This window comes from Schistocerca americana, chromosome 6, assembly GCF_021461395.2.
Source record: "Schistocerca americana isolate TAMUIC-IGC-003095 chromosome 6, iqSchAmer2.1, whole genome shotgun sequence".
Classification (NCBI taxonomy): domain Eukaryota; kingdom Metazoa; phylum Arthropoda; class Insecta; order Orthoptera; family Acrididae; genus Schistocerca; species Schistocerca americana.
This window is the reverse complement of record NC_060124.1, coordinates 192,936,146-194,089,578: the sequence shown is the minus strand read 5'-3', so window position 1 is coordinate 194,089,578 and position 1,153,433 is coordinate 192,936,146. Positions and strand designations below refer to the sequence as shown.

The 1,153,433-nt window shown below is 42.3% G+C and overlaps 1 protein-coding gene and 1 non-coding gene across 2 annotated transcripts; one reads left to right on the top strand and one right to left on the bottom strand.

Moving 5' to 3' along the window:
• The first annotated feature begins 203,993 nt into the window (after nt 1-203,993).
• On the top strand, nt 203,994-204,068 carry Trnas-cga. Its single transcript has one exon. It is a non-coding gene; the product is annotated as a tRNA-Ser (tRNA).
• A 72,204-nt stretch (nt 204,069-276,272) lies between these two features.
• LOC124620046 (dipeptidase 1-like) lies at nt 276,273-908,754 on the bottom strand. The gene is made up of 14 exons (XM_047146713.1): nt 908,713-908,754; nt 908,407-908,607; nt 880,940-881,068; nt 774,563-774,698; nt 668,907-669,072; nt 662,237-662,393; nt 654,175-654,304; nt 603,141-603,291; nt 531,082-531,151; nt 498,309-498,485; nt 450,821-450,905; nt 300,597-300,672; nt 288,378-288,516; nt 276,273-277,133 (listed from the first exon to the last, which is right to left on the bottom strand). Exons 1-14 carry the CDS (start codon nt 908,752-908,754, stop codon nt 277,032-277,034), a joined length of 1,761 nt encoding a protein of 586 aa, XP_047002669.1. The 3' UTR covers nt 276,273-277,031.
• Nucleotides 908,755-1,153,433: the final 244,679 nt, after the last annotated feature.

Below are 1,153,433 nucleotides of genomic sequence, written 5' to 3'. Positions count from 1 at the left end.
AGAATTTAGAAAGCGGACATAATTAGTTTGATACTTAACTTTAATCCATTAATGATGAACGTCGCTCTTGACGGTACATGATACACAATATTATCTGTTCAGAATGCATTCATGAAGTCATTATAGTTACTGAATATGGCACCTTGCTAGGGCGTAGCAAATGACGTAGCTGAAGGCTATGCTAAACTGTCGTCTCTGCAAATGAGAGCGTATGTAGACAGTGAACCATCGCTAGCAAAGTCGGCTGTACAACTGGGGTGAGTGCTGGGGAATCTCTCTAGACTATACCTGCCGAGTGGCGGCGCTCAGTCTGCAATCACTGATAGTGGCGACACGCGGGTCCGACGTATACTAACGGACCGCGGCCGATTTAAAGGCTACCACCTAGCAAGTGTGGTATCTGGCGGTGACACCACTTTTTTCTCACTCTAGAACATTGTTCTCCACAATACCGTGTGACATAGATATTGCAGAATTATGGTTCGTTGACATAGGCAATGTTATACCACAAGCCATAAGAAAAAGAACCAATGTGTCAAATTACACCTTTAAGTGCAGTTAACATGTTATGCGCACGGAAAAGGAAACTAGAAAAGGAGAACCTTGAAGTTAGGAAAAGAAAACTGGAGTATATGGAGAAGACAAATACCATAAAGGAAGAATGTATGATGGAATTGGAAGAGGAAGAAGCTATTGCGGATGTGCAATCCAGGTTTAGACGTGGGTTTAAAGACAGTGTGTGGAGAAATCTACTCGTAGCTACGGCTGGAGAATACAAGATGATAGCATTTACTGAAAAGAGCAGTGGTAAGTGGCCATGTGCTGGAGTACTAGCCAAAAACGGTGGACTGGAGCACGATTACTGTGTTAAGGGACACATGAAAAATCTTTTTACGAAACTCCATTCCTCCTAGGTTGTGGTTAGAGAGGATGGTGACATTATATCGAAATGTGATGGTCTTCATGTCATACACTTAGCAACACAACAACAGACTAGAAAAGAGGAAGGGGCTACAGTAGAATAGAAATGAGTAGCACTAAGAGATGATATAATGAAGATAACAAACGATCAAATAGGTAAAAAGACAATTCGTAGTATGAACCCTTTGCTAGCACAGGAGATATTGAATTTAACTGTTGAAAGCAGAAAATATAAAAATGTAGCAAATGAAGCAGGCGAAAGGAAATACAAACGTCTAAAATGTAAGGTTGACAGTAAGCGCAAAACTGATGAGCAAAAACGGCTAGAGGACAACTGTAAAGTTTTAGAGGCATGTGAATCGTTAGAACCACTGGTAGCCTCGGGATAGCCACCCCTGGCAAAAACACTCCATATGGTAAGCACGGTGTACGAGACAGATAAAATACCCTCAGAACTCATGAATATCATACTAATTCCAATTCCAAAGAAAGTTGATACTAACAGATGTGAATGTTACCGAACTTTAAGTGTAATAAGTCATGGCTGCAAAATACGAACACGAATTCTTTACAGAAGAATGGAGGCACTGGTAGAAGCCGACATTGGGAAAGATCAGTTTGAGCTATGGAGAAATGTAGAAATACGTAAGGCTATACTGAACCTACGACTTACTTCAGAATATTGGTTGAGGAAGGGCAAACCTACGTTTACAGCATTTCTAGACTTAAAAGGAACATCTCGAGTGTGATGTCGTAGGAGGCCAGTGACGTACCAGGTATTGGTTCAAATGGCTCTGGGCACTATGGGACTTAACATCTGAGGTCATCGCTCCCCAAGAACTTAGAACTACTTAAACCTAACTAACCTAATTACATAACACACATCCATGGCCGAGGCAGGATTCGAACCTGCGACCGTAGCAGTCGCGCGGTTCCGGACTGAAGCACCTAGAACCGCTCGACCACCGAGGCTGGCACCTAGTATTGTCTACCATGCAACCTCAATATTGGTTGCTGAAGGCAACAGGTGGCGGGACTGGAGGTATCCAATGGTGGTGAACACAGCATGAGGCTATGGAGCGTAGTTGAACTGTTTAGTCGACGAGTAACTTGCAGTAGTGCTACAGGGTTAGTGGTGTTGATACAAAGAAGAGCAATTGCGACGATAAACAAAGAAAGCATGTTGATGTTTCGTCAGAAAGGAACCAAAGGAATTTCGCAGAGTGAGAAAGAAGTGGCAGATGATATATTAGCATTTCTGCACGATGAGTCAGTGGAATGTGTGGCGTCGTATACGCTGGACTGGACGCACAATATACATGAGGAGTACAATGATGACGAAACGTGCGTAACAAGTGAACATGATAACTGAAACAGGTGTTGAGGCATGTAATTCATCATCCTTGTCGGACAGGGAGCCACTGAAACGTAATAAAGGACTATCGTTGTCCAAGGTGCAAAACATATCGTACATGAAAGAAAATTCGCAGCACAGTAAACAAACAATTTCGTGCCACTGTCTTTACCTCCCTCTCCTGTTCCAGTCGCGTATGGTTCGCGGGAAGAACGACTGCCGGAAAGCCTCCGTGCGCCCTTGAATCTCTCTAATTTTACATTCGTGATCTCCTCGGGAGGTATAAGTAGGGGGAAGCAATATATTCGATACCTCTTCCAGAAACTCACCCTCTCGAAACCTGGACAGCAAGCTACACCGCGATGCGGAGCGCCTCTCTTGCAGAGTCTGCCACTTGAGTTTGTTAAACATCTCCGTAACGCTATCACGCTTACCCAATAACCCTGTGACGAAACGCTCCGCTCTTCTTTGGATCTTCTCTATCTGCTCTGTCAACCCGATCTAGTACGGATCCCACACTGATGAGCAATACTCAAGTATAGGTCGAACGAGTGTTTTGTAAGCCACCTCCTTTGTTGATGGACTACGTTTCCTAAGGACTCTCCCAATGAATCTCAACCTGGCACCCGCCTTACGAACAATTAATTTTATATGATCATTCCACTTCAAATCGTTCCATACGCATACTCCCAGATAGTTTACAGATGTAACTGCTACCAGTGTTTGTTCCGCTATCATATAATCATACAATAAAGGATTCTTTTTTATATGTATTCGTAATACATTACATTTGTCTATGTTAAGGGGCAGTTGCCACTCCCTGCACCAAGTGCCTATCCGCTGCAGATCTTCCTGCATTTCGCTGCAATTTTCTAATGCTGCAACTTCTCTGTATACTACAGCATCATCCGCGAAAAGCGGCATGGAACTTCAGACACTATCTACTAGGTCTAAATCCCTTGGACCTATCCAGTTGTAGGAGTTTGATTGCCACTTTTCATCTCGAGTGCTATGTTGTCCCACAGATGTTTCATGGAATTTACTGAAGGAAAACAGCTTCTCAGCCAAAATCGGCAAATGCAATCTTGGCTGACAAGCTGTCTTCCAACAAACTGAATATTTAGAGTCCGCCATTTATTACTCAGTGTGAGCAAATCAGCTAATGAAGGAATGGAATAAGCCTCAGAGTGGTGTGTGATTTAGCGGGTCAGTCGACTTGTGATAGTGGCCCTGCGTATGTGTACAACCATGTAAATGCAGCTGTGGGTCATCGAGAATGCTGGAGAAAATATTTTGGTATGATAGACCGATGCCAAACGCGTGTTTCCAATCGACATCGATAGCCGTGGCGCGAGGACCTGGAGGGTACAGTGCTGCGTGGCTACTGAGCCACTCTTTCTGTGGCTCCGACCACGGGCTCCTCCTGCTGCAGCGATGTGGGATGGCCGGCGGCAGCTACACGGCCCTCTCTCAGTCGCTGTCTTCGACGGTCTTCAGTCTTAGTCAGCCTTCGGCACTTTGCTTGTGCATTAGTAGCGGGAGCCTCACAATGCACGATGCTCTTTTGCTTCTTGTAATAGGTGGAATTTAGCACCCTCCATATACTGTGGCTTAAAAGCCCCATTGAACAGTCAGTGCACTGGGCATCTCGCATTTTGAAACTAGGAGAAATCACGACTTATTGGATCACCCCACGACTTACTGGACCACACTATTCAAATCTACTCAGCTGCAGTGCTGTTTCTTTGTAATTTGGCCCATTGAAGCCGTAAGCACAACTTTATATGCGACTGTGAGCAATGATCATCCGCGAGTACCCCGGCTACAAAACGTCCACTGCATGTAGTTCCCTTTGCAATATTCTCTCGGGAACTGGGTGAGATGTATTTGCATTCATTGGTGTGCGGTAACTGTAATGCTGTGGAAGATGGGATAAAGTCAACTGGGCGACAGCAATGGTGATGGCATCAGCACTGGATGTATGATGGTTGATCACTGACAAATATGTTTTTTCGTCTGCCGTCGGCTTTCCAAAACACGCGCTTATAAGGATAGCCTTTTCTTGTCACTGGCTGGCTAGTATTCGAGAACAGGGACTCCAGAATGGTTCACCATGAACGAGTGGTCAACTTGAAGGAAAACAACTTCTCAAACAAAATCGGCAAATGCGATCTTGGCTGACAAGTTGTCTTCCTACAAACTCAAGCCGGCCGGGGTGGCCGAGAGGTTCTAGGCGCTACAGACCGCTATGCTCGCAGGTTCAAAAATGGTTCAAATGGCTTTGAGCACTATGGGACTCAACTGCTGTGGTCGTAAGTCCCCTAAAACTTAGAACTACTTAAACCTAACTAACCTAAGGACATCACACACATCCATGCCCGAGGCAGGATTCGAACCTGCGACTGTAGCGGTCGTGCGGTTCCAGACTGTAGCGCCTTTAACCGCTCGGCCACTCCGGCCGGCGCTAGCAGGTGCGAATCCTGCCTCGGGCATGGATGTGTGTGATGTCCTTAGTTAGGTTTAAGTAGTTGTAAGTTCTAGGGGACTGATGACCTCAGAAGTTAAGTCCCATAGTGGTCAGAGCCATTTGAGCTATTCCAAACTGAATATTTAGAGTACGCCATTTATAACTCAGTATGAGAAAGTCAATTAATGAAGGAATGGAATCAGCCTGAGGGTGAAAATAAGTGAAGGAATGCTACTTCACTGTGAGGGCCTGTTACAAATAGTACAGAGTTTATGCTAAACCAGTTGCTTGTGAATATTAATCAAAGTGCGCGCAGAAGCAGTGGGATCCATTGATTAGGAAAGAGTGGAAACAGTTGACTGAGTGGCAACTACATTATATGAACGACATTTATGCAAACAATTTCATAACTCAGTAAATTATAATTGTGTGCTCCACAGAACAACTGCATTTTATAATCAGACGTCTCACAGGAACAAATTACTAAGCTGAAACATGATAATTATTCAAACATGCAGAATATGAAGATTATGAAACTGCTCTCAAAACAATTATTGATGTAACAGCGAAGAAGTTGACTGAATTAAAAAACAACTAAACGTAATAAACAGTTCTTCAAAATAGCATCAAGTAAGATGTTCAGAATTGAAATTACACTACAAAAGCCAGAATATCCACAAGTCCAGATCTCTGGATAACCAAATTGTACAGCCAATAATTTTACTTAGGATGCAGTTTTAAAAGAAAACTGCACCATAAATGTAATTAATGGTACCATCAAATAGATTTAAACACCTCATTATATTACACTGTTTCTACACAGAACACCATCCGGTAATGAGGAAAATCGTCTTTTAGCAAATTCTGCCTATTTTATCTGGCAGCCAAATCAACATTAAAAATTATTGTTATAAAGAAAAACTACTAGAAACGATTACTTCCCTTTTGAAATGCTCTTTGAGTTTACAGATGCCGTTCTTTACATTCCAACACTCGTCTCATCGGTTTCCAAGCCATTTGTATAACACACAAAGTATCTCACAGTACTCGTTAAACAATACAGTGTTGGAAAAGGGACTACAGTTGCATGGAGGCTTAATTAAATAGAAATGCAAATATTTTTTAATTTTTAGTTGCTAACTGTCCGGTTACGCAGTCTCGTAAACGGTTGGCCCTGACTAGTTTTAGTACGCAATCTGACTGCATAGAATAACAACAAATAATGAAAGAAAATTTTAGTTAACACAATTAATTAATTAAGTCCCCAGCCACTATAAAACGTACGAAACCAAAGCACAAGTGTAACTGTTCTGTGTGTGGAAGTGTGATTCAACGTGCACATCTGGCACTGTTCTTCTTCAATAAGACAAGAAATTTTAAATATCATTTATACTGAAATTATTTAAAAAAATAGAAATACTATAATTGCACAAGAAAACCAGAATTACACTCTAATACAAGAAAACAAACCAGATGCTTTGTTGACTGAACCTGTAATGACGCATTATTTAAGACATTGAAATAATAAAAAGAAAAGGGAATTTTTTTTTACCTTCATATATATTGACGAAAAGCACTCTGATCATTACAATATCTCCATTCGAACAACATCTGCTGTCTAGCCCATCAAACAACTGCATACAACATGGCCACAAATAGCACAGCTATCAATATCCTCTCAGCAAGATCTGCACAAGCACTCACTACGACGACATCTCAACAACGACTTGACTCCTACTGCTTCTCAACACGCACTGACTACTGCCACATCTCGACAAGCACTCTCCACCACGACTTCTCGACAAGAACTGCCAGTGGAGGCGGCGAAATAAAACTCTTTGGCGCAATCTCTGGCGCTGTGGCTCAGTGTAGCCACCTTTCATATGCCCTTCCTCCACAGGCCAGAATTTGATGGTATTTTTGCCACCATTGGTGGTGAAAATACCACCAAATTCGTCCACAAAAATACAGACAAAAATAAAAGATAATATTAATACGTAAATATCACATAATTAGATAAAATTTTGGCTTTGCACTGACCTTTCAATAACCTAATATATAAAATCCAGTAAGCAATATAAATTCTTTCATACATGTGACTTTACATAATAGTTTACACAATACACAAAAAATTGGTTTATACAAATGTTCACATAAAATGCTTTCAATGATTAAAAAAAAAACAAGTAGTTGATAGTTCCAGCAGTAGCACCCAGCAATGATCAACAGGTGCAAATACCAACAAGTGACATCATTTTAGTGGAAGCAGTTCCATCAGTGGCACCCAGCAATGTTGAACAGGTGCAGACACCAAAAAGTGACATCTTTCAGCAGAAGAAGTTCCATTAGTGGCACCCAGCAATGTAGAACAAGTGCAGACACCAACAAGTGACATCATTTCAATAGAAGCAATCCATCAGCGGCACCCAGCAATGTTGAGCAGGTGCAGACAGCAACAAGTGACATCATTCAGCAGAAACAGTTCCATTAGTGGCACCCAGCAATGTTGAGTAGGTGCAGACAACACAAGTGACTTCATTTCAGTAGAAGCAGTTCCATCAGTGGCATCCAGTAATGTTGAGCAGGTGCAGACAGCAAGAAGTAACATCATTTCAGTAGAAACAGTCCTAACAGTGGCACCCAGTAATGTTGAACAGGTGCAGACACCAACAAGTGACATTATTTCAGTAGAAGCAGTCCATCAGTGGCACCCAGTAATGTTGAACAGGTCCAGACAGCAGTCCATAATATTCACTATCACTAATTACACAGTTAATCAGCAGAAATTAAACATTTCTAAGTGGCACACATTATGTTGAACAAGTGCAGGTAACAGTCCATAATATTCACCATCACTAATCAGACAGTTCATCAGCAGAAATTAAACATTTCTAAGTGTCACACATCAATGTTGAACAGGTGCAGGGGTGAACAACAGTTTGAATGCACACACAACTGCTTTTACAAAATTATTATCAATGCTCTTACACTAAACATACAAATTATAACAAACACACAAGTGATGTCAGATAATTGTCATATTAACTATTACAAATACACAAATATCAGTAAACCTATAATATTTATGGGTGTCAGTGCAAGCCACAACAAACAAGTAAAATAATATTTAGGAGATAAGTCGGTACCACTTATCTGGGATTAGCAAGGGAAAACACACTCACTCATCTTTCATCCACATTAAGTACTATTGTGTAATTGAATAGTGTTAACTGTGTAAATGCAATTCTGTCAAAATTTGATAACATCATGTGTATCAAGTAGTAGTGGCAGCTGTGGGTCATCGAGAATGCTGGAGAAAATATTTTGGTATGATAGACCGATGCCAAACGGAAACGCGTGTTTCCAATCGACATCGATAGCTGTGGCGCGAGGACCTGGAGGGTACAGTGCTGCGTGGCTACTGAGCCACTCTTTCTGTGGCTCCGACCACGGGCTCCCCCTGCTGCAGCGATGTTCGATGTCAATAATAGTTAGTCAACGTCATAGTCATCGTGTCAAGACCAATGTTTGCCAAGCCAAATCAAAATGTACGGTTGCTGAACAACTGTCATTGTACCAAGATATGCAATTACTTCCTCTCTCCAAAAAAAAAAAAAAAAGTATGTACTGCTTAGTGATTTAATGAAGTGTGTGTATAGACAATCTTCTTTCCACTTGAGTGTTCTAGTCTGCCATCTTCATCCTCCTTGTTCTATATAGACCAACAAAAAAAAAATATGCACCTCACTTACTTTACCTCTTATCCACCAAAACTCCAATAATCATCAGCATCACATAACCTCAATACTTGAATAATACCTCTTACGTCGATACATATAAAGCTTATCATCAATATCATTTACCTTTTCTCTTGTCCACCAAAACTCCAATAATCATCAACTTCACATAATCTCAATACCTCAATAATACCTCTTCTATACATCGATACATATAAACCTTATCGCTAATATCATTTCACTTCCATAACAACTCTTTCCTCTAGTCAGTCTCCTCGAACAAGTACAGATAAAATTCTAGTGCAAACTTCAGTTCATCATCCCATACAATCCGAAGACACAATGTCCACACACAACCTCTGTGTAGTCCACCTGACCCATATCTTCTTCTCATTATGAATCATAAAATACATTTTGGTTACCTTGTTCATCACAAAATAAAAAAAAAATGCATACATGACCTCTAACAGACTTTAGTTCGAATAACTCTCAGTAATTAAGTACGATTACGGAGCGTGAATGATCATAATATTTCACGGTGTGTACACCACTTCATGAATCATGGCAGAAGCAAACATGTGGAGTATTTTTTGTGTCAAGTGTCACTTGCTTTTTCAATTGCTCACGAAGAATGCAGTGTAATACCTGTCAATGGTCTAACCCTAGTGTTGGTATGCCATGTCGTTAGCTTCCTTCCTATTAGCATAAATGTATACTGCTTCCATAAAACCTCCAGCTCATGTGACTTCAATGACGTTTCTTGTACCAACGTCGTTCGTAGAATTATAGCAGTTCAGTTTCTTATCTTAAAAATATAAGGCACTGAGCGTAAGCAAAACATGCAATAGTAAGTAAATATACTAGTAGAGAACAGAATGTCAACAAGTGGATGCAGCACAATTCCTACAACGAGGCTCTGCCAAGCGAACAATCTATAATTAATACCATAGTGTGACCTAAACTCCATGTTCGTGCCCAGTATATCAGCATTACTATATACCAAATTAAAGAGTAGTTATGTCAACAAAACAGAAACGTGTAAATATGCAATCCATACGCACAGCAGCAAATATATATCTTACACAATAAACAGGTCATTAGCATCACATCAGCATAAGCGAATAAATGTTCATATGTACTCTTAATAAGTAAACATGAAGGCGCAAGCAGATAAATCACAAAGTGTAACTTACATACATATCAGCACAACTAATCAGGTGACAATTATAATTTAAATAAATAAGCACAGCAGGCACATAATTAAAAAATATGACATCAGTGAAAAAGCATAGCAGCCAAGCGATGCACAATATACATAAGTAACAACCCTGTTCATTAATAAAACATTGTCAAAATCAGCAAATGTACGCAAGCACGTCGCTTCACAAGTAAATTCATAGAACATGAAATTTAGCACAAAGTATGAATCACGTAATCGCGAGCAGCAAATTACGTCTAAAGTACTTACCTAAGTGGAAATATGTTACCTGAAAAATAAACTCAATTAATAGTTACCTTTTTAGTTTATTACTTTCTTCTTCGAAATGACATTCTGCCTGAAAATTTCTCGATAGCAAGTCCTCTTAACGTCGGACACACACAGAAATTACCTGAAGTTCATAAATATTTTATACAACCGTATCCTAAAAAATACTGAACGTTTTAATAACATAATTTTTCAAGTCACTATAGCTTTATACTGAATTTATTTGGAGAAATTAGACTGTGTATTTGTTTACGGCTGTCAGTGCATTCGCACTGAGCGCTCGATCAGCTGTAGATACGCGTGACGTAGGAAGGAATTGTTTGCGGTCAACGACTGCCTTGTGCGGCGCGCAGACTTGACTGTTGCTTTGAGTATGTGCCGCCGCCAAAACACAGCGCGGTATCCTTGTATTCTCTGCATGTTTACATGTAACTGTTAGTCTCTCAAAAGTATGTCATTCCACAAAAATTTTAACGTTAGATATGTGATGTATTCCCTTAGAGCGTCGAGATTTAAGAGTTTCCACTTCAACAGTGTTATCATGAATAATTTTGCGAACTCTATATGGACCATTATAAAGCAGAAAAAATTTGCGACACAAGTCCTTTCCTTTGTGAGACAAACGATGAGACTTAATTAACACCTCTTGGCCAACTGACAAAGTTTTTAAACGACCAGGACGTTTAGCTGATTTCTTTCTTCTAGCAGCTGCAGACGCAATATTTTGTAGAGCCAGGTTGACAACTTCAGAATGCCGCAGTTTCCGTGAAGGCGGAAAAGGAACGATTTCAGAAATGCGATTTGTCGGTACTTTATTTTTTTATATCAGTATAGGCGGTAAAGAAGTTGAGTCATTAGGAAGTTCATTTAGAATGTTTTGAAAAATATGAAGATACTGATCCCACGTTCTGTGATTCTGATGACAATAAAGACGACACAATTGATTGATTTCCATCATCCATCTCTCTGAAGCGTTAGATTGAGGGTGAAAACGTGAAATGAAAATTAGTTTAATCTTACGACGCCGTAAAGAACGAAGCCAAATTTTAGAGCGAAACTGTGATCCATTATCTGATATAACCTTATCAACATGACCAACTTCTTTAAGAAAATGTTTGATGAAAGCGTTAGATACTGAACGAGCTGTTGCTTTGCGTAAAGGTGTAAAACACACATATTTTGATGTCAATTCCACTGCTACCAAAATGTACGCAAAACCATTAGTAGAACGAACCACTGGACCGAACAAATCGACTGCAGCCATCTCCTTTAATTTCGCTGGAATAATAGGTAACAACGGTGCTCTGTGAGACATAGTTGGCGGCTTAGCCTTTTGACATAATTTGCATTTGGCAAGAACAGATCGAATACGTTTTTCCATATTACTGAAGTAGCAATTTTCTCGTAATTTATGAAAGCATTTTCTGTGACCAAAGTGTGCATAACTGAAATGTGTGTACCAAATCAATTTATTGACCCACTCATCAGTAATACCAACTAACCAAACAGAGTTGTCGACAGATTTTCGTTTAAAAAGAACTTTCCAGATAGTTCAAAAAAACGAGGTGTGGCCAAATTGTTCAATCTAACAAAGCGTCTAAGAAAATTACAGACACCAAGGAAACTACGAACATCACGTTTTGTAGTAGGAACAGCATAATTACGAATAGCGTCTAGTTTCTCTGGATCAGGAAGAATACCTTCTGTAGAAAAAATGTGACCGAGAAATTTCACCTGAGAACGACCAAATTCAGATTTTTCCAAGTTCACTGTAATGCCAACTCTTGCAAAAATACGTAACAATGAATCCAAAATTTTGTTGTGTTCACTCCAAGAACGTTTAGCAATAAGAATATCGTCAACATATGAAGTAATATTGTCACGAAGATAAACAGGAAAAATTATGTTTAAACTACGAATGAATGCTGCTGAAGTTACAGTAAGTCTAAACGGTAATTTCCGAAACTGGTAACAGTTAGCAAAGGCTAAAAAGGCAGTGTATTTTCTACAATTATGGTGGAGTTCTATTTGCCAAAAACTTGCGCGCATATCAGTCGTGGATAAAACTTTAATTCCATGGAAATGTTGAAGAAGTTCATCTAAATTTTGTGGACGGTCAGTTTCAGGAATGATGATATTATTTATCTGTCTGGAATCCAGAACCAAACGAATTGACCCATCCTTTTTAAGAACGACGTGTAATGGGCTGGTATAAGGACTGACTGCTGGCTCAATAATGCCTTGATCTAACATGTATTGAAGTTCACTCTTAACCTTGTCTCTGTAAGCCAAAGGAATAGCGTACGTTTTCCCCCGAAATGGTTTGTGTTCTTGTACTTTAAATAAATATTGTAAGCCTTGTATAGTTCCTGTGTGATGACTAAATACTGTAGCATGTGAAGTCAAAATTTGGTGCAGTTCTTCTCTTGCAATGTCATCTGGCACTTCACCTTTGTTAACCTTTTCATTAATTAATTCTTCACTATTAATTATATCATCCAACGCGTCCCTGTATCTATTGTCGTTGTCATGAATAAACACACTGTCGTCATAATGTTCAACGAAAACATCAGAAGTAAGAAACCTTAAACATTTTGTATCTGATTCAGATCTTGTTGAACACTCGAAAAATTTCAAACATTTCGGCATTCCGGCAACAGTCAAATTCACACTTCCTTCTTTAAAGTTCAAAATTGCCTTATGTGTGTTAAGAAACTCCATACCTAATATAATTTGTGTACTGAGTAATGGAACAATAATAAAATCAGCAGAAAATTCGTATCCTTGACAAATTAAATTTAAGTTGGTCTGTTGTTTGACTTTCACACTTTTTCCAGAAATCGCTCCTCGAATTGTAGTTTTAGAAACAGGTAACACAGGACAAGCAATGGTTCTTACACATATACGAAAAACTGATTCACTAATGACATTCAATGGGCTCCCAGAATCTAAAACTGCAGTGAACTTATTCTTACCCACACATACTTCAATAACAGGATGTAAAAATGCGTCTACATTATTTTCCTTTTCGTCTAGCAAAATGTCTCTCATGTCTTCCAGGCGTACGTAGTGTAAAGTCGTAGTGTCATTACTTTCTGAACCGTCTATATTGCTGCCAGAAGCCAAAGCTACAAGTCATTGTCGATTGCTTGCGTCACGTCTTTGATTATTCGCGTCATTTCGCGGATCAATTTCTACTATTTGCATTTGTCTCTCTGAAGTTCTGTCACGTGGAGGATGGCAATTAGGTCCCTCCTGTCTGTTAGATGCAAATTCTTGGTTGTGTCTGTTATTAAAATTTCTATTTTCCTGTCTGTCTGCATGACTACTTCTTGTGTAATTTCGACTGTCACTTCTGAAATTATTGTTGTATCTACTACCCTAGTTATTTCTGTAGAAAGAATTTCTATACTGTATGAATAATTTCTGTCTTGATGATACCGATTACTGTTTCCGTATGATTGATCATTCCAGTAGGAATTACCGTTATTATAATTGTCTGTGTAATTTCTGTTAGAATGTCTGTTATTGTCATAAGGCTGGTATCTATTGTCCTGTCTGTTTCGTCTGTCATTCTCAAAATTACCGCTATAACGTCCGTTCCGATCACTATCCCTTTTCTCTGAAAATCTATTGTAATTACTGTTACTGAAAAAATTACAAGAAGTCCCGTCGTCGTTGTCATACTCAAGTTCTTGTAGCAAAGTCTTAAGAGTCTCAATGTCGTCTTTACATCTTCCGGCTAAAGCAATTTGTCTTATTGATTGTGGCAGCTTAGTTAAACAAATGCGAATTAATTCAGTCGGGCTATAAGGGTTGGACAGGAACTGATTCTTTCGAATCGTGTCTTCAAAGTATTCTGCCGGCGTGCGGAACTCAGACTGTTTAAAATTACGCTGCATAATAAGACTGAGTTTGACTCTGTCTTGCGTGTTTTCGGACCAATATGCCGATAGAAAAGCATGATAAAAATCATTTAAATTATTACAATCTCTAATAAGTGCGCTCATCCGCGTCGCCGGTTCGTTTTCTACATATCCACACATAAATCCAGTTTGTGACTTAATGGCCAATTTGGTGGAAGTGCGTACATAAATTGATCTAACCATGAACATGGATGTATGTCATTCTTAGAATTGCGAAAGATCTTAAATTTCCGAACAATCAAAAAGTGTTTATAGTCAAAGTTTTCGCCTCGTGGCGACAAAGACCTACCTCGTCTGTCCCAGTCCGAATGTCGATTATTGTCAAGTTCGCGCGCCTGGCGCTCTCTTGATGCATCCCGTAAATGAAATAAATTATTTTCTTCAAAGCGCTCTGCTATCTGTGATTCTAAATTTCTTCTGCTGTCTTTTCCTACGATTTCGCCTTCAATATGTTTGACTTGCTTTCGTAATGCCTCAACTTCCCTTTTAACGCGTTCATTAAATTTTCCCTGATTTTCAACATGCTTATTTATGTTCTGGTACTCTTCGGTTTCTGCAAATGGCAATGCAGCTGTATCATCTGACTCTCTGTCCCCATTTAAACTAAGACTTGTCAATCTATCTGCAATCTCCTCAACTCTTTCCGATAAGTCACCTATTTCTTCTTTCTGTTTATTGACGTCTTCCGTAAGTGTCGCGACTCGGGTTTCAGTATTGACACATTTGGTAGTTAACTGTTCATATTGTTGTGTTAGGTTATTTAATCTGTCATTTGGTACGGATTCCTCGATTCTCTCAAATATTTATTCCTTATCGTGTGCACGTTGTAAATTAAACTCTGAAAATTTCTGTATTATCACGCGATCTCTTTCCTCCTGTTCTCTATCCTGTTCCTTTTGTCTGATTTCTATTGAAATTAATCTATTATTGTGAGCATTCAAAATCGGTTGTACTTCTTCTCTAATTTCTTTCTTTAATTCATATTTCATGTTTTTGAAACATGTCCCTATTCGTGAGTCTAACCGTGTTTCCATTGTTTCAATCTCTGTTTCTAAACGTGTTGCCACTGTTTTTAATTCAGATCCTAACCGTGTTTCCATTGTTCCCATATCAGTTTTAATTGTTCCTATTTGTGATCCCAGTGAGTCTAACCGTATTTCCATTGTTCCCATCTGTGTTTTTAATTCAGATCTAAACTGTGTTTCCATTGTTCCCATCTCAGTTTTAATTGTTCCTATCTCTGTTTTAAACTCAGATCGAAAATTTAATATTGCACTCATCAGCTGCTCCTTATTAACTTGTTCGAAATTCTTTTCGCCTCTAACATTTCCCGCAAAACCAGCTTCCTTCGTCATAGCTGTAAAGCTATCTGTGTTCGATACTATTCCAGAATCTTCTGTCATTAATCTCGTATTCTGAAAATTTTTTGATTGTGAAAAATTTTGAACTGTTTCCGGACTATTTTCCCTGCTTATTAAATTGTTTTCACCTCCATTATTCATCATACTGTTGTCCTGTGTCGGCGAGTTCGCCATGTCAACAATTTCGTCATTCTGACTATCCATCATTTTTGCCTTTTTCATCGACCGCGTAATCATTTACAAAACATACAAAACTTGTCACTGTACGAAAATCACACACAATGACTCTTTATCTCCAACAATACCATTCACACGAAATGCTTTCCGACAAACACGATTAACGAACAATTGAAATCTTCATAATTGCACAAAATTGTCAAACGCGTATACAAGACATCAAAAATTAAATACTGCAAAAAAAAAAAAAATACCATTAGAAGAACAACAATTACCAAATCTACACATGCAATATAGACTACAATTACTAAACTACGAATTACTACAACAATACTACTGTCAGCTATTTATACAATCAGAAGAATTCCAAGGGACGATCCGAAGCAGCGGTCGCCACGTGCATGGGAGCTTAATTAAATAGAAATGCAAATATTTTTTAATTTTTAGTAGCTAACTGTCCGGCTACGCAGTCTCGTAAACGGTTGGCCCTGACTAGTTTTAGTACGCAATCTGACTGCATAGAATAACAACAAATAATGAAAGAAAATTTTAGTTAACACAATTAATTAATTAAGTCCCCAGCAACTATAAAACGTACGAAACCAAAGCACAAGTGTAACTGTTCTGTGTGTGGAAGTGTGATTCAACGTACACATCTGGCACGGTTCTTCTTCAATAAGACAAGAAATTTTAAATATCATTTATACTGAAGTAATTTAAAAAAATAGAAATACAATAATTGCGCAAGAGAACCAGAATTACACTCTAATACAAGAACACAAGCCAGATGCTTTGTTGACTGAACCTGTAATGACGCATTATTTAAGACATTGAAATAATAAAAAGAAAAGGGAATTTTTTTTTACCTTCATATATATTGACGAAAAGCACTCTGATCATTACAATATCTCCATTCGAACAACATCTGCTGTCTAGCCCATCAAACAACTGCATACAACATGGCCACAAATAGCACAGCTATCAATATCCTCTCAGCAAGATCTGCACAAGCACTCACTACGACGACATCTCAGCAACGACTTGACTCCTACTACTTCTCAACACGCACTGACTACTGCCACATCTCGACAAGCACTCTCCACCACGACTTCTCGACAAGAACTGCCAGTGGAGGCGGCGCAATAAAACTCTTTGGCGCAATCTCTGGCGCTGTGGCTCAGTGTAGCCACCTTTCACAGTACGTAATGCAGCACAAGATTATCACAAATCAGCAGAATCAATCAAGTACATTGTACATATTTTCAGTGCAATTCTGACCATGGCTACTACTGAATAAAAAAGAAAGAAATGAAAGCCACAGTAATGATGGCGAGTCCAAATGGCACAGGTACAAGTAGTAGTTAAAACAGCGTACACCAGATTTACTCAGATTAGTAACACACACTGGAGACCGCTGTATCCAGAGCAAAACAAGAAAAATAACGCAACTGCAACCCAAGTGGACGTCGAAGTCTAACATGGTGCACAAAATCTAACAATACCTTCATGAACAGTTGCAGTATTTGACAGCAAAATGCCATATCGTGAGACACAATAATCAATACACAATATCTGAAAAGACCGAGTCTCCAACACCGTTGAGGTAGAAACATTCTAAACGTCTTATTCGTTCACGAACTTCATTGCTCAGTTCGCTCGAGACTAATATGCACAATGACGTCATCCAGTAAGACAGTGCGGCCGGCCGGAGTGGCCGTGCGGTTCTAGGCGCTACAGTCTGGAACCGAGCGACCGCTACGGTTGCAGGTTCGAATCCTGCCTCGTACATGGATGAGTGTAATGTCCTTAGGTTAGTTAGGTTTAATTAGTTCTAAGTTCTAGGCGACTGATGACCTCAGAAATAAAGTCGCATAGTGCTCAGAGCAGTTCTTCCTCTAAGACAGTGCACAACGCCTTCCGTCCAGATCCAAGTCAACAATTTATCCGCGCTGACCGTGCTTACATCGGGACGCGCACTTGTGGCTTAAGCCGTCGGCACACGGACTGTGCTGTCGAACGTTAACGTTGAGCGTGCCAAGTTCAACGTGCTGCTCAACGCTCAGGAACGATGCGACTTGTGCATACGGCACGTGGGCCCCAACGTGGTATATTCAATCGCAACGCACTCCAGCGGCAGTTGAGGGATGTTTCAAATTCGTAAATCACACTGTTTACTCAACGGACGCGCGTAGAATTCCCACGTTAGCTCTATTAAAACACACATTTCCTCCATCGTCCACCCAAAGGAAAGTACCATGTCCAGTCAATAAGGACACAGGCTTACAAAAGTTCTATTACAAACAGTGCACTACAAATTTGTAATACTTCTCCGCATAATATAAACATTATTTCATCATTCAGACATTTTAGTAAAATCCCAAGGTCAATCTTACTTGATCACTGTTCCTACCCAGTAGCAGAATCTTTGCAAAATGTGAATTAGGAAGCGTAAAAAATTTGGAAGACTTAATACGCGAACCACCGCCGTAGCAGAGAACTCAGTACTGAACAGTGGCGCTACTCATAACGCTAAACGAACGACATAATTCCAGTCTTTCCTCGTATTGCTGAAAACGTTAGTCGTAAATAATTATCTTACCAATTGGAATTTAATTATAACAAATTGTACCAAGAACAATGCGTTTTGGGTGGATATTCAGTGTGTCGCCGCCTTCAAATAGCCTACTCTCATAACACGCAAGTAACAATAATTCTTTTGCCAGGAATATGATGTTTCTCATTATTTTATCGGAACGAATCACACAATTAACAACGGGTTTTCCAGTGATCCTCAATTTGCTGGTGCTCAGAAACGGCATATATACATATAGGCTTGAACTGAATGCCAATATGGCGCTTCACAACTCAGTACTAAAGGGAGAGGGCGTGTGGGTGACGTAGGTGGCGTTGTGCCTTCTCATTGGTAAACGCTTAGACGCACGTTCAGAATATCTGACCTGCCAGATATTGCTCTGCACGTTCGTAAAGACTCCCGAACGTGCTATTCCACGCTATGACGTCAGAAACTCGGCACGCTCAACGCTTAACGTTCGGATGCACGGTCCGTGTGCCGACGGCTTTACTCGCCGTCACTGTCCCGAGTCACTGCCGCCATTCTGCCGCTACGCTGGCACAGAGAGAGCCTCACTTCAGTCAGAGAGACCACCTCAGCATAGCCAAGGCAAATATAATGTCTAACACGGCACGTACATCCTCCCGATTTTAGGCAATCTGCATAAGGAACTCAGGTGTCAGCCCCGTTAACCTGGTTTTATCTGAATCAGGTGTGCCCTGATTCTTTTCCCTGCGTTAATATTCTGCAAACGGACGGTGACTGGTGTCATTGTCGGTTGATGCTGTGGCGGAGCAGTGTTAAAATGTTCGCTAGCACTGAGTGAAGCAAGCTGAAAATTAATGTACACCTACCTCAGCACAGCGTTCGTTCACCACCCATTGTTCTGCATTCGTAGGCACTATATAGACGATGTTAAAAGCAGCGTTGAAAAAAACTATCGTCCATAGTTACGATTGCATAGTCTGCGTAACGCAGGTAACAAAGTAAACCTGTAAATCTCTAGTAATAACGGGCAAAAGTGAGTAATTCCTTCCTTCATTGAAAATTTCCGCTTCCCGATACTAATGTTTTTTTTTTTTTTAGTTATGGTGTCAACAAGCCCACATTTACGTCGATGGGCCATCTAATACTAGTTCATGGAGCTAATATCACACGCAAGACAGCCAGAAATGTACTAACTCCAACCCGAAATATTACGAGATTATTACAGTCAATTCTCTGTTACGTAAGGTGTAATACAATATAGAACTGAAATCTGACGTATGTCCCACATACAGACTCACATTCACTCATTTACTCTCAACGTAACACAAACTATAAATATTAACTTTTAAACTGTTATTTTCGCTATGATAGAAAAATTATCGAAAGTTTAGAATTGAAAATCCTTATAAAATAAATCATCACAGTGAGGGTGCTATTGCTGTTTTCAAATACTAAAAGAAATAAAACTGTTATTGTTTCTATCTGAGTTTACTTCCTTAAGTGACGGTGAAGTACTTTTTAATGGATTTTTTATATCTCCGAAACTATTATAGGAAGCGATATCAAATTTTGACAAAGTTCGTCTGAATAACAAAAGGTCATGTACCAAATTTGGAATAAAACAGATTCTATTTAACATAGTTATTCAGTTTCTTAGGTGAGGTGAATAAGTGATTTTAGTACCCGCCACAGTGAGCATTCTCACGGTGGAGTCTATGATGCATACGGCAGGCTTCAAGTTGGCCGCCGCCGAATGCTACTATACTGTAGGCTTCCAAAACAGCTTGCCATAACGTAACGAAACTTATTGCAAAAATCGGCCGGCCGAAGTGGCCGCGCGGTTAAAGGCGCTGCAGCCTGGAACCGCAAGACCGCTACGGTCGCAGGTTCGAATCCTGCCTCGGGCATGGATGTTTGTGATGTCCTTAGGTTAGTTAGGTTTAACTAGTTCTAAGTTCTAGGGGACTAATGACCTCAGCAGTTGAGTCCCATAGTGCTCAGAGCCATTTGAACCCTTTTTGCAAAAATCTGCAGTCTCATAACAGCTGCGGCGCTACCTTTAAGCGATCTTCATGAATCTATGAAGGTCTTGCCGAGTGTGGAGTGTTATGGCGTAAAGTCAAGCGCCGTCACGCCAGTCTGAAACGAGGGAGCTGAGGGCTGTGACAAGACGTCAGCCAATTGCACGCTGACCGACTCCTCTCCAGTATGACAACGCGACAGCAGCGGCTTCTATGTGAAGAGGACAAAAGCGCCGTGCCCGACTGGCTGCGGCCCAGTTCTACAGACGCCTCAAGACTAACGACCTGAACAGAAGCGTCAACTCTGTTACTTGACCTGTATTAGAATTGTTATACTGAATAACTTTGTTTATTTCGGACATCGCCCTTTGCTTGTGACACAGCTATTTAGTTTTCAAAGTTGAGTATTGTCATTTACTTTTCGTAATAAAACTCATTGTACGATTTAAATGAAATGTTGTATAGCGATCCAAGAAAGCAGGTTTCCTAAACACCCCCATATTCGACGACTGCGCAGGATCAAACATGGAGAGTTACTAATGTCAGAACGACCGCCATTCAAGTGAGAAAACCACTTTCTTGAAGTGCTCTACCCAACAGCACTATCCCCAATCACAGCGCAAATATGTCTACCTACACTACTGTCACCCAACTTTTGAACTCCAACAGAAGAATATGTTGGAAATGTTCCAATTTCTCCCCTTGTTACTCAATTTTGTAGCGTTCACAGCTCCATTCATTATCTCCAAATCACAGAATGACAACTGTAGATTCAAAGAAGCAACAATGAACTACAAATCAATGACGATCGATAAATAAACCTATAGCATCCTGAACACCAACATGCAAAACAAAAATGCTGTGAACTAGCGCACCAACCTAATACAAAAATGGATGTATGTGTGTATGAAAGTGTGTTCTACATCGCCCCCAAATCACTGGATTGCTTTCAAGCAAATTTGACACACATAGCATTATTGCCAGGAAATAAGTAACGTGAGAATAAGTTACGTGAGAATGGATAAGCAGATAGAGATGGCGTAGCAGACGGATAGTGAGAAGGGAAGAAGTTGAGATGAACAGAGAGCGGGTGGGAAGACGGGATGGACAGTCAGACGTCGGGGAATATGGATAGCGTCCGTTTCTAATGACTTCGATGTCGACAGGGCGTTAAATCCAATTTTTCTTCCTTCTTTTTTTGATGCGGACAGAGAGAGTTGGAGGAGGAGGAGGAGATAGAAAGGAGAGGATGTTGACGGTGGTAGGATAAGATGGACAGAGAAAGCGAGAGAGACAGACAGAGAAGGGAAATTAGGAGATGAACAAAATGAAGAGGAGAACATAAACTGAGAGTGGGGCAAAAAGAGAGGAGGGAGATGTACAGAGTGAGCGTGAAGGAGATGGGCAGAGGGGGGACGGACAGAAAAAGGGGACGAATAGATGGACAGAGAGATGCGAAGTAGTAGATGGACGGAGACAGGGCTTTATAGTGAGTGGGGGAGGGAGAATTTGAAAATAAATAGATAGATAGATAGATAGATAGATAGAGTACGCGCAAAGCTAAATACAAGACCCGTTGGCCTAACTGATTTACTTCTTTGCTTACATTTGGTACAACAGGGCAGAAGTTTACATCGGTGCAGTGGTCTTCAGCCAAGATGCCTTGTTATTATTTGATCACGCTCTGCGTATGTTGCGTGGCTGAACTGCTCTCCGAACAATGATTCCAGTGCTACAGAAAAAAACATATAATTCCATTAAATACGTCGGCGTTTTAATTATGCAGCTGTAAACACATGAAATCACTTCGCACGTCAGATGTTCACCAAACTCCCCGATACAACTTAGCGAAAATCGCACTTCGATGTGCGAATTTTCTCGAATAACACTCAGAAGAGGAAGGAAACGAAATTTTCGAGACACTTCGTCTCTGACCTCAGACCTTGGACACAGATGTTCTGATTCAGGGTTGAGATTTAAACTGGGACAGATACTGCCTGGACACTGGTATCAGATTCACTGGCGCGGGTATGATACCTTCAGACTCTGACAGTAGCTTTAGGTTTGGTAATAGCTCTTCGCTCGATAGTATGAGCAGGTGTTCTTTTTGCAGAGCTGCATGTTTTATTCATTTCTGCGCCCATGATTCCAGTAGTTTCTTTCTTTACGAGTGGACGTCATCTTTGCGTGTCACGTCCACCAGTTTCTGCAAGACTGCTCATGCAGAACCATAGACATGCCGTTAATTTCTTACATGTGGGATTAATATACTCTTCGTGTAACACCATCCATGCAACTATTTCTGCGGTAGAGGCGAATGTAAGTCAGACCGAGATCCTCAGAGCTGAAAACTTTCGTATTGTCATACAAGTTTTCTTGCGGCCCACCCATAAGTGTTTAACAAGTGAATCTTTCCCGTGTTTATTAATTCTTTTGTTCCTCTTTCATATGTAAATATTTTGCAGATTTCCTTTCTCATTTGTATATTCAAGAGAGAAGTTGCCTTAGAGTATTTATTCCCTAGTTAGATAATCCCCGCCGCCCTGTCATTTAAACAATTAATGCAAGGCAAGTACATACCGTTCACTTACGTGGCCTTTTCTGCGTCATAAACTGCGTGAGATTCCGATACTACTTATCTGAATAGATTGGCAACTTTTTGGTTCCATGTAGTTCAGACGGAGTCAGGCATTAAACAGACCATTTAACTCCAAGCCCACATTGTCGTCTTGCAAGTTTAATTCAAGAAAAGAGCTCTACTAGTGTCAAATAATGGTATGAATCAGAGGAAAAAATAACTGAATGTGTACGTCTAAAATGCATCGTGGTATGGAAATGAAATATTGAAAAGAAGAAGTTGAAATTATGGTTCTATACAACATTTTAAAAATTAAGTGGCCCAGTAAAGTTGTGACAGTTGGGAAAGACCTTCCGTCGCTCAACAACCTTGTGAGAAAACTGCTCGAAAAGTAAAGGATGTTTCATCGCAGTTTCAAACGTTTGTCTTCGCGGACTAATAAAAATGAAATAAAGCGAAAATGTTTCTAAGGAGAACCTTGTGTGATGCTTTCAATGAAGCGGGAAGAAAACCTCTAGCCTATGAGGCGAACTCATAGAAAATATTAACTCTTAGGTTGGTTCAGTAAATGGATCAAAGGCATCTAAAATCATCTGTATGCACATTCATTGACCACAATGCCAGCGACACGGAGTTTGTCAACCACCCACGAATCTTAAGGTGACAGATATCGAGGTGACCACAAGACAGAATGTTGACTGAAATGGCGCAACAGAAACGATACATACACAGCAGGAAAAAAATGCAACACCTCAAGGACGAGGTCATTTTATTGACAAATGAGGTGGCAAATAGTTCATCATTTTGGGAGTACATAATCACAAATTCAGACGAAACGAAACACGCATGTCACAGTGAAGGGTACAATTAAGGGTACCGAAACACATGCGTCAGTAAACGGTGTACTCCCTCTGGCGGAAGGCAGGTGAGTATTCTCACACGCAGACGACCATGAAGATGCGTTATGGCATACTGCGATAGTTTGTCCCAAGCACCTTCCGCCTTTTGTGGCAGTTCGGCAATGGATTCTGCAGGCCGTGGAGAACGAATAAGTTCACGCTTCATCATATCCCATAGGTGTGCATTTGGCTAGAGATCAGGTGATCTTGCTGGAAAGGTAGCAGTTGTACACCGTGTATCCAACAGCCTTTTGTCCGACTAAAGCAGCAAATCACCTTCCTCTCGAAAAAATAGCACTAGCGCAGGAGATAACAACCAGTACAATGCAGCGGGCACTGGTTGCTTTTCCCAGAAGAAATTACTGGGACTGTAAGTTGTAACTGATGACTCCCCACACCATGACGCCTGGGATGGCACTTGCGTGTCGTGGGCGAATGCAAACTGAAATAGGCACATTGCCAGGTCTACGCCACACACGTGTGCATCCATCACTGACTTACAGCTAGAACTACTCTCATTACTGAAAACAACAGAGTACTATTCCACACAACTCTTCCACGACACCAGAATAGCAGTGATTGGTGGTGTCACTAATAGCCTTGCCACAGTCACACACGACCGTAATATTACTGCAAGCAAACAGCCCGCGATGGTCCCTGAAAATGCAGCAGGTGCACCTTGTTCCCGATTTTGTTCCTGGATAATGTTAGGACAATGTGTTGAGTTTGACGTGCATCTGTACTACACGGTCGCCCAGAACCTCGCCTGCAGATCTGGGGATGTTCCACATAGCGCAGTTGGAAACAGCAACGCACCAACGACACATTGTGCCCAAAACGTGCAGGCATCCGTCGGCATATCCATCCAAGCTTCCCTCAGGACAACAGGGCGACTATATTCAAATGTCTGAAGCTACTCAATACGTACTCCATATTGGGGCATGGTTGTACACTAGAAAGAATATTGCACTCACTATGACCTCTAAACACAGCTCAGTTACTATCTGCAGATTCAAAACTGAATGTCCACAGGGTGGCCTCCCGAGCATCATCTGATCGCCAAAGACCGTGACAAATGAATCGCTGTCACTAAAGCCCCTCTGTATGTGCATGTTATGACCTGGTGCCACTGATCATACTCCTTCACGGCGTTGCTTTTTTCCGCAGTGTATAACATTCTACGTAGAGCATTACAAACATCTTCTCTTCCGGCAGCAGTCTGTGATATGTCTCTGAGAGAGCGAACTGCTCTGAGTGGTTGACGATACAGCCCCCAAGAAGGCACCTTATAGACTTTGGGACCGGACACAGCCGAGAGCGCTGAGTTTGTTATGTTCTGTGTGAAAGTTGTCGGCACGCGAGCTCATGTTTGACAAACAAGAGGGGCTGGTAGCAAGACACTTGGCCGAGCTTGGACGCCCACAGTGGCTAGATGTGGGCGTTCTTTGAGCTTTGTTATTGGAACAGACATCATGTATGAGAAATTCTGATGCTAGCAGATGACTAACTCACTCTGAAGGCACGCGGTCGTTATTTAAAGTGCTCGAAATCTGTTGGGGAGGAAAATGGTGGAAAGGGACTCCACGACAAGCTAAAGAATTTTATTTAAGACTGCTAAATCAGGTATGTTCCAAGAAAATGTGGACCCAGAAAGATATTGGGAAGCCAGTACCACAGTAATAAAGGGAGAATTATAGCGAGAGCGAGAGTACAAGTGCGCCGTCGGTGCGATGAACTGTTTTTGAGATATCCTTTGTTAAAAAACCTATACACTGTATGAAATTCAAACAATTGTAACTCGGTGTCAACTACATAGATTTTCATAAACAAAGTGTTACTGAATAGATCTCATGTAGTCATATCAGAGAATTAAACCAAAATTGTAATAAACGTTAAAATTTTTGAACTATAGGTCGGAATGTGCATTCCGTGATGAAAAATCGGCAAACTCAGCCACAAGAATAATTTATATCGAGAAAGTAGGGCAGCATGAAAGAATAACCGTAGTTATGAAAGTAGAAGTAGGATCATAATTAATTTTTTACATTTGTTAACAATAATGCCACCAAAAGTACCGTCTTTCATGTTAAAAGTATAATTTATGTTAAAATCAGTGTGTGGAGCAAAAATTTAATTTCTAAACTGAAAGGCTGGTAGAATCTGGAAGTGATTTCATATGTATTACCTGTTTATATCAATAGACTTCTTTTTACATGTTCAGGAAACAAATATACCCGATTTGACTCATGTGACCTATGTGAGAGTGTAAATATCCGGCAGCCATCTTGACTCAGGCTATGATGGTGTATGGAAGGAAAAATTACTGTTCAAAATTCACAATTTCGGAATAATTCCGCCCTACCGCCTTTGTCTCAATCTATCATCGACAACTCTTAAAAATAAGGGCATCGCTCTAGCTTGAAACACTTCATGGACGGCATCCCCCAGGAATCGGTACTTCCGCCACTACTATTCGCCATCTGTGTCAACGATTTCCCAACTCTGCCGCGGATCTTATCAGCCCAATTCGCTGATGATACCGCCCTACCGACGAGCAGTCCTCAAGGGCTGGAGTTATCAGGCATCTCCAGCAACAGTTCATTGCACTGCAAAAACAGCACCTACTAAGAACACAAAGCAGCCAAATCACCAGAAGGATAATAATAAATAAAGAAAAAGCTGTCTTTATGAATTTTCACTCTTCTCCACGTGTACAAAACTTTGTTACAGTACCATACCTTTAAAATACGTTACTGAACTCGGTTACTGACACTAAGGTTCTTGTCCTATGGGTACAAGATAATTTAAAATGGGACTGTCATATAAAAGAACTTGAGTAAAAACTTTCAAAAGCTTGTTATGCTCTGCGTGTCTTAAATAAAAGTGCAAGCAAGTCAACAGTTATTCAGGCGTATTGTGCATACTTCCATGCACTACTTCGATATGGGCTAATCTTCTGGGGAAATTCAGCTACCAGAATAAAGATCTTTAGGATGCAGAAAAGAGCAATCAGGGCTATCTGCAACCTAAGAAAACTGGAAACACGTAGACCACATTACATCCAGATGAAAAAAATGAGACTACCTAGCCTTTACATATATGAGTGTATCCTGTTCGCAAATGAGTATCTTTTAAACCAAACTGGACATCTTCAACAAAATAAGCATATACACAGTCACTACATAAGAAACACAAATAATATCCACATTTCACAGTGTAGAACAGCACTGTACCAAAAAAGTATATCACAGATAACAGTTCAGCTATATAACAGCCTACCCAGTGATTTAAAATCGCAAAAACATAAAGTTTTTTTTAAACATAATCTTAAGTCATTTCTAGTGGAAAAATGTTTTTACTCGGTAAAAGAATTTTCAAATTACAAAAAATATCCTTGTAAACAATGATTATGTAATAATGGTTAAATTTAAAATGCTATATTTGTCACTTGTAATTTATGATTGTTATCTGTAATTAATTTTGCCATGCTCTCTCTCTCTCTCTCTCTCTCTCTCTCTCTCTCTCTCTGTGTGTGTGTGTGTGTGTGTGTGTGTGTGTGTGTGTGTGTTGTTGTTGCTGCTCCTTTCGCAATTTTGACTTGTCCTATATTCAATATACTGTTTAAGTATGTAATGAATCAAATGGACCAGTAAATAAATAAACGGTGAGCTGCAGATAATACCACCACCCTTAACGCTGTCAAGCCCCGGACCGGCATTATGATCTGCGTGACATGCTCATATTTCACACAGAGAACTGGAATGGGATAACCATGTCAAATACTTGGGGGCCATCCTGAACAGCGAACTTCTTTTTAAACAAAATCTCCAGGTGAAACGGGTGCAGCTCCTTCGCCTCATCGTACAACTGTACGCTCTGCTTGCCTGCACCGATACGCAAGTCAACATAAAAATTCGCCTCTTCCGAGCTACCATACTGTCCTTCCAGCGGTATTGTACGGCTGTTCTTCGTGGAGAACAGCATGTCCTTCCAATCTTCGACCAACGACAACAGAACCGGTACTTGCGTCTTATCCTGGGTGCACCGAGGTGGGCACGAGTCCTGAGCTGAACCAGCACCTCTGTTCAGTAGTGGATCACAAGCACCACACAGAACTTGCTGGGTAATGGAACCCTTGCGTCCACACTCGACAGTCCTGGAATAAACAGGCTCTGTCACGCCTCGACGTTGACACCGCGTTAGGCTGCCTCGTGCCACCATTGAAGTCGCTCAGTAACGTCAACTACAGTAACAGACGTATCTCAGGGGCTTAAGCAGTCCTTATAAGACATAAATAAAGATATCGTGACTCTTCTACCTGCCACACGGAAGTCCAGCTACTATGTTGGTAGCACTTTAGATTCACCACATACACACACACACACACTCACACGCACACACACACACACACACGATGGGCGGTATTCGTGAGCATTCTTTGTTTGAGTTGGATGGGCAAAGAGATGGTCTTCTCGTGAAAGTATTGACTTTTTCTCAGTGCCGAGTTGTGACATAAGAAAATTTTCGTGTGTCGCCAATGAACATTTAGTAATATTTTCGAGTTGCGGACTTTGAGTACTTTTCCGTCAGGAAACAATCCAGAACACTGAAATTTTACCGCCGATATAGAGTGTGGATTCGGACTTGTGATTTTTGCCATTTGGTATGTGAGGACTTCAGCTTGAATCTGAACTAAGTTGGACACTTCGAGACTCTGGAGTAGGCGTGGACCTAGCTGAGATACTGCCTGGTTATTTACGTTCTCGCATAGGATAAATATTCATCCCTGGAAATTAATTAAACTTATTGCTGCGGGTCATAAGAAAATAAATATAAAAATATCGTGAAATTCAGATCCTTGCGAGTGAGAACTTCATTACACATATCTGTGCCTGCATCCTGATGAATAATGGAACGAGTGAATGGTTGGTTCCTATAAGTTAAGGCAGCCAGACTTTAAAAAATCCAACCTTTCACTATGGCCCATGATAGTGAGCTACTAACTAGAGCTTTAATAAATAGATAATTTGCAGGGTAGTGCTCGGTAGTCGGAGATGTTTGAGTGATCTATTGGACACTGACTTCCAAGTAACAATTGTTCTGTTCAGTATTTCAGTTTCAAGTTAGCCAGTGAACGTAGGAATTAGTGGACGTAGTACTACAGTCGCACTAGTGATTGCAAAAATTCGCAGATTATTTTCGTTCCCAAGGTGAGTCGTCGTACGGAGACTCAAAATTACAGGCATTCATGTCTGACTGAAATCTATTGCAGAATTTTGGAACATGTTCCATGCTCGTGTGTAAAGATCTTTCGGACTTTTGGAGTCCGACAATCTCCTCTGCAGGAAACAAAATATATTCCGAAAACAAAGTTCGCGTGAAATCCAGTCTATTCTCGGACCCAGAAGGCAGTATATAACTGTGCCAGGTTAATGCTGTGTTGTTCGACATTTGGAACACGTCCGATCCTAATGAACAAAGTGTGAACATACGGAACATCAGACCAGCTGTGAGATTTTGTTGAAGAATTCTTAGCAAATAGCACACAGAGTGTGACGAAAACGTATTTTCGTGCATATTCCAATGGAAAAATGTAACCATTAGTGTTCGAAACAAGCCTATATATGAATGACCTAGTACCTAACTGTTGCATGAGGCTGTCCATTTGTTCCACGAGGGCGCCTAATAAGTTAATCTAGATTGTCTAAGAAAAATATTTTCTGTTCTTAGACGTAGAGATTGCTTTTCCACGTAATCACTATTAAAATTCATACCTTTGCCTTACCGTGACACCGGCTCCACTACATTTTCTTAAAAGAATTGTACCGCCTGGTGTTTCAGTTTCTTGTTGACGGGGTCGGTCATGTAATGCCGAGTGCCACTCAGACTACCTTGTGGAAAAGAAGAGAGTCATTTGGTGCCACGTTGGGGCTATATGTAGAATTCTGCAAAATCTCCTAACCAAAATATCAGTTTTCCTTCGTTAGCTTCGAAGTAATGTGTCACTCTGTGTGTTTTGAAGTGACTTTCGGAATTTCTTAAGAATCTCACAATAAACCAGTCATATCACAGCATTTTACGTCTTTCTTTTATGAAACCTTCTGTCAAAACTCTTTTGCAATTCCAAAAGTGTTGTAACCATCATTTTGCCGTTTGATAGCGTCTGCAGGAATTTTTTGGACATATTGGTAGAATGTGTGCGGTTCCACTGTTTGGATTGTTCTATAGTTTCGGAGATCATGTATTGCACCTATGTCTCGTCCTGGGTCATGATTCTTTTCCGAAATTGCTCCTTGCCTTTGTGGTAGCGATGAAGGGATGTCAATGCCGAAGTCATTGTTTCAGTTTCTCGAATATGGGTTACACATTGCGGTACCCAACGTGCACAAAACTTATTTCAGTATAGCCTTTCTGCGAAAACTTCAAAGAGGAGTGTTCTTGAAATCTGGGGCACATGTTCAGGAAATTTATAAATTGTGAACCGACGTCTTGCACGCGTAACTTCGTCAATATGTTGCACATGTTCATCAGCCGAACCTGTTTTCGTCGACCACTATTATAACGCACATCTGTGCAACTAGCCTTGAATTTTCTGCTCCACCACAGCTTAACAACGCCATCAGCCACATCCATATTGCCCCACACGCACGACAAAATCGAAGATGAATCTCGGTGGCACGTACACCTTCTACTTGCAGATCATACCTCGCAACTGGTGGGAGATACAGTATCACTGTACATTTCAGTCGCTTGACACTTATAGAAAGACGAATGCAACAAATATCTGAGTTGCATGACCTTCAATGTTTCTTTTTGTAACCACGAAAACGCCATGAAGCTACAAGCATTTGTTCATTTGTAATAGTCAGACGAGTGTTAATTTATGTATTCATGGAAGCTGCAAATCTACGGGATTGTAGCGAAATATAGGACGACTTACAAGGGGTCGACGGTTGATGCAGGGATTGGCAGTCGACTTTGAAAAACATGCAAAATATTGTGCATAAATAGAGGTAAGACTCGTTACTTTGTGATTACACGGCTGCCATACACTTGAAGCGGTCATGTCTATTAACTTACTGACACAATGATCGTTGCTAGTCAGATTATTACCTGATATAGTTAATATAGGGAAAAGAAATACCCGCTCAAGGGCAGCACGCTTGTCACAGGTTAGCTTAGTAATCGTTTTTCCCGGGTTCCATTCGCGATTGCGATGAAGGGCAGCGGAACAAAAAATAATCTGCGTCACGCACCGTAACTATAAATGTAGATGTATATGTGAAAAATGGAGAATAACTGTGAGTAATTTAGGAAGAAGGAGCTATGTATCCTTACCAAATGAAGGAACGCGTTACGGTACCCAGAGAAACTTGACGAAGGAAAAATCATTTGGGTTAAAATAGTACTCAGAGACCAAGACTTGGGATGTTGGAAGTAGTAGTTAAGCATAGACGAAAGGATTAACACGAAATAGGATAATACTGAGGTCATAATGAAACCGTTGAAGGAGTGATGGCTTTAAAGAAATGTCATTATGATGTGACTGCCTATGTTTGATAGCCTCCCTGAGAAACGTTCATTCTTTCTTTCTACTGCTGAAATAAACTGGCTGCTCCTCTTTAACCGGAACACCTAAAGCCGAATGAAGGGTGAGAGCAGGCGTGGGAGTATGGAATGCGGAGGGGGGAGGGGCAGGGAATGGGCAAACAGCGTGCTGTTGATAACAGAGTGGCCGCCGTGTAAATTTATCTGAGCGGCAGGGCTGCGCCCGCTCCGAACGAATCACGTGGCTGCTCCCTACTCGCTCCTGTCACTGATAGGCGTCTCCATTAGCCGTTTGTTACGAATTCGCGACACGGTTCAGAGGCGGCTTCGGCTCCCACGACCGGGCACCATCCCCAACTTGAGGGCGTGCTAGTCAACTACGTCGCAAAAGGGCACTGCGCACTTAAATTTGTTTCGGTGCCTCTACGCCACTACGTTGATTATTACTTGGCCCCACAGCAAACATTTATCTACTGCAAAGCAGACGTCCTTTACGACACTACTCGCTTTCCTATTTTTAGCTCTTATCACAGCTAGCTAGTCCCCTTCTTGGAGTAATCTTGTCATCTCATCTCAAACGTCTTCATTGTAACTTCTAGATGGAAGTTCCCACTTTGACCATTTTACGCTATTTACGCCTGTCTTCTTTCGTCTCTCCTCTATAAATTTTGGTACCAATTTTTTGTTTCGGTAGACTCTATTGCTAAATTCTGGTTCATACTGCTCCGGTAAGCCGAAACAGCTGAAGGTCCAATGTACCCTGATCTATTTAATCGTATACGTGTTCCGCGCAATGGAATGCCTATGTCAGGTCAGACTAGATTGCGTAATTTTTAGCACTACCTCAAACATGTCATTTAGTACCTAATTCATTCTCAGACGCCTCTTCGATTTCCAATACGAACAGCCTTATACTTGGCCAAAATAATCTTGAGTGTTGGGCCGCGTCATTGTACACTACTAAAAAAACTAAGTAGCTGGCATTTCAAATGACTTTCTGCTGTACTCTTCAGAGCGGTTCCCTGAAGCAACAACAAGTCGGTCGAACCGTCGGAAATTTAATTGTTTTGGTAGTTTACAAAGACGCGGTCCAAAACCCAAAATTATTTTATCCGAAATGACACCGACCGTGGAAGACTATGGACTAATATCAACCTTACACTTCGTCAAGAGCTGAGTGTCTGCCCTGTCTGTGGCTATACTCCCATCAGTTGCAGAGGTCAACAATGAAAATCGTTTTTGGTTATAGGTTTTATCTCTTTGTGTCCTACCTAAATGTACCTTCCTGTCTGCATTTTTTTATGTTCTCCTGATTTCGAAGCACACAATGTCCACCATCAACATCCTCTCACGATCATCTTTATGGAGATGAGTTCAAAATGGTTCAAATAGCTCTGAGCACTATGGGACTCAACTGCTGTGGTCATCAGTCCCCTAGAACTTAGAACAACTAACCTAAGGACAGCACACACATCCACGCCCGAGGCAGGATTCAAACCTGAGACCGCAGCTAGAGATGAGTGTACCGGATGTTATTTGCTCGTGCAAATCCATGTCACACAACTTCATTCTTCCGAACGTGAGAGCTTTTCTAAATGTATTTTTGAGAATGTAGTACCCTTTTACATCCTTGTCGGCAGATATTGAGACCACTCATATTACAGAAACTTCATACCTTGATCTCGCTAGTACAACCGCTATTTTCGAGGCTACTTTTTGTAACTGGGTCTCAAGTATTTCTCAAAGTACTGTTTACTGCTACAAATTTTCAAGAAATATGCGCAACACACACATTCACCATCCAACTAAAAAGTTTGATTTTATTCCTGACGTATAAAAGACTCCTATGGCAGCCTGAAATATTACATAAACAACAGATGTGCATTTGACCAGTGAAATGTGAGCTGGTATTTTATAGTAGTGGACGTACGCATTGTCCGTTCATGTTGTGTCACAAATCGTTATTGAGTAACTCTCCCCTATTTCGTGACAATACAAAACGAGCAGCCATTCTGTGGAATGGACTTTTTCGATGTCCTCCGTCAATATGATCTGATGCGGAGCCTACACCGCACAGCAATACTCCAGAAGGATTCTAAGTGTTCTGCCAGTAAATCGCAGTGTTTGGTTTGGTTTCCCCACAAAATTATCTACATGATCGTTCAGTTTAAGTTATTCGTAACTGTAAACCTAGGCATTCAGTTGAATTTACGGTCTTTAAATTTGCGTGATTTATCGTGTAACCGTAATTTACCGAATTCTTTTTAGTCCTCATGCCGCGCGGAGTGGCCGTGCGGTTAGAGGCGCCATAGCACGGATTGCGTGGCCCCTCCCGCCTAAGATTTGAGTCCTCCTTCGGGCATAGGTGTGTGTGTTCTTCTTAGAATTTGTTAATGTAAGTAGTGTATAAGTCTAGGGACGGATTACCTCACCAGTTTGGTCCCTTAATTAAAGAAAAAAAGTTACTCATGTTGCATGACTTCACATTTTTCATTCTTTAGAATCAATCTTCATTTTTTACACCATGCACATACCTTGTGCAAATTATTTTGTAATTCAATAAAGAGAACGAACCACAAAAGCCGTATCACCAGAGAAATTTTTTTAAAACGACTAATTTTGGAACTTCATTAATACCATCTTCTGGTCCACTATAAACCAAAAGAGTACTTTCATTCCTTGGCCCATTCATTGTAGAACTCATATAATACTAGGTGCCGTGGACTACATACACAAGAAGTAGTAAGTATTCCACATGCATCGAGTTCCATTTAATCAGATGGCTCCATATCTCCCCTCAGGCACTTACCCACAACTATTTAATCACGTGGCCCCGTATCTCCCCTGAGGAATCGACCCTGAACTAGAAAAGTACTATTTACAGACAGATCTGAAGGTGGGAGGGTGACGTGTAAGTCATGCCTAGCCAGCTTAATGAGAAAGAGGATTAACGCAAGGTTTTCGAGTTGGATTTCAGGTCCAGTTCACAAGTTTGATCTGCCAGGAAGTAGCCGAGCACATTTCTCTGAGGAGTGACACATTTGTCCTTGAACAAACTTTTGTCTGTGGATAGATTGTAGCTCCATGGTGCCCTCCACTCTGGTAGCACTACTTCTTAATATTAACAGGAGAGCTGTGAACAATGGAAAATGACAGAGCGGGATTAGCAGAGTGGAAGCTCTACAGCCCGGTCCTGAGTCATGCGTAGAAAGCACAACTGAAGAAAAGCACTGTCGGCGAAAGGCATGCATTAAAGTAATAAGCCGCAGTTGAAGACAAGTTCCTAACATATATCGGAGGAATAAACAGTCTTCTCGCCCAACCCGGACGAACAATGAATTTTACAGTAATCCAGTCGGGTGGGAGATACTTTTCTTTTGTGTAAGTGTTAGAGTCGTAATTTAATAGACGTATGGAAGACTTGCGATCAATAAAGCGGAAACGGTAAATAATTTTCCTTTGAAATATCTTACAACTTTCAGGCCAACCAAGAGACTGTCCAATTTGGTTTGTAGAATCTATGAACCTAAAGAAATAACATCAGACCTTTATCTGCGTAATCCCGAAGACAAGAGGGGTCGATATGGAAGAGAACTATCGCGTAATCAGCTTAACGGCCCATGTATCAAGTTGCTGAAGGAGGAAAAGGAAATTAAGGATTTATTAGATGGCAATCTATCTGAGTTTAGGAAAGGTAAAGGTACCGTAGAGGCAGCTCTGCACTTACACTTGATAATCGAAGCAAGGCTTAGGAAAAATAAAAACTTCCTCATAGGATTTGTTGATCTAGCAAGAAAGAGTTCGACAATGCAAAATGGTGCAAAACGTTGATAATTCTAAGAAAAATATGAGTAGCTGTGACGAAACACGGGTAGCACGCTGTATTTAAGTAACAAACAGTAAGGATGGAAGACCAAGAACGGAGTGCTCGAATTAAATATGTGGAAAAGAGAGATGTATCTTTCGCTCTTATTGTTCAGTTTATAAATCGAAAACACAATGATGGAAATGAAAGGAAGCGTTCAAGAATAGGATTAGTATTTAAAGTGAAAGAATATCTACGACAAAATTCGCATACAATATTGCCGTCTTCAGTGAAAGCGAAAAAGGATTTTCGGAAGCGCTGAATGGAATGAACAGTATAATGAGAACGGGATTCACATTGATAATAAACGGAAGGAAGTAAGAGTGAGGAGCAGCAAATATGAGATTAGCGGCAATCTTAATACAGAAAAAGGGGACGAAAAAGTAGAGGAATTTAAGGAACTCTGCTTCCTCAGAAGCTGAATAACACATGACAGACGAACTAAGGAGGACATGAAAAGCTGTTTAGCACAGGCAAGGAGGCCATTTGAGGCAGAAACCAACCTACTAGTACCAAACATTGGTCTTCCAAGGGAGACACGAGTGGGAATGTACGTCTTAGGCACAGCACTGTATGGTAGTGTATCATGGGCAATGGAAACGCAGGCAAAGAAGAGAACTGATGTAACGTGAGATGTGGTGCTATAGAAGCATTTCGAAAATTAGGTGGAGTCACAAAATAACGAATGAGTAGATTCTTCTAAGAAGCTCCAAAGAAAAGACTGTTAAGAAGCGGGGCCAGGACGTTAGGGCATGTAAAGATATCAGGGAATAATTTTCATGGTACTATAGGGAGATTAGGGGCCATGTCTAATATGCTCTAGTGCATGTAGTCTTATATTGCGTTCTACACAATCAAGATCCTTTGTTAAGTCACATTAGATACCAAATGGACCTAGTTTTTAGCAATACCTCCCACTGTCTCATGCGAGATGTATACTATATGGTCAACCAAGAGCCGTTTCTGAAACTCAATGACAAATCTATAATATTTGCGTAATTATATGAAGGGAAATGTAATAGTGTCTTGCTTTTATCTGGTGTAAAGTCATCACCGGAAGTATACAAGTCTATCTGGCAAAGTTACTACCTGAAGAGAGATATTGCACAACTAGCTAAGAACTCTGCTAACTTACGGTGCACAAATCTTCACTTTCTTAATTGGTGTATGGTTCTAAACGTAGGTATCTTCACATTTCCCAGTCATAATTATTGTGTCCATTTTTTAGTAATATGGAAATGCCGTGTGGCTAGGGCCTCCCGTCTGGTAGACCGTTCGCCTGGTGCAAGTCTTTCAAATTGACGCCCCGTCGGCGACTTGCGTGTCGATGGGGATGAAATAATGATGATAAGGAAAACACAGCACCCAGTCCCTGAGCGGAGAAAATCTCCGACCCAGCCGGGAATCGAACCCGGGCCGTGAGGCATGACATTCCGTCGCGCTGACCAGTCAACTACAAGGGGCAGACAATTTTTAGTTATTACTCTATAGTATCTCGGCTCCTACATCTTCATCTACATCTACATCTACATTTTTATCTATGTAGATGCTCTGCAAGCCACCGTAAGGTGCGTGGCGGAGGGTACCCTTTACCACTATTAGTCACTTCCTTTTCTGTTCCACTGGCAAATAGAGCGACTGTCTATATGCCTCCGTATGAGCCCTAATTTCTGCTCTCTTATCATCTTGTTCCTTAGGCTCAATGGGGATAGGCGGCCGTAGAATCGTGCGGCAGTCAGTTTCAATTGCTCATTTCCTAATTTTCTCTATGGTGTTTCTCGAAAAGAACGTCAACATCCTTCCACGGATTCCCATTTGAGTTCCCGAAGCGTCTTCGTAACACTTACGTGTTGTTCGAGCTACCGGTAACAAATCTAGCAGCCAGCCTCTGAATTGCTTCGCTGTCTTCCTTCAATCCTATCTGGTACAGATCCCAAGCACTCGAGCAGTACTCAAGATTAGGTTGCACCTATTTGCAGTCTCCTTTAAAGAACAGCCACTCTTTCCTAAAATTTTCCCAATAAACATACACCATAGTGAACGCATTATTGTAGCCAAGATAGACAAAAAGCCCATGCCTACCACAGTAGTAAAAGTTTATATGCCAACTAGGTCCGCAGATGATGAAGAGATTGAAGAAATGTATGATGCAATAAAAGAAATTATTTAGATAGTGTAGCGATACTAAAATTTAATAGTCATGGTGGACTGGAATTTGCAAGTAGAAAAAAGAAGAGAAGGAAAAGTGGTAGGTGAACCTGGAATAGGGGTAAGGAATGAAAGAGAAAGCCGCCTGGTAGCATTTTGAAAAGAGCATAAATTAATCATAGCTAACACTTGGTTTAAGAAATCTTGAAAGAAGGTTATATACTTGGAAGAAGCCTGGAGACACTGGAAGGTTTCAGACAGACTATATATTGGTAAAACAGAGATTTAGGAACCAGGTTTTAAATTGTAAGACATTTCCAGGGCAGATGTGGACTCTGACCACAGTTTATTGGTTATGAACTGTAGATTAAAACTGAAGAAACTGCAAAGAGGTGGAAATTTAAGGAGATGGGACATGGACAAACTGAAAGTAACAGATAATTAACATTTTGAAAGAACCATAGGTTTTAGATAGTTTCAGAGAGAGCATTAGGGAAAAATTGACTAGGTGGAAAAGAAATTCGGGAGAAGAAGAACGGGTGGCGTTGAGAGACGAAATAGTGAAGGCAGCAGAGAATCAAGTAGGTAAAAATATCAGGGCTAGTAGAAATCCTTGGGTAACAGAAGAGATATTGAGTTTAATCCATGAAAGGAGAAAATATAAAAATGGAGTAAATGAAGCTGGGGAAAAGGAATAAAAACGTGTCAAAAATGAGATCTATACGAAGTTCAAAATGGCCAAGCAGGGATGGCTAGAGGACTAATGTAAGTCTGTAGAAACATATATCACTAGTTGTAAGTTGGATACGGCCTATAGGAAAATTAAAGAGACCTTTGGAGAAAAGAGATCCGCCTGTGTGAAAATCAAGAGCTCAGATGGAAAACCAGTTCTAAGGAAAGAAGGGAAAGCAGAAAGGTGGAAGGACTGTATAGAGGATCTATAAAAGAGCGATGTACTTCAGGGCAATATTATATGGAAGAGGACGTAGATGAAGAAGAAATGTTAGATACGACACTGCGTGAAGAAATTGACAGAACACTGAAAGACCTAAGTCGAAACTTGGCCCTGGGGAGTAGACAACACTCCATTAGAACTACTGATAGCCTTGGGAGTGCCAGCCATGACAAAACTCTTCCATTTGGGGAGCAAGATGTATGAGACAGGTGAAATACCCTCAGACTTCAAGAAGAATATAATAATTCCAATCTCAAAGAAAGCAGGTGTTGACAGATGTGAAAATTACCTAGCTATCAGTTTAATAAGTCAAGGCTGCAAAATACTAACACGAATTCTTTACAGACGAATGGAAAAACTGGTAGAAGCCAACATCAGGGAATATCAGTTTGGATTCCGTAAAAATGGAACAAGCGAGGCAATACTGACTTATCTTAGAAGATATATTAAGAAAAGGCAAACCTACTTCAGAGAAAGCTTTCGACAATGTTGATTGGAATACTCTCTTTCAAATTCTGAAGGTGGCAAGAGTTAAATACAGGGTATGAAATGAGATTTACAATTTGTACAGAAAAAAGATGCCAGTTACAAGAGTCAATGGGTATGAAAGGGAAGCAATGGTTGTGAATAGAGTGAGATTGAGTTGCAGACTATCCCCGATGTTATTCAATCTGTATATTGAGCAAGCAGTAAAGGAAACAAAAGAAAATTTGGGAGTAGGAATTAAAATCCATGGAGAAGAAATCAAAACTTTGAGGTTTGCCGATGACATTGTAATTTTGGCAGAGACAGCAAAGGGCCTGGAAGAGCAGTTGAATGAAATGAACAGTATCTTGAAAGGAGGATGAACATCAACAAAAACAAAACGAGGATAATGGAATGTAGTCGAATTAAAGCAGGTGATGCTGGGGGTATTAGATTAGTAAATGAGATACTTAAAGTAGTAGATGAGTTTTGCAATTGGGGAGCAACATAACTGATAGAGGCAGAAGTAGAGAGAATATAAAATGTGGACCGGCAATGCCAAGGAAAGCGTTGCTGAAGAAAAGAAATTTGTTAACATCGACTGTAGATTTAAGTGTCAGGAAGTCATTCCTAAAAGTATTTGTGTTGTGCGTAGCCATGTCTGGAAGTGAAACATGAACGATAAACAGTTTGGACAAGAAGATAATAGAAGCTTTTGAAATGTGGTGCTACAGAAGAACGCTAGAGATTAGATGGGTAGATAACGTAACTACCGAGGAGGTACTGAATAGAATTGGGGATAAAATAAATTTGTGGGACAACTTGACTAGAAGAAGGGGTGGGTCATAGGACACGCTCTGGGGACTAAGGGGTCACCAGTTTTGTATTGGAGGCAAGCGTGGTGAGTAAAAATCGTAGAGGGAGACCAAGACATGAATACACTAAGCAGATTCAGAAGGGTGTAGGTTGCAGTAGTTACTCGGAGATGAAGAATCTAGCACAGGATAGCGTAGTATGGACAGCTGAATCATGCCAGTCTCTGGTCTGAAGAACACAACAACAACAAACCGCAGTCGACGATTCGCCTTTCCTACCATAGTTCTCACATGCTCGTTCTACTTCATATCGCTTTGCAACGTCACGCAGGACACGAGTTATATTGCATCCGAAAACTACAGCTTTGTTCCTCCTACTCATCCACATTTACTTACATGATTTCACATTTAGAGATAGGCTGCTATTCATCGCTGTAAATAGAAATTATTCTAAGCCGTCTTGTACCTTCCTACATTCACTCAACTTTGACACCTTACCGTGTAGTTCCCTTAAAATGGCATAATTTAACAAACTTACTGTATTAAGGTATCTCACAGCACGTGCAGCAGACGGCTTGATCGGTCGTCGAAATATTATACATAAACTGGAAACAATAACTCTGCCGAAAAATCATACCACACATTACTAAGTTGCAGGATACTCTGGTAAATTCAACATGTGTCTACAAGCTGCCGCTAACTGGGAGTCCAGCCACTCCACAGCTGTCCGGCGATGGTGGTGACTTCTGATGTGCAAGCCGCATTCCTACCGGTTAGAGTGGTGACTGATTGAAGACAGGGGTCGCGCATATCTTCCGTGGATAAAGAACCGTTCTACCCATTTGCAAGATGTTCAGCTTTGGCGCTGGGCGCCCGTGTCGCTCGGGCTGTCTTTGTCGTTGCTGAATCTTCCGCATTCATGGCACCTCAGTAACGATTACAATGGTATGCGGTATACTGGGATCGAGCCCGGGCCCAGCTCCACTCATCGAGTGCTTTGAGGCTCCGACAGACGCCCACAGGCACGCTGGGCTGTGGAGACACACGGCCGCCGCACCCTTCTACGGACCGTATCACTGACCACAGACAACGGTCAACAAGTTCCCCATCCGGGCACTGTCGTGCCACCTGGTGCTTTCGTTCAGTGCGAACTCAATACTGTCTCCCCTAGGCAGCACCGTGAAGTAGACGGAATGATTGTAAAGCTCTCACCAAGAAACGTTGCAACAGAAGGACGTTTCGTTAGCACTCCAGTGCTCCACAGCATCACTCATCCCACTCTACTCTCGATCTCCTGTTGACAGCACGACTCCGGTTCGGGTTGTAACAAGCCATTCGAGGGACAAATGTCCAGTAACCAGGGGCTCTAGAACTCATACTTCAAGAGCTACGAGCATTTGCTATTGTGAAATACATATATTCTACTGAACAAGGGATCGTGGCTCGCAAGGTATGCATTTTAGAGCCCATATTTACTGGACAATTTTTTCTTGTACTGGTCCATATTACTTACTTCCAAAATACGGAAAGTATATACACTACTGGCCGTTAAAACTGCTACACCAAGAAGAAATGCAGAAGATAAACGGCTATTCATTGGAAAAATATATTATACTAGAACTGACATGTGATTACATTTTCACGCAGTTTGGGTGCATAGACCCTGAGAAATCAGTACCCGGAACAACCACCTCTGGCCGTAATAACGGCCTTGATTCGCCTGGGCATTGAGTCAAACAGAGCTTCGATGGCGTGCACGGGTACAGCTGCCCATGCAGCTTCAACACGATACCACAGTCCATCAAGAGTAGCGACTGGCGTATTATGACGAGCCAGCTGGTCGGTCACCATTGACCAGACGCTTTCAGTTGGTGAGAGATCTGGAGAATGTGCTGGCCACGACAGCAGTCGAACATTTTCTGTATCCAGAAAGGCCCATAAAGTACCTGTATCATGCAGCCGTGCATTATCCTGCTGAAATGTAGGGTTTCGCAGGGATAGAATGAGGGGTAGAGCCACGGGTCGTAACACACCTGAAATGTAGCGTCCACTGTTCAAAGTGCCAACAATGCGAACAAGAGGTGACCAAGACGTGTAACCAATGGCACCCCATACCATCATACCGGGTGACACGCCAGAATGGCGATGACGAATACACGCTCTCAATGTGCGTTCACCGCGATGTCGCCAAACACGGATGCGACCATCATGATGCTGTAAACAGAATCTGTATTCATCCGAAAAAATGACGTTTTGCCATTCGTGCACCCAGGTTCGTCGTTGAATACACCATCGCAGGCGCTCCTGTCTGTGATGCAGCGTCAAGGGTAACCGTAGCCATGGTCTCTGAGCTGATAGTCCATGCAGCTGCAAACGTCGTCGAACTGTTCATACAGATGGTTGTTGTCTTGCAAACGTCCCCATTTGTAGACTCAGGGATCGATACGTGGCTGCACGATCCGTTACAGTCATGCGGATAAGATGCTTGGCATCTCGACTGCTAGTGATACGAGTACGTTGGGATCCAGAACGGCGTTCCGTATTACCCTCCTGAACCCACCGTTTCCATATTCTGCTAACAGTCATTGGATCTCGACCAACGCGAGCAGCAATGTCGCGATACGATAAACCGCAATCGCGGTAGGCTACAATCCGACCTTTATCAAAGTCGGAAACGTGATGGTACGTATTTCTCCTCCTTGCACGAGGCATCAGAACAACGTTTCACCAGGCAATGCCGAAAAACTGCTGTTTGTGAATGAGAAATCGGTTGGAAACTTTCCTCATGTCAGCACGTTGTAGGTGTCGCCACCGGCGCCAACCTTGTGTGAATGCTCTGAAAAGCTAATCATTTGCATATCACAGCATCTTCTTCCTGTCGGTTAAATTTCGCTTTTGTAGCACTAATAATTTTAATGGCCAATAGTGTAGCTTGCAGTAGAAGAGATTTGTTTCAAAGAATCGAAGAAGTGCCCATAGCTCTTAAGGCACTCATTTTAACGGCTACGTTGACTACTCTTTTTTGCTTAAAATGATCATTCGCCTCATACCCCTGAATATTGGCAATTCCTCCTGGAAAACACTATTTTATGAGTGTTCACAGAAGTTTTTATTTCGTTGGTTTCCTTAATTATACTGTGGCAGACAACTTTGGTGTGAGATACGAACAAGGCGTCGGCAACTTTCATCCGATGACCATTTTCTGTAGCATGCTCAGCTGCAGCAGGTATTTCTGAGTATGGTAGGCTAAAAAACCTCTCGTGCTCTACAGTACGCACTGTTTTGTCCGACGTAATAGTGGTCGCACTTGCAAGGTATTTTGTAAACCACAGGTGCTATAAGACCTGCCACATCTTTGACTGCTCTCTGTAGCTGACGGATTTTCGACGATCTGAAGATCGATCTGAGTTTGTTTCTATTGAGCAGGCGATGCACAGCCTACAAGGAGCCACAGCAGGGCAAAAATGTTTACTTCTTTTGCAGATCCTCGTCGGTGGTCCCATTGCGATTATTACTTGAGATCATTTATTTGGTGTTCGTTGCTGTCATTGTTTCTCAAGATATTGGGTGCGTGGTGGTTACCGGCATCTGATGTCGCTCTTGCACATTCTGCAGACAACTATATCACAGTGCACTGCTGTCGCAGGTGACAATGACTGATGGCGTGCAAGTACAAATCTGTATGCGTAGGTTTTTATTCAGTTTTACCACTGCGAAAATCTGCATTCTTACCAAGCTTTGTTTGTCTGCTGTTTTGAGTTGTGAATGTGACCAGAGACATAGGCAACAAAAGTGCCTTGAGTAAATTCACTAATTTCATACACTGAAGAGACAAAGAAACTGATAAACCTGCCGGATATCGTGTAGGGGTCCCGCGAGTTTGCAAAAGAGCTGGAACATGCTATGGCATCGACTCAAGTAATGTCTGAAATAATGCTGGAGGCAATTCACACCATGAGCCCTGCAGGGCTGTCCATAAATCATAAGAGTACCACGACGTGGAGTTCTCTTCTGAACAACACGTTGCAAGGCATCTGAGATGTGCTCAATAATGTTCATGTCGGGGAGTTTGGTGGCCAGTGGAAGTGTTTAAACTGTGAAGACTGTTCCTCGAGCCACACTGTAGCAATTCTGGACATATGGGGTGTCGCATTGTCCTGCTGGAATTGCCCAACTATGTCCTGAATGCACAATGGACATGAATGGATGCAGGTGATCAGACAGGATGTTTACGTACTTGTCACCTGTCAGAGTCGTATCTAGATGTATCAGTGGACCCATGTCGCTCCAACTATACACGCCCCACACCATTTCAGAGCCTTCACCACCTTCAACATTTCCCATGCTGACATGCAGGGTTAATTGATTCACGAGGTTGTCTCCATACCCGTACATGTCCATCCACTGGATACAATTTGAAACTAGACTCGTCCGGCAAGTTGTTTCCAGTCAACAGACGGACAGAGGCGAGGCGTAAAGCTTTGTGTCGTGCAGACATCAACGGTACACGAGTGGGCCTTCAGCTCGGAAAGCCCATATCGATGATGTTTCGTTGAATTGTTCGCACGCTGACACTTACTGAAGGCCTACCTGCAGCAATTTGCGGAAAGTTGCACTTTTGTCACGTTGAATCATTCTCTTCAGTCTTCGTTAGTTCCGTTCTTGCCGGATGTTTTTCCGGGAGTAGCGATGTCGGCGATTCGGTGTATTACCGGATTCCTGATATTCACGATACATCAGTGAAACTGTCGCACGGGAAAATTCCCAATTCATCGCTACCTCGTAGATGCTGTGTTCGATCGCTCGACCTCCGACTATAACACCGCGTTCAGGCTCACATAAATATTGATAATCTGCCGTCGTAGCAGCAGTAACCGATCTAACAACTGCGCTACGCACTTGTTGTCTTACATAGACGTTGCCGACCGCAGCGCCGTGTTATGCCCGTTTTCATATCTCAGTAACTGAATATACCAGTTTCTTTATCGCTTCAGTTTATATAAAAATTAAGGTTGTAGCTCACGATTTGATGGTTATTTTGTAAAGATAATAATATTTAGCATCACTCGGACATGTATTTAGGACAAAAGCAAACAACGTCTTGCAGAGTCGACTTCAAAACTATCACAGTCATCATCATCTTCATCATCATCATCTTTCTTGCAAGGATTAGGCTATTACCTGTTCCGAACGAACAAACGAAATCATTCCCATCTTTCTCGAGGTCTTACAGTATCACTTTTCCCATTCGGCTCGTAGTCGAGGATCTTCTGGGAAATTCTGTGACCTGGCATTCTTCAATCTTCACGATATTCTTGAATTTTTTCATCCATGTTGAAAATTTGAAAATACGTTATAGTATCTTTATTTCTAATCATATCTCTTCTTGTGCAGCCTTTCGTCTTTTTTAGGACTCTCAACGCAGCTCTTTGAATTTTATTTGCTTGTATTTTTTATTTTTAAATTTGTTTTTCTTTTTTTTTGTGGCAACCCAGCTTTTGCTTCCATAGGATATCACAGGAAGTGCTATTACTTTATAAAATTTCATAATGATCTCTTTTTGTGCTTTATGACCCGATGTCCGCTAGTGGTATCGCAGACGGCATTTATTTTCAATATCACTTATACCACATCCTAAATACGAGATTTGAGACACTTGTTCTAAAACTAAATTATCGAAAATAACTTTTATCTGACTCGATATTTTCTTCAGAATGTCAATATTTTCGTTTTATTACTACAATTTTTAAAGTTGTTCTTCTTACAAATTTCGTTCAGCTGTATACTGATCTTTGGAGGTCATCTTCATTCTTTTGAATAATAAGGATGCCATCTGCAAACAAATGTACATTCAGATATTCCTCATTCATTATCTTAATTCCTCTGTTTACTTTAAATTTCTATTTGTAAAGAGTGAAGTTAATGTAAATATTAAAAAGTGTAGCTGATAGTCGACGCCCTTCTCTAACGTCTTGGTTAATAATTATTTCTTCTAGTCGGTTCCTACCTGTGTATGTTACAATGACTGTAGTTTTGTAAAGACTTTTCACTAGCTCTATTAGGTGATAAGGACATCCACATGTCCACATTAGACATAATCTGCCAATGGCTATCACTGCTCGCACGGTCAACAGCGTTCTCAATATCGATAAAGACCATAAGGGTTTCTATATTAAGTTCTCTGTGTTCTTCTATAACACTTTTGATTAGAAACACACTGTCTCTGTGTGCACAGTTACATGAATGACGTGGTCTAAATCCATTTTGTCCTTCAGAAATAATAACTTCTGTGATATTGTTCATCCAGTTATTAATTATCTTTAAGGTTATTTTGTAGCTAGCTTTTAGATGACTGCTGCATGTCGATTTTGTGAAGTGTTATACATCCTTGCAAATTGAGATAAACAAAATTACCTCATTGTTCAGTAAGGAATTTTTGTTCAACTTCGACCAATCGACATTTGAAGAGAAAATGCAGTTGAAAGGAACCAGCGAAATTAGAGGTACCACATGATATGTATCAAGATCAACTAACGTATGCGGAATGTTAATGTGGATGGAGAGCTATTTATTACGCTGCCAGAAATTGGAGGTACTCTGCCCCTGCAATTCTTTCTCGTGCGCGTGTTCTTGCAAGGGCAGTAGCAAATATCTACGTCACAACACGCAAAAGTATGAAAATGGGCGAACTACAGTTATGGTGTGAACACTGCTTTTAGACAATAGCTGTTCAAAATAACTTGATTTAGCTTGACTCCTGGCCCGTGTGTAAATTCCTGAAAAGCGTGTGACATTACAGTTCATACAACCTGGAACCACTGGACAAATTCAGCTTCTGACTGTTTGTTTTTTCCTCGCCTGTGAAATATATTATCGCGCTATCTGCAGCTACGTCTTTAAGGATATCCTGTTTATCGATAAGCTACACGGCACACTGTTTGGATTTCTATTGCATGCCATCACGTTACATCAGTTTCCGCCACCCCATTACACTAATATGCTGTTATATGCATTATTTGAGCGTGAATACCTAGCTGCTCGTCCTGTACGGTCTGTAACTCCCATGGAGTTGGACTTTGATCTTATTGGTGCGAAGGTTTGTGATCACAGTGGAGCGGCGTTATCATTCGGTGTTCATGGTGCAAGTTGATGGTTTGTTTTGAATATTTCTTTAATACTTGCAAGGAAATGAAATGCCTGCAGCCGATCTTATGATCTTATTTATTTTGTAGCTACCCGTTTCGGAGCTTCAGTGCGCCATCTTCAAGCCTTAGTTGATGCTGAAGCGGTTATCACGATGCATATATACATTGCATCAGTGGCCAAAATGCTGGTTTACGCAGACTATCTGTAACTGTGATTTTACTGGCAGTTGATAGTTGGAGTGCTGACATCACTGTTACAGATGGTCTGCGTAAAACAGTTGTGTTGGACACTGACGTATTGTATATATCGATCGCGGTAACTCCTTCAGCATCAACTGGGGCCTGAAGATGTTTCATTGAGGTGCCGAAACTGTTAGTTACACAATAAATAAGATCATAAGGACCGCTGTAGTTGTTTCATTTTCTTACAATAGTGAACGGCCATGGTCCCCATAACCTTCAGCCAAACGGGTGGATATACAGAAACTTGTTATACAGTCGACCTCTGCGCCTCCCGGACGCTCATTTTCTTTCTCCCTCCTAACGCACATGGTGAGTCATTAGCAGCTAATATTTTTCCCGTTCTGTTAACACAACACTTTCAAATGAGCCTTACTAAAGATTGAATTTGCGACCTCGCAGTCGAGGGGTTCCTTGTTAATAAATTTTCCAACCACCCGACATTTAGATGGACGAGAGGGTTATTATCGCTGCCAGCGAATGAGGTCGCAATACTTCAGTCACGACAGCATTACTACTGGGAGGCCGAGTCACCACCATGTCAGATGTAGGAACTTTCAAGTCAAGTTGTCATTTCACAATCTCAGAGCCTCATTCTGAAAATTTGCCTTGTGGAATCATGACCCACTGGGGTATTACCTTCAGTAGATTTACATATTACCTTCAGTAGTTCTATCCTATGTTAACCAGTTCCGCGACAATAACCCGGTACCTGCGCAGTTTATCCTCAATTTTGACCTTGATCCTAATGTCAGGTTCATCAGATTTGCGTTTGCACAGGTTGTTATCAAATGCTTATTCAGAAGTTGCCATACGTTTCCGTTATTGTGTTAAGAATCAATTCCCAATGATAGTACTTGAATAGTATTTTATCCTAATAGTTAATTGTCTAACTTTTCAGATGCGAAAATTAAAGTAATTGGATTACGTGTTTCAAGTAACATTTTATATATTATTTTATATATATATTCTGTATATCAGAAACGGCAAAAGAGTTGTAAAATCAATTGAATGGATTATGTAGTGTCTTAAGAAATTATAAAATGAACATAAACTGTTGTATCGGCCGCCGCACAGCAGCCGTCAACTCGGCGCGGCGTGCTACAACACACAGTGAGTACCGCTGGCGCGGCACACGATGTCAACAAGTGGCGCAAGTGAACGCGTCGTTGCGGGGTTAGCGGCAACGTACACACCACTATCAATACGGATTACCCTGGCGGCGCTGCCCTTGCCACCAGAGTGAGCTGGTCTAGCGGTTCTAGGCGCTCAGTCGGGAATCGCGCGACTGCTACGGTCGCAGGTTCGAATCCTGCTTCGGGCATGGATGTGTGTGATGTCCTTAGGTTAGTTAGGTTTAGGTAGTTCTATGTTCTAGGGGACTAATGACCACAGATGTTAAGTCCCATAGTGCTCAGAGCCATTTGAACCATTTGAACCATTTGAACCATAGTGAGCAACCGTATAAGGGCGCCATCTACCAACACTCTGATTGGCCGCACCTGCGTATTTAAGCGAGCTCCCTGAGCCCGTTTAACCGTCAATCTTCGCCGATGACTGTGTTACTACCCGGCTGCTGGATTCACGACGACCGAACCGTACTGTGGCCTCCCTGGCTGGAAAACTTGCGACGCGTCGGTATCGACCGGTTGGCAGTGGTTTGGACTTGTATTCTCTACTAGTGACTCTGATTTCTCCTTGGCACTACAGCCAGCGAAGTGTTGTGTAGTCGAACTTAAGTTTTGTTTTGAGTGACAGAAAAATAAATTTGGTTGTCACGGAATATTTGTTCTGTTAAAGTGCGGACATAACATAAACAAAAGTGAATTGAAGTAGTGAGAAGTATGGTTGTAATATACCAGATGAAGCTGAGAAAAAGTAATGAAGACAGAAGACACAAAAAATGGCAGACGAGTTTTTTTTTATTTGGGTAACAAAATAAGTAACTATGGCAGAAGTAAAGAGAATATAAAATGCACTGTGGCAGTAACAAGAAAGACTTTTCTGGGAAGATAAAAAGTTGTTAATACTGAATAAATTTTTAAGTGTAAGAAAAAAAAATTTTTTTAAGAAAAGAAGAAGTCTGTTAAGTAAGAGAACATGAACACTGGTGCTCCTCACTGTGACAATGAAATATGCTATTAACGGGCGGAGAGACGGTAAACAGAAAAACAGACACCGCGGAAGAATTCGCACGTGTGGAGTAGTGTTCAAATGGTTCAAATGGCTCTGAGCACTATGGGACTCAACTGCTGTGGTCATAAGTCCCCTAGAACTTAGAACTAGTTAAACCTAACTAACCTAAGGACATAACACACATCCATGCCCGAGGCAGGATTCGAACCTGCAACCGTAGCGGTCGTGCGGTTCCAGACTGTAGCGCCTTTAACCGCTCGGCCACTTCGGCCGGCGGAGTAGTGTTGACAAGGAAGATTGAACTGCACGACGTATTCATTGACCAGTAAGTGTGAAGGCGGTACGAATGAGGGCTCTCTAGAGGTCGCTGTTTTTCTCCTTTGGACGCGGAACTGTTTTTCAGCTTTCCGATAAGTCCTTTCGTCGTCAATAGAGCAGAATAAACGAGATGTGTACGCCTGGTGTGTAGGCTCGGAAGAATACAGCTCAGCCCGGAGGAGTGTGATGCCCATTTCCCCGGCTTCGGCACAACAAGTCGGCGCTAAAGGAAAAGGAAACAAGCGGTGGCAAAAGAAAGGGGGTGGCGGCGGGCCTGCGTTGTTTGGGATGCGGGCGGGGACGCCGCTGTTTCGCCACTTCGGCCGAGGGCTGCGCGCGCCTGCGGAATGCGTGATGAGAGCAGCAGCTATCAGGAGCATTTGTGCCCTGCCGTCCAGGCCAGTCCTTTACTCGTTGGAACTTTTTTTCCCCTAAATGCTTCCTCGTAGATTTCTGAAAGACTGTAAAACTGGCGTTCTTCAGCTTATTTTATTGTTAATAAACGAATGTTGGACGAACTGCAACTGCAAGATCCCCGACCCTTGGTACACAGCGGAAGTAATCTCTCTTTGTCAAGGAATGGAAACGTAATGACTGTAGAATCCGTTTGCTGTGCATCGTCAGATTGACCCTTTGTTTGAAATTTCCTTACCTTCAGTCTTCTATACCCCTAGCACTGTTTGAACTTCCCTTGAAACCACTGTAATTTTTGTCAAGCGCAATTTTATGTGCATAACGTAGTAAGTCATTATAATGCCCATGCCGTAAACTGTATCGAGTATCCTTGAAATGCGCAAACACCAGTTTTTGTAACAAGTACGCCTTGTCCTCCGTTGATTAATGTAATTTTTCTTAGATTAGATTAGATTAGTACTTGTTCCATAGATCATGTATACGATACTTCGTAATGATGTGGAACGTGTCAGGTTAATAAAAGGTGTATATACAAGATATTACATTAGACAAAATATTAAATGACACTCGGTAACTTTTATTTTTTATTTTTCTTTGTGGAGGTTGGGAAATTACCCACTTACTATATCTAAAAATACATCTAATGAGTAGGAGTTTCCATTAAGAAATTCTTTTAATTTCCTTTTAAATGCTATATGGCTATCTGTCAGACTTTTGATGCTATTAGGTAAGTGATCAAAGACTTTTGTGGTAGCATAATTTACCCCCTTCTGAGCCGAAGTTAGATTTAACCTTGAGTAGTGAAGATCATCCTTTCTCCTAGTGTTGTAGCCATGTACATTGCTATTACCTTTGAATTCGTTCGGATTGTTAATAACAAATTTCATAAGTGAATATATACAGGGTGTCCCAACTATCTTGTCCACCCAAAATATCTCTGGAACAATAACAGCTATTGGAAAACGACTTTCACCGGTACAAATGTAGGGCTGAGGCCCATGAATGTACATATTTCGAAACATTCTAAAACGAAAGCGTATGTGTTTTTTAACACAAACTTATGTTTTTTTTAAATGGACCTATATTTGTTCTTCAGCAATCCATAGCATGACAAAGCACATACACAATGGCGTTGATTGCATCGCAATATTCCCATTATATCCCGAGATATTGAGACGCGAAGTTGACGCTTGAAACACCCGACATGCGCTGCTAGCGCACGTCCTGAGGCTCAGGCGTGAACCCCATGCCGCCCGTAATCGCGATGTGATTGACATGTGTAATCGCACCTCCATACTTATCAAGAGGTCCGAAACGAATAATACGGTCTGCTGCCATCAACTCCCATAAGCACATAATGGTTTCCCTCTTGCACGTTTTACGTATCTACGTACACAATATGAACCAGTACAGATCGGTGTACACCCGTCAGGTTGTCTTATTTATCCTGCACACCCAAAATAAGGTTTATCTAATGCGTTATATGACCCATTGTGCCTGTCGCGCAGGGCCTGGCTCTACCTAGTCAAGTGTCCAACGTAGTTCCCACTACTGCCACAGTTACCACTTCGCCTTGTTTATGATTTGCGACCCATGCAAACTCCTGTACTCCACCACCCTCAGAGCATCCCATTTGTTGTTGCTTTGGCGTGCAGTACACCGCTTGCCAGTGTAGTTGTACATCAGAGTAATCTATTGACGGCACCGAGGTAGTACACATTGTGAATAAACGTTGTGTTGTGGAACTTATACTGCACAGTATAATGTACACACATGAAGTTATCGTAGAAATGCTGCTGATCTATGGAGAATGTACGTTGACGGGAAATACGTTATGAGATTGCTTGTTTGTTGATAGTACTGTTAGCGAACATTATGATTATTAAGTTTATGTGTCTGTTTTCTACCCTACTCTACATACCCTGTTGTAGGTGGACGAAATGCTGTTCAGGCAGAACGACTGTACAGAAGAAGATTCCCTGACAAGCTTTCGCCTTCGCGCCGGATGTTTGGTCGTCTCGCATCTCGTCTACGTGAAACGGGAAGCTTAAATCCAAGACCTCGACATCGTCCTAGAACACGCACAGATGAACGTGCTGAAGTTGCTGTGCTCTCTACCATAGCTGTGAATATTCTTAAACGTCATAAATTTCATCCTTACCATGTTCATTTACTCCAGGATCTTCATGGAAATGACTTCCGCAATAGGTTTACATTTTGTCGGTGGGCTCAGCAAAAACTTCTGACTAATCCAAATTTTTTGCAGATGTTCTCTTTACCGACGAGGCATCATTCTCCAACAAAGGAATTGTCAATATGTGGAATATGCATTATTGGTCCGCAGACAATCCAAAATGGCTCCGTCAGGTAGAGCATCAACGTCCGTGGATGTTTGGTGTGGGATTATTGGAGATACCATTATCGGACCTTTCTTTATAAATGGCTTCCAAAATGGCAGACAATACTCCAGATTTTTACGACACAATCTTCCTGTTCTCTTGGACACCGTACCTCTGAACCGGAGAATGGTCATGTGGTATCAGCATGACGGATGCCCAGCACATAACGCCTTACGAGCACGACGACTTCTGAACCGTAAGTTCCCTGGTAGGTGGATTGGACGAGGTGGCCCAGTTAGGTGGCCTTCCCGACCTGTGGACCTTACACCGCTGGATTATTTTCTTTGGGGAGCAGTGAAGGATGCTGTTTACCAACATGAACCAACAACACATGAGGACATGAAGCAACGCATTATTGATGCTTGTACAGGCATCAAAGAGGAAACAGTAGCACGAAGTAGGGCATCCTTCATCCGCAGAGTGACCCTATGTATGCAAGCCAATGGGCATCACTTTGAGCATGTGATGTGAATGCTATGTTTAGTATGTAGTGCTGGTATCACGGAGGAAGTTTCTACAAAGGGCCATTTTACCCAGTGATGTTAAGAAACATTTGTTTGCAACAATTTGTCATTTAACGCATTAGATAAACATAACATTGATAATTATGTGATAATAAAACTAATTGGTTAAACATGTTTACATTCATCTTCTATGTCCTACCTGAACTATCCAAATCAAAACATTTTTACCTAAACAACGGTAATACTTTTAGTTCACTTGCTCGTTTCACTAAAACCATCAACATGAATTTTACTATTACGAGTGAATGATTAACTGTCAATTGGGCTAGATCTACAGTAAAGCTTTAACGATGAACGGCATTACATTTTTAGTAACGGATTAACGATAAGCGAAGTTAACTTTGTGACTAACGTTGCGGTACACAGATATTTTACAGATCCGCATCACCTCCTAGCTTATGGGATAAATACCTGCTGGAATGTACGACGTTAATGCAGGTTGGCAGCAGACCGTATTATTCGTTTCGGACCTCTTGATAAGTATAGAAATGTGATTACGCATGTCAATCACATCGTGATTACGGGCAGCATGGGGTTCACGCCTGAGCCTCTGGACGTGCGCTAGCAGCGCATGTCGGGTGTTTCAAACGTCAACTTCGCGTCTTAGTATCTCGGGATGTAATGGGAATATTGCGATGCAATTAACGCCATTGTGTATGTGTTTTGTCATGCTATGGATTGCTGAAGAAAAAATATAGGAGGTCCATTTAAAAAAAACATAAGTTTGTGTTAAAAAACACATATGCTTAGAATGTTTCCAAATGTGTACATTCATGGGCCCCAGCCCTACATTAATACCGGTGAAAGTCGTTTTCCAATAGCTGTTATTGTTCCAGTGATATTTTGGGTGGACAAGATAGCTGGGACACCCCGTATATTGTGAGGCTACAATGAAGATTTCCAGCTCTTTAAATAAGTGTCTGCAGGATGATCTTGGATGAGCTCCAGCAATTATTCTGATTACACGCTTTTGTGCAATGAACACTCTTTTACTCAATGATGAGTTACTCCAGAATATGATGCCATATGAAAGCAGAGAATGAAAATAGCCGTGGTAAGCTCATTTACTCAGATGTATATCACCAGAATTTGCAATGACCCTAATAGCATAAGTAGCTGAACTCAAACGTTTCAGCAGATCCTCAGTATGTTTCTTTCCAGTTCAACCCCTCATCAATGCTTAAACCTAGAAATTTTGAATATTCTACCTTAGCTATCGATTTCTGATCGAAGTCTATATTTATTAATGGGGTCATTCCATTTGCTGTGTGGAACTGTATATTCTGTGTTTTGTCAAAGTTTAATGAGAGCCCATTTGCAGAGAACCACTTGATGATTTTCTGAAAAACATTGTTTACAATTTCACCAGTTAATTCTTGTCTGTCGAGTGTGATAGCTATACTTGTATCATCGGCATAAAGTACCAGCTTTGCATCTTCGTGAATATAGAATGGCAAATCATTAATATATTTTAATAACAGCAGAGGACCCAAGACCGAGCCTTGCGGCACCCTATTCTTGATTGTTCCCCAGTTTTAGAAATCACCAGTTTTCTGCATAGTATGTGAACTGTTTATTTCAACTTTCTGCACTCTTCCAGTTAGGTATGATTTAAACCATTTGAGCACTGTCCCATTCATACATTAAGCACTGAAAGGTCATATTGCTGTAGACTTATTCGAAATCTTTCCATAACTGCTTTTTGACTGTGCTGCGGATGATCTTACACACCCATAATTATGTTTCGTACCCGCTCGTTGGACAACGATTGTCCCTGACTACATTTCACAGGAGACGGCCTTCGTGTCCGAGAAGGATTATGAACCACATGGCTCGACGCCTATTTCAGTACCAATTTCACTTGTTAATCACTTATCTTCATCATTGTTCTCCTCATGTACATTGTCTGCAAAATCAAGCAGATACGACACCACATATTCCACTGACTCATCTTGCATAAACGCTAATGTTTAATCTGGCACTTCTTTCTTAATCTGCGAAATTACTTGGGTTCCTTTCTGATGAAATATCAACTTCAACAACTGGTGGCTTAGATATAATGCAATGTTTGCTTTGTTTATGTTACCATTGCCCTTTTTTATATCAACAACACTAGCACTGTAGCACTGTGAGTTACTCGTTGACTAAGCAGTTCAACTATGCTCTGCAGCCTTATACTGTGTTCTCCACTGGATGCCGCCAGTCCTGGCCACTTTTGACAATAGCAAGCAATATTTTGGTGCATGGTAGACAATATGTGGGACCTCGAATGCCGTTAACATCACAGGCCTTTTGCGACCTCGCACTCAAGGGGTTTCTTACAACTTCTCGAAACGTGTCAGATTAGGGGGCGGATGACACTGACGAATGTGGCAGAGCAGATAAGTGGTTGAAGATGAGAAGTGAGACGATAACATATAAAGTTAACTAACAAGGAAGAAGGACCAGAAGTGAAGTGATTCCTATGTGAATGTGACAGAAAAAGTAACCTGGGTTCGTCGCCTTTTTCAATAAATGCCCTATTTGGTTGAATGGGGTCTGAATATTCTGAGCTTCGAATGAGCAGAATGCTCCTCAGAGATCACCGGTTCCCTTCTCTCTTCTTACGAGGTGCAGTCAAGTTCTAAGGCCTCCGATTTTTTTTCTCCAGACTGGAAAGAGATAGAAACATGTGCATTGTTTTAAAATGAGGCTGCGTTCATTGTCAATACGTCCCAGAGATGGCAGCACCGTACGACAGATGGAATTTTACCGCCAGCGGCGAGAATGAGAACTGTTTTAAATACTTAAAATGGCGACGTTTTCCTTACTTGAACAGCGTGCAATCGTTCGTTTTCTGAATTTTCGTGGTGTGAAATCAATTGAAATTCATCGACAGTTGAAAGAGACATGTGTTGATGGAGTTATGGATGTGTCGAAAGTGCGTTCTTCGGTGTGACAGTTTAATGACTGCAGAACATTGTCTGACAACAAACCGAAACAACCTCGGGCTCGCACAAGCCGGTCTGACGACATGATCGAGAAAGTGGAGAGAATTGTTTTGGGGGATCCTCATGCTCCTTACTCACCTGACCTGGCTCCTAGTGACTTTTGGCTTTTTCCAACAATGAAAGACACTCTCCGTGGCCGCACATTCACCAGCCGTGCTGCTATTGCCTCAGCGATTTTCCAGTGGTCAAAACAGACTCCTAAAGAAGCCTTCGCCGCTGCCATGGAATCATGGCGTCAGCGTTGTGAAAAATGTGTACGTCTTCAGGGTGATTACGTCGAGAAGTAACGCCAGTTTCATTGATTTCGGGTGAGTAATTAATTAGAAAAAAAATCGGAGGCCTTAGAACTTGAATGCACCTCGTACTTGGTGAAGCAGTGATTTCTTGTCTATCATTCTCCCCTGTAGAACGTCGTTTCTCGCTATTCCGGTTCCTCACTTTGGCAGCTGAGGCAGTTTCCCTCTGAGGCAGTTTCCCTTCGGCGTAGATACTCTTCCCTGCCACTCTGGAAAAAGATTAGATGAACCGGCGTATATCCTTAAACAAAGATTTTTGTAACAGCTGTGTGTTTGGGGGTGTCTCACGGGTTTCATTGGCCTAGCTTGTGGCTTTCTTATCACCTGGAAGTAGTTCTAAGTTCTAGGGGACTGATGACCTCAAATGTTAAGTCCCATAGTCATCAGAGCCATTTGAACCATAGATTGCGATAATGACACCATAGCTCTGCCGAAACAGGTAATCTAGTAAAATTTTTCTTTAGCGATCTTCACTTGCGAAGTTTTCCTCCCAGACTGACCATGTAAGGAATATACACCAAAGTTACCTCCCCCTCATGGGTCACTACATCATTCTATTCTTTTTTAGATAATTTTTGATAATGTTTTACAATCATGGCTTATTAACTTAATAGTTCAAAAAACGGCTCTGAGCTCTATGGGACTTAACATCTATGGTCATCAGTCCCCTAGAACTTAGAACTACTTAATACTAACTATCCTAAGGACATCACACAACACCCAGTCATCATGAGGCAGAGAAAATCCCTGACCCCGCCGGGAACCGAACCCGGGAACCCGGGCGTGGGAAGCGAGAACGCTACGGCACGACCACGAGCTGCGGACAATGGTTCTGTAATACACTTTTCAGAGCTTGCCGAATTTGGTGTTGGTATTATCAAATTCTTCTTGGAGGCTATTTCGCCTGTGTAACATATCTCACATATCAAATAGAGCAGTTTTCTCATGGTTAGTCCTCCCAATGATTCTAATAATTCCAAGTCAGTGTTATCTAGCCCTGGTAATTTGCTTACGTGTTTCACTGCGATTGCTTTTTTCTTCTCACAATATCACATGTGTCTCGTTATCATTCATTTCCTCTTCCCATTCCATAATATTAGACTCTATTTGCTTTACGCAGACCTTCTATGTTGTTCAGCCTTCCCTTCTTTGATTAGCACTGGCTTGAAGTCTGAGGTTTTGTTGTTAGTACAACCACCTCTCTCTTGAACCTTCCGATAAGCGATGTGCATTTTTCCAGTAGCTATACGTGTTTTAAAAGCTATGCATTTCTTATCCAGCCATTCCTGTTGACCGTTTTGTACATTCCCTCGCTCTTAAACGTTAGATGACTGTGTTCTCTTTTGCCTGTTTCATGTGTTGCTCTTTTATGTTTTCTCAATATCTTGTGTGTTGTACAAGGGTTTACATTGCACATCAGGTGTATTCACAATTGCGAATAATGATTACCATCGGCTGTAGAATGGAACGAGAACGAAAATTTGTCCCAGACCGGTTCACAGAAATATAGTAAGATGAACCACGATCTCCGTTATACACTTCACATACCTGAAATGTACGATAAGCAATAACTTCTCGGCTGTTAAAAGTCTCCAGCCCTGATACAGTCTCCAATTTACCACTACAAACTAGAGCCACAGTAATCCAACCATTACCATGTGCACTAGCATCAGCATTAGTAAGTGTAAAATTCAGTACGCACCCACAAGACGCTGAAGGACCATGAAGAATAACTTGCGCACCTACTCCGATCTTCGTAGTAATAAATGTACGGGGTGTTCAAAAAGTCTCACCGCAGTGCCGTATGACTGTTAGCAGAGCGGGCCGTATGATTGTTCGCCTGCGTGGGTTACTTCCCTTCAAGTGGACTCTCCAAACATTCCACTGTTTCGCTTATCTTAGCCAGCGTCAGTAGCATCGTTGGTGTGTGTGTGTCTTTACGTGTTGACGTGAACGTTTAAGTTTAGTTCCTTTGTTCGTTTGTTTCGTTTTTGCCAATGTTAAAATGCTAACGATTGAAGAACGTGTGTTTTTAGTTGAACAAGTGTTGAAAGCTGACGGTTCGTCAAACATTTAATTCAGTTTTCCCGGAGACAACACTCCCAAATCGCGATACTGTGCGAGATTCGATTAACAAATTTTGAAGTACGGGTTCAGTGACAGGAGCTCCGAGAACTGCATTCTGAGCATACAATACTCGATATTTCCAATAAAATGTCCGTGAGTCCGAACAAGTCAGTAACAAAACTAGCCCAGGAACTCGATGTCAGTGTCGGAACGGCCCACACAGCTGTAAGAAAAAAATTAGAACTTTTCCCATACAAAGTGACAGTCGTGTAAGAACTGAAAAAGACTGATCATGGCAAGAGACTGCATTATTGTCAATTGTTCAAGAATTTCGTTCAACAAAAGGATGGAGATACTATTAATGAAACGTTTTTCACTTATGAGGCGTGGTTTCATTAATCCAGGTACATGAACTCGCAAAATTCTAGTGTGTGGAGTATTGCAAATCCATTGTGTATTCATGAAGAACCGCTTCATTCTGTGAAAATAGGAGTTTGGATTGCAATTTCTAGACGTCGGATTATTGGTCCCATATTTTTTTTCAAGGAAAGAATAAACGCACAACGTTACTGCAGTGATATTCTGTAACCGTTCATAGGAGAACTTGTGTTAAGTGAAATACTGAACAGTTATTTTCAACAACCGCGCATACAGATCGCGCTTCATTGTCACTGCTTGCTGATGTTTTTAGTGATCGCATAATTTCACAGGGACTTTGGCCTCCACGATCGCCTGACCTAGCACCACCTGACTTTTTCTTCTGGGGCGTAGCGAAACCAACTGTCTATAAAAACCGTCCAAAATCCATCTAGGAATTGAAAACTGCAATATCCACTTTCACTGCTTCTGTTACAGAAGATATGTTACATCTTGTGTTTGGAAACATGAGTAGACGAATTGAATTGCGCATTCAACAACAGGGGGGATACTTTCAACATTTAATGTTTAAATTTGTAAGTAAAAACGAATATTCGATAAATTAATGACTTGTATTTCACTGAGTTTCATTTCGGTATATTCACTGCAGCATATGGCACCCGCGGCTAACAATCATACGGCACTGCGGAGAGACTTTCTGAACAGCCCGTATTATCAATAGCTTTATACACTATAAAGCGAAAACGCCTTCTCCTCCTAAAATAACGCGGCGTAACTTTCTGTGTCGATGCTGCTGCACGTGTGGCTGCTCGACGACTTAAGCCGTCTTACCAGAAACGTCACTTTCATAGCTGACAATTATCAGAGCAAAGCCGTCCTTATCAGCTTCCGATCGGGGAGCAATAGCACGCGCGACGCTAAGTAAATCTAGTAGCGTGGCGCTAGAACGCCCAGTGGGCAACGCAAAGTACAGTACCTCAAAAATTCATTTTATTCGATATAGTTCGTTGCGTGTGGTCTGAGCGGACGGCACAAAACATCCGTTTAAGTTGAACGTCGATTCCTTTACTCATTTTTTTAATTTTTTTTTGTTATAAAGAGCAAGCAGCCATGTGACCGAACACGCTGAGCTACCGTGCCGGCTGCTAATTTTGTTACCTGTCCAGGATTCAACGTCGGATAGTCAAACTGTCACCGGCACCGTAACTCAGCGTGTTTGCTCAGAGGATTAACTGCCCACTGTAACAAAAAAAGTGAGTTAATGGATCAACGACGAACTGAAATGAGTGTCTTGCGATATCCGCCCCGAGCAGATGCAACGAACGAAAACTAACAAAATGAGATTAAAAAAAAAAAAAGAACCTGTGAGACGACCGCTCGCGATAAGCGGGAAATCGTGTTCGAGTCCCGGTAATGCACAAATTTTCTTTGTTGTCATTCCGTTCTACCGCCGATGTGAGTCATTACTCGCAATTGCGAATTCACCTGATGTTTCTCGTAACGGCTGTGGTCGCCGCACCGCATCGTCATCAGAATAGCGCAGGCACTCCAATATTGGATTTATAATGGGTCTTACATTATTGTATTCTTGTTCCTCTGCTGCCTTCACTATTTCATCTCCTAAAACAACTAATTTAACATCTATTATGTTTTTCCAACCTGTTTCAGTCTCTTATCGTCTAATTATACTTTTCAAATTTTCACTAACCTCTGGTCTCATCCTCTTAATTTGTTATTCTTGTGCAATATTGAGTTTTAAACTACATTTCATAATTGATAAGTTATATTCGCTGCCGAAACCTCTCCCTAGACAAGTTTTGTAGCCAAACTCTGTTCCCTACAACTCTCTCTCACCATTATATGATTTATCTGAAGATTTTCAATGTTTCTAAGTCTCTGTCACGTATACGCCATTCTTCCAAGATTATTTAGGTAAAGGTCCTCATTCAAATTCCAGTCCTCACCCTTAACGTATGGAATGAAATGCGAAATGTGGATATAGCAGTACTGGCCGGGACTCCCCTTCTGGGGAGTCCGGCCGCAGGGTGAAAGTCATTTTACTTGACGCCACTTCGGTAACTTGCACGTCGATAATGACGAAATGACACACACACACACACACATAGTGTCCGGAGTGCAGAGAGTGCGTATACGTGCACACACACACACACACACACACACACACACACACACACACATCCACATAGAGTCCGGATTGTAGACAGTGCGTGCTCTAGCTGGGAATCGAGCCTCGCGCCCCATTACCGAAAGTCAGCAGTGATCAAAATTTGCCGACAGTGTACGGACTGATTGCTTTTAATTCAACATTGATTTTTTTTCCCAAACGTCTTCATTATTTATGGAGCTAGTGGGTAAGTGTACTTGTAAAACTGTAGTGTGTCGTTTTGTAGTTCCATTCCAGCAGAGCAGCAGAGATAATGTCGTAAACAGAATGGGGAAAAGTCATTGGAAGTTCTGACCCATTCGAAGATTTGTGGCTATAAGTGGCGTATGGCACCAGTGTAAACACAATTTACAGTGGGGTGACAAAAGTCATGGGATAACGGTACACACGTATACAGATGGTTGTACACATGGTATGAAAGGACAGTGAATTGCCGGAGCCGTCGTTTGTGCACAGGTCATTCAGATGAAAAGATTTCTGACGTGTTTGTAGGCGCACAGCCGGAATTAACAGACTTTGGACGCAAAATGGTAGTTGAAGCTAGACGCATGAGGCATTCCGTTTCGGAAGTCGTTAGTGAATTCAGTATTCCGAGACCCATAGTGTCAAGAGTGTGCCGAGAGTACCAAATTTCAGGCATTACCTCCCACCACGGACGATGCAGTCGCCGACGGCCTTCATTTTACGACCGAGAGCAGCGGCCTTTGCGTAGAGTTGTCAGAGCTGACGGCCAATCAACATTACGTGTGATAACAGCAGAAATTGATGTGGGCGTGCGAGGAATAGCTCCGGGAGGACAAAGTGACGAACTTTGGCATTAATGGGCTGTGGCTGCAGCGACCACCTCTACTCCGCTCGTGACCGTATCGGTTGGCCCCTACACAACTGAAAATTTGTGGCCTGTCAGACCATTTCCGATTTCAGTTGGTAAAAGATGATGATAGGATTAGAGTGTAGTGCAGACTCCACGAAGCCATGGACCCAAGGTGTCAAGAAGCACTGTAGGCTACAAGACAGTGGTGGGTCCATAATGGTGTGAGATGTGCTTAGATGGAATGAACTGGGTCATTTAGTCCAACCGAGCCGATCACTGAGTGGAAATATTTATGTTCGCTCAGTTGGAGGCTATTTGCAGTCATTCATAGAATTCGTGTCCCCGAACAACGATGAAATTTTTATGGGTGATTATGTTCCATGTCGGCGATTTGTTTGTAGGACATTCTGGACAAGTCGAATAAATGTTTTGGCCACTCAGATTACCCTACATGAAGCTAGTCAGATATGTATGGGACATAATCAAGAGGTCATTTCTTGCACAACATCCTTCACTGGCAACACTTTCACAGTTATGGCCATCTATAGAGGCAGCACGGCTCAGTTTTCTGCAGAGGCCTTCCAACGAGTTGTTGAGTCCATGTCACGTCGAATTGCGGGGAGGATGTTCGAAGATATCCGATAACTTTTGTCACCTCAGTGTATGAGCAGGTGTGCGGTAGTACGGCTGCACGTAATGAGGAAACAATTTTAAGATGCTTGGCTCGTAGTACATCAGATATCACAGAAGAACTGGGTTTTCCGAAGGCAGCAGTATTTAGGGTCATCGTGAATATCGCAGAACAGTATTCACAAGCCTATACAGTCACACAGGACAATGACAAGTGTTTCACTTATAGATGTCTTGTCGTCTTCACATTGTCATAAGATCCGGTCTGCAGTCTGCTGTGGGTTGCATCACTGCCGATTCGAGTGTGGGCTGTCAGGCATCATTTCTGCCACGAATGTACAGAGAAATGTGCGCCCCATAACCTTTAGCAGCCAATCGCCGATATCACGTAAGTTCTTATTTGTTTTTGGCGCTCGGTATAAATATCAAGATGAAAGCTCTATAAGGTGAAGAGTATTCTTGAAAAGGCCCCAAGCATGATTCATGCGGAACTATGGAATGAGTGGTACTAAGAGGTAAGTGTGCAGGAGTGAGCGCTACGACGTCATAGTGGGTGGGACGGCGACGCTGGCGTGATGCAGGAGGCTGTGCAAGGCGCCGAACCTCCCCTCACCACCCTGCGGGCGACCGTTAAGGAAGTCTCCTCGGCGTCGTAAAGGTAGCCGTTATCATCGAACTATATTAGAAGCGCGTTAATCTAAGGGCAGTTCGCAACCCGTTTATTTGGATGGCGAGGCTCTTAACGGCCGGAGACTAGGTCCTGCGGTCCTTAGCTGTTATCTGGATCATAACTTTCTCCTCCTGCGGCGCGCACTACGCCTCGTATACACAACCTGGTTTACCTCCGAGGCAGGCGGTATCGACCTCAAAAGTGTGTTTGGCGCTGTGTGGTTCAGACATGAGTGAGAAAGCTTTCTCCTGCTCAGAGTCCTCGTATTCTTGATCAGGAAGAGTACAAACAACCAAGCAAATTCATGCAACATATGTGTGAGCTTCATCTAAAGTTTTATGCACCTCTTGACAAATTATTCAGGGTCCTGCAAAAGGTAGAAACATACAAGCAAAGAAAGATGCAAAAGGTAATATCTTTATAAGTGAACAACAAATAATATGCCTTTTATTTTAGATGGTTTTAAAACTTACGTCTGGTAAATGGCGTCCTCCATTGCCGACACCTTGACAAAACCAATACCTGAAGTTCTTCGTGCCGTTATCGTTGACATGGCAGCCACTTTCTGGATTACTGCCGCGTTAAGTGCTTACAGGGTTGTGTGGCGATGTTTCTTCAGCATTTAAGTGTCCTCAAAAGAAAACATCACAACGTGACCTTAGAGGTCAGACAATGTCTCCTTGTGAGGAGAGAAGACGTCCTGAAACGTCTCAAAACTTCTACAGAATGCTTAGGAGTGGGCTGTTGCTCCATCTTGTTGCAGTATTTAACTTGGGTCGGAGGAAGGTCTCTGCTTTGTGACAGAAGCGATGTTAATTAACACTTACTGTTGTGCTATCTTCTTAGAGAAAATACTGGCCCCGACACAAAATATTCGGCACCGGCGAGCCAAATTGTCACACAGTAACTGCGAAATGGTCTTTGGTGAGGTTCCTAAGGGTTTGTGCTGGCCAATACCGGACGTTTTGCTTACTTACAGTACCTGACAAGTGGAAGTGGGTCTCAGCAGAAGGAATCTAAATTGTACCAGGGCGAATGTCTTGAATGTCCTGAAACGAAGCTAAACAAGCTTCATAACCTCTCTCACTTAATTTCTGGCTAACCACGATTTTGCATGGGTGCATGTGAAGACCTCTGTGCAGGATTCTCCGATCAGACAGTCCCAGGGCAGCTACATGTCTAAGTGATGAACACTTTGGGGATTGCGGGACGGATGTTCTCACACACGCCTCATTTTCCGACGATGTTACAGTCCGAGGTCGGCGAGCAGATTTTCTTTTCAGTATAGAACTTTACGTTCTAAACTTTGATACGCGAACTGGAATAGCTTTTGTATGAATGCAGTCTCGCGGCGATAACATTGACTAAAATGTTCTCGGGTTTCCAAGCGCGTTAACTGGTTAAAACTACACGAGCTTTCGACCAAACACTCCTTTGGCCATTGTCAAGTGGTCATACCACTTGACAATGGCCAAGGAGTGGTTGGCTGAAAGCTCGTGTAGTTTTAACAGATTGACGCGCTTGGAAACCCGAGAACATTTTATGGAATAGCCTTTGTATCAGGAACAGAATTATGTGGCCCAAGTTCGAACCGAATGCGAGATGCTCACTGAGTAATACTCACAGAACCAACATTACGAATATACACCACACCCAGGGTAAAATGCTCACCTAGCCAAATTATTGACGCCTACCGAAAATGGCACATAGTGTGCTCACCACAAGTCACACACCGGCCTCTTCAAATAAGGTAATTCTTTTTGCCAGACCCCGTATCATATCGTACACGTCTAAAGTAATCCAAGAGATTCGCGGAAAACGTCAAATAGGAATATACAATAGTCAGGTCTTACAGTAATTATCAAAAGTTGCAGGGCTATGACGAAAATATGGAAACACCGTGAGAAATGCTTGCTTCAACATAAATGCAGATGCCAGTCAAGCGTAAGGGTTACTATCTTCCATTTGACCACCTGTTCAATGTCCTCAACACATTACAAGTGCCAGCCATAATCAGAACAGTGTTCTGTGTAGTGCATTACGATGGAGGTGAGTGAATTTGAAACTGGGCGAAATATTGGTGCTCGTATGGTGAGTGATTCCGTAATCAAGGTGGCCAAAGGGTTTGGTTTTTAAAGATTCACCATACCAAAATACGAAAAGTATCACCCGCTAAGTAACAGCGCCGACGAATGTCAGTTTTGAGTGATCGTGACAGACGCCCACTGAAGAGTATTTCGGGGAAAAATAAGAGGACGACATCTGCAAGAGCAACTGCAGAAATGAAGTCGCACTCGCGAACCCTGTCAGCACCAAAATAACACGAAGGGAGCTCCATAAACAGCGAACTGCTGGCCGAGCTGGAATTACAAAACCACCTAAAATGATGCCAACGCTCGCGTTAGGACAACGTGATGCCACAGACATAAAACCTGCTACGGAAAAATTGAAGAAAATCATTTTGTCTGATGGACCTTAGTTGCACACTGTAACTAATTTCTGAGTAGATGACGTCCCAAGAATAATAGATGGAGGACGTTCGATGATAATTTGGGTAGCAACATCGTGGAAACCATGGACTCCGCTGCTACTTAGTAAGGTTGCATTACTGCCAAGGGTTGTGTGATCACTTAACTGATGAGGACCATCTCAATGTACAGTGATTGTTGCCCAATGGTTTGTTGCCCAATAGTGACGTCATTTTCCATGATGGCCGCGAGCCTGTTCACACAGCTCGCATCGTCTCGCACTGATTTTGTGAGCACGAAGTTGAATTGTCGCATTCCCTCCGCTCAACACAGTCACCAGATCTCACAATCAAGGAGCCTTTCTGGTCCACTTCTGAGATAAGTGTGAGCGATCGCTGGCAGTTCCATCGTAGTTACCTGAAACTGCTACTATTTTGTTGGAAGAATGGTATAAGATTCCTTTGAAAACCATATTGGACCTTTATCTAACCATTCCGAGATGACTGAAAGCTGTTTTCAGCGACAACAATTTTTCAACATCTTATTAGGCATGGTATTGTGTTGTGTAAGTGGTGTTCGCATATTTTTGTCCACCTCCTGTAGCTGCTATTAAGTACAATAATAGGTTTCCAGGTGTTAGACATGAAACATGCATCGCGTTCATGACTCAGCCTCATTCATATCATATCTTGTTTAGTGTTCCAAGATTTCTTTTTCGATGTGGTACGTATTTAATTGCATGTAGTGTTAATCGTTGTTCTCACATTCTTTCCACATTCTTCCAGATGGGTCTCCTGCTTATCTCCACAATCGTCGCTTGCATTGTTTCTTATTTCAACTTGTAACTCTTAATATATTAAAGTTTTGCTTTGTCTAATTTTACATATTCATAAAGGCAGTCCTTGCTCTTGGGCTGGGAAACTGACCCCAAAAGGCGGAAGCATCAGCTAACAGCTAACATTGGGAAAAGATTCGGGACTAGTCCCTCATTCGAGTCTCCGCAAGAGGACAGCCAAGGGGAAGGTCACCATGAGAAAAAAATTGAAATCATAACGCACTGCGTGTAGAGCAGTGGAAGCTCAGAAGTTTGAAAGTGACAGAGAAGCTGGAAAGCGTGAAGAGGGAAATTCTGAGGCTCAATCTAGGTACAGTAGTGGGTCAGTGAAGTGAAATGGAAAGGGGACCATGATTTCTGATCAAATGACTGCGGAGTAATAACAGCAGCAGTAGGGAATGGTATAATACAAGTAGGATTAGCTGTGAACAGGATCGTAGTGCAGAGGGTGAGTTACTACTAACAGTTCAGTGATAGGGTTGTACCTGTCGGAATCGACAGCAAACCAACAACGACACAGTATTTCAGGTGTACCTGGCGACGTCGCATGATGAAGATGAGGAGATAGGGGAAGTACATGAGGATATTTAATACGTAAAGGGAGACGATAATCTAATAGTCATGGGAGATTGGAATGCCCATATTGGGGAAGGAGTGGAAGAGATGGTTTAGGGAGAATATGGGCTTGGTATTAGGAATGAGAGGAGAGAAAGGATGATTGGGTTCCGTAATAAATTTCAGGTAGTAATAGCGAATAAAGTGTTCAAGTCACAAGAGGAGGACATGCTTGGAAAAGGCTAGGCGCTACAGGAAGATTTCAATTAGATTACATAATGGTTAGGAAGATATTCCGAAATCAGATAGTGGATTGTAAGGCGTACCCAGGAGCTGATATAGACTCAGATTACAATGTAGTAGTGATGAAGAATAGCATGAAGCTTAAGAGACAATTAGCGGGCAATGAAGTCGGACACGGGAGTACAAAGGAATGAAAAGTTCTCTGAGGCCATAAATAATGCAATAAGGAACAGTTCAGTAGCAATTCACTTGAAGAGGAATGGGCATCTCCAAAAACGACAATGACAGAAGTTGGAAAGAAAAAGATAGGCACAAAGTATTTACTACGAAGAAACCATGGGTAAAAGAACAAATATTTAGTTGGTCAGTGAAAGTAGCAAATTCAAAAATGTTCAGGTAAGTCATTTAGGAATGAAAGAAATAGGAAGTGCAGCGAAGATAAGACGAAAAGATTGTATGAAAAATGTGAAGAAACTGAAAAAGAAATTATTGTCAGAAATACTGACATAGCATATAGCAAAGTCCAAACAAGCTTTGTTGAAATTAAAATCAAGGGTGGTACCATTAAGAATGCAATGGTTAAATACAGAAGAGAGAGTAGATAGGTGGAAAGAGTAGATGGGAGGCCTCTACGAAGGAGAGACGTGTCTGATACAAGACTCAATATTGAAGAGTTAGGGGATCGAGACTCAGGTTCTGAATTTAAAAGATCTTTGGAAGACTTAAGATCGAATATGGCTGAATGGGTAGATAAGATTCCATCAGAGTTTCTAATACCGTCGTTGGAAGCGGTAACAAAATGACTATTCACTTTGGTGTGTAGAACGTATGAGTCTGGTGATATACCATCAAACTTTTGGAAAAACATAAACCATACAATTGTCAGGATTGCATGAGCCCACAATTGCAAGAATTATAGCACAATCAGCTTAAGAGCTCATGCATCCAAGTTTCTGCTAAGAATAATATACAGAAGAACGGGAAAGCAAATTGATTATGTGTTAGAAGACCATAAGTTTGGTTTTAGGAAAGGTAAACACACCAGAGAGGCAGTTCTGAGGTTGCGTTTGATAATGGAAGCAGGACTAAAGAAAATCAAGACACGTTCACGTTGGTTATGTGTTAGAAGACCATCAGTTTGGTTTTAGGAAAGGTAAACACACCAGAGAGGCAGTTCTGAGGTTGCGTTTGATAATGGAAGCAGGACTAAAGAAAATCAAGACACGTTCATAGGATTTGTCGACCGGGAGAAAGGGTTCGACATTGTAAAGTGGTGTGTGATGTTCGAAATTCTCAGAAAAACAGGGGTAATACAATATGTGCAAGATCCAAGAGGGAATAATAAGACTGGATGAACAAAAACGAAGTGATGAGAGTAAAAAGGGTGTGAGATAGGAATGTATTCCTTCGGGATGTAATCCATATATCCAAGAAGCAGTGGCCGAAATAAAAGCAAAGTTGAAGAGTGGAATTGAAATTGAGGGTGGATGGATGTCAACGATAAGATTCGCTGATGACATTGCTATCCTCAGTGGAGAAGAATTACAGGATCTGCAGAATGGAATGAACAGTCTAATGAGTACAGAATGTGGGTTGAGAGTATATCGAAGAAAGGCAAAAGTAATGAGAAGTAGGACAAATGAGAACAGCGAGTAATTTAACATCAGGATAAATGATATTCGAGTACATGAAGTTAAGAAATTGTGCTACATAGACAACAAAATAACCCATGACGGTCTAAGCAAGGACGACATAAGTAGTAGACAATCATTCGCAAAAAAATTTTACTGGCATCAAATATAGGTCTTCATTTGTTGAAAAAACTTTTGTGGATGTACGTTTGGAGCACAGTGTTGTAGTGAAACGCGGAGTGTGGGATAATTGGAACAAAAGAGAACTGAAGCCTTTGAGATATGACGCTGCGGAAGAACGTTAAAGATTAGGTGAACTAAGTAGGTAAGCAGTGAGGAGGTTCTTCGGAGAATCGGCGAGGAAAGGCATACATGGGAAACACTAAGAAGAAGAAGGGACAGGATGGTAGGACATTTTTTAAGACATCACGGACGTAAGCTTACAAGTCGGGCACCTACTTTCTTATATATTTTTTTACTCTCTTAAGAAAATTTGTGGAAGAGCTTTTATAGTCGTATTATTTGTCCATTGTAATGAATGCCAGCTAAAGATGATCATGTGCTCCTAAATGGTAGTCAATTATACTTAATCGGTAGTTTATTTATGAACTCCATTTTGTGTTTCCGTAGTTCAGTTTTCTGTATGATTTTTCTGTCAATCTTCAGTATTAAGCCCGTTACAAAGCTAAATACCTAACTTTACTCATTTCTATTCACCGGTTTAGACAAAACGTGAGATTCGTCATGTGCTGCTATATGATAAGAAGAAGAAAGGGAAAAGAAGAGCGTATGTCAACACTGTGATTTACTTTTCAAACCTATATTTCTGTGCCATTTGTATCCTTCGTACAAGACAGAAAGGAAGACAGCATTTGCAATTCAGTCGATTATGAGATTATTAAATACGGGAGATAGGCTAGGACTAGAAAAAGACAGGGCAGAATATCGATGTATTCTTTTCAAATAATTATCCCACAGCATGCCTCCAGGGATTTAGGAAAAAGACATAAAACTATAACTGTATGCCTGGATAAACCAACTCACTCGGTAATCCCATAACCGGCGACTGGTTGCAGTAATTTCAAAAAAACCTACATTCGCTACTGTCGAAGTGTTCCTCATCCATAATGGATAAAAGTTTTAAACTCATAACACTACTGGAATAGAGTTTTTCTTGGATACGAGTGATTTAGATTTAATAGTCGACTACGTATTAGTTAACTTACAGTATGACTTGAATCTACTGAACTACTGAAATTTTGGATATCTGAATTTAAAAATTTCTGGTTACACATATTACCAAGATTTGTACTTTTCAACGTAGAGAAACAGCAAAATTGAATACAATTATATTCTTATATGCCGACTAGCTCCGCAGATGACGAAGAGATTGGTGAAATGTATGACGAGATAAAAGAAGTTATTCAGATAGTGAAGGGAGACGAAAATTTAAAAGTCATGGGTGACTGGAATTCGATACTAGGAAAAGGAAGAGAAGGAAACGTAGTAGGTGAATATGGAATGGGGGTAAGGAATGAAAGAGGAGCCCGCCTGGTAGAATTTTGCACAGAGCATAACTTAATCATAGCTGACACTTGGTTCAAGAATCATAAAAGAAGGTTGCATACATGGAAGAAGTCTGGAGTTACTGACAGGTTTCAGATAGATTATATAATGGTAAGATAGAGATTTAGGAACCAGGTTTTAAATTGTATGACATTTCCAGGGGCAGATGTGGACTAAAGAACCTGAAATAGGGTGGGAATTTAAGGAGATAGGATCTGGATAAACTGACAGAACCGGAGGTTGCAGAGAATTTCAGAGACAGCATTAGGGAACGATTGACAAGAATGGGGGAAAGAAAAACAGTAAAAGAAGGATGGAAAGCTTTGAGAGATGAAATGGTGAAGGCAGCAGAGGATCAAGTAGGTAAAAAGACGAGGTCTAATAGAAATCCTTGGGTAACAGAAGAGATACTGAATTTAATTGATGAAAGGAGAAAATACAAAAATTCAGTAACCGAAACGTGCAAAAAGGAATACAAACGTCTCATAAATGAGATCGATAGGAAGTGCAAAATGGCTAAGCAAGGATATCTAGAGGACAAATGTAAGGATGTAGAGGCGTATATCACTAAGGGGTCAGATAAATACTGCCTACAGGAAAATTAAAGAGACCTTTGGAGAAAAGAGAATCACTTGCATGAATATCAAGAGCTGAGATGGAAATCCAGTTCTAAGTAAAGAAGGGAAAGCAGAAAGGTGGAAGGAGTATATAGAGGGTCTATACAAGGGCGATGTTCTTGAGGAGAATATTATGGAAATGGAAGAGAATAAAAATGAAGATCAAATGGGAGATATGATATGGCGTGAAGAATTTGACAGAGCACTAAAAGACCTAAGTCGAAACAAGGCCCCGGGAGTAGACAACATTCCATTAGAACTACTGACAGCCTTGGGAGAGCCAGTCTTGACAAAACTCTACCACTTGGTGAGCAAGATGTATGATACAGGCGAAATACCCTCAGACTTTAAGAAGAATATAATAATTCCAATCCTAAAGAAAGCAGGTGTTGACAGACGTGAAATTTACCGGACTATCAGTTTAATAAGTCACAGCTGCAAAATACTAATGTGAATTCTTTACAGACGAATGGAAAAACTGGTAGAAGCCGACGTCGGGGAAGATCAGTTTGGATTCCGTAGAAATGTTGGAACACGTGAGGCAATACTAACCCTACGAATTGTCTTAGTAAATAGATTAAGGAAAGGCAAAACTACGTTTCTAGCATTTGCAGACTTAGAGAAAGCTTTTGACAATGTTAACTGGAATACTCTCTTCCAGTTGCTGAAGGTGGCAAGTTTCAACACAGGGAGCCAAAGGCTATTTACAATTTGTAAAGAAACCAGATGGCAGTTGTAAGAGTCGAGGGGCATGAAAGGGAAGCAGTGGTTGGGAAGGGATTGAGACAGGGTTGTAGCCTATCCCCGATGTTATTCAATCTGTATATTGAGCAAGCAGTAAAGGAAACAAAAGAAAAATTCGAAGTAGGAATTAAAATCCATGGAGAAGAAGTAAAAACTTTGAGGTTCGCCGATGACATTGTAATTCTGTCAGATACAGCAGAGGACTTGGAAGAGTAGCTGATCGGAATGGACAGTGTCTTGAAAGGAGGATATAAAATGAACATGAACAAAAGCAAAACGAGGATAACGGAATGTAGTCGAATTAAATCGGGTGATGCTGAGGGAATTAGATTAGGAAATGAGACGCTTGAAGTAGTAAATGTGTTTTGCTATTTGGGGTGCAGAATAACTGATGATGGTCTAAGTAGAGAGGATATAAAATGTAGACTGGCAATGGCAAGGATGGCGTTTCTGAAGGAGAGAAATTTGTTAACATCGGGTATAGATTTAAGTGTCAGGAAGTCTTTTTTGAAAGTATTTGTAGCCATGTGTGGAAGTGAAACGTGGACAATGAATAGTGTAGACAAAAAGAGAATAGAACCATTTGAAATGTGGTGCTACAGAAGGGTGCTGAAGATTAAATGGGTAAATCACATAACTAATGAGGAGGTACTGAATAGAATTGGGGAGAAGAGAAACTTGTTGCACAACTTGACTAGAAGAAGGGGTCGGTTGGTAGGACATATTCTGAGGCATAAAGTGATCACTAATTTAGTACGGAGGGTAAAAATCGTAGAGGAAGACCAAAAGACGAATACACTAAACAGATTCAGAAGTATATAGGTTGCAGTAGGTACTGGGAGATGAAGAAGCTAGCACAGGATAGAGTAGCATGGAGAGCTGCATCAAACCAGTCTCTGGACAGAAGACCGCAACAACAACATATTCATAAAAGGTAATGAGACACATAAAAAGGAAACGAGTAAGTTTTAAATATTGTAACTCTCAGCTGGCATTTGAAACCGAGACCATCTGCACCCAAATCCGAAATCTTATCCACAGACCTATCTTTTTAATGGAATCGAAGATTTAAAAAGAATTAAAATCAATAATAATTAAACTGACTCATCATACAACTTAAAGAATCTCTTGACAGCTAATATTCCTCTTCAGTAATTGAGATTTTCCTGTATATATCTTTCGTACCAAAAATTGTTCTGGGGATGTAAATCATCTTCGGAGCTAAATGTCGTGTCCTGAAACGAACACCTGCTACGCAATAACGGTCTTCGAATGTAATAAGAATTTGTATCATTACTGTTACGGCTATGTATATGTACAAGGGAAGCTCATCTACATCTACATGCATACTCCGCTAGCCACCAATCAATGTGTGGCGGAGGGCGCATTTCGTGCCAAAGTCATATTCTCCCCCCCTCTTTTCCAGACGCGGATCGCGCGAGGGGAAAACGACTCTCTGAATGTCTGAACGTCTCAGTACGAGCTCTAATTTTCCTTATCTCTGACTGGTGATCATTGCGCGATTTCAATGTTGGTGGTAATAATATATGCTCTACATCCTCGGCGAAGATCGGATTTCGTAATTTAGTGAGCAGCCGCTTACGTTTAGTGCGTCGTCTATCTGTCAGTGTGTCACACTTCAAACTTTCTATGACATTTGCAGCGCTCTCGTGATGGCTAAATGTACCAGTCACGAATCTTGCCGCTCTTCTTTGAACCATCTCGATCTCTTGAATCAGACCCAACTGGTAAGGGTCCCATACAGATGAACAATACTCTTAGACTGGACGAACTAACGCATTGTAAGTAATTTCCTTTGTTGAAGGACTGCATCGCTTCAGGATTCTACCAATAAACCGCAACCTATAGTTCGCAAAACTTTTCCCATATAATTCTCGATTTGTTTAAAATACAAAACCCCTATTTTTCAACACAATATGTCCGCAGCTCGAGGTCGTGCGGTAGCTTTCTCGCTTCCCGCGCCCGTGTCCCCGGGTTCGATTCCGGGCGGGGTCAGGGATTTTCTCTGCCTCGTGATGACTGGGTGTTGTGTGACGTCCTTAGGTTAGTTAGGTTTAAGTAGTTCTAAGTTCTAGGGGACTGATGACCATAGATGTTAAGTCCCATAGTGCTCAGAGCCATTGGAATCATTTTTTCAACACAATGTCCTTTCAATGCGATTACCTTATTCTACTATACTGCGGCCGCCTGAGGTTCCGTATGCCTGCTTGATACCACTCTGATGGTCAATGTTGGTACCAACGTCTTGGTGCGTCAGTGACCTCCCCATCGTCTACATACTGCTCCTCGTGGAGTACATCCTTCATTGGGCCTAAAAGAAGCCGAAATGTGCCAGATGAACACGTCTGCCTGCGACGATGATTAACAAAAAATTGTCACGATCGGCCTCGTAACGCACAAGCAATTCCACACAGGTGGTCGTTCGTTGCTCTTTACGGTCTGTTGTCAAGCGGTGAGGAATCCGGTGGGAACATACTTTTCAGCAGCCCAAATGATGGACGAACTTGTTAAAACTACCAACAGAGACGTCCAGTTGAAGCAAGGAGTCGGATTATGTCCCACCGATCATCTTGAATGAGAGTGTTTGCACGTTCCAACACTGCGGGAGTCACAGCTGTGTGCGGTTGGCCGGCAAGCGGGAGATGGATAGGTTTTTGCGACCTAGCTGACATGATGACAGGTGCCCCGCCCAACGACTCACCGTGTTTTCCATCTCTGCCAAGTCTCCATAGACATTTTGCAAGCGCCTAAGAATATCTCCGAAGCTCTGTGCAAGGAACGCACCTGGGTTACAGACGCATATTGAAGGCTACGTATTGCACCGGCACCTCTCCGAACTTCATGAAACTATAGGGGCTAAAGCGGCAATATTACACGAAATCCCACAAGAAATTCTGCATTTCTCTAGCGAAACTGACCGAGAAAAATTGTGTTGTACTACTTATTAAATGAAACTTCTATCTTTGGAATTTGGTACCATACTGGTCTCATTTGTGCTTCAACATCCAATAGTGCAGTAACAGAAAAGTACCAGAACACTGGTATTCACCATATAGTATGTTAAGTACCCCGATATCCAGCTGCTGGTATTTTGTTTTGCGTTGGGATAAAAAAAGAAAACTTCATGTTAGGAATTTTTAAGCGTATCGTATCCCTTCTCCAAGTTAACTGAAATGATGTAATTCTCATGAACGTGTACTGTACTGGGCGACTGTGCAGATAAAAAAAAGGAAAGAAAAAGAATATTATCAATGTTTGTGAAATTAATTGCAGGACTTTTCCTTATAAAAATCTTGAAGATTCTCCGAAAATAACAAAAAATGTTCAAATGTGTGGGAAACTGCTAAGGTCATCAGCCCCTAAGCTCGCACACTACCATACCATGGTATGGTGCTTCGACGATCAATCCAAATATCGTGAAATATGCTATCCAATACCGCTTCAACCGCACGCGAGCTATGTGCCGGACATCCACTATGTTGGAAGTACATGGCCATTCTGACATGCAGTGAAATATCTTGTAGTAACATCGGTAGAATATTACGTAGGAAATCAGGACACATTGTACCATTTAAATTGCCATCGATAAAATGGCAGCCAATTATCCTTCCTCCCATAATGCCGCACCATACGTTAACCCGCCAAGGTCGCTGATGTTCCACTTGTCGCAGCCATGGTGGATTTCCCGTTGCCCAACAGTGCATATTATGCCGGATTACATTACCGCTGTTGGTGAACGACGCTTCGTCGCTAAATAGAACGCGTGCAAAAAATCTGTCATCGTACCGTAATTTCTCTTGTGCCCAGTGGCAGAACTGTACACGACGATCAAAGTCGTCGACTTCCAATTCCTGGTTGCATAGAAATATGGTACGGGTGCAATCGATGTTGATCTAGCATTCTCAACACCGATGGTTTTGAGATTCCGATTCTCGCGCAGTTTGACTGCTACTGATGTGCGGATTAGCAGCGACAGCAGCTAAAGCACCTACTTGTGCATCATCATTTGTTGCAGGTCGTGGTTGACGTTTCACATGTGGCTGAACACTTCCTGTTTCCTTAAATAACGTAACTATCCGGCGAACGGTCCGGACACTTGGATAATGTCGTCCAGCCACACATCAACTCGATATCCACCTTTTCCGTAATTGGTAAACTGTCCATTTTAGCGTATGACAAAGCAAATACCATTCGCACTGGCGGAATGTTACGTGATACCACGTACACGTTTGTAACTATTACAGCGCCATATATAACAAAGCGAAATAAGTGGTCCAACTAAAACATTCATATTTCTTCCCGCAATACACGAATATGTAATAAAAAATGGGGGTTCCTTTTTAAAAACACGCCGTTGGTATCAGTTTGACCTATGGGAGTGCCACCTAGAGGGCCAACCATAGCGCCATCGCCATCTGGTTTCCCCCTTCAAGCCAGACGAGTTTCCGGCTTTGTAGTTTTTTCGTTTCATGCTTATTTCGTGTGATATTTGGCCAGGTCACTATCCATGGACCACCATATATATATATATATATATATATATATATATATATATATATATATATATATATATATATATATATATATATATATCCAAGGATTAATCCCGACTTGCGGGGTTGTTACACTTCCACTTGGAAGACAACACAAAAAAAGTAGGAATTACATCCAAGACGTCTAACGAAGCCAGAGATACAATGTACAACAGTCTATTTTTAGCATCGCTGTTGCCATTCGCAGCCACTATCTATTTGAGTGTCCATATGACCGTTGTAGTTTTCAACATATATACAATGTATACCTTTTTTAGTAAGAGTAGGTAGGACGTAAAGCAAAAATCAATGATACATTACACCCTTCAGAACATATGCGAAGTAAACATTTGGCCACTACCAGCCTTTAACAAAATTTTAAAAAAAAAACATTTCTCTAGCGTTGACTCGCACACGCGTCGTAAGACAGACTAAAATGAAATATCAAATTCTGTCGACGTGATACTACAAGGTGCTCACTTCGTTTAGCTCTGCCTTGGCCGGTGCTAGCCGTCATCTGATCTGCGATATGTGGGTTTACACAGGCGGAAGTACACGCTATAGCGAGTTTGATTTGATTATGTAGTCAGAAACTCGGTGCTACGCCGCTTTGGCTCCTCTAGCGTGAGTGCACCGAGGATATGGATTGGGCGTTTGGGCGGATACGGCGGTCGGTATCAGGAACGGCTGGCGGCCGTTGTGGATCCGAGAACTTCCGAAATAAATCAGCGAGGTATATGGGAACAGGAAGGGGGAGTAAGAGGAGTAGGCCGTATTCGGCAACCGCCAGCGAACTAGAAGGCAATTCATATGTGCAGGAGGGAAGCGACGCAGCTAACTGGAACTGAGGCGTGCCACAGAAACGGCTTTCCGTATGAAACTCAAAGCTGTTCGGTGTATACTAAACGTCGAAAATCTGACGCGACAAATCGATTCAGTGTCAAATGTATAGTGGAAGATACTGATGTAAGCTTAAAGACGTGGCCCTGACCCGCAATTATGCTTACAGCATACTGCAGTATTTGTCTGATATTTGCTGCCTTCTAATAGCAAACATGAAAATAACTAAAAGTAAGCAAGTTGTTTAAAATCTTCCCTAAATCTACATCAATAAAAGTAACTACCATGCAGCAAAACAATAAGGAAACGTCAATAAAGTTTTGTCTTTCATTTCTTAACTAGTCTAATTATACGTACTGAGGGGAAAAAGTACAGGTTGAGACATACAAATAATTATAACTTAAGAAAAAATGTGTGGTTTATTTAAGAGAAAGAGCTTCGCAAATTGAAGTCTATAAAGCGTTGGTCCACCTCTGGCCATTATACAAGCACGAAGACAAGCAATGGAAACTCTCGCCGCGTGCGAACTGGCACTACCTTGTTGAAATGTTAGTCCTGGATGACTTGTCACGAAGGGCAACAAAACGGGACATAGAATACTATCGAAGTACCGCTGTGCTGTAAGGGTGCCGCAGATGACAACCAAAGAGGTCCTGCTATGAAAAGAAAGGACATTGCAGATCCTCAATACTGGCTATCGGGCTGTATGGCGCGCGGCAGTTAGGTTGGTATCCCACCGCTGTCCAGGACGTTTCCACACAGATCTTCGTCCTGAATCTCGTTGACTGAACTAGAACTGTCTTCAGTTAAGAGTCACCCTACGAGATAAGCCACGATGACCAGAGAAGATGAGTCTGAAGCCGCTGTCTCGCCAATCGAGCATGTTTGGGGCATCATGGTCAGGCCCCTCCAACCATCTCGGAAATGTGACAGATGGGCAGAATTTAGGACGATATTCCTCAGGAGAACATTGAACAATTCTATCAATGCCAAGCCGAATAAATATTTGTACAGGATCCAGAGATGGGCCAACGTGCAATTGACTTACTCGATTTGTGAATCTCCTTCTCTTGAATAGATCGTCCAATTTTTCTGAAACTGTAATACCGTGTTTGTTTGCACATGTGCATCACATCGATCGATTTTCCTCCCATCCACATAATTTCATCGTGGTTCGTCGTGTCCTTTTTTTCTGAGAGTGTATTTCACTTCCATAATATTTCTTTGCCTTTTGCGGTAGAGACGTCACAGGCTAACTGCAATCTGAGGCGATATATCTAGCGACACTTTAATAAGACAGAGCTCAAACGTTCTGCATACTGATCGAAAGTATCCCGACACTTATTAGTGAACACTATCCACCCTTCGCCTTTATAATGGCTTGAAATCTGCAGTTGAAATGGGATGTGTAAATCTCCATCGAAGAGTAACACTCCATTCTTCCTTAATAGTGGAAAGCAGAGGGCGTTATGATATTGGGCACTGGAATCTGAAGCGAAGTCGATCTTCTAAATCAACCCAAAATGTGTTCAACTGGGTTCAAGTCGGTAATCTGGGCATGCCAGCCCATTTCAGGACTGTTATTGGCCTCATATAATGTTTCTTTATATCAGGGTGTATTGTGATTCTGACACAAACACTGATTGTCTCTGACCTGTTCCGCTACGGCACATAGACCACATCACTCAACGTACGTTCATATCTTTCTCTATTTGGTGTATTCTTAAGTGCAATATGGGGACACACCCTAAATCACGAAATATAGACCGCATCACTTAACGTACGTTCATATCTTTCTCCATTTGGTGTATTCTTAAGTGCCATAAAGGGACCACACCTAAATCACGAAGATATACCCACAGAGTAATATCACCTCCTCCGTACTTCATTGTAGGCATTACAAGTGGTGACAGGTAACGATATCCAGGTATTCGCTGATTTCCATCGGATACCCAAAGGGTATAGTACAATTCATCAAATAACACGATTCCAATCACCCTCTGTCCAGTGGCATTGCACTTTTCACCACCTTAAGGGCCGCCTAGCAGTCACTACAGAAATGGGTTACTTCTCACCAGCTGCTCGAGAATTGTACCTCACTGTTTTTAACTACCTGCGCACATTCGTTGTGTTAGCTGGATTGCTGCCAGCACTTTGGAATTTCTTCCTCCCTCTGATCTCATACTATTTCTTACAGCAACCTTGCGCAGTGCTCTAAGGTCCCTGTCATTTACTATATTAGAACCGCCTGGCCGTGATTTTTCCTTCGTATTTATACCTGAGAATCCTATCACCAACAGTCGAACTGAGTAGCATTAGAAGTGTTGAAATAACCCCAATAATTCTTTTACTGAGGTGGCAGCCACGTTCGAAGTCTCTACGCTGTCCTCGCCGACCCACTCTGCGATTAGTGCATCTTTAGTGACAGCATAATACTCTACGCTCGTTTCATACCTCTGGTCCGACTCTGATGATATTTAGCGGGCAATTTCACATTACATAGAGGTGTCCGAATACTTTACATCAGATTATCAGAAGAGTCGGGTTCGGGTTGCCGTTCTTTCATGAACAGAAGTTCGAAGAGCAGTTCCTGAATGACGAATGACAACAGACGTCTAAAACACACACACACACACCCACACACACACACACACACACACACATCACACACACACACACATGCGCAAGTACCACATTTGAAGAAAATTTGTAAAATGGCATCGTTTGAACACTGGCTGTAGTTTCTAAAGGACCTCCTATTACCGTAATGTTATTGCATAATTTTTGACGTTCTAGTGACAAGATCATTACTAGATGTGGGTGTACATCCCAGAGCACAACATGGTCCAAAACATGGAACATCTTTTAATGTATTAACAACACTTTATAGAGTGGTGGTATGCAAGTAGGCATAGCTGGTGGTCTAGGGGCAGTCTGCCTTCGGCAGTGACACAGTGCGGACCGTGTTGCCTGCCGGCCGCGCTGTGGTGCGCGCGCCTGTTTGTTTACGCCGGAGCAGCTTCCCGTGTGCGGTGTTGTGAGTCTAAACGAAATGGCACACTCGTACAGAAAAACGACTTTGAAGTTCAGTTTTGCGAACGACTATACACGACCAAAGGCACACGAGATTGAACGTTTCTTCAGAGAAGAGGTAAAAATCGATCCACAGGAAATCGTGGGAATCAATTTATCGCTCGTTTCAAGCGTCGTCTATGTCAAGCTTGTTGACGAGGCTGCTTGCGAAAGACTTCTACAACGATCACCGAACGGGTATCGTTTCTGTCATGCCGACGGGAATGCTGGTGCGGTTACAGTCGATCACGCGGGAATGGGGATCCGCACTATACGAGTCTTCGAACTTCCGTTTGAGGTCCCGTCTGAACTTGTTCCCTGCGCCTTTCGACCATACGGTACAGTTCTATCCCATGTGGCCGAAAAATGGACGAGTTTTACCACGTACCCCGTTTTAAATGGGGTGAGACAAATACGGATGGAACTGCGCAAGCACGTCCCCTCTTATTTGTACCTAGGAGGTTGTCGAGCGATTATAATCTATGATGGGCAACCTCGCACTTGCTCGGGGTGCGGGAAAGAAGGTCACGTCCGCTCGGAATGCCTCCAGCGACGTTTAGTGCAGACTCCACGGGATGACGTTCAGGCGCCACAACCGACGACTGTCTTACCGTTGACCTTTGTGGAAGCCCTGAGAGGCGACGTGAGGGAGACTTCCGTTTGGCACCAGCAGCTGCCCCCTATAGAGAACATGGACACCAACGGACTGGAACTCCGACCACCGGTTCCACCACAGCAGACACAGGACACCGCACAAGAGATGCAGCTGACGGCCGCTCCAGGCTCATCCGTGATGGCTGCCAGTGCTTCCACCGAGAGCGTGATAAGCCAGGCCCAAGACGGAGGATCCGCAACCCCAACAGCCGATGCGGAAGCAAGGCAACGGAAACAGCGTTCGCCGAAGATAAGAAAGAAGCGTCGACTGACTTCTGCTGACGATAGCCATAGTCCCGAGGGGACAGTGGACGACAACGACAGTATCGACCTGAGGCCAGTGGATTCAACAGATAGCGAGATGACGATGCAGGAACTACACAGCGACGAAAACTTGAACTCTCCTTCTGGTGACCGGAAGGCGGAAGTGGAGATGACAACTGTCCAACATCAGAGCGATGACAACGTTACCTCCCATCCTTCGACCAGTTCCGGAAATATGCTGGGGGACTGGGCGCAAGAAATGGACCAACAGGAACAGGATGAAAATACGAACGCGACGATTGAGGACAGTCCTGCCCAGAGGCCGGGAGGGGTCGGGAAATGTTGACCAACTTAGTGTGTTGAGGAACGCCGGGGGTGCAGATGGACGCTTAATGACACCGCCCTACAACTGATGAACACAAGCCAGGCGTACCGCATTGCCACGATAAACATTAATGGCATACGGACACCGCTTAAAATTCAAATGCTGGAAGATATGTTACGCTCTGCGGACGTGGATATTGTACTCCTACAAGAAGTGCGTTTCACATCGCCGCCAGAGTTCTACGGTTACGAGGCACATTATTCAGTGCACGATGAAAGTGGATGCGGTGTGGCGATTCTCACCAGAGAAGGAATAGGAGTGGAGGACGTCAGGTCTCTCCCTTCGGCACGCGGCATAGCGATCACTGTCGACGGCGTTCATTTCATCAATTTATACGCACCATCTAGCTCCACAAAACGAAGAGAAAGGGCGGCTTTTTACACCGAAGAGATAGCACCGTTGTTCGCTGGACGCTTTGATAACTATATAGTGGGCGGCGACTTTAATTGTGTCGTCGACAAAAAGGACCAAGTATCTCATTATGTGCCATGCATGGAACTGCGTGCGTTGATTACCGAAATGGCGCTTCTGGATACCTGGGAACTGCAGCATGGTGACAGACCGGGTTATACGTTTGTCACGGGACACTCGGCGAGTAGACTTGATAGAGTGTACGTGACACGAGCTCTACGGACGACGATACTGGATGCCGAAATCTGGCCAGCGGCTTTACGGATCATATGGCGTACGTCTGTACGATTTCACTAACGCGTCAGAAGATATGGCGGAGTAAAGGTCACTGGAAAATGAATTGTGCACTTTTACGTGACACTGAATGTCACCGGTCGATAGAGGCGGCCTGGGAGACCTGCGTTCGCCGCCAACGAGCATACACCTCGGTTCTCCAGTGGTGGGTTAAATGCGCAAAACCAACGTTACGGCGAACGTTGATACGATACGGGCAGGACAAATCGCAGTGGAACCGCACAACGGCTGATTTTTATTTTACAGCCCTGAGGGAGCTGATGACCCAACAACCATCGCCGGAAAGGCACACGGCCATGCGCAGGATAAAAGCCAAGTTATTACAGCTGACGAGACTAAGAATGGAAGGTATAATGGTCCGGGCGAGATTGGCGGACACAGTTGCTGCCGAAACCCCCTCCATGCACCACGTGGTACGTGAACGCCAACGACGACGCAGGACATTGATCAGGGAACTAATCTCTGAAACTGGCCAGCAAGTTGTGCACCAGCGTGATATTGCGCATGTGTTTACGGACTATTTCCGCCAGTTATATGGACCTGTACATGTGAACCACGAGACACTACATGATGTCATCTCGGAAATGCCAGACAGAGGACCACCACTGGGTGCAGAGACTTTTATCACAGCGATAACAGAGGACGAGCTGACAGACGCAATTGCCAGGGGGGCTCCGAACAAGCCCCCAGGACAGGACGGCTTCCCAATTGAATTTTACCGCGCCTTTGCATACCTCATGGGACGGACCTGGATTCAGATGTACAACGAACTCCTGTTACCGCAGACTGAGATACCTGCCGAATTCACGGAGGGTATCATCATCCCAATACCCAAACCACGCGGTGGCAGAAATCCAGGAGATTATAGACCACTCACTCTCTTGAACTGCGACTATAAGATTTTAGCGCGCATCCTTGGGGCTCGCCTGCGGTCTTCACTTTCTGATAGACTCCTCATAGATCAAACTTGCCTCGGCGGTAAGAGCAACGTACATACGGCGCTCAGTGACTACCGAGATATCATCGCATTAGCAGCGGCATGCCGAGTGCGTGGGGCACTCGTCGCTATTGACTTCGATCATGCGTTCGACAGAGTGGATCATACCTTTTTGCATGCGGTGATGGGCAGATTGGGAATCCCACAGGCCTTCATCCTAGTGATCACGCGACTGTTACACGGCGTACGATCAAAGGTCTCGGTGAATGGGCGGGGCACGATATTTTTGTATGCAATGGCTTTGGAACCCTGTCTATATGGTCTCCGAAGACGGTTGGAGGGAGTGCCGTTGCCACAACTGACCTTTCATTGCCGCGCTTATGCTGACGATGTGATGCTGGTGGCACGCACCGGCGAAGAAGTACGTACGGCGTTGGCATGGATACAGCGATACGGGATGGCGGCAGGAAGCGTGCTTAATCTACAAAAATCACGCTGCATGAATGTCGGTCGAGGATTACAACCGGGGGAGGAAGGCCCGCTCATCTTAGTTAAGACCATAAAATGCCTAGGTGTTACGTTCCACACGGATGTGCAGCGGACAGCAGCGGATAACTACCAACGCATATTGAAGCTGATGCGGACAATGGTGCTGTTACAGAAATTAAGAGCGTTGGATATGATTCAGAGGGTGACCTATGTTAACGTATACCTAGCACCGAGACTCACTCACGTAGCGCATGTCCTGCCTTTAACGCGCACAATGGCATCACGGATACAAGCAACTTTCAGAACCTACGTGAGTGTGGGGCACCTGTTTAAGATCCGATACACGACGCTTACGCTACCACCTGTAGAGGGTGGACTTGGTCTAGTTAACGTATATGAAAAGGCACGGGCGTTATTCGTCAGTACGATGTTCCGACAGTGGCGCGGTCAATTTCGCAATATCTCGGGTGCGTTGGCCGATGTACTAGCGCCCACTTCAATGCTGCCCCCAGTCGATGTGGGCCATATTTCACCGAAGCTGTCACATTTCAAGTCTTTTTTTTTTTGGAGCTTAGCTATGTCAGAGATTCCTTCCCAACAACACGACTACCGACGACGCGAGACGTATACCAACTCTTACTGCGCCGGTGCCCCAGGAATACCCTGGAAAAGAAGTGCTCAGACAAGAACTGGCGACAGATATGGCGCGTTATACGGAACGTTTACCTCCCAACGTCGGTACGCTCAACATGGTATGTGGTGATAAATAGGAAGTTCGCAACGAATCAACGGCGGCACGCGATTCGTTTGGCAGACACTCCACTATGTTTAGGCTGCGCAACAGTGGACACTGATGAACATCGTTTAGCATGTAGTGGGACGGCTCCAGTGTGGCACTTGGCACAACAGATATTGGCGTTCCTGTTACGCTCCGCCCCTCACACAATTTCATCAGACACACTTTTTTCCCCCAAGAATCTTATTTCCCGGTCCAAATAACCAATGCAGTGACATGGGTGCGGGGAATGGTGGTGGGCTACGTGTATAACGAATCGGAAAAGGACAAAATAGATTTTTGGCATTTTCTCCTAGATGGACACACGAAGCTGCAACAGCATAAGAAATATAGGCAAGACTTCGCTAATTACTTGCGACTTACATTTACCGACCCGCCGGCCAGATGGGGTGTGACGGGTGAGAGATGAGATAGACGAAGAAGCCGAGATAGACATCGATCACACTTACGGACCCTTAGTTAATTTCGAGAAGACGACCCAGTCTTACACCAGCGTCTGGAGAACGAGTCGATAGATGGCTCTCTTGCTCTATCGAACGTCGGGTCGTGAGCAGGTGTCGCCCCCGACACGAATTTCATTTCATTGCTACAGGAGAATGTTTCTTTTGTATTTGTACTATCCGCAATGTCTTCATGTCTTTCATTTGGGCATTTTCAGTTTTATTCATTTCCTTAATTAATTAATTTTCTAATTAGCCACTATTTGTCAACATATGGACTTTGTAGACACTCTTTATGCGATAGTACAACAACATGTATGTCAGCAAAGGTGGTAAGCCTGACATTGGATACAAAAAAAAAAATAAAAATAAAAAAAAAAAAAAGGGGGTAGCGTCTAAAAAAAATTAAGAAAAAAGGGGTTGCGTCTTTGATTAATAAACAAAACGTCTTCGGTCCCGGGTTCGATCCCCGCCACTGCCTAAATTTTTATAAATAATCAGCATTGGCGGCCGAAGACTTCCGTCCGGCATAAGAAGTCAGCCTCATTCTGCAAACGGCCTTGTCAAAGAGGGCGGAGGAGCGGATAGAGGTTCAGGGCACTCTCTTGTCCTAGGGGTGGGAAATTGCCCCTAAAGGCGGAAGAATCAGCAATGATCAACGACATGAGGATGCAGAAGGCAATGGAAACCACTGCATTAAAGACACGTAACGTGTATCCACAGGACATGTGGCCTGTAATTGAAGAAGTTTCATGATGATCTCTCCATTGGCAAAAGATTCCGGAATAGTCCCCCATTCGGATCTCTTGGAGGGGACTGCCAAGGGGGACGTTACCATGAGAAAAAGATTGAATAATCAACGAAAGGATAACGTTCTACGAGTCGGGGCGTGGAATGTCAGAAGCTTGAACGTGGTAGTGAAACTAGAAAATCTGAAAAGGGAAATGCAAAGGCTCAATCTAGATATAGTAGGTGTCAGTGAAGTGAAGTGGAAGGAAGACAAGGATTTCTGGTCAGATGAGTATCGGGTAATATCAACAGCAGCAGAAAATGGTATAACAGGTGTAGGATTCGTTATGAATAGGAAGGCAGGGCAGAGGGTGTGTTACTGTGAACAGTTCAGTGATCAGGTTGTTCTACTCAAAATTGACAGCAGACCAACACCGACAACGATAGTTCAGGTATACATGCCGACGTCGCAAGCAGAAGATGAACAGATAGAGAAAGTGTATGATGATACTGAAAGGGTAATGCACTATATAAAGGGGGACGAAAATCTAATAGTCATGGGCGACTGGAATACAGATGTAGGGGAAGGAGTAGAAGAAAAGGTTACAGGAGAATATGGGCTCGGGACAAGGAATGAAAGAGGAGAAAGACTAATTGAGTTCTGTAACAAGTTTCAGCTAGTAATAGCGAATACCCTGTTCAAGAATCACAAGAGGAGGAGGTACACTTGGAAAAGGCCGGGAGATACGGGAAGATTTCAATTAGATTACATCATGGTCAGACAGAGATTCCAAAATCAGATACTGGATTGTAAGGCGTACCCAGGAGAAGATATAGACTCAGATAACAATATAGTAGTGATGAAGAGTAGGCTGAAGTTCAAGACATTAGTCAGGAAGAATCAATATGCAACGAAGTGAGATACGGAAGTACTAAGGAATGACGAGATGCGTTTGAAGTTCTCCAACGCTACAGATACAGGAATAAGGAACAGCGCAGTAGGCAGTACAGTTGAAGTGGACATCTCTAAAAAGGGCCATCACAGAAGTTGGGAAGGAAAACATAGGTACAAAGAAGGTAGCTGCGAAGAAACCATGGGTAACAGAAGAAATACTTCAGTTGATTGATGAAAGGAGGAAGTACAAACATGTTCCGGGAAAATCAGGAATACAGAAATAAAAGTCGCTGAGGAATCAAATAAACAGGAAGTGCAGGGAAGCTAAGACGAAATGGCTGCAGGAAAAATGTGAAGATATCGAGAAAGATATGATTGTCGGAAGGACAGACTCAGCATACAGGAAAGTCAAAACAACCTTTGGTGACATTAAAAGCAACGGTGGTAACATTAAGAGTGCAACGGGAATTCCACTGTTAAATGCAGAGGAGACAGCAGATTGGTGGAAAGAATACATTGAAAGCCTCTATGATGGTGAAGATTTGTCTGATGTGATAGAAGAAGAAATAGAAGTCAATTTAGAAGAGATAGGGGATCCAGTATTAGAATCGGAATTTAAAAGAGCTTTGGAGGACTTACAGTCAAATAAGGCAGAAGGGATAGATAACATTCCACCAGAATTTCTAAAATCATTGGGGGAAGTGGCAACAAAACGACTATTCACGTTGGTGTGTAGAATATATGAGTCTGGCGATATACCATCTGACTTTCGGAAATGCATCATCCACAAATTCCCGAAGACGGCAAGAGCTGACAAGTGCGAGAATTATCGCACAATCAGCTTAACAGCTCATGCATCGAAGCTGCTCACAAGAATAATATACAGAAGAATGGAAAAGAAAATTGAGAATGCGCTAGGTGACGATCAGTTTGGCTTTAGGAAAAGTAAAGTTACGAGAGAGGCAATTCTGACGTTATGGCTAATAACGGAAGCAAGGCTAATGAAAAATCAAGACACTTTCGTAGGATTTGTCGACCTGGAAAAAGCGTTCGACAATATAAAATGGTGCAAGCTGTTCGAGATTCTGAAAAAAGTAGGGGTAAGCTATAGGGAGAGACGGTTCATATACAATATGTACAACAACCAAGAGGGAATAATAAAAGTGGACGATCAAGAACGAAGTGCTCGTATTAAGAATGGTGTAAGACAAGGCTGTAGCCTTTCGCCCCTACTCTTTAATCTGTACATCGAGGAAGCAATGATGGAAATAATAGAAAGGTTCAGGAGTGGAATTAAAATACAAGGTGAAAGGATATCAATGATACGATTCGCTGATGACATTGCTATCCTGAGTGAAAGTGAAGAAGAATTAAATGATCTACTGAACGGAATGAACAGTCTAATGAGTACACAGTATGGTTTGAGAGTAAATCGGAGAAAGACGAAGGTAATGAGAAGTAGTAGAAATGAGAACAGCGAGAAACTTAACATCAGGATTGATAGTCACGAAGTCAATGAAGTTAAGGAATTCTGCTACCTAGGCAGTAAAATAACCAATGACGGACGGAGCAAGGAAGACATCGAAAGCAGACTCGCTATGGCAAAAAAGGCATTTCTGGCCAACAGAAGTCTACTAATATCAAATACCGGCCTTAATTTGAGGAAGACATTTCTGAGAATGTACGTCTGGAGTACAGCATTGTATGGTAGTGAAACATGGACTGTGGGAAAACCGGAACAGAAGAGAATCGATGCATTTGAGATGTGGTGCTATAGACGGATGTTGAAAATTAGGTGGACTGATAAGGTAAGAAATGAGGAGGTTCTACGCAGAATCGGAGAGGAAAGGAATATGTGGAAAACACTGATAACGAGAAGGGACAGGATGATAGGACATCTGCTAAGACATGAGGGAATGACTTCCATGGTACTAGAGGGAGCTGTAGAGGGCAAAAACTGTAGAGGAAGACAGAGATTGGAATACATCAAGCAAATAATTGAGGACGTAGGTTGCAAGTGCTACTCAGAGATATAGAGGTTAGCACAGGAAAGGAATTCGTGGCGGGCCGCATCAAACCAGTCAATAGACAAATAAAAAAAAAAAAAAAAAAAAAAGCTGTCAGCTCTCTTGCTTTTGGGGTGCGAAATTCCTCCTAAAGGCGGAAGAATCAGCAATGATCAACGGCATGAGGATGCAGAAGGCAATGGAAAGCACTGCATTAAAGACACATAAGTGAATCCAAAGGTCATGTGGTCTATAATAGAAAATGTGTCATGATGACCTCTCTATTGGCAAAAGATTCCGAAACAGTACCCCATTCGGATCTCCGAAAGGAGACTGCCAAAGGGGAGATGACCATGAGAAAAAGACTGAATAACCAACGAAAGGATATCGTTCTACGTGTCGGTGCGTGGAATATCAGGAGCTTGACATGGTAGGGAAACTAGAAAATCTGAGGTGGGAAATGCTAAGGCACAGTTAAGATATAGTAGGGGTCAGTGAAATGAAATCATAAAAAGACAAGGATTTCTGGTCAGATGAGTGTAGGGTAATATTAGTAGCAGCAGAAACTGGTATAACGGGAGTAGGGCAGAAAGTTGGTTACCATGAACAGTTCAGTGATAGGTTTGTTCTTATCAAAATCGACAGCAAAACAACACCCACAACGCTAGTTCAGGTATACATGCCGAAGTTGCAAGCAGATGAAGAGATAGAGGAAGTATATGAGAATGCTGAAAGGATAATACAGTACGTGAAGGGAGATAAAAATCTAACAGTCATGGGGGATTGGAATGGAGTTGTAGGGGTAAGAGTAGAAGAGAAGATTACAGGAGAATATGGGTTTCAGACAAGGTATGAGAGAGGAGAAAGACTAATTGAGTTATGTAATAAATTTCAGCTTGTAACAGCGAATACTCTGTTCAACAATCACAAAAGGAGGAGGTGTACTTGGGAAAGGTCGGGTGATACGGAAAGATTTCGATTAGATTACATCATAGACAGACAGAGTTTCCGAAACGAGATACTGGCTTGTAAGGCGTACCCAGGAGCAGATATTAACCATAATAACTAAACTAAATAGTAGTAAACTAATATAGTAGTGATGAAAAATAGGCTGAAGTTTAAGACGTTAGTCAGGAAGAATCAATACGCAAGTAAGTGCGATACGCACCTGCTAAGGGAACGAGATATGCTTGAAGTTCTCTAAAGATATAGCTACAGCGATAACGAATAGCTCAGGAGGCAGTATTGTTGAAGAGGAATGTACATTTTTCAAAAGGGCAATAACAGAAGTTGAAAAAGAAAAAACATAGGCACAAAGAAAGCAACTCCGAATAAATCATGGGTAACGGAAGAAATACTTCAGTTGATCAGTGAAAGAAGAAAGTACAAAAATGTTCAGAGAATTTCAGGAGTACAGAAATACAGGAATTACGGGGAAGCTAAGACGAAATACCTGCACGAAAAATGTGAAGAAATCGGAAAAGAAATGACTGTCGGAAGGACTGACTCAGCATACAGGAATGTCAAAACAATCTCTGGTGAGCATAAAAACAATGACAACGGGAATTTCACTGTTAAATGCAGAGGAGAGAGCCGATAGGTGGAAAGAGTACACTGAAGGCATCTATAAGGGGGAATATTTGTCTGATATGACAGAAGAAGAAACAAGTCGGTTTAAAAGAGATAAGACATCCAGTATTAGAATACGAATTTAAGAGACCTTTGGAGGACTTACGTTCGATAAGATTCCAGCAGAATTTCTAAAATCACTGGGGGAAGTGACAACAAAACGACAATTCACGTTGGTGTGTAGAGTGTATGAGTATGGCGACATACCATCTGACTTTCGGAAAAGTATCATCAACCCAATTCCGAATACTGCCAAGAGCCGACAAGTACGAGAATCATAGCAGAATCAGCTTAACAGCTCATGTATCCAAATTGCTTACAATAATAATTTACAGAAGAGTGGAAATGAAAATTGAGGAGGTGTTATATGATGATCCGTTTGGCGTCAGAAAAGATAAGGGCACCAGAGAGGCAATTTTGACGTTGCGCTTGATAATGAAAGCAAGAGTAATTGTCGACGTGGAATGTGGGTTCGACAATGTAAAATTCTCCACCGACATAAGTTCCATCCATACCACATCTCTCACCCTTAAGAGCTGCAGGAAAACGATTGTGAGAATCGTGTTAACTTCAACACATGGGCATTAAGACAAGGTACTCCAGATGTATCACTCACCTTCTTTAACGATGAAGCCATGTTTACTCACCATGGCAACGTAAACCATCGAAATATGCACTATTGGTCTGCAAACAATCCCCGTTGGCTTCGTCAGGTGGAACGTCAGCTTCCATGGAGTGTAAACGTGTGGCGTGGGATAATGAACGATCAGCTCACAGACCCCAATTTTCATAGACTGAACCCGCGTAAGTATCGTAGCTTCCTAACAGACCGTCTTCCACAGTTGCTAGAAGACGTTACTCCGCAGACTAGGCGAAACCTGTAGTACCAACATGAAGAGTATCCACCCATAATGCGCACGAAGTTCTACAACGTGTCTTCACGAGTTGTTTCGAAATCGATGGATTGGATGCAGAGGACTTGTACCTTAGCCGACCCGTTCTCCGGTTTTCACACCTGTAGTTTTTATGTGGGGAAAGTTGAAAGACGCTTTCTTCAAGGACATAGCAACAACTTACTACTGCAGCCTCCTCGGATATTCCCGCTGAAATGCTAGCACGTGTGCAACACGTCCCCATTCCATAGTGCACGTCTTTATTGGCGCTGCCGATACTCATTTTGAACACAGCTGGCGATGTTCAGTTGTCTCATTATTGGACAGAACGCACCTAGCTAGCGTATGCTCTTGTGTTGTACTTTAGTGTGTGCTACCAGTCCAGTGGCGTAGCGTGGTTGTAATGGTTGGGGAGACTCTACAGTTATATGGAGACAAAAAACTATAATATAAACAAATGAAACAATACGCATCAAATAAAACAACAACAACAACAACGACAACGACAACAACAACAACTACTACTACTACTACTACCACTGCCACTAATAATAATAATAATTGTAATAATAATAATAATAATAACTTGTTCAAGAAACGATGACTAATTTGTACAACTCCAGCAGCAAGAGAAGAAGCACTTATATTTTCTTGTACACAAGTGCAATGCACCTGTCTTATCTTTCCACGAAGAAGTCTATAACTCGGTCTACAAAGATCTGATCACTGGATAGCTCTCCAAGTAGTGTCTTTTCTATTGCTAACGTGCTCAAACACGACAGCCGGGTGTTGGACATTGAATTCCATAAATAATTCTTCACTCGTTTAACAGTACTCATGCTTCGTTCACTGCTTGCTGTCGTTGCGGGTAGGGTCAAAACCAAACACAGGAACTTCGTTGTTTCTTCATAAACAGAGTCTAAATCATTGTTGACAATGTACTTTAAGATGATTCTTGGAGAATAGTGTTTTTTCTCATCAGAGTATATGTTACAAAGAGTTTTCAAGTTGTTTTTGTTTGAAAAAAGGGTACTGTTATAATAACTGGAGCAGTTTCACCTTTGGGAATTCTTATTGATAGTTCGGGAAACACTTTTCGTTCAAAAGTTCAACAAATTGAATTTGGGGAAAGTCTTGAAATCTTCTTTCCATCTGAACAATTTGCAAATCCAACATCTCGTAAGTTAGTGCCCTGAGAGATGTCTTTTGACTCTCACGGAATCATAAGTTGCTATTCAAACACAAGCTGCATTTAATGCATTCATTAATGAATGTTTCCGTTCTCAATTGTCGTAATTTTCTCAAAACAATTCTTATTTCGTCGTGGCAAGCAGTTCTACTGACAGATTTTGACTGAAGAACATTAAAGAGATGATCAACATAAAAAAAGCACCCTCGGTAGAAGCAAAGCAAGTAGACAAACGTAGGATCATCCATCCGTCGTTTCATTCCCACAGCACAGCTCAAAGATTCTGGGTCCCACTGAGAGTCTGTACAATCAATTATATAATTAAAAACACTGTATAGCTCTGAGAAATGACTCGATATTGATGAAACTGCCATGGGATGAAAATTCCAGCGGATGTTGCTTGCGTGTGGCTGTTTAAACCCTTTCTCAGTTAGCAATACAGTTAGTTTTGATTATTTGCTGAAAAAAGAATGGAAAGCAGTAAGATCACTTACAAACTTGCGTACTTGTCGTATGATTTTGGACGCATGTAACAGTACCAAATTCAGTTTGTGTGCGTAACAATGAATAAACAGCGCATAGAGACAGAACTGCTTCACCAATTGTTGTAGCCCGCTTTCTCTGCCCGCCATTACTGAAGCAGCATCATATGTTTGACTAACAACTTTTCCTTCCACATTCCATTCTTTCAATACTGCATGAACAATGATTGACAAAACTTCAGCAGTTTTATCTCCAGAAACATCGCAAAATCCAACGAATCTTTCCTCAATTTTGTCTGCAATACAGTACCTGAATATCATACTCATTTGACTCTTGCATGACACGTCTAATTTTTCATCAGCCTGAATCGAAACGAAGTTGCAGTTCTGAATTTCAGATTATATTTTCTCATTAATCGCCAGAGTTATCATTTCTATTAGATCATTAGTTCCTTTAAAGGTTGAAGATGATAGATGGTCTCGGATTAACTGCTCTCCTTTAGCTAGTAAATCGAACAAATCCAGATAGTTACCTTTGTTACTGGAGGATTCGGCTTCTCGATGGCCGCGAAAGGCTAGTTCTTGCTTACAAAGAAATACAATTGCCTGCATAAGAGGAGCCAATACTCTCCTGTTGGATGCAACTTGTTCGTTGTATTTTATTGCTGTCAGAGGTGCGGCTTCAGAAAGGGCGTGCTGAATTCTACTTTTTCCCAAAAACTGAAAAGATTCTTTGTTCTGCAGGTGACGTTTTGGTATCTGATGCTTTTGTGCTTTCCTGTCAAAGTTCTTTGTGCTTTATTGTGAAAATGCCCTCACTGCATCATTCCTTTTCACAACCAAACAGAAAACATATATAACAATATAATCTGTTATTAACTGCATTCGCAGTCAGCCAAGTATGCTTTTTGTGCCTGGCTGTCTGAAAAGTGCGTTTTTGTTTGGCTTCACTTAAAACTACACCGAGAATAAGAGTAGGTCGTTTGTCCTTCAGTTAGCACTTTTTTTCGTACGTTAATGTAGAAAAAGGCATCTTTAACAAAAATTCTATAAGGTGTTCACTTGCTGGCTCACTCATGTTGGCGACACAACGAAAATATGCACTAAAATCACGCAAGAATGACTATGACCACAAACCGCGCGACTGTTCACTTCCGTTTTTAAAGCCAGCATAGAAGCGGCAGAGACTAGTCTCGATACCTGCTAGCAAGTGCAGCGCACCGGCCTTCGTGTAAGAGGGGAAGTGGAGGGGAGCCGAGAATGCCACTAAAGCCCAGGCGCACACAGCCAGGTAAGGGAAGGAGACAAGAGACTGAGAGCAGTCGAGTCTCAAGCAGGCAGATACACCAATTGAAAGTTTTTTTTGTTATAAATTACTATTGCATTCTTTTTAAGCACGAATACAGTCTCAAAGTCTCCCCTCACGCTACGCCACTGGCTACCACACATACTGTACAAGCGCTGGCGTGGAAAATAATATACGATATATCGTAAATGACTCGCAGTAGAGTCCTCACACAAGCACCGACATTCAAATTTACCCTACTTTTAGTTTGTTAACGTCAATGTCATTGTTCATTTAAAAGAGTGTACGTTTGCGCAAAAAATAAACTGTAGCTATTGTTACAGTCTGTTGGTTGGCTAACAATAAAATCCCCTGACTATCAACCCATTCTATGAAAACCGCACATCAATAGCGCTATACACTTCCGGGGAGCAAATTTTGGGTGAATCATCCTGTTTAGCGGTTTAGCTGTTTTTTTTATTTATTTTTTTTTTATTCCATCGACTTAGAAGCTTGAATTTTGTTAGACTGCCAAGGGACCGTAGACTTCAGTGTCTGACGTAATTTCAACTTGACACCTCTACCCGATCGTGAAAAAACTGAGTGTTAATAAATGGACAGACAGATAGACGGACCACAGACAACAGAAAAATACACTACTGGCCATTAAAATTGCTATACCACGATGATGACGAGCTACAGACGCGAAATTTAACCGACAGGAAGAAGATGCTGTGATACGCAAATGATTAGCTTCTCAGAGCATTCACACAAGGTTGGCGCCGGTGGCGACACCTACAACGTGCTGACATGAGGAAAATTTCCAACCGATTTCTCTCACGTTCGTCGAGATCCAATGACTGTTAGCAAAATATGGAAGCGGTGGGTTCAGGTGGGTAATACGGAACGCCGTGCTGGATCCCAACGGCCTCGTATCACTAGCAGTCGAGATGCCAGACATCTTATCCGTATGGCTGTAACGGATCGTGCAGCCACGTCTCAATCCCTGTGTCAACAGATGGGGACGTTTGCTAGACAACAACCATCTGCACGAACAGTTCGACGACGTTTGCAGCAGCATGGACTATCAGCTCGAAGACCATGGCTGTGGTTACCCCTCACGCTGCATCACAGACAGGAGCGCCTGCGATGGTGTACTCAACGACAAACCTGGGTGCACGAATGGCAAAACATCATTTTTTTGGATGAATCCAGTTTCTGTTTACAGCATCATGATGGTCGCATCCGTGTTTGGCGACATCGCAGTGAACACATATGGGAAGCGTGTATTCGTCACCGCCATAATGGCGTATCACCCGGCGTGATGGTATGGGGTGCCATTGGTTACACGTCTCGGTCACCTCTTGTTCAAATTGACGGTACTTTGAACAGTGGATATTACATTTCAGATGTGTTACAACCCGTGGCTCTACCCTTCATTCGATCCTTGCGAAACCCTACATTTCGGCAGGATAATGCACGACCGCATGTTGCAGGTCCTGTACGGGCCTTTCTGGGTTCAGAAAATGTTCGACTGCTGCCCTGGCCAGCACATTCCCCAGATCACTCAACAATTGAAAACGTCTGGTCAGTGGTGGCCGAGCAACTGGCTCGTCACAATACGCCAGTCACTACTCTTGATGAAGTGTGGTATCGTGTTGAAGCTGTACCTGAACACGCCATCCAAGCTCTGTTTGACTCAATGCCCAGGCGTATCAAGGCGGTTATTACGCCAGAGGTGGTTGTACCGGGTATTGATTTCTCAGGATCAATGCACACAAATTGCGTGGAAATGTAATCACAAGTCAGTTCTAGTATAGTACATTTGTCCACTGAATACCCGTTTATCATCTGCTTATCTTCTTGGTGTAGCAATTTTAATGGCCAGTAGTGTATAAGGGTTTTTACCGACTGACGTACGCGACACTAAAGGTTGTCTCGTCTGTTACGTTACTATTGCTGTAATTTTCTAGTATCGCTTAGAAAATTTGTTTTGATTACTGAAGTCTGGGGTTGGTTGACGCAAACTTCTATTACGTATGATAAAAAATAAGAGTGCTATAGTTAAGTGCTGTTGGACATGATTTAGTAGTTCAGACAATATTTATTGCAATGGATGAATAGTGTGTTGTGCTATGTGAGGATATTTAAGTGATGCTAAGCTGAATTTAATTACGATTGTTGAATTAATGATTACTTCGCTAGCTACTCGGATTTATTGTAAGCAGATTGATTACTACTTGCCTTTTCTGAATATTTCCTCACGTGTGGTTAGAACAGGATGGTTTTGCATTATGCTGCTTCTGATTCGTCAGATAAAGTGAAGGCCAAAGTCTTATATGTGCAGGGGATTACACCTTCGTAAATAAGCCCCTGATTTGCGTGGATTTCCCCTGAGGCATTGATTACAACTAGAAGGTGTAAGGTTTTTAAGTAGTTTGGACGGTGGGCTGAGATACAAGGTCAACTGACAACGGTATCGCCACATCGGCGACTAATTTTTACAAATTTCTATTGGTGGACTGATTGTCGAGGAGCAGACAGATTACCATCTGACTAGTCTGGGACAACATACGCCCCCGAGTGTCTATAGCGGTTCCAGTTTAAATATCCTGGTGTGCGACGGTGGGCGATGCGGAGAACCTGAGAGCAGACGTCTTCAAGGGATGTCGAGGGAAGTCCGTGAGTCGAAGGAGCAGCTAGGATGAGCGGACCTGTTGGAGCGACATCATCATTACGAGCGACAGCTCGCTTGCTCAGCCTATGTGTGGTTACTTCGGAAGAGGAAGGAACGGCAAAAGGATAACGAAGACCATTTACAATAGCAACACAGTTCATTTAACCTCCCGGAGTGCCGTACTACTAGGCCAACATTAACAGCACATTAGCAAGGGGCATGTGATGGAGTTACAAACTATCAAACAGATCCCCTGTGGCATCTCGGGAGGCTGGCTTCAAACCCCGACTACGCTCACTAGTCAGGATGCGCCTCAGTATACACTGGTCAGGTACCGTCAACGCCGGATATTTCTAAAGCAACTACACATGGTGCTTTAAGAAATATATTCCATATAAGTGAAAAAAACGAGTGTCGACCCACCCAGTGAAGGAACAGTATAAGATAGATCAATTTACACACTCTCAGCTTTAAAACCACATAGCACAGTGCACTAAAACTACAAATCCTTCAAATTTTGGAAATAGCCAATGACCAACCAGAAAATCTGCAAAAATTACAGATATAGGACAAGCTACTAATATCAGGAATTTTGCTCACTAACAAGCCGGCATTACCATCAGAACAAATTGTTGATTGTGTAGAAGGTAAACTTCTCTGACAGAAAATTTAGAACCCCAAACTTCATTACTGAGTACAAGATCAATAACAAATACACTGATAAGCACCCAAAACAGTATTGCAGAGGGGACACTGTCTTATGTCCGTATGACCAGGACTGGAGAACAATGATTCCTCGGCGAGTGCCACTGTCACAGTAAAATCAGACTTTAACCAGCTCGAAACTGGTTCGCCCGGGGATATGCCGGAAGTAGTAGTCTCTTTAGGTATTTTGGGCGTCGTCTTATTGCTGACGGCTCTCTCTCACGTGAGTTGCTCCCCACACAGCGTCCTGTCGACCTCCGGACAAATGGAAAGCAGCGGAAGTGATGTATTCTGAAAGCCAGTGTACTAGCCACGCTATAGAGTGAGCACAGGCTGCACGTGTGTTGATCGGACGGGTATCTTCCTGGAACCTGCATAGCAGAACGTCCCTAACTAAACTCCACCCGACCAGGCCACGAAGGCTCAACGGTACCGACCGGCCGCCGTGTCATCCTCAGCCCACAAGCGTCATCGGATGCGGATATGGAGGGTCATGTGGTCCGCACACCGCTCTCCCGGCCGTGCGCCCGTTTACGAGACCGGAGCTGCTATTTCTCAATCAACTAGCTTCTCAATTTTCCTCACAAGTGCTGAGTGTATCCCGCTTGGGAACTGATGTTACCACTGCGACAAGGCCGTTGGCCTCCGGCCCTTGGCCCCTGGTCCTTGGACGTTGGTAGACACTTCTTTTTGTGCAATTGGGTCCTACCTTCATGCTGAGTCCGATAATGAGAAAAGGTATTTGGGCTAGGGAGAAAGGTGTTGCTGTCCACGGCAGCGAGGAATCTATCGCACGAGCGAGCGATCGTCGGTGGCCGTCAGTTGCGGTCTGACGCACCTGGATCCTGTAGCCCGTCCACCATATCACGCCTGCTATCATAATCATCATCATCATCATCACTGCCATAACCACGTTTCAAAAAACTGGTGTTAAATGGTGTAGGTCTACAGGTGCCGTTCCGGGTTAAAACTTCGCAACTGCTTAAACGTGGAATAAAAATCAATTGAAATCAGTGGTCGAAGACTTCTGGCATGACAAGCCACCCACATTCTGAAAACGGCCTTGTCACAGAGTGCAGAGGAGCGGACAGAAATTCAGGGCACTTTCTTGCCCTTGGGATACAAAATTGCCCCTAAAATACGATATAATCACCAATGTCGAAAGGCATGAGTATGTAGAAGGCAGCACAAACAAATGCAATAAAAACAAACAATGTACACCATGTGATCAAAAGTATCCGGACACCTGGCTGAAAATGACTTACAAGTTCGTGGCGCCCTCCATCGGCAATGCTGGAATTCAATATGTTTTGATGACAGCTTCCACTCGCGCAGGCATCCGTTCAATCAGGTGCTGGAACGTTTCTTATGGAATGGCAGCCTATTCTTCGCGGAGTGCTGCACAAAGGAGAGGCATCAATGTTGGTCGGTGTGGCCTGTCACGAAGGCGGCGTTTCAAAACATCCCAAAGGTGATCTATAGGATTCAGGTCGAGACTCTGTGCAGGACAGTCCATTACAGGGATGTTATTATTCTGTAACCACTCCACCACAGGCCGTGCATTATGAACAGGTGCTCGATGGTGCTGAAAAATGAAATCACCATCTCCAAATTTCTCGTCAACAGTGGGAAACAAGAAGGTGCTTAAAACATCAATGTGGGCCTGTGTTGTGATGGTGCCACGCAAAACAACAAGAGGTGCTAGCCCCCTCCATGAAAAACACGACCACACCATATGACCACCGCCTCCAAATTTTACTGTTGGCATTACAGACGCTGACAGACGACGTTCACTGGGCATTCACCATACCCTCACTCTGCCATCGGATGGCCACATTGCGTACAGTAATTCGTCACTCCACACAATGTTTTCCACTGTTCAATGGTTCGATGTTCACGCTCCTTACACCAAGCGAGGCGTTGTTTGGCATTTACCGGCATGATGTGTGGCTTATGAGCAGCCGCTCGACTTGAAATCCAAGTTTTCTCACCTCTCGCCTAACTGTCATAGTACTTGCAGTGGATACTTATGCAGTTTGGAATGTGTGTGATGGTTTGGATAGATGTCCGCCTGTTAGACGTTACGACCTTCTTCAAGTGTCGGCGGTCTTTGTCAGTGAACAGAGGTCGGACTCTACGCTTTTGTGATGTACGTGTCCCTTCACGTTTCCACTTCACTATCACATTGGGAACAGTGGACCTAAGGAAATCTCCCGCGCAGACATCTGACACAAGTGACACGCAATCACCTGACCAAATTCGAAGTTCATGAGTTCCGCGGAGCGCCCCATTCTGCTCTTTCACGATGTCTAGTGACTACTGAAGTCGCTGATATGGAGTACCTGGCAGTAGGCGGCAGCACAATGCACCTAATATGAAAAACGTATGTTTTTGGGGTGTCCGGATACTACTGATAACATAGTGTAAGTCCTCAGGACACGTGGCCTGTAACTGAAAAGGTGTCATGATGTTGGATGATACCTCCACTGGGGAAATATTCCGGACTACTCCCCATTCTTATCTTCGGAAGGGGACTGCCAAGCGAAAAGTATCCATGAGAAAAAGATCGATAGAATAACGTTCCACGCGTCGCGGCGTAGAAAGTCAAAAGTTCGAATGTGATAGGAAAGCTGAAAAATAGACAGTGGACAGGGACAGTGAAATAAAATGGAAGGAAAACAATAATTCCTGGTCAGATAAGTATAGGATGGTATCAACGGCTGCAGAAAATGATAAAACGGGAGTAAGATTCACTAGGAATAGGAAGGTAGATCAGAGAGTGTGTTGCTGCGAGCAGTTCAGTGATAGCGTTGTTCTCATCGGAATCGACAGCGAAGCAGCACCGACAACGACAGTTCAGGTATACTTGCCGACGTCGCAAGAGGATGATGAAGAGATAGAGAAAGTGTACGGGGCTGTTCAAGGGATATTCAGTGTGTAAAAGGAGATTGGAAAAGTCTAATAGTCGTGAAGAATTAGAATATGATTGTAGGAGAAGAAGAAATGGTTGCGGGATAATATGGGATTGGTAGTAAGAATGAGGGAGTTGAAAGTGTAATTGAGTTGTGCAGTACATTTCAGTTAGTAACAGCCAATACACTGTCCAGGAATGACGAGGACGTAGCTTGGAAAAGGCCAGGAGTTACTTGAAGATTTCAGTTCCATTACGTCATGATCAGACAGAGATTCCAAAATCAGATACTGGACTGCAAGGCGTACCCAGGCGCAGATAAAAACACAGATCACAACTATATAATGATGAAGAGCAGGCTGAAGTTTAAGAGTCCAGTCAGGAAGAAACAATGTACAATGAAATGGCTTACGGAAATGTTAAGGAATCAAGAGATACGCTTGAAACTCTCTCACAGTTGAAGATGAATGGGTATCTCTAAAAAGAGCAAACACGGAAGTTGAAAAGAAAACCATAGGTAAAAGGGAGGTAGTGGTCAGGAAAGCATGGGCAACAGAACAAATACTTCAGTGGATCGACGAAAGAATGAAGTTCAAGAATGTGGAAAGAAATTCATGGACAGAGAAATAAAGGCTCTTAGAAAATAAATTAATAGGAACTGCTGGGAAGCTAAGGCGAAATGACCGCGTAAAAAATTTAAAGAAACCGCAATAGAAATGACTGTAAGAAGGGCTGACTGAGCATATAGAAAACTCAAAACAACTTTCGGTGAAATTAAAGCAAGGGTGGTAAAGTAAACAGTGCAATGGGAATTCCACTGTTAAATGCAGAGTATAAAGTGGATAGGTGGAAATAATACACTGAAGACCTGTGTGATTGGGAAAACCTGTCTGATGACGTGGTCTGTGAGACGACGATTAGTTTGGCTTTAGGAAAGATAAAGGCACCAGAGAGACAGTCCTTGCGTTTCGGTTGATAATCTAAGCAAGACTGAAGAAAAATCAAGACACACTCATCGGATTTGTCGAATGTGTCTCGAATTTTTTATATTTTTGCTTCCATTACAAACCGCAACGTCAGAACTGCTCCTCAGATACCTTTACCTTTACTAAGACCAAGATTGTCTTCTTTCAGATCCTCAGTTTCCTTGTCCATTCTTCTGTATATTAATCTTGCCTTCTGCTTGGATGCTGAGCTGTTAAGCTGATTGTGCGATAATTCTTGCTCTTGCCATCTCATGCAATATTCGGAATTGTGTGGATGATATTTTTCCGAAAGTCGTGTGGTACATCGCCAGACTCATACATTCTTCACACCGACGTGAATAGTCACGTTGGTGCAACTTACCCTAGTGATTTTGGAAATTCTGACGGAATGTTAACTATCCCCTCTACTTTCTTTGATCTTAAGTCTTCCAGTACTCTTTTAATTTCTGATTTTAATACTGGATGCCCTATCTCTTCCCTATCGAAAGCTGTTGAATCAGATCATACAAATCTTCCCCTCATAGAGGCTTTCAGTGTACCCTTTCCCCCTATCAACTGTCTCCTCCGTATTTAACAGTGGAATTCTAATTGCACTCTTAATGTCACCACTCTTGCTTTTAATTTCTCCGAAGGTTGTATTGACATTTTTATATGCTGAGTCAGTCCTTCCGACAATCATTCCTTTTTCGATTTCTTCACGTTTGTCATATAGCTATTTCGCCTTAGCTTCCTTGCAATTACTATTTATTTCATTCCTAAGAGACTAGTATTTGTGTATTCCTGAATTTTCCTGACTTTTTTATGCTTCCTTCCTTCATCGATCAATTGAAATATTTCTTCTGTTCCATGGTTTCATCGCAGTTCCTTTTCTGTACCTCTGTTTGTCTCTCCAATTTCTGTGATTGCCCTTTTTAGAGCTGACCATTCCTTTTGAACTGAACTGCCTACTGAGGTATTCCTTATTGCAGTATCTATCACCTTAGAGAACGACAAACGTACTTCTTCACTCCTCAGTACTTTTGTATCCGACTTCTATGTGTATTGGTTCGTCCTGACTAGCCTCTTAATCTTCAGCTTACTCTTCATCACTAATAAATTGTGATCTGAGTTTATATCTGTTCCTGGAGACGCTAACAATCCAGTAATTTCGGAATCTCTGTCTACCAGAAATCTTCCCGTATCAGCCGGCCTCTTGCCAAGTATACGTCCTCTTCTTGAGATCCTTGAATAGAGTATTCGCTATTACTGGCAGAAATTTATTGCATAACCCAATAACTCTTTCTCCTCTTTTATTCCTTGTCCCATGCCCGTACTCTCCTGTAACCTGTTATTCTACTCCTTCCCCTGCAACTGCTTTCCAGTCCCCCATGACTATTAGATTTTCTTCTCTCATTACGTTCTGAATTACCCGTTCAATATTCTCAAATATTTCCCCTATCCCTTCATCTTCAGCTTGCGACGTCGTCATGTATACCTGAACTATCGTTGTCGGGGTTGGTTTGCTGTCGATTCTAATAAGAAAAACCCTATCATTGAACCATTCACAGTGATACACACTCTCTGCCCTACCTTCCTATTCATAACGAATCCTACTCCCTTTATACTATTCTCTGCTGCTGACTAGAAAAGCATTTCTTCCTTCCATTTGACTGAGCCTTTGCCTTTTTCTTTTCAGATATTCTTGCTCCCCTACCACTTTCGAACTTCTGACATTCCACGCCGCGACTCCTAAATCGTAATTCTTTTGTTAGTTATTCAGTTGTCTTCTTATTGTCACCTTCCCCTTGACAGCCCCACCCGGAGATTCGAATGAGTCATTATTCCGGAATCTTTTGCCAATAGAGAGATCATCACGACACTTTTTCGATTATAGGCCACATGTCCTGTGGATACACGTTATGTGTCTTTAATACAGTGGTTTCCAATGCCTTCTGCATCCTCATGCCTTTGATCATCGCTGATTCTTCTGCCTTTAGGGGCAGTTTCCCATCCCCAAGGGCTAGAGAGTACCCTGAAACTCTGCCTGCTGCTCTGCCCTGTTTGACAAGGCCATTGGCAGAATGAGGGTTGCTTCGTATCCCGGAAGTCTTCGGTCACCAAAACTGATGGTTTTCGTTCTAAATTCAAGCGGTGGCGAGTTTAGAACCGGGAAACAAAGACATTATCATTAAGTAATTAAAGACGCTACCCCTAGACGACGGGTTAAGGGATTTTTAAAAGTTCAAGTGGATGACACTGATTTTGAGCTGAATTTGGAAGGTTTAGTAAGGGAGGCTGTGAGTAAAAGGTATTTGCTACCGACTTTGTTAGGTAGACACTTGGACTACACATGATATAGAAGGACTGTTAGAGGGGGCAGATGCGGAGAATAGAAAGATCTCTAGGATACTGGCTTTACAAATAATTATGAAGGCATAGGGGCACAAAAGTTGCTAGTAAAAGAAAAAGATACTAAAGGGAGTGTTGGTGGAGGTTTTCTCAGACCAGCCCGGTTGTATAAAAATTTGGAGTGTACATTACGGGTGAAAGACCATGAACTATTTTTTATTCGATCGTATACAAGCAAGGAAAGCAGAGTGTTCCAGCGACGTGAACGTAGCGCTTCCCACGTTTAGAATACAGACAGTGAAAATGGCCGCGCCATATGCTACTGAAGTTCATCATTCATGTGAGAAATTATGATTGAGCTCTGAGAGTGGGGTTGCCACCTGTGCAACTTCAGCGGGACGTGTCCAGATTTTTAAGGTCTTGTCCAGCCATATATATATTCATATGGCATGTCCGCCTCTTGTTAGGCTTTCTCACGATGGAGTAAGGAACGCACGACTAATATTTCCCGTTCCAAGCTAATGAGGTAAGCGCGAGGAACAATTATGGGGCGGAAAAAGGAGATATAGGACAAGGATGTGTAAATATACCAATCTCTGCTATTCTTAGGTCTGTGCCCTACAGTTTTTCCTCGCAGCCCGAACGAGTCTAGCACACAGTGTCACCAACACGCCACGCGCAGAGCTGGCGAGGCAGAAGTGCCGACTTACCGACACTAACCCGCCCCGCCACTCTTACTTGTTGGTCCTGTCCGTGTTGAGACACCTTTGTTAACATATATCTCATGAAGGAGTCTGAGAAACGAAGAAGACTGAGCACTTGGTTGCTATCGCAATTGACAAATTATAAGCTTGTGTACTGATTCTTTTAGTCTAATTATGTTTACGGTTGATTCCGTAGAAAAGTAACAGTAATTTATTAATAATAAACGAATAATCAACGGACTCTACTTTTATTTAAAACAAGAATTCCTGCTTTTAGGGCAAACGAACGAGTAAATGAAACGCCGTGTTCGAATTTTGTGTTTTTGGACTTGGCAACCCTACTTCAGATGGATCGTACTCGGCGATTCTGAACGACGAGAGCTCACCAACATTTACTCGAAAAACTAAGGCAGTTTAGTTACCAAATAAGAATTGTACAGTTCAAAGTTCGGCATATTATCTGTTAGGGGCCCCTAAGCGTCGTTAACTGGTTCAAATGGCTCTGAGCACTATGGGACTTAACTTCTAAGGTCATCAGTCCCCTAGAACTTAGAACTACTTAAACCTAACCAACCTAAGGACATCACACACATCCATGCCCGAGGCAGGATTCGAACCTGCGACCGTAGCGGTCGCGCGGTTCCAGACTGTAGCGCCTATAAGCGTCATTAAAGCTTAGACACTACAGTGTCACTGTGCAGTAAACTATTTATATCGAGAAAGAGACGGCAATTATTATTCTGCCGAAACATACGAATGAATCCGAAGTAATACTAACTGTAGTAAAGACTTCTGTCGCGTGCCAGTTTCGTCAGTCGATGTTAGGATGCAATTCGGACAAGTTGATACAAGCAACTTTCTGTAGAGGGCAACCACAGCTCACAAACTTTGTGAATAACAATAAAAAACACTCAGAACTCAACAAGCATTCAAATGATCGTAAACGCCATAACAGTTAAATTCTCAAGAGTCGCATAAACGTATGAAGATACTTTATTCGCAACTATCGGTTATGCGTAACAATAGACACATCTTCTGGTTTTATAATATTTCTGTTTTCAGAATGTAAATCGACAACAACGGAGTCCCAACATTCGGCAAATTATCCACATTAAGAATCAACCCACATTGGTAGATTGTCGCCGGCCGCGGTGGTCTCGCGGTTCTAGGCGCTCAGTCCGGAACCGCGTGACTGCTACGGTCGCAGGTTCGAATCCTGCCTCGGGCATGGATGTGTGTGATGTCCTTAGGTTAGTTAGGTTTAAGTAGTTCTAAGTTCTAGGGGACTGATGACCTCAGAAGTTATGTCCCATAGTGCTCAGAGCCATTTGAACCATTTTTGGTAGGTTGTCATAATAAAACCGAGTACACTCAAAACACGTTTGTCAAAAATATACAAAGCATAACTGCTTAGTGACGTAGGCCTAGTAACACCCCGTAGAATATACTACAGGCATCGATACACATCGGCCGTACAAAATCGAGGCAAGTAAAACTTAAAATCCTGTATGCTGACGGATATCTAGTATGCCGATGTGGTGAAAGTAGCGGTTTTACTGTCAGTCATTGCCGGCCGGAGTGGCCGTGCGGTTCTAGGCGCTACAGTCTGGAGCCGAGCGACCACTACGGTCGCAGGTTCGAATCCTGCCTCGGGCATGGATGTGTGTGATGTCCTTAGGTTAGTTAGGTTTAAATAGTTCTAAGTTCTAGGCGACTGATAACCTCAGAAGTTAAGTCGCATAGTGCTCAGAGCCATTTGAACCATTTGAACTGTCAGTCATTCACTAGCGAGGGGCAGTAGCTCTGCATTTCTCTGTAGGACGGTATTTCGCCACTACGTGGCACACACATGCCGGGTCATACGAGACCCGAATGCTGCCGTGGTTTATACACGTATAGAGGATTGTCTGCATCGATTTTTTCTCAATATATTAAAACAGTTCCGTGTAAAGGGTTTCCCGTGTTCCTATCGCTTGCTGTAGATGTGGGAACACCGCGAAAAATGCATGTACGAACGCAAACAAAGATGCGCTGCCCTATCTCACCACGAACAGCACGTTTGTCTTGTCCTGAACATATTGGCTGTGTCGGCGGTGGTCATAACAGTGTTCTGTGTAATTGAAAATGCGTCATCTCGGAGGAAAATAAATTCAAACGTTGACAAATTATTGGTACTCTCCTATGGAGCTTCCGTAAGCAAGATAGTCGAAGTGCTTGGTGTTTCAAGACTCATCATTCCGCAGATTTATGAGGCATACTGAGAGAACGAAAAAACATCGTGCGCTAAGTCAAAATGAGGACAATTGTGTGTGTGTTGACTGATAGTGACCGACCGTTATTGAAGAGGACTGCGATGAAAAGTAGAGGACGACAGCTGCAGAAGTCATTGCAGAACTAAATGTCGCACTCACGAACCCTGTCAGCATCAAAACAACACGAAGAGAGCACCAAACTCCATAAGCAGTAAACTACATGGCGAGCTGGAATTCAGTGATCCAAATGGCCGTAACGGCAAAACGCGTACTGTATCCATAATACCTTGACTACAGAGCTATGGAAAGAAGTCGTTTGATCAGATGAGTGTTGTTTCATGTGTATGGACGAGTTTATGTTTCAAGAATGAAACATGGAGGAGATTTGGTGACGATTTGGACAGCCATATAGGTGTTATTGCATGGGCCCCATGGATACTCTGCGTGGTCGCATTTCTGCCAAAGAGTGTGTGATCATTTTGGCCGATCAGGTGGATCGTATGGTATGACGGGATCCAGCTCACAGAGCTCGCACCGTCTAGAATTTATTTTGTGAATACGAGGATTAATTTTGGCATCTCCCCTGGTCACCGAAATCACGAGATCTCAATATTATTGAGCCTTTGTGTCGTGTTTGGAGAAAGGGTGCGTAATAGTTAACTTCCTCCATCATTGTCACCCCATCTTGCCACTGCTTTGCAGGAAGAAGGGTATACGAGTGCATTGAAAACCATAAAGGACCTGTACTTATCCATTCCGAGATGAGTAGAAAGTATTTTGAAAGTCAGTGGGTTTCTTACACAGTATTAGTTACGTGTGTGTTTATATTTACAGATTTTTGCACAGCCACCGTGTGCGAATTCCTATTGTGAGTCACTCCCGGTAGCGGAACATTATCAGAGGTAAAATAATATCTCCTTAATTGAGACAGGTTCAGAGATCGTGGCCAGATGTTGTTTCATCAAGCACCTCAATACATTTACTTGTTACTACAGACGAACAGTAGATGACAAACTGTTCTGTGAACCGCAGAACTACCCTGTCTGCCAAACTAGGTTAAAAACATTGGCAACAATTTCCTTAATGTTTTCTCAGATTGAAATTCCACTCATCGTTGTTCTTCATCGTCTTCATCCTACCGAATGGATGATTTTGGTGGTAGGTCTTGCAATAGATTCGGATATTATGCCCAGGCGAGTTTCCACAGCGATGACCACACTGGACTCGCATTCAAGAGGACGAGGGTTGATATCCTTGTCCGGCCCACCAGATTTAAGTTTTTCGTCATTTCCCCATATCCTTTAGGCAACTAGCGGAATGATTCCTTGGAAATTTCTTTCATCGTCATTCCTTTTTCCGATTTTTTACTCCGTCCGGAATGACCTCGTTGACCAGAAGAGGTTCAAATCTAAATTTCCTTCATTCTTTCAAAACAACGTCTTACTTCAGAAATACATACTTCCAGTTCTTGCACCAGTATTAACCGAATAACTTTGACTTCCCTCTTTCAAGAAGAGTTAAGTGAAGTGATTCAACAACGCGTGTCACGGTGTGTAACAGCTCTTGTTCGTTACGTAGCACCTTTCGGCCTAGGCTGGTTAAGAGACTAATCTTCACTTGCAAAAACATGCGTCTTAACGAGGTTCCGATGTTTGTTTTTCATTTGAGTGATCTCCTTATCTGGTATGGCACTGAAGTCCGTGGGGAATGTGTGTGGGTTCTAAGGCAGAAATAAAAAAAAAATTGAGAAAGCCAAGCTCTGAGAAAAATGTTATAACATACTCAAATTTAGTACAAAAGATCCTTTATGAAATCCTTACACATGTCCTTGCCAATGACAGGATAAATGAAACACTTAAGTGCTTCGGAATACAGAAATAAACCTAACTCATGAGGCCAGTTTTGATGTATTACTTTCATAGGGAGAAATATAGAGCCAACTGATCGTGTAAGATTGTTGTAAAATTAACCAGGTTTTAGTACCACCAAGGCTATCTTCTTCAGGAGGAAAGTTGCAGAAATTACATGAAGTTAAAATTAACGTCACGCAATTTATGATACTTTCCTTCAGAAGAAGATATTAGTAGCGGTATTTACATCTTGTCAAGGGTTTTACAATAAACTTATGCAACCGGCTAGTCCTATACTTCATTTAGTGAAAGTTTATTTGCGGTTGCTACTGTCAGCAATGATTAATACTGTGCGTGGAGAAACTTGCGGCTGCACTCTGACAATCCTCGACTGTTGATGACTGTCACTGCTCGACAACTGGGGAATAACTGAGTAAGAACTGGCTGAGGTGCAGTTGGGCTGTCTCCTGTCTACGTGATCCGTGGCGCCGCTGGCGCCTCCGCTCAAGGGGCGTGGCTCAAATAAATTGTTCAAATGGCTCTGAGCACTATAGGACTTAACACCTGAGGTCATCAGTCCCCTAGAAATTAGAACTACTTAACTAACCGAAGGACATCTCACACATCCATGCCAATGACAGGATTCTAACCTGAGACAGCAGCAGTCACGCGGTTCCGAATTGAAGCGCTTAGAACCACTCGGCCACTGCGGCCGGCTAAGGGGCGTCGCAGGCGTGCGACCAGCAGTTGGCACCGGTCGCTGTCGTTGCCGCTGTCAGACAATTGCGGAACCTCTATTGCCAATAACTGTACACTAAACGATTGCCTCCGTATGGTATCGAATGGTTGAGGTTACGATACCACAATTATGAAGACTGAATCATGAGTGCCGCGACTGTTTATGTTACCAGCGCGATCCATTCGCTCTTGAACTATGACTCGATGCAGGTTAGCTTTATATCGTCCAATACTCTCACTGACCACACATCCAACTGAATACCTTTCTGTCAGTGATCTGGCACATATATCCAAATGGATTAGCAAATCTGGAGACTAAATCGTTTTCCGTTTCATCATGAGCAGGTTCGGTCGATTTGGTGGCAAGATATTTGAAGATAATCGCTCAGCAACGTCCCTACAGTAAGTCAGAGCGTGCTCTCTGTTTGTTTCTCAGAAAACTTTTGTTTTAGCAAGGGACTGATGAAACACCGTATGGTCCGTGTCTCAGAACCAAATCGATGAAGGATATGTTAATTCGCACCTTATAATGTTACTCTCCTGGGAGCGACTTAGAATACGAATTCGCAGACAAGGTTAGGACAAAAAAAAAACAAAAAACGGAAACACCAAGAACACAACGCATTGTTAGCACGGAGTAGGAATTGCTAAATCTACAGAGCAGGAAAACCCGTTTGCTTACATTAATTTTTTTTTTATTTTTGTAAGGAAACTACAATAAACCACCAACAGCAACATACTCTTCGAAACCAAAAAACAATAAGGATCCCTTCTGCGGATCAAACGAATAACAACTAATTGCTATAATCAGAACACCAACAAAAGCAAAACGAGGATAATGAAATGTAGTCGAATTAAGTCGGGTGATGCTGAGGGAATTAGATTAAGAAATGAGACACTTGAAGTAGTAAAGTAGTTCTGCTATTTGAGGAGCAAAATAACTGATGATGGTCGAAGTAGAGACGATATAAAATGTAGACTGGCAATGGCAAGGAAAGAGTTTCTGAAGAAGAGAAATTTGTTAACATCGAATACAGATTTAAATTCCTGAAGTCTTTTCTGAAAGTATTTGTATGGAGTGTAGCCATGTTTGGAAGTGACACATGGACGATAAATAGTTTGGACAAGAAGAGATCAGAAGCTCTCGAAATGTGGTGCTACAGAAGAATTCTGAAGATTAGATAGGTAGATGACATAACTAATGAGGAGGTATTGAATAGAATGGGGGAGAAGTGGAGTTTGTGGCACAACTTGACTAGAAGAAGGGATCGGTTGGTAGGACATGTTTTGAGGCATCAAGGGATCACCAATTTAGTATTGGAGGGCAGTGCGGAGGGTAAAAATCGTAGAGGGAGACCAATAGATGAATACACTAAGCATATTCAGAAGGATGTAGGTAGCAGTAGAGAGATGAAGAAGCTTGCGCAGGATAGAGTAGCATGGAGAGGGGCATCAAACCAGTCTGACTACTGAAGACCACAACAGCAGCTATAATCAGAGTTACCTTCTAATCTGTACCCACACAACGTTCCACGTCGATGTCGGCTGTTAGCAGCTGGTAGATTGCGTAACATGACGAAAGCGACGTATCACAATCTTAGGGGAAGAGAGGAAGGTCGAGGTGGCACACCCGGAACTGGCCTATCTTCTGCGCACTCGGCGACTCGAGTAGTGCCCGCTGAACGGGCGCCAGCTTATCTAGCCCCGGGCGGAACGATATATTCGGTACTATTTGCACACACGTCATCGCCAGTAAATAGCTCGTCGATCGTCGCACCCCCTTCCTCTGCTGCTGGTTGCTGCCCTCTGACGTTGGTCGCACTTACGGGTTTGTTGTCAACTGTGGTTGGCAACCCGCATCGCTGATTTTTCTGCGGCGTTGCCGCTGCAGTAGGCGCCTGTGGTGATAGCAGAATTACTTATACGGCGTAGGAAACAGTTTGGCATTGAAACTAACTTTAAGTCGTCCCGACACCGATAAATACAATTCCTGTATGGTTTTCAAGGGAATCTTGTACCATTATTCCTGCAAAACAGTGCAAGATCAAGTGACGATGAAGGAGGAGGAAAACGGTTGCGCATCCTTCTCTCCTAAGGAGATACGGAGGCTCAATAATACTGAGATCTGGTGACTGGTGGCCAGGAAAAATGCGACAATTCATTATTCTTTGTTACAAAACTAGACCTGGACGCTGGAAGCTCTGTGAACTGGGCTCTCGTCGCCTTGTGCTATGAGATGGACCTGATCAGTCAAAATGGTCACATAATCCTTGACAGTAATGCGACTTGCAGAGTAACTATTGAGCCCATGGAATATCACGATTCATGGGACGTAAACTCGGTCAGAATTTGGAAACACTATGGAATAAGACTCATCCAACCTAATGACTTTCTTCTATTGTTCCACAGCTCAAGTATTATGGACGCAATACCACGTTCGCCGATTACAAGCATTTGTGACACTGATAAGTGGTTCTGGATTTCCACCTCGCCCTGAGTTTCATACTTATGGAGCTTGGTTCTTTTCGTACTCTTTTGCTGCTGACAGATTTCGTGAGTGCGACATTCAGTTCAAATGTGACTTTCGCAGCTGTTGTCCTCTTACCAGGTGTACCGGTATGAAATAAGCGTTTTTATGTGAAAATGAAACATTAATTTTGAACTGAAATGTAAAAACATTTTATTAAAACTACTGACCATTGCATTCTATACAATTTGACCACCTTTCTGGCAATTTGTGGACACCACGCCAATGGAAATGTTCGTCTTTTGAAGCAAACCAATCAGACACCCAATTTTCGACTTCTTCGTAGGAATCGAAGTGTTCCTCAGCCAATGCGTTTCCCATTGATGAAAACAAATGGTAGTCGGAAGGGGCCACGGCTGGTGAATACGGCGAGTGGGGTAGCAGCTCCCAGCCAAGTGTTTTGATTGTATCCTGAACCAATTTTGCTTTGTGTGCAGATGCATTGTCGTTTAAAAAAAATTACTTTGCCATGTATTCTGGCACATTCTGGTCTTTTTTCGATCAATGCATAGTTCAAATTGATCATTTGTTGTCTGTACCGATTAGTAGTCACAGTTTCACCGGGTTTTAGAAGCTCATGATACACCACACCCTTCTGATCCCAACAAACACAGAGCATTGTCTTCTTGTCGAATCGATCTGGTTTTGCAGTCGATGTTGATGGTTGTTCCTGATTAACCCATGGTTTTTCACGTTCACGATTCTTAAAATAAATCAATTTTTCATCGCCAGTAACAATTCGATGCAAACTTGATTTTCTTTCATGTCTTTGAAGCAAAATTTGACAAATGGTTTTTCGGTTTTCCATCTGTCTTTCATTCAATTCATGTGGCACCCATTTTCAACACTTTTGTATCTTTCCCATAGCTTTGAAACGGTCATAAATTGTTTGTTGTGCAACATTTAGCTTTCCTGCCATTTGCTTCTGACTCAAAGTATCATCTTCATCCAATATTGCTTCCAATTCGTCACCTTCGAACTTTTTTGGTGGTCTTCCACGTTCATTTCTTGCATCAAAATCATTATTTCTCAACCGTTGAAACCACCATACGAGCACACACAATTTGCCTACGCCCAAGTTCACTTCGCTCCGACATAATGTCTTCAGAACTACACTGAACACTTATGACCACTACTCACACAGCAACGTGTTGAAGACGTGTGCCGTTCGTGGTAGAAACAGCAGCGCCACTTGAAGACTTGTCCAGCACCATTTATTTTGGAGGATGCATTTCTTGCGTTGTTTCCATACGTATGGGAAGCAATAGGAACTCGAGGAATCATTTACTAGTAACTGTTTCGAAATTTTGAGAAAAAACATTGCAAACATTCGTCTGTACGTTTATAAAACGTGACAGCGCTCTGAGTAGCTTGAGTCCCTCATCCAGTGAAGGATGGAGATTCGAATTATGTTATGCGCATTGAAATCTCCGTAAAAAAACTTAGAGGCATGACGTAAGTAAGACCCTCTTGGTGGGCAGACCAGTAGAAAGCTTACGCAGTGTAATTGAGAGTAGGACACACTGAAAGCAGAAGCGAATACCAAGCACTACAGTAATGTGCACATACAGGGTGATCAAAAAGTCAGTATAAATTTGAAAACTGAATAAATCAGTGAATAATGTAGATAGAGAGGTACAAATTGACCCATTGACGCACATGCTTGGAATGACATGGGGTTTTATTAGAACCAAATAAAATACAAACGTTCCAAAATGTCCGACAGATGTCGCTTCATCTGATCAGAATAGCAATAATTAGCATAACAAAGTAAGACAAAGCAAACATGATGTTCTTTAAAGGAAATGCTCAATATGTCCACCATCATTCCTCAACAATAGCTGTGGTCGAGGAATAATGCTGTGAACAGCACTGTAAAGCTTGTCCGGAGTTATGGTGAGGCATTGGCGTCGGATGTTGTTTTTCAGCATCCCTAGAGATGTCGGTCGATCACGATACACTTGCGACTTCAGGTAACCCAAAAGCCAGTAATCACACGGACTGAGGTCTGGGGACGTGGGAGGCCAAGCATGACGAAAGTGGCGGCTGAGCACACGATCATCACCAAACGACGCGCGCAAGAGATCTTTCATGCGTCTAGCAATATGGGGTGGTTCTAATAAAACCCCATGTTATTCCAAGCATGTGTGTCAAATTTTACCTCTGTATCTACATTATTCCGTGGTTTATTAAGCTTTCAAACTGATACTGACTTTTTGATCACCCGGTATCTTCAGAAACATATGTAATGATGTAAATGGAAGGAAATGATGATACTCTTGTATTAATAATGGCGTAAGATATTTTTGCATTCTGACTACAAGAATGAACTGAGTGCAACATTTTGAGAGTGGGAATAAAAGTGGAACTGGTATGTAACAATGTTCACCTTAGAACGTGTCATTACCGCACTGTCTATAACGACTGCAGTACAAAAAAATATAAGAATTAAACTGTTACTCTGCTTCAGAATAGAACAGTGAAGAATAAACGATAACCAAATTAACATTTGAGTTGAGACAATTTGTAAGCAGCGAAACCCCTTTGCTACATAGGAAGCAATATTTAACATGGAAGTGCAGTAATTGTCTGGAAAGAGTTCGTTCCGAACTTGAAATGGAATATCTATGCCAAGCGATCGGAACGTGAGTAGCCCTTTCTTATGAACTGTTTTAAAATTATGAGGAAAACGCAGGTGTCCCTCTGTATGTTTATAAAACACAACAGCGCTCAGGTCTCGTCTACGCCGGCTTGTATGCGCCATCTTGTGGCGAAATACCGCATTACGGAGACACGCGCACTCTACCTCCGCTAGCTAGTGGATGACTGACGGCAAAACAGCCACTATTTTTGTGTTTGTATAGTGTGTATTGGAAATCAGGGTTACATGATACCAATGATGACGAAGGTTTAATCTGTTTCGTAGAAATAAAGTTGTCTTGAGATAAATGTCCAGAATTTCTTCGCACCTCATGCATAACGTTTATACTGTACTATAATGATCTCAAAACTGGAAAACTATTACGTTTCAAAGTTATTAGCCGGTTGCTAATTATTTTCTCGCGGAGCGTATTGTCACTATTGGTGCAACGTGGACCATCCAAAGTGACAAGACGCTTGGATATTATGATGATATCAACCGACTAATGACGTCACTACATTATACGTTTTGAGGTCATCATCTTTCGTCAGTCTTGCTGTATCTGGCAAGGGAGTGGTTGCGTATTCCATCACTTGCCTTATACACGTTTGATATGTGTTTACTGACGGGGAGGGACAGTGTCCGTGGTGGTACTATCCTTCTACAAGTCTTATCAGTTATTGTCTTTTATTCACTCTAAAAGGCATATTTCTAGACTTCAGTTGTAGGATTTTAAGAAAACTCAGGATGAAAGTAGTATGATACCTTGCCAAAAAACATCAATAACAAATCTTTCACTCTGCAGCACAGTGTGAACTCTTGTCAAATTCCCTGCCGGATTGAAACTATGTGTGGGGCTAGTATTAGAATTTAGATATTTTCTTTCACGGACAGTCCTGTCGCCAAGGCAAAGCCTAGGATTCCAGTGGCTGTCGAGTATGGCGTTTTAATCTGTAAGGACATTCCACTCTTCGGTTAGTAAAATTTAAATTCTGTCCGTAGAGTAAGGTAGTAAACAGCACAGAATGCGAGTTAATAGATATTGACCGTATGTGGTTCTTTTGACATTGGACGCATACAAAATGAACAGTTAATTACCGTTATTTCATCAGCGGGACTCAGAAGCGTAATTAGCTGATTTCTTTTGTAACACTTGACATGCAAACACCAACTACAAATTTAGCACGGCAAACAGCATGCTTTTGAATTCGTGCTTGATTACAGGACAGGTCCCGATGTGAATTACCCTTCTGTTGCGGAGACTTCTAGCATTAAGGGGCATACATGTGCCATTTAAGTGTACTATCACTCCCGAATTTCTCTCCCTCTCTCCCTATCCTCGCTTCCACCACTATATCCGTCTCACTCTTCTTCCCTTCCTCTCACTCTCGCACCCTCTCACCCTCTCCCCCTCTCCCCGTCTCTCTCCTTCTTTCTTACTCTCTTCTTCTCAGCCTCTCTCCCTCTTTTCTTCCCTTTCTGTGTCCTTTCTTACTATGAATTCCTGATATGGTCTTAGCCTTTACCTACTTTCACTGAAGGGGAACATATGACGTCGACCAACATCTCGGGAATAGTATCAGACGTTCACAATTTGTTGAACGGCTTCTGAACAATTTAGTGACTGCAGGCTATTGAAAAGTTACACTTTTTCCGAAATTTGTGAATCAGAGAGCCGGAACATTTTGAATGTAAGATCACAGTCCAACTTGTTTCAATCAAGAGACTTGATACTGATGAGTCCCAATGGAAACAGACCGATGGTATTTTACGCCTCTACTTCCTGTGGACACTCTACATTATCTAATGCATAGTCTCTTCTATATCTTGCCAACAATGCACTCACTGTTGCACAAATGATGATGATAATAACGATGACGAAGACGATAATGAAAGAATGCTGGTGCAGGCACACGACACCAAGTTCTTTAGCTACAATACTAAAATTTTATGAGACCAGTGTGGATAAATGACGTGAAATAATACACACACACACACACACACACACACACACGAAGAAACATTCAAAACTACAGAGCTAAATTAAAAGAGGGAAAATCACAGTTAAGACTGAATGCAGTATAGTACATAGCTATGGCTGGGTGACTGCTACAATCAAAAGCATGAGATAGCCACTTTGAAAAACACTAAAGTCTCCAACACCTTGAAAGCGTAAGTTGGAAATCAGTCTCTTCACAAAAGTCGACTGACCGCCGTATTATCCTCAGCCGATAGGAATCACTGGAAGCGGACATGAAGGGTTATGTGGTCAGCACACAACTCTCACTGCCGCTGTCAATTTTTTAGACCGTAGCCGCTACTTCTGGATCAAGGTCTCCTCAATTGGCCTCACAAAGGCTGAGTGAATCTCGCTTGCCAACAGCAGTCGGTACACATGGATAGTCACCCATCCAAGTGCTTGTCAAGCCCGACAGTGCTTAACTTCGGTGTCCTGGAGGGAAATATATAAAATGCACTTAGTTAAAATTCCCTATTTGGAAGGGGGTCAGAGATAAAATAATAATAACAAATATAACTTCAACCACCAAAATTTAACATTCAAGGAAGAAAAGAAATTAAAATAGCTTCCTATACACACGTCAAAAAAAGGTTTGCATCACGCTGGTTCCCAGAACTCCTGAGGACATACGTTGACTGTGGATATTGTATCACTGACACAGTCCTTTTGACTGTTCAGAGATGTCACCAAAGATGACACCCAACTATGCATGAGCAGCGCCTATTAGACGGATGGGGTCCGACAGGTGATCAGTTCCAGTCATTCCACCAGGAAGGAAGTACACGGCTCTTGTTGTCTGTAGTTCAACCATGCCTACACGGTCAATTCCGCCGTTCGATCGCGTCCGCATTGTTACTTTGTGTCGGGAAGGGATCTCAACAAAGAAAGTGTCCAGGCGTCTCTGAGTGAACCAAAGCGATGTTGTTCGCACAGAGAGACAGGAACTGTCGATGACATGCCACGCTCAGGCCGCCTAAGTGCTACTACTGCAGTGGATGAGCGCTACCTACGGATTGTGGCTCGGAGGAAGCCTGACAGCGACGCCACCATGTGTTTGACTCAAACAGTGCGCAATAGGCTGCCTGATGCGCAACTTCACTCCCGACGTCCATCGCTAGGTCCATGTTTGCAACCACGACACCATGCAGCACGGTACAGATGGGCCCAACAACATGCCGAATAAACCCCTCAGGATTGGCGTCACGTTCTATTCACCGATGAGTATCGTATATGCCTTCAACCACACAATCGTCGGAGACGAATTTGGAGGCCACCCTGTCAGACTAAACGCCTTAGACATACCGTCCAGCGAGTGCAGCAAGGTGAAGGTTCCCTGCTGTTTTGGGGTGTCATTATGTGGGGCTGACGTACTCCGCTGCCGATCATGCAGGGCGTCGTAACGGCTGTACGATACGTGTATGTCATCCTCCGACCGCCAGTGCAACCATATCGGCAGCATTGGCGAGGCATTCGTCTTCATGGACGACAATTCGCGCCCCCATCGTGTACATCTTGTGAATGACTTCCTTTAGGATAACGACAACGCCCGACTACAGTGGCCAGCATGTTCTCCAGATATGAACCCTGACGAACATGCCGTGGATAAATTGAAAAAGGCTATTTATGGACGATGTGACCCACCAACCACTCTGAGGGATCTAGGTCTAATCGCCGTTGAGGTGATGGACAATCTGGACCAACAGTGCCTTGATGTACTGGTGGACAGTATGCCACGACCAACACAGGCATGCATCAATGCAAGAGGACGTGCTACTGGCTATTAGGGTACCGGTGTGCACAGCAATTTGGACCACCACCACTGAAGGTCTCGCTGTCTGGAGGTACAACATGCAATGTGTGGTTTTCATGATCAATGAAAACGGCGGAAATTATGCTTATGTTGATCTCTATTGAAATTTTCTGTGCAGGTTCCGGAACTCTCGCAACCGAGGTGATGCAAAACTTTTTTTGATCTGTGTATATTGTGGTGTCTTTTCTTCTGGACATGTCCGAAACAGTAGACAGCATATATATGTAATTAAACCGAGGAAAGTCAATGATCTCTTCAGTGCGAATGCATACCAGGCTCAAACTCTTGCGGGAATTGGCGAAATTCTGTGAGTGTGTGGATGAGAATCTGGGTTTGACAGGAAGTGTGTTAGGACAGTCTGTGCAGCGGGTCCTGACGTTGCAGTGGTCAGCGCATCTGCCTGGTTAGCAGGTAACCCAGTTCGGAAACACGTCCCTGTTGATTGAAAGCAATGTCCACCCGCATCGTCACCTCATCAGAGTGACTGATTTGGAGAACACCACGGCCCGGTGGTTGGCTATACCCACTGCAGTTAATTGCCTCTTTCTACCAATCAAACCGTGTCACATAGCTGCATGTCTAAAAAGAACAGGCCTGTGACAGGTCGCAAGGGAGTAGCACCTAGTGTCACATCACACGTTCCCTGTAGGCATCTTGGCTGCTTGGTCTGCTTTACAAATTCCCCTGAACCCAGCAAACTGATACCTGCTTCCACTGCTGTTGTGGAACAAGTAATGTTCTGAATTGTTTGTTTCAGTTTCTCCATTGCGTACATACGCTTTTAGGGCACTAAGTAAATCGGAACAGATAAACTTTTTGGTCTGAAGATGCCTCATTTGCACCAGTGCCTTTAGGTTTGCATGAAGTTCTGCAGTAAATCCATGGCATTCACTCGGAAGATGAATCCTAAAGACACAGTCGGGATACGCTACTGAACAGTGAAGGAAGTGCCTTAGAACTATCTGTATACACTACTTTAAAAACATGAGGTCAGTAAAAAATATTGTGAGACAGTGTTAAAGTCTAAGTACAATATCTTTAAAAAATCAAGTCTAAAATAAATGTCGTAATTTTCTTGAACCAAAAATGTAGAAAAGGGCGAGCTAAAGCGCATAAGTAGACAAAGCAATACTATAACCTTCGAATATGGTATTTGTAGTGTGATATGCACTCAAGAGCCAAAGAAACGAGTACACGAGCTTAATATCGTGTAAGGCCCCAGCGAGCACGCGACGTGGCATGGATTGGGCTAATGTCCGAAGTAGTGCTGGAGGGAACTGCCACAACGAATCCTGCAGGGCTGTCCCTAAATGTGTAAGAGTATGGGGGGAGGGGGGTGGAGATTTCTTTTGAATAGCACATTCCAAGGCATCCCAGATATGCTCAGTAATGTTCATGTCTGGGGAGTTTAGTGGCCAGTGTTCCTGGAGCCACTCTGCAGCAATTCTGGACGGGTGGGGTGTTGTTGCATTGTCCTGCTGGAATTGCCCAAGTCCATCGGGATGCACAATGGACCTGGATGGATGCATATGATCATACTGGATGCTTACATACGTGTAACGTGTCAGAGTCATATATTTAGACATATCATGGGTCCTGTACCACTCCAAATGCTCGCGCCCCACACTACTACAGAGTCTCCACCAGCTTCAACAGTCCATGAATTCATGAGGTTTTCTCCACCCCTGTACATGCCCATCCGCTGGGTAGAGTATGAAACGAGACTCGTCCGACCAGGCAACATGTTTCCACTCATCAACAGTACAATGTCGGTGTTGTCCGTCTCAGCAGAGGCGTAGAACTTTGCACTGTGCAGTCATCAAGGGTACACAAGTGGGTCTTCGGCTCCGAAACCCCATATCGATGATGTTTCGTTGAATAGCTCGCACGGTGACACTTTTTGATGGACCAGCACTGAAATCTGCTACAATTTGTGGAAGGGCTATACTTCTGGCACGTTGAACGAATCTCTTCAGTCGTCTTTTGTCCCGTTTGTGCAGGATATTTTACCGCCCTCAGCGATGTCGGAGACTGGATGTTTTACCCGATTCGTGATATCCACGGTACACTCGTAAAATGTGCGGCTCTGAGATGCTGTGTGCCATCGCTCGTGCACCAACTGTAGCACCGCGTTGAAACTCACTTCAATCTTGATAACTTGTCATTGTAGCAATACTAACCGATCAAACGTCTGCACCAGACGCTTGTCTCATACAGGCGTTGCCAACCGCAACGCCGTATTTTGCCTTTTTATATATCTCTGTATTTGAATACGCCTTCCTATACCAGTTTCTTTTGCGCTCTAGTATAGCATCAATAATGCGCTTCTTGACTCAGGAAACATGATTAAATATCTGGGAGCGACGATGCAACACTTTATGAAATGGAACGATCGCATAAGGTTGATAGTAGGTGATTGCGTGCAGAGCACTCGAATGTTTGTAAGCATCACTAAGTTACAATAAAAGAAGATATCAAAGTATGCTGCTAGATTTGTTAACGGTAGGTTCGGTCTGCACGCAAGTATTACGGAGATGCTTCGTGAATTAAAATTGGGAATCCCTGGAGGGAAATGCGATGTTCTTTTCGCTAGGCACTATTAAGAAAATTTAGACAACCGGCATTTGATGGCGACAGTAGAACGATTTCACTGCCGCCAGAGTACATTTCGTGTAGGGAGCATCAAGATAAGATAAATGAGGTAAGTGCTCGAACGGAGGCTTATAGAAAGTCGAATTTCTCTGTCTCAGGAAAGGAAAGGAACAGGAAAGGAAATGATTAGTAGTGGTAAGAGCTACGTTCTACCATGTACCACACGACGGCTCGCGGATTATGTACAGGGTGACAATTACTGAACTATATGAAATAAAATCATCATAACTACTGAACGATTTGCTTCAGAAAGTTCAAACTGCATGGTTGGCCGCCGGGCATAATAAGAATTAGTATGCGCATGCATTGTTTGGTTTAGCGACGAGACCCCCTTTCATTTGGATGGATTCGTCAATAAGCATGCCGCGCGGGGTACCCGAGTGGTTTGGGGCACCTTGTCGCGGTCGGCGCGGCTTCCCCCGTCGGAGGTTCGAGTCCTCCCTTGGCCATGGAAGTGTGTGTTGGTTTAAGTTAGATTAAGTAGTGTGTAAGCTTAGGGACCGATGATCTCATCAGTTTGGTCCCATAAAAACTTACCACAAATTTCCAAATCTCAATAAGCAAATTTGGCGCATTTGGGGAACTGAGAATCCGCATTTCGGGGTTGAGAAGTCTCTTCACCCTCAACGGGTAACTATGTGGTGTGTATTTTCCTGGCACGGAATAATCGGTGCGATATTCCTTGATGGTACGGTGACTACCGACCGGTACGTGAAGGTTTTGGAAGTTGATTTCACCCCAGTTATCCAAAGTGACCCTGATTGCGACAAGATGTGGTTCATGCAAGACAGAGCTCGACCCCATCGTAGCAAGATAGTGTTTGATGTCCTGGAGCACTTTGGGGACCGCATTTTTGCTCTGGGGCACCAAAACGCCACTGCCATGGATCTCGATTGGTCACTGTATCCTTCGGACCTGAACATATGCCACTGTTTTTTGTGGGGCTATATTAAAGACAAAGTGTACAGCAATAATCCCAAAATCATTGCTGGGCTGGAACATTCAGTTACTGTCCGCCATCCATATGGAGCACGTATTGGTCTCACAGAGGATTTCTAGTAATCAGCCACACACGATTGCTAACATCAAAGTGTACGGGCCTGAAGATGGCGTTGACGCAACGTCGAAACTAGAAGCCAAATAAATATGAAATCTTACGTACAGTTGGATGAGTTTAATTTTTAATCAAAATTATACCATCTGATGTCTCATCATCATCTTATTTAAATATGGATTTACGAAGATAGTCATTCAGGAGGTCATCGGCAGTATCGATGGTCCGACACTTCAGCGGGGTATGCAGAATTTCGCTATTCATCTGCGCCATATCATCGCCAATCATGGCAGGCATATCGAACATGTCATAACCTAAATCCGAATATCTGTAGTGACGTTTACAAGTTGAATAAAGTGTGTGCACGCCGTAGTTTGTAACTTGCATCCTTTTTTTTCATATAGTTCAATAGTTGGCACCCTGTATATAGTTGTAGTAGTGGGAAACTTTAAAATCAGCCGCAACCACGTCGTCAACCTGTTACTGAATCGCATAGCGTCTCGTTACTTGCTGTCTGTTATTAAAATCTCTTTCTTTTTGTGGTCGAGTGAGGTAGAGCGTTTTATAAGGCACAGGTTTTGCTCTTGGAAAGTACGGGCATACACTGAATTTCTCAGGCAAAGAACTGAGCATTTGTGGGCCAGGGTGTATCACCTCTGCCTCTGACAACTACTCTGCTGTGCTACTAGCGCCTGCGATACATAATGGAGACAGGCTAGCCAATATTAGTTTTCACGACCATGAAGTTGTTACGTCATCGCCTCTCTTGATTTGGCGGTGGAGACCAATGACTGAATTAGCGGAAAACGTCTCTGCAGACCGAAGCAAGAAACCTCAGAGAGTAAAGTCGACAGGAGCCGGCTAGAAATCGCAAGAAACTACCTGGGACGATGCTGACAATGGAGGAATCATCGCCTGGGCCACGCCGTTGGTGAAGTTACAACACAGTCCAGCCCAGATGTTGCAGCCAGAATTATAGCACCACTGACGCAGGGGAAAGACAGAAACCAGATAGTGGTGATCGTGACCTGACTGACAGGCAGTGCAGATGGTCACCCGATTGCCACGGGACAAAGCCTCACACCACGGCTGTGTTGTGGTCTAGTCGATGGAAAATACTGTCCTTTCAAAACAGTGAGCAACCAAGTCAGCATAACTGTAGACTTAAACTCCGTCCACAGGTGCTAGTGCGCCCATCGGTACCGTCCGACCACCACATCATCCTCTGTCAATGGCATCAAGGGAGGCGTTATGGAGAAGTGTGGAAACAGCGCAATGCTATACCGGTCGTTGTCAGTTTTCGTGGTCTGGAGCCGCTGCTACTTGAAATCTCTACTGTATGTTGATGGTTGCCGTGATCGTGATACCCTGAGGCTGGGCAGTGGAGAGTGCTATCTGCCTGCCACACTGATGTGCTTACATACAAACAATATGCAAACTGGTGTAAGCCTTATTTATATTAACCCATCAAATTGCCAATCACAGTGATTGACAAACCTCTGCGATTCCAAATCTGTTAGATATAAATGAGAGCAGTTCTCTTCAATCATTTGTCATATAAATTAATTAAATCTCCAACCAGACATAAATTGTTCGAAGTAGAGGCACCTGCTTTACAAGGAAACACCGCCTTTGTAAGTGCACAATTTAGTTAGTTAGAAGAAATGGGTTGTACTTATTGTTTAGGGGCGCTTGACCTAATTTGCTGTCGCACTAAAGGAAAGGGGAAATACAAATCAGTTCTTCTGAACACAGTATTTATTTTCCCTAAATTAGTTTACAATTAAAATGAATGTTTTTTCATAACTGCTACAAAAATTATTTGTTACTTGGTCAGTGAAAGAAGAATTACCTCTGAGAAATATAACAAACTATATTCCACTATGGAATGCACATTGATTTGATCAAAAGTACAATAAATGATTGTTTGAGTGAAGCTCAGTTGGGACTGATTGGCTTTCGAAAATATGTGCATCTCTCAAATACAAGTTAAATCCAGGTCCAAAATCCAAATACGTAAAGACACTGGAACAGCAACACAAGTTGTGGAACTGACCTCAGAAATTGTTAACTGCTCAGAGGAAAGGCATCACTAACGCTAAAAGGGACATATACTCGAATGTTTCAGGAAAAAATTCGTCAGGTTGTGACCAGGTGCCTCTCTCTGTCGATGTGACGTCATGACCATGCGTTACTGCACCGTATCTATTCGAACCTGTCTTTCTCTCTGTTCCCAAATAATCACGACTTGGATGTGATGATTCACAACTTTCGCCACAGTGACGCCACTGCAACGCAGGAGAAGCATACCAAAACCTGTCCACTATCGCTTACAATATTCCCAACAACTAGCCAGAGATTGGTGCATCCCTTATGCTGTGTCGCTGCTCATTGATTCAGACATTCATGCCACAGCGCTTATGCTAATGACTGTTCTGATTAGCGACCATCAACTGCATGGTTAGATTCTGTAACTTTTCCAGAATGGAAACTGGAAAGTATCGGTGTCGCGTATTTGCAACCGCCGACGGAACATGCAGATTCGTCGCGGCAGAAATACTCAAGGGACGTGCAGTCGTTTTACTATAAGTTCCAAGAACAGTGTGCCTTACAGACAATGGAAACTGGACTGTTTTCTGCCCCAGAATTTCTACGCACCATTAGCCCACCAGGCGTCTTGAACTGTGTCGTATTCATAGCGCTGAGGCCACCCAGGTCTCTTGCAAATCCTCTCAGGCTTCTCTCAGGGAAGAGGAATTCATGAATCTTATTCCAGAAGCCACGAACTACGTATTTTCCTCCAGCACAGTTAAGAACATTAAGCTGCCAACTTTACTTACTATCACAAAGCGACATGTGACGGTTCAAATATAGATCCTCGGTTATCATCACAAGGCTTAATGCACCCCATTAAGACCTCTCACCATGGAAAAATCCCTGGCAGTACTGGGAATCGAATGGCACGCAGCGTACCAACCACTCAGCTATGGAGGCAGTCCAAGCCAGCATAAATACGCTTGGTTTAGCCATACAGTGTCCGTCACATCCTACAGGCAGCTACGTCGTCCTGAGATGGCAGTTCCCGTATCAAATGCCGTTGGGAGTTGAATAGTTGCCTTACAGCCAGGTTCACCATCTGTGGCTGACTGCTGTCAACTTCTGGGTGCCTACCTGGGCATCCATGGTTCTTCCCAGGTCTTACTAATTGCCAAGCCAGTGCTTACCTGGTCCAGGCATACTCTACTGCTGCTGGCTTGCCTTGTATGGGCAAACTCTAATGCTGCTCGTTGGTGCCTCCGATGGGGCCCCTCATCTACTCTAAGTCCTCACGCGCCTTCAGCACTGAAAATTTGTGTCAGCCAGACCGGGAGACGAACGCAGGTTTCCCGTTTTACGCGAGTGGTCGCTTTAACCGCTTCGACTATCCGAGCAAGTCACCTACCTGACCCAAATATCCATATGGCACACGCTGCAGAGTAGCGTCCCATAAGTATTAATCCACTTTCTCGTAGTCTAAGTGTGTTATATCAAGTGTTTGGATACTGTTGTGCATCGAAACTGACACATAACAACACCATTTGGCCAATGTAAAGTATACACGCCATATCGAGTTACGGTGTCCCAGTGCGGTTGCACAAAGTTCTTAAGCTATGTATTGAATACAGTTGCTGATCGAACTAACAGTGTCTGTACGTATCAGTGGTGACTGACAGGCATGTCCGAAAGAACAGACACCGTTCCTACATAATTCAGATATGTATTCGAATCCTACACGACTTCTACCTGGATCCTTGATTGGAAAATTTGTTTCCTGAATAAGTTAGTAGTAATACTAGTTATCGTGAGCGGGGAAACCGGAATTTAGTGGTGTTATAGATCTATGGGGCACATGAGCCATACGCAAAATCAGTGTACATCTATGAATTTTGCTGAAGATTCCAAGAATGGATGGTCACATTTTGAGATAATCAGTATTCGTATATGGCTCTTACCAGAGCTTTGCATTACTGGTCATAATAACGTACTGGATCAAAGATAAAGATAAGCACTGATTCGTTCATCACCATTTCGGAGAATTTCATACAACTGCTGCACCGTCAATTCTGACCAACACAGAAAATAATTGTATCACTTTCCTGGAGTGCATGATGAGGTATCCTTACCTACTTATCGTGTTTCACCGAAGGAAATTAATTAAGCTGTAGTGGTTAGCAATAAAACGCCTTTATCACGTATTATACATAAATTTTTATTTATGCATGCAGACTGCTTCGTCCTTTTAACAAGGTATCTTTAGCGAATGTACTTGAATGTTACATTATCTGTAAGCTAGAAAACCGTTTGTAAGAGGCACATTATTGTGTAGTGTCACTACCTATCAGAAGTCCTGTGAAATATATGAATCAGAATCGACTTGTAGGCGTCCTTTTTCTAGGAATCGGATGGCTCAGGAAAGCGGGTCAGCATGCAGCAGCAGTCGTCTTATTAGAACCTCTGACAGTCATTTCGAAAAGCTTAAAAGTGACAACAAAAATCACTGTTGCCAAGTGAATCATTCCGACAAGAGTTCTTTATAATACTGCACAGATCTGGGACAAAGTTCTGAAAGAAAAAGTCATACACCTTCGATTGAAGTCAGCGTTAACGAACTATTTGACACAGTTTCTATATGACAGTAGGTACTAGCATAATGGAAACTACGACATGGAGCAAAATTTTGTAGAGAAGAAGTAGTAATTTTGTTAGGAAATCAGTTGAATAAACATTTCAGAGAATTTGTGAACACAACATTTCATTCACTCAACGTTGGATTCCTAGAAAAAATCGAGCAAAATTCACTCTGTACCTAATGGTCTCGTTCCCAACGGGTATCGAACTCCCACCCTCATTTCCTTACGTAGTACTTCGAAAATAGGTACTAGAACAAAATTATTAACATTACTACTCTGACAGAATAATGAATCGGCCACAAACAAGGTTTATCCAGGATACGGCTAGCTACGTGCACTTGAATTTGATGTGCACATAAAATAGATGCGAGTGACCTCCCTTAATGGGTTCAGGGCCACCAAACATCATCGTTGTGGTACCGTTGTAGCATGTGCTCCGGAGTAGCAGTAAAAAGGACTGATAGCCAAAGAAACTAGCAGCAGAGTACATGTTATTTTCTGAAATGCTATTGTTTGTCCATGATAAAGCCGTCTCACGCACTTTCACTGACACGTTATCTTAATAAAGAATATGTGTAGGCGTTATTGGAATGGCAAGAAAATCATTATTTCGGGAAGAGAATCCAACATAGTCGGAAGGAGATGGACGCTTGGACCAATTACTCTATAAGGCATTCATCTATATCAGCATCTACATTTACGTACATACTCTGCCAGTCATGGTATGCTACTTGGCAGAAGGTACCTTATACCACTACTAGCCGCTTCCTTTCCTGTTCCACTCGCAAACTTAGCAAGGGAGAAACGACTGCTAGCACACCTCCCTACGAGGCCTAATTTCTCTTATTCTCGTGGCCCCTAAGCGAAATGTACGTTGGAGGCAGTAGAATCGTCCTGCAGTCAGCTTCAAATGCCGATTCTTTACATTTTCTCATTAGTGTTCCACGAAAAGAATGTCATCTTCCGTCCCCGTAATACTTGCCTGCTGATCTGGCCTACCGGTAACACTCAAGCAGCCCGCTTCTGACTGCACCGATGTCTTCCCTTAATCCGACCTGGTGGAGATCCCAAACATTCTAGCAGTACTCAAGAATAGGTCGCGCGAGTTTTCTACGCGATGTCTCCTTTACAAATGAACCACACATTAAATTTTTCCAACAAACCAAAGTCGACCATTCGTTTTCCCTATTGCCGTCCTTATGTGTTCGTTCTCTTTCAAGTCACTTTTCAATTTTACGCCCAGATATTTAGTCAACGTGATTGTGTCACGCAGTACACTACTAATTTTTCTACAGTTATAGAAAGCTGCTAGTCAACACAACAATTAGAAATTTTTTTCTGAGTCGTCTTGCATCCTCCTACAGTCACTCAAACGACAATACCTTCGCGTGCACCATTGTCTCATAAGCAAACAGCCGCAGACTGCTGTGCTCACCCTGTCCGTCAGATCTCTTAAGGGACTTCCAGTTCTCAGAAAAAACTGGTGTCAGACGAAAATATTTTAGTGAGATGAGAACCTAGTTAGATATAAAGTTTCTTGAAATACTTTCTTTTTTTTTTGTCTTCAGTCTTCTGACTGGTTTCATGCGGCCCGTCAGGAACTCCTCTCCTATGAATACCTTTTCATCTTAGAGTAGCACGTGCAGCTTACGTCATCTATTATTTTCTGGATTTATTCCGATCTCTGTCTTCCTCTACAGTTTTTGCACTCTAAAGCTCCCTCTAATGCTATGGAAGTCAGTCTCTGATGTCTTAACAGCTGTCCTATCACCCTGTCCCTTTTAATTTTCTGTGTTCTCTCATATTCCGTTCCTTTCCGATTCCGCGTAGAAGCTCCTCATTCGTTACCTTACCAGACCATCCAATTTTCAACATTCGTCTGTAGTACCGCCTCTCAAATCCTTCGATTCTCTCGGTTTTCCCACAGTCCATGTTTCAGTACCATACAATGCAATGCTCCAAACATACATTCTCAGAAATTTCTTCCTCAAATTAAGGCTCATGTTTGATACTAGTAGACTTCTCTCGGCCAGGAATGCCTTTTTGACAGTGCTAGTCTGCTTTGATTACTTTGCTGCCAAGGTAATAGAATTCCTTAACATCATCTACTTTCGTGTCCATCAACCCTGTTGTTAAGTTTCCCATTGTTCTGATTTCTGCTACTTTTCATTACCTTCATCTTTCTTCGATTCACTCTCAGTCCATATTCTGTACTCATTAGACCGTTCATTCCATTCAACAGAGCATGTAATTCTTATTCAGTTTTACTCAGGATGTCAATGTCATCAGTGAATCGTATCATTGATATCCTTTCACCTTGAATTTTAATTCCACTACTCAATCTTGCTTTTATTCCCATCATTGCTTCTTCGATGTACAGATTGAACAATAGAGGCGAAAGACATAGATGTCTATGTCTTATACCCTTTTTAATCCGAGCACATCGATCTTGGTCGTCCACTCTTATTATTCCCTCTTGGCTCTTGTACATATTGTATATTACCCGTCTCTCCGTAAAGGAACCGTCAGGTTAGCCGAGAGGGTTAATGCGCTGCTTCATGGACTCGGGGAGACGCTCTGGCCCCGGATCGAATTCACCTGGCGCAGTGTGCCGGCCTACCTGGATGTGGTTTTTAGGTGGTTTTCCACATCCCACTAGGTGAATACCTGGCTGGTGCCCACGTCCCACCTCAGTTACTCGGCTCAAAGAGATCTGAACACATTCGCACTGTTTCATAGATTACACTCGTCGCAGACATTTGGGGTACGCTAATTCCGTCCTGGGGTGTACAGGGTGGCGGCAGGAAGAGCATCCGGTCACCTTATCAACTAACCTTGTCAAATACGAATAACTGTACTGACCCTGCGTAACCAAGGGAATAAGGCCCAAGCAAAGGAAGAAGAACCTGTCTCTCCCTATCGCTTACCCCTATTTTTATAGAATTTCAAACATCTTGCACCATTTTACATTGTCGAACGATTTTTCCAGTTCGACAAATCCTATGAATTTGTCTCGATTTTTGTTTAGTTTTGCATCCATTATCAACCGCAACGTCAGTACTGCCTCTCTGGTGCCTTTACCTTTCCTAAAGCCAAATTGATCGTCATCATACACCTTCAGTTCTTTTTCCCATTCCCCAGTGTATTATTCTTACCAGTAACTTGGATGCATGAACTATTACGCAGATTGTGCGATAATTCTCGCACTTGTCAGCTCTTGCAGTCTTCGAAATTGTGTGGATTATATTTTTCCGAAAGTCAGATGGTATGTCGCCAGGTTTACACATTCTACAAACTAATGTGAATAGTCGTTGTGTTGTAACTTCCTCCAATGATTTTAGAATTTCTGGTGGAATTTTATCTATCCCTTCTGTCTTACTCGATGTTAAGCCCTTCAAAGCTCTCTTAAATTCTGATCTAATGTTGTATACCCTATTGCTACTAAATCGACTCCTGTTTCTTCTTCTATCATATCAGGAAAACCTTCCCCCTCTTAGAGACCTTCAACGTACTCTTTCTATCTATCCGCTCTCTCCTCTACATTTAACAGTGGAATTTCCTTTGCACTCGTAATGTTACCCCCCTTGATTTTAGTTTCACCGATGGTTGTTTTGACTTTCCTATGTGCTGAGTCAGTCTTTACGACAGTCATTTCTTTTTCGATTTCCTTTTAATGCAGCCATTTCGTCTTAGCTTCCCTGGAATTACTGTTTATTTCATTCCTCAGAGATTTGTATTTCTGTATTTCTGAATTTTACTGAATATTTTTGTACTTCTTTCTTTCATGGATAAACCCCTTTAAATAAATTATAGAACTCATACAACCTCCCACACTTCGTAGGTGAAGGTAAAATATAGTATGAGTGGAACAATTACGTGATACCTTGCGTCTGTTAACTGTTACCTAGGCTTCCTACTAAGCAGTAGAGAAACGACTTGTTGATATTACACATGAACAGAAAAAATATTATTTTATTACTATACATATTTTTCCCATTTTTATTTATTTATTAATATCTGTTCACATGCGTTTAATATTTACTTGCCCACACACTTCCACTTCTTGCTTGCTCACAAAGAAAGCATTTATGGCAGTCAGGGAAATACGCTCATACTTCCAGAGAAATCACATCATCTATGTAAGAAGCTCCTTTTACTAAATAAATTCTACTGCTGTGTCACATTTGCATCGCTAAAATTTTTGTTCAGGTTTCTGGTATGATTATTGCGAATGTTAGTATTGATAACCCTAGGTAGACGGCATGTATCAGAGTAGCAAACACGCAGAACCATTTGTCTACTATGGTGGTAAGTCGCACAGTTTCTGATGAGTAAAGAAACAAGTGACTTTTTCACTCGGCTACTAATTAACAGCCTGTAAGAGAATCTTCGGCACGCCTGTACGTAATGTGAAGGATGAAATGTTGGCTACGTTTCTCTTTTGATAACTGGTATACATTGTGTTTTGGTAAAATTAATTTCAAGACATTTAAAGTACGCAGAATTCATTTCTCGTAGTGACATTCAGGTGGAACGCAAAATGTTTATGTTTCAGTGCTTTAAAGGATGACTCCATTATAAACGAGATTTCCTCAGCTTGATTGACTAGTGGCGTATTTGCGGGTGTTCATTAGAATTGTTGTTTCCATTTTATGCTTAAAAGGAACCACAATTCGAATGCACTGCTGTAAGTACACCATTAACAAAAGAGCCTGTTCGCCGCAACTATCCTTAAATAATCGTCATTCGCAGCTGAAATGACAGTATCTTCGTTGGAAAAAGTACTTCCAGTGTGGTTTACACTAGACCCATATTGTCTACTGCGTCACACCTCATACATACGTATCAGGTCAACAGGTAACGTGGCATCTTCCGCTACACAATTATTGTAAACATCTTCGATGAAGTCCTTGCGTACTTGACAGACCTTTACAGGAGAAATCAACAACGGAGAAGAAGGTGGTCAACCAGCGGCGTGACGTTACAGAAATTAATTCAGTGCAAGTAAACATTCAAGCATTTAGTGAGCTAATGCATGTCTACAAAATTCAGCAACAGATTTTCTAACTGCAAGACATGTTAAAACATTTTACTCTATATTCGAACCAAAATATTTGGCCGATGGCTGTAACAATTAGTAAATAGCTTTTTGGGAAATGGTACAGATATGAGAATGAATTTTTCATTTTTCGTCGACCGCTTCAAACTGAACCCTTAAGTTTAGCCGGGAGATGTTCTCGGTTAGCTCAACTTGTAAAAGCGTCGCAAAAGAAATGCATAGCTGTAGTTTCGAGTCAATGCCTTTCACACGGTCTTAGCTTGACTGGGAGATCGATTACAGGAAACGCTTCGCTACGGAGTGATGGATCGGAATTTTACGCACTGTTCACTATTTGCTACATAAACTGTTCAGGTATCTGCGTACTGTAATCACATAGCACATACAACTGTGTTGCAGAGCCAGTTAAAACAGTGCCTCCACGTATCACTGCGCTGGGTAAATAACGTAGCACAAAATCAACACTTGCATTTTTAATACCTATTTAAATAAAAAAAAGTTTGAAATAACCCGTTTTGAAAACTGACAAAAAACTATCAAATTGTTTCACTGCCTTATTGCTAATCTCAAACAGATAGTCCTGAAAATTTGTGGCTGTAAATTTTTAATAGCTACAACGATATTTGTAAAATTTTACGAAAAACGTGGGGGCAGTGCAATAGATAAATGATGCCTGAATAATTCAAGAAAGTCACTAACAGTTTTATTTCACCGCAAATGATATAAAATGTCGTGTAATTTATCTCAGCAACTGCTATTTTCTACCATCCTCATTATTATCTACTGCATGCGACCCACGTTTTTCGTTTTAAATTTAATTGTTGTCGTAGCTATCAAAATTTTATTTTCAGGTCAATCTGTATGGAGCTAGGAGATACTTCTTAGTCAGCTTCGAAATGTGATGTATAAAAAAAGTTTTTTATTTAAATGATTATTTTGTGCTTTTAGCCTTGGGTGTGCGAAATTTTTAATCGATTTGAAACGTTTTCATGAGATTACAGTAGGGACATGTAAACTGCAGAATGATTTCAGTTTCTCTTCATCAGTGTCAACCAATATTTTACATCCTCCGTCACTTACGTCGTGAAAAGATCGTGAAGGCAAAAATCAGAGAGATTCGAGTTCTTACCGCGAACTATTCGCAGCTAGACTAGGAAAAGGGGGAAAAACCGGTGGTGCGCAAAATACACTCAGCTAAACACCACAGGGAAAACGAAGTAAATATTGAATTTTCATCCATTTGTGGTTGCCTCTAGCTACTTCCAGAATTAAATGAGCGGTTACAGTTGACCGCATCGTCATAAAAAGCTGTCAGAACGCGTACTGAGCCAATACCAATACACTGGGAAACAAATCAGAAACAACAACAAAAAAAAATGGTTCAAATGGCTCTGAGCACTATGGGACTTATCTGAGGTCATCAGGCCCCTAGAACTTAGAACTACTTGAACCTAACTAACCTAAAGACATCACACACGTCTATGCCCGAGGCAGGATTCGGACCTGCGACCGTAGCGGTCGCGCGGTTCCAGACTGAAGCACCTAGAACCGCTCGGCCACAACGGCCGGCCAGAAACAAACAATAAACGAAAACATGAAGATGAAACGAGAGCTCCAACAGGATTGCAATGTGGTGCAACTGCTATACTGTTCGGGTCCATATCGAGAAGAAGATGTTCCTCCAAGGGCACTCGAGGTGCAAAAGACGCTGATGTCAGTTGCTGCTGCGGACGTTAGTCTTGAGGAGCGTCCTCGGCTTCAGGACCCGTAGCAAGAGGGGCGCATCACCAGAACGTTAGGACAACACCGCGATTGGCAGGGAGGGCAAGCAGAAAGCAACTACCAGAAGAGTTAGTGCGGTCAAATCCCAATTCCAAGATTAGATATATAATAGAAACAGGCGCTCTTCTATTCTCTCTCATAATTATTGGGAGTGCTTCTCACTTGTGACACGACCACGTTAGTGCAAAGGAGCTCTGGTAGCTCCTATAACAAAGAGTTTAAGAAGGAATGCATGGAATTACAGGTTAATACCAGTGATACGCAAATACTGTAAATGCGAAATTATAATGCAACAAAGTTTTCAAATAATTCGGGATGTTAGATTTTTCTTAGGACTGAATACGAACATAAGATTGTAGTTTTGCGCCACTTCTTCATATGTGAACGTTTATAGTCCTGTACTGAAAGGAAGTAGGAACTGAAAGAATAAGCCTTCTGACATAAAAAAGTACCTTAGTGTGAAATAATATCTGGAACGCAACCTAACGAATAGCATTCTGTTCCAAAGTGAATGTAACTGAAATCGAAATGTGCTGCTAAGTGACTCTTACTGTTCTGTAGCTATGCCATGAGCATTGTAACGTGCTAGCAAACTCACAGGTATGCTGTCCAGAACGTGATTCACGAAGATATGCAAATGTTTTAATGTGTTATTCAACAAGTAAAACTAAAGAAAAAAGTTCATATAAACACCGGTTCGCAAATGGTTAGTTACGGAGTTACGCCTAATGAAAAATTTTGCCTTAAATTTACCAACTTCGCTAATATGAAGCCTTCACAAAACTGTACGAGTTTCAGGTAAATCACGATTCCTATTTATTTTGTTCTTATTGATCTGGTGAATGTAATAAAACATGTCCCAGGCGTGTATCTGCAGTAGTTTTCCAGAATATCCAGAGAAGCAAAGACGTAATTTCGTAAAATGTTTAATTTATTAACTGCTTGACCCAATTTGTTTTTTAAATATCAGACAACTGCACAAAGTTTCCAACAGAAGTTGTAGGGAATTTAATTTTGGAAAAAATGATGGTAATAACGTTAACTGAAACTGTATGAATGTGTCAGATAATCTATAAATTGCAACAGTTACTATGTGGTCCCACTTAAATACACTGTCATTTTTGTCCAGTACATTAGGACATTGTTTTCATAAAAGAGATCTGTAGATGGCTATTATAGACCGAAACCGGTAATCTTTTGACGAAATGTTTCTGACCATAGACATAAAGTAAAGGACATTTATTCTATATTCAGATCACTGTTTTATTCGTGACAATGCTGCAGCTTGTTAAGATTATTGTATTCTTTCACTGAACAATACAGAAAACTAACTCGCTTCGAAGTTAGGAAACGACTGAAATAACTCACTAACGGTTGCCAACAATGACATAAGCGTTTCTTATATTCTTAATGAAAAGTAAACAAATTTAGTTGTATGATAATCTTCGTTTCTCTGGATTCTGGGAAACTACTGCAGATACACGTCTGGGACATGTTTTATTAGATTGACCAGACGAATAACAACAAAATAAATGGAAATCTTGCTTTACTTTAACCTCGTACAGTTTTGTGATGGCTTCAGTGTGAGGATAGTACCCGCAAGGAGGCACTACAATTTTCAGTACGTACCATGCATGTTCACTCGGATTCATATGAATATTGCCTGCAAGGTATTCCATTCAACTAACTTCTTTCACCTGTAGGAATATTGACTGTCTAGCTAGACAATAACTTCCGAACTGTTTTGACCAGACGAAACTACCCTTGTTAGGCCATAGCTGTGGGTTTTTTGATTGCTCTAGCAGAAGGCTCATCAAACTACAACAGATAAAATATTAGTTCACTTTATTACACAAATTAATAAAAGATACACTTAACTTTGAGACAGTTCTTTGTCACAGGAGTGCTAGATAATTTACAACCGTCATCGACTACGAAAGCATCAAGTGATGCACTAAGTTAGCAACTGTTTGCTTGAAGTACAATATGGGACATTTACAATAGTATAAGTTCATCTGAAAGTTAAACAGTTGTCACTGTCCTACACGGTGACGCTGAATGCTGTAGCTGGGGCCACAAATTGGGCAGACTCTTGTGTCCTCGACACTGTATTGATCACAGTGTGAGGGTGCTGCTGTTGCTCAGAGGGAGGTGTGGTCTTCTGGAGTGCCTCCCAAACTTCGTTCTAGATTGCAGCGAGTCCTCGCTAATGTCTCTGCTATCGATTCGCGTTGCCGTCTTTGGTGTGGCACCGCTGTCTCTGGACAATACTACACTGTGCATACTGTGCAAAATCCTCGAATTACTCTCGATGCCAAAGAGACCTATATCTGTTCACGTTCCGTGGCAGAATTATGACTGACCCACATCTTGCTAGCCTCCTATAATTTTCCTCACTTTATTGCTTTTTCACTTCTTCAGAAACGCCTTCATTGCCATTGGCAGTATGAATTTAAGAACATCATCGTTTAATTTACTCTCCAAATAGCAAATCTCTCCTGCAACTTCTACAGCCTCATTTGTTGATCTAATTCGCTCAGTATCGCCTGATTTAATTTTAGTACACTCTATACAACTTGTTTAACGTTTGTTGACGTTGACATAATAACATCATTTGAAGCCCTATTCATTCCATTCAACCCACTTCACAAGTTCCTTGGTTGACTCTGATTAAACTGCCATCTCCAACCTTCAACGTTTCTATTTCCCCTGCCTAAGCCTTAACTGCCTCTATAAATTTCTCTTTAGCTTCTGTTAATGCTTAATGTGGTTATGAAGGATAGGCCTCAGCCCGCTCCCATTCTCTTCTCAACTACTGCTTACTTTTTATACTATTTGACTCTTACAACGGCGCTCTGATTTTTGTAGAAGTTGTAGATAGTTTTTCGCTCCCTGGATCTTACTCATAGTACCTTAGTAATCTCAAAGATTAATTCCAGTAAAAACTGTAAAAAAATTTATGTAATCAAATGGTTCAAATGGCTCTGAGCACTATGGGACTTAACATCTGAGGTCATCAGTCCCCTAGAACTTAGAACTACTTAAACCTAACTATCCTAGGGACATCACACACATCAATGCCCGAGGCAGGATTCGAACCTGCGACCGTAGCAGTCGCGCGGTTGCGGACTGACGCGCCTAGAACCGCTTGGCCACCGCGGCCGGCTTTCTGTAATCCTGACACGCTTTAAACTTACGTTTTCCGTGTAGTTATTGATTTTCGCATTATCTTCTTAAAAGACGAACCTGTCGATAAAATATTAACTGTTTGGCTTGACTAAAGATTGAAGAACCATATCCCGAGAGTGCACCACTATCAAATTAGCCTCAATAGTGATGAGAGGCATCCCATATCCGCACGTATCGGCCCTAGCCTGACCAGCTCATTTCCTTGCAGAAATCTTGGGATTACACCTCTGAGACATGTCTTGTTTAGATGATCGCCTCCACACTCTTTTAGCGCCCCCATTTTTCCGTGATAGAATTCGTGTTCCCTTCTTTTCATACCACGGATTTAGGGGAGAGGGTGTGGGTGGGGGGTGGGGGGCTGTACTGTTATTCCTAACGGACGCCCAAAGGTCAATTCGTTTGTATGTAGATGGTTGCTTATTGTCCGTGTCGACACAGAAACCTCGAAACAGTAGTGTGCCGTTCACTCCCAATCTACTCGGGTTGCTTGCGAATCACATTTTTCACTTAGGGATGGTGTTAACTGCAGGCAGATCTTAAAAGTTTTGTGTCTCACGAGAGCAGGTGAATGATTACGTAACATAGCTGTGGTATTTGTTAATTCAGTGGGAATCTTCCCACACTAACGCACCATCTTTTCGAGGGGAGCACGATCTCAGCTTGCAGTATTTCTATTGATAGACGAACAGTGTAAACAGTCTACGTTGTCCGGCTGACATATAAAGACTTCACTCTCTACGGTACTGCAGTGATAATCTTTTACGCGGGTGGTATATGTAGATAGCAATTTCGTATGCTCAAAAAAGTTGCGGGAAACAGATTTTCAATTCCAGAGTATACACTGATGAGCCGAAACATTATGACCACCTGCTTAATAGCTTGTTTGTCTGTCTTTGAAACGACGTACATCACTGATTCTGCGTTTCACGGATCCGAGAGTCTATTGGTAGGTTTGTGGAGGTATGTGGCATCAGATGTCTACGCACACATCATGTCATTTGCGTAAGTAACGGGCCGACGCGCTGATGGCATCCGATAGCGACCCAGGTGGGTTGCTTAGGATTTACATCAGATGAATTTGGTCTCCGGGACGTCACGTGAATTCCCTATAATGCTCCCCAAACCACTGAAGCACGATTCTGACTCCGAGAAGACACGGATGATTAGACTGCCGAAAGTAGGCATCGTCATCGGGGAAGACACAAAGTATGTAGGGATGCAGCTGGTTCGCAGCTATCAGTGTGTCTTCGCTTACTACATAGGCAAGCACTGGTGAATGTCTTCCGTGGCACAATACTGCTCCCACCAGCCTGCGTTCACGGTGCGCTTCACGTTTCCTGTCGCCGTTCATCTCAATGACGGCGTTTATGGAGACGATCGGTGAAACAGCGTAGCAAACATTGATTTTCTCGAAGTTCTAACACGTTTCTATTGATCGAAGGTCGAATCCAGATGGTCATGTGCAAACGTAATTGACGATGTCGTTGGGTCACATGTGAACACGTAGGGGTGGTCTGCTGCGGAGCTCCATGAACGGTATGCCCCGAAACACTTGTGCTTGCACCAGCATTACGCTCTTTGGCCGATATGCCGCTGATCACCATATCATCTACTTTAGAGCACAGACAAGGCTACGAACCCCACGTTCTATGAAGCGTCGTGGACGTCCAACCATTTAGCTTCTAGGGGTAATGTCGAATACATATGGTGAGGGAGGGGTGCGGGAGGGGGGGGGCGGGGCGGGCTCCCCCTTTGCGGGGCTGCCCGCATTACCACCCGTGCCGTCCACGCCAATCAGTCCGCACGCTATTCATTCTTTTCTTTTATCAGTCGACTAGACTGAATCGAGTTATCGAGTAGTTGTACTTTCCTATGTAGCACGCGTGTCAGCTTCATAGTATTTTGTACGTTTCTGTCTGGTACATAGATAGCTAGCACATACCTACGAGAAAAGTCACGGTCATTCTAGTGATCTCGATTGGTTATCCTGTCTCGATTGGTTATTGTTCGACGAAAGTCGCGAATATTCTATTGTTTTCTTGTACAGAGAACCTTCGATTCGTAGCATTATAAATACGGACTAATCGCCGAACAGGGAGCTAGTTTACATTCAGAAACAGAAATATTAAGACTGAAGAATGAATAAGTAAAAAGTCCTAGTTTGCAGCAAGTGCAAGTTCGAAGATTAGTCATGAGTGAGAGTGATCAGTTGATTGTGAATTATTAATAATAATGATTCGTAGTAATTTCTCAGTCATTGTTACGAGACTCGAAACAATATTTTTGCTATTAACGTAACAATAGTTTCCGATGCCTAACTCGTAATGGGAAAATATTGCTGGGTATATCTCCGGTAACAGTGACTTTCGAGAAGATTCCTAAAAACACATTGTTACTATATGGGCTCTTTATTGAATGCTCTAGACAGGAACGGAATCGACAATAAAAGTTACACACACATAAACTGCGGATGCCGTCATCATTGAAAACTCGTCCTTATGTTATACGTCGTAAGGTCGCTTTCACAGTAAATACTTGTTCACACTCCATAAAAGTCTGGAAGCGAACATCCTGGCAGCAAATGTTCTCGGAACAACCGAGCCACATATATAATGGAAGCAGAGACACTGCCAGGTAGTCAGTATGAAAGCTACAATCGTCGCGATAACTTGGAAGTGATAAAAAGTGAACAACTGCGACTATTGGCTATTAGCGCGGGTTTCAGTCAGTGTTGTGCTTAGTGATGTTATACGCTGAGTGTGACCGTTTGTGTTTTAGTGCTAAGTGTACTGGTGTTGCTTTTTTCAGTGCGAAAAAATGTTTATTCGAGAATAATTGGCATCTAATTTACCTGCATTGTAACAATATAATAGAATGGATCGTTAGGTAATAAGAAAAAGAAAAGTAGAATCATCTGAAGATTCCGGTCACCATTCAGCCATAAAAACGCCACCAGATGTACAAGCGGAGCCCAGCACTTCGTCGAAACTTACACAACAAAGTTAATCGACTGATTCCTTCACCACAATGGGTATTGGCAATCATTTGGATATATTAACATCAGGAAATATTTGTGATGATATAAAACATAGGATTCTCACAGCTCCAAGGAAACCTGAAAAAGGTTATATCTCTCCTACTTCTGAGCACAACAAGAGGGCATGGGTTGAACGCAGTGCACAATAATCACTTAGAACAGTATCCATGGCTGGTGGTCTCACAAGTTAAAAAGGAAATTCTCTGCAATAACTGTTTAATTCATGTGAATAATAAAATGGTTGGAGGCAAGAAATCCATTGTTGTTGATGTGGTCTTCAGTCCTGAGACTGGTTTGATGCAGCTCTCCATACTACTCTATCCTGTGCAAGGTTTTTCTTCTCCCAGTACCTACTACAACCTACATCCTTCTGAATCTGCGTACTGTATTCTTCTCTAGGTCTCCCTCTACGATTTTTACCCTCACCGCTGCCCTCCAGTACTAAATTGGTGATCCCTTGATGCCTCAGAATATGTCCTACCAACCGATCACTTATTCTAGTCAAGTTGTGCCACAAAATCCTCTTCTCCCCAATTCTATTCAATACCTTCTCATTAGTTACGTGATCTACCCATCTAATCGTCAGCCGGCCGGGGTGGCCGAGCTGTTCTAGGTGCTACAGTCGGGATCCGCGCCTCCGCTACGGTCGCAGGTTCGAATCCTGCCTCGGGCATGAGTGTGTGTGATGTCCTTAGGTTCGTTAGGCTTAAGTAGTTCTAAGTTCTAGGGGACTGATGACCTCAGAAGTTAAGTCCCATAGTGCTCAGAGCCATTTGAACCATGTAATCTTCAGCATTCTTCTGTAGCACCACATTTCGAAAGCTTCTATTCTCTTCTTGTCCAAACTATTTATCGTCCATGTTTCACTTCCATACATGGCTACACTCCAGACAAATACTTTCAGAAACGACTTCCTGACACTTAAATCTATACTCGATGTTAACAAATCTCTCTTCTTCAGAAGCTCTTTCCTTGCCATTGCCAGTCTACATTTTATATCCTCTCTATTTCGTCCATCATCAGTTATTTTGCTTCCCAAATAGCAAAACTCATTTACTACTTCAAGCGTCTGATTTCCTAATCTAATTCCGTCAGCATCATCCGACTTATTTCGACTACATTCCATTATCCTCGTTTTGCTTTGAAAGGTGGCTACACTGAGCCACTGCGCCAGAGATTGCCCCAAAGAGTATTTTTCAGCCGCCTCCACAGTGCTTGGGGAGAGCTCGTAGTAGTCAGTGCCTGTCGAGGACTCGGGGTAGTCTGTGCTGAGATGTCGTAGTGAGGATTGTTTGTTGAGATGTGCTAGTAGGCAGTGCTTGCTGAGATGTGATATTGGAGAGTTCTGGTTAAGATGTGGTAGTAGCGAGTCGGTGTGGAGAGATTGTAATGTCTAGAGTGCTTTTCATCAATATAAATTAAGGTAACAAACTACTTTTCTTTTTTTTCTCATTATTTCAATGTCCTGAATAATGCGTCATTACAGGTTCAGTCAACAAAGCATCTGGCTTGTGTTCTTGTATTAGAGTGTAATTCTGGGTTTCTTGCGCAATTATAGTATTTCTAATTTTCTTTTATCACGTCAGTATAAATGATATATAAAATTTCTTGTCTTATTGAAGAAGAACCGTGCCAGATGCGTACGTTGAATCACACTTCCACACACAGAACAGTTACTCTTATGCTTGTTGTTGCGTTGGTTTTATAGTTGCTGGGGACTTAATTAATTAATTGTGTTAACGAAAATTTTCATTTCATTCTTTGTTGTTGTTCTATGCAGTCAGATTGCGTAATAATACTAGTCAGGGCATACCGTTTACGAGACACAGCGTAATCGGACTTACAGCTACTAGAAAATCTTTTCATTTTATTTAATTAAGCCCCCATGCAGCTTTTGTTGATGTTCATCTTATATCCTCCTTTCAAGACACTATCCATTCCGTTCAACTCCTCTTCCAAGTCCTTTGCTGTCTCTGACAGAACTACAATGTCATTTGCGAACCTCAAAGTTTTTATTGCTTCTCCATAGATTTTAATACCTACTCCGAAGTTTTCTTTTGTTTCCTTTACTGCTTGCTCAATATACAGATTGAATAACATTGGGGAGAGGCTACAACCCTGTCTCAATCCCTTCCCAACCACTGCTTCCCTTTCATGCCCCTCGACTCCTCTAACTGCAATCTAGTTTCTGTACAAACTGTAAATAGTCTTTTCCTCCCTGTATTTTACCCCTCTCACCTTTAGAATTTGAAAGAGAGTATTCTAGTCAACATTGTCAAAAGCTTTCTCTAAGTCTACAAATGCTAGGAAGGTAGGTTTGCCTTTCCTTAATCTTTCTTCCAAGATAAGTCGAAAGGTCAGTATTGCCTAACGTATTCCAATATTTTTACGGAATCCAAACTGATATTCCCCGAGGTCGGCTTCTACCCGTTTTTCCATTCGTCTGTAAAGAATTTACATCAGTATTTTGCAGCTGTGACTTATTAAACTGATAGTTCGTTAATTTTCACATCTGTCAACACCTGCTTTCTTTGGGATTGGAATTATTATATTCTTCTTGAAGTTTGAGGGTATTTCGGCTGTCTCATACATATTGCTCACCAGATGGTAGAATTTTGTCAGGACTGGCTCTCCCAAGGCTGTCAGTAGTTCTAATGGAATGTTGTCTACTCCCAGGGCCTTGTTTCGACTCAGGTCTTTCAGTGCTCTGTCAAACTCTTCACGCAGTATCATCTCCCATTTCATCTTCATCTCCATCCCCTTCCATTTCCATAATATTCTCCTCAAGAACATCGCCCTTGTATAGACCCTCTATATAGTCCTTCCACGTTTCTGCTTTCCCTTCTTTACTTAGAACTGGGTTTCCATCTGAGCTCTTGAGATTCATGCAAGTGGTTCTCTTGTCTCCAAAGGTCTCTTTAATTTTCCTGTAGGCAGTATCTATCTTACACCAAGTGATACATGCCTCTACATCCATAAATTTGTCCTCTAGGCATCCCTGCTTAGCCATTACATGCCTCTACATCCATAAATTTGACCTCTAGGCATCCCTGCTTAGCCATTTTGCACTTCCTGTCGATCTCATTTTTGAGACGTTTGTATTCCTTTTTGCCTGCTTCATTTACTGCATTTTTATATTTTCTCCTTTCATCAGTTAAATTCAATATTTCTTCCGTTACCCAAGGATTTCTAATAGCCCTCGTCTTTTTACCTACTTGATCCTCTGCCGCCTTCACTACTTCATCCCTGAAAGCTACCCGTGCTTCTTCTGTTGTATTTCCTTCCCCCATTCCTGTCAATTGTTCCCTTATGCTCTCCCTGAAGCTCTGTACAACCTCTGGTTTAGAAATCCATTATCGTCAAGAAATTTATGACTGAACCACTAGCAAAGTTTGCCAAACTTACTGGTAAAGTCTGTGACCTTGAGATCCACTCTCAGCTTAAGTACCACGTTGAAGCGTCGAAAGATACAAAATTGTTTTCGGTGACACGAGACAACCGCGAACTTGAGGTCATAAATCAACTGTCAAGACAGAGAAAGGAAAGCATTAGGGAAAGCAGAGTCCGTCTTGTACCTAAAATGAAAACAATCATATTTCATGTAAAGCAAAATATTCTTCTGCGGGGCACAGATATGATGGGAGTCTAGTAGGAAACGAAAATGTTCGTGAAAGTATAGTATTCTAAGATTTAGAATTGACGCTGGAGTCTTGCAACGAAAACATCACCTTAAGACCCCTCAAGCGAACGCCACTTACATAAGTAAAGCTACTTGTAACGAACTTATTTCGTGCTTTGAAACATTGATGTTACGAGAATACTGGAGGAAATCAAATGTTCTCGTTACTACATCATAAGCTTCGATGAGACTACGGACATAGCACTCATTACCCATTTGAGTTTAGCTGCAAGGGATGTTGATAGTGACGGCAAACTACACGAAAGATTTGTAGAGGGAACATTGACGATGAACCTCAACAGAGTCAAGATGAAGAGCGTAGCGTTACTGGTGAAGTATTAGGTACTACTATTGTAAGGAGAATGGAAAGCATTTCTCTGTCACTGGAGAACTGTGTGGGCATAGGCCGTGATGGTTACTCCGTATGTCAGAATTGAAAGGAGCTGTGGCTACAATAAAAAATAAAGCTATCAACGCGCAAGTAGCACCGTGTAGAAATCATCAGCTCTCGAAGTTGCAAAGTTATAAGTGTGAGGAACTCACTTGGTACAACTGAAGAAGTACTATCGTTCTTTACAGCGATTAGCAAGCGGTTCGTAACATTGCAGAGTCACCTAAAGCACTCGCTGCTGTCACGTTGTCAAACGAAATAGGTTGAGCGACATGACCGCGTTGCTGCTATGGTCGCAGGTTCGAATCCTGCCTTGGGGAATGGATGTGTGTGATGCCCTTAGGTTAGTTAGCTTTACGTAGTTCTATGTCTAGGGGACTGATGACCTCAGATGTTAAGTCCCATAGTGCTTAGAGCCATTTGAGCGACATGAAGCTGTTATTCATTTGCAGCTGATCTCGGAACAGTTTGCAAATTTATTAAAGAAATAAAGTGTTGTATGGATAGAACAAAGGCTGCCAAAGCCAAAATTCTCCTTCGAGCTCTCTCTAATTTCGAGTTTATTATCACTCTGTTTACAGTGAGTGACATTATGAGCATAACATATCCAATCAGCAAAATTTTACAAGACCCTAGCTTGCACGTCGCGATGGCAAAAGCCAAATTAAATTCGACGTTCATGGTGTACGACGGCACGAGAACTAATGCTGAATGCCACTTTGCTCGTATTATTGAAGAGGCGAAGCAGTTACGGAAGAGTTAGACGTGGAGTTGAGTTTTCCTCGTCTTACGGGCAACGAAAAACACACGAGAAACTGCGATAATAATGATGATGCTATGACATATTGGAAAAAAAACTGTTTCCATTCCAACACTGGACCATATTGCGACAGACATGAGAGAACATTTTGCTGAAGAAAATGTTTATCATTAAAATTCAACATACTTCTGCCCTCACAACTACTGAAACATGACGGCAATGATCTGGCACATAAATTGAATCAGTGCTGAAATGAACTACCGTTCTCTGAAGAAGAATCACTCTTCGTGACTAAAAAAGAGTCTAATGGGAGATCTTCTTCAATACAAGATAACGAGCATAAACGCCCTTAATGATTGTGATTCTGTTATGCAAGCGTTTTCTATTTTCCCTAGATTTGATTATCCTACTTTGTACACTCTGTACAAAATATTTGCTTGTCTACCTGCATCTATTGCTACAGTAGAAAGAAGCTTACAACATTGCGGCGTACAGAGAAATGGCAGAGGTCGACAGTGGAGGAGGATATACTTAATGGCTTAGCTCTGTTGAACACTCACCCTGACATTGATTGTCCTATTGTCGATGTAATTAACCAATTTTCCAGGAAGAATAGGCGCATAGGATTTATCGCTTAAGGAAGAGTACCACAATTGTAACTTTTTTATACCATAATATGGCATTGCCTTGTATATGTGTATAATCAGTTTAAATAAAACTTTCTTAAACTTTGCATGTGACTTGATTATTTTTTATTATCGTAAAAGTAAAGGTAGCTCAAGATATCTTTAGCGCCCCCTCCTTGAGGTTTCTCTGTATCAGCCACTGCCTAGCGGTAGTTTCAGTGTCCTTCAAATGGCTCTGAGCACTATGGGACTCAACTGCTGAGGTCATTAGTCCCCTAGAACTTAGAACTAGTTAAACCTAACTAACCTAAGGACATCACACACATACATGTCCGAGGCAGGATTCGAACCTGCGACCGTAGCGGTCTCGCGGTTCCAGACTGCAGCGCCAGAACCGCGCGGCCACTTCGGCCGGCTTCAGTGTCCTTCTACATCTTATCGTACATGTTCACGGGAGTAGCACGTGAGCATTCGACCGGCTTCACCGTTTCCGAGATACTAGTTCAAAGGCTTTGCGTAATAATAATCTGTCCTTTGTGAAAGTCGCTTATCTCAACGGATTTTCCCATTTGCACCCCATATCTTCGCTAGGGAGGTCCACAGTCGTCTCTGCTATGCTTTCGTACTTTTCATTTCGGGTCACATGAACGCAAAGTCACCAGGAGGTATCCTAACTTGCGGTGGACTGTGGTCATAATTTTTTGGCTTATCAGTGTCTTCCTAGCGCAGAAAAGCGTAGTCAAAACGATTAGCCATGTCAGTTATAAACTTGGTACGGGCGATCAGCGATGTCAGTCACGAACTTGGTACGGACTGTCATGTTCAAGCGTCTTTGAATGCTTACTTTGTCATCCGTGAGATCTATTCCCTCATGAAAGCTATGGTTAATGGTGAGGAGTCATTCAGTCGGTGGATAATAGCTTCAATGAATAGACATAGGAAAGAATTTCATTTAGACAACACGTCTGTGTTCATTGCTTCGAACAGAAATGAAATAAATTGTCATCAGTTCCACATTCACAGTTCCACACTAAAAGTCACACTCGTTCCTGCCCGTTGTTTAGAGAATTTCATGTAACATATTATTTATTAGAAATGCCATTATAAATTTACCTTTTATTTTCACTTTCTATATCTAACACTTCAGTTCTATGGGGAACACTTTACATGATGAAGATGTTTTCCCATGGAACTTAATATATTTTTTTTTCTTCAACTGCTGAGTGAAAATAAACGTACTGTCACTTTGCTTATCTTTATCGTTTCATATCTGTCCTACAGAATTTGCCCTGACAAACAGAACTCTAACTTTTCCTATTCATCAATTACTCACAATATTCAAGTGTAACGCGATCTGACTACTCAAAAATGATAACTTGACTTCAAATAATTAATACAAAAGAATTGCCCTGAATTGGAAGAAATCCTGACAATAACCTATACATCTCATAAGTCACTTACCTCACAAAAACCTTCATTACCCGAACTACAGCAATGCCGCAAGCACCAATAGTGCCAGCTAAATAAAACATTCTAACTGCTGAGTGCTCTAACTACTGATAAGCATGAGGTTAGCCAAGGAAAGATTTTGTTGCAGAGCAAACAACGTATTTACGAAATTTTACCTTAATCACGTGACAACCAGTTCAAAAAAAATTATATAATCGTCAGTAATAAATCTCCGTGACGGATACACATTCAGACCGTCCGCACGTGCTAATACTGCATCCGTGCGTCACTGCTGAATACTCACTCCCAACTTCCATCACTGCTGGCTGTTCACCTCCAACATCCATCATCGTTGACTGTTAACATCCAAAAGCTGAGTCCGACCAGCAACCGAGTCTCTTACAGAGAGCGTACAGCTACTAACATATAAACACACGAAAAGGCTACTTATACACTGATAGTGTCAAACGGAACGTAACGAATTAAAATAAAGGAAAAAAATGTAATAATATGCATAACTTACAGAACTCTAGAGAGGAACGTAGGTATAGCGTAATTACTTTCCTCATTCCCTGGTAGAATCATCGGAGTATCAACGTAGGCCAATTGTTCATCAGCTCAACTGCTGATGGCTACGTGGTAGCTTGCCGAAATATTGTGCTCGTTGGACACTGATATCTGACTATTCACCTGTGAACTATGTCCTCAGAGAACAAGTGCAGGCCGCGCGGGATTAGCCGAGCGCTCTAAGGCGCTGCAGTCATGCACTGTGCGGCTTGTCCCGGCGGAGGTTCGAGTCCTCCCTCGGGCATGGATGTGTGTGTTTGTCCTTAGAATAATTTAGGTTAACTAGTGTGTAAGTTTAGGGACTGATGACCTTAGCAGTTAAGTCCCATAAGATTTCACACACATTTGAATATTTTGAACAAGTGCAGGTGTTGGGCAAAAACATGGAAACCCTCTAAGATTTTCATGGTTGAATATAAATGCAGAAGCTAGCCGAGACAGCAGGTCGCACTGTTGTATTTGACTTGTGCTGTGTCCTTAGTACTTCGAGAGTGTCAGTCCTGGCCATAACGGTGTTCCGGTGTTCTGCGTAGTTGTGAGTGCGTTATGTCGAAGGTACGTGGATTGGAACGTGGACAAGTAGTTAGCACTCGTATGGCAGGCGCTTCCGTAACCAAGACAGCCAAGATTTAAAGAATATTACTGCATACTACGAACCATGTTTCCCTTTACAAAATTTGTGGAGACTGTGCACACACGAAAAAGACAAAATCACAATCATGTACGCTTCTACATCGCTGCGTAGTGCGGTAATAGAAAAATTATATTGAATGTTCTCATTATTAGAGTATTGAAATGCTATCTGTTTGAATCATTAAAAACTTTTCAAAAGCCAAGAGCACACAAAAGGTTTTTTTTCAAGATAGCTGGTTTCAACAGTCTTAGCTGTCATCTTCAGGTCTTAAACTTTATGTTCATTTTACGCTGAACCTCATGCAAAAGATGCTGTGAGCTTTAAATATTTTACCAATGAAAAACATTTATAATGTGCCGAGTTTAATCCACTCGGCCTCTTATGCATGGCGTTCGGCGTAAAAGAACATGTTTTTCTGCGTAAAATGTTTAAGACCTGAAAATGACAACATTCCTTATTCTTTACGTCAGCACGTCCTGCAACTATTGCACCAAGTCATTATTGGGTGTCCTCAACTAAACTCTTGGCCTACACGTTCATATATTAGCCAGGCAAGAGCCAGAAGATTGAATGAGTCACTCAAACATGTCCACCAGGCAGCCCCATAATATTCATTTGCTTCTTGGCCACCATGTGCTCGCCCTTGGGAGAGGGTACACACTGATATTGCCAGGACAGTCTTTCACTGCATGTTCTTGATGCTTACTACTGGTTTCCATACATTTTCCGCTCCAATGCCATGTCAACCACCAACACAATCACATCCCTAGAAAAAAAATTTTGCGACTGGAGATCTGACGGAAGTGCTTGTAACGGTCAACAGTTCCTAATTCCCTACTGAGGAGATTTGTGGGCTCTGTGCCCACCATGGCATTCGGCACTTTCTAACGCCTCCCTTCTATCCACAATCTAAAGGCGAAGCTGAGAAGATGGTCCGGACTTTCAAAACTCAGATGAAGAAATACCTCAAGAATCACTCCGCCACTGCATCACTTTTTGTTTTTGAGCAGTTACACATCCACACCCGTCGGTGACAAAGGTCCTATGGAGCTTCTCCACAGACGGGAGCCCTGGACCCTCTTCAGCCTGCTGGTGCCAATGACACAGCCAGCACCACCATTGCCTGCTTACAATTTCCGCCCTGGGACCTTAAGTGTGGGCGAAAGCATTTGGCTGGCAACCAGCCTGGATTCTGCGATCAATCGTCCAATACCGAGGCTGGAAGATTTGCCGGTTGCAGCTTCCGGACCGGGAAGTTCCGCGATATGTCAATAAACTTCGTCCCTGTCCAGTTTCGCACCAGTTCTTCCCGTCCCCCCCACTCAGCTCACCTGTTACCAGTCACCTAGATCCCATCCTACCCGAAACCACCTAGCTAGTGTAACACCAGACGTATGCATGCCTTTTGTCCACAGCCACTGACCAACACCCCAACAAGAGCGACTTACCCTAACGTCTCCCAGCCCCAGGGGATGCCCTTTCTGCTCTCTCATCCCCGACTGGCGTGCCAGCGGTTGGCTTTGCGCCGTAACAATAAACACAATCAATTTATATACGAGGTGCGACAATAAAATAATGAGATCGATTTTCACAGCAAGATGTGGCAACCCTGCAGGCTAGCATACGCCCAATATCTTTGACCTTGGTCTATAAGCTTCTTCTAGTCCAAGTGGCACATCGATGTAACTGCTCAGTCGTGAGTTTTGTTGTAATAATTTAACACGTGTTTGTGTCTCTCGTCACGGAAATGGAACATAATATTGCGCAACGGTATGCCATTTCTTTTTGCATTAAATTGGATGAAAACGCGACGACAACTTACGGTAAGCTTCAAATGGTTCAAATGGCTCTAAGCTCTAAGGGACTTAACATCTGAGGTCATCAGTCCCCTAGACTTAGATCTACTTAAACCTAACTAAGCTAAGGACATCACACACATCCATGCCTGTGGCAGGATTCGAACCTGCGACAGTAGCAACAGCGCGGTTCCGGACTGAAGCGCCTAGAACCTCTCGGCCACAGCGGCCGACTACGTTAAGCTTCAGAAGGCTTCTGGAGAGAAGGTTATGTCAAGAGCTCAAGTTTTTCTTTGCCATAAAAAGTTTAGTGAAGGCAGAACGAAGAAGATAAAGACTGCAGTGGACGACCATCAACCTCACGGACGGATGACAACTTGGTGAGGATGAGTGAACTCGTTCGATCTGATCTAAGATTATCCGTGAAAATGATTGCAGAAGAACTGTACATCTATCGAGAAACTGTTCGTCTAATAATAAGTGAAGATTTTGGTTCGAGAAAGATTTGTGCAGAAATGGTCCCCAAAAATCTCCACAACAGCGAGAAACACGGAAAAATGTGGCAGCCGATCTGTTAGAGCAAACAGAAATCAATCCAGAATTGTTGAGCCGTGTTTCCACTGGTGATGAATGTTGGTTTTTTTAGTACGATCCAAAGACAAAACGCCAAAGTTCGCAATGGTGCTCAAAGGGATCACCCAGACCAAAAAAAAAAAACTCGCATGCCAAAGTCAAAAGTGAAATGCATGGTTGTGTGCTTCTTTGATTCCAAGGGAATTGTTCATAAAGAATGGATGCCTCCTGGACAAACAGTTAAACAATATTACTACAAAGAAATTTTAAAAAGACTTCGTAAATGAGTTCTTCGTGTCCGTGCCAACATTGCTGATAATTGGATTCTGCATCACGATAATGCGCCATCCCATACTGCTCTGTCAGTACAGAAATTTTTAACTTCAAAACAAATTTTAGTTTAAGCACAGCCACCTTATTCACCAGATATCGCTTCGTGCGACTTTTTTCTATTTCCAAGAGTCAAAACGGCGGTCAAGGGACACCATTTTCAAACAACACAAGATGTCAAAAAAGCTGTGACGAGGGTCTAGGAGAATATTACAGAAGATGAGTTCCAGAAATGTTACCATCAATGGCAGAAGCGCTGGAAAAAGTGTGTGCAATCAGAAGGGAACTACTTTGAAGGAGACAATATTAAAGTTGACAAAAACGGTAATTAACATTTTTTTTCACATCAATCTCATTACTTTATTGTCGCACCTCGTAATTTCCCATAAACCGTTCATCTACAACTCGTCGTTTGGCAAAAGAATTATCTGTATCACTGTTGTGTCAATGAAAAGTAAAACGGTGATATATTTATTGTGTTATTCCTGGTTATAACAGAAAGCAAGCAATATTACGTTGACGAACGTGTAATTAGGTACTGAGTGAAATCTCAGACTAGACCACATTGGTGCCTTAACGGCTCTGCAACTACCACTATTTCATCAGACAAGATTATTTCAGTGATTTTAAAAATCTAACTAGATATGAAATTTCTTGAAATACTTCATGTAAATGACGAAACTAATTCAAGCTCGCAATCATGCAGTTGATGGCAGCAACCAGTAACAACGTAGTCATCAAATGAAGCTACAGTGTAGTTATTCAATGCATGTGGCTTTCACTATAAACGATTTGGTGCCATTATGCTTCAACAGAAAACATGATTTTTACTGCCGTAGATGTTATCTTTTTTATTTGACAATATTCTGTTCAGCAACAATTGAAAACTATCTCCCTATGCACTTCGGCTTCGTGATGGATCACGGCATTGGCTGTGATGGTTGATGGGTAGTGGCAGTCAGAGAAACACGTTCATACTTTCAGAAAAAACTCATTACTTATTTAGGATGCTTCTTTCACTGACGCAATTCTACAGTGATATCTACCACGAAGAAGTTTGCTCCGAAGTTTTCGAATTGATTGTTGGGAATATTAGTTCTGTTAACGCCGGCTAAAGGGTTATCTATTAATGTTGTATATATGCAACACTACATACCTGCGGTGGTGACAGGATGGAGATTTTCAGATAAAGAAATAAACCTGTAAATTTTTTTGTCTGCTGTGGATCTAGGACTTGAGGAAGGACAAGAATTAAAATTCAACAACTTCTCTATCGGTAACTGCGTGTGTAGTGTGTCCTGATAAAATTAATTTGACGCCATTTAGTGTACATAGATTTCGTTTCTGGTATCGGCAATCAGGTGGAACTCAACATGCCCTTCTTCAGGCTCCATTATGAATGAGTGTGTTCGTGGCAACTCTCGTTAAATTAAATATGATTCAGCGTTAAAAATATAACTTTTTTTCATAAGCAGGAAGACCAGCGGCACTTGAGCTCGTTGGAATTCATGTGTACGCATGTATGGTGTCGATGCCCTTCGCTTTTGAAACAGAATCGGAATTCTACATCGTGTACATTTTTTGTTACATGAAAGATTTGAATTTCTGTTGGTTGCAATAAATAGCATATACATCTCTGTAAAAGTATTCGCACTTGAGTTACCGAGACAGTTAAAACAATTTGTGTATTAACAGTAAAATTGATTCATCCGATCGATTTGAATTCTACAAAACGAGTGATAGTCTACATAATCTGTCAAACGTAACATGACTGAATTAATAGCACGACTTACGGCAGACGGGTATACTTGGCAAGGAAAGAAAAAAATCCATTTCGGTGTATACAACTCTGAAATGCGTCACGACTTGGCAAAGTCAAATCCGTAAACATTTACGCAAATTACGTATTGGCAGACTACGTCGAAATATTTTAGAAAACTCCTCTTTTAACTTGTACTGTACATTTCATCTATCTCAGCTGCAACTTCAAGAAACTGCGCACGATATTCCAGGCCTTTGTGCTCTATGCTTGAGGGAACACAGTGACCGTTTTGAAACGAAATTGTTGTGTAAAGTCTTACAGCCTCGTCTCACACGAGTAATTTCTTTAGCACGAACGCTTAGAATGTCACAATCAAATGTCTTGTGGTGACCTGCGAAGAAGTGAAAACCGGCGATTAAACTATTCGTGTGAACCCAAGTTGCAAAATTAATCTTTTTTTAAATATATTTTTCCCAGCTCGTGAAAATAACTTTTAAATTCACAATGCAAGATTGAAAAGTTTCCTGAGCTTACGGCATGTGTTTTTGTGGTACTAAATGTTTTCAAAATGGCAAATAAAAAGGTATGTCAAGCTAAATAAATTGAAAAAAAACTTTTTGCTTGGCCTAATACCCCGTGTAAAAAACAGAGGGTTAACACTTATGTTTTCCCCCTGGTAGTCCCGAAAAGTACTTGGCAATGTAATGTATACCCTCCACTGTTCACAGGAGATTTGCTTGTCGGTGCTCCCTCTGAAGCACGCAGACCTAATAGAACGGTTCTAATTTTTTTGAAAACAACATTAAGTTCTGTTGCTGAAACCGCTTAAGTCGTTCAACGCGACGGTTTAACGGAAGTTTGTCTGTCAAATTGGCTAATGTGAGTCCGGTTTTATGGTTTTTAGGCTGTTTTCCATGCTTGATTAAGCAAAAGTTGGTGTAATCCCCATCTATGCCTCAGTAAATACAATACAAAGACGGTTAAAATACGATATCACACAGAACGAAGTGTTTCTTATGGAAAAATACCTACAAAACATTTTAAAGCATACACCACCTCCTTATCTTCTCCTTAACTACCCCTTCACTATCCCTTTTTGGTATAGCCCATTGCTAAGGAAATTGTGCGTTGCCTCGTATTTTTGTACGTAGTGTCTTCGTCCCGGCGAAAGCATCCCTCAAAAAGAACTTTCTAGGAGTTCCCATGTCATTATTCCACGTCAGCCATAAGCATTGCTTGGGACTCCGTACTACGAATTGTTGCATCACGTTTATTCACTGATTATAATCACTTAACAATTGTATAACGACAAAATCCTCGAGAACGCTGACACTTCTCTTAATGGTAACTGTAACCTTTAAGCGAGAGTGGAAAATATATAAACCGCTGTCCTTAACCTCTCATTATTACTACAAACAGTCAACGGTATTGTTATTAATGTATTCATAACAATTTCTGTGATAATTATGAATACCATTTCTATGTTTCCAAGCCGGTTGGCTTGAGATGTCAGCGAACAAGTGAATAATGGTATGAGTACTTATGGGCATCGAGACACTCTTCTTCAGAGCTGGTTATGTGTTCAGTTAGCATTTGTCACCTGTGGATTTACTCTTCTAATGTCCTCTGATATAAACGACTCTCCGTTCAACTAACAGTGCCATTTCCTACATTACAGAGTATAAACTCAATATGGGAGTCGTTCGTAAGCAAATCTGCAGATAGTTTTATCCCTCGCCGTATCTGTGAACATATAGATTGTCGTGAAAACAGTTCATAGTTACATCCAATTTTGCTCATTATATGCTTTGATATCTACTTCTAATGAAGAGTGACTATTACATATAAATATTGTTTCACAAATTTGCTAGAGAATGTTACCGCTGACATAAAGTAAATTATTTCTGCTGACGGTTCAGACGTAGGACAATTACTGAGATTATTTAATATGAAGAAAACAGTTCATGCCCACACTTGAAAATAATAGGCATATTATTTCCTCATTTTTGTTTGGTTTTTATAGTTAGACTATAGTTTCAAACAGTACTCCAATAACTGACGGTAGTCTGGACAACACAGTGTCAACTGGACCTGTTGGTGAAATATCTGGTACAGAAACAGTAGGTAGAGCATACTGTTCGCCTGTGCTTGAAGAAACACTTCATAAAATCGTGATACCGAATCTGACACTGAAGCCGCTGCAAACGTGGATTTATATGCATGTCTGAAGTTAGTTGTAAACCCCAATCCTTTGTAAAATGACTTCCTCCTGTGAGCAAGCGTATCCTAACAGAAGTTCGTACTACCAATTTCATGCACATTTTTCAAACTTTGTCAGCATAGACTTTGTGTCCCTGATTCATTGGTATGAATATTCACCAATGCGTAATTCATATTGGCCTTAAAAACAAGTAATAAATTGAGCAGTTTTATTGATTACTGTTCCCAAAGAGTACATCTTAACATGTAGTTCACTGTTATGCTCAATAAACCATTTTGTCTCAAACGGTTAAATGTTGTTAAAATTTTCGCGGTGGTCCAAAGTCCCTGGCTTACTATATTATTCAGTAGTTGATAGTCAGAATTCGGTTCGAACATAGACTGTCAGGTACACAAATCTCTGACTAAAATGGTGTACCTTTGGAGCGTTGGTACTGGTTATATAACCACGTTACTTGTCGTTTTATCAATTGACACTGGTCATCCGGATCTAGATTAAAATTGATATTTAGAACAAAACCTTTTTCATCGGGAACTGCACTATCTGCTAACACTACTCTGACTGATGCGTATTTCTTTTCAGAACTTAAGAATTCAGGTATGTTTACTGTGATTAATTAATCGAAATATGCTGATTAAGTATGACTAAACCATCAATGAGCCTCCTGAGAAAGACTGACTGAAAAATCCTCAGTGATACGTGTGACGTGAAGTTCGTGCAAGGGATTACGCACGCGCTGACAGATAACAATTGTCTCAAGGTCTTTAAAGGTAGCGTGAATAACATTTCACAGTGTGGTATCACGTTTATCCTCCAATCCTCCCGATGGAAATCGCCTCATCGTGGTGTGAGGCCGTTCACAATCTGACCCTAATCAGCGAACGCCTCTATCGCATTGTTCTTAGTCCTACTGGTCTTTGCGGCACATATCATGAACCTGATACACTACAACAAAGGCTTATCTCTTATCGACGAGAACACTGGCATTGTTAAACCAAGTCTTAAATTATTTTTATTAGGTTTAAGTAGTTCTAAGTTCTAGGGGACTGATGACCTCAGAAGTTAAGTCCCATAGTGCTCAGAGCCATTTCTCTTGCCGAGGGTGCAGAGCGCTGTTAGCGATATTAACACAGTCTATAGCGCTGCCAACATACAAACAGGCTACTTACAACTGGATTCGCCAACAACTGGCTTCCCTTTCCCGATCAGTTGAAACTGCTTTCTCGCTTGAACTTCTTCTGTGTCCCGACTTTCATGTCTTCCCTCTCGGTTGAACTTCTTCTGTGTCCGGACTTTTCTGTCTTCCCCCGGACGAAGACTATTTCGATCGTTCGATCGTATAGCTCCGCGGACACCACCCTCCCCCCCCCCCCCCCTTTCCAGTACGTAGTCGGGAGTGACAACAATCCCGACCCCCGTGTTTTTCGCCAACATATGATGAACTCTTATTGGAAGTGGCAGAAGCTTCTACGTTATCGTACTTTATTTCCACCTTTTCGTCAATCGTGAAGGTATTGTTCAGATTTGTTTGTTACTTTTTCACAAAAAATAAAAATAAAATAAAATAAAAAACTAAATTAGCACCAAGCCCATCGGGGGAGAGGGGAGGGGGGGGTGTCAGGCAGGCATCGTGGCCAGGGCTCGGGATTCGACTCCTGCCCACTTCACCTCCACTCAGCTTGAAACTGTGTCCGTTCTGCCCTGTAACGTAACATGAAAAAGACAGCGAGAAAGTAACACGGGAAAAGAGTGGCAATGTTCTACTTGGCGCCTTCTGTTTCCGGACGGTTCCTTAGGCCCAGGTCTGGCAGTTAGCTGGAGAACCCCATTAAGAAGGAAGTTTGCATAAGTTGATCAATTTTATGCACACAATATCGAGCGCTATGAAACTGTTGTTCTAAGACTTTCAAAGAGGAAAAAAAAAATTGATGAGACCTTTATACTAAAACTGTTTCTGCGGATCTCACCGGAAAGTGGCACTGAGCATTCACTTACTGCTGGTTGACTTGGTTAATATTTCTTGTGTGTGTTTATCAGTTTTATTTATTGTTAGTGAAGACGTTTTTCTTATCTTTCTCTGGTTCGGATGATAACAGTTGAATATAGTAGCCTACTAAGCCCTTTAAGTCTTTATTTCAGCTAAAGACTTTTAATAATCATTATGTTTTTCTTAAGATAGCCGATAATTCTGGGAGTCTCAATGTAGAACATAGTTTCTGCAGCCCTTAACCGTAATTCTATTGTTTTCCAAGCTAGGTGACTGGCACCTCCTGTGTCTTAGTAATCAAGTATCACTTGTCTGTACTGGCGTTGAAATGTTCTAAATACTCATTTTAATCGTGTTTCTTGCTCTGCTTTTACTATTCCAGAGTTCCAGTGGACTAGTTTCACAAAAATCAGTGAACCGGAAATGTGGTATTGCCCAAAGATTGCGGCGCCAGACGGAAGTCGGCAACACACATGTACACCACAGGCATTAGCTATGTCTCACTGCAATCCGCAACAATGAATGGGAGATGCTAAATAACACACACCCTTTCTCTATGCACGGCAGCACCCTCGCACAAATGACAATATAGAGACGAGCATGGAAGTGAAAGCAGCTAACATCACTGAGTAGGACTAAAGAGTTATTCTACATCTACATCTACATTGACACTCCGCAAGCCACCCAACGGTGTGTGGCGGAGGGCACTTTACGTGCCACTGTCATTACCTCCCTTTCCTGTTCCAGTCGCGTATGGTTCGCGGGAAGAACGACTGTCTGAAAGCCTCCGTGCGCTCTCTGATCTCTCTAATTTTACATTCGTGATCTCCTCGGGAGGTATAAGTAGGGGGAAGCAATATATTCGATACCTCATCCAGAAACGCACCCTCTCGAAACCTGGCGAGCAAGCTACACCACGATGCAGAGCGCCTCTCTTGCAGAGTCTGCCACTTGAGTTTATTAAACATCTCCGTAACGCTATCACGGTTACCAAATAATCCTGTGACGAAACGCGCCGCTCTTCTTTGGATCTTCTCTATCTCCTCCGTCAGACCGATCTGGTACGGAACCCACACTGATGAGCAATACTCAAGTATAGGTCGAACGAGTGTTTTGTAAGCCACCTCCTTTGTTGATGGACTACATTTTCTAAGCACTCTCCCAATGAATCTCAACCTGGTACCCGCCTTACCAACAACTAATTTTATATGATCATTCCACCTCAAATCGTTCCGCACGCATACTACCAGATATTTTACAGAAGTAACTGCTACCAGTGTTTGTTCCGCTATCATATAATCATACAATAAAGGATCCTTCTTTCTATGTATTCGCAATACATTACATTTGTCTATGTTAAGGGTCAGTTGCCACTCCCTGCACCAAGTGCCTATCCGCTGCAGATCTTCCTGCATTTCGCTACAATTTTCTAATGCTGCAACTTCTCTGTATACTACAGCATCATTCGCGAAAAGCTGCATGGAACTTCCGACACTATCTACTTGGTCATTTATATATATTGTGAAAAGCAATGGTCCCATAACACTCCCCTGTGGCACGCCAGAGGTTACTTTAACGTCTGGAGACGTCTCTCCATTGATAACAACATGCTGTGTTCTGTTTGCTAGAAACTCTTCAATCCAGCCACACAGCTGGTCTGATATTCCGTAGGCTCTTACTTTGTTTATCAGGCGACAGTGCGGAACTGTATCGAACGCCTTCCGGAAGTCAAGAAAAATAGCATCTACCTGGGAGCCTGTATCTAATATTTTCTGGGTCTCATGAACAAATAAAGCGAGTTGGGTCTCACACGATCGCTGTTTCCGGAATCCATGTTGATTCCTACATAGTAGATTCTGGGTTTCCAGAAATGACATGATACGCGAGCAAAAAAACATGTTCTAAAATTCTACAAGAGATCGACGTCAGAGATATAGGTCTATAGTTTTGCGCATCTGCTCGACGACCCTTCTTGAAGACTGGGACTATCTGTGGTCTTTTCCAATCATTTGGAACCCTCCGTTCCTCTAGAGACTTGCGGTACACGGCTGTTAGAAGGGGGGCCAGTTCTTTCGCGTACTCTGTGTAGAATCGAATTGGTATCCCGTCAGGTCCAGTGGACTTTCCTCTATTGAGTGATTCCAGTTGCTTTTCTATTCCTTGGACACTTATTTCGATGTCAGCCATTTTTTCGTTTGTGCGAGGATTTAGAGAAGGGACTGCAGTGCGGTCTTCCTCTGTGAAACAGCTTTGGAAAAAGGTGTTTAGTATTTCAGCTTTACGCGTGTCATCCTCTGTTTCAATGCCATCATCATCCCGGAGTGTCTGGATATGCTGTTTCGAGCCACCTACTGATTTAACGTAAGACCAGAACTTCCTAGGATTTTCTGTCAAGTCGGTACATAGAATTTTACTTTCGAATTCACTGAACGCTTCACGCATAGCCCTCCTTACGCTAACTTTGACATCGTTTAGCTTCTGTTTGTCTGAGGGTTTTGGCTGCGTTTAAACTTGCAGTGAAGCTCTCTTTGCTTTCGCAGTAGTTTCCTAACTTTGCTGTTGTACCACGGTGGGTTTTTCCCGTCCCTCACAGTTTTACTCGGCACGTACCTGTCTAAAACGCATTTTACGATTGCCTTGAACTTTTTCCATAAACACTCAACATTGTAAGTGTCGGAACAGAAATTTTCGTTTTGATCTGTTAGGTAGTCTGATATCTGCCTTCTATTACTCTTGCTAAACAGATAAACCTTCCTCCCTTTTTTTATATTCCTACTAACTTCCATATTCAGGGATGCTGCAACGGCCTTATGATCACTGATTCCCTGTTCTGTACATACAGAGTCGAAAAGTTCGGGTCTGTTTGTTATCAGTAGGTCCAAGATGTTATCTCCACGAGTCGGTTCTCTGTTTAATTGCTCGAGGTAATTTTCGGATAGTGCACTCAGTATAATGTCACTTGATGCTCTGTCCCTACCACCCATCCTAAACATCTGAGTGTCCCAGTCTATATCTGGTAAATTGAAATCTCCACCTAAGACTATAACATGCTGAGAAAATTTATGTGAAATGTATTCCAAATTTTCTCTCAGTTGTTCTGCCACTAATGCTGCTGAGTCGGGAGGTCGGTAAAAGGAGCCAATTATTAACCTAGTTCGGTTGTTTAGTATAACCTCCACCCATAATAATTCGCAGGAACTATCCACTTCTACTTCACTACAGGATAAACTACTACTAACAGCGACGAACACTCCACCACCGGTTGCATGCAATCTATCCTTTCTAAACACCGTCTGTACCTTTGTAAAAATTTCGGCAGAATTTATCTCTGGCTTCAGCCAGCTTTCTGTACCTATAACGATTTCAGCTTCGGTGCTTTCTATCAGCGCTTGAAGTTCCGGTACTTTACCAACGCAGCTTCGACAGTTGACAATTACAATAGCGATTGCTGCTTGGTCCCCGCATGTCCTGACTTTGCCCCGCACCCGTTGAGGCTGTTGCCCTTTCTGTACTTGCCCAAGGCCATCTAACCTAAAAAACCACCCAGCCCACGCCACACAACCCCTGCTACCCGTGTAGCCGCTTGTTGCGTGTAGTGGACTCCTGACCTATCCAGCGGAACTCGAAACCCCACCACCCTATGGCGCAAGTCGAGGAATCTGCAGCCCACACGGTCGCAGAACCGTCTCAGCCTCTGATTCAGACCCTCCACTCGGCTCTGTACCAAAGGTCCGCAGTCAGTCCTGTCGACGATGCTGCAGATGGTGAGCTCTGCTTTCATCCCTCTAGCGAGAGTGGCAGTCTTCACCAAATCAGATAGCCGCCGGAAGCCAGAGAGGATTTCTTCCGATCCATAGCGACACACATCATTGGTGCCGACATGAGCGACCACCTGCAGATGGATGCACCTTGTATCCTTCATGGCATCCGGAAGGACCCTTTCCACATCTGGAATGACTCCCCCCGGTATGCACACGGAGTGCACATTGGTTTTCTTCCCCTCTCTTGCGGCCATTTCCCTAAGGGCCCCCATTACGCGCCTGACGTTGGAGCTCCCAACTACCAGTAAGTCTACCCTCTGCAACTGCCCGGATCTTGCAGACTGAGGGGCAACCTCTGGAACAGGACAAGCAGTCATGTCAGGCCGAAGATCAGTATCAGCCTGAGACAGAGCCTGAAACCGGTTCGTCAGACAAACTGGAGAGGCCTTCCGTTCATCCCTCCGGAATGTCTTTCGCTCCCTGCCACACCTTGAGACGACCTCCCACTCTACCACAGGTGAGGGATCAGCCTCAATGCGGGCAGTATCCCGGGCAACCACAGTCGTAGTCCGATCAGGGGATGTGTGGGACGAGCTGGCCGTCCCCGACAAACCCCCATCCGGACCCCCACAGTGATGCCCATTGGCAACAGCCTCAAGCTGTGTGACCGAAGCCAACACTGCCTGAAGCTGGGAGCGAAGGGATGCCAACTCAGCCTGCATCCGAACACAGCAGTTGCAGTCCCTATCCATGCTAAAAACTGTTTTGCAAAGAACGTCTGAACTAATCTACAGAGAGCGCAAACAAATCGACAAAATTTAAACGGATTATTAAAATACAAGATTGCCTAGTAAATGCAGTAATGCTGCTACTTGCGCACTGCTGACACTGCTCGGCGGCGGAAGGAGACTAAGCGAAATTACACTATTCAGGTACTAAAACGCGATGCAACACTCTCAAATACTATAATACGCCAGAAATTTATGAATTAAACAATGCAAGTACCAAAAATACGCAAAGAAATTAAGAATTAAACTATGTAACAAATGAGTGAGCTAGGAGTATACGACTTGGTGCTGCAGCTGCTTATCCAACGGCGGCAGGGAGCACACTGACTGACCAACCGACACTGGCCGTTCAAAACAAAAACAGTAGACAAACGACTACGCGAATTTACACTATTCAGTTACTAAAACGCGATGCTCCAACTCTCAAATACTATAATATATATAAAGTCGTAGACGGAAATGTGCTTTCGGAAATGTTGAACATTGTACTTTAAGAACAGATTGTTGGATTGTATGCATAAAGCGATATTTTGATATTCAATGATAGCTGTAAATGGTCAAACACTTCTGTGGCAAAGGATTGTGTCAACTTAAGTAAATCTTTTGATTCATTTATGTAATAAATTGAAATAATATTTCGGACGTTGCTCCACTGAGCTACCTCCCAGAGCAATCAAAAAACCCACAGTTATGGCCGGACGATTGTAGTTTTTTCTGGTCGTTCCAAGCAGCATCTCGTTAATTTTCTGAAGTAACAGTTGTTTAACTAATCAGTTAAAAAAAGCCTATTTATTGTTTATTAATGTTACAGGCAGTGCTTAAATCCAATGAAGTAAATGCCCTTTTGTGATTCAATGTGTGCAAGTGCTTGTCAAGGAAGTGTGTATTTATTTTCTTGGATAGAAGATAAAAACCGATCACCTACCTACATTTTTGTTTACGCGTTTCAAAGGCTCTAAGACCCCACAAAGATAACATCACTATCCCATATGAAAGAAGTGTGCGAATTTAATATACTGGTTAAATATCTTGCAACTAGATTGACGGAAACATAATATACTGAAACATGAACACCTTGAGCGAATGCTTCTGCACTGATACTCCAGTACTTCCACGCCTAGAAGCAAGCTAACCTCATTTCCAGTTATTTCTGCACAAAGAAAGCTAATCCTACAGATGAAGAATGATGTTGGTTCATGCTGGCTTTTGGATATATCGAACATTAACATTTCAATTGGAGATTGCTAGGCAGCATGCTCAGAGTACGCGCACCTGCTGTTTGTTACTAGCTTTCGGACATAGACAATGGTCGAATCATTGTAATGAGGGACAAAGGAGCATCATACCGACATATAATAAGTTTTTCATAATGCGGGGCCACAGTCATAATATATTTCTCTAAAGTCAGTACCGCTATTAGACTGTTGTGTATTTGCAGTGTTACAATTACACTTACAGGATCATGATTTCGGCTTCAAAGTGCCATTATCAAGTGTTTTCTGAAAGCATATTATACAATAACAGAGAAATACATAACAAGTGATATAACCATATAAGAATCCATATTTATAATGCTTACTTACAAGTGTTATACAGTGCCTAAGATGGTATACTGTCGTATTTAAAATACACAGTTAGACACATTGTCTGAGGGTCGATATTTCTGGTAAAGCCTATTGCTTTGTTTCATCACTGAGCATACCATCTTGACTGAATGACAGTTGATACTGACTTTAAAGAAATACCGACATGTCTTCAAGAAAGTTGGTAGTATTGCAGTGACTGCAGATCAATTGTCGACGGGATGGACTATGGCAACTGTATGTCAAGAGGATGGACGATTAGGGTTTTAACATCCCGTCGGCAATGAGTTCATCATGGGCGTAACACAAGCTCGGAATGTTTCAAGGATAAGGAAGGAAATCGGTTGTGCACATTCAAAGGAACCACCTGGCATTTGAGAGTAGCGATTTTGGAAAATCATGGGCATTCTATATCTAAATGTCCGGACACGGATTTGAACCATCGTCCTCCACAATGCAAATCATTGTGCTAACCACTGTACTGTGGGGAGGCGGGTGGAATAATTGTTAATGTTCCCATTATTTATGTAATGCTGTTGTTTGCTGTTCTCAACACTGGCACTCTAACTACAATATTGGAAACCAGAAAGTGATTAGCAAAACGTGAAGCTTGTAATTAGAATTCCTAGTGCCCACTTCAGCAGAGAAATACATTTATAGCTACAGCTTATAGCTCTGAGGAATTAGGAAACTGTCTGGGATTCATAATCAAAAACCATTCTCTCTAAAATGTTCACTACATTCTGAAAGTCACAGACCAAAAAGAATCCACACAATCCAACTACCAGAGCAGTTCAGAGTCTAAAGCGCTGATGCAACTATAACTGTTCAAATTAAATGTTTAAGTGAATGCTCGCCATAATTTGATGATAATGTTCATCAAATGCCACACTAATAATGGTAGAATGTCTGTCCTGGGGCGGCACTTGAAAATACGACATACGCAAACTAAAGATAGATCAGTAACGTCATCCCAAAATTAAGACTTCACTCGAAAACGATTTCGTGGTTACGCATATCCCGAGTAACTTATTACTGCATCCGAGGCTGGTTATATCAACGATACCGACGCGACACGACTCCCGGCACAGGTGGTGCGCTAATCAGCGTCTGGAGAGAACTGGGGCCTTCCTTTTTCCTCACGCAGCGTTCTTATATATAAATCCGCGATGCGGACGGCTAAGGAAACGCCTGATCAAATCTGCTCTCCCGACTAGCCGCTGGGCTAGTAATGCACCACTTTAAGTAATCGAATAAATCATTGCTTCCTTTGCTGATGGCCAATGAAGCTTTCAATTTAATTGTGCAATCAGCAAACAAGTAAGTCTGACGTGGCTAAGTCAAATATTTTGGGCGAAAGAATTAATTTAATTACACTACATACAGTAGACGAGCTCTGAACTTGTTCTTTGGAGATACCCTATAGCTATAGTTTTATAGTTATTCTGTCGAAACTTCTCACATTTTTATGATTGTAGCGGATCCCCCTTCTACTTAAATTTAAACATCCTAGCTTTATTTATTCCCCCACTTAATCTATCTTGTTTCCTTAGTTTCTAAGACAAAAACCTAAAAATCACGAATTTCAACTAAAATTTTAATTTGTGAGATCCAGAACATTGTTTCTACTAATTATTATGCAAAAGGAATCTAAATATAAATTTAGAAGTTTCTAGCTCTTTTCTGTTGCGCCAATGATTTTTACAGAAAAACGTCCAAATTTCGAAAATGGTTAAAGTAATTGAACTGATATTCAACACATATTGATTTTGTATTACTCCTGACATGCTAGAAACGTTTCAGGTTATTTACTTCATTTTAAAGTATTGCACAATATTTATGATGTCAGAGCTAGTTAGAGCGGACTGGCTGGCACACAATGGAAAGACTGATGTGAATTTTATAAGGCGTGAGTAGGCTGCTTCCCTACATCACCCTCTACTTAATTTTTTTGAATGTAAATGAAAAAAAATTAATTACAAAAAGGGAGGAAAGAGTACAGCTTAACTCCCTATGAAAATTAAAATTGAATTGTACACATATAGAAATACTAAAAGAAAACTTATTACCTACTTCAATTATTTAAATTGCTGGCATGGCCTCTTAAGCAACATTATCACTCAAAATTTTAGCAAAATCAATGAAACACTTTGGCGTACATATTGCCTTAGACAGACAAACACATAAAAATATATAAAATTATGAAAATCTTAAATCCATTAAATTGTCTGTAAATATTTTTACATACACACACTCAAAGAAAATACTACAGTTATTCATGATACATAAACAGATAATTATATCTTAGCAGTCTTTTCTAAACCTGAAAGAAAATTTCACAAATAATGACAATTTCATTTTTACACACGTGGTTTGGTTGTAGCCGCTTTGGCTGGCGTTGTACACTTCCATTCACAAGGGTAGAGGAGGGGAAGTTGCTATGGTGTGCGTCCTTCACGTTCACTCTAAATTACATAGGGAAAGGGGAGGGGTCACTGTGAGTTGTGTCCAAGTCACTCCACGCTTTCACGCAGCTACCAGGCTGCCATTATCTGGTTTGTCCTGCAGAACAAACAAAAAGAGTGCCTCAGACTCTGTTCACTTAATATCTAAGGGGGGGTCGTAATGAAATGGGGATATATACATTTTATCTTTCAACATGTTACTGGAACAATGTTAACAGAACTTTTTCAATATTACTCTTGCGGTTACTTAACTGTCATAAAATCGGTAAACAAATGGCTCAAAACGCCTTTAGTCACGTACTAGAGAAAATTTATGCTCAAGGCATACAATCATGAATCCTATTTAACTTCAATTTATTATTTCTGGGCCAGAACACTGAACCAATGCTCGGTACATTCTTGATACATTTGTATAACCTCAATACATGTAGGTGTGTGTGTCACCGCACACCCAACACCAAAATAATGGCCAGCTCCAACCTTATAAATACTTCAGGGACGTGTCCTTCACGTCTCAACCACAAACACTACTCAATTCTATTACACTGCCATTCCTTGCTACACAAGGTGAGTTCATTTTTACAGCTTATCTCTCTATTTTTCATAACACTAAGCACTCTCTCTTACTATTTATTAGTTAGCTCTAATGCATACACTAGATCTCATTGCCACTTCAGATCCTGCTTATAAACGAACATGTATATCTTTTTTAAATATTATTGTGGGACCATTTCCAATAAAACAACACTTTGTGCTTACAATATTACCAGGGTTCTATACATACTTGTTACTCAAATACATTTGTATCTTAATTACGTCATACTCCTCTATTGTTTATGTCACTGTTAGGTTTGTCATACTAGGTTTACGCTTATCCCGAGTAACTTATTACTGCATCCGAGGCTGGTTATATCAACGATACTGATGCGACGCGACTCCCGGCACAGGTGGTGCGCTAATCAGCGTCTGGAGAGAACTGGGGCCTTCCTTTTTTCTCGCGCAGCATTCTTACATACAAAGCCGTGGTGCGGACGGCTAAGGGAACGCCTGATCAAATCTGCTCTCCCGACTAGCCGCTGGGCTAGTAATGCACCACTTTAAGTTATCGAATAAATCATTGCTTCCTTTGCTGATGGCCGATGAAGCTTTCACTTTAATTGTGCAATCAGCACACAAGGAAGTAATCGTAATAAACGTCTGACGTGTGTAAGTCAAATATTTTGGGTGAGAGAATTAATTTAATTACATTACACGCAGTAGACGAGCTATGAACTTGCTCTTTGGAGATACGCTATAGCTATAGTTTTATAGTTATTCTGTTGAAACCTCTCACATTTTTATGGTTATAGCGGATCTCCCTTCTCCTTAAATTTAAACATCCTAGCTTTATTCATTCGCCTACTTAATCTATCTTGCTTCCTTAATTTCTAAGACAAAAACCAAAAAATCATGAATTTCAACTAAACTTTAATTTGTGAGATCCAGAATACTGTTTCTACTAATTATTATGCAAAAGGAATCTAAATATAAATTCTGAAGTTTCTAGCTCTTTCCTGTTGCGCCAATGATTTTTACAGAAAAACGTCCAAATTTCGAAAATGGTTAACCATTTTCGAAATTCGGACGTTTTTCTGATGCGACTGATACTTTTAACTTTTTAAAGTTACTTTAAAGTAACTGAACTGATATTCAACACATATTGATTTTGTATTACTCCTGACATGCTAGAAACGTTTCAGGTTATTTACTTCATTTTAAAGTGTTGCGCAATATTTATGACGTCAGAGCTAGTTACAGTGGACTAGACTGGCACACAATGGAAAGACTGATGTGAATTTTATAAGGCGTGAGTAGGCTGCTTCTCTACAGTACCTCCTCGCTCAGTGTGGCAAGAGCAGTCGGCGCTAGTTCAGGCTGAATGAACACCATTAGAAGGTAATGGGATTGCTCGATAGGTGGTGACGTATAAAAAAAATGGCTCTGAGCACTATGGAACTTTTTCGGTCATCATTCCCCTAGAACTTAGAACTACTTAAACCTAACCAATCTAAGAACACCACACACATCCATGCCCGAGGCAGGATTCGAACCTGCGACCGCAGCGGTCGCGTGACGTATAGATGGCGGCAGCTGATTCTGGGGAGAGTTTACAGATAACTGCGCATGAACTTTCGGGAATAAGTTACTGCATGTATAGATGCAGACTGAAGCGACGAATGAAAATTTGTACCAAGGCTGAGATTCGGATCCATGTCTCCTGCTCTCTCGGCAGATAACGATAACCACTCCTCCTCCCTAGGGCAGTGACTCAGCACAGATGCACAGACTACCTAGCACGCCTCCCTGCTCAATCCAAATTCCCACCTACACCGCAGCCTATTCAGTATTCCCCCTAGGCTCGGACACTGTTGCATAGGTTCCCTAACTGTATTTGAATAGCACCTCAGCAGCGAACGAACTTAGGATCCTGCCCAGGCACATATTTTTAATCAACTATATGCTTCCAGAAACTTTTTCAAGTCTCAGACTTCTGTGATGTATACACGCAGACTGAAACGACGAATGAAAACTTGTGCTGGGACTCGAGCCCAGGTCCTCTGCTTACTAAGCAGATGCCCTAACTACAACGCCACCTTGGCACATCCAGTTCGATGCTGAGGCAATATTCCAGTACAGTTCTAGAGCGTCTGCAATACTGTCCGAATTTAGTGGGAATACCAAGTTGACTGAGGCATGGACTGAAATTTTGATTGAGAAGGGAGGGATACGTGCTAGCATAGTCCGCCCAGTTCTGCAAAGTCAGTGCGTCAAGGTGGCGTAGAGCTTAGCGTATCTGCCAATAAAGCAGAGACTCGGGTTCGAATCTAAGCCTTGATAGAAATTTTCATTCGTCGCTTCGGTCAGCATATATACTTGATACTTAAAAAGTTCTCTGGAATGATATAATTTGATTTTATATTACTGAATAGTGGGTTGAATGGCCATGCGTTATTTGCCAATGTCGACGTACGCCATACAACAGAGTCTTGCGTAGCTTGGGGTATCGTTTGGATTGTGAGGTGTTATGATACAAGAATCATTCCTATCTTCTAACGTGCCTATAGACGACCTCATGAAACGTCATAGGAAGCAGTTACTCTCGGGAACCCTACTGCTCCAAGTCCTGGAATCGGTGAGGGGAACCTATTGGAAGTGACAACAAGACTGCCTTGGTAACTATTGGAAGGAGATCGAATATTCGTCAGTATATGGCAAGAATAGTAACCTGCCAGGTTATCCTAGAGTGCTAATGCGCTGCTTTCTGGACTTGGGTACGCACGCAGGCCCCAGATCGAAACCACCTGGCGGATTAACGATGAAGCCAGTGTGCTGACCAACCTGGATTTGGTTTTTAGGCGGTTTTACACTCCCCTCTAGGTGAATACCGGGCTGGTACACATGTAACGCCTCAGTCTAACGATTCACAGACATTCGGAACACGTTCACACTATTTCATGGCATATGCTAGAGACAGACAGCGTGGGTACATTAACTCCGTTCCGTGGATACAGGATGGCGACAGGAACGGCATCCGCCCACCCTCCAAAATTATCATTGCCAAATGCATAGTAACAGGGCCGACCTCGCGTTGAAGTGGGACAAAGGCCCAAGTAAATGAACGAATATGCCAAGAATAGCAGGTTATCAAATGGTGTACTCCTCACGACCAAGGTACCAAATGTCATATTCCAACTGGGTAGTGGAAGTCGCCACACTGCAGTTCATACCAAAACTGCCTAAAGTAATGTATGGCTCCTTAACAGACCTGCCTGTTCCCCTGTTTTGATATCCGCAGAGCTCATCCTATTTGCTAATGGAAGATGTATACATTCAATCTAACCCGCAGCCAGACCCCTTCATGAAGTGACACAACACATGTTTCAGATATTGCAAGAAACTACTCAGAATGACATGCTGAGTCTGCTTTGATGTCACCACGAATACAAGAGCATATTCGTGCACAAGCAGGTCACACTTCACACTGATATTGATGATGGCCATCAGTATCGAACCACAGTAATGTTTAATCATTTAAAACCATTTGTATGTCGAACATCTCTAAACTAAAGTAAGCATCGTCAGAACAGGCGTCGGAACGCCCAACGATACCAACCGACGGCCATGTTGTCGTCAAACGGTAGGCGTCAGACGATACGGAAATCTTGGGGCATGTGGTTGCCACACCACTCTCCCGGCTGTTGTCAGCTTTCGTGAGCGGAGCTGCTTTTTTTCAATCAAGTTGCTCCTCAAATTGCCTCACAAGCACTGAATGCATCCATCCTGGCCACAGCACTTGGCAGACCTGAACGGTCACCAATCGAAGCGTTAACCAAGCCCGACAGCGCTTAACTTCAATGATCTGACTAGAACTGGTGTTACCACTGCTGCAAGACCGTGTGCGATGAACTTCTCTCCGATGATAAATATTTCGTCACTGTGTAAACCGAAGTTCTCACCACTTTTATGCTGTAGTATCAGCAGTCCAAAGACGCTAATGCAACATTTCTGAGCCCATGCTTGTCACATAAATCTATCCCGGACCTTCCTTTCTCTTAAGTATTCCTTCCATTGCTGTTATAATCTTATTCTTTGTGGTGGCCTGGTCGGTAAATGGAAGACTACAACTCAAAATTTCCTGGATTAATTCCTCAGTTGGTCCCAGAAATTTTCCTTCCATTTATAGCTTCGTTCACCTCTGGAAACGACTTGAATGTGTGTGAAATGCAAAGTTGCACCGTGGTTTGTAGTCCACGTTGAACTGTGGGTCACCCTTGTCGCTGGCCGACTAAATCACTTTAGAGAACAGAAGAAATCAAGGCGACACCACATTCAACAGCACCGTCTACGTCTATGAGACTAACATACTCTTCAGGCTGCAATACGATGCGTGGCGGACAATACCTTGTTCCACTAATAGTCAATCCTTTTCCAGTCAAAGTAGTAAATGAAACGAGTGAAAAGGGACTGTCTACACGCCTCGGTACGAGCCCTAATTTCCCTTCTCTAGTCGGAATGTGCGTTGGCAACAGTAAAATAGTTCTGCAGTTAGCAGCAAATGCCGGGCCTCTGAATTTTCTCAATGGTCTTTAATGAAATGAACGCCGTGTTCCCTGCAGGGGTTCCAGTTTAGAGTTCACGAAGTATTTCAGTAATACGTGTTGATCAAACCCACCGGTACAAAATCTAGCAGCATGTCTATTAATTTCTTCGACGTCTTCCCTTAATCCGACCTCATGGGGGTCTCGAAAAATCTAGTGGCGTTCACGAATGGGTTATCCAGTGTTAATACGCAGTCTCGTTTATAGATACCTTGTGAAGAAAAGAGGCTTCAAACCAACCTTCTGTCTCAGGACAAATCATTTAACGTTTACAGTACCTGAACAGTGATGATTTAGCAAGACATTTCGAAGGTCTGTTCTTTGCTGATCACTTATTCTTCTACGATTTACTATGACTTCCAGTTTGGCTTCTGATTTCCCGGAAACTGGATTAGTGTTTCATCGCTGTGACCGATCCACTGAATGTTTCACAATGCTGTGGCAACACAATACACGGTGCATTTTCCTATTTACTCATATTTCACTTCATGCTGTCCCCCAACAATACTGCTTTCAGTGGGTCATCCGAGCAAGGACTCCGACTGGGGAAGAGCTAGAACCACCTCAGTCTGCATTTATGCGACGAGAAACCAGATTCAGCGCCATCAAATGTGTTTACAGTTGTGAATATGAACAACCATCAGCTGTGTAAGAGAGTGCGGACAATGAAAATGTCTGCTCGCCCGGGACTTGAACCCGGATTTCCAGCTTCACGTCAGTGGTTGCCTTAACCACTTTGGTTATTTGTACACAACTCACGACCAGACCCAAACTTCCATATGTCGTCGTTCCTGAGTCACAACATGTATTCGTCCATACGGTATGTATTTTTCATACAGGGGAAGACATTTTAAATGAAAGTCACTGCATGCATGCATGTCCGTGGGAACTTTGCTTCGTTCTTATTAATAACAGACAATGCAATATCGTATTAATATACCGACACCACGCTGGGACTCCCAACTAAAATGTCCTCCTCTGTACAGGAATCACATTGTGTGTGTGTGAGTGGAGGATATGACGCAGGAGCGACAGCATATGGAAGTTTGGTTCTAGCCATGAGTCTTGCTCGGTTAGCCTAATAGTAAGGCGCCGTTAGCCTAATGGCAAGCCGACCGCTGGCATGAAGCAGGAAATTCGAATTCGAGTCCCGGTCTGTCGCAAATTTTCGCATGTCCGAAGGAAAATTGCATCATTCTTCTTAATAGTACAGCCACTGCAATATCGTATGGGGTTCAGCTCGAGTTCTGCATACGGGTTTGGCCTTACAAAAAGTTTTGTTTACAACAGTGTTTCACCTGTGAATAAAATCACATCCTCCGTCAACTGAAGCACATAATACTGACATCTGCAACATAATGTATCGGTAGCACACACTTTCACATGAAGATAAGCCTTCACAAAAGAAGACGAAGTAAATATTCCAGAATTCGAATCGAGAACATCTGCTAACATTAGTATCGTAGAAGTAAATATCCTCGAAGTAGTGAAGCAACTTCAATCACTTAATAAAAGCACGTTTTCTGGTATGAACTGTATACCAAATAGTTTGCTTTCGGAGTATGCTGATCATTAGCTACATACTTAACAATCATATACAACCGTTCGCTCGACGAAAGATCCGTACCCAAAGACTGGAAAGCTGCACAGGTCACACCAATATTCAAGAAAGGTAGTAGGAGCAACCCACTTAATTACAGGCCCATATCATTAACGTCGATATGTAACAGGATCCTGGAACATATATTGTGTTCGAACATCATGAATTACCTCGAAGGAAACGGTCTATTGACACGCTGTCAAGATGGGTTTAGAAAACATCGTCCTTGTGAAGCACTACTAGCTCTTTATTCGCATGAAGTATTGAGTGCTATTGACAAGGGATTTCATATCGATTCCGTATTTCTGGATTTCCGGAAAGCTTTTGACACTGTACCACACAAGCGGCTTGTAGTGAAATTGCGTGCTTATGGAATATCGTCTCCGTTATGTGACTGGATTTGTGATTTCCTGTCAGAGAGGTCACTGTTCGTAGTAATTGACGGAAAGTCATCGAGTAAAACAGAAGAGATTTCTGGCGTTCCCCAAGGTAGTGTTATAGGCCCTTTGCTGTTCCTTATCTATATTAACGATTTTGGAGACAATCTGAGCTTCGATTGTTTTCAGGTGACGCTGTCGTTTATTGACTAATAAAGTTATCAGAAGACCAAAACAAACTGCAAAACGATTTAGAAAAGCTATCTCAATGGTGCGAAAAGTTACAGTTGACCCTAAATAACGGAAAGTGTGAGGTGATCCACATGAGTGCTAAAAGGAAATCGTTAAATTTCGGTTACACGATAAATGAGTAATCTAAAAGCCGTAAAATCAACTAAATACCTAGGTATTACAATTATGAACAACTTAAATTGGAAGGAAAACTAGAAAATGTTGTGGCGAAGGCTAACCAAATACTGCGTTTTATTGGTAGGACACTTAGAAAATGTAACAGGTTTACTAAGGAGACTGTCTACACTACGCTTGTCTGTCGTCTTTTAGAATACTGCTGCGCGGTGTGGGATCCTTACCAGATAGGATTGACGGATTACATCGAAAAATTTCAAAGAAAGGCAGCACGTTTTGTATTATCGCGAAATATGGGAGAGAGTGTCACAGAAATGATACAGGATTTGGGCTGGACATCATTAAAAGAAAGGCGCTTTTCGTTGCGACGGAACCTTCTCGTGAAATTCCAATCACCAGCTTTCTCCTCCGAATCCGAAAATATTTTTTGACACCGACCTACATAGGGGGGAGCTATCACAGAGATAAAATAAGGGAAATCAGAGCTCGTACGGAAAGATAAAGGTGTTCATTCTTTCCGCGTGCTATACGAGATTGGAAGAATAGAGAAAAGTGAAGGTGGTTCGATGAACCCTCTGCCAGGCACTTAAATGTGATTTGCAGAGTATCCATGTAGATGTAGAAGATGACGAATACACATCGAATGAACTAAAGCAACAAAGAACTTTATAACACATTACTATTACTGAGTCATAAACTAGGGAAAAAAAAGGATAATGCAGTACATAAAGAATACCCTTGTTACGGCGTGAAGTCAAGCGCTGGCACCGTAGTCGGGAATGACAGGGAAGGGAAGGCTGTGAGAAGAAGTCAGCCAATTGCACGCTGACCGGATCTCCCTCCAGGACGACAAAGCGACAGCAGGGACCCCTATGTGAAGAGGACGTAAGTGCCGCGACCGACTGGTGACAGCCAGCTCGATAGGAGCATCAAGATTGCAACTTCCGTAGGAATGTCAACGCTAGTCACTTCGCTTGTACTCTCTATGTAGCACAGACTTGGTATTGTTTATACTGAAGATTATTTTTGCATGTCACCCTTTCATTGTGAAACATCGGTGTAATTGCGAAAATTAAGTGAGGTGTCAGGTAAGAGGGGTGTTCTGAACACAATTTCGACTCAAAGCAGCTCAATAAGCTGTGGAGTGGAAGGGGTAGGCTAGCAATAGAACAGTGCATCACCATTGACTAGACACTCATTTATTGAACACATAAGTCAGGTATTACCCAAAAGGAACAATCAGGACAAATTACAAAATAATATTTTTTTCCTTTAAGTCACTCTAACATTTAAACAGGCAAATAGCAATCATTTGACTGAAAGCCTATTAAGAAAGCAAGACTAGAAAATTTGAATGATGAGTTAAAATCATACACTCCTGGAAATGGAAAAAAGAACACATTGACACCGGTGTGTCAGACCCACCATACTTGCTCCGGACACTGCGAGAGGGCTGTACAAGCAATGATCACACGCACGGCACAGCGGACACACCAGGAACCGCGGTGTTGGCCGTCGAATGGCGCTAGCTGCGCAGCATTTGTGCACCGCCGCCGTCAGTGTCAGCCAGTTTGCCGTGGCATACGGAGCTCCATCGCAGTCTTTAACACTGGTAGCATGCCGCGACAGCGTGGACGTGAACCGTATGTGCAGTTGACGGACTTTGAGCGAGGGCGTATAGTGGGCATGCGGGAGGCCGGGTGGACGTACCGCCGAATTGCTCAACACGTGGGGCGTGAGGTCTCCACAGTACATCGATGTTGTCGCCAGTGGTCGGCGGAAGGTGCACGTGCCCGTCGACCTGGGATCGGACCGCAGCGACGCACGGATGCACGCCAAGACCGTAGGATCCTACGCAGTGCCGTAGGGGACCGCACCGCCACTTCCCAGCAAATTAGGGACACTGTTGCTCCTGGGGTATCGGCTAGGACCATTCGCAACCGTCTCCATGAAGCTGGGCTACGGTCTCGCACACCATTAGGCCGTCTTCCGCTCACGCCCCAACATCGTGCAGCCCGCCTCCAGTGGTGTCGCGACAGGCGTGAATGGAGGGACGAATGGAGACGTGTCGTCTTCAGCGATGAGAGTCGCTTCTGCCTTGGTGCCAATGATGGTCGTATGCGTGTTTGGCGCCGTGCAGGTGAGCGCCACAATCAGGACTGCATACGACCGAGGCACACAGGGCCAACACCCGGCATCATGGTGTGGGGAGCGATCTCCTTCACTGGCCGTACACCACTGGTGATCGTCGAGGGGACACTGAATAGTGCACGGTACATCCAAACCGTCATCGAACCCATCGTTCTACCATTCCTAGACCGGCAAGGGAACTTGCTGTTCCAACAGGACAATGCACGTCCGCATGTATCCCGTGCCACCCAACGTGCTCTAGCAGGTGTAAGTCAACTACCCTGGCCAGCAAGATCTCCGGATCTGTCCCCCATTGAGCATGTTTGGGACTGGATGAAGCGTCGTCTCACGCGGTCTGCACGTCCAGCACGAACGCTGGTCCAACTGAGGCGCCAGGTGGAAATGGCATGGCAAGCCGTTCCTCAGGACTACATCCAGCATCTCTACGATCGTCTCCATGGGAGAATAGCAGCCTGCATTGCTGCGAAAGGTGGTTATACACTGTACTAGTGCCGACATTGTGCATGCTCTGTTGCCTGTGTCTATGTACCTGTGGTTCTGTCAGTGTGATCATGTGATGTATCTGACCCCAGGAATGTGTCAATAAAGTTTCCCCTTCCTGGGACAATGAATTCACGGTGTTCTTATTTCAATTTCCAGTAGTGTATTTAAATAGGCTCTGACCGAGCACTTATTTTAAAATAACGAAATACTTCCTTTAAGGAACCAGCGATAAAATTAATTACATAATCCTCAACAACTATATTACATCCAAGACATTTAAGATTAAATAGAAATATGTAACATCAGAGAGCTGCAGTCCCAAGTTTTAAGCAGCACGTTTCAGATGGACAGCACTGCAACAGTACAATACAAGTCCCTCAGAGGATCTCACCATACAGGAAGTTACTGCCACAATAGACAAAATATCAGCATCATTCCATGTACAGTCCTAAAACAAACTAAAAGCTCGCTTAAGTTTGGTACAGTTAATTCCATTTCAGAATAACATACATCACAAGTCTAGTCCTAGGACGGCACCTACACCCCCCAATTTTGCGCGCGAAAAACTACAGCGATGCACTCATCACGTATCATTACAAAATCCAAGAACAGAAAGCCGGCTCCCCAACAGCGGAACATTTAACCACGCGCAGCGTGCGGTTTTGCGGGATGCTGATCTCGCTCTTAACCTCAACACCAGTTCAAATACTAGTCAGCCTACACTCTTGAACCACTACACACATTCCTTCAGTTATTGAATTGAAGGCCAATCTGATAGGCAAACAGACCAGCATATGATAAAAGCTTAAGCAATTTCCTTACTAGACAACCCTTATGAATAGTAGCCGTAATTTTTTTTTAAACGTGAGCACACCCACAATCAAAAGACAATCGATTCGCAAAGCCATAGACAAAACGTGGAGAACGTATCACTTAGACCAACATAATGGTGCTCCCTCAGTTACCCCAAATAACTGGCTCCCTTAGTTGCACAGCAAAGAACCAGACCTAATGAAACCACCACAGTTTTCACCTCTAAATTGTCACAGTACAAGTGAGACTCAATCACAAATGTAATTTTACATCACCAGTTCCCGTATAGTCAATACAAGCATCGTACGGAAAAGAGCGTAGACACAAGCTCTTACCAAATCTCTTCTCCGAAGGCAGCCACCGCAACTCTCGGGAACCACTGGGACATCCAACGCAAAAATCGTAACTCCTTCACTCAAATTACAAGGCGCCCGCTTCCCGCTGCTTGCTACGGCGCCTTCCGATCAGAGCCAACTTGTATATCTCCATGTGATAGGCCCGGTCCAACACTCGCTGAGTCAACCCGACAACGTCCCGGAGCACACCCTCCACTGGACCTCGTCTCGTTACTCCTCGCGTAGGCCCCAGAGGGAGCTGCTTACCGCCCTGACCGTGGCAGGAAAGATAAACCACCAGAGTGGCACTATCGATATGAACCGCCACGGCTCATTAAGTATTGTAATTTTCTTTTTGTAATGGAACTCAGTCATACGACTTGTTTGAATGTTTGTGTAGCGAACCGAGTATGCAAGCTTGCTAGGTACTACGTATTTAGCGACGAGGGTGGGATCGAACATCAACGCGAAAACCCACAGCCTAGCTGCCATAATTTTCTTTTGTCATGGGCTTTTGTATTTTGCTGGCGCCTTAATTCTATCTTGTCTTTTCTTTGCAGGGGTGTGCTTACGTGTTGTAATTATGTCTCTTATAGTGTTTTTCTGTTCAGTGTTTTAAGGTGGGCGTTGCCGAAATTTTCTTTTCTTGTGTGCTTATTTTTATTTCTTGCATTGCCTGTTTATCACATTTGCCTATTCCATAATGAGCAGCCCACCTCATGCTCAGGTGCCACAGCTGCAAGTGATAAATACGACACAACTGACACAGATGTTCAAGTTTCAGACGTAGCAGACAGCAACGTAGCTAAACATGTTACAGCAGCTACTCACCAATCAAGCAACAAATACAGTGCAATATGCAACAATGGTAGCTCCAGGTGTCATACCGCCTGTTCGCCAGTTTAATGATAAAGTAGAGGAATGGCTTGAGTGGTTGCGACAGTACGAAACCCACAGCATTGCTCACAAAGTACCGGGTACTGTGAAACTACACTACCTTTTGTGAACGGTAGAAATTGCATTCTCTCACTCATTCACAAATTGTTCAATAACGCCTTTCTGAGTGAACATTACTATAATCAGATTGTAGATTCTGTCACTAACTATTATGACCAACATGTGAATCTGGTGGCAGCTAGGTACTAATTCTTTTGTTGCAAGAAAACGCCAAAACAAACTTATCGCGAGTGGGTAACAGGTTTGCAGGGTATTACGAGGAAATTCAAATTAAAATGTGTGTGTGTGTGTGTGTGTGTGTGTGTGTGGTGCTTTATATTCAGATGTTATGTTGCATGATGCGATCGTGTACAATGTAACTGATGTCAGATTCAGAGGACAGATTTTGAAACAGCCAGGTCCATCATTTCAGCACATAGTGAAAATTCGAGATCAGTATGATTCAGGTGCCATAGTGGCCGATAAATCTGACCAATTTGTCGGGTTGAGATGCCCCTTACTCTTGACCGGCCCAGTTAGCAGCAAACGCGCGCGCATGCCAAACCTTGTAAACAGATATCTAAACAGGCGAACAGAATTAAGTCATGCCCTCGGTGCTATTCAAAGCGCAAAAGCCAAGACTGCCCGTCTAGACAAGCACAGTGTTGTGCTTGTGGCGAGAAAGATCATACAGTCCATATGATAGCAACGGAACAGACATAAGAATACTGCCCACTCACAAAAATCTAGTCAGTAGGCCCTTGTAATCAAGCAGTGTATTCAACGTCTGCTACAGGCATTAGCAAAACTAGCAAGTGAACAGTATTTTCAGTGCTACGCCAGTTCAATAAACTTTTTGTTCATTTGCATATTAGTTAAATACGTGTGAAATTTCAGTTGGACACAGGTGAATTAGTTACATTGCTGAATATTAACATATATGAACTGTTAGGCTCCCCACGCCTGTCTAAAACTAGCACGCATCTGATGGCTTATAATGGACAAGACATTCCCGTTCCCGGAAAATGTACATCGCCTGCCGCTCACATACGCGAACTGTTACTTCCACTGTGCTACAATCACGTGATAGTGAGAACACATTTGGGCTTCATGCGTTTGATTTGTTTGGCTTTCAAGTTTAGTACAATGTGTTGTCAGTGACAGCATTCTACGTTAAAGACAGTGTAGCTAGCTTGCTGAAAGAATTCCCTGAGCTCTTTTCTGAAGGTTTAGGCAAGGCTAACAATTTTGTTGCACATATCGCTATGAAAGACAATGCTTAGCCGAAATTTTACCGGGCCAGAAGTGTTCCCATTGCATTACCGGACAAAGCGGCTGGTGAACTTAAAGAATTGCAAGATAGTGGAGCTATTACACCTATACAAACTAGTCAATGGGCAAGTCCACTGGTTTTGCTCCCCAAAACTTCAGGTCTCATTCACCTCTGTCTACAGTCAACCCACAAACTGTGATAGGTACTTATCGATTACCACGCCCAGAGTCTCTCTTGGACATATTAGGCGCTGAACGCTGATTTTCAAAAACCGATTTGAGCGCCACATACCTTCAAATACCAGTACGTGAAGAATTTCAAACCATGTGTGTTGTGAACACTCATTTAGGCTTGTTTAAATATTTCTGTTTGCCTTTTGGCAGTGCTTTCACACCATCCATTTTCCAACAGTATTTGGAACAGCTGACTGCTCAAGTACCAAACTGTTCGAACTATTTGGACGATATTGTCGTAGCAGGTCGTACACCTGAAGAACACATTGCAAATGTGTGTGCTTTGTTTCGAGTGTCATCTGAGTTGAAGTCAAGGTGCACATCCTATTCAGTCACATTTGTTAGCCATACGTGGTCTGTCGCATCCTCGCAGTGTCACAGAATTGCAGTCAGTTTTAGGGAAAAGGAACTGTTATATTCGGTTCGTACTGTATGCTGCACAAATCTCACCTCTATTGCATCGCTTGCGTCGCAAGAACGTCCCCTGTACAGATGAGTGCCAAGAGGCTTTCCAAAAATTTAAAGATGCATTACTCAGTGATCGATGCTTGGTTCACACCGATCCTAATAAACTAGCTGTTTTGCAAGTTGACCATGCCTCTTACGGAATCGGTTCAGTGCTTTCGCACAGATTTAATGACAAAGACAGGCCTATGGCTTTCCCATCAAAGGTGTTGTCCAAAGCTCAGTGTAACTATTCACAAATAGAGAAAAGAGGTATTGGCCATTGTGCACTGTCACCAAACTGCACCAACATTGCATGGTAGAAAATTCTACTTAGTAACGGTTCACAGGCCGTTGCAGTCCTCGTTTCATTCGATGAAGCCGTTTCCTGTGCGAACTGCCCAAAAATTGCAAAGATGGGCTATTTTGTTGCCTCAATACCAGTACGAGATTGTGTGTAGTCCGACAGTTCAACATGGTAATGCGGATGCAGTTTCTCGTCGTTCGATTTGCCTGATGCAGACTTTGACGCTCCTGCTCCATCTTGTTCTCACGTCGATGCTCAGGATTCTCAATTGCTCCAATCCTTTTCTCTGAACTATGGGAAAATGGTACAGGTCACGTAAGCTGATTCAGATTTGAACGTTTTGCTAAAATACATTCACACATCTTGGCTTCGTTCATTGCATAGCATAAGGAACACTGTAGTGCGTCGATACTTTGCATGTCGACATTTCCTCACTATACAGCAAGCTGTGATTCCTGTCCAAAATGACAGCGGACAGTAACGTGCTTTGCAGACAGTAGTGTTGCAGTTACTTCACCAACGACACTGGAGGATTGTTCGTACGAAACAGTTAGCGTGCCGACATTGTACTTGGCAGATTGTGGACACCTAAATCGAACAGGCGACGTCAGTGTCACCCATATGCGGAAAATTAGTCCGCTCCGCCACAAAAGTTCTCTGCCTGGCCTAAGTCGTAATCACCACGGCAACGTGTGCACATAGCCATTGCGAGACGTTTCTGGAACAGTCGTTGGTTGGTCTGTGGTGGACCATTATAGCAACTCTCCTTTTGCTGTGCCAGTGACCTCGACAACGTCATGTAGCACAATTCAGACGTAGTCCTCTACTTTTTTGCCTCGAAGCTTTGCTTGATGTCATAGTGGCGGACAACGACCCTCAGTTCATTTCAGATGAGTTTGAAATATTCTGTGAGCGCAATGGTATGCAACATGTAATTAGTGCACTGTTCCATTCACAGTCCAAGGACGAAGCGGAACGTTCTGTCAGAACCTGCAAGCAGCAGAGGGCCAAACCTCACAGAGCACACACCAGGGATCAAGCACTGCAACTGTTTCTCGACTCCTACTGTTCGCATCCACGTGATGGACCATCTTCGGCCTAATTGCTTCACGGCCGCCGCCATCGAACACTGTTCCACCAGACCACCCTCCTCAGCATCCGGCGCCTAACGAAGGCCGCAAGTATCGCTTCGCGGCGCATGACATTGTGTTTTTCAGGGTTTCTAGCAGCAGCAGCAGACGATGGGCACGAGGCAAGATTCTTCGTCGACTTAGCGCATGCATGTATCTCATTTGAGGTCCAGACGGATTGCAGCGCCGACATCACAATCAAATTTCCCATTGTCATGTGCACGCTGATCCTTCTGTGTCTATTTCCCCGCCGGCCGGTGTGGCCGTGCGGTTCTAGGCACTTCAGTCTGGAACCGCGTGACCGCTACGGTCGCAACTTCGAATCCTGCCTTGGGCATGGATGTGTGTGATGTTCTTAGGTTAGTTAGGTGTAAGTAGTTCTAAGTTCTAGGGGACTGATGACCACAGAAGTTAAGTCCCATAGTGCTCAGAGCCATTTTTCTCTTTCCCCAGATTCACGGATCCCGAGGACAGCGCGGCCACAGCAGTGGCCAGAGGATGTCATTACGACACCACGGGGCGACCCCATGGAGCCTTCACCTCCTCCACCACCTCTCGTCCTACCGGGAGCTGGATCCACCCACCGCGCAGCAGCCGACGCCTTCTGTATCTTCGCATGGGCCTCAGGAGGTGGACGCGTACCCTTCTGGGCGCTTTCATGGAGCGTTTCCACCAGAGAGCAGGCCAGACGGCGAGGTATGAGCGGAAATATGACGTCTTCTGCGACACAACTCCCGGTCCATCGCAGTGTCCACGCTCCATCCTCCCCTCGCGTTGTTGTGCTCCGTATACGACATACGACGACGGTCCGTCACTGTGGAAGGGAGGAACATTAAGGCGTAAAGTCAAGTGCCGGCGCACCAGTGGGGAACGACAGGGAAGAGAAGGCAGTGGGACGAAGTCAGCGAATCGCACGTTAACCAGACCTGGCTCCAGTACGACAATGCGACAACATCGTCCCCCATGTGAAGAGGACATAAGCGCCGCGACCTTGTGGTCACAACCAGTACGGTAGCAGCTTCACGTTAACTCTAGTGATTTCGCTTGTACTCTCTATGTAGCATAGACTTGGGATTGTTTATACTGAAGGAGATTATTTTGTATGTGTCACTTTGCTTGCGACACATCTGTGTAATTGCGAAAGTTAAGTATTTTTATTTTTTTTTGTTGTTGTTGTGGTCTTCAATCCTGAGACTGGTTGGATGCAGCTCTCCATGCTACTCTATCCTGTGCACGCTTCTTCATCTCCCAGTACCTACTGCAACCTACATCCTTCTGTATCTGTTTCGTGTATTCATCTCTTGGTCTCCCTCTACGATTTTTATCTTCCACGCTGCTCTCCAATACTAAATTGGTGAACCCGTGATGCCTCAGAACATGTCCTACCAACCGATCCCTTCTTCTAGTCAAGATGTGCCACAAACATCTCTTCTCCCCAATCCTATTCAATACATCCTCATCAGTTATATGATCTACCCATCTAATCTTCAGCATTCTTCTGTAGCACCACATTTCGAAAGCTTCTATTCTCTTCTTGTCCAAACTAGTTATCGTCCACGTTTCACTGCCATGCATGGCTACATTCCATACAAATACTTCCAGAAACGACTTCCTGACACTTAAATCTATACTCGATGTTAACTCCTGATAATTTTCTTATTGTAATAAAACTCATTGATACGACTTCATTGAATGTTTTTGCAGTGAACCGAGTATGCAAGCTTCCTAGACACTACAATCTGCAACGCTCTACTGCAAAAAATTTGAAGCAGTACACCATGATTTCCCAGAGTTAAGAGTAAGCTCTTCCTAGTCCTGTCTTCCTCAGTTGAAATATGTAAAAAACTTTAAAAAGCAATTTAATTATGTTGTTAATATTTGAAAGCGTTGTTCCTCAGTTGATACTTCAGTTATGTTTACTAGGATGATAATAAAAACTCTGTCTTTTGCAACTGAACGTTTGTTTTGTTTATGTCCAAATAAGTTTCATCTATTTTTATTAGGCATCAGCAGTAGCAATTTTCATTTTTCTATTGTTTTCATATATCCTTGGGTTCTTCAGTAGTCACTAAATGCACACATTGTAGGTATCGAACTGAACTCCACAGTAAGTGAGCAAGACCACACGCTTTGCGCAGCGGGGCAGGTCGTGTGTGGCGAATTTTATAAATGTGACCTACTGCCAGTTGGGTACCCATGCCGTGCGCATCTAGTATCTACCGAAGAACCCATGGATTCATGAAAAGAATAATAAAAAATGGAAACCACTGATGAAGCCTGGTATGAATAAGCAAAACATATCCTGTTGAAAACGGGAGGATAGACAGTAATTACATGTTCCACTGATCATTTGAGCCATTCTTTTGCGGTAATGATGTGGGACGAGTCAGTGTACAGGGTGTGTACGCGTGGTTAGTGTAAACATTACTGAATATACATTTTTGTCCTACATATTCAACTGCACTTAAAAACTAGGGCTTTTTACACAAGCTACCATTTTTTAACTAAAACTTAGTCAGTGAGACAGAAGGAATTGTTCAGGAGAAATGATTTTAGATTAGATTTAAAACTTACTGTGCTACCTGTCCGATATTTAATAGTATTAGGCAAATAATCAAATATTTTTCCTGCGTGTTGAGCTTCTTTCTGAGTCATTGACCTCTTTAATAATAATTTTCCTAGTTTTGTAGATATGGACATCTCTGTTCTTTGCAATTTTTGGTGGAATATCTTTGAGGAATTTCATTGTGGAATATATGTATTAGGATGGTTGAGTTACAAGGCCTATGCGATGACTCCGGATGAACACCACATATTATTCCTGCTCGCTTTTCCACAATCAATACTTCCTTTGTATGTGATAAGTTACCCAAAAAATTATTCCATAAAACATTATTGAGGGGATATATGCCAAATACGTCAGGAGGTTGCTTCGTTCGTTTCCAAGATCAGCAATTAGACGGAGAGCAAAAGTAACTGAACTTAAGTATTTGAGGAATTTAGTAATATGCTTTTTTTCAGTTAAAGTTTTCTGCCATATAGACATCGTAATGCGGAGCATTCAGTCCTGTTTACTGACTCCTGTTCATGTGGTACATCAGTCGCTGGTATGTCTCTGTTTGCACAACTGAATATAGTGTGTTTTCTCAGAATTAAGGGAGAATCCATTTGCAAGCAAGCACTTAATTATTCATTGAAAACAATAAATATTCAGTTCCAAATGACGGAATTTTTCTTCTCTACATGAGAAACGTAACAGAAATGTAATTATTGGTGTGAATTTTGTACGAGCAGAGATAAGATTCTTCCAGTGTTCACTAGATTGCTGTGGACGTATCCACGCGGTAAAAATTTAATTTGTCAAATGAAAGTGTCTCTTCCAAACTAAGGCGACATTACTAGACGAGCAGCTGTGTGGTTCCCTATGTGCAACCTTTTTGTCGTTGAATAAATGGACGAGAGAGTAGTTTCTGTAGCTGAAGGGTCAGGTAACTGCGTAAATGGAGGTAAGTTGTTGTGTGCATGGTATCAAGTGGAGCAGAATGTGGGTAAAGTCAGAGGTCAGCCGCCGCTCATAGCCTGGAGCAAGTCGGGCGTAAACTCATTAGCAAATGTAAGGACTCGCGTTACATGCCGTGCCTCCAGCAAAGAGCGTTCCCAGATAGGTGTTTTGCTTTATAATGAATCACATCAAAGACAACATTCACCATTTAGCAATTTCTATTTTGCTATATGCTGCGTGAATGTTTGTGTTTCGGGGTCACTGTTCACGGACGTATAATCATCGTGGTCATAATTGCATTACCTGGCCATTCCAAAACACATTTTACTGAAAGATACGTCGGTAAAGAAATAAAAGATAAAGAAGATCTTTATTTCCAACAAATGACTTAAATCTCTGTTCGTCACTTTCAAAGGTATATATACAGGGTAAATTAACTCAAGTGTTGTGAGAAAATATTACATTGAACCATAGATGGTCAAATTTAGTTTCGACTATGTAGTAGCGTCGCTGTTCTACAGTGATCGCTGATCCAAGATGTTATGGGTAATGTGTTAGAGTAACTTTATGTCGAGAGATGTATGGAGGGCTCTCAAGTGTGAAGACGTGTTTTCTCTGATGTGTGCTGGATTTATACTCACTCTCTGAGGGCAGTAATGGTTTTTATTTGCAAGATACTATGATCTCTAATAAGTGTAAAAGTAATCTCAACACAAGTTGGAAATAATTAAGATAAATAAACTTGTTTTGTTATTAATGCAATGCACGTATTCATAAGCGATGATTGAGATAATGTATTGCACTCACATCCAATTATTTTGTAGAGCTAGTTGTTAAAGTGTAATCAGTTTATTGAGTATGTTAATTGCGAAGATTAATAAGTTTCATAGGGTCAAAATACAAGTTTTAAACTTAGTGCCATATTGTTATCCATCCCAAGTCAGTACTAGTTCCCAGATCCACGTCATTTTCGATTCACTATTTTACTGAAGAAAATATTGTGTCAGTCATATTCGATTGAATTAAAATGTATGATAAGCAACAACCTTGCACAATTGCTTTTTGCTAACCATACAACTTAAAGTACTAACTGAGAGTAAAGCGAAGAGCATCAGCATTGCGGAGATAAAGCTAAGCAATTTTATTATTTCAGGGCTAGCATTCATTAATCACAGGGACCATTATTTTCAAACTGATCAAGTTTTGTTTTATTACCAGGGCCAATTTCAAATCAATAGTGTTGCATCACATCCAGTTTTTGTGTTACGCAAATTCATGCAGTTTTGGTTTGATTCAAAGTTATTGACAGTTTACATTCTTGCAGCTAAATTTAATATGCACTCTCACAGTTAGAAATGTTCAGTACAGGGCAAAGCGCATAAGCGACGAGATAAAATACACGTTCACATGCCGTTCCCTTTCAAACGGTTGTGTTTCAGAATACTGTCTGTTACGTAATTTCAATCATATTTCAAACGTACATGTTTCTGTTATTTCAAACTTACGTGTTTCAATTTAATCTGCTCATACTGTAAAAGCGTTGGTTTCCGTGACTGGATGACATTTCAGTATATTCCTTCTAGGTGTGTGTCAGCGTTATGTGTTACAAAACCACCAACGTCTCTGCTGCAACTGCAGACAGCCTTCATCAGCTTGACTTCATATTACCGTTATAATTAACATAAATCGACCAAATAACGCCACGTACACCTTTAACATCGCTAAAGTAATTTCGTGTAATCGTACGAGGCAGCGCTAGTGTGCTTTACGGGTCTGTATTATCGTACCAAGTAACGGTAAAAAAAGGTATTACAACTTACCCGTAATCGTTCATCTCAATGTTACACAAGCCATTGTGTCTTGTGTCACTCAGACAAACGGTTGCTTTTGTATTAAGGGAAGCATAATTGGTTGTTTTTGCCACTGTATTAAGGAATATCTATATAAATCGAAACTTCTTCATGATTATTCAAGGTTCTTCTTTAAGATTACAAACAATAGTTTTTAATAATATTTGTAATATTAGAGAAACGAATCTATACTCGTATGAAGTTCGTGGTAGCACTTTAATGCCGTGGTGGCGTTATAGGCGTACTAACAGCAGTATAATGACGTTATAGGTCTACATACAAAAGATTTTTTTTTCTACATTTATGCTACACTACCTAAATATTCTGTTTTTCATACATTTATATTATTAGTAGATAGGATGTAAAATGTAGACTGGTAATGGCAAGGAATGCGCTTCTGAAGATGAAAAATTTGTTAACATCAAGTATAGATTTAAGTGTCAGGACGTCTTTCCTGAAAGTATTTGTATGGAATGTAGCCATGCATGGAAGTGAAATATGGACGATAAATAGTTTAAACAAGAAAAGAATAGAAGCTTTCGCAATGTGGTGCTACATAAGAATGCTGAAGATTAGGTAGGTAGATCACGTAACTAATGAGGAGCTCCTGAATAGAATTGGGGAGGAGAGGAATTTGTGGCACAACTTGACTAGAAGAAGGGGTAGGTTGGTAGGCCACTTTCTGAGGCATCAGTGGATCACCAATTTAGTACTGAATGGTAAAAATCGCAGAGGGTGACCAAGGCATGAATACACGAAACAGATTCAGAGTATGTAGGTTGCAGTAGGTACTCGAAGACGAAGAACCTTGCACAGGATAGAGTAGCACGGAGTGCTGCAGCAAACCAGTCTCTGAACTGAAGACCACAACAACAAAAACATGTTATCAAAACAATCGTGTTGTGTAAAACTACTGTAGGAGCTGTAAATGGTATTTTCTTTAATTTTATATACCCAAAAGAGCTCTATGGTCAGAAGAACAGTTTAAGCTGCAGTGAATGCAGTAAACGAAGGAATGAGTGTGAAAGGAGCTTCAGAAGTATATAAAATTCCTTGGAGGGCACTACACAATCTACACAATCATACCACACTCGATCACGTGCCAGGAAACGTGGCCTTAATCCTTACCTTAGTAAGGAAATGAAAGAAAAACTACGTTCTTGTATTTTTTGATTCAGGAAGATTGGTAAGCCAATATTTGCGAAAGTTTTGCGTGTCTCTGTCTTTAATTTCTGCCTGCTTAACAGTTTACTACAACCTTTTGATATTTCACAGTAGTCTGCTGGCAGGAGGTGGTTGAGACTTTTCCTGCAACATCACACGGATATAGCTGGAAGAAAAACCCAAATATTGGCCACAGATTTTTCAAAGAAATTAAATAAATTTATTGTGAGAGGTCGTTTTTCAAATCTTTGGGAGTCTTTTGATCGGGAAAGATCTCATGATAAAGCCAGAGAGGATATATAATATCGATGAGAAAGGTTGCCGGCTCACTACACATCACCACCAAATGGTTTGGTTAACTAGAGGCTCCAAAATAGTGCTTATAGTTGCACCAGAGAATCCTGAAAACGTTGCAGTAATTGCGTGTGCCAATGCTGTTGCTACTTCAATCTCACCGATGGTAATTTTCATCGGAGTACACCACAGAAAAGAAAATTAACGCAACAAGTCTTTGACGAACACTTGATAAGGTTTTTGTGACGGATAGTGCTTTTGTTCCGTTTCATTCAGTGAGTCCATACACGAGGTCCTCGTCAGCTAACGTCAGTAAACATATCCAACCTGCTGTGTATCACTGTTAACGTAGAGCTAATACTGCCGGACAAACAACCCGAGGCAGGACTGAACAGTACTGAATGCAAGTGTGAAGACAGAGACCAGAGTGGGCATTGCTGTTCGATAGCAAGTACCGCGAACGAATGGAACAAGTTTGATTCCAAGTAAGACACACAGGACATAGCGTTGAAATTCATGTTGTTGTGCTGATAGTTTCACTGCAACACAGATACATACTGTACTTATTCTATAACTAGCCACCGGAGACCACAGGCTCATGTACAAAAATACTCATATAATACCCTTGAACAACATCTGAAATTTTGTCGGTTAAAATCTGAGTCAACTTATACATAGAGTGACGGAAGGAACTCGCAAAACTACAATGTTGAGTAATGAAATTTCGGGAATATATTCGCCTAGGTAACATATTTAAGTGATTAACATTGCAAGGTCACGCATTAAGGTAAACGCGAGATAAGCCACTGCAAATGTGAAATGCTGGTGTATTTATAACCGGTGTAACCGTCAGAATGTTGAATGTAAGCATTCAAACGTGCACACATTGTGTTGTACAGGTGCCGGATGTGAGTTTGTGGGATGGAGTTCCACGCCTGTTGCACTTGGTCGGTCAATACAGGGACGGTTAATGCTGTCTGTCCTATGTGCTCGACTGGAGGCAGATCTGATGATCGAGCAGACCAGGACAACATGTGGACACTATGTAGAGAATATTGTAACGCCTCCACACGAACTTAAAAATTTCTGGGGTTTATGAACACTGCTTCAATCTGCCACTGTAATTTTATTTGTTGAATAATAATTAATTCATACAATAACTTGTTTTATGTCAAGGAGTATGATACTGTATCCTGTTGATGAGAGGAGCCGACTTATAAAAAATTTTGGGGGGGGGGGCATATTGGGGGTCTTTCCTCGGGAAATTTTCAAAATTTCAGATGAAAAATAGTGAGTCTTAAAGTTTTTTTTAAAGCATTTTAGGGTCATATGACCAACATTAGAGCCCCAAAAACTGGACTCTCTGTAACTCGACTCTCCGGGAAACTCGACAAGCCTGACACCTTTTTTGGCTTTGAAAAAAGAAATAAAACACAAACACGCACACTATTTTCGTAAAAAGCTAGTTTACAGTAATAATCATGCTTATAGACCTATTAAAGAGCAGTGAATATATAGCTCTGAAAAGACTGAAATCATATTTACATAAATCCTAAACTGTCATTAAAATCTTCTCAGGCATTGTTGAAAGGAAAGTGCAAGTATTAGTTGAGGACAAATTGGATGAAAATCAGTGTGGGTTTAGCCCTCTTAGAGGTTGTCAGGACCAGATCTTTAGCTTACGGCAAATAATGGAGAAGTGTTACGAGTGGAACAGGGAATTGTATCTATGCTTTATAGATCTAGAAAAGGCATTTGACCGGGTTCCTAGGAGGAAGTTATTGGCTGTTCTACGAGATTATGGAATAGGATGCAAACTTTTACAAGCAATTAAAGGTCTTTACATAGATAGTCAGGCAGCAGTTAGAGTTGACGGTAAATTGATTTCATGGTTCAGAGTAGTTTCAGGGGTAAGATAAAGCTGCAACCCGTCTCCATTGTTGTTCATATTATTTACGGATTATATGTTGAAAACAATAGACTGGCTGGGTGAGATTAAGATATGTGAACATAAAATAAGCAGTCTCGCATATGCGGATGACTTAGTTGTGATGGCAGATTCGATTGAAACTTTGCAAAGTAGTATTTCAGACCTAGATCAGAAATGTAAGGACTATGGTATGAAGATTAGCATCTCCAGAACGAAAGTAATGTCAGTGGGAAAGAGATATAAACGGATTGAGTGCCAAATAGGAGGAACAAAGTTAGAACAGGTGGACGGTTTCAAGTACTTAGGATGCATATTCTCACAGGATGGCAACATAGTGAAAGAAGTGGAAACGAGGTGTAGCAAAGCTAATGCAGTGAGCGCTCAGCTACGATCTACTCTCTTCTGCAAGAAGGAAGTCAGTACCAAGACTAAGTTATCTGTGCACCGTTCAATCTTTCGACCAACTTTGTTGTATGGGAGCGAAAGCTGGGTGGATTCAGGTTACCTTATCGATAAGGTTGAGGTTGCGGATGTGAAAGTAGCTAGGATGATTGCAGGTACTAGTAGATGGGAACAATGGCAGAAGGGTGTCCACAATGAGGAAATCAAAGGAAAACTGGGAATGAACTCTATAGATGTAGCAGTCAGAGCGAACAGTCTTGGACGGTGGTGTCATGTTACACGCATGGGAGAAGCAAGGTTACCCAAGAGACTCATGGGTTCAGCAGCAGAGGGTAGGAGGAGTCGGGGTAGACCAAGGAGAAGGTATCTGGATTCGGTTAAGAATGACTTTGAAGTAATAGGCTTAACATCGGAAGAGGTACCAATGTTTGCACTGAATAGGGGAACATGGAGGAATTTTATAAGAGGGACTATGCCCCAGACTGAACGCTGAAAGGCATAATCAGTCTTAAATGATGACGAAGATGTCATTAAAAGAATAAAACATAAAATATTGCTGTCGGGCAGTAATAGCACTTTGATTAGTAAGTGAAATTGCTAATTTAAGCTTACTTTGAATAAGGCTCAGGGTTCATTAAATAAAAACAATATCTCAAAGTGAATGCTTTAATACAGTTAATAAAGATAATACAGTATTCCTAATACTTCCAGTCAAAAAGTATGTAAATAGAGGGTTTTAATTGGGTCTTACACTGTAAAAATATTTAAGTATTTGAAAATAACTGATACAGTACTATAGCAATATAGCAATACAGTACTAAACTAGTACTAATATTTCGAAACTGAAAATTTAACATTATGTATGTATTTAATTCTCTATTCTATAAAGATTTTTAATATTGCTCAAAACGCCATTATTAGGGCTAGAGTCTTTAGGAAGGTGGAAATGTCGACCGTCTGACTGAATTACTGAATGTGAAGTCGTTGATGACTGGTTATATATCCACTTCATCCAAAACATCTCGATGGGCATGAAGAACAGCCAAGTTGTTCAATCGCTTCTGTCCCATTGGTAAGCGAAGATATGAATTCAGACGTCTACGAGCGCTAAATGACTGTTCTGCTGTTGCTGTCGCGATTGGAACTACTTGGAGAAGTTTAATGCACTTCACTACTTTACATAACATTTCTCCAACTGCAGGCTCTAGTGTAATGTACTTACTTACATCACGCATGTTTTTTTTGAGACCAGTTCTTTTTTATTAGCGATATCGGCTAACATATTCAATTGTAAGAGCAGTCTCTCAATGCCCAGGTCACCTCTGTTTACTAAAAGCAAGCACTCATGTTCAGCTGCAATGACTTCTGTGAGTCCAGTTGAAGCAAATCGCTCAGTAATGCAAGATTGCACCGCTTCACAAACTTCAATGTAAATAGCTTTGTAGTATTCCTTTGGGGTTTTGAAGATGTGCAGTGAGCTGGCTTCATTGTTTTCATACTTCTTTGGTATACTTCGATTCCGAGGAAGCGAAGGATCATCAACTTGTGCATTGAATTTTTTCATTGACATCCTCTACTGGGTTCATTGCATGGCAATAAAGAAGTAAAATGAAGTAAGTCTTGAATTGTAACATTAACTGAAGCTAGCCTGCACATTTGTAATCTGCATCTGTTCTGTCCTCTGCAGAAAATGTTTCCAAAAACTCTAGAAGTTCTTCAAAGTTTTTCGATATTTTCAAGATACTAGAAGCTCGCATAGTCTATCGAGTCGGGCAAGGGGGTCGAAGACCAGCTTGGTCGTTGGCGCTCTCAAAGCGTATACTTCTGAAAAGTAACATCCTTTTGTTGGATTCCCTTATGGTGTTTATTAAGTCCTTGGCTAAAGCCATAATATCCCTCATAGACGTAAGATGGCAGAGACAGAGCAACTCCCATGTCTAAACTGTGTGCAGTGCAGTGCACATAACGTGCTTTTGGTTGTATATCCAAAACTAAAGTTTTCAGTCGTTTGAACTGAGGCCCATCATAGCACCGTGCTCTTAAGTTATCCACTGACAAATCAAGACGAGCAAAAATATCTTTTACAATACTAAACAAAGTTTGTGATTGAGTGTTGGGGATCTCGTATAAGCCAACAAAGTCTACGTTGATGATTGAGGAATCTTTGACAGTATTAATACAAAATTACACTTGTTCGTGAATCGAAGAATCACTTGTTTCGTCAACCATAATAGGAAAATGTTAAGTCTTCTTGATTGAAGCCAAGACATTTCTCAACACAGACTTTCCTAATAGATCAATGATCTCGTTATGAATATTGTGGGACATCGAATTAAACCCCGAAAGCCCTAACCAATCTTTAAACTAACGTACGTCATTCTTCCAGTGTTCCAACAATTGAAAAAAAATTGAGTTTACATCTTAGTGCCCTCTAATTGCTAGTCGTTGTCAGCAAAGAAATTGCACGGTACTGAAAATTGTCTCAAGAAGTAAACGGGCTTTCTTCATATCACTATCTAACTGTTCATTCAATTTGGAGGCCACATTTCGGTTAGTGATATAATTGAGTTTCAGAGCACATTCTTTACACATAAACGTATTTTCATGAAGACGGAATTTTTCCAAACCCTTTTTCCAGTTAGAAAGCCCTACAGAAGTAAATGCATCCTCTTTTTTTGAAGAAAATTGTAAAATACTTTTAGCATCTGCTTCTTTGCACTTTTTACAAAGCACTTTTTCGGTAAGTACTTCATATTCTAGCCATGTATATTTGATTAACCAAGACTTCTAAAATGATCTTTCCTTACCAAATTGTCCAGCTTTCGGCTGTGAACAGTTTTCGCCTGAAGACGACAAAGCAATTGACAACAAAATAACTGTTGGATGTCGACTTGCAGTGTCTTCAACTTCCAAGTGCGCCTTTTTGGTAACAAATTTGTCCATTGAAAACTTGACTCACAATACACTAAGAGACTGTAGTAAACGGATAAGATACAGTCATATAAAATAGTCCACTAGACTCTAAAGTTAGAACACTAAACACGTCTGCAGGATACACTGAACGCAACTATCCACACTGAAAGACTGTGACAGCAGGGTGGGCTTAATATAGCCGTGGTATCGTAATGTCTCGAAGTGTCAAGGGGACGCGAGGCGGAGGATTCCAGGCGCTTCTGCTCCAGTCCTTTTGATGTCGCCGCCGCCGCAGCGCTGACACGCCGGCGCCTGACTTTACCCGAAGGTTCGTGCACCGGGACAAGTTCTAAGTATGCCTGCAGCACCATTACACTATCATGATTCACACTTGTTTTCAGTTGACCTGCCTACTACCATAATAATTATTTGTTTTAACTCATTAATGAATGTATTTTAAATGTAACTATACTCAAACAAGGTAAGTAAAGAAATCCAACATAATTTTGTGATTTTACAAAGCATAATATAACTAATTATTTTTTAAATTATTGGGGGGACTCTGCCCCTCCAAACGAATTTTTGACGGGCTCCGGCTCCCTGAGCCCCCACGGAGTCAGCGCCTGTGCTGTTGACAAATGTTAACAAGAATCCCTTTGCACCTCATCAGTATTTGGTGGCATTGAGTTGACTAGAACATTCAGTAAGATGACAACAGCCACGAGACCGAATCTTCTTAAAATACACTCCTGGAAATGGAAAAAAGAACACATTGACACCGGTGTGTCAGACCCACCATACTTGCTCCGGACACTGCGAGAGGGTTGTACAAACAATGATCACACGCACGGCACAGCGGACACACCAGGAACCGCGGTGTTGGCCGTCGAATGGCGCTAGCTGCGCAGCATTTGTGCACCGCCGCCGTCAGTGTCAGCCAGTTTGCCGTGGCATACGGAGCTCCATCGCAGTCTTTAACACTGGTAGCATGCCGCGACAGCGTGGACGTGAACCGTATGTGCAGTTGACGGACTTTGAGCGAGGGCGTATAGTGGGCATGCGGGAGGCCGGGTGGACGTACCGCCGAATTGCTCAACACGTGGGGCGTGAGGTCTCCACAGTACATCGATGTTGTCGCCAGTGGTCGGCGGAAGGTGCACGTGCCCGTCGACATGGGACCGGAACGCAGCGACGCACGGATGCACGCAAAAACCGTAGGATCCTACGCAGTGCCGTAGGGGACCGCACCGCCACTTCCCAGCAAATTAGGGACACTGTTGCTCCTGGGGTATCGGCGAGGACCATTCGCAACCGTCTCCATGAAGCTGGGCTACAGTTCCGCACACCGTTAGGCCGTCTTCCGCTCACGCCCCGACATCGTGCAGCCTGCCTCCAGTGGTGTCGCGACAGGCGTGAATGGAGGGACGAATGGAGACGTGTGGTCTTCAGCGATGAGAGTCGCTTCTGCCTTGGTGCCAATGATGGTCGTATGCGTGTTTGGCGCCGTGCAGGTGAGCGCCACAATCAGGACTGCATACGACCGAGGCACACAGGGCCAACAGCCGGCATCATGGTGTGGGGAGCGATCTCCTACACTGGCCGTACACCACTGGTGATCGTCGAGGGGACACTGAATAGTGCACGGTACATCCAAACCGTCATCGAACCCATCGTTCTACCATTCCTAGACCGGCAAGGGAACTTGCTGTTCCAACAGGACAATGCACGTCCGCATGTATCCCGTGCCACCCAACGTGCTCTAGAAGGTGTAAGTCAACTACCCAGACCAGCAAGATCTCCGGATCTGTCCCCCATTGAGCATGTTTGGGACTGGATGAAGCGTCGTCTCACGCGGTCTGCACGTCCAGCACGAACGCTGGTCCAACTGAGGCGCCAGGTGGAAATGGCATGGCAAGCCGTTCCACAGGACTACATCCAGCATCTCTACAATCGTCTCCATGGGAGAATAGCAGCCTGCATTGCTGCGAAAGGTGGATATACACTGTACTAGTGCCGACATTGTGCATGCTCTGTTGCCTGTGTCTATGTGCCTGTGGTTCTGTCAGTGTGATCATGTGATGTATCTGACCCCAGGAATGTGTCAATAAAGTTTCCCCTTCCTGGGACAATGAATTCACGGTGTTCTTATTTCAATTTCCAGGAGTGTATAAATCTTGTTCAAAAAGTAACTTCACCTTTTATGCAGCAGATAATGATATATTTTCTAAGTCAATGTTCATTCAGTGCGGCAGTTTAAATTTCCCGCTCGTAGTCAATGACTGACCTACTGCTAACGATGTATGTTACGGCCGGACAGGCATAGCTTGATAAAATATGCAGGTTTCATTCTAACTTTCAGTTAAAATAATCATGTAAGGTATCATTTTAAATTTTATGTTCTGCGTCTAATTGAAGACAAATTAAGTACTTTAAACTTATGTAACAGGACTGCTAATTATAACGTTTCCAGCCTCCTATATCCTAAATACAAATTAAAACGTTACTTAAAGAAAAGTTTGTTTTCACAGTCTCCTACTTACGAAAACGTTATATGCTGTGTTACAAAATCTCATCACAGACGATAACTCCAGGTGTATGTCCAGGATGTGTAGCACGCAGATAGGTTGGCTGAATGCCCTCCTTGCAACCAAACACGGCTATCACTTGCATCGAGACAGAATCAGCTTGCATCACAAATCACAATAGACCACCTCCCTGCTCTCTCGCTTGACACCAGCGAAGGATCAACAGGCGGTGGTCAGGGGTCAGTGGAAAGGACCTCACGTTGGGTCTTGCTCAGAGCTATCCTTGAAGTAACCGATTTGTAACAGTTCGTTGTGTCATTGTGGTGCCATCAGCCGCTCAAATTGCTACTGCAGATGCAGTACGATGTGCTGGAGCCATATGGCGAACACGATGGTCTTCTCTGTCGGTAATGCCACGTGGACGTCCGGAGACCAATCTTCATGCAACCTGACATTCATATGATCACCACTGCCAGCAATCATGCACATTGGATACATTATTGCTAAGTCTTTTCCCATTATACCAGAAGCAACATCCAATTTCTAGTAGCCCTATTACACGACCTTGTTCAAACACAGTGAGATTCTGATAATGACGTCTTTGTGCTTTAAAGGAATTCTTGACTAATATCAACTCGTCACCTCGAACCTCAAAGGTAACAAAATCTCTCAAACCGTACAGTATGTGTTTGAAGCAAATCTGTTTTACATCCTCATAGTGGCGAAATCCTCATGGTGCGAAATTTCAGGTGTAGAGAAACGCCTACCAATTTTCGTTTATGTCGCACAACTCCTTCTTAGTGCTGCGATTTGTTTTTCCGTCGTTGTATTATGGACATCATCTTTCAGGTGTAGAAATACGCCTACCACTTTTCGCTTATGTCGCACAACTCCTTGTTGTTACGATTTTTTTCCCGTCAGCGTATTATTGGAGCGTTCACGCACCGTTACACAGAATGTAAACGATAATTGTTTACAAAGTACCACAGTTGTGTGGAGGAAGTCTAGACAAATAGTTTGTTATGGGGCACTTACTTTCCATCTAGCCAGGAAACTACAACAAACTGGCCTCCATATATCACCTATGCTACAGTGGAAGAACGGGACGTGCGATTTTTAATATTCTATCACTCTTTGAGGGGAAACTATACGGCCTAGCGAGAAAAGAAGTACAATTTCTTTTGTAGGAATTTTAATTTAGTTTAATTTTTACTGGGATACTTCATGCTACCGGTAGCAGTTTTTGAATTATTCAAGAAAAAAATACAATAGTGGTCTTAAAACAAAAGAAGACAATATCACACACTCACCCCCACCAGTCAGAACTTTTTGTGTGTTGTTCATGGCACTCCCTCCTACCACTATAGAAATAATTTCTGACTACACGAATTATTTCTCATATTCGACCTATTCTTTTCTTCATTTCCTGGGCTGTATTACGTACGTACTCTACCCTCAGGGTAGCCGAGAGCGCTAATGCACTGCTTCCAGGACTCGAGTAAGCGCGCCGGCCCCGGATCCAATCCGGCGGTCTAACAACGACGGCCGATATGCCGGCCGCCTGGATGTGGTTTCTAGGCGGTTTTCCACATCCCGCTAGATGAATACCGGGCTGTTCCCCAAGTTCCGCCTCAGTTACACGACTCACAGGCATTTGAAAATGTTCGCCTTATTTCATAACTTACACTAGACGCAGACAGCTGGGGTACACTACTTTCGTCCCTGGGGGTTCGGGGTGGTGGCAGGAAGGCCATCCGGCCACCCTCCGCAATTAACACTGCCAAATCCGTCATAACAAAGCCGACTCCGCGTTTGAGCTGGACAAAGACCCCGAGAAAGAAAGAAAGAAATTACGTACGCGCTCTCCTAATAGCCTTCAGTGTGTGGTATAAGCCAGATCTACTAACGACGGACCTATAATACTCCAGTCTGACGATTGCCTTATAATAGATCGCTTAAGATTTCTAGCACATGGAAACCATACAGCCACAGTCGATTCTGCGGATATCACAAATCATGAGTTGTGCTTTCACATGGAGAGCAATGTACAAGCAACCATAATGTCACCTCAATTTCCTAAACTGTCTCCATGATCAGTTTCCTCATGTAGCACAAAATACTAAAGACACACAGTGAAACACTGGGATTTGTGATATAACCTAAAATAAGTCGCAGCCTGATTTCAGAAAAAACGTCATGCACTACCTTGTGTCGGAGTGATATGAAGAAGAAAATTACGAATGGACGCAACTTAAGAATGTTTATATCTGCTGGCACTACAAAAATTCAAATGGCTCCATGAACTATGGGACTTAACATCTCAGGTCATCAGTCCTCTAGACTTAGAACTACTTAAACCTAACTAACATAAAGACATCACACACATATACGCGCGAGGCAGGATTCGAATCTCCGACCGTAGCAGCTGCTCGGTTCTGGACTGAAGAGCCTAGAACCTCTCAGCAACAGAGACCGGCTGCTGACCCTACAGGACACTGTGGTACCGTAATAGGGCCAAATAAAAGTGTTTCCCAGAAAGTAATGCACCTCAGTTTCTTTCTTAGTCTAAAACAATGCTACGATTACGTATCTATTATTTGAAGTATCCTGAATGAGCGCTCCAAGCTTCCGTCACTTCCGGTAGATAGCACAGCTGCAGGACAGTTTCAAAATGGCGTCTCTAGGTAATATACGTTACTAGTAACGTACCGTGATTGGAATTTCTCAGTACAGAGAATGAAACTGTGGGGAATATTCACAAACGCTTGAGCACAGCCTATGGATCACCTATCGGCAGAAGTACGGTTAGTCACTGGGCACGGAGGGTGAGGTCGTGAGAAGGCGACTTGGCGGAGCTCTCCGATTTGCAGCGGTCGGGGAGACCATCCACGGCTGTCACACTTGATATGTTGCTTTGAGCTGATGTTGTCATCCGCGAGGACAGACGCATTACGACTCGGCACTGGAAGACATTTTGATGACGATGAGGAGGTGATTGGCACAGTGAAGCACTGGCTCCGCCTCCATGACAAGGACAGATAGCGACAGGGCATACACGCCCTTGCTTCGCGCTGGAATAAGGCCGCAGAACGGGATGAAAAAATAGGGTGTGTAGATAAAACATCATTCTTTCTGTGTGTAATTCTCATTATGTTTAATAGAGAACTGTTTAAGAAAAAAATGCGGTGAATTACTTTCTGGGCAACCCTCGTACATTTCCAAGACTTTATTCACCGTCCGGTTTGACAGTGTAATGTATATACGAAGTCACATTTTGAGTAGTACACGTGGAATATAGTTCATAAAATGATCTTGAAACTGATAATACCCAGTATTCTCCATTACATCGTCTAGAGAGAAAAGCCTATGAATTTGGCGACTAATTTTAGGTTTAATATCCCTTTAAAAACAACGCATTTAATTTAATTTTCATCGTTTTCCTTTCTGCGTGGGTTCATAGACCTAATGAAGGCTGTATTCTTTGAACAAATTTTGGACTTCAATAAAATTTTCAAATGGACACTGTATCTGGTACGTCGACAGCCACAATTGTGTAAAATTGCTACACCACGAAGATGACGTGCTACAGACGCGAAATTTAACCGACAGGAAGAAGATGCTGTGATATGCAAATTATTAGCTTTTCAGGGCATTCACACAAGAATGGCGCCGGTGGCGACACCTACAACGTGCTGACATGAGGAAAGTTTTCAACCGATTTCTCATACACAAACAGCAGTTGACCGGCGTTACCTGGTGAAACGTTGTTGTGATGCCTCGTGTAAGGAGGAGAAATGCGTACCATCACGTTTCCGAATTTGATAATGGTCGGATTGTAGCCTATCGCGATTGCCGTTTATCGTATCGCAACACTGCTGCTCGCGTTGGTCGAGATCCAATAACCGTTTGCAGAATATGGAATCGGTGTGTTCTGGAGGGTAATACGGTACGCCGTGCTAGATCCCAACGGCCTCGTATCACTAGCAGTCGAGATGACAGGCATCTTATCCGCATGGCTGTAACAGATCGTGCAGCCACGTCTCGATCCCTGAGTCAACAGATGGGGACGTTTGCAAGACAACAACCATCTGCACGAACAGTTCGACGACGTTTGCAGCAGCATGGACTATCAGCTCGGAGACAATGGCTGCGGTTAACCTTGACGTTGCATCACAGATAGGAGCGCCTGCGATGGTGTACTCAACGACGACCCTGGGTGCACGAATGGCAAAACGTCATTTTTTCGGATGAGTCCAGGTTCTGATTACAGCTTCACGATGGTCGCATCCGTGTTTGGCGACATCACGGTGAACGCACATTGAGAGCGTGTATTCGTAATCGCCATACTGGCGTATCACCCGGCGTGATTGTATGGGGTGCCTTTGGTTACACGTCTCGGTCACCTCTTGTTCGCATTGATGGCACTTTGAACAGTGGACGTTACATTTCAAATGTGTTACGACCCGTGGCTCTACTATTCATTCGATCCCTGCGAAACCCTACATTTAAGCAGGATAAAGCACGACCATATGTTTCAGGTCCTGTACGGGCCTTTCCGGATACAGAAAATGTTCAGCTGCTGCCCTGCGCAGCACATTCTCCAGATCTCTCACCAATTGAAAACGTCTGGTCAATGGTGGCCGAGCAACTGGCTTGTCACAATACGCCAGTCACTACTCTTGATGAACTGTGGTATCCTACTGAAGCTGCATGGGCATCTATACCTGTACACGCCATCCAAGCTCTGTTTGACTACATGCCCAGGCGTATCAAGGCCGTTATTATGGCCAGAGGTGGTTGTTCTGGATACTGATTTCTCAGGATCTATGCACCCAAATTGCGTGAAAATGTAATCACATGTCAGTTGTAGTATAATATATTTGTCCAATGAATACCCGTTTATCATCTACATTTCTTCTTGGTGTAGCAATTTTAATGGCCAGTAGTTTAGTATGTTTTGATGGTCATATGGTACATCTTCAAAATGACAGCGTCGTTATAATCAGGCAGCCGTGAAGTAAAAACATGTTTTTCAGTAAAATGCAGGCCTAAAGCAATCATTTCCAATGCACATGTAGCTCTCCAGCAACGTTTTTCTTAGCTGTCATGGATCGCAAAGTCTGTTCAAATAGTATCGGTTTCGGACTACACTACCCATAATTTGGAGTAAAAATGTGTAACTAAAAAAATAGCTTAGTTATGGACAAAAACCATACTACAAAATACATGAGTCCACTCTACATTAACAAGATTTATCAGAGAAATGTCAATGCATTTGGGAAAGGTAGAATTGGACGGATAGCATTCTACACTAATAAAAAAACAAAAGTGCAGTTAATACGGTGATGATGTTTGGTTTATGGGTCGCTAAACTGCACGGTCATCAGCGCCCGTACAAACTCCACTTTTTACACAGTCCTATTTTTGCACAATCCACTCTAGCCGCTGTCAAGAATGTTTATGATGATGATGAAGTAATGAGGGCAACACAAACAACCAGTCCCCGGGCAGAGAAAAATCCCCAACACAGAAGGGAATCGAACCCAGGACCCAGAGGCAGCAATGCTAGCCACTAGACTACGAGCTGCGGCCTACAGTTAATAAGAACACGTGAGCACACAAAGATAAGAAAAAAGAAGGCTCAAGACAGTGGCCTAAGGTACGTAGGACACACTGTGAGAAGTTTTAAGAAACGTTTTCAAATACATCTTGGCAAATTTAGATTTTACCACCGCAAAAAATCATTCACACGAAGAACATAGTTCACAAGAACCTTGAAATTCATGACATCCACGGATTCTTCATGAGACAGTCAAGAGAAAAGGAGCCCAACTTATCAGCAGCTGTAAATTTATTTAAATACATTTAATACGCTAGCAAATTTTCTGATTGCGGAAAATAACACCTACAGCTTCAGCTCTTTCAGCAACTTTGTATATGCACTTCTGCTAAACACTAACATGTTTTTAAAATTCATAACAACTGAATAGATGTACACCACCCATCCTAAAAGTTGTAGGAATGATTTTGTTTATGGCCTACAAGTGACATCACCATTGAAACTATGGTGACAGCTTGAACTACCAACTGTAAACAGCAGATGAGCTTCGAACATTCAGCTGTGAACAGGCAGGGTTAAGTAGAGGGTGTGTGGCAGTTATGTTCGTCAGCCTTGTGTCGCAAACTGCAATAGAGTATCAAATGGTTCAAATGGCTCTGAGCACTATGGGACTTAACTTCTGAGGTCATCAGTCCCCTAGAACTTAGAACTACTTAAACCTAACTAACCTAAGGACATCACACACATCCACGCCTGAGGCAGGATTCGAACCCGCGACTGTAGGCGTCGTGCGGTTCCAGACTGTAGCGCCTAGAACCGCTAGGCCACCATGACCGGCAATAGAGTATCATTTCTAAATCAAGTCTTTAGAAAAATCTCGAAAATGTTTTGAAGAAGAAAACAGTGAGTGAAGTTTGTCTCTCTGATCTTGACACCTGAACAGAAAGAACAACACGTGGATGCCTGCAGTGACATGATTGACATGAAAAACATGTCACAAGGGTGATGAGGCTTGCTTTTAGTTTAATTATTGCGGTTGCCTACATCAGAGACAGGCATTCACTCAGGGGCAAACCTATTGTTCTCCTTCGATTGACAGGTCTTTAACGTATTGTTCTCCTGTGATTGACAAGTCTATAACGTATTGCTCTGCTAAAAGACCCTTCCTTTTGAATGCCAGGTCCTAAACCTATTGTTCTCCCCCCCCCCCCCCCCCCCCCCGCCAAACCCTTCATGAAACCTCCAATCCATCCCCTCCTCCTCGGTGCTACAGGTACACTTCCAGGTCTGAGTTACTGGAATAGCCTCATTTGATTGACTACATCAAATGCCTGCCCCTGATGTAGGCAACCCGCACTAACAAAATGCGCTGAAACGAAGCATGCCCCACAACTCACGGTACTATTGCATGATACATAATACATGCATGAGGACGCAGAAAGTCCATGACATACTGTTGTCATGCCACAATACGCTCAATCACTACCATCTATGAGATGAAGTCATACCTGACGACTCTCAATACAGTGAGGACAAGAGTAACTTCACTGTGCCGCTGAAAACATTGGAAGAATGGGATCCCTCTACAGGTAGCCGCCATAGCCGCCAACGAGGGTCATCTGGGTACAGTAGAGCTGTGGTTCATAGTTCCGACCCCATTCACCAGCGTCCATCTTTGTCGGTCTCGGCACCACTCCAAACGTAGCAGTTCGTAGTGTGGTGTTAACGGCAGCCTACACGGGGGACGTTACTACTCTAGTCCAGCTTCTGCTATTCTACAGCGGACAGTGCAGGATGATACACTGCATGATTCGACCAGGCGGCGGAATGGAGCTCCCCAATAAGCACCGTTTCCTGCTCTTGTCAGGTGTTAATAACGCTCTGTCATGTGAGTATGCACCATCTCAGTGGTCATTGCACTTCTGATGCCCCCTATATACCCTATCAGGACACGTAACAATACTAAACGTGGCCAATAACAATTCACTCCAGCTGTCATTCTACCTGTCTGAGAGAATTGCAGCTCTAACTTCTTACTACTCAACGACGCTGTGTACATGTACGATGTTACTTCGACATCCTACCGAGTCTTCTCGAGAATCACTTTTCGCCTGGCAGATTATACACACTGGTGGCTAAAATTAAAGCAACAAACGGAAACTCTGCAAGGTCGTGTTCATTTTGCCACAAAACAATATAAACAGATGGTAGAAAAGTAGTAACAATGTAAAGAATGCAACGCGCAAATAACTGCAACATGTATAACGGCAGAAAAGGTGTTCTTCGTTTTTCTCCAACTTAACGAATTTTTACACAAATGCTGACAGCTGGTTAATGTGCTCAGTATGGAATGTGATCACCTCTGGCGCCAATAGAGGCCTGACAACGATGGGACATGCTGTAAATGTTGTCATCAATCTCGTGTTGAAGCAGTAACGCCCATTCTTCCTACGGAGCTCCTCACAAGTCTTAGAGACTGGCTGGTGGATGCTGACGTGATGCAACCCGTCTTAATAGTGCATCAAAGACGTGCTCTGTGAGATTCAAATCGGGCGAGGCAGCAGGCCACATCATGCGTGCAATATCTTCCGTTTCTAAAAAAAACGTCATACACCCGTGCTCTATGATTTCGATCATTTTCTACCTTGGCAACAACTGCGCCTGAGATCCCAAGTCTCTTCACGGTACCTGACAGCAGCTGAATCTTCACCCATACAGTTTCGTGAAAAAGTCTTTGTGGTCAACATAATACCTGCACACACCATTAAGGATTCTCCTCGATATCGGTCTTTTTCCACAATGTGTGGGCTCCGAAATCGTGTTCCACGTGCCCCCCAGATGCGAAACAGTCGGCAATCACTCCCCAGAGCAAATCGGGACTCACCTGTGAAAAGAACATTGGCTCCATTCTTGACGTCCCCTTCTGTGAAGACACGCCAGAGGTAAAACAGACATCGGCTGGAGTGGCCGAGCGGTTCTAGGCGCTACAGTCTGGAACCGCACCACCGCTACGGTCGCAGGTTCGAATCCTGCCTCGGGAATGGATGTGTGTGCTGTCCTTAGGTTAGTTAGGTTTAAGTAGTTCTAAGTTCTAGGGGACATGACCTCAGAAGTTAAGTCCCATAGTGCTCAGAGCCATTTGAACCATTTTTGGTAAACAGACAACAGGTCTCCAACAATAAAGGCCACTCTGCTGAAGCCTTCTGTACACCGTTTGCCTCTATACGATAGGTCCAGGTGCCGCTGCGATATCAGACACCAGCTGCAGTGCAATACTAAAGCGATTGCGTCGTTTCCTTACAGCCATGTAACGGTCCACTCTTTCTGATGTCACACTTAGTCGGCCCTGTCCTGGACTCCCGGATACAGTGTCGGTCTCTATAAACTGTCACCTCATCCGAGAAACAACACAACGATTCTGTAGGCGTCTTCTCTGTGCCATACTGCACCGTCTGTGACTGTGTACACAGCGATTGTGGATGTGGGACTACCCTGCAAACACTACCCCGCTTTACAGGTGCCCTGACGTCATTGCTGGCGTGGTTGTCCGTTGATCGAAATGCCATCTTCCGTGCAGAACACGATCGTAACGACATCTGTTGACAGAATGAGATTTTCGCTCTGCAGCGGAGTGTGCGCTGGTATGAAACTTCCTGGCAGATTAAAACTGTGTGCCCGACCGAGACTCGAACTCGGGACCTTTTCCTTTCGCGGGCAAGTGCTCTACCAACTGAGCTACCGAAGCACGACTCACGCCCGGTACTCACAGCCTAACTTCTGCCAGTACCTCGTCTCCTACCTTCCAAACTTTACAGAAGCTCTCCTGCGGACCTTGCAGAACTAGCACTCCTGAAAGAAAGGATATTGCGGAGACATGGCAGAAGTAAGGCTGTGAGTACCGGGCGTGAGTCGTGCTTCGGTAGCTCAGTTGGTAGAGCACTTGCCCGCGAAAGGCAAAGGTCCCGAGTTCGAGTCTCGGTCGGGCAAACAGTTTTAATCTGCCAGGAAGTTTCATATCTGTTGACAGTTTGTGTGATTATATCGTGAATTAGTCACAGGACAGGGAAATAGCAGTTTGTTGCTTTAATTTTGGATCTCAGTGTATACTGAATCGTACTGGTCCTATATCTTCATCTTCATCTACATAGATATTCCACAGCAGAGAATCTGCCGTCACTGTAGCACTACTTCGAATTTCCTTTCCTGTTACAGCCGCAAACAGACCGATGGAAAAACGACTGTTTATACGCCTCCGTATGAGCCCTAATTTATCGAATCCTATCTTCGTGGTCGTTACGCGCAACATACCTTGGCGACAGTAGAAACGCTCGGCAATCGGCCTCAAATTCCGGCTGAACAGTCCATTGAGGTACATTCGAGCTACTTTTATGTCAACAGACTTCTCTACTTTAACAACGCCACGCTGTGACCTATATGTTAAGGACTCTTCAAGCTCTTCGTGTAGCTGGTCGTATTTTGTTAACCATGCGATTGTGGAAATCAGTATCGAAGGACTTCCAGAAATGATGGAATCTGCATCAGTCAGGGTAATTGAAGGAGGGTTTTGCAATTTATCAGCTTCCTGAAGGATTCGTAAAACGAATCTCTACCACTTTTGCTTTCCCTAAACTCATTTGTGTAAAAATTTGTTAAGCTGGAGAAAAACGAAGAACATATTTTTCTGCTGTTATACATGTTGCAGTTAGTTGCGCGTTGCATTCTTTACACTATTACTACTTTACTACCATTAGGAAGTCGTTTCTTAAAGTATTTGTATGGAGTGTAGCCATGTATGGAAGTGAAACGTGGACGATAAATAGTTTAGACAAGAAGATAATAGTAGCTTTCGAAATGTGGTGCTACAGAGAATGCTGAAGATTAGATGGGTAGATCACATAACTAATGAGGAGGTATTAAGTACAATTGGGAAGAACATGAGCTTGTGGCACAGCTTGACTAGAAGAGGGGATCGGTTGGTAGGACATGTTATGAGACATCGAGGGATCACCAATTTAGTATTGGAGGGCAGCGTGGAGGGTAAAAATAGTAGAGGGAGACCAATAGATGAATACACTAAGCAGATTCAGAAGGATGTAGGCTGCAGTAGGTAATGGGAGATGAAGGAGCTTGCACAGGATAGAGTAGCAAGGGGAGCTGCATCAAACTAGTCTCAGGACTGAAGACCACCACAACAACAACAACAAAAGTCGTATTTGAAGACGGAGTGCTTTTAACACGAAGCGGCTAGTATATGATACACCCTGCGATATTTAATAAACAAGAAGGTGTAATCGACACAGTTTGCGGGCAAATATCCAAACGATAAAAATAATTCCAAGTTTTGTTATGTTATTCTTCTGACGTCTCATGATTGAGCGAGCAAATGAAAGCTTCTCAGAAAATGTGTGCCACTCATTTACATCATTTAAAATATCGTCTCTGTCGGCTTGCTGACCTTTTTTCCCTTCTTCTAAGTGTAAAGGGAAAATTCACTGAAGTAGAGAAAGGCTTACTTCACTGCTCCAACACTGTGCCAGCACAGGCGACGTAGGCGTCAAATGAAATTTTTTAAGTACCTTCGTTGGCGATGTGCGTCGCTTAACGACGCCGTCGAAGTCGCCGTAGCCGCTGCAGGAGATTGCGGAGCAGGTTCTGAGACCCTCCTCCAGATCTCCAGCCCTACCCTCTCCCTGCTCCTCCAGCAAATCTGGCCAGACGTTTTAATATACTACGCCTTTTCCTTGAAAATTGCTTTCATAAAGATCAAAGGCTCGGTCTTACTAAAACAATTCGGAACGGTGGACGAGCGAACGCCTTTTAATTAGACTCTCGTCGGTTCTTCTCATAAATATTCATCGCGCTGACCTGGTGTTAATCGCGCAGCTAATTAGCTGGGAGGGGCTGCCGGGGTGGGGAGGTGATGAACGGAGTGGTGACTGCCCGGAGCGGCCAGCACGGCACGGCACGCCCACGCGTGCCACGCGCACAGTCACACACACACACAGCACGCACTCACACCTGAGCGCGTGCCAGCTACTAATTTGGGAGCGCGCACGCTCCGGTGGGTCGGAGGCCGTAATTTAGGCACTCTGGCCCCGTAATGGCCGGACAGGTAACTGCCCCGCTATGCTTGGCAGTCGGTGCCACCCCCATAACCAGCTGCACCGATACATGGTGCATACTTTTGTATACAAAGTACACCGTAAGCCTGAAAAAGTTCTGAGGCTGGATCAACCAAAAGCAAAGAAAAGGTGAGATGGTGTTTTTAATAGTGCAGGTTGTGGGCTCTCTAATACACATCAAATGATGGTGTGGTGTGGCCCTCAACAACGTACCCTCCGAATCAGAGTTGAGTAATTAAAAGTTTTGGCTGGTTTCGTTGTCTAGGGGCTGGGATACGTAGTAGCCTCATTACAGGCCAAATACTGCTCAGTCTACAGTATACAATAAGAATACCACATGAAAAAAAAAATGGCTCTGAGCACTATGGGACTTAACATCTGTGGTTATCATTCCCCTAGAACTTAGAACTACTTAAACCTAACCAACCTAAGGACATCACATACATCCATGCCCGAGGCAGGATTCGAACATGCAACCGTAGTGGTCACGCGGTTCCAGAAGACTGAAGCACCTAGAACCGCACGGCCACAACGGCCGGCTCATGAATCGAATGGTCGAAGTTATATATCGCTCGGCAGTTGCGAATTGTGAATGTAACATATAAATTTATAAATGAAATATTGCAATTAAATAAAATCTGTGGGTGCTATCTTACCGACTTTAAATGATGAGTACAATAGTAGAAGTACTTTTGAGAATGCGGCATATTTCTGCAAAACACTTATTGGTGTCGATGGTCCAGCAATTAAATAAAATATAAGGTGAATAACAGGGAAACATATTCCTACTTCACATAATTAGATATGAACAACATAGTTTGAGAGATATTCACTTCTGAAAGTATACTACGTCTGAGACGGGTGTTACGATTAATCAAGGAAAAACCCCAGTTGGGAAACGGGGCCAAAATTAGTTGGTTACTGTCGAGTTGCAATTTACTATTTGTTTATTGATTACTTCAACCATTAAAAGTCATTTATTTATCACTTGACCAGGAACAGTTCCAAAACCTAGTACGCATAAGTGCCTTTTCAAAACAATTTACTTTACAGTTAATGGCCAAGCAATTTTACTTAAAACCGACTTTGATAAAACATTTGTAACAAATCAAAATTTTCCAAGTAATGAAATTAAAAACTTTGCTTTACTGTTAATAGCCAAGCCATTTTACTTTAAACAGACTTTGATAAAGCATTTAATAACAGCATTAAAACTTTCCAAGTACTGAAACTAAAAACCACCAATTTGCATACAATTTCGCTACCAAACATGTAGGGAGCCAATTTCCTTTAAACTTTAGCACATCAAGATATTAAATTACAAGGGCTCGCTAACAGGGAGGCAGAACTAGCATTTTCAAAGGATGCCAGGTAGATTAAAACAATCAAAGTAAAGATACAGTCATTCACCTTTTACAATAACTAACAATTTTAAAGCCACGTAATTTTAAAAACCCTCCAGTGGAAGGCAAACTTAACCTTTTTGAACAGTGGCCAAAGACAATCAGAGTAAAATACAACCATTTAACATTTTACAATAACTAACAACTTAAGTACCATGTCCTGCCACTAAAATGTCCTGGGATAGAAATAATTAACCGACCGGGTGTAAGGGCGGCCACAATTGTCTCCCAAAGGATGCTCAGGCTAGGAGCGGACTAACAGACCCACAACGCCTCACATTCAGCAATCACATCGACCTTACGCGAGGCCAAGGGAGGAGGAGGAATCAAATCAGGAACCATAATCCCTACCCAAAAATACACTTCCCTCCAGGCAGTACTAATAAGAAGCCAAAAGATGACTGTCTATAATTACACCGGCGACAGGGAAAGGAAATCCGAACGCAGGAGGCCACAAGGCAGAAAAAATGTAATCTAAAACAATAATCACTGCCCAAAATACACTTCCTACCGGGCAGTACTAATAAGAAGCGGAAAAGATCACTGTCTATAAATACACCGGCGATAGTGCCAGGAAACCCGAACACAGGAGGCCACAAGGCAGAAATGACGCAGGTTGCACAAACCAGAATTCTTCAATTAGCATCTAAACATTTAACCAACGTAACTTGCAGTTTATCTGTGAAACAGGAGATGAACTCCGATGCAAAGGTTCCTCACACCCGACCGTGTACACGTCGCCAGCGTACCCAACTGGGCACAGTCACGCAGCCACGTGCTCTGTCACCGGAGCCCTCGTCTTCTCTGCACCCACGGCGGTGAAATACCACTCCTCAGTTTAGGCGAGTTACTACGAGGTGCGGCTAGAAAAAAACTGGACTGATGCTGGAAAAAACATTTATTTACAATTATTTACAATTTCATGTTATCTCCTTCAATGTACTCTCCTCCTCGGTCTCTACACCGCTCCATACGAATTTTCCACTGTTCATAGCAATGCTGCAGATCATTTTCGGTAAGTCCATACATTACTTCCGTCGCTTTTTCTTTTACTGCTTCAACAGTCTCAAATCTAGTTCCTTTCAAAGCTGACTTGACTTTAGGGAAAAGAAAAAAGTCACAGGGGGCCAAATCAGGTGAGTAGGGTGGATGATCTAAGATGGGAATGTTGTGTTTTGCCAAAAACGTCTTCACTGACAACGCACTGTGAGCTGGGGCATTGTCTTGGTGAAGGATCCATGACTTTTTTCTCCACAAATCGTTCCGTTTTCTCCGTACTCGCTCACGTAGGGTAGCCAGGACGCTAATGTAGTAATGCTGATTCACTGTTTGTCCCTCTGGTACCCAATCAATGTGCACAATCCCTTTTATGTCAAAAGAAAACAATCATCATTGCCTTGAATTTCGATTTTGACATTCGTGCTTTTTTTGTCGTGGAGAACCAGGAGTTTTCCAATGCATCGATTGGCGTTTAGTTTCGGGATCGTAAGTAAAAAACCACGATTCATCGCAAGTAATAACATTTTGTAAGAAGGTGGGATCACTTTCAATGTTTTCCAGGATGTCAGAACAAATCATTCTTCGGCATTCCTTCTGTTCAATTGTGAGACACTTTGGAACCATTTTTGAACACACTTTGTTCATGTTGAAACTTTCATGAAGAATCTGCCTAACACTTTCCTTGTCAACTCCTGTTAACTCAGACACTGCTCTGATTGTTAAACGGCGATCTTGTCGAACAAGTTTACCGATTTTTTCAATGTTTGCATCATTTTTTGCTGACAATGGTCTGCCAGTGCGAGTGTCATCACTGGTGTCTTCGCGGCCATCTTTAAATCGTTTAAACCACTCAAACACTTGTGTTCGCGATAAACAATCATCGCCGTCCACTTGTTGTAACATTACAAGCGTTTCACTTGCAGATTTTCCTAGTTTGGAACAAAATTTGATGTTAACACGCTGTTCTTTCTGTACACTCAACATTTTCCGACGCACAGACAAAACGTCAACTACTTAAAACAGACGCCACGAGCAGACTGAGTGCAGGAGGCAGATGAAACTCGAGCAGTAGGCGGAGCTAGAGTCACGTGACAGGCCACGTGACTTTAAGCCTTATTGCATTCGTTTTATTGTTTCACCAGTACTAGTCCGGCTTTTTCTAGCCACACCTCGTAGTCCGTCATTTCCGCCTCCAGACTGAAAATTTAAAGACATCCGTTGCCCCTCCCACCAAGCAGTGACTCGCAACCAGAGCCGTGGGCCCCGGGTGCTCACAGCAAGCCTTGTGCCGTCAACTCGTCCCACTCGTCTCGCACCGCCAGGATAGACCACGCGGCTTCTCGGAACAACAGCCAACACTCCACCACCACGCCACGCCGCGGTCTCATCGTACGACATTCTCTAATTCCCGATTTTAAAAACCGACCGACCGACTCGTCACCGCTAGGCAACCACCCCGCCATCCCCCCAAAGATTTTATTCCCTTACACAAGGGTAACAGGAAGCAACGGCTCGAAGATCGATAAGACCAGACACGCCGCCAGAGGGGAATCTCAACAGAATCGAACGCAGCATAACGATAAATGTGAAAGAATCAATCAAGGATGGAACGGAAGGACTCAGAACAACCTTTACAGAGCGATATATGTTGAGAGCCGACACACGGCTCAACGTCTTCACTGCAGAAGCCACGGAAATCACACAAGAGCACAGGTCGGCACTCCGAAATGTTTCTATCCTCCGCGACCACGCGCATACCGCTCCACACTCTACTTGTCTCTCTTGCGACCATGCGTCCATCGCGCCGTCGACGCGTTCTCCCACTTCCATCGAGTCTCCTCATTCAAGAGTGCTGTAATTGTCTAGAGCGCTCCCGCCATGTCTTCAACCCAATGTACACTCACAAACATAAAACACTTTCGAAATACTTGATTTACATTTAAATAACTTGAAACTAAATAAATATTCCTACGTCTGAACCATAAACACGCTCCAACACACATTATTAAATACATATATAAATTAAGGAGACATATATCAAAGGAACAGCAAGCAAAAGTAGTCCAGTAGCCTAATGTCTCTGCGCTTTCTGAAACAAATAATTGACCAATTTCTTCATGAGTAGCATATATTGGATATAAACAAAGACATAGACGAATAAATATATTTATAAGCATGCTGCTACCGATTTTTCGTGTAAATGTGGGGTACTTACGGCCTGACTGATCAATAGTAATCGGCCACTTTGACTTCCAATAAGTCATGTACTATTCAAGTTACATCCTCGTAATTCGTACCAATTTAGGTTTACACTAATAGCTTTCATAAGACACGTCGATCAACAAAATCGGATGAATCGTTAGATTTTGAAAATCGTTGCTGGGTGTTATTCGTATAATTTACTGTCAGATACTAAACTTTAAACTAATAAAGATATTGAAAATCTGGTTGCACCGTGAGAATCGTCGTGCAAATAATGGTAATGTGTACATGTTTCTTTTTGAGGTATCATGATTCATCTGACTATAATTAATTTCCATAGAAACTGTGAAATGTCTGCCATTAAGGTTTCACAAAGTCCACCACCTTTGTCACTCCCGGCGTACAAGTCTCTTTCATCGATACAGCGTCAGCAAGGAATTCCCCGCCACATACTCGCTGTGCCACGTGCTGGGGCTACCCCTGTTGCTCAGCTAACGTTGGGCACCACGTGGCCGCTGCCGGGTCCCGGCTTACCCAGTGGCCTGTGCGGCCACGCCAACTCCGAACTCAGATTATTTCCAGGGCACCACAACTCGCCCATTAAAGAAAATGGTTCTGACCACTATGGGGCTGAACGTCTGAGGTCATCAGTTCCGTAGAACTTAGAACTACTTAAACCCAACTAACCTAAGGACATCACACACATTCATGCCCGCGGCAGGATTCGAACCTGCGATTGCAGCGGTCGCGCGGTTCCAGACTAAAGCGCCTAGAACCGCACGGCCACACCGGCCGACAACTCGCCCGTTACCTCACAAGGTGTCCTACATAATCTCCTCACCCCCCTCCAACCACCCTTGAGAACAACGCACAGAAAGTTCCTACAAATATGACAAATTGTGAGAAAAGTCCTCCTTTGGTCTGTTGTTCCGCTCGCGCCTCGCAATAGCTTGAATGTAGGACGTGTCGTTAAAGCATTGCCCCCTTATGTATTGTTTCTGCATTGTCTCTTTCTGGAAGGTTTCTGTTGATAACACCAAGTCTCGTCAGCCATGATGACTTTTTTCCAGAAAATAACTGTTCGCGTTTTTCGTTTCAATCACGTTTCAGCAGGCATTCACGCAATGATGTTTTTGTTTGGGGGTGAAGCTGTCCATGGCTGGTGTGGCCGAGTAGTTCTAGGCGCTACAGTCTGGAGCTGCGCGACCGCTACGGTCGCAGGTTCGAATCCTGACTCGGGGGGGTGAAATAAGGTGTGAAAAGTTGTATGAAAGTATTTTATTGAGAAAGCATATTTAAAGCTAAACCTTTGAGATTTGGTCTCTGGCTTCTTCGTTAGAAATAAAATAAAAAACACATGTTTCACTGTATTTGGAAAGTCAACCCCTATGGGGATGAAACAGGTCAGACTGATTCACTGACTCATCATGTCCCAGTTTGAACCGTTAAGGATAGAAACTTGAAGTTTGGAGAGGGTGTGGATCTTATATTGTAGTTATGGTTTCAGAAAGCATTGTCCAAAATTTCATTCCTAAGGGGGTGAAATAGTCGTTGAAACGCTTGTTGAAGGTACACTACTGGCCATTAAAACTGCTACACCACGAAAATGACAGGCGCGAAATTTAACCGACAAGAAGAAGATGCTGTGTTATGCAAATGATTAGCTTTCCAGAGCATTCACACAGGGTTGGCACCGGTGGCGACACCTACAACGTGCTGACATGAGGAAAGTTTCCAACCGATTTCTCATACACAAACTGTAGTTGACCGGCGTTACCTGGTGAAACGTTGTTGTGATGCCTCGTGTAAGGAGGAGAAATGCGTACCGTCACGTTTCCGACTTTGATAGAGATCGGATTGTAGCATATGGGGATTGCGGTTTATTGTATCGCGACACTGCTGCTCGCGTTCGTCGAGATCCAATGGCTGGTAGCAGCATATGGAATAGGTGGGTTCAGGAGGGTAATACGGAACGCCGTGCTAGATCCCAACGGCCTCGTATCACTAGCAGTCGAGATGACAGGCATCTTATCTGCATGGCTGAAACGGATCGTGCAGCCACGTCTCGATCCCTGAGTCAACAGATGGGGACGTTTGCAAGACAACAACCATCTGTACGAACAGTTCGACGACGTTTGCAGCAGCATAGACTATCAGGACGGAGACCATGGCTGCAGTTACCCTTGACACTGCATCACAGACAGGAGCGCCTGCGATGGTGTACTCAACGACGAACCTGGGTACACGAATGGCAAAACGTCATTTTTTCGGATGAATCCAGGTTCTGTGTACAGCATCATGATGGTCGCATCCGTGTTTGGCGACATCGCGGTGAACGCACATTGAGAGCGTGTGTTCGTCATCGCCATACTGGCGTATCACCCGGCGTGATGGTATGGGGTGCCTTTGGTTACACGTCTCGGTCACCTCTTGTTCGCATTGATGGCACTTTGAACAGTGGACGTTACATTTCAAATGTGTTACGACCCGTGGCTCTACTATTCATTCGATCCCTGCGAAACCCTACATTTCAGCAGGATAAAGCACGACCGAATGTTTCAGTCCTGTACGGGCCTTTCCGGATACAGAAAATGTTCAACTGCTGCCCTGGGCAGCACATACTCCAGATCTCTTATCAATTAAAAACGACTGTCAACGGTGGCCGAGCAACTGGCTCGTCACAATACGTCAGTCACTACTCTTGATGAACTGTGGTATCGTGTTGAAGCTGCATGGGCAGCTGTACCTGTACGTGCCATCCAAGCTCTGACTCAATGCCCAGGCGTATCAAGGCCGTTATTACGGCCAGAGTGGGTCGTTCAGGGTACTGAATTCACAAGATCTATGCACCAAAATTGCGTGAAAATGTAATTACATGTCAGTTCTCGTATAATATATTTGTCCATTTGTCATCTGCATTTCTTCTTAGTGTAGCAGTTTTAATGGCCAGTAGTGTATGTCGCTAAGGGAATTTTGAAGCTAGAATTATAAATGTTTCAGCATTTTTGGAAATGGCTGTTTTTAGATGCCAGTTTTGAAGACGTAGTGCTGCTGGTATCTTCGTCATCGGCTGATATTTTCCGTTGTCGTACCATTGGTCGGGCGGAATGGAATTGATTTGGCTGTTGGCCAGTCTTTCAGCCGTCCCTGGGTCGGGTTGCCATCCGATTATTAAACCTTACTCTTGGCTTCGTGTATTACCTCATCTTTCATTAGAGCTACCTCCTCAGGCCGACCCTTGGAACACTTCTGAGCCACACTGACCTGTTAGTTTTAGACTGTGATTTTCATTTTAGTCTGATTTACTGTGCGAGGCTTTCTGCCATCTATTAATTTAATTTGTTTTAATTTTAAAATAAGGCCTTCAGCCAACTAAAATTAAAGTTTGAAAACTGATTTGCTTAATAACTAAAATTTTGAAAGTTTGTTCTACCTGAAATTCTTGTTATCCTGGCCCTAAGTCATGAGTTGTACAATATCCAGTGTATGGCCTTCAGCCTAGCTTTTACGTGAAATATTTTTAAGATAAGGCCGTCAGCCGTTGTAAATTAAAATTTTGAAATTTGATTTGTTTAAAAAAATTTGCTCTACCTGAAAATCTTATTATCCAGGCCCTAAGACCTGAGTTGTTGAATGTCTTGTGTGTGGCCTTCAGCCAAGTATCTACGCGAAATATTTTTTTTAAAAATAGGGCCTTCAGTCTGGTGTATTCTTTAAAGCAATTTTTATAGCTTGTGTTAAGGCTTTCAACCGTTCTTATTTTTGGTGTGGTTTTGGGCCTTCAGCCCAGGAGGTATTTCAAGTTTTCTTAACTAGGCCGTAGCCGTATAGTCTTAATTTGATACTTTTAAGGCAATGTGTAATTAAGTTGTTCTTAGGAAAATAATAGTTTGTGTGTTTTGTGCAACTAACACCAACTGGTTATGGCCCCTCCACAACCATAATCTGATCCGCTCTCTCCTGCGAAAACAGATTTCACATTCCCATAGTGCTCAGAGCCATTTGAACTATTTTTTTCCTTGCTACCTTAGGAATTTCAAGGCGTGTATTGCAGTATGTAGTGTCAAAAGTTTTTTTTAAATGTATAGAGCCTGTATACGTACGTTTGCCTTTCTTATGCCTTGTTTCTAAGATAAGTCATAGTTTCTGTATTTTATTTACGAGGGCTATTAGGAAAGCAATGAACCATCGGTCGTGAAGTGGAAACGACAGTGAAAATCGGATGAAGCTTTGCATAGATGTGTTGGGCAATATCTCTAATATGTTCGCAGATAGCGTCACTTAGCTCTTCTCAGTTCTGAGCCCACAGTGAGCGCGTAAAGATTCCTAGAGAATAATGTCTGCCGCCAAGTGTGGGAGCCTGCCGAGGGATTTCACCTAATTTCATGCAACCCTATATAACGCATCCATCATGCATTTCCTGGCTGTGAAGAGAACTTTTTGACAGAGACAATGAGCTGCAGTTCAGCGTATAAAATTGTCGGACAGCACAGCAAACTGCTTTCTCTGATGGGGATATTGGAAAGTACGTTCAACGCTTCCATGGATTTCTAAGTCAGGCCAGCAACTACGTAGAAAAGTAGCTAACTGTTTCAAATGAAACTGTCTCGTTTTTCACTGTTATTTCCATTTCGCTATCGATAGTACCTTACTTTCCGAATAGTCCTCGTAGAATCAATATAATACAAGTGACTTATTAAAGGAAACAGTGTCGTATTTATCTCGTCGCTCAACGTCCATAGTGTGTACTACTGAATGATCTCTCAAAGCTCCATTTTGCCTGTCTCTGGGTGCTCGTCCACCCCTTGTAGGTTCGACGTGGACAAAAAAAGCACGTCGGAGCCACTGCTGGTAATGCCGTACGAGGGAAGAAGGGGAACGACCGGCGGTCAGGGCTGCAGCACAAAGCGGAGGCGAAGAGGTCGCCGCCAAGCCGATGACAAAAGCGGCTGCCCAGCGCAGTCCTCGATGGCGGGCGGCCACCGCGTGCCGCACTTCCGAATGGGACAGGGGAAGACAGGTGAACGGACTGAGGCGACACCAACACTGTCGGCTCAAAGACCCTTTTAAGCGAACGACTTTCCTGTCCAATTGACTGTTTGTCTTGGGTGTGAGTCATACGCGAGCGTGTCGACTAGGGGGATACTGTAGTGGTTAGCCCACTTGCCCAGTGAGCAGTAGATGCAAGGTCGAATCCCAGCCTTGAAACAAATTTTCATTCGTAGCTTCAGTCTCCACACATACATGATGCATATTTGGGATTAGAAAAGTCGCTGGAACAATATGGTTTCCTTTGATTAAAGCACCTGTGCCGGAGTTTCAGGTAGGATCCCCCGTTTCGTTCAGTATTGAGGGGCTATTCCAATAGAGTCTGAGAGCACCTGAAGTGTTGTTCGAATTTAGGGGGAATACGGCGTGGACTGTGACGTGAACAGGAATTTTGGGAATTGTGCTAGGGTAGTCCGTAGAGTCGTGCAAAACCACTTTGCTGGGGTGGCGTAGTGGTTATAGATCTAGATCTGCCGAGTGAGCAGGACATCTGGGTTCGAAGCTCGGCTTTGGTACCAATTTTCGTCACACCTTACTTCAGTCTGTTAAAATCTTTTTTACTGAGTGCACATGAGCAGATTGATTCAAATGTCTCTGAGCACTATGGGACTTAACATCTGAGGTCATCAGTCCCCTAGAACTTAGAACTACTTAAACCTAACTAACCTAACGACATCTCACACATCCATGCCCAAGGCATTTGAACCATTTTTAAAGAATTCTTGGAAAACCTAAATTTGGATGGCTTCTTGGAGGTTTGAACTGCCATTTTCATGAAAGTTAATCATTGAGCCTAACTACTACACCACCTCACATAGTAATTCTACTTACAAGCCTTAGTCAAGAAATCATTTTGTGTAGTGATGATGATGATGATGATGATGATGATGAGGTCCCATACTCCGAGGAGCGCAGGGTACGATGCGGGAGTACTGCTGTACCAGGCAAGGTCGTGGCGGAGGTGGTTTTCCATCGCCTTCCTCCGACCGTAATGGGGATGAATGATGATGATGAAGAGACGAGATTAATCCCATTCATAGACAAAGCCATACAGAGGGCGTCGCGGGACGGGGCACAAGCACAGAGGAAACACAAAACCTGACAAGAAGAGAGAGAGAGAAAGAGAGAGAGAGATAGGGAGAGAGATACAGAAAAGGGGAGAATTAAACTAAAGCAAGACGATTTTAGGAATTAACCGTTTCGTGTAACACAATTCTCTTACCCCTTCATGTTGCTATCTCCTGCCTACCTGATGACGCTTTTGACTTGGCCTGTGGTTGTAAGCGCACACTTGTGTCACAGTGTCATTTCATCCAGATAACAGCTTCAACACTCGACTACTACCGAACATACGTCTATCACTAACATAGTTCATGTGGCAACAGTGTTCGGCGTTCACACAGCTGCTGCCTACAAAACTCACTCATGTTCAACAGTGGAGTTCTTGATGCCACTTCGCTACGGTATTGAAAGCTCCCAAAGGTCAAGGAGCGGGTTCTGGCGTAAATTTGCTATTTAATCTGTAGTTCTTGATTTTTACTTAATTATGTCGACTGAAAAGTAGAGTGCTTCAAAGTATCTGATATAAGTCAAATGAAAACAGACCTCTCATATATCATAACGTACAGGGTGACAATTATTGAACTACGTGAATAAACGTGAATTAATTGCAAACGACTGAGCGCACACACTTTATACGACATATAAACGTCGGTACAGACATCACTACAGATATTCGGATATTAGTTATGACATGTTCGATATGCCTGCCATCATTGGCGATGAAGTGGGCCGGACGGATATCGAAATTCTGGATGACCCGCTGAAGTGTCGGAGCATTGATGCTGTCGATTACCTCTTGAAGAGCAGTTTCCAGCTCAGCAATGGTTTAGGGGCTATTGCTGTACACCTTGTCTTTAATATAGCACCAGAAAAAGAAGTGGAATCTGTTCAAATTCGGAGAATATGGCAACCCATCGAGGCCCATGCCAGTGGCCTCCGAATACCACAGAGCTAGCATGCGGTCTCTAGAGTGCTCCTCCAGGACATCAAAAACTCTCCTGTTTCGATGGGGTGGAGCTCCGTCTTGCATGAACCACATCTTGTCCAAATCAGTGTCACTTTTGATAACGGCGATAAAATCATCTTCCAAAACCTTCACGTACCGTTCGGTAGTCACCGTGCCAAAAGGGACTATCGCACCGATTATTCCGTGACTGGACACTGCACACCACACAGTCAGCCGCTGAGGGTGAAGAGACTACTCGATCGTGAAATGTGGTTTCTCAGTCCCCCAAATGCTCCAGTTTTGCTTATCGGGGAACCCATCCGAATGAAAGGAGCTCCGTCGCTAAACCAAACGATATTCTCATCACACTAATTTCCATCATGCACGGCGGCCAACCATGTTGTTTGAACGTCCTAACGCAAGCAGTTCAGAAGTATGACTATTTTATTTATTTATTTAAATGTCAAGTTCCGTAGGACCAAATTGAGGAGCAAATCACCAAGGTCATGGAATGTGTCAGTACATGAACTTACAACATAAAAAGTAATAACAGATAAAAATAAATGTTCATGAAGCTGAAAGAAAATCAGTCCATACGTTTAAGGAAACGCTATCAGCAATACAATGAGAATCATCTTAATTTTTCAAGGAACTCCTCGACAGAATAGAAGGAGTGACCCATGAGGAAACTCTTCAGTTTCGATTTGAAAGCGCGTGGATTACTGCTAAGATTTTTTAATTCGAGTGGCAGCTTATTGAAAATGGATGCAGCAGTATACTGCACACCTTTTTGCACAAGAGTTACGGAAGTCCGATCCAAATGGAGGTTTGATTTCTACCGAGTATTAATCGAGTGAAAGCTGCTTATTTCTGGAAATAAACTAATATTGGTAACAAGAAACGACAATAAGGAATATACATATTGAGAGGCCAATGTCAAAATACCCAGACTCGTGGAAAGAGGTCGACAAGAGATTCGTGAACTCACACCACTTATTGCCCGAACCGCCCCTTTCTGAGCCAAAAATATCCTTCTAGAACGGGAAGAGTTACCCCACACATAACACCATACGACATAAGTGAATGAAAATAAGCAAAGTAGACTAACTAGCGTGTCGAAATATCACTCACTTTCGATACCGTTCGAATAGTGAAAATGACAGTATTAAGTCTTTGAACAAGATCCTGAACGTGGGCTTTCCACGACAGCTTACTATCTATCTTAACATCTAGGAATTTGAACTGTTTAGTTTCACTAATCATATGCCCGTTCTGTGAGATTAAAACGTTAGGCTTTGTTGAATTGTGTGTTAGGAACTGTAAAAACTGAGTCTTACTGTGATTTAACGTTAGTTTATTTTCTACAAGCCATGAACTGAGGTCATGTACTGCTCTACTTGAAACCGAGTCAGTGTCGCACACAACATCCTTTACTACCAAGCTAGTGTCATCAGCAAACAGAAATATTTTAGAGTTACCCATAATACTAGAGGGCATATCATTTATATAAATGAGGAACAGGAGCGGCCCCAATACTGATCCCTGGGGCACCCCCCACTTGACAGTATCCCACTCAGATCCCACATCACAGCCGTTATCAACATTGTGAATAATGACCTTCTGCTGCCTGTTGCTAAAGTAGGAGGTGAACAAATTGTGAGCTACTCCCCTTATTCCGTAATGGTCCAACTTCTGGAGCAATATTGTGTGATCAACACAGTCAAATGCCTTTGTTAAATCAAAAAATACGCCAAGCGTTCGAAACCTTTTGTTTAGCCCATCCAGTACCTCACAGAGAAAAGAGAATATAGCATTTTCAGTTGTCAAACGACTTCTAAAGCCAAACTGTACATTTGATAGCAATTGGTGTGATATAAAATGGTCAATTAACCTTTCATACACAACCTTTTAGATAACTTTTTCAAACACTGATGGCATAGAAATAGGTCTAAAATTATCTACATTATCCCTTTCTCCCTTTTTATAAAGCGGCTTTACTACTGAGTACCTTAATCGCTCAGGAAACTGACCATTCCTAAAGGAAAAATTACAAATATGGCTAAATACAGGGCTAACATTTGCAGCACAGTACTGTAATATTCTACTAGACACTCCATCATATTCATGAGAGTCCTTAGTCTTCAGTGATTTGATTATTGTCTCAATCTCCCTCTTGTCTGTCTCACACAGGAGTATTTCAGACGCCAATCTCGGAAAGGCATTTGCTAAGAAATTTATATGATTTCCTGTAGATACTAAATTTTTATTTAATTTACCAGCAATGCTCAGAAAATGGTTGTTAAATACTGTACATATATCTGATTTATCAGTAACAGAAATATTATTATTGCAAACTGACTTTATATCGTCGATCTTGTGCTGCAGACCAGACACTTCCTTCACAACTGAAGATATGGCTTCAATTTTATCCTGTGATTTAGCTATTCTATTTGCATACCACATACATTTTGCCCTGCTAATAACATTTCTAAGAACCTTACAATACTGTTTGTAATGGGCTACTGTAGCTTGATTGTGACTACTTCTAACATTTTGATATAATTCCCGCTTTGTTCTACATGATATCCTTATCCCACTAGTCAGGCAACCGGGCTGTCCATTACTGCTAGTACCCCGTTTAGAATGTTCTAATGGAAAGCAACTCTCAAAGAGCATGAGAAATGTGTTATGGAAAGCATTGTATTTATCATCTATATTATCGGCACTATAAACATCTTGCCCCTCTTGTTCCTTGACAAGTTTTGAAAAACTCTCTATTGCTGTTGGATCAACTTTCCTACGTAGTTTGTAATTAAATACGACATTGGTTAGAGTACAAAAACCTTTTAGTGTTAAAATTTGTGCATCATGGTCTGAAAGGCCATTCACCCTCTTACTAACAGAACGCCCATCTAGTAATGAAGAATGAATAAAAATATTGTCTATGACTGTGCTACTGTTCCCCTGCACCCTAGTTGTAAAAAACACAGTTTGCATCAGATCATATGAATTTAGAAGATCTACCAACATCCTTTTTCTTGCACAATCATGTACAAAATTAATATTGAAGTCACCACATAGAACTACTTTCTGGTACTTCCTACAAAGTGAATCAAGAACCCTCTCTAGCTTAAGCAAAAATGCTCTGAAGTCGGAGTTAGGGGACCTATAAACAACAGCAATTAGAAGTTTAGTTTCACTAAATTCAACTAAAGCTGCACAACTTTCAAATATCTGTTCAGTGCAGTGTCGTGATATTCTATGGACTAAAATGAAATACAGTTTTTTACGTACAGAGCCACTACCCCACCCCACAACGAACTTCTTGAGAAACAGCCAGCTAATCTGTAGCCTGGTAAAGGAAGCCTCTGAATTATCAAATTCTTTAAGTGGTGTTCTGATATACCAATAATTTCAGAGTTAACACCTATTAGCAGTTCACTAACTTTATCTCTAATACCTCTTATATTTTGATGAAATATGCCAATTCCTTCTCTACTTGGAAACATTACATCCTCTGGAGGTGCGCCCTTAGTTAGAGGCACTTCCTTTAAGCAGGTATACCTATCAGCTGACTTCAGTCTAAGAAAGGTGCCGCTCTAACACCAACTACTATAAGAATTTTTCCATGAGTGATACCACTACCACCACCACCACGCACTACACTGTCACCTATAAGCTTAGCCAGCCTCCCATTCCCATACCTATTGAGGTGCAGGCCACGCCTAGTGAAACTCCATCTACTGATAGACCCAACTGGCACCACTGAGATGTGATCCAAGCCCTCCGCCATCAGTGCCCTCCCCAGCCCCACATTAACGCGCCTAACAGCCGCATTAAGGTGAGGCCGATCATGACGCTGAAACAGTTGCATGAAATGCACATTAGTACCACCAGTTTCAGTAGCTATCTTAACCAAGTCACCACTGACATCATATTCCGCGTCCCTATCGAGACTGTTCCCTGCTCCACCCACTATCACTATCTGATCCTCTTTCGTAAATTTCTTACATAACTCCCCTATGCTTTCAGTCACCTGAGCCAACCCTGCACTAGGCTTTATTTCAAATAGTTCAATAATTGTCACACTGTTTATCGGGAAACACTTAAATGAAAGACCTGTATGTGATTTTGGAAAGAAAAATCCTCAATTGATAGTGATGTTAAATGTAAAGGAGTCATTGGAACAGCACAGTAAGTTATTGAAATGTCTGCTTTCAAGCACCACGTGAAAGAGCTGATGAAGAGCAGTGTCAGTGTTCCCGATTTGGATATTATGAAGGGTTTAGACTGCAGTAAGAGCAGTTTCTCAAAAAAAAAAAAAAAAATAGTATCAAGGATATTTCTTGTGGGATCCTGCCAAGTCGTCGCGTATATGGTGCCTAAGGGATGCTTCGTTCTCGGAATGCTGTACAACAATTGAAGCAAATAACATTAATAGCTTTTATTACAAATAAGAAGAAAGAAAGCAGGTGTTGACAGATGTGAAAATTACCGAACTATCAGTTTAATACGTCACGACTGCAAAATACTAACGTAAATTCTTTACAGACGAATGGAAAAACTAGTAGAAGCCGACTTCGGGGAAGATCAGTTTGGAGTACGTCGAAATATTGGAACACGTAAGGCAATACTGACCCTACGACTTATCTTAGAAGCTACATTAGGGAAAGGTAAACCTACGTTTCTAGCATTTGTAGACTTAAAGAAAGCTTTTGACAATGTTGAGTGGAATACACTCTTTCAAATTCTGAGGGTGGCAGGGGTAAAATACAGGGAGCGAAAGGCTATTTACAGTTTGTATAGAATCCAAATGGCCGTTATAAGAGGGGCATGAAAGGGAAGCAGTGGTTGGGAAGGGAATGAGACGGGGTTGTAGCCTCTCTCCGATGTTATTCAATCTGTATATTGAGCAAGCAGTAAAGGAAACAAAAGAAAAATTCGAAGTAGGTATTAAAATCAATGGAGAAGATATAAAAACTTTGAGGTGTGCCGATGACAGTGTAATTCTATCAGAGACAGCAAAGGACTTGGAAGAGCAGTTGAACGGAATGGATAGTGTCTTGAAAGGAGGATATAAGATGATCATCAACAAAAGCAAAACAAGGATAATGGAATGTAGTGGAATTAAGTCGGGTGATGCTGAGTGTATTAGATTAGGGAATGAGGCACTTAAAGTAGTAAAGGAGTTTTGCTATTTGGGGAGCAAAATAACTGATGATGGTCGAAGTAGAGATGATATGAAATGTAGACTGGCAATGGCAAGGGAAGAGCTTCTGAAGAAGAGAAATTTGTTAACATCGATTACAGATTTGAGTGTCAGGAAGGCGTTTCTGAAAGTATTTCTATGGAGTGTAGCCATGAATGGAAGTGGAACATGGACAATAAATAGCTTAGACAAGAAGAGAATAGAAGCTATCGAAATGTAGTGCTACAGAAGAATGCTGAAGATTAGATGGGTAGATCACATAATTAATAAGGAGGTATTGAATAGGATTGGGGAGAAGAGAAGTTTGTGGCACAACTTGACTAGAAGAAGGGATCGATTGGTAGGACATGTTCTGAGGCATTAAGGGATCACCTATTTAGTATTGGAGGGCAGCGTGGAGTGTAAAAATCGTAGAGGGAGACCAAGAGATGAATACACCAAGCAGACTCAGAAGGATGTAGGTTGCAGTAGGTACTGGGAGATGAAGAAGCTTGCACAGGATAGAGTAGCATGGAGAGCTGCATCAAACCAGTCTCAGGACTGAAGACCACAACAACAACTGACAGTACTTATCTGAGTATTTACAGTGGTGTCGCAAGCAACATAAATCCGAGTCCTTTGCTGTACACGATGTTCATGCAAATTTGACACTCAGTTTATGGACCACTAATAACTGTTATCGTAGCGCTCTCTTCTAGGCCTGGCCGTATACTGTCCGAATACTGAGCTGATACTGAGCGGCCGAGGCTGACAGGAGCGGCGCTTATATTCTCATCTTGTAGAGGCAGCTCTTGTCGTGACGCGGTTCGAATCAGCGCACTATTGGCCGTTGTCGTTTCACTGCCTTCTCTACTCCTGCTTGATTAATCTTCTTTCTGCCGCTTGAGGTTCCTCCAGAACATGTTTGATAGCTCCAGTGACTGTAGCAGCTGGTGAATGACGTTTCACCAAATTAAAGTAGATATAAAACTACGCTACTGGCCATTAAAATTGCTACACCAAGAAAGAATGCAGATAATAAACGGGTATTCATTGGACAAATGTATTATACTAGAACTGACATGTGATTACATTTTCAAGCAATTTTGGTGCATAGATTCTGAGAAATCAGTACCCAGAAGAACTATCTCTGGCCTTAATACGGGCCTAGATACGCCTGGGCATTGAGTCAAATAGAGCTTGGATGGCGTGTACAGGTACAGCTGCCCATGCAGCTTCAACACGATACCACAGTTCATCGAGAGTAGTGACTGGTGTATTGCGACGAGCCAGTTGTTCGGCCACCAATGACCAGACGTTTTCAATTGGTGAGAGATCTGGAGAATGTGCTGCCCAGGGCAGCAGTCGAAAATTTTCTGTATCAAGAAACCTGTATCAAGGACCTGCAATATGCGGTCGTTCATTATCCTGGTGAAATGTAGGGTTTCGCAGGGATCAAATGAAGGGTAGAGCCACGGGTCGTAACACATCTGAAATGTAACGTCCACTATTGAAAGTGCCGTCAATGCGAAGAAGAGATGACCGAGACGTGTAACCAATGGCACCCCATACCATCACGCCGGCTGATACGCCAGTATAGCGATGACGAATACATGCTTCCTATGTGCGTTCACCGCGATGTCGCCAAACACGGATGCGACCATCATGATGCTATAAACAGAACCTAGATTCTTCTGAAAAAATTACGTTTTGCCATTCGTGCACCCAGGTTAGTCGTTGAGTACACCATCGCAGGCGCTCCTGTCTGTGATGCAGCGTCAAGGGTAACCGCAGCCATGGTCTCCGAGCTGATAGTACATGCTGCTGCAAACGTCGTCGAACTGTTCGTGCAGATGGTTGTTGTCTTGTAAACGTCCCCATCTGTTAATTCAGGGATCGAGACGTGGCTGCACGATCCGCTACAGCCATGCTGATAAGATGTCTGTCATCTCGATTGCTTGTGGTACGAGGCCGTTGGGATCCAGCACGGCGTTCCGTATTACCCTCCTGAACCCACCAATTCCATATGCTGCTAACAGTCATGGGATCTCGACCAACGCGAGCAGCAATGTCGCGATACGATAAACCGCAAGCGCGATAGGCTACAATCCGACCTCTATCAAACTCGGAAACGTGATGGTACGCATTTCTTCTCCTTAGACGAGGCATCACAACAACGTTTCACCAGGCAATGCCGGCCAACTGCTGTTTATGTATGAGAAATCGGATGGAAACTTTCCTCATGTCAGTTTGTACGTGTCGCCACCGACGCCAACCTTGTGTGAATACTCTGAAAAGCTAATCATTTGCATATCACAGCATCTTCTTCCTGTCGGTTAAATTTCGAGTCTGTAGCACGTCATCTTTGTGGTGTAACAATTTTAATGGCCAGTAGTGTACTTAATATCGAGTATGCGTGAAATCATTCTGCCAAATTTTGTTATCTCATCGATAGAAGACAACACGGTTGCAAAATTGAACCTCAATAACAAAATTAATGAGTTACATCCTCTCTAAGCAAGAAAATGCCTAGTAAAACTATAACAAAACACAGTTCCTGGAGACGGCCGAGGTGGTCGAGCGGTTCTAGGCGCTACAGTCTGGAACAGCGCCACCGGTACTGTCGCATATTCGAATCCTGCCTCGGGCATGGACGTGTGTGATGTCCTTAGGTTGGTTAGGTTTAAGTATTTCTAAGTTCTAGGGGACTGATGACCTCATAATTTCAGTCCCATAGTGCTCAGAGCCATTTTTGAACAATTCCTGGACAGGCGTACTTTCTCATCTCTTAGGTGTAGCCCCTTTTTCTTTTGTTTATAACTATCTAAGTGCCCAGCATTGCCTGGTCATATATTTATTCCAAGGTTGTGTTTGTCCATCGTCGCCTTTCCCCTCTCTCTGTCTACGTCTTCCTCCACCCCATCTTTGTCCACCTCCTCCCATCGCCACACTCTCTCTCTCTCTCTCTCTCTCTCTTCCTGCGCTTCTCTCTGTCCATCTCTTTCTCCCTCCTCTCTCTGTCCGTCTCTCCCTCTCCCTCTCTCTGTCAATCTCCTACCTCCCCCCCTGCCCAACCTGTGCCTATATCCTCTTTCCCTCTCGCTGCCTGTCCATCTACCCCTTCCCCTTTCTCTTCTTTATCATACTCACTCCATAGAAGGCTCTTGGTTCATAGCAATACAGTGTTTTTCTTCAGATTGTAATAAATATCTGTGCCGAATTCGGTTAAAATTGTTCCATGGTTGTTTGGATCGGCTTTTTATCTGTGGCTTTGCCCGCTGAGGCACGTCTCAAATATATTTCACATATATTTAACAAATTTCACCCGTATTTGTACACATATTCCATATACATCTCTAGCGAATTTTATCCTACCGTTTCATTTTCATGCAGCCCAGTGTGTATGATATGGTATCTCCCGAACTATATGCTGCACAAATGATACAATTTTGCAGGTACGTACAGCCAGTGCTATATGTGGCTACTGGCTATGAAGTGTGTTGTGAATAGAGTTTGTGGTAAGGAAGTATTAAATTAAAGAGTCATGTACGATACGGTGGTTTCTGATGCATTTCAGTGGTTATGAACTATCTATCGTACAATAATATATTTTTTTCTAGGTAAATTCAGCGGCGTATATGTGGACACTGTCTGCAAAATGTGTTGCGGATATAGTTAATAGTAAAGAGGTAATAAATTAAAATGTCATACATGATGTGGCAGTTTTTCACGCATTTGTGTATTTGACGTCACATCTTCTGAACTGTATGTTGTACAATGAAATATTTCCGCAAGTACATTCAGCGAAAAGTGTTTCGAATAGAGTTAGTAGCAACTATATAACAAATTGAATTGTCTTGCATGATTTGACGGTTTTTCATGTGTCTTACTGTTTCTGACATCATATCTCCTAAATTATGTGTTGTATAATGATGTAATTTTTGTGCTACGCTTAGCGGCATATGTGAACATCGTCTGCAAAATGCATTTCGAAAAAAATTGTGAGTAAAGAAGTAATAAATTAAAACGTCGTGCTTCATGTCGCAGTTTTTCTGCCCCAACAGTGAAAATGTAAGCGAAAAACTTGATTCCTTTCATCATTTTCTCGAGTTGTCAGCGAGAAAAAGCTTCGTAAACGTTACAAATTATGTGTGAATTTTGTTGTTATAAATGCGCTCACTCTGAGATACTGGATGACTAAGGTGTGGGTATTCAGGCGTCATGGGCTACACTTATTTTTCACCCCTGTCCTTTTGATAGGTGGGTGATTCATAGCCCACAGCCTTGATTTGCATGCGGTAAGTGACATTTTCACCAAGTCTGGTTGAGATCGATCCAGTAGTTTGGGAGGAAAAGTCTAACGTATGTACTCAAACACATACATACATACATATATGTAGATACATTTTTATAATATGTATAATTAGCAATTTGTGCACTATTAATAATTTATTAGAGACAAAATTTTATTTAATATACATCATACTTAAGCCATTGTATAGAAGCTGCACTAAACAATAAGATATGGATTTTGGTTTACTTTCAGTTTTCTTAGAAAGTTTGTGGAACTCGTAATTTTACTACTACGATGATACAGTTAATCTTTTATGTGCCACATATCATGTAAGTATAGTTCATATATGTAGTATTTTTGAATAAAGTGTCGTTCAGTTTAAATCTACTAACAGATCTATAAAAGAACTTGTAAATCTGTATAATACTTGTTAGCTTTATAGGAGGGAAGAGTGGGGGGGGGGGGGGGAGGGGTCTCAGCTTTGGTGGGTTTGCCAGTGGCGCAGGATTATATCATTACGACCCAGGGTGAAAGTAAATGGAACGTACGTATGACAATCATAACATCGACAATAGCAAAAATTTGACAAGACGATTGGAAGATAACGTTCTTGAAAACGATGCATCCCATTTTGCAAGAATGTATCTTTTGTGTGAATGAAAGAGGATAGAAATTTGGGGTAGAATTTTAATGGTTCGTATCTATGTTGGACGAACTGTACAGTTATAAAGTGATAGAGAGGCAGGAGAGAGCGTACTTCCGTTACCTCGACAAACAGACAGTAATCGAGGAAGTTGGGTTTCAGTCCACTGAAGGTGTTGCAATTAGAAATGGTGCCAAACTTTGAGAAAGTAGACTCGACAGCGGAAGGGCTGTGTGGCAATTGCCGGTGGGAGAAAGACTTGGGCAATTAGGGAAACTCTCAAAGTGTAATTACTCGAGATAAAAAATAAAGTTTAAGCGTCGAGTTAAAAAAAAGTACAATCGGAGAAGGGAGTTTTTGTGGAGGAGACTGTGTACCCGTAAATTTTCTTTTTTATTCAGACGTAATTATCGCGCAAAATAAGAAAAATTCTTTAAAGGACTTACGGAGTGCATCATATCACATCTCACTGTAAGCCAGATAATAAATAGTAATACAGAGATGTGAACAGGACCATCCGAAGATACAGAGTAAAATGACAGGTCAGTGTTAGTTCTGCCATATAATGAGACTGTGACACACAAATAAAGGACATTTACTTCTGGTACGTAGATTATAGTATGGCTTTGGGAAATATAAAATATACACAAAATGTAATGCAGAGTGAGTCATCTAAAACTTGCACAGCAAACTTTGTGGAAATGGAACGTGCTACTGATATACAGTTTTCGCAGAACGGATTGGTAGTCAGGGGCTCGTATTGTTAGCCAGTCAACCGATTGTAACAATACTTAGAAAGTGTACATTTCTGCAAACATACACTTTTTTAAAGGGAACAATGTATATTCACATTAACGAACAAAAAGTAGGGAAAATTAGAATGCCTGTGATGTTTGTTGCAGGATTCTAGTGCGAGCCATTTACAAGATATCGTATTTCCAGTAGTTTCCACACTGACACTTGTTTGCGTCATTCAGTAGGCTACGAGTGGACGATGGGGTTTATCTGTTAGAAAGACCCGACATTCTCATAGTGTATAGAGAGTGTAGGAAGAATGCAGTTCGTTCTTGTACGGGGTACGCGGCAAGATGTCCCAACAGACGAAAACCGTCTGGGAAGCTGTTTGCCAACCTCTTCAGTCAATTACGTGAAATCGGTAGAGTAATACCTGGACAATGTAATAGAAGGAGACAAGTGACGACAGAAGAGGCGGGAATTATTGTTCTTGCTGCTGTTGCAGTTGGTCCGCAAGTTAACTCCTGCACAATCACACGAGAAACGAGGAAGTAACATGAGTTAGGCAAGTATCCTAGGCATTTTCCATCAACATAGGTTCTATCCCTATCGAATCTCTTTCTATCAAGAGCTGTACGGAAATGAGTAGGAGAATCGTGTTAACTTCTGTACGTGGGCATTAAGACAGGATACTCCAGATGTATCACGTTGCTTTGAAGCTATACTTAGCTATCATGGACACGTAAACCGTCGATACATACACTACTGCTCTGTCGACAATCCCCATTGGCTTTGTTGGATGAATGTCAGCGTTAGTGGAGAGTAAACGTGTGGTGTTGTATAGTAAACTATTAGCTCATAGGCCCATTTTTCATAGACGGAACGCACACAAATATTGAAACCTTGTAACCGACCATCTTCCACGGACGCTAGAAAACGTTCTTCTGCAGGCTAGAAGGAACATGCGGTACTACATGATGGCTATCCAGCCCATATGCACGAAGTAATATAATATATCTTCAAGAATTGTTTGTAGATCGTTGGATTGGACGAAGGGGACATGTACCTTGGCTACCCTGTTCGCCAGATTTTATCTATAGGAAAGACTGAAAGATACTGTCTACAAGGACATACCATCCACACCCCATGATATACAACGACGCTTTACTGCAGCCTGCTTTGATATCTCAGCTGAAATACTAGCGCGTGTGCAGCAGTCATTCCACACCAGATTGGAAGGATGCATTGCCGCTGCCGGTGGTCATTTTGAACACAACCTGTGACGATCAGTTGCCTTGTTACTGCTCATAATCCACATAACTAGTGTATGCGCTTGTCTCTCTTTAGTCAGTGCTTCCAAAGGTATTGTATAAGTATTGGTGTGGGAACTTTTTGAAATACGATATCTCGTAAACGACTAGCAATAGAATCCTGCATCAAATATCAGTTACACTCTGATTTACCCTACTTTCAATCTATAAATGTAAATTGGAATTGTTCCATTCAAAAAAGTGTACGTTTGTACAGAAATTCAGTTTTTAACTATTATTATAGACTATTGGTTGGCTAACAATCCACTGTGTGAAAGCCACCTATCAATAGCACTATCCAGTTCCGCGATATCTGCGGTGCAAATTTTAAGTCATTCACACTGCTAGTAATGAACTTTTTTCCATGGAGAGGAGTGTTCGATGACTTTCAAAACCTCTGATAGTTTTAAATTATGAACTGGTATGACACTTAAACTCGGAGCCTTTTCCTCGCGTGTATTTGTTACCGACCGCGCTACCATTTTTTTTATTTTTTTATTTTGCTCACTTGCAACCTCGACTTCTAGTCCAGGTACGTTGCCAAAGTCTCCTTCGGCGGTATTAGAACTCTGCAAATTCTCTTCTCAAAAGGATCCACCAGTGTGTTATTGAATGTTGTAATTCCTCTTGAAATGAGATCGTCTTGAAAACACATAATTCCTTAATAAAACTGAAGCTCTTACAGGAAAATGAACTTCTTCTTCAAAACCAAAATCTTTTCACAAATGAAACTCTTTAGCCAACTATACTGACTTGAGAACCAACTTTCTGTAGACATAAAATCGTATGCAGAACTAAACGAGCTATTCAGCCATGACTCACGCACCATCTTTACAGCTTCAGTTTCTCCAGTGCGTATTGTGTTAGTCAGTCCGGGTATGTCTGTTGAAAATACTGTGATTACAATTTTGACACTTCGTCATTCTCAAGGTCACTGAAAAGAAAAATTACCATCTTGCATTAAAAATAAGGTAGAACATGTTGTAGCTGAAAACATAACTAGTACTTACGCGGGATGGTACAGCCCATTCTACAACATTAAGCCGTGACTTGCTGCAGTATTAATTCCATCAGTATAAAAAAAAAAAAAAAAAAGTTTCAAGTGGCTCTGAGCACTATGGGACTTAACATCTGTGGTCACAGGTCCCCTAGAACTTAGAACTACTTAAACCTAACTAACATAAGGACAGCACACACATCCATGCCCGATGCAGGATTCGAACCTGCGACCGTAGCGGTCACGCGGTTCCAGACTGAAGCGCCTAGAACCGCACGGCCACACCGGCTGGCCCATCATTATCTATTCCTTTCTTATTTATTGTAATTTCACTCTCTTACCCGGATGGCGAGAATGGGTTGTTAGCGGAACAACACTCCGTTCATCAGCCACAGAAGTTTAAAATAAACAAAGAGCGCTGAAATTTTTAAAATGATGAACTATATACAGGCGTTTTAAAACACATACAAGGACGGTTTTCGCGGACGTTATTTAAAACAACGCGCAGCAAAACGTTTTAAGATATTTAAAAAGAAGGTCTTGCTGAAAAACAGACACTGCATTCTAGTACACGCGATAGGAAGGAGGGTAATGAGAAGAGAGAAGGTGTATTAGCCCATTTGAGTATTTAAATTGTGTATGAGATAAGAGGACTCAGATAGATTATGTTATGGGGATGCGTATAAAGTGGAACGATGGTTGTTAACATAACATCGGACTCGGCATACAGATATCCAGGATAGGGGAAGAGCCAAGGTGAAGCGGAGGAAAGAGAGTAGAGGCAAGAGGAGGGAGAGTAGCCCTTGGTAAGGGAGGGTAGCCCTGAAATCGGAAAGGAGTAGGGAGGAGAGAATGAAATATGACAGGAAGGATAGATGTTCGGAGTGTAGTGAGTACTTGAGGGCTTAGACAAGAGTTTCCAAGAGGTTACAAGTGGAAATAAGGTGCAAGGAAGATTTTTGGGTGTGTGGTCCTTGGAGGGGGAGTACATTTCGTAAAACTATGGTTACGGATCTGATTTTGTCATCTGCAATGGGAGATGGGTAGAGGGAATTGTGTGGACCGAGGCTATCAGTGGGATAAATATGAGTACAAACTGTTCAAACAAATAAAGGAAATAGAAGAAAGATACTACTAAACCATACATTCCGTGAAGTAATTAAATTGATGTGAGGATGTTTTTTAATTACAGGGGAGGCTGAAAATTCGTCAGTTACAATTGGGGTGGAAGGAGGGGAGATATGGGATGTTGATCAGGAGGACGTACCCGTCATGTGATAATGGGGTAGTATAAAGGGATGAATAAATGTAAGTTGTATTTGGGAGTTCCATTGGACAGTAGAAGGTCTATAGGTAGACTTGAAGGGGGGATCCTGTAGTTGGTGATACGACAGATGGCGGCAAACTGCAGCTCGCCCACGCGTGAATAGGGCACAACGCAATGCGGCGAGACATCCAGCAAGGAGGTGTGCAGGACGGACACGGAGACGGTCAGTTACGTCACACAGCTGCGATGAGGATACGTCTCTATGTAAATATCTGTGAAGTTACAACTGTACCCGCATTTATACCCGTCCAGAGACCACGAGCCTTGTGATGAGAACGAAAATGCATTCCACTTACATAAAAGTAAGAAATCCATCCACAATGTAGACAGAAGCAGACAGCTAGTGTAGCCAACGTGGTTGTCGTGCTGCAACAGTGATACAATGGTAAGAACGTAAACGCACAGTGTGTGGGGCAGGGAATTCTCAACTATTACTATCTGAAATAGATATCATACTGCTTGTAATATCAAAGTATGTATGTTTATGTAAAGGGCTAATATGGGTAAAATCACGAATGTGTATTAAAAGTAGGCAATACCTCCATACAAAAGCACAAGTGCATCTGATCGCAACTGACACGCCATCTGATAAAAATGAAGTGACTTGCCTAGTCAAAGTAAACAGTATCTTTAAAAAATGCGTGTAACCGTGTCAGAACTGTAAATTACACATTCGTGAAGCAAGTACGTACAATCACACTTCGAACGCCGTATTATGTACGTGATCTGGTAACGCGAACATATTTATCGAAGTTTAAAAGCAAGTACCACTTAACAAAAAGTATAGCATGGCCGGTACTCCCTGATGCTTTGCAAACTTCACACAAACTGCCCTGAGTAGCACATGACACAAGACCTCATGGAAGAAATATTGTTGCTGTTGTGGTCTTCAGTCTGAAGACTGTTTTGATACGGCTCTCATTGCTACTCAATCCTGTGCGAGCCTCGTCATCTTCGAATAACTGGTGCAACCTACACTCTAGTCAGGTTGTGCAACAAATTTCCTGTCTCCCCAATTCTGTTTAGTATTTCCTCATCAGTTACGTGATTATTCTTCGGTAACACGGCATTTCTAAAGCTTGTATTCGCTTCTTGGCTGAACTGTTTATCGTCCAGGTTTCACTTCCACACAAGATTGCTTCTACTACTGACAAATATCTTCAGAAAAGACTTCCTAACACTTAAATCTATATTCAATGCTAACAAATTTCTCTTCTCCAGAAACGTTTTTTTTTTTTTTTTTTTTTTTTTGCCATTGCCAGTCTACATTTTATATCCTCTCTACTTCGGCAATCACCAGTTATTTTGCTGCCCAAAACACATATCTCATCTGCTACTTTTAGTGTTTGTCTTCTAATCTAATTCCCCCAGCATCGCCTGATTATTTCGACTATATTTCATCATCCTGGCCTTACTTTTGTTGATGTTTACCTTATATCCTCCTTTCAAGACACTGGCCATTCCATTTAACTGCTCTTTCATGTCCTTTGCTCTCTGATAGAATTACAATGTCATCGGCAACGTCTATGTTTTTATTTCCTCACCTTGGCTTTAATTCCTTTACCACTTTTTACGTTGCTGCTTCCTCAGTGTACGGACTGATTAACATTTGGAGAGGCTGCACCCTGTGTCACTCTCTTCTTAACCACTGCTTCCCTTTCTTGCTCCTCGACTCTTGTAACAGAATTTGAAAGAGCGTATTCCAGTCAACATTGTCACAAGCGTTCTGTAAGTTTACAAATGCTATAAAGGCAGGTTTACATTTCCTTAACCTATCTTATAAAAGAAGTCGTAGGGTCAGTATTGCCTCGCATGTTCCTACATTTCTCCGAAATCCAATCTGATCTTCCACCAGACCGGCTTCTATAAATTTTTTCCATTGTTTTGTAAAGGATTCGTGTTAGTATTTTGCAACCATAACCTTTTAAACTAATAGGCATTATTCACACATGTGAACACCTGCTTTCTTTAGAATGTGTTAGCTATAGAACAGGTGATTGTTCCCACAATGAATCGTTCACTCTGTGACGGAGTATTGTCTGTGTTGAAGTTTACTGATAGATTAAAGTTTGTCTACCTGGATAGATTGTCGACTAAGAGCAACGGCCACGAGATAAAATGATCCAGGTTCGAATACCAGTCCGACAAACAGCTATAATCCTTCAAGAAGCTTCAATGATATATGTGTTTAAAACTGATTAGAAACTGTAACTGACAGTGAGAGGGACACAAGGGTATTCTCTTACAGAGAAATCTTGAATAATAGATTACATGGTCTGACCAATGGCAGCACTTTGATGAGTGTATTTTTTCAGTCTTAATCCACCATTCTCACTTAGTCAATGTCTATTTCCATTTCGCTGAGCTATAGCCATTTCATGTAACTAATTTGTGTGTGAGTAGTTTCCCTGGGGTTAAATTTTCTCCCATGAGATACATGAAGGGTGGTTATCTTATTTTCATTTGCTGTTGATGATGGCTACAGATATATTGGCATTTCCCCTCACTAGGGTATTACAAATACCACATTGCGTATTTAAGCTTTTTACTCTTTTGCTTATCGTCATAACGCGCAGACAGAGGACAAGGGAGGTTATCTGGGAGCCATTTGCTATCTCTCAGTGGACTGTAAGAGACAGAAGTCATAGAGCATTGTATATCTGAATGGATTTGATATTGTTGTGTGCTAAACAAAGTAGTCATCAGAGCCCTTCCTGCAGATCGTGTTACTCGTGTTGGAACACTCGGCCGAGATCGTACTGCACATATACAATACTGGCCAGCGACCATAGTGCACTTGCATAACTATATAAATGTTTAGATTAGTCTTTAATTATCCGCACCAGCTGCTAGTCATACGTTTCGTTATATTGCCATCATTGCAATGAAGAAGACAACAGTAATCAATCCATAAGGTCTGCTCACATTTTTGTGTGGAATCCTACCATGTACAAAAATTTGATAGTGTATTGTATACTGGTTATTGCACTCCTCCTGTGTCTAATGTTTGACTTTTGTGACACGTGTAATTTACAACTGATATAGACGATTAAAGGTCGATCTACACAGTCCTTTCAGTGTATTTACCTTCTGCGTAGGTATATCGCACTGAATCCAACTGGACATCAGCTGATACGTGTAATTTACAGCTGATATGGAAGATTAGAGAGCGATATAGACAGTTGTTTCAGTATATTTAAAATGGGTTTCCCATATATAGGTATGTCGTGCTGACTTCATCTGGGAAACATTTGCAATAAAAATTCGAAGGGCACAATGAACTTCAACGGAGCTATACATATATCAGTATTTAGCAGCTGATACCTCTATCACTATGGTAAACATAAAAACATAAATCATATGAAGCTCACTAGAGCAGAATCAGAAACTTTATTTGACCAATGTAGAAAAATTAATAACAGTGAAAAAAAACTAGAGCGATAAAGTCAATTCCATTTTATCGTGCAGATAAATTTAATTGCGTGGTACAGATGTAAAATAGCAGCTTTTCGCAAATTTATCAAAGCGGTACAATAGTTCCAACTACACAATGATTCACGAGAATGAAAACGGCGTTTTTGTGAAGTTAATATTGGCATCGTCTCAGTCAACGTCATTTTCAGCATTAGCACCAATGGCGCTCGCATTGCTTTTACAGCCATTACCGACAAACTCTTCATTCACACACGCAGATAAAAAGGTACAGGAAAAAAATGTCATAATACCTATTTGCTTTACCTCTCTGGTAGTACCTATAGTAACAGCCGTGTATAACTTTATGTTGTTCGGACATGACAATCGCTTTTCCCTTTAAACTGGCACATAATACGAGTTGATTCAGTCCATTCTCTGACAAACTCACTAATTCTGACAGCCGTTCAAAAGAGACAATATTCCCTTCTGTAATATTTCCTGAAATTAATCGAGAGAAGTTTCGCTCTTGCTATCCTACTGATTGTGAGTCGTCAGAACTAAATCTCCACACCGTTTTCTTGACAAAATAGCAATGAAAACACGCGTGGAAACCGCAACCTTCTCCCATGTCTGTATAGTTTTCCAAAACTATATTCATATTTTTCAACGGTAAACACTGTAGTCACAATATGGCTGATATATTTGGAAGAATAAGGAAACGATTGTCATCTCACTGCTACTCCATCACATGTCACCTAACGCACTGTGTGACGCAAAATTTAAAACCATTTTTGATGAAAAAATTAGGAAGTATAGCTTATGAAACCTATCACATTGAAGGTTCAGTACCAAATCTTACAAACTGATTTGTACAGTTAAATATCGTAACGAAGAAAACAATGCTCATGAAATATATTCCACTGGGTAACTGGGCTAACTTGAATCATTCGGGTGAAAGGAATGGAGAGGAGACCGGATGGGAAAGAGATGGAACGAAACAGCGACTTCTAGCCAGACACGACATTGGGGAAATGCAATGGCGAGAGTTGAAAATTTGCGCCGGGTCGGTTTCCGGGTACTCTACTACCCTAGAACGATTTGAAATATGTACTTTTGAAATTTGGCTGAAATTACGTAACTGACAGTAGTCTGAAACACAATGCAAATGGCATGCGAATGTATGTACTGAACTTTTCTAACTGCGAGAATGTAATTTTAATTTAGCTGCGAGAATGTAAACTGTTGGCATACTTTAAACCGAAGCAAAACTGTATAAATTTACGCAACGGAAAAACTGAATCTGACACAAGACTATTGATTTGAAATTGGGCCAGGTAATGAAACAAAACATTATTAATTTTAAAAATAATGGTCTCTGTGCTTAATGAATGCCACCCATAAAATAATAAAATTTTTACCTTTATCTGTCAAATGGTAATGCCCTTTGCACTGCTCTCTTTTGTTGTTGTGGTCTTCAGAGCAGACACTGGTTTGATGCAGCTCTCAATGCTACCGTATCCTTTGCAAGCTGCTTCATCTTCTGCAAGCTACATCCTTCTGAATCTGCTTGTTGTATTCATCTCTTGGTCTCCCTCTACGATTTTCGCTCCTCACGCTGCCTCCAAGTGGTGATCCCTTGATGCTTCAAAACATATTCCTATCAACCGATCCCTTCTTCTAGTCGAGTTGTGCCACAAATTCCTCCTCTCCCCAATTCTATTTTTTACCTCCTCATTAGTTACGTGATCTATACATCTAATTTTCAGCCTTCGTCTGTAGCACCACATAGCTCTCTGTTAGTATTTTAAATTGTATAGTTAGCAAAAAGCTATCGTGCAATGATGTAGCTTAGCATACGTTTTAATTAAATCGTATATAACAGAGACAACAACTTGTTGAGAAAAATCGTTAATCACAAAAGACGTGACATGGGAACTGGTATTGACATGGGGTAAGTAAGAATATGGCACTAACTTTAAAACTGGTATTTTGACTGTTTGAAAACTAATAATGCTCACAAGTAACACACTTGATAAACTCATTATGCGTTAACAATTACTTTACAAAATCATTGGATGTGAGTCCTGTACAGTGTCTCAATCATCACTTATGAATACGCGCATTGCAATAGTAACAAATCAACTTTCTTTACCTTATTTCCAAATTCTGTTGAGATTCCTTTTACAGTTAGCAAACATCATAGTATCTTGGAATTAAAAAAGTCATTAATGCCCGTAGTGAGTAAGTATATATCCGGCACGCACTAGATACAACGCGTCTTTACACTTGAGAGTCCTCCATACATCTTTCGGTCTAAAGTTACTTTAACACAATACCCATAACATATTGAATCACGATGGACGCTACATTTGACCATCTCTGGTTCAATATAATGTTTTCTTACAAAACCTGAATTAATTTAACCGGTGTATGTACCTTTCAGGTTGCTTTAATCGGCTCCAAAATTTTGACATTTTATTCTTTATTGATCTCGGCATTTGGCCTGGGTGGACATCACCTGACACTGCTTAACTCCGTCTTTGAATACTTTCTTTTGTTGAAGAGCGCAGCTAGCCCTCTGACCAAACACGCTGAGGTAGGCCTATCGTGCCGGCTTCGGGCATCTGGACCCAAATTTCCAACTTCCCGAACGCCGGCCGTACCGCAACTACCACTGCCCAGTAACCCCCTACTCGCAGAGTTTTGATTCCCATAGGAGCTTGGACAGCCGTCACATCCATAGATCCTACTCATATCTACAAATGAGCTAATGTGTAAATTTCATAAATTTCTGGAATCGTTTAAGGTATAATAATTATCTTTTCAAAGAGATGTATCTTGACAAAGTCTTCAGTAAACGTCGTTTAGTCTCCTTTGTAGCCGTATTCTTTTCTGAGAGATCGGTATGAACTTCGCTATTTTAATGAAACTGTAGAAGACCTGTTTTCTGCTGTTAGTATCGCAGTTATAAAAGTGAAGACGACGTTTCATTCTTCAAACTCCGCTTAGTAATTTCTTGAGGATTGTACTATCTATAAATTAGGTTTTATCTGTTTTGAGAATGAAACAGATTGCTGTCTTACGCGGAAGTTCTTATTCGTACCCACATGAAGACATACGTGACATCGGATAAGGAAGAACTGTTGCTCCACCACGATAGAGGTTAAAAGGAGCACGGAGAAAATCTAGCTATTTTCGGCCTGAGTCGTTCATTTGTGAACCAAGCAGAAAATTCATTCTTTGGGATGTTGTTCAACTCACGCGTCGCAATGACTTGAATGTTGGTTATGTCGTCAGAGCGCTGAGCCTTCATCTAAATTTCTGCTCTTTATCGTTTTGTGGTAGGTTCTTACTAACACTACGTCTCGTCAACTCTGATGATTTTTACAGAAAACATCAGGGAGAATGGGACAAACTTTCAACACACATTTCTCTTTTTCATTTCATGCTCGTTCCTTCCTCCACTGCAATTGGTGACACAATAACGTTGACACACTCTAGTCGCACGTTCACTGCTTAATACTGCCTTCTCATAATTAGACTGGTCGAATGCAGGCCTCTTTTGTGAAGGGATTTCCAATCTGCAGCGGAGTAAGCGCTGATATGAATCTTTCGCGCAGATGAAAAGTGTGTACTTGAGCCGGCCCCGGTGGCTGAGCGGTTCTAGGCGCTTCAGTCCGGAACCGCGCGACTGCTACGGTCGCAGGTATGAGTCCTGCCTCGGGCATGGATGTGTGTGATTGCCTTAGGTTAGTTAGGTTTAAGTAGTTCTAAGTTCTAAGGGACTGATGACCACAGAAATTAAGTCCCATAGTAGTCAGCGCCATTTGAACCATTTGTGTGCAGAACTGAGACTGAAACTCGGGACCTTTGCCTTGCGCGTGCAGTTTCTTTAGCGACTGAGCTACGCGCCCTAACAGCTTTACTTTTGCTTATAGCTCATTTTCTCCCTTACATACTTCACGGAAGTTGTTCAAATGGTTCAAATGGCTCTGAGCACTATGGGAGTTTGCATCTGAGGTCATCAGTCCCCTAGAACTTAGAACTACTTAATCCTAGCTAACATAAGGGCATCACAAACAGCCATGCCCGAGGCAGGATTCGAACTTGCGGTTCCAGATTGAAGCGCCTAGAACCGCTCGGCCACACCGGCCGTCCACGGAAGTTGTGCTACGAAACTTGCAGGTCTAGCACTCCTCGGGTAATGGATCCTGCTGGGACACGCCTTAGCCACAGCCTAGGGAATGTGCCCACAATGAATTTTCGCTGTGCAGCAAGGTGTGCATTGATATCAAACTTCCTGGCAGATTAATACTGTGTGCTGGACCGAGACTCGAACTTGGGGGAGCTCTTGCCCGCGAATGGTGAAGGTTCCTGAGTTCGAGTCTCAGTGCAGCATACAGCTTTAATCTGCCAGGAAGTTGCACGTCTGTTGTTTACCTCGGAAGTTTTTGGACGGATGGTGTATTTCTTTGCGGAGTATGAAGGAGGGACGTGAAAAGAACAGTTGCGCTGTACGCACATAGGTATCAGCGAACGTGGAAAAAAAAAACGAAAAGAAAAGTATACCTCTGTACAGAGCTGAGGGAGTGAAACAGATGTTGTGGCCACTGTTGCTCTTAATCCCCAATTTAAATCTAGTGAAATTGCTAGTACCTCTGGGATAAATCAGCCCAGCTTTGTTCGTATATTGCGTAAAAACTGCTACCGTTCACGTAATACTTCACTTCATTATGACGGTAATAAGTAGGACTGCAGAGAACACTTGGAATTCTGTCGCTCGGTTCTGATGCATTATCAGATCAGAAGGATCTTCATTCAAATAATTCTCTTTACCGATGCAGCTACCTTTTCCGGCCTGGGCATCGGGAACCGTTACCTAAGTTTGTATGTGACACAACTTCCGGAAGGCGAAAGCAACATTTCTGCTGTGTTTACGCCTTAAAGACTGGAGCGGTTTTCCTTCACCCGAAAAGTATCGGTTTTTGGATGGTCAGTTATTTTACACAAATAACCTGCGGAGAACAGCTGTTCTGGTTTCTGATTGAGACAACACAATACCTGTTCCTCTTAAGGTAAATATCGGTGGTTGTCAGTTTCGTGCTCAGCCTAATATTTCTTCTTCTCCTTCACTGCACAAAAAGTCACTCCGTCCAGATCATGCAATTATTTTAAAAACGCAAAATGTAGTCTAACATCGTCAGGAATGCTCCAGAGAATGATAGGACTGCTGTCATTTTATATGGCGGATAGAATAAGCAGAAGTTTGCGGCTGTTTTTCGATGACGCTGTAGTGTGTTGGAAGGTGTGGTCGTTAAGAGACTGTAGGAGGATACGGGACAGCTTAGACAAAATTTCTACCTGGTGTAATGATTGGCAGCTAGCTCTAAACGTAGAAAAATATAAATTAATTCAGATGAGCAGGAAAGCAAACCCTTAATGTACGAATACAGTATTAGTCGTGTTCTGATTGACACGGTCACGCCGATTAAATATCTAGGCGTAACGTTGTAAGGCAGTATGAAATGGAGCGAGTATATAAGGACAATAGTAGCGAAGGCGAAAGGTCGACTTCGGTTTATCGGGATAATTTTAGAGAAGTGTGGTTCATCTGTAAAGGAGATCGCATATAGGACACTATTGCGACCCATTGGTGAGTACTGCTCGAGTGCTTTGGATCCGCACCAGGTCGGATCAAAGGAAGCAATTCGGAGGCGAGCTGCTAGATTTGTTATCGGTAAGTTCGAACAACACGCAAGTATTACGGGGGTGCTTTGGGAACTGACATGGGAGTCAGTGGAGGAAAGATGACGTTCTTTTCTATGCGCATAATTAAGAAAATTTAGAGAAATGGCATTTGAGGCTCACTGCAGAACGATTCTATAACCGCTTAAGTACATTTCGCGGAAGGACGATGAAGAGAAGAACAAAATGGTTCAAATGGCTCTGAGCACTATGGGACTTAACATCTGAGGTCATCAGTCCCCTGGACTTAGAACCACTTAAACGTAACTACCCTAAGGACATCACACACATCGACGCCCGAGGCAGGATTCGAACCTGCGACCGTAGCAACCGCGCGGTTCCGGACTGAAGCACCTAGAACCGCTCGGCCACAACGGCCGGGCAAGACAAGATTAGAGTGATAAGCTTTCGTACAGAGAGAGGGGTACAGCCAGTCGTATTTCTCTCGCTCTGCTTATGAATGAGACAGAAAAGGAAATGACCAATAGTGGTACATAATACTCGCCGCCACAGACCATACTGTGGCGTGCGGTGTAAGTATGTAGATGTAGATGTTTATGAATATAAGCACATTTTAGAAACATAGTGTCAGATTAGAGCACCTTTCAGCCGTCTAAATTTCAAAATTGTTGTTTTACTGAGTAACCAGTTTCGGCGTTATATTATGCCTGCCATCTTAAGGTCCAACCGAGCGAGGTGGCGCAGTGGTTAGCACACTGGACTCGCATTCGGGAGGACGACGGTTCAATCCCGTTTCGAGCTATCCTGATTTAGGTTTTCCGTGATTTCCCTAAATAGTTTCAGGCAAATGCCGGGATGGTTCCTGTGAAAGGGCACTGCCGATTTCCTTCCCCATCCTTCCCTAACCCGAGCTTGCGCTCCGTCTCTAATGACCTCGTTGTCGACGGGACGTTAAACACTAAACTCCTCCTTCTCCTCTTAAGTTCCACTGGCTGGCGTGTTGGAACATTCCCTCGTCTGATCCAGTCAAAATGGGGGCCAGCATTCAATGACTGGTATCCGTAGATTTTTGACACAACGATGACTTCAGTCATCACCTGCCGACCGGTCGGGAGACGACTGGTATCCGTAGATTTTTGGCAAAGCGCCCACTGCAATCATCGCCTGCCAACCGGTCGGTTGGTAGCGATTGAAGAGATCGCTGTGTCAGAAGTCTACGGACACCAGTCATTGAATGCTGGCCCATATTTTGGCTGGACAAGAGGTGGGAATCTTCCTACAAGTTTCTATCTACATCTACATCCATACTCTGCAAGCCACCTGACGGTGTGTGGCGGAGGGTACCTTGAGTACCTCTATCGGTTCTCCCTTCTATTCCAGTCTCGTATTGTTCGTGGAAATAAAGACTGTCGGTATGCCTCTGTGTGGGCTCTAATCTCTCTGACTTTTATCCTCATGGTCTCTTCGCGAGATATACGTAGGAGGGAGCAATATACTGCTTGACTCCTCGGTGAAGGTATGTTCTCGAAACTTCAACAAAAGCCCGTACCGAGCTACTGAGCGTCTCTCTTGGAGAATCTTTCACTGGAGATTATCTACCGTCTCCGTATCGTCTCGTGATTGCTAAATGATCCTGTAACGAAGCGCGTTGCTCTCCGTTGGATCTTCTCAATCTTCTCTTATCTGCCTTGGGCATTGATGTGTGTGATGTCCTTAGATTAGTTAGTTTTAAGTAGTTCTAAGTTCTAGGGGAAAGATGACCACAGATGTTAAGTGCCATAGTGCTCAGAGCCATTTGAACCAATCTTCTCTTGTCTTCTCTTCTCTTCTCTTCTCTTCTCTTCTCTTCTCTTCTCTTCTCTTCTCTTCTCTTCTCTTCTCTACTCTTCTTTTCTCTTCTCTTTCTTTTATCAGTCGGCCAAGGGGCCTGAAGATGGCGCAACGTATCGTCGAAACTATTTGCTCAATATAATAGCAGTATGAAAATTTAGACGGCTGAAAGCTGTTATGCTATTTTGACCTGACATTCTGTACTGAACAGCCGAGATCCCGCAACCAGCTTCATAAAGATGGACGTACAGGCATTTTAGAAACGGTTTTCAGTTAAATGGGAGCGAAAATCGATTGCGGAAGGGTAAGTCCGGCAGCTGAAAACTGCATTTGCAGAATCGAAATTAAGAGTGTTTAGTGACCAGCCAAAAGGGGAATTTTGAAATCGGTTTACGAAATCGAGTTTTGGTGGCCTCATGTAAACGTAGTAATTGGAACTTTCGATAGGGGAGGAGCGTCACCTCGTAATCTGATGGTCGCCGTGCACCCAGCAAACGTAGCTAATGGTGTAGGGTGTGATGAAGCTGTGGACACAGCAAGGCAGAGACAGTGGAAGCAGAGTGGGCCGCGCTTCTCGCAGACACGCGAGGTGTTTATGCCGTCGTCTGTGCGCGGCACGGCGCGACTCGGCGGTCGATAGAGGGGCGGGAATCTAGGCGGCTTAGCCGCTCTGCGTGGGGCTTCCGGAGGCGCCGGGCGGCCCGTTCTGAAGGGGGGGTCGCGCGACGCGCGGACTGAACACCGAGCCTCCGTACATCTTTCCCCTCGAAATGAGCAGCTGCCACGTCTCTAACGCCTATCACCTCTCTTAACCTTGACAGTAGTTTCCATATGCTCCGCTGGCCTAGTTGGCTGAGTGGTTCTAGGCGCTACAGTCTAGAACCGCGCGACCGCTACGGTCGCAGGTTCGAATCCTCCCTCGGGCATGAATGTGTGTGATGACCTTAGGTTAGTTAGGTTTAATTAGCTTTAAGTTCTAGGGGACTGATGACCTCAGATGTTAAGCCCCATAGTGCTCAGAGCCATTTGACCCATTTTTTTTGCCTATTCTGTGGAGAAATGCCTCAATCCTTATCTCATTGGTTGAACTAATTTTCAACGACCACCTGTAGCACCACATCCCAGATGGTCCGATTCACTTCTGTCCCATTGCCCCACACATCATGATTCAGTATCATACAGTGCTGCGCTGCAAACTAAAATTCTAAGAAATTTCTTCTTCAAATTAAGGCCAATGGTTGATGCTAGTAGACATCTCTTGGTGAGGTCCGCTCCGACAGCTGAATGGTCAGAGTGACGGATTGCCGTCCTAAGAGGACTGGGTTCGATTCCCAGCTGGGTCAGAGATTTTCCCCCCACAGGGAATGGGTGTTGTTATCATCATTTCATCCCCATCCGGCCCGCAAGTCACCCATTGTGGGTAAGGGGCCTCTCGGTCAATGACGCCAAACGCTCATTTTCATTTCCCTCTCTTGGTGAGGAGTGCCCTTTGTGTCTATGCTGCCCAGCTTTTTATGTCCTTGCTTCGTCCGCCGTAGGTTATTTTGCTTCCAAGTCAGAAGAATTCCAGACTTCGTCTACTTCATGACCAATTTTGATATGCGTTTCTCGTTATACTCATTACTGCTGCACCTCATTACTTTTGTCTTTTTCCGGTTTCATCTTATTTTGCACTCATTAGACCGTTCATTCAACACTTGCTGCAATTCATCACATTCACTAGCGATAGCAGAGACATCAGCGAAACTGATCATTTATAGCCTTCCCCCAATCGTTACCCTTTCTTTTCTTTCGGTCACTGCTTCTTCGACGTATAGATTCAACAACAGAACGAAAACCGCAGCCTCATCATACTACCCGTATTGTCGCGGAATAGTAAAGAGTTGGAAACGTGCAATATTGTCAAAGTTTCGTTGCCTATGCCGAGAGGCAGAGGATTGCACATATATCGGAATGCGTAGTCACGCAGGGGCAATGGTCTGGTTATACACAACAGGCGAGAGAGAATTGCTTAGCACGCGGGTTTGTGTTAGACGGAGACTTTTGTAGAGTGCAGGACAGAAGTATAGCGTCAGCTGTACTGCATTTCACAACTTCGCGTACGTCTGTCGTAACAACACGTAACTCTGTCGCAAGAACACCTAAGGGGCGAGTACGACAGATGAATCAGCAGTATAAGTAGACCTAATGCGGTCATTACAAACAAGCATGATGTCAGGACTTCGCTTGTGCTTCCTTTAAATACGCCAACTTTGATAGCAACAAGGCACTCACACTCGCAGTTAGACTTGCAGTTAGACGTGTACTGGGTCATTGCGTAGCGCCCAGCTCGGTGATCGACATTTTAATCTTTATTAAGGAGATGTTGCAATAAGGGCGGCCCAACCAGCAGCAGACGGGAGGGGACAGTACCAGCTCTGGTCCTCTCTGCTGCCGCTGTCAATCATCAACCCAGGATTAGCAGACATCGCGGCCGTCGTCGAGATCGTGCGGGGCCTAAGCCCTGTGCATCCGCTGTCGCAACCGGGTGAGCCGACGACGCTGGGGGACTGCAGCCCGTTCCGCCCGTCCACCGCGGACGAGCCACCAGGAGGAGCAGGGAAGAAGACGGAGTGGGATAGAGTACACTCCACACTATGAGAACGCTTCTCGTGCCGACAGCGCCGTGGACTCCAACCCAGAGCCTCCACACGCAGCAGCTTGCTGTCCGCAGCCGAGCCGCTGCCCAGCCGGGCGCCGCCAGCCACGGGCGGCCAAAGTAAGGACATTCCTCCGCTACCTCACAACACGCGGCGCTGCGCTAGCAAGACTGTGCGGCCCGTATCTGGTGTCAACGCTACGAGTCAGCGAGGACTCGGAGAAGGTCGTTGATATCGCGAAGCCACATTGTACTCGGCAGCAATAAAGGTGTTACGAATTAATAATGTTTCTTTGGCGTTTCTGACGCTGCTACAGCCATTTCCTAGCATCCTGACAACTGGAGAGGTCACCGCTCGGCCATCCAGTCCACCGTAGGCGACCGGGACCACCGGGGTGCCTACAGATTTGATGTCAGAAGTGGTCATGTCCACTGCCTACAGATTTGGTGTCAGAAGTCCTCGCGCCCCCCGCCTACAGATTTGGTGTCACAAGTGGTCGCGCCAACTGTCTACAGATTTGGTGTAGTGGTAAGTGCACGAGGCGATTTTTGTTAATAGCTATGGATGCACGTTCTTTGCTGGGAGTGCACTTTGTGAGACCTGCTAAAACAGCAGATATATCTGAGTTTAAGTGAAAAAGTTGGGAAACGTACATGGTACCAGTCAGATGTACTGTGTGTAATTCAATGGGGCATGGGGAACCATGCACGAAGTTTGTACCAGTAGAATTTTCAATCTGTAGACGGTTTGGTCACGCAGCACATAATTGTAGAGAGTGTCACTGGGCAATAATAAGGCGGAAGGATTAATTTTGTTTAGTTGTGCATTGTGAGTCTTGTTTGTCTTCTTGTGTGTAGTGCTCAACTGTGACAAAGTTGTTGAGTAGCTAGTGTAGTTATTGTTCTAAGGAGTAAATTCAGTATAGAGTAAGTTATTGGTAATTTGCACAAATCACGCCGGAAACAAGATCCGTTAGTACTGAAGTGAGTATAGCTGCTCTGACGGAGCAAGTCTCAAAATTGTTAGAAGAGAATGCGCAGCATAAGTTACGTCATGTAGAATTAATGACGCAAAAGTCGCAAACGGGTTCAAGTGAGCGCAATTCAGTAGCAATGTCCAACCTTGCAGTATATCCTGCAGTACCTAACCTGATCACGCCTTTCTCGGGTAAAACAACAGAGTATGTCACAGCATTCATTAACGATGTGTTGGCAACAGCTGCAATGAACAATTGGTCGGACGTAACTACGTTACGTATGGCAAATTTGCGACTTGCAGGGGAAGCCAAGCCGTTCGTGATGTACCATGAGACGTTTAGTAAGGCGAGCACGATTGAAGAATTGGCAGATGGGTTACGACAAAGCTACCGTAAACAGAATAGCGCAAGATTTTTTAGGGAGAAGTTAGCTAATTTGACACAGAAGGTCAAAGAGACAGTGGAGTCTTTTTCAGATAGGATACGGAAAATTAATTCGCAGCCCTTAACCTTAATAGTATTTTCCGTATGTTCCTTTATTTGCCTATTCTGTGGAAAAATGCCTCATTCCCTACCTCATTAGTTCAACAAATTTTCAACAACCATCTGTAGCACCACATTCCAGACGGTTCGATTCACCTCTGTCCCGTTGCCCCACAGTTCATGACTCACTATCATACAGTGCTGTGCTGCAAACATACATTCTCAGAAATTTCTTCTTACAATTAAGGCCAATGTTTGAAACTAGTAGACATCTCTTGGTGAGGTCCGCTCAGACAGCTGAATAGTCAGAATGACGGATTGCCGTCCTAAGAGGACCGTGTTTGATTCCCAGCTGGGTTAGGGATTTTTCCCCACTCAGGGACTGGATGTTGTGTTGTTGTCATCATCATTTCATCCCCACCCGGCCCGCAGGTCACCCAGTGTGGTTCAAATTCAAATGACTCTGAGCACTATGGGACTTAACTTTTGCGGTCATCAGTCCCCTAGAACTACTTAATCCTAACTAACCTAGGGACATCACACACATCCATGCCCGAGGCAGGATTCGAACCTGCAACCGTACAGTCGCGCGGTTCAAGACTGTAGCGCCTAGAACCGCTCGAACACTCCGGCCGGCACCCAATGTCGTGTCGAATGTAGTAAGACCTGCACCGTAAGGGGCCTCTCGGTCAATGACGCCAATCGCTCATTTTCATTTCCCTCTCTTGGTGAGGAGTGCCCTTTGTGTCTATGCTGCCCAGCTTTTTATGTCCTTGCTTCGTCCGCCGTAGGTTATTTTGCTTCCAAGTCAGAAGAATTCCAGACTTCGTCTACTTCGTAACCAGTTTTGATATGCGTTTCTCGCTATACTCATTACTGCTGCGCCTCATTACTTCTTCCTTTTTCCGGTTTCATCTTATTTTGCACTCGTTAGACCGTTCATTCAACACTTGCTGCAATTCATCACATTCACCAGCGATAGCAGAGACATCAGCGAAACTGATCATTTATAACCTTCCCCAACTCGTTACCCTTTCTTTTCTTTCGGTCACTGCTTCTTCGATGTATAGATTCAACAACAGGGCGAAAACCACAGCCTCATCTTACTACCTTTTGAATTCGAGCACTTCGTTCTTAGTCGTCCTTTCTTATCATTCACTTCTGGTTGCTGTGCTTATTGTATATTATTCGCCTTTCCCCGTAGATTACTCCTGTTTTGGCAGAATTTCAAATACCTTGCGGCACTTTATATTGTCAAGTCCACCACATATTCTAACTGAATCAAGATAGAAATATCTGGCTAAATTTGACTTAGGCGTGGGCCTAAAATAATTTTGCTTTCAGAAGAACTACTCCATTTTGGAATGATAAACGTTTACATGCAAGTAGATATTTGGGGTACGTCTTACATTTAAGATAGAGTTTTCTCTTACTTTAAATTAACATTCCATCTAGCCTCCTCCAGACGTAAGACAAACGTCCAGACGATGTCAAATTCGTCCCACACTTTTGAGAGCAATTTGTGGGAAGCAGACGTATATGCGGGATGTTTCACAAACCTCCAAGAGATTACATGACGTGAGAAATAGTGGCATTGTAAGGCAGTCGCTCACTTCGAGGTCTATACGACCATAAAGCTATAAGGTATTTTCGACTCGACGATAATGACGCTGCCCAGTATCATATTTGTTAAAACAATAAAATAAAACGTCTTTTCTTCTTGCGTATGTTTCCTCACGGAAGAAGAAGTCACTTCAGCAGTTTCACTGCGCAAGTCTGGATGACTGACTGATGTCGCCTTGTAACGTGGCCAGGAGGTGTTCATAGTAAATCACGAGAAATTAAGAACAAATATAGAAATATGCAGAAGTATTATTTTAAAAAGTGAAGTAATACAATAAACAGTGTAATGGAAACCAAGAATTAACAAAGATTAATCTCGAAATGTACACTGACGGAAAAAAGGGCAGTACCAAAAAGTAATTAACGCAGAGTGAAGTAATTTCGGGGACACATTTGTCTTGATACATTGCAAGATCACAGATGAAAGTAAATTCGAGACAAGCCATTGCATAAGCAAAATGCTGATACATTACTAACCGGTGCAACTGCCAGAATGTGAAATGCAAGCATGCAAACGTACGTGTACTGTGTTGAAAAGGTGCCGCACGTCCGTTTGTCGGATGAAGTTCCATGCCTGTTGACCAATACAGGGAGCGTTAATGCTGTTTGTGAGTGGTGCCGGAGTTGTCGTCTGACAATGTGCTTGATTCGAGACAGATTTCGTGGTCGAGTAGGCCAACGATAAACGTTGACACTCTGTAGAGAATGCTTGGTTAAAGTAGCGGTATGTGGGGGAGCGTTATCAGGCTGGAAATCACCACCTGGAATGCTGTTCATGAACGGCAGCACAACAGGCAGAATCACCAGAGCGACGTGCAGATTTTCAGTCAGGGTGCGTGGGATAACCACGAGAGTTTTCTTGCTGCCATAGGAAATCACACCGCAGACTACAACCTCAGGCGAAGTGCATCTAGCACACAGGCAGGTTGGTTCCAGACCTTCAAATGGCCTCCTTCTAACAAGGGAACCTCCCCATCGCACCCCCCTCAGATTTAGTTATAAGTTGGCTCAGTGTATAGGCCTTGAAGAACTAAACACAGATCAAACGAGAAAACAGGAAGAAGTTGTGTGGAATTATGAAAAAATAAGCAAAATATACAAACTAAGTAGTCCATGCGCAAGATAGGCAACATCAAGGATTGAATGAGCTCAGGAGCACCGTGGTCCCGTGGTTAGGGTGAGCAGCTCCGGAACGTAAGGTCCTTGGTACAAGTCTTCCTCGAGTGAAAAGTTTCCTTTCTTTATTTTCGCTAAGTTATGATCTGTCCGTTCGTTCATTGACGCCTCTGTTCACTGTAATAAGTTTAGTGTCTGTGTTTTGCGACCGTACCGCAAAACCTTGCGAGTAGTAGACGAAAGGACGTGCCTCTCCAATGGGAACCGAAAACATTTGATCGCAAGGTCATAGGGCAACCGATTCCTCCACAGGAAAACAAATCTGATATATTCTATACGACACTGGTGACGGCATGTGCGTCACATGACAGGAATATGTTGTCGACCCACCTAACTTGTACACTTGGCGAATGTGTAAAAAGATCCTTCTACCTTGCCCGATTTAGGTTTTCTTGTAGATGTGATAATCACTCCCAAAAAAGTGATGAAAACATAAGAGTTTGTCACATAAACTGCAACAAATGAATGCAACAGTTTCACAGTCGCTCAGTTTTCCCTGTGCTCTGCCAAAACATATGTTTTTAACGTTTACAAATTTTTCCGTGTGTAGACCGTCAAATCCTGCATATGTCCAAGCATATCTGAACATGTCCTGGAATTTTGGAGAGTGAAGTTGATTATGTGTGAGTGCCTGAACTTTGATAATTGTCTGAAAATAAAAAAATAAACTTTTCACACGAGGGAATACTTCAACCAAGGACCTCTCGTTCCGTAGCTGCTCACGCTAACCACGGGACCACGGCTCTCCTCAGCTCACAGTGTCCTTGATGTTGCTTATCTTGCTCATGGACTACTCAGTTTGTATATTTTGCTTATTTTTTTCATAGTTCCACACAACTTCTTCCTGTTTTCTCGGTTGATCAGGGTTCAGTTTTTCAAGGCCTATCCACTGTGCCAACTTATAACTAAATCTGAGGGGGGTGCGATGGGAAGGTTCCCTTCTAAGCAACACACGGCCATCATTGGCACCGAGGCAGAACCAGCTGAGCCGCGCGTGGCTCATCTTCCCACCATCATGTACTTTACACCCTGTTTTTAACGTGCTTCCACCTCGCTATGTTAATTTAAATTATTGGCGCCACTGAGTCGCTGCTTTGCCTGACCGTGAGCGGCGCTAGCACTGCGTATCAATATATTCCCTTTCGTATTATCTTTGCTCGACTGCTATTAATTCACAGTCGTTGTCTGTGGTAAGCCAGTTCGGGTCGCGAGTTCGGGCTGCAAGTCAGTTGTCTGGAGCGCAGTCCGAACCTGCCAGTGGGGGAGTAGTGCAGTCGGGTTGAAGCAGTGAAGTCTGCGTCGACATGGCTCGCCCGAGCATTGCCGCCTGCATCACTTGAGCCAGGCCATGGTCTTGGTGGATCGTCGGTCGGTCGCCCTACCGGACGACGCGTTTTGGGTGTGTGTGTGTGTGTGTGTGTGTGTGTGTGTGTGTGTGTGTGTGTGTGTGTGCATAGACTCCCGATTTGTCTTCATGCGTGCTTAGCTACTGTTCGGTATCATTCAGGTCTTCGTGCAAGTGTTTGTCAGGCTGTGTGTGTAGTTGGCATTATTTCCACTGACGACTATTTTAGATGTTGTAGGCATTCTGAGAGGAGTCGGTCGGTTGGTGCGGACCAGGGAGGATATCTCCGTGCAGTGCAGTCGGCTGGGTCCGCTGGCGGTCCCTGCGAAGTGTCAGAGCGTGTGTCGAGCTGTGCGACCGCTGCGAGCTTCGTGGCTCACCGACCCAGGCCGTCAATGTTGAGTTTTATAAGTACCCAAGCCACATCCCTTCATGTTGTGTGGTTCGTTTTGGTGGTTCACTGTTGGAGAGGTTTTCCTGTGAGCAACATTGAGTGTTTGTATTGCTGAAATTGAGCCACCATGTGGTGGAAATAACGAATTGGTTAGCTACAATTCAAGTGCTCAATTTTCTGCCTTGTGGCCGTTAGTGTTCCGATTACCTGCCCTAGCCACTAACGTAATTTCAGGAAGTGTCCTTTCCTCACTTGTTGTCGCTGGTCGCTGTCCAACACGGTGTGTAGTTTTGACAGCTTAATACATATACATATTTGATAGTGAATAATTACGTCCGTAACATTTTGGTGTTTGAGTTCTCATATACCGATTGGTGGCAAGTAAGTTCTTTAGTCGGTCGGTCCGTGGCTGTCCCTTGGTTGGGTTACCGACGGATCAAATGTAGTTGGGCTCACCACCTGTCTCACCGAAGTGATCGAGGGCAGACCGACCCCCTGGAGGCTTCTGAGTGCCGTTGTCTTTACTGTCTTTCTCACGGGTGTTTAATTGTCTGTTTGTAATCTATCATAGCCAATGATTTAAGAAATTCTTGGTTTTATCGTGTTTAATGTAAATCAAAGGCCTTCAGCTGCGTATAAGTAAATTTGAATTCCGGCAAGTGGATGTTTGCTGGAAGGTTATTGTCGTTGTGCTGTCTTTTCTTTTAGTGCGCTTTTAGCCACTTAAAACTTAAGGCTTATGGTTATATATTTTTTAAAATTGTGGAAAATTAACTGTAGGCCTTCAGCCGCGTGCGACCTTATTCTTAATATTACCTTTCAAGCTTAAACATTGTGGCCTCCTGCCCTTAAAGGTTTATGGTACTTTTGAATTTTGGAAACTCAATTGTGGGCCTTCAACCGCTTAAAGCCTTATTCTTAAAATACCCCCTTAAGCGAAAATATTGCGACCTTCTGCCTTTGAAAGGATGTGGTAATTTATTTTAAAATCTTGAAAATTTTACAGTGGACCTTAAGCCGTTTGTATTGCATCTTGTTTATGTTTGTCTGTCCACTTTCGCCTTGAGGCTTTCAGCCTAGCTGTCATATATTCATTATTTTATTTCTAATTTTAACCGCGTCTCTTCAGTCACTTGAAACTTACCTTGCTGATTTTTAAGATTTCTTGTTTGGAGGCCTTCAGCCGTGAAAGAATTGAAGTTTGAAACTTGTAGTTGTAAAAGTTCGGCTATGTGCCGCTTTGGTTGTAAATGTGTTATTAAATTACAATAAATTACAAATTTTCACGTGAAACTGGCGGACACCTTATTTGGCCCTTTCCACAATCCTAATCACCTGAACGCCCATCAGGTGTAGCGGGCGACTTACCAGCTTTCATCAGAAAACACAACAGACTTCCACCCTGCCTGCCAATGAGCTCTCGCTTGACACCAGTGAAGTCGCCAATGGCGGTGGTTTGGGGTCAGTGGAATGTACGCTACAGGGCGTCTGGTTCGGAACTGTCCTTGAAGTAACCGATTTGTTAACATTTCGTTGTGTCACTGTGGTGACAACTGTTGCTCTAATTGCTGCTGCAGATGCATTACGATGCGCCAGAACCATACGCCGAACACGATTGTCTCCCCTGTTGGTAGTGTCACGTGGCTATCTGGCGTCAGGCATTCATGCGAGCGTACATTCTCGTGACCACGGCTGCTAGCAGTAATCTACAATGGCTACATTCCTGACAAGTTTTTCTGCAGTATCGCAGAAGGAAAATCCAGCTTCTCGTAGTCCTACCATGTCACCTCTTTTAGAATCAATGAGGTGCTGATTATGGTGTCATTGTCGTCTTAACGGCATTCTTGTCTAACATTAACTCACCACGTCCAATCTTAAAGGTAAGTAACGTTCACAACAGTTTCAATGTGTGCTTAAAGCAAACCGGATTTGCATCCTCATAGTGACGGTAACAGTGACGGAATTTGAACAGGCATCATCTTTCAGGTGTAGAAATACGGCAACGAACTTTCGTTTATGTCACACAACTCCTTATTGTTGCCGCGATTTTTTCGTCAGTGTACTTAAGTGTATTTAAGTTAGTTGGTTAAAAACATATTGAAATAACCTGATTACCTCTTTCATAGCCAGCCGAAGTGGCCGATCGGTTCTAGGCGCTACAGTCTGGAACCGCGCGACCACTACGTTCGCAGGTTCGAAACCTGCCTCGGGGATGGGTGTGTGTGATGTCCTTAGGTTAGTTGGGTTTAAGTAGTTCTAAGTTCTAGGGGACTGATGACCTCAGATGTTAATTCCCATACTGCTGAGAGCCATTCGAACCATTTGAACCCTCCATAGCTGAAATTTTTTACAAATTTTTTTGGATACGTTTCACTTTGAAAATACACAATTTTCCCTTGTTTTTGTCAAGACATATTTCGAAGAAATTACAGCATCACTAGTCATATTGCTCTCTACTATCTGTACGTACAGAAAGCTCAGTTCTTAAGAACAGTATTCAAAAACTTGAAGACAGACAATTTTTTCTATATAATACACCTTAATATCACATATCGTGGTTTTTATTTCACAGTTTGTAATCTGCGAGCGTAGAGAGCTAAATGCAGAAAATTATTTACATTGAAAATTCTCTCTCTCTCTCTCTCTCTCTCTCTCTCTCTCTCTCTCTCTCTCTCTCTGTGTGTGTGTGTGTGTGTGTGTGTGTGTGTGTGTGTGTGTACATAGTGAGTTTCCCCTCATTTCGTCTGGTCTCCCTGTTATCTTCACTGTAAAAACTGTACTTTTTGCTTGCACAACGTCACGTAGCGAAGAGCAATTTTCATTTTTATTTAATAAAAAACCCACTGATGACGCTACAACGTCAACAAAACATGTCTGGGTAAAAAGAAGTCAAATATTGTGTTTGCTGTAGGGGGAAGCTAGCCACAAACAAAATTAACTGCAAGCGAACACGAATGCAAGACTGAACTCCTACTTGAACGTAGTTTTTTCATGTTAACATGCACAAGATTTACTTTATTTCCAAATGAATTGTCAATGCCTTGAAGTAAGCTTAAAATTATCAGTGCTTTGTATTTTACAATATCTAATTTACTGTCAGCATTTATGAACTTTTTGAGGATTTAACTATCAGGCCAAATAAATTTGTTAAATCGCAGTAACGAAAAAGATTATCTAAGGCATTAAATATCACCTTCTTTTTAAATTATTAATTAGCCTCGGGCTACTGAAGATACTCTTCGAACCGTTCGATGCGTATCAAAGGTACAGACACAATAAATTTCACTTTCACACATGCAGATAAAATATATCCAGTAAGCATGAAATGAGAAGCAATACATAACAGCAAGTGGATCAATTACCAGAGGCATGACGGTGACACCTGTTGATAAATGAGCTACGATCGTATATCAGCCCAATAACTGTCTGCTACGCTGTTAAGTCAAACATTTTGTGTGAGTAGTATTACCCAGCTTGAGTGCATTTAAAGACATTGTATTGCGTCAAAAGCTGCTGTGTTGTGTTCTTTATCTGTGAAACAGGTTAAGATAACCAGAAGGTTACGTCATTGTCACAAATGCTCGCGAGGTTTCACATTAGCAGCTAACTTTGCAAGATGAAAGCACTGGAAGTAAAAAAAAAATCTGTCTGTTAAACTAGTACAGCCTATCACGTCAGTCGTACGAACTGCTTGTATCCTGCGTACGATATTGCTATTACCAAGTGAGTGCTGACACGAGTGACTTACACAAAGCCTACGATCTGGATCTACCGATATCTGTTTATAGATGGCACCAGCGATTGTTATTCTAGAATATTGGAACCTTAGGAGACTCAGCCATACGCATAGGCAAAGCAGAACTGTACACGTTCTGTCTTTGTACAGGTCTGTAAACGTCTCATAAATAGTGTTTGTTACTTACTACAGTCATCCCCTGGAGTATTCCCGATTTACATATTCAGATAACTGCTAAATGTATATAAATGTACATCAATACAGGCACTATCCTCCTCATATTACGACGAAACGATATATATGAAATTGTATCACGTAGAAAAAATTATTAAAAAGCAGTTTCAATACGCACCATCGTGTTACAAGCACAATGGTAAACACAATATAAAGTTCTTCCTACATATTGCTTGAAATATAACATGTACACAGAAGCACATACTGGCATAGTTTATCATTTGAAAGCCACCTGATATAAACATCTTCCACATAATGTATCACTCAGCAGGTGGCGAGTCACTCGAATGGGGCAAAGACTAACTTGTCCATCTGCTAGCGCAGTCTTATCTTTGGTTATGCAGCGCACCCTAAACAATACTTTGAAGGCAGGCCGTTGTCTACCAATCAGGTCGGTAGGCCGTTAGATTGGAGTTCGCCTGACTCAGGCGTGTGGGAACAAAGAACTCATGACTTTTACTCCCTTACTCGCAACACCCGGAGGTGGAGACACTGGTAACATCGAGCTGTACTCCGACAATTTAGTAAATGTATAGACAAGTACCCTTGTGAGTGATTTGAGATGGGCATTACGCAGGTGAAGCTTGCAGGAATTTTCCTGACAATGATGGATGCACTGTACTGGCATGATTACATTTTATGTAGTTATTTAGGTACAGTTGTGTATCCATGTGTGTAAGCCTAGGATTGATTTTCCGATCACGAGGTTGCCCGAATATACAGGGACCAATATCGGTCTTTCATTTGGTCACCCGTGGATAAAGATCGAAATTCACCTTAATTTACCCACTCATTTAATAGCATTACAGGGGTCTGAATGTATATCGGATTCTTTTCTGCTTTTGTGAATGTGTGATATATGTACATCCACGTGGATGTGGTCTGATTGTGAAAATAGGTATGTGTGAATCAGGACTTTCCATATTTAATTTGAATGAAAAAGGAAACTAACTTAAAATCTCTCATGTATTTTTACTCAAATCATCCTTTAAGAGTAGAACTTTTTGAATGGGCGGCACATGTTCTCATTTAGATTTTATCTTGAGTAGTAGCTGCAGGTGCGAAATGGAAACACAACGTATTTTAAACGAACTACTTTCAGGGTGGTCTATATAATTTTCAGCCCATTTAAGTAAGTCGCAAATTGCAGAGAACTTCGAGATATTACTTTTCAGCAATTCATGCTGTTGTTACTTGCCTTTAGGACATGCAAGAAGCTGTTCTGTAAGGAATGACGCATTGCATTCACACTGGTAATTTGTAATAGGACATAATTACATACTATAATATTGTCTTACTTTAACAAATATTATAGATACTTTTAAACATTCTGTTGCACTTTGGAGGTCAGCACACCATTTAACAATAGTCAGGTTGTGTTGCATCAAATTTTTGTAAGCATGGGAATATTTTCGGGGCACTAATACCGGAGCCATAGCTTATTGTCACTACCAGCTGAAATCGGATTTTAGTGAAGATTCCACGTTTTCAAAAAATATCCATATTTCTAATTACCGTTGTAGATAATGGAAGAATCCATACATCACAATATGAAAGTACAGCAGGAAAATCAGTTTGTCCTCTTCTCTTTTTTGTTACAGTAAAAATTGGTAAAACAATTAAAAGTAATGTCTTAACATTTACTTAATACACAAAAATGTATAACAGGAATGTATAACACTTTATAAAAACCACATTGTATTTAACTTATTGGAATTTAAGCACTGTTCCCATGCTTATAGAAAATAATAATGAATTGAATGAATTGAGCCATATACACAGAAAATTTTAGGTGAATTAAGAATACATTAGGTGTATACTGAAATCATAATTTTTTGAGTTATTGTTTAGATCACGTATGCAATTGAATTTCACCATCTGATACAGAATGTATCTCTTGTGACTGTCAAATAAAAGCAGCCATGTCATCTAATCCGCCATACAGAAATGTTACAGTAATGTCAGTATTCATTTCTTTTGCCGACTATATGACCTCGGAACTCTATCTTAATGTAAAGAAGTTGGCCTGTTCCCCATTTGTTGTTGCTACATTAGTATATGGGTGTTGAATGTGTTGTTGCTACGTTTGTGTTTGACGTAAACTGTGGGTGTTGGAATATTTCATGCATTTGTTGTGGGAAACTGTCTGCTGTGATACATAAGAGTACATTGTAAATTCTGTTGTAAATTTGTAACAGCGATTACTTACGTTGTCGCGTATTCGTTGACGAACCCTGGTTGTTATTTCACTGCTGTGGCATACACACACTTATTGGGACACAATTACTCTAGAGATGTACAATTATGAATAATTTTTATCGCTGTTTTGTTTCTAATAGTCGATCAGAATTTTAGATTGTTCAGTTGTGTTTTCAGTTTGTTTATTTCTCTGTCCGTGTCTGAGTTCATTGTGTGTTGTTTGATAGTACACTTAGTGTTGAACAACGTTCTGTTCCATAATATTGTCTGGCCACTGATGAGTTTCTTTCTCCTGTAAGAAGTGTTGGATGTTGAAGGTTCGCTCAGTTGTTAGGAAATATTACTGACGGTCACTGCGCATTGGGATCTGCACTTCTGGTTCAGAGCTACTACGATGGTGATTGTTTTCAGTGATGTGGTCTGCAAATGTGTACCGATGATTTTCAGTGCTCTTATGTCTTCGGCGTATGTCATCCTAAAATTTCCACTTGTCTATCTCACATATACTGATTCAAGCTAACTAATGTATAATTGTTTTGCTGCACTTATTTGGGGCTACGAACACACTACACGACCACAAGTGGGCATATGTATTCCACACAGGTGCAGGTCGATTAAAGATGATTATGTCAGTGAACTTTTTGGTGAGTTAAAATGACTTTTTTTCAAAATTTGATGTCATTTTCTTGGTATATTGTCTTGTTACCTTAATATGGTCGCACGTGAAAGTTAAAGACGTGTCTTACCTTCTATAATGCTTCCTTCAATATTTGTTTTTTTGAATTTAAAAGTTTAAGACGTTGTGTTTTGCGAAAGAAATTCAGTAAAGTTGTACACACGGTTTCTTTGCGGACGTCAACTCTCGATGAACTATATTTACCGAACTACATAAATGCACTGTGTTCAATGTTTATCACTCCATATGCCGCTGTCATTTGATTTAGTTATAAACTTTAAGAGATATGATTGTTTCAACGAGATGATACAAATGGATAGTAGAGGAGAGCTATAGTATGTGACATAGTGGGATGAATCAGTATTATCCACTTTATCGTACCCCATTTTCTTTCTAGTATGCGAGACAGATAACCCAGAGATTAATTAAATAACGTCTTGAAGAAATTGAGATTGACACAGTCTGAAGTGAAAAAAGGAAAAAAAAATCCGACAAGGATGAGACAAACATCAGCTCACAGTGGTGAGAAATTGGAGGTATAGCAACTCACCTATTGTAGACCCACTAACAACCGAATTTGCGGGACTTATCTATTAGCGTGTAGCAACATTATTCGCCCTGTAGATAGCGGTGATACTTCATAGCATGGACAGAGGAAACAGAAAGCATCCTGGAGTCATCCAGACCAGTTACCGCCCAGTACTCAAGGCCATTTGTCAGTCAGAGTTAGATCCAAGACGCTCACATCTGGACAGATCAGACCCCAAATGAGCTCAGTTTCAGTATGTTTGCACTTAGATAATTTCCAGGACAATAGGGAAAGGGGAAGGGAGGTTTATACAAGCACAATCCGAACATTCTTCTAACCATTAACCATTCTATCCTAACTACACATGGATCTGTATTCACATGAATATTCAGCAGGCCACAGTACGGCGTGTGGGAAGGTTAATGGACTGAATTCCTTCGGTCATTACCTGGCTTTCTGTCCTGTTTCGTATGAAACTGCGTTATCGGTTTGTTACTTTCTCGTACGTAATTATCAACAGAATTTACTTATAATATTAGTCCTTCGAGTTTTTTAATGCTCTCGCATATATTCCTGTATTGTTCTGATATTGTCATCTCTTCGTATCTACCATACCTAATGTCACCTAAAATCTGAATTGCATATTCTGGTCTTCCTGCCTCTATTTTTCCCAACTTCTTTTCCTTCCATCGCCAAGTTAGCTTCTCAGGGATGCCATAGCAGATGTCCCACAAACCCGTCCTTGGTGCTGGTAAGTGGTGTCTTCCATGCACTTCTTTCCCCGCATACTCTTTTTAGTACTTCTGCATTTCGGAACTGTGATGTTCACTTAATTTTTAAAATTATTCGACAGCAACTAAATTCAAATTCTTGCAGTTACATCTGCTGATATCCGATAGCTCACTTTTCATTACAATTCAGTGCTGTGCTCCAGGTGTAAAGGGCATACAATTTTAGGAACTCGTTCTTCAGTCTCAAATCAATATCTGATACCAGCACGGCTACTTTGTTGAAGAAATAGTCTTCACTTGTTCCTATCTACTTCTGACATCTTCATTACATAAGCTATCCTACGTAGTCTTGCTGTCTACGTAGGGGAAATCTTTTGCCTCTTCCACTACTGGATACCTCCCAGTTTTGATGTAAATTAAAGCATTATTCTCCTTTTTCGATTATTCATCACCTTCATCATTGCTTGTTTACGAAAATGCCATGTCCCGTGCTTTCGACAGAACTTGTAAGTTTTTTAACATTAGAGGGGAAAGGTCATCTCTACGAATACTAACATTAGTACGCGTTTCTTTTCTGTTTTTTACTCCTTTTCTTCCATGCATAAAGGAACCATAATGGTAATAAGCTGAAAACCTGCCTTACAGCTTGTAAACATACCCCACACTAGAATACCTCTATTATATACCAAAATGGTACTCTTTTGGCCAAGCGTGATTCTTTGCTTTATGTGATTTTAGGCACAATCGTACAACGCCGTGAATTAATAGACATGCGTGCTGTGACTCATGGGTCCGGATGGCTATATTCCATTCTTTGGAAGTAAAATAATCGTGTTTCTGCTTTCATGATAACGTCTGTGTTTTGCAACGCTTGGAGACACATGTGCAGGTACGGAGCAGTGGTTCCTGTCACATCAAGGAACTGTTTCTGCAGGGTACGACTGCCACAGCTGTTGTCGAGCAGTGGACTGACAATTATTCAGTTGTTTGCTACACTACTAGTCTACCACCTGTCTATTCGCTGTTGCAAAAAGCAACAACCAACGGCGATTCGTGTCACGAACACGACAAAAGCAACCGTTTGTGGTGATCGACGGTATATCCGAAACTTGACATTATCGGTACTATCTTGACTCAGAAATTCCAGAGTCTAGACGATCTTGGAGATAGTGTCCCGTGCATTAGGCAGCTACAATCTAGTCACGATGAAATGCACTGATTTGAGGGTATTTGCTCAACATGCGCTCGATTGTTTCACCGATGGCTACAACAAAACAATTCGTAAAATTAATCGGTATTTTTTAAATTTTTTGTTTGATTTGGATGTATTGAGACAGTGCAAATACAAAAATGTCCATGTACGTAGAAGCATCAATGTGAAGAGAATATGCACCACAATGTGTTTGTTACAGAACCCACGAAAAGACGTACATAGAGAAAAAATATATTGATATGATCTCAGCTCTATCTCTGCGTGTCCGCAGCTCGTGGTCTCGCAGTCGCATTCTCGCTTCCCAAGCACGGGGTCCGGGTTCGATTCCCGGCGGGGTCAGGCAATTTCGCCTGCCTCGAGATGGCGTTTGTTTTGTCCTCATCATTTCATCATCATTCACGAAAGTTGCGAGATTGGACTGAGCAAAGGTTGCGAATTTGTACGAGCGCTCATAACCGCGCAGTTACGCGCCCCACAAACCAAACGTCATCCTCAACTATCTCTTTGCGTGAAAGAGGATCAACAAAAGACATCTCAACAGAATTTGCAGAATAAACAATGGAAGAGGGAAATGTTGATGTAATAATGTTGATAATACGAGGAAGTCGCGGCCTCCCTGACGTTCCTGTGGTTATCAATCCTAAGGCTAGGTTGATACAGCTCTCCAAGAGCTTTAACCCACCCCCTCCCCAAAACACACGCTTCCTTACATTACCAGACTGACATTTTAATCAACCGATCCGTTCTTATTGTTTTAAAGTGTGCCACCCAGTTCGATTCAGCACCAAGTCATTAGTTATCCGATCTGGACATCTAATTTTCAACATTCGTCAGCAGCCTTACATTTATAAGGCCTGTACTTTCTTCTTGTCTGAAATTATCGTCCATGTTTCATTTTCGTACAGGGTTGCGCTACATAGTAATACCATAAGTGAATATCTCAGATATGACCTCTTTCATTGTAAATGAGTGTAACTTCCGCTATCCCAACTACCGGAAACAACTTTCTCATCAAGACATCTGAATTGATCTGAACGTACATGGCGAGGTAGTTCAAGTTAAAATTGTAAACGGAATCTGACAGAGAAGTCGTCTGTCCCTGTTGACTTGGAAAGGTATAATGACTTCGCCCTATTTTTAGCGCGACTATTACTGGAATGTACATTACTTGTCTCTGCGTTTCAGCGGTTAAATTATGGCCAATTTTCTTGATCTTGCTTTGACAGAGCTGTTGATAACAGAATCTAAATTGGCCTTATATTCAGGTGTCTCGTCATTAAATTACCCGATAAATACCAACCTCTGTGGTCTAGTAGAAAATAGTTTGCTATTCCAGTGAAACACTCTCCAGAAGTTCACCTGACTGAAATAACAATACATGTAGATGTCTTTCTCGCTCCTTTCCCATCAAGACCACCTTCAACTGTTAGAAAACCCCTTGTATTATACACCTTTTTTGCCTCTTTGTACTATCAAAGAGGCACATTAATTACTTGTAGATTCAACATCAACTCTTCCTTCAGCCCAGACATGGACAAAACTGTGTTTTAAATTTGTTTCGTTGCCCAGAAATTGTTGACGTGTTAGTGGTGCCAGTACACTATTTAATTGCTTCAGATAAGAGAACGACCTCTTCAGGGCCATACATTCAGAATCTTTCAATCGTGTATCAACTACCACTCATTTCGAAAGGGACGAAGTTATACGGTAGGCCTACAGTGTCTGAAACTGGATTAAAAGTGTTTAGAGGAACAGGAAGCAATGTATCATTCGGGACACAATGTGAGAACTGATGTACAGAAAAACCTATTTATGGCCTGGAGCAGATTGTTAAGAGAGAAGAGCAAACGGTCGTAGTTCACAATAGTATCACTAATTAAATGACGACAAATGTCTGTAGGAATTATAGCGTCCCACATTACAAGTAATGTACTATAAGGTCTTCCACTACGGAAACACGAAAACAAGTTGGTGTAATGCATGAAACATACATATCACCAACAAACGCAAACTTACACGTGTGGCAAAGCTTGCTCATCGCTTAAATCTCATGACACCATCTCCGTTTTAAAGCAATAGAAAATATAGCATGTAAAACCAACATTGCTCTTGCATTTAACACGTAAAACGATGTAAATTCACTTCCAAATATCCTTTTTTAATATTCTGTTTTGAATAATTATTCCATTATCAGGACACCATTTTTTTGGGGTCAGTCTGCAGACTGGTCTGATGCGGCCTGCTGCTAATTCTTTTGTAGTGCCAAGCTCTTAATCTCAGAGTAGCACTTGCTCCCTATTTTCTCAATTATTTGTTGTGTGCATTCCAATCTATGTTTTGCCCTAGAGTTCTTGCTTTCTAAAATTCCCTCTAGTATCCTGGAAATTAATCCCTGATGTCTCAGCACGAGTTCCATCATGTCATCCCGTGTTCTTGTCGGTGTTTTCTGTATCTTGACTTCGACTATCCTACCGCGAGAACCTAATGTTTTATGTTTTCAGTACCCGTAATTTTCAGTATTCTTATGTAACGCCAGGTCAAACTTTTCCTTTTCGGTTTTCCCAGTTCGTGATTATTTATCATTCGATTTTATGTTTCAAAATTCTCCGGAATTTCTTCCTCAAATTAGGTTTATGTTTGATACTAGCAGACTTTTCTTGACGTGGAATGCTCTAATCTAATCTGCTTTACATGTCCTCCTCGCTTCGCCAGTCATTGAGCTATTTTGCTTCCTAGGCAGCAGAATTCTTTAAATTTGTCTACTTCTTAGACCTCAATTTTGATTTTAACTTTGTCGCTACTCTCATTTCTGCTAAGCGTCTTTAGTTTCAACTTTCTTTAGTTTACTTTAAATCCATATTCTGTACATATTAGACCATTTCATTCGACACGTCCTCTAACGCCTCTTTACTGTCACTGTGGATGGTAATTCCATTAACGAATCTTAACATTGACGTTCTTTCAACCTGAATTTTAATGCCACAAATGAGCCTTTCTTTTATTTGGGTCATTGCTTCTTTGATGTTCAGAGTGGGCGAAAAACTAAACCCCTCTCTTATACCCTTTTTAACCCGAGCACTTTGTCCTTCGTCTCCGTTCCTATGGTTCATTCTTGGTTCTGTATGTATTAGGCACTCTCCTATTTTTTCCCAGGATTTCGAATCTCTTGCACCATATTACATTATCCAACGCTTTTACAAGTCCCACAAATTATATGAAAGTACAGATAGAGCTCAGTGACGCAATTGTTACATTCTACGGGATAGCCGCGTGTACAGAATTCACATAAATCGAGACTCATTTTATATGTAAAGTTTGGGGTTAGGTTCTCCTTCACGCACATATTATGTTTAAAATAGAGTTCTTTAGTACTTCTGCAGAAACTAATCATTATCATACCCGTGAAACGCATTGTTGGTTGGTTGGTTGGTTGTTTTGGGGAAGGAGACCAGACAGCGTGGTCATCGGTCTCATCGGATGAGGGAAGGATGGGGAAGGAAGTCGGCCGTGCCCTTTCAGAGGAACCATCCCGGCATTTGCCTGGAAAGATTTAGGGAAATCACGGAAAACCTAAATCGGGATGGCCGGACGCGGGATTGAACCGTCGTCCTCCCGAATGCGAGTCCAATGTCTAACCACTGCGCCACCTCGCTCGGTAAACGCATTGTAATGCAAAATTTATGCATTTAAAAATTTAACACTGAGACACCAAGACAATTTTTCCTTATCCAATGAACTCCTACCCTTCTCTTGTTACAACCCTTTAGAATTCAAGGATTTCAAGTGCTTTAGATCGTAAGGGTTTTTACTTGCAATCTCCTGCAGCATTCCTTCTAAAAAGAAGGATGCGTCAGGTCTTGGTATCCTTAAACACAAGTGATATTTTTATCTCAGTTGAACATAGACAGTCGTTTCCAAAAAAAAAAAAACCCATTTCATCAAGGTTAAAACCTGCTTCGTAATATAACCTTTTTCTGTTAAAATTTATTTAAAGCTCTTTTTAAATTCCTCGGTTCCAACTCCGTAGCTCTCTCTCCCATCACTTTAATGTTGTGAGCGCAAGAACGATATTTGAAGCGATCAAAGCAACCTGAACTGGCCGCCATTTGTGCTCGATCTAACTCTTCTTTCGTTAAATCTACAAGCTCTTAGCTTTAGCTGTAATAGCAGCTCCATACTTAGGCATGTGCTGTTGTCTGAGGCGTTCAGTCAAATATCTTAATACTTTTTTCATTCATTCAATCGCCCCCGACCGAGATTGAGTCACTATAATCACACTTAGATCAGCTGAGTAGTGTGCAGTTTTTCGAATTGATTCGGAATTGTAACAAACAGTTTTTGAGTTGGATTCGACAAGTCCCAATGCACACTGTCAACAATACGCTCACCATTTTCATAGCCAAATCTTCCCTCTTTCTTTCTAATGAATATGCATTCGTACACGATTCTTTCCCTCTACAGGCACGCCTTCTACCCTTTTACCTAACGTTTTAAATACAGACCCTGTCAAGTGCTACTTCAGAACGCTACTGACATGAAATAATGATTCACGACTAGACAAACACGACAGGAGACGATCGTTCAGATGCTCTGACGCGTTACTGCTTCCGTTTACTGCAAACAGATGGCAGCACTAGACTCAAAATTAGAATAGCGCATATGTGAAAACGCGGATAACGAATCCGCGTATATCGAAGTTTACCTGTATCTTGATTTTTCCTAAGTCGTGCTTCCATCATCAGTCGCAACGTCAGAAGTGACTCTCTGGTGTTTTTACCTTTCCAAATCCCAGACCGATTATCATCCAACATACTCTCAATTTTCTTTTCCGTTCACGTGTATATTACTTTTGTCAACAAGTTGGATACATGAGATGTTCAGATAACTATGCAAAATTTGTTGTCCTTATTTGCTCTTGCTATCTTCGGAATTTTGTGAATCAATTTTTTCTGGAAGTCTGATGGTATGTCTTCAGTCTCATAGGCTCTAACACCAACTTGAATAGTTGGTCGATTGTTTCTTCACATAAAGGTTTTAGAAATTCCAAAGGAATGTTTTTTTGTGCCTTATTTAATCTCAAATCTTCCAGATCTCTATTAAATTCTGACTTTAATACTGGATTCCCTATGTCTCCCGTATAGTCTCCCATATCTTCTTTTTTCAAGTCATCAGATAAGTCCTTCCCCTCGTAGACGGTCTTTCCACCTATCCGCTTTCACCTTTGCGTTTAACGGTGAGACTATCATCGCACTGTTAACGTTGCCACCCTTGCTATTCATTTCACCTATTGTTTTGACTTTTCTGTCAACTATATCAGTCCTTCAGATGGCCGTTCAATTTTCGGTTTGTTCGAATTTTCTTGCAGTTATTTTGACTAGAATTCCCACGATTTTCTATTTATTTCATTTCTGAGAGACTTACAGCGCTGTATTGCAGTGTTTCCCCTGAACATTTTTATGCTTCTGGGTTATTCCCTTAAATTTCAATCTACTCTTCGTCATTACTAAATTGTGATCCGAGACTGCATCTGCTCCAGGGTACGCCCTGCAATCCAGTATCTGATTTTGGAAGTGCTGTCAAACCATGATGTAATACAGCTGCAGTCTTTCGTTGTCGTCAAGTTTTTTCTAAGTATACCTCCTCCTCTTGTGATTCTTGAACAGTGTATCCGCTATTGCTGCCTGATATTTTTAGCGAAACTCGTTTAGTCTTTCTCCTCTCTCATTCCACCTACCAAGCTTACATTCTCTTTTGATATTTTCTTCTGTTCCTTCCCCTACGGCCGCATTCCATTTCTACGTAGTTATTATATTTATCTCTCCCTTTACACACTGAATTGCCCACTCAGTATTCTCATATATTTTCTCCATCTCTTCATCTTCTGCTTGCGATGTCGGCATGTGTACCTCAGCTATCGTTGTCATTATTTGCTACCGAATCTGATGAGAAAAACCCAACCACTTAACTGATCATAGTACCTCACTCTCTGTTCTACTTCCCTATTCGAAACGAATGCTACTCCCATTATACGATATACTACTGCTGTTGATCTTACCGTACATCCGTCTGTCCAGGAAGCCTTATCTTCTTGCCATTTCACTTCACTGTCCTCCTCTGTATCTAGACTGAATCTTTGCGTTTGCTTTTCAGATTTTCTGCGCCTTTTCAGATTTACTTCGTTAAAACATCTGACATTCCAGGCTCCGAGTGGTAGAATTTTACCCCTTCGTAGGTAATTCCATCTTTTTCTTATGGTCACCTCCCTCTTGGTAGTACCCACCCAGAGATCTGATGGTGGACTGATACGTAATGTTTTGCAAATGGAGAGATCACCATTACACGTTGGCCAGTCACAGGTCACGGGTCCTGTGGGTACAGATTTTGCATCTTTAATTCAGTGGTTTCCGCTGCGTTTTGCAACCTCATGTCGTTAATCATTGCTGATTTTTCCGTCTTTCTGGGGGCTGTTTCCCATTCCAAGAGCAAGAGAGTACCCTGAACCTCTGTCCTCTCCTCCGCCCTCTTTGACAAGGACGTTGTTTCCAGCCGGGTTGTAGCGACGTAACTCGTCACCATAACGACACCGTTGTCCATCATCATGACATTAGGTCTTGTAACGCATTGGAGCGTGAAACGATTTGATCGATACCCGTTTAATACAAATGTTACAAGCTGTAAACAATTGAAATCTTACGAAATAAAGCTAGTTCATCGAACAAAGTTATTACAATCTGTTGTTTCACGCGGTACTGCAACTAGTTAATGCAGCCTGTGTATGGTGAAATGGCTGACCCTAAAATGGTCATTTTTTTAGATTGAAGCATCGATGCATTTATAGGGGTACAAGAACTCACAAAATTATTGACCTTGATGCGCTAGAGCCTTCATAAATTATATAAAAGCACTCCGTCTGCAGGCCACAAGTGGCCCATCGGGACCATCCGATCGCCGTGTCATCCTCAGCTGAGAATGCGGATAGGAGGGGCGTGTGGTCAGCACACCGCTCTCCCGGTCGTTACGATGGTTTTCTGTGACCGGGTCAATTATGTAAAGAGTCGCTGTAAAATAGGAGTGTCGTGTGCGATTGGTGCAACACGAATGACTGGACTATAACAGTGGCAGTTCCTATCATCAAAACCTATTAGTGTCGCAGACTCATACAAGGCGTTGCTCTTAACCTGCAACAAGTAAGTGTAGGATTTTCCTTTAGGTTTTCGTTATGTTCTTATGAACATGACTCAAAATGAATACAGCAGTACCAGGAGAGACTGCCACCAAACAGAAACAGCCACACGCTAGTGACCTTCTCAATTCTGAGCAGCTACCTATACATGGCACTCACTAATCGGGACTATATTCTGCTTCCGTGCAACGTTCAGCGTCCACCGACAGTACTGCCAGCTGCCAGATAGCGCTCATAGCTGTGAACTACTTTCTTCCTCTGTAATACAGGTGCGAATCGGAATCCTTCTGTCAACAGGTTCAAAAGGCGATATGGTGCTGGAGCTCACTCAGTTCCTGAATTTTAGGCAGTTTCCACAGTGTCAGTAGTACCTAAACTCCTGGACGTATACAGTTCCACGAGTTTCACTAGTTCCATTCAGAGGACTATAGTTCCATCATCGTAGTTTCTATTTATGGAACAACAGGAGCAACGAAGTACGAGTGGCTACAAAATACTTTCATAGGGACTAAATCATACACTGCCAAGAGACAGCGAAGTTATTGGGATATAATTTTATTTATTATGCGACATTAAGTGTCACACCTCAGACATTACCAAACTTAAGTGAAACTGCGTGTCATCAATATCAACAAACGTTATAGAATATTTCTTATTGTTTTGTCACATTTCTGGTCTTGTGGCACCCTGTCGACCAAGTGTATAATTAGATCTTATTTGCCTGCGTATTGCTATCTTTTGAAGAAATATTGTAGGAAGTAACTGTTCTGCTACCATGTATATTAGGGTTGAAGTGATAGTAAAATTTAGTTACAATATCCCAACATTTGTAAAAAAAATGTTTGCTGCATTTTGTTGACATATCTATCAAAAATTAATGTTTGGTGGAAAATTGTTGATCCATTGTGTTTGTTGCAAACTAAAATCCTTTCAGCACCTAACATAGTGGCTGTTGATGTAATTGATTAACATATTTAGCGCTCCAAAGTCCACTGTTCGGCGAGTTCTGTCTCCCAGTACACATTTAATCAGAAAAGAAGATAAAGGAAAAGCGTATTATAGTCAAAGTCTCCATCATGCACAGAGAGCTGTAGCAACTGTATTGATGATGGGAAACAGTATCTGGATTGGTCAATGTAGGCACTACTCACTACTTTGTTAGGTTTCATCTTGTGTTTGCAAACAGCTCTCCATTCAGATGCTACTGATACATTAGTCTGAAGAGGTAAACGACGCAGTAATATTCTTATATTTCTTTCCAGAGGCGTTCCTGTCGGCTGAAACCAACACGCCAGTTTCCAGAGTCGGAGAAACGAAGCGCTGTGTATGTGGTGATGGGTGTCTGCCTTCCCGGCAGTGGTCGCTGCCATGTGCTAATTCTCAGTTCAGTTCTATGATGGCAGGAAGTCAGTTTCTCTACCAGCTACTGCCCCATCCTTCGTGCTAAGTACATCATTTTAACATAATTTTGCAGGAAATTGCAATTCAGAGATATCTGGCACCTGAAAACCATCTGTGCAAGAATGGTTCATGCTATTGATTTAACAACAATAACAGCAACTAGCTCTCACATACCTAGATATCATTACAGTTTATACTATATAAAATGCTGGCTAGGAATAACAGCTGAAATATTCGTATGCTTGTGACATATTAGGTGGCCGCAGAACCAGAAAGATTTCATTGATATACTAGCCTTTTACCTATGCTTCACCTCTGTATACATATAGCGCATATACTGCACACATATTGTCCACATCCTATCTTTGTCCATCTCCTCTGCTTCCTTTCTCTGCCCATCTCCTTCTATGTCTCCCTCTTATCCCTTTCTCTCTGTCCACCATGTCCTCCCCCCTCTCACTAACCCTCACCTCCCCTGCCTCTCTCTACGCTCAATTGTGCTCATCCCCGTGGAACCACCGGAAAACCTATCGATATTACCTGCAAAACTGTCTGTCTTGCAAGGCAGTCTAGATGTTAGGGATTACCAATCCCTTTCACTTCCACCCCCACAGCACTTTCCAGACAACAAATAGAATTTCATCCAATAAATACAGAATGTGGTGTTACATAATTAATAACGTTGTGTTTCAGTGAATGGTACAGTGTGACACATTTTTGAATAGGTCTTTAGGAGAGGAAATGAATTACTGAACAAAAAATACAAGGTGCCATTTAAAAAACTCATACCACTGTTCATATCTATTTAAAATGTATCTTAGCACTGCAGCTATGAGCATTAATTTCTATGTGCGAATCTAATTAATGAGAATGCTGATTTTTTTCAGTTTCTGGAAGTCAGTATTTCTGTTTCTTGTTTCTTATTTAGGGAGGTGATGTTTCCCTTTGTGTGTTGGCTTACTCATCGTCTTGTGGTTTTGGGAGTCCTAACTCTACAGTGTGAGATTTGTTTTCGCCATCATGTATCATCAGCCTGTGAATGGGCATTAAAACCTGAAAGAAATGTTCTCCTCAGGTGGTCAGAACACAAGCCTGTCTCTTTGGGTAAGAAATTGAAAGCCACACCCTGTGACAATTTTCTATTATCCTTTCCAATTACTGACAGACTTAGTTTTCACACTCCTTTATTCTCTGAAAGCTAGCTGAGAAAGTTGGAAATTCGCATTTGTGTAGAAATATAACAGTTTCACTAAAATGTTTTTGTGGGGAGAAGAGCGAAATTATTGTCATTCCACCCACGCAACCCCCTTTCAACCCACTCTCCCCTTGGATCTCCATCTAGTTTTCACACAATGCCATATGCACCGTTCTTATATTTTCAGCTGTGCAGGAAATATCAGGCCCTACTCGTTCGTTCTTATTCCTCCAATCGGCCGCCTAAAACCAAACACAACACAGCATACAAACGCCTGAAGTTTGATAAAAAGTTGGTTTAGGAGACGCTTTGCGCATATCGCCGAGTAACTACACACATAAAAAAATGTTTTCCATCAACTCGGTTCAGAGAGTTCCAGAATCTGTACAGAAAATTGGAATAGAGGTCAACACAAACTTCATTTCTGCCCTTTTTATTGCTCATGGAAACACACATTGCATGTTGTACCACCGTATAGCAAGACCTTCAAAGGTTCCAGACTGCTGTGCACACCAGTACCTCTAAAACCCAGTAGCACGTCCTCGTGCATTGATACATGCCTGTATCTATCGTGGAGTACTATCCACAAGTTCATCAAGGCACTGTTGGTCCAGATTGTCCCACTCCTCAACGGCGATTAGGCGTAGATCCTTCAGAGTTGTAGGTGGGTCATGTCGTCAACAAACAGCCCTTTCAATCCATTCCAGGCATGTTCGTAGGGTTCATGTCTGGAAATTATGCTGGTCACTCCAGTCGAGCGATGTCGTTATCCTGAAGGAAGTCATTCACTAGATGCGCACGATGGGGACGCGAATTGTCGTCCATGAGGATGGCATTCACATATCGTACAGCCGCTACGGCGCCTTCCATGACCACCAGCGGCGTACGTCGGCCCCACATAATGCCGCCCTAAAACATCAGGGAACCTCCACCTTGCTGCCTTCGCTGGACAGTGTGTCTAAGGCGTTCAGACTGACCGGGTTGCCTCCAATCACGTCTCCGACGATTGTCTCGTTGAAGGCATATGCCACACTCATCGGTAAAGATAACGTGATACCAATCCTGAGCGGTGCATTCACCATGTTGTTGGGCTCATCTGTACCGCGCTGCGTGGTGTCGTGGTTACAAAGATTGACCTCGCTATGGACATCGGGAGTATAGTTAACCTCATGCAGCCTATTGCGCACAGTTTGAGTCGTAACACGACATCCTGTGGCTGCACGAAAAGCATTATTCAACAATGTGGCCTTACTGTCAGGGTTCCTGCGAGCCATAATCCGTAGGTAGCCGTCTCCACTGCAGTAGTAGTCCTTGGGAGGCCTGAGTGATTCATGCCATCGACAGTTGCTGTCTCTCTGTATCTCCTCCATTTCTGAACAACATCGCTTATGTTCACTCCGAGACGCCTGGACACTTCCCTTGTTGAGAGCCCTTTCTGGCACAAAGAAACAATGCGGACGCGATAGAACCGCGGTGTTGACCGTCTAGGCATGGTTGAACTACAGACAACATGAGCCGTGTACCTCCTTCCTTGTGAAATGACTGGAACTGATCGCCTGTCTGACCCTCTTCGAGTAATAGGCGCTGCTCATGCATGGTTGTTCACATCTTTGGGCGAGTTTATCGACATCTCTGAACAGTCAAAGGAACTGCGTCTGTCTTGAGGAGTTTTTGGAACGGGGGTGATGCAAACCTTTTATTGATGTGTGTAGGCCTGTGTGGTAAAAGCCATGTAGCAGTGTTTCATCCAACACTGTTAATTTAGTGCTTCTTTGCTGAGCTACACTCAGAGTCCTTTGCTACATGTAATAGTTAGTCGATCTAATAACTCATAGCACACTAATGTGACACCACTTAATCTTATGGCTGCCTGAGGAGTTACTAATAGGTTGAACTTTAGCTAACTGCAACTTGTAGTTACGCGTGCCTGATGTGTTACACCCAAGTATGCTTTCTTCACTGTGAGTTGTATCCTGAAAAGTAATAAGTTTATACTGAAGTGACAAGAGTCATGAGATATGTCCCCACATCGCGTCAGACCTCCTTTTGCTCGGAGTAGTGCAGAAAACCGATGCGACATGGACTCGACAAACCGTTGTAGTTCCCTTGCAGAAATATTGAGCCAAGCTGCCTCTATGGCTGTGCATAATTGCGGAAGTGTACTGGTGCAGCATTTTGTACACGAACTGACCTGTCGGTTCTGTTTCATAAACGTTCGATGGGATTCACGTAGACACTCGAATTGTCCAGAATGTTCTTCGAACCAGTCCCGAGCAGCTGATGCCCAGTGAGAAGGTGTATGCAATATGTAAAAATTCCATTGTCGTTGGCTGAAAACGCTCTCCAAGTAGCCGAAAATAACCGTTTCCAGCCAATGATTGTTTCAGTTGGACCAAAGGAGCCAGTCCAGTCTATGTAAACACAGCCCTCTCCTTTATGGAGCCACCACCAGCTTGCACACTGCCTCGCTGACAACTAGGGTCCATGGCTTCGTTAGGTACGCGTCACACTCGAGTCTCACCATCAGTTCTTACCAAGTGAAATCGGAAGTCGTCTAACTACCAGGATACGGTTTTCCAATCGTCTAGGATCCAACTGATATGGTTACGAGCCCAGTAGAGGCGCTGCAGGCGATATCTTGATGTTAACAAAACCACTCGTCTTCTGTCATAGCCTATTAATGCCAAATTTCGCCGCAATATGCTAACGGATACGTTCGTCGTATGTCCCACACTGATTTCTGTTGTTGTTTATGCAGAGTTGCTTGTCTGTTGCGCTAACAACTCTACGCAAGCGCCGCTGCTCTCGGTCGTTAAGTGAAGGCAGCTGGCCACAGAGTTGTCTTAGGTGAGAGAGAACGCCTGAAATTTGGCATTCTCGGCATAGCCTTTACACTCTGGTTCTGAAAATATTGAATTCCCTAGCGGTATCCTTAATCGTATGTCCCATGTGTCTAGTTCCGCACTCAGAATCGTGCGACGATTATCACATCGGAAACCATTTCACATGATCAATGCACTGCCCTTTTACACCTTGTGTATGCGATACTGCCACTACCGTATATGCGAATATCGCCGTCCCACGACTTTGGTCACCTCAGAACATAAAGTCTAGACATACTCTAGAACACTATTTCCTAATATTCTTCTACCCTTTCTAACATTTGTGCGGTGCCGATGTTGTCTTGGAAGATTGTATACAGCGTACCGAGAGTCGCCGTCTTCCGATGGGTGGCGCCACGGCGCCACCAGTGGACCCCCATCTTCGCTTCACATACAAATGTAACCTTCCAGTCTTTGTAAGACAGCAGACGCTGTGCTCCATCAAATCTCGGAAGAATCGCAGTGGACCTGGAAGGACACAGCACGATGCTAACATCTAGCCTGTGATCCACATTACTAAAGTGAGGCAGAGTGGATGAGTTATGCAAAAATACATGAATACTGAAAATGTAAAGAAAGTTTCTGATACAAATTTTTTATTGCCTTGACTGGGTTGCCAGTTGCGATAGTACTAAGCTGGTATCTTCAGATCCAGAGAGTGTATGTTATGAAATCATGCTGTTGGATAAACCACACCCTTTGTATTCTTACCACTGTGACGGACTCATAAAACGAGAATACGAGATTAAAAGATACAGCAGTGTCTTCACATTTAAACAGCCATACACTCTTGGCACGCCGCATGTGTCTTGGTTGGACGCCGGCTATATGCAGTATTACACTATGAGTGGCTTATGTGAGAGACATACAAAGTTTTGTTTGTATGTGTTCCATTTTGTCATGAGTCCACCATGATGACGACGATTCAGTAACAATCTCAGTGTGTGGAATGATTTATTCAGTCCGGATCGGTCTCACAGCGTCAAAGGAACTTTCAGCATGGCATAGCAACGACGTTGGTACAGGAATTTTATGCAAGTATGAAGCGCTTACTTGAAGTATCATACTGACGACCTGGAACAAGTGAAGCTGACACATAACTGATACTGTTGACAGGGGTGGTTCATTTCCTCGGTCTCCTTGATAGCCTGACATTACACCAATGGAGTTCTCTCTATAGCAGTATGTGAAGGACAAAGTCTACCAAGCGCTTATGAAGCACATCTGTGATTTAAACAACCGGATATTTGCTGCCATTAACACAACAAATGTGGATATGTTGCTCCGCTTCCGGATAGAGCTTGAGTATGGACTGGATGGTGTGCAGGACACCGCAGGTGCATATGCTGAAATTGGTTGAATGGAATAAAACTTTGTGACATAGTGTGCCACATGATCCTAAAATCGTCGGAATTTAATTAGCTTGGACGCAGTGACATATTCAAGTTTTTTACTGTACCTTTTGACACACCCTGTATGTAAGTATTCTTCTTGTAATCTTTTTCAAGACACTATCCATCCATTAAACTCATCATCCAAATCTTCTTACAGTTTTCAAACAATTAAATGGTTATCATTGAACTTCAAAGTTTTTATTTCGTCGCCCCGGATTATTATTAGCTTTCCGAATTTGTTTCGTTCCTTTTACTGCTTGCTCTAGGTTCCCGACTGAGCAACATGGAAATGCTACAACACCGTTTCATTTTCTTCTCAACTAGTGTGTTCTTTTCATGCTATTCCACTTATAATTGCCGTCTGGTTTCTGTACTGTGCTGGGGATAATGTTTCATACATTATATTGTAGCCCACTACGGTATAATGCATTAGTAACTACGTAATATATGTATTTAACAGAATTTGTTATATTAGTGTAAAGGTAAAGTGTTTGTACCTGAATTTCAGAAGAAACTTCGTAATTGCTTGTGTCAGACTGGTAAACACAATGGATTACTAAACATTACTCAGACTTCAACGTAAACAATACACACAAATTGTACTTGAGAAATATTTCCCGCAAAAGTATATTAAAACAAATCAGATCAGTTCGTAAATTTTATACACTTATTTTGCGAAAATTTTATATCTTATACCAATAGGTTTAGCGCATATTAAAAAGAATTGTTACAGCAAGCTCTCAACATAGCAAAATATTGAAATATTTAAGAGTAGAACAGTTGCTAGGAGGATAATACGAATTTATGTTCATTCATTGTGCTTGAAACTTTTAGGCAAATAATCTGTACCAGCACATGCTAGAAATTAGCGTACAAAAATGTTGTGAACTGTTTTAGCGAGGTAAGGAAGGAGAATAAAGGAAAAATTTCCTTTTTATTGATATGATGTATATGCTTCTGTACATTTCTTTATGCGTATACGCTGGTTAGTACTTTTCCAATAGCTTTGGTCCAACAGAAAATTTTATGCATTCTACAATATGTAACAAAACGGAATAAATATAGACAACTCTGATTTTTGCACAGTAAGTGTTTTAGTCGCGCTTATCTACCGTTATTTGTTCGTTCAGATTCTGTTTGCTGACATTATTTTGCTTCAGTCGAAACAGTCACTTGCGTCATGATGTTCCTGAAGTGGCACTTCTATCACTTCTTCGTAGATATCAGTCGTTTCACACTCCACTCGAAGTAGTAACAAGACAATAGAGCGTGGAAACTGCTGTTCATTAAATGCGGAAGTATAATCCCGAAACGAGCACATCCACGGTCGGAGTGTTTTGCTGTTCGTAAACTCTGTGAGGAAATTAATAAATCGATGAACGGATTATCAGTATCTGCTATCATGAATGAAGGGAAGACTAATTCACTTTTGTGAGCATGGAAAAACAATCAGAACATTGTGCTGCCTGAACTGTCCAGGAAAAGTTTGCAAGTTGTTGCACGGTAGCCCTCCACAATATGTACTAAAACTGTTGGTAGAACTCGACGGTGAAGTTGCTGACTTCCACAACAGTCGAGCTCGTTGAGTACTGAAACTCCCGCTTCAGAGGACAGTAGCCCACTGCAGTCTGGTCGATGCACACAGAGGCTGTTCCTCTGGGCGTTAACTTGGAGGAGCGTGTGGAGTCTCCTGGTGATGGACTGCTCCCGATCCTCACCTACCGAGACAGCCAGCTGCGTCCTTGCCCTCGAGTTCCGCTGGGGGAACCACGTCCTCGTATGGTTCAATGGCCAGGAGTCGCATTTCTTCCTTTACCTGCAACATAAGGTATTCGGTCTCTGTATCAATCGCGATACGTTGAAAACTCTAGGAAGCTGTAATTGCAAATACATGTGACGCCACCTTGAAATAGAGTAACCTATTAGAAACACACACCTTATTCGATTCTGAGAGACTAGATTTAATTACATTGTGCATTCCGTAGACCTATACTGAGGTAACTCTGCGGAGTGGCATTAAATACTTTATGTGGAAACTGACTCAAAGAAATATCCGCCCCAGCATAAGCCGTAAGCGGTTCAGGGGAAACACGGAAATCCTAAATCCTAGCCAAAGCAGGCATTACTTTCAGGGGTTTAAAGGTTAGCATCGCTACCTGTAGATCCCAGAATTACGGATTCTGTTCCCGACCAGGTGGGAGATTTTCTGTGCGTTATCATTTCCTCTCATCTTCACTGACGCGCAGCTCGCCGATGTACATGTATCAGGTGGCCGAACTACCCAAGACAGTGTCTGTCGGCTAGTGCCATACGATTATTTCACTGAGAGCGTCCCGTTAGAAACTGACTAAGCTCCACAGATCGCGAATTGGATGCCTTTTTAAAGACAAGTTTCGCACTACCAATAATAACAACTCCTGTCATTCACCAACGACGGAAACACGCCAAGATCTCATAGCTACGTCCAGTACCATCGTCAAACAGAATGTGGAAACCTACACGATACGACACCTGACCACTGAGATTGACGTAATTTTGAATTTTTGAAATGGTATTGTAACACTATAACTCAGTGCCTCACGTATTTTTCAATTACTTAGCTTCTCGAATTTTTAACCATATTTTGTAAATGTATGTATTAAGAAATTTTGTCATTAATTAGTGTTTGTGAGAAAGTAATGTATGTTGATAGGATAGATAAGAATTATTTATGTCACATCATTACGGTAAACTCGCTGGCCATATCAGGGATGTTGTTATTATATAAAGTACAGAGAATATCTTTCGTGTAACAAAACATCGTTGGCGCCAGTGCGCGCGGTCATAGAGGTGAAGGCAGAGAAGTAGTTGCGAAACATCTGTGATGTGGAACAGACATGTGTTGGGGCGTAAATACTGCAGTTGGGTCTAATGTGTTTTAATACGTGCCCTTGGGAAATTATACGTTGGCGAGCAAGTGTGTAGGTACAGTACAGAGTGTTTCAAAAAGGACTTTACAACTCTGAAAATTCATATAAATTAACTCATAGTACCTACAGAGGTGATTGTATCGTCAATTTGTAGGGAAATACATCACCTTTTGTCTCGCGCAGTTCGCTAGTGCTGAATTACACCGTAATGAGTGCTAGCAGCAGTTGCGTTAAAGATGGCTGCGTTCACTGGACTTGAGAGTGTTTTGGTTTGAAGAGTCGAAGTCGGCGACAACAATCCAGCATAATTTCTGTACCAAGTACGCTAAAGATTCTCCTAGTAGGCCTACAATTTATGAACTGCATAAATGTTTTGTAGAAACAGGGTGCTCAGAAGGACATCGGAAATCATCACGTCGTCCCAGCACATCCGACGACGTCGTTCCGCAAGTGAGATAACGTTCTGCTAGTAGCCCTGCGATATCGATCCGGCGTGGATCTCGCGAACTGTAGATATCACATAGGACTCTTTGGCGTGTGTTGAGAAACCGTTTGCATTTGAAACCGTACAGATTGACGATCCTACAAGCAATAAAAGATACCGAGAAAATGGCTCGCAAGAACTTCTGTGCGGATATGTTAAATCTATTACACTAGGATGAAAATTTCTTGGATTCAAATCATCTTTCCTGTGGAGTGTTTTGCTCGCTTTGAGGCGCCATGTCATGGATTACGCGGCCCCTTCCGCCGGAGGCTTGAGTCCTCCCTCGGGCATGGGTGTATGTGTTGTTCTTAGCATAAGTTACTTTAAGTAGTGTGTAAGTCTGGGGACCGATGACCTCAGCAGTTTGGTCCCTTAGGAATGCAACACATTTCAGCATTTGAACATCTTTTCTGACGGGTCGACTTTTCACTTAAGTGGCAAGGGTAACGTACATAACTGTAGGATTTGGGGCAGTAAAAATCGACGTCAAACATTGCAACTTGTTCCTGATAGCCATAAACTGAACGTTTCTTGGGCATTGAGCAAGAACGAAGAGAACGGCGCCTTTTTTTCCGTGAGAGATCCATCAACGGGATAGTGTACCTGGATATGTTAATTTTTGATACCACAGATCGATGTGGATGATCAAGAACGAAATGTTTACATCACGCAAGATGGCGCACCACCCCGCTACCTGGCTGAAGTCCAGGATTATCTCAGTGACCGCCTTCCAGGCCAACGGATTGGCGGTGATGCGTGAATTGCATGGACCCCACGTTCCCCAGACCTGACACCACTCCATTTTTTAAACGGGGTTCATCAAAGTTATCATGTTTGTACCTTCTGTACTGGCTTATCTACCCGAACTTAGAGCAAGATTTACGCCGCCACTGAGCAATTTACACTGCAATGCTACAGCAAGATTGGGAATAAATTGACTTCCGATTGGATGTGTGCAGGATAACCAACGGAAGCCACATACAACATCTTTAGCTTAAAGTAAAAAATGTTTGTGTGTTTCCATACAAAAACCACTAAACCCAGCTATACATCTTCTGTTAATAAATTTATACGAATTTTTAAAGATGTAAAGTCCTTTTTGGAACACCCTGTATATGGTCGCAAGACGATTTTCGAAGTATTGAAGAATACTGCGTGGCCCAAAAGTATTTAAGCTGATCACTAATCAAGAGGAGCCTGTTGCCAGTAACGTGTCTTATAATAAGCACTACATAGCACCAAAAACATCGCCTCGCAAAGTAAGATCGATGTAGTACTTCTTTAGTTGTGTAATAAGCATTCCAGCATCTTAGTAACGTTCTGGAACATTATAGTGTAACTAGGCAAAGAACAAACTCGTTGTTCGTTGACCAGAGTCGTTAACCATCAGCAGCGGCATGTCCTTTCACCATATTTTCCAAGAAAGTCACAAGGAGAAAAAAGGTCGAAAATAGATAAATCTAGTAAATTTACAGTTGACTATCAATCAATTGTTTACTGTGTTCGGAAGCAATAGTAACAATAGTGGTTCGAATAATACGAGTATTTCACTACTACCGGAGACAGTTTAAACTAGAAGTGATTTAAAAGAGATTCATATTAAATGACAAAAGTATGCTGGTTTTCTGATAATAAAAGCAGTTTTAGAAATTTGTTGTGTTATGTAAGTAATATTATGTACCCACGTTTGCGTAATATTATTACTTAAAAAAGTCGTTACTGCATTAACCTAAAACGCTATGATTTGCAAAGTAATAGTAAAGAATGAGAAACAGTTTGTGTCACGACCCAGCATATTTTCTATTGGACAGCATTATCGTGAGTTACGTAACACAATTCAGTTTTCCGTAAACGGTTGCTAGTCATTCATTATTATTAACGATAATTATGGTAACTAACACCACTGACTTCTAACTGAACATCTTTTGTGTTCATGTTACACGTGTCTGTTACATGTTGGTTAGTATGTGTTCATTTTCTCCCGATGCTGCATTGTCTTTCCAGCACTATCTTTATGCAATTTCAATATATTTACAATCATTTATCACATTTAACCTTTGTCCTTTTGGAGCTGGTGACCGTTTTATTCTTCAGTTTATATTATTTTGATATAAATTCTGTCATTCACAATTATGGCAAACTATACGGAAACATTAATGTAGTCTTTTTTTATTTTATTTTGTTTTATTTCTTTTCTACATTTACATCGTTGTAGTATGTATTAATAAGCACTCGTGTGATAGCGATCAGCTTGTAACTACATGATTTCTATCGTTGAACATTGGTCTTTGGATTCGATACCTCGTCTCCATTAACAGCGGAGCTTTACGTACACGTGTCCCAATAAAAACCTTACATACACCGTAGAGTGCAGGTACGTTATAGTACCATCTAACTATGAATACCTAAGTGTGTTCTATGACGATCTTCAGGCGTCACAAGAAATCTTGCACTTGTCAACAAAAAAACGATCAAGGTTATATTCCAGACGTTCCGTTGCCCATCTGCTTTGCGTACCACGGTCCTCGTGGGTTTGAATTGTGGTCCGTAATGGACTCCTAGAGATCGAATTACTCCCGGAGACTGCTGCGTATCTTCTGGGTCGATATAATCCTCCCAGTTACCACGAAGATTGAAGCGCACAATAATTTTGCATTTTACTTGAGGTAAGTGCAAGCCATGTTTTGGAGGAAGCCGTCCACATCAGTGAGCTTTGAACACGGCGACCTCTATGTTGTAAACAAAATTAATTTAATTAATGCTTGAAGATAGCTGTTAATAATCTTTGTGCTGTATGTCCGGGATGCTGAGGACGTCACGCACTTTTGTGAACAGCTTACTTTCCTTACCCTATAATTTTTTCCCTTTTTTTTTTTTTTGTTCAATTTCACGGAAGCGCTACCACCTCGTAGTTGGCCTTCTTAGGTGCAAAGGGTGAAGGTGTAATTTTCTGTTTATTTCTGGGTGAGAAGGGTAATAAGCATTAGGTGCTTTGACCCTCCTAAGGTGTTGGTTATTGTAATACATTTTGTTTAATATTGCAGTCTGTGCCAGATGACTTTACATTTCTGTCACACAACGTTACATTCCTTTTTCTCCTATTTTTGTTAACAAACATACATTACTTTCTTATGTCATTGGGAAGCCTCGATGAAGGCGCGGGGATCTCTGATGTCCCAGGGGTAATAGACCAGTCGTAATCAACAAATCTCATAATGGGACTTGGTGCTTAAAATGGTAGCGAGTTGTTTGTGCGTGGATGACACGATTACTTCCCTAGTGCTGTCCAGGTGCAGCTTCTGATGGAGATGCTCTACGCTTGCCCATGTAGATGCTCAAAGGATGTACTGGAGGCATCGGTTTTGTAAGGGTTTTGTCAGACTTGCGGCGGCTTGAGAATGCTGTTACTGATGATTCGCCAGAAGGAGCATCCATATATGAGTGACGACAGAATCGTTGCTCGGTGGAGGTGTACTTTTTTCCTCACGTTCAGATGTTGGTAGCAGTGGATATAACCGATGAAACTGGTGCATGGTGTTGTGGCGTTTTCACTGAAGGTGGTCCTTAGAGGGGAGGTATTTGCCAGGGGAGTGCGACGTTGTGCAATATGAGATGATCTGTGAGTTCAGGCCTGCCGTTAATGATCATAATGGGGTGAGTCTTCTCTGCATTCAGGGTAACGCGAATCTCTGCTTGCCATAATTCAAGAAGTGTTAGCGGACGTTGGAGGTACCGAATCGCTGCATCGACACTGGGCTCTGTGGCTGCTGGTAAGGATCTCTTATCATCTGAGAATTGTGCAAGGGTGACTTGTGGAAGTAACGGCAATAGAATCGGGACAGAACAGAGAGTCTGGTAGTCGCTGAATGCTGGACCACTGACCATCAGTTGGAACAAAGCGGTGATTACTTTGAAGACAGCTGTTAATAATACTTGTGCTGTATGCCGGCCCCGGCCTTTTCGTCAATGAGAAAGGCCGCCGTTGCATAGTCCCCGTGGGTCATATTACGTACTTCATACTGGGTAACCTAGATGAGCAGGAGTTCGATCGACAAACGTGGCTGGAACGCAAACTTGCCTAGTCATGTCATATCCCCTTCGGTGATTGCTGGGCAAAGTCGTCGGAGAATGATCCGTCCCAGTACGTTTAAGGGTGTTGGCAGGAGGCTGACGGGCCGATGGTTTTGCGGTTGGCGATGATCCTTACCCGGCTTTATTAGTGGTACTACGCGAGTCATCTTCCAGTCGGACTGGAAGTATCCTAGCAGATAGCAACTGTTAAAAATACGGGTTTTCAACACCAGAGGTTTGTGCGGCAACTTGCTCAGCCGGTCATCTGTTATACTGCCTAGTCCCAGGGCTCAGTAGCTGCCGAGTCGTCGTATAACAGAGCAGACCTCCGCCGATGTCGTTAGGAGTGGTTCCGTTTGTCATGCCATTCGTCTGATGTCTTCTGCCTGGCATGTGAGCAAATCCACCGTTACGAACTATCATAAAGTATTGTAGTGATTAACTTTCTCAAAGAAAGTAGTGTCTTGGGTTGGATACTTTTGAATTAGAGTGTTCTACATTGTTTACCTGGGCTGTGTTCAAAATGTGCCTCGAATGGCGCGAGACTTATCACGCTCTCATTTTGAAATACGGCAGAAGCTGAATCTCCGTTCAGAACTGAGGGTTCAACGCTCTTAAGTACGTCCTTTACACAAATGGTTGAACGTCGAGATTTCTCGCGGTCAGTAGAGTACTGGTAGAATAAAATATATACAGGGTGTTAAAAAAAAATACTTATTTTGAGTGGTGGTAGTATGGATCGAAACTAGTGAAAAGTATCCAGTGTAAATGGCCCTTAACATTCGTACCTAAAGAGCTGCGAGCACCTGTTCGCCTTCGCCACTGTGAAACCCTTAGCTTTTACTGCAGGCTCTTTGCTACTACTAACTACTTGCAGAATGCAGTAAACAACCTCTGTTACTGTCCGTGGATACAACAAGCAGTAAACTGGAGTACAACAGTAATAACAAGAAAGAAAGCTTTTATATTTTTGGAAACTTCTGCATTTAGTTAGACTAACGAAAGAAACCTTTAGTAATTCTGAAAAGGAATTGAGGACAAATGAATCGTAGTAGACAAAAAAAATTAAAAATACCCAACACAAAACGTGAAGAACCTGCAGAAAGAGATGTATCTACAGTGGTCAAAATAAATGTTACATAATGCCGAACTTTAATGTTGATCTTTTTGGTCAAGAATTACGTTATGATATCAATACATTGATCTGTTTGTGATGTTATTATAGCAGAAAAAGTCCACCTTTCTACTGTGAGGAGGCCGTATATGCAGCCTGTAGTATCCGTATTGCCTGTAAACATGGCAGTTCTTGTGCAGTATGTAACTACGAAAGTTGTGTTCTAGGCACTTCAGTGCGGAACCACGCGGCAGCTACGGTCGCATGTCCGAATCCTGCCTCGGGCATGGATGTGTGTGATGTCCGTAGGTTGGTTAAGTTTAAGTTGTTTTAAGTGTAGGGGACTGATGACCTCAAATGTTAAGCCCCATAGTGCTTAGAGCCACTTGAAACATTTTTTTAGAAAGTTGTGTTGCTTCAGGATGGTTCGAAGAACAAGAACGTATGATCAGAGGCTCCACGTAGTCACTCCAGTTGAGCGGCGAATGAGTCAGCTGGATGTTTGCAGCGAATGTCGCTGTGAGTCAGATTGATATCTCTGGAATCTGAAACAAGTTTCTAGCGACAGGATCGTCTGAGAATCGTCGCAGTAATGGCGGCAGAAGGAATATAGCAGGTGTGTAGGACCGAAAGCTGCAACTAATAGCAGGCAGAAACGCTGAACATTGCTACACGTCTACGGCGGCAGTTCTAAATAGATACAGGAGTGCAGGTTTTAATGGTATAGACTCCATGACCAGGCATAAGTGCCAGAGGACCTCTCAGGGTGCTTTCCCTAAACCGGGATCGGAGAGGGACTCGTATAGCATGGGGACGAAACGAGTCTTTGTGGAATAGGCAGCAGTGTGACGCAACGTTATTTAATGGTGAGACCCTTATGAGTCTCCACTCTGACAATACTGACATTCGTGTGTAGAGATAACGAGTACAACGTTTACACCCTAACTGTATTGTAGAGCCCCACTCTTATCAAGGCACTTAAGTAACGTTTTTGCGGCTGCATTAAACCCCTGTTCCCGGGTTCGATTCCCGGCGGGGTCAGGGATTTTCTCTGCCTCGTGATGGCTGGGTGTTGTGTGCTGTCCTTAGGTTAGTTAGGTTTAAGTAGTTCTAAGTTCTAGGGGACTGATGACCATAGATGTTAAGTCCCATAGTGCTCAGAGCCATTTGAACCATAAACCCCTGTGCCAATACATAGGCGCATGACTGATGTTGCGTATCGGGATGACATACTTGCTCGCATTGTGACTTCATTTGGTGAATATATTGGAGCGGGATTTATACTGATGGACGACAGTTCACGCCCCCATCGTAAAAGTCTTGTAAACGGTTTCTTACAAGGGAACCTCCCCATCGCACCCCCCTCAGATTTTGTTATAAGTTGGCACAGTGGATAGGCCTTGAAAGACCGAACACAAATCAATCGAGAAAACAGGAAGAAGTTGTGTGGAACTATGAATGAAATAAGTGAAATATACACTCATCAGTGCCGGCCGAAGTGGCCGTGCGGTTAAAGGCGCTGCAGTCTGGAACCGCAAGACCGCTACGGTCGCAGGTTCGAATCCTGCCTCGGGTATGGATGTTTGTGATGTCCTTAGGTTAGTTAGGTTTAAGTAGATCTGAGTTGTAGGGGACTAATGACCTCAGCAGTTGAGTCCCATAGTGCTCAGAGCCATTTGAACCATACACTCATCAGTCCATGTGCAACATAGGCAACATCAAGGATAGTGGGAGCGTAGGTGCGCCGAGGTCCCGTGGTTAGCATGAGCAGCTGACGAACGAGAGGTCCTTGGTTCAAGTCTTCCCTCTTGTGAAAAATTTACTTTTTTATTTTCGCAAAGTTATTATCTGTCCGTTCGTTCATTGACGTCTCTCTTCACTGTAATAAGTTTGTTTTCCGTGTTTTGCGACCGCACGGCAAAACCGTGCGGTTAGTAAACAAAAGGACGTGCCTCTACAATGGGAACCGAAAACATTTCACCGCAAGGTCATAGGTCAACCGATTCCTCCACGGGAAAACACGTCTGATATATTCTATACGACACTGGTGACGGCATGTGCGTCACATGACAGGAATATGTTGTCGACCCATTTAACTTGTACACTTGGCGAATGGGTAAAAAGACTCGTCTACCTTGCCCGATTTAGGTTTTCTTGTAGATGTGATAATCACTCCAAAAAAAGTGATGAAAACATAAGAGTTTGTCACATAAACTGCAACAAATGAATGCAAAAGTTTACAGTCGCACAGTTTTCCCTCTGCTCTGTCAAAACATATGTTTTTAACGTTTTCAAATTTTTCCTTGTGTAGACCGTCAAATCCTGCATATGTTCAAGCAAATCTGAACATGTCCTGGAACTTTAGAGAGCGAAGTTGATTATGTGTGAGTGCCTGGACTTTGATAATTGTGTGAAAATAAAAAATTAAACTTTTCACTCGAGGGAAGACTTGAACCAAGGACCTCTCATTCCGCAATTGCTCACGCTAACCACGGGACCACGGCACTCTTTAGTTCATGCTCTCCTTGATGTTGCCTATCTTGCGCATGGACTACTCAGTTTGTGTATTTCGCTTATTTTTTTCATAGTTCCACACAACTTCTTCCTGTTTTCTCGATTGATCTGTGTTCAGTTTTTCAAGGCCTATCCACTGTGCCAAGTTATAACAAAATCTGAGGGGGGTGCGATGGGGAGGTTCCCTTGTTAGTGGAGCACTGAATCAGTCAGACGGAGTAGCCTGTATATTCTCCCGATGTCAGTTGCAAGTACTATGGTAAAACGAGCGGTTTGAAACGTCGTGTTACACCAGGGCATTATACAGGTAGCGGTGGAAGATTGAGACAATATCCCACAGGCGTATCTGGACAGTCTGATGAGGATTATGCCTAGCGGCATTAAAATGTGTCCGTAGTTATGAGGAGGACGAACTAGTCGATAAACAATGTGTTATCCTAAATGACAACACTAGTGACTGCAGTAGAATCGTTTTCGTGGAAATGTGTTTATTTTTGTTTTCTTACGTATGTACCTGACGGAATAGAGCCAGTTTTATCGATTAGATGGAGTACTGCTATATAGCAATTTGATAACATTTATTGTGCGTGACTGTAGAAGCAAAATATCAGAATTAGGGGTTTCCAAGAGAACTGTAGTCTGAGGAAAGAGAAAAATAAGGTAAAAAATATGAACTATGAAGGAAGATCAATAAGTGATGCAACACATTTCCTGAAAGTGGATTGGATTTAATCAGTACTCCAATGTACCAAACTATTCCCTGCTCTTTTGGCTACAAAACCTAATTTTTCAACATAATCTCCGTTCAATGCGACTGCTTTATGCCACCTTCACGGGAGGGAGGCTGTGTAAAGGGGGACTGTGTAAACACGTGGTATCACTCTACGGTCGAAGTCGGAGCCGACGTGTTGCTCCGTCAGTGAACTCCCATTTATCCACACACTGCTGCTTCCCACGAGCGAAACAGATGGAAGTTGCGAGATCTGGCCTATTGGGTGGATCAGGACAGTCCAGTGAAGTCTTGTGAGCTCCTCTCGGGTGCGCAGATTTGTGTGATGCCTTGCGTTGTCGTGGAGAAGGAGAAGTTCGTTTGCATTTTTGTGGCAACCAACACACTGAGGTCTTTTTTCAATTTCCTGAGGGTACCATAAAACACTTCGGAGTTGGTCGTTGCACCATGATTGAGAAGATGAAACAGAGTAGCTCTTTCAGAGGTCGAGTAGATCGTCGCCAGGACTTTATCGGCTCAGGGTGCGACTTTGAACTTTTCTTCGTCGAACATTGCAGGAGTGACATCTGTCTACAATCGGCACGCGCAAGGTCAGACAGGTTTGCGCGACCTTGTTGAGATTATGAAAGACGCCTCGCCCAATGACTCGCCGTCATTTTGTTGACTGAGAGGTCTCAAATATTCTGCAAGTGACTATGGGTATATGCGAGGCTCCGGTTTTCCGCCAAGAATAGCTCAGTGAAAGCTCTCTGTTTGGAACGCACCTCTGCTATTAACGCAACTTTGAATGCTATTAATAGTACTGCCACATAATAGAACCCGATGAAACTACAGTGGCTGAAGCAGAAATATTCCACGATGTCACACAACAAATTCTGCATTCTCCCAACCCAAATTGGTTGAGAAAAAAAAGTGTACCATCACTTACTGAACGACCCTCGTAGTGTTGGATTAACAAAATGGTTCAAATGGCTCTGAGCAGTATGGGACTTAACATCTGAGGTCATCGGTCCCCTAGAACTTAGAACTACTTAAACCTAACTAACCTAAGGACATCACACATATCAATGCCCGAGGCAGGATTCGAGTCCGAGACCGTAGCAGCTGTGCGCTTCCGGACTGAAGCGCCTAGAACCGCTCGGTCACAGCGTCCGGCCTTGGATTAACATAAAATAGAAAATTAGAAGTGAGTTATAGACAAATGGGAAGACAGGAAAATGTGATAGTAGAGGTCTCACCTTCTCAACTCCCCTAAGGACCCTGAGGATGTTCCTGCCAGCCAGCTTCTGCAGCTGCTCCATGGTCCAGCCTCGACTCCTGTGCAGCTCCGCCAGCAGGAAGGGATAGCGCGACACGTCCTCCAGACCCAGGGGCGTCCTGCAAGTAGTGAACAGTAGCAGTTCTTCGGCTGTACCGCTCTGTCGGAACATTATTACGTTTCTAATTAATTTATGCATCCTTTCCACTAAGCACGATTGGGTTCTCTCTTACACCTGAAGGGTGCTGACATTTACATATACACATCAATCAGCTGTTTATAAAAATGATTATTATAATTATAATTATTATCATATACTGCACTGCGAACAGAGTGCTTAAGAAAGGGTCCCATATTCGTACAGTAGACAGTATTGGCCAATACTAGACAATACTAGAAGTAAGCAGAGTAGAACCTGATACCAATGGGATACAAGAAATAGCATTCAAATTAATGAAATACCTGAGCAAAGGAGAAGGACATGTTGTAAACCTCAATGTAATATAACCATCTAATTGATGGTGGTGGTGGTGGTTAGTGTTTAACGTTCCGTCGACAACGAGGTCATTAGAGACGGAGCGCAAGCTCGGGTTAGGGAAGGATTGGGAAGGAAATCGGCCGTGCCCTTTCAAAGGAACCATCTCGGCATTCGCCTGAAACGATTTAGGGAAATCACGGAAAACCTAAATCAGGATGGCCGGAGACGGGATTGAACCGTCATCCTCCCGAATGCGAGTTCAGTGTGCTAACCACTGCACCACCTCGCTCGGTCATCTAATTGAAATACACATTGTGAAGAACTCTGGTACAATCCATAAATCAAAGAAGCAGATGAAGAACAAGTGCAGGGATTAGAGTAGGCCGGCTGGAGTGGCCGTGCGGTTCTAGGCGCAGCAGTCTGGAACCGCGAGGCCGCTACGGTAGCAGGTTCGAATCCTGCCTCGGGCATGGATATGTGTGATGTCCTTAGGTTAGTTAGGGTTGCGTAGTTCTAAGTTCTGGGGGACTGATGACCTCAGAAGTTGAGTCCCATAGCGCTCAGAGCCATTTTTTTGATTAGACTATACTGGACCGGCGGAATTAAAGACAAATTAAAAAGAAAACCGAAAATCACGGGGAATATATGGAATAAACGCTGTATTGATTAAATGAGGAAGAATTATGTTATAATTAAGAATGTTACATCTCTTTGACATGTGCTGCGTAAAATATGAGATGCCGGAGGAATAGAAAATAGCAAATGTCATTTGAGTATATAAGAAAGGCGAATGAAGTAATACTTGTAACCATAGAGGCATAATTATTCTGAGTAGTGCTTTCAAAATCTATTTCAATTATAATAGGAAACGAAAGATTGCGAATTATATCGGAAGTAATATTAATTGAAGAACAGGCAGGATTTAGAAAGCAAGCTCATACATAGGTGATGTTTTTGCAACTGAAAGAGATAATTGAAGAGAGGCGAGAATTTTACATGGAAACTCAACTAGCGTTGTGGATTACGAAAAAGCGTCTGACAGAATTCACAAAAAAATGGCTCAAATGGCTCTGAGCACTATGGGACTTAACTACTGAAGTCATCAGTCCCCTACAACTCAGATCTACTTAAACCTAACTAACCTAAGGACATCACACACATCCATGCCCGAGGCAGGATGCAAACCTGCGACCGTAGCGGTCTCGCGGTTCCAGACTGTAGCGCCTAGAACTGCACGGCCACTCCGGCTGGCAGACAGAATTCACAAAGAGAAGTTATGAGCAGCAGAGGAAAAGAGAGGAATCACAAAATATCTGATACAAGTCGCAAAAAGCGTGTATATTACAAATTGCGTTTTACAAAACTAAATGGGCTAAGTACAAGCTACAGTCTGCCTCTATATATACAAATAGAACTTCACTTTGGCCATTTTATATATTCACCCAGAACGAACGAAATTAGTTCTCAATAATAAACCAGTAGAACAGGTAACCCATTTTAAGTATGTAGGATGTGACATATCATATGATCGTGAGATGAATAAACAGGAAAAAAAACTAACACTTAACAGTGTATATTTGCCACAATAACAATAAAACTTAAAGGTAAAACAAGGAAAGAGGTACAACCGAAATTTTATAAGTCCATGGCAATTCCTACTGTACTGTATGGCGCAGAAAGTTGGATACCGATAAATATAAATTTACCGCAGCTAGAATCATCAGCAACGACATTTTTAAGATCTGTGAAGGGCTCTACAAGGAAAGACAAATTTACAAACGAAGTAATGAGGGAAGAATTAGAATCCAACCACCGACCCAAAAGGCAATCCAATACAAAGGAAAATGGAGAGAACATATACTTCATATGTCACCACAAAGACTTTGCAAACTAGCAATGGATTAGGAAAACAATAGAGCAAGAGAAGTGTGGGAAGACCGACGACGAGACGATGACACTGGAACAGGGCTTAGGCCTAACCTGGAGTGGCAGAAGAAGATTATAAAAATGGCCTGTAAGCATGTGATTGGGAACAACCACTATTTTACAAACAAACCACTGTGTCGTTTGCTATCATATGTTGGGCTCCAATAACCATTTGACTGGACGTCAAATCCGAATATTACTCTTAACTTTCTTCTATCGCCACTGTTAATTAACTTACGTATTCGGTACTCATATACACTGATAAGCCAAAATATAATGAACACCCGCATAATGGCGTGTAGGTGCACCTTGGGAACGAAAGTCAACAGCGATTCAGCGTGGTACGGATTCAAGAGGTACTTGGTAGGTTACTCGTGGTATGAGGCACCAGATTTTACCCACAGACCAATAAATTCCCGTAAAGTATCAGCCGGTGCCTTATGGGCGCACAGCTGGCAACCAAAAACGCCCACTAACCACGCAACAGAAAGCCGACTATTTACTGCCCGAACATAGGGATTGTGACTATCCTCTTACTCCACTGTGCTGTCCTGTGCCTATGTTGCCTGGATATCCACTCAACCCAGGTCTACCATTCCATCTAAACACTAGAGTGCCAAGCACTGCGTTTTACTGTACTTTGTCCATACGTCTCCCCTCTCCCACACGGATTCTGTACAGTCTCATCATCTTCCCAACCCTTCTAATCCACAGCGAACACCACCACGTATCTTAAATTATCCGCAAACCATGTTACGATGACCCCCATTGTTTCCCCTCCTATCACTGCTATTAGTGTGCTGACACCTGTACCAAAACGTGCCCACTGTCCCTACTACCTATCATATCCCAACGCCACTTCAACCATCTTCTTCCCCAGACAATGAAAATTGCTCCGCTATTAATCTGACATTATTATTATTACAGACGAATGGAAAAACTGGTAGAACCCGACCTCGGAGAAGATCAGTTTGGATTCCGTAGAAATGTTGGAACACGTGAGGCAATACTGACCGTACAACTTATCTTAGAAGAAAGATTAAGGAAAGGCAAATCTACGCTTCTAGCATTTGTACACTTAGAGAAAGCTTTGGACAATGTTGACTGGGATACTCTCTTTCAAATTCTGAAGGTGGCAGGGAAAAAAAATAAAGGGAGCGAAAGGCTATTTACAATTTGTACAGAAACCAGATGGCAGTTGTAAGAGTCGAGGGGCATGAAATGGAAGCAGGGGTTGGGAAGGGAGTGAGACAGGGTTGTAGCCTCTCCCCGATGTTGTTCAATCTGTATATTGAAAAGCAGTAAAGGAAACAAAAGTGGTATTAAAATCCACGGAGAAGAAATAAAAACTTTGAGGTTCGCCGATGACATTGTAATTCTGTCAGAGACAGCAAAGGACTTGGAAGAGCATTTGAACGGAATGGACAGTGTCTTGAAAGGAGGGTATAAGATGAACATCAACAAAAGCAAACCAAGGATAATGGAATGTAGTCGAATTAAGTCGGGTGATGCCGAGGGAATTAGATTAGGAAATGAGACACTTAAAGTAGTAAAGGAGTTTTGCTATTTGGGGAGGAAAATAACTGATGATGGTCGAAGTAGAGAGGATATAAAATGTAGACCGGCAATGGCAAGGAAAGCGTTTCTGAAGAAGAGAAATTTGTTAACATCGAGTATAGATTTAAGTGTCAGGAAGTCGTTTCTGAAGGTATTTGTGTGGAGTGTAGCCATGTATGGAAGTGAAACGTGGACGATAAATAGTTTAGACAAGAAGAGAATAGAAGATTTCGAAATGTGGTGCTACAGAAGAATGCTGATGATTAGATGGGTAGATCACATAACTAATGAGGAGGTATTGAATAGAATTGAGGAGAAGCGGAATTTGTGGCACAACTTGACCAGAAGAAGGGATCGGTTGGTAGGACATGGTCTGAAGCATCAAGGGATCACCAATTTAGTACTGAAGGGCAGCGTGGAGGGTAAAAATCGTAGAGGAAGACCAAGAGATGAATACACTAAACAGATTCAGGAGAATGTAGGTTGCAGTAGGTACTGGGAGATGAAGAAGCTTGCACAGGATAGAGTAGTATGGAGAGCTGCATCAAACCAGTCTCAGGACTGAAGGCCACAACAACAACAACATCAACTATTATGCTACAGACGAATGTTGAAATTTTGGTGGACTGATAAGGTATGGAATGAGGAGGTTCTGCGCGGAATCGGAGAGGAAAAGAAGATGTGGTAAACACTGACAAGAAGGAGGGACAGGATTATCAGACATCTGTTAAGTCATGAGGGAATGACTTCCGTGGTACTAGAGGGAGCTATGGGTGGCAAAAACCGTGGAGAAAGACAAAGACTGGAATACATCCACAAAATAATTGGGACTAATTTGTGGCTGGCTAGATCAAAGCACTCACAAGACTGATGACACTAAAAATAAACAACTCTAACTATCTCATCCATCTCACTCCACATCAGGACTCGCCCCTTCTCCTTCCATCTTTCCCCACCCATTCTCCCTTTGCTATTACAGCCGTGGACCAGACTCTTTGTCACTTTCTTCCCACTATCCACTCCCAACACCTAACTTCGTCTGCACGGATATTGCCCCATGAACCTTTGCATTTATACCACCGCTCCTCAATCCTTCATAACACATATTCTTCTTCTTAATTCTTTTTCCTGTTTTCCAGTGTAAGTCCTTCAGCTTTTTAGTCAAAGTGCAGAGTTTGTTTGTAAAAGAACGTCACCGTTGCTACTGCAACAATGTTATCCTCTTATAGACTATAAAACATATGTACAGTTTCCAATTATTAATTATTTTTATGTATATTTGTGTTTTTATAGCTTTTGGATGAGGAGCGTAATTCTATACTGCTGATAGCCAGCCTAACGACAGTATGGGACGAGGAGTGTGAAATACCAATTAAAAACGAAAAGTCGTCATCGTGTTTGGCTACTAGTAAGCACGTTTATCAGAAATGTAGAGTGTTTAAAAAATGTTAATTCCATTTCGCAAGAGTACATCATCTACAAGAATAAAAATAGAACCTTGGGATGGACTTTAACTTACTTATGAATCTAAATGATCCCTTAGAACCAGCTTCATTTGATTGTCCACAGGGATCTCTCTGGTGCGTTTAGCTGGCCTGCTCGACCACTAGCAATTACTGCACAATTACGAGAATCTGCTGGAAATTTCATTTTTCAGCAGAACCGAGAGCTACCGGACTGGCGCCTGGATCTAGTAGGGTGTCTTAATAATCACCTGCTTCAGCGATATAGCGGCTGCAATAAGCATAGCGGTCTTACATTGCCCCATCTGCCACCAACGTCTTCTGATACATTTGTCCATGGCGATCGAAGAAAAGTAAGAAATTCGGAATCTAGGGCGACTTTGTTACGAGGCAGGATAACGAGAGGAGGTGTAGGAAGTGTGTGCAATGAAACAGTCATTGTTAGCTGCCATATTGTATAATTTATGTTTTATGAGATTCACAAGCGATATGTAATGTTAATGTGGAGTTTAGTAACGACCATAATACATTCTGCTGCTTTTCAAAGGTAACTGCGCATATTTAATTTTGATCAAAGGATTCTGTGATGAACTATTATGTACTACCCGCTTGTATAGGACTTCGAATATTTGGTGGTCAATGTTTGCTGTAGAGCCTGCTTCAATATAATAAAAAAGCATAGACAAAGTTTTCTCTGCTAAAAGGAACTCATTTCAGTAGCAGACAATCATCGAATGACCACATGCTAATGGCAGTGTTGCAGTTCGATAAGATCATACAGACGTTTTCTTTCTCTTATATTTTACAGGCAACCGTCGGAGTCGGCAGCTGCTTCTCAACCACGACAGTAACTTGTCTACGTGAGCGAAATTACGTAGGTTGTGGGGTTCGTCGACGCCGCACGGAATTTTGTACTTCATGGACACACAAACAGACACTACACACAGTATTTTAATAACAATGAGTTTAATATTACCAGCTTGAAAAACATTAATATCTTCTTTTGAGCAGTAAAAAATATAAAAAACTACATTCCTCCACTGAACTTTTGAAGTCTCAAACATCTATGATCCACATCTACATGAATATCTTGCAAACAACATTTAAGTGCCTGGCAGAGGGTTCGTCGAACCACCTTTACCATTCTCTATTATTATAATCTCGTATAGCTTGCGGAAAGAACGAACACCTATTTGCATGTTTATATGCAAACTCGAGCGACGAATGAAAATTTGTACCAAGGCCGGGATTCGAACCCTGGTCTGCTGCTCAGTAGGACATCCACTAATTACTACAATAGCGTGTAACAGTGGCTTTGCATTACCACACTTCGTATGCCAGCATACCTCCCTGATTTTTCATTCGTCGCTGCTGAGTGCATATATACATAACAGATGTTCGAGGCTTGAAACGTTCTCGGGAATCATACAGTTTCATTTAATTAAAGTACCTACACCTGGGTTTCAGGCAAGATACCTCATTTCTTTAGATGCTGAGGTGGTATTCTAACACAGTTGGAGCGACTCTGGCATGTTGTTCAAGTTTATGGGGAACACCGCGTAGGCTGAGGTGTGAGTGGGAAGTTGGATTGAGGAGGGAGATGTGCTAGGGTGGTCTGCGCACTAGCGCCAAGCCACTGTGTCGGGGTGGCGTTGTGCTTAACGCATCTGCCTAGTGAGCAAGAGACCTGGGTTCTTCCCTTGATATAAGGTTTCATTCGTCGCATCAGTCCGCATATATACATCACAAATGTTTGAGACCTGAAAAGGCCTCTGGGGATTATATAGTTTCATTGATCCACTATCTTTGCCTGAAATTTTCACTATTTTACAGGACGAATGGTTGAAGATCCCATTGGAAACCATACAGGACGTGTATTTATCCATTCCAATACCAGTGGAAACTGCTTTGAGCGCCACCGGTTTTCCTGCCCCTATAAGAAATGGTGAAGTGTCACGATTTTGGTTTTTTCATATTGTAGTCCATCCCCTGTAGACCCATAGGCTACTGAAAAATCATTTTCAAATTGGAACTTTAAAATCAATAGTGATTCATATCCACTTTTTGACATTACGTGTTGTTAAACTCTCAATTTGGAGAATGTTGTTACTCGTTACAAATTTCTGTTACTGCAATAAACAGTGTTATCGAAAAGTTATCTGCCTGTTGCTGTCCGCTTAGCGCGACAGCCATCAATTGAATACCTGCCGGCAGAAACGTTGTAACCCTCAAAATACAAATTGTACAGGAGGCGCGAAAAACCATTACGTATGCAACAGGTTTACGAACGGCAGAAATAAAATTCACAATCTCTTGAAATGAGTCTATTACTGATTAATGTGTACAAGTTGTGGCAGTGCGTGATCTGAAAAGCAAGATGTTACAGATTTTCGTGCGGCATCCATGCAAAAACGTTGTAACTCTAACGCGAGTAGCACACTTTTGTGGATTACAACTTTTATACCACTGATATTATTTAACCTCTAATATTGTTTGTTGGTATTATTCTGATTAGGAGTAAATAACATTTGCATTGTACAATGTCGGAACTTCTGGGTATTTGACTGAAGGTGGAAATATTGTTACAAAAGAAGAGTTTGCAATGATAAACGTACACATTTTCATTTCACAAGAATGTAACGAAACAGAATCGATACTGCACACGCAATTTAAACGAAACATTATTAATAGTTCCCACTGTGTAACACGATTATTCATGGCACACAAGACATATTGTTGGAAACGTACGTTTTTCTTGACCGACCATGACACTGCGTACATTTTGCTTGACCGACCATGACACTGTCACTTTACTTTACCTTTAGGTTCTCATAAAACTCTCGGTATTTTTTAGGAATACATCTACACATGTCTAGCAGATTTCCTTTCTTTTCCGCAGATACAGGCAATGGCTCACCATAAAGTGTAGGTAGGTCATTCAAGCTAAACACCACCGGCGGAACCGTAATACTATTTTCACCCCTGGAGCGTTTTGCTAAGTTTGCTGAGTACCAAGGCTGGAAGTAGTTATGGCTCTTGCGGCACTGAAGTACTGTTGAGGAACCTGAAGATATCTTCATCCAAACATTATCCGTTATTTTGCATTTTGGATCTTTGCGGACGTGCTTTTCAATACCGCTTAAATAAATAAAATGGTCCTGCTCCATGTAACAAAACAGAAACGAGTTGTTTGATCGTGCAGTAGCTGTTACCTGAACCCATTCAAATGGTTCATACACAGAGTAGTTCTTATTATTTCTCTCAATTAATGCGAAATCCCTGTCACAAGGCAGAAAGCTGTCTCCTGTGATAAGAAACTTTTGCTCCACAGAGGCGAAATACTTCATGTTCAGAAGATATTGACACAAAACAATAGTTTTCCAGTTATTGTTCTGTCCTGTACATCGATCGAACCACTTAAGTTCTTTCTTCACACGGGTTTAGTACTGAAAATGTAGATTTTACGTACTTCAGAAAGCACGAAGTAATTTCCGCTGATCCCCGCTTAGTAACAGTTTCAGGCCATACACACATCCACACCCTATTGTCACCAACGTTATGTATTGCCTGATTGTAGGTTGATAGCTAACGCTGATAGAAAACCGCATAATTGGTATGGGTAGGACAATACAGCATGTGTTGGAGGTCTGTGCATATCACAACATAGGTTTCGTTTGCTTTAGCTTTTGCTGTATCTCTCTCCAGCATTGAATACGCTGCTTCCGCATGTAAATGATGCAGTTTGCTTTCTTCGTCGATTTTCTTTCTCTCTGTTTCATTTTTACTGTTAACTAGCTACAGGAAAAGTCTGTCACAATACCCACATGAATACGAACGTGTTACTCTGAAGCGAAAATTATATTGTCCCCTGAAAATATCTCTGAAAGCTCTTTCACTGCACTGTACTGTCGGATTATCTTCTTTAAAGAGTCGGCAAAGTTTGGTTTTCTTGTTTTGGTAGTTTCTCAATGTGGTTTCTTATCACGTCCTTCAAGCTGTCCTGCAGATTATTTGGACGATTCACATGCTTACCCTTTCTGTCTTTTAACGGCACATTTCATCTTCCCTTGAAGCATTTGTACACGTCTAGCTGTAATCCTGTATACCATTCACAACGTTTTTTGACATACCTGATCTTTTTATGCTCCTCTTCTTAAAAAGTTCTTGAATGTGCAGTGTCTGCGCCAAATGGTCTCCTCAGTCTCCCTACAATCGATGTCTACTATTTCAATGCACGACGAAGCCAAATGTCTGGTTTGTGCATTATAGTCTAAATCGTAAAGTTCTTGAAGCACCTCTCTATTGTCCTCCATTTTTAGTGCTTTACACTGGTATCTGCATTTGCAGGTAACAATCTACAAAGGGAGCACGACGTAATGATCAGTAGAGTTATCCACATTAACGTCAACGGTAAAGGCTATGACAGCGCATTACAATATAATGTTTGCGAATAATTGTATGGAATCTCCCATTTCACAGAAATATTGTGTTAGATTGGCATACAACGTTTATGCACCCACCTGTTCAGCAGTGATTTTCCCAGGTACTTCTTTGCTATTGTTGGCCAAACATGGTTGCCCCGAATTCCGTTTGTGTTTCTTCGCATTCCTCTTCCATTCACTATACTTAATTTTTCGTTTCGGGCCCCTATTTATATCTTCGCACATGCTCTGACTTGACGTCACACAAGGTTCCTGCTCCATGCTTACAACGTTTCTGCATCCGAGCGCCTCTTGACGAATAGGAAACAAACGAAAAATGGCGCTTAATGTACATGTTTGCCAACATAACTTCATACACGCCTTTCTCTTGGCACATACAACGTTTATACGTTGAAAGGGTCCTGTAGCCACCTTTCATTAGTCCGGTAGCCCATTTTCACTAGCATTTCTCCTTCTTTTCCTTGTTTATCTTTTGTCATAACTCTCATAGTGGTGTGATTGAATGAATGTGGTTGTGTGTCACGCTGCTCGACGGTGGCGTAGTCTGCTGCAGAAAGTCTGCGATAGTGATTCAGATTCAGCAGCAATTGTACAGAATAGCCAACTCTCGTAGTGGTCAAGTAGGCAAAGAGACTTGCGCTAGTGGTGAGAAATCCACCTGGGATAGGTTGGTGGTGGAAATGGCATCCTTGGATTTCCCGGGCCACACGGAGCGTGGAGGAGGCTGGAGATGAAAAAGGGAGGCAGTCTGCCGCCGGTAGGGAAAGCGTCCACAGCTGTGCTGCAGTCGAAGAAGGGTGAGATAGACTGACCGCGTGGTGCGTTGTTACTTGGCGAGAGGAGAGCTGTTAGCTTTTGGTCTCGCTTTTCAGCTCTGAAAGATTGCTTTGCCTTGTCGCAGGAAGGAATGCAAAACTTTGGCAGACTTTTCTTTTAGTAAATTTCTATAGCAGACTTGGATCCACCAGAAGAGCGCCACACAAAGGTGTCGATAAGAAGTGAGCACTCGCTTCTGTATGAATGTCGGTTTGCCTTCAGCTGTGCTCGTATAAGCTTTCATCTTCCTAAATATTTATAGCTTTGCCTTCTCGTAAATTTTCCCTGCTTTATGTATCTTTCGTCCGTGGGGAGCCGACAACGTGGTTGAACATTAGAGTTGTTGGGATACCGTCATCACTAACTGTCCGGTCTCATGTTTGTTTCAGATAATGTTAACATGATTGTGTGATGCGATATTGTTGCAAGTTGGGCACGATACCTAGAAACTGCGTCTCCACAAACCACGTGGGTACGCGGGTGTACTGCGAAACGTGTACCGCTTCACGAGTTATTGCGATTAGGTATCAGGTAACAGCAGTTGTATGAATGATTCAAACCAATGATTTTAGGTGTAGATTATAACAGTGTATGTATCGATGCATTTCTTTAATGTTTTAGGAATTACTGTTATCAGGAATTGTGTACATGCCTCACATTCATATCTTACGAATTAATGACTTTATACTCAATTTTCTCTTGCATTTCGAGGTTACGTTTTTGCACCTAAGCCACTCACCTCGTAGCTTTCCTGTCAGCACATCCAACGCGTTTCCTTACGCACAGGTCCAGTGATTAGTTCCCCCTTTTATTTTAAAACAAATGCTTTAGATTAAGTCTTATTTTCAGGTGTGTAGCTGGGAGCTGATCTTCTGCACAGTGTTCATGCATGTACTATTTTATTTTAAATGGTTGATTCTTGTGGACAGTGCACGGGAAATACTATTAATTACATCGCATCCACTATGAGCGATATCACGACGTACGTATTTTTATGAGTTTTTGGTCTGTGATCAAATTATTTTATTCTCCGACTCGGCCAAACCTTTGATTAGTTGTATGGCTAGAGTCGGTGGCGACCCTAATCTTCCCACGTCAATTTCACAGTCAATAAGCATTTCCATTCCCACTCTTAACCTAATAACCCGTAGAAACAGGTTAGTTACAACGTGACAAACCGGTTTCTAAGAAAAGTGAGGGTTACAACGTTTTTGCCGACAGGTATTCAATTTCGTGAAGATTAGTGGCCAAGTGCGTGTTAGTAAGCGCTTGGCTCTTCCACTGTGGCTCTACAAAAGCGAATCATCGGTAACAACGTTATTCAGCGCGCACTGTGGAGGAACGGCTACGATAAAATGTACTGTCAGCAAGCAGTGGCGCGTGGTGACAGCATGCCGCCATCGCGTGGCGACCATCCCCTGGGAGACATTGGCAGCGCCGCAGGCTAACGTATGGCCGAGGCGCGCGGTGATGACGCGGCGGCGCCGGGCTGGCCGTGTTTGGGGTTTGTTACCCACCTGTTGATGCCGTCGTAGCCGGCGCCCAGGCCCACGTGGTCGTCACCCGCCACGTCGCGGATGTGGGTCAGGTGACCTGCGGGCACACAGCAAGCAGACGGTGCAGTCAGCAGGGCGGGGAACACACTCGAGGAAATGGATTTGGGTTCAGATAAAAAACAAAAAAATGTTTCAAATGGCTCTGAGCACTATGGGACTTAACATCTGAGGTCGTCAGTCCCTTAGAACTTAGAACTACTTAAATATAACTAATCTAAGGACATCACACACATCCATGCCCGAGGCAGGATTGGAACCTGCGACCGTAGCAGCAGCGCGGTTCTGGACTGAAGCGCCGAGAATCGCTCGGCCACCGTGGCGGGCATAGATTTGAGAAAAAGACAATAAGCGAGGGGCAGCTTTTTTATAAATATGTTTTGTTTCTTTGTATTTTCCTTGGTAAAAATACACCCATTTAAAAATTATTTTTTTAAAGTTAGCGAACACAGCTAAATGTTCAGTATACCGTTATTTTACAGATATAAAGGGCAAGTCACCCACAGTTTTTACCGCTTTTATTTTGTAACCGGTTCCATATATCGAAAGAGATTTTCAGCAAATGACAATTAGCAAAAGGGCCCTTACTTTTCTCAACTCTTGTATCAACAGAGATACTAACGATGGTGAGGTCCCATACTCCGAGGAGGGTAGGGAACGATGCGGGAGATCCGTACCGCTAACTAGGCAAGGTCGTAGTGGAGGTGGTTTGCCATTGCCTTCCTCCGACCGTAATGGGGATCAATGATGATGATGAAGACAACACAGCAACACCCAGTCATCTCGAGGCAGGGAAAATCCCTGACCCCGCCGGCGATCGAACTCGGGACCCCGTGCGCGGAAAGCGAGAACGCTAACGCAAGACAGCGAGCTGCGGACGAGATACTGAAGCAAGTACTGTTTTAAATGGAACGTCATACATTTTTAGCATCGTTCTAAAGCGCTTGGAAAGAAGACCGCACTGATACAACGCTTGTTGAAACTGAGTTATTGGTATAAGGGAGAAATAAAGATTGAAGTGTTCCTTTTTGTAGAATAATATAATTTCATTGACGTGTGTGAAGTACCAGTCTCCTTGGATATGTTCTTTCCTTTCATAGCCTCTCCGTGAGGAGAAAGACTTTACACAATGTCTTGTTGTTTAATGAAATTCCACAGTGAACATTTATCGATGGTAGCGATGTTTAAATGACACCCGCCAGGGTAGCCGAGAGCGCTAACGCGCTGCTTCCTGGACTCGGGGAGACGCGCCGGCCCCGGATCGAATCCGCCCGGCGGATTAACGACGAGGGCCGACGTTCCGGCCAGTCTCGATGTGGTTTTTAGGCGGTTTTCCACATACCGCTAGATGAATACCGGGCTGGTCCCCATATTCCGCCTGAGTTACACGGCTCGCAGACATCTGAACACCTTCGCACTATTCCATGCATTACACTCGACACAGACAGTTGGGGTACACTAATTCCGCCCTGGTGGGTACTGGGTGGCGGAAGGAAGGGCTGACCCTGCGTAAGTGCGGGACAAGGCTCAAGCGATAGAAGCTATGTTTAAATGGCCTTTCGATAAAAAATTGAAGTATAAAGAATCTTACGTTGTTTTTATATAATATTGTGCACTATCTCACTCTTTTTCTGTCTTTCTTCGGTGGTGTGAGTAGCGAACAGTCATGCTACGTAAGTTGCGTTTAAAAACCATTGTTTTGTGGCTTAAAATCATTAAATGTGATACTCATTTAGAAATACTGCCATTATTTTAAATCTGTCTACTTCTAGTACACATAAACATATGACATTTGTGTAAAATGTTTCAAATCGGGAACTGCGAAGTCGGTAGCTCATTGTGAAGAGACGTAATGACCAAACACATATTGCGTTCAGTAATTAATATGCCTTTGCTCATAGCAGTAATTAGACTGCTGATATACAGAGACGACAGAAATGTGGCAGGAATGTGAAACCGAGGCGATGTAGTGAAGTCGTGAACAGGATGGTAAAATAGAGAAATGAGTACCCAGGGAAGTATTTCACGCACCGTAAGATAGCCCCTCCCCCCCCAACTTACATTTACTCCACCCACGGCAGATGATGATAACTGGGCTGCCCGTTTTATGGTGCACGAATTATATAACAGGCCACACTTCTGTTTCCTGTCCAGTGTAACGGAGACTACCAAAAGTGACAAGTAAGAGCAACGTCTTAGGTCACTTAAACACAACATGAAAATGAGTTAAGACTAAAGCTCGCTTTACGAGTAGCGTAAAATGGACACCTGTTTACGTACAACGTCCATGCAAAATTTTACACCGAGCGTCTGAGCGATGTAAAATTTCTGTCTCCTTCCAATATTCTGTTCAGCGGAACGTTCGTGAAGTATGAAGACGGATGCGCATTAATGCGCTTATAAATAAAAGGGGAGAGAGAGCACGTATTGTCTATGAAAGAGCGGTGTTTCATCGCAGCACCCAGTGACTGCCATGCTATGTCGCAAAGCTAGTTTTACAACACGTTTTACTCAGCTGGCCCAGGATGATATCGAATTTTTCAGTTATTTTAGTACAAAAAGTTTGGTATCAAAGCATGAGTACAGAATAATATAGAGATCACATTCAAAGACACGGTTATGAGGCTGTGTTATTCCGGTACAAATGTCAGGTGTTAGTGGGATATAGAAAATGAATTTCGGAGTAGTTTGTTGTTTGATTTTGGGGAGGGGACCAAATAGCGAGCTCTTCGGATTAGGGAAGATTATCGGCCGTGCCCATGCAAAGGAACCATGTCTGTAGTGATTTAGGGAAATCACTGAAAACCTAAATCAGGATGGCTGGACGCGGGTTTGAATCGTCGTCCTCCCGAATGCAAGTCCAGTTTGCTAACCACTGCGCCACCTCGTTCGGTGAATTTCAGAGTGTATTTATAGTAACGAAATATATTTTCTGAAAGACCAGATCCCAGAAATCAGTTGTTTTTGAATTTTTCTGCGAGAGGTCTTCCAGCAAGCCAATGCTTCGGAAGCGTTTTCATCTGTATGTAACTACGGCAACCTACATGAATCTGAAATTGTATAGCTTGCCTATGCAAATTAATAGTCTCGCACTTCCATCCACGTGTGGCATATATTTTGTTTCTCCTTAATTCTGTTTCAAGCCTCTTCATTAGTTCTCCGATCTCCTCATCCAACATTCAGCATTCCTTATTTCAGAAACATCGATGCTGCTCTTCTCTTAACTGTTTCCGCCCACATTTCATTTCCGTGGAGAACTACGCTCCATGCAAATACATTCAGAAAGACCCACCCATGTAATGTTCAGGATTCGTCTGTTACACCATCTTTCAAAAGTTTAGCCTGAACTTTTTCCCGTTAATATTTATTTACAAGGATTTACTCTTTACAGTTACCTTCGGAAGACGTCTTGCCATTTCAACTTACACAAATACCTCTGTTCCAGAAACCCTTTTGCGGTGTCAGTCTGCAAGTTGTATTCTCAATGCTTCAGCTACCGTTAAAAATTTGTTGCATAAATAGCAAAACTCATCTGCTACTTTTACTGTCTTTTCTCAATTTATTTCAACTCTCCTTGTTACACTTTCGTTTATATTCATCTTATAACCTCTTAAAGGCTCCGTCAGTCTGCTGCCCTGATACACCATGTGTACACAATACTACCGCCATCTGTATACGTGCATATCGAGATCCCATGACGTATGTCACTTCAGTGTGTATATGTGACTATCATGATTTGAAAACAGGATCCGATTCAATCACCACACAAATAAGTTCCTTCTCTTTGTTTCAAAGAGTAGCACAAATTTGTCTTGGCCTTGTTCGTATCTTCAAGAGGTGGAATTTTTATCTGGATTTTGCAATGCTAGTGATAGAGGGTGCCCGGATGCACTTCCTATCGGAAACCCTTTTTCCCTCATCTTTCGGTACGAAGTTTGTAAATCCCATTCTTTACGTCAAGTGTTAGCCTCCCTAAAACTATGAGAACGTTTTCGAAACGTTTGAGAATAATGTAACTGAGGTGGGACATGGGAAACAGCCCAGTATTCATTTATTCAGACGAGGGAAACCACCTAAAGACAACATCCAGCATGGCTAGCACATTGGCCTTGTGGGGTGGGGAATTGGATCCGGAGCCGGCGCTTCTCCCCGAAACCCGAAAGCCGTGGGCAAACCCGCGGAGCTATCAGGCTGAGTTTCAAACAATAGTATAGTGATGACATTTAACTGTTAATAGTGCCTATAGAAGTAGCTTTTCCCTGTCAACACATATTTGACTCGTTCCACGGCCTCAGTGTCTCCTGTTGTGAGCGAAATCTAAGGGAAGTTGGAAATGTAATACGTGTACTGACAGTGATCGTTACGAGAACATCAAGTGAGTAACAAGATGAGATCCAAACACATACTTTCGGGGAAAGGAGCAGGGCACAGCATTAACTTTTAGAGTACTCTATTCTTCATTGTATTTCGATTGTCAGTTCATGAGTTTTCAGCATGTATCTGATCATTATTTTGTCTCCTTTTGAGTGCAACATCGTTACAGGTATGCGTCTATGTCGATAGAAAGCTGGTCGTACGTCCATTTTAAACAATTTATTGCAAGATTTGCAAGATATTCCTACTAGCTAGTGTTTCTGAGTTATTCTAGTCAAACATCTGTCATATTAGTTTTCGCAGATTCTGCAGCGCGGCGGAAATAATCAGTATTGTGAAAAAATATATTTGGGGCAATTCGTAACATGCAGGACAAAACTGTATTTGGTATGGAACGTATTTTCAATAATATTTCCCGGATAGTTGTCACTATTCGTTCTCGCTCACCTCTTGGAGCACGAGGGAAAGAAAACTATAACTTTTGCACCAATTACACGTCAAAAATCGTTACAGCATTTTGCCTAAATAACAAAATTTTCTGATTTAAATTTCGTATAAACATACAGAAGAGCTGCTACGGAACGTGTCAGATTGAGATCAATAAGAAATGAAATTTATAGGACGGCCCGGCGGATATGGGAGCTGGATGCTATGAATATTACATGGGACAACGCTTTCGGTATGCTGAATGTTTTATTACTTCATTAGGTGCTGCGGATAACCTCTGCGAGCGTTTCCACTCAAACTTCCGGTAAGAAATATCTGACATCATGACGAATTCAATGCTTTACTCAGATTAAATTCTGCGTGTTTCTTTCTCTCTACAAGTGCGTATGAGTATGTGTGTGTAGGGGGAACCGGATTGTATGAGAGGGGATATTCTCTTTTATAATGACCTGATCTGCAATTTCATTGATTTACATGTATAAGTGTGGTGACAATCATTAAATCACAATGCAGTTTTACGCGATGTCTTGTACATTGCCTCATGTGTGTTTATTGCGCTTCCAGGCGTGGAAAAAGAAATGGACTTTGAAGACAATGGTATTCCAAAAGAAAAGATTGAAGCTAGATGTAATCAAAACAAGAGGAAGAACCGAAATTACTTAAAGTGTGAACAGAAAGACCGTTTTCAAAAGTTGGAAAAAAGGCTCTAATAATTACACTTCACGGAAAGGAGGCAGACACAAAAAAATATGTTTACTTTCAGCTGTCTCTGTATAATGCGTAACACATTTACTCAAACATTCACAAAAGCCTATGTAAATGAACAAAACTGTTTTAGAAACAGAGGTAGTGTAATGAATCATTTCACACATGAACTAAATTATAGAATGAGTAAATGACATTGAACTACGACTACGTCAGAAAGCCGTACATTCTGAGAAAACTTTGGACTCACTTTCTAAAAAATCGATACTGACAAGCTCACAGAAACTAAACATTAAGTTGATACGCTCAAGGTTAAAAATGCCATTGCTATGGGCGCCATTATATTTTATCATGATAAACAGAGATTCGGAATGGACAGGGGAATCATACAAGGAGATTCAACATTAACACAACTGTTTTCGTCATCTCTAGAACAAGATTTGATATCCTTTAACTGAAGCATAGATTCCTTAACTGAAGAATAAGTGTTGACACAACATCGTCTGTATCATTCTAGTGTTGATAAACATCGACAACGAATGAAAGAGCTTAGTGGGCTACGTTTGGAAATTATTTACTAGCTTGAAAATGTGTCACAGAAACAATAAAATGATGTACAAGCAACATGTACAAAATCTGGCACAAATTAAAACAATATTAATTGATTAGATTAATGAAATTTTGCAACTAGTTGATAGCACTGAATGAAAAACCAGTAAAAAAACATAAAGTTACGCATTTGTCCATAAATGGGCCACAAGGCCCTCCCGACCGGACTGTCATTCTCTGGATGCGGCATGGAGGAGCATGTGGTGAGCACAACGGTCTCCAGTCATTGTCGAATTTCTTGACATGCAAACGCTACCTATCGGACGAATAGCTCCTCAATTGGTCTCTCAGGCCAATCAGGGCTGGCCTTGGAACCTCTAATTTTCATTGAGGTAGCACCTCAGTTGACCCCACGAGGCAGAATGCGCCCCATCCCAGTCCTTCCGCGATGAAAAAATTCCTGGCCGTGTCGGGAATCGAACCATTGTCCTCAGTATTGCAGACGGATACACTGACCGCTGATCTATGGAGATGGAATATTTCCTACAAATAACTAGAGCTTAAATCTTAGGCATAAAGAATTTGAATCATCAGTAAGAACTACGTATTAAAGTTTGAGACAAATGATTACCTTCGGTGACAAGGGCACGAAAAATCCTTTGCAAAATACTGGGCTCATGTTTAATTTTAATGGTTTCCTTTAAATGAGTCAAAGTTTATTAACTTATGGTAAGAGACATTGCTCAAGACGAACAATAAATGCAAACACCGCAATGGTGATGTCAGTGGATTCTGCTTTGGATTTGGCACACAGTGATTTCAGTAGTTTCAATGTAGGTTATACAGAATGTAGCTGCTATCTTCATTTGTATTTGCGTAGTAAAAGGTGCAAGACGGCAGATCCTCTGGCCTCTTCATTCAATTTTGTCATCAAACCTGCCTATTTTACATTTCTTAAATCTGAATTTGCATACGTGCAGATTAATGTCATTTCGCTACCGTAATAAGCTGTCGTGCAAAGTAGGTACTTATACGATATGCACCGGTACGTACATGATCGGTAGCATGATGCATGTATATCGTAATCCTATTCATGTCAAGTAGGAGAAGAGTGGGAACTTTTGCAGAATGGGGAGGCCAACCGCTCACAACAGCAGGAGGTGGGCCGACTTGCCATCACTGGCAATTGCGGACCGAGCCCTGACCCCTAGCTGGCAGGTTTCTCATTTGATGTCGGGTCTCAGGGGTAAAAGCGACGGACGCTTGCTACTTTTACAATGACTGGAGCAGTTTTCTCGCGAAAGCCTCATGTTCTGGGTAGCAACGCGCCAGTTCGGCGCTTTGGCTGTGCTATTGTCTGGGATGTTTCGGTGAAATGATCGCCGAGCTCCACGGAAGGACCGATAGAACGGCACCGATTGTCGCACTCCAAATATATCCCGTTGGCTCCTGGAAGATTCCCACGCTAAGGCCTGGCGAAGACTACGATAACTGCTCAACCGTTACGTCAGTTGGCGGGAAGAAGTGGTATTGACGCCCGGGTTGACGGAGTAATGTAGTGGCAGCCTTGACGAATTTGTTGTAAGGCCGCAGTTGTTGAAAGCTTTGTTTATCGGCGACGACTGGCCTAGCTCTAGCACAAGCGGAATGCTCGCTCTCTGGGCACGGTGCGGAAGAGAATAGGAGAGTTGGTTCCTGGCCTCCACAGGAGTCGCTTGCGTACTTTGCCGACTTTGCCGCTGAGTAATTTCATTCACAGTTTCACTTGTCCGGTCACCCGGACAAACACTTAGTTCTTTTTTCGTGCTCGCGCTTCTATCGGTTTCCAAGGCAGTGACCATTTCCATGCAGTGACCGATCACGAGCAGCAGCAGTGACCAGCCCCCCCCCCCCCCCCTCCCCCTCCGACCACTGGCGCCGTACTATCGTTAATATACGCAGCTCCAGCCTGTAAGGGATCACCTGATTTTTCAGCCGCCCAAAACTCGAATCAACGATTCTCAGCGTTTCCATCCGTAGAACTACTTTGCTTCCTTAGGTGATAACGTGGCACTGGATCACATTACTAACACGTTTATCGATATTATACAATTCACCTATTTTCTTTCCTTCCCCCTTCTCGCAATGGGGGAGAAGAACTCTAGATTACGTACTGTGTTCTCTACAATACCTGTATCAGGTGAGGACTATTTACACGTTTAGTTTACGTTAACCCTCCGTCGCTCGCGCGGATGACACTCGTCATCCACATGACTTTCAGGCTCAATTTTGTCTGACAGGGCAGGATTGAGATCGCGCCATTTTCAGTACCTTTCTTTTAACTCTCTAGCAGCTAGCTCCAATCATTGTTGGCTTTCGGTTTCGAAAGATTCATTGTTTATGAAACATTGTTCTAGTCTGGAGGACGCCAGTCATCCGCGCGAGCTCTGCTGCCACAATCTGAAACAAAGTAAGTCTGTATTACTTTATTGCTTTCCTAGATTCAATCGATCTTTCATGTGCGTAAATTTGGTCCTATTGAAACTGACTGCTGTTACCTACCGTGTTACCTAGTATTCTCTTTATTTTTAGATTGTGGAAGAAATGTCAAAAGCAAAAAAAACCTCGGACAGAGTTTAGTAGAGATTCTAATGTATGGTTGGAATGGCTCAATGAGCTGAGTGATGAAGATGCTCACAGTGATAGCGCTGACACAGAGACTGAGGACTGTGTTCATGAAAGCGGTCATGATTCAGGAACAGAACAAGAAGTGTCAGAGAATGATGAATATGAGTCACAGGAAGAAGTAACTCAAGAGGATACATTTCTTTTAGGGAAAGATGGAATAACTAAACGGTGGAAAAATAAATATCCTACCATCGTTAGAAATAGATCTAGTAATATTATTACGCATATGCCTGGACTAAAAATGAAGCTCGTATAAAAAAGACAGAAATAGAAGTTCTGAATTTGTTCTTGGATGAAAACATAATAAGCATTATCGCAACATGCACTAATATATCCATCAGTGAAGTTCGTGGTAACTTCTTTAGGGAAAGGGACGCTAAGGAAACAGATGAGATAGAGATCAGAGCTTTAATTGGTTTGTTATATCTGTGTTCTATCTGTGTTCTATGAAGAGTATATCAAAATTGTGGGATAACTTAAAGGGAAACGTACTTAAATCATGTTATTTATGCATAAGTGAAAACCGATTCAGGTTTCTGTTGAGATGTCTTAGCTTTGATAATATCTGTGATAGAGGTGTTCTCAGAGAAACTGACAAGTTGGCTCCTATCAGAGAGGTACTTGAACTATTCACGAACAGTTACCAAAAATATTTTTCACCTAGTGAATATCTTACTGTTGACAAACAGCTTTTGGTATTTAGAGGAAACTGCCCATTACATGAAGGCAATATATCCCCAGCAGACCAGCAAAGTACGGGTTAAAAGTGTTTGCTTTGGTTGATGTAAGAACAGCTTACACTTTGAATTTAGAACCGTATGTCGGTAAGCAATCAGAGGGACCATGTAGTGCCAGTAATTCAGATGAAAATATCGTTCTTCGAATGGTCGAACTGTTTCAAACTTTAGAATATATTATACTGTGCACGAATATTAAATGTATTATATTTACATTTAGCAAAAAACCATAAAATCAGTCTTAAAGACCGTTCAGAGTACACAAATAGACCGCTTGCTTTCTGGATGACACCTGTCCTCCTCGCGAGTAACGGAGGGTTAATAAACGTGATTGTTCCTTGTACAAATTCATAAATTTTTAAATAAAACAGATGTAAATGTATATTTGTAGGACGGCATTTATCTGACAAACAGTCACGCTCACCAGGATATGTTCCCATCATTTTTGGAGGGGATCTTTTATCAGCTACTTTAATCATTAAATTATATGAGAGGCTAGCCATTCAATGTAGGATTTATATCAGAGCCGTTGTAAGTCTGCCTTACACACATTATGCAGATTGAATGTAAACTCACTTGCGTGTGATTTACACATAATGATTCGTCACGGGATGAAGATGGCGGAAAGTCGTTCACTGCACCTCCAACCCACTGAACAATTATGATCATTTTGGTTTTCTTTCCTCTGTTTCCAGAATTTTGCGCAACGAAGGCCTAGTTGTCGCGGCACCACAGTACTGTTCACAGAACTGCTGATATGTTATTCCTACATCTGATAAAAATACATCAGTAAAATACTTGTTTAGTGTTCACCATACGGACGTCTAAGTTCTGGAAGAAACAAATTTGCTGAAATAATAAGTAATTCGTTAGTACTGTAACGCAGCAAGTTATTACAAGATGACGTTCGTTGCAGTAAGGCACGCAGCCGTCTAGTAAGGTGGCCGCAGGATGGCTATGGTATTTTTCGCTTTGCTCACAGCACAGCTGACGCTGCCTGCCGTGAGAACTGCATAGCGTAACATTCAGTAGATACGAAGATTCACACCCCCTACGAATCTAAATAATCCTTATTAGCTATTATTTAATGTAGTTCAAATTTGGCACACAGCGCTTTGTTATTAATGGAATGATGCTATAAAAATTTCAGACTTATTTATTTATTATAGTTTCGGAGATAAAGAGAATCTCCTAAAACTCTTAAAACCTACGCTTGTTTTTAAAACCAAGTTAGGAACAATAACAGATTGACTTTCATTATCATTTGAAGCCATTCCAAAATCAGCAGTGCATAAAAATCAATTAATTAAAATTTTCATTTTAAAACTTTAGTCACTGTGCATTAAGTAATACAAAAATCGGTCAAAATTATTATTTGATTATATTTTTCCAAGTGAGTGCATGAGAATTATTGAAAGGTGTATGTGGGACATACGTTAAAATTTAATATTTCATTTTACGTAAACCCTTGTACAAACGGACCATGCGAAAGTTATGTTGCAACCAAGATTCAGGTGACGTATGTCGGTGTGTGCTTGTTTTGTATAAAAGTAGCCAGAATGGAAGTCAGAGGCGGAATAAGTTTATTTATCAAATTGAAGAATATTTCGCACTTCGCTTACATTTATTAAAAAATACAAGAAATTGAAGTTTTGCTGACATTAATTACAATCAAATTAGTGATTGGATGAGGCAAGATTTGCCGCAAGAATGATCTGGAAGGAACGTTCTTATTGGTCGTTGGGATCAAATTTCGGTTCGAACATATGGTGACTGCAGCGACTAGAGTTACGAACATTTTAATGAAAGTTTGGTGTTTCTAAATTAAATAGTTTGAGAGATATGAGCGTGTGAACTTCCTCGTCGTAGTAACAACTCGCGTGGCATGTTTCATGCTCTGTACGGAATATTTTGGCGAGCACCTCTTACGAAGGAGACCACTGAAACGACCGTATGTCTAACTCGCGAATAGTTGTGGGTCTGTGACTGGTAGAACGTGGAAATTAGTCGGGTCGGACTTACTGAAATGCTGGCTGCTTTTCGAATGATTATTTGTTATACAGACAGTGAACTTTGAATGATGTCCCGCTAATATATTAAATACGGACTTGGTAGCCATTTGATGTGTTTCAATAGGAAAAAAAGCAGAGGTCATCTAATTTTAAACGCTTTTCTGCAAGTAGACTGAAGATCCCGAACGCCCGATTTTTTAATCATGAATTTTCAGGAACTGACTTTCAGCTAGAGTTACAAGGCCTCTGTGTGGTAGCTATTAGCTGGTGGGTTCATCAACGTTGCTTTACACTGCCTAGCACGTATCTGGTACCACAGAGTGAAGGGACGTCGGGAAGAATCGTATCGCGGTAGGTGGACTGAACCATAACGTTAGCAAAAACGCAAACGACCGAACCCCCCCCCCCCCCTCCCACTCTTCACAGTACGCGTTGTTTTATAGATTAAATTAATGAAAATTCTGTATTTGCATTGCTAAGATGAGCATCGATGTATTGCTTGTGGTCGGTACATTTAGAAGGAGTGGGCTGATAAAGTCATCCCAACTAAAATGAATTAACCATGGGGTGGGGGTAAAAATTTTTGTTTGATATTTTATTTCTCTTTTATACATGAGTACGATGGACACCAGAGAGAGAATTCTGATGTTCCGTTTGATAATGCAAGCAAGACTGAAGAAAATTCGAGGCATGTTCATTGGATTTGTCGACCTGGAAAAAGCGTAATCAGCGTAATCATGTAATATGCTGCAAGATGTTCGAAATTCTGAGAAAAAAAGGGGTAAGACGAGTAACATACAATACCTTCAAGAACCAAGAGGGAAAAGTAAGACTGAGAGTCAATGAATGAAGAGCTAGTATGAATAAGAGTTTAAGACAGGGATGTTGTCTTTCGCCCCTACTGTTCAATCTACACATCGAAGAAGAAATTACGGAAATAAAAGAAAGGTTCAAGAGTGGAATGAAAATTCAATTTGAAAGGATGTCAGTGAGAAGATCCGCTGACGAAACTGCTGTCCTCATGAAAGTCAAGGAGATTAGAGGACCTGCCGAATAAAGTCAACAGTGTAATGCGTACAGAATACAGGATTGAGAGTAAATTGACGAAAGATGAAGGCAATAAGCAGTAGCAGAAATGAGAACAGAAAGAAACTTAACATCGTTATTGGTGATCACGAAGTAGCTGGAATTAAAGAATTCTGTTGCATAAGCAGCAGAACAGCCCATGACTGTCGGAGCAAGAAGGGCATCAAAAGCAAACTAGCACTGGCAAAAAGGGTATTCCTGTCCAACAGAAGTCTCCTAGTATCAAACATAGGCGTTAAGTAGAGGAAGAAATTTCTTAGAATATACTGCTGGGACACAGCGTTCTATGGTAGTGAAACGGACTGCGGGAAAACCAGAAAAGAACAGAATCTAAGCATTTGAGATGTTGTGCAACAGAAGAACGTAGAAAATTAGGTGGACTGTTAAGATAAAAAATAAGGAGGTTCTCTACAGACTTGACGAGGAAAGGAATATATGGAAAACTACTGACAGGAAGAAGGGGCCAGATGGTAGGGCTCCTGCTAAGACATCACGAAATAACTTCCATGGTACTACAGGAAGCTGCAGAAGTTAAAAACTGCAGAGGAAGACAGAGATTGGAATACACCCGGCAAATAATTGAGGACGTAGGTTGCAAGTGCTACTCTGAAACGAAGACGTTAACACAGGAGAACAATTCATCGCGGGAATTCCACAATAGTAAATAAACTCTGTTTGCTTGCAACTGTACTGTAGAAGTCGGCGCAATTTGTACCGGTATGTTCGAATCTGTTTTGGCAGTACGAATTATACCCACCTACACTTGAAGAAAAGAGGATTATGATAGATTTTGAGCCAGGGAAAATAAACAACCAAATACGTTAGCGAAATTCCGGGTGGAGCCTGCTGAGGAGTTTATGTTTGGAGTATGCTTTAGAAAACACATTTATATTATGATTTCATCATTGTCCATTGCTGTGCTTCTAGTGGTGAGCATTGCTGAATAAATTCTTCAAGATGAGCTAAGTCAGTGGAGAAGGAAAAAGGTTGCTATTTTCTTTTCTAAATTCAGGTAAGCATTCTCCTGAGAACTGAATTTACTGTTAAAATGATAACGCACGTATCCTGAAATTAGTCCTCGCACTGGCTTGCGAATGAAAGTTGTTAGATTCACATGTTGAGAAAGCTATCGCCTGCGAGCTAAGTTCCGAATTCGAAAGTAGCACATGTCGGTACAAAACGCTACAATTGGCATCGACTCCTGTCAATGTCAGCAATATAATAGATGTGTGACTATAGGGACGAAGTAATGTAATATGAGTCCACTGGGAAAGAACGTAATGGTTGTGTTTGAACGTTAACGTTTCTGTGATACTCTCTGACAAAATTTCTTACTTCCTTTTGTAATTTCTACCGCAGTTGTGAGGTGGGTGCACAGCGTTTGAAAGGCAAACACAGGAACGATCTCCTACCGCGTTTAAACTACGTGGCAGCCATGTTCTTTCTCGCCTTCCTGCGCTCCCTTGATACCGAACATCAGCTTTGTTAATTTACAGGCCTACATAATTTTGTATTTATATTATTTGAATCGTAAAAAAAAACATTTCGACAAAACTGTTTCTCTTTTTACATACCTGATATATTGCTAAAAATTATTCATGGATTCGTGGTTAAATAGACGAATTATGAGGGAATAAAGTCATGGTAATTCGACTGACACATCAACTATTGATGAAGAAGGGGATACACAAACCGGGATTTCTCCAAAAGATAATATTGAAGAACACGTCCTCCGCAGAAATAAACCTAAAACGAAGTATGATGAGAGCTATTTAACATTTGAATTCACGCGTACTGGCGAGTCAGATGTTCCTCTTGCACTGTGCGTTTTATGTCGAACAAAACTCGCAAACTGTTTTTTAAGCCCAGCCAAACTTCGCAAGCACTTATATCAAATAATTACCTTTGAAAAAAACTAAAATTAAGAATGTCACAGAAGAATATTACCGTGTAAGTCATCGTATCGCACTTAAAGGGGAACCTCATTTAATTGGAGAAAATGTTATTAAGCCATGTGTAAAAGACAGTGTCATGCGCTATTATCAAGGAGACCTAAATAGCACGAGGAGGAGATATATTCAATTACATCAAAGATTACACTATAAACATTAGATCGGTTGTTACAAGCATCTTGATGTTTACGCAGATGGTGCTACAGCCGTGATAGGAAAAACCAAGGGATCTGTGCCACGTATACTGTATGTAGCTGCTAGAGCCACGAGCTGTCACTGAATTTTGCGTAGGTAACCTCTAGTAAAAAAATGCCTTCTGATTTAAAATCTGTTGTGGATGAAGCGGTAAATCTGATAAACTACAGTCCAAAGTGTTGAAAATTCTGTGCAACGAAATGGACAGTGAACACAACACACTTCTACGTACAGAAATGGGATGGCTGTCCATAGGAAAAACCCTACCGATGTTTTATGAACTTCGTAATGAGCTATTGGCCTTCTTTAATGCAGAAAATTATTGAGTCCGAAATCTTACTGATTTTTGAGAAATCCTTTATAGTTGATAAAACACACAAACCTAGGAGACACTTCTACCAAGTGGGACCAAATTAACGTTTCACTGGAAGGAAAGAGTATTACAGTTATCAAAATTTTTTAATACAATAGACAAAATTGTATCATTTGAAATAAAATTGAAATTTTAGATTTATTCATTTCATGGAGACAATTTTAACTGTTTTTCTGATTTACTTAAATGTTTAAATGAAAAAAAATTAAAATAGATGAATTTTATAAGCTATTTACACAGCACTTATAGGACTTCGAAGAAACTTTTCTGCAATATCTTCCGAGTATTAGTGAGGAAAATTCCTGAGTTAGAAACCCATCTCAGCAAAAGATAAACCAGCTAGCCTAAATGAAAGAGTCTACGAGAAAGGTAACTGACTTAAAAAGTGACTGATTTAAAACAAAAGCATGAAGATTAGCCATTATGCAATATCTGGCCGAATTTATCAGCGGAATATTTCTGTTATCAGAAACTAGTACTGTTTTACTTCCTTTACGACTACATACGTATGTGAATCAGAATTTGGTTATTGTGCTGCAATGATGGCAAAGTTCGGGAACAGGCTTGATGCTGCACCAGGTATTAGAAATCAACTTTCTAGCTGATATCAAGAAGACTTATGATTTAAGGACCCAAATGATGGCAAAGTTCGGGAACAGGTTTGATGCTGCACCAGGTATTAGAAATCAACTTTCTAGCTGATATCAAGAAGATTTATGATTTAAGGACCCAAAGTCACTGACGCCATGGAAAACTTCATTCCTTTTTGTTCGGATGTGTTAAGGAAAGAATAGAAACATGTCTGAAATAAATACAGAATTTTTTGTTATTTATTTATATTGTATCATGCTCATTAGGTATGATTGAAAATTTAAGTAATCATTAAGTAAAAGAAGTTTCTCTCATTTCAAAAATTTTATTAATTTTATTTACATTCATAATAAAGTGTTCCATCAAAGTACTAGAGAAAAATTTCGGTAACCTCTGCCCTAGACAACCAAGAGCCAAACAATTTCGCAGCTTCTGTGCTATCGGCTGTCGCCTACGGCCTAGCGACCACACATTCGGTGGAGTACCACTGGTTGCCGCCTTCCAGCAACACCACTGCGAGAGATCGGTGCATGACGGGGCTAGGTGTTGCCACGCTCATTTCAGCGGTGCTGACATCGGCACTCTCTCCCGTCTGCCTGTCACGTGCCACAACTACGCCTTCCTGTTATTCTTCGGCTGGACAGGTTTATACGTGGGATATTCGGAAAGTAAGTTCCGATCGGTCAAGAAACTGAAACCACTGTGAAAATCTAATAAAGCTTTGGACATATATGTACTTCGCTCTTTTCAGTTCTGAGCGCATAGTGATCACATAAAGATGCGAAGAAAATAGACCCTGGTGAGAGATTTCGCCTGATGTTATGCAGCCCACATTACAGAGCTATCATACGGTTCCCACTTTGTAACAATTCTCGGTCGCAATCTGCAGGGGCAATGGAAATGCTCCTGCAGAGTTTTCGATAGAAAGTGTTTTATCAGCCGCATTACAGCCGGTAATTGGCTCCCTCTGTGTTTCATCTCTGCTCGCTAGCTATGAAGACAACATTTTCGCACAGACAACGAGCTATAGACGAGCGTAGAGAATTGGCGGGAAGCACAGGCGGCTGCCTTCTATTGGAAAGTTGGTACAACGCTATGACACATGTCTAGGAGTGGTGACTATGTTGAGCAGTGGCTGAAAGCTGTAGCTAAGTGTTGCAGACAAAATATTTCTGATTTTCAAAGTGGTTTCCATTTCGTGATGACTCGGAACTTACTTTTTGAATAGCCCTAGTAGTAGGCCGAACGCCCGCTTTCCAGGCAGTCGATATCGGGAGTTCACAGTTAAAGGTTGTCTGGGCTTAACGCCGGCCGCGCCAATGATCCCTGAATCAGAGTTATATGGGCTTAGCGTGCAGATCACTTCAGGCTCCACGCAGGCCATGCCCATGATCCACAAGTCCAAGCCTGCTGCCTCAAATGCCGCATTCAAACCGTAGAGTCATCGTGAACACATCGACCACGTAAGAACATTTCCCGACTATGCCAGCAATATCCTATTAGGAAAGCCTAGGTGATACCCTATTAGGAAGGACTACGCAATGTTAGCAATTACGCTTACATACATGGTGTGGCCTGTGTGTTGTAGAAAACTGTTATTGGTTCCGAAGATTTATAAACTTTCATTTTTCTCTGGCTATCTGCCAACATCCCTTCATTAGTAGCTTGTATCACCCCATAAAGAACAGATCATCAGCTACACATCATTCCTGTGGTATTGGTGCTGACAGGAAACCTCCGTTAACTGTGATGTCGCTGATTATCAAAACCAAGACTTTGTTGTAACTGTAAGGGAAAGTTTACAGTCAATATGTTTTATTAGTTTTGATTTAACACTTGTTTCATCAATTTATGTAAATGTTCACTAATAGTTATTGTCATGTGATTGGTAGGAATACAAGAAGAATTTAATAAAAGGTACTCTTACAGTGTGTTAAAAATGTATTTCATGACTTTACATACCTACAAAATTGTGCATTTGTGGTCACATTTACCAATACCGGCATAGAGCTGCGCCAATTCAAATAGCAAAGCAATCGATACTGTTAAACTCCGATTGACATCAGAAAATTCCAGTTCAAGCTCTGCTGCTCAGGTGCGCTAATCAACAGTGATGAGAGAGTGGTTCTCTAACTCCAAATTGCCCTGCAATGCCCTGCTGCTGGAGCAGCTGCCAGGGTTCGCGAGAGCGACATCACGTTCTGGAGTGACTTTTGCAGCTGTCGCCCTCCTATTTTTGCGAATCCTCGTCCATCGTCACTCAACACAATTTATTCCCTATGTAAATAGATGATAATGGACGGACTTAATTCTTTGCTTGCAAGAGGTAGGAAAAGAGTGAGACGGCGAAATTCTGGAAAATAGATGACGTTGAAAAACAAGCAAAAGCAAACTGAAAGTGCTGACTGCAATGCGTGGGAAACTAGAGGGGGTTGATATCAATCAGAGGATGATAAACGCTCGATGAGGACGATGTCAAGGTTCCATACTTCTGTCTCAAGTGAAGCTGAGGTGCAGCTGAACCTTTGGTTAGTTAAATTTATATGTCAAAAAGAAGAACATACGTTGCGAAATTGTTAACATTTTTACTGCCCTCTAACTATTGTATCCTATATGAAACCTCGTGTATGCGACATTTATATTAGTTTAGGAAACAAATTTCTACTGTTCCCTAGTTTCGTACCCACAAAATTTCCATGAATTTATTAATTAATATTTGCACTGTGGTGGTTAATTTTCATTCTCGGATGGTTTTTGAAGAGCAAAAGGAAGAAATATGGGTCTAATTACACTCCAAATACATTTGCTGGGAAATATATCTTGACAGAAATAAATAATGCAGATGAACGTTAAAACCATACAGGGCATTGTGAAACGGGACACAGGACAGCAGTCGGTGTACAAGATTCCATAATCATTAAACTAAATGAGAATGTTGTAACTGACAATTCACAAGTTACAAGTACTTTTAACTGTCTTTTTCTAGTCGCGGTAGCGAATGTAGGAATAAACGGTACAGTTCAAGAAGCAGGTGTATATGTTGAAAATGTCATTCAATAAAACTTTTAGCAGCTGGAAGTAGGACCAATATCCTTTACTGAAATTAACACAATTATAAAAATTCTAAAACACAAAGCTCGTATGGGGTTCGTGGAATTTCAAATGGACTTCTGAAATGGTGTTCCAACTTAATAACTAATACCCTTCGCCATACACGCAATGCATCTCTGCAAAAAGGAATTTTTCCAGACAGATTAAAATATGCAGTTATTAAACCACTTCGTAAGAAAGATGACAAGACTAACAACTAACGTTCTGTTTCCTTATTGACATCATTTTCTAAAATATTCGAAAAAGAATGTACTCAAGAGCAGTTTAACACTTTAGTGGAAACAATTTACTTAGAACATCGCAGTTTGGATTCCACATAGGTCACTCGACTAAGAATGCTATTTATACACTAGATCATCAAATAGTACAAGCCTTAAATAATAATATATAGCCAGCTAGTATTTTCTGTGATCTGTCCAAGCCCTTCTATTGTGCAGACCATAAAACTCTCTTACAAAAACTCAAGTTTTAGGGAATGGATGGCCTTACATACAACTGGTCTGAATCATACTTGACAAACAGAATGCCAAAGTTGTGCCGAACAGTCCAATGTCGGAACGGTAGAAAAATGAAGCGACTGGGGTAAAACCAGAAAGAGAGTCCCAAAGGGTATAATTTTGAGTCCACTCCTATTCCTTATATATGTGAATGTCCTTCCACTTGACAAACAACAAAAAAAAGTGGTACTTTTTACCGACAATACAAGCGTTGTAATAAATCCCATTAGACAGAAAGCAACAGAAGAGCTATTAAATGATATTTTCCAAACACTTATTTAATGGTTCTCTCTGAAAATGGACTCTCGAAAAATTTTTAAAATTTTGAAAAATGCGATATGTAGCACATCAGCAGAAGTCAGTAAGTAGTGCAGAATGCTGCAAATTTTAGGGCATACATGTTAATGAAAACTTGATCTGGAAGAAGCATGTTACTGAGTTTCTCAGACAATTAGGTTCAGAGACTGTTGAACTTAGTATAATTGCTAATCATGGAAATAAGCTTAATCTCCTGACATATTTTGCTCTTCAAGGACTTAAGCTTTCTAACTGCACCGTCACAATAAATATTTTCGCTAGTGAAATTCGTCAAATAATCTATCGCAGCCTGAGAAAAAACCTGATTTACATACTGACATGGCCCCGCAGGCGTTAGCTGGGATAGATACCCTGGGAAACATCAGTCAACGCCAGAAGGCCAAGAGAAACATCTTCCACTAAGTTAACAGAGCGCAACCAACTTATACAAATTGGATGTTGGGATTATACGTCGATATGGATGCGGATCGCAAATCTTAAAAAGGGGGAGGGAGTAGATACTACTGAACACTTCGACTATACTGCACCGCACCAAACAGCAGTACGGTATGGTAGAAAAGAGACATCAACAATTGTTGCAAGGCAACCTCAGTAAAGGCTGCAAGAAAATATTTGGGACTTTAAACTCTTGGGAGGGCCACACCAAACCACAGAACGAAGTCCCGAGCTAAATTATGGAAATGCTATATGCGATTTCGCCAGGCCAACTAGAACCACAAAATACCATAAGAAGTGAACTACAATTAACACGATTCATAATCGTCCGACTGGAAAGCTCCACAGTCATTCTTTCGATTACTACAAACTGGGTGGACACTACCAGTGTCAAATTACTCGTTATAACTGTAGATAAGAGGGTTTAACACGCCGGCTTAGGTTTCTTAATAAGACAAGCAATTATTCGGTCCCTCACTTGGATCCACCTTCTATCCAAAACTGTCATTTACTTTAAAGCGGGTAAATAGATGACAATGCCGATACTAACGCTCTCCTCGTAAGCAGCGCTCTAACTGGAGACTGCAGTACCGAAGCAAAACTTACACCACCCACAAGTCTGATATACGCCCCACCAACGTGCACCTTTCAGAATTCTTAGGTTCACCTCATACACCAAACTTCCCGCAGTTCTTCGTCGGGATCCAAGGGCAGAACCAAGAAATCGCTTTTCAGCTTTTGAATGACCACACGATGACCGCCATCGGGACAACACCGGCCATGAACACTACGTCCTTCGAGCCCACGGCGTTCCGTCCCCAACCGATTGCATCCGCGGGGTCCACCGACCAAGCGGCCTTGCCCTCCGACACCGACATCGCTTCTCACACACAGTCCAGAGCTAATTCGCAGTAACTCCCTCCTACCTCGTTCAGTCGCCTCGCTGCGCGCGGGAAGCCAGCTCACCAAAGATATGCAGCTACCAGAGACTCCAATCTGATCTCCATACTGACATCTCGGCGAGTAATGAGAAGGAGGTTGATTAAAAAAAAAAATTGAATAGCGAGCCGTACCGGCTCACATACCTTGAACACTAGAGGGAAAAATGATCTTTATTACCCATTGTTAACAAGACAGTGACTTAGAGAGAGGTTCAATATGCAGTGATATATATTTTTGAGCAGGCCGATGTGGCCGTGTGGTTCTAGGCGCTTCAGTCTGGAACCGCGTGACCGCTACGGTCGCAGGTTCGAATCCTGCCTCTGGCATGGATGTGTGTGATGTCCTTAGGTTTGCTAGGTTTAAGTAGTTCTAAGTTCTAGAGGACTGATGACCACAGATGTTAAGTCCCATAGTGCTCAGAGCCATTTGAACCATATATTTTTGATCATTTGCCCAATAAAATAAATTGTCTGACAGGTAACGAAGCAAGGTTTAAATCTAATTTAAAATAATTTATCGTGAAAAATTCTGTATAATTGACGAATTGCTACTTCAGAACTTGTAGGCAGGAAAAAAGAAGTTTTTACTCCTATTTGCTTGAGTGAGAGTTGTAAAATGATGTGTTCATTAGTGTTAATAGTAATCATGTATACATATCCTGTAACCTCACTAGACCCACATCATTTAGACAAACGAATCATTTAAATGATCTATGGACCATGTAATTAACTTACTAATCTGACCAAAAATCAGATACCATACAGAACCTCTGAAATCTCTAAAGTGTTAACAATCATCTAAAGCAGAAAAGTTGTATTGTTTGGTCACGTACTTCGAACTAAAGAGCACAACTTCACGCAAATCATTGCTGGAGGACAGAGAGCAAGAAAACATAGACATGGTACAAGCTGAGTTCCATCGTCGCAGAATCTGCACGAGTGGTTTCATATCCCAGGTATTCCCTAACTGATTAACACAGCTGATAAGAGAGAGCTCCCTCCCCCCCTTTCTTCTATATGTGGCCATTCAGCTAAACTTATCTTTTCGTCACTGATTATCAGTGTTTAACTATTTATTAACTGCTACGTAATTTTAAGAGCGTGCGCACACACACATACACTCACACCCAAACATCCACACGCACATACACACATTTATGCCCTTTTCTATAAGTTCTGACTATGTGTTTGTATGATAACGCACTAACACTCATAAATGCCACATCTAAAATCCAAAGCCACTGAATGACACCTGTCGCCTTGTACTGGCACAAAATATTAGTAGGCTCAGCTTCGCGAAATATCTCTTTTCTGATTTCCTAAATCCAAAGAATGACTACGCAAGTAGAGCCTACGGTCGCTTATCTCGAACAAGTACCAAACATTAAATTTCTCATTAGTGTGCCATATATATTTATACATTAATTAATGAAACTGATAAAAGGGTGCCACCTCACAGATCATTTGGTGATCTAAGAAAATACCATTTCATATGTTGAATATACTATAATCATGACAAATTTCATTGAAACATTGTTATGGGGAGGTGCAAACTGACTGATATTAAATATCCTGCCTCGGAAGCGGAATGGCAGTGTGAGATGCAGTAGCAACAAATTTAGCAATAATTACCGTATACTTCCTCGTTAAAAGTAATACATACACACACACAGACGTTAAGTTAAATTACTCTAAATTACATTCCAAGTAACTCTAACTTACTGGTTATAGATTGTCAGGATTATACACACCACATTCACACTGATAACTCACGTAACAAAAGATAGAATTTAGAAGAAAGTTTCCCTACTCCACTTGAAGCTCACTGGGTCAGATGGCGGCTGGCTTTAACGGTCAATTTCAGAGAACAAAGTCCACTTCTGAAATTGTTCAATTCCGAAATTCCGCACAACTCAGCAATTTAGTAAATAAATTTATCAAACGTGAGCACATCTAATTCGCGATGAAACTGAGCATTCAGTTCGAAGACGAGAGGTGTTTACGTCGAATTGGAGTCTCGTGTTTTACAAAGAAACGTACGTGGTGCAGCAGAGTACGTGCTACTAAGTCCATGGGAAAGAAGCACACCTCGGACGGCAAATTAAAATACAATTTACCACAAGCATTGCATAAAGCAAACGACGTATTCTCACATGAGACTAGCCAAAACTGTACATCAAGTAGTTGCACAAGACATCTCATGGAATAAACTGAATATTAATGAAATGAATACCGTTCCCTGACTGAATTAGTTGGTGCGGCATGACTATCAGCGGAACTCAAACCGAGCTTTCACACATTTCAGCACCCTCACTCACCGGCGTCCAAGGGAAGACCTGCTCCATCGCTGGGGTATATACAACAACCCTGAAGGTCTCAGAGAGCTTAAGTGGCTTCTGCTTGCACCAACCTCATAACAGATGCTGACCAGTGACTAATAATGCCTCTCTGATCAAGCGTAACCGTATTAAAAGCTCTACACAAAGGTTGGCTGAACTGCCCTTAAAAGTCAAGGAAACCTCCTGGCAACTAAGAAAATCCAAAGTGGCAGCTAATAGACAGACAACACGTTCATACTAGAAGATGACAGTGGAGCCATGAAAGATATGACATGGTTACATGATAATAGATTCCACCGACGCGTACAGGACACATTTATGAATTTGAAACTGAAAAATATATTCTCCTTTGGCGTTGAAGCAGTGTCGAGAAATCTCGCTTAATATCACACACTCTCTCGTCCATCGTTCTTTGAGTCGTTAAGAATTTTTGCAAAACGAAAGGTTGCTCTCCAAGATCAGTGGAACGGCTCACGTGGAGACGTTCCACCCCATGCAAGTAGCGATCTTTACGGTCGATTCTGGCCCTTCTTCATAGCGTACTCTGGTTTGTTCTACGTAACTGCTTGATGATCCGCAGCTTTATTTAAACAGCATTTAACTATCAGTGGTATCAAGGTATGTTTTTAGGCTGTCCCTATAACCGAAGAAAGAATTTTGATCATAGACACATAGTATGTCAGAGGGTGGTGGGCTTCTTCCTTAAGCATTCCAGACATTGACTCTGCAAGTAGTTTAAACTTGTTAGTGTCGAAGTGTCTCTCTCTGCACCCTCCCTTGCTCGCTCTGCTACTCTGCAAGACAACTAATTTATGCTGACGACTCGAAGGGAGCGAACCTAATTACGTTGTGCAAAGAGAGATTTCCTTTAGTACCTCATTCGCGAAACGTAATTACGTGTCTGGAAGTCGACGCGAAGCTTTTAACTTATTGTCTATATTAAAAACTCCTCGAGTCTTCTCTCCTTTGGAGATTTTTTCAATGAATCACATGCAGAAAATAATTATGATTTTTACTTTATGAGACCTAAGTGAAACACAAAAGTGACAAAAGTTATGAATGTAAAGCGATGGTTTCAACGTTGTTCCCTGACATTACCATGACACGATTGAGGTAAAGTACGTCACTTACAATATGCGCAGCTATCGACAGTTAACACACTGATCGTTCAATAATAATAATAGTAATCAAAATAATAACAATATTAATATTGTGTGCTAACTCTTCTTGTTCTTGGAAAGGGATATAAAACATATACAAACAGCTGCAGGGGTACCTCCTTATTCCGAGTCACCGGCAGATTCCTATCGAAAATCATACTTAACAGACCTGAAGCGCAGACAGACCAAATACTTCTCCGGATATTAGGCAGCTACCAAAACAAAATGTTCTACTCTGAAAAAAAAATGCTTAGGGTAGCAAACATACGTACTTTACAGATAAGTAAACACAGATGATAGTAATATCATTCCTGTGCTCAGGCATCATAAATTTAACAATATTCGACAGATTACAAAATAAGAATGAAGTTAAGCTTCAACATTCCGTCGACGGTGTGGTGATTGGCGTACGAGATCGAATTGAGGAAGAATGTGGGCGCATAACGATTGTGGCACTTCAAAGGAACATTATGACATTTTTCTTGAGCGATTTAAGGAAATCAGAGGAAATGTACACTACTGGCCATTCAAATTGCTACACCACGAAGATGACGTGCTACAGACGCGAAATTTAGCCGACAGGAAGAAGATGCTGTGATATGCAAATGATTAGTTTTTCAGAGCATTCACAAAAGTTTGGCGCCGGTGGCGACACCTACGACCTGTTGACATGAGGAAAGTTTCCAACCGATTTCTCATACACAAACAGCAGGTGACTGGCGTTGCCTGGTGAAACGTTGTTGTGATGAGTCGTGTAAGGAGGAGAAATGCGTACCATCACGTTTCCGAATTTGATAAAGGTCGAATTGTAGCCTATCGCGATTGCGGTTTATCGTATTGCAACATTGCTGCTCGTGTTGGTCGGGATCCAATGACTGTTAGCAGAATATGGAATCGGTGGATTTGGGAGGATAATACGGAACACCGTGCTGGATCCCAACGGCCTCGTATCACTAGCAGTCGAGATGACAGGCATCTTATCCGGAAGGCTGTAACATCGTGCAGCCACACCTCGATCCCTGAGTCAACATATGGGGACGTTCGCAAGACAAAAACCATCTGCAGCAGCATGGACTATCAGCTCGGAGACCGTGGCTACGGTTACCCTTGACGCTGCATCACAGACAGGAGCGCCTGCGATGGTGTACTCAACGACGTACCTGGCTGCACGAATGGCAAAACGTCATTTTCTCGGATGAATCCAGGTTCTGTTTACAGCATCATGATGGTCGCATCCGTGTTTGGCGACATCAAGGTGAACGCACATTGGAAGCGTGTTTTTGTCATCGCCATACTGGCGTATCACCCGGCGCGATGGTATGTGGTGCCATTGGTTACACGTCTCGGTCATCTCTTGTTCGCATTGACGTCACTTCGAACAGTGGACGTTACATTTCAGATGTGTTACGACCCGTGGCTCTATCTTCATTCGATCCCTGCGAAACCCTACATTTCAGCAGGGTAATGCACGATCGAATGTTGCAGGTCCTGTACGGGCCTTTCTAGATACAGGAAATGTTCGACTGCTGTCCTGGCCAGCACATTCTCCAGAAGTCTCACCAATTGAAAACGTCTGGTCAGTGGTGGCCGAGCAACTGGCTCGTCACAATACGCTAGTCACTACTCTTGATGAACTGTGGTATCGTGTTGAAGCTGCATGGGCAGCTGTACCTGTACACGCCATCCAACTCTGTTTGACTCAATGCACAGGCGTATCAAGGCCGTTACTACGGCCAGAGGGGGTTGTTCTGGGTACTGATTTCTTAGGATCTATGCATCCAAATTGCGTGAAAATGTAATCACTTGTCAGTTCTGGTATAACATATTTGTCCAATGAATACCCGTTTATCACTGCATATCTTCTCGGTGTAGCAATTTTAATGGTCAGTAGTGTAAATTACAGAAGCCGGTCGAGAATTTGAGTCGTCGTACGTCAGAATCAAAAATTACTGAGTTGATGGTGGGTATTTGTGGTCCTCATCAAGGTAGAAGGAGTAAAGAAAATCGACAATAGCAATTGATTTTTTCCCCTGCTTCGCAATATGTTATAACTTTTTTTTTGAGCAATCAATCGTTTGACTGGTTTGACGCGGCCAACAGCAAACTTCGCTCGTGTACCAAACTTTTTTTCTCAGAGTAGCACTTGTTAAGTTTCAAATTATTTGCTGTATCTATGCCAGTCTCCGTCATCCTGTACAGATTCACTCTCTACAGCTACCTCTAGTACCATGGGAGCTACTCCCCGATATCTTAACAGATGTCCTGTCATCCTGACTGGTCTGCTTGTCAGTGTTCTCTGTACTTTCCTTTCCTCACCGATTCTGCGGGAACTTCTTCATTCCTAACTTTCAATATCCGTCTGTAGCAGGACACCTCACATGCTTCGATTCTCTTCTCTTCTGGTTTTGCTACAGTCCAGGTCTCAGTGCCATCTGCGCTCCAAACGTACATTCTGAGAAATTTCTCCCCCAAATTAACAGCTGCGTTTGATACTATTATACTCCTCTTGGCCAGGAATGCCCCTTCTGGCAGTGCTAGTCTACTTTCTGTCTTCCTTGCTCTGCCGTCGTAGGTTATTTTTTCTGTCTAGCTATCGCACTTCTTTAACTTCATCTTCTCCGTATTAGCTACTACGATGTTAAGTTTTTATCGACGTTCTCATTTCTGCTACTGATCATTACTTCCGTCTTTCTTCGATTAACTCTCAATCCATGTACTGTAATTACTAGGCTGCTCATTCCATTCAGCAGATCCTGTAATTCTTGTACACATTCACTGAGGATAGCAATGTCATCAGCGAATCCTACCATTGACATCCTTTCACCTAGAAGTTTAATCCCATTCTTGACCCATTATTTTATTATCCGTGCCCTTCGCTACTGGTGTTCCACTCTTACTGTTTTCTCTTGCATCTTGTACATATCGTTAATTACCCTTCTTTTCCTATAGGGGTACCAGTTTTCCTCAGAATTTCGTTTCGAGGTCGAGAAAACCTATGAATGTGTCTTGTCAGAAAGTTGGATCTATGAGCTGTTAAGCTGATTGTGCATTAATCCTCGCAATTTTCGCCTCTTGCTATTTTCGTGATTGTGTGGAAGATGTTTCTCGAAAGTCTGATAGTATTTTGCCAGTCCCAAACATTCTCCATAGCAACGTGAATAACAATTTTCTTCGTTAGTTAAAATTTCCGAGCTAAGAGGCCGTGGACGATCTGTAAGACCTCTTCTTCCTAATTTTTTGTTGCTACCTGCTCGCAATATCTTCCGAAGTGAGCCGTTGAGTCATCTCGGAAAATGTTGTCCGCAGTTGGCAGTTGGCAACGAAACGTCAGGAAGAAGAAGTCTTACAGATCGACCACGGCCTCTCAGCGCGGAAATTTTATTTAATGAAGACGCCGGCTGTTGAAAGCCTACACGTTATGAATACTTTTGTTACAACTTCCCCCAATGATGCTGGGAATTTTGATGGACTGTTATCCATCCCTTCTGCAAGATTTGGAAACTCTGTTTCTAATACTAGATCCTCCATCTCTTCCCTGTAGACTCCTGTTTCTTCTTCTTCTATCGCATCATCAGCGAAATCCTCCGCTGACAAAGGGCCTCAGTGTACTCTTTCCACCTATCCCCTCTCTCCTTTGCATTTAACAGTGGATTTCAAATTGTACTCATGGTGTTACCACCCTTGCATTTACTTTCACCGAAGGCTGTTTTGATTTTCTTCTACGTTAATTCAGTGCTTCCGACCAGCATTTCTTTTTCCATTCCTTCACATTTTTCATGGAGACATTTCATCTTAGCTTCCTTGCACTTTCTAATTATTTTGTTCCTAAGTGACTTGTATTTCAGTATTCCAGAATATCACTGTACATTTTTGTATTTCCTTATTTCATCTATCAGTTCAAGTATTTTTCTGTCACCCATGGTTTCTTCTCAATTACCTTCCTTGTACGTGCGGTTTTCTCTCTAACTTCTGTGACTGCCCTTTTTAGAGGTACCCATCCCTCTTCAACTAAACTACCTGCTGAGCTATTGATATTTGGAATATATATAGCCCCAGAGATCTTCAAGCGTCACTACAACACTACAATTGTTAAGCATTCAGCTAATTCAACAGAAAATCATTTTATTAGAGGTTGTAGCGAGGCAGGTGGGTGGGGCGGAGACTGAAATGTAGATTATATGAAATATCGTAAGTTCCTCGTAATGTCAAATATTTTTTCTAATATTAAAGAACAGCGTAAAACTGATAGCGCCAGCCACTCGTGACGATTCCGATCGCACAGTAGGATTGCTTGGTCTAAAAGGATGCTGTTAATCAGTGTTACTTTTGTTAGGAGTACGTTTAGTGGACTTACCCCAAGCAAATGGGGATGGACGGCAGTGTTCTGATCCTACTGTCGGTGTTATACTCAAGCGCGAGTCTACAAAATCCATACTAAAAATGTCCTGGAGATAACTAGGAGTCAACAATTAATAGAAAATTTCAGTTCAAAGAGAGAAACGTATTTGTATTTCCATCAGTGAGAAAGCTTATTCATATTAGTGAAGGTTTATCATTATACAGGGTGATTCAAAAAGAATACCACAACTTTAGGAATTTAAAACTCTGCAACGACAAAAGCAGAGCTATAAAGTTTCATTTAGTTATACATTTGTTCGCTTGAGGCGCTGTTGACTAGGCGTCAGCGTCAGTTGATGCTAAGATGGCACTTCGAAGGTGCTACTGTAAATGGACTACAGTATCTGGAGATGTTAGGGAATTGGCTGTTCCCTCAGCTCGAGCAAGAAGCACAGCAATTCATATTTCAGCAGGATGGAGCGCCACCACATTGGCACTTATCTGTCCGTAACTACCTGAACGTGAACTACCCGAGTCGATGGATCGGCCGCCAGGCAGCCCGTGACAGAGCACTTCATCACTGGCCTCCAAGAAATCCTGATCTTACCCCCTGTGATTTTTTCTTATGGGGGTATGTTAAGGATATGGTGTTTCGGCCACCTCTCCCAGCCACCATTGATGATTTGAAACGAGAAATAACAGCAGCTATCCAAACTGTTACGCCTGATATGCTGCAGAGAGTGTGGAACGAGTTGGATTTTCGGGTTGATATTGCTCGAATGTCTGGAGGGGGCCATATTGAACATCTCTGAACTTGTTTTTGAGTGAAAAAAAACCTTTTTAAATACTCTTTGTAATGATGTATAACAGAAGGATACATTATGTTTCTTTCATTATATACACATTTTTAAAGTTGTGGTATTCTTTTTGAATCACCCTGTATTACACTTATTTTTAATCAGCAATAAAACAATAACAATCTGCTGCATCGACGCAGACCGTTCAGCAAAATATATTTGAAAGCAAACACTAATTTCATCTCAGACGTTTCAAAGGAAGGAAGGTTAGGGTTTAAGGTACCGTTGACAATCCACGTGCTCTTGCAAAGGGAATATCCCTGCACTGACGTAAGCGATTTAGAGAAATCACGGAAAACCTAAATCTGGATTGTAGGGCGTGGCTTTGAACCGTTTTACTTCCAAATATGAGTTCAACCGTGAAGAAATACATAACGTACTTCCAAATATGCAGTCGAATGCTTCGTATGTTGGAAGATGAACGTATAATGATCTACTTCATCATGTTCTCCTGAAGTTTGGTAAGATTGTTACTTACTAACTACGAAGAAGTACTGTGGGGGTAAGAGCCAGCAACCTCCTATCGGGGTGGGTGATAACGTGAAGATAGGATAAGGAAACGAGAGCTGGATCGACAGAGAGGGCGAAGGGGGACATGGATAGAGACATGAGGTGGAGAAAATCGACAAAGAAAGGAAAGAGGGAAGGTACAGAGAGAGAGGGAAGGATAAGGTGGACTGAGAGGGGGACTTAGAGATGGACAGAGAGAGGTGCTGAGGGACGCAGGCAGAGAGAAGAGGCAGAGATAGAGAAAGGGAGTGAAGGGTAAAGTGGGCAGGAGAAGTCTTTCACAGGAGGGGGAGGAACAGTCAGAGAGGAGGATGGAACACTGAGACAGAGGATGCTGGAAGCAGATGGAAGGATATCATGGACAGAGAGAGGGGGAAGTAGCAGATGGACTGAGAGAGGGGTTGGAGTGAGTGGTGCAAGAGAACTGAGAGATGGAACAGAAGGAAATGGACAGAGAAGGACGCGCAGGAAATGGACTTAGAGGGGCGGTAGGGAGAGACAGACTCGGAGAACTGAGTAAATATGTACCAAGCCAACGCTGGGAACTCAGATGGTAAGAGCGCAAAACTATACGAGTATAGCTGGAGGCATTTTTATTATACAACACTTTCCGTAGATTTATATTGTTACTTGTTTCATATTCTCTGAAGGCTGAATGAGACGAGCACATCCACAGCGAATTGCGACAAATTTTTAACGAGGATTCCATCAACGGTAGAAGACCAATTGTGGATCAGGTATGCTTTCCTGTGACTAAGGAATGTGTGCGCACTTTAAGGGAACGATGGAGACTGGTCGTTGAATGTGCCGAACATGTTGCATACTCCTATTCATCGTCCATCGTGTATCAATGTGAGTAGACCTGCCGTCAGATGGTTATAAACGTTTCCCTTTATAATTTTTCAGCAAACAATTTTCTTATTAAATCAAAATGATTAACATACTGTGTGATTAAAAATAATTTTCCATTTGCTAAATCCAATGCAGTAATTTTATACGTAAAATATTTGTTCGTTATTATACAAATGTACGACCTTGCCCAACATTAAATTTCCGTTTTGTGTTAGGTTTTCCTGTTATTTTATGTATATGTGTTTTCCAGGTGATTTTTGGGTAGGGCCTCTGTCACGGTACATAAATGTATCTGAAGACGTTCATTTCGAAATGTTTGCTCTTTGTTTACGAAATGGATTTGCCGTTTAGTGCCCATAATTAAGTTAGATCGGTGGGCTTTAGGTAATAGGAGCGTACGAGCTTTGCATTGTTGGAACGTTAGTATAGCGCGAAATATTTAAATCTGAGGGCTACTCCATGAAAACAGTGTATGGATCCTGAGAAGTACCATGGACCAGTGTATCTCAGCTGATGGCTTAACTTGATCCTTACAGGTAATCAGGTTGGTCTGACTGACAGAAACTATGAAAACCATTATTCTACGCCTACATGAGTCCGAAATCCATAGTACAGTGGACAGTAGATACTTGATATCTCTAAACCTTTCCTCACAATTGGCTCCTCTCTTACTATAAAAAACTTTAGTGAGAATGGCTATGACGCTGAGTCGCTCTCTAATATGGCAGGTAATTCTTGAATATTTCTGTTTGCTGATGATAATAGCTTGAAAATGAAGTAAGTTGTGAGCAAGATTGACAACGTATCAAATATTACATTTCGAGACATGAGTTCATGGCAGTAGAATAGAAACTGATGCTAAATCACAGTAAATCTCCGTTTTTACAGATTCTAATGTACAATTCAACTAAAACTGACAATTGATTACTTGGAAAGATTATATTGCCAGTGATTTCTGAACAATTCATATTCCTAACTGGTGAGATATAAATTAAACTGTCGTGAAAAGTCCAGAGTCAGGGTTTTAGTCAAAAATATAATGCTGCTATATTGATCATTAGAGAAGTGTCTGAAATAAGTGACAGTCCAACAAAAAAATTTGTGTCTTTGGTTATTTTCATTCGAAAAAAATATTTTGGGCTCAGTAACGGGTAGTTCGACAGTTAGAGCAATATACGGTGTTGCCTAATAAAATAAGGTTGAGAATTGACGGCTGAAAGGTGTGTAATTTGACACCATCAATCGAACAGCCGAGTCACGCGACCATCGATAAAAAAAGATGGACATACAGAGACTTCTTTTAGTTAGGTGGTACCGCTAATTTCGCTTCTCCCCAATTCTAGTCGGTAACTGCTCTTTAGCTACGTGAACTATCCATTTAATCTCCTGCATTCTTCTGTAGCAGCATATTTCAAAAGCTTCTATTCTCTACTTGTCTAAACAGTTTATCGTCCTTTCCCGTGTTTCACTCTCCGGCCAGATGTTGGAAACAGTGTAAAACAAGACTCATCCGACCAAATGATTTTCTCCGTTGCTGCACAGTCCAGATATTATGGCTCCGGCATCACGATTTCCTGTTACGGGGATTTGCATCTTTGATGTTTGGTTTTGCAGTTCCACCTAGTCCCGCAATTCGCAGCTTATGAAGCAGCCTTTTTGTCTTTATTCTGCTGACAGGGTTCGCGGATGCGACATTCGTTTCTGCAGTGACTTTTGCAGCTGTCGTTCTATTATCCGTATGTAAAGGTGACTCAACACACACTTTAGTCTGCGCTGTGTTTTTAAGCTCTCCCTGGGTGCAGTATAAATCTTCGATATGTTTCCTCTTGAAACAGCAAACGCTTCGGCTACCGTGGTTACTGCAGCACATACTGGACGACCGCCAACAATTTGTCCAAGTTTGAAATCACTTAGCTCCGACATAGTGCATCCATAACTACGCAGAACACTATTCAACCACGACTGACACTTGGACTGTATTGAGGACACTATGTAGATGCCGTTCGTGGTCAAATACTATAGCGAAACTTTCAGGCATGGTTAGCATCTGAATTTGTGTTCAATCACGTATTTTTCGTATTTCTGTTGAATCCCTTTATGTACAGTAGTGCACAGATATAATTCAGGTCCGCCAACAAACGTTTCGGAGTAAGCCCCAAAAACAGTACGTTGCGTCCCCGAATTTGGTCAACGCACTGCACACTGCTGCAAGCACGTTCGTTCCCGGCGGCAGTGCGAACAGGCTTTCTCCCAAGTCTGGGGAAACCCCGAAGTCAGGACATGAAGGAGTGTTTCTATGGTCACGGACAAGAGAAAGTTAATTTTCTGGGGGTAGTATCGCGTTATATTTAAAACAACTGTCACTCAATGAAACCGATGTTTCGGACACATTTGCAGTGGGCCTCTTACGGGTCAGGGGACCAACGAGGAGGACACTGAAGTCGAAACCGAAACGTCTGTTTCATTCAGCGACAGTTACCCTACAACACTCAGGAAGCTTTGCATTGTGTGCCTCTTGCCGCCGACTTTCACGCGCTTACAATAATAGATACTCAACAACTGGTTGAAACTCTTCAGTGCATGAATGATGCTTCCTCGCGGCTCTTCCAATAAATCTGCGTCCGAAATTCACCTTTCTTATGGATAGATTTATGTGGGCATTGAATCATAAATCTTGCAGTACCGAAGCTCCTTGGCACTGTGTGATAGAATTCTCCACAACTGACTGCTCATTCCATAATTCCAAGGTCAATTAGGACCACTCAGTCTTTTCCAAATCAGCTGCTTTAATGTTAAAATGTCATCTCAGCTATCTATTTATCCTAGAATCTAGGCGTTTCGAAGGTCAAGCCTTCATCTTCAGAATAGATGCACCAGACACCTCAAACGTGGACCAACACAAAACATAAACAAGAGCAATAAAAATAGTAAAATAACGTGGCTGCTTCCTTAGCAGCCGTGTCTTCTTATGTTATGCACTCACATTGCAGTCAGCTACTAAAATAGATTAAAATGAAGCGTCCACAGGTATTGACAACGTCACAGTAACTGGCACAATACGTGCACAGTACGTGTATCTTCTTAAAATCCACATCCTGCATACGAAAAGAAGGTGGTTGAGGAGACACATAAACATTGATTTTTGCACCAACGGCAACATATCTGTTCTACATCTACATCTACATTTATACTCCACAAGCCACCCAACGGTGTGTGGTGGAGGGCACTTAACGCGCCAGTGTCATTACCTCCCTTTCTTGTTCCAGTCGCGTATGGTTCGCGGGGAGAACAACTGCCGGGCCGGCCGCGGTGGTCTCGCGGTTGAGGCGCTCAGTCCGGAACCTCGCGACTGCTACGGTCGCAGGTTCGAATCCTGCATCGGGCATGGATGTGTGTGATGTCCTTAGGTTAGTTAGGTTTAAGTAGTTCTACGTTCTAGGGGACTGATGACCTCAGAAGTTAAGTCCCATAGTGCTCAGAGCCATATGAGCAACTGCCGGAAAGACTCCGTGCGCGCTCGAATCTCTCTAATTTTACATTCGTGATCTCCTCGGGAGTTATAAGTAGGGGGAAGCAATATATTCGATACTTCATCCAGAAACGCACCCTGGACAGCAAGCTACACCGCGATGCAGGGCGCCCCACTTGCAGAGTTTCCCACTTCAGTCTGCTGAACATTTCCGTAACGCTATCACGCGTACCAAATAACCCTGTGAAGAAACGCGCCGCTCTTCTTTAGATCTTCTCTATCTCCTCTGTCAACCCGACCTGGTACGGATCCCACACTGATGAGCAACACTAAAGTATAGGTCGAACGAGTGTTTTGTAAGCCACCTCCTTTGTTAATGGACTACATTTTCTAAGGACTGTACCAATGAATCTCAACCTGGCACCCGCTTTACCAACAATTAATTTTATATGATCATTCCACTTCAAATCGTTCCGTACGCATACTCCCAGGTATTTTACAGAAGTAACTGCTACCAGTGTTTGTTCCTCTATCACATAATCATACAATAAAGGATCCTTCTTTCTGTGTATTCGCAATACATTACATTTGTCTATGTTAAGGGTCATTTGCCACTCCCTGCACCAAGTTCCTATCCGCTGCAGATCTTCCTGCATTTCGCTGCAAATTTCTAATGCTGCAACTTCTCTGTATACTACAGCATCCTCCGCGAAAGCCGCATGGAACTTCCGACACTATCTACTAGGTCATTTATATATATATTGTAAAAGGCAATGGTCCCATAACACTTCCCTATGGTGCGACAGAGGTTACTTTAACGTCTGTAGACGTCTCTTCATTGAGAACAACATGCTGTGTTCTGTTTGCTAAAAACTCTTCAATCCAGCCACACAGCTGGTCTGATATTCCGTTGGCTCTTACTTTGTTTATCAGGCGACAGTGCGGAACTGTATTGAACACCTTCCGGAAGCAAGGACAATGGCATCTACCTGGGAGCCTGTATTTAATATTTTCTGGGTCTCACACGATCTCTGTTCCTGACATCCATGTTGATTTCTACACAGTAGATTCTGGGTTTCCACAAATGTCATGATACGCGAGCAAAAACATGTTCTAAAATTCTACAACAGATCGTTGTCAGGGATATAAGCGTATAGTTTTGCAGCATCTGCTTGACGACCCTTCTTGAAAGCTGGAACTACCTGTGCTCTTTTCCAATCATTTGGAACCTTCCGTTCCTCTAAAGACTTGCGGTACACGGCTGTTAGAAGGGGTGCAAGTTCTTTCGCGTACTCTGTGTAGAATCGAAGTGGTATCCCGTCAGGTCCAGTGGAGGATTTAAAGAAGGAAATGCAGTGCCGTCTTCCTGTTCCAGAAAGGCCCGTACAGGACCTGCAGCATGCTGTCGTGCATTTTCCGCTGAAATGTAGGGTTTGGCAGAGATCGAATGAAGGGTAGAGCCACGGGTCGTAACACATCTGAAATGTAACGTACACTGTTCAAAGTGCCATCAATGTGAACAAGAGGTGACCGAGACTTGTAACCAATAGCACCCCATACCATCACGACGGGTGATACGCCAGTATGGCGATAAGGAATATATGCTTCCAATGTGGCTTCACCGCGATGTCGCAAAACACGGATGCGATCGTCATAATGCTGCAAACAGAACCCGGATTCATCCGTAACAAGGACGTTTTGCCATTCGTGCACCCCGTTTTGGCGTTGAGTAAACCATCGCAGGCGCTCCTGTCTGTGATGCAGCGTCAAGGGTAACCGTAGCCATGGTCTCCGAGCTGATAGTTCATGCTGCTGCAAAGGTCGTCGAACTGTTCGTGCAGATGGTTTTTGTCTTGCAAACGTCTCCATCTGTTGACTCAGGGATCGAGACGTGGCTGCACGAACCGTTACAGCCATGCGGATAAGATGCCTGTCATCTCGACTGCTAGTGATACGAGGCCGTTGGGATCCAGCACGGCGTTCCGTATTATCCTCCTGAACCCACCGATTCTATATTCTGCTAACAGTCATTGGATCTAGACCAACGCGAGCAGCAGCGTCGCTATACGATAACCCGCAATCGTGATAGGCTACAATCCGACTTTTATCAAAGTCGGAAACGTGATGGTACACTTATCTCCTCGTTACACGAGGCATCACAACAACGTTTCACCAGGCAACGCAGGTCAACTGCTGTTTGTGTATGAGAAATCGGTTGGAAACTTTCCTCATGTCAGCACGTTGTAGGTGTCGCCACCGGCGCCAACCTTGTGTGAATGCTCTGAAAAGCTAATCATTTGCATATCGCAGCATCTCCTTCCTGTCGGCTATATTTCGCGTCTGTAGCACGTCAACTTCGTAGTGCAGCAATTTTATTGACCAGTAGTGTATTATCAACAAGATTTATGTGTGGGTAGAACCGTTAATTTATGACGGCTCACAGTGCCATTTGTATGCATTCAGTTATTTATGTAACTGGTCGTCACTATAGCTTAAAAAGATATTAGACTCAAGTCGATTCACAAGATACGTCTTAATTCTGGCTTTGGGCTTGGGTATGGTGTAACAAGAAGCAGAACCCTCATCTGAACGAGGCAGATCCGTATTTACCGTGCTTTGGCAGCTGCAGGTGTGCAACTTTCAAGATGGGGATGTGTTGTTTTCACTTAGGGTGAAGGTGGCAACATTGTGGCAGCAAGACATTTCATTCGGTTGTTCTGGTGTTACTTTTTTTGTTCTAAACAGTAATAAACAATCACTATTCGAAGTTTTTTTTTCTTTATAAAAATACAGGGTGGTTAGAAACAGTCCGATAGGCTTGTAAGGATTTTGCGTGTTAGATTGCACTGAGAAATATGTGTTAAAAAAACATTTCGATGTATTGCGCCGGAGTAAATTAGTACTGAAATTAGTCTATCAGGCCGTTGCTCGTGCTGATTCAAGCAACTCGCCAGAGACAGCGCCGCCAAACTTGTTCTTCGATTGGTTTCCTGAAACAGAGCAAGTGAGCGATAGAAAAGTAGGACACGGGACGATAGTAAGAGTCGTACCCGAGCTAATGGCTGAGCTGTCCCCTATTCTTTACTCTATGACAACAACTGACACTAGTTGTATATGGCGGGCCGTTTGAATATGGGCACGGAACGCCCTGATTGGCTAACTTCAATGCCCATTAACTCGGAAATGGTGCAACCTACCGAATTTTTTCTTATGAATTATTTATCAGCACGTCCTACACTGCAGCATGCACATAGGCTCTTCGCACTGTTTCTGACCACACTGTGCAATAGAACCGTGAACCTCCAGCCAAGGGAGCTGTGTTTTTGGGAATATACATTATTAGTAGGGGCTTGAAACAATGATATTTAAAATCAACTATAAATGAAGCTCAATTAGTAGTGATAATTGTAAACAAAGTAAGTTGATTCCGTTAGAAGATATATGTAAAATTACAACGCAAGTAGCCACAGGACCTCAGTCTGTTCCTTTCATGACTAGTAAGTAGAGGAGGAGGCACATAAACGTCGCCGTTTTCCGGTGCGTCTGTTAATTGTGGCTGCCAATTAGAGAGATGGCTACGCGACTCCCTATGGCGCTCCGTAATCTCAGATGTATGGTAGGCAGCAAGCAGAGACCAGATCGCAGGGGCGCCTGGTATCGATTGGGGAATGGAGTGGTCGCGCTGACAGCCGTAATTTGCGTCCAGCCCAGGTTACTCCGCACGTGGCCTCCGGGGATACGAGGCCCACTCTGGTAATTAGCAAACACCGACCCCTGGGGCCGTTCTTTCATATTTAGGCTGAGGCTACCCGTGCAGGCTGTCACGCACGCCTGTATGAATGGGCCCCACGCCTGCCGTCTATCTGCCGGAGGGCGTCGTATCCACCGAAACCGGTGGTCCAGCGTCTTCCGCATCACAAGTGTTCCCCACACAGACGGCTACAATATGACTCAGATTTGAAGCAATTAATGATATCTCAACAAACCAGAGACTATGGGTATCTGACAAAACGGGTCACCACTAATTGTTTAATATCGTAACTTTGAGGAGTACGTTGCACTTAATGATGAAAAGTGGATCACGTGCAACAGTCCTACATTTTATGGTGTACTCAGTGTGGTACTGTCCTTAATATCCTAACATCATCTGTAAGGTGTTTGCAATAAGTGGACTATTTTCTTAAATGCACAAAAATAAATTTTATGTAACAACCATTACAAAATACACTGAGGTGACAAAATTCATGGGATATTGTTATTTACATACATAGACAGTGTTCGTATCACGTACACAAGGTACAAAAGGGCAGTGCTTAGACGGAGCTGACATTTGTACTTATCTGATACACGTGAAATGGTGTCCGACGTGATTATGGCCACTCGGCGGGAATTAATATACTCTGAACGCGGAATAGTCGTTATAGCTAGAATCGTGGGGCATTACATTTCGGAAATCGTTGGGGAATTCATTACTCTGAGCTCCACAGTGTCAAAAGCGTACCGAGAATGCAATTATTAGGCATTTCTCACCACGGACAATGCTGAGGAGGGTGCCCTTGACTTAATAATCGAGAGCAACGGGGTGTGCGTAGAGTTTTCAGTACCAACAGGCAAGCAGTACTGCGTGAAATAACCTTGGGAATCAATGTGGGACGTTCGTATCATTAGGACATCGCAGCGAAATTTGGTGTTAATAGTATATGGCAGCAGACGACCAACTCAAGTGCCTTTTCTAACAGCACGATATCGCCTGGATTGCCTCTCCTGGACTCGTGACCACATCGGTTGGAACCTAGATGACTGAAAAACCGTGGCTTGGTCACATCAGGCACGATTTCAGGCCGGAAGGGGTGGTCTAGCGGTTCTAGGCGCTCAGTCCGGAACTGCGCGACTGCGACGGTCGCAGGTTCGAATCCTGCCTCGGGCATGGATGTGTGTGATGTCCTTAGGTTAGTTAGGTTTAAGCAGTTCTAAGTTCTAGGGGACTGATGACCACAGATGTTAAGTCCCATAGAGCCATACACGATTTCAGCTGGTAAAAGGTGGTGGTAGGGTTTGAGCGTGGCGCAGACCCCACGAAGTCACGTACGCAAGTTGTCAACAAAGCACTGTGAAAGCTGCTGGTGGCTCCATATGGTGTGGGCAGTGTTCACATGAGACGGCCTGGGTACTTTGGTCCACCCGGAGCGAACATTGAAGATTTGCAGCCATTCATGGACTTCACGACGCCAAACTCCGATGGAATTTATATTGTTCGCTATTGGCCTGAAGAACGTTCTGGGCAATTCGAGCGAATGATTTAGCCCCCTAGATCATCTGACATGGGCTCCATCGAACATTTATGGGACATAACCGACAGGTCGGTTGGTGCACAAAATCTTAGTCCAGCAACCCTTCCGCGTTTATGGATGACAATCGGGGCAGCATGCCTCGATATTCCTTCAGGGGACTTCTAACGACTTTCTGAGACTATACCACGTCCAGTTACTGCACTATGCAGGGAAAACGGAAATCCGACCCGACATTAGGAGTATCCCATGACTTTTGTCACCTGAGTGTAATTGACTACTGCACAAAATGAGAAGAATTGTTAATGGAATGCCAACAACTGTTGTGAGGTGACTCAGATCCGATTAAAACCATCAGATTGACGACTATTTATTTAGATATCTCGTTAGCCAGGACGTCATTTTTAGGTGGTTTCCCCGTAGATTTGGCTTATCTTCCATGTTAACCTCAGATTGTATCACACGCTGTGTGCAGTCAAACACTGACAACGATAATTGCCCAAATCATAGACACGTGACGCACACGAGTTTCTCCTTTAGGATGGAGGAGATAATATGACCAAATCATGCATTAGCTGACCCTACTACAGGCGGAATTATAATTTAAAACCATAACTACAAGACAAAGTCCCAAGCAAGAAACAGAGGGCTAGAAGAATGACTAGTAAATGAAAATATAGATGGTACAGGAAACACATTACGATGGTTTTTGCGGAACACAGCTTTCAAGTCCACATCTGATCATCGCATAGGATACAATGGCGAAAAGTAAAAATTTTCCATTCGGCTGTTAGCTCTGTTATGTGCCAGTGCGGGTAAACGTTTTGTGTCATAGAGACACGTGGTTCATGTTGAGTATAATCGCCACGTGTTTTCGGTTGTGAGTCCGGTTGTGTTACTGGGCTACTTCTTCAGTTACACTGATTGACAAAAATGTGAAGCACTCAAAAGACGTGGTCGGATGCCAACGTTACTTCGAACATATATGCACCATCGGCGCGTATGTAAATGACTAGAGCTGCGTTTCTCTGTGACAGGTAGTACGGGCAGCAGGTGAACTGGTGTTGTTCATGTTTAGTATTGTTAACAGGTCTGGTATGGCGCATAAAGTGCGCCACATGTTGAACGATCACTGAAGCCCAAGGAGGTGCCATGTTTCCGTGTGACACAGCGGAGTAAGTACCTAAGGGGGATGATCGCCATACTGTGAAACAACCGGATTGTAATCGGGTCACATCTGCGTCTGCCATCAGAGAACAAGTAATGGTGCCCTTGAAACATCCTGTGTCATCCCGCACCATTGGTCGGAGACTAAAGCAACCGGACTAGGGAATTACCGTCCCACGCGTAGGTTTCCGCTAACACCACAATAGAAAGGGCTGTGTTAGGAGCGGTCCCGTAATCGGGAAGAATTAACTGTGCGTTTTCTTTGACAATGAATAGAGGTACTGAGCTACCCCATCGCCAGCGAGTTTGGGGGTAACCCTGGGAAAGGCAACACCCATCCAATGTTTTGGAGACGCACGGCGGTGTTAGTCCTGACATCATGGCATGAAAATTTTCGTTTATGATTTCCGATTACGGTTGGTAGCGATTAAGGGAACTCTGACGTCACAACGGTACATTACGGGCATCTTAATTCTCGTGTGTTACCCCTCAAGCCACAGTATTGATGTGCAATTTTCCAATAGGTCAGTGCCTTCCCACACATGGCAGGGTCTACGTGAACTGTCTGTAAAAGCTGGAGGACTCTCTGGGCTAGCAATATCACCAAATCTGTCCTAGATAGAACATATGTGGGACCAGGTCTGGCGTCAAATATGTCCCAGTGCCAGTTGTAATAAAACTGGGTAGGATGAGATAAATGTACTAACTGATCTTGGACCACATGAAATGACCGACTCGCAAGCTGAAAACTAAAAATCCAGAAAACCAGTACCATATAATTATACGAAAATGTGTAAATCTCAACTAATGTAAACACTTTATCTAATTACTATGATTATTATGGATGATAAAGAATTATTTCCACTTTAGGTTTGCAATGTATGGTTCCAAAGATACAATAGCGTTATCTTTGCTACATGTTGTCAGAGATAAACCTTTGCTCTTGGTTGGTTGGTTGGTTTTTGGGAAAGAGACCAAACAGCGAGGTCATCGGTCTCATCGGATTAGGGAAGGAAGTCGGCCGTGCCCTTTCAGAGGAACCATCCCGGCATTTGCCTGGAGCGATTTAGGGAAATCACGGAAAACCTAAATCAGGATGGCCGGACGCGGGATTGAACCGTCGTCCTCCCGAATGCGAGTCCAGTGTGCTAACCACTGCGCCACCTCGCTCGGTTTGCTCTTGTTTGGTACGACTTCGAGTACGAGTTGGGAGTACGAGCTATATACGAGTTGAGTTAGCATGGAGGTTGGTCTTCGTTGTATTGAAGTGATATGACTAAAAATATACCTATTTAACAACAGTAACTCCACTAGTGTTCACATAATTCAAGAAAATGAAGCTGGGCACCTTCTAGGCCAGTACGCAAAGTTGCATTTCAGAATCTGCCGTGGACGTGGACTACAGGCCTACGACTCTCGACAACTACGAAGAGAAACAACAATAGACGAGTACTGTAAAAACAGTTTATTTAAATTGTGCCGTTCCCACCTCTCTCTGCAGTGTCAGTGCCTCAGCGTGCCAATTGTGCTACTGTTACCAGCCGCCCAAATTTAAAATTATTTAAATACTAATGAAACAACTTTGCGTTACAAGAGGGTGGTGACGTTACACAGTATACGTGATATAAGCGACCAGTTACCACAATTGTGGCCCATCTTGTCTCAGGAGACGATACAACGGCTTTATGACACACCCCCAACCGAATCAGTGCGTGCGTCCAGGAGAGACGGGCTGATCAGTGTGCTCATACTGCCTAATTCATTTGACTTCATTTTGTAATAACCAAAATAAAATCACGTATCTTCTCAATCGACGAAGTTTCGTCCCCTCCTCCTTTTCTCAGTACTTTTCTTTTTGAAACTTCCTGGCAGATTAAAACTGTGTGCCCGACCGAGACACGAACTCGGGACCTTTGCCTTTCGCGGGCAAGTGCTCTACCATCTGAGCTACCGAAACACGACTCACGCCCGGTAATCACAGCTTTACTTCTGCCAGTATCTCGTCTCCTACCTTCCAAACTTAACAGAAGCTCTTCTGCGAACCTTGCAGAACTAGCACTCCTGAAAGAGTTTGTTTACAGTAAAATGTCAATGGAAAATTCTGCAACGAAGCCTGCCCGCTAACGTTTCATTAGCGTGTTCTGTTCGCTAATGTGAATTTTGACGCACAGATTAATCTTCAGGGGCTATCGGAGGAACTTCACTGGGGCGTCGGCGTGGCAAAACCGTGTTCACTTGGTGATTATAGAGCTTTTACAATTGAAAATAACAAATTGTAATACAACGACGGTAAAAAAAAATCACAACACCAGAAAGGAGTTGGTAGGTGTTTTTCTACATCAGGAAGGGGTGTGTATTCAAATTTCGCGCCAGTCGTATAAGCGTAGCGTCACTATGAGTATGCAAATCAGGTTTGCTGTCATTTTCAAGCCTTTAAAGGCCACGAGTCTGATCTTTAAAGGGCTGAAAATGACAGATCAATTATAAAGGTTGTGCCTGTCACGACTGACATGCTTTGGCACGAAAAGCAACGAAAAGAATTTTTCAATTACACTGCAGCTAAACAAATATGTTAGGAAAGGTAAAATATAATTTATTGTCTATGGCAACAGAAAAAAATAATTAGTCCTGGGTAGTTATATTAATACTTAATAAGTCTGTTATTACTTTAGAAGTAACGTGTAAGTATTCGTAATTTCGTCCCATAAATAACAAATTTAGTTTCGCTCCTTGTTGAAGAAAATAGTCGTTCAGTTTTTGCTTTTCGCAGCTCGTGGTCTAGTAGGTAGCGTGTTCATCATACATATACCCAACACACTCTTTCACCTCAAACACCTCGAGTACAGCAACGTTCAGTTAATGTAACGTGGCCAGTTTTCGACTAATTAACTGCTATCATATTTGAGAGCTTGATATGCAAATCCCCCTAATTAAGCAGTCGTTCAGTACGCTGCTCTGTAATTTCAGAGGTGGATTAGCACTTCCAGTGGCTATTTACTCTTTCACTTCTACCATTCGTATGTAGCTTGTCGTGGTTAAGAAGACTGTAAAGCTCAAAACATGGACCCGCTACACTAGATCCTCTGTTATCAAAGGAAATTGCCGCCATAAAAGTGTAGCCCAGTCCGCGGGTCGCAGGCTGGCATTATCGTTCCCCCAGTCCACTCTGCAGAAGGGATGAGGAACACTCATTCCTTTCTCGAAGTGAACTTGGATTTTCTCACAAAATATCTTTTATCCAGATAAGGGATCTCTAGCCAGGTGTGTCTCTCCGGGCGCGTGAATGTTCGTTACGACTACTCAGAAATACGTCGAGTTCAAACTTCAGAACACAACCTCCTGACTGGCTCACTCTGTAAATTTCGGCAGTGTGCCCGCTTTTCTGCTGTGCCTACGTGCAGTGCTTCCCATTTCTCCACTTCAGAATCACGTCACGTGTCAGGAGAAATCTCCTGGCGTTGGATGCCCGCCCCTGAGCTGTTGGCTGAGGTACACAATAACAGGAAAGAGTAGGAGACTCTTTAAAGTTGTTCGCATTTTTCATTCGTCGTAATTCGGAATATCAACGATCATTTTGGAGTGATTTCCAGGTCTGACAGTAGGGCAAACGAGTCTGAGACGGTCTTAGAGAAAACATTCGGTTTTAGGTCTTCGTTATGTAAAGAGTAGGACTTGCAATCTACGTCCTCCTCCCATCGGTGACCCAGTCCTCCATGTGTGGACGAACGCTTCGAACTCGAAACTCTGTTACAGTACGAATGGTCCAAATGGCTATGAACACTATGGGACTTAACATCTGAGGTGATCAGTCCCCTAGAACTTAAAACTACGTAAACCTAACTAACCTAAGGATATCACACACATCCATGTCCGAGGCAGAACTAGAACCTGCGACCGTCGCAGTCGGGCGGTTCCGGTCCGAAGCGCCTAGAACCGCTTAGCCACGCGGTCGGCCTCGGTTACAGTAGGCTGTTTCTCATGCACCAACGTAACTACCTTGCACACCACATGTTACACGCTACAATTTAGAGCTCGCTAGCGGCAGAGGACTACATATGTGCTTGTGAAGAATGAAATTGTAGAATGTTAATAACGTTTGTTTTATTTATTTAAAAGGCTCTGACAGTCTTCACAGAAGAAGTTCGGAGGCATTACTTTTCGACACGCCCTCTTAAACTGATATCGCAATAGTATATAAGAGCAATTTTCTAGTGTGAATTAAAGAGCAAAACAATTTTTATAATCTGTTGCTCAAGGCAATTGTAAATTATAAATAGAAACAGACAGCTACACACGTCTTTACAATAGCCTAAAAAGACTCTGCAGTCTGTTGATAGAAAATTATCTCGTCAACAAATTAACATGATGCAGTGTACGCTACATTTCAGTGTAAAATTTCCCAACTTACGCACTGTATCTTTTTGAAAATGTTACACTAGTAAGAAAACGTTACATTAGGTAAGAAACTACGATTTTCTGTTTGTGTTAACGCTGATTGACTTACTGTAAGGTATAATTTTTACATTTTTTGCTGTCACTTTTTTACGATACAGTCGTAGCTGCTTTCGGCTTTCAAAGGCCATCTTCAGATACTATGGAGCGGCACTTGTTCGTGAAATACCGCCCGTAGCATCTGAATATTGTATCTGAAAGCCGAAACCTGTAATGATTTTATCATAAAAATGTGACTGTGTCAAAAATATAAAAATAATACCCTACAAAAGAAGTTTTAGGTCTGTAACATTATTCTAGCAACTGTGATATTTTTTAAAACATGTATGCGCAAGAATTTTATCCCTCATAGCTAATTAAGAAAGCATAACAATTTTCGTTTCACTAAATATGAAGCAGTGGTTATGGAAAAGTTTTTCGTGTGATTTGTTACGTACGTAACATTAACCGTGTATTGTAACATATTTAATTCTTTTATTTATAAAGTGTAAAAAATGTTTCCGAAAATTATTTTCAGTTGTTGCGTGCTGTTTAAATAATTCACTGGAAACAATAAAAGAGCTTAGAAACCTAACTTGTATCAAAATACCATACACTAAAATTCATTCATGTTCTCCATTTTACTTGAATGAGTATTTATCAGTTGTTTTTCAGTACAAACATAACTTGTACATTATTACGCTGTGAAGTACTGTAAAATTTAAAAAATTATACATTTCGGCTTTTGATATGATGGACAGGAAGACTAAATCTATTGCATTTCAAAATTTCTACTCCGGTTTCCGTTTTCATGGAATTTCCCCTCAGTGCCTTTGTTGGCCTCCTGTCCAGGACCTATTAGCTCCACATAATTACGGCGCAGTGAGAGCTAGTAATCGGCAGCCATGGCCAGGTCAAAGACGCTTAGTTAGCCTTCAGCACACGCAGGGCGCTCGCCAGCTGCCGCGCCTGGGAGTTATGTGAACTTGGGCGCTGGTGAATGGCCCAAGTTGCGCTCTGTGCCACGGGTGGGCGGTCGTGCGCTAGAACGCGCTTCGAGAAACAGGGGAACGGAACTGTCGCAGCCAGTGCCGATAACAAACCAGCTTCCTCGGTCCAGTGACAGAGTGTTTAAATGCTCTAGAGCTTCTTATTTCATTTACAATTTCACGTTTTTGTGGACATATCATGCAAATAACACGCTTTGTTACTGGAGGCTAAGTAGCTGTTATTTCAGTAACAACAAATACACTGCTCACCCACAAATTAAATAACAAACACTGAATAATTGAAACTGACCAGGAAACCCAGTCTCGGGTTGTTCGGCCAGCAATTGCAAGAGTTTTCATTTGACACCAATGTAAGACTTACTTGTCGATGAAGATGGAATCATAGGGACAACACAAACGCCCAGTCCCCAAGAGAAGAAAATCTCCAGTGCGGCCGGGAATCGAACCAGGCTCTCCACAGTCTACAGGAAGTGACATTGACCAATGGACTACGAGCTGCCTGCACTTTTCAGCTTTATTTTGCGATGTTTTATCGGGAAGAACTTTAATTCAATTGGCAAATGTTTAGGGAAGAGTTTTCCAAAACTGGGTAGTTTTATAAAATGGGATATCCTCCCTGTACCTCCAGTAGTTGCTGCTTACTACAGTTTTTTGTACGCTACCACATCCTACCCATGGTCCGCAGCTCGTGGTCTAGTGGCTAGAGTTGCTGCCGCTGGAGCGCGGGGTCCAGGATTTGATTCCCGGTCGAGATGGGGAGTTTCTCTGCCTGGGAACTGGGTGTTTGTGTTGTCCTCATCATTTTATCATTATCATCAGCTTTTGCGACAGTGCTTCGATTGGACTGCGTGAAAAATTGGACTACGTGAAAACTGTGACTTCGTACGAGCGTTGATGATCGCGCAGTTGAGCGCCCCACACACCCAACATCATCGTCATCGTCATCGTCATCCTCCCTTTGACAACCTCAGTATCCATTAAACAGATGTTTTTTGTGCTTAGCTTAACGGCTTGTGTGCTTCAAAACTAATAAATAGCAAGTTCTACTAAATTGTTTCTGTCCAATGTAAGTGCTGTTCGTACCTACTTATTATGAAGAACGGGAAAAGGTTATTTGATGTTAGCAACCAATTATTGTCAGCTTTTAATTATGTTTCATAACCTTGGAACAGTCGATATTGGTGCTAATAATTACTTTATAATGCAGAGTTTGCCCAGATGGGCAAAAGTTCATTAGTAGATACGACCAGAAAATATATAGTTTTATTACGCTCTGTTGGTTCGTGAAGAATGTGTAATTATTGAAATGGACCAAAATTAATATCTTCTTTTTTAAAAAAGATCAAGTCAAGGGGAAAATGTGAACCTGCTTACAACAATTATTTCACAGTCCGCAGGTGGAGTATTGTCTCATTTCCTATTCAGATTTATCCGTGAAGTAATAGGAAAATCAAGTAGATTGTGACATACTCAACCAACGAATAACGTCCTTTTTACTTTTATTGATTCAGATTTGTGCTACACAACGACAATAAACCTTTCCATTAATTTTTTTCAGTTTGATTGGTGATGTGGGAAAATATACGAGAACAACTGAACAACAATCATGAATTGTGGAAAGTGTGAATCACGCCGTTAAGGATTTTTTAGGAGGCAAGATGAGTTACCTGAAGGCATCTGAGGAATACAGAGTTCGCCAGCCGCGGTGGCCGAGTGGTTCTAGGCGCTTCAGTCCGGAACCGCGTGGCTGCTACTGCCACAGACTCGAATCCTGCCTCGGGCATGGATGTGTGTGATGTCCTTAGGTTGGTTAGGTTTAAGTAGTTCTAAGTTCTAGGGGACTGATGACCTCAGATGTTAAGTCCCATAGTGCTCAGAGCCATTTGAACCATCTGAATTCAGAGTTCTACGTAATACTCTACAAGCAAGAGTTTCGAAAGTGGAATAAAGCGTTGCTGTCTGTGCAAAGATACACCTGTCTCTTAATTGCGATGACCTTCAATTGCTTTCCTTATGCAGTTATTGCACATGATTACGTCTTCAATAGGTAATAACATCATGGCCTGTAAAAATAAAAGAGCAAGGTGTTCATAAAATATCTTTACACGTTTCAACTTCAGTAACTTTAATACTATGCTAGGTAATAACAAGTGTTTTTCGACATAGGAAAAGGTAAGTCAAAGATTCTTATGAGTCATCTGGTCACATTTTGAAAACGTCAAAGATCCTTATGAGTTACCTGGTCACATTTTGAAACAATCAGTAATAGAAATTACTTAACGAACACTTCAGCACGCCGTTACGGCCTACAGGATATCTAAAGGCTGCTGTGTCATCCCCTGCCTTGCGGCGTCATGTCGATGCGGTATGAAGGGGCATTTGGTGCCTGCACCGCTCTCTCGGCTGTTTTGCAGACATTCCAGATCGTGGAGCCACTACTTCTCTCTAAAGTAGCGGCTCAGTTGGCATCAATAGACTGAGTGCAGCCCGTAACAGCTGTCCCACCAAGGAAAAATCCTTGACAGTACCGGGAATCCGCGTCATCCGCATGGTTGCCATCTGTGCTGACCGCTCAGCTACGGAGGCGGAGTTGTTACTGTCCGCTATAGCTTTAAAGTTACTAAAGCCAAAAGTTGTAAAGACAATTGCACTGCAATTAATGTGTCCCCCATCTCGTATATGATTACTTGCGCAATTTACAACCACAGTTGTAAGAATCAGATAACTGTTGATTGACATTGAATATGGTCCCATCTTCCGATTACCAAAACTAACGGCATAGAGGATGGTTTTAGGTTCTTAAACTAGGAAAACAAAACAAAAAAATATTTGTCAATGAAATGTATAGGAATTGTCGTCGTTTAGCTCCACTTGCCTCTACTGAAGATAAACTTCATTCTTAAACGATTGGAAGACCTCAGTCGATTACTTTTCATAGTAGACGTAAAACGCAGTTATAATGACTAAAACCTTTTGTAAACAACAATCAAACAGAAAATAAAACAAGTTACTAATGAGAACAAACAACCAGTGAATGACATTTATTCTTGGGACAGTCGAAGAAAATGAACAGATTAAGCGGGGAATAAGAAAATAAGAGGTAAACTTGCCTGTAATATTTCTAGGAAACTAAATTTCATTTTCAAAACAAAAAAAACAAAAAAATGATTCAAATGTCTCCGAGCACTATGGGACTTATCATCTGAGGTCATCAGTCCCCTAGAACTTAGAACTACTTAAACCGAACTAACCTAAGGACATCACACACATCCATGCCCGAGGCAGAATTCGAACCCACGACCGTAGTGGTCGCACGGTTCCAGACTGAAGCGCCTAGATCCGCTCGGCCACACCGACCGGCGGTTTTCAAACCAAAGCTCTTTATGTGTCCGTAACCTAGGTCTCAAACGCACGACTGTTCATCGTATCTGTAGTCCTAGGCAATCGGATCGAAGCTGCTGGTGAATGAAAATTTCGCCGCAACTATTTGGTAGGCGAGATGGTAGCGTAAAGTGGCGTAAAGTTCCTGATCACTTGAATTTCCGCCATGCTCTGGATTAAATTCCAAACCTCTCTGCAATGAATCACGGACTGAGGGCATGTGACACTTTTGGCGGTAGTCAATCCGCAGATGGAGACCTTTGTTAAATTATCTCACCTTCATTCTCGACGGCCCCGTTGCTGCTATTTGAGAGGAATAAGCTATGTCCCGGCTTTGCGTTTCACCCTCTCCCTTGTCTCATACAACGCAAACATGACACCTCAGTGCACAGGCATTCGTTGAAACTTATTGGCAGATTAAAACTGTGTGCCGGACCGAGACTCGAAATGGGGATCTTTGCCCTTCGCGGGAAAGTGCTTCACCATCGGAGCTACCCAAGCACGACTCACACCCCGTCCTCACAGCTTCACTTCTGCCAGTACCTCGTCTCCTACCTTCCAAACTTTACAGAAGCTCTTCTGTGAACCTTGCAGAACTAGCACTCCTGATATTAGGGATATTGCGGAGCCATGGCTTAGCCGCAGCCTGGGGGACGTTTCCAGAATGAGATTTTCACTCTGTAGTGGAGTGTGTGCTGATGTGAAACTTCCTGGCAGATTAAAACTGTGTGGCGGGCCGACACTGGAACTCGGGACCTTTGCCTTTCGCGGGTAAGTGCTCTACCATTTGCGCTTCCCCGCAAAAGGCAAAGGTCCCGAGTCCGAGTCTCCGTCCGGTACACAGTTTTAATCTGCCAGGAAGTTTCACATCAGCGTACACTCCACTGCAGAGTGAAAATCTCATTCTGAATGCATACGTTACAGTCATCTGCATTCAACAGAAGCGCTTACGACACAAATCTCGTACATGGCGAGGAAATGTGCCATTGTTCTACGTTGTTGCGGGGAGGGAAGGGGACGGAGGGAACGGTGGGTGGAAAACCTTTTCCGATTAGGCGGATGGACCTGCCCCTCTTGGTCTCCCTCCCACAAATTCCATACAACTTTTTCTCTCTTTCCAATGTCCCTGCTACAGGAATTTATTTTTCTTTTGGTGATTCTTGTGCGGCAAGACGGTATCAGCTTCGATGGCGAAAACTTGTGTCTTCCATGGATAATATTCATGACACTGTGTGGATAACATTCATAACAGTTTAGCATGATGTGGAACTGTCAGGAGTTTTACAAATAGAGATGCATTTTGTCTGTGGAAATATGGCTATAAGCTGTCCATTTATACAGATTAACATGGTTCTTTTAAAAAAAAATTCTTTTCATGAATTCAGGAATTAAATAGAGCTGGCCAGAGTGGCCGAGCGGCTCTAGGCGCTACAGTCTGGAGCCGCGCGACCGCTACGGTCGCAGGTTCAAATCCTGCCTCGGGCATATATGTGTGTGATGTCCTTAGGTTAGTTAGGTTTAAGTAGTTCTGAGTTCTAGGGGACTGATGACCTCAACAGTTAAGTTCCATAGTGCTCAGAACCATTTTTTGTCAGAATCATTGGTCCACAAAGCATGTAATTAAATCTTCTTATGATTATGTAATTTGCTCTTTCAGTGCATCAGTAATCTTGAGTTTTAGGTGTGAAAGATTTGGTTGTACGTAGCGCTACTATTCTTTACTAATACTGCCTGATTCTGCACAACAAACTTCGTAACACACAAATGTCTTGTGGATCTCATTTTTTAACTAAATGCCCATATGAACTTCGACAACAGATGCCAGATATTATCCCTGTAGTATGTTTCTGTATGATAAATACTTTGTGTATTTGGAATTGTCATATAATAATTTCCCGTATGACATTAATAACTAGAAGTATGTTAATTCTCTAACACTTTCATTACCAAAATCGGCAGTTAGACATTGAGAGCATCAGGAAATCAATAAAATGTAATTTGCGATTCATTTTAGATAAATATACATAACATGAATTTAGAACATTCGGCTTTACTTTTTTCTCCTGTGGTCTACTATATTGTTGTTGAATAAGTTAACCACGAGGTATGCCCTATAGAACAGACCTTCGCTATAGCAGCTTATTAAGTAATCTCAGAGAGTGAAAGCGTTTACCGAGAGATGACATATTGGTATTACCAGTTCCACAAGTGAAGTTAACGGTTTCGCAGCAATTTCCCCACTTCTGGAGAGCTCCGTAGTTGGTTGCATGATGGATTCCTCCCGATCAGCACAAAGAGCGGGTATCCAGTTTTTTTTTTCTTGCAAAAGCCGAGCACGCTTCACGAATTCATCTCAAGAAACAGGAGCACAGAGAGTGGAGTCCTCGCACGGTGCACAGTAATACGGTGCTGTCAGCGTGGGATCTCTGGCCAAGAAGATATACTAATCCCGTCAAAAATTTCAATGGGAGGTCCTGGAACAACTTTCTCGTAACCACGATTTCCCCCCATGTGAACATCGTATCTTCGGCCCCCATCTGAAATGTCCGAGGTTTATTTGTGACAACGAAGTGCTAAACTGGACAACGTAATGCGTCAGAAACCCAGGAGTTTCTGCACTGAATCCATATATTCCCTCCATTCACGCTGGAATCAGTGTATCATTGTCACTGGCAATTATGTGTAGTTTTACAGTTCCACAAAAACTGTAGTTATAATAACGCTGTTGAAATTTATTTAGATATAACTATAGTCCGTTTCTCATTTGGGCTCACGCTGTATATTTTATCTTGAATAAAATCAAACGAACTAAGCTTTTTTTCTAGGTTAAGTAAAGTACCGTTTGCCCAGATCAACTTAAAACTAATTTTGAGTATTTCATTTATTGCCCCTTTCCATTTGTAGCTGTCTCATATCCAGACATGGATCACCCATGACAGCAGCATTTGACTTTTGACGCTACTGGCGGGAAAAGCACTTTCTTCCTACCTGCGGAAATAAAAAAAAGATAATAGTCAATGTGAACACCGAATTCCAAAAGCGCAGTACTGTGATCCATACAATAGTTGGTCAATAGAAGCCAATGAAGTCTACTCGACCCAGCACATAAAACTTCACACTGGTGCCACCCTGGAGCTAGTCAGGTCTCGTAAACTTACCTGTCCTCTGTGGCTGCCACCCTACCAGCCGGTATCTATTTGTCAACAACGTGGCCTTTGGAGTCCTAACAAGCTGCGTCGTGCGTCCGCCTACTGCTGCCGCGGTCCTCCCACAAAGCGCCGAGTTTGTCGTGTGGGCGGACTCCGCCCCCACGGGCACAATGAATACTCGAATTTAATTCCATTACGACCATATTCTCGGAATGTTCTCCGAGGCAGCGGCAATTATTTTAACGCGCGCAGTCCAGGGGCTGTAATCTAGAGAATTACGGCCTCGTGTCTCTGCGCCGTCGGAACTCTTGCGTGACTAAGGCCTCCTTTTAGTTCCGAATCAGACAGCAGGCGCCGCCACCTGCCACAGGTATTTAACGTTTAACGAGCTTCGGATCCTTTGCCTCTCCCCTTTGTACAGAACGCTTATCATTAGCAGCTATGCAGTTGAAGTATGGCACTACAATCCTGTCTCACTCCGGGAGTACGTCTGATGCCACTTCAGTACGCAATTTGTCAATTAAGTATCCATTGATCCACTGTTATCACCATCAGTCAGAGAATATGCAGTTGTCTCTCTTTCGAAGCATTAATTCTGAAGGGCTAGTTTCGTCGTTTTTCGTTGTTTTTGGAATTTTTTTTATTTAATTTAGTGACCGAAGGCCCTTACTGTCACCAGACTCTTGGGTTAACCAAAGGGCTGGAAGCTGTGTGCGCCATCTATTTGTATATCGCGTACACTTTGTTCTGTGTGTCACCGTATTTTAATGTTCGTGTGTTTAATATTCAGAGAACGAGACTGCGTGACAGCAAAACATATGCTTAAGTCCAAGACGGTGTACGAGAAAACTGATCATTATTTCACCACTGGGGTTCAGTCCAGGTTTTTCACTCATCTCTGAGTATTTTCTGAGGTCTGCACGTCAGTTCACGCCAAATTAAGACACCGACTTTCTTTTGATTACATGGAAATGTGCACTACTTTCTATGACACTAGAAAAGTGGGGAAACAGTTCGGAGGCGTCGATTCTTTCTTATCGACATGACAATTCATCCATTCACGAAGCAACCTCTGCGGTGCACTGGTTTGTGGAAAGTAAAATTCATGAAACGGACTGGGTCAGCCAGAGTCCCGATCTGAACCCAATGGAACACCTTTGGATCGAGTCAAAAGTTGACTTCACTCCGGACTCCAGCATCCTACATTACTACCTTCTCTGATTACGGCTTCCAAGAAAGGATGGCCTGTCATTCCGCCAGAGACATTCAGACACCCCTATGAAAATGTGGCCAGAAGAGGTAAACGCGTCATAAAGGCCAAGGGTGGACAAACCCCATTTCACGTATTCACTAACAGGTGTCCACGTCTTGTACGTTTTGAAAGCAACTACTAACGGACTTGTTTTACTGGCTTTCTAGGCGTGAACTATTGTGTGATAGCCGGCCGAAGTGGCCGTGCGGTTAAAGGCGCTGCAGTCTGGAACCGCAAGACCGCTACGGTCGCAGGTTCGAATCCTGCCTCGGGCATGGATGTTTGTGATGTCCTTAGGTTAGTTAGGTTTAACTAGTTCTAAGTTCTAGGGGACTAATGACCTCAGCAGTTGAGTCCCATAGTGCTCAGAGCCATTTGAACCATTTATTGTGTGATAAAACGTTCAAATGGCTCTGAGCACTATGGGACATAACAGCTGACGTCATTAGTCCCCTAGAACTTAGATCTACTTAAACCTAACTAACCTAAGGACATCAAACACATCCATGCCCGAGGCAGTATTCGAACCTGCGACCGTAGTACGGATTATTTGGGGATATTCTTTCATGGTTAATTCCCTGGCGTTTTTAGCCTCGTGCCGTATCTGCAAAGCAGCAGGATTATGATAAATTTACTTGAAATTTCCGCCACCCAGGCATCGTCAGTACCCTAAGGTAGAACTCTTCCCCCCCACAGCCGTTGGTTTTCCGTGTCAGAAGAAACTGACACGTCTGTCTTCTTTAGCTTTCGGATTAACATAAAGGGCGATCAAAGAGTTTGCTTTCAAAGACCGTGTAATGTCCCCACAGCAAATACCCTCTACCACACACCAATTAATCATTTTCAATCAAACCATGCACATTCATTCACTTTGGAAAAGTTATCTGATCTGATTTTCTCGTGAATTATGCGGCGACAGCTCGTCGACGCCAAAGCATTTTCTAGTGCATTTATCCTTTGAAATAAAAGAGATGCGTATATGCATTCTCCATGGTAGTTAGAGTGGTAACTAGCTCAGCTTCTTGAGTATCTGTTGAGGGATTGACGTGTTTCTGAGAGATACATATTCTGCTTTTCTTCTCGCTAAAGCGAGCCAATTAACATTTGTGCCGCTAGCGGTTTGTTTTGAAGAGAAATAGATTGTAAAAGGAAAATAATTAAGGCGTGGAATCACCGGAGATCTGGACATGTAATGGAGATGGATTTAATACACGATTTCCTCCATAAATAAGGTTTGTGACTGTTTTGTTCTGGAGTGAATGAACGAATGAGTTTTTTCCGAATCATTTGTTGATCACGTTAGCCCTGCAATTAGTGGGGAAGTTTCAGCTGTGTCGAAGAGAGCCTACAATTACTGAGTCTGTGTTAAATCGTCCAAAAAGGCTTCGTACACATCTGGAATTCGCAATCTTTCGTAAAAGGAACAAATTGTCCAAACGATTGATTCTACCGACTGACTGCAGTGTTTAACAGAAATAATAAATGTAAAGATCTCTTACAGCAAGCCAGCCGCTGATTACCAAGACGAAGGACTCTACCAAAGATTTTATTTGGCTGATTCTTTTTATCACTATATCACGTAATGAAATCTTATATTAAAAACTATACATAGATAAAGGAGAGAAAGAGAGAGAGAGAATGAAAATAGAGATAACACTAAGAATCCTCCAATAGTATAATTTTTCGCCTGTCTTATCACGGATCAGCCAAGAACTGGGAGGGCCTTACTTTACTGTATAGACTTATGTGTGAAGGTGAAGGGATCTTAAAGACAATAGATACACGTCTATAGAGACAAGACATTACACAGAGATAGCGGCTAGCGGCTAGCTGCATTGATCATCTATTCTTAGATTAAAGAGACGGCAACAAATTAACGAACATAAAAATGTTAAAACCGTCCTGTCCAGAATCAGTCAATATCTCCGTTAGCATTCAGGCAATCATTCCAACGAGGCAACACGTTGAAGATTCGCGTTTGGTGTTACAAGGTGTTTTGCTGCGTGAGAAAGTCCGTGACTGCCTGCTGTAAATCTCCGTCCGACGTAATCGTCGACCCTCCATGGCCTCTTCAGGGGGTGATAATCGCATAGTGAGAGAACTATACGGCAGTTCTCGAGTACTCCCACTTAATGATGGAGGAGACTGACCTCCCAGATCGACTAGTGTCTTGCGCCGAATCGCGACCAGCAGCGAACTTGGCGCACCATACCACAAAGGTGGTTTCCGACAGACATGCTGCCCCAACCACTTGCTTCATTCTTCGATTTATGTCTGCCAGTGTTTGTTCTTCGGTAGCTCAGACAACAATAACAGCACGTGGGTCCTGCTTGGACGCACCGTATTTTAGGTTTCTGCATTTGCCGCAGGCACGTCGGAAAAACACGAATGTCATGCTCATCTCTCGCTTACATATCGGTGCATCGGACTCTCGTTATGCTGCATATATGCTACAGCAACATCCCCAAGCGGAAACTTTTTGATCGCCCTTATATCTTCACTCGTCTCTGAAGGAGTTCGTCTTGTTCACCTCCCCTCCCACGTTTTTGGCTACTTAGCTTCGTCCCACCTATTACTAAATGACTAGATCTTAGAAGTAGACTGTCCCGCATTGGTTATCTGGTTCACTGAGTACTGAGTCCCCACATCAAGTCAAAGCTTAGCCCCTGGGAGGGACTATAGGCAAATCTCCAGGTGCAGGTGAAGTGAATGCTGACATGGTAAAGGCAGCAGGCGCAGAGGGTCTACAGTGGCTTTAGAGAGCACTCAGTGCAGCGTGGAAAGACCAGTTGCCTGCAGACTGGAGGACGGGTGTTATAATTCCCCTGTTTAACAAAGGCAGTAGACAGAATCCCACTAATTATTGAGGAATAATCCTCCTGCCACATGGGCTGAAAATTCTAGAGAAGCCCATAGAGACAATATTGAGAACGATCATAGAACACAACAGTGAATCTAATTTTCAGCACCATGCTGACGGAAAAATACTGACACAAACACAAGAATCTATTCACTGTGTTCATAGATATAAGAAGGGCTTACGATGGTGTTACAAGGGTGAATATCTGGGAATGCCTAAGAAAAGGGAATCTACCAGAAGGGCTGTAAGAGAAATCCATCTGCTATACGAGGACTGTACTAACTGTGTACAAGTTGGAGAAGATAATCTCCAGGGTTTCAGACGAGGAGTGGAGCTCAGCAAAGTACTAACGTGGCTTTGCTAATGATGTCATGGCCTAGAGTTAAACAGAAGAGGAAGTTCATATCAAACTCATGGAAATGCAAGTGCAGGAGTACAACCTCCACAACAATACGACCAAGACAGTGGCGGTGGCAGTCAACATAGATAGGCATCCCGAAAGTGTGAAACTAGGCGACCATTAGAGAGAGAGTATGGACAGTCATTTGTATTTCTGAACTATACTCTCCAGGGATAATTCTATTAGGCAAGAGTACAGAAGGGTGATGAACTCTATAAGAAAGTAAAAACCCTTTTGTGGGATGACAAGATTCCAGAGAAAACAAAATTAGTGATGTTCGGCAGTTCAAATGGTTCTAATGGCTCTGAGCACTATGGGACTTAACATCTGAGGGTATCATTCCCTAGGACTTAGAATTACTTAAACCTAACTAACCTAAGGACATCACACACATCCATGCCCGAGGCAGGATTCGAACCTGCGACCGTAGCAGTCGCCCGGTGCTGGACTTAAGCGCCTAGAACCGCTCGGCCACCGTGGCCGGCGATGTTCGGCAGTTACGTCGTACCAATATTGTCCTACAATATTGAAACATGCACCCTCCCAAAGTGAGAGTCATCGAAGCTACAGTATCAGAAATGATATTCCTTAGATTAAAAATCCAAAAGGCTAAGATAGATAAGTTCTGGAATAAGGAGGTGAGAAAGGAATCTGGAATCAAGACATCCATTTTAGACTAAATCATCACATCCAGACTACGGTGGTACAGGCATGTAATGAACCTGGGGCCTATAAGAACCGCCTGGTAAATTTTCAGAGACACGTGGGAGGAAAACACCTAGAAGGACTACACAGAGCCCGTGGATGGACATGATCAAGGAATACCTCGCTGCCAGAGAAAGGACAATGAACGATGTTCTCTGCGACAGACTATACACAAGAACGAGGAAGAGACTTGTTAACGGTACACGAGAAACTGGACCTAGACATGACCATGATAATGATGATGAATAGATAGATACCCGGATATATTTGATCAGATGGTGTAAATACAAGAGCAGTATAGTTTCAAGTCTTCAAATTGTAGGCACTTTTCTTTCAGTTGGTGATTCTTCACAAACCTTTTCCAACAAAGTGGAGTGCGGTAGCCTCTCTATAAACCAAGGTGGGAAAGGAGGCTGTAAGTCTGAGGCAAGATGTGAAACAAAGCGGACCCAGTGTTGGTTGGGCCGACATTATAGTCAGAACTTACGTAGTTTTACATCTCTTTGCAGCATTGTAGCTCAGGACATGTGATACTCTCGCTAGACATAATTTCAGCCTCTAATAATTATATTCATCGTCAGCAAAAGGACGAAGAACAAATACAAAAGTAATTCGAAGATTTATTATTTTGGCATGATGAATAGTTTTTGCACGGTGTACATTCCTTTCATTTTCAAGCTCGTTTGAATATAGAGGGGGTTGAGATATCTGTCACATAATTATATTGTTCGGCGAAAGAGTCCAAGAAGAATGCGAATAGTTCACAAAATTTTGGTGGACAAGTACAGGGCGTAAACACTGTTCAGATTCAGTTGATCTACAGGAATTTTCATTATTATGTACTGGAAGGACATCTGTGAAAATTATGATTCCTGCTTTATGGTGCCGATTATGACATTTCCAACTATTCCGTGCTGTAATAAACAGACGGCTAAATTATGCTTCATATTGAAGAGCCAGTAATAATTCTTCGTGATACATTACTAGAGAATATCTGACAGATACTTGATTTCGGTTCTCTGACTTTATAGTTAAAAGAAGAATTCCGTTGCATGAGTATTGTATCCATTAATTATTAGTGTGTAACTATTAAATAAAATAGTAATCATCGCGAATATCACGGATCAGAGTGACACTGTATTGCAATATCGTCCATTACATTTTTTAAGAATGAGCTTTCATTCGTCATAGCGAATAGCTTTACTGGTTTGAACGTTAATTAGGGTTCGTTTACCCCGACCCTATTCTGCGACATTGTATCACTGCCGTCGATATTACTGTAATGTGGCTGTAAGACAAGGCAACGTTATCACACTTCGTATGGCCTTGCCATATATAACTCTGTCGCTGTCTGTAAATGCTTCCCATTCACTCTCAACCTTGCCTCTTCTACCTCTTCCCTACAGCGCTAGAGTGCCACGTCACGTAGTCTCAGTAAAGATTGTTTCGCTTCAGTTCAAAATTTGATGTCCGCTCGTACAAGAAATTTATTTCTTGGTTGCTAATAGGAACGTAGAAGTGAACAAACATGAGAACCGGAATATTCCATAAATGTGATACATCCACAAGCAAAGCTGTGAACATAAAAAGTATGTAATATGTACAAAGATCGCAATCTATAAAATAATTTTGTCCCTGCTGTCATCGTATTATAGAAGATCTGAAACTGTGAACCATAATTTTATTCTAAATTGGTTCCTAATACTTTAAACTTCCTTTGAACTACATCACGTTAGTTTATATATTTATGAGCAGCAACTTTCCAAATGTCCTCTTTTTTATTACTGTCAAAATACACAGTACTTTGCTTGTCCCATAACTGTAGCCGTAGATGTATACTATTTATGAGATTGAGTTGCTCTCGCAGTACCGGTAAACTGCAATGACATATTAACATACACATTTGATCGTAATGAACTCCTTGAGTCCTTCTACAAAGCATTTAATGCTACTAGTTCCAAGTGGCACTGCGGTAAGTAGCGGACTTTGGAAGTACATAAAACTTCTGTAAAGATCACCAATGTCCAAACTCTGAACTGTGACCGCCAGTTAATTCAAATGGTTCAAATGGCTCTAAGCATTACGTGACTTAACATCTGAGGTCATCAGTCTCGTAGACCTAGAACTACTTAGACGTAACTAACCTAAGGACATCACACACATCCATGCCCGATGCAGGATTCGAACCTGAGACCGTTCCAGACTGAAGCGCCTAGAAACGGTCGCCCACAGCATCCAGCTGACAGTCTTTTATAATGGTAGCTGTCGAACCAGTTCGGGGGCATATTACTGTCACGATGTATGCAAAATCGTGTTTCGACAATCTGTCAAAATCATAAAAATGTTTACGTATCCATCATCAGTTCACGAGTTAAATTTTCTGAAACAGCGAACTTACTTGAAAAAGAACGAATCTACAAAATCCCTGTTTCTCGTTTTTTTCCCTTGTTTAATGTAATGTCAGGAGAGTTCGTTTTCGACCATTTCGTGGCAACACCTTGGCTGGGAAATGGATCTACATCTACATCTACATGTATACTGTGCAAATCACATTTAAGTGTCTGGCAGAGGGTTCATGGAACCACCTTCACAATTCTCTATTATTCCAATCTCGTATAGTGCTCGGAAAGAATGAACACCTATATCTTTCCGTACGTGCTCTTATTTCCCTTATTTTATCGTGGTGATCATTCGTCCTAATGTAGGTCGGTGTCAACCAAATATTTTATCATTCGGAGGAGAAAGTTTGTAATTGGAATTTCGTGGGAAGGTTCCGTCGCAACAAAAAACGCTGATCTTTTAATGATGTCCAGTCCAAATCCTGTATCATTTCTGTGACACTTTCTCCCATATTTCACGATCTACAAAACGTGCTGCCTTTCTTTGAACTTTATCAAGGTATTCGGTAAGTCCTGTTTCATGAGGATCCCACACCGCACAACAGTATTCTAAAAGAGGACCAACAAGCGTAGTGTAGGCAGTCTCCTTAGTAGATCTGTTACTTTTTCTAAGTGTCCTACCAATAAAACGCTGTCTTTGGTTAGCCTTCCCCACAACATTTTCTATGAGTTCCTTCCAATTTAAGTTGTTCGTAACTGTAATACCTAGGTATTTAGTTGAATTTACGGCTTTTAGATCAGACTGACTTTACGTTTAACCGAAGTTTAACGAGTTCTTTTTTGCACTCATGTGGATGACTTCACACTTTTCGTTATTTAGGGCCAACTGCCACTTTTCGCACCACTCAGATATCTTTTCTAAATCGTTTTGCAGTTTGTTTTCAGCTTCTGATGACTTTATTAGTCGATAAACGACAGCGTCATCTGCAAACAACTGAAGACGGCTGCTCAGATTTTCTCCCAAATCGTTTATATAGATACGGAAAAACAAAGGGCCTATAATACTTTCTTGGGGAACGCCAGTAATCACTTCTGTTTTACTCCATGACTTTCCGTCAGTTACTACGAACTGTGACCTCTCTGACAGGGAATCATAACTCCAGTCACATAACTCAGATGATATTCCGTAAACAAGCAATTATACTACGAGCCGCTTGTGTGGTAATGCGTCAAAAGCCTTCCGGAAATCCAGAAATACGGAATCGATTTGAAACACCTTGTCAACAGCACTCAACACTTCATGTGAATAAAGAGCTAGTTGTGTTTTCTAAACCAAGTTGACTGTGTGTCAGCAGACCGTTTTCTTCGAGGTAATTTATAATGTTCGAATACCATATATGTTCCAAAATCCTGCTCCATATCGACGTTAACGATATGGACATATAATTTGGTGGTTTACTTCCACTACCTTTCTTGAATATTGGTGTGACCTGTGCAACTTTCCAGTCTTTAGGTACGGATGTTTCGTCGAGTGAATGGTTCTATATGATTGTTAAGTATGGAGCTAATGCATCAACATACTCCAAAAGAAACCAATCTGATAATCAGTCTGGACCAGAAGACTTGCTTCTATTAAGTGATTTGAGTTGCTTCACTACTCCGAGGATATTTACTTCTACGTTACTCATGTTGCCAGCTGTTCTCGATTCGAATTATGGAATGTTTACTTCTTTTGTGAAGGCATTTCGGAAGACTGAGTTTAGTAACTCTGCTTTGGCAGCACTGTCTTCGATAGTATCTACATTGCTATCACGCGGAGAAGGCATTGATTGTTCCTTGTCGCTAACATACTTCACATACGACCAGAATCTCTTTGGATTTTCTGCCAGGTTTCGAGACAAAGTTTCGTTGTGGAAACTGTTACAGGCAACTCGTATTGAAGTCCGCGTTACATTTCGAGCTTCTGTAAAAGATCGCCAATCTTGGGGATTTTGTGTCTGTTTAAATTTGGTATGTTTGTTTCGTTGTTTCTGAAACAGTCTTAGAACCCGTTTTGTGTACCAAGGAGGATCAGCTCCGTCATTTGTTAATTTATTTGGTATAAATCTCTCAATTGCAGCCGATAATATTTCTTTGAATTCAAGCCACATCTGGTCTACACTTATATTATTAGTTTTGAATGAGTGGAGATTGTCTCTCAGGAAGGAGTCAAGTGAATTTTTATCTGCTTTTTTGAATAGGTATATTTTTCGCTTATTTTTCGAGGATTTGGGGATTACAATATTCAGTCTCGCTACGACAACCCTGTGTTCACAAATCCCTGAATCGGTTTTGATGCTTGTTATTAACTCAGGATTATTTGTTTTGTGTCTTCACAACCGTTTACTATTCGCTAACTGCTCGAAATAATTTTCAGAAAAAACGTTTAGCACAATTTCGGATGATATTTTATGCGTGCCTCCGGAATTAAACATGTATTTTCGCCAACATATCGAGGGTAAATTAAAGTCACCACGAACTATTATCGTATGAGTCGGGTACGTGTTTGAAATCAAACTCAAGTTCCATTTGAACCTTTCAGCAACTGTACCATCTGAATTGGGATGTAGGTAAAGTGATCCAATTACTATTTTATTCCGGTTGCCAACAATGACCTCTGCCCACACTAACTCACAGGAAGTATCTACTTCAGTATCGCGACAAGCCAAATTACTTCTGACAGCAACAAACACGCCCCGCCAACCACGTTTAGCCTATCCTTTCGGAACACCATTAGGTTCTTCGCAAAAATTTCGGCTGAGCTTATATCCGGCTTTAGCCAGCTTTCAGTGCCTATAACGATTTGAGCATCAGTGCTTTCTATTAGCGCTTGGAGCTCTGGTACTTTCCCAACACAGCTATTACAATTTACAACTGTTATATCAATGGTTCCTGGATCTATGTTCTTCTTATGTTCACCTGCACCCTTTGTGATTGAAGCTCTTCTTGTGTGGCCGGCCGCGTTGGTCGAGCGGTTCTAGGCGCTTCAGTCCGGAACCGCGTGACTGCTACGGTCGATGGTTCGAATCCTGCCTCGGGCATGGTTGTGTGTGATGTTCTTAGGTTAGTTAGGTTTAAGCAGTTCTAAGTTCTAGGGGACTGGTGACCTTAGATGTTAAGTCCCATAGTGCTCAGATGCATTTGAACCGTTTGAATCTTCTTGTGTTTTCCCGAGACCCTCTAACCTAAAAAACCGCCCAGTTCGCGCCACACAGCCCCTGCTACCCGTGTAGCCACGTCCTGCGAATAGTGGACACCTGACCTATTCAGCGGAACCCGAAACCCAACCACCCTTTGCGCATGTCAAGGAATCTGCAGCCTACACGGTCGCAGAACCGTCTGAGCCTCTGATTCAGACCCTCGATTCTGCTATGTACCAGAGGTCCGCAATCGGTCCTGTCGACTATACTGCAAATCGCCAGCTCTGCTTTCTTCTTGCAAGTAAGACTGTCAGCCTTTACCACTTCTGTTAGCCTCTCGAAACCAGAGAGAATCTCTTCTGATCCAAAGTGACACACATCTTTGGTACCGACGTTAGCAATCACCGGCAGTTGGTTGCACCATGTGCTCTTCAAGGCATCCCGGAGGACCCTTCCCACATCTGGAATGACTCCACCTTGTATGCACACGGAGTGTACATTGGTTTTCTTACCCTCCTTGTCAGCCAAGTCCGAAAGGGGCCCCATAGCGCGCCTAATGCTGGAGCTCCCAACTACCAATAATTCCACCCTCTGTGATCGCCCGGATCTTGCAGGCTGAGTGGTTTCACAGTAACGTTGCTGGACATGTAGTTACAGATCGTGACCAGAAACGTTGTCTGACATATAGAAGGCATTAAGCAGTTTCTATGGCTCACGTAAAAGTGTGGAAGTACTGTGTCATATTACAATATCGAAATGAGATTACAGACACAATGGCTGTGAACATATAGATCTCAAAGTCCTTGGCGTGTTGCATGTTCTGTGACAGCAAATAACATTCTGTGATAGCAAATGCATCCAAAATAAAATAATATGTTAACGCAAATTCCAGTCCTGACCAGTGAGTTCCCAGACCACGCCTCATGCAGCTGAACGGGACCCTAGTGATGCGAAACGCAAACTTCCCTGTAAACTCATTACAACAAGTAAATTGAATCTCTATTCAACTGTGCGCAAGAAGAGGGGGGGGGGGGAAGACAACCTCAGCAGCGAATAGTTCACAGAGGCCACGTCTCTGGTACACAAGTTTAGAACGATAATACCGAACTACTGAGATACCCATCGCTGCGACTATCTAGAGCCGATCAAATACGATTTGAAATGTTTACCACAGTGCCACAAAGTTCATAAAATATTGAGCAGTTTACATAGTACTGGAGGATTGTTTAGGTACTATTTCAGAGAGTGTGTACTGAAAGGACGTTACCACAATTCTCACTTTTCAAACATTTGCAGTATTGAGAGGAATTCGAAGTACAGGCATTCGTGAGTAAAGCATTTAGCCAAAGGAAAGTACTGGAGACCGGATTTTTTGTTAATATTTTAGACGATTTGCTTTGTTTACTCATACTCGCTCAACAATGTGAAAGTTTAATTGTATTGTAGGCATCAAGGTCGCACTGAGTTAATGACTTGAATTTAAGTTGAGAAGAAATATGTCTGACGTGTTAATGTGACAAAATCAGCCATTAACGGAGTATTTGAGAACTGCCTAACATTTTGCCAAACTGAGTGACAGAACTGAGCTAATTATGCACTAATTTTCACTTCTAATCTACAAGGGTCAATCAAGAAGTTTCCATTCGGAACCGCTTGCTTACATGTCAGTGCTGATACACATGCATGGGAGTCACGTTGGGTTGCAGCAACGCCCTCGAACGGAAATTTTTGACTACTCCTTATACTTGCCTAGTTGGAAGGTATTCGTAAGTGAAGACGTAAGAGTGATCAAACATTTTGGTAACCTAGAAAATATATTTATGTATAAAATATTATGCTTTCATTCAACAGTCAACAGTTTTCTTACTTTTCGGACGCAGATGGTCGCAGTAAGTTGATGAGATAGTATTAACATATCAGTTTCAAACACCTGCTACTATAGTTCCATGACACATCCTCTTAGAACTTGTCTAAAAAACGTTCTTACTACCTCTTCAACGCAAAAAATCACGTAAGTTGGTTGTTGATTTGGGGCAGGGGACCAAACAGCGAGTTCAGCTGTCCCATCGGGTTTAGGAAGGACGGGGAAGGAAGTCGGCTGTGCCATTTCAGAGGAACCATCCCGGTATTTAGGAAAATCACGGGAAACCTAAGTCAGGATGGCCGTAAGCGGGTTTGAACCGTCGTCCTCCTGTATGCGAGTACTGTGTGCTAATCTTTGCACCATCTCTGTAGGTCACACATTAGTCTGCACACAGAACACAATCATTCCACTTCAACATCAGCGGAATCTGCCTTCATTCAGCGTTCCGTATCTCAATAACATCCATCAGACGCCAGTTAAACCACTTTGCCAATGCAAAGGCGCATTCTGCATGCCATCAAATCTACAAGAGTTGTTCTTCAGCTGTCACATCTATCAAATGGTTTGATTGTGACAGCGTCCCACGATAAGACGTTGATTTCTTTAGATATCATTGATCCCTATCGTATTGACGGCTACGCCATTACAAATAGTTACCCTTGTTTAACGTTACTAACACGCTGGTATGGGAAAACGTTATGACTACTTGCTCAACAGAGTGTTGGCATGCCTCTGGAACGCAATATAGCAGCGATTCTGAGTAGGATAAAGCTATTGATACGAGTCCGGGGGTACATGTGGTGAATAAAAATTTGAAAACACATTATCATGCCCAATGCGTTGTAGGAAAACCGTTCGCTTTAAAGCAGCACCCATTCGTCTCTGAATGGATAAATACAGACCCTGCATGGTTTTCACGGGAATCTTGAACCACTTATCCCTCAAAACAGTGGCAATTACACTACTGGCCATTAAAATTGCTACACCAAGAAGAAATGCAGATGATAAACGGGTACTCATTGCACAAATATATTATAATAGAACTGACATGTGATTACATTTTCAGGCAATTTGGGTGCATGGATCCTGAGAAATCAGTACCCAGAACAAACAACTCTGGACCTAATAACGGCCTTGATACGCCTGGGCATTGAGTCAATCAGAACTTGGGTGGCGTGGGCAGGCACAGCTGCCCATTCAGCTTCAACACGGTACCACAGTTGATCAAGAGTAGTGACGCGTATTGTGACGAGCCAGTTGCTCGGTCTCCATTCAGCAGACGTATTCAATTGTTGAGAGATCTGGAGAATGTGCTGGCCACAGCAGGAGTCGAACATTTTCTGTATCCAGAAAGGCCCGTACAGGACCTGCAACATGCGGTCGTGCATTATAATGCTGAAATGTAGGGTTCTGCAGGTATCGAATGAAGGGTAGAGCCACGGGTCGTAACACATCTGAAATGTAACGTCCAATGTTCAAAGTGCCGTCAATGCGGACAAGAGGTGACCGAGACGCGTAACCAATGTCACCACATACCATTACGCCAGGTGATACGCCAGTATGGCGATGACGAATACACGCTTCCGATGTGCGTTCACCGCGATGTCGCCAAACACGGATGCGACCATCATGATGCTGTAAACAGAACCTGGATTCATCCGAAAAAATGACGTTTTGCCATTCGATCACCCAGGTTCGCCGTTGAGTACACCATCGCAGGCGCTCCTTTCTGTGATGTAGCGTCAAGGATAACCGCAGCCATGGTCTCTGAGCTGATAGTCCATGCTGCTGCAAACGTCGTCGAACTGTTGGTGCAGATGGTTGTTGTCCTGCAAACGTCCCCATCTGTTGACTCAGGGATCGAGACGTGGCTGCACGATCCGTTACAGCCAAGCGGATAAGATGCCTGTCATCTCGACTACTAGTGATACGAGGCCGTTGGGATCCAGACGGCGTTCCGTATTACTGATCCCACCGATTCCATTTTCTGCTAACAGTTATTGGATCTCGACCAAGGCGAGCAGCAATGTGGCGATACGATAAACCGCAATCGCGATAGGCTACAATCCGACCTTTATCAAAGTCGGAAACGTGATGGTATGCATTTCTCCTCCTTACACGAGGCATCACAACAACGTTTCACCAGGCAACGCAGGTCAACTGCTGTTTGTGTATGAGAAATCGGTTGGAAACTTTCCTCATGTCAGCACGTTGTAGGTGTCGCCACCGGCGCCAACCTTGTGTGAATGCTCTGAAAAGCTAATCATTTGCATATCGCAGCATCTCCTTCCTGTCGGCTAAATTTCGCGTCTGTAGCACGTCATCGTCGTTGTGTAGCAATTTTAATGGCCAGTAGTGTACATACAACAGTGATGGAGGAGGACAGCGATCCTACACGATACTTCTCCAACAGCAATGAGATTCGACAATTCATCCTCGTGCTCAGAAAATCAGTCCACGACAATGCGAGCTGTCTAAACAGGGGCTATATCGTGTTGGAACAAAGCGTCACCATTGGGTAACAATCATAATAGCATGGGATGGACCTGATCACCCGAAATTGTTACATCATCCTTGGCAGTAATTCTACCTTGCACGGTAGCCCTGAGGCCCATGGAATACATTAATATTTCTGCGCAAATCATAATCGAAACCCCGCCATGCTTCATTCCTGGGACGTAAATTGGGCCACAAGTTGGAAACAGTGTGACGCGAGACTCACCCGATCAACTTACTTTCTTCCATTGCTTCGCAGTCCAGGATTTATGACTTCGGCACCACGTTTTCCTGTTACGAGCACTTGCATCACTGAAGAGTAGTTTTGGAATTCCAAGTCGCCCTGCAATTCTGTGCTCCTCGAGATTCCTTCGTGTTGTTTTGGTGCTGACGGGGTTCGCGATTGCGACATTCAGTGAGTTCTGCAGCTGTCGTCTTCTTATTTTTCGTTCAGTGGATGATGTTTTTCCGATTTTCCTGTATGCGGTATTAATGTCCGATACGGTGCCTCTTGATACATCAAACACTTTGTTACCTCGGTTACTGAAGCACCTACCATACTAGAACCTAAAGTATGTCCTCCTGACATAAAGGGCTCACAGTTACCCAGAACACCATTCTGACCACGACTGACACTTGCAACATACTGACATTACAGAGCCGCCATTCTGGTCAAATATAATAGCACCACCTTAATGGGTGGCTAGTATCTGTATTTATGTTCAAGCGTGCGTTTCCCGCCGTGGTTCCATGTTTTTGAGCAACCCCTGTACATGGCAGCAGCTGCCCACTCACAGGCCACGTATTTCCAGAAAATTATGGGCTTGTGGCTGCGGAACAGGTGCCCGATCGTGTCCTAGATGCTTTCCATAGCGTTCGGGCTAAGCGAATTAGTTGGTCAAGACATCAACGTGAGTACACCGCCATGCTCATTAAACCATTATAGTACAGCACTGCTCATTTGGCATCAGAATCGGAGATTTCAATGCCGTCGGGGAATACATCGAGCACGAAGGGATGCAGGTGGTCCGCAATATTGTTGACATTATCCACAGCTGTCATTGTGCGTTCTCCTGTTACCACAGCTACAACGGAGGTTCAGGTGAGTGTCCCCCATATTATAATACTGCCTCATTTTTCGTCTTCCATGGTTTCGAGCAGCTGTTCGCCTTAATGTTGGCGTATCCAAGAACAAAATGGCTCTGAGCACTATGGTACTTAACTTCTGAGATCATCAGTCCCCTAAAACTTAGAACTACTTAAACCTAACTAACCCAAGGACATCACACACACCCATGCCCGAGGCAGGATTCGAACCTGCGACCGTAGCGATCGCGCGGTTCCAGACTGTAGCGCCTAGAACCGCTCGGCCACCGCCGCTGGCTATCCAAGAACAATCATCAGCTTGATATAACAAGAAACGTGATTCAACTGACCAGTCCACATGTTTCCATCGATTCACTTCCTATTGTCGAGAATCCGGTGCAGACTGCAGTCCTAATTAATGGTGTCATTGATTCAACATGGGGAAACGGGACTAACCTCCAGCGGAACCGCATGTTCAGCCGTGTGTTCAACGATATGTCCCGAAATCTACCAGAGATAGTAGCTTATCCGGCTTTACAGAGAGGGCAATCTTCCGATTTCCACGTTCTGTGCAGAGGCTTGGATGACAGGCTTCTTCTCACCCATTCGTGGTTCCACGTTTCTTCAAGTACTTTTTGTGGATGCACGCGACTGTAGCACGCCAGCAACTAACAGGCCTGATCTTCCAGTTTTACCACTTTCTATTGCATACCGAGCTGTACCACTCCTGGAAGAAACAATTTTGCGGAGGAATGGCTTAGCCAATAGTCAGGGAAATGTTTCTGAAATGGATCTTTCCCTCTGCAGAGAGGTTTGAGCGCCTTTGAAACTTCCTGCTGCATCAAAACTGTGGGCTGGTCCTTGAATCGAACTATAAACTTCGCCATCCCGGCGTGTAATTCGCGCAAGGTATCTACAACTACACCTACACTATTACTCTGCAATTCACAACTAAGTGCCTGCCAGAGGGAACATCCAACAGCCTTCAAATTATCTGTACCGTTCCACTCTTGAACGGCGCGCTGGAAAACCGAGCTCTTATTTCTCTTACTTTACCATTATGATCATTTCTGTCTGTGTAGGTGGCCGCCCAGATAATATTTTCGCAACCGGAGGAGAAAGTTGGTGATTGAAATTTCACGCGAAGAACTTACCGCAACGAGAAACGCCTTTGTTTTGATCACTGGCACCCCAATTTAAGTATTATGTCAGCACTCACCCATTTGGCGATAATTCAAAACGGGTTGAACTCCTGTAAGCTCTATCGAAGTCCTCGATCAGTCTCATCTGATATGGATCCGACAACACACAACAGTACTCGAGAAGAGGACGGACAAGCGTGGTGTAAACGATCTCTTGCACTTTCTAACTGTTCTGCCATTAAATCGCAGTCTTTGGTTTGCTTTCCCCTCAACATTATTTATGTGATTCATCCAATTTAACTTATTCGTAATTGTAATCCCTAAGTACTTAGTTAAATTTGCAGCCTATACATTTGTGCGGTTTTTCGTGTTACTGAGATTTAGCTGATTTATTTTAGTATTCATGTGGATGACTTGACACTTTTCATTATTTAAAGTCAACTGACATTTTTCGCACCTAACAGATACCTTTTTTGAATAATTTTGCAATTGGTTTTGGTCATTTGATGAGTAGACGGTAAATGATAGCAGCATCTGGAAACAACAGAAGAATGCTGCTCATATGCTCATACGTCGTTTCTGTAGATGAGGAGCAGCAGGGGTCTGTAACACTTCTAACACTTCCTTAGGGAACCCCAGATATTACTTCTGTTTTACTCGATGACTTTTCATCAAGAGCTACATGCTGTGACGTTCCTGACAGGAAATCACGATTCCAGTCGCACGCAATTTGAAGTTGCTTGTAAGGAATGGTGTCAAAAGTCTTCTGTAACTTTAAAAATATGGACTAAACTTTACATCGTCTGTCGATAGCACTCATTATTTCGTGAGATAGTTGTGTTTCGCAAGTGCTATATTTTCTGAATCCACACTAACTATTTGTCAATAAATCGTTTTCTTCGAAGTATTTCATAATGCTGAAACGCGGAACATTTTCCAAAACCCTACTACAAATTGACGTTAGTGATATGGGCCTGTAATTCAGTGGATTACTCCAGTTTCTTTTTATGGATATTGCTGGATCTTCCCGTCTTTAGGTACCGATCTTTCGACGAGAGAGCGGTTGTATGCGACTTATAAGTATAGAGCTATTGTATCAGCATACTCTGAAAGGATACGTGAGAATTTCTTTGATGTTGGCAACTAGGAGACAGGCGATGCCAAAAGTAAAGATATTAGGGCTTTTCATGAGATATGCGGGGTATGTAAGAAAGCTAAGTTTCTGGGATTGAGTCTCGGTTAGGCGAACAATTTAAATTTGGCAAGGAATGTCAAAACAGAGCACAGTTCTCTGCAGAGTGCTAGATTCGTTCTGGAAACACATCACATGTTCCACCGAACGTTTATGAAACATGGTAGACACTTTGTAATCATCGGATACCACCTCTGAGCAACAAAATAACAGCCATCGTGTGCGGTCCAGAGTGGTGGTCGAGTGCTCCGCCCGTGGCTGTAACACACTGTATGAAAAACCTGCTCCAGTGCGGCTGGAGTCGGACTGCGTAACGCAGCGTTTATCGCCGTGCAGGTCGACCAGGCACGTGCTCGCCTGAGGCCATAAAATCCCGTGTGTGGCCGCCGGCGGTGTAGCCTCGTCAGCGGAGCAAATCAAGTTGTCCTGCGTTTTTAATGCGATGTAAATGCGCGGCCTTTTGTAGCGTACGCAGCCCGCGCCGCATTTAGCTTTCGGCCGCAACTTGCCGGCAGTTTAGTGGCCTTGGACACGCGCAGCTCGCAGCGAGGTGGGCGGACAAACAACGCACGCCCGCCGGCTGCGCCACTTTGTAGTTGCCTTTGCTGACTGGCTGCACGTTTCGCTAAAACTGTGCTTTCGCGGATGTTTAGCAGTGGCGTGTCGGGCACGCTCTCACGTGATTGGCGCGGGTAGCTGAAATAGAAGTTGGATTTGCCGCCTATTCGGCTTGTAATAGTGTCTGTTTGTAACGTTGTAGGAAGTGACGATAAAAGAAATGATGCAGTCATTTTACGAAAGACAGTTAACGTACTCCATCAATGTTCGTTCTATTACACTTTACGTGCCTTATAGAGGAGCATTTTCTCTGAGAATATTTTCTTACGGAAAACATTCGGCTGTAGGTCTTCGTAATGCAAAGACTCCTTGTCAGGCTTTGGAAAGTACAGACCTCAGAAGAAAGGATCAGACGGGCCCTGCTCCCGCTGGGACGATGTCTGTTCTCAAGCACTAAGTACAGAAAGCGGTCTGAAGGCACACCTTCCAGCCGTTGCCACCGCCAGCCCTTTTATGAACTGACCTGCGTAATGGTAAGATGATACACCGTAGCGCCCGCCGAAGCAGCTTAATAACGGATGTAAGTAGCTCCCATCGAGGCCGAGTCCGCGATCTTAAAAAGCAAAGCATCCAGCTTCTTGCTTTCAGTGCACATTTCGGCCATCTCATGGTGTTTGTTCCTAATCTCTCCACACTTAATTAACAACTTATGCAGTCACTATCGGTGCTAGCGAGTTATTAACGAAGCTGTGTTTATCCTCCCTACCCGCCTGTGCCAAGGCTATACTTTGAGTAGTATTCCCTTATCCGATCGTTAATCGCCTTTCTAAGATGTCAGTGGGTAACTTTCGTGTTCAGTTAATAAATCTGTTTGGTGTAGTGTACATTTGTTTCCCTTCATATATAGAAGATCCTTCTTTCCACTGATAATCGTACGTCTACGATAGTATTGTTGTACCTATCTGTTTCATGCTTACATCTTCATCATCTACTACATAAATAATCCGCAGGCCGCCGTACGGTGCGTGACGGAGGGTACCCTGTACCAGTTCTAGTCATTTCATTTCCAGCTCCACTCGCAAACAGAGCGATGGAAAATGATTATCTACATGCCTCTGTGTGAACCCTAATTTCTCGAAACTTGTCTTCGTGGTCCTTACACCCAATGTATGTTGGCGGCTGTATAATCATTTGGCAGTGAGCTTCAAATGTCGGTTAATTGGGACACCGCCATTAAAATTCATTTAAATAAGGCGTATCCTGTTGCACGCCAGTATCTTTTTTCATTTAATTTGCATTAACATTTGTGTTGGTTCCTCTTTATGTTGGGCACCAAAATTTGGTTTTGTGCATCCTAGGGGTATGCTCCAACCACAACCACAACAGAAAACACTAAAATTACTTCGAGTCAAGCTGCAGAAAATGTGATGACATCGTTTTAACCACAATAAAGAGAAAAATTTAATAAAATTATCACCATATTTATGCGACAAATGTTGACAAAGTCATTAAAATTTATGTGTGAAACTGTTTATAACAGCGTAATAAGAGCTCATTGTGCTACTACACACTATCTGGTAGGGCTGGAAGTGAGCTACAAATGTCCCTATTTACCGTAATATTAAACAAACTAAATGTTAAAAACGAATTATGTAATAGATAATAACTGTAGGCAAAACAAAGAGTTTTCTGATTCCGTGGTTTTGCTAACTGAACGTGGCGATAAGATTTATGAATTGTTATGGAGGGACGTAAGCGAAAGCGGCTAAAATTGTGAAAATTTTTTTATTGTACCTTCATTTACTTGACGATATTGAAATATCAATCCCCGAATATTGTGTCCCAATTTCATTCTACGCTTAGTTAAAATAATAATTAACAAAACCTTGTGATTTCTTCAGGTTTAATGCAGTTACAATGTGGGGAATACTTCGGTGTTTTGCAGATTCAGATCTTCTACAAAAGTGCGTGCATGGAAAAACTCAATATCCTAATACCAGTTACAACTCTCTATTAGGAAAACCACGCCCCAAAACAACATTTATTTCCACAATTGGTGATGAAGTTGTAGCGTATGATACTTTTTTAGTGTTTACAACTGTGACAATCTTGGCAGATTACGCACTCTACAGAGGCGAGAATTTGATCCATGCTCTTTGACACTGTCGATATTGAAGGAAACGGATAACAGGAGAATTGCTGCAGCCGAAATTATTGTTACTCAGTTTGAAAATGAGATTCACCTAAGAGGATAAGCAAAGACAAGACTACTTAAAGATGAAGAGGCGAATGAATGTGGTTTACACTATTTCGCCCAGATAAGGTAAGGACCAATACAAAAGCTGTAAAATTTTTGATTCAGGTTTCCCGCAACTTTCAATTTGACAACATTATGTACCCTCTCCTCACTAATCAGTGATATTATAATGTTTAAATTCGGCTTGCAATTAGTCAATACTATAGTGAAAGATTCGGTGGAAGAAAATTTCATTTACCACATTGGTAAGGCATTATGTAAGAGAAAAGTCCCCTTTTTTTTGAGCTGGAAAAGTCTTGCAAAAGAAGATACCAGTATTCTTTTCCTCGTATATTTCCAATAATGGCAATCAAACATGACAAAAAATACATTATTTTCGTTCCTACAGGTTTTTCGAAAAAGAACATTGTTGAAAAAATTTCAGTTGTTTATAATTAAAAAGATAGAACTTCAATAAGCACGAGAACGTATGTGTGCATCCATACGCCATTCCTTAACAACTGTACCAAGCTTAGTTATACCAGGCCTAGTTACAGTGCTTTGAAAAGTTTGGACTGAATAAGGGTTTTTTTTTTCAAGGTATTGCAACTTCGCATACATTCCCTCTTAAAGCTATGTGCTTCCTGATTCCCAATTAACTGGAACGTTGGTCTCACCTCTTAATTTGCTGTTATTCTTATCATGGCCGACAAAGGACTCTGTTTCGTCTAAAAGAGGTTTCTGACAGCAACAAAGAACGTTCATTGGAGACAAGACAGGCCGATGTGGTAAAAATATCAATGTATTGTTCCAAAGTCGCACTGAAAGGCAAGGTAGCCTTTTACAATATAAAAACGGTTACTCCACCCATAATTATATCAAACCTGGCATGGAAATATCTTACTGCAAGTCAAAACAGTTAAAACAAGTAACTGAAACATAACGAGAGTCTAAATAACTCGTCCCGTCCTTGTTTACAAAGAGAGAACACTGAGAGTTACTCTGAGATTATTAGCCACCAGAAGAGATGAGATGCACATGAAACGTATTCGGAATTGCGAACAGATTTCCCGCTTTACGCGAACGGTCGTATTAACAACTTTGGCTATCCGTGCGTGACTCACAGCCAGACCTAAACTTCCATATGCCGTCGTTCCTGCGTCACAACTTGTACTATTACACACTTTATGTAATTCCTGGACAGGTGATAAATACAGTATTGCAGTGCCTGCGTTGTTTAGAAGAACAGTGGAATGTTTCTTTCCACAAGCATGCGTTTCCGAAGTAACATTGCTTCGTTCTTCTTGAGTTCGCAGGCACTGTAGTATCGTATGGAACTGAAATGACTGAAACACCAGGCAGGGGCAGCACAAATTACAAGGGCGTGTTGAAAAGTAATGCCTCGGATCTTTTTGTGATAACTCTTAAGGGTTCTTAAGTGAAACAAACTTTATTAACATTTTACATCGCTATTCTTCTGTCTACAAATGTATTTCTCAACACAGTGTATCTAGTGATGAACGCATTTCTCCCAACGAGAGACCGATTTGTTGATACTGTCACTGTTAGCGTTTGACTTTTTGACGGAAACCTAACTTCACCTCTTGCTTTCATCGCTTCGAAGATATTCTTAAAGTTTTGGAAGCAGCTGACGATCTGTTAGGGCCATATCGGGACTGTATGGAAGACGATCGATGGCAGTGAACCCAAAGGGTCCGATTGTTTGCAGATGTCGCAGTGCTCGTGTGTGGTGTGGCATTGACATGCTGAAGGAGAGGTTGATCCATGCGTGACCAAACTCTTCGAATTAGAAACCTGATTACAGCACACTGTTTCTCATTCACAAGAGTCTAAATAACTCGTCCCATCCTTGTTTAGAAAGAGAGCACAGTGAGAGATACGTTGAGATTATTAGCCGCCAGAAGAACTGAGATGCTCATGAAACGTATTCGGAATTGCGAACAGATTTCCCGCCAAATTCAGAAAAACACAAAATCCCCCATTTTCACGGAAGCTCGAAATTTAGTGCGGACGTCAATGCGAGTTGCTTTTAATAGTTCCCACAATGAAACAATGTCTCAAAATGTGGTAGAAAACCCAAAGAGATTCTGGTCGTATGTAAAGTACACCGGTGGCAAGAAACAGTCAATACCGTCACTGCGCGATAGCGATGGAAATGTTACCGATGGTGGTGCCACTAAAGCGGAGTTACTAAATACAGTTTTCCGTAATTCCTTCAGGAAAGCAGATGAAGTAAATATTCCAGAATTCGAAACCAGAACAGCTGTTAGCGTGAGTGACATAAAGTTAGATATCTTAGGTGTTGCGAAACAACTCAAATCACTTAAGAAAGGCAAGTCTTCCGGTCCAGATGGTGCACCAATCAGGTTCCTTTCAGAGTATGCAGACACAATAGCGCCTTCCTTAGTAATCATATTCAATCGCTCACTTGACGAAAGGTCAGTTCCTAAAGACTGGAAAGTAGCACAGGTCATATCAATATTCAAGAAAGGAATTAGGAGTAACCCAATGAATTACAGACCCTTATCACTGAACTCAATTTGCAGTAGGATTTTGGAGCATATACTGTACTCCAACATTATGAATCACCTTGAAGAAAATGACTATTGATACACTACCAACACGGATTCAGAAAATATCGTTCTTGTGCAACACAGTTAGCTCTTTATTTCCATGAAGTAATGAGTGCTGTCGACAAGGAATCCCAGATCGATTCCATATTCCTAGATTTCCAGAAGGCTTTTCATACCGTTCCTCGCATGCGACTATTAATCAAACTGCGTGCATATGGACTATAGTCTCAGTTGTGTGACTGGATTCGTGATTTCCTCTCAGAAAAGTCACAGTTCGTTGTGACAGACGGTAAATCATCGAGTACAACAGAAGTGATATCTGACGTTCCGCAAGGTAGTGTCATAGGCCCTCTGCTGTTCCTGATTTACATAAATGATCTAGGTGATAATCTGAGCAGCCCCCTTGGATTGTTTGCAGGCGATGCTGTAATTTACTGTCTAGCAAAATCATCAGACGATCAATTCCAATTACAAAATCATCTAGAGAGTATTTCTGTATGGTGCGAAAAGTGGCAATTGGCACTAAACAAAGAAAAGTGCAAGGTCATCCACATGGGTACCAAAAGAAATCCGATAAATTTTGGGTATACGATAAACCGCACAATAAGGGCTGTCAATTCGACTAAATACCTAGGAGTTACAATTACGAGCAACTTAAATTGGAAAGACCACATAGATACCTTAATACGCGCAATTACCTGTCATCTGAAGTCGCCAGTGCAGTTGTAAGTCTGGTGAGAGGTAACACACTGGGGAAGTAGGATATCTTTAAGATACTGCTCTGTCATCAGATTTCCCTCCAGGCTGACCAATAAGTGGAGTACTGTTGTATGTCCTGCATCGAGAGCTATAGCGTAGAAGCAGCGCTTCGACATCTGTACCACCGTTAGGAAGAGGGTACGGAGAACCTCCGGAGTGATTTATTTGGAAGCGTCTTATCGTGATATGCCAGACGACGCGTTAAGGGGGACGTGTCGCCGCGCCGTGGAGCGCCAGTAATGGCCGACGACGGGCGGGGATTGGGTGCGTCCCCCAGCTTCCGGTCTTTTGTTGGCTTCCGGCGCCGTCGGCCGTGACAGCCGCCCGTATAGCCAAGTCCCAATCCGTGGCTCAATTCCGCCGCCAGCTGACGCTCCGTCCGCGTATTGATTCCCGCCACCGCCGCTCTCGCCACTTGAACACGCATAAAACCCGCTCACGGCCGCGATGCCGCCGCGACTTTGTACCGCCTCGGAATGGCTGCTATAAATCGCTCTCTTACCCGGCACTTTTAGCTGAGAGCATTTTACAGTCTCTGCGAGCTACGTGTGACACATCATGTGATTGGTGGAGTGAGATTTTTGTCTTGAGGCAAAGAAATATATCAACAAATTCGACTCAGATAAGAAGAAAAGAAAATAAGTTCGCAATGTTTTTAAAAATGGTATCCGACGATGCCAAAGTTGACTCCCACCACCAACGCCAGAGGGTGACGATGGGATGGAAATTGGGGGCTACTTCTTCATCATCATCATCTACGTCAAGGATTAGGCTGTTTGGTCCATTCCATCTCCTTCAAAATTGGACAAGCCATCTCTCCATTGGCCTGCCTAAAGCTCTTTTGTATCTAGGTGTATATTGTTTTGCGTTTGGTATACGGCCTGTATGTTCTTTCCATTCTAAGTGATAGTTTTTTGATCTGATGGAATAACATTTTTCTGGAGACAAGTGAGTCTCAACTTTATATTCACTAAGGATAGAAGCTGAAGTAATGTATTAAAACCTATGCAATGGAGGGGACTTGAACCTGTATGTCTCGCTTGGTAGGCAGTAGTGGTAGCCATTACACCATTACAGCATTGTAGCTACCCCCCCCCCCCCCCCCCTCTGCATGAACTACGTAAGTCCAATGCCTTCTCTAACATAAACTTTATTTCAGACGTTCAGCCCATTTTCCCCTTCTTACATTGTCACTATTGTCGAGGCTTTCTGACACTGTAAAGCACCTTAGCTGTGTACGTAATGGGGAAACCCTTGCCTGTATCCCAGATATAGGTGATCTATTGATCGGCTGGAGTAATATTTTTCTAGAGGCATATGAGTCTCAACTTTGTCTTCGATAAGAACAGAAGCTGAAGCTATGAATTCAAATTTGTGCCACAGCTGGGAGCTCAACCTGGGTCTCCTGCTTAGTAGACAGATGTGCTGGCCGTAACGACTTGGTGGTGTAACGGCCAGCACAATTGCCTAGAAAGCAGGAGACCTGGATTCAAGTCCCGGCTACGGCACAAATCTTAATTCATTGCTGTAGCTTCTATTCTAATCGATGATACTGTTTTATTATTCCGTTCGTCGCGGATATCATCATTTCTCCTTTGATCCAAAGTATATCCAGCCATGTAATCTAACGAAATTCATTTCACATGCTCCTATTCTCTTGTCATTTTTCTTCTTAAGGGACTAGATTTCGCATTCATGGAGCAGTGCTCGAACAGACGTGAGCTTATAGGACTTTATTAGAACATATCTGGGGACTTTCCATAAAGTTCCCGTTAAGTAGTTAAAAAGATCTAACTTACTTTGTTTTTCATTGTTTGCCCTGTGTGTAATAGTCCACCCTAGATATCTACACTGAGAAACCAAAACATTATAACCACTTGATTAATAACTTGTTCGTCCGTCTTTCGAAAGAAATACATCACTAATTCCGCGTATCGGGGATCCGACAGTTTGTTGGTAGGTTTGTGGAGGTTTGTGGCATTATATTTCTATTCAGAGGCTATGTAACTCACTTGAATAATGGCCTGCTTATTTGCGCACCCAATGACGGCGCCCGAGTGATGGCGCCCGATAGCGAGCCACATGGGTTCCAAAGAATTTATGACAGGTGAATAACCTCGCCGAGACACCAACATGAGTTCACTATAATGGTCCTCAAACCACTGGAGCGAGGTTCTGGCTCTGAGACGCGGACAATTCTAGTGCCTAAAGATGACATCGCGGTCGGGAAATTACTACAAGTCCCATGCAAACACAGGAGAATATCTTTCGTAGCAGAACACTGCTCCCACGTGCCTGCTTCGAGCCGCCTCGATGACGGCGTTTGTGGAAACGACCCTCGACCTATTGTAGCAAAAATGAGATTCGCGCGAAGAGCTGACACATTTCCGTTGATCGACGGTCGAACTACGATGGTCCCGTCCTCACTGCAATCGTATTTGGCGCTGTAGTTGGTCAAAATGTGAACACGTAGGGGTGGTCTGCTGCGGAAATCCATGTTCGACAATGTACGATGAACGTTTTGCTCGGAAACAGTTGTGCGTGAACCAGCATTGTTCTCTGCCACAGGTCACCATCAATCCTACTTTACAGAGCAGACAAGGCTCCGAGCCCCACGCTCTGTAAAGAGTAGTCGCCGTCCAACCATTTAGCGCTTAGTGGTAGTTTCACTATCCTTCTACCTCTTTCCATGGAAGTTCAGCACAGTAGCACGTGAACATTCGACCAGATTCACCGTTCTCGAAGTACTCGTTCACAGGTTCTGCGTGATGATAATCTGGTCTTTGGAAAAGGCGTTTAGCTCAATGGATTTCCCCTTTTGCAGCCCATATCTTCGCTAGGGTGTCCCCCAGCCGCGTCTGCTCAGCTGACATATTTTTGTTGCCATCAGGTGGCATCCAACGTCGTGGCTGGCAGTGGTCATAGTGTTTTGGTCTATCTGTGTAAATGTATTAACTTGCTCTATGATCTTCTTGTCGGTTTCAATCTTAACTCGCATGGGCTGCTGTCCTAAAATATATTAATTTTGTCTCCGTGCCGGAGACGTTGAGCATGCGCTTCCTGGCTATTTTACTTAAGTTACAGACAGCTTCTTATAACCCATTTTCATTCTAGTAGTTACTTGGTTGTCAGCAAAAAGTAGTGTACTAACATTCACGTCATCAATTGTAAAATGTTTTATTGCCCGTATCCAAGTTTTGGCTACATCGTCGATATATATATATTAAAAAGAGTAGGTGAGAGTGGACACCCTTGTTTAATTCCTTGGTTTATTTCAGCCATGTTATGTCTGCTGACTGCTATTTTTATTTGAATTTGATTATTCGTATATAATCACTCTACGAACACCCTTGTCTAATTCCTTGGTTCATTTCAGCCATGTTATGTCTGCTGGTGGCTATTTTTACTTGCACTTGGTTATTCACATACAATGCCTGTATCGCTCTTACAAGATGAGATGGGAGCCCTCTCTTTCCTAAAATTTACACAGTTTGTTTCCATTTGCTTTATCAAACGCATTTTAGTAATCAACGAAGGCAAGAAAGGTTGGTAAATAGAATTCATGACGTTTTTGTATTAGTTGTGTGACAGTGAACTACAGCACGAGTATAATCTGCCGTTACGAAAACCATGATGGGCACAGATGACACAGTTTCTGCGATTGGTGATACTCGTTTCCTTAAAATTCTAGAATACAATTTATAACATGAATTCGTCTGTAGTTCTGACATTCACGCCTGTTTCAAATGGTTCAAATGGCTCTGAGCACTATGGGACTTAACTTCTGAGGTCATCAGTCCCCTAGAACTTAGAACTACTTAAACCTAACGAACCTAAGGAGATCACACACATCCATGCCCGAGGCAGGATTCGAACCAGCGACCGTACGGTCGCGCGGTTCCAGACTGTAGCACCTAGAACTGCTCGGCCACCCCGGCCGGCCATGCCTGTTTCCTCTCTAATAAAATGTGCATATGTGGGCTATATTCGATTTATCAGGTACATAACCACTTTGCAAGTGCATATTTTTAAAATATAACTTTTGCAATATTTGATTGATATTTGACTTTGTCACATCCCGGAGCGAGAGGTAACGTAGAAATATATAGTCGTATCCTAATAGATACAAAACTAGGCGCGCTCAGTAAATGTGAAAAAAGCTTGTTTGAAGTGGGTCTCTCACCTTTCATCAACGCGGTGCTCGTTTAAACTCTGTTCTTTTATCTCTCACCTCCCCAATGAGACGCTTGTTTGTAAGAATTATTTCACAAGAATAGCTCCGAAATGTCGCCTCTAACTTCCACGCGTTTACTTATCCGTACATGCAATGACTCGACACAACTGAGGAGTAATCTCTGTTCCATCTGCTGACATGCATTAATGATACACTGAACCATGTTATCGCGACGTTATTATAAACTTCACTTTTCAAGTAATCCCACAACCAAAAGTCTTGCTGACCAAGACACTGAACGGCCTCTTCCGATTCAGTGCTGCTCAAGAATAATGTGATGTATAATCATCACGGGAACCACAATGTTTGTCAGAAGCCCAAGGGAAGGTCTGAAAACAATACTGGACGATCTTTCTCCAAAAATTTGTGATATACACTCCTGGAAATGGAAAAAAGAACACATTGACACCGGTGTGTCAGACCCACCATACTTGCTCCGGACACTGCGAGAGGGCTGTACAAGCAATGATCACACGCACGGCACAGCGGACACACCAGGAACCGCGGTGTTGGCCGTCGAATGGCGCTAGCTGCGCAGCATTTGTGCACCGCCGCCGTCAGTGTCAGCCAGTTTGGCGTGGCATACGGAGCTCCATCGCAGTCTTTAACACTGGTAGCTTGCCGCGACAGCGTGGACGTGAACCGTATGTGCAGTTGACGGACTTTGAGCGAGGGCGTATAGTGGGCATGCGGGAGGCCGGGTGGACGTACCGCCGAATTGCTCAACACGTGGGGCGTGAGGTCTCCACAGTACATCGATGTTGTCGCCAGTGGTCGGCGGAAGGTGCACGTGCCCGTCGACCTGGGACCGGACCGCAGCGACGCACGGATGCACGCCAAGACCGTAGGATCCTACGCAGTGCCGTAGGGGACCGCACCGCCACTTCCCAGCAAATTAGGGACACTGTTGCTCCTGGGGTATCTGCGAGGACCATTCGCAACCGTCTCCATGAAGCTGGGCTACGGTCCCGCACACCGTTAGGCCGTCTTCCGCTCACGCCCCAACATCGTGTAGCCCGCCTCCAGTGGTGTCGCGACAGGCGTGAATGGAGGGACGAATGGAGACGTGTCGTCTTCAGCGATGAGAGTCGCTTCTGCCTTGGTGCCAATGATGGTCGTATGCGTGTTTGGCGCCGTGCAGGTGAACGCCACAATCAGGACTGCATACGACCGAGGCACACAGGGCCAACACCCGGCATCATGGTGTGGGGGGCGATCTCCTACACTGGCCGTACACCACTGGTGATCGTCGAGGGGACACTGAATAGTGCGCGGTACATCCAAACCGTCATCGAACCCATCGTTCTACCATTCCTAGACCGGTAAGGGAACTTGCTGTTCCAACAGGACAATGCACGTCCGCATGTATCCCGTGCCACCCAACGTGCTCTAGAAGGTGTAAGTCAACTACCCTGGCCAGCAAGATCTCCGGATCTGTCCCCCATTGAGCATGTTTGGGACTGGATGAAGCGTCGTCTCACGCGGTCTGCACGTCCAGCACGAACGCTGGTCCAACTGAGGCGCCAGGTGGAAATGGCATGGCAAGCCGTTCCACAGGACTACATCCAGCATCTCTACGATCGTCTCCATGGGAGAATAGCAGCCTGCATTGCTGCGAAAGGTGGATATACACTGTACTAGTGCCGACATTGTGCACGCTCTGTTGCCTGTGTCTATGTACCTGTGGTTCTGTCAGTGTGATCATGTGATGTATCTGACTCCAGGAATGTGTCAATAAAGTTTCCCCTTCCTGGGACAATGAATTCACGGTGTTCTTATTTCAATTTCCAGGAGTGTATATCGCCACTTGTGGTGCCCTCGTTAAGGAATGGACCAATGAGTCTGTCGCCAATTATTCGACATCAGACATTATCTCACGTACGCTGGTGTTCAGCCTGACGTAACTAGTCTGGGTGTTCCACATTCCAACTATACATGTAGCTACTATTAATCATGCCGTGGCTCGAGTAGGTCGAATCTTCAGAGAACAATACTCAAGCAGAGAAATGGGGGTCTCTTTGTGTTTCCTTAAGAAACGCTACCAAAACGTTACTCGGGTCTGGAAGGCATTGGCATGAACTTCCTGATAAGAGGGAAATATGAAACGAATGATATTTTCAACGATTCAGAATTCGGCAAACGGTTGCCTGAGTAATTTCAGAATCAGGACTTAAATGCCGTGTGCTAATGTGAGAGCTATGATTTACTGCAGCTATTATCGAAATTTCGTTACTGTCTCCAACCACTGTTCTTCAACAGTTCCTTCCGTGAAGATCGAATAAACGGACAGAAAAGAAGCACGGGAATGCACCGTTTTGGAAACGTTGAGCAGAAAGGGTGACAATACAACCGACCTTCCTACCACTTTCTTCGCATATATAAACAATTTCAACTTTCTCTTCTATCGGAACAGCCTGCTTCCTAATTAATAACGCAGTGTGATGGAAGGTATTGCAGAAAGGACAACGTACACGAAATGATATCAAGTGCAATAATGAATGAACAGCTACACAGAGAAACCTGCAAAAACTGAGTCATTTGCCAATTACGTCCGTTTTTATGTTCTTGATTCAAGGTATTTTCTAGAGACAATACGTTTCGGAACTCAGTTGCGTTATTTGTCTATTGCAGCGCCATCTATATGCAATAACAAAATTGTTACAGAAAAAAGTCACGTATTTTTTTTCGTAGAATCCGATTCTACAGTAAAAGTGGAATGTTTCTGTGTAAGGCGTGGCGGTGGGGATCTACAATGGTATCACCGGATAGAGCTTTTAAAATTGTTGAACACATATGTTTCCATTTCTGAATTCGACGCCTAGTTTTTGAGGTAGTTTGTTGTATCAGGATATAAAACTCACACCGTATATCATTTTGCACAATGTCTGTTCTATAGCTTTATGGATTATGTATTAGCTGGTTAGTTAATTGGTAATTTACATGTTCCTGGACTGTATTCGCTTTCTCGCGGTATTATGTGAAACCAGTGAGTTAATATGCCACTGTAATACAATTCCTTAATGGTACAACTTCCTGATCATTTATGTAACTGCCTTCCACAGGAGGGTGGTACAGGTTGCTTGCTTAGTACAACCCTGTGGTCACGTGAAAGGTATTTTAAGGTAACACCTACGGATGCTAAGAAACATTTGTATGGTACGAAAATTGGAAGTTGACCTTAAATAACGAACGTGTGAGGTCATCCACATGAGTGCTAAAAGAAATCTTTAAACTTCGGTTACACAATAAATCAGTCAAATCTAAAGGCCGTAAATTCAGCTGCCGTAAATTGGATTAAATACCTAGCAATTACAATTACGAACAACACACAGAAAATATTGTGGTGAAGGCTAACCAAAGACTGTGTTTTATTGGCAGGACGCTTAGAAAGTGTAACAGATGTACTAATTAGACTGTCTACAGTACGCTTGTCCGTCCTCTTTTACAATACTGCTGCGCGGTGTGGGATCCGTGTCAGATAGGATTGTCAGAGTAAATCGAAAAAGTTCAATGAAGGGCAGCACGTTTTGTATTGTCGCGAAATAGGGGAGAGAGTGTCTCTGAAATAATGCAGGATTTGGGATGGACATCATTAAAACAAAGGCGCTTCTGATCGCGGCGAAACCTTCTCACAAAAATCCTATCATCAACTTTCTCCTCCGAATGCGAAAATATTTTTTTGGCACCGCGCTACATAGGGAGAAATGATCAACACTATAAAATAAGGGAAATTAGAGCTCATACGGAAACATGAAGGTGTTCGTTATTTCCGCGCCCTATACGAGATTGGAATAACAGAGAATTGTGAAGATGGTTTGATGAACCCTCTGCACCCTATGCAAGGCACTTAAATGTGATTTGCAGAGTATTCATGTAGGTACATGCAGAAAACGTAATTATTGTTTCTAATGAATTCTTCAGCCACATTCCGGAATTGTATTAAATTTTTCAGTGAAACTTAACTTACAGTAAATCTTAACTTTTCACAACAAATATCATATTTACATTTTTAGGTTCAAGACCTTTCTTACACATCAGCAGGTCTTCAAAAAGTATGCAGTGAATAAAAGTCAACTAAAAGTAACTAAATTTGAGATTTATTTATTTTTTTTGCCATGACCATAACGTATTGCACTTGGGTTATGTGTTATTTGTTGGTATTACTAAGGCTATTCTAAAAGGTATTTTAGGGTTCTGAACCCTACTTACACATCAGAGTGTTGTCAATACATGCCCAAGACAGTTAATAAAATTTTATTTTATTTATGTTTTGTTGCTGGGTATAATGCCCCTCCACATCCTCCCACTTGGGAGTACACATTATGGAAAATACACTGGCATTGCTGGGGTTAATGTTTCAGTGAAGGAGTAGTAAGTATACTATTTGGGTGTACAAAGCTTTGTTCATTATAATTCATGACAGCAAGTGTTTCACTGTGGTAACTTACTGCGCTGCATACAGAAGTTTTTCATCCATTCATTACCCTATTAATCATCATACTAAGGAATTAAAACTTTAGTGATTTTGAACTTTGACATAAATAGCCCCTACGCACAAGATTTACTTCAAACATAATGAATGACGTCAACAATACAAGCATAAATATTGTTGTGTGTAACCTATCTTCACCAATTAGTACTATAGTTATTCATCTGCTGTAGCGCTAGGGACTATATCTTTTATAATATTAATAGTATATCACTGAAATAGGAATATGAACAACCACACGACTAGCTAAACAATCGAAACCAAGCTTTACTTGCGGTTCCTTTAATTAAGTCATGATAACACATTTTCACGAACTGCTATTCTCATATTTAGATGTAATTCTTCATATTTCAGGGCGAATTACTTGATCAATAAAACTGCGCGATTTCAGCTATAACCAAACCGTAATAAAAGTTTCTCGGGCTTCCAGACGTGTCAAGTGGTTTAAAATGCACGAGCTTTCGGCCGAGTACTCCTCGGCCACTGTCAAGTGGTGACTGTCTTCTGGTTGCTGCTGCCATCCTTATGTAGACGCGCTGCCTTCCGTGACCTGACTGGTACACGCTCCGGCACCATATATGGTAATGTTTGTGTTGTGCGGCCGCCCGCCCCCTTCAACCTTCCGATGGCCGGGTCCCACGCTGTGCTTAACTGCAGGCTGCCGTCTTTATTGAGCGTGTTGTCACAAATTTTTGTTTCGGCCGCTTCCTTTACTATACTAGCCCTACAACTGTTAGTCCGTGTGATAATGTCTCGTCGAATGCAATATGATGACCGTTTCCTAGTGCATGCTCTGCTAACGCTGATTTCTCTGGGGACCGTTGACGAAAACATATCTCGTGTTCTACACAGCGTTGTTCAATGGTACGCACAGTCTGTCCGATATAGAACTGTCCACACCCACATGGTATTTTATATACTTCTGGCCTTTTGAGGCTTATTTCGTTCTCCTCAGGCCTCAAGAGTTGTCGAATTTTTGCTGGAGCCCTGAAGAACGAATCGATTTTATGCCTCTTTAGGAGTCGGCTCATCTTTCTTGTTATTGAGCCACAGAACGGAAAGAACGCAACCTTCTTTGAGTCCTCCTCGGAGTCTTTCTGCTTACGTATTTTCGGAAAGATAGCTCGCGGAATATGGCGGTTGCTGTAGCTGTTTTCCTTGAATACTTTCCGCAAGTAGCTCAGTTCCTTCGGCAAGTTTTCAGAATCTGAGACGGCTTCGGCTCGATGCACTAAGGTCCTCAGAACAGAGGATTTTTGCGACGGATTATGGTATCTGTTAGCGTGCAGATATCGGTCTGTGTGGATGGGTTTCCGGTAAAATCTGTGGCTGAGACACCCATTTGCCTTGCGGCGGACGAGAACATGAAGAAGAAGTAAGGCAACGACTGTCTCTATCTCTTTGAACTCGATGTAATGGACGTTGTTGATGTAGTCCAAGCAGTCTCCCAGCTGTTCACGACCATGAGACCAGACAACGAACATGTCGTCGACGTAACGATAAAAGCAACTAGGATTTTCAGGAGCCGTGTCCAGGGCGATGTTTTCGAAGTACTCCATGAACAGATTGGCTACAAGTGGAGCTAATGGGCTTTCCATCGCAACACCATCCGTCTCGTTGAAATATTCTCCATCATACGATGACGTCAGTGTATGCTTAAATAAATCCACAACACTGTCGTCAAACGACTGGGAGAGCAGATCTATAGAGTCTTTAATGGGAACGCGCGTGAACAATGACACTACGTAATAATACCATAATATCCCTTTCTCCAACACGCAGGCAATTAAATGGACTGATAAAGTCGGCTGTATTCCTGATGTGTTGCACACAGTTACCAAAGTGTGGTGTAAGAAGGTTGGCCAGATGTTTCACGAGTCTGTAAATCGGTGATGGAATAGTGCTCACGATGGGGCCTTTGGAAGGCCATACTATGTAGACTGTCGAGTCGACCGAGGGAGGAGATTTTTGGTAACATTCTCTTCCAGCGAAGACCTTTTGAGAAACTCAGACGTCTTCCTCATTATTCTTGAAATTGGGTCCTTTGACAGTTTTTGATGTCTCCTCCTCCAGCATCTACCGAATCTTTGCGTTATAGTTGGCTCGTTCCATAAGCGCCGTGAAACTATGCACTCCTATATAACCAAACCGTGTTTTCAGTTACTATTTCGGCCGTAAACCGATCAGCAAAGTTTGGAGCGAATCATAAGGAGTGATGATAGAGAGGGGCAGTAGGGTAGCTCACTGCCGCCTGTGTGGGACTTTGTGTATGCCTGCGCATTTGGGTTAATCGCATCTTTGAGGCCGGCTCTGAAGGAAGACATGACTTATAAACGAAATATTAGCAGGAGTCTCGGTCTGTCTGTGACTGAATTGCAGTTTTACAAGTGCGATTTGTTGTTTCCCATAACGTTTTGGTTAAAGTACTTCGTAGTAAATACCTATCCGATTTATTGGGGACACGTAATTATGGTGCAAATGACTAAGCAGAACGAAGTGCGAGTGTTACAGTAACATGAATGTAAAATTTAATTTCAATGAGTGCATCTCTGGTAACACATACATGCGGAAATTTGTAACATATAATTCCAAATTCTAATTCTTTACTGGAACAAACCTGTTCCATACTCTCAGGAAGGGACTAGCCTCACTCAGAACGTTCGCAAGAAACACGTCCGCCTCTTCATCGAGCTATTGGTGGAGGTTGCAGGATGGGTTTTTGTTCAGGACGGAACAAGAGCCGGGCTGAGCTAATTAGGGCAGCACGGCATGGGTTGGCCGCCCGGCCCGGGGCGCTGGCTAATTTGCGTCACGTGTTCCATTTTACCCCATCAGGGCCGGCGTCCTCACGGAGACGAGCGACCGGCGAAGGGGTTAGGAAGGCCGAAACCCAGCGGGTGGAGAGTGGCGCTGTAGTGCGGGACAGCCTACTTGCAGGGGCGTACGTCTCCGGTAACAAGCCCACTGCAGGAGGCACTTGCCAGGCAGCAAATTCTATCGCCCGTTCACGGTTATAAGAAATGTCTTGTTGTGCGCCATAATCTGAAAAGCATATATTTGAGCTTTTATATCACTTGCTTTACTGTTTCATAATATTACTCAGTCCATTAAACATCTATGTTTATACTCTCAGATATCTACGTAGTTTGTTCTCCTAATCACTCCGAAATGAGTAGCAGGTGTGCGTGTGTGTGTGTGTGTGTGTGTGTGTGTGTGTGTGTGAAGGTGCGTGCACGAAAAGAAGGCATGAGTTGAGTCGTGCATGTAACTGATGACGAGTCAGGTAGTCTTGTGGCCCACGGTTCACAACCCTATATTTTAATATTGCTCATCTATTAACTAACAGCCGAAGCCAATAACTTCAACTAACATTAAGAGCTTGTTAAGAGTAATTTCCCTGATCAATAACAGAAAGTGGCCGAGCGGTTCTAGGCGATTCAGTCCGGAAACGCGCGACTGCTAGGTCGCTGGTTCGAATCCTGCCTCGGGGATGGGTGTGTGTGATGTTCTTAGGTTAGTTAGGTTTAAGTAGTTGTAAGTTCTAGGGGACTGATGACTTCAGATGTTAAGTCCCATAGTGCTCAGAGCCATTTGAACCAATAACAAATAAAAATACTTACAAAGACAGTAATATTTTAAGTATTCCTTAATTTTAATTGACGTTGGTAATTTCCGACGTGAGAAAATTGATAGTTTACCTCAAGGGCAAAGAAATAAAGTAACTTGACCACTGCAGCTACATGGGACGTTAGAAGGCGAATATTTTATTGTCTGTCTTCCAGTACTTACAACATACGGACGTACGCAAAATATGACACAAATTTTTACACGAAAGTGAGTTGAACGAGTGAATGCACATCACAGAGATAGTCATCTTAAAATGTGGTTTTAGGCCTATTTGTATAAAGGGTCATTAAGTTAACTATGGATGTTGTAATACAGTAGAATGAGTAGAAGAAAGACGTTCTAAATATTTATGATTGTGTTCCATGTGTTTCATATTGCACAATGCGTGTTAATGAACCTACAATTGCCGTTATCAATCAATTAAACATCTGCTCAAACAAAGACTGCCTGAACACTTCGTGACGCAGTTACAGTGGCATGGCTTTGGGGTCGCTGGTTGTGGCAGCAATTTTAAACCGAACAGTAGAAACGAAATGTTTCGAATGCTGAAGACTTCCAATGATCATCATTTGGGGGATAGCGGCCAACCTATCGCGCCCTTACTATGGACAGCGTATTGGATTTCCATGACATACTAATTTATGTAGGTTGCCAACTAGTAATAAGATCGGTATATATGCGACCCGAGATACCTACCACAAGTCAGTATTAGGGCTTGAACAAAACCTGTTGACCCCCTGGAGGAAGATCCATATGATTTCCGAAAAGAAAATGATACAAGAGAAGCAATGCTGCCATTGACCATTGAAATTAACCTCTTACGAAAGAACAACCAGGATACCTTCCCACATTTTTTAGAGCTAGATAAGTCCTTCGACTATTTAAGGTGGACCAAGGTGTTTACAATATTCAGAGGATTAACACTTAACTACAAGGACAGTGTATTAATCTATAGCTGCTACCAAATCCAAGTAGGAGTTTTAAAAGTTTTTCAATTAAGTTCTTGCTAAGAATGGTGCAAATCTGAGTTGTACTTTACAACACTCGTTTGACTAGTACTTGAAGAAGCAATGAAGAAATTGAAAGATAACTTCACATGTGAAATAAAAATTAAGGAGAACATGTGAGCCGGCCGCAGTGGCCGAGCGGTTCTAGGAGCTACCGTCTGTAACCGTGCGACCTCTACGGTCACAGGTTCGAATCCTGCCTCGGGCATGGATGTGTGTGATGTCCTTAGGTTAGTTAGGTTTAAGTAGTTCTAAGTCCTAGGTGACTGATGACCTCAGAAGTTAAGTTCCATAGTGCTCAGAGCCAGCCAGAATACGTGATCTTTATGTCTCACTGCGGGCCATGATTTATTGTATCGCATCTAACCGCATACACTGGTGTAGCTATGCAAATCGGTATAAAAGGTAGGCTACCCACTCCAGTAGTAACATGTGATCATCTCGTACGTACCGAGAGTGTGGGAAAGCGATAATAATAGGGTGAGTTATCCCTGAGCGTCGACAGATAGTATAGTGAATGTCATATCAGATATTTCACAAATTCAAGAACAAAAATTCAATGTTTAAAATGTTAAGAGACCAATCGGAAAGTGATTAAGACCTTACACACTCCCACCCCTATACAACTAAAACTAAAAACATGATCTAAACAGATTAGGAAAGGAATGTATATAATATTACAAATGACTGGCGGACGTAACCGACCAATCACACTTCCACGGGCATATGCGCAACAGTTAGGATAGCCCAGCTGGGAGTGTAAGACTTGTCTTCACAGAGGCAATATGTGTGCACTAAGTGTGACTATTTTGTTTAATTAAAAGTGTGTAAATTTTAGCTTTGCCTAAGGAAACGTTTGTGCTCAGTCTAATTTTGGCATCCAGGCTGTGAACACGTATAGACCAAGAGTGCCACGTTTCAGTTAAGAAAACCACTTAAGGTTTGATTCTGAATGTTGCGACGATTTGGAATGAAGAAACATGGAAACAGATAAAGTGCATTGCTATGTGATTATTATGGTGCTCGAAGGGTCTAACAAGCTTCCACGTTGTTACTGTGATTAATGAGTTCCAACTACATCTCATATTGGGTTGACTATGACTATTCATTTTCCCCATTTGTATTAATAAATGAGGTGACATCCCTTGTGTCAATACTTTATTGTGGCATTGTAGCAATATCCCTGAAAGCTATTCCAGAATCGACTGTCTTTAAAGCACATGTTACGCGCCGAGCCTACGGAGAAGAGATTCAATGAGGTCATTGAGACACCTTCAGAAAAGATGAGGGAAACAAGGCTCCATTTCACAATCAAGAAATAATCAAGTGTAATCTGCTTCGCAGTTCATTCAGCGTAGCCCTCCACATGCAACCGATCGCGAACTACAATTTGAGCGGTTAGTGTGTTCTATGTAGTAACGTGTCACGGCAGGAAAATCTTCTCATTTTAAAGGTTCGTTTAAATCTGACAGTTGTTGCATGATATTTATGCCAGGCAGAAGCCGTATCTCACGTAAACAGTGAAGAATTTATGTCAGAGATACATATTTCTACCACGAGTGATGTGTGTGCACAAGTCTGTACCAACACACGTCACCGCTATTAATTTTCAAGTTAAAACTCGTCCGAAAGAACTGTGGAACATTATACACAAAAGTTGTAAAGACAGGGCGAAGAAACATAATACCTCAACAAAAACACCAGAAGAATTTAGATGAAATTCAAAGAAAAATTCCTAACTTCATAAATTAATTTAAAAGCGTATGTAAAAAAACGCTGGAAGCCAAATTCCGGCCAGGGTAATGCAGAATTGTATGTAACAAAGCGGCCGTACTATAATTTGCTGTTACTCCTGCTAGGTGGCTAAGTGCCTAAGATTCATCTGTAAACGTGTAAGTTTATATTTGAAATAATATACTTTTAATAAGCGTTTTTTGAAATGAAATGGTATTTTATACAGTAGTGTTGCTACTTACTTACTTGATGCTAAAGTCGCAAGGTAACAACGAATCGTTCTGTTACTCTAACAGCTTTTCTGAAATTGGTTTCTTGCTTTGATATAAGCAAACCAGTGTTACAATCATGATTTTTCGAAATCAGCTTGTTTTCCTTCTAGAATATTTGAAAACAGCCCTCAGGCATTTATTGGCACAGTGCCGAAATTTTCACGTCAGAAGATCCAGTATTTTGTAACATCTGTTGAATAACTACCCTGCCATCGACTTTGCGTTTCTATGCTTTCAACGCGGGAAGAAGAATGAAATAGATATACGATACAGGAAACACTTTCATGTATCGTGCAATAACTATCAGATGTAGACGTACCCAAGCAGGCCATACATTACTTACAAACTGTAGCATTCCGGGAACTTTCTCATACATATCCATGACTGGTTTCTGCCAGTATCTAAACTGTCAAAGCGATTTTCTGTCCCACACTCAAGACGCATTTCAGGAGAGAAGTGTCAGATGTAAACTCACCGTAAGAGCAGAAACGCTGCAAAGACTTGCTTGGAAACAACATCGCAGGCGACCAAGTAGTGGAAGAAGAGAAAGAATTCTCCTTGCAAAGTAAAATTACAAAGAATTGCATATGCAATGAAGATATCAGTAAACTGGTGCAGGAAGAGAAACATTTCTTCAATAAAAGAGCTGAACTGATGTAACGTATTCTTGTTGAAATGAGGGAGCTACTCGTGAAAGCCGCGCGGGATTCGCCGAGCGGTCTGGGGCGCTGCAGTCGTGGACTGTGCGGCAGGTCCCAGCGGAGGTTCGAGTCCTCCCTCGGGCATGGGTGTGTGTGTTTGTCCTTAGGATAATTTAATTTAAGTAGTGTGTAAGCTTAGGGACTGATGGCCTTAGCAGTTAAGTCCCATTGGCCGACCGGAGTGGCCGTGCGGTTCTAGGCGCTACATTCTGGAACCGAGCGACCGCTACGGTCGCAGGTTCGAATCCTGCCTCGGCCATGGATGTGTGTGATGTCCTTAGGTTAGTTAGGTTTAATTAGTTCTTAGTTCTAGGCGACTGATGACCTCAGAAGTTAAATCGCATAGTGCTCAGAGCCATTTTGAGTTAAGTCCCATAAGATTTCACACACATTTGAAAATTTTTTTGTTCGTGAAAATGTACGTCTGGAGCACGGCAAGAGAGTAAAATGTGAGCTATCTAAAACTCAGAAAGAAGTAACTGCAATCGTTTGGAATGTGGTATGATGGAAGAATGTTAAATTATAGGTGCACGCAGAAAGTACGAAATGAAGAGATACTAGAAAGTATAGGCGACGGAGGGACGTGAAAGACGCGTAGCAGAAGATTTACGTATCAGCACACAGAGTTTCAGCATACTTCTAGACGACTGCTGCTTACAACATAGTGACATTCTGAATTACAACTGTTCGTGCTAGAATCACTTGGATTCCGAGATCAAACAATTGAAGAAGTATGTTTATAAATTATAGAGCGCAGCAATCAGTCGTCCTTTTTTGTAGATTTTATTTGGCAAATCCAGATTTCAGGTAGTGCCTAGCCATAATAAATGCACTATTTTCTAGTCTCGATACATGTCAGTTGCCTGTGGTTAGGGCGTCAGCCACAGTTCTTTGAATACTACCGTATACAGTACAGGGAACTGACATGTATCGAGACTAGAAAATAGTGCATTGATAATGGCTAGGCACTAGCGGAAATCTGGATTTGGCAAATAAAACCTACAAAAAAGGACGACTGATTGCTGCGCTCCATAATTTATAAATAATATTACAGTCGCTTAATGCACCAACTTTCCTAATAGAAGGTTACCTGATGAAAAAGTATGTATTCCAAAAGAAAAGCTGTGGTGCCCTGATATAAAGTGAACGCTCCCCAAGCAACGAATTCGTGAAAATATTGATCAGTTACGTGGTGATTTACTTATTGAGTGACTTCTTTTCTACCTTACTACCCCCAGCAAACTGGGCAAAGTCCTGCGTAGACTCATGAATTATTTTTCGACCGCCTAAGGAGTGAAGCCGGCCGGAGTGGCCGAGGGGTTTTAGGAGCTACAGTCTTGAACCGCGCGACCGCTAAGGTCGCATGTTCGAATCCTGCATCGGGCATGGATGTGTGTGATGTCCTTAGGTTAGTTAGGTTTAAGTAGTTCTGAGTTGTAGGGGACTGATAACCTCAGCAGTTAAGTACCACAGTGCGCAGAGCCATTTGAACCAACCTAAGGAGCTAAAGTCTATGTACACGGCTACGGGCAGTCTCGATCTTAGGGTCTACAGAATTCAGAAGATGTGTTGGGATTTCAGATGCAACTACAAAATATGTGAAGCTTAAGGGCTAAAGTGACTTTCACACGATGTGTCACTGCCAAGTATCACAGCTCTATGAAGCCTAAATCATACTTATAAAGAACTAGCACACTATACTACGGAAGGTAACTGAAAGAAATCCCCAGCGAGGCGGTCGGAAATATCGCTCTTATTCAAAGACAATAATTTCACTGATATCATTGCCATTACTGATATTCCCCTAGACATTAAAAAAGGCATGACATGGTTCATAATAGGTCGTTTGATCACCACAGAGGCAAATGCTTGCTCTGTAATGTACTCCCAAGCTAACCGTGGGGTAAAAAGAGTTCTTATGGTACGGCGTTCCATTGCTCCACCAGCGCGGATGATAACTGCCGGATGGTTGTTGGTGCGTGTGGACAAGCTGCAGTACATCTCCCCAATGAATCCCATGAGTCCTCGGTGGAATTTAAGATGAAAGAGTGGGAGGCTCGTCCATTCGTTGATCAACCTCTCATTCCAAAAACTCCTCCACCTGCAGTGTTCGAAGCGGTCGCGCATTGTCATCCACACAAAAGAAGTGCCGGCCGAATGCACCTATGAGAAGATGTACATGGGAAAGGAATGTAGTTCACAACACGTTGACCGGTAAGAGCATCGTGTTCAAAGATTTGTTTGCGATTCACCAATATGCCTCCCAAGACCATAACACCTGGACCACAAGAACTATCATATTCGTCAACGCTGGACGCATCGTCATATGGCGAGAGGTGGCCCTGTATTTCTGTTCATGGAACTGTATTAAGAAACACGTCCCACCTTTTCTAATATCGAGGAGAACATAATGAACTGCGGTGACTTCAGAGTAATTATTTTCATTGAATAAAAGTGTCATTTCGGTTCGTCTTATTCCGTAATTATTTCATTTATCTTCTGTATTATAGTGTAATAGTTTTTTCCTTGGTGTAGGACTTATCAAGGTATGTTACTCGACAGTAACGTCGTGCGAAGGTTACTTTAGTCCTTGAGTTTTGAGCAAAGGTCTGTATCGATGAGTCTGTACGCGTCATGTCTAACCGCCGTGCAGAGCACGAACGGTACAAGGAAAATCTAGAACTTACAAACGCAGCCGTTTATGAACACCGCTCCACAAAAAATACAGAATTACGGTTGTTTTTTGAAACGAAAATGCTATCCTATGTTTCCATATACTGAGATTCTGTTATTAAACAGGCAATAGAAATTTGAATTTGCGAGAAAAGGTTGAAAAAGGATATTGGTTATAATCCTTACTAGTGCGTGGAACGGAGCTCTCGAGGCTGAGGAAATCCAGAGAAATTCCCAAATTGTTTACTTTTCTATGAGATCGGTGGTGACAACAGAGCAGAAATTGTCAGAATTTCTGGCAGCAAGATGAAACGACGTCCTACACATACGAATCCCAATATGTCTACGGGCTATAAAAAGACACCACAATAGCAACTGTGACGGTTAGTTACTCCTCACAAAGACGACAGACATGACTGATAGAGGCTAGAGTTCTTACAATTTAAACTGCAAGAAATCCGAGAATGTCTTACATAAGGTTGTAGTACCCAAAAAATTCGCTTTATAGTTTGCACCAGATTCGCTGTTAGAATCTCGTTAATTTTAATTGAGAGAGTTTGAGTGTACATTTGTTTCGTATTGCGGGCTAAAGCTACTACGCTAACAAATATTTTATACAGTTGTTCGTGACGTACAACCTTTTAACTAGGGTGCAGTCGATTTTTCCTTCGCTAAAGCTGCTTCTGAATATCAAAGACTTTAACAACCGACTTTGTTATTGATATGAAAGATTCTTCTTCCTTTCGTAACCGCTTTCCACTTTTAATTATTTTTTTAAACTTCTTGTGAGTCGATCCATGGATCAGAGATAACTACTCTATCAACAGAAACGAATCTAGAAGTTCTCGGGCGGAAAAACTTCAGGAAGAAAAATTCACAAGTTCTGTATCAAGCTTAAAAATCATGTACAGAAGTGCATACGTCCACTATACTTTAGAACAGGCGTTTAATTTGGTTGAATTTGGTGCTTCGAAGCCCAGAAATATTTGCCTCCACTTCTGCATGAGTGACGTGTTATCACTTTCAGAATATGCAATAATGTTTAACGATTTAGAATTAGAAATAAAACTAATATTTATCATGCTATTCTGAATATCAGAATTCCAGAATGATCAAAATGTGTTTTTAAATAAATTGTTCTTAATTCCTTAGCAGCCGAGCGGGTTCAAAAAATGGTTCAAACGGCTCTGAGCACTACGGGATTTAACATCTATGGTCATCAGTCCCCTAGAACTTAGAACCACTTAAACCTAACTACCCTAAGGACATCACACACATCCATGCCCGAGGCAGGATTCGAACCTGCGACCGTAGCAGTCGCGCGGCTCCGGACTGAGCGCCTAGAACCGCTAGACCACCGCGGCCGGCGAGCGGGTTCATGTAACACTGATTTAGAAAGAGTTATTTATTGAAAAGAGGTTTGTGTAACATTTTAAAGATACATTTTTACTCTCGTAAGCGCGTGTAACGAAAAATAGCAGGGTGACATAACATTGTAGAACTTTCAACATCGGCGGGTCAGGCTTGTAAGTGAGCGACCGTTTGTAGCTGCAGTTTATGGCGGGTCATGGCCCATCGAACATGGGCCGGTGTCAGGTGGAGCGTACACCATTAACTTAAGTAGTGATTTTGACTTTGTACATATGTACTATGTGTGTTTTCCTTTTCTATTTTCGTTTATAAATGTATAGCTATGGTGTTCTTTTAATCATTGACAAAGGTCTTCTTAGGCACTTGTGGGTTTTGTTGTTGTTCTGAAGAAGGTGTAGTTATCTACACCGAACCCTGGGTTAACACTTAATACTATGTGCTTTTTTTCGCAATCGAGGCGGGTTTTTAGTTTTTTAATGCATAACATTGTGTCTGATTCATTGTGCTCAATTTTTTGAAATTGGCTTTCTGTAACATTTACTTACATACTCTCTGAAGTCTTAATACAATACCGCGTGTATGACGATTATAAATATTAATAAAAATATTCCTCAATATATTTTCTTGTAAACAATCAACAAACTTATTAAAGAATTTTTTCTTTGAATTGCTTCATAAATTCAGCTTAGGAACTCTGCAGGATTTGACGTTAAGTGACGGCTTAAATTTTCGCCATTTGGGGCACTAATATCGCTTCAGCTATCAGATGGTGACCCTCACAGCGGCGAGTGTCGTGAGTGTACATGTGAGACTTTGACGTAACTTAGGTACGGATCGTTGGCCGGCGAGCCGTAGCTTGCAGCGAGCTGTTCCCCGTGTCTCTACGGTGCAGCTGTGTATACAGCTTGCTGGCAACGGAACTGCACGACCGACTTACCTCCAGCTGAGAGTGCTCGTGCGTTGCATCGCTGAAACATCGAGCGCCATCGCAACCCACCCCATCCACACCGGCAGAGTGCACTTCCCACGGGTCTGCACGTCCGCTCACTCGACACGGAGACTTTTGGTGCGGTTCCTCCGAATACTGACGCCCACAGACGGACGACTTTCCGTAAGACCGCCTTCGTATCACGCTTGTGCCTCGGTGTCACCTCATCGAGAAAAGTAAACACATAAGTAATGTGATGCTAAGCTCAATTGATGCAGTCTCGTTAGGTGTCAGCGTCAATTTGAATTCACCGTTCTTGAACCGTCAAAGATCGATAGTAAGCAGCTGATCATTATAGAGCCCAAAGATAAAATGCAAAGTATAGGGTTCTGACAACGGTAAAAAGAGACGTTTTCCCTCCCTCTACTTGTGATGGGAACAAGAGTGAGAACACCCAGCAATGGTACATCGTGTCCTCCGCCACACGCTGTACAGTGGCTGGTGGAATATACAGTGCGTTTGAAAGAATTTGTGTCAAACGTTTAGGTGGAGACAGACCATGTCATTAGGAACAACTTTTGTCAGAGGCTAAATGTAAGCTGACACTCCTGTAGAAGTCCCTCAGTATTCGTTGGTCGTGGGCCGACGACATTTCACCAAACTTGCAGGGTCTACTAACTAGGTGTACTGCATACTACCTACTCCAGCAAATTAATAGAGTGATTTTCAACAAGCATATCTTAAGAATGAAAGTCTCTAAGGGAGAAAATATTTTAGAAGTAAATGAGAATCTTTAACTGTAACGGTGAGCCGTTCCGCCTCTTAGGACCATAACCAATGCAAACGGACGCGTAGCGTCGCCGGGAACATCACCGAACAATTTGTCACTAACAAACATGTTTCCCCATCACATGACTTATCATCTCTTCATATTAAAATCAAAGCCTTTTAAACACGTTGTATAAGGGTATGTCCAACGAACACCGACAACATTTACTATGTTATGCGTTATGACAGGTAGATAAGTTTTCAAGAGGTATTTCTGTACGAAGATTAGGTATTAGAGCACTTCCACTAGGGAAGAAATTTTAGTGTTAGTGTGAATGTGCTCTGCATTTGTATTGTGAAGTATCGAAATCATTAATGTAACATCTAACGTCTAACCAATCTACTATCTGTCGTATTCAAGAAATGCACTTGGCTTCAAAGTCCGCAGCTCGAGGTTTAGTGGCTAGCGTTGCTGCCTCTGGATCACGGGGCCTGGGTTCGATTCCTGGCCGGGTTGGCGATTTTTCTCCGCTCGGGACTGTGTGTTTGTATTGTCCTCATCATTTCATCATCATTCATTAAAGTGGCTAGATTGGGCTGAGTAAAGGTTGGGAATTTGTACGGGCTCTGATAACCACGCCCCACAAACCAATCATCATCATCATCATCATATTCATTGGCTTCAAATATATAAACATGATAAGAAGAGAACCCTGTACCACCGATAGAACTTGGGGTTATGAGGTGGCTTAGTCGCACGTGGTAACTTGCGGCCTCCTCACAGTGCCAAATAGGTTGTGGCAACAGCTTTGGTAAAAGTCGATGGCAACAAAGTTTAGCAACTATTTACAATGACTTATTGTAAGAATTTTTCTTATAATTTACTACAGTATGAGGATTAAGCATGGTTAAGTAACTCAGTGTTCACTTTCACTGATCTCTCATTAAAACCCAGCGTAGTTCCAGATCCAATAAATGCTAACATCACTTTCATAATGTTCAGTTGTTTCTTCTTGCCATTGACTGCAGATGAGTCCTGGGACATTCGCTGAGTCCTGTCCTCAGTAATAATAAAGCAGCTAACTGCTAAGTGTAGCTGTGTGTCAGCTTATATTCACGTTTGGTGGATGGCTGTCCACTTGGGAACTATTTGTGTAACGTCTGGCAGATGCATAACGAAGACCTTATTGGTGCGCTTGCTTTTGGAGCTTAACATTACTAAGCCGTTACTGAGTCATAGGCAGCTTCGCCGTCTCCTATGTAGCCTGTGACCCGGACCCTCTGGAGGGCCCAGCACTGTCCAGCTATGTAAGAACTTGAAAAATAAATAAACTATAATAAAATATTTCTTTGCGATTTATATGAGAAGACGGGCATTTTGGCTGAGTTTTGATGAAGGAAATTGCCTCTATTACCTTGGGCATTAGTGTGACGAATAGGAAACACTAAGGAAGTTGCTTTATGAAGACTTGTCATTTATTTCTACCCACCCATTAGCATTCTTCCACACGTCGCCCCTTGTTTGTCAATTGCCATCGGAAAATTTCACTTTTAAATGTGGAGAAGGCCTCATTTCTGTTTCCTCTCCTGGAATATTATTTAAGTGTGTGAGACCAATACCAAATAAGTTTAACATGGGATATTGAACATGCACAAAAATTAGCTGTAGGAGTAGTCAGAGGTTTGTTTGACCAGTTGGAGGAGATCCTGCTATTAGTCAGAGATTTGTTTGACCAGTTGGAGGAGATCCTGCTATTAGTCAGAGGTTTGTTTGACCAGTTGGAGGAGATCCTGCTATATTGACAGTCATGAAGACAGATGCCAGCTGTCCTTAGCAAATCCGAAGAAACGCCGTGAAGTGAGGATAATGGCAACCACTTATATAAAGCGATTCAGCTGCAAATACAGGTGGTTTTTATACACCCCGCAACGCCTTCAAATACCGTGCAAAAAATTTTCATTTCTCTCGCTCGCTACGTGCAAACTACTAGTCCTGGACAAAAAATGAACTTGATATTTTTGTAGGAAAATTTATGTAGTTAAATTTTGTAATGGAATGTGTTATCGCTAGAGGCCATAGGTTTCGAATTATTCAAGAAAATTTCAAAACTGACCTCCACACAAGTTCTTCTTGAATAACTCGTAAACTGTGACCTCCACCGAAAAGATAAACCAGTACAATATAAAATACATTAAATTTCCTACAAAAACGTTCTGTTCATTTGTTCTGTTGGACTAATAGTTAGCACATAGCGAGCAACAGAAAATGAAAATCTTGCGTATGGTATTTCAAGTCGGTGCGGGCTGCATAAAACTCAGCGTTAGGGGCAGCTGACTCACCCTGTATATCACCTCTTAGGGATTGCAAAAGCAAGACAAGACTAATTACAGCTCCCACAGAGACAATTAAGCAATCATTTTTGCCACTCTCCATATCCGAATGGAACATGATGAAACTTTAACAGACGGTACTCGTGAAGCACCTGTGGCATTCACTTGACAGTGGTTAGTAGATTGTAGTTGTAGATGACGCCTACAATTAATACCGTGACAATAGAGTAATTCCCACTACTGATAACCTGGAAGGTGATCTGCTCTCCGTTAAAACACATACGAAATTGTTAGAGGACTGAATGGGAGCGGTAATTCGTGAATGACAGATTGAAGCAGTTTTACCATTATTCTGGTGAGCTATCATCACTATGCTTCACATCCGAAGTAAATGCAACACCACACAATAAATAACTTCTCAAAATATAACTAAACACTAGTTTAGCAATTTGGTGCATTTACCTGGATCTAGTGAATCAAAAATAGACTTCCCGCACAATAACACGTGGTCAGTGTGAAAGTAGACTAGTCAAACCCAGGTACATATTGGATTCACTTGGTTCACATAAGAGCAGGCTCTGCCATGCTGTCCATGTTACGTGACTTGCATTGAACTGTTTCTATAGACACTACTTACTGTGAGGGATATCTTTGGACAAATGAAAAGGGAAACCTGCGTACAATATAGCGTCTAGAGTGAATTTTGGTAATTGTTGCCTAGATCTGTTTATTTTTAATATTTCATCCAGTAATAAATGGTAAACTGCTGGCGTCAAAACAGCAAGAAGTGGAATACAGGCAAACGTTCACGAGACATGTACCTGCGCAACACATCATTATGGGGACTGCACCCCTTCAAACATAAGAAGTACTTCAGACTATTGTGCTGCCTGGAACTTGGGAAGCGTCGAACTCAAGCAAATTTAAGGCTCAGAAAGCAGAAAGTAACGTTTTCATATTAGCTGCTAGCCCTCACCTTTAATCCAAACATCACATTTTCAAATAAAATGTTTTCGGTTTTCAAGTAGCCTTTATTCGAATTGACGCGGCATAGAATACGATAAAATTTTATTCAGACTTGCCGACGCGAAAGACTCCGAGTGGAAAATCATTACGTGGTTACCTTGTAGGTTGTCAGCACACACTGTTGCTGTGCATTTTGTGTGAACCGATATCGTGGCTTATGTGCCACTTCCTTACAGCAACTGGCTGAGAAAGCCGACATCTGCATGCATCTCAGTAGTGTGCGTTACCGATCTCTCCGGACCGATTTTCCTTTCCATCCAAAAATGTAATATCTGCTACTTGCTTTGACAGGGCATTGTATGAACCCAACCGTCTTATACCTCTCGCACTGTGCTTCGCAACACGTCGCGAATAGTTGTTTCTAGTCCAGGGCTACACAGGACAGCTTTAGGGCGTCACTCTTTGTGCGCAGTACAAAGATTTTCTGTAATTAAGAGTATTCTGCAATCGTGTCATGTGCATGATTACTAGACTGATAGTTTTCTTTGCTTTGTTCACCTGTTTCCCACTCATTTATTTGAATAACAAATTGCAAATCATCACCTTTTGTGATCATCGAGCCTCTTAACATTACTTTACCTTCAGTGCGAGATACCAAACGATAACGGAACATTCTGCTTATATTTGCACTTAATATTAAGTCCAGTCGTGTTATTAAAGGTAACATCCATCATTAATGCTTTACAGTTACACCATAAGTTTTTTCACTCTTCCTGTATGTAACGGACGAAGGTTTCCAATGAGCTCTGGAATGGCACTAACTACAATAATTGTAGGATCCACTGTTAGATCCACGATTATTGTCATGGAGAAAACAACTGAACGGGCACCCAGAAGTCGGCCTCGTCAGCAAACTGTAAGATCCCCCATGACTTCGAAAGATGAAGATCATACTTTCAGATGTTGTGGTTGTGGTCTTCAGTCCTGAAACGAGTTTCATTTCGGCTCTCCAAGCTGCTCTATCCTGTGCAAGTTTCTTCGTCTCCGAATAACAGCTGCAATCTACATCCTTCTGGATCTTCATACTGCATTCATCTCTCGGTCTTCCCTTCCATACTAAACTGGTCATTCCTCGAAGTCTCAGGACGTGTTCTGTTAACCGATCCTCTCTTTTAGTCAAGTAGTGCTGCGAATTTCTTGTCTCCCCAGTTCTATTCAGAACCTCCTCAGCAGCATTAGAATATATAAAATGTAAAGATCTGCGGACTTTTAATCCAGTTTCGCGTCTCTCTGGAGCCGCCGTCGTTGTTTTCTTTTACTCCTTCTCTGTATCTGACCACTTCACAACTCTCAGCATTCTCAAGAGATGCCACTATAAATGCCAATTCAGTAGGGAACAGATTACAGCATATACACTGGCGGAAAAAAAATTGCGACACCAAAAAATATTTAATGTGGAGTAATGAAACTTCGATAATGCATTTGTCTAAGTGTCATACATGAGTGATTAATATTTCAATATCACAGGCTAGTGTAAGGCCGAGATAAGCCATTGCAAATGTGAAACGCTGATGCATTAATGACCAGAATGTTGGACGTAAGCATCCTAAAGTGCAAGCCTTGTGTTGTAGAGGCGTCAGTTTGTGGAATGTCGTTCCATCACGCCTATCGCACTCAGTCGATTGATACACGGACGGTTAATGCTGTTTGTGGATGGTACTGCAGTTGTCATCCGATGATGTCCCATATGTGCTCCATTGGAGATAGATCTGGTGATCGAGAAGGCAAAGGCAACATTACACACTCTGTAGACGATGTTGGGTTTCGTCAGCGGTTAGTGGGCGAGCGTTATCCTGTTGGAAAACACTCCCGGAATGCTGTTCACGAATGGCAATACAACAGGGCAAATCTTTAAACTGGCGAACAAATTTGTAGTCAGTGTGCGTGGGATAATCACGAGAGTGCTCTTACAGTCGTACCCACCTCAGACCTCAACTTCAGGTGTAGGTCCAGTATGTCTAGCATGCAGACAGGTTAGTTGCAGTCTCCCAACTTTCCTCCTTCTAACAAACACACGGCTATCACAAGCACCGAGGCAGAATCAGATTTCACACAAAACACAAAATACCTCTATCCTTCACTCCAATGAGCTCTCGCTTGACACCACTCAAGTCAAAAATGGCGGTTGGTGAGGGCAGTGGACTACACACTACAGGACGTCTGGCTCGGAGCTGTCTTGAAGTAACCAATTTGAACAGTTCATTACGTCACTGTGGTGCCAACTGCTGCTCAGAATGCTCCTTGAGATGATGCTTCACGACGCGCTAGTACCATATGTCGAACACGATGATCTCTCTCGGTAGTGCCACGGGACCGTCCGGAGCCCGGTCTTCTTGCGATCGTACATTCTCGTTACCACCACTGGCAACAATCATGTACGGTGACTACATTCCTGCAATATCGCGGAAGGAACATCCAGCTTCCCTTAGCCCTATTACACGACCTCATTCAACTTAACGAGGTGCTGATAATGGCGACAACTAAGCACGTCCAGTCTCAATGGTAACTAACGCTCACAACCGTTGCAGCGGGTATTTAAAGGATACCTCATTGACGACCTCATGAAGGCGCTACTAGCGCTACCTTTATGCGACTGGAGCGAAATCTGAACAGACATCATCTTTCAGGTGACGGAACACGCCTACCAACTTTCGTTTATGTCGCACAACTCCTTCTTGGTGTTACGATTTCTTTCCCCTTCAGTGTATATTACACAATCATCACTGTAACTGTATACACAAAACATTCTCCTGAATTAGTCTGTCGATTAGTGCAACCCGTATCATAGTTCCTTCAGTAGTTACTGAGATTATCCGTCACATACAGACAGAGAAACGCCGCGGAAAGCTTCAATGACGACTTGACTGTCGTATCGTATTTTGTTTTTCGTGCCACGAATGAAATTACTCAGAGAACAGCGTTAAGTAAGAGAATATCATTAACTTCATTTACCTTACATAATGTAGGCAGTACATGACAGGAAAGTTATCTGGAGGCCTGAATATGATGTGTTCCGTGTAGAACTGGCACTTGGAGTTACATCTCATGGCAATGATGTACGTAATATGTTTATAGCGACTGTAAATATTGTATGCGAAACATGGGTGAATGATTGAGTACGCATCGCAGGCTGGTTGAGATGACACAAATAAAAGAAAAAATAAAAGAAAAAACACACAATGTATGCGTTTAGGTGGTGTCACAGCACACTTCTTGTGAAGTTCACTAAGCACTGTGTTGCATTGTTGAGATTCGCTAGTACAATTGTTTGTCAAAAATGGCTCTGAGCACTATGGGACTTAACTTCTTAGGTCATCAGTACCCTATAACTTAGAACTACTTAAACCTAACTAACATAAGCACATCGCACACATCCGTGCCCGAGGCAGGATTCGAACCTGCGACCGAAGCGGTCACGCGGTTCCAGAATGTAGTGCCTAGAACCGCTCGGCCACTCCGGCCGGCAAATCTTTGTCGTGAACTGTTTATGGCAGACTTCTTCGCCGTGTCACGCAGAGAATCGTGTCCATATCTAAGTTTGAATGAAGTAAAGCAGAAATCTGGAAGTTGTGTCATCTGCGTTGCTGAAAAGGTACTGCATATAAGCGAAGCACAGTTTCTGAAATAGTTTTTCGGGAAGCGTTTTACTTGAATCATAAAAAATGAAACACCACGTATTTTGTATTCATATGTTTCCTCCTTACGTAATGGTTTTCAAACCATTGTAAAGCAACTATTGGTTAAAAATGTTTAATTATTTGAAATTACAAGTCCAACAACACGTGATAAAGTGGTTGCATTTCCGTTACTGGTGAAATTTATTTGAGTACTGCTAAGTTCAGTAACTCACTGACCACTGTTCGAAGGATTTGCAGCAAACTAGGAATGGGAAGTGCGATGTATAATGCGAAGTAAGCAGAAACTTGCTCTCTGAAATCGTCGTAATATTTGGAAATGCGTTTCTCAACCATCTGTAGAAGTATTTCAAAACCTTGCGTGTTCCACTGCAAGGAATTTCTAAATCGCATTCAAGAACATCGTGCCCATTTGTTTCTGGCTTTCAAATGATCTAAGTACTTTACTCGCCAGTGGCGATCCGTATAGCAGTCTTCTGCATAAATTGAAGGTGTCCAAAAAAATAATATCTTTCGCTCCATGTATGTTAGAATCAGAAAATTGAAAATTGAGTAATATGCTGAGCTGCTGCACAACTTTCTCACGTAAGCGAAGCAAAGATGCATGCCCATGCTGCGTTATACTTTTCGCATAAAGAATTGAAATCCACAGGTTTGCGATAAGCATGTTATTTTCACTACGCAGTTTTCCGAAACGATTACAATCAACTAGATGTCACTTAGGTGACTTGCATGTCACTAACAGGGAGAAATGGAACCCACAATGTAACGTGCAATGCGACCCACGTTTCGTTTCTGGCGAATTTCCACATCAATGAGAAATGAATACTTGGTTAGAAAGGCAAAGGGGAGGAAGGAGATCTAGTCGGAATTCGATAATACAACCTTTCTGTTTGTAGCCAGAACTTTACCGCTAAACCAATATAACAGATGCAAATTGTGTAACGCTTCCCTTTCTCTCAAGTAACTGCTCCTCTCTTGAGTTACGACAGCTGCTCGCTAGCTGGCAACGGCGACGCTTTCAAACATGCAATTTATTTCATGATAATTCAGAAAATTTATATGAAATATTTAGACAATACAGAAAAAAACCTTCCCTCTTGAATCAGTGTGTCTATCGATCAAACGGGATCAAAATTCATTCAGCATTTCCTGAGTTTAGCCTACACGTACGGATGGATGCAGTTCAAATTCAGGAAATTTTATATATATATACACTTGAGGAACTGATTGAACTAGGCGTGATGCAGTGCAATTATTAGGTAACAATTAGAAAGGGAAGATAGCGGAACACCCATTTATCACTTAAGTACATTGTTTTGTATTAACACTTAAACATTAGGTGTTTACATTATTCTAAAGTAAGAAAAAACCAACATGCTGTACATACAGGGCAGTACTCGTGCATTACAACAGCGGCTCGATGTGGCGACCTTCATCGCTTTCACAGACATTGTACTTACGGTGCATTTTCCATACGACTGGATATCCCTTCAGTTTCTAGTCCAGCGGTTAGAACTCGTTCCAGCAGAGACACCTCTATCTCTACAGGAGACTTGTAAATTAAACTCTGCATACGACCCCACTTGAAGTAGTCCACAGAAGCTAAATCCTAGGCAACTGGACAACCTCGGCCTATCCATTTTTCATCATATCGTCTGTTGAGATGTTTCAAACAGCACGTGAGAAGTGCGGTGGTGCTCCATCATGCTGGAACATCATTTCCTGACAGACCTTAAGTGGTGCGCCTTCCAACAACGGGTCCAATACGTTTTGTAAGAAGACCAAGTATGCATAAACCGTTAGCTTAGGTGAAAGGAGGTATGGTCCAATAATATGACTGTCTAGAATGCGGAGACTGTACGTTTAGACATGGGTTCCTTTTGAAAATATAGTGTACTCACTCTTCTCTGCAAGACCTGGAAGTTTGTAATGGGAATTTCCGAACACAATATATACAGTGCTCGCAAATTCCCATTACAAACGGCATATATATCGGTCAAGAATACCATCTTACGACCGGGAGAGCGGTGTGCCGACCCCACGACCCTCCGATCCGCATCGTCCACTGAGGATGACACGGCGGTCAGATGGTCCCGGTAGGCCACTCGTGGCCTGAAGACGTTTTTATTATTGTTATTATTACTATTAGTATTATTTAGTATATGTATATGCCGTCTCGATCGGTTTATACGTTCTTAGCCAGTGGCATGGAATTTACTAGGTACGACTTCAGCATAAGAAAAATTGAGTTGCGAGCAAAATACGTGCAGATACGGATAACGCACTTGCGGCTGCGGTGTGGATGTCGGTCTTATTTCTCTTATTCCCGCGGACCTCTGGTGCTGGCAGGCAGATCCTGTGTGTCCTGAACAACTGCCGGCGCTTCCCACCTGGCGAGGGGCGGAAAAAGACTGTGCTGCAGTGGTTGCCGTGTTGTCGAGGGGAAGCGAGTCGTGCTTCACTGTCCTGCCGCCTTTTAGGAGCGGCGCGGCCCACCAGCCACTTCCCACGCTCCTCGCCTCCCCCCGGTGCAAAGTGGGACTCGGAAGAAACAATGAATCAGACAGCGTTGTGGTGCGCTGTCGCAGTATTTTTCCGGCGACGCCGCCCTGATACACCCGTTGATAGCGGCTGCCTCTTTGCTGTGCTCCGCTCCGCCCGCTGGATAAAATCTCCGCACAGAAACTCCGAGCCGCTACAAACAGATTCGACTTTTTCCGGGTCTGGGTTCCTGCATCGCTAAGCGTCCGCACCACCATCGTCCACAAATACTTTGCGGTGTTTGAGGTGGCTCAGCTATCCCTCCAAACACTTTCTCTAAAAACTGGAACCCGATGAAAGAGATTCAGTTTCGTGCAGCCTATGAACCACTAGACTCCATCTTTTTCAGGGTTCCGTATCTCAGTCGGTGAAAACGGAATCCTTATAGGATCAATTTGCTGGCTGCATGTCGGTCTGGCTGTTGAAAACCCTATTTCTCAGGAATCTCAGGAACGCCACATATTAAAGTCCACGGTTCCTCGACGATAGAAAACTTGTAGCTTCTAAGTCGTATGATATAGCGTACTTTCACTTGAACTAGAATCATGCAGTTTAAGCCCGCCGGGGAGGCTGAGCGGCTCTAGGCGCTACAATCTGGAACCGCGCGACCGCTACGGTCGCTGGTTCGAATCCTGCCTCGGGCACTGATGTGTGTGATGTCCTTAGGTTACTTAGGTTTAAGTTGTTCTAAGTTCTAGGGGAATTATGACCTAAGAAGTTAAGTCCCGTAGTGCTTAGAGCCATTTGAACCATTTTATTGCAACTTAACAAGAAACAAAAGTTCACAGTACACGTAAAGGGAAAGATAAAAAAATCGTTAATCTGCAATTACATCACACGAAACAAAAGTTTTTTCTCACTTCGCGTTATCTAGTTGAAATGTATGTCAAATACTAAGGTCAACGGTTTCTTGGCAGTGTAAGACATTTCAGCTTGTAAGACAATGCAGTTGAAAATACTGCTATTTATGTCATATATTTCGATACTTGCACTCTCACACATCAAAACGTGTAGGGTACTTCCCGTTGAATATCTTCAACATTTCGCGGACCTGTCAGGAACTGTGTAAATATTAATTTAATTTTAATAATTAACAGCCCAGGTTGCACGGTTTACCTAGAATTTACCTAGGTTTCAGTCGGGATAACCCAACCTTTTTCAGAATAACAGTAACTACCACTATGGACAACGGTAAACATCAGACAAACCACTATGGACAAACGGTAGTTACTGCTATTCTGAAGAAGGTTGGGTTATCCCGTTGAAACCTAGGTAAATTCTAGGAAACGGTGCCACTGAGGATGTTTATTATTAAAATGAAATTAATACTTCCCGTTGACCTAAAATCATGAAATTTTGCGAGAAGAAAAGTCTTGCGCTACAAGTAACGCAAAAATTCCGAAAATTATAATCTGTAATTATATCAGAGGAAAATGTTTTTAACATTTGATATCTGACTGTGTTGAATGTCCTTCTGTTAAGACCTCTTATTCTCTGAAATGGGTAAATATTCTCAGTATCCATATCAACAGCACGCATAAACTGTCGATATCATTTATTCCCGGTATGGATGAGCTATCCATAAACATAATTAAGTTTATACGAAAGCCTCAATGCGTGAATCAAACTCGCTCTTCTCCGCAATTTTTTCCCTCCAAATGCCCTCAGTTATTTGTTGGATGTACTCCAATCTCCGCCCTTCCAAACAGTGTTGATCTCTACAGCGTTCTCTAGTACATGGACTAAATTCTTTGGATACCATAAGACATTCCTTCATATTTCCTCTCTCTGTGGCAGTGTTTCCTACATGTTTCCTTGCTCTCCGACACTGTAGGGAACCCTCTCATTTATTATGTTCTTTGGCAAGCTAGTTTTCAGTTTTCTACTGTAATACCTCACATCAAACTCTTCGGTTCTTCTCCTTTTACAGTTGTACCACTGTCTATGATTCACTACCATACAATGCTGTGCTCCAAGAGTACTTTCCCAGAAACTTCTTCCTCGAGTAAAGACTGATGTTTGATACTACTTGTTAATCAGATTTTTATTCTCCTTGCTGTTACTCCCCAGACAGTAAAATTTCTGGACCAAATCTACTTCGTGCTCCTCAATTTTGATGAAGTTAATATCCGATGACATGTCTGCTAATTCTTATTACTTTCTCGGTTCTTTAGTTTACACCCAGTGCATATTCTGTGCTCTTCAGTACAGGAATGGTTCACACTAACAGTCGATGCATTCATTGTTCAAACTAAACCTTTGACACGCTGGTGAATAGGGAGGGTCATACCACAGCCATAACAGAGGGAAATGAGAAAGTTTGAATGCATGACTAAAGAGCGTTGTCCAACAAAGTTCGCAAGTACTTAAAGTAACAATTATTTTTTACAGAAGCAGCACAAAGATGTTTCAACAGTTAATAGTAATATCAATTAAAATATCTAAAAAAGAGACTTTCTGATGTTAAGAGACATGGAGCTGTTACGTTAGGTTGTAAGGAATGGGAAAGACCCACCATAGTTTAACAGCAGTGCGTAAACAAATATAGCTCCTTTCTAGCACCTTACCCTTCGTATCACCAAAGATACGTTTTCCAGCACCGGAGGCAGGATCACAGTCAGGAATTGCTGATTTGCCTCGCCTGTGATTGTTGTTGAAGCTTGACTACTCCCACGAGTTGGTCGACAATAGTCCCCGCCCACACATTGAGTCTGAATTGGCGCTAATGATTCGCTGACACCAAACAACAGGTGTGTGCTGTGAAGGTTTACTATATTTTTTCTCGTAAGGGTAGTTTCATCTATGAATAGCATGGATGACAAAAATCCCTGCACCGTCAGGGCCTGTGCTACGAAACCAGTGACCATCTGTCGGTGCAGAGGCAAGTCCGTTTGTATTAACGCCTGCACGTGTTTAAGTGATTCGTATAGTGGAGAATGTTCTTCACAGCCGTCGGGCTAACCCTATGAAGTTGGGCCACCAGCCTATTGCTGACACCTTTCTCATGTGGAGCGCATTTCCATACGACTGTCTTTGCTCCTTATCCTCTCAGGACTGGTTTTCTGTAGTTTGTACCCATTTAGCAAACTCAGGCTGTATATACTGATAAATAATAGTCCAACAACAGTTTCTTGGAGTACGCCTGAAGTTACTTCAATGTTGAAGATCTATTTCGATCAAGAACATCATGCTGCGTTCTGTTTATGAGGATATTTTCAGTACAGTCACAAAGCTTTTTTGAAAAGTTCGTATCTGAATATTATGTGGCAGTGTGGGACTGTATCTAGTGCCTTCTGGAAGTGAAGAGGAGCAAAGATGGCTCCCAAATTACACATGATAGTTGTTTGTGGATCCAAGTTGATTTAATACAGGAGCATGAAACATGTTCCATAAAGTCTACAACAAAACGAAGTCAGCGATGTAGGTCCTCACATTCAATTATTCACTTTGTGAGAAACGATTTTTACTGACCTGAAAAGAAGAATTAGCAAAAATAATAAGAAAAATATAAATGGTTTGTTATTGACGACTTTCTCTCTATCTCAGTAGCGACTGCTGTACGTGGTATGGTAAATTTTATCGTGTTTGAAAGACGGCAAATCCTGAGGGATTATCCGATTTCATTTTAATTAATTCAGGTCATGTGTATGTGCACATTTTATGCTCTGCCATCTAATTGGGAAAGCACAGGACGTTTAATAAGTTGGGCTGACAAGGACTGCGTATTGCTTGCTGTGGTATCTAGTGATACTGGGTAATTAGAGGTGACGGATTTTTCTGTCTGTAGAGTAAAAGCTTTTGATTTGTTTGGGTTACCACTGTGTGGAGAGGGAGAGATAATGCTTGAGGAGTTACTGCGGGGTCACGTTAATAGTCGCAGCTCTGGGAAGGCGGAAGCACCTGGCTACAGGTACACTGCTAGTGATCATGCGAGATCCCGGTCGCCGTTTTCGCGTCGCTGGGGAGGCTCGTGGAAGGCACGTGCCGCTGGGAGTCGCCCAACCATGAGTGTCCCGCTGTTAACGCACTACAGTGTACTGTTCACAACGCTAGCTGTAGGGCTCCTTGTTTTTTTTTTTACAATTTTTAGGCCTTCCTACTCGATGAGATGGCAACCTGGAAATAGTTCCTTTTCCGGAGAGGAACAAAATGGTTCAAATGGCTCTGATCACTATGGGACTTAACATCTGAGGTCATTAGTCCCCTATAACTTAGAACTACTTAATCCTAACTAACCTAAGGACATCACACACATCCATGCCCGAGGCAGGATTCGAGCCTGCGACCGTAGCGGTTGCGCGGTTCCAGACTGAAGCGCCAGAACCGCTCGGTCGCACCTGCCGGCTCGGAGAGAAATGTCTTTGGAATCCGCATGTATTTGCAGACCAGCTTTCAAATGACCTTTCTTTGAGAGACTAGTATCTGTATTATAAAACAATTTCTCCTCAGAATCTGAAACAGCCCTGAGCTGCTGGGTCCCTGTCAGTTTCTCTCCAGCACAGTCGGTGTATTTTTTGAGGTGTTTGGTTTCCTACGCTAAGCGAACGCCCACGCGCACTGAAACTAAGCGGTCACGCCAGAAGATGTACCGAGTTGCTTTTATCATTTTTAGAGGCAAGCCACTCCATGGGGGGAGTGATTCTTGCCCATTTCACTGAGGAAGGCTGTGGGATTAGATATGGTTGCGTGATTGGGTCGAAGAAATCCTGCCTAATGTTAACTGGTAGTTAGATAATCCAAGGCGGTCCGTGTGGAGCATTTCTTGGAGGAGTAAGTTTCTGGAGAGGATTTCGAGCAATGGGTCTAGAGACGGAGTGATAAGAAGATAGGAGAGTTAGTCTGTGAACTGCATGGTATAAAGATCACAGAGCTCGTCCAGGGACGTCGTAGAGCGAAGATAGAAGTGCTCGCCCAGGAAGCATCACAAGAGGCGGAGTCCAACATTGTAGTCTAGGCAAGGGAGCGCTGATCGCGCACTTACAGATTTACAGTGCAGAGCACTGGTTCACTCGAGATGATAAGTTGTGTGTTGTGAGCATCTTTGCAGATGCGGCACATCAGGAATTTTCCGAGACACTTCAATCCCCCCGTCCCCTCCCCTCAAAGACGTGTTCTTTAGAATTGGCCAACTTAGGGTTCACTACTAGGTCTACCCATTACTAATATGCGTGTAGACAGTCCATTGCGCACAGATTACAGTGGAGTATCTGCAGCAGGAGTTGTTTAGTTAATACATGTAGCACAATCTTACAGTTAGGAGTTCTGAATCATTGTCGCTTAAGATAGATTTAGTCAGTTACAGTTAACGTTTATACCCAAAGACGGAGGCGTCGTCTAGAAACATCCACCTCTTCCCGCAGGTTTACCAACCGTCCATTAGTACTTAAACAATAGTGATGTATACGTATTTTAATCGCACATCTGCTCTTTATTAATGTGCCTGAACGTCATACTTCATGCTCGATTTTTGCAATAACTCCCTCTTCACAATCATCATTTCAATAGATAGTTCATCCTGCTCACTTGATAATAATTTGTGGTCTTGTTCTGTAGGGTATTTGATGTCACTTACTGTTTTGTCAGAAATTGGCCAACTTAGGTTTCACTACTAGGTCTACCCATTACTAATATGCGTGTAGACAGTCCATTGCGCACAGATTACAGTGGAGTATCTTAAGGGTGGTTCGGTGTCGAGCGTCATTTTTCACATTGTATAAAACATTCTCGGATTTCCTGCCGCGTCAGTTCAGGGTAAAGCCTCGAGCTTTCTACAATTATCTCCATCATCTTCGTCAGGAGTAACTGACTGTCGAAACAGCTGTGTGGTGGCCTTTTGTAGCCCATATACGGCTTCAGACTGTTCGTTAATTACGGAGAGCTGTCGGAGAGCTCGCTTCCAGGTAGCGCTAAGTTTATATCTGCTGTCACCGTTGAAGTTTTTCTCGCGACTCATATTCCTACAGCCTCTTTAATTACAAAATTCCGGTTTGTAGGAGCCTTGAACAAAACTTTTGTTCGACAAACAATACTTTGTGTTTGTTTGTGAGGCGGTGTTCAGCAACTGCTGACTCATCCAAGTTTTGATTTATAATATTCTGTTGAAGTTCTGCGTAGCGGTCGCAAATAGTGGGGTTGGACTGACCAATATAGTTGCTTCCGCACTCACAAGAGACGTTATAAATCTTAGGGATCCTGAGGTCGAGACTGTCCTTAAGAGGGCGCAGCATCTCCTTAATAGGTCGTAGTATATGTATTATACTTCGTCTTCTCAGGACTCTCCCTATTTTTCCGGATGTAGTGCCGCAGAAAGGAAGGAATACAATAAGTAGCTCATCACATGAATGTTCAACACGTACACATTTCCTTTCCTTGGAGAGATGCTGGCATAGGAAGACGAGATAAAAGATCTATTTTCCTACCTCCAAAGAAGATTATGCAGATGCTATGTCCTGTTAAGGACAGTCTCGGCCTTATATTTCATGAAATTTAAACATCCCTTGTGAGTGCGGAAACACATTGGTCAGTCCATCTGTATCGTTTACGACCGCTGTGCAGAACATCAACAGCATATTAAAAATTGAGAACTGGAGAAATCTGCAAAACAAATGTTTTGTCCCAGGCTTCTATATACTGGGAGTCCGTTAATAAAGAAGTTGTAGAAATAAGAATATGAATCAGGAACTTCAAGCATGACAGTGGATATAAACTTAGTGCTGCATGGAAGCAAGCTGTCGGTGCAGGGAAGAGCCAGAGATATTCGCCATAATGTTTCCGTTACGTCTGGACATGGTGCTACCAGTTTAGACGTTGACTCCCTCCGCGGCAGCCTTAAGTAATTACAGACCAATCTGAAGGCGTCTATGTGCTACATAATGCCACTATAACAACAGTTTTCACAGTAAGTTGCTCCTGAAGAAGACGATGAAAGTAATGGCCGAAAGCTCGAGTTTTTATCCTGAATTGACAGGGCAACGAGACCGAGAATGTTTTATACAACAGTGACGTCTCGAAAGACTTCGTTCCCAGTTGTCATACTGCCGTAGAATTTTGTATATTTGCCGGTGTTCCCCCATGCCTAACGTATTGTTCACAGTGGATTGAGCGTAACCGTGTCAACAAAACAGCCTGTTGGATATAGTAATATTATCTTACATATCAAATAAACAGTCTACACAGTTCGCTGTATACATACACATGCATACTGAATATGGGGGAGTGCCACTTCGTCATGATGTTTGTCACACTTCCATTCGTGCTAATACGACCATTTTCAATCGGTATTAGTGATTCTACAAAGGAATTACAAACTCTTACAATGCCAATAATCGTATATTCGGGAGATATGGTTAAAGTGATTTCTCGCACCAAAAATAATGTATGCAGTAAGGAAGCGTTGCAAGACACCACTGAACACTGGTGAATCCCACATGTGGGTCATATTTGTGATTTAATAAACTTATTTTCTTACATACAAGTTCTTTTCTCCATGAATCGACTAACAATATTTGTTATGTGATTAAGTGAATGAAATACACCGTAGCATTTCTGAGCTATATAACTAAAGAAGTTAAATTAATAACTGCGAAATTTGCTCAAGGCAAGAGCCATATACGTCTAAGATGCGTGGTGGAATAGTTTAACTTTCATTCTCAGTGATCCAATAAAACTTTGTACAGGTATTAACGCTTAACTCGTCTATGTGTCATCGGGATATTGTTAACAGCTGCCTGCCAGTAGGTTTCTTTAGAGCTACCAGACACTTTGTTTCGTTCTTCTGAATTGCCACAGGCAAAAGTTTGAGTAATGGACTAATTAAAGCGCTAAAAGTTTACGCCAGAGAGACTTTATAAAGCCTGAGCACAAACAAGCTCATCCTAATGACCCACGATGAAACGAGAGTGCGTCTCTCCACAGCTAAGGTAATTTGTTGCAATATCTGGATCTTCTTTGTAACTTCAGCAGGAACGTTCCACGTTTAAGAAAGATGTGAGAGTCATTGTTGTGCGTATATTACTAAATTCTGTTCATAATTCAGGACGTTGGTCTGGCAGTCTTTAAACCTTGTATTACATTCACTTTAATTGTTGTAGATGAAATGGTTTCGTATTTGCGCCATGCAAGTTCATGCGGTCATTATTTTCAGTACGGTAATGTACTGTTCCGGTTTCTTATAGAACTGTATGATCCTATCAAACACTGCAGCACATAAGAGCACGTTTAATTAGGTTAGTGCAGTGTCTGTATTTGACAGTGTCTGTAAAATTCTTTGCAATGTTCCTTTGGACTGCATGCATGTCCGAACTAACTGATACTGCTGATGATTTATAGGCATATTATGTCATGAAATGTATTTGCAAACTTCGAATATGATGCCACAAAAGCTGTATAATTTACTGGAAACAAATTAAGATTTGTCCCGAAAACTGTAAATTGTATATCTGTGGTGGTAGAGTATTCGTTATATGGGTATAAATTTCATGAGTTAATACAGCTATAAATCGTCAACAGCGTCTGTTGCTTCTGAAGTGATTGCATTGCATCGAACTTCACAGACATTGTCAAATACAGATAGTAAAGTAATGTATTTCAAGCCGGAGCCAAGTCAGTCTCACGAGAAACATAAATAGGTCTCTCCCTGTATAACATGACTGTGCGAGCACTGTGGGAAGCAGACGATGGAACCTATACAAGGCTGAATAAAGAAAATAAACCGCCGCAGCCATATCATCAAACAAATTTATTTCAAACGATTAGTTTCGGCGTAACATGTACGCAATCTTCAGGCCCGCTATGAACTAGAAGTGTACTATCATTCCTTGGCCCTTGTCTCGTAGAACCCATATAATACTAACTGTCGTGGCTTGCTATATTAGGAGTGTACGTTCTATAACGTGTTGACTGCGCGAAGGAGCAACGTTAAATAGGTAAAGGAATGCTAGTATTCTTTTGGTTAATGGTGGACCTGAAAATGGCGTAAGTGCTGCGTCGAAACAAGTCATTTGAATTAGATTTCCTTGATGATCCGGATATGGTGCCTCGTTTTCCTGATTTATGTTATCAGCCGCGAGAACAATGGACTCTCACATGTGAAAATTTCTGTCTATCCGCGAAGCGTTTTCGGATAAGAGAAGCAGTTAACGCAACTGCTCGCGGAAGGCGAGATATCCAGGTTGGAGTCACGGTCCGGCGGAAATTTTCATTTTTTTTCAGTAAATTGTATAACTGCGGTGCTTTTTATGACACGTTCAATTACTTTGATGAATTATATTTTCCGTCATTTCATGCAATGTTAGCCTTCCAATCCAGTTGAAACAGCCACGTTCTCACGATTACCCTGCAATTCCCACTTAAGAGTCTGGAAGAGAGTGCAGGACACCACTTCCAGACTATATTTCTGCTGTTCCACTCTCTAGTAACGCATAGAGAAATGGACACCTAAATGCTTCCGTGTGAGCTCTGATTTATCTTACTTTTCACAATGATCTTTCATTCCTGTGTAAGGTGGGAGGCAAGTCAGAGAGGACTGCTGTTAACTGAAATTTTGTGAAAATATTTTATCCCGATGAAAATGATTTCGTTTTAATGACTACCATCTCACCTCGATGTTGATGTACGTTATATTTGTGATAACACACAACGAGCTGACATTGTTTCAACTATTTTTGTGTCTCACATCAGCTGTTTGTGGCAACAGTCCTAGAGTGTACAGTAGTACTCCAAAACAGGACTTAGGTTAGTTAGGTTTAAGTAGTTCCAAGTTCTAGGGGACTGATGACCTTAGAAGTTAAGTCCCATAGTGCTCAGAGCCATTTGAACCAAAACAGGACTTCCCCACTGTGTTCCGCGGAACACTGGTTTTCTGCGGGAAGTGAATAAGGGCTTCCCGAAAATCTATGAATAACACGATGGTTTCATTCGAAATTCTTACAACACTAATTAGTTTAAAAACGTCCGCCTCCAAAGCTCAGCGGCAGCGTTGCCGCCTACCACACAAGAGGGCCCGGGTTCGATTCCCGGCTGGGGACTGGGTTTGTGTTTCCTTCACCATCATTGACACGCAAGTTGTCGAAGTGGCGTCAGCTAAAAAGAGCTGCAGTACGGCGGTCGAACCCCGAAGGGGATATACCGGCCAATAAATGCCATACGATCATTTCCTTTCATTTTAAAAACAATTTTGTTGTGATTTTTGGCCACGTGGGATTAGCCGAGTGGTCTAGGGCGCTGCAGTCATGGACTGAGCGGCTGGTCACAGCGGAAGTTCAAGTCCTCCCTCCGGCATGGGTGTGTGTGTTTGTCCTTAGAATAATTTAGGTTAAGTAGTGCGTAAGCTTAGGGACTGATGACCTTAGCAGTTAAGTCCCATAAGATTTCACACACATTTGATTTTTTTATGTCATTTCTGTGTTATGGTTGAAAATCAGCGGAATTCTTGGCGGATCACATCAAACCAGTACGAAGACTGCTGACACAAAAAAAAAAGGCTCTCGCTGTAACTGGCTGAACATTTGTACCTTTAGCCTACAATCAAGTGCCCAAAGGACAATACACAAATGAGTAAACAGCACCTGTACCTCTAATAATTACATATGTGATATGAAAAATATAGGTGCTGTTACAAGTATTAGCTGTCCCTACTAAGAACTGGCGGGCGCTTTCTCTCTGATGTTTCGGCATATATTCTCAGTCACGTTGCTACGATGTATAGCTGCAGTCACCTCAAATATCTTCTGCGTATTATGTTTTTCAAGCGACACGTAAGTGTCGATGAAAAGCGTTCGGCTTGTTTCCCACTGCAAAACAAAATGACAGAGTGGCCCCCATCAGTCTAGTGTGGCATTAGATTCATAGATATCTCTTAAGAGGGACAGTCGAACACGAAGAATAACTAGTACTCTAGCAGCGACTGAGCAACATTGCTACGTGGCGGTAGAATTCAGCCGGCCGCTGTGGTCGAACGGTTATATGCGCTTCAGTCTGGAACCGCGTGACCGCTACGGTCGCAGGTTCGAATCCTGCCTCGGGCATGGATGTGTGTGATGTCCTTAGGTTAGTTAGGTTTAAGTAGTTCTAAGTCTAGGGGACTGATCACCTCAGATGTTAAGTCCCATAGTGCTCAGAGCCATTTGAACCATTTTTGGTAGCATTTACTGTGGAGCATGGCGGTGCTATTGGTAATGGACTACAAGTTATTCTGCGTGCTTCGATCTCCCTGATAATACATGTGAATATAATACATATGTATACATATACACGTGTGCATAATATAATACAATATAATGTAACATAATATACAAATAATATATGTGTATACGCATGAATACGAACAACCTGCAGCTGTATAAGGGGATGAAGAATGTTTGTGCCCGTCCGGAATTCCAACTCGGATTTCCCGCTTTACATGAGCAGTCGTCTTCACCGCTTTGATTGTCCGTGCTTGAGTCACGGCCAGACACAAACCTCCATAAGTCGTCGATCCTACGTCACAACCTGTACTCGTACACAGAGTATGTAATTCACGTACACAGGAGGATACTTTAATTGAAAGTTGCTGCATCGTATAGGCGCATAAATATGATTTTACAGAGCCGGTGATGTTAACAAAACCGACACAGCAGTACCATAATTTATGATAACTCTGCAGCATGGGCACTAAAAATTCCAATTTTAAAATCATTTTGTTTGTAACAGGAAACAAACCTTCGCTTTCCGTCGGTACTGGGCCTCGCGTGAGACACGATGAGCAATATTTGTTTGGATCAATTACAGCAACCCATTGCAAAAAAAGAAACTGAAGATATGTGCCGAAATACGAGAGAAATTCACCTGACAATTCTTTGCAAGGGCACTCTGTATATTACCTGATGCGGTTTATAACATAGCATGAGACATTCATGTTAGGGACCGCATTGCCATAGAAAACAGTTTGACGGTAAAACCATGAAGTTTCAATAGTTCGTGCTGTATTATTTTATAAAAACAAGCAATGAAAAGAGACCAAAGCTACGATCGCCACACAGCATTAACAGAAAATATTTTCAGATACCTTCAGTAGTCTGAAATAGTTCATAGAAAAAGTTGTAAATGTTTCATCCGAGTGCGAATAACGTCCATACCTTTGGGCACAACTTGATTGTCACAGCATCGGTCTAACTCACGCGGAAAGGTTAATCGTTTTGGGAGGAAAGACTAGAACGATAATATTTCACACCGGAATGCGATATCGACGACTGATATTCGTAAGCAGCTGTGTGGGTGATGGGAGAACTGGTTTTGAGAACTGTTTACCGTATGTATAGCAGCAGTGAATTATGAATCCATCGTAAAGCTAAAGATCGTTCCACATGCTGGAATTTCGCTCTCTGAATACAGGTACATACATTATGACAGATGAATATCGGTGAGCCCTTATAACTGATTCAGCTGTAACCGAAGCTATAGATCCTTAATTTCACAATCGGAAAACGGGACATAGTGCCGCTACCATGTCTCATATTTACCACTGATACACAATTCTACCGCTATGAGAGGCAACATTGCATTGTGACCGAATCACCCCATTGTACATACGATATCGGTGTTCCAGATCAATAACTTGTTTCTCCTCGCCCCAGAAGATAGTTTCTCTTCTTTTTTGGTACTGATTTTTAGCCCGTTTAGTTTTATATAGCGCCCGTGAAGGAATATTGAAAGAGGATATAGCTAACCACCCATCATGTACGTTGAACTACGCTGCATCGCACTACAAAGGGATGAAAAATTCTATACTGAAATGTCGCAAACGCTTGATGTTCAAAACTCATAGAGATCTTTACATGAGCGGTGAATGATGCTACCTTCAATGTATGCTGCAAACATTTATAAATATTTTCAGGAGACGTTTATGATCTATGCCAGGTATTGATGTTCTTCTCAAGTACTGACTATTCCATGGTGTTTCGGGACTGAAACCGGTCGTAGTTTACTGTCGAGTAGAATATATCAGCTGAGCACCTGCCAGTCATCTTATGGTAAATACGGAAAAACTGACACAGGGTTGCTGGAAGGGGGTGTTCACATTCTTGGAGTGCCACGGCACGATAAAACCACACGAATACACTAAACAGTTACGCATGCAGGATGTGTGTTTCCCGGCGGGGATAATTTACTTAAGCAGCTTGACCACATAAAGAATTTATTCACAAGAAATGAATTTTTCAGCCAGGAGATTAACAGAGCACCGTCAATCAGCACCAAAAACCAGGCAGAGGATACTGTGGAAAGTACATAGAAAAAGTCCTTGGCTTACGTAGACTAGCTGTAGCGATAAAAGCGGTGCATAGTTTGTGAGATTAGAGGCGAGCGATTGTGCCGGGACTTACCCCAGTGCACTGCTAGTAGCGTCATGTCACCATAAAGCGTCTGTGCGTAGCGCACAAGTATTGCATCATAATTAAGAATAAAATTAAGGGTTAAAGTTGCTTTATCAAACTTTGTCAACATATGCTTTAATCTAGTAATGTTTTAAATGTCAAGTCTCAAATTGATAGGTCAATATTTTACCCAAATTTATCGTTTTAAGAAAAAAAAAGTGGTGCTAAATAATTAACCTAGAAAGCCATAAATTGTTCATAATGAGCAGATATATATCAAAATTAACTGGTGCAAGTCTCAAAGTGATTAAACAAAAGCTGTGGTCAGAATCCACGGTTTTAACAAAATATTGAAGGCGCTAAGTATTAGACTTAGAAATGTGAAATTTGAATGATGCTTCAGTTCAATCTAGAAATAACAACTACGTGACCTCATTAAGCTACCTCTAATAGTTTTCTTGTAATTTAATGAAAACCAGAATTGGAACTAAAACGTCGTTATTTGTAGTAGATTAAGTATCTGTTATATTAAAGCTAGAAAGTTTCGGTTATAATACATGCAAAAACCTATTAAATAATAGAGCTATAACACGTTGTAGGACCGTATTGTTAACAACAACCAATGCAAGGTCTCTTAAAGTTATAATTCAGAAGTAACGATCTACTGTCATTTCCGTTCTAAAACTTCTAGAAGGCAAAGTTTTCATGCAAGCGAGCTGAAACTTTTTCTGCTATTTTAACCAACTTAACTACATGCATGCAAAAATTGTGAAGATTCTAGTTTAATTCATAGCATTGTTATTATGTATTGTGTGTACAAGAAAGCGGCCGTTTAGAGCCTGCAGCCGTGTGCATTGAGCGGATGACAGCTGGTGTTCCCTTGGCCGTCCGCTGCGCCGCACATATAAATACAGCCCGAAAGGCACGACTAGGCTTCACTTCGCACTCAGCCACTGTAAGATCCGCGTCAGTCAAAGCCGGAGTGCGCGCTGCCTCGGATGACGTCAGAGACACGCTGTTACAAAACGTTGATTTTCTGTAATAATAGATAGTGAACTAGCGAGGACTGTACACCGTCCTGGATCGCTTACATATCGCTAAAGTAACTGTTAGTGTGCCGCCGGTGATACTTACAACTCCAGGTGGCAAGTGGTGACCATTATTTTTCACTTCTGTGGCGAGCATGTATTTTGAGTTCCGCTGCTCGTGGGCTTGCGGTAGCGTTCTCGCTTCCCGCGCACAGAGTCCCGGCTTAGATTCCAGCCGGGGTCAGGGATTTTCCCTGCCTCGAGATGACTGGGTGTTGTTGTGTCGTCTTCATCATCGTTATTCATCCTCATTACGGTCGGATTAAGGCAATGGTAAACCACCTTCTCTAGGACCTTGCCTAGTCGGCGGTGCTGGTCTCCCGCATCGTCCGTCTACGCTCCGAGGAGTATGGGACCTTATCATCATCATCAGCCAGAGTTAAAGACAATTTGGTAAAAACCTATCTTGGAGGTCGTCTCTGAACTGCTCATCGCGCTGTTTAGGATAGAGAGATTTACTGTCAATACGAACATAATGAATATTACAATGTTGTGCGTGTGAAACTTTACTAAATGTATGTATCAATTAGAACTTTAAATGTTATTTTATAATCGTAGTCCTGATCCCGCTAAGCAAACAGAGAACAGAGAATAGAAACATTTCTTTCAGTGGGCTGGACAAGAATGTGGACTTGCAGACTGGAAACTACGGTCAGTTTGTTCTCCATCGCCCTTGGCTGGCCACAAAAATAGTTGCCAGGCTCTCGTAAAAGACGCCGAATACCACTCAACAATATTTACAATAATTTCAATTCCCTCCAGTTATTACAATTAAGATCAACCCGAAGCCACACATAGTGATGCTGCCTCAAGGAAAAACTATGACCGTCTTGTTACTTTATTGTTTACATAGGAAATGTTACTTATATAGGTCATACCGTCTGCAGAGTTACTGTGAACATGATTACAGAATTCATAGTTTGTAACCCACCGAGTTTGCCATGTCCCTTCACTGCACATCAATCAGACATTGATCAGGGCACGAGAAAATTATTTTGCAACATCGTTGTTAAAATCCATAATGAAATAACCCGAAGATAGAAACACTGCAGAGCACCCTATTAATCGTGAGTGCAGTTGTTGTTGTGGTCTTAAGTCCGAAGACTTTTTGATGCAACTTTCCATGCTTGTCTGACAAAAACTTTTCATCTCCGCACAAGCGATGCAAACTATATTCCAATGGATATCGAGTTTAAAGTGCTTATTGTAGTGAAGCCTTATCATTTTTATCCCACTTTACTGTATTGCAAAATCGAAGATTCTATGATGACTCTGGATATATCTTAGTAATCGACCACTTTCTTGAGTAAAATTGCGCCATAAATTTATTTCCTCCACATTTCGATCCAGCACCTCTTGATTAGTACTCCAATCTCTCCTATTAATCCTCTGCAATCTTCTATAGGACTTCATTTCTTAACTCCCTATTTTATGTTTTTCTGTCATCGATGTGTCACTTCCATTTCAAGGCTTAACACACAAAGACTTCATACTATTCAGCTGTCCCTATAGCTGGCTTTTATGCAATCCGCAATGCCTTCAAATATCATGCACAAGATTTTCATATTTTCTCGCTCACTACATGTAAAGTACTCGTCCTACAGAGAAAATGAATGGCACATTTTAGTGAGAAATTTAAGGAAGCTAAATTTTGTACCGGGATACGTTTTCGCTTGAAGCCTCGATTTACGAGTTATTCAAGAAAAACATTTTTGAAGGCCACTTTTGTACGTTTTTCTTGAATGATTCCAAAACTACGGTCTTTAGTGAAAACGCTTCCCAGTACAAAATATAATTCCATTTAATTTCCTACAAAAAGTTCCTGTTAATTTTTCTGTTGGTGTAATAGTTTGCATGTAGTGAGTGAGAGAATTTGAAAATTCTGTGTGTGATGTTTGCAGGCGTTGTGGCCTACATGAAACCCAGCTGTAGGGGCAGCTCCATCACTCTGTCAGTACAAAAACTGTTCTTGCAATTAACAGTCGGAACTTGATGTTCCATATTCTTTGATCATCGTCAGTTATTTTACTTAGCAGCTAGCAAAACTCATCTGGTACTCTTCGTGTCCTGTTACCTACACTAATTCCCTCAGTATCACATGATCTGATTAAAACTACAATCCATTACCTTTGTTTTACTTTTAGGTATTCTTCCTATAACCTCTTTTCAAATCATTATCCTTTCGTTTTAATCAATCTTTCAGTCTGTGACACTCTCTGACAGCATTACATTGTCTACGGAAACCGGATATCAGTTTAGTGATGCGTGGAGTCCCAACTTTTCCTGCTCTCTGTGTAGATTGTGCAACACTGGACTGGACAGACGAGATTCACTCTCCTACCTTCGACGGCATTGCCAATGCCGCCAGGCAGTGCGCGTAGTCTGAAGACTACCATCATGGCTCACTGGCGAGGCGCTAGCTGTGAGACGTGCGACGTGAGTAGCCTATGTAAACACCTGTGAGTTCAAATTTCCTCATTCATTCGTGGAGTGACAGGCTGCGCTACTCTTATTCGGTGTTTGAATGAACTTGTTTGCCTGCCATGCAGCTCTGAAGTTGCTGTTGTAGCTCCGCTCTCGTAACTGTCTCATTGGCCACAAACAAAAAGACATGGCAAGAGAAAATTTTGTATATTTACTTAAGTACAAAGTCCTGAAATATTTTGGAAATGTGAACATTTTCCGTCTGCCTGTTATTTAGAGATCGCGATTTCAATGCATGTTAGTTTCATTTAAGAGGGTACTGTCCTAGTATCAACCATCTTTAGATATTTCATCTGCATAAAAAACGAGATACTATGTCATCTGTGTTAAAGTACAGAGTGACATTTACTGAACTATATGAAATAAAATCGTCATAGTTTCTGAACGGTTTACTTTAGAATGTCAAACTGCATGGTTGATCGCGGCGCAAGATGGGAATTAGTACGCACATGTATGGTTTGACTTAGCGACGAAGCCCACTTTCATTTGGATGGGTTCGTCAATAAGCGAAATTGGAGCATTTGGGGGCTGCGATTCTACATTTCGCGATCGAGAAGTCTGTTCACTCTCAAGGGGTGACTGTGTGGTGAGCAATGCCCAGTCACGTAATAATTGATGCTAGAGTCCTGCATGGCCGAGTAAGCGAGCACAAACTACGAGATGGACCGAGCACACCCTAACGGATAGGCTGCCCGCACTAGTCATTGTGACCGAGCATAGAAGCCGTGACCGAATACGTAGCACGTAACTTCAAACGCATTACACGTGTCATTATCCGTGTGAGACTGCAGCCAGTACGGGCTTCTCACTTGTGGCGTGTCTCTCTCTCTGTAATCATGCACCGCGAGGAAGCCAGTGCAATATGTGTAAGATTGAAACAAATGTTTACACACTGAAAAAACGGCAAGGTCTAAAAAGCCAACTATGGAGCACATTTTTGTTGGTTGTAGGCGAAAACTGTGCGTCTACTGGGTACGTATCGTACATAAACTGCTCCACATTACTGTGTTTCCAGTCGGGAACCACTCATTTAAAGAAAAACAGTTGCAAGAAACCTCACAAAGATATTGCTCCTTCAGGGATACAGGCAGTAATAAAAAATAGTATTACAGCAAAGTGTGTGGCAATGTGTGCTAAAGATATGAGATCTTTTAATGCTGTTCCGGTGAAAGTTTCAGAGAACTAGGCCAAGAATTAATATATCTAGGTGCGCATTATGGAGAACTTAACGTGGCAGATGTCATGCCACATCTCTCTACTATAAGCAGACATGTCAAAGAACAAGCTGATGCAATACGAAACAGCATAATGCCTTCTGTTATTGCGTGCTGCGACAGTTGATACGTGGACTGATTCGCATAATCAGATTAACACAGATTGGTCTCTTTTGAACAACGTTTTATTTACGCCGGCCGCGGTGGCCTCGCGGTTCTAGGCACTGCAGTCCGGAACCGCGGGACTGCTACGGTCGCAGGTTCGAATCCTGCCTCGGGCGTGGTTGTGTGTAATGTCCTTAGATTAGTTAGGTTTAAGTAGTTCTAAGTTCAAGGGGACTGATGACCTAAGACGTTAAGTCCCATAGTGCTCAGAGGCATTTGTTTTATTTACAACAAAATTCCCGGACGTTAAGAAGTCAGGAGTAAATGTTATGAAAGAAAGTGCCCTATGAATTTAGCTTACGTACCCGTTCTCAGAAGCGTTACTTTTGTATTAAAAGAGAGAGAGAGTCAGAGATAAATACATTGTGTGTGTGTGTGTGTGTGTGTGTGTGTGTGTGTGTGACAAAGAGAGAGAGAGAGAGAGAGAGGCGTCAGATTTATACAGTACAGTGCAGCGAACCGGATCGAGGCGAGGTGAGACGTCAGCGGTGACCGGTCATGCTCGGTTACCCGCGTGTCCGGAGCTCGACCTCATCGAAGCAGGAGAGTGTTTGATTTCGTGGAGGGGCACTTTGGGGACCGCATTCCTTCCCTGGAGTACCCAGAGGCCACTGGCATGGGCCGCGATTGGCCCCCCCTCATTCTCCGTATCTGAACACAAGCAACTCCTTTTTGTAGGGCTATATTAAAGACAAGGTGTACAGCAACAACCGCAAAACCATTGCTTAGATGAAAACAGCAGTTCAGGGGGCCATAGACAGCGACATGTTCCGACTCTTCAGGGGTTCATGCAGAATTTCGCTATTCGCCTACGCCACATCATCGCCAATGATGGCAGGCAATCGAACATGGCGTAACGTAAATCCAAATATCGGTCGTGACGCTTACATGTTGATTAAAAAGTGTGCACGCTGTAGTTTTTAACCAATTTACGTCTGTTTTTCATATAGTTCAATAATTATCACCCTGTAAGTAGCTCTTCATGAGGTAATTACTATCGAACTCCTGTCATCTGCAGTTTTCACAGTTAAACCAGATACCCAAAGACACCCAAAAATATTTCATCAGTGGAACATTTGCTTGTTGTGGGCATACCTCAATAGTCTTTAGCTCCACAGGATATCAATTCTCCTTTTATAAGGTATTTCCATTAGCAGCAAGTCTTGCAACAGTGCAGTTGCAGAGTAAACAAAGAGATTCCACTTTTCGCTAGGAAAAATAAGGTCACAATATAAATCTGCCAAACTCATTCATATTTCACCCCAAATGTTACAGCAAGGCCTAATGCGAGGTTCTCCAGGAACGTGTGCTTCTCTGTTAAGAGAATATACACAAAAAACCTTTCAAACCACGAGCGATATCCTACGGGTCAGAGGCGTGATACCATTTAGGATGAAGGCTGGTGTAGAGCAGCTGTTGGCTGCCAACGTAAACTGAATTTCCGAGGTGTCGTTTTACTATAGGTGGAATTTCTACGTACGGTAATGGTGGGCATCATGATTTTTTCAGAACATCTCGTCTCATCATTCTGTGTTCTTAATAGTTCTGATGGCTTCTCGGTTGTCGAGATTTGTAACGCAAATACGTGCCACAGCTACACCACGTGAAGTTTACGACTCGTAAAACCTTTACTTCAGTTCAATACCACCGTTTCGGAACTAGCATTTACTCATTTCAAAATGAGAGGAACGCCACTATAACGTCATACATAAGAAATACAATAATCGTATTATATAAGTAGCAGGCACCACCAATGTTCGAAAAGGTAAATCGGTCAATTTTTTTATTACCGCAAGAAGTTTCCAAAGAATATTTTATGTGGATAGAAGTTAGTTTCGGTAGTGAACGGAAACAGAGATAATGTAATAATTCCAAACGAATGAAATATACGCGCCATTACAGTAATTAATTTCGCTTACTATGTGTCATTACACAAACACTTTGTAAAGCTTCTGTCATTCAGAAGAAAAATGATGCATGTATTGGAAAAGTACATTACTTCCTTTAGTTGGTAGGCGGTAGCATACAAAATTAGTATCAAACAACGCAATGTTGAAAGGAAGATATTCGGTTTCGACACAGAAAAAGTTATTTACCAGAACAAGGGAACCTTATTCCCTGCGTCAAGAACTCAACACCAAAGACTTACAAAATTATGTCGACAAGTCTATTAAGGTAAACTACATTCTTCACTCCGGGCAAGTTCAGAGTATCCTAATAAGCTAATTTTCAGTACCTCTGCTGGTGTCCAACAATTTTACAATGTTCCGTACCGAGTTCCAGTTTGTCGACTGATAACATATTGCAGTACACACCAACGAAACTTCCTTCAACCTAATGTGAAGGTACCTGTCATATGAATATGGTGTCTTGACGAAATTGAGTGACTGTAAGGAAATATTCATTGCACCAGCTGTTGGTGGTGTCGAGGCGACCTTCTTTATTTTTCCCCAATAACCGATCGCAGAATTGCTCCGATTTACACTGTCAGCGATAAGGTCATGATCCTGCCCATTGTGGCTCGCACGAAGATAGAGTAAAAGGAAAGTTTCATTGTTTAACGCAGAAGAAAGAAGCTTGCCTGTCGTTGTATCCACTTTTATGTCAATTCAGATTACCCACATATTTTTAACAGTGAAACATCTACAGCGTACTCGAAAAAATGTTCACAATATGTGGGTGGGCCCACGTGTTGTTATGTTTGTTTTGTGCATTACGGAAGTTTCGATCGGAAGCCCTTACACACCCTCCATACAGTCCAGATCTCTTCCCTAGTGATTTCAATAGGCTTGGAGCCCTGAAGAAAGATATTCATGGCCTTCGATTTGGTTCCGATGAAGAAGTGCACGCCTGGGTACAGTCGTGGTTCCGCTGACAACCGCAAAAATCTTTCCATGACGGAATTTACCATCTTGTCTCACAGTTCGATAAATGCATTATCACTTATCGCAATTACTTTTGGTGTAGTAAGCATGTTCTGTACTATTTTACATTTCTCTTGTTTTCAACTGACTGTCCCTTATAGCAATACATACAAGATTATCACAGATTTCGATCATACCAGATTGTGGGTTATATGGAGAGTAAATACACTTCTTGACAAAAAATTAGAAGCACCCAGAAGAAGAGGAGGAAACGAAATGACATTTAGTGGGTTAAGACGGTATGTGATAGTCAGTGATCAAAAATCGAGTCACATTTACAAATAGACAGGCACTATGAGCCCATTTACTAGGATGACGTTGCACCTCTTCCGGTCTGGATGCATACATTGATTCTGTTGGGAAGAGTGTCATAAGGCCTTTGTATCCTCTCCGAAGGCAAGATAGCCCACAAGGATTGTAACTAGTCCTTGATGTCCTCGATGCTTGCACTTGGACACAGCTGATGTCCGAGCTGGTTCCACACATGTTCTGCCAAAGGCAGACTTGGGGATCTTGCCACAGGAGTACCTCAACATCACGCAGACCACAGAAACTCGTACCATATGTGGGCGAGCGTTATCCTGTTGAAAAATGGCACCACAATACAATCTTATGAAATGAAGCCATATCTGCGTGACCCATCGTTGTCACGTATGAGTTCCCTCAATCACGACCAGCCGTGACCTGAAGTCATAACCAATGGCACCCCACAGCTTAATACCAGGAGTAAAACTGCTGTGCTTCTCCAAAACATTGTAAGAAGGGGATCTCTTCCCAGGTCGCCACCATACTCACTGGCGATGGCCGTGTGGGATAGTGTAAAACCATGATTAATCGCTCAAAAAAATTTGACACCATTCATCAGCAGTCCACTCTTCCTGGTGATGACACTAATTCAAATCCTACCGTTTGTATTATGATCTTAACGTCAGCCTTTGGATGGGATCATAATTCATTAGCCTGGCTCCTGCTAGTCTCCGGCCAATGGCTAGGTACGACAAACGATGTTGACTGAACGTCTTCTACTTGGTCTTGGTCAGCAGTTGTTGATTTGAAGGAGTTATGATGAGTTTGGAGCACAATACAGCGATCTTCCTTTGTGGTGGTCAGATGTGCTCAACTGAAACCTTGCAGAACAGTATGGCTGCCCTCACGTTAACATGCAGTCCAGCATCTCGCCACTGTCAAATTAGAAGGCCTCAGAAATATGTATAATGAACTATTCGACAAGCCACCCAAATAGAGACCCCACAGCCGGCCGGAGTGGCCGTGCGGTTCTAGGTGCTACACTCTGGAGCAAACACGGTCGCAGGTTCTAATCCTGCCTCGGGCATGGATGTGTGTGATGTCCCTAGGTTGGTTTGGTTTAAGTAGTTCTAAGTTCTAGGGGACTGATGACCTCAGAAGTTGAGCCCCATAGTGCTCAGAGCCATTTGAACCATTTTCTAGACCCCACAATGAGGACACTTAACAGTCTCTGCACAAGTGCACGGCATGTCTGAGTCCTTCACAGTGATTGCTCAGTTCCCACCGTTGTTCACGTTCCTTTTATATTCTACCAGGCCTGTGTCTCATTTTTGTTTTTATTTTTTTATTTATCCGTCTTCTCAGTCTTCTGACTAGTTTGATACGGCAAGCCACGAATTCCTCTCCTGTGCTAACCTCTTTATCTCAGAGTAGCACTTGCAACCTACGTCCTCAATTACTTGCTGGATGTATTCCAGTCTCTGTCTTCCTTTACAGTTTTCGTCCTCAACAACTCCCACTAGTACCATTCAAGTGATTCCCTAATGTCTTAACAGATGTCGTCATATCATCCTGTCCCTTCTCCTTATCAGTGTTTTCCATATGTTCCTTTCCTCTCCGATTCTGCGCAGAACCTCCTCATTCCTTACCTTATCAGTCCACCTAATTTTCAGCATTCGTCTGCAGCACCATATCTCAAATGCTTCGATTCTCTTCTGTTCCTGTTTTCCCACAGTCCGTGTTTCACCACCATACAATGGTGTAATCCAGATGTACATTCGCAGAAATTTCTTCCTCAAATTAAGGCCGATATTTGATATTAGTAGACTTCTCTTGGCCAGGAATGCCCTTTTTGCCATTGCTAGTCTGCTTTCGATGTTCTCTTTGCTATGTCCGTCATTGGTTATTTTACTGCCTACGTAGCAGAAGTCTTTAACTTCATTTACTTCGTGACCATCAATCTTGTTGTTAAATTTCTCGCTGTTCTCATTTCTATTACTTCTCATTACGTTCGTCTTTCTTGGATTTACTCTTAATCCATAATCTATACTCATTAGACCGTTCATTCCGTTCAGTAGGTAATGTAATTCTACTTCACTTTCACTCAAGATAGCAATGTCATCAGCGACTCGTATCAACGATATCCTCTCACCTTGAATTTTAATTCCACACCTGAGCCTTTTTTTTTTATTTCCATCATCGCTTCTTCGATGTACATCCTTGTTTCACACTCTTTTTAATACGAGCACTTCGTTCTTGATCGCCTTATTATTCCCTCTTGGCGCTAATATATATTGTATATGACCCGTCTCTCCTTAGAGCTTACCCACATTTTCTCAAAATTTCGAACATCTTGCACCTTTTTACATTGTCGAACGCTTTTTGCAGGTCGTCAAATCCTATGAACGTGTCTTGATTTTTCTGTAGTCTTACTCCCATTATTAACCGCAACGTCAGAATTGCCTCTCTCGTGTCTTTACCTTTCCTAAGGCCGAACTGATCGTCATCTAGCGCACCCTCAATTTTCTTTTCCATTATTCTGTATATTATGCTTGCAAGCAGCTTGGAAGCATGAGCTGTTAAGCTGATTGTGCGATAATTCACGGAATTTTTTGCTCTTGCCGTCTTCGGAATTGTGTTGATGATGCCTTTCCGAAAGTCAGATGGTATGTCGCCAGACTCATATATTCTACCCACCAACGTGAATAGTGGTTTTGTTGCCTCGTTGCCACGTCCACTTCGCACTTTCCGATTGATTGTTATCCGTCCCTTTTGCTTAATTTGATCTTAAGTCCTCCAAAGCTCTTTTAAATTCTGATTCTAATACTGGGTCACCTATCTCTTATAAATCGACTTCTGTTTCTTCTTCTATTCATCAGACAAACCTTTCCTCTCATAGAGGCTTTCAATGTATTATTTGCACCTATCCACACTCTCCTCTGCCTTTAACAGTGGAATTCCCGTTGCACTCTTAATGTAATCAGTCTTGATTTTAATGTCACGGAAGATTGTTCTGACTTTCCTGTATGCTGAGACTGTCCCTACGACAGTCATTTCTTTTTCAATGTCTTCACATTTTTCTGCAGCCATTTCATCTTAACTTCCCTGCACTTTCTATCTATTTCATTACTCAGCGACTTGTTTATCTGTATTCCTCAGGTTCCGAGAACATTTCTTTACTTCCTCATTTCATCGATCAATTGAAATTTTTCTTCTGTTACCCACAGTTTCTTCATAGTTACCTTCTTTGTAGCTATATTTTCCTTCCAACTTCTGTGAGGGCCATTTTTAGAGATGTCCGTTCCTCTTCAACTGTACTGCCTACTGAGCTATTCCTTATTGCTTTATCTATAGCCTTAGAGAACTTCAACCGTATCTCGTCATTCCTAAGTACTTCCGTTCTTTGCGTATTGACTCTTCCTGACCAATGTCTTAATCTTTAGCCTACTCTTTATCATTACTATAATGTGATCTGAGTCTATATCTGCTCCTGGGTAAACCTTACAACCCAGTATCTGATTTCGGAATCTTTGACCATGATGTAATCTAACTGAAATCCTCCCGTATCTCCCAGCCATTTTGAAGTATACCTACTCCTCTTGTGGTTCTTGAACAGAGTATTCGCTATTACTAGTTGAAACCTGTTACAAAACTCAATTAGTCTTTCTCCTCTCTCATTCCTTGTCCCCAGCCCATATTCTACTGTAACATTTTCTTCTACTCCTTCCCCTAAAACTGCATTCCAGTCCCTCATGACTATTAGCTTTTCATCCCCCTTTACATACTGAATTAAACTTTCAATATCCTCATACGCATTATCCATCTCTTCAGCTTGCGACGTCGGCATGGATACCTGAACTATCGTTATCGGTGTTGGTTTGCTGTCGATTCTGACAAGAACAACCCTTTCACTGAATTGTTCACGGTAACACACTCTTTGCCTTACCTTCCCATTCATAACGAATCCTACTCCCGTTTTACTGTTTGCTGATGCTGTTGATATTACCCTATACTAATCTGACCAGAAATCCTTGTCTTCTTTCCACTTCACTGGTAGCATCATTACGAAAAAACAACACTGCTCTCTACCCGTCAGGCAGAAACGCAAATGTAATGATTTACATACCCGTCGATAGCACGTATCTATACGAAATTATATTGGCATCCGACCATGTCTTCTGGGCGCTTCACATTTTTTTTTTTTTTTTTTTTTTTTTTTTTGCCAGGCAGAGGCGGTATTTTAACTCCATCCTTTCGAACAGTAACGTTTTCCCTACAGAAGTGCGGCTTGGCAGTCGGGAGCTTATGCGACCAACACATGGCGATGTTCATGAATTATTAACTACTCCTCCTTGGAACCGAAAGCTAGATCCCCATTGGTCAGCGTCAAATATGAGAAAGTCAGCTAAGAAAGCGACAGAAGAATTATACGGAATATAGTTATATTCACGAATAACTGCCATTTTATAGATGGGCCAATATTTATACAAAATACTAAAAATGAAAAATCCAGGGTGGCAGGTAATAATATTATGAAAAAGATTGTTGATATTCACCATATAACTGAGATGCTGAGTCGCAGATAGGCATAACAAAAAGACTGTTACAAAATGAGCTTTCTGCCAATAAAAAAAATCGGGAAAAGATCCTAACTTTGAATGACAGGTGAAAAAACTTGCAAAACTGCGGTATATTCTGAAGTCGAGAATTACACGTTCACTGCCAAGTGCGTGCTAATCCTAACACGGTCATGCACAAACCGTTTCATTCACGTTAGCAAGTTTATGGTAACGCATTTCTCGAAATCTGAACAGCCACTAAACACGAATTGTTCTTAAATGAAAATTCTGGCCATACTAACAAATTTGTCAGTGTCTAATGCACTCAAGTTTCTGGTCAACTATCTGCTCAATAAGCCACGCGGAATTATTGTCTTTTCTCATACACAGAACTAATAAAAAAATCCGTTCTTCCTAAAAGAACACACCGGAATAAATATGCCTCACTTTAAAGCACTTTTGATGATTGTAGCACAATTAAAACCGGCAAACTGTAACTTCCTTAGGAGCTCATACTACACACGACCGCACCACTGAAAGACTGGGCTTCGACTACTTTAGACTATGTAAACATTCTCTATCTCTAAGAGAAAAGACGCCCGAAGAATACTCCGTTCTGATTGGTCAGTTTTCTTTCAGGCCAATAGAAAAATATTACTCTCCCGCGTTATTCCGAGCTTTTCGAGTCTAACCAATCAACAAATAATACTTTAGAACTCTTCTTTCTCCCGAAATAAATATTTAACATTCTGATATTTTATTTTTGCTTAACTTTATTAACTATTTTCATTTGCACTCGAATTAACTTTCCTTTTACCATATACATTACTGTGAATACATTATTATAGAAAATTCCCCGTCGTCTGTATTCACACTCTCTTAAAAATTTCTCATTCTAGTTCGTACAGGGTTTGTCAGTATAACAATGATCTACTTGTTTACTTTACACCACATTCACGCATCATTCACACTATTAGAAAGGAAAATTCACAAAAACATTCTCTTTACCTGTTTCTTGAATGTCTCTGTTCGTTACTGAAATCTGGTGGATGAAAATTAGAACTACATAGTCGACAGAACCCGCTTCAGACCATCTGTCACTGGGCATGCATGAGTCATTCTCCTGATACACAGGCTCCAGACAGGAGCGATATAAAGGTGTAACGCCTCAGTTCCGTTCGAAGAAGAAGTCGTACCTTTGGATGCAGAAAGGCAAATTTAATAATCAAAGGGCCAACTCTTTCCTAGGGGATGTTGGTGTACTGGCCAAAATAGGTGGACGAAGAACGAAAAGTGTAAAACAAATTTTATTAAGGAAAGTGCTCGTGAAAAGAGGCAGACTCATGTTAGAGTGGCATGTACACTCCGTAACACAACCAGATGGTCACTGTATTTGCAGATAGTAGCTGTTTTCGAAAGAACAGATACCCCTGATGATCGTGCAGCTTCTCTAGAATAAATGATAATTAATTCAAACCCTCAGCTGTCGGCAGCTGAGGGTTTCAATTAATTATCATTTACTCTAGAGAATCGGCACGGTCATGAATGGTATCTGTTCTTTCGAGAACAGCTACTATCTTCATATATAGTTGAATGGCTACCTGACCATTGACCTTCGTCTGTGTGAATGCGCACAGGTTGCCCGAACTCTTAAGGGAATCGTCAACTTAGCAAGCGCGAGTAATAAGTGGATGGGCAAATATCTATTATAAACAATACGTATGTAGATTGTGGACAGTTGGGAATGTGAGTCTCACAGGAAGCGTGCAAGGGATAAGTCCCTACAGTCACCCTATTCATCGGTGTCCTCCGTGGCTCAGATGGATAGAGCGTCTGCAGTGTAAGATGAAGATACCGGGTTCGAGTCCCGGTGGGGGCACAAATTTTCAGCTGTCCCCATCGAGGTATATCAACAACACCGGTCGGCAGCTGATGGTTTCAATTAATTATCAAATGGTCCCTTATTCGAAACCCCTAATTATCTCCCATTGCGGCGCAGATGTTTGAAATTCGGCTCAAATGTGGCGTACAACCATCCTCTGGAATGGTACGAAACACCTAGGGCTAGTGGACGTTTTGAACAGCAAGGTGTCGAGACTTGTGGAAAGAAGGCCAGATCTCAGGAATTCGTGTGGGTTAATGATGTCAAAATGGCACTAAATATCTACATACATCTTCTCGACGCCACCGTGGACGTCTCACACCAATGGACAGTCGTCACACACCCACTTATCACCCCTCCTTTTGACATCTCTGCCACGGAGGTTAAAACCACGACTTCCAGCGTTGAAATCACGCGGTGAGCTTATAGGTGGACAAAGGGAACATTACGTATTCACCGCCGCTCATTGTCGACACGAAAAGAGGCCCCTCTCCTTGGGGCTTTGTTTCTCACACAGTTTCCAGTCGAAAACGACAATTCTCTGTGCAGTGAGCAACATGACAAAGTTGTTGACGACTTCTGACACCGCTGACCCCTCCTCTAAGTGCATTGTGAGCCTGCTACCCCAACGATCATGTTCGCGATCCCAAATTTTGCCTTAGTGTACAGGCTGTAATCATTAGCGTACAATCAAAACGAAATTCGACGAAATTTGAATGCGAGCGAAAGCATCAAGGATTTTTATGGATTTTCAGCCCTCCTGTGTCGAGTGTTCCTATGAAGTGGTCATGAGAGGGCGATGATATTGTCACATGTGTGAATAGAATGGTAAAGGGTCCCTCTAAAAGTCCACAGATTGGCAACGCCCTCGGTGCAGCCCAATTACCTTTTCCGGCACTTTAAAAATGTACGAGTGCCGGTTTCCTAGATGCCTGCAGGTAGGCAACGCTTGAGATCTTTCAGATAGATGACATTGCGCTCTGAGAGGTTCCAACGGTTTGCTTGCTGACAGGCGCCTAGGAATCCATCACGTGATGCCACCGCGCAGATACATTTTTAAACTGCCCAACAAACGTGCGCAAGTAGCACAGAGGATGATGCCAACGTGGGGAGAGGGGCGGAGGGCCTTGTAGGGATTATTCACGCGTATGTCACTGTCACTGTCACAACACGTCACAGAGTACTGCGAGACAGGAGTGCTGGAAAAAAAAAAAAAAACTTGCTTCTTCAGATCACAGCCAGATTTCGTCTTAGTGATTTTGAATGTGCAATAGTGGTTTCACTCTGTGCAATGAAACAAAAATTCGACCGCCCTACATTTAAAATGGGTGCTATTCCGATCAGTGGTGTTATCTGTGCACACTGTCCTTACAGAAGGGTTGAATCAGCCAGAGGGCGTCAGTGTGTGTGCGAATCAAACAACAAGGGAAGGAACTGTTTCATTGACGCCCTTTATGCCACCTCATGAGGATGTTTAGCGCCGATTCTGAGTGGCGGTGGGCGCGAGCGCAACTTAGTTAACGGGGTGGAACCCAGGAGGGAAATGTGTTACTTCTGCACTGAGCGCCATGGTTCTGGCCTCCTTTGAAGAGGCGCCAAAAGAAGAGGTGTAATGTGTGTAAGTAGGTATGTGACGAGCTTGCCGTTGTGAGACATTTCCACGGTAGCGTTGGCCGACACTTATTTATTCATTTATTTGCCATTTTCTTCTAGTCTACCTATATAAAAGAAGAAACCGAATGTTGCACATGTATTGACTTGAACAAAGCACTTTATATTTTAATTAACATAGTATCAAATTTGTTGGTAGTAACTAAGCATTATGTAAGGGGGGGGGGGGGGGGGGAAGAATGTCATTCTTTCTCTTTCTTTTACGTTAGGAAGGAACTGGTAGGTTCTGATTTATGTTTCTGCCCTTTCCCAAATTTCTTGCCATTCTGCATAAATGCATGCCTCTATTTCCTCATTCGATACGGATCCTGCGCCCAGAGGTTTACCATAATAGCGCTTTTTTAGTCTATATTGTACATTTCTGTTTCGTACCGCTAGGTCTAGAGACAGGCAGCCTGATATCATCTGCAGTGCCTCAGTCGCTGTTGATCTATACGCGCCTGCCAGGCACATGTGTACACTCCTCTGTGATCGCCGGAGAGCCTGTGCTGTCCTTACCATACTGGCTCTATGAGGTTGAACGCAATTGCGAGTAAGATGGCATAGTGATACGTTCTTATTGCACACAGTGGCAACTGAAAATTTGTTTAGCCAACTGTTGCCACTTTATTTGGGATTGTAATGCCTCTCTGGCAGACCGTATCTACATGTGCATGAAAGTTTTGCTTTTCGTCGGTGTTAATTGCACGGTATCTGTATATGTCTTTTCTTTTCACAAGTTCGTCGCTTATTTTGATTATTGAATTTCTCGTTCTTGATAAAGTTCCTATTAGTAAAATATAGACTGTCTTGTGCGTTGCTATCGTTAGTTTGTTTTCTACGCACCGGTTGTTTGACCTTTCAAGAACTACCCTACAGTTTTCTTCTAACTTAACCCTTGTGTTAGCAGATAATGTAATTAGGAGATCGTCTTCATGGCCTATGCAGCTTCTAATGTTTGTTATACACTGAAGCTGGTTCATTAATGGCTCTATGCCAATATCCCAGATCTATGGACCACAAAGAGAGTCCTCTGGGTTACCCTTCGTGATGTCTTTCACAATTTTCTTTCCAGGTTTCAAATGGTTCAAATGGCTCTGAGCACTATGGGACTTAACATCTGTGGTCATCAGTCCCCTAGAACTTAGAACTACTCAAACCTAACTAACCTAAGGACATCACAGACATCCATGCCCGAGGCAGGATTCGAGCCTGCGACCGTAGCGGTCACGCGGTTCGAGACTAAAGCGCCTAGAACTGCACGGCCACACCGGCCGGCTTTCTTTCCAGGATATTCTAATTGCACCTACCTGTTTGTGCAGTCATCTCGTAGACTGTGTCTTCCGTGTGATATCATTAATCTGCCTTATACCGCTCATGAATTTGTAAATCTTGTCTGTTTTTTTCGTGTATCAATACTTTATGTTTGAACCATATGCGAGCTTAAGCGTGACGTATCGTGTACCCACGCTTTTCCACCGCAGCAGACGAAGCTTGTAGGCACCTTTGAGCCAAATTTCAAACTTCTGCGTTGCAGTGGAAGACAACTACAGGGTTTTGAACAAAATGACCTTCTATTATGTTGCACAGAGTATTTTTACATGTCACAAAATGTTCATTACATTGCACACTGAGCATATGTAAGCCATTTCTGCTTTCATCATTTGATGTCACTAGATGAACATTAATTTTAATCGGATTAACTCCATTTGATTTATCGAGTTTAATTTCATTCGCTACATGTGGGAATTGATGGAAAGCCGAGGGGGTTTGTTTTAGTGAAAAACATAACTCTTTCAAACAATTTTGTTGTTCTAGCCGCTGAGCTTAGCACCGCAAAGTAACTTGGACGGAAGTTGTATGGTCATGATGAAAGCTGATTTTTCCCCTTTTCAGCTCAGACTTCCTTTCTTTCACTCAGTTAAAACAGAAGACGAGTGTCATTATCGTCCATTATCGTTTTATCAAATTTCGTCGTAATTAAAACGAATAATATTTTAACATACAATAAAAAAGTTGTTTTCTGGAGATGTAATCAACTTCGTTTTATTATTTTATGATTGACTATTTCTATTAGCTGCTATGAATGCTGTTTCTGACCTGAAATGTTATTCCCAAGTTTCAAAATAACAAATCTACACATAAAACAGTTAAGTTTCATTATAAAACGTTCGAAATACATCTGAAAAATTTGTTCTCGCGCTTGCTTGCAGTCGACCTTTAACATAAGTGGCACGCATTGTCATCAATGATTTCTCATATATGGTTCTTCGTGTAAAGTGTAAGGCATTTTCTTGTCTTATATTCCTTTGTGTTAATTGATTCAATATTAGAGCCTAAATAACTCTACATCATATCATGGACGTTTTCAATATCTTCATCTTGTGGTTGCAGTTTCTTGATGTCTCGAATCTGGAGATTTGCCAAGGGAATTAAAGCCATTACCTGACACACTGAAAATGAAAGTACAGTACCATTTTATGATTTAATCAATTAGAGATTATTTCTATCGACTGTAAATCAATAAAAACAAAGAGTTTTACGATATCCCAGTGCTCCAGTTTACCCTTTGAAAGAAATGTACAACACGACTACTATAAAAAACGCTGGGAACAAATATTTTCCGCTATTCATGCAGGCCAGTTAGCTACCGTGTTATGAAACATATCCGAACATAGCAGGAACCGAATCTTCTAAAAGTCAGCGCCATCTGCGCTGTGCTCTCAGCGTTCCATCAGGTCGTCAGAATAGCACACGGCACTTTTGACCCTCTGTCAGTGAAAAACATTTCGATTATGGATTCATCTGTACGTCGGAACTTCATTATGTCACGCCTTTTATAGTGGGAATAAATGCATCAATACTGGTCTTCACTGGAGGTGATTGTCCTCCTGCTACCAGAAGCAGACCGCAGTCAACACATAACGAACGACTCAAGATATTCATTTCTACGGGCTCACACTTCGAACTATCTCACATTCTCTTCATTCAGTAGCAAACGCAGTGGCTGATAAGGCACGATTTAATATTTTTTATCTTGTAGAAGCAGAAGAATTCTTTTTGCGTAACTGAAGTTTCCAGCGAGAAGATGTAATAAGCATAGTGTGTAATCTAGATAAAAGTATATTTTCCTGATGTCTCTTCGTGGAATTCATGGATTTATATTTCATTATATTGACTCCTTAATGTTATTTGTTGGTAGTAATAAAATGCTTAACTAATAACAATTCGCAAAATCAAACATCAAGACACAAAAATACACTGGAGAGCCAAAGAAACTGGTGCATCTACCTAATATCGTGTAGGGCACTTTCGATAACGCAGAAGTGCCGCCACACTACATGGCATGTACTCAACTAATGTCTGAAGCACTGCTGGAGGGAACTCACACCATGAATCCTGCAGGGCTGTCCATAAATTCGTAGAGTACGTGGGGTGGAGATCTCTTCTGAACAGCACGTTGCAAGGCATCCCAGATATACTCAACACTTCCCATGTCTGTGGAATTTGGTGACCAATGGAAGTGTTTAAACTCATAAGAGTGTTCCTGAAGCCACTCTGCAGCAATTCTGGGCGTGTAGGGTGTCGTAATGTCCTGATGAATTTGCCCAAGTCCGTCGGAATGCACAACGGACATGAATGGTTGCAGATGATCAGACAGGATGCTTACATACTTGTCATCTGTCAGAGTCGTATCTAGACATATCAGCGATCCCACATCACTCCGACTTCACAAGCCCCACACCATTACAGGGCCTCCACTAGCTCAAACAGTCCACTGTCGACATGTAGGGTCCATGGATTCATGATTTTGTCTCCATACTCGGACACGTCCATCCGCTCGATACAATCTGAAACGAGACTCGTCCGACCAGGTAACATGTTTCCAGTCATCAACAATCCAATGTCGGTGTTGACAGCCCCAGGCGAGGCATAAAGATTTGGGACGTGCAGTCATGAAGGGTACACGAACGAGTCTTCGGCTCTGACAGCCCATATCGATGATGTTTCGTTGAATGGTTTGTACGCTGACACTCTTTGATCGCCCAGCACTGAAATCTGCTGCAGTTTGCGGGTGGGTTGCACTTCTGTCACGTTGAACGATTCTCTTCAGTCGTCGTTGGTCCAGTTCTTCCAGGATCTTTTTCCAGCTGCAGCGATGTCAAACATTTGATGTTTTATCGGATTCCTTATATTCACTGTACACTCGTGAAATGATCCTATGGAAAGGTCCCCACTTCATCGCTGCTTCGGAGAAGCTGTGTCCCATCGCTCATGCGCCAACTATAACTCCACGTTCGAACTCACTTAAACCTTGATAACCTGCCACTGGAGCAGCAGTAATCGATCTAACAACTGCAGCAGACACTTGATGTCTTATATAATCATTGCCAATCACAGCGCCGTATTCTGCCTGTTTACCTGTCTCTGTATTTGATTACGCATGCCTATACCGTTTTCTTTGGCGCTTCAGCGTATTTTCCGCGTAGAAGTGCCTCCTTCTCCGATTTTCAGAGTGCGGTACAGCATTCCTGTGAAACTGCCTCTAATTTACTCTAACATACAAAAATCAAGAATTAATACTCTCTGTTGTTGTGATCCCGAGTCCGAAGATTAGTTTCTGCACGCTTGTCAGTCATGTGCAAGCCCCTTCATCTTTGGATAACTACTGCATTCTACATTCACTTGCACTATCTTGCGGTATTCCTGCCCTTGTCTCGCCCTACAGCTTTTACCCCCTCTCTTCCCTCTATCAGCAAATCGAAGATTTCTTGTTTCCCTGTACTTGACCTATCAAAGAGACATAAATTTCTTTGTTTCCCCGTTTCTATTCAATATTTTCTTATCAGTTGTTCGATTTACCCACACAACCTTCAGTATTTTTCTGAATTGTTTGCCGTGGAATGTTCACTTCCATACAAGGCTATATGCCAGACAAATAAACTTAGAAAAGACTTAACAGAGCTTAAATTTGTATTAGTCGTTAATAATTTCCTCTTTCTCAAAAATGATTTTCTCCCGTTCCCAATCATCGCCACTTATCCAAAAGACGTATAGAGGCCTCTGGTCCATGACATAAGTAACAGGGTTGAACTGAGGCAGAGGGCTGTTGTCACGATGATGACCGACAGTTGCAGAATGGATCATCATTACTAATCACGCACTTTATTGGAGTACAAGTTACAACACACCTAACGATGCGCTGCGGTCGCAATGCACCTGCTGGGTGCCTGCTGAAGACGGCGATTGTAGAGGCACATATGCAAGAAGACGGGCAGTGGCCTGCTGTGACATCGACAGATGGAAAGGAATGCTGATGTGGAAGTTCGCGGCAGCACGTGTACCGTATGAACATGGCTTTGCAGCTCAAGGCAGGGCCTGCTGGAAGGCGCAGGAACCCGCCATGATTCTTGTGAAGGATCATGGTCCTAATCAGTAGTGTCCAGTATGCCCACACAAACGAGAGTGTTGAGTGACTGTACCGCTCTGGTCTTGAGCGCCTGCCCTGCAGAAGAGATGGATCACAAACCAACAACTCGCTGCACAACTGGACGTCTCTGTTGGTAGTGCTGACACACTTGCCCATCTGTTGGGGTACTGAACGCTTTGGCACTAGAAGGTTGCCCGTGACAAAGTTTTTGTGGAACGTCGTCACAGGCGATGACACATGGTTTCACATTTTGAAATGGAAATAAAACGGCAATCAATGGAGAGGCGCCACACCATCTCTCCTTCGAAGAAAAAGCTTATTTTTCTGGCATATAGCCTTGTACGTAAGTGAACCTTCCACGGTAAACAGTTCAGACCTGAAGAAAATGGAAGATTTTGAATCGTGGTGCTATAAAACGTGCTGAAGTTACATGGGTAAATTCAAAAACTAATGAGTACTGAATCAAAATGGGGAAAAAAGACGCAACTCTCAGCTGGAAAAGTCAAGTGGACAGTCTTCTGGGACTCCGCAGGGGCTATTCACGGTCAACTCGGAAGCATATTCTGCTACCATCTGGAAACTAAAGAAACGACTTCAGCGTGTTCGTGACCACATAAATGCAAACGAACTTCTCCATGACGACGCAAGGTCTCATTCTAGTCTAAGCACCCGGTAGGAGCTCAAGAAAACTTCATAGGACTGTCCTTCTCCAACCACCCAAGAGGCTAGATCACACACGTTCCGTGTTCCATCTGTTTGGCGCAATGAGGGATCCACTCGCGGAGCGTAGTACATGGGGAGGTTATTGACGCATCGAGACTTTGGCTCCGACGTCGACAAATAACTTGCAACCACGAGGACATAGAGGCCCTCCCAGTAAGGTGGCGTCACATTGAATGGTGATTATGCTGAAAAATAGGGTTTTTTAGACAAAAGTACGGGGAAAAATGTGGTGTATTGGAATCGTGAGTAAAATAAACCTGTTTTTTTTTCTTTTTTTTTTTTTTTTTTTTTTTTTAGTAATTCGTTGATTTACTTACTAAATGCCCCTCGAATGTTGGGCCGCTCCTCGAATGGTAGTAAGGTGGCGTCACATTGAACTGTGATTATGCTGAAAAATAGGGTTTTTTTAGACAAAAGTACGGGGAAAAATGTGGTGTATTGGAATCCTGAGTAAAATAAACTTGTTCTTTTTTTTGTTTTTTTTAGTAATTCGTTGATTTACTTACTAAATGCCCCTCGAATGTTGGGCCGCTCCTCGAATGCTGCCATGTCTACCATCGTAGACCTCTCCCCATAGATGGTGCCTGATAGACCTCGATATCTTTGGCTAAAAATGTTGGGTATTTATACTGCTCACCATTTTCATCGGTTTGGTGCCCACTTATTTTGTCGAAACAAGCAGCCAGTCGATGACCAGTCGTCCTGCCTTGCTACTGTGTCGTCGTTACTGCGATGCTGCCTCCCAGTCACGCTGCACGTGAGGTAACGTTGCTCTAGTCAGCTGTGCTGTCACTCGCTCCCACGGCCTTCAGCAAAAGCCAGCGTCGCTATTTTATCCAATAGAGCTGAAAAATAGTGGCGGCGTAGGAGATATATCACTCGCCATTCTTACTACATAACTCGTCATTCTTGATAAATTATGTAGACGTAACAATGAGACCAAATGGCTCAGTGGCCTGATGCAAGTCCTCCTGCCGGGTGCTGCTATGGTGACTTCCGCGTCCCTGAGCCAACGGCATCCATTGTTTCCAGCTGTTCAGCCATTCACGTACTAATTGGGAATCACATTGCTTAACGTGGGTGATCGGACTGAGAACTGGAGTACCTAAAGTGGCAAGGCCATTCACGGATATGAGAACGAAAACTTAACGTTAACAGAGTCACACGTAACAATTTTCGTTGTAAACAGGCTTCCATATTCACGTAACACGTAAGTAACGGTTATGATTTGAGGCAGTCGAATTCATCCTTCGTTCCACCGCTTTATGAATCAGTTTTCATTTAGGTACTTCGTATTAGTGTCTTACTATTTCATTGTGTCGTGAGCTATGGTCATGAACACACTGAGATGAACGCTGTGATAAATACATCGACCGAGAGATCAAGAAATTACACCAATTAAGGCTTTTAACGGATTTTCTTGTAAAAACGCACGCACACGTGCTCGGAAGAGAGAGAACAGGATTATGCTTCAGCAAACGCCAGACTTAAATTTTCATGATCGGCGTGGTGTCACAGTGCCTTCGGAGGCTCGATATGAAGAATAAGTATAGCGAGAAAGCGGGGAAAATAACACTGATCTAGTTACTAAGGGACTGTTTGGCCTTACGACTGTTTTAGCATCTTGAATTGTAAATTTTCTGAGACAAGTTCCATTAAAATCGATGAACTCACTGGCAATGGAATAACAGTTTACTACGAACATTACCTTCCACTCAGTTTGTAGTCTGAAACAGCGGTGCCTCTGCGTATCCTAACGGGAAACGACATCCAGAAATGTTTCGCGCAGTGGAAGGAACGACTGCAGGTATGTGTGGCAGTCTTCAGTATCAAAGTGTTGCAATTTTCGTAACTTTTCACACCGGTATGTTATTATCCATCCTTCACTCTTTCCTGCTTTTAAGCAATTAAATCACTGCTAAAAGCTACAGTGATTCACCTACGAGACGGTCGTCTCTTGTATTACAAGTTCTGTTCACCATTATTGCAACTGTTGTTTTCTTACTACAAGCTTGTCATTTAGCTGAACAGGTTTCAGTTCATAAAAAGACAGGAGCACATTGCGCATTTCAGTGGACGGAGGGAGGTTCAAAGTTTTGACACAGCCTCGTTGTTTGTTTGTAACAATATGGCGGCTGCATCACGAGAGATATCATTTTGTCTATTGAAATTTGCGTGAAGTTAACGTGGCTGGCTCATGTTACGCGTTGGATTAAACCTTGATTGTTATTCTGCATTTAGTCTCCCGCGGTTATCGCGACTATGCTGTTATCATCTCCCTACGCGAGTGGCAGCAGCGGTGTGTATCGATATTCGCACCTTGTATAATTTTTGGCCTGGTGACTGTAGCTTGTAGCTGTGCTGTGTGCGAGCAGTTGGTCGGTTCGCGTGGAGCAGCGAGGAAATCTCCGCGGTGCGTAGTTTGGCCGAGGCCGCTGGCGGCGTCCACGCGCGGTTGGAGTGTGAGGGGCTGTTCCCATTGCTACGAGGTCCGTGGCTAACCGATCCTGGACACAAAAGTTGAGTTTTGGCTTAATCTACCAGCACGTCACGACTGTTCTCATTGTGTCGTTTGGATTTCGTTGTCGTCTGTTGGGATATTTCCGCGAGGTACAACGTGTGTTTTCAAGTTGGCAAACTTTAGCCACCGGTGGAGTTTAACTGCACCGGGGTATATTGAATTGAAGTGTACCAGCGGAATCTTGTGCCTTGTGGCCGTTAATGTTCCGGTTGCCTGCTCCCGTTGGCGTAAATTCAGGCAGTGTATTTCCCTCATCTTTTTGTCGCTGTCCAGCACGGTGTGTACTTTGACAGCTCAATGTATAATTGGTTGTGGGCGCCAATACCTTCTACGTTGTTCCATTGAACTCCCTGTTGTGTGCTGGTCTGGTGTAGCACCAGTTATCTTGTCAGTGGGTCCGTTGACTGTCGGTTGGGTTGTCGTCGGACCGAGAATGGTTGTGCCGACTGCCTATCTCAACTAAGCGAACGTTAGTGTTTGAATTCCAGGCAGACCTCGGATACTTCTGAGCGCCGTTAGGTGTACTGACTTTTCTTATTTGTTCTAGTTGTTTGTATTTGTATGGTTTCTAGCCGATTTTTAAATTAAGGTTGTTTTGCCCTTAAGGTATAAGATTGTTTGAGCCTTCAGCCTAATTTAAAGAACTGTTTTAAGGTAAGGCCTTAGGCTTGTAAAAACTTATTTTGGTTTGAGTCTTAAGTGATGTGCCTTCAGCCGGTTTTTATATTAAAGTTTTTTTGCTCTTAAGGTGTCAGATAGTTTGGACCTGCAGCCTAATGGAAGTACTGTTTTAAGATAAGGCTTTCTGCCTTTTAAAAATTTAATTTTGGTTTGAGTCTTAAGAGGTGGGTCTTCAGCCAATTTTTTTAAAAATTAAAGTTGTTTTGCGCTTAAGGTGTGAAATTGTTCGGGCCTTCAGCCTAATTGAAAGAACTGATTTAAGATAAGGCCTTCTGCCTTGTAAATTTCTGATTTTGGTTTGAGTCTTAAATTATTGGGTTTCAGCCGATTTCAAATTAAAGTGGTCTTGACCTTAAGGCATGAGAATGTATGGCTCATCAGCCGGTAAATTAATGCTGTTTTTTTTTTTTTTAATTTTCTTGGCTCTTGTAACGTTTGGTCAAATAAATAAAGTTGTATGTTCGAGTGTAGCTGACAGCCGCTTAGTTTGGCCCCTTTCCACAATTTAAACTATCTATTCTGTTCTGTGCGTTTATTAGGGCGTCTCAAATCCATTCTTCTAGCGCAACTTGCATTCGACCGTCGATTCACCAAGAAGCAGCCTCGTGCACAGCAAATTCTTGGAAGTTGGTTGCATATGCAGAGCGACGAGTACTGGTCGGCCACGCACGTCTGATGAAAATGTCGACCGTGTCCGAGATGCGTTCATACTGATACCGCGGAAGTCCACTAGATTTCTAACTACGGTGTGACCCGTTCAGAAACGACGCCTGCATGTGAAGCGCTACAAGTCGCATTAACTGCAGGAACAGCGCCTCGACAACCACAACAGAAGGCACGAATTTTGCATTTGAGTCGTTTCATCTGTTTGGTAAATAAAAGCCACAACAATGTAGGAAGTTGGGGGTCACAAAATCCTGGCGTCATCGTCGAACATGAAAGAGATTTTCCGAAACTGTATATACTTTGTGCTGTTTCTGCTCACGAAGTTTAGGACTTCCTTTTTTGTGGAGGAAACTGTGGCAGGAATGTTACACCTGGACATGCAGCAAAACTGGTTATTTTCTCACTTCACGAAGATTCCGATGATTACATTTCTATGCACGAAGCCGCAGAGGCATCTTAACAACACCATCCCACAACGTTGGATAGGAAGAGCTGAACATAGATCTTGTTGATTACTTTTGGCCTCCGTATTCACCAGACGTCAAATTTTCTAGTTTTTTCCGTGGTGGTGCATAACAGTATGAGTCTTTGCCCCGACTATGACAAAACTACTTCGAGAGGTGACTAATCGAATTGTTGAAGCTGTCGTTTCAATGTTGTTGATTCGAGTGAGGAATGAAGTAAACTAGAGTTTCGATGTTTCTCGACCAACGCATGGTGCTCATGATGACTGTATGGTCTACTGTCTATGCTAGCATAAGACCTTGAACCTTCCTCTGTCCAATGATACTCGCAACGTATTAATAGCCGGCCGCGGTGGTCTCGCGGGTCTAGGCGCGCAGTCCGGAACCGTGTGACTGCTACGGTCGCAGGTTCGAATCCTGCCTCGGGCATGGATGTGTGTGATGTCCTTAGGTTAGTTGGGTTTAAGTAGTTCTAAGTTCTAGGGGTCTGATGACCACAGCAGTTGAGTCCCATAGTGCTCAGAGCCATTTGAACCATTTTTGAACGTATTAATATCGTTTATAGTTTATCTGTAATAAACAACTGAAATCCATCCATCCTTTTTGAATCACCCTGTACTTCTTGTAATTGTATTGTACTTATCGTGATAAGTAGTTCGCCAACGGTAATGTCTTGTAAGTGGATATTCGTATGTGAAATGTTCACCTAAGTTAACACATTAAATTCAATGCTTCCCGTGTTGATTATCAACCATTATCCAGAGGTAACAGGATGACACATTCATTTCCTTGAGAATAGCGTGTATCTTAGACGTTAAACCAGCGCGCAAAAAGCCTCATTTGTTGTTATAATCGTTTTGAAGGAACCATACAGTCGCTTTGTTGTTGTCAACGACGTACTGTTAAATCTCCTCCTGGATCGCACCTCTCTGTTGTAGTAGGAAATTTTTGAGTAGGCAATAACAGGATGCCGCTTGGGGTAGTCACGCGGTTTGAGGCGCAATGGTACGGTTCGCGTGGCTACCCTAGTCGGAGGTTTGAGTCCTCCCTTTGGCGTGCTTGTGTGTGATGTCCTTAGCATAAGATAATTTAAGTTCGATTAAGTAGTGTGTAAGCCTAGGGATCGATGACCTCAACAGTTTGGTCCCATAGGAACTTACCACCACCAAATAACAGGAAAATATTGATGGGTACTCACGCATCACGTCCTCCATGCGAGCGGCAGGGGAGCAGGTGAGGAAGTCGTTGTAGAAGCTGAGCATCACCACGCCGCCATTCTGGGCCTGCAACAGCGGCAGCAGCACACTGGTGATGCACACATGTGCGAGCACACCGACATACTTACACTCGCTCGCCGCACTCGAAACTTAGTTCTGCGAAGTCTGTTTGGATATCCAAACACAGAACATGGTCTCAGTTTTAAACTACAGAAAAAGTTCATAATAATAATAACGAAAAATACATACAGGACTCAATGTAAATATTTGTTTATAAAGTTGGGGTTCTTCCTGCAGCATCTACCAATCTGTTGGGCCCTTTAGTAAGAAAATCAATAATTATTTGGCTCACAAGAGCAGTGATAACCATGGAACAACTGAACCTATTGTTAAAAACACACAAATCAAATTTTTCTTCAGCATTAAATTTTACAACCAACTTCCCAAGGTGATTAAAGGTAGAAATGAAAAACAGCATGCTTATTAATTCGTTAGGACAACTCTCTCCAGCAGTACGTAATACACAATCACGGATTATCTAGAGAACACAGAGGAAGAATGAGAGCGAAGTAAAAGTAAATCATTAGCAAACGCCATTGTCAATTTTACAGTGTACAGTCAAAATATTAGGTTGGCTTGTAAGTTCGCAGCGTCTTCGTTTTGCATCTTGGTAATCCGGTTGCTGTTAGTTTATTTATCGATTGTAAGTTTTTTGTAGCTCTCTGTTGCTATTTGATTTTACATATTGTCATTTTGTGATCTGGAGACAGTGAGTGGAGTTGTGTACGGTAGGAAATGTAATGTGATTTGGAGAAATGGGAGCATTTCCGACATACTCTTCTTATTGAGTCCAATGGAGGGTTGACAGCAGCGGAGGCAGTAACAAATATTTGCGACGTGTATACGGGAAATGCCACCGGATAGAGGGCGGCAAGAAAATGATTTTCTCGTTTTAAGAAGATTCGCCTTCACATTAGTGACACTCCACGTTCAGAGAGACTTTCGTGATTGGATGAAAATCGTTTAAACGCATTAATTCAAAAAGATTCACGTCATTATACTCGAGAACTGGCAAATGTGACGAACTGTGATTATACCACCATCTCGCAAAATTTTCATGCAATAGGGAAGGTTCATAAATTGTGTGTATGGGTATCGCATGTACTGAGCCAAAATCACAAAAATCAGCGGGTGGCAATATGTGCAAATCTCCTTGCTCGTCATCAACTTTCTCGTGAACAACACCGACCATTCCGATCCTGCATCGTTACTGGTGACGAGAAATTGAGTCTTTATGCTAATATAAGGAAAAGAAAGTAATAGTTGAGCGCAAACTAAGCGGCAACTCGCCGTACAAAGACTTGCGCGCATACACATATGATAATGTTATTCATCCGGTGGAACAATGATCATGTGATGTACTACGAACTGCTTCCCCGAGATGTAACCACCACTGGCGACATACATTTTCATTAATTGAGACACAGTCCAGGAACAACGACCAAAAAGAATGCGTGAAGTGATGTTACTCCACCATAAGGTCCTTCCGCACTCTGTTGGACTGACAGAAAACATTAAACAGGAGTTGGGCTGCGAAGTCATTCGGCACCCACTTTATTCACATGATCTCATGCCCTCAAAATTTCACCATTGCCTCTCTCTCTATCGAACAATCTTCCGGAAAGCTCCTTTCCTGGTGAAAATGCGCTCCGATCATGGCTCGAGGTGTTCTTCACCTTAAAACCACACGATTTCTACAGTCGCGGAGTAGAAAAGTTACCCCAGCGTTGGCAGACTGCTGTAAATAGCGAAGTAGAAGATGTTATTGATGACTTCAGTCTCTGTTGTGCGTATCTGTTATGTTTCTTAAACTTATGGGAAAACGCTACCAACTTCTGCGCTAACCTAATATAAATGCCCTCAGTCCCTCCTTAAAGCCTTTGCGTTGTCTCACTGAAGATTCCCTAAGTCATCCAGGCCTTGTTGCCATTTACTTTTTGATACGAATTTTTTTTATATCTTTTTAGCTGCCAGTTATGTCGTACTATGTACGTCTCTAAGTCGTGCCTGGGTTTACCTATTAAACAAGTTTTCCGTGGCACGTCTGTGTCAGACCATTTTGATGCGGTCCGCCAAAATTTTCTCTCTTGTGTTAATCTAGTCATCTGTGAATAGCACATACACGTAACTTGAATTACTCGTTGTATTTTCTATACTAGCGGGTATCTAGTATGAGTTGCAGTGCCAGACAAAGAAAGAAAGTGTTTGCTTTTAAATTCTGTTTATTGAACAGCTTTTGGATTCACAAAGTTTTTAGCCGACAGTATGAAGAGCATGGATTAGCCTAATTTACCACACGTACCTGTAGTGACTCTCCCTGTACTTTCATGACGGTCACTGCAAATGCGTATCACACCAGAAACTGCAAACATTTGTCTTTTAATGGCATGTCTGTAAGAATCATTAGGATGCTTGGCAACGGCACGTCTTCTCCAAAAAATTTCCAATCTGAAATGATATTGTTCATCTTTATACTGAAAGTCATGGTAGATATATGATTCTGAAAGGAGAGGGAGGCACGATAACTTTCAGTGCTAAAACGTGCGGCTGCATGCCTGCCAAATCAACTCAATTCAACAATTTAGTTGGATAAGTGACAACTTCGTCTTGATACATGATGGTATCGAAGGGCTGACACGTTGTTGCGTCACCTGGTGTTTCGTTTTGTATACAGAGCTCCTAACATAGCGTGTGCACTGTGCCACTAGTGATGTTTGTAATTCTGCGGGATACTTGGAAAAAACTGTGAAAATTAATTCGTCTGTGGTTGCTGCGATTTTACAGAATTTTGTTGGCAATGTGATACGTTGTGAGGATTCATTGGCTGCCATTTTCCTATTCCCATTACCCAACAACTGTTTTACGAAATGTTCAGTGGATGCTTAATGTTATAGTTGTACATATATATCGGTATTTAAAGTCAGTTTGTGTACCTACCGCCATAAAAGAGATGATTTGAGACATCCGTTAAGTTTATCAGTGACTGTTTAAAGCAGTATAACTGATAGAGTTTGTAGAAATCACTAGACAGTAAAATAAATGAGCTATTGAAGAGGTGTTCATTTCCCCGAAGTCTTTGAGTGAACGATGAAGGGACTCCAATGCTTTTTGGGCCCCATAGTACACTCATCCCATACAACGAGCAGTCATTGCTGGAGTAATTTGGAGCGTTCTTCCTGATATTTCATATTGGAGTCTCAGTGATCGCATGGTTACCAAAATAAGTGAAATGAGAAAAGTTTTGCCAATGCCTCCGGGTGAATCTAGGAAATACAATCAGTGGTTTTCTTTTGAAATTGCATGCATAATTCTACGAAACGCTATGCGTTTTTCTGAAAACAGTTTCGGAAAACTCGTTTCAACAAATCTACCCGATTGGTCGACATCAGTGTATAATTTCGCTGCCAACAGGATCGAAAGTTTTTTCAGATCTACTCGGCGCAGACATTCCGAATTACAGCAGGGCTTTTTAGTGGTCGCCAAACGTATGCCCTCAATCAAAACCGATGCCTCAAAAATTTGGATACCCCTCCATTGCTCCATCGTTTTGAGTTCATGTTAAAACTGTATGTCCAGATGACACTGACTCTTTGTTGTTGTTTGTGGTCTACAGTCAAAAGACTGCTTTGATGCTGCTCTCCACCCTTGTTTTTCCTTTCAAACCACTTCATTTCTGCATAACAACTACTGTGTACATCCGTCTGAAATTTGATATTGGTTTATGTAGTTATGTGTTCCAGAGACATACTCGTATTTACTCTCAGCTTTAACTATGATCACGTATATAGGCGGAAGCAATGAATTAAAATTTGTATCAAGGCTGGCATTCGAACCCTGTTCTCCTACTCACTAGTCAGATGCTAACTCCGCTGCACGGAGTACACCAGTATGTCTCCCTCCCCAATACAAACTCCAATACTAGTTAAGGAGAGGAATATGAAAACGGGATGAGGAGTGAACTATAGTTTGTATTAAGGAGGAAAACGTACACGAGTAATCCGTGCAGCGACATTAGCTGAAGTGCCCGGGTGGCGCAGTGATTAGTACATCAGTCTAATCAGCAGGAGACGCGCATTCTAATCCTAGCCTTCATTGAAATTTTAGATCACTGCTTCTACCTGATCCCTCATCTTGATACTGTAGTTAGGCAGTGGTCTCCAAACGTAATTTTTACATCTAACTTCGCCTTAGTTACCAAATTATCGATTCCTTGACATTTCGGGATGTTTCCAATCAACGATTCCTTCTCCTATTGAAGTTTCCCACAAACCTCTTTCCTACTTGATGCGGAATAAGTAATGGAGAAATACTGGTTTTGTAAGTCAGTTCAAAGGTCGCAAGAAGACAGGGATGTACAACCTCCAATAGGATAATAGCCGTTAAAGTAATGCGTTCTTCAAACCAGTCTTCAGATTGATGACGGATTTACTTACTAATTTGACGAAACTACTACTCTGATTTGACGAGATTGGAACAGCTTAGAAATAAAACTACTCCGAAGTCCGTTGGTAATTAAAATGTAGGCTTTTAAAGATGAAAATAAGGAAGGAAGGAAATAAGATTATGTTTTATTGCCCTGTCTCCGTTGAGCTCTCTAGAGATGGAGCTCTAATTGGTTTGTGGGGGATGGATGCGAAAGGAAAGGAAATCGGCCATGCTCTTTACAAAGTAATCATTCCGCCAGAGTGATGTAGAAGAATCACGGTAAACCTTGGTTTGGATGACCGGAGGTGTATTTCAACTGTCGTTCTCGTACATGCGAGTCGGTTATACGTGTCTACATTCGAACCTGGGCTTGTCAATTTCAATCGCAAAACAATATAATTACTATCATTAAATATCTAATTTCAAGTACAAATCGATTTCTAGCAAGCTGCATAAATTTTCCGTCTCAAAGAATAGCTCTGGCTGAATTAAACACGATTCACGATACTACACGTACTTAAGTTTCCACCTAAACGGTTTTCACATTTTATGTAGAGACATTTCACTGGTCGGTGCACAGTGCATTTATTAATTAAAAAAGAAACGCTATCAATACTTCGCATATGGTGGCAATACTTCGAAATTAAAACGAAACAGCAACATGTGTTTTCCAACAAATCATCGATTAAATTATTTATCTTTCCCATCCAAACTGCGGCTTGTTACACATACTAAGAAGTCTTTTTCCCGATTCACTAAGATTTGGAGCAGTTGATCAGGCAGAAAAAAGATATCCATTTCTCAAATATCTATAAGCAAGTAATGCAAATGTTGCAGTTGACTAGAAATACGATCTAATGCGCTCACGTTACAGATTCAAACGATCACTATATTTCAAGTGGGTAAAGTAAAAATTCCGCAGTCAAGGAGAGTTTTTATCTCCAGTCCATTCATCGCAACAGTTTAACACGGACAATAAGGAAACAATTAATCGCGTGAAAGAGAAAGTTTTAATATAAACTGATGCGTTTCAGAATATGCAAACAAAATATTGTACACAGAAGAGTAATTAAAATTTTAAAACTCAAGTTTTACACTATGTTACTCTGAAGGATGAAGGAATGTAAATCCATAATATACTGCCTGTAGGACGTAACTGCTGTTATAGAGGAACTTAGATGGCCGCTGAGAAGGACTACGTGAGAGCGGATATTCAGCGATGTGTGACATAACGTTCTGGCTACCAACAGCTGTGCTTCATATGTCCTGCTGAACAGATTTACGACGAGAAAGTTTTCGCAACCAATAGTGAACCTTAAACAAGTGGCTGTATCGTGAGGGGAAAACCCAACGCTGGGTCACGCAAAACGAGAATTCGTTTTTTTGATATAGAACAATACGCCGCTGAAAGCATCGACTATACGAATCCTCAATCTGTCACTGGAAGCTCACAGAAAACTGATGCTAAAAGAAACTGCCGGTATCACATTTTTAATACTCCTGCTTTTACTGTTATTATTACATCTCTACTCGCCGTAGTTATTAGCGATGCGTATATTGCAACTGAAGCCTCTGTTAGAGCGGCGTAATCGAAAATTAAGTACTCTGTTGTGAGACGGAGTAATTTCGAAAAAGGTTAACGGGTAGTACAGTACATGTCTCGTGTTTGTCACTACTTGCTTACAAGACAGAGCACGAAATTTGCAGGCTGTATGTATTTTTGTTTTCTATACACTGCAATTCTTCACCCATTATCCATTACACGGCAAACAGTGCACTGACATCAGAAGCTAAATAGCAGTTCCATGCGACAGTCACAGAATTCAGGTAAGCTTAGTGCAGTAATGTACTACGGGGTGCTAAATCTAAATGTCTTACAATTTTTTATGTGAGGACTCTTAAAACCTTTTTTAATAAAACAAACATTACTAACAGTCTGCATCTTTATTCTTCTCGTCTAAATTATCTACTTGTCAGTATCGTCACGCTGGTGACGAATACATTTCTTCCAATGAGAGCCCAATTTGTTGACACCGTTTCTGTAGAATGTTCGACTTCACCTCAGCACGAAGCAGATGGAACTCGTATGGGACCAAGTCGCAATTTTATGGAGGATGGTCAATGATAGTAAGGCGTCGGATTGCTGCAGATGCCCCAGAACTGGTGTGTGGTCTGCGATTGTCATGCTGAAGGAAAGGGTGCTGCATATGTGGACGAACTATTCGAATTCGAAACTCGATTACAGCACGCTGTTCCTCACAAACGGACGTTGTTATGTTACACACCGATATCTTACACACTGTAATTCGAATCCATATACTGGCAGAGAGCTACAAATATGTGGGCTTCAGAATAAACGTGTAGAATGTTAATAATGTTGGTTTTATTTAAAAAGTATTAAGAGCTTTCAAATAAAAATTCAGAGGCATTAATTTTCAGTACACCCTTGAAATATGTATTCTGAATGGTCTTTTGACAATGAGTAGAGCCTACACACAAGGAAGGAGTGGGTTATTTTATAGTGATAGGATGTAATCTGATATCGTCTGAGATGACACAAAAAGATACCCATTACAAGGAAATTTTCTCGATAGGCTTGGCGGTGACCTCAGCAGTTTGCTCCCATAAGGCCTTACCATAAACTTCCAATTTGTGGAAGGAATATATTACTGTCAAAAGTAAATATGATGAATAGTGAGTGCACCCGGGATACGTCATTGACCTCACACAGAAATGAAAAAACAAACCAACGGGTGTGAAATATCTTACAACAAAGGAATTCATGGGTGAAAACGTACAAAACGGAATGAAAGTATGGAACAGACCCAATATTTCCTCCTGTAGTAAGTAGGCAAAAAAAAAAAAAAAGAACTGGGTCACACTGTCAATGAGGTTTGAAAAAATGCAGTAAAGGGAAAGAAAGAGCTCAGTCCATATGAAACATGAAAATAAGTGCTGGTCTGCAAATATTGGTACAGGTTGCAGCCCTGATGAACAGTTGTTGTCAAACATTGTTGTAATTGTTAGTATTCCTCACAGTATATTTGTTAGATTTCATGCATGTTTCTTTGTGTAAGAGGTTTAATCTCACATTTTTGTAAGTGTAAATTCATTCAGTCTGTAGTGCAATAGCTGCTCACTGAACAGCCAACTACAAATCTCATTAAAGCATCAGCATCCGTTGTTGACAAATCAGGAGTCTGATCAAGTTGCATATCTATAATTATCTCCTTTTATAGTTCACTTCTTCAGTTAGTCTTGCTAGGATGGCTAGGATGTATGCATGCTGTGTGTGGATGCTGCAGGAGCTGGCTGCAGTTCACGAACAGCTGAATATGCTTTTGGCTACAGTCAGTCACCTTCAGGCTGCAGCCTCAGGGTGCAGTAGTGGCAGAGAATCTGGCACATCACATGGGACACTTCAGGTGTCACTTGCTTTGACCACGGGCTCTGCTTCCAAGGAACCTGCTAGTGCATCCAACACAGTGGATCCGCCCTCACAGCAGACTGAATGGCGGGCGGTAACGCACTTGTCACTCAAGACGAAGGGCCAATGTGGAGACTGGCTGCCTGGCCTCACTACTTAACCCTGTGGAAGGACAGGTGGCTACTCCTTCACAGGGTTTCAGCAGGGACACAGGGGGAGAGGTTTGCTAGTTGTTGGGAGCTTCAGTGTTAGGTGCGTTGCGGAGACCATTAAGGAGATAGCGTTCACGGCTGGACAGAAAGCCAATGTGCACTCGGTATGTCTGGTGAAGGTCCTCATCTGACATGTGGAGGCAGCCTTACCTGTGGCTATCGAGCATGCAGGGTGCCGTCATCTGCATGTTGTGGCTCACATCGGCACCAACAATGCCTGTTGCATGGGTTCTGAGGTGATCCTCAGTTCATATAGACAACTGGCAGAGGCAGTGAAGACTTCCGGCCTTGCATGTGGGGTGCAAGCAGAGCTCACAATTTGCATCATCGTTCCTAGTGTTGATCAGGGTCCTTTGTTTGGAGCCAAGTGGAGGGTCTCACCAAAGGCTTTGTCAACTCTGTGATGGTCTTGGCTGCATATTTCTAGATCTGCGTTATCGTGTGGGGATTTGTAGGATTCCGCTTGACAGTCAAGGTTGCACTACACAAAGGAAGCAGTTACTCAGGTAGCAGAGTACTTTTGGAGTGCATATGAGGGTTTTTTAGGCTAGGCAGCAGTGAGGTACTCTGATGAATGCTCTTCAGTCGATGTACTGCAAGGGAAGTCAAATGGCGTTCAGAGTAAAGACACCTGGACTGTCACAATTTCATCAGTAAACTGCTGAAGTATTCATAATAAAGATTCCAAATTTACTGACCTCCAGGAAGTTTCTCCCTCTCAGATTACTCTTGGGTCCAATAGATGGTTCAAACCTGAATTGGAAAGCTCTGAGATATTTAGCGCATTATGGAATATATATCAGACAGACAGATTAGTGGCCATAGGAGGTGCAGTGTTTATTGCAATTGACAAAATTATTGTCTCTATTGAGGTCAGGGTTAAGTGTGACAGTGAAGTCATCTGGTCGCGTATAACAGGTGTAGGTGAAACCAAGTCTTTTGTTGGATGTTTTTACCAGCTGCATGATTCTGCTGTGACTTATAGAGTCATTCAAAGAATGTCGATGGTCAATAGTGCGTAAATACATAGATCATGCTATACTAGTTGAAGGCGACTTTAACCCTCTGAGTATAGACTTGGATGTCTATGGACTCATTGTGGGGTGTACAGATGGACAGTCATGCGAAATACTTTTGAACACATTTTCTGAAAATTGTCTTGAGCAGCTAGCTTGGCAACCCACATGCAACGGAAATATCTTAGACTTTTTAGCTAGAAATAGACCAGACGTTATTGACAATGTCAGTATAGAAATGGGGATTGGCGATCGTTATGTCATTATAGCAACTATGATTACAAAAGTTAGTAAGTCAGTGAAGAAAGCTAGGAGAGTGTTTCTGCTGGATAGATCAGATAAGCAATTATTAGCATCGCACTTAGACAGTGAATTGGTATCAATTAGTTCCTGTAAGATGGATGTAGAGAAATTATGGGCAACGTTAAGCAGATTGTAAATTGTGGTCTGGAGATTTATGTTCCAAGTAAGTGGGTAAAGGATGGAAAGACCTACCATGATTTCGTAACAAAATTCATCAGACGCTGAATAAGTAGAGGCTGTTACACTTTTGGTTCAAAAGCGAATGCACAAATGATGACAAGCGAAGGTTATTAGAGATTCATGCGTCTGTGAAAAGATCTATGCACGAAGCACAGATCTGGCAGAGAACTCAAGAAAAGTCTGGTGTTATGTAAAATCGCTGAGCTGATCTGAGGCTTCCATTCAGTCCCTTGTTGACCAGTCTGGCGTGGCAGTTGAAGATGGCAAAACGAAAGCTGTAGTTTTAAGTTTCCCGTTCTAGAAATTGTACACACAGGAGAACTGTACAAACATACAGTCATTTGACCATTGGATAGACTCCCATATAGACAACAGTAATAAGCATACCTGGTGTAGAGAAACAACTGACAGATTTGAAAGCAAATAAATCGCCAGGTCCAGATGGAGTCCCAAAATCTGCAAATGTGTGTCAATTCCTAAGGGACCAAACTGCTGAGGTCATCGGTCCCTAGACTTACACACTACTTAAACTAACTTATGCAAAGAGCAACACACACACACACACACACACACACACACACACCAATGCCCGAGGGAAGACTCGTACCTCCGGTGGGAGGGGCCGCGCAATCCGCCACATGGCGCCTCAAACCGTGCGACCACTCCGCACGATGATGGAATCCCAGTTCAGTTTTAAAAAGAGTACTCTATGGCACTGGGCACCCTTACATAGCTTACATTTATCATGAATCTCTTGCCCAGCACAACGTCCCAAGCGACTGGGAAATGATGCAGGTGACTCCAGGATATTAGAAGGGTAAAATAAAGGACCCGCAAAATTACAGACCAATATCCCTGACTTATGTTTGCTGCAGAATCCTTCACCATATTCTCAGGTTGCGTATAATAAACTTTCTTGGGAATGGGAAGCTTATGTCCATGAATCAACATGATTTTATAAAACATTGGTCTTGCGAAACCCAGCTTGCCTTTTTTTCAAATGGTATACTGACAATTGTGGATGAAGGAAAACAGGTAGATTCCATATTTCTGAATTTCCTGAAACAGTTCAACACAGTGTCCCATTTTAGGCTGTTAATGAAGGCATGATCATATGGAATAAGTTCACAAATATGTGAATGGCTCAAAGACTTCTTAAATAATAGAACCCAGTATGTCGTCCTCGATGGTGAGTGTTCATAAGAGACAAGGCTATCTTCAGGAGTGCCCCAGAGAAGTGTTATAGGACCACTGTTCTCTATATACATAAATGATTTGGCGAACAGGGTGGGCAGCAATCTGTGATTGTTTGCTGATGGTGCCATGGTGTATGGTAAGGTGTTGAAGTTGAGTGTCTGTAGGAAGTTAAAAGATGATGTAGACAAAATTTCCAGTTGGTGTGATGACTGGCAGCTAGCCCTAAATGTAGAAAAATGTAAGTTAATACAGATGATTAGGAAGATCAGACCTGTAATGTTCATATACAGTATTACAAGTGTCCTGCTTGAAAGAGCCAAGTCATTAAAATATCTGGGCGTAACGTTGCAAAGCAATATGAGGTGGAACGAGCATGTGAAAACTGTGGTAGGGAAGGCGAATGATTGACTTTGTTTATTGTGACAATTTCTGAAAAGAATGGTTTACATGTACGGGATATTGCATAGAGGACGCTAGTGCCACCTACTCTTGAGTACTGCTTGAGTTATGGGATCCATACCAGGTCAGACTCCAGGCAGACATTGAAGCAATTCAGTGGTGGGCTGCTGGATTTGTTACCGGAAGGTTCAAAACAAATGTGTTGCAGAGATACTTTTGGAACTCAAATGGGTGTCCCTGGAGAGAAGATGATGTTCTTTTCGAGAAACACTATTGAGAAAATTTAGAGAACTGGCACTTGAAGCTGACTGCCAAACAACTCTACTGCTAACAACATACATTGCGTGTAAGGACCACGAAGATGAGATACGAGAGATTAGGGCTCACATGGAGGCATATAGGCAGTCATTTTCCCCTCACTCTATTTGATAGTGGAACAGGAAAGGAAAGGACAAGTAGTGGTACAGGGTACCCTCCGCCCTGCTCTGTACGGTGGCTTGTGGAGTATCTATGTAGATGTTGATGTACATGTAGAAAGTGTGATAACATGTGATACTTGTGTAAAACAAATAGGAGGTATGTACGTCTGGGAGTACCTTTCTTACACCTCGCTGTTGCAAATGGGCGTTATACCACGACACTGACACAAATGTGAATACAGCGAACAGACACGTCAATGACGGGACTGACAGTTGACATTTGAGCACGGTTATCCCCATATATATATATATATATATATATATATATATATATATATATATATACGGCATGAGCCAGTTTGACACTGGTATCCCCCTGCGGAGTCCAACACAATGATCACAGACCCAAGATGCAATTACAGTTCAGATCCGCTCGATGTTACACATCTTTAGCTTGGACAGTCCACTGTTCCTTTTTCACTTTTTTTTCACAGTGCAGTACACCTTTAGCTTGGACAGTCCACTGTTCCTTTTTCACTTTTTTTTCACAGTGCAGTACACCTTCTTCCTGTTTTCATGCTTGATCTGTGTTCAGTTGTCGACGGGCTACCCACTGGGTCATCTTACCACTAAATCTCAGGGGCTGCGGGTTCGGGAGTTTCCCTTGTAAGTAACACATTTTACCTTGATGTAGGTACAGGAAACGTATTCGCAGCTACAAATACGAACAATGTTAAGCTATTTAATGGAATGACGACATTGAAAATTTATGCCGGACCAGGTTTCGGAGCAGGATTTCCCACTTGTCGTGACCGGTCATCCTAACCACTTCAGCAACCTGTACACGCTTTACGGCCAGACCAAAACATCCATACGTCGTTGTCCATATGTGTGCAGTGACAGACCTGCATACATGCAAGCACTGTAATACCGTCTTTACTTTTAGCAGTCTTAAATGTGCACATTACCATAAAAAGGAAGAGTACAGCACAGTGCTTGTATCATCATCTGCGTCGGCATTATGAAAATTTAAATTTCAGTTGTTCGACATTTGTGGTACAAGTGTTGTAGTGTAGAGCAATAGTGTAATAAACTCGTCGTCCAGACCTGGGAGGCCCAAGGTATTTCGACCAGACGCCCTATCATATTATGCCTAGCGGCGTCAAAATGGTTCAAATGGCTCTGAGCACTATGGGACTCAACTGCTGAGGTCATTAGTCTCCTAGAACTTAGAACTAGTTAAACCTAACAAACATCCATGCCCGAGGCAGGATTCGAACCTGCGACCGTAGCGGTCTTGCGGTTCCAGACTGCAGCGCCTTTAACCGCACGGCCACTTCGGCCGGCCTAGCGGCGTCTTGCGGACGCGGTATAGAGGGTCTTGAGGCCAGCATACCTCTCTCCCGGTCGCTTTGCAGACATTCCAGACCGTGGGCAGCCACTTCTCATACAGGTAGCTCCTCAGTTCGCTTCAAGAGGTTGAGGGCACCCCTGTACCAGGACTCCCACGAAAGAAAAAGTCCTTGGCAGTACCGGAAATCGGCCGGCCGCGGTGGTCTCACGGTTCTAGTCGCGCAGTCCGGAACCGCGCAACTGCTACGGTCGCAGGTTCGAATCCTGCCTCGGGCATGGATGTGTGTGATGTCATTAGGTTCGTTAGGTTTAAGTAGTTCTAAGTTCTAGGGGACTGATGACCACAGCTGTTAAGTCCCATAGTGCTCAGAGCCATTTGAACCATTTGAAGTACCGGAAATCGAATCCAGGTCCTACAAATGCAAGTCTTCTACACTGACCATACTGCTACGGAGTTGGACGGATCAAGAGCGTACTAATTGCGTTTTAGAGGGTGTCTGTTGTATTTGAATGAAGTGGACGATTGTAAGCAAATTTACCACGGGAGATTCAAATCTGGATACAGAGTTTCACTGTGAAAGCAAATTTTGAGTAAACGTCACCGGAGTGAAGACTTTTTAGAGATATATCAGAAACTACACCCACGGAAAAAATCACAACATCAAAAATAATTAATGTGGAGTAATAAAATTTCGGAAATACTTTTGCCTAGATAATATATTTAAGTGGTTAACCTTGCATGATCAAATGTTAATGTAAGCGCTGATACATCAATAACCGGTGTAACTGCCAGAATGTTGAATGCAAGCATGCAAATTTTTGTGTATTGTGTTGTACATGTGCCGAATGTCAGTTCGTAGGACGGACTTCCATACCTCATTGCACTTGGACGGTCAGTACAGGGGCAGTTAATGCTTGCTGTGGATGAGGCCTGAGTTGTCATCAGATGGTGTCCCAAACGTGCTCGATTAGAGACAGACAGGATGATGAAGAAGGCCGGGGCAAATGTTGTCACTCTGTCCAGCATGTTGGGTTATACAACAGCAGTATGTGGGCGAGCGTTATCCTGTTGGAAAACAGTCGCTGGAACGTTGTTCATGAAAGACAGCGTAACTGGTAAAATCCCGAGACTGATAACAAGTCAGAGTGTGTGGGATAACAACGACAGTACTCCTTCTTGCGTACGAAATCGTACACCAGACCATAACTCCAGGTATACGTCCAGTGTGTCAGCACGCAGACAGGTTGGCTGCAGGACCTCAAGTGGCTCATTCCAACCGACACACGGCTGTCACTGGCACTGAGGCAGGAACAGCTTTCACCCGAAAACACAATAGACCCCCAATAAGCTCTCGCTCGACACCACTAAAGTCGAAAATGGCCGTGGTTTGGGATCAAAGGAATGCACGCTACAGGGCGTCTGGCTATGAACTCTCCTAGAAGTAACCGATTTGTAATAGTACTCTGTGTCACTGTGGTGCTAACTGGTCCTCACATTGCTGGTGTAGATGCAGTACGATAAGAACGGCGCCATACGCCGAACACGATTCTCTTACCTCTCGGTAGTGCCATGTGGCCCAATGGAGCCCGGTTTTCTTGCGACTACACTTTCTAGTGACCACCGCTGCCAGGAATAATTTACAGTGGCTATGTTCTTGCCAAGTCTTTCTGTAATGTAGCAGAAGGAACATCCAGCTTATTGTAGCCCTACTAGTCGACCCTGTTCAAACTCAATGACGAGCTGATGATGGAGTCTTTGCCGCCTTAAAGGCATTCGTGACTAACATCAAGTCTCTATGTCTAGTCTCCATGGTGACTAAAGCTCAAGACCTTTAAAGCGTAGCCGGCCGGAGTGGCCGAGCGGTGCTAGGCGCTACAGTCTGGAGCCGCGCGACCGCTACGGTCACAGGTTTGAATCCGGCCTCGGGCATGGATGTGTGTGATGTCCTTAGGTTAGTTAGGTTTAAGTAGTTCTAAGTTTTAGGGGACTGCTGACCACTGCAGTTAAGTCCCATAGTGCTCAGAGACATTTGAACCATTTTTAAAGCGTACATTGAAGGAAAAGCATTCAAATCTGTTACGTGTTACAGAATTTTACTCTGCGAAAAATCTTCTTCGATTCAGTTGAGATTCTTTTATTTATTTGAAGTTTTGTTACTTTTGGCCTGAAGGCCATACAGCGAGGTACGTTGAAGACGAAATTATGTAATTTTGAAACTGACCATATGAATTAAACTGAATCGTTGCCTCAGCTGAATGTGTTATCCAAAAACAGTATACTACTGAGGAAGTAGGTGGCATTGCACAACACCGTGTCATAATGGTAGAATGTGGTGTCCACCCTAGAACCCTTTTAGACGACTCTTTTAGCGGTTGAACAAATTGACTAGTTTCTGACAGTTCTTTTACTGTCTTATAAAGTTTTTTATGAATTTAGGTTCACAGCAGTTACAACTATTATAAAAATGGTTGTGTGTGTGTGTGTGTGTGTATGTGTTCAACGGCCCCTCCTAAACCACTGAACCGATTTCGACCAAACTCATCATGCATGACGTTCAAATTTATTACTTCTGGGGCGCTAACGTTATTCCTAATAAATTTTGCAGACAGTATACATGTACACCATAAAACTCACCGACAAATTTATGTTGTTGTAGCCTGTATAGTTCACGAGATATGACGTCATAAACACTAAGATGTGTGAAAAACTGCCGCATTGTGCATGACGTTTAAATTTGTTATTCATTTGCTACCTAGTCTATTCGTTAAGTTACTTTGCAGACATTGTCTACATATGCCGCTGAATTACCTCTTAACTATATCATTATGCGACCTACAACTAAATAGATGAGCCATCATAAACACTGAGATATGTAAAGATCAAATTAATTTCTTCTATCCTACAAACTCTATTGGCCACAAATTTCTTTGACGGCATCCACATATGCAGCTGAATGTACATACGCAAATATATCGTTGTACGACACACAGGTTAAGAGATGTGAGGTCATTAACACTGGGATAAAAAAAATTCCGCATCATGCATGAAATTTTGATATATTTACTCTCTGTTGCTAAGACACTGTCACTTAACGAAATCCCTGACTCGAGGCAGAGCTTTCGGCAGCTCTAAAGTGCGAAGCGCAGACAGCTCTAGGCGTAAACGATATGCGCCTATAGAGCGATGAAAAGGCGTTACCATAGAGACGTTTACAATATCGCGTTGCAGAGAAGCGAAGCAGCCTGCGCCCACAGCATAGAAATTGTCCTGGATCATGTTTCTTAATTTGGACACTGTACTTAAAACATTTGTACATTATGTATGTTTCTTTGCACGACTGCTTCACAATTTCAAACGTAGTTTCACGAATAGATGGAAATGAAACTTTTTCTGTACGCAAGTTAATTTATTGTTTTCGTATGTAATAGAAAATTGGTTAAATGAATTCCTTGACGATGAAGGGATGGTCAGATACAATGTGAATGTAATAACAAAAGGAGAAATGACTTACAATGCCCATTCTTTGGACTGAGTGGGGTCCAGAAACTAGCGAGAGATTCATCAGAAAAAATCAGCGACCGTATACCCAGTGACTGAATAATTTAAGTGATGATAAAATTGACTTGAAACACAAACATGGATAGTATATGCAATATATACATGACAGTTGGTTCTACACCAAAGAAGAATTTATGAACCTGTAAACTGTAGAGGAAGTGTGTATGTATGTGTTAGGAGAGATAGAGAGTGGAGAGAGAGAGAGAGAGAGAGAGAGAGAAAGAGAGAGAGAGAGAGAGAAAGAGAGAGAGAGAGCGGAAGGGGGGGGGGGGAGGAAGACTTGTGCTCAGACGACGAACATGTCAGAAGCGCCCGCGGAATTTATATTTACGGTCAGCAGGTCTCCGTTACACATCGCCCATTCTGATATCTGAAGAAAGAGAGGCCGGCCTGGATGAGAATTCCAGGGACCCAGAATTGAAGCTCGGAAAGAAGCAATCCACTCGTGCGTGGCAGGAACGCATGTCGCAGCGCCGTGTACCCGCGGTCCGCCGTTCGCGAGCCGGGGTGACCCCGCGTTTTATGGAAATGAGCGCTCGTCTGGCGTCTGGCGCGGACGCGCCCAGATTGGGGACGCGTGTTGCTGGCGCCCGACAATGTGGACAAAGGCCGCCAGCAGTGGCGTGGGGGTGCGGAGGGGGCGGATGGGGAGCAGGGGGCATTTTTCATCCGCGGCACCGGCCCGGGGTCGCCGCGGTTGTATCGGATTCTCGTGCGGCCGGTCTCGTCCGCGTTCTGCACCAATAGGAGATTACAAACGGCCTCCTACAGCCGTCTCCGCTGGAGATTTTGCGGCGTCACTGAATGAAAAATACCTCTCCTTGCGTGCAGTCACAAAGTGCTGCTCTTAGTCTTTTTTTTCCATTTCGAGTCCAGCGACGCCAGACTGGAACGAAAAATGAGGCAAAAGGGCTGTCGGAAAAAAAAGAGAGAAAGAAAGAAAGATTAAATTCATACTATTGACCACACGCTGACTTTGCTGTATCGTATGTGACGCCCTTCCATTTTATTGGTTTCATTTTGTTATTATCAATGTCGTACTGTGACACCGAAAACGTTTGAGCCTAACGGGTGTAAGAGCAAATATTTTTATGTTTAGTACTTTAATATGTACACACATGCTTGTTATTCCTCTCCCTCTAACAGTCTTCCCATAAATACGTACAAACTTAACCGGATCTTTTCTGCTCGATCGCAACTGCACCACTAAATGGACTTGACCTGTCAGTCTAGACTTTGCGTCTGCACGTTCACACTTCAACACCTGACCTACTGCCCAATGGAGCACAAGCATTGATGGCCTGTTTTTCCCACAAGTACTCCGAGGTACTACCCAACCTAAAAGCAAACGACTTGTAATATCTGTAATTAATAGTCTGCATATGACATAAATACTGCCACAATTTTGTTCAATACACCGTCCCACTTGTAATAGCTGTAATTAATAGTCTGCATACGACATCAATATTGCCGTAATGTTGCTCAACACACCGTCCTCAGTCTCCAATAGAGATATCTGCACTTACAGCCTTATATCGCCAAGGGGCAGAGATGGTTAGCTGAATTGAAATGCTGTACTTTGTTCAGCGAGTTAGTTATTCATAAATCATCATTATCATCATTTATTGCAGTACTGGACATTTGAGACCTACAGTAGAAAAAAAGGAAAGACCGCATTAAAGAAGGAAAATTAAAAAACAGCACAAAACAAAAAAACTACGAAGGAACACATTATAGAAAACACAATAATCAAGGGAAGTAAGTTCGTTACAACGTAGGAGAACCCTACCGCAGACAGTAGTCCCTTGTTGACAGTTAATCAGAGCTATAGTTTTAACAGCGACATTGCATATTTTCCCAAGAGGAAAGGAGGACAGAAATTGGACAGCATTATCTGTTAGCTCACCATCACTTTGAGAGGTGCTTTTGGTAGGTAATGTGATCTTATCGTAACTCATTTTAATTCGTAACTAATCATTTTCACGAATACGCTCATTTGGCCGAAGGTGAGCACCGTGATCGAAAGGATGCTTGTGCTGTGGCAGTTGTCGGTATAAATAGGAGAAGAGATCCACTGCCTTTCGCTTATGATGTTGGTGATAAATCACTAGGAATTGCGAAGTCTGTAAAGTACCTAGGAGGAAACTTCAACAGCGCTCCCAAAAATAGCGACGATTACATCTGCTACAGCGCAACACAGTCTGTATGACACAGAAAATATAGATAGACTGTTATCACTTTATATTACACGTCAGTCTGCAACGGGATGTCGTAAATTGTAGGACAGACCAAGGGAATGATCCCGACAGTCTAGGCTCAAGCTAATCAATAACACGAACAGCAATCCAGCACATGCTCCTGTTGAAAACCAATAAACAGCCAGGTTACGAAGCTACTGCGTTAGCGAGGTAGAGACCTCAGCACAGTAGGATTCGAAGTGTGTTGCTGCACCGCTGAGGGCAGGTTGTACCTTCAGCTTGACGTCAGCTACCAGGCAAACGAGACAGACTGCTGTCACCTCTTACCAGCCGCTGGAGGAGTCGTTGGATTAAGCAGGGTATCGATTTCGCATTGACATGTCAGAGATATAGTAATGGCCACATAAAATCAACCGCCAGAAAAGCAAAATCCAGGCTGACATGCACTGGAAGAATCTGAAGAAAATGTAACACCTCAGCGAAAACAGAGTCCCACAAAACTACTGTAAGACTAATTCTTGAATATTGTTCACTCCTCTGGAAATTTATGAGGTTGGATTAATTGAAGGGACCGAGAAGCTGCAAGCAAAAGCGACCCCATTCGACATGAGGCCAATCTCCATCATCAATTGTTAAATAAATGGCTTTGTGTTATTTGGAGAGGTTTAGTGATGAAATTGCAAGAGAGTATGTTCCAGCAGTAGTCGGGCGATTTACCATTTACCCTTATATCTTTCGCAGAATGACCGCGACGAGAAAATATGTAAATTAAAGTTCTTTCATATGTTATACCACACACTGTTTCACGAACGGAACAGGCAAAGGAGGAAAAGACTGAGTTACGAGTTATTTGTCTCTTCTGTAAAATGGTTTATGCAGTATACCTGTAGATGTAGGATGAGCCAGGCAACGAAAACTAAGAGACCGGTATAGTATCCTCAGATATCGATTGTGAAAGTGACGGTATTTTACCAGGGACGTCCACTTAAGATAGAAATAGGAAATAGTGCCACACAGGACAATACGTTATTTATTTTCTGGGACCCAATCTTGATATAGGAAACAGCATGATGGCCACATTTCTATTTCGTCTGTTTTCTGTAAATGCCAACATTTAATTTCAGTGCGATGCGGTAGATGCACAGTTCAAATGTCCCTCGAATTATGAATTGGGAGCTTTTACATTGAAATATTGATGCACTCAGCAGATGAATCGCGTCTTATGCTTCATCACACGTCTAAAAGCAAACACAGTACAACAACCGCTGAGCCGTTAGGGTCTGGGGAATGTGTTCGTCGCCTTCCCTGGATGATCTCGTCATTCATCTACCCATGGGGATCATCTCTATCTCTACATATTGTTTACAGGACAGTGCAACATGTCACACATCTCGCAGTGAACGTGCGTGGGACAAAGAGCACAAGAGTGAGATTACCGTACTTCCCTGAGCACCAGCTTCATCAGATTTAAACACAGTCGAGAATCTGTGGGACCACCTCACTCGCACTGTTCACGCCATGGATCGGCAACTGGAAACCTAGCGCAGCTCCAGAGCGTCACTGACACTCTTCCTGCAAGTCTTGCAGCGATCCTTGCTGCAAAAGGCGCCTGTTCCGGCGTTTGACGGGTGGTCTCTAATGTGACTGGAAGTGTATTGGAGGTATTCACGTGACACAGAAAGAAAAATTAATGGTTACGTTATAATAATTGCGGCATCATGGAGTAAAACAATTAAGTCTGGTTAATGGATCACGCAACACCATCACGCAATGACGTCCATATCGGAAGCCGTAACTTGCAGTGACGACTTCGATCACCGACAATTGACAGAGCATCAGAAGCATCATTGAAGGGTTGTACCTTCGATAAGAAGACTGTCTTTCTGCATCCACAATACGGCCAGTAACGGCCGAGCTCAGTGTGCAAGCTTCTTCTTCTCCCAGTACCTACTGCAACCTACATCCTTCCGAATCTGCTTCTTGTATTTATCTCTTGGTCTCCGTCTACGAGTTTTAGCTTCCACACTACCCTCCAATACTAAATTGGTGATCCCTTGATGCCTCAGAACATGTCCTACCAACTGAGCCCTTCTTCTAGTAAAGTTGTACCACAAATTTCTCTTCTCTCCAATTCTATTCAATACCTCGTCATTACTAATGTGATCTACCCATCTAATCTTCAGCATTCTTCTGTAACATCACATTTCGAAAGCTTCTATTCTCTTCATATCCAAACCATTTATCATCCATGTTTCACTTCCATACATGGTTACACTCCATATAAATACTTCGAGAAAAGACTTCCTGACACTTAAATCCGTACTCGATGTTAAAAAATTTCTCTTCTTCAGAAACGCTTTCCTTGCCATTGACAGTCAACATTTCATATCATCTCTACTTCGACCATCATCACTTATTTTGCTCCCCAAATTGCAAAACTCATTTTCAACTTTAAGTGTCTCATTTCCTAATTTAATTCCCGCAGCATCAACTGATTTAATTCGACTACATTCCATTATCCTCGTTTTGCTTTTATTGATGTTCATCTTATATTCTTCTTTCAAGACACTGTCCATTCCGTTGAACTGCTCTTCCTGGTCTTTTGCTGTCTCTGACAGAACTACAATGTCATCGGCGAACTTCAAAGTTTTTGTTTCTTCTCCATGGATTTTAATTCCTACTCCGAATTTTTCTTTTGTTTCCTTTACTGATTGCTCAATATGCAGATTGAATAACATCGGGGAGAGGCTACAACCCTGTCTCACTCGCTTCCCAAGTACTGCTTCCCTTTCATGCCCCTCGACTATTTCATACATATAGTACTAACATACATATAGTACTCTAATATCCTGAAGCGATAAAGAATCGTGAATTTCGTAAAGGAGATAAGACTGATGGATAAGAATGGTAGAGGGACAGGAAGGCTTTGCAATTGTAAGGAGGTGCAAGTGGATACAGGTTGCAGTTGTTAATCAGAGTGGAAAAGTATAACAGAAAAAATCAGTTTACTTATTAATCTTGGGAAACAGTGTCAGTCTAAGCGACTACTTTCAGTTCAGAAGCTTCTCGATACGCCATTTCATGGAGCTGCTGTGCACACAAAAAGGTACTGGCAATTTGTACCTTCGCAAAATTCCTTCATGAACCGGCTCTACACGTCGTCAAAGACTTTCTGGCCTCAAGATAGTCTCTTAGACTGACACTAGTTACCAAATTTAATATTGTTGCGATCTGGACTCACTGTTTCTATTATAATATTAAATATGACAGCTGTCGTTCCACCACGACGTCTGAAATGATTAGTAATGAAAAGGCTTACGTAGGATGGACTCGCATAGAAAGCTGTAGATAACGGAAAGAAAAACAACAACTACTACTACCACCACTATTAATTCGATTTCTACTGTCAGATGGCCACTTATTTCTTAATCTGTGATCAAACATATTTCAGAATATGTTTAAGCTCATTTTCCTTGATCAAGTTGTCTATCTCAGACGTTGCATAATAACTGCAGTCAAGGTGCAGTACTTCTATTGAGTATTCCTTTTATTCTTTTCTATTCCCTCCTGTTCCTAATATGATGAAGTGACTGCGCAACTGGGAGGCTACGGCCTGGCTAGCAAAAAATAAGGTCCCTTTTAAGAGGACATGGTTGCCATAAAACTGTCCAGAATCCGAGGCGAAGTCGCAGTCTCAGGTAAACGGACAGGAATTCGGTTTCCTCATCCTGAACTCTCCAGATGGGACATGGGACGGCTGCTGTCTGTCCAAAGATAGCCATGTATTACTTCCCAGATTCTCATGTGTGAATCTTCGTTACCAAAGAAGCGAGGCCACGAAATAACGTTCTGTTTAGATTTTCAGAATCCATCGTTCTGGTTGGTTCTTACTGTTAGAGCACACTGTTTCTCGGTCACACCTACGTGTTCGTTGCCGCTTGTCCATTATAATTATCCGGGCTGTTATGCCGTGGTCCGTTGATGAATTTTGTCTCAATTCCCAACGTTTCGTCTCCGACTGCGGGAGACATCTTCAAAGGGGTTCGTAGGTCGATGGTAGGTCCAACACACCCACTGGCTCGCTACTGACTGAGTGTCCCATAAGATTTCACACACATTTGAATATTCTGACCCTCTTGTAAGGATGAGCTGCCATCTTTATTCTAGGTGGTTTCGGTTGAGAAACGCGGAATTTGTTGTGGGGCGACATGGCATATTCCCGTTTCAACAACCCCTATGGTGTCGTGAAGTTCCGGTAGGCGGCGGCCCTGTACATAGAATTCAAAATAGCGTCTGTAACGGAAATGCGTTCCAGACAGAGAGATATCATTGAGTTTCGTTTGTAGGAAAACCAGACCATCGCAGACATTTATAGGACGTTGCAGAGTGCCTACGCTGACTTGGCAGTGAACAAAATCACGGTGAGTCGTTGGGCGAGGCGTCTGTCATCATCGCAACAGGGTCGCGCAAACCTGATCGATCTCGCGCGTGCCTACCACCGCGCGCATCCCAGGCATGCGCAGTTTTGAAACGTGCAGACACTCTCACTCGAGGTAATCGATGGATCACAGCGAAACACTTCGCTTAGTCTCTGATGACAGTGGTGACACACACTTTTACCAGTTGGAACACTTAAAGATGTGTGGCCGCTGGGTTCCTCGCCGACGAACAGAAGACCGTAAAGAGCAATGAGGGACCATATATGAGGAATTGCTTGCGCGTTACGAGACTGGTCGTGGCAATTATTTGTCGAATACCGTCACAGGCGAAGAAACATTGGTTCATCAATTCGAACCAGAAACGAAACTGCAGTCCATGGAAAATGCTACACCGCCTCTCCTCAGAAGGAAAAGTCCAAACTCGCCCCTAAGCCAGTAAACTCATTGTGAAGGTCTTATGGGACTCTGAAGGGGTTATTCATTTCGATGTCCTCCCTCATAATGCAACGATCACCTCCGAAGTGAGCTGCGCTACGTGCAGGAATCTGGAGAAGCTACTTAAGCGTGTTTGTCTGCAGGACAATGCAAAGTAACTTCTCCTTCTCCATACAACGCAAGACATAACATAAGCCTGTAAATCCGAGAGGAACTCACAAAACACCTTGGACTGTTCTTTCTCATCAATCCCACAGCCCACATCTAGCACATTTCGACTTCCACCATCTTTTTGGCCCAATGCAAGACGCACTCCGAAGCAGGCAGTATATGGATGGTGGGGAGGTTATGCAGCAACGTGTTGGCTTCGAGTCGACCAACAGGATGGCACCATACTGGCATAGAGGCCCCCCTAGGATGATGGCGTAAGGTTACCGCACTGATCGGAGAGTATGGTCTTGTAGCGAAAAGAGTGGGAGCTAGTACGATGTATTAGAAACAAGAATAAAACAAACACGCTCTCAGAAAAAAATGTCTTGCATTACGTAATGATTGCACCTTGTAATTATGTAGGGATCTGATGGAGGACAAACGGTTATGGCCTGGTGCCTGGGAAAGAGCTTCTTGGAAATGGCGAAGTCTGTCGGCTATTCGCATGCCACTGTCGTGAACATCTATGGAACATGGTTTGAAGACGGTGAAACGACGAGTAGGCGACAAGATGTTGAATGTGCGCACTTCATCAGATGACGTGGGGGCCGGAGCTTTACCCTCTCTGTAAAGCATTTTATGCATATTGCTGTTTTTGTGCCAATTGATTAAATGAGTACATGTGACTGAAAGAATTTTGTGAACCACTTGGTAAAGTCCACTTGTGCTTCTATCAAAGTATGGTATCTCTCTTTAACTCGGATTTCAAACCTCTGAAAGTGGGGGAGAGGTGTATAGAAGGAAAATACGCCCTTTAGCTGCATTGTCAACATACAAAAATTCTGTGTACTGAATAATACGGAACAGGAATACAAACTACCGGCTAGTATCGCATAGTTTAATGTAGAAGGAACACTAGGGTAAGGGATAGTATAGTTGGAGGATAATAACGACTTACACAAACTGTCGCAACGGCATCAAAGGGTACCGCCACAACTGATCTCGAACGGGTGACGCAGATCCTCTCCTCATCATAAGGGGCCGCCTGTATTTCCGTGACGCGTATACTTGAGTTCAAAATAACATGATTATAGGTATACTGGATTAACTCTTTGTGATCTGTCAGCAGTTCTGAGCCCCACAGTAAAAAAGAAAAGACAAGGAACCTGTCAGGACTGTTGAACTCATTTATTCTTAGTTTTCTACATTCTTAACATATCGAAGAACTTTCACGGATGTAAGATCTATGCCTCCTGAGCAGTATGAATATCAGCACTTGCAACGCTCAAGCTATTAGGATGGCGGTAGTGTCGCGCACACTTGGTATAAAAGGTCAGTGTATTGGCGAAGCTGTCATTTGTATTCACGTGATTTATGTGAGAAGGTTTCCGACATGATTATGGCTCTACGGAGGGAATTAATAGGGAGCTAGACGCAAGGCACATTCGGTTTCGTAAATCGTTAGGGAATTCAATATTCCAAAATCGACAGTGTCAAGAGGGCGCCGAGGACACCAAATTTCATGCTTTACAGTTCAACTTTGACAAGGCAGTGGTCGACGGCCCTCGATTAACGACCGAGAGCAGCGGCGTTTGCATAGAGCTGTCAGTGCCAACAGACAAACAGCCCTGAGTGAAATAACCGAGATAATCAAAGTGGGACGTGTGGCGTACCCATCCGTTAGCTCAGTGCGACAAAATTACGCGTTAATGCAGTATGGCAGCAGACAACCGACGCGGATGCCTTTGTTAACAGCACGACATCGCCTGTAAGACCATCCGGGACTTGTTACCATATCGGTAGGACCTAGACAACTGATAAACCGTGGCCTGATCACATGAGTCCCGATTTCAATTGGTAACAGCTGATGGTGTGGCGTCGATACCCCTAAACCATGTACCCTGGTTGTCAACAACAGATCCTGCAATTTTTCCTCACTTTCATTTACGTAATTAATATCATCAGCTAATCTCTTCGTCAATATGCTTCCGCAGTGAATTTCAGTCCCATTCCTGAACCTTTCTTCTAGGTCCGTGATTGCTTCGTCGACGTATAGATAGAAGAGCAGGACGAAAGAACACAGTCTTATCTCATTGCCTGTCTGCATTCTTGGTCATCCATTATTCTTTCTCCCTATTGGTTCTTGTACATATTTTAAATTACCTGACCTTTCCTATAGCAGACGCATTTTCTTGAGAGTTTCGAACATTTTATCTTTAAATATTACTGAACACTTTCTCTAATACGATCATTCGTATAAACATGCGATAATTTTACTTGTGCCTGTTCAATCTTCACGTTGATGCCAAACTGAACGTCACTTAACAGAATCTCAGTTTTCCCTACATTGATGCTCTTAGCAAGTGGAATGCAAGAGATGCTAAGACGATGTACAACAGTTCTCGCACTTATCTGCCGTGACGATTTCCTTAACTGTGTGGACGGTTTTGCTCCGAAAGTCTGATAATTTTCGCGTTCTTACAGTCGTTTGGATGCCACTTCCCTCTCTGACTTCAGAAATAACAAAAGATTGTTATCTCTTCCTTCCATCTTATTTGATTACAAATCTTCCTATGCTCTGTCAAACCTTGGCTTTAATGCTGTATCTGTAGCTTCCAAATTGAGTCCCATTTCATCCATCACGTCACTACATTCCTTCCTCTCTTAGAGGTCTTCATTTTTCTTACACCTATCGATTCTCTCATCCGCATATAACTTTAGCCGCACTCTTTTCTTTGCTTTTAAAATGTGTTTATTCTTCTACAAGCTGACTCAGTCCTTTCGACGATCAATTTTTTCGAGTTTTTCAGCTTTCTCGTTTAATCATTTTCGTAAGTGTCCCCGAATTTTCTTCAGTATTTCGTTCCTAAGTGACTTCTACTCATGTATTTCTTTCTTTCGATGAATACTTTTGAATTTCATTCATTCCAGTATTTCTCCAATTATCCATGGTTTCTTTGAAGTTACCTTCGTTATACCTCCATTAATCTGTCCAGTTTCTGTGACTGCCCATTTGAGATGTCAATCCCATTGTTTTACACATATATTCCTCCACATTAATGCCCTAAACTTCAGTTTACTATTCACTATAACTAAATGGTGATATGGGTCTATATTTGCTGCGGCGTACGCTTCAGAATCCAGTATCTCTTACCTTCTTTCTGGATGACTTCACTGACCCCCATTATATCTAAGCAGCCTTTGCATTTCCCATTTTCAGACTTTCTGGTGTCCCTATCACATTCAACATCGGACAATCTACGCTCCTACTCAAAGAATGTTGCCCTTTCGTTGGTTATGCCACATTTTTCTCATGATCGCTTCTCATGTGACAGTTCCCACTCAGAGATCCGACTGGAAGATTAATGTCATCTCAACGCTTTTCCTATTGCAAGCTCCAAACACGTTTGGGGAGTTATGAATAATAGAGAATTTCAGCAGAAGTTTACATCACCATTATCCTCATCGTCATCAGCTGTTTGTCTTTCACTGGTGCATGAAATCATTCTCCATGCATTACGGTCTTCAATTGACCTGTGCTTTCTTTTATACTGTCTCACGCCATCTACTTACTATCTTTTTGTTTATTGGATCGCTTTTATGTTATTTGTAAGTCCAGCAAGTTACGACTACAATTTGCTTTCTTACTGGCTTTCGTTTCTGTAATTTGACCGTCGCTCTCTCGCTGAAAGTATATGAAGATCCTAACCTTTAAGGTGGTCAGTTACACGTACGATCTGTCTACGACTGACGAACAATATGTTATACTTTTTTCCACGTTTTGAATATTCATTGATTTCCCTTCATCTCTCTGTAATCGCCCTTAGTTAATTTATGGTCAGAGGAGTAGCTCCTAATGTAATGCACTCTCATATTTCAGAAGGTGATTTTCTACAGCACGGAATCTGTCGCCTAACAGGCACATTTATTGGGTTCTGTGGTTGTTTAGAGTCAGGCTTGACATACTCTTGGTAACTGTGCTAATTAAACTGTGAAATAACAAAAAAAATGTTTCTGTTACAATAGCAATAACAGAAACAATGTTACAATAACAATCCTCCCCCGATGAACCATGGACCTTGCCGTTGGTGAGGAGGCTTGCGTGCCTCAGCAATCCAGATAGAAGTACCGTAGGTGCAACCACAACGGAGAGGTATCTGTTGAGATGCTAGACAAACGTGTGGTTCCTGGAGAGGGGCAGCAGCCTTATCAGTAGTTGTAGGGGAAACAGTCTGGATGACTGATTGATCTGGCCTTGTAACACTAACCAAAACGGCCTTGTTGTGCTGGTACTGCGAACAGCTGAAAGCAAGGGTAAACTACGGCGGTAAATTTTCCCGAGGGCATGCAGCTTTACTGTATGGATAAATGATGATGGTGTCCTCATGGGTAAAATATTCCGGAGGTAAAATAGTCCCCCATTCGGATCTCCGGGCAGCAACTACTCAGGAGGACGTCGTTAACCGGAGAATGAAAACTGGCGTTCTACGGATCGGAGAGTGGAATCTCAGATCCCTTAATCTGGCAGGTAGGTTACAAAATTTAAAAAGGGAAATGGATAGGTTAAAGTTAGATATAGTTGGAATTAGTGAAGTTCGATGCAGGAGAAACAAGACTTTTGGTCAGGTAAATGCAGAGTTATAAACACAAAATCAAATAGGGGTAATGCAGGAGTAGGTTTAATAATGAATAAAAAAATAGAAGTGCGGGTAAGCTACTACAAACAGTATAGTGAACGCATTATTGTGGCTAAGACAGATACGACGCCCACGCCTGCCACAGTTGTACAAGTTTATATGCCAACTAGCTCCGATGATGATGAAGAGATTGATGAAATGTATGATGAGATGAAGGAAATTATTCAGACAGTGAAGGGAGACGAAAATTTAATAGTCATGTGTGACTCGAACTTGACAATAGGAAAAGGAAGAGAATGAAGCGTAGTAGGTGAATATGGAATGGGAGTAAGGAATGAAAGAGGAAGCCGCCTGGTAGAATTTTGCACAGAGAATAACTTAATCATAGCTAAGACTTGGTTCAAAAATCATGAAAGAAGGTTGTATACATGGAAGAAGCCTGGAGACACTGGAAGGTATAAGATAGATTATATAAAGGTAAGACAGAGATTCAGGAACCAGGTTTTAAATTGTAAGACATTTCCAGGGGCAGATGTGGTCTCTGACCACAATCTATTGGTTATGAACTGAAGATTAACACTGAAGAAACTGCAAAAATGTGGTAAATTGAGGGATGGGACCTGGATAAACTGAGAGAATCAGAGGTTGTAGAGAGCTTCAGGGAGAGCCTTAGGGAACGATCGACGAGAATGGGGGAAAGAAATACAGTAGAAGAAGAATGGGTAGCTTTGAGAGACGAAATAGTGAAGATAGCAGAGGATTAAGTAAGTAAAAAGACAAGGGCTAATACAAATCCTTGGGTAACAGAAGAGATATTTAATTTAATTGATGAACGGAGAAAATACAAAAATGCAGTAAATGAAGCAGGCAAAAAAGAATACAAACGTCTCAAAAATGAGATCGACAGGAAGTGCAAAACGGCTAATCAGGGATGGCCAGAGGACAAATGTATGGATGTAGAGGCTTATCTCAGTAGAGTAAGGTAGATAATGCCTACATAAAAATTAAAGAGATATTCGGAGGAAAGAGAACGACTTGCATGAATGTCAAGATCTCAGATGGAAATCCAGTTCTAAACAAAGAAGGGAAAGCAGAAAGGTGGAAGGAGTATATAGAGGGTCTATGCAAGGGCAATGATCTTGAGGACAATGTTGTAGAAATGGAAGAGAAAGCAGATGAAGATGGAAAAGGAGATATGATACTGCGTGAAGAGTTTGACAGAGCACTGAAAGACCTAAGTCGAAACAAGGCCCCGGGAGTGGACAACATCCCATTAGGACTAATGACAGCCTTGGGACATCCAGGCCTAACAACACTCTACCAACTAGTGAGCAAGTTGTATGAGACAGGCGAAATACCCTGAGACTTCAAGAAGAATATAATAATTCCAATCGCAAAGAAAGCAGGTGTTGACAGATGTGAAAATTACCGAACTATCAGTTTAATAAGCCAAGGCTGCAAAATACTAACACGAATTCTTTATAGACGAATAGAAAAGCTGGTAGAAGCCGACCTCGGGGAAGATCAGTTTGGAATTTCGTAGAAATGTTGGAACACGTGAGGCAATACTGACCCTGCGACTTATCTTAGAAAATAGATTAAGGAAAATCAAACCTACGTTCCTAGCATTTGTAGACTAGGAGAAAGCTTTTGACAATGTTAACTGGAATACTCTCTTTTAAATTCTGACGGTTGCAGGGGTAAAATACAGAGAGCGAAAGGATATTTACAATTTGTACAGAATCCAGATGGCAGTTATAATAGTCGAGGGATATGAAAGGGAAGCAGTGGTTGGGAAGGGAGTGAGACAGGGTTGTAGCCTCTCCCCGATGTTATTCGATCTGTATATTGAGCGAGCATTAAAGGAAACAAAAGAAAAATTCGGAGTAGGTATTAAAATCAATGGAGAAGAAATAAAAACTTTGAGGTTCGTCGATGACATTGTAATTCTGTCAGAGAGAGCAAAGGATCTGGAAGAGCAGTTGAACGGAATGGACAGTGTCTTGAAAGGAGGGTATAAGATGAACATCAGCAGAAGCAAGACGAGGATAATGTAATGAAGTCGAATTAATTCGTGCGATGCTGCGGGAATTAGATTAGGAAATGAGAGGCTTACAGTAGTAAATGATTTTAGCTACTTGGGGAGCAAACTAACTGATGATGGTCGAAGTAGAGAGGATATAAAATGTAGACTGTCGCCGACCGATATGGCCGTGCGGTTAAAGGCGCTGCAGTCTGGAACCGCGAGACCGCTACGGTCACAGGTTCGAATGCTGCCTCGGGCATGGATGTTTGTGATGTCCTTAGGTTAGTTAGGTTTAACTAGTTCTAAGTTCTAGGGGACTAATGACCTCAGCAGTTGAGTCCCATAGTGCTCAGAGCCATTTTTGTAGACTGTCAATGGCAAGGTAAGCGTTTCTGAAGAAGAGAAATTTGTTAACATCGAATATAGATTTAAGTGTCAGGAAGCCATTTCTGAAAGTATTTGTATGGAGTGTGTAACGTGGGCGATAAATAGTTTGGACAAGAAGAGAATAGAAGCTTTCGAAATGTGGTGCTGCAGAAGAATGCTGAAGATTAGATGGGTAGATCACATAACTAATGACGAGGTGTTGAATTGAATTGGAGAGAAGAGAAATTTGTTGGACAACTTGACTAGAAGAAGGGATCGGTTGGTAGGGCATATTCTGAGGCATCAAGGGATCACCATTTTGTAGGGCCGTGGAGGGTAAAAATCGTAGAGTTAGACCAAGAGATGAATACACTAAACAGATTCAGAAGGATTTAGGTTGCATTTAGTACTGGGAGATGAAGAAGCTTGCACAGGACAGAGTAGCATGGAGAGCTGCATCAAACCAGTCTCTGGACTGAAGACCACAACAACAACAACAATAACAATACTCACCTTTTGATAGATAATTCGCCCAATGAATTCATAAATGATTTCAAAATATATATACATGCCTCAGTTTTCATTTAATAAAGGTTCTTTGTGAGTGCTTACAGCAACCAACGAATCAGGACAAACATGTTTTTAAACGACACTTCAAAATGCAGACAGTAGAAATCTGTCAGTACGCCAAGGAATTAAAGAAATGAGTAACAAAGAGTAATGAAACTATAACGTCTAAAACATTTCTGTCTCTATCTCCTGCGACACTGAGCCTCAAGAAGGTAGCTCCGTAAGCATCAGTAGTAATCGGAGAGTATTACGGAATTGCATTTGCTTCGGAAACGCTTTTCCGTTTGAGAAACGTTCTATTGGAACCATTCTGTTCGTCACTGAAGGTGTCAAGATTTTAAGGGGTAAGTCCAAGCGATCACTCAAAAATGTACTGCTAGCGACTTGTTTCATTATATCAAGTAATTCTGGCCCTGTAGTTGCCTAAAAGAGTCTTTGGTTGATGTTGTTTCAGCATTACACAACAAATAAAGCTGAAGTTCACGCACGTTAATTCCCTAATTAGCGGCCCTACAAATATTCTTCCCTTTATTTTTGCTTCACTGATCCATCTAAACTTCTCTCGGAAGTAAATGAACCCACGCTGTTACACAAAGTCTTCGGCTAGACCAAATTTAGTGTAGAGTGGAGTTAGATACACACGTCTGCGGCCACATGTCTTTTATCTGTTCAGGCAGAATTTCATTGTGAGCAGGCCATTTTTTTCAGTAACAATCATTTTTTCTGTCTCTGCTGTCCCACCCTCATATGAAGAGTTATGCTTTGTCTATCCAAGCTGAGTATCGAAATGAATTGCAGTAACCTTGAGAAGCCGATCTCGGGGAAGTGCAGTTTGGATTCGGAAGAAATATAGTAACACGCAAGGCAGTGCCGAATCTACGACTTATCTTAGAAGATAGGTTAAGGAAAGGCAAGCCTACGTTTATTGCATTTAGAGACCCAGAGAAAAACTTTTGACAATGTTGAATGGAAAACTCTATCTGAAATTCTTAAGGTATTTGGGATAAAATACAGAGGGCAAGGCTATTTAAAACTCGTACAGAAACCAGACTGCAGTTATAAGTTTCGGGGGACATGAAAGGGAAGCAGTGGTCGAGAAAGAAGTGAGACAGGGGTGTAACCTATACCCAATGGTATTCAGTACGTATTCTGAGCAAGCAACAAAGGACACCAGACAAAAATTTGGATTAAGAATGAAAGATCAGGAAGAAGGAGAAAAACCTTTTAGGTTTGTCGATGAAAAGTCTGTCGCATAGACAAATTTAAACGACGAGCAAGATAGCTGAAATCACCTTTAGACAAAAATTGTGATTCATTTGATTAACAGTGGCGTTGAAATGTAGGGTCGGCGTACATATCTCAATCGCTGCCTTCAGAGTGTCGTTCCCTGTATTCGGTTTCTCTCACTGTCAGCTTCTCAGGACGTACACACATCGGCATTTCTTCACTGTGACACACTGAGTTTTGGACAGATGGGAAGTCATGATACTGCAAGCTTTCCTTGCTCTTAAGTAGCTCCAACCGGTGTGTGGTCAGTAGGTTTCCTCAACATCATGGAAACATGAATGAACATGTGATGTGATCCTTTAACAAGTATGACAGGAGCGTATAAGAGAATATGAAGAGGGTGCAATTCTTGAAATGGCTGCCAATAGATTGTGGTCAGAGACCACATCTGCCCCTGGAAATGTCTTACAATTTAAAACCTGGTTCCTGAATCTCTGTCCTACCTTTATATAATCTATCTTATACCTTCCAGTGTCTCCAGGCTTCTTCCTTGTATACAACCTTCTTTCATGATTTTTGAACCAAGTCTTAGCTATGATTAAGTTATTCTCTGTGCAAAATTCTACCAGGCGGCTTCCTCTTTCATTCCTTACTCCCATTCCATATTCACCTACTACGCTTCCTTCTCTTCCTTTTCCAATTGTCAAGTTCGAGTCGCACATGACTATTAAATTTTCGTCTCCCTTCACTATCTGAATAATTTCCTTCATCTCATCATACATTTCATCAATCTCTTCATCATCATCGGAGCTAGTTGACATATGAACTTGTACAACTGTGGCAGGCGTGGGCGTCGTATCTATCTTAGCCACAATAATGCGTTCACTATACTGTTTGTAGTAGCTTACCCGCACTTCTATTTTTTTATTCATTATTAAACGTACTCCGGCATTATCCCTATTTGATTTTGTGTTTATAACTCTGCATTTACCTGACCAAAAGTCTTGTTTCTCCTGCATCGAACTTCACTATTTCCCACTATATCTAACTCTAACCTATCCATTTCCCTTTTTAAATTTTATAACCTACCTGCCAGATTAAGGGATCTGAGATTCCACTCTCCGATCCGTAGAACGCCAGTTTTCATTCTCCGGATAACGACGTCCTCCTGAGTAGTTGCTGCCCGGAACTCCGAATGGGGGACTATTTTACCTCCGGAATATTTTACCCATGAGGACACCATCATCATTTATCCATACAGTAAAGCTGCATGCCCTCGGGAAAATTTACCGCCGTAGTTTACCCTTGCTTTCAGCTGTTCGCAGTACCAGCACAACAAGGCCGTTTTGGTTAGTGTTACAAGGCCAGATCAATCAGTCATCCAGACTGTTTCCCCTGCAACTACTGATAAGGCTGCTGCCCCTCTCCAGGAACCACACGTTTGACTAGCATCTCAACAGATACCTCTCCGTTGTGGTTGCACCTACGGTACTTCTATCTGGATTGCTGAGGCACGCAAGCCTCCTCACCAACAGCAAGGTCCATGGTTCATCGGGGGAGGATTGTTATTGTAACATTGTTTCTGTTATTGCTATTGTAACAGAAACATTTTTTTTGTTATTTCACAGTTTAATTAGCACAGTTACCAAGAGCATGTCAAGCCTGACTCTAAACAACCACAGAACCCAATAAATGTGCCTGTTAGGCGACAGATTCCGTGCTGTAGAAAATCACCTTCTGAAATATGAGAGTGCATTACATTAGGAGCTACTCCTCTGACCATAAATTAACTAAGGGCAATTACAGAGAGATGAAGGGAAATCAATGAATATTCAAAACGTGGAAAAAAGTATAACATATCGTTCGTCAGTCGTAGACAGATCGTACGTGTAACTGACCACCTTAAAGGTTAGGATCTTCATATACTTTCAGCGAGAGAGCGACGGTCAAATTACAGAAACGAAAGCCAGTAAGAAAGCAAATTGTAGTCGTAACTTGCTGGACTTACAAATAACATAAAAGCGATCCAATAAACAAAAAGATAGTAAGTAGATGGCGTGAGACAGTATAAAAGAAAGCACAGGTCAATTGAAGACCGTAATGCATGGAGAATGATTTCATGCACCAGTGAAAGACAAACAGCTGATGACGATGAGGATAATGGTGATGTAAACTTCTGCTGAAATTCTCTATTATTCATAACTCCCCAAACGTGTTTGGAGCTTGCAATAGGAAAAGCGTTGAGATGACATTAATCTTCCAGTCGGATCTCTGAGTGGGAACTGTCACATGAGAAGCGATCATGAGAAAAATGTGGCATAACCAACGAAAGGGCAACATTCTTTGAGTAGGAGCGTAGATTGTCCGATGTTGAATGTGATAGGGACACCAGAAAGTCTGAAAATGGGAAATGCAAAGGCTGCTTAGATATAATGGGGGTCAGTGAAGTCATCCAGAAAGAAGGTAAGAGATACTGGATTCTGAAGCGTACGCCGCAGCAAATATAGACCCAAATCACCATTTAGTTATAGTGAATAGTAAACTGAAGTTTAGGGCATTAATGTGGAGGAATATATGTGTAAAACAGTGGGATTGGCATCTCAAATGGGCAGTCACAGAAACTGGACAGATTAATGGAGGTATAACGAAGGTAACTTCAAAGAAACCATGGATAACTGGAGAAATACTGGAATGAATGAAATTCAAAAGTATTCATCGAAAGAAAGAAATACATGAGTAGAAGTCACTTAGGAACGAAATACTGAAAAAAATTCGGGGACACTTACGAAAATGATTAAACGAGAAAGATGAAAAACTCGAAAAAATTGATCGTCGAAAGGACTGAGTCAGCTTGTAGAAGAATAAACACATATTAAAAGCAAAGAAAAGAGTGCGGCTAAAGTTATATGCGGATGAGAGAATCGATAGGTGTAAGAAAAATGAAGACCTCTAAGAGAGGAAGGAATGTAGTGACGCGATGGATGAAATAGGACTTAATATGGAAGCTACAGATACAGCATTAAAGCCAAGGTTTGACAGAGCATAGGAAGATTTGTAATTAAATAAGATGGAAGGAAGAGATAACAATCTTTTGTTATTTCTGAAGTCAGTGAGGGACGTGGCATCCAAATGACTGTAAGAACGCGAAAATTATCAGACTTTCGGAGCAAAACCGTCCACACAGTTACGGAAATCGTCACGGCAGATAAGTGCGAGAACTGTTGTACATCGTCTTAGCATCTCTTGCGTTCTACTTGCTAAGAGTATCAATGTAGGGAAAACTGAGATTCTGTTAAGTGACGATCAGTTTGGCGTCAACGTGAAGATTGAACAGGCACAAGTGAAATTATTGCATGTTTATACGAATAATCGTATTAGAGAAAGTGTTCAATAATATTTAATGGTAAAATGTTTGAAACTCTCAAGAAAATGCGTCTGCTTTAGGAAAGGTCACGTAATTTAAAATATGTACAAGAATCAATAGGGAGAAAGAATAATGGATGACCAAGAATGCAGACAGGCAATGAGATAAGACTGTGTTCTTTCGTCCTGCTCTTCTATCTATACGTCGACGAAGCAATCACGGACATAGAAGAAAGGTTCAGGAACGGGACTGAAATTCACTGCGGAAGCATATTGACGAAGAGATTAGCTGATGACATTAATTACGTAAATGAAAGTGAGGAAAAAATGCAGGATCTGTTGTTGACAACCAGGGTACGTGGATTAGGGGTATCGACGCCACACCATCAGCTGTTACCAATTGAAATCGGGACTCATGTGATCAGGCCACGGTTTATCAGTTGTCTAGGTCCTACCGATATGGTAACAAGTCCCGGATGGTCTTACAGGCGATGTCGTGCTGTTAACAAAGGCATCCGCGTCGGTTGTCTGCTGCCATACTGCATTAACGCGTAATTTTGTCGCACTGAGCTAACGGATGGGTACGCCACACGTCCCACTTTGATTATCTCGGTTATTTCACTCAGGGCTGTTTGTCTGTTGGCACTGACAACTCTATGCAAACGCCTTGTCAAAGTTGAACTATAATGCATGAAATTTGTTGTCCTCGGCGCCCTCTTGACACTGTCGATTTTGGAATATTGAATTCCCTAACGATTTACGAAACCGAATGTGCCTTGCGCCTAGCTCCCTATTAATTCCCTCCGTAGAGCCATAATCATGTCGGAAACCTTCTCACATAAATCACGTGAATACAAATGACAGCTTCGCCAATACACTGACCTTTTATACCATGTGTGCGCGACACTACCGCCATCCTAATAGCTTGAGTGTTGCAAGTGCTGATATTCATACTGCTCAGGAGGCATAGATCTTACATCCGTGAAAGTTCTTCGATATGTTAAGAATGTAGAAAACTAAGAATAAATGAGGTTCAACAGTCCTGACAGGTTCCTTGTCTTTTGTTTTTTACTGTGGGGCTCAGAACTGCTGACAGATCACAAAGAGTTAATCCAGTACACCTATAATCACGTTATTTTGAACTCAAATATACGCGTCAGGGAAATACAGGCGGCCCCTTATGATGAGGAGAGGATCTGCGTCACCCGTTCGAGATCAGTTGTGGCGGTACCCTTTGATGCCGTTGCGACAGTTTGTGTAAGTCGTTATTATCCTCCAACTATACTATCCCTTACCCTAGTGTTCCTTCTACATTAAACTATGCGATACTAGCCGGTAGTTTGTATTCCTGTTCCGTATTATTCAGTACACAGAATTTTTGTATGTTGACAATGCAGCTAAAGGGCGTATTTTCCTTCTATACACCCCTCCCCCACTTTCAGAGGTTTGAAATCCGAGTTAAAGAGAGATACCATACTTTGATAGAAGCACTAGTGGACTTTACCAAGTGGTTCACAAAATTCTTTCAGTCACATGTACTCATTTAATCAATTGGCACAAAAACAGCAATATGCATAAAATGCTTTACAGAGAGGGTAAAGCTCCGGCCCCCATGTCATCTGATGAAGTGCGCACATTCAACATCTTGTCGCCTACTCGTCGTTTCACCGTCTTCAAACCATGTTCCATAGATGTTCACGACAGTGGCATGCGAATAGCCGACAGACTTCGCCATTTCCAAGAAGCTCTTTCCCAGGCACCAGGCCATAACCGCTTGTCCTCCATCAGATCCCTACATAATTACAAGGTGCAATCATTACGTAATGCAAGACATTTTTTTCTGAAAGCGTGTTTGTTTTATTCTTGTTTCTAATACATCGTACTAGCTCCCACTCTTTTCGCTACAAGACCATACTCTCCGATCAGTGCGGTAACCTTACGCCATCATCCTAGGGGGGCCTCTATGCCAGTATGGTGCCATCCTGTTGGTCGACTCGAAGCCAACACGTTGCTGCATAACCTCCCCACCATCCATATACTGCCTGCTTCGGAGTGCGTCTTGCATTGGGCCAAAAAGATGGTGGAAGTCGAAATGTGCTAGATGTGGGCTGTGGGATGAGGAAGAACAGTCCAAGGTGTTTTGTGAGTTCCTCTCGGATTTACAGGCTTATGTTATGTCTTGCGTTGTATGGAGAAGGAGAAGTTACTTTGCATTGTCCTGCAGACAAACACGCTTAAGTAGCTTCTCCAGATTCCTGCACGTAGCGCAGCTCACTTCGGAGGTGATCGTTGCATTATGAGGGAGGACATCGAAATGAATAACCCCTTCAGAGTCCCATAAGACCTTCACAATGAGTTTACTGGCTTAGGGGCGAGTTTGGACTTTTCCTTCTGAGGAGAGGCGGTGTAGCGTTTTCCATGGACTGCAGTTTCGTTTCTGGTTCGAATTGATGAACCAATGTTTCTTCGCCTGTGACGGTATTCGACAAATAATTGCCACGACCAGTCTCGTAACGCGCAAGCAATTCCTCATATATGGCCCCTCATTGCTCTTTACGGTCTTCTGTTCGTCGGCGAGGAACCCAGCGGCCACACATCTTTAAGTGTTCCAACTGGTAAAAGTGTGTGTCACCACTGTCATCAGAGACTAAGCGAAGTGTTTCGCTGTGATCCATCGATTACTTCGAACGAGAGTGTCTGCACGTTTCAAAACTGCGCATGCCTGGGATGCGCGCGGTGGTAGGCACGCGCGAGATCGATCAGGTTTGCGCGACCCTGTTGCGATGATGACAGACGTCTCGCCCAACGACTCACCGTGATTTTGTTCACTGCCAAGTCAGCGTAGGCACTCTGCAACCTCCTATAAATGTCTGCGATGGTCTGGTTTTCCTACAAACGAAACTCAATGATATCTCTCTGTCTGGAACGCATTTCCGTTACAGACGCTATTTTGAATTCTATGTACAGGGCCGCCGCCTACCGGAACTTCACGACACCATAGGGGTTGTTGAAACGGGAATATGCCATGTCGCCCGACAACAAATTCCGCGTTTCTCAACCGAAACCGACCAAGAAAAGAATGTGATACCTCACTTATTGGGCACCCATCGTGGGTTTCCCCATTTGCGGTGTACATCGTCACTGCTTCTTCGCAGTTCAAGAGTCCGCAAGCCCTTCGAGACGACATTCAATCTTGCGTGCGACAGTGGGTTCATCAGAATAAGTTTTCCAATACCTGAAACTAGGTTCTTACAACTTTGAACATGCACCGATTCAGCATAAATAATACTTTTGTCACTCGCTTTCATCAGGAGGATAGGAGCTGGGCTAGAAGCTTTTGGTACCAAAAGCAGTCGGCGTTATGTATAACTCAGTATTGTTCCTCGTTTTAAGCTGATGCAGTTTAATAGCGTTTTCCATAAGTAGCATTCCGCTTTTACTTTGAAAGCATCTTCAATGGTTATTCGGGAAGTATGACATACATATTACGTTTCTACTATTTGGCATTTAGAGATTTAATGCATTTTTCTTTATAAATTTGGGGTACGATTTATTTTGCTTTCTCATTCTTTTTTTTACACACACACACACACACACACACACACACACACACACACACACACACTCACACAGTCACACACACACACACACACACACACTCACACACACACACACACACACACACACACACACACACACACACATACGCACGAGACTGTGAAAGTGTTAAAAAGATCTGTACTGATAAGATTGGCAATACTCACAACGTACAAGAAAAACAAATGGAGAAACGGAACATGCACCGTTATTATGTGGTAGACTACCTCAAAATTGTGAAGAAAAACTGTTTTAAATCTATAAGTATCATAGTCGAGAATTCCCAGTGACGATGCTTTATAAATAAATGCGGAACGCATCTGATGAGAAATACTCTTAAACTGCAGTAGGCTTCAAAGGGAAAATAACAATAACTTACATGCTAAGAGAGTTTCATACTGAAAACGCATTCCGATTTTCGACTAGTCCGAGAATATAAGCACAAACATAACGCACCACGTTTACGTGATCTGAGATCCATGTGTGAACTGATTGTACTTCAATAATGTTTAAATTAAATAATAATGACGTTGTTATCGAATCGGTGTTAAAATTAGCAGTTACTGAGCCATGCTCACTCCCAACTATGCATTTTCATGAACTTCGCTGTCTATCTGTGTTTGGTTTCCCGCCCTTGTTGCCATTACATCGTGGTTCTCCTTCCTTCTACTTGCGGCAGCAGTGATGTGTATCGATATTTGCGCCGTGTAACATCTTCGGTTTGGTGCATATAGTTTCCGGTTAGGGGGTGCGCAGGCAATCGGTGAGTTTTTGCGGACGAGGGAAGTTATCTCCGCGCGGTGCAGTCGGGTGGGGCCGCTGGCAGCCCCTGTGCAGTGTCGGAGGGTGTGTGCAGCTGTCCGATCGCTAAGAGCTTCGTAGTTCACCGATCCAGGACGTCAAAGTTGAGTAGTGGTTTCAGCTACCCAAGCCACGTCCATTCATGTTGTGGTGGTTCGTTTCGGTGGTTTGCTGTTGGGGAGATTTTCCTGTGAGCAACATCAAGTATTTCTACTGCTGAAATTTAGCCGCCATCTGGTGCAGTTAACTATTTTGGTTGACTACAATTTGAGTGCACCAGCGGAATTTGCTGCCTTGTGGCCGTTAGTGTTGTGGTTACCTGCCCTGGGCACTGATGTAAATTCAGGCAGTGTTCTTTTGGGTGAAGTTAACTATATTACCGTGTTTCAAATTCAAGTGCAACAGCGGAATTTTCTGCCTAGTGGCCGTTGGTGTTCCGGTTACCTATCCTGGCCACTAACGTAATTTCAGGCAGCGTCCTTCTCCCACCTGTTGTCGCTGTCCAACGTGGTGTGTATTTCTGACAGCTAATACATACATATTCCATTGTGGATTATCACGTTTGCAACCTTTTCTGTTTGAGTTCTCATGTACTGATTGACGGGAAGTAAGTCGTTGTGCCGATCGGTCCGTAGCTGTCCCCTGGTTGGTTTCCGACGGATCAAGTGTAGTTGGGCTCACTACCTGTCTCGCCTAAGTGAACGATGGCAGACCAACCACCCTGGAGGCTACTGAGTGCCACAAGTGTTTAATTATCTGTTTTCAGATACTTAAAATTTAAGGCTTATGATTATTTTTTCTTTTTTTCTTAAAAATTTTGCAAAATTAATTCTTAAATTTGTCTTTCAAGCTTAAACATTGCGGCCTTCTGCCTTTAAAGATTATGGTAATATATTTTTAAATTTTGAAACTTTATTGTGGCCTTCAGCCGTTGGTAATGCACCTTGCATACGTTTGTTCTATCTGCTTTGCCTTGAGGCTTTCCACTTAGCCGTGAAATATTTTTTAATTTATTTGCCTCTTTAATTGCATTTTTATCTTGTTGATTTTTAAAATCTCTAGTTTTTAAACATTCTGGCCTTCTGCCTTTAAAAATCTATGGTAATACATACTGAAATTTTGAAATTTAATTGTGGCCTTCAGCCATTTGTATTGCACCTTTCATGTGTTTGTTTTATCTACTTAGCTGCGATGGTTTTTTAATTTTTTTATTGCTCTCTTAATTGGATTTTTTATCCTGTTGATTTGTTAAGATTTGTTGTTTGGAGGCCTTCAGCCGTGAAAGAGTTGCATTCGGTAAAGGTCCGACTGTGTGCATCAGCCATGTTATGCAAACAAGCAGCTGGGAGTAACATTGTCTGCGCATACTATGTGGAAAGTCATATATACTGCGTCACAAAAAGTATACTGACAGTCCTATGTAAAGTGGAATCGACAGCTAGATGTCACGTGAGGCGGACTCACTACTATAATAGGTGGCGGGGAGTTTTGTGCTGTAAGCGGAGAAGGTGTCATAGAACGGGTCGGTCAGGAGAACATGGACTAGTCGCTGGATGTCACCTCAATAACACATTAACTAATCGTTGGATGTCGCCTGAGTAGCACAGCCATCAAGGACATTTCAACCCTTCTACAACTGCACAACTCGGCTGTTGGTGACGTACGTTGAAGTGAATACACGAAGGAACAAATCAGAACCAGGAAGAACTCATGGACTGACGGACATAGACAGTCGAGCATTGCAGTAGGCGGCTGTAAAAATAGCATGAACGGAAGAAACTACTCATGAGTTACAGCGTGCTACCAGCAATTCAGATGCTACAATGATTGTGAGTAAGGTGTTCAGAAGATTGGGGTACAGTCGGTGAGAAGCTTCTCATTAGGCAGAAATTTCTGCATTCAGTGCTAAGTGACGCTCCATGTGATATAAATAGCGACGCCACTGGACAGTTATTGACTGGAAGCTGGTGATTTGGTGCGATTAATCACGTAGTACCCCATGGCAATATGATGGAAGTGTTTGGTCTGGGATACGCCTGCAGAATTTTACGTGCCATCATGTGCAGTGCCAACAGAGAAGTACGAAGGAAGTGATGTTAAGGAATGGAGGGTGTTTCGTGGTTAGCAAAACGGTGGCTGCGGAACGATATGAGCACATTTTACGGCATTATGCACTAACTGCAACAGAGGAACAGTTTGGAGACGATGACTGACTGTACCAGCATAACAATGCATCCGGTCATAAAGCAGCATCTGTAAGGCAATGGTTTATGGACAATAACATTCCTGACAGGACTGGCCCGCCCATAGCCCCGACCTGAGCACAATTGAACGCCTCTGGAACGAGTTAGAAGGTCTCCGCTTCCATAAATTATCTGGGAGTACACATTAGGAGTGATTTAAAATGGAATGATCATATAAAGTTGATCGCCGGTAAAGCAGATGCCAGACTGAGATTCATTGGAAGAATCCTAAGGAAATGCAATCCGGAAACAAAAGAAGTAGGTTACAGTACGCTTGTTCGCCCATTGCTTGAATACAGCTCAGCAGTGTGGTATCCGAACCAGATAGGGTTGATAGAAGAGATAGAGAAGATCCAACGGAGAGCAGCGCGCTTCGTTACAGGATCATTTAGTAATCGCGAAAGCTTTAGGAAGATGATAGATAAACTCCAGTGGAAGACTCTGCAGGAGAGGCGCTCAGTAGCGGTACGGGCTTTTGTTAAAGTTTCGAGAACATGCCTTCACCGAAGAGTCAAGCAGTATATTGCTCCCTCCTACGTATATCTCGCGAAGAGACCATGAGGATAAAATCAGAGAGATTAGAGCTCGCACAGAAGCATACCGACAATACTTCTTTCCACGAACAATACGAGACTGGAATTGAAGGGAGTACTGATAGAGGTACTCAAGGTACCCTCCGCCACACACCGTCAGGTGGCTTGCGGAGTATGGATGTAGATGTAGACCCTAGCTTTCAACTCACTGCCCCCTCTCATTTGGGCTGCTGAGGAAGAATGGGGTGCCATACCTGCACAGACATTGACACACCTATTTGAAAGTACCCTGCAGAGCTCAGACCACCATAAATGCGAAGGGTTGACACAACCCATACTTGTACTCCCTAATAGGTGTGCGAATGCGTTTGATCACGTGCGTGCAACAAAAATACGAGACATCGTTCCGATAGCTGCTAACTGTAGCTGGTCTACAAATAAGTTATACATAATCTCTGTAATAATCCCCAAGTCTGTGTGATACGAACTGGATAGAGTGTCGCAAATATTGGAATTAGTTTAGCTTGGTGTTGTATAATTAATACGAGACATCGTCATGACATCGAACGAGTTAGTTTACATGTCACCATAATTCACACTAAGAATGAACCCAGCTATACACAAAAAACAGACAATTCAGTTAATACATTCCAACAATAAAAATATATAACCACATGTGCCATGACTTGACGAGTGCGACTAACGGAAATTCTGAATAATCTAAGTTATCAGAAAATACAATCACTTCGTCTGAACTCTAACACAAAATCCCACGTCTATACTCCAAAGATGAAACGTTTCTTGAGTCCACTACATATTACACCACTACGGACTACAAATGTTAAGTTAGGCTAATAATAGCTGTAAAAGAGAGAGAGAGAAGTAATTACTTCCGTAAACCTAAAAAAAAGCGATTGAAAGAAACCCCAATCTTTATTACATTAGTCTGATACGCACACTGTAGTGTATTACAGATGGCATGAATACAAAAATTAATGGGAAGAACCGGTAAAACATATTACCTTAGTGAGAGATATCTCATATAACCAGGAGCTTTCCGAGGTAATAGCTTAATCTTTATTGTTTTTTCTTTTAGTGGCTCTGAGCACTATGGGACTTAACATCTATGGTCATCAGTCCCCTAGAACTTAAAACTACTTAAACCTAACTAACCTAAGGACAGCACACAACACCCATTTTCCTTTAGTACTGAATTCATATGCGACCGTATTTTTCACGTACAGTTTCGTCTCAATGCTACTTCTATATATACAGGAATTTTGTGTCCATTGACTTATAAAGTCCAACCTGCCTTTTTTGCAAAGAATCTAAAAGGGACGGTTCTCCGATGAGCTGCTTGTTCTACGAATTGGTGAACTGATCAAATTCAGACTCGCATCATAATTTTCATCGGCCCAGATACCGTACGTCCAACACTTTGATGTCTTGGTAATGGTCTTTCGCTGTTCCACACTCGCATCTCTCCAATCTTTAGGAGGGAATGCAAAGTGACTGTTCAAAGAGTGAATCTTGAGTCACATCAAGCAACATAAAACGTGAATATTTCCAAGATGTTTGTTAAAACAGGTATACGAGTCCTTCTAGCTGTCTATGAACTTGCTAACAAATTCCTTGAAAGATAACTAAGAATTCGTCTGACTCAGTCACTTTTTATTCAAAGTTAAAATCGGACATATTTTTAATGACAGCGGTGTTCCAACTTAGTTTCCGATAAGTGATGATATTTCTCACAGAGATACGTGAAAGACTTTAAATTTATGACTAGGAATTTCACCTTTCCTTTCATTAGGCCCAGCTTAACTTGTAGATATTTTATCGGATGCACGAGGTTCTAGTGCAATAGGAGAACAATAAAAGAAGCTTGTCACTATAGTTACATTTATAAACTAGAGAAATGTATACTGCTGAAGTTTAAATTTCGAACGGTTGTTGAGTGACATGGTATGTGAAATATATAGCATTGAAATTTAAAAAAAATTCAAATATTTTGTCTTAATTTTAAAAAGAAATGGTAGGCAATACGTCTGTTTCGTTAGGATACTAAGATTCAGAACACTAAAAGTTCAATACGTCGTTGGTAATAAGACAACACACATGTAACGTAGCTTCGAGAGTGCACATAGGGAGTGTTTTGAGGATGTTCTCGACGCATATGCAAATGATATAATGTATAACGCCTAAAGCTACGTGAGGTCGTATGCAGGAGTTGCTGTTGCGTGTGGGAAAGCTATAATGTCAGTTGTTGTTGTTGTGGTCTTCAGTCCTGAGACTGGTTTGATGCAGCTCTCCATGCTACTCTATCCTGTGCAAGCTTCTTTATCTCCCAGTAACTACTGCAACCTACATCCTTCTGAATCTGCTTAGTGTATTCATCTCTTGGTCTCCCTCTACGATTTTTACACTCCACGCTGCCCTCCAATACTAAATTCGTGATCCCTTGATGCCTCAGAACATGTCCTACCAACCGATCCCATCTTCTAGTCAGTTTGTGCCACAAATCTCTCCCCAATCCTATTCAATACCTCCTCATTAGTTATGTGATCTACCCTTCTAATCTTCAGCATTCTTCTGTAGCACCACATTTCGAACTTCAGAAAACTAGCAAAACACAGCAAGACTTGCCGAGGGTTTACGGCCAGCACAGAGAATGACAGCTGACCCTTCACGTAAACGGTCTAAGATTTACCGACTACACAAGTCTATTTGTAGGGACAGCCCCCTATTCTGCTCCTAATGGATAATTTGATGATGATCGGAAAACTGCGTGAGTAGTGAAAGGAGCGTGTGTTTGCATGGGTCGTAGCAACATACTCAGAGCACGCAACTTAATTCTCTGGATTTACATCATTTGCGGTTAAAACCATCATCACATAACTGACCTAGAAGAATGCGAGAGACAGAATTAGAGCTGTTAGTTCACCGAGAGCAGTGGCGCAGTGGTTAGCACACTGGACTCGCATTCGGAAGGACGACGGTTCAATCCCGCGTCCGGCCATCCTGATTTAGGCTTTCCGTGATTTCCTTAATTCGCTCCAAGCACATGCTGGGATGGTTCTTTGAAAGGGCAGGGCCGACTTCCTTCCCCGTCCTTCCCTAATCCGATGAGAGCGATGATCTCGCTGTCTGGTCTCCTCCCCCAAACTACCCTACCCTAATGTTGTTAGTTATAGCCGCTAAAATGGACGTAATGCTTCAGTTCAGAAATTTTAGTCACGCAAGCCAAAGCCATGTCCTGTATCGCTACCATATGCACAATGAAGCAATCGTACAACAGTGTTTACAGAGAGACCCAGAGAAGATTGTCTTTCTTCGAGTGCCGTGACATCTTCTTTAGCGACGTGTCAATGTTGTATCTTAAAATGTGACAAGTGTTTGTTGAATTACTAACATATTTCTGCTGTTCATGAAGGAGTGTGGCGGCAAATGAACTACATCTTTCAAATGGATCAAACGGAGGAGCTTAGCTCTGTATACACAACCGACTCTTCTAAACTTCCACCTCTTCTCATCACAAGAGACACTGATGAGATATTTGGAACTTCGCTCAAGATTTTTGCCCCTTGTTAGGTGAAGATTATCTTTACGCCATTATCCGTCATCCCATTGTGAGCAAAGGCTAGTTGTGAAAACTTCTTCCGCAACCAGAATCAGAATTGCATATCCTAGTCGGGCGTCACCGAGCTTTTATACCTTGGCGACCTTAGTAATATAGACGAGCAGTTGTTCACTTGTTTTCGAAATAGTAAGTATAGACATTTTATATCAGTGTGATAAATATATACACCAGTCAGTCTCAGCAGCTCGGTGACATCAGTGATATCTCATACTTCCAAAGACAAAATCGCATAAAAATTCCTTTATTTACAAACAAGTAGTTTCGACAGACTTTGCTGTCATCATCAGGCCTTCAAAATTTTTAAGATGTGTCTATTATCAATTGACCTCAAGCCAAGTTTTCATGTAGGGTTAGATAGAATGTTGCAAACTATATATTTATTTATGACAAACTTTATATAATGTGCCACGTTTTATCTACTTGACAACTTGGCTTGAGGTATAACAAAAATTTTTGAAGACCTGAAGATGACAGCAAAGTCTGTCGTAAATAAAGAAATATTTATGCGATCTCGGCTTAAGAATGTTTTTAGCAGGTAAAACAGATCGTTCCTTCTGACTTCTCAACATGAGAAAATTCAGATTGACGTCGTAATTGTGTTGGTTCGTTTTCAACCGTTGAGGACTCAGCACGGCTTCAAACTGGAAAGAAGCACCTAGTCAAGTACGAACAGAAATGAAAGGACAGAGTGTCTTACCAGCTGGGTGAGCACGGAGTCAGGCACGTTGCGGGGGTTGTCGCAGAGGGCGGCTGCGGCGGAGTGCGAGAAGATGACGGGACTCCGGCTGACGTTGAGCACCGCCTGCACCGTGGCGGGCGCCGCGTGCGACAGGTCCACCACGACTCCCAGGCGGTTCAGCTCACGCACCACCACCTGGCCAACAAGCAGCACGCCCACACCTGTCACAGACGAGCTAGGTACCGCCGTGAGAAAGCACACAGGGCTGGTTTTCAAAACGTTAAACCCAAGAAAACAGGTCCACCACCTCCTTAAGGCAGTTCAGGTCGTGTGCCTGCCACCACCTGACCCCAGGCAGAAAGCTGACACTTGTCACTGCCAATCCAGGTAATGCATCTAAAACGTACACAGCACTGATTTCAAAGGAAGAAGCCCAAGAAAACAGGTCCACCACCACCTTAAGGCAGTTCAGCTCATGTGCCACCACCTTGCCAAAGGCAGTACGCTGACACTTGTCATTGCTAAGGCAAGTAATGCACCGAAAACGTACATAGCGCTGATTTCAAAACAAGAAGCCCAAGGAAACAGGTCCACTACCACATCAAACTGGTTCGGTTCGCATTCCATCATCTGGCAGACAGGCAGCACGCCACAATCTGTCACTGCCAAGCTACCACACCATGAGACCATCGCGCCGTGAGATGATACGCAGCACTGGTTGTAAAAACGTGAAGCTCAAGAAAACAGGACCACCACTACAACCAGGCAGTTCAGCTCGTGAACCACCATCTGGCCAACAAAGCATCTCGCCAACACCCATCACTGATAACACAGGCCAACGATGGAAAAACTTCTTTGCTGAAAATACCTTATTCTTTCGTTTTTTGGGTTAAAAAAATGGCTCTGAGCACTATGGGACTCAACTTCTGAGGTCATCGGTCCCCTAGAACTTAGAACTACTTAAACCTAACTAACCTAAGGACATCACACAGATCCATGCCCGAGGCAGGATTCGAACCTGCAACCGTAGCGGTCGCGCAGTTCCAGACTGTAGCACCTAGAACCGCTCCGCCACTTCGGCCGGCCGTTTTTTGGGGTGGGAAATCCAAATATGATACTTAAAAAACTGTATATATCACCCACCATTTATTCACATTTTACAGTTAAATTTATTAAATTAAGCGTTTTTGAAAGTATTTAATAGCTCTTATATAGTCAAAATAATTTGGAAAGGAGGTGTAATGAATGTAGATGACGTTGGTAGAACTGCTGAAAAACATTTACTGGCAAAAAGGTCGATTCTATTTTTGTGTTACAGATGGTGTTTTGTTTGTGGCCAACCTAACCTCACTTTCCCGTTTCCTGTACATGTGCTCAGTACAATGTCTAATCGTGGTTGTAAAAACTGTGCTGACAGTTTTTGTTATATTTGTGGTGAATTTTTGATTACAAAACACCAAAAAATTACAGACTTTCTGAATAAGGTTTATGTATCACACTTTGGATCTAAACTTGGTTATCAAAATAAATCTTGGGCGCCACGTAAGGTATTTTATGCGTGTGTTGAAGATCTGAGAAAATGGTCCAATAAGGAGAAAAAAGGCCATTATATTTGCTGTTACTATGATATGGAGTGAGCCAAGAAATCATTCCAATGATTGCTACTTTTGCAGTGTTGATATTACTGGTCATAATTCGAAAAACAAGAAGATAATAAGCTACCCTAACAATCCGTCCGCCATCCGACCAGTAGGGCATGGTGTAGATTGGCCGGTTTCTGAACCAGAAGTGTTTTCTGATGTACAGTCTGATTTATATGAACCAGATGATGATGAAGTCCTTTGTAATACTGAAAGTCTAGAGCCCAAATTGTTTACTCAGACCGAGCTTAACGATTTGGTTAGGGATCTGGGCTTTGCGAAAGGGAAAGCTAAACTGCTTGGCTTTAGATTAAAATAAAAGAACTTATTGGCAGTTGGAACCATCATATAGATGTATATAAAGAGAGAGCAGTAATTTTCCAAGCTTTTTCAACAAGAAGACGATTTAGTGTACTGCTCAGACATTCCCGGTCTGAAGAATGAGTTTGAATACATCTACATCTACACCTAAATCTACATGATTACTCTGCAATTCACATTTAAGTGCTTGGCAGAGGGTTCATCGAACCACAATCATACTATCTCTCTACCATTCCAATCCCGAACAGCGCGTGGGAAAGACGAGCACCTAAAGCTTTCTGTTCGAGCTCTAATTTCTCTTATTTTATTTTGATGATCATTACTACCTATGTAGGTTGTGCTAAACCAAATATTTTCGCACTCGGAAGAGAAAGTTGGTGACTGAAATTTCGTAAATAGATTTCGCTGCGACGAAAAACGTCTTTGCTTTAATGACTTCCATCCCAACTCGCGTATCATATCTGCCACACTCTCTCCCCTATTACGTGATAATAAAAAACGAGCTGCCCTTTTTTGCACCCTTTCGGTGTCCTCCGTCAATCCCCCCCTGGTAAGGATCCCACACCGCGCAGCAATATTCTAACAGAGGACGAACGAGTGTAGTGTAAGCTGTCTCTTTAGTGTACTTGTTGCATCTTCTAAGTGTCCTGCCAATGAAACGCAACATACAAGAAGGAAGACTGGAGGCTGTTTATTGATTCGTCCAAAACAAGATTAAAGGCTGTTTTATTACACAATGGTGACATGTTTGCATCTATACCTGTAGCACATTCTATACATATTAAATAAAGCTATGAAAACCTAGAAATAGTGCTAAATAAATTAGGCTATTCTGCTCATGGTTGAATGTGGTGTGGCGATCTAATGGTAACATGCATGCTCCTTGCTCATCAAGGTGGCTTTACCAAATTTCATATTTCTTGTGTGAATGGGACAGTAGGGTTAGGGATCAAGACTGGTGCAGAAAGAACTGACTTGTGAGGGAGTCATTAAAATCTGGTGAGAACAACATTCTACGCAAAAACCTTGTAGATCCAAAAAACGTACTCCTACTACCTCTACATATAAAGTTAGGCCTAATGAAACAGTTTGCAAAGGCTTTGCCTAAAGATAGACTATGTTTTAATTATCACTGCCAAAAGTTTACACACCTTTCAGAAGCTAAACTAAAAGAAGGCTTCTTTGTCGGACCTGACATTAGAAAATTGATGTTTGATGTTTTACTTTGAATCCACGATTACCTTAAATGAGAAAGGAGCATGGGTATCATTCAAGCAAGTCGTTACAAAGTTCTTAGGACATGAAAAAGACCCATAATATGTTTCAGTTGTAGCTACGATGCTAAAGAAGTTTACAACTTTAGGATGTTTAATAAGCCTGAAAGTTAACTTTTTGAACAGTCACCTTGAATACTTCCTAGACAATGTGGAAGATGTTAGTGAGGAGCAAGGAGAGCGTTTTTACCATGACATTAAAGTGGTGGATAAACGCTACCAACGCCAGTGGAACACCAGCATCATGGGGGACTACTGTTGGTCACTGCACCAAGAAGTTCAGCGAGCGACTCATCATAGAAAAAGCTACACAAGAAGCTTCAAAGAAAAAAGAGAATGAAAATACAAACCAATTCCAGTTGACATTTATCGTTGTTTTAAGTAGCTTACTGTAAGTACAAACGATGCTTAGATTGAAGCAAAGCGTTTCATTAATTTCCCCGTTTACCGTATAGCATAGGATTTTTACAGTATATAATAAAAAACATATTGGCCGAAAACTATGGGTGACACAAAAACACTAAAGTTAGATTTGGATTCAGCTCAAAAAAAAAAAAAAAAAAAAAAAAAAGAAAAACCAATGAAGCTCAGCTATCAAAGTAAAAATTGTCGTTGGCCTGTGTAATTTATGTAGCGTCGTGAGAAAAGACACAGTGCCTTCTGTCAGCTGAATACTGTGTATGAGTGGCAACTCCAGAATCGATTCACCACTGGCCACTGGAACCAAGAATGAACATGACACGAAACTCACCGCTGTTTGCCAACGCTGAAACGAGAATAGGTCGGTAATGGTCGCCGAGTCTGTGACTTTCGGTAAGCATCATATGTCATCCTGCGACCTCCACTAACACTATAGGTAGATATTTTTTGAGTCTTGGCGGTTTCCAGTGCATGCGTGATTCCACCAGCGCCACTTGTTCACGCGTTCCATTGACTCTAGCCCTCATCGTATCATCTTTGGTGAGTTATGTGTTTCCTCTGTGGCTGTTTTTTTTTTTTGTTATGGTTTTAGGGTGCAAAACTGCTACGGTCATTAGCGCCAAAAATGACCTCTGTGGCTGTGTGGTAATGAGTGGTGTGTCGGACACGGGGCTGGACAAGTGTGCCACATATGAAACGTCCCCTTTGAACAATTCTACATGACTGTGCTTAAACTGACACACAATATTTTGTTAGCGCAACGCAATCTGACTTTCAATAATCCCTACAAAAGAATGGGCCCTGACTAACAGTAAACTATACCTTTCACAAATCACTTACCTCACAAAAATCTTCGCTGCTCAAGCTACTGCAATACAGCGAGCGCCACTACTGCCAGCTAAATAAAAGATTCAAACTATGGGAGGCACTAACTACCGATAGGGATCGTTAGCAAATGAAAGATATTAATAGAGAACAAACAATGTATTTACCTTGATATCATCATATATAAATATAGCAGTTCATCACAAATTTCAAAACTCAGCCATCTCTTTCCCCACATCCACCACTGCTGGCGGCTCACCTCCAACTGCGCAACGCTATGCGCTGTTCACAGCCAGCTGCCTAACACTACAATGGCGAGTATTACAACAATGCAAAGCAGCCACAGACTGCCCACAGCACAGCCAGTGATTTTCATACAGAGGTGGCGTTACCAATAAAAAAACCTAAACAGCCTACCTACATATTATCCTCGCTATTGACATTTTCTTGTTGAAAGCATACTGTGGAGCTAGTAATTTATGATATTTACTGAAATGCCTAATGAAATCTCGAGAAATATTTTTACATCTGCACACCTGATTACGACAAGCGTCTTTCTACGAGAGTTGAGAGAATTTCTACTAACTTATGAAATGTCACATGACTATTGAATGATATTTTTATGCTTTGGTTTGCGTAATTGCTTATTTCATTTGATACCCGTTTTCCAGCTGTGTTACAGCATTAGTTTTATAAAATAAACTTAGATGCATTTGCTAATGTGAACACTTTCTGTCAACAGATCTATTAAATGATAATTTTGTAATCCACATTCTTTAAAAAATGGAGCACTTGGAAAGGAAAGAGCAATAAGAAGGGACTAGTAACAGTAACTGGACACATAATTTTCTTTTCAAGTACATGGTAATATTTTTTTTTACAATAACTTGTTGTGGTGCACCACTTTAATTACATAGACATTAAGATGTGAATATATATTTCCCTTATCTGCATTGTTGTTTTTACTGTAATATTTTTTCTGCTTGAGCTATGTCATGTTTAGGTATAAGTTACTGCTGTTTGCCAGGCATAGTGTTACTGAATTTGACTTTGTGTTACTCTGCTAAGCCAGTTTTACTACTCATTTATTTTTCTTGTTGTTGCACATTGGTTCATATTAGTTGTAATGTTGCATTGCTTGGTAATTTAGATTTACTGTAGCTTGCTTTGCAATTTTCCATTTTTTTGGTCATTGCTGTTTGTGTTACTTATTTTGTGCTGCTGCATTGCCTCGTCCCTTAGTTTAGCATCTGAGCTCAGCAGATTTAAGTTAGCTTAAGAGGGGGTAGCCTCTAAGAGAATGAGTTGCGATGAATTGGAAGAAATGCATTGAGAAGTTATACGAAAAAAAGTACAGAAATCAGGTTTAGGTAGGATTTTCTTGGAAATAAATGTTGAGGTAAGAAATGTGTGTACATATAAATACAGAAAGCATGCTTAGATAGAATTTTTTTGGTGGAAACAAAGGATGAAATAAGAGGAAAGATATATGAAGTTTTGGGTTGGACTGCAGTACCACATGTTACACTGAAAACGAACCCTGTCCTTTCCTATTGGTGTTATCCCACTATATGTTTGTGTACCCTTGTGTATTTGTTTTCTTCCTGTCTCTGTGTACTGTTTCATAGAACTTTTTTCTCTTCTAATACTAAGTTACATTCACTATGATGAGGAATACTGTTATCCTCAAATACAATTGGCATTAATAATGTGTTATTTACTTTGTAAAGATGTTTAGACATTAATTACTCTGTTTTGTGTTAATGCTCATGTGTGAAGTTGATGTTTCGAAAGTTATTCTGATCTTTTATCTATGTATTCATGTCATAATTCCTGTAACACTGATGTATATGTTTATTTCTATTCTTTTTGTAAAGCCCCTATTACTACAAATGTTATCTGTATTATTATGCTTTTAGTGATGTATTTTGTACCTTTGTAATTGTATTGTCATGTTATAAAATTGTAATTGACACCAGTTCATCTTATTATTAACTTGTAAGTTACATTTCACTGCACACGTTTCTGTTGGTCATAGTATATGGACAATATGTGAGAAGTAGGGACTGTTAGTGTTTGCACGTGTGTTGATAATTCAGCAAGGGACTGGATAACAGCATTGCTCGTTCTAAGGACAATTCCAAAAAACTTTGTGAGTGCACAAGTGGTGGTTTATGGACTTGCTATATTCTCCGCAAGACTCTTCGATGGTGAATGTGCACCTGCACAATCGCAACAGATGGCTGCTGGCCATCTCTACAAGGACTACAGTGGGTCTGCACCTCTGGTGGCCCACCAATACCATTATCTCTACAAGGACAACAGTGGGTCTGCATCTATAATGACCCACCAACGCCATTATTTCTTCAAGGACTACAGTGGGTCTGCATCTTTGATGACCCACCAACACCATTATTTCTATAAGGACTGCAGTGGGTCTGCACCTCTGGTGGGCCACCAATACCACAATCTCTACCAAGACTCCAGTGGGTCTGCTCTGTGATGACCTACCTACCAATATTCTTCCAAACTACGACTGACTCTGCTGTGGGGTTGCTCTGTTGTGGCCCATTACCTGTCAGCATGTCAAGAGTCAGCACTGTCTTTCCGTTGGAAGGACAACACTACTTCTTCATGACTGCATGGAAATCCACTACTTCTGTGTGCAGTTTCTTTTACTAATGAGACTTTGTGAAAAAAAACCTGTAATTACTATTATGATGAATGATCAGGACTATCTTTATGGACTGTGAGAAAAGTTTAGCTTTTGACCAACATTGTATCAATAAGTGTGTGCATTTGATTTCTTTGTTATTGTAATTATGAAAAATTTTTTTCAAATCTGTATTGGCCACTGCCCAATCCAATTTGTAAAATTTTTTGTGGGGAGCATGGGGGCTATGTAAGTAGGCTGTTTAGGTTTTTTTATTGGTAACGCCACCTCTGTATGAAAATCACTGGCTGTGCTGTGGGCAGTCTGTGGCTGCTTTGCATTGTTGTAATACTCGACATTGTAGTGTTAGGCAGCTGGCTGTGAACAGCGCATAGCGTTGCGCAGTTGGAGGTGAGCCGCCAGCAGTGGTGGATGTGGGGAGAGAGATGGCGGAGTTTTGAAATTTGTGATGAACTGCTATATTTATATATGATGATATCAAGGTAAATACATTGTTTGTTCTCTATTAATATCTTTCATTTGCTAACTATCCCTATCAGTAGTTAGTGCCTTCCATAGTTTGAATCTTTTATTTAGCTGGCAGTAGTGGCGCTCGCTGTATTGCAGTAGCTTGAGCAGCGAAGATTTTTGTGAGGTAAGTGATTTGTGAAAGGTATAGTTTACTGTTAGTCAGGGCCCATTCTTTTGTAGGGATTATTGAAAGTCAGATTGCGTTGCGCTAACAAAATATTGTGTGTCAGTTTAAGCACAGTCATGTAGAATTGTTCAAAGGGGACGTTTCAACAGTACTCGGGCTAATAGCGCCGGCGTTCCCTGCAGCACTGACCGGTGGTACCGGCGAGTTTAGTAGGCAAGAAGCGTCTGTTGTCGCGTGCAACCAGGTAAGACGTGCATCTGTCAATATTGGCGTGCTATATACGTCGAGATGTATTGTATAATTTGTTAGCAGCCACGAGCAGCAGAGCAGTACGATCCGATGCCTACCTGGAGTCCTGAAGCTATTGGGCTCCTTGACATTTTGTTTGAAATATTCGATGATGATTGTTTAGTAAGTACTGTACTTGAAGAGTGTTAATAGTGCCCCGTGTGAGCTGGCCAGGAATTCAGTCTTTTCATGCCTTTCGGTGACCCCTTTGTGGCTGTGTGTCTCAGTCTGGAGGTTTCTGTTTGCACCAAGCTAGTATTTAGCAATGTCAACTCGTTACTTACAATCGTTATTTGTTATTATTGAGTATTTCATACTACAGACTGTAATTTCTGGTTGTTGTAAACCTCATGGCCCTTCCTGGATCGAGTTACTGGATATCGCCTGTACCCAAAGTTGTGTGCATTCAGCCTAAAGGTACGCACATGTGGGTCATGTGTGTGCGCTTTCTTGTATTTGCACATTCTCTTTCATGTGTTGAGAAGACCTTCGGGTTAAAGATGTACAGTTTAACCGGTCATCTGCCACTGGTGCGTATCCCAGTTACAGAGTCCAGGGCCTCAATGACAGAATATCATGATTTTTTAAATCTTGTTGGAATTGTTATGTAATTATTCTTTCAACTGATCTTGTACATTGCTTCTTGTTATTGCTTGGAAGGTTAACTTGCAGTGTTACGAGCGAGCCGATTCCATACTGAAATTTAAATAGTTGAATTTTCAATTGCCCGTTTAAATAATACAATGTATGTTAATTTTTAAGGAACTCGCTTTGCTTGTTGTTCTTTGGTGTATGCTGACAGCCTTGTACCGGCAGCGGATGACGCGTTGCTGTTCTGCCAGTCTGGGACAGCTCGTATTGTCGGATTAGGAAGTAATTAGTAATTCTGTTATTTCTTGTGCTTCGGCGTCCTTCCCGTCATCGCACGAAGCCTAATAACTGGCAGGTCACACGCAATACTGAGGATCTCCCATTCCAGCCTCAAGATGGGTAGTTTGTTGCTATTCTTTTGCTATCGTGCCACGGCGGACGTGTTGCCGGATTAGGAAGTAATTGACTCAGTAATTCGGTTATTGTAAGGCCCTTTGCGCGTGTGATGAAAATCGTTGGGCAAACTGAGCACTGAGTTCCTTTAAAAAAATTAAGGGTTAATTGTCATTATCATTTTAATTGTGTTTTAGCGGCTCGGTAGCTTAAAGTGATTTATGTGGGACTGGCTTGATGCCTATCAGTGAAGTGCTACTGTGGCTTCGGTTTCAAATGCAGCGTGGCCGTATCTCGTCTGTATGAGAGCAGAATAACCAGCGGAGATATATGCTTCTTGAAGTTTATTATTTAATGTTTGTCGAACTTATATTCGAGTCCTGTTGTGGGGTTAGCCCACAGTTGTGGTGTAGTTGCGGGGTCACACTTCTGCCGCAGATTTATTTAATTAATGAAATGTTTGCAGTCGGTCCAACATTTGTGTTGCACAGTTGACATTTTTGGGTGCTATTGGTAATTTTATGTGTAATGCAAATGTCCTTACACGTTGTTAATTTAATTTAAATATCTTAACTATTTGTATGTATTTCGCAAGAAGCTTGGTAACTGTCAGGTGACTAATGACTGAATTGCTACTGAATGAAAATATGTGTTTGGGAATGATAAATGACGCATCAGGTTGGGCCAACCTTCCACGTGCTTTCCTTGAATTAATCCCGATCCTTGTTCTTAGTCCCACCTTCATCGAGCATTATCGGCTGCGTCGCTGCAATCGCCACCAATGGCGCATTTCTGTATAGTGACACACTGAACCTACCAACGCCACCACCCCAACTGCAAGTGCCTTATAAAGACGACCAGCATGGATATCTGATCATCGAGGTCTGAGTGAACCATCTCACACTTTCATATGAGTACACCAACCTGTTCGGGTACTGACAGGGTGGGACTGAGATATTGCGGTGTGTGCTGCGATACCTAGGTGATGAGGACTCCAGATGTTGGTGCAGTACTAAAGAATTGGTCATGCTAAGGTCTTATACGCATTTTCCTTTATAGATCCACTAAGCTATTACAGGCACCTTCGAATAAAGCTCAGTCTTCCACTAGCCCTACGTACTCGTATTTCAGTCCTTATGAGTTGCTCCACTTTATACATCTTACTGCCACCCCTAAATATTTAAATGTTGTGACGTTCATAACATATTCGCTACCAATATCGGATATTGCCATGTTCTTCTTCACTGCAATAGCTGTTTATCCTCCATTAAATAAACCTGCCGTTTATCGTACCACGACAAAATTTGCGCAAGGCTCTCTTCGTTTCGTTACGATCGTCCAGAGACGATATTCCCCTGTAGATGACAGCTTTGTTAGTGAACAAATGCCGTTAGCTACATTAGCGGTGGACGATCCCATGCTTTTGGTAATGAAGCTATGATCTGGTTTGAAACAGAAGATTGTGCTCAACATGTAGAAATTCCAGGTCCAGAAATAGAGACCCACGTCAGCGAGATCAAGACAGTGGCCATGGAAATCAAAGAGATGGACATGACGCAAGTGTGAAAGTAGGAGACCACCAGATAGAGTTTGTTGATACTTTTCCTACCTCAGAGGTACGTTGTCGGGGATAACTTAACTAAACAGCTGAATTTTGTCAACCAGTAGCAACTCTTATGGGACGATATGATTCAACAAAAATCAAAATCATTGACGTCCAACAGCTCTTTTATGCCTATAGTCACTAATGGTATCGAAGTATGAGCCCTCTAAAAGAGAGAGTCAAGACCAGGCATCAGAAATCCATTTTAAACGGAACCTACACATCCAGGCTACCGTGTCACGGCATGTAATGAGGTCAGAGCCCACAGTAACAGCTCGAATAAATGTGGAAAGAGAGGTGGACGGGGAACATCCTGTAGGAAGAACCAGAAGCTGTTGGTTGGATACAAGGGGCATTCAGTAAGTACCCCTTTTCTTAAAGCAACTTGGTTTTATTCAGAATTCCAATATATCACAGTATTCTCCACTCATTTAGCTACAAAACCCTATTTTTCAACATAATTTCCATTCAGTACAACGGCATTACGCTACCTTACTGGGAGGGTTTGTATGTCAGCATGGTACCAGTCTACTGGTCGAAGTAGGAGCCACCGTCTTGCTGCATGAACAGCTTCCTCATGATCCACGTACTGCTTCCCGCGGAGTACATCCTTCACTGCGACAAACAAATGGAAATCGGACGATGAGACATTCGCGCTGCGATGTGGATGAGGAAGAACAGTCCCAAAGAATTTTTTTGAGCTCATTTCGGTGTGCAGACGTGTATGAGGCCTTTCGTTTTCACGGAAAAGCAGAAGTTCGTTTGCATTTTTGTGGCGACGAACACTGTCGCTCCTCAGTTTCCTGCACAATACACTTCCGAGTTGATCCTTGCACCATGAGGGAGGCCATCAAACAGAATAACACCTTCAGAGTCCCACAAAGCTGTCGCCATGACATTACCGGCTGAGGGTGCGGCTTTGAACTTTTTCTTCGGGGCAGAAGTGGTGTGGAGCAACTCCACGGACTACCGTTATGTTTCCGGTCCGAAGTGATGAACCCAAGTGTTTCGTCTGTGGTGATGTTTCAAGAAAACTTGTCTTGGCAACGAGCAAGATTGTCAGTCGTTGTTCTTTATGGTATTGTTTTAGGCGGAAACGAATGCAACCGCCACACACTCTTTTGAGTACCCTGGTGGACGGATGTGTCAGCACTACCAAAACACTAGTCCGGTTGTTCAGCGAGGTTCCAACACTTCAGGCGTCTCAGATATGCGCGGCAGACCGATAGCCGGGAGACGGGATAGCTACGTGAAACCTTGCTAGGATGATGATGACTCGCCGTTTGTTTGTTCACTGCCACATCTCCATAGTCTTTCAGCAAAAGCCCATGAATATCTACAATGCTCTTGTTTTCCACGCATCTCCTTTACAGACGCCAATTTGAAGGTTACGCATAACGCCGCCACCTATCGAAACTTCATAAGACTGTAGGGGTTGGAGTAGAATATTCCACGATGTCTCACAATAAATTCCGCAATTTTTCAACCGAAATTCGCTGAGAAAAGAAGTGTTGCATTACTTATTGAACTCTCCTCGGTCAACGAAGGACGGCCTCGCTGGCAGAAGAAGGACATAGGCTGATTTTTCTGTCTGATAAGATGTACCTGGACAATAGGAAATGCAAGAAGCTCATTAACAGTAGCGAAGAAACTGGAACTAAACAGTGCTGATTTTATTTTCTTTCATTAGTTCGAGGTGGGATACTTCCCATGTCAAAAGTTTATACAATTCGCGTTGAAAGTAGCGGCAGACACAACACGACTGCTACATTCCCGTATAGGGTTTAATTCTGCAGACGCGGAACAATTTTGCGGGAAGGCCGGACGTCGGCAGCCGGCAGCCGTGTCGCACAGAGCTGTTCCACAGCGCCGGCTCGCTTAGCCTCGCGTTTCCGCTGTTGGCGCGCCGACCACTTGCTGCCGCCTAATTTGTAGGTCTGCGGTTGCGGTCGGCCGCCGCCTTATTAAATAACAAGTGCTCCAGATTAAGCCGTTCCGGTCACGCGGTCGTTCCTTTTAATTAATTCACAACTGCTGGTCGCGCCTCGCCGACTGCGGAACCCGCTCCGCCAGCGTGCGGCCCCAGACGCACTGCGACGAAATTACACGGCCAGGAGCAGGGCCAGACTCCCCTGCGCACTTCGTATCTTTATCTCCGACCAAACCTTTTTTTTTTTCTCTGACTTTCCGTCTCACCACGGGTTTATGAGCAGAAATGGCGCCTCGGGCGGGAACATCGTTTACTGCAGTGCGAAAGCAGAAGGTGGAGAAAGAGGCGGAGCGAGAGAGAGGGAGAGAGACAGTGAGAGAGAGAGAGAGAGTTAGTTGCGGGAGGAGGAAGGAAGACAAAGACGGTGTAATAAAGGAACGCGACCTTAATCTGAGCTGAGGGCCGCCAAGCTTCAACATAGTTCGCATGCTCTGGCAATATCGCGCGCGCTTAGCAACAATACGCGAGCAGAGACTGGTGGATGAAAATGTAGCGACAAACTTTAGGCAGGAATGGTCGAACGCTGGAGATCAACGTGCATCACCACACAATGCGATCTAGCGTAAAGGGAGACTCTCTAGCAACAAATATGCCTGCTTAAGTTTCAATATTGAAACCTGGCGTCATAACTTCTCTTACAATTGTAAAACATTGTAACTCTTTCCCTTTCTACCTTTCGTTTGTTAAACATATATGTATTTGTTTCATAACCTTACAGATTTTTACTACCTGCAGATTTACTAATGTACAGCATTACACAATACACTTTCAAGCCAGTGTTTCATAACGTTTTTGTTTTGTACAACCTAGATCTTAGGCTAGAAACTCATTTTCAAATCCACTATTTCAAATAATATTCAAGCGCTTTCGTGTAATATGAAACGAAGAATGTATAAATAGCAAAGAAATTAAGCAATAATACGCATTACATCGAAGTACTACAATATAGAAGAAGTATATAACGTGGTGACGTAAAACTTGAGTGAGTAAATACGTAGCTCATTGTACGTTTTAATACAAATTTTCTCATTCCAGTTCCATGAGATTAGCGTCTTTGTTTACCACACAACAGAGAGAAGAGATAGGATTTATATAACTGAAGAACACAGAGTGGATGGTGGAAGATGGTTGACTGGGAATTTGCTTTGCTTTTTTAGAATTGAAACGTTACAAAGCAAAATCCGTTTGGTCACTCAGTAGAAATTCTGGATGGTTCTTGTGGTGTTCTCATTCAGTGGTTATTTTCACTATTTTGGGCGCTGAAGTAGTGAGAGCGTAATAGTCCATTATTGTTCACGATATAACCAAATAATCGGTGGATAACGTTGGTTGCTGTGGGTGGTTGTTCGTGATTTATGCCGCTGTACATCCGAAATTCGTAATGCCAGAATGTTATGGGGAAGTGCAAGGAGATCTGCTTCAGGATGAAGTTTAGGAGGCGGGCCTCGCACTTGACAATTTAAATATATGTGACATACTGCACGTGCATATGCAAAATGGGACTTAAAATCCCTCAAGAAATCTTTTGTTAACGTTCCGATATCATACTTTTCAAGGAAAGTCAGGCGTAATAACACTTCATAGAGTTTATATCTCTCAGAAAGACCATAGCGGGATACTGAAGAAATACAAGCCAATGTAGAGACTGATTACAGTCGCTCTTAATCCGCGAAGCAAAAGGAGAAAAGAACATTGGTGCATCAATTACGCTTCACCACATGTGATAGGATCTCAGCTGAGTACATTTTTACACATGTATGTGTGACGAAATGTAAAAGTTAGTAAAAAAATGTGTAGAAGAAAAGAAATTGCACGATATTTACTTGCAAACACGGCTGAAATACACAATTAATTATTGCAACAGAACACGGAGCGACTTGAAATAGTGAAACACATACCCTGTCGTACATGAATAGAGTAATAGGTTAAACCAGTCATTCCACGTGAGTGATATCAGACGCGCTAGTACATTGCACATTACACGTAACCCTACAGCCACCTTTCCCAGTCAAAGGTACTTTTAACATAACATCGGTGGAATGTGAGTCGAATTTATGTCTATATCTGTAGGTAATTTATTGTGGTAGCTCGTAGATATTGTATATTTGGAGGCTGTCGGTTAACCCCCACATATAAATATATGCAGCACGTAAATACATAAAAGAAACCAATAATTGTGACTGGCAGCTGATGATTGAAATTGGAATTCAGTACTTAGGTTTTGTGCCGTTTTAAAATCAGGGGCAGTATTGAATTTTAGTGACACAGGTGCATATTTCATTTGATTGTGAACGTTAATAGGTATTTGATACAAGTGCAGGGTTTCTATACCGGCTACAGACTCTGAGAGGCGGCTTCTAATGTCGCAGAAAGCCCGCCCGGGCAGCCGAGCGGTCTAAAGCACGGCTTTCCGGAGTGGGAAGGAGCGCCTGGTTCCCCGGCACGAATCCTCCCGGTGGACTTGTGTCAAGGTCCGGTGAGCCGGCCAGTCTGTGGATGGATTTTAGGTGGTTTTCCATCTACCTCGGCGAATGCGAGATGTTTCCCTTTATTCCGCCTCAGCTACACTACGTCGGCGATTGATGCGCAAACAAACTCTCCACGTGAAACTTCCTGGCAGATTAAAACTGTGTGCCCGACGGAGACTCGAACTCGGGACCTTTGCCTTTCGCGGGCAAGTGCTCTACCATCTGAGCTACCGAAGCACGACTCACGTCCGGTACTCACAGCTTTACTTCTGCCAGTATCTCGTCTCCTACCTTCCAAACTTTACAGAAGCTCTCCTGCGAACCGTGCAGAACTAGCACTCCTGAAAGAAAGGATTAGCGGAGACATGGCCTAGCCACAGCCTGGGGATTGTTTCCAGAATGAGATTTTCACTCTGCAGCGGAGTGTGCGCTGATATGAAACTTCCTGGCAGATTAAAACTGTGTGCCCGACGGAGACTCGAACTCGGGACCTTTGCCTTTCGCGGGCAAGTGCTCTACCATCTGAGCTACCGAAGCACGACTCACGTCCGGTACTCACAGCTTTACGTCTGCCAGTATCTCGTCTCCTACCTTCCAAACTTTCCTTTCTTTCAGGAGTCCTAGTTCTGCACGGTTCGCAGGAGAGCTTCTGTAAAGTTTGGAAGGTAGGAGACGAGATACTGGCAGAAGTAAAGCTGTGGGTACCGGACGTGAGTCGTGCTTCGGTAGCTCAGATGGTAGAGCACTTGCCCGCGAAAGGCAAAGGTACCGAGTTCGAGTCTCCGTCGGGCACACAGTTTTAATCTGCCAGGAAGTTTCATATCAGCGCACACTCTGCTGCAGAGTGAAAATCTCATTCTGGAAAATCTCCACGTGCGCGTACACCACCATTACTCTACCACGAAAACATAGTGGTTACACTCGTCTGGTGTGAGACGTTCCCTGGGGGGCGTCCACCGGGGGCCGAACCGCACAATAACCGTGGGTTCGGTTTGGGGCGGCGGAGGGGTGAAGTGGACTGCGGTGGTCTTCGTGGGGTTGTGGACCACTGCGGCTTCGGCGGGGACGGAGTCTCTCCGTCGTTTCTAGGTCCCGGTTCACATACAATACAATACATACAATGTAACACAAGTAGTTTCCTGGGCGAAGTGATTCCATTATTACCAATATAATTGCCGCTATTCAACAACAGTTTTTATAGATTGATTTTATCGTTAATTTTGCCTTTTCAGTTGCAGAATTGTTTTTGTGGAGTGACTACATTCGTTCAAAGTTCTTCAATTCTATGCAGTGGGGCAAGCAACCGTCATGTACATATGGAACTCCACAGTAGGTGCTTGTGGAGGGCTGATTTGCAGCTGCTGATTGCAGACTTTCGCCTAGTGCACAGGGTGTCCCAATCGTTTATGTTTTAGATTATAGAGACACTAAGGTAAAGCCTGTGAGTCTCGACCTAACTCAACAGAGAGCACTTCCTCACTGCAGCATTCGATGGCGGGAGGGTGGAGTGGGGGTTGGGGGGCAAGCTTTCCGCCCCGGGTGCCTTTCATTCCCGGAAGAGATCCCCGGTACTCATCTGATAGCAGGCTGAGTCGATAGGTCGCTCCTGGAGAGAGTAGAACAAGGAAAAATCCATGCCCCTATTCAAGACTGAGGCCGAAACCTCCAGAACTGGAGTCAGGTGCTCCACGCGCTACACAACGAAGGCCACATGGCCGGCCGGAGTGGCCGCGCGGTTAAAGGCGCTTCAGTCTGGAACCGCACGACCGCTACGGTCGCAGGTTCGAATCCTGCCTCGGGCATGGATGTGTGTGATGTCCTTAGGTTAGTTAGGTTTAAGTAGTTCTAAGTTCTAGGGGACTTATGACCACAGCAATTGAGTCCCATAGTGCTCAGAGCCATTTGAACCACTTTTTTGAAGGCCACATGGAGGCGATAGTGGATTCTAAACTAAGTACTCTCAGATAGTAAACCAGTAGTTGAAAGTGTATATTTAGTTCCTTTTGTAATACATACATACAACGAACACTTCTCAATAGCAGGCTTTAGTGGCCGAGCGGTTCAAGGCGCTACAGTGTGGTACCGCGCGACCGCTACGGCCGCAGATTCGAATCCTGCCTCGGGCATGGGCGTGTGTGATGTCGTTAGGTTGGTTAGGTTTAATTAGTTCTATGTTCTAGGCGACTGATGACCTCAGACGTTAAGTCCCATAGTGCTCAGAGCCATTTGAACCATTTTTGAACTTCGCAATAACGGATTCAGTCCACAGGAACAGGTCAAACTGCTGAATACCATTCTCAGTGCATGTATTGCACTGGCGCACAAAATTTCCTACGTTGTGTCAAATACTCATCCTGCGCGTTGCATGGTAAGACAGGCAGCTACGGCCATTCCAAATCCCTCCATTGACTAACAAATTTTCATACTAGTAAATCAACTGAACTACAAAAGGCAATTTTATGTCGTCATCGTAGCTCCTCAGCAGACATGCAGCCTCAGAGCAGGCCGCAGTTAAGCAGCAGCATCTTATCGGTCGTACACAGTTTGTTGGCGTACCTTAGTATCAAAAAATTGGTTCAAATGGCTCTAAGCACTATGCGACCTAACATCTCAGGTCATGAGTCCCCTAGACTTAGAACTACTTAAACCTAACTAACCTAAGTGCATGACACACATCCATGCCCGCGGCAGGATTCGAACCAGCGACCGTAGTAGCAGCGCGGCTCCAGACTGAAGCGCCTAGAACCGCTCGGCCACAACTGCCGGCACATAGCTTATTTTAGTGCTGTTCTAACTTAATTCTGCGTAGTAGTGAACAGCGATCAATCTGTGGAGCAGACGTTAGTGTTTGTTTATTCTCCTGTTTCTATTTGTCGTACAGTCCATCAGTAGCTATTTTGAGTGGGATGACCACAAAAAAATAAAAAAAAAAAGTAATTGGAAGTTAGGCAGGTGCCAGACGGAGATACACTGTAACAATCCTCAGGAAATGTAGTCCACCGAAAAAGGAGGTAGCTTTCAAACCACTTGGGCAACCAATACTTGAATCCAGAATGAGATTTTCACTCTGTAGCGGAGTGTGCGCTGATATGAATCTTCCTGGTAGATTAAAACTGTGTGCCGGACCGAGACTCGAACTCGGGACCTTTGCCTTTCGCGGGCAAGTGGTCTACCATCTGAGCTACCCAAGCACAACTCACGCCCCCTCCTCACAGCTTTACTTCTGCCAGTATCTCGTCTCCTACTTTTCAAACTTCACAGAATCTCTCCTGCCAACCTTGCAGTAAGAGACGAGATACTGGCAGAAGTAAAGCTGTGAGGTCGGGGCGTGATTCGTGCCTGGGTAGCTCAGATGGTAGAGCACTTGCCCGCGAAAGGCAAAGGTCCCGAGTTCGAGTCTCGGTCCGGCACACAGTTTTAATCTGCCAGGAAGTTTCAATACTTGAATATTTAATCATCAGTCGGCGATCAGTGCCACATAGCATTGATAGACAAAACAGGGAACAGGAGCACTTTCCGCAACAAGTTCTTTTAGAAAGCACAAAAGTGCCACAGAGATACTCAGCCAATCCCGGGTGGCAGACGCTGCAAGAGATGATTCTGCGTCATAAAGTTTTATGATGTTAAAGTTCCGAGAAATAGTAACCCAATATCTTGCTTCCTCCTACGAGTACATCGCAGAAGACCATAGAGTTAGAGCGATTCGAGCCCACGCAGGGGCTTACCAGTAAACGTTCTTCCCGCAAACCACTGAGGACTGGAACAACAAAATGGCAGAAGTGACAATAGTACACAAAGTAACGTCTGCCATACACTGTAGAGTGGCTTGCAAATTACGGATGTAGGTGCGGATCAGAGGACTCCATAGAAAAGGTTAAATATAAGGAAACATAAACACATATTCATCAATCAAGACCTCGTACAGCCGTTCGTAATGATTTATGACAATTTGTTCATATTCTCAAAATATACAGTTTTTAATACACTCATGTATGTATAATTTTCGTAGATGTGGATGGTCAAATGTTTCCGCGTTCCACGAAATTAATAACGATAAATGTCAAACTATCGGTAGTGGTAACGTGATTTCAATATTCATGTAGTATTGCTCTGCTGAATATGGATCCAAGAATTTTTTTTCAGATTTTCGGTATCACTGTTGGTAGTGATATGACGTAGTCGCTGTTTACTGCAACATTTCGAGATGAATGCGTCTTTTCTGGCAGAGGCTTGTCTTGCGTTTCATTCGAAAATGCTCAAGCACTACTGTTTTCGCGCCTTTACGTGAAGTGAAGGAGGAGTCATTCGGTATTCGCACGGAACAGTCGTAGTCAGCCTAATTTAGGGAGAATTTTCACAAGTTGAACGTAGGTTAAGAAGCGATTAATTGGCTTATTGGTGAAAGTGGGTGGGTAGTTAAAAATTTAAAAAAAATTGTTCAAATGGCTCTGAGCACTATGGGACTTAACTTCTGAGGTCATCAGTCCCCTAGAACTTAGAACTACTTAAACCTAACTAATGTAAGGACATCACACACATCCATGCCCGAGGCAGGATTCGAACCTGCGACCGTAGCGGTCGCGTGGTTGCAGACTGAAGCGCCTAGAACCGCTCGGTCACCCCGGCCGGCTACAAATTAAATAAATGGACTAATCAACATCGTTAGTCACAGCAGGTAGCATCCGATGGGGGGCTGTATTAGTACCTGAACAATTATTAAGGTGACAGTGAAGTTTTATCTCATGATAATTTAATACAGAAAAGAAATACAGCGATGACGACCTTTAGAGTGGAAATGGAACTGATTTAACTGCTACTGTGAACATTGTTGGGTCTTTCTATCGTTAGGAAGTGTACTACTTCCGAACTCAATAAGCAAAGTAAGCCGTATGAACTATTTTCCTTTAAAAGCAACCTCTCCACTCAAATTGAAGAAGTGAAGACTTTAATATTCATAAAGAAAACAGACACGTTTTCGTTTACACAACAGGGTCAAGTTTCGTAGGAAGAGTGTTCTCTTTCGTGAAGGTATTTACAGTCTATGCAACTAATTGAAGGCAGTTTGTTTCGTTGACATACGCGTTTCGCTTCTTTCGTTTGGGAAGCGTCATCAGTGGCCTGCAGTACATGTTTCCTTTTATACATACAATAAACGTGTTATGTGGTAGATATAATATGTTGCTGTATTACATTTTGTCGTGTCTTTCTCTTGTATTTAGTTTAAAATCAACTTTTGTAGCACAAAGTTCGTAACGTGAACTTACCGTTCGGAGTTCCTTACGATTTCCAGCGCTGTTAACTCATGTGTGAGGTCCTGGAGATGTATTCGTTAGTTTACATATTCCATAGTTTCCATATATCTCCAGGACTACACACTTGGACCGCTGGAACTCGCAACACCGACAAAATGTTATATAGCAGCATATTATATCTACCACATCATACGTTTATTGTCTGTATAAAAGGAAATAGGTATTACAAAAATGTTCATATGTGTGTGAATTCCTATGGGACCAAACTGCTGAGGTCATCGGTCGCTAGACTTACACACTACTTAAACAAACTTAAAGTAGCTTACGCTAAGAATAACACACACCCATGCTCGAGGGAGGACTCGAACCTCCGGCGGGAGGCACCGCGCACTCCGTCACATGGCGCCTCAAACCACGCGGTTACTCCGCGCGGCCACTTATTACAGGTCACTGATGATGCCTCCCAAAAAAAAAAAAAAAAAAAAAAAAAGCGAACGCGTACGCCAGCTGAACAAACTGCCTGCAATTAATTGCATAGACGGTACGTACCTCCACGAATTTAAAGCAACTAAGGGAAGGCGAAAAATAGAATAAAGTGTTCTCTTTATTAGCTATACATCACCAACATCAGATTGCCAAAACTCTTTGAAATAAAAATCAGCAGAGCTGCAGAGGAATAAGGGCTATAGGTTTACTTTCGTGTTACTTTTTACGTAATTTCTGCGGTTTATGTCTGGTTTATGCACAGATATTCGTATTGCTTATCATACTTAGAGCTATGGACATTGCATCAATATCAGCCCGTTAGTATAACTAATACTCTGCCTGAGAAAAGAGTGAAGCAGCCAGAAGTCGGGGAGAAATCAAAACAAAAGTTTACTGTCGAGAGGTTTGTGCTGTTATTTCAGCGGTTGCAGAAACGAGCAAAATTTCATTACAACTTGGAAATATTACCCCACGTACCAGCATGACGTTACACCACCTCTGGCCTGGATGCATGCAATGATTCAGTTGGGGATATGTCTTAAAGCACTTGGGGAGAATATCTCCGGAGACATACCTGTTGTAACTGATCTTTGCCTTCGTGGCACTGTAACATGCACTGGGATCGAGTTGATGTCCGACTTAGGTCCATACATGGCGACAGATCTTGAGATATGGCTGACCAAGGGAGTATCCCAACCATACAGACTGTCATAGAGACAGATGCCATGTGTGGACGAATATTGTCCTTTTCAAAATGGAATCACGGTACTGTCACGTGAGAAGTAACACAAGAAGACGCGGTATACCCGTGCCATACCGTTGTGCCACGAGTACACAGAATGTCTGTGTACCTCATAGTGATCGCTCAACGTGACTTGAGTCCTACCAGGTCAGGTAACGAGTTCTCTCAGTCACTACTGTTTGTATCCGATGGGAGCCTACAACACGATGCCAGGAATAACACCCTATTTCTCTCCAAAACATATCAGGAATGGGACATTTCCCCAAGACGGCGCCATACGCGCTGACGGTGGTCATCTGGGGTGGTGCAGAAGGCGAAGGCGAATTGTAACTAAACACAGTGCGACGCCATTCATCAGCAGCCCAGGCTTTCCGGTCATGGCTCCAAATGCAGCCGTTGGTGTTGTGACGTTAACGGCAGCCATTGTATGGGACGGTAATTCCATAGTCCGGCTACTGGTAGTGTCCGACCAACGGTGCAGGATGACACATAATGTTGCAGATAGTCAATTTGTTGTTTTCTGAACTACGGGCAGCTGTTGCATCCAAGCGCCCTGCAAACCTGTATTTTGCGCCATTAGACCAGCCAGTGAAACGGAGATGTACAATGGGTCCCCTTCCAAACACTATGTCCAGAAGTACTCAGCATCTCTGCGTAATTTGTAGCAGCTCTGAAGCGAATACCATGAGGTGTTTCCTTCAGTTTAGAAATCGAGTTAACTCACGACGGCTTAAGTCAGGGAAGTGCAGTAGGTGGTATAGCACTTAGCAGCCCCATAAGTCAAGCAAATCAGTAACAGCTTGCGCTGTACGTGTTTGAGCGCTGTCCTGCAAAATGATGGCCAGGTCCTGCAGAAAGTGTCATCACTTCTAAGCTGGTCGTAGATTGTGTTCCAAAAATAAACAGCATAGAGACAGCATTCACTTCAGAACTGCTACAGATTCGTCGGGCCATAGACCGCGCTGCTCGAACAGTCAACACAACTGGCACTGCTAAGAGTATCCTACGACTTCTACATCGCTGGCAACGGGTCATACACAATGCTGGTGATTACTTTGAAGGTCAGTAAGACTTTGAAACACGTATCCATTTTGTAAGAGCAGTAAATAAATAGTTGCTACTATTAAAGCTCCAGCCTTCGTATTTCTTTATACGACTGTTTCATAATTTCACAGACGTTTTCACGAATACACGGAAATGAAATTTTTGACACTTCACTACAAACACTGTCTATTGCTTTTTCCGTTTCTAACAAGAAATCAGCAAAATAAATATCTGCACAATTTCAGGTTTGTCATCTAGCGCTTTCAGTAAAGTGAACTGTGGTATTCTGTAACTTTTGCATAAAGGAAGTTTGACGTCAAGTGATATTTATCGTCGGACGCAACTCGCGTGTGGGGAAGCACGTGACAGATACAGCACTGTGTTCACGCAGTGTGACCAGGCTCCGGAGCTGCCGACGAAGTGGGCGGACCTCTTTCGCTTTAGACCAGACATGATAATCAACTGTTTACCATACGAAATGTGTTCGCAGTTGCGAATATGGACCATCGTCAGCTGTATAATGGGATGACGACAGTGAACATTTGTGCCGGACCGGGACTCACACCCGGGTTCCCCTCTTATCAAGATAGGTCACCTCGGCATTTGGCTAATCAAGCGCGGTTCACGGCCAGTAAACTTCCTTATGTCGTCAGTCGTGTATCTATAACCTGTACTCGTGCATCCATTACGTGTATTCCCGTACAGGGGACAAATTTTAGTCGAAAGTAGCTTGCCCAGTGTCGGCGGATAAATACGATATCGCAGGTCCAGTTTTATTCAGAATTACGATGCAGTGTTCCTACTGACATGCATGCATGTATGTATTTCCGAAGGAACATTGCATCGTAATTCGGAATCACACAGGCACTGCAGTATCGTGTAATCGATTGTAAGTTTACAAACTTCTCAGTTGGTATCGAACGCTGCCTTTCATTTTTTTCTTACTTCCTCTTTTTCCCATTTTTTTTACAAATGCTATATGGATACTGATGGAGTGTAAAAACACGTCGAAAATTTATCTTTAAGCGGACAGATAGGTTAGCAAAAGCAAATATTGATGTTGTGTTTTCTCCCTTTCGTGTACGAGGAGAACAGATGGAAACGGACGACGGTGCATAGCAGTGGCGCTGCTGGGAACCTAACAGCATTTTTATGACACCAGACGTCATGAGCAGAACATAGAGAGGTGACTGTGTCGATTTAAAAAAAAATAGCACGCTATATCGCCAATTACTCAATCTCTGGATGGATGTATCTGTGAAATTTGTCCTACAAGACCAAGTGTCTTACAAATAGCTCCCCTTCGTCTCAAAGCTTCGTTAGGGAGCGAAGTTAAGATTGCATCAATTCTAATAATTTTTTTAAATTGGGGTTAACCAATTTATCACTGCTTAAAGCTATATTGTAAGAGAAAAACGCGTCAATGATTACTGGAAAACTAATTCTTATTGTAATGAGCAATTTCTCTTTAGTTAATGGGTTACAATTAAAAACTATTTTTCATTCTTACTGGAGGTAGAAATTCATTTATTTTTCAAATCAACAACACTGTTGCAAATAGTCACTGGCGAATTAACTCGATTAGAAATTGCGACTCTGCATTTATAGTTCCAGTTAACGTATTAACTGAGGAAAAGGACTGTTCTAAGACTTTTTCATCAAAAAATACATCACACTCAGCAGTTTACCTCACAGTGTATGGTAGTCGGTAGATCTGGTATCACTAAGTCACCACACCTGCCCTGTTCCACTCGCGAATGGTGCGTGGGAAGAATGATTGTCACTAAGCCTCAGTATTAGTGCTAAACTCTCGAATTTTCTTGTATTGGTCTTTTCGGGGGACGTATAATATACACATGTTGTCTGACTCTTCCGTGTATGTGCTCTCTCGAAATTTCAGTAGTAAAGCTCTGTTTGATGCAAAAGGCCTCCGTTGTAGGGTCTGCCACTGGAGCTCGTTGAGCATTTCTGTTGAGCGATTCCGTGACGAAAAGCGCCGCTCTTAGTTGGACCTGCTCTTTCTCTTCTATCACTACTAAGCGATAAGGATCGTAGAGTGATGAACAGTACTCAAGAATCAGTCGTACAAGCGCATTGTAGGCCGCTTCCTTCGTGCATGAGCTACATCTGCTTCATTGCAGCTGCACGAACTTTGCACGCACGTGTTTCCGTATGTGGTTCTCTAATCACATTATTTACATTAATCACTGTTTATTTGTTTCTAGTATTGAATACGTCAATCGATAAAAACAGAAGCCTTACAGGATCACTTTGGTCTGTCAGTGCGACACTTAAACACCCGTTTTCTAAGGAACGGGTTGACGTATCAAGTTGAAATTCATGTCACATGCTAAGGTATACGCTCCCTTGATAAAACAAAAACTGAAGCATCTAAGCCAGTGAATTCGAACGTTTCGGCCATTTATGTCACATGGTTTAAAAATAGAAAAGTCATTCCTTAAAACCTATAGGGTACTTCCGTCGGGCCTAGAGAAATGAAATTTGGCATCAAGCAAGGATTCGCAGTAGAAGTGAAGAACAAAATCTGAAAAATATGAATCTGCAATTACATCACACGAAAAAATATTTCTTTGTCATCTGTTGCCCGTCTTTCTGTTTTTCCGTCGGTTTAGACCCCCTTTTTGCGGCTATGGGTTCATGTGTCAGGTTGTAATTTATGGCATATAGGTACTAAGTGTATGGTCCCTTCGTGATGAAAAAAAAAAACGTAAATGTCTAAGGCAATGTAATGAAACGTTACAGTGCTTTATGTCGTATACTTTGATTGTTGTAAACCCACTAATCAGAACCAGTACGGTACTTACCATTGACCTATAACCATGAAATGTGGCACGAAGAAAGTTAGACGGGAGAAGTAAGGGAAAAAATGAAAACCCTGTTAATTTCTAATTATATCACATGAAAAAAAGACTTTTGTCGTTTTTTATCAGTGTCTGTCCTTACGTCTGTTAACTATCCTTTTCTAACGAATCAGTTGACGTACTGAGTTGAAATACATATCACATACTAAGGCCTACAGTCACTTAGCGGTGAAATACTGTTAATCTTAAAGTCTATGCAACCAAAGCCGAGCGGTCTAAGGTGCTGAAGTCATGGACTGTGCGGCTGGCCCCGGCGGAGGTTCGAGTCCTCCCTCGGGCATGGGTGTGTGTGTTTGTCGTTAGGATAATTTAGGTTAAATAGTGTATAAGCTTAAGGACTGATGACCTTAGCAGTTAAGTCCCATAAGATTTCACACACATTTTATGCAATCAAAAGATACAGCCACTTATGCCAGATATTTCGACTCACATAAACACTTAATAAAACTTATCATGTTGGCCTAGATTCCAGAAATTTGGCAATAAGCATGGTTTAATTGTGCTGGTAAATTTAAAGAAAATCAGAATATTGTTAATTTTAAATTATATAGCACCAAAAATATATCTGTTTTGTCGTTATCACTAGGCTTCAAACTTAAAGTTAAAACGGTCTCAAAAGTCTTGGAATTCCCAGGACCGATATCTTGCCAGTACCAATTTCGATAATGGGCAAAAATCGTTGACATTCTCAACTCCTGGGATGGATGGACTGTCTACATACATAGTTAAGTTTGTACGGATTCCTGAGTCCACACTATCAATTTTTTAATCTGAATCCGCATTTTACGTGAGCCTACCTTTAACACGTGTTGTGGGTGTGATTCAAATAAACTGTTATTTGATTTAAACTAGAAGTCCTGCGTTATGCTAAGTCTTTAATCCTACAGTATTGATCCAATCATTTATCGTGTTTATACAATATGTGATCAAAAGTATCCGGACACCTGGCTGAAAATGACTTACAAGTTTGTGGCGCCTTCCAGCGGTTATGCTGGAACTCAATACGATGTTGGTCCACTCGTAGCTTTGATGACAGCTTCCACTCTCACAGGCATACGTTCCGTTAGCTGCTGGAAGGTTTCTTGGGGAATGGCAGCCCATTCTTCTCGTAGTGCTCTACTGAGTAGAGGTATCGATGTTAGTCAGTAAGGCCTGGCACGAAGTCGACGTTCCAAAACATCCCGAAGCTGTTCTGTAGGGTGCAGTCCTGTCCATTACGAGATGTTATTGTCGTGAAACGACTCCATCACAGGCCCTGCATTATGAACAGGTGGTCGGTCGTGTTGAAAGATGCAGTCGCCAGCCCCGAATTGCTTTTAAACAGTGGGAAGCAAGAAGGTGCTTAAAATATCAATGTAGACCTGTGCTGTGATAGTGCCACGCAAAACCCCAAGTGTTGCAAGGCCCCCCCATGAAAAACACGACCACACCATAACATCACTGCCTCCGGATGTTACTGTTGGCACTACACACGCTGGCAGATGACGTTCACCGAGCATTAGCGAAGCCCACACCCTGCCATAGGATCACCACATTGTTTACCGTTATTCGTCACTCCACATAATATTTTTTCTGTTAAATCGTCCAATGTTTACGCTCCTTACACCAATCGAGGCATCGTTTGGTATTTACCGGCGTGATGTGTGGCTTATAAGCACCCGCTCGACCGTGAAATCCAAGTTCTCTCACCTCCACTCTGGCTATCATAGTGCTTGCAGTGGATCCTGGTGCAGTTTGGAATTCCTGTGTGATGGTCTGGATAGACGTCTACCTACTACACATTACGGCCCTCTTCAATTGTCGGTGGTCTTTGTCAGTCAAGAGACGAGGTCAGCCTGTACGCTTTTGTGCTGTACGTGTCCCTTCACGCTTCCACTTCACCATCACATCTGAAAGAGTGGACCTAGGGATGTCTAGGAGTGTGGGAATCTCGCGTATAGATGTATGACACAAGTGACACCCAATCACTTGACCACGTTCGAAGTCCGTGAGTTTCGCGGAGCCCCCTATTCTGCTCTTTCACAACGTCTAATGACTACTGATGCGCTGATATGGAGTACCTGGCAGTAGGTGGCAGCACAAAGCGCCTAATATGAAAAACGTATGTTTTTGGAGGTGTCCGGATACTTTCGATCACATAGTATATGTTACTCGACAAATTTTCTAGTTTCTCAAAAGTATTTCAGACTTACTTCTGTGCTAAATACGCGGGCTTTAAAGCGGCGCAGCATGACTGATCCCTGTGATACAAGTATCGTAATGAGACAGCTCAGCAAGAGAAGTCGTGCATTGTCTACACCAATAGCCGCATTTAACAGACGGCATTGGGCTCTTAAATAGAAACATCCGACATCAGATCGGCCACTCAGAAATCAATCATTTGCTGTACGTGTAAATCACAGTCAACGGGCAGTGCAAATAAGAAACTCCGCAGGACTTTCAAAGGACTAATAGACCAATGCGATCAGGAAGACTGCCAGAAGATGTAAATTTTCTTCATATAAAGCAATAACGCAGAATGTGAACACTACTCAGGGTACTACGCGTTTACTCCCGTGACAATTGTTTAATCAACCGGCTTTCCGTATTGCCTACGGAATTGGGATTATTGCTGTTTGGTTCCTTAAATAAACCTTTCAAAGATCAGTGTTTCATGCATTGCGGGTCGCTGTGTAAGAATAGCACCATCAGAAACCATCATCCTTCTTCGGGGAAGGTGTACAATCTTTCGCTATTTTCTGAATAATGGAGAAGATCAGGGGTTCTTGAAGTTTCACGTGCTCTTCCATTTCTACTTGTTCTTTTCTCAGCAAAGTATCTAAAACGTCCCAAACGCCAGTATACGTTTTATTTGAACTGCCGGTGTTTATCCACCGTGGTGAAATACCAATGAAATATGAGGCTTCTAGCGATATTGGGAATGAGGTTATCTCAGACAAAAGCCTATAAAGAGACCAGGAAAGCATACTACCTTTGTTCTCAGTGTCTAGTAGAAGACAAAGTTTTTAGGCTCCGCACTGGAAGAAGTCTCTTCGAAAAATATTACGTGTGCAGTAAAAGTTTGTTGCGAGAAGAACGTCTTGAAGTGTTCTTATGCGGGATATAAGCGGAACTTGGCGCAGACTCGTGAAGCGGTCACCAGAGAGATTTGTTTAGTGGACCAAGAGGAACAGCATATCCTGTGGAGTGAAGGAGAAACGCAGGGGAAACGCTTATTTGCTGGAGCACAGTTCTGCTCAAGCTCGAGCGAACTTCTGTAAGTAAGCGGACTGAACTGCGAACAGTTTAATCAGTTAAAAGCGAGAAGCGAATTGACCTTGGGTATGTGTGCATTTAATTTACCTTTTTCAAGTGCACTAGTCGCTTAGACGTTAGAGAGAATACTGGAGTGTTCATGGCCTGAAGTGGATGCCGCCGATTCAGTCGTAATGAACTCTACGATCTAATGCGTAACTTCGATATGCGTTGGGGAAAGAAAAAAAAAGACCCTGCCAAGTACAGTAACTGGCAGGTTAACAAGCTATCACGCAGTTACGAAGAACTAATTAACTCGGTTTTGACGTATCACCAAATGAATTGAGGCAAAATCCAGAAGCTTTTAACGTTGTTATCTTCGTGGAACCAAAACTGTGTAAAAGAATAAATTAATGTATTCACATTAATGTGACAGTCAGGTTTCATATTACTGTAACATTTCCTTCCAGCTACGAACATAAAATTCCTCATGATTAGCTGTTATTGTAACTATTGCAGTTAATGGTTCAAATGGTTCAAATGGCTCTGAGCACTATGCGACTTAACTTCTGAGGTCATCAGTCGCCTAGAACTTAGAACTAATTAAACCTAACTAACCTAAGGACGTCACACACATCCATGCCCGAGGCAGGATTCGAACCTGCGACAGTAGCGGTCGCTCGGCTCCAGACTGTAGCGCCTAGAACCGCACGGCCACTACGGCCGGCTGCAGTTAATGTATTCGCATTAATGTAACAGTCAAATTTCATATTGCTGCAATATTTCCTTCTAGATACGTACATAAAATTCCTGAGAATTAGCTGTTATTGTAATTATTGCAATTCTAATGCCACAAAAGTTCGTCAGTATGGAGTGGAAGAGAACAGAAGATTATTCAGTTTTTGGTGTGTGAAAAGGGAAACGACATCTGATTTCTGCTAGCAGTAGAAATATTAACGACCAGTATTATTAATCATCTCAATATATAATCGCAAATATTGATGGCATTCAGTAATGTTACTCTACATATTGCTCCCATTGCTCATCACACTGATATGTTCCTTGCGATACTGATTCAAAGAATGAAAGATGATTGAGAGGAAGTATCGGAGGAATTAGAGAAAGACAATACAAACGGAGAAGTCTTCCAGCACAAAACGCTGAGGATAGAAATTTAAAATTTGTTTAGGGTGTAAACCTTTATTGTAGGCGTCGTTTAGGACTGGATTTCTCGAAATTCTACAGCTAGGGAAATAGGGAATGAAAAGTTTATCAAAAAAAAAAAGAATTATAACGCTAGAACTACGAAACTAGTATTGGGTTTCTCGGTCTGAAATACAGAAATACGTGTTTCAATGTTCTCGGAAATTCAGCATCTAAAGGGGAGTTACATAATGGACGAAAATTTTATGCAAACATTTCGTTACATTAAAACACGTTAAAGCTAATAATAAATAATAATTATTAGGGGTGGAACGTTTCTATGGCAATATCACCACAAGAACTGACAAGGCAGGATGAACCAAGATCTCCTACTCTAGCTGGCAGAATCCCTCTTATGTCAGAAGTAAATTCGGAAAAGACGTTGCTTCAATGCCGTTAATTAGCGTGTGAAGTTTAGAAGAAACTGCAGTTTGTGAATAAGAGAAAAATTCGATTGAAGGAAAACAGATAATTCTAAGTAGACCATGCAGTCATCGAAAGGGCCCTAAGCTAGTAATAATAATAATAATAAAAATTAGCATCATCACCATCGTCTTCACTTCGATTATTAGTCCTCTTTTTATCTTACTTGTTAAGTTTCCCATCGTTTCCTCGGTGTTCCTTGACTTGTTCCCCCAAGTCGATTAGTCTTCACCTCTGGAGATATAACTTTTCCGCTCACTCTTTCAAGATGTTCGTTCCACGTTCTCCTAGTTCCTTTTCTTGGAGACGATATTAAATATATTCAGTTCTTCCTTATGTTCTTACCTTTAAAATCTGTCAGCTCTCGTGCATCCCTTCACTGCTCTTGGAAATCTCACCTCCATTGCTTCCGTGTGACCTTCTTGATATTTATTTATGATCCGTGATTTACCTTGTAAACAAACATTGGATCTGCCATTGTCTCATGAAATATCAGTCTTGTTTCCTTCTTCGTTTTATTTTCTAGACACGAGTTTACTGTTCCACATATATGTTCCCAAACATTGCTAACTTCCTCTCTATGTCTTCATCATGCTCATATATGACGCCACAACCTAAATAGCTTAAATGTTTGACTGGTTACTTTACTCTTCTGTTAATAATAATTTTCATGTACTACTTCACTTACAGTGCTATCTTTCCGTGATATGTTCTGGCAAATTTCATGGTTGTTTTACTTGCATTATTAGTATTACTGTTACAAAACTAAGTCTGTTCACGAAAGCGTTGAAGAATGGACAAAATTCTAATAGCTACTCCGTCACTAAGGAATACATTTTTTGATACAGATCTACCGCAGAGTTCAAGATGTGTATGCTGTGTTTACTCCGTCTTTCATAAAATGAATAGTTCTCCTGCTGAATCACTATTTTGACTGTATCAGTTCCACTGCTGTTCCCAACAAGCTGTCAAGGTGAGCCTCAGCAAAGAGCAATGGTGATGTGTAATTGGGAAACCATAACAGTCAGTAGCAAGTGTTGTAACAAAGAAAACCAATAGGACACATAAATTTAACTATATAAAAATGGTCAAAGGAAGAAAAATTATTATTAACTTAATCAGAATTGCTTTAACATTTTGACGGAAACCCTAAAACATCAATGACATAGATCAAAGGACTGAAGGTAGACCTGAGGAAGATGATAGTTATGGAGGGAGAAATAGGAAGAAGAGAAAAGTTCAGAGCAAAAGTAAAACGTTTCAGGAGCTTGCAAGAGAAAATAAAGAGAAATCAAACGCAATACAAACACAAGAAAGCAGAGAAAAACGTATAGAAAGAATCAAAAACTACTGGAAAGAATGGAAGGAGGAAAGAACACAAACGCTATTTCAGACGGCCCTTAGTAGGCCAAAACAAGGGAAAAAGTAGTCAAATCAATATGATACGTTTTGTAAACGATGAATGTAAGCCGAGAAATAATACTGAACGAAACTACTTTAGAGACCATTACCAACTCACAACAAAAACGGCTCTATATAATGCTGAACAACTGTCTCTTTCAAGATGCATCGTCTATGATATAACTCCCAACACTGATTATGACATCGCTCACAAACAGAATAAATACGGATTGTGTCGGTAGCAAACCGAAGTTCACCATAAAGAAAAACGATGGAATTGAAAAGAACGAAATTTTAAAAAATGGCTGTTGCAGCAGTTCTTCTGTACGGCTCAAAAATGTTTGTGATGAATAAAACATAAAATGATACTCGTCAGATCCGTTAAGGCTGTACGACACTGGATAATTTTAAAATGACGATATGCGGAGGGGAGTGAAAACACTTAAATTACAATACAGGCTAAGAGAAAATAAAAAGAAATGAGCTATAGACCGGAATAATATGCAAAAAGGAAAAATATAGTAAGAAATTAAGTCCCGTTGTCCGATGAGTTGGAAGACCACAGAAACGTTTGCTCAACTTGCTCTGTGGCTAGAAGATGAGAATAGCCAAATTCTAGAAAGCTGGACCGTTCAAAGCCCGGAACCTCTTCAATAAGTGAAGCACATAGAAAACTTTCAGTAATATCATAGAAACATCTGCACGGCTAGCCTCTCCGACCATGATTTGAGTGTTATAGGCAAGAAAGCTACGCTTATTCAGTCAACACCTGGATGGTAAACTGGATGTAACGATTTCTCAGGTCTGTGGAAACCGGGCAGTGCAGCTGCGTGGTGACCTGTACCAGGCCATTCCCTTCTCGCCACCCCCGCTCCGCCCCTCACACACACACACACACACACACACACACACACACACACACACACATACATACAGAAAGAGATAAAATATGATCGTGAAAAAAGGAGTAAAAATATGTAAGGCTGTGCGCACTACTCACCTTCCCGAAGTCGGTTAGCCCTTGACCTTTCGTGTTGGAGTCTTCTGCTGACCCTGAGGACGAATCTGCCCTAACAAAAAGGGAAGTTTTAGAACGCTTACCAACAAGTAATAACAGTGAAAGGACAACACTAAGTTCATACATTACCCAATTTCCTACTACATAGAAATTTGGAATAAGAGAACGTTTCAGTTTACAAAGTTATTTACTAATAATATTTCACTGATGTTGCACAATATGCTACACACAGGTGAACATTTTGCGATTGAGCACCTAATCATTTATTGTACTTCTTACTTTCATGCAGTCTTGTAATGGCTCTATCATTCTAGCAAAATGGCCATTCATCTTAATAGATGCGGAGAATTCCTAAGGTACTGTGTTTGTAATGTGTAGAGGAATTTCAGTTTTCGCAAGCAACAAAGACTACGTTTGCTAGGCGGAATACGGGTGTGTATCGTAATGGCGTGAAGCTACTCTTTCTGTGTGTTGTGTATGTAGTGATTCTGTTGAGTTGAAGCATAATATACATTTGATGAGAACATTTACCGATTTTGATGCTGGGCATGATATCAGCAATGTTGGTTCAATCAGTTTAAAATGTCCTTTCTTCACCACCTTCCGACGTATTCTCGTCAGAAAACGCAATTTATACATAGAGTTGTTTTTTGAGCAGGCCCTACACGGTTATAATATTGCACAGTAATATGGTGGAAAATTGGTGATGTTATCCCTAATCTTCTCAGTAATATAGTCAATTATGTTTTCAATGATATGGTGCAATAATACTGTAGTTAGGGGTGTTGGGCGATCAAGTCGCTGCTGCTGTGATAATTGCTTTTCTATGTTGCAAACAGGCAGAAAGACGGGTGAAAAATTGGTCCAAGGAGTCCCAAAGAGCACACAAAAACATATTAGAACTGAATGTATAATAATATAATATATAATAATATAAAAATCTTTTGTGTGCTGTTCGTTCAGCGTTTGATACATTACTGGAGATGATTATCCCCAAATATTGACTTTCCTTATACAGGGTGTTTCGCAATTAATGTTCCAAACTTCTAGAGGATGTAGAGGAGACTTAGTAGATCAAGTTCCACATAGGGAACCATGTCTGAAAACGACATCGCCGCGTGGGATTAGCCGAGCGGTCTGAGGTGCTGCCGTCATGGACTGTGCGGCTGGTCTCGGCGGAGGTGCGAGACCTCCCGCGGGCATGGGTGTGCGTGTTTGTCCTTAGGATAACTTAGGTAAGTAGTGTGTAAGCTTAGGGACTGATGACCTTAGCAGTTAAGTCCCATAAGATTTCAAACACATTTGAACATTTTGGAAACGTCATCCGACGACGCTACAGGCATTTCCATGATGATGATACAAAGTTTCAAGATGATGGAGACAGATAAAAGTATCACTTTGAGGTAAAGGTTCCTGGTCTGGAAACAAACCATTCGACAGTTATAAGCGAAAATCATTCCAATACCTCCAATAAAGAATGTAGTGTATATAATTTTCAGAGGAGATAATGTGGACCAAGACAAGAAACAATGCCGAATGATCATGGGCTCTAAAATGAGTATCTTAGGAACTGTGGGCACTTGTTCATCTTCGTTAGTATGAAGCACATCTCTTCTATTGAACAAGTGCGTGAAGCTCTTAAGCTATGCATTTTAGAAACCATGCTTATTGCACATTTCTTCTTGTCTTGGTGTATATTATGACCTCTAAAAGTTGCCTGCCCTACAATCTTAGCAACAACAGTACCGATGCATGTATTCCACTATCAGAGGTATCAGAATGGTTTTCACTTACAACTTTCCACTCGTTCGTTTTCTTTTTAGGGACCCTTACCTCACACTGATACATTTATCATTCCCATCAGCCATGAATGACTGTAACATCATCATGGAATCACACTGTATGTATACGAGTATAGATCAGGCGTAGATGCCTTTAACTTTGACTCTCTTTAGTGTCGTTGGATGACTTTTTCGGACGTAGGTTCCCGTGTAAAACTTGATCAACCTAAAACTTGATGTACCCTCTACAACTTCTAGAAGTATGTAACATTAATTGTGAAACGCACTGTATAGACATTTAACCCTCCCCCCGATTCGGATAAAAATGTGTGGAGACCCCCTTTTCATAACATCAGAAACCAGATAATACAATGAGAGTCCTAGTTTCATCAGACCTTGTTACTGGCATTTCTTTTGGAAGCTTGAAATTTACAAGCTCAGTTTCACATTACAGTATTTGAGAGATAGTTGTGGAAACTTATCACGCAATAGTACGTTATTTATGAGGATTACATTTGGGTAAGTAACGTATACACAGAGATAAATATCTATATATACTTTTATTGATAACTTTGCATTTATTATATTTTTGTAAAAATATTCCTTCGTGGCCTTCTCCTGTATTTTCCGAGCAACAAATCACACGATTTATAACAATTCAGTCTTGTACTCTTCGCAATGTGTTTTACATTTCGATGCACTTTAAGAATAATATTTTTTCGTCTTGTTTTGTACTCATGTCCCACACAACAAAAATAAGCGTAACCTACTTGGCCTGTGTAGCTTGCGAGACAGTGTCAAGATTTTCGCAATACTGCCCGCAGACGGCACAATATCTCCTAGCAGAACAAATTATTTCCAATTTTTTTGGTATTCTGAATATCACTGCGAAAATTCTGTCTCACTCCTAGACGGTCAATATTATTGCGCCCCGTGAAATAATGTCAATATTATTGGCCATCAAGGAGGCACTTTACTGCAAATAATTTTTGCAGAATGACGTTCCCTTGATATGGTTAGCTTTGTTAGAAAAAAAAATTAAATAGTGCTGAAAGACCTGATAGCGAGGGGGGAGATATATATTCAGCTGACAATAATGTTGTTATTTGTTAATTACTTATAACATATGACGGAAAAAGTTGATGGTCCAAGGGGAAGCATTTATATTTACAGCACCGTTGGTCTCATACTTTAAAAGTGCAATAAACATATTATAGCCAGAACGACGAGGAAGAAACCAGGCGACGCCCGGACCATGATTTCAGCTAGCAGATGCTTATAAGAAGTGTGAGTCCAGCTTACGGATTATGTTTCACATCAAACAATGACCTGCAAAGGATACGTTCCAACCTTCACAGCGCCAGAAAGTAGAAAATGCCAGTATTCCTTTTCAGTTATACTCATTGCAATCAGTTTTTCTCGCAGCCGAGATGTATGTTAGCTCAAAACCGTCACCTCATCTCTGGTTTATTATACGAAATCCTTTGATGAACGAGTGCATTAAAACTACAGTCACACTGCAAACTGGAAGGCACAATTAATATGTCTAATATGAAAGAGCAGAAATGGCTGATAACTTGCCAAATACGAAGAGATTTCGTTTGCTAACAAAGTACAGTGCAATAACATTCTTTAAGGTTTATTCATAGTCAACTGTATCTACCCTACCGGTGAATTTCTTGGAGGGAATATTTTAATCTGTGTATTTATATTAATTTCGAATATGGTCGTTTCTATGTAGTATTTAACCTTTGTTCGTCTTCTGTTCGCTGTAATAAGGCTATTATAAATACATACAGTAAACATTTTTATTTTGACTACTCCGGGATAAGACAATCTATGAATTATTAAATGCAACTTAACATGTATTCATATATTTTATGACAATTATTGGGTTGCTTTGCAGATCGATATAGTCAACATTCTTTAATATGGGGAATTACACAATAAATCGAAGTGGATAAACACTGTACACAATAAATGAAATTGTCAGCTATACTATAAAATACGGTGCCGCTATTCAGCTTTTCTATACTCCACTTCGGCAGATATGTCCTCATTGTTGGGTCAAAAGATTGATTATTTAATGCAACCTGAAGCACGCCCCAACCTACTACGTTTTCGAAATGACACTGGTTCTAAGTAGTGTTAATCATGTATATTGTGAGATAATCGTATATTTCGTGAACACAGTTGATGTAGTACCCAATGTGAAACAACGAGAAAAAAAAACGTAAAAGTTATGAAGAAGCAAAGACACTCATACCCGCGGGCAAGGAGGGGGCGCCTCACTCTCCCTCACCCCATAGCTCTCAGGGAAAGGAAAAAAAAAATGTAAAGTAGTCGGGTTACTTTTTCTTTCTCCAAAATTGTTTAAAAGTTGGTGTGCCGAATATTTTAACACGGCTGGAACAGTAACTTTTTAGTGGCTTCTTGCGTTCGTTTTCCAAAATATTATAAGTACTCCATAAACCACAGAATTTGCCTCCCCCCTGCTCCCCCCCCTCCCCCACCGTCCCTACAAACTATCATATGGGCTCCCTTATACTGTAAGAAATTCTACAAAAACTTCGAGATAATTATGTGATACACAGAAATACAAACGCAAAGGGAACATGGGATGCAATGATAGGGAATTTATTTGAGATTTGATGAAACCGCTCACAAACGCGTTGCCCATGGCTTGTATTATGCTCCCCGGCACTCGCCGGACATCATCACTCGGCACAACAAGACTTCGCCAGCGGCCTACCTATCAGGCGCGGCCATTCACCAAGTCAGTCAGCGACAGCCTCCTCCAGACGGTACTTCAGTCGGGGGAACTACTTTTCCAAGCCTGCATCAGAAGCCAATCAAACGTCGGTTGGTATCATCTCCCCCGGCAAGCCAATTAGCGAGCAGCTCGTCAACCGGACCGGTGGCAGCCAATCTTGCAGACTGGGTGTATCCCTCCACGTGATATTATAAGTGATCCCGCCGGGCTTATGCGGCAGTCTTCAGCCAGAAAGCAGCCAGAAATCCAGCGAATACCGGAACGACTATTTGGAAGTCTGCGTGGAACGGTCACAGTATTCCTTTCTTACGGGATTAAGTGTTGCAATAAACGGATCTTAACTCCTTCTTGTGTAGCTGTTCCTGGCACTACTGTGGTGCACACGTATGGAGGTGACATGCTACTGGATAGGCAGCTACTCCACAACAGCTCATTAGCTGTGAATGCTGAAATTGCTCTTTGAACCCTGGGACGTCCCAGTTCAATTGAGTTAGTGTTCTAAGGATCTGAATGTGAACAGAATGTTTAACACTAAATCTCCTGTCTTGGCAGAAGATAACAGCGTAAGGTCTATGTGGGAATTTATCACTCAAGGGCCCATATAACACACATAGCTTTTCTCTTAGCATTTACTTCTAAGGCTAGCAAACTTCATTGCCGGAAAAAAATTACCACCCTCAAGGATGTGGTAATTTTACTGACAAGTGAGGTGACAGATAGTTCATTATTGAAGGAAAATATCATATCCGATTCACATCAAATGAAACGACCATGTCATAGTAAGGAGTCTTCAGATAGTCGCATAACTGTACAGTGCACACTCCTATAGCGGCAACTCTGGCGTGTATTCTCACACACAAACAATCATAGTGGTTCATGTCTTGTCCCAAAAATCTTGATGGTTTTGTTGCGATTTTGCAGTGGTTCTTGCAGGTCCTGGAGAACGAATAATTTCCCGCTTCATAATGTCCGTTTAAGTTCGCGAAAGATCTGGTGATCGTACCAGCTAGGTGGTCGTCAATCATCATGAAGAGCGTGTTTGCATCGCAGCAGCCATATGAGGATGTGCATTGTCTTGCTGTAAAAGACATCACCTTCCTGTGGAAGAAATGGAAATACCACGTGAATAACAGCCTGTGCAATACAGTGTTAGTCACTAACTATTTCCACCAAGAGTAACTCCGAAAGTATGAAAGTATGAGAGGAGCTGAAACGTTTATGGGACAAAATTAGCATGGGACAACGGGGGCCATAATATGACGTTATTCTTCTGTTGCTAGGTGGACTGATATAGATGTGAAGGTCAACTTTGCTTTTTTTTTTTTTAATGGGATGCTATAGTTTGGCACATATTTTCCGATAGCGGCTAACGTGACGAATTCAATAACTCGTAACAGCAAGGCCGTTGTAGGTCAATGTAGGTCAAAAAGGTGGCATGAACGTCCATTCACAGAAGGTATTCGAAGTGATGACCATTGGTATCAATGCAGTGCTGCAATCTTCGTGTCATGGATTGAGTGGTATTCCTTTTCACACCGGCACTTATCGAAGCAAGTGCTCTGACAATTCTCTCTCGCATATCTTCAGTTGTCTTGTGACAGCCAGAGCGAGAGCACCAGCAGCAGCGAGTACTGTTTGTATAAAGCGTTTTTGTACTTATTTGCTGCGCTTAGCTTTTAAATAGTTTTTCTGAGAAAACCTAGCGTAGTTTTCGCGTCTCGTATTTCAGTGAGTGTTTCTTGATTATCAGAGTAGCTCATCAGAAGATTATCTTGGGAATTTGTCACCGTATAGAGTAGGGTAAACATAGTCATGTGTAGGGACTGTGGTTGTTGTGAGCGGACGCAAGGAGAATTGGCCACTCTTCGGGGGCAGGTGGAGGCTTTGTCTGTTAGGCTCATCGAGCTCGAGGCGCAGGCGTCGGCTCGTAGTGGCGTTGGGGCAACTGTGGTGAGGCCTATGCCTACTTCGGTGGCCTTGGAATCACATGGAACCCCTGATGTCGCTGCGTCTTCCGGCAGTGAACATCTTACCGGTCAGCCATCACTCCAGGGTGAATGGCGGACAGTGGTGGGCTTCCTTGGTTCCTTCCGGCGGCTGGCTGATTTGGTGAAGACAACCAGCATCGCACGCGGAGTGCAAGCTGAGCTTAATATCTGCGGCATAGTGCCCAGAGTCGATCGCGGTCCTCTGGTTTGGAGCCGTGTGGAGGGTCTAAACCAGAGGCTCAGACGACTCTGCGACTATAATGGTTGCAAATTCATCGACCTCCGTTATTGGGTGGAGAACTGTAGGGCCCCCCTAGACAGGTCAGGCGTGCACTACACACCGGAAGCAGCTACTAGGGTAGCAGAGTACGTGTGGCGTGCACACGGGGGTTTTTTAGGTTAGAGGGACCCCCCCTTGGGCGAAACGATAAAATACCTGACGGCTTACCAGAGAGGACATTATCATCGTTGATAAAGAACGTCCGTCCTCAGAGACCAAAAACAGGAAAAGTTAACGTAATATTGGTAAACTGCAGGAGTATCCAGGGCAAGGTTCCTGAATTAGTATCTCTTATTGAAGGAAATAGTGCGCATATAGTATTAGGAACGGAAAGTTGGTTAAAAGCGGAAGTGAACAGTAACGAAATTCTACACACAGAATGGAATATATACCGCAAGGATAGGATAAACGCCAATGGTGGAGGAGTATTTATAGCAGTAAAGAATTCAATAATATCCAGTGAAGTTATTAGCGAATGCGAATGTGAAATAATCTGGGTTAAGTTAAGTATCAAAGGTGGGTCAGATATGATAGTCGGATGCTTCTATAGACCACCTGCATCAGCAACCGTAGTAGTTGAGCGCCTCAGAGAGAACCTGCAGAACGTCGTGAAGAAGTTTCGTGATCATACTATTGTAATAGGGGGAGACTTCAATCTACCAGGTATAGAATGGGATAGTCACACAATCAGAACTGGAGCCAGGGACAGAGACTCTTGTGACATTATCCTGACTGCCTTGTCCGAGAATTACTTCGAGCAGATAGTTAGAGAACCAACTCGTGAAGCTAACGTTTTAGACCTCATAGCAACAAATAGACCGGAACTTTTCGACTCCGTGAATGTAGAAGAGGGTATCAGTGATCATAAGTCAGTGGTTGCATCAATGACTACAAGTGTAATAAGAAATGCCAAGAAAGGAAGGAAAATATATTTGCTTAACAAGAGTGATAGGGCACAAATAGCAGAATATCTGAGTGACCACCATCAAACGTTCATTTCTGAGGAAGAGGATGTGGAACAAAAATGGAAAAAATTCAGGAACATCGTCCAGTACGCCTTAGATAAGTTCGTACCGACTAAGGTCCAAAGCGAGGGGAAAGATCCACCGTGGTATAACAATCATGTACGAAAGGTACTACGGAAACAAAGAAAGCTTCATCATAGGTTTAAGAGTAGTCGAATCATAGCTGATAAGGAAAAGCTGAACGAAGCGAAAAAGAGCGTAAAGAGAGCAATGAGAGAAGCATTCAACGAATTCGAACATAAAACATTGGCAAACAATCTAAACAAGAACCCTAAAAAGTTTTGGTCATATGTAAAATCGGTAAGCGGATCTAAATCCCCTATTCAGTCACTCGTTGACCTCGATGGCACCGAAACAGAGGACGACCGAAGAAAGGCAGAAATACTGAATTCAGTGTTCCGAAACTGTTTCACTGCGGAAAATCGTAACACGGTCCCTGACTTCAGCCGTCGCACGGACGCCAAAATGGAAAATATTGAAATAAACGATATCGGAATTGAAAAACAACTGCTATCACTTAGTAGCGGAAAAGCATCCGGACCAGACGAGATACCCTTAAGATTCTACAGTGATTATGCTAAAGAACTTGCCCCCTTTCTATCAGCAATTTATCGTAGATCGCTGGAAGAACGTAAAGTACCTAGCGACTGGAAGAAAGCGCAGGTCGTTCCCATTTTCAAGAAGGGTCATAAATCAGATGCGAATAATTATAGGCCTATTTCGCTTACGTCAATCTGTTGTAGAATAATGGAACATGTTTTGTGTTCTCGTATTATGACGTTCTTAGATAACACAAATCTCGTTCATCATAACCAACATGGATTCCGCAAACAGAGATCATGTGAAACTCAGCTCGCCCTATTTGCCCAAGAAATTCACAGTGCCGTAGACACTGGCGAGCAGATTGATGCCGTATTCCTGGACTTCAGGAAGGCATTTGATACGGTTCCGCACTTACGTTTAGTGAAAAAAATACGAGCTTACGGAATATCGGACCAGGTTTGTGATTGGATTCAGGATTTCCTAGAAGAAAGAACGCAACATGTCATTCTTAACGGTTCAAAATCTGCAGATGTAGAGGTAATTTCGGGAGTACCGCAGGGAAGCGTGATAGGACCTTTATTGTTTACAATATACATAAATGACTTAGTTGACAACATCGGTAGCTCCGTGATGCTATTTGCAGATGACACGGTTGTCTACAAGAAAGTAGCAACATCAGAAGACTCGTACGTACTCTAGGAGGACCTGCAGAGGATTAATGCATGGTGCGACAGCTGGCAGCTTTCCCTAAACGTAGATAAATGTAATATAATGCGCATACATAGGGGCAGAAATCCATTCCAGTACGATTATGCCATAGGTGGTAAATCATTGGAAGCGGTAACGACCGTAAAATACTTAGGAGTTACTATCCGGAGCGATCTGAAGTGGAATGATCACATAAAACAAATAGTGGGAAAAGCAGGCGCCAGGTTGAGATTCATAGGAAGAATTCTAAGAAAATTTGACTCATCGACGAAAGAAGTAGCTTACAAAACGCTTGTTCGTCCGATTCTTGAGTATTGCTCATCAGTATGGGACCCTTACCAGGTTGAATTAATAGAAGAGATAGACATGATCCAGCGAAAAGCAGCGCGATTCGTCATGGGGACATTTAGTCAGCGCGAGAGCGTTACGGAGATGCTGAACAAGCTCCAGTGGCGGACACTTCAAGAAAGGCGTTACGCAATACGGAGAGGTTTATTATCGAAATTACGAGAGAGCACATTCCGGGAAGAGATGGGCAACATATTACTACCGCCCACATATATCTCGTGTAATGATCACAACGAAAAGATCCGAGAAATTAGAGCAAATACGGAGACTTACAAGCAGTCGTTCTTCCCACGCACAATTCGTGAATGGAACAGGGAAGGGGGGATCAGATAGTGGTACAATAAGTACCCTCCGCCACACACCGTAAGGTGGCTCGCGGAGTATAGATGTAGATGTAGATGAGGCTGGAATGTCTTTATAAACAATGTCTCTTACGAATTCCCACAAGAAAAAATCCAGAGGCGGCAAGTCTGGCGAACGAGCCGGCCACGACTCCTAAGCGTCCAATTTGGGAATTGTCTTTGCAACGCATTTCTAGATATCAGCGATAAATGTGCCGGACACCAATCGTGTTGATACCAATTTCTGTTCTTTGTTCCTTAAATTATTTCTTCCATAACAGACCTAATGTTTCTTGCAGGAATATGGTGTTCTTCCTACCATTAAGATTTGCTTCGATGAAATAGGGGCCTATAGCTCTGTCCTCCATAATCCCACACCATACATTCACCGACCATTGTTTCTGGTATGCAACTTGCCAACATGGATTTTCAGTTGCCCAATAATACATGTTATGTAAATTAACATTTCCATAGTTCGTGAATATAGCCTCGGCAGTAAATAAAATGAAATTAATAAATGTGCCATCCCTCTGAATCTGAAGTTGAGCCCATCGGCAGAATTCAATGAGACTCATACAATCCTTACCAGTTAATTCTTGGTGGGGACTGATGTGGTAAGGATGATATTTATGGCAATGCAGAACACGAACAACACTACTCTGGCTCATGCCAGATTCCCTTGCGATTTGACGCGAACTAACACAAGAATCTCGAATCACAGTGGCGAAAATACCAATTTCCGTTTCCTCCTTAGTAAGATTCCTTTGCCGAATATGTTTCCGATGCGTTAGAGATCCAGTTGTTCTCAATTTATCACACACATATTTAAATATACGACGTGTAGGCTGAGTACGTTGAGGATAGCCTTCATCGTATAAGTCTCTAGCTCTCACTGAATTTCGTTGGCATTCTCCGTAAACGTGAATCATATCGACTTGTTCTTCGAAGGAATACATCATTCACATTCGCTTGATTCAACGATGTACCGTTCCTATTAGTGTTGTATTGCAAAACCGTCGAATGGTGTTTACATGTCAATGGCACCTTAGATGAATACGCCGTATTCTGCAAATACCTAGTATTTGCACGATGTACCAGAGAGAATTTTCACAGCATGTGCTTCGATAAGTGTCGATGTGATAAGGAATACCACAGAATCTACCACTGAATCCTTGATAAGAATATTACAGCACTGCATTCATACCAATGGTTATTACTTCGAACACCGTTTGTGAATGAACGTTCATGCCACCTTGTTTACATTCGTTGACCTTCAAAGAACTTACTGTTACACATTACTGGATTCGTCGCGATAGCCGCTATAAAAATAAGTACCAAACTATAGCATCTCATTTTAAAAAGAACAAAGTTGACCTTCAAATCTCTGACACGACCCCACCTAGCAACAAAAAACCAACGACATATTATGGTCCCCGTTGACCCCACAAACTTTTCAGTTACTATCATGCTTTCGGAGCTATCCTAGGTGGCAACAGTTAGTGATTGGTTACTTTACAGTGACTGCTAGTTTTAACTGATAGCCTCCCCCCCCCCCCCCCCACACACACACACCCACGCACCATGAAGTCGGAACGGAACCTGTATGTCATTTGCGAACGCACTCAGGAACAGACAGCTCACCAGGTCTACCATAGTGTATGACTATCACCTGCATATAGGAAGAACTTTACTCTCGTCACTGAAGACGTCAGAGGGCCATTCCACTATCCAGTCAACTCTTTTACGACCCCAAAGTAGTCATGCTTGATAGTGTCGTCGTGTCTGTGGTAGCCTGGCCAGAAGCCCACGTGATGCGATCATAAAGCGGTTACTGCATCGATGATTTCAGCCGTAAATAGAAATATTAAAAAACGTAGGAAGATTTTACTGTTTAGCAAAAGTGACAAAAAGCAGATTTCAGAGTGCCTGATGGCTCAACACAAAAGTTTTGTCTCAAGTACAGATAGTGTTGAGGATCAGTGGACGAAGTTCAAAACCATCGTACAATATGTGTTAGATGAGTATGTGCCAAGCAAGATCGTAAGAGAAGGAAAAGAGCCACCGAGTTAGAAAACTGCTGCGGATGCAAAGGGAACTTCACAGCAAGCATAAACATAGCCAAAGCCTTACAGACAAACAAAAATTACGCGAAGCGAAATGTAGTGTGAGGAGGGCTATGCGAGAGGCGTTCAATGAATTCGAAAGTAAAGTTCTATGTACTGACTTGGCAGAAAATCCTAAAAAAATTTGGTCTGATGTCAAAGCAGTAGGTGGATCAAAACAAAATGTCCAGAGACTCTGTGACCAAAATGGTACTGAAACAGAGGATGACTGACTAAAGGCCGAAATACTAAATGTCTTTTTCCAAAGCTGTTTCACAGAGGAAAACTGCACTGTAGTTCCTTCTCTAGATTGTCACACAGATGACAAAATGGTAGATATCGAAATAGACGACAGAGGGATAGAGAAACAATTAAAATCGCTCAAAAGAGGAAAGGCCGCTGGACCTGATGGGATACCAGTTCGATCTTACACAGAGTACGCGAAGGAACTTGCCCCCCTTCTTGCAGCGGTGTACCGTAGGTCTGTAGAAGAGCGTAGCATTCCAAAGGATTGGAAAAGGGCACAGGTCATCCCTGTTTTTAAGAAGGGACGTCGAACAGATGTGCAGAACTATAGACCTGTATCTCTAACGTCTATCAGTTGTAGAATTTTGGAACACGTATTATGTTCGTGTGTAATGACTTTTCTGGAGACTAGAAATCTACTCTGTAGGAATCAGCATGGGTTTCGAGAAAGACGATCGTGTAAAACCTAGCTCGCGCTATTCGTCAACAAGACTCAGAGGGACATAGACACGGGTTCCCAGGTAGATGCCGTGTTTCTTGACTTCCGCAATGCGTTCGAAATAGTTCCTCACAGTCGTTTAATGAACAAACTAAGAGCATATGAACTATCAGACGAATTGTGTGATTGGATTGAAGAGTTCCTAGATAACAGAACGCACCATGTCATTCTCAATGGAGAGAGGTCTTCCGAAGTAAGAGTGATTTCAGCGTGTGCCGCAGGGGAGTGTCGTAGGACCGTTGCTATTCACATTATTCATAAATGACCTTGTGGATAACATCGAAAGTTCACTGAGGATCTTGCGGATGATACTGTAGTATATCGAGAGGTTGTAACAATGGAAAATTGTACTGAAATGCAGGAGGATCTGCAGCGAATTGACGCATGGTGCAGGGAATGGCAATTGAATCTCAATGTAGACAAGTGTAATGAGCTGCGAATGCACAGAAAGAAAAATCCCTTATCATTTAGCTACAATACAGCAGGTCAGCAACTGGAAGCAGTTTATTCCATAAATTATCTGGGAGTACGCATTAGGAGTGCTTTAAAATGGAATGATCATATAAAGTTGATCGTCGATAAAGCAGATGCCAGACTGAGATTCATTGGAAGAATCCTAGGGAAATGCAATCCGAAAACAAAGGAAGTAGGTTACAGTACGCTTGTTCACCCACTGCTTGAATGCTACTCAGCGGTGTGGGATCCGTGCCAGACGGGCTTGATAGAAGAGATAGAGAAGATCCAACGGAGAGCAGCGCGCTTCGTTACAGAATCATTTAGTTATCGCGAAAGCGTTACGGAGATTATAGATAAACTGCAGTGGAAGACTCTGCAGGAGAGACGCTCAGTTGCTCGGTACGGGCTTTTGCTGAAGTTTCGAGAACATACTTTCACCGAGGAGTCAAGCAGTATATTGCTCCCTCCTATGTATATCACGCGAAGAGACCATGAGGATAAAATCAGACAGATTAGAGCCCACACAGAGGCATACCGACAATCCTTTCCACGAACTGTACGAGACTGGAATAGAAGGGAGAACCGATAGAGGTACTCAAGGTACCATCCGCCACACATTGTCAGGTGGCTTGCGGAGTATGGGTGTAGATGTAGATGATGTGTCCTGCCGCAAGCAGACAATTCCCATTGTTGCTTAATGACACAGTATGTGCTACATGTCCGAAGATTTCGTCCCTGGTTGGTCACCACAGCTCGCATAATGTAGCGATCTTGACGCGTCTGTACTATTCAAAGGTCCAGAGTCTGGTTTACAAGTGTCTGTACGTTCCACAGTCCACTGTCCAAAGCAGCGACACACCACCGATACACAGTGCCCAACAAGCGCAATAATCCGTCTATAGCCGGCCGCGGTGGTCGAGCGGTTCTAGGCGCTTCAGTCTGGAACCGTGCGACTGCTACGATCCCAGATTCGAATTCTGCCTCGTGCATTGATGTGTGTGGTGTCCTTAGGTTAGTTAGGTTTAAGTAGTTCTAAGTTCTAGGGGACTGATGATCTCAGATGTTAAGTCCCATAGTGCTCAGAGCCATTTGAACCAATCCATCGACATGTCCATCCCTCCCCCGTAGGACCATTATGCGACCCCGCTGAAATGGCTGAAATGGCTGAAGCAGGTCAAGAGTAGTATGTACTCGTCGGTGGGGCATGGTTGTACCCTAGAATCAATGTTGTAAACGCTCCTTTTGAACGCTGCACAATAAATTTCTTTATATTTAACTTGTGCACCCAGACGCGTCTCGCCCTAGTTACAAGGCACCTTCGGTGGATGTCCTGTAATATTAGACGAAGTTTTCGTTCGCATATGTAGGTTATCGTTTGCAATTACAAGTTACATATTTAAAACAGATTATTGAAGTTTTTATTATAAAATGGGAACGTGTCGTCTAATTCATTATTTGTAAGCCGAACAGCTTTCTCTCATGTGACGAACTGGTTTGCCACTCTACACAAAGAAAACAGCAGTTACAGTGCTATATTTAGAAAACAGTGACCTCAAGGAAAGCTGCAATCCTTGCTAGTGCTTATTAAATCTCTGAATTTTGTAAACAAGGTTATTCAGATTCTTACAAATCAAATACATGGTTCAACTGGCTCTGAGCACTATGGGACTTAACTTCTAAGGTCATCAGTCCCCTAGAACTTAGAACCACTTAAACCTAACTAACCTAATGACATCACATACATCCATGCCCGAGGCAGGATTCGAACCTGCGACCGTAGCGGCCGCGCGGTTCCAGACTGTAGCGCCTTTAACCGCTTGGCCACCGCGGCCGGCTCAAATACATGTAATGAAAGACCAGTACAACTGGTGCAGCGTATTTAATAATTATTAGGAAATATAACTTCTTACAATTTATGATAAAAGTCGGTTAATACTAACTAATGAAAACTAATTACTCATTTATAGTTTGATTGATTTCAAAACTCGTACAAGGATCAGTGGATATAGATTCAGAGCAGCTGATTAATGAGCTGAAGTTGACATTTAACCTGATCAGCCAGCGAAATTAGCTCCAACGTCAACAGGTGAACGATGGGGCGTAATATTCCGCAGTTTGTCATTCTCGCTTGGTCTGACGATGAGTCATAACTGTATGGCGAAATTTGCTGCCGATGACAACTAATCAATTGTGTTAGATTACTTTGCTAGTTTAATTTAAAAAATTATCAATGATTTCAGCTATGGGTTTTGTCCGTTGACGTAGTGTAAATTATTCTCAGATATATTACAATGACTCTCAGGTCGATGAACATAACTGGAAGCAATTTTTCCACGCAACAAAACAGAGCTACCTCCGTAGCTATTGTGCCCAACTCATGCCAGTGCGGTGGTAATAGATTTCGAGGCAGCCGATTTGAATCGGGATAGTGAAAATTTTTTGTAGCCATTGAGTGACTGGCAAGGAGAGAAGAAGAAGCCACAAAAAATTCTTGACCGCCGTAGCTTATGACAGTGTTCCGACTCAAATTTTAAACCTTCTCACATTACCCCACACTGTTGATTCTCATCCATTCCTTTGGTGGAGACGTTAAGCTCTGAGGTCCTCGTTGTGGTATTCGAGAGGAGTAAGCTGTGTATCAGCAAGGCATAAGGTTCCATTCGCTGCGTCCTCTTATTGTCACCAAAACTACAACACATGGTGAATGAGGATCTGTGGTACCAACTCAGCATATCAACTGGCAGAATTTGAGAAAATGAACTGTGATCCCACGTGGCCGAAACATGAACTCGAAGTAGACATACATCATGACAATATGTCACACCAAGATAGAAAACCCGTCCCGATCCGCCAGCGATTTTGCGGGAGCTCAAAATGACCAATATACCTATTCTCTGAACCTATTAACCCAACAGGAGAGGCATTCAGCGTTGTCTCATATCTGTTGTTAATACTGGACGGTATTTGATACCTAATGTTAAGAAGTAATGGTAACACCATGAGATCAGCACTTCAACCGCGAGAACCAGCCACTGCCACTCATCCCAGATTGAGCTGAAATTTGTCATATTTTATTGAACTGATGGTGCTGAGGCATCAGGCTTTGCAGGGGTTTCCAGAAACATAAAAAGTGTTGCCGCAGAAGAATGCTCAATAATTAGTAATTTTTGAGAACCTTTCTCATGGAGCACAGCTGCCTACCAATGAGTACTTCAAAAATGGGCACAAACAGTCTCGACTACAAAAACATTTATCTTGATGGTGATATGTATCGGGCTGTTTGTAACCATCCTCAGACGCTCGCATCATGATAGTAGGCAGTGACGGTGAATGGAGCGGGTGTTGTAGCTCCACCAACGTCAGCTAAGATGTTGAGCTTCAATACCCGATCCATTCACCGTCACCGCCGACCATCACAGTATGAGGGTCTGAGGATGGTCAAAAACTGACCGAAACTTGTTACCATGAAAATGAATATTTTTGTGGCAGAGACTGTTTGTGTACATTTTAAAATTATTCAACAACTGATCATCAATTGCTTTTGTAAGAAATCACTTTGATACGAGAAATACACTTCCTTACAAGCCTTCCAGAAAATTTAAGCCGGGATCTGCTTTTCTAAATGTTAGGTTTACGGACTAGTAGAATTTAAATCGTCACGGACCTGTAGTTTTTCATACTACACGTCTGTGACATTCTAGTGAGCGACTGCGGATCACAAAATCACACGATATCGTATCTTTCCTCTATCTATTCGAGTTATATGACATTCATTTCCGTTCTGTTAAGGTATAAAGCTGTGCACGAAGCTGTAGTCAGAAGATTTCTCTCTAACGATATCACCTTCAGGTGGAAAACTGCGACGTTAGCGAAAATCGTCACAGATTAGAGACTTGCTCATAGTCTTTGACAAGTTGCGAATATCAAAAACGAGTTCATAGTTATTTCTCCAACTTTTCATTTCATTCAAGATTGACAATAATATACAAATTAGTAACGACATAATAACAGAATGAGGGAAAACAGATTTCTTAATCAAGTTATAAACCAATACGAAAGGACGGCCGAAAAAGAGATGACTTCAGTGAAGTTTTTAATTCATTTCTTCAGCTTCTATCATCATGGTAAAAATAAAGCATCTCAAGAGATGTTATTTTCAAAATTCGTATGAAAATTGTCGAGTATTGAAACAGTAGGAAAACTTTCGTTCCAACATTTCAACCACTGATATCGAATTTTTATTTTTGTAAAGTATATCCATGGAGAGTGAAGAAAGAAAATAATATCCTTGTCCAACAAGAGAGGCAACTTGTTTGAAGACAGTACACGTTTTGGATTTCTTGCAGATACAGTTGTCACGTGGTAGGATAATGGGCGCAAAAATCACAGTGTACGGTTGAAATGGCGCGGCAACTGGAAAAAAAAAAAATCCAAAGCTGAAGTACGTGAGACATAAAGATTCTTGTGAGCAAAACACCAAAAGTGAACACCAATTCACGGCAAAATTGGTGCAGTATACGAATCAAATGTAATGTTGAGTCCAGCCTTAGTGAAATGATGTAAACAAATTGATCAAGGCCTCAGAGACACGGGCGATGCTTATGGGGAAGTCCAGATCTTATGCCATGCGGTTTCCATCATTTTGACAAGCTGAAATAACATCTGAGAGGAAGAGATTTTTCTACGATGAGGGAGTTTACACAGCTGTTCCCGAATGGCTCCATGTCCAAGGAGTGTATTTCTGTGCTCGAGGACTTGATCGATTTGTAGAACGTTCGAACCATCACAAACAGAGACTTGGTAACTACGTTAAAATAGTGTAATGTATCTGTGTCACTTTGAAGTGTAGTACGGTATACAATAAAAGTTACTTGGCTTGGTAAACAATGTGTTATATTCTGAAGCCCCTCGTACATTTAAATACGAAAAAGTGCAAAACGTAAGGCCGAAAGTAACTTCCGCATGATGTGCCATTACTAAGTAACATAGATCGATGAAACTTGGATCGTACATACGAGTAGAAAGAACTGCTAAAATACAGCACAGAAGGTAACTGAAGGAAATGTGCAATGATACGAAGAGAAATGACTCTTTTTTTTCGAAGACAATAGTTACAGTGGAGTTACGACTATTTATTATGGTCCCCTGGACATTATAGAAGGCGGGACCTAGTTCTTAATAGGGTATGTGACCACCCCGGACGGCAACGCTTGTTCTGCAACGCTCTCCCACGCTGGCCCTAAGCTTTTTAAGCTGTTCTTGTGGTAAAGCGTTCCATTCTCCCACTGGATGGTCATTGGAACATGCGGGCGTGCTGTAACACGTCCCCTCAAAGCATCGCACGCCATGTTCGATGGGATTTAAGTCGGGTAGCAGGCAGGCTGGTGCATCCACTGAGTATCTTTTCGTTCCAAGAGTTAATTCACGTGCGCTGCTCGGTGCGATCGCGCATAGCCGTCCTTAAAAATGAAGTCAGGGGCGAATGCAGTACTGCAAAGACGCACATGCGGAAGACTGACAGGCGAGTTTATTGGAGATCAGTACGCCAGTGTAACACTTAGCCTCAACACAACAGAGCACCTAGACCACGAAAACGACCATGTTCGACAATGGTGAGACGTGGTGTAAGTAAACGAGCAATGTGCTCTCATTTAAATATCTGGCCGAAAGAGTCAGCCTACAGGAATTGTGAAACGAACCCTATCTCCGAGGACCGGATGCCACAAAGGGCACAGATTCATCACGAAATGGGGAAACTCACAGGCGTCTTTTGTGTGTTGAGGCCCAAGCGCTGTAGTGTACGAGTGAGACAGATGAGAACCTACGCCATAGGGAAACCAAGTACAAGGCTTTTGTGGCCGAGTAGACGTTGTTGTTGTTGTTGTTGTTGTGGTCTTCAGTCCTGAGACTGGTTTGATGCAGCTCTCCATGCTACTCTATCCTGTGCAAGCTTCTTCATCTCCCAGTACCTACTGCAACCTATATCATTCTGAATCTGCTTAGTGTATTCATCTCTTGGTCTTCCTCTACGATTTTTACCCTCCACGGTGCCCTCCAATGCTAAATTTGTGATCCTTCGATGCCTCAAAACATGTCCTACCAATCGATCCCTTCTTCTAGTCAAGTTGTGCCACAAACTCCTCTTCTCCCCAATCCTACTCAATACCTCCTCATTAGTTACGTGATCTACCCACCTTATCTTCACCGAGTAGACGTAGAAGTGTTAAATGTGGCAGACCTTAGATCGGCCATAAAGGGAAACATTTATGAACACTATTTATTTCTGTAGTAACGCAGGAAATCAAACCACAGTTATTTGAATCTGCCATCCTCCATAAATTTTCATAGTGATCCCAATAAAACTTGAATATTGATCACATCCATAATAGTTTATTATTTACTATTAAAGTGAAATTAACAAGTTTTGTAACAAAGACCTGAATGCTAAAATCTGAACGCTTTGGTCGATCTTAACGATAGACATTTCATATAGAAGCGGATCATTGAAATGACAAATGGTGCAAATATCATCCCTGCAACTCTATTTGTTTAAGAGATACAGTAAATTTGAACTACCAGTATTTTCAGTTTAGCATCAGATCATCATTTTCTCCACAAAAAACACATTGAACGATGACAGCATGCCACCTTATTGAATCATTAGGTAATAGAATATTTGATGTAAAGTTAAGTGCATAATAGTTACTTTTGTTCAATATTTATTTGTCAGAAAGCACATTGGTGCAAGGCTACTGGCCGTGGCATTCAAAGCTAAGAAATATATTGTATTGGTCCTATGTAAGAGAATTTAACAATGGATGTTATTGTTACTTTATTTAAAATGTGAAATAGGTTAATCTTTGATTGTTTAAATACGTTGAAATGTAAAATAATGTAGAATAAGCTGTAGCCAATCAGATGAACGGCTTCAAAAAAGGGAATTGCTCTATTCAGTTGAGCGAGGACATTCGGCGCGCGTGAAAGGCGGTCGGGGATGGGCAGGGAGAGAGTGCGTATGGAGACACCAAAGTGGACAGTGCTGGTGGAGACGCGAAAGAGGGAGTCGGTCTTTAGATAGCTAGGAAGTGAAACGACTTTGAAAATTTCTTGAGGTGTGCTATCGCCGGACTCTGAGCGGTGAGCAGCCGCGCACCTGGTGGGAACTCTAACTTTTCGCGTAGTCAAGGAGGCGGAGTACTGAACTTGTGTTTCGCGATGAGATTGTGAACGAGCGAACTGTATCAAATGGATATGGGCTCGACTGTAACAGTAACTCTAAAGACGACCACTCTCTCTATTAGTTTTCTTTCTGGATTGACATTATTCTAACCAAATCTCAAACTGTGTGGCCCACATCATTTATGGGTCGTTAATTTAGTTCCCGATATTATTATTACTGTTACTATATGTTATATTAACTTTGTATATCGTAAACTTGCCATAAGCCAGACAATTTAACCAAAGGGTCACAAATGTCTAATTTAGGGCGTCTAAGGAGGCACGTGCGGTACACCCCCTAGACGAGATTGAGACAATACATTTCGACGAAGAGGAAAGGAAAGTGAGCCCGAACACTTTTGGGTTGTTAGCTCGCAATTGGGGGCTTGTCCGGAATAGGAACTTGGTGGGATAAGAATCTTGCAAAGTGTTGGAGAAGGATTGGATTTTGGAAAGTGTTAGTTTCGGAATGTGAACTCTTGAAAATTTGGAATTGAATTTGAACTCTGCAAAGCTTTTCCAAAAGTATTATCTGAACTTCTCGCTAAAATTAAATGCCAGATCGGTTCAGGACTGAATATTAGGTTTCTTTAATAGTTATCAAATTACAATTGTAGTTCTCACAGTTAACGACATTCTGTAATCTAGGTACCAAATCTGTGGCAGTTAAGGCAGTTTGCGTGGGGGCTCTGAGATACGAATTTTACAGAAGTTGTGTGCACCGTGTTTTAGCAGTGGTTAGGAGTGATAAAAAAGTAACGCGGAAGAAGAGGCGACATCGAAAGCACGTGGTTCGAGCCAGACAATTTAACCAAAGGGTCACAAGTGACTAATTTAGAGGGTGTAATGCGACAAGTGCGCTTCAACCCCTAGACGAGTTTGAGACAAGACATTTCGACTAAGAGGAACCGCATGTGAGCCCGAACATCTCTGGGATGTTACCTCGCAGTGGGAACATGTAATGCATGCGCGAACTTTGTCGGACTTGATCGGTTTGATGGTCCAGGTTTTATGGTGTGGGGAGGCATAATCTTTGAATGCGGTACACTTGCCTCTAAACCTTACTGCCCCACTGTACTCCTTCTCCACGTGCATCTGTACATGAATGCATTCGTCCGTGATCTCGTTTTCATTGACGGCAGTGTGTGACCGTATCGGACAGCGTACGTGGATGAGTACTCACGGAACGAGAGAATATCAGTGAATGGACTGGCTTACCCGTTCACCAGACTTCAATACCATCGAGTACTCGTGGGATGCGTCGAGGAGACGTATTTCGGCTCGCCCACATGCACTTACGACCATCGTCCAACTACCAATCGGACTGATGAAGGAATGGAATGCCCTACTGCAAGAAATCCTTATCAAACTCTGGCCGGCTTGGGAGTACTTTGCAAAGCATACATTGCTGCCAGTGATGGTCACACACAATGTTGAGAACCAAGCTCTACCTTTTATAACGTCCCGAGACCATTACAAATCGCGATGACTTAAGAGTTATTATTGTCTTCGAATGAAAGTGTCATTTGTGTTCGTCTCCTTGTGCATTTCTTTCGGCTATCTTATGCACTAGACTGTATTAGTTCATTCCACGTATGATCCAAATTTCCTCAAGCTACGTTACTTGGGCGTGACACATCATCGAAAAACAATTTCGTCCTTACGTTTAGCGCCCCACTGTGTATGAAACAATAATTAGAAGGCATTAAATTATTTCATTTTTAAATTATCCCTTTTGTTATTTCTAATTACTAAATAGCTTAAAACACTACTGTAATTTTCTGCTTCAATCTAACTGATTTTTGTGGCCGAGCGGCTCTAGGCGCTTCAGTCCGGAACCGCGCTGCTGCTACGGTCGCAATTCGAATCCTGCTTCGGGCACCAACGCGTGTGATGTCCTTAGGATAGTTAGGTTTAAGTCTAGCGGACTGATGGCCTCAGTCCCATAGTGGTCAGAGCTATTTCTAGCTGTTTCATCAACATACGTTCTTACTTATTGTGTGTGCAACCTTGCTCATTAGCAGATACTGTAGAAAATAATTCAATTTTCGCTTTCAGGTATATGTCCTCTTTTGTTGCAGAACACCCATGATAAAGTATCCTAGTCGATATGAAAAATTTGCATCGTGCTACGAGAACAAAATAAAGAATAAAAATAAACACTGTGCATGTACAGTAGCACAAAATCCACCAGCATAACATGAGTGAGGGAGGTGAGAATAGCATACATTATGAGGTAAGCAGACCCAGCAGCGTCAGAGAAAAAAAAATTATTCGCGAAAACGTTGAAGTAGCCCCAAAGATTCGTCCGTTTAAGGGTCTTTTGTGAATGTTGAGATTTGAAATTATTTGCGGGATGTTTTGATCTTCAGTTCCGGCCCGTCAGGTGTGACCCGACATTCAGCCCCTTAGGGCGAGACGCCCCCGCACCTGCTCGGCCCACGTGACCCGCCGGCCACCTCCGGCTGTAACCTCCCACGCTGGCCGCTGCTGAGAGCGTGCCCACCGGTCCCGCAGCGGACGGTGTTTGATCAATACGTCAGCGGCCGCAGCGCAGCTCCGCGAAGCCATCCGGCCGGTCTTCCTCACAGGATGGCTCCGTCTGCCACACACGGCTGTCCGCCTGCCTACTCTGGCACTGGCCGCTCCGTCCCTGTGGGACCCTGACTGCGGATGGGCATAGTGCCAGTCGCCGGCCACTGTTGACTCCAATGGAGGAGCGCAAACAGCGGCACAGACCTGCACAGCCGTGCGTAGCCACCTGCCAGCACCAGGTGCCGACATGGACGAGCCGCGCCAGTCGTCCCCGCAGAGTTCTCGCAGGGCCGCTCCAGACTGAATCGTCAGAGCGAGATATGCTTCAGACAGATTTTGTTTCACATCTCTTACTCCAACATTCTATCTTCCTCCTCCTTCGCTCGATACATTTCTACCTTGCTACAGCCTGTGACTAATTTTATACCATTTGTATGTAACTAATAAGCCCAACATAACATATAGTTTAACAAAACTAGACATGGTTGTCTTAATGGGATTTTCGCGATCGTTCATTAAATAAAAATATGGCATTTCAGTCTTTGATCGCTATTTTTTATTTTCAATGACCGGTTTCAGGCTAGCTGCCCATCTTCAGATCTGTTAGACAAAGTTAAAAATATAATTAACAGGAGAGATACAGTTAGTGATAGAAATATCTTAGTTTACAAAAAGAAGAGATTTTGGTACGTATTAAATGGCAACATACCATATATTGCAGTTACAGAGTAACTTCTCAGTACAGAACTATCGGTTTGCTGTCATAACTAAAGTAAATTTCAATCTGTTAAAACCTTATACCGCAGTTTTAGAGAAATCTCATTGGTAACAGTAAAAAGTGCCCTCTACCTATAAGAATTGTGTATATGTTATTATTTCACGGTACATATTAATGGCCAATATACTTTTTAATAAAACAATTTTTAATGTAATAACATATGAATAATCTGTTTTGAGTGGACCATGAACCGAAATAATTTACACTAATTTAAAATTTCTCTATAAAGAAACTTAAAAATATAATTAAAATGTAAATATTCTTTCGAAAATGTGCGTTTCCTCTTCTTTGTTTTGATTGGTGGTGGAGAGGTTTTCCCTACGTCAGAACGTATACAACGCCACGCCAAGGCAGGCCGCGGTGGCCGAGCGGTTCTAGGCACTTCAGTCCGGAACCGCGCAACTGCTACGGTCGCAGGTTCGAATCCTGCCTCGGGCATGGATGTGTGTGATGTCCTTAGGTTAGTTAGGCTTAAATAGTTCTAAATTCTAGGGGACTGATGACCTCGGATGTTAAGTCCCATAGTGCTCAGAGCCATTTGAACCATTTCTTTGCCACGCCAAGTCCTCTTCCGCCGCCCCCAATTCACCTCGCCGCCAGTACACTTAGGGCCGTTCCGCTGCAGCTAGATCTTACTGGAGCGTGCTGTTGCATTCAAAAGTAAACCTAAAACAGGTCTTTAAAAATCTCATAAAAACTCCTGTGCGTAAAACCACTTTCCTCATTAAGTAGTAGGTCTGGCGTTTTTCTTTGATGAGCGTACATTTCAATCTCTTCGAGCACGTTGAGATACACTTTTTGGAGCTTTGTGTAGCACCTCCATTTGTTCATTTATTTTACTCACTTCATGTTTACTATCTTTTACATGTGTTCCAAATGCTGTCCGATTGCTATGACTACAATGTTCCCTGTATCGAACTTCAAAATTCTTCTTCTTTTTGTAAACTAGGATATTTCTATCCCTAACTGTATCTCTCTTGTTAATTATATTTTTAATTTCGTGTAACAGATCTGAAGATGGGCAGCTAGTTTAAAACCGGCCATTGAAAATATAAAATAGCGATCAAAGACTGAAATATCATATTTTTATAATCTATAGCGTCATTTGAATATCCTCAGCTCGCATCCTGTATCCAATCAGATTTACCACACCCAGTATATAAACCAGAAAAATCAATTCCAGTACCCCACATTCCACCCTCTCATCTACCTTGCCATTACAGTCATATTCCACCTTTCATGGCTAGTAATGTCTTGACTGTTCTCTGCTCCCGTAACCTCAATCAGCTGCTGCTTCCCAACCACGATTTACTTCCCGATATAGAATGATCAGTCAGTTCGTTTTGACCACCAGCTTAATAACGTGCTGCTCTACAAAACGCAGTTTAGCAGCGGTTCTGCATGTCATGGATGTTAGTTTTCCGGAAACGTGTGACACCAGATGTCTACGCACAAGTCACCCAAGCCCCATAAATTACGGGCCGGTGGTTTGGGGGACCGGGACCTGGCGCCCAATAGCGTCCATGAGGTCCAGGTCGGGCTAATTTGGTGGAGAAAACACCAACGTCTGTTCACCATCATGCATTTGAAACCACTGTAGCACGACTCTTTCTATATGTCTGGACAACGATCCTGCAGGAAGATGTCATCGCCATTGCGAAATAAGTCGAACGTGAACGGTCGCACATCGTCTGCAACAATATTCACGTAGTCAACAACTGTGACGGTGCTTCGATTACTAGAACAGACCCCATGGAAGTCCTGGTGTGATGCGTGCTTCGAGAAACTGTTCGCCTGGAAGATGGCTCGTCCAGACACTACCAATCCTCTTGTGTAGCAAAAAACGTGATTCACCCAACCGGGCGACACGTCTACATTGGTCTACTGTCCAATTTCGATGGTCGGAAACCCATTGCAACTGTTATTGACGATGTGGTTGGATCAGAATGGGAACACATGGTAGTCTTCTGCTGCGGATCCCAATGTAAACAATGTGCGCTGTACGCAGTGTTCCGAAACTACAAGGGTTGTTCAGAAAGTAATATCCGATCGATCGCTAAATAGAAACCACACTGAAAATCAGAAACCTTTTATTTGCAAGATTTAGCTACACTTTCCAGATACTTCTCCACGTAGTCGCCTCTCATACTTAGACATTTGTCGGAGCGTTATACCAAATTTCCAACACCATCGTTTTAGAAGGCAGCTGCCTGTGCTTTCTAATAATTCTCTACGCTGGTCTATAGCGCGTAGCCGGCGCCCAAGTGTTGTCTTCGTATCGAGCGTTTCATGTGAACAGAGATGATACTCAGGACGAGACAATTAAGGATGTGTTGTGGGTGATCGAACACTTCCCATCGAAAAGGCTGCAGGATTCACTGCCCCTGCAGAGTGCAGCTGAGAATTACTGTGAAGATGGAAGTGCATGCCAGTTGTGTTAGGTGGGCTGCATTCATTAAGGCGAAGCCTCTCAATGGGCCTTCTTACTTGGTGGGAGACATCGTTGTTCTAGGCACCTTTACCGCACACAGTGCGCTCAGAATTGAAAAGAGCGTCTTGATGCGATCAACGGTCACACTACAGACACTACAAAACACATCTGTGGAAAGCTTCATCGCTGGCCGCGGTGGTCGAGCGGTTCTAGGCGCTTCAGTCCGGAACCGTGCGACTGCTATGGTCACAGGTTCGAATCCTGCCTCTAGCATGGATGTGTGTGCTGTTCTTAGATTAGTTCGGTTTCAATATTTCTCTGTTCTGGGGGACTGATGACCTCAGATGTTAAGTCTCATAGTGCTCAGAGTCATTTGAACCAAAGCTTCATCGGGTTTTCACTGTGGTGCCCATTTCGCGACTCATTGAAACTTACTTTCTGGACAACCCTCGCATTTGCCACCACCAGCGTAGTACTCTTTCGTCAGATCTGCTAGAAATCTCCATCTATTGAACTTTCCACAGCAGGCAAGCCTCAAACTTCCATCAGGACGTAAAAGGAAAACCTTGTCATTTACTCGAGGTTTCAATGTCGTTCAACTATCAACTAGTTTTCGTAGATACACACGACAGCAGACGAACTTTGACGTTTCTGAGATCCTGGATATCTCCCCCCCCCCTCCCCCGCTTCCCATACGATGAGCCATTACAATCTGCCTTTCATGATGATGATGATGTTTGTTTTGTGGGGCGCTCAACTGTGCTGTTATCAGTGCCCGTACAAATTTCCAACCGTTGTTCAGTCAAATCTCGTCAAATGATGAGGAAAACACACAGTCACCTCCAGGCAGATGAATATCCCTGACCCCCGCCGGGAATCGAACCTGGGACCCCGTGTTCGGGAAGCGAGAACGCGACTGCGAGACCACGAGCTGCAGACAATCTGCCTTTGTGTCAGCGTCAGTTACGTCAGAACTATAAGGGAGACCCTACTTGAAGTTAGCAAAGAAAGCATCAATAATAAAAAACGGAATTGAAAGCAAAAATTGGTGAAACTTGAATTCCTGCCTATAATAGACGAGATAAATATAATATAAAAATATAGATCATCACACCAGTCAGAAGATAATTCAGTCAAAGGAAAATTCTTTGAAAGAGAAATGTGACGAAATAAATAAACTTGATAAAATATACGATGCTTCTCAAGTCTTCAAAAAGATTAAAGAAACTACAGGAATGGCAAGAAGAAATAAACCAGAATTTAACTAAAGGTAAACAAGGAAACCTATTCCTGGATGCTTCCCAGGAACATAGAAGATGGGGAGAACACATAAAATAACTTTTCGAAGGCTTTAGACACGAGCTGAAAGAGGAGGTAGCAGTATACGGTCCACATATTAAAATGTTCAAATGTGTGTGAATTCCTAAGGGACCAAACTGCTGGGGTCATCGGTCCCTAGACTTACACACTATTTAAAGTAACTTACGCCACGAGCAACACACATCCATGCCCGAGGGAGGACTCGAAACTCCTGCGGGAGGGGCAGCGCAATCCGGGACATGACGCCTCAAGAAATAGGTAACAATGTAAATGTTGAGGCGTTCCAGATGTGGCTATATTGATGAATGTTAAAGACATCAAGTTCTAAGGCGAACCGATAAGAATAAGGAATTGAGGAACACAATCGAAACCAGAAAACTATAATTTTATGACCGTATCATTAGAGCAGAAAGGTACAATATTGTAAGTCTCATAATGAAGAGAAAAGTTGCAGGGAAAAAAAATCGGAAGAAGAAGACGAACATCGAAGCTACAGAATCTGAGAGACTGGTTCGCAAACACCTCCCTCCAACTGGTGGCATCCGCAAAGTCAAAAACAAGAGTAGCCTTGATCATACCCAAACTCCGAAGAGAGACAGCACCTTAAGAAAAAGAATTGTATAAACGTTACATATTTATTAACATTGTAAGTGTTACATTGCCAGACGTTTGAGGGCGAATAATGGCAGATCGGTCAACAGTATATATCTGCACGTCACCTTTATAATAGCATCCCTAAATGGATAAAGCGGTTGACCTTACTTGTGAACAATTAAGTTCACTATATTACGTATCTTAATGGTGTATCGTTACGGGTTGCAGGCTCGTGGCTGGATATAGCACTGTAAAATCAGCCAGCAAGAGTATTTGAAACGATAAGCAAAAGGTGCAGAAAGTGGCCATCAACTTACAAACAGTGCGGCGCATCGGCCCGTCATAAATCAGCGAAGCGTGTACTGGATGTTAGCCAAGCGATCGTGCGGGAACATTTGCTGTGAGTTATAGCCAACAACAGCAGACTAACCGAAAGAAGTGTTTTCAGCGTACATGTCTGTAAACCACCCATCTGTCTGCTCATTATCCCTATTCTCACTGTATTTTCTGACGTATAGAGGGTTCACCCAATTTTTAGTATATAAAGAAAGTAAGGAATGAAAAAATTAGACATTGGTAGCATATATTATAGAGTAAACAGTCTCTCAGTTAGTTTGTGTGTAGCCTCCAGTTTCCCTACTTTATCCCATACTTCGACTACTGTATAATTTCTACACCAAACGTCCTCTACAATTAGTCAAATTAGTCTTTGCCTGCCTCATCTATTTTCCCTTTAATTGATCCGTCCAGAGCCAAGATAAATACTTCTAGGTACCAAAGTAAATGCGCCGCTAACACATCACTTCTACTAATAAGAGATTTCTGTGAATTCCTGTCCTCACCTATCATCCTTTCATTTTAATAGTTGTGCATTTCGTACTTTGCTTGTCCACTTAATTTTTTAACTTTCCTGATATCACGACATTTTAAAAATGGTGGTCACGAATCCCTAAAATTCATTTTCAGGAACTTTTTTCTCAGTTCAGTACCATCAGCCGATACCAGTGGAGCCCTTTTGTAGAGTCAAGTTTTTCTGCCCGTGGCTATCTACTTCTGATACCCTCGTTGCTTCGGCCATAGCGGGTAATCCGACTTACTGGGTAGGTCAATTCTTTCACTTCTTCCAATATTGCATCGTTCCGTTTGATAAGCAAGAAGTTATTCTGCTTTCTAATATCCTTCATAACATTCATCTTGGGTTTCTCTATCTTTACGCTATATTCTGTGCCAAGCAGACTATTTCTTTCAACAGGTTTGTTATGTCTGTCTTACGTATCGCCGAAAGGGTATGTATCTTCTTTTTTTCTGGGCTTCGCCTGTTATATCCACCATTTGGCATTGTTAATGGTATAAGAAGGTGAGATGGCCTTCTTGCTGCTATTCCCTCGCCTCCCCCCCCCCCCCCCCCCTCCACCGCCATTCAAGATGATTTTGCTTACTCCATCTGTCTGCGTCTAGTTATACCATGTGAAAGTGTGACGATGTGTTTCGAAACGTTTGTGAATCGTCTAACTGTTGCGGAACGCAGATGCCAATCCGGTATTCACCAATGGTAAGAGGGAAAGAGCCTAAAAACTACATCACTCTGGCCAACACAACGGCCCTCGTTATTAATCCTCCTGCCAATACACTTGTCTGAATTCCAAAAGCGGCATGCTAAAGCGCGGTTATCCGGCGGGTACGAAAGGATGTGTGTAATACCAAAAAACGCGTTACGAAACTAGACATGGATAATGAAGGAAGATAAAGCTTTAACGAATTCGTTACTAACGTGTCCTTACGCATTTTCGAACGCGACGATTCAAAACTCAAGATCAATAAGGAAAGTTAGATGCACACGTACTCAGTACCACTATGAAATAGCTTTACTCACAACCGTAACGTCACTCACGTCAAATTGTAAATCCATCCATACCTTTCCTGGAAGCAAAAAGCCTTTGTGCTAACTTGTTCCACACACAATGAAAAACGTAGCTTCAGCAACTATGGGCTAGAAGGACTCCATGTCGTTTTCTTTCAGCTTTCTCGATAATCACACACCTGTGTCTACTTCTAAATCTACATACATATCCTCGAAGCCACCATACGGTGCATGCCGGAGGGTACCCTGTACCACGACCAGTCATTTTCTTTCTTGTTATACACGTAAACAGAGCGGGGGAAGACGACTTTCTATAAGCCTCTGTAGGAGTCCTAATTTTTTATCTTATCTTCGTAAGCCATACGCGAAATGTATGATGGAGGCAGTACAGTCGTTCCGCAGTCGGCCTCAAATGTCGGTTCTCTAAATTATCACAACAGTGCTTCGCGGAAAGTGAAAAGACCGTCGTCTTCCCTCTAGGGAAACCAATTTGAATTTACTATCCAATTCCGCAATACACTCTAGAAAAAAATTCCCACAACGCACCACGAAAGTAGTATCCGAATGGGATAAGTTTTATCCTTCACGTCGGGTATTCCTGAAATCAATATCATTTATGTTTTATGTCTTCTACTAAATCTAGTACACATAGAAAGAATATTACAGGCAAGAAGCAGAATATTGAGTATCGTAGATAGTTAACAACGCAGTCAGAAAATCTCCATTCCGTCAACATGAGTAATGCTTGAAAATTTGGTACTTAATACGTAGTAAACATTACTGCTATCGATGATTAAGTAAAAAAACATTAAGAAATTCGTAGCATTGACATAATAAAAAAGAAGACTTTATTAATGTTTAATGGATTTTTGAGAGAAAATTACCCTATATTAGTAAACCCGCAATACAATCTAAGACAAAGAAAGGGACGTAACACAAAGAAATTATCCAAATGAAAACAGAAACTGGCAAATGTGATGTTTGTGTATAGTCAAACAAATGACTACTATTTGAGAATATTTGAGTTATTTGTTCAAGAGGAAGAGTTTCACAAACCGAACAAGCATTATCTTGCTGGAATACGCGCTTTGGTCTCTTGGCTGTGAAGGATATGACAGCCGGCCGGAGTGGCCGTGCGGTTCTGGGCGCTGCAGTCTGGAACCGAGCGACCGCTACGGTCGCAGGTTCGAATTCTGCCTCGGGCATGGATGTGTGTGATGTCCTTAGGTTAGTTAGGTTTAATTAGTTCTAAGTTCTAGGCGACTTATGACCTCAGAAGTTAAGTCGCATAGTGCTCAGAGCCATTTGAACCATTTTTGAAGGATATGACAACAAATTTAACCATCTTGACACATACTGGCGACCATTAAACTTCTCATCAAAAATCAGCAAATGAGTCCTACTGTCATATTCAATAGTTCCCCACATTATGATTCCATAAGTTAGGCAGGTTTCCATCACGAAAATCGCTGCTTTCTGCGGCTTCTCAGGAGGCTGTGTACTAAACACCTGGGCTTCAAATCTGATCACTACAAAAAGAAACGAATCTCTTACCCGAACAATTCTGAATGCCTAAACTGACTCTGATTCTACGCCATAGAAATCTGCTTTGTGTTATATGGTATCAGCAGCGACCAATGCATGTTAATTCGAGATCCAAACGAAGCTTCCCGTAATTTTCTCCCGACAGTTCGTGCTGACATTCGTCCTGTAACCCGTTTCTGGACTTCAGGTGTTGTCAGCCACCTGTTCACCAGAGCCAAAAGAACAATGCTAAGGTCTTCTCGTGGTGTAGTTCAACTGAAAGCACCCGCCCAACCCGTTTTGCTACACTAGTGTCTTCACGTCATCTTGTCACCAAACGTTTAGCATCTGTACACTACAGACAACTATCTGTGTCATCTGTCAGTGTGATTCCCTCATGCCAATGATTCCGTCCTCCCCAGGTTATAGAAATGTGGACAAGTTTTATGCACACTTCATCTGGGCAAGCTGTGTTCCGACCTCCACGTTAAAGGTATGTAACTACGCCTAATGACTATGTCGTACTCACATCAGTCAAGACAGGCACATAGAATTTTTCGACCTAAGGAGAGCGTTAGACAATGTAATATGCTGCAAGGTGTTTAACACTGTGAGATAAGAAGGTGTACTCTGGGGAAAAGTAGATGTAATCTGCAAAGAAAGACAGGTAATGTAGTTTACGTTCTAGAACCAAGAGAGAACAATGAGCGTGAAAAACCACGAACGGAGAGCTTGGATTAGAGAGGGTGTAAGACAGGGATAGAAGTTTTCACCTCTACTGTTCAATCTGTACATCGAAGAAGCGATGACGGTAATAAAAGTAAGTTTCAAGAGCGTGATCAAAATTGTGGGTAAAAGAATATCAACGATATCTTTCGATTATAACATCACTATGCTCAGTGAATATTCTCGGGATCTGTTGAAGGGAATGAACAGTCTAATGAGTATAATATGTGGGCTGAGAATAAAGCACAAAAGACAAAAGTAATGAGAGGGTGCAGGAGTGAGAAACGTAGCATTAAAATTTATGGTAACGAAGCAGGCGACGGTGAGGAATTCTGCTACCTTACAAGCATAATAACCCAAGTCACACGAAGCAAGGACTTCATAAAAAAGCAGATTACTGCAGGTAAAGACGGCGTTCGTGACCAAAGGAGGTCTAATGGTGTCAGACATCGGCCTCAATTTGAGCAAGAATTGCCTGGGGATGTATGTTAAGAGCAGAGCGTGTATCGAAAGGAATCAAGCACAGCGGCAAAACGGGAACATAAGAGAACATAAGGATTTAAGATCTGGCACTACAGAAGAATGTTGAAACTCACAGTTCCAATAACAAATTATTACAACCCTTCAGAGCTTTTCAATTCACTCAAGAAATATTGTTGCAGCAGTGTATTTGAGGTGCATGAAATCATTTCCTTTACAGATCAATGGCACAAGGGGATCTGAGATACCAGGTATCTACTCCTGCTGAAACACCCATATCAGTACATTGTGTAGCCTCAACAGGTGGCAATCCAGACGCTGACTCTGGCATCCAGTCCATTGTAGAGATGGCGAATACTGTTCTGAGATATAGTAATCCACACCAGTAAGAAATGTTGCTTGATGAGCCGCACCAGTCATTTCTTGTCCCATTATATTCAACACGTGCTCGATTGGTGACAAGTCCGGAGGTCGAGCTTACAAGGGAGGTTGCACCATGTCTTGTACTGCACGTTGATATTGACGGGCAGTGTGTAGGCGAGTATTATCCTGTTGCAACGACACATCACGTTCCGGTAGCAAGAACGGCTGAAAACGGATCTGACAACATTCTGCATGCAGCTAGTGCTGGGTAGTGTCCCCTCCAGAAACACCAAAATGAATGAAAGCTGTAGCTTATCTCACCCCAGATTGTAATGACATGGAGTGGGGCCAGTCGGTTTGGACTAATGCAGGAAAAGGTGTGTGCAGGTAGAATCTTCTTCTATCGCTGAAGAGCACAGTACGCCATTCTACCTTCCAAATGATCCTCTGACGCACCAGTCGATCCACGCAAGTCGATGCAGTGACATGAGTGGAAGATAGGAAGATGGGCTAGCGGCCGTAGTCCCGCTGCTAACAACCAGTTCGCAACAGTTCGTGCTGGCATATCTGGGTTTACAAGCCCTCTTATCCGTGCTGTGGTAACTGTACAATCTGCCACTGCTGCCCTTAGAATACGACGGTCCTGAGGGCGTCTGTGCGGCTTGGGCGGCAAGGATCTCGTTTGCAAGTGTCAGAATGTTGACTTGTCCACTGATACCAGCTTTGTTGCACAACTGACGCAGCACGTCCAATTTCTGTGGCAGTTCTCCGAAGGGACCGTGCAGCAGCTCGCAAGGCCACAATTCGACCCCTTACAAACCCACGGAAGTACTAAGGAATGACGAGATACGTTTGAAGTTCTCTAACGCTATAGATACAGCAATAAGGAATAGCGCAGTAGGCAGTACAGTTGAAGAGGAATGGACATCTCTAAAAAGGGCCATCACAGAAGTTCGGAAGGAAAACATAGGTACAAAGAAGGTAGCTGCGAAGAAACCATGGGTAACAGAAGAAATACTTCAGTTGATTGACGAAAGGAGGAAGTACAAACATATTCCGGGAAAATCAGGAATACAGAAATACAAGTCGCTGAGGAATGAAATAAATAGGAAGTGCAGGGAAGCTAAGACGAAATGGCTGCAGGAAAAATGTGAAGACATGGTCGGAAGGACAGACTCAGCATACAGGAAAGTCAAAACAACCTTTGGTGACATTAAGAGCAACGGTGGTAACATTGAGAGTGCAACGGGAATTCCACTGTTAAATGCAGAGGAGAGAGCAGATAGGTGGAAAGAATACATTGAATGCCTCTATGAGGGTGAAGATTTGTCTGATGTGATAGAGGAAGAAACAGGAATCGATTTAGAAGAGATAGGGGATCCAGTATTAGAATCGGAATTTAAAAGAGCTTTGGAGGACTTACGATCAAATAAGGCAGAAGGGATAGATAACATTCCATCAGAATTTCTAAAATCATTGACGGAAGTGGCAACAAAACGACTATTCACGTTGGTGTGTAGAATATATGAGTCTGGCGATATACCATCTGACTTTCGGAAAAGCATCATCCACACAATTCCGAAAACGGCAAGAGCTGACAAGTGCGAGAATTATCGCACAATCAGCTTAACAGCTCATGCTTCGAAGCATGGAAAAGAAAACTGATAATGCGCTAGGTGGCGATCAGTTTGGCTTTAGGAAAAGTAAAGGGACGAGAAAGGCAACTCTGACGTTACGGCTAATAATGGAAGCAAGGCTAAAGAAAAATCAAGACACTTTCGTAGGATTTGTCGACCTGGAAAAAGCGTTCGACAATATAAAATGGTGCAAGCTGTTCGAGATTCTGAAAAAAGTAGGGTAAGCTATTGGGAGAGACGAGTCATATACAATATGTACAACAACCAAGAGGGAATAATAAGAGTGGACGATCACGAACGAAGTGCTCGTATTAAGAAGGGTGTGAGACAAGGCTGTAGCCTTTCGCCCCTACTCTTCAATCTGTGCATCGAAGAAGCAATGATGGAAATAAAAGAAAGGTTCAGGAGTGGAATTAAAATACAAGTTGAAAGGATATCAAAGATACGATTCGCTGATGACATTGCTATCCTGAGTGAAAGTGAAGAAGAATTAAATGATCTGCTGAACGGAATGAACAGCCTAATGAGTACACAGTATGCTTTGAGAGTAAATCGGAGAAAGACGAAGGTAATGAGAAGTAGCAGAAATGAGAAAGCTAGAAACGTAACATCAGGATTGATAATCACGAAGTCAATGAAGTTAAGGAATTCTGCTACCTAGGCAGTAAAATAACCAATGACGGACGGAGCAAGGAGGACATCAAAAGCAGACTCGCTATGGCAAAAAAGGCATTTCTGGTCAAGAGAAGTCTACTAATATCAAATACCGGCCTTAATTTGAGGAAGAAATCTCTGAGGATGTACGTCTGGAGTACAGCATTGTGTGGTAGTGAAACATGGACTGTGGGAAAACCGGAACAGAAGAGAATCGAAGCATTTGAGATGTGGAGCTATAGACGAATGTTGAAAATAAGGTGGACTGATAAGGTAAGGAATGAGGAGCTTCTACGCAGAATCGGAGAGGGAAGGAATATGTGGGAAACACTGATAAGGAGAAGGGACAGGATGATAGGACATCTGCTAAGACATGAGGGAATGAGTTCCATGGTACTAGAGGAAGCTGTAGAGGGCAAAAACTGTAGAGGAAGACAGAGATTGGAATACGTCAAGCAAATGATTGAGGACCTAGGTTGCAAGTGCTATTCTGAGTTGAAGAGGTTAGCACAGGAAAGGAATTCGTGGCGGTCGCATCAAACCAGTCAGTAGACTGATGACCAAAAAAAAAAAAAATAAACAAACTCACCCTTCTGCCTGTAGGAAGACCGTGGTGTGGTTGCCTGCTTACTGCACATATTTGTACGATACTAAGCTTTCTGGCTGTAAGCATTCTCTATTAAGAGTAGACACAGATGACACTCTTTTAACTATGCCACTGAGACATTTGTTGGCGGACGACACTGAAACCATTGTCATTGCATCTACTATATCCCAAGTGGCATGTGCTGACATCGGATCAAAATCGAAGTCGTCTTTTCAGGTGTACTACTGTTTCCCGCCAGCGTAGGTGGACTGCTAAGGTAAGGTATGAGAAGATTCTCATCAGAATCGGCGAGGAAAGGAATATATGGAAAACAGTGGCAAGAAGAAGGGTAGCATTACACGCCGTGCGTCAAGATATCTGCGAATAACCTCCATGGTACTAGAGGGGGCTGCAGAGGGTAACAACTGTAGAGAAAGACAGAGGCTGGAGTACATCCAACAAGTGACATGATGGGCTCAGTAAATTTAACTTCTGGTATCAAATATAATTACATTATACATTATTACATTGTGGTTAACTTTAAGAAAGATGGATGTTTCGGTTTCCATAGAAATTCAAAGAGCTTATTTTGTTATACATAAATCTACAATTCCATGCATTCCGTATAAGTCCGAGCGGAATCCGTTAACTCCGAAACAGTATGACCGCTATTTCATCATTACGATTGCCTAGGCAACCAGTGATCCTAACTTTACGTCCTTAATCACAATATCCTAGGAGGTTTTTGGGGTCCTCACGTACATACTTCAAGAGAGTTGTTATACATTTATGATATTACACCTTCAAGTTTTTAATATATAAGAAAGAAAAGTTTTAATATTTTATCACAAATTGTTGACACTCATCTAGGCTTGCCTAAATGGTTATACTGCATGTCATCCATCATTTGTTCGTCATACTCATGTACTCATACAACTTTTTGTGACGGTTGTAAACTGATAGTAGCTAGACAGTTACACGACCTAACACTAAGTTAAGTAGTATATGCCTTCTTTCATCTTATAACAGTTCTTCCACTTCAAGGTGTTGCCATCAATCTGGGCTCACCTAAATGATTCCGTTATGTCATTTATTACATGTTAGTCTTTTGTAATTTTAGTACATTTTGTATACTTATGCACATTTTATTCTGTGATGGTTGTGGACTTATTACTTTACACTTATATTTTACTTGTTACTCATGTCGGTTTTATGTTTACATTTTACCACACAAGTTATTAGTTGCAGTTGTCTTTAGATTTGGTTATTGACTAAAGACTACCTCTGTAAAGTTCTTTACGATGTTATCTAACAACGCAGATTTCATGCTGTTAGTATGAGTTCTTCTTAAATAAACGTAGCATAAATGTTCCTGTCAAATTTGTTCACGAAGTGCTGACATGTACTTAATTGTAGTGTATAAAAGTTTTTGAAGTTACTCTTCGACTTGCTTTCTATGGTCAATGAAAGTAACTACTGGCCTTCTATCACCTCTTTGACAGTCCAATCGCCACATTCAGTTTGGCAGTGGTTCTATTCGAATAGACGGCGGCACAGTCAAATATACCTACATGAGTTGAGATTTGTACTGTATTCAGTCTGTGTGTTCACTTTCGTGAGCTTTGTTCTAAAGTTTGATTTCTTTGTAATTACGATGCTATGTGAAATTTCTGTATGTTGGAATACTTAGATGCACGCTTATGTATAATTTCTACAGTTTCTTGTACATTTCATTCCACAGTTTAAGTCTGATGATGAAATTTTGAACCGCACAACGCTTAATAAAGAATTGTGCGATCAAGACCTTTCTATGTTTCAAAGCACTGCAAAATCTGAATGGTCGCTTGCCTCTAACCCATGGAAAATGGTTCAAATGGCTCTGAGCACTATGGGACTCAACTGCTGTGGTCATAAGTCCCCTAGAACTTAGAACTACTTAAACCTAACTAACCTAAGGACAGCACACAACACCCAGCCATCACGAGGCAGAGAAAATCCCTGACCCCGCCGGGAATCGAACCCGGGAACCCGGGCGTGGGAAGCGAGAACGCTACCGCACGACCACGAGATGCGGGCTAACCCATGGAAGTATTTCCACATCAAGTAATGGAAACAACAAATATTCGAGGACGTCGGGTGCATGTGCTACTGTAAGGTGAAGAGATTAATACAGAAGAGGAATTAGTGGTGGGCCGCATCAAACCAGTCAGAAAACGAATAAAAAAATCACTTCACTCATCATCCGTAGGAACGGCCGCCATAAAAGAACTGTTATACCAGAGCCATGTTAACCCCTGAGGGCCGGCAACCCATATTACACCACAGAGGACGAGGTTGTCTATGTCCAAGGCGTACCAAAAGCACCGTGGTAAACACCGGCTATTTATATAAAAGATAATGGAAACAGACATTCCGAGCACTACTTCCTGCAGGGGGAGCTCGAGCCAAGGGCTGCACGAAGTATCACTACGCCCAAACCTGACTGGCTGGTGACAGCTATTTAGGGGCTAGAACCAGCCCCGAAGTTCTGTTCACGCCGGATGTCGACCTAGAGTATGCGACCGTTGAAGATTACGCCTTCGTCTCTGAACTGTACTGTTACTACTGTGTGTGTGTGTGTGTGTGTGTGTGTGTGTTAGCTACCACGACCCTTTGTGGAATATTAGAAGTGAACTTTCGTTTGCCTCTATTAGAAGACTTTCACTGGTATCGTTATTGTTACCTTTCGTTTGTTGTTCAGTCATCGACCTTGTGAACTTACATCAATAAAAATTGTGTTTGCGAAAAATTGCGAACTGTCAGTTACAACAAGAGTCTTCACTTTACTCTTTATCTTTAGGAACGGTTGCCATAATGAAGAAATTTTAATCAACATATCCTCCACGTATTAAAATTTAGGAGTCTCAGTTGCGTAGCGTTCGATCAGGGTGATTATAGTCTAATACCTTCAATCTCCGTTCTGCATGTTGTTAAATCCCAACAAGTTCATAGGAATAAGGCGGTAGTTCAAGGCAGAAGTTGACTGTACTGCAGCAACCATATATATACTGGACTATAGGGGATATATCGCTCTGGTTTTATTCAGTGATTTTATGTGCGTATTTGTTGCATCACACAGCTTGTTATGGAGAATAAATCAGAATAATGTCTCGCGCTTTAAACCATTGATATCTCTATTATTGATTGCGGGTGCGTACTTTCAGTGAAATGCAATAACATTTAAAGCGAGCAAATTCCCATACTGATGTTGCGTACTTCCATTAATCGTTGAACGATAACTTCAGTGTAATAGATTTACATTGTCCACGATAATTAATTAAATACGTCGCTTTTATTGAGTTTAGCCTAACAATTTTTTTGCTCGGTGTACATGGAAATGTAATTTGCCAAATGGCCGTCATAGATTACTCTGGTCAAACAATGAGCTTGAAACTCACGCAGATGTAAATAATTACCACTCTTTAAACAGTGGATCCCCTAGTCCCAGAAAATATTAAGGCAGTTTAGTTGCCAGTAAATGGACTGTCCGGAGAAAAGCATTGTGGAAAGTATTTTTACCGTACTGTGCCGCAGGTACATTGTACGTCTTGGAAAATTCATGGGCTTTTCTCTCTTACATACGCAGGTTCACTGGAACCTTATAATTTTATCAGTAACATTTTGTTCAACGGGTAAGTTAAAAATTCCGACGGACGATTTTGGAAAATTTCTCTTAGTTGTAAGGCAAATGCTGGAACATGTAAGCCTCAAAAAATATTGTGAACAGAAGACCATTCAGCTCTACTTCCAGGTCACTGACGGTGCTATTGAACGATACTGGATTCGCATTCAAAAGGCCTAGATACGATTCACAGAGTCGGGCATGCAGATTAAAGTTTTCTCTAGTTTCCCTGAATAGCTTATACCAGTGCCAGGATGGTTCCTTTAGAAAGGTCATGCCCCTTTACTTCCCGAATCAGTGCTTATGAACTGACTCTATTGTTTTGAACTTAGACGGAACGTTACAACAGCAGTACCACAGCTAAGATTTTATTAACCGATAACGATACTATCAAAACTTTAGCGCAAATCACGGTGTACAAAATCGTCTCTGAGTAGTACGAAATACTGTCATTTCAACAGTAAGACAGAGCTAAGGCAATTAGAAGTATTGACCCTCGCTGGTTCTCTCCCTGTCATTACGATATTCTTGGTCCCCTTAAAAAGGATCTGCGGGGAAACGATTCACCTCGGACGACGATGTCAAGCTGTATGTGCGGAACTGGTTAACATCGTAGCCCTGGGAATTTTATGAGACAGCCATTCACCACCTTGTGTCACAGTAGAACAAGTGTCTCAACAGCTTGGGTCAATACTTCTAACATACAGGCACGGCTTTCTGTAATAATGCCTCCGTCTCGTTTCTTTTTGAACACCTCTTATATAATTCATCGACGAAGCAAGCGGCTTACAAAACACTAATTCGTTCGAATTTTGACTGCTGTTAATCAATCCGGGATCCTTACCAAGTCGGTTTAATAAGAGAGATAGTGAAGATCCAAAGAAGATTGCCGTATTTCGCCACGGAATTGAGTACTCTTCGCCAAAGCGTTACGGAGATCTTCAGTGAACTCCAGTGGCAAACACTATGAGAGAGGCGTTGTGCATTACGGATAAGCCTTTTGTTGAAATATTCTAGAGTATACGTTCGAAGAAGGGTAGGAGTACGTTCTGCTTTCTTCACGTACTTGTAATGGAGTGATCACGACGAAAATTTCTGTGAAAGTAGATGTCATACGGAGCCTCACCGAAAATCATTCAACCCAGGTGCCATTTGTGAATGGAGGCGGAAAGGGTGGGACAGATAGGCTCAACCACACACCATAACATGAGTTGGTTCAAATGGCTCTGAGCTCCATGGGACTTAACTTCTGAGGTCATCAGTCCCTAGAACTTAGAACTACTTAAACCTAACTAACCTAAGGACATCACACACATCCATGCCCGAAGCAGGATTCGAACCTGCGACCGTAGCGGTCGCGCGTTTCCGGACTGTAGCGCCTAGAACCCCTCGGTCACACCGGTCGGCTTCACGAAGTAGTCAGCTTCATAATAGATGGAAGCTGCGGTGGGGAGAGATGGAGGTATTAAGTGTAGAGAAAGACTAGGATAGGGAGCTGCATAAAACCCATCCTGTGACTGGTGACCACAATGACAACATTAGATTTACCATCTTCCCAAAGTCAGTCTGCTGTATTTCTTACAGTAGTCTCTGTCACGTTCTGTGAAACACTGCAACCGTTCAAATCATAGCTAATTGATTCATACTTTAGATGGGCATCATATATAGAGATTACAGTTGTGGAAGTTCATGCAGTGTTGGTCAGTAACGTTTATCCCCAATGCATTCGAAGAGTCTGAGTAAGGAAACTTCTAAGGAAGGAAAATTTCAGGCTAATGTCCAGCCACCGATGATGTTATCAGAGACGGAGCAAAAATTCTTAAAAAATGGGGATGGGATTTGGGCAAGTCTTATTCAAAGTAGACATCCCGCCAATTGCTATAAGAAATTTTCTTCTTATTCTTCTTCTTCTTCACTTTGTTCTGCTAATTATGGTTTCATCTGTTTGTCGGTGTCATTCCGGAATGTACAGATCCAACTGTTGTCCCATATCTTGGGCAGTTGCCGCCCATGCGGTCGTCCATGTTCAGAAACTTTAGTCATGCGTGGTCCATCCTTTCCACATGATTCTTCAGATTTATTTTTCTTTCCTTCGAGCATTTATTTACATCTTTATACCACATTGATCACTTATCAATATAGTTGCTTTCTTGTCCCACGCGGTTACTTCTTGGACCTTCCTCCTTAATCCCTTCATTTCCATTCCTGTTATCATTTGTTTTCTTTTTTCGTTTCCGCTCTAGTTTCTGCTGCATACGTTTTAACACGACGTACCGTTGGTTAATATGTTCTTATTTTCCCCTCAGCTGTCATAAATTTGATTCTCCTTATAATATTTTGCAGGCATTGTGCTGCCCTTACTACCTTTGTCACTTGGTTTTTCACTCCCATGGTCAAGTCTTTATTGCTGCTGATAACAGGTCTTACATAATTAAAGGTTATCATTTCCTCTACTGACACACCATCTACTTCTAGTTTACATCTTTTACGTGTTTTTGATGCTACTATTCTCTTTGATGTTTTAAATGAGATTCCCCTGTAATATTGTTTAGTCTCCTTGTCTAACTACTGTTTCATAATTTCGTCATTCATCCACGTGTTTTTATTCTAGTTTTGTTCTCTATAACATACATCTTTATGATTTTTCCTACAGCCTTTTCGATTGAAAGGCTTTTGACAAGTCACCGAAACACGGGTAGGTTGGATTATTAACTTCTAAGGGTACCTCCACAGGCTGTACTAGAGATAAAATGGCATCTGTTGTGATCCAGCTTTATCTAAATCCTTTCTGTTCTTTAATGTTCATTTATGGTTAATAATCTATGTTACAGCCAGCCTCATAAAATGCATTATAATTTAGTGTAATTCACTAACTGAGATCCAGGGCGTCGTCCGGAGGAAATAATAAGCACTATAACATAGCTGGCTCTATAGCTAATGTTGATTATTCGTAACAAAATCAAATGTATGACGTATTAATACGAAACTTTATATATATATATATATATATATATATATATATATATATATATATATATATATATATATATATATTGACTTACTTGTATTAATAGTCAGTTATTTAAGATCTTAAAAAACTAAATGCATCTTTGTATATTAGTGCCATCTCTTGGTATCTGTAATAATGTATTAGGACGCCGTTTCCATGGAGACATGCAGGTTACTATGTTTGTCAGTTGTCAAAGATGTACTTGAGGCTTGTATAACACTGGTGGTCTGTATCACTCACCAAAGATAAAAGGGGCGTTGTTCTTAGTAGTGGCGCCAGTTTAGCCACTTTGTGTTATTGTGGATATGATGCAATACACCACTGCTCACAAGGGAAACGATTTGTTACAAATAATTTAGAAACATTTGGAGCTTGGAATGAAATGTATCTTAACAAGAATAGTAAAAATGTAGAAATTGTGTTAAAATCCTATACAAGTCATTCGTAAAGTGGTTGACGTTACTGGTACTACAAATTAATATTTCTGCGACTGCTCCATGCTTTACAAAAAAATGGTTCAAATAGCTCTGAGCACTATGGGACTAAACATCTGTGGTCATCAGTCCCCTAGAACTTAGAACTACTTAAACCTAACTAACCTAAGGACATCACACACATCCATGCCCGAGGCAGGATTCGAACCTGCGACCGTAGCAGACGCGCGGTTCCGGACTGTGCGCCTAGAACCGCTAGACCACCGCGACCGGCCATGCTTTACATCAGAGAGTTACGACTATTAAAATAATGACGTACATTTGTAAGATTTGATGTCTAATTGATGCTAAAATTCGTAAAACATAGATTATGACCTTAAATGAATATAAACGCGTTCCTTCATTAGTTAAATTTAAAAGATAAATATTTAAAAATGAAGACTCAAAACGATATACAAGTCGTTCCCCATTGGCTGATGGCGATGCCTTTGGCTCTGGAGCACCGTCTCTCTAACCTGTACATCTCGAGGCTGTTTAGTTTACTAGCATCAGTTACGCATCCACAGCGGGTCAGGCTCCATCGCAGTCGTCCAGATGGGTAATGATACATCGTTTTAGAATATACTTTCACACCATTGACTTCTCTATGTAATATAGTACTTTTGTTATTACAGTGCAAACTCTAATGATAGCCCGTAATTAAAAGGTCAAAACCGGTCAGGAATTAACATCGGCTGCAATCAAGACTGTTTTTAAACGATTTCTTAAATTCATTCATTTCTGTGTCCTGACAGCGTTTCCAAATCATGGTAGCTGAAATAGCTTTGTCATTCCATTCATAAGCATCTTGTATTGTGCACGGATTGTCCAGGAGGGGGCATACAAGAAGGTAGCTGGGATCTTCTTCAGCCCCGCAGTCGCAAGAGGTGTCTACACTCGCTGGAAGTGTTCCCCATTTCTTCAGGTTGGTCTTGCATCGAGGGACGCCCACATTTAGGAGGTTGAGGGACCTCCACACAGAGTATTGTAAGTTTGCGCCAGAATCTGGTTCTTATTTTGGTGATACTTCTACGGAGAGTGAGCTCTTCCATGTTGCAAGACGAATTGCCTCTGGTGCTCCCTCCAGTGGCGCAGACCTAGCAAAGAAACTCCTGCGGGATATAAGGCGGGATCTTGCTGTCTGATGACCATACAGAGGATGTCGGCGGTCATTCTCCTGCTTTGTTCTCTCATTGCCTGCAGCATTGCCCCCCCCCCCCCCCCCCCGATATTGGTTGGGGCTATTCCAACAATCGGATACAGTTTCTGCACTGGCGTTGGCTTCAAGCATCCTGAGATGATCCTTGCAGTATCGTTGACCGCATTGACCGCAATATTGACTTGTTTGGCGTGAACTGAAGCGTTCCACACAGGAGCAGCATACTCAGCGGCTAATACACATAGCGCAAGAGCATAAGTTATCAGGAGTTGCGTTGCGGGTTGCCTCGCCAGCTGCTGCCTATCAGCTTCTTAAGCATCCCATTGCGAGCAACGACTTTCTGTTTCACGTTTAGATGTTCCTGCCTGTACTTTAGAGCCCTATCCAGTATGCCACCTGGGTAGACTGGTGCTGGGCAATGTTTCAGTTGCTCTCCTCACCATGTGATGTCCAGATTTTCCTGTACTACCCTGTTTCGTCAGTGGAAGGTGCTCACTTGAGTTTTACTGGGATTGGGCTTCAGGTGGTTGGCATCAAAGTACTTGGAGAGTTCATCCATTGCTATAGACAGTTTTCCCTCTACTTCTTTAAAGGTTGGCCTCTGGACAGGTACTGATGTGTCATCGCCATAAACGAAGAGCCTAGTAATTGCTGGCATTGGCTGATCATTTGTGTAGATATTATAGAGAGCTGGAGCAAGCACACTGCCTTGGGGGAGACCGTACTTCTGCGTTCGCCATCTACCCCTCTTACCCTGTAATGAACCTTGCAATCTTCTGTTCTGAAGGAAGTTGCTAATAAGGGATGTTATTTGGTAGTCCTTAGTAAGGTCATACAGTTTCTTTAACAGTTTCCTATGATTCACAGTGTCGTATGCAGCTGTCAGATAAACAAACGCGATTCCAGTAATCTCACCACGCTCAAAACCGTCCTCGATGTGCTGGGTTAGATTCAATATCTGACTACAACATGAATTCCCAGCACGGAAGCCTGCTTGTTGTGGAATAAACTTCACTTCGAGGGTAGGGCTGATTCGCTTCAGTACCAGCCGTTCTAATATCCCGAAGGAGTGGCATAAAAGGGAGATAGGTCGAAAATTTTTCGGGTCGTTTGGTTCCTTCCCAGGCTTAAATACTGCTATCACTGGAGACTTCCGCCACATTTTGGGGATGTGTAATTTGTCGACACATGTGTTATTCCTTAAATATTTTTATGACATATGATCGCCGTTCTCCAACAATTTTATATAAAATTATTGAGTGAAAATATATGTGTTTTGCACATCTTACAGTCTGATACCTTCAATCTGTGAAGAACTGAAGTTCTTTTCGTTCTCAATCATAATTACTGTGTTGCAGTGAGTTAAGTAAGACATTGCACGAAGTCTTACAGAATTTGGAGGGGTAAAAACGCATTGCGTCAACTTAGCGTATCGTTTGTTTTAGTTCGTACATTGCAGTGATCAAAATCGAAATTTTGTTCAAAATTTGAGAGCCGAACGATATCTCATTTATACCCAATGAACGGCTGCGAGCACTTGCCCATTCACGTTCTTGGGCATTGCGAATCATGGGGTGGTAACAATCGGCTTGTCTGATAAACCATTCAGGATATCGAAACGAGGTGTTTTGCAATTGACAGCACGCAAATGGGGAACATATGTTGCATGGCAAATACTCGAAACGTCAGCAGCTAGGGACCCACAGAGACGTCCATAACACTGCAGGAAAACTGAAGTAGCACGCATTTACACGTCAACAGCACGTGGGTAACGGCGTATGTCTGTGACAAGCCACTCCGACATAACGAAAGTCGTTTACTTCCTACAATATCTCTCCAGAATGCTCTCTGCGTTCAATGCGGAAGGCGACTTTTGTTGTGGCTGTGCTGCCTGTCAGATCCTGGTGCCTGCGCTGACAGACAGCGTTCCGGCGAATATGAAATACTCATCATCCAAACTATTTCGAAATCTCTGTCACTCATTTGTGGAGGTGTTCTGAACTTTACTCTTACTAATAACGGTACCGCATAGCGTGGCAATGGCGGGGTTACCGTCGCCCTAGTGAGTGGGCCTAAAGTAGAAAAAGTACCAGTTGTCGAATGTTTTAACAGCTGTGACGTCATTGCCTATCGCACATTTCAGATTTGTGAGGTGTATAACAGATACATGGGTAAATCGTATTACATGTCCACCATGCCGTTGGTTATCATCGTAAAATAAATGAATCCGAATCAGTTTCAGTGTGGGTCAATGGCGTCGATAACTGTAAAAAAATAAAAGTTGTAGCTGATCCCACACGTTATCATAGAAATTAAATAAAGTCTTCCTTATACCGCATCCCTACCAAAATAAAAACTACACATTGATCTTGCCAAAAGCTGAGATGCCATTCTTTTTGGTGTTGTAGCTCTCTGGGGCACACTTGGATGCACTCTGTGTGAGCGTTGACCTCAGTTATTATTATATAGGGTGTCCGAAAAGTCTTTCCCTGATTACATAAATTGATAACTCTGGCTAGAAGTAAGATACAAATATGAAACTGGTGTCTAATTGTTTATAAACTACCAAAGTTTTTTTCACACATCAGTAAACTTCCACATGAGCACACTTGATAGCACGTAGCACATCTAGGCGATATTCAGTTGCCGGCCGGTGTGGCCGAGCGGTTCTAGGCGCTTCAGTCTGGAACCGCGCGACTGCTACGGTCGCAGGTTCGAATCCTGCCTCGGGCATGGTTGTGTGTGATGCCTTTAGGTTAGTTAGGTTTAAGTAGTTCTAAGTTCTAGGGGACTGATGACCTCAGATGTTAAGTCCCAATGACCTCAGATGTTAAGTCCCATGTGCTCAGAGCCATTTGAACCATTTCTTTGATATTCAGTTTCCGTCCACACAATAGCCAACATCACTGGAGGGATCGATTCAACGACTGCAGTTATCCTTTGCCGCAGGGTTTCAAGATCTGGTACACGTGTTCGGTAGACCTCGTCCTTGACATAACCCCATAAAAAGAAGTCTATTAGGGTTATGTCAGAAGAGCGTGGAGGCCAAACCGTTGGTCCATCACGACCAATCCATCGCCCAGGAAAGGTCATATCGAGATAGGCACGGGCGTTCAAATCCCAATGAGGTGGTGCACCGTCTTGCTGAAACAAGACATCGGGGTGATACTGATGCAGCTGAGGAACAGCATACAGTTGCAACATCTCCAGATACACTGCAGATGTGATGGTAGCCTCAGCGAAGAAGAATGGCTCGATAATTCGATCGTGCAATAGCGCGCACCAAACATTGACCTTTGGACTGCCTCTGGTGCACTCCATGACCTCGCCAGGAGGTTGTGAACCACAAATGCGCACATTATGGCGATTCACTACTCCACTGACAAAAAAGGTCGCTTCGTCGGAAAAGGCAATTCGTCTGAGATAACCATCATCGTCCTCAATACGTGACAGCATTTCTACCGCAAAGTCTATCGACGTGTACTGTCATTGGCCAACAATGGAAGTGGAAGTTTACTGACGTGTGAAAAAAACGTTGATTGTTTGTAAACAATTGGACACCAGTTTCATATTTGTATCTTACTTATAGCCTTAGTTATCAATTTATCTAATCAAGGAAAGACTTTTCGGACACCCTGTATTATGTTTTCTTATTTTTCCACGTCTTACAGGCTGATATTTTCCCACGTTTACAGCAGTGAAAGGGCTAATTTATACTTTATTGGTTCAAAATGGTTCAAGTGGCTCTGGGCACTGTGGGACTTAACTGCTGTGGTCATCAGTCCCCTAGAACTTAGAACTACTTAAACCTAACTAACCTAAGGACATCACACACATCCATTCCCAAGGCAGGATTCGAGCCTGCGACCGTATCGGTCGCGGTTCCACACTGTAGCGCCTAGAACCGCTCGGCCACTCCAGCCGGCTATACTTTATTAAAAAAATGGTTCCAATGGCTCTGAGCACTATGGGACTCAACTGCTGAGGTCATTAGTCCCCTAGAACTTAGAACTAGTTAAACCTAACTAACCTAAGGACATCACAAACATCCATGCCCGAGGCAGGATTCGAACCTGCGACCGTAGCGGTCTCGCGGTTCCAGACTGCAGCGCCTTTAACCGCACGGCCACTTCGGCCGGCCTATACTTTATTACTGTTGCAAAAAAATAATAATTGCGAAATACTATTTCTGATGATATACTCGCGTATCTCATTTTAACAAATTTTTCGTTGTGCTGCCGAAGTCATATCCTTTACGTTTCAAAGACAGTGCGGCCACCGAAATGTCAGGACCGTGCGTCCACCGCGCTGTCCGCTTTGGCGGCCTGAGCGTTCACGCTGTGATTCCCGCGGCCCGCTTGTTTGTTAAAGAGGGACTCGACGAGCCTCCGCGTGGACAAAAGCGCAGTTTGCAGGAGTTGCTGCCGCAATTTGCAGAGGCACAGGGCAGCTTGATTACGGAGTTGGCGGCGCAGAATGCGGGCGTCGGCTGCTGCTGTAGGAAGCCGTGATGGGGCTTTTCAGGGGCGCCGAACGAGGCTGCGGTGCCGGGGCGTTCCGCAAGGTTGCGTGAGTTACTGTCCAACACATGAAATCAACTTGCCACCACAAACGCCACTCCTGCCGCGGATAGGACTTATTCCAAACATCGAACCTGTCTTGTGTCATACGGCTGTTATAAACTTAGGCATGGCATTGTTCTCATCAGCACTTATCTTTTTCGAAATTTCACAGGACTCGTGCAGTAACGGTAAGTACATTTATTGAAATATTATACTTGTTTTGGGGCACAAATATATTTTGAGTCATATGTCTAAATACACTACATACAGCAATAACTATTTTCCACCTGTATGCTATCTATTTCACTTACTTTCTTACACTGGCCGTATAAACCGCAGCCCGTCCTTCACCTCACTCGGTCCAACCTCTCACACCTTCCTGTCAGCTGCGTCTTCATCTCCCAGACCAAGTATCTGGATGTCTCTCACGCTATTATCCTTCTATCTAGTTCTCGACTTTCCAATTCGTCTCCTTCCTTCGGTTTCTCCATCCGATATTGCCTTTGTTAACGTATTCTCTCCTCTCATTCTCCCACGTTCTACCACTTCAATCTTTTAGTTGTCACACTCGCTACGAAGTCAGGTAGTGTGCATGATTGTCTGAGTTATCTGTTATTCCTTATATTCTACTGTTCATTTTCTTTCACTGGTCCGTACACTTTTGTCATTACTTTATTTTCAAAAGTGATGAGGTTTCTTTGTCAGGGTCCGTGGCTCGCTTGCATCGCACACTGTTGGTTTGATGATGGTGTGATGTATTCATATTTTTCCTGCGTGGATAGTAACTTAGATCATGTGTAGCTACTACACGGCTTGCCTCGGGTTCAATTCTCGTTATGATCTCTTCTTCTATAAGTTGTTGTCTGATGTTGACACTGAGGGACGTAAATGTATCTGTTTTCTGTATAGTTAGGTTCGTGATTCTTAGATGTTATGGTCCTAAATGAGCTCTTCTTTCTATTACCATCAACTTTATCTTACTTTAATTTATACTTACAAGGGGACCTTCCATACTGTAAATCACGGATTTTGATGCGCTATAACTATGGCTAGATGGCAGTTATAAGAATCGAGGGGCATGAAAGGGAAGCAGTGGTTGGGAAGGGAGTGAGACAAAATTGGCTCTGAGCACTATGGGTGGTCATCAGTCCCCTAGAACTTAGAACTACTTAAACCTAACTAACCTAAGGACATCACACACACCCATGCCCGAGGCAGGATTCGAACCTGCGACCGTAGCGGTCGCATGGTTCCAGACTGTAGCGCCTAGAACCGCTCGGACACTCCGGCCGGCAGGAGTGAGACTGGGTTGTGACCTCTCCCCGATGTTATTCAATCTGTATATTAGCAAGCAGTAAAGGAAACAAAAGAAAAATTCGGAGTAGGTATTAAAATCCATGGAGAAGAAATAAAAACTTTGAGGTTCGCCGATGACATTGTAATTCTATCAGACACAGCAAAGGACTTGGAAGAGCAGTTGAACGGAATGGACAGTGTCTTGAAAGGAGGATATAAGATGAACATCAACAAAAGCAAAACGAGGATAATGGAATGTAGTCGAATTAAGTCGGGTGATGCTGAGGGGATTAGATTAAGAAATGAGACATTAAAGTAGTAAATGAGTTTTGCTATTTGGGGAGTAAAATAACTGATGATGGTCGAAATAGAGAGGATATAAAATGTAGACTGGCAATGGCAAGGAAGGCGTTTCTGAAGAAGAGAAATTTGTTAACATCAAGTATAGATTTAAGTGTCAGGAAGTCGTTTCTGAAATTATTTGTATGGAGTGTAGCCATGTATGGAAGTGAAACATGAACAATAAATAGTTTGGACAAGAAGAGAATAGAAGCTTTCGAAATGTGGTACTACAGAAGAATGCTGAAGATTAGATGGGTAGATCACATAACTAATGAGGAGGTATTGAACAGAATTGGGGAGGAGTTTGTGGCAAAACTTGACAAGAAAAAGGGTCGGTTAGTAGGACATGTTCTGAGACATCAAGGGATCACAAATTTAGCATTGGAGGCCAGCGTGGAAGGTAAAAATCGGAAGGAGACCAAGAGGTGAATACACTAAGCATATTCAGAAGTACGTAGGTCGCAGTAAGTACTGGGAGATGAAGAAGCTTGCACAGGATAGAGTAGGATGGAAAGCTGCTTCAAACCAGTCTCAGGACTGAAGACCACAACAACAACAACATAAACACGCTGTAGAGGCACTTACCTGAGTACCTAGCTATCCGGTTTTTTATCGACGGGTCTTGGTTTTAGAGAAAATCGATTTTGAAATTCAATGCGCTTTTTGTATACCCGTAACAATAATTACGTTTCGAGCAAGTCTATGTCTGGGTAGCGCAGCTGTAAAGGTTCATGGCTACCGCGCTGGAGGTACCGTGTTCGAATCCTGCTCGCGGAGTAGATGTTTGGAGTATTTAATGGCATTTTAGATTTTGCTTTTTAATTATTCGTTCAACTCCTCTACTTGTGGATTATCTTCTGGCTGCACTATTGCATAAACACTTGGTTATTCCATTTCATAGAATTTTTCTAACACACGGCACTAGAGGCGCATTGCGAGCAACTGACGCATTAGTTAGATGCGAATGTAAAGGAATGCAACTCGCATCCTTATTGGCCGCAACTAGTAGCTGGATTTCCCGTTATGGCTAACGGTATTCACGGGAGAGGGGACGATAACGGGCGGAGATCGATTTCAGGTAATATAAGGAGCGACCGTTGTAGGAATATTTGGAACTCCAACTGCCAACCACAAACGGAAAGAATATTTGAAAAAATTAATAACTGAATATATCTTTGTAATTTTGCACACCTTACACTATTTGATGATATTATTCGAAATAAAATAGAAAAATTCTGTCGAGTTTGAATATATATATATATATATATATATATATATATATATATATATATATATATATATATATATATACGTGCAGGTTTCGAACACGACACCTCCAGCTTGACAGCCGTGAATCTTTGGAACCGTTACAGCTGCGTTACCCTAACTTGCCAGGAATGAATGTAACGTTACGGGTATACAAAGCTCGCAATGAACTTCATAATCGATTTTCTCAATAACCAAGGCCCGTCGCTAAAATCCCGGATAGCCAGGTGCCTCTACAACATATTTGAAGTGCATCAAAATCCATGATTTACAGTATGGAGGGTCCGCTTGCTAGACCTACTTTCGTAGCTTCATCCATCAGTGAAGTTCCCATTTCCTCCAGGTTTACCATGTTCCTTCCTACCACCACAATATCATCCGCGAAAGTCGCAAAATGTATCTTTTTCCCGGTGACGACTGTGGCACATTCTTGTGTCACTCTTCTCAGGGTGTTGTTGAGTGCCAAACTGAACAGGGTTGGCGTTATAATATCTCTCTGCCTCACTCCTGTTGTTACCTCAGATGTTTGTGAGAACTCCCCCCTGTACTTTCACTCTACGCTTTGATTCCATCACACACATTTTAATTAGCTTTGTTAGCTTATCCGGTATCCAATAATCCTCCCGATCTCCTGCCTAATAATGCTGCCATGTGCTTTGTTGAAGAACATAGAGAAGGTATCCTGACTGTGCTTCCAGTACTTATCTAGTATTTGTCTTAGTGTGAATATTTTGTCGATTGTTGAGTTACCCTTTCCGAACACCGTTTGCGCTGTATCTAATATTTCTTTACTATGTGGGCTGAGCCTGCTCAATATAGTTCTTGATGTTATTTGCACCTCTCCCTGCATCTACACTTCGAAGCCAACTTGCGGTACTTGGCAGAGGATATTTCTGGTAAACAAATAATTTTCATCTCCTTCTGATCCATTCACGAAAGGTGTGCGTGGAGAGAGGTAACTGGTATGCCTTCCTTATGCACTCTTATCGATATGCAAGCGACAGTATGCTTAAATACTATGTTCCAAAACGACAGTAAGTGTCTCTTTTTCTTGTTATTTATGTTTACTATCTTCGATGGTGTCTTCATTCTGTTTTAGTTTTCCAGGCTTGATTAACTATGACTGTTCGCACATTGATATCTACAAAAGATAGCGCAACGGCCAAGGTAATTGGCTCGGAGAGCCGGGTTCGAGCCTCGAAGAGACCTAGGGGATGTTCTTCCTTTCGTTTGTATTTTTCCATATCTCAATTGATAGGGATAGGAGGGTTAATAAGGTAAGTAAATCAATAAGGAATGATAATAATAAGACAGGCAAATAAATTTCTCAAACCTCTTGGGATAGTAAACAACTAAAATGTTACTCCAGGTTACTGATCCCGGCGGAGGTTCGAGTCCTCCCTCGGGCATGGGTGAATGTGTTTGTCCATAGGATAATTTAGGTTAAGTAGTGTGTAAGCTTAGGGACTGATGACCTTACCCGTTAAGTCCCATAAGATTTCACACACATTTGATTTTTTGTTACTCCAGGTTACATTACAATGGCTCTTCCAGTCACTGTCACGTGTCCTCACTTTTCTTCGAACAACTAGATGGATGGTACTTGTCATATAAACATTCGGAACAAATATACTCACGGCACCATAAACATCTAATCAATGCAATCTTTCGACAGCTACACTGTTCCTTTCGAAGAGCCGTCGGAAAACAAACTTGGTTTACATTTAAAAATATGTTTTTCTCGGGATTTAATTTTGAAGCGTACCACGCATACGATATCATTGCCTGAAAAATCAATGTTGATAGTTGGTTATGAATTAGGCTGTGAATAGTTATTGCATCTGTGCGGTTTTTGCAATTCCTGCTGGGTTTCCAGAAGCACTCTGCAATTGTGAAGCCTGGAAATAAAGTTTTAACCTGGCGATAGAAATAAACATCACACGGCTGGCACACAGGTGTGCAGTTTGGCGGTATTGCTTTTACTGTGCACGGCGGCTGACCCTCGCCATCTAGAAACATTGTGTCAGATATTGTAGTATTAATTTGTCCACTCCAGGAAACCAATATTAGACAAAACTTGTTATCAGAAACATATGGTCTTAAAACATTCTAAAGAAATATTCTGTTAATCACATTCGTCAGTTTCCCGGATTTGGAGCAGGTAATGTAAACATTTTTCAAAGAGTGGATTAAACGATTGACCTCTTCTATAACCCGAGGACCAAATGTAAGATTGGTTTCTTGTAAACACAGGAAAACCTTAGGCAACACTTTTCCAGAGGCTATGATGGCATATTGAGCCGTGTACGAATGTGTTAGTTTGTTTTTACTACCTACGGCGACAAGGGTTCGTTTCTCTCCATTATGAGATAACGTGCGTCGAATGTTCATCCGATACTCGCATCCTGTTTGATAGGTGTTGATCATGTAATCACGATTAAAACCGGTCATAAATGACGCCGTTTGCGTGCTGAATAGAGCCGCCACTTTCAGTATATCTTCTGTATTTTGTACCTCCTTATGAGAGACATATTTAGTGTCGTGCGGTAGACGAATTTTATTCTCCGATTTGAAATATCTTGCCCAAGATAATGCTGCAGCAAACGTAAAATCCTTGTTAGCCGTATATTGAAGCACTGCACCTGCAGCCTACTCGTGAAGTATTCTCGTTGTTACATTCTCGTTACGACAAAGAGATTCGACAATTCGGTCGTATGTCACTTATTTATCGCCTGGTATTTGTCGTATCTTGTCCCTCCTTTAACGGCCGAGCGGTTCTAGGCGCTTCAGTCTGGAACTGCGCGACCGCTACGGTCGCAGGTTCGAATCCTGTCTCGGGCATAGATGTTTGTGATATCCTTAGGTTAGTTAGGTTTAAGTAGTTCTAAGTTCTGGGCGACTGATGACCTCAAATGTTAAGTCCCATAGTGCTGAGAGCCATTTGAACCATTTGAACCTCCATTAATGATATCACTTTCCCACAATTTCAAGTCCTTCTTCCTTTCCAGGGCTTATGTTGCTCCATTCTATTGCAATATTTGTAAGTTCCATTTTGGATGATTCCTGGCTAGCGCTACCACCTTTACTTTTACTTCAACGGGTATAGCGCCGCAGTTCAGTCGTTTAGTAACAAGTTAGTAATACTCATCGGGAACAGATGAAGCACATATTCCCAATGACGTGGAGATTTCCAAAGTGTTATGACCATTTAGCGATTCACTAGTCGGGATATCTTCCACTAAATCATCTTCTGCTTCGTATTCATTGTATAGTACTTCAGTATCAACAAAAGTCATTTCCAGAATGAGATTTTCACTCTGCAGCGGAGTGTGCGCTGATATGAAACTTCCTGGCAGATTAAAACTCTGTGCCCGACCAAGACTCGAACTCGGGACCTTTGCCTTTCGCGGGCAAGTGCTCTACCAACTGAGCTACCGAAGCACGACTCACGCCCGGTACTCACAGCTTTACTTCTGCCAGTACCTCGTCTCCTACCTTCCAAACTTTACAGAAGCTCTTCTGCGAACCTTGCAGAACTAGCACTCCTGAAAGAAAGGATATTGCGGAGACATGGCTTAGCCACAGCCTGGGGGATGTTTCCAGAATGAGATTTTCACTCTGCAGCGGAGTGTGCGCTGATATGAAACTTCCTGGCAGATTAAAACTGTGTGCCCGACCGAGACTCGAACTCGGGTTCCTTTGCCTTTCGCGGGCAAGTGCTCTACCAACTGAGCTACCGAAGCACGACTCACGCCCGGTACTCACAGCTTTACTTCTGCCAGTACCTCGTCTCCTACCTTCCAAACTTTACAGAAGCTCTTCTGCGAACCTTGCAGAACTAGCACTCCTGAAAGAAAGGATATTGCGGAGACATGGCTTAGCCGCAGCCTGGGGGATGTTTCCAGAATGAGATTTTCACTCTGCAGCGGAGTGTGCGCTGATATGAAACTTCCTGGCAGATTAAAACTGTGTGCCCGACCGAGACTCGGCAAAGGTCCCGAGTTCGAGTCTCGGTCGGGCACACAGTTTTAATCTGCCAGGAAGTTTCAAAAGTCATTTCGTTCGTCAGCTCTAGAACTCGTTCGACGATAGCCGCTCCTATCAATCAGGAACGCCGAGAAACAGAACTGCCTGCTTCCGGTAGTGCATTGATAATGCATCTGTCTTGCATCCCTTTTACAAACCAAAACACAGCGTCGGTAGCTTCCCGCTAGCCCTCATCTGTGACAGGCTCCCAACTATATATTATAGCGTTAGTCGAAGGGTGTACATTCTCCATTATTCAGATTATGCACCTGAAAAGTACGACACAACAAACAATAACTAGTTACTACGGCATAAACAGAGGAGCTAATTACAACATACAGTACTCGTCATATATTACTTACGGAAGAACACTGTATTCATTCACAAAACTTACTTAATTCGGCGCATTAACGATGGAAAAATCACTACATGTTTCCGAGAGGTTGGCGGCAGCCTAATGATTGAAAACAACTCTCTCCGTGCTGGACACCTTCACTCTTCCAGGTTCACAACTATGATATGACGCAGAGGCAACCGGGACAACATAACTTTTCCCACGTGCACTCTGTCCCGTGCCTCACTGTAAACAAGCGTCGCGCGTTTGGCTATATGTGATCCCTTGTGAGGAATTTGCAGCACTCTTACTCTGAATTGTTTTCATGTGACAAAACTTAAAAATATGATACTTCACTAACTCACGGCGTTTGCGAAATTAGTTTGCATACCCTATTATTGCCATTCCTTATTGATTTACTTAGCTTATTAACCATCATATCCCTATCAATTGAGATATGGAAAAATACAAAGGAAAAGAATAACATCCGCTAGGTTTCTTCGAGATTGGAACCCGGGTTCCCCGATTCCCAGCCAGTTACCTTGGTTGTTGCGCTATCGGCGCTGTGGGTGAAAAGCGTTCTCCATGTGGGTACAGAAGCGACAGTTGTAAAAGTTTCTTTCCTCGATTTCTGGAAAATTTTGCGTTTGCGGACCCCATACCTGATGATGAAAGATGCTCTATTTACAATTATCTATCGATCCCTCCAATTTTGAATCGATTGCTTGTCGTAACCTTTAGGGGCGATTTTCTCAAAATTGAGGGTGTGTTGACCCAAAATATCTTAAGAGTCCTTCGTTTTAGGTTGTACACAAGCGACCTGCCAAATTTGAGCCGAATCGGTTGGCCGTGTCTGAGGAATTACTCTTGTTGGACTTGCTTACATCACCCAGCAGTAGGTACAGAAATATAAGCCGATAGTTCGCTGAGTAATTTTGCTGGTGCACAATTGGCCAAATTGATTACAACACAAGAAGTCAGAATCAGTGGTAATCTATTACAAAAAATCCTAACAGCCATGTAATAACATATAATCACTCTTGTACAGTCTGAGAACCTATGCAAAACTGCTTTTTTCCAAAAGTGTGATATCGGTCTTATGTGGGAGAGATTTAACAACAAATTGCACCACAAATAAGGGAAGCGTTGTATGATAACACAGTCACACAGCCCGGGACCGTGCTTCACTTTTCAGGAATAGCCAGGAACACCATGCTCTATAGCAAACACACGGGGCGTGCCATACGCCCCCTGTTTGGACAACACTCTCTCCTTATCGGCCGCCAACTTGACAACGGCCACCCAGGCGTCTACTAAAATCCGTCCCGTCCTGTTGCTCGGTGGTGCTCCCAGGTCCGACCGTTGTGGCCAGCTGGTCTCGCACGCCAACTTACGCCAGCACTGATGCCATTGCGTTCTCATTGATAGAGCCCTCATGGAGTGGCGCTGAGCGACCACAACTCTGCTCATGCAGCTTCTCTAACTGCTGCAGCCTGAATACAGCGGTACTTGGTCCAGTGCATGATCTACTGCTGCACAGTTATTCGTCTCGACCAGGCGAGAATTTGTTTTGTATTCCTTAATCCACGTGTTAATGCTTCTTTTAGTAGTTCCCATGTACATTTGACCACATATACAAGGAATTTAGTATACTCCTGCAATGGCAGGAGGTGGGTGTGTGTCCTTTGCAGTTTTCAGGCACTGACGTACCTTTCTAGCCGATACTTTGTCATTTTAACATTCCACTGATACCTTCTGTGACTCTTTTACGAATGGAAGGAAACCTTTCTATTCATTACTGCAATGAGACGTACAGAGAAGCTGTAGAAACAGAAATTCAAAAACACGAAAAATGCTTCAACACAAAAGAAGAGAAACTGAAATCACGCAAATTGTAGTCCTTAGTGCTAGTAAGGAAACCTCACCAACTCTTTTTCCAGTTCAAACTCTAGAAGTATGCGATATGGGACAGCTGACGGATGAAGCCACTACTCGACAGCTGCGCAGTTATACGTAAACAGTTCCGGTTGCAGAGCTCGTTTGATTTCGAAAATCAACAAACGAAGCCGTAGTAGCGTTTGATGTCTCCATAATTAGGGTAACAAACGTTGGATAGTGACATATACTATACACCACGCCCTAATGCCAGTACGAGCTAAATCAAAGAGAACTCAAATACCAATTGTGAGACACTACGGTGTTTATTGCTGTTTCCAAATTCATCAGATGATTTCATAATTCATGTCATATGGATTTAACTCTAATTGACATGATCCGTAATGGTCATACACTTGTTTTCTGTCTAGTCAAAAATGGTTCAAATGGCTCTGAGCACAATGGGACTTAACTACTGTGGTCATCAGTCCCCTAGAACTTAGAACTACTTAAACCTAACTAACCTAAGGACATCACACACATCCATGCCCGAGGCAGGATTCGAATCTGCGACCGTAGCAGTCGCGCGGTTCCGGACTGCGCGCCTAGAACCGCTAGACCACCGCGGCCGGCTCTGTCTAGTTAAATTGTATTTCGTACATGATGTAGACCTAGTGATATCGGTTAACTTGCGATAGCACAACAAAACACAATGCAAAATTTGCACATGAAGTGTGTTTTGTAACTGATGACCACTTAGGTAAAGACAGAAATTTGAGTTCAGCATTATATACTTCCAATAACTAATTTCCATTCCGCTATACGTCACGTTATCCAACATAGCTTACAGATACTAAAATGTAGACTTTCACGGCCGGAAAGATCATGTCCATTATAATTATCCGGGCTGTTATGCCGTGATCGGTTGATGAATTCTATATCGATTCCAAACGTTTCGTCTCGGACTGCGGGAGACATCTTCAAGGGGGTCCGTAGCTTGATGGAAGATCCAACACACTCACTGGCTCGCTACTGACAGCCGCTAAATCCCGTGTCCGCGCGCTCCCACGCCGCGGCGTGACGTCACGTGTTTTGAAAACTTCAGTGCAATTGGCCGCTGTCCGTCGCCGTCGATCGCCGTTGCCACCACCCGGTAATGGACGGGTGGTACACATCTTCTTTAGTACCGGCATCCATATACCGTTTAATTTCACGCCTTCTTCCTTTCGGTTGAAATTATTTGGGTGTTTCGCGATTTTGATTGCCTGCCTGTAGAGCCTTTGGTAATACCTGTTTCTAAACGTTTGGAAGCGCACAAGTGAAATTGCAGAAGAGGAGAAACGGAACGATCAGCTGTTGCGGAGCATGCTTTCCAGCCAGGGAACCACAATATTCGTTTCGAGGAGACGCAAGTACTAGCGGCCACAAGCTGATATTACGAAAGGCTCTACAGGGAGGCAATCGAAATCGCTAAACACCCAAATAATTTCAACCGAAAGGAGGAGGGCGTGAAATTAAACGGTATATGGATGCCGGTGCTAAAGAAGATATGTACCACCCGTCCACTACTGGGTGATGGCAACGGCGTTGGACAGCGGCCAATTGCACTGACGTTTTCAAAACACGTGACGTCACGCCGCGGCGTGGGAGCGCGCGGACGCGGAATTTCGCGGCAGTCAGTAGCGAGCCAGTGAGTGTGTGGGGCCTTCCATCGAGCTACGGACCCCCTTGAAGATGTCTCCCGCAGTCGGAGACGAAACGTTGGGAATCGACATAGAATTCATCAACCGACCACGGCATAACAGCCCGGATAATTATAATGGACATAGCTTACCGAGTCACCCCTTTACGGCATCGGTTACAATTTTATGATTGTCATTTATATAGCTAATCATACTTCCTAGAGAAATGACAAGTGGACATGTTTGTTTATCCAGATAACATGCTAAAAATGTTACTCTCTTGGTCTTCCTCGATACAAAATCATTCGTGTTAAGCATAAATAATCTGAAGCGCCAAAGAACTTGATATAGGCATGTGTATTCCAACACAGAGATATGTAAACAGGCAGAATACGGCCCCGCGCCCGGAAACGCCTATATAAGACAACAAGTATGTGTCGCAGTTGTTAGATCGGTTACTGCTGCTACAGTGGAACGTTATCAAGTTTTAAAATGTTTTGAACGTTGTATTGTAGTCGGTGCACGAGCCATGGGACACTGCATTCCGAGGTAGCGATGAGGTGGGAATTTTGCCGTACGAATGTTTCACGAGTGGACCGTGAACATCAGGAATCCGATAAAATATCAGATCTCCGACATGCTGCGCTCGGAAAAAAATCCTGCAAGTACAGTAGAAACGACGGCTGAAGAGAATTGTTCAATGTGACAGAAGTGCAACCCTTCGGCAAATTGCTTCAGATTTCAATGTTGGGCTATCAACAAGTGTCATCGAAACATCATCGATGTGGGCTTTTGGAGCTGAAATCCCGGTCGTCCCCTTGACGAGTGCACTATACAAAGCTTTACGCCTCGCCTAGGCCCGTCAAAGCAGACATTGGACTATAGATGACTGGAAACATGTTGCCTGGTCAGACGAGTCTCGTTTCAAATTGCATCAGATAAATGGTTCAAATGGCTCTGAGCTCTATGGGACTTAACATCTGAGGGCATCAGTCCCCTAGAACTTAGAACTGCTTAAACCTAACTAACCTAAGGACATCACACACATCCATGCCCGAGGCAGGATTCGAACCTGCGACCGTAACGGTCGGGCGGTTCCAGACTGAAGCGCCTAGAACCGCTCGGCCACCCTGGCCGGTAAACAAATTGCATCGAGCGGATGAAAGTGTACGGGTAGGGAGACAACATCATGAATCCATTCACCCTGCATGTCAGCGGGGGACTGTTCAAGCTGGTGGAGACACTATAATGGTGTGGGGCGTGTGTAGTTGGAGTGATATGGAACTCCTAATACGTCTAGATACGACTCAAACAGGTGACACATACGTTAGCATCCTGTCTGATCATATGCATCCATTCATGTCCATTGTGCATTCCGACGGACTTCGGCGATTCCAACAGGACAATGCGACACCCAACGCGTCCAGGATTGCTCCAGTAACGCCCTTCTGAGTTTAAACACTTCTTCTGGCCACCAAACTCCCCAGATACGAACGTTATTGAGAATAACTGGATGCCATGCAACGTCCTTTTCAGAAGAGATCACCATCCCCTCGTACTCTTACGGATTTATAGACAACCCTGCAGGATTCATTGTGTCAGTTCTCTCCAACACTACTTGACACATTAGTCGATTCCATGCCACGCCGTGTTGCGGCACTTCTGCGTGCTCACGGGGGCCCTAACGATATTAGACAAGTGTACCAGTTTCTTTGGCTCGTCAGTGAAAAAAATGAAAATATCGGAAGTTCCCATATGAGATTGCGATTAATTATAAGATCGCTAAATCTTTGCTGTCTTCTTAGAGATATTGCAGCAAATTCTAGGAAGAAGACAGTAGAACTAAATGCAAGAACCCTGCATCTGTTTCTTGTACTGTACAGAGGAACTGCGATTTTGAAGTAACGGGGGAAAAATGAAATAGTATGGTGGAGTTCCTTAACGTTGTAAATAAAACTGGATGCAGAAGTAAATTCGTGTGTGCCCCAGGGAAGCGTGCTGGAACCCCTGCTGTTCATGTTTTATATTAATGACCCTGTAGGCTTATTAATAGTAGCCTCAGACTCTCTGAGGATGATGCAGTTACCAACAATGCAGTACTTCGGAAAGAAGCTGCATGACTATTCAGTCATATCTTGATAAGATTTGAAAGTGGTGCAGAGATTGACAGCTTGCTTTAAACGTTCACAAATGCAATACTGTGCACTTTACAATACGAAGAAACATTGCATCCTACGACTACAGTATCAATGAGTCAGTGTTGTAGTCGGCCTACTCGTATAAATACCTGGGTTTACACCCAGTAGGGACATGAAATGGAATGATCATATAGGTTCAGTCGTGGTAAAGCAGGTGGTAGACTTCGGTTTACTGGTAGAATACTGGGGAAGCGCAATCAGTTTACAGAGATTGCTCACAAATCACTCGTGTGACCCATCCTAGAATACTGCTAAAGTGTGTGGGACCCGTATCAAATAGAAATAACAGAGGATATTCAAAGTATAGAGATAAAGACAGCACGAATGGTTACAGGTTTTTTGATCCATGGGAAGGTGTCACAGAGGTACTGAAGAAACGGAACTGGCAGGCTCTTGAAGATAGACGTAAAGTATCCCGAGAAACTCTACTAACGAAGTTTTAAGAAACGGCTTTAAATGATAGATTTATATGGATATGGTGTCTATTCTTCCAGACATGTCCGAAAGAACAGACACCATATCCATATAAGTATATAGTTCCAGCAACACTAGCCATGACATTCTTCTTCTGTGCTGATGCACACATATTCCCATAACTCTTACGGGACTTGGTAAGAATGTCTTCCACGAGTAATGAGTGTGTTGGAGTGGGACACTACGAATTTAGTGTGTGCACATACAAGGTGAGAATGTGCGTCTGGCGGGAGGCGTGCGCAAGATAGTCCCTGCAGTCGCGCTATCGTCTGTGCCACCGGTGGTTCAGATGGATAGAGCGTCTGCCATGTAAGCAGAGTCCCGGTCTGGGCACACATTTTCATCTCTCCCCGTTGGTATATATCAACATCCGTCAGCAGCTGAAGGTATTAATATAATTCTAATTTCGGCTTTAAATGATGTCGCTAGGCACATCCTACCACCACCACCACCTACATATCGCCCACACGGGGATTGTGAGGATAAGATTATAATAATTACAGTACGCACAGAGGAATTCAAACAATCACTTCTGAATACATTCTGGGAGTGACAGTGATCAATGTGTTACAAATATTTACTATTAAAAACAGTCTTGATGACAATTTATTTATTACGGTAATAAATAAATTGTGATCAAGACCGTTTTCAATAGTAAATATTCAAACAATCGTTCTTCCCGCGCTCCACACTTGAATGGAATGGGAAGAAGCCCCAAAACGCAACGTACCCTCTGCCGTGCATTTCACGTTGGTTTGTAGAGCATAATGTAGTTTTAGACGTATGTCCTCAAATTTTCTGTTTTTTATTTTTTACACAATCGAAAGTAGCTGTACCATATTTTTAGGTACACTGAAAACTAATATCAATGTTAAAATTGTATCCTAGCTAAGGATTACAAGTAAATAAGGTATTATCGTTTCACAGTCACACTTATGGGACACTATAACAGCTAAATACCAAGGCATTGTGACAGGGGTTCCTCTGCCCTATGTAATGAGGTAAATGCTTCCAACACCATTTGGAAACACTGCTTTACACCACTACCCATGTGTACATCATCTAATCACGTGAGCATTATTGAATTTAGAGACCAGAAGTGATTTTAATTGTTGTTTTTCATGGCTGTGTGCTCTTTTGCTACATTAGTTCACTGTTTACTTGAATGTCTTGTTGATAGGTAGTGAAAGTGTGCTGTGTGGTGAAGTGTAGAAATTGCAGAACTGAGTTATTGTGCGTATGTACACTTCCACAAAAACGACCTGCATCTGCGGTAACAAACCAGATAACATTTATTGCATTTGTGCAAATGTTATTTGTGGTTCAGGAATTCGACAGTTGACTAAAATAATGAGTGACGCTTACACCTTGCATTTCGGATGCCGAGTTGGAGACTAAGATAAATCGTTGGCTGCAAACGTTCGTTGCTCGTCGTGTATGTCTATATTGAACGCTTGGATGCCCGGTAAAAGGGTCACCACGAAGTTCGCGGTGCCTTCTATTTGGCGTTAACACCAAAACATACATCGAACCGCTATTTTCGTATGGTACCTGCTTTCAGGAAAGGAATCAATGTCAAGAGGAAGAGGAACATTCAATATCCTTATATCCCGCCTGTCATTGCTCTGTGGCTCATGGCGAAGCATTGTCAGCTCCTGTGAGCCCCACAAGTAGCGCCGTCAAGCAATGGAAGCGATGGTGCTGAACCGAAACATGCAGTTGAAAATGTGCGATCATCGCCAGTGACACTAAACCCATATTTCCACGAATATCATTGTCTGGAGAACAACACAATCACACTGAGTGAACCCAGTGATCTGACTAGGGATTTAGATCCGCCAAAGGGTTAGGCCGAACTCTTCAGAAAAAAAGTGTCATTTCAGTACTGCAGTCGAAATTACATTCACCAGTGACACTGACGGTTTTCTGAAAGACATGAAAATTACATACAAGCCAGACGAGTGGAGACTGTATATAGAAGACTCAAAATGAAGCGTTATTGAGGTACTGTTACAGAAATAAGACAATTCATCCCTATAGCATATGCTGATTTACCTAGAGAGTTATGCCATGTTAAAATTAATTGTAAAAATTGAAATTTGTGGTAAGTTCCTGTGGGACCAAACTGCTGCGGTCATCGGTCCCTAGGCTTACATACTACTTAATCTAACTTAAAATAATTTACGCTAAAGACAATACACACACCAATGCCTTATGGAAGACACGAACCTCTGACGGGAGGAGCCGCGCGAACCGCGGCAAGACTTCCTAAACCAGGCGGTAACACCACGCGGCAGAAATCCGTTGCAAACTGCGTTAATGACGATAAGTATGAATGGGTGGCAGGTGGATATTTCAAAGCTATTGTGATGCTGTTGGTTTGCAAGAGGGTTACACTAAGCATTGCTGATACCTGTGCGACTGGTTCAGTCTCGCAAGAATAAAATCCTTACACACAGTGGGAATGGCTCAAATGGCCCTGAGCACTATGAGACTTAACTTCTGTGGTCATCAGTCCCCTAGAACTTAGAACAACTTAAACCTAACTAACATAAGGACATCACACAACACCCAGTCATCACGAGGGAGAGAAAATCCCTGACCCCGCCGGGAAGCGAACCCGGGAACCCGGGCGCGGGAAGCGAGAACGCTACCGCACGACCACGAGCTGCGGACTCAGGATTCGAAACTGCGACTGTAGCGGTTGCGCGGTTCCAGCAGTGGGAATGGTCTCCACGACAGCTCTGGTGCCAAAGAATCTCTATTGGATTCAAAAATAATCTTGCTCTCCCTCCATTACATATTAATTTGCGACATGTGTCAGCATTTGTTAAGACTGTGCACAGGAACGAAGCAGCTTTGCCGTACCTGTGTAAGAAGTTCCACGACACAGCACAGAGAAGATTACAAACCGGATATTCATCGGTCCACAGATTCGGTGCACGCACTTTGAGCCCACTCCAGCAGTGATCATCTGCTTGCATGGCATTGTTATCGTAACGTGACGAGATTGTTCTTCGGGAACAGGAGAGCCGAAAATTATAGGGACCTAGTTCACGAACTCATTTATGTTCATAAGGTCACTGGCTGTATGACCCTGAAGATGCAGTTCGTTCACTCTCATCGCGATGTGTTCCCAGAGAACTGTGGTGCCTCCAGTGATGACCAAAGCTAGCAACTCTACCATTTCTCTCGAAATAGCGGTAGGCAGGACTGTGAACTACCGCTGTGTTGGCTGATTTCTGCTGGATGCTACAGAGAGAGACCCCAGACACTATCCACAAAAGGAAGGCAGAGAAACTGCGTGAATAAACTAAGTAATTTAAATTAATTTATATGTCCTGCTGATTATCGTAGCAATAAATATGAAACGTAAAGTCTCAGTTTACCTCTAACCCTGAGATAGTATTCAATTTTTATATTGAAATTCGTATTCGGAGGGTCGAAATCTGTAAAGACCCTCTACTTTGGTTTCTGTACAAAACCCACAGTGGACCAGAGTAAGACACGAACACGTACGTAGTAATTATTTGGAGAGAGAAGCACACCTATCTAAAAGACATCTTTGAATTCGTGCGTTTCAATCAGAAATTCCACAGTAGTCTACATTTCCAATGACACTTTTTAAAGGCTTAGGAGACTTAAGACTAAAGCAATGTTAATCAAATCTATTCTGTTTAAAGTTTTATGCAGTTATCACATAACCTGGTAGCATTATCTCACAAGTTTATTTTCCTCATGTCTCTGTACAGAAACTGAGCTTCCGAATCTGTGACTGTATCTTTCATTGCTAATGGAAGTTTAAAGGGATTTTCGAACGAAATTTTAAAAGTTTACCACTTTCAAAACGAAACGAAAATTGTCAGGTTATATTTTTATGCATTGAGTTACGGTTACTTATTTGCTTCGATGAATAATAGGAAGTAATAAACTAGGTGGTGTGTAGCAGAACAGCAATGGCTATTGGTTCGTTTTTGAGAACTTGCACTGGTCACAGATGTGCAGTGCTGTAAATTTCAGGCAAGTCAATGACTTTATTACATAGACTAAATCACTATCAAGTACACATAGAAACGCTACGCAGATGTATTTTTTCTAGAACGTGTTGTTGTAGCAACAAATGAAGTCAGCTTCAGAATTACGGTTACCATTAAACTTTCCTGGAATTTACTTTTGCGGAATTTTCCGTCAGCAAATTCCGGAATTGGTAAAGTCTCCAACAAAAAATTTCCATTTGGGAAGCTCTCCATCCCATTTTCTGCTCCCTTGGACGTGGCTGAAAAGAACCAATCTGAACAAGTGACCACAATTTCTATACGGCAATGAATTAAACGAGTTAACAGGGAGCACTTGCATTACTCATCCTCGCACGGAGACTGATATGATATGCAATCTGATTTGGACTCAGAGAAACTGCATTGTTAATATTACTCTGTTCTACGAATTTAAATACGCTGTCTAGTCACCGCCTATGTTCGACGTCAATGTGCAGCAACTACTCACGGAAGATAGGTATCACCATAAGCAGTGGAGTGTGCATAAAATGTGTCAGGGGGAATCGGCAAACAGTGCAGTCGTCGTGGGAAACGGATCGATTTATTTACGACCAAAAAGACATGGTCATTGACTTTCGGGCCAAGGGTGGAAGCATTTCCGAAACTGGGAAATGTGTAAATGTCTGCGTGCGGTGATGCTTGATGTATACCATGCGTGGCAAAATGCCGGTACCCAAAACCGGACCAGAGGCATCTGGTCGGCAGCTCGTGGTCGTGCGGTAGCCTTCTCGCTTCCCGCGCCCGGGTTCCCAGGTTCGATTCCCGGCGGGGTCAGGTATTTTCTCTGCCTCGTGATGACTAGGTGTTGTATGATGTCCTTAGGTTAGTTAGGTTTAAGTAGTTCTAAGTTCTAGCGGACTGATGACCACAGCAGTTAAGTCCCACAGTGCTCAGAGCCATTTGAACCATTTTTAGAGGCAGCTGTGGTGCACCACGGGCTATAGATGGCAGGAGTGAAAGACATCTGCGGAGATGTGTACCGGCGATCAGATTTGCAACTGGGCGTCCAGGTGAACCGAGTGGCTACCAGCAGTGTCTCCTTAACGAGCGTTCAGCGAACGTCGTTGCTCGTGGGCCTCCGCAAAAGGCGCCTGGTTCATACACGCATTCTAACTGCTGTTCATCGGCGAGGAAGGCACGTGAGTATCGGGACTGAAAGTCCACTGAGTGGCGACAGGAGGCCTTTCTACATCTACATGGAGACTCTTTAAATCACATTTAAGTGCCTCGCAGAGGGTTCATCGAAACACCTTCACAATTCTCGATTATTCCAATCTCGTATAGCGGGCGGAAAGAGCGAACGCCTATATCTTTATTTCCCTTATTTCATCGTGGTGATCGTTTTTCCCTATGTAGGTTGATGTCAACAAAATATTTTCGCATTCGGAGGAGAAAGTTACTGATTGGAATTTCGTGAGAAGATTCCGTCCCAACGAAAAACGCGTTTCTTTTAATGATTTCCAGCCCAAATCCTGTATCATTTCTGTAACACTCTCTCCCATATTTCGCGATAGTACAAAACGTGCTGCGTTTCTTTGAACTTTTTAGATGTACTTAGTCAGTCCTATCTGCTAAGGATCCCATATCGCGCAGCAGTATTCTAAAAGAGGAAGGACAAGCATAGTGTAGGCAGTCTCCTTAGAAGGTCTGTTACATTTTTAAGTGTCCTGCCAATAAAACGCAGCCTTTGGTTATCCTTCCTCACAACATTTTCTATGTGTTCCTTCCAATTTAAGTTGTTCGTGATTGTAATACCTAGGTATTTAGTTGAATTTACGTCTTTTGGATTACACTGGACTATCGTGTAACCGAAGTTTAACGAGTTCCTTTTAGCACTCATGTGGATGACCTCACAATTTTCGTTATTCAGGGTCAACTGCCAATTTTCGCAACATTCAGCTATCTTTTTTAAATCGTTTTGCAGTTTGTTTTGATCTTCTGATGACTTTGTTAGTCGATAAACGACAGCGTCATCTGCAAACTACCTAAGACGACTGATCAGATTGTCTCCCAAATTGTTTATATAGATAAGGAACTGCAAAGGGCCTATAACACTACTTTGGGGAACGCCAGAAATCACTTCTGTTTTACTCGATGACTTTCCGACAATTACTACAAACTGTGACCTGTCTGACAGTAAATCACAAATCTAGTCACATACCTCAGACGATATTCCATAAGCGCGCAATTTCACTACGAGCCGCTTGTGGGGTACAGTGTCAAAAGCCTTCTGGAAGTCCAGAAATACGGAAGCTATCTGAAATCCCTTGTCAATAGCACTCAACACTTCATGTAAACAAAGAGCTAGTTGTGTTTTACAGGTGCGATTTTTATAAACCCATGTTGACTGCGTGTCAATGGACCATTTTATTTGAGGTAATTCATAATTTTCGAACAAAATATATGTTCCAAAATACCGCTGCATATCGATGTTAACGATATGTGCCTGTAATTTAGTGGAGTACTGCTACTACCATTCTTGAATATTGGTGTGACCTGTGCAACTTTCGAGTCTTTAGGTACGGTTCTTTCGTTGAGAAAACGGTTGTATATGATTGTTAAGTATGGAGCTAATGCATCAGCATACTCCGGAAGGAACCTAATTGGTATACAGTCTGGGCCAGAAGACTTGCTTTTATTAAGTGATTTAAGTTCTTCACTACTCCAAGGATATTTACTTCTACGTTACTCGTGTTGGCAGCTGTAAAGATGAATCACTTTTAAGCTGCATCGGACGTGTACGCTGCGAAACGTCTGAAAGCAAACCCCCAGCAACCATAGTCGGAAGAAGTGAGTGTTATATAGTTTTCGTGCTATTGTCTGGGTAATCTCGTCATTGTGGAAGGGACAGTGGCTCAACGCAATTATGCATCTATCGTTGGGGACCATATCCACCCGTACCGGTAGTTTGCTTTTTCTCGATACGATGACACCTGCTAGCAGGACAATACAATATTTCCCACAGCTCGTAGTGTACATGCACGGTTGGAAGTGCCTCAGGACGAGTTTACCGCACTCCCCTGGCTACCAGACTCCGCGGATTACAAACAAATCGAGAATCTGAGGGACCATCTCGACCCGACTGCACCCGCTATGGATCCTCAGGCGAGAAACCTAGCGCAGCTGAGCACGGCACTGGGGTCGGTATGGCTCCACGTCGCTGTCGGAACCTACCAGAGCCTCAGTGGCTCTCTCCATGCACACCTAGCGGCAGTCCGCGTCTAGCAGCAGTCCGCTCCGCGAATCGTGGTTATTGACGCTTTTGTCAACTGGTCACATTGCTGTCAGTGAACAGTGTATACACATTGGCTGAAAAAATACGTCGCTGCTTCCCGTGCTGCTTGTTAAAGTGCATTGCAAGCATTCATGATACGTTCGTGCATGAATATCGCTTTAATTATGGCATTTGTTATCCCCATATAAAATAGTCCAGCGTAGTACCGATGGGATTCTGAGCAGGTCAAGCCATGCTCGTCCACTACCAATCTGTCTGGCATGATGGCTTCGCTTCTACACACGATGTGCATCCTGGAATCCATAATGTTGGTACGAAATAATCATTTGATTGTTGACGGCACATCATTCAAGAAACGAAGAAGCACTTGTGTGATAAAACCGACATACGTGCTGCCTTTTAGGTTACCACTGATGAAATGATGGCCGAGAATAGGAATACCAAATATCCCAAATCATACACTACCCTCATCTGTCAAAGCCATCCTGTGTTTTTACTACACCAATTATACATGTTCTCTGTATTAACCTGCCTTTTATTTGAGAAGGGATATAAATCGATAAACTGTGAACGTCGTGTGACTAGGGCCTCTTATCGGGTAGACCGTTCGCCGGGTGCAAGTCTTTCGATTTGACGCCACTTCGGCGACTTGTGCGTCGATGGGGATGAAATGAGTAGGACAACACAACACCAGTACCTGAGCGGAGAAAGTCTCCGACCCAACCGGGAATCGAACCCGGGACCTTATGATTGACATATTGTCGCGCTGACAACTCAGCTACTTCTTTTTTTTATCTCATTATGATCGTTTTCGTTCGTTGCATCTGCTCGGGGTGATCGTCGCAAGACACCCGTTTCAGTTCGTCTTCGATCCATTAATCAATTTTTATTACAGAGGGTAGCTGACACTCAGACCGAACACGCTGAGTTACCGTGCCGGCGTTACCGGGGGCTGACAACCGATAAAGGAAACTTTGGAAAAGAAGTGCTGGTTCGCGAGGATGTGCTGTTGTGCCCACTGCTAAAATTGACATGATTCTGAAACATCATTCCTAAGCAAATTTTGCTGTTACTGAGCATAATTCGAATAAAAATAGTCAGGATGAGATTTACTCTGGTCTTAAGAATGAAAGTCTCCTGTAAATTCCGTGTGCTCAGGTATGAGTTCATTGCAACAAGAGTGAGAAAAGTAACTTCGGTGTCTTCATCTGCGCGAATTCTAAGGCACCTGTGTTGCCTTGGGTTGGAACCTCCTAGTTCGTGACGCGTGAGAACAAGTCGAGAAAACACCCGTCGGGTTGAGGGGTTCTCTCTACAGAATCCCTCTGTTGAGTCTGTCCTTCCGACAATCATATCTTTTTCGATGTCTTCACATTTTTCCTGCAGCCATTTCGTCTTACCTTCCCTGCACGTCCTATTTATTTCATTCCTCAGCGACTTGTATTTCTATATTCCTGATTTTCCCGGAACATGTTTGTACTTTCTCCTTTCATCAATCACCTGAAGTACTTCTTCTGTTACCCATGGTTTCTTCGCAGCTACCTTCTTTGTACCTATCTTTTCCTTCCCAACTTCTGTGATGGCCCTTTTTAGAGATGTCCATTCCTCTTCAACTGTACTGCCTACTGCGCTATTCCTTATTGCTATATCTATAGCGTTAGAGAACTTGAAACGTATCTCGTCATTCCTTAGTAGTTCCGTATCCCACTTCTTTGCGTATTGATTCTTCCTGACTAATGTCTTGAACTTCAGCCTACTCTTCATCACTACTATATTGTGATCTGAGTCTATATCTGCTCCTGGGTACGCCTTACAATCCAGTATCTGATTTTGGAATCTCTGTCTGACCATGATGTAATCTAATTGAAATCTTCCCGTATCTCCCGGCCTTTTCCAAGTATACCTCCTCCTCTTGTGATTCTTGAACAGGGTATTCGCTATTACCAGCTGAAACTTGTTACAGAACTCAATTAGTCTTTCTCCTCTTTCATTCCTCGTCCCAAGCCCGTATTCTCCTGTAACCTTTTCTTCTACTCCTTCCCCTACAACTGCATTTCAGTCGCCCATGACTATTAGATTTTCGTCCCCCTTTAGATACTGCATTACCCTTTCAATATCCTCATACACTTTCTCTATCTGTTCATCTGCAGCTTGCGACGTCGTCATGTATACATGAACTATCGTTGTCGGTGTTGGTCTGCTCTCGATTCTGATTAGAACAACCCGGTCACTGAACTGTTCACAGTAACACACCCTCTGCCCTACCTTCCTATTCATAACGAATCCTACACCTGTTATACCATTTTCTGCTGCTGTTGATATTACCCGATACTCATCTGACCAGAAATCCTTGTCTTCCTTCCACTTCACTTCACTGACCCCTACTATATCTAGATTGAGCCTTTGCATTTCCCTTTTCAGATTTTCTAGTTTTTCTACCACGTTCAAGCTCTGCCTGGTTAGGATTATGCCTAATGTCAACCTCTGTAATCGGAAAGTCCTGGTGATGCAGTTTTTAATCAAAGATTGCCTTTACCGTACACAGCGCTGCACAGCACACCAAGGCTGAGCAGAGTGGGAGAGACGGGCTACTCACCAAGGGGTGTGGCAGGTGTGCGTGAGTGTGAGGCAGCGCACGCCCAGCTGGTACATGGCGCGCAGCACGCCGAGGCTGGCGCCCAGGCTGTGGCCGCCCTCCACCGACAGCAGGCTGGCTATGCGGCCCACGGCGTGCGCCTGCTCCACGCCTGGAACAAGGCACCGTCTCGTCCACGTCAAGGCTCCCTGTGGGCCGCAGGTTATCACACGCTACACTCCAGAAACATAATATGAAGATTCACTTCTAAATGATGTACACTACAGGCCATTAAAATTGCTACACCAATGAGAAATGCTGATGACAATCGGGTAATTATGGGACAAATGTATTATAATAGAACTGACATATGATTACATTTTCACGCAATTTGGGTGCATAGATCCTGAGAAATCAGTGCCCAGATCTACCATCGCTGGGCGTAATAACGGCCTCGATACGCCTGGGCATTGAGTCAATCAGAGCTTGGATGGCGTGCACAGGTACAGCTGTCCATGCAGCTTCAACACGATACCACAGTTCATCAAGAGTAGTGACTGGCGTATTGTGACGAGCCAGTTGCTTGGCCACCATTGGTTGGTTGGTCGTTTCGGGGAAGGAGACCAGACGTCGAGGTCATCGGTCTCATCGAATTAGGGAAGGACGGGGAAGGAAGTCGGCCGTGCCCTTTGAAAGGAACCATCCCGGCATTTGCCTGGAGCGATTTAGGGAAATCACGGAAAACCTAAATCAGGATGACCGGACGCGGGATTGAACCGTCGTCCTCCCGAATGCGAGTCCAGTGTCTAACCACTGCGCCACCTAGCTCGGTTCGGCCACCATTGACCAGACGTTTTCAGTTGGTGAGAGATATAGAGAATGTGCTGGTCAGGGCAGCAGTCGAACATTTTCTGTATCCAGAAAGGCCCGTACAGGACCTGCAACATGCGGTCGTGCATTATCCTGCTGAAACGTTGGTTTTGCAGGGATCGAATGTAGGGTAGAGCCATGGGTCGTAACACATCTGAAATATAACGTCCATTGTTCAAAGTGCCGTCAGTGCGAACAAGGGGAGACCGAGACGTGAAACCAATGGCACCCCATACCATCACGCCGGGTGATACGCCAGTATAGCGATGACAAATACACGCTTCCAATGTGCGTTCACCGCGATTTCGCCAAACACGGATGCGACCATAATGATGCTGTAAACAGAACCTGGATTCACCTGAAAAAAATACGTTTTGCCATTCGTGCACCCAGGTCCGCCGTTCAGTACACCATCGCAGGTGGTCATGTCTATGATGCAGCATCAAGGGTAACCGCAGCCGTGGTCTCCGAGCTGATAGTCCATGCTGCTGCAAACGTCGTCGAACTGTTCGTGCAGATAGTTGATGTCTTGCAAACGTCCCCATCTGTTGACTCATGGATCCAGACGTGGCTGCACGATACGTTACAGCCATGCGGATAAGATGCCCGTCATCTCGACTGTTAGTGATACGAGGCCGTTGGGATCTTGCACAGCGTTCCGTATTGCCCTCCTGAGCCCGCCGATTCCATATTCTGTTAACAGTCATTGGATCTCGACCAAGGCGACCAGCAATATCGCAATACGATAAACCGCAATCGCGACATTCTATAATCCGACCCTTACCAAAGTCGGAAACGTGATGGTACGCATTTCTCTTCCTTTTTTTTTTTTTTTTTTTTTTTTGGTCATCAGTCTACTGGCTGGTTTGATGCGGCCCGCCACGAATTCCTTTCGTGTGCTAACCTCTTCATCTCAGAGTAGCACTTGCAACCTACGTCCTCAATTATTTGCTTGACCTATATAAAATAAATAAAATAAAAATAAAATAAAATAAAATATTAATTATTTTTATCTGTCTGATTGGCTCTCCTATGAGTCGTCAGGTTTTGATTATTCGGTATCAGACGCTTGACAATGGCTTTTTCGTAAAGGCAATGTTACTCGTACTTGACCGTGAAATAAAACTGAATAATCGGACTTCGTAATTAAATCGTTTCCAAAGACTGCTGCGGTAGGTGCGGACTCATAAACTAAATCTCAATATTACAATAATTTGCCAGCCATGCCAAAACGTCGTACAGAGGTGATTGTCTACTAAACAAAAAATTACACAGTTAGTTAAATCATATATATTCAATGAATAAGCCTACAGTTCATAATCCTACTTACTTTTATAAATATAAATTCTTTTCAGAATCGAGTGCCTAGTATGGTTGCAACTCGCAGTAATTTTCTATAACATGAAATATGGCGGGTGCCAGACAATAAACTAAAATACGTGCTTCTCGCACCACTTCAACGAGAGCTCTCTTTTCTTAATCAAACATACGACTAACGTAATTCTGTTTTTGTTTTATCAGCGACACAGCGCTGCAGTTGTGTGCCATAGGCTTTATTTATTTGTCACTGATTATTTATTTAATTAATATCTCGCGTTTCCGAGGAAACTCACGCTCGGCATGCAAATGTGCCTTTATATTGCCCCCTGAATTGCGAGGCGAAAGGACACACCTGCAGGCGAGCAATTCACCTAAAGGCACAAGAAAATCTAAGTTATCTACAACTATTTACATGACTTACATTATACTGTATATTATACACAAAATTTGAATGACGCGCGTGCGCCGAAAAAGTTCTTATGTTGGCAAAACAGAGTGCGCGCATGCGCAGAAGCGTCTGTGTAACTACGGCACTGCCGTTATTTCGTAAATTTAGATCACGCGGCACAGTATTGCAGTTCATATTGTTCGTGTGCGCGCGCATTTCTTAGTCGTTGCACAAAGAAAATATTCCACCAAGATTACACATGAAGACTACATTCTATGACAGGTAACTTAGTTTTAAAATTACAATATTTGTTATAATACAATACAACTTTAGATTGTTGAATGTTCTTAGTTACATAGCATTGCAATGAAATGCTTCAACGAAAAATGTTCTGTTGTTTCAGGTGCGTTGACCTATACACATCGCGTCGTTATTACAGTTCATATTCATCTACTGCACAGTACTGTTTCACAGGTTAGTGTCGTCGTGGTAAAGTTTTTTGATCACAGTAACATCGCTGTATAACAACGTGATTGATACATAAGCATGTCCATTTCCTATTTCCATTATAGTCGTTGTGATGCAGTTCGTTGTGACAAAAAGCATTGTTTATTACAGATCAGACGTGACCCGTCGAGTAATTGGTCCACGTGCAGTTCGTTTTTTTTTTTTTTTACATTCCGTGGAAGCTTGGTGCTTGGTTGCAGAACCTCGGACGGCACATAGCTGGCGTCGATCCTTGGACAGTCCAGGTAAGAGTGTCCGTCACATTTCGAGAACATTTCATTCCCTGAAGTTCCAACCAAAACTCTTCCACCCGTCGTGTTGTTTTCTGGACAGGCACTTTGTGTCCATTTAATCCAGTTAACATCTTGAAGTTGGGTACTGTAGTAATGTCACTAGACGATGCACGAATTATTCACTTCACATTTTCAGTTTTTTTTGCTGAATATAGCTCACCTAAATGTTCGTTAATGTCCGTGAACAGAGGTTCACTATGCAATGTCTTTTTGGCACTCGTTTTGTTCAAATTTTTTACATGATACATCAGTTAAAAAAATAAGTAATTATACATACACACGTCACATATTTTCTTAGCATAAACATAATACAGTTACACATAAACATGTTTTCATCATTATTACATAGCTATAAATTATTACATTGTGTCACATTTGATTACATGGATTGCAGATATTTACGTCCTCTTTAACGGTTTTGCTGGGATTTTATCGATGTTTTTTGTGATGTCATCTGAAATTAAGATAGGTTAGACACAACATTCATTACATCAGTAGGCAAGACCAGGCGTTTTCACTACTCAATAAATATTCAAAATAGTAAGAGAGAGAAAATGTTCGATTCCTCGCGTTTTGTGCGTGTGTGTAGAGTGTCTGTGTGGCCTTGGCTACTGGTAGATGCTTTTCTTGCTGAGAGATGTGCGTCTAATCTATTTCTCGAAGTAAAAGATCGCTTCACAGATGACGTCTGTCGGTTCGTCAGGTGTCATACCAAGTCAGTGGTACCTACAGTCACAAATGTTCCGTGAAAAATTTATATATCATTCACTGCTACGTAATCATAAATTTTACTTCAATATTCAGTCTTCTCGGTGGTGCCGCGGCGTTGAAAGAAAAGTTCTTCTGTCTTCAACTGCGTCACTGGAACCGCTGAAATGAAAATTTCTATACTACTTATAATCTATGTTGTAATTTGTTTTAGTTCTTGCCACACAGCAGGTCGTTGAGATAACGGTACGTTATATGCCTTATGGTAGAAGATCTTGTGAGGCTTAACTTCAATCTTGTACACATACGTGTTGATAACACCTAATCGTTTGGTAAAAACTTGTAAATATTTGGATAACACTTCCTGTAGTTTTATACGTTCATGTACACTGAGAGCTGTAGCTTCACTTATCTTATGATCAAGCAATGTTTTCAAGTCCATTAGCTCTGTGTCAGATGAGTGTGTATGCATGTCTTGAATGTCTTTGTCAAGTACTAACTGAACCTTGTACCCTGTACAGTGTTTGTCATGCTTTAGAGTTCTCCTGTCCAAATCAATAATAATTACACTGCCTTTATCATTTAAAATACATTTACCTTTGGAGAAGTCTATAATGCAGTCCTTCTCGCTCATAATATCTATTCCTAATATGCAATTTGTCACAAGGTTTTGTACAACCAGGAATGGCCATTGTACGGTTCCATTACCTATTTTAACGTTTACAAAAACTTGCTTCGTAACCCTACATGACTTATTACCTAGTGCAGTAGTTATTTTACAGTTTTGGGCAGGAAACTCAGGCACAGGTTCCAATTCACACATCTTTTTATAGAAATTAAAAGACAAAACGCTCACAGCTGCACCTGTATCTAGGATAATAGTAGTTGGAATCCCACCTACTACACCAGTAGTAGATGCTAAAACAATTTCATTTGCGTTTAAACGACATTGTGTACTGTCTTGTAAAAGTTCATCTGATATATTGTTATTGTGGTTGTATCTTATAAATAAAACAGGTAGTTTTTGTTTAGAATTACTCGGCATATCATTATTCTGTTGTTCAAGTGTGGTGTCAAATAACTGATTAACATTGAAGTCGCCCCCCAAGAATTCTTCAGCCACGACCTGGGGCAAAGTAGTGACTGTTTCTAGTTTGTTGGATTATCATTTGTACTAGGTACTGACACAGATTGGGGTTGTGCATCAGGTGTCATTTCTATTATATTCACATTCGGATATTGCCTATTATGATCTCCAAACTTTTGCGGTTGTTGTTGCTGTTGCGCATTATAACTTACCTGTCGGTCGTAAGGTATGCTCCAATTTTGTCCTGGTGGCTGCTGTGGTAAAGCAGTGTTTGAATGAAAGTATTGATCGCTACGAGTCCAGCCTTGATGCTGTCTTGGCTCGTAGTTATTATTATTTCTATTTCTGTTTGTGTTTTTGTTGTTACATTTGTATCCGTTGTTACCGTTGTTATTACCGCGGTGCCTTTTGTATGGATTGCCGCATGAAGTGTTATTACTGTTGTAATTGTTGTTTGTATTGGAATACGCGTGTTGATTTTGATTTCCGTATTGAGACGGCATGTGAGTTTGCTGTTTTTGCTGTACCGCGTATCCAACTGTGGGCGCGCCAGAATTGTGTTGGCAAGCCTGCATGTTTTGCATACCACTAGTGTAAACATTGTGGCTGCTGTTTTGCCGCGCGAAGCGCTGATCTTCAAGTAACATGTCAACCGAATCTAAAGCTGTTAAAAAATAATCTGAATCGTCATCCGGGATATGTAGAAGTTTTTCCTTAATGTTGAAAGGCAATTTGGCCTTCAACGCTCGGAGTATATCACGTGTTGCGACTGGTTCGTCTAAAAAATGTCCCATGTTCAAGTATTTTTCAAAATATCTGCGTAAGTTACCATTTTTACTGTTAAAAGTTTCAGGTTCTAAAATTTGTCTCCTGAGTCGCTCCTGGACGGATTGCGACCAGAATTTGTTCAGAAAGGCACGCTCAAACTCACTGTACGTGGTACATACGTCAGCTTGACTGTATGCCCAGACAGCTGCATCGCCTTGGATGTAACCGACAATATATGAAATCTTTTTCCGGTCACTCCAAGTGCGTGGAAATGCGTTACTAAAAGATTTGAGAAAAATCACCGGATGAATGGTTCGTTTTTCTGGGATAAAAATCTGAAATTGCCTGTGTTTTATTAAGCTTTCTTCTTCCTTTGCATTATGATATGGATTTGTTCCACTGTAATTACTGCAATGCTCAGCTGGCGAGTAATTACGATAATGTTGCTGTGGTTTACCATGATAATAGCTTGTGTTTGTGGTTGCACGTCGTGGTATGTGTTGTAGTCGTGGTGTGTTTTGTTCTTGTGTGTTTGTGGTGTGCGGTATGTGTGCGTCATACTCGAATGTATATTGGTTTCTGAACTGTACATTTTGACTGATATTTTCGTTACATTCAGACTGTGGTTGATCGGTGAATTGTCTCATGGGTGCAGTGACGGATTGTACTGCGTCACTAATCAGCTGTTTGTTATTAGTGATGTATTCCGCTACGGAGTCGTGCACAATTGTTGGTAAATTTTCACGTATGCATCTATCAAAATGTTTGTCTTTGTTCTCTACCCAATCATGAAATTCTTTATTAATATTTTGAAAATGAGCTGTGGCATCAGATTGTAAGATGTCAGTCAGGTGTTGTTCAACATCGTCAAATTTATTCTGCACGTCAGTAATTCGTTTTTCAAGGTTGTCGTGTACTGAAGGATATGTTTGAATTTGTTCAGTAAGAGCTTCACACGTGACATTAAGGTTTTTTAATTGTTTCTGTAAAAGTGCTACGTCATTTGTAGTCTTTTCTTGTCTCGTATTAAGCTTGGAAAATTTCGTACTGAGTTCAGTCATCTGTTCGGTCAGTGTGGCGTCTATAAGTTCTACACGTTTGCACAAAGTGTCATTACATGCCTTGATTGCTATGAGATCAGATTTAATTTCGTCATTTTGTGTCTTTAACTGTTCATTTTGTGTCTTTAAGGTTGCCATGTTTTCCGCGTTCTGCATCCTTAAGGTTGCCATATTTTCTGCGTTTTGTTTCATTAGCATTTGTAACATGTTGGCAATGTTTACTGTTTGCAAGGTCTCTGCCCCCGCCGCGTCATTAGACGTGACGTCATGTATTAACATGGGCTCTGACTGAGACTTTGAAATTTTTGTGGTGGACGGCCTATTGTCAAAATTTCCGTTGACACTTGCGTCAATATTTGATGTATCGTCACTACCGGTTGCTGTCGTAAAGTCATTTTCTAACATTTGTCTCTCGTCCGAGTCGGATTGCGTCTGAATAGTACGTCTTTGCTGTTCCATTTTTGCGTATTGTTTTCTAGTTATTACCATGCCACACGTGCTATATATTTCAAGAAATTAATGTTTGACACTGGTTTTAAAATAAAATGCAGTTGAGCATGAATCGGTCGTAGCAACAATGGCTCTCTGTTAATTTAAAAATATAAACTGAATTTGAGATTATTGGTAATGGCTGCTGGCCATGTTACATGATATCGTACAGAAGTCGGCCATATTGTACACTCGTGTATTGGTATTGTTGCATACGTTATTGTTTAAGGAAAAATACTGAGAATGGAATTTATCACTGAAACTGTTATGCGGAAAAGAAACACTACAGAATTTTACTGAAAAGCTAATACACTGAATTATACGTCTGGTCAAGCCTGCTAATGCAAAGATGCTGCGTCTTACCTTATTTTGCTGGAAGCTTCTTTGCGTCTTCCCGCAAAATTTTATAATTGGCAAATATCTTCTGATTTTTTTTTATTTCTCATATAGTCAAGTCCAGGACCAGAAGGTTGATTTTTCACATGAAACAAAGAGAACAATGTAACAAATGACAAAATAACAAGTCCGACACGCAGTCGCCAATATAAAATAAATAAAATAAAATAAAATAAAATAAAATATTAATTATTTTTATCTGTCTGATTGGCTCTCCTATGAGTCGTCAGGTTTTGATTATTCGGTATCAGACGCTTGACAATGGCTTTTTCGTAAAGGCAATGTTACTCGTACTTGACCGTGAAATAAAACTGAATAATCGGACTTCGTAATTAAATCGTTTCCAAAGACTGCTGCGGTAGGTGCGGACTCATAAACTAAATCTCAATATTACAATAATTTGCCAGCCATGCCAAAACGTCGTACAGAGGTGATTGTCTACTAAACAAAAAATTACACAGTTAGTTAAATCATATATATTCAATGAATAAGCCTACAGTTCATAATCCTACTTACTTTTATAAATATAAATTCTTTTCAGAATCGAGTGCCTAGTATGGTTGCAACTCGCAGTAATTTTCTATAACATGAAATATGGCGGTGTGCCAGACAATAAACTAAAATACGTGCTTCTCGCACCACTTCAACGAGAGCTCTCTTTTCTTAATCAAACATACGACTAACGTAATTCTGTTTTTGTTTTATCAGCGACACAGCGCTGCAGTTGTGTGCCATAGGCTTTATTTATTTGTCACTGATTATTTATTTAATTAATATCTCGCGTTTCCGAGGAAACTCACGCTCGGCATGCAAATGTGCCTTTATACCTATTCCAATCTCTGTCTTCCTCTACAGTTTTTGCCCTCTATAGCTCCCTCTAGTACCATGGAAGTCATTCCCTCATGTCTGAGCAGATGTCCTATTGCCCTGTCCCTTCTCCTTATCAGTGTTTTCCACATATTCCTTTCCTCTCCGATTCTGCGTAGAACCTCCTCATTCCTTACCTTATCAGTCCACCTAACTTTCAACATTCGTCTATAGCACCAAATCTCAAATGCTTCGATTCTCTTCTGTTCCGGTTTTCCCACAGTCTATGTTTCAACTACCATACAATGCTGTACTCCAGACGTACATCCTCAGAAATTTCTTCCTCAAATTAAGGCCGGTATTTGATATTAGTAGACTTCTCTTGGCCAGAAATGCCTTTTTTGTCATAGCGAGTCTGCTTTTGATATCCTCCTTGCTCCGTCCGTCATTGGTTATTTTACTGCCTAGGTAGCAGAATTCCTTAACTTCACTGACTTCGTGACCATCAATCCTGATGTTAAGTTTCTCGCTGTTCTCATTTCTACTACTTCTCATTACCTTCGGCTTTCTCCGATCTACTCTCAACCCATACTGTGTACTCATTAGACTGTTCATTCCGTTCAGCAGATCATTTAATTCTTCTTCACTTTCACTCAGGATAGCAATGTCATCAGCGAATCGTATCACTGATATATCCCTTCACCTTTTATTTTAATTCCACTCCTGAACCTTTCTTTTATTTCCATCATTGCTTCCTCGACGTACAGATTTAAGAGTAGGGGCGAAATGCTACAGCCTTGTCTTACACCCTTCTTAATACGAGCACTTCGTTCTTGATCGTCCACTCTTATTATTCCCTCTTGGTTATTGTACATATTGTATATGACCCGTCTCTCCCTATAGCTTACCCCTACTTTTTTCAGAATCTCGAACAGCTTGCACCATTTTATATTGTCCAACGCTTTTTGCAGGTCGACAAATCCTATGAAAGTGTCTTGATTTTTCTTTAGACTTGCTTACATTATTAGCCGTAACATCAGAGTTGCCTCTCTCGTCCCTTTACTTTTCCTAAAGCCAAACTGATCGTCACCTAGCGCATTCTCAATTTTCTTTTCCATTCTTCTGTATATTATTCTTGTAAGCAGCTTCGATGCATGAGCTGTTAAGCTGATTGTGCGATAATTCTCGCACTTGTCAGCTCTTGCCGTCTTCGGAATTGTGTGGATGATGCTTTTCCGAAAGTAAGATTGTATGTCGCCAGACTCATATATGCTACACACCAACGTGAAAAGTCGTTTTGTTGCCACTTCCCCCAATGATTTTAGAAATTCTGATGGAATGTTATCTATCCCTTCTGCCTTATTTGACCGTAAGTCCTTCAAAGCTCTTGCAAATTCCGATTCTAATGCTGGATCCCCTATCTCTTCTAAATGGACTCCTGTTTCTTCTTCTATCACATCGGACAAATCTTCACCCTCATAGAGGCTTTCAATGTATTCTTTCCACCTATCTGCTCTCTCCTCTGCATTTAACAGTGGAATTCCCGTTGTACTCTCAATGTTACCACCGTTGCTTTTAATGTCACCAAAGTTTGTTTTGACTTTCCTGTATGCTGAGTCTGTCCTTCCGACAATCATATCTTTTTCGATGTCTTCACATTTTTCCCGCAGCCATTTCGTCTTATCTTCCCTGCACGTCGTATTTATTTCATTCCTCAGCGACTTGTATTTCTGTATTCCTGATTTTCCCGGAACATGTTTGTACTTTCTCCTTTCATCAATCACCTGAAGTATTTCTTCTGTTACCCATGGTTTCTTCGCAGTTACCTTCTTTGTACCTATCTTTTCCTTCCCAACTTCTGTGATGGCCCTTTTTAGAGACGTCCATTCCTCTTCAACTGTACTGCCTACTGCGCTATTCCTTATTGCTATATCTATAGCGTTAGAGAACTTGAAACGTATCTCGTCATTCCTTAGTAGTTCCGTATCCCACTTCTTTGCGTATTGATTCTTCCTGAATAATGTCTTGAACCTCAGCCTACTCTTCATCACTACTATATTGTGATCTGAGTCTATATCTGCTCCTGGGTACGACTTACAATCCAGTATCTGATTTTGGAATCTCTGTCTGACCATGATGTAATCTAATTGAAATCTTCCCGTATCTCCCGGCCTTTTCCAAGTATGCCTCCTCCTCTTGTGATTCTTGAACAGGGTATTCGCTATTACCAGCTGAAACTTGTTACAGAACTCAATTAGTCTTTCTCCTCTTTCATTCCTCGTCCCAAGCCCATATTCTCCTGTAACCTTTTCTTCTACTCCTTCCCCTACAACTGCATTTCAGTCGCCCATGACTATTAGATTTTCGTCCCCCTTTACATACGGCATTACCCTTTCAATATCCTCATACACTTTCTCTATCTGTTCATCTTCAGCTTGCGACGTCGTCATGTATAACTGAACTATCGTTGTCGGTGTTGGTCTGCTGTCGATTCTGATTAGAACAACCCGGTCACTGAACTGTTCACAGTAACACACCCTCTGCCCTACCTTCCTATTCATAACGAATCCTACACCTGTTATACCATTTTCTGCTGCTGTTGATATTACCCGATACTCATCTGACCAAAAATCCTTGTCTTCCTTCCACTTCACTTCACTGACCCCTACTATATCTAGATTGAGCCTTTGCATTTCCTTTTTCAGATATTCTAGTTTTTCTACCAAGTTCAAGCTTCTGACATTCCACACCCCGACTCTTAGAACGTTATCCTTTCGTTGATTATTCAATCTTTTTCTCATGGTAACCTCCCCCTAGGCAGTCCCCTCTCGGATATCCGAATGGGGGACTATTCCGGAATCTTTTGCCAATGGAGAGATCATCATGACACTTCTTCAATTACAGGCCACATGTCCTGTGCATACACGTTACGTGTCTTTTTTTTTAGTTTTTTAAGTAGCAAGACGAATTTTTCTCGAGTGTTGTCTTACGATTTCTTTATTGAATTTGTACATGCGTGCTTGTAGCTCTGCTACAAAAGAATTAAAAAATCTGACTTTCAGCGTTGCTCGAATGGCGAGCCAAGGCAGCATGCACCTAACAGGCAAGAACGCTACCTTTTTGATTTTTTTTAGTTTTTTTTTACTTTTTTTATTCTTTTTTTAGACACTACCTTTTTTTTGGAGATGGAGCAGGTAGTGGGCTGGCGGAGGCAAGGTGGTCAGGGTCGCGACCCGAGGCCTGTCCACGATGTCTCCTCCATCCCATCATGGGGATGTGATGTGGTACAAAGGATGCAGTTGGTGTATTATTGTGATTTTTTATTTTGCTTATTCATTTATTTATTTTTAATCTATTTTAATTTATTTTTTATTTTTTGTTCTTTTAACAGTAAGGAACTGAAAACTAGTAAGTGCACTCGTTGCGTCGAGTTGGGGACGCACATAACTAAAACCATGCTAATAGTTGTAGAAAAAGGCATAAAGAAAGAGAGCAAAGTGCGGGGAGAAGGAAACCATGAAACAAAACTGAAGGGTGGAATCCATAGCACCATTAACCAGTGCTACATCTTGCACCGGATGGGGAAACTAAAACTGCGAAGACCTTTTCGCACCGGGGACAAAAAGAGGAAATGGGGCAAATACTGCTACAGAGTGTGAGGGTTCACAACGAAACTCTCGATCTGCTGTATCATCCAGGTATGACTTCTCGTAATGATGAAAGTAGATCCCACGTTGTACCGTGTAGTGTTCTATCATCATATTGTAATTTTAGCTTCTCTTACCCGTGATGTTCCAGCTACGTGGAGGGTCGTGGAACGCACTCCGCAAAAAATTGGAAAAAATATTGTCGATACTTTGGGTTACGGAGGATCTTGCAATGTCGTTCCTGCAAATAGTTCCAAAAGTCTAAAGTGTCCTTAGCGCCGTCTTGAAACAGATAATGCACTGCATGTCCACGAAGCCACGTCAGTGCATTAGTTTTAATGCGTGGGTAATACGTTTCATCCGGGAATAAGATAGTCTTGGGGTCGATATGATTCGGCGTTACCCGAAGGAAGTATGCTGACATTTGTCTCACTAAGTGCCACACTGCCGTAGACTCGCCACAGCTAAGACGGTGTTCATCGGTGTCTTGAACGCCACAGCTCGTGCACGTGGGTGAGTCTACCATGTGGATCGCATGTAGCCTTCATCTGCTCACCTGCTTACCGTTGACAGTGATATACCACATCGCCGTGACGTCAGTGTCCAGTGTTACGTGGTGAATTGTCCTCCACACTACTCGCCAGTTGACGTTCGGGTGCTTCCTCTCCACGACATTATCGGGTCGTCCACGTTGCAGGACCCAATAAACCGTCTTTGCCGTCGCCAGTTGAGTCGCTGGTAAGGCAAGTCAAATGTAACTGAGTTCGAGGTTAAAGACAGCAATGTAGAAGAGCGAGGAGGGGACGTGGTGTATCGGCACAGGCGGCAAAAGGGAGGGCGGTGCTAGTTCTTCTATTAACAAACTAGTCAGACTGTCCGGACGGCGGTGCCATAGTTTGACTAATGTGCTCACAAATAGGGCGACCGCTTTGTCATAAACGTGTTAAAGGCCAAGCCCTCCCTGATCCGGGGGAAGGGTGAGAGTCTCATATTTGATCTTGAAAAGCATTCCTGAACTCACGAAGGACCCTAAAAGCCGCAACTATACAGCGAGCTAACATCACCTGTATAGGTAATATCTGGGCGATGTGCGGAATGCGTGACGCTAAATGTGTGTTAACATATTGGGTCCGTTGGATGATGTCCAGGGCTCGTAGGCGGTTGTTGGCAATTCCAGTCCGAACATTTCGTAAAAGCCGTCGAAAGTTGTGAGCAGCGGTCCGTCGTATATCGTCTGTAAAATCAATGCCGAGACATTTCAAACTATCTCTGAGCTGTAAGGGGGTGACACTGTTCTCAGACAATCCGACCCCGATGTTCATCGCCACCAATTTTGCGACGTTGATACGACTACCAGTGGCCATGCCATATTTCGCTATTCAATTTAGTGCGCTAGCGGTGTCGTCACCGTTGCGGATGACAATTACCAGGTCGTCAGGTACGCTTTACACCGGAAAGTGTGGCCTCGTAACGTCATAGCCGTTAGTCGTTGGTGCAGGCCGCATAGGAGAGGTTCCATGGCCACAGCGTAAAGTAAAGTGGACAGAGGGCAGCCTTGGCGTATCGATCGAGAAATGGTGAGGGGCTGCGAAGGTCGGCCGTTGACGATCACCTTGGACGTCACGCCACGGAGTAGTCGCATGACGACAGTGGCGAATGGCTGTTGGTACCGCATATGTTGGAGGACCGCTTCCAAACAGTTGTGGTCCACTCGGTCAAAAGCTTGACTAAAATCGATTGCCGCCAGTGCACCCTTCAGACGACATGCCCTCGCCAGTGAGATCAAGTCACGATATTCACTGAGTGCTGTTTGAATATTATTGTCGCCTCCTAATGAAGTTTGATCGGGTGAGATAACATTTCGTAGGGTCTGGCGTATCCGCGCCGCCAACAGTCGAGAAAAGATCTTAAAGTCGCAGTTCAATAGCGTCAACGGGCGGTAGTCCTGCAGTCGAGAGCCACCGGACGGTTTGTGAATAGGAATAATCATCCCTTCCACAAGGGCCGCAGGGAGCGGCACGTCCGGGGATAGTAGTTCGCGACAGATGTCCGTCCATCGGGAGGCTAATAAATGTTGAAAAGTCCCGTAAAATTCCAAGGGGAGGCCATCAGGACTCGGAAACTTGTTGACAGCTCCTTTTCTAATGGCGTCGATAACTTCTTCTTCTGTAATTTCTTCCATCAAGGTCGCTTCCATTGCCGGGGTGACGGTGCCGTAAATCGTCTGAGAGACGTCCTCCAGTGCTGTCGGATCAGGGATCTGAGCTGAATAGAGTTGAGAATAATGATCGTTTATGTCTTGTTGCGTGGTGAGTCGATGACCGTCCTTCGTGTCGATGAAGCGTATCAGCGCTCGTTGGCGTCGTTTACGTTCACGAAGTACGTGGAACATCGACGGGCGTTCGCTAGGTATCCTCCCCCTCTAGGTGGCGTCACATATGAGCGAGGATCTGAGCCTTAGCACGGTGGCCGCCGTTTGTCGTTCCGGAGACGGCGCCATAGCATCGCAGTCGCGCAGGACCCGGAAGCAAAAATCGAGTGTATGTCTTCGCCAAGCATCGTGGTCACGACCGTAGGTTATCAACGTTCGCCTCAGTGCCGGTTTGGCGCAGTCCAACCACCAGCGGATCGTTGTGGGATATGTACGGAGGCGATTTACACACGAATGCCACGTATCCTCAACGGCTTGGCGGCAATCCGGGTACGACGGGTGAGCGATGTTTAATTTCCACGGGCTGTGGCTTCTCCACACTTGTTGCCGCCGCAGGGTGACGGCACAAATGTAAGCAGAGTGGTCCGAGAATGCTGCAGGCCACAGTTCCGCAACCTGTGTTCCAGCGGCGAGAGAGCGTGAGACATAAATCCGGTAGATACGACTGGAAGAGTGACTTGTGAAGTGCGTGAATCCCGGTCGGTGGCCGTGAAGATGTTCCCAAGTGCCCACCATCTGCAGGTCTCGAATTAGCGTCTCGAGTTCCGGGCACGGATTATGTCGTGGGAGTTGGTCTCTGGGCGCCAGTACGCAATTGTAGTCACCTCCAAACACCAGATGGTAGTGGCGGCCTTGGAAGAGCGGGGCGACGTCTTCCGCAAAGAATCGTGAACGTTCGCGATGTTTGTCCGTCCCGGAAGGTACGTAGATATTGATAAGGCGGACACCAAGTACTGTGAGTGCCATTCCTCTTGCCCCAGGCAGAAACAGGATATCGTCCGCCACTATCCCTTCCCGAAGAAGTACAGCGACACCGCTGCCTGTTGGGGAAGCTGCAGAGACGCAAGCATCGTAACCGTACATGCCTGGGAAGTCGTCGACGTACACTTCCTGGAGAAGGGCTATGTCGATGGAAGCAGAGTTCAACATATCCTGAAGCAAGGATAACTTAGCGCGCGTCCGTATAGTGTTGATGTTTATAGTTGCAACGCGATAAGTTTGAGGTCTACCCACAGCATCCGTGTTGGCCATCAATACCCTTGTTAGGCTGTCTCGTCACTGTAACTGACGGCGGGAAAGGATCAAGACTGGTGGGGTAAATTTCCCCCCGTGTCGTCCGACACGATGGGCAAGGAGTGTTCCTCACAGTCGTCCGCCCAGTCGCCATGAAATACCATCGGCTGTTGGTGGCTGTTAGTGGCTGCTGCGGCACTCGGCGCTGACTCCATCGGCTCTGCTGGCTGGGAATCGGCAGCGGCTGTCTACTTGTGATCCTGCTGTTCTGTGGGGTCGGAGGGGCTGAAGCCGTCACCACGGCGATCTGTTGAGTTTGAAGTTACAGCGGCCTCTGTACCGCCGGTACCGTCGTCGGAATTTCCACAGTCCATGTCAGACGATCGCTGCAAACACTCGTCTGATGGAGCACGCCGCCGTCTCTTGTGTTTTCGCGGGGAACGCTGTTTACGGACGTGTGTTTCAGTATCTGAATGTGGGTGGATTTCTTCAGCTGCTCCGGTGTCTGGAAGAAAAGCCGCTGTCGGCACAATCCGTGGGTCAATGTCCATCCTGGCATCCACGCCTTCTTGCAAGGTCGGTCGGTGATTATCTTCAGGTGGGGGCGCCGTTGTAGAGGCCGGATCCTGTACTGCAGAAGCCATTATGGTCTCGCCATCGGGGACGGCTATCGGACTAACGTCGTCAGCATCGGAAAAGGTTGCTGCCCGTGTTACTTCGGCGTAATTGAGAGGAAGGGTCGTCACCGTAGAAAGAGTCATAGATTCACCTGTCGGGATTTGAGTAAGCCGTCGTCGGAGACAATCCGACCGGACGTGCCCTACTTGGCCACAACCAGAGCAAGTGCGTGGCTGACCGTCATACGTAATGATCGCCCTACATCCGCCGATGACAAGATATGACGGAACATGTTTGGTCAGTTCAATTTTAATCTGTCGTACCCCGTTAAGAACGGGGTACGTTGTAAAGGTGGTCCATTTTTCGGCCATATGGCTGATCACTCTGCCGTAGGGCCGGAAAGCCGTGGTGACTACGTCCGGTGGTACTTCGAAAGGGAGTTCGAAGACGCGTATCGTACGGAGGCCAAGCCCCGCGTGATCGATAGAGACCGCCCCAATATGGCCTTCAGAATGTTTGAATTTAAGATCGTTAACATGTGCGCTCACGATTCTGTCACACACTCGTCACTTACTAGCTTGACGTAGACAACACTGCTCGTGATAGAGAGATGGATACCAATTATGTCTCGCGGGTCAATTTTAACGTCGTCACGTAGAAAACGTTCCACTTCAAAAGCTCGCGGTCGTGCATGATCGGTTTGAAAACTGATCTTGATGGTGGTTTGTCTGTATGAATGTGCCATGTTGCGTCGGTAGTGATGGACTCTAGCGACAACGCGGTAGTAAACAACATTGGGCACTCGCGACCGCGCGGACGGGACAGGACATAAACAAGACGTCCTCGCCGCAGCGCTGCGGAAAGCAGACTGTGTCTTTAATGCAGTGGTTTCCATTGCCTTCTGCATCCTCATGTCGTTGATCATTGCTGATTCTTCCGCCTTTAGGGGCAATTTCCCACCCCTAGGACAAGAGAGTGCCCTGAACCTCTATCCGCTCCTCCGCCCTCTTTGACAAGGCCGTTGGCAGAATGAGGCTGACTTCTTATGCCGGAAGTCTTCGGCCGCCAATGCTGATTATTTATCAAAATTTAGGCAGTGGCGGGGATCGAACCCGGGACCGAAAACGTTTTGATTATGAATCAAAGACGCTACCCCTACACCACGGGTTACAGTCCCTCTTTACACGAGGCATCACAACAACGTTTCACCGGGAAACGCTGCTGTTTGTGTATGTGAAATCGGTTGGATACTTTCCTCATGACAGCACGTTGTAGGTGTCGCCACCGGCGCCAACCTTGTTTGAATGCTCTGAAAAGCTAGTCATTTGCATATCACAGCATCTTCTTCCTATATGTTAAATTTCGCGTCTGTAGCACGTCATCTTCGTGGTGTAGCAATTTTTATGGCCAGTAGTGTATGTCAACTGCTAGATGGAAATAACGTAATTAAAATTGGTTATTTTGCAATAGCATCACTTTCTGTAGTTCTCTCGGTAGTTATTCTTAGACTGCAACTGCAAGATGTGCCAGTTGTCGATAATAAATATCAGCAGCGTAATTATCACGTGACGATTACATGTCGGGCTAGCAATTCATACTACACATCATCGTCACTGTTCCACCAGATGCATAACATTATGTTTTGTAAATGCACATAGGTCTGTGTACAAGTAGTTGATGTATTTTTTGGGCTCAACCATTCCATTCTTTTCTGTTAGCATAAAGATACCATTTCTCGTCACCAGTAACGATACAGGACAGGAATGGTCGGTGTTGTTCGTGAGACAAATGGTGACGAGCAAGCAGAATTGCGCATATGACCACCCACAGATTTTTGTTATTTTCACTTAGAGTATGTGATACCCACACATCAGACTTTCGAAAACTTCCCCCCCTCCCCCCTGCATTCAAATGTAGCACGATGGTGGACTGACCACAGTTCATGGCAATTGACGTCGATCATTGTCGATTAATGATTTTAAAAGATATTCATCGAACCCCGAACGTATTCCTGAAAGTGGAGAGTCAATAATGTCATAATGATCCTTATGAAAACGAAAACCATTTCCTTCCCGTGCTCTGTCCAATGGCAATCGCTGCACACGACGCTAATGTTTCTGGCTCCCTCCGCTGCTGTCACCCCTGTGTTGAACTCAAACACAAGAATACGTGTCAAATGTTCCGATGTCTCCATGTGGCGCTCTATTTTCTTGCGTCCACAGCTTCACTAACTACCTCACAATGACAGATTGACAGTATGTAAGGGCAAGTAGCCATAGTGAACTGCAAATAAAAAACGGTAATTGATAAATAACCATATAGCATTTGGAATACTAACCTGCAGACCAAAATCGCTACGAACTTACGCACCAATTTTCTTTCTCCATAAAATACTCAGTCTACCACTACTCGTCGGCATGACACATAATCATGACTAATACGGTGTAAGAAAACCGTTGGCATTCAAAATTGTTTCCGGTCGTCTCGGAATGGAAAAATACGGGTCACGTAGGCCCTATGGTTTACAAAGGAATCTTACGCCGTTTTCACTACAAAATAGTGGCAATTTAAGGTAGCAACGATAGAGATGGACAGCGATCACGCACCCTTCTCTCCAAAGTACTCCACAAAGGCTCAGTAATGTTGAGATCTGGTGTCTGTGGTGGCCAGGGGAGATATGATAGTCAACTTCGTGCTCACAGAACCAGTCCTGGACGATGTCAGCGCTGTGAAGAGGGGCCCTGCCGTCTTGGAACACAGAATCACCATCGGTGAAATAATAGTATACCATGGGACTGACCTGATCAGCCTAAATGGGCACATACACGTTGGCGATGATGTGATCTTGCAGAGTAATCATGAGGACCATGGAAAACCAAGAAATGGCTGCCAAATCATCACCGAACCTCCACCATGTTCAACGATTTGGACGTAAACCAAGCCAGAAGTTGGAAACAGTGTGAAGCAAAACTTATCCGACCAAATCACTTTTCTCCATTGTCCCAAATTTCTCCATTGTCCCAAAGTCCAGGTTTTATTGCTTTTGCACCACGTTTTCCTGTTACGGGCATTTGCAAGTATTTTCGTCACAACCGTCTTCCATAACCGTCTGCCACGAACACCCAACACACATTTTGGTCCACATTATGACGTAGCGGATGATGTTCTACCGATATCTCTGTATGCCGTATAAATATTTGATGTGGTGCTTTGAAACACCAAATACTTCGACAGTTACATCCGACATAATGCACTCACAACCACACAGAGCACTGTTGTGACCGCGACTTACGCTTGCGGCGTAGTAAGTATGCTGCACAGGTGATGAAATACAACTGCGCAACATGCAAGCTTGGCTTAGACCGCATTTATGTTTTAGCTTGCATTTCTCACTATTTTTTCATATATTTTAACGACCCCGTATTAAAAACGAAGTCAGTATTCATGAAAGAGAAGTAAATACGAGGCGAAACCCATATAACTGTTTCCATGCACGACAATGAACCGTTATTGACAACTTTATTCGACAAAAGTACTCGCACACTTCCCTGCGCAAACGTATAATCACAGAGTAATGTGTAAGAATCGACGTTTCATCTAAATAAATCAATGGTCACTTTAATTTCGATACTTCAATTCATCTAAAAAATCTTTCATCAAGTATGTTCTATAATTCACATGTAGTAACCTGCTTACTCCGGCACTTTTTAAACCCAAACATTGTATCCAAGAGTTTCTTTGCTAGTCTGGAAGTCAAGATGTATCCGGAAATGCTGTTAGGTTTTTGTATACATTGTATCTCCTTGTATTGTTTATTTTTGTTTATTCCTTTACGCTGATCTGATTAGGGACATCAGGCCATCTCCTACATCGGACGAGAGTTAAACACATACAGAATCCTTCTTGCGTAATAGTATCGTAGTTACCTAAGAAATAATTTAATATGACCAGCAGTAGTACGGGGTGTTCAAAAAGTCTCTCCGCAGTGCCACATGATTGTCAGCCGCGCGTGCCGTGTGCCGCAGTGAATATACCGAAATGAAACACAGTGAAAGAAAAGTTATTAATTTATGGAATATTTATTTTAATTAAAAATTTTCACAATAAATGTTGAAAGTGTCCCCTCTGTTGTTGAATACACAATTCAATTCGTCAATTTTTCCAAACACAAGCTGTAACATTTCTTCTGTAAGAGAAGCAGTGAAAGTCGGTATTGCAGCTTTCAATTCATCCATGGATTTTGGACGGTTTTTATAGACAATTGCTTTCGCTGCACCCCAGACGAAAAAGGTCAGGTGGTGTTACGTCATGCGATCACGGAGGCCTCAGTCTCTGTGAAATTATGCGATCACCAAAAACATCACCAAGCAGTGACATGGAAACGCTAGCTGTATGCGCGATTGCAATATCTTGTTGTAAATAACCAGTCAGTATTTCACTTAACACAAGTTCTCCTATGAATGGGAACAGAATATCACTAAAGTATCGTTGTGCGTTTATTGTTTCGTTGAAAAATATGGAACCCACAATCCGACGTCTAGAAACTGCAATCCAAACTCCTATTTTCACAGAATTAAGTGGTTCCTCCCGAATACACAATGGATTTGCAGCACTCCACAAATGAGAATTTTGCCAGTTCTTGGAACCGGATAAATGAAACCACGCCTCATCACTGAAAAACGTTTCATTAAGAGTATCCCTTTCATTTTGTTGAATGAAAATTTTGAACCATTGACAATAATGCAGTCTCTTGCCATGATCAGTATTTTTCAGTTCTTGCACGACTGTCACTTTGTATGGGAAAAGTTCTTATTTTTCTTTACAGCTGTGTGGGCCGTTCCGACACTGACATCGATTTCCTGGGCGAGTTTTCTTACTGAATTCTCATGGACATTTCATCGGAAATATCGAGTAGTTTATCCTCAGACAAAACGCTAGGACGACCACTTCTCGGTGCATATGTCACTGAACCTGTTAATCATATCTCGCACAATATCGCAATGTGGGAGTGTTGTCTCCGGGAAAACTGAATTAATTGTTTTGACGAACAGAAACTGTGTATTTACCGCCAGCTTTGAACACTTATTCGACTAAAAACACACGTTCTTCAATGGTTAGCATTTTAAAAGTGACAAAAACGAACAAAGGAACTAAACTTACGCGTTCACGTCAACACGTAACGACACACACGAACGATACTACTGACGTTGGCTGAAATAAACAAAACAGTGGAATGTTGGAAGGGAAGTATCCCAGGCAGGCGAACAATCATACAGCAGGTGAGGCTAACAATCATACGGCACTGCGGACAGACTTTTTGAACACCCCGCATAATGATTTGAGCGTCTATACAGACAATGTCAGTAAATAAACTGACTAAGAACTAATAAAGTTCATACTGGCGAGAAATTCTACTACTGCTGATGCCACCAACAATAATAATATTGATAGTAATAATAATAATTACAGTCACGTCAGTGACAAATAGGAAAATATTTATAAGTGTACAAAGTAGATGTTTTCTGAGCTAGCGAGTTCCGGGGTAAGAAAATTTATGGATACTGCACCAGGTTAGAATACTGGTCTCGTGGTCGTGTGGTAGCGTTCTCGCTTCCCACGCCCGGGTTCCCGGGTTCGATTCCCGGCGGGGTCAGAGATTTTCTCTGCCTCGTGATGGCTGGGTGTTGTGTGATGTCCTTAGGTTAGTTAGGTTTAAGTAGTTCTGAGTTCTAGGGGACTGATGACCTAAGATGTTAAGTCCCATAGTGATCAGAGCCATTAGAATACTGGGAAATGAGGAAGATCTAGTTGTAATTAAGGATGTACAGGGGTAACGAGTGCATACAGGACAATGGTAGTCATCATTGTTGCCTTAGTAAATACGTCATTAACTGTATTCTGAAGCGGGCGATATTGTTCAGTTCTCTATGAAGTGGGAGGCTATTCAAAAGTCGTGTTCCTGCTACTGACAAGGACTTTGAGAAGCTCGCTGAACGATGAAGTGGGACAAAAAGGATTTTACTCTGATGGAAATAGACGGTTCTCCCGTGTTGTTCACACAAGAGCGCTAAGATCGACGAGGGATTTGAGGGACAGTGTTCATTTATGAAACAGTAGGGAAGGCAGGCGGTATGGAAATTTCTTCAAATGTTCAAATGTGTGTGAAATCTTACGGGACTTAACTGCTAAGGTCATCAGTCCCTAAGCTTACACACTACTTAACCTAAATTATCCTAAGGACAAACACACACACCCATGCCCGAGAGAGGGCTCGGACCTCCGCCGGACCAGCCGCACAGTCCATGACTGCAGCGCCCCTGACCGCCCGGCTAATCACGTGCGGCTATTGATATTTCTGCGTTTGTCTGCACGCTGACAGGGTAGCTATCCATATGATGGCGAGATATTATCAAAGAGTTCAACATCACAGATACGACGAATCATAAGGAGTTCCAGGCGCCGTTAGCTATTCTGAAAAAGATCTTCCACGATAACATCGTTGTAGTCAATAATGAGAAATTTAACTACAAGTTTCTTTGGCAGGTCGTCATAGTATTTCAGAAATTGCTGTCGACGAAGACACTTATCTAAATCGTCAATGAATTATCTTTTGCTGTTTGCTTCTTATTCTTTGGAGCAGATGTCTAAATCGCGCCCAATTGGTGTGGCGCGCTGCTTCAGTAATTTCACACCTGCGACTTGCTTAAGTTCTTGTGGTCAACATCTAGGTTCTGTGTTCCGTCGCACTTCCTTCAGTACTGTCACCCCTTTCTCCTTCTTACTGTTAGTAAAATTAATAACATTCTCCGCGGTAACCTTCCTTGCTTTCTCTGCGACGTAACGAGGCACTCTATTTTGAGTTAGAACTTGGCTGTACCTAGTCCAGTGACCAAGTTATTCTTAGTTCCCGCCTCGGACGAGTACATGGTTTGCCGTGCCCAGTAATAGATGTGGAGATTGCTGGCGTGTTGACGCCAGTAACGTGGGACTGGACCGCCATGTGGTGTATTCCGTACAAACAGCGACGCGCTTTGCGCCTTGGTCGAGAAGGTGGGAACCGCGTGCAGATTCCAATAAGGGAACGCGCGGCGCTTAATTCTACCCAGACACGCGCGGAATGGAACGTGGAGCGCGCGTCCGCCTGCCAAATGGATTGCAGATCAAGGATATCGGAAGCGGACGAAAACAGGGCCCCTGAGAACGCCAAGCTCGCCGCATATCGCAGTGGCTGGAGGGAGGTATTCCGCTGCAGCTAATTGTCGAGCGGTCTATGTGCATTACTTGTCACGAAGCAGCGAGGCTCCGTCCAGCCTTACCGACCGCATACGCTGGGGGTATTATTAAAATCGTATTACAGATCGCAAGACTAAACTTAACGAAGGTATGAACCCCAGAAATGTTTATAATTTCTGTCTCAAATGATAAATTAAAGTGTGGTTAACGTTACCGCAAGTCTGCAGCCAAAGAAATTCACGCTCTCGAAATTAATTACGTAACTGAATGTTGACAAGACAGCTGTAGCATATACATGTAAACAAAAATTTCTACGTAACTATCCGCTGGAAACTATAATATCATTAGACACGGGTCTCATGAGCACATGCCGAAGGAAAGTGACCATATCCTTTTTTGAAAGTACATTCCCACCATTCCTCTAGCGTAGCTCAGGAGTTGAAATTAAAATTTAAAACAGTCTTAATCGCAATCTTGTTAAAATAACTTTCTTTTATTGGAGTGAGTGACCGGTTTCGACTCTATGAAAGAGTCATCTACAGATTCTGGAATGATATATTGCTAAAGTAGTGTAGACGTTATAATAAGCTTATAAAAATATATAAAAATAAGATAAATAGTAATAAACTATACCCAGAGCAGTGGATGGACACTGATAGATGAGTTTCCTGCAGTCAGGAGGACTAAGGAAAAATTAAACCTCGATGCCGGCACTTAGATGTCTCTGTAATTCGAGCTCAGTGTCCTTCCACTGTGCTGACCCAATCGGTAAGTAAATTAAGAGCCTGTGATATACCTGCCATGAGTACATCAGTCTCAGGATTCTAACACTGACAGCTAGAATTCTAACGATTGCTTCTGCAGGAAGCTCTTTGGCTCTCTTTCTTAATTTTCCCGTGTATAAATTTGATTCTAGTATAATAGGAAAATTGGATATTAGTGGTAAGATCTTATGAGACCAAACTGCTGAGGTCATCGGTCCCTAAGCTTACACACTACTTAATCTATCTTAAAAAGACTTACGCTAAGGACAACACACACACCCATGCCCGAGGGAGGACTCGAATCTCCGACGGGGAGAGCCGCGCGAACCGTGACAAGACGCCATACACCGCACGGCTACAACGGGCGGCAACTTTAATAGTGGCAGCTATTTATTTACAGCTCGTACAAAATAGATACGTGTTTCATAGTTTTGCTGAACTTCAAAGTAGTCAACAGAATTGTGTATGACCCGTTGCTAGCGATGTGGAAGTCGTAGGATACTCGTAGCAGTGACAGTTGTGTTGTCAGTTCGAGCGGCGCGGTCTATTGTCCGACGATTTTGTAGCAGTTCTGAAGCGACTGCCGTGAAGTGTTTCCTTCAGTTTATAAACAGAGTTGAACTCACGAGGTCTTAAGTCAGGGGAGTGCAGTAAGTGGTATGGCACTTAGCAGCCCCATCAGTCAAACAAATCAGTAACAGCTTGCACTGTACGTGCTTGCATTGTCCTGCAAAATGTTGGTCAGGACCTGCAGAAAGTGTCATCGCTTCTTTCTCTAAGCTGGTCGTAGGGTGCGTTCCAAGAAAGAACAGCTTAGAAACAGAAGTGATGACACATTCTGCAGGACCTGACCAACATTTTTCAGGCCAATGGTCAAGCACGTACAGTGCAAGATGCTACTGATTTGTTTGTCTGATGGGGCTGCTAAGTGCCATGCCATCAATTGCACTCCCCTGACGTAAGCCCTCGTAAATTCAACTCGATTTCTAAACTGAAGGAAACACTTCCCCGCATTCGCTTCAGAACTGCTAAAAATTCGTCGGTAACATACCGCGCTGCTAGAACTGTCAACACAACTGGCACTGCTACGACTATCCTATGACCTCTACATCGCTGGCATCGGGTTATACACAATGCTGGTGACTGCTTTCGAGGTCAGTAAAACTTTAAAACACGTATCTGTTTTGTACGTGCTGTAAATAAATAGCTGCCACTATTAAAGTTCCAACCCTAGTATATCATAGTCTACCATATGACTGCTTTAATAACCCTTTTTCTAGTCACACAAATCACTTAAAATATCTTTATTAAATCAGTTGGCAACACTTGTTTCGGTGTTTCGCTTGCGATTTCCTTTTTAGAATGTACACCCATCGCTGCTACCGTTTGTTTACAGTCACAACGACCAAAGACGTTTTATTCACAGTAAGATAATACATCTAGCATAAAATGAGGCAATCCCATCAAATCTGACACTTTTTAGAAAGGAATTTTTGCCTGTATCTAGCGAGGAATGTTCTTTATTTCCAAAAGATCATATTTTAATCAATGTCAGTTTATCTACATTCACTTCTGGTTCACATTGCACAGATAAAATGCTATCTTTTCATACGCACAGTGGTAAATTCCAATCAACTTTTTTAGGCAGTATTGTAGAAGGTCTTTATATTTGTAGGACTACCATTCTCATGTCAGCCCAGCTCTCTCAGTATCTTATAGACATGATTAGTATACACAAAGAGCTGAGCAGTTTTGAAAAATTCAGTTTTGTTTTATAAATCGATGAACCTACAGCAAATAGATCTGGATCTCATATTAAAAATACACTCCTGGAAATGGAAAAAAGAACACATTGACACCGGTGTGTCAGACCCACCATACTTGCTCCGGACACTGCGAGAGGGCTGTACAAGAAACGATCACACGCACGGCACAGCGGACACACCAGGAACCGCGGTGTTGGCCGTCGAATGGCGCTAGCTGCGCAGCATTTGTGCACCGCCGCCGTCAGTGTCAGCCAGTTTGCCGTGGCATACGGAGCTCCATCGCAGTCTTTAACAGTGGTAGCATGCCGCGACAGCGTGGACGTGAACCGTATGTGCAGTTGACGGACTTTGAGCGAGGGCGTATAGTGGGCATGCGGGAGGCCGGGTGGACGTACCGCCGAATTGCTCAACACGTGGGGCGTGAGGTCTCCACAGTACATGGATGTTGTCGCCAGTGGTCGGCGGAAGGTGCACGTGCCCGTCGACCTGGGACCGGACCGCAGCGACGCACGGATGCACGCCAAGACCGTAGGATCCTACGCAGTGCCGTAGGGGACCGCACCGCCACTTCCCAGCAAATTAGGGACACTGTTGCTCCTGGGGTATCGGCGAGGACCATTCGCAACCGTCTCCATGAAGCTGGGCTACGGTCCCGCACACCGTTAGGCCGTCTTCCGCTCACGCCCCAACATCGTGCAGCCCGCCTCCAGTGGTGTCGCGACAGGCGTGAATGGAGGGACGAATGGAGACGTGTCGTCTTCAGCGATGAGAGTCGCTTCTGCCTTGGTGCCAATGATGGTCGTATGCGTGTTTGGCGCCGTGCAGGTGAGCGCCACAATCAGGACTGCATACGACCAAGGCACACAGGGCCAACACCCGGCATCATGGTGTGGGGAGCGATCTCCTACACTGGCCGTACACCACTGGTGATCGTCGAGGGGACACTGAATAGTGCACGGTACATCCAAACCGTCATCGAACCCATCGTTCTACCATTCCTAGACCGGCAAGGGAACTTGCTGTTCCAACAGGACAATGCACGTCCGCATGTATCCCGTGCCACCCAACGTGCTCTAGAAGGTGTAAGTCAACTACCCTGGCCAGCAAGATCTCCGGATCTGTCCCCCATTGAGCATGTTTGGGACTGGATGAAGCGTCGTCTCACGCGGTCTGCACGTCCAGCACGAACGCTGGTCCAACTGAGGCGCCAGGTGGAAATGGCATGGCAAGTCGTTCCACAGGACTACATCCAGCATCTCTACGATCGTCTCCATGGGAGAATAGCAGCCTGCATTGCTGCGAAAGGTGGATATACACTGTACTAGTGCCGACATTGTGCATGCTCTGTTGCCTGTGTCTATGTGCCTGTGATTCTGTCAGTGTGATCATGTGATGTATCTGACCCCAGGAATGTGTCAATAAAGTTTCCCCTTCCTGGGACAATGAATTCACGGTGTTCTTATTTCAATTTCCAGGAGTGTATGTTAACTAATAACTGAATTACGATCAGTAAGATGGTTAATTTAGTGGGTAATCTGACGTGGCGAGAGCCAAGACAAAGCTACCTGATGTGAATGTGTGCAGTGTCTGGTGATTATTGGTTTCTAGTTAAGAGACACGACGTGTGGCACTGGTGTTAATTCTTTAGTTTTAAGTGGGTTCGTGTGACATATTTCTGATGTTAATAACGCTGATTTTATCATGTTGCATAGTGATCCAGTATCTGATTGCGCATGATCTTTGTTTCACGTGATAAAATAAAGTGTTACATGAAGATTTTATACGCATGCTATACTTTACTTTTCTCGTTGGCCATACCAACAAAATGACCTTGTAAACATGTAGACCGGTAGAAATTACATTGTCCAGACACGGTAATGTGGCCACCGCCTATATAGGTTGATTTTTTTTTTCTACCGTGTACAAACTATGTGGATTGATCGATGGGAGGATACCGAACAAAAAAGGTCTAATGATCTTGTCCCCGGAAATGCTTGCTTTCCATGCTAGAGACCATTTACCCAATTGTACTTTGTTACAGAGACTGCTGTCTAATACCCGCTGTACCACGCAGCCACAGTTACAGTATGCATGTAGAGGATGATACTGTTCCTCGTATGTCGTGCCCTAGCGCCCTCTTCTGTCATAGTAACTGGTAATGTTGTGTCCGATTCACTTCTATTACTAACACACCGTGTTGTGGATGTGATACAGCACTGTACACAATGGTTCCGTATTCGAATCGAGAGTTTGCCGACATGGTGTTTACTTACGGAAAGGCAAATGGCAACTGGCTGCGGACAGCAAGGTTGTATCAGGAGACCTATCGCCGCCAACAACAACCACAGCATCCAATATTTGCAACAGTGTTTCGCTGTTGGTCTGAGATAAGGCCGTTTCAGAGAGCAGGAAATCATGAAGGATGTACCCGAAATGTACGGACACCAGACTTGGAGGAAAATGTGATTAACACTGTGAGAGGCGACCGCCGTGTCAGTACCAGGCAGTTGGCCCGCCTGTACAGGGTAAGCCAGACGACCGTGTGGATCATACTCCATGACTGCTGTTACTACCGTGATCACTTACAGAGTGTGCAGCACTTACTAGCAACAAACATTTCACATCGGGAGCAGTTTTCTCATTGATTTCTTCACCAGGCAGCCACTATCGCGGGATTTGTGTCATTCATTCTGTTCAGAGATGAAGCCACCATTACGCCGAGGCAATTGTGGTTCACCAGGGGCTGTAGATGACATGGGTGAACGATTGCTGCGAGGACGAGTGAATAGACGTGTAACTGTTGAGGAACTTACCGCCCACATGAACCGAAGAGCGACCAACAGAGTCTCCTCAATGACCGTTCAGCGAATATTGCTGCATATGTGCCTCTGCTGCATGCATCTTCAACTTTTATAACAGTCGTCTGTGGGGTAGTATCGAGAATCCCCATGATATAGTGACATCGAATCATCAGCATCAGAACAGCCAGAATGTGTGAGCCGGGATAATTGGTGACCATATTTTGGAACCAGCCTTCCTTCGGTGTTTCTTGCAGGTGACTTTGCCTCCTCTGCTGGAAGAAGTTCCATTGATGATTCGAAGGGTTATGTGGCTGCTACACGATCGTGCTCCTGCCACCTTTGCTGTTAACTTCTGGACGCGTCTCAGTCGCTTCTTCCTGGTAGATGGATGGGACGAGGGGTCCTGTTGCATGTCCTACTCGTTCACCGGATCTCAACCCGTGTGATTTCTGGTTATGAGGCAATCCCCAAGTATCGTGTATGTACAGCCCATTCCAGATGTGGAGATAATAGGCAGCTTATTTCATGCTGCCTTTGACACTGTTAGGATGCAGCGTGGCCGATATGAACTGAGAGACAGAACATGTTCCAAATCAAACACGCATGCGTTTGGGCACATGGAAATGAATATCAACAGGTACTATAAATGTGGGTGCACGGTACAGCGTGCATTAGACCGCTGTCTCTGTAACGAATTATGATTGTTTAAGTGGTCTCTAGCATGGAAACCATGTATTTCCGGACATAAATTTATTAGACCTCTTTTGTTCCGTGTCCTCTCATCTATCAGTCCCTACAGCTTGTACACGATGGAAAAAGCCACCCTATATTCGACGTCGACGTGCAACAACCACTCACAGAGGGCAAGTGACACCACTCACAGTGGAGGTAATATGAAGCATGTCGGAGAGACGCGGAAAAGACGGCAGTTCTTGTCGCAATGCGGAAACGGAGCTTTTTATGCGATGGTTTTCAGGACAAGCGTGGAAGCATTTCCAAAACGTCTAAGTTTGTAATCGACACCGAGGCAATTGTGGTACACCATGGGCTGTAGGTGACAGAGGTGAATGCTGCGAAGCCGGATGCGGGTCAATAGACGTGTAAGTACAGGGTTATTACAAATGATTGAAGCGATTTCACAGCTCTACAATAACTTTATTATTTGAGATATTTTCACAATGCTTTGCACACACATACAAAAACTCAAAAAGTTTTTTTAGGCATTCACAAATGTTCGATATGTGCGCCTTTAGTGATTCGACAGACATCAAGCCGATAATCAAGTTCCTCCCACACTCGGCGCAGCATGTCCCCATCAATGAGTTCGAAAGCATCGTTGATGCGAGCTTGCAGTTCTGGCACGTAGAGGAGGTTTAAACACTGAATCTTTCACATAACCCCACAGAAAGAAATCGCATGGGGTTAAGTCGGGAGAGCGTGGAGGACATGACATGAACTGCTGATCATGATCTCCACCACGACCGATCCATCGGTTTTCCAATCTCCTGTTTAAGAAATGCCGAACATCATGATGGAAGTGCGGTGGAGCACCATCCTGTTGAAAGATGAAGTCGGCGCTGTCGGTCTCCAGTTCTGGCATGAGCCAATTTTCCGCGGGCTACGCGTGAAACTTGCCCGCACGCGTTCAACCGTTTCTTCGCTCACTGCAGGCCGACCCGTTGATTTCCCCTTACAGAGGCATCCAGAAGCTTTAAACTGCGCATACCACCGCCGATTGGAGTTAGCGGTTGGTGGATTTTTGTTGAACTTCGTCCTGAAGTGTCGTTGCACTGTTATGACTGACTAATGTGAGTGCATTTCAAGCACGACATACGCTTTCTCGCCTCCTGTCGCCACTTTGTCCCACTGCGCTCTCGAGCGCTCTGACAGCAGAAACCTGAAGTGCGGCTTCAGCCGAAAAAAACTTTATGAGTTATTCTACGCATCTGTAGTGTGTCGTGACCATATGTCAATGAATGGAACTACAGTGAATTTATGAAATCGCTTCAATCATTTGTAATAGCCCTGTATTGTGCAACTGACCGCCCACATGAACCAAAGAGCGACAAACAGTGTCTCCTCAATGACCGTTCAGAGATTGTTGCTGCATATGGGCCTCCGCTGCATGCACGTGGTTCACGCGCCCATGGTGACTCCTATTCATCAACGAAGAATGCTGGAATCTGCACGCCATTGCCGCAAAAGGACGTCCAGTGAGTGGTGACAGGTGGCCTTTTCAGACGACTCACATTTTACGTTCAGTGGCAAAGACAGCCGTTCGCTTGTACGGGATGGAACATCTGAAAGCTAATACCTAGCAACAATCGAGGAAGCGTTATGGCCTGAGGAAAGTTTCCGTGGCAAACCCGGGCGATCTCGTCTTTCTGGAAAGCCCCGTGGATCAACACAAGTATGAATGTCTCCTTGTGGACCATGTCCAACTGTACAAGCAGTTTGTTTCTCCCCTGAACGATGCCGTCTACCATCAGGTCAATGCAACATGTCACACAGCTCGCAGTGTACGTGTGTGGTTGAAAGAGGACCAGGGTGAGTCCACCGTTTTCCCATGCCTGCAAACCCCCCGGGTTTGAACCCTACAGGGACTCTATGGGACCACCTCAACCGGTCCGTTATCGACCAAGAAACCTAGTACAGACGCACACGGATTTGGCGTCACCAAGGCTCCACATCCCCGTCAGTATCTTCTAGTACGTCGTGGACTCTCTTCCTGTACGTCTTGCAGCGATCCGCGCTGCAAAAGATGATTATTCAGCTGTTGACGGGTAGTCACATTAAAGTGAACGGACAGTGTACAAAGACCGAATAAATTAAGAAAGTAGGTTTAGTCAGTACACCATGAGTCTCGTTATGTGCTTATTACTTATATAGTAATCTCTGTCTTACATTTCTGTTCGAAGTTGTTAAGTGGATCATTCAGTCAGATAGCAAGCTTAGTTTTTATGATATTTGTAGAACCATGTGCCTTATTAATTATTTGTCCTTAAAGAAGAAAAGCAAGGGAAACTAAATCAATTGAATCGTCTCGTCGGAACGCATGTGCTACTCGACCTATCTGATGTTATCTGGAGAGGATAGGTAGCTGTGTTCTTACTTTATGTTCCTAGAACCGGCCATGATTCCATCGTGCTAGAGTGAGAAGCTGCTATTTCCAACAAGTGGTAATGTCACCAGCACAGCAGGTCTTAACTGTCATTTGTCGAAGGTAATGACTGTTCTCAGATAGCGTAGGGCATCCGTGAAGGAAATTTGATACCAAACGCTTGAGTGACAAAACGATGAGTAAAATTTAAGCATTTGGCACCCTTACCAGTAAGACAAGACTGTAGCTATTGAACAAATTCAGAGCCCGCAGTAAAGATAAGGCTATGGAACTTCCTTCTCATGGTTTATAAACTTATTTCCGTACCGTCTTTAGTACGACCTCCATACCATTACAGGCCCGGAATGGCTATACGCAAGATCAAAGCTACGGCGAGGATAGTGGCGATATGACACAACGAATATTCTCGGATTAGTTTTCGAGTTCGAGACTACATCGTCTTATTTCACCTTAAACCAACAGATCGCTTACCAGGGTCGATGTTCAGAGTAGAGCGCATGTAGCGATCTAGGGACTGCAGTTACGAGTAGCAAGTAATTCAATATATGTGGGTTAATATTGTACCTTGTAACACTGTTATCGATATTATCTGTAGTTGTCTTATTTAATATCTTTGTCTGTTGTCACTTAATGTGACCTCTGCATAACTATGTTCTTTGAAATAACATCTACATAAATGTTTTATTCATTTTTTGTGACCATTTATGTAACTCTAATTAACCTATGGATCTATATTCAAAAATAATGTGCTGTAAACATTGGAATTGTTAAAACATTATTTGTAATACTCGTTCATGCATAGGGTAAGTAGGTTTGCAATCACGTAAAACTTGCAGGGAAGTCCCTCAGCAACGAAACTGGCTTGGCGGGAATAGAAAAGGTGGAACTGGCGGTCGAGCTGCAAGCCGTTTTTGTGGCAAAAGTTAGTCGGTAGCTAACAGGCAAATTGTTTGCGTCTAGTGAACTGAACGAGACAAGAAGAACTGCAGGACGATGAAATATAGCCTCGGATCAGGAAGTAATTTGACTTATTATTCAAGGCATAATTTCTAAGAAGAGAATTTTCAGAGCTTGTTTCACAGCAAGAGCCGTGGATGCTTCTACTGATTTTTGGTTCATAGCTCACAATGCTACCACCTGCATCTCGAATTATTAGTTCAATACTAAGAAATTGTGTGGACTATTTATGTGGTTTTATTTTCAACACTAGGACTGTGATATGTTAATTTTGTGTTGTGTTTCCGTATTTTATCCTTGGTCGTTTACCTAGACAGGTTCCTGTCCCAAGCGCTACCATAATTCCGAGTATCCTACTTTATTGAACTGAAAAGCAGTTACCCCCCTTAACAGAAGTTAATAAGTTTAGTTGAATAGTGAAGTACATAATTATTTAGTGAGCAGAAGTTCTGAAGTAATGCATGTAATTTTCATAAGAAGATAGTGAAAGTTTCATCAAAGTAAAGTTGTTAAGAGAAGATTTAAAGTGTTCAGTTAAAAGATTCTTCTTATTGAAATCTCAGTACAGTATTACACTTACCTGCAAAAGCTGTGTGGATTCGTGATAGTTACTAGCTAATAGAACTGAAGCTCCAAAATTAGGATTAATTATTGTGCAGCTGTGGAAATAATAGTGTTTATAATTTCATGCATTATATAGTTAATGGTGTTTATAATGATTTGAGTAAAAAGGACTGCTGCAACTGTTAGAGCTCACTACCGGTTTCGCAAATCAAATTTGCATCTTCATGTGCTTCACTATATACAAAGGAATAAAAGAACTGATTAGAAATTTAGCCAAGCCAAGAATCGAAGAAATAAATTCGATAAAGTCTGTGTTAAAAGATTCAACGTTTTAAATAAACCGGATGAAGTCATTCCCAACATTCATATCCAAGTTCTCCAATAAAAGAACTCTAACAGCCACAGTGGTCTTGTTTATTCAAATCGTCAAATATTTCGGCTGTGGTTGCCCTGTATACTAGGTAGTACGCACAGTGAATCAACATTGCGTTGTGACGGAAACGGTCAGCCTAGATCCTAGTGTACTTATAAACTAGTTTCTGGGTCCCCATTCTAATAGTTGAGCCATATTTAAATTTCATGTTACAACCAGCAGTACTCAAGAAGAACAACTTTCATTCTCATAACTTGTGTGCTATAGTAAGCAAAGAGCAACAACAATTCAATCTACACTAGATTTAAGTATCACATGTTCAATCTGAACAAAATAGTATTAGGAAGTGAGTGCTCCCTGAGAATACGAACAATAATAAGTGTAAAAGGTATAATTACTGGAAAACTATTTAGATGGTAGTAATTATCAATAATTAAACTGACAAAAAAGCCCCTATCGAAGTTAGTAGTGCTCCATCTTTAGTAATTACTTATCTATAATGATCATACGTTTCCTGATGTAACGTACAGATTGCAAATGTTATTGAGAGCCAGTTCTTACCTAAATATATTAATATGCCCATGTACTTCATGTCAAACCACTGGTACATTACTTGCTAAATTGCGCTACTGACTTGTATCTTATCAGCAAAACAGGATTTCAGTACCGAGTAAAGTCAATCTCAGTTTTGTCTAATTGGGCTGGCGAGGTTTTCTTTTCCGTAATTACAGTTTACTTGATTACTAAAAGAACCTTGGTGTGATTCCCGCTTGTTCCGCTGCAGCTTCCATTCAAATGGAAACCATTAGAGAAACAAAACAGTCCGATGCCTTTCCATTACGCACGATCACCGTCAAATAAGTATCCTTTTACAGGAATAACATTATCGATGTATTTCTAATTTAGTAGTAGCTAGTAGTAGTGTTATAACTTTTATATCTTATTTTTACATTTTATAAAGCAAAGGATTTGACGTTAGAATTATTTTCGCAGCTAAATCAATAACCTTTTTTTTTCTTCTATTTGAAAATATTTACTAGCGAAATTTACGACTATATACTATAGTTTTGAGCAATTCCAAACAAACGTGGTGAAATTTGATGAAAGTCTTATCTGCGATGTGGGGGAAGGTTGTAATATTGCAAATAATGGTTTGGGTCGGTGGGAGCAATACACGAACTCACTTCTCATTATTTAGAATTTATTTATTAGTGATTTACATCACAGAGAGAAAGAGAATGTACCACAGCTCCACAGTAAAAAATATTACAGACGGCATTGAGTGGCTTCTTAGTATATCCGATTCTATATGTGCTTGAAGTAATGTTACAGGTGATATGTTGATCGAACATTCATCACATGTTTTACAAAACTTTCGGTTATGCATAATCTCAACAAGCAAAAGAAGATAATGCATCATGTTATAATCTAAAGACATATAATTACCTGGCTTTTCATTATATGTATCTTATGAAAGGCCATAAGTAGCTGTGTAGGAGCAGTCGTGGTTCATGCTTACGATTTTGAGGGAGGGTGTGACAGTAACTGATCGGTACTACAGCGACAGTGTTCCCTAAAAGTTTACAGACTGTATTTAGCTTTCTTTTCATATCCAGTTACTAAATAATACTAACAGAAAATTTCATGTTAAGACCAATGGTACGTTTAGCCTCCGATGTCACATTTCTCGACACATTTCTAAAACTGATCAAATGTTAACTTTGGATACCATTTTACTGTCAATGGTTTACTGCTCTCATCTGATCATGAAAGGCAACACCAGTTTTCGTCTTACTAAATTCAGTAATAATATTTGGTTTCCTTATCACTGGAATATGTAGTGGGAGGAACCAAATCGTTTGCTCTGCCATTACATTTCTGCACCGTAATTCCTAGAGTATTTTCTTTTACAATCTCCTCTACATGTTTCATTTTTGTCGTTACAATTTCTTTCCATATTCTTTTCTGGCTTAGTAGAGGCGTATTATATGTTATGACTTAGTTTGCTGTATCTACAGTTATATACCGGTTACGGCACATAATATATGATCTTCATTGAATACAGGTTGACACACATTCATCACAAAATTTATTGGTATGATATTTTATATAACAAATACTTTGCCACTGTAAATTCGAAGGCTGTAGTGCTATTAATAATCGCAGCATAATTTAATCATTTTGATGCCATTGTTGTGATGTGAGTGAGAGGGGAAAAAGACTAATTGAGTTCTGTAATAAATTTCTGTTCATAATAGTGAATACTCTGTTCACAAGAGAAAGAGGTATACTTGGAAAAGGTCGTGTGATACGGGAATATTTGAGTTAGATTGCATCTTGGTCAGGCAGTGATTCCGAAATCAGATAATGTATTGTAAGTCGTACAGAGGAAGAGATACAGACTCGCATCGCAATGTAGAAGTGATGAAAAGTAGCCTCAAGTTTAAGAGATCAGTCAGGAGGTTTCGACACACAAAGAAGTGGGATACGGAAGAAATGATGAGATACGGTTGAAGTTCTCAAAGGAAATAGATAAGGTAATTAGGAATAGCTCAGTAGGCAGTACAGTTGAAGAGGAATTGACATCTCTAAAAAGGGTCAACACACAAGTTGGGAAGGAAAACATAGATGCAAAGAACGTAATTGCGAAAGAAGAAAGTAGAAAACAGGGAGATTCAAGAATACAGAAATACAACTCCTTGAGGAACGAAACAAATAGCAAGAGCAGGAAAGTTAAGAAAAAATCAGAATTTAAGAGAGCTTTGGAAGAAAAATCAAATAACGAGGACGGGATGGATAACATTGCATCAGCATTTCGAAAATCGTACGGGAAACTGGCAACAAAACGACTGACAGAGACTGGAAAACACCCAGCAAATAACTGAGGACGTGCAAGTGCTACTCTGAGATGAGGAGGCTGGTACAGGGGAGGATTTTGTGGCGGGCCGCCTCAAACCAATCAGGAAACTGATGACTGAGAAAGAGAAAAAAGCTTGTGTCTCTTCTGTTTCAAATGTTGCCTGAATATAATTCGTCCATTCCGTCGATGATGAATTGTACTTATGAGGAACAATCTAAGGAATAACTCTTGTATTGTTTGCGAAATTCAGCTTTCTCAAGAGAATTTTGAAACGATCTCCTCTCATTCCCTTTCACGGGAACGTTTGAATATACAGGAGATCTGGACCATTGTAAATGTGTGGATGGAAACTTTACGAATCCCACCCACACAACCAGATCAAACAACTGCCTCAATTCGTCCTTGTTTGTTGACACCCATTGACTGAAACGTTTTCATGGCACTGTAATTTTTGTAGCGGAATCATTTGTTTGTTCAGTGATGTACTTATCTAAATATTTCATCTGTGAGAAAAATACCTTAATAATCTTTATTTCGGCTTTGCTACACGCCTGCACATTTTTATCACTTGGCACTATGGACACTCCTAAAATTCACATTGTTCTGCTGGTACCCTCGAGGATAAAAGCACGTACTCTAGTCACTTAGTGAACAATCAGATTAAATCTCACTTTAGGATGAATGAAAGGAACTGAATTACGCGCCGACGTTCTCATGGTATAAATAACGCACTCTATTAATCGCTGTCCACTCGTCGCGACTATTTACTACTTTGTGCAACAAAGACTTTCCTTAAAAAAGAATCGTTCTGAGGCACGGTACCTATACATAAGGAATTGACTATTCATAGAGTATAACGTATATTGGGAAACGACTGACAAGAACGGGAAAAGAAATACTGTAGAAGAAGAACGAGTACCTTTGAGAGATTTAACAGTGAAGGCAGCAGAGGATCAAGTAGGTAAAATGACGAGGGCTAATAGAAATCCTTGGGTAACAGAAGAATTATTGAATTTAATTGATGGAAGAAGAAAATATAAAAATGCAGTTAATGAAGTAGGCAAAAAGGAATACAAATGCCTCAAAAATGAGATCGACAGGAAGTACAAAATGGCTAAGCAGGGATGGCTAGAGGACAAATGAAGGATGTAGAGGCATATCTCTCTAGGGATAAGATAGATACTGTCTACAGGAATATTAAAGAGACCTTTCGCAAAAAGAGAACCACGTGCATAAATATCAAGAGCTTAGTTGGAAGAAGGATGTAGAGGCATATCTCTCTAGGGATAAGATAGATACTGTCTACAGGAATATTAAAGAGACCTTTCGCAAAAAGAGAACCACGTGCATAAATATCAAGAGCTTAGTTGGAAACCCAGTTCTAAGCAAAGAAGGGAGAGCAGAAAGGTGGAAGGAGTATATGGAAGGTCTATGCAAGGGCGATGTACTTGAGGACTATATTGTGGAAATGGAAGAGAATATAGATGAAGATGAAATGGGTGATATGATACTGCGTGAAAAGTTTGACAGAGCACTGAAAGATCTAAGTCGAAACAAGGCCCCGAGTAGACAACATTCCATTAGAACTTGTGATACCCTTGGGACAGACAGCCCTGACAAAACTCTACCACCTGGTGAGCAAGATGTATGAGACAGGCGGAATACTCTCAGACTTCAAGAAGAATATTACAATTCCAATCCCAAAGAAAGCAGGTGTTGACAGATGTGAAAATTACCGAACTATCAGTTTAATAAGTCACGGCTGCAAGATACTAACACGAACTCTCTACAGACGAATGGAAAAACTGGTAGAAGCCAACCTCGGACAAGATCAGTTTGGATTCCGCAGAAATGTTGGAACACGTGAGGAAATACTGACCCTACGACTTAACTTAGAAGATAGATTAGGGAAAGGCAAACCTACGCTTCTAGCATTTGTAGACTTACAGAAATAATACTCTCTTTTAAATTCTGAAGGTGGCAGGGGTAAAATACAGGGAGCAAAGGCTTTTTACAATATGTACATAAACCAGATAGCATTTATAAGATTCGAGGGGTATGAAAGGGAAGCAGTGGTTGGGAAGGGAGTGAGACAGGAGTGTAGCCTAGCTCTGATGTTATTCAATCTGTGTATTGAGCTAACAGTAAAGGAAACAAAAGAAAAATTCGGAGTAGCAATTAAAATCCGTGGAGAAGAATTAAAAACTTTGCGGTTTGCCGATGATGTAATTCTGTCAGAGACAGCAAACGACCAGGAAGAGCAGTTGAACGGCATGGACAGTGTCTTGAAAGGAGGATATAAGATAAACATTAACAAAAGCAAAACGAAGATAATGGAGTGCAGTCTAATTAAATCAGGTAAAGCTGAGGGAATTAGATTAGGAAATGAAACACTTAAAGTAGTAACTGAGTTTTGCTATTTGGGGAGGAAACTAAATGATGATGGTCGAAGTAGAGAGGATATAAAATGAAGACTGTCAATGGCAAGGAGAGCGTTTGTAAAGAAGAGAAATTTGTTAACATCGAATTTAGATTTAAGTGTCCGGAAGTCGTTTCTGAAAGTATTTGTATGGAGTGTATCCATGTATGTAAGTGAAACACGGACGAAAAATAGTTCAGACAAGATGAGAATAGAAGCTTTCGAAATGTGATGCTACAGAAGAATGCTGAAGATTAGATGAGGAGGTATTGAATATAATTGGGGAGAAGAGGAGTTCTTAGCACAACTTGACTAGAAGACGGGATCGGTTGGTAGGACATGTTCTGAGGCATCAAGGGATCACCAGTTTACTTTTGGAGGGCAGCGTGGAGGGTAGAAATCGTGAAGGGAGACCAAGAGATGAATACACCAAGCAGATCCCGAAGGATGTAGGTTGCAATAGGTACTGGGAGATGGAGAAGGATAGAGTAACATGGAGAGCTGCATCAAACCAGTCTCTGGACTGAAGACCACAACAACGGAGTATAACGGTCGTTTACATACTTGTGTAAAGTAATTAAGATATAAACTGAAAGAAAAGCCAAAAATCCCGCAGTAGTTGTATTTGTTGTTGTCGATAAGAGACTAACGCAACCTGTTATGTAATTTTTAATTTGCATCTTCTGGTTTACATCTGTATGGATATATTTATAAATTATTATTTTGATAATGGGAAAATGAAGCTACCGGAGATATTCTTAACTACTGAGTGAATAGATTTAAGCAATATTAGGCATTTAAATGAGAGACTAGGCCTGGATCACATATGCCCATCAGAGAAAGGGCCTATCCGCATATAATAAATAAGACCTGTAATTTCGTACATAAAGATGGTTACGTACAACGCTGTGTCATCAAAAAATATCTCTGGTACCTATGAATAGGCAAGCACCCAGGTTAAGAGCGGGTATTAAGTTGCATAACACAGGTCTTCAACGCGTCCGAATGTCATTGCCAAAAATGGTGTCGTTTGCCAGGTGGAAGAGCCGTTAGCCAAGCATTAAATACACCCATCAAGTTTTTATTTACACAACCTCGTACATCTAATTTACATTCTAAACGACCTGAACATTCCCACTGACGCCAGCATAGCATCTTTAAATATTAAAAATATGTGCACCGGCGTACCCACAGACCAAGCCCAGAATGTTATTGCTAAAAGTATGATCACCAACAGCAATCGTCCACCTGATGAAATAAATGAAATGCTGAAGTTGTTAGGAATTGTTCTCAGTTACAATTACTTCCAGTTTGGTGATTCATTTTGTTCAAAACAGGCAGTAGCAGTAGACTCTCCATTGGCAAACATTTTTCTGTGTAAGTCTGATCATGATTTTGTACAACAACACCCGTTACGGAGCAGAAATCCTTGATTCGTTTCTTGTCGTTGACGAGTTATCTTAAAGCAGTGCTCCCAATGTGTTTTGCGACTCTCTAGTTGGTCACTTAAATTCGCAGCAGTCTTGTGTTCAATTTACAATCGAACACAGTGTTAATGGTAGTTTTATTAATTGTACACTCGCTTACTTCAACCTCTTTCTCACGTTAACAAACAGCACGTTTGTTTTTGATATTTACCGAAAACCGTCAGCCACTTGCACTATGCTCCATCGCTCTTCAGATCACTCCATGAAATGTAAAAGGGCTGCCTTCCATTCGCTTCTCCATCAGCTCTATCAGGTCCCCCGAACCTCCTCCTCACTCCCCCTAGTTTTTCGACAGTAAGCACAGGACTATACAAAATACTGCACTTGCTAATGGTTAAGATATAGACTTTGTTCGCAATATTGATGAATAGTTATTGAGGAAGGGAATTCCTTCCACTAATCATTCCCAATTTTCGTGCACTTTATCAGTGGTTCGGCAGTGTATAACAAGACCTACCACCGCAATGCTTACTATGGACACTTTTCAGAAAATATCAATAGACCTAAAAAAAAAGGAATAAAAAATCCTTCAATTCTTATCCCGTAAAATGCAAGCTGCAAATACAGGCATAGGGACAGTCATTCAGCAACCCATAATATATGAACACAGGGGTTTATACGATTTTCTGTAATGACTGTTCTCGAAAGTGCTGTAGACAAACTGGCAGATATTTCGACATTCGCTTTAAAGAACATCTCAATTTGAACAGTCAGAAATCCGCAGTGGCATCTCACATGATAATCAGCGTTCTATTCAGATCTCCACAGTAACTTGGAGATACTACGTACAGAGGGCAAGGGTGGTGTTTTAAATGTGCTAGAAGAGATATAAATAGTGACGTCCATCAGACAGTTCCCTGGTAGTACTGTCGCTAACCAAATGTAATTCAGAAACCGAGTTTTATTGGGCACTTCTGACTACTTGAATTTTTGAAGTAAGGGATTTTATCATCTAAGTAGCTGGATTGTACATTACAGGTCTTTTTATATTTACATCCAAGTTTACTACCACTGTCGGTCCACATATAGGTCAATCTGATTCATATGGTGTGTGCACTGTTTTGATGTTACAGAAATAAGAAGTGAGTTCTGTAAAAAATACTTTCACCTTCGTAACATTATTATATTAGTATTACCAAACTTCTATCCTTACGTTTGCGGATAGAGGAATGTAATAGTTCGTGTGGGGACCACAATTGCCGAGCAGACCACAAGCAGCGCGCTTCTCTTACCTGCCGGCCGCGGTGACTGAGCCGTTCTAGGCGCTTCAGGCCGGAACCACGTGGCTGCTACGGTCCCAGGTTCGAATCCTATCTCGGGCATGGATGTGTGCAATGTCCTTAGGTTACTTAGGTTTAAGTAGTTCTAAGTCTAGGGGACTGATGACATCCGATGTTAAGTCCCATAGTGCTCAGAGCCATTTGAACCATTCTCTTACCTTCCGTGTTGCCCGCGTGAGTTCGACTTCCTTAACCTTCTCAGTGCCGCACGGCAACCACCGTACACGCTCTGGCGTCACAGTGGACACCTCATCCTACGATTAGTAATATGCTGGTGACAGACACACACGAGCGTGTCGCCTTCGGGTAGTATGACATTCACCATAATTTTTCTTCCTTTCGATGACACGTACCACTAAAAACACGTTAAAATAATTACATACAGTGCATTTTTATAGATTACTTTTATCAGTTTTCACCGTTAACCTCGACCACTCCATTTACGAGGGGCATCGTCCGTTGCTTGACTTGAACTTACAGGAACATATTTTAATCCGTTAAACGGTGAAAGTTGATATTGATTTTAACACACTTGAGTCCCGTTTTTGTCAGTTGTTTCATCTCTTCTTTATTTTCATTACTGCTTCACGGCACTTTTGGTCAAGAAGCAGATTCTGATTGCTACTTCCTTCCCATCGCTTTCATAGAGTCGACATGCATCACCGATAATAGTTTTATCAACTGAAGAAGGCTCAGAACTTTCAGTCTGTGGAATTCTGTAATAGCTCCCTATACTATAAGACATAACTGACGTAGCATTGTAAGAAGATATCTTTGGTATGAAATAACCAATCTTATGTACTATATACGAACAAGACCGTTTTGTGGGACACATGTGATACACATCTAGTTCCGTAACTAAATAACGAATTCTTCTTCCTTATTTAAATCTCCTCAATCAGTACTTTTAAGAATCTCAACTTGATTCTTCCAATTATCAAAGTATTAATTTACAATAGAAAATCCAGGACAGAGTGTAACAATATTACGAAAAGGAAAGTTGTTACCACATAGCGGTGACACTGAGTCGCAGATAGGCACAACATAAAGACTGTCAGAGATAAAGCTTTCAGTAAGTCCTTCGTCAACAATAGACGACAGACACACACATACATACACACACTCGCGCAAACGCAACTCTCACACACGACTGCAGTCACAGGCAACTGAAACCACACTGTTAGAAGCAGCGCTAGTATATGATGGGAGTGGCGACTGGGTGGGATAAGGAGGAGAGGGGGAGGGATACATGGTAGGGCTGGCAAACAGTGAAGTGCTGCAGGTTAGTTGGAGGGAGGGGAGAGGTTGGGAGGGGGGAAACAGTGGAAAAGGAGAGAAGTAAAAAGACTAGATGGGATGGCTGAATGACGGATGTGTAGCTCTATGCAAGCTCTATGTGTATATTGCAAGGAAAGTTCCCATCTGTGCAATTCATAAAAGCTTTTGTTGGTGGCAAGGATCCATATAGCACAGGCTGTGAAGCGGTCATTGAAATGAAGGATGTCATGTTTGGCAGTGTGCTCAACCACAGGGTGATCCCCTTGTTTCTTGGCCACTGATTGTGAGTTGCCACTCTTGCAGACAAAGAGCTTGTTGGTTGTCATTCCCACATAGAATGCACCACAGTTATTGCAGCTTAGCTTGTAGACCACATGACTGGCTTCACAGGTAGCCCTGCCTGTGATGGGATAGGTGATGTTTGCGACTGTACTGGAGTTAATGGTGGTGGGAGGATGTATGCGACAAATCTTGCATCTAGGTCTATTATAGGTGTATGAGCCATGAGGAAAGGGGTTGGAAGCAGGGATTGTATAGGGATGGACTAATACATTGTGTAGGTTCGGTGGATGGCGGAATACCACTTCGGGAGGGATGGGAAGGATAGTGGGCAGAGGACATTTCTCATTTCAGGGCACGATGAGAGGTAGTCGAAACTCTGGCGGAGAATGTAATTCAGTTGCTCCAGTGCTTGGTGGTACTGAGTTATGAGGGGAATGCGCCTTTGTGGCTGGACAGTGGGACTTTGAGAGGTTGTGTGAGAGTGGAAAGATAAGGCATAGGGCATTTGTTTCCATACAAGGTTGGGAGGATAACTATGGTCTTTGAAGACTTCAATTAGACCCTTGGTATATTTTGGGAAGGACCGCTCGTAACTGCAGATGCGACGACCACAGGTTGGTAGGAGGTACGGAAGAGACTTCTTGGGATGGAATGGGTGCCAGCTGTTGAAGTGAAGGTATTGCTGGCGGTTACTAGGTTTGACTTGGATGGAGGTACTGATGTAGCCATCTTTGAGGCAGAGGTCAACATCTAGGAAAGTGGCTTGTTGTGTTGAGTAGGATAAGGTGAAGCAAATGGGGGAGAAGTCGCTGAGGTTCTGGAGGAATGAGGATAGGGTACCCTCAAGCTCGATCCAGATCACAAAGATGTCATGCCGACCGCTGTGGCCGTGCGGTTCTAAGCGCGTCAGTTTGGAACCGCGTGACCGCTACGGTCGCAGGTTCGAATCCTGCCTTGGGCATGGATGTGTGTTATGTCCTTAGGTTAGTTAGGTTTAAGTAGTTCTAAGTTCTAGGGGACTGATGACCTCAGTAGTTAAGTCCCATAGTGCTCAGAGCCATTTGAACCATTTGAACAAAGACGTCATAAGTGAATCTGAAGCATGTGAGGGGTTTAGGATTCTGGTTTCTAGGAAGGATTCCTCTAGATGGCCCATGGATAGGTTGGCATAGGATGGTGGCATGTGGGTGCCCATAGTCATACCCTGGATTTGTTTGTAGGTAACACCTTCAGAGAAGAAATAATTGTGGGTGTGGATATTGTTGATATTGGCGACTAGCAAGGAGGTTATTGGTTTAGAATCTGTTGGGCATTGGGAAGGTAGTGTTTAATAGCAGTAAGGCCATGGGTATTACGAATGTTAGTGTAAAGGGAGTTGGCGTCAATACTGACGAGCAGGGCACCATGTTGTAAAGGGACAGGAACAATGGAGAGTAGGTATCTTTTATATAGGAGGGTAGGTTCCAGGTAGTAGGTTGAAGGTGTTGGTCTATGTGAGCAGAGATTGCCTCAGTGGGGGTACAGTAACTGTACAATGCTATGTTCTGTGTGATTAGGTTTATGGACTTAGGAAGCATGTAGAAAGTAGGAATGTGGGGAGTGGTAGGGGTGAGAAGAAAGATGGACTCTCAGGAGAGGTACTGAGATGGGCCTAAGGATTTGAACAGTGACTGGAGATCCTGCTGGATTTCTGGAATGGGGTCACTGTGGTAAGGTATGTAGACAGCAGTATCTGACAGTTGGCAGAGTCTTTCTGCCAGGTAATCCTTGCAGTTCAAAGCAAAAGTGATGGAGCCTTCGTCTGCAGGTAGGATTCTAAGGTCGGGATCAGTCTTTAGACGGTGGACTGCGGTTCTTTCTGCAAAGTTAAGGTTAGTTTGCATATTAAGAGATTTAGGGAATGATGGTGAGGCAAAGTTCAAGCTTAAGAAATTCTCCATCTAACCTGCAGCACTTCACTCTCCACCACCCCTACCATACATCCCTCCCCCTCCCCACCCGAGCCTCCTCCTTACCCCCACCCAGTCGCCACTTCCATCCCGCACTACCACTAGTGCTTGTAGTGTGGTTTCAATTACCTGAGACTGCAGTCATGTGTGTGAGTTATATGGCCAAAACCCTTATTTGTAACAGTCTTTTTCTTGTGCCTGTCTGCGACTCAGCATTTCTGCTATATGGTGAGTAGAAACTTTTCATAGTGTTAATTTACAAATATTTCTGTGTAGATACACACCAGATGATACAACTTAAAAGTGGCGAAATCAGTTGTGTGAGGCTCTGTCCTATTTCAATATACACAGCCATTACAGACTATTGGACTTTTCATTCAGTTTAGTATTTCAGATACCTTAATACATATGTTGGAATCACCTGTTATACTGTATGAATGGTCGATCAGTTATATGTAATTACCTTAGCCATGGCTGCCCTAGTTTTAAAATTGTCTGTAAACAGGGTAACGCCTCTGTATGAGGTGGCAAGAATAGCGCTGCTATCACATGGGTTGCGGGACTGTTGGCATACCGTTAGGCGTTCGTTTACACAGTATCCTACACATCGGTCTAGTCGTCGCGGGCACACGGGACCTTTTTTTTTTTTTTTGAGAACCTTTATTCGCAGTTGATGGTGTGAATATTCCACTACCATCATCGTAAAACTGTCATATGGATCATTAGTATAACTTAAGGAAGATTCCTGCAGTCTTAGGCAACAGAAACCACACTGTGAGCAGCAGCACCAATGCATAATGGGAGTGGTGACTGGGCGGGGGTAAGGTGGAGGCTGGGTCGGGGGCAGAGAGGGATATATGGTAGCGCTAGCGTACAGTGAAGTATTGTAGGTAGAGGGGGAGTTATGGCGGCACGTATTAATATCTCCACCACTCAATACGAGAATAGAGAGGAACGAAAAACGATAATAGTGATAGGTAGTAACCCCGACTGCACTGTACAGTGGTTTGCGGTTTGTGTACGTAGATGTATCTGGCGGTAACCACAATAGTTTGATAGTTCTCATAGTACCAGAAGCCAATACTCCGGCTGTTTCTGGAACACTTATGAAGCCCCCATGGAAGAATAGGCTAAGTCCATTTAATTAGTAAGTGAGTTTAAGGCGCACTCTGATGGCCACTGTTGGTACTGCTAGGCAGTTAGAATGATTTTGAAATAGCAAAGAAAGTCATCGATACACAAAGAGCTTTACTTTCAGTGCTAACGGAAAGAACTTTCTAAGTCGGTGGACAGAATGGGGAATTACAAATGTCAGATCAGTTAGTTTGATCCTGCAAAAGTGATCGGTTGAGTTTCTTACATTATGTTGCTTAGTCATACGAGGGGTATCCGGAAAATAAGGTCCCATCTAGCGCGAGATGGAAAATACAGTGAAAATGAGCATGGCCGTCGATCGCGCCACTTCGCTCTTTTCAGTTCTGAGCGCACAGTAAGCACTTAATGGGAAATGTTTGATCACCAACAATAAAACCCGTAACTTCCTGCCTCTGAGTTCCATCTTTTCTCACATCCAGGTTCGTAGACAACGTATTGGCACAGGCAACGAGCTATAGACCAGGGTAGAGAAATGGCGGAAATTACTGGAGGTTGCCTTCTATGACGAAGCTATTGGAAAGTTGATACAACGTTACGACAAATGTCTAAGACGAAGCGGCGACTATATGGGGAAGTTGATGGAAGGTGTTGTTTAAATTAAACGCTTGCAGAATGCCTATGGAGATCTGGCAGTGAACAAAAGCACAGCGAGTAGTGGGACGAGGCGTTTGTCGTCGTCGCAACACCTGTCCAATAACACGCGTCCCGGCCGGCCGCATATACACTCCTGGAAATGGAAAAAAGAACACATTGACACCGGTGTGTCAGACCCACCATACTTGCTCCGGACACTGCGAGAGGGCTATACAAGCAATGATCACACGCACGGCACAGCGGACACACCAGGAACCGCGGTGTTGGCCGTCGAATGGCGCTAGCTGCGCAGCATTTGTGCACCGCCGCCGTCAGTGACAGCCAGTTTGCCGTGGCATACGGAGCTCCATCGCAGTCTTTAACACTGGTAGCATGCCGCGACAGCGTGGACGTGAACCGTATGTGCAGTTGACGGACTTTGAGGGAGGGCGTATAGTGGGCATGCGGGAGGCCGGGTGGACGTACCGCCGAATTGCTCAACACGCGGGGCGTGAGGTCTCCACAGTACATCGATGTTGTCGCCAGTGGTCGGCGGAAGGTGCACGTGCCCGTCGACCTGGGACCGGACCGCAGCGACGCACGGATGCACGCCAAGACCGTAGGATCCTACGCAGTGCCGTAGGGGACCGCACCGCCACTTCCCAGCAAATTAGGGACACTGTTGCTCCTGGGGTATCGGCGAGGACCATTCGCGACCGTCTCCATGAAGCTGGGCTACGGTCCCGCACACCGTTAGGCCGTCTTCCGCTCACGCCCCAACATCGTGCAGCCCGCCTCCAGTGGTGTCGCGACAGGCGTGAATGGAGGGGCGAATGGAGACGTGTCGTCTTCAGCGATGAGAGTCGCTTCTGCCTTGGTGCCAATGATGGTCGTATGCGTGTTTGGCGCCGTGCAGGTGAGCGCCACAAACAGGACTGCATACGACCAAGGCACACAGGGCCAACACCCGGCATCATGGTGTGGGGAGCGATCTCCTACACTGGCCGTACACCACTGGTGATCGTCGAGGGGACACTGAATAGTGCACGGTACATCCAAACCGTCATCGAACCCATCGTTCTACCATTCCTAGACCGGCAAGGGAACTTGCTGTTCCAACAGGACAATGCACGTCCGCATGTATCCCGTGCCATCCAACGTGCTCTAGAAGGTGTAAGTCAACTACCCTGGCCAGCAAGATCTCCGGATCTGTCCCCCATTGAGCATGTTTGGGACTGGATGAAGCGTCGTCTCACGCGGTCTGCACGTCCAGCACGAACGCTGGTCCAACTGAGGCGCCAGGTGAAAATGGCATGGCAAGCCGTTCCACAGGACTACATCCAGCATCTCTACGATCGTCTCCATGGGAGAATAGCAGCCTGCATTGCTGCGAAAGGTGGATATACACTGTACTAGTGCCGACATTGTGCATGCTCTGTTGCCTGTGTCTATGTGCCTGTGGTTCTGTCAGTGTGATCATGTGATGTATCTGACCCCAGGAATGTGTCAATAAAGTTTCCCCTTCCTGGGACAATGAATTCACGGTGTTCTTATTTCAATTTCCAGGAGCGTATTTGTGGAACGTGCGGACACTAACATTTAAGGTGATTGACGGATCACAATCAAAAACCTCGCTGCCCAAATGGACGCGTCTGTTCGTCTGCGCACCCGAGAAGTTCTCAGATAACTTCATTGGACTGTTCTTCCTCATCCACCCTACAGCCCGAATCTCGCATCTTTCGACTTCCACCTGTTTGGCCCAATAAAGGATGTACTCTGCGGGGAACAGTACGTGGATAACGGGGAGGTTATTGAAGGAGCAAAACGTCGACTCCGACGTCGACCAGTCCAGCGGTACCATGAGGGCATACAATCCCTTCCAACTAGTGACGTAAGGCTGTCGCACTGACTGGAGATTAAGTTGTAAAATATGGTTTCCTTGGAGATTGTGCTGAAAAATAAGGTTTTATACAAAAAAGAATGGGGAATAATATGGTGTAGTGGAACGCTGAATGAAACCATCCTGGTTTCAAAATGGTTCAAATGGCTCTGAGCACTATGGGACTCAACTGCTGAGGTCATTAGTCCCCTAGAACTTAGAACTAGTTAAACCTAACTAACCTAAGGACATCACAAACAACCATGCCCGAGGCAGGATTCGAACCTGTGACCGTAGCGGTCTTGCGGTTCCAGACTGAAGCGCCTTTAACCGCATGGCCACTTCGGCCGGCCATCCTGGTTTCAGAAAAAATGTGTCGCATTACTTATTGAACGCCCCTCGTAGTCATCTGTTCTAATTTTACCATCTCGAACCCTAATTTCGATAGACTCTTTAATCACCTTATTGCAGAAGGAGAAACACTGCTTAAGTATCTCGGCTTTGTTGCAGCCTATAGTATGACGAGTTTTTTATACTGTGGTCGGTCATGGCTGATTTGATGATGGAGCAGTAGCTCATCATCGAAAATTCTTGACAGTATTTGCATTGGATGTAGTGCGAAGAAGTTCAATGATTTTATTCTGGAGGCAACCAGTCGGACCTTCCGTTTTCTTGTAAGTTGCATCATCAGAAAGAGTGTAGGAACGAAGCCTGCGTTCCTTGGGTCTTCACTAATCAACAGTCTCCCAAACCCCGTGCTAATACGGCATGGCAATCACTGGCGAAACTGCACCGGCTCTAAAAGTGAGGTGCCGTGAACATAGCCGTGACTCTGAATTACAGCAGAGCACCAAATCAGCAGTGGATGATAACACAGATTAGAACAAATCCAAGGTTCTTTATCAGAATGTCCCCTCTTGAAATTGCATGGTTAACTAGCACATTGAAATTAGGATCCAAACCACTCTACTTAAGAAAGAGGGATTTTTGCTACTTAGTGAGCTGTCGAAACTTGATGCAGCAGCCATCCCACACACACGTGGCACTTCTTGATGTGCCCCACTTGTACATATCCTGCCATGAGGACACGACACAGTTACATTTATAATACTCTACTCTGGTTTTACGATGACACGAATGCAAAGGTGTGATTTATCGCACATTATGGTTTCATTAACTGTACCCTGAGGATCCGTTGTTGGCAGCTTATTCCCTTCGAAATTAGTAATCCATACACGAGGTCAAGGCAATAAGAAACTTCATGTCAGAAGGTTTCATTACATTAAAAATAAAATCCGTACAGTGACAACCACACCCAGTGACGATAGCGCAGAATCTGCAGACCGTAGTTCGCAGCAAGGGGTCGCCATCTCCACCGTCGCCACCACCCATCTTGGCTTTTCTAAGGTAGGTGCGTAAGAACCGAGGGGTAAGGACCAATGTATAAACGACGTCGATCTGAGGAGAGCAGCAGCCGTACGAAATCACCTAAAGACAATAACAAGTCTGTTTGCCGAGATACCGTGGAGAACTTAGGAGGCGACCCGAGCGGACATCCGAGAATTACATAAATTTTTCATCTATATTTGTAAGCCCCTTTTGTAATTATTTACCTGCAGATGTAGGCCTTTCTTATGAAACACCAACATTTTCAAACGTTTCGCTGGGGTTTTGTGTTGGTCGTAGGCCCCTAGCACGGAAATTAAGATTCTTTAGTTTTCTTCCTACTACATACATTTCAAAAAATGATCCAGAATGGAGCACCAGAGAAACTGGTGCTGACGCATTTTCAGTAGCTATGGCGTTCATGTTTTCACTGCAGGTGTGGCGGGTCTGATAAATGTCTCCCGCTGCATCCAGCTTCGCACCGCAACTTTAATTTCGGTACCCGCAAGCGGGCCGCGACTCACCTGCGGCCGTGGTGACGAACTGGAGGTCAGCGTAGCTGTCGACCAGCCGGCGGATGACGCTGATCTGCTCCAGCGTCAGCTGCACCGCGTCCTTGTACTGCGAGTCGCACGGCACGTACGCCGCCCAGAACTGCGGACACAGGCGCACGGGTTCCAGAGTACTGCAGCAGCTAGTCATCTCTCGCAGAGTCGTAATGGCAGCAAAGCTCAAAAGATTCGAAACACTGAAGAATCATGAAAACAGGATATCTCAAAGCCTTTTTTTTATACCTATTACTTCATCGTATTAGGACCTTCAAACATTCTCATAGATCGGACCATAATTTCACTCAGAAATATTTCGCGTCAGTCTTTAATTAAATGATAATAATAACACAAATAACCACAAAAACCAGCAATTTTAAGACAGACGCTGACAAAGACTAAGTCAAAGTTAGTTTCAACATGGAAACTGCACACCCCTTCAAGATAAATGTTGGGGAAAGAGAAGACGAAGGTTTCTCTTCATTACTATTCAAGTGCGTGCTTGAAAAAGTGACTAATGAATCAGGCAAAAATCTATCCTTCCTATTAGTCACCAACTCAGACATAGTAAAATTAGAGATTCCCTGCCTTGGTTTTGCAGATGTTCTGGGAATCTTGTGACATTACAACAAGCAAGAAATAAACTCAACTGTTACAAGAAACTGTAGAAAAGCTGGTTAGAGGACGTCTTTCGAAAATACTAAATGTATTACCTTGCAATAAACAAGCATCAAAATATATAACTACTATGCACGGCAAAATCAGATGACTTTAATAATTTAAATACCTCCTGAAATCTTTCACGAGAATGGAACTAAACGAAAGTTAATTAAGTTGGCGATGAAAAGTTGAAAAGATTGTCTCCTCATAAAAATGCATTTTAAAACACATTTGACTAAAATTCAACCATTCTGTCACTAATCAAGGCTCGCTATGTGCTTCACGAAAATTACTTCTTAACTGGAGAGAAGGTACGGAAAATACTGGAAAGTGAAACATAAAGCTACAAGAAAAATCTTTCCACCAAAATGGTCTATCGACGTATTCAGGAAAAGAAGCAACTCACAAATCTAGCAGTGCACTATCATTGAGAGTGTCGTTAGACAGTTAAGTTTAGAGCTGTACGGTCAAGTCAAAAGAATGAAACCACGTGGAATTACAAGACTGACGTATTTTATTGAACCTGGATTAAAGCAAAACATAAGCAATGTAGATCAAAGAAAAATAGCACAGATAACATAAAAAGGTACCCAGACTAGGGAAATAGAAATCTGACCAGGGGATAGCAGCCGCAGAAGATCAGGGACTTGTGTGTGAGACAAAAGGAAAGGTCAAATAACAACAGCAGTAACTGCTATGAAAGGATTCGTTAAAATCAGTTTGCTTACGTATGTGGCCATTTTGGAAAACTGAACTGACAGGGAATTAATAACAAAAATAACACTAGTACTACTAAAAGTACAACAGAAATCGAGGTAGACTGCCTCAACTAGGGTCTTTCGGGAATGATAAACGTCTGTTAGGAAAACAGGATACTTGGTTGTGAAGGCGTAAGATGCCTTGGCAAATCGCAAACAAGAACAGAAAATACTGTTGTGAGTACAAGCAGGAGGCTCAGTCAAATTAACAACGAACACCAGCCACAACGGGAGCAAGGGATGGTTCCATTCAGAAGTAAACCTCACATGCGTTAAGATATTTATCTCAGTAGGCTACGATAAGATCGATTCCTGTTTCGTAGAACGCTGGCTGTCGTCGATGGATAAATAAGCTCATCCACTGTTTCTCGTACGACTGAAACCGATGTCCACGCTTGCTTTTCTTCAGGTCACCGAAAACGAAATATCATACAGTGAAGGATCTGGGCTGCGTGAAGAATGTTGCTATGTTCCCCAACCAAAACGTTGAAGCATAGCCTTCGTTCAACTGGCAGCATGAAGGAGTGCGTTATCGTGCAACAGGATGAATCCATCCGGCACCATTTCAACGAGTTTTGACTGTATGGTGCGTCTAGAAGTGTCTTCATAGCGCTGCACATTGACTGTGTTACCACGCCAAAGGACATCGACGAGCAGGGTGCCCCCCTGCAGTCGAACAAAAAAGTCATCATGACCTTACCGGAGTTTGTGTGAATAGCGTCGCCTGTCCTTGACGGGATAAAGGGGTGTTCCCAGTGTTGGCTCTGCCATTCGCCCTCGCGCTGTGGGTTGGTGTCGGACGGGATCATTCTGCTGTGCGCTAGCGTCCGCCCCAACACTGCCAATCGAACGAGGGCCACGCTTCAACTGTTTGGTTGGGAAACTCTGTAAGATCGTCCGTACAACTACGATCCTTCACCGTGTGATTTTTACATTTTTGTCGAACTGACGGAAGATATGTGTGGACATCTGTTTCAATCGGAAGAGGAAGTGCAAGAGGGGGTGCGATTGTGAATCCGTCAGCGGCCGACCGTGTTCAACGAAACTGGGTTTGTCCATCTCGTCTTCCAATGGGATAAATGTGTTAAAGCTTGCGTGATTACTATCGCCAAGAACCATTCCATGGTCCCACTGTGGTGGATGTTCGGTTTTCATTTGACTTCCCTTCATACAGGGTGAACATTACTAAAACCGAAAAACTGCAGGGATAAAATGTCCTGACTAGAAATGAAGGAAAAAATGTCTTATAACATGTGTCCGGGAATGCATCGTTGACTTACGGTTATTAACTGCAACACAGCGTGAACATATGCATTGGACATAGGGATCTAGTCGGCAGCTTCCCTTTATCTTCACTGAGATATAATTAAGGGCTCTCCTTCACAGCTTTTAGAAGACCCCATTTTTCAATGCCTGAAAGTAATACTGCTTTATTAAGTATCGCAGCAGCACAATTTTATGTGTCAGTTTATGCTGAATGATGGTAGTCAAAATGTTAATTATTGTTAATTTCCAAGACAATATGCCAGCGATATATATCGAATGCGCGTCTGTCACAGCGCCAGATATCGATTTCTTTACAACGTTGGCACATAGTCTACGTCAAACAATCGCCCTCTGAGCACTGGCATAACTTCAACTTGCTTATCAACTCTGTCTTAACAAAAGGCTTATGAGCTTGTTGCTGTGTATTAACACTTACATATAAGAAATTACTCAAAGGAAGTTGTGAATGGTACACATTTCAAGAAATTTAAACCTTTTTTGTCCAAAATAAAACATTTTGGAAACTTTTTAAAATTTTTAAGTATCAAAACAGCTTAAAACAATATATTTTTGAATATTTTTTTTCCTGAGGTTTCAAGGAGAAGACCCCGGGGCCTTCTTTCTCTTCCAGGCAACCGCCTCCACCCACAAACTTCATTAATCCGCCCCGGGGTAGCCACTTGGCAGCTATGCAGTAGCGGTTAGAAAAAAATTGCAAGTGGAGTCTGTCGCGACTGATTTTGATACACTGCTGTTGGCAACAAGACATCTAGTGTCACTAGTCTTCTGAAGATAAGTGAAGCCAGTGCAATGTCGATCTGTACTATTCTCACATGGCGTGAGTTAATTTTGGGATTGAGCACTGTGGAAAATTGTTTACATTCCTGTTGGGACCATCATCTATTGCCGAATCACGATTGTAAGAATTGCATAGATTATTGTAAAACGTTGCAAAAGAACTACTATTAGAAAAAACACGTAGTTCGAGACATTAACGTATTAGTTTAGTGTCTTGCTGGGTTAAAGAATATTCACTGGAGACCACTACTTCAGAAACGGATTACCCATCAACAATATTTGTGATTACTGTGGTTCGTGAGGCGTGCTATGTGACTGTGACTAACAATAGTGTTTCTGTAGGTTGTGAAAGCACGCTCGTAGAAGAAGATGAATAGCACATCATAATTCGCAAGTACAGGAAAGGGCGTTGGAAAAACTATATTGAACAGAAATAGATGTTTGGAGTACTGAAAGGGAGTCTCGTGTGTGCCTCATAGCTAATGTGTATTCGAGGGATAAACGGACTTTGAGTCTCCCTTATTAAGCAGCTCTTCTTGTTAGGAACTTAAATAGGTACCAACGGTTGGAAGTCTTACAACAGTTTGAAGAATTATTTGTTCGTGACTTTGCCAACGTTTCAGCGGAGAATCCGTCGGTTCATATCCAGAATATCGAGGACCTGTGGAAATGTCTGAAATCCTCTATTAAAAGAGAAGGCCGATGGGGTACCTGTACTTCAATAATCTGCTGCTACTTGGACAAAGGCTTCCTTGTTAGACTCCAAATTTTCTTGACAGGTATAGCTGTAGGTATCCTCGCTACGGCAGCAAACTACTGTTGCCGGCTGCATACACAACACACAGAATTGTCCAGGGTGAAAGTCTGGACGACGAGTAAGCGAGGCGTATCATCTTACGTTGTGCCTATTGAGAATTGCCCAGTGGTGAAGAGGCGTGCCGCATGAGTCGTGTGCAGGATATGTGGTGGCTGTTGTCCAAGTGTATATAATTTCTATGCGATTTGGTAGACGTCACTAGCTGACGGACGCAGTTTGAGCTGCAGCCACAGCACTGTCATTATTATTGGCCGTTCTATTTGTTTACTTTCTAATTATTTGGTAACTGCCGTTACAATTGTGCTTAGTTCTGAGAATGAATGAAGGTGTGAGATGTTTTACGTAAAGTTTTCATAGTATACACTGAAGGATCTGGTCTCGTGACGAATGTTCGAGAAGGACGTGTGTGTTAGTCATTCGTTCAGGGGAATTTGTTACAAATTATTTGATCAGTTTGTGGTAATGGGGAAATGAGATCATGACTTTCATAAAGTAGTTTTATCAAGGAGTTAATTTTATGTTTGTGGATTTTTCTAAATTTATTCATGTCAATTTACTCCTCTTATTTAGTGACAAATTTTGATTGTTTCTGTATATATGCGTGGGACTGAACGAGTTTGATGCTGCATTCCGATTGGCTGTGATATTTCTCTGCCAGTCATAAATTAGCATATTCGTGTGGAGTTTGGGAACTAAAGACTATTTTGTACAGTGAGGTGAGTACAGCCGGGGGTTGGATCTCATAGTGGTCAGATCTATTGGTAGGTACTGCGATGAAAATTAGTAATTGTGTGATATTTAGATACTAAAATGTTTGAGAGGTGTCGTAAAGTGCGAAAGAGTGTTCGATTTGATGCACGGTGTGAAATTCATAACCTTTAGTGACATTTTAAATAACTAAATTCCGAACGGCGTGTTGCTTACTCGCAAAGTGAACATTTTGTTACGTGCGACTGATTATTGCAACATCTGAGCGAGCAATTCTAAAAGAAACCAACCGTTTGTAAACTTTCTGTGAAGGGTAACTAATAATTACCGCAAGCTGGCTACGGTTACGAGTGATACGTGCGTGTGGGCTTTTCAGACTTTGTACAGCTTAGAGTAAGGCTTGGTAGTAATGGGTGTATCCAAGCTCACCGTAATAGAGTGAAATTTCACGCACATAAATACTTTCATCTAACTATTACTATCCTTCCACCGACGAAACATTTTGTAGTGTGACTTGTGGTTACGAGATGTACAGCTGTTTTTTTCTATAGCTTTTTCCGGCCGGGAACTGCATTTCAGTAAAGGAGACGTGAATGTGAGGAGAGATTCACCACACGGTGAGTGATACAACAGCACTGCACCACGCCGCCGCAAAAACTAAGTTAAATTACGTTTAATTTCATCATTGGGAGACCCTGATCTTTTGTCGTTGTTCCCAACGCTGCGAACAAAATAGATAATTAGCACCGTGACAACCGTGCACTAGATGTATATCGCTTGGTAGTGATCTTGGGACTAGTCCAGATTTTTTAAAATCGATTTCAATTTGTGTTTTGAGTTTACATAACATCTCTGTTGCTAAATATACATTTAATATACACACCGACGACGACATAAAGACACGATAGAATAAACTGGTGCACCATTATAAGCTTAATAATAAAGTTAAAAATACATTCTTGTTTGTTGGTGACCACATAATCTTAGTGGCTTGAGGAGATTAGTAACAGAGAGCTGTTTGGTCGTTCAACAAGGTAGCAAAGATATTACAACATTAGGATACCCAAAGGTAAAGCTAAGATAATGGCATTCCGTGGTAAGAAGCGTTTACGAGCAAAATTAGTAACTGATGATACACAGATGGGACAATACTTTTAAATGCCTGGGTTGTGAATTCTCTTATGTCACACACAATAATCAAGAACACCAACTGCAAAAATTCCAGCAGCTGGTAGGTACTACAAATCGCACTCTCCACAAAAAATTTAGAAAAGAGCCAGTACTAAAATTTTATAACATGATGCCAGAACTATTTCTAATGCATGGGTGAGAGGCTTGGACTCTAATTGCTAGTTAGTGTAGGAGGATCGAGGCAGCACAGAAGAGACTCCTAAGACCTCTGGGTGGTTAAAAATTCATGGATAGAATAAAAAACAGTGAAACATGGAATGAACTATGTGTCAAAAGTGTGCATAAGAGGCTAGAGGAGTGCAGAAGAAATGGCATGAACACATTCAGGGGAATAATTTTCACTCTGCAGCGGAGTGTGCGCTGATATGAAACTTCCTGGCGGATTAAAACTGTGTGCCCGACCGAGACTCGACCTCTGGACCTTTGCCTTTCGCGGGCAAGTGCTCTACCAAGTGAGCTACCCAAGCACGACTCACGCCCTGTCCTCACAGCTTTACTTCTGCCAGTATCTCGTCTCCTGCCCTCCAAACTTTATAGAAGCTCTCCTGCGAAACTTGCAGAACTAGCACTCCTGAAAGAAAGGATATTGCGGAGACATGGCTTAGCCACAGCCTGGGGGATGTTTCCAGAATGGGATTTTCACTCTGCAGCAGAGTGTGTGCTGATATGAAACTTCCTGGCAGATTAAAACTGTGTGCCGTACCGAGACCCGAACTCGGAACCTCTGCCTTTCGCGGGCAAGTGCTCTACCAACTTAGCTACCCAACTGAAATTACATTTAATTTCGTCATTGGGAGACGCTGATCTTTTGTCGTTGTTGCCAACGCAGCGAACAAAATCGATAACTGGCACCGTGACAACCACGCACGAGATGTATATCGCTCGATAGTGATCTTGGAACTAGTCCAATTTCTTTAAAATCGATTTTAATTTATGCGTTTTTAGTTTACATGACATCTCTGTTGCTAAATACACATTTAACAAACACCCCGACCAAATCATAAAGACACGATAGAATAAATTGGTGCACCATTATAAGCTTAATTATAAACTTATTAATACATTCCTGTTTTGAGGTGACCACAAAATCTTAGTGGACTAAGAAGATAAATAACAGAGAGCAGTTTGGTCGTTGAACAAAGTAGCAAGAAGATTACAATATTAGAACATCTAAAAGTAAAGCTAAGATAATGGCATTCGGTTTTAAGAAGCATTTAGCAGCAAAATTAATAACTGATGATACACACAAATAAATAGTTTTAAATGCCTGGGCTGTGAAGTCTCTTATGCCACACACAGTTATCAAGAACGCCAACTGCAAAAATTCCTGTAGCTAGTACAAATTGCACTCTCCACTAAAAGTTAGAATAGAGCGTACTAAAATTTTATAATATGATGGCAGTATCATTTCTAACGTATGGGTGAGAGACTTGGACAGCCAGTCAGCGGAAGAGTATCGAGGCAGCACAGATGAGACTCCTAAGACCTTCGGGCGGTTAGAAATTCATGGATCGAATAACAAATAGTGAAACATGGAATGAACTGAGTGTCAAAAGTGTACTTAAGAAAATAGAGGCGTACGGAAGAAATGGCATGAAAACATTCAAAGACTATCAGAAGAAGGAATATCTAAATTAATATACAAATATACAGCTTAAAGAAAAATGGAATGATGAGTGTCCTAAGAAGAGATCAGTTGCGTTCTATTTGAAATGGGAACGGATAAGGATGACTAAACCTAAGCTATATATGTAGATGATGATGAGACATTGCATTGTCCTGCCCTGCCAAGTGGTTCACATGCGTAGTGGGTGAGTTAGCAGTACTTGGGAATACTGACCTGGGCTCCGACGAGGCCCTTGCGCAGGCGCGGCAGGTCGGTGTGGGACCAGGCAGAGCTGGACCAGGGCGCCACCTGCCGCAGGTCGGCCGACAGGTTGAAGCGCGACAGCCGGTTGTGCAGGAAGCTGCGCAGGTTCCACGCCAGGTCGTTGTGCCTGCAAACCAAGCCAACACAGGCCGCTACAGCTGTTGAATCCACCATGCATTTCCACTCCGATTACTTTTCGAGGAATCACACTAAAGTAATGAGCAGAAAATTAGTCGTACTTATAACACAAAGGAAGTTCTTAAACAAATGAACTGGACGTAACTGCTGTATCGAAGAAACAACGTTCCAATCGTCACGGCGCACAGTGGTCCAACATGCTTCAAAACGTGGACGGAGTAGAAAAGAAAATAAGTGGTCGTTCGAATTTCAGTGTCGCAAAATCTTGTGTAGATTACACTGGTGCTTACTTGTGCAGTGCTGTTGTTTCATTCCAATCTCAAGACTGATACGTGCCGTGACAGTCGTCGGTAAGCAGCAAATGGGACAATGATATATTTTTCAGATATTGTTTGTGTGGCCAAGTTAATACATGGCTAGCCGTCAGGATAAAGTAACATGGGTATCACACCAGAAGGTATGCCTACGACATTTTTAACAGGTGTAATGGCGTAGATCGACTTAAATCATATTTCTACCGTGCGGCAGTGCCACACAGTGAAAATGTTCCCTCATTATTGCAATTATCTCACAAACTGTGAACTGCACATAAAATGTCATTAGAGAATTTTGTAAAATTCTTGGGAGCTATTCTGAATTGTGATCGTATTTTTTCCGCAAACTGGCGTAAAAATTTTTTTTACAAGATTAAAATTTTCCACAGTGATTTGTTTTTGCGTAATGTTGCAGAACCATCCAAATATTGTACAGGTAACTCTAGAACTATCTATCAAGAAATCTGAGAAAAATGTATATCTCTCGGAAGTCGATTGCCAGGTTCACTGCTCACAATATTCTGCGATAATACCCGATGCCGACATCAGTAAACATAGTTTTGCTGAACGAATATGCCATACCGAAGCTGCCGATTGGTCGGCTGTCTGAAGATGCGAAGAGTACTCGGAATAAGGGTATCTGGCGTTACTGAGAAGATTTTCCACGTAAATATTCCCGTGACAAAACGATGCATACCGTAATCCATAGGCTTCTGGTAACTTCGTATCTATTCATCTTGAGAGTCCAGAAAATGACATATGCCGCCTGAGGTAAAAGATCGGCATTTCGAATCTCCTAGTGGGAAACCCGACAACGATCCTTCGGTAAGCAATAATGACAAAAGCAACAAAATTGACTATGATTTCGATTTAAAAACGCAAAACATCGAATCAAACATTTCAATAGGGTACATTTGACTTATAATTCGTTATCAGCAACCTCACAATACTTTATATCCGACGTTTTAGTTGAATCCGCTAAATTTATAGTTTTTGATCCGCCAGATTGGATCTGCCATTTTTAATTGTGTTTTCAGACGTCGGATGCCTAATCAGCGATCCAAATAAAGTAAAAAGAACACAGATTTTTGGCATTTTTAATCTATTTTTCTATAATATCCAGGTTTCGAGACTATACGGCTCATTGTGCGTGATATTACACGAGTCCGATGTCGTCGAACTTCGACTTGTTGGAAGGATATAGGAGTAGGAACTCGTTAGGTTGTAGAGTGGGAAGTTAACAAGATTTTACCCGGAAACATCGCTTCTGCCAGTGTCAGCTGAGAGACAACGCCTAGTACTCGATTTAACTTTGTACTAAGTACAGTATGGGGTCCCCCCCTCCTCCCCCACACACACACACACACTCACACACTTACACCATTTTCTGCTAGTGTTTTGTTCCGTCCCTCGTGACCTCGTAGCCAATGGCTGGTAAAATCCTAATCTTCATTCCTTCTCCTCCTGTGCCTGTATTACTTTTATCCAAAGATCTTTTTCTATACAGCGGTGGATAATTTTATGTGACACAACGAAAAGAAACGTTAAGGCTATCACACAGGAGATGTTGCTAAATTTCTGACGTGTAATTACAGGTCCAAAGTTTCTTTACAGAAGAGAACGGAAAGAGCAGAAACGAGACTTCTTAGAAATGTGGCAGGTTCATCTTACTAAACAGTGAAATAAAACACGACATTAGAAGGGAAATGAAGGCATTTAGCCTTAACGAAAAATAAAAAATAATAATCATATTGTAGAGCCGACAACACGTTTCGCGTGAACTGTTAAAAACGTATTTTTATCCCCATTTTGCCTATTATATATTTATAAGGTAATAGTTGTAACAACACTTATTTCCGGCACAGGATTTCAATTTAAGGGAATCATTCTGGTTTCAATAATTCTAAGTTGTTACAGTTATTACTTGAGAATGAGACAGTAGCCGAAGCCATGTCCGTAATTAAATAAATTTAATAACATGCTTGGCTTCCTGAAATACTACCGGACTGACGACACAAGTAAATAGAAAATAACACAAACTTCTGGGAAAAATGTAAGGAAAATATGGCAGAAAGAGTCCGGGCTACAATTGCACTAAACTACAAGCAGAAACATGGACGAAGTAACGCTGGACGACCGAGAAAAGCATCGCTGGACAAAGACATTGCAGGACGGAAGAAAGCAGACCGGTTTAATCCTTGATGATGACGATCACGATGATGATGACTAGCTTGTACTTGTTGGAGAGGAGGCCGATAATTCTATGGTTTATTATATTGGTCTCCACTCGTTCTTCTTAAGGACTGTGTTTTTCGCAGACATTCTGTAGACAATTTAGCAAGTTTTTCTACTATTCATTCAGCTTCAGTTGTTTGCATTGGAAAACCATCATAAGTCCAATATCTCTCTATACACCTCACTAGCGGATTACTTTTTCGATTTGCTAGCTGCAGTCATTCTGGAGATGTAAGTAACAATCTCTTGGAAATAAGACTACCACGAATGTGAAAAAAATGAAAGCATTCCCTTCCCCTCCCGGGCCCCACTCCCCCCCCAAAAAAACCAGCTTTACTCCACTGAGAGGTGGTAAATTGACTGTCTATTTACTGCAATGTCAATGGATATCCCCTTCGGAAAGCCGTACTGATTCTGATTCAGCCGAATCTGCCTTGTGGGCGATAAGCAGAGAAGTCTTTCGTGTATTTAAACCAGATTTGGCTGAAGCGAGATCTTTTGTTCTCCCCTTAGTTGCTGTAGTTAGTTATTTTACAGCCACACTCAGGTTTGGAAGGCACAGTTGCAGTAAATATTCTGAAGAGAATGCTTGCCCAATAAAATGAGTGTACCGATAGATATTCCAGCTGTATCGTGAAAAGTTCTCAAGAGCAAACATGCACTGGTGTGCAAAACCTCAGGACGAAAGTAACTTTTGCATGATGTATCAGTGGCTAGCTCGATGGAGCTTGAACGATATATAGAACTACTATAGTACAGTAAGGTACTGTACAGTACAGTGCAGTTCAGCACAATAGAGGAGGTGCCTCAAACATGCTATGAGACGAAAAGAAATGACAATGAATTTTATCCTTAGTGGATGCTGTTGAAGTCCGAGACTGTTCCTTTATAGGGTGTAGAAAAATTTCCGCTACCAGTCACAATTGCGATTGTGACTGGTAGCGGAAATTCTTCTACACCTTAGAAACGACAATTTTATTCAAAGACAATTATTACCCTGCAGACACTGCGATTCATGATGAGCTCCTGGAAATTACAAAAGGTGGGGCATCGATCTTAATAGGTTGTGTGATCACCACAGATGTCAGCGCCTGCTCTGTAACGTACTCCTATGCTGGCCACGAGGTTGTTAAGTTCTTCCAGTAGGATGATCCATTCCTCCCAGCGCGGGTGATGACTGCTGGATGACCATTGGTACTTGTGAACGTGCTGCTATAGGTCCCCCCAACGCATTCCACAAGTGATCTATGGCATCCAATTAGGGGGAACGAGCAGGCCAGTCCATTCGCTGAATATTATTTCTTTCCAAGAGCTGCTCCACCTGCTCTGTACGCTGCGGTCGCGCATTGTCATTCATGAAAATAAAGTCAGGGCGGAATGCACCCCACAGAAGACGCTAACGAGGAAGGAAGACACTGCCACAATAAAGTTGAGCGGTGTGTGTACAGTGATCAGTGATTTAGAGGTCAGTTCGGCATGCATGAATGCATGCATGCATGTTCGTCTCTCCAAATCTTTGAACAGGTCAGTGTCATTATGAGATTGTGCTCCTTCCCCACGCCACTTTTTTCACTTTTTTGGGTTCCACATTTCATTCGGTAAAAACGGAACCCTTACAGCATCAGGTTGTTATCCTTTTCTCTGTTCGTCCATCCGTTTGTTAAAACCGCTTTCTCTCAACAAGGTGCAAATATCAAGTTGAAATTCATGTCACACACTGACGTCTACGGTTCATTGGCGTTGTAAAGAATTTAAACCTCTGAGTCAACGCAATCAAGAGATAGGGCCATTTGTGTTACATATTCTCACACTTACAAACTCACTTATCAAAACATATAGTGTATTTCTCGTTGACCTGGAATCACGAAATCTGACGAGCAACAAGGTTTCACAGAACAAGCAAAGGCAAAAATTCGAAACTTGGTAATTTGTAATCACACCAGAAGAAAAAAAAGTATTTTTGTCATTTGTTATCCAACTGTTTGTCTGCCAGACTCCTAAGACCCCTTTTTCTCAGGAATTTCAGGAGCTAACACGAAATTGAGCAGAAAAATTAAACATACAACGTTTTTATAACCTTTGAACTTCCGAGACTGATATCTTGCCAATATCGACATAAATAACACCTAAAAATCTTGGAGATTTTCGATTCCTAGAATTAGTGAATTATATATACGAGGGTGAGTCAAACGAAAATCTTAAATATTTTTTTAAATATTATTTATGTGCAGAAGTAGTAAAAAGCTGTATCACTTTTCAACATAATCTCCCCAACGCTCAACGCAAGTCCTCCAGCGCTTACAAAGTGCGTAACTTCCTTTCGAAAAAAGATCTTTTCGTAGTTCGCGCAATCACTCGTGCATGGCGTGGCGTACCTCTTCATCAGAACGGAACTTCTTTCCTCCCATTACGTGTTTGTGTGGTCCAAACATATTGAAATCACTTAGGGCACGGTCTGGGTTGCTCGCTCTCTTCTTTTCCCTGTTGGTGGAAGTGAACCCAGGTTTCGTCCCCAGTAAAGATTCTTGCAAGGAAGCCATCACCTTCTCGTTCAACGCACCGAAGAAGTTCTTCACAAGCATCAACACGTCGTTCTCTCATTTCAGGAGTCAGCTGCCGTGGCACTCATCTTGCAGACACTTTGTGAAACTGGAGCACATCATGCACAATGTGGTGTGCTGACCCATGACTGATCTGTAAACATGCTGCAATGTCATTTAGTGTCACTCGGCGGTTTTCCTTCACTATGGCTTCAACTGCTGCAATGTTCTGTAGAGTCACAACTCGTTGTGCCTGACCTGGACGAGGAGCGTCTTCCACTGAAGTCACACCATTTGCGAACTTCCTACTCCATTCGTAGACTTGCTGCTGTGACAAACATGCATCACCGTACTGAACCTTCATTCGTCGATGAATTTCAGTAGGTTTCACACCTTCACTACGTAAAAACCGAATAGCAGAACGCTGTTCTTCCCTGGTGTCAGTCCCAAGTGGGGCGGTCATCTTTATACTGCTACTGCGACGGTATGTGTGCATCTGTACTATGCTGCCACGTACAGGCCATTCTGCACGTTGTTTGTAGCACACTTACCAACTTACAGGATAACGGCGCGAAATTTCCATTTGTTACTACAAATTTATGGTTTTCATTTGACTCACCCTCGTGCACATAACTAGTTTAGCATCCGCAGCTTTGCTCGAATAGGCTGTGTAGTTTGCAGAGACTGTTGTTTATGTTTAGTGTGAATTTTATGTTGTTCACAAGCAGTAACACCGTCTAAATTTTTTCCGCTAATTGAGTCCATAGAATGGTCGTCTTTTGAGAATGTACTTCTGACCAAAAAGCGATTCTGGCAGCTGGATTTCACGATTTTGGTTTGTCATGCCTTTTGAGTTCTTGTGGAGATATTTCCACGGAAACTTCCATCTCCTAATGCACCTTTCTTTATATCTAACCGAGAAATGAAGTACCAATTTTCATAGATTTGTCTTTAAAATTTTTTAATTTTAAGGAAATATGTTCTTGAAAAATTATCAATCACTATTTGAACGTATTGTGGGTTGAATTTACAAGAACGGTAACACAGTGAAGCAGTGAACCCTATGAAAATTTTCATAGATTTAGCTTTAGCTTTGAGAATGCTTTCATTAGGAAATAATTTAGAAAATCATTTCACAGTGTATTTCAACACATTAGAGATGGAATTTCGAATAATTCCTTCTTGAACGACGCCTACAGCATAAGAAGAACATCCTCTCCAAATTTCAAGTTTCTGTCTTTAGAGATCTAGACTAGGCGATGGTGACTCCGTAAGTCAGTTAGCCGGAACATTTCCTTTTACGTACATTGAGGTTAAATTTGTATGGCTCCCCCACTTTCTCTTGGTCATTTGTTTTTAGGAAGTGTGTTTTGTTTGGTTACCCGAAGCTCGAGACAGATGAAGATGACTCACCCGTCGACGAGCGGGTGGTCGAGCAGCATGCGCCGCACTGCGGCGAGGTGGTCGGTGTGCGAGGTGTGACGCAGGCGCGCCGTCAGCGGGATGATGACGCCCAGCCCCGTCAGCGCCAGCAGCAGCACCAGCAGGCACGCCACGCACCACGTCCGCTGGCTGGCGCCTGCAACACCGTCACAACACCTGCTGAAAGGAGGGAACTGTCAGGCAGTCAGAAGTAGGTCAGCTCTTGCAAGTCAGTGCCTGATGACTGTATAACCGCCACTCACTGCTTCAAGCTGTGACTTCAGAATTACCCCATTCTTCCTTTCAGAGTACGTCGGGATGACCACTAATTATCAACCAGTGTCGTTAACAAAATCCACGATGCTACCTCAGAGTTTGGATACTTGGGACCATCAACACAGGGGGTCCAGGCAGTATATATATATATATATATATAGCCCTCATACAATCAGCAAAGGACATACAGCAGGCGACAACTATCAGTGGGCAACTGCCAAATGATCCAGAGAGGCATAGTCGCTCAGACCACAGCTACAGGTGCAACTGATACCGAACAGTCTATTGCTGGATTGACAGGTCTTATGTTTTATTGTCATACTTGGGTTGAAGTCGATCGATGTTAGTTGATGAATCCTGACATTTATATCAATAAATCTTCTGTATATGCAGAATTTAGTTCTGCAATATATTTCTTACGTCTCTCTTTACACCTTTGGCAATTGCATGCAGATCTCTCCGTAACTTTATTCAGTAGTGAATTCTAGACTGGGTCACCTTGGCAAGATCTTTTGCGAACAGTGAAGCAAAGTACCATATAGTACTCAAAGGTAAAGGGCCAGGCAGCAGATACTCCCCTGTGACCAAGCAGCTAATCCACTTGTCCTGCTGTTTGGGGTCTTGTGTACTTCCTGCTGTTGCGGTCTTTGGAGGATATTCTGTGCTACGTGCAGTCTGGTAGCCTTCCTAGGCCCACATACACAGGCAGACGAGTTCACTAAGCCGTCCGCCGACTGAGTCTGTCCCGACCAGTTACCCTGTGTGCAGATGATGGGTCTATGGTCAGATCGGTGGTCGAAGTCCGTCTTTCCGACCGACGGACCTCTAACTGCTTCCCCGCACGCTACCTGCCACCTCACAAACCATCAGTGGAGGGGCCCTACCCGTCTCCACCAGTCCACACGTAGTCGCACAGTCTGGAAAGAGTGTCAGTGGACAGGCCGATGGAGCACTTACGTTGTAAATGGGCGCCTTTAAAGGCTCCCACACAGCGGTCGACCAGTCGGCCGACACTGGCTGCCGAGGGGGTCTGCCCAGACTTGTTTATCTTTGTGTGGACGACTTTTTGACGACATTACAGATGTTGGAGCGAAGGTAGAGGTTAGTTTGTTGGCAGACTCCTACCTGGTTGCCTTGACTACTATGTGCCGCAACACACTCCATCAGTGCAGATAGGTAGGGTCGACCATACAGTCACAGTGTGTCCACACACAGTCAGACAGTTCGGCAATTCGCTCTGAAGAAAGAGAAAGAGAAGGAGGCTGCTGGGGGGGGGGGGGGGGGGGTTCGGCAACCACTCTGGCTCTGAGTGGGTGGCTTAAGGGGAGTATTGATGCCCTATCCTGATAACCTTAAATTTAACATATTTATACTCCGTTTCCTCAGGACCTATCCAAGGTAATACAACAAAACTTTGCCACGATATACAGTCATATCCTATACATTTACTTATCTTCTATCCAGTATCTACCTTTGTTAGGAATCAAGATAAGAATTTTTCAATGAAGGTCTTAAAATTTATCTATTTTTTATAATACTATTATAATCAAACTATGAGACCTATCTGTACTGTTGCAGATCAAGGCAGACACAATACCGCTATCAATAAGAAGTAAAAATTTCACACCCTTCGCTTAAGTAGTTTCTTAGATAATAGGAAACGTTTAAAATGTCGTTTTCCAGAAATCTAACCAGAAAGTTGAAGTAAAAGTGGACCTCACTATAGAATGAAGGGACAACTTAAGATTCTCCAACTTTCTGACCATAATCTTCTTGAGAATTAACCAATGCAGTAACAGTTCTGTCCAAAGGAAGCTTGCTCCGTCTGTTGTATTTTCGACCATAATTTCAGGTTTGTACGAGCAGATTCGATGTCTATCAAGTTCTTGCAGGGCTGCTTCTGTATTATGGCTAGACTTAATTCTAAATTGCTTCAGATCCCTTATTCTGCCTCCATTTCCATGACTGAAGGTAGTTACAGAATCTCTGGCCCCTGTCTTCAGTGTCTTAAAGCCCACAAAAACATTTTTGGTCACCCTGGTCCATTTTCATTTCGAGTTTTTCCTGTGAGGCATTTCTTCAGAAGATATGTTTCTGCTCGATTTCTATATAGTGCCTTTGTTACTGTTCCTACAGCTTCACAGATGGTTTTTCTACGACTATGTTAGGTTTCTGCTGTCGCAGATTTGCGGTATTTAACCAGTGTATTAAATACAAGTTATCTAGTGACTCCTTGTCACTCGCTGACTTGTAGAAAAAACGTTGCCGATACCCCTTTTTTCATTCCTTTGAGATTGATTGTATTATATCTAGTGGTTTGGTAGCAGTATTCACTTAGGTGGTTTTTGTGTCTTTCAAATGTCCTCTAATGGTCTTTCCATCTTCAGGCTTTTTGCTAGAAAATTTCTGCCTGATTTTACACAGTCAGGTACCCATCCATTTCTCCACATGGTAGCCACATATTAATTTTTACGGTCTTAGATCATCATACGTCCTTTTGTCGCTTATTGATTTTAGTGAAATGAAATCACCGTCATCAATGAATGTAGAACAACGAATCCCACTTTCTTCTTGAAAGCGCTGAAAAATCTTCACAGCTGAGGGATTCCTACTTCCAGTGAATTGCTGATATGTTTACCGACAGTTGTGTTCAAAAAATTGTTTCTTTGTATTATTGGTAACGACTTTTGTGAATCCATGGAAATTTTTTGGCAATACTCCAACATCATGCACCGTCCCGGGAGCAATATTTAATGCAGCTGCCAAGAAATTGTAGACTGACGCCTCCTTTTGTGCCATCATCCGTCAAATGCTATGCAGTTGTTATTGCTACCATAATATTCTTCAACTGCTTCCGCTGTTATAGATTTCATTCATTATTCTGCCATCACTTTTACTGTTTCCCTAAAGCATCTGGGTTATCACGAAACATTCGTAGTGAGACATAACAGATTCACAACAACACACCAAGTTTTTCAGTCCTGGGGGCTTTTGAGATGTATCTCTGCCCATAGAAATATCTTATTGTTCCTACATTTTTCAGATGTCCAAAATCGGTTCTAACTCTCACAACTCGAACAAGAGAATTCCAAACTCTTCTTCTGAAGACATTTTTAGTATCTCACCACACACTAGTCACAGTATGCAGTTTGATTAAGCGTCAGGGACAGAAGAGTTTCTTGGACCACGATCCTATATCCCAAAAGGTTTACAAGCAGCTACGATTAAACATTGTTTTAGTACACTTAAACCTAATATTGAACTTATATTACTGGCGTTGATTTCACTGTTCACTTTACTATCGCTCCCAAGTTTCTTCTTGTAACCACTTTGTGTTGAGGAACTTTGTTTCGGTGTCTTTTGTCCTAACGTCATTCTCTGGATATAAGCTTCCAACGGGTCATGTTCAGTAGGCTCTATTCCCGTATTTTACGCTTCGTAAATATTCCCATTGGTGGAATCATATTCAAGAGAGAAACACAACTCAATGAACAACAACTACAAATATACACAACGAAAAGTATAATGCGCATTAAAAAACTTTGAAAATGTGATGCATTATACCACAAGCCGAAGTGATATCACTGCAACCAGTATAGCCAACCTACTCAGCAGGACGTAAACTACCAATCAACTATGCCTTCTAGAGCAAAGACTTCCCAAAATATCTGTCGTAACTAAACAGTGCTCTAGGAGTCTGTAGAAATTACTTCCGCAGTAAATTATTTCAAAGTAAATTGAAAATACTAAAAGTCATCAAAAGTCAACGAAACATACATCAAATTAAAGCGGGAACTAAGAGTAAAAGTTTTCTATAAGAAAATAACTCGACATTTCATACCCACACCACCTTTTGTACTCCCCTTTAGTCATCACATAACAGACGGCAGAACTCTTCAGTCTTGGCCTGCCCGTCGAGCTTTGCAGCCGAGCGAAACTGTTTGACAAAAGAAGTTTGGTTTCAAGTTGAGAAAGACGTCCCACAACTGAATGGTGTGAGGCGGCAGGCCTCTTGCGGTTCCATGAGAAACGGAGTGGTTCTGCTCTGCAGAAGGGACAGGCCAGCCACTTGTTCCCGATTTTGGAACGACATTCCCTGCTGATTAACAGTAAAAGTTTAGCAGAGGGTAGGAGCCAAGAGCTGGTTTCCAGAAAATCCAAAGCTGGGAGCCAGCTGACGGCTGGGGAGGCAACTCTACAGCAGACAGGGGCCGTCAGACCAACGTATTAAGAACTGAGTGCTTCCACAGGTTAACATCGCGAACTCCGAAACTGTTGATTTATTTACGACTGTGTCATTGGGCAACATATTGTAAAATCGTACCACTGGCACACAGAAAGTCGGGCAGATGCATCAGTGAGACTTACTCTGGAGAGCAAGTAGAACTGACTTCTCCATTGTGGGGGATGAAGTACAGACTTCTTCCGAGGGAGGGTGTCCCTAGCAGCCGACAACAGCAGTCCTCTAGCTGCAGCACGTATTAGCAGACCAAGGCTTCTGTGGTGTCACCGCCAGACACCACACTTCTAGGTGGTAGCCTTTAAATCGGCCTCGGTCCGGTAGTATACGTCGGACCCGCGTGTCGCCACTATCAGTGATTTCAGACCGAGTGCCGCCACACGGCAGGTCTAGAGAGACTTACTAGCACTCGCTCCAGTTGTACAGCCGACTTTGCTAGCGATGGTTCACTGACAAATTACGCTCTCAATTGCCGAGACGATAGTTAGCATAGCCTTCAGCTACGTCATTTGCTGCGACCTAGCAAGGCGCCATTATCATTTGCTATTTATCTTGAGATGCATGTACCGTCAAGAGCGATGTTCACCAATTATGGATTAAAGTTAAGTATTCCAGAAGCTACGTACTATTTTCGCTACTATAAAGACATTGTCCTGTTCCAGACCTCACGCCATCCTGCGTGAGCTTAAGCGCGTGCCCTTCAGCCTCCCGTCCTAGTGGATTGGCTGTCTTGCCAGTATACAAAAGCTTCTACTCATGTAGTTGCAAAGTTTGGTGAAATTATGTGAACATTGGCAAAGGGATGAAGGGAGTCAAAATTTACGATAGAAGCAAGTAGCTGTTTCGAATCGTATTACTTCATGTAAAGTTTTAGGGAACTTTCGATTCATTCTTTGATGTAGCATGGTTGTTTTCGTTAATTATTCTTTCGGCGTAATTTCGCAGTTACTGAACAGGCACAGCGAGTTCATACTGTCACAGTTGAACTCGCATATCCCCTTACATTCCTGTCTGTGCCAAGACACTAGTATCAGTCTTGTTAAACCATCATTCATCCCGTGAACTTACCATTTCTGATCGTCAATCAGATCTTACGATTAAATTAACGTTAATATTGTGCAACTGCAAATTCTAGTTAAATTAGATTAATTTGGAGTCCTGTTTCATTATAAAATAGATGATATCCTTGATATTCATTACAAACATCACTAGATGGCCAATCCATGACTCACGATTTATTAGGTCCAATCGTTTCAGATTACACTTGCTGTAGCTGGGATTCACAGTCATAAAAATATTTTTGAAGGACATCATCTTCACGCCAGTGACCCTTATAAGTTTTTATTACAATAAAAACTTATAACAGTCACTGACGTAAAGATGACGTCCTTAAAAAGAAAGTATCTGATTAATTTTATCTGTTTCATCTAGTTCAGTTAAATTACATGAATTCTAAATATATTCGTTAATGGGAATATCTTCGCATTTGCTATGTTAGGCATAGATATACCACCTATTCAGCAGGTCCAGAAGGCATGCACGGATTGCCGAACTCGTTAAGGTGACCGCTCGTGATTAGCGAGAAATCCCGGTTCGAGCCCCAGTCAGGCTAAAATTTTCCTGTCACAAATAGGTAAACTACACATACCTAACAGAGATTAAGGCGAAATGACCGCATTCAACGACTCTATTTCGAATTAATTTAACGTCTGTTCATCCAGCTATCAAAGTAAATATTACATGCCAAGTTAAGGACAAGACGATAATATCACTGGTCTCAATTCCCCATACTCTGGTTCTCATTGGTACGGGAATACAGAGTAAAACTACTCGCACTAAGTGATGACTGTAGCAGACTATGGTATATGGATATAGGCAGTGTGACACGGAAATTTGGGTCGGCCTAGGAGACGTGCGATTAGTTGTAAATCCAGGTACAAGTCCTGGTCCCCACACATTTCATATATCACTAGTAGGTAGTGAGTCTACATCTCACAAAGTCGATGCCAGATATCCGCTTTCAGTAACATTACTTCGAATTAATTCCATACGGCTGTCAATTGTTATTAATGTATACTGATCCATACAGGCAAGTAAATTAGTTAGCCTATGAAAGCTTAATGCAAAAAATAATCACAACCGACCACTGGTACAAGCATCAGTGGAAGTCAGCATCATTTAATGGGACCATTTGGTGTATGGTCCAGAGTCTGACACCAATGGCCCTGAAAGTAGAACTGGGACTCTACTAGCCAAGAGCCGCTTCTGACAGTCAGCAGTTAGACGTTGAGCAGGCACTCCCTGGATGACACAGCCTCCGTAGCAGGCTGCTACTGGGTGGGCCAGCAACTTTACTCATACGTCGTTGGGCCGTGAGGCACGACTGAATATCCAAGGATTGACACAACCTCTGACACTTCATTTTTAATTTCAATTTATTGCTATGAGTTTTTGATCTGCAATCTGGAAACTCTAAACAGGTCATACATATTCAGTCAACATGGTGACATGTAGTGATTTGCATATACACACACCAAAAAAAGTTTTGCATCACCCCAGTTCCCAGAACTCCTGGATATAGACCTTGACTATGGATATTGTATCACAGACATTTTCCTGTTGACTGTTCGGAATTGCAACCAAACCAGCCCAAGATGTAAACAACCACGAAGGAGCAGCACCTGTTTGACGGAGGGCGTCTGTAGACCCATCATTTCCAGTCACTCTGCCAGGAAGGAGGTACATGGCTCATGTTGTCTGTGCTCAACTACCCCTAGACGGTCAATATTGCGGTTCGATCGCGTCCGCATTGTTAATTTTTTCCAGAAGGGCTCTCAGCAAGGTAAATGTCCAGGCGTCTTGGAGTGAACCAAAGCGATGTTGTTCAGACATGGAGGAGATACAGAGAGTCAGGAAATGTCGATGACTTGCCTTGCTCAGGCCGCCACTGCAGTGGATGACTGCTACCTACAGACTATTGCTTGAAGGAACCCTGACAGCAACGGCACGATATTGAATAATGCTTTTGGTGCAGCCACAGGACGTCGTGTTACGACTCATACTGCGCGCAATAGGCTGCATGATGCGCAACTTCAATCCCGACGTCCATGGCGAGGTCCATCTTTGCAACGACGACACCATGTAGCGCGGTAAAGATGGGCCCAACAACATGCCGAATTGATCGCTCGGTATTGTCATGACGTTCTCTTCACCGATGAGTGTCGCATATGCCTTCAACCAAACAATCGTCAGAGACGTGTATAGAAGCAACCAGGTCAGGCTGAACGCCTTACACACACTGTCCAGCGAGTGCAGCAAGGTGGAGGTTCCCTCATGTTTTGGGATGGCATTATGTGAGGCCGACGTACGCCGCTGGTGATAATGGAATGCGCCGTAACGGCTGTACGATAGTGAATTCTGTCCTCCGACCGATTGTGCAGCCATAGCGGCAGCATATTGACGAGGCATTTGCATTCATGGACGACGATTCGCGCCCCCATCGTTCACATATTGTGAATGACTTCCTTCAGAATAACGACATCGCTCGACTAGAGTGGCCACCATGTTCTGCAGACATGACCCTATCGAACATTCCTGCGACAGATTGGAAAGGGCTCTTTACGTACGACGTTACTCACCAACCACTCTGAGGGATCTACGCCGAATCGCCGTTAAGGACTGGGAGAATCTAGACCAACAGTACCTTTATGGATAGTATGCCATGACGAATACAGGCATACATCAATGCAATAGTACGTGCTACAGGGCATTAGAGGTACGGGTGTGTGCAGCAATCTGGACCACCACCTCTGAGGATCTCGCTGTGTGGTTGCACAAGATGTAATGTGTGGCTTTCATGAGCAATAAAATGGGCGGAAATTATGTTTATGTTGATCTCTATCCCAGTTTTCTGTACGGGTTCCGGAACTCTCGGAACCGAGGTGATGCAAACGTTTTTTATATATGTAGTAATAAATTACGTTAACAGCAAGCATTGGTACTTTTAATGTAGGAATAAAAGAGAAATTTGCAAACAAGAAGCAATATGAAAACGTAAAATAAGAGGAATTGATTCAAGTTCCAAGTGAATAACTTTCAGCCTGTATTACTAGATACGTTACTGGCAGGCTCGAAATAATTCGATGTTTGCCGACTACCTGTAACTATACACACTTCTAACGCTATTGTGCTACTCTATTCTACATTTCTCACACTTGTGTGTGCTTGCCTCGGCAATCCTCGAGTCTACGCGTGCCTCTTTTTTAAATATATCTTATACATACATATGGAAATGAAGTCCCATGGCCGGCCGCGGTGGTCTCGCGGTTCTAGGCGCGCAGTCCGGAACCGTGCGACTGCTACGGTCGCAGGTTCGAATCCTGCCTCGGGCATGGATGTGTGTGATGTCCTTAGGTTAGTTAGGTTTAAGTAGTTCTAAGTTCTAGGGGACTGATGACCACAGCTGCTAAGTCCCATAGTGCTCAGAGCCATTTGAACCATTTGAAGTCCCATGCTTCTTGTCAGAGCGTAGGAGAACGATGTGGGAGACCCTCACCGCCGTACTAGGCCAGGTATTAATGGTATTAATGGAGGTGGTTCGCCGTTGCATTCCTCCGACCGTAATGGGAATGAATGATGATGGTGAAGACCACACAACAACACCCAGTCATCTCGGGACAGGTGAAAATCCCTGACCCTGCCGTAATTTTGATATTCACAGCGTCCATTTATCTTTGGACTGAAAGTTTAGCAGCTGCGATTTAGATATTCGACGTGCAGTCATATTGACTTTAGTCCGCCAGTTTCGGTCATTGTCTATAGTTTGCAGATCACAGTCCACGCATGTGCAGTCTCTCTCCACATTCACGGACTGGTGTGTTACTGCATCGCAGTCGATACAAACGTTTGTTGTATGGACCGTGACCTGTTAGTAGATGCACCGTATATCGAGTAGGGGCAATGTCGCACAGTTTGAGTCTGTTGCTCATACTTGGGAATGTATTGTAAGCTCGCACTGCAGTGCTTCTCGTGCTCTAGTCTGACTGCCATTTATCTAACTTTCAGAATCGTAAACATCTTTTAACAGTAATATCTCTTGTAACCTCATCCACATGGGCGTTTTTTCCATGCCCCAAGCGATATATGGAATAGTTTACCACGGTATCCACCGGACATATCCTGAGAATCTACAGCAATCACTCGACGAGTGTAGTGCGAAAGGCACTGGAGAGCCTCGTAAGTACGCTCCCCTGAATTAGTCGCAGTATTGTTTTGTAGCTGCCTAGTCGAAGGCGATGGTCCCAGACGCTGGCAGCGAAGCCCTACTGACGGATTCATCCCCTGCAAGATCGCTCCACTCCCGAGCCGTGACTCTCTGTTTACAGCTCTCTGTAAGCATACGGCCGCCTCCGTAAGCATACCGCCGCCAACGATGGCAGATGCTCATCCTGAACCTTCGCTGTGTCATGACAACGGCAATAAAGGTATATGGTTGCAACGTCATCTTCGGTGAATATCCTCCTGCTCCACACTAGAGAAGGAGCCAACAAGCTTTCTCCAGCTCTCTCACCCTTCAACGTGGTGGACTCTCTAGTGCTGCCGATTTCATTACAACTGATCAACTACAAGCAAAGATGTTGGTCCTCGCTAAAGGAATGTAATGGTATCAAATTTACCCATCATTTGAGGCAGAACTTTCGGAGAATGTTTTAACTTTTCTTCTTTATGACTTTGCGTGTAATGTAGAGCATATGTGCACGAAATTAATTCCTGTAAAATATGATACTTACGCCCTGTATTGTGCAGTCGAGTTAACCGTGGTGTGTTGCCTAATATTACAGTGGACAGTTTTCAACACTTCAAAGTTAATCCGAAAATAAAACCAATAAAATTACACATCTAATGAACTACAAAATTTCCTCTGAATAAATTACCCAAATTACTTTAACAAAAGTCCACTGCTGATCTACGTAGCTAAATCGCGAAACAAAACTCAGTGTAGGTAAAATGTTTCACACATGAATGTATCACACTCTTCACTGAAATGTACTCTGTATAACTATAAAGTAACTTCCATACAGATAGTAAGCTATCTGAACGAATCACTGATTAATTGTGTGTTGACATTGTTCTGTACGTATAGTGTAACTGTATGACTATGGCCGTCAACTATCCTTGCACTTACCAGAAAAGTAATCTCGAAGCATCGCCGCAGGAAAGCTAAATTAAAATGGTCAGCTAAAAATGACATTAAAAAGCCTGTATACCACCACGGGCAGTGCGGACACTAGCACCATAGTATTTCTGGCATGGGAATATTTTTCGGTGGTTATGTACTACAAATGGTTTTTCTGCAACAATCTTATACCAGATAATTACTTTATAACTTGACTTTCAAGATGCCGAACAAGACTGATTTTATACAGAAATGACTGATTTTAGAAACAGTTCTAACAGTTTGATTATTCAAAAAATAATTTACCTACAGAAAAAATGAACCTACCCATAATGACCTCTATTGTTTGACGAAATGTATGTGTGGGGGAGGAGAACTAACTTTCGTAGCTGGGAGCAATCCATGAGTTATGTTTCAACCAAATTTCGGTACGACAATTAATGTTACAACAGAGTGCTAATTACTTGCAAGTATAAAAAAAGAAAGGTTGCGATGGCTCCGAGCATTATGGGACTTACCATCGAAGGTCATCAGTCCCCTAGACTTAGAACTACTTAAAACTAACTAACTTATGGGCATCACGCGCAGTCATGCCCAAGGCAGTAGCACGATTCCAGACTGAAGCGCCTGGAACCAATCGGTCACAGCGCCCGGCACTTGTAAGTTTCCAAAGCTCCAAATTTACCTTAAATCAGTTCTTCGCAAAACTTTTCAAAATCCATAAATACACTCATCATTGCTTATTCAAGCATTTCCAGAAAATTAGTGTGGAATATTCAGCAGCTCAATTCCAGATAAAGATTTCTTGATCATTCAGTTCCACGTCTGCTTCTCAACGTACCTCGACTAAACTAATACTCTCTCTGTGAGCGCCCTCAGTGAAAGACGGTGTAGCAACACAACCAAAGACGGTGAATGAATATGGCATGCATATTGATATACGAGAGCAGGAAGTTAACAATTCCGTAATGACCAAGGCAACATGCACACCTCACAATCTACATCCAGACAGCAGCGTTGTATGGAAGTGAATTATAGAACGTGGAAAAACCGTGAAATACTGTTTCCACGTGTGCCAAATATTGTTTAAATTGATAAAATTCTTCAGGGTATGTGGCTGCTTGGTCAGTGTGCATTAAGCAGTGTCATACTTCGTGAACATCATACAGGAACGCATGACACCCAATGTCGGCGAGTTTGTGCGTCTTACTCTAACGACCATCTATATCAGATGGAAAAGGGACTTTCACGAGCAGAAAAACAGGGTTATGTATGGATTCTCGACCTCTGCCTGTTGCAGCAGATATCTTCAAGGAAGCATTTGAAGAAACAGCGCTCCAGTCTGCACAGTTAAGCCCAGAATACTAGCTCCAATATCTGCATCGAAAACTACATGGATACCCTGCAAATCACATTTAAGTGCTTGGCAGAGGGTTCATCAAGCCAGCTTCACAATTTTGTATTTTTCCAATCTCGTAAAGCGTGCTGAAAGAACGAACACCTATATCTTTCCGTATGAGCTCTCATTTGCCTTATTTTATCATGGTGATAGTTTCTCCCTGTGTAGGTCGGCGTCAAAAAATATTTTCGCATTCGTTGGAGTAAGTTGGTGATTGGAATTTCGTGAGAAAACTCCGTCGCAACGAGAAACGCCTTTCTTTTAATGATGTCCAGCCGAAATCCTGTATCATTTCAGTGACACTCTCTCCCATATTTAGCGATAATACAAAACGTGCTGCCCTTCTTTGAACTTTTTCGATGTACTCCGTCAGTCCTATCTGGTATTCAAAAAGAGGAAGGGCAAGCGTAGTGTAGACAGTCTCCTTAGTAAATCTGTTATATTTTCTAACTGTCGTGCCAATAAAACGCAGTCTTAGGTTAGCTTTCCTCACAACATTTTCTGTGTGTTCCTTCAAATTTAAGTTGTTCGTAACAGTAATTCCAAGGTATTTAGTTGAATTTACTTCCTTTAGATTTGACTGATTTATCATGTAGCGGAAGTTTAACGATTTCCTTTTAGCACTCATGTGGATGACCTCACACTTTTCGTTATTTAAAGTCAACTGGCAATTTTCGCAAAATACAGGTATCCCATCTAAATCGTTTTGCAATTTGTTTTGATCTTCTGATGACGTTACTAGTCGCTAAACGACAGCGTCATCTGCAAACAACCTAAGACGACCGTTACGATTGTCTCCCAAATGGCTTATGAAGGTAAGTAACAGGAAAGGGCCTATAACACAACCTTGGAGAACGCCATAAATCCCTTTTGTTTTGCTCGATGACTTTCCGTCAGTTACTACGAACTGTGTGACCTCTCTGACAGGAAGTCACAAATCAAGTCACATAACTGAGACAGTATTCCATAAGCACGCAATTTCACTACAAGTCGCTTGTTGGGTACAGTGTCAAAAGCCTTCCGGAAATCCAGAAATAAGGAATCGATCTGAAATCCCTTGCCAATAGCACTTAATACTTCATGCGAATAAAGAGATAGTTGTGTTTCACAAGAACGACGTTTTCTAAACCCATGTTGACTGTGTATCAATAGACCGTTTTCGCCCGCCGGTGTGACCGAGCGGTTCTAGGCGCTTCAGTCTGGAACCGCGCGACCGCTACGGTCGCAGGTTTGAATCCTGCCTCGGGCATGCATGTGTGTGATGTCCTTAGTTCGTTAGGTTTAAGTAGTTCTAAGTCTAGGGGACTGATGACCTCAGATGTTAAGTCCCATAGTACTCAGAGCCAATAGACCGTTTTCCTCGAGATAATTCATAATGTTCGAACACAGTACATGTTCCAGGATCCTGCTGCATATCTACGTTCATTATATGGGCCTGTAATTAAGTGGATTACTCCTACTACCTTTCTTAAATATCGGTGTGACCTGTGCAACTTTCCAGTCTTTGGGTACGGATCTTTCGTCGAGCGAACGGTTGTATATTGTTGTTAAGTATTGACCTAATGCATCAGCATACTCTGAAAGGAACCTAACTGGTATACAGTGTGGACCAGTAGATTTGCTTTTATTAAGTGATATAAGTTGCTTCACTACTCCGAGGATGTTTACTTCTACGTTACTCATGTTGGCAGCTGTCCTCGATTCGAATTCTGGAATTATTAATCCGTCATCTTTTGTGAAGGCATTTCGGAAGGCTGTGTTTAGTAACTCTGCTTTGGCTGCACTGCCTTCGATAAAATCTCCATTGCTATCGCGCAGAGAGGCATTGATTGTTTCGTTGTGTACACTTTTTTCAGCTGGCCACGTGGAAAAGTAGAGCTACAGAACTTCCACCAACACCTCAATCAACAGCACAACAAAATCCAGTTCGCGACAGAGACAGAAAAGAATGAGGCAGTACCTTTCCTCGACGAGGAAGTTTACTGGAAGCCTGATGGTAAACTTGGCCACAGAGTATACAGAAAGTCTTCCATCACCTTACACAGAAGAAATCCAGCCTACTACACACTTTAACCAAAAGGGCTCCCAGGGTTAGGGATGAAGAACGTCTGACAGTTGAATTACAAAACGTCAAGTCAGTTTCCGAGGTCAGTGGTTATGGGATGAAGATGATCGGCAAAATTACGGCGACAAAGGATGGGAGGCAAGCAAACACAAAATATCGCCCTACTACCATGTGTTCAAGAGATTACTGCAAGTGTGAACGAAATTCTCCGCCGAGCAGGTATCAAGCCGATATTTCGAAGTAGCAAGAGAATAAAAGACGTTCTTTTCTCAACAAAATGATGATGATGGAGTTTTCGAAATGGGTTGCGAGTTTGGACTAGTGGATGTAGACGAGATAGGACGACCGTTCAGTACAAGGTTATTCGAAAACGAAAAATATATTAGACTAAGATAACACACCAAGTCAGCAGTGGTAGAACGCCAGGAAGAGTGTGGCAAATATATCGAATTTCGAGAAGCCCGCGTACTGGCAAAACAGCCTCCTACTTTCACCAGGAAGAATGGAGGGGCAACAGAAACAGCCAAGTGACCCGCCAACATGACGGCTACCGACGTCCGGCGACCTGGCCGCCAGCAGTAACGGCACCACGGAGCGGCAGCGCACACCAAGCAACACACACGGCGCGCGGGGAACCACAGCGGCCGCGGGTACACACAGCACCGGCACGCCTTAGCCGGCATTAGGCAGCAAGTAAACAGCGTTACGTCACAACGTCTGCCGGTTTCCCAGTCGCCTATTTCTACCACTGGCAAACAATTAAGCGAACACCAACCAAGAACGTCAGTTTTCACCAATGAAAAGAAATAATGCAAACACAAAATAAAGGCCGTGTCACACTCCTCTCTTCATTTCCAATGCCTAATCAAATTGCGACAACAGCGTCTCCAGCAAGTATAGAAGAACCAAAACTTCTCACATTCAACAGTAAGCAAAAACACTATGAAGAAGTTTGATTTTATCCATACTGAATGAGAGGTCGTGGTTGTGAATGTCAATGTTAAAAAATATATCGGCTCAACCACTTGTTTATAGTGTAAAACACTAAGCTTGACGCGTTTCGGAAGTTAAGCTTCCATCGTCAGAATAATAAATAGTAAAAGAACCTGTTAGAACTCGCTAAAATGGAACATGCACCATGCACAATAAAATTGATTATAAAATTAAAACATCGTGGCTACTTCCCTTGTTGCAGCCGTCTCTTCCAAGGTGCATCTCTACATAGTCGTCAAAATATAAAAGCTCTAAAATGGTGTCGCCTATGGTGTTCATCATCTAACCACATGGCTCTCTCCTCTATCGTCGTAAACCGCCCGTATGTCTTCGTTGATACTACACACCACGTAGCCAAACACGACACTGAAACGCGAGTGAGTTCACGCACAAGTAAACAAGGAAGTCACAGAGATGTCTATACAAACAGATAATGTATACATGTTCCTAGGACCCATGAAACGATGGTATCCTGCCAATTGCAAAATATGTAGTTACTAAAAGAAACCAGTGAATTGTTTGAAAACGTTATTTGTATCTCCAGTTAGCTGTTCATTCAGTGTGTTCTGATTATCCACGCTACGTATCGTAATTTCCAGCTGTTCTAGTAGATTAAGCTTTTTGCCTTTGTCCTGTTAATGCAAAATAACGAAATCCTGATCTATTCCCAACATGGGGTGTTCCGTTTCCCAAATATTTGTGGCTACAGCTGACTTTTCGAAATTATTAAGCCGGAAAGCATTGCTATGTTCTTTGTAACGTACTTTAAAGGACCTACCAGTTTGGCCTACATAACTTGCCTTGCACGTGTTACAGTGAATTTTATAGACCCCGAAACGCGTCAATCTTAGTGTTTTATACTATAAACAAGTGGTTGAGCCGATATATTTTTTAACATTGAACCTGAGGAAGGCCATTTTTAACAGTGGCGGAAACGTGGGAAAATTTTAAACATTGATTATGATGTCGCATACCCAGAAGAATTTTATTGACTGTGACAGTGACCACGGAAGCCTATGCTTACATTTTCTAGAATGTAATTATTATGTGATCTGTAAATATTGTACTGCATCTAAGATAATGTGACTGCCAAGGTGATGTGATATTTAACTTATGTAAAACTTTGGAGTATTAAGGAGATTTTATTGCTGATACAGGGAAACATGAGTCGTCCCTTCGGGACGAAGATCCGCACGACCGTTAAGCAGCAGCTACATTTTTGATATGAGTGGGAGATGGTTTGGACACGAATTTGACTCTGGACAGCGAACAGTTTTGGTTCCGCAGAGACTTCGGTTGTAAAACGTCATGGAACGTGTGAAATAGACTAATTCCCTGCGCCGCATTTTTATGCGTATGGAGGTTAGTGTTTTGCTAAACCCGGAGATTATTTATTGTTTCACTGGTGCATTTGAACTGTGTGGGAGGTGGAAGCTTAATAAGTCAGAATTGCTGGCAATAACTGTGAACCGTGTTACGTGGTGCTGAAGAATATCGAACTATGATCTGTTCTCAGTGTTGTATTAAGGGCTTGTAAAACTTTTCAGAGTCAAGGTCACATTAGTTAATATTTATTACTGACAACCGCTTTCGATGGTTGAAACTGTCAGCTTCTTATCTTTGAACAATATTTTGGTTGTAAACAGTATCTCATTATTAGTTTATCACTCATGCTATGGTGGAGAATAAACAGTAAATAAAAGTGGATCTATGATGTATATAAAATGCCATGTAAACGTAAACATTTCTATAAATGTAATTGTTATTATATATCGAGCATTTTGAGAACCACCAAGCCTCAGTGAAGAGCTGCGAGTGTGATCACGTCCATTTGCACAAGGTGGTTTCCTTCTGTGTATGGTTTTACATTTGAAAAGGCCTATGTATAATATGCTGTATATTCCCCGCAATAATAACGACATGGCTTGAGCGATAAACTTATAATGGAACACGATTCATAATCAAACCAGTGTATGATGCTCAGAAGATGACAGTGTCAGCTCTCAAAACCGTTGGTCAATAATAAATATTGATTAATGCGATATTGGCTATAAAAAGCTTTTTCAAGTTAAACACAGATCACTTCTTCCATTTTCTGAATATGAAGAATTTCAATCAGTGGACTGAAGTTTAAACAGACAGAAGGTGACCGTTTGTACCTGAGATGGCCCATTTTGCGTGTTGTGTGTGAGAAATAAGATACATTTGGACACTCGGATTAAATAAACTTGGAATGGACGTGCCTTGTTCATTATTAACTGTGTTTTGCTCTGATTGGACATCAGTCTCCTTCACTAACGTCTGTCCCTTAACGGTGGACCACCAGTGAAGAACTGCACCAAGATAAATTTTAATCTTGGATTCATGAATATACGACAGTACTAATATCGTCCATTTTCTCATCTCGTAGTAGCGGTTGCAGATTTTATTTGTGTGTTAGTGAGACCACGTCCTCCCAATGTAGGCTACTTATCTGACACAACTGTCGTCTTTGAGGCAACTCAGCAGTGACAAGAAAAGACGGTGCAGATATTCAGAACCTGGTACGTCAATGTTTATTTATAAATATGAAGTCACAATAAGTACAGTTCGAGTCAAATCTAGTAAACGGGTTAAAACATCATCGGATTCGTGAAATAACTCATCTATAGTTAAATAATAAAAAATATTACGTAATTCTGAATTCAAATTTAAAAAATCGTAGCTCTCTCTAAGGGTACTAAAGAGTAATAAACAGTACCTGACGTTTCACTAAATATTGTGTTTGTGTTAAACAACAACAAATTACAGGACTCTCCACCACCGGCGCTGGGACAATGTGCAGAATAGTTTTTGGAGTCTGATGGATGGCCTTAGCGATTAATTTCTAAGTAACAACCAGAAACTGAAGGTACAGGTTGACAATTATTGAACTATATGAAATAAAATCGTCATAACTTCTGAATGGTTAGGGTTAGAACGTTGAAACCGCACGGTTGGCCGCGGAACATGATGGGAATTAGTATGCGTACGACCACACGAAGCCCACATTCATTTGGATGGGTCTGTCGATAGGCACATTTGGCGCATTTGCAGGACTGAGTATCCGCATTTCGCGATCGAGAAGTCTCTTCACCCTCAACTGTGTTTTGCAATGTCCAGTCGAGATGTAATTGGTGCGATATTCATTGATGGCACGGTGACTACCGAAGGGTACGAGAAGGTTTCGGGAGATGATTTCATCCCCATTATTCATAGTGACCCTGATTTCGACCATATGTAGTTCACGCAAGACAAAGCTCGATCGAACCAGGAGAGTGTTTTATGTCCTGGAAGGGTACTTTGGGGACTGCATTCTGGCTCTGGGCTATCCAGAGGCCACTCGCTGGGCCTCGATTGGCCGCTATATTCTCCGGATTCGGAGAGATGCGACAGCTTTTTGTGGGGCTGTATTAAAGACAAGGTGTACAGCAGTGACCCAAAAACAAGAGCTAAAACCAGCCACTCAGGTGGTCATCGACAGCATCGATGTTCCAACACTTCAGCGGGTCTTGCGGAATTTCGCTATTCGTGTGCGCCACATCATCGCCAATGATGGTAGGGATATTGAAGACGTCATAACCTAAATTGGAATATCTGTTGTGACATTTACATGTTGAATAAAGCGTGTGCATCCCTTAGTTTGTAAATAATTTACGTTTCTTTTTTATGTATAGTTCAGTAACTGTCGCGCTGTATGTGCTGCATAGTAACAAACCGTTTTCGCTTCCAACATACCACTGAAACAAATTTCCTTTTCAACGACCATTGCGCCATTACTAACCAGGAGAACACGACAAGTGCCATAACCCGATTTCCGAGAAACTTCACTCAGTGGAAGAGGGTTTAAATGAGAGAATATCTGTCTTTGCTTAGCCATAGATACTCGACGTTTCTGAGGAAACTATAATGAAAGTTTCCGACGTACTTTATATGCCTCTTAGCGATTAAGCGATTCAACGGGAGCGGTTACAATATGACTAGCACACTGCTTAACATTTTCGTACCCCTTTTGGGACACCAGATTTTTATTTTTGATTATGTTTCTCATTTACCTACTCATTTAGCTATCTGTAGAAGTTCACTTAACGAATGTTTTCCAATGTGTATTGTAATAATTTCGTCCGTAATCTTCTACTAATTGTATGTATGGTGAATTAATAAATGAACACAATAAATGAATGGAAAAACAATTAGAAATTGTTTTCGCTGATATTCTTCAAGTGTAACTTGATCCACAATCAGTTGCAAGCGCAAGTTTTCGGAAAAATGATCCGTTATGTGTGGTTTGCTGTTATATTATTGCCAACTCGCGAAATCTTCAGCTGTGTTAACGACGATTCTTTGCGAGTAAGATGCTTACGAATACATGTCTCTGTAGTGTACCTGCCTTTGCGCGATGCTGGTGCTATTCGGAATTTCTATGTTTCGAATGTTTCTACGATCGATATCATACAATGGGGTGCTTTAAGTCTTGGCATCATTGGCCGGGAGGCCCCTTACGGGGCAGGTCCGTCCGCCTTGGTGCAGGTCTTAGTACATTCGACGCCACATTGGGCGATCTGAGCGGCGGATGTAGACGAAAGGATGATGAAGACAACACAGCACCCAGTCCATGAGCGGAGAAAATCCCCGACCAAGCCGGGAATCGACCCCGGGCTCCTTAGAACTGCAGTCCGTCACGCTGATCATTCAGCTATCGGAACGGACAACATAGGAATAAAATACAGATAAGTGAATTAAGAACTGATACACGAATGAACTATAAGAATATGAGAATTTAAAAAGATTATAAACAATGAAAATGTCATACACACATATATAAAAATGAATCCAACAGCCTTGCCGCACTGGTTACAATCGGTGCTCTTCAGATCACCGAAGTTAAGCTCTGTCGGGCTTGGCTATCAATTGGATGGGTGACTACCCGATCTTTCAAACACTGGTGGCAAGCTGGGTGCCATTGTGAGGCAAACTAGGGAGCTACTTGACTGAGAAGTAGCGTCTCTTATGTTGTAAACCGACAACGGCCGGGAGAGCGGTGTGCTGACCACATGCCGCTCCATATCTGCATCCAGTGTCACCCATAGGCTGAGGATAGTAAGGCGTACCGTTGGGCCTCTCGAGGCCTATTCGGATGAAGTATAGCCTTTATGATACCTTTAGTGAAACCCAGAGATAATTTCACAATTAATATAACGTCCTTGTTTCCCCTAATTTTGGTAAGAAACATTCGCGTCGCATCATTCTATGAAAATGTGTAAGTAGATGAAAAAATAAAATAAATACAGTAATCGAACTTCGAAGAGAGTACACAAAAATTAGAGGACAGAAAGTTAGTAACTGTGGCACCAGTTGGACTTAACTTAAAGAGATACAAAAATCTAAATGATGCTGTGATATTGACGGCTGTTTTCCCAGAAGTGGTCAAGTATCTACGAACATACCGAGACACGCGATCGCTTATTTTGATCCTCTTTCACTGAGCCAAGCTTCTGGGAAATCAGTTTATGGCACTTTCAGTGTTCTTCTCGTGAGGCGTCCAGACTTAGCTGAACGTGAAGACTAAGCTCACCATAACAGCAAGCAACAAGAACGAGGGGTTTTGATTTCTTAGTTGCAAGTGCCATGTAGTAATAGTACATTATCACCAGCGTTGTGTATATTGTGTACTGAACCGAGGACCTAAAAGCGACGGAGAGGGTTCATCTCGCCGTAGTCCTCAGTGGTACACAAGCCCACTACAGGCCACAACAGTCCACCCACCACACCGCCGCCCCACAATAACCCAGGGTTATTGTGCGGTTGGGCTCGCAGTCCTCCAGTCTAGAACCCCCACCCTCCCCCTGCCGCCGGGAACGTCTCATACCAAACGAATGTAACCCCAAATGTTAGCAGCGTGTTAGACCGCGCGGCTAGCCAGGCGAGCATCCCCAGTATAGTTAACAGCACTTAAAATCGATATGCCAAATTTCAGCTGGCGATATAAACATGAGTTTTTCAGCAATAAATCACGAAAACAGTTGTATCAATGCTTGGTGATTGCAACTGATGGCTGAATACCCATCGCTCTATCTAGCTGGCTGTTGTCATGGCGAGCGTTGTCCTGATGATAAGGTAAGTGTGGTCATCTTAGTACCAGCGCAGAGTTCGTTGGTAACGAATTTCGTTGGTTTGTTGGAAACGAAAACTATTTGTTACTTTGCAGCTCATGCCTTCAATTTCTTGTTGGCGTTTAGAATCTCATTCTTTTGGGCATAATACGAGCTGAAGTAATAATGTTCCGTCATAGTGCGTTATTATACTTGCTTAATGAAACTTTCCTAACCACACTTTTGATGACGATCTTCATCCTCCCTTCTCCTTCTCTTCAACACATTGGTTTTTACACTGTTTGTCATGTAACCGCGTTCTGTGATTATCTATTTGTTCAGAACAAAATAATTTCAACAACAAAAATACGAACTATTTTCTCTTGTTGTGTTTCTTTACTGGACCTGAAAACAATACCTCGCAAAAAGGTCTAACTAAGAGTTGAGTGAGAAATGTAATGATACTGATTTTTTATGTACCAAAGTTTTAATTTTCTTCAAAACAACAGTACTGTAACCTTCAATGTGATGAAATTACAATGCAATCCAGACCTTCAGCTGCTTCCAGGTGTTGATAAATATCAACGTGGACAGATGAAAATGCGTGACCCGACGGGGACTCGAACCCAGGATCTCCTGCTTACATGGCAGACGCTCTACCAGAATTTTTTTGTGGCCTCATTTTGTTCTATATTGTTAGTTGAATTCGGGGAATGCCCAGTGCACCCATTCAGGTTGCTCGCTGATCCGTTCACTCAATTTTTTTACTACAGTTGGTAGACAACCCTCTGACCGAACACACTAAGCTACCGTGCCGGCAAATAGTATTGAGCCGGAAAATTATCCTTTAAAACCATCCACAGGCTGGCCGGCACACCGGACCTCGACACTAATCCGCTGGGCGGATTCGTGCCACGGACCGGCACGCCTTCCCGCTCGGGTCTGAGGATAATGCGACTGCAGGGACTTACCTCTGGCACGCTCCCCGTGAGACCCAAATTTTCATCTTACTGTCCACACACTACATTTGTAGTGCCACTGCCCACTATACTGCCGGCCGCGGCGGTCTCGCGGTTCTAGGCGCGCAGTGCGGAACCGCGTGACTGCTACGGTCGCAGGTTCGAATCCTGCCTCGGGCATGGATGTATGTGATGTCCTTAGGTTAGTTAGGTTTAAGTAGTTCTAAGTTCTAGGGGACTGATGACCACAGCTGTTAAGTCCCAATAGTGCTCAGAGCCAATTGAACCATTTAGAACCCACTATACTCATTACTCGCGGCAGTCAATCTAACGCTTCCCGGAAGAGGTCGGGCAATGTGAGTGCACCCACACTGAAGAAGATCATTGGCCGGTAAGCCTTATCTATATGAAGATGGTAGCTCTTCATGTCTGAAAGAACAGATACCGGTTCTAGGCGCTTCAGCCCGGAGCCGCGCTGCTGCTACGGTCACAGGTTCGAATCCTGCCTCTGGCGTGGATGTGTATGCTGCCCTTAGGTTAGTTAGGTTTAAGTAGTTCTAAGTGTAGGCGACTGATGACCTCTGATGTTAAGTCCCAGAGTGTTCAGAACCATTTGAACCATTTGAACAGATACCATCTTCATACCTTCAATGTAATACCCTTCGGCAGCCATACACCGGCGCAGTCGTTGTTCCCAGTCTCGGTAGCAGCGCTGAAAGTCTTCAGCTGGTAGGGTCTTTAACATGTCTGTCAGATTCGTTTTATATTCTCGAGACTGTCAAAATTGCGTCCTTTTTAGATAGTTTTCAATTTCAGGAAAAGAAAGATTCACAAGGACTCAGATCAGGGGAATATGTGGGGCTGTGGGCCAACAGGAATGCCTTTCGAGGTCAAGATTCCGTGATGGAAGTAGCGCTCTGACATGGGGCGTTGTCATGCTGAAGTATCCACTTGTCTGCAATATCCGGTCTCACTCGACTCACCCTTTTCCTGAGCCTTTCAAGTTTATCTTCAAAAGCACTTTCTTCACAAATTATTTATCCACGATAGGCTAACTGTCAAAAAACAGCCTTGTTTTGATATATTTGATTTGTTTAATCGAGCTTTCTTCGGTCGAGGAAGTGTCTCAGCATACCACTCCTCATTCAGGATCGTATTAAAAAATCCAGTATTCATCACCTGTGATCACACGGCTGAACCACTCGTGGTCATTGGCAATCCTCTGAACAGTATCAATATACACGTTTCCACAATTGTCCTTCTGCACAGCTGTGGGAGTTTTCGGCACCAATTTGGGACAAACCTTTCGGATGTGCTAATCTTCGGCTTTTAATGTACGGCGAAAGGGTTTAAGTTTAACAGGTAACCCATCATCCTCGTGGTTAAATGTCGGTCTGATCTCATAATAGCATGCACACTTCCGCCACTTTCGTAGGTCTTTTAAAAATGGCTCTGAGCACTATGGGACTTAACATCTATGGTCATCAGTCCCCTAGAACTTAGAACTACTTAAACCTAACTAACCTAAGGACATCACACAATACCCAGTCATCACGAGGCAGAGAAAATCCCTGCCCCGCCGGGAATCGAACCCGGGAACCCGGGTGGTCTTTTAAGTTGGAGGTCTCCTTGAGCAAGATTCCTCATAAACATGTTCTCGGCCTCCCAAAGGTTATTTGAACAAGCGAAACACTTGAACTTTCGATAAGAAATTTTCGCCACAGGCCTCTTTCAACTTCTCAAAGGATTCCCCAAACTTAAGACAAAACTTGATAACATAACGTACTTCTAAAAGCCGTTGTTCCATTTTAATAACACACAGCAAAATCACCGACTCACTGATGACGCTCGCAAAAATTACGTGATGGCTGTACGGAACCAAAACTCGAGCTGAGTATCTGGAATCAACAGATCGACACAAGTGGAACAGCACAGTGTTGCGAGATCGCTCCAAGTCTCAATACGTTTCTCACAAACCTCGTATATCCCTAAATTATGATGAAATGTCAGATCATTAAATTAGAGGAAGAACAGTAATGGACCGATGGTCGAATCCTGTGGAACACCCGTTATGTTCCCTCTCCATGCGAATGATTTGGTGACACTCATCATATTATCTAATCATCCTGCACCTTGTTTATTAAATATGAACTAAAATAGGCGTACTAAACAATACATCACATAAAAATGTAATTTCTCTATCTGAATAAAATGATTGTCACAATCATCTGCCCTTGATAAGTCACAACACCTCCTCACTGCTGTGATTATATCATGTTCAGATTTTCCATATGCTCAGAAAGTGTATAAATAGCTGTGACGGCACAGCAGCTACTCTGAAATCCAAACTCTGTTTACTATTGGCGATTTCGACGCTGAGGCGACGTAACAGAAAGCAGCCTATTTAGCGTAGAATCCGTTCAAGTGCGTCGCTGGAGGCTACATTGAATTAAATCATTTGAGGCCGCTTGCTTTGGCCTCGCTAGGTTAGCGACACCCACTGTGCCAGTCACGTCGCAGCGGCTGATCAAAGGAGAAGCGAGAAGCCACAGCAAGTGGGTGCTTAGTCGACTGGCACGAGCCCTCCTCCAGTCTCACCGAGTTCACTCCAGTGGCCCACGTCTATGTGCAACAGAAAGGAAACCGCAAAAGAAACTTTATACTATCGGATAGAGCTCTTGTTGGGCTACTGAGTGAGCGGCGCAATGGTAAACACTGAATTAGAATTCGCCTGGGCGGCGGTTTAGTTTCTCTTCTGTTCATTAAGATTGAAGCTTTTCCAAGATTTCCACAAAATCGTTTAAAGAAAGTACTGCAACTTTTCCTTCGAAAATCAAAGGGCTGATTTCCACACCCACTCTTCATCGTTAACCGACTCGAGTATAAACTAGATCTCTTTGAAACATGTCGTCGATGGCATGTCAGTTTCACAATCTCTCTTCTTCCTTTCTTGCTGTTCGAGAGTTCGCTTGGGGCAGACTTCCTTAAATTTTCATTCCATTCCTGATCACGATGGCGGGCCGATTTTCGTATAATCGATGCTTTTGTTTCCGACAAAGTCATTTTGCTCTTCTGTGTTGACACTCTTCATTATTTAAATTTTGCGATTGTGCTGTTGTCTACTGTTGCCAATTCTTTGCTTTTTTCGGTTGTGAGGGATGTTTACAATGCTGGTACCCGCGTAACTACTGAGGGAAAACATAAATAAAAACCTCAGTTGCTCTTGCTGTCAATTAATCATTAGACTCATTTTGTTCTCTTAGGTGGGAAGTAGGTCCACGATCACTAGGATTCCTTCAGAGTTATAGTGTCCGGGATGTGTTGTTCATATTGCCGACGTAAAGGCAGTGTGAGGATATGGGTATTTGAGCCTTGGACAGTTAAGTCTAATAGCGGGTCTTTCGAGCAAATTTGTTTGTCTGGATATCCTGTAAACTACTAATACTCTTACAGGTCATTTATCCAATGTCTCTACGTGGAGTAGGTGGTGTAAGCCTTTCCCATTGGTCCCAGGGTGGGTATAACGATTATTCATAGCATTCCGTCCGTACTGAAGGTCTTGGTTTATTTCTACCTTTGAGGTTATTCATATTGGTGCTGCTTATTCCAAACTGCTCATATGAAGCTGCAAAATATGCAAGTATGTGCTGAGATGGTTTCGCCAACGTATTTGCCTCTAATAAGTCTCAAGGGTCCGAGTCTCTTTCTAGCCTTCATGTTTAGTTCTGTAATGGTTTGTCTGTTACGTGTTACGTGTTACGTTATTATGAGTTATTTTACGCTATTTCTTGATACTGCTTTTTTTCGAGGTAGTGCTATTCGTAGATTTTCACTATTTCATGTCAGCTTTTGTTTGAGATGATTTTAATTCCACCGATCGAAATGTAGCGCAATTTACACGAATTCACCCCAATCGACATCTAAGAACTCTATATTAGTTCAGCTCTCAGAAAAAGACTACAGGATCGTATTTTAAAAATATTTTGTACTTCTACATTTTTCCGTTTGTTGCACTTTGATGACAATCAAAATATATCCACTTATTTTACTTACGAAAGTGTCAATACCCACGCAGATTGTCAGACAAATGACAGTGGATAAGGTAAAACAATTTCTGATCAAGCTCGGTTGGGAAGTCTCGAATACGTATTAACGACACACAGTTAAAAGATGAACCAAGCACAGGTTGTACTGTCGAAATAAATTAGAACGGAACATTTACCTTATATGGTATTAGAATACGTATACTTCTGTCAGACGGCAAGAAATCTTCAACTTCTGGCATACGTTCGTTCGTTGCTTCACGGTAGGAAGTGTGCAAGAATGACACTAATATTCTATCCAGTGACAGTGTGGCAAACATTACTACTCAGGCTAGATATACTTAGTTCAGTCGAATGTCATTTCCATTGAAACAGGAGACAACAATGATTGAGGCTTATGACGTGTGGATCTGGAGGAGAATGGAAGATGTGAAATGAATAATTAAAAAAAAGGAAAGAAATTGAGCTACAAATGGTGAACGTCAAAACATAAATATTGTAAACAATTAAGTGGAGAAGAAGAAGTTGGTTAGAACACTAGATTAGAAGAGACTGGATGACAGAGCACGCACTAGCATGAACGGTGACTGGAAAGAGAACCATTAACAGAAGAAGATACCAGTTAATTGACAACACCATGATACACGAAAAGTGTTATGGAAAACTGGGAGGCCTGAAAAATGATGAATTTGCAATGATGGTTCTGCCTAAACGGCAGAACTCGTCATCATCTAACCTTCTCCCTGTAGATATTTATGTAGTCAATAATTTGAAAATTTCTCCTTGTTTCCGTCATCTTGTCGACGAAGTAATTTTGGCAAACGTTGAAACTCGCCCAGAGTAGCTTCTTCACATATTTAGTTCCCTTGTAGTAAATGACCAAACGCAGCTTAATATTGCCTCTCCACTAAACTTTCCGTTACTTCTCACACTCTGATCTTTCACATATCTCTGTTTTTTTTGTATTTATTGATTTATTTTTATTTCAGTGTGATTGTCCATGTACTCCCTATGTTTTGTTGTTATAACTGTTAATTCTTGGTCGAGCTGTTCTAGGTGCTTCAGCCCGGAATCACGCGACTGCTACGGTCGCAGGTTCGAATCCTGCCTCGGGCATGGATGTGTGTGATGTCCTTAGGTTAGTCAGGTTTAATTAGTTCTAAGTGCAGGGGACTGTTGACCTCAGATGTTAAGTCCCATAGTGCTTAGAGCCATTTGAACAATTTTTTGTTAATTCTTTATTTTACTTGAATTCTGTATCACTTCCTATGTGTAATACCTTTTGAAGTAGTATTCTCAAATACTAATTTAATTTTATTGTATTAGGTACGTGTATTTAGTGTAAACTGTCGTAAACTAACTGTTTCTCGAGTTTAATGCTAATGATTTTCCTTTCTTGCTCCCTTTAAGTTCATTTACTGTTTAGCTTCTCACCTTTTGAATCGCATCACCACCGCACAGTCAATGATGAAGTTTACTGTGTATTTGGCCCTCAGTGTAGATGAGTAACATCTTCTCCAGTGTTTTTAAAAATCATTGTAATTTATTTGATGACTATTATTAAAGTCTGATGGTGGCCTTTTAAGCCAAAACGTGGTGAACTGAATACATTATATCTGTAGAACATACGCAGCATAGTGCTTTGCATTTATTACGAAAGATATGTTGACAACAGATTTCTCGATGCTGAAATGCGCAGTAACATAGGGGGAATGTCAAATGGAAGCGTCACATACCGAGTAATGTTAGATTCGGAGGTAAATCTCTGTTCTGTCGTTATTGTACCTCAGTCAGACTGCTGGACAGTGCTCCAAAAACCATCTCCTCTGCTCGATTTTGCGGGGCAGTTCGTGTCGGCTCGAGAGCCAAGCCCCGATAAATCACGCACGGACTGTGCGATACAGCGCTTCAGTTTAATGCCCGCGTATCCGCCCTTCTGCAGCCATCGCTTTATGTGTAGGGAAGAGCACTCCTCGTTCACCGAGTCAGGTATCGGCGCTCTCGATGCTCAACTGGCGATTTAGTGGTACAAGAGCTACTTTCGCCAGAAAAACTGAGACAAATCAATTACTCTACGAATCCTCTACTTTTCTTTTAAATTCCAGTGACAATTTATGAATTTAAAGTGGGATATGATTTTGTATATATGAAATATTCTGATTCTATTAATGTATTTCCGGCATACTAACCTAATATTCCTTTAATCTGTCATTAAATCAGTTAATGTTCCTTCCTACCATCCATTAGGTGGTATTAACTTTCGTGCTTTTTTCAACGAAACCTTTGTGATTCTGCGTAAACTTCCAAATGTGTTTATTTATGTGTCTTCTCTTTCATTATACTTTTTTTATTATGTGCTTGATTATTTATTTAAATTACTGTTTTTGCCTGTCGTATACATAAGCGAAGATTGCTTTGAGAAATCTGCTACTGTCCATCCCCGCTCCATGGAAAACGAAGCAACATGGCGTTCTCTCAGAAAAATCTGATACTTTTTTCACTTGATACTGGTTGCAGCTTCCTAAAAATCGAAATGGTCCTAATACTTAAAAACTTAAATTTCTTGTTTCTGTCATTTTTGTCTCTTCTTATGTCACTTAAAGTACCAATCCTTGACTACAAATAATACTTAGTGTGAATGGCCTATTGTTTTTTAAGTCACTTAAGGAAGGTTCCTATAAGAGGTTCCTCAGAAACCATTGAAGTCACACTTTCTACGTAGCTATCACAACGGGGAAATAATAGCATATTTTTAGAAAACGTAGCAACGGTGAGAAAGACAAACCAGTTTGTGTATACATTCTTGAATTATATCTGTAGTCTCAAATCATAATGTAGCCCTATTTCACCACATTATTGCTGCTTTTCTTAACAACTGTGAGGGTTGCTCTCTGTTGCTGGTCTTATTAGTGAAATTTTTGGGATCTCTCGTGTACCTGAGCGAGATAGCACAGTGATAAGTACACAGGCCTCGCATCCGGCAGGACGACGGTTCAAACCCGCGTCCTGTTCAAAAATGGTTCGAATGGCTCTGAGCACTATGGAACTTAACAACTATGGTCGTCAGTCCCATAGACCTTAGAACTACTTAAACGTTACTAACCTAAGGACAGCACACAACACCCACTCATCATGAGGCAGAGAAAATCCCTGACCCCGCCGGGAATCGAACCCGGGAACCCGGGCGTGGGAAACGAGAACGCTACCGCTCCACCACGAGCTGCGGACCCCGCATCCGGCCATCCAGATTTAGTTTTCCCGTGATATCCCTAAATCACTTAAAGCAAATGCCGGTACAGTTCGTTTTAAAGGGCACACCCATTTCCTTCTCCGCTCTCCCTACTCCGAAAGAAATGGCTCTGAGCACTATGGGACTTAACTTCTAAGGTCATCAGTCCCCTAGAACTTAGAACTACTTAAACCTAACTAACCTCAGGAAATCACACACATCCATGCCTGAGGCAGGATTCAAACCTGCGACTGTAGCGCCTAGAACCGTTCGGCCACCACAGCCGGCTCCCTACTCCGACTTTGTGTCCCGTCTCTAATGACCTCGTTGTTGACGGGACATTAAACAATAATCTCGCCCTCCATCTCTCGTGTTAACATTGTATTTTATTTGGTGTCTGCGATTATTTGATTATAATGATTCTCTTTGAATCAAATTTGAACACATCATGGGCATTACATAAATACACTCTTCATTCTGAGTTATATGCTTATTTACTATTTGTGACGCAGTTTCTTTTTGAGTTCATATTCCTCTCTTCGCAAGATTACAGGTGTAGTCTGATTTAGACAGAGCTGTACTTACATGGATACACACTGACATTTCCACACTTCTTTGTCAATTGCTGTATCTATCCTATTTTCAAGATCTTTGGGTGTAGTCATCTTAATGAATGTCGAACAGGGGTTATCTCTGTAGCTGCTCATAACTGTTTTATTACCCTCGACATGTACAGTTGTCACCATACCTCTAGTTCTTCTCCAAGTGCCACCTCCTCCCTAGTACGATTGTCAGTTTAACTCTTCCTTTGTGCTCAGATTACTTTCACAATTTTACAACAAAGATATGTTCCTGAGTTGTTTTGTTGTTCTCCAAATGCTAACAATTGCATTTATTTATTTCTTCTCAGAAGTTTCTCAATCCTGGTTTTGATTTTTATTTGACTGTGCTGTACTCTAGATGAGATTCCTCACAGCCAAATAATCATCATGGTTTTGTTCTAGATATTTGAAACTTTTGCCAATGATTCTACCATCCATATGTTCGTTGAATAGTTTATGATCGTATGTATTTATCTTGAATTATGAATATTCTGCATGGCCTGGATCTACACATGAAGGATGTCTCGTATTCCTCGCTCGATTCACCCATGTGTCTGACTTTTTGCTGCAGTGGTACTTCCAAGTTTCGATTTCAAACTTTCCCATTTATTTACTTTATAAATTCGCAACAAATTTAGAAATAATTGCCTTTGAAGTTAGTTTGCAGCTTCTTTTGTCAATAGGGCAAATAGGGCAAGTTTGCAAGGAATTTCCAAGACTTACATTTTCTTTCGGGAATTTAGTGACACTGTATGACGTTATGTCGAAACGAGAGGCAACTTCGTTGCTAACATGAATCAGTCCGTTCGGTTTGGACGACATAGTGCAGAGCTGCATTTTTAAGGCCCGTACCTCAGTCGGTACGCATAAAGATGGAACCTCATAGTATAATATTGTTGTCTGTCCATCCCTCTCTCTGGCTCTAGGAGTGTGAAAAACCCTTTTTCTCAAGCGTGACATGACGTAGCGTCAAATATTAAGGTTTACGAACTATTGGCGGTCAAAAATAGTGGATATTCTAAATCAATGCAATGAAAAGATACCGCCAGTTATGTCGCATACTTTGAGACTCGCAAAAACATCAAAACCTAGAGGATACTTCCGGTTGACGTAGGCTCATAAAACTCAGCTAGAAACAAGGCTTCACAGTACAACCAAAGGAAAAAAAATCCTGAAATTGTTAATTTGCAATTATATCACCCGAAAAATAATTCTCCTGTGTTATCGGACTATCTGTCCGTATGTTGAGACCCCTTTCTTTCTCAGGAACGGGTATACTATCAAGTTGATATTTATGTTGCACACGAAGGTCTATAGTCCCTTGATATAACAGATGCAGTCCAAAGATACGGCCATTAATGTCACATATTATGATGCACTCAAACACACTCACCAAAATCTGTAGAGTACTTCCCGTTGACCTAGAATCATGATATTTATTAAGAAACAAGATTGAACAGTAAACTTTTCAACTTTGTGTTCTGCCTTCGGCAGGTCTTGTCATGGGGAAAGCCTGGTCAGAGAGGTCCACCACATGAGCGTCTAGGGAAGTAAATCCTGTGGTGGATTCCCGTTGCCTTCCATCGATGACGATGAAATGATAATGAAGACAACACAACACCCAGTCCCTGAGCGGAGAAAATCTCTGACCCAGCCGGGAATCGAACCCGGGGCCGTTGGCTTGTCAGACCGCCGCGCTGACTGCTCTGCTATCTGGTCGGACTAAACAGTAAAAGTAAAGGTAAAAAATCCGTAAAGTAGTAATTTGTAATCATATCAAACGAAAAAGATTTTTTTCGAATTTTTTGTCCTACTATCTGTCCATCTGTTAAGGCCTCATTTTATCAGGAACTGCTAAATATTTACGTCGCATATTAAGGCTTGTGGTCCGGTTTCGGTGTAAAAATTTTAAGATTGTATGTCCACGCTATCAAAAAATACGGCCATTTGTGTCATATATTTTGGTGCAAACTTACTCCTCAAAATCAGGACGGTAGTTTCCTATGACCTAGAATGAAGACGTTTGCGGAAAATTTAAGGTTTCACATTACAGTACAAATCAGTAAATTTCTAATTTGGGATCGTATCACCCGAGAAAATATTTATTTTGTCGTTTGCCATCCTGTTTCAGACATAAAATTAAAACATTTTCCAAAGTCTTGGAATTACCTGGCCAGATATCTTTCCAGTGTTAATATCGATAGCAGGCAAAAATAGTTGAGATTCTAGATTTCCGGGATGGATGAACAATCTGTAAAATTAATTTTGTACGGAACACTCAAAGCGTGTGTTCTACTCGCTCCTAGCTAACTTGTTCCGGGTAAATTTACTTGTCCCTTGTCAGTTCAAAGGGAGAGTGACAAGGTACACCTCAGACAACATGTAATTTCATTACATCTTTCTGTTTATGTCTAACGCAACATTTCTAAGCACAATAGTACCAAGTCTTTGCACTAAAACGTTCATACTATTCCAGGTCTGAAAAAGTTTGCAATCCATCCCTCGTTCGATGATCAGCAGCATATCTTTAGAGGAAGCAATGTACTCGTATTAAATTCACAACTACATATGGCACACAATGACAGAGAAATCCTGGATAAGAACCGAGGCTCTTGGATTGTGCATCCAACGGTTTCTCGTCTGGTGAAAATGTGGATTTCATTGGACACAACGACTAGACAGCCAAAGAAAATCAGTAGCTGAAACAAATGAACGTCTTTGCACCACTAAAAGCACCATGAGACAGATGTCCTTGATAATCAGAGACTGTTGTTGTTGTTTTGGTCTTCAGTCCTGAGACTGGTTTGATGCAGCTCTCCATGCTACTCTATCCTGTGCAAGCTTCTTCATCTCCCAGTGCCTGCTGCAGCCTACATCCTTCTGAATCGGCTTAGTGTATTCATCTCTTGGTCTCCCTCTACAATTTTTACCCTTCACACTGCCCTTCAGTACTAAATTGGTGATCCATTGATGCCTCGGAACATGTCCTACCAACCAATCCCTTCTTCTGGTCAAGTTGTGCCACGAACTCCTCTTCTCACCAATTCTGTTCAATACCTCCTCATTAGTTATGTGATCTACCCATCTAATCTTCAGCATTCTTCTGTAGCACAGTTTCCTTAAATCGCTTAAAGTGAATTCTGACTGATTCGATTGCGAAGATCACGGTAGATTTTTCGTCACTATCCTTTAGCTCTGTCGCAAATCACCATAACTTTTCTTCACCTCCGATGTCTCCGTTCCGGAAGTCAGCTTCATGTGGGCGTCCATTACCGACAATGATTTCGCCATAGAACACTGAACCCACGACATTTGGCATCCAAAAATACTTAACGTGCGGTATCGTGTCAGCTAGTCTGGACAATAACTTGTGCTGGGTATCATAGCGCAGTCGCTTGGGAATGTGTTTCCTGAGTAACTCAGGGAACTGAAAGCTAAATGAAATTTTACAGAGCTGTCACCCGCTTGCAGAAGAAAAATAATTAATTAAAATATGAGAAACTTAACGTTTACGATATTATTTTTTTATTCATGCAGAGAGTGGACTCATTAATTTCGTTAAAACTATCGCCATTTTAAGCCACTCAAAAAACTTTAGTATTAATACTGCGGGCTGTGTATTTATAGACTGCCACAAATACTTCACAATTGCAAACTGCGAAACCCATGAAAAAGTCATGTGAGTGACTTAAGAAACTTTAGGCTGTGCCTTGTTTTAAATGCAGAAAAAACTATATCTGTTAATTGAGATGAACTATTCCTGATCAACATCATTTCCGACTATTCAAAGGCTAATGAATGTATCGTAATCATTTACAGAGAAAAATTATGTAGAGCAATAATCACAAAAGTAATTACTGGAAGCACAGTACCTTTTATGTCTGACTGTCATAATTATTTTAAAGAAAGAAGAGCAATATTAAGATGACTTAAGGAACAATATGAAGCAGTGGTGACTTCAAGGTCTGTTACTGTTATACATTTCGCTAGACCAGTTGTTTCAAACATTTCTGAGATCAGTCCCCCTAAGCGAAATAAGCCCATACCCTCAACAAGGTGTAGCATGTAACTATACTTTCGAGGGACAGATGCTTTAACCTTCCATTTTCAAATTGATGGAAGTTGAATCATACTAGTAGATATTCAAACAAGTTCAATCCTGTGTTTGAGTAGTCTCTTTGTTAAACCAAGGAATGATAAATCAATGCGACGGATGGTGCCAGCGTAAGCACATTGTAAATCAAGTTCATAGTTCATTCACTTCGTTCCTTTTGATCCCATTGTCATGAATGGAATTAGTGAACTTAAGAATTTTAGCACCAACAATACATACTTGACACCAGTTATTCAGAAATTTTTGTCATCCACTCACTTCTAATTGCTGAGTCGAAAAGACTGTACCTCCTCTGAAATTTCACTACAGGTATATGAATTAATATTCTTGCTTTCACTAAAGATTGACTACAAACCCAGGAATTAATTTGTTAGTACTCCAAATATGGAGAAGGGCCGCACAAGGGCTTTATTATTAATGGCAAGCGCTCACTACTAACAGCGAATAAGCGTAAAATGAAATAAATAAGAAAATAAAATTTGCCTAAAGGGCATTTGGTTCGTTAAGCAGATTTTTAAAAAGAAAGTTTCCAATGTATCTACATGTGAGAGCTTACAGACAGTGAATACTACTAGTTTTGTAGGGGAGAGTGGGGCATACACTCTAGTTATGGTCGCCACTAAAAATGGAGGACTCCCCAGTGATAAAAAGAGAATTGCGAGATGAGACTTATTGGAAGAGACAGAAGAACAAATAAATGATTCAGAGAAAAGTAGTTGCCACAGTCTTAAGTTCACCAAGGTTGTGTAACCTGACAAAACCTCCTCGTCTCGGCTCAACTATTGTAATATTTCGAACAATGGAAACTCCAGGTAGGAATATCAACAACGTAGGGAAAGACAGCTTGCCACTTACCGGCCCGATGTGCTGGAGTTGGAAAAAGTGTGTGCGTGAGGTGTGTTTGCTTGTGTGTGTGTCTCTCTTTCACTGATGAAGGCTGTGGCTGGAAGCTTTATGTAAGCGTCTTTTAATTGTGCCTATCAGCGAGTTAACGTGTCTTCTTTACGGTAAGTCACAATCTGCTTTTCCTGTATTGTTGATATACCTACTGTAATATTCTTACTTCTTTTGAGTCATCAGTCCTCTGACTGGTTTGATGTGGCCTACGACGAATTCAACTCCTGTACCAACCACTTATTTCAGAGTAGCACCTGCATCCTATGTCCTCAATTATTTGCTGAATGTATTCCAATCTCTTTATTCCTCTAGAGTTTTTACCCTCAAAATCTCTCTCTTGTACAATGCAAGCTATTCCCTAACATCTTCACAGATGTTCTATGATCCTGTCCCTTCTTCTCGTCATTGTTTTCCAAATATTCAATTCCTCTCCTATTCTGCACAGAACCTCCTTATTCCTTACCTTATTACCTACTTTTCAAAATTCGTCTTTAGTACGTCATCTAAGGTGCTTCGATTCTATTCTGTTCCGGTTTTCCCACAACCCATTTTCACTGTTACACGAAGCTGTGCACGAAACGTGCAATCTCTGATCTTTGTTCCTAAAATTAAGGCCTATGTTTGACACTAGTAAACTTCTCTTAGCCAGGAATGCTGTTTTTACCAGTGCTGTCTGCTTTCGATGTCCTGCTTGCTCCTTCCGTCATTGGTCATTTTGCTGCCTAGATATCAGAATTCCGTAAGTTCATCTACTCCGTGACCATGTTAAGTTTCCCACAGATCTCATTTCTGTTACTTCTCATTACTTTTGTCTTTCTTCGATATACTCTCAATCCATATTCTGTACTCATTAGACTGTTCGTTTCTTTCAGAAAGCTCTCCATGAATCTGATCATGGATATCATTTCACGTTGAATTTTAATTCCACATTTCCATCATTGCTTCTTCGGTGTACAGATTGAACAGTAGGGACAAAAGACTGCATCCCTGTCCTACAGCCTTTTTAATCAGAGAACTTCGTTCCTGGTCTTCCTCTCCTATTATATCCTCTTGGCTCTTATACATGTTGTATATTGCCCGTCTCTCCCTATACCTTACTCCTATTTGCCTCAGAACTGCCAACATCTTGCACCATTTCACTAGCGTAATATACTCGCATAATGGCCCTCTTAACATAGTCAAGCCTTCGTTTCTACAGAGTTGGGCAAATAAGAGTGACCAGGAGTTCACAGTTAAAGACTACAAAGAAACACAGTAGAGGAAAGGAAATACAGTACTAATCTGACTATAGTAGATGTTGAAAGTGATCACCATTCATCCCTTTGCATTTCTGGGCCCTGGTCAGCAAGCTGCTGAGGGCTGATCAAAGCTGGACTGTTGGAATTGCTGCAGCCTCTTCCGCAAAGTTCTGCTGCAGTTCTTGAACACCATCATGGTTCTTGCTATAGACCTTAGACTTTAGGACACCCGGACTTCCACAAAAATTAATCGCACACTGACAGATGGGTGACCTGGCCAGCAAGGGCCGCGACGAGACTGACCTCTAGTAATAACTCTGTCGGACGTGAAGAGTGTGTAAATTTGTTTTAAGTTTCGGCCAACTGTATGGGCAGTTTCTCATCCTGATGGAAGTAACTGCAGGGCATTTTCTCCTCCGTTAACGCTGACAAAAATTCACGTCCAATCGTAACCACTCGTCCGGGCCACTTTTGTTTGACCCGCTGTGTACAATTCGTATCGTTCTATCTCCCTTCTCCCTCCACCACCTTCAAAGACTCCCACCATTACCAAACTGCCGATCACTTGATGTCTCAGGATGTGTCCCACCAACCAATGACTTATTTTAATCGGACTATTCCATAATATTTTTTCTTATATTTGACATGTGGACAGATGTCAAAAATTACCGAACTATCAGTTTAATAAGTCACAGCTGCAAAATACTAATGGGAATTCTCTACAGGCGAATGGAGAAACTGGTAGAAGCCGACCTCGGGGAAGATCAGTTTGGATTCCGCAGAAATGTTGGAACACGTGAGGCAATACTGATCTTACGATTTATCATAGAAGAAATATTAAGGTAAGGCAAACCTACATTTCTAGCTTTTGTAGACTTAGAGAAAGCTTTTGACAATGTTGACTGGAATACTCTCTTTCCAATTCTGAAGGTTGCAGGGGTAAAATACAGCGACCGATAGGATATTTACAATTTGTACAGAAACCAGATGGCAGTTATAAGAGTCGAGGGGCATGAAAGGGAAGCAGTGGTTGGGAAGGGAGTGAGACAGGGATGTAGCCTCTAGCCGATGTTATTCAATCTGTAAATTGAGTAAGCAATAAAGGAAACAAAAGAAAAATTCGGAGTAGGTATTAAAATCCATGGAGAAGAAATAAAAACTTTGAGGTTTGCCGATGACATGGTAATTCTGTCAGAGACAGTAAAGGACTTGGAAGATCAGTTGTACGGAATGGACAGTGTCTTGAAAGGAGGATATAAGATGAACATCAACAAAAACAGAACGAGGATAATGCAATGTTGTCGAATTAAGTCGGGTGATGTTGAGAGATTTAGATTATGAAATGAGACGCTTGAAGTAGTAAAGGAGTTTTGCTATTTGGGTTAGCAAAATAACTGACGATGGTCGAAGTAGAGAGGATTTCAAATGTAGACTGGCAATGCCAAGGAAAGCGTTTCTGAAGAAGAGAAATTTGTCAACATCGAGTATATAGTGTCAGGAAGTCGTTTCTGAAAGTATTTGTATGGAGTGTAGCCATGTATGGAACTGAAACACGGACGATAAATAATCTGAACAAGAAGAGAATAGTAGCTTTCGAAATGTGGTGCTACAGAAGAATGCTGAAGATTAGATGGGTAGATCACATAACTAATGAGGATGTATTGAACAGAATTGGGGAGAAGAGGAGTTTGTGGCACAACTTGACTAGAAGAAGGGATCGGTTGGTAGGACATTTCTCAGGTATCAAGGGATCACAAATTTAGCATTGGAGGGCACCGTGGAGGGTAAAAATCGTAGAGGGAGACCAAGAGATGAATACACTAAGCAGATTCAGAAGGATGTAGGTTGCAGCAGGTACTGGGAGATGAAGAAGCTTGCACAGGATAGAGTAGCATGGAGAGCTGCATCAAACCAGTCTCAGGACTGAAGTCCACAACTACAACAACAACAACAACATATTCGATTCAATTACCTTTTAGTTTCTTATACGATCTACGCCCAAATTTCCAGCAGGATATCAAATTAAACGCCTTTACTCAGTCTAGCTTGCAAACATATTTTATTAGGCTACTGGTTTCATTGTTTTACGTTAGTTCCACAACGACCAATAAAATCATCATAACATCAAAACAAATTGCGAAACGATTTAGAAACTATATCCGAATGATGCGAAAATTGGCAGTTGACCCTAAATAACGAAAAGTGTGACGTCATCCACATGAGTTCTAAAAGGAATTCGTTAAACTTCGGTTACACGATAAAACAATCAAATCTAAAGACCATAAATTCAACTAAACACCTAGGGACTACAATTACGAATATCTTAAATTTGAGCGAACACACAGAAAATGTTGTGGGGAAGGCTAACTAGAGACTCCGTTTTATTGGTAACAGATCTGCTAAGGATACTGTCACCACTACGTTTGTCCGTCCTCTTTTAGAATACTGCTGCGCGGTGTGGGATCCTTACCAGATGGAACCGACGGAGTACATCGTTCAAAGAAGGGCAGCACGTTTCGTATTATCGCGAAATATGAGAGAGGGTGTGACTGAAATGATACAGGATTTAAACTGGACATCATTAAAAGAAAGGCGTTTTTCGTTGCGACGGAATCTTCTCATGAAATTCCAATCCCCAACTTTCTTCTCTGAATGCGAAAATATTTTGTTGACACCGACCTACGTAGGGGAAAAGATCACCACGATAAAATAACGGAGATCAGAGCTCGTACGGAAAGATACAGGTGTTCGTTCTTTGCACGCGCTATACGAGATTGGAATAATAGAGAATTGTGAAAGTGGTTCGATGAACGCTCTTCCAAGCACTTAAAGGTGATTTGCACAATATCCATGTAGATATAAATGTAAAAAGGTGGAGTCTAATTTATGAAATCTCCGTCTGCAGACTACAGTTATTCGTGTAAGGCTCCAAGGACATGAATGAGAAGCTGTGGTTGAGAAGAGATGCAGCCTACCACTGATGTTATTGAATCCGTAACTTGAGCGAGCCGTAAAATACACCAAGGACAAATTTGGAGAGGAAATTAATGTTAAGGGGGAAGAAACAAAAAACATTGCGTTTACCGATGACCTAATTCGTTCAGAGACGAAAAAAGACTAGGAAGGTCATTTAAACGCAAAGGATAATATTTCAGATGGAAATTGTAAGATGAATAGCAAGAACTATAAAACAAGGGTAATGGAATGTCATCGAATCAAATAATGAGATGCTGAAGGAATTCGATTAGGAAGTATGACCAAAATAACAGCAGAGGAATTCTGATATTGGGTAGGACAATAGCCGATGACGGTCATAGATGATGAAATGTATTTGGAAGACATGCAACATCAAGAAAAGTATTTTTGAAAAAGTTAAATTTATTAACGCCAAATATTAATTAGAGTCTACAAAGTCTCTTCTGAAGGTGACTTGTTGTATAGAATGACAAGACACTAGAAGATTGTAATATGTTGTATTACAGAAGGCTGGTGGAAATTAACTCTCTGTATGTCCACCTTTGGTTGATGTGATCGCTAAAGCAAAAATCTACTAATACCAGTATTGATGGACCCTGTTTTGATCAGAACCGAAGTAGAATCTTCCTACACGTCGGTCAGGGGCCTGAAGATGGCGTAGAAAAACTCTAAAATTAGTAGCCGAATAAAATAAGTTTGGAACCTAGACTGGGGAAAGGTGTTTAATTTGACATCAATCGCCGACATACCCATAGACAGTCACGCTTGCCCATTACCTTGCCCGCTACACAAAATTAGAACTCAATACAGTTTAATACTCCTTACATTTCCTACAATATTATAACAATATAACCTCTAATACTGTACTATCGTGTATTTTAATCAAGTACTGTGTTTAAGTGGTGAGGTGATTCGGTGTCACTTGTGTCATACGCCTGTACGCGTGATTTCAATATTCCTAAACATCCCTGGGGATACCGTTCCAAGTGTAATAGTGACGTGGAAACGTGAAGGGACACGTACAGCACAAAAGCGTACAGGCCGACCTCGTCTGTTGACTGAGACCGCCGACAGTTGAAGAGGTTCGTAATGTGTAATAGGCAGACATCTATCCAGACCACCACACAGTAATTCCAAACTGCATCAGCATCCACTGCAAGTACTATGACAGTTAGGCGGGAGGTGAGAAAACTTGGATTTCACGGTCGCGTGGCTGCTCATAAGCCACACATCACGCCGGTAAATGCCAAACGACGCCTCGCTTGGTGCAAGGAGCGTAAACATTGCACGATTGAACAGCAGAAAAACATTGTGTGGAGTGACGGATCACGGCACACAATGCGGCGATCCGATGGCAGGGTGTGGGAATGGCGAACGCCCGGTGAACGTCATCTGCCAGCGTGTGTAGTGCCAACAGTAAAATTCGGTGGCGGTGGAGGGACTTGCACTCCTTGTTGTTTTGCGTGCCACTATCACAGTACAGGTCTACATTGATGTTTTAAGCACCTTCTTGCTTCCCACTGTTGAGGAGCAATTCGGGGATGACGATTGCATCTTTCAACACGATCGAGTACCTGTTCATAATGCACGGCCTTTGGCGGAGTGTTTACACGACATCCCTGTAATGGACCGGCCTGCACAGAGTCCTTATCTGAATCCTAGAAAACACATTTGGGATGTTTTGGAACGCTCACCTCGTGCCTGTCTCACTGACCGACATCGATACCTCTCCTCAGTGCATCACTCCTTGGAGAATGGGCTGTCGTTTCCCAAGAATCGTTCCAGCACGTGATTGAACGTATGCCTGCTAGAGTGGAAGCTGTCATCATGGCTAAGGATGGGACAACACCACACTGAATTCCAGCATTACCGATGGAGGGCTCCACGAAGTTGAATATAATTTTCAGCCAGGTGTCTAGATATTTTTTATCACATAGTGTATCCTTCTTATACTATTTGGTTACCTAAGAACTAGAGTTTCTCTTGGACGTTACACTGTTGTTTCTTGAAGGTGACGTAATAAGCGAAAATCAAGTTATAAATAAACATAATTCAGTGGAACAAAAGCAGTTTACTTGTTACTCAACCTTAAAATGGAATTGTTGTACTAAGAGGTGACGGACGAATCCATATATAAGGAATAGAGAGCTTTATCCTGCAGCGAATGTCAGGATTCCCGTGCACCATATTATACATCACTCTTCTGGCTGCAAAACCCTGCTTTTCAACGTAATCTCCATTCAATGGGACGGCCTTACTCCACCTTATGCAAGGGCCTGCATCCCCGCATTATACAACCCTTCTGCTCGATGCCGCAGCCAACGTTTTGCTGTATGAAGGAAGTGCTCATCGTCCACGTACTGCTTCCCGCGGGCCAAACACATGGAAGGCAGAAGGTGCGAGATCCGGGCCGTAGGGTGGATGAGGTGCAATAGTCCAGTGAAGGTTTTGTGTGCTCCTCTCTGGCGGGCAGACTAGTGCGACGCATTGGGTTATTGTGGAGAAGGAGAAGTCTGTTTGTTTTTATGTGGTTACGAACACGCTGAAGTCGTTTCTTCAGTTTCCTGAGAGCGTGTTTGGTCGGCTGACAGGCGCGAGACCAGACAGGTTTGCGCGACCTTGTTCCGATGACAACAGACGCCTCGCCCAACGACTCACCGTGCTTTTGTTCACTGCCAGGTCTCCAGCGATGATGACATATGCCTCGCCCAACGACTCACTGCCAGGTCTCCATAGACATTCTGCAAGCACCTGCGAATATCTACGATCTCTAGTTTTCCGAGATAAGGAACTCAATGAGAGCTCTCTGCTAGGAAAGCACGTTATTTACCGACGCCGTTTTGAAGGCTACATATAGCGCCGCCACCTATCGAACCTTCATTAAAGTATAGAGGTTGAAGAGAAATATTACACGATGTCTCATAACAAACTACGCATTTTAATGTGAGACTGCCTGCGTTGATTAATTTACTGAACGCCCATTGTAACAAATATTAGTCTGTCAAAATACTGAAAACAGAGATACCTTTTAATTATTTATCGCCCAGAGTAAATCTTTGTCAATCTTTTACCTGTCAGAATATGTTTACAAGCTCCTGTAATTACTCCCAGATTGTGAACCACTTCCCTAAGGTACTGTATTGGGTTCAATGCTACTAAAATCTTATTTCCAGAACAATTGTGTCCCCTAACACTGCGGATCAGCTAAATTAGTAGATACACTGGCGACAGGGGATAAGCTGGAAGGGGCGAGAATATAGGCACCGGACAGTGGACGACCGTATGTTCGATCCGATGACGCTGTTCCGGCCCACTCGGGCTACGCAGCTCAGCCGCACTGTTGGCGTGTCTCTGCCGCCGCTCCGCGTCCGTTCAGCGAATGCTTTACCCTCCCCCACCCACCCCTCCTCTCACACCAATTTACCCACCCTCTGACCCAGGCAGGCAGGTAGCGCACCAGTTGATACTTTTTGTCCGGCCAATGCTACCCCTTTGCTCGGTCGTCTCTGATCGGCGGTCGGACTGTTCGCAGACTGAATCAGTTATTCTCGCGGCAACACAAACGCAGTCGGTTAGGCAAACAAGCGCCGGTGTTTGGATTTGCAGGTTAAATTACACGCGGCCACGCAGTGCAATAACGGAGCCTCCTTTCCGGTTGTTGCCGACGGCACCCCAATTAGCGCGGCTGTCCTTCCGCGAAACACGGCATCTACCCGCGTCCACGAAACATGCTCTCAGTTATCGCCATGAGCAGCATCAACGTGACCATTGTCATTACATTGGTTGTCCTTTGCAACGGGCGTACAATCACGGTAGTCAGTTGAAGCGCTCCATAATTAGTTAATAAACCCGCCAGCTGACATTTAGTTATGTGTAGGGGGGAACGCTACATTTTGCACAATGAAATAAAGAACTGTGCATGAGAAAGACATGGATGGTAATGTAAATGATGGAGACAGTAGGGTAGTTGCTATCATTACAACATGGCTTTCAGAGAACTCATTAACGCTGAAAAACAAAAACGCACTCTTGTGAAAACGAAATTTTATTGTCCCGTGGTGGTAGAGCAATAGGTGAAGTTTGCTGTTTTACACTGACGTGCCGCAAGGGATTAGCCGAGCGGTCTTAGGCGCTGCAGTCATGGACTGTGCGGCTGATCCCGGCGGTGGTTCGAGTCCTCCCATATGGCGATAGTATCGCGTACGCAAAGTGAAAATGTCAGCGTGCTGGCGGAGCTGACAGTTGTACTCAGATAATTCGTGTGAAGGGCATGCGACGTGGTTATGGCCGCACGCGGAATGGTAACAGGAGCTACACAAATGCGACATTCCACTTTGGAAACCATCATGGAATTCAATATTCCAAGATCCACTGTGTCAATAGTGTGCCGAGAATACCAAATTTTAAACACAACCTCTCACCACAGACAACACAATGGACGGCAGCCTCCACTTAACGACCGTGATCAGCATCGTATCCATAGTGTTTTCAGAGCTGGACTCGTGACCATATCTGCTGGACCCTAGGATACTGGAAAACGGTAGTCTAGTCAGCTGTGTCCCGATTTCTGTTGGTAAGAGCTGTGGCAGGGTCTGAATGTGCCGCAGACCCCACGAAGACATGGACTCAAGTTCTCAACTAGGCATTGACACAGATTCCAGGAAGCCATGGAACCAAGCTTTCAACAAGGCGCTGTGAAAGCTGGTGTTGGCTCTAAAATGATGTGGTCTGTGTTTACATGAAATTGACTGGATCCTCGTCGAACTGAACCGATCATTGACTGGAAATGGATGCGTCCGGCTACTTGGAGACCATTTACAGCCATTCATCCACAACAGGCTCCTAAACAATGATGTTACCGGGCCACAATTGTTGGTGATTGGTTTTATGAACTTTCTGAAGAATTGAAGCAAATGACATGGCCACCCGGATCGCCCGACATGAATAGAACATTTATGGGGCATAATCGAGAGGTCAGTTCCCGCACAAAATCCCGCACCTGTAACACTTTCGCAGCTGTGGACGGATATAGAGGCAACATCGCTCAGTGGCTCTGCAGGGGACTTCAAACGACTTGTTGAGTCCATGCCAAGTCGAGTTGCTGGACTACCCCGGGCAGAAGGAGGTCCACCACGGTATTAGGACCATCCCATGCCTTTTGTCACCTCAGTGCGAATTCTTATGGCTGATGCTAGATGGAAGCTTTTCATGGAGGTGTCACGTTAGATACCTTGTGCAAAAACTATCCCCACTATAGGAATAATCTCCAGTGCCCCCGACACTAAAACATGAAGACTTGCTTACTACCGAGCGAGGTGGCCCAGCGGCTAGCACACTTGACTTGCATTCGGGACGACGGTTCAATCCCGCGTCCGGCTATCCTGATTTAGATTTTCCGTGATTTCCCTAAATCGCTCCAGGCAAATGCCGGGATGGTTCCTTTGATAGGGCACGGCCGACTTCCTTCCCCGTTCTTCCCTAATCCGAAGAGACCGATGACCTCGCTGTCTGGTCTCTTCCCCCAAACAACCCAACCCAACTTGCTTACTTTGCTTACGTTTGATCTGTTAAGTCCAATGGCATATTTTAGGGCATTTCTCTGTTCCATCAAAATTATTCTCATCCAAGGACAGTGACAACACTTCTATTGCCTGTTCAGGAAATTCGTTTAAGTCGTTGTTAAGATTTATCGGAGCCCTCTGTCATCTCTGTACATCTACTTAACAATCAGTGAACAATAGACCAAATGGGATAGCACTTCCTTAAGCGTAATACAGAATGGTCTGGGCTATTCAATAGGTTTTCCTTCTCAGTGAGTTACCACTAGAATTGAAAAGCCTTAAATTTTTCTTCTTGGTAAACTCCTAGTCTGCAGAAGAGTTCCTTGTGGTAGCTGACAACTTTTCTCTTCATATATTCTCTCACAGTTGTTTCGTGTTTTTCTGACTATGTAGTTTATTTTGTTGATGAATTTTCTGATGGCAAATAATTAAGGAAAATGAAGTGAAACACAGACTTGGTTCACCTGAAAACACTTTGTGTAGAAATATTTGAAAGTATCAAATTATTCAACAAGTGCTAAAACATTCATTTTCGTGTAATGAGAAAACAACATTGCTCCCAAAATCTGCTATCCATTATGGAACTAAAAAGCTACTTAGTATTCCACTTCTGTTGGATATGATTAGACTAGATGAACAGTATTAGAATACACTAGATTGGATTAGAGTGTATAAGACATTAATAGGCTGGATTTAATACATCTCACATACACGATGAGAAGAAAGCCTACTGCATGTGACACATGTATAAAAAAACAGTATGGAATACATTTTTAAATAGCTACGGCTTTTTTATTCGTTTTATGGAACCCATCAAAATAAAAACTGTTGAAGTGGAAACGTAAATAGAAAGGCGACACCTATTCATTTACAGATTGATTCAACTGTTGTAGTAAACACCAAAATTTTAGAATACTGTTGTTCTCCATTACTAGATCTGTTGAACTGTCTTCGATGACAATACATAGGGTTTCTTTATTACATGGACGCGAAATCCGAGCGCTAGATAATTCGATTAACACACACACAATTTAGGACCTATAGCGATATTTGAGATAGCTTGGCAATAAAGGAAGAGTTGTGATTTTATGTATGCTACTCTGTTCAATATAGTTTCCTTATTATATACTAGTGAGTGCTAACTCCTTTGATTAATAGCTAGGGTAATATGTATACGAGGGAGAATCAGATATAAACGAGATTTTTCTTCCTGAGCGTCAACAGTTGCTAGGACCGCACCCATCCATCTAGTATTGCTGGGCGGGGTCATTAGGAGAGGGGACGGCCAGCTGTTACATACTTCCAAAAGCTTCGACAGTAACGTTGACGATGTCGGAACAAAAGGTGGAACCTACCACTGCGAAACGCGCGAAAACTATCTTGCTCTTGACGAAGTTCAAGCGAAGGAAATTATCCAGAGGCTGACTGCACAGTTGGATGATCAAGCGTTGTCAATGACGCGTGTGTCTCCCTGACATAAGGAGTTAAAGGAAGGACGAGAACGTGTAGACAATCAGCAAAACGATCGTCGGCCCCCGACCAGAACTGAAGACGAAAACTTTCGTGCGGTTCGAGCTATTCTTGTAGGCGATCGGCGGACGAGAGTTTCAGACGTTGGAGAGCAGGTCGGAAAAAATTATGGGTGATGTGAAGTTCGATAAAGTGTGTTACAGATGGTTCCCTCGCCTTTGTACCGAAAATCAGAAGTTTTGACATTTGAAGGTCTGTCAGAGGTTTACAGCAATGTTTCCTAAAGAAGGTGATGCATATGTGAGTCGGATCGTCACTTGCGACAAAAAGTGCATCTAACAATACACACTCTATGCTGCATGCTACTGCGGGCTGCTGAAAAAGGTGAGAGATGAATATTGCCGCAGAAGACGAGACCTACAGATTCGACAGGTCATCCTCTTCCATGACAATGCCAGGCACCATATTGCAGCTCTAACCGTCTCTAAACTACAGATTGCACTAGACTCAACTAGCTCATCCTCTTACAGCCAGGACCTTGCCTCACGCGATTTTCATTTGTTTGGACAACTTAAAGAAGAACTAAGAGTGCATAGATTTGAATATGACGAGGGCGTCGAGGATTTCGTGTGGATTTGGCTCCTGATGCCACTAGCTTCATTATAAGATTATGCAGTATAAAACCTTCCATCTCACTGGGAAAAATGTATTTCTAGAATGCGAAGCTATGCGGAAAAATAAATTTTAGCAGCCTTCTGTTTTTCAGTAATGTTTTAAAATAACATCCCGTTTATCTTTGATTCACCCCCGTACAATTAAGGACCTTTAGTGACTTTTCGGAGAGGTAAACATCACAAAAGGTGGTCGTTTTAAATGTGTTACTCAAACAAACCGCTTGAATTAACACAACGAAACTGGACATACAGACAAACTGTTAATAAACAAATTACCATCCAACATGATATGATGGGCAATACACCCTAAAGTCCAATGAACATACGGATTTAACACACTGAAATAAATTAGAAGCTTGTAATTCTGGGTTTGTGGCAACCTTAAACGGCATCTTTCGAAGTAACAAATGGGAACCGACGAAATATGTCGCCGTAGTAACTCATACCGCCAGCACACAGATAGAGCGTTTTCTGTGGAACACAAGAGAAATATATAACCCTCACTATTCCAGAGTGAGACTGTCACTCTGCAGCGGAGTGTGCGCTGATATGATACTTCCTGGCAGATTAAAACTGTGTGCCGGAGCGCAACTCGAACTCAGGACGTTTGCCTTTCGCGGGAAAGTGCTCTACCATCTGAGCTATCCGAGCACGACTGATGCCCCGTCCTCACAGCTTTACTTCAGTAAGTACCTCGTCTCTCACCTTCCAAACTTAGGGGAGACGAGGTACTGGCAGAAGTTCAGCTGAAAGGACGGGCGTGATTCGTGCTTTGGTAGCTCAGATGGTAGATCACTTGCCCGCGAAAGGCAAAGGTCCCGAGTTCGAGTCTCTGACCGGCAAACAGTGTTAATTTGCCAACGAGTTTCATATCAGCGCCCGCTCCACTGCAGAGTGAAAATTTCATCCTGGAAACATCCCCCAGGCTGTGATTAAGCCACGTCTCCGCAGTATCCTTTCTTCCATCAGTGCTAGTTTTGCAAGGTTTGCAGGAAAGCTTCTGTGAAGTTTGGAAGGTAGGAGACGATGTACTGGCAGAAGTAAAGCTGTGAGGACGAGGAATGAGTCGTGCTTGAATAGTGTAACACCAAAAGAAACCCGAAAACCCAGATAAGAATGTGATGATAATTTAAAGTAGGGAACAATGTTATCCTGACAGGTACGACAACTTTGATAATAATATAGCACCTTAAAGTTTTGATGAACACCAATTTCAATAATTACTGAGTCTGTCATGATATAAAGCTGGAAAGAAAGTAAAGTTAGTTTTAATTATCTATCAAACATCTTAGTAATAACTGCAAATCAGTACGACGAAAGTTAAGTCCAAAGTAATATGTCGGTCAGAGATAACATTTATTGTGAAAAAGAGTTGTAAACGCTGCGAAAAGGAAATTCAATACCTCTACAATGCTCGATCATGGAAATGTTAGTTGCTTGCTATCAAGTCGAGAGAGAGCACCGTTTGTTATAGTACTACAAACGGAACGCTACGAGATTGTTTCTTTTCAATTGGAGATATTATTTTGGGACTCAACCTCCATCAAAGTGAACAGTTACACGGAGAATGGACATAGTATCGAAGACTGCAATACCCGATTAGCCTTGAGTAGGAAACATTAATACGACCACACGAAGATAATACAAATTCGACGATTTTAAAAGTTGTAGTAATTGTCACGATCAACGAACTGAAAAGAATCGTAATTGATCTGATCTATCGGTGTGCGTATGGTGTGATGATTATAAACTAATTGCTAAGAAGGAACAATAAAATTGTTCGTCAGTAATGGAAATCCCACATATTGGCTCCATCACTAATTGAACTGTGTGATAGTTGATAATCAAAATTAATTAACTGTGAACAATTTAATTGAAAGAGTGATTTGATGATCATTGAGAATTGAAAGGAGTGTTTTGCCGAAATAATATCACGACGCACGAAAGCAAGATAGCATTATAGATTATCTCTGGATATGAGTCGTGCCGTAGTGAACAATTGTCCCTAGCATCGTAACATCAACTACTGATACTGAACCGCAAATGAAGTTTTCCTCGCTTCAGTGGTGTGAAACGACGCCGTTGATGAATGATTCACTCAATACTGCAATAAATAACTAACCGGGAATAAGAAATTATCATACAACCATAATAGACAATTAAAATCAGCAGTTCGAGTCGCTGAGAAGACTGTGTGGACTCGGAAACGGACTTTAATGCACTACGCGAAGAACAATTTTCTTTACAGATTTTCAGGTGCTGTTCCACATTATCCGACGGAGACAACCATCACTGGACGTCGCGTCTCCATTCCACCGACCGAGTTGTAGCAGTAGTGGCTCAACATCAACAGCGACAACAAAATGAGGAGAGGGGACGTCATAGTGGCTCAGTTGGTAGAGCACTTGCCCGCGAAAGGAAAAGGTTCAGAGTTCGAGTCTCGGTCCGGCATACAGTTTTAATCTGCCAGGAAGTTTCATATCAGTGCACGCTCCACTGCAGAGTGAAAATTTTGTACTGGAACCAGAAAAGTAGTACGACACGTGTTAATTGGGGAAACGATGGTACATTGTTTTACTACGCAGTCAGGGATCAGTCAGCGATTACAGTCATAATCTTTAGAGTTGTATTCATATTGATGTAATAAAGAGTGACTACATTAATCTAGCCATTCAGATGGTAGGTGCCAGATACACATTTACTCCAATAAACATAAGAACCCATAGTTTAGGCACGGAAAAAGTCGGCAAGAAGCATCCTAAGACGATTTCTTGAGCACTGTTGTCAGTCTGGGATCCTTACCAAGTTGAATCAGTGCAGGAGATAAAAAAAGGTTCTAAAAAGAGACGTAAGGATTGGCAGTGCGGTTAGTGAGCAGTAAATGTCAGAGAGGTGCTTTACATCTGCGCCGGCCTCAGCGTGCTAAACCGTACGCGAGGTGGACGTGCAGGCGGCGTGCGGGTTTCTGCTGGTCCTCTCTCAGCTTTGAAGCGCCTTTCCTGGAAGGGTCCGGTACAGCGCAACATTTCAGTTAGTATTGCGGTGTGGCATTTTGCGGTGGCCACAACACTCCGTAGTTCGGTAGAATCGTGGTATTAGCACCGTTTATCCTTCGCTATTTGTTCGTCGTATGACAGACGTCGACAGGTCCAGTGGCTGCTTGCACAAAAAGAGGCACTTTAGCGATCTGTTTTCTCAAGTCTTTTAAAAATGAATGGGAATGACGAAAGAGAGGGATGGGAATTCTCAGTACCTACCATTAAGTCGTACAATCGTCGGATATTGGGAACTGGCTCTGAAACAAAATTACAATATCACGCAGAAAGAATTTAAAGATTTAGTTGACAATTAGAGAAAAAAAAATTACAAACATTGATAGACAGGATTTACCATTCTGTACATCGAGAAGCACTTTGTGCTAAATTTGCAACCATGGAGCACGTGAGGAAAATGGTGGCATGAACAGTAAAATTTCGAAACTCGTACGCCTTATTTCACTAGTAGTTGCAACCATTTTCGATGAAAGTGGATGAGGAGTGGGCAAATATATGTAAGAATACGTTGGTTAAGTCATGGGGGAAGACATAGAATGTTTTTTCGACATAAAACCCGCTATTGTTCAATAATGAAGAAAAGAGAAGTGCAGGAAGTAAAATTTGAACATCTGGAATGGATTGCAGAAGTCTTATTTTACATGGACTTGACTGCACACTGTCCACAGTGATATATTGTACTGTAAGAAACCACGTACTTCTGGTTTGATTGGGATGCATTTAAAAAGAAAGTCGTCCTGTGGAAGGGATAAATTCTCACAAACACAGTCCAGTTCCCCAAGCTCACACATGTTAAAGAAAATGCGTGATTTCAAGAGTTCATTGTGACCATGACTGAATTACAAGGGTAGTTTTCTAAACGTTCTGAGGACACTGTCAATCGTAAATGTGTTTTTGAGCTGTTTTCGAGACGATTTGCCGTTTCAGTTGAAAGCGTCCCTGTGCATATGAAGATGAAACTAATTTATAAGTAGTGTAATTCCTGTTTTAAAGACAAATTCTTTTACGTTAAAACTGTCGATAACGTCTACATTATTTTCCTCAGGTAGAGTTTCCACGTCCCCGTGATTAGGCTGCATATGTGCTGTAATACTTAGATCAATGTGTGTGTGTGAAAGACCTGATTCAGATTACGAGCCGGCCGTGGTGGCCGAGCGGTTCTAGGCGCTACAGTGTGGAACCGCGCGACCGCTACGGATGTAGGTTGGAATCCTTCCTGGGCATGGATGTGTGTGATGTCCCTAGGTTAGTTAGTTTAAGTAGTTCTAAGTTCTAGGGGACTGACGACCTCAGCAATTAAGTCCCATGGTGCTCAGAGCCATTTTTGTTGTTGCGAAACTAAATTAGTCATGACTACATGGCAACGAGACTGCGAAAATCTGTGAAACTGTCTGCATATATCCGTATTCCGTCAGTTTGTACTAGATGAAAATTATATTACGTCTTCAGTGTGTCAAGAAAAAATTAAATAACACTGAAAACATGTTCGTCTGTCATCTACATTGTGAGAAATATGAGACATGAAAGCAAGTCATATGCAGTGTGACTGCACTGCAGTCAAAATGCGACATGTTGCAGTCTCCCCTTTTCCACCTGCTCCCACTCAGACGGTGTGACGTTGCGACGGGGAAAGTGTGCAGCCAGACGGAGAGCTATGGGACTGATGCCAAGGAATAGCTCGCGAGCCGACTTCTTAGCTAGCGCTACTTAACCAGAAAGAGTTTGTGTGGGACTGGTATCCTTCCCTCAGAAAACGAGTTAAGAATCGTTCAGCATCCTCCAACGTACATCCATCGTAACGACAGAGCGCTAGATTTACGCAATTCCTGTTCATACAGCGACATTCATGTACGTTTGTATCTGTTTACCATCTGCAAGATAAATAAGAATTGGAAGGGTTCGAGGAGGGAGGAGACGTATTGATATTAGTGTTCTAAGCACGGTAACACACACTTTATGGTGGTTTGCGAAGTACAGATGTAGATGTTGTTTCAACCAGATTAAAACCCTTTGAAACCACTCGGAAATGCACCAAACGTCATGGAGACAATATACGCACTTTGTGTGTGTACCTCTAGGGAAAAAAAATGAGTATCTTATTTCCAGTAATACGCACGATCTGTATCACACTCAGTCGTAGCTGTTCTTTACGACTAGCGGTGACTGAACACGCTGTTGGATGGGAGGTGCTGAAATAGCTAATTTGTTGCTTGGTAATACTATTTCCCACGAAATTACTGAAATGGCTCTGAGCACTATGGGACTTAACATCTGAGGTCATCAGTCCCCCAGAACTTGAACTACTTAAACCTAACTAACCTAAGGACATCACACACAACCATGCCCGAGGCAGGATTCGAACCTGTGGCCGTAGCAGTCACGAAATTACTGAGCTACGGTTGCAGCTGATATTCTTTGATGAGGCTGTGTCGAGTCACGTTCTGTGGGAAATTACCTGGGGATGGGGAGTGAGAGCGGTCAATACCAGCATGACGTTAAGTATTTACTGAGGGCTGATTCACCCCTTTGTGGGTTACGAATGTATCTGAATCGAATCTGCAAATTCGACCACACTATTAAAGTTGCACAGAATAAATATTAATGGTTTACCCGGTGCACGATGCACGGTACGAGTTGCGGTTGCCTATCCGGTAGCTACCAGAAGCAACAAAAATTTGACTATAAATATTTCTTGTAGTTATTCACCGCGTTTAAAAATTCAGAATGCTGTAATAATTTACTCGTTAAGAGGTATAACACACCAAGAGAAATATTAGTCAGAAACTCTGTTAATAATCATCTCGAAACAGTGTAACTCACGATACGCAAGTTACAATCACAATATTCAGTCACTATTTGAGAATGAGGGCACTTAGCGACTTTCAACTAACTTTACAACTTTACACTTAATTCGAAACCTTCACGATCCTTTCTCTCGCTGACACTGACAAAATCATTAAAGGGAAAAGTTTATCACTTACTGCATTTTAGCTATTCATGCAGTGAAACATCAGCATCAGACACGACGTTTTGATGTATTACTTCTTTACCACCAACTCTACTCCCAACGTACTATCCAGACGGTATCCATCTGCAAAATTATAACACTGTACGACACATAACTCAGAGGTATGACATCATGGACAATGAGATGCGTGAAAAACTGCCTTGTACTTAAAGCGGAGTGCAATTTACCCGTACCATACTCATTGAGTGTTTAGTGAACGCCGGCCGAAGTGGCTGTGCGGTTAAAGGCGCTGCAGTCTGGAACCGCAAGACCGCTACGGTCGCAGGTTCGAATCCTGCCTCGGGCGTGGATGTTTGTGATGTCTTTAGGTTAGTTAGGTTTAACTAGTTCTAAGTTCTAGGGGACTAATGACCTCAGCAGTTGAGTCCCATAGTGCTCAGAGCCATTTTGTTTAGTGAACACATAATCACAAACCTTTTCCAACCTCTTTCTGGTTAACATGCTTAGCGTCAAATATCTGACATGTTAATTCATTTTCAAATTACTCAGACGTTTGCAATTGGGAGTTCGATTTTCTGTAAGGAATCAGGTAGGTTGGGGGGGGGGGGGGGGGGGGGTTGTTACTGGTATTGTGTAAAGCAGTACAGATCTATATCTTCGCAATGTGTTATCCGCCGGTAAAGGCCCTATGATAAGGCCGGGAAAGGAATCACTTTACCTCCGACCGTGTTACGTTGCAGTGAAGTTCAAAATGAAACACAACCAATTTACGCCATCATTTGCTAGGGAGAGTATAGGAACGATTAATGTGGACTTATTTTGGAATCAACTGCAGCTGATTTTAAGTGACCACAATGTGTTACTTCAGTAACAGGGTACAGATTGTTAGCTCTGATGACGACTCATTAAAGGCGACACCGGTTACCTGTGACATACATACTAACAAGATTAGGAAATATGTCGATAAAAGAGCATACAAAGGAAAAACGGAATGGGTGTGTGCGTGTGTCTGAGATAGAGAGAGAGAGAGAGAGAGAGAATAACACCGAAAATATCGGTTGCAATTCCATTTACTCGGACTTCTCGTCTCTCATTCCATTCCCCTTCACTCTCTCCCATGTGGACACCTGCTGTTGCCACATCCCTGGAGAGAGCTGTCTGTCACACAGTAGTTTGGAGGATGTACACAATAGCCTTCATGCACAATAGAACCCTGTGACCTGTCAGGTAGTGAGCCCCTTGGTGCTGTTCCAGCCGATCGTCACTCTGAAGCAGGTACTAGTGGCTACGTGCGTACGACTGCAGCTAACCTGCCCTCGGCCGGATGAATCTACAGTTTGACAGCATTTTGTATATTATTTTGCTCAGCAGGAAAATTTTTCTACGACATAGTATTCACGTTGTCTGCACATAGCTATTTGCTATTCACATGCAGCAAAAACTGCCCCCGACGGTCCACAGACCTAATAAAGAGAGTCGCTGATTGTTAAATTTTATTGTTTTGGAACTCCTTGAACAGAATGGTAACAAGTTTCACGTACATGTTCATCCTTTCTTTTAGTATCACCGATCTTTTCTATGCTTTCTTTGCACAAATAACAGTTACACATGTTCACTTAAGGCAGGAAGTGCCTATAAAGGGTGAGAAACTAAGACAGGCCCCACCAAACATATTCAGGATGAATAAATATATCGTGGTGCAGTTTTCGCCAAGTTAAAGCGGACAGTATGGCAAATTTCCTGGCGTTTGCATGTAACTTTATCATATGTAGCGGCCAAATTACGACAACGACTATGTCTTTTTTCTAATGAAACTATTTACATTTTTCTGTGGCGTTTGAGAGGAGCTTATAGGAGAACTTCAGCGACATAACATGTACGGGACTTGTTCTAATAATATCAGGTTAACAGATCCGCAAGCAACTATCCCACCGTTAGAACGAGAGCTTACAGCCGTTGCCCTCTTATACCAAATGCAAGGAAACACGTATCTCATCAGTGATTGTTGTGTTTACCTGTGTGCCGGAAGCCCATCTGTCTGTGTTCTGCGGTTGTAGTAATCAGATAACTTGCTCACAAAGCTGTTGAGACAGTCAGAATGCATACGGCAGCCGAAAAAGTGAACACTGTCTGTAGGGAATGTCACAAAAATATTAGAGCAGCTGTGCTATTGTATGTTGAAGAGTATCCAGATGGTCCTAAGCACCCACGTTCTATCATTTTAAACATTATAAACATAGTTGTGGTAACTGGAATGCGGAGAATAAAATACACTAACGAAAAATAAAAGCAGCTCATGAAACAAATGAACTAACATTTTGTCAGTGTAACACACCCTCATATGTCAGTAAGAGGCATTTCGAAAGTACAAGACTGATTAATTAAACGAGTGTTCCTCGAACAATACATTCCATCGCATTTCGTCCTCTACTTATTTTGCTGAATCTACAGCTTCATGGCAATGACTTTCGAAATTAGTTACAGTTCTCACAATGTTATCTACCAATAGTTTACAGTGTTGCGGCATATCGGTTCAAAATTTACTTTGGAGTGAACACATAGCGCGTAGAAGGACGATGACACAGTTGTAGATCTAATTCAAAAGCCAAGATCGCTTAAATAATGTTTACTGGATTACCGGTTTCAACATACTAAGTGTGCCATCATCGGATCTGAATGTAGATTAACATTTGTAAACCATTAGGACATAACGTTACATGAGGCAGAGCAGCTAATATAAAATCATTGTCACAAAAAATAAAAAGCAACTGCCTTCATATTCACTCTTTTCCATAAGACATGTAAAACCGCAGCCACAAGTTAAAGCTATTTGGTACATGGCCGCTGTTCCTGATCTATCGATGTTTGATGTATGTTTTTGAAGTCCCACTTCATTAATTCCTGTTTTAGTGATGGGGTTTTAAATGCTCTGAATTATCTCGAGTTCCTAAGTTATTGGAAGGCATCACACTGGATATAAGGCAATAAGTGTGTTGCCAACATGGTGGACGTCGCTCCCTTTCCGCACACGTAATGAGATAAAGTCTTCAGTGAACATTTGGAGAGCATTGGAACGGTCGTTCAGTAAAGACAAAATGGACAGCACACTCACCAAACTAAACATTTCTATCCTGTTATTTGTGGTGAAATCAAAACAAGTGTGCTATTAGGAAACACGGACGAACTCCGAAAGCATTAAATCCCATACAAGCCTGGCTTGTGCTGCCGCTAACTTTGAAATTCAAACTGCAGAATTGTTTCTCCACAACCCAAGATCAACACTTTGAGTACATGGTATAACAGCTGAAATAATAAACACACTGAGTTACATGCTACCATAAATTTGGTGTAATAGGACAGACATTTGTAAAATCTCTTCTCCCGAGGGTTGGACATTTGTTGGCGACACAGTTACGTTGACGCTATTTGATCACGTTCCATACACGTTACGTCGTTGAAATTCTCTTAGTAGCTTCTATCAAAATCCGCTGAAAAATTTCCACTGAGGTGACAGAAGTCCACATATACAGATGTCGGTAGTATCGCATACACAGGGTACAAGAGGGTAGTGCATTCGTGGAGCTGTCATTTTTACACAGTTGACTAATGTGAAAGGGTTTCCGACGTTATTATGGCCGCACGAAATGGAAACATAGCTGGAGCTAGATGCATGGGACATTCCATTTCTGAAATAGATGGCGAATTTAGTGTCCCGAGATCCACAGTGTCAAGAGTGTGCCGAGAATACCAGATCTGAGACATTACCTGTGACCACTGAAAAAGCAGTGGACGATGGCCTTCACGTAACGACCGAGAGCAACAGCGTTTGCTGAGAGTTGTCAGTACTAAGAGACCAGCAACATTGCATGAAACAACTGCAGAAATCAATGTGGGAAGTGTAACGAACATTTCTGTTAGGACAGTGATGCGGAATTCGGCGTTAATGAGCAGACGACCGATTCTAGTGCCTTTGCCAATAGCACGACACTGCTTGCAGCGCCTCTCCTGGGCTCGGAATCATGTAGGTTGTACCCTAGACGAATGGTAAACCGTGGCATCGTCAGATATCTGATACAATTTGATAAGACCTGATGGTAGGTTTCGAGTGTGTCGCAGGCCCTGCGAAGCCTTGGACCCAAATTGTCAACAAAGTACTGTGCAAGGCGGTGGTGGCTCCATAATGTTGTATGCTGTGTTTCCATGGACTAGACTGGGTACTCAGGTCCAACTGATCCGATCATAGACTGGAAATAGTTATGTTCGTTCGGCTACTTGGAGACGTTGCAGCCGTTCATGGACTTCGTGTACCAAAACAACGATGGAATTTTTATGTATGACAATGCACCATGTCACCAGGTCACAGCTGTTGGTGATTGGTTTGAAGAACTTTCTGGACAATTCGAGCGAATAATTTCGCCACCCAGATCGCCCTACAGAATCCCATTGAAAGCTTATGGGAGAAAATCAAGAGGATAGTTCGTGCACAAAATCCTGCACCGGCAACATTTTTGCAATTACTGACCGCTACAAAGGCAGCATGCCTCTGTTTTTGCAAGGGAGTTTCAATCACTTGTTGAGTCCATGCCACATCTAGTTGCTGCACTACCCCCACGAAAGAATGTCCGACACAATATTAGGAGGTATACCATTACTTTTGTCGCCTTAGTGTGCATAATCCAATAGAAAGAATGTAGGTGAACAATTCTCCGGCTACGGAGGATTAAAATTACTCGCGAACGTCAGGAAATTCGCCATATTGTCCGCTATAACTTGTCCAAAACCGCACTTCGATACATTTATTTGTTCTGGATACATGTGGGATGGCATGTCTTAGCTGTTTCACTATTTGTATGAAATAGTGAACATTGTTTCGTCTAATTAGTGAATGTTCATTTACAGAGCACATTTAACATGTAATTCTCTGCAGTGTAACTTAGGAATCACAATGGTGTTGCTTTTACTACATCGTAATATCACAAAATGTCGCTACCACCGTCAGCACTACAAGAAATAAGACGAATTGTTGAATAAACGCTGACTATAATTTCACATTCATTGCAGCTACACACATTCATGTTGGTCCTGCAAGTTTCGAATGACATCTACCTATCACACATTAGGTAGTCGCCATCTTTTCTTATTCCTTAAAATACAGTCATGCTCCACAAATTTTTAACTACACTTATCCTCCTATCTCAATATTATCATCATTGTCCTTCATTATGTGGGTCCCACCAGTCTGTTTTCCAGTGCCGGGGTTAGAGACGACGGGTCGCTGGGTCAAAGAAGACCTTCGGCTTCCTACTCCCTCCCCCCCACCACTCAATTCTAAGTTGTTTGCGACTTTCAACGACTTTAGTTTCCAAATCATCTTATTGTCGTACAAAATTAAGCATTTATATTAGATTAAATGAAAACAATGTTAGAATTAAGTAAAAGAAAAAAAACAGGACTCCGCACTTAAGTGTTATCTTTTTGCCTCAGGTACTTCTCTAATGTGAATACCAAACCAGCAGCAGAGCAAAGGAAGCTCGCTTTACGTGGCGTCCCACTCTGAACGGAAAAGAAGTACTTTTTGGGAAAGGCACTAACCACTTTCATCTTAAACAACAAACGAACAAATGAGAGCGATGTGGTTTATTCACAGAAAGAAAACAAGTGAGGTAAATACTTTAACCTAGGAAGATAGAATTACAGCCAAACACCTTGCCTTCGTTAATGCGTCTCCAGCTGTGGTTTCATAGATCGATCCATCCCACGGAGTTGGCAACGGAATTCCAAGTTTCCTTTTGACGCCGACAGTGGTCGTGTGGGATGCAATGGACTGAATTGAGCATTTGCTCAGGCGACTTTGAACTACGAGCGCCCTATGTGGCCGCGATGCAGGACCGCCGGCTTCAGCCACACAGCCGCATTCACACTCGGAGTTACGAGGACTAAACGGAAAGTAAGAAACGATAGGTCGCGAAATGGAAAAGCACGGTGAAAATCAAAACTATTTTATTTGCAACAGTTAGCTACAATTTCCAGCTACTTATCTCTATAGTCGCCGATCCGTCTTAGACTTTTGTCATAGCGTTGCACCAAATTTTCAATACACTTGTTATAGAAGGCAGCCACCAGTGTTTTCCGCCAATTCTCTACGCTGGTCTACAGCTCGTTGTCTGTGCCAAAGTGATGTCTTCATAGCCAGCGGTACATGTGAGCAGAGATGAAACACTGTACTGTGGATAATCAAACATATCCAACTGAAAACGATGAAGAAGCATCTTCATTGCCCCTGCAGAATGCGGCTGAGAATTTTCTTGAAGAAGAAAACGCACGACAGATATGTAATGTTGGCTGTATAGCTTCAGGCGAAATGTCTCATCAGGCCCTCGCACTTAGCGGGAGTCACTATTGTTCGAGGTATCTTGTTCTAGGTATACAGAGACATTGCCTAACACACCTGTGCAATACTTCATCGGATTTTCACTGTGGTTTTCATATCGCGACCCATCTTTTGTTACTTTCCGAATAACCCTCCTACTTCGCTACCTGACACTACGCAGCTGCCGCTTAGTCGCGGCTCAGACACCATCGTTTATGCTTTAGTTCATAGAGCGTCACTCTTGTTCTCTTCTATTAGTTGGACTCTGTTCCTTGCTGCATTATTTGTAATGAGTCTTCGTATGCATGAGAAATCTACAGATGTGTAAAGCTTTTATTTATTGTGTTTGTTAGTTCGTTCATCGTTTGTGCTCCTGTCCAGCTTTCCTGCTACGACAGTTGCCGCACAGCTCTGTACCCCATCACTCCTTATCATTGTGTACGAAGTCGTACACAGCATTAGCGTCAGAACCGACAGCAAAGTCGTTTCCACATCTAACCCTAAACGTCTTTGTAGCTACAAGTTCATACAAGTGGACACTTTTACTGAACGCTAACATTTCGTCTTCGCGGCTAATGTTATTACTACAGATCAAGCGTTCAAATTTTAAATTTTGATGTGTGAACGGGAATGGCATCTCTCACTTTTTCATTCTGTTTTGTCCATCACTTAGCTTCCTTACACCACTTATCGTGCTCGATAGGCTATATTTACAAAATACGAGTCACTGGCACACGCTACGATGACAACTGACAACAGGGCTGTGTAACAAGACGTCAGGTCTTAAAGCAGCCAATGACATCACCTCAACTGCGGAAACATGCCATTGGATCTGAAAACGTACGGTGTTACTAGTCTGGACGACTTCGCTATTGCATATGGAAACTTCGCTTTCCATCCTTTGGATATTCTGGTTATCTACCTTGTTCGGTTACGGCATGAATGCAGAGAATTACGGTCTACACCACTCAATACAATAAAGGGTAACATTTTCGAAAGTTCTTAACTGTCTAGTTTTCCGACACAGAAGTTCAAAAATTATCTCCAAAGTGCCTATAGCGTTCCTCAGCGAACGTGCAAAAGCGCGGCGCCCTGCTACGCCAAACACGGACTGGGTGGCTCTTCAGAAATTCATGTGACGTGGAAGATGGATTAGTGATGTTACATTGGCGCCAAATTTCCCCACAACTCTGTCCAACACCACAGTGGAAGTGTCACATGAAGGAAAGGTCATCACACCCTCTGTTACCTACATACAATTCCTTCCCTTGACGCCTCCACGATTTAGGTCACAACCGCGACGTCCATTAATAAAATCACGTGATTGCCTTATGGATGGACGAGGAAAACATTTCAGACACACTGCAGCTCCAGAATCGAAACGAAAAGTCCTTAGGGTGGCAAAAAGGGCGTCAATGGAACCACCCTTTCCCTCAGGGGCGTTGATTCCCAGATATTTATTGGTCGGAAACAACAGTTTGCAATACGATGAGCAGCAAGACGATTTTCTTGACAATTTTTGACGCTGCTTGCACCCCTGGAAGATTCAATCGTTCTCTAAGGAGACCGTGGACCTAAAATTCCCTGAACGTAATCGTATCCCATCAGAGATAGCGTTATCACAATTTTTGCTCTGATGTATTGGGTGCAGCATTAGAGACCGATCGAAAATATTCGACGAAATATGAGCGTCAGCAGTGTCAATGGCGCCGCGCGGAGTGGCCGCGCGTTTTGATGTGCCATGTCAAGGATTGCGCGGTCCTGCCACCGGAGGTTGGAGCCCTCCCTCTGGCATGGGTGTGTGTGTTGTTCTTAGCATAATTTAGTTTAAGTAGTGTGTAAGTCTAGCGACCGATGACCTCTGCAGTTTGGTCCTTTAGGGATACACACACTTTTGATTTTTTTTAGTGTCAATGGCTGTCGATGTCCTGTTGCTCGTCGCACTGCGAACGGTCCTTCTGCGCCGCAAAATATGTGGGAATCAGAAGCCCAGGTGAAGAGGTGGTTCCATTGACGTCCATTATGGCATTTTCTGAGGTCTTTTGAGCGGCAGTGTGTGTAAAACGTTTGCTTAAGCCACCCATATCCACACTGCCGGAGCCGGTGCCTTGGTGAAGATTCCTGCGGATGCCACAAGCAGCGCTTTGAACGCTGCCATCAATAGGATGACCTGTGCAATGAAGAATATCCAGGCTACCAGGACGGTAATACAAGTAGCAGGGACCAGGGCACCAGCCTTCCTGTTCGAGATTAGGTCTGTGCTGCTAGTTGGTGACGATCGTTATACCAGCAAACATTCATTCTACATAGACGCGGACCCTTGTCAGGCCTCTGCTTATAGTTGGCCATGCCTGCCACCCGTTGCTAACAGTGTAGCGATTCGTAGGCAACAAGTTGATTCAAATACATATATTTAAATTGTACTTGTGTCATTTAATCAGTTATCTGTGTGGATACTAGTCTACTTTCTTAATTTCTTGCGTGTTGCGAGATAAGCAAGCACAGTCTTTAATGTTAAAAGCAGTATTAATGCTTGTGTTGGTCCCCATGTCATACAGGCTTTGGAATGTTTATTTTGCTTGTATCAGGTGAGTTTCAGGTGGACCGTTAGCGAGGTGTCCGCCTTCTATTGCTGCTCCAGATAAGGCGAGTACACCGTTTTTCCGAATCATATTCACGAACTTCAAACAAGAACGACTTAATTTCAGTTATCTGTGTGAATAGTCACTTTCTTCGTTTTTTGTATGCGTGAATGCTTACCAGGTACAGTCTAGCTTTCTATTAAGTGTGTGGTATACAGTTTTAACATATTTAATATGGATAGCGACTGTAATTAATATTTGCAGATGTAGTCTGCCTTGGTGACCCTTTGTTCAAAGCTCCAGAGTGGTGTTGGCTTCTGTCATGCAGCTTGAGAGGGGATGGCCAGCACATCAGTTGTGTCCCCCAATCGCTCCACTACTGTAGCCATCGTGGGTAATGTCCGAGCTAAAATTGACCCCTCTCCTGTGGCAGAGTGAGAGATAGCTCCAAGGACAGGCAGGTAGTGAAAGACTTACCGGGGGCCAATCGGAGAGCTATCCTGGTTTAAGTGACGAAAAGGTTTTGGACGCTATCTGTGGCTGACGAAGTCTCTGAGCCAGGTGAAGTCACTCGCCCTGTTCCAGAGGAAGCTCCACAACCCACAAGGTCTGGGAATTCGCAAATGGTGAATTTACTGTAGTTGGGAGCTTTAACGTTAGGTGCGTAATGGGGTCCCTTAGGGATATGGCCGCCAAGGAGGGAAAGAAATTCAAAGTGCACTATGTGTGCATACCAGGAGCATTCATTGCAGATGCGGAAAGGGTGCAGCCAATGGCAGGTGGTGGCTCATATTGGAACTAACGATGTGTGTCACTTTGTATCGCTAGATAATCTCTCTGGTTTTGTTCGGCTAACTGAAGTAGTAAAGACTGCCAATCGTGCCGTCAAGATGAAGGCGGAGCTCGCCATCTGCAGCATCGTCGACTACAGGCTGTGGTCCTTCCGTGTAGAACCGAGTGGAGGGTCTGAATTATAGGCTCGGACGGTTCTGCTACCGTGTTAGCTGCAGACTCCTCAACTTGCGCCAAAGGTTTGTGGCTTTTCGGGTTCTGCTTAATAGAGTAGGGGTCAACTACACACAGGAAGCGGCTACACGGGTAATGGGGGCTGTGTGGAGGATACTGGGTGGTTTTTTAGATTAAAGGATCTCAGGAAACTACAGAAATTGTGTCAGACTAAAAAGGGAGGCACCAACACTCGAAAAGAGACCTAGAAAGAATCAGTATTGCAGTCAATTGCTGTATCTGTGTTGGAAAAGAACCAGAGCTCCAAGTACTAATAAAAAGTACTGACGCTCAGCTCATTATATGTTTGGAAAGCAGGTTAAAGGCTCAAATAACTTCAGTCGAAATTTTCATAAAGGAATTACCTGGGTTCAGAAAGGATAGATTAAATACAGTTGGTGGTGGAGTGTTTGTTGCCGTCAGGAAGTATGGTGCGTCCGCAAAGTCTCTCCGCAGCTGCGAGCTCCGTGCGTTTAGCCTTGCGGGGCACGTAAGGTTGGCAATACGTTCATGCTGCTGTATGTAAGTTAGCGGTCGGGATTCAATGCTATTAGCTGCAGTTATATTAGGAGATGGATTCAACATTACTACTATTAAAACAATGAATTTAATTGATTTCATTTATTACAGTTCAAAACACTGTGCTCACCAATAGCACAGTGATGGGAATATTTTCCACTTTCTTGAAGGCATAGTTAAACACGTTTACATTTATTTGCGAACACCTTTAGCAATATTTTACGTTTAAATGAATGCAGGTAATCAATTATCGTTGTCCATTTTCCACTTTCTTGAAGGCATTGTTAAACACGTTTACATTTATTTGCGAAGACCTTTAGCAATATTTTACGTTTAAATGAACGCAGGTAACCAATTGTCGTTGATTTTAGTTCATCTATTTGCGTTATATTGATACACAAATGTTTTAGCTGCACCCCAAAGGAAATGGTCGGGCGGAGAGGGATCCGCGGTGCCCACAGACCTACGTTAAGTAGCCTGTCTCCAAAAATTTCGTTTAAAAGCCATAGGGATGCCGTATGAGCAGTAACGTTATCTTGTAAAATAAATTATTGGTCTCATTTTCACTCAGAAGGGCAAAAATGGATAAATTATCTGGGAACAATGGACATCGGATGTGACGGTAGTATCGAGAAGATCGGCCCTATAATTCGCGTTCGCGTTATGGCAACCCACAATTTTGGGAATTAATGTAGGCAGATAGGAGAAACCAAGCATCATCAGTGGAAAATGCTCTATCCAAACTCCAAGTGCATGTGGATTATGAATGGTTCAAATGGCTCTGAGCACTATGGGACTTAACACCTGAGGTCATCAGTCCCCTAGAACTTAGAATTACTTAAACCTAACTAACCTAAGGACACCACACACATCCATGGCCGAGGCAGGATTCGAACCTGCGACCGTAACCTGTCGCGCGGTTCCAGACTTAAGTGCCTAGAACCGCTCGGCCACACCGGCCGGCTTTAAGGAATCCTCAGGAAAAATAGTCCATTGAAAGAGGAAGCAGCTTACAAACTGTTATGATGAGATTCGGTGACCGTTATGTTCCGAGGTGCCAAATGTTATGTCCTTGTTGCTTATGATAAATGTGTGGAAGGTTGTCAAAGGGATCTGTCACCGTAGAAATCTGGACAAGCAAGCATCCACATCTAAATCTACGTCTGAATCTACATTTACATGATTACTCTGCGGTTCACAACTAAGTGCCTGGCAGAGCGTTTACCGAACCAACTTCAAGATATAACGCTGTTGTTCCACTCTCCAACAGCGAGCGGGAAAAACTAACGCTTGTGTCTTTCTGTGGGAGTACTGATTTTCTCTTTTTTTATGATGATCGTTCCTCCCTAGGTAACTGGGTCCCGACAAAATATTTTCACACTCTGAGCAGAAAGTTGCTGATTGGAATTTCTTGAGAATCTACTGCCACAAAAAGAAAGGCCATTGTTTTAATGATTGCCACCGCAATTCAGGTATCATATTCGGGGACTCTTTCCCCTATTTCGAGATAGTAGAAAACGAACTGCCCTTATTCGAAATTTTTGATGTCCTCTGTCGATCTGGACCCTACACCACACAACAATACCCCAGAAGGACACGTACCAGCATAATGTTGGCAGTCTCTATAGTAGACATGTTGTTGCATTTTCTCAGTGTCCTGCCAATAAATAATGGTATTTGGTTTGCTTTACCGACAACATTATCTGTGTGATCATTCCAATTTACTGGCCCTTCCCGCCGGAGGGTCGTGACCTCCCTCTCGCATGTGCGTGTGTGTTGTTCATAGCATAATTTAGTTTAAGGGACCGATGACCACAGCAGTTTGGTCCCTTAGGAATTCACACACACATTCAAACTTAGGTTATTCGTGAATGCAATCCCTTAGTATTTAGGTGAATTTACAGCCATTAGACTTCTGTGATTTATCGTATAACCGAAATTTAGCGGATTCCTTCTGATACTCATGTGGATTACTTCACATTTTTTATTATTTACAGTCTGTTGCCACTTTTAGCACAACACACATCTCTTGCGAAATCCTTTTTCCAACTTGTTTTGCTAGTCTGATGTCTTTTTAAGACGGTAAATAGAATCATCGGCAAACAATTTAAGAGTGCTACTCAAATCGTCTCCTAAATCATTTATGTAGACCAGAACCAGTACAGGACTTATAGCGTTTACTTTGGGGAATGTCAGCCGCGCTAGGGAGCCACGCGGTCTCAGGTGTCTTGCCACGGTTCGCGCGGCTTCTCCCGTCGAAGGTTTGAGTTCTCCCTCAAGCGTGAATGTGTGTTGTCCTTAGTGTAAGTTAGTTTAAGTTAAGTAGTCTGTAAGCCTAGGGACCGATGATCTGAGCAGTTTGGTCTCACAGGATCATAAGACGAATTGGGGAATGTCAGATATTACTTCTGTTTCACTCGATGACTTTCCGTCAGTCACTATGAACTGTGACTTTTCTGGCAGGAAATCACAAATACAGTCGCATAACTAAGACGACAGTCCATAGGCGTGCACTTTTATTGGAAGTCGCCTATGAGGTACGTCGTCAAATGCCTTCTGGAAATCTAAAAACGTAGAACCAATTTGGCATCCCACATTAATAGCACTCATTACTTCCTGAGAACAAAGAGGTATTTGTGTTTCACAAGAACGATATTTTCTGAATCTGTGTTGGCTGTTTGTCAATAAATCATTTTATTCGAGATACAGGGTTTGTATAAAAAGTAATGAGACTGATTTTTTGCTGACGCGACTGTATTTCGCAGAGCGCGCTCACCGTTGGGATTGTTGGTGGGGGTGTCTGGCCGAAAATGCGCAGCGTGTCAGTCGCCTGCGGGCTCTTGTCTTGGCAGCATCGTGTGTTGAGTGGACACGTTGCAAAGTCGTCAGTCGAGGCGCAACATGCAGCAATCGATCGAGCAACGTTATGTCATCAATTTTTTGTGAATCTAGGAAAATCGGGTACGGAAACGTTATTATGTGTCGGCAAGCCTATGGCGATGGGCGCCTGTCAAAAGCCCAGGTTTTCACGTGGATGAAGAGCTTTAAAGAGGGGCAGGAAAGCGTTGAGGACAAGGATCGCTCCCGAAGCCCATCAACCGGCAAAATTGACGAAAACATCGACCGTGTGCGCGTTTTATTGAACAACGACAGTTGGATGCGTGTCAGGATGATAAAGTGCCTGAGTACCGAATGGCACACCGCTGCATCCCCACTCCCCAAAAAGGCTCGCATAAGCCAATCGAAGGTGAAAGCCAAGATGATTGTGTCTTTCGACATCAGGGAAGTGGTTCATCATGAGTTTGAGCCCCAAGGCCAAAATGTCAACGGTGCTTTTTATTGCGAAGTGCTCAAGAGAGTGACAGCCAGGGTCCATCGCGTGAAGCCAGCCGTTGCCGATGATTGAAAGCTGCATCATGACAACGCGCCGTGTCACACCAGCTTCTTGGTGGCCAGATAGCTGGCCAAGAAAGGGATTCCAATAATTCCCCAGTGTCCCTACCGTCTCGATGTGGCCCGCCAGACTTTTTTTCGTTCCCCGAACTAAAAACGTCCCTGAAAGGACACCGCTTGGGACCTTGAAGGAGGTCTAAGCCACCACGACGAGGGCTTTGAGGGCCATCCCGGACTCAGTGTTCGCGGCAGCGTTTGGAGCGTGGAAATTTCGCATGCAGAGTGTTGTTGATTCTCAAGGGTCATACATTGAAGAGTACTAAGTGGTTGTAGCGATATCTACAATAAATTTTGATTCAAAAGCTCAGTCTCATTACTTTTCCAATATCCTACTACAAGTCAACTTTAGCGATATGGGTCTGTAATTCAGCGGTTTATCCCATTTCCTTTGTAGGTATTGGTGTGACTTGCGAAACTTTCCAGTCTTTGGACATGGATCTTTCAATGAGCTATCGGTAGTATATGACTGCTAAATATGGATTAAATGTATCAGCAAACTCTGAGAGGAACCTGACTGAGATACAATCAGAACCGAAGGCTTTTCCTTTATTAAGTAATTTAAGCTGATTTGCTGCACCGTAGAAATCTACTTCTTAACTATTCATGTTGGCAGTTGTTCTTCTTTCTAATTCTGGAGTATTTACTTCGTCCTCTTTGGTGAATGAATTTCGGAAAACCGTATTTAGTAACTTAGCTTTAGTGGCACTGTCGTCCAGTAACATCATCATTATTATGTCGCATTGAAGGTATTGATTATATCTTTCCGCTGATGTACTTTACATACGACAAGGATCCCTTTTGATCTTCCACAAGTTTAGTTGTGGAAAGCATTAGAAGTTTCTCGTATTGACGCTCGCGCTACATTTCGAGCTTCTGTAAAAGTTCGTCTATGTCGAGGGCTTTGCGTTCTTTTATATTTGGCATCCACGCAGTTGTGTTCTGACCATGGAGGGTCATTGCTATCTGTTATTAATTTATTCGGCACATGTTTCTTAACAGCCGTCGACACTATTTCTTATGTTTAACCGCATCTGGAAGGAGTGGATACTGTCCCTTAGGAAGGCCTCAAGCGAATTTTTCTCTGCTTTTGTAAATAGATGTATTTTGCGTTTAATATAGGTGGGTTTGCATTTTAGGGTATTCAGTGTCGCTACAACAACCTTGTGGTCACAAATCCCTGTATCTGTCACTATGCTGCCTATTTGCTCAGAATTATTTCTTGCTAAGGGATAAAACATGATTTCTCAATCATTTACACTTCGAGTGGACTTCTGAACTAATTGTTCAAAATAATTTTTCTGAGAAAGCATTCACACGACGTTTTATGGAAACCTCCGACTTTAAACATGTATTTTCGCCAACACGTCGGGAGTGGATTGAAATCACCACCGATAATTACTGTATGATTGGAGTAACTATTTGAATTAGTCAAAGGTTTCTTATAACCTTTCAACAGAGAGAGCGTTGTTAGTGAAAGGGGTTTTCTGAGCAAAAGGAACCTCCACGGAGCATGTGAGGCGTCAATTTAGATTGCGGTTTCCTGCTTTAATGTGTCCTCATCGTGATGCTGTACGTGATTTAACAAGCAAATTACAGACAACAGATTCCGTTCATGATGCACTACGAACTAGTAGGCCCACAACGCGAACAGAATGGAAGCTTAACGACATTTCGGACATCATGCAGCGGAAACCAGGAGAGTCAGTGAGGAGATAGTCACAATAGGCTAAAGCCTCCCGTAGAACTGCACATAGGGGAATAACCAAAGATCTGAGGATTCATTCGTATAAAACTACTACCCTGCAACAGTTACATTCTATGCACCATACACAACGAATAGTAAATTGTGAATGGTTTCAGCGATTCATAATCCGCATAATCCCATAGTGCTCAGAGCCATTTGAACCATTTGATTCCTTATAATGAACCTCAGTCCGACATCTGCATTATTCGTAACGTCAAGACTAGTTTGATGTCTTTAATGGGTCTCGTCTTACTTCCGTAAAATATTAATAAAACGTCTGATTGTTTTCCTATTTAAGACCTGAAAACAATAACTAGTGCAAAATAAATTTCCGTTACTTTACGTCTATGGTCATAAATTTTCTTGTCAACAGATTTCCGGTTTTGGTCTATCATGACCATCTTCAGATCTGTAGCAAAATATGGGAAACATAAATACATTAGCAGATTGTCTCAAGCTTAAAACAATAAATGGACCATAATGAAAAGTACTACTGACATACATATGTATTTGTGCGCTTTAAGTATGAAGAGGCACACCTATTTTTTCTAAGAAAAAACGATGTCCTAATGTACTGCAGCTGTAGTGGCGTCGTCTAATTTTAAATGCATAATCAGCATCGGCATCGTCAAATATATATAAATAACAGCATATGCACGAGTAATGCCTCTTCATACTTAAAGCGCACAAATACATATGTATGTCAGTAGTACTTTTCATTATGGTCCATTTATTGTTTTGAGCTGTAGACAATCTGCTAATGTATTCATGGTTCCCATATTTTGCTGCAGATCTAAAGATGTTTATTACAGATCGAGACCGGTCACCTGCTGAAAAAAAATATTTTTGTCCATAGGCGTAAAGTAAAGGTGATTTATTCTATATAAGGGTCACTGTTTCATTCGCGACAGTGTCGCAGCTTGTGAATAACTAGTGCATATTTGATGGTTGTGATTGCTGATGTCAAAGTACCTTATTTGTAAATAAGACACTGTACAGGTTCGGCTGCTCTTAGGGATTTTGTTGCGCGACAGTATGTGATCTCCAACGTACTGAGAAGAATGTTGACCTTGTACTAGTCTCTGAACACAGTACAGTCACAAAATTGAAAGACGCCCGTTATTGCCTTCAGGCGTAGAATAGACAACCAATTACTTTAATAATACTTTATAGAAATAAAAGGAGTCTCGCGGAAAACAACTCGTTGGTGTGCAAACACGTTTGGGTAGAGATTTAAAAAAGGAAAGACAACGTGTTTGACAGAATAGAGAGTTATATAAAGCCAAATTTACTTCATAAATATGAGAAAACCCGGTAACAGGAGTTTTCAAAACCAGTAAGATGACTGTGAGAAATTCTGTATTTCATTCGTGTCTTCGCAGAGGATCTAAGGTATCCTTGCGTGTAAACTTAAGGCTAGAGAGGAAACCGTGGAGGGCCAGCCACTTGCTACCTGCGCAGGCTAAACCAGACTGCAGCCGACTGTTGACGTTGCCAGAGGCCGGGCTGTCCACGGCGGCAAGTTTGTGCTCGGCGCGTAATCCGGGCCAGGGGGCGGTCCGCTCGTTATTCCCAGCCAGCACCGTGCTCTGCGCCGCTCGATGCAAATCTCGCATTAAATTTTCCGGCCGAATCACTGTTCCAATTCAAGCAGCGCTATGAACGACCTGGCGACGCGGTCGTCGTACATTACCACGACTTAATGGGTTCTCTCGTCGCTTAAAAGCCTTTTTAATCTTTCACGGTTTTTTGATCAGCCCCTCCAGCAACGAGCAAGCGAGCTGCGTCGCCGCTGCTAGTAACCGCCCTGCGTTGGACTTGCTGGATGCGGTGTTAAGCTTCCAGCACCACGTACGTCAACCTTTAATCGTGTGAATATTGACAGTAGAATGGATGTTTGGGCAATGGCACAAAGCTACGAACTCTGTAAGTAATTCCACATTCCCTGCTGGATAAAAGCCTCATGTGGACTTTTAAACGCATTACGTTCTTTCGTGATACGCTTGTAACGTCAGCTATCATCCAAGTATTAGGTCATCGTCACAATGCTTTCCTATATCTGGGATCCAGCAATGAACTCTCTTAGTCAGTCTAACATCAAGTCGCCTAACCATATGCCCCACCATCAGTGCTACAGGTTGTTTGTAAAAGATCCAGTCGATTACACAAGGCCAGCCCTTATACACTGAGATGGCAAAAGCCCCACCTCCTAATATCGTGTCGGATCTCCTTTTGCCAGGCGTAGTCCAACAACTCGATGCGACATCGACTCAACAAGTCGTTGTATGTCCCTGGAGAAATATCGAGCCATGCCGCCTCTACAGCTGACCGTAATTGCGGAAGGGATGCCGGAGCAGTATTTTGTGCACGAACTGACCTCTCGGTTACGTCCTATAAATGTTCGATGGGATTTATGTCGGACAGTCTGGGTGTCCAGATCATCCGCTCTAAACGTGCACAATTTTCTTCAAAGCAATAGCCAAAAATTGTGGCCCAGTGACTGAGATCATTGTCACTTTTAAATATTATATCATTGTTTGGGAAGTCCACGAATGGCTGCAAATCGTCTCCAAGTAGCCGATCGTAACCATTGCTAGTCAACGATAGTTATATTTGGAGCAGAAAACCCACTCCATTCCAGTACAAACACAGCCCACCCCATTCTGGAGCCAGCACCAGTTTGCACAGCGCCTTGTTGACAACTTGGATCCATGGCTTGGTGGGACTGTGCAACCGCCTTCTTGACAATTTGGGTCCATGGTTTCGTGGGTAAGCGCCACACTCGAACTCTACCATCTGCTCTTACCAACTGACACTAGGAATCATCTGAAGAAGCCAAGGATTTCCAGTAGTCTAGGGTCCAACCGATCCAACCGATATGGTCACGAGCCCAGAAGCGGCGGTATAGGCGATGTCGTGCTGTCAGGAAAGCACTCGCTTCTTTTGTTTGTTGCCATAGCCCATTAAGCAAAGTTTCTGCGCACTGTCCTGGCGGACATGTTCGTCATACGTCTCACATTAACGTCGGCTGTTATTTCATTCAGTGTTGCTTGTCTGTGACTAACACTCCTAAAAAAAGGCCGCCGCTCTCCGTCGTTAAATGGAGGCCTTCGGCCACTGCGTTGTCCGTGGCGAGAGATAATTCCTGAAGTCTGGTATTCACTCTTGACACTATGGATCTCAGAATATTGAATTCGCTAACGATTTCCGAAATGAAATGTCCCATTATTGCAGCTCTAACTACCACTCGGCGTTCAGTGTCTCTTAATTTCCGTCCTGCGGCCACAACGACGTCGGAAAGCTTTTCACGTGAATTACCCGAGTACAAATGACAACTCCACCAATGCACTGCCCTTTTATAGCTCACCTACGTGATACTACTGCCATCTGTGTAAGTGCATATCGCTAACCGATGAGTTTTGTCACCTCAGCATACATTCGTCTCGGTAGCTAAGGTCGCTAACTCACGCCTATGAGCTGGTGGTCGACTCGATGGCACGCTGCTTCGAATCCTGGTGGTAGAAATTTTCCAATGCGCGCAAGGAGAGGAGAGATGGTGATTTAATCTTCGGTTCACTAGAATTTGCGCCTGTGTCCTTGATTAAATACTAAACCTCACTGCTGCGTCGCATGAGCTGAAAGCATGTGACTAAAATAAGGTGTCTAAGTATGGCTCCACGTCGGCGGTGTTTCTCCACTGCACTGCTGGTGCAGTAGAATATGGCTGCTCGTGGCTGCAAGGGAACCTTTATTGCTGTTGATTTACGTTCGTGTAGTCTCTGATATTACTAGTGCATTGGCGCCCACGGAAATTACGGTCTGACGGTGTGTTTATTGTTTATCTCCCAGTGTCGGCCGTTTCAGCGGTTACGAGCACGTACTGTGCCCGCCGCCACTGCGTCCATGTAAGTTTCGTGCCGGCCGCGGTGGTCTAGCGGTTCTAGGCGCTCAGTCCGGAACCGCGAGGCTGCTACGGTCGCAGGTTCGAATCCTGCCGCGGGCATGGATGTGTGTGATGTCCTTAGGTTAGTTAGGTTTAAGTAGTTCTAAGTTCTAGGGGACTGATGACCACAGATGTTAAGTCCCATAGTGCTCAGAGCCATTTGAACCATTTTTTTTAAGTTTTGTGTTTTTACCCGTAGAACGCTGGAAGCGGTGGCATCTGGTGTCACCAAGGACACGGTAGGCGGCGTCTCGTCACCACAGGCACATGGCAATAGTAGTCTTCAGTGTCAACTTCGGCACATGTAGAGATGGCTCGACCCCAGTGGCTTAGTCCACTGGAACTGCCAGCGTAGAGATGCAGGCGGCGGTCGAAGACTCTAGACTCAGCGATGGTGGTGACTTCTGCGTCATTGGTACGGCTATGCCTGGCACAGACTGGACATCATAGGAAAGCCCATCTGTTCAACCACGAAAGGCTGGCCCGAAGGGGTTTAAATGCTGTTGTCAGGGGCTGACCTAGTGGAAAGAGCCGCATTTCTACGTCACGCGTATGTGTGTTGAGCGGGGGTACAGTGTCCTAGGCAAAGCTGTTGCTACACGGTTGTAAGCTGAACCACATAAGTGGTCTGATTTTGCTGAGACTGCTGTCACTGTGGCGGCAACTTATGCCCTGGATACGACAATGGGTTGCAGTTGTGGGCTGTCCCATTGCATGGCAATATTGATGTGACCCGTACGTCGGATGGGGATGTTAATCTCGCCTTAGAGATATGTATCCGATCTGGGTTTCACACTGTCCCACCCGTTCGTGAAAAAAAACGCTACACTACCTTTCTTGTGAAGTTGTGTCTACAGCGCAGAAGATAGTTCGTCGGTCGTGGGACCTTCTTTGGCGGAGGCTGTTATGCTGTCAACTTGAACCTGTCGTTGAGCTTTTTATGGGATGCCACTTGTCCAGGTTAGTCTCCGTATCTACAGAGGACAACATCTGTAGTACTGACAATTATGGTAGGCGACACTTCTCATTAAAGTATCCTGCTTCTTTATTATTTAAATATTAATACATTTTACACTGTCTTTTAAAACACTCGACATAGCTTTCTTAATTTTACTGTCATGTTTCATCCAATTTCCGTTATAGAGTACGAGCGAAACATAGTTGATATTCGTACATCTAGACCGCCTCAAACAGGGTTGTACGTCCGGGTCTGAATAACGCCCGAAACAGCGAGACGTTTCCGTCACTCCAGAATGCCCGAAACGGAGTTAATGTCCGTCATTCCAGAAAGTCGAAAACTGAGTGACTCGTGCAGCCGAAATACTTCCTCTCCCAGGCGCGCCAAAGCGAACCAAAGGTGTCCGAAGCAACATGGTTACTCTTACGTTTATCGAAACTATAGTTCAATACTTATATCTTGGCGGTTCTCGCATGCCCGCCCAGACGCGGGAGATTGCTGCGTTGCCAGTTGTACGCGCCAAGAGAAGCAGCGCCATAGCATAGTTCGCAAACTTACGTTTATGGGGGAGCGAACAGTTTATGAAGTAAAGCCACCACGGCCGCATTAACCCCTTCTCTGCTACAGAGACGTGCTCCCCGCTTTCCGCGATGTGCGCGATTTTGTCATCGTTGCACTGCTCGCCTGTGCAGACACATGGTGTTTCGACTGCTTTGACACAATTTATCATTCGATTTCACAAAAACTATTTGGCCCAAAAATTTGTTTTTGCACATCTTCTTGACTGATACCTTCCCCCCATAAATGACTTAATTTTGTTTCGATGTTCAATGCAGTTATTGTCCATTAGATGTAGTAAACCATTGCACGAAATTTTGAAGAGTTTGCAGAGGTAAAAGTTCATAGCGTATACTTTCTTTATGGTCGATTTTAGTTGCCACTAGAAATTTCAAAAATTTACATTCAAACGAATAAAATTCATGAAGTAATGTTTTCAAAATAAAGAAAATATAAAGCACCGATCAAGGTTTGAACTCAGAACCTTTCACTTAGCAGCCATACACTTTAACCACTATGCTAATGCAGCTCGACATTCAATCTGATTCCCGGAGGACTTTAAAAGATCACGCAAGATACCGACAAACACTGTTGGCATGATTATGAATTACTCACGTTTCGTCGAAGTACAATAGGAAATAAACAATTACCGCTGTTCTTTATTGCGAAAAAGCGGTTAGTGTGAATGATACAAACACCTTTCCTTGCTATCGCCTGAATTAGGAGGCTTATTGCTTGTTTGGTTTAGTTAATTAATAGAATATGAAGCAATTGGTATAAAGAATGCTTTTTCCAAACTTTCTATAAAAGAAAGTTTGCTATCAAGACAATGACTTTGTTCAATTACTTTATTTATGACTGAACGTTTCTAAAACTGAAGACACTCGTCCGTACTCAGCACTGCAGTCGAGCTCTGGCAACATCGTTCTCTGTTTATTGGCTGACAGTGTTTTGTGACGTCAGGTGCGCAGAACGAACCTAAACTTGGCCGCCGTCATAAATGACGCGCATTTTGGTGAAAATTAATAAACAAAAACGATATACTCGTATGGTAGCCACGAGAGATGGTCATACTAAAATCTGGGAAAAAATACAATGTGAAGTATATAAATAATTAATAAGAGAATTAGGCGTTTTGGCGCCTAACAACCGAATGTGGCGACCACTCAGAAGCATGTTCAGTACAAGTGGCGGACTCATTCACGGGACTGGTACGTACTGTACCATCTGTCGGTAATATCTCACTCCACTTTTGTGCCATATGCTACTTCACGTGCACCAAGCTGCATCAAGGTGAACTTCCAGCAAAATAAAATACTCGCGGTCACAGCCAGGAATATGACAATTGTCCTGCTGGTAGATGTTATCGTGTCAAGGAGAAACAAATTGCATGTAAGGGCGGACATGGTCCTGGAGGACAGATGAATATTTGTGTTGATCCATTGTGTCTTCCAGAATAATGAAATCTCCCAAGGAATGTTCCGAAAACATTCCCCAGAACATAAAGCTCCCTCGTCGGGCACGGACCCTTACGATAATTGTCACAGGGTGCTTTGAATCGTTTCACGCTATAGTTGCCAACGGCCCATTGTCCGATGGAGCATTCATCTGTAAACGTCACTTTTCGCCTCAGTGGATGACCAGTTGTGGTACAGGTGTGGAAGTCCTTGTCGTCGATGAACACCAGTCACCATGGGTGCACATGAACCAAGCCCCTGTTGCGGGGGACCCCATACGGAACAACGTCAACTGAACAGTTGTTGAGGGGACACAGTTAGTAGCCCCTTGGTCCATCTGGACGGTCAGTTGCTGAACAGTTTCACGTCCGATCACCCGTACACATCTCCACACCCGTCGTTCATCCCTGTTATCTGTGACTGGTGGTGCATCGCAGTTGCTTCGGCATTGGTTTAGGATAGAGTCATTTTCCCATGCACGGTATACCTTAACCACGGCGACAATCGAACAGTTTACAAAAATAGCCTTTGCGGAAATGCTTCCACTCTTTTCCCAGAAGCCAATGATCGTGCCCTTTTGGACGTCAGATAAATTGCCCAGTTTCCTCACTACGACAAGGTCTGCACTGTTTTCCACTTCCACATAACACGTTTTATGTACCGTCCACCGATAGTGCTGCCACCGGCCATTGGACATTGATGTCGAATATAGGCGTTCTTCACATTAATGTGATTGGACCGTGCATTTACAATGGCGTTTAAAATCAAGGTTTTCATTTACCTTCTACTAGTGTTCGGTTATTACCTCCAGCTGACCCATGTCAAACATATAGGCGACAAGTAAACTTGCCATATATTTTACCTAACATGTCTGACCTTACCGCGTTTTCTACTAGCACTATGAGATGTCGCAGTACCGATAAATTAATGGAAGGGGAGACACATACGCAGAGTCTTTCACAAATCCCTACAAAAACAAAATCAGTTACTGTGAGATCAGCGACCATTCAGGTCAACTGTGCAATGCGAGAATCATTATTCCTTGAGCGTTGAGACAGACTAATGTTAAATGTTGCTGTTACACGCAGGTACCTCAGTGGTAGTGGTCTGTCCTGTTGAGAAATGAACTCTTTACCCTGTTCTCGCATTTTTGGAAAATCCTAGACCTCCCACGCATCTAGGTAGATGAGTACTGTAACCGTCTTTCCGGAAAACGCTCTGCAATTTTTCCGCAATACGACGAGAAGCACAAAATGATTTGGAGAGTCTCTCTCCCCATTGACTATATTCTTGACAACATTCTTAGGTCTTCGTGGTTCACTTTTCCCCTAAAATGGGTCATCTTGAATGGGCGCACGAGAGCGACCTGTGTGTTTCCCATAACAAGGACAACTAGTGTAGTGAAACTCCTAGTGCCCTCCGAATCACTTGAGCAGCAAATATGGTTGTAGTTGTAGTTGTAGTAGTAGTAGTAGTAAGAGTGGCAGGAGTATAGTAGTAGCAGAGTCCTACTGTTGTTGGAATTAACACGCCATTGTTTTAATGGATTTGCATATGTTGAAATGGTGAAAGCAAAACTGCTTTATTGCTGTGTTACCAACGCCTTTACTCGAAGAATGCTGAGCTACTTTCACACTTGTGGAAAAACGTTGAATCTTTTTGAAACACCCCAAGTTACCAGTTCTGTTCTTTGCAGTTGTACCAGAGTTCCCATAGTATATTTTCCTTTTTCCCTTTTTTTTCAAACAAAAGGCAATCGGTCAGTGTAGGTTTAACATTTTTGCGGTTTAGTTATATAATCTTCATGTGATACTTACGTCAAGTGAACTAAATCACAAAGTTGCAGCTATTTGACGGAAGTATCATACTTCAGAAGAAGACTGGCAACAAGAAAGGATGCTTGCCGCTAATTTATCGAAACCAAACTGACTCATTAGTAATACAGTGTAAATAAGGAATTATTTCACTTACAAACTTCATTGTAAGATACCCTCAACAATTATGATGGAGTATGATGGAGTGAAAGTAGCAAAGAGACAAAGACACCGATGTTACATAACGTTTATAGTCCGTAAGAACTACAGTCACCAGAATATTCACAATGAATCATCGTTGCGCTCCTCAAACAACTAAACTTCTTCTTCCTAAATACAGTACACCGTACAATACAGCGTCTTTCAAAAGTCCGGAAATGTTTTTAAAAAATTATTGCAGCCGAATGAGTACCATTACAAAGTAGCAACATACATAATTTGAAAGAGTAAAAGTTTTTCTTTTCTCACTGCAGTTTGACAAGTAATGGCACGTATGGTCGGTAGGTGGTATAATAATGGAGGTGGCGCTGTTTGGTGCTAATTAGGCTTTCTGAGTGCTAGGAGAAAAAAAAGAGGTCAGCGGATGTCCTACGAAAATTTAGGATAAAGTGCTTGAAAGCAGCACCATCAGAAAAGCAGTCTACAGTTGGCATGTAATGTACGTTGGCTGGTTGCTGGTATGATGAGAAGAGAATTGGTCAGCCAGGTGTGAATGCAAAGGACACTAATCGGGCGACAAAAGCTTTCACAAATAGTTCGGAAAAGTCTACGTAGAGTTTCAAGGCAGGTGGAAAAGTCAACAACGACTGTGTGACATGTTTTGGGTAAACAATTAAACGTGAAACCATGCAGACTACAGTTAGAGCGAAAGCTGTATCCTAAAGACGAAGACCAGCGATTTGAGTTTTGTTCAAATGGCGGATAGGTTAGTGAAACATATCCTGAGACACCAATGAGTTGAGGTATCAAATGGCTCTGAGCACTATGGGACTTAGCGTCTAAGGTCATCAGTCCCCTAGAACTTAGAAGTACTTAAACCTAACTAACCTACAGGCTCCACTAACCTACAGGCATCACACAACCATTCCCGAGGCAGGATTCGAGCCTGCGACCGTAGGGGACGCGTTGTTCCAGACTGAAGCGCCTAGAACCGCTCGGCCACATCGGCCGGCTGTCACGTGTCCTCACTTTTCTTCGAACAACTAGATGGGTAGTACTTGTCATATAAACATTCGAAACAAATATACTCACGGCACCAAGAACATATAATGAATGCGATCTTTCGACAGCTACACTGTTCCTTCGGAAGAGTCGGCGGGAGACAAACTTGGTTTACATTTCAAAATATGTTGTTCTCGGGATTTGATTTTGAAGCGTACCACGCATACGATATCATTGCCTGAAAAATCAATGTTGAAAGTTGGTTATGAACTATGCTGTGAATAGTTATTGCATCCGTGCGGTTTTTGCAATTCCTGCTGGGTTTCCAGAAGCACACTGCAATTCTGAAGCCTGGAAATAAAATTTTTAACCTGGCGATAGAAATAAACATCACACGGCTGGCACACAGGTGTGCAGTTTGGCGGTATTGCTTTTACTGTGCACGTCGGCTGACCCTCGCCATCTATAAACATTGTATCAGGTATTTTAGTATTAATTTGTACACTCCAGGAAACCAATATTAGACAAAACTTGTTGTCAGATATATATGGTTTTAAAACATTCTCAAGAACTGTTCTGTTAATCACATTCGTCAGTTTTCAAGATTTGAAGCAGGTAATGTAAACATTTTTCAAAGAGTCGATTAAACGATTGACGTCTTCTATAACCCGAGGACCAAATGCAACATTGGTTTCTTCTAAACACAGGAAAACCTTAGGCAACACTTTTCCAGAGGCTATGATGGCATATTGAGCCGTATACGAATGTGTTAGTTTGTCTTTACTACCTACTGCGACAAGGGTTTGTTTCTCTCCATTATGAGATAACGTGCGTCGAATGTTCATCCGACACTCGCATCCGGTTCGATCGGTGTTGATCATGTAATCACGATTAAAACCGGTCGTAAGTGACGCCATTTGCGTGCTGAATAGAGCCGCCACTTTCTGTATATCTTCTGTATTTTGTACCTCCTAATGAGAGACATATTTAGTGTCGTGCCGTTGACGAATTTTATTCTCCGATTTGAAATTTCTTGCCCAAGATAATGATGCAGCAAACGTAAAATCCCTGTTGGCCGTATATTGAAGCGCAGCACCTGCAGCCCACTCGTGAAGTATTCTCGCTGTTACATTCTCGTTACGAAAAAGAGATTCGTCAAATCGGTCGTATGTCTCTTATTTATCGCCTGGTATTTGTAGTATCTTGTCCCTCCTTCAACGATATCACTCTCCCACCATTGCAAGTCCTTCATCCTTTTCAGGGTGTTTGTAAGTTCCAATTTGGATGATTCCTAGCTAGCGCTACCATCCTTACTTTTACTTCAAGGGGTATAGCGCCGTAGTTCAATCGTTTAGCAACCGGTTCGTAATACTCATCGGGAACAGATGAAGCACATATTCCCAGTGACGTGGAGATTTCCATTGTGTTATGACCATTTTGCGATTCACTAGTCTGGATATCTTCTACTGAATCACCTTCTGCTTCGTCTTCATTGTATAGTACTTCAGTTTCAACAAAAGTCATTTCGTTCCTCAGCTCCAGAACTCGCTCGACGATAGCCGCTCCTATCAATCTGGAACGCCTAGAAGCAGAACTGCCTGCTTCCGGTAGTGCATTGATAGTGGATCTGTCTTGCAACACTTTTACAAACCAAAACACAGCGTCGGTAACTCCCGCTTGCCATCGTCCGTGACAGACTCCCAACTATATATTACAGCGCTAGTAGAAGGGTGTACATGCTCCATTATTCAGATTATGCACCTGAAAGATATGACAGAACAAACAATAAGTAGTTAGTACGGCATAAGCAGACGAGCAAATTAATACAAACTACATACAGTACTCGTCATATGTTACTTACGGAAGATCACTGTATTTATTCGCAAAACGTACTTCATTCGGCGCATCAACGATGGAAAAATCACTACATGTTTCCGCGAGGTTCGCATCAGCCTAATGACGGAAAACAACTCTTTCCGATTGACTTCTATGAGGCTCGTGCTGGACACTTTCACTCTTCCAGATTCACAGCTATGATATGTCGTAGAGTAAACCGGGACAACATAACTTTTTCCACGTGCATTCTGTCCCGTGCCTCGTTGTAAACAAGTGATCCCTCATGAGGAATTTGCACTACTCTTACTCGGAATTGTTTTCTTATGACAAAGCTTAAAAATTTAATACTTCACTAACTTACGGCGTTTGGGAAATTAGTTTGTCTACCTTATTATTATTATTCACTATTGATTTACTTACCTTTATTAACCCTCCTATCCCTATCAAATGAAATATGGAAAAATACAAACGAAAAGAATAACATCCGCTAGGTTTCTTGGAGATTGGAACCGGATTCTCCGATTCCCAGCTAGTTTCCTTGGCCGTTGTGGTCACGCGGTTCCAGACTGAAGAGCCTAGAACCGCACGGCCACTAGCGGCCGGCTTTTGAGTTTTGTTATGCATTGCAGGTCGAAGATGATCGTTCTAGGAATTTGATCATTTTTTCAGAGGAGGTAACGTTTCATGCAAATGGGAAGGTAAACAGGCACAATTGTAGGATTTGGGGATCAGAAAAGGCATATAATACAGTGGAACACGATCGTCCTACATATGTCGCAGAAATGCTTCCCGCCATTGTTGCAAACAGTATCAGAGAACTCTGACCTTCAGTCAGATGCTCACCCTCACACTCTCTCCGTGAGATTAGGGCATTTCAGAACACACTGCTGCCCAGTTCTTTTCTTTGTTTAGGTCCCTCCTCTTTCAGATGATGTGGAATTGAAAAGGAGAATTAAACGAGCAAGAACCAGCCTCGGAAGATATTTTGGCCCGTGTGTGGCAAGAGTTCGATTATCGCGTCGGTGTTTGAAGGATCACATATGGTTCCCACATGGGGTGTATGTGAAGTAAATGTTGTTAAAAAACTTAAAGGCTAACTCTTTCCAATTATATATATATATATTGTTACTTCGTAATGCTGCTCATTCGCCCACAAATAAAATCTTTAAAATGCTCCCGTATTTCTGAAACACGCTGTATAAAGGAAATTAACGAAGTGCTAAGGCTAAGGAAGATCAATAAAGAGTTTATATTCAAATAAGCCACACCAGAAATTATTTTTGCTGTCAGATATGGAGCTGATGGATGAAATACCAAAAGGTCTGAGAAACCTGTGACAGTATGGCATAGGTATGAGAATAAACGAAGCGGAACAGAACAAAGCGACTAATAAAGTCAGTGTACTGTCTCCAAATTCTTTGATCAAGTAATATTGAGTGGAAAGGACAGACTTTTTTGAACGAAAGCGTTTCCAACATAACTGGACGACGTACAAGAGTGCGCCAGACTAAGTATGATATGGAATGCTTTCACGTAACTCCTACTGTTATACGTACATTTAATTAAGGGGCCCTTAGGAATAATTAACAGTGCTCTGGCGCAGAAGTACTCAATTAACGCGGGAGTAGTCCATATTTGCATTTCAGAACGTGCAAGTATATGCAGAACTTGAAAGTGAATGAGCGGTATTTTGTGGAACCCGGTTGTTTGTAATCTTACGCACTGAGCACTTGTTTGTTCTACCAAAACTTCCATATCCGAGTGTTACGCTGACCTGCTCAAATATATGCTTATATTACATATATGCATTGTTTACTGGGAAAAAGATTACGTTCTTTTTAAAAACTCTTGTATGTGTTAGGAACGTAATCAGATTCATGGGTTTCCTTATCGATTAAACTCGATGCGTCTTAGTTCCACTGAAACGACTGTTGTCATTCTCTGTCATGTGAATTTTGGAAGCTGAAACCTTTATTAGAGTACCACATCTTTTAAGGACTTCTCAGTGAACAGAACATATCATGTCGATCGAACTGTCAGAAAAGATGATGAATTCTTCCGTATCTCAAATTAGAGTGACATGGTCATTGCTGTTCAAGATGTTTACTATAAATGGCCTGACGGATAAAGTATGTCGACCTATAAGACGTACTGCAAAAATGTTCAAATGTGTGTGGATTCCTAAGGGACCAAATTGCCGAGGCCATTGATCCCTAGACTTACACACTTCTTGAACTAACTTATGCTAAGAACAACACACATGCCCATGCCCGAGGAAGGACTCCAATCTCCAGCGGTAGGGACCATGCAATCCGTGATATGGCACATCTAACCGCGCGGCCATCATGCGCGGCGGCGTTTTGCTGATGACGCAATAGTACTGGGGCTGGCGTCACCGTTAGAAACTAGTTGCGAAATGTGCAGTGATTAGCAAATTATCAGCATATGGTCCAAATGTTGACAGCTTATTCCTAGCACAAACAAATGTAATGCAATGAGACGAAATGTTCCGATAGTTGGTTGACTGCGCAATCGGAAATTAAACGCTGACATCAGTCACAGCCTTCAGGAATATAAGTTTCTGCTCGAAATTATTTGATCCATTCACAGACAAAATTATGAAAACAACAAAACACAAAAAAAGTTCTAGTGCCTAATGCCGTGTAGGAAACCCGTTGCTATTCAAAGCATCCTGCAGTCGTCTCGGAATGGATAAATGAAATTCCTGTATGTGCGACGTTGAATATAATTGTCCTCGCTTGCACTCGTTCTCCTCCAGGTCGTCTAGGAGATCTACGACGGCTTATACGTTTGAGTTCCTCACACAACAAAGGAAATACACTACCCGTCCACTAATGTCTGAGACTGATTTTATTTCCGACGTGTAAACGATGTCAGCGTAGTAACTACCGTGGCTGCTGGCAGCAACTACTGTAAACAACAAATGTGCATTCGACCTGTTGGTTGTGAGAAGGCAGTATGAACTCTTTTCTGAAAAAAGTCATCATGGTTCATGAGACTTGATGTTGTCAATAAGAAACTACAACAAAACGACAGAGCACAGAATGGATCTCTTGAACCGGAAGATGCGCGAATATGACACTCCAGTTGAACAACATCCAAAAGGAGAACTTTTCTGACGATTCCACATGGTTGTATGAACGATTGTGCGTTGGTCTCTGTGGAAAGGGGGGGGGGGGGGAGGGTGCGGGAGTGTGAGATTGTGAGAGTATGTAGAACATTATCCAAATTAAAACTACCATGTTATTTTTTCTCTATGTTTTTATATTCCAGTCTGGAAACATTTTGGAATGAAAGAGTGTCTGCGTCACTGGGCAAGGAAGACTATGTATTCTCAATGACAACATCTGATCCTGTGCAACACATTAATGTAAAGATGACACGGTCGAGACCGATAATCTAAAAACTTAACTGTAATTGTTTCTAGAAATAGAAACTATTTTAACAATAATTAATGAACATGTTTTATGTGATTTTTACTATCTAACATTGACTCGAGAAAGTAATGAACAGTTACAGCTACAAACAAGAAATTTAGTGCTGCTAGGTCTCCCGTTTCATTGTGGTCGACATCTAATACTGGTCTGGTAGCTTTCAGCGTACCAGAAGGCCCTCTGAGGAGTTTTGGAACATACTAAGGTTATCAAGTGGCCCGTTCAGATACTGAGTCCGTTTGTAAGGCGCTCACAGATTGCGTAAAAGGTGCCGCGCTGTTCACAGAACGCGTATTTGACTACTTGGACAGCTCACAAACAGATATTGCCACAAATTATCGTGTGTCGGTATGTCCCAACGCTTAAAAGATGTCTTTAGTTTCTCCATCATTTGAGTTTCTCGTTATTGTCTTCCTGCAACTAACTGAAACCATTAAGCAGTATATATACTAAGATGGTACCTGTTCTTTCGGACATGTCCGAAAGAACAGACACCACCGGTGACCATGCAGCTCGTTAGAATGAAATTACAATGAAATGAACACCCTTAGATGCTTACAGGCGTTGACATACGTCAACGGGGACAGATGAAAAATGTGTGACCCGACCGGGACTCGAACCCGGGATCTCCTGCTTACATGGCAGACGCTCTATCCATCTAAGCCACCGAGGACACAGAGGATAGTGCGACTTCTTCTTCTGTGCGAATGCACTAACCGTGCCCGAACTCTTACGGGAATCGGTAATGCGCCTCGAGTAATGAGTATAATGGGTGGGGGACTACGAATGTAGTGTGGGACAATACGTTGAGAATGTAGGTTTCACGGGAGGCGTGCCAGAGATAAATCCCTGTAGTCGCATTATGCTCTGTGTCCTCGGTGGCTCAGATAGATAGAGCGTCTGCCATGTAAGCAGGAGCTTCCGAGTTCGAGTCCCGGTCGGGGCACACACGTTTCATCTGTACCCGTTGACGTATATCAACGCCTGTAAGCAGCTACGGGTGTTCATTTCATTGTAATTTCATTAACCAGTTATATAAAATAGGTAATAACTGCAAAACATTAAGCACCAAATCTTAGACACAATCACATATATAGTGTAACTGTAATAAAGCTACATATACAGAGTGTGAATAAATAATGTGTACATCGGACAAATAAAGATTATTACAAATATTTATTCTTTGTGTCAGTAAATGCTGCTGTTAACAGCCAAAATAAAGTAAAGCTGAATTACTTTCTGCCTGTGACAGCAGCGGCACTAAAGGGGTTAGGTAACATAAAAGGCGTCTCCGTAAGGAAATGCTGTTACCAAACTGCTGATTACATTTTTCAAGCCTGTAACACAGGAATAGTGAAAGCTCAGAACACAGTAGCCTACGTCCGAAAAGAAATGGTGTTTTCAAATTGTGGATTGCATTGTGCAAGCCTGTAACACTGGAACAGTCAAAGTTCATAACACAGTATATCATAGTGTGAAGAGCATTTGCCAATGGATGGCAAAGTGATTCAAAGTGATTACCGCCAACACAGTCAGCAGGAAAGAGAGCTGCCTGCCCAAGGCAATGTTCTGGATTCGAGTCCTAATAAGCCACACAGTAATTATATGGCAGGAAGTTTCATACAGTAAATTTTTGACAAGATACGGTCGCTGGCCACCTGTGCACCTCGAATGAAAGCTTGAAAGACGCATGCCAGCATTTGTGCTTTCTTCCCAATATTATTATTTCGTTTTCTCATCCCACAGGGGCGAGGGCAGTTAGCGGAAAGAAGACATCCACTCTTCAGCCAAAGCAATACAAAATACAAAAATATTGAAATAAAATTTGAAAATAAAACATAACCAAATGGTTTTAAAAATATTCAGAAACACTCTTTTCATATTACAATAACACAGTGGAAAAGGTTGTCTCACATTTAAAACAGTGATTTTGAGTTGTAAGAAAAATGCTGCATTGCATTACACTTCACTACCACTTGATCGGAGGGACCTGCTTATATTAGGAGTATTGAGGAGGAGGTGTCTGTATTGGTCCTTTGGCGTAGTTAAATGTTTGTGGAGACATCTACATCGACATCTAACCTCTGCGAACCACTGTGAACTGCATAGCAAAAGGGTACATCAAACTGTACCAGTTATTATAGCCTATGCCCGTTTCATTAACATATGGAGCGCGAGAAGAATGATTGTTTAAATGCCTCTGTACGTGCTGTAATTCATCTAATATTGTCCTCACGATTCGTACCGGAGCGATATGTAGGTGGTTTTAGTATATTCCTTCATTCATCGCTCAAAGCCGGTTCTTGAAACTTTGTTACTAGACTTTCTCGGAATAGTTTCAGTCCATCTTAAAGGGTCTGGAGTGCAGTTCTTTCAATATCTCTGTGACACTTTCCCCAAGGGTCAAACAAACCTGTGACCTTTCGTGGTGTCCTTCTCCGTATACGTTCAATACCCGCTGTTAGTCCTGTTTGGTGCGGGTCCCACACACTTGAGCAGTATTCCAGAATAGGTAACACGTTTGATTTTAAACAATCACCTTTGTAGACTGAGTACAGTTCCTCAGTATTCTCCCAATAACTTAATTGTACGACCTAATTTATCCACGACTGAGCCTGTGTGATCATGCCATTTCATACCCCAAGAAAGTGTTACACCCAGTTGTTTGTATGAGTTTACCGATTCTGTATGTGACTTCCTGATATTACCTTCTTGTGGTACTACATTTTCTCGTTTTGCGCAGTGCAGAATTTTACATTTATAAACATTTAAATCAAGATGCCTATCTTTCCCTCTCTTTGAAATCTTATCAAGTTCTGACTGAATATTTGTGCAGTTTCGTTCAGACTGCACTCCACTGTACACAGCTTGAGTCGTCTGTGAAAAGTCTGAGGTTACTCTTAATGCTATCCGCAGGGTCATTCATATACAACACGACCAGCTGAAGACCCAAAACACCCTCCTACGGTAAGCACCAAATTATTTCCACATTTGTCGAAGACTCTCCATCCGGGGAAACATGGCGCATCCTCCCTACCAAGAAATCCGTAGTCCAGTCACAAATTTCGCTTGATTCTGTCAGAGACCGCAAAGGACTTGGAAGAGCAGTTGAATGGAATGGACAGTGTCTTGAAAGGAGGATATAAGATGAACATCAGCAAAAGCAAAACGAGGGTAATGGAATGTAGTCGAATTAAGTCGGGTGATGCTGAGGGAATTAGATTAGGAAATGAGACACTTAAAGTAGTGAAGGAGTTTTTCTATTTGGGGAGCAAAATAACTGATGATGGTCGAAGTAGAGAGGATATGAAATGTAGACTGGCAATGGCAAGGAAAGCCTTTCTGAAGAAGAGAAATTTGTTTACATCGAGTATAGATTTAAGTGTCAGGAAGTCATTTCTGATAGTATTTGTATGGAGTGTAGCCATGTATGGAAGTGAAACATGGACGATAAATAGTTCGGACAAGAAGAGAATAGAAGCTTTCGAAATGTGGTGCCAAAGGAGAATGCTGAAGATTAGATGGTTAGATCACATAACTAATGAGGAAGTATTGAATAGGATTGGGGAGAAGAGAAGTTTGTGGCACAACTTGACCAGAAGAAGGGATCGGTTGGTGGGACATGTTCTGAGGCATCAAGGGATCACCAATTTAGTATTGGAGGGCAGCGTAGAGGGTAAAAATCCTAGAGGGAGACCAAAGGTGAATACACTAAGCAGATTCAGAAGGGTGTAGGTTGCAGTACGTACTGGGAGAGGAAGAAGCTTGTACAGGATAGAGTAGCATGGAGAACTTCATCAAACCAGTCTCAGGACTGAAGACCACAACAACAACAACAACCCCTTACCATCGAACCAATGATAATAAACACAGGTGTGCTGCTGAGTCAAATGCTTTTCGGTAAACTATAGCTACTGCGTTTACCAGATGCCTCGATCCATGGCTTTCAGGATGTGATGTGGGAAAAGTGCAAGTTGGGTTTCACATGATCTGTGTTTGAGAAAACAGTGGTGGTTGGCACTTCATATGTTTAGGTGAGAATATGCTATAGGATTCTACAACAAATGAATGCCAAGGATATTGAATTGCAGTTTTGTGGATCAGATCTGCTACCCTTCTTGTTGATAGGTGTGACCTGTGCTTTCTCCCAGCTGCTCGGCATGGTTCTTTGATCGAGGAATCTACAATAGATTATAGTTAACAGAGAGACTAGCTGAGTCGCAAATTGGGTACAGAATCACTGACATCTATTTCACTCACCTTTTCAATGGTACAAGAAATAAGTTGGGGCCTTACTCCGGAGTTTTCTTTTTAAAGGAATATTTGAAAACGTAATTAACTGTTTCTGCTTTTGCTCTGTTATTCTGAATTTCAGTTTCTGTCTCGTCCATGAGCGGCTGGAGATAAAGTTCGGTACCAGTAACAGCCTTTACATAAGACCAGAATTTCTTTGGATTTTATGAAAAATATTTCGACGAATTATCTCGCGGCAGTCATCAAAGGCTTCATGCATCGATGTCTTGGCTGCATAACATGTTTCATTCAGCATCTCTGAATTTGTAGCCCTATCCTTTGTTTTGTACCTGTTATGCAGCAGTCTCTGTTTCTTTAGAATTTTCTTTACCGTGGCTGTATACCGTGGAGGGTCTCTCCAATCAAGAAGTGCTCTTTTGGGTACATGTCTATCCAGTGCATATACAACTATTCTTCTAAGCTGAAGATACATTTACTCTGAATGCTCCTGTCCTGAGATAAGAGCCTCAGCTCCTTATTGTCTAGTTTGCTGAACATATAAATCTTTGGGGTTTGAGCACTATGGGACTTAACATCTGAGGTCATCAGTCCCCTAGAACTTAGAACTACCTAAACCTAACTAACCTAAGGACATCATACACATCCATGCCCAAGGCAGGATTCGAACCTGCGACCGTAGCAATCGCGCAGTTCCAGACTGAAGCGCCTAGAACCGCACGGCCACCGTGGCCTTCTCTAATCATTCCGCTTGTTTTTGTTGCTCTTTGTATTTTGGTAATCATTGTTGCTGTAAAGGGGCCCATGGTCCGTGATAGTAGTTTCGATGTGGGCATCTTCAAAGAGGTTAGATTTCTTTATTGCTATTAGATATGAAACATCTCCATCAAGGGCGCGATTCCGAACTATACATTCCTGGTAGTTTTCCGAGAACGCATTTAGTAATGTTTCACAGGATGCCTTGTTTCCCCCACCATTAACATGTACTTAATTATCCCAATCGACTGTTGGCTGATTAAGGCCTCCTCCAATGATGACTGTATGATTACGGAACTTATGTAAAAGTGAACTGAGGTCTTATTTAAACTTTTTGGTTACTTCATGAAGTGGGTCTATTGGTCGACAGAAGGATTATGTTACAATTTTATGCCTTCCCTGGATAACGACTGTTACCGAAACAACCTCACACGCAGCTTGAATTTCAATTCCGGTGGATTTGAATTTCTTCTCTTCTGATACAAATACACCACCTACCGTCCATGTAACATTGGGAACACACGTAAATTTTAGCCAAACATCTCGATACTGTCAACTTCATGTTTTTACGAGTTTTTGAGCCTAGTTTTACGTGAGCTGCAGTGCTTTTTAGGAGTGCTTAAAACGATGGCACTTTCTTGCGTATGCTTCGGCACTTAACCTTTGGGATTTTAATTTTCTTACCTGCGGAGACATTCCGTTGGACCTTACAGAGATATTTCTTGGTTTCCTTCATCTATCGTTATCTGAATTGGATGGAGGGTCCCCTAATCTTAAAGAAACCTTGTGTGCATGTTACACATGCTCAGCTACCTGGATAGCCTGGGTAGCTGAGTATGATGTGTAGAGCTCACGTGATCCACTTAGGGGTTGTCTTTAACTCTCAACCCTAGATTGCTGTAATGTGTGAGGATGATTAGTAGGAAAGCATATGACCTGGGGTTTGGGTGGCTACGATGGAGCCAGGAAATGTAGTCCAGCAACAGGGTATATTTTGCTTGCGATAAAGGGATGGAAGATTTTGTTTTTGTATCTAGTGCATTTAGTTGAGAGTAATGTGACTCCAAACTCTCGACATCTAAGACCAACGGGCCAATTTTTTGTGGCCCAAAAAAAAACCAAGAAATTTTGTCACTTTTTTCAGCATTTCGCCTATTACTTGGAATTTCTGCATCGCACTGAAAATTTTACTCTTACCAAAATGAAAGAGCATTAAATTTTGTGTCGAATGACCTACTTAAATGTCAAAATCGGTGCAGCCATTTGGCCGAAACCAGTTTTCAATGTACGGTCATTTTTACCAACTTCGCTGAAAAGTCGTCTCTAATGGCTGTAACTCAAAGACGGCCACTCCAAATGAAAAATTTCGTGTTATCAAAGTTTTAGAGCATGAAATCTCATGTTACAAAGCGTTCATACGCTGGAAAGTCAAAGTAATTCCATTTTGTTGCTTTTTTTTGTAAGTCAAAGTTAGGAAGACTGCTCTTTAACGTGCACTTTTGTTCTTTTTACGTATACCTTTTCTAATTTTCTTCATTAACGTGTATTTTTATTCATTTTTATCAATGCCTTAATTGGTAAGAGTGCGTTGCTAAAATGAAAACCAAGGAAATAATAGCCAACATGTATTTATATGTTAGTAATTTAAAAAAACTGTACGAATTACTAAGGAAAAGGACGTGGGAACACTAAAGAAACAGAATTTAAATATCAGAGATTCACATTTTATCAAATGTTGGTTCCATCGTGGTCGTTTGAGGGTGTTGGTCCAGCAACCGATTTTGGGATCCTTTGCGCCGCCTTCACCAACTTCCTCGTCCTCGAACATATCTTCGAGCTCTTCTTCATCCTCGTCGAGTTCAATTTCTGGGGCGTTCTCGTAAGATACGTCACAACAGTCATTGTACGTCGATAAGCAGTTCGGTCCAGATTTGCGACATCCACATACAGCTGTGCATCCCATTTTGCATGTTCAGGGAACCATATTCAGTAGCGTGTGTGGTGCCGCATCTTTCAAAATCGTCACGGGAAAGAATCCAGGTAAGTTTTCTTCAAGCCCCTCTGATATGGATAGCTTTCCTTCCCCAACGAAGGTTGTACATAGTAGTAGGATCACAGTGAGTGCCACCTTGCTCCGTCCTATGTCGGCTGTAGCGTTACAAGTTTCGAATACTTTTCTTGGGACAGACTTCACTAAAATGTTTGTACCTGCGCTCGTCCAAAGTTGCGCAGCTGAAATTCTCGTACAGTGCAAACATCAGCTGTTCTCCGGCCTGTGCTATTACGCTTTGAGAGGCTGAGGATTTCGTATTTTCCCTTTTCCTTGGCCAAAAAAAAAAAAAAAGGATGCGATATGACATGGTTGAAAAGGGCGAATGCAGGATCGAAATTGAAAGAATGACTGGAGTATCATACTTCTCCTGATTTCTCTCTTCCCCGTTTATGAAGTACATATTGTCGTAGTTGTCTTCTCGGCCCCTTAAGACAACAAACACATCAACGTTCTCGCTCATTAATGCCACACTGTCAGACTCAGCAACTGAAGAAACAGCCACAACTAATGAATCCACATCTTCTTCTTCCTGTGTCACTTGAATGCCTCCATCTTCAAATTTCCGCATGAGCGTCATAATTAAGTGGTTCCTGCTGCCCTCATGTGCTAGAAACTACTCCGGTGCAACTGCAGCATTTTTATCTTCATGGAAAATGATATGTGATGAAGAACCCGGTGTCTTTAAATGACTTGATCTTTCGGAAGACTTTCTTCCTCTTTGAGGAAGCACACTTGGGTAACCGCCGAATATAGTTCTGATTTTGGATCCACAGTGTTTTCTCAAATAGATTTCATAATTCATACAGATGGTTCCAGACTTTTCTTTGATGTGCCATCACCTTTATGGAGCAGGTGTCCTCCATCGACCACAAAGATTTTTTTTTATTTTGGGTACTTAATTCTGTTGGAGAGGAGAGAATTCATCATAGAGAGACGATTTTGTACCCTTATTGAAACCGTGTTTTGCGAACAACATGGAAATGGGGAAAATTCACTTGAGAAACAAAACTTAACTTTAGGTTCTTGTCAGATAGCTTGATAACACACGGTCTGTGAGACAATGTTAGTTGGTTCATGGTAGGAGTTCACTTCTTCCCTATCGTGAGATCTGTAGTGCACGATGTAAGTGTTATAACAGCGAGATTGCGTTGAAATGAGACGTTCTTTGTCTTCTTCAATTCTGGTGATCCCCGTAATTCCTTCTACTAATGCCTCGTGACAACTAACCGATTCATCATCAATTGTTCCGTTGCTTATTGACTTAAGCGGATAACATCTTGGAAAAAGCGGATATTTCAGATAGTCACTGTCTCCTGAATTTTGATCTCTGCGTGAACCTCTTAAATACACTCTTAAATACACTTGTTCCTGATGATATAACGCAAAATTTTTAATTTTTTGACAAACATCCTGTAAGGATGGCGTCCCTGAAGTCCACTTTCTGAGAACAGAATCTGGAAACCCACGTCAGTCAGTTAAGCCAAGTTTCATTTCCTTTATTAAAGTTTGCTCTATTGTCGTATCAGACTATACATCGCAACCACGATTTATGACTTCGCCTAATGGTGAAGTTGCTTTCAGTTGTGAGTTTGTCGAATTCAGCAGCGTCCATTCGGTCTTCTAATGTGAGCTTCTCTTTTAAGTAAAGGTGAGCACTTTCAGGGTACAGGAAATGACCAACAGCATGAACGTATGGTAGCATTTCCTTAATGGTGTTTACATGTAGATTCTGTTTCCAGATCGCTCAGCCTCAGTGAACTGTTTTCTGACTGTATCCATGCGATAATACTGCAACCAGAATTCAGCTGTTTTACCACTTCCTTCAATGCTGAAAATCGCATTTTCAATCTTATTTATCACCTTCATGTAATCATCATTTTCATGGCAACTGAATAATGTTATGTGACAGCAAGAGATCATCAGTTATATTCACTTCTCCTTCTTTGAGGTCTCTCTCCTGAAGGAAGTAATATGACAGTTGAATGTGGAACAGTGTATGAGCTCTTATTGCTCGAGGGTACAAATGTCCACTTAAAACTTTATCCAAACTGTTTTCAGCAAACATTGTGGATAGTAAGTCCCTCAAGCCGCTTCCTGCCATTATTGTACCGATGCACCCTAAGAAGGACGTTATAAGGTGAAACCCACCTGGTCGCACAGTGACATATTCTAAATTACTACCTTCTCTTCTCTCGCCTACAGATAAAGTGGCTCGTTGAAAATGACAAAACACTACTTTTGACCATGTTTTATACTTTTTTCAATGCTGTTAGAAGAGATGTACGTATGGTGTCGTACAAAGTTAGAAGACATTTTAAAAATGGGAGTCACATTGTTATTGAACGAATCAGTGTCGGTGGTTTGTGGCTTCTTCCATGAATCCATTCCACTCTGGCACCACAGTAAATTTCTTCCATTTCCCATAAAGCTGTAGAATCTCATATCCAGACAGTGAAATCTTCAGGCACTCAGAGTTGTCTAAACTGAGATTCTTTATAATAATACTGTTTAAGCCACCATCAGTTGCGTTTTGATATGTGGCCAGCAATAGGTACACCAACTGTAGACAAAAATTCAGAATCTGAACATCTTCCATCCCGATCAATGTTCTTGTCAGACTCCACAGCTCTGTAGGGAGAGACTGCCATGACTCCTCCCATGTATTGGAAAGTATTCAGCCTGTCAATTGTACAGGTGTTAAAATTAGTGTTATCAAAGCTGAACTGTATGAACTCTTCACTGGTTATCTTAGGCTGCTCACATTGTGCAATCGAGGAAATTTCAAACGCTGAAGTTTCCACATATCGTGCTATGAATACAGTTGCACTACAGGACAAGAAGTACTGATCACAATGTTTCATACATGATTGCAGTGATTCCATTCAATACTGAAGATAGAAATGTCTGTGACCTTCCTGCAGAAATCACAGCATGTAACAAAGCAACACACTTCCTTTTCTATTACTATAGAATTCCTCGTTTGTGTTTCAAAACCAGTGACTCAAGGAAATGGAAGAATGATTTAGGAATCACTGATTGGACGTGTGACAAGACATCATCAGGTGGCGAGTACTGCGACGTATCATAGACTTGTGTACATATGTCCTCAGGAAGTAAATCTGTAGCAGCGCATACAAAACTCAGGCGCCCTTCTCGTGTATCTGATAGTTTTCTGTGATAGAAACTATCAGTGTCTTATAGCATGTACTTTCTAAACAATCTGTTGTGGTCTTCTTACGTCTGTCAACAATTAATATTTTTTCACCATACTTCCGGAACAGTCGGATTTTTATGGTCCTTACATCTGCCTCCCAGCCATACGTGATTTGGTCCTTTAACTCCTCCAAAGTATACTGGAATTCATCTGATTGTTCGATGTAGAAGAAATCATTTCCAATGCTCTACCTGTGAGTTTCATCTGATTGTTCGATGTACGAAGAAGTCATTTCCATTGCTTTATCTGTCTGCGTGGATTCAGAACTTCCTTGTTTTCGTCCAGCCCTGATTGCCAGGGAAAAATCCCACTGATAAAACCTATGGTATTGAGCTCTGTAGTAAAAAGGTGCTCATCACGGATTCGCGAGCCTAGCCACTTCGCCTTTCAATTACCCCAATAACTGAATCTGTTAATTCAAGTTTCATCACTTGATGAACAACATTTCCCTTTGAGTATGGAAGTCTACTAAATTTCTCTCAATTAGCATGAATTTCGTCGCCACAATAAAAGCAGTGTTTAGTAAAATTAAATATCTTGTTTTACGTCGAAGATTGGCGTTGAAGGTGCAGAGCCTTTTGTCAAAGACAGTCTAACCAGTTTTGGTAGTTCTTCTGTTCTTCTGATAAACACGGTACACTTCAGCTTCAGCCAGACCACTTAGCAACATTCCTATCCCTATTGGATTGTAGTAGCGTTTCCAGTCATACCTATTTCACTTTAACCAAATCACCATCTGTCAGATTGCCGTCGCATATAAACCACTCCTCCGTACAATCTTGAGCCTTACTTTAAATACACTGACAGCACAAAGGAAGTAAACTCAAAAGAGAAAATGAGACTGTTGTAAGACAAAAGGAGTTTTGAATGCGTCCCTCTCACAACACAGGTACACTGGGCAAGGCCAACAATGGAAACAATAACAAACGAACGGAGGGCATGGCAGCCTCGGCTGTCAATCGAGGGTTATCTATAGATACTTTTGCACCCGAAGGTGAGGCAAATTTCTGTCTTGTTATTGGAAATTTCACTTCATTGTTCAAGTAACAAGAAATAACAAAATGAAATTACGTTTGCTTTCAAATGTATGAACGCTCAACAGTGTCTAAAATGAAAAACCAGATAGTATTGTAGGATGAAATTTCATGCTCTACAACTTCGGTAGCTTGAAATTTTTCATTTGGAATAGATATTTCTGAGTTACAGGCGTTGGAGCCGGCTTTTTAGCCATGCTGGTAAAAATTTGACAACTGAATGCGGCCAAACGGCTGCATCGATTATGACATTTAAGTAGGTCATTCGAAGCAAAATTTATTTCTGTTTCGTCTTGGTAATGACAACATTTTCAATAGCATGTGTGATTTCCCGGTAATAGGCGAAAAGCTGAGAAACGAGCCAATTTCTTTTGGCTTTTTGGCCCCAAACAGTTGTCCCGAAGGTTCTGAAGGTCGAAAACTTGGATTCCACGTACTCTCGCCTGTATACACAAGATAAAAACTAAAATCATCTGCGTCATATTTTGCAAGCAGAGGGCCTTTTTTGTGACGCCGTTACTGGGCAAATGATCAAGAAGAGGAAATAACGGGAAGAAGGTAAGGGAAGGGAGTTCTGAGACTGGAAAGGTATGTGGAGGAGCAGGTTAAATCTCGTAGGATGGATAGATATCAGGGTGCATTTCATTGTCAGGAATGTGCGCTTCGACTGCGTATTCTGGAAGATATGGAACACAGCCATACACAGAAGAGTGCAGAGCTGCTTATTATCAGACGCAAATGAGTAAAGGCTAGCCTCCAACAGAGGGCATATAAGACGAAGACTGTTTTACGCATCCGCCATCTGTTACTCAGATAGTTTGCAGATGGAGATCCAATTGCCGAATGCTGGGTATAAGTCAACATGTACTACACTCAGGAGTTAGTACCAGCGATAGCATCAGCAGTACCTTAAGACCTCGTCTATTGTCACCACAAGAAGAGTGAAACTGGAGATTCTACATCAGCTTGTAGCTTCAGTTCATTGTATTCAGGACCAACCAGAGTTGAAGACAGATCAGTACAAGTGAAAACTGAACTAGTGCCACACACTACCTTCAATCAAGTACCGTGAAATTTATGCTAACAAATTATTGTAAACTGTTGATAATCAGAAAGCCGTGGTAGCCGAGCGGTTCTAGGAGCTTCAGTCCGGAACCTCGCAACTGCCACGGCCGCAGGTTCGAATCCTGCCTCGAGCATGGATGTGTGTGATGTCCTTAGGTTAGTTAGGTTTAAGTAGTTCTAAGTTCTAAGGGACTGATGACCTGAGATGTTAAGCCCCAGAGTGCATAGAGCCATTGTTCAATTTTGTCGATAATCGATGTTGCCATCTTTTCGCTGTAGTTGTTTCCTAGTCCTGTTGGGCTACGTGAGGAGGCGGTATAGTTGCTGCATGCAAATTAGCCACCTCGTAACAGTAACGGATTTCTGTGGCAAGGAACTTCTTTCACTGCTACATTTATATGTTTGATACGAAGTGAATACAACAGAGTTTGTCAAAACGGTGCTGGAAGAATATGTAGCATAAGTGTAGACAGCGGGTAATGTGTTAACATAGGGCATCAGGCCTCCAGGATTTGTGATTTGGGGGAAAGCGATGGAATTGTGGAAATGGAGATTATTCGAAGTATAGGATATACGGAGATATGGGCAAAGAGGTTCCGAAAAGTGAAGAGCTGGTATACTATTCTTACAGAGGATTCTGATTTCAAGGAAAAAGCGTGGCGTTCAAGGATTTGGAAGGATTGACAGAACTTCGGTGAGGCAGACATCCATGCATAGGCGAGCACAAGTCTGCTCAAGACGTTGAAGGTGTGAAGGGTGTCATAAGGGTACAATCCCCATGTTCACCGATGGGCTCCCTGTTGGGTGGATATTGGGTTGCTTTTCCATGTTAATGTACGATCAAGGGTTACTTGAAGATTATTTACTACGTTGTTTAATTGAACAGATCGATCATAGATGATAATGTGGAAGTCACGGAGGTGAAAATGCGGGTGGTTCGTACTATAGTTATTGGCTGAGTTTTGGTTGGATTAATTTTGAGAAGGCCTTTGTCTGGAGGCCCAAGAAGAAAATTGGTGCCGCCAGCATTCCACAAATAACAATACACAGAGTGCTTCGCAAATGTTTTCCGGGTAATGCTCGTAAATTCCAGGCACGTCAATGGATTCAACAAAAGTAAGAACTTTTTCGGACACTATTTGCTGCTACCACGCTCTCCCACATCAAGGAATGATCTGAACCCCATTTGTTTCTCTAATTTATAAATGTTCCATGGCGGTGAGACCGTTTGTCAATCCAAGTGGAGAATATGGGACTCGAAGACTCCTAATGTCACCTATGATTTCCTACAAAATAATCCCTAGGTTGACGTTTGGTGTGGGCTGATAATAAAGTGAAATAACCTGTTTTTGTGTGACCAACCGTTACACCTTTAGCGTATGAAGATACATTACCAATAATTAGTGTTGCGTAGATTCAAAGTATTCCCGACACTGTGTTTCACTTTAACAGTACCAGCCCGACTTGGTATTGACAATCGAGTGTTTTCCGCTTCGTTGAATAGTCAATAAGGATTTTACTGTAGCTTTGGCAAGACTTATACAATTATTGTTAAGCATAAGTTACTACCACCGATATACACTCCTGGAAATGGAAAAAAGGGCACATTGACACCGGTGTGTCAGACCCACCATACTTGCTCCAGACACTGCGAGAGGGCTGTACAAGCAATGATCACACGCACGGCACAGCGGACACACCAGGAACCGCGGTGTTGGCCGTCGAATGGCGCTAGCTGCGCAGCATTTGTGCACCGCCGCCGTCAGTGTCAGCCAGTTTGTCGTGGCATACGGAGCTCCATCGCAGTCTTTAACACTGGTAGCATGCCGCGACAGCGTGGACGTGAACCGTATGTGCAGTTGACGGACTTTGAGCGAGGGCGTATAGTGGGCATGCGGGAGGCCGGGTGGACGTACCGCCGAATTGCTCAACACGTGGGGCGTGAGGTCTCCACACTACATCGATGTTGTCGCCAGTGGTCGGCGGAAGGTGCACGTGCCTGTCGAACTGGGACCGGACCGCAGCGACGCACGGATGCACGCCAAGACCGTAGGATCCTACGCAGTGCCGTAGGGGACCGCACCGCCACTTCCCAGCAAATTAGGGACACTGTTGCTCCTGGGGTATCGGCGAGGACCATTCGCAACCGTCTCCATGAAGCTGGGCTACGGTCCCGCACACCGTTAGGCCGTCTTCCGCTCACGCCCCAACATCGTGCAGCCCGCCTCCAGTGGTGTAGCGACAGGCGTGAATGGAGGGACGAATGGAGACGTGTCGTCTTCAGCGATGAGAGTCGCTTCTGCCTTGGTGCCAATGATGGTCGTATGCGTGTTTGGCGCCGTGCAGGTGAGCGCCACAATCAGGACTGCATACGACCGAGGCACACAGGGCCAACACCCGGCATCATGGTGTGGGGAGCGATCTCCTACACTGGCCGTACACCACTGGTGATCGTCGAGGGGACACTGAATAGTGCACGGTACATCCAAACCGTCATCGAACCCATCGTTCTACCATTCCTAGACCGGCAAGGGAACTTGCTGTTCCAACAGGACAATGCACGTCCGCATGTATCCCGTGCCACCCAACGTGCTTTAGAAGGTGTAAGTCAACTACCCTGGCCAGCAAGATCTCCGGATCTGTCCCCCATTGAGCATGTTTGGGACTGGATGAAGCGTCGTCTCACGCGGTCTGCACGTCCAGCACGAACGCTGGTCCAACTGAGGCGCCAGGTGGAAATGGCATGGCAAGCCGTTCCACAGGACTACATCCAGCATCTCTACGATCGTCTCCATGGGAGAATAGCAGCCTGCATTGCTGCGAAAGGTGGATATACACTGTACTAGTGCCGACATTGTGCATGCTCTGTTGCCTGTGTCTATGTGCCTGTGGTTCTGTCAGTGTGATCATGTGATGTATTTGACGCCAGGAATGTGTCAATAAAGTTTCCCCTTCCTGGGACAATGAATTCACGGTGTTCTCATTTCAATTTCCAGGAGTGTATATACCATATTCGTTAATATGGAGCGTGGAAACTATCATCATGATTCATTACTGAAGCGCAGACACAGAGTAAGTGCAAGAAACGTAACCACTATCCCCTACACAGTTAACTACAGGGGTAAGCAAATAATATTCAAAATATGTTCACAATACAAAAAATGAAAATTTCTAAAAGCAAGGTAAAAACATTGACTATAACTGAAAAAAATTTTCAACAGTAACCAATGCAGAGAATAATACAATGACAGAACTGGTAACTGACTTTCTAGGTTTGGGCACCATATTTTGCAAACTGCAAACCAGGCAGACCTGAAGACATGCTTGGGGACTCTAAGGACTGCAGTGGGATACCAACCTGATTGTTGCCCACCATAAGGCCCGAGAACCAAGAGTGATGGTCTGGGGGGGAGGGGGATATCTTTTTATAGCAGGATCACTTTGGCTGTCATCCGTGACACCGTTATAGCACAAAGATATTCTATGCCTCGGTTCTTTGCCCTTCATGACAAGCGATCCAGTGCTTCCGTTTCAACAACATAATGCCCACCCGCACACGGCGAAAGTTTGTACTGCTTGTCTTAGTGCTTGCTAAACTCGACCTTGGTCAGCAAGGTCGTCGGATCTGTCCCCAATTGTGAACATTATCAGCAGGGGCCTCCGACCAGCTCATGATTTTGACTATCTAACGCCCATTTGGACATATTTGGACACGATTCTCCTCGGGAGGCCATCCAACAATTCTGTCAATCATTGTCAAGCCTAATACCTGCCTACGTAATGGAAAGAGGTGTACCAGTGCATTATTGGGAAGCTCAATTTGTGAAGGACCTCTTCTCGATTAAATCATCCAATTTTTTCTATGTATATGAGTCAAAAGTAACACTTCCTTCAGTTTTGCCCTAGGATTAACGCCGGACTCTGTAGATGACGTAGATCAGAGTTATGACCTCATGTCCAACCGATTAACCGATTGGTGTTGCCACTCGCTTGCGTGAATCCACTGAATATTCGCTGATCGTCCTCGTCCTTTCAAGTAGCGGCTTAACCAGAAGCCCCCACCCCAGCACCTCCCGCCCCCTCCCCCGGTGTGCGCTTGAGATGCCCATTACTCTTCCACAGTTTCTTGTTCTTTCTAATCGGCTGTGTGCCCTGTTTACGCTAAGAAGGCGGCTGAAACATGGGGGAGGGGGGAGGGTGGGGAGGGGGGCTGACGCAGGGCTAATCTCCGCCCAGCGCAGCTGCCAGCGCGGCTCAAAGTTTAACGAGCTGTGAGAGCGCCGCTGTTGCGCTTTAATTATCACCCAATCTTCCGGCCTGCGAGAGCTGAGTAACTCGCGGCTCCCTCCAAGGCGCCATCGAGTCAATTTAACCGGCTTCCCCACACCTGCCGCGTGTCTAGTGTCTACCACTGGCAGCTTCGTCGCTGCTGCGGATTTCGCTGCATAAAGCCGAAAGGACAAATCTGTCAGTTGCCTTGCTCGTATGTCCTTTGAAATAAACAAATAACGAAATACGTCAGAACAATTAAAAATTCATGCCAGACCCGAACTCGAATCCCAACTGCAGTGGCCTCTTTTTACCGGCTCGACGGGGGTCTCTCTACATCTCCGGCTTAATTTCATCATAAATTTCATGGCTGGTGCAAGCTTTTTGTTTTTGTTTTATCACAGTATTTGCACTCCGGAAGAGTAGATGTAGTAAGTCCTCATCATCACGGAAATCTTTTCCACCACTGTCGAAGCCAGTGCTTTTCGACTTGATACGGTGTGTTGAAATCGAAAGAATATTCTGCTACACAAAAATGTAACAACAGTTGTATGTCTTAACAAGATGAATGTTTAATAATTCATCTACCTGGTGAAAATGAAATACGAGATACATACCTCTTTCTGGTGGAGTCCCTGGCCCGTTCCTCATCAAGAAAGAGAAGCTACGCCATTCTGACCTCACGCAGGGATCGACCGAGCACCGTGTCGTCCTAAACCCATTGCGTTATTTGGATGCAGTACGCAGTAGCGTGAAGTCATCAAACCGGTCATTTCGGCATTGCTGAAGTTGGAGCCATTACTGAACATTCAGGTAGCTCCTCCTCAGTTAGCGTCACAATGCTGAGTGCACCCCCTTACAGTTCTCCACCCAAAGAAATATAACTGTCCCTCACACTGAGAATACAACGCAAAAATCATAAAATTAAACGGAACTCTCACGCATATCTTTCGTTGTATGTACAATATACGAGTGAGTTTTCGAAAGAGAACTGGGTTGGTACGGTTGCTTCGTCGTGGGTCAGTATGTGAATATTAAAATGAAATTATGAAAGGCTAATTTGTACTTACGCCGTAATAACTTTAGTAGATACTGCTAAATGATCTGAGGCATCTAAGGTGGGTTTACCTTTCGCAGGGCAGAGCATACGAAATGATCAGCAAGACAAACATAACGTTAATGTTTGGTATTTAAGAAGAATTCGTAATCCGGGTGCAGCAACTGCAGTATATTGATACAGTGACGCTTCGTTCTCTAATTCGAAATTACTGTTTGGTCTTGAAGCAAGAAGCGTTTTACGATGGTATTATGGATTTGAAAATGGACACGGAAGGATCTGAGCACGCCTGTGAGCCAGTTTCAAACTTTCCTCAGCACTGACGTTTCCACCTATTATTTCTGGACGGTACTATTACAGACGCTAAGATGAGGGTTATTCTCAAGACATATATATGTCACTGCAGCTTCAATGTATTAAAACCGTTTGCAGTGATGTCATATGTCACTGCATAATTATTGACTTCATACCCATCGATCATTCATTTCATTTCTAAGCATTTATCGCACTAAAACCAAGTAATTGTAACAGTACTTTTTATTCATCCCTTCCTGGCTAAATACGTATAATTGTTTGGGATGTAAAATGGTTTGATGTCGAACTAATTGTGCTGTATGTGCGTTTTCACGCCAGTCGTGGTTAGTTTCTAGAACACCATGAGATAATTAACTAGTTTAATATAACTGAATACTCAATTATTGCAACACACACGTGAACCATAACATTCAGTTCGGGTTAGTCACATATATGATTCTATCCACCCTTGGAACTTATTTCTCTAACAAAACACTTACTTCCAGAAGTAGACACCCGGCCAGAGGCCAAGTCTGTTACCAACCTCCTCGTGAGCTGTTTACCGTAAGCTGTTTGCCGTAAGCTGCCGAATCCACACTGGTGGCTGCTAACAGTGAACCCTGGACGGTATGGCTCATGCGCTCTTGAAAAAATTCCATTACTGTCAGCGAAGGTTTGAAGCAGTGCTGAAGGCGAACTCTTCACTCCACTGGCCGAAAAACTTTGCACTGACTCTTTCGGCCCGAGTTTTGAGGCCGCACGGATTGATACATCTAATCCGCGTGATTGGCTGAGCCCGATAGCGATAAGACGGATACACTGCTCCTAGGCTGCCCAAGCGGGGTGATATAATAGTCTAGCCCAACTGGTGCCCGTGTCGCGGGTTGGCGAAATTACAGGCCCGCCGCTGGTGAGACCTGGGCAACGGCCGAAATGCTCACCGCGTTTTGCCTCACCTCGCTGTAGGCACGCTGATGCACAGTCGTGACGGAAGGGTAGCCTACTGCGAAGGAGTAGTGGACTGGGACGCTACAGTCCGACATAAGGTTATTAAGATTACCTCTTCATACTGAATTGATTGTTTTTATAGGGAGAAGATTAGAGTTGAACGTCCCATCGGCAGAAGAGGATACTAGGAACAAAGCATAAGCTTAGCTTGAGGAAGGACAGTGAATGAAGCATCGAATCTGTATCAAAAAGCTTGTTTGGTATTTCCCTTGAGCGATTCACAGGAGCCACAGAAACCTAAATGTTGGCTACCAGACGGTGTTTTGATCCATCGTCTTGTGAAACGGAACTACAGTGTGTTACCACTGTGCTACATTGCTCTGTGAGTGCTTTGTTTCTTTAGACAGGTAGTAATATAAATGCCTTTCAGCGTTCAAACCATCGTTTTCGAAATTGTATTTTTGTCACATGTTTCACTTTTTATGAGCTGAAGTAACTATTGGGTGCGACAAATGTTGGAAACGATTAATGTAATGACGTCGCAACAATGGTGAAATATATTGCAATAGTGGATATTTAGATATATGTATATTATCACGCAATAAATATTTATCTCTACGTTTACTGCTACCACACAGTGCACAGATTATACACGAAAATGCGAGTTATCCAAATGTTTATTGAGATATAACCCTCCAAACCGCAGTACAAAACTAAAAACAAGTGACTCATTATAGTCATTTGTCTCTTTCGATTGATATTGATAATATTTATGGTCAGACTTGATCTAAAATGTTCACCGTAAAGGTTTCGCTACCCTCTCACCACACTTTCAGAATTCTAGGTGTATCTTCATTAGTGATAACCTATTACTCGAATTCACTCTATCAGTGAAAGTCTGTAAGGATAGCGACGATAAAAGCTTTCTGAGTGTTTACTTAGATGATTCCGTTGGCTTCTTGCTTTCTTGCAGTATACCATATCGTCACTAGAATGATTCTCCGTTAGTCGTTGTCCCGCTTACACACAGAGTGAAAATTATTGAACTATATAAAGGAACGTAAATTAGTTGCAAACCACGGTGTTCACACACTTTATTCAACATGTAAGCGCCACTACAGATATTCGGTTTTACATTACGACATGTTCGATATGCCTGCCATCATTGGTGATGATTAGGCGCAGACCAATAGCGAAATACTGCATGACACGCTGAAGTGTCGGAACATCGATGTTGTTGTGGACCATCTGAATGGCTGTTTTTAGCTAAGCAGTGTTGTTGGGGTTATTGCTGTCCACATTGTCTTTAATATAGCCCCACAAACAGGAATCACATGTGTTCAGATCCGAAGAATATGGACACCAATCGTGCCCCATGTCAGTGACCTCTGGGTTCCCCAGTGTTACAATGCGGTCCCCAAAGTACTCCTCCAGGATATCAAACACTCTCCTGTTTCGATGGGTTCGAGCTCCGTCTTGCATGAACTACATCTTGTCTAAATCAAGGTCACTTTAGATAATGGTGATGAAATCATCTTCCAAAACCTTCACGTACCATTATTCAGTCACCATGCCATCAAAGAATATCGCACCGATTATTCCATGGCCGGACATGGCACACTACTTAGTCATCCGTTGAGGGCGAAGATACTTCTCGATCGCGAAAAACGGCTTCTCGGGCTCCCAAATACGCCAATTTTGGTTATTGATGAACCCATCCAAATATAAGTGGGCTTCAAACCGTACAGCGAATACTAATTCCCATCATGCCCCGCGGCCAGCCGTGGAGTTTGAACGTCCTAACGCAAACCGTTCAGAAGTTATAACCATTTTATTTCATATGGTTCAATAACTGTCACCCTGTAAGTTACTTATCGCGTCACGTAACCGTAACACCACTAGGGGGCCTTCACTCATGTGGTGGGCAGTGGTCATAGTGATTTGTTTCTTCGTTGCATACTTACTATTTTACTGACATCAAGTAGCTATCAAACTTAAAATGAGGAAAAGACTTTATAATTATGTAGAAAGCGTGTTCTATTCACGAGTAAAATACTTCGTTTTACGTAAAAGAAATAGAAGTATCCACTAGCTTTTTGGTACTGTCTTTCCTGACCATGAAATGATCGTAGGAATAAGTCTTCCTCTTTTCATTAACAAACTGATAAGAACCTACCAGAACTTCATTGATTCAAAAACAAAAGGTGGAAACGAGCTTCCATTCTAGACTGGTCTTCCACATAGCAATATTTGGATGTTTCTTTTCGTAACTCAAACGAGGCATCAATATCTTGTCTGAATCCGAAAGCCGAGTAGTATTATAGAATTATAGCCTATGAATTAAGGATCTGACAGTTCAAATCATAAATGGTAGTTCGTAAATGTAAAGATATCGGGCTGAAAGCTAAGTGAACTTCACAAGCTTAATTTACAAGTTGGATCTACTTACATCCATTTCTGTTTGTAAGTAAACGCTTTTCACGCTTTCTGCGAATGGTGACATAAAAATTCAAATTCACTGCAGAAAATATAGCTTGCAGCGAAATTAAGTTGCAGGATTTGGTTATCATTGTTTTATTTAGAACGAGAGTAATTCAATGAATTCTTGTGAAAAGAAATGTAAAAACGAAAAAGTTTTCTAAAGTATCGTGACTTTCAGCATAAAAGCCTCCACAGAAGTGCGAAAGATCTGACAGTATGACCAAATTTGACAGATTGTGAACCGCATTTGTGAAGCACGTTTCCTCACTATGTCTCGTGTCGGATTTCATGTGACCAGAGTTAGAGCTTTAGTTTTTCCCTTGCTGACCTTTGTCGGAGGCGTCGTCCAGATCTGGCGAGTGGAGGCTGCTGGCGTCCGGAGGCGTCTTCGCCTTGAGGGGAGCTGCGCATGCGCCGTAGCTGGGCCGGCGGGGCGCTGGGGGAACACCGGGCGCGCTCGTCACCTGCAACAAGCGCAACCGTTTCCATGGCAACGTAACTGATGTGATGCGACGTGTTACGAACACATCACTCATACAGGCAGTAAATTGTCATGTAACTGCTACATCTGATGACTAAAAAAGGCATAAGACATACTGTCGTTGAAGAAACAGTTCCATTTAACTGATTTTTCCGAGTATCCAAATTTGGCTACTTTTCGTACTTGAGCCGGTGCACCTACTGTTCTGGCGGCAGTGACGACGTTTAAGCTACATATAATGAAAATGTAGCTCAAGAAATACCTTGTGAGACGAATAAGGTAAAAACAAACTTCGGCATAACTGTAAAAGAAACACATACCACGTAACTGGAGCGTTGGAAGTTCGGGTTGTTTGCAGGCAGTGCTGTTGTCTCTGTGGAGGCTACAGTGCTCGAAGACTGCAGGAAAATAAGAAACAGCTGACGAGGATCGGCGACTTGTGCAGTGAGCAGCAGCTTCTAATCCATCTCAGAAGTAAATATCAAATCATACGTTGCTTTTAAGCGAGCAACTATTTCTTTCTCGGATAAAACATTTTGTGAAAAACTGCCGATTTACGCCAACTGGAACTTTGACTCGTGAATGCCTTTCCAACTCGGACAGATATGTAACAATCAGTAAAAATGTGCTGTGTTTGAGAGCGCTTTTACATTTAGGCATTAAATCTACACAGTGTCAGTTACGCGGTATAGTTACTTCGACAACTGTACAAAGCATATTGTAGCTGGTTCGAGCATAATATTAGAGTGTGATAATGGGTACCAAATATTTTAGATTTTACCAAACGTATCAACGTTGCAAACGACACTGTAGTGGAAAAAGTTAACGAATTCCCCTACTTTGGAATTAACACTACATACACTGTTGGAAGCAAGGATGATAACAGAAGTAAATTAGCATCCGCGATGATAGCTTTCTTCAACAAAACAAATCTACTGGTAATGAGATATTAATGTGAAAATCAGGAATAATTTCCTGGAAGCGAATTGCTGGCGTATAACAGTGAAACAAGATCCACAGGAAGTACAGGTAGGTATTATCACAAGATGGGAGAAAACAGACAGCAACCACCCAACCGAAACTCTGCTGCGCTTGTGTAAGCTAAAGCGCCCAAGTGTCTTATATTGTAGGGTCACCGATGTGTCATTAAGTGCAGTTAATTATAACAAATCGTACCAAGGATGACCTGATTTTGATGCATCTTCAGGGGCCCGCTCTTGAAACGGCATACTTCCATAACATGCAATTTATAATACCAAAACAACAAAATATTATTATTCTTTAACCACCAAATGACATTTTCTGTCTTTTTCTTTTTTGCAACGAATAGTACGAACAACGACTCGTTTTTACGAGATCTTCAACGTGCTGCTGCTTTGAAGAAGCGTATGATCATATGATGTAAGTTGTAGTACAAGGGTTCTTAAGAAAGTAAGTTCTGATCGGTCGCGAAATGGAAACCACAGTCAAAACAAGAAACGTTTTATTTGCAACAGTTAGGTACACCTTCCACCTACTTCTCTACATAGTCGCCGCTCCAACCGCGAGTTTTGTAGTAGTGTTGTATCACCTTTCCAATATCATCGTCATAGAAAGCAGCCGCCTGTGCTTTCAGCCAGTTATCTGCACTGGTCTGCAGCTCGTTCTCTATGGAAAAATTTTGTCTTCAATGCCAGCGTTTCTTGTGAGCAGAGATGAGACTCAGGGGGAGCCAATTACGGACTGTATTGTGGGTGATCAGACACTTGTCACAGGAAACGCTGCAGGAGTATCTTCATTGCCCCTGCACAGTGTGACTGAGAATTGCCATAAGAAGGAAATGCACCGCAGTTGTGTTATGTGGGCTGTACTCATTAAGGCGAAGCCTCTCAGCAGGCCCTCCTACTTGGCGGGAAACATCGTTGTTCTAGGCACCTTTACTTTCCCACAGTGCGCTCAGGACTGAAAAGAGCGTCTTGATGCGATCGACGGGCATACTAGATAGAGACACTGCCCAAAACGTCTGTGAAAATCCTCGACGGATTTTCACAGTGTTTTGCATTTCGCCGTCGATCGTTCCTCACTTTCCGATTAGCCCTCGTGTATAGTAAGATTCCCTCACACTCGACTTTCAGCCTAGCACGGTTTGAACAACTGTTTTGAAACAGAAAATTAAAGTCCTACATTATTGACGTCAGTATGTTAAAATTTTGAAACATGATTTCTTTTCGTAAATTAAGACAATTTTAGAGACTGAAAATATGATCTGTAGGAATAATGATGATTATCGCAAAGTACGAGGGTTGTTTTTTAAGTAAGGGCCGTTTTTATTTTTAAAAAAACTTTTAATTTCTGATTCTACACACTTTTACCTATTTTTCTACATAGTTGCCTTGTTTATTTAAGCACTTGTCATACCGTAGAACTAAGTTTTTAATTCCCTCTTCAAAGAATTCGGCCGCCTGCTCCCACAGCCAAGAGTTCACGGCCACTTTCACTTCATGGTCGTCATTGAAGCGCTGCCCACCAAGATGGTGTTTCAGGTACCGGAAATGGTGAAAATCGCTAGGAGCATGGTCGGGGTTGTATGGTGCATGGTCCAAAACTTCCCAGCCAAAAGAATCAATCAAATCCCGAGTCTTTTGAGAGGTGTGAGGCCTAGCGTTATCGTGCCGGTGCAAAACTCCTTTGGTCGGCATGCCGCGCCTTTTGTTTTGAATTGCTCTGCGGAGCTTCTTTAGAGTTGCACAGTAGGCATCTGAGTTGATTGTCGTTCCTCATGGCATAAAGTCCACTAGCAAAACACAGCGCCGGTCACAGAACACAGTTGCCATAATCTTGCGCTTTGACAGCGTCTGTTTGGCTTTGACCTTGACGGGTTAGGTTGTGTGTCGCCATTCCATCGATTGTCGCTTGCTTTCGGGAGTGATATGGGATACCCATGTTTCATCTCCAGTGACAATTTGACTCAACATGTCATCCCCTTCTCCCTTGTAACGAATCAAAAAGTCCAATGAAGTGGCAAATCTCTTCCCTTTGTGATCCTCTGTGAGGAGTCTGGGTACCCACCGAGAACACAATTTCTTAAAGTTTAGGTTTTCAGGCACAATTTTGTACAAAACCGATCTTGAAACTTGTGGAAATTCCAAAGAAAGAGTGGAAATTGTGAATCTTCTGTCCTCACGAATCTTTGTTTCGACTGCAGCCACCAAATCATCAGTGATCACAGAGGGCCGGCCTGAGCGTTCTTCGTCATGGATGTTTTGACGGCCATTTTTAAACTCTCTAACCCATTGACGCACTTTACCTTCACTCATTGCATTCAAGCCATAAACTTCTGTTAACTGACGATGAATTTCTGCAGCTGATAGGCTTCTCGCGGTCAAAAAACGTATCACTGACCGTATCTCACACGCGGCGGGCGATTCAATAATTATAAACATTTTAAAGTAGCACAGCGAGGCGTACACGTCAGCTACAGAGCTGCAACTTGCATCAGTGTGAACGGGAAGGATGCCGGCAAGTGGCGCGGTGGCTTGTTGCGGCGTCCGCGCGAACTACGGGACTATACGCGCGAACGGCCCTTACTTAAAAATCAACCCTCGTATCATCGTGAGGAATCCAGCGTCTCTGTTTGCTCACCAAACCTGGAAAGCAAAGGATACCGTTGCCCAGATGGATGCCTTGTTCCTTAACTTTGACAAGGCATTCGATAAGACTTTGCACTGCCACTTAATGAACAAAATACAAGTATAAAGAATATTAGAACAGCTATGTAAAAGGAATGAAGTGTTTCTAGCAGACGGAGAATAATTCTCAGTCGTAATAGATACCTGGTGCGCACCCTAAGGGACTGTTAGAAGATATGTAAATGACCAAGTAAGCAGCACTGAAAGTCTTTATGTATGATAGTGTTGCACACAGAGAAGTCGCAATGAAAAACAAATGTAGCAAAATGTAGGAACAGCCGCTGAGGACATAAGATTATTGTGGGAATGGAAGTTGCCCCTCAACATGAACAAATGTAACGTATTGCATATAAACAGGCAGAAAGATCACATCCATTAAACATCTTCATAACGAGTGTTTTAAAGTGGAAAGACCATATAAAACAATTCGCTGATGAGACATATGAAAGAATTCTCAGGAAGTATAGCCCACTCACAAAGATGGTACCTTATATAACAGGCGTTAAATAGATATTTGAATGTTTCCCTACAGTCTGGGGTCCGTATCAGATAGGATAAAGAGAGGACATCCGAAGAACAGCCACTGTTCCTCCAAAACAATCTCCACTTAGCTGATGCTGCCGGCGAGTTGGCGAAGTCCGCGTCGTTAGTGCATCATCATTGAGCGTGCATTCCTATAATTAGTGTCGTCTTGCTGGTCTCTTTCATTGTGAGTACCTTTTGGGAGTAATAGGAAAGCTCGATGCCCGTAGAATTAATTCCATTTTGCGTGTCTCCATGCAACGACGAATATAAGACAGGTTTCTTTTCATTAACGCAAGACGTAACCTGACGTCATAGTGTTTGTTTGACAGCTTAGCCACTGTTTTCACGTTTGAGTTTTACTATTAGATGCCTGCACGGCAGTTTTCACAGTGTATCCGTCCACCGGAAGTTAATTGAACCGTGAATAATTAATCCGCCGTTTATAGCAAACAATCGGGGCCGTACACAATGTAATCACTTCAATTACGCGGCAGTCAACACACCGTGCTTGGGTGTTCACAGTTTAAGTGCTTTGCCGGCCGGAGTGGCCGTGCGGTTCTAGGCGCTACAGTCTGGAGCCGAGCGACCGCTACGGTGGCAGGTTCGAATCCTGCCTCGGGCATGGATGTGTGTGATGTCCTTAGGTTAGTTGGGTTTAATTAGTTCTAAGTTCTAGGCGACTGATTACCTCAGAAGTTAAGTCGAATAGTGCTCATAGCCATTTGAACTATTTTTTAAGTGCTTGTGTCAACGTTCAACAAGAATAGTCGTTACTGTATTTTCTGTTTGGTTTCACAGTTTGTGGTACGCAGTAAGTATTCCGTACTGCCTACAGTCGAAAATGATATATTCACTGCATGCACCGGTGTGCACATAAAAGTTTTAAGCATAATGAGTCAAACTGCGTTTCCGGCTAATGAGCAACGGGGCACGTTAAGTTACTAAATTTTTAGTCGTGGTTCTCGTCGATATCACAGATGTAGCACTATTCAAACACCGATATTTTTCACCGGTCATGAACACACGCGTGGGTGGCACGGAATCACCTTCATTCTCTATGTTCCCCCTGCTCCAGGTTTTTTGTTGGTGCCTTCCTCTGTCGATCTGTCGATATAACTTTACACTGTTCGTACATCCCGCTTCACATAAAACTTTCGGAGATACTAATTATATCGATTTACATTTTAAACACAAAACCACAATTTTATATTGCTCTGTCTGCACAAAATGAAATCAAATAGCATATTAACAAATAAGAAAGCGTACAGTATCACAATAAATGAAAATGACTATCGTATTCATAACAGACACACTAAGTAAACAAAAATATAACTTAAAGAAATCATATATATTTTCAGTTCCGGGTATGATCCACTTCCAGGTGTGTAATGGAACGACGACAATTCCGTATTTATCGGCCGATACCGGGCACATGATCTGCAAATAAAATTTCTCCCCTGTACGGGAATACCATTAATGTCCTTGAGTTTTCGCTCTTCCTTCATCAACGACATTGTGCAATTTTCCGCAATCCCAGATACGGACAATATTTCTCTTATTTTCTTCGTAGTTTTTTCTTATCCCACCCCAGAGTTAGGGTATTACTGCAATGAGAAGCTGATACACTCATCTCCTCTCTTAGTACCGGTTATTCTTTGATCATTGGAATGTTCTTCTCCGAGAAACTGTGCCCCACTGAGTGTGGCAATTGACACGTCCTCCTCTTCGCAATGTCGGTTTCTCGTTGTGCTTGCTACCGTTTTTTTCCTTATTTTTAAATAATCTTTATGTAATTAACTTGCTTTGTATGCCTAATCTCTACTCCTATTTCTCTATGCTTTCCTTGGTCTCTGGGAGGGGGGACGGGACGTTGCGCTCAGGCCTCGTGTTCTGACACCTGCCCATTTGGCCCCTGCCCTCCTTTTAGGCGTTGGCATTAGACTATCAATCTGCTGGTCCGTGTTCGCATCTTGGTTGAGGATTTTTCATTCAATATTTTTGTGGGTGTATCTGATAATCGGAATACTTTTCTTTGCGTTTTTTAAGTAAAACATCGGGAGGTGTGATTAATAATCAACAGAGTACATTAAATTGTACTGAAAGTTATTTTTATCGTGGTACACAGCATAAAAATAGAAGCATTTAAGGCGACCATTCACGTAAAGCGGAAAATCAGGGTTCGAGTCCCGGAGCTGCTCAAACTTTTATTTTTGTCATTCCACTATACAGGTAGATGTGGTTCACATTCGCAAGTGCGAACACATCTTACGTCTCTCATGGCTGTTATAGTCCCCTCAGTGCCTTTTCCTTTGAACATCCATGCATGTCAGAAGGAATGCGGCACCGCGCGGGATTAGCCGAGCGGTCTAGGGCGCTGCAGTGACAGACTGTGCGGCTGGTCCCGGCGGAGGTTCGAGTCCTCCCTCGGGCACGGGTGTGTGTGTTTATCCTTAGGATAATTTAGGTTAAGTAGTGTGTAAGTTTATGGACTGATGACCTTAGCAGTCCCATATGATTTCACACACATTTGAACGTTTTAGAAGGAATACTGCATAGTACTTGTTCACAACACAGACACTGCGACCTCATATTTACAGAAACTTAATTGTACCAAGAGATACATTTAGAAAATAAACTTCTCAGTGAATGATGAAAATAAAGCACGAAATAACTAAAATAAAATATAGGAAACAATAAAAGAATCTATACCTATTCGTAGTGTTATCATCACACGCTACACATGTATGTATGTATGTATGATAGCGGAACAAACACTGGCAGCAGTTACTTCTGCAAAATATGTGGGAGTATGCGTGCGGAACGATTTGAAGTGGAACGATCACATAAAATTAATTGTTGGTAAGGCGGGTGCCAGGCTGATTCAAATGGCTCTGAGCACTATGGAACTCAACTTCTGAGGTCATCAGTCCCCTAGAACTTAGAACTAGTTAACCCTAGCTAACCTAAGGACATCACACACATCCATGCCCGAGGCAGGGTTTGAACCTGCGACCGTAGCGGTCGCCCGATTCCAGACAGTAGCTCCTAGAACCTCTCGGCCACCCCGGCTGGCGGTGCCTGGTTGAGATTCATTGGGAGAGTCCTTAGAAAATGTAGTCCATCAACAAAGGAGGTGGCTTACAAAACACTCGTTCGACCTATACTTGAGTATTGCTCATCAGTCTGGGATCCGTACCAGGTCGGGTTGACAGTGGAAATAGAGAAGATCCAATGGAGAGCGGCACGTTTCGTCACAGGGTTATTTGGTAAGCGTGATAGCGTTACGGAAATGTTTAGCAAACTCAAGTGGCAGTCTCTGCAAGAGAGGCGCTCTGCATCGCGATGTAGCTTGCTGTCCAGGCTTCGAGAGGGTGCGTTTCTGGATGAGCTATCGAATATATTGCTTCCCCCTACTTATACCTCCCGAGGAGGTCACTTGTGTAAAATTAGAGAGATTCGAGCGCGCACGGAGGCTTTCCGGCAGTCGTTCTTCCCGCGAAACATACGCGACTGGAACAGGAAAGGGAGGTAATGACAGTGGCACGTGAAGTGCGCTCCGCCACACACCTTTGGGTGGCTTGCGGAATATAAATGTAGATGTAGATGTAGATCACATGATGATTTGTGGAGTATAGACGTACTTCTAGATGTAGCTACAAGAAATCTGCTTTTTAAAAAGATCGCATTTTCTCAGTATCTTGCAAGCGGAATCTGTCGTCTCCTTTACCTACGACCAGGCGCGGCTCGTAATTAAAGGCTCTGAGGCGGAGCCGCCCCAAAATATATATTAAAGTAAATTTCGCAAGAACGTATTACATAATTTAAATTATCAGGACGAATTTCGCATATTTCCCGTTCCGATTAAAATAACGACGGTCAACATTTTTGGAACTGTTTGTATCGATAGATGTTTTCCGAATGGTTAGTAGTGTTTAGGCTGCGCCTTGAAACGTCCGTAAGCTGCATGTAGTAGCGGTTTGGGGGCGTGGCTTCTACAAAGTACTGCTCTTTATGGGCGACCCGAAGGCTCAGAGCTTGCAGCCTAAGGGTGTCGCACCAACCACCACATATTTTTCAGGTTCCACTATCGATGTAATAAAGGAATGTAGAGTGGCCGAAACTTCGCTATCCAATCTCTGTCTCTGCATATCTCTACTACGCTTCGATGCGTCATTAATCGACATTTAGTATTATTGTTTTGATAATGTTTTACATAGTTGTTTTGTTTCTGCTATTGGCTATTTTATCCACATTTAGAATAAGTTTGCAAATATCCCCCAGAGTGCACTACACTACAGTAACGTAACAGTACTGCCATCTAGCGAGAGTTTCATAAGTGGTTAGAGGACAAAACGCGCGAAATTTGTCCCGTTACTTTACCTTCCTTGCTTGCTGATGCTGACTGCTTTTGTTGATACCGTGTGATATTAGCAAGTTTCTTTTTCGGAGTATATTTTGCAGGATTTTAGTGAGTTTTACTTGCTGGTGAATACCTGCAACATACCGCGAGTGTGAAACAAGCGCAATATGAATTCAGTGTGCAAATTAATAGGTAAAAACTTGGAACACGGCCATAGGATGAAAGTGAAAGAACTTGGTGCTTCCAGACCCGCATTAAAGATCTCTCCGAAACGCGTCTTTTCATATGATTTGCTGCAAAGTGTCAGAAAATGCTATAATGACGTATAAAAACACTAACCAAAGATTTTAACACGAAGTTAGCTTCTAATGATATTTAATACCTGATTATGGAAGATACAGTACGTAAAATTATGGGTAGAGCGTGATCTGCCCACCCCCTCCCCCTGAATTCTTAGTTGTTTACGTCAGACTAATCTGTAGCGTAACCCGAGGTCTATGTTGGCTCTGATCAATAAATGCCACAGCCTTCCCCCGTATAGAAACCACGAGCCGCGCCTGCCTACGACTGGACCTAAGTGAACTTCCCGTTTCATATGCCCAGTTGTGGCTTATTCCAGTTGTGAATCGTAGATACATTAGTCATAGAACACTACGTTTCTTCGGTTTGGGATGTGCACAGTCTTACATATCTGAGAATGTGAAATGAGTTGCCAGTCTTTGCACCCCCACAGAAACTTTATCAAGGTTGCACTTCTGTCACTTTGAACGTTTCTCTTCAGTCGTCGTTGGTCCCGTTCTTGCAGGATCATTTTCTGGCCCAGCGACGTCGGAGATTTGATGTTTTACCGAATTCCTGATATTCACCGTATTTACACTTGTGAAATGGTCGTACGAGAAAATCGCCACTTCATCGCTATCTCAGAGATGCTGTGTTCCATTGCTCATGCGCCGACTAAATACCACGTTCAAACTCACATAATTCTTGATAAACTGCCGTTGTAGCAGCAGTAACCGAACTAACAACTGCGCCAGACCCTTGTTGTACGATATAGGCGTTACCGACCGTAGCGCCGTATTCTGCCTGCTTTCATATCTCTGTATTTGAATACGCATTCCTATATCAGATTATTTGGCGCTTCAGTGTAGATAACATCATCAGCGAGAAAATCTTAGGTTACTATTAATTGCGCCTTGTTTTTATTTTGTTTTTTTTTCCATCGGTCTACTGACCGGTTTGAAGCGGTCCGCCACGAATTCCTTTCCTGTGCTAACCTCTTCATCTCCGACTAGCACTTGCAACCTACGTCCTCCATTATTTGCTTGACGTATTCCAATCTCTGTCTTCCTCTACTGTTTTTGTCCTCTACAGCTCCCTCTAGTACCATGGAAGTCATTCCCTCATGTCTTAGCAGATGTCCTATGATCCTGTCCCTTCTCCATATCAGTGTTTTCCACATATTCCTTTCCTCTCCGATTCTGCGTAGAACCTCCTCATTCCTTACCTTATTATTCCACCTAATTTTCAACATTCGTCTATAGCACCACATCTCAAATGCTTCGATTCTCCTCTGTTCCGGTTTTCCCACTGTCCATGTTTCACTACCATACAATGGTGTACTCCAGACGTACATCCTCAGAAATGTCTTCCTCAAATTAAGGCCGGTATTTGATATTAGTCTAGGTAGCAGAATTCCTTAACTTCATTGACTTTGTGACCATCAATCCTGATGTTAAGTTTCTCGCTGTTCTCATTTCTACTACTTCTCAGTACATTCGTCTTTCTCCAATTTACTCTCAAACCATACTGTGTACTCATTAGACTGTTCATTCCGTTCGGCAGATCATTTAATTCTTCTTCACTTTCACTCAGGGTAGCAATGACATCAGCGAATCGTATCATTGATATATCCCACCACATTGTATTTTAATTCCACTCCTGAACCTTTCTTTTATTTCCATAATTGCTGCCTCGATGTACAGATTGAAGAGTAGGGGCGAAAGGCTACAGCCTTGTCTTACACCTTTCTTAATACGAGCATTTCGTTCTTGATCGTCCACTCTTATTATTCCCTCTTGGTTGTTGTACATATTGTATATGACCCGTCTCTCCCTATAGCTTACCCCAATTTTTCTCAGAATCTCGTACAGCTTGCACCATTTTATATTGTCGAACGCTTTTTCCAGGTCGACAAATCCTATGAAAGTGTCTTGATTTTGCTTTAGCCTTGCTTCCATTATTAGCCGTAACATCATAATTGCCTCTCTCGCCCCTTTACTTTTCCTAAAGCCAAACTGATCGTCACCTAGCGTATTCTCAATTTTCTTTTCCATTCTTCTGTATATTATTCTTGTAAGCAGCTTCGATGCATGAGCTGTTAAGCTGATTGTGCGATAATTCTCGCACTTGTCAGCTCTTGCCGTTTTCGGAATTGTGTGGATGATGCTTTTCCGAAAGTCAGATGGTATGTCGCCAGACTCATACATTCTACACACCAACGTGAATAGTCGTTTTGTTGCCACTTCCCCCAATGATTTTAGAAATTCTGATGGAATGTTATCCATCCCTTCTGCCTTATTTGACCGTAAGTCCTCCAAACTCTTTTAAATTCCGATTCTAATGCTGGATCCCCTATCTCTTCTACATCGACTCCTGTTTCTTCTTCTATCACATCAGACAAATCTTCACCCTCATAGAGGCTTTCAATGTATTCTTTCCACCTATCTGCTCTCTCCTCTGCATTTAACAGTGGAATTCCCGTTGCGCTCTTAAATTTACCACCATTGCCTTTAATGTCACCAAAGGTTGTTTTGACTTTCCTGTATGCTGAGTCTGTCCTTCCGAAAATCACATCTTTTTCGATGTCTTCACATTTTTCCTGCAGCCATTTCGTCTTAGCTTCCCTGCACTTCCTATTTATTTTGTTCCTCAGCGACTTGTATTTCTGTATTTTTGATTTTCCCGGAACATGTTTGTACTTCCTCCTTTCATCAATCAACTGAAGTATTTCTTCTGTTACCGATGGTTTCTTCGCAGCTACCTTCTTTGTACCTATGTTTTCTTCCCAACGTCTGTGATGGCCCTTTTTAGAGATGTCCATTCCTCTTCAACTGTACTGCCTACTGCGCTATTCCTTATTGCGGTATCTATAGCGTTAGAGAACTTCAAAGGTATCTCGTCACTCCTTAGTACTTCCGTATCCCACATCTTTGCGTATTGATTCTTCCTGACTAATGTCTTGAACTTCAGCCTACTCTTCATGACTACTATATTGTGACCTGAGTCTATATCTGCACCTGGGCACGCCTTACAGTCCAGTATCTGATTTCGGAATCTCTATCTGACCACGGTGTAATCTAATTGAAATCTTCCCGTATCTCCCGGCCTTTTCCAAGTATACCTCCTCCGCTTGTGATTCTTGAACAGGGTATTCGCTATTACTAACTGAAACTTGTTGCAGAACTCAATTAGTCTTTCTCCTCTTTCATTCCTTATCCCAAGCCCATATTCTCCTGTAACCTTTTCTTCTACTCCTTCCCCTACAACTGCATTCCAGTCGCCCATGACTATTATATTTTCGTCCCCCTTTACATACTGCATTACCCTTTCAATATCCTCATACACTTTTTCTATCTGTTCGTCTTCAGCTTGCGACGTCGGCATGTATACCTGAACTATCGTTGTCGGTGTTGGTCTGCTGTCGATTCTGATTAGAACAACCCGATCACTGAACTGTTCACAGTAACACACCCTCTGCCCTACCTTCCTATTCATAACGAATCCTACACCTGTTATACCATTTTCTGCTGCTGTTGATATTACCCGATACTCATCTGACCAGAAATCCTTGTCTTCCTTCCACTTCACTTCACTGATCCCTACTATATCTAGATTGAACCTTTGCATTTCCCTTTTCAGATATTCTAGTTTCCCTACCACGTTCAAGCTTCTGACATTCCACGCCCCGACTCGTAGAACGTTATCCAGTCGTTGATTATTAAATCTGTTTCTCATGGTAACCTACGCCTTGGCAGTCCCCTCCCGTTGATCGGAATGGGGGACTATTCCGGAATCTTTTGCCAATGGAGAGATCATCATGACACTTCTTCAATTACAGGCCACATGTCCTGTGGATACATGTTACGTGTCTTTAATGCAGTGGTTTCCATTGCCTTCTGCATCCTCATGTCGTTGATCATTGCTGATTCTTCCGCCTTTAGGGGCAATTTCCCACCCCTAGGACAAGAGAGTGCCCTGAACCTCTATCCGCTCCTCCGCCCTCTTTTACAAGGCCGTTGGCAGAATGAGGCTGACTTCATATGCCAGAAGTCTTCGGCCGCCAATGCTGATTATTTATCAAAATTTAGGCAATGGTGGGGATCGAACCCGGGACCGAAGACGTTTTGATTATGAGTCAAAGACGCTACCCCTACACCACGGGTACTGGATTGGGATTCAAGTAACAGATACCCAATTGTAAAGTCTACACAGGAGCAGATATAGGGTCAGATACAATTGAGTGACGATGAAGATTGGACTTAAGTTTAAGAGAATCGTACAGTAGAATCAGTGTAGAAGGATATCGCATGCAGAAGTATTGAGGAATGTTGAGACGAGTTTGAAGTTCATTAGGGATGTTGAGACAGTTCAGCTGAAGAGGAGCGGACATCTCCAAAATGGGTCAATCACGGATGCTAAGCAGTCAGACATAGGTACAAGGAAGGAAACTCCGACGAAACCTTGTGTAATAGGAGAAATGCTTCAATTGATCAACGAGCAGATGAAGTTCGAAAATTTTCAGGCAAAAACAAGAATGTAGCAATATAAACCAACCAATAATTAATTAAACAGTGAGTGCAGGGCTGGCAAGGGGATGTGGATTCGGGAAAATTGTGAAGAATTTTGTTGTTGATAGCACTGTATCCACCACTCTTTCTATCTGTTCCTTCTCCTCTCTCTCTCTCTTTCTTCCCTCTGTCGACTACCACCCGCTCCCTTTCTCTGTCCATCCCCCACTTCCGGTGTACTATGTCCATTTTCTCCCATCCCTCTGTCCCTCTCCTCTTGACTCTCTCGCTGATCATGAGCCTTGTTTATTGTTACTGCAAATTCGATTCTGTAGCAGTATGCGAATCAAAAGCCGATAAACCATGAGTACAGCGTTTCTGTTTATTAACAAATTTTCACTATTATATAGGTTGTTTACACATTATGTGTGTTGGACAAATACAGCCTACGTCCGTCCGAATATTCATTAGGACATTGTGTACAATTTGAAGAAATCGATCAAAAAACTACCCAGTTTTTTATAATAATGTGTCTTCTTTATGTATCATACTTCTTACTACACATATTCAGGGAATTTACACATAAAAACACGCACGTATTCAAACACAGCGTTGTGCCAAAATTTCTAAGCAGTCGATAAACATTTTTTGGAGATTTAGAATTTTGTAGAAACGTGTATTTACATAATATTTAATTATATAGATGTAAATGCAGAAAATCATAACCCTCCGAAACTTCTTCACCGAATTCTTTGAAATCTTTATGTAACGCTACATTTGAACACGAATATGATTTTATACGCGTATTGGAGCTCCCTGCACTACATATTTAAAGAGGATACGTTGTTAGCAAAAATCTCATTAGCTTGCTCAAAATCTTAAATCTCTGAACTTCATTGATTCCTTTGAAACTTTGACATAACATTCCATTCGAGTAAGTGCTTTTGTTATATATGGGAGCGCCATATGGTATACATGTGTACACAAACAAGATTAGGGGATTGTAGCAGAAGTAAATCAGGTAATGCTGGGAAAATTATATTAGGAAATGAGACACTTAAAGTAATGGATGAGTTCTGCTATTTGGGCAACAAAATAACTGACGATGGCAGAAGTAGAAAGGATATAAAATGTAGACTGGCAGTGGTAAGAAAGGCAGTTCTGAAGAAGAGAAATGTATTAGCATCCGAGGAAGTCTTTTCTGAAAGTGTCTGTATGGAATGTAGCCACGTATGGAAGTGAAAAGGGACAGTAAACAGTTTAGACAAGAAGAAAACAGGAGCTTTTGAAATGTGGTGCTATAGAAGAATGTTGATTAGACGGGTAGATCATGTAACTAATGAGGAGGTCCTGAATAGAACTTGGGAGACCAGGAATTTGTGCCACAACCCTACCGAAAGAAGGGGTCAGTTGACAGGGCACATACAGAGACATCAAGGGATCACCAATTTAGTACTGAAGGGAGGTGTGGGGGTAAAAGTTGTAGAGGAAGACAAAAGATGAATACAGAAAGCAGCTTCAGAAAGATGTGGGATGAAGAGGTTCGCACAGAATAGAGTAGCATGGAGAGCTACATCTACATCTACATCTACATCTACATTTATACCACGCAAGCCACCCAACGGTGTGTGGCGGAGGGCACTTTACGTGCCACTGTCATTACCTCCCTTTCCTGTTCCAGTCGCGTATGGTTCGCGGGAAGAACGACTGTCTGAAAGCCTCCGTGCGCGCTCTAATCTCTCTAATTTTACATTCGTGATCTCCTCGGGAGGTATAAGTAGGGGGAAGCAATATATTCGATACCTCATCCGGAAACGCACCCTCTCGAAACCTGGCGAGCAAGCTACACCGCGATGCAGAGCGCCTCTCTTGCAGAGTCTGCCACTTGAGTTTATTAAACATCTCCGTAACGCTATCACGGTTACCAAATAACCCTGTGACGAAACGCGCCGCTCTTCTTTGGACCTTCTCTATCTCCTCCGTCAGACCGATCTGGTACGGATCCCACACTGATGAGCAATACTCAAGTATAGGTCGAACGAGTGTTTTGTAAGCCACCTCCTTTGTTGATGGACTACATTTTCGAAGGACTCTCCAATGAATCTCAACCTAGTACCCGCCTTACCAACAATTAATTTTATATGATCATTCCACTTCAAATCGTCCCGTACGCATACTCCCAGATATTTCACAGAAGTAACTGCTACCTGTGTTTGTTCAGCTATCATATAATCATACAATAAAGGACCCTTCTTTCTATGTATTCGCAATACATTACATTTGTCTATGTTAAGGGTCAGTTGCCACTCCCTGCACCAAGTGCCCATCCGCTGCAGATCTTCCTGCATTTCGCTACAATTTTCTAATGTTGCAACTTCTCTGTATACTACAGCATCATCCGCGAAAAGCCGCATGGAACTTCCGACACTATCTACTAGGTCATTTATATATATTGTGAAAAGCAATGGTCCCATAACACTCCCCTGTGGCACGCCAGAGGTCACTTTAACGTCTGTAGACGTCTCTCCATTGATAACAACATGCTGTGTTCTGTTTGCTAAAAACTCTTCAATCCAGCCACACAGCTGGTCTGATATTCCGCAGGCTCTTACTTTGTTTATCAGGCGACAGTGCGGAACTGTATCGAACGCCTTCCGGAAGTCAAGAAAAATAGCATCTACCTGGGAGCCTGTATCTAATATTTTCTGGGTCGCATGAACAAATAAAGCGAGTTGGGTCTCACACGATCGCTGTTTCCGGAACCCATGTTGATTCCTACATAGTAGATTCTGGGTTTCCAAAAACGACGTGATACTCGAGCAAAAAACGTGTTCTAAAATTCTACAACAGATCGACGTCAGAGATATAGGTCTATAGTTTTACGCATCTGCTCGACGACCCTTCTTGAAGACTGGGACTATCTGTGCTCTTTTCCAATCATTTGGAACCCTCCGTTCCTCTAGAGACTTGCGGTACACGGCTGTTAGAAGGGGGGCAAGTTCTTTCGCGTACTCTGTGTAGAATCGAATTGGTATCTCGTCAGGTACAGTGGACTTTCCTCTATTGAGTGATTCCAGTTGCTTTTCTATTTCTTGGACACTTATTTCGATGTCAGCCATTTTTTTGTTTGTGCGAGGATTTAGAGAAGGAACTGCAGTGCGGTCTTCCTCTGTGAAACAGCTTTGGAAAAAAGTGTTTAGTATCTTTACGCGTGTCATCCTCTGTTTCAATGCCATCATTATCCCGTAGTGTCTGGATATGTTGTTTCGAGCCACTTACTGATTTAACGTAAGACCAGAATTTCCTAGGATTTTCTGTCAAGTCGGTACATAGAATTTTACTTTCGAATTCACTGAACGCTTCACGCATAGCCCTCCTTACGCTAACTTTGACATCGTTTAGCTTATGTTTGTCGGAGAGGTTTTGGCTGCGTTTAAACTTGGAGTGGAGCTCTCTTTGCTTTCGCAGTAGTTTCCTAACTTTGTTGTTGTACCACGGTGGGTTTTTCCCGTCCCTCACAGTTTTATTCGGCACGTACCTGTCTAAAACGCATTTTACGATTGCCTTGAACTTTTTCCATAAACACTCAACATTGTCAGTGTCGGAACAGAAATTTTCGTTTTGATCTGTTAGGTAGTCTGAAATCTGCCTTCTATTACTCTTGCTAAACAGATAAACCTTCCTCCCTTTTTTTATATTCCTATTAACTTCCATATTCAGGGATGCTGCAACGGCCTTATGATCACTGATTCCCTGTTCTGTACATACAGAGTCGAAACGTTCGGGTCTGTTTGTTATCAGTAGGTCCAAGATGTTATCTCCACGAGTCGGTTCTCTGTTTAATTACATCAAACCAGCCTTTGGACTGAAGACCACAACAGCGTGTGTGTGTGTGTGTGTGTGTGTGTTTGTGTGTGTGTGTGTGTGTGTGTGTGTGTGTGTGTGTGTGTGCGGGTGCAAAATGATAACGTAGTACAAATAATGCATATACCTATATACCACTTGGCACTGATGTGAAGATATAAAAACACTCTCATATTTGAATGCAATGTTGTACCAAAATTTCAAAATTTTAACAAACTAACGAGATTTTTGGTAGCAAGCTACAATATACGAGACCCTTAGGAGCCAAGGGGTGTAAGTGACCAATTTTTAATTTTGGAGGTAAGTGTAGATTTCAGTAGTTAAAGCAGACACAAGTCTGCGTGATAAATAGTTACAAGCAACAAGCAGTCTGATGCTGACATTACGTGGCTAAAAAGAAAGCTGCGAAGGTAGTCTCATTTTTTATTTTTTTGGGAAGTCAAAGGCTGTCTTGAATTGCATCTCTTGATTACAAAGTGATAGCAAATCATTACAAACATCTTTTTGTTTTCGTCACGGTCTTTAACAGAAGCTATTTAATTTAAAATTGTTATATTGGTTCTTCGTCAGTTATTGTTATTATTTTATTTCCTACACAATTCGTTAATTCTATAGATTTTTTAGAACTATAAAAAATAAGTTCACATGTGTGACAAATGTCTGAACTGTAGATAAATTTATTTGTGCACAAAATAATATACCACTTGTTAAAGAGAGCTACCAAAGACTTGTCATCAATTCAGGCTTCATGCTGGGTTTCCATACACCTTGTACTGATGCTTGTGTGACGTGCGACACTTCGTAGTTTTTGATAGCTCATGAAGACCAAAAAGAGTTCAGACACTGACTCTCGAAAAGGTGTAAGACACCGGCAGCTAGAGAAGCAAAATGCATGGCAAAAGAATGTTCAAAATATGAGAGTTGCCAAATAGCATTATGTTTGGACCTACAGGAGATATTCCCTACACCTGTTATTTCTTGCAGCTGAGCATATTATGCAAGACAGCTGTGAGCCTACAAATTTTATAAGCACGATTTAGCCTCCGGAGTTGCAACAATGTACAGTTGGCATGAGAGTCAAGCAGCTTGGGCATGCCAAGAAATTGCTTCCTTTCTTTTGCATTATATAAGTAGATTTTACCACGTCAGTTAAACACATCAAAGCCTTTAGTGAAAAGGCTGGGGGACAAAATAAAAGTAAATACACTGTGGTGTTCTGGCATTACATTGCTTAAAATACACACATTGAAACTGTAGTTCGCAAATGCATGTTTCCATGTCATTCCTGTACGGAGAGCGACCAAGATTTTGGAGTTATAGAGAAGGTTTCCAGAATAAATCCTTGGATTTTTATTACCTGATGAGTAGGCAATCTCAGTTCCATGGCCAACAGGAAATATTAGGTAGTCCAGATGACTAACAATGGTTTAATCACACTAGGAGGAGTCAATACGTCCATACGCTCGGCCGGCCGGGGTGGCCGAGCGGTTCTAGGCGCTACAGTCTGGAACTGCGCGACCGTTATGGTCGCAGGTTCGAATCCTGCCTCGGGTATGGATGTGTGTCATGTCCTTAGGTTAGTTAGGTTTAAGTAGTTGTACGTTCTAGACGACTGATGACCTTCGAGGTTAAGTCCCATAGTGCTCAGAGCCATATGAACCCTACGCTCGATATAATTTAAAACGAGACACGTCCGACCAGGTAACATGTTTGTAGTCATCAACAGTCCAACGTCGGTGTTTGCGGGCCAAGGCGAGGCGTAAAGCTTCGTGTCGTGCAGTCGTCAAGGGTACACGAGCTGACCTTCGGCTCCGAAAGCCCATATGATGATGTGTAGTTGAATGGTTCGCACGCTGACACTTGTTGAGGACCGAGCATTGAAATCTGCAGCAATTTGCGGAGGGGTTGAACTTCTGTCACGTTAAATGATTTTCTTTAGGTGTTGTTGGTCCTGTTCTTGCAAGACCTTTTGCCGGCCGAATCGAAGTGGCAGATTTCATGTTTTACCGGATTCCTGCTATTCACAGTACACTCAGGAAATGGTCTTACGGGAAAATCCTCGATTCATCGCAACCTCGAAGATTCTTTGTCCCACCAGTCGTGCGCCGATTATAACACCAGATTCAAACTCACTTAAATCCTGATAACCTGCTATTTTATGAGCAGTAACCGATCTAACAAGTGCACCAGACACTTGTTGTGTTATATAGGCGTTGCCGACCGCAGCACTGTACTCTGCCTGTTTACATATGTCTGTATTTGAATACACATGCCTATACCAGTCTCTTTGGCGCTTCAGTATATAAAGAGTACTTAAGGTATGCATGCTCAAATGAGGTATATTTGGGTAAATGTTGTACAATTGTTATGAATCCAATGTTACGTCGAAAGATTAGCATCGCGAAGAAAGTAGTAAGGAAGTTCAGCGCAGTTCTTCATTGTTCAGTTAATCAAATGTCTCAGGGCACTGTGGGATTTAACATCTATGGTCATCAGTCCCGTAGAACTTAGAACTACTTAAACCTAACTAACCTAAGGACATCACACAACACCCAGTCATCACGAGGCAGAGAAAATCCCTGACCCCGCCGGAAATCGAACCCGGGAACCCGGGCGCGGGAAGCGAGAACGCTACCGCACGACCACGAGCCGCGGACTTCAGTTAATCCTAACTTTAGAAGCTGTATCCGTCTTACGAATCTTAAGCTAACAAATATAAATTGCATCGCTGTTTCGCTGCTTCTCTGTCTCCTGCTGTCCATCTGTTGAAGCTGGCGACTTTCTTCAGTTCTTAATGCCAGCGGTGATCTTCATCTTTCTGCTGGACCTCACTCTAGCACAGTCATTTTTCATATTTCGCCTTTTTTCGTGCTTTATGTCTTTTCCCACTCCATTTTAGAGCCTTTCTGATTTTCCAAAACATTCGGAACTCGTTTTATGCCTTCTCGTTCTCTACGATCCTTCTCGTACGTAAGAGTGAACTTCCCATAGCTCTCAGAGCAGTTAGACATTTTCTCTGAAAGCACTCGTCTAAAGCCCAAGTTTCACAACCATTTGTTAGTATGTTAGTACAAGAACATCACAAGTTTGAAAAAACCTTTTTACATTTATTGCCTTATAATATGTAGAAATGGTTGCGTTGCTTTCTTAAATACTTGAACCTAGTAACATTCGGCTTAAAATCTCTTAAGATTCCAGTTATCTGTCCCAGATAAACATATTCATTAAGATTTATGCGACACTTGCGTCCAATATTATTTTGACCTGCAGTTTTCCACCTGTTTTGCATAACATTTGTTTTGGACATATAAATCTTAATGCTCATTTTTGCAGCTATGTGACAAATCCTTTATAGAGCATTGAAATAATATCACTTTGTTGGCTAGGACTACTATATCGTCTGGAAATCTCCAGTTAGTGAATCTTATTCCCATTTACTATCATTGCCCTTTCTTTGCAGATAAATTTTGGGCATAGTCATCTCAAAAATTACTGTAAATAGCTTCGGGAAATAGCGTCTTCTAATGGAAATTCCCTAGTTTGTTTTTCTATACTAATAGGAACTACCGAAATATCATAGATGTTACGTAATGCATTTATATACCTCGTTTCTTCATCTTGTCCTGACAGTGTCCATATAACTGTCGTGTGGCCGACAGAATATAAAACCTTTTCTAAATATCTAAAAGCTATGCATAGTGGCATTTATTATTTATTGGCTCGTCTAATTAATTCACAGAACGGGCGTATAATGTCATTTGTACTATAACGTACATGGAATCCATGTTTTACGCGTTCTCTACAGCAGCATTTATGAGATCTGTCAAGACTTAAGGCAAAACTTTGTAAATAACGGGGAGGAAACTGAGGGGATGGTAATTCTTCAAATCATTAGTACTTCCACTTTTGTGCACAAAGACTACCGCTCTTTTGATTAGAAGATGGGGTTGCTGCTTTTTTGTACGCAAGCAATAAAGATATTTGCCACATGTTCTACTGTTTCTTCTGTAGTAATCTTTGCACGTTAATGGTCAGACCATCATAACCCCCAGCTTCGCCATTTTACATTACATTTGTAGCTTTTCTTATTTCTTTTGGGAGTATTTTTGGGATTTCGTCATTTTCCATCCTATATGGCTCTCTCAGTGGTTCGGGTGTTTTCGTCATGCATTTTGCTGTAGCAATTCCCTTATGCTCTAGAATCTCTTCACTATATAAAAAGCATCTTTAATCAGTCTCAGTTCCTATTACTTCTATTTTGCCAAGCAGCTCTAATTTTTTAGAGCTAATTGTACGGCATTTTCGTTGTATGTTTTTAAATCTGCTTTTATTTTCTCCCATATAAAGCAGCATCGCTCTCAGTATTCTATTTTGGAGAAAGTTGTCTGAATTTTCGTCTCTCGTCTGTGACAGTGAGGTCCAAGTTTCGACAGTTAACTTCGCTAATTGTTCAGTAGCGTTCATAGATCCCTCAATTTCTCTCGCAGTTTTCATTATCATTTACGCTAGCGTTTCTTCTGTTGACTCTACTAATATCATCCAAAGAGTTTCTGGAATTCTCTTACTTTTTCACTTAATTTAAGCATGTTGATCATTTCTTACTCATATTAGATTCCTTCTTTTCCTTGGAGACTCATTTTGACTTTCGCTGCAACCAATGTATAGTCGCTACAGTTATTAATATGGTTTTACATTGAAAAAACTTTGGTTATTTTGTTTTCGTTTGATATAACATATCGTATTTTAGACCAAGTTCTCGCCATGTTCGTTTTCTGTTATACTGTTTCTTAAAAGAGTTGTTCATGAAAAACAATTTATTTTCAACAAGTTGAATCCAGGGCAAATCTAATCCAAGGCAACCTACTGAAAGAATCTCCTTGCTTCTTGATACATGCTGTGGCATTTAGATAGTGAAATACCAGCCTAGACTTGACCTCCAAATAAACTGCTCTTAATTCATCCCTGTCCTCCACCCATTGCCCTATTCAAGGACAGTAAACATAGCCGTGACAAAGCCACGAAGTAGGTATGCCACCATGCCGAAAAACATGTTAGGCTGGAAAATGGTGGATAGGGAGCTACGCGAGAAGTCATGGATTGAAGGCGAAATGACTTTATTAATCCGGTACTACTCGATATCTTGTTTTAAACAGCTGCATATAGCATGTCCTATTTATTTAAACATTTAAGAATGTATAGAGCAGCGTAACGTATCACACCATTAAAGGGCACGTGTGTAGTAGTATTTAATTATTGCAACTTTATGATCAGATTGCAAGTCGCATAGTCTATTTATTTAAACAATTAGGAACATTTGTTACTACAGCGTACCGTACCACTTCCGTCTGCTAGCTGATGATACCTGACGTGATGACAATGGCTGCTACAACTTGCAGCAATTGTGGCTGACTGAACTTGCATTGGGCTTGATCGGAACTGATCTGTATTATGTGATAGCAGAAAGAGTCAAGTGGCAAGTATCACTCAGATATTAGTGAAGAAAATCAGACCAGTCAACAAATGGTTTTATTTGTTGCTATTACTGGAGAACCTGCCAATGCTACCGACATTGATAACATAAATTTCACCCCAATAGCATGTTTCATAGCAGAAGAATTGAAATGTGCTTACTCCTATTATAGAACTGCTTTATCGCGACATTATGGTGGTTAAAATATCTGATCAAGTAGATTGCCAAGAACAATTAGAGAAGGTTAGGTCTTTAACGTCAAGAAAATTTATGGTGCGTTTAACAATTATCTACTTGGTAAATTCTCCAAGTTCGTCTCTACGAGACACACCGTCAAAAGAAAACCACCATTTCTCCTACACGGATATGTCAATATGACAGGAAGAGGGATATTGGAAAGAAATGGCACTGGAAACCGTTTCAAGGAAGTATAAAAAATCCTGTAGCTATACCATTTGAAATTGAATTTTCCAATATTAAAATTGTTATACTAATGAATGAGATGCCTGGGATATTGCAGCAGCTTCGCCTAGATGACTACGACGTTATGGAACACGATATAGCACAAGATTGTGCTGGGATTTTTAACTACATGGAGATGTGTGCAGGAAGACTAGCAAAAAAGTAACGATGAGATTGCAGCAATTGTAAGACAATTGGAATAGATTTATAACATTGATGATCTCCATCAGTACTCTGAAGATAAATAGAGAATTCACATATCGTATCAAAATGCCAGGAGTGAACAAACGTATTGGTAACAAACTTACCGATTTTATAAATGATCCTGAGATGTATATCGCTTGGCTAAAGAACGTGGTAATACCAGACTGCAAGCCATGATACATAACTATGGAACGGATGAGGTGTTTGACCCTGTTGAAGACTGCATAAGTGTATGAAATGCCAATAAACAATGTTGACAATAAGCCCCCTGTACTCTGCGCCAATCATTTCTACATCGTGTAAATTAGGAGACAGCTTTCTGAGAAGTTGCTCTGTTGCTTTTATTGCGTTCCACCATTTGCCTACTGTGGCAATAAGAATGTCCAAAAGTTGATGGGTGTATCAGTAATCCCTCCACACAATTGAGGCCAAGGCAAGACCTTCAGAGTATTTGAGGAACCTTAGCATATGCTACAAACAAGATTACTCGTAAGTGTTATATTAAAGCTGAGGAAACATAATTTCTTCAGTACAGAATATTGTTCTCCTCAGTACAATAAAATATAGAATACAGGAAAGTATCATAGTTGAGTTACTGTAGAAGGATAGAACATGACTTAGATTCTGAGAAGAATGGAAGTAAGCTATAGGGATAAGTACGTAACATACAATATGTACAAGGACCAAGTCAAAAAAATAGGATTGGAAGACAAAGAACGAAGTGCAAGTATTAAAAAGGGTGTAGGACAGGGATGCAGCCTTTCACCCCTACTTTCACTCCTGATGTTCAATCTGTACATCCAAGAAGCACTGGCGAAAATAAAAGATAGGTTCAAGAGTGGGATTAAAATTGGGGGTCGCTGATGACATTCCTTTCCACAGTGAAAGGGAAGAATGTTTACATAAACTATTGGTTGGAATGTACAGTCTTATAAGTACACAGAATGAATTGAGGATAAATGATAATTACCAGGAACTTAACATCGAAAATGGGTATCACGAAGTTTAGGAATTCTGCCACCTTGCAAGCAAAATAACCAGTGACGGAAGAAGAAAGGAGGACATCAGAAGCAGACTAGCAAAGGCAAAAAGGGCATTCCTGGCCAAGGAAAGACTCAATTACGGGAAGAAATTTCTGAGAACTTACGTTTTGGGCACAACATCTTACTGTAATGAATTATGGGCAGTGGGAAAATCGTAACAGAAGAGAATCGAAATTTCTAAGATGTGGTGTTACCGAAGGATGTTTTATCAGATTGACTGATAAAACGAAGATGGAGAAGGTTATCCGCAGAATCGGCGAAGGAAGGGACATATGGAAAACACGATGGTAGGACATGTGTTCAGACTTCAGGTAATAAGCTCCATAGCACTAGAGAGAACTGTAGAGATTAAAACCTTTGGGAGAAGACAGAGGTTTGGACACATCCAACAAATAACTGAAGATCTGGGGAGCAACTGCTGCTCTCATCTCTGGGGTTCGTGTGGGAGAGGGAATCATCGCGGGCTACATCAAATCAGCCAGAAGACTGATGTCTCAACAAAAAGCAAAAAACAGTCTTTTCCACAAAATGAGACCGCATGCAGAACCCTTGTCCGATTGACTCTCGTGTACTGCTACCTAAGCAATTTAGAAACATGAGGCCAGATTTGTCATCGGAAGATGCTTTGTGAGTTCAAATGGAAATCCTAGGGGAAAGACCATTTTATTCCTGCGACACACTGCTGCTAAAGTTTAGATAACAGGTATTTTCTCCTGAGTGAAGAAAGATTCTACTGCTGTCAACACGTAAAGACTGCAAGGAAAAGGGAAACTAGGGCTTGTACGAAACCATACAAGCAGTCGTTTTTCCTTGCTTCATTTGCGAATGGAAAAAAAGAGAAAAATGGGTGTATAGGTGCACAGTACCCGCCGACATACACCCGCAGAGTTTCTACGAGGTTTAGAACTTGTGGCAACTATTTATTCACAACCGATACAAAAGGCTTACATGTTTGCACCTGCTACTGTCATTCAAAGTAGTCACCAGCGTTGTATAGAACCCGTTGACAGCGATGTGGAAGGCGTAGTGTACGTTAGCATAGCCTATTATGTTGATGGTGCGAATGGGGCGGTCTACTATCAGTCGAATCTGCGGAATAGTTCCGAAGCGAATGCTACGAAGGGGTTCCTTCATCTTCGGAATCAAATCAAAGTGACAAAGTTCGGGGAGTATGGTGGATGGTACAGTACTTTCCAGTCCCACATACCTAATAGAGCAGCCACAGCTTGCGCTGTATGCGCCCGTGCATTGTCGTGCCAAATGATGGGTGGGTTGCGTAGAATGTGTCGCCGAATGTTCCGCAAAGCTAGTCGCAGGTTATGCTCCAAAAACGAACAGTAATACTGTGCACTGACGGTCTGCCGTGGAGGAATGTAACGCGTTTGGATAAAACCATCACAGTCGTATATGAGAATCACCATAACTTCAGACCGCTCCATTTGCACCATCAACAGAACACGCTCTGCTAACGGTATAATACGCCTTACACATTGCTGGCAATGGTTTCTACACAGCACTAGTGATTACTTTGAAGGACAGTAACAGGTTCAACCATGTAATTCTTTTGTACCGGTTGTGCATAAATAGTTGCCACTATTTAAGTTCCAACCCTCGTATGTGGATGTAGATGTTGCCGAATTAAGGTTGGTTTCCATGAAAAACATTATACAAAAGGTCTTAAGAATAGAACCAGAGTACCAATCGGACTTAAACCATTCATTGTTAAGGAAATTACTTTCAGGACGCAGTTAGTGTATCAAGGAAATGGAGGAGGTCAAAGTCAAAAAACGACTAGAGTATTTGGCAAAAACAAATGCCATGAAGGATGTGTAAGCATGACAATACTTTAAACATGACTTTAATTACAGTGGAAAGAAAACAATCGGGATAGGACTGGGAAATATAAAATACCAGCATTTACTGTAAGTAAAAATGGAAAACGGTCATATGTTGGACCAGTGGCCGAAAATATTGCATTCGGGAATGTTTACTGTATCAAGGGACACATGAAAAATCTGTTTATATTCTTCTATTCCCATTTGGATCTGCTTAGTACAGGAGTTCATGGGCCACGGGACCACTCCAATGGGCTGCATGTATCTTATTATTGACAATCAGAAGGAATATGAGGGTTACAGACTTCTAAAGAAGGGCCCTAAGTGCCTGAAAACAGTTGAGAAATTAAATTTCTTTCATGCAATTGGATGCTGATTATTCCGATGTATACAACTAAAGTTGCTCAAGGTGGATAAAATATTAAAGTTAAAGAAAATTTTAGTGAATGAAGATAGAGTATCCACATCAGGTGTGAGATAGGTTTCGACAATTATCATTCCATTTTACAACTGTAAAAATTTGTACCAGAAAGGTAACGTTTAAAGGTTAACACGTAACAGCTTCGAAGAAGGAAAATAAACCAATTCAAAGAAGCTAGCCCAAAAAATGCTGGAACATGTCTGAGTGAAAACAAAAATACAAAGATGTAATACAGAAGGCGGAATACCTCTCCAGTTTTTTTTAGCAAGGATAGTAATAAGAAGAAATGCAACACTGACGTGTCACTTATCTGTTTTATCAGCATAATAGAGGAGAAACCCGGCATTTCCTGGGTATTTATTTATAGTTGTGCAAAAAAAGTGGTTCAAATGGCTCTGAGCACTATGGGACTTAACATCTGAGGTCATCAATCCCCTAGAAATTAGAACTACTTAAACCTAACTAACCTAAAGACATCACACACATCCATGCCGGAGGCAGGATTCAAACCTGCGACCGTAGCGGTCGCGCGATTAAAGACTGTAGTGCCTAAACCGCTCGGCCACAGCGGCCAGATGCCCGCATCTCGTGGTCGTGCGGTAGCGTTCTCGCTTCCCACGCCCGGGTTCCCGGGTTCGATTCCCGGCGGGGTCAGGGATTTTCTCTGCCTCGTGATGGCTGGGTGTTGTGTGCTGTCCTTAGGTTAGTTAGGTTTAAGTAGTTCTAAGTTCTAGGGGACTTAAGACCACAGCAGTTGAGTCCCATAGTGCTCAAAGCCACTTGAACCACAGCGGCCAGATATAGCTGTGCGTCAACGCCCATACCACGCAGCACCTGGTATTGACCTTAATGTTTAGACATCATATCTCCTAAACTATGTGCCGTACAACGATATGATATTGTACTTACATTCGGCGTCATGTAAGGAGACTGTCTGCGGAATTTATTTTGAATGGAGTTAGTAGAAAAAGGAAAAGAAATTTAAAAGTCATGCATGACGCTACAGTTTTTCACGCATCCCAATGTTTTTGACATCATATCTCCTAACTATGAGTTGCACAATAATTTTTCACTTATATTCCTGGGTATATGTACATACTGTTTGAAAATTTTGTATCGAATACAACTATTAGTAAAGACGTAATACATTATAACGTGATGCCTCATGCGGTACTTTTAGAGCATGAATAGCGGATGAGAAGCAAGTGAAAAAATTTTTTTCTTTCATCATTTTGCAGGGAATACCAGCGAGAAAGAAATTCATTAAGGTTTGAAATTATGTAGAAAGTTTGTTGCAAGTCGTTAAGTGCTTTCATTTTCAAATACTGGATTAATAAAGTCTGGGAATTCGTGCGTTGCACCTGCTCCTGTTTGGTAGACACGTGGCCCTTACCACCATAGGGATTACTGCTTGACAGTGAGGTATGTGTGTACCAAGTTCGATTGAAATCAGTTCAATGGTTTAGGAGGAGACATGGAAAACACACACACACACACACACACACATATATATATATATATATATATATATATATATATATATATATATATATTCAGTTTTATAACATGTACGAATGAGAAAGTAAAATGGGCACTATCCCCGTTAGCTGTTCATGGAGCGAGATTTTGTAGAAATCAGAAAGCGAAAAGTAATACTTAAGACAGCTAAAATCTGCACACTCACCGACGGTAGCTAATTAGATTTTAATGCACACCACCACAATCCATATGTTTATTTAGAATATGTGAGAGCTGGTTTTGACATCTAGTATTGTTCAGAAAGACGTTTTTACTAAGCAAGTATTAGGAAGAAAAAAAACCAGCCAACCACTATGATAACCAATAAGGAAACATATTCTTGTACAGAATCTTTATTAATTTTTACATGTACAAGTACACACAGATAATACCTCAATTTTTATGCTTGTGTGGGATACCTCTGATAATATCGCGTTTAATTTTAAACGTATAACTTAAATCTACATCCAAATCATCCATTTCTTTACCCACCCAGCAATTTAATAAATAAAAACAAGGTATAATCTCAACTTATAATACATACCTAACATTTTTCCTGCAAACTGCGTTATACACTTAGAAATAGCTCCATTTTTCTAGCAATTCATATAGCTGAGAGCTTTCATGGATTTTAATTTTGCCTTTTATGTCCTACATCATACTACCGTCAAAGTGTTCATCTTCTTGGATGTACGTTATCAACACTCCTCCTAAACATTCATGAAAATTTTCCATATAGACCATTAAGTTTATAACTTAGAAAAATGAACTACTATTAAATGAAAGTATTCCGTCGGCTTTAAACTATGAAATGGCATTTTTGTTGGCTGATGCATGACATTCAATCCACAACATTCACATTTAATATTACCATTGCTTTTAGGCAGATCCAGCAACTAGAATGGCGGTATATATGCAGACTTTCATGTGTCTTCGAATCCAACATTTTCAGCCAGTATCGCAAAGTTGATTATTTATCATTTGTATTCAGTTTTCAGCTGTCGTACCCAGTTTCTTCCATACACTGTGTTCGAAGCAGCATGAAAATCGAAGTTGCGCTTCTCCATTGGTCTGCCCTTTTCTATTGGCCATTCCTATTCTTACTTTGGGTAAACTGATTTCGCTAAATGCTTCAGTAAGCGAATTTTTGGGCTAGTGGCCAATGGTGACGGTGTATTTTTTTGCAGTGAGGAATTCGATAATACTTAGTGAGATCATCATGGATTGCGAATGTGAATTAATCTGAATGAAGTTGAGTATCAAATGTTGGCCTAAAATGGTAATCAGTTGCTCCCAGACCGCTTGGGTCAGGAGCTGTAGTGGCAGAGTGCTTCAGAGAGAACTTGCAGAACATTGTTAATTAAGTTATCTGGTCATTCTCTTTAATAAGAGTTGACCTCAACTTGCGAAGCATAGAAAGGAAGTTTCGTACCATCAAAACTGATGTCACAGACAAGGATTCTTGTGACATAATTCTGAAAGTTTTGCCCGAAAATAATTCGAACAGAAAATGAGAGATCCAACTGGTGAAGGTAATGTCTTAGATCTCCAAGCAACATGCAGACTTAGTTATCGAATCAGTTAACCTAGAGGAAGGTACGAGAGAACAGAAGCCTTTGATAGCAACTATTATTACGAGAATTACAAGGAATGTGAAGAAAGGTATGAAAATATTATTGAATAGCAAAAGCGATAGGACACAAACTGCAGAGTTTCCGAGTAGCCAACAACAAATACTCAGTGCTGGGGACGAAGATGTGGCGCACAAATAGAAAAATTCGATAGCATCGTACAATATGACATAGAAAAGTACGTTCCGAGTAATGTCTTAAGAAATGTGAAAGACTCATCGTGGTTTAATAGCCGTGTTGGAAAATTGCTACGTAAACGTCATCACAGACTCAAGAACGCCAAATCCTACCTGAAACACAAAAGCTGAACGAAGCGAAAATAAGTGTAAGAAGAGCAATCGTTCAATAACATTGAAAGTAAAATTTTCTCGTACTGGCACCGAAAAGGAAGGTCAAAACGCTGAATTCAGACCTCCGAAATTATTTCGCCGCGGAAGGTCGTAATACTGTCCCTCTTTTCATTCGCTGTACGAACATAGAAATCTCAGATCTTGAAATAGCCGATCAAGAAGAAAAAGTAGAAAAGCATCTGAAATCGATTAGGAGTGGAAGGCCAACGTGACCAAACGGGTTACCTGTAAGACATACAAAGATTATGCGAAAGAACTCGCTTCCCTTCCAGAAACAGCTTATTGTAGTTCGCTGTAGCAACGAGGGGTGTCTAGAGACTGGAAAGAAAATGCAGCTGATATCAGTTTTTAAGAAGAGTGTTAAGATAGATGCACAAAATTATAGGCCCACATCGGTGACGTCAGTCTGTTACAGATATGAAGTATGTTTTATGCTCAGGAATTCTGGCGTTTTTGGACAACGAAAATCTCCTCCATAAAAAATCAATATGGATTCCGCAAGCTGAGATCTTGTGAAACTCAGTTCGCTCTGCTCGCCAGGACATCCATAGCGCTATAAACAGCGGCGAGCAGTTTGATGGCTTATTGCTCGACGCAAGGAACGCATTTGGTACCGTCCCGCACTGCCGTTTAGTTAAAAAAATGCGACTTTGATAGGACTGTTGCTGTGTACAATGTATATAAATGCACTTGTAGAAAGCACTGGAAGCTTTTTAACACTGTTCGTAGATGATGCGGTTGTGTACAAGAAAACAGCTACGCCAGAAGGCAGGATCGATTTACATAATGACCTATCTAGATTTGTGAATGTTGCAGGCTATGGCAGTTGACCTTAAACATCAATAAATGTAACATACTGCGCATACATAGGAAGAGAAATCCATTACTGTGCAGCTACACTCTTGATGACAAATTGCTGGAAACAGTAACCACCGTAAAATATCTAGAAGTATCTATCCGCAGCGATCTTAAGTGGATGGGCACATGACACAAACAGCAGGAAAGGCAGATGCCAGACTGAGAGTCATAGGAAGTATCATAAGGCAAAGTAAATCATCCACGAAAGAAGTGGTTTACAAGGCAGCTGTTCGCCCGGTTCTTCAGAAATTTTCATCAAAGTGAGATCCTTACCAGGTGTAACAGACAGAGAAGATGCAACGAAGAGCGTCACGTTTCGTCATGGGATCGTTTGGTCGCACGAGAGCGCTACGGAGATACTCTACAGACTTCAGTGGCAGACAGAGCAAGAGAGGCGTTCCGCGTCACGGAGAAATTTACTATCGACATATCGAGAGAGTACTTTCTGGGAACAATAGCTCATCATATTACTTCCTCCCACACATACTCGCGAAATGAACACGACGAGACAATTCGAGAAATGGAGCTAACACAAACTTTCATCCAACGCTTAACTCGTTAGTAGAATGGGGAAAGGGACATCAGTTAGTGGTACCAGATGTACCCTCCGCCACACACCGTCAGCTGGCTTTCAGAGTGTAGATGTAGATGTATTTACCGGTGGCTCGGGTCATAATAAGAAAGAAGACCGATCCCGCGTTGAGCCAATGAACTGTATAGCCGTGTGCTCGAACCTGCGCAGAATATATGCGTTGTTTGAAATGTACACTGTATTCCGGCGCAGCGTAGGGAAATGTGAAATAACATTTTGTCACAAATAATAATTTTAAGATATCTGGGAAGTAAATGTGATCGATTAGTCAGTGGTCAGAAATGATTTATTTGAGAATGGATAATATTTCAGTAACAATTTCGAAATAAGTACTTAGTTTCAATTAATTATGTTTGAGACAATTAGTTCAACTATGCGATATTTTTAGTAACTTTGAGGTACATCTACAGTATCTCAGAAGTTTTTACATTCCTACGTCGTTTAACTCCGTTTCTTATTTTTGTACGTACTCTTCAAGCTCTAGTTGGATGATTTTTCGTTTGCGTGGGATCTACGTGTTTAGGAAACTGATCCCAATGTAGCGCGTGTAGTCGTCTCATTGATATTATCTCCGCCTGATAATGGTCCTCGTCTTGTATAAATATGTCACTGCATGTTCTGTAGTAATGCTTCTGCTATTTAAAGTCTGTACGTGGTGAAACTCTGTTTCTTCCTCATGACAGGAAAATCTGTATCTTGGGGTCAGTACCAATCACTACCATTTTATTATCAAAATTACATTTTGGTTGGAAAATAGGGCTTCGTGGACTCCCTTGTGTTCGTGCTTCCTAGAAATGATAAGGATGTTCTCTTCATCCTTCCGCTTCAGTCTTATAGGCCTCATTATGTATACACTTTTTTGTAAAAAAGTTCCACTATATCAAAATGATCCGGATATTTTACCGTTGAAACGTACTGAGCGAACACCTTTTGTTCCATTTTCAGCTTAAGTTACAAACAGTTTCAGCGAAGAATGCCAATTATACATATACAAAGTGTGTCCTTCAATCTGTATTGACTTTGCTAAATCCGTCACAACAGTTATAAGTGAACTGTAATCAAGATCTGTTCTATCGTTTCCTTAACAGCGATTTTAAAATTATGGCAACAAAATGTGATCCCATAACTCGTCCTCTTCGTAACATTAAGTGGTTTATAAGACATGCTTTCTTAATTTTTACTAACTATTGATCGATCACGATGTTCTGCTTCCATTATATTTACTCTAGGTTTTCATTCAAACAGTTAACCACAGGCGTGACATTACGAAATTTATCAATCTTTTCAGTTATTTCATCATTTGTAAAACGCAAAAACGCAGTGATATGCAATAATCTTCTCAATGGCATAGTTTTTCTGAATATTGTTGTTTCTTTGGGGGACTTCTGGAGAAGTAGGTCTGATTTTTTGTCGTTTTTAGCTGAGCCACAGTTATGCATGATGCAAAGTTTCTTTTTATTGCATTACTTCCGACAGGGATTCGTGTCTTATCAACTTTCTTTTTTGTATTTCCTTTGATAATTGTTTTTTCTGCGTACCTATACATTTCCGTCACATTTTTGTCCCACAACACATTGTCGATCGTTTGAAAGGTATTTCCGCCATATGACTTCTTTATTTTATATTACTATCATGATTTTGGCCTTAAGCTGTTACGAAGTTCAACAATGTTAGGTATAATTAGACTTCGTTCAGTGAAATCATCAACAAGATTGATTGAAATGGGTGTCCCTGCATGTAGATAAGAACAAAATGAACTGAATGTATGGCAGGCAGGTAGAAAATATGTTTTCCTGCCATAAATTTCGTCGTCGGCGAGATGCTGTACAGCGCCGTATTTGCCACTAGTGGCTAAAATTGTAACCATCTTTTTTCCATTTTAAATCGGTTGCCCACTGATACATTAGTACCTACCAAGTTTCACTGACATACGATAATTACAGTCCACACTGGACCTCTGTCAGTAGCTGCGCTTTATTTATAATCACCAGGTACCAAGACACAGGACTGTACTCATTGTATGAAATGTCCCCTTAGAAAAATTTATGAATGATTCTGCTGATAAACCTCTTACGTTATTTGATTTTCAAACAGCTGAGCAGAACTGAACGTACTCAGACATTTCTCTCTTTACTTATTCTGATCAATACTGTACTGACACACAATATTTTTAGCTCAACGCAATCTGACTTTCAATAATCCCTACAAAAGAATGGCCCTGACTAACATTAACCTATACCTTTCACGAATCACTTACCTCACAAAAATCTTCGTTACTCGAACTACGGCAATACAGCGAGCGCAACTACTGCCAGCTAAATGAAAGATTCTAACTACTGAAGGCACTAACTACTGATAGGCATAGTTAGCAAATGAAAGATTTTAATAGAGAACAAAGAATGTATTTACCTTAATAGAGTTCAAAAGTCATAATATACAGGGTGATCAAAAAGTCAGTATAAATTCGAAAACTGAATAAATCACGGAGTAATGTAGACAGGGAGGTACAAATTGACACACATGCTTGGAATGACATGGGGTTTTATGAGAACAAAAAAAAAACGATCAAAAAACGTCCGACAGGTGGCACTTCATCTGATCAGAATAGTAATAATTAGCATAACAAAGTAAGACAATGCGAATATGATGTTCTTCACAGGAAATGCTCAATATCTCTACCATCATTCCTCAACAGTAGCTGTAGTCGAGGAATAATGTTGTGGAAAGCTCTGTGTGATGCATATCCGGAGTTATGGTGAGGCATTGGCGCCGGATGTTGTCTTTCAGCATCCCTAGAGATGTCAGTCGATCACGATACATTTGCGACTTCAGGTAACCCCAAAGGCAATAATCGCACGGACTGAGGTCTGGGGACGTGGGAGGCCAAACATGACAAAAGTGGCGGCTGAACACACGATCATCGCCAAACGACGCGCGCAAGAGATCTTTAACGCGTCTAGCAATACTTCGTTTTCAAATTTATACTGACTTTTTGATTACCCCGTTTATATCAGTTCATGATATCCAGTATTACAAATTTACTCTTTCTGGCGGACACACTTCCAGATCGTCCGCTCTTAAAATTCTGCCATCTCTCTCCCCGCATCCACCACTGCTGGCGGCTCACCTCCAACTGCACGACGCTATGCGCTGTTCACATCCAACTGCCCAACACTATAATAGCGACTATTTCAACAGTGCCCACCAGCCACAGACTGCACACAGCACATCCAGTAATTTTCATACAGAGCGCTACGTGGCGTAACCAACATAAAAACCTAAACAGCCTACTTACAATGGTTAAGGCCTAACTTCCTTACCACGAATCTCACTTGCGGTTGTAGGACAAAAGACAAAAGAAAGTGAAACTTCCTGGCAGATTAAAACTGTGTGCCCGACCGAGACTCGAACTCGGGACCTTTGCCGTTCGCGGGCAAGGGCTCTACCATCTGAGCTACCGAAGCACGACTCACACCCGGTCCTCACAGCTTTACTTCTGCTGGTATCTTGTCTCCTACCTTCCAAACTTTACAGAAGCTCTCCTGCAAATCTGGAATCTCATTCTGGAAACATCCCGCAGGCTGTGGCTAAGCCGTGTCTCCGCAGTATCCTTTCTTTCAGGAGTGCTAGTTCTGCAAGGTTCGCAGGAGAGCTTCTGTAAAGTTTGGAAGGTAGGAGACGAGATACTGGCAGAAGTAAAGCTGTGAGGACCGGGCGTGGGTCGTGCTTCGGTAGCTCAGATGGTAGAACACTTGCCCGCGAAAGGCAAATGTCCCGAGTTCGAGTTTCGGTCGGGCACACAGTTTTAATCTGCCAGGAAGTTTCATATCAGCGCACACTCCGCTGCAGAGTGAAAATCTCATTCTGAAAACATATGAAAGTATTTGCTTCTTCGTTTTCTTTCACATCGCTTCCAAATGTTATTACCCCATTATATTTACGTAGACATGCACCATTAGTCCTGTCATAGCCGGCCGGGGTTGTCAAGCTGTTGTAGGCGCTACAGTCTTGAACCGCGCGATCGCTACGGTCGCACGTTCGAATCCTGCCTCGGGCATGGGTGTGTGTGATGTCCTTAGGTTAGTTAGGTTTAAGTAGTTCTAAGTTCTAGGGGACTGATGACCTCAGAAGTTAAGTCCCATAGTTCTCAGAGCCATTTGAACCATTTGAAGTCCTGTCATCGGATAGGTTTCCCCTGCTTCTCCCTGAAATGACCTCCTCGGTGTCGACGTGCTGTAGTTCCGCTCAGCGCCGCAGCTACCGCAAGAGCGTGGTAGTACAGCTACACCGGCGGGTGACACATACTTACTGACTCTCGGTAGCTGGAACGATCTGTCAGCGCAGAGCTGCACTAATGACGTCACGTCGGTGGACACAGGCAGACGGTATTACTCATGGCGCGAAGAAATTAAAACGGGGCCATTAGTGCAGGGGCAAGGCGGGCGGAATAATAAAGATTAAGAAAGAAAAACGGCTCCGCAGATTTCAGAGGCGGGATCGGCTAATGGAAGAGCGTAATACGCACCGCTTTCTGCGGCTGAAATGGTTCGAGGCACTCTACGACCAGCGAGGATAAGCGGTGTTTCCTACAGCGTTCCACGCCTTCGTCGCTCGCTCTTTGCGCAGAATGCTGTCGGTACAGTTTTCCACTTTCGCCTAAAGAGGAAAATATCTGCGTACTAAATATGAGAGCGGCTTTGTTATTGGATTGAAGAGTTCTTAGGAACAGCAATAGCAATAACACGTCATTTTAATAAAGGAAATTCTACAAAATTAAAGCTACGCCAATGAAGTATTACACGACCGTTATTCCAGTTCACGACATAAACAGGGCGAAAATTAATTAAACCGACAAACTCTGGAAGGTAGCACGGGACACCAAAATAAATATCTCTGTAATGTCATATGGAAAAACTGGTAGAAGCTGATCTCTGGGAGGATCAGTTTGGATTCCATAGAATTGCTGGAACGCGTGAGGCAATACTGATCCTACGACTTATCTTAGAAGACAGGTTAAGGAAAGGCGAACCTGTGTTTCTATTATTTTTAGACTTAGAGAAAGCGTTTGAAAATGTTGACTGGAATAGTCTCTTTCAAATTCTTAAGTTGGCAGGGGTCAAATACAGTGAGCGAAAGGCTATTTGCAATTTGTACTGAAACCAGATGGCAGTTATAAGAGCAGAGGGACATGAAAGGGAAGCAGTGGTTGAGAAGGGAGTGAGACAGGGTTGTAGCCTTTCCCCGATGTTATTCTATCTGTATATTGAGCAAGCAGTAAAGGAAACCAAAGAAAACTTTGGAGTAGGTAATAAAACCGATGGAGAAGAAATAAAACTTTTAGGTTCGCCGATGACATCGTAATTCTGTCAGACGCAGTAAAGGACCTGGAAGAGCTGTTGAACGGAATGGACAGTGTCTTGAAAGGAGGATATAAGATCAACAGCAACAAAAGCAGAACGAGGATAATGGATTGTTGTCGAATTAAGTCGGGTGATGCTGAGGGAATTAGATTTGGAAATGAGGCACTTAAAGCAGTAAAGGAGTTTTGCTATTTGGGGAGCAAAATACCTGATGATGGTCGAAGTAGAGAGGATATAAAATGTAGACTGGCAATGGCAAGGACAGCATTTCTGAAGAAGAGGAATTTGTTAATATCGAGTATAGATTTAAGTATTTGCATGGAGTGTAGCCATGTATGGAAGTGAAACATGGATGATAAATGGCTTGGACAAGAAGAGAATACGTGCTTTCGAAATGTGGTGCTACAGCAGAATGCTGAAGATTATATGGGTAGATCATGTAACTAATGAAGAGATACTGAATAGAATTGGGGAGGAGAGAAATTTGTGGCACAAGTTGATTAGAAGAAGGGATCTGTTGGTAGGACATGTTCTGAGGCATCAAGGGATGACCAATTTAGTACTGGAGGGCAGCGAGGGGAGTAAAAACCGTAGAGGGAGACCAAGAGATGAATACACTAAGCATATTCAGAAGGACGTATGTCGCAGTAGGTACTGGGAGACGAAGAAGATTGCACACGATTGAACAGCATGGAGAGCTGCATCAAAGCAGTCTCTGGACTCAATGCCGGCACGGTAACTCAGCGTGTTCGATCAGAGGGCTGCTCGCTCTCCGTAATTAAAAGACTGAGTAATAGAATCAACGATCAACTTGAACGGATGTCTTGTGACGAACAATACCGAACAAAATGAAAAAAAAGAAGAGACCACGATGTCACATTTTCCTGTAAGGATTTTTTAAACGGTTAGCGGGAGTTGTCTCTGGATGAAAATCAGTTAAACTTACAAACTGTCAGAGGTTGCACGTGACAATCAAAATACTTTTTATGATGTGTTTTCCTGTGATGAAAAAAGTAACACGAACAACTTTTATTTCTTCATCACCACAATACAGTTTCTGTTGTAGCACTAGAGGTCCCAAAATGCCTCCAAGGACTTATAAATGGAGTTTACAACGGTGGGTCATGTTCTGTCTAACGTGATGAAAGTGAGCAGGAGTGTCTTTAGTTCTTGATGTTAATACCAAGACAATCAGATGCTGCTATGATTCAACAGGGGTTTGTAAACAATGTCTCCTCACGCAAAAATGTCCAGAAAGGTTAAATCAGGGGATCGAGTAGGCCATGGTACAAGACCACTACTGAGACTTCTCTTTTGTAGAAACTGTCAGTTCAAGAATTGACGCTCTGGACGTTTGAAATATTCCAGGGGCCCTTTAAGCTAGAAGCACATCTGCCTTCTTGTATCAACTCCAGCAAGTCTGCCAATGCTCTGGCGAGAAAATTGTAATAATGTGTGTCAATTAATGATATAGGCAGGAGATATGGGCAATTTAAACAGTCATCAACAACACCTGCCCACGCATATTCACAGACCTGCTCCTGATGAACACAAGTAAACCTGGCATTTGTGTTAATATCTCTCAAAACAATGCAAATTGTGGATGTTGAAGACCCCCTATCTCGCACGAACGTTGGTTCATCCGTAAACAGCATAGAGGATGGAAGTGTTGAAAGCATTTGACACCGTTCCAGGTACCATTGCGAAACTTTGCTCTGAGTGGATATTGATGTGGTTCCAAGTTACGCACTCTCTGTAAGTCAAATGGATTAACAATTGGTCACGAAGCTCGTTTCTTACATTCGTCTGATTCGTCCCCTTAAAAAAGCTAACAGGTAACTATAATATTAGAGGAAACTGTTTATTTGGTATCTCGTGGAATCTCCCAGACTCCCAAAGTCAGTTGATTTAAATAGCTTTCATCCCGAACAAATAAGGTATCAAACAAGTTAGCCGAGCTGATGCTCCGTGATGCTGGTCGTGAATGATATTTGGGGAAGATAGAAAGAAATGTAAAGAAATGCGGAAAGACGAGCTACAGAGGATCGACACTTGGTGAAGGTGTTGGAGATGGGCCTCATTACTGACCTATGCTTATTTCTTCATTTCAGAGGAGCACCTCCACCCTACGTCCTCAATTGCTTGCTGGGTGTAATACAACCTTGGTTCTACCATACAGTTTTTACCCTCTACAGTTCCCTTTAGTATCATACAGGCTATTCTCTGATGTCTTATCCCCTATCATATTCTCCCTTATTCTTGTCAGTCTTTTCCATATGTTTCTTTCTTTGCCAATTCTGGGGAGAACCTCCTCATTCTTTATCTTATCAGTCAAACTCAGTATTCTTCTGTAGCACCTCATCCCAAACCTTCGACTCTCTTCTTTCCCGGTTCTCCCAAAGTCCATGATTTACTACCATACAATGCTGTGCTCCAAAAGTACATTCTCAGCACTTTCTTCCGCAAATTAATTTGATACCAATAGGTTTCTGTTGACCAGAAATGCCCTCTTGGCCTGTGCTTACCTGCTTTTCATGTCCCCTTCCTTCGTCTGCCATGGGTTACTTTCCTTCCCAGGTAGCAAATGTCTTTATTTTTGTATACTTAGTTATCACCAAGACTGATGTTAAGTTTCTCGCTACTATCACTTCTGCTAATTCTCATTAATTTGGTCTTTTCCTATTTAACCTCAGTTCATGTTCTGTACTCATTAGACTGTTCATTCCATCTAACGAATCCTGCAAATCGTCTTCGCTTTAACTGAGGTTACAAAGTTATCGGCGAATCTTATCACTGACCTCTTCTCCCCCGAATTTTAAAGCTTTCTTATATTTTCGTCATTGCTTCTTTGATGTATGGATTGAACAGTAGTGGCATCCCTGTTTCACACAACTGTTATCCAAGCACTATGTTCTTAGTGTTCTAATATTCATGTTATGAAGACACAAGCAATGTTCTTGCGGTGTTAAGTTATTTATTATTATTAATATTCATATCACACATACTGGTTTGTGTACCAACCGTTTTATGAACTGAAAAATAGTAAGGTTCCCTCTTGGATTTTGCGCAGAGTGTATATCGCCCGTCTTTCCTTGCAGCTTACTCTTATTTTTCACCGAATTTCGAACATCTTCCAGCATTTCGTAATGTCGAATGCGTTTCTGGACCCACAAAACCTATGAGTGTGTCTTGATTTTTCGTCAGTCTCGTTCCCATTATCAAGCGCAACGTCAGAACTGCCTGTTTTGTCCCTTTACCTTTCCTAAAGCCTTACTGATCGTCATCGAACAAATCCTTAGTTTTGTTTTCCATTCTTCTGTATATTATTCTTGTCAACAGGTTGGATGCATGAGATGTTAAGTTGATGGTGCTATTGTTTTCGCATTTACCCGCCTTTACTATCTTCGTTATAGCGATGATTGTACTTCCCGAATGTCTGATGGTACATAGCCAGTCTCATGGATTCTTGACACATCCCCAAATGGTTTTAGAAATACGGATGGAATGTTATTTGTTTTCTTCTGCGTTATTTTACTTCAAGACTTCGAGAGTTCTTTTAAATTCTGATTCTAATACTGCATCCTCTATGTCACCTCTATTGACTACAATTTCTTCTTCTAATACGTCATCAGGCAAGTCCTCCTCCACACGGAGACCTTCAAAGCAATCTTTCCCCCTATCCTCTTTCTCTCTTCTTTCCACACACCAACCTGAATATTCATTTTGTGCCACTTCCCCCAATGATTTTTAAATTCCGATGGAATATTATCTATCCCTTTGGATTTATTTGATATCAAGTCTTCCAGAGCTCTTGTAAATTCCCGCCGTAATACAGGACCATTATATGTTTATTACCGGCACTAGTTTCGCCTTGTATAGCATCGTCAGACAAGTCCTCCTCCTCACAGAGGCCACCAAAGTACTCTTTTCACCTCTCCTCTCCATCCTCTGCGTTTAACAATGGGACTCCCATGGCACTTTCAGTGTTGCAATCCTTGCTTGCAAGTTCGCCGAATGTTTTCCTGACATTTTTTATGCACCCATTTCGCCTTCGCTACCTTGCGCTTCCTAAGTGGTCTGAGTTGCAGCACGCCTGCTTTTCCCGAAAATTTTTGTATTTCCTCCTATCTTCGATGTGTTGAAGTATTTCTTTGCAGCTACAGTCTATGTATTATGTTTATATGTCTAACATTTGTAGTTGCCCTTTTTAGGAATTTCCAGCAAGCCTCCACAGAGCTGCCTACTGCTATGTTCCTTACCGCAGCATCTACATCCTTAGGGATTACTTCAGTATCCCACTCCCTTCCACATCGATTCTTCCGTATGCCTGTCTTAAACTTCGTTACACTTTCCGTCATTACAAAATTGTGATTTGAGTCTACATCTGTACCTGGGTACACCTCACAGTACAGTATCTGATTCCGGAATCACTGTAACGCCATGATGCATTCCAGCAGCAAACTTCCCGTGTCTGCGGAACTTCCCCAAGTACATCTCATCCCCTTGTGATATTTGAAGACAATATTTGCTCTAACTAGCTTAAATTTATTGCAGACATTTGCTAGTCTTTCTCCTTAGATATTCCAACTGCCTAGCCCACATTCTCGCGTAACCGTTTCTTCGATTCTTTCGCTAAGACCTTGTTCTAATCCACCAATATTATTAGATTTTCATCTCCCTTGACGTTCTAAATTATTCGTTTAATATTCTCATATTCTATCTGAATCTCTTTGTCAGCTAACGACGTCAGTGTGTATACGTATACTATCGTTGACGGCGTTGGTTTTCTGTCGAATCCAATGAGAACAAACCTATCACTGAACTGTTTATAGCAGCTCAGTCTCTGCCCTATTTTTCAATTCCTCCAACCTAAAACAATTTATAAATGACAGAGCACAGCAATCAGTCATCCTTTCCTACAGGTATTATTTGACACATCCAGATTTCAGCTAGCGCCTAGCCATTATCAATACACTATTTCATAGTCTCAATGCAAGTCAGTTTCCTGTCCTTCGGGCATCTGTCACAGTTCTCGCAATATTGAAAGACCTGTGAGAGACGCCCGAACAACAGGAAACTGACTTGCGTTGAGACTATCAAACAGTGCATTGATAATGGCTCGGCACTAGCCAAAATCTGGATTTGCAAAATAAAACCTGCAAGAAAGGACGGCTGATTGCTGTAAATGAAATGATTGTATAATAACATTTATTTGGCGGGACATTCCCTTCGGAGTTCGACCGCCGTATTGCGAATCTTTTTAGTTGACGCCACTTCGGGGGCTTGCATGTCACTGATAATGAAAATGATGATGGAGAACACACAACATCCAGTCTCCTGCCGGGAATCGAACCCAGTCCCCCTTGCGTGGTAGGCGGTAACGCTACCGCTGAGCTAAGGAGGTGGGCGACTGAGATTCACATATGTAAATCAGATCACAATCGCTGAGTGGACCCACGTTCCTAATGGAAGGCAACCTGACGAAACACTTACCTTTCTTTCCATTTCACTTCACTGACCCTCACTTTATGTAGAGCTATATATTGCCCTTACCTTTCATGATTTTCTAGCTTCTCTATTACGTTCAAACTCCTGAATTCCATGCTCCAGCTCGTACAATGTAAACCCTAGTTGGTTGTTCCATCTTTTTCTCATTTGGAAATTCCATCTTTTTCTCCTGGTGACACCCCTCTTGGCAGTCCCCTCTCTGGCATCCAAATGGGGCACTAGCCCCGAATATTTTGCCAACGGAGAGATTATGATAGGACATTTTTCAGTCGCAGGTCACGTATTCTGTGGTCACACATTATGTGTCTCTAATGTAGTGGTTTCCATTGCCTTGTGTATCCACATGGAATTGATAGATGGCCGGCCGCTGTGGCCGAGCGGTTCTAGGTATTTCATTCTGGAGCCACACGGCTGCTACGGTCGTAGATTCGAATCCTGCCTTGGGCATGGATGTGAGTAATGTCCTTAGGTTAGTTAGGTTTAAGTAGTTCTATGTCTAGGGGACTGATAACCTCAGATGTTAAGACCCATAGTGCTTAGAGCCATTTTTTTTTAATTGATCGTTGCTGATTCTTCCGCCTTTAGGAGCAGTTTCCCACCCCCAAGGGCCAGAGATTGAGCTGAGGCTCTGTCCGCTCCACTCACCTTCTTTGGAATGGCCTATGACAGGGCGGGGCTACTCTTGTGCCGGAAGGCCTCGGCCTCCTTTGCTGATTATTTACCAGGTTGTATACGATCCGGGAGAACCGGGAGATCCGGGAAAATCCCGGGAATTTTTTAGATTTCCGAGAAGTTTTCATTATTTTTGTTGTCAGTTAATTTTTGTAATTTTGACTGGTAAGAACCGATACTCTAACAAAGGATATTACTGTATACCGCTATTTCAGAATAATACTGCAACAATAAAACATGAACGAGAGAAAAAACGAAAATAAAACTTAAATTGCAAAGGAAATGCGCCATATACAGCAACAAAACACAGTGCTCATACAAGCGTCTGCCAACAGCAAAATGTATCAAAGGCTTTAGGAAAACTATGCAATGTTCCGTAACAACCAGTTGCCTCCGATGAGCGTGACGTCACAACTGTTTGTATTAGACCCGTTTTAGCAGTTACGAGCGGGATCATGCGCATTCGCAGTTGAGTAGTACCCGCTTCTGGCTACAGAAATGTGGCTGTTGGCTGTGTAAGCAGTCGCAGCTAGCAGCTAGATGCTACCGGGAAAAATTTTACTGGAGCGCCCAAGCTCACAAATTATTGCATGCGCAGCAAGCCCAGTTCTAGGAGAGGGATGGGGCAAATTCATGCTATTTAGGGAAAAACCTTGTTTCACAAAGCGACTAGCATCTAGCGCACGTTAGTCTATCGATTATTCATATGACTTTGAAACGCATCCCTGTCGGTTTTTGAACATTTTTGAACACATTCTAAGTTGATTTCTGAATGAATCGTAAGTTGATTTGTGAATGCGTGCATAGTGTACATGATGTCTCTGTCAGGGGAATCATCGTAGCATGTACAAACAAACTTTCCTACAGACAAAAGGGGCTATACGACCTGGCGGAGTAAGGCCGAACGGATGAGTGCCAACCGCTGTCTGATTGTGTGGTTGATTGGGTTTGCAAATGATGAGCATTGTTATAATTACTATCTAAATCCATAGATTCAGACTACAGGAGTGGAAATAAACGAATAACAGGTAAGAAAGATTACCTATTAACTTCTCGGTGTATCTAAGAAAATGAAATTTTGACAGAAAATTTTTGGCCATATCGCTATACTAGTAAGGGCCAGTTGTACAGTCCCCGGCTAGCAGCCGCTTTAAATTCTATTCTGGAAGAAGCGCTGAAAACGCGTTGTACGAACATGTAGCAACGCCTAACCGGAGAATAATCGCGGGATAACTAAACCGGTGATTCTGTCAGAATTGTTGGACTGTGAATAAGCTTTGACATTGGCAGGAATATTTACAGAATTAGTGATAACAAGACAGTTTGTTAGAACGAGGAAGGAGAAGAAACGGGGGCATCACATAAATTATGGAACAATATGACGATTCCAAATTTGTATAAAAATTTCGTACTACTACTTTTCTATCTCATGCTCGAAAAACTGGAGCGTATGAATGAAGTGTGAAACTATTTCCTAACGTAAGACTTTTTGCTTGTAGGAGGCCTAATAAGCATTTGATACTGGTACTTTGTGAATTATATTCTGTCGTTACAAAAAAGATCGTCGGCCTACTTAACTGGGAATATGGACATACAAATGTGCACTTTAAATGTGCACATTTTAGTATGGATCTAGAAATTCTGATGCTACCATGCGGTGCTTGGTGGAATTAGAATTTCTACTTTCGTAATACGAAAATATGCTGCGTACATGTTGCTGCATATCAAAGATCTTTCCAAAACGAATATTTTTCCCTGTGTTTAGTTCTATAAAGCACCGGGAAATTCTACTCGCGCGTATAAAACCATAATCAATCAAAGCACTTACACAGGTCCGAGAGAAAATACACTGTCAGTTAACAGGGGAAATATTTTCACCTGGGAGAAAGTGTATTTTTAACCGAGAAATCCGGGAGAAATCCGGGAATTTTTTGTCCTTGTCCACGTATACACCCTGTTTTATAGTCCATTCTTATAGGAGGTATCTTACTGGAATATCGTTCAACGTTTATTTTAAGGCAGCTCGTGATTCTGGAAACCTTCACCAGAGAGGACTGATCGATGAATTAGAGAAGATCGAAGGAAGAACTGCACATTTCTTCAAGGACTCTTTTAATAACCGTGAAAGCGTCATGGAGATTCTGGCCACACTACACGATACGTATCACTTTACTTCATTGTTAAAATTCCTAGAGTGTACGATCCTCGAAGAGGCAAGGAACGTAGCCTCCATCTAAGCATATTTCGCATGCATGCAAGATTAGGGAGATTCGAGTTCGTGCGGAGGCTTGCCAGCAATCAATCCTTTCTTGTGTCTGACAGTGATTCGGATTCCCCGCCCACACCGCATATCGATATTGAGGAAAGGTTAGGCTACGTAGGTCGGCCACAACTTGCTCCCTGATGGGAAGCCACTGCAGTCGCGAGTGGCCCACCTGGTATCGTCCACTGACGGGAGAGTACTAACTTCCCTGCCTGGAAGCAATGTGCCTCCAACCGTGGCCGAGGGGCGGTAATCCGCCACTGAGCGCCGCAGAAGAGCTATAGCGCCCAATGTTAGAAGGCGCCTATTTCAACCACTGCTTTGCCTGCGGAAGAGCCGCTGGGAAGAGCTTTTCGATGGCTCAGCATGGAGGCGGCCTTAGTCTTGCTAGTTTATTGAAGCCTTAAATGAGTACAATTAATTAGTATTGTTAGTATTACGTTTCTGATTCGGATTGCTCCCTGGAGTCTTTTTGTGGGCTTATGACGAGAAGCGCATTTACACTTCTGCACATTAAAATTGCTACACCACGAAGATCACGTGCTACAGACGCGAAATTTAACCGACAGGAAGAAGAAGCTGTGATATGCAAATGATTAGTTTTTCAGAGCATTCACACAAGGTTGGCGCCGGTGGCGACACCTTCAACGTGCTGACATGAGGAAAGTTTCCAACCGATTTCTCATACGCAGATAGCAGTGGAGCGGCGTTGCCTGGTGAAATGTTGTTGTGATGCCTCGTGTAAGGAGGAGAAATGCGTACCATCACGTTTCTCATTGTAGCCTATCGCGATTGCGGTTTATCGTATCGCAACATTGCTGCTGGCGTTGGTCGAAATCCAATGACTGTTATCAGAATATGGAGTCGGTGGGTTCAGGAGGGTAATACGGAACGCCGTGCTAGATTCCTACGGCCTCGTATCACTAGCAGTCGAGATGACAGGCATTTTATCCGCATGGCTGTAACAGACCGTGCGGCCACGTCCTGATCCCTGACTCAACATATGGGGACGTTTGCAGGACAACAACCATCTGCACGAACAGTTCGACGGCGTTTGTAGCAGCATGGACTATCAGCCAGGCAACCACGGCTGCGGTTACACTTGATGCTGCATCACAGACAGGAGTGCCAGCGATTGTGAACTCAACGACGAACCTGGGTGCAGGAATGGCAAAACGTAATTTTTCCGGTGAATCCAGTTTCTGTTTACAGCATAATGATGGTCGCATCCGTGTTTGGCGACATCGCCGTGAACGCACATCGGAAACGTGTACTGGTCATCGCCATACAGGCGTATCACCCGGCATGATGATATGCGGTGCCATTGGTTATACGTCTCTGTCACCTCTTGTTCGCATTGACGGGACTTTGAACAGTGGACGTTACATTTCAGATGTGATACGTCCCGTGACTCTACCCTTCAGCCGGCCGGGGTGGCTAAGCAAATTCTAGAGGCTACAGTCTGGAACCGCGTGACCGCTATGGTCGCAGGTTCGAATGCTGCCTCGGGCATGGATGTATGTATGGTGTACTTAGTTAGATTTAAGTAGTTCTACGTTCTAGGGGACTGATGTCCTCAGATGTTAAGTCCCATAGTGCTCAGAGCCATTTGAACCATTTTACCCTTCATTCTATCCCTGCGAAACCCTACATTTCAGCAGAATAATGCACGACCGCATGTTGAAGGTCCTGTACGGGCTTTTCTGGATACAGAAAATGTTCGACTGCTGCCCTGGCCAGCACATTCTACAGATCTCTCACCAACTGAAAACATCTGGTCAATGGTGGCCGAGCAAGTGGCTCGTCACAATACGCCAGTCACTACTCGTGATTAACTGTGGTGTCATGTTGAAGCTGCATAGGCACTGTACCTGTACACGCCACCCAAGCTCTGTTTGACTCAATGCCCAGGCGTATCAAGGCCGTTATTACGGCCAGAGGTGGTTGTTCTGGGTGCTGATTTCTCGAGACATATGCACCCAAATTGCGTGAAAATGTAATCACATGTCAGTTCTAGTATAATATATTTGTCCAATGAATACCCTTTTATCCTCTGCATTTCTTCTTGGTGTAGCAATTTTAATGGCCAGTAGTGTATGTTCCAGCACTCTCTCGGTTGCCGCCGGTGCGGGCGATCGTAACCTGTGTTCCATCTACGCAGAGCAGGATAGAAAATTTTCCGTGAACCACCGAACGGGAGCCGCCTGTTTGTTGCTCTAGTCTTAACGTTACTGCCAGTGGGAGTGATCATAAACTGTGTTCTGTCTATGCAGAGTAGAACAGAAAGGTGGTGGCGAGTAATTTCTCACCGTGCCACTACTCTTGAGAAGCATGGTTCCCGAGTTTCCGAAGTTGCGGCAGCAGCAGTTGCAGCTGCAACAGCAACAACGACTGCAGCAATAGCGTCAGCAGGAATCACAGTGAGAATTTCAGCAGTTGTAGCAGCAGAAACAGCAGAAGCAGCAAGAACAGCAGTGGGAATTACAACAACAATAGGAGAAATTGCTAATATAACTGCAGAAAACCCATCTGCTGCCGCTTCATCGCTAACCCCTCCGGCATTCGCTTTCTTTGACGAGATAAACGAACTGGGCTGTCTATTTACGTTCTTTTGTTCTTTGCTGCGCTGCAATTCAAATAACGGACGCACGATGCGCTCTTCTAGTTATAAACTGTACGGGTTGGAGCAGAGGATCCCTCCGCTCTCGGACCCCCAGTACTTTGAAATTTTCTGATGTTTATGGTTTGCTGACATAATATTAGCGTAACGAAACGCAAGTAGCTGCAACTACACACATATTTGACCAATATGTTAATCTCCTCACTCCTTATGTAGCATATATGGCACACCTAACTTTTTTTCCAATCTCATGGACTAAACGAAAATCTCTGTGGCTGACTGTAGTACATACTTTACAGTGTGTGCTTTTTGTGCATCACTTGTTTTCGTTTCTGCATGTCCCCAGTAGTTGGCAGTATGTGCTTGAAGAAAGCTGTTTATGACAGTGTCAGCATTTCTTCCAGAAATGCTGTATATTTCAGTCTGTTTTCAGTAATTTTGATACAGAATGTCGTTATAATATGCTGTAATATCGTAACACACCTACATTTTCGAATATGTGATTGTGTATTACATAAGAACACTATAACATTACATTGTGTTTACATTCGGCTGTTTCGCATATCACAGTGGCATTGTTTGCATAATTTTTAAGTGTATAATTCAGAGTTTTCTAGGTATTTTCTGTCATAAATAGTATTCACTGCAAACAAGTCCTAAAACTGAGCTGTCTCACGACATTTCGTTCTAATTTGGTATTTTAGCTCTCTTTTGACACAGAACAGTGCACTGACCACCAACACAAACGTTTTATTCAAATAATATCAGGTCAGGACTGAGGAGGTTAAGCAGTATAAGTTCCTGGCTTGCAAGACTCGGCACACAAGTGTGATTTTTCCTGCAAACAGTGTAGCACATCATATATAGAACTATCAATCCATAATGAAATTATATATCTCACTCCTGACAGAGTAATTAATGTAAAGGACCATCTGATCCAATCTTCTGCGATGTGCTAAAATACGCACGCACTCCGCTGCTCGACTCGCTGCGGCTCACTTCGTCACCGTCGCTCGCGCACGCCAACGCCACTAGCCCAACGCCATGCCGAGACGTAGGAGTGGAGGAAGAGGCAAGATTGCTGCTGCTGTTGAGCTCCTGCTAAACGCACTCGGGTTCAACGGTTGCGGCAAAAAGAAGAAGAAGCGGAAGCATGTGGCACAATTACAGTGCTATAATTGTCAAAAGCTTGGACACATAGCCAGGGAATGCGGCGGGATGGTTGCGTGTGTTAAGTGCGGGAAACCGCACGACACACGTAATTGCACCAAACCAAGAGGTACTGCAGCGGTGTGGGTAAAATGCGGTGGCTCGCACGTCGCAAACGCACGCAGCTGCAGCTATCTGAAGACGTGGAAGCAGAGGAAGTTGGCCACCACACACGAAGAGGTGGCCGAACAGATGGACACCCCGCCCTCCTACCTTAGTAGGGGGAGAGGGCTGCGCCACCAACACGACGTGGACGCCTTCCGCCAAGCACTGCGGGAAGCCAACGAGGACGCAATCACCGCGCTCGAATCCGCCATGGCGGAGGAGAGAGCGGCCCTGAGAGCAGAACTAGAAGAGACGCGTCAGGAGGTGACTCAAGTAAGGGTCGCCCTGTACCTCGCGTCGCGCACGACGCCGGACGTGGCACCGACCCCCATCATTACGGGGGTAGACGCGGCAACACAAACGACCGCCTCCTTGGCCGACGCGGCAATGCAGGTTGCTAGGTAGGTGGTCGTGCAGTCGTGGAAAACCACCGACAACGAGGAGACGGCCCCTTCGGAAGCAGTCGTCACTCCTGCCTCTGCGTAAACGCAGACGACACAGGAAGTGCCGATTGAGACCGAGGGAGAAGAAGAAGAAGACGAGCCATTCGAGTGCCTCCCACTCCCCAACAAGAACTGTGTGAGGGAGGTGCTCACCAAGATCGCAGATTCCATGCGCGACGGTAGCTACCCCCATCATGATCATCCTTACCCTTTCACGGTAGATAACATCCCTCGCCTTGCTCATAAACCTTATCCATTCCACTGGGGGTGCGAGCCCTTGAACCAGAAGCTGCACGGGAGGCAACTCGTCAGGCGTGGAGATCTAGAGCTAATAAACAAGCACCCGATCTTCACCGAAGAGGACTGGCGGTACATGACTGACCAAGCAGTCAAGTACATCCAGCAACAGATGCCGCCAGTGAACTTCTCCCGCCTGAAGAAGATTGAATTCGGGCAGCCAGGAAGCAGCAAGAAGAAGAAGAACAAGAAGCCGCCGGAATCACCCGGCAGGTAAATTCCTTCATCCACAGAAACCAGAGGCCAGACCAAAACGCGAAGAAAAATATTCCCACCAGAGAGGATTCCAGGAGGAACAGCTCAACCAGCTTAAACTCCTACACCTCGGGCCAAGGCAGGCCCGTCAATACAGTGAATGAGTGAGTGAGTGATGTGCTAAAATGCCTAAATCTTCATTATACTTCTGGACTCGATTTTCTTAAAATTGCAGTTGCTGTTGATTTCTACGATCAACTGATGACATCCAATAATCGTCATCATCCAATTTACCTAGCACCGTTCGTCTGGTAATCCATCGACATGAGGTTCACCGGTTAGTGCCGCAGTTTCTGATCTACAGGCCCTCACGCACAAAAAGAGATGTGCTTTGTTCGTTGTCGGCGTGTCTCAAAGCAAGCGGACACTTACACAACATTTTCAGTCCTGACATTGTTGCAGTCCTAGAAAAGTCCGTGCCATCAAATCGTGTCGAGATTGGGGTCCATGGTATCAGTGACGTCACTGCCCTTTCCGTGACTCGGGTGTTTTGCGTGCCGCAATTCGGCATATCTCACTAGCGTCTGGCTTGGCCGGTATGCGACAGCAAGAAAATGCTGTCAGTGCAGCGTAACTACATCAACAGTGCCATTATCAGCAGCAGTAGACGGGATTCAGAAGCTCATGTGGCAACTGGATATTAATGGAGTGACGGCAAATTCCCCATAGGACATTGGAGTGACCATGTCTCCGACTAATGTGCACATATGTCCACACATCTGCTCACCACAACTACAGCGCCTTTAGCATCGTCAGATCGTCAGCGTCCGAGTTAACTGTATAAATGCAGCTCCACAAACAACCCTGATGGTAGTCAACTCTAGCACAATGTCTAACATATTTGGCTTAGATGGTTCTGGGACTTTGGTTTCTGCTTTCACGAACAAGTGAATCTAGTTGCAACTGCGATTCCACTCACAGAACTTGATACTTTATTTGCGCAAAATAAGGAACTATTTCAACTTATATTAGGTTGCGCAACGGTATTCAAGGCCCACGTCTGCTTAAATCAACCAACAGTGTCTACATTTATTAGGGTGCATCTAGTGCCTTCTAACGTGCATGATGAAGGTGATCTATATAGTCTGGATAGTATGAGATAATACCCCAAGTATCGTCTAACCAGTTGGCACACCCATGGTCACAGTTAAGAAGAACTTAGAATCTGTGATGTTTTTTACCACTAATGCTCAAGCTAACGTCGATCCGTATTCAATTTGTCATAGTCGAGAAGCCCTGTGGATCGCTTAGAATTCGTGGCTATTTTATGTCTACCATTAATGCTCAAGCTAATGTCGATCTGTATCCAGTTTGTAGGTCAGAGCAATTGTTGGCAACATTAGCTGGAGACATTATCTTTCAAACATAGATCTCACTTGTGCCTGCTTTCAACTGGCTGCAGATGATCACGCTATAAAGGCATTACCGATTAATACTCCTTTCGGCACATATCGTTGTAACATGTTGTAACTTTGGGTCGGAGGCGCTCCCTCATTATTCCAGAGATACCTGTAACAACTCATTCAAGGTATCCTCAACTTTTATAATGATTTAAATGACTTGTTAGTTACTGGGGCCATGCGGGAACAGCACCTACGCAATCTAAAGATGATGTTTTAGCGGATCCAAGCGAATGGTCTGCGTTGTCACCTCGAGAAGTACAGTTTCTTTGAAGGAAATGTAAAGTAATTGGAATATATATTAGGTAAAGATGGGATAACAACAGCAGAGCAGTCACTAACCTTGTCGCCTCCAGAAGCATAGTTTCTTTGAAGGAAATGTAAAGTAATTGGAATATATATTAAGTAAATATGGGATAACACCAGCAGAGGAGTCACTAACCTACCAGCTCCTAAGAACCTTAATGAACCAGAGTCGTTTCCGTATAAATGAAATTATTGTGCCAAATTTATTCTATTCCAGATTCCAGATGCTGTCTGTGTCTGACGCTGTCCCTCAGCCAGATGCAGTTGCTTTTACTGGTTCTGAAGAAACCTCTCAGCCACCAAGATCCAGGCCGTCATAGAGGACGGGATTATTGGTAGTTGGAAGCTCCAATGTTAGGCACAATTTTGTTCCCTTGAGGACATTGACATCCAAGAGGGGAGCAAAGCCAGTGTGTATTCTGTGTGCATACCGGGCGGAATCATTCCAGTCGTGGAACAGGTCCTCCTGGATGTCATGAAGAGCACAGGGTGCAGCCATCTGCAAGCGGTGGCTTACGACTGTACGTGTCGCTTTGGATCGGAAGAGATTCCCTCAGCTTTCGAGAGGCTGCTAGAAGTGGTAAAGGCTGCCAGTCTTGAGTGCGAGATAGAAGAAGAGCTTACCATTTGCAGTATAGTCGACAGGACGATTGTTGACCTCTGGTACAGAACCGAGTGGAGGGTCTGAATCAGAGACACAGACGGTTCTGCAACCGCTTAGCCTGCAGATTCCTCACCTTGCGCCGTAGAGTGGTGGGAATTAGACTTCCGCTAAATAGGCCAGGAGTCCATTACACGCAGGAGTCTGTTACATGGATAGCAGGCAGGGACTGTGTGGCGTGCAGTATGTGATTTTTTTGGTTAGAGAGTCTCGGAGAAACACAAAAAGCATTTCAGTCTCAGAGGGTTCATATCGAACATAGGAAGAACGTAAGTATAGAAGCCGTTGGTATAGCAGTTATAACCTGTCGTAGCTATGTTGGAGGAAGTACCACAGCTCCAGGTGCTAAATGAGGCACTGATGCTCAAATCGTTACAGGTACTGGAAACCGGATAAAATCGGAGATAAATTCAAGCGAAATTTTTGCGAAGGACCTAAGGGTGTTCGGCAAGGATAGGTTAAATGTAGTTGGCGGTGGCGTGTTTGTTGCTGTTAGATGTAGTTTATTATGTAGCGAAATTGAAGTGGATAGTTTCTGGGTACAAGTGAGTCTTTGAAACCGGAATAAATAATAATTTGGATCCTTTATCGACCTCCCGGCTTAGATGATACAATTGCTGAAAGGCTGAAGCCAATATCAAACACGTACTGGTTTAGTTGGTGGTGATTTCAGTTCACCGTAAATGTATTGGCGAAATAGATGTTTAAATTCTTAGATATGTTAGGGAAAGTACATGTTTAAATCCGTAGGTGATAAATGCATTCTCTGAAAATTAGTTTGAGAAATTAGTTTATGAGGCCACTCGAACGGCGGTTGTGAAAACACACTCGTCCTCTTGGCAACAAATAATCCTGAGCTAATAACGAGCGTAAAAATGGGTACAGAAATTAGTATATACAGTTTTGCTGTATCGAGACTGATTGCCGTTAAGTCCCAAATCCTCCGAAAATAAAATAAAAGTACCGAAAATAAAAAGAATGTATCTATTCAGGAAAGCTGATAATACTTCGCTTGACACTTTCATGAGAGACAATATCAACTGCTTACAAATTGACAATGTAAGTCTAGGCAAGATATGTCTTGGATTCAAAGAAATAGTATCGACAGCATTTGAGAGATTTAAACCAAATAAATTGATGAACGACGGAGATAATCCCCCTTAGTACACAAATCAGGTCAGAACACTGTTACAAAAAGAATGAAAAAGCATGCAAAATGTAAAGTATTTCAAAATCACCAACATTAGCGATTCTTTACCGAAGCTCGAAACTTGATTCAGACTTCAATGCGAGATGCTTATAATACTTTCCATAGTGAAACTTTGTCTCGAAACCTGACAGAAAATCGAAAGAGATTCCGGCCGTGTGTAAGGTGTTCTATCCGCAAGGCACAATCAAGGCCATCTCTGCGCGATAGCAATGGAAATACTGATGATGACAGTGCTGCTAAAGTAGAGTGTTAAACACAGCCTTCCGAAATTCCTTCACTGCAGAAGACGAAGTAAATATTCCAGAATTCAAATCAAGAACGTCAGCCAACGTTAGTAACTTAGAAATAGATGTCCTCGGAATAGTGAAGCAACTTAAATCACATAATAGAAGCAAGTCTTCCGGTCCAGACTGTATACCAGTTGGATTCCTTTCAGAGTATGCTGACGCAATAGCTCCATGCTTAACAATCATATACAGCCGCTCGCTTGACGGCAGATGAGTATTCAAAGACTGGAAAGCTGCACAGGTCACAACAATATCCAAGAAAGGCAATGGGAGTAAAACATTAAATTACAGGTCTATATTATTAACGTCGACATGCAGCAGGATTTTGGAACATACATTGTGTTCGAGCACTATGAATTATTTAGAACAGAACGGTCTATTGACACACAGTCAGCACGGGTTTAGAAAACATCGCTCTTGTGAAACGCAACTAACTTGAGTGCTGTTGACAACAAATTTTGAACTGTTTCCGTATTTCTAGATTTCCAGCATGCTGTTGACAATGTATCTCATAAGCGGCCTGTAATCAAATTACTTGATAATGGAATATCGTCGCAGTTATTCGCTTGAATTCGTGATTTCTTGTCAGTTCGTAGTAATTGACGGAAGGTCATCAAGTAAAAGAGAAGTGATTTCTGGCGTTGCCTAGGGTAGCGTTATAGGACTTCTGCTATCTTTTATGAATGTAAATCATTTAGGAGACAATGCTAGCAGCCATCAGGTTGTTAGGGGATGATGCTATCGTTTATCGTCAAGTAAAGTCAATAGAACATCAAAACCAATTGCAAACGATTTAGATAAGATATTTGTATTTAACAAAATTTGGAAAGTGACCCTACATAATGAAAAGTTCGAGGTCATCCACATGAATGCTAAAGGGGGTCCATTAAACTTCGGTTATTCCATAAAACAACCAAATCCAAAGGTCACAAATTCAACTAAATAGCTGGGTATTACAGTTATGAATATCTGAAATTGGAAGAACATATAAGAAATGATGTGGGGAAGGCGAACCAGCGACTGCGATTTCCTGCCAACAGGTCTGCTAAAGAGACTGCCAACACTTCGCCTGTCCCGCTGCTCTGTGTGGGATCCTTGCCAGATGGAAGTAACAGAGCACATCGAGAAAGGTCAAAGGAGAGCAGGACGTTTTGTATCATCGAGAAGTAGGGGAGAGTGTGTCACTAACATGGTACAGGATTTGGGGTGGACATAATTAAAAGATAGGCGGTTTTCTCTACAGCGGACTCTTCACACGAAATTTCAATCACGAACTTTCTCCTTCGAATAAGAAAATATTTACTTGACGTCGACCTGCAAAGGGAGAAACAATCATCACAATAAACTAAGGGAAATCAGAGTCGGCACAGAATGATATAGGTTTCTTCGGCACGCTGTTCGAGAGAGCAATAGTAGAAAATTATTGTGAAGGTGGTTCGATGAACCCACTGCCAGGCTCTTAAGTGTGATTTGTAGAGTATTTATGTAGACGCAGAAATAGATGTAGAAAAGTCTTAAATGCTTATGACCAAAGGCGTGCCATAAAGCTTTCATGCAGTTCAAAAAAGGGTCTTATATTGGCCCCTTATTTAGCAATGTTCCATTTGGACAAATGCTTAGCGTTTGACATGGACACATAAGATGTATTGGTACCGTCCTGTCCCACAAATACGCCGGCGGCACAGAGAAACCCGTGGCGTCAGCAACTGTAACGTTAAATGCGGTACAGAAAATTTTTTCGCAAATGCTAAAATTTCGGGGTAGGCAACATATCTCTTCTGCTGCGAACTCTTTGATTTCCACAAGTTTGGAGGAGGTTGTGTGCACAAAAATAGAGGGTCCAGTATATAAGGACCTTAAAATGCACAGTTATTCAATAGAAAAGATATGTTTCACAATATCGAAACTGAATGATCATATGCGGTTAAAAGCGCTGCAGTCTGGAACCGCAAGACCGCTATGGTCGCAGGTTCGAATCCTGCCTCGGGCATGGATGTTTGTGATGTCCTTAGGTTAGTTAGGTTTAAGTAGTTCTAAGTTCTAGGGGACTAATGATCTCAGCAGTTGAGTCCCATAGTGCTCGGAACCATTTTTTTTGAATGATCATAGCTCTCAAGGTTTGCATTTTACCCACGTTTACAAGACATTGTTTTCTGTTTTGGTCCACATAACAACTGTGAATATTGCCTGCCGTACAATCAGAACATGAAACTGATGCATTGAACATTCTACATCATCCCCAAAAGTTTATAACGTTATCATGGAATGCAGGCTGATGCTTCTCGACACTGCACATTGGGGAATGTACAGATTGAAGGCCATAGTACAGCACCATGGGCACTGGCCAGTGTTCAAGCCACAGTAGAACACACCACCCAGAACTACCAGGACTGCGTCACCATTCAATCAGCCGAATATTGTGTTTCAGCCCTTGGCCATGCCACATCATCCTTGGAAAAGAGTGCATGATGATTTCCCTGGACCATTTTGGGCAGCAGTGTGGCTGATAGATGTAGACAGCATCTCCAAATCTCATTATGTGGTATGGATGGCTACCACCAACATATCAGCAGCTACAATCTGTGCACTCCTCTTCATATTTTCAATATAGAGGGCACTTTACATATCACTTCCTTGCTGCCACTCAGTTCATGGCACCTGAATTTCAGGCTTTTCATCAACACAGTGGCAGTGAGAACCTGACCACCACCCCTTTCCATCCCAGATCCAATTAAAATGATGAGTGTGGGCCTATGGTCAGAACCTTCTAAACGCAGATGCGCAAGGTAGTGGTGATGGTGGAGTTTAGATTAGCACTCACCTGCTTCTTCACAACTTCCTAGTCCATCAGCATTATTAGGCATATCCCAACTGAAATTTTACATGTACACAGACACGACACCAGTACTTTCTGATCTGCACCAACCCAGCAGGTCTACCACCCAGTACATACAGACATATTGCCACATGACCTGCCACATGTATTTTGCACTTCTAGCTGCAACATCATGTGGACCCAAGTCATCTTGAAAGACGACAGGGGGCAGCATATGTCTTGCGTTTCCTCTGGCCAAGAGCATCTAGTGAGGTACTGAAACCCGTTTCGGCCACAATGAGACATTCCACCCCTACCCACACCCCACAGCTGCCGAATGAGTCAGTTCTACCGAGTCACGACCAAGGCAAGCCTGTGTAACAGCTTGCCTGCTGCCACTACAATATCTGTGCACTTACTGGGCTACAACAGGGAGTCGAAAATGACCAGCGATGAAAACCCGTGGAGGTGGTACCACCACTATGCCACTTCTAGCTCGCACAAAAACCAGAGACTACCTTACCATACAGTTGACACAGGCCTAGTATTTTCAGACTGAGATGCTCACTGAGACCGAATCGTTGTCCCCATCTTCAACCTGACTGGCACCCACTCCCCTGCCAGTGAAACCTAGCTTTGTCCCAGAACTCGTTCATTGGCCAGAAACACCACTGACTGCACCAGCATCCGACCAGATCAATTGCTGAACGAACTTGTGCAGAAGCCATTGACGGGGATCCCGGCATCTCTCACTCTCTCCTTCCTTGATGAATATACCACAGGCTTGGCCATTTATGTGTCGATTAAAATCCTACCCGAGATACTTCTTACTCCTCCTAAAGTGGTGTTCCGTCACCCACCGACCGTCCACAACCTCTTAGTCCAGCCCTATGCCACTCCCAATCCCATCCCCTCTCCACAAAGGTCATACCCCTGGGGAAGACCCAGGTGCAAAACCTGTGCAATCCACCCACCCAGAACTTCATACTCCAGTCCTGTCATAGGTTTATCCTATCCCATCGGCAGCCAAGCCTCCTGCGAAAGCAGGCATGTGATTTCGATTCCCGGCCAAGACTGAGAATCGATATGCTAGACTGGTCAGATGTACTTGAGTTGCAGACAGCAGCTACAGTTGCTCCTGCGTGAACCCCTATCCCAGCCGTGGGCTACCCATGCGGAGTATCCACTGACTTGAGAGTACTTGTAATTACTAGGAAATTACATTTTTCAATTTGTGTCGTTAGGTCACTGAAGCTTATATACACACCACTGGTTAGTAGAGTGTTTCGCCTTGTCTCTATTGCGTTTGTGATGCAGGTTGCTCTCTGAACGCTTCCAGTATGCTTACGACGACTTTCCTTCGTTCTGGCTTTTGTTTTGGTTAGCCAAGAAGCTATTATAGATATCAGGAACCGCATGTATTACCCCCACTCTCTGTTTATTACCACTGCGAGTTATCATTAATTGTTTTCTGCCTAAGCAGAGTCAGAGAGAAAACTTTCTGTGAACCATGGAACCGGAAAGTGGGTAACGACAATGGTACTTCACACATACACACACACACACACACACACACACACACACACACACACACACACATCACAATTTGGGTTGGTGTAGTGCAGATAAACAGAGCGTTCCAGGAAGAGTGGTTATTTTAAGGAAGACAATGGTAATGGTCATTTGGAGCAAAATGTACAATGAAGATGGGATCAACGCAGTGGCATTGAGATTAAGAGCTGTGACGACTTTTTCATCTTCGACCCCGTGAAATAAGTCTGCTCTGCTGCAAGTTCTATGGTTTACGTATTTCGGGAGAAGGTAGTATGGACCAAAATAAGAAAAACATTTTCTGCTGAACATGTGCTCTGTAATGCATATCTTAAGAGTTATGGGAACTTGCTCATCAGAAGAAATGTGTTTCACAGTAGCGAAGGTGAACAAGTATTCATAGATCCTAATTACACTCCTGGAAATTGAAATAAGAACACCGTGAATTCATTGTCCCAGGAAGGGGAAACTTTATTGACACATTCCTGGGGTCAGATACATCACATGATCACACTGACAGAACCACAGGCACATAGACACAGGCAACAGAGCATGCACAATGTCGGCACTAGTACAGTGTATATCCACCTTTCGCAGCAATGCAGGCTGCTATTCTCCCATGGAGACGATCGTAGAGATGCTGGATGTAGTCCTGTGGAACGGCTTGCCATGCCATTTCCACCTAGCGCCTCAGTTGGGCCAGCGTTCGTGCTGGACGTGCAGACCGCGTGAGACGACGCTTCATCCAGTCTCAAACATGCTCACTGGGGGACAGATCCGGAGATTTTGCTGGCCAGGGTAGTTGACTTACACCTTCTAGAGCACGTTGGGTGGCACGGGATACATGCGGACGTGCATTGTCCTGTTGGAACAGCAAGTTCCCTAGCCGGTCTAGGAATGGTAGAACGATGGGTTCGATGACGGTTTGGATGTACCGTGCACTATTCAGTGTCCCCTCGACGATCACCAGTGGTGTACGGCCAGTGTAGGAGATCGCTCCCCACACCATGATGCCGGGTGTTGGCCCTGTGTGCCTCGGTCGTATGCAGTCCTGATTGTGGCGCTCACCTGCACGGCGCCAAACACGCATACGACCATCATTGGCACCAAGGCAGAAGCGACTCTCATCGCTGAAGACGACACGTCTCCATTCGTCCCTCCATTCACGCCTGTCGCGACACCACTGGAGGCGGGCTGCACGATGTTGGGGCGTGAGCGGAAGACGGCCTAACGGTGTGCGGGACCGTAGCCCAGCTTCATGGAGACGGTTGCGAATGGTCCTCGCCGATACCCCAGGAGCAACAGTGTCCCTAATTTGCTGGGAAGTGGCGGTGCGGTCCCCTACGGCACTGCGTAGGATCCTACGGTCTTGGCGTGCATCCGTGCGTCGCTGCGGTCCGGTCCCAGGTCGACGGGCACGTGCACCTTCCGCCGACCACTGGCGACAACATCGATGTACTGTGGAGACCTCACGCCCCACGTGTTGAGCAATTCGGCGGTAAGTCCACCCGGCCTCCCGCATGCCCACTATACGCCCTCGCTCAAAGTCCGTCAACTGCACATACGGTTCACGTCCACGCTGTCGCGGCATGCTACCAGTGTTAAAGACTGCGATGGAGCTCCGTATGCCACGGCAAACTGGCTGACACTGACGGCGGCGGTGCACAAATGCTGCGCAGCTAGCGCCATTCGACGGCCAACACCGCGGTTCCTGGTGTGTCCGCTGTGCCGTGCGTGTGATCATTGCTTGTACAGCCCTCTCGCAGTGTCTGGAGCATGTATGGTGGGTCTGACACACCGGTGTCAATGTGTTCTTTTTTCCATTTCCAGGAGCGTATATTCCCTGAAGAGCCCATGTTCACTAGACTTTCTGCTTCGAGTGCTCGTTCCAGTTATATCTTCATAGTGATTATGAGTGTGGCGATGGTGAGGCAGGGAGTCTCACCTGCGGAGAACGTTGCCACCTGGTACAAGTCTTTTTAGCTGACGCCACGTCGGCAACATGAGTGTCAGTGGGGAGGTAATGATAAAGACAACACATCACTCAGTTTACCAGGGGAGAAAATCTCCGACCCAGCCGGTAATCTAACCCAGGCCCCTCGCATGGCATACCAGCGCGTGAATCCTGACCACTACTCCTGGGACAACCTGTTGATACAGGTACACCAAGATATGTTACTGACCGTCTTTGTTATACATTTCGAAATTTGTGGTGGTACGTTCCTATGGGTCCAGACTGCTGTGGTCATCAATCCCTAGGCTTACACACTACTTTGTCTAGCTTAAACTACACACCAATCCCCTAGAGAGGACTCGAGTCTCCAACGGGGGTGGGGATGGGGGTTAGGGGCAGCCGCGTGAACCGTGCATGGTGCCTAGACCACGCGGCTGCACCGCGTGATTACTCATTTCTAATCTCTTATTGCTTCTCTTCAGAGAGTCCTCGACCACGAAATATGTGCCATATTACTGTTTCTTTGTGAATGCCACGTAACGATACATTCAACAAATATGTTATAATTCTTTGGAAGACGCATATTTTGATATGTTCTGTGTGAGACACTAGATGGTATACAACAGATAATTGACAAACCAATACCAAGCGATATCAAAAGAGACCGGTTCTAAGAATGCAACAATTTGAATACACAGACGATTGAATTATTATATACTACACCATCATTGCTAGATTTCGCATACAAAATTGTGTAAAGCTGTTTGTGTATGAGCTAGGCGGCCCCAAATTTGTAATTCAGTAATAATTTAGGAATAAAGAACACGACTTACTGAACGGCAGAAGCACTGTGTCGGCGACAGACACAGAAACGAAAGGTAGCGAGCTTAATTATGCTAGCTTTCGGAATGAAATTCCCATCTCAAGCTGTAGGAGAAATATACAAACACACACACACACACACACACACACACACACATGGACACGCGTGTCTCCCTGCACTATGCATATGCGTGTGTGTGTGTGTTTGTGTTTTTCTGTGCATGTTCATCCTACAGCTCGAGAAGGGATTTTCATGCGGAAAGCTAGCATAACTAAGTTCTCTACCTTTCGTTTGTGTATCTGTCGCCGACACAGTGCTTCTGCCTTTCAGTGAATCGTCTCCTTTATTCCTAAATAATTGGTTGTTCTCAACCAGAACTTACCGTACATCATTATCCAACAATAAGTTGGAGGCTACATATAATTAAACAATAATAACTGATGTACGACATTCTTTTCACGAAACGAGTCATCAGGAAACACGGCTTTACTTAGTATGTATAGCTTCAGTATTCAGATAATGGTTCACACCATGAAACTGTTTACAATTTTGTAGCCGTAAATGTTACACAATTTCGCTCAACGAGAAAGTAAAAAATTAAAAGAAAAGATTCCTTGCATGCAAATAAAACAACTTATCTGTGAAGGAAAGCGGAATTGTCTTTTGATCGCCGTAGTCTTTCTTAAAACTGGCCTACAGTTTAAATGTTTATTCATATAGAAAGTACGGGAGTGAAATTACTGTCTGTAGCGGAGCGTGCTCGGACCCCAAACTTCCTGGAAGATTAGGAGGTGGGACCTTTGGCTTTCTCGGACAAGTGCTTTCTCTGCTGAGCCATGCAAGCACCAGTACTTCTTGCCCTAACATTTGAACTTCTTGAGTTCTTCTGCATACCTTGCTGAAATATAGTTCTTAGAGGGAAGGCTATTACAGAGAAATGACTCAGTCAAAACCTATGAGATCACTATCAAAAGAGGTACTGGCGGAAGTACAGCGGCGCGGGTGTGTTGTGAGTAGTGCTTGGATGAATCAATTGACAGACCATTTGTCCGTGAAAGACTAAGGCCCCAGGGTCAAGTCCCTTTTCGGCAAACATTGTTAATACACCAGAAACATCCCCACTAAAGATATTTTTTTTTTCAAAAGGCAGTTAAGATCATACGAATGACGTCACAAACCAGCGTTATAAAAGAAGAAGTCTCATATGATAGTGGTAGCCTCCAGTATTTCGGCAGTTACTAGCTGTGTGACGGGAGTTCCATGCGGTGGTTTGACAGATTCAGATGACACTGTGTATTCGTTTTGGAGTAAGTGTGTGGTGGAAATACTGACAGCTAACATATGGAAGTGGAGCAGATGTATCTCTTTAATCTGTGCTGTGGGCTAATAATAATCTAATATTCCATTTTGTTTCTGTTTGTTGTTGTAACGTTTCAGTTCACTTCAAACATTACTTGAAGTCGTGGACCTAGAAGGTAGACATATCTGCGGGCACTATGAATTTGGGAAACAACTGATTGGGGGCTCACGTTTGTGTGAAAACTGTAATCATAGGTCAGTCTCAACTGGTACTGCAGTAAATTAATGGAAGAACATCAAATCTGTAATTCGTGCTACACCGCACTGTTAACAGATGAAACACGTTGTTTTTGTGGAAAGCAAACATATCGTTCGCTCAAAGCTTGAAAATTTGCGTTTCTGTCTGAAACTTCATGTGAACTTAGGCTCTGGCAGGTTTTAACAATCATAATGCTGGAGACTTTACCAACGACAAAATGGACGCAATTCTGGTATAAGTAGAGGAAGGTAATTCCTCTTAAACTATTGTTGGGTTGGATGCTCGAAAAAAATCAACCTTTACAAAACTTATTTATTTTATTTTGAATATTAAAAAAAATGTTCCTTGTTATGGAATTTGAATGAAAGATGAGCCAACTGTCGACAACATGGAACAACTCCCTATTTGACATGTAAACACTTACGAGCAAAATCATTAAGAGCAATGCGACATTGGATGCCACATGGTGGCCTTGTATAAGAACAATCAGGAATTGTTTGACTGGCCTCCACAGCAAACTTCCCCTGCGTGTTCCGATTTTGATACAACAATGTCATTAATTTTGACTGTAGTGGGCAGGGACCATCGAACTGAAGCATGTCGCCTGTTTGGATGACACATTTTAGAGCCCGTGTTTGCTAGATCGTTTTTTTTTTTCGAATGTTAGACCTGTGACTGACTTTTCCTTCTGAGACACGCTGCTTAAATGAAGAAACAATCAGATTGTTTGCAGTTGACGCTGTCATTTATCATCAGAAAAGACGTCAGAAGATCAGAACTAACTGCAAAATGATTTGCACAAGATATCTGTATGGTGCGAAAACTGGATATTAACGCTGGATAACGAAAGGAACGAGGTCATCCACGTTAATACTGAAAGAAATCCATTAAATTTCGGTTACACGATAAATATTGTAAATTCAGCTAGATAAATTAAATTACAAACAATTAAAATTTGAAGATAAGATCGATAATGTTGTGTGTAAGGTGAACCAAAAACTGCATCTCATTGGCAGAACACTTGGAAAGCTCAAAAAACTTAGGTACTAAGTATACTGTCTATACCACGCATACGCGTCCTCTGCTAGAGTACTGCTGTGTGGTGTGGTATCCTTGCCAAATAGAATTGACTGAGGACATCGAAAAATGTTCAAAGAAGGTCGCAAAATAGAGAAGAAATTGACACACATATGACACATGTATTTGTGTGGCAGTCATAAAGACATACGCGTTTTTCGTTGCGGCGATAGCTGTCCATGGAATTTCAGTCACAAATTTTCTCCTGCCAATGTGAGTATATCTTGTTCATGACCACCGATATAGGGAGAAAAGATCACCGTAAATTTATTATTTATTTATTTATTTTTATGTTGTTGAGTCATCAGTCTCCTGACTGGTTTCATGTGGCCCGCCACCACTTCCACCCCTGTGTCAACCTCTCCACGTCAGAGTAGCACTTGTAATCTACTTCCTCAGTTATTTGCTGGATGCATTTCAATCTCTGTCTTCCTCTACAGTTTTTGACCTCTACTGCTCCCTCTGGTACCACGGAAGTTATTCCTCGACGTCTTAACACTTGTGCTATCGTCCCGTTAGTTCTCCTTGTCGGTGTTTACATATTCCTTTCCTCTCCAATTCTGCGCGGAACCTTCCCACTCATTACCTGTCCACCTAATTTTCAACATTCGTCTGTAAGCACCACATCTCAAATATTTCGATTTTCTTGCGTTCTGGTTTTCCCACAGTCCATGTTTCACTACAACACAATGCTGTGCTTCAAACTTAACGTTCTCAGAAAATTCGTGCTCAAATTAAGGCCTATGTTTGACACTAGTTGACTTCTCTTTGCCAGGGATGCCCTTCTTGCCAGTGCTACACTGCTTTCGATCTCCGTCTTGCTCCGTACATTACTGGTTATTTTGCTACCTAGGAAGCAGAATTTCTTAACTTAATCTACTTCGTGACCATCAATCCTAATGCTAAATTTCTCTCTATTCTCATTTCTGCAACTTCTTATTGCTTTCGTCTTTCTTCGATATACTCTCAGCTCATGTTTTGTACTCATTGGACCGTTCATTCCATTCTTCAGATCTTGTAATTCTTCTTCACTTTCACTCAGGATAGCAATGTTATCTTCGAATCATATAATGATATCCATTCACTTTGAATCTTAATTCCACTCCTGAACCTTGTATTTCCATCATTGCTTCCTCAGTGTACAGATTGAACATTAGGGGTGAAAGACTAAATCCCTGTCTTACACCCTTTTTAATCCTAGCACTTCGTTTTTGGTCGTCCACTCTTATTATCCTCTCTTGGCTCTTGTACATACTGTATACTACCCATCTTTGTCTATTGCTTATTCCTATTCCTCTCAGAATTTCAAACACCTTACAACATTTTATATTGTCGGACGCTTTTTCCAGGTCGAAAAATTCTACGAAAGTGGCTTGATTTTTCATTATTCTTGCTTCCGTTATCAATCGCAACGTTAGAATTGCCTCTCTGGTGTCTTTATCTTTTCCAAAGCGAAACTGATTGACATCTAACACACCCTCAAATTCTTTTCAATTCTTCTGTTTATTATTCTTCTAAGCAACTTGCATGAGTGAGCCATTAAGCTGATTGTGCGATAATTCTAGCACCTGTCAGGTCTTACATTCTTCGGAATGATGTGGATGATATTTTTCCGAAAGTCAGACGGTATGCCGCCAGACTCATACATACTACACACGAACGCGAATAATCGCTTTTTTTTCCCACTTCCCCGATGATTTTAGAAACTCTGATGGAATGTTATCTGTTGCTTCTTCCTTATTTGACCTTAAGTACCCCAAAACTCTTAAGCTCTGATTCTAATCAGGATGCCATATATCTTCTAAATCGACGTCTGTTTCTTCTTCTACCACGTCAGACATATATTCCCACTCAGAGGACTTCAATGTACTCTTTCCACCTATCCGCTCTCTCCTCTGAATTTAACAGTGGAATTACCAGTGTAATCTTAATGTTAGTATCCTTGGTGTTAATTTCACCGAACGCTGTTTTGGCTTTGCTATGTGCTGAGACAGTCCTTCCAACAATTATTTAATTTCCGATTTCTTCACCTTCTGCAAGTCGCCATTTTGTCTTAGCTTCCCTGCACTTCCTATTTATTTCATTACTCGTCGTCTTGTGTTTCTGTACTCCTGGATTTCTCTGAATGATTTTGTACCTCCTTCTTTCATCAGTCACTTGAAGTATTTCTTCTGTTGCACATGGTTTCTTAGCAGTTACCGTCTTGACACCTACGTTTTTCTTTCTAACTTCTGCGACTGTCCTTTTTAGAGATGTCCATTCCTCTTCACCTGTACTGCCTGCTAAGCTATTTCTTGTTGCTATATTTACAGCCTTAGAGAACTTCAAGCGTATATCGTCATTCCTTAGTACTCTCCTATCCGACTTCTTTGAGGATTGATTCTTCCTGGCTAATCTCTCAAACAGGAGCCTACTCTTCATCATTACTACATTTTGATCTGAGTCTATATGCGCTTGTGATTCTTGAACAGAGTATCCGCTATTACTGACTGAAATTTATTAGAGGAGTCAGTTAGTCTCTCTCCTCTCTCATTCCTTGTCCCAAGCCCATATTCTCCTGTAACCCTTTCTTCTACTTCTTCCCCTAAAACTGCAAACCACTCCTCAAGATCATTAGATTTTCATCTCCATTTACATGCTGTCTTTCTGTTTCAATATCCTGATATATTTTCTCTATCTCTTCATATTCAGCTTGCGATGTCGGTTTGTATACCTGAATAATGGTTGTTGGTGATGGTTTGCTGTCGATTGTGATAAGAACGGCCCTATCACTGAATTGTTCACAGTAACACACACTGAGCCCTACCTTCCTATTAATAACGAATACTACTTCTGTTATATCATTTTCTGCTGCTGTTTGTATTAGCCTGTACTCATCCGATCACAAATCCTTGTCCTCTTTGTATTTCACTTCACTCTCCTCTACTCTATCTAGATTGAGCCTTTGCATTTCTCCCTTCAGATTTTATATCTTTTTTACCACGTTCGAACTCCTGACATTCCTCCGCCCGTCCCGTGAACCATCATCCTTTCGTTGGTTGTTTGATCTTTTCCTTATGGTCACCTCCCCCTTGGCATTCCCCTTCCGGTGATCCGAAGGGGGACTATTCCGCTATCTTTGGCCAATGGAGGGATCACCATGACACTATTTCAATTACAGGTCAGATATTCTTTGGATACATGCCATGTGTCTTTAATGCAGTGGTTTCCATTACCTTCTGCATCCTCATGCTGTTTATCATTGCTGATTCCTCCGCATTTAGCGGTAGTTTCTCACTCCAAGGACAGGAGAGCGCCCTCAACCTCTGTCCGCTCCTCCGCCCTCTTTGACAAGGCCGTTGGCAGGGTAAGGGATGCCGGATGTCTTCGGCCGACAATGCTAACTATTAATTGAAATTTAAGCGGTGGTGGGTTTCGAAGTTGGACCTAGTATGTTTCGATTTCTAATCAAAGACTATCCTTAGACCACGGGTTACGTAACAAAGTACGAGGGACCGGCGCTCGCACTGACACGTTTAAGTGATCGTTTTACCTGCGCATATTCGAGACAGGAAAAGTGGAGAAAAAGTTGAAAGTAGTTTGACGAATCCTGTCTCAGGTAGAATAATCAGGTAGATGCTGACGTAGATTAGTAAGTGTCATAATTCAACAGCGGCAAGATATGAATGCGAGTGAGATTCTTTTTTACACTCAAACAGCTGTAGTTCCATGGATATTATGTTTATAATTACATGCTTTTTTGAGCTAGAGCGCGCATTTGGTCAAGCCGGGGCCAACAGTTGTGTGATTCTATTGGAGGTAAAACGGTGGATATTGAATGTTATGGACGTGTTGTGTCCGTAATTGTAGCGTTTATGTACCCTTCATTGATTCATTAGCTGGATAACAACTCTCGACTTCTGTGGCTAGTTTCGTTTTTATTTTTGGAAAATTGCCCTGTCATTTTTAGCATTGTGCCTACGATGAATCCTGATGACATGGACGAAGTATTTTAATGTCATCTAGACATCTATTTGTCGATACCAAATATTGTTTTCTGTCCAAGATCACCCAAAATTCTACTCAAATGTTACACCTTATTTCTCGTGTTTCTATTAACAGGTGACGGGGCGCGTCCTTAATATCTCAGTCGAACAGGATGTTCGAAAGCCCCAGTTTTTGGACACAGGCAAGAAGTTTCTAGTGATCATGTCGCTCTGAATTGGTCGCTCTTACGAGAGGAGAGTTTTTGACTGATTGGTTGCCGCCTGACATGAATTCCCCTCTCTTGTCCCAAACTCTCCATCGCCGAGTAGCACTTATACCCTATGTCCTCAGTTACTCCTTGAATGCGTTCCAATCCCTGTCTTACCTCTATACAGCCTCCTATAGTACTACTTATTCCCCGATAACTTAACGCATTTTCTACCATCGTTACAGCCTCTAAGTCAGTGTTTTCCCAGTATCTGTCTCCTATCCGATTCCTCTGAGAAACACCCACTTCCACCCTCGTTACTTATTTTATTTTTACACCAACTAACATGCTTCTATAGCACCACTTCGCAAACGCTTCGGTTCTCTTCCTTTCCGAATTTTCAATAATCCATGATTTTCCAATAATGCGTATTAGGCAACATATTTGCAGGCATCAAACAATCGTAGTAGATAAATTTTCTGGATCTAATTCAATGTTGTGCCAACAACTTGGCCGCAACGGTAAAGGCGGTTCCCGTTAGGTTACCGAAATTAATCGCTGTCGTGCGTGGGCAGCGCTTGGATGGGTGATCATTCGGGTCTGTCGAGCGCTGTTGGCAACAGGGGTGACTCAGACCTTGTGAGGCCAATTGAGGAACTACCTAACTGAGAAGTAGCGGCTCCGATCACCTTTCATATCCGCATCCAGTGACCCCTATCGGCTGAGGAGGACACAGCGGTCGGCTGGTACCCCTGGGGCTTCCAAGGTCTGTTCTAATGGAGTTAATTTAACGTTGTTGACAATCCTATATCAAATAAAATACTGCTCGCCTTCCAGTGATGTCTAGAGAACACTTTTAACATTCACCAGAAATTAACTGGCCAGTAACTTCAGATTATAAGGATATTAAGAAGTGATTCCTTTAGTGCCCGGACCTACAACCTGTAAGCGACATATCAATTAGGGAGGTTCATTTAAATCGTAAGATTTTCTACATAAAAGGGCCTGTAGATGGAAAAGCATACTCCAGTATTACTGAGGCACACATATACAGGGTGGTCCATTGATCGTGACAGGGCCAAGTATCTCACGAAATAAGCATCAAACGAAAAACTACAAAGAACGAAACTCGTCTAGCCTGGAGGGGGAAACCAGATGGTGCTATGGTTGGCCCGCTAAGTGACGCTGCCATAGGTCAAACGGATATCGACAGCGTTTTTTTTTTTTTTTAAATAGGAACCCCCATTTTTTATTACATATTCGTGCAGTATGTAAAGAAATATGAATGTTTTAGTTGGACCACTTTTCTCGCTTCGTGATAGATGGCGCTGTAATAGTCGCAAACATATAAGTACGTGGTATCACGTAACATTCCGCCAATGCGGACGGTATCTGCTTCGTGATACATTACCTGTGTTAAAATGGACCGTTTAACACTTGTGGAAAAGGTCGATATCGTGTTGATGTATGGCTATTATGATCAAAATGCTCAAATGGGCGTGTGCGATGTATGCTGCTCGGTATCCTGGACGACATCATACAAGTGTCCGGACCGTTCGCCGGATAGTTACGTTATTTAAGGAAACAGGAAGTGTTCAGCCACATGTGAAACGTCAACCACGACCTGCAACAAATGATGATGCCCAAGTAGGTGTTTTAGCTGCTGTCGCGGCTAAACCGCACATCAATAGCAGACAAATTGCGCGAGAATCTGGAATCTCAAAAACGTCAGTGTTGAGAATGCTACATCAACATCGATTGCTCCCGTACCATGGTTCTATGCACCAGGTATTGCATGGCGACGAGTTTGAACGCCGTGTACAGTTCTGCCACTGAGCACAACAGAAATTATGGGACGATGACAGATTTTTTGCACGCGTTCTATTTAGCGACGAAGCGTCATTCACCAACAACGGTAACGTAAACCGGCACAATATGCACTATCGGGTAACGGAAAATCCACGATGGCTTCGTCAAGTGAAACATCAGCGACCTTGGCGGGTTAATGTATGGTGCGGCATTATGGGAGGAAGGATAATTCGCCCCAGTTTTATCGATGGCATTCTAAATGGTGCAATGTATGCTGATTTCCTACGTAATGTTCTACCGATGTTACTACAAGATGTTTCACTGCATGACAGAATGCCGATGAACTTCCAACATGATGGGAGCCCGGCACATAGCTCGCGTGCAGTTGAAGCGGTATTGAATAGCATATTTCATGACAGGTGGATTCGTCGTCAAAGCACCATGGCATGGCCCGTTCTTTCACCGGATCTGACGTCCCCGAATTTCTTTCTGCAGGGAAAGTTGAAGTACATTTGCTATCGTGATCCACTGATAAGGCCTGACAACATGCGTCAGCGCATTGTCAACGCATGTGCGACCTTTACGTAAGACGAACTACTCGCTGTTGAGAGGAATGTCGTTACACGTATTGCTAAATACACTGAGATTGACGGACATCATTTTGAGCATTTATTGCGTTAATGTGGTATTTACAGGTAATCATGCTGTAACAGCCTGCGTTCACAAAGGTACATTTATCACATTCGAACAACCGGAACAAAATGTTCAAACGTACCTACGTTCTGTATTTTAATTTAAAAAACCTACTTGTTACCAACTGTTCCTCTAAAATTGTGAGCCAAATGTTTCTGACTATTACAGCGCCAGCGAAAAAACTGGTCCAACTGAAACATTCATATTTCTATACGTACTACACGAATACGTAATAATAAATTACGGTTCCTATTTCAAAAAACGCAGTTGATATCCGTTGGACATATGGCAGCGCCATCTAGCGGGCCAACCATAGCGCCCTCTGGTTTCCCCCTTCAAGCTAGACAAGTTTCGGGCTTTGTTGTTTTTTCGTTTGACACTTATTTCGTGAGATATTTGGCCCGGTCACGATCAGTAGACCACCCTGTATACGCGGGGAACGTGTACGACAGTTTAATGGTGGTATTCAAAATGTACGTTAAGTTATAATTTAGAAAAACAGGTAAGCTAACCATTTAGATATGAAAGTTTTAAGAGGTAATTGAGGATGAAATCATTTATTGAATTAATCTAGCCGTCCACGGTGGTCGAGCGGTTCTAGGCGCTTCGGTCCGGAACCGCGCGACTGCTGCGGTGGCAGGTTCGAATCCTGCCTCGGGCATGGATTTGTGTGATGTCCTTAGGTTAGTTAGGTTTAAGTAGTTCTAAGTTCTAGTAGACTGATGACCTCAGATGTTCTCATAGTGCTCAGAGCCATTTGAATGATTTTGAATTAATCTTATTTCTTACATAAATTATTTCCACCATAAATAAAATTTACATCTATACGAAACAAACAATAAGTCTTGAAGGTCCAACGGTACCCACTGGCCGCCGTGTCATCCTCAGCCCTTAGGTGTCACCGGATATGGATACAGAGGGGTATGTGGTCAGCACACCGGTCTTAGTTATCGTGACAGGTGCCGCTACCTTTCAGTCGAGTAGCTCCTCAATTGGCGTCCCACGAGCTGAGTGCACCCAGCTCGCCAACAGCAATGGCAGACGTGGACGGTGTCCCATGCAAGTGCTAGTCAAGCTCGACAGTACTTAACTTCGGTGATCTGACGGAAACCGGTGTTACCACAGCGGCAAGCCGTTGGCCTACATCTGTACAGGGGTCGGGAAATTCCCGTTTCTAACTTCCATGACTTTTAAAAGGGAGATGAATAGAAAACCATGCCCAGATGCTTGAGGAATTAATCACGCGTGACGCAATACAATTATTATTTAACAATTCGAAAGGAAACAGGGAAACATCCATTTATCACTTCAGCACATTTGTTTGTATTAACACTTAAAAATTTCGTCGTACACATTATTCCAAAACATGAAAGAACACAGCATAGCCTACGCACAGAAGAGTATTGATGCATTACAACAGCGGCTTGATGTGGCGACCCCAACGTTTTTACAGCACTTTTTGGTACACCATCTCCATCCTATCTGGTGACTTCAGTTTCTAGTGCAGCGGTCACATCTCGTGCTAGGATCTTCCTCTGTCTCTACAGGAGTCTCGTAGTAAGACAGACGTTAAGTGAGATCAGGTGAATGTCTGACGTAGTGCACGTCCACGTATCTATCCTATTGTATACGAGGACAAGTAACTCTAAGACTTTTCTCTTTCCGCAGCAGACGTCGGCGTGTTTCACGTGTTAATCTAAACCGCCGTAGAACGGAATGCCACGTTCTGGGCGTGGGTTCCTGTTCGAAATATTGCGTACTCGCTCCCCTCTATAGGTCTTAGAAGTTTGTAGCGGGAATTTCCGAACACATTGTATATGTAGTGCCGCACAATTGTGCATAAGAACTGAAAAATGTTCAGTCTATTTTTAATTCGCAGTAACAGACTATACTTCATAGCATAAAATTCAATTTGACTTAGGCTAATTTTTCAAGAGAAAGCTTCGTAAAATTCAAGATAATCACGAGATAACTAACTGAAATATCTTTTCTTTTCGCCTAATCCTTACTGTTTATAATACTCCACTTCCTTCTGACGTAAGTTGGTAAATTTCGGACAGGACACATCTATAAGTACTTGCACAATACTCAGTGGAATGAAAAGGTTCTGCGATTTTCACAATGGTCTGTTCACAGTAGTATTTCTGTTCGCTCTTTTGTATTACCTGTGTTGTGAATTCTTTGATTGCTCTTGGAGAAGACCCGACACAATAGGACACATGAAATATTAGTTCATTTTATTACATAAATGAATAAAAGATTTACATGACTTCGAGACACTTCTTTGCCACAGGGGTACTGTGTATCTTACAGCTGTCACTAGGAGATTATCACTTGATGCACAGATTAACAGAAGTTATCTTGCAGTACAATGTTCCACATCTGAATAAATACATCCTTCAGAAACTGACTTTCACGTTGGTCATGTACTGTGATGTTGACTGTTGTAGCTGATTTCTTGAAATGGACTCGACACTATATTGACCTGTAAGTGATGGCGCTGCTATACTGAGAAGGCCGACGTGGTCTTCAGGAGCGGCTCCCATGTGTCTTTGCGGACTGCAGATAGCTCTGAGGCTAATATCTGTAGTATCGATTCGCAATGCCAAGTTTGGTGTGGTAGCGCGATCACTGACTGATACCACAACCTGCTTGAAAAGTCATTTATTATAAAAAGAGAAAGACCATTTAGATGCAGAGTATGTTTTGTCCTCAGTAAGGAAATACAGTTTGTTATATGGTAGGCAACGGAAACACAGACAGATGTGTCAAAGAATCCACGCTTTTTCTGAAAGAGCCTGTTAACACAGACGCAGAAACAGAACGCAGGGCCGGAGCAGCGCGACCGCGGAATTGCAGTTTCCTGGGCTCCAGTGGTACCGCCAGTTCAGCAGAGGTTATAACAGAGAGGCGGGGGCGGTGTTTGTGTTTCATTACCGGAGCACCGCTCCCCTCCACCTGCGCCTACTTCTCCCCAGAGAACGCTATTGTGGGGTTCTGCCCGGTCCAAGGGTCAGGTTGGCGTCTGTTCCTAACGTGACCGCAGCCGGCCTGCAAGGTTTCCACGCTCACAAGAATTACGCCGTTGCTATACGATAGTCACAAGGTAGCTCGTAAACGCAACAAGAAGACAGTATCTCCCTATTTCCTCCTACATCGCTGTATATCACTGTACTCAGTATAAGACATTGGGCTGCCCGCGGTGGCCGTGCGGTTCTAGGCGCTGCAGTCCGGAATTGCGGTCGCAGGTTCGAATCCTGCCTCAGGCATGGATATGTGTGATGTCCTTAGGTTAGTTAGGTTTAAGTTGTTCTAAGTTCTAGTGGACTGATGACATAAGATGTTAAGTCCCATAGTGCTCAGAGCCATTTGAACCATAAGACATAGGGGTGAGTAGCGTCGTAAAAATAGTATCGTACAAAGAATTTAACAAAGGAAAAGTTGTGACCTACCACACTCCTCCTCTTTTTCGGATGGACAACAATACTAAAATATCTTATACTTACTAGGAAGAAATTCCGCGATATCCTGTGCTAATTTACATGGAGGCTGTACTTTTCGTTAAACATTTATTTACAACCACACAAACTACATTAACTAGAAGACAGTTCTGATCAATAAGTTTTTGATCTCAAGCCATCACATAGCAATAACTGAACTTGTAAACAAAGCCCCAATCATTTAACGTCTACTCAATGAAAGTCAAGAGCCAATCAAGAATCAGCTATGAAAACACAAGCTCTAATAATCATAGTAGCAATTTACATGAAATAGTTTGAACATGTAGCACAGCCGCGCGGGACTTGCCGAGCGGTCTTGGGCGCTGCAGTCTTGGACTGTGCGGCTGGTCCCGGCGGAGGTTTGAGTCCTCCCTCGGGCATGCGTGTGTGTGTGTGTGTGTGTGTGTGTGTTTGTCCTTAGGATAATTTAGATTAGGTAGTGTGTAAGCTTAAGGACTGATGACCTTAGCAGTTAAGTCACATAAGATTTCACACACATTTGACATTTTTTGACATGTAGCACAACAGTCATGAACTCTGTACAACGTCTATTTAAAATCTTTGAAAGGTCAAATTCTTCTATGGCTTCAAGTAACGACACAAATGGCCTAGACGCTCGGACATCTCCATTGTGGGCTCCACGCAAATAAATATAAGGAAATCATGACCACTAGCCTTTAAGGGTTACCGCTAAACGCTTTGGTCAGACCCACAATAACATTCAGTTACCTGATTATAAGTCCATCAGCAACTCATCTCTAACAAAGTCAAGGCAGGTTAATATTTAGATGGCATACTGAAAGTGAACAGTAATAACACCACACAGTGGCAGTATACACTTGTTATTCCTATCAGTTCTCACGGTAGGTGGCCTGTAGGGTACACAGCTCATATCTCCTGTATGCTTTATCATTCAAAGCACTAAGAACTTCTCAGTTAAGCCCTACTTGACATGGCAGCTTATAAACTACAATTCAACTTAAAACTACTCTGGGGGAGTGGGGTATTTACAAAAAAGAAAAAGGGTTATCTGGTTGTTAAGCAACCAGTGCACAGACGCGCCGATAATATCACACAGTTGCACATACAGCTCACCACGTGGTGAACAGCAAATGCGTTCCGTAAACTGGAGAGGACGTAAAAACCGTCCAGAGAAGATTCTGTGGAAAATAACAACTACGTACTAATCACTTCCGTAGCTGGAGGTATATACCAGAAAGGAAACTAGTAATCTCAGAATAATAGACTGCAGTGCATTCCAGACGTTTAACACATCTAACAAAGGCTAGCATGGATACATGCAGTGAATATCCGTTATTCGAAACAGAGTTCAAGACATCGATGTCACTTAAAGAAAGCAGGGTACAATTTGCAGCCGTAGAACACACACAACGCGCCCGGCGTTCCTTAAGACAACAATCACAGTAAGTAGAGGCCTCCACAATCACTCGATCCGGCTCCGAATGCAGTTAATCAACCAGTCAATGTTCATACGAGCAAAACGTTCTTTATTCCATACTCTGGCCGCTCTCATCATCTCATTGAAAATATAAGCGCACCAGCGACGAAGCGTTACAGCGTACGCGCGCTGTAGTCTCACTGACAGCACGCGTCTGCTGGTGCGCCGGCCTGGCGCCGAGCCAGGCGGGTTGCATCAGCCAGATGGCTAGGCGCTCAGCGGGCAGTGCGGCAATATGATTTAACTTTTTTCAAACTGTTGCATCCTTGAGCCCCTGTTCATTAGATGTACATCTAGCTTTTCTCGGCTGACGCCCATGGTTACAGCAGTCAAGGATGACACTTCATTAATAATCATAGTACAGAGTAACATATCCAGTTATAGTGACATTTTATGCAAGTACACCAAGTCCTTTAATCCAGACATGTAACTTTTCATCATTAGAAAGTTTCCTACAGGATCGGGTACACAAAGTAAAATGCATATTACTATACACAAAACTAGGTCTACTTGAGTTCTTAGGATCTATTCCACTACGCCAGGTCTTGTAGGCGATGACATCTCGATCGGCGAAAGATTCGAGTCCAGGAAGGGAAGCATTTTCACAGCGGACTACAACGAGTGTAAACCAACCACTGCCAGCAGCTCCCTTGGCGATGTCAAGTGAGAAGTTCATTCGACAACCACGAAAGAACATAGGTCCATTAAGAATAAGACTCTGCAGTTTCATTTCCGCCCTCAAAACCAAATGGCATAGTGGCCTGCAGGAAAACTACCTGTTTTCGCAAACATATAACCACCGTCTCCAGCCCAAAATGCCCGACCAATCCCACCGCTAGTATTTGCGGCCTGCGTGTACCGTCAGTTCTCGATAGCTGACGCGGTAAAAATTTCCTTTCTGACTATAGAACCAGGACCATATCGGAAATTTGCGGTACCCGGCCGGTACTGTTGCCTTCAGGCACCAATGCTGTTGTATTCAGCAAATAAGTATGACGCCCAATATAAAAGGCAGCAGGAAGCGAGTCCCATAACACAAAATAGTAGTTGTTGTGTGGAGACAGCGTACTTGCACGTTTGCAACTAACCTAGTCATAGGGCAATAGTAAACTAAAACACAAAAACCACAAGGAACAAGTAAAAATCATTTATTAAAGGCGTGAACAACAGAAATACTATATATTAGTGTGAAGGTAAGGTGTGGCAGTGAACTTAAGGTTTTTAACACTAGCCTAACCTAACTAAGTGAACGCTGGCTAAGTAATCTAACAGCAGTCCGCCTGTACTTTTGTAAGACAATTTATAGCTCAGGCTTGAATAATGGCTTTAAACACTATGGGACTTAACGTCTGAGGTCATTAGTCCCCTAGACTTAGAACTAATTAAACCTAACTAACCTAAGCACATCACACAAATCGATGGCCGAGGCAGGACTCGAACCTGCGACCGTAGCAGCAATGCGGTTCCGGACTGAAGTGCCTAGATCCGCTTGGTCACAGCGGCCAGCCTCGAATAATGATAATCACATTGACGGCACTCGTTGATAGCTAATGCGGCGACTGTAGGTGACGGTGGCGCAGCTGGTGGTCTGCGATAACAGTGAACCTGTGTGACTGATTTCACAGACGAGCGGCGGAAGATTGTTCCACCTGCGTCTACTTAGCCTATGAAGCAAGAAGTCCCTCACGTCAGATTCCTCTCTGGCAATGACGTAACTACTGATGGAATGTGTAGACTATTTGTGAGTCCTATTGCGGCAGCGATGAGAGGTTCCAGTCACGTGTACCCCGTGTGAGGGCGCACACAGAAAACACTAATTTTTAAAACAGACCTCAAGAGATATTTTCTATCGACTCCAATTGCACCATCATTCCTTTCAAAATCTTTGCATAATACAGAGAGAGGGGGTGCGCGTCGACTTCCAAATGTTTTAAACAGAATAATACAAGCATTAAATGAAGCAGTATTTTTATTTTCATGACGGATGACAGTTCTGCAAAATTTGGAACTTACTCTTTAAATGCTGTGTTCTGGCTACACTAAAAAAAAAAAAAAATAAAGGTCGTCGCACCACTAAGGAACTCGCCGAATGGAGCGGAAATTGGCTTTTGTATTTAAATGTTAAAATTTGAGAAAAAAATGGACGATTTATTCAGGAGAAACAACTTCATAAATTGCGCAAGTCAGTAACGCGTTGGTCCAATTCTGGCTCTTATGCTAGCTTTCGTTCTTTAATAGAGTTGATGGGTGTCCTCCTGAGGAATATCGTGCTAAATTCTGTCCAATTCGGGTGTTAGATCGTGAGAATCTCGAGCTTGTTGGAGGCCTCTGCCCGTAATGCTCCAAACGTTCTCATTTGGCGAGAGGTTTAGCGACCTTGCTGGCCAAGGCAGGTTTTGCCAAGCACGCAGACAAGTAGTAGAAACTCTCGCCATGTGTGTGTGTGGAGGGGGTGGGGTGCATTATCTTGCTGAAACGTAAGCGCGAAATGACTTGCCATGATGAGCATCAAAACGCTGGGGAGAAAATAGTCCACGTGGCACTATGCTGAAAGGGTGCTGCGGATGACACCCCAGACCATCACTCCTGATTGTCGGGCGGTGGGGCGAACGAGAGACAGGATGGTATCCCACCGCTATCTAGCGCGCCTCCAGACACGTCTTCGACTTGAAATTTCATTGACTGGAGAAGAATTGTCTTCAGTCATGAGTCCTGATGGCCAACAAGGTCGTCAGATATTTCCCCATTTGAGAATGTTGACGCTGACGCTCTACAAACGGGCCTTGGCCTCGGCCCGAGGTGTAGGAGTTTTGACTTATTACAGTCTTTCCTCCTGTTCCTGATGATGCGATGATGGTGTGGCCTCACTGTATGTTGTGTCCTCTCGTTGTCCGGTGTCTGTCCTGGCTACTAGCATGCAGGCATACTAGTGGTGGACTTTGGTGTTTTGGTTCTTCTTTGACTCGCGTGAGACGTTCTGCAGTGCTGTCTGCAGGTCTGCGGACAGCTTCCTCGCGCCGTCGCGAACCTCGTTCCTCAGCCGTACGACTGCGTCCTCTAGGATTTGTTCCCAGTCGCGCGGCGTGAAGACCGGGTTCGCGTTGATGGTGTTGAGGTCTTTCTTGATGACGAACTCGAGCAGAATTGTCCGATGCCCGCCACGTAGCTCGAACGGCCTGTGTGGGCGGTGGTGGTGGTGTGTTGGGGCTTATGGGCACTCAACATCGAGGTCATCGGCACCCTGACACACATTAAAAGGAACGAATGTGGACAGACCTAATAAAAGTGAAGCACACACTCGAAGAAAGCAGGAAAAGAAGGAAAATGCTACATAAGAAAGTAAAACCTAAGGAAAGGGAAAACATAGCAACAAGACTGCCACAGGAAATTGTCATTGGTTGGCCACTTACATAAAATATGGGAGAGCTTGTCGCACAGTGAGCAAATTAAAATCCTCTCCCTAAAATCTTTGTAAAAACATTTGACATGGCACAGAACTTTAAAACTTGATCCACATTCGTCCGGGTGTTGCCTAAAAGAGATGGCAGGTCCACTGGCAAGTCAGCCGCGACCCGCTGGTCAGAAAATAAAACGCAATCCAATAAGACGTGGCGCACAGTGACCTGGACGCCGCAAGCACCACACATTGGAGGGTCCTCTCGCCGGAGCAGGAAGCCATGCGTCATAGGGATGTGGCCTATTCGAAGCCGAGTGAGGAGAACCTCGTCCCGTCGATGGGGCTGAAAGGAAGTACACCACACACGCGTTGTGGGCTTGACTATACGGAGCTTATTGTCAGTCACTTCCAGCCACTCATCCTCCCACCGACGCATGACTCGTGAGCCACTTACCATCCGGCGGCAGCTCCTGCTGGTGCGCCAGGCTTGTAAGTTTCTTGCAGCTCCCAGCTCGCCTGCTCACCACCATGTTGCTCATCCACCTCTGGACCGCCTTTTTTTCCCGCCGTCCCCGGGCTACGTTGCCGTTTGGGATCGGTGTGCAACGTGTGCTAGAGTCCCTCGTTGTGGAGTCTGTACAACCCAAAATCCTGGGTTTTAACCGCCTGCCACCCTGGTTACTGAAGAGGCCCGGAGTGATTTTAGATTTATTGCAGTACAAGAGAGATTGCTCTCCTGCCACCGTTTTTAATACAGCATTTTCTGCTATTTTATCTGAGCACCACGTCTATGTAGCTGTTTTTACGGATGGGTCGAAACAAGGGGATTCCGTTGGCTGCTGTATGTGAGGATTTGTAACTGCCGTTTTCCTTGTTCGCTGTCCGTCTTCGTCTCTTCACTGCATGTGTTCCTGTTTCTATGCGTTTAGGCGCTGATGACCACGCTGTTTAGCGCCCGAAAACCTCAAACCACACACACACTCCGTTGGCTGCTCTGTTCTTTTTCCGGATCGTGTCCTCAAGGTCCGACTGCCTCAGACTTTTACTGTCCTTGATGCAGAATTGTCTGCGATCTTGCGGGCACTGTTCCGATTCACTCAGTGCCCTTCACTCATTGCAACGTTTGTATCCGGCAGACAAAATAGTCCAGACCATCCAGGATGCCCTCCTCCGACTACAGCGACTGGGGAAGGTTGTAGCTTTCTGCTTGGTTCCGGGGCATGTCGGCATTGCTGTAAATGAAAGGGCAGATCTCGCAGCCAAGGAGGCGTGTCTCGATCCACAAGTATCTCAGTGTGCTATCCCCTTGCACGCACTCGCCTCGCTGTTGAGCCTGTGTGGGAGCGACGGCTTCACTTCCCCTTCCACCTGGGCGAAGAGGTACGGGTTCTTTTGGGCGTTGTAGCGCCCATCCCGTAACATGGTGGCAATCTCCTTCAGCACGTCTGGCATGTTCGTGCTGTCAGGGAAGGGTATGATGTCCGTGCGAAGTTTGCCATCCTCTTCTTGCTTCCCCTGCTGTGATACCCCCCGCCTGGAGTTGGGGAAGGGGATGACGGTGCTACGTCCATGGGCGTCTCCCCGGTCTCCTGTATTGCTACAGGTTCCGGGGCGACGTCCGTTTGAGTGGCCACGTCCTTCTGCGACGGTAGGTCCGTCTGCGTGTCGGCGTCCACCCCACCGGGCGCACCGCAGGGGAGGCGGGCGCGGGAGCGGGCACCTTCTTCTTGTTCAGAACTCGCAGTTCCTCACGCAGCTGCTGGAGCTGGCGATGAACTGCGACTAGTTCTTCTTTGAGCGCGGCCCGTTCTGCTGCAAAGGCGGCTTGGAGGCCGGCCGTGGCGTCGTCAGTGTCGGCTTTGTGTCGGTGCGGCTGCTCGCACCACACGCCGGAGCGGGGGGGGGGGGGGGGGGGGCAGGGGGGGGGGGAGGGAGGGCAACCGTCGTGGCGCTTGACACCACTGCAGGGCGTGGTGCGGCGGGCTGGCGGCGTGACTCCCTGAGGTATCTGCAGCTACGCGAGTTGGTAGCGTGTGGCCCGCCGCAGTTCGCGCAGCTGCTAGCCACCCCACGAGGCTTCGTGCAACTGCGTGTGTCGTGTGCCGCCGCGCACTTCAAGCACGCGACGGCGTTCTTGCAATCACGCACAGTATGCCCCAGCTGCTGGCACTTGTAGCACTGCACAATCTTGCTGTACTGCTGAGTGCGCTTGGTCTTTGGCTGCCGTCGGCGGTCGCTATTGTTTCCCATCGCACGGATCAGAATTTTCAGTGCGGCTGCAATCTCCTTCCCTTTCCATCCAGCCGTGGCGTTGGGCTAGTGGCGTTGGAGTGCGCGAGCGACGGTAACGAAGTGAGCCGCAGCGAGTCGAGCAGCGGAGTGCGTCGCGAGGAGAATTATGGGCTGGACCCTCCAGCCAGCTCGGGTCTGTCACGATCTAATACGACAGTTGGACACATTTTCGCACGTTATCCGTCAGGAGGACATCCAACAACTCTGTCAATCAATGCCAAATAGAATAACTGCTTCGGAGCAGAAGTGGACCAACACGTTATTAACTTGCTCAATTTGAGTTAACCATCCAATTTCTTTGAAACTGTATTAATTTGTTTGTCTGTAGATGTATATCAAAGTTAATGATTTCCATGCCATTGGGTAATTCTTCCGTAGTGAGTCGATTATTTCGTCTCACAGTGTATTTTCCGAAATTTTCAAATGTCTGAAACACAGACTTTGCAACCCATTTCCTTATTAGACAGTTTACCAAAATAGGGCTGTGTTTCTCTTTTTTGGAGGCGCCATTCTGTCTGTTGACTCATTAAATCTTGCATTTAAACTGTTTCAAACAATGACACAAAAACAAGGAGGCAAGCGAAATCTTGAAAACTATGAGTTCCCACGTTCACGAACTGAGACAGAAACGCTGCCCATGTTGGCGAGGCCAGGCCCGGTTTGCAGCACAAGCTACACAAGTCGCAGCAACTATAAAACTCGTATACTGAATGTGTCACAAGTGGCAGCGTCCGCGAAACAGAAATACATGATTTGTTTATAGTGCATATGACAATTAGTGGCAAAAACTGACACTGGTGAAAGTGTACGAGGGCAAATGGATGGTGCAGGGGAGAGATGGTTGTTGGATGGTTGCCAAATGATAGTTCCCTTTTGTAGATCAATGTTCTCGAACTGTCCCTAGGCTTAGAACTGCGAATGTTTTCGTACCCTCAGTCTTCGGTCACAAATACGCTGCTCGTCCACTTGTTGGCCTGTTTGTGCTTGCGCATTTAATTGTTGGAACTGTTGTCAACAGAGGCATGCAGCCAAAATTTAGAGTAAATAATAAAAAGTCATGAAATCATTAGTAGGATCATACAATGCGATACCTGACGTGAAGTACTGGTGTGGGTAGAAGTATCATTTGAGAAGTATCGAGTAAAAGAGGTTTCAGTATCGAGAACAAAGTACTCTACACACTTCACTTGTTCTAAGTCTTACGAGACTGACATTTGTACCATTGACCTTGCAAAGAACAAATCTAAGTATGCCACTTAAACTCTTAGAACATGTATACTTCACCTGCTGTTAGTTCAATACGGTGAACACGTATCTACAGGACATATGGCCTGCAACTGAAAAATGTAATGATTATTTCTCCATTGGCAAAAAATTCCTGACTAATTCCTCATGCGGAACTCTGGGACGGGACTGCCGAGGGACTTAGCTGTTCACCTAATTTTCAGTATTCGTCTGTAGCACCGCATCCTAAATGCTTCGATTCTCTTCTGTTCCGGTTTTCGCACAGTCCGTGTTCGAGTACCATACAATGTTGTGCTCCAAACGTACTTCTCAGAAATTTCTTCTTTTTGCGAGTGATAGTCTGCCTGTGATGTCCTCCTTGCTCCGTCCGTTATTGGTTATTTTGCTGCCTAGGCAGTGTAATACATTAACTTCATCAATTTCGTGACCATCAGTCCTGACGTTAAATTTCTCACTGTTCTCATCTCTGTTATTTCTCATTACTTCCGTCTTTGTTCGAGTTACGATCAGTCCCTATTTGTGCTCATTAGACTGTTCATTCCATTCGGCAGATGACATACTCCCTCTTCATTTTCACTCAGTATAGCAATATCATCAGTGAACCGTAACAGTGACATTGTTTCATCTTGAATTTTAATTCCACTCCTGAACCTTTCTTTATTTCCATCATGGCTTCTTCGATGTGCAGATTGAACATTAGTGACGAAAGACTACATCCCTATATTACACCCTTTGTAATTCGAGTTCTTTCTTCTCCGTCGTCCACTCATATTATGCCCTCTTGGCTCTTGTACATATCGTATATAAACCGTCTCCCTATAGTTTGCCGCTCTTTTCCTGAAGGTCGAAAATCTTGTTCCATTTTACATTGTCGTAAACTTTTTTTCAGGTCGAGAAATCCTATATACGTCGCAGTGTTGTTTCCGTGATTCTGCCGTCTTTACACACTATATTTCCTTCGAAAGAAAATGGCTTATGCCCACAGAAAATCGACATTGAATATTGACTTTGCACCTGAATATTCCAGACCAAAAGCACTCGAAATCGAACAGTTTATCAGAGATGAAGTCAAGATTGATTGCAACGATCTTGTTGGCTTCCACCTGTCAATAGTGAGCAGTGTGGTATACGTGAAATTGGTTAACAAAGACATATGTGACAAAATTCTAAGTGCAACTCGAAGTGGTGGTAAGTCCCGTCACTCTGATGAATACTTGGTGACGTAACTGCGGAAAATGCGGGACTTGGACTGCGGACGATACATGTATTTTGAGGTGCCTTCAGATGTAGTGGTATCTGCATTCCGCCCATTAGGAAAGGTGATTAGAGCTGGCAAGTGGGTACAGTTCACTACATACCCGGTTCACAATGGAGTACGACACATCTGCATTGAGCTAACCAAACATGTGCAGTCCTACTTATATATTGGTGGCTACCGTGGAATTCTAATTTATGACTGCCAGCCGAAGACATGCTCGGGATGTGGCAAAGAAAGACACCTCAATTCCAGCTGTCTGCAACGCAGAGTCACACAGTTATCGTCTGGGTACCTGCCGGCCACGACAGCTCCGACGACGCTACCGCTGACGTTTGTCGAAGTTTTCGATACCGACCCCGGACCACGATCACCGCTGGCATCTCCTGCTGCCACATCTTCATCAGGCTGCTGCGTACTGACGCCCTTGCTTCCTCCTCCGGACATGTACAGTGGTGAGCAATCTCTAGGGTAGGAGTAGGCCCTTGACTCCATGGTTGTGCCTACCGGATCCCCAGGCGTCTTCGGACACTGTGGATCACGTGCGTAAGCAACGGTCACCGAAGTCAGTCTGACACCTGCAGGATGCAGTCTCAAGACGATAAGGATCACACCTATCAAGCTGTTCGCTCCGATGGATGATTTCATGATGGAAGCACCAGTCTGCCCCGTCGGAGGTACAACCACCTTTGCATGCACCAGGCGCTGTACCCATGGACGTTGAACAGCAGCTGAGCCAGCACCACTCTTCCACCGCCGACGTGACGCCGCCTTTGGACTCCACAGGTACTTCACTGGACGCACACGATCCACGAACCTTTGCGTGGTCTGACGATGTAGACGACGAAACTCCCACCGTTGAGACAGCAGCTAATGCTGCTGCTCCAGCTCACAACTGCTAATCAATACGGTTACTGTATGGGGATGTGCAGCCTTCTGGGACAAAGTTCCGTTTCGCTGGTGCTCTTCGGGCCTTTATGAGCGTCCCAGAAGTCCCAATTCTAGGACAAGCTTACAGGATTGGCTCCATCAATGTCAACACCATCGGCACCCCTGTCGAACTACTATTGCTCAATGAAATGTTGAGGACGTAGGACCTCGATGTAGCCATTCTGCAGGAGGGTCGCCTGGCGACGTTTCGTAATACCTACGGCTATGTTTCCTACCTCACGCAATGTGCTGACTGTGGCATTGGGACAGCTATCCTTTTAAAGGAAGGCATTGAGGTAGACGACGTGATTTATCTACCATCAACTAGGGGTCTTGGTGTGACTTTCCACGTTGTTCGTACCCTCGGGCACGGCCAAGCGACGGGCACGATCGCGATTCTATTCAGAACAGGTCGCTACTTTCTTTGTAGAACCCTAGACCACATTATTCTTGGAGGCGGCTTCAATTGGGTGTTATCCCGGAAGGACAAACATCCCCATTTCACCACATGCCAGGAACTCAAGCTGATCGTGGATGAACTGAACCTCACCGATACTTGGGACCCCGTGCATGGTGGTAGACCTGGATATACGTATGTCATCAGCCATTCAGAAAGTTGTCTTGACCGTGTCTACCTTTCCCAAGGAATCGTAACTGTCACAATTGACACTGAGTTATGGCCTACCACCTTCTCCGGCCATATCGCCTACATTGGCACTGTTTTGCTCCAGAGACAAAAGGTGTGGCGCAGTCGAGGTCTATGGAAGCTGAATGACGCCCATCTCAAGGATCCGGAATGCAGGCAGGTCGTAGAAACGACGTGCAACAACTGTGTGAGACGTCTTCCAGCGTATCCTTTAACACTCCGTTGATGGATCGACTGCACCAAGCCTGCTTTACGTCGTTCGATGATGAATTACAGTCGCGACAAAATACTGTGGGAACGACATACCATGGAATACTATTGCACAATTCTCTGGCAACTCTCAAATCATGCCCCCTCTGTTCAACGACAGATTGAAATTCAACGGATTAAGGCAAAGATAATTTCTGTTATGCGTCACCCCCTTGAAGGCACAACAGTACGCGCAAGATGTCACGATTGTCTACTAGGAGATTCGCCGTCCATTCATCATATTATCCGAGGGAAGCAGCGATCTCGGAGAAAGCTGGTCAACGCCCTCGACATGCCAGACGGTTGTCGACTGACGTCCCAGAATGACATCGCAAAAGCCTTTGTGGATCACTACAACCAGTTTTATGCAGCTGAGGATCAGAACATGGCGGTAACGACCGATGTCCTCCGTGACTTGACAGGCACCCTTGGCGGGGCTGCTGCGGAGATTACGGCTGATGACGTTGCTGATGCTCTTCATAAGGGTGCGGCGAACAAAGCCCCAGGTTCCGACGAGTTTCGGCTGGAGATTTACCTCACATTCCACGACGTCATTGGCTCACACTGGACTGTGATCTATGACGAACTGATGAACCCTGACATTCCCCTTCCACCCGAATAGGTAGATGGCTTGCTTATCCCGGTCGCCAAGCAATCGGGAGGTCGGGGAGTTGAACATTATCGGCGGCTGACTATGTTAAGTGTTTTACCCAGATTTTTGCCTCTCGCCTTGGGCGCGTCATCCCTCGAGTCATTTCTCTGGATCAAATGTGCTTTGGTGGTGACAGTAACATTCAGACGGCACTCAGCGATTACCGTGACGTCATAGCCCTAGCCACGACCTGCCGCCGTCGCGGTGCCTTAGTGTCAATGGTCTTCGACAACGCCTTTGATAGAGTGAGTCATGCCTTCCTAGAAAACGTACTCAGACGGATGGCCTTTCCCCACAGGTTTATACACATCGTCTTGCGGCTCCTCCGAGGTGCCACGTCATGAGTGCTGGTCAATGACCGTGTGTCGAACCCTATTAATGTCATGCTGTCGGTCCGTCAAGGATGTCCGCTGTCGATGCTGCCTTTCGCCATCGCCCTTGAGCCCATGTTACACGGTTTGAGGAGTCGGCTGACAGGGATCACACTGAGGGAGCCTGCTTTCGTCTGGCGCGCCTATGCATATGACGTTGTGTTCTTGGTTATATCGGAGGATGAAGTGCGATAGGCACCGACATGGATCAGTCAGTATGGGACTGCTGTGGGCAGCCGTGTGAACCTCAGGACATCTAGTGCTATGTCCGTAGGTAGAGGTCTTCCAGCAGAGAGTGTGGCTCCATTGCGATTAGTGGAGAAGCTCAAAAGTTTGGAGATCACCTTCACATGTGATATACAGGGAACAATCTCATCTAACTATAATCGCCTGCTTCAAGCTATCCGCACGAACGTTCGTGGCAACCGCCTGAGAGCGCTGGGCATGTCACACTCATCTAGTCTCGCGTTTACCCTATTTAGCACAGATTTTACCGATGCCAAAGGCAATGGCACACAGACTTCATGTGGCGTTCGGCTACTTTGTAAACGCGGGTCCTATCTTCGAAGTCCGCTACCGAGGCGTAGCGCCTTATAACAATCCTGCCTTGGAGAGTGACAGATGGTGACGCGAGACTGGACGCGCACGTAGTTTATGTATCAGCCAATAGAGGACAATATTGGATAGGGGGACTGTGATTTTAGTTTCGGTTGTGCCCACTAGAGTGCACTAAAGTAATAGAATGTTTTTCATAAAGTGTTCTAGTATTTTCATAAAGTGTTATTATTTCGTTTTGTGTATGTAAAATGTTATAAATTTGTATTAGCAGTATGCGTGAGTGTGGTTTAAGGTTAATATGAAGATAATTGTTTAACGAATTATGTAGTAGGATTTAGTGTGGAAACATTTCGAAGAATTATGGATATGAACAAAGGGGATTTGTAAAGTAAGTTCATGGTAAAGGGAAAGTTAATTCAGGGATGAATAACAACAGTAAATAACTTTATGCATAAACAAAACTCAAAACTTCAGCATATTAGATAATTACGTCGGTAAAAAGTGCAGTTGTGAGCTTTACTATTTTGCGATTGGTTATGAATGAAAGGCGCGGACTGACGCGGAAGAAGGTTGTTTTGCTATTGGCTGTTAAGTAAAGTGACCAATGGTAAAGCAATGTTCATCGCGTGCCTTTCTCTGCTGGGAGAAAAGACTTAGAGTGTTCTAGAGAGGAGTCGAAGGCTAGCCATGATAGAGATCGGACGTTTGCAGTAGTAGTTCCGATGGAAATGATAAGTTGCCGGATCTAGCAGTGTTTCATACATCAAAAGTGTTGGAAAGTGGCGGCATAATTACTCCGATGTGTGTGTAGAAATTTCGGAATTTTTAAGTGAATTTTGTGACGATATAAGACACATATTCCGCGTGGCGTATTGAGCAGGTCAGTGGCTAAAACCTGTGACTGCATTTGGTACCGACAGACTTAACATTTGGCGAGCATTCTCAATCAAAAACAATCAGTATTTTTGTAACTATTACGTTTCCGGGAAATGCAACACCATAAACTTGCTAACGTGAGTGAAAGGGATTATGAGTGACTGAGTTAAGACTAGCACGGGCATGGCAATCATACTTGTTCACCTAAGTTTCAGAATATATTAATTGAGGGCAAAATTTCCAACCTTTCATTTCGTGTTTCTCCCAAAACGTAGCGTAGTGACTTTAATCGCAGCCTGTTTCACGTCGAAGTACAGTAGGTTTCACTTTGCTTTCCTACTGATGATCTGCTGAGACAATGTTCACAGGTAGGGACAGGTCCGTCGTAAAGGGACGGAAAGAACGGCGCCGCCGCACTACGACACGCTGACACTTCCTCGTCGAGATGGTAGCCTCGGCCTTGTCAACGTCCAAGCGAGAGCAGCTGCCCTTTATGTAAGTACGATGGATAAATCGTGAACCCGCCGCCGAACCGGATTATCGGGAAGCCTGATTGACGAACTGGCCCCTCCCTCTCGAGTGGCACCCGTTGCAGTAGCCCATATTTCTTTCTCTCTCTCAGATGCCAGGACCTTTTTGATAGAATGCAATTACGTCCATGTCGACTCTCCTAGTACCAGGAACCCTACGGCGCGTGATGTTTACCGCCTAATGATGAGAAATCGTACTTGGAATGTTGTGCAAAGCCGATATCCCACGATGGCATGGCCCGTGGTTTGGCTTTCTGTGCACCACATCCTCCTCAACACGAGCGCTCCTGCGACCAGGTATCTGGTCGTTAATGGAAAATACATGACATAACTTCGTCTACATGCCATAAAAATGACAAATTCGGCGCTGTGTTCTCGCTGTCACACGCCTGATACGGAAGAACATAGACTGATGTGTGGACCTTCTGCAGAGGTGTGCCAGCTGTTGCTTGCCTTTCTTCTACATACGGCTCCCCATGCCACTACACCCCAATCTCTTCTTTTCCCAGATAAGACATATTTCCCACGTACGAAGGTCGATGCTATGATCTGGATAAAAGGCCTCTCATTTGTTCCGTGATGGTAATAAGAATGTTCTTGATTTTTGGACGTTCCTGCAAGATCGCTTTACTTTTCTCGTGCACCATCCGCGATATCGTCAGTACTATGCCAACTTTTTAGGTAATGCCTTCTTCGAACCCCTGCAACTGGGGTGTCCCAGGTATAAAAAGGTGATTTCAGTGAGATTGTGTAATACCAGGACTTCGTCCAAACTATCGGCAAAATGCAATTTTCTTCATGAAGACGTGCCTGGCACAAGCCTGATTGCCTTGGAATTCAGTGTGCGTCTACCCACAAGTTGGGGGGCGCGGATGCCATTATGTTTGTTCCACCAGGAGGGCGTTTTCTTTAATTTCTGTAATTCCCTTTATATATTGTTTGTTATTGATGGTGATTACACATTATTATTTATCGCCTGGAAGGCCTCCGATGTGATTTCAAAAATGCTCATAAATTAAGGATAATGCTGATACATGGTGAAACAACGCTCTGCTGGGTGGTTTGCAGGTTTAAATCATCTCGGGATGTGACTATGCGCTGCATTTGACCTGCGGTCGTCGCACGGTAGCGCTGGCAGCAGTCCCCATACACAGAGGTGTGTTCGTGCGTGTCAGAGTACGGCGCAGCGAGTAAGTATGCAGACATTTTCAGGTGTGCTAATGGTGACTGTGAGTTGAAAATGGCTCAAAGTACATGTATTGATGATGTTATGAGGGACAGAATACTAGGGCAACTGGAGGCTGGTCAAACACAGCAGGTCGTAGCACGGGCCTTCTGTGTGCCACGAAGTGTGATATCAAGACTATGGCAACGATTCCAGTAGACAGGAAAGGCGTCCAGGCGCTACAGTACAGGACGTACACAGTGTACGAAACCACAAGATGACCGATATCTCACCATCAGTGTCCGCAGACGGCCACGGAGTACTGCAGGTAGCCTTGCTCGGGACCTTACTGCAGCCACTGGAACAGTTGTCTCCAGACACACAGTCTACAGATGACTGAACTGACATGGTTTATGCTCCCGGAGACCTGCAAGGTGCATTCCACTGACCCTGGTCAGAGGAGAGTCCATATAGCCTGGTGTCAAAAACACAGTATATAGTCAAAGGAACAGTGGTCCCAGGTTATGTTCACGGACGAGTCCAGGTATAGTCTGAACAGTGATTCTCGCCGGGTTTTCATCTGGCATGAACCAGGAGCCCCTTAATGTCCTTGAAAGGGATCTGTATGGAGGCCGTGGTTTGGTGGTGTGGGGTGGGATTATGATTGGTGCTGGTACATCCCTCATGTCTTTGACAAAAGAACTGTAACAGGTCAGGTGTATCGGGACGTCATTTTGCACCAGTATGTCCACCTTTTCAGGGGTTCAGTGGGTCCCACCTTCCTCCTGATGGATGATAACGCACGGCCCCACCGAGCTGCCATCATGGAGGAGTACCTTGAAACAGAAGATACCAGGCGAATGGAGTGGCCTGCCTATTCTCCAGACCTAAACCCCATCGAGCACGTCTGGGATGCTCTCGGTCGACGTATCGCTGCACGTCTTCAAACCCCTAGGACACTTCAGGAGCTCCGACAGGCACTGGTGCCAGAATGGAAGGCTATACCCCAGCAGCTGCCCCACCACCTGACCCAGAGTATGCCAACCCATTGTGCGGCCTGTGTACGTGTGCATGGTGATCATATCCCATACTGATGTCGGGCTACATACGCAGGAAGTAGTGGCGTTTTGTAGCACATGTGTTTCGGGACAGTTTTCTCTACTTATCCCCAATACCGTGGACTTACAGATCTGTACCTTGTGTGTTCCCTATGTGCCTATGCTATTAGCGCCAGTTTTATGTATTCACCGGCCGTTGTGGGCGAGCGGTTCTAGGCGCTACAGTCTGGAACCGCGCGACCGCTACAGTCGCAGGTTCGAATCCTGCCTCGGGCATGGATGTTTGTGATGTCCTTAGGTTAGTTAGGGTTAAGTAGTTCTAAGTTCTAGGAGACTGATGACCTTAGAAGTTAAGTCCCATAGTGCTCAGAGCCATTTGAACCATTTTTTTGTGTATTCCACGTTGTGTGGCACGACATTCTGCAATTATCCTTATTTTATGAGCATGAGTATATAGCTACCACGCTAGAGTTATCGTGTTCGGGTCCTTTTCCTGTTTTTGCTTTTTCTTAATCAGAATGGCCCGACATTTTTCCATTTTATTTTACAGAATATTAACAAACAGTATAAACTGTGTGAAATTATTAGGAAGTTTAAATTGTGTAGACTCGATCAAACAGAAAGCAGACTGTCCGCCGGGACATCTCGTGCGAACTCCCTCTGTGTATTGCGACAGAGACCTAACGTGGTATCCCTGTCCAGAGCGATCTTCCAGGAACACATGCATTAGTTGTTTTGTGTCGAAATCTTAGTGGAACTTGTCAGAAATAGACAGCTCTGCATACCAACGATTTTAAAATCGTGCTCGTGTGGTTACGCGGTGGGAGCAAAACATCATCGATCAAACAAAAATCTTTTTTAAAAAAAGATTGTGAGGACACCAACGTCACATTAAAATTCGCCGAGCACAGCAGTTCCAGTAAACAACGTTATTGTCGATAAAACGAAAACCTTGTTTCGTCCACCAAACTATTTGAACTCTGCCATCAAAGGGACTTTTAGATATGGGACTCTTAGCATAGTAACGAAGCAAATTCTCAGTGTTGAGTGTTTACAGGGAATCTTTTTGATATTCTTTTACATATGTACGTGTGTTACAATATTACAGGCTTCGACTCAGTCTCTGTCGGCATGGCCAGTCGGTTATCCCTGACGACAGTTACATTATCTCCGATAAATTGATGTCTTACTCTAATTTGACGCAGGAAGAATACCGAAAATATTTTATTCATAGTTCCGTTGCGAGAAAATGCCTTCACATACTTTGTACACAATTCAAGAGGTACTGTGAGCATATTTTTTAAGCGAAGTCCTACATCTACATTTACATTTCTACATTTATACTCCGCAAGCCACCCAACGGTGTGTGGCGGAGGGCACTTTATGTGCCACTGTCCTTACCTCCCTTTTTGTTCCAGTCGCGTATGGTTCGCGGGAAGAACGACTGTCGGAAAGCCTCCGTGCGCGCTCGAATCTCCCTAATTTTACATTCGTGATCTCCTCGGGAGGTATAAGTAGGGGGAAGCAATATATTCGATACCTCATCCAGAAACCCACCCTCTCGAAACCTGGCGAGCAAGCTACACCGCGATGCAGAGCGCCTCTCTTGCAGAGTCTGCCACTTGAGTTTGCTAAACATCTCCGTAACGCGATCACGGTTACCAAATAACCCTGTGACGAAACGCGCCGCTCTTCTTTGGATCTTCTCTATCTCCTCCGTCAACCCGATCTGTTACGGATCCCACACTGATGAGCAGTACTCAAGTATAGGTCGAACGAGTGTTTTGTAAGCCACCTCCTTTGTTGATGGACTACATTTTCGAAGGACTCTCCAATGAATCTCAACCTGGTACCCGCCTTACCAACAATTAATATTATATGATCATTCCACTTCAAATCGTCCCGTACGCATACTCCCAGATATTTTACAGAAGTAACTGCTACCTGTGTTTGTTCAGCTATCATATAATCATACAATAAAGGACCCTTCTTTCTATCTATTCGCAATACATTACATTTGTCTATGTTAAGGGTTAGTTGCCACTCCATGCACCAAGTGCCTATCTGCTGCAGATCTTCCTGCATTTCGCTACAATTTTCTAATGCTGCAACTTCTCTGTATACTACAGCATCATCCGCGAAAAGCCGCATGGAACTTCCGACACTATCTACTAGGTCATTTATATATATATATTGTGAAAAGCAATGGTCCCATAACACTCCCCTGTGGCGCGCCAGAGGTTACTTTAACGTCTGGAGACGTCTCTCCATTGATAACAACATGCTGTGTTCTGTTTGCTAAAAACGCTTCAATCCAGCCACACAGCTGGTCTGATATTCCGTAGGCTCTTACTTTGTTTATCAGATGACAGTGCGGAACTGTATTGAACGCCTTTCGGAAGTCAAGGAAAATAGCATCTACCTGGGAGCCTGTATCTAATATTTTCAGAGTCTCATGAACAAATAAAGCGAGTCGGGTCTCACACGATTGCTGTTTCCGGAATCCATGTTGACTCCTACAGAGTAGAATCTGGGTTTCCAAAAACGACGTGATACGCGAGCAAGAAACATGTTCTAAAATTCTACAACAGATCGACGTCAGAGATATAGGTCTATAGTTTTGCGCATCTGCTCGTCGACCCTTCTTGAAGACTGAGACTACCTGTACTCTTTTCCAATCATTTGGAACCTTCCGTTCCTCTAGAGACTTGCGGTACACGGCTGTTAGAAGGGGTGGCAAGTTCTTTCCCGTGCTCTGTGTACTTTGTTCAGTAATTAATTTGTTCTTAAAAAAGCAGGTAACTAACACAACGATAATATTCCGCTTCACTTTTAACGTTTGCCTGGGTGTTTGGTTTAACGATTGCAGTGAAATCCACTTCAGAGTGTGAGAAATGGCGTGACCGGATCGCCGCGCAACCTGACGAAAAACGGCCATTTGATTGCTAATTCACTTGTAATGGGCTATAGCGCTGCGCGGCTACTTTTATTTGGCGAGCGATTAGCCGCGGTGATGCAATTGCAATGCCAAGATTAATGGCCGACCACGCCCGCCATGACAGCGCTGCCAGCGACATCTGTGCCCCCTGCCGTGCGCGAACTACGCGCCACACGTCACGTGGGCTGCCAGCGAGCTACCGCCGCCATTCCAACAAGCATTTGCAATTTGACTCATGCTTCGCTAGCCGACTGCTAATTGAAGGCAAGTGAGGTCCACGACGCTAACTTTTTTAATCTGACTGCCTTCGGACGAAATATTGTGTTTCTTTGCTTAAGGGCTCAGTTAAAATATCTTGACGAATTTTACACTTTTATTATAGATTCCTTTCTTCTCTGTATTATAATGAAATGATGATACTTTACGACAGCTGTATCACAAGGGATAAATGTAATGCTATTTAGAGGGCAATGGATTGAACTCACAATGATCGTATGGCACTGCCGTTCTGGAGTCCCCACCTGGGGCCAATATTGATTTTTTTATCCCGTTGCTACATATGTTACTGATGTATGTTTGCGGTTTCGGCTGTTTCGAGTATTTAGTTTGTTGTCGACAGTCGACAAGGCTATACGTGTTTTCAAGAGCTGGGCGGTTTCTTACTTTCGAGAAAGATGGCTCAAAGAATCTGAATTAAATGTTGCTTGCAACATGGAATAAAGTGCAGCATCGCATTGAGAAATGCTGACTGTAGCTTTTGCCGAATTTACTGTGAGTAAGACAAGAGTTTACTAGTGGTATACACGTTACAAAGAGGATCGAGAAGACGTTGACGACTACGACCGCTCTTAGCGCCTTAGCATTCCAGTTGCTGACAGCAATGTGGAAGAAGTAAAGAAAATGTTTCTGGAAAATCGCCGAATCAGCGTCAGTGAGATTGCAGGTGATTTCGGCATATTCTTTCGCTCATGGTAAGCAATTTTTATCGGATGTTTTGGGCATGAAACGTATAGCAGAAAAGTTTTTTCCCTAAATTGTTGAATTTCGACCAAATATGACGTCGCGTTGACATCGTTCAAGAATTTCTGCATGAATTCGAAAACGATTCAGCACTTCTAAAGAATTTTACAGCAAGTGACGGAACTTGTGTATACGGATATCACCTCGAAATCAAAGCCCATTTGTCCTAATGGGAACTGCCTGAATAACCAAGGCCGAGAAAAAAAAACGAAAAACAATCAGCAAGTTCGATCACATGTTAAGGTTCTTCTCACAGTTTTCTTCGATTACAGTGGGATGGTGCATCATGATTTCCTTCATTATGGTGGTACTGGAATGAGGAATGTTACCTGGGAGCTATGCTCCGTCTGCATCAAGCAATCTCAAGAAAACAACCTTGTGGTAAAACCACACCATCACGATGATGCTCCCGCTCACTCCGCAATACTTGCTCCTGATTTTTTGGCAAAAAACAAAACCATTATGTTGCCTCACCCGCTGCATTAGACATCAGAGTATTCTTCCTAGTTCTCAGGTTGAAGAGCGCAATAAAAGGACGTTGCTTTTGTACCACTGGTAAGGTAAAACTGAATCGCCGAAGGAACTGAACACCATAACGAAAAGTGACTTCCAGAAGTGCTTCGAAGGCTGAAAAAACCCGGCACTTGTTAATTATATCCGAGGGGGTTTACTTTGAAGCGGAAAAAATTGATGTTGAAGAATAAACGAAGATTCTCTAACAAAAACTAAAAATCCCGTTATTTTTTGATCACATCTCTCACGTCTAATTTCTCTACGTGATTGGTGGTTATTATTCAATAATAAGTTAATTTACTTACAAATGGGTCTGCAATCATGTGTAGAATCCATTAGGATCACATACGCTAATCTGGTTTACGAGTTTTAATATTTCAGGTGTGTGTATCAGGACTGTGCATGCATTGTTTGGGAGCAAAACTGACGATAGCTAGTCATTTCACGACCATGTACATAAAAAGCCGAACCTTTTTATTATTTTTCTACCAAGTCGGAATTCACTCTTTTTGTGCGTGGATGTCAATACAAGACACTTTCACGGTCAATTCTTTGAAACAATGACGATGTACAATAGCCACCAGGGCTTGATACGTAGAGAGGACATCAAAATTACGACGGGTTAAGTAAGACAACAAACTGACTGTTAGCCAACCAAATAATTACATGTATTTTGTGCGTTAAACTAAAAACTGCATCGTATCATCGCACTTCTCATGCGTCTTTCGCAAGGTAAGGCTTCTTAAAAGCATTGCATATATTTTGGTAACAGTACATTGTTTATTCAAAATTTTATCCTACTAATGAGGAGGGATATGTAACAACATGACTAATGAACTGCATAATCACAATTATCACCACCGCCTCCACAACCACTACCACCACAACAATTATCAACTCTTCAACATATAATACTGCATGAAGTCCTCTTTTCTGTACACATATATATTCCTACTGCGTCTTCCTTTCTTTTACCTCTTTCAATCCAGCAAAGAATTTTCTTGGCCCATCTCTTCTCAATTCGTCTGGCTACTGACCCCACACACTTTTAGTTCAGTTTTGTTGTTGTCATGATTACGCATACCATACTAATCAGTTAACTGATCCATTAGGTTGATTACGTGAATCCCATAGCATTTCTCAACATGCATCTCTGAACTAAACGCTCAGTTTTGAATAATTTTCGCGTTACAGGCAATGTGATACTGCCATACATCAAGACTAACTGTTTCCGCTGACTACACATTTACCTTTTCAGACTCGTCGGAAGCTTTTTTTGGAAACTGTATTTATTTTACTAAATGTGCTGTTGACCACTTATAAATAGCAACTGCTTCCATTTGCTTTATTGGTAACTTTTGCTATTTATTCGATGTATCGATTATACAGTACCTTAGTCTTATTATAATACATTTTCAGCCTAAATTCAAACTACCTGTATGACGTTGTCTCGTTTGTTGTTGTCTTTTACCCGCAATAAGAGAAACAATTGCAGTAGTGAGGAAAAACGGGGCGGTTTCTGTATATCATATTAACCTTTCTTTGGAACTTCCATCCGTGGAGCATGAATCTTTCTCTATGAGTGCTAAGGATAGTTTGTATTTACTTTACCATCTTTCTTCGAGTAGTTCAAGCTTTCGTACTTCATTTGTCTTTTAGAAATCCTCCCCATATTTACCAACATGTACTGGACCAACCCTTATGACGATCACACAGTAGTTTTTGTGGGAGATAACTTCTACGAACCAACCATGCAACGCCAGATATGATATCACCGCTGTTCTTACTTTTCAGAAAAGCGTTTTGAAGGAAGTAGGGCGTTTCAATTGACGTACAAGGTCAATACGTCTTAAGACACAAAGGAGTTACCGACACTGATTGTAACGACAGGGCCCTGATTAAAATTGACGGTTGTGGACACGTCAGAACTGCCTCTTTGGTGCCTTTACCTTCCCTAAAGCCAAAGTAATCATCTATAACATCCTCAATTTTCTGTTTCATTCTTCTGTGCATTACTGTTGTCTCCAACCTGGATGCACGAGTTGTTAAACTGATTGTGCGATAACTGTCGCACTTGACCGCTCTTGCTATCTTCAGTAATGTCTGGATAATGTTTTTCCGAAAGGCAGATGGTATACCGCCACACTCGCTCATGCTATACACCAACGTGAATAGCAGTTTTGGTGTAATTTCCCCCCAATCAGTTTTAGAAATTCTGATGGGATATTATCTATCCCTTGTTATTTACAAAGTTAAACTCACGTTTTCACCCGTGGACTGGCATCGGGTTAGATATATTATTATTGCGAAGTCATTAAAAAAGAGGGAACAACACATTGGTAGATCTCAAAGAAATATAAGCCAAACTGGAATCGGACTTCGCACCATATTAACAGCACCTTATCTGATAATTCGCGCAGTCCGGGTATGGTTGCTTGTTGGCTTAATTCCCCACTCTCTTCATCCCCGAGACATGTTCGTAGTCCTGACTAGCAGCGAAATCCGTCAGCTCGGGTCGCTGCACCCTCCAAGATAAGCCTCGAGAGGGTCGCCTGCGTGAAGTGAATTAGGCGCCATCTGGCGTGACGGGTTAATGCGACGGGGAAGGGCTCCCAGATGTGACCACAGAGGTCTGCTAAGACTTGAGCTTCGTAAGACAGCGGTCCTCTGAGACGCAAGTCCGCTCTGCCGCCACAGACTGTTTCCACGAATTTAGGCACCATTCACTGCAACGCTGTTCCCTCACGTTTGGCACCACATCTCACAGAGGTGTTTCACTCACAGTCCCCGTCTGGCTCTGCTAATTTGCCCTCAGACTGGATGTAAAACATAACACGAGCGTGGAACAGGACTAGTTTTGTGACGTCACATTTTAGAATTTCACGATGTGGACGTGCAACATTTACGCACGCTTAGAAAGCACTGACATGGAGAAAGGGGCAAGTGTCATAACCTGATTTCCCAGAAACTTCGCTCAGTGGAAGAGAAATCAAAATAAGCGAACACATTGGCTTCTCCGTAGATAGTCGACCGTTTTGTCTTAACTCAAGATGCCTTTTAGTGCGCGCTCATCTCAGCCGTAATGGTGGCACAGTGACTACGGCCGCGCTTCTACCTTTTGCGCCCCTTGTTTAATAGCCCATTATTATTTTTGATCTTGTTTTATTTTATTTTCCTTTTTTGTACCCATGTCCATAGAATGTTACTACAAGAATGTTTCTTATGAAGTTAATGGGTAAAAGTGTGAGACCCTGCCCACTCTTCTAACATAGGGTGCCTGGGAAGCTGTTTTCTCCGATACCTAGACAACTTTCAAGCAAATCTTAATAATGGAGTTTATTACAGTAAAGTGAATTGACAATTGAACCGTGATTTATTTTCAAAGAGTATTCTTAAGATATTAATTTATTTACTAGAGATTCATAAAAAACATTAACACATTTAATCACACTACGTAAGCGTGGAAGTAGTTGCCAGGGAGTAATTGATGAAATCATAACCAAATTTCTTTTAACAAATGGGAATTTTATTCACTTTACCAGTGCTTAAAAGCATTTTTTAAAAGAAACAGATTGAAAATTATAATCAGAAATCACCCTCTAAATATCGAGTTACAATTTATTCAGAGACAGAAAGAATCAAATTTTGACTGTATGAGCTCTCAGGCAGAGAACCTTGCCACCCCCTTTTGACACGGCCGTAGTCCTTCGACTACACAGGTGCAAATCAGCAACACACCAGATTACTTTAAACTAAAAGTTTTAATAATTTATACAAGCACAAAAAACTATGCACCCCCGTAGGAGGGATGGAAATGGTACAAAACACTTAAAATTGAAATATTAACTTTGCCACCGAAGGAGCAACTTGATTATAACTTCTAAGAAAGTCTTACGGTGAAAGGGTGGCAACTTTATACACTAAAATGATCATTTAAATAAAAGCCCATGAAATGCAATCTTATATAAAATTCGACAGGGTTGGCCAAACAAGTTTAGATGCTCTACAGTACACAGATACCGCCTCTCAAGATGATAGGCAAGATCAAAACATGTTTCAGGAATTAGGCCGTTACACTCCAAGCAATAAATTCGTTAACACACCAAATCCGGCGAACATGACAGAGGCAGCTCCGAACGACAGACAGACAATAACTCCCTAACAAATGCGGACGAGAGACAGACGAGCAAACTGGGGACGAGAGAGTGACCAAGAAAACAAGTAGATTTTAACAAGAGTAAATAACACAACATATCACCAATCACTTAACTTCTGCCGGCTTAAGTGACCGAGCGGTTCTAGGCGCTACAGTCTGGAACCGCGCGACCGCTACGGTCGCAGGTTCGAATCCTGCCTCGGGCATGGATCTGTGTGATGTCCTTAGGTTAGGTAGGTTTAAGTAGTTCTAAGTTCTAGGGGACTGATGACCTCAGAAGTTAAGTCCCATAGTGCTCAGGGCCATTTTTGAACTTAACTTCTAATAAACAGCGATTTCTCGATAAGACCTGGCGGGACACCCCCAAATCGCTCTCCCGGACCGTCCGCTGCCAGCCGCTTCAACGGGAGCAGGAAGGCGCGCCGATCTCCCGTCTCACGGCGTCGCAGCTCGCACCGGCCAGACGGATGTCGTGGGTTGACTTCTGTTGCTCTCGTGTCGACCGCGAAGCCACCTACCCCTTGCAATACGGCGCGGCCCACTAGACTCACGTGGCCACCTCACATGCAGCGACGCTCAAGACGGACAAGTCATCTTGTGTCTCAGTGCGCGACCGACCAACCAATCGATCCAGCTGCCAATGACCATTGCCTGAGCAAACTCGAGCAGGCTGGCGGCCTAACGCGCAGATTCAGATGCAGAAACTAAGCCCTGACCGGACGACCACTCGCTGAGTTTTCTTACTGGCGGAGTGGAAAGACACTCATTTTGCCGGCTTTAAAGGTTGATCCGAACGACAGACATACTAGCACTCGGAACGACGGACAGACACTAACTGCCTAACAAATGCGGACGAGTGACTGACCCGGACTGACTCCAGACTGACTCCCTGGCGAGCTCATAGCGCCCCTTAAATGCACGTGAACAGGCAACCTTTCCCCTTTCCCACCAGAGGGAGACAACAAAGCTGCGATTGCCACAGCGGCGCCACCGCCAGAAACGGAGGGCGATTACTTCACACTACGCGCTGCGGCCCGCTCTTCAAAATAGCAACTTTTACCACGGTCCAACAATACTTAACTTTTCCATTTTTCAAAGAGAGGTCGCAAGCAATTGGCGACATGCAAATAATCAAAGTCGTTCGATATGTACAATTTCCATGCAAATAATTAATATAGATCACAAGTCACGGCTCGTCTAGTGGGGCTATTCTGGGTGCGGAGGCAATGCGGAGCGATGCGTATATCTCTTCGTGGGTGGGCCGCTCCTGCCAAGGTGCGGTCCTAGTCAATGTACTGCAGGCCTTCTCTACTGTTACTTCCAGGCCGACGTGCCGGCACTTGATGTTACGTAGGAACAACAAGGGCGTTATATTAATTGTAAAATTACAGCTGGGTTTCACAGTAATTGTCATACATTTGTTGTATAATATATGTTTGTATATGGATTTCCATTGGTTACAATGTTTTTGAATCCTCGTACTTTCATATTTCATTCTTATATCGATTATTAAATTAATTCCTATATTCTATTCCCCATTTTATTATTCATGAAGATGTGGTGTATTCCCTTGGATGACAGTGATCGTAGGAAGATTCGAAAGCTTAAATTTCAAAACCCAACGATCATCGTGTGAAGGTAGGTTCGAACCAGTCACATTTCTTCGTATGAATCTCACTCGGCAAAGAAATGTTGTTAACGTTGCTGAAAAGTTCACGTGTTGGCGATAATTTCCCGGCAAACGTCGCATAACGGGTCACTTTATGGAGAACTTGCGCTTTTAACTGATTATGAATCAAGAGCCACTACAGAAATTTCACCGGAAACATTTTCAAATACATTTCTCATTTCTTTAATTATTTCTAATTCATTGACCAGACATGCAACTAGTACACGATTAAGGACAATGTGTTCTTCAAAATAAATACAATAATCGGGTTCTGAACACGGGACACAAGTGTTAAGACGTGTCGCTAGCCACTATGTCACCGCTTTGATTGAGTTCTTAAAACTGGGAAGACTTAAACTTGAGTTATTTCAACTGTTGCTCCTAAGACTAATAATAGTATTTACTCCATAAAAGAAACATAAAGGACTTGGAAAACTCTTTTCGCCGTTTTCTCAGAAACGGTCGCGTACCTGCTGATAACCTGAGACACGTCATCCCTAATTTTCACCCTTAAACCACTGGGTGAAAATTCCATGAAATCGGATAATGGTAATTGCTGTGTTCTCCTCTTGAGCACTCTCGAATTTTGGCATCGTGCTTAGAAATATAACGTATAGAATGCAATATCTCGTTGTCCATTACGCTTTTGAACGGCGCAATGTCGTACTAGAACATAGCTTACAAACATTAACTGCCTTTCTGTTTTCTGTATTAGAAGTGGATCACTATGAAAATATTCTTTTTCAAGAATGAAGCTCGTTAAACACGAAAAAGTCTGGATGTGTTACTTCGGTGGATAATAGAGACGCCATACTTCACGTGTAAAGCAATAAACTAAAATTATAAAATCTTCCTGTGCTTTTCTTAACAGAGATGATGTGGCAGCATTGTATTTTGGCGCAGATTCCTTTGTAAGCATATTTTGAGCTGCACTTAGTAACGAGGGTGTTGTTGCCAAATTTGTACACAGACACTGAGTTGTAATATCCAAGCTTACATTTTATTCAGAATAATACTCACGACAGCGTTGTGTGTCAAATGTGCATGAACATTAATCGTATTCTCGTGATATTAATAATAAATAATTTTTGTCAATGACATAACTTAAAATTTTGTAGAAACTTATGTCTCAGACAACACTCATGGAGAAAGATAATAAAAATCTCAATCTTTTGTTATCTATGATACTTCTAGAAAAACCTTCTTGCTCGAACTGCTGTACTGATGGGATCTGATTGATATCTCGTAATACAGAGGTCTGTAAAAATCTGTATTATGTTGCTAATTTAATATTTGAAAAATAGAGTTTATGTGTCATTGAAATTAATCTTCTTTGTTTGGAGTTTTATTTCATTGTAATTCTCGTCTTATATAAATGTTAAGTTTTCTGCTCAGCTACAAAAGAGCTTAGTCATTAGCGCTATTTATCTACAGCGCGATTTACTGGCAAAGCTGAATAATAAGCGATTAACATTGAGATATACAGGGTGAGTCACCTAACGTTACCGCTGGATATATTTCGTAAACCACATCAAATACTGACGGGTCGATTCCACAGACCGAACGTGAGGAGAGGGGCTAGTGTAACTGGTTAATACAAACCATAAAAAATGCACGGAAGTATGTTTTTTAACACAAGCCTACATTTTTTAAATGGAACCCCGTTAGTTTTGTTAGCACATCTGAACATATAAACAAATACGTAATCAGTGCCGTTTGTTGCATTGTAAAATGTTAATTACATCCGGAGATATCGTAACCAAAAGTTGTCGCTTGAGCACCACTCCTCCGCTGTTCGATCGTATGTATCGGAGAGCACCGAATTACGTAGGGATCCAAAGGGACGGTGATGGACCTTAGGTACAGGAGAGACTGGAACAGCACATTACGTCCACATGTTAACACCTTTTTATTGGTCTTTTTCACTGACGCACATGTACATTACCATGGGGGGTGAGGTAAACGTACACACGTGGTTTCCGTTTTCAATTACGAAGCGGAATAGAGTGTGTCCCACTGGAAGCGCGTCGATGTATGTGGTATCAGCATGATGGTGCACCTGCACATTCCGCAATTAACACTAGGCTGACCCTTGACAAGATGTTCGATGGGCTTTTCATAGGACGTGGAGGACGCATAAATTGGCCAGCCCGTTCTCCTGATCTTACACCTCTGGACTTCTTTCTGTGGGTCACGTTAAAGGAAAATGTGTACCGTGATGTGCCTACAACCCCAGAGGATATGAAACAACGTACTGTGGCAGCCTGCGGCGACATTACACCAGATGTACTGCGGCGTGTACGACATTCATTACGCCAGAGATTGCAATTGTGTGCAGCAAATGATGGCCACCACATTGAACATCTATTGGCCTGACATGTCGGGACACACTCTATTCCACTCCGTAATTGAAAACGGAAACCACGTGTGTACGTCTACCTCACCCCTCATTGTAATGTACATGTGCGTCAGTGAAAAAGACCAGTAAAAAGGTGTTAGCATGTGGACGTAATGTACTGTTCCAGTCTCTTCTGTACCTAAGGTCCATCACCGTTCGCTTTGGATCCCTACGTAATTCGGTGCTCTCCGATACACACGATCGAACAGCGGAGGAGTGGTACTCAAGAGTCAAGTTTAGATTACAATATCTCCGGATGTAATTAACATTTTACAATGCAACCAACGGCACTGATTACGTATTTGTTTATATGTTCAGATGTGCTAACAAAACTAACGGGGTTCCATTTAAAAAAACGTTGGTTTGTGTTAAAAAACATACTTCCGTGCATTTTTTTGTGGTTTGTATTAACCAATTTCACTAGCCCCTCTCCTCACGTTCGGTCTGTGGAATCGATTTGTCAGTATTTGATGTAGTTTACGAAATATATCCAGCGGTAATGTTAGGTGACTCACCCTGTATATACGCATATAGTGAAGGAACAAAAACATTTACTACAAATCACTTGTTAGTAGTAAAACAGGGCCTGAAGCAGAATCGATAAGTAACTGTCTTATGTTAGCCGCCATCTTAGTGAAATATTGCACCGGCAGTCTTAAATTGATTTTCTATGCAGACATAAATGTTGTTGGTCATAATTGGGATAACAATTGTGTATTGGTGGCCCAGAACCCACTCTGAGGTAAAAAATTCAAGTTAGACTGTGAATACCGTGAACTTCTATGAATGCAAACAGCATCTTACGTGATACGAATTCTTATCTCCTGATGTATGGGTCCTGGCTATTTCGTAACAACTTTTATGAAATATTTTGACGGGAAAAAATACATAAGTGTTGTGCGCGTGTGGTAATGTGTGACAAATCCGTTTAATTTGCTCAACGAAAAGTGTTGCCACCTCGAATAACAATAGCGTTAAATTCGACAAACAATCTGCAACCAGTAAAGAGACTATTATACAACAGCATTGAAAATTACTAAAAATCATTAGTCTTGTTTAGTACAGATTACTTATCATACATGTAGCTTGTTTGCTGGTTGTATAAGACTACTTTTGTACATGAACTTCGTGCCATTTACACTGCTTGTCACACAACATCGCTACACGTTTCCAGGTGGAGATTACCTTAACGAAATAACGATCATCAGCCGGGAAAATCAGTGATTAAATGAAACCACAAGTTACATTAGTAATAAGTAACTAGTTTTATTGTACTCTTGCTGAAATTGAACAGCAAACCATATATGCCACAGAATCCATAGCAATCCTACTTTAAAGATGGTTGTTAATCAGCCAGAACCGGTTATTAAGAATTTTAAATTTTTGTCTTATTGCAATATTTTAAGAAAAAAATGTTTTGAAAAATATAACTTTTCCTAACTTACTAAGAAGCGCGTCATTGAATTATCGTCGTTTTTCGTTTTTAATTAAACAATCTCTCGTGTCAGGCACCTTGAAATAATCCAGATAATTTTCACTTATTATTCCATCTCAGCTGCACGTTTTAATAAGATTACATGTTGCGGTCAATCTGCATCATCTTCGGATCTAACTGGTTGCGTCAACAACCCCACTTGTCTGTGTACGTATGAATAATAAGACAGAGATGTTCCTCGTTTATATAAAGGAAAGTAGCACTTCAATAAAATGAGAAAACTGTGTCAAATTAGGTGCCTAAACTTTACGTCGCTCATCGTAGTACTTACTATAATAATTACTATCGAATTATTATGATCTGGGTACTTCAGTTTCACTCTGCCTCCATCAGGTGGGTATGGTATCTGAAAAATGAAGTTCTACAAACGTGTTTCGTGATACTACAAGAGATCCTGTCTCTAGTGTCAGAGATAAATTAGTTTATATACTCCACATTAAGTTAACTAACAAAAACTTTAAATTTACCTTAAATCTGTCTTTTAATTATCTCCATAGTTGTCATACTTCACGGAAGGAGTAGGGAGAAAGGTGTTTATTATAGGAAGAAAATTCTACTGAATTTATGACACTAATGACTTGCACTTATACATTTATCTGTGTTTTGTATATATTATTGTATGCAGCACGATTTCACAACTTATTTATGACATTATGCCTCACCAACAATCTCAGTACTAAAAACTGTCAATTTAAATACAGATGATTGGTTACGAAATAAAATCGTATATATAGTAGTACAAACCGTTCTTAAGACTATAACAAAATATTTTGTGCTGTTTAAGTACCTATGTCGTTTACAGTGTTTTCTTTGTCAGCTTTTATAGATGTGGTGTCCCAAGCTGAAATTACAGTCGGAGTATTTTTCTGCAGGATGTGTCTCTTAAAAACATGATGAAAATTTTCTTTTGAACTGTTAATTAGTACTTTATTTTCGATTAAAACTTGATCTGTCCTCTTCCTCCAATGACCAACGGTATGTATTTCCATCAAAATACTCATCGTTTTACCTTTACGTACATTATGTACTATCGTGAGAGATTTTATATCTGATACTTGCTGTCGTTGTTCTTTCAAAAGGGGAGTAAAAGTCCACAAGTTCCTCTAATAATAATAGGTACAATCATGATCGTGGTGAATAAATTAATTTAATAGCTTTGATGTCATTTATGAAATATAAAAACAAACTGATAAAAACTGAGAGACAGTTGTTACCTTGGTCCAATCCCGGTCATTGGCCAGGTCGAGGTAGTTGCCGTAGCCGAGGTGGTTGCAGGCGCAGCGGCAGTCACGTATGTGCTTAAGCACCATCTCCTCGTCCTCCTCCCACGGCTCCCAGTCCGCCTGACGGCATACGAAAGACTAGTGTCACACTGTAAGACATGTGTAGAAACATGCATTATGCGATCTAAAGCATCTGAACCGCTGTTGATAGATATTAATACATGGTGTGTCCAACCCTCACTTTTATGACGCCATGTACTATGCTGAGGACGATTTAAAACACAAATCTGAATCAGTAGAACGAAAAACAAATCCAAGTTGCACACTTTTAAACTTTTTTGACATCTTAGGAAATGCCATTGATTACTTTCTTATGATGATTTGAAAATAGGTTTCGGCCCGAAACTAGTCATCGAGTGAATAAAAAGCAAATATTTGCAACTTGAACTGGTTTTGCGTTATACTAATTAACAGAAGTTGCTGACCCAAAGCTACTCCAGCATGATGGAAGTTTACAGATGTCTGAATGTCTGTGGAAGAATGACAAACCCCACTGACTTAAGAGCAGAAATGATAGGAGCGGTTACAGATGCTGGGGTCTGGAGCGAAATATACGTTCTGTCTGACTCCAAATGTGCTCCACTGGGCTCAGGTCTGGACTCAAGGCAGGATAGTCCATTTCAGAAATACAAAAACCATTGCCTCCCAGACGACGCTTTATGACAAGGCGCACTGTCATACCTATACAAAAGCTGAAGGTCTCCTTAACTGTACGAGGTATAATATGCAGTAAAACGTGTTCACAGCCTTCCGTATTTAGTGTTTTCATAAGTGGAACAAGGGACCCACAATAACCACTAAAAGCACCCTCACATCGTAATACCACTGCCCTATTTCAATGTTGGTGCTACACATGACAAGTAACGATCTCCAGAAACTCGCCAAACACAAACCTTCCATCAGATTGTTACAGCGCATGGTGTGATTCATTACTCTAAATTTCTCGTTTACAGTCATCCATTATCCTATGACGTCACTGTTTGAACCACTTCATTCCATCTCAGCACTGAGAACAGAAAAGTACACCTCATGAGGAGGAATTCGGCCACTGTACGCCACTATTTTTAACTCTCTGCGCACAGACGCTGTTGTAGCCGGGCTGATGTTAGTAGCTTGGAACTCATGAGTGGTTGCATTATTCTGACTTCGCGTGATTATTTACAAGGACCCTATGTAATGCTCACATTCGCTATCTGGTAGTACATTAAGTCCGCCTGGTCTTCGCTGTGGCTTTCACTTTCCGTTCGCACTACACATTCATATCAAAAGTCAACCTTGGCAGCGTTAGAAGGGTTGAAAATTTTCTGATGAGCTCGTTACCGGGGTGAAATTCAGTAACTTGCCCAAGTCCGAAATCGATGAGCTCTTCTGGCCGACCCAGTCTGCCGTTCTGAGCTCTACTAGCAACACAACACCCCTCCCTCCCCCCCTCCCCCTCCCCCACCGTCTTTATGAAGGCCGCTACGCCTCTCGTGACATCTGTTCCATCTGTTCGTCGCCTCCGCATTACATATGGTTATCCGGTAACACTCTATTGGCTCAGGCACAAACAGAAATCCGTGTAGTTCCAATATACAGGGTGTTACAAAAAGGTACGGCCAAACTTTCAGGAAACATTCCTCACACACAAATAAAGAAAAGATGTTATGTGGACATGTGTCCGGAAACGTTTAATTTCCATGTTAGAGCTCATTTTAGTTTCGTCAGTTGGTCCAATTGAAGAAAGGTAATGTTGACTTCGGTGCTTGTGTTGACATGCGACTCATTGCTCTACAGTACTAGCATCAAGCACATCAGTACGTAGCATCAACAGGTTAGTGTTCATCACGAACGTGGTTTTGCAGTCAGTGCAATGTTTACAAATGCGGGGTTGGCAGATACCCATTTGATGTATAGATCAGCACGGGGCAATAGCCGCGGCGCGGTACGTTTGTATCGAGACAGATTTCCAGGACGAAGGTGTGGCGACAGGAAGACGTTCGAAGCAATTGATCGGCGTCTTAGGGAGCTCGGATCATTCCAGCCTATGACTCGCGACTGCGGAAGACCTAGAACGACGAGGACACCTGCAATGGACGAGGCAATTCTTCGTGCAGTTGAAGATAACCCTAATGTCAGGGTCAGAGAAGTTGCTGCTGTACAAGGTAACGTTGACCACGTCACTGTATGGAGAGTGCTACGGGAGAACCAGTTGTTTCCGTACCATGTACAGCGTGTGCAGGCACTATCAGCAGCTGCTTGGCCTCCACGGGTACACTTCTGCGAATGGTTCATCCAACAATCTGTCAATCGTCATTTCAGTGCAAATATTCTCTTTACGGATGACGCTTCATTACAACGTGATCAAATTGTAAATTTTCACAATCAACATGTGTGGGCTGACGAGAATCCGCACGCAATTGCGCAATCACGTCATCAACACAGATTTTCTGTGAACGCTTGGGCAGGCATTGTTGGTGTTGTCTTGATTGGGCCCCATGTTCTTCCACCTACGCTCAATGGAGCACGTTATCATGATTTCATACGGGATACTCTACCTGCGCTGCTACAACATGTGCCTTTACAAGTACGACACAACATGTGGTTCATGCACGATGGAGCTCCTACACATTTCAGTCGAAGTGTTCGTACGCTTCTCAACAACAGATTCGGTGACCGATGGATTGGTAGAGGCGGACCAATTCCATGGCCTCCACGCTCTCCTGACCTCAACCCTCTTGACTTTCATTTATGGGGGCATTTGAAAGCTCTTGTCTACGCAACCCTGGTACGAAATGTAGAGACTCTTCGTGCTCGTATTGTGGACGGCTGTGATACAATACGCCATTCTCCAGGGCTGCATCAGCGCATCAGGGATTCCATGCGACGGAAGGAGGATGCATGTATCCTCGGTAACGGAGGACATTTTGAACATTTCCTGTTACAAAGTGTTTGAAGTCACGCTGGTACGTTCTATTGCTGTGTGTTTCCATTCTATGATTAATGTGATTTGAAGAGAAGTAATCAAATGAGCTCTAACATGGAAAGTAAGCGTTTCCGGAAACATGTCCACATAACATATTATCTTTCTTTGTGTGTGAGGAATGTTTCACGAAAGTTTGGGCGTACCTTTTTGTAAATTCTTCATTCGAAACATTTGAAGAGAAGTGGTATGAAGATGGGCTACGAGGAAATGCCTAATGCTCTACCTCCATTTTAAACAACTTTTTAGGAAGAAAAGGATGTACTTGTTTCCAAAATGGAATATGCTTTACAACTGACAGTCATTGTGTGTATCCGTGTGCTACACTACAGGTTATTTGTCATTTACATAGTCTTTTCTAAGACTGTTCTTGGACGAATATATTCTGAAATACGAAACAGGCAGGTAAAAAGCTCTTGCTATGGTTTTAGCAATCAACTTTCACTAAATCAATAAAGCAAACCACAACAGAGACAAACAACTTAGCATAAATTAATAGGACAACAAAATTAGCATGGGGGTTAAGCGGACAAAAAATTAGCATGAGTAAAATAAAAAAAAAAAGAATTAACAGAAGTAGAGTGTACAACAAGATTTTCAGATTAAAATGGATATCGATAAAGGTAACAAAGCAAGTGTGATTTCTTAACCAACTCTCCACAATCAAGATTTAACCATTTCAAAGGTGTCCTTCAAACATACAACTACTTACTATAGTTACTAATGATCCTGTTCTTGCCCGAAAACTGAAGTGCTCGATAAATTCAACTTATAATTTATGACTGGGTAAACAATAAACGTTCTAAAATATGTGGATATTTAAATACCATTGGAATAACGCTTTATCAGTATCTTCATCCACAAAAAAAGTTTTCAGTTTCCAAGAGCTACAACTGCAGCATATGAAATAAAGCAGGAAGGAGTTTCCTTGAAGTATGACAGCTCCAAATACTGAATAACGTACATCAAAAGCCCCTATTATAGACATAATATGGAGTTTCTATAGAAACTGCAAAGGGTAATTGCAAACGTATCCTCCAGAACAGTGTTTTAGATAATCGTTAATTAGATGATTACATAATTAATTTAAATAAATGAATTATAATGAATAAATAGTTTCGTATGACATTTAAAATCATTGACAAAATAGTGGAAAGAAGTTAAATGGCCTACTAGATGATGAATACAATCCCGAGAGATGGAATACAATTATTTATCTAAGAAATTGCTGTATACAATCAGGAAAAGATGAATTTGTACTGTTATATGAGGTAAATAATCGTAGGAAAGAATCATGTCTATATAAGTTGAAATCTTGAAGTAACTCTAGCACTCCACCACCCACGCTATCATTACCGTTAGTGGTGTTAAGAAAAAAAGTCGTGTTAGGCACTTCTGTCTTAGTTCACATGATAGTATATAACCTAGAGCGTGATAGCGAAGTCCTATTCTACGTGTGAGTATGAAACAGGGGACTGAATTAGTTTTGTTTTTTTCGATGTCAGTCAGCAGACTACCTTATGCTATGTGTTTCTGAAGTATGCCGTATTTGTATCTTCAGCGACGTATCATTAAACACTAAGCTTTGAAAGATCGAAGTGGCCTTTTCTGATTACCGGTGACAGCTCTAACACCTTCGGCCCACAATATTATTCAGCATCGAAATAGGAGTGCCTTATAGTACAAGTTCTTTCGTTTACACAGACGACTGGTGCCCTGGAGAGGGCAATACCACTTCATACCTGCCTCCACTGCCACTTCAAAAACACTCTGGTCAGAATATCGTATCACCGACAGCGAAAATCGAAAAATAAAATAAAGAGGCGACTCTAGTGATGCAAAAGAAAATTTTTTGATGAGGACACCCAACAACTAAAAATTTTCTTTTTTTGTGACAATCATGAAAGCCGATTAATGATTCTAATTAGTACCTCTCATGCTGGTGGTACTGTCGCAGTATGGGAATCTCCATCGCCATGTGTTTCTATCTGATGAGTGGGACAGGCGGTTGTAGATCCCTGTTAATAGGCGCCCGCTGAACAGAGCGAAACATATGAAAGTTGCCTGTCTGGCCCACACTGAATTTCTTCAGGCAATGTGACGGTACGAATTAATCCATGAATGTCCACTGCTCCCACATTTCCCTTCTGTCGGTTGTGCCCAGCAGTCGAAGAATTTCTGTCGCAGACTCCTGCATTTGCATCCCGAAATTAATATCTATTTCAGTAAAATGGTGGAACTTCTAAAATGTTGGGTAGACCACTCACATGAAGATGTCCAACTGATTGGTCCAGAGTTATATTTATCGAATTCCCTTTATTCTCCTCGCGTCCTTGGAATGTTCTTTAAGTGGTTAAGACGCAAATGTGATGGTGTGTTGGCCTCGCGAATGCAAGGATCAATTACTTGTTGCTGTATATGGCTGTCCATCACAAGCCAAAAGTTTCCTCCCCTTCTATTTCTATTCAATTTGTGGATAATATGCGGAAACAGATTGTCTACAGACACATCAAAAGCCCAAATTTATCTGAGTTTATAGTAGCAATCATTACGTAAAATGATGGAGTTACTTGTTAATTTCTCAACACGTCTTGGAGCCTGGGTTCTCGCAATTAAAGAAGTGCAGTTAAAGGGGGGGGGGGGGGGGGGTTAGGACATCAAACGGGTCGACTTGGAGCAAGGACAGGCACCACACGACACTTTAATTTCCACAGTCTCTACTTTTACAAATTAATTCATTAAAGTTTGTCTGCATGACCAGGAAGGATTGATGATCACACTCATTCCAGGGTAAGTTCAAAATCATAGCAAAATAAATCGTTTTGATGTTGAAATTTCATTTTTTCACTTACTATTGGTTGCATTTGTTGCTATAGGTACACTGCTCTTCGTAAGTAAGTGAGATTCTTCGATGAATTTTGCACAGCATTCAAACCATACTTACTGGTGTGTGACGCTCTAAAATTTTCCGAACATATTAAAAACTGTGGTAAAATCTGAGATAATTTACTGTTAAATTTGTTTTTTTTTGTGTGAACATGAACTTTAAAATGTAACACTTCATTCATTTTCTCATAAATAAAATAAGTTCCACAGCATCATACACCTGTAAGTATGATTTGTATGCTGTGAGTTTCATGAGAAACGGTAGAATTACCAAATCTACACTGTTGTGGAAACCACCAAATGAATACAGGTGTAGAGGGAGACTTCGCAACACATTGAAACGATCTTTTGCACAAGATCGTCAATGCATTTACATGAAACGGGGGGAAAGAGAAAGGTTGGCACTGATCGAGTTCGCTGAAGGAAACGTGTTCCTCCGTTATGTTACTAAGAATTGAAGCAACTAAGTGCTTATCAATTGCGCTGAGATGAAATAAATATGTAACTTACGCCGCAACACGACAGATGGGTGACTCGGAGAGGTAAAATACTTGTGGACAGAAAAACTAACATAGGGGCTTACATTTGAGACTGAACAACTAGAGCCAAAATTCTCACACAGTGCCACTAATACATTGCAGTGTTACCCCAGAACAACACGGCGTTCTGTTGAGACAGATAGTCTTCATCTGTACTTACTAACGAGCTTATACATGGTCGTCTGTGTGGACGGTGACATACAAACAGCACCGCATTCATCTAGCAAGTTCTTCACAAAGCGCAAAGCGTCGACGCGCGACTATAATTCTAATTGCGCTCTGGCTTTGTTCTCCTAAATATTACGTGGAGCAATTTATTCGCGCGTGCGAGACAAAAGCACATTAAATTCAAAGCTGCGAGCTGAAGTTTCCTGTGGGTTGCTGTCCAAATAGATGATCCCCTTAGTGCGAAGTTTCGTAGTTTCCACTTAAGTTTCCTGTTCAAACGGCGCGAAGTTACCATTTCCTGTCTGACTCCTCCCCACATTGTTTGTTCATGTCCGTAAAAGCGCAAGAGCTAATAAAGTTTTGACGCTTTCGTCCAGCGAACTTTGTGACGAAATGCTGCTATCTAGTTTCCATAGAGTTCACTAAAACTATTCTGATACAGCGAGGATTGAGTGCAACGACCTGTACACGTCAGGATCATGAGAGATGGAGAAAAATCTCGCTTCTGTATCGACATTAAAAGGAAGAAACCGTAGAACAACTGAAAAACTAAGTTATGGTGATAAGACGGATATCTTAATGCATTTATTTAAGAATTTTTTCATCTAGATCGCCTTCAAACTGCGAAATTATTGGGAGGAGCTGACCCCAGAACTGCTGGAACGTCCAAACAAATACGTTAGTATACTTTAGAAGGAAGAGTGAGGTTCCATAAAATTCTTCTGGTCTATGGAAATTATATTGTAGTACATATTGTGATAAAAGTCACTGGTTCGTTATTGCACAGCACGATGCGTTCTAATATCTAGGATAGAACTATGAAATCATTGTTTCCAATTCGAATATTGTTAGAAACTATTTCGTTTTATTTGCTGCAACTGTTTTATCATCTTTATTAACGGTACATCGCTTAAGTAACAAATATTGATATGAACGATTTTAAGTATCTTGAAACAAGTTTAACATTATTCATATATAAAGGTATTGGGTCTTTCGTCGGTATCGTGTCCCATTTCGGCACAAATTTTCGTTGAATTTACTCATTTTGAGAGTACTGACGACGATTAATTTTAATTGTTAAAAATCATTTAACAGCCAACGTGGTATAAAACATTTCTTTATTAAAGACAACAGCTTTCAACAGACTTTGCTGTCATCTTCAGCTCTGAAAATTTTTGTTGCAAAACAAGTCCATTTTACGCTGAACCTCACGCAAAAGACGTCGTGGATGAAACGGGCACATAATTAAGATTTGTCATCACTAAACTGTTTAAAAATGTAAATCACCTTGTGCATAGCGGCATGTTCATATACACTGGTGTCCAAAATTAAAGCAAGAAATGGAAATTTTGCTAGGTTGAATTTATTTCGCCACAAAACAGTTTAAACAGGAGATAGTAACGCAGAAACAGTGTAAAAAATACCGAACCGAAACAGCTGCAATGTGCAATAAGGTAGACAAAAATGTTCTTCGTGTTTTCCAAGTTAATGGATTTGCACATATATTCCGGTAACTGGTTAATGTGCTCATTATGGGATGTGACAACTTCTCCGCATCAGTACAGGCCTGACAACGACGGGACGTCCTGTGAATCATGTCATCAGTCTCATGTTGAGGCAATAACGCCCATTCTTCCTGCAAAGCTGCTCGCAAGTCTAGGAGGCTAGTCGGTGCATGCTGACGAGATGCAACCTGTCGCCGTAGTGCATCCCACACAGGATCTATGGGATTCATACTGGGAGACCGAGCAGGCCGCGCCATGCGTACAACATCTTCAGTTTCCAGGAAAACATCAACCACGCGTGATGTATGAGGTCGAGCATTATCATCCATCAATGCGACGTTTGGGGCCACACCACCTCGCAACAACCACACCTAAGGTCCCAAGATCCCGTCTCGATACCTGAAAGTAGTTAGACCCTGACGATTTACGCGTACAATTCCATGAAGAGGTGTTCGTGTGGTCAGCATAATTTCTGCCCACAACGTTACGGATCCTCCTCGATCTCGACCTCCTTTGTTTAGATTCCGAAATTGTATCGCACGTTACCTACAGATTCGAATGCGTTGAGAATCACCCTCAGACCAAATCGGGATTCATCTGCGAAAAGATCATTGGCCCACTGTTTGACCGTCCAGGTGGTGTGCTGACTACTCCACCACGAGCGGTCCCTTTCGTGAATTAGCAGCAGAGGTAAACATACAGATGGCCTCCGACAATAAAGGCTGCTCTGCCGAAGCCTTCTGTACACAGTTTGTCTCGATACAAAATGTCCAGTGGATGCTGCGAGGTCAGATGCCACTTGCCATAATGCCCTTACGGTGAAATAAAGGTCCTCTCATTTTGATATCACTCTTGGTCGGCCATGCCCTGATCTTCGGTATACTGTTTCGGTCTCTATAAATTGTCGCCACATCCGAGAAACAACAGAACGATTCACATTAAGTCATCGGGCAACGTCAGTACGTGACGGTTCTGCTTATATTCTTGGTGTGGTCCTCCTCCGCAGAGAGTCTCGTAGGAATCTTCTTTGTGCCATACCGCACCGTCTGTGACCGTATACACAGCGACTGTGGAAGTGGGACTGCCCGACAAATACTACCTGTTTGGTAGGTTCCCTGACGTCATCGTTGACGTGGTTTTCCGTTAATCGAAATGAAATCTTCCGTGAAGAGCATGGTTGTAAGGACATTTTGTGTGATTGTACCGTGAATTAACCACACACACGGGGAAATATCGGTTTGTTGCTTCAATTTTGGACACCAGTGTACATACTGCTCACAGATACTGCGTATACATTGGAGCATCTGTGAGCAATTTGTATATGAACATGACATTTTACAAAAGGTCGTTTATTTTTTTAAATAGTTTATCGATGTCAAAACTTTGTAACCTGCTGGCTTTTATCCGATTGTCTTGTGCGCGAAGTTCAGCGTAAAATGACTATGTTTTACAACAGAAAGTTTCAGACGTGAAGATGACAGCAAAGCCTGTTGGAATCGGTTGTCTTTAATAAAGAAATATTTAATGCGATCATGGCTCTTGAATAGTTTCCAACAAATTTTCTTGTGTCTCACCTATGTAGTACATCTATGCCGGTCACAGCAGGCGTCATGAAATTCGTATATTGTGAATAATTTGGAATAGTACTTCATGAAGCTGCTGATCATCAATTCGTTTGTATCATTAGCTAGGACGGGCAGCATACGAGGATAAATATAATAAAAAAGTTCTAGACTCCTAGTGGTGTCATTGTCCCTGAGCGGGAATCGAGTAATGTTTCAAGCTTCATGGGAGACGTACGTAATTATTTTTGAAAAGGCTACTACACAAGGAAGTGGACGGTGACATGGAGATTTGGATCGGGTAGGGAAGCGTGCATGGATAGCCCAAGTGATTAAGGCGACCACTCGCGATAAGTGGGAAATCCGAGTTCGAGACCCAATTCGGCACAAATTTTCATGTGTCACAACTGGGCAACACATCTATACCCACTGCTGATGATGTCATGAGATTCGCATTCAGTGAGTAATTTAGAATAATGTTGGTGCCACATTGGCACTTATGTATAGACGTATCAAGGGGCAATGGCCTTTATTCTGGCTGGGAAGCTCCGGAGGTTCTGTGGCGCGATGGTAGGCCGCGAGAAAGGAATTGTTGAGTGGTGTGGGGCGAACTGGAAGCGAGGTGCACATAGGGATATTTTGCCCTAAAATCTGGCTAAAAGTCAACTTTTCGAATGTGAATAATTCCCACAAGCCGGCCGCTGTGGCCGAGCGGTTCTAGGCGCTTCAGTCTGGAGCCGCGTGACCGCTACGGTGGCAGGTTCGAATCCTGCCTCGGGCATGGATGTGTGTGATGTCCTTAGGCTAGTTAGGTTTAAGTATTTCTAAGTTCTAGGGGACTGATGACCACAGAAGTTATGTCCCATAGTGCTCAGAGCCATTTGAATCATTTTTGAATTTCCGCAACTCACAACTTCCTGAGACAGTCTGATAGATGGGGCATTGCTGATGCCGTGTTTCATTTGCTTATTGTGTTCTGATACGCGGTAGAGCTAGTCTACATTTTCGTCTCGCTTGCAATGCATCTGAAGGTTCTCTATTGGCCTGAACTCACTTTGTGTTTGTGAATGTGATAGAGTGTGTGTTTTACTTGAAGTGCGGAAATAACATGGATTCCGAAGATCCTGGTATGTACCGTTATTTACGATTATCCCAATTCATATGATTTACTACTTTTATTAGTTCAAATGGTTCAAATGGCTCTGAGCAGTAAGGGACACAACATCTGAGGTTATCAGTCCCCTAGAACGTAGAACTACTGAAACATAACTGGCCTAAGAACATCACACACATTCATGCCCGAGGCAGGATTCGAACCTGCGACCGTAGTGGTTGCGAGGTACCAAACTGAAGCGCCTATAGCCGCTCGGCCACAGCGACCGGCTTCAGAATAGTAAATACAATTATGATCGCGACTTGATGCCAGCATTCTGAATTATTATCTCTATCGGCGTAAGTAGCCTTTTTGCGATATATTCAAGTCTATTTTCGGTGCACGCTTTTACCAAGATTTTGTGATCGACAAAAATGATATTTCTTTAAACTCATCGCCATTTTGTTGGAACTTAATATTTTTCAGTGCTCGTATGTATACTAATAAAGATATATTGAAAATGACTTACATAAAATTATTTTGGTACAGGTCCAATAGGAGAGTTTCGGGAATTTTCGCCAAAGCGGAGCAAACACTGGTAGCAGTTACTTCTGTAAAATATCTGGGAGTATGCGTGCGGAACGATTTGAAGTGGAATGATCATATAAAATTAACTGTTGGTAAGGCGGGTACCAGATTGAGATTCATTGGGAGAGTCCTTAGAAAATGTAGTCCATCAACAAAGGAGGTGGCTTACAAAACACTCGTTCGACCTATACTTGAGTATTGCCCATCAGTGTGGGATCCGTACCAGATCGGGTTGACGGAGGAGATAGAGAAGATCCAAGGAAGAGCGGCGCGTTTCGTCACAGTGTTATTTGGTAACCGTGATCGCGTTACGGAGATGTTTAGCAAACTCAAGCGGCAGACTCTGCAAGACAGGCGCTCTGCATCGCGGTGTAGCTTGCTCGCCAGGTTTCGAGAGGGTGCGTTTCTGGATGAGGTATCGAATATATTGCTTCCCTCTACTTATACCTCCCGAGGAGATCACAAATGTAAAATTAGAGAGATTCGAGCGCGCACGGAGGCTTTCCGACAGTCGTTCTTCCCGCGAACCATACGCGACTGGAACAGAAAAGGGAGGTAATGACAGTGGCACATAAAGTGCCCTCCGCCACACACCGTTGGGTGGCTTGCGGAGTATAAATGTAGATGTAGATGTAGAATGACCAATCTTCTAGCTGCAAGTGGTCTTTCTACCTTGTGCGGCTGGCACAGGGAGCGTCCGATGTAGACACAAAAATGATTTCTGAGATGAAAACTTAGGCACTACAGAGGAGTTCATAGTAGGCTGCATCAAACCAGTCAAGACAGATCACTCAATAAACGAATAAATAATAAATAAAGGAATGTAAATAAAAATTCCTGGTAGAAATAAAACTACATCATCAAATTTAGCATTACCTTTTATTTTACTTAAAAAAATCACGAAAATTGCCTATTTATCGATTGTTCTAAGAGGGCTGCCCCTCAACTTAAATAGCGGATAGGTTAGTAAAACATATTCTGAGACACCAATGAGTTGAGGTATCAAATGGCTCTGAGCACTGTGGGACTTAGCGTCTAAGGTCATCAGTCCCCTAGAACTTAGAAGTACTTAAACCTAACTAATGTAAGGACATCACACACATCCATGCCCGAGGCAGGATTCGAACCTGCGACCGTAGCAGTTCCAAAAGTTTAATCTTCAATAATGGTTTATGAAATACATCTATAAAACTTTTGAATATCGCAGAATAAAACCTAGGCCTCATTGCATCCGAGCTTGGAATCATCACTACCTAGATTATCGACGATTGAGCGATGAGTTCGAGGGATAATATGCCAAATTCTGTCCTCATTGGCGCGTTATATGTTCAGAGTCTCGTGACGGATGTAGGATCCTATCGTAGTGCTCCGAACGTTGTCCTTTCAATAGATATCCGGCGACCTTGGTGGTCAAAATTGGGTTCGGTAGGCATTAAGATATGAAGATAATCAGTAGGAAAACTCGCCGTGTACGGTTGGGCATTATCTTGTTGAAATGTAATTCCAGTGTGGCTTTTCATGTAGGGCAACAGAACGAGGCGTACAATATTGTCGACTTTGTGCTGTAAAACAGCCACGGATGACAACCAAAGGGATGTTGCTAAGAAAATGGTGTCCCAGATCGTGTCTCCCGGTTTTCGGGCCTTATGGCGGACGCCAGCCAGGTTGGTATACCACCACTGTCCGCGATGTCTCCGGACACGTCGTCGGCATTCAATGGGGTAGAACTGCCTTCACTTGTGAGTTCTGCTTCAGACGGAGCCCCAATGACCAGTGGTTTTCTTTAATAGCAGGACCCCTTTTGATTTCATCCACTGCTCCCTTACAGAACAGCGGTACGTCGACGATATTATACGCCCCGTTTCGATGCCCTTCATGGCAAGGCACCCTGGGTTTACATTTCAGCAAGATAATGCTCGCTCAAGCACATCGAAAGTTTCTAATGCTTGTCTTCGTGATTGTTAAAACCTACATTGGCCACAAGGTCGCCGGATCTCTCTCCAATTGAGAATGTTTTGAACATTAAGGGCAGGGTCCTCTTACCAGCTTGGAATTTTGGCGACCTAAAGCATGAATTGGACAGAATTCGTCAATTTATCTGTCAGCAAGATAAAAACTCTGTCAATCAATGCCAAGCTGCAAACTGCTTGCGTAAGGGCCAGAGGAGGACCAACGTGTTATTGACTTACTCAATTTCAGACGCTCTTTCTCTTGAATAAACAATCCATTTTTTCTGAAATAGTAATCTTTTTTTCCTGTACATGGACGTCATATCCACCAGTTTCAGCCCTCCTTCGGATAACTACTTTGTCGTGCGTGTTTTTTCGCTTGGAGTGTATTTCAAGAATAAGATTTACAACCTAATTCATTTTTTCACTTTTCCTGAAAAGGGTCCAATAAATAATTTCTACATAACCAAAGTGTCAAGTGTAATTATTTCACTTAACACACAGACCCATAGTAATGTGAAATATATTTAGTTATGAATGTTTCTGTGTAGCCACTTATTGAGATACAAAGGACGCAGGTATCGACGGATCCCAATATCAGTTTTATCTTCATTATTTTATTTAATTGACCTTGGTGCAGAGCGTTACTTTTCTCTGAAGCCTTTTGACGATGATTAAATTTCGTTACTTGCAGGTCTTGTTGACCTCAGTACGATGTTTCAAATGACAAAAGAAACACAAAGCCATCGACGTAACTAAGTGCAGCTAATGTTTCCAGAGGCTTTTTTTAGAGGCGTCACAGACGACGACCAGCTGTATTTGCAAGAGCCCGTTAGTAGCGTGTACTTTCTGCGGGGCTACGGCCGACGAAGGCACTGAAGTCCATTCATTTGCCCTCCACACAGAGAGTCGGAAAATCCGACGTTAATAGTCTAACCAGATGAGGGTGGAAGGGAGGCGGAGTAGTGGGAAGGGAGAATCTCTGCTTTTATGTTGACTCTGAAACTCTGGGTGAGGAATTCTCAGAGCAGCTGCTCTAAACTTGTAAACAAAAAATTGCAGACAGAGCAATTCTGCAATTAGGGACTTCTGTTAATTTGCTCAACGTCTCTGAACAATATCAGTTTTCGCTTCCAACAAAGGAGTAAGGTAGTTTCACAACACATATTTCGTGTTTGTTTTATTTTGTTATGTAATATTATTCTCAGAAAAAAAATATAATAACTTTATTCCAACAGTTCAGTAGGAAGGGAAGAAAATATGCTTAAATTATCGCTCAGAATTTCCTAATGTGAATATTGATGAAATCATGATTTGTAAATCACTTATCATCATTCTTATTAAACACTAGAATTCAGCAACATTTGCGCTGCTTGCCACATCTGACTTTGGTGATGAAACCAGAAGAAAGCTGACTTTGAACACGGTCATTCATCGATGTCACATGGTACAATTTTCTGGGGAAATTCCACAGAAACGAAGTAGACATTACGTCGCATAGGAAATTACTGTAAGGCAAAGATCCACTGACCATCTTCTAATATAATTAAGGGCATTGTCTGAAATACTAGGCATCCTAGCAAATAATGTTCACTTGCTTTCGCATTTCGCTGAGAAGAACCAATTACAAAGACTAAAAGATTTAAACAGTTGTAACACAAGAAACAAAATCAGTCTCTCCTGTCAACAGAATAGCCGGCCGAAGTGGCCGTGCGGTTAAAGGCGCTGCAGTCTGGAACCGCACGACCGCTACGGTCGCAGGTTTGAATCCTGCCTCGAGCATGGATGTTTGTGATGTCTTTAGGTTAGTTAGGTTTAACTAGTTCTAAGTTCTAGGTGACTAATGACCTCAGTAGTTGAGTCCCATAGTGCTCAGAGCCATTTGAACCATTTATCAACAGAATAATCTTACTATCGCACAGAGAAGAAAAATACTAGCAGATTAAAAACATTTTACCAGCTCAATTTAGAATGTAAGGTGTCGATAGACAAAAACAAAAGTTTTAAAATCTTACGGTATAGTGAGGGTTTATGATTTATTGTTGCTCCATAAATGATTTTCTAAATGTGTAATAACTAATTGCGACTGGATTCCGTTATGAAATTCTACGATATTGTAGTGCCTTTGTTATTTCAAATCACGAGAAATGTTCCTTCGGACACGTATGTATGCCCGAAGGAACAGGCACTGCAGCGGGACCGTTATGAGGTACACGAAATTAATTCGTATTTGCGAATATAGATAACTATGAGCAGTATGATGGAATCATGACCATGAAAATTTGTGCGGGACCTGGACTCGAACACGTATTTCCCGCTTATTGCGAGCGGTCGCCTTACCGTTAGACTATCCGAGCACGACTCAAAGCCAGCTCCCTGTACGGAAATTTCATAATGGATGTACGTTTACAGGTAGTAGGTACATGGTTGACGACATATGGAAGTTTGGGTCTGTCTTTCTGTTGACACACTTGTTCAGTCTAGGTAGCAATATGATCTCTCCAAGGTATTTGACAGAGGATTCATTAACATAGGCCCATATTACGTCAGCAGTTGAAATTCTCTTTTGAAGCAGACTACCCGTATAGTGTATTTTCTTGCATCTGGAAGCTGCCTTGTAAGGCTTTTCTATGGCATATCTCAACGTAGATGATACAGAACTAGTGTCTTTGACTACAATCCTCGATTCAAGTCCAACCACTGTTTACTTTCTTCGAACGGTCTCGAAAAAGAGGGCTAAGGCGCGGGCAGAGTTTTGGAGCAACCTCTTGCTTTTGGTGTTGGAAATGTCTCTAAAAGGCAGATGACTCAACAATGACCAACAGCATCAGACGCTAATGGAAACCAGACGATTAAGGACGCGTAAGGTGTATCCTAAGAGTATGTGACATGTAACTGTGTTGTTATAATGATGATCTCTCCAGCAGCAAAGGATTTCCTTTTAGTACCCATTTGGATGTTGGGAGGGGCACTGCCAAGGGGAAAGTGTGCATCAGGAAAAGACTGAGTAACCGACGAAATAGTTACATACTTCTAGTCGGAGCATGAAATATCAGGAATTTTAACATCTTAGGAGAACTAGAAAATCCAAAAAGGAAATTTGAAAGGCTCAATCTAGATATAGTGGGGATCAGTGAAGCAAAATGGAAAGGAAATAAGAGTTTCTGGTCAGATGAATATAGGGTAATATCAACAGCGGCAGAAAATGGTATAATGATAGTATGGTTTCTTATGAACTGGAAGGTATGGAAAAGAATATGTTACTGCGAACAGTGACAGGGCTGTTCTCATCAAATTCGACAGCAAACGAACGCCAACAATAATACGAGCAGTTCATCTACATGTGCTGATGTTACGGGTACACGAAAAGGATAAAGACGAAGTATATGAATATGTAGAACGCGTAATCCGTATGTGAAGAGAGATAATAACCTAATAATCACGAGGGATGGGAACGAGGTAGTACAGGAAGGAACAGAAGACAGTCACGGGAGATTATGGACTGAATAACAGAAGTGACAGAAAGACTTATTGAATTCTACATCTAAATTTCTGCTATTAACAGTGCGTACACTATTCGATGCACATGGGGTTCTGAGACATAACAGATAGCTTGGAGATAATGGAAGATTCCTACTCGATTACGCCATAGAGATTCTGGAATAGGATACTGTATTTTAAGGCGTACCCAGGAACAGACACAGACTCAGATCACGATTTAGTAATGACGAGGAGTATTCTGAAATTTAAGAAAATCGTCCGGATGAATCAGTGAGCAAATAAGTGGCATACTGAAGTTCTGCGAAATGACGAGATGTGTCTGAAGTTCTCTAAGGCTGTAGGTATTGCGATATCAAATGCGACAGTAGGCAGTTGAGTTGAAGAGAAATGGACACCTAAAAAATAGGCAACCGAAGTTTAACAGACACGCGTAGGCACAAGGAAGATAACTGTGATTAAACATTAAAAGAAGAAATACTTCAAGACAGCCACAGAAGGAGGAAGCAAAAAACATGTTGAGGGAAATTCAGTAATATAGATATGTAAGTGACTTAGACCTGAAGTACATATGCAGTGCAGGGAAGCCAAAGACAATTTGACGCAGGAAAAACGTGAAGAAATCGTTAAGTAATGGTCGTCGGATGGACTGATCCAGCACACAGAAATGTCAGATACACCGGTTAAATTAAAAGCAAGGACGTCAACAGTAAGAATGCTGTGGTGGTACCACTGTTCAACGAACAGGAGAGGGTAATTATGAGGAAGAAGCACGCTGATGGCGTCTACCACGAGGAGTACTTGTCTGGTGTCGTGACTGTGGAAGTAGTAGACGTCGATATGGAAGACATAGTGAATCCAGTGTTAGGGTCAGAATTTAATAGAGCCAATGAGGGCAGGCGATCAAATAAGGCAGAAGGAATAAATAACGCTCTTTTAGAATTTCTGAATTCGTTATGAGAAGTGGCAACCAAGTGACTTGATGTAGGCGTGTAGAATCTATGAAACTGGAGACATAACCTAAGACTTTCGGAAGAACAACATCCACAAAATAACGAAGATAGCAAGGGCAGATAAATGAGAGAACTAGTGGGTAATCAGCTTAATGACTCATTCGTTCACGTTGTTGTCAAGAATACTACACACAATAATGGGAAAGGAAACTGACGATAAATTAAATGAAGAAATTTGAGTTTCTTACAGTTAAAGGCACGGTAGAGTCGGTTCTGATGTTGAGTTTGATAATGGAAGCGAGAATTAACATAAACCGAGCCAGATCATATTATTTGTCGACAGCGAAAAAGCGTTACACGATTGAAGTGTTGGAGAATGTTCAGAATTGTGAGAAAGGATAGATAAGTAATCTACAGGAAGGACAAACAGAATACAATGTATACAAGAGACAAGAGGAAACAATGAGATCGCGAAAGAAGTTCTCGGAGTAAAAAGAGAGTAAGACACTGCTCAGTCTATACATCGACTAAACAAAGACGGAAATAAAAGAGTGGGATTAAAATTTAGAATACCAATGACAAGATTCACTTATGACTTTGCCGTCGACAGCGAAAGGGAATGGGTTTACCAAACATGTTGAGTGAAATGAACAGTCTGACAAATACGGAGTATGAATTGAGATTAGACCGAAGAAAGACTGAAGTAATGAGTGATAGAAATGAGATTAGTGGTGAACTAGCAGACGAAGGAAGGAAACTACAAACAATAACACTAGACGGAAGCAAGGACATAAAAAGTAGGGTAGCACAGGCAGTGAGGACATTAATGGGCAAGATAATTACATTTGACATTAATTTTGCATTCAAAGCATCCTACTGTATTTAAACTTTTGATGTGTTTTCATCATACTCTTACGACTATGTAATCACATTATTCTTTTAAATGTCGTAGAATATGGCAGTGTACTAAAAAATGCCGAAAAATCATTCAGATCGTATCTTTCAGAGGAATCAGAAGGGGTAAATAAGGAGGTAACGTGTATGAAGCAGTCATAATCCAAGTCGTAGCTAATTACGTATGGAGTCCCAGAAGATTCCGATTTAGTGCTTTTACTTTTTCTGCTGCATATTAATGACCTTTCATCAGTATCATTACGAGAACGGAAGTTTCTTTTGTTTGCTGATAAATAATAAAGTCGTATGGCATGAATGGCTGGGAGACCCCAAAGGCATGTTCAGCCCCCTAATTGCAAAGGTTTTTCCTATCCTTCGTGAAGTATGAGATCTGTGTGATATGTTCACCTGTTAAGTGTACGTAACTTTATTGTGTGCTTGTCGTGAGTGTAGGGGCATGTTAGTGGTGGAGATGATGAGCGAAGGGAGAGGTTGAAGCCCGATGGCGGCATGTGGCCTAATCCTCTCGAAAAGCAGCAAGGGGTCCACGGAGCTTAACGTCCTTATCCGACGAACGGATCACCATCAACAGTGTAACATACACTCACTTCTTGAGGCGCTGCGGAGAGGTTTGGAATTCATCCAAGATTTTGGCGAAAATACTACTGATCATGGCCTTTACGCCACCATCTCTATCCCCCTCCCCGCTTGCCAACCAAATGCTCGAAGTAAAACTTTCATCCAGCACCAGGATTCGAAGCGGTTTGCCCCCGATTCGAGTGCCTTCCCAAACGCATACGTTATCGACCACTGCTACGGGGGCGTGTTCTTTGCAGACGATGCAAACACAGCAAGAAGTAGCAAACGAAATGTACTTTTAGAAATAGTGGTAATGACATTTTTCTGAATGTTAATATATGTTTCCAAGCCACTTATTCGCCACCAAACATTGGGAAGATACACAGTATGCAATTCGGAAATTGCGACAGCTTTCCTCAAAGTATATGCCTAAAATATAACGAAAAGCACAGAAAAGAAGTCAAGAGTATTGTTTTCATGGGCTTACAGCTTGCTAATGCCACATACCACTGAACTGCTGAACTGCTGCAGCTCCTGAAGAAATCTTTCTTTGCAACGCGAATGTTGTCAGATGTAGGTGATATAACAATTAAAAGACTAGCATACTACGCTCACTTTCAATATACAATGTCGTATGGAATCACTTTCAGGTTATCTCGTCAAGCCAAGCTAAAGATTTCCGAGTCGAAAACGGGTATACAAGTTATTTGTGTTGTAAATCCAAGAACATCCTGCAGAGATTTGTTCAGGAACAGATTCCCAAAATATTTATTCTTTAACGAAATTTGTCGTAAACAATAAATTTATTTTGGAGTCAACAGTTCTGTCTTGGAAACAGTGCTGGATGTAAAAGAAAGACGTTGACAGCATACATTTTCTACTACTTGGTAGCAGCCATAGAAAGCTTAACAACAGAAGGTGCGTAATGGATTTATTGTTGGTTAAATCCTTTTCCATTGACTTATATCGAAGCAGGACCGACTGATGAGGACACATTATTGGTAGTATAAAGAAAAGCGAATTTTGTAAGTGTTGACTTCTGTGCATCATCGCTGCATTAATTTGGTCAATGTAAATGAGTGTTTAAACTGATTTTATCTTTCGATCATGCGTAGTTTAAATACCCAAAGTAGTGTCATCTGCACTTCAGGGTAATGTCAATTTACATACTTAGTACCTTATGCCAAGAAAATATATCTAATATTTTTATAACTGTTTCCCACATCCATGGGGACCATTTATTTCACTTCACATCTATGGAAGGGACATATCTCCTTTATCTTGAATGTGTATTCTTGTTTTACGACAAGTCCAGATACTTGAGGATTTCTTCACTATGAATTTATGGACCAAAAAATGCGTCTAATCTATTCTGAACTAAGTTAAATAGCAGAGGGGGAGACTTCTCCTCGTCAAACACCTCTACCTACCCAAAAAAACTCACACATTTCACCAAAGAATTTTACTTCCGATGTTGTATTTGTGAGAAACTGATAGATAAGTTTGCAGTATTCTTGTTCGCGCTGAACTCTTTCAGTGTCTCAGAACAGGCTATAAGTGCTCCTGTCATAGATTTTAAGTCCACGAGGGTGGCAAATGTGCTTGCAAATCGATGTAACCTCTCACCAATCATCTGCTTTAAACTGTATATTTCTACATTTAGAATTAGCTGCCATTCATCACACCTAGTGGAAGTTTTGTTTGTTTTGCATCATCCTACAGCAATACGCCACATTATCATCAGCAAAAAACCACAGACTTTTGATTACCCTGTCCGCTAGATCATTTATGTATGTAGAAACTAACAGCTGTGCTGCTGCACTTATCTGGAGCACTCCCGACGACACCCTTGTCTCTGATGAACACTTTCCTTCTAGGATAGAATACTGGGTTTGGTACTTAAGAAGTCTTCGAGCTCCTTATTTGCCTGGGTAAGTATTCCATATTATCAGGTGATAATCAGCTTATTCCTCTGTGACTGAATAGGTTTCTCACGGGTAATCTGACTTTCGCTGAATGACAGTTGAGTAGGTCTTGGGAGGAGTCAGACAATATCGTGTATTTCTGTCAAGTAATGGTCTCTGGGGTTCCATTTACTCGATAGAACTTTGGGGAAAGTCTTCTAGCTATTTATATGGCATTATAATGTAGTACCGTATTGGAGCTGAATAGGTCCCTTAAAAAAATTTATACGGCCGGAGAAAAATGACTATATTACTCATACTGCTCACTTGACTTTTTCGGATTTATTTCCATCATCAGATATGTGTAACTCCAGCGTAATTCTTGGATTTATATGCGAAGCAAATCTCACATATTACTCGTAAACTTTCATACTTGACCATAACACCGTTTGCACTCCTAGCTAAAGATTTAAACTGATGCTTGGCGTAACTAGTAACCACACTATTCACTACACACTCTGTGTTAAACACAATTCTGAGATGATGCTAGCACTTTTCTTCGGAAGATGTTCATGGGTTTAGCCTCCCTAATATTCCTGTGGTCTCTGAGGCGACATTTTGCTATATATAATACATAACCTTGTTTTTGTCATAAGCTCGTTTCCTGTGAAGATTAATTTTGAGATCATTTCCTCAGTCTTTAGGAGAGTCTCCCCTCTTCCAATAGCTGTATGTCCGTACCAATGATTTCACGTATTGATTCGGTCCTCTGTCGCTTTGCCATACGCTGTATTTTATGACTTCAATTTAAGTTTTATAGCAAGTTGTTCTAATTATTTATTTCAAGTTTCTGCTACCAGTCACTTTTTTAAAAAGTGACTGGTAGCAGAAACTTGAAATAAATAATTTTCCCACACAGTCACGGTTCACAAACATAGCCATTATGGCTGAAAATAATAAAGTTGTCCTAATTTCCTTCGTCAAGGTATAGTGTCCCTTTCCATATATTTACCATGAACCATATAAATAACGACAAAAGAACTATACATGCATAACGCTGTGTGAACTTTAATGCCTAATTGTGATACGGACAAAATGTAAGTAGGCTGTTTAGGTTTTTATATTGCCAACGTTACGTAGCGCTCTGTATGAAAATCACTGGCTGTGCTGTGTGCAGTCTGTGGCTAGTTTGCATTGTTGTCTGCCATTGTAGCGTTGGGCAGTTGGCTGTTAACAGCGCATAGCGTTGCGCAGTTGGAGGTGAGCCGCCAGCAGTGGTGGATGTGGGGAGAGAAATGGCGGAGTTTTTAAATTTGTAAGACTGGATGTCATGAACTGCTATGTATATTATGATTTTTCAACACTATTAAGGTAAATACATTGTTTGTTCTCTATTAAAATCTTTCATTTGCTAACTATGCCTATTAGTAGTTAGTGCCTTCAGTAGTTTGAATCTTTTATTTAGCTGGCAGTAGTGGCGCTCGCTGTATTGCAGTAGTTCGAGTAACGAAGATTTTTGGTGAGGTAAGTGATTTGTGAAAGGTATAGGTGAATGTTAGTCAGGGCCATTTTTTCGTGGGGATTTTTGAAAGTCAGATTTAGTTGCGCTAAAAATATTGTGTGTCAGTTTAAGCACAATCATGTATAATTGTTTTAAAGGAACGTTTCAAAAGTGACGAAATAACTTTAAAGACAATTTATCGATTCTGATAATAGAAAAAAGACATTATTCTCCGTGATATAAGATGATATGTGTAAATTAAAGAACTAAACACTATAATCTTTGTTAGACTATGAAAGGACAGGAAGACACTGGACTTAGTCGTCTTCTGATGTTTTCTTGTGTCTTAGCTATTGTTTGAGTGCAGAAGGTACGATTGTATTGCGATAGCTTTTTTCTTGCTCTCGTTTAATTACTAGAACATAATTGATGTGTAGAAGAGATATGAAAATATAATTAGCTAATCTGAAGTGCAGAGTAATCATTTAAGGAGCCTACGCCGCATTTGTTATAACGCAAGAGTTTGTGTAGCATTTTTGAAGCTGCTGCGGAGCTAGCTGCGATCATCTTCGATTGAGAAAGTTGGCCGCCATTACGAGGTGCATTTCAACTGTTTATTTCCACAGGAAATACGACTAAGCCGGAGCAGAAGAACTTATTTAACAATACTATCAAAATTAATTCGCATCAAATCGCGAGATTTATTTTATCGTAAAGTGACTATTTTCAGTAATACAATCTATTATAGGCCAGGTGCCTTTTTGCATACACTTTATTACGCTAACGCCTATGATATTATTTGTAGGGAGCCTGGCGCTCGTTTTCAACCAGAATTTAATGTGTAATTTGGCAACGTGCAAATATTCTATTGCTTATTTGTATTTGTTTCTTACGGGGTTTTATAAAATATTGCTTTACTAAATTGAACTTCACGAACTTAATAGAATCCTCATATAACTTATAGCAGAAAGAGACATTGCAAAGGGCTTCTTCTATTGCTTATGGTTGGAGGACCTGGGCAATTCAGTAGAAAAATTTAATTTAATGGTTGCTGAATGATAGAGAATGGTCGGTTAAAATAATATTTATTCAAACAGCTTGTAATAGTCACCCAGGACACTTAAATGTCGAGCTTATAAGACAATTCGAGAATGAAGTTACACAATTAGAATAGAACAATGATAAGGAAATGAATGGTTATTAGCGTCGCAACAAGCATGCTACTGGACACGTACAACCGAGATGGGGCCCAGACACAGGTATAACATAAATTATGTTTGCAACCGTGGTTGCAAAACCATGTAATTACACAAAAAAGTATTAATTCTAACACAAACACACAACAGACCAACGAACAAAGGAAGTCGCAGAAAGAAACGTCACTAGGCGAGTGAGCTCCAGTGAGTTAACTCGATTACGAAACAAAAGGTGAGTGGTTACGAAAGGAGGCCCCTTTGAAGCAATAATCAGACTGCAGAAAATCTTGCATACCAGTGCGTGAAGTGTGTATATCATGAAAGGAAGATTAAACAACAGAAACCAGGAATGAGCTTCTCTTCCTTCAATATGTCACGATTTCCGAAGTCGGAAGCGTGTATTGCAGGTGTGATCTTACCGTGATCGCCACTGAGGTGGCTGCCGACAAGTCGGGATGCGCCGAACTCGGCCGCTGCTAACTGTTGCTGACTGAGCCGATTTGATGTCATTGCGTGTAGAGGATCTCATCACGCTCTTGATTAGTCGAATCAGAAAACCCGTACCAACCCGAATACGAATCCTAATGCCCCTCTCAACTGTTAGGTAAATTTCCTTTAGTCCCCGAAAAACCACTCCGAACATTTTTTCTAGCCAATCCCAGAAAAGATCTAAGTACTCCTCCAAATAGGGTTCTGGAAGTCCGTTCCCTAGCTCCCACCGTAAAGGTAAGAGTGTATCCGCCAATGGGATACGCTTAGAAAGAAATGGGAAACGAATGCCACCCCCGTTCCCACGTATGTACTTGTTTGTCGGAAATTCTGGAAACTTTGTTGGAATATGCGGAGCATTCCCACGGGAAGGGAAAAGTTTGGAAATTTGACGACTCACGAATGGCTATTTACTTGCTTGAAGAGCCAAGACTGGAGACTGCACACAGCAGGATAACGGCAAGTGGACAGCTGAGGCCTACACGCAAAGGCTACTAACATGCAGAGCTCTCACCCCTTCCGGCAGTAGTTTCCGGGTCTGGTATAGAGGATAGCAGTCTTTAATTCCGCCGCTGTTTGTCTGCGGAGGCTGAGCAGGAAGATAATTCCTACAAGCCTCGCGTGACTGTGAGGCCTGCTAGCGTAGGAGCTGCCTTCTGAGAGACCGCCAGCTCTTTCAAAGCGTTCAGGAGGTACGACGTCAGCAGAATTGTGCTGCGTGAAAATTAAACAGGGTGAAATTCTGTAGAGATCCGTGAAAAGTATATTAAATATCTATGAAATATATTTGATGTGCGTCTGCGGGCGAAGCTATGGGCAGAAAGCTCATACTAAACACCTGCAATGATTTCAGCCAAATTTGGTACAAAATTTGAAAAACGGAACTATAGTGGTAAGAATTGCCAGCTTCATATTGGGATAGGGATCACTATGGAGAGAGTAAGGGGGAGGAGGAGATGAACAGGCAGATAGGGGGACGGAGAAGCTACAGAATGGTAAGGGGAAATGGACGGAGAGACAGGAGAGAACAAGAGATGGAGAGAAAAAGATATGAGGAGGGGACAGTCACAAAAAGGAAAGAGAAGGAGATAGAGACGGGCAGAGTGAGTTGGAGGAGAGAATATGGGCAGAGGGTAGAGGAGTGAATGGAATCAGAAGGGTGGTTGTGTACAGAGAGGAAAGGAGCAGATTGGCAGAGGGAGATGAGCAAATGAGAGAGGGGGAGGAGCAGTTAGGCAAAACGATTGGGGGAGGTAGCAGAGAAGGCAGGAGGAGATGAGTAGAGACAGGGGGTCTAAAGGAGGTTTACAGAGAGAGGGGGTGGGGGAAGTGGACAGAGGTAGAGAGAGGGAGGAGGAGGAGTTGCGGAAAGGGTCCAAGTGTGCTGACAATCCAGAATTTGATCAGCAAGTTTGAAAGAAAGGGTAGTGTTGGTGACGACAGTGTTGGCAATATCCGTTGACTACGGAGTTTCTCCACAACGGGATTCCAATCGGAATTTAACTGGTAACTGCTATCTCGATTGATTAGAGTCTCGCTGTCTGACAATTTTATTTTTATGGATTCATTTGTAATTGAAGTCCAGAAATTTGATGTTTGAGCAAAAATTTTTGTATCATTGTAATTCATAGAGTGGGCAGTAGAAATGCAATGTTCAGCGATTGCGGACTTGGTGGGTTGGAGAAGCAGAGTATGCCGCTGGTGTTCCACAATACGTTCCTGCACCGTTCTTGTTGTCTGCCCCATATATGAGTTGCCGCAATAACACGGAATCTTGTAGACACCTGATTTACGTAGGCCCAGGTCATCCTTAACGGATGCCACCAGTGATAGTTTAGGAGGAGGGCGAAAGATGACTCCAACTTGATGCTTCCTCAATATTCTACCTATCTGTGACGAGATGTTCCAAATAATTGGTGGGTTGGAGAAGGAGAGTATGCCGCTGGTGTTCCACAATACGTTCCTGCACCGTTCTTGTTGTCTGCCCCATATATGAGTTGCCGCAATAACACGGAATCTTGTAGACACCTGATTTACGTAGGCCCAGGTCATCCTTAACGGATGCCACCAGTGATAGTTTAGGAGGAGGGCGAAAGATGACTCCAACTTGATGCTTCCTCAATATTCTACCTATCTGTGACGAGATGTTCCAAATAAAAGGTAGACAAACCGTTGACCTGAAGACCTCTTCTTCTTCCTTGTTGCGTCGTTTGTAGGACTGCATAGCTCTGTTCACTTGCATAGTTAAAAAGCTATTCATCAGGAATACTTTTTGCGGGTGTTTCAGATCCACTTGAAGACTGTCGACGTCAGAAGTAGTATGGGCAAGGTTAATTAAAGTTTTAAGGACACCCATTTCGCCTTCCTCCTAAAATATCAATTTCTGGAGTTCAATTATAAATGAATCCATAGAAATAAAATTGTCAGACAGCGAGACTCTTATCAGTCGAGATAGCGGTTACCAGTTAAATTACCGAGCGGGGTGGCGCAGTGGTTAGACACTGGACTCGCATTCGGGAGGACGACGGTTCAATCCCGCGTCCGGCCATCCTGATTTAGGTTTTCCGTGATTTCCCTAAATCACTCCAGGCAAATGCCGGGATGGTTCCTCTGAAAGGGCACGGCCGACTTCCTTCCCAATCCTTCCCTAATCCGATGAGACCGATGACCACCCTGTCTGGTCTCCTTCCCCAAACCAACCAACCAACCAGTTAAATTCCGCTTGGAATCCTGTTGTAGAGAAACTCCGTAGTCAACGTAGTTATCGGTTTAAATATGGAGATCGATCTGATATCGAACTGCCAAGTTTTCACCACGGAGGGCGCCAGGCGCAGCGCACGGAGTTGTGAACGCGCACGCTAAACAGTACATGCGCAGCGCACGCCCAATGCAGCCCCCTTTGGCTTTAAATAGCAGAGCTCAGCGCGTATTCGCCAGTACTTCTACAGCTGTACTCACCTGAAGATGGTCAAATGACTTTGTGCCGAAATATCGTGGCAAGATGTTACTGACTTACGGCAGTTCTCCCGTGTCTTTAAGGAACAATAATAAAACTGCCTTCGTAAGGGCGGGAAATGTGAACTGAATTGCGTCTGCTGCAGTGAGTACAGCTGGTGGCGTTCGGCGACTGACCTGCTTGGACTTGCCCTTGGAGCAGCGGCGGCGCTTCTTCTTGGCGTCGGGCGCGGCGCGGTAGGTCTCGATGCGCAGCGCGGGCGCCGCCGCCGACGAGGGCACCGAGCCGCCGGCCGGCCCGGCCACGTCCTTGAGCAGCAGCGACCGCGGGCATCCGCGCCGCTCGTACCACAGGCCGCGCACGGGGGCCGGCGGCGCCTTGTGCGGGGGCGGTGCGGTGGCCGCGGCGGCGGCGGCGGGGGCGGGCGGCGCGCGCGGCGGCAGCGGCAGCGGCTGGCTGCGCCGGCGCTCGCACGTGCACACCAGCGCGGCCGCCGACGGCCCGGGCTCGCACGGCGATGGCATGGCCACTGCCTCCTGCCCAAATGCACAACATCCCGCTGCACCTCAACGGCCACTATTGATAGGAGCGCGCAGCTTAAGGCGCCTACATACCAGGCCAATGAATGGTAACCAGACGCTTCAATGGCCACGATTTACTTAATATACCGGGTGATCAAAAAGTCAGTATAAATTTGAAAACTGAATAAATCACGGAGTACTGTAGTCAGAGAGGTACAAATTGACATACATACTTGGAATGACAAGAGGTTTTATTAGAACACAAATAATCCAAAAGTTAAAAAAATGTCCGACAGATGGCGCTTCACATGATCAGAATAGCAATAATTAGCAGAACAAAGTAAGACAAAGCAAAGATGATGTTCTTTACAGGAAATGCTCAATATGTTCACCATCATTCCTCAACAATAGCTGTAGTCGAGGAATAATGTTGTGAGCAGCTCTGTAAAGCATGTCCGGAGTTATGGTGAGGCATTGGCGTCGGATGTTGTCTTTCAGCATCCCTAGAGATGTCGGTCGATCACGATACACTTGCTACTTCAGGTAACCCGAGAGCCAATAATTGCACGGAGTGAGGTTTGGGAACCTGGGAGGCCAAGCATGACGAAAGTGGCAGCTGAGCACACGATCATCACCAAACGCTGCGCGCAAGAGATCTTTCATGCGTCTAGCAATATGTTTTTTATTTTTGTTCTAATAAAACCCCATGTCATTCCAAGCATGTATGTCAATTTTTAGCTCTATATATACATTATTCCGTGACTTATTAAGTTTTCAAATTTATATTGACTTTTTGTTCACCCGGTATATGAACGGCAAATCTAAGCCAACTAAGTGGCTGGCCTTGGATGCGGTTTGAACAACTGGTGGTAGTGGACCTCTCTGCTACCATCAATGCTCGAATGTTGGCTCACAAGGGGATGCCGCGACGTTTGGAACGCGGATTTACTCTAAACTTCCTACGCTCGTAGTAATCCATGAGGACAGCAAAATGTGTAAGCTGTAGCGCGTACTTCTCAAGCGTTACTGAGAAAATCGCAAGATAATTTCGGTCGTCAAATATATATCTGTGCGTGGCCATTTTAACCATAAAGCGGCTGCAGATGAGTGGTGGCGGCACGGTAGCTCAGCGCGGCCGGCACGGTAGCACAGCGTGTTCGGTCAGAGGGCTAGCTGCCCTCTGTATTAAAGAAACTGAGTCGATGGATCCACAACGAACTGAAACGGGTGTCTTTCGACGTCCGCCCACAGCAGATACAACGAACAAAAGTGAGATAAAAAAAAAAAAAGCGTCTTCGCTCAGAGCGTTAGCTCTCCTTTCGAATAAAAGAACTGAGCGAACGGATGAACGAAAAAACTGAACGGGTGTCATCGGACGTCCGCCCTGAACTAATTCAGTGAACAATACAGAACAAAATGTTTTTTTTTTTTAATGGTTGGGCTTCAAACGGCTAGATCGCTGCATCGAGTTCCGTTCGTCAGTTTTTTTTTTTTTTTCAACACAGGCATTTCCTTTACTGTTTATATTACAATTGATATAATGGGGAAAATAAGTGAATCGGATGGACTTTTATTAAATTTACAATGTTATTTGGCAGTGCATTAATTTTTATTATCACAATATAATATTCATAACTATGGGCTGGTAAACGACCAAACCAATGAAGAGATACTGAAAATGTCCGTGTCTTCAAAACTGCTCGTATTTAATCGAGAGACAACGAGAAATTGCTTCTAGGAAGACGCTATTAAAATATACTCGATACTGCATAATTAATTATCAACGCCGATTTTTAAGGAAATATTCTGTTATGTATGGTTTGCTTCCAAACTATCGTCTGAAAGAGAGGTTTTTGAAAATGTTAACAAGGTTTGTATTTACACGGAAAACGTCAAAAGACCTTGTGTATGCGCAAGCATAGCATTTGTACAATGCAGCTGGTGCCGTTTAACTTTATGTTTTCCATGTTTTTACGAAAAATACCCTCCTGAAACTTGTACTCGTAAAGTCGAAAGCGACGATTAATTGTACATCTTTCGAAAGCCGTCTGTGCCGGTGAAAACTTGGAGATAACAAGTCGTTTCAATCTCGTTCCAGGTATAAGAGATTTCTCAAATCACAGACAAGCATACATTTTCAGTATAACTTTAAGCGTTTGGCCGTTTACTAGTCGATAGTTATGAATATTACATTATTTGTGATAATAAAAATTAGTAGACTGCCAGATACCATTTTAAATTAAATAAAAGTTCATCCGATTACACGTATTTTCAAAAATGGTTCAAATGCCTCTGAACACTATGGGACTCAACTGCTGTGGTCATAAGTCCCCTAGAACTTAGAACTGCTTAAACCTAACTAACCTAAGGGCAGCACACAACACCCAGCCATCACGAGGTAGAGAAAATCCCTGACCCCACCGGGAATCGAACCCGGGAACCCGGGCGTGGGAAGCGAGAACGCTACCGCACGACCACGAGATGCGGGCACACGTATTTTCCCATTATATCAACTGCAACATAAATAGTAAAGAAAATGACTGTGTTGAAAATAAAAAAAAAAAAGCTGACGAACGGAACTCGATCCAGCCATATAGCGGCTTGAACGCCAATTACTTTTTTCTTAAAAAAAAAAAAAAACATTTTGTTCTGTATTGTTCGCTGAATTTGTTCAGGGCAGACGTCCGATGACACGCGTTCAATTTTTTCGTTCATCCGTTCGCTCAGTTCTTTTATTAGAAAGGAAATATAACACTCTGACCTAATACGTTGAGCTACTTTTTTTTTTTTAATCTCATTTTGTTCGTTTTCGTTCGTTTAATCTGCTCGGGGCGGACGTCGAAAGACACCCGTTTTAGTTCGTTATTGATCCATTAACTTAGTTTTTTTTTATTACAGAGGACAGCTAGCCCTCAGACCGAACACGCTGAGCTACCGTGCCGGCAAAATCGCACCTCCCCGGTGGGAAAGTTACTGGGTCGCCACCACTCAGGTGCAGCCGCTTCACGGTTAAAATAGCCACGCACAGATACATATTTGACGACCGAAATTATCTCGCGATTTTCTCAGAAACGCTTGAGAAGTACGGGCTACTGCTTACACATTTTGTTGTCCTCATGGAGTTCTATGAGTGTACGAAGTTTGCAGTAAATCCGTGTTCCAAACGTCGTGCCCCCCCCCCCCCCCCTTGTCAGTAGCGATTTGCATTGTCCGATGATCAGGTGTGTATTGGATGGTTAGTTGGTTGGTTGGTTGAGGAAGGCAACCAAACAGCGAGGTCATCGGTCCCATCGGAATGCGGAAGGATGGGTATGGAAATCGGCCACGTCCTTTCAAAGGAACCATTCCGGCATTGGTTTGAAGCGATTTACGGAAATCAAGGGAAACCTAACCAGATTGCCGGACGCGGGTTTGAGCCGTCGTTCTCACGAATGCGAGTCCAGTGTGCTAAGCATTGCGCCACCTCGCTCGGTAGGTGTGTATTCATGGAGTGGAATACACAGGCAGGATTAAATCTGGGAGAGTTCTTTCGCCAAAGGAAATCCTTAGGGGACCCTACGAACCGTGGTTATATACACAACTTGAAAAGATTAGACACTTGCAGGGAAATGAATGAGATGTTAGAAAGTGTGATGCACGTTGCGAGAAAGGCTTTTCGTCTTGAAGTTACCTGATCACATTGCTGTAGACTTTAAGTACAACTGAACAAACTTCAGTGACAGTCTTGCAGATGATTTCCTTTAATATTTGAAACGTGTACTTTAATCCCCAGAGTAACAATCAATATTTCCTGCTGAAGGTACAGCTCTCCCAAAGTGGTTGTCGTATTTGGCAGTTTTCGGGATACACTATTCAATAACGACTCAAAACCTGTAGCTGACATTTGGAAAAAAATACGAAATAGCCCACCGTCCAACTGCCACGACACAGCAGCCTACTTTTAAAAGAGAGGTGGTCAAGTTTCGTTCTTTTCTGATGAACAGCTTCTTGTAGTAAATTGTATTCTGCACGCGCGGTGGTTACTAAATCCTCTTCTACCTTCGTAATATTTGCCAAGAAATTGGAATTAAAACGCCACGTCATAAGAATAAGAAAATTGGAGCAGCCTCAGAAATTTACCAGAGCCAACAACGACTCGACATACATTAATCCCTAGGGCGCTCCAACCACATTGTTTGGTGAGGATGACAGAGAAAAGCCAATGCTTTGGCGACCAACGTTCGGCCGAATCCATTAGCTGCCGTTGGATGACCTTGCTTGTAGGCGCCTTTAGGACAAGTTCTTAACTGTAGCTCCTGCCGTGCAATCATTAATATGCAAGTCAGTGTTCATTACCTCAGTGTGCAACATCGATCAAATACATAAGAGCCGATACTGACAGCGGAGGCAGGCAGCGAACAGTTCATCGTGTGACACTATATGCCTCACTTTTCTCTGCCTCGTGATGACTGGGTGTTGTGTGATGTCCTTAGGTTAGTTAGGTTCAAGTAGTTCTAAGTATGCCAGCCGGCCGAAGTGGCCGTGCGGTTAAAGGCGCTGCAGTCTGGAACCGCAAGACCGCTACGGTCGCAGGTTCGAATCCTGCCTCGGGCATGGATGTTTGTGATGTCCTTAGGTTAGTTAGGTTTAACTAGTTCTAAGTTCTAGGGGACTAATGACCTCAGCAGTTGAGTCCCATAGTGCTCAGAGCATTTCATTAGTTCTAAGTTCTAAGGGACTGATGACAATAGCTGTTGAGTCCCATAGTGCTCACAGCAATTTTTTTTTATGCCTCACGCCAGCCCACAGTTTGTTGTATTTGATAGTAAAGTTCATAAATTCTCTCATTGCTGAGACAGCCCGCAAACAACGAATGCCTGGAAGGCGTGACAGCAATGTCGGATCGGGTTGGTGCGTACACAGAGGAAGCTGTGATTCACCTGTTAGCCAGGCGCGTAACTCTAATGACTTGTATTCACGAATTAAATGTTTGTGTAGAGTCCCAACTAGGCTCATGATCTTATCCACAATGTTACTCTATAATTACGATTTCAATGGCTGTACTTTGACGCTCCAAACTTAGTTAAAGGTTTTATTTTATGTAATCTGTCAGCGGTGAACTAAACCGATCAACCACTAGCGCGCCGTGAGCAGGCAGTCGCGATGCTGTAGGCCTACTGACTTCTGCAGTCCAGAACATTTATCATAGAAGCAATATGAGTGTGCGGTGAATGTAGTCGTAACGCAGCTTGAGACTAGCTTTCATCCTGATAGTATGTGTGTGTTACGAGTTGTGCTATCATGCACTTATAAGTAAGTTTAAGCCAGCGTCGTAACACATCACCACGGCCTGTAGCCATTATTTTCATAGGCATTACTTCGTGTGGAGGATGCAATTATGTAGCAAAAAAGTGGACTGTTAGTTAAAATTACCTCGGGAACATTTTTGGGGGGTTCCACATATCGACAAAGTCGTGTAATGAGTGATATGACATTTTCTTACGTTGCTCGAGAAGTAATAATTAGATTCCGTGGTCTCACGCAAACGGTGACGCCAGACTGCCTCTTAAAAATCAACAGTATGCTTTGTTTAGTGTTTTTGGGATAGAAAAGTAATAAATTCAGCTGGCATCCTAATATTTTGTACCTTAATTACCGTAGTTTGAGCATTCCCACATGCTACTCCAAATACCCGCAGTTTAATGAATGCAAGTTTGAACCAGCGACCGACGGAGAAGGAACACAGCAGGGACAACGAGACAGCTGTAAAAGATACGAGGTAAACATATCTCCCACTTCCGCTAGGAGACCATTTTGGGAGAATGCTGGAGTATTTCTGACGAATTACTTAACGTAGCCTTCTACATGTGATGTTAGCATGTCCGATGCAGTAATGTGTAACGACAGGAACATTCCATAGTTCAACATAATGAATTAAATAGCAAGCCGCAATTGTCACACATTTTCAAGAAAGCGCGATTCAGTATTACAGGGGCTGCTGACAGCCCTACGAGAGCTCCAATAGCAGAGAAGCGGCGCTAGCGTAATTGTATAAGGTCCATTTTGCACTTGTCAAGCAGCCGTTCAAAATTGGCTCTGAGCACTATAGGACTTAACTGCTGTGGTCATCAGTCCCCTAGAACTACTTAAACCTAACTAACCTAAGGACATCACACACATCCATGCCCGAGGCGGGATTCGAGCCTGCGACCGTAGCGGTCACGCGGTTCCAGACTGAAGCGCCTAGAACCGCACGGCCACCACGGCCGGCCAAGCAGCCGTCCACACGGCACCCGTGTACACGGCCATGTTATGGAGACCCATAGAACGGTTTCCACATCCACGCGTCACCTTCTAAACGACACACGGCAGCCGAGGCGCTGCTGGAGAATTCCGAAACACTAGACGCCTTTCGTGGCATTAGCACGGTATTGGCTTAGGGGCTAAGTAAAGATTGGCGCCTTCGCAGCGTTGAGGCACGCCACAGCATTCTTCGTGGCAACAATAGCGTGTACATCAGTTAATTCGATGACGGGTATTCCCGTTCCTTTTTGTTTTCTTGTCTTAGGTCTACATGTGATTTGGAAACAGGCAATAGCAATTAATTTCTTTATTGATGAACTGTTAGTTTCTTGCTACAGAACTCTAGAAATTTGTAAAGGACAGGATTCATTCACAAAATGCATGGATCGATGTATTGAAGGAACTGAATTGATCATTACAAAAAAAAAAAAAAAAAAAAAAAAAAAAAGAAAAAACAAATAACGACGACAAGGGAAAGATGGATACGGTAAGTACTTTGTTCAGTTTCTTAAAGAGGTCATACTGCACAAGTTTAAATATGAATTTTCAATGAACCTAACAATAACAGACTTTCCACAGATTATAATTGAGATATCTGCCAGTTTACAGAACCAGCTCAAGTCAAAAACTGATACATGGTTATGTACCTCATATTATTTGCTGCTATTCCACCGCGTACTTGTATAGCTGTCTCCAGTCATTAAAGACATCCAGCGGTCAAGTGTCAACCACCTCAAAGCCGACTCTGTCACGCAGAAAAGGGATGCAAAACGACACATTTCTCTATTTTTTCAATCTAGTATAGCTCGCGGAAAGAACGAACACCATGGATTTAAAAATTGGCAATTTAATACTCAAAATTAAATACAAACAAATCAACAAATAGCTTTTCAGGCTATTCCGTATTCCTCCGTTCCTGCAGTACTTACGTAATGAATTGTGACTTTTTACGAGTTCTTCGCCGAGGTTTCGGAGGTCCAAGCGGTGTCGACCGGCCGCCGTGTCTTCCTCTACTTTTCAAAGTTGTGCAAATGCGGTATGGTGTCTCAAGGGGTTAGCATACCGCTCTTCCGACCGTTTCGCCGAATTTCCAGACCGTGAAACTGCTACCTCTCATTCAGGTAGCCCCTCACCTAGCATCACAAAGCTGAGCGCATCCCTGTACCAGTCCTCCCATCAAGAAAAACTCCGTTTTACAGGGAATCGAACCCGGATCCTCCTCATTGCTGACATCTACACTCACCACTCATTTACGGAGGTTAACAATGAATTTTGATCTGCCAAATTATAAAGACTCTGTCATATGCTGCGGTAGTAATTCCTTTGCCTGATGGCGACAGCCAACATTTTTTATAGGCTGAATAGTGTCAGCGAACAAGGTGTTTTGGCACTGTAACGAATCCCTCTGTCACCCATGTAGTTCAACGCTTCATGATATACTCGTTCTAACGTATTGAAAAATTTCTCAGGTTCACGATGGAGCTCTTGAAATAGGGAAACGGCCGCATTCGTTTCTTTTTACATTAACTGCAGGAATGCACTGTATCCTGTTCCTCCTATTTAACCGTCGATGAACTAAGAACCATGCTTGTGTTTGTTTACTACCCATTTCGGTGGGATTGTGCTGAAATACGTTGAAGTAATAAAATAGAGGGAGCTACCGAGCGCAACAGCATCCGGATGAATGTGACAGCACCGCAGCGACATATCGCGTGGGTGGCGTTCAGACAGCTGCCGGACAAGTGTGAAATGAAAGCAAAGTGACGGGCTACAAGTGCGACTGTACTGCGTTCGCGCCTCGTCGACATTTTCTCCGACATTCCACCAAATTTTATCGCTACAACGAACTTTGTTCCTTCGGAAATGAAAGATGTAACTAATAGCGATAACAATGGCAATGCACTCGTGGTAGGGTATAATAAAGTATCGTAGGAAATGAACAGTTATTTATCGATATACTCATGCTCGTATCTCAGTGACGTTATACCGGGCTATACCTGCTTCGAATTATGTACATCATACATGTACTGCTACTGGTACACCTACAGCAAGCAGCTATGTATCCTGTTTCTGAAATGGGCCGGGGTTGCTTTCTTTCCTAAATGATGTTTTGTAGATAACTTCGAATATAAGTTTGCTTTCTTACGATCGTCACACGAGTATCTTGTGCAGGATCCGAAAAAAAAACCAGACTCGAACGGAGTACGGCCAGGCTTCTAGTCTGTCGACTCAGCCGACTGCGATAACGTCACTGCTCGGTAGCTGGAGATCTCGTATGGTGTAAACAGTCTCGTACAATTTCCTGCCTCGCATTCTCGAAAACGCATGAGAAGTGCATCCTTCTAGAGCATCGTTTGTTACGTGTAAGTCCGTCTACGATCGTGAGAAAGACGCATGAATTCGATTATCAATCGGGACTATAGAGGCAATAGGAGTTTTTTTAAATACAGCATAAAAGGTGTGTTGCAGAGCGTATCTGAGGAAAATATATTACGAAAAGGATACATTGCTACTCACTAGGTAGTGGAGGTGTTGAGTTGCAGGCAGGCACAAAAAAAAGAATGCTGAACACACACACACACACACACACACACACACACACACACACAAACACACACACACACACACACACACACACACACACACACACACACACACACACACACACGCGCGCGCGCGCGCGCGCGCAAACACAGCTCACACACATATTAGAACTGTCTCTTACTTCCGAGAAAAGAGACAGTGGTCATGTGTGTATGAGTTGCGTATGCATGAATGTGTGTGTGTGTGTGTGTGTATGTCGTCTAATTCAGATGAAGGCTTTATGGCCGAAATGATACATGTTTCTGTTGTGCCTGTCTGCAAGTCAACATCTCCATTATTTGGTGACTGGTATTCGGTTCTTTTCATAATATTGGCATTATTCCATCCTGCATTTTCCAATGTTTAAAGAAAAAATATTATTCCTTTGGTTACAGATCTAAAATTGATGTTTTACTGTTAGAATGAATTATTTCGGCTGAGTTACATGTCTTTCTTCAGATCACTGCTGAAGCAAAATAAGCCACACAACACTGAGGAACACGCATTAGTGTTAGGGTTCCTTTTCAAGAAGGACTAATAACCAACAATGAACAAATTCAGAGAGGTGCTGCAACTATTGTAGTAGGTAGGTACAGCCTCTACGTAGTTGTAAGACAGTTGCTTGGGAATCTAAAGTAGGAATTGATGAAGTTTAGGAGGAGGAAGAAGAGGAATAGATTATACTTAAAAGTCTGGTCGACAGCGAGGTGGCTAGTGACGAAGCAGAAGCACGGATTACGGAATGAGGGGGAAGGATATCGCTGAGCCCGCCTCGCTCGGTTCATCAAAATGATATTTTAACATCGACAGTTTGTTAAGTTACTCTCAAAAAATGTAAACAATACAATATTTTGAGCATAGAAATACATTGTTTGGGCTATTTTGCAATTGAAGTGCTGTCAACTCTTAAGTTTCTTTATGCCATGTGGCTGCAAGGAAAACATTATTCAACATGGTGGCGGTACTATCAGGGTTGCTCCGATCCATAGTAGGTAGCGGTCATCCACTGCAGTAGTAGCCCACGGGCGGCCTGAGCGAGCCATGTCATCGACAGTTCCTGTCTGCCTGTATCTCCGGCATGTCCGAACAACATCGCTTTGATACACTCTTAGAAGCCTGGACACTTCCCTTGTAGAGAGCCCTTCCTGGCACTAAGTAAGAATGCGGACACGATCGAACTGCGGTATTGACCGTCTAGGCATGGTTGAACTACAGACAACACGAGACGTGTACCTCCGTCCTGGTGAAATGACTGGAACTCATCGGCTGTCGGACCCCCTCCGTCTAATAGGCGCTGCTCATGCATTGTTGTTTACATCTTTGGGTGGGTTTAGTGACATCTCTGAACAGTCAAAGGCTCTGTGTCTGTGATACAATATCCAAAATCAACATCTATATTCAGGTTTTTTTGGGAACTGGGGTGATGCAAGACTTTCTTTGATGTGTGTATTACACTGTAAGTAAACATAATGGTGGGCTGACATTTTATGACAGCCCAGGTAAAGGCGTGTGGGCCCGCCTCTGAGATGCAATAAAGCAGTGATTCCTTGTGCATCGACTCCACAACATCCTGGTAGTTTACTGGTGGTATGTAGCACCAGGCGTTTACGCACATCTCTTGTAACTGTCGTAAATACGTTTTGGCTGGTTTTGGGGGCGGAGCTGGTGCCCGATAGTGGTAAAGCGTGTTCGCTTACGCGAATGCGTTGACCAAGACATTAACACGAGTTTACTATCGTGTTCCTCAAACCACTGTAGCGCGATTATGGCCTTGTGTAATGGACACTTATCGTGCTATAAGATTGTATCGCCGTCAGGGAAGAATGCAGGTGGTCTGAAATAGTTCACTAACTCCACGGCTGTCATGGTACCTTCGATAACTACCACAAGTCTCATCTAAGATTAGGTGCATAATACTGCTCACATTGGTCTGGACCCGTGGCGTAGAGTAGCCATTCCCAATGATCAAGGCTTATCTAGACACGAGCAATAATGTGGTGTACCAAGAAACGTGGTTTACCCGACAAGGCGACAAGTGTTCAATGATGGACGGTCCAATCTTCACTGCCCCGTCTTCACTGATGTGGTTGTGTCAGCAAGGGGTCAAGTAGATATCGCCATCTGCGAGCCCTGTGCCATACAATATGCTTAAGACGCTGAATTACACGTGTGCCTGTAACTGTCATCACATCTGGTACAGATGGCCGCTTATCCTGCTTTACAGAACGGGTAAGCTTCCAATCTCCACGTTTTGTGATGAGACGTAGAGGTCCAAAACTTTGTCTCCCACTCGTGGCGTCTCTAACCTCTTTGCATTGACGATCCCGATAGCAGCATGGGAAAGGCCGAACAGCTTCTTCGTTTGTATTGCGCCGAGCAATAATATGTCCTTAGTCAAAGTCACTTAAATTGGTGGGTTTCCCCATTTGCAGCCCGTATCGTCGCTAGATTTGTTCCCCATACGTCTCTGTTCCGCTTGAACACTCTGCTTACTGCCGCATGTGGTCGCAGCAGCGCCATGTGATGGGCAGTGGTCTGAAGTCCTGTCTCATCAGTGTACTTATTACAACGTAAATCGTTTCCATACTGTAATGTACTGACATTAATTCCTGTAGAGCTATCTTATCCTCATTTTAAAAATAACAGTGTGTCGTCCCACGCTTGAAGGGCTTAAACTGACCAAAATAAGAGAAAAAACGAAAAAATATGTTTGTCTTCCAACCCTTGATGCAACAAAAGTACTTTAAAGTATTTGCTGCAAATTTCCGCGACGTTATCCCCTAAGAAATGAATTTCGTAGTTCTTTTAAAGAAGTAGATTATAGCTCAGTACATGTGAAGAGCTTTTGACGTTATGTAGAATGAGGCATAATTTTAAACCAATATAAATTTTAACTGATTATTGGCAATTATAGTGACTTTTCCACCCAGATGAATAGCGACAACGTGCTCCGCAGCCTACGTAATCAGCGACATACCGGGTGATCAAGAAGTCAGTATAAATTTGAAAACTTAATAAACCACGGAATAATGTAGATATAGAGCTAAAAATTGACACACATGCTTGGAATGACGTTGGGTTTTATTAGAACAAAAAAAAATATTGCTAGACGCATGAAAGATCTCTTGCGCGCGTCGTTTGGTGATGATCGTTTGCTCATCCGCCACTTTCGTCATGCTTGGCCTCCCAGCTCCCCAGACCTTAGTCCTTGCGATTATTGGCTTTGGGGTTACCTGAAGTAGCAAGTGTATCGTGATCGACCCTCATCTCTAGGGATGCTGAAAGACAACATCCGACGCCAACGCCTCACCATAACTCCGGACATGCTTTACAGTGCTGTTCACAACATTATTCCTCGACTACAGCTATTGTTGAGGAATGATGGTGGAAATATTGAGCATTTCCTGTAAAGAACATCATCATTGCTTTGTCTTACTTTGTTATGCTAATTGTTGCTATTCTGATCAGATGAAGCGCCACCTGTCGGATATTTTTTGAACATTTTTTTTCGGTTCTAATAAAACCCCATGTCATTCCAAGCATGTGTGTCAATTTGTCAATTTGTAATCTACATTAATGAGTGATTTATTCGGTTTTCAAATTTATACTGTCTTTTTGATCTCCCGGTACAAGTATCAACATTGTTTTATCAAATGAAATGGCAGTTTTTGTATTAATGTAGCAGACCCATTGAGACAAAATGGGTAACGTAAATATTTTTTACGTTTTATATTTAACATCAGAATTGGCAAACACAGAGTACATCACGCTAAGAGAGACAACAAAATAACCGATAACGGACGGATGCAAGGGGGACCAATATAGCAGACTAACACTAGCAAGAAGGGCACTCGTGGCCAAGAGTAGTCCACTGTTATCAAATATAGGCCTTAATTTTAGGAGGAAGTTTCTGTGAATTTGCGTTTGCCGCACAGCATCATACACAGTGAAACATAGATTGTGGGAAAACGGGAACAGAAGACAGTCAAAACATTTGAGGAGCGTTGCTACAGACAAACACTGAAAATAAGGTGGGCTGCAAGACGAGGAAGGAGCGGGATCTCTGCGGGTTCGGCGAGCAAAGGAATATATGGATAATAGTGAGAAGATGAAGTAGGGACAGGATGATAGGATATCTGTCGGAAACTACGGAACACCTTCCACGATACTAGAGGAATTTATAGAGGGAGACAGAGAGTGGAATACATCCTCCAAATAATTGATGACGTAGGCTGCAATTACTACTGTGAGACGAAAATGTTGGCAAAAAAGTCGGACTCGTGGCAGGACGCACAAAACAAAATATGCGTGTATCACATATAATTTTTGACCGTATTTTTTAATTTCTCATCATATCCATCAGAAAGTTACTAAATTTATTTCGTAGAAGTCTACTGTTACCCGTATAACGTAAAAGGAGTTTAATTTTTAAAAAATTTTCTTCCTCTATCTCACTGATAAATAAATTTGTGGATCCGTGTTTGATTTAGTTTCAGAATTTTCTGGCCACTATTCTTGGACGAGAAGAGGAATTACGAGTTAAACAAAAGCTGACTGGGTGAAAAGAAAGAATCCTATCCCTAAATAAATAACATAAGCTCCGTTTTCCTTTTTAGTCTGCCTAAATGTGGAAGATTATTTTCTAACAACGAAATAACAACGATATCTTTGAATTATCCGGGCATTTCACGGCGTGGCCGCTGAATGCTGCGATGGATGCCTCAGAATACTGGCGCTGCTGGTGGGAAGTAAAAAAAAAGTTGAGGTCTTGGAAAGGGGAGCTGTTAATGCCGTTTATAACGAGCGAAGACTGTAAGGGTGAGAGCGAGTAGCTGCTTCGATAACGCAACGCAGCAAACTCAGTTTTTCCGCCCCACTACATCTGCTGGGGGTGGAGCGTGTCGACTATAATGGATCTCCGGGTGTTCGCCTTTTTGTCTTCATATCCGCGGTGTCCGCCCTTCTTCCGGCGGAGTTCTTAACTCAGTGGTGCGCTGCCACGATAACGATTCCTTCTCTTCTTCCACACCGAGTCCCGCTTCTGGAGGTTTGGTGGAGACCTGGAAGTTGAGAATTTCGTGTTTTTGCAGCTCTCCCCTCCCCTGCTGTCGACACTCTGTAGGCTACCGCATTGAAAGAATACATATAAACAAACACTGTTAGACGTAGATACTTTCAGTTTCGAGATCGTAATAGGATCCATTGTGGAAGTTTTCCACTAAATGGGACGTATAAGCCGCTGACGTTAATGTTGCAGTAGAATTCACAGAGCTAGTTGGCATATAATCTTGTACTACTGTAGCAGACGTGGGTCTCGTGTCTATCTTGGCTACAATAATGTGTTCGCTATGCTGTTGGTATTTTTTCATTCATTGTTAAACCTACTCCTTAACTGCCTATATTTGATTTTGTATTTATAACCCTGTATTCACCTGACCAAATGTCTTGTTCCTCGTGCCACTGAATTTCAATAATTCCCACTATATCTAACTTTTATCTATCCGTTCCCCTTTTTAAATTTTCTAACCCACCTGCCCTATTACGGGATCTGACATTCCACCTTCGATTAGCACAACGCCAGTTTTATTTCTCCTGATAACGACATCCTCCTGGGAGTCCTCGCCTGGAGATCCGCATGGGGGACAATTTTAAATGGGGGACAATTTTACCTCCGGAATATTTTAATCAAGAGGACGCCATCATCATTTAACCACACAGTAAAGCTGCATGCCCACAGGAAAAATTGCGGCTTTTGTTTCCCTTTGCTTTCAGCCGTTTGCAGTACCAGCACAGCAAGGTCCTTTTGGTTAATGTTACAAGGCCACATGAGTCAATCATCCAGACTGTTGCGGCTGCAACTACTGAAAAGGCTACTGCCCGTATTCAGGAACCAGAGGCTTGTATGGTCTCTCAACAGATACTCCTGCGTTGTGGTTGCACCAACGGTTCGGCTATCTGTATCGCTGAGGCACGCAAGTCTCCGCATCAACGCAAGGTGCATGGTTCATGGAGGGATGACAAATTATATGAGAATTACTACCACGGAATACTGAGCTTGAAAAATGTTATAATCATATACAAATGATAGTGCAAAAGACAGAAATTTTTCTGTTATACAGAGTGCCCGAACAACAAAATGAGGTATTGAATTTTGTGACGATTTATGAAAGTGATAGTGGTAGCCTTATCCGTCCTCATTTGAGGAAGAATACGGCTAACCTGCAGATTTTCAACAAAGCATTGATACCCACTAACGGGAAAAAAATCGCAACACCAAAAAGTAATGATTGTAGAGTAAGGAAGTTTCGGAAATACAGTTGTCTAAGTAACATATTTAAGTGATTAACATTGCAATATCTCAGGTTAATGAAAGTGTAAGATAAGCTATGCAAATGTGAGACACTGGTAATATAACAGCCGCCAGAATGTTGAATGTATGTATGCTGACGTGCATTGATCGTGTTGTACAGGTGCCGGATGTCTGTTTATGGGGTTTCTGTTGCACTTAGTCGGTCATTACAGGGACGGTTAATGCCGTTGGTGGATGATGCCTATGTTGTTGTCCGATGATGCCCTACGCATGCTCCATTAGGGACAGGTACGGTAATCGAGCAGACCAAGGCAACATGTCAACCCTCTGTAGAGTATGTAGGGTTACAAGAGCGGTGTATGGGCGGGCGTAATCCTGTTGTGAGACATCCTCTGGAATGCTGTTCATGAATGGCAGCGCAGCAGGTTGAATCACCAGACTGAAATACGAATTTGTAATCAGGATGCGTGGAAAAACCACGAGAGTGGTCCTTATGTCATTCTAAATCGCACCACAGACCATACCAAACTTAGATCCACTGCGTCCGGCACACAGACAAACTGGTTGCAGGCTCTCAACTGGCGTGTTTCTAACCAACAAACAGCCATCACTGGCTCGGAGACAACATTTGTTAGAAAAGACAACAGATATCCACTGTGTACTCCAGTGAGCTCTCGCATGACACCCTTGAAGTCACAAATGGCGGCGAGTTGCGGTCAGTGGAATGCACGCTGCATTGTGTCTGGCTCGTAGCAGTGCTTTAAGTAACCGAACTAACTGATTTGTAACAGTTCGTTGGGTCACTGTGATGCCAGCCGCTGCTCAAATTTCTGCTGCAGATGCACCCTACGATGGTCTTTCCTCTCGATAGTGCCACATGGCCATCGGGGTCCGGTGTTCCTGTGACCGTATATTCTCTTGACCGCCGCTGTCAGCAGTCATGTACAATGGCTACATTCGTGTAGAGTCTTTCTGCAATGTCGCAGTAGGAACATCAAGCTTCTCCTATCACACGACCTCGTTGAAACACAGTGACCTGTTCATAATGGCGTTTTCGTTTGTCTTATTGGCAATCTTGACTAACATCAACTTACCACGTCCAAAGGTAACTAACGCTCATGACCGTTACAGCGTGTATTTAAAGAAAACCTTATTTTCATCCTCATAATGACCGCACTAGCGTCACTTTTATGCCATGGCTCGATGTTTGAATAGCCATCATCTTCCAGATGTAGAAACACCCCTAGAAACTTTCCTTCACGGGGAAACGGCCGGCTGGCGGCAACATTGCGAACTGGTCTGCTTTTACCAGGGACGTCAGAAGGCTCGGTTTGGGTCGAACATTGCTGGAAGGCAGCTGACTGGCCAATGGTTTTTTTCTGCCACCGTCACGCCGATTGGGAATTTAAGTGGTAGCTTCTCAAGCACTGTACGAAGCTAGTTTCCTGGGGGGGAGGGGGGGGGGGTGGACTGTTGTCTCGCCGCGACGTGAACAACAGTGCAGCCTGTTGATAGCAGGCATTGATTTTGTGCTCTGTACATGCATCCTGTTTGTTTTTCGAGTCTTCTTCATATTGGCGTCATTACCCCTGTCTGCTTTTGTAAGCCAAAGTCGCTTATTTGTGCTTCCATGTAACGCTAGTTTTCGCAAAATGTGGCGAACGTGCTTCAGGTTTGTTGTGTATTCGCTACGATATGTGTAAGTGTATTTATACGTGTGTGTTGTAGGACAGATTAGTTATTATTGAATCAATTGTTTGTCAGTGATTTAACTGTGACATTCACTAAAATTTTTTGCAATACGACTGTTAAAAGGTATCTGTTTTGGTAAGGCAGCTGGCCAGCCGATGACATCAAGTCTGCACTGCCTGACATTTGCTACCGTGTTGAACAAGCAGCCTGTCTGATATTATTTGTCGTGCCTATACTTTACCTTGCTGCCCGCCGGGCCTCCCCCACTTTATTTGTGTACTTGATCGGCTGCTGCCGTTGTTTGCTTCCCTGTGGCCCGAGGATGGATGTTTATCTCACTTAGAATTTGTCAATCATCTAGACTCTATGAGTTTTCAGGTAAATGTTTCTCAAATGTTTAAGTAAATTTAAGAACTGCAACCTAGAGGTGATCCGTAACGCAAGTGCAGCCTGTTCTTTTCTTGTCTACGGTGCTGTAAATCTCTCTACATACTGACGAAATTCCTGCGCTGTAAGTGAATTTCTGGTCAACCTTAAAATGGGTTAAATGGCTCTGAGCATTATGGGACTTAACATCTGAGGTCATCAGTCCCCTAGAACTTAGAACTACTTAAACCTAAGTGACCTAAGGACATCACACACATCCATGCCCGAGGCAGGATTCGAACCTGCGACCGTAGCAGCAGCGCGGTTCCGGACTGAAGCGCCTAGAACCGCTCGGTCACCGCGGACGGCGTCAACCTTAAAGCGCCTTCACCAATTGTAAAACTTTTTCATATGGCCACCAGTCTTTGATTCAGTTAACCTATAGACGTTCTTATTTTATTCAATACTACTAAACTCAAGTGTATTTAAGGTCAGTGGTACCCTTAAAACTTTGTTTTGGCTTCATCGTGGGCCCTTGGGGAGATTGCTAAGTATAATGATTAGTTCCAGCATTTGTGTTATTAATCTGTACTTGCTCTTTATTTTTGCGTACCCTGTTATGACAAGCATTTATCTTTGTGCCTTAAGTCGTTGGTGCAGTTACCAAAATTAAATTTCGAAAATTTGGACTAGCGTTGCACTATTACTTTGTGAACTGCACAGTACTGCTCCTATTTGTAACTTAAATTATTTTAGCTTAGCCATGAAACATACCTTTTGTTTTGCCTTAAGCCAGTTTTGCAGTTGCTAAATTTGTTATCCGATTTTCTTACATTTTCAGTCTAGGAACAAAATCGCAAGGCGAATAACTGTTTAGCAGCAACTATCGTGTACTTAGGTTGTATTTTAATTCGGCTTATATCGTAAGTCATTGTATTACTGAAATTTAGAACTAACAAGGGGAGGCCACGACGTTGGGATCACGGATGTACTTCAAACGTTGTCAACGTTTAGCAGACCATTAAAACAGCATAATCTAAGTAGTGAGGTGCACTACTCTGGTAATACCGAGAAAATCGAAAGAGAAGTTATACACGTCTATTATGTAACTCCTATATCGGTGCGAAGGTGCTGGCTGTAAGAAGTCATTGTGGTCAAGGGGTTAGCGTTCGAGTTTTGTAAGATGGTCATGCACAAGTCAACGGATTTAATCTCGCTTGAACTCATTTTTTAATCTACAGTTTTTCGTCGCTGATCACATTGTTTAATTTATATGTCATTTGAGAGGTAATATGATGAAAAAAGATGCTATTCATTAAGTTGTAGTGAATTTCGTTTGTTATTTGAGTATTTACTATTTGTAATTAATTTTTCGAGTACGACGAACAGGCTTGCGAAGCCCAAGTCAAACCTCGATGATAATGATATTATTCACAATCAGTAATATAGTAAGTCACAATGTGCCAGACCACAAGAGCAGTGTACAATAGCTCATCGTATGTGCTGTCGAGTCACACGTTGCAGGATGGTATATGCCATACAGACATGGATAACATAAATTGAAACTTCATGCGAATACTTCATGGCTGTTTTCGTTATATTACTTCCCATAAAAAGTGTTAGCGGGAGTAGAACTGTCGCTTCATACGCGTTCGTCTTACGAAGCTTGATCCTAATCACTGGACCAGCACCAACTATAACGTCCGACACATACGCACAGACACATAAGTCGCATAACAGACGAGTAAAACTTCACTTCTGAGTTTCTCGGAGTTGTCAGAATAGTGCACCTTACTAAATGCACATTATGTTGTTTTAATTGTCTACTAAAGGCGCACAAACTTTGAAGCAAATCTGTGTTCCCATCGTCGTGGCCTTTCTTTATAGGTTTTTTGGATTCCCTTTGCCAATCACTTTCCTTTGACTTTTAGCCGTTATACTTAGTTGTTCTCGACTCTTACTCGTTGTTATCTACTGGTGCCGCAGGGTTTTCAGGTTTCAAAATATTTTTTGCTTACTGGGGTCCTCTTACTGATGCATTTTTCTCATTGTAAAGAGTTTGATTGCTTTTAATAAAGTTTTGTAAACTGATAGCTTATTTGGTGGTGCCAGTACCTTTCAATTCCCTAACCAGCTCCCTACGGCTTCACTTGATATTGCTCGGAGCGTTGCCTCACGTGCATGTAGAACATTCAGAGCGAAAGGAATTGCTGTGCAAGGAAGAGGAGGTAGGAGATGACGGTCAATTACAGCAGCAGATGATAGCTACATTGGGGAATATGCAAGAAGTGACACGTTCAAACATCGGGTGAAAATTGCAGGCCCATTAAAGAGGACTGCAAGCCACGCTATCTCACGCTTCAGAGAGGGACGGCGACTGCGTGTGTGTGTGTGTGTTCTCTTTGCCGGACGACCAGTACGTTGTGTTCCGTTGACATCTCCTCATCGGCGGTATCGACTGTGACGGTGCCACGAGCACAGGCCGTGGACCGACAAGTAGTGCAGCCATTTTCTCATCTCGGATGAGAGAAGATTCAATCTGAGCAGTGATTCTGGACATATCTCAACATGGCAAGAAGTTGGACACCAAATGCACCCAAGAGCATTGTCGAGCATGATCTTTTTGGAGATCAACTCGTTGGCGTGTGGGGAGCCATACTGTTGTACTGGTGCACTGACATGAAAATCTGTGAATACTGCACACTCAGTGGTCAGTGTTATTGTAAGAGTGTACTCCTTCTCTATGTGCATCTTTACTGGAGTGCATTGGGACCTGACTTAATTTTTGTGGATGAAGATGCATCAACAAACCGAACAGTGAAAGGAAGAGGAGCTCTTGGAACGAGAGAATACTCGGCGATTGCGTTGGACTGTTCATTCCCCGACCTAAAATGCATCGTGCACTTCTGAAATTCCGTTATGAGACGTATTTCAGCACTTCCACACAAGCATGCAGTAGTTGTCAACCATGCTGGTGGGGGAATGAAATGCCCTGGCACAAGATTTTCTTACCAAACTGTGATCATAAGGGAGCACGTTACATAGCATGAAATACTGTCCGTGGTGATCCAACAGCCGTTTAAGAACCATGTCCCACCTTTTGTAATATTCAGGGGACCATTGTGAATAGCGATAGCTTCAGTTACATTTTTGTCTGTGAATAAAAGTTCCATTTCTATTCATCTCATTGCGTAATTCTTTCAGTAATCTTCTGTGCTGTTCTTTCTATTTATGGCCCAAGTTTTATCGAGCTACGGTGCTTGGCAGAGACACTTCATGCTTAAGGTTCCTTCGTGCTTAAGTTTCGCACACCAGTGTATACTGAAAATATTAGTGGCCTTTTTAAACTTACGCGGGGAACAGTGGATATTACTTTCGTTTCTGTGGAACAGCCGCTTGCTAGTATAAGGTCTTGAGTTCTATTAGTCAAATACTTCTCCAGTCAATCATGTACTTGCTGAGACACTTCGTATGATAAATAACGTAGCTAGCAGAATGGTTGGTAAATGAAGGATGGGGGTTATATGTTGGATTTCAATGTCTGCAAAAGATTGTGACAACGGCTTCAGGAAGCTTGCATGAGTAAAATCGATACGTATAGCAGCATGAAAAAGCGTAGAGATTGTTCTTTATCGAGCACTGAAGGCGAATATCTGATGACAGTGATGAAATTTTAGTGGACTGTCACTACCGTTGCTCGTCACATGACATTTCTGACAACCGCTCCGGACCGTTTGATACCACCTAAAATATGCAGATAACGAGAGCCGACTGACAGGTTGTCACAACAGCAGAAGAGGGTCCATCAACACATCAAAGTGAAGCTACTTGGATGCTGTGGTGTGTCTACGTCCTGTACGTATACGTGTCTGTTGCAGGATGAACTGCTTTGCACTCTGTAGCGGCGCTGCGCTGTCAAGCGCTCGCTTTGATGTCTCGGCGCGTGTTTGCTTCGTGTTTCAAGCATATTCGTTCTCCCCCCAGCGAGCCCGTCGTCTGCAGCGCGCAGGCCGCGGTGACACCACGTAATTCCCTGGACAAAGACCCGGCTTCCCAGCCTGCGCCGCAGTTGGCTCCCAACTATGTGCTGCACTGCTGATTGCCTCGATTGCGCAGCGACACGAAACCCGACGACCAACATTGTTCGCGTCCTCTCCTGCGCGGAATACTCCCCTCCGACGCCAGCGGTCACTGAGTCAGAGGTGTACATACTACCTCTCACAGGATTCATTACAGCAATACGGTCGGCTACTGCAGTTCTGATGAAAAACGTACAAAGCTTCACTAATTCGGTGGGACACACTTACAAACCATCCAGAGGGTTAAAAATTATACACTTTTTAGTACTATATTCTTCCGCGATGTAGCATGGCCATATCCTCATATTGTCCACCTTTGGTTTGAAATTTGGTTAGGAAACAGCGACTGTTTGTGACAATAAATGATTGAAATTCTTATCCACAACAAAAAAACATGGCAATACTCACTCAGTGACAAATATGAGACAGTGGCAATGAGAATCTTTAGGAGCTTCTCAGAAATACAAGAAGACGTACCACAAGTTATTCTTCTTCCTCCTGTTCTTCTTCTTCTCCTTCCTCTGCTCCTGTTTCCTTCACTACCCCTCATTGCATCCTGAGGTTGACGCTCCATATTTTCTTTGGACGTACAATATTTCTTTTATCTGTTGGTTATTTATTTATTACGATTTTTACAATGTACGCCACCGGTTGCTGAGTGGTCAGCGCGACAGAATGTCAATCCTAAGGGCCCGGGTTCGATTCCCGGCTGGGTCGGAGAATTTCTCCGCTCAGGGACTGGGTGCTGTGTAGTCCTTATCATCATCATTTCATCCCCATCGACGCGTAAATCGCCGAAGTGGCGTCAAATCGAAAGACTTGCATACGGCGAACGGTCTACCCGACGGGAGGTCCTACTCACACGATATATATACAATGTTTCATTTATTCATCCTGTCTATGTGTTCGTCGCATTCATGCTTTCTCTTACGTACCCACTCATTAATGGAGTCCACTCGACATACTTTTGTAATGATTCCACTTCTGTCTCTTTGACTGTCTTCCCCGTAATACTTCTCAGAATTTTCATTTTCGTGGTTTCCAAGACTGTTTTTGATGCTCACCGTGTTGTCATAGCAGTGTATGTGATGAGCGGTCTCAGTTGTCTGTCTCCTTGCCTTTGCATCTTTTCCTGTACGCTTTTTGTCCCAATAGTATCATTTAAAAAACCTGCTAGTTTATTTTCATTTGCTACCTGTTGTCTAACTTTTCAGTTCAGAATCCAAGATATTTAAATGTAACTATCCGTCAAACATTTTTTCATCCACTTCCGCTTTTCATCTAACAGCTTTTTGGCTGCCAAGATATATGAAAGTTCACAGGTTATTTTCACTGTTTGCAAGCACAACTGCACCGTCGGTTTTTTTTTTTTTTTCATTCCCCATTGTCTAACAACGACCAGCCAATACCTTCCTTATCATTTCGTCAATGACCTGATTAAAATTAAAGGGTTCAGAGAGTCACCTTGTCTAATACTACCAATAACGGCTATGCACGTAGTTAAGATGGAATATTTTAATTACGTTGGAACGAATCAACCGTTTGTAGAGGAGGCTTGTCACGTTTGTTAACTGAATCCTATCGAAAGCTTTTTGTAAATCAATACAACAAAGATAAGCTGGTCTGTTGTAGTCAATTGACTTCTCCACAACCTAAGAATGAATGCTGCACCTATGCATGACCTACCGGACTTAAAACAATACTACTCCACTGCAAGAGCTGTAACTCTTTTTATTTTATTTCTTACTACTTTTTTATGAGTTTAACAACTGATTTATACCTCTGTATTTGAATGAGTCTTCCTTATATACTTTTCTGCACATTAGATTTGTAATACCAGTTCTCTATTCATTTGGAATTTCATTAAACGTTATAATATTGTTAACCATCTTGCTTAATTGTTCAATTAGTGGATACCCTCCACACTTCAATAATTCATTCTTCTGCTACTATCTAGTTTTCAGTGATCCAAACCATAAAACAATTATCAAATTACCAAACCGAAACAATTAACTGAACTGACGAATTTATTTTTTTAAGCTTTTTATTTTTAATATTTTTATATTCTTGCTATAACAGTATGCTGAAGCAATATTGTCGTAAAGAAGCAAAAAAAAAATGTGTTTTTTATCTGTACCTTTGACTTGCTGCTTAAGCTAGTAACGAAAGCTCGTTGCCTTATAACCAACTGTATTTCAACTTCTGCACAATCTTTGAACCGTTTGTCTTATTGGTTCGAGTTTGGATAACATTAAAAATGAAAATGTATGTTTATGAAGATATTTTAAATTTGGTTCACGTTTCTCATAAAGAGAAATGAGAAGGAGCAATTTGTATGTACCTTAAAGAATTATTTTATAGTTTATATCTCGTTCGAAGCTGTTTTTATTGACCGCTGCTACGAATGCGAAACGATACGTATGTGCTATCTGAAGAATCCTAAGCGAACGTGCTAAGTTTCCGTCTCTTCCGACAGCGTAGCTGCAGGACAATTTGCAAATGGCATCTGTGGTTGATTTACTTTGCAAGCAACGTGCTGTCAATGAATTTATCACTGCAGCGAAAGAAACTGTGGCAAATATTCGCAAATCCTTGTGCAAAGGCTGTGTAGCATCTGCTCTCGACAGACGTACAGATAGTCACTGGGCACGGAGGGTGAGGTCATCAGAAGGTGCTTCGGCGGAGCTCCACGATTTGCAGCGGTCAGGGAGACCATCCACGTCTGTCACTGCTGACATGTTACAACGAGTTGATGTTGTCATTCGTTAGGATAGACGCATTACGACTCCGAAGTTCGCGCACCATCTGTCAATCAGCAAAGGAAGTGCTGATGTAAACAACCGCACTCTTCGATATCCAAAAGTGTGTGCAAGATGGGTCCCGTGGTGTCTAACGGTGATCACAAATCGTACAGAAAAGCGTTTGTGTTGATTTGCAACGTTTTGAACCTTAGGGGGGAGGCTTTCTTGACCCGGACTGTGACGGGTGATGAAACCTGGGTTCATCAGTTTGAGCTCGGACTTCCACTTGCTTGGACCATTTTGAGGACGATATCGTTACTTATGACAAATTTGTTTGTAATTTTATTTTTGACCAACCTGTGTGGAGAGTGAAATATACTCTCCACAAAAATGTTAACATGGCATGAGTAGTGAACGCACAATGGAATATGATGCACAATCAAGACAGTTTTAAAGTTATGTGAATTACCTATCAAAAATAATGATGCTAGATGTAGCATAAGTAAACGCATAAAGTTACAGATCTGAAGATGACAGTTGTCGAAAACGACCGGTAAAAAATAGTTTTGAAGGCGATATTACGTAAGAAATATTTCCTTAAATCATAAAATTTGTGATTCTAGTGCCATATTACGTTAACAAGCGTTGATTATACCTTATATATAGCGAAGCGAAACAACTGGCCTCATCCAACAAATAAAAATGTAATGCCAAAGTCTGATATGCCTGAAGATTAGGGTGTCAGCCCTCAAAACGCGTCGTGGGAGTAAATAAAAGTGACTGACCCAAATAACTGTTTGAATATACGTTTTATAGCGCGGCTTATCGAGTCATAAACCTATCTAGAAATAGAAAGTAATGTAATAACTGTGCAGCGTTTGAGCTGGTGGCCGATCTACGTTTGAGGACAAACTTTGTATGCACATAACAACTCTTATACGTTTCGAGAGAAGAAAAGTTTCTCACGAAGTTTCCAAACATAGAACAGCTAATCCGCGGGTAAAGATCAGTTAATTTCGTCCTGGAATTTTAGTCTTTGCGCCTGTGAAAAGACTACTTACAATTATCGGGATCATCCTTGTAGAGAAACAATACTATAACTTCATCTGCATCTAAGGATGCTTCACCAAATTTCTAGCTTCCTCAGCGATCGTTTGTGAATTTGTCCTGAAAATACCTGACAGAAACATTTTTTTGAAATTTGATCATTATTTAAAGTTGAGTGTCAATTTTCCTTCGCCTTCGCTACTGTTTAAATGATGTATAGTTTATATTTTGTATGGTATCGTCCGCAGAACGAGGCCTCATGCAAAAGATGGCCCATCACGAGGGCACTTCAAACAAAGACAGTCGTTGCCACATGCATCAACAAATGGGAGACGTCGTCGTCGATACATCATCATGCGTTTCCCTTGCGGCCCAGCATCTGGAAAGTTGTTATGTCCGAGCGAGTGGCTCTCAGACCAGTCTGTATGTAATGAGTGACCGCTTGTAATCATCAGTTAAGGTGACAGTGTCGTCTTAGCACACATTGGCTGCATGCTAAAAACCAGTTAACGCGAACTTTACATCAAGTTGTAGACAACTGTACTCTGATGTATACTAACATTCTGAAATGAACGAAGCGCTGAATGTTTAGTTGCTGAGAGTATCAAATACATATCATCTCTGAGGACAACAGTTATTTCCAAAGTTAAGTATTTGCCATGCTCAGCCTTTACTAAATTACTAATAATTTGTGTGTGTGTGTGTGTGTGTGTGTGTGTGTGTGTGTGTGTGTGTGTTGTAGTACCTGCTCGACCTTGTTCTGAAGTAGTCATGAAGATCTACAACAAACTACATTTTCGTATCTTGTCAACCTACGTCACACCTGCGTAATAAGTGCAGCATTCTGCCTGTTGAGTTTGCGTTCGTAGCTGAGTGTTCAGACCTTGTGACAGAGGACGAGGTTTCAGTTTCCCATTCCGCAAAAGATACAAGTCTTTTTTCGTTTTTAGGACGGGGTGTGGTGTGGGAGGTTGGATGGGCTCCGAAGCGCGATGTACACTGCCTCTTATAGTCTGGGTGGCCGACAGCGGCAGATAGAGCTGTGTCCTGGCCTCACAGTCATCCATGCCACATACAGCAGAGAATCACACAGCGGCCAGAAGGCATCGCGTGAGCCTCTGGGCCTGATCACGGGGCTTAGTTTCGGGTTTACTTTAATATCTTTATCTGATAGTTATATGGAAATTGTAACTTATAGAAAAAACTATTTTACTACACTCCTGGAGATTGAAATAAGAACACCGTGAATTCATTGTCCCAGGAAGGGGAAACTTTATTGACACATTCCTGGGGTCAGATACATCACATGATCACACTGACAGAACCACAGGCACATAGACACAGGCAACAGAGCATGCACAATGTCGGCACTAGTACAGTGTATATCCACCTTTCGCAGCAATGCAGGCTGCTATTCTCCCGTGGAGACGATCGTAGAGATGCTGGATGTAGTCCTGTGGAACGGCTTGCCATGCCATTTCCACCTGGCGCCTCAGTTGGACCAGCGTTCGTGCTGGACGTGCAGACCGCGTGAGACGACGCTTCATCCAGTCCCAAACATGCTCAATGGGGGACAGATCCGGAGATCTTGCTGGCCAGGGTAGTTGACTTACACCTTCTAGAGCATGTTGGGTGGCACGGGATACATGCGGACGTGCATTGTCCTGTTGGAACAGCAAGTTCCCTTGCCGGTCTAGGAATGGTAGAACGATGGGTTCGATGACGGTTTGGATGTACCGTGCACTATTCAGTGTCCTCTCGACGATCACCAGTGGTGTACGGCCAGTGTAGGAGATCGCTCCCCACACCATGATGCCGGGTGTTGGCCCTGTGTGCCTCGGTCGTATGCTGTCCTGATTGTGGCGCTCACCTGCACGGCGCCAAACACGCATACGACCATCATTGGCACCAAGGCAGAAGCGACTCTCATCGCTGAAGACGACACGTCTCCATTCGTCCCTCCATTCACGCCTGTCGCGACACCACTGGAGGCGGGCTGCACGATGTTGGGGCGTGAGCGGAAGACGGCCTAACGGTGTGCGGGACCGTAGCCCAGCTTCATGGAGACGGTTGCGAATGGTCCTCGCCGATACCCCAGGAGCAACAGTGTCCCTAATTTGCTGGGAAGTGGCGGTGCGGTTCCCCTACGGCACTGCGTAGGATCCTACGGTCTTGGCGTGCATCCGTGCGTCGCTGCGGTCCGATCCCAGGTCGACGGGCACGTGCACCTTCCGCCGACCACTGGCGACAACATCGATGTACTGTGGAGACCTCACGCCCCACGTGTTGAGCAATTCGGCGGTACGTCCACCCGGCCTCCCGCATGTCCACTATACGCCCTCGCTCAAAGTCCGTCAACTGCACATACGGTTCACGTCCACGCTGTCGCGGCATGCTACCAGTGTTAAAGACTGCGATGGAGCTCCGTATGCCACGGCAAACTAGCTGACACTGACGGCGGCGGTGCACAAATGCTGCGCAGCTAGCGCCATTCGACGGCCAACACCGCGGTTCCTGGTGTGTCCGCTGTGCCGTGCGTGTGATCATTGCTTGTACAGCCCTCTCGCAGTGTCCGGAGCAAGTATGGTGGGTCTGACACACCGGTGTCAATGTGTTCTTTTTTCCATTTCCAGGAGTGTATTTTTGTAACCAACCTCCTCTAAAGGTTATGAGTTCCTTATTACGTTACTCCATATCCCTTACGTTCTTGGTGCTCTGTAGGATTCACAAAATTACTTATTTGTGGCTCATTGTACTCAAACTCAAATGCTTATTGACAGCATCCTCAGTATATATTCGTCCGGATCAATCTATCCTACTGAAGTTGGAGAGGGTTGTTTATATTGTGCCGGCTCCTGATTTATATGACTACTATCAAATTCGCATTTCTTGTACTGTCCGACATAAAGAGAGGTTAGCGTGAGCTATGTGGTTCTTGAAGCCGTATTGTCAACCATGAATTCTGTGTGTTCAAGAAGATATCGTCTGAAGATAGCGTTGATTTTTTTGTAGCCTTCATCAAACTTTTTGTGTACGTAGAGAAGAGAAATGCAGTTTTCAGGCACGTGGCTACGGAATGTTTAATCTAATGGTGCATATACATGAAAAAAACTCAGACCGAAAAGACTCTGCACTCGTGAGTCATTTACAAGAAATTGGCTAGTAAAAAGTGATGATGTCTAAACGTATCAGTGGAGGTTTCCAATGTTATACCGGCAAAATTTTAGAAACTTGCTCGTATAGTTAGCTTTAAAAAATGCGTTTAGAATTACTAGATGTAACTATAGTTACAAACGACGTGGTAATTTTCGAATTAGTTCTTTATCCTAAGTTATTAATTAAATATTTGTTTTTATTATAGTATAATATACTATATTTTATGCTCATCAAACACCGGCAAACTTGCTTTCAACATTGCAGAGTGAAACCGGTTGCCCATAATTTCAATGCATAAAAGCCATGGTAAGTAAAAGTGGGATAAAGTTGTTCCCAAGAAATATCACTGTATACGTGAATCCAAAGTAAATTACGAATGTTCCAAGGAAAACTTCACGGCCTCGCGAAGGAGGCTGTGAGGCGCCACAGAATATCATTCGTAAAACAGAGGAATGATATGTTATAGAATCTCCTTAATAAAAGAAAGAGTACAAAACGTCAGCATGTATTAGGACTCTGTCTATGCCTCCCTTATTTGAGTATTACGCCATGTAATATAAGTATCCGTAAGTGATGTAATAAACGTAAGGTTTAAAGATGCAATATTCATGTAATCTTTGCCTTAGCGTATTATGGGCCCCAAGGGGCTTCCCTTGATACTACACATAGACCTTGTCAAAAGCCGAGAAGTGTATGCATAGGAGAAGATATATCTTTGCTGCATATAGTCTTTGGAACTATGTAACTTTGGCTTTATCTTTAACTTGATGTCTCGGGCGCCACCATACAAACTCATTCGTAAAACAAAGGAATAGTATTGCGAATTGTGCGAGTAACATCTAATGGAAGAAAACGATCGCCGGCCGGAGTGGCCGTGCGGTTCTAGGCGCTACAGTCTGGAACCGAGCGACCGCTACGGTCGCAGGTTCGAATCCTGCCTCGGGCATGGATGTGTGTGATGTCCTTAGGTGTTTAGGTTTAATTAGTTCTAAGTTCTAGGCGACTATGACCTCAGAAGTTAAGTCGCATAGTGCTCAGAGACATTTGAACCATTTTTGAAAACGATTAGAAGCAAGATATGCAAAATGTGGCTACACGGAAAGCGCGCAAGGGTGGGAGAATAAGTAAAAAATTTGTGTTTTAATGACTAAAAATAGCGATCTAAAAAGCAAAACATGGAAAATTTCGGTAAAATTAGACTAGAACATACCTTGAAGCCCAGAGATATAGTATATATGGGAGGTACAATATATGTACCAACTGGTACAAAATACGGAAGTGGATTCCTAATTTGTGCCACTTTCAGTTATTTGGAAAATCAGATGTAAAGTGGTTATTTTTCTCAGAATTTCAATTTTTTAAATCGGAAACCTAGAACGACACCCTCCAGTTGAAGATGGAACTGTTTAAATAATTTTGTATCTCGCTTCTAGGCTACAATAAATGAAAATATCAAAAGTGCTACAGTTTAGGTGGCTCTCCCCAATACATTGGAATTTCCCGGAAAATTTCCGGTGAAATCACTCTTAGTTATCTTTGTATAAATGTCTAATATAAAAATACTATTCTCCAGTTTTCTCTTAATATTATGAAACAGACTGGTTTTTAAGCTCATCGGACAGTATACTAATTGCCACTTAATATAACACGCTGATCGGTTTGCAGCACTTTAGATGGTTAGAAACGGTACGACCCTCCACTGTAGCAACTCACGGCAAGGAAGTAGTGTCGGTTGTACGGAATCATATCAGGATGGGTCGTCGCGAAATCACGACGAAATGATCGATTCGAGCTAACCTATATGAACGAACATAAGTGAAGTGGCACACATCGTCCCTCCTGGTATATTAAACTAAAAGAAATATGAAAGACTGAATAACTCCTTATGGATGGATATTTGCTGCTCTGTATATTATTCATTGCTTGTCGTGACTGTGTTTTGTTGCAGCTCATGTACGGTACAGTTGATATTTGTCTTGCGGTGCCCTAAAGTACTCGTTCTATAGAACTCACATACAACTGGACATTACTGACGATTGTTTGCCTGTCGGGTTAGTGCGTGTGCTGTAGTGCGATTATAAAGTCCACAGGCCCCTGATGTGGGCACTGCGTTATAGTGCATTTTCGGTAGCAAATCATTTTCACAGACCTGCCGAGTGCTAACTGTGTCATCGGACCACAAGTGGATCTTTCTGTGCCTTGCTAAGCATTAGAAGCTGTATCGTACGATATCTTTGTTTCAGATTAACATTAGGTATGGTAAATGTTATCTGTCGGAACAGTAAATAGAAAAGCTCAAACAAGTACCGACGGTTAGATGAGTGGAAATGTACCATGTTGGTGAAAAAAGATGCAACTGCATGAGCCGTTTCGCCAGCTCTCCCAAGTTATTTAATTGTCTGTTTTGCATCTATATGTCCGAAATTAATGTGCTTAAATTATTATTAAGTGAATTGCATTGTACTTTAGGATTTAGATATGATATTGTTGCTTTCTTATTTTAGTAATGCTGTGAAAATTTTGAAATAAGAGTACATGGAGCAAAATTATAATAGTTATTGATATATGTGGACGAAGAACGGCTGGGAGTACATGAAAGGTTCATAGTAGAATCTGTGTTGGAATAATTCTTAGATGGGCTCGTTTTTGAGGCATATACGTCCTGTTAGTATTACAAGTTGTCGCTGTGAAACGTGGGATAGCTTTTATGTCGGGAAATAAGTGTTAGAGAAGCGGCGTGGTGTTGATTGTGAATTTAAGTGGAAATGAAGCAACATGAAATTTATTTTTCTGTAGCGGCTTGTTGCTCGTAGACTGCTACGGAACCTAATCGTATTACCTTTTCTATGAGGATTTTGTTATGAGGATTTTGGTTACATACTAGATACATGTAATATTAATGTTATAATAAATGTCACTCTCTACTCACATTCCAAGTGTAATTTGAGCAGTTGAAGTTCCACGTCACAGCAGTAGAATGCAATATTCACTCTCTGAAAATATGAAGTTGGCATGGGTAAAATGCAGTGATCAGAAGGTTCTCTACAGCTTTTACAGACACCGTACTGCCGTTATAAGAGTCTAAGGACAGAAGGGAAGGAGTAATAGTTGAGAAGGGAGTTAGGGTTGCAGTCAATTATTTAACGCATACGCTGAACAAGAAATTCGGGAAAACCAGACGGAATTTGGAAAAGGAATTACAATCCCGGTAAAATTTAAATTTTGAGATTTGCTTATGATATTGTAATTCCGTCGGACTTGGACGATCAGCTGAAAGATGTGACAAATATCTTGAAAACACATATTTGTAAGATGAATATTAACTGCAGTGAAACTACGCGTAACGCGATTTAGTCGAAGTACATCAGGCCCTCTTCGCAACCTTTTTAAAACTGTGAAATATATCAGCTTGAACTGACGCCTATGTGTATAGTGGTAATTTATCGCAAATGTCGTTATATTATTGTGCCAGCACTTGCATGTTCTCTTTCCATATTTGTGTTCCATTTTCTGTCGCAAAATTGAACAAGATTGGTAACTGACTGGTGCAAAGTGTTTTAATGTTGCAAATAAAACGTAATCAGGACTGGACTGATGTGTAGTCACAGTAGTAACAGTAGTTCCACACATGAGTTCAGATTTATCTAATTTTGGCACACTGGCGTTACTTGAGATATACGTTAAAAGAAATAAAGTTTAACGAGCTATTTTGTAACGAGCGCTCCTGGAAATATGTAAGGCTCTTCGCAATACACAAAGTCTTTCTTGAAAAATTCCTTGGAATTTTCTTGCAACTCTCACGTCGGCTAATGAAGCGCATGAATCGTGCTGCTATCTCTCTCTCTATCTCTCTCTCTGAATCTGTTTTTCCCTTTTCTTTCTATTAAATGTTGTAAGAAAAACTAGCATAGTTATAAAGTCCAGGAAATATTTTTTAAAAACATTGTACGTAAATGTCTAAACATAACGTAACAAACAATACACTATTTGAAAGACAAACTTTCTTTTCTTTTTGATGTTGCCATGGAAAACCGCCGACAGTGGCGTCAACGTCTGTAGTTGTTGGAAATGGCGGCGAACCAGGCAGAAAAATCATTTTGTGTGAAAGAATTCCCGTTGCCAGGCGGTAGTAAGTGTGCAAACAACTTTTCATGGCAAGTTTCACAAGACACCACCACTAAAGTGGCCCAAGAATTTCGAGAAGGGTACGACTCAAAACGTTTGGTGCGACCAGGCGTGTCAGAACAGACAGTGGACCGTGTAAGGGTCGTGATCTTGTGAAGTACCACAAAGTCCACCTATTGAGCTAGTGCAGCCAACAATTTGGAAAACATTAGGTAACTGATTGTGAGGCTGTAGAAATTATGACTCCTTAAGCTAAGGCTGCAAATGGCATCGTATGCTGTTCTACATTGATACGCAGAATAGTCATGAAAATGAAGACTTACACATGTATGTTATCAGTGGAGGGGTATCAGAACCAGATGGTATGCCAATAAGTTTCCACAGAGATGATGGGAAAAAACTTCCTCCCTTTCTAGCAGCAGTTTGTCTTAGATCGCTGGAGCACCGAAGGGCACTTAGCGTCTCGACAGAAGTGTAGATCATTCCCATTTTAATGAACGACTGTATGACGGGTTCACACCGTTATAGTCCTATACAGAATTACGGAACATGTTTTGTGCTCACGTAGTACGACCATTTTGGAGAAAGAAAATTTCCTGTATAGAAAACATGAATTCCACAGGCAAAGATCGTGCGAAACACAGCTTGCTCTGTTCCTTCATCAGATCCACAACGCTGTAAACAATGAGACTCAGGCTGACGCCGAGTTCCTTGTCTTCACGAAGGCAGTTGACACCGTCCCACATCGCCCTTTAATAACAAAAATACGAGCTTACCAAGCATCGAACCTAATTTGCGACTGGATACAAGATTTCCTTATAGAAAGAATTCAACACACCACTCTTAACGGAACAAAAGTGACAGACCTGAAGGTAGTATTCTTAGTACCTCAAGGAACACAGACAGCACCGTTACTGATTGCGGTGTATACAAACGAGCTAGTACATGCGTGGGAAACTCTTTATGACTCTTCAGATGACTCGGTTGTCAGAAAGAAAGTGGCAACACAAGAAGACAGTATCGATCAGCAGGATTACCTACGGAGGATTGATGAATGGTGCAGACTGCGGCAGTTGACCCTGAACGTAAATAAGTGTAACATATCGTACATACGTAGGGAGAGACATCCACCTGTACAACTACCCTATTGATGACAATTTCTCGCCGGCCGCGGTGGTCTAGTGGTTCTAGGCGCGCAGTCCGGAACCGCGCGACTGCTACGGTCGCCGGTTCGAATCCTGCCTCGGGCATGGATGTGTGTGATGTCCTTAGGTTAGTTAGGTTTAAGTAGTTCTAAGTTCTAGGGGACTGATGACCAAAGAAGATAAGTCCCATAGTGCTCAGAGCCATTTGACAATTTCTCGAAACAATAGGTACCGAAAACATCGAGGAGTAGTATTCAGAGCGACCTTAAGGTGAATGACCATACAAAACAAATAGCGGGAAAAGGAGATGCTAAACTGAGATTCCGAGAAAGAATCTTAAGGACATATCTCATCCACAAAGGAAATAGCTTATAAAGCGCTTGTTCGACCGATTCTTTAGCATTGTTCGTCAAAATGAGATACTTATCAGGTACTCAGGCTACTCAAAAGTTCTTTCACATCCTGTATCGTCTGTTACAGTATTCTTGGCTATTTATCAACACCTATTGTTTGAAATGTTTCGTCGATTTTATAATTACCCTGTCGTTAACTACTGGTCTAACAAAATTTTTGTAACCAACTTCTTCATGCGTGGATTACGTTCCTTACTATTCTTCCAACAAAGCCGACTCTGGCATTTCCCAACCGCACATTGAAATTCGTCATCATTACATGTTAAGTCACTAGGAAAAACTTAAAGATATGTCAAGATTGCGGCTTATTTCGGTATTTGTTCACTGATCACATGGTAAAAAAAATAGCTTATCCTGTCATCTACCTACAGTATGTGCCATAAATTAAATTTATTTGTGCTGAGAGTCAGCAGCCAACATGTGAAAATCGTTTACTAAAGGTACCACATCCATAAAATCTAATTTAACAGAGACACAAAAAAAAAACGTTTTACAGTCACAGTAGGATCAGAATATGTTTTGTAACTTAGTTTTTATATTCAGACAGATGTTGGGACACATTACGCCATGTATTTATGTTAAATGTATATTTATTAAATTGTCATTGTATAAATAAAAATGGATTTGTTGCCTTTACTCAGAAAATTGTGTTAAGCTTGTTAACTGTTGTTCCGGAGCTTCTGTTGGCGATTCACAGTATACATCTGATATATCAGACTCCGTAATTTAGTTAAAAACTCACAATGAACGTAAAAAACGTCAGACGCATCCTTTCAACATACAGTGTCATGTAAACAAATGTCGGTCATGTGGTGTCGCACGTCATTACCAAGAAGAGTAATAATTGGCTGCAGGAATTTGGTACTTCTTCGAAACGAAATAAGACTGGCTTTGGTACTCGTCGCCATGAACAGCAAGTGTTAACGGGAGATATATAATAGATATGGTATATTTTAGCATTGGTAATGGTTCTATGTAATGCTACCACCTGTTATTTCATTTTTAATTTTTCGAATTTGGTACCTTTTGGAAATGAGATTTTCATATAAGATACAGTACAAACTACCCCTGAAGTAAGTACAAACTACCCCTGAAGTACGCCTTAAGCTCCCTTCGCTTCTGATTTCGCTTCACAAGGAGTCGTCAGTCAAGTAGTGTATCGGTTTGGGCATTCCATATGCACATGTCTAGTTTAATCTCCCATGGTGCAGGACTGTAGTCCTTTTGTTCTAAAAAACTCCTGACTAATCGTGTTACTCGTCGTTAAATATTTCCATCTTTGTGATGTTCTGGTTGTTAAGGGTCCCAGACTGACGAATAGTACTCGAGGATAGCTTACGACTTAAAGCAACGATAAAACCTCATGAACGCTGTATAAAGCACCGACTACCAATCTCAGTTCAAAAAATCGAATGGCATACATGGACCCTTGATTCAAACCTAGTTGCTTTCATTGGTTATATGCGTTGTGTTTGCTAGTGGTGTAACTGCAGCTCCACCGGCACTTTCCACACTCTATACTCGATGAGGGAATTTAGTAACCGAGTTGACGCCTCTTATCCATGGATATTCTCTCACACGTCCAAATATAATTTCAAATTCTACGCTTCAACAGCTAGTAAGCCCCACTTTCTCATAAGTTTCTGTCCAGGACGGGCCGGCCGGAGTGGCCCAGCGGTTCTAGGCGCTTCAGTCTGGAACCGCGCGACCGCTACTGTCGCAGGTTCGAATCCTGCCTAGGGAATGGATGTGTGTAATGTCCTTAGATTAGTAGGTTTGAGTAGTTCTAAGATCTAGGGGACTGATGACCTGAGAAGTTAAGTCCCATAGTGCTCAGAGCCATTTGAACCATTTTTGTCCAGGACGATAAATTTCTTCTATTTAGGATGACTGCTTTTGCGAAACTTTTCTTTGAATATTGGTTCGTCTTTCAGAGCACTACACCGTGCCGCATCATACGTGAAAATCATAACTGCGACTTCCAGCTACGAGGAATGCTTTATCTTCATCAATGTGGGAGACGTAGATGCGATTAAACATCAGCAGTTTACAAAGATTTAGCTTACATGCTTTGTCCTCTCAAAAGCTCTTTAAAGTGTTTAGTTAACAATCACGACAGGAGAAAATATTAGCTTCTAATGACCCACCATGTGGATCAGGATGGTGACAGGAAACGAGTGACGGAGAGGTGCAGAAGTCACCCTCTTTGGGATGTGTGTATTGTACCTCACTATATGGACATTATCGACATTAAAGAAATGTACAGAACGTACTATTAACCTGCACCATGAACGCGAAACGATCACGTGCCACAGTAGTCACTAAGGTTGACACCATCTACATCGAAGGCGAACTCCCTAGGGAGTTACAAACCATGTCAGTCGTTCAGCTACGTACCCACTCTTAAAGAATGCATAAAGAATAATATTGGCGTAACGGCGTGATGAGAACTGATGGAATGTGACGACATGCAACCAAACGCGAAACATTCCGTAGCGGATCTTATTGTGAAAATGGCTATCATTTAAAGCGTAGCTGCAATTAGTCAGAAAAGATCTTTTATGGGCACGATAAAACAAACATCCGGAGGCTTAATCCGTCCAGTGGTTCAATTTGGTTTGAACTGCCATGTTATACACTTTCCAAGAAATATAGTTAGCTCTAAACGAGTATGATTTTATACGCAAACCAGGAACCAAGCAAAAGCAATCTATGCTGACCAGCTATTGTCCAAAAGCAGTACTTATAGCGTGGTTGTAGTTCTCTTAAGTCCATTTTCCCAATCTTGCTTGCTGTGACATAAATATTGTCTACTGCCTTTGCAAGATCACGCACACGGAAGAGAATCGCAGTGGGCAGAGCACCTCCAACTTGTAGCAACATAATAAATAACTTTCCAACCCTCTAACCATCCTGATTATCGGTGGACATAACTGCATACAAACGCGTTAAGACATTTATATTAGCTGATTTTGATGCGACTCTCTTGGTACTTCTAACTTCCTGGGTCCCTTGTTTATGCATTTCCTCTTAAAACTCCTTTGATCGGAGCTGAAAAAAAAATTCGTTACTGAACGATGTTATAAGTTTGCTTATCTTTACAAATTTTCTGAAAGTTGACGGACTTTTTTAAAACTTTGCTACATTACGTCTTCAAATTCTGTTGCACTGATTGAAGTTAAGTAATAATTCACAGCTTACCTCAAAATCACTGCAAAGTATGTCGCGCGCAATTTGATGTCCATAACGCAGTAGGTCACAAACGTGCAAATCCTGTAAAACGTATGGAGCATTCTTGAAACGAGCAGACACCAGCTTTTGTAGCAAGTGGCCTTGTTCTCCTTTGAATATCCGTAGTTTTTCTTCTACACTACACCGTCATATTGCTGTGGGCTTCTTGGACTAATTAGAAATCTGTTCGTAATTGCTTTTTTTTTCAACATGCTACGAATGATCTTCCGTATATGTGATTGTGTAGTACCCTCTCCTTGGCCATCTATTGTCCTTTGTTACGTTTCGCTGGGGACGGGATTTCTGGCTCCCTGTCCGACAACGATGATAAACTACAGGTCTCAACACCTGTTTCAACAATACTTTCACTTGTTAAGCACACATCGTCATCACTGTAGTTCTCATTTCTACCTTCCGCGCAGACGAGCGTATACGACGCCACACAATCCACTGACGCATCTTGCGGAAACGCTAATATTTCATCTGCCACTTTTTCCTCAAGCTGTGAAATTACTTTGTTTCCTTTCTGACGCGATGTCAACTTCGTCAAATGTTGCCGTAGATATAAGGCAATGTTTGCTTTGTTTAACGTTGCCTTAGCTCTGCTATGTATCGACAAAATTAGCATTGTAGCACTGTTCTCAGTTACTTGCCGTCCAAGCTGTTCAACTACGCTCCAGAATTATTCATTTGACAACACTGCTTCATTTTCTGCAAATGTAAGCACTTTAGGATCTACCGTCTTTATATTTTGACCTTCAAAATTTGGTACACACTTTATTTGCTTTGATAAAAAAGTGCGAGAAGCCTTTCACAATTATTGATTGCGCTCAAGTTTTTACCGATAATGCACCGTTAAGGTACAAATGTCTTACACCCTACGTCTGGACAAAAGACACAATTCCGCCTCAGTGCGGCCATCCTGTCCTGTTCTGTCCATACCAGGCGCACCGCTTGGCACGACAACATCAAAGCCTGGGGCACCGTCTGTCACATGAGGTGCTTCTGGCGACACCCCAGACGATCCTCTGTCTGCTGTCTGCGCGCTCCCCCCCTGCCCCCTATCCACCCCCCCCCCCTCCCACCCCGTCCTCCTGCAGACGCCCAATAGTCAGTCTATCGGTCTGTCGCAGGCAACACAGGTGCCGGCAGATACTGGGCAGCGACTTTGCTCGGGACTGCGTAATACCTGTACAAATTCAACGTTATTAACTGTTTTCGTACCTGCTCTTCCTATCTCAATAATTACGACACGTATGACCACATCAGAAACCAGTTATATACAACCTGACTTTATCCACATTAGTAATTTCGTCTACTAGGAAGATAATGGACAGTGTTTTCTGGCATGTATAAATGAAATAATACAAAAAGTTTTACTTTTTATTTTCGTTTACGATAGATAATATCACACCTAAGTCTCTTCTACCGTGTGCTTCGTTTATGTCGCTACACGTATGTGACCGAAACAATATACACTTTATGTTATTAAGACATATTTTTTGTTGGTAATGTATGGACTGGATATTTCTGAAAAGTTTGGTTTCAGTTTAATTTTACTTTACACTACATAGATGTATTTGTGTAGTCTAGCTTCACGTAATAATACCATACGTATAAAATCGTGCGTGATCGCTCCATCAGATCACAGGGAACTACATTTTCGTCGTACAGAGCGTCAATTTCCAACTGCCGGCTTCGTTTAATGGTTCAAATGGCTCTGAGCACTATGGGACTTAACTACTGTGATAATCAGTCCCCTAACACATCCATGCCCGAGGCAGTATTCGGACCTGCGACCGTAGCAATCGCGCAGTTCCGGACTGAAGCGCCTAGAACCGCTCGGCCACCGCGGCCGGCGGCTTCGTTTAAATCTCTTATATACAGTGTGATCAGTTTGCTGCTTTAGGATCCGTAAAGGCACATCATTTAAAGTCTTGGTTTCACAGCATGAACTGTTACAAGCTTTTGAAAACCTGATATATATATATATATATATATATATATATATATATATATATATATATATAGAGAGAGAGAGAGAGAGAGAGAGAGAGAGAGAGAGAGAGAGATATTGTTTGCTTTAGAAGCTGGAGGTCTTTTAGAACAGCTGAAGCACTTTACACATAAAACACTGTATCTCCTTTAACGTCAACGTCTACTACCGCATGGCGAATGGATTCCTTTCCTATTAAGGAACTTTAATTGAAGATTATGTTTTCAAACATCCACTCTAGAACAAACAATACTTGCGATTAATCCGTCAGTGGCGTTTGTGGGCCCAGAGGGAACAGTAAGGGGCCAACCAGGATATATTACTGCATAAACAGCAACAGCAATTTGATCATTGTAAATCTAATTCAAGCACTATCTACTACGTATCTAATTTTCTTCAACGTATCCAGGCAGTTGCCACCTCATTAAAAGTGTTTCAGTTACCGAGCTGCAATCGTGAAGCTGTTTTTCAGCCTGCAGGCAGGGAAGCAGTACGAGTCATTATTTTTTCAGTTACTTTCAAGTGAAAATACCAACAGTGTGAGATGCTCCTGTAGAGTGGGATGGAAAATCCACATTATCGTAACTACGACATACAACAGTAACGGTGTGCATTCCTGCCATAAATATACCAGTAGCAAGACACAGTCAGTCAGTGTCTTCACTACGTGATAGTACTGGTAATTTTACCAGCGGCAATTCCTCTAAAGTGGAGTTACTAAACACGGTTTTCCGAAATTCCTTCACGCAAGAAACTGCAGTAAAATTATCAGATTTCGTTTCAAGAACAGCTGTCATTAAACCACGGTATAGTGAAGCAGCTTAAGTCGCTTAATAAAGGGAAGTCTTCCATCTCACACGGAATACCAAGCAGGTTCCTCTCGGAGTATCCTGATGAAACATCTCCACCTTCTGTAGCTAGCCTGTAAACAACTGCTCGCTCGACGAAAGGTCCACACCTAAAGACGGAGATGTTTCACAGGTCGCATTAAAATGGAAGTAAAAGTAATCTGCTGAATTACAGATCCACACTGCTGACATCGATAAGTAATAGGATTTTGGAAGGTATACGGCATTCCGATAGCATAAAATACGTAAAATGAAAGGAAACTATTGACGCATTACCAGAACGGATTAAGAAAATGTCACTCTTATGAAGCACAACTGGCTCTTTATTCACACGTAGGAATGAGTGGTATCGACATGGGATCATATGTTGAGTCCATAATTCCAGATTTCCAAAAGGCTTTCCACACTGTTGCAGATAAGCAGTTGTACGACTGGATTAGCTTTGTACCAGCTGGTAGTGATTGAGGGTAAGTAGTACCAAAACCGAAGTGATATATTCCGGAAAGTGTTTCACGCTTCCTGCTGTTCTTGATATATAGTTAGGAGACTCCCTGAGCAGCCGTTTCAGATATTTCGCCGATGATGCTATCGATTACGGTCTAGTCAAGCCATTAAAATGAAATGAAAAATATTTGTTCAGAATATCTACAAAGTTTTGAAAATTAACGGTTGCCCCTAACCGTAAAAGAGTGGGAAGTCCTCCACGTGAGTATTAAAGAAACTCCGTTAAATAGCGATCATACGATAGTTATACAAATTTAAAAGGTTGTCGCTTCGAATAAATACTTATGTGTTACAGTCAGTAACAACTTAAAATGTAACGATTACATGGAAAGTGTTATGGGCAAAACGAATCAAAATTTTGTTTTGTTGATAGGAAATTTAGTAGAAGGAACAAATTTTAAGTTCTCATTCGTTGTATTGCTGTGGCGTGTGGAATCCTTACCAGACAGGACTGACTATGGAAACCGAAATATAACAAAGATCTGCCATAAAGGCGCCCAAGAGAGAGGTGGCCATGGCGAATAATTTACGCAGTTTTCAGTTTGCTGAACTGGTCGCAGTTGAAGCAATTGTAATAAAGAGGAAAATGGAATCCAGTATTGAATTATTAATCCATTTTATGCGTTTCAGCATTAGCCATAATCAGATTCCTATTTCAGATAAAAACCAGAACATTATAATGTTACATGGTTGGCTTGCTGCTCCGTTCATACTAAGTGATACAGGTGAGTGAGAGTGAGTTTTATGATAAACATGTTTGGGGTGACAGTTATCAAAAAACAAAATCTTTCTTCGTTCTGCTAAGATCTTTTCACGTGGCATAGCTGAAATCGGTGACAATTGTTATCATTTTCTGTCATTGCGTCTAGAGAGAGAGAGGGAGAGAGAGGGTGAGAGAGGGGGAGACAGGGGGAAAGAGGGAAAGAGGGAGCGAGGAAGTGAGGGAGAGAGGGAGATAGGGAGGAAGGGAGGGATGGAGAGAGGAAGAGAGGGGTAGAGTTCTTGTCACACCCATATTTCATTGGGAAACTCTGAAAAAAAGTCAAAAGGTCAAGATAAGCTTCAGTCTTTTTAGCAAGTGGAAGAAATTACAAATTACTTTGGGAAGAATGAAACAATAACTGGAGAAAACTACGCACGTCTTCTGCATCAAATGAACGGTTGAAAAGAACTGTGCAAGAAGCGCCTTGGGTTTCAAAATAAGAATTTTTCTCATCGGGACTTTGCAACTCACCTATAAATTATATCGGAGTGGGAAATGCACTTTTTATCTACTCTCACGTCAAAAGTAATCTGTAAGTATGTAGCACTGTGTAGGGTCACGACAGGCAATAAACTGCCTTTTCAGATCGCACTAGAGCACAACAGTGGGGATTTCTACGCTCTGATATGAAACTGCGCTTATGGTTAAAACTACACTCACTTGTGGTCAGACTGTTTATCTGTTGTGTTGCGCAGACGAGGTGTACTATAGGGATGCTGCCAGAAGCGCCGGAGTTTAACTTGCAATACAATCACAAGACGGTAAAATAAAAGTCACTGCTCTGAAGCTTCAACTGGCCCTTATTTGACGATAGCTGAAGAGATACTTCATCAGGGGCAACTACACTGCTCTCCTCGAACGCAAATACTGCGTGGACATGACACTTTGTAACTTCGTTAGCTAAAATTCAACCTGTTTAATTGCATTTTATCTTGAGCATAATAGTCGCATGCGTATTCGAAGTTTGCGTGTGTGGGTAGTTACCACAATAATTTCTTATATGTGCTTGGATTGTTCCTCATGTTTTATGAAATCCGGCAGCATTGTACAGCTAATGTAACAACATATGTGATGGAGACATTTGGGTTACTTCTTTCATAAATTACATTTATTAACAACATGGCTTGCCATGTATTGCAAAAGCAAAATATTTTTATCTATCAAAAAATGTTTCTATGCCTACTTTGCACACCAAGTAATGCTCACCAGATAAATGTCATGTATACGTGGTACACATTAATAACAGAAATGGAACTACTGATGAAAGCCTACAGGGGTATAAAAACACGTCGAAGCAAAGGAGAGGAAAACATTCTGTACACTTGATAAGCGGAGTTATATAAAAAAAATCTAATAAAATCGTATTGCTCTTGATCCTATGCAGCGTCTGCTGAAAGAGGAAATACAAAATTTGTGACGCCTGTCTTTTGCTTACGAAGATATAATTTGACAATTAATTACCTTACTCCAAATAAATTACGTCTTATATATCAAATTTTACTGCATGTGCAGTGAACACTCTCAAGGCGAATCGTGAGCTTTCGTTCTACTATTGGGTGGAAATAGGCGTGAACGGCTACGATAACTGAGATATACAGGTCGAGCCCCATCTGAGTGGAGAGCCCCTCAATGTAATCACTCCAAGGGACTGCTGGATTACGGGCAGGGAACCGTGTAAACGGATTACTGTCAGTTCTGATGCGCTGTAACTGTCGGTGGCAACTCGGAGTTATCGCTATGTTTGTGTTATGTTACGGTAAATTCGTCCGAGGCTTCTACACTAACAGGAACATAATCAAATGTAAGATAAGGATGTTTCTGATTTGTCGAACACTAGAAGTTCAGGATAAAACTGGACAAAGTTGGGAAACCGAATCAGCTGAGAGCTTTCTGAAATCACCTATAGTGAATCAGTGGGTACGTAACTTAGCCCACTATTGTATAAGAGTTCAAACACATGTCACAAGACTCAAAATTATTTCCTTAACTGTCCGGTATTGGAACCTTCTCCGTACACGCTTCATTACGATTGCTGAAATCATTAATAAAATGACATCAGACTGAAAGAAACCGTGACCCCGCTAACCCCCCCCCCCCCCCCCCCCCCCGCCCCTTCCTCTCTTCTCTCCCATCCCTCTTCACAAAATCTTTTATTTCGTCACATTCTTAAGCCATCTGTAAACAGTAACCTCGTCTAGCTGGTAAGCAAAGTCTGAAACTCTTAAGACATCTCGTTTCCCTTTATTTTGAAGTCATTAGGGTGGGAGTTAGGTCTTCTGTACTTCACCAAGATGGTTTTGGTTTATTTTACGGACTTGTGTTGAAGCATCCTTTATTGTTGGACATAAGTCGTGTGAACTTTATTGAGAATTTTTTGAAACGGATATGAAATGTACATCATTGCTGTGAAGATCTATAGCGCTCCATTTTGAGAACTTCAGTGGAGACACAATTGTGAAACGCATTTTATGCTGTTACGCTCCTCTGTAGAAATCAGTAACGATTTGTTTCCTAGTTTCTGCTAGAAACAGAATGCGAATAAAGTGATGATTTTCTTAAGTCTGTCACTGAAATCATGTCATTCTATTCTCATCATAATACCGATAAAAGTTCCGCACAGTTACTTTAGTGATAATTAATATACAAGTTTCCTATAGATATATTACATCAGATAATCCATTCCGTTGGTTTGAGGTAGATATTTGGGAATTGCAGATCATTTTGATACATACACTCATGTATCCGTTTACAAATCACGTTTTGTCATTTTCTGTTTCTTTTGAAAATCACTCTTTTCACTTTTACCTAACTGCTAGCGTAAATTAAAATATAAAAAGTAAATTATCTGCTAGGTGACTGCCACTTAAAATGACGTTATTGCGTATCTCATGCCTGTACCTTTACTGGCGTGCGTCTCTGCCGCGCTGTTATGATTCGTTAAGGAATAACCTTTTGGTACAAGTACCTGTACAATATTTTCTGTGATCGAGTAACAGGACGGAATACTTTGAGGGAGTTTCTTGATTGCCTCACATGCATTCACTTTCAGTACCTGAACGACAATTTCAATCTCAAAACTGACTATTCGCTGAAATGGAAGAGTCGCTTCCGATACGCAACCGGAGCTGTCGTTGGTCGTGTAATTTTTGAGTTCCGTTACTTACGAACCCGTTCACATACGCACAGCTGATTTGGTGAAAGTGGTAGAGGGCACACGTAATATAACACGTATTTCTGCTTCTCTTGTTTTACAGTTCCCACGGCAAGATAATGCAGAGAGTATTCTTCCTCGTGATAAATCTCATTTTACGTCGCCTATGCCTAAATTTTCACTTACTGGCATGACAACCTCATTTTTGCTTTATAACTGTGTTCTACGTAGGTAATGAGGAGCGAAGTATTCAGCACTTTCCGTTTAGTAGTTTCCATGGCGACTGGAACGAAAATACTGTGACAAGGCAATAGGCCTGAGAAGTGACTTAAAACCGATGGAGTTTGGAACTTGGTTATTTACTCGAATTGTGAAGCGCAATTTTTCCAGCGCATCTGGTGAGATCCTGTACAATATAACATTGTGAAACGTTGTCGTTGTTGTCAGAAATAATGCAGTTCTCCAGTTACCACTTTTCCCAGCTTTCATGCAGTGCAAGAATACCTGTGAGTAACTGCACAGAATGGGCTTATTTGCATTCAACAGCTTTACACATTACAGTATATCTGTTCCAAGGTCATTTATTTGAGCAACCAAATACTATCTGTAAAAAATTTATTGCAGCAGAACCTTAAAGCAGTATTTGTTTTACTGTGTACTTAATCGCTGTTAAATCGTCATGATTTAAAGTCGCGTAACAGGACTAACTTTTATTTAATCATAATTCTCCGGTCTTATTACATTTCCTCGTAATTTACAGGCGATGTTCAATTTTTTAATCTCTATCAAAGTTCAGTGGAGATGGTAGAACCTGGCAAATGATTGACTTTAACGATTTGTTCGGAAGGAATAACGTAGTGGGAAATTATCAAACGATTTCTCAAAATCTTCCGGTTATGAGCTACTTCAGTTATGAAATATAGCTTAACACTAACCTTGCAATTCATTTCAAACTAATCATTTGTAAAATGAAGGTAATAAATGGAAATACATATTGAAATGTAATATGTATTACGTTAGGGCTGTTACTTAACTCTGTTATTTGAATAAAATAAACTTAAGAAGACAGTAGAATTTGGCGAAGAGAGAAGGAACGAATAAGGAAAAAAATGAATAGAATGGAGATCCATCATGCGAACCTTACACTTTAGGTCCAGCACTCTACTAATTATGCTACAAATGAACTTGTGTTAAAAGTGTTAAGTAATTGTATCTGAAAAGTCATTATTAATTTAATTACAAGGAGAGAAATGTTTATTACACACAGTCTAGCAGACTCGCATGGAAATCTTTTTCTCTCGTTGTATGCAGCCCTGCTTTACATCCGCGCCCATACTTTACGCTTTGTGGAACTCCTAAAAAACTGCTGCCGCGCTGTGCTGCCCAATACTGCAGCATTCTTCACAACAGAAAATTTGACACGTCTTATTAGGCTCTTAATTTAATGTAAAATAAATATTTTCGTTTCACGTACCCCTGTATATTAAGATGACCGCTAATCAGATCAGTTCTCCCACTCACTCTCATACACCACTTAAGTCCAAAACGATTGCCTTGTACCAAACACCTGACGTTGAACTGCCCACTGTCAGTACTCAATTGCTGGCACTTCATAGATGAAAGTTTCTTGCTACCTGTGTACAGTGATAGGACAGAGATTGTTGGTTATTGAGTAGAGAAAGCTATGGACGGAAGTGACTATCATTAACGAAGGTGGGCTGCATGGTTTGTGTTTGTGTGGAAGGATGTGGTGAAAATGTATAGCTGCGGTTTGGTCAACAAGCTCCTGCTCAAAAGACTGTTTACAACTGGCTCGCTGGTTTCGCTAGTGGAAGGGAACCTGCAAGCAGGAATGTGAGTATCGTTCGCCTGCCAATATTGTGGTCTCTGGCGAGCACTGAAGTTGTGTCTCAATTTATTATGTATGACAGTCGCATAGTCTTTGATGTACTGGAATGGTAGGCAGGCCTCACCTGCGCAACCCTACGCTCTATTATTCATGACGAACAGCAGATTTAACTTCTCTTATGTATCGTCACAGATTGCCCTTTTCTTCTCAAAATGAGTAAACTAAAGAATATTGAGCCACGCCGGCCACTAAGGCAAGTAACACAACTTTCTCACACTACAGAAGAAAATTAGAAAAATCCTCTCTCACATCCTCTTCAAACAAGTGTCTGCAGCTAAATGTTACACCAAAATACGCAAGGGTCTTTATTAAGAGTTCTCCTGGAATAGTAAGTAAAGTTAAAGCCAAATCTCAAAATTATGTCGATCAAAATCCACAAAAGAGGGTTTTACAAATCAGTTCATCAGTTCACTTAACGCAGGCCAAGTTCAGCAAGGTGGAAGAGCTTTTAAAAATAAATTAAGTGAGGCACAATTTGATCACATGGAGAATTTCTTTCAAGGCAAATTATAAGTACTGCTACAGCAGGTTAATAATAGGCACAGTTTTAAGTTGAAGCGGCCATAGAACTGGCGTAGTAACGTTGGAAGATGTGTCTACTTTTGCCAAAGGACAAAAAAATCTTAATCATGTTTCTGTTAACGAGGCAGCAGTAAACTATTAGAAAAGGACTTGCTCTACTTGCCACGTAAATGTAGAACACATGATGCTAAAGAAATTATAGATGGATGGTTCAGATGGCTCTGAGCACTATGGGACTCAACTGCTGAGGTCATTAGTCCCCTAGAACTTAGAACTAATTAAACCTAACTAACCTAAGGACATCACAAACATCCATGCCCGAGGCAGGATTCGAACCTGCAACCGTAGCGGTCTTGCGGTTCCAGACTGCAGCGCCTTTAACCGCACGGCCACTTCGGCCGGCTAAAGAGATTATAGCTGATACTAAAATTGTACTACACACTTCCGATATTGTCGAGATCTGAAGATCTTAACATTTATTATCGAACCCGGTTACTGCGAATAAAGGTTATTATTAGCGATCTTAGGAAATAAGTTTATCTTCTATAATGGATATGAAAAATTGGTGTGCAGTTCTGCACTTAACACTGGCTCAGAATAAGAAAAGAGCCAAAGGCTGTCATCGAGTATTGGAAATTAAGAACGAAGATCCAACAACAATGGAAGAAAGCGATTTGGTAGAACGAGTCTAATTGTACATTGTTTCCATCTTCGATTCGAGTTTACATTGCAAGAGTGGAACACGGTTCTGATTCCATGATGATTTGGACAGTCATATCGTGGTATTCCACGACCTCCATTGTTACTCTGCAACGTCCCCAAGGTGCATCATTTGTTCCCCAGTGCTGTGTGTGAAGACAATATGGCCCATATTCATGGTGCTCGCATCATCCGGGACTGGTTTTCTGAGCAGTAGGAAGAACCGTCGCCTTTCCTCTGGCCACAGCAGTCACTATTTCTAAACATATTGAAATATTGTGGTCTAATTTGGGGGGAAGGGTGCGTATTCGCTATACACCTTGATCATCAGCATGTTAAATTGCCACTTTTGTGCTGGAAAAATGTTATAAGATTCGCTTGATAATAATGAAAGACCCGTATTTATCCATTTCGAGACGACTGGCAGAAGTCCTGGATGCCAGCGGTTTCTCTACACCGTATTAGGCACGGTAATGTGTTTGGTTTTCGATCTTTCCAAATTTTTTCGAACCCGTGTAGATTTATTCGCAACTGGTAACAAAGAAAAAGAGTCTGAGAAATTCTACTTTTTATAAAGGCTGATTCGTTGTGGTCCACCACCGTTTCCTCTTCTGAGGCAACGTCTACATATCAGGGTAGTACTTACAACCAGACATATAGGATTGTTGGTGGGCGCTGAAGTCTATGTGGAAGTGTGACACAGACGCTCTAATAGAAACCGCTGGAAGAAAAACTACGGCAATTTCGCGAACGCACGTTGAGTACGTTTAAAGAGGCGATTTTCGAGATACTTTGTGCAACAGTTCTACCTCCATCACGAAACGTGAAGCAGCCGGAAGAGGAGATGAATATCAAACGGAACTTCATGGGTTGAAAGGGTATGTGATGTTATTTCAGTTTTACAAAACAATTGATAATATGAGCTCATTAATCAGTACCAAACCCTCTGGCCTGTATGCATGCATTAATTCGGTTGTGGAGGGTGACAAAGACATTGCATCCTTTCCTGACGCACGAAGGCCCACGATTATTGTTACGGGCTTTTGATAAACTGGGCGCTTGCACCCTCATGGATTTGACATCCGAATTGGTTCCACATACGTTCAATCGAGGACGCATCTCGAGAGAGAACATTAATGGCCACGGCAATACCACAACGTAATTGAGAGAGTTAACAGACATAGCGAAATGAGTAGACGCCTTTTGCTGTAGCAAAATGAAACAATTCTCTGTCATGAGAGGTAACATGTGAGGTTTCAGAATGTCCGCGAAGTAGTGTTGTGCCGTCAGAGCTCCTTCAAGACTATCGGCCGGGACGTGAGGTCATATCAAATGGCTCCGCACCCAATTTGACCAGGAGCATCATCACAGTGTCTTTCTTAAATACTGTGAGAACAAGACCTCTCCCTTAGGTCGCTGCTGTACTCGGTGAAGATGGTCAGCCGGAGGAGTGCAGAATTCCGATTAATCGCTCAGTACTGAGCAGTGCCATCTATGAGCAGAAAATTCTTCCTGGTCACAACACCACTCGACCATTCGTGGCGCATGACACAGAGTGTTTCGTAGTAAATAAAGTTAAAATCTTCTCGGTGGTTTGGCTACATCACATTTCCTTCTAAAATAATGGACGTTTCGACGGCTCTGCCGCGACATTCTTAAGGATGTTTCGGTGTCCACTATTGCAATAAAGCGATCTAAACGTTATTTTAGTAGGAAATGTGATGCGGCCCAGAAGATTTTGACTTTAGTGACAACGGCCACGAAAGCTTGCAGACTTACATTTTTCACAGTGTCGACTACTTGTTCTCGGTTGGATGGTACAGATGTGAAAGGGACTATTTTGTGATTGGTGTGTAACATGGCGATTTTCCCTTGCAGTGACAGTATATGATCGAGCTTTGACGACGAGTATCGCTGCTCCCACGCTGCCATTTAGTCCAATATAGGGCTAGTGTTACCTCCAAATGTCCCACAAATCTGGATATTTACCAAGGAAAATCGCCAAACAGCTGTATGGTTTGAGAATTTATTTTATGTAGACTATCAGTTTTGGAATCTCATTAATGCCATCTTCAGGCATTGTTGTCACCTCTCCGAAGTCAACACTCCAAAAACGATTTCACAGAATCCAGACACCGAAGGCTCCAGTTATGCAGGTATCTGTATATCTGATTGTCCTACACATGAAGTTCATTGGGGCCTGAACAAGGCATTCATGAGATGCCGAAACTTGTTGTCTAAATGAAATAACATCTCCAAACGTAAGGCCGTTTGGCGATTTTACTTCATATATATTTGACCATCCGCTGTCCTGTATCTACAATGGACGAACGGAGAATCTGGATACTCACGATTCGTCCCGCCGAACTAATGGAGACCCATTGTGAGTATCCTTTCAAGCTCTGTCAGGTGCTGATAAGACTGTCTCACAAAGGCATGTGGCGTTTCCGAATCCTAATCAATGATCACTTAGCATCTGATGCTGTTCACATCCTTGATATAGGATGTCTCGTACTATCACTGTCAACACTAGTACGCTGAGGTGGCCGTTCTACTTGTCACAGGAACTGCATCAGATAATTTACATATCCACCGGCGGTGTGTATACGTAAGAGCTCACATTTACACGTGACCATGTGTTCCGGGTACTTCACTTCTTTCCAGGCAAAGTATCTACAACTACACTTTGCTTATAAATATGTCGTGTGTGGGAGAGGGAACTTTTTTACACCTTACAGTGAGATGACAAATGTCATGGGATACCTCTTAATATCGTGTCGCACTTCCTTTTGCCCGGAGTAGCGCTGGAAGTCCCCTGCCGAAACATTGAGTCTTATTGCCTCCATAGCAGTCCATAATTGTGAAAGGGTTGCCGGTGCAGGATTTTGTGCACGAACTTACCTCTCGATTATGTGTCATAAATGTCTGATGGGATTCTTGTCAGGCTACCTGGGTGGCCAGAACATTCACTCCAATTATCCACAATGTTCTTCACACCAATCGGGAGCAGTTGCTCCCTAGTAACGTGGCGTATTGTCACCCATAAAAATGTCATAGTTGTTTGGGAACACGAAGTCTATGAATGGCTGAACATGGTCTCCCGGTAGCCGAACATAACCATTACCTGTCAATGATTGGTGCAGGTGGACCACAGGACCCAGTCCATTCCATGTAAACACAGACCCACACCTGTATGGAGCCATCACCAACTTGCGCAGTGCCTTGTTCACAACTTGGGTCCATGGCTTCGTGGGGTCTGCACCACACTCGTACCGATTGAAATCGGTCGAAACCAAGGTTTTCCAGTCGTCTTGGATCCAACCGATACGGTTACGAGTTGAGGAGAGTGGTGTGACCCGTATTTATCCTTTTCGAGACGACTGGCAGAAGTCCTGGATGCCAGCGGTTTCTCTACACCGTATTAGGCACGGTAATGTGTTTGGTTTTCGATCTTTCCAAATTTTTTCGAACCCGTGTACATTTATTCGCAACTGCTAACAAAGAAAAAGAGTCTGAGAAATTCTACTTTTTATAAAGGCTGATTCGTTGTGGTCCACCACCGTTTCCGCTTCTGAGGCAACGTCCACATATCAGGGTAGTACTTACAACCAGACATATAGGATTGTTGGTGGGCGCTGAAGTCTATGTGGAAGTGTGACACAGACGCTCTAATAGAAACCGCTGGAAGAAAAACTACGGCAATTTCGCGAACGCACGTTGAGTACGTTTAAAGAGGCGATTTTCGAGATACTTTGTGCAACAGTTCTACCTCCATCACGAAACGTGAAGCAGCCGGAAGAGGAGATGAATATCAAACGGACCTTCATGGGTTGAAAGGGTATGTGATGTTATTTCAGTTTTACAAAACAATTGATAATATGAGCTCATTAATCAGTACCAAACCCTCTGGCCTGTATGCATGCATTAATTCGGTTGTGGAGGGTGACAAAGACATTGCATCCTTTCCTGACGCACGAAGGCCCACGATTATTGTTACGGGCTTTTGATAAACTGGGCGCTTGCACCCTCATGGATTTGACATCCGAATTGGTTCCACATACGTTCAATCGAGGACGCATCTCGAGAGAGAACATTAATGGCCACGGCAATACCACAACGTAATTGAGAGAGTTAACAGACATAGCGAAATGAGTAGACGCCTTTTGCTGTAGCAAAATGAAACAATTCTCTGTCATGAGAGGTAACATGTGAGGTTTCAGAATGTCCGCGAAGTAGTGTTGTGCCGTCAGAGCTCCTTCAAGACTATCGGCCGGGACGTGAGGTCATATCAAATGGCTCCGCACCCAATTTGACCAGGAGCATCATCACAGTGTCTTTCTTAAATACTGTGAGAACAAGACCTCTCCCTTAGGTCGCTGCTGTACTCGGTGAAGATGGTCAGCCGGAGGAGTGCAGAATTCCGATTAATCGCTCAGTACTGAGCAGTGCCATCTATGAGCAGAAAATTCTTCCTGGTCACAACACCACTCGACCATTCGTGCCGCATGACACAGAGTGTTTCGTAGTAAATAAAGTTAAAATCTTCTCGGTGGTTTGGCTACATCACATTTCCTTCTAAAATAATGGACGTTTCGACGGCTCTGCCGCGACATTCTTAAGGATGTTTCGGTGTCCACTATTGCAATAAAGCGATCTAAACGTTATTTTAGTAGGAAATGTGATGCGGCCCAGAAGATTTTGACTTTAGTGACAACGGCCACGAAAGCTTGCAGACTTACATTTTTCACAGAGTCGACTACTTGTTCTCGGTTGGATGGTACAGATGTGAAAGGGACTATTTTGTGATTGGTGTGTAACATGGCGATTTTCCCTTGCAGTGACAGTATATGATCGAGCTTTGACGACGAGTATCGCTGCTCCCACGCTGCCATTTAGTCCAATATAGGGCTAGTGTTACCTCCAAATGTCCCACAAATCTGGATATTTACCAAGGAAAATCGCCAAACAGCTGTATGGTTTGAGAATTTATTTTATTTAGACTATCAGTTTTGGAATCTCATTAATGCCATCTTCAGGCATTGTTGTCACCTCTCCGAAGTCAACACTCCAAAAACGATTTCACAGAATCCAGACACCGAAGGCTCCAGTTATGCAGGTATCTGTATATCTGATTGTCCTACACATGAAGTTCATTGGGGCCTGAACAAGGCATTCATGAGATGCCGAAACTTGTTGTCTAAATGAAATAACATCTCCAAACGTAAGGCCGTTTGGCGATTTTACTTCATATATATTTGACCATCCGCTGTCCTGTATCTACAATGGACGAACGGAGAATCTGGATACTCACGATTCGTCCCGCCGAACTAATGGAGACCCATTGTGAGTATCCTTTCAAGCTCTGTCAGGTGCTGATAAGACTGTCTCACAAAGGCATGTGGCGTTTCCGAATCCTAATCAATTATCACTTAGCATCTGATGCTGTTCACATCCTTGATATAGGATGTCTCGTACTATCACTGTCAACACTAGTACGCTGAGGTGGCCGTTCTACTTGTCACAGGAACTGCATCAGATAATTTACATATCCACCGGCGGTGTGTATACGTAAGAGCGCACATTTACACGTGACCATGTGTTCCGGGTACTTCACTTCTTTCCAGGCAAAGTATCTACAACTACACTTTGCTTATAAATATGTCGTGTGTGGGAGAGGGAACTTTATTACACCTTACAGTGAGATGACAAATGTCATGGGATACCTCTTAATATCGTGTCGCACTTCCTTTTGCCCGGAGTAGCGCTGGAAGTCCCCTGCCGAAACATTGAGTCTTATTGCCTCCATAGCAGTCCATAATTGTGAAAGGGTTGCCGGTGCAGGATTTTGTGCACGAACTTACCTCTCGATTATGTGTCATAAATGTCTGATGGGATTCTTGTCAGGCTACCTGGGTGGCCAGAACATTCACTCCAATTATCCACAATGTTCTTCACACCAATCGGGAGCAGTTGCTCCCTAGTAACGTGGCGTATTGTCATCCATAAAAATGTCATAGTTGTTTGGGAACACGAAGTCTATGAATGGCTGAACATGGTCTCCCGGTAGCCGAACATAACCATTACCTGTCAATGATTGGTGCAGGTGGACCACAGGACCCAGTCCATTCCATGTAAACACAGACCCACACCTGTATGGAGCCATCACCAACTTGCGCAGTGCCTTGTTCACAACTTGGGTCCATGGCTTCGTGGGGTCTGCGCCACACTCGTACCGATTGAAATCGGACGAAACCAAGGTTTTCCAGTCGTCTTGGATCCAACCGATACGGTTACGAGTTGAGGAGAGTGGTGTGACCCGTATTTATCCATTTCGAGACGACTGGCAGAAGTCCTGGATGCCAGCGGTTTCTCTACACCGTATTAGGCACGGTAATGTGTTTGGTTTTCGATCTTTCCAAATTTTTTCGAACCCGTGTAGATTTATTCGCAACTGGTAACAAAGAAAAAGAGTCTGAGAAATTCTACTTTTTATAAAGGCTGATTCGTTGTGGTCCACCACCGTTTCCTCTTCTGAGGCAACGTCTACATATCAGGGTAGTACTTACAACCAGACATATAGGATTGTTGGTGGGCGCTGAAGTCTATGTGGAAGTGTGACACAGACGCTCTAATAGAAACCGCTGGAAGAAAAACTACGGCAATTTCGCGAACGCACGTTGAGTACGTTTAAAGAGGCGATTTTCGAGATACTTTGTGCAACAGTTCTACCTCCATCACGAAACGTGAAGCAGCCGGAAGAGGAGATGAATATCAAACGGAACTTCATGGGTTGAAAGGGTATGTGATGTTATTTCAGTTTTACAAAACAATTGATAATATGAGCTCATTAATCAGTACCAAACCCTCTGGCCTGTATGCATGCATTAATTCGGTTGTGGAGGGTGACAAAGACATTGCATCCTTTCCTGACGCACGAAGGCCCACGATTATTGTTACGGGCTTTTGATAAACTGGGCGCTTGCACCCTCATGGATTTGACATCCGAATTGGTTCCACATACGTTCAATCGAGGACGCATCTCGAGAGAGAACATTAATGGCCACGGCAATACCACAACGTAATTGAGAGAGTTAACAGACGTAGCGAAATGAGTAGACGCCTTTTGCTGTAGCAAAATGAAACAATTCTCTGTCATGAGAGGTAACATGTGAGGTTTCAGAATGTCCGCGAAGTAGTGTTGTGCCGTCAGAGCTCCTTCAAGACTATCGGCCGGGACGTGAGGTCATATCAAATGGCTCCGCACCCAATTTGACCAGGAGCATCATCACAGTGTCTTTCTTAAATACTGTGAGAACAAGACCTCTCCCTTAGGTCGCTGCTGTACTCGGTGAAGATGGTCAGCCGGAGGAGTGCAGAATTCCGATTAATCGCTCAGTACTGAGCAGTGCCATCTATGAGCAGAAAATTCTTCCTGGTCACAACACCACTCGACCATTCGTGCCGCATGACACAGAATGTTTCGTAGTAAATAAAGTTAAAATCTTCTCGGTGGTTTGGCTACATCACATTTCCTTCTAAAATAATGGACGTTTCGACGGCTCTGCCGCGACATTCTTAAGGATGTTTCGGTGTCCACTATTGCAATAAAGCGATCTAAACGTTATTTTAGTAGGAAATGTGATGCGGCCCAGAAGATTTTGACTTTAGTGACAACGGCCACGAAAGCTTGCAGACTTACATTTTTCACAGTGTCGACTACTTGTTCTCGGTTGGATGGTACAGATGTGAAAGGGACTATTTTGTGATTGGTGTGTAACATGGCGATTTTCCCTTGCAGTGACAGTATATGATCGAGCTTTGACGACGAGTATCGCTGCTCCCACGCTGCCATTTAGTCCAATATAGGGCTAGTGTTACCTCCAAATGTCCCACAAATCTGGATATTTACCAAGGAAAATCGCCAAACAGCTGTATGGTTTGAGAATTTATTTTATTTAGACTATCAGTTTTGGAATCTCATTAATGCCATCTTCAGGCATTGTTGTCACCTCTCCGAAGTCAACACTCCAAAAACGATTTCACAGAATCCAGACACCGAAGGCTCCAGTTATGCAGGTATCTGTATATCTGATTGTCCTACACATGAAGTTCATTGGGGCCTGAACAAGGCATTCATGAGATGCCGAAACTTGTTGTCTAAATGAAATAACATCTCCAAACGTAAGGCCGTTTGGCGATTTTACTTCATATATATTTGACCATCCGCTGTCCTGTATCTACAATGGACGAACGGAGAATCTGGATACTCACGATTCGTCCCGCCGAACTAATGGAGACCCATTGTGAGTATCCTTTCAAGCTCTGTCAGGTGCTGTTAAGACTGTCTCACAAAGGCATGTGGCGTTTCCGAATCCTAATCAATGATCACTTAGCATCTGATGCTGTTCACATCCTTGATATAGGATGTCTCGTACTATCACTGTCAACACTAGTACGCTGAGGTGGCCGTTCTACTTGTCACAGGAACTGCATCAGATAATTTACATATCCACCGGCGGTGTGTATACGTAAGAGCTCACATTTACACGTGACCATGTGTTCCGGGTACTTCACTTCTTTCCAGGCAAAGTATCTACAACTACACTTTGCTTATAAATATGTCGTGTGTGGGAGAGGGAACTTTATTACACCTTACAGTGAGATGACAAATGTCATGGGATACCTCTTAATATCGTGTCGCACTTCCTTTTACCCGGAGTAGCGCTGGAAGTCCCCTGCCGAAACATTGAGTCTTATTGCCTCCATAGCAGTCCATAATTGTGAAAGGGTTGCCGGTGCAGGATTTTGTGCACGAACTTACCTCTCGATTATGTGTCATAAATGTCTGATGGGATTCTTGTCAGGCTACCTGGGTGGCCAGAACATTCACTCCAATTATCCACAATGTTCTTCACACCAATCGGGAGCAGTTGCTCCCTAGTAACGTGGCGTATTGTCATCCATAAAAATGTCATAGTTGTTTGGGAACACGAAGTCTATGAATGGCTGAACATGGTCTCCCGGTAGCCGAACATAACCATTACCTGTCAATGATTGGTGCAGGTGGACCACAGGACCCAGTCCATTCCATGTAAACACAGACCCACACCTGTATGGAGCCATCACCAACTTGCGCAGTGCCTTGTTCACAACTTGGGTCCATGGCTTCGTGGGGTCTGCGCCACACTCGTACCGATTGAAATCGGACGAAACCAAGGTTTTCCAGTCGTCTTGGATCCAACCGATACGGTTACGAGTTGAGGAGAGTGGTGTGAGGTAATGCTTGTAATTTGGTATTCCCGGCACACTCTTAGCACTGTGGATCTGGGAATATTGAATACCCTAACGACTGCCCAAATGAAATGTCGTATGTGTCAACCTCCAACTACAATTCTACGTTCAAAGTCTGTTATTTCAGGCGATGCGTCGGTAATCACGTCGGACACCTTTCACTTGAGTCATCTGAGTAAAAATGAGAACTCCGGAAATGCACTGCCCTATTATGTCTTGTGAACGCAGTACTACCGCCATCAGTATGTATGCATATCTCTATCCCATGACTTTTATTACCTCAGTGTATGATAGAGTTTCTTCACTAACGTGTGGTGTCTATGAGGGTTTCTTCACTAACGTATGGGGCCACAGACGGATTGTTATCTGAGCGCCTTTAGGTGTACATTTTTGGACAATATGGTTGTGGAGAGAAGCAGCGATTAGTATGATTAATCAATAATTCAAAAACAGCCTTAACCGCATTTCTTATTATTATACCGCCAACCGGTTTCAACCCGACGTAGGGGTCATCTTCTGGGCGTTTACACCATTGGTCGACTGCTGGTGGTTTCACTCCTGTCTACATAACGGCATATATGACCCCTACGTCGGGTTGAAATCGGTTGGCGATCCACTGAGCTTGAGAAGTAGTAGTAGTAGTAGTAGTAGTAGTTGTTGTTGTTATTGTTGGTGGTGTCCGCAGCTCGTGGTCGTGCAGTAGCGTTCTCGCTTCCCACGCCCGGGTTCCCGGGTTCGATTCCCGGCGGTGTCAGGGAATCTCTGCCTCGTGACGACTGGGTGTTGTGTGATGTCCTTAGTTAGGTTTAAGTAGTTCTAAGTCCTAGGGGACTGAAGACCATAGATGTTAAGTCCCATAGTGCTCAGAGCCATTTGAACCATTTTGTTGCTGTTGTTGCTGTCGAAGTTGTGATCTTCTGTTCGAGACAGGTTCGATACACATCTCTACATTATCTTGCTCAGGCTTCTACATCCATTCGAACCTGCTTACAGTATTCATAACTTGGACTCACTCTACAATTTTCACTCGCCATAATTCCTCCCATTACGAAATTGAGGGTTAATTGAACTCCCTCAGGATGTGTCCTGTCAAACAATCCTTCTTTTAATAACATTGTGCCACAAATCTCTTTTGTACCCTATTCGATTTAGTACCTCATTAGTTATTAGATATACATATCTAACCATGGATGTTCTTCTGTAGCACTAAATTTCAAAAGCTTCTATTATCTCCTTGTCAAAACTGCTTATTGTTCATATTTAACTTCCGAACAAGACAGGTCTAGGGGTGGTATCTTTGGTTAGCAGAAAACGTCCTGGTTGAACTAAAAAAATGAAAATAAAGAGGGTAACTGTGAAGAAATCTTAGACAACAGAAGAGATACTTCACTTGATTGGCGGAAGTGGGAAGTACAGACATTTTCATTGTGAGAGAGGAATAGAGCAATACATATAAGTGACTTAGGAATAAATAAATAGCACGTGCACGAAAGCGAAAGTGGTATGGTCGCAGGAAAAATATGAAGAAAAAGTCGAAACAACCTTAGGTGAAATTAAAAGAAAATTGGATAGCAACAAGAATTCAATGGGAATTCCACTGTTAAACACAAAGGATACAGCGGATAGGAGGAAAGACTACAAAGTACGCCTGTACAAGGGGAAGGACATGCCTTATTTCCTGATCAAGAAAGACATGGGAGTCCACATGGGAGTCATACGGGATCCAGTATTAGAGTCAGTCTATTTAATAAAATGTAGGATAAACTAAGGTAGATGGGATGTATAACATTCTTCAGGCATTTCTAAAATTAGGGGAAGTGGCAACCAAACGACTATTCAAGTTGCTAATTAGGATTTACCAGACTTCCAGAAAAATATCATCTACAAAATCAGACGGTCATCTTAAGAGATGAAGCATCAAAGCTGCGGACAAGAATAATATGGGAAAGAAGCGGAAAGAAAGTTTAGGATCTGTCACATGACGATCAGTTTCGCTTCAGGAAAGATAAAAGCAACCAGAGAGTAAGTTTTGATACTGCGTAAGGTAATAAAAGTACGACTAAGAAAATTCTGGACATGCTCATCGGATTCGTGGGCCTATAAAAGCACTTGGAGTTAGGAAAGTAAGCGTAAGTTATAGGAAACACGAGCAATACACAGTATATAGGAAAACAATGAGGAACGAGTGGAAGACGTAGAACGAAATACCCATATTGAAATTACAGTAAGGCAGGAAGTAGTCTTTGGCCACTGCTGTTCAGTTTATACACCGAAGAAACAATGACGGAGCAGTATGAGGTATCAGGGTGGTCTCAGGCGTCTCGTCAAGGTTCGCGGGACTTCCCCCATCGGAGGTTCGAGTCCTCCCTCAGGGATTGGTGTGGGTGTTGTCCTTAGTAGTGTGTAAGCTTAGGGACCGATGACCTCAGCAGCCTGGTCCCATAGAACATACCACAAATTTCCAAAATTTTCCAATGACGGAAGTAAAGAAAAAATTTCAGGAGTAGGAGGGAAACAAGAACGAAAGAATAACAATGATAAAATTTGCTGACGGCAATAGTATCGTCGGTGAAAATGAGGCAGAATTACAATGCCTACTGAATGGGATGAACAGTCTAATAAGCACAGAATATGGGTTGATTGTGAATCAAAGCAAGACGAAATCAACGAGCAGCTGCAGTGACATTAGTGATAAACAACATCACAATTGGTGACAACGATGGAGATGAAGTGAAAGATTTGTTTTACCTTGGCAGCGGAACAACATGTGACGGAAGAAGCAAGATGAAACCAGAATTTGAGGTAGGAATCTCAAACGAATATAGTTTTAGACTGTGTGGAAGTTAAACAGGGACTTTAAGGATTTCGGAAAAGAAGTAAATCGAAACATTTGAAATGTGTTGAAAATTAGGTGGACTGAAAGATAACAAATCAGTAAGTTGCCTGTAGAATGGGCCAATAAAGGAACATACACAGGAGAAAGGGACCGAATTACAGAACACGTTTCAATATATCAAGAAATAACTTCCATGGTACTAACGAGAGCCGTGGAGGGCAAAAATTTGTAGTAGATAGAAGAAGCATACTCTAGTAGGGGAGGGAGAGTGTCTCTGAATATCACTTGTCGAAAAAGAAACCAAGTTCTTGCATTTCCTAAAGCAAGAGGGGAAAAGACGGGAAGTGCCGCCACGGTTTCCGTACAAACTTAAATGGAAAGGCGTACAAACTTAAATGGAAAGGCGCAGCTGCAGATCATCTGAATGACCAACCTAGAAACTAATTTCAGGGTGTCGGATTTCCTTCTTGTCTCACATTAAAAATGAAAGACCTGAGGGTATGAACAGCCTCGAATCCGGGATAAGAAAAACAGAAAGTCTTGGGAGGGGTCCGGAATGGAGAGTTTTATCAGCAGAGGCCGGCCCCTATTTACATTTTAATGGAACAGCTCTAAACGTTCGGGAGCACGGCGGCGTCTGAACAAATTGCGCGACCATGGCGCGATCATCGCAGCTCCCGGCGAATCGCAGCCAAATGAAACCGAATGGCCCAAGCGGAATCGCTTGCCTGGATGTGCGCTGGGGGTGGTTGTCTCGACACAGATACTGTCTTCAGGCGACATGATAAGAACGTCTAATATTTGACTTCCTTCATTTTTGTTTTCGAGGTGGTGCAAAGAGAAAAAGTAATTTAGTACTAATCCCCAGTGTTGTTCACCCAAGTTTCAAAACATCTCACAGAAGAAAGGAAAGTCTTCTACTAATTTGAATGTCGCGATTCTCACAAGAATCTTAAATTTCTCTCACTCAGTCTCTCTCTCTCTCTCTTTAGACATTTCCGAGCGTTCGGTTGTAAGCATACATATCACTCCTACTTGTTTTCTGGTGCCATCTATTCATTTTCCATTAAGTCGTAATCTATGTCATTTCTTCCCTCTTTGAATTCAGCTAAACTCTCCATTTACCATTCATTCCCTTGGACAAATGTACCATAAGCCCCCTTTAATTACAATGGTAAATTCCACTACTGTTTAAGCCAATTATTTTGTTCCCTCCCTCTTCCGGTATTTCCCAAGATGCCTCCATCCACTGTTCTCGGAACAATCATGAATGGTTTCCTCATTATAATTTCATTTCGCACTGCCCCGCGTCGATACTAGTAACATGCACTGACGGTATACTTTCCCTTCTGGTAATTGGCTCGGAAGTGTTATAGGTCAGACTAATCGATGTAAAGTTTTCACATTTATCAGAAAGTGTGGTGTCACCGCCAGACACCACACTTGCTAGGTGGTAGCTTTTAAATCGGCCGCGGTCCGGTAGTATAAGTCGGACACGCGTGTCGCCACTGTCAGTGATCGCAGACCGAGCGCCACCACACGGCAGGTCTAGAGAGACGTACTACCACTCGCCCCAGTTGTACAGACGACTTTGCCAGAAGGGGATCACTGACAAATACGCTCTCATTTGCCGAGACGATAGCATAGCCTTCAGCTACATTTGCTACGACCTAGCAAGGCGCCGTATTCAATTGCTAATTAATATTATGAAGCATGTATCATCAAGAGCGATGTTCTACAATTACGGATTAAAGTTAAGTATTCCAGAAGCTACTTACTTTTCATTATAGCATTCATTACGTATCCTGTTTCAGACCTCACGCCAGCCTGCGTGAGTTTAAGCGCGTGCCTTTCGGCTTCCTCTCATTGTGTCTAGGCTGTCTTGCCCAGACACAACAGAAAGTCCATTGTTTACAGCAATGCTGATAGTTCTCTGGAAATCTGATGGAAAGTCGCTTGTTACAGAGATCTTCAGTACCTCAAATTTCGTATTTCCTGCACCTCCCTCAGCTTTCAGTAACTCAGGTGTACCATTGCCTCCTGCTCTTTGTGTGTGTTCGGTTCATTTACTGCACGGTCAGACGCGGCTGTATTTCTGGGTCACCCATTCTTCCCACAGCACCTTCCTCATACCGTCAATATATTGATACAGCTCTCTCATCCATTCGGATGTAGCAACTGTGATCTTCTTGTCAAAATCATTGCCTTTTTTTCTGCGAAGGCTGAACAGGCTGTAGAATTTTCTATCAGTGATACGACACTTCACGAACGCAAGAAAATTTTTCCTAAATAACATTAATTTGGGGCACTGTCTGTCGTCATTTAATTCTACATTCTTCAGCATTGCACAGTTTTGATTGTTTTTCCTTTTCCGGTGCAAAGTGTAACCAATCAAACTAAAGGTTGAAGTCACAATTTGCGATAGTCATACACTATTAAAATGCAGTGCGGTGTCTCGCTTTGAAAATGAACCCCAAGACATTAACCATTTACCTCTGACCAGCTGTCCGCAAGTGGTCGTTTTACCTACCACTACGACGTTGTTACACGAGGTGATCCAAAAGTCCGCTAAAATTTGAAAATTCAGTACTCCACGGTATAATGTAGGTAAAGAAGTAAAATGTGACATATACGATTGAAATGACCTGATGTTTTACAAGGCGTACAACTTTGCTTCCGCCGTTTGCCGATTGGTGGCGACAACTGTAAGTAGCGATCAAAAGAAACAGATCGCAGGCATCAGGCAGTTAGTTTGGACCTCGGTCAACATAACCTCATTCAAACATTATTCGATTTGTGTCGCTATCATAAAGTTGTTCTTGATTGAATATGTCAGTTTGCGAGTCTTATTCTCGTCATTTGCGGGAGGTGTTAGTGTTTTGTTTCAGTATGAAGAAAACAGCGGCTGAGTCTCATCGAATGCGCTCAAGTTTATGGTAAGGACGCCATCAGTGAAGGAACATGTCGTGAGTGGTTTCAACTCTTCAAGAACGGTGGTTTTAATGTCGTAGACTGGCACAGTGGTGGAAGAGAGCATGTTTTCGAAGATGCAGAATTGGAGACGTTGCTGACTGAAGACTCGCGTCAAACTCAAGAGGAATTGGCACGATTAGTGGGAGTGACACAGCAAGCCATTTCAAAACTTCTGAAGGCTATGGACATGCTTCAGAAAGAAGGAGCTTGGGCCCCGTGTGAGCTGAAACCAAGAGACGTTGAACGGCGTTTGTGTGTGCGTGAACAGTTGCTTCAGAGGCAAAAAAGGGATTTCTGCATCGCTTTGTAATCGCGGACGAAAAATGGGCTCATTATGATAACCCTAAACGCAAAAAATCGTGGGGATATCCCGGACATGCTTCCAAGTCGACAGCTAAACCGAATATTCGCGGCTCCTAGATCGTGTTCTGCATTTGGTGGGACCAGCTCGGCGTTGTGTACTATGAGGTATTAAAACCAAGTGAAACAATCACAGCACGTAATTAATGAGTTTCAGCATAGCATTAAAAGGCAAACGGCCACAATACAGCGAGAGGCACGATAAAGTGATTTTGCAGCACGACATCGCTCGACCCCACGTTGCAAAAGAGGTCAAAACGTACTTGGAAACGTTAAAATGAGAAGTCCTACCCCACTCGCCGTATTCTGCAGATATTGCTCCCTCTATCGCGTGTTTAGATCAATGGCGCATGGCCTGGCTGACCAACACTTCCGATCTCATGAAGAAGCCACAAATTGGATCGATTCTTGGATCGCTTCAAAAGATGAAAAATTTTTTCGACGCGGGATTCCTACACTGCCCGAAAGATGCGAGAAAGTGGTCTCCATCGATGGAAAATACTTCGAACGATACATGTGTAACCGATTTGCTTTATTAAAGCCTCAAATGTTGGGGAAAAACGGCGGAAGCAAAGTTGTACACCCCTTACTCAAACCACAAAAGTGTACAAAATGTCCAATAAATGGCGCTTCCTTTGACACAAATTCAATAATTAGTATAGCTATGGATTTTTAGCAAAGACGATGTTCTTTATTAAAAATGCTCATGATTTCGGCCGTCATTCAACACTATCAAGAGTCGAGCGACAATACTGTGAACAGTAAGCATAGTAAGAAATTACCGTCGGATGTTACCTTTTACCATCGCTAATGAAACTGGACGATCGGTGTAGACTTGCGACTTCAGGTAACACCACTAACATTAATCACACGGATTGAGGTCTGGAGCTCATGGAGGCCAAGCATGAGGGACGTGGTGGCTCAGCACGTGATCATAAATAGGCGAGAGATCTTCTACATGTGTCGCAATGTGGAGTGAAGCACCATTCTGCATAAAAGTCGTACATTCGGGCACGTGTTTATCAGCCAGGCTAGGGATGATGTGAATCGGTTCCCCACTACAGCTCATGTCATACAAGATTCTGATGCAGCTTCACTGGCGTGTTGCTGTTCAGCCCCATCTGTTGACTAGTTTTTTGCACTCGTTTTCGATTTCCATAAAACCCCATGTCATTTCAGGTTTGGGTGTCTATTTGCACCCCTCTACCTACATTTTTCCGTGAATATGCAGACTTATGGGACACCCTGTACCTGCAAGGTGTGTATTACGTCAATAATATTCGTCAACAACTTCGGGTCATGTTTGTTTTTGAAGTCTGGTCACCCAACTACAATTCAAGAAAGCAGGGCAGCGTTTCGTGGCCGCTCGGTTTGAGACGCCATGTCACGGACTGCGTGGCCCCTCCCACCGGAGGTTCTCCCTCGGGCATTGGTGTGTCTGTTGTCCTTAGCATAAGTTACTTTAATAGTGTGTAAGTCTATGGAACGATTACATCAGCAGTTTGGTCGCATGGCTTCTTTTTTTTTTTTTTTTTTCAAGAAAGTGGGTTTTGTCTGTAACATCTTAGGGGAGTCTGCTCACTGCCACGTGCTCATTACTCTGCTATTCATTGGTTCTACGTGACAGGGGAATCACAAACCACTAGTCTGTGTTAAGCACGGTTCATATGTGGATACTAGTTAGTAAAATTTTATTGTACAGCGAATATGACGATGGCTCCACATATACGAAAAGGCTACGAATACTGTTAAGGGCAAGTATGTAACTTCTCCGTGAGACTGTGTCTCTTACCGGTCTGGTTTTGTTTTGGGGCGAAAGAAAACTGAGATCACATGCACCCAACCTGTCTGGTGATTAGACAGAGCAATACCTTTCACATTTGAAGGCAGCTAGCTGTTTTAGCCGAAATTTCTTACCAGTACTCATAAATAATTTTTGCGATCTTGACTAGCAATGATCTCCAACAATCGGATACATCCGTTTGGCGGGTCATACTATACACTGGGAAATGCCAATACAGGCGAAACTGTGTAGTAGCGAAGAAAATAAATGAATATGTTAATTCAAGTAATAGCCTGCGTAAGACTATTGTTTAGAAAATTTGTTATGACTGCGGACTCAATTACAACTAAAAGAAAATGATTTGAATTCCAGCATCTGAGGTAGTGAAAAGGTGTCACTGAACAATTTACAGAAATATTGCGCTATCGAGAAATTGCTATACGGCGCTTTACAGAAGTCCTGTGTTTCCCACGCAGTGTTCTGTCGTAGGCTATGGCCGATATCTACTTGCATCACGCAAGTTGTACACAGGAGTAGCAACACTTACGGGGTGGGACAGTCACGTGTAGGGAGCAGATTCATCATAGACAAACTCGATTTCTAAGGATGATGTGTAACCTCTGCACAATGGTGAGAGGTGCTTTACTGTCCTGCAGTTACCTGATACATAACAACACTCCGCAGCTATGAATCATTGAAGTATACACCCCAGACGGATTGCACGGAAGGTGGAGTGGAGTGGAGTGGCAGACACCTAAAATGTGTTCCCTGCTATGCTCAATTAACAATCACTACTTTGCGGTCAACAGAAATATTACCTGCATTTGAATAACTTTTTTCGTTCAACGTAGGACAGAGCAGCGTGGAGTGGTGACAAGTTCGTACGGTTGGAATATAAAAAAGCGCCCTGCATGGGTTAATATCAGAAATAACCGTTTCCACTCTTCCAGGATTGCACCTGCTGAATGCGACTGGCAGTCACCACATAATTAACTACCTGCTGTGGAAGTAATGTCCTTTTTTGCGGGTACTCATGAAACATGCGTTATATTGTGTATCACCTTCTGATGGGCCACGTACGGGATCTACTGCCGCAAAGGTCAAAAGCATTAGTCGTTGTGACCACAATTAGTTAATGGGTTGGAAAAAGGAAAAAAAAAACAGTAAGCCGCCCTCCAGCTCCACGAATCTCTAAAGAATCGAAACTCCATGTATAAAACAGCTTCGAAAGCGTGATTACTTTACAAACGTTGATGTGCTAAATATCTGACATTAAGTATGTAAAGTACAAAAGCTTAGCAAAGCTTTTCGATTATGTTTAATATTTGTTGGATGTAAGTAGTAGCTTTCATTGTCAAACGTTATATTAGTATAGTCTGGGTAACTGGCACGCAGTCTTAAACAAAAACAAGTTTTTTACGTATCTCGATGTTAGTGACGTCATACCTCCTGAAATGTAACGTACAATGATAAAATTTTGCTGGTGCACTCAGTATTGCACGTGAATATCGCCTGCAAAACATATTGCGGATAGAGTTAGTAGTTAGGAAGTAATAAATGAAAACACATTAGTTGACGCTGATGTCTTACTGCTCGAACAGCGAAAATGTAGTAAGCGATAAACTTTTCTTCCATTCGTCAATGGGAGGGAGGCGGGAGTTGGGCACCGAGGAAAATTTTCTAAAATGTATGAATTTACATCTAAATTCGGTTATTCCGAAATACTGAATAAACATGCCCTAGGTAACTTTTGTGTACGTTAGACGTGTTGCTGAGCCAGTATATATATATATATATATATATATATATATATATATATATATATATATATATATAAAGAGAGAGAGGGGGGGGGAGCCAAAATCCCTTGATTTCAACTCCTTTTTTCCACTTACTGTTTTCGACTGAATCCTGCTGTAGTCTTCAAATTTGCAATATACTGTATAAAAGGAAAATCGGTAATCTGTAATGGGCACAAGATACAAGCACTTTTTGTGATGCCCCAAATTTTACAAAAACTTCCAATTTTTTTTCCCTTTATTGTATTTCAATACCCCATCTGGGGCGGGCTGGCAGCAGCATATGCGCTTCTCTTCAGCCAAAAGACATTAATTATACAATAGAAGACATTTAAATTACAAAGGAGAAAATCTGGCGTACATAAACATAAAAGTAGGGAACATAATGGAAGAGAACAGGAAAAATGGGGGCGACTGTAAAATGGAAATAAAAACCTTAGGAAAGTATAGAGCGCAAATAACCTCACACTGGAACAATTGAAAGAATGCAAGGCGAAATATGGCTGGAGCTTAAAAATAGCGAAGGATGGCGTACCACATAACGATCACTGACAGTAACACTACGTACAAGTCCAACACACAATTAAAATCACAGCTCTGGATGCACAGGAGAACAGCACCAAACATAACACTGACGTAGCACACTGATGACGATGAGCAAACACACGATCTGCCAGGGGCATGACGATGAGGGAGTTCAACATCCAGGAGGGGAAGGTTCTGGAAATGGCCCTGATGAAGAAGATGGAGGGCGTGGAGGTGGGGAAAGGGAGGGATACAGCGACAGAGGTGCAGCAATGGGTTGGGGTGGAGAGGAAGGAGGAAACCAGGGGATGGGGAGGGGATCAAGCCTGCGGACAGTGTAAAGGATGCGGAGTTGTTGAAGGAAAAGGGACGGAAGGCAGACATGGAAGGCAAGGTGGAGTGCATGCCGTTCGAGGATTTGGAGGGCCTTGTAAAAGGAGGGGGGGGGGCAGCTGGGAGAGATCCAGGCAACGCTGGCATAGCAGGATGGATGAGGGATTTGTAGGTGTGGAGGATGGCGGAAGGATACAATCCCCATGTTCAGCCAGACAGTAGTTTCAGAAGGCAGAGGCGGAAATGGGCTTTCTGGTGGAGGGTCAGAAAGTGAGGGGTCCAGGTGAGGTGATGGTCATGGTTGAGGCCAAGGTATCTAAATGTGGGGGCAAGCTGGATACGATGACCATAAATGGTGAGGTAGAAATCGTGGAGATGGAAGGAGTGGAATGTGATTGCCTGGGATATGGAGGGGTCGAGACAAAGGAACCACTGGCTACACCAAGTGGTGAATTGATCGAGGTGGGTTTGGAGGGTGCATTGGAACTATTGAAGGGTAGAATACAGAGGCCAGAAGGTGGTGTCATTAGCATATTAGTGAAGGTGGACAGGTGGGGGTGGCTTGGGTATATCGGTGGTGTACAACAGATAGAGGAGTGGGGAGGGAATGGAGCCCTGGAGGACACCAGCAGTGGGATAAAAGATATGGGAGTTGGAGATGTGGAGGGTGACGTAGGAAGGACTGCGTGAGAGGAAGGAAGCGATCAGACAGACAAAATTGATAGGTAGGGCATAGTTTTGGAATTCAAAGAGGAGACAGGGATCTCATACGCCGTCATAGGCATTTTGAAGGTCGAGGGGAAACAAAATGGCACAGTGACGGGAGTTAAGCCAGAGGGAGAGAAGGTGGTTGAGTTTCAGGAGTTAGTCTTCGGTGGAGGAGGAGGTTTGGAAGCCACACTGGGTAAAGAGGAGGAGGTGGAGAGGAGGAGGTGGTGTTGAGTAAGGTGCTGATGGATACGACATGAGAGGACGGATTCGAAGACGTTATTAAAGACGGAGGTATGGCAGATGAGATGATAGGGAGAGGCGATGAAAGGGGGTTTGTTGGATTTGAGGAATAAGAGGATGCAGGAAATCTCCCACAGGTCAGGGTAGAAGCGAGTAGAAAGGATGATGCTATAGAGACTGGCAAGGACAGCCAGGAAGGAGAAGGGGCTTTCTCTAAGGTGGCAGTAGGTGACACAGTCGTCACCAGTGGCCGTGTAGCATTTGGACTGGAGGATAATTTTAATGTCACATGCTGTGATTGGAGTGTTTATGTCAGAGGGGGGCAACTGCCCCAAGTGCTGGAGACTATGAGCAAGTCGAGCGACCGAGGTATCAGCGTGTTACATGTTGGTGGGGAAAAGAGAATAATGAAAGTGGTGATCATCAGGGACATAGAAGACCTCAGAAAGGTGGGAAGCGAAGTAGTTGGCCTTACTGATGCTGTCGGGAAGGGGACAGTCGTTATGGAGAAGGGGGTAATGGGATGCAGACTGGGAAGCCGTAAGGAGATAGAAGGCAGACCAGTATGAGACGGAGTCGATAGGAAGGGTGGCGTTGAGTCGTGTACAGGTCTAACACCATTTCCTGAGTTTCTTTGCTGTAATAAGTTTCCATACGTGTTGCTGTATTTGCTGGTGGCATAGGAGTGTATCCCTGTCACGAGTGCGCAGGAAGGAGCGATAGAGGCGGCTGTATTCACAGAGGAGGGGACAGCCGGTGGAGAAAGAGTAGTACGGTGGGGGTGGGTGGTGATAGTAGGAACATGGGCCTCCATGGTGTCATTAATTGCCTTCTAAAGAAAGGGCGAGGTATGGTTGATGTCGTCAGGATGGTGATAGGTAAGAGGATGGCTTTCGACCTGGGTGGCGATGGAGTCCCTGTAAGGATCCCAGTTGGCATGATGGTAGTCATGAACGACCTTGGGAGGGGGTGCAGAGCGGGCAGCGAGCAGGTGGGAGTTGGTGAGCAGACGTTACGGTGAAAAAATTTCCAAATACCTTTGCGTATACTTTCCCATTCATGTGTCGTCGACACTTTGAGGATACAGTGTAAGTACATTAAAAAATTCCACTTGGTTTGTCATTTATGAAACAGAGAGCTTCTGGATGGGCTTCCCAATGAATAAAAGTACAACATCCATAACACCAATAAAGTTAAAACTACACAACATGTCGACGACCCCATGAGGACTAAATTGAGGCGCAGCAGATGTGTTGACATCAAGTGGCGCCATCGTATTAACAGGCGCTGTACTGAAATATTTTGAAATTGGTCTCAAAAAAATTTAAACAATTTGAAAAACAGATTATGTACTGTAGAAATCACAAAGGTAAATCTTTACACCTGATTCATATACACGGATACGCCACATTTCACCAATACAAATTACATGTATGGGAAAAAGTAGTGGTAACAAACATTTGTAATGAAATTACAATGAAATAAATACCCCTAGATGCAGGCGTTGATGTACGTCAACGGGGACAGTTGAAAATGTGTGCCCCGACCGGGACTCGAACCAGGGATCTCCTGCTTACATGGCAGACGCTCCATCCATCTGAGCCACCGAGGACAAAGAGGATAGTGCGACTGCAGGGACTTATCTCTGGCACGGCTCCCCGTGAGGCCCACATTTCCAACTTATTGTCCTACACTATATTCATAGTGCCCCTGCCCATTATACTTATTACACGCGGATTTTTGCGATTCCCCTAAAAGTTCGAGCACAGTTTGTGCATCCACACAGAAGAAGATGGTCAAATGGCTGATGATCCTTATATATATATATATATATATATATATATATATATATATATATATATATATATATTCCTGGAAATGCAAAAAAAAACACATTGACACCGGTGTGTCAGACCCACCATACTTGCTCCGGCCACTGCGAGAGGGCTGTACAAGCAATGATCACACGCACGGCACAGCGGACACACCAGGAACCGCGGTGTTGGCCGTCGAATGGCGCTAGCTGCGCAGCATTTGTGCACCGCCGCCGTCAGTGTCAGCCAGTTTGCCGTGGCATACGGAGCTCCATCGCAGTCTTTAACACTGGTAGCATGCCGCGACAGCGTGGACGTGAACCGTATGTGCAGCTGACGGACTTTGAGCGAGGGCGTATAGTGGGCATGCGGGAGGCCGGGTGGACGTACCGCCGAATTGCTCAAGACGTGGGGCGTGAGGTCTCCACAGTACATCGATGTTATCGCCAGTGGTCGGCGGAAGGTGCACGTGCCCGTCGACCTGGGACCGGACCGCAGCGACGCACGGATGCACGCCAAGACCGTAGGATCCTACGCAGTGCCGTAGGGGACCGCACCGCCACTTCCCAGCAAATTAGGGACACTGTTGCTCCTGGGGTATCGCCGAGGACCATTCGCAACCGTCTCCATGAAGCTGGGCTACGGTCCCGCACACCGTTAGGCCGTCTTCCGCTCACGCCCCAACATCGTGCAGCCCGCCTCCAGTGGTGTCGCGACAGGCGTGAATGGAGGGACGAATGGAGACGTGTCGTCTTCAGCGATGAGAGTCGCTTCTGCCATGGTGCCAATGATGGTCGTATGCGTGTTTGGCGCCGTGCAGGTGAGCGCCACAAACAGGACTGCATACGACCGAGGCACACAGGGCCAACACCCGGCAACATGGTGTGGGGAGCGATCTCCTACACTGGCCGTACACCACTGGTGATCATCGAGGGGACACTGAATAGTGCACGGTACATCCAAACCGTCATCGAACCCATCGTTCTACCATTACTAGACAGGCAAGGGAACTTGCTGTTCCAACAGGACAATGCACGTCCGCATGTATCCCGTGCCACCCAACGTGCTCTAGAAGGTGTAAGTCAACTACCCGGGCCAGCAAGATCTCCGGATATGTCCCCCATTGAGCATGTTTGGGACTGGATGAAGCGTCGTCTCACGCGGTCTGCACGTCCAGCACGAACGCTGGTCCAACTGAGGCGCCAGGTGGAAATGGCATGGCAAGCCGTTCCACAGGACTACATCCAGCATCTCTACGATCGTCTCCATGGGAGAATAGCAGCCTGCATTGCTGCGAAAGGTGGATATACACTGTACTAGTGCCGACATTGTGCATGCTCTGCTGCCTGTGTCTATGTGCCTGTGGTTCTGTCAGTGTGATCATGTGATGTATCTGACCCCAGGAATGTGTCAATAAAGTTCCCCCTTCCTGGGACAATGAATTCACGGTGTTCTTATTTCAATTTCCAGGAGTGTATATATATACATATATATATATTTGTATATGAGGATGGGCGGATCGGGGGAAGGGGGGGGGGAGGGTGGAGTTTACAGGGAGGGGGAATGGGGCTAAAGGGAAGGGGTTTAGAATGGGAATGAAATTACGTAAATGAGGTAGAAAGAGGAAGGGCGGAGGGGGAGGAGGTGAAAGGAAACGGGGTGAGATGCGGTGGTACATTGTAAAAAGTTATTTTCATGACAAGATTAACAAGAATGTTTAAATGTGTGTGAAATCTTATAGGACTTAACTGCTAAGGTCATCAGTCCCTAAGCTTACACACTACTTAACCTAAATTATCCTAAGGACACACACACCCATGCCCGAGGGAGAACTCGAACCTCCGCCTGGACCAGCCGCACAGGACAAGATTAAAAACATATTCCTGTCACACTGATTTACAGTATGTATGTAAAGATCAATGGTTAAAATATGGTGCTTAAAACTAAATAATAATATACTAATGGCATAGTGTGCAGGAACTAACATAATCCTCACTGCAGGATGATAGCTAAGGAGAATTACAGTTCCATTGTTGTGGCAAGACTCGCAGTCACCAAGGCCCGACGACGTCCGAGGAAAATAGGTGTCTGGTAAGCGTTAGCAATGGGCGTATTCTGATGAACCAGTGAGTTGGGCAAAGCGAGTTACTCTGCTTCAAGACATAAGCAGTTCCTAATTGCAATACTTGTCTTGTGTGCATTAAACCATTAACATAAGATAACAAATCTTAATGAGAAGGTTATGACAACATTTTAAATTTTCAAATGCAGTCAGTAATTATATAAAATAGCGAAAATAAAAGTTTTTTTACCCCTGGAAACCGTTACATAGGCAACCTGGAAATCGTACTGTGCATCATAAACCATGGAGTAGGTTAGCCCTTTAGTTATATACGGAGAAAAGTAGTATCTGACATTGCGGCTATTGATTTTGTGTAACACCAGTCGAGTAATAGTATCGCTTACCATGCTGCATTGATCAGCCATCATCTACTCCAAAATAATTACCACTGCGTCCACTATAGACAATCGGTGCAACAACATAGGTACCATTTTCATATTTCAGCCGTCCCTCTGTCATTATTGTTTTCGACAATATTGATGTCACTGGACAAATAGCTTTGATCCGTTTACTTCTTTGAAACAGTTTCAAAAGTTTTCTGTTTTTATGCTAACGAGAGAGAGAACTAAATTTTGTAATTCGTTCAATGCATCGCGCATAAATCGTCTTACTCAACTTAGTGCTTTGTTCAGTTTACATTCCTGTTTACAACTGTAGTCAATGATGCTCTAACGGTAGTATGATCAGTTTTTCACTGCTCCAACAATTAAACATCACCAACCTGACCACATATTTTGAGGGCAACCAAACACACTTTCCAGATTTCAGTCGAAGTAATCGACTCCTCGCGAAAATTTTGGCCATTATTCTAATACTAGGCAGATATTACGTTTCGAAAAACCAGATTTTAAACTCGCGCGCACCGGTTCTTCGTCGCCCGCTCAGGGTCACTGCGGCTGCCTAATGCCCAGGAGCAAAATACTGTTGTGTGGAGTGAGCAAGTGGTTTCCTGTTTATGTTACCGGTGAACCAACAACGGCTTGTGCATTGCTCAGGGTAATTAAAGTGCGTAGTTTCTAACATGTTGCTTGTGCCAGAGACCTCTTTGCTTGTAACACGTTCATGTTACTACTCAAAGTTGCAGTGTACGTTGATGAAATAAATGAGCATGCCATTAAAGAAGCATCGTAGCGCTGGTTCAAATGGCTCTGAGCACTACGGGACTTAACTGCTGAGGTCATCAGTCCCCTAGAACTTAGAACTAATTAAACCTAACTAACCTAAGGACATCACACACATCCATGCCCGAGGCAGGATTCGAACCTGCGACCGTAGCGGTCGCGCGGTTCCAGACTGCAGCGCCTAGAACCGCTCGGCCAATCCGGCCGGCAGCGCTGGTTCATTTTTATCTACGTCTACATATACATGAACATACAAACTCCGCAAGCCAACGTACACTGATGAGCCAAAGAAACTGGTACACCTGCCTAATATTGTGTAGTCCCCCACGAGCACGCAGAAGTGCCGCAACACAACGTGGGACGGACTCGACTAATGTCTGTAGTAGAGTTGGACGAAACTGACACCATGAAACCTCCAGGACTGTCCATAAATTCGTAAGAGTGCGGAAGGGGGGGGGGGGGAGGCAGGGGGAGAGATCTCATTTGAACAGCACGATGTAAGGCATCGCAGATATGAATTGATAATTAAATCGACACCCTAGCTGCAAACAGACGTTGATATACATCATTGGGGACATGTTAAAAATGTGTGCCCCGGCCGGGACTTGAACCCGGGTTCTCCTGCTTACATGGCAGACGCTCTGTTCATCTTTTTTTATCTCATTTTGTTCAGTATACTGTTCGTTGTATTTGTCCGTGGCGGACGTCCAATGACATCAGTTCAGGTCGTTTGTTGATCCGTTCACACAGTTTTTGTATTACATAGTGTAACTAAACCCTCTGATCGAAAACGCTGAGCTACCGTGCCGGCGTCTGAGCCACCAAGGGCACAGAGTATAGTGCGCCTGCAGGGACTTATGCCTTATGCTCCACGTAAGACCCACATACCCAACATCACACCACTACATTCTTAGTGGGCCTAATAGATGTTTGCCCATCACACTCATTATTCGTGGCAGATTAATCTATAAAGTGCTGTACGAGTTGGGGCATAGCGTGTGCGTTCGCACAAGAAGGTCAAAGTCTGGGTAGCAATATTTTAACTATATAGGAAGACAGTATCAGTTCCCGTAAGAACAGATACCATTGATGACTGTGCAGCTTCTCCAGAATTAAATGATTGTTAGATCGACACCCTAGTTGCAAACAGGCGAATGGAGTGTTGTGGACATGTTGGGAATTTGGGTCTCCTTGGGAGCTTGCAAGTCTTAAGTCCCTGCAGGCGCATTATTTTCAGTGGGCTGGGTTGCTCAGATGAATAGAGCGTCTATCATAAAAGCAGGAGATCCCGGTTTCGAGTCACGGTCGGGGTACACAATGTTAACATGTCCACAATGATGTAGATCAACGCCTTTTTGCAGCTAGGGTATCGACTTAATTATCATTTCATTCTAGAGAAGCTGCACGGTCATCAGTGGTATCTGTTCTTTCGGGAACAGATACTACCTTCATATATAGTTAAAATATGGCTACCCGGCCATTGATGTTCATGTGCGAACGCACACGCTATGCCCCAACTCGTACGGAACTTCGTACGTTAATATGCCAGGATTAATGAATGTCATCGGCAAATATCTATTAGGCGCACTACGAATTTAGTGTGGTGAACATGTTGGGAATGTGGGTCTCATGGGGAGTGTGCAAGGTATAAGTCCCTGCAGGCGCACTATCCTCTGTGGCCTCGGTGGCACTGATGACTCCAGCGTCTACCACGTAAGCAGGAGATCCCGGGTTCGAGTCCCGGTCGGGGCACACATTTTCAGCATGTCCTCAATGATGTATATCAACGCTTGTTTGCAGCTAGGGTTGTTGTTGTTGTCGTGGTCTTCAGTCCTGAAACTGGTTTGATGCAGCTCTCCATGCTACTCTATCCTGTGCAAGCTTCTTCATCTCCCAGTACCTACTGCAGCCTACATCCTCCTGAATCTGCTCAGCGTATTCATCTCTTGGTCTCCCTCTACGATTTTTACCCTCCACGCTGCCCTCCAATACTAAATTGGTGATCCCTCGATGTCTCAGAACATGTCCTACCAACCGACCCTTTTTTCTAGTTAAGTTATGCCACAAGCTTCTCTTCTCCCTAATTCCATTCAATACCTTCTCATTAGTTATGTGATCTACCCATCTAATCTTCAGAATTCTTCTGTAGCACCACATTTCGAAAGCTTCTGTCCTCTTCTTGTCTAAACTATTTATTGTCCGCGTTTCACTTCCATACATGGCTACGCTCCATACAAATACTTTCAGAAACCCTGACATCTAAATCTATACTCAATGTTAACAAATTTTTCTACTTCAGAAACGCTTTCCTTGCCATTCCCAGTCTACATTTTATATCCTCTCCACTTCGACCATCATCAGTTACTTCGCTCCCCAAATAGCAAAACTCCTTTACTACTTTAAGTGTCTCATTTCCTAATCTAATTCCCTCTGCATCACCCGACTTAATTCGACTACATTCCATTATCCTCGATTTGCTTTTGTTGATGTTCATCTTATATCCTCCTTTCAAGACATAGTCCATTCCGTTCAACTGCTCTTCCAAGTCCTTTGCTGTCTCGGCGAACCTCAAAGTTTTTATTTCTTCTCCATGGATTTTAATACCTACTCCGAACTTTTCTTTTGTTTCCTTTATTGCTTGGTCAATATACAGATTGAATAACATCGGAGATAGGCTCACTCCCTTCCCAACCACTGCTTCCCTTTCATACCCCTCGACTCTTATAACTGCCATCTGATCTCTGTACAAATTGTAAATAGCCTTTCGCTTCCTGTATTTTACCCCTGCCACCTTCAGAATTTGAAAGAGAGTATTCCATTCAATATTATCAAAAGCTTTCTCCAAGTCTACAAATGCTAGAAACGGAGGTTTGCCTTTCCTTAATCTTTCTTCTAAGGTAAGTCGTGAGGTCAGTATTGCCTCACGTGTTGCAACAGTTCTACGGAATCCAAACTGATATTCCCCGAGGTCGGCTTCTATCAGTTTTTCCATTCGTCTGTAAAGAATTTGCGTTAGTATTTTGCAGCTGTGACTTACTAAACTGATAGTTCGGTAATTTTCACATCTGTCAACACCTGCTTTCTTTGGGATTAGAATTATTATATTCTTCTTGAAGTCTGAGGGTATTTCGCCTGTCTCATACATCTTGCTCACCAGATGGTATAGTTTTGTCAGGGCTGGCTCTCCCAAGGCTGTCAGTAGTTATAATGGAATGTTGTCTACTCCGGGGGCCTTGTTTCGACTCAGGTCTTTCAGTGCTCTGGCAAACTCTTTACGCAGTATATGATGGGGTATGGATTGAATTATTTCATTCTAGAGAAGCTGCACGGTCATCAATGGTATCTGTTCTTTGGGGAACAGATACTACCTTCGTACATAGCAGATATGCTCAATAATGTTCATGTCTGGGGAATTTGGTGGCCAGCGGAAGTGTTTAAACTCAGAAGAGTGTTCCCGGAGCCACTGAATAGAAAATCTGGACGTAATGGGTGTCTAATTATCCTGCTGGAATTATTCAACTCCGTTGGGAAGCACGGCAGAATACTTAAGAACGTATCTTCTCTCAGAGTCGTATCTAGACGTATCAGGGGTCCCATATCACTCCATCTGCACACGACCGACACCATTGCAGAGATACCACCAGATTGAACAATTTCCTACTGACATGCGGGGTCCATCGATTCATGAGTTTGTCTCCATACCGTTAGACGTCCAACCGGTCAGTACAACTTGAAACGAGACTCTTCCAACCGGGCTACATTTTTCCAGTCATCAACAGTCCAATATCGGTGTTGACGGCCCTGGGCGAGGCGTAAAGGTTTGTTTCATGCAGTCATAAAGGGTACACAAGTGGGCCTTAGGCTCCGAAAGCCCCCATTGCTGATGTTTCGTTGAATGGTTCACACGCTGACACTTGTTGATGACCCAGCATTTAAAATCTGCAGGAATTTGCGGAATGGTTGCACCCTTCAGTCGTTATTGCTCCCATTCTTGCAGGATCTTTTTCCGGCCGCAGCGATGTCGGAGATTTGATGTTTTACCGGACTCCCGATATTCACGGTACTCTCGTGAGATAGTCGTACGGGAAAATGCCCAGTTGATCGCTGTCTCGGAGATGCTGTGTCCTATCGACCGTGCTTCAACAATAAGATCACGTTCTAACTCACTTAAATCTTGATAACCTGCCATAGTAGCAGCAGTACCCGATCTAACAACCGCGCCAGACACTTGTCTTAAGTAGGCGTTGACGACAGCAGCGCCGTATTCTTCTTGTTTACATAGCTGTGTATTTCAATACGAATGACTATACCAGTTTCTTTTGCGCCTCAGTTATGACGTGAGGCAAAGGGTACCCTGTACCACTACTAGTCATTTCCTGTTCTGTTCAACTGGCAGACATATTGAGGAAACGACGACTCTCTATATGCCTCCGTACGACCCCAATCTCTTTAGTTCTACCTTCATCGTCCTTATGAGAAACGCACGTTGGCGCCAGTAGAAACAATCATTGAGGAGTCAGCCTCAAATGGCGGTCCTCTAAATTTCCCCACTAGTGTTCCTCGAAAAGAACGTAGCCTTCCCGTCCAGTGATTCCCATTTGAGTTCAAGAAGCACCTCCATTGTGCTTGCCTATTGTTTGAACCTACCGGGAGAGAATCTAGCACCCTGCCTCTGAACTACTTCGATGTCTTCCTTTTATGTGACCTTGTGCGGATCCCAAACACTTCAACAGTATTCAACAGTGGGTCACACGAGTGTCCTATATGCGGTATCCTCTACAGATGAAGCACACTTTCCAAAATACTTCTAATAATCACTTGTGCGTTATATTTCTCTCAATTGTAGTTAACACAGTTCAGACCAAGTACATTTGTATGGGATATTCTTCGAGGTGGCTGGCCTGTTTAAATGGTAAATTTAACATCATTAATTTCATTTCTGAATAATTTACCAGTTATATTCACCAGCATATTAATATACATAAACACTGCTGCGGACTATCAACACAAGAATATTGTTAAAATAATTTTGAACATATATGTGCATGAAGTTGACGTATTACGCACTCATAATACTAACCCCATTCTCATACATGACAACATGTGTTCCCGCACGGGATTTGAAAACCGGTTTCACACACGTGATCTCCTGTCACCTCCTCTTTCATCACCATCACCATCCTCCGAATAGGAGTGTTCTGATTGTTACTCCGCTGTACGGTAATTCGTTCTCAGGTGTTTGGAGACTGCAGTGTGACGGATTCGTGATAAACAACACTTGAGAGAGAATGTTTGGAAGTAGTGGTTTAAGGAAAGCCAATATTTGTACGATGTAGATTGCTGGAACTTCAAGATTGCTTTTTTTTCTTAATATGATGGAACGATATCTTGCAAATGTATTTTCTTCTCCTTAATGTATGATATTAAGTTGGTGATGTTTGCTTGCAAATAAACTGAGACGAGGATTTATGGGTCTGTTTGTAACCAGAAGATCTAAATGTTACCAAAAATGGTTCAAATGGCTCTGAGCACTATGGGACTCAACTGCTGTGGTCATAAGTCCCCTAGAACTTAGAACTACTTAAACCTAACTAACCTAAGGACATCACACACATCCATGCCTGAGGCAGGATTCGAACCTGCGACCGTAGCGGTCGTGCGGTTCCAGACTGTAGCGCCTTTAACCGCTCGGCCACTTCGGCCGGCCATCTAAATGTTACCCTCACAAGTATTAAGCGAGTTGTAGACCGAAGACCAGAACCGCATCAGAAATGCTGGTTCCCGTTAGTTCAATGCTATAGTTTTTATGACGAAAATACTGCGATATTGTGATCTGAACATCATAATCTGCCAGTTGCATTTCATCAGGTAACAGCAATCAGAGCTGTTGACACTAACAGTAAGTTCTGGCGTCCACCAGTCGAGAATTTCACAGGGGACTATTTAAAAAAGGTTCACAAAACTTAATAAGCAGTGTTATGCACTGCTTCGCATATTACACGCAATTTCGAACTGTCGGTTAAAACTGCTCTCTAGTGGCTCTTAGTGCTTTTTGACTGTCAGCCAGGAGCGCACCTATGTCATACGTGGATACAGAAAAAGCTCAGGAATCATAGCGCGTGTAACGGCCGGGAAGCACGGCCCAGGAATATTCGCCACAGGCCGGAGCAACACTGAATTTCACATGGCCGCGCGCGAACAGTAAAATGGAATGTCACTGAAATCCAATAAAAGACAAATATGTTGTTATATTAAGCCCGACGTGGCGCACTTTTTCCAGCGCGTGGGTGTGTGATGTGAATGTCAGAGTCCCTGTGCAAGGCAGTAATAAAGATGCAGGCTCTCTGCCTGTTGTCAGCGAAAATGTCCGCTGGGATGACGTGTGATCGTGTGTGTGAGGCCGTGCGTGTTTGACTGTGCGTGTTTGTGTGTCTGTGTGGTGAATGAGGAAGGAGGGAGGGGAGGGGGAAGGCTGGGTTTTGGTTTTAATCCGTGTGTCCGCCTATTCACTGTTCGCGGACCAATCCCGACTCCCGCATGTTCCATGCTGCCATCCAATGCTGAACGGCCCAATGCAGATGTATGACTGTGTACTGTCTCCAAAAGAATTTCATTTCCATGTTGTTACCGTAAAGGATTTTTGATGGTTCTTACGAAGCTCAATTCCACCATTACTCAGCGTATGTAGCAAAATCACGAAACAGCAAGAAAAACGGAGCTGCAAATAACGGCCATTGTGTCAGTAAACCCACAATAGGTGGTACATTTACATAGAATATTTATTTTATAGGCTCAGAGATTCAGCCGGGAAAGAAAAATATCTTGCACGTCTTTCTATTCATCTGATCACCGTAATGTCTGCGGGAAGTATTTGAGTACGTGAGAGCAGGAAGAATGTTACCTGTCTATGTTTATTTCCATACTGCATTTCGAAGGCTTAAAAATCGAACACCAGGCTGTGACCGTAACAGTAACAGATTGTAGCTTAGCGTATTCTGTTAGTGGTTCGGAATCTACGTTACACTGTAGCTTCATACATAACAGGCAGAGGTAAGTCAGTTTGAAGGTGGAAGGAAAGCAATGGCTCAGACCTACTGCAGTAATACGATCACTGTAAATCATTGTTGCAGAACGATTTATCTACTTGACGATGCATGGCTACAATTGCCTAGCGATTACCAAAAGGAGCTCAGTGTGTCGAATATTTGCATGTGACAGTTTAGATATTACCTTTTAAACGATAAAATGTTTAAGATTTTTCATTTATTTATTTGGTTTATTGAATAACTGCGAGGATCATCTCACTTACGATCTTATGAAGATACAGTGGCATGTTTGTTTTATTTGTGAATATTATTGTTTATTCTTGTCTCTTATGATTGTTTCATTGACATTTGTTCCATCATGGAGAATCTCCTCGGTATGGATCTATTAGATCGGAAAGTACATCTAATCGAGCGTAATCTGACTTAAACTGTATTAAAGGCAGTTATAAACGACGAGATGTACAGCAAAAGAAATAAAATGAAATCAAAAATGGTCTCCGGTGTTTTTGTAAAACAAATAGTGTTAATCAATAAGCTTATGATTCAATTCTAGAACCACTGAAAGCTGTTTGATTGCTCGGTGAGCGATAGAAAGACACATGTTGGAATTGCGAAGAGATGCAGGAATGTACAGAATTTGAACAAGGAAGAAACTGGAGAGGAAGACATACTTAGAAACATAATGAAAATGAAGTGCATGTGGGTAGTACGAGCGTACATCCATCCAGGGATTGGGAAATAGGAGCATCTAGGATGTCCTCCTCGTTATCCCATTAATTTCGTAGTATAAACAAAGTGGCTATTCAGGGTTCATCCACAAAGTTACACCTATCTTTCCCAAAACCTCACAATGACCTACACCGTTCTGCAGGTGTGATCTTTCCATTTGCCTCTGGTTTACTTTACTTTGTTTTAGATTTTAATAACATATAATTCTGTTTCTATGTTTAGACAATTTATTCTATTCAGACTAGTTTCCTTTGACTTTACAGAGAACTCATTCTCCCTCTTTGTCGGTCACTCAACGACCCATGTGTCAACGGCTCTTGTGTCACTAATATACAAGAATAAGTGCTATATTTTAAACAGCGTTTAATGGGTATATGTGCCGATATTTCAATTGGTGAGTGCAGACAGTGTACAGAACAACATTAGATTGATATTTATGTTATCTGCAGTCTAGTAATTACAGGTATTAGCAGTAGTATGTTTATAGGTTAGTACCTCTAAGTATATGTGGCAGGGGCAAGCCCTAATGTTTACTTTGTCCTTGGCAGCAGGTCAGGTGTTGAAGTGTTAATGCCGGCCGCGGTGGCCGTGCGGTTCTAGGCGCTCCAGTCCAGAGCCGCGCTGCTGCTACGGTCGCAGGTTCGAATCCTGCCTCGGGCATGGGTGTGTGTGATGTCCTTAGGTTAGTTAGGTTTAAGTAGTTCTAAGTTCTAGGGGACTAATGACCACAGCAGTTGAGTCCCATAGTGCTCAGAGCCATTTGTGTTGAAGTGTTAATGTGTGGAGGAAAACGGTAGTCCATACTAACAAGTGTAATTCTCCTAGTGGTGCAGTTCCAACTGTGCAGAAAACATCAAGTTATAAAGCTGTTACACATTTGTGGGAAGACTGATGTGTGTACACATGAAATACATATAAAAATATCTGCGCTTACACCAGTTTTCAGGGGGAACATGCGACTTTGCACTCATTGACATATTTGTTGTTAAATAATAAATTGTCGAAATTGTTAAGCTAAGATTCGTTAACATACTATGCACTGATAATTCATTACTGTGGTACACTGGAGTAATTTTATCAGAATAATTCACCACAGTGATGGAAAAAAGTTTAAAATCTCAACATTTTAGGTATATCTTTGAATGAAGACGTTGATATTTGGGGAGAGTGTTTTAAATTATACCACATAGCAGTTGAAAGTGGATAACATTGAATGTCATGATAGCGTTATCCTATAGTATTTCTCCCACACACTATTGTCACAGTGCATTACCCCATATTTAATGCCATCATTTATGGCCTTACTGAAGTGTTAACACCGGTTCCCATCATATCGCCGATGTTAACAGTTGGTGGACTTGGGTAGCACTTGAATGGGTAACTGTCCAGTATGCCAAGAATCGTTGGCAAGCGGACTGTACTCAGCCCTTGTGAGGCCAGTGCAGGAGCTACTTGATTGGTAAGTATCAGCTTCAATCATGAAAACTGACAATGGCTGTTAGGGCAGTGTGCTGATCACATGCTGCTCCACATCTGCATCCAGTGACGCCTGTGGACTGAAGAAGAACTATGAGGATCTAGCAGTAAAAATGTGCAGAATGGAGGGTGTAAGTGGCACTCCATTCCTATTGGCGTAGGTAGCAGGCGGAGGGGGCTATGTGATCTCATTATCTGCTCCAGAGGTACCCCAGTGGTGTGGTGACCTCACCATGTGCCAGGGGTTGGATGGGAGGGAATGACTGTGATCTAATATTGTTGCTGTGGTTCAGTGATCTCACAACATGTCAGGAGATGTGGTAGAGTGACATTGAAGATAACAAGCCCATTTACCTCATTATACCAGAATGTGGGCTTTTACTGGCCATACACCTCAGTGGACTTGGTCCAGTCTCATACCCACACTGCATGTCCATCGTCTTGTCCTACACTGATATGCCCACTGCTTTATCTGGGCTCATATACCTACTGGCACACTACTCTACCTCTTCTGGTTGTTTCTCTTTGTCACCATTAGGCCCTAACATGACTGCACAGTGTGTTTGAAGCTGGTTACCTCATATAAAGAGTGTGAAGTGATCTTTTTTTTCGTCATCAGTCTTCTGACTCGTTTGATGGGCCCGCCACGAATTCCTCTCCTGTGCTAATCTCTTCATCTCAGAGCAGCACTTGCAACCTACGTCCTCAATTATATGCTGAATGTATTCCAATTTTTGTCTTCCTCTACCGTTTTTGCCCTCTACATCTCCCTCTAATACCATGGAAGTTAATCCTTCATGTCTCTATAGATGTCCTATCATCTTGTCCGTTGTCCTTACCAGTGTTTTCCACATGTTCCTTTCCTCTCCGACTCTGCTCAGAACCTCCAAATTCCGTACCTTATCAGTCCACGTAGTTTTCAACACTCGTTGGTTGCACTGCATCTCAAATGCTTCGATTCTCTTCTGTTCCAGTCTTCCCAGAGTCCATCTTCCACTACTACACAATGCCGTACACCAGACGTACATTCTCAGAAATTTATTCCTTAAATTATGGCGGATATTTGATAGTAGTAGACTTCGCTTGGCCAAGAATGCCCCTTGTTGCCATTGCTAGTCTGCTTTTGATGTTCTCCTTGCTCCGTCCGTCATTGGTTATTTTATAGCCTAGGTGGCAGAATTCCTTAGCTTCATCTACTTCGTGACTTAATCCTGATGTTACGTTTCTCGCAGTTGTCATTTCTACTACATTAAAAAGCTAAACTCCTCCAGAACAGCCCATGAATGTCCAACGGTACTGACCGGCCGCAGTGTCATCATTCGCTCACAGGCGTCGCTGGATGCGGATATGGATGGGCATGTGGTCAGTACACCGCTCTCCCGGCCGTATCTCTGTTTCGGAGACCGGAGGCGCTACTTCTAAATCAAGTACCTCCTCAGTTTGCCTCACAATGCCTGAGTACATCCAACTCGGCAGACCGAATGGTCACTCATCCAGGTGCTAGCCCCGCCCGACAGCGCTTAACTGCGGTGATCTGACGGGCACTGGAGTTATCACTGCGGCAAGGCGGTTGGCCTGTACATTAAAAGCTTTTATAGATTATGTGACGGCTGCTCACAAGTTCATCAACTGAATATTTAACCATTAAGTCAGAACAACAAGCCTGCCACTATAGGCCTACAATTCAAGCAAGAGTTGGAATGAAATACTGAAAAAGTGACTGCAATTAAATAAAAGCAAGAAAATTTCAACAACTGCAATAAAACTCTTATTTATTAGTAACTCTTAACTCTGCTTGGTCGAACCCTATCATCCAGCCATATCTTGTTAATACTTGAATACAATGTAGCGGCTGTTCTATGGCATTCCACCGTATAATCCAGTAATCCGATGTATATTTCAAAATTGTTCTGTCTGTACTATGTTTAAGGGCAAAAACGTTGTCTACAATAGACCCCTACACCTACCCCTCTTTACTATCACCTTTGTTTATGCTTTTAAAAGGTATTTATTATCTTTCACGAAATTTTAAAGGCCAACTGTACGTAGCTAACTTCCCAATTTCTTCCGTAATGTAGTGTTGTCGGATTTTTAAAGTTACGAGTTATCTTCTGTTTCTTGATATTCAGTGGCATGAAGGATATATTCTGCTGGATTTCGAGTCAAAATAACAAACAAAGGGGGAATTACCAATGTGCAGGAGCAGCATAAAATTTGGATAGCAGCAGGCAATGATTCATTGACAAGTCAGTGACAATCCTACATACAGTAGTAAATAACTTTGTGACTACTACCCGTGGTCTAGGGCCAGACGGCACGGTAGCTCAGCGTGTTCGGTCAGAGGGTTAGCAGCTCCCTGTAATAAAAACACTGAGTGAATGGATCAATAATGAACTTCAACGGGCGTCAGGTGACGTCCACCACGAACAATTGAAACGAACAGTAACGAACAAAAAAAAAGGGGGGGGGGTAGCGTCTTTGATTCATAATCAAAACGTCTTCGGTCCCGGGTTCGATTCCCCGCCACTGTTTAAAATTTTGATAAATAATCAGCATTGGCGGCCGAAGACTTCCGGCATAAGTAGTCAGCCTCATTCTGCCAACAACCTTGTCAAAGAGGGCGGAGGAGCGGATAGAGGTTCAGGGCACTCTCTTGTCCTAGGGGTGGGAAATTGCCCCTAGAGGCGGAAGAATCAGCAATGATCAACGACATGAGGATGCAGAAGGCAATGGAAACCACTGCATAAAAGACACGTAACGTGTATCCACAGGACATGTGGCCTGTAATTGAAGAAGTGTCATGATGATCTCTCCATTGGGAAAAGATTCCGGAATAGTCCCCCATTCGGATCTCCGGGAGGGGACTGCCAAGGGGGAGGTTACCATGAGAAAAAGATTGAATAATCTACGAAAGGATAACATTCTACGAGTCGGGGCGTAGAATGTCAAAAGCTTGAACGTGGTAGGGGTAATAGAAAATCTGAAAAGGGAAATGCAGGGGCTCAATCTAGATATAGTAGGGGTCAGTGAAGTGAAGTGGAAGGGAGACAAGGATTTCTGGTCAGATGAGTATCGGGTAATATCAAAAGCAGCAGAAAATGGTATAACGGGAGTAGGATTCGTTATCAATAGGAAGGTAGGGCAGAGGGTGAGTAACTGTGAACAGTTCAGTGACCGGGTTGTTCTAATGAGAATCGACAGCAGACCAACACCGTCAACGATAGTTCAGGTATACATGCCGACGTCGCAAGTTGAAGATGAACAGATAGAGAAAGTGTATGAGGATATTGAAAGGGTAATGCAGTATGTAAACGGGGACGAAAATATAATAGTCATGGGCGACTGGAATGCAGTTGTAGGGGAAGGAGTAGAAGAAAAGGTTAGAGGAGAATATGGGCTAAGGACAGGGAATGAAAGAGGAGAAAGACTAATTGAGTTCTGTAACAAGTTTCAGCTAGTAATAGCGAATACCCTGTTCAAGAATCACAAGAGGTGGAGGTATACTTGGAAAAGGCCGGGAGATACGGGAAGATTTCAATTAGATTACATCATGGTCAGACAGAGATTCCGAAATCAGATACTGAATTGTAAGGCGTACCCAGGAGCAGATATAGACTCAGATCACAATATAGTAGTGATGAAGAGTAGGCTGAAGTTCAAGACATTAGTCAGGAAGAATCAATACGCAAAGAAGTGGGGTACGGAAGTACTAAGGAATGACGAGATACGTTTGAAGTTCTCTAACGCTCTAGATACAGCAATAAGGAATAGCGCAGTAAGCAGTACAGTTGCAGAGGACTGGACATCTTTAAAAATGGCCATCACAGAAGTTGGGAAGGAAAACATAGGTACAAAGAAGGTAGCTGCGAAGAAACCATGGGTAACAGAAGAAATACTTCAGCTGATTGATGAAAGGAGGAAGTACAAACATGTTCCGGGAAAGTCAGGAATACAGAAATACAAGTCGCTGAGGAATGAAATAAATAGGAAGTGCCGGGAAGCTAAGACGAAATGGCTGCAGGAAAAATGTGAAGACATCGAAAAAGATATGATTGTCGGAAGGACAGACTCAGCATACAGGAAAGTCAAAACAACCTTTGGTGACATTAAAAGCAACGGTGGTAACATTAGGAGTTCAACGGGAATTCCACTGTTAAATGCAGAGGAGAGAGCAGATAGGTGGAAAGAATACATTGAAAGCCTCTATGAGGGTGAAGATTTGTCTGATGTGATAGAAGAAGAGACAGGAGTCGATTTACAAGAGATAGGGGATCCAATACTAGAGTCGGAATTTAAAAGAGCTTTGGAGTACTTGCGGTCAAATAAGGCAGAAGGCATACATAACATTCCATCAGAATTTCTAAAATCATTGGGGGAAGTATCAACAAAACGAATATTCACGTTGGTGTGTAGAATATATGAGTCTGGCGACATACCATCTGACTTTCGGAAAAGCATCATCCACACAATTCCGAAGACGGCAAGAGCTTAACAGCTCATGCATCGAAGCTGCTTACAAGAATAATATACAGAAGAATGGAAAAGAAAATTGAGAATGCGCTAGGTGACGATCAGTTTGGCTTTAGGAAAAGTAAAGGGACTAGAGAGGCAATTCAGACGTTACGGCTAATAATGGAAGCAAGGCTAAAGAAAAATCAAGACACTTTCATAGGATTTGTCGACCTGGAAAAAGCGTTCGACAATAAAAAATGGTGCAAGCTGTTCGAGATTCTGAAAAAAGTAGGGGTAAGCTATAGGGAGAGACGGGTCATATACAATATGTACAACAACCAAGAGGGAATAATAAGAGTGGACGATCGAGAACGAAATGCTCGTATTAAGAAGGGTGTAAGACAAGGCTGTAGCCGTTCGCCCCTACTCTTCAATCTGTACATCGAGGAAGCAATGATGGAAATAAAAGAAAGGTTCCGGACTGGAATTAAAATACAAGGTGAAAGGATATCAGTGATACGAGTCGCTGATGACATTGCTATCCTGAGTGAAAGTGAAGAAGAATTAAATGATCTGCTGAACGGAATGAACAGTCTAATGAGTACACAGTACGGTTTGAGAGTAAATCGGAGAAAGAGGAAGGTAATGAGAAGTAGTAGAAATGAGAACAGCAAGAAACTTCACAACAGGATCGATGGTCACGAAGTCAATGAAGTTAAGGAATTCTGCAACCTAGGCAGTAAAATAACCAATGACGGACGGAGAAAGGAGGACATCAAAAGCAGACTCGCTATGGCAAAAAAGGCATTTCTGGCCAAGAGAAGTCTACTAATATCAAATACCGGCCTTAATTTGAGGAAGAAATTTCTGAGGCTGTACGCCTGGAGTACAGCATTGTTTGGTAGTGAAACATGGACTGTGGGAAAACCGGAACAGAAGAGAATCGAAGCATTTGAGATGTGGTGCTATAGACGAATGTTGAAAATTAGGTGCACTGATAATGTAAGGAATGAGGAGGTTCTACGCAGAATCGGAAAGGAAAGGAATATGTGGAAAACACTGATAAGGTGAAGGGACAGGATGATAAGACATCTGCTAAGTCATGAGGGAATGACTTCCATGGTACTAGAGGGAACTGTGGAGGGCAAAAACTGTAGAGGAAGACAGAGATTGGAATACGTCAAGCAAATAACTGAGGACGTAGGTTGCAAGTGCTACTCTGAGATGAAGAGGTTAGCACAGGGAAGGAATTTGTGGCGGGCCGCATCAAACCAGTCAGTAGACTGACGAAAAAAAAAACCGTAGATACGATAACATTTTTCATTCCAAAAAGTAGCAGAAACCTAAATGAAAATGTAACAGACTTTGTAACTGTAAAGACGGGCATACATCAGCACTGGTACTCCTTGCTCTACATACAAATCAAATTCTTACCGATGCCCATTTCATTCGCTGACTTATGAAATTTTATCAGCTTGAAGAGTCTTACCAATATCATGTTTATGTACCTCACCCACAGAGATGTGGCAATATCTGACCATTGCCAAGAGGTATGTATGGATCCTCCACCCATTACCTGAGTTAATGATACCTGTGACTTTTTCAGTCACTTCAGCTCGGCAAAACTTAGCTTCAGGGCCGACTGTGTGTCCAGAGTCGTACAAACTAACTGGTGCGTCGTTAAGTACGTCATTCTCTACTGGATGTTAAACTGTTGTCAACGGTATTTGCTCCAAACTGCTTTCCACGTTATAACACAGTTTGGTTCCTGGTATAACATTTTATCATTCTGCAGCGTGAAATATAATCCGCAAGTTAGTAAATTTAGACAAATATAATATCATGTTATCTCACGTTATAATACAATATATATGGCAAAGAGCATGTATGTTGCAAGCTAGATACAGCAGTTTGCTCAGTTACATACGTCATGCTACAGTGAATGGACGAGTAATCAGTTAAAATCGATTACAAAACAGAAGCAGCTAATTTTGAGATGAAATCATTCTGCTTGAAGCCATGAAGTAACAAAAGATACTCCTCCTTAGATTCTAGTCAGTGTATTCACGGGTCAACTATATCGTTCGTTGGCCAATCAGCTACTTTATACTGGTTTCCCCAACCACTCTAAATTCGTTGATGCATTTAGTTTACAAAACTGATCTTAGAACAGTTCAGATTGCAACATACTTACGTTTAGTATTCGTGCTCTGTTGTACAACCACATATTAATCTAAAAAGAATAAAAAAGGTCGTACGTGCGAGGACAGTTCAGAATGTAGAGGTAATTTTTATTATACATAGGCCGAAAGCACTGACTCACAGTGCCGTACTTTAACCTAATAGTAGTCCTTGTTCCGCGCACAAGGTTGCTTTGTGCACTCAAGAACGACCCTCAAAGCTCTATACAAAGACGTGGGTGTACCAACTATTGATTCCCATACATTTATTTCTTAATTAAATATGTCATAAGTAGTATCTGTTTGAATCCAGCGGTTAAGTTCATGAATCATTACCAGAAATAAAAGTAATTCTCACTAATAATTAAAGTTCCGAGGAAAAGCAAACTGCATATACACTCATGCTCATAAATTAAGGATAACTGCAGAATGTGGTGCCACATAGCGTGGCACTACACAAAACTGGAGCTAATGGAATAGGCACATAGGTAACACGCACGACACAGGTCTGTATGTCCAAGGTATTGGTGATAAGTTGAGAAAACCGTCTCGAAACGCATGTGCTACAAAACGCCACTGTTTCCTGCGCATGTACCCCGACATCAATATTGGAAATGATCACCATGCGCACCCACACATGCCGCACAACGGGTTGGCATTCTCTGGGTCAGGTGGTGGGGCAGCTGCTGCGGTATAGCCTTCCATTCTGGCACCAGTGCCTGTCGGAGCTCCTGAAGTGTCCTAGGGGTTTGAACACGTGCAGCGATACGTCGACCGAGAGCACCCCAGACGTGCTCGATGGGGTTTAGGTCTGGAGAATAGGCAGGCCACTCCATTCGCCTGGTATCTTCTGTTTCAAGGTACTCCTCCACGATGGCAACTAGGTGGGCCCATGCGTTTGCATCCATCACGAGGAAGGTGGGGCCCACTGCACCCCAGAAAAGGCGGACACACTGGTGCAAAACGACGTTCCGATACACCTGACCTGTTACAGTTACTCTGTCAAAGACCTGCATGGGTGTACGTGCACCAATCATAATCCCAGCCCACACCATCAAACCACAATCTCCACACAGGTCACCTTCAAGGACATTAATGGGTTGGTATCTGGTTCCTCGTTCACGCCAGATGAAAACCCGGCGAGAATCACGTTCAGACTATACCTTGACTCGTCCGTGAACATAACCAGGGCCACTGTTCCAATGACTATGTACTGCGTTCTTGTTACCGGGCTTTACGGGCTCTCCTGTGAGCAACAGTCAGTGGAATGCACATTGCAGGTATCCGTGCGAATAAATCATGTGTGTTCAGTCGTCCGTAGACTGTGTGTCTGGAGACAACTGTTCCAGTGGCTGCGGTAAGGTGCCGAGCAAGGCTACCTGCAGTACTCCGTGGCCGTCTGCGGGCACTGATGGTGAGATATCGGTCTTCTTGTTGTGTTGTACACTGTGGACGTCCGGTACTGTAGCGCCTGGACACGTTTCATGTCTCCTGGAATCGTTGCCATAGTCTTGAGATTTAACTTTGTGACAGCCAGAGGGCCCGTGCTACGACCTGCAGTGTTTGACCAACCTACCAACCTTTAGGCACCCCAATATTCTACCCCCGCCCTCCCCCCCCCCCCCTGTAACGTAATCAATACGTGTTCTTTCTGCCATTTTCAACACACAGTCACCATTAGCACGTCTGAAAACGTCTGCACACTTACTCGCTGCACCGTACTCTGACATGTACCAACACACCTCTGCGTAGGTGGATTGCTGCCAGCGCCACCGTGCGACCACCTCAGGTCAAATGCACCTCGTGGTCACACACCGAGGTGATTTAAACCCGAAAACCGCCCACCACAGCTTTGTTTCACCGTGTATCGGCATTATCCTTGATTTGTGAGTTTGAGTGCAGATGTGGACATGGTACCCAAGAATAGATGCCTACTTATGTTGATCAAGGGTGTCTCCCAGAATGACAAGATCACCCAGTGAATGCCACGAAAACATTCCGCACACCACAACGCTCCCTGCTCCAGTCAGGACCCTTCCGACGATTGTTGCAGTGTCACCTGTGCAATGGAGCATAAAACATGGTTAATTTGAAAAAGCCACCTGTCGCCGCTCAATGTCCAGTTGCGGTATTGACGGACAAACCTTCGTCGCTGACGAACAGCAATCAACAAGGATGCATGAACGATGCGTCCGCTGCCGAGGCCCAAAACACAACAACGTTCGCTGAACAGTCGTCGAGGAGACTTCTATTGGTAGCCGCTTCCCTCATCTGGGCGCACAGCTGCTTAATAATAGCACGTCCGCAGCCGTTGTTAACCCCTGTCATCTGTGGCCCGTAGTACACCCCCGTTGGCTCGGTGACTGCTTTTGGATAGCGCCGCTTTGCCATGCATGGTAGACTGTAACAACGCGGCATGCAAACAGTTTACAAACTTGACCTTTTAGCAAATGCTTCCACCCTTGACCCGAAAGGGTCTCTTGTGGACGTCAGATAAATCGCTCCATTTACGCATTAAGACAACGACTGCACTGTTTTCCACCTCCCCCGTTGACAAGTTGCACATACCATTCACCTACTGTCTGTGGGTGGTTATTGCACATTGACGTCGACCACAAGCGGTGGTCACGTTAATGTCACTGGCCGTGTAATTATTCACCATTGTTGATAAGATTTAAAAATGGTGAAAACATAGGTGACTTGCTTTGAATGTTAAAAAAAATGTATCACTTTACATAGTATTGTTTTTGTACAATGCTAAAGAGTTACAATTGGGATCAGTCATAACATACAACTACATGTACATAATTTGGTATGACAATTTGTAGAAAACTGAATAGTCTGCCAAATATGTCACGTTCGTTTCCACATAAATGCTTGTCGAACCGCAGTTTACTCGTTCATAAGGATGCTAATAATGGTGTAGCAGATAATATCAGAACTTCCTGAGGATGCGATTGTCTCTATATCTGTACTTCGTCAGTCACTAAGAAGTATTTTTGATCACAGATGTTTCCTATTTTAAGGTTTTTTCCTGTTACGTTCATGGATGGAGGGTGGAAAGAAGGCTTGTACACCTTTGTTCCAGGTAATATTCGTGTAATATTTTATTCACTATCTCTAAGGTTTTAATATGTTGTAAGCCGAGGAATCTTCATCGCTTCTTTTGTGTACAATGGCTCTGCAGATTTTCAAAAGGTCATATTTTGGTTGTCTGCCAGTAAACATTTTCCAGAATTTCTGCTACAAGTGAAATAAGCCTCTGAACAATGGGACTGTCCTACTTTATATATTCTCTTAGTTTCACTTAATATAGGTCCCATACAGCTTAGCAGTATTTAGATATGGATTTTAAAGTATTTTATGCCATTTCTTTTGGAACGCGTAGGAAAAGGTCAATGAAAAATAGTAACTGGACTGATGTCAATCCATTTTTCATGCCAAAGCATGTTCCACAAAGTTTGCACTCATTATAAACGGCTATTATTATTTACCTATGCCATATATCTGTAATATCTGTTATTTGGATGTTGACAAATTCATTAGTTTTCATAACGGTCTCTTTCCGTTCCTGCGTCTGTTGCTGGAAGCTCCACAATCGGTTAATGCGTAAAGTGCGAGAAAAAGTACAGTGTGTTCTTTGGCTGTCTGAGACGAAATATAGAGTCCCTGTGCAAGGAAGTTCTATAATAATTCATAGTAAACCAGAAGCGGGTACTGAGTTGATTAGGAATGGATGCAGTCCTTTTTAGATACAGGTACATTTGAAAAGAAAATCAGCAGGCGACCATCAGTGTCTGCAGAGACTATCTATAGGGCTATTACAAAAGATTGAAGCGATTTCATAAATTCACTGTAGCTCCATTCATTGACATATGGTCACGACACACTACAGATACGTAGAAAAACTCATAAAGTTTTGTTCGGCTGAAGCCGCACTTCATGTTTCTGCCGCCAGAACGCTCGAGAGCGCAGTGAGACAAAATGGCGACAAGAGCCGAGAAAGCGTATGTCGTGGTTGAAATGCACTCACATCAGTCAGTTGTAACAGTGCAACGACACTTCAGGACGAAGTTCAACAAAGATTCACCAACCGCTAACTCCATTCGGCGATGGTATGCGCAGTTTAAAGCTTCTGAATGCCTCTGTAAGGGGAAATCAACGGGTCGGCCTGCAGTGAGCGAAGAAACGGTTGAACGCGTGCGGGCAAGTTTCACGCGTAGCCCGCGGAAGTCGACGAATAAAGCAAGCAGGGAGCTAAACGTACCACAGCCGACGGTTTGGAAAATCTTACGGAAAAGGCTAAAGCAGGAGCCTTACCGTTTACAATTGCTACAAGTCCTGAGACCCGATGACATAGTCAAACGCTTTGAATTTTCGGCGCGGTTGCAACAGCTCATGGAAGAGGATGCGTTCAGTGCGAAACTTGTTTTCAGTGATGAAGCAACATTTTTTCTTAATGGTGAAGTGAACAGACACAATGTGCGAATCTGGGCGGTAGAGAATCCTCACACATTCGTGCAGCAAATTCGCAATTCACCAAAAGTTAACGTGTTTTTTGCAATCTCACAGTTTAAAGTTTACGGCCCAATTTTCTTCTCCAAAAAAAACGTTACAGTACACGTGTATCTGGACATGCTGGAAAATTGGCTCATGCGACAACTGGAGACTGACAGCGCCGACTTCATCTTTCAACAGGATGGTGCTCCACCGCACTTCCATCATGATGTTCGGCATTTCTTAAACAGGAGATTGGAAAACCGATGGATCGGTCGTGGTGGAGATCATGATCAGCAGTTCATGTCATGGCCTCCACGCTCTCCCGACTTAACCCCATGCGATTTGTTTCTGTGGGATTATGTGAAAGATTCAGTGTTTAAACCTCCTCTACCAAGAAACGTGCCAGAACTGCGAGCTCGCATCAACGATGCTTTCGAATTCATTGATGGGGACATGCTGCGCCGAGTGTGGGAGGAACTTGATTATCGGCTTGATGTCTGCCGAATCACTAAAGGGGCACATATCGAACATTTGTGAATGCCTAAAAAAAACTTTTTGAGTTTATGTATGTGTGTGCAAAGCATTGTGAAAATATCTAAAATAATAAAGTTATAGTAGAGCTGTGAAATCGCTTCAATCATTTGTAATAACCCTGTATAAGGTTGCGCAGTGTTTACACGATCGTCATTCTAATCTGTGTGACATGCATCACGGCAGCTTCAAATGCCGAAGACCACAATGCCAGTGTGTTACTTAAACGGTTGCTACTGTACGCTTAGAAAATTTCACATTATGCAAGAGATAAAACTACGTGATCATGAACTATGAGACCAATTTATCAGTTACATGTAGTTCTACACTAAAGGGAGTGAAAATCTCTTACAGCAAACACTGTTTTCTGGAGAAGCAACTTCTCATTAAGTGGCGTTGTAAATAGATGCAAATTGCGTATTCGAGGTAATGAAAATAACCGAAGGAAAATGTGGGGTCTGAAGTACCGCACGACAAACACATCGGTACATTCTTTTTCTATGAGACTTCTGTTGCTGGTACTGTGTACTTTGATATGGCCCGGAAGTATTTTCCTACTTCACTTCCTGGAGATTCAGCACCACGTAATTTACAAGCTAGGCAAATTAACACGTGATTGAGCTTCATGAGTCTGAAGAATATCCGCATCGAAGGACTGAAAGAGATGACCCACATAGATCCCCAGATGTTACCCCGACGCATATTTCTCTTTATGGATGGATAGCTAACGTGCATGTCATACCTCTACCAACTACGCGCACACTACGTCAATCCATGGTTTTAAGTATTGAAAGTGTCAATGCTACGAAGAGTGGCTTCAGACAGACTACCGTTCCAATATTTCATCTTAATGCATTAAATTTAATTACATATGTCTGAAAATTTACGATTGTGTGTATCTATGTGCAACTGTGGTGTCTGTGTCCAAGTTAATTATACAGTTGTGACCATATCTAGTCATGGTACACATACTAGGACACCCAGTGTATCACTGTATCTGATTTTTACAAGATTTTTTGGGGGAAGACGTTGCAGTAATTACAATAAGACATGAGTTTTGTAAGTAGTAGTTGTCTTGAGAAGTAAAAATCAGAGCCATTAAAAAAATCAAAATTAGGAAAAAAGGTGTAATTTATTAGTGATAATAAAGAAACGTTAGGTCAATTAATACGAGAGCATTTAAATCTTAACATATACTTGTCGCTTTTAATGATTTGTTGATTTTATTTTGATGATATATTGTTCCTAAAATCGGTATGAGTTGCTTGAGGAATCATGGGAAACTGTATGAAGTGCTACCGCTGTGGCAACGGGATGTCCAACTGAGAGGTATGGTAGGTGATATATTAATGGGGCAAGTATTTTATTCCTTCTTTATGGCCTTCTGTACGAAAAACTATAACCGGCGATTGAGCGTATTTCTTCTGTCACTACCATACAACGTTGCCGCGCTCGCCCTTGCATGTGGTAATACTCGTGCATTAAGCTTTCCGCATATGTGAACGCTCTTATGTACTCTTCGTACCAAATATTACCGCTTATCGTACGCATCTCAATACACAGGACATTTCAATGAGACCCACCCAAGTTGACAAGATTACATCTCCCACACGGATGAAAATAAAAACCTGGGGAGAATTCTAAATGTGGTTGTTGTTGTGATCTTCAATCCTGAAACTGTTTTGATGCAGCTCTCCATGCTAATCTATCCTGTGCAAGCTCCTTCATCTCCCAGTACCTACTACAACCTACATCCTTCTGAATCTGCTTAGTGCGCCGGCCGAAGTGGCCGTGCGGTTAAAGGCGCTACAGTCTGGAACCGCAAGACCGCTACCGTCGCAGGTTCGAATCCTGCCTCGGGCATGGATGTTTGTGATGTCCTTAGGTTAGTTAGGTTTAACTAGTTCTAAGTTCTAGGGGACTAAAGCCCTCAGCAGTTGAGTCCCATTTGTGATCCCTTGATGCCTCAGGACATGTCCTACCAATCGATCCCTTCTTCAAGTTGTGCCTCAAACTTCTCTTCTCCCCAATCCTGTTCAAGACCTCCTCATTAGTTACATGTCTACCCATCTAATCTTCAACATTCTTCTGTAGCACCACATTTCGAAATCTTCTATCCTCTTCTTGTCTAAACTATTTATTGTCCATGATTCACTTCCACACATTGCTACACTCCACACAAATACTTTCAGAAACGAGTTCCTGACACTTAATTCTATACTCGATGTTAACAAATTTCTCTTCTTCAGAAACGCTTTCCTTACCATTGCCAGTCTACATTTTATATCCTCTCTACTTCGACCATCATGTTATTTTGCTCCCCAAATAGCAAAACTCCTTTACTACTTTAAGTGTCTCATTTCCTAATCTAATTCCCTCTGCATCACCCGACTTAATTCGACTACATTCCATTATCCTCGTTTTGCTTTTGTTGATGTTCATCTTATATCCTCCTTTCAAGACACTGTCCATTCCGTTCAACTGCTCTTCCAAGTCCTTTACTGTCTCTGACAGAATGACAATGTAATCGGCGAACCTCAAAGTTTTTGTTTCTTCTCCCTGGATTTTAATACCTACTCCGAATTTTTCTTTTGTTTCCTTTACTGCTTGCTCAATATACAGATTGAATAACATCGGGGATAGGCTACAACCTTGTCTCACTCCCTTCCCAACCGCTGCTTCCCTTTCATGCCCCTCGACTCTTATAACTGTCATGTGGTTTCCGTACAAATTGTAAATAGCCTTTCGCTCTCTGTATTTTACCCCTGCCACCTTTAGAGTTTGAAAGAGAGTATTCCAGTCAACATTGTCAAAAGCTTTCTCCAAGTCTACAAATGCTAGAAACGTAGGTTTGCCTTTTCTTAATCTTTCGTCTGAGATAAGTCGTAAGGTCAGTATTGCCTCACGTGTTCCTACATTTCTACGGAATCCAAACTGATCTTCCCTGAGGTCGGCTTCTACCAGTTTTTCCATTCATCTGTAAATAATTCGTGTTAGTATTTTGCCGCTGTGACTAATTAAACTGATAGTTCGGTACATTTCGCATCTGTCAACACCTGCTTTCTTTGTGATTGGAATTATTATATTCTTCTTGAAGTCTGAGGGTATTTCGCCTCTCTCGTACATCTTGCTCACCAGATGGTAGACTTTTGTCAGGAGTGGCTCTCCCAAGGCCGCCAGAAGTTCTAACGGAATGTTGTCTACTCCCGGGGCCTTGTTTCGACTCATGTCTTTCAGTGCTCTGTCAAACTCTTCACGCAGTGTCGTATCTCCAATTTCATTTTCATATACATCCTCTTCCATTTCCATAATATTTTCCTCAAGTACATCGCCCTCTTTCCCCTCTTTGCTTAGAACTGGGTTTCCATCTGAGCTCTTGATATTCATACAAGTGGCTCTCTTTTCTCCAAAGGTCTCTTTTAATTTTCCTGTAGGCTGTATCTATCTTACCCCTAGTGAGATAAGCCTCTACATCCTTACATTTGTCCTCTAGCCATCCCTGCTTAGACATTTTTCACTTCCTGTCGATCTCATTTTTGAGACGTTTGTATTCCTTTTTGCCTGCTTCATTTACTGCATTTTTATATTTTCTCCTTTCATCAATTAAATTTAATTTTTCTTCTGATACCCAAGGATTTCTTCTAGCCCTCGTCTTCTTACCTACTTGATCCTCTGCTGCCTTCACTACTTCACCCTCAGAGCTACCCATTCGTCTTCTACTGTATTTCTTTCCCCCATTCCTGTCAATTGTTCCCTTATGCTGTCCCTGAAACTCTGTACAACCTCTGGTTTAGTTAGTTTATCCAGGTCCCATCTCCTTAAATTCCCACCTTTTTGCAGTTTCTTCAGTTTTAATCTACAATTCATAACCAATAGATTGTGGTCACATCTGCCCCTGGAAATGGCCTACAGTTTAAAACCTGGTTCCTAAATCTCTGTCTTACCATTATATAATCTATCTGATACCTTTTAGTATCTCCAGGATTCTTCCATGTATACAACCTTCTTTTATGATTCTTGAACCAAGTGTTAGCTATTATTAAGTTATGCTCTGTGCAAAAATCTACCAGACGGCTTCCCCTTTCATTTCTTAGCCCCAATCCATAATCACCTACCATGTTTCCTTCTCTCCCTTTTCCTACTGTCGAATTCCAGTCACCCATGACTATTAAATTTTCGTCTCCCTTCACTACCTGAATAATTTCTTTTATCTCATCATACATTTCTTCAATGTCTTCATCATCTGCAGAGCTAGTTGGCATATAAACTTGTACTACTGTGGTAGGCATGGGCTTCGTGTCTATCTTGGCCGCTATAATACGTTCACTATGCTGTTTGTAGTAGCTTACCCGCATTCCTATTTTTTTATTCAATATTAAACCTACTCCTGCATTACCCCTATTTGATTTTGTATTTATAACCCTGTATTCACCTGACCAGAAGTCTTGTTCCTCCTGCCACCGAACTTCACTAATTCCCACTATATCTAACTTTAACCTATCCATTTCCCTTTTTAAATTTTCTAACCTACCTGCCCGACTAAGTGATCTGACATTCCACGCTCCGATCCGTAGAATGCCAGTTTTCTTTCTCCTGATAATGACGTCCTCCTGAATAGTCCCTGCCCGGAGATCCGAATGGCTGACTATTTTACCTCCGGAATATTTTACCTACTACGACACCATCATCATTTAACCATACAGTAAAGCTGCATGCCGTCGGGAAAAATTCCCTTGTGTTTAGCCGTTCGCAGTACCCCAACAGCAAGGCCGTTTTGGTTGGTGTTACAAGGCCAGATCAGTCAATCATCCAGACTGTGGCCCCTGCAACTACTGAAAAGGCTGCTGTCCCTCTTCAGGAACCACACGTTTGTCTGGCCTCTCAACAGATACCCCTCCGTTGTGGTTGCACCTACGGTACGCTATCTGTATCGTTGAGGCAAGCAAGCCTCCCCACCAACGGAATGATCCGTGGTTCATGGGGGGGAGGGAATTCTAAATGACACATATAAATTAGAAGTTTCCATTTGTACCAGTTGTAAGTTTCCCGTTTAACGGTCTCTCTGGTGCAGCTGGCACGCTCGCTCATTTCCCGATGTTCTTCGAATCTAGATGGCGATAATATACCAACAAAAGGAGTTTTACGTTTTTCATTTCAACAAGTGCGATTTTCAGTAAGATTACGGAGCTATACGGTCTGTGACTCAAAGCATTCGACTATCGTACCTCAATTTCAAAACACTGGTTGTTTATATGACGGGAAATCCATAGGTCGCCTCCGTGTCTTCTATCAACATAGCTGTATCCACAGATGCCAGCTGAGAGCCATGACTCTCGTATATGTTAAACCATGTCAACGTCAGCCGTTCTACTGGCTCTATTGAGTTGCCTTGAGACTTTCTACACTTATTCGCACCTCTATCTGTTATAACATCTACATCGACTGTAAGGGCTGTACAAATGTTACAACTCACCACTGGCCTCCAAGGTTCCCATATCTCACACAACGTGACTTTTTTCGTTTAAGGAGGGAAGCTATTGTTGAAGACTCCGTCTTTGTTCCCCGACCGACCACTTTGTGTGAACTGCGTCATCATACAACAAAGACAATGAATGTAGTAACGCCAGACATTGTGACAAAATGAACAAATTTCCCATTTGAGACACGTAAATATGAACGTCGATCGTAAACTTAATTTGAAAAGCACCTAACGTTTGAAAGCGCAATCGTATAAGATATATAGCCTTCAGATATCTTCCTTTTTCTCCGCATGTGTGATTACCCAAACTGCCTAATTTCATCTGTGTGTACATCCGATTAATGTTTTTGAAACACATGTTTCACAGATTCCCGAGTGTATAGCCTTAATGAGTTTTCGGTTAGTGGTTGACAGAATTTGACGGTAATAGAGGTGATGGCAAAATGTGCCAGAATTTAGAATTTCACCCTCAAATTCTTACAAGTATACTGAAATACCGCCCTGTGTCTCCCTGAACAGCCTTTTTGACTCCGCGTTGCAAGTAACGGTTAACTGGTAGGTTTGGTTAGCTGTTAGCGATCATATTTCCACGTCGAGTTTCCGTGAGTTTGTCATTTTGGAGTAGCTGACCTGGAAAAGCTTTCCTCTACAGTTGTGTCTTTGTGCAGACAAAACCGCTGCATAAGCTCACCAAATGTTCAAGTACTCTTTTGACTCTTTTGAACATAAAGTAAGGACAGAGAAGGATCTCAAAACAGTCCGCCATCAACTGGCGTCACACCAGAAAATGTTTAGAAACAGACGGGTCTGATTCTGGAAAATCGTTGACCGACTATCTAGCACAAGACATCTGCAATGTTTCGTGTCAGAAGAATTGTACCTCAGAAGTACTGTGACAATTATTTGGCCACGAATGCTTCAGGACGATCAGGTGCAGCATCACATGCAAGCCTCTAGTGAACTCAAACAACTGTTTCAAGGAGATCCAAGTTTTGATTTAAACATTGTCGTTCGCTTCAAGTGACTTCTCGCTCTTGCTCAAGATGAATATCAACTTCAAGGGCTTCACATTTTGACACGCTGTAGGAGATTGAAGCGGATTCGCATAGGGCATTAAACATATTTATAGATATTTACAGGATACATTAGAAAAGTGTCAAAGGGTTGGCATCGGTGTAAATACCCAAAAGGGTCTACTTTAAAGCTGAGGATGCACAACAGAATGTGTGTTTCGTCTTAACGAAAACTCTTTCCCGATGTTCCGCAAAATATTACTATTTATTACCCACCGGTCTTCGTCTTCTTAGATCATGGACGCTTTCAATGTTCAGTCAAGACTGGACTGGCCTACTTACACCTCCACGAGGCGTGCGTTAACGGAGCGTTACGTAAATAGAGACCAATCGAGGTGCCGTGACGGCACTGAGGGGCTTCCCCGGGTTCACGCGAAAACAACTGCCGACTGTCGCCCACCGCCTGCTGCGACCGTGAATGGCTGCCAGCGATTACCAACACTCAGTCGTATTGGAAGGCATAGTGCTTGCGCGCTGATGCTGCACTTGTGCATAGTTTCGCATAATACACTGCCTCTAACATTCGAAAATGGCAACGCTGAACATCTATAACTACCCAGTTTGAAAGCCAGTAGACCATCAGTAGCGAGACTGTGTGTAGATTTTCCACTGGAAGATGATTTTGAGAAAGAAGTGGTCAGAGACAACAACTGATGCTGCACTTGTGCATAGTTTCACATAATACACTGCCTCTAACATTCGAAAATGGCAACGCTGAACATCTATAACTACCCAGTTTGAACGCCAGTAGACCATCAGTAGCGAGACTGTGTGTAGATTTTCCACTGGAAGATGATTTTGAGAAAGAAGTGGTCAGAGACAACAACTGATGCTGCACTTGTGCATAGTTTCGCATAATACACTGCCTCTAACATTCGAGAATGGCAACGCTGAACATCTATAACTACCCAGTTTGAGCGCCAGTAGACCATCAGTAGCGAGACTGTGTGTAGATTTTTCACTGGAAGATGATTTTGAGAAAGAAGTGGTCAGAGACAACAACTGATGCTGCACTTGTGCATAGTTTCACATAATACACTGCCTCTAACATTCGAGAATGGCAACGCTGAACATCTATAACTACCCAGTTTGAACGCCAGTAGACCATCAGTAGCGAGACTGTGTGTAGATTTTTCACTGGAAGATGATTTTGAGAAAGAAGTGGTCAGAGACAATAACTGATGCTGCACTTGTGCATAGTTTCACATAATAAACTGCCTCTAACATTCGAAAATGGCAACGCTGAACATCTATAACTACCCAGTTTGAACGCCAGTAGACCATCAGTAGCGAGACTGTGTGTAGATTTTCCACTGGAAGATGATTTTGAGAAAGAAGTGGTCAGAGACAACATAATAATAATTAAGTGCTGCAAAAAGACGACGAATAAGAAAAATACAATAATGAAGACAACGTAAGTAAAGAAAATTGAGATGGCACTTTGATATATTTTACACTTTCCTCTCAGTTTACTATGCTGTTATATCGTAACATTTCCAAAGTAATAACGTAATGTAATATTGTATTGTAAACAAACTGTATAGTTGGCATTCTGTATTCAGTTGCAACCCATAACCCATATACATCAGATTGGATTCCATAGAGAACTCGCGTGCTCAGCGACTGTACAGTGATTTGGAAAACAACATAGGTTTATACAGCAGTCATTCGCATAGTAATGTAATTTCATTGCAGGTCTAGATTTCACCTAACTTACAGCAAACGTCAGTGCGCTTCGATTAGGTTGTAAAGAATACTTACAAAATTTCATTAATGTGCTTGTTTCCTTGATATTTTGTTAGTTATATTTTACCCCCTATATGCATTTTTGACACATTGTTGTTGTTGTTGTGGCCTTCAGTCCTGAGACTGGTTTGATGCAGCTCTCCATGTTGCTCTATCCTGTGCAAGCTTCTTCATATCCCAGTACTTACTGCAACCTACATCCTTCTGAATCTGCTTGGTGTATTCATCTCTTGGTCTCCCTCTACGATTTTTAACATGCACACTGCCCTCAAATGCTAAATTTGTGATCCCTTGATGCCTCAGAACATGTCCGACGACTGGTCCCTTCTTCCTGTCAAGTTGTGCCACATACTCCTCTTCTCCCCAATTCTATTCAATACTTCATCATTAGTTATGTGATCTACCCATCTAATCTTCAGCACTCTTCTGTAGCATCACATTTCGAAAGCTTCTGTTCTCTTCTTGTCCAAACTATTTATTGTCCATGTTTCACTTCCATAAATGGCCACACTCCATACAAATACTCTCAGAAACGACTTCCTTATACTTAAATCTATACTTGATGTTAAATTTCTCTTCTTCAGAAACGTTTGCCTTGCCATTTTATATCCTCTCTACTATCCTGCCACGTATTTACATACATTTACACTTCACCACTTCATAAGCTGACCCATGGTTTTCTTTTGTGTAATGAGCTACCCCCACTTTGTGGTTGTGGAGCCTTCCAGTCAGTAGCCCATATTTTGGTGGCATGCCCCCTTCTTTTGGATCTGTGTACTACGTATAGACTTCCCCACACTTTACCTTTAATATTGGCAGATGATTCCTAGATGGTTGAACAGGTTCTCAGTTTCCTTCGTGAAAGTGGTTTTTATTTTCAGTTCTAAGGTTTTTAATCTCCCTCTGGAATAGGGGCAGGGTGGTGGGAGTTGGGAGTGTCTCCCACAGTAAGCTGCGTTTAGAGATTCCTGACTACTCTCCCTGGCCCAGTCCTCTTTTCTCTCCCTTTCACTCTGTTTTTATAGCTTTTTAGATTTGATGAGTCTCCTTTTACAATACGCCCTTTTACATTCTAGCGGTTGAACGCTTTTGAATAGCAGGTGGTCTTGCATGTACGGCATCACAAGTGGGATTGTTCCTACCTCAAGCAGAGCCTTGTGGTTGCCCGCTTCCTGACTTCCCTCTTTTTTGTTTTCACCATTGACAACACGACTACACTTTTACGTTTTTTAGCCTTTTTACCTTTTATCGTTATGACTCTTCTGACATGTAAATTCCTCTGAATGGACCACCTTTGAAATAAGGGACTGATGACGTTGCTGTTTGGTTTCTTCAACCCCAATCAACTACTCAACCAACTTTAACACTTTATATAAATATATAATACCTAATATTGTCGATAATAATTTTACACACAGTAGAAAGCAGATAAGGAATTGAATGACGAGCTTCTTAAAATGTTTTTGATTTAAATAATGTACACTTAATTGCTTACATTATTATATGACTGGCATGCCCTAAATCAGTATATCGCCGCAAAAACGTAGTTATATTGATTGTTACCAATCCAGAAACTTTTACAACGAGTAACAGAGTTGCACATGACTATGAAGCACAGTTGAGTATGGCCGAGCGGTACTAGGCGCTACAGTCTGGAACCGCGCGACCGCTACGGTCGCAGGTTCGAATCCTGCCTCGGGCATGGATGTGTGTGATGTCCTTAGGCTAGTTAGGTTTAAGTAGTTCTAAGTTCTAGGGGACTGATAATCTCCGCAGTTAAGTCCCATAGTGCTCAGAGCCACAGTTGAGTAACAATCTGGTAACAACGCTCTAACAGCCACCTGCGACCACGCCTGACCAGACCTCAGACTTCACGCTTGTTCCAACTTAGTACCAGCACCGTAACAAGGACATCCTGTGCAGAAATTCTGAATCTGCGGCTTGCCCGCCCCCCTCCTCCCTCCCGTCCCGAAAGACTACCATTCGCCAATATCTTACAGGAATATTTTTTAAACAAATGAGTTTGCAGTTTCAATAAAAATGAAGTGCAGCTGAAGTGACTGTTCAGTGAGATTTTGTACAAGGGTTACGAGAGTTAACGTTTAGCAAACAACATTAAGATTTTCAACGCTCAGGATGTATGAGAGTCATGCAGACTAGAATAACCACAAAATACGAAACACAGTCTTAAGTCAAGGCCTACTTCCAGTGGTCCAGTCGTTAGTCGGAAAAATCGGATGTCTTCGATCAAGTAGCTTATTGGCTCCAGCACACGCTGTCAGAACTTTGCGATCCTACAATATTATAGCGTAATAACAGCAAGAACTCCTTTATTGCACATAGATGAGCAGTGCAGGTGGCATTTCGGCGAACCAGTATCACTGTTCTCCCATAAATTGTGCTGGCCATAAACACCTGATCGACAGTAGTCGCTTTTTAAGATATGTGTGTAGAAATAATACAGTGTCAATAGCTTGCATATACAGTCGAGCTCCAGGGGAAACTGTGTTCTCATCGGGGCAGAATAACTCAACTTACGTGCCTCTTTTGATGAAGTTTTGTCACACATTTGTTCTCTTTCCAATTCTGTTAAGCACCTCCTACGAGTTACGTGATCTATACATCTAATCTTCAAAATTCTTCTGCAGCACCACATTTCGAAAATTTCTCTTTCTGTTGAAACTGTTTATCGTCCATGTTCCACTTCCATACTTCACTACAAGGCACACAAATACCTTCATAAAAGATTTCCCAACACTTAAATCTACAGTCAATATAAATAAATTTCTCTTTTTGAGAAATGCTTTACTTTCTGTTGCCAGTTTATATCTTAATCCTCTCTAATTGGGCCATCGTTATTTTTCTACCTAATGGCAAAACTCCTAGTTTTAGTGTCTCGTTTCACTAATCTAGTTCCCATAGCATCATCTGCTTTAATTCAACTACACTCCACTTTCTATGCTTAGCTTTTGTTGACGTTCATCTTGGGTCGTCGTTTCAAGACCTGTCCAGTCCGTTCAACTGTTGATGACAGAATTCCAAATTTATCGGCAAACCTAAATGCTTCTGCTTCTTCTCCCTGAACCATAAATCCAATCCCAAATATTTCATTGGTTTCCTTTACTGCTTGTTCAGTATTCGAATTGAAAAAAGTTGTGGATAGTCTACAAACATGTCTCATTCCCTTCTCAACCACTGCTCCCATTTCATGCCCACGACTCTTTATAACTGCCATCTGGTTTCTGTACAAGTTGTAAATAGCCTTTCGTTACCTCTATTTTACTCCTGCTTCCTTCAGAATTTCAAGAAGAGTAAAACGTAAGTTTGCCTTTCCTTAACGGTACATTGTACGTGAAATTTGTTGAAATTTGACATTTTCAGTTTTCTACTCCATAATGTAATTTGGACTTTCCTGATCATTTGGAATATAATACATTAAAATCAGACTATCGTAAGACGTACAAACAACATTTTGAATGTTGACGTGTGACTGTCAAATTTTGCGAATAGGCGTGTATACTGCCACAGGTGAGCAGTCGTGGAAACTACACAGTCTAGAAGCCTGTTTGAATTGCTTTGTTTTGTGCCTACTGCTACGTCTCAGAAGTTGGCATTACGAATAAACTAATCAGTCCTTTGTTTCTGATACTAGTTTTCGATGAAAGTATTGTGATTATTGGCTATTTTTGTAGAAAGCTAACTTCTATTGGTTTTTATACGTAAATAAAATGACTAAGCGTAAAAGTAACTTCAAGAAATGCAAAGTTGCGGATAAAAGATATGTGAGACCTGCATTTCCTTCTGAAGTACTTGAAAACACGTGTGCTAGCAGTGAAAGAAACCACGATAACGCTTCTGAAGTGACCACACATCCTATTGCATCGAAAAGGAAAGTAACCTTAGAAACGGGTGACAGTGGTAAACATTCTCCTCCTTTGGCAATAATGGAGGCAATCTAACGTATTTACAGAGATTTGGAAACTCCTCAGTATTAAAGAAATGTTTACATAGGAAGACACAGAATGTGCATGAATCGTTCAAAATTGTTGTGTGGCGAAGTGTGCCAAAAAGTGTATTTGTTGGCCTTATGACTCTAACGTTAGCAGTGTCTGATGCTGTAAAAACTCTTAATGGTGGGAACTATGAAGGACTAAAGGATCTGTAGAAGTTAGGCGTAAAATTTGGAAAGAACAAAGCTAAAGGACTGCGGGAACTGGATGAGCTTCGTGTGCGTGAAACAGAGTTAGCTGGACAGAAAATGATAAAAGAAGCAAGGAAGAAAAGGAGGAGGCAAGCACTGGGCTGGTATGACACTGACGAAGATACACACTATGGGTCAGGGAAATTCTAGTACATAAAAGACACAGAAATGTAAGTCTGTATAAGAATTTGTAATAAAAAAAGTTTATCAGTAGTCCTGATGCAGTACTGTCTACACCAGGGGCCTTATTTCGACTTGATCTTTCAGAGCTCGGTCAGATTCTTCTCGTATTGTCTGCTGCCCAACTGCAGGGACCGCACGTTTGTCTGGCCTCTCGACAGATAATCCTACGCCTCCATTGTGGTTGCAACTAAGGTATGACTATCTGCATCGTTGAAGTACACAATCACCCCACCAGCTGCTAGGTCTATTATTGATGGAACGGTTGACAACAGTAAAATTTTGCTAAATGTTGGCATATTTGCTACGCCACAAGACATAACTCCAACAGTAATAACTGTAATATGGCGACAACCTGCCACACATCAACGATGGTGTGGTGTTATAACTACGATGGGAAGCGAATTGTTATATAAGTTTCCTTGTTTTTAGTTTGGTTCAAATGGCTCTGAGCACTACGCGACTTAACTTCTGAGGTCATCAGTCCCCCAGAACTTAGAACTAATTAAACGTAACTAACCTAAGGACAGCACACACATCCATGCCCGAAGCAGGATTCGAACCTGCGACCGTAGCGATCTCTCGGTTCCAGACTGCCGCGGCTAGATTTTTTTTTACTGGTAGAGTTTTCTTCCTAAGAGAAAGGAACTGACTAAGTGTGGCAATTTTTTGAGCCTCTTTTTTTATATTCTGATGTAAGACGCTTACACAAAAATTAAACCTTATGTCACTGGTCAGTCTGGATTGCTATGTATAATGCAGTATTACAGATTCCAATACACCACTATCATCCATACAGCCTGTCATCTGGGTAGCTTGTGCAGTGACAGTAACTGAAAACTGTGATGATCTGTTGCTAGTTAGCGACATGTCCAAATCTCATGTGCTCGATTTTTATTGAAATGAACATAAAACAGTTTACAGGCTACGAATACTGAATTTGTTTGTGAATAAGTCTACATGCTGGACTTTTATGAGTTACGAAGCTAGTTTCAAGTTAATAACAATGTTTATATATTGTATACTCTTATAACCAGTGGTTCCCTTAAATCTGGTCAAGTTGCTTGCTTACTGTTAAGTTCTTTCATAGAATTTCTCGAGTCCCTCCCTGACCGGAGGTGCGTCGTGGTGGTACGAAGACGCCGTCTGTGCTCTGCCTCGGAAACTGTGTTGTGTCTGAACGTAGATTTTAAAATATAAACTGCTATGTCCGCGGACCTAACCGAACCGCGCGCGCTCTGCCGTCGCTCAGCCCGGCCACACGTGCGCGGTGGTCGGCCTTAGCTTCACGTCGCGCCCGCCGGAGGCTCATGGCGTTATCTGCGGCTGAAGACGTCGCGCCATTCAGTAGTTGTTGCCTGCAGCTCCCTCCATGGCCACAACATATAACGGGAGCACAGACCTGACGTCACGGCCACTCACCCTTGCTAGCTAGCTGTGTTAATATCGATGTGTTATTGTCTAGATCTTGTATGTCAACCTTGGGCTTAGAACTTAGTTACGATTTGGGTTTCACTGTGTATTTGTGAATTGTATTGTGAACTTACTTACGTAGCTACTTGCTATGAGAGCAATAGACGGTACCTGCTTCAGTGTAGAGAATAAAGATAAGCAATCTGCCTGATCGCTGGCACCTTACTTTGAGACTAATCTTTTCTCCGCTATCAGATCTTGCGTCACACACCGGTCGCGTCCTGCTACCAATTCCAACTTATGTTTGCCACTCCAGGCAGACATAAAATAAACTTTGACGGCTGGAAATGTGAAAATTAATAAAATTATGCCGTGGTCGAATGGATTGCACATTAAAACGCAGCGTTTCGTCAGTATCTGAGGATACCCTTTGAAAATATCCTCCGTAGGTAGGAACGAAATGTAGGGCTTCAATGTGAAATCAAATCTGCCACGGCATAATAGTCCGGACATTTTATTAATTTGGATGTATATGAGCGTTCAGCATGCTAGATCTCTATTTCGAACTAAATTTTGTCGAGAAGGTGAAGCACTGTAAACATACACTATGGTGAAAAAGGCATGGGACAGTGACAGACAGTGATACACACACGTACAGATGGTGTAAGCATCGTGTACACAAGAAATAAAAGTGCAATGCACTGACGGAGCTGTTATTTGTACTCGGATGATTCATGAGAGAAGGTGTCCGACGGGAATTAACGAACTAGGAACAAGGAGTGGTAGTTGGAGCTAGACGCACGAGACATCCCAATTTCGGAGAACGCTAGTAAATTCAACGTTCAAGAGTGTGCGAGAATACCAAATTTCAGGCATTACCTCACGCAACGGATAACACAGTGGCTGATGGCCTTCAGTTAGCGACCGAGAGCAGCGGCGTGTGAGTACAGTTGTCAGTGCTAACAGACAAGCAACACTGTGTGAAATAACAGCACAAATCCAACATATCCGTTAGAATAGTGCGGCGAAATTTGGCATTAATGGGTTATGGCAGCCGACAAACAACTCGAGGGCTTTTTCTAACAGCATGACGTCACCTGCAGCGCCTCTCCTGGGTTTGTGTTGGTTGGACACGAGACGACCATTGCCTGGTCAGATGAGACCACATTTCAGTTTATAAGAGCTGATGGTAGCGTTCGGTTATGTTGCAGACCCCACGAACCATGGACCAAAGCAGTCAACAAGGCACTATGAAAGCTGGTAGTGGGTCCACAATCGTGTGAGCTGTGTTTCATGGACAGGACTGAGTCGTTGCTATGTTCGGCTACTTGTAGACCATTTGCCGCCGTTCACGGACTTCATGTACTCCAAAAAAATCCAGTTCTTATGAATGATGCTGTGCCGTTTCACCGGGCCACAGTTGTTACAGTCTGCTTGAAGAACATCTTGGATAATTTGGGGGAATGGTGTGGCCACTTAAAGAGACCGACGTGAATCCCATCGAACATTTATAGGGCATAATCGAGAGGTCAGTTCGTGTATAAAATCCTGCACGGGCAACACCTTCGTAATTACGGACGGCTTTAGAGGCAGCATGGCTCAGTGTATTTACAACGACATGTTGAGCCCCGCCACGTCAGTGTGAAGCTGTGTTGAATGTAGAGCTCTGTACATCAAGAGAACTCTACTGCATCACTACATAAACAACGCCGTGAAAGACGCAAATGTGTTATATGTTTCTGAAGAGATTTTTCAGGCTATATCTAGTGGTCTAAGCAGTTTTCTCATCAGAAAAGTAGTCAGTTCCCACCCCACTAAATCTAGTTCATAGCTCCAACAAAGGAGCTGTTTTTCATGGGAAACATCTGGAGGAGCTAGTAGGGTTAGTAGGGCTAGTAGTTAGGGATGCACTTCTTTTTTCTGTAATTTTCAGATGATAAAATCATCCATTTAAGCAGCCCTGTAGAATGGTATGGCGAGTTCGCGTTGTCGTAACTCACGACCAACGAAGGCATGAAACGCACATCAGCGCACGCTTTGCTATCCTACGCTTAAACTTTTGGCGACACGGTCCAAGTTGGTTTGTATCACCTGATATTAAAATAAAAATATCATTTAAAATAATATGGAGAACTACAACACACAGAATCAACCGAATGTCTCTCTAACTAGTGCTGTTATATAGTATACTGATGTGCAAAACTTAGGGAAGAAATTATTTCTCGCCTGATATATCACTGCCAAGTGACGTAGCCCGAAGAAACTTTGACCAGACATAGCATGAACTGCTACAGTATAATAGTATAGCAAACAAGTGAATGAAGTACGCAATGAGATGCACAGAAATGTCTGTTTTATTCGAAGACAATAATTACACTGAAGTCGACTTATGATGGTCTCCTGGACATTGCGAAAGACTGGAATTGATTTATAAAAAGGATGTGTGATTACAACGGACTACAATGCAGCCTCCCATACTGACCACAAGTTTGGTAAGGAGTCGCCAGCGCCGTTAACATCTGCTTGATGATCAATGGTGCATACGAACAGGCTGCAATACGTTGCCCAGACGTGCTCAATAGCATTCAATTTGGCGGTAGGGGCTGCCTAGTCCATACACCGAAGGTCTTCTTGGTTTAACAGCTCTTCCACATGCACTTTATAATGTGATCGCTGATTGTCATCCACAAAAGTGAACTGAGAGCCTTGTACACCCTTGGGAAAGGAGTGTCGCTATAACGCGGATCGATGAGTGTACTGTGTTCAATTATTGGGAGGTCAGTAGGCCCATCAACCATTATAGCTCCTCACACCATAACATCAGCCCCACCAAAATAATCGTTGAGGACAATATTCCTAGGTGCATTACGTCTTATGAAAGTATGTCCATAATCACTACTGAGACAGAATCTGCTCTCATATTAGGAGGGCACGCGACCAAAATGATACCGATGATGTGCGGGTGTTAGTGGAACACAGCGTACGGTCGTCTGACAAGACCAAACACACTCAGTTACCGTACCACTGTGCAGCAAGAAACCGTGATTCTTGCATTACTCTCAAATGTTGTTTCAATTGTACGCGTTGTTTGATGTGGGTCCCTTCTTGTGTGTTGAACAATGTAGAGACTGTCGGCTGCTGTAGTTGATCGTAGTTGACCACCTCTTCTCCTTCGATCATCGATACCTGGTTAGGGCCGCTCCCCATGCACTCGAAACAATGCTGTGAGCAATGCCAAACTACTGGGCTACATTCGTCACACATCTCCTCTCTTCCGGTTTCCCAATGATTCTTCCCAGTGAAGTAATGCAGATTTTGTCTTCGGGCCATGTTGTAATCAACAACACTACCACCGTAACATTGGTGTTCCATAAACTGCTCATGTTGCGTGCCCAGCGAAATGTGACACTATTGTCAAGCTCCTCTCACATGACCTTAGCCGTGTGACATCCAACCTTCAGTGGGCGATTGGCAATACACTTCAGCACTTTCATTGGGTGATGATATGTTACGTTATTTTATTCAACTCGTCCGTAAGTTTCACAGAAAGGTGTAGATGCAGCAATAATTCCATTTACAGATGAACAGTTCAGTGTGCGGTAAAAGACTGCGCGATCCACGATTTTTACGTTTTTTATTGTTGCTGTTGGTTTCCGTCATGAATGAAGGGAAGTGAAAGCGACGAATCAACATTCGGGAGTGGGTAGCCATTCAAATTGCCCGTTCCTAATTTCCAATGCTTCCTCCACGAAGTTAGCTGTTTCATTATTTCATTTGCAGAAATTTAATATCTCGTGTTAGATCTCAACCTAGCCACAACCTCGAAAATCGTGAGGTATTTGGGAAGAACAGCTAAATATTTGTGACACTAAAAGATCATAAATGTAACTATTTGTGAATAGTAGGGACTTCCAATATGATACACCTATGTACTCTTTGTACAGTTTAAGTCATCTGTAAGGTAGTAGTTATAAACTTAAATCTATTTGCGACCCTATCTAAAGTGAGTATTTTTACAATGCAGAGAAACAAGTAAAACCACTTACAAAACAAATAATTAGCCCTAACTTAAATGAACACAACGCAAATGTAACACGCGTCGACGAATACTAAATTTCACAATTCGTATTACCACAAAAATAATATCCCATTTAATAATGGTTCAAATGGATCTGAGCACTATGGGACTTAACATCTTAGGTCATCAGTCCCCTAGAACTTAGAACTACTTTGACCTAACTAACCTAAGGACATCACACACATCCATGCCCGAGGCAGGATTCGAACCTGCGACCGTAGCAGTCCCGCGGTTCCGGACAGCAGCGCCTAGAACCCCACGGCCACCGCGGCCGGCCCCATTTAATATTTTCACTTACATTTGCCTCTGCTACTAAAATGAATTAATTAAGCAATTGAGAAATGAGTTCTGCTACTATTAAATAACAGTAAGACGAAATTAATGAGAAGCAGCAGAAATAAAACCAGCGAGAAGCTTAAAAATATAGAGGTCACAAAGTAGAGGTAGTTAAGCAATTCTGCCGCTTTACAAGGGGAAAAAAAAAAAAAACGTAATACGGACGAAGCACGGAATAGCTTCAAAGGGGACTAACACACGAATGAGTCATTCTGTCGTAAATAGCACTTAATTCGGGGAAGAATTTTCTGTGGAAGTACGTTCAGAGTATAGCACTGCATGTTAGTGAATCGTGGACTGTGGGAAAACCGGAACAGAACAAAAACTTTTTAACCGTAGTGTTACAGAGGAATGCTGAAAATTAGGTGGGCTGGTAAGAGCAGGAACGAGGAGGTTTTTCACAGAATCGGCAATGAAAGGAATATATCGACAAAATGGCAAGAAATAAGGATAGGATGATTGGAAAAGTGTTAAGACACAAGAGAAGAACTTCCGTGGTATTAGAGGGAACTGTAGAGCGTAATAACTGTAGGGAAAGCAAGAGACTGAAATACACCCAACAAATAATTGAGGATGTAGGGTGCAAGTGTTGCTCTGAGATGAAGAGTTTGGTGACACAAAAGGAATTCATCGCGCATCGTCTCAATGTAGTCATAAGGCTGATGACTCAAAACAGTTGGGGCATCTCTTCTACACATAAATCCTCTGTTGACGTCACAAGGCTGAGAATTAAGAGAAAATCGAATTAAGATTCGTTTAATCACAATATCATCGTATTAGTACGGTAAAACAGGTCAGAGACAGACACAAATGTGGGGAAATTTCACGATCTCCATTCGTCAATTTCGTGAGAACCTATACATCCTTTTTAAGAAAAGGATTCACATTTATATTCCTTAAAATAATGCTTTTCCGTGCTTAATGATACTTCAATGTAAAGCAGTAATCACTCGCTATGTTTCCATTCCGAATATCCAATCGTCTTTAATTAATTACAGTCAGAAATCATAATAGCCTTAGGGGCCCATTTCGGAGTTCCACATTACGAAAAAAAAAATAATCTGGAAACAATCGACAAAAATTATTCGTTGTCACAAGCAATCGAGTTTGTTACCTCCGCGTAAAATTTGCTCTATTACTGTCATACGGATAACCGAAAATTAACGACCCAATTAGCGTGAAATTGCTTCGCCCTTAATAGCCAATAACCATTAAATAGGTATTTTTAACTTTAATATTTGCTTCTGTTCTCAGTTTTCAAGTTTCACCCGCGTGGCAACATTTGTAGATTTGTCCGTATCAGCACACGAAAGTTTTTTACATCAAACATACGTCGATCACCGTGACGCTCAAGGAAACATTTACTTGTTCTCATTTCGCTTGGTTTCAGAGCCAATTCATTATCTCCCGACTGAAATTAGAAACCGTGGTTTCTCTGAAATAGCGATAATTGATAGTGACACAATGTGCGCCTGTCAATCAAATTCTTAAATTACTCGCTCCAGGCCTGCCTAAAAGGTACGATCAGCTACAAATGACAAGTGCAGGATGCAGATGTAGCTTGCCCACTAACTCGGAAAAGCGACAGTAGAGTTTCTAACTTCCATATTTCTGAACACGTAAGAAATAGTCTCTGCAGGATTTTTTCTTTTGTTCTTGTACATGACCTGTAGCTACACTATGAATCCAGTAGCATTTCGCTTGTCAAAGGTAATGCTATGTTGAGGAAAACTCAGAGTAAGGCAATAAAGGATGAATACTGAAAGGAACAAATTGTAACAACTGAAGTACGCAGACAGCTATGAGGATACATAAATGATCGTAAAATTCTAATTTAATTTTTAAGTATATCCAAATGGTTAAATATATCCAAATGGACAGTTAAGTATGGTAAGCATCGGGAACGGAATGTCGAAACAATACCATTATCACAAATGGCTATGTAGCACGCACGTCATGGAAGTAGCTGCAGGAGAATTTTTCTCAGCCAATATTTTCCCGACAAGGCGACGAAAGTTGGTGGCCATCAGCTTCTGATCGTCAGTCGTCGTAGCAAAGTCATGGATTACATTTCAAACCTCTCTGTAGTGTCATATAGGATGAGGTCATGTGACGCTGTTGATAGTAATGGATCATTCAGATTGTCGGGACTGCTTGTTTGGCGTTAATGGTTGTGCCCAGAAACAGGAGAACGCAGGGTCGAGTCCTCATAAGACCACGTAACTTTCTTGTTTCTTTAATCTAATCTTTACCTTCCAAAGAAGTGAGAAGTTGTCAGGATTGACTTTGAACTGTAAGTCCTATTTCCCCTTTTCGGTACATGACGTAAACTTGGGACACATAAGTCGCGGAAATGGAGTCCAATTAAAAGATTCTCACCTGACCATTTACCTAAACGAAATTATTTAGGAACTTCAAGCAAGATGGAGTATCTGTAGGTCAGCAACTTACGATAGTTAGTTAGTCAGTTAGTTGGTTGCGTGTTCCATGGATCAATTGCACGGTACGGTAGCCGTTATGATGTTCAACGTGTCAAGTGCCCAAGAAATACACATATGAAACAAGATATATTACAATACAGAGTTAAGGATTAATATTTCTATTATTTACCCCATTCCCTTAAATGGCACAAAATGCATATACTGCATTTATAGATTTATTTATTCCTATTCAAGAATTCATCTATGGTATAGAAGGAATTGTCAAGGAGGTATGATTTCAATTTATTTTTGAAGCTATTACTGCTATCTGTCAGACATTTTATTTCAACTGGTAATTTGTCGAAAATTTTTATGGCACCATACTATACCCCTTTTTGTGCCAAAGATAAGTTGAGTAAAGGATAGTGTAAGCATTTCTTTTTTCTGGTATTATAATCATGGATGTCACTGTTGTTTTTAAATTGGTCCACGTTGTTGAGAACACATTTCATTAGTGAGTAAATGTACTGTGAGGCTGTTGTAAGAATTCCCAATCTTGTAAAAAGATGCCTACAAGATGTGCGACTATGAACACCACACGTTATCCTAAACACTTTCTTTTGAGCAGTGAATACTTTTGGTCTAAATGTTGAGTTACCCCAAAATATTATTCCGTATGACATCAGAGAATGAAAGTACGCAAAGTACGTTAGCTTACTAATTTCTATATCCTCAAAATTGGCAACTATCCCGATTGAAAAAGTTATCAAAACAGACTCCTCCATGTACTGCCTGGCCTTTTCTTTTGAACTGTTCGCACCAATTTTTTCTCCTACACTTAAGAAATAGTTGTTAAATACATCAGCTACTTGTGTACTGTTGGTTAGGATGGTCTCGTTCTCCTTAATAGTAACACTACCTACCCCAGTGGTTACTTTTCCTGTCTCCCTTCTAACAACATTCCATACTGATTTTATTTTATTGGCAGAGTTGTTAATTTCTTTACTAACATTAATATTTCTTGAATTCCTTAAACTGTTCTTAGTATATTACAATATTTTTTATAGTGTAAAACTACTTCTGGTTCCTTACTGCACTACTGGCCATTAAAATTGCTTCACGAGGAAGATGACGTGCTACAGACGCAAAATTTAACCTACAGGCAGAAGATGTGATGTACAAATCATTAGCTTTTGAGAGAATTCACACAAGATTGGCGCCGATGGCAACACCTACAATGTGCTGACATGTGGAAAGTTTCCAACCGATTTCTCATACACAAACAGCAGTTGACCGGCGTTGCCTGAGGAAACGTTGGTGTGACGCCTAGTGTAAGGATGAGAAATGTGTACCATCATGTTTTCGACTTTAATGAAGTTCGGATTGTAGCCATCGCGATTGCGGTTTATCGTATCGCGACATTGCAGCTCGCGTTGGTCGAGATCCAATGACTGTTAGCAGAATATGGAATCGGTGGATGCCGGAGGGTAAAAAGGAACGCCGAGCTGGATGCCAACGGCCTCGTATCGCTAGCAGTCGAGATGACAGACATCTTATCCACATGGCTGTAACGGATCTTGCAGCCACGTCTCGATCCCTGAGTCAACAGATAGGGACGTTTGCAAGACAATAACCATCTGAACGAACAGTTCGACGACGTTTTCAGCAGCATGGATTATCAGCTCGGAGACCAAGGCTGCGGTTACCCTCGACGCTGGATCACGGACAGGAGCGCCTTCGATGATGTACTCAACGACGAACCTGGGTGCACGAATGGCAAAACGTCATTTTTCCGAATGCATCCACGTTCTGTTTACAGCATCATGATGGTCGCATCCGTGTTTGGCGACATCGCGGTGAACGCACATTGGAAGCGTGTATTCGTCATCGCCATACTGGCGTATCACCTGGCGTGATGGTATGGGGTGCCATTGGTTACACGTCTCGGTCACCTCTTGTTCGCATTGACGGCACTTTGAACAGTGGACGTTACATTTCAGATGTGTTACGACCCGTGGCTCTACCGTTCATTCGATCCCTACGAAACCCTACATTTCAGCAAGATCATGCACGTCCGTAAGTTGCAGGTCCTGTACGGATCTTTCTGGATACAGAAAATGTTCGACTGCTGCCCTGGCCAGCACATTCTCCAGATCTCTCACCAATTGAAAACGTCTGGTCAATGTTGGCCGAGAAACTGGCTCGTCACAATACGCCAGTCACTACTCTTTATGAACTGTGGTATCGCGTTGAAACTGCATGGGCAGCTGTACCTGTACATACCATCCACGCTCTGTTTGATTCAGTGCCCAGGCGTATCAAGGCCGTTATTACGGACAGAGATGGTTGTTCTGGGTACTGATTTCTCAGGATCTATGCACCTAAATTGTGTGAAAATGTAATCACATGTCAGTTCTAGTATAATATATTTGTCCAATGAAAACCCGTTTATCATCTGCATTTCTTCTTGGTGTAGCAATTATAATGGCCAATAGTGTAGTTCTTGCTGCCTCATAAAGTTTTATTTTTCTTTCTGAAGACACTTTTATACCTGTAGTAATCCAAGGTTTATTTGAAAAGTGTGTGGTGTTACATTCAGTAATTCTCTTTCGGAAAGAATATTCGAAAACGGATATAAATTTATCAAGAAATATGTTGCATTTTTCATTAACATTTTGCTCGTTATATACATCTCCCCAATTAACAAATTTTAAGCTTTCTTTGAAGTGCTCTGTAGATACTCGGTTGAGCGACCTTACACTTTTACTTAATGGTTTTCGAAGTGTACATCCTGTTAGGTTTTGTAAGTTAATCAGTTGTATATCATGATCTGACAATTGATTTACCACAGGGAGAGCATGTGTTTATTTTACGTCCTCTTTCTGAACAAATACGTTATCTATTAGCGTGCTACTGTCTTGAGCTATACGTGTAGGTCAATTGATCACTGATTCTAGGTTATATGTTGTTAATAACACTTCTAGTTCATTTTTCCTCTCACAATTATTTAGAAAGTTTACATTGAAACCACCACAGATTAATAACTTCTTCTTTTTGTTGACAGACAGCTTAATAAGGAGTTAAACGTTTTTATAAAAAGCTCCCAGTCTCCTAATGGGGACCTGTACACTGTTGTTAATACCAATACTACATTATCTATCTGAAGTTCACATGCACAAACCTCAAAGTGCTGACCAGCACAAAATATGCTAATTTCTACAGTTTTGCATTAATACCCTTGTTTTATGAAAATGGAAACTCCTTTATCCATCCTAGATCTACAAGTGTAACATGCTAAATTATACCCACTTAAACTGACACTATCCATTCCCACAGTTAGATGGTGTTCATACAGACAGAGTATATGAATCTCATTCTTATTTTTCAGATCATCTAAACACACTAATAGCTGATCTACTTTATTTTTTATTCCCTTGTTATTTTGATGAAGTAAGTTCATACTGCCCTTAGCTTTACCCCTATTTACTGTACATGAAGTTTCTTATATTTTATTACCTTGGTTGTCATCTCTTTGGACTTTGACTTTAACCTAAAATAATCTATATGCCTGGAGCCATTAACCACAGCGATCACCCCTTGTGTGACTGTGGACCCCATTACAGTTCCTACCAGTAGAGAAGCTAACTTATTTTTCTCCATCAGTACAACGAAGAACCAGTCCAACGTTCCAAATTTTACTTTTGCTTTACTCACTCAATTGTTGGTTTCGGTCCGAGATCCATTTTCAGATCATCGTAACATAATGAAAAATGGTATTTCCGAAGAGGTGAAAACCATGTCAAAACCGTGCAACGAAGAGTTACAGCGCATACAGATAACTGTTATCTCTAGGGGCTGTAACTGTTCGTTGTGCATTTTTGACATGGTTTTCACATCTTCGGAAATACCATTTTTGACTATGTTACGATGTGAAAATGAATCTTGCCAGGAACTAGTCATCGAGCGAATCAAAATAGAAGGAAAATATGCAACTTTGGATTGGTTTTCCGTTGTACTGAAATTATTATTGTCCGTCGGAATGAGACTAATCTCGGTGTCCCGTATGAAACTAATCGACGGGAGTAGTCTATGAGCTAGCAATAGGTTTCTCCCACAGGCTTCACCACGACTCCTGAAAAGCAGTTTTACAAAATACACTGGTTTTTGTCTGTGGATTGGCAAATGGCCCATCTTGAAACAACATAGAGTATTTATTACATTTGGGCTCCAAACCTACGTTTATGACGCTCAAACAACTTTATAATATCAATACAGTGCAAAAGTTATATAACACAACATACGTCGTAGTTACAGAGTAACCTTTCGTAATAGAACTCTCAGTTTAGTGCCCTATTTTAAAACCCTACTGGCATGCTGCCACATTATAACAAGATTTTAAGAGAAGTTTGATTGGTGCAAACGCCTGTAGCGTTAATGGGTGTCATCTATCCAAAGTAATGAATTTAAAATACAAAACTGAAATAATTCAAGTATAAAACCTTTTGTAAATATTTTACTTTAAACACAGATGAGCATTTTTAGAAATTTGTTTTAAACATTTTAAAACCGTTTCATTGGTGAATAACGCCTGAAGCGTTAAACAATACCCTCCGCACGGATTTAAACGCTGTACTGAAATAATTAATACAAAAAACTATCTAAGCCGAAAGACGCGCCCCGCTAATATTTCCTTCGTCGCTGCCGCTTTCGGCGTGACGTTTACGCAAGTCACTCTGTGATCGGCCAATGAAAATATGAGCCTGCAGACTTACATAAAAGAAGATATATTTACTAAATGTTTCCTAAAAATCTATTTTCCCTACATTCGTAGGAATGTACGGCATTTTAATCCGTGTACAGCTGCGGTTGACCAACTGCGACCGAATCAAGTGATGCTTGCGGTTCTCAGCCGTATTTTATAATGATACGCATGTGGAAGCTAACAAAAGTATCCAAGAACGTGCTGTATTTTAAATGACTTTGGTGAATTCGGTAGTAAACTGAGTAAAGTTGATTGCGTACAGCGAAGGCAGAGGGGTAAGAAGCGCGTCCACAGATGGATTAGAGAAGAATCTGAGAAGGGGGGGGGGGGGGACGTTACACGACTCACGGTCGTGTACGACTTGTACCGATCACTGGGTATGGTTCACATTTGGCAGGGAGATAATATGAATTCGAAAATGCTCATTATAGAGGCAGTCAACTTCAAATATGTGCACCTGTTTGATTGAATTAAGTAAGTCTGTTGTAATAGAATACAGTGAGCAGACGAAAACAGGCATTTAAATCATCTGTCAAACTTCCGTGAAGGTGTCTCATACTAAATAGTGCATTAAAATATAAGTACAAACAGTATTCCTTATGAAAGTCACCCGCACCCGAAGTAAAACCAGTAACACTTTACCACGCAGCTATAGACACACAGCAGTTGGATCGCTGAGGTTTGCAGCAAAACGACAGTCACACGAAGTGTTCCGAACAATACCGACATTTATAGTCAGTCGGCATACGTTAATCGCTGACAGCTGGCAGTGTTGCCAGGTTTCAGCTAGGAGTTGCAAACGGCTGTAGACGAAAACGGTAGTTGTCAATACAGCTCCGACAAGACTGAGATGTTTAACAGAGAAATTCGCGAAACAGTTGTGCAAATTAAAAATTAAGAAGTAATTTTAGTTCCATTTTAGCTACCAGTTTCGGCAAATCAATATGTCATCATCAGGCCCAATATGCGCCTCTCAAAAATGATCGATATGGGCATACTGGTACCATTTGTTTCTGGATGTCGCGAATAGCAAATGCTATCATCGAAGACTTTGTACTTGGGAATTCACGACATCCGGAAGCAGATGGACCTAGTATGTCAACGATGATAATTTTTGAGAGGTGCATATGAGGCAGAAGATGGCCTACTGAATTGTCGAAACTGGTAGCGAAAATGAAATAAAAAGCTTCTCAATTTGCACGGCTGTTTGGGGAATTTCTTTGTTAGATATTAGATCAGCTGCTGTCCCACGACCACAGTGGATCAACAGAGGCTGAGATGTTGCCATAGAGACGTTTACAAAATTGTGGAACGTAGTTGGTTGCAGCAGGCGAGCGAAGGTGCTGCCTCTCGATTATAGCGACCAGTACTGGCTGACCCAGTGTCCAGCTTAACGTTTCCGAACTAGAACTAGTTTATTGTAGGCTCATAAGAAACAAATTTATTTAGGTCACAAGCCTGCTATATAAATAGCAATGTGTGTTCAAAATTTTAAACCTCCGAAAGCTCTTTACCGATTGCTTTCAAATGATGACTCAACATTGCATCGGAATATGCGTTTTATTTATACACCTAATGGAGTCCAGTCTTATAACACATAAATAGACGTTTAATATAGGAAAGGGGGACTTTGTTACCCAAAATTCTGAAAAGTTCTTAACCGATTTAGTTCAATAAATGAACATTCGGACTGACATAGGCTGTATTCTTTTAACATACATATAAGAAAAATGGAAATGTTGTTACAAAAGTCTATAAAAGTTGTTGACAGTTGTATTTCAAACGTTAACACTTCAATAAACCTTCGGATGAACATAGGCTATATGTATGTATGGAAACAAAATCCCATGCTTCCTGACAGAGCGTAGAGGAACGATGCGGGAGACCCGCACCGCCGTACTAGGCAAGGTCCTAATGGAAGTGGTTTGCCATTGTCTTCCTCCGATTGTAATGGGGATGAATGATGATGATGAAGACGACACAACAACACCCAGTCATCTCGGGGCAGGTGAAAATCCCTGACCCTGCCGGGAATCGAACTAAGGACCCCCCTGCTCGGGAAGCAAGAACGTTACCGTGACACCATCAGCGGCGGACGATAAAAATAGGCAGAAGTTGTCAGCAAAAATCTCGAAAAGCTTTTGAGCAATTTACTTCATATTCTTTCAGAACACTACAATAAACTTTCATTCAGACATACACAGGTATTTTTGATCAAAAATGTACAGGTTTTCTCACTGACAGTGAGAAAGAAAATGTTGTGCTTTGCTGTATTGTGAATGCTGAACGTGCGGTTCTGTTTTCTTTCCCGCAGGAAGTTTTAACTACGACAGTAGGACATTGAAACAGTTAGGAAAATTGTTGCTCTCTTATATTTTCCTACACAAAAAAAAAAAAAAAATGCCATGTGGCTAGCCCCTCCCGTTGGGTAGAGCGTTCGCCTGGTGCAAGTCTTTCGAGATGACGCCACATCCGCCCTGGCAAATTTTGTACACACAACAATGTGGCGTTTTGCTTTCTTCTTGACAGACGCGTTTCATAGAAAACATAAAAGTTATCACAAGCTGATAAACCATAACAACACTAGACGAAGAATAAGATCAGAGAGAGAGGGGAAGGAGTAAGTGGACAGAGAAGGGGGGAGGGAGAAATGGACGACGAAAGGGGAAAGTAGGGGGAGAAAGTGAGAGGGCTAGGAGACGGGCAGAGAGGGAGGAGCGGGAAATGGACAGAGGGCGAACGAAGTGGTGGACGGAGAATTAGCAGAGAAAGATGAGGCAGACAAAGAGAGGGCGAGGAGGAGATGCATGCGGAGAGGGGGAGGAAGAGAAAAGTGATATATGAAGTTCCCATACATATTTTCTATCAGCCGCGATTCATTGTCGGGTTCGCTAGTGAATAGTAAGACCAGCACCTATGCAGCTCAAGGTGCCACCTCGCAATGACCCTTGAGCAAAGCGTTTGACTACCACTGGTCTAGACGGCATCTTTCAATGCTATTGGCAATATGGGCCAATAGCATTGTATTAACATAATTTTTAACATAATTAATGCATTTACAAAGCTATGAAAGCATCATCAACGTATTATCTATAATACTTAGGACTTGTATTGTACTTTAGGTCCCTTAGTAAGGACAGACGCCACTCTTTAATGATTTGCACAAAAGTGACAGCTGGATCACTCTTCAAGAATTCAGTTACCTACACTAGTGTGGAAAGAAAAACCAGGTTGCCTCCGAGTCACAAAGACTGGCATGGAATCCGCTCACTTGGCATGCACGAAAGCAATGTGGGCAGCCTAATGGCCAGTCATCGACCTATACGCAATACACACATCTGCGTTAACGCGAAGTAAGGTGCTGACCGCGTAGTTCTTTTCTACTGCCTTTCCGTGCTCTTTCTTAATCTGTCTTGCTAATTTACAGCATTGTCAGGATTAGAGTCCTATACATGGCCCACAGCTTATGTTCGATGCGATCGTGCACCACAGTTAATAGACAGCAGGTTGCAGTACTAGCAGTGGAGAATTTATAAAGCGTGTCCGGAGTATGCAAGAAACTAAGCAGCCACTGCCGTATAGCGGAAACGGAGCCATTCATCTGGCGTCCAGGACGACGTCATCATTGTTTTTCTGGCCAAGGGTGGAAGCATTTCGGAAACTGCTAAGTCTGTAAATTGTTCTCGTTGCCGTGGTTAAAGTATACCGTTCGTGGAAAAATAGCGCTATCCGAAACAGGAGTAGAGACAACGGTAGTGCACCACAGGCCATTAATGAGAGAGGTGAATGGCTGCTGTGGGGACGTGTGCGGGGAAACAGATTCGCAATTTTTTAGCAACTGACCAACAGTGTCTCATCAACGACCGTTCAGCGATCGTTGCTGCGTATGGGCCTCAGCAGCACGCACCTTATTTGTGCAACCATGCTGACTACGTTCATCGACGATGAAGGCAGGAATTCGCACGCCATTATCGCAACTGCACGTCCACTGTGCTGCTATTAGTAGCTGTTTCAGATGAATCAAGGTTTATGTACCATCGGACGGAAAGCAAACACCATGCAAAAAACGGTCGAAACGTCTAGGCCGGATGAGCGAGCGTTGTGATATGGGGAATATTTTTATGGCATTCCCGCGGTGATCTCGTCATTCAGAAAAGCACAGTGGACAACAGACATGCATCTATCTTTGGAGACAATGTTCACCCCTGTATGCAGTTTGCTTTCCCTTGACATGATGACATCTATCAGCGGGACAGTGCCAATGCATTGCGTCATACAGTTCGCAGTGTAGTGTACGTGTGTGGGTCGAAGAGCACCAGAATGAGTTTACCTCACTCATAAGGCCATCAGACTCCCTGGATTTAAACCCAGTGGAGAATGTGTGGGACGACGTCGATCGGGCCGCTCGCGCCATGAATCCCCAGAAGTTCACTGGCTCTCTTTCTGCGCGTCCCGTAGCGAATCGCGCTGCAAAAGGTGGTTATTCAAACTTTTTACAGTTCGTCACACGAATACGATTGGACAGTTTAATTTGAGGATGGGAACCTCTGTTCAACGCATGAGTGGATATGGTCTTCCCACGCCGATTTTCGTTACGTGACACAAGAACGTTCCCCTGCTCATTTAACTTCGTAGTTGCATCAGTTACGTATACAACTTATCGCTGAATAAGGGCCCTTTCGAGTTCAACAACTAGCTCATAAATCACTTTAGAACCAATATTGTGGTTTTGTTTTCACGTTTTTTTTCTAGGTGTTACGACCGGTTAGAATACGATATCAAAACACGCTGTATTTTAATAGTAATCTGTCATATTAGCTTTGTTCGGTTTGCAGAGTTTGCGGTAAGCAACGAATCATGTTAAAATCTTGTCTTGGTCATGAAAGCTACTTTAATAAAGATGTCTCTTACCTCCGGCCTTTCAAGTATGTTTGCAAACTACTTTCTCTCCCATTCTTGTGTAATATGAATTTCTGTTGTGGCTCAAGCTGTATAGTCGTCAACAGGACGTTGACCCCTGACATTTTTCTTTCTCTTCTAATCCCCCAGAAATTTAGAAAAATCCACCATAGCACTCCACTTACGACTTTTGAAATTCTGAGTGATTTCTTAAGCAACTTTCTTGCACCAGACATGAGACACAAGGCAAATACTACTTAAAGGCTACATAACAACGTAAATATAAGTAAAATTATCAATATTGTTAACACCACTTATCTTCTGCTTGGCGTAGCATGGCAGCCTGTAACATTCTACTACTGATGGTGATGGCAATTACAGACTTTTGTCTTTGTAACAATTATTTACTCTGCTAGATAAAGTCACTGGGACAAAATATCGCTTTTGATTTTCTAATTGTAAGAATGATGAAGACTGCTTTAGGACAGAGCTGTAATGTGTGATTTACAAAAAGGGGAGGTGGTGGCAGAGCGAACACAAAACGCTTCACATGGCGTTGTATTTCTTTGTTACCCCTTTTTCTTCTTCCTCCTTCTCCTCCTCGTATTTCTACTTCCTTCCTTTACTTTGCATGGGAGATAACAGCTCTTTTTTTACTAACAGTCGTAGTAAAAGGAACTGTTGTGAGAACTACACTTCCTAGTCAGAAAAGAATGAAATACGACCGCGGCCCTGATATAGCAAGAATTATAACCACTCCTAGACCTTTACTTCCACTGACATCTTTCAACCTAAAAACCGTGATATAAGTGGGTCATTATCAACATTGAGAGTCAATCCCGTCTGGTCAAACAGGACTGTGAAAGTCGTTATTCGAATCTATCTTCACCATTACTTCTCTATATTTGAATGTGTAACAGTGTGTGACCAACAACAGCAACTGGGAAAGTGTATGCAAATCGTATTACAAGGTTTTGCATTTAGCGTTCTGTGAGGATGAAATACTTGTACAATGTCTTCTCGGTTACAAGTAAGTGGCGTGGTCTTATTCACCTGCGCTTAATGGTCTAGCGAAATTGCCTCTTCCAACTTTACACACACAGCTGTTCCCATCTTTCCGAGGTCCTCCACGATCGTTTCTTTGCAGTGGTTTATAAAGCCTTAATTCTCTTGACAGTTTACCTTCATTCATTCTGTTAATATGAGCTTTCAATTTCCTTATGTAATCATTCACTCTTTCCCCAGTACAAATTTTAAATTCTGCTCCTATGTCTGCTTACGTATTGTGTCTACTTATGTTTAGATTTTGGTCATGGCATTCTGTGCTGGAACCCTAGTCTCACTCCCACACATTAAATCTAGAGTTGAATTTAGTTTAAAATTTTGATTTTTGTGTCCTTTCTTGACTCTTTATAGCACAATGCATATGTTGAAAAGTTGATTCTTAGTTTCTGTACCTCGATGTTTATTATGATAAATATCTATTCCTAGACAGCAGAAAGGAGCGATTTGTTTTATGGGCGTTCTGTTGATAATTTTATTTGGACGGATTGGGTGCTTTCCATGAACTGATACCACCCTAGTTTAGATATCGAAGTTTCTATGTCAAATTCTTTAAAGATTTGTTCAGATATACACATGTATCTTTGAATATCACCTCTTTGTTCTATGACTAAGATCATCCGCGAACAGTAAAACATATACCGCTGTATCATAATTTATCTGTCTCAGCGTTTATTTCTTTTTTTGTTCTCGAACAAAAACCAAGCTTTTCATGAGACCTCAAGACGGTAGCCGACATACTGTACTGAAGAGTGGTAACATATATTAAGGACATTCACAATTAATCGTAAATTTCACTTACAGAGGACTCCGGATGGATTTATGTGGTGTGGTATGCTATATGACAAATAAAATGTATGACGAACCACGGTTTCACTATTCCTAACTGCCCAGGGCCGTTGATCTTGTTAGTTTCCCTTGCTATATCTTTTGGAAAGCATGAAGAGAGAAACCATTAATACACAAAAACACGAGAGGTTTAACTGATGTTTGCTTTCTGAACACAGGTGCGTCAATAAGACAGACGCATGATGACTCCAAAAGAATATTTGTTTGATCGAGAGGTTTGCGGTTCGCACCCCCCATATTGCACCCCGCGTTTGGGTTCACCGCGGATATTCTAGAATAATTCAGAAGAGTGTGCTGACAGTTCTCGAACTTGATTGCTTGTTATGTTTTCCAACAGTGCTCATGTCGTCATCAAGTGGGGTCATTAGAATCTACTAAACATCCCCCTTCCGTCACAGATACTATGAAGTCCAAGGAAGTCGGTTATCGCGTTAATAAAACGTAACAAAACACCAGGCAGTCATCTTTGTGCTATTCCTTATGTCATGTACAACTAAATACTCCTCCACTCTAAGGTTGATGTAATCGCAAACGTGCTATACAAGGGTGGTCTTCACAAGGAATGCTCGTTCCTAACTCGACTTTTATATGACTTTTAAATGACATGTCCAGCCACTAAAGAGAGGGATACAGTTAACCCTGATCTCAGGATCACGATGTAACGTTGCATTTATTGCATTAAGACATTATTTCCCGAGTTGAGAAAAGCGCTGAGAGAAAAAGTCTTTGGACTGACATGGGGTCAAACCGAACGTGCTTTTCCACCTTTTTAAAATGACTGCGCAGTGAAAGTTTTTATACATTTTACTCTCGTGAATATTTTCTAATCGATATAAAATTAAATTAGTAAACTGCTTTAAACAGAAAAATAGAAAGCACGCGCTTCAAAAGAAGGAGGTTACTACTAAAAGTTACCAATTGCAGCATTCGTAGAATGAAGGCATATACACAGGGGTCAATAGTTACATAAGGAAAGGAACTAAATTCCAGTTCAAATTAGGGTACCCACACTGTCGCTCTTAAGTGATAGTACTTATGTACCGCCGACATACACACACACACACACACACACACACACACACACACACCTTGCATAAATAGTGTTAGAGCTACAGCAGGTACAGGTACAGTAACAAAGGAAATCAATTATTCGATTAAAGGTATTCCCTATTTAGCTGTCATTCCTCTTATCTAGACAATTCTTTACTTAAAAAAATATTGTGTGCAGTGAGGATATTGTAATCGGTATTACGGATGCCTGAAGTTTTCGACTTCTCTGAGAACCAGTGATTAACGCATTAGATACTCGTATGTCAAAACGTCTATGCAAAATCCAGTTGTAGTAGTTATAGTCTACTCCCATCTGTTAGTAGCATTTAATCCCTTGGATCTGACATGAAGAATTAAATGGGAGCGGTTCATAAGAATGCTGAAGTTGCTTTCAGTTGGATCTAAATTAAGTTTACTGAATTCGTCGCTCGTTTTGCGAGAGGCTGAGTATCTTCATTGATTAATGTACAGTTACAGGTTTGTTTCTATTTGGTAGAAGATAATTAGCGTCAACGTGGCCAGGTGTGAATACAAAATGGGCTTACGGATGGGGGGGGGGGGGGGGGGGAGGGGCGTGCCCCCTCCTCTCCCACTCTCTGAAAAAACGCAAATTCTCTTTATGAACCACTGATGCCCACAATTATAATTTACACATTGAAATATTTTATATAATTTTTACTTTTATTACAATCATATTCAGCTATGGCACATTAGATGAGGATGTGACGGTAATTTATGTTTGTGGAGGGGGCAGGGATGGGGAGAAGGGTGCTGTAATGATCTGACCCTTCCAGAATCGCACGCTTCCTAGTATCTAGCAGTTCGAAATATATTCGATGGTTTCGAATTATTTTGACATTAGTTTTATTAAGTACAGATATTAAATTTGTGCCCTACCGGGACTCGAACCGCGATCTCATGCCTATCACGAAAGGTCGCCGTAACCACTTCTTCTTCGGACGAATCCAAATTTCCATATTCCGCACTGCCTGCATTGCCTTATGTTCGAACTTTACGTGAGACCACGAGGCATCAAGATGAATGTCATTATCATTTCAGACCGTCAAGCTTTTAAACAAATTTTTATTTTACAGTGCCTGAAGGAATAGACATTGTAAAAGAAAAACAAGTACAATTGCAGTTCTGTGGTATGAATACGGAAGGCAGTAAAAATATGTAGTTATCGACATACACATGGCGTAATGGTAGCTACATGCAGTTGACAGCACTGCCGAAGAGAGACCTTTACTTGTTGATAATCTCTTCAATTAGTAATAGAGGACTTTTGGAACGGTCAACAGCGTACTTGTGCCATGAAAAGTCTTACAAAAACATTGGTAGTTTGGAAAGTGCGGAGATAGGATTCCGATCTTTCTTCCCAATTTCGGGTGTTATGGTCGGGTTTCTAGTAAATAAGCGATAAAATCTTTGATTGAAATTGTCGAAGACACTGGAACTGCTCTAAAAGAAAACTTACAGGAAGATCGATAAGTGCTCGTGCTCGAGAGAACATCAAAGCTGTACGCATTTAGATCTTATGGATCCAAAGCGTATAATTGGTAAGCAAGCTGCTGCGGGCTGTGTCTCGACAGAGTGTTCCCCAAATTCTCAGTTTTCATTTAATATTTAAGCCTTTTAACTTGCAGATCGTGTAAGATTACCTGTTGCTATTAAAATTCTGTTAGTAAATTGTGACGAACATAATGGTGGACAATGGAAATCTGAACAAGCTGCATCTGTCAGGCGAGGCGCATTTTCATCTCACACGCGTGAATGAGAAGAACTGCAGTTGCTGAGCAGACAGGGACCCAAATGAAGTTCATAAACGCTCCTTACACGTCAGCAAGGTGACAGTATGAAACTTCCTGACAGATTAAAACTGTGTGCCGGACTGAGATTCGAACTCGGAACCTTTGCCTTTCGCGGGATAGTGCTCTACCATAGCTGCAGAGTGAAAATCTCATTCCGGAAACATCCCCCAGGCTGTGGCTAAGCCATGTTTCCGTAATATCCTATCTTCCAGGAGTGCTAGTTCTGCACGGTTCGCAGAAGAGCTTCTGTGAAGTTTCGAAGGTAGGAGAAGAGGTACTGGCAGAATTGAAGCTGTGAGGACGGGTCGTGAGTCGTGCTTGGGCAGCTAAGTTGGTAGAGCACTTGCCAGCAAATGGCAAATGTCCCGAGTCCGAATCTCGCTCCGGCACACAGTTTTAATCAGTCAGGATGTTTCATATCAGCACACACTCTGCTGCAGATTGAAAATCTCCTTCTGGAAGGTGACAATATGGCATGCACATGCTTCACATGGGGTCCTGGGATCTTAAATTTTCGATAACGAAGTGCGAGTCATAGCGACAGTTGATCGATGAGTTGGGGTTTGCAATTTTTTGTTGCACCTGCATTGAAGAATATTCCTCAACGTCACAAATGCAGGTTTCAAAAGGATAGCGAGACATAGCACATTGCAAGGCAATCAATGGCAACTGTGCGGGACTTGTTCGGTAATTGTGTCATCTCAAGATTCGGTGATAGTCTTTGGCCCCAAGGACACCGGATTTCTTAGTTTTTCATTTATTCTTGAGGGGCTACCTTAACATACAGGTGTACTCGACTCTCTATCATGTACACTGGATGAACTGAAACAAAAGCCTCAACAAAAATTCGTGGTATCCCGGCTAACATGTTTCAACACTCAGTGGGGAACCTCACGAGTAGTTTGGACGAATGCATTCGTGCAAGAGGACGCCATCTACAGAACGTAGTTTTCAGACACTGACAATTTGGATTACTGCCTTTTGAAAAGCAGGTTCTAGTGGCTCAGTTGCTGCCAAATTTTAATGTCGAAAATTTTTTTATTGGGGGTTTCATAATTTCTTGCGTTTATGTGTCACCCACTACAGTAGAAAAGGACAGCCATCTTGTGTAGTTGTAAAGCAACGTTTCCCTATAGTGCATGCTACGAAGGCTTTACCCCTCAGGTACTGTATCAAAAATCAGATTCACATTTACCTTACCCACAAATCCGTGGAAAGGAAGTTCTCAGTCCTTCCCAGCGTGGGCAAGTTTCTAAAGCACATTCATTTCGAAGACTAATACCTCCAATATCGGGAATCGATACTTCCCCGCAGATAATATCTGCTGCTTGGTATTCACTAGGAGCAGACACAATGTCCCGTACCCAATTCGTAGAAGAAAACATCAATGCAACTTATCTCTTGAAGTTCACTTCGTCACATCTTTTTCCTCTTCTGCTTCTCGTTACGAGAATTAAGCGCCGATTAATAATTGATGGTGAAAGATATTCTGAAGGAATTTATAGGACTGCTTTCGCCATATCTACGTACTTAAAATTCATTAATGTACACACCGAAAACGTTCTACAACTGCATGTATGTATTTAGTATTATTTCTTTTCCTTATAGGCTTTAGTTTCATACTGGGTTAGTTATGTCCTTAGATACTCGTTCACGGATGAAACACGCGATTAATTGATTGAAGCAGCGGAATGTGATACCTATCATTTCGCCCTCAAAGAAAAGGTAATCTATTGTACATGAAAATATTCAGCAAAAACTCTAACACAGTTGTGCTCCATGGCTGCCTTATAATTCATGAATGACATATTTGTGTGTTACAATGGCAGCTGCTGTTAAAACTTGCTACTTAATAAAGCTTTTGACAGTAGTTGGTAGTGTAATTATACAATTATGTCTTTGAAAATTCAGAAATGACATTTTTTTGCCGTCATCCATAATGCAATCACTATATTTGTTGTTTGTTATAATCTTCAGTTCAAGGGCTGATGTCAGTTTTGCCATAAACAGTATACTTTAACCATGGCGGAACGCAAACAATTTACAAACTTAGTCGTTACGCAAATGCTTTCAATCCTGGTCCAAAAGCCAGTAATCATGACCTTTTGGACGTCAGATAACTCGCCCCATTTCCACATTACGACAATGACTGCACTGTTTTCTGCGTCCACCGACACGTCTTTATACCCTACACTGCTAGTGCTGCAACCTGTCGTCTATGAGTGGTCAGATTAATGTCACAGCATCGTGTAAAACTGTCTGCAACATTCGTCAGCAGGTTTGTCTAGGTGAACTCGGACGGAAGATGACGGTTAGCAAAAGGCTACTATCTTGAATGCATCTCGGCCCAGTAGATCTCCTGCACTGCTAAATAAACAAAAATGTCTTTCCAGCATCCTCTTCAGTCTGCTTATTCCTTGACTCCAACTTGATTCGGAAAGAAATCTAGAAAGGTGAAACGAAAGCGCGAATATAGTTACTTAGTGTTCTTGTTGCATAGCATGGATAACAAGAGTAAATTATGTACACATACGAATTTTATGTTGCTGTCTGTTTGAAAGCGGAATTTGAAGGGTGGACACTGATTTCAACCCTATTCGATGCAAAATACATAGGACAGCTGTTGGTTTCAATAAAAGATGCAGCGTATTCTGTACCAGAAATAATCTTCAAATGAAACATTAAGAAATGGCTAGATTGCTGGTTAAAATTAAACCTGAAAATCTATTCTTTTACGTGAATTTAATAAGACTTGAGGATAGCACACTGCGTAAAATCATTTTTTAGCGAATGAAATACTGCGTGAGAAAGTGATAAGGACAATATTGTTCCAGATCTCAGACCTTTTCAACAACCGTTTAGCATTGGAACCGGGGATAATGCGTAATTACGCACCTTCTTAACCCCTACAGGGACTGCATGCCTACGCGTAGAATGATGTAGTCGAGTCCGTACGAGTTGTCTGAAACATAGTCGCTGCCTAAGAAACCTGGGCGGCGGTTTGTTTATCGATTCTATATTTTCCTTTTTCAGGTTGAATTAACAGAATAGTTAGAAAGTTTTGTTCACAAACACCCACTAAATGTTCTTTTCTAAGCTTTTTCAGAAGCATTTCCCAATTCCTTAAAGCAGAAAAGACCGACCTCTCTCTACATTGCACATCATTCACTATATTGGCATTAATATACAACTTAAGATTTGTAACTGAAGTTCTTCAGAAGCATTAGATTTATGATAAGAAGTAAATAATTAATTCACATTTTCGAACTTACGGTCATTATTTACAAATGAACGATAAATTTTTTATATGTGTGTCAATGAAGTAATTCGTTTTCGATTTGCTAGAACACACGGATTCTTACAAGAAAATGCACATTATGAACTGATGAGGGAGATACATACAAAGCTTTACTCTTTGGATTGTAATTAACACAAATTAAGTATACAGGACTGAAAAAACTCGTTTGCTTCAATAACGTTTCAGTTATGTCCCTATACTAGTGTCCCATATCATACCGTAATACAAAAGTTTGAACGAAACCGCAGAAATGTTTCCTTTAAGTGCAAGGAAATCGCCCTCTTACGGTGTGCTCCATATTTAAGGAATCTGGAAAGATGGCCATCAATACCTGATTTCCACAGTATGTCGGCTACAACGTTCTTCACAGAAAATAAGTCTGTATTTGAGGAAACACGGTTCTCTTTATTTAAAAGCCTCACTGGTGGTCGACAACGCACTGGTGTTAACAACTAATCCATGGTTTGTTTTCCTTTACGAAAAACTAAATCTACGTAAACAGTTCGCATTTTGTTGTTCAGTGAGCGGAGATGGCCGTAAAAAACCCCTATCGTTCTACTCCAGTCCCATATAAATCCAGGGAAAAACGTCTGCCTCTCTTCGTATGTCTCTTCTCATCCTCATGATCCTAACGCGAGACAAATGATGGATGCAGCAGATCCGTTGTATAGACAACCTGGAACACCGGTTTTCCAAGCTACCCCGTGAGACTGCGTGAAATAACAATGTTATTACAACACTTCTTTTAAAGTTACGTTGGTTATTGCAAAGAAGCTCGCACTATGATGCTGTATGCATTTTTCTCGATAGACAAAAAGCACTTTCTCACAAATGTCTCAGCAAATTGTTCATCGATTCGTGAAACAACATGACAGGCTGTGTAAGTTCAGTAATTAATCATTTAAGGTATTAGTCAGGTCGTAAGTCCACTTTTTGAGCAGTCCTTTTCAGTTGTTCACACTCACTCAACAGAGACGAGCAGAGGCGGCGAATAATGTACCAGTGCTTCAGACGATATGATAAGTTGTTTAAGAACTGCAGTACACTAAATTTCAGTAAATTGTTTATCTGTAAAAAATATTGTATTATGTACAACAATTGAAAAAAATCATTTGAGTAAATGCCTTACAAGCTAGTAATCTGTGACGAAAAATTGACCCCAATTATTGCAAGAAGACTTGTGAACCTTATAAAAAATCATGTAAAGATCACATAACATTAACAGACATGGAAATAATATCGAGCGTATTTTATGTATATTTTACGTATCACCCATTTATGAATTAACGGATTGTTTTAGTTGTAATCTCAGTCATTTCATAGATGACGCAGTTTTCAACGAGAAATAATTTATTCGGTTCAATTTTCAGCAGCGACCCGTTAAATGCTGACAAAATATCTGTTTGATGTAAGGTGAAAGTAACTTTTTTAAACAGGTGTACAGAATCGTGATTTCCACGAAAGGTTAAAGCGTGATATTCCTTGAGTATACTAGTGCTGAGTCGTAACTAGTTATTCGCGTTATGCACATATTGAGATCATGTATGGAAGTGGGTCGAACGCACAGGCTGAGTAGTAAATAAAAGGTATTAGTGCTAAGATCCTGAGAAGCTGCAGCTTCGCAGTTGTACAGATTGCATACAAAACAGTTGTGCTACCAATACTTGAACACTGCTTAAGCCTATAGGATGTAGACTCATCGAGCATACAAAATAATCGAGAGGATGGTCAACGGTTTGTATGAATGGTGAGAGACTGTGACGCGAACGTTGAGAATACTTAACGCTTTTTATAAGAACGCCATACTGTTCGCGAACACCACTTACAAAATTTTAAGAACAGTGTTTCAGGTAAAGTATCTTGAGCTACATTTGTGTCTCCCCTGTAGAGATCGTGCTGCAAAAAAGTTTTGAATAACATGCCACACTTAGGCATATAAATAATCATTATTCCCACTCTCTATCTGTGAGTGGAAAGACAAACAACGGTAGTCAACCATGCAATGAGGGTACCCTGAGCCACACACTTGACAGTGATTCCCAGAGAATTGGTGTAGATGTAATTAGATTCAAGGCATCATTGACGTAAATAAATGAAAAAAATACTATAACATAGTGTTATACGTAAAACTCTTACTATGGACGAAAAACTCGATATAATGCATAACTATTGCTGACGATGCTGTACTTGTGGCAGCTGGCTGTTTCCAAAGCTGCAAGACAGTGGAATTGGCAGTCGGCTATGACACGCGATAAACGGTGACGTGTACAGAGCTGTTGTAGAAAATGTGAATGTACACACTGGGTTAGTTTTGTGCAGCATGCCCGTGTCGGTGGAAGCGTCGCGCACTTGCCTCGAGGCAAAGCAGCTGATAGCCCCTGGCGGGTAGACGTACCTGTGCGTCACGTGCGTGCCGGCGGTGTGGCCATGCGCCGCTCTGCCCCTGGAAGCTGAGGCTGCCGCTGGGCTGCTGGCCGCGCGCTGCGCTGCCGCCACGGCGACTGCCGCCGCTGATCGCGCCGCTACCGGAGCTTCTTGCGCGCATGCGCACTGCGTGCCGGCCGCGCACCACCGTCAAACGCGTCCAGCAACTCTTTTCCTCCTGCCCTGCGATTCGATATCGCCGACCCGTGACCCCAGCTCCTTTCGCACCCTCTTACCAGATCACTTTCTTTCTTTGGGTTCAAATGGCTCTGAGCACTACGGGACTTAACATCGGAGGTCATCAGTCCCCTAGAACTTAGAACTACTCAAAAATAACTAATCTAAGGACATCACACACATTCATGGCCGAGGCAGGATTCTAACCTCCGACCGCAGCGGTCGCGGGATTCCAGACTGAGACGCCTAGAACCGCTCGGCCACATCGGCCAGCTTTTCTTTGTGGGAGACACAACATTACAAATGAATTCCTTGTTTTTTTTTTAATGTTCGGTGTCTTTATCACATTTTTTAGATCCGAATATGATCTGGTCCCATTCGAATTACGAGTACTTTTAAGAAATACGCTACAGAAAAAAATATGTACACTGTTTCAGACGTTTGCAATTCTTTAAAGATTTATTGCTGTAACAACGGATATGGAGATAATGAGATGATATTTTTAGGTAATTTTTCCTCCTATCTATGTAATTATGTAGTTATGTACTTCTCAATTCGTTCGAGCAATCGATCATTCATAATAGGAAACACGGTCATAGCTCAGTCACTCAAAATGATTCAGAAATTTTACTTGTTAGAATGAAGTCAGGCGATTATTCTTCTTCTCTTCAGGCTCGTGCTTTCCGGTGCTATCTGTACAAATAAAATGCCTCGTATTTTCGGGAGCTTTGTATAATCAGTCGGGAAACCTCAGATCAAGTGCATATTTGGCTTTGATGAAGTTTAACCTTCCGGAGAAGTAATGGAGCTCTTGGATTATTAAATGGAGGTTCGTATCCAGTCTTTCGGAAGTTCCCTTCTGATTAACAACTACGCAATATATCGATGAATGTCATTAATTGTCAAACGTCAAATAATGTTGATTGGTACACACCTTTTGTATGAAGGAGCAATATATATATATATTTCCTTTTTATCGTAAAATATCGTATCAGTTATCTTTCGTCATAAATCTCAATATTGAGATTACAATTCTCCAATCAAAGCTCAGGCTAATCGGCACGAAGACAATCTCGAAAGCTTCTTTCTAACAACCACCAGAGAGAGAGTACTACAAAGCATAATTATGCGCTCATGGCATAGCTATTGTATGAAACTATTTTGTGCATGGATTCTGCGAGTATGAAGATAGAAAATTAGTAAACGTCATTCAAGGGTAGAATTGTATCAGAATAATTCATCGAATATAAATAGATATTACATAAGTATACTGTCATATCGCTGGTTTAGTTGTGGAGTATGTTTGCGGGCAGCCGCGTCTAGAGAGTCAAGTGCGGGACACGGAACTGTTATGTTGGGTAGTGTGTAGCTCTGTATGTGAGAGGCATTGTTAGCATGGAAGCTGAAGTGTTGCTACAGGTGCTATTACAGTAAAGTGATAAAATAAGTAAATAGTTCAGAGGCAAGTGCGTCAGGAAGTAATTTAAAAATGAGCAGTGCTGCTAATAACGTATTTGTGTATCCTCTCGTAGCGTGTCGTACCGTACAGTATCAGTCATCCGCGCCGTGTTCGGTCTCCCAAAATGAACTGATTTGAATGATTAGATATTAGTTACCATAAAAGTGTGCAATCAAGTGCCAGTGAATTGTAGCGAGCGTGAGAACGTATGTTCGCTCATCGCGTTTTCGCATTATCAAAAATCAGCCTCGCCGCGACGGTTACGCGCACGCTCGTACAAGTCAGAACTGAGAACTGAAAAACTAACTTTACGAACAGTGTGAAAATATCATTACCAGTGTCAAGGAGTACTGGTACCAAATATCTGAGTATGCGTGACGAGCGTAAGAACTTCCGTGCGATCATTCGGCTTCCGCATCATCAACAATCACCCGCGTCGTGTCGGTTACGCGTACGCTCGTCCGAATGATATTGTGGACTGTTAATCAACCATTAATTGGGATAACACTTCTGAATTAGAATGTAAACAGTGCAACCCGCGATTTTACTTTAATCGTCTCAGAATATAGTTGTTCATACCAGACGTCGAACAGTGTTGTGTTTTAACGTTGAGTGGCTCCCCTAAACCCGCTTGCATAATTCGATATATTATTTCAGGCAAGCCAGCAGCAGTGTGGAGCAGAACAGTACGACCGCCGCGGGATTAACATGTACGTGTAGTGGACATGGCGCACGGTCACGAAACGACAAACAGTTTAAAGGTACCACCCCACGCATTTGTACTGCCGGGAGTGTTACAACTAGCACAAGCAATTCATAGGCACAGTTCCTACACCCGTCTTAATACTTGGTGCAGCTTTCATAGTGTAGGGGCTGGCTTTGGCATCCAGTCGATCGTACAGATAGCGAGCACTGTGCTGGGATACTTTATGCCATTCCTGCTGGACCTGTTATCTTAGTTCTGTAGGAGTTGTTGGCTGACGAGTCGCACCTGTCAATTCTAGTCTCATCATGTCCCACACATGTTAGATTGGAGACAAGTGTGGAAATCGTGTTGACCAGGGAAGTTGCTGCATGTTTCGCTAGGCAAGTTAACTTTCAAGGGCAGTGTGTGAATGAGCATTACCCTGTTGGAACAATATATAACCTTCCTGTCACAAGTTCTTACCGAGTGCTGGTTAGCGTCCCCTCCGGTAACACCACAGGCGAAAGAGAGTTGTATCTTATGACACACCAGACCTTAAGGCCAGTTGTGTGGCCAGTGCTTCTCGGACGAATGCGCTGTGGAAGCACTCACCAGGTCGACTTCGTACGCGCTAACGACTATCACTTGCGCGCCAGCAGAATCTGCTTTCATCACCGAAGACCACAGCGTGTTGTAAGAGGTCCATGACTAAGGAATTTATTGCTAGCGCACTCGGGCAAAGGTAATATCGATTGATAGCTAACGCGCTGCCTGCGATATGTAAGCCATAAGAGAATTTCAGACCAGAGAGCAGTGTTGGCTACAGTAAGAGCAATGTCAGTAGGAGCAAGTAGTAGCCAGCAGTCAGGTGTATGGAATTGGCTGGGCCGGTCGTGGGGGAGCGATCGCGGATCCTGAGCGATGTAGGATAAGGTAAAAGCAGCCTCGCGCGTATGTACTATTGTTATATCAAGTCCCATATAAATGTTTTAAAAAAAATCTCTTAATAATAATCTTTCTTATAAAAATTAACTTTTGACAATCTTTCATCTGAATTTAAAGGATTTACTAATTTCTGCAATCCATGGTCATCCCGATTATCGTAAAGAAAAATCAGTTGTATCTTTTTATACATGAGGAATCTATCGGCCAGCATTGCAGTGGGCTGTGCCTGAAAAGTTTCTTATAGAAGCAGATATATACGCGTTATCCGCCGACTTCGTTGAGGTAAGAATTTTCTATTTATTCAGTATGATCTTTCAGGGCCATGATGCAGCACTGATGACGTCCAAATTTACCAGTTTCGATTCACAGTCAGTTAATTATTGAAAGGTTACATATGAGTCGCATTTTTTATTAGGAGGTTAGTCACGTTATTATTGCGAGATTACGGAATGTTATGCATATTTTTTCTGTTGCGAGGTTACACTGAATGTCAAGCATATATAATTATTTTTACTGTTGGGAGCTTACAACGTCATTTCATATTCCAAATGACCCTCAGACGGCACCAGTCTAGTCTAGCACGTCGATGCTGTGGGGTGAGTGGAGTACGGGCAGGAGTGGTGTGAGCCCTAGTTCCACTGCTAATAATCGGTCCGCAGCAGTTCATGTTGACACGTCTGGGCTCACAAGCCCTCTTATCTGTGCTGTGGTATCTGTACGAATTGCCACAGATGCTCTTACTATACAACGATCCTGGGCGGTGTCTGTTTTACGCTGACGTCCAGAACCTCGTTTACGAGTGTGAAATGGTTACGTTACCACTGACACTAGCATCGAAGAAGAACTGACATAGCACGTCTAACTTGGAGTTCCCCAAAAGTCTACTAATGACACGGAAGGCAACAATGTGACCCCATCAAAACTCGCTCAGTTCACTGTAGGAAACACCAGCGCGTCCATGTGGCGTGGTTGCCTGGCTGCTTCACTCAGAACCTGCTGGCTGTGAGCACTTCTGGTAGCTGAGCCACCACGCTATCTAATGGAGGACGGCGTTGAAACCATTACCAGTTAGTATAGTATCCCCCAGGTGGCACATGCCGCAATCGCGTTAAAATCCACATCTTCTTCCCAGATGCACTACTTTTTCAGTTACTGTATTTTAAATATGGACTCCGCGGGGAGCCGTGGCATATGGCAATGTGATCAAGATATTACCCGTCTATCACAGATTTGGACCTGATGAAGCACTGGCAATATGCACTGATAGCAAGAAACAAAATGGAAAAGTCAGTTTGCATATCGTCATTTGTTCCAAAGTGTCCCCCTCCAATGCCCACAAAAATAAAAACCAATAGCAGGGTTCGTAGTGCTTCTCTATCACCATCCCAGGAAAAGATCTCCTTATCCAGAGATCAACGACGGGTCAAGCAGTCCACGAGATGACTACTGGGGAAGGAAAGTATCAAGAAAAAGGTTACACTTATAGGAGCAAGAAGGGATAATGTTTATAACGGGTACGTGTGTTGTAAAAGTTCACCTTCTTCAGAAAATTTTAGAATCCATTTCCCCACAAATTTAGTTTCATTAGTTCAGTGCCAATACTTTTATTTTAAATATTAAGCAACTACAATGAATCTTTTTCAGGAAGCTGTCTTCAGGTGACTTCGTACTTCTATGCATTAAACCAATCGAAAATGTTGTTTATCCATTCTATTATCAAATTTATGTAACGGTAGGTAAAGAAAAAATAAGTTTCAAACGTCGAAAAACTTAAAGTAAATTAGAAACGTTTTTCATAAAATAAACACAAGGAACTGTTGAACAGTGTCTTGAGAATGAGCCAAAAAAATCTGGACTGTGAAAATTGAGGTCTAAGTTCCAAAAGATGGGTCTCAAAATATCATTAAAACCATATTAAAAATTCTAAACTCAAAACGAGTGATGATCTGGACTTCAAAGCTTGGATATTGCTACTTATTTACGTGATAGACATGATTTTAAAATTCCATTGAAACCAAAAAACTAAAAGAGAAGTTAAATTTTCGGGTTGAGTCTGTCCTTACGTTTGATAAGTGTATTAGGCAGTATTATTAACGTGGCTTTGGGGTTTAAAAGTAAACTCCGTTTAAATTCACGACGTTCCTTTATTATGAGATTGTCTTCGGTTTATTATACCAGTTGCTATTGAGAAAATACAATATGCGATGTAGGAGTCCAGCTTCAGATGGATATGTCTGGATTATTACGGTCGTGTCTATTCAAATTCATGCAGGTCCAACTTGTCTGGCTTTATAGGTTTTCTGCGGTGATATAGAAAAGCATTTCTAAGGTCAGTTCCATAGCAAATCATGTAAGCGCCAGGAATAATTATAAGGTGGAACAAAGACGATTATCATAAAGATATACAGAAATACAAAGCAGTGGTATTGTTGTCTGTATCACCTGTTCTTCTCATAGACCGATCGAGCCTAAAGCACAGTGTCACAAGCACGCTACGTCCAGAGCGAGAGAACGAGAGTAGAATGTACCGATCATCCGACCAGAAAAAATTGATGTAAAAAAGGATGTCTCTGTCCGAAAAACAAATTGGTACACGGACAATGAACAGCTTATTTCAGATCATAGAATAATCAATAGTTTTTTTTTCGAATTTTGAAATTTTTACTTGGAAAATGAATCCCACAGTACCTGCGTCGAAAGGGTCTTCTCGGACATAAATATCCAATAGACGAAGGAAAGTAATAAACTGCAGGCCGACACAGTCGCAGAGGTGATGTTGTTGTAATGAAATTTCAAGATATTCTGTCAAGAATTCCACGAAACGATTTTCAAGAAAAATAACGTTCTTGATATAGTGGATTTGGATGAGATATATTAATGCTTCCTAAATAATATTGTTATTTCCTTATAACTGGAAATGAAATGATGGAATGTGTTGAATATCTTTTCGTTTCCCGTCGTAGAAGGGTAGATAACTATTTTGCTTAATGAACACTTCTCATTTATTTTAGCAAATTGTGATCTTAGAAATGAAGTCTGAGTAATTAAGAAGATTGCTGTCAGAACTGACGAAACATAAGCAAGTTCAACGTTGATGTCGCAAATAACTGACTGTAACTGGCTATTAATAACGGCCTGAAAATACTCCAGTGACATTCTTCCTGTTTAAAATAGATGGTCCTGGTAATAGGGCAGAATTTCGGCTAAATACAACGTTGAGTGCAGCTTTTCTGTTTTTGTACATGAAAACCCTAGAGACTGCACGTTGTAATAACGGCCGCGCGACGTGAAGCCTATCGGTGTGAAATTCTTGCTCGCACAGGGGCTATACAGAATGCACGAATCACGTTAAATTCCAGTTGCAGTCATCACCACTTCTGAAGATGACGTATCAGGGCTTATCGTTATTTAAAGCCCAAGAAGCTGGAAAAGGAAAGGAAGTATTGGGTGCACATGCGCAATGCTATAAATTCCCAATACATTTCGGATGTGGTTTCTCGTGAGGTCTTTCAACATCAACATAAATACCACGAACTCTACGGAAAGATTCCAGTGGTATTCCAAGTGTTGGAGCATATATTAAAAGCTACTCTGACAAAGCAGGAACAGATTTTCGACTTGCTGTTCCTCCTGCTGTGAAGCTAATCACGATAGTATGATAAGTTAGGGAAATTGTGTGACTGACTTTTCCAATACAATCATGAAAAGTTTATCTTTTGTAAAATAGCCTAGTATGGTACTTTATTCAATGTAGCACGTATACATATGTGTTGTTGTTGTGGTCTTCAGTCCTGAGACTGGTTTGATGCAGCTCTCCAAGCTACTCTATGTACTGCAACCCACAGCCTTCTGAATCTGCTTACTGTATTCATCTCTTGGTCTCCCTGTACGATTTTTACCCTCCACAGTAACCTCCATCACTAAATTGGTGATCCCTTGATGCCGCAGAACGTGTCCTACTAACCGATCCCTTCTTCTAGCCAAGTTGTGCCCCAAATTCATCTTCTCCCTGATTCTATTTAGTACCTCCTCATTAGTTACGTGATCTACCCATCAAATCTTCAGCATTCTTCTGTAGCACCGTATTTCGATAGCTTCTTTTCACTTCTTCTCTTAACTATTTATCGTTCGTATTTCACAACCATACATGGCTACACTCCATACAAATATTTTCAACAAAGAGTTCCTTACACTTAGATCTATACTCGAATTTCACAAATTCCTCTTCTTCAGAAATGCTTTACTTGCCATTGCTAGTCTACATTTTATATTCTCTCTACTTCGAGAGTCATCAGTAAAATTGTTCCACAAATAGCAGAACTCATCTACTACTTCAATTCTCTCATTTCCTAATGTAATTTCCTTAGCATCACCTGATTTAATTAGCCCACATTCCATTAACCTCGTTTTGCTTTTGTTGAAGTTCATCTTACATGCGCCTTTCGAGACACTGTCCATTCCGTTCAATTGCTCTTCCAGGTCCTTTGCTGTCTGACAGAATTACAATGTCATCGGTAAACTCCAAGTTTTTATTTTAATTCCTACCACAAATTTTTCTTTCCTTTCCTTTACTGCTTGCTCAATATACATGTTGAATAACATCAGCGATAGGCTACAACCCTGTCTTACTCCCTTCCCAATCTGTGCTTCCGTTTCGTCCCCTCAATTCTTATAACTGTCACCTGGTTTTTGTACAAACTGTAAATAGCCTTTCGCTCTCTCTATTTTACCCCTGCCACCTTCAGAATTGTAAATAGAGTATTCCATTCAACCTTGTCAAAAGCTTTCTCTAAGTCTACAAATGCTAGTAACGTATGTTTGCCTTTCTTTAACCTACCTTCTACGATAAGTCGTATGGTCAGTATTGCCTCACTTGTTCCAACATTTCTACGGAATCCAAACTGATCTTCCCTGAGGTCGACTTCTACCAGTTTTTCCATTCATCAGTAAAAAAATCGTGTTAGTGTTTTGCAGCCGTGACTTATTAACCTGATAGTTCGATAATTTTCACATCTGTCAACAGCAGCTTTCTTTGTGATTGGAATTAATATATTCTTCTTGAAGTCTGAGGGTATTTCGCCTGTTTCATACCACTTGATCACCAGATGTTAAAGTTTTGTCAGGGCTAACTCTAACAAGGCTGTCAGAACTTCTAATGGAATGTTATCTACTCCCGTGGCCTTGTTTCGACTTAGGTCTTTCAGTGGTCTGTTCAATGGTTCAAATGGCTCTGAGCACTATGGAACTTAACTTCTGAGGTCATCAGTCCCCTAGATGTTAGAACTACTTAAACCTATCTAACCTAAGGACATCACACACATCCATGCCCGAGGCATGATTCGAATCTGCGACCGTAGCGGCCACGCGGTTCTAGACTGTAGCGCCTAGAACCGCTCGGACACTCTGGGCGCTTCAGTGGTCTGTCAAACACTTCATGCAGTATCGTATCTCCCATTTCGTCTTCATCTACATCCTCTTCCATGTCCATAACATTGTACTCAAGTACATCGCCGTTGTATAGACCGTCTATATACTCCTTCCACCTTTCTGCCTTCCCTTCTTTGCTTAAAACTGGGTTTCTATCTGAGCTTTTGATATTCATACATGTGGTTCTCTTTTCTCCAAAGGTCTCTTTAATTTTGCTGTAGGCAATATATTACCCCTAGTGCGATATGACTCTACATCCTTACATTTGTCCTCTAGCCATCCCTACTGAGGCAGTTTGCACTTCCTGTCGATCTCATTTTTGAGACGTTTGTATCCTTTATTGCCTGCTTCATTTACTGCATTTTTATATTTTCTTCATCCATCAATTAAATTCAATATCTCTTCTGTTACCCAAAATGTCTACTATTCCCCGACTTTTTACTTACTTGATCCTCTGCTGCCTTCACTATTTCATCTCTCAAAGCTACCTGTTCTTCTTCTACCGTATTTCTTTCCCGTGTTCCTGTCAATCGTCCCCTAATGCCCTCTCTGAAACTCTCTACGACCTCTGGTTCTTTCAGTTTATACAGGTCCCACAATCTTAAATTACCACCTCTCTGCAGTTTCTTCAGTTGTGGTCAGAATCCCCATATGCCCCTAGAAATGTCTTACAATTTAAAACCTGGTTCCTAAATCTCTGTCTTACCATAATATAATCTATCTGGAACCTTCCAGTGTCTCCACGCCTCTTCCATGTAAAGAACCTTCTTTCATGATTCTTAAACGAAGTCCTAGATATGATCAATTTATACTCTGTGCAAAATTCTACCAGGCGGCTTTCTCTTTCATTCCTTGTTCTCATTCCGTATTCACTTACTACATTTCCTTCTCTTCCTTTTCCCACTATCGAACCCCAGTCACCGATGATTATTAAATTTTGGTGTCCCCTAACTATCTGAATATTTTCTTTTATCTCATCAAACATTTCCTCAATTTCTTCATCATCTGCGGAGCTAGTTGGCATATAAATTTTTACTACTGTGGTAGGTGTGGGCTTCGTTTCTATCTAGGCTACAATAATGCGTTCACTACGCTGTTCGTAGTAGCTGACCCGTGCTCCTACATTTTTATTCATTATTTAACTTACTCCTGCATTACCCCTGTTTGATTTTGCATTTATAACCCTGTATTCACCTGACCAGAATTCTTGTTTTTCCAGCCACCGAACTTCAAAATTCCCACTGTATGTAACTTTAACCTATCCATTTCCATTTTTAAATTTTCTAACCTACTTGCCCGATTAAAGGATCTGATATTCAACACCAGTTTTCTTTCTCCTAATAACGACGTTTTCCTGAGCAGTCCTCGCCCAGAGATTCGAAGGGATGACTAATTTACCTCCGGATTATTTTACCCAAGAGGCTGCCATTACCATTTAACCATACAGTAAACCTGCATGCCCTCGGGGAAAATTACGGCATTAGTTTTCCCTTTCTTTCTGCTGTTCGCAGTCCAGCACAGCAAGGCCGTTTTCGTTAATGTTACGAGGCCAGTTCAGTTAATCTTTCAGAGGGTTGCCCCTGAAACTACTGAAAAGCCTGCTGCCCCTCTTCAGAAACCACATGTTCGTCTGGCCTCCCAGCAAAAACCCCTTCGTTGTGGTTGCACCTGCAGTGTGGGTATCTGTATCGTTGAGGCACCCAAGTCTAAAAAAAAATGGTTCAAATGGCTCTGAGCACTATAGGACTTAACATCTGAGGTCATCAGTCCCCTAGAACATAGAACTACTTAAACCTAACTAACCTAAGGACATCACACACATCCATGCCCGAGGCAGGATTCGAACCTGCGACCGTAGCAGTCGCGCGGTTCCGAACTACAGCGCCTAGAACCGCATGGCCACCGCGGCCGGCACCCAAGTCTTCCCACCAACGGTAAGGTTCATGGTTCATGGGAGGGGGGCATATATAAATAATTATTACAACTTAATAAAGCTAGGGCCGCATAATATAAATAATTATTACAACTTAATAAAGCTAGGGCCGCATAATATACATAATTATTACAAATTAATAAAGCTACGGCCGCATTTCTACACCTGTTCTCTTTCTCGAAGTATTATATGATTCGGCTTAAGTCTTCAGAAAATTATTGGTAGATTTCAAGTGAGATCAGTTACCAACGCTGCTGAAGCAGTGGGTTGTGAACTCTACATAGACAATGTCTTTGAAGAAATAGAAGAAGACGATGATGACAATGACAATCCTGGCAAACTCTTGTCGGTTTCGCCTGTCTGGCCATTTAGAAGTGACAGGAACTTAGCTTTCATATATCTTTTACGATTATCACAAAGTGCTCTCAAATGAGAATGAAAAAAGGTCCAGGCAGCATCTCCAGCTGATGACTCAGGGCGTCTTTTCATTCCAGTAAGTTTATTCATTTCTACCTTCGGTTTCTATTGGCAGCATACGATAAAGAGAAACATAAGGCAACTCCACACTTTGCATAGCAGGTGACAAAAGCCTCGTGTGTAACGTAACTGTCAAACTCGTCGTAGACAGCCTCCAATAAACCTCAGGTAATTTATCAAGAGTGGGAAAAGGTACCATTCTCCTTTCATAATTAAAAGCAGTATCGAAATGTTGTCTATATTTCGTATGCAGCAATGTATGATTTTAAATGCACGAAACACAAAATGGCCATTGACTATTTTCCTCACTACAAATTATTCGAAATATCCCCATTCGTTAATTTTTGCGTAGCGTCATTGTAACAGTGGGCAATAACGAAAATAAAACCAGTTCATTACCAAGCTGTGATGTGGGGCTATGAGATGTGAAAAATCAATTTATTTATCGAATAGTTTCCTTAGAACTGTACAAGAAAGACAGCACGGGAGAGAATATATGCGAATCTAACAACCAAAGTTCTCCTTTCTTTTAAGCAGAAAGTAGAAGCTTTACTGAGAAACTAGAAAGAGATACGGACGTAGGTTTGCAACATTTACATAAAACAGTTTTTTCCTGGCGCATATGATTACTCGAAATTTGTATCACATTATACAGTTGTGTGGAGCAACCAGCATTCCTTGTTGCGCTGGGCAATACAATATTTTTCAGTGTTGTATCTATAAGTTAAGGTGCTTCAACTCCTTTTTAAGCGCTCCACGAAAATGGACTGCTCCACTGTGTCTTTCATCGCATTACATATCGCATCACTGGGAACCATGCCTTACGATATCAGCAAGTGACAACTGACTAGCCTCCACGAGTATTGTGGCTGCCTCGTCATTCACTATGCTTACAAGGGGCTCCCAAAATCTAATTCTATAAACCGATTTCCTGATACAGCTTCTGATTGACGATATAAACAACTCAACATCGCTTCTTGAAGTCTTGATCCAGCTGCCATATTTCCACGTACACAAACGATTTTACAATCGGTTTTCACTCCCATATCAATGTACAACCGTTTTGGTTTTCAGGTTACGTACTGCTTTTAGAAGATTTTCTGTAATCTGGAGGGAGTGATTTTCTGAATCCAAACGCGTGTAATATGTATTGTTTGTGGCATGAAGGCCTGCAGAGGCCTACTAAAGAAACTGTGGATACTAAGTAGTCTATTTCGGTATAATTATTCGTCAATGAAAGGTTGTCATAAATACGAGGGTTTTTCGGAAAGTAGAGAACGATCGGTCGTTAGATGGAAACGACAGTTGGCAGTTTCTCTAGTATGCCCGTCGATCGCGTTTGTCGTACATTTTAGTTCTGAGCACACAGGGAGCACATAAAGATGCCTAGAACAATAGTGTCTCCCGCCAAGTACGAGGGCCTGGTGAGTAATCTCGCCTGAAGCTATGCAGCCAACATTACATAACTGTCGTGCGGTTTATTCTGCAAGACAATTCTCAGCCACATTCTACAGGGGCAACGAAGATGCTCCTGCATCGTTTTCAATTGTTGATTGCCCACAATACAGCCCGTAATTGTCTCCCTCTGAGTTTCTTCCCTGCTCACGTGAACCGCTGGCTATGAAGACAACGTTTTGGCACAGACAACGAGCTGTAGGCCAGTGTAGGGAATTGGCGGAAAGCATTGGGGCTGCCTTCTATGACGAGGGTATTGGAAAGTGGGTACAACGCTACGACAAAAGTCTAAGTCGGATCGGTGACAATGGAGATAAGTAGCTGGGACTTACAGCTAACTGTTGCAGATAAAACAGTTTTGATTTTCACTGTGGTTTCGCGACCCATTGTTCCTTACTTTCAAATAGCCCTCGTAATGTATCTATAAATCAAAACAAACTTAATAATAATTAACTGTACTACATTATGTATGATATGTGGCTGTCCAGATATTTCAACCTGATATCCATATTTAGAGCTTCAAGTCAGCTAGAACACAGGCAAAATCTGTATCGGAAAATTTAGGTCGACATTATAACCTCAAATATGTAAGATGGCGTTCGTCAACTCTGATGATTAAAGTTATGGTGGTGACTCTTTTTCGGACTGTTGACGGTGGAGTGGTTATCAGTTATATGAGGCTGTTTGAAAATGTTGGATATGTTTCCAATTTTCAGTTATTTAGGTGTTCAGAGTACCTTATTCCAAAGTTTATGTTTGATTTTCAAACACATGTTGAATTTCAGTCATTTATGGTTAATTAACATCTGCCCTATTTGCTGAATTCACTTGCAGTTTTGTGAAGTGTTTGTAATCTTATTGTTCAATGTCACATGTTGTGTGTAGTAGAATGTTCTTTTTTTTGCATTCTCATGTATTTGTAAAACTTGTATGGATAATCTAATAATTGAAAAACTATTGTACAGTATTCGCTACATTCTTTTTGAAACAGAAATAACACAGTCGCACGCATTCTGCGTCGGTTTACTTCCAAAATCAGAAATTCTGTCTTGGTTATCATCCACCCAAAACTTGCGAAGGATATCGAACTTAGCTGTCGGCTGATTCCATCACTCGACCTCTGTTGACAGCGTCTAACGACTATTGTGACCGCACCCTTAGTGTGAGTAAGCCTGCAGTATGAGTGGCAGGCGCGCAAGGTGTGCACAATCGCTCACCAGAGTGTGTGTTGTTCTTAGTATAAGTTGGTTTAAGTAGTGTGTGTAAGTCTAGGGACCGATGACCTAAGCAGTTTGATTCCTTAGGAATTCACACACATTTGAACATTTGGAGAAGGGAAAAGTTTGGTGATGCGAAACATTGTTTTATGTCACGTTTCAATGCAAAGGCTAGCTTGCATGGTAACAATAGCAATGATCGAACTTCACTAACATTATAAATTGAAGGCTCGAATGATGTACGTAGAAATTTGGGAACTATGGCTCTCATAACGCGCAGTAATTGCTTTCCAACCACTCACTTCCAGCTAATTAATAGGCTGAAATTTTGGGACTCGAACCTCCGGTGGGAGGGGTCGGGCTGTCCGTGACATGACGCTCCAAACCGAGCGGCCACTCCGCGCAGCCCGCTCTCCAACAACGACTTCTGTATCTGATGAATCAGTTTCACAAAGAAAACAGGTATTTATTCAAGACATTATATGAAGTAGGAGAAATTCACTTCAACTAATTATTTATACGTTGTCATGATTTTTTTTTCTGTTCTCTTCCTGACGTCTTTGTGATGCGACATTGTTTCGTGAACATTTTACTATTGATTCTAAGTCCTTCAAAGAAATCCACATCGGTCGGAAAAAGGGAGCATTACACGTTATAAACCACTACATGACGTTATCCTATGAAGAAATCTGCTCAGGCGTGACTGTGTGTTCTAACGACACATACTACTTGTTTTACACCGTAAATGTATCCGCTGAATAAAGTAGATTTATTTCCATCTCATCGTTCACATCACACACACACACACACACACACACACACATATATATACATATATACATATATATATATATATATATATATATATATATATATATATATGCGACGCATACGTACCCCTGTAATTCATTGAAAGTGCAAAGTATGCCAATAATTTGTACGGCATTTGGTGTTGAAATCGCGGGTCATTGCAGTGCGGTCGGCTGTCACTCTAGTCAGTTACAGACAGTCTGCTTGTATCAGTACGCAGCGATTGCGTTACAGCTATTGTTCGGCGCCAAGCCTCATGTGAAGAAAACATATTATCCTCGTCCAGTGGAGTCGCTGGTCGAATGACTGTTATGCCAAATCATCCACGTCCTAGACATTTTGGAATTCCCCCCATGTCTCGTAAGAACCTAGGATACTGTAACGGCAGATAGGATACTGTAATGGCGGACAACCAATTGTGGGCAGCGGACTTGTACATACGCATTGTTATACTGTAATATGCAATAAAAGTCTCCAAGCACAGTACCGCGTCAACTGCACCAATTTCCTCCGAACAAGGGTCCTAGACACTTGAATTTACCCCAAAAACGGCAAGCACAAATGTTGTCAAATGAACTCCAGACAGCGGGGTAGCGTGAAACATTGTTATAGTGCGAAATAGTACGGGAACAAGAGAGTAAAAATTTACAACCGCCCTGCATTGCTTTATCATAGGGAGGATTCAGCACAAGCAGACCAAAAGGCGTAAACATGTCGACAAGGTTAGTCAGTTACCAAGTGGCATCGACTCCTCTGTGTGAGACAGAGAACAAGCTAAGCGAGAAAGTGCAAGGCAAGAGCTCTCAAAACTGCCTTCGTTGCTCTCGTAAAATTAAGTAAGACGCAACAGTGCATATCGGGAGCCTAACGGAGCAGTGCTGAAACCAACCCATCAAGCAGATGTAGCAGAACTAGAGAAAGCTGACTACTCTTAATAAACTGGACCGATTCGGCTATCACGAACGATGCACAGCAAAGCCTCTTCTCAAATATCGCGACCACCTAGCCTAGAGGGAGTCGATCAGTAGGAATGATAACGTCCATATCGTTCAAACTCGATTCTCTGATGATTTTACTGCAACATATTACGTACGATTGTTACAGTATTGTCACACTCTGCCAGTCACGCACCTGCTGCCAGGTGAAAACACAGATAACTGGCGCTGGAGCCCAGGACTGATGGATACTCTTTGGGTCTACCAACACTATGCCTTTTGAGGGCCTAAGATGCTCTGAGACTTTGGCGTTGTACAGACCAGAGGCACTACGAAACAAGCAAGTCAGGATCAGCGTACATCAGAACATTATAAATCACAACACCTGATAATGTGGTCCATATGATGGGACAACGCGACAGACAGACCACTCTCTGAATGGCGTGTGAATCAGTCACACATGCGACGCTGTCACGTCTCTACCAAATAGAAAGCGCCAACAGATTGGCGTGCTGGCAACCAGCCAGACCTCTTGTCTCTGGACCATGCTACGTGCTGACACAGGGACTTCCAGTCAGCCATGAGTCTGGCAATGAGGACTGCGGCGTATGTAGCAACTGGTAGTCGATGAGACTTCAGCAATGATTTATACTGAACAATAAAATGAGTAATAAATATCCTTGTTTTATTTGCATCAGACAACGTCCCATAGGATTTCAAACCACATATTATGACGAAATAGTACGAGTTTCCAGCCTAGCGGTAGGTGATTCCTAAAGTGCTTGAGGGTAGTTAGCCCAAATTAGATTACAGGCTTCGCAATATCGAGTGGGTTCAATGGCGCAGATTTTTCTTTCGTATTTCGTGTGTCAGACCCACTAACTTCAGACATTGATCACAGATTTAGTAAATCTCATCTTACAGACATGTTTAGCAAATCACTCTAAAACACATTGTGGTGGGCGGAGTATAATCGAAGGTAGCACATCAGGATTTTGGTAGTATATATGTTTCAATATGATTAATTGGTAGCTTTGACAATCAGAAAATGAAAAGTAACACAAAGAATGCATGGTTATGAATGCGAATATTTGTGAACAGGAGTATTCATAAACATGTGATGTGCGAGGCTAGCCTGCTTAGGGATGTGATAATTACTGTAAATCTGGAACCAGTTACCTATTTAAATATGTTAAGAAGAGAAGAAACTAATTTTTGACATGCAACTAGTGACCAAAGCTGTTTGTATTGATTTAGCGTTAATGCATTCAAATCGCTTTCAACGGATCAGTTCACTACGTATGAGTCACCACCCGCAGAGACTGATTACTTTGTAGCGGTTTGTTCCCTATTCCCACATGCAAGAAGTTACACATGACAGATTAGAATTAGAGACTTGAAGTACCTTTAGACAATAAAATTATATAATGGGCGTAGTACCCAAAACTGGTTTGGCAAAAGTATTTGAATAAATTAAAAGCTTAGTAATACAAGAAGATGCTGTCGAAACTTACGAGGCAGGGATGACGTTCATTAGCTACATCATAGCTACAAAGAACTCTAACTTCAAAGATTTTGTGGTTAGTATAATGTGACAACGATTACAAATGTACATTTTTTTGGCTATCATGGTCACCTGTTTCCATCGAATAAATTGCCTGGCAAATCCCTGATCCACAAGAGCCTATTCTCCAATTTAATTACACTTTTTTATTGTTACGTTAGCTCAGTTGGATTCATATCCTATAATTGTGGTTTCACTTCTACTTCTATGTTTACTTCCTGTTAGTATGACAGGTGTATATTCATCATGAAAATATCTTTTAGCCCCCGTTTCAAGTAATTCGGTCAAAGGGTACATGCTTTACAATATTTTTCCGGTGTGAAGGTTCGTATTTTGAAGATAGTAAATGAGAAAAATCCCTTTGAGGTCCCAGATAACAGTGCCCTTAACCTTCAGTGATGATACGCTTCTATTTTGATGCAGCACCAGCATCTTACAATCATTCGTTTTACTGTCAACGCGTTGTTGATGTCAGATCTCCCAAACAATGTCTTGGCGTATAAAATCGGTTGTACCGATTTAAACTGGTAAAAAATTGCTAAGAAATTATCTTTCGCTTTTCCATTTAGCCACGGATTTCAAAAATTTTGCCCCAATTTATATTGGTAAATGGTTTGCCTAGGTTAATACACTGTATGAAAGTAACATTGCCAATGAAGACTGTCAGTCATCTACAAAAGGATATGATATTAATAATTTTATTTACAATATGTACATTCGATGGCCTACTTAATTGTTTCAGCACAAAAATATTTCTTAAATAACAACAGATATTTAAATATGGCTTTCGCAGGTATGAATGTATCGGAGGGGCTCATGAAAGTAAATGCTGTGAGACATTCAAATACGTAAGCAAATATTGTTTTCAACCAAAACAAGTTTTTTTTAATGGAAATCCCGTATTATTTCTTAGGCAATCCATAATATGAGGAATCACAAAAAGAATGGCGTTGGTTGTCTCGCAATACGTGACTTACATTCCAAGATTGCAAAGCGAAGTTGACGCTCAAAGTAAACGAAACGCACCGCTATTGTGCATCCAGAGACGAAAGTGTGAACCAAGTGTTGTCCGCAATCGCGTTGTGATTCACATACTGCGATGCTACAAACGCTGTACTTATTGCTATTTACTGGAAGCAGCATAAATGCCCAGTAAAACGCACGAAAAATAACGAAAGGGTTTACTCGTTCGTGCTTTACTTATCTTTCTTACGGTACTCGAACGGTAACGAAACATCGAATATCACCGGCCATGTAAACATAATTAATGGCTGACCAAGGATCTAACAGAGGCATAAATGGTTATTGTATCTAGTTGTACATCAGTTACATGATTGTACATGACACTAGAGGTCATGACACAGAACACTCTTACTGATTACGTTACAACTGTACTTTTGCACGTAATGAAACGATTACATGACTGTACAATAGCATCTGAAAAACAAACATTTTTCTTCTCAGAAGCATACAAAATGTATCCCGCTATGTTGTCTTATTTATCGCAGCACAAACACTTTGGACCGGCTGGGGTGGCCGAGCGCTTCTAGGCGCTACAGTCAGGAACTGAGCGACTGCTACGGTCGCACGTTCGAATCCTGCCTCGTGCATGGATGTGTGTGACGTCCTTAGGTTAGTTAGGTTTAAGTAGTTCTAAGTTGTAAGGGGACTGATGACCTCAGAAGTCCCATAGTGCTCAGAGCCATTTGATTTGAACAAACACTTTGTATGTTCGAAGAGATCGCCATTTAGAAGGCTACACCGCTGAGCACGCTCCAACACTGATCGACTCACTGCTGTCAGCGTTTCTGCTGCTACTGCAGGACTCGCAGCTGAAATACGGGCTTCCATGTTGTCCAGTGTTGCATGAAACTTCTGATACAGCACGTTTTTCGCATTTCCTCAGGCTAAAACGTTCATGGGGACGAAGTCCGGAGACCGCGCTTGAAATCTGGACTGCACCGTCGTGTCCATCGATTTGGAATTGGTTTAGTACACTTACCGATATCGTTCCATAGAGTGTACTTAGGTAAATAACACACGCAGGAGTGAAACCATTACGGACATATCAATGTTTGTGGAAAACTTAAATGAAGATGACGAGAGGCGGGTTTGAACCGTCATCCTGCCGAATGCGAGTCCAGTCTGCTAACCACTGCGCTACCTTACTCTGTGTATTATGATGGTCATAATCTTGTATCCATGAACTGTTTTGTTGACTTTGCAACAATTCTCGCATTTATCGTCCTTGAGTATTTATAAACGGAGTATTTATAAAAGACCACCAGTACATCTCAAGTCCTGTAGATTTAATACACGAAGTGGAATGAGTTTTGTTGCCGTTCTGCTAAAGACTAGAGAAATTCTTAAGGAATGGTATCTATCCTTTCTTATTTGCTGCATTACCACTTGCTAAGCAATGTAAACTTTACTACTGGGTCCCCTAAACTAAAAAACTTAACTCAGCCCGAACAGGCCGTGAAGGCCCAAAGTTACCGACCGGCCGCCGTGTCATCCTCACACCACAAGTGTCACTGGATGCGAATATGGAAAGGCATGTGGTCAGCACACCGCTCTCCCGGCCGTTTGTCAGTATACGGGACCGGAGTCGCCTCTTCTTCATCAAGTAACTCCTCACTTTGCCTCACAGGGGCTGTGTGCATCGCGCTTGCCAACAGCGATCGGCAGACCGGATGGTCACCCATCCAAGTACTAGCCCAGTTCGACAGACTACTGTGTCGTCTATGTACTCTTAACTCGACAACCGTTCATTCAGTTAGTACGTTAGCAGGCAATCCTCCACTATCATTGTATCACTCGGTGTGTTCTTTTCGCCCATCTGCCCACTCTTCTGCTTTAGAATGGTAACGTCTTCGCTGTTACATTTTCCGAAAGATATTTTTATATTTCTGTATGAGCGTCTCATAGTGTGGTATTGCCACAGATAACGGTGCCACACCAAAGTCAGCGGCATGCATCGATGTCTTGCTGCAATCCACAACGACAAATGGGAGGGTCCGCTGAAGACGCCTTCTCTCTCAGCACCAGAGCGCCTTTGCATGGAGGTCGTTCTGATCTGCTCCTATGGAGCATCATTTAGTTAGGACACCAGTGGGATTCAAGTTTTAGATGTAACTCTACTTTTGTAAGTGTTGAGAAGAATTTGTAATTGTCTGCATACAGCAATACTTTACTATTCAGACATAGTTGTAAATATTCAAATGTAAATATTCAGCTCTCTCCTGTGGCGGTGGATACTTTAGAAAACTAAGTAATTCTTCTTTATTATTCTTGTAATAAAGTGAACTAACGTTTCATATGGTTTAGTTCCGACCATACATCTACCAGAGTAATCAAGCAATCCACAGTTATGACCAGATGATTGTAGTTTCGTCGAGGTCATAACACCTTCCGACGATTATTTGTTGTTCAACTTGTTCATTTCTCCCCTGTGGACATGTTCCTTTGGTTTCCTTTCAGTTGCAGTTGAATACCTTTCTAAGCCACTTTTATTTCAAGTGGCAGACGAAATTAAAAGATACAAAAACGTAACATGTAGAAAAACACTTCTCCTTTTATCCATAATATCTTCAGAGCCCTCATTTTTATATCACATTAGTCAGTCCATGACTCTGGTTATTATCCTTTAGATATACCATCTCGTCTTTAACTGAATCAGTATGATACGCACTTAATCACTGCATGCTACCAGCTGCCTCAGGAGGACGTAAATCGTGCATCATTCCTTAGCGTTTCAGTAGCTCTCTTAGACATACATTGACCCTTCTTGACGATACACTTGCTAATAAATTTCAGTCCACTTGTCGTCGCAACAAAATTATGATGTGAGTGCTTATCTGGCTTCGCTTACATCCCACGCTCCAATATCTCATCAAAGAATCTCTCTCTCACTTTGAACTAATAGAGGGGGTGTCTTCTCGTATCACGTTACCTCCTCCAAGTATATCCGTTCTCCCACTTTACTACACCTATTTATTCCAGGAATCAATCAATCTTCCTCCTCACTGTCTCGTTACCGACCATGTATTGCCGCGCGGGATTAGCCGAGCGGTCTGGGGCACTGCAGTCACGGACTGTGCGGCTGGTTCCGGCGGAGGTTCGAGTCCTCCCTCGGGCATAGGTGTTTGTGTTTGTCCTTAGGATAATTTAGGTTAAGTAGTGTGTAAGCTTAGGGACTGATGACCTTAGCAGTTAAGTCCCATAAGATTTCACACACATTTGAACATCGAACATCTATTCTTCCGTAAGTTGTGGCGGTGTACCTAGAGAGAAGTGAATATTATAGCCGGTGTTAGTCAGTCGGTTCACTTTTCTACCCGCCCAAAACTGGCGGCGCAAAGATTTTAAAACCTATTCCAGGTGCACGTCAACGAACAGGAGCTAAAATAACTCCACTGATGATATGCAATGATTAACAGTCGCTATGGCCTGATAGGAAAGCTCAAAAATGGTTCAAATGGCTCTAAGCACTATGGGACTTAAGATCTGAAGTCATCAGTCCCATAGACTTAGAACTACTTAAACCTAACCAAGATAAGGACATCACACACATCCATGCCCGAGGCAGGATTCTAACACGCGACCGTAGCAGCAGCGTGGTTCCGGACTGAGGCGCCTGTAACCACTCGGCCACAGCGGCCGGTCCAAGGAAAGTTCATATTTGTGTGCAGTTTCTAGTTAAAATAAATCGTAACTGCTGTAACACACTTACATTAACAACGTAGTATTTCTCCACGCGTATTTCTTCGAAATAAATTAGCGATTCAAAGCAAGGCTTCATTAAATGTTCTCTATGACAGCAACAGCCTCCCTCTGCTCTCTCCTCAACCTATCAGTGTTGTGATATAAGCCGTTATATTATAAACCTCCTTCGAGATTTCTACGTCAAATCCTAAAAAATTCTCGTGATACTTATGTGTCACTTCCAGCCTAGACATATCGACTTCATGTCACACATGAGTAAAATTAATTTCAAACATTTCTTAAGAAATTAAATGTTTATTTTACCTCCTGACTGACTGCAAATCAAAGTCTTGATTAAAATACCTCACGAGAGTCTTCAACTCTTAATACCGCGCTACCGCTACGGTCGCAGGTTCGAATCCTGCCTCGGGCATGGATGTGTGTGATGTCCTTAGGTTAGGTTTAAGTAGTTCTAGGTTTTAGGAGACTGATGACCTCAGATGTTAAGTCCCATAGAGCTCAGAGCCATTTGAACCTTTTTTTTTTTTCATCACTCTTTTCATTAGCTTCCTTTTCAATTGATTACAGAGATAGAGTCTCACTGGCGTCCATATCTCTAACACTTTTTACTGTTTCATTGTCTGTTGTAAAATTTCACCACGGATGTCAGTAAGATCCCTTTTGTAAACCTTTTTCCCTTTTGAATTACTCTTCATTATAGTCGTCTAGAAGAATAGTGTCATTGTATCGTAGATCATCTGCCGAAGTGTCATACAAAATAAATGTCGTGTGACTAGGGCCTCCCGTCGGGTGGACCGTTCGCCTCGTGCAAGTTTTTCGAGTTGATGCCACTTCGGTGACTTGCGTGTTGACGGAGATGAAATGATGATGATAAGGACAACGCAACACCCAGTCCCTGAGCGGATAAAATCTCTGGGAATCGAACCCGGGCCGTTAGGTAAAACATGCCGTTGCGCTGACCATTTTTCTTTTTTTTTTGACATTTATTTATTGGTATTCTATTTGGATACAAAATTAGGCAGCTCAAAAACACTAACGAAATGCATCCGTTGCAAAAATAAATAAATAAATAAATAAATAAAATGGTCATTGTAAAATGAAACACAAATTTAAACGAGCAGGGATTTTTTTTGTTTATTTATTTATTTTCAAGAAAGATCACTCTGTTAAAAGGAACACGTAGATCATTTCATGGTATAATATGTGCATTACATTTTGAGTGGTGAGAGAAGCGTGAGGTTCATTATCAGCTGTCAAATGTGCACACCGACTGCACCCGGCACGTCCCAACTGCGTGGGGGGTCGAGGAAGACTGCCTGAAGATAGTTCGCAAAGGTTTTCCGATAGTGTGACCATCTATGAACCTGATTGTGGGCTTGCTGCAAGAAATACCAAAAGTCAAGTCGCGACTTGGCAGCATCCCCATAGAGGTACGCGATCGTCCAACCTTTGATCCAGATGATCGACTGCGATTTAGTCGCCGGAAAGAAGTCACTCTCCGGATGTAAGAAGGAAGCAGGTGTAATATGTTGCGGGGTCACACGGAGGTAGCAAGCCGCCATCTTTCTTCCTAGGTGCCAGACGTCCTCCACCGCGATACAAGTTAAGCGGTGATGGCCCTCATCCACTTGGTGACATTTCTGGCATAGTGGAGTGTCCACTATTCCAATTGCATGGAACCGTTGGTTGGTGTTGAACTTGCCACAGACGACAGAGAACCACAACGCCCGAACGAAGGTAGGAAGCAATTTTTGGTGCACATGTCTCCAAATCTTCGGCCAATGCAAACTGGGCTGTTTGAGTTCTATGACATTACGACTTATCCGTCGTAGCAGTCAAACATAAAAATCCTTCGCGCATGGCGGTCGGTCTCGTGCGCGGAAGCTCGTCTCTGATATAACTAAGTTCCAGGATAAATGTTGATACACGCGCAAAATGTGGCGTAATGTTGCCCACCGCCACCGGAGGTGTGAGGGACGCTGCAACCAGATCACCATTCAGCTACCTGGGGGGACTCCCGGGATGTCATAATTGTAGCCGAAGGACCCGCGACGTGAGAACTGCAGGCGCATCACCTCTATAGAACAGCAACCAGCAGCTCCTAGGCTGCTTAACCGCCCCACGCGATGATCCGGCGACGCTACAGCTAGCTGCTGTCAACTACGTGATCCGCTCTCTGTCAGTCTGCTACATGTGTGCTCGACGTCTATGTAAGATTAGGCAGGACGAATCAGTCATATTGGAGAATCAAAGTTAGCACGCAAACTTGCTCACAGACCACTCTACGACTTTGCTGTAGTGTCTGTGCCGGACCCGCGAAGACAGCGTTGACGAACTCCGGACTTCAGATTTGGCAACCTGCGCCATTCTGTCAGTCCCAGTGTCACCCAGAAGTACTGCAGATGTTATGAGACAACCTGAGTCTCACCTCACTCCGAGACGACTAGAGAGCTGCCACAGCGTACCAGGTGGATAGTTGAAGAGCAGCGCTGCAGCCGACGGCCTACTTCTTCTTAACCCTTCCTCGAAATTAGATTGGCAGAGCATCGTGGCAAGAAAGGTCGCCCGTTTGGTGGCTACTTATCAGGAGGAGAATGATAAAATTTATTAGTAAGTTAAATTTTCCTTGTTACCAGATCCAGACTTGCAGAGATTTTAAAATCTGAGAATGAAACCATGGTCCAAGTAGCATGTATTCATTTTATTAACCCGCAAAATCGACTAGTATCCACCTTGGGTCGTTTTCAAGGACATACCTTAAGCTTGCAACTGCATTTCACATTGTAATACATCGCTGGAACATGTGGACAGGTATTCATCGTATTCCTGTGCCGCGTTGCTCAAAAACCGTACGTAGTGTACGTGATTACATCCATCAGCTATGACATGATAAGACAGCTCTCTGTTTGTGTCGATTAATTGATGTAGTCATGTACATTGCTGTATTACTTTCGTGCCACATAGGCACAGAAATACCAATTATACCGGTCCACATGTGCCAACTATGTATTACAATGTAGAGCCGGAACCTTAAGACATGTTCTTTAAAATGATCCACCGTTGAAATTAGCCAATTTCACTTATAATAAAAAGAATACAGCCTACTTGGGCCACATGTTCATTCTCAAAATACAATGAGATGCCAACTCCCCCCCCCCCCCCCACCCCAAACACACACATACACAAATAAAAATTCCAAAATATGAACCAGGTGGACACCAGCTAAAGGGGCCTAAAATAAATCCAAGACCTCCGTAGAGGTGCAAGTTAAATACACCGTAACTACTCACAGCTGTTAAAAGTTCAACGCACACGGAGATTCTAGTTTCCCCATGGAATAACTAACTAGTATTTCTTCGTAATTAATTCTTCACTCCGAACTAAATAATCTGTTCAGAGGTAGAATTAATCAAATATGCACTCAAAAAGGCACACTACAATTCAGAAGAACTTAAGTAGACTTACAGCTTTTGCGAGTAGTATTGAAACACATTTCCAGTCACGTTTATGTGACCACCCGTCAAAAGCCTGAATAACCACCTTACGAAGTATGGACTGGTTCTAGACGTGCAGGAAGGAACCTACAGGAATGTAAAGTCATCCTGATTCCAGTGCCGTGGCCAGCGCAATAAATTTTTCGGTTGAGGATCCGTGGTGCGAAATTCCCGCTCGAGGTGTCCCAAACACATTCTCTAATGGGTATTAATCCGGGGACTTTGGTGGCCAGGGGAGTACGGTGAACTTATCCTGGTGTTCTTCGAACCACACATGTACACTGTGAGCTGTGTGAAACGTTGCATTGTCATGTTGAGGCAGAAACATACTGCATGAGAACTGGACGTGATCCCAGAGGTTAGATGCCGAGTTGCGTTGATCCATTGTGACTTGCACAGTACCGAGGATACCCAGGCAATCCAACAAAAACACTCCCCATAATACTCTGACCCCCGGCCTGTAGCACAGTTTTCAGATGGTATACGCCAACGGCCATCTGTCTGACGGAGAATACAACGTGATTCACCTGGAAGCAACTTGTCGCACCCGACGTGACGTCAAGTTGCGATATTGGCGTTCAAATTCAAGCCTTTGTCGCCGATGGACAGCAGTCAACACGGATGCACGAACCAGGGGTCTGTTGCGGAGATCCATAGGCAGTCACACTGGGTGGAAGTTGTTGAGGGGACGCTGTTTTCCGCCCCTTGGCTCAATAGGTGGTCACTTGCTCGACAGATGTACGTCACCCTCACATGCCCCTATCATCTATGTCCGGTGTTGCAACACAGTTAGTTCCGCTCCCCTTTTTGGTAGTGCCATTTTGACGTGCCTGGTGAATTTTAACCACTGCAGTACGCTACCAGCTTACAGTTTTGGCCGTTTCGGAAACGATTCCGCACTTGCCTTCTATCAGTTATCGTGCCCTTTTGGACCTCAGATAAATCGCTCCGTTTCCGCATTACGAGGACTAGTCAACGGTTTGTCCGCGTCTCCCCAGCACGCTTTATATACCCCCACTGCCAGAGCTGTTATCTGAAGTTTGTGACTGGTTATTGTACGTTGATCTGGAACATAGGTGACGGACACATTAATGTTACTGGACCGTGTATTATTCAGACATACTGTGCTGTATTATTCGGTAACTAAATCAGTCAAGTTCAGTAACATCCACTATTACGTATCATATTGGTCTGGCGCATCAATCGTTCAGAATACAATTTATTATTCATTTTCTTCAGCGGAGACAGCTGGGCGCTCTTTGGTAGAAAATAGATTGTAGTATGATTGCCGCTGTCCACCCTCTTGGGTGCCAGCTACTGTTCTTGCCACCAGACCCATCGAAAACTACGTGGCTCGCTACAAATCCGGAGCTTCTGGAACATTAGTTTTCCAACCACTAGCACAAATAAATTCCTTTCACTTGCTGCATGCTTGTCCACTGAGCTTTGATGACGCATGAGAATTTATGTCCTTACAAGATATTTGATGATTTGAAATAAATATTGATAGTCGGTCTATGCGAAGCCTCACGGTCTCTGCATGCTGTTCGAATTTCGTCACTGCCAGTTAGTCGGATATTCAAAAGGAGGACTAATCTGGAATATTTTATCAATGACGAACTCACCACGATCAGTTTCAACTAAAGGCCGTATTTCCTGCGGAAACACGTTATCTTTCAGTCACGTGGTGCTTTTCATTCTGTTATGCATAGTCATGTCGTTCATTCATACTGTTTCTGACTGACGCTTAACGCCAAGGGACAGAGAGTTCCATAGACGTCTATCCAGTGGCCCTCGCACTTCCACTCTTTTGAGATGAATGGGGTCCTATTGCTTAGTCACAGCTGATGATTTTATCTAGAATCAATGCAGTGCCTTAAATCTAATTCAAAGCAAAAGAAAAGAGAAAAAGGCTCCGAGCACCGTGGGACATCACACACGTCCATGCCAGAGGCAGGATTCGAACTTGCGCCCGTAGCGGTAGCGCGGTTCCAGACCGTAGCGCCTAGAACCGCTCGGCCACCCCGGCCGGCAACGCCAAAAAATTTAAGCAAAACCACCAGTACCAAACTCAATATTAAACCCTGAAACTAATTCAGACTCTTTTTCAGCAAAATCAAAAGGGAGTATAAGGATCGGAAGTGGGTATCTGCTGGTCTCCATTAGTATCTCCCTCTCATGTAGTGCTCGACCTACACTTCGTTTTGTGGAATTCTTCACATCACTATCTCCACTCTTTTTCTGGAATATAATTGCCACTAATTGTTTTGAAGGATAGCAGTCAGTTTCTGCATTTTCTAGATATCAGCCAGGCTGGTAGTCTGAAGAAAAACTGCACATAGAAGGAAGACACCAGACCAAAGCAAGATTGTAAGAAAGAGTAACATACTGACTATACTGGTTTGATTCACAGTATGACCCCTGAGTACAGACAGCTTTCTGTTTGTACGTTAGCCTGAATGCAAAAGGAAATTAGAGTGAACAACAGCAGTGCGGTATATAAATTACGATAAAAATCTTCCTACATTGTAAAACTTTGTGGAACTTCTTGAATATCTCTACGTACTATGCCTCGAAGGAAATACTGTATATTTAACCTTTTAGAGAAAAACCAGTTACAATTGGCGGTTTGTGTTACATTAGCACGTTAGAAGTCCATTCAGCATGGAACAGCATGCAACCTGTTCGAGAGCCGTCATCCACACGAAACGATGATGAATAGGCAACATTTCGCATTTGTATTTATGACAGGAGGGACCTACTAATCTCTGTTATTGTTTCGTGGCAGATTAATTAATGCGACGGTTTTAATGAGGTTCACAATGGCACGAGCAGGCAAAACTAATCCGTCGCGGCTTGCATATGCTTGGAGAGAAGCTTACTGCTCCGTTCCCAAAATCTGCTGATATGTTAATGTCCCCATTCGAATGCTGTTGCTCACAGTTGCGACTGAGGAAGCAACAACTGCATACAGATAAATTTGCAGAACGTAAGCAGAAAATCTTCTACTCTTACGACATTTATCATTACATTCATGATAAATAATCCTTAGTTTTATTATTTTCACTTATGTTGCTCACGAATGTGAGAGAAAAACTCTACTTTCATCAATGTGAATCATAGCGGTTTTGAAGAAATACTATTTTTTTACTATCGGTCTGCCAATCACCCAACTCCCTCTTGGAATTTATTGGACTTATAATCATCTTTCTTTCATATTTTCCCCAAGTGTAATGGTTATGTTTCATCCAGAAAATAATTTTTTCCCCTACTTATTACTGGGATGCGTGATCTAAGGGAAGCTATGTTGCGTTTCTCATTTGTACATAAGGGTATGTTTTAGAATGTCTGCTGACTGCTGGAGAAAGTGAGGAGAATGTTTCAAAACAGAGTTCCAAGTATATTAGAATATAATAGGAGTTAGTAAATGGAAAGCAAATAAGAAGACGCCTGTTAACGATTTGTGGTTAATGAGACACATTGTGACAATATTATCTGGAAGAACAATCGACAGCTGTCGGTGGTATAGGGAACTGGCAGTAGAGAGTGCTGAATACATCGCGAAACAGATGCGAGGATGACGGTGCAAGTGAATAAGCAGTTCCAAGATCGGCGAGAGTTTACTATATAAAGAGAAAAACAAAGAGATTGTGAGGGAGATTCACATAAACTAAAGTACATCTGCAAGATCCTCTTGATGCCATCAGGAAGGCGGAGTGTAATAGGTAAATAAAATAGGTAAATACATAAACAAGTGAAAATGTCGCAATCATTGTAATATCTAGGTAAACAGTTGAAGTCATACGTGGAGTCTTCAACGGGACTGGACGAGTAGCATTTCAGAGGAAAAACTGCGATGATTGATGTGATGGCGCCTGTATGTACGCAGTTTGAACATTAACGTCGTCTAGTCGTTATTGTCCCGAGTTACGAGGACAATTGATACGAGCAACAACTTTACGGGGGTTGGAAGCTACTTTCAGACTCATAAGTCGGTAGGAAAACAAACGGCTAAGACGATGGTGATGTGTCTACAATTTAGGGTGTCAAATTACATGCGGACATAGTATTATTCCCGTCTTATTTGAAGAAAACTGGTAAGACAGACTTCAAAACCGTCGTCAATTTATATACTTTTTATGACTTACTGAGAATAACTTAAAATCGTGGAAACATTTTGGATATTAACAACCAATCCCACACCAGAAAAAGGAATGTCTACAAATTCGTCTATCTATAATTCTTTTTCTTTTAAAAATGCTCTCCAGAATGAATAGTTTCCAGGTAGTGAAAGGTAAGGATACCACGGGATGTTCGACTCTGCGGAAGCCATTGTCAGTGGATCAGTATCGTCTTTAACATCGGAAAGTGAATATTATTCAAATTAATGTGAAGGCCCAAGCATATATTCATTGTTCTTTAAGTTGCATGTAAGATTTATCACTTGTTTACATTCTGTGAAACTCAAACTAATTAATTAGCAAAGTATGTTTTCAGTTTGTATTCATTCATCCTTCTGATAAAAACATCACAGTCTGCTTGCACACAAACTCCTTAGCAGCATCAAGTAAAGGAAATAAATAAAGTTAACAACTACTGTAGAGGCTTAGCTTTACTGTAGTTTTACAGATTCAGACAATGAGATTGTAAATGTGTATTTTATAGAAAAAAATATAAGAACTGAACTGGAATTTACAAAGAGAAAGCGGAAATAGGATCTGGATAAAAGTTATAACAGTGGTGTTGGGGAATTATGAATCACTGAATAAGTATATCAGAAAAGAATCATCACGCTCAAAATTTAAGTGAAGACGCATGGGTCGTTCACGGCTTCCTAACACCTTTGCATATTACTTTCATTTTCTTTTGTCAAACTGCAATCTCTCAAATTTAATATTAGCCCCTAAATCTGTTGGTATCCTTTTAGTGTAGATACTATCTTCGGTGTTGGCATAAAACTAACTAGAAGAGGACTACTAGTAATACTGCATCTAAAAGAGGTAACCTGCAAAGAAAACGGTTTGAGTGAAGTAGATTAATTCTGTAACATCTGGACTATAACCGAAGAACGTCCGATAGAAAAAGCAAGGAATGTGTTAAATAATGACTAACCGTTTTCAAGTAAGAACAGAGGAAAACACATCCATAAGAAAAGAAAATTGTATTATAGTCCGTTGGAAGGATCAGGTGGTAATCTCATTGATGAACGAGATCTTAAAGGAAAAATATAAGTGGAAGATGCAGGATAACGTCAATCGTAAGGGGAGAAGAAGTATCCTCTTGGAAATGCCAATGAACTTAAATAATAGAGGTATTATGAGAAAGGTGAAAATGGAATATGTAGAAAAGGAGAAGAGTAAGAACAGGACAATAAAAGGGGAATCAAAGAGCAGTGTTGTACAGCGAAAGGCTGAGGAATGGTGAATAAGAAAAAAGAGAATTGTCGGATAAGAGATGTATACTGATGTATAAGAGAGGCATAGGAACTTACGGAGTAACGTTGACAGAATCCAAAAGGAAATCGAAAGATAGTCACAAAGGATACTGGACTGCAGGGGGAAGTATGAGTTAAAGGAATTATGAAGATTACTCAAGGATTCCTTCGTGATCATGCGACGTTGCTAAACTACCACAACTCTTCAGAACCACTTGAAAACATCCTAACGTTATGGGCGAAACCGGTAATGCACTCAATAAAGTTCTCATCAGCAACTGGAGTGGTTTTCATTGATTAAAGAAATGGTTGGGGAATCAATAAACACTCCGAACATGTGGAAAGTAATAACTGATAGGATATGCTGTTGTCAGTGAATACAGATCCTTCTCAATCAGTTTCGGAGCCAAAACTGCGAAATGAAGTATATGAAAAGCAAATTTGGACACTGATATCGCGCAAAGGGCCTTTGTTACAGCAGCAGATACAGCTGCACATCTGTGGGGGAAACAAATCGCAAACCGGGCAGTGGCTGACCGGATTCGGTTTCCATGAGTAGTGATTTTGCCTCTTATGACATGATATGTGGCATCAAGTGCACCGACAATCAGGTTGAGCCGTTTGATCCGCCGTGTTTGGAGGATTTACCTCAAACCAGAGCCGGATTCTGCGGAGTTCTATGGGTATTTGTTGTACGGTTACTTGAGCCGATTCATTCAGATTACTGTGAACATGTGCCATGATGCTTAAATCCATATTCTAGGTGATCAAGTGTTTCCTTATCTTCTGTACCTTCATTGTGAGTAGCCTGTGGACGCTCTCATCTTCAAGATATCAACAGCCATGTGCATTGGTTAATACACGTTAATTCCTCATCGAACAGTCATGCATCCTATCCCATATCGACTGGTCTGCCACTCTTAACTTCATTGAAAATGTCAGTGACTGTTTGGAATGTCATGGGAAAGACAGTATTCAACATTCTACAGTTCAGTTGCTCTATGTTGATGAGCGGCCTCAGCTGGTTATGACGAACCTGAAGAAACTGGTGGGCTCTCTTTGTAGATGGCGGTATTACGAGGTATTAGCGTAATGCCTCCTCGAGGTGGATAATTTTGTCTGATGTGCTTAGAACGAATCAATCAGTCATACTCGCATATTAAATTTTATTGATGAATGGTTTCGGGTATCGGAATAGTAAAACTTGATAGTGGACGCTAGGGAAACAAAACATGGCTATTTCCAATGTCATTATTTATGATACTGCTTGGCATAGCGCTGGCTAATTTTTTCGACATTCGTTCGGTCACAAAATGGAAAATCAGAAACGTCCTATTTGTAACATTTTCTACACATTTCAGGTACATCTCAACGTAGTCGCCGCTACGACTTCGACATTTGTCGAAGCGTGGTACCAAATTTCCAATACCCTCGTCGTAGACGGCCTGTGATTTCCGTTCTTTCCCCGATATGTTCTGCAGCTCGAAAACGCTGCGGGAGTGTCTTCATTGCATTTGCACCAGGTGACTGAGAACTGCCATGAAGAAGGAGACGCATGAGATTTACGTTATGTGGGTTGCATGAAATCAGATGAAACCAAAGTAAGGGGCTGCATACTTGTCGGGAGAAACTAGTTTCTAGACATCTTTACATGATCACCATTTTTACATGCACACCAGGTTCTCAAAACTGAAAAAGTGAATTCGACTTGATACATGAACGTACTAGAGACACTGCTTGGCATATGTACCTAAAGCTTCGTCTGTCACTGTGGTTTTAATATCAAATATACTGTGTAGAGTTTTACATTGTATAGACATCTAGAACGCTACTGTAAAACGAGGTCACACGTTTTCTCAACATTTCCCTTTTGATAGTACTTCTAATTTGTTTCCTTAATAATCGTCTTGAGCCAACGAACAGCGAAATTGTGGTGCAGAGTTCTACATCACAGAGCATTTTCAACTGACACTTCCTTGCACCCAATTCAATTAAATGTTCGCTTGGCGCGGCTTTATGGAGGGGACAGGGTGCATTAATCCCGCGAATAAATGTACTTCTACAAATTAGGCCATTCATTAGCAGATATCTTTACTAATCCATTACGTTTTCCTCACAGGGTGCGAATTTTGCTCGGATCATACTTGTCTCAGGCACAATGAACGATGCTTATGATTTTGCCATTTTTGTTCCACGTCTTTGTCCTTGAAACTGATAATATCTGATGCTGACTGCTCATATACACTGCAGTTTGACAAGATACAAGTTGAAGAAATTCAAAATCGTTGTTCAGTATGGCTTCACCAAGTATGTTCTCACTAAGGTCTTGAGGGATGGGAAAGAGCAACGATAACTTAACAGTCGTGTTAGAGAACTCCTACGTAAAAAAGGAGAGCTTCATCACAGCTTGAAGAGCAGTCAAAACGTAGCTGATAAACAAAAGCTGAACGAAACGAAAATGACCGTAAGGAGTTCAATGAGACAAACGTTCAGTGGTTTCGAAAGCAAAATTTTTCCAACCAGTCTCATTAAAAACCTTAGAAGGTTGTGGCGTTGCGTAAAATCAGTAAGCGATTCGATATCATCTATCCAGTCACTCAGTGACTAAAATGGCACGAAGACGCGAAATGGCAGAGAAAGGGCCGAAATAAGAATTCAGTCTTCCGAAATTGTTTCACCGCAGAAGGTCCATTTACAGACTCTCATGGTACGAACTTTGAGATGGTATATATTGAGATAAGTGACAGCGTAACAGAAACGAAACTGTTATCACTTTGCAGTAGACAGACCTCAGGACCAGATGGAATTTTTGTAAACTTCTACGTAGATTATGCTCCCATTCTAGCAGAGTTTGTCTTTGGTCGCCGGAGCAACGAGGGTACCTCTCGACTTGAACAATACGCAGGTGGTTCCCGTATTCAAGTAGGATTGTAGAACAAATGCATGAATCGTTGACGTCAGTCTGAGGTAGTATTATGGAACATGTTTTATGCTCAAGGTTTAATTACATTTTTGGAGAACGAAAATCTCCTGTATAAAAATCATCATGGATTCTTCAGAGATCTTCCGAAACTCAGCTGGCGCTCTTTCTCCATGAGATCCACAATTCTGTAGATAACCACGCTCAGGTTAACGCCGTGATTATTGACTTCAGAAACACATTTGGCACCGTCTCGCACTGACATTTAGTGGAAAAATACTAGCTTACCGAATATCGGACCAGATTTGTCACTGGTTTCAAAACTTCCTCGCAGACAGAAGGCGTGTCGCTCCTAACGGAACAAAATCGACAGATTTAAAGTTCATTTCAGAGGTACCACAAGAACGTGTGGTAGGACGGTTACTCTTTAGGTAGCAACGCCAGGAAACAGACCGTTTTGCGAAAGGACCTACAAAGGATTGATGAAACATGCAGGGGCTGACGGTTGACCCGGAACGTAAATAAATAAAACATGCAGAGAATAAATAGGAAAAGAAATTAACATCTGTACAGCTGTACCATCGCTGGCAAATTGCTGGAAACAGCAACCACCGTAAATATTTAGTAGTATCTGTCCGAAGCAACCTTAGGTGTAATGATCAAATAAAACAAATGGTAGTAAAAGCAGGTGCGAATGTGAGGTTCGTAGGTAGAATCTTAAGTAAGTGTCTAGGAGTCTAGCGGTAGAGCCTTTGATTAGTAATAAAAGCTTCCTCGGTCCCGGGTTCGAGCCCGCCACTGCTTAATTTCTCAATAAAAATCGTCAGCGTTGGCGGGCGAAGACTTCCGGCATGAGAAGTCATCCTCATTCTGCCAATTACCTTGTCAACGAGCGTGGAAGGGCACTCTGCTGCCCTTGGGATGGCGAACAGTACCTAAAAACACTGCATTAAAGGCACACAACGTGTATACACAGGAGACGTGGCCTGTAATTAATAATGTGTCATTATAATCTCTCCATTGGCAACAGATTGAGGTCTAGTCCCCCCTTCTGTTCTCCGGGAGGGGGTTCCAACGGGGAGGTAAACATGAGAAAAGATTGAATTAGCAACGAAAGGATAATTTTCTACGAGTCAGGACGTTCAATGTCAGAGGTCTAAACATTGTAAGGAAGCTAGATAATCTGGAAAACGAAACGCTGAGACTTAACACAAATGCAGTGCGGCTCACTGAAGATAAATGGAAAGAAGACAAGTATATCTGCTCAGTGATTATAGGGTAATATCACCACCCACAGAAAATGGTATAACGGGAGTAGGATTGAATAATATTGTCTTCGAACTCTTCCATTTGGTCCGTGTTTGCACAGAAAAACAGTAATATCAGAAAATGAGTCCGCCATGATGCAAAACATCTTGTTATTCGCTTATTTCTTTATTATCCAAAACTAGTTTTGGCGACAAATATCACCATCATCAGTGGGGTTGTTTTAATCTAAAACTTGCAGAAAATGGTATGGTTGTACAAACACAGTAAAACATTATTACATTTATACAAATCGTCTATTGAAATATAGTTTTATATTGATATTTTCATACTACCTTATATATTATATGCTACAGCATGTTTTAAGCTATTCTTGGCGCTGTTTGTAACATATTTTCTGTGCTCCTTTTTCCGTTGCCATCTTTTTACTTAGCGAACATCATGTCATCTGCAACCATGTGAGCGGCAATTAGTAAGCAAATACTCAACGGTGAACTTCGTATGTCAGCAGTATATACTTGGGGTTTCTGGTTCTGTATCCCCAGAAACCACACACACGCAAAAGAACCACTTCCCTATCACACACAGAGACATAATAATGAACAGAAGTCGTCGTCATTCGCGCTGCAGTTTTTCATAGCCTTTCTCGCCACTTGCGATACGCCCCTCGCAACACACGCGAACACCAAGATGGCGTAATATTATGAATCAGAAGGAAAGTGCAAATGTTTCGTTTTTCTGTGTAAAAAGCAGCCACACTCCATCCAACGAACGTGAGTACACGAATAGCTAAGCAACAGCTAAATACAAACCAAAATAACTGGTTTCCACAACACTACCACAACCCCAAGTATATACTGCTGACATACGAAGTTCACCGTTAAGTATTTGTTTTCTAACTGCCGCTCACATGGTTGCAGATGACATGATGTTAGCTAAGTAAGGAGACGGCAACAGAAAAAAAGAGCACAGAAAATATGTCACAAACAGTGCCAATAATAGCTTAAAATATGCTGTAGCATAGAATATATAAGGTAGTATCAAATATCAATATAAAACTATATTTCAAAAGACGATTTGTAAAAATGTTATAGTTTTTACTGTGTTTGTACAACCATACCATTTTCTGCATGTTTTAGTTTATAACAACCCCACTGATGATGGTGATATTTGTCGCCAAAACTAGTTTGAGATAATAAAGAAATAAACGAATAACTAGGTGTTTTGTATCAAGGCGGACTCTATTGGTGCTATTACTGGGAGTAGGATTCGTTACGAACAGGAAGGTACGGCAGGCAGTGAAATGCTGTGAACATTTCAGTGATAAGGTTATTCTCATCAGAATTGACAGCAAAACCATACTGACTACGATAGTTCTGGCATATAAGCTGACGTCCCAATCCGAAGGTGAATAGTATGTGAGATTACTGATCGAGTGTTCAGTATGTAAAGGCAGATGAAAATCAAATAGTGATAGGGAATTGGAATGTCGTTGTTGAGGGACGAATAGAAGACAGGGTGATGGGTGAATGTGGGCTTGGTACTACAAATGACAGAAGCAAAGACTAAATGGTTTCTTCAATAAATTTCAGCTGGTAATACCGAATACTCTGTGCACGTATTACAAGAGGAGGAGAAACACTTGGAATAGACTGGGAGATACGTGAAGACCTCAATTAGATTACATCACAGTCAGACAGAGATTCCGAAATCACATACTGGGTTGTAAGGCTTACACAGGAGCAGGTATAGACTGATATCACAATTTAGTAGTGATGAAAAGTAGGCTGAAGTTTAGGAGACTGGTCAGGAAGAATCAATCTGCAAAGAAATGAGGCGTGGCTTCATCAGTTTTCGATAATGTCGCTCTGTGATGTTGACATCGTAGATAAGGGCTGGTGTATCTGCGGACGGTATGGCTTGGGTGCTGACCTTTAAATGGTACACAATGTCTCGTTTCACGAAACTTATTATTTGCAATTTCTGTGCATGCTGACAACATGCAAATCACACCTGACCTCACTCTTGTGCTTTCGCAATGATCCTATAGTTAAAGAATGAAGCCGAAAATACATTTATTTATTATGCAGTGGCATCTGTTTAAGCCAAAACTTCTGCTGTTTACTGGGTCAATAGATTAGTCTATTTTCAAAGTTATGTTTGTGAATTATAGTGGTGAACCAGAGACTAACCACTGTAAGTCTGAGCTTTGTCAACCTAACAGTAGGCTGGTACGTATGTATAACAGTGAACTCAAGGCAGGCCAAGGATTTACGGTTTCCATTAAAGCACTTCTAATCGGTGTTGGTACTTTGTTACTAGGAAGCAGCTTCGACGTCGCCCCTTCCCCAACCCCGGCATCCCCCCAACTTTCCAGGAGAACGTGATCAGTGAAAGTTACAAGTGGTGGCGCTACAGTCTGGAACCGCGCGACCGCTACGGTCCTTAGGTTAGTTACATTTAAGTAGTTCTAAGTTCTAAGGACCTGATGACCTCAGAGGTTAAGTCCCATAGTACGCAGAGCCATTTGAACCATTTCACATGCGGTCTGATAGTACTGTTCCCAGAATTTTAAGAAGCAGGTGATGGCTGCTCACACTTTGTTAGCATGTTTTGCACTTCTTTCACTCCAACTAGTAGTGAGTTTTATTATGTGTAATTCCACAAGTTACTTACACTTCCTATGCTAGGGGCGGCTTAGTTTGTAATCGTTTTTGTATGACGAAATGCAACCACGATTTTCGATAGTTGTAACACGATTATTCCACAGTAATTGTAAACTAACTTAGTATAGACACGCGCTTTCAGTGCTCTAGGTTCATAATTTCGCTACTCTCTAATTCTCAAAATTTCTCGCGTGTTACGTGTCTTTTTTTTGTGCGTTGAACATAGCCTTGGTGGACAGTCTGTGCCACTTGTCGATCATTTTGTTTAGACCGAGTCATACTGTGATCCACTTTTAATACATGAAATTGCTCTTAGAACGACAACCAACACGTGTAAAGGATCCGTCCCCGTCTTTTCTATTTATAGACTTTTATGTGCTTTAGTTGCTATGGTATCCGGCCAGTACGATGCCTTTGTTCATGATGTCTGTACTCTCGTGGGTTTAGTATAAGTAGTTTATCACCATTAACATCTGAGCATGTTTCCATGCGAGAGTAAGCATGAATTATTCTATTCTCCTTGGGCACCTTGAATTTGCTCCAATGATTTGATACATAAATTTATCGGTTAAAAATGGAATGAAATCGGTTTTAGTTAATGCCTTATCATGATAACTGAGCTTGTATGTTAACATCTAAGTCATTCGTTCTGAATGTATTCAATAATAATGTTTCATTTGGTCGGTACCATCCTCACGAGTGAGAATTTCCACACGAGTTCATTAGGTTTTAAAAGCAGACTCTTCTGATTTGTCCAAGGAAGTTCTGGTAAGGCTACGTTTCGGAAAGCAGGTATATTTTTCTTATCTGTGCGAGTGACGCCATGCGGGTACAGATTCGAACTTGTAGGCCAGATATTCCACCACATAATATGTGGCCGAGTTGGTCTCATTGACGACTGGTGTTAGAAGACAGTCGTCCTTGGGCGCCTTTGTTACATAATATTCTTGGTAGGATTGGAGCTTTCGGCGTGATTCATCTGGCTGTGTCAATATAGATCTACACTTTTCTCACTTTATCTGCTGTAGCGCCAGTTTTCAGTTCTTTGTATGTGGCTTCATTCGATAACTCTCTCATTTTGGCTTCATACGACTCAGAAATTATTATTACTATGGCTATACCGTTGTCCACCTGTAAATTTACGATATCTTTGCTGTTCATGAACCCACCTAGGATTCAAGTGTCATGTTCTGCTTCGGAGGCTTTGTATGCTGTAAGATCCTGTTTCTTGACAATCTTCTCTGTTTGTACAGACAGTTTCTGGCTTCACTCCTCTTTGGCTTGTATAATATACTCTTCTGCTACGCGCCGGAAGTTTAAACGCTTACGTTATGTGGGCTGCATAGCGTCAGGCGAAATCTCTCAGCAGACCCACATACTTGACAGGAGACACCGTTGTTTTAGCCATTGCTATGTGATCACTTTCCGCTCTGTAATTACCTTGATAGTGGTACGCTCTGAAAGATTCACCACAGTGGGTGATGTATCTAGTTTAGGCTCAGTACTACTTTCCACCTGCGCAAGCTAAACTGATTTCGTCTGTGGGTGGCCCCTTTTCAAGATGTGGAAGTTTAGTGAACATCTAGCTGCCAACTGGGGTATAAAGTGTACAGGAAACGGATGCTCACAAATACGGCTATTAGGAAAGTAGGGTCCGATCGGTCACGAAGTGAAAATCACAGTGAAAATCAAAAATTATTTATTCGCATCAGTTAGCCTCACCTCCCAGATATGTCTGTAATCAGTCGCCGCCCCAACTTAAACATTTATTGTGGTGTTGTACAAACTACCCAGTACCCTCTTCACAGAAAGCAGTCGCCTGTGCTTTCCACCAAATCTCTACGCTGGTCTGCCTTTCGTTACTTGTGCCAAAATTTTGTCTTCATAGCCAGCGGTTCGTGTGAGCAGAGACAAACAGTGGAGGGAGCCAATTAAGGGCTGTATTGTGGGTGACAAACACATGCTATCGAAAACGCTGCAAGAGCGTCGTCATTGGCCCTGCAGAGGGCTGCCGAGAATTATTTTGAAGAAGGGAACGCATGACAGTTGGGTTATGTGGGCTGCATAGCGTCAGGCGAAATCTCTCAGCAGACCCACATACTTGATAGGAGACACCATTGTTTTAGCCATTGCTACGTGATCACTTTCCGCTCTGAAATGAAAAGGGCGTCGAGAAGCGACAGACAGGCACACTAAAGACACTGCCCAACACATCTGTACAAAGTTCCACCAGATTTTCGCAGTGATTTCCAATTCGCGCCTAATCGGACCTTAATTTCCGAATACGCCTCATAGATAATTCATGCGGTGTCGTAAAACCATCTAGCTCAAAAGATAGATACACTAAGCATGCCTGAGCTCATCGGATTAGTGACGCTGACAACCTCCAACGTGAACAGAATGAGATACAGACAACACTACTTGCGAATGGATGCACCAACAAAAAAATACGGGTTGTCGGAACAGTGAATATATAGAAACAGATGAGCCTCTTCCTAATGTTCGCTTACTTTTTGTGAGAGACGTCAGCAGTCTTGTAGTTAAGGTGCGGCACGACACAGAGATTAAATCAGTATTCCAAAGTGGCCTCAAGATCTCTGTTGAGGTCCACGAGGGTTTCCGTAGCTGCTCTCCACACTTCAAGTACCTTCAAAGTTTGCATTGGTGAAACTGAGAGAGAAGTGATAAGGTAACAAAGCAAATCAGCCACTGCTTAACACCACAAAGGCTAGTGTCCATCTAGTAATTTTCTAGGACCTCACATGACTGCTTGTCAACTGTGGATAAGGCTAACGGAATAATTAAACGCCCTAACAGTACGAACATGGAGAATGGCTACAAGTTAACTGGCAGACTGACTGCAAGCAGTCCCGCTCCAACTGTGTTCGCCAGCTGGCAGCTACAATAGCCCTGCCCTCCGCAGTATAGCGAAGCGGCTACATGAGAACTAGATGAAGTGTGCGAATATGACCCACCATCAGCTCCATAAGGGAATTACGGCAGTGAAAATTTCTGCCAGACCGAGACTCGAAACAGGATTTCCCGCTTCATGAGAGCAGTCGCCATAACCACTTTGGCTACCTGTGCATGACTCACGGCCAGACCCAAATTTCCATATGTTCATGCATCACAACCTATAATCCTCATGTACACACATTAAGTAATTCCCGTACATGGGAAAACATTTTAACTGAAAGTTATTGCCCAGTTGCTTTTTCCCTTTTTTCCTTGGGTCATCAGTCTTCCGACTGGTCTGATGCGACTCCAAATTCCTCTAATATGGCAACCTCTTCATCTCAAAGTAGCACTCGCAGACCCCATCCTCAATAAATTGCTGGCTCTCTGTCTTAACTCTCTGTCTGAACAGGCCATGAAGGCCCAACGGTACCGACCGGCTGGCGTGTCATCCTCAGCTTACATATGTCATTGGATGTGAATATGGAGGGTCATGTAGTCAGCACACCACTCTCCCGGCCGTATGTCAGTTTACTAGACTAGAGCCGCTGCTTCTCGATCTAATGGCTCCTCAGTTTGCCTCATGAGGGCTGAGTGCACCCCACTTGCCAATAACGCTCGGCAGACGGCATAGTTACCCATACAAGTGTTAGCCCAGCACAACAGAGCTTAACTTCGGTGATCTGTCGGGAACCGGTGTTACCACTGCGGCAAGGCCGTTGGTATCTCTCTCTTCCTCTACAGTTTTTACTCTCAATAGCTCCTTCTAGAACCATGGAAGTCATTCTCTCATGTCTTATCAGATTTACTATCATTTTGTACCTTCTCCTTATGTAGTTTCCTCATATTCATTTCGTCTCAGATTCTGCACAGGATCTCTTCATTCTTTACCTTCTCAGTCCACAAGATTTTCTACATTCGTCTGTAGCACCACATCTGAAATGCTTTGATTCTCTTCTGTTCTGGTTTTTCCACAGTCCATGTTTCACTGTCTCGCAATACTGCACCCCAGAAGTACATTCTCAGAAATTTCTTCCTCAAAGTATAGCCTATGTTTGATACTAGTAGACTAATTTTTGCCAGAAATGCCCTTTCTGCCATTACTAGTCTGCTTTTGATGTTCTCATTGCTCCATCTGTCATTGATAATCTTCTGCCATGGTAGCAGAATTCCTTAACTGCTTCTAATTTGTGACCTTCAATCCTGATGCTAAGTTTCTCGCTTTTCTCATTTCTGCTACTTCTCATTACCTTCGTTTTTCTGTAATCAATAGATTGTTCATTCCCACTCAGAATAGCAATGTCACCAGCAAATCGTATCATCGATATCTTTTCACCCTGAATTTTAATACCACTCCTGAAACTTTCATTTGTTTCCAGCATTGCTTCTCGATGTGCCGATTGAACAGTGTGGGTGGAAGACTACGTCCCTGTCTTACATCCTTTTTACTTCGAACACTTTGTTCTTGGTCATCCACTCTTATTAATCCCTCTTGGCTCTTGTACATATTGTATATTTTCCGTCTCTCCCTATAGCTTACCCCTACTTTCTCTGGATTACGAACATCTTGAGCCATTTTACAATGTCGAACGCTTTCTCTTGGTTGACAAATCCTGTGAACGTGTCTTGAAAATTACCTCTCTGGTGCCTTTACCTTTCCTAAAGCCAAACTGATCGTCATCTTGCACATCCTCAAGTTTCTTTTCCATACTTCTGAATATTATACATGTCAGGAAACTGGATGTATGAGCTGTTAAGCTGACTGTGCAATAATTCTCGCACTTGTCAGCTCTTGCTGTCTTCAGAAATGCGTGGATGATATTTTTCCGAATGTCCGATGGTTTGTCGCCAGACTCATACGTTCTACACACCAACGTGAATATGAATAGTCGTTTCATTGCCACTTCCCCCAACGGTTTTAGAAATTCTGATGGAATGATATATATCCCTTATGCCTTATTTGATCTTAAGTCCTTCAAAGCTCTTTTAAATTCTGATTTTAATACTCGATCCCCTATTACTTCTAAATCGATTCTTGTTTCTTCTATCAAATCTTCTACCTCATGCCTAGTATCGGCGAATGCATGTGGTGTTGGAGTGCCTATGTCGTTAAGAACAACGTCGCATTCTGCCTTCGGACATGAGTACATCCTCGTCTCGCTACAGGAAATCAGTACTCCCAACTATAAGCTACCGATTCACTATTGCCAACCGATAATATGCCACAGTAACGCATGCCACACATCCACAGCAATCCTTTCTTGGAATTGTCCAGTGGCGTCACAGAATGGAACGTCGGTAGCTACGTGACAGCCAAAGTAGTATGTAGGGGAACACTATTACCAGCAACTAGTCATCATGGAGAGGTCTGCTGAAAATATGGGCGAAGTGTCGGTATTCTACTTGTTCTTAGAGTTTCGTAATGACGTTGCGTAAAACAAAAATGATTTATTCAAGTAACAGAACCGTTCAATCATTACTAATTCAATTTTTGTTTAGTGTAGTTAAAGCTATTAGTTCAGGAGACGTCGTTGTTGTTTTGTGGTCTTCAGTCCAGCGAATGGTTTGATATAGCTCTCCATACCACTCTAAACCTGTGCAAGCCTCTTCATCTCCGAGTAACTACTGCAAGCTACATCCTTCTGAATCTGCTTAATGTATACATTTCTTTGTCTCCCTCTACGATTTTTGCTCTCAACGCTTCCCTCCAGTACTAAATTGGTGATCCCTTGATGCCTCAGAATGTGTTCTACTAATCGAGCCCTTCTTCTAGTCACGTTGTGCCACAAATTTCTCTTCTGCGCAATTCTATTCAGTACTTCCTCATAAGTTACGTCATCTACCCATCTAATCTTCAGAATTCTTCTGTAGCTTCTATTCTCTTCTTGTCTAAACTATACATCATCCATGTTTCACTTCCATACATAGCTACACTTCATACAAATACTTTCAGACAGGACTTCCCGACGCTTAAATCTATGCTCAATGGTAACAAATTTCTCTTCTTCATAAACACTTTCCTTACCATAACCAATCTACATTTTGTACCTTCTCTAATCCGACAATCATCAGTTATTTTGCTTCCCAGATGGCAAATCTCATCTACTACTTTAAGCGTCTCATTTCCTAATATAATTCTCTCAGCATCACCTGACTTAATTCTACTACATTTCATTATCATCGTTTTGCTTTTGTTAATGTCCATCTTTTATCCTCCTTCCAACACTCTGTCCGTCCCGTTCTACTGCTCGTTATTTTGCTTCCCAAATGGCAAATCTCATCTACTACTTTAAGCGTCTCATTTCCTAATCTAATTCTCTCAGCATCACCTGACTTAATTCTACTACATTTCATTATCCTCGTTTTGCTTTTGTTAATGTCCATCTTTTATCCTCCTTCCAACACTCTGTCCGTCCCGTTCTACTGCTCGTCCCGAGCCTTTGCTGTCTCTGACAGCCTTACAGTGTCACCGGGAAACCTCAAAATTTTTGTTTCTTCTCCATGGCTTTTAATTGCTACTCGAAATATTTTTTGTTTCCTTTACTGCTTACTCAGTACACAGATTAAATAACATCTGGGACGGGCTACAAACCTATCTCACTCCCTTCTCAATCACTGCTTCCCTTACTTGCCCCTCCACTCTTATAACTGCCATTTGGTTTCTGTACAAACTGTAAATAGCTTTTCACTCCCTGCATTTTTCCCCTGCTTCCTTCAGAATTGGAAAGAGAGTATTCCAGTCAACATTGTCAAAAGCTGTCTCTAAGTCGGAAAATGCTAGAAACTTAGGTTTTCCTTTCCATAACCTGTCTTCTAAGGTAAGTCGTAGGGTCACCACTGACTAGAGGGTTCCGACATTTCTACGGAATCCAAACTGATTTTCCCCGAGGTCGGCATTACTAGTTGTTACATTCGTCTGTAAGGAATTCGTGTTAGTATTTTGCAATCGTGTTTTATTAAATTAATTGTTCGCTAAATTTTACCCCTGTCAAAACCTGGTTTCTTTAGTGTTGGGATTATTACCTTCCCCTTTAAGTCAGACTGTATTTCTCTTGCCTCATACAAGTTGTTCACCAAATGGACAAGTTTTTTCACGCCTTGCTCACCTAAGGCTATCAGCAGTCTAATGGAATCTTGTCTAGTCCCGGGTCCTTGTTTCGGCTTAGGTCTTTCAGTGTTTGTCAGATTCTTCACGCAGTATCATATCTCCCATTTCATCTTCGTCTACGTCCTCTTCCTTCTCCGTAATATTTCCCTCAAGTACATTGCTCTCCTATGCTTTATATACCCGTTCCACGTAACTGCTTTCCCTTCTTTGCTTAGGACTGGTTTTCCATCTCAGCTCTTGATATCTATACAGGTGGTAGGTACTCATTTCTCCAAAGCTCTCATTAATTTTCCTGTAGTGACTATCTATCTTACCCATAGTGATATTTGCTTCTATAACCATACGTTGGTATTCTAGTCATCCCTGATTAGCCATTTTGCACTTCCTGTCGATCTATTTTATGAGACGTTTTTATTCCTTTTCGCTTGCTTCATTCACTGCATTTTTATGTTTTCCATTTTCAGCAGTTGTATTCAAAATCTCTTCTGTTACCCTAGGATTTCCACTAGTTCTCGTTTTCTTCTATTTGATCCTCTCCTGCCTTTACTTTTTAATCTCTCAGAACTACCCACCCTTCTTCCATTGTATTTCTTTCCCTCGTCCTTGTTAGTTGTTCCTTAATGCTGTGTCTGCCTACAGAGTCCACATCTGCTCCTGGAAATGTCTTACAACTTTAAACCTGGTTCCTACATCTTTGTCTCATCGTTATAGAATATACCTGAAACCTTACAGTGTCTCCAGGCCTCTTCCACGTATACAGCTTTCCCTCATGATTCTTAAACAAAGAGTTAGCTATGATTAAGCTGTGATCTGGGTAGAATTCTACCACGCGGTTTCCTCCGTCACTCCTCACCCCCAGTCTATATTCACCCACTATTTTTCCATCTATTTCTTTTCATACTGTCGGATTCCAGTCCCCCGTTACCAAAATTTTCGTCTCCCTGAACTATCTAAACTATTTCTTTTATCACATAACGCTTTTCTTCAACCTCTTCATGACCTGGGGATTAGCTAGCACATAAACTTTTACTACTGTGGTATGCGTGGGCTTCGTGTCTATCTTGGCTACAGTAATGCGTTGACTGTGCTATTCGTAGTAACTTATCCGCACTCCTAATTTTTTATTCATTATTAAATCTACTCCTGCGTTACCCATATTTCATTTTATATTTACAACCATGTATTCACCTGACCAATATGCTTGCTCCTCCTGCAACAGAACTTCACTAGTTCCTACTACATCCAACTTTAACCTATCCATTTCTCTTTTTAAAGTCTCTATCGTACCTGCGCGGTTAAGCGATCTGACATTTCATGCTCCGATCTGTAGCACGCCAGTTTTCTTTCTTCTGATAAGGACATCTTCCTGAGTAGTCCCCGCCCAGAGATCCGTATGGGCGACTATTCTACCTCTGAATTATTCTATCCAAAAGGACGCCATCGTTATTTAACCATACAGTAAAGGTGCATGCCCTCGGGATAAATTATGGCTGTAGTTTCCCCTTGCTTTCAGCCGTTGCCAGTACCAGCACAGCATGGATGTTTTCGTTGATGTTACAAGGCCAGATCAGTCCATCAGCCAGACTGTTGCCCCTGCTACTACTGAAAAGGCTGCTGCCCCTCTTCAGGAACCAAACGTTTGTGTGGCCTCTCAACAGACACCCCTCCGTTGTGGTTGCAACTATGGTACGGCTATCTGTATCGCTGAGGCACGCAAGCCTCCTCACAAACGGCAAAGGTCCATGGTTCGTGCGGGCAGTTCAGGAGATATGACGTTATAAACAGTGAAATTAGTGAAAACCTGCCACTTTATGCGTGACATTTAGAGTTATTACTTCTGTACTAATATCAACATTCACAAAAAATGTCGCAGACAGTATTCTCATATATCACAAAATGCACCTACAAAATTACATCCTAGTACCCCACACAGTTCAGGAGGTACGAAGTCATAATCATACATAAACCACTAAATGGTTCTTTTTTTTATACACTCCTGGAAATGGAAAAAGGAACACATTGACACCGGTGTGTCAGACCCACCATACTTGCTCCGGACACTGCGAGAGGATTGTACAAGCAATGATCACACGCACGGCACAGCGGACACACCAGGAACCGCGGTGTTGGCCGTCGAATGGCGCTAGCTCCGCAGCATTTGTGCACCGCCGCCGTCAGTGTCAGCCAGTTTGCCGTGGCATACGGAGCTCCATCGCAGTCTTTAACACTGGTAGCATGCCGCGACAGCGTGGACGTGAACCGTATGTGCAGTTGACGGACTTTGAGCGAGGGCGTATAGTGGGCATGCGGGAGGCCGGGTGGACGTACCGCCGAATTGCTCAACACGTGGGGCGTGAGGTCTCCACAGTACATCGATGTTGTCGCCAGTGGTCGGCGGAAGGTGCACGTGCCCGTCGACCTGGGACCGGACCGCAGCGACGCACGGATGCACGCCAAGACCGTAGGATCCTACGCAGTGCCGTAGGGGACCGCACCGCCACTTCCCAGCAAATTAGGGACACTGTTGCTCCTGGGGTATCGGCGAGGACCATTCGCAACCGTCTCCATGAAGCTGGGCTACGGTCCCGCACACCGTTAGGCCGTCTTCCGCTCACGCCCCAACATCGTGCAGCCCGCCTCCAGTGGTGTCGCGACAGGCGTGAATGGAGGGACGAATGGAGACGTGTCGTCTTCAGCGATGAGAGTCGCTTCTGCCTTGGTGCCAATGATGGTCGTATGCGTGTTTGGCGCCGTGCAGGTGAGCGCCACAATCAGGACTGCATACGACCGAGGCACACAGGGCCAACACCCGGCATCATGGTGTGGGGAGCGATCTCCTGCACTGGCCGTACACCACTGGTGATCGTCGAGGGGACACTGAGTAGTGCACGGTACATCCAAACCGTCATCGAACCCATCGTTCTACCATTCCTAGACCGGCAAGGGAACTTGCTGTTCCAACAGGACAATGCACGTCCGCATGTATCCCGTGCCACCCAACGTGCTCTAGAAGGTGTAAGTCAACTACCCTGGCCAGCAAGATCTCCGGATCTGTCCCCCATTGAGCATGTTTGGGACTGGATGAAGCGTCGTCTCACGCGGTCTGCACGTCCAGCACGAACGCTGGTCCAACTGAGGCGCCAGGTGGAAATGGAATGGCAAGCCGTTCCACAGGACTACATCCAGCATCTCTACGATCGTCTCCATGGGAGAATATCAGCCTGCATTGCTGCGAAAGGTGGATATACACTGTACTAGTGCCGACATTGTGCATGCTCTGTTGCCTGTGACTATGTGCCTGTGGTTCTGTCAGTGTGATCATGTGATGTATCTGACCCCAGGAATGTGTCAATAAAGTTTCACCTTCCTGGGACAATGAATTCACGGTGTTCTTATTTCAATTTCCTGGAGTGTATTTTGGTTAGATCAGATCAGTGTCGGTTAGACCATCAGTGAGAAGGTAACTGCATTTCTGTTGCAGATAAAGGTTAGCACACCATTCGTTTACGAATTATGTTTCCGAACTTGAAACGGTAGCGTCTTAATTTCAATTATCTGTGTGGATACTAGCTTAGTTTTTCTTTCTTTAGTTTTGCGTGTTTTGGTGGTTACTAGACACTGTATTTCTTTATAATGGCAGTGTAGTGTAAAGGAACCCCGCTTCTCTCGATGATGGTATCGACCCTCGTATCATACAGGTTTTTGTGTATTTGGTTTGATTGCATGTGGTCAGTATCGGTGAGATCTTTAGGGAGAGAGGATCAGTCTTCCTGCTTCAAATGAAGGCGAGTTCATCATTCGTTTTATCTTAAATTTTGTCATTGTTTCTCAGCTTCTGTTCCTATATTTCGTGCGTATTTGTTTATTTATCAGGTACAGTTCCGTGCTTTATTATCAGTGTAGTAGGTGGAACCGCAGTTTGCATCGCGCCAGGTATTTACTTTTCTATTTCAAGAGCCTCTAGTAGCAGTCAGATCCAGCAGTCAAGTGAAAGCTCTCCTTGGAGCTGCAGCAGCAGCAGCAGCGTGTTAGAGCACCGTGAATTTACACAGTATCTCACAAACAACGTGAATTGATTTACATTTCTTCAGTGTTCTTTAGCTTCAGGTCCTATATTTCTTGCGTATTTGTGTATTTATCAGGCCGTCTTTAGTATGGAGAGCAGCAGTAATGGTCTGTTCAACTGCGAGCCGACTTGGTAAATCTTCCTACACAGCTCCAGATGGTGATGGCTCCAGTCAAGCAGCTTGAGGCTGTTGCCAACTGCATCATTGTCGGAGGCCGCACTGGGGGATCTAAAGGCCGTCCACTACGACTCACGTGTCGCCCTATCTGTCCACTACTGTGGTAGCCCTGGGTACTGCTCGCGGTGAGGTTGATCCCTCAACCATGATCGAGTGCGATGTCGTTCCAAGGTGTGACTGCCACTTTCCGACGGACCGACTGGAGGAGTTCCCTTGTTCGTCTGACGAACAGATTTCGGGTGCTGGCTGTGGCTGACGAGGTCCCTGATCCAAATGAAACCGCTCGCTCAGCTACAGAGGAATCCCCTTGGGCGACATGGTCTGGGCATCCACACAGGTTGGGATTGCTGGCAGTTCGGAGTTTCCAGTGTTACTGGGTAAAGAAGCCCTTTAGGAATATGGCTGCGAAGGAGGAGAAGGAATCCAGTGTTGACTCAATGTGCATACCGCGAAGAGTCATTCTAGATGTGGAACAGGTGCTTCTGTATGCCCTGAGGAGCACAAGATGCAGCCAGCTGCATTTCGTGACTCAAGGTGGTAGCAACGATGTCTCTCGCTTTGGACCAGAAGATATTCTCCCTGGTTTCGGGCGGCTAGCAGAAGTAGTACAAAATGACAGTCTAGTATGTGACCTTAAGGCAGATCATCTGTAGTATCGACGAAAGAACCGAGTGAGGTCCGTTGGTACAGAGCCGAATCGAGCGTTTGAATTAAAGCGCCGAGTGGTCTGCGACCGACTTGTGTCATAAGGTGTTGGGGTTCGAGGTTCCGCTAAACAGTTGTTGGTCGTGACTTCAATCTACCCTCGATATATTGGAGAAGGTTCATGTTGAAGCTCGGTGGTAGGTCTAACTCGTCTTCCGAAATCGTACTGAATGCTTTCTCAGACAATTATTTTGAACATCCAGTTCAGGAGCCCACCTGATATGATAGCGAAAACATTCTTGACCTCTGCTTCTTCTACTTTTTTCTTCCTGTGGCAGCCTTTTCATGTCAATTATTTAGTGGATGTATTCCAATCTCTGTCATCCTCTACAGTTTTTGCCATCTACAGCTCCCTCTGGTACAATGGAAGTCATTTCCTGATGTCTTAACAGATGTCCTATCATCCTGTCACTTCTCCTTACCAGTGTTTTCCACATATTACTTTCCTCTCAGAGTCTCCGCAGAACCTCCTCATTCTTTACCTTATCAGTCCACCTAATTTTCAATATTCGTCTGTAGCACCACATCTCAAATTCTTCGATTCTCCTTGACCTCTTAGCAACAAATAATCCTGACCATATAAAGAGCATCATGACAGATACAGGGATTAGTGACCACAAAGTGTTATAGCTGGAATGAATACTGTAGCATCTAAAACCACCAAAAATATATAGAAAATCATCTAATTAAAAAAGCAAATATAAATTCGCTTAACACCTTCCTAAGAGACAGTCTCCACTTCTTCCAATCTATGTAAGCGTAGACAATATATGGCTTAAATTCAAAGAAATAGCTGTGACCATAATTGAGAGGTACATACCAAATAAATTAAGAGGATATACTGATCTGTCGTGGTACACGAAGCAGGTAAGAACACTACTGCAGAAGCAACGAAAAAAGCATGTTACGTGGCTGTGGAGTGTCCTCACAGCTGTGCGACTGGATTCGTGATATCCTGTCAGAAAGGTAACAGTTCTTTATAACGTACAGAAAGTCATCGAGTAAGACAGAAGCAGTATCTGGCGTTCGCTTAGGATGTATTATAGGCCCTCTGTTGTCTCTGATTTACATAAACGATTTAGGAGACAAACTGAGCAGGCGTCTTAGACCGTTTTCAGATGGTTCTGTCATTTATCGAAATGTAATGTCATCAGATGATCAAAATTATTTCAAAAGTGGTTTGGACAAGATATCCGTTTGGTACAAAAAGTGGCAATGGACTCTAAATCATGAGAAGTGTGAATTCATCCACATGGGGACTGAAAAGAATCCGCTAAATTTCTGTTACACAGTAAATCACACAAATCTAAAGGCAGTAAACTCAACTACATACTTTCGGATTGCAATTACGAATAACTTAAACTGGGACTATCGCGTAGAAAATGTTGTGAGGAAAGCAAACCAAAGACTGCGATTTATTGGTAGAAGACTTAGAAAAGAGATTGCTTGTACTAAACATTTCCACCCTCTTATGAAGTACTTCTGTGCTGTGTGGGATCCACAACAGATATAAATGACGGACAACGTTATAAAAGTTCAAAAAACGGGCAGCTCATTGTATCTTACCACGAAATAGGGAAGAGAGTGCCACGGATGTGATACACGTATTCGGGTACCAGTCAGTAAAGGCGTTTTTCGCTGTGACAGGACTTTCTCATTAAATTTCAATCACCAACTTTCACTTCAGACCGTGAAAATATTTTGTTTGCGCTCACCTACATCGGGAGAGGGAGAAATGATCACTATAATAAAATAACAGAAATGAGAGATCGCCCGGAAAGATTTGGTGTTGGCTTTCCCCCCAAGCTGTACGGAAGAGGAACGGTAAGGAAGTAGCTTGAAGGTGGTTCGATGAATCCTCTGTCAGGCACCTAACTGCGAATTTGCAGAATAGTCACATAGATGTAGATGTATAGACCAAAAGATTTATATAATTGTATGGCACATAGATGAGGAGATATGACGTCATAAACACCGAGTTGCTTAAAAAACTCTCGTATCATGCGCAACGTTTAAATTTATAACTTCCTTGCTAATAACTCTGTTCGTAACATATTTCGCAGACGGTATAGATATATGGCGTAAATGTAACAAATGTATCAATCTACGTCATGTAGTTCAGGAGATATGACATCATTCACACAAAGATGCATAAAAAAACGGCTGACAATGCGTGAAGTTGAATATACACCACTGGCCATTAAAATTGCCACACCACGAAGATGACGTGCTACAGACGCGACATTTAACCGACAGGAAGAAGATGCTGTGATATGCAAATGATTATCCTTTCAGAGCATTCACACAAGGTTGGCGCCGATGGCGACACCTACAACCTGCTGGCGTGAAGAAAGTTTCCAACCGATTTCTCATACACAAACAGCAGTTGACCGGCGTTGCCTGGTGAAACGTTGTTGTAATGCCTCTTGTACGGAGGAGAAAGGCGTACCATCACGTTTCCAACTTTGATAAAGGTTGGATTGTAGCCTATCGCGACTGCGGTTTATCGTATCGCGACATTGCTGCTCGCGTTGGTCAAGATCCCATGACTGTTAGCAGAATATGGAATTGGTGGGTTCAGGAGGGTAATACGGAACGCCGTGTTGGGTCCTAACGGCCTCGTATCACTAGGAGTCGAGATGACAGGCATCTTATCCGCATGGCTGTAAGGGATCGTGCAGCCATGTCTCGATCCCCGAGTCAACAGATGGAGACGTTTGCAAGACAACAACCATCTGCACGAACAGTTCGACGACGTTTGCAGCAGCATGGACTATGTGCTCGGAGACAATGGCTGCGTATACCCTCGACACTGCATCACAGACAGGAGCGCCTGCGATGGTGTACTCAACGACGAACCCGGCTGCACGAATGGCTAAACGTCATTTTTTGGATGAATCCAAGTTCTGTTTACAGCATCATGATGGTCGCATCCGTGTTTGGCGACATCGCGGTGAACGCACATTGGAAGCGTGTATTCGTCATCGCCGTACTGCCGCATCACCCGGCGGTATGGAGTGCCATTGGTTGTAGGTCTCGGTCACCTCTAGTTCGCATTGACGGCACTTTGAACAGTGGAAGTTACATTTCACGTGTCTTACGTCCCGTGACTCTACCTTTTTTTCGATCCCTGCGAAACCCTCATTTCAGCAGGATAATGCATGCCAGCATGTTACAGGTCCTGTACGGGCCTTTCTGGATACAGAAAATGTACGACTGTTGCCCTGGTCAGCACATTCTCCAGATCTCTCACCAACTGAAAACCTCTGGTCAATGGTGGCCGAGCAACTAGCTCGTCACAATTCACGTCACTGCCCTTGATGAACTGTGGTATCGTGTTGAAGCTGCATGGGCAGCTGTACCTGTACACGCCATCTAAGCTCTGTTTGACTCAATGCCCAGGCGTATCAAGGCCGTTATTACGGCCAGAGGTGATTGTTCTGGGTACTGATTTCTCCGGATCTATGCACCCAAATAGCGTGCAAATGTAATCACATGTAAGTTCTAGTATAATATATTTGTCCAAAGAATACTCGTTTTTCGACTGCATTTCTTCTTGGTGTAGCAATTTTAGTGGCCAATAGTGTATTATTTTTTTACTACGTAGAAACGCCTGCAGCTCAGTAAACTTAAGGAAATCCGTGCACTTGTAACTCGTTCCATAGCTTTCAACTGCGAAACGCAGATGGCTGTTGACAAAATCAGTAGCCTTCTGTAGAGCTATGAAGAAGAGTAATGGTAGGGACGTTTTCAAAATCGTGTTGTAGATACACGAAGCAGCTGCGCCCATCGTACAGAAACTGCAGGTTTGTGACTTAAAATTGGCGAGATGAATACTTGGCCAGTGCCGGGTTTTTCTGCTATATGTACCTGGTCTCCAATGTTTATTTGTGTTGGAAATTAAAAGAAAGAGTCACTGGTTAGAAAAATTGTGGGATTTGTTTACCTGTCGCGTTGTTTTGTTTGTTAGTGCTTACATGGAACTGTTTTCAGCATACACATCTCACACGTTGATATTACTTCTGAAATGCTCACGTAGACCACATATTTCTAAGTAGGCAAGAAACGTGTAAAGAAACGTTGTGAATAATTTAATAATTTGGTTATTTGCAATATTTCAGTCCACCGCTGTAGTTAAATTGTACAGGATCGACGTCCATTTCGCTCGACAAAACAAGCAGCAATGTTTGTAGTGGCGCAGAAGCTCGGATTAGTGAGGTACCTCTTCCGTACGCAATTAATTGCATTTGCGGTCTGTGCCGCTTAATGTGTCATATCATGCGTTGTCGGTTTATCAGCAATTTTCCGTGTTAAACAGAGAGAGAGAGAGAGAGAGAGAGAGAGAGAGAGAGAGAGAGAGAGAGAGAGCCTCTGGATAACCGTTACCAACACAAAGAGTTTTGACATACAGGCACAACGCAATCAATGGATACTGTCATGAGACAACATACAGATGATAATCTCGTCGCCAGGGCTGCATTAAAGCGGATGCTATTTTTAACACTAGGACAGTGTGTTTCATCATGGAATTATAAACTCTATATAGATTTGACTGTCCAAACACCGACAAACGTTAGGGGCATATTCCTTACATCAAAACAAGAAACATCTAGTCAACAAGGGCGGTGCGCATAACTTAAGAGATATGAGCAACTGTTCAATTTCCATACTATCAAACACATCTATTGTACTGGAACATTTTTGTTTTTCATGTTTTAGAAGGAGGTAGTATGGATCAAAACTAGAAAAAAGCTAGTGAACATGGGTTCTAAAATGCATACCTTAAAGTCTACGAGCACTCGTTCAGTAGAACAGATGTGTTTCACACTAGCGAAGATGAACAAGTGCTCATTTTAGTCCCCATTTTTCCTAAACTTCTTTAGGGTTTTGGTGAAAACTTCTCCCTCCCAAAATATGGGAAAGACGTTGCAGTAAAAGACGTGTGATTCATAGTATCGAAGATGAACACCGGCTCATACCTCTTAAGGTACACATCAGAGATATTGTTTAGTTATTTCTGCGTAAGGAAGTGTCCCTAAAATTTATAGGTGTTTCTTTAGACAATTAAGGGTCTTTGATTCCTAGCATGTTCACTGATTTGTGTTTGGTGTTAAAGTATTGGGCTGTATTTTCTACAGTGTAATCTGTTTAGTGAAGAGTTACATATATGTTACTGTGGCGACCATTATAATAAATTTGGGGAATTTCGTAATGTTGCCCCTCTCCCGAGTGTACTGTGGCGACCATTAAATAAATTTCGAGAAGTTCATAATTTCATGCCACTCACAGTTCTTCTTTCGTATCGGTGACGAGATTTAGAACTGTAATTAAAATTTTATTTATTTGTTATTTATAATTATTATATTATTTTGCAGATGGGAAAGAGCAATCAGTGGAATAAAGAGGCCACGGAAAACGCTATTGAGGTACTGAGGGAGAAGAGAATGGATTACATTTCAGCCAGCAAGTAATTTAAAATCACACAAGCAACGCTGAAAGACTATATTAAAAAGGCTGAAAGTGTTAGTGGTGAGGAATACGTTGACACGAGAGGAGGGTGGCAACCAGTATGGTCTACGCCCCTAGAAGACGAATTAGTACCATAAAGTATACAAGTGGAAAAGAATTTCTACGGGCTACCCGTGAAAGATCTTCGTTGAACTGCGTTTCAATTTGCAATTTGCAACAAAAAACGCCATCTTTATTCAAACAATCAGAAGGCAGCTGGATGCCTCATCTGCGGCATGCATCGTTAGCTGTCTTTAAGGCAACAACAATCACTGTTACTCACCAGATTTCGAAGATTCGAGATTAAAACTGTAACTGAATTCTGTGAAGTCTTGAAACCTCAGCTAGACGAGTCTACTGAAAACGCCCTGACTTTATTTATCGTGGGTGAAGCAGACATTTCCGTTATCTTGTCACAAAAATCAGAGAAATTTTCAGTGAAAGGTACGAAGTGAATCCACAGACACGTCAGTCGACAAAGCCTCGTTCGTGACGATAGTTATGTGCATGTCTGTTGCGCGACAGTAACTTCAGCCAAAACTGATATTCTTCAGAACAATGATTTCAACATTTGGGGTGTAATATAAATCCATTAGAAAGAGAGACACTGGTTTTAATGTTACATGGAAATTACTTCAATGTGTGAATTGTTATTGATAATGCAAGGAAAAATAGAGTTTCATTAGTGTGCTTGCCGGAACATTCTCCTTCAAAAATGCAACCACTCGATATTTCCTCTGTGTTCTCTTTCGAAACATTATACACGCAAATCATCGAGAGTTGGTTGAGCAGCCAATCTGACCTTAAGACTGCCAGGATGTGGCTGAATATTTATATTCGCTGCAACAGTGGAGACCGTTGTGAACTATTTCCGGAAGACAGGAATATTCACGTACAAATATGGCGACCTCAGGGATACTAAGTCGCCCACACACAGTGGGAAATGGTTCATGAGGAGGCCTGATCACATCTAATGCGAAATTTTAGTGAATCCTCAACCTCGAAGTCAGGGCCGTGGCAGTAACCTAGCCGTCAAAACCTACAAGATTTGGCCTTGAGTAGCAACAAGTAGGAGAATTCATGGAAGATTTAATCAGAAAAAGAATCAACCTTATAAGATAAATAGACGCCGCTGGCTCCCCTTACAGAATATTAGAGACCACAGTCTTGAGAAAATTCTCTGACTCGAGTGAAAGAAATGTCAACTGATACAGAAGGCAGTAATGAAGGTGAAGCTGAATTGTACTGAGATGGTACAATAAAAGACTCATGCGTCCTATGGCTCTATTCAGAGTGTGGCTTGACTATTCAAAAGTGTGAGGGAACCTATGTAAAGATGGGGGTTATTTAGAAAATTTGTCAAACCATCCATCCATATGTAAAAGTTGTGAAGGACTCCTGAAGAATCATCACGTACACTCACTGACATAAAAATCGACCGGCGGCCGGCCTCTTCAGAGGCTAAGTCCGCGCCGATCGCGGCATGGGACAAATAAACTGGCCAACTCGCTAATTCTCTAAGTCCGGTTATCTGCACAATCTGGCAACACTGTAGACTGCGGCACTTCCTGGAGGAAAACTTATCCTATGATAGAGAAACCAAAGGCTGATTACGTCTGTGGTCTAGCGGCAGCGTCCGTTGTTTCCGATCACACTGTCAGTGGATCGAGAGCAGCTGGCATAAAATACTTTAATAGCCTCTCCTGTCTGAATGCCGAAGACGTGAATGTAATGGTAGCGCAGATTCAATCTATTTCGCTTTCTGACACACCGATATCAAAATTTTATCCAGTAACCATATTGCAGCAGATTTCGTGCAGCATGTCCTCCTCTGGACGCCGTATGCGGCAAAGCTCCGGGATCCATTTGCTGGCTACCGGCAGCGGCCGTGGCGACAGCAGTGGGGCTGCACTCCCCCGTTCCTTATCGAAAGCGCCTGTTACCGCTCATGGCTTTTGATGATTTAAAACACTTTATTATTAAATGTTGCTCCACAGAAAATTTCTACGATTTCCATTTGTAACCTCCCCACAAAAATTTAAAAGAAAAAAAAAGGACAATACTTAATAGAAATGGGAGCCGAGTGTAACCTCCCCACAAAAATTTGAAAGTAAGAAACACGACAATATTTAATTATGAATGCTAATGGACACTGCTCTATGCGTAACCTGCCCACAATGAAATGTACTGACAATGGCAACCAAAAATGTGAAATTCGCAATCTGACTCAAATATAACTCCTTCAAAAAATTAAAGTCCATTCAGTGGTAAGAAAATTTAATTAAACCGAAATATCGGTCTTTGCCCCACAATCAGAATTAAAGTCTTACCTCAGAATAAATGGATGTCACATATCTGCTCTTGTTGTTGCGCACCGCTTGGAGGAACTGCATTGCAAATAATAATATTCTCTTTTTTTTTGTGATTCTAGTGAAATTTTTCTTCAAAAGAAGTGGAATGAAATGGGAAGTGCAACGAGATCTTTAGTTCAATAAAAAATTAAATTTTTTGAAAAAATGCTTTTGAAATAAAAATTATTATTGGGGAACTTGTTGGAGAATAATTACAATAAATAAATTTTTACATTATCTAATGATTATATTAATTAATGGTATACCTTATTCACCATCTTGACCAGTGTTGCCGACCGCTCTCCATGACGACTATTGGCGTATGCACGCGACGACTACTGACAGAGTACTGCTCTCAACTAGACAGAGCTACAGACTCGCAACGACTGACTGACAGACTGAGAACCGCTCGCAACACTCGCGCGGTCAAGCGCATACTCTCTGGTCACAGATGCTACAATGCCTCGCCATCGCTGCTATGTTACATACGTGTTTCATAACCCTCCACTGGGGGGGCAAAAATTTGGCAGCGATGGTGAGTCATTTGGACTTGCCAATCGCGGCAAAATTTTTCTTTAATTAACAAAATCCTACAACTTACAGAATATTTAAATGTTGTGCACACGCACTAAGTACAAAATATATCAGACAAAGACAAAATGTGAATACTAAACATAGTAGCAAATCAGAAAAGTATATACAAATTATTTGACAGATAATAAAGTGCACAGGCACTGAAAAAATTCTTTAGCATATTCAGAACAAATGAACAGACTGGCAAAAATATTATATTGACAAGTGACATAAGTGTATTCGCATTGGAGTTCAGCGAATCGAAAAATGTATAACCTATGAACATAAATGATGTTACCAAAAAATTTTTTCTTTATGTGGCAAGAATCAGGATAGGGAAGGGAAGGATTGCATCATGGTTGTAGCACTTTAGATTGCACACAGCTGCTCTGAAAGTCCATATCTTTCCACAGAAGTACAACACCAAGTGACACAACTTGAAGTTCTTTTCCCATCAGAATTTATCAGTGTAGCCAAGACACTGAACTGTCGTAGTAATGTTCCATGTTTTCATTTTGGCAGTACATTACGTACACCAAACAGTGGGACCATAATAACGTCTTCATTGCTCACGGTGGTGGACAGCATGTCGTGTCAACACCACACTCTTACAAGGCACACCAACGTAGAATTAGTGCAAAACCAAATATAGTGCTCCATGATCACTGGGATAGACAGGACAAATGGACATTGCAATAATTCAGGGTAGTCAGCTTATGAGGTGAAGGACATCAAGTCACATAATATTGACAATTACAGACTTAATTAGTAGTTTGTGGCATTCATAGCCCAGTTATTGAACATTTCTGTACCAAGTATGTAGTATTACAGAAAAATGTTCATTAATTGTTTTACATAGAATCAGTAGTCTTCTTTTCCTAGTTACAAAGCATTATGAAATAGTCGCATTCTTTTCAGTTACAGAGTATAATTAAGAATCATTAACCTTCTCCTAATTATAGTTAATTAATCATTTGTCATTCCAATAATCATTAGCCTTTTCCTAATTACAGTTAATTAATCATTTGTCATTAATTAATCATTTGTCTAATTACAGTTAATTAATCATTTGTATAATTACAATTAATTAATCATTTGTCGTTAATTAATCATTTGTCGTTAATTATTCGTTTGTCTAATTACAGTTAATTAATCATTTGTCGTTAATTAATCATTTGTTTAATTACAGTTAATTAATTAATCATTTGTCATTTCAATATAGTAAGAATTATTAGCCTTAATTAATTACAAAGCATTATTAAACAGTACCATAGTTAATTAATTATGTGTCATTCCAATCTATTAAGAATCGTTAGCCTTCTTCTAATTACAAAGCATTATTAAACAGTCACATTCTTTTCTGGTTACAAAGTATCAACATTGGAAACAAGAGCTAATCAATGGCATAATTAATCACAATTCGTGGAGTGACATTAATAATTGGCACTCAGTGGCCAGCAAGTATTGAACAGAATCATCATTCAGTATTATTCAGATTATTACGAAGTCATTATTAAAAATCAGTTAATTACAGTCAAATCATTAATAATCACAGGCATTATAAGTGGTAACATTACAATAAACAGTGTTCCTCCTTCAGTAGTATTCAGATCATTACAAAGTCATTATTAAAATCAGTTAATTACAGTCAAATCATTAGTAATCACAGGCATTATAAGTAGTATCATTATAATGAACAGTGGCAGTTATTAGCTAGTGACAAAGCATTATTTTGAATATAGTCTCATTAAGAGGTCATTACTCAAGTGACATGCTATTCATAGTTGATCAGTATTATTCAGAATTATCATAAACTAGTGACATTATGTGGGACTGGTAATACATTTTTTTGGTAGCAATGCATTGCGTTGGGATCGATAATTAATTGCTGAAACATAACACTATTTGCTTTTGACCTATTGCAGCAAATGAGGATAGGTAACGTCATTCGTCATGAGTCAGCTGTAGCAAGATTATGTAACAAGGCAGTACATGTGATCACATTTAGAAGTGATAAACACAAATGGGTAAAAAATAAAAATGCAAGTACTAGAACAGGTATAATAAGTAACAGGTTTAGTAAGTGTCATGAAAAACTTCTCCTGGAAAAAATACAAAAACGGATTATTGACCTGAAAGAAGAAACGCACACTATGCTGAAAAGTAGTGAACTTCGAATTAACAGGTAGTGAAATGTGTATAAAAATGTGTTCCATAGCTGTCCTTTCCAAAACTTTCCGTCATCCTACTATGCAATATAACACCTGCTGTCAAAGCAAACTGCAACAAATACTTAAATAACTACGTAGCATAAATACATAACTTCGACATTATCCTCATCTGTAAAGAAAAAAAAACTTCATTATCCATATCATCATAACTTCACCATTATCATCACCTGTAAAGAAAAACTTCATTATTCATAATACCATTTCCTTCATCATTATTCATCAGTATTCACTATCATCTGCAAAAAATCACTTCATTACTCATTACATAACTATTCCTTATCTCTAGCATATTTCATCACTAAAACTAAGATGTGTAGTTCTCTCTGACAGCCTGCATCAATCACCTTGTATTCTGAAAGAAAAAATTAGTTAAGACTGCTATTCTTCGATGAGTATAGTATATTCTTGTTAATGTTTGTTAATCCTGATCCATTTACTCTTCCTCATAAAGTTATTGCATCTCCTTTCGTTTATCCCGTAGGTGAAATTCCCATTTCTGTTGAATTTATTTATTAGAATCATCATTCCTTTCTGAAATTGATGAACAAAGATTAATGTCTTGCATTTAAATCATATACCCACTAAATAATGACTGGTTTATGGTGACACAATTAAGCATACAGCATAACATGACAGAAAACGTAATATGTCAAAGACATTGACAGTGTTCAGATGCAAAAATGTACACAGAATATTACAGTGCAGCAGCAAAAAAAAAATGTGAAACAGTCACGATGTTGAGATGTCATAAGGCAAAAAAAAAAAAATGTCAAAGTCGACTGGTGTGTGTTATATCTTAACTATTTCATAGTGCATACAAACAAAACTGGAGTACAATCATATACACAAAAAAGTAGAAAATGTGCACGGTCTGATGTGTAACGACAAGAAAAGCGACCTGCTAACCTTACCTTGCCGGGCACTTGCCCAGAAAAAACACGATAATCATCGATAAGTAGTCACATAAATATAATTGCAGAAATAGTCATAAATGTGTAAATTCATCTGGAAAAATATGCACGGTCTGATGTGTAACGACAAGAAAAGCGACCTGCTAACCTTATCTTGCCGGGCACTTGCCAAGAAAAAATACGATAATCATCAATAATTAGTCACGTGAAATAATTGCATTAGTAAATGGCATCATAGTGTGTTGAATCATACAGTGGTTTCACTCAATAAACGGTTTAATGTTTGAGATATGGTGATTGCCTTTCGATTTTCTGGTTCTCAAAGTTTCGACGTGTACAACATTGGGGTGAGGGATGCTGCGAATCCGATATGGACCTGTGTATAGAAGTTCAAATTTACTGCACTTACCTTTTAATTTGCTGGATAAATAGTGTGTACGTACTAGTATCTTCTGTCCAACGTGAAAGACGCGGCGTGTACAAACCTGTTTTTGCTGTCTTCTCCGGCGCTCTGCGGCACGTTTGATGTTCTTCAGCGCAATGTCAATTATTTCGTGGTGTCGTAGGCGACGACTTTTGGGAAATTCTATTAATTCTTTAATTTTGTTCGGTGGTTCAACGTTTTTCAGTATAACAGACGGAGATAGCATAGTGGATTCATTTGGAATGGAATTAATTACATCTTGGAATGAGAATATGTGTGTATCCCAATCAATATGTCTTTTGTGGCAGTATATTCGGCACAGCTTACCAATTTCTTTCATTAATCTTTCACAGGGGTTCGAAGAAGCGTGGTACTTGGATATATAAATCGGAGAAATGTTTCTAGCTCGTAACATGCGTGTCCATACGCTACTACGAAATTGAGATCCATTGTCAGAAATTACTTTCATTACATGCCCTACATGAGATAGAAAATGTTTTACAAATGCATTTGAAACAGTTTTAGCAGTAGCTTTGCGTAACGGAGTGAAAGTAACAAATTTTGAAGTGAGCTCAACAGCGACAAAGATGTAGCAAAAACCTCTGTTAGTTCTCGGAATCGGACCAAAAATATCTACTGCGGCCATATGTCTTAATTTAACAGGTATAATGGGATGTAATGGAGGAATATGTGAAGTGGTGTCTGATTTAGCTTTCTGGCAAATTTTACAAGACGCTAAAACTCGTCGTATACGTTTTTCCATGTTGGCAAAATAACAGTTCTGTCTCAGTATAAGAAAACATTTTCTTGCTCCGTAATGTGCGTAACTTAAATGAGTGTACCAAATTAATTTGTTGACCAGTTCGTCAGGAATGCATAATAACCAATTGTTGCTGTCAGGATGAGAGCGGCGAAACAGAATGTCATTGCGTACAGTGTAATGGTTTCTAATCGTAACATTATTCTTATCTAGCCAAAGGTGTTTAATTTCTTTCCACACGTTGTCTTTATTTTGCTCCTTTGCTATGTCCTGTAATGACGATGAAATAAAGTTTTCAAATGCAACTTGCTGAATGTACATGACACTGAAATTTGTTTTGCAGAAGTTGGTTGCTACGTCTTGCTGATTGTTGCCGAGAGAACGCGATAGTGCGTCTGCTATAACATTTTGTGTGCCGGGAATGTGAACAATCGTAAAATTAAATTCCTGTAAATACAGCTTCCATCTACTTAATCTATCGTGAGTGAATTTGGCTGAAAGCAAAAAATTGTATTGCTCTGTGGTCTGTGTAGACTGTGGTATGTCTGCCATAAAGAAAGTGCCTAAATCTCGTAAAAGCCCATACAACACATAATGTTTCAAGTTCTGTCACAGAATAATTTCGTTCAGCGGGTGACAAAATGCGGCTTGCAAATGCGATGTTTTTAATAACTGTTGAACCATCTTCTTCAATTTCCTGAAAAATGTGTACGCCTAAAGCGGTATTGGAACTGTCGGTGGCAATGGAAAAATTTCTAGTAAGATCTGGGTGCGATAAAAGTGGAGCATTCAACAGAGCATTTTTCAAATAACATTCGTGAGCAAAATTCTGCGTGTCAAAAGTAATGTTTGCGTTACTGTAATATAAAACCTGTACTGTGTCTGGTGAAATTCTGTCGTACGTACTATTATTTACGGGAGGATGCTGTGGCATTTCGACTATTTGAACTGCTCTGTTATTTCTTACTGACGTATTACGCTATCGATGACACCTATTTGTTTCATTCATCATAATATGTTGTTGCCAAGGTTGTTGCTGCTGAAAAGATCGATTGTTATTAAATGTACGCTGAAAATTGTGCTCGTTATTTTTACGTCTGTCAAGATAGTAATTTCTATACGGCGTATTGCGATACGAATTGAAATGGTGTGTTATCTGTACGTAGTTATTTCTTTGCTGCCATGCGTTACTATTTGTTGGAGCTGGGACTATACGTGCACGCGGCGAAACATTAAAGTTTGGTTGACCTTGTAGACTGCATTGTTGGTTACGTATGCTAAGCGGCTTACTTTCATGCTGTTGTGGTGAAAAACATCTATTGTTACAAAAATATGGTTCCTATTGCTGATAATTTTACACATACTGATGATTACGATTTTATCTGTTATTAAAATTACGGCGGTAGTTGCCATTACGGGAGTGCCTACTGAAAATTGTCACATTCGGTAAAATATTTGTCATATCCGGTTTTCATTACATACGTTTCTTAATTCTACAAAGAGCAATAGTTAAAGAGCAGTTTTGATAGATATAAAGGATAGTAGAAGAGAAGGCTGCAGTGCAGAAAACTAAAGATGAAACAGCACTACTACAGCTCGGGGCCCTATGCTCGCTACGGCACATATTCATTAAAGCGTAATGAATCCCCTGAGGTCATTTACGCACTGCAAATAAATTTTAGCTTTTGCGTTGCAAGCAATAGCGATAAAATTCCAAAGGCAAATTGTTGTATCCGTGCTAATTCAAATTTCTTCATTACAGGCAATGCTGTTGTAAATACCAAAATAAATTGTCGCATCTGGTTCAAAGCTACCTTCTGCATTACAGGCAATAGCGGTGAAAGCATAAAAACAAATTGACGTATACAGTGCAAAGCGTGTACCTGTACGCTGTCATTATTAAATTCCTTAGATTTTCTTACAAATGCAAATTGCTTGAAATCTACGTTCTCGCCACTGAATTTGATAACACGCTCAGGCTTGTGTGTGAATCCGCTCGTTTGTGTCATTTCGTACTTTAAGTTGTGTAGCTTTTCAGATTTTAAGTCGCGTGGCTTTTCGGATTTTAATTCGCGTAGTTGCTGTAAATTGCTCACATTATACACGCTGCGTGACTCTGACAAATGCTCGCAACGTGGCGGATTCTGTGACGTATTGGTGACTGAAATAGTTTTCCACTCTGTTACTGTAACACTTTCGTCAATTTGGTTGATCTGTCGTGCAAATTTCTCATCAGCTTCCGTATTCGGAGTGTGTGAAACTTCCACTGACTCTAAATTAATCTCGTCGCGAATCTGTACTTCGTTTTTAGGACATTCTTCAGTGACTGCATTAATTTCGTGGATCTGTGTTGCATTTGAATTATCTAAGCCTTGTGCAACAGTGCCAACTTCTTCATTACTGTTATTAGCACAAGCCTTAGTATCCGCATGTAATTGTTCTTTACTGTCCTGACATTGAACGGTAACAGCTATAATCTCTTCCCTAACTTGTTTGTTCTGTTCATTAACATTATCGTGTTTTTCTCTCGGCTGTTTAATACTTTCAGAAAATTGTTTGTTCCGTTCTCTAAATAGTTGTTGTAACTCTTTACGACTATTGTCTTGTTTTTCTATCATTTGGTCAATTCGTTGCAACACTAGTGCCAAAAATCGATCAAGGCCAAAATTAGCGTTTATACTCTCTGTGCTGTTTAGTGGTGGATCTGGAATTGTTTCACTTTCTGTAACCATTTGGTCATTTTGCAACTTACAAAAAGGATTATAAGTCCGATGTACACTGTCACTCACTATTTCGGAATTAAATAAATCCGTCGTACTTTGTGTATCCTGTTCATTTTCATTAGACAAATTTGTCTGTACATTACTTGGATTTTCTAAATCGGGTGTGTTAGGCTCGGCAGCGCTCATTACTATAGACCGCTCCGCGCCATCAATTGTCGTCAAGTTAACAGACGAGACAATTGAGTTCGTTTGTTCATCATTAAGGTGAAAGTCATCATTAGTGGTTGGAATGCACTGATTGTTAGTGAACGCAGGATTGTCATCATTACGTTGCGTATCACAATTACTATCGGTCACGTTGTTTAAGTCGGTAATTTCATTCACAATACTTCGCGATACACTATTCACAGTCTTTCGCGGCATTTTTACAATAGTCAAAATTTTTCACAAAACAAATAAACACAATGCAAAAGCAGCACACAAATACAACAAAGCAACAAATTGCCGTTAACCTGTAGAGAGAAAGTCACAAGATTAATAAAAGCGTAGCGCCAAATCCTAATTATACTTAAGCAAATAAGAGCAGATATCTGACTGTTGTTCAAAAGACTCTCAACGAAATACGATCCTGGACTGGGTGTCGCCAAGTGTAACCTCCCCACAAAAATTTAAAAGAAAAAAAAAGGACAATACTTAATAGAAATGGGAGCCGAGTGTAACCTCCCCACAAAAATTTGAAAGTAAGAAACACGACAATATTTAATTATGAATGCTAATGGACACTGCTCTATGCGTAACCTGCCCACAATGAAATGTACTGACAATGGCAACCAAAAATGTGAAATTCGCAATCTGACTCAAATATAACTCCTTCAAAAAATTAAAGTCCATTCAGTGATAAGAAAATTTAATTAAACCGAAATATCGGTCTTTGGCCCACAATCAGAATTAAAGTCTTACCTCAGAATAAATGGATGTCACATATCTGCTCTTGTTGTTGCGCACCGCTTGGAGGAACTGCATTGCAAATAATAATATTCTCTTTTTTTTTTGTGATTCTAGTGAAATTTTTCTTCAAAAGAAGTGGAATGAAATGGGAAGTGCAACGAGATCTTTAGTTCAATAAAAAATTAAATTTTTTGAAAAAATGCTTTTGAAATAAAAATTATTATTGGGGAACTTGTTGGAGAATAATTACAATAAATAAATTTTTACATTATCTAATGATTATATTAATTAATGGTATACCTTATTCACCATCTTGACCAGTGTTGCCGACCGCTCTCCATGACGACTATTGGCGTATGCACGCGACGACTACTGACAGAGTACTGCTCTCAACTAGACAGAGCTACAGACTCGCAACGACTGACTGACAGACTGAGAACCGCTCGCAACACTCGCGCGGTCAAGCGCATACTCTCTGGTCACAGATGCTACAATGCCTCGCCATCGCTGCTATGTTACATACGTGTTTCACATTCACGCTCAAAAGCAACGGAAACAGACGCCGTGATTAGTAGGCGGGTATTATATTACATTAATCTGCAAGAGTTGAGTATGTCCCGAATTAATTTTATAGGCTGGGACGAAATTAAACCACCTCACTACAATCTACGAATTTATAAATGCTTCATACTTCGTTTCTTTTCCTTTTCAAAGTCAATTATTTGCGCAACATTTGATCAATGTTCGGATGTTTTCGTCAAACCAGAGTGATCGTCTGTGGTGTAAAGTGTATTACAGTTCTTGTTTCATTCCTTATGGTAAGTCTGTGCGATAAACTGTGTGAATACCTTGCAACGTATGCTCTGTAGCAGTGCAGGAACACTGCAGATTTGGAGTTCCGTGTATGGATTCATGAAGTATTTAACATTGATCGAAAGTGACAGGTAAGATCATCAGATTTAAACCAGAAAAATTTATCATTTTGGAGGTTTCAGAGAATGGAAAGGATTTGCTAACGCCGGCGTCAGGAAACGTGCTTTTGCAAAAATTTAGAAGAGAGGAGCTATATTAACATGTGCACTTCATAAACAACCTCCTGACATGTTAGACCTATATCACGAACAAAGCTCAATATCGTTGACATTCGGTTTGAATCTTCTCAGGATCTATTTTACAGTGAAGCACCTTGGCATTTGAAAAGCAGACATCCATGATATTAACATAATTTACTAAGTCGAAATCGGACGAAGATTGATGTTTAAAGGCATTCTTCAGATTTCGTTCAAGGAATTTTTACTAGCAGTTTGCAACTCCGTTAATTAAAATGGCAAATAAAAGGTTGTATTCAGCGGTTTCCACCGAGATATGAACTGCTATGTCAAATATTACGAGCATCGCAACACACAAGGGAACCTCTGAGCTAACTGCCTATGGTCGCTGAGATCTTGTCTGAGCCTCAGAACGCAATCTTAAACACACAAACAAGTGTTGCTTAGATGTGAATAACCCGGTCTTGGAGTCCAGAAATTAAATATACTTTCGAAATGTCTCATCTTACAGTGGATTATATCGTATGAGTCTTCGATGTGAAAAACGAATGTCAAGTGAATTTGGCGAGGTAATGCCGGCCTGCAAACAGAAGTAAATGCACTATCACAGTGTTGACAAATACTTGCTACGACGCTGCCGATTCTCGGCTCTCTTACGAGGCAGCTCTTTAGCGAAATGCTTGTCGTGATGGTCCAATAGGGTTCTTCAGAGTGCAGACGCGCGCGCACGTTTGGTTTTTATGCGGCGTTCTCCCCTGATAGTTTCTGACGTCGCCTTGTGGGCTATGTATACATTTGAGACACTCAATTGTCATTAATCCATAATGTTACAAGTGTCAGCTTCCGGCGTGGAATAAGTCTGTTGACGCTGACATTATATCATTTCAAAGTAAGGAAAGCAGAACGGATGATTCAGTGTCTCTCATTCAGCATAAAGCATGTGAGAAAATTTTCGTAACCTTATAATCATCTAAAAATACAAACAAAGTAAAAATACATCGGAAGCTCATTTGAATTGAATATAAAGTAAGATATCAAACGCTTTGCACCTCGATGTCGAATGTGTCCACGTGCAATCATTTGCAGCATACATATAGAATGTCATGATTAACACGAGAATGAAGAAATACGTTGGTAAGGATGGAAGCAAGAAGAGGCGCAGTCAACAAATATTAGATTCCTCATGGCATTCATTTCATTTGATATGTAAGAAGAAGTAAAGCGGGATATTACTTTCGTTAACACGAAAGATAGGCCGCACATATTGATAACGAGGTAGTCTGCGTCTTCATACGTTTCCTCCTTGAAATCTGTATGCTCTATTATATACTAAGTAGCCTGATCATTGTTTCAGTAATGTTACCCTCTTGTATTACCCTGTAACGATGAACAGAGTCCTCTGCGTGAAAGTAGTTGTTCGAATCCTTGCTGCGTTGTTTTTTGAGTTATATTGCTTGGAATTCCTGAAGCAGACCACTATCCCCCCCTCGTGCGCTAGGTCTCGGAACGAAACGGCTTTTTATCCAAAGGCATAATTTATTTACACAGAATCAGTACAAGACAATCAAACGAAGCCTTCCATTTACAGTTGCAACACTCTAACCAACAGCTGACGCAAGGGTAACCCACGGTCATGGTCCGAAATTAGCAACTGTCTGCTAGTGTGGAAAAGGCCGTCCTGCACTTTCGATTCCGCAGCATCATTATGTCTGGTAACACTGTGTAGATGCAGACTTGTGCCAGCATGTCTGTCCTCACACTGTCAAATTTATGTATCTCACTTCTCCTGTAGCGTTGATCAAAAATGATTCAAATGGTTCTGAGCACTATGAGGCTTAACGTCTGAGGTCATCAGTCCCCTAGAACTTAAAACTACTTAAACCTAACCTAAGCACAACACACACACATCCATGCCCAAGGCAGTATTCGAACCTGCGACTGTTGCGGTCGCGCGGTTCCCAGACTGTAGCGCCTAGAACCGCTCGGCCGGTTGAGAAATAATTCTTTCATTTATTTAGGAATGGTTCGAAATGGAAGGTGTAATTTTACTATTATAAACCTTGCCTGGATTGAGTTAATTAGTTCCAATTTTTTAATACATTACAGCCCAGTAATCAATACAAATGGAATAAAATAGGATTATAACGTCTGGAAGCGAGGACGTCCTTTGTCTACATATCTGCTTCGAATATACGGTATTAAAAACAAGTAGTCCATATTTCGAGAGCTGATAGGATGGACAGAAACAAGACAAACATATCCAGTAAACAAGAGAAATGAGTCTGGAATGAATATCGTAATAGCAATGAGCATTTCTTCACCTTTACCCCTGTGAAACACATCTGTTGTTCTACTTAAATCACTTCTCTTGTACTGAAGAAGTGCGTGTAGCTCTTACGATATGCACTTTGTCTTGTTTTAGTCCATAATACCGACTCACAAAGTATGGAATACCACTTTCCTTAACACCGTGTGTATATGTATTACAGAAGCAATACAAACAACGGAACAGTTAACATTAACAGTTAAATTCAACTGTGAAAAGATACGCTGCATCACATTTGTTAACAATTTCGTAATAGTTCCATATTTAGAAGGAAAATGAACAACATTTTGCAGGTATTATCCAAAAATCGAGAAAATAATAACACTGGAATGTAAGAACAACAAATGGTAATGGCAATGAGAAAAAGTAATAAACATATGAACACAGCAATAAAAACTGATGCCATTACAAGATAGCACTTCAGCCATGCCAGGTCCAGAATGAGAGAGAAATAGATGCTTAACAAAACTAAAACGAAGAACAGCACTACTAAACCATTTATGTTCACGAATAATGTTCTTTCATGTAAACATAAAAGTCACAGAAATATAGAAACACACTCCAAAATGGATTATGCAGAGTACTCTTTTCTTTGTAAGTGAAAGATGGGATCTCAATTCTCTGCCTCGTGATGACTGGGTGTTGTGTGATGTCCTTAGGTTAGTTAGGTTTAAGTAGTTCTAAGTTCTAGGGGACTGATGACCATAGATGTTAAGTCCCATAGTGCTCAGAGCCATTTTTTTGGGATCTGAAAAAATGAAGTATGGTCCGCCTACAGGTAACAGGATACTGAATGTAGTGGAAAATGACCAAGACAAGGTAGAAGGAGATAGAAACGAATCGCAGAGTCGTATAAGAAGTAACTGTCGAGATAAGCCTAAGAAGAAAAAAGGTAAATAGGAAAATGAAATTTATATATGACAGTTATTCATACACGGCGTCATCCATACACATACAATTATGGAACGAGGCACTAAGGAAGACTAAGATGATGCCCGGGAAAGCTGTATTTCACGGCCATCAATATCAAAGCAAGGTGGAGATATCAAAATTATACAACTGACAAAGTAGAGTAGACGCTTCGATAAGAAGTAAATCGTAGGAAAACCCGGAAATACTCTTAATTGTTCCACACGTCCACTGTTCATACCTCCAGAAGATATATTTCACAGTCTGGGTACGGCATTTCAGCACTCGGCTTCACAATTCAATTCAGTATGTTAATGTAGGCCTCTCCGTTGAGAACTCCCCAGAGAGGACCTGCCTCAGGACCCGAATTATAGCTCCATACAGCTACAGAGAAACGTCCACTTCTTTGCCTTTCGTTAAGATACATTGGCTGGAAGCGTTGTCCTCATGGGCGGTATCCTAACGCAAAAAACATTTGCGTGATAATGCAAATATTCACAAATTCAGGGGTCATATTTACTTATCAGATGAGGGATGAACTACTAAAATCATGATATAGGGAACTGTTTATATTTATTATTTTGTGCCTACTACAAATAAAGTCACTAACAGCATAAACTAATAAATTTATGGCGAAAATTTAGTGTGCCTCCTGAACAGGGGCGTCGCTACAGGAAGAACATATTTTTTCATCCGAAAAGATTATTCTACTCCAGTCAAAGTCGATATATTCTGCTGCAAAAGCCATGCGGTCAGTCCTCTGATAGTCGGTCAGTGGTTGCTTCGTAGCAATATTATCCGGCGTCTTTCAGTCCCCTCGCAACAGTCTTTCCGCTGCCGGGAAACTGAGATACCTCTTTCTGGCCACGGCAACTGAGGAATGGATTAGCACGTATATTCTCCAAAACACGTTGATCATCTGCTGCAGTAGACACAGGGGGCCGGCCACTTCCTCTTTTCCGCCCTATACAGCCCATTTCCTGGTATTCTTTCCACCAGCGTCTAGCTGTTCTTGCCGGTACTCCACACCTTTCTCCAGCTTCTGATGCCGAGTAGTTGCCTTGCTACTCTCTCGATTCCACTGCGACTGCATTGCGAATGTCGCCCTTGTGACGTTACCACGCGTTTTATAAAGAGAACCATTTACAGCTCAGTGGCGAAACAAAGACTGACAAAATAAAATAATTTTTTTTTCAGTTATCTGACACACAAAAGTATAAACTTCGTTAAAATGCTTTGTCAAGAATCACTGTTAAGAAAGAAACGACACTCATTAGGGAAGATACTGAACGATGCTGTTGTTCATTTAGGTCAGACTACAAATAAGCAATGAAAGGTAAATTAAGGTTTCTGTCCCATTCATGTAATCCATTTGACTACTTGAGTAACATGTTGAAAAATCACTGCGCCCTCTTGACACTGCCACTCGCAGCATGTGACGTGATGAGCAGTGTGCCCAGACACGTGTTTGTGTTGACGAAACAGGAACGCTGCGGCAGCCACTGTGATGTAGAAACAGCAGTCGGTCTTGACCATGATCACATCACTCGACTACCCAAAAACTGATTCTCATCCTCAAATCCAACGGAACTAGTGAAATCTGCGTTACCCGACCTTTTATCATCACAAAACACCCTTCCCATACAGCACCAGACTCGAAAGCATTCATGAAATGAGTTTTTCGAAAAGTATATAAATCACTTCTGCATCTTGTGACGTAATACATGGGTATTGCTACTGCCCACAGTGTTGTATTCCAAGACCTGCTGACAGCAGGGCCTTCTTCAGAAGTGGTCTTCTGTATTTTCTAATTTCTGCTCCAATGATTTGATGCTCTAAAGCAAGTCAGAGCTTTATGCGTGTCTAACTTACGTTGTGGCTAACACTCGATATAACGCTTTAAGAAATCTCTGAGGCCGGAAACCATGAGAAAAGTTCGAAAACATTTCAGTGCGTCATCAAGGAATGGACTGAAATTAAAATTAATGATGGCCGCAAGCGAAACGCTACCTAACGTGACCAGGTATTCTTCAAATGGTTCAAATGGCTCTGAGCACTATGGGACTCAACTGCTGAGGTCATTAGTCCCCTAGAACTTAGAAATAGTTAAACCTAACTAACCTAAGGACATCACAAACATCCATGCCCGAGGCAGGATTCGAACCTGCGACCGTAGCGGTCTTGCGGCTCCAGACTGCAGCGCCTTTAACCGCACGGCCACTTCGGCCGGCAGGTATTCTTACAATTATACTTTGGAAGTAGTTCCCATATGAGTACATTGATGTTTTTGTATCAAGATCATATTTTGGTCTATCAGGAACTAAATTCGACGGAAAGTGGTCCAACTTCAAGGCGCTACATCAAACCCTCCCTACGCTCGCTATGGTCAACCTGCTCCTCTTAATATTATTTTCTTTCATTCGGCCTGGTGTGTGCTGCAAATTGAAAGGCTCGTTCAGATATTCTTAGCGCTTTTATAAGCACAATTTTCTGATTTCATCACGGTAAACATTACATATAGATGTTATTTATCTTTCCTTGGTGTATAGCCTTTAATAAAAGGGTAATGAGCAGCAGTAAAATTAAGTAAGGCTATTCAGAGGGTATGAGGTCAGGAAATGAGACGATGGTAGTCTTAGGCGTGGTTTATAATGTGGGCAGCAAAATAACTGCTGCGGCAGAAGTAAGAAGGATATGAAATGTGGTCTGGAAATAGAAACAATAAATGGTTGAAATGGCTCTGAGCACTATGGGACTTAACATCTATGGTCATTAGTCCCCTAGAAATTAGAACTACTTAAACCTAACTAACCTAAGGACATCACACAACACCCAGTCATCACGAGGCAGAGAAAATCCCTGACCCCGCCGGGAGTCGAACCCGGGAACCCGGGCGCGGGAAGCATAGAAACAATAGCTTTATTGAAAAAGAAAACCTGCTACATCCTAAAAAGAATTCAAATATCAAGGCGTATACTCCGAAACTATTTCTCTCCGTTTCTGTTGGTATTTGAAGATGTAGGTAAGCACGAACAGTGGTAATACGTGGGCTTTAACCATGATACGAGTCACAGACATGGGAATATTAGAGAGTTAAGAATTAGGTTTTCTGCTATTTTTAGACATGTAGGCGTACCGCCATATCTGTCATTCGGACTGCATTGTATCCGCATCCGTTCGTGAAGAATTCATGCTAAGAAAACGGAATCTTGTTGCCACTAACGTAGTCAAGGACTCACGATGTCGTACGCCCTTCTTGGCAACTGTGTTGGTATGAGAATGACTTGCGGTGGTAGGACTACATTGTATCTGCTACATCCATTTAATATTTTCTTGTCATCTCGATCAAATATTGTCAATAATTATCACAGAAGGAGTAGTTTTGAGCTAGGAAACGTATTTCAGTTCAAAATGGTGGCTTCATGCAAGTGGGGGTCGTATTCTTCATGTTTCACGTTGGGAGCTGTATACGTCAGCTGCGATTATGGCAAGGGCAGTATTTACTACTGTGCGAACAAAGCACTTCTGCAGTAAAGTGCTCAATTTATATAACTATAGCTGTTTCCTTCATTAGTTCCAGTTTTTCTGCAGAAGCTTGATCTTATCAATTCCTTCCGCTAGTGTTCTAATGCCTAAGGGAGCAAACAGCTGGGGTCATCAGCCCCTAGACGTAGAAACTACTTATACTAACCTAAACTAACTTATTCGAAGGACAACACACATCCATGCCCGGGGGAGGACTCGAACCTTCGGCAGAAGCGGCCGTGAAATCTGTGACAAGTCGCACCAGACCGCGCGGCCACACCGCCCGGCAACTGCTATTCTAAAGGTAAAAACTGAGAGACTATTCTTAACCCTCCGTATCATATGGGTTTTGAAAACCTCTCAGGATATGCGACAGTAGTATTCTTCGCGAATGCCAATTTACAACAACAACAAAACAAGACTAAGTCGCTGAAGAGACTAGAATTATCTCTCAGGGACCCGAATTTGTGTTGTTTACATCATCTCGGTGTGAAACAAGACGGTAACAGTCACTGAAGCAATAAACGAGGTTATTATTGATGTATTAACTATGGCAGCTATATCCTATTCATGTATAACAAATTTCGCTGAGGCTGATGAGCTTTTTTTTTTTTTTGGTCATCAGTCTACTGACTGGTTTGATGCGGCCCGCCACGAATTCCTTTCCTATGCTAACCTCTTCATCTCAGAGTAGCACTTGCAACCTACGTCTTCAATTATTTGCTTGACGTATTCCAATCTCTGTCTTCCTCTACAGTTTTTGCCCTCTACAGCTCGCTCTAGTACCATGGAAGTCATTCCCTCATGTCTTAGCAGATGTCCTGTCATCCTGTCCCTTCTCCTTATCAGTGTTTTCCACATATTCCTTTCCTCTCCGATTCTGCGTAGAACCTCCTCATTCCTTACCATATCAGTCCACCTAATTTTCAACATTCGTCTATAGCACCACATCTCAAATGCTTCGATTCTCTTCTGTTCCGGTTTTCCCACAATCCATGATTCACTACCATACAATGCTGTACTCCAGACGTACATCCTCGGAAATTTCTTCCTCAAATTAAGGCCGGTATTTGATATTTGGAGACTTCTCTTGGCCAGAAATGCCTTTTTTGCCATAGCGAGTCTGCTTTTTATGTCCTCCTTGCTCCGTCCGTCATTGGTGATTTTACTGCCTAGGTACCAGAATTCCTTAACTTCATTGACTTCGTGACCATGAATCCTGATGTTAAGTTTCTCGCTGTTCTCATTTCTACTACTTCTCATTACCTTCGTCTTTCTCCGATTTACTCTCAAACCATACTGTGTACTCATTAGACTGTTCATTCCATTCAGCAGATCATTTAATTCTTCTTCACTTTCACTCAGGATAGCAATGTCATCAGCGAATCGTATCAATGATATCCTTTCACCTTGTATTTTAATTCCACTCCTGAAACTTTCTTATATTTCCATCACTGCTTCCTCGATGTACAGATTGAAAAGTAGGGGCGAAAGGCTACAGCCTCGTCTTACACCCTTCTTAATGCGAGCACTTCGTTCTTGATCGCCCACTCTTATTATTCCCTCTTGGTTGTTGTATATATTGTATATGACCCGTCTCTCCCTATAGCTTACCCCTACTTTTTTCAGAATCTCGAACAAAAAATGGTTCAAATGGCTCTGAGCACTATGGGACTTAACTGCTGTGGTCATCAGTCCCCTAGAACTTAGAACTACTTAAACCTAACTAACCTAAGGACATCACACACACCCATGCCCGAGGCAGGATTCGAACCTGCGACCGTAGCGGTCACGCGGTTCCAGACTGAAGCGCCTTTAACCGCACGGCCACACCGGCCGGCAATCCCGAACAGCTTGCACCATTTTATATTGTCGAACGCTTTTTCCAGGTCGACAAATCCTATGAATGTGTCTTGATTTTTCTTTAGCCTTGCTTCCATTATTAGTCGTAACGTCAGAATTGCCTCTCTCGTCCCTTTACTTTTCCTAAAGCCAAACTGATCGTCACCTAGCACATTCTCAATTTTCTTTTCCATTCTTCTGTATATTATTCTTGTAAGCAGCATCGATGCATGAGCTGTTAAGCTGATTGTGCGATAATTCTCGCACATGTCAGCTCTTGCGGTCTTCGGAATTGTGTGGATGATGCTTTTCCGAAAGTCAGATGGTATGTCGCCAGACTCATATATTCTACACACCAACGTGAATATTCGCTTTGTTGCCACTTCCCCCAATGATTTTAGAAATTCTGATGGAATGTTACCTATACCTTCTGCCTTATTTGACCGTAAGTCCTCCAAAGCTCTTTTAAATTCCGATTCTAGTACTGGATCCCCTATATCTTCTAAATCGATGACTGTTTCTTCTTCTATCACATCAGACAAATCTTCACCCTCATAGAGGCTTTCAATGTATTCTTTCCACCTATCTGCTCTCTCCTCTGCATTTAACAATGGAATTCCTGTTGCACTCTTAATGTTACCACCGTTGCTTTTAATGTCACCAAAGGTTGTTTTGACTTTCCTGTATGCTGAGTCTGTCCTTCCGACAGTCATATCTTTTTCGATGTCTTCACTTTTTTCCTGCAGCCATTTCGTCTTAGCTTCCCTGCACTTTCTATTTATTTCATTCCTCAGCGACTTGCATTTCTGTATTCCTGATTTTCCCGGAACATGTTTGTGCTTCCTCCTTTCGTCAATCAACTGAAGTATTTCTTCTGTTACCCATGGTTTCTTCGCAGCTACCTTCTTTGTACCTATATTTTCCTTCCCAACTTCTGTGATGGCCCTTTTTAGAGATGCTGTATCTATAGCGTTAGAGAACTCCAAACGTATCTCGTCATTCCTTAGTACTTCCGTATCCCACTTCTTTGCGTATTGATTCTTCCTGACTAATCTGTTGAACTTCAGCCTACTCTTCATCAATACTATATCGTGATCTGAGTCTATATCTGCTCCTGGGTACGCCTTACAATCCAGTATCTGATTTCGGAATCTCTGTCTGACCATGATGTAATCTAATTGAAATCTTCCCGTATCTCCCGGCCTTTTCCAAGTATACCTCCTCCTCTTGTGATTCTTGAACAGGGTATTCGCTATTACTAGCTGAGACTTGTTACAGAACTCAATTAGTCTTTCTCCTCTATCATTCCTTGTCCCAAGCCCATATTCTCCTGTAACCTTTCCTTCTACTTCTTCCCCTACAACTGCATTCCAGTCGCCCATGACTATTAGATTTCCGTCCCCCTTTACATACTGCATTACCCTTTCAATATCCTCATACACTTTCTCTATCTGTTCATCTTCAGCTTGTGACGTCGGCATGTATACCTGAACTATCGTTGTCGATGTTGGTCTGCTGTCGATTCTGATTAGAACAACCCGGTCATTGAACTGTTCACAGTAACACACCCTCTGCCCTACTTTCCTATTCATAACGAATCCTACACCAGTTATACCATTTTCTGCTGCTGTTGATATTACCCGATACTCATCTGACCAGAAATCCTTGGCTTCCTTCCACTTCACTTCACTGCCCCTACTATATCTAGATTGAGCCTTCGTATATCCCTTTTCAGATTTTCTAATTTTCCTACCACGTTCAAGCTTCTGACATTCCACGCCCCGACTCGTAGAACGTTATCCTTTCGTTGATTATTCAACCTTTTTCTCATGGTAACCTCCCCCTTGGCAGTCCCCTTCCGGAGATCCGAATGGGGGACTATTCCGGAATCTTTTGCCAATGGAGACATCATCATGACACTTCTTCAATTACAGGCCACATGTCCTGTGGATACACGTTACGTGTCTTTAATGCAGTTCTTTCCATTGCCTTCTGCATCCTCATGTCGTTAATCATTGCTGATTCTTCCGCCTTTAGGGGCAATTTCCCACCCCTAGGACAAGAGAGTGCCCTGAATATCTGTCCGTTCCTCCGCCCTCTTTGACAAGGCCGTTGGCAGAATGAGGCTGACTTCTTATGCCGGAAGTCTTCGGCCGCCAATGCTGATTATTTATAAAAATTTAGGCCGTGGCGAGGATCGAACTCGGGACCGAACACGTTTTGATTATGAATGAAAGGCGCTACCCCTAGACCACGGGTACAAATACAAAATTCAATCGTAGATTTGAGTGGTGTAATGTGCTATCGGGTTGGCGTCTGGCAGCGCAGCTTCACTAGTTCTGACAGCCTGTGGATACCTGTGAGGCCTTTTAGATCTGTCCAATGCCTTACTCATATTGCTACTGTTTTTGGTACTTGGCAGACGTTTCGAAAGGGTTTGGCACGCCTGTGGTCATTCACACTCTTTCAGGACTGATGCCGAAGGACCATGGTCAGTTCCCAAAATTTGGTTTTTTTATATTGACGAGTAATCTGGATAGTCGTATCACGTTCATGTGCCATCTACATCGCAAAAATAATATTGCGATCCTAGGACCTAACCTACAATACGTTTTCTATTTCATAGTCGGAACTATGTGCATTAACCGTCATCAGAGCAATGTCAGGGAACAGAATGCAGCAGTACCTTGGTAGCTACTTGGAGACCAGCTTGAGTCGTGTACTGAGGAAAGGGTAGTTGCTGGTTCACATTGTATTACACTAGCGAGGAGTACCGACTTTTCCTTTTTCTCTGTAAACATCCAGAACTAAATTCAGTAACAAACTAAATTCAGTAACAAAGATCAACCTACTTTTATAGACTTTTATATTCACAGCCATTCTCTTTCTGCATTGCAATAAACTTCAATCATTACATGCTTGTTCTTGTTACGATTACTATCGTAATTCTATCACTTTCAAGAGTTTTCACATCAATATTTAGCATCGATGCACAAAAGGGTCTGCTTCAGGAGTTCCAAGCAATATAACTCAAAAAACAACGCAGCAATGATTCGAACAACTACTTTCATGCAGAGGAATCTGTTCATCGTTACGGGGTCAAACAAGAGGGTAACTTTACTGAAACAATGATCAGGCTACTTAGTGTATAAAAGAGCATACAGATTTCAAGGAGAAAACGTATGAAGACGCAGTCTTCCTCGTTATCAATATGTGCGGCCTATCTTTCGTATCAACGAAAGTAATATCCCGCTTTACCTCTTCTTACATATCAAATGTAATGAATGCCATGAGGAATCGAATATTTGTTGACTGCGCCTCTTCTTGCTTCCATCCTTACGAACATATTTCTTCACTCTCGTGGTAATCGTGACATTCCATATGTATGCTGCAAATGATTGCACGTGGACACATTCGACATCGAGGTGCAAAGCGTTTGATATCTTACTTCATATTCAATTCAAATGAGCTTCCGATGTATTTTTACTTTGTTTGTATTTTTAGATGATTATAATGTTACGAAAATTATCTCACATGCTTTATGCTGAATGAGAAACACAGAATCATCCGTTCTGCTTTCCCTACGTTGAAATCATATATCGTCGGCGTCAACAGCCTTCTTCCACGCCGGAAGCTGAAACTTGTATCATTCTGGATTAATGATAATTGAATGTCTCAAATGTATACATAGCCCACAAGGCGACGTCAGAAACTATCAGGGGAGAACGCCGTATAAAAACCAAACGTCCACTCTGAAGAACCGTATCGGACAATCACGACTAGCATTTCGCTAAAGAGCTGCCTCGTAAGAGAGCCGAGAATTGGCAGCGTCATAGCAAGTATTTGTCAATACTGTGATAGTGCATTTATTTCCGGGTGTATGCCGGCATTACCTCGCTAAATTCACTTGACATTCGTTTTCCACATCGAAGACTCAAACGATATAATCCACTGTAAGATGAGACACTTCGAAAGTATATTTAATTTTCGACCCCAAGAACTGCGTTCTTCACATACGAAACACCAGTTTGTTTGTTTAAGATTGCGTTTTTAGGCTCAGGCAACATCGCAGCGACCATAGTCTGTTAGCTCAGAGGTTCCCTTGTGCGTTGCGATGCTCGTACTATATGACATAGCAGCTCCAGTCTCGGTGGAAGCCACTGAATACAACCTTTTATTTTCCAGTTTAATTAATGAAGTTGCAAACTGCTAGTAAAAATTCCTTGAACGAAATATGAAGAATGCCTTTAAACACCAATCTTCGTCCGATTTCGACTTAGTAAATTATGTTAATATCATGGATGTCTGCTTTGCAAATGCCAAGGTGCTTCACTGTAAAGCAGATCCTGAGAAGATTCAAACCGACTGTCAACGATATTCACCTTCGTTCGTGATACAGGTCTAACATCTCAGGAGGTTGTTTATGAAGTGCACATGTTGATTAATATAGTTCCTCTCTTCTAAATTTTTGCAAAAGCGCGTTTTCTGACACCGGAGTTAGCAATTCCTTTCCGTTCTCTGAAACGTCCAAAACGATAAATTTTTCTGGTTTAAATCTGATGATATACCTATCACTTTCGATCAAGGTTAAATATTTCATGAATCCATACACGGAACTCCAAATTTGCAGTGTTCCTGCACTGCTACAGAGCATACGTTGCAAGGTATTCACACAGTTTATCGCACAGACATACCATAAGGAATGAAACAAGAACTGCAATACACTTTACACCACAGACGCTCACTCTGGCTTGACGAAAACATCCGAATATTGACCAAAAGTTGCACAAGTAATTGACTTTGAAAGGAAAAGAAACGAAGTATGAAGCATTTATAAATTCGTAGATTGTAGTGAGGTAGTTAAATTTCGTCCCAGCCTATAAATTTAATTCGGGCCATAGTCAACTCTTGCAGATTAATGTAATATAATACCCGCCTACTAATCACGGCGTCTGTCTCCGTTGCTTTTGAGCGTGAATGGAAATCGTAGAATTTTCTGTGGAGCAACATTCAATAATAAAACGCTTTAAATCATCAAAAGCGATGAGCGGTAACAGGCGCTTTCGATAAAGAACGGGGGAGTGCAGCCCCATTGCTGTCGCCACGGCCGCTGCCGGTAGCCAACAAGTGGGTCCCGGAGCTTTGCCGCATACGGCGTCCAGAGGAGGACAGTCTGCACGAAATCTGCTGCAAAACGGTTACTGGATAAAATTTTGATATCGGTGTGTCAGAAAGCGAAATAGATTGAATCTGCGCTACCACTACATTCACGTCTTCAGCATTCAGACAGAGGAGGCTATAAAAATATTTTATGCCAGCTGCTCTCGATCCACTGACATTGTGAAGAGAAACAATGGACGCTGCCGCTAGACCACAGACGTAATCAGCCTTTGGTTTCTCTATCATGAGATAAGTTTTCCTCCAGGAAGTGCCGCAGTCTACAGTGCTGCCAGATTGTGCAGTTAACTGGACTTAGAGAATAAGCGAGTTGGCCAGTTTATTTGTCCCATGTCGCGATCGGCACGGACTTAGCCTCTGAAGAGGCCGGCCGCCGGTCGAGTTTTATGTCAAAGAGCGTACATAAATTTTCGTTTTCACTTAATTTAGTGCATTCATCAATTGGTGAAATAGCATCATCTACTACTAGAATCTGTCTGTGGTATGATGTTCTATTGATTCCGCAGTCGATTTCGGCATTCAGTAGTTTTGTGATAGTTTCTGAAGCGTCATAGCACATGTCACAGGATAAAACGGAGGCCGTAATGTACCACATATTTCAAATAGCCAACACCCGTGGCTATAGAGCCAACATTAATTGGATCGTTACTAGTTTCCCTTCGTATTATATAAGACAAAGATCAGAGGGAAATCTCCTTTCAGTAATAACCACCATACTTTTTACTTCACTCATTAGTGATACAATATTCACCAGATTCTAAGAGGTAAATGGTGGTGGTTGTAGTATTGCGCACGTACAAGAATGAACGCCATGGCGTTGATGGATCACTGTATTGATGGTTCAAATGGCTCTGAGCACTGTGGGACTTATTTTTTGAGGTCATCAGTCCCCTAGAACTTACAACTACTTAACCTAACTAACCTAAGGACGTCACACACATCAATGCCCAAGGCCGGATGCGAACCTGCGACCGCAGCGGTCGCCCGGTTCCAGACTGTAAACACTGTATAGAAAATAAGCTTTTAATCACGGGCCAACCAGATGGTTAATTTGCATTATTTTATCATAAAATTTAAAGAAATACGTAATAGGTAAGTAACAGTCTCCAAATTTAGGAGGAGAAAAGACTAGAGTTACTCTTCTTACGCGCTCAATTACCAAAGGTCTTACTAAATATCAAGGCGTAATTATTGATGTATAACTACAAGCCAGGAAGTATAGAACTGCTAGAAATGAAGAAACTTATTGCTGTATCATTTCCGAACACAGACTAACGCTTAACCCACAGTATTTACTTTAGTAATTTACAGTAACATTCCAGACAAACACAAATACATGCTGTTGGATAAGTTTTACATTTTCTGGCTTTCCTTCTTTCCCGGTAATCACAAAACTTTACACGTTTCTCCAGAATCACCAGATTTATTAACACAGCTTCCTGCAATTAGCTACCTGTCCGCATCTCTGCGTGACAGGACGTCGGCTTACAATTTCGTTCAGACCCTCCCCCCTCCCCCCAACCCCCTAACTTTCATTATGCCGGATTTTACTAATCTCCGCAATTCCCGTTGTTCAGATGATTAATCTGCATGTCATCGCTTGACTGGAGCAAAATAAATAATAATGACACTGCACGCCAGGTATTTGTACATTGCATAGAGGCCCCACGTTAGCTGCGCGCTTCAATGAAATTACAAAACTTTCATCATACCCCCTCTAAACGAATATGTTGGTATAATTAAACTAAGATCTATACCAAAATTCCATTGTAGTTGTCGAAATACTTTCTACACTACACTTTTTATGGTTGAAGTACAGTTGTATTCCACTTGATCAACACAACACATTCCTTACATTATTTGTGGTACGGTAAGAGAGAAGCAAAAATGTACTACCTTTAATTTTAAACAAAAAAAAATAATGTCAACCTTCTTCCTCTTGTTCCGAGGATCGAATTAAACTTCCTAATTTCTGGGAATAAGTTATAATGTTTCTTGCGTTGATACCTTCTTCTTCTGATTTAGAAATTTGTAATTTCTGCATCTTTTATTCTTTATGTGGGAATAAAAACAGCATCAATTTGAAACGTAACACTTCAGATCATATTTAATAAGCGGGCGCTATGTTTGTAGTCATATCTGCAAGTTTGTCGTTCACCAGATATTTGCTTTGCTAAAATTGCAGATTTAACAATACCGGGTAGTGTATGAGTGAAGTTCATAATACGTTTTAATTATAAAAACTCGACTGCTTTCAGTAGTTTTTCTTTGTCAGAAATATGTAATTAATTATTATTTATCTGTCCTGTATGAGTAGTTGTAACTGTTGCTTAAAACCAACTCATCAAATCACAGTCTGAAAATAACTTTACTGATTCTACACCTTGACATGATGAGATATAAGCCATTTATAAATCAACCTAATTCGAGACAAGCAAAATAAATACTAAAATTCTGATAAACCGTGATGCAAGAGGGGCAACAAATTAAACCTACTTAAATAAATTTAATATAATATTTCATAAATTAGTGAAATTACGAATAAACTACAATATAAAAAATCAATTCTATAAAATAGACTAACACAACGTAATACAACGAAATTATTATCATTAAATAACTAAATAAACAAAGAAACAATATAATACCATTTCCAGTACATGTACTATGTTTCGACTTATCTAAATTGAAGATATCTTAAAATAATTTCAATAGAATAATCAATAATGAGAGTGACGAGGAATGACTACACATCTCAGAGCCAATATCAGTTAAATTAAATAAATTAAATTAAATTACTATCAAATCCACCTTCATTAATGGTATTTCACTATCAAATCCGTTATAAAGAAAAATCTATTGTAACTCACCTCCTCTTAATTATAAGCTGCACCTTGACCTGAAATATTTTATAATTATAAATCTTGATAACTATAACTCAAAAAGATTCTATGATAACGCACATATACAAACAGGGAGGTCATGTGGAATAAATCTTGTATTATCAATCATGGGGTTGGTTCCTCTGAATGGAGTAAGATACCACCAAATTTGTACTACTAATTTCTGCTGTTTAAAAATTTCATTTGACACCCAGACTATTGCGAATTATATTTATAATCGTCCTTTCGCCCTAATATACCATTCTCAAGTGATTTGTGGGGCTGTGGGAATATTATAAAAAAATCTTCGACGTTTACAACAGCCTGAAAACTATTTTTCATGTTAGCCAGAAAGAGATGGAGAGCATGTTGTTGTTGTTGTTGTGGTCTTCGGTCCTGAGACTGGTTTGATGCAGCTCTCCATGCTAATCTATCCTGTGCAAGCTCTTTCATCTCCCAGCACCTACTGCAACCTACAACCTTCTGAATCTGCTTAGTGTATTCGTCTCTTGCTCTCCCTCTACGATTTTTACCCTCCACGTTGCCCTCCAATGCTAAATTTGTGATCCCTTGATGCCTCAGGACATGTCCTACCAACCGATACCTTCTTCTAGTCAAGTTGGGCCACAAACTTCTCTTCTCTCCAACCCTATTCAATACCTCCTCATTAGTTACGTGATCTACCCACCTAATCTTCAACATGGAGAGCATTTAATCGTAATTTCCAGTCTGCAGCTCCACATTACTCGTCGTACTCACTGAAAAATAAAGAAATGTTCCTCAAAAATGTTACTCAGCGGGATCAGGAACTAAATAAAAGTTTCGGGTTGTAAGTGACAAAATTATGCAGTAAAAGTTCACACCTCTACGGGAACTTCCAAGCAAAATGGTATATCAAGCTTATTACTAATCGTCAAAGTTAGTTGCTCGCCTTAAAAGTGGAAAATAATCTCGCTACTTGCCACACGGTTTCGTCAACAGTCTAGATGACACTCAAACAGTTACTTCCGTGAAATGTAAGCGATCCTGGTCGGCATACAGTCCTTGCGAGGCAACTTCCTTCCTTTACCAAAATGCTTTTGCTAGCTATCCGTCTATCTGAGGCACACCGTACGCACGCATTTGACTGACGCGGACAGTTTGATATCTCGTTGTGAAGTGTCTCTTCTTACAGCATCACTGTGTGCATTTATATATGGGCGTAGCGGAAGGCCGAAGTTAACTTCGGCTATCAACAGCTGTAGGCACAGGTGGCAGCATCTAAATGACCCCTTTCTCAAACAGGTATCACCAAATAACTCTGTCGTTTAACAATTTGCAAACTTCTTAAGTTTTTGTTTTTAAAGCTACGTTTGGTTTAGTTACTGAGAAAGTCTTAGTTCTGCAGCATTTAAACATTGCCGGCCAGAATTTTTAGAACGTAGCCAACACCACAACATGACCTATGGACACCCTCCTTAAGATTCCTAGTAATGATTTTCATTTACATCAAAATCTTGAAACTTAAATGATAGATCGGAAATGGAAAAACATTTATATTAGGAGCGGCGATTTATTAGAGCCGAGAGTGATATATGCCTGCGAGAATTGGACGTTCCGGGCTACAATCGCATCTCTCTGGAATAAGTATCCAAAGACTCCTTGTGAAGCAGTTACGGAGATCGGACGTGTTTTATGTTGGAAATATTTTGCTATTGTTGTGGGACCCTATTAAGCTCCATTGTGAATGTTTAGTTAGTCGATGACGCAGTAAACGAATTCAAGAGAATAATACGCGTTCAAGGCGTGTATTTATCAATTTATAAAAGATTTGACCAACATTCTTCATATATCACGTGACGTAGATCGATCGGTGGTGCAGTGTGGAATGATAGTGCGAGCCTGCATATTTTCACGGTCAATATTCTGCGAGAGAATATCTCAGAAGCAATAAACTTTTCGTTGATGAAAGGGTTAGACACATCAATTCATACGCCTCCTAGCACCTAGTTGTGCCGCACGATCTTCGTAACGAAATAAACATTTTTAGAGATTTCAAGTGGGGTAGTTCCGACGATGACTATCAGCGAGATCGACATGTATCTAGCTCTCCTGTGGTATTTAAAACCAAAGACTTATATTCTATAGCTTTTAAAATACTGGAGCTAAAACCTAAATAAAACCAGTAGAAATCATAACTAAAAATAGCAAAAATAAATAAGAAGCAGAGAATTTTCTTGAACAAAATTTCTTAAATAAATTATTTAATTAATTAAAATATAATATAATTGGTACAGACGTATTATTGCATCAGTGTAATCGAGTATTGTAATCATAACTTTATATACAAAATACAATTCATACTTAATCCGTTATGAATAAGAATTTTTTCGTTCCAAATTTGGTTGTTAGTAAATAATTTGAAAACTAACAAAGGGAGCTTAATGGAACCACATGTTTTCAAAAGACACTGAGGCTACATACGAATTTTCGTCTTTCTGAGACTGATATTTATGGCCTTCAACTTTTCTTAGAAACGCCGATTTTGAACAAATTGTTGCCCTGATCAAGTCGGGAATTGTAATTGTTGTGACATACATTTGCACATTATGAACAATTTTTAGCTGTCCAGCTTCATTATTTAGTGCCACCTAACTTTTTGCTAAAATAATAAATTTAGTGAAACATATTCATCAGATCATTCTGATAATATCCTGAAGCGTACACTGACAAAGCTTGGGAAAGTTATTTTAGTTTTCAATTTCACTATTAGGTTACGGTGAATTCCTTTGTATGCTAAGCGCAGGCGCGTTATGACGACATGACTCTCGTAGTAGTAAACTGGGCTAAGTCCCGGTACAGCCGCTCGCCTCTGTGTCTCTCACAGTGATACAGCGCTTGCTACGCCATGACTTCCTGCTGCTGAAATTTTTGACCCTTCGTTCTGAAAGTAAAGACAAATGCACAAGATGCTACGAAAAGTTAGATTCTTGGTAATATTGAGAATTCCACTCTGTGTGTTGTTCGACTATTTTCCAATAACGAATAACCTCTTAAAATGGGTTAATGCTTCCCAGAAACATTGCAAATAAGTTTAATTCACATGTTCAGTACAAGTATGCAAAAAAGAAAAAGCGATGGAAAAGTATATTTTGAAATGTTGATACGAATCTAGATGTACCTCTAGGAATTTGTAATTTGTTCTTAATGATGACAAGATATAACACTCAACGACACGAGTACCTTGCATCATAATAAATGCATTTGTATGAAGATCTACATCCAGTAATCTTGTGAAACAGAGTATCGCTGTCAGGTTTTCTCCCTGATTCATTCACAGAGGTAACGTGAAGAGAGTGTGCATTATGTATCACCCAGTAATGTAGTCAAAATCTACCAAATGTGTATTCATAATCTGTTTGTAGAACAATACGTGAAGGTCAGGATACGTCTCTCCCAAATTTTATGGTAGATTTTTAATTTGTGCGGCTATAGCGTAAATGGTTGTTTTACAGTTATGGAAGATATTTTAAATCCTTCATTGAAAATAAAAGAAAATGCGCGTTTTTGTCACAAATTTTGATCCGTTTTATTGATGTAACATATTATCACTGGTCTGCCATGAAATGTATTTATAATATGTATTGATTTATAGAGCTGAAAACAATTTGTCACAAAAGATTTTCGACCACAACAGGAAGTACCCCTCTGATTCCATGTTTGTGGGGTATTCCATCGTTTGAAACTTTATTTTTTTTTGCATAATCACGCACCAGTTTCCAGCACTGCACATTTTTTGATATGAAGTACGACAAAATATAGTACTACTCCTCTTTATTTGCTTACTTAAAGCTGAATGTGTCCCCATGCGATTTTGTGTAAGTATTGTAGCCAACTGTACAACTAGGTTTGGTTTCCACTTGCTCTAAAATTGTTTCTTTAATCACTTTTAGATCAAGTGAAAACGTTGTTTGTCCACTTACAGGATTAAATTAATCACCCATTATCTAGTGATTCGTGGAGTGCACTTTGAGTATAATTGTCAGTCGCCCTGTCCGACTCTACTTGCAAATACTGTATAGAATGGCACAGCGGGAACATTTCGTACCAGCCTGAGATTCCTCAAATTTATTTCCATTGTCATTTGCTGATGTATGTGACAGAAGAATAATTGTAAAATCCCGTTACTACTGAAGCACAAAAAGCCAGAAGTACGGGCAATACGCGTGTGCGGTGAGCAAAATATTATCCATTTTGCATTCTAACCATTGTTACAAATATGTTTTAGTTTAATTTAATTTCATTCATGCACCAAATAATCCTGAACTAACGACGAGCATGAAAACGGATTCAGGGATTAGTGAACACAGGGTTGTCGTACCGTAACCCCCAAAGCCACGAAAAATAAAGGAAAAATATATCTGTTCTAAAATGCAGATAAAATTCGCTTGACACTTCCAAAACAGACAATCTCCACTCCTTACAAATTAGCAATGTAAGAGTAGACCAGGTGCGTTTGAATGCAAATAAATAGGATCGACAGATATTGAGAAATTCATACCAAATAAATTAACAATGCAAAACAGGTTAGAACACTTTTGAAGAAAAAAACCAAAAGAGCATGCCAAATTTAAACGAATGCAAAACCCCAAGATTAGCGATCTTTTAAAGAAACTCGAAATTAAGCGCGGACTTCAATGCTAGTTGCGTTTAACAGTTACCACAAAGAAACTTTGTCTCGAATCCCGGCAGAAAGTCCAAAGAGATTCTGGCCGCATGTAGAGTATGCTCGTAGCAAAATACAATGTCTTCTCTGTGCGATAGCACTGAAAATACTGTCGATGACTGTGGTGCTAAAGCAGAGTTACTAAACACAGGCCTCTGAAACTGCTTCACCTAAGAAGACGAAGTAAATATTTCAGAACTTGAATCAAGAAAAGCTCCCAACAAAAGTAATGTAGAAGAAAATATCCTCAGATTAGTGAAGCAATTTAAATCACTTAATAAAAGTGAGTCTTCGTGTCCAGACTGAATACCAGTTAGATTCCTTTCTGTATATGCTGATGCAGTATCTCCATACTTAACAGTCACATACATACACTCGTTCGACGAAAGACCCGTACCAAAAGCTGGAAATCTATACAGCTCACTCCAACATTCAAGAAAAATAGTAGGAGTAATCCACTACATTACAGGCCCATATCATTAATGTTGATATACAGCAGGATTTTGGAATATCTACTGCCTTCGAACATTATGTATTACCTCGAAGAGACCGGTCTGTTGAAACATACTCAACACGGATTTAGAAAACAACGTCCTTGTGAAACTCACACGAGGGGTAGAGTGCTGTTGGAAACGGATTTAAAATTGATCGCGTATTTTTAGATTTCCAAAAGGCCTTTGACAGCATACCTCACAAGTGGCTTGTAATCAAGTCGCATGTTTCTGAAATATCGTCTCAGTGGCGCCACTGGATTCTCGACTGCCTGTCAGAGAGTTCACAGTCCGTAGTAATCGGGGAAGTCATCGAGTCAAGCAGAAGTAATTTTTATTTTTGGCATTCCAAAGGTAGTGTTATAGGCCCCCATGATGTCCCTTATCTATATAAACGATTTAGGAGATAATCTGACCAACCACCTTAGGTTGTTTGCAGATGATGCTGTCGGTCATCTTCTAGTATATTCATCAGAAGATCAAAATCAATATCAAAACGATTCAGATATTTGTAAAACGCAGAAATTGGCAATTGACCGAGAATAATGAGAAGTGGGAGGTCATCCATACGAGTGTTAAAATTGACCCGTTAAACTTCGGTTAACCAATAAATCTATCAAATCTAAAGACCGTAAATTCAACTAGTTACCTAGGAATTACGATTACGAATAGTTTAAATTGTTCTGTGGAAGACGAGACAAAGACTGCGTTTTATTGGCAGAACATAACAAAGCGATTATCTACATTACTCTTGTCTGTCCTCTTTTGGAGTACTTCAAGACGATCTGGAATCCTTACCGGATATGAATAACGGAGTACATGGGGATAGTTCAAAGTAGGGCAATACGTTTTCCACTGACGAAAAACAAGGAGAGATTGTTACTGACATGAAATGGAAATTGGGGTCGATCTCAATAAAACAAAGGTGTTTCTCGTTGCGGCGTGGTATTCTCATGATACTTCAATCACCAATTTTCTCCTCCCAACGCGAAAATAGGGAAAAACGATAATCATAATAAAATTAGGGAAAGCAGTGCTCGCACGGAAGGATATAGATGTACTTTTTTGTCATGAGCTGTTCGAGAGAGAAATAATGGAGAATTAGTTGAAAGTTGTTCGATGAACCCTCTGCTAGGCACGTGAATGTGATCTGCAGGGCAGCTACCCAGATGTAGGTGACAAATGTAGGTGAGAATAAATCCTATAGACTTCCTGCAATTGTATATTCAGTAAAATACTTTCGTATGTCCTCTGATGATAAAACTAAGACAATATGTACCATTATGTATTGGGTAAATAACATGACGAATGTATTATACAACCTACATTAGACAAAAAATAGGTAGGCTGCCTAAAACAATAAAAGAAATATGAAAATGTAACTCAATAAACAATGGAAAATGTACACGTGCCTTGTAAAATACTTTACTCCAGGAGGTAACTTGTATCTCATTTCAAAATAAGTGAAAAATAGACGTTTGGATTCTGATGGCCTACAGCAATTTGCAAATGAGGAGTTGGAGCATCGTGAAACCAGTTGCTAACAACGACTCTAGAAAATCAAATACGGAAAAATAATGTAAATTTACCCTTCAAAGTAGGAAAGCTTGACTAAAACATCAAGGGAATCAAAACTTACACAGCACTGCAAGAAAACAGTTTTACTGATTAAGAAGTATTCAGACGAATTCTGGATCCTTAAGTGAAACACCGGGAAAAAGAGTTATGAAGAATGAAGTTCAATTTAGCAGAAGCTTCACTGCAAACGGAAGCCTATTGAACTAAATTATGTTATTTAAATTCACTAATGAATCATTTTCCACACTATACTTTAAATCTTCGAAGTTCACACTACTGTCAAACAAAATGCACCAACACATGAGAAAAAATTCTTGGCAAAATGCGTATCGCAAAAAGGATCGTATTATATCGAAATAGTACCAATTTTTGGAATCTTAATGCACAAAATGGTAAATATCGTCACCTCAGAACCATAGTAGCAAAATAACCTCTACACAAAAGAACCAAGACAACAGAGAAATGCCCTTAAGTCGACAAAGACACAATGTGCATCCGTCTGAAACAAACTGCATGGGTACCACCAAATCTAGTTTTTGCTGAGAGAACTCCACCTTGTTGCTGTTAAGTAGAGGTACTTAATGCAAAAATAAATAAATAAATAAAAAATGTTTCAAGAGATCTCGAAAATCTCAGAAACGTCAATGCTCAACATATGACAGTGTTCATCTAACGCAACTGGGAAAGATTTTAAGCTGGACAGCACGAGGGGATTTTGTCAAATACAGAACGTAAAAAAAATATTTTAAATAAACACACACCATCAAGGTTATAGTTTGCAAAACTAAAATCACAGAAGACTGCAGTTTATAACACAAGTGCAGAGTACGTGTGGACTACTTCAGAGCATTACATAACTGCAAAAAACAGAAATGAAGAATTTAATACTGATAACGTAGCCCGAATACAAGCAGATTCAAAGCCACGGATGGTATAAGATATCAGAGAAAGAATAAAACAGCTTAAAAATAAAGTATGTGGTTAAGACAATATATTTGTTGACATTCCAGTTACAAATTTGTAAGCTCATTAATATGTGTTTCTGTGTGAAACTTAGCCCAAATTTACCTCCCACTCCATAAAAAGTCTACGTGTTACCAGAACTACATACCCACAAACTGTTATCCAACTTAAACTTTCATTAAACAGAACCTAATTTGAGCTGAACTTTGGTCTGAATGTAACTTGTCTTCATATTAAACGCACAGCTGAAGTAAAACAATTATCTGGTCCTAATCAAAATTTCCACTTACCTCGCGTCTTGACGACACTGTTGCAGATTTCTCGAAAGCACAAGGACAGACATTAACCAGGCGCGGCTATGCTGGATTTCTGTTTTTAAATAAAATTTCGGAAGAGTATACAAACTTATGAATGGTGGGCTCCATGTGGTCCCCAAGTTTTGCAGCGACCGTAAACCATAAAATTACCAAATAAGCAGCAACCAGTCGCAAAGTCATGTTTTATTTATTCGCTTTTGCAAATCGAGTCCAACTGATTTACAACCATCATCCGTGCTGCAAATACAAGAATAAAAATAAAAACACTTAATAACAGTGACCAAATGAATAAATGTACATAAAGCAATGTAAAACCAATTAAATTCATATACACGGATTAGGACGTCAAACGGGCCGACTTGGAGCAGGGGAGAGCCCACAGGACATTTTAATTTCCAATGTCTACACTTTTACAAATAAATTCATAAAAATTTGAAAGCATGATCAAAAAGGATTCAGGATTCATACTCATAGCAGTGGAACTTCAAAAACGTAACAAAATACATTTCTTTACATGTGAAATTTCATCATTTTTTCACTTACTACTGGCTGCATTTGTTGCTATAGGTCAACTTTTCTTCCTAAGGAAGAGAGGTTCTTCGATGAATTTTGCACAGCATACAAACTGTAGATACATGTGTATGAAACTCTAGAGTTTATTTAACTTATGCAAAAATGAATGAACTGTTACTTTTTAAACTTCATGTTTAGAAAAAACTAAAATTTTATAGTAAATTATTTAAATTTTTGCCACTATTTTAATAGATTTTGAAACTTCTAGAGTTTCATAGACCTATAAGTACTGCTTGTATTCTGTGATAAATTCATCGAAGAATCTCTCTTACTTAGGAAGGAACGTGTACCTACAGAAACAAATGCAGCCAGTAGTAAGTGAAAAAATGATGAAATTTCACATGTAAAAAAAGGTATTTTGCTACGCTTTTGAACTTCCACTGCTGTGAGTGTGAGTCCTCAATTCTCCCTGGTCATGCAGGCAAGGTTTTATGAATTTATTTGTGAAACTATAGACAGTAGAAATTAAAATGTCGTGTGGTGCCTCTCCTGCTCAAAGTCAGCCCGTTTGACGTCCTACCCCACTTAAACCATTTAAAATGCACATACACATTTGCCTTTCAACTATTATGTGTCCTGATTAGCAATACTGTCTTAAGCAGAGGTCAAACATAAAGTGATATATCGAGAATTGAGTATGACAACGAGAAACCATAAGGGGGCGCTGCAAAGTAAACCCGCCCTCTATGCGAAAAGATACAGTTAAAATAAAAATGAGAAGAAGAAATGACATACAAAGTGAGGTAAAATGTAGTGGTATAATATTAAAATATTTAGATAAAACGGATAGATTGTTAAAGATTTTGCCAACCACATGTTGCAGTTATGTACGCCAAAAAGCGATTGTACAAACTAGTAAAAAGGAACAAATATAGATAAGAAGCACACCATAGTAAAAACATCCCCTCTACAGCTAATATGAAGCTCTTATCACTGGATATTGTGTATTGCAGCTGTTTTTGGGAAACTCAAGGTTAAGATTGCTTTTTCAACGAAGAATAATTTGGGACAAATTTTAGATCAAAGCATAGATAAAGTAAAAGTTTTTTACCAGTTGGGGGATTACAAAATACTTTCTCCAAGCTGTAAAGCATGTTCCGTAGGTCAGACTGGAAAAAAAATTTAAACTGAATTTGCTGAACATATCGCCATTGACAGAAATGACGCGGCTGATAGGTCGAATTTTACAGCCCACATTATAAACAGTGGACATGAACTAACTCGAATTGAGACGCTTGTGAGGTTATTACATAGAGCAGAAAAGGGAAATTATCTTGATTTGCTGTAGGATATGGAGATCTTTTGTCACCAAAAATCTACTAGCGTGTGTCTTCTCAATGAGCAGGTGACGCTGAGGGGAGTCCATTTTTGGGAGCTCTACGCCGAGCATTTGCTTGATAGGAATGGAAATAGTAGGACAAGGAAAGACGAGAGGGGGGGTGGAACAGTGAAACGGGGGCGGAGGTAAATAGATGGGTGATACGAATGATGTTATTGTGACTGAGTTGGCGTTTACGCCCTTTAATTGGACTTTTGCCGTCTTCTCGGCTGCACGAACAGGCATATGGTGTGGATTTATGTCTCGTGATATACGCACACACCGTAAGAGCCCCTACGAGTTCTCAATTCATCCTATCGAGCCTGTGTTAGTTTTCCCGTGTATGAAGTGTGCTTGCACTTTAATTTTGCATTTGGTCTTGTTTCTTTAATATGTCTCTTTTGTTTGTGTCCCTAATTTTCTTATCTCAACTTAGTTTACATTACATCTGCATTCAGCAATGTGGTGTCACCTGCCAAAAAAATCCGATCTTCCTGAATATCATTAACTGCACGCTAGATGGATGCCAACACTGCATGTTTGTTCCTTTTTACTAATTTGTCAATCGCGTTTTGGCGTATAGAACTGTAATATGTGACTGACAAAATATTTGTCAATATGTCCATTTTATATAAATATTTTAGTATTATATCATTACATTCTACCTCACTTTGTATGTCATTTCTTCCTCTCATGTTTATTTTAACTGTATCTTTTCGCAAAGAGGGCGGGTTTGTTTTGCAGAGCCCCTTTATGGTTTCTCGTTGTCATAATCAATTCTCAATATATCACTTTATGTTTGACCTCTGCTTAAGACAGTATTGCTAATCAGGACACATATTCGTTGAAAGGTAAATGTGTATGTGCATTTTAAATGGTTTAATGCGTGTATATAAATTTAATTGGTTTTGTGTTGCTTTATGTACATTTATTCATTTGGTCATTATTATTTTTATTCTTGTGTTTGTAGCAGCGGTGATGGCTCTTAATCAGTTGAAATTAATTTGCAAAAGTGAATAAATAAAACATGATTTAGCGACTGGTTGCTGCTTATTTGGTACTTTTATAGTATAAGAAATGTTGCATGTTATATTGTCCAGTGAGTAATGATAAACCTTCTTTAAAAGGTCGGATGGGAATTACTACTACGAAATGATATTCAAAGGCAACAGTTTTACAGTTAAGTATGTATACAAAATTTCAGTAAAATTTCGCGTGATATTCATACTTAACAATGGTCTGAACAATACTATGCTTAGTAAAGTGAACAATGATTTTAAAAAGGTACAATATTTTCAGAGAATTTCGATACAAATCAAACACCCTAATCAATTGATATCTTAATGTGTGCCTCAGGGAAGTGGGATGGTCTTTCTCTCAGCTCTGAGCAAGTTAATTAGCTGACAATCATTCTGAAAAACTAACTGGGAAGCACTGCAGTCCTACCTCAAACTTCTTCTCTTCAAAAATAGCCACATTATTGAAAACTTACGTTCTTTCCGCCTTCCTAAATATACATGAAATTCTTCCTTGTTGTCCTTTACAATAAATCTTTCATCATCTAATAGATACAACACAAGTCAAAATAGGACTACTGAATACGTTCATCACCTACCACTTTTCAACTAAGAATGTTAACAGGCTGCTCAGAGGCGAAGACTGAGCCACAACAAGCCCAAAGATTGTTTACCAGTGACATAACTTGCTCTTTCTCTGACGAGCATGTCGATAACTTACAAAAATCAAAATGAAATGCCCACCTTACATATCCTCCACGTTCCCCGAACAGAATTTTGTACAATCGTCATTTTACATTGTAATGGGATATGGATAAAATTCTAAATATTATGGATACAAAGAGAAAAATGTCTTTACAAGAATATGAGTTATAGAACTATATGTAAAAAGTATTTATAAAATTTAGGAACTTATAAGTGAAATATACAGAATTCGCTACAGGTTAGTTATCATATCTCATGATGTCAGAGAACGTTCTACACTTTCCTACTTCAAATGTTTATATGTCAAATTTTGTATTGTACCAAGCAGCAGTGCCTTGTAGCAGATAGGAAGTAGGTTAGTGTCTATATCACAGAAGGCCGACATCTCTGAAGAACAGTCACATATGGCAGTAGTAATTTGCACAATGAAAGTAGGTAGAGAAGTATCTTTACGACCAAACTTTCTTTAACTCACAGCAGTCATGTCACTGTTTTTGGAATTTATGTGGAAGCAGATTCAGTGAGACTAAGCACACTTCTCAGCTGACAACTCCACACATGCACACACAGTAAAATACATAGCAGTATGTGCTTGAAACAGCCTGTAAATCCATTGAAACCTCCAACACTATCTTGTAGTTTCGACAAGTTCCTTACAAAATTCAGTTTCAGCTTGTAATGGTGAAGTATGCCAAGCTTTGGCAAACAATATTTCCGTATATCATCATTAAACACATTTTTTCTGCCCTGGTAAGTATCAATCATTTCTGGTGAATGGTTAATCGGTTACAACTTCTTACATTTACAATACAGACTTACCTATATTAAGAGAGAAGTAATAAGATTTTACATAGTTGTACATACTGAGTGCACATGTAGTATGATGGTAACGGCAGATTTCTGTATCTATTAGAAAGTAAAAAAAAAAAAAAAAATCCTCGTAGTTCAGCAATAATAAATTACAGAAAAACGAAACAAGTAATTCTTGTGAAACAGAGTACAGTAACAAGCATGATAAGGAACAGTTATTATAGATGTACAGCGTAACCTACTGAAAATTCTGAGTGTATTCAAGCAAGTATGTATGCATACATATCAGTAAAATTTGCAGAAGTATAGGGAGTAAGGTAGAAAGAGGCACATAAAGATAGTGATCACACACAAGAAATAAACACATGAAGATGGTGGTCGCACGCTGATAAGGCGAACGTTAATATATAATTAGAAACAACATGTACTAGGGAGTAACGAAGGTTCACACGAAAGAAAATTCGTACCTAATGCGGTCGGTAATTACAATGCTACCTAGTTACATTTCATCGTTTAGTTGTTGCACCTCTTAATCAGTTCACCTATAATTTCATCAAATGTCCAACAAATACAATTGTTTACTTTGTCTCTTTACTTCTTTCTCTCGTATACTTCATATATCATATAAGCTCATATTATTTAGCTCCATTGCTGTATCTAACTATTTCTCATCTGATAGTTGCCCTATCCAATCATTTCACGTCAAATTCAGCTTTGTAACTTTCTTTGCCGATGTGTATGTTGCACTATTTCCTGTTTTACCTTTCACTCTTTGCTTCCTCCCTACACATCTTTCATGTTTTGTTACACATCTTGCACGCCTTATGAAAGCTCACTACAATACTTCAATTAACATATTTATTATATTAATGGCACAGCATCCTATGGTATCGATTTATACAGAGACTTTGCATTATAGAGAAACTAAATAAATAATGTAACCGTAAGAGGAAAGTTCCATTTGAAAATTCCTTCAGCTAAGGCAATGCATGTTATTATATTACTTCGTAAGTAAATAAGGAAGACATTCGTCTGTTATGACACACATGTAAGTAGAAAAACTTACATAAAAGGATGTCATCCTATACCACGACAAAATATAATAAGACTGAAATAAAACCATAAAACCATCATCAATATGTCACATACTTCCTGTATGTTCTTTCTCTTATGTCACTTCTTTTAAGTATATTGTCTATCCATGTCACACCTCGCTGATCATGAGTTTCATCTTCACTTCGAAAATTTCCCAAGCAATTAGACTGATGGAAAATATTTTTACGACATCGTTCTATATCTGTCAGACAAAGAATAGTCAGATTAGTTCTGCAAAGTTCAGTACAAGGTAAACTTTGCGTGCATGTAGCTACAAACAAGAAAACAGACACCACTATAAAGACAAGTAACAAAAAGGTCAAGCTGTTTCCCTTTTCTACTGATGTTTCTTTAATTTTCCTATATGCACGATTTATATTTTCTGTGTAAGTGCAATTGCAGATCTGCATTTCTTCTCTAGCCATCCTTACTCTGCACTTTCTGTTCATAACTTATTTCGACGTTTGAATTTTGATTTACCTGTTCAAATAGTTTCAATTTTATTCTTATTTCCTCACTTTATTTCTGGCATTTATTTTTGTTTGTCCATTCATCAGGTCAATTTAATGCGTCTTGCGTTAACCAATGACTCCATTTGGGCCTTGCCTCTTTGTCGAATTATTCTTCTGCTGCCTTCACTCTTTCATTTCTCATGAGTACTATTAACATTCTACTGTATTTACTGCTGCGGGAAATGCTTTGCAATCTAAAATCGGGATTCAGAATCTCTGTCTTGGTAATATAGATGTGGAGACTTTTGGTTTTTTACGGCCTCTTACGGCAACTAAACAATCTTTCATGATCCTTAAACAAAGTCGTAGCAGTGATTAAATCCTGAACTGTACTAGCCAGCAGTCCGCTGTAAAAATTAAGTTTTCGTCTTGCTTAATGATGTGAATAATTCGTCGTATCTCATCCTACAACTTTTTTCAACGTCTTGTTCGTCTGCCGAGGTATCAGGGGTATAAACCTTTACTACATTATCTTTCTGTATATCTGGACTATGATAATCTGTTCACTACAATGTTCGTAGCTTTATAATTTGAAAGTGATTTCCCTTTTATCACCTTTCTGCTGCAGTTGTCCCTTTTCCTACGTTTTCCACTGTCAAATTCCAGTCCATCACAATGAATTTATTGTCTCTCTTAATACACTGAATATTTTCTGTAGTTTCATTACACTGTTTTTCCAGTTCCTTCAACATACACAGAGCGTTTACGAATAGATAACAGTATAGCGGTATTTTGTTACACTGATCCGTCCAGTCAGTTATTTATGTTAATTTACCCGCATCCCTATTTTCTCCTTCCTTATTCGACATACTACAGCTTCTGTTAATAATCCTACTATCACCTGATAAAATAAGACATTTCTTATTGTTAGCACACTTCACCAATTTCCAGTGTAGCACAGATAAATCTATCCACTCGTATTAACAAATTGTCTAACGCGTCTACCGATTAAGGGGTCCAACACTGCATGCTTCTACCCGCAGAACGTCGTATTTGATGCTGATGACGACATCGTTGTGAGTAGTTCCAGTTCAGAGATACAAATGTGGGAAAATTTTCAGCTTAGTTCCACTTCAGAGATACAAATGTGGGACAATTTTCAGCTCGGGATTATTTCACTCATCATCATAAGGCCATACAGTAGTGCAGCAACTTATGGAAGGTTTGCACTTGCGTCAGGTTGAACGATTCTCTTCAGTCGTCGTTGTCCTCGTTCTTGCAGGATCTTTATGTGGCAGTAGCGATGTCGGAGAAAATATTTTTTACCAGATTCCTGACATTCACGGTACATTCGTGATATGGTCATACGGGAAAATCCCCAATCCATCGCTACCTCTGAGATGATGTGTCCCATCACTCGTGCGCCGACTATAACACCACGTTCAAACTCACTTAAATCTTGACAACCAGCCGTTGTAGCAGCAGTAACAGATCTAAAAACTGCGTCAGACACTTGTATATAGGCGTTGCCGACTGGTGTGCCATATTCTGCGTGTTAACATATCTCTGTATTTGAATACGCATTTCTTCGGTGCTTCAGTGGATAGCTCATATAACACAGTTCTGCAAATAATACTCTCTATAGTTTGAATTTCCTCAAGAAATGATTCTGCTATTCATTACAGTATTAAAATATTCATAACGCCCTATATTTGCACGAATTTATGCATTGTAGATCCTTTGAGAAATGAATACTGTTTGAAATTACTTTTTGAGCACGAAATTCGCTTAACTAGTACTTAGTTTTGCACAGTACATTAGTTCTGGGAAAGAACTCTCCGCCACGCACCGTCAGGTGGCTTGCGCAGTATGGATGTAGATGTAGATGTTATGATGTTTTATGATGTTACACTAAATCAAAGACAAACGGGAATAGATTATTTACTACTCTCACCAGAATTACTCGGCAAAGCGAACCGCGTGCCCAGCAAAAGTCGTCAGTGACTATGTCACGTTACGAAGTAGTGCCAGGCTCCAGTCTAAGAACGCACGTTGCTATCACACAGTGGAAGCTTGCTATTAATTAAATTAAAATAGTAGGCCATGTGATGTAACTTGGAAGCAACCTGACAAAACAGATCAAGCCAATTTGGCGACGAGACAAATTGAGCTATGATCCTTTAAAATTATCGTATTTAGCGGAACATGACTATATCCTACAATGTAAGGTTATATGCTACTATACCGGTTCCCGTCGTATCATCGAAGTTAAGCGTTGTCGGACTGGGCTAGCACTTGGATGGGTGACCATCCGGTCTGCCGAGCGCTGTCGGCAAGCGGGGTGCACTCATCACTTGTGAGGCCAACTGAGGAGCTACTTGATTGAAAAGTAGCGGCTCCACTCTCGGAAACTGACATACGGCCGGGAGAGCGGTGTGCTGACCACATGCCCCTCCATATCCGCATCCAGTGACGCCTGTGGGCTGAAGATGACACGGCAGCCGGTCGGTACCTTTGGGCCTTCATGACCTGTGCTGGAAGATTTAAGTTATATGCTACTATTCCGTGCGTCTTGCGTTCGATCCTAATCCACTGAAGAATTTGTTTGTTTTCTCCATTTTTCATTACACTTCCTCTACTTTAAATTCTGCTAACAAGTTACAACTCTCTTCATTACGCTGGCTACAAGTAAGATGACCAAGAGATAAGATACGATTGATTTCATTCTTACCACATAGCAACTGTATGCCAATTTATTAACTTACAATTAATACATTTCAGAGTGACAGTCGTCATACAAATACGAATAACAAATTGTTCTTGTAACGTGAACATTATATTCCTCTGCGGCGTTTAACTTTCAAAATAGTTTACGGGGATGCATACGTTACTAACACACTGTAATATTTGCTTCCAATCTGTAAATTGGCTCCGTGATGATGTCACAATCATTCAGGGATGATGGAGAAGAGTAAATGTATCAATTTCAGATATTGAACCCAGATCCAGAAACGACCAAAGGGACGTTACAAGTGAAAGTCGTTCTGCTAACTCTAACAGTGGAAAACATGCTCGGTACTGTTGGGTAAATTAGAGGGTAGGCAACTTTCAGAGTAGGCAGTATGGAGCAAAACCAAGAAATTCATGAGCTCTGTGAAACACATCGCTTCTATCGAACCAGTTCCCATATTTCATAGGTATGTATTTTAGAGCCCATATTTGCTAGACATTTTTCTGGTTTTGGTCGATAGACGTACTACTTCTTCCAAAAATATGGAAACCAAACGTTCGTTGCAGAACGAATGTGTTTCATAGTGTCGAAATTAATAAATATACCTGTACGTGTATTTCACTATCAGAGGTATCACAACGACATCCGCTTATAATCTTTGAATTTGTCGTTTCCGGAACGGGGTCCATTACCTCAAATTTATATATTTACCCTTCTCCATCATCCCTGAAAGTTTGTCATAGCATAACGGAGTCGCCCCGTATTACTTTCACACTCAAGAACCAGCATCTACCTTAAATTTAGAAGTTTCTTGCTTACTTTCGGCCATACGTACGAAATCAACAAAAATAAAACAAATGAAATTATTATACAGTATCATCGAACATGCGATTTATACTGGCAATATACACTCTCGGCTGTCCCACAATTTTTAATCCAGACACTATTTTGCTGGATACGAGCTAACCTGGAAAAGGTAGGTGATCGAGTTGTAGGGTCAGAATTTTAAATGAGCTTTGGGCGACCTAAGATCAAATAAGGCAGAAGGGATGTATAACAGTCCTTCGGAATTTCTAATATCATTGATGGAAGTGGCAGCAAAACAATTATTCACGTTGGCGTGCAGAATGTATGAGAGTGGCGATATACCATAATGCTTCCGGAAAAATCATCCACACAATTACGAAGATAGCAAGAGCCCAGGGTGAGAATTATCGCACAATCGACTTGGCAGCTCATGCACCCAAGTTGCTGACAAGAATAGTATACAGAGGAATAGATATGGGCATTGAGAATCTGTTGGATGACGGTCAATTTGGTTTTACAAAAGATAAATGCACCGAAGAGGCAGTTTCGACGATGCGGATTATAATGGAAGCCAGACTTACGAAAAGTCATGACAAGATCATAGGATCTGTCGAACCGGATAAAAAGCTTAGCCTATGCGAAATCGTGCATGATACTAGACATTCTGAGAAAATTAAAGGTAAGCTTTAGGGAAAGACGGTAATATACAATATATGCAAGAACCATAGGGCCAAAATAAGAATGGAAGGCAAAGAGAGAGGAGCACGGATTAGAAAGGGTGTAAGACAGGAATGTGGAGCCGGCCGTTGTGGCCGAGCGGTTCTAGGCGCTTCAGTCCGGAACCGCGCTGCTGCTACGATCGCAGGTAGGAATCCTTCCTCGTGCATGGATATGTGTGCTGTCCTTAGGTTATTTAGGTTTAATTAGTTCTAAGTCTAGGGGACTGATGACCTCAGATGTTAAGTCCCATAGTGCCCAGAGCCATTTTTAGGAATGTGGTCTTTCGCACCTGCTGTTCAGTCTATACGTCGAAGAAGCAAGAAAGGAAAAAAAAATTAAGTATTTTGATTGATACTGAAATTCAAGGTTGAAGGTTATCAGTGTCAAGATTGGCTGATGATATTGCTGTTTCCAAGGAAAGTGATGAAGTATTACAAGATTTGTTGAATGGAATGGGCAGTGCAATGAATACAGAATATGAATTGAGGGTGAATCGAAGAAATACGAAAGTAATGAGAAATGCTGGAAACGAGAACCAGAACAGATTTAACATCAGAGGCTGTAATTACGAAGTAGATGAATTAAAGTAATTCTGTTACCTAAGCATCAAAATAACCATGACGGGCGGAGCAACGAGGACATAAAAGGCATACTGGCCCTGGCAAAAAGGCCATTCCTGCCAACAAGAAATCTTCTAGCATCAAACATAAGCCATAATTTCAGGAAGAGAGTTCTGAGAATGTATGTTTTGTGCAGAGCATTTTATAGTAGTGACTGAAGTACTGTGGTAATACCGGAACAGAGGAAAATCAAAGCATCTGAGATTTGATTGTACACAATAATGTTGAAAACTAGATGGACTGAAGAAGTAAGGAATGAAGAGGTTTCCGCAGAATCGGCGAATAAAGGAGTATGGACAAGTTAGTAAAACATAAAAAGAAGAGACATGCTGATAAGAAATGTGTTAAGACATCAGGGAATAGCTTTTATGGTAGTAGAGGGAGCTTTGGAGGGTGAAAAGGGTAGATGAAGGCAGAGATTGGAATAGATACTCGTACAACAAATAACCGAAGACGTAGGTAGTAAGTGCTACTCTGAGATGAAAGATTGATGCAAGGAAGTGTTAAACTGATCTCGTCCGATTTCCGAGTATGGTATCTCTTACACCCGTGGGAACGGCTTTTCTGCGAGATAGACATTACCTTCAGCTACAATACATTTTGTCCTATTTCCTATACCTTTATGAGAGAAATTGCTGTTTTAAGATATTGATTTTCAGAATGTGTCACAATAAAGAGTTTCGATTTACGAAAGAAACCACAGTGTTTCAAGCAAGACAGACTTCAGCAGAGAAGTACGAAATTATGATGCATAAAAGCTAAAGTGTGCAGTGGTTTATTTATACCAATCGTGGATTGACACATGCTACTTTTTTCAGTAAATGTAAGCAAAGTGATTGCGTGCAAAGGTGTATTGTCAAGCAAAAGTTCCACTCTAGATTTAATTGTTGTGCTACGCAAGGCATCAGAATCTGCAGCTGTAACACTTATTATGTAAACTGTAGTTGGTGGGAGGGGGGGGGGGGGGGGCGAGAAATAAAAGGAAGAGGAAGGAATTCAAGATGTCAGTTGTATGCGGAGTACGCTGCGACGAGTGAAAATACGTGCCGAACCTGGATTCGAAGCCGGGATCTTCTGCTAACAAGACAGTGGCGTTAACAAATTCGCTACGCAGTTGCATTTACTATCTCAGTACACTCCTTGCCCGACTCACATTCCTACCTACCGCTACCTGTCCGCAGTCTCCGTCCTTGTCCTATGGAACAGACGCCACGTATTTATGTAACTGATTCGCTACTTAGCGTATTTGCAATAAACAATGTGCACAGGTGGCGCAGTAGTTCACGCAATTAGGTGGTAAGAAGGAGATCATGGCTTCGAATACCTGTCTAACACACATTTTCACGCATTGCCGCTCCTCCGCGTACAGTCCTGATGCAGCTGATATGAATTCCTTCAATTTCCTTTCTTTTCTCTCCCCTCCCCCCCTCTCCAAACTTCAATTTGCATAATTCGGGTATGTTAATCTTTCGAGTCGGCAGTCGATTACAATAACGACTCATTAGCGAAACGAAAGAGACATTCGTACAGAAGAACTGAAAGATAATATGCCAAACGTTTAATTACGTACTTTATGTTGACTGTTTGGTGTCGTTTGAGGCACCATTGTACGACAACGAGAGGGAGGTGAAAAACTTGACACATTCGGATCAGCGGCCACGCGTCGGGTGAGAACTCGTCGGATCAATCACTGTCAGCGGCCAGGAATTATGGAGAATGAAAATTGAATAGCAAACCGAAAAATTTGCGGCCAAAACTTAATCACACGTGACAGCGCGATGAGCGATCGAGATAAATGCGCGCTGTCAACTGAAGAGCGAAATATTAATGGTAACGAGCAGCTTGTGGTGTGAAATGTGAAGGACCGGAAATCGCTGACACGGGCGTCAGCAGAACTGCACTGGATGGAAAGGTTTCTAATGCGAACGGAAGAAAATGAAAATTCACAGTAATAAACTAATGGATGTTGTCGATGGCAGCGATACAGGAATGTTGGCGTAGAGCAGGTCCCCCATAATACAAGATAAACGTGATTTCATGAAGCCATTCACGCTTTAAAAAGATATAACAGCGTATGTAACCACTTCAGTTGTATTACTAAGCCGAAGACGAGCGTTTGATTGCCTTGTGTGACATGTGTGAATTAAAAGTTGTATGAAAATTACAGTACGTGTTCAACTCTCTTTGAAATCAAGCTACTCACAGAGTATAGACTCAATCCACAACATCATAGTATTTCTATATATTGTTTCGTAATTTGTTCGCTGAACCAGTTTTAAATTTTAAATGCTTTAATAAACACAGTCATTGTTAACTGAAAAAATGTACCTTGGGTCTAGACAGTTTCGTTGTCCTTAAAATACTCACAAACTTTTGTCGATAAGTTAGCCTCTGTTTCATAGTTCTTAGTTATTTCGCAGAACGAGGTGGCTCAGGGCATGAAAGATTTGTAAGTAGTTCATTAGGGGTTCATTACTATTCGCTAGCGCACTAGAGCAGATGTAATTTCGATGGATTGCTCACGCGCTGCCTGCGATATGGAATATCTATGCTACAAGAGAATCGCAGGTCAGAGCAGTGTTGGCAGCAAGTCGAGTTTAGTAGCTCGCAGAGAGCCGTCGTGTTTTGTAGCTCGCACAGAGCACTTGAGTTCTGTAGTTCGGACAGGGTACTGCAGCAGTTGACTTGTCTTGGGCTGATCGTGCAGAACGATGGCGGTGCCTGAGCAATGTGGCAAAAAAAAAAAAAAAAAGTATTATTCTTCTTTGCTGCCGTGCATATGTTAATTGCCAATACTGATTTAACTACAATTGTAATGTTTAAGTCGCATGTAATTCTTTGCAGAAATGTGTCAATAATAACTTATCTTCTGGACAAAACTTTTGCCAGTCATTTGTTTGAGTTTAAAGCTTTTACGAATTTTTCCTGTGCATACTCATGTTGATTAAGCAAAAGAAAATCATTTGTTTTCACAAATGAAAATCTAGTGGCCAGCATTGCACTGAGCTGTACCAAAAATTTCTTATAGGAGTAGATACATAGATAGCGTTATACGGCAACATCATTGTGAGATAAGAATTTTTCAGTTTATTAAGGATGATTTCACAGGGCCATGACGCTGCGCTGCTGACGTCAAAACTTATTAATCTCTATATGCAGTCAGTCTTTAAAGGAAGGTCACGTGAAAACTTGTATTTTATTATTGGGAAGAAATTTCTCTATTGGGAACATAAACTAGATTTTTCTGTTGGGAGGTTACTCTAAATGTGAATATTATCATTATTTTTCTGGTGTGGGGCTACAGATTCGCTAGAGACGCGTACAAAAACAGTGTGTCTAGATATAGAAATCACGCAAAACCATTTTGAAAGGCATGTATTGGAGTCAACAAGTACATAGTGTTGCAAAAAGCATATGTTATTCCTGAGGTTTTCCTTTCTTTAGCTCGTCATCCCTTACACTGATATGTAGCTGTTCTCCATCATTTACTATCTGGTGCTACACCCAAAATCTTTTTCGATGGGTTTTTCATACCATATTCCTCATTTGTCGCTAACATTTATCCCCTTCCCTGGTACTTCAAGCGCCAAGGAACAGCACAATTTGATCAAAAGTATCTGGACACCTGTTGTTGAACACTGATTTGGGGCCTGCCGACCCTTCGCCCTTATGACGGCTTGAACCCTACTGGGAACATTTTCAGTGAGGCACCTGCATCTCTTTGGAGAAATGGCAACCCATTCTGCTTCGACAGGCGAAGCCAGAGAAGAATGTGAGTTTGGATGCTGGGGCCTGGAGCAAAGTCTACGTTTCATCTCATGCAAAAAGGTTCCCCTTGGGTTCATATCGGGACTCTGGGCCGGCCACTGAGCTTCAGGAGTGTTGACCACAACTCATTGTATCACAAATGTTGCTTTATGACATGGTGCATGGTCCTTGTAATACAAACAATACTCATTTTCGAACTGTTCATCTATTGTAAGCAGGACACAATGCTGTAAGATGTGTTCGTATCCTCCGTTAAGGGGACCACAGCCAAACCACGAATAACATTGCCATACCGTTACAGAGCCTCCTCCTCAATTCGCTGTTAGTACTACAAAGGACGTTTTCCTGGCATTCACCAAACCCAAACGCTTCCGACCTATTGGTACAGGATAGAGCGTGATTCATCACTGTAAATCACTGACTTCCAGTCGTCCACTGTTCAGTAGCAGATAGAACATTTGGTAGACTTCAGATCATTAAAGGATGCCGGATAAACCCAATTATTCTATGAAGGAGATATCCAAAAAACAGTGTTCTTCAAACGCTGCTCAAGTGTGTGGCTGCTATACCATAAAGAACTGACAGGGGATTCAGAACGTAGTTAATGTTACAAATACCGAGATGCGTCGTGTTTCGGTGTACACGTTTAACTATGGGTTCCCTTAAAACTGGCAGTTCAATGGTCAGAGGAAGGAATAATAAGAATTTCGTGTAGCTCAGTGGCACGGTGCAAGTTGTTCTATTGGACGCCACCTCGGAGACTCACGGTTTCCTAATCTACCACAGTTACTGAGAAAGGGAACCTACTGTTCAATGTAGAATCCGAACCAAGAGTTCTTTTTTTCTGGTGACTCCTTACATCGTTAACAGGTGAAGGCTGCGTGCAAAAGAGGACTGAAAAATCCATCGTTTCTATCTCACGATTACTCTCTTTACATGCTGTATTTTACCGCTAGACCATCATACCCGAAACATGTACTGATTTTCCATTTATAAGTTTTCGTGGGTAAATTTGCGAGTATTAAAATATGTAACATACATAACCGTATCTTTTGAGTGCATTGACTCATAAGGTTAATTAATTTACATCCCCAAGGCACCGTAAACCTTAGCATTTGACACAAATTTCTGCTTTATACCTCTTAGCGTTCGTGAGAGAAAAGTATCTTAACAGTTTTACAGACAAACAGTCGGACAATAAAGTGACCCTAAATGGAGTCCCTTTTTACCGTCGAGGTACCATGAGTGATCAAAGGTTTCTTTAGATCAACGGTTGAGCGTCACGGAGATGTAGAAGAGCCTTTCTTGAAGACAGACGCCAACCATCCATCCAAAGACTGCTTACAACGTCTCAAGAGCCAAATAAATGTGAGCTTTCTACAAATATATATCATCCCAGTGGCTGTCATACCCGTAGGCATTGCGAAGACAAAATAAAAAGCAATTACGCTCAGAGACCTTAATCAACAGTCTTCCCGATCTCCACAAACGAAAGGAACGGAAAAAACCGTAAAATATGGTTCAAGGAACGACAAAAATATTTTGGAAGTATACGAAAAACTGTTATTGTAGAAACAATCTGAGGGTTTAGAAAATATTAAAGCAACTCCCTGTAAATTGTAAGTGAAACGATTAAGAGCCCCTTTCTCGTGGAGTTATTGACAGCTTCTCAAAAGTATCTGCACTTTGACAATATGTCTCGCCTTTGCCACCGTCTAATCTTTGAATGGTTTACAACTCTCTAACTGTTGCCTGGATGAGCATCAGATTTGAGGGCGAAATTTCGCTTCGTAAATTGTCGATTAGATGCATCGCTAATATCATCTGCAACTATCTGCTAAATATATTCGTGTAGTTAACTGAAATACAATCCACCTTCGTAGCCGAAGTCGCTAACGCACACCTGTGAGGTAACACTCGACTTGGAGGTAGGGATGAGAAAAACAGAGCAGCTAAAAGCCATACTGCATTTAGCTCTGAATAACTATATTTTTCTGTATTTGACTGGTCTCGATTGTAATGGGTGATTTCATTTTTTACTAATAACCGGATTAAAAAACTAAATATCGATTAGCCACAGCAGTAGCACAAAGGCTTCCCGTTTTTAAGTTAACCTTTTAAAAAATCGAGTTATTTTTATTCGTAAAATTTGAATTGCTTTGAAATAGTGCATTTTTATAGAAATGAGAAATGCGATCATTGACATTTTAATAACATTTGCGACAGAAACTAGCAACAAACTCATGGCAAAAGAATTAGTATAGCACTCCTGAGACAATAATGTACTTGTTACCACGTGACGTAGCCTTCTAGATGGTACGCGTGTAGAAGCAGTGTGCAAAACTTGCCCCTTCTGGTCTCGTAGTTTTTCACTTTCGTCGCCGGACATCAGTTGTGTATCAGAACGGCACAAAATCCAGTCTCGAAATATTTTATGAAGTGACATGGTAATGAAGTACACTGTTTCATTTGCTTTAAAAGATTAAACATTTGTCTGATATTTCTACGAAGTAATGAAAGTGGAAGGAAATTATGGTAAACGTAATAAACTAAAAAGTTAACAAAAATTCATTCACAGTTAACAATAAAAATAGAGAGTAACAGATCTGTAGTCGATGTCTGTTTAATAAGCCTTTATCTGCTTGTAGCTATTGAAAACGGACAAATTAAGACGAAAAACAAATTTATTTAACCTCAGTTTTCTCCCTTCATCTCTGTCTGTTCGCAATGTCAAACTAGTGGTACGATCCATGATTACAACATGAGTTTTGAGCAGAGTTTCCAAACATTGATGTCAGTAGGAGAAT

Excerpts from the sequence above, each read along its gene's own strand:
- LOC124620046 (XM_047146713.1), bottom strand. The coding sequence starts at position 908,754 with ATGCCATCGCCGTGCGAGCCCGGGCCGTCGGCGGCCGCGCTG. Across the intron at positions 654,305-662,236 it reads AGGGCCTCGTCGGAGCCCAG|TTCTGGGCGGCGTACGTGCC; the intron begins GTCAGTATTCCC and ends CTGTGTCCGCAG. Across the intron at positions 300,673-450,820 it reads TCGCATGGAGGACGTGATGC|GTCACCTGACCCACATCCGC; the intron begins GTGAGTACCCAT and ends GTGTGCCCGCAG.